The sequence below is a fragment of the Drosophila mauritiana genome, chromosome X (genome assembly GCF_004382145.1).
Source record: "Drosophila mauritiana strain mau12 chromosome X, ASM438214v1, whole genome shotgun sequence".
NCBI lineage: Eukaryota > Metazoa > Arthropoda > Insecta > Diptera > Drosophilidae > Drosophila > Drosophila mauritiana.
In genome coordinates this window covers 12820594-13951114 of record NC_046672.1, presented here as the reverse complement: position 1 = coordinate 13951114, position 1130521 = coordinate 12820594, and the positions used below count along the sequence as shown (strand labels likewise).

General features: G+C 41.8%; 102 protein-coding genes, 2 long non-coding RNA genes, 11 other non-coding genes and 1 pseudogene across 220 annotated transcripts; 54 read left to right on the top strand and 62 right to left on the bottom strand.

The window, feature by feature from the left end:
- Nucleotides 1–11693: 11693 nt before the first annotated feature.
- On the top strand, nt 11694–12220 carry LOC117147763 (MICOS complex subunit Mic10). Its single transcript, XM_033314788.1, has 2 exons — nt 11694–11712; nt 11779–12220. Exon 2 carries the CDS (start codon nt 11801–11803, stop codon nt 12023–12025), a length of 225 nt encoding a protein of 74 aa, XP_033170679.1. The 5' UTR covers nt 11694–11712; nt 11779–11800; the 3' UTR covers nt 12026–12220.
- A 34447-nt stretch (nt 12221–46667) lies between these two features.
- Nucleotides 46668–46749, top strand: Trnas-aga. Its single transcript has one exon. It is a non-coding gene; the product is annotated as a tRNA-Ser (tRNA).
- A 2178-nt stretch (nt 46750–48927) lies between these two features.
- On the bottom strand, nt 48928–50810 carry LOC117148414 (annotated as a pseudogene).
- A 2080-nt stretch (nt 50811–52890) lies between these two features.
- Trnar-ucg lies at nt 52891–52963 on the top strand. The gene has a single exon. It is a non-coding gene; the product is annotated as a tRNA-Arg (tRNA).
- A 237-nt stretch (nt 52964–53200) lies between these two features.
- Nucleotides 53201–53282, top strand: Trnas-cga. The gene has a single exon. It is a non-coding gene; the product is annotated as a tRNA-Ser (tRNA).
- Nucleotides 53283–68652: 15370 nt separating this feature from the next.
- Nucleotides 68653–69497, top strand: LOC117148415. The gene is made up of 3 exons (XR_004459896.1): nt 68653–68876; nt 68958–69110; nt 69206–69497. It is a non-coding gene; the product is annotated as an uncharacterized LOC117148415 (long non-coding RNA).
- A 5157-nt stretch (nt 69498–74654) lies between these two features.
- Trnas-aga lies at nt 74655–74736 on the top strand. Its single transcript has one exon. It is a non-coding gene; the product is annotated as a tRNA-Ser (tRNA).
- Nucleotides 74737–85033: 10297 nt separating this feature from the next.
- Trnas-aga lies at nt 85034–85115 on the bottom strand. The gene has a single exon. It is a non-coding gene; the product is annotated as a tRNA-Ser (tRNA).
- A 9683-nt stretch (nt 85116–94798) lies between these two features.
- LOC117147551 (suppressor-of-stellate-like protein) lies at nt 94799–95863 on the top strand. Its single transcript, XM_033314492.1, has 3 exons — nt 94799–94825; nt 94883–95407; nt 95467–95863. Exons 1-3 carry the CDS (start codon nt 94815–94817, stop codon nt 95582–95584), a joined length of 654 nt encoding a protein of 217 aa, XP_033170383.1. The 5' UTR covers nt 94799–94814; the 3' UTR covers nt 95585–95863.
- A 16675-nt stretch (nt 95864–112538) lies between these two features.
- On the top strand, nt 112539–112620 carry Trnas-aga. Its single transcript has one exon. It is a non-coding gene; the product is annotated as a tRNA-Ser (tRNA).
- Nucleotides 112621–113042: 422 nt separating this feature from the next.
- Nucleotides 113043–113124, top strand: Trnas-aga. Its single transcript has one exon. It is a non-coding gene; the product is annotated as a tRNA-Ser (tRNA).
- A 7759-nt stretch (nt 113125–120883) lies between these two features.
- Trnar-ucg lies at nt 120884–120956 on the bottom strand. The gene has a single exon. It is a non-coding gene; the product is annotated as a tRNA-Arg (tRNA).
- A 695-nt stretch (nt 120957–121651) lies between these two features.
- On the bottom strand, nt 121652–121733 carry Trnas-cga. Its single transcript has one exon. It is a non-coding gene; the product is annotated as a tRNA-Ser (tRNA).
- A 290-nt stretch (nt 121734–122023) lies between these two features.
- On the bottom strand, nt 122024–122105 carry Trnas-cga. Its single transcript has one exon. It is a non-coding gene; the product is annotated as a tRNA-Ser (tRNA).
- A 128-nt stretch (nt 122106–122233) lies between these two features.
- Nucleotides 122234–122306, bottom strand: Trnar-ucg. Its single transcript has one exon. It is a non-coding gene; the product is annotated as a tRNA-Arg (tRNA).
- A 7817-nt stretch (nt 122307–130123) lies between these two features.
- On the bottom strand, nt 130124–133406 carry LOC117147668 (ubiquitin-conjugating enzyme E2 N). The gene is made up of 2 exons (XM_033314643.1): nt 133242–133406; nt 130124–131636 (listed from the first exon to the last, which is right to left on the bottom strand). Exon 2 carries the CDS (start codon nt 131554–131556, stop codon nt 131101–131103), a length of 456 nt encoding a protein of 151 aa, XP_033170534.1. The 5' UTR covers nt 131557–131636; nt 133242–133406; the 3' UTR covers nt 130124–131100.
- Nucleotides 133407–161073: 27667 nt separating this feature from the next.
- Nucleotides 161074–273904, top strand: LOC117148056. 4 transcript variants are annotated; one of them, XM_033315242.1, is made up of 9 exons: nt 161074–161748; nt 223566–223726; nt 240631–240822; nt 240902–242650; nt 242738–242866; nt 270413–270579; nt 270800–272291; nt 272399–272862; nt 272999–273904. In XM_033315242.1, the coding sequence occupies exons 2-9, from the start codon at nt 223586–223588 to the stop codon at nt 273270–273272; spliced, it is 4608 nt and encodes a 1535-aa protein (XP_033171133.1). In that variant the 5' UTR covers nt 161074–161748; nt 223566–223585; the 3' UTR covers nt 273273–273904. The 4 variants fall into 4 exon arrangements, with proteins under 4 accessions (XP_033171133.1, XP_033171136.1, XP_033171135.1 ...); XM_033315243.1 differs by lacking the exon at nt 161074–161748 and adding an exon at nt 192921–193124; XM_033315245.1 differs by lacking the exons at nt 270413–270579; nt 270800–272291; nt 272399–272862; nt 272999–273904 and adding exons at nt 254728–255523; nt 255590–255673; nt 256262–256504.
- Nucleotides 172164–173502, bottom strand: LOC117148057. Its single transcript, XM_033315246.1, has 2 exons — nt 173064–173502; nt 172164–172993 (listed from the first exon to the last, which is right to left on the bottom strand). Exons 1-2 carry the CDS (start codon nt 173316–173318, stop codon nt 172343–172345), a joined length of 906 nt encoding a protein of 301 aa, XP_033171137.1. The 5' UTR covers nt 173319–173502; the 3' UTR covers nt 172164–172342.
- A 7490-nt stretch (nt 273905–281394) lies between the features above and the next one.
- LOC117146718 (AMP deaminase 2) lies at nt 281395–314659 on the top strand. 12 transcript variants are annotated; one of them, XM_033313151.1, is made up of 11 exons: nt 281395–281877; nt 307773–307917; nt 310239–310573; nt 311193–311228; nt 312373–312500; nt 312576–312670; nt 312731–313187; nt 313247–313701; nt 313769–314063; nt 314125–314235; nt 314301–314659. In XM_033313151.1, exons 1-11 carry the CDS (start codon nt 281754–281756, stop codon nt 314478–314480), a joined length of 2361 nt encoding a protein of 786 aa, XP_033169042.1. In that variant the 5' UTR covers nt 281395–281753; the 3' UTR covers nt 314481–314659. The 12 variants fall into 12 exon arrangements, with proteins under 12 accessions (XP_033169042.1, XP_033169046.1, XP_033169038.1 ...); XM_033313147.1 differs by lacking the exon at nt 281395–281877 and adding an exon at nt 305591–306024 and having other exon boundaries at nt 312382–312500; XM_033313146.1 differs by lacking the exon at nt 281395–281877 and adding an exon at nt 305592–306024.
- A 370-nt stretch (nt 314660–315029) lies between these two features.
- Nucleotides 315030–319306, top strand: LOC117148718 (LIM domain-containing protein jub). 4 transcript variants are annotated; one of them, XM_033316268.1, is made up of 7 exons: nt 315030–316704; nt 317075–317104; nt 317635–317775; nt 317841–318010; nt 318260–318322; nt 318413–318578; nt 318647–319306. In XM_033316268.1, the coding sequence occupies exons 1-7, from the start codon at nt 315336–315338 to the stop codon at nt 318892–318894; spliced, it is 2187 nt and encodes a 728-aa protein (XP_033172159.1). In that variant the 5' UTR covers nt 315030–315335; the 3' UTR covers nt 318895–319306. The 4 variants fall into 4 exon arrangements, with proteins under 4 accessions (XP_033172159.1, XP_033172158.1, XP_033172161.1 ...); XM_033316267.1 differs by having other exon boundaries at nt 318245–318322; XM_033316270.1 differs by lacking the exon at nt 317075–317104.
- Nucleotides 319307–319326: 20 nt separating this feature from the next.
- On the bottom strand, nt 319327–322341 carry LOC117148717 (nuclear pore complex protein Nup93-1). Its single transcript, XM_033316266.1, has 5 exons — nt 322081–322341; nt 321837–322017; nt 320954–321757; nt 320255–320880; nt 319327–320176 (listed from the first exon to the last, which is right to left on the bottom strand). Exons 1-5 carry the CDS (start codon nt 322239–322241, stop codon nt 319480–319482), a joined length of 2469 nt encoding a protein of 822 aa, XP_033172157.1. The 5' UTR covers nt 322242–322341; the 3' UTR covers nt 319327–319479.
- A 694-nt stretch (nt 322342–323035) lies between these two features.
- LOC117148720 (chloride intracellular channel exc-4) lies at nt 323036–331791 on the top strand. The gene is made up of 4 exons (XM_033316271.1): nt 323036–323427; nt 330316–330825; nt 331253–331363; nt 331428–331791. Exons 1-4 carry the CDS (start codon nt 323341–323343, stop codon nt 331503–331505), a joined length of 786 nt encoding a protein of 261 aa, XP_033172162.1. The 5' UTR covers nt 323036–323340; the 3' UTR covers nt 331506–331791.
- A 459-nt stretch (nt 331792–332250) lies between these two features.
- Nucleotides 332251–333605, bottom strand: LOC117148379 (nucleoside diphosphate-linked moiety X motif 8). The gene is made up of 2 exons (XM_033315736.1): nt 333206–333605; nt 332251–333139 (listed from the first exon to the last, which is right to left on the bottom strand). Exons 1-2 carry the CDS (start codon nt 333490–333492, stop codon nt 332575–332577), a joined length of 852 nt encoding a protein of 283 aa, XP_033171627.1. The 5' UTR covers nt 333493–333605; the 3' UTR covers nt 332251–332574.
- A 163-nt stretch (nt 333606–333768) lies between these two features.
- LOC117146752 (sn1-specific diacylglycerol lipase alpha) lies at nt 333769–365715 on the bottom strand. Of its 9 annotated transcripts, none has more exons than XM_033313239.1 (16): nt 365175–365715; nt 363522–363753; nt 343357–343451; nt 343125–343231; nt 342961–343065; nt 342786–342887; nt 342392–342569; nt 341895–342314; nt 341298–341822; nt 341098–341239; nt 340932–341036; nt 340738–340865; nt 339726–339749; nt 338566–338698; nt 336722–336846; nt 335940–335961 (listed from the first exon to the last, which is right to left on the bottom strand). In XM_033313239.1, exons 3-16 carry the CDS (start codon nt 343449–343451, stop codon nt 335955–335957), a joined length of 2196 nt encoding a protein of 731 aa, XP_033169130.1. In that variant the 5' UTR covers nt 363522–363753; nt 365175–365715; the 3' UTR covers nt 335940–335954. The 9 variants fall into 9 exon arrangements, with proteins under 9 accessions (XP_033169132.1, XP_033169123.1, XP_033169126.1 ...); XM_033313237.1 differs by lacking the exon at nt 335940–335961 and adding an exon at nt 336055–336421; XM_033313232.1 differs by lacking the exon at nt 336722–336846 and having other exon boundaries at nt 333772–335961.
- Nucleotides 346803–348245, top strand: LOC117146755 (aldose 1-epimerase). The gene has a single exon (XM_033313250.1). The coding sequence runs from the start codon at nt 346831–346833 to the stop codon at nt 348007–348009; it is 1179 nt and encodes a 392-aa protein (XP_033169141.1). The 5' UTR covers nt 346803–346830; the 3' UTR covers nt 348010–348245.
- Nucleotides 357248–358685, top strand: LOC117146756 (putative pre-rRNA-processing protein esf2). Its single transcript, XM_033313251.1, has 3 exons — nt 357248–357750; nt 357824–358327; nt 358402–358685. The coding sequence occupies exons 1-3, from the start codon at nt 357309–357311 to the stop codon at nt 358614–358616; spliced, it is 1161 nt and encodes a 386-aa protein (XP_033169142.1). The 5' UTR covers nt 357248–357308; the 3' UTR covers nt 358617–358685.
- A 341-nt stretch (nt 365716–366056) lies between the features above and the next one.
- On the bottom strand, nt 366057–367018 carry LOC117146759 (TM2 domain-containing protein CG11103). The gene has a single exon (XM_033313255.1). It carries the CDS (start codon nt 366966–366968, stop codon nt 366294–366296), a length of 675 nt encoding a protein of 224 aa, XP_033169146.1. The 5' UTR covers nt 366969–367018; the 3' UTR covers nt 366057–366293.
- A 308-nt stretch (nt 367019–367326) lies between these two features.
- LOC117146758 (cathepsin B) lies at nt 367327–369455 on the top strand. The gene is made up of 4 exons (XM_033313254.1): nt 367327–367663; nt 367737–367997; nt 368133–368300; nt 368816–369455. The coding sequence occupies exons 1-4, from the start codon at nt 367544–367546 to the stop codon at nt 369287–369289; spliced, it is 1023 nt and encodes a 340-aa protein (XP_033169145.1). The 5' UTR covers nt 367327–367543; the 3' UTR covers nt 369290–369455.
- A 558-nt stretch (nt 369456–370013) lies between these two features.
- LOC117146753 (protein retinal degeneration B) lies at nt 370014–381305 on the bottom strand. Of its 7 annotated transcripts, XR_004459820.1 has the most exons (13): nt 381207–381305; nt 380611–380755; nt 380358–380549; nt 379871–380281; nt 379288–379616; nt 378607–378645; nt 378210–378285; nt 376899–378107; nt 376692–376829; nt 375634–376601; nt 375396–375568; nt 373027–373412; nt 370014–372721 (listed from the first exon to the last, which is right to left on the bottom strand). XR_004459820.1 is itself a non-coding variant. In XM_033313246.1 (12 exons), the coding sequence occupies exons 1-12, from the start codon at nt 381282–381284 to the stop codon at nt 373886–373888; spliced, it is 3789 nt and encodes a 1262-aa protein (XP_033169137.1). In that variant the 5' UTR covers nt 381285–381305; the 3' UTR covers nt 370014–373885. The 7 variants fall into 7 exon arrangements, 6 of the variants coding, with proteins under 6 accessions (XP_033169137.1, XP_033169136.1, XP_033169138.1 ...); XM_033313246.1 differs by having other exon boundaries at nt 370014–373916; XM_033313245.1 differs by having other exon boundaries at nt 370014–373412.
- Nucleotides 381306–389963: 8658 nt separating this feature from the next.
- LOC117146754 (vitellogenin-3) lies at nt 389964–391576 on the bottom strand. The gene is made up of 3 exons (XM_033313249.1): nt 391314–391576; nt 390827–391209; nt 389964–390764 (listed from the first exon to the last, which is right to left on the bottom strand). Exons 1-3 carry the CDS (start codon nt 391516–391518, stop codon nt 390090–390092), a joined length of 1263 nt encoding a protein of 420 aa, XP_033169140.1. The 5' UTR covers nt 391519–391576; the 3' UTR covers nt 389964–390089.
- Nucleotides 391577–392505: 929 nt separating this feature from the next.
- LOC117146757 (probable RNA 3'-terminal phosphate cyclase-like protein) lies at nt 392506–393942 on the bottom strand. Its single transcript, XM_033313252.1, has 3 exons — nt 393035–393942; nt 392816–392972; nt 392506–392747 (listed from the first exon to the last, which is right to left on the bottom strand). Exons 1-3 carry the CDS (start codon nt 393845–393847, stop codon nt 392563–392565), a joined length of 1155 nt encoding a protein of 384 aa, XP_033169143.1. The 5' UTR covers nt 393848–393942; the 3' UTR covers nt 392506–392562.
- Nucleotides 393943–394195: 253 nt separating this feature from the next.
- LOC117146780 (gametocyte-specific factor 1 homolog) lies at nt 394196–394835 on the top strand. The gene is made up of 2 exons (XM_033313304.1): nt 394196–394433; nt 394501–394835. The coding sequence occupies exons 1-2, from the start codon at nt 394257–394259 to the stop codon at nt 394729–394731; spliced, it is 408 nt and encodes a 135-aa protein (XP_033169195.1). The 5' UTR covers nt 394196–394256; the 3' UTR covers nt 394732–394835.
- A 657-nt stretch (nt 394836–395492) lies between these two features.
- LOC117146779 (programmed cell death protein 4) lies at nt 395493–405804 on the top strand. The gene is made up of 4 exons (XM_033313303.1): nt 395493–396071; nt 400197–401625; nt 401745–401884; nt 405424–405804. Exons 2-4 carry the CDS (start codon nt 400318–400320, stop codon nt 405494–405496), a joined length of 1521 nt encoding a protein of 506 aa, XP_033169194.1. The 5' UTR covers nt 395493–396071; nt 400197–400317; the 3' UTR covers nt 405497–405804.
- A 2041-nt stretch (nt 405805–407845) lies between these two features.
- LOC117146761 (gamma-tubulin complex component 3) lies at nt 407846–414946 on the top strand. Of its 2 annotated transcripts, none has more exons than XM_033313259.1 (5): nt 407846–407960; nt 408462–409787; nt 409852–410044; nt 410117–410438; nt 414107–414946. In XM_033313259.1, exons 1-5 carry the CDS (start codon nt 407846–407848, stop codon nt 414809–414811), a joined length of 2661 nt encoding a protein of 886 aa, XP_033169150.1. In that variant the 3' UTR covers nt 414812–414946. The 2 variants fall into 2 exon arrangements, with proteins under 2 accessions (XP_033169150.1, XP_033169151.1); XM_033313260.1 differs by having other exon boundaries at nt 407869–408058.
- Nucleotides 410999–412284, bottom strand: LOC117146763 (peroxisomal multifunctional enzyme type 2). 2 transcript variants are annotated; one of them, XM_033313263.1, is made up of 3 exons: nt 412188–412284; nt 411928–412090; nt 410999–411418 (listed from the first exon to the last, which is right to left on the bottom strand). In XM_033313263.1, exons 2-3 carry the CDS (start codon nt 412058–412060, stop codon nt 411204–411206), a joined length of 348 nt encoding a protein of 115 aa, XP_033169154.1. In that variant the 5' UTR covers nt 412061–412090; nt 412188–412284; the 3' UTR covers nt 410999–411203. The 2 variants fall into 2 exon arrangements, with proteins under 2 accessions (XP_033169154.1, XP_033169155.1); XM_033313264.1 differs by having other exon boundaries at nt 411928–412087.
- LOC117146762 (probable methylthioribulose-1-phosphate dehydratase) lies at nt 412870–413926 on the bottom strand. The gene is made up of 3 exons (XM_033313262.1): nt 413670–413926; nt 413136–413606; nt 412870–413060 (listed from the first exon to the last, which is right to left on the bottom strand). The coding sequence occupies exons 1-3, from the start codon at nt 413795–413797 to the stop codon at nt 412976–412978; spliced, it is 684 nt and encodes a 227-aa protein (XP_033169153.1). The 5' UTR covers nt 413798–413926; the 3' UTR covers nt 412870–412975.
- Nucleotides 414947–415718: 772 nt separating the features above from the next.
- Nucleotides 415719–424280, top strand: LOC117146368 (AP-3 complex subunit delta). 2 transcript variants are annotated; one of them, XM_033312521.1, is made up of 13 exons: nt 415719–416013; nt 417213–417308; nt 418138–418266; nt 418327–418467; nt 418540–418669; nt 418759–418898; nt 419286–419359; nt 421302–421450; nt 421628–422304; nt 422370–422979; nt 423038–423181; nt 423239–423371; nt 423433–424280. In XM_033312521.1, exons 1-13 carry the CDS (start codon nt 415915–415917, stop codon nt 424037–424039), a joined length of 3129 nt encoding a protein of 1042 aa, XP_033168412.1. In that variant the 5' UTR covers nt 415719–415914; the 3' UTR covers nt 424040–424280. The 2 variants fall into 2 exon arrangements, with proteins under 2 accessions (XP_033168412.1, XP_033168411.1); XM_033312520.1 differs by lacking the exon at nt 419286–419359 and adding an exon at nt 420379–420452 and having other exon boundaries at nt 415720–416013.
- A 765-nt stretch (nt 424281–425045) lies between these two features.
- On the bottom strand, nt 425046–429784 carry LOC117146367 (DNA topoisomerase 2-binding protein 1-A). Its single transcript, XM_033312519.1, has one exon. It carries the CDS (start codon nt 429665–429667, stop codon nt 425390–425392), a length of 4278 nt encoding a protein of 1425 aa, XP_033168410.1. The 5' UTR covers nt 429668–429784; the 3' UTR covers nt 425046–425389.
- Nucleotides 429785–430046: 262 nt separating this feature from the next.
- Nucleotides 430047–433282, top strand: LOC117147587 (E3 ubiquitin-protein ligase MGRN1). Its single transcript, XM_033314533.1, has 3 exons — nt 430047–431610; nt 431673–432613; nt 432679–433282. Exons 1-3 carry the CDS (start codon nt 430352–430354, stop codon nt 432846–432848), a joined length of 2370 nt encoding a protein of 789 aa, XP_033170424.1. The 5' UTR covers nt 430047–430351; the 3' UTR covers nt 432849–433282.
- A 385-nt stretch (nt 433283–433667) lies between these two features.
- Nucleotides 433668–468812, top strand: LOC117148732 (glutamine-dependent NAD(+) synthetase). The gene is made up of 7 exons (XM_033316297.1): nt 433668–433829; nt 444104–444214; nt 450562–450826; nt 464691–464984; nt 465064–465153; nt 465209–466642; nt 466715–468812. The coding sequence occupies exons 4-7, from the start codon at nt 464839–464841 to the stop codon at nt 467406–467408; spliced, it is 2364 nt and encodes a 787-aa protein (XP_033172188.1). The 5' UTR covers nt 433668–433829; nt 444104–444214; nt 450562–450826; nt 464691–464838; the 3' UTR covers nt 467409–468812.
- On the bottom strand, nt 434052–461020 carry LOC117148730 (cytosolic carboxypeptidase Nna1). 10 transcript variants are annotated; one of them, XM_033316287.1, is made up of 16 exons: nt 454722–455160; nt 445523–445701; nt 442159–442311; nt 440915–441884; nt 439974–440760; nt 439526–439799; nt 438983–439263; nt 438767–438926; nt 438554–438712; nt 438425–438493; nt 437194–437285; nt 436977–437112; nt 436326–436904; nt 435611–436173; nt 435161–435553; nt 434052–435108 (listed from the first exon to the last, which is right to left on the bottom strand). In XM_033316287.1, exons 1-16 carry the CDS (start codon nt 455143–455145, stop codon nt 434328–434330), a joined length of 6000 nt encoding a protein of 1999 aa, XP_033172178.1. In that variant the 5' UTR covers nt 455146–455160; the 3' UTR covers nt 434052–434327. The 10 variants fall into 10 exon arrangements, with proteins under 10 accessions (XP_033172178.1, XP_033172179.1, XP_033172180.1 ...); XM_033316288.1 differs by lacking the exon at nt 454722–455160 and adding an exon at nt 460644–461020 and having other exon boundaries at nt 434053–435108; nt 437194–437309; nt 438326–438493; XM_033316289.1 differs by lacking the exon at nt 454722–455160 and adding an exon at nt 460644–461020 and having other exon boundaries at nt 434053–435108; nt 437194–437309; nt 438326–438493; nt 440933–441884.
- A 262-nt stretch (nt 468813–469074) lies between the features above and the next one.
- LOC117148733 (pyrimidine-specific ribonucleoside hydrolase RihA) lies at nt 469075–470504 on the bottom strand. Of its 2 annotated transcripts, none has more exons than XM_033316298.1 (2): nt 469989–470504; nt 469075–469931 (listed from the first exon to the last, which is right to left on the bottom strand). In XM_033316298.1, exons 1-2 carry the CDS (start codon nt 470199–470201, stop codon nt 469110–469112), a joined length of 1035 nt encoding a protein of 344 aa, XP_033172189.1. In that variant the 5' UTR covers nt 470202–470504; the 3' UTR covers nt 469075–469109. The 2 variants fall into 2 exon arrangements, with proteins under 2 accessions (XP_033172189.1, XP_033172190.1); XM_033316299.1 differs by having other exon boundaries at nt 469996–470070.
- Nucleotides 470505–473401: 2897 nt separating this feature from the next.
- On the top strand, nt 473402–475855 carry LOC117148249 (pyrimidine-specific ribonucleoside hydrolase RihA). The gene is made up of 3 exons (XM_033315552.1): nt 473402–473964; nt 474504–474950; nt 475042–475855. Exons 1-3 carry the CDS (start codon nt 473710–473712, stop codon nt 475423–475425), a joined length of 1086 nt encoding a protein of 361 aa, XP_033171443.1. The 5' UTR covers nt 473402–473709; the 3' UTR covers nt 475426–475855.
- Nucleotides 475846–476827, bottom strand: LOC117148250 (fatty acid hydroxylase domain-containing protein 2). The gene is made up of 2 exons (XM_033315553.1): nt 476111–476827; nt 475846–476043 (listed from the first exon to the last, which is right to left on the bottom strand). Exons 1-2 carry the CDS (start codon nt 476824–476826, stop codon nt 475923–475925), a joined length of 837 nt encoding a protein of 278 aa, XP_033171444.1. The 5' UTR covers nt 476827; the 3' UTR covers nt 475846–475922.
- A 664-nt stretch (nt 476828–477491) lies between these two features.
- On the bottom strand, nt 477492–483835 carry LOC117148043. Of its 2 annotated transcripts, none has more exons than XM_033315221.1 (6): nt 483751–483835; nt 482846–483369; nt 482104–482249; nt 481161–481353; nt 480412–481102; nt 477492–480350 (listed from the first exon to the last, which is right to left on the bottom strand). In XM_033315221.1, the coding sequence occupies exons 2-6, from the start codon at nt 482933–482935 to the stop codon at nt 479410–479412; spliced, it is 2061 nt and encodes a 686-aa protein (XP_033171112.1). In that variant the 5' UTR covers nt 482936–483369; nt 483751–483835; the 3' UTR covers nt 477492–479409. The 2 variants fall into 2 exon arrangements, with proteins under 2 accessions (XP_033171112.1, XP_033171113.1); XM_033315222.1 differs by having other exon boundaries at nt 482846–483366; nt 483751–483776.
- A 371-nt stretch (nt 483836–484206) lies between these two features.
- On the bottom strand, nt 484207–485502 carry LOC117148070 (ribonuclease H2 subunit B). Its single transcript, XM_033315267.1, has 2 exons — nt 485053–485502; nt 484207–484980 (listed from the first exon to the last, which is right to left on the bottom strand). Exons 1-2 carry the CDS (start codon nt 485411–485413, stop codon nt 484319–484321), a joined length of 1023 nt encoding a protein of 340 aa, XP_033171158.1. The 5' UTR covers nt 485414–485502; the 3' UTR covers nt 484207–484318.
- Nucleotides 485503–485677: 175 nt separating this feature from the next.
- On the top strand, nt 485678–488857 carry LOC117148069 (DNA ligase 4). Its single transcript, XM_033315266.1, has 4 exons — nt 485678–486063; nt 486131–486295; nt 486351–487261; nt 487324–488857. Exons 1-4 carry the CDS (start codon nt 485751–485753, stop codon nt 488689–488691), a joined length of 2757 nt encoding a protein of 918 aa, XP_033171157.1. The 5' UTR covers nt 485678–485750; the 3' UTR covers nt 488692–488857.
- A 21-nt stretch (nt 488858–488878) lies between these two features.
- On the bottom strand, nt 488879–529291 carry LOC117148068 (nuclear factor of activated T-cells 5). Of its 6 annotated transcripts, none has more exons than XM_033315262.1 (10): nt 528437–529291; nt 503581–503705; nt 503038–503423; nt 499780–500409; nt 498106–498526; nt 497844–498000; nt 497530–497777; nt 497272–497455; nt 490756–492711; nt 488879–490683 (listed from the first exon to the last, which is right to left on the bottom strand). In XM_033315262.1, the coding sequence occupies exons 1-10, from the start codon at nt 528567–528569 to the stop codon at nt 490679–490681; spliced, it is 4245 nt and encodes a 1414-aa protein (XP_033171153.1). In that variant the 5' UTR covers nt 528570–529291; the 3' UTR covers nt 488879–490678. The 6 variants fall into 6 exon arrangements, with proteins under 6 accessions (XP_033171153.1, XP_033171151.1, XP_033171152.1 ...); XM_033315260.1 differs by lacking the exon at nt 528437–529291 and adding an exon at nt 507169–507779; XM_033315261.1 differs by lacking the exon at nt 528437–529291 and adding an exon at nt 507178–507779.
- A 382-nt stretch (nt 529292–529673) lies between these two features.
- On the top strand, nt 529674–534781 carry LOC117146691 (RRP12-like protein). 2 transcript variants are annotated; one of them, XM_033313078.1, is made up of 10 exons: nt 529674–529913; nt 529971–530530; nt 530604–531514; nt 531574–532455; nt 532521–532655; nt 532717–533149; nt 533218–533480; nt 533538–533731; nt 533793–534312; nt 534377–534781. In XM_033313078.1, exons 1-10 carry the CDS (start codon nt 529772–529774, stop codon nt 534477–534479), a joined length of 4143 nt encoding a protein of 1380 aa, XP_033168969.1. In that variant the 5' UTR covers nt 529674–529771; the 3' UTR covers nt 534480–534781. The 2 variants fall into 2 exon arrangements, with proteins under 2 accessions (XP_033168969.1, XP_033168967.1); XM_033313076.1 differs by having other exon boundaries at nt 529680–529913; nt 533218–533469; nt 533503–533731.
- A 73-nt stretch (nt 534782–534854) lies between these two features.
- Nucleotides 534855–537055, bottom strand: LOC117146692 (transport and Golgi organization protein 2). Of its 4 annotated transcripts, none has more exons than XM_033313080.1 (5): nt 536798–537055; nt 536444–536739; nt 536139–536261; nt 535688–535988; nt 534855–535451 (listed from the first exon to the last, which is right to left on the bottom strand). In XM_033313080.1, the coding sequence occupies exons 2-5, from the start codon at nt 536583–536585 to the stop codon at nt 534995–534997; spliced, it is 1023 nt and encodes a 340-aa protein (XP_033168971.1). In that variant the 5' UTR covers nt 536586–536739; nt 536798–537055; the 3' UTR covers nt 534855–534994. The 4 variants fall into 4 exon arrangements, with proteins under 4 accessions (XP_033168971.1, XP_033168972.1, XP_033168970.1 ...); XM_033313081.1 differs by having other exon boundaries at nt 536444–536649; XM_033313079.1 differs by having other exon boundaries at nt 536444–537055.
- A 563-nt stretch (nt 537056–537618) lies between these two features.
- Nucleotides 537619–540773, top strand: LOC117146404 (homeotic protein female sterile). Its single transcript, XM_033312588.1, has 2 exons — nt 537619–538340; nt 538597–540773. The coding sequence occupies exons 1-2, from the start codon at nt 538036–538038 to the stop codon at nt 539576–539578; spliced, it is 1287 nt and encodes a 428-aa protein (XP_033168479.1). The 5' UTR covers nt 537619–538035; the 3' UTR covers nt 539579–540773.
- A 12-nt stretch (nt 540774–540785) lies between these two features.
- LOC117146405 (selenoprotein BthD) lies at nt 540786–541889 on the bottom strand. The gene is made up of 3 exons (XM_033312589.1): nt 541794–541889; nt 541292–541732; nt 540786–541229 (listed from the first exon to the last, which is right to left on the bottom strand). Exons 1-3 carry the CDS (start codon nt 541821–541823, stop codon nt 540972–540974), a joined length of 729 nt encoding a protein of 242 aa, XP_033168480.1. The 5' UTR covers nt 541824–541889; the 3' UTR covers nt 540786–540971.
- Nucleotides 541890–541940: 51 nt separating this feature from the next.
- Nucleotides 541941–544404, top strand: LOC117146403 (golgin subfamily A member 4). The gene is made up of 4 exons (XM_033312587.1): nt 541941–542115; nt 542186–542245; nt 542309–542693; nt 542762–544404. Exons 1-4 carry the CDS (start codon nt 542030–542032, stop codon nt 544256–544258), a joined length of 2028 nt encoding a protein of 675 aa, XP_033168478.1. The 5' UTR covers nt 541941–542029; the 3' UTR covers nt 544259–544404.
- A 68-nt stretch (nt 544405–544472) lies between these two features.
- On the bottom strand, nt 544473–547879 carry LOC117146402 (late secretory pathway protein AVL9 homolog). Its single transcript, XM_033312586.1, has 4 exons — nt 546536–547879; nt 545903–546304; nt 545659–545839; nt 544473–545590 (listed from the first exon to the last, which is right to left on the bottom strand). Exons 1-4 carry the CDS (start codon nt 547563–547565, stop codon nt 545104–545106), a joined length of 2100 nt encoding a protein of 699 aa, XP_033168477.1. The 5' UTR covers nt 547566–547879; the 3' UTR covers nt 544473–545103.
- A 3614-nt stretch (nt 547880–551493) lies between these two features.
- LOC117148672 (troponin T, skeletal muscle) lies at nt 551494–560349 on the top strand. Of its 21 annotated transcripts, none has more exons than XM_033316211.1 (10): nt 551494–551594; nt 553830–553877; nt 554488–554529; nt 556463–556486; nt 557102–557474; nt 558274–558492; nt 558564–558656; nt 558722–558802; nt 558898–558976; nt 559757–560349. In XM_033316211.1, exons 2-10 carry the CDS (start codon nt 553855–553857, stop codon nt 560011–560013), a joined length of 1191 nt encoding a protein of 396 aa, XP_033172102.1. In that variant the 5' UTR covers nt 551494–551594; nt 553830–553854; the 3' UTR covers nt 560014–560349. The 21 variants fall into 21 exon arrangements, with proteins under 21 accessions (XP_033172102.1, XP_033172085.1, XP_033172082.1 ...); XM_033316194.1 differs by having other exon boundaries at nt 554485–554529; nt 557102–557471; XM_033316191.1 differs by having other exon boundaries at nt 554485–554529.
- A 2880-nt stretch (nt 560350–563229) lies between these two features.
- Nucleotides 563230–576166, bottom strand: LOC117148671 (protein-tyrosine sulfotransferase). Of its 2 annotated transcripts, none has more exons than XM_033316187.1 (7): nt 575987–576166; nt 573506–573636; nt 569433–569673; nt 568730–568909; nt 567907–568043; nt 567642–567840; nt 563230–563878 (listed from the first exon to the last, which is right to left on the bottom strand). In XM_033316187.1, exons 1-7 carry the CDS (start codon nt 576143–576145, stop codon nt 563453–563455), a joined length of 1473 nt encoding a protein of 490 aa, XP_033172078.1. In that variant the 5' UTR covers nt 576146–576166; the 3' UTR covers nt 563230–563452. The 2 variants fall into 2 exon arrangements, with proteins under 2 accessions (XP_033172078.1, XP_033172080.1); XM_033316189.1 differs by having other exon boundaries at nt 563760–563878; nt 567680–567840.
- A 1366-nt stretch (nt 576167–577532) lies between these two features.
- Nucleotides 577533–589800, bottom strand: LOC117148677. The gene is made up of 2 exons (XM_033316215.1): nt 589256–589800; nt 577533–577682 (listed from the first exon to the last, which is right to left on the bottom strand). Exon 2 carries the CDS (start codon nt 577678–577680, stop codon nt 577558–577560), a length of 123 nt encoding a protein of 40 aa, XP_033172106.1. The 5' UTR covers nt 577681–577682; nt 589256–589800; the 3' UTR covers nt 577533–577557.
- Nucleotides 584210–600834, top strand: LOC117148674. Of its 2 annotated transcripts, XM_033316212.1 has the most exons (6): nt 584210–584253; nt 598001–598307; nt 598663–598770; nt 599199–600181; nt 600345–600517; nt 600608–600834. In XM_033316212.1, the coding sequence occupies exons 4-6, from the start codon at nt 599358–599360 to the stop codon at nt 600679–600681; spliced, it is 1071 nt and encodes a 356-aa protein (XP_033172103.1). In that variant the 5' UTR covers nt 584210–584253; nt 598001–598307; nt 598663–598770; nt 599199–599357; the 3' UTR covers nt 600682–600834. The 2 variants fall into 2 exon arrangements, with proteins under 2 accessions (XP_033172103.1, XP_033172104.1); XM_033316213.1 differs by lacking the exon at nt 598663–598770.
- On the bottom strand, nt 590367–592139 carry LOC117147158. The gene is made up of 3 exons (XM_033313941.1): nt 592106–592139; nt 591916–592017; nt 590367–591639 (listed from the first exon to the last, which is right to left on the bottom strand). The coding sequence occupies exons 1-3, from the start codon at nt 592137–592139 to the stop codon at nt 590789–590791; spliced, it is 987 nt and encodes a 328-aa protein (XP_033169832.1). The 3' UTR covers nt 590367–590788.
- Nucleotides 595707–597206, bottom strand: LOC117148676. Its single transcript, XM_033316214.1, has 2 exons — nt 596948–597206; nt 595707–596828 (listed from the first exon to the last, which is right to left on the bottom strand). Exons 1-2 carry the CDS (start codon nt 597116–597118, stop codon nt 596043–596045), a joined length of 957 nt encoding a protein of 318 aa, XP_033172105.1. The 5' UTR covers nt 597119–597206; the 3' UTR covers nt 595707–596042.
- Nucleotides 600835–608751: 7917 nt separating the features above from the next.
- LOC117148401 (larval cuticle protein 16/17) lies at nt 608752–610041 on the bottom strand. The gene is made up of 2 exons (XM_033315768.1): nt 609595–610041; nt 608752–609162 (listed from the first exon to the last, which is right to left on the bottom strand). The coding sequence occupies exons 1-2, from the start codon at nt 609905–609907 to the stop codon at nt 608945–608947; spliced, it is 531 nt and encodes a 176-aa protein (XP_033171659.1). The 5' UTR covers nt 609908–610041; the 3' UTR covers nt 608752–608944.
- Nucleotides 610042–617232: 7191 nt separating this feature from the next.
- On the bottom strand, nt 617233–618948 carry LOC117148349. Its single transcript, XM_033315687.1, has 4 exons — nt 618581–618948; nt 618355–618521; nt 618044–618288; nt 617233–617764 (listed from the first exon to the last, which is right to left on the bottom strand). Exons 1-4 carry the CDS (start codon nt 618946–618948, stop codon nt 617600–617602), a joined length of 945 nt encoding a protein of 314 aa, XP_033171578.1. The 3' UTR covers nt 617233–617599.
- A 4309-nt stretch (nt 618949–623257) lies between these two features.
- Nucleotides 623258–623895, top strand: LOC117147157. The gene is given in 3 exon segments (XM_033313940.1): nt 623258–623426; nt 623429–623462; nt 623886–623895. Coding segments are annotated over 3 exon segments (213 nt in total).
- Nucleotides 623896–624292: 397 nt separating this feature from the next.
- Nucleotides 624293–625503, bottom strand: LOC117147156 (histone-lysine N-methyltransferase SETD1A). The gene is made up of 3 exons (XM_033313939.1): nt 624905–625503; nt 624445–624614; nt 624293–624372 (listed from the first exon to the last, which is right to left on the bottom strand). The coding sequence occupies exons 1-3, from the start codon at nt 625501–625503 to the stop codon at nt 624293–624295; spliced, it is 849 nt and encodes a 282-aa protein (XP_033169830.1).
- Nucleotides 625504–626302: 799 nt separating this feature from the next.
- On the bottom strand, nt 626303–704599 carry LOC117148103. 2 transcript variants are annotated; one of them, XM_033315319.1, is made up of 13 exons: nt 704241–704599; nt 697319–697431; nt 669934–670183; nt 656962–657327; nt 653469–653554; nt 652536–652865; nt 652319–652416; nt 650791–650930; nt 649175–649284; nt 647033–647164; nt 632869–632951; nt 632294–632575; nt 626303–630801 (listed from the first exon to the last, which is right to left on the bottom strand). In XM_033315319.1, exons 3-13 carry the CDS (start codon nt 670073–670075, stop codon nt 630126–630128), a joined length of 2445 nt encoding a protein of 814 aa, XP_033171210.1. In that variant the 5' UTR covers nt 670076–670183; nt 697319–697431; nt 704241–704599; the 3' UTR covers nt 626303–630125. The 2 variants fall into 2 exon arrangements, with proteins under 2 accessions (XP_033171210.1, XP_033171211.1); XM_033315320.1 differs by lacking the exons at nt 626303–630801; nt 632294–632575; nt 632869–632951 and adding an exon at nt 634442–635170.
- On the top strand, nt 693096–694185 carry LOC117148104 (proline-rich receptor-like protein kinase PERK1). The gene is made up of 2 exons (XM_033315322.1): nt 693096–693165; nt 693250–694185. Exons 1-2 carry the CDS (start codon nt 693156–693158, stop codon nt 694005–694007), a joined length of 768 nt encoding a protein of 255 aa, XP_033171213.1. The 5' UTR covers nt 693096–693155; the 3' UTR covers nt 694008–694185.
- A 23653-nt stretch (nt 704600–728252) lies between the features above and the next one.
- LOC117146567 (probable histone-lysine N-methyltransferase CG1716) lies at nt 728253–736090 on the bottom strand. Of its 2 annotated transcripts, XM_033312867.1 has the most exons (5): nt 736018–736090; nt 731766–735951; nt 728983–731699; nt 728756–728918; nt 728253–728690 (listed from the first exon to the last, which is right to left on the bottom strand). In XM_033312867.1, exons 2-5 carry the CDS (start codon nt 735795–735797, stop codon nt 728532–728534), a joined length of 7071 nt encoding a protein of 2356 aa, XP_033168758.1. In that variant the 5' UTR covers nt 735798–735951; nt 736018–736090; the 3' UTR covers nt 728253–728531. The 2 variants fall into 2 exon arrangements, with proteins under 2 accessions (XP_033168758.1, XP_033168757.1); XM_033312866.1 differs by having other exon boundaries at nt 731766–736076.
- A 319-nt stretch (nt 736091–736409) lies between these two features.
- LOC117147611 (fatty acid hydroxylase domain-containing protein 2) lies at nt 736410–739984 on the top strand. Its single transcript, XM_033314569.1, has 6 exons — nt 736410–736782; nt 736852–737006; nt 737941–738014; nt 738838–739013; nt 739081–739535; nt 739600–739984. Exons 1-6 carry the CDS (start codon nt 736570–736572, stop codon nt 739748–739750), a joined length of 1224 nt encoding a protein of 407 aa, XP_033170460.1. The 5' UTR covers nt 736410–736569; the 3' UTR covers nt 739751–739984.
- Nucleotides 739969–744484, bottom strand: LOC117147610 (glutathione S-transferase theta-3). The gene is made up of 4 exons (XM_033314568.1): nt 744156–744484; nt 740763–741049; nt 740553–740688; nt 739969–740486 (listed from the first exon to the last, which is right to left on the bottom strand). Exons 1-4 carry the CDS (start codon nt 744271–744273, stop codon nt 740314–740316), a joined length of 714 nt encoding a protein of 237 aa, XP_033170459.1. The 5' UTR covers nt 744274–744484; the 3' UTR covers nt 739969–740313.
- A 1765-nt stretch (nt 744485–746249) lies between these two features.
- Nucleotides 746250–746894, top strand: LOC117147743. Its single transcript, XM_033314744.1, has one exon. It carries the CDS (start codon nt 746369–746371, stop codon nt 746819–746821), a length of 453 nt encoding a protein of 150 aa, XP_033170635.1. The 5' UTR covers nt 746250–746368; the 3' UTR covers nt 746822–746894.
- Nucleotides 746895–747454: 560 nt separating this feature from the next.
- On the bottom strand, nt 747455–751677 carry LOC117147862 (branched-chain-amino-acid aminotransferase, cytosolic). The gene is made up of 6 exons (XM_033314940.1): nt 751300–751677; nt 749643–750062; nt 749132–749362; nt 748764–749070; nt 748530–748684; nt 747455–748462 (listed from the first exon to the last, which is right to left on the bottom strand). Exons 1-6 carry the CDS (start codon nt 751327–751329, stop codon nt 748274–748276), a joined length of 1332 nt encoding a protein of 443 aa, XP_033170831.1. The 5' UTR covers nt 751330–751677; the 3' UTR covers nt 747455–748273.
- A 1904-nt stretch (nt 751678–753581) lies between these two features.
- On the top strand, nt 753582–758420 carry LOC117147486. Its single transcript, XR_004459845.1, has 3 exons — nt 753582–753723; nt 753851–754129; nt 758051–758420. It is a non-coding gene; the product is annotated as an uncharacterized LOC117147486 (long non-coding RNA).
- A 928-nt stretch (nt 758421–759348) lies between these two features.
- LOC117147483 (mpv17-like protein 2) lies at nt 759349–760860 on the bottom strand. Its single transcript, XM_033314381.1, has one exon. The coding sequence runs from the start codon at nt 760601–760603 to the stop codon at nt 759866–759868; it is 738 nt and encodes a 245-aa protein (XP_033170272.1). The 5' UTR covers nt 760604–760860; the 3' UTR covers nt 759349–759865.
- Nucleotides 760861–761254: 394 nt separating this feature from the next.
- On the top strand, nt 761255–762788 carry LOC117147484 (protein yippee). Its single transcript, XM_033314382.1, has 4 exons — nt 761255–761455; nt 761601–761823; nt 761888–762047; nt 762270–762788. Exons 2-4 carry the CDS (start codon nt 761706–761708, stop codon nt 762355–762357), a joined length of 366 nt encoding a protein of 121 aa, XP_033170273.1. The 5' UTR covers nt 761255–761455; nt 761601–761705; the 3' UTR covers nt 762358–762788.
- An 11-nt stretch (nt 762789–762799) lies between these two features.
- LOC117147485 (mitochondrial import inner membrane translocase subunit Tim9) lies at nt 762800–763461 on the bottom strand. The gene is made up of 3 exons (XM_033314383.1): nt 763303–763461; nt 763106–763201; nt 762800–763040 (listed from the first exon to the last, which is right to left on the bottom strand). The coding sequence occupies exons 1-3, from the start codon at nt 763360–763362 to the stop codon at nt 762909–762911; spliced, it is 288 nt and encodes a 95-aa protein (XP_033170274.1). The 5' UTR covers nt 763363–763461; the 3' UTR covers nt 762800–762908.
- Nucleotides 763462–763816: 355 nt separating this feature from the next.
- LOC117148952 (RNA-binding protein 1) lies at nt 763817–767948 on the top strand. Of its 2 annotated transcripts, none has more exons than XM_033316696.1 (2): nt 763817–764401; nt 765070–765656. In XM_033316696.1, exons 1-2 carry the CDS (start codon nt 764010–764012, stop codon nt 765419–765421), a joined length of 744 nt encoding a protein of 247 aa, XP_033172587.1. In that variant the 5' UTR covers nt 763817–764009; the 3' UTR covers nt 765422–765656. The 2 variants fall into 2 exon arrangements, with proteins under 2 accessions (XP_033172587.1, XP_033172588.1); XM_033316697.1 differs by lacking the exon at nt 765070–765656 and adding an exon at nt 767615–767948 and having other exon boundaries at nt 763818–764401.
- Nucleotides 767949–768576: 628 nt separating this feature from the next.
- Nucleotides 768577–777803, bottom strand: LOC117148951 (alanine aminotransferase 1). 3 transcript variants are annotated; one of them, XM_033316692.1, is made up of 7 exons: nt 777698–777803; nt 774488–774722; nt 774204–774348; nt 770664–770753; nt 770341–770603; nt 769280–770103; nt 768577–769218 (listed from the first exon to the last, which is right to left on the bottom strand). In XM_033316692.1, exons 1-7 carry the CDS (start codon nt 777711–777713, stop codon nt 769070–769072), a joined length of 1722 nt encoding a protein of 573 aa, XP_033172583.1. In that variant the 5' UTR covers nt 777714–777803; the 3' UTR covers nt 768577–769069. The 3 variants fall into 3 exon arrangements, with proteins under 3 accessions (XP_033172583.1, XP_033172584.1, XP_033172585.1); XM_033316693.1 differs by lacking the exon at nt 777698–777803 and adding an exon at nt 777438–777520; XM_033316694.1 differs by lacking the exon at nt 777698–777803 and adding an exon at nt 777251–777371.
- Nucleotides 777804–778081: 278 nt separating this feature from the next.
- Nucleotides 778082–780168, bottom strand: LOC117148223. Its single transcript, XM_033315513.1, is given in 4 exon segments — nt 778082–778449; nt 779148–779771; nt 779774–779885; nt 780118–780168. Coding segments are annotated over 4 exon segments (1116 nt in total). The 3' UTR covers nt 778082–778120.
- Nucleotides 780169–780207: 39 nt separating this feature from the next.
- Nucleotides 780208–788388, bottom strand: LOC117148222 (endochitinase A). The gene is made up of 6 exons (XM_033315512.1): nt 788217–788388; nt 784806–785054; nt 783442–784730; nt 783239–783383; nt 782821–783174; nt 780208–782723 (listed from the first exon to the last, which is right to left on the bottom strand). Exons 2-6 carry the CDS (start codon nt 784992–784994, stop codon nt 782337–782339), a joined length of 2364 nt encoding a protein of 787 aa, XP_033171403.1. The 5' UTR covers nt 784995–785054; nt 788217–788388; the 3' UTR covers nt 780208–782336.
- Nucleotides 788389–808469: 20081 nt separating this feature from the next.
- On the bottom strand, nt 808470–810302 carry LOC117147874 (nuclear speckle splicing regulatory protein 1). The gene is made up of 2 exons (XM_033314954.1): nt 810204–810302; nt 808470–810138 (listed from the first exon to the last, which is right to left on the bottom strand). Exons 1-2 carry the CDS (start codon nt 810212–810214, stop codon nt 808986–808988), a joined length of 1164 nt encoding a protein of 387 aa, XP_033170845.1. The 5' UTR covers nt 810215–810302; the 3' UTR covers nt 808470–808985.
- Nucleotides 810303–811130: 828 nt separating this feature from the next.
- LOC117147884 (40S ribosomal protein S15Aa) lies at nt 811131–812971 on the top strand. The gene is made up of 3 exons (XM_033314968.1): nt 811131–811187; nt 811255–811290; nt 812369–812971. The coding sequence occupies exon 3, from the start codon at nt 812371–812373 to the stop codon at nt 812761–812763; it is 393 nt and encodes a 130-aa protein (XP_033170859.1). The 5' UTR covers nt 811131–811187; nt 811255–811290; nt 812369–812370; the 3' UTR covers nt 812764–812971.
- A 4699-nt stretch (nt 812972–817670) lies between these two features.
- LOC117146774 (peroxiredoxin 1) lies at nt 817671–819826 on the bottom strand. Its single transcript, XM_033313295.1, has 2 exons — nt 819693–819826; nt 817671–818542 (listed from the first exon to the last, which is right to left on the bottom strand). Exon 2 carries the CDS (start codon nt 818540–818542, stop codon nt 817958–817960), a length of 585 nt encoding a protein of 194 aa, XP_033169186.1. The 5' UTR covers nt 819693–819826; the 3' UTR covers nt 817671–817957.
- Nucleotides 819827–820339: 513 nt separating this feature from the next.
- Nucleotides 820340–845475, bottom strand: LOC117146770 (inositol-trisphosphate 3-kinase B). Of its 5 annotated transcripts, none has more exons than XM_033313284.1 (6): nt 844636–845437; nt 842441–844099; nt 821989–822238; nt 821651–821919; nt 821331–821441; nt 820340–821234 (listed from the first exon to the last, which is right to left on the bottom strand). In XM_033313284.1, exons 1-6 carry the CDS (start codon nt 844699–844701, stop codon nt 820863–820865), a joined length of 2727 nt encoding a protein of 908 aa, XP_033169175.1. In that variant the 5' UTR covers nt 844702–845437; the 3' UTR covers nt 820340–820862. The 5 variants fall into 5 exon arrangements, with proteins under 5 accessions (XP_033169175.1, XP_033169179.1, XP_033169176.1 ...); XM_033313288.1 differs by lacking the exons at nt 842441–844099; nt 844636–845437 and adding exons at nt 830534–831169; nt 834198–834436; XM_033313285.1 differs by lacking the exons at nt 842441–844099; nt 844636–845437 and adding an exon at nt 822670–825848.
- A 4063-nt stretch (nt 845476–849538) lies between these two features.
- Nucleotides 849539–852361, bottom strand: LOC117146771 (pre-mRNA-splicing factor 38B). Of its 3 annotated transcripts, XM_033313289.1 has the most exons (6): nt 852205–852361; nt 851997–852137; nt 851799–851923; nt 851568–851703; nt 850624–850730; nt 849539–850540 (listed from the first exon to the last, which is right to left on the bottom strand). In XM_033313289.1, the coding sequence occupies exons 1-6, from the start codon at nt 852212–852214 to the stop codon at nt 849869–849871; spliced, it is 1191 nt and encodes a 396-aa protein (XP_033169180.1). In that variant the 5' UTR covers nt 852215–852361; the 3' UTR covers nt 849539–849868. The 3 variants fall into 3 exon arrangements, with proteins under 3 accessions (XP_033169180.1, XP_033169183.1, XP_033169182.1); XM_033313292.1 differs by lacking the exons at nt 851799–851923; nt 851997–852137; nt 852205–852361 and having other exon boundaries at nt 851558–851646; XM_033313291.1 differs by lacking the exons at nt 851568–851703; nt 851799–851923; nt 851997–852137; nt 852205–852361 and adding an exon at nt 851279–851537.
- Nucleotides 852362–852791: 430 nt separating this feature from the next.
- LOC117146773 (N(G),N(G)-dimethylarginine dimethylaminohydrolase 1) lies at nt 852792–855011 on the top strand. The gene is made up of 5 exons (XM_033313294.1): nt 852792–852927; nt 853441–853763; nt 853826–853923; nt 854102–854326; nt 854396–855011. Exons 1-5 carry the CDS (start codon nt 852893–852895, stop codon nt 854519–854521), a joined length of 807 nt encoding a protein of 268 aa, XP_033169185.1. The 5' UTR covers nt 852792–852892; the 3' UTR covers nt 854522–855011.
- Nucleotides 855012–855060: 49 nt separating this feature from the next.
- On the bottom strand, nt 855061–861400 carry LOC117146769 (adhesion G protein-coupled receptor A3). The gene is made up of 3 exons (XM_033313283.1): nt 860847–861400; nt 860562–860780; nt 855061–860484 (listed from the first exon to the last, which is right to left on the bottom strand). Exons 1-3 carry the CDS (start codon nt 861242–861244, stop codon nt 855567–855569), a joined length of 5535 nt encoding a protein of 1844 aa, XP_033169174.1. The 5' UTR covers nt 861245–861400; the 3' UTR covers nt 855061–855566.
- Nucleotides 861401–861702: 302 nt separating this feature from the next.
- On the bottom strand, nt 861703–863477 carry LOC117146772 (putative inositol monophosphatase 3). Its single transcript, XM_033313293.1, has 2 exons — nt 862589–863477; nt 861703–862506 (listed from the first exon to the last, which is right to left on the bottom strand). Exons 1-2 carry the CDS (start codon nt 863115–863117, stop codon nt 861968–861970), a joined length of 1068 nt encoding a protein of 355 aa, XP_033169184.1. The 5' UTR covers nt 863118–863477; the 3' UTR covers nt 861703–861967.
- Nucleotides 863478–863883: 406 nt separating this feature from the next.
- On the top strand, nt 863884–885230 carry LOC117148859 (histone deacetylase 4). 6 transcript variants are annotated; one of them, XM_033316524.1, is made up of 14 exons: nt 863884–864296; nt 867218–867281; nt 873593–873705; nt 878434–878541; nt 879300–879557; nt 879642–879715; nt 880003–880133; nt 881063–881209; nt 881661–882601; nt 882686–883900; nt 883982–884101; nt 884165–884599; nt 884666–884799; nt 884889–885230. In XM_033316524.1, exons 2-14 carry the CDS (start codon nt 867248–867250, stop codon nt 884941–884943), a joined length of 3765 nt encoding a protein of 1254 aa, XP_033172415.1. In that variant the 5' UTR covers nt 863884–864296; nt 867218–867247; the 3' UTR covers nt 884944–885230. The 6 variants fall into 6 exon arrangements, with proteins under 6 accessions (XP_033172415.1, XP_033172416.1, XP_033172414.1 ...); XM_033316525.1 differs by having other exon boundaries at nt 863884–864601; nt 879330–879557; XM_033316523.1 differs by having other exon boundaries at nt 863884–864601.
- Nucleotides 885231–887394: 2164 nt separating this feature from the next.
- On the bottom strand, nt 887395–890866 carry LOC117148860 (vesicle-fusing ATPase 1). Its single transcript, XM_033316529.1, has 6 exons — nt 890631–890866; nt 890463–890551; nt 890165–890383; nt 888467–890095; nt 888251–888409; nt 887395–888184 (listed from the first exon to the last, which is right to left on the bottom strand). Exons 1-6 carry the CDS (start codon nt 890637–890639, stop codon nt 888052–888054), a joined length of 2238 nt encoding a protein of 745 aa, XP_033172420.1. The 5' UTR covers nt 890640–890866; the 3' UTR covers nt 887395–888051.
- Nucleotides 890867–891353: 487 nt separating this feature from the next.
- Nucleotides 891354–894972, top strand: LOC117148555. The gene is made up of 2 exons (XM_033315993.1): nt 891354–891498; nt 894108–894972. Exon 2 carries the CDS (start codon nt 894162–894164, stop codon nt 894747–894749), a length of 588 nt encoding a protein of 195 aa, XP_033171884.1. The 5' UTR covers nt 891354–891498; nt 894108–894161; the 3' UTR covers nt 894750–894972.
- On the top strand, nt 891867–935251 carry LOC117148553 (integrin alpha-PS1). 2 transcript variants are annotated; one of them, XM_033315988.1, is made up of 9 exons: nt 891867–892418; nt 925234–925361; nt 926470–926496; nt 930183–930295; nt 930400–930533; nt 931526–932922; nt 932990–933129; nt 933204–934277; nt 934334–935251. In XM_033315988.1, the coding sequence occupies exons 1-9, from the start codon at nt 892204–892206 to the stop codon at nt 934577–934579; spliced, it is 3474 nt and encodes a 1157-aa protein (XP_033171879.1). In that variant the 5' UTR covers nt 891867–892203; the 3' UTR covers nt 934580–935251. The 2 variants fall into 2 exon arrangements, with proteins under 2 accessions (XP_033171879.1, XP_033171880.1); XM_033315989.1 differs by lacking the exon at nt 926470–926496.
- Nucleotides 913929–915368, top strand: LOC117148556. Its single transcript, XM_033315994.1, has one exon. The coding sequence runs from the start codon at nt 914141–914143 to the stop codon at nt 914549–914551; it is 411 nt and encodes a 136-aa protein (XP_033171885.1). The 5' UTR covers nt 913929–914140; the 3' UTR covers nt 914552–915368.
- A 924-nt stretch (nt 935252–936175) lies between the features above and the next one.
- Nucleotides 936176–937816, bottom strand: LOC117148554 (proteasome activator complex subunit 3). 2 transcript variants are annotated; one of them, XM_033315991.1, is made up of 3 exons: nt 937751–937816; nt 937181–937680; nt 936176–936987 (listed from the first exon to the last, which is right to left on the bottom strand). In XM_033315991.1, the coding sequence occupies exons 2-3, from the start codon at nt 937548–937550 to the stop codon at nt 936620–936622; spliced, it is 738 nt and encodes a 245-aa protein (XP_033171882.1). In that variant the 5' UTR covers nt 937551–937680; nt 937751–937816; the 3' UTR covers nt 936176–936619. The 2 variants fall into 2 exon arrangements, with proteins under 2 accessions (XP_033171882.1, XP_033171881.1); XM_033315990.1 differs by having other exon boundaries at nt 937181–937687; nt 937751–937803.
- Nucleotides 937817–938463: 647 nt separating this feature from the next.
- On the top strand, nt 938464–954282 carry LOC117146760 (protein strawberry notch). Of its 3 annotated transcripts, XM_033313256.1 has the most exons (13): nt 938464–939038; nt 943149–943266; nt 945827–946276; nt 946971–947288; nt 948926–949360; nt 949433–949818; nt 949877–950283; nt 950347–950781; nt 950851–951997; nt 952060–952546; nt 952619–952757; nt 952814–953192; nt 953280–954282. In XM_033313256.1, the coding sequence occupies exons 1-13, from the start codon at nt 939036–939038 to the stop codon at nt 953508–953510; spliced, it is 4935 nt and encodes a 1644-aa protein (XP_033169147.1). In that variant the 5' UTR covers nt 938464–939035; the 3' UTR covers nt 953511–954282. The 3 variants fall into 3 exon arrangements, with proteins under 3 accessions (XP_033169147.1, XP_033169148.1, XP_033169149.1); XM_033313257.1 differs by lacking the exon at nt 946971–947288 and having other exon boundaries at nt 938465–939038; XM_033313258.1 differs by lacking the exons at nt 938464–939038; nt 943149–943266; nt 945827–946276; nt 946971–947288 and adding an exon at nt 947828–948280.
- A 3404-nt stretch (nt 954283–957686) lies between these two features.
- On the top strand, nt 957687–958955 carry LOC117148256 (2-methoxy-6-polyprenyl-1,4-benzoquinol methylase, mitochondrial). The gene is made up of 3 exons (XM_033315561.1): nt 957687–957944; nt 958003–958421; nt 958492–958955. Exons 1-3 carry the CDS (start codon nt 957761–957763, stop codon nt 958792–958794), a joined length of 906 nt encoding a protein of 301 aa, XP_033171452.1. The 5' UTR covers nt 957687–957760; the 3' UTR covers nt 958795–958955.
- Nucleotides 958956–960314: 1359 nt separating this feature from the next.
- Nucleotides 960315–962354, top strand: LOC117148255 (leucine-rich repeat extensin-like protein 5). The gene is made up of 3 exons (XM_033315560.1): nt 960315–961070; nt 961136–962105; nt 962167–962354. Exons 1-3 carry the CDS (start codon nt 960327–960329, stop codon nt 962352–962354), a joined length of 1902 nt encoding a protein of 633 aa, XP_033171451.1. The 5' UTR covers nt 960315–960326.
- Nucleotides 962355–963151: 797 nt separating this feature from the next.
- Nucleotides 963152–983477, top strand: LOC117148126 (relaxin receptor 2). Its single transcript, XM_033315350.1, has 18 exons — nt 963152–963170; nt 972206–972643; nt 972729–972840; nt 972969–973040; nt 974983–975060; nt 975237–975308; nt 977486–977557; nt 977635–977706; nt 977780–977923; nt 978035–978106; nt 979083–979226; nt 979319–979435; nt 981715–981950; nt 982025–982139; nt 982412–982556; nt 982617–982771; nt 982834–982907; nt 982969–983477. Exons 1-18 carry the CDS (start codon nt 963152–963154, stop codon nt 983256–983258), a joined length of 2427 nt encoding a protein of 808 aa, XP_033171241.1. The 3' UTR covers nt 983259–983477.
- On the bottom strand, nt 966777–967516 carry LOC117148132 (chaperone protein DnaJ-like). The gene has a single exon (XM_033315357.1). It carries the CDS (start codon nt 967406–967408, stop codon nt 967007–967009), a length of 402 nt encoding a protein of 133 aa, XP_033171248.1. The 5' UTR covers nt 967409–967516; the 3' UTR covers nt 966777–967006.
- An 88-nt stretch (nt 983478–983565) lies between the features above and the next one.
- LOC117148129 (26S proteasome non-ATPase regulatory subunit 5) lies at nt 983566–985362 on the bottom strand. The gene is made up of 2 exons (XM_033315354.1): nt 984156–985362; nt 983566–984099 (listed from the first exon to the last, which is right to left on the bottom strand). The coding sequence occupies exons 1-2, from the start codon at nt 985304–985306 to the stop codon at nt 983730–983732; spliced, it is 1521 nt and encodes a 506-aa protein (XP_033171245.1). The 5' UTR covers nt 985307–985362; the 3' UTR covers nt 983566–983729.
- A 296-nt stretch (nt 985363–985658) lies between these two features.
- Nucleotides 985659–987692, top strand: LOC117148128 (brahma-associated protein of 60 kDa). Its single transcript, XM_033315353.1, has 3 exons — nt 985659–985899; nt 985968–987251; nt 987308–987692. The coding sequence occupies exons 1-3, from the start codon at nt 985792–985794 to the stop codon at nt 987461–987463; spliced, it is 1548 nt and encodes a 515-aa protein (XP_033171244.1). The 5' UTR covers nt 985659–985791; the 3' UTR covers nt 987464–987692.
- A 27-nt stretch (nt 987693–987719) lies between these two features.
- On the bottom strand, nt 987720–990261 carry LOC117148127 (cleft lip and palate transmembrane protein 1-like protein). Its single transcript, XM_033315351.1, has 2 exons — nt 989227–990261; nt 987720–989084 (listed from the first exon to the last, which is right to left on the bottom strand). Exons 1-2 carry the CDS (start codon nt 990118–990120, stop codon nt 988290–988292), a joined length of 1689 nt encoding a protein of 562 aa, XP_033171242.1. The 5' UTR covers nt 990121–990261; the 3' UTR covers nt 987720–988289.
- Nucleotides 990262–990318: 57 nt separating this feature from the next.
- LOC117148131 (zinc finger protein 708-like) lies at nt 990319–991309 on the top strand. Its single transcript, XM_033315356.1, has one exon. It carries the CDS (start codon nt 990436–990438, stop codon nt 991126–991128), a length of 693 nt encoding a protein of 230 aa, XP_033171247.1. The 5' UTR covers nt 990319–990435; the 3' UTR covers nt 991129–991309.
- A 1157-nt stretch (nt 991310–992466) lies between these two features.
- Nucleotides 992467–993642, top strand: LOC117148130 (zinc finger protein 250-like). Its single transcript, XM_033315355.1, has 2 exons — nt 992467–993015; nt 993070–993642. The coding sequence occupies exons 1-2, from the start codon at nt 992791–992793 to the stop codon at nt 993484–993486; spliced, it is 642 nt and encodes a 213-aa protein (XP_033171246.1). The 5' UTR covers nt 992467–992790; the 3' UTR covers nt 993487–993642.
- Nucleotides 993643–993897: 255 nt separating this feature from the next.
- LOC117148124 lies at nt 993898–1007790 on the bottom strand. Of its 4 annotated transcripts, none has more exons than XM_033315347.1 (7): nt 1007003–1007789; nt 996902–997191; nt 996605–996783; nt 995220–996180; nt 995077–995148; nt 994366–994557; nt 993898–994268 (listed from the first exon to the last, which is right to left on the bottom strand). In XM_033315347.1, exons 1-7 carry the CDS (start codon nt 1007379–1007381, stop codon nt 994140–994142), a joined length of 2202 nt encoding a protein of 733 aa, XP_033171238.1. In that variant the 5' UTR covers nt 1007382–1007789; the 3' UTR covers nt 993898–994139. The 4 variants fall into 4 exon arrangements, with proteins under 4 accessions (XP_033171238.1, XP_033171237.1, XP_033171239.1 ...); XM_033315348.1 differs by having other exon boundaries at nt 994176–994268; nt 995077–995092; nt 1007003–1007790; XM_033315349.1 differs by having other exon boundaries at nt 994176–994268; nt 995077–995089; nt 1007003–1007790.
- Nucleotides 1007791–1012404: 4614 nt separating this feature from the next.
- Nucleotides 1012405–1016572, bottom strand: LOC117146645 (putative inorganic phosphate cotransporter). The gene is made up of 2 exons (XM_033312979.1): nt 1015026–1016572; nt 1012405–1014076 (listed from the first exon to the last, which is right to left on the bottom strand). Exons 1-2 carry the CDS (start codon nt 1015225–1015227, stop codon nt 1012572–1012574), a joined length of 1707 nt encoding a protein of 568 aa, XP_033168870.1. The 5' UTR covers nt 1015228–1016572; the 3' UTR covers nt 1012405–1012571.
- Nucleotides 1016573–1016855: 283 nt separating this feature from the next.
- Nucleotides 1016856–1018182, bottom strand: LOC117146647. Its single transcript, XM_033312981.1, has 2 exons — nt 1017986–1018182; nt 1016856–1017850 (listed from the first exon to the last, which is right to left on the bottom strand). Exons 1-2 carry the CDS (start codon nt 1018070–1018072, stop codon nt 1017179–1017181), a joined length of 759 nt encoding a protein of 252 aa, XP_033168872.1. The 5' UTR covers nt 1018073–1018182; the 3' UTR covers nt 1016856–1017178.
- A 159-nt stretch (nt 1018183–1018341) lies between these two features.
- LOC117146649 (type-1 angiotensin II receptor-associated protein) lies at nt 1018342–1023880 on the top strand. The gene is made up of 4 exons (XM_033312982.1): nt 1018342–1018943; nt 1020813–1020959; nt 1023111–1023180; nt 1023266–1023880. The coding sequence occupies exons 1-4, from the start codon at nt 1018896–1018898 to the stop codon at nt 1023478–1023480; spliced, it is 480 nt and encodes a 159-aa protein (XP_033168873.1). The 5' UTR covers nt 1018342–1018895; the 3' UTR covers nt 1023481–1023880.
- LOC117146646 lies at nt 1023876–1031411 on the bottom strand. The gene is made up of 6 exons (XM_033312980.1): nt 1031254–1031411; nt 1025954–1026263; nt 1025209–1025325; nt 1024567–1024847; nt 1024345–1024504; nt 1023876–1024287 (listed from the first exon to the last, which is right to left on the bottom strand). Exons 1-6 carry the CDS (start codon nt 1031312–1031314, stop codon nt 1024125–1024127), a joined length of 1092 nt encoding a protein of 363 aa, XP_033168871.1. The 5' UTR covers nt 1031315–1031411; the 3' UTR covers nt 1023876–1024124.
- A 6268-nt stretch (nt 1031412–1037679) lies between these two features.
- LOC117146686 (chondroitin sulfate synthase 2) lies at nt 1037680–1057000 on the top strand. 2 transcript variants are annotated; one of them, XM_033313059.1, is made up of 6 exons: nt 1037680–1038501; nt 1051248–1051889; nt 1053968–1054123; nt 1054198–1054800; nt 1054861–1055356; nt 1055423–1057000. In XM_033313059.1, the coding sequence occupies exons 1-6, from the start codon at nt 1038292–1038294 to the stop codon at nt 1055758–1055760; spliced, it is 2445 nt and encodes an 814-aa protein (XP_033168950.1). In that variant the 5' UTR covers nt 1037680–1038291; the 3' UTR covers nt 1055761–1057000. The 2 variants fall into 2 exon arrangements, with proteins under 2 accessions (XP_033168950.1, XP_033168951.1); XM_033313060.1 differs by lacking the exon at nt 1037680–1038501 and adding an exon at nt 1050482–1050903.
- Nucleotides 1041011–1043631, top strand: LOC117146688 (ferritin heavy chain B). Its single transcript, XM_033313062.1, has 2 exons — nt 1041011–1042056; nt 1042114–1043631. The coding sequence occupies exons 1-2, from the start codon at nt 1041922–1041924 to the stop codon at nt 1042537–1042539; spliced, it is 561 nt and encodes a 186-aa protein (XP_033168953.1). The 5' UTR covers nt 1041011–1041921; the 3' UTR covers nt 1042540–1043631.
- On the bottom strand, nt 1056969–1058195 carry LOC117146687 (probable alpha-aspartyl dipeptidase). Its single transcript, XM_033313061.1, has 3 exons — nt 1057920–1058195; nt 1057197–1057757; nt 1056969–1057081 (listed from the first exon to the last, which is right to left on the bottom strand). Exons 1-3 carry the CDS (start codon nt 1058018–1058020, stop codon nt 1057021–1057023), a joined length of 723 nt encoding a protein of 240 aa, XP_033168952.1. The 5' UTR covers nt 1058021–1058195; the 3' UTR covers nt 1056969–1057020.
- A 703-nt stretch (nt 1058196–1058898) lies between these two features.
- LOC117146497 (dual specificity mitogen-activated protein kinase kinase 6) lies at nt 1058899–1061084 on the bottom strand. The gene is made up of 5 exons (XM_033312747.1): nt 1060992–1061084; nt 1060531–1060921; nt 1060309–1060441; nt 1060044–1060246; nt 1058899–1059356 (listed from the first exon to the last, which is right to left on the bottom strand). Exons 1-5 carry the CDS (start codon nt 1061048–1061050, stop codon nt 1059138–1059140), a joined length of 1005 nt encoding a protein of 334 aa, XP_033168638.1. The 5' UTR covers nt 1061051–1061084; the 3' UTR covers nt 1058899–1059137.
- A 998-nt stretch (nt 1061085–1062082) lies between these two features.
- Nucleotides 1062083–1073093, top strand: LOC117146496 (dual specificity mitogen-activated protein kinase kinase hemipterous). Of its 3 annotated transcripts, none has more exons than XM_033312744.1 (10): nt 1062085–1063154; nt 1065377–1065864; nt 1065930–1066109; nt 1066501–1066721; nt 1066795–1066950; nt 1069463–1069947; nt 1070006–1070434; nt 1070496–1071047; nt 1071513–1071918; nt 1071989–1073093. In XM_033312744.1, exons 1-10 carry the CDS (start codon nt 1062737–1062739, stop codon nt 1072125–1072127), a joined length of 3474 nt encoding a protein of 1157 aa, XP_033168635.1. In that variant the 5' UTR covers nt 1062085–1062736; the 3' UTR covers nt 1072128–1073093. The 3 variants fall into 3 exon arrangements, with proteins under 3 accessions (XP_033168636.1, XP_033168635.1, XP_033168634.1); XM_033312743.1 differs by having other exon boundaries at nt 1062086–1063154; nt 1071438–1071918; XM_033312745.1 differs by lacking the exons at nt 1069463–1069947; nt 1070006–1070434; nt 1070496–1071047; nt 1071513–1071918; nt 1071989–1073093 and adding an exon at nt 1067992–1068275 and having other exon boundaries at nt 1062083–1063154.
- A 2425-nt stretch (nt 1073094–1075518) lies between these two features.
- On the bottom strand, nt 1075519–1120701 carry LOC117148264. 4 transcript variants are annotated; one of them, XM_033315573.1, is made up of 19 exons: nt 1120631–1120701; nt 1119975–1120080; nt 1118853–1119377; nt 1117515–1118440; nt 1117314–1117417; nt 1105437–1105546; nt 1104466–1104631; nt 1084035–1084254; nt 1083708–1083971; nt 1083532–1083643; nt 1083268–1083460; nt 1082994–1083202; nt 1082796–1082926; nt 1082103–1082719; nt 1079969–1080192; nt 1079354–1079660; nt 1077762–1077974; nt 1077048–1077638; nt 1075519–1076936 (listed from the first exon to the last, which is right to left on the bottom strand). In XM_033315573.1, exons 1-19 carry the CDS (start codon nt 1120699–1120701, stop codon nt 1076629–1076631), a joined length of 5397 nt encoding a protein of 1798 aa, XP_033171464.1. In that variant the 3' UTR covers nt 1075519–1076628. The 4 variants fall into 4 exon arrangements, with proteins under 4 accessions (XP_033171464.1, XP_033171465.1, XP_033171466.1 ...); XM_033315574.1 differs by having other exon boundaries at nt 1082538–1082719; XM_033315575.1 differs by having other exon boundaries at nt 1079360–1079660; nt 1082538–1082719.
- LOC117148265 lies at nt 1097400–1099650 on the top strand. The gene is made up of 2 exons (XM_033315577.1): nt 1097400–1097614; nt 1097954–1099650. Exons 1-2 carry the CDS (start codon nt 1097461–1097463, stop codon nt 1099318–1099320), a joined length of 1521 nt encoding a protein of 506 aa, XP_033171468.1. The 5' UTR covers nt 1097400–1097460; the 3' UTR covers nt 1099321–1099650.
- Nucleotides 1120702–1128670: 7969 nt separating the features above from the next.
- LOC117147597 lies at nt 1128671–1129449 on the bottom strand. Its single transcript, XM_033314547.1, has one exon. The coding sequence runs from the start codon at nt 1129376–1129378 to the stop codon at nt 1128917–1128919; it is 462 nt and encodes a 153-aa protein (XP_033170438.1). The 5' UTR covers nt 1129379–1129449; the 3' UTR covers nt 1128671–1128916.
- Between the last annotated feature and the right edge of the window lie 1072 nt (nt 1129450–1130521).

The window sequence follows — 1130521 nt, the reverse complement described above, 5'->3', positions numbered from 1 at the left end:
ATCTTATCAACTTGATTAGAACCTCTTGGGATCCAAACGCCTTGGCCTTTCCGTCAATTAAATTGTCGTCTGGTTTATGCACTGAAAAGAAAACTGCTCACATACATGGTAATCTCAAATTTTTGGGATTTGGGATCAAAACATCAACCGCCATTGTGCTTCTTAGAAGGAACTGAACTGATCGTTGCATTGGTTTTAAACATATAGTTTGACAATTTAATGTTAAATAACATGTGATTCATTTTTGTCTGCGTACGAATGTATCCTACCGATAGTATGCTAAGTGGAGTTACTTTTTAGCGCCTGGCAAGTTCAGCTGGGTATCATAATCGGCTTGGTTCGGCAACCAGTTCTCCGACTTTGGCCAAGAGTCTTAGATATGCCAATCTGCTAAGTCTGCTAATTGGGCTTGGGGAAATCAATCGATGGATGCCTAAACTCGAACTGATAGAGCTTATTAAACATAACTATTTTGGTTTATTCGTATGACAAAAGAACGAACATGATGCATACCCCGTAAAAGTAAAGCGAATAAGGTTTAACTTAATTTAATTTAATTTTAAGTAATTCGGTGTGGCAACAAGAAATATCCAGTTTTGAATTAGTTACGCCAACTTTGGCGGAATGAATTATAAAGATAACCTTTATATAAAGTTTCGGCTTACATTTTATGGGTAAATTTATTCGCTTAAACACGGTTCAGCTGATTTTATGGATCTCATTCCGCAAAATTAGCTTATCTTATTAACTTACTGACTTTCATAATAAAGGTTGAAAGCGTGCAAAATCGCAAAAAAACACTTTGCAGCCAAAAGTGGAGTAATATAATAATAAGACAAAAACGAGGTATTATATGACTACCGATTCAAAAGTTCTGCCACAAAAAATCTAGCATTATTAACGAACATTGAACTGGGAGGGAACATTCAAAACTCGTTTATGCCAAATCGGATATTTGTTTAATGATTGATTTTGTCAAAAAGATGAAAATAGATGGTCCGTCAATGGAGCTTATAACTTAATTGTATAGAAAATGGCTGAATATGAGTGTGTTGAATAACTAATGAATATGGCGCTATTCAAATAATCATCATAATAATTTATTATTTATTTAAATCGTTTTACTTTGAATTTAAAAGAAATAAATTAAAATGTATTTTACAAAATATTTGTACATAAATTTGGATGATACTATATGCTGGCAATCTATTGAGTGGCTAGAAATAAAATTAAATTAATTTATTCAAAAAATGACCATTTGCATGCTAATAAAATTTTATTTTTGTTAATATGCTATATGTATGTATGCCTAATATAAAAATATATAATTGCTCATAAAGCTCTTTAGTTAATGCTTTTATTTGAATATGTATTAACATATTGTAACTTTCCTACCATTTCTTCTACTATTCCTAATTATGTACATTTTAGATTTGATCGGACCTATTTTTACAGCGCAACCAGGAATCATATTTAAGACTATGCTAATTTTTCGACCTGGCCAATGTTTTTGGCCAACTCGATCCGAGTCGTGTCTAGTATGAATCACTCCGAGATTCCGATGACTGAGATTCTTCGGCGATTCGCTTCGGAGCATCCAAACCCGTTTCGATCATCAACTTTAGGCCTCAAATGTTCAGACTTAATGTCTTGCCTTGTCTAAACTCCAGTCTTATTTTTGTTAGCCCATTCTTCGTCTTAATTACGAATTAAGAATTTATGCTTTGAGTGCTGTAATTAAAAAGCCAGAACACGATGAAATATAAGATTTAAATACATGTATGGCCTCTATGTAAAACAAATGTCAAAGCCAGACCGAAAACGAAAATCAGGTTGAGCGACTAAAGATTTATAATTGTGGTAAGATCTAAAATGTATGTTTTTAAGCCAATAAATATTTGTTTTCGTTCTTTCTCTTTTGTTGCCAAACAATAGATCAAGTTTGAACCAGTGTTTATTCATTTATTGATATTGATTATGCATTTGTGAGGCAAAACTCGTTGGTGACTTAATAGAGGTGTGTATTCCAGATGGGAGCTCAGCCTTCAAGTATTTTTGCTTCCCCTTGGACTTGTGCAGATAAAAAAAAATATATATATAATTATTAATCTGGAGTTATACAGATTTGATGTTAAGAAAATTATTTTAAATTAATTGAAAACATCAACGGACCAAATTCTTTTTCGTGTAATTGTGCAAATAAGCAAACTTTCATATTAATATTTTAAAAAATAACAATTTGATGCAAAAGAAAAAATATCTATAAAAATGTAATCTATAGTTTTGGCTTTTTTTTTCAATCATTTCTTTTCTCACAGTTCGAGGTTCCTATACCCCACACTTTCGGTTTCTCCTTTGATATAGTTGAGTATCTTCTGGTAGCCGGTGGGGCTGCCTCTTTAAATATTTGTGCAGTTCACTTGCTTGAGGATGATGGCAAATGTTTGCCCGGGGTCTCGGCCCTCGCCAGTGGCCATAAAACAATTGCGGAACCAGCGAAAAGACGCGACAAATTGTTTGGCCCAACAGCAAAAGCAATAGCAACTTGCGAACTGTAGGCTGGACCCCTTTTTGGAGCCCCACGGCCCCCATCGCCCCCTTTTCGCAGGCACACATGAATGTTGTGCACACTGGTTTACCATGTATTTCGGCCACGTCTGGAGTTCGAATCAGCGACGATCGTTATGAGAAAAACGATGCTTGAATAAGACAGGCACGGTGAGCTCTTAAATAATGTTTGGCAAATTGCATTTCAGTTAAACAATTTTGCAAAAGCCCACAAAACGTTGTTTACACGCTGCTCTTGGCCAATTCTCCAACTGGAAAACTTGAGATGTGGGTGTGTGCCTCCATGTCTGAATCTGATCTGATCAGTGAATCATAGTAATGCCAGCCCATTTATGAGTGGCAGAGGCAATCAATCTTATAAGCAGTGCCGAAGTTTTGGTTTTGGCGTTAATTACTTGTAATTAGCCTATTTTACGATGGATCTGTCAGCACTTCAGCACTTATGTGTGAAACGTTTGGGGCTCTTGTACATTTCAATTTATTTTGATTTATTTAGCACGAAAACCTTGATCGATCTGATCGATTGTTAATGAATCTCTAGTGCTTGCATTGTAAATATAAATGTGTTTAAAACTCGATGAATGCAAAACGCATTGACTTTGTGTTATTAGTTTCGCAAATTCTGAGACACTCGCTGAAAAGCTAACAGCTTCACAGCCTACTTCGCTAGGTAAACACAATGAGAAGCGCGTAGAACGGCGCTCGGAATTCGCGGTGCATTTTCCGATCGCGGTGACCGACTTTGTGCACCTGCCTGAGGTGCGTAAAATTAGCTGAAGCACACAGAATTGGAAAACAGGAAAAATCATTCACTGTGGGGCTGGGCCATTTGAGATGCGGCTCTAAATTAATTTTGAAAAAATTGTTTCGACATGTGCGTTAATTCGTCAAAAACGACGGAGATCAATAGAGATTCGAAGGCTTTTGGGCTGGCAGCGATCTTATTACTTGTTTGATTACTCGGCACAAAATAAGGTAGCTTAGTTCGGATCGCAGACCCTGACCTTCTCGCCAAGTGCGAAACGTGTCGGAGTCTGAAAAACGAAATGGAATTAAATTTAATCATTGTTTTACGGCCATAATCCGCGAAAGTGAAGGGCAATCGAAGGAAGTCGTCTGCTGAGATCAAAAAAGACATTCGGCTGCTTGGTACCTTTACGACCGAAGCTCGCTAATTAAAAGCGTATTGAAAGCGAAATTAAGCCAACAATTGTTGTGTATAGCGAACAAAGAGGCTTCTTTGTTCGCTTTCTTTGCAGAATATCTATTTGTTTTGCACCCGCATAATAAACCCATCATGGTGACATCTTCCATAAACCATGGGAAACTGGACCCACAAAAAAAAAAACAAAACTAGTTTGGAATCGTCGAGGGGGCTACAAAAACCACTTTTGCGATCGCGTAACTCGACCGCAATTACAAAATCAAGTTTACCAGTGCAGTAATACTGCCATGCGACACTTGAGCATCGAGATCGAAGTTATATCCCTGACTGGCTGACTGGCATAATTAGTGGCATTTCTGCTGTCATCGGTGTGCTTGTGATTGTGCCGCGAAATGCCATCCAATTTGTCAAATGATTTTACTATCACACATTGAGATATACCTGCGCAATTGGGTGAGACGGATTGGCACCTGTGGGAAATCGTGGCAAAATAGATTTAAAAGGCTTATTTCCCTTGCGATTCTATGTTCGGATTCACTTTCAACGAACTGTAGAAATAGCAGATGGGCTTATTGATTTTTTTGGCTTGATAATTGCGGGGATTTTTTAATGCTTGTTTTTTTCTCGAAACAAAAAAAAACCACAATGAACTGAGCTCTTCGTAATGCCACTAAAAATGCGAATGTAGTCATTGCTGCCCACCCATGACAAAACTAATAGCTGGTCATGGATATTCTGTTAGCCACTCAAAATGTTGTCTTTGTATACACCATATAATTATTAATATATATTTATTATTTAGCTGAGACTGCAATTTATTTCATATTTATTTTTTATTACATAAATATGCTTCTTATTTCCAATTGAAAGAGCATTTGCTCTTCGCTGAAACCATCATACATAAGTTTCCCTACCTTTTTCCGACACGTGTTCACACACTTGAAAATTCGTCAGGCGTATATCATAATGATTTATGAAGGCGGTTTGGTCTTCGATGGTCACTCGTTTTTTGGGGGAATCCCATGGATGAAGTAACCTCGAAATGCTCGTGTTCTTGTACCATCTGTTATTAACATAATTTTGCCTTAATTATATAAGTTTCGAGCAACTCACGCTGTTAATCAATTTGTAACTGAAGAAATTCTTGGAAAGCCTGTGCGGCTAATGTCTAATTAATTTATGAGTGATTTATGGCTGTGGCTCTGATGAGAAAATTGGTTATGGATGTAGAGCGAATCCAATTTAAAGTCGTGTTGTTATTTTTGCACAGTTTCCAACTGAGTAATCTTTTTATTATAATTTTCCCACACTAATATGACTTAATATAATTATTTAATTGGCTAAAGGTAAGTAATTAAATGAATTTATAAATCAAATCAATGAATCAATACTCTCTTTTAAATTATTCGGCTTTCTATTAGAACTTATAATCAAAAAAACTTAATATGAATAATTATAGTTTCTTTTATTATTTTTTTGTGGCTTTCATAAGATATTAAATATGTAACTTTAACAAAGCCAAACCAGTTTTAGTTTTAGAAAGCAGCCTGTAAGTTGGCAAAATTACAGCGAGCCAATTCCCAAAAGGAGCCTAAAAGTAGGTAAGTTATTGTTCGGCACTTCACCAGCTATTAGCACTAAAATAAATTGTTAATCCTGAACTGGGAATCTTGGAAGCGCTGCCGCCTTTCAATTAAGCCAAGTGGCTCAGGTTGTAAAGCAAAAATATGGTTGCCTACTTACAGGCGGGTCCATTAAAAATTAAGCAAATAACAAGGGAACAATGTAATGGGAGGGGGTACGGTAGTAGTGTAGTGACGGTGGCCGTGGTTGTGGGTGGTGCATAAGTAAAAGGACACTAAAATATTATGTGCACATGTGGCCGCCCATACCAGAGCATGCCAACCCATCTTATCGTAACTCAACTCATTCCCATCTCATCTGGAGACAAGACAAGCCCTAAGATGATGATGATGGCTGCAAAACGGCGACGGGCACAAATAAAAAATCAACTTGGCAAGAGCCTCGAGCCCAAAGCAATCAACTGAAATGAGGTGCAGTTGCCACGCCCCCGAAGGACCCATAACGCCACAACGGTTGCGCCCACTTTTTCCAGCGAAACGCCGAAAATAATCACAAGGCGACAAAATGTTGCATATAATGCGGCTGCTTAGGAAGGACCATAAATAAATGCCTCAAGGCAGAGGACCAGGATGACGCGACAGGATCAAAACAGTGATGCCAAATTATGAGGCAAATATATGGAATTAATATATAGCAGAATATGGATTTATAAACCTTACTAATCAAGGCTCAATATTATGGTTTCCAAATGAATCTAAAAACATATATAAAAATGTATCTATTACTTATTTCTATATTTATTAGTTTTTGAGACTCAAGAAATAGAGATAATAGAGATTTATTCAAAATCTGGCATCTCTGATTCGGACGAAGGACTAGGACCGGATAACCAGACTGACTGACTGACTGATGGATGGATGGATGGGTGGAAGGTTCGTGTTAATTATTTTGCTAAAATAATGCAAGAACAGCAACGAAAAATTTGACAAATTTTGATGCGCTCATATCCCCGAAACACGCCCGTTTTCCCGCCGCCCCGGCTGCTAAATTTCCTATTTTCGCCGAAAATAAAAAGCAAAACAGTGAAATGAAAAATCGCAATTTCCTGGGCACCGATAACCGCCGGCTACGAACATTTTCTATATAGGAATATAAACAACAATAAAGAGCGGACGACAGCGACGGCTTAATGAGTGACGGGCGGTCATATTAGATGAGATGCGATGTCCTTGTGTTGTGCGAGTGTGTGTGTGTGTGTGTGTGCCCCTGTTAGTGTCACAGTGCCAGTGTATGGGTGTATGGTGAGTTATGGCACATTAAGCCCAACTGCGACCACACTGAGAATAAATTTGCACAGAAAAATGATATAATATTATGTTACTAAAAATGAAATCAGATAATTAACTAAGCAGTAAGCATAACAAAAATATAAAAAACATAAACATAAAATAATTATAATAATAATTACCCATTTATTAATTATTTACAAATTATACACTTCGCCACTTTATTTTCCCCACTGTCTTTGTGTGTGTGAAGGCTATGTAGCTGCCTCTTTTTTTTGGGTGTATATCTGAACTGCTCTCGCATTCTCGGGCATTTGCATTATTCATGTGCTTGGTGGAGAAAGCTGGGCGGCGTGGGCGGTAAAAAGTTGGGGAAGAGTCGAGGAAAGTCGCGGTAGTTTTATTTTAAAGCCCAAGCGTTCATAAAAACCAAGCCCCAGACAAGTGCAGTTCGCTGTCGTGGGAGGATCTGTGAAAGGGAATGTTAGGGATTGGGCCGATATGGGGACTATATACTTTATAATCCAGCGATAATCGGTTGGTATAATTAGGGTATATTTCGGTCTATTAGAAACTCGATATGAGGCACTTATTAAAAGTAACTATGCTTCATCTTATAAGCTTATAAATGAAACTCTCATCTTATCATAAATGAAAAACCTGTTGATGACTTGTGTTTTATTATTCGTTTATTATTGTTTTCATCGGGTATTTAGAGCAGTATTGATATCATGAGCTCGGAATAGAGCATTTCGTTGGTATGGAGTGTTATTCCTATTTGGGTGAATGCCTCATTCTCCGCCGCAGCACCTCCGCCTTGTTGCATTTTAAGTTCGCTGGCTGAACGCTTTTGATGGCTTTTTTGGGTTCCTCGCGTCCATGGGACCACGAGTCCATCGTGTGTTGATGCTGATGACAGCATTCGAGGAGCTAAGAAGCTGAAGAGACCACGTCGACCCCATGATGAAGTTGTCGTTCATCGTTCATCAGGGGGGCTGCTCGTTAAGTTGCCTTTAAGTCAAGTTGTTTGACAATCTTCGCAGGAAGAGGCAGCCGTCGCCGGGGGAGCAGCCATGCCAGGCTGGACTGGGCTGAGCTGGGCTGAGCTGGGTTGGGCTGGGGAAAAAAGTGTTATAAATTGCATTTAGTGTCGGGGCACGTCATTGCTGATTTGTTACGGCTGCCATGGCTAACGGCGGACGGGGGCCAAAAGGTCAACCTTCAGGGCATAACAATGGCTTCTGTCCGGATGCCACATATGTATACACCAGAACCCGAACCCGAAGCACTGATCGCACTGGATCTCTATGCTAGTATTCGCCCTCTGCACATATGCAAATTGGCGCTGGCAATGATGCGTTCTGGAATTCCGAATTGTTTACAAATTTTCCAACAAAATGCTAGTGGGAGGAGCCTAGATATGCTAAAATAAAACTTCAAGTCATAAACTAAAGACTTTGTTTACAAATTAAATGCAGCATGCAACAAGCAGCAAGCGACATCTTCATCGCGTCCAGTGGTACGTAGGAAAGCACGGCTCTATATCCTCGCCCATCCAGATATGCGACTTCAGATACAGGCCTCTTGGTTTTGCTTATGAATTCGCTGGCTGGACCTACCCACCGCCACCCCGCCTTTCCCCTTTCCCCTTCCCACACCCCTTGGCGGGGGCACAACCGATCCCTCCTGGCGCTTGGGTGTGATGTGTCCGCTGCGCTGTCCGCCGGTCCCTTTGTCCGTGCACTGGCAAAAAAATATGACCGATCTTGGTCCTTAACATTTAATTATATTAGTAAACTTGATGCAGATAAGATGTGTTTAAATTGAATTATACTTTAAGTAACGCCTGCATAGTTCATTAATTAATTAGTTAAACCAGTAGGAAAGTGGGCATGATAACATTAAACAGCGTAACTTTTATTTATATATTCTTGAAGGTTCAAACGTATGGTTTATACAAATAATATTATTTATAAAAAATATACAAATAATAATATATAACTGATATGATATTTATATCATATATTCTTATACTTATACATACTTTTGTCCGTGTACGTGTCCGTTTGTCCGTTTTGTCCGCCGGTTCGTACTTTATGCCCACCGTATGCAAAGCAGCCCGCAGCCCAGCTACATGTGTTTTACATGAATTTTAAATGATATGTTAAATAAAAATGCGCAGCTAAACAGCCCAAGGCACCGCACCACAGTGAAGACAATGAAAACGGACACGGGAACGGGAACAAGAATAAAAAAAAAAAGAAATACATCCACAGTGAGTGCAAAGAGTGCGTGCACAACTTACAGTAGGCATAAAAACAGTGGCTGAGTATGGAAAATCCCATCATTTCCTGATTTGCTTGGTTAAGAAACAAATTTTGTAATTTCCAAAGTTTATTACCTAATTATTTTTCTTTCTCTTTAGACCCTACAGCTAATTAGAATGTGTATGTATGCATGATGAACCCACTGTGCCTTCTCATAAAAAATCGGAGATACAGAAGCGGGAAGCTGGGGCCAAAACTATGCAAACTTTATGCGAATCTAAAATATTTGCACTGGCCAAGCGCATGCGCAGCACACTCAATTGTTCAAATACATTTATATATCTCACAGGCCGGACGATGAGGAAAATCCAACTTGGGGAGGGAAAACTGGGCAGCAGCCGCCGTTGGCCGCAGTTTGCAGTTTGCAGTTTGCAGTTGGATACTGGATGTTGGATGTTGGATGCTGCCTGATGCTATCAATTCAAAGTCAAATGGGGGGACAACAAAACAAATCGGCGCTGCATCTATAATGAGCCCAGCCAACGTGGACGGCACTCCGAGATCCTGAGCTCAAAAAAATAAAACAGAAACAGGCTGGGGCCAAGGCCCCAAGTCGAAATTGATGAGAGCGGGGGCACCATATGGCCAGCGGGCTCGGGTCCACCAAACGTAGACTTTGGTCCGATGTTTTGACTTGCATGTGCCTCATTGAGTTGTTCGGTGTGGAGGACAGAACCCTGCCTCCGTTGGCCTCCTTTGGCCCCCATCTCGGAGAGCACGATCGGCTGCAGGGACACCCACCCAACGCACACACATCGGCCCACAGGTGGGTTCAACAAAATAACAGAGACCCTTGCGGCAAACAAGATAAATCCGAATCTTATGTTTGACAATTCCAAAAAACATACATTTAATAGAACCTGCAATGCAAAAATAAAAAGGTGTTTCAATTAATTCACCAAGTGCACTTTAATTAGTAACAAGTAGATATCCCTTTAAAAATAAAGATAATAAATAATAACAATAAAATTGTTAAAAGATGAAAGCCATTTTTCGAAACATTTTTAATACTCGGAAGAATAAAATGTAGCTAACAAGTTAAACATTTTATATTGTTTTAAATCCTTGTAATGCTTTAAGGATGAGCTCTCGCTATTATTTTGACCGCAAGTGTGCACACAGATGCGCCCAATGCCCTGGGGCCATTGCATTATTCCCGTTCATAGTCCGATTCGCATTGATTGCAAAAATTGTTGAATGCCGCACAATTGAATCCGGTCGCGGGTCCATAAATGTCTTCATTATGATCATGAGTAGTTTGGCCAATTTGCTGGCTCTCAACTGACCAACTGGTTATCGAGTGTATTGAGCAGATTTGGGCCTTAAGATTGCGAATATTTAATAAGTCAAGTAGAAAATGTTGTTTATTTGCGTATTTATAATCAATCTGGGAAGTGTCTAATCTACTAACATGCAAAAATCAATTCAAGTTAATAAAACAATTAGATGTCTGGGCCAGTTTGGCATACTCAATCATTTGCCGCCGCGAAAATTGGCAAGTGAAAAACTGTGCCAACACCCAAAAGAGGAATCACTTACGTGGCTGAGCGAAAAGCATGAAAAATGCAGCAAAACAACGGCCAAGAACGGAGTTCCTGTCGAAATGGCAAATGGTAGTTGGCAGTTGGGAGTTATAATCGCGCCAAGGAATGGCTAAAACTAAGGCTAAGTCTAAGGCTAAGGCTAAGGCAAAGGCAAATCAGGCATTAAATTGCTCATGAGGCCGACAATTTCTTTAAACACAGAGCACAGAGCAGCGGCTGAGTTGGTAATAGAAAAGGATTTGACTCGATTGAACACCCGAATTTGCAATTTTCGAGTTAAGCTCCGTTGCGCCCCCAAACGCCTCGCAAAAAAAAAACACAAAAAAAATTATACTGGTGGGCGGTGAGCCGAAATTATAGCCTAAGCCCAGGCAAGTGGAAGAGCAGACTGAAGTTTTGGCCGTCTTTTTGCCAATTGCTGGCTTTTTTTTCGGGGCCATCTCTTGGCCAAAGCACTTAACACGTCAACACGGTCGCCGGCGCTGTTTTCCCAAGCATTTGCCGGGTTTGGAGTAGGATTTCGGTGGGAGTTGCCATTCGAGCGGAGCCACGAAGCGGAAATACGCTGCATCGGAAGCGTAACAAATACGCAGTATAGTCAAATAATTGCCATTTTTTCTTTAATACATAATATTTTATTTCAAGCATAAGCCTTAAAGTAACGCTTCTTTAAATTATTTTGAAAAATCTTTTAAAGCACTATGCTAACATGAGTACTCAAGCTAACCAGCTGCCAAGTGAATGAAAGTTTGTGGCTGCACTGCAAGAAGCCTGAAATAATAATAATAAAAAAACATTGCGTATATATAATATGATTTTATATTATTAAGATTAATATTTCATATTTTTTCATTTTCATTTAGTTTTGAATTCTACCAAATTCAAGAGTGACTGAATGTTCCTCTAAGTGCCAGCTAACTGGCATTAAAAATGGGATTGCGACTCGCGTGTTGCATGACCATATACCCACATAGATCGATAAGATTGAATAAAGATTGAGGCAGCTTGTGTGTTGTGATTATTATCTATTTTGGCAGAAATCGATCGTGATCGATTTATGCTGAGTTGGCTTGAACAAGGTGAAGTGGCTGCGGGCCATAAAAATGCCTATTTTGGCCAACTGAGCTGTTGAAAGTGGCAACAGGAGTTCTGGGTCAAAATGTCATGATCCCAGTGTGCTCTGATATTCTCGTACTAGTCAACAGCTCGTGTGGTTTCCATTAGCCCTTTTCGATTCGGTTATTGTCGTAACATCTGGCAGCAAAAAAAAAACAAAAAATTAATAACAAATTATCTATTAGCAGCTGGCACTGGAGTTTGCTGAATATGTCGACTACTCCAGAAGATCGACTGCGTGAGAACATCAATCGATGCCTCTCGGATTCCCTGGTGAAGGGAGTTGGTGGTCTGGTGATCGGATCCGTGGTCACCCTGCTATTCTTCCGGAGGCGCATATGGCCCGTCTGGCTGGGCACTGGATTCGGCGTGGGCGTGGCATATCGTGGCTGTGAGAAGGAGCTCAACGATGTGAAATTTGGCCCACGAAAGTGATGTTAAGCATTCGGACCTCGGATTTTACTGATGCTTATGATGTTCGATTACATGGCTTGCGTTTAATTGGATTGTGCAACGATTTGAGTAACTAAACTCGAAGAAACGATAAAAACCAAACAAAAAATAAAACAAATGAATGTACAATTGCCAATTCTCTGTAATTTTTATAAAGCAAGTGAAAGCTATGAACCAATTACCATTAGTTCCAAAATTAGTACCATTAGCCTTATCACGATCGGTGTGCGATATATGCCAGTCGGCGATGGCATACGACACCTATTTTTTTGTTTTTTGGTCATCTTGGGATGGATACTCTTTCATGTTCACCGATCTGCTGATCGTCCAAGGGCCTCCATAAATCGTCCAGTCCCGTTGCTGGCTAGCTGGCTAGTTGGCTGGCTGGTGCTAATGCGACAAGTCCACCGGATTTCCCCACTGCCCACCACTCCGCGGCTCACTGAACTTGTCCTCTTCTCGGAAAGATCGCCATTCGCGATCCATTTGCCAAGATACAGTCGAGGGCAGCGCTTTGAATCCAGTCTCCTTCCGCGGCAATCGGACCATCGGTCGGCTGAGCAAAAAAAAAAATGAAAAAGAAATGAAGAAAAACGCAGTCGAAAACCAGAGGAGATTGTGTAGCACGGTCGGCAATTATAATATATACAAAATCCATTACGGTTCACAGGTCAAATGTAGAAATTGAGATAGATCCGCGGCCAGCGGCTGGATTTGGTTCATTGGCAGCTTTGCACGTTTCCCAGCCTTGTTTTAGTGCTGCCACAGCGAGTTAGGAAGCAATTCCACAAAATATCACGAATATATATTGAAAATTTTAATATATATGAACACATATCTTGTGAACAGTAAATATAAAATTTAATTTATAAAAAGATCACGCAAAGTTTAATTGCTAATCTTGTGATAGCCAATAAATTAATACATTTCGTGGCAATATATTTAAAATAATATTCCCTATTATTCTTAATATATTAAGCTTTACGTTTGAACTTTGTTGACTTATTTTGGCCAACTTAATGTCCGAATTGGCAGCACTGATCCTGTCGACATCGTCATCGTCGATCAATGCTCAATTCAGCTCAGTTGAGCCTGTAGCGCCGCATCGCATCGCATCCCATGCCCATCAAGATAGTCGAAGACCCATTGCCTCCATCGGATCCCGGTCCACCTATTGCCGATCCTCGATCACCAATCCTCGATGCGAGTGCAGTGGAGTGAAGTGCAGTGGGGAGGCAATCGTGATCGACTCGAACTCTGTGTGCTGTATTCTGGATACTGGATACTGGATTGTGGATTCTGTCTGTGGCTACCTGCTTGTGCCGCAGCTCAGAATTCGGCAGCAATTTTTATCCAGCGTTCCTCTTGCACCGTTTTCCACCATATATATATACGATTTACACGATATCCGATGCGGCGACAGATTCGTTGTGGCAGCTACGCAGTCTTTCACGGAGATGATCCACTCGGTTCATGGTAACCTAGTTCATGTTTTGGGAACTACTTGGTTTTGGAAGATACAATTAAATAGTAGAACGCGAAATTGATACCAAAAAAATGTTATGAATACGTCGGTTTAGAATATGAATAATATATGTTATAATTTAATGAACTTCATGCAAATTACAGTGGTTATTTCACATTAGATGTTTGTAATTGGTGATAGATATACTTGTGACTTATATAGTAATATGAAATATATATTTAATACATAAATATAGGTTATATATATATTTCTGAACTAGTTCCCCCAAGTCGTATTTGGCCAGTTCTGTCCATAACCAATTTTCAGCTACACACAATCCCACAAAAATTGAGGCCTAGACCAAGTGGCCAAAACCGAAAGCATTCCTCGAAGACTCGAAGCTCTCGCGCTCTCCACGTTTAATAAGCAATTTTGATTTGGAGCAGATTATGTGACGACCAAACGAGCTGCAAGTTCAGGTTGCATGCCACACTGCTGCACCGATGCACTGCACCCATGGCTGCCTGGCTACTACTGCTGCACTGAGATAAAATTCCTCTTTGAAAGTAGATGCTAATTTAAAAAGATTTCTTTTTTTTTGTAATTTTTTTTCCTTCAGCACAACTAACTATTCGTGGAATATTTCTACAAAGTTGATCGTGCCCCCCCCCTGGATTACATACCAAGGTCAGTTTATTTTTTGCCAGTGTAACCCAGCCGAGGGAGCCGCCTGCTTGCAGCTTTTGACTGGGACTTGCACTTGACTTTGTCGCTGACCCGGCAAAGATTTTTAACTGGGACTTGTTGCCAGTTCCTCGGCTCCCTGATGCCGATACTGTTTACATGGAACTTGTACTGATTGCTCCTAGTCATGCCCCCGATTTGGAGATTCGCAATTTTGTGATAAGAGCTCACTGAGCGGGCCTGAGTTCATTTTCGCCGGAATTGCCTGAATTTTTATTGAATTTTAATTGGTCAACTGGTGACGAGCTGTTCAGCAGCAACAGTTATTCTTTGGCCCTTTCAGAATCCGTAAAGATCGAGTAGCATATGCCTGATGACCGGCCCTTTATTTTTTTCATCGTTGTTTTCGCTACGTTCGGGAATGGCAAAGGTTCCCAAGAAAATTTAGATCAATTTTCCTAATTTACCCGAGCCGCGGCGATTGCGTGTCGTGGCGTGAAAAACGGCACTTGAGGAAAACCCACAGATTTCGAGCAGTAGGAGGAGGAGCTGAAGGAGTTGGAGGAGCAGGCATTCCATTCAGCGGAGGAGGCCGAGGCAGCGGAAAATAAATCACGACTCAAGTTTCGAAAGCGCGAAACTGTTACCAAAGCACTTAAACTTAAATTGGCCAAAGCGAGCTGCGAGCTAATCCAGTCGAGGAGATCCCACAAAGCCCCGACTTTTTTTTTTCTTTTCCTTTTTTCAGGCCGGGCGGGGAGTCCCGAGTCCCAAGTCCCAAATTAGAAATAGTGTAGATAGATACGCCAATAGAATTTATAGCGAGCCTCTCGGACTGCGTTCCTTTTGCTGCTTTCCAACTGCCGCCGCTGCTGCTGCTGCTCCTCATGATCATGCCCTGGTCAGGTTAATTTTGGGCACGACCATGACCAGGCGGCCATGTGGATGACGATGACGATGATGATGGCAACGCACGAAGGAAGCCGCGCTGCATGCACTGCGAGAAACTGAGAGCTGCAGCAGATCGAATGGAAACGGCGATGATCGCAGGCAAGTTATTGCAGTGAAGTAAATACAAGTTAATATAAATATATATTATATAATTTAAATTAAGGAGTTATATTCTATATTAGCGCCAGTTTGTTGACCCATGTTGCCACACCCACTGAAACGCCCACAAACCGCAAAAAACTGCCACACTGTTGAAAAATGTGTTGATATTTTGCAATTTGTAACGGGTATCTGATAGTCGGGCAACTCGACTATTCTCTCTTGTTTTCTACTGTCACTGTTGTTTCGCTTACCACTTAAATATTTATCATATTAATTTCTTAATTTCTCACTATATTTTCTTCGCAGTGTAGTGAAAAGGGATGAGCAGGGGCTTTGGGGTGGTGGTCATGACGCTGCGGCAGAAACGTGCTCAGGGATCGCAGCTTAAGTTTAATGGAACCAATTGAAGATATTTTGTGGGCAAGTGATAAAGTTGTATGCCCAGTTGGTGGGTGCCTTCTTCTTCTTCTCCGGCCAGGCATAAAAAAAATCGCTGGCTTTTCCATCAACAACTCTCGGCTGCAAGTTCACTTCACGAACCCATTAAATGATGCGTATGCCCAACGTGATCATGCGTCTCCGAGGGGCCAGATCACACAATCCTGATACGCAGAGTGGAAAACCTGAGGAGAAATCAGCGTGAAAATTGCCCACCTTGCCTTTGCCATCCTGCTCTAATCTTCGGCAAACCCGCCCCCGCGCTAAGTTATGTGAAAATTGCGGAAGAATTTCGTGAGGCGGCTTGTTAGTAGATGAAATGGAAGCAAAAAGCAAACCCAAACAAACCAAAGCAAACTGAACCGTACCAAAGTAAACCCACATTCAGCCAGGTCCAAAGGCAATTGGCCTCCAATCAGTGGGGGGAAGTGGGTGAAAGGCAATGGGGCACAGGGGGTTGTGAAGTAGGTTAAGGTAATTCCCAACATCACAAACATATGGCCAGCAAATTTTTAGCTGTCATTGAATTGGCAAAACCACCGAAGCTGAGCTATTTCCTAATCGATTCGCATATTGGGGCTAGTTTTCAAATGTATCAGTCATTCGAACTCCAAATGAAATGATCAACAAATATGGTAACAGATATATGTCAGTAAAACATTTGATCAATTTTTAAGATGTCTTATACTTTGTGGACTTGGGATTTCCTTTTCTGCACGTGATGATATTCCATTTTCCGGATGGTAAAAAACCATGGGATCATTTTTCAACTGTGTCTGTGCCGCTTGTGACGTCACGCTTCCGCCGCCAACCAATCAATCAAAGGGCCGTCAACTCCACAGCCGCCGTCTCTTTCTGCCGCCCCCTTGCCATCTCTTTCTGCGAAAAAGTTCTTCAAGTTGTTGGTGGCTCCGTTTGCGGCTTTTCTTATTTATTTTGGCTCATTTTTACGCTTTATGCACTGCGCGTTTCCCGACACTCCCCGCCCACTTTCCACTTTTGCAGATGCTTCTCTACTTTTCGCCAGTCCCATACCAAAAACCCAGAACCCCAAACCCTTTCTTTATTTCACTGCGCCGTTGTCCATTAAATTTGATACCCACTTATTTGGCCAATAAAATTAACCTACCTCAACTTGTTTGGCCTTCGTCATATACTCGTAGTAGAGGTGGGCGAAACACCAGTGCGAGCGAGAGAGATGGTGAGAGGGTGCGTGAAAGAGACAGCATGGGGGGCGGAGGGAAAGAGACGCACAACAACACCCTCTTTGCCATTTGCCTTAATGTCAGACATGCGAATGTTTAATGTGTACTCAAGTCTGGTCTGAAGATGGTTGCACTTTTTAAATAATTCGCAGCGAAAAAGAGATCCCTCGTTTTTGGAGACAAGGTAATACATATATAAATAATATAAATACATTATACATAATAATACATAAATATATGTGGAAGGTATAAAATTATAGGCTGACGATTCAATCTAATTGTTGTTTACTGATACAGAAAGCAGTTTAGTAAATATCTTTACTTAAACTATTTTTCCAGTAGCATTACCATCAATGCCATTCCAAATCGCCCGATGCGATCGGTGGCCCAGCTCCTCCTGGGAAACCGCCACCTCATGTGGCGAACGCATCGGGCGCGCAAATAAATTAGCGGCCACCAAGTGTTGACATTTATTGTCAAGCCAAGCCCCAAAAAAAGCAAACTGAGAGAACGCGAGTTCGAAACCGAAACCAAATTCCCGGCAGCAAAACAAAAAAAAAAAAACGAATAAAAAAAGAGGAAAACGAAACGAGCGACACTTGCAGCGGAGTTGCAACAAGATACGCGTCGCACGTTGCACGTTGCGAGTTGCAAGTTGCACATTGCACACTGCACATTGCCGCACGCTTTTGGTCAATTTCAATTTATTGCATCAAGTGACAATCGCGTTAAATGGGCGGGGAATGTGAATGGGAATTGGAAATGACAGTGGCAAGGACCCAAGTATCCTATTTAATTGGTGACCCCGACAACGTCTAAATTGTCGCACCTTTTTCAGACGCAATTGCTGCGCTTCGGGCTTTCAGTGCGAGTCCCTCCTTTTATGCTTTTTTCTGTGTCGTATAAAAATAGTATGGCTTTTTTGCTTATGTAAATTAAACTCATTGTTGGTAATCAAAAATCGTATTTTATATTAGGCAATACTTATTTTTGGAAGCTAGTTAATTTTCTATAAAATGTTAGTGAGAGTAGGTTGTAGGCCTTGTTTTGGTTGGTTAACAATTTTGTTATCCTAATTACTGAGCCTTAAATTTTGATTGCCATTTTAGAAGTACATTTGTGCTTCTTTTTCTAGCGAGGCAGCCAAGCGCAGCGGCAAAACGCTTAAAACGAGCCGCTTTTTTATTGAGAAAAAAGAAAGAGAGAAAAGCGAAGAGCGGTAACCAAATTTAGACTGAGCGCGTTGCAAGTTGCCAGTTTGCAGTTTGCAGTTGCCGGTTGCCCTTTGCAAGGCAATTAAAATTTTGCGCCAAACAAAAAGCGAACAGGGGTCCTCCTCCGACCCTCCGTCTCTTTCTCATTCTTGGCGGCGTGCTGCCGTCTCTTTCTCGTTGTTTCGGTGCCAAAATAAGTCAAGTGTTGCACAGACAGCAACGCGAGGAACCTCAAAGTGGCAGCCAAATGGGCGTATGAAATGCAATTAAATTAAATTTGCAGTTTTCACGAGTCCAGTGGCGTGGTGTCCATCGAGGTCGGTAGCGGTAAGGGGGGGGGCTTATAATGGGGTATTAAAACTAACCGCAACCTGTCATAATGGTCAATGTCAATTTCGCATAATTAACATTTAATTGAAAAGTTTCAACCAAATGATGGTGCATCAATGGGAAATTAGAGGCGCGGCATGGCGGTGGGTAGTGCAATTTGAGGAGGGGCTTTCGGTTTTTGGGCTTTCTTTAGGGTCCGTGACAGTGCGTGTCCTTTGAGCAAAGGGATAAAAAGAATATGACTGCGAACAGAGTTTAGGTAAAGTGTGAACATAAGGGTAGAGGGGATATTCCTTCTCCCTTATTATTGAGTAATACTATATATTATGCATTTAAGCACCCCGTTTCAATGATCGTACTAGATGTGTGTGCCATCTAAGCAGATCTTTCTTAAGGCCTTAAATCTACTAGTAATCGCTTTAGTATTGGCCGTTGTTTTCCCATTCCCAGATGGCATCATTTTTGGTTACGTCGGTTAACTTTTTATCCAGTTCTACTGTCTATTGAAATGTCAGTCAACGGCCCTCCGAAATGTTTTATAGCCAATTATAGTTGTCAAAGTGTGTGTGCTAACAGCGTATATACATTTATGCGTGTGTATGTATGCTTGTGGCAGCAGGCCTTGGGGCAAGTCTTACTTCCTGGCTATGTTTTGGATGAGGATTTGGTTTCACCCGGCCTATCGATAACAGTTGATAAGAGGCTCAGCCCAAACAGCCACCCACTGACAGGCCATGTGTGCGTGCACTGAAAGAAATGTTCGTGTTATATTCTTTAAAACATCTATTACCAAGACAGTCGGCACATACATATATTAAATATCTGTTTATTGTTTTCATTGTTTATTTATTATCAAAAGTATATACATATATAGATATTGAACATATTGTTAAGGAAACTACTATTACATTATATTTGCCAACTTGTTTCAAGGACTATTCTTTTTCGATAAATTTAGTTTTATGTATAAAATATTTTTCAGTGTGCTTTCCTATCCTAGCCTCCTTTCTCACAGTGTGTGATTTTAAAAGGTTTTCCATGTTGGAGCGATAAAATGGCAAAAATTGAATAACTGACAGAGTCAAGGGAGAGGGCCTCGTGGATTTTCAGTAACTGCGAGCGGGGTTCTTTTTTTTTGCCGATTGGGTAAATCGATAGCAAGACTGAAGGAAGGGGAGGAGGAGGGAGGCAAATTCAAGTGGCTAAAATCCGAATCAGCGAAGCCTAAACAAAGCAAAAGTCAGGCTGTGGATTAATTCGCATTTTCGCGCGTTTCTTGGCAGCTTAAGGTGATCCACCCCCTTGGAAAATCCCTCAAGACCCCAAATCTCAAGCTCCGTCTTTGTTTTTCTTCGCTCTTGAGCCGCCACTTTGTTTACAAAAATTATACAAAGCCTGCAATTGTTTTAATTCCTCCTCTCGAGGTTCTTGCTTGTTTTGGGTTTTTTGTTTTTCCGTTTTTGGGTCCCCTTTTTTTGTGTAATAAATTTAACGCCAGGCTTGGAAATCGGGAGGGGAAGTCCAGACTAACTGCTGGCCCCCAGGCCATTCGAAATGCATCACTGACCTAGCCCAGCCGAAAATATTCCATGGAAAGGGAATCTTGGTTTGGCGGCTCATATACCCCATTCAAGTTGAAGTACTGGGTGGTCTATTAACGTACTCTGTACCAATAAAGTCAATGGGAATAAAAACATATAGCATCATCAGCACATTTACTATAAATGCGTTTTAAACAACCAATGTGAGACTTAACGGATTATATACCAATTAAAGTTCCCGACAATCAGGACTCGCACACAAGTGCGTATTGCGGTGATTGTGGTGTGAGGGGGGCTTAAAGGAGGGTTTTCTGATCCTGATTGAAAGCCCGAAACACAAAATGCGGCATATTTTAGCGCGACTGTGTGCCACTTGACTCGATTGCACAAGAACAACAAAAGTTATGCTACAATTCATGCATGAAACATGACTTCTAAACCCCCCAACCCCAGTGCGCCCCAAGTCCCCCCCTTCCAATTAAAGCCACAGGCGTGGAAGGGGGGTTACTAAACTGAGGACTAAACAGCAGGGCGAGCTGATGCACGGTGAGAAATATTTTGTAAAAGTACTTGGTTCCCAAAGTTGAACAGAAGTCAAGGTGTTTCTTATATTCTGAAGTACTCATAAAGCTGCATTAAAGCCGCCTGAATCTTAAATTCTTCTTGTGTAAAGTCTTTTATGATAGATTTTTTTTTCTTTTTCTTTTTAAAGATTTTTTTTATAAATTTGTGCCCCATTTTCCGTCAGTGTTTGAAGCTCTATCGTCATCGTCTGCGGCTCGAAATCAAACGCACGCAGGCGAAAGCTTTTGAAGCTTTTCTAATGAGCATCGTCGCTGCGTTAACCCATCTCACCGCACCTTGCACAGCCAGCCCCTTAACCCGCTTAACCCATTAACCCTATGGCGCCGATGGATGCCGACAACGCCGACAAACGCCTTTCGCCGCAGGCGCAATTATTGCAACTTCAATAAATTTTCGACTTGATTACGCACAGAGCGAAATTAATCGGCAGCATACGTCATACGCCACCCGGCAATTCCAATTCCAATTAAGAACTGCGCCTGTGCCCATCGCCTATCGAGTGTACAATCGAGTGGCAGGAAATTCTAGGAAATTACTCACACTCATTAACATATTTACACCTAAAAACGAACGCTGACAAATGACAAAGAGGCGTAGCTGGCAGTCTGGTGTTTATCCAGTTCGCAATTAGACAAGGTGCCTCCATTCCAACGCCCACCCCCCGTCGCAATTTTGTCAACTGGCGATCCGCACAAGCTAAAAAAAGAAAACACAGGCTTATGATCAGCCAATTGACTCAAACACTCCATGTTCCCGATTCCACTCTCGGAGAATTCAAAGGCGAAATTAAATCTCAAGAATAGTTATTATTATAAACCTTAAGAATTCGCGATCGAATGCATTTGTTACATAATGTATCTGTAGAGGTCTACTACTACTGAACTACTGAAAAATCCGAATAATTCGCGTTTCCTACAAAACTTTCTACTATATCAATTTGAATATAGCCACTTTCTGCGATTTCCAGAACACATCGGATGGTGAACAGGAGCGGCAGGCGTCAAAGGAGCTGCACTGGAGCTCCAAGCAGAGACACACGATGAGCAGAAGGGGTCAGGGCCTCAGACGATTACGATTAATGAGCAGGCACTTAAAAAATTTTACACGGCACGCGCTCTACGCAGCTTCCTCCTCCTGCCACCATCCTCCATTCCCCATCCTCGCCAGCCATTTCGCATTAAGTTGTCCAACACCTGCCCAGTGGGCAAAGCGATGGAAAGCGGCCTGATTGCCAATTTGTTGTTGGCCAAGTTTAGCATTCGCATTTGTCTCTGTAAATCCCGCACAGAGCAAAAATTATATAACTTAACTTGCGATCTGGGGGAGATTAGGTGCATTTTCAAAATATTTAATAGCGGCAACTTCAAAACTTTCCCTTATTTTTGAAGCTTGAAGCTCAACTTTGACATATGCAAGCAATATACTCGGCAGGAAATGGAAGTATCCGATAGATTTTTCCCAGTGCATTGGGAAGGCGAACATTTGCGATGGGCCAGAAGGGGGGGATGCAGTGCACCTTGCACCAATTAAGATGCACTCTCAGGATCTGAAACTAATACGCCTTAGCCATGGGTGAGCCCCCTCCACTTCGTGCGCTGTTGTGACAGATTTTCCCATTGACAGGGCCTTAATGGATTAACATTTGTCAGTGTCGTGTTAGGCCAGAAGTAACGAAAAAGCAAAAAAAAAAAAGAGGAAAGCCACCATAACAATGCCCGCCAGGTGAAAAAAGGCAGGTGGGGAAGCTGTGGACAGTTTCTGATTTGCATAACCGACGATCATCGCTTTATTCAAGTCCAGTGTGGCTGCAGGTATGGCAAGCCAGCCTGTGCAACTTAAAATAAGCAACAACAAATATATATACAAAGATGGACATTTAAAAGATTAATTAGCAGTGGATTATAAGATTCGCAACTATTATGCCTAATGAAAGCACATCAAATGCAATCGGAAAATATAAAATCTAGCAGATTTGGACTGACTCCTTTTGTGGACCACTCCATATTCATTTCGCTATGAATAATTGGCGTGTTAATCCGATCGTTGTCCGTGTTGCAATCAGGGATTTAGACACAGTCACCTCCATTAGTTAGGCGACACGCAGTGGCGAAAATGAAAATGGAATGAAATGGAATGGGAATGGATCGCATTGGTAGACGCACTTTGACAGCGGGCCCCAAAGTGAACAACTTGCGGCACGCTAAACTCGTATTAATTTTAATGATATAATATGAAGAGACACGCTAAATTGTTTACATCCCAGGCGCAGGCATATTGGGGATCTTGAGGATAGCAGTGGAGGAGCGGTGCGTGCTCGGATCCACGGAGCTACACCCATGATTATAGAGTTTGAGGTGAGCCACTCTTCTCATCTTTTTTTTTGTTTTTTTTTGTTCCCCTTCTTGTGCCAGCTGAGCCGCAGCTCATTAACATTTTTAATTTTATTTTATTTAATTATACAGAAGTTTATTGCTTCCGTCGTGCCGATGCGTTATTTGACCCCCCCCTCATTTTTTTCGCGCTAAACTGCGAACTAAGCCGGGGGGGGATCAGATGGGGGGAATCAGATGGGGGGAATCAGATGGGGGGAATCAGATGGGGGGACTGACGGGTGCAAGAAATGCAGTTTTATAAATTATAGTTAAGAGCTGATTACACGCACTATAAACGTTTACTCTTCGCACCACGCGAACTTCGAGGGGCAGTCGGGTGTTTAGGTCCTCTAATTGATTGGCCGGCACACTGAAACCAAAAATATAATATATAATAATAATTTTGAATATAATATATATATACTATAAATATATACACACTGAAACCAAAATATAATATATAATAATAATTTTTATAATTTTTTTAAACCTTATAAAATATATATTTGTAGGCAAATTACTTACATTGAGTTTACATTTTAATATTTTATTACTATTTAGATTTTTATTATACTTTATTTTCTATATTATACACATGTTGTATATAATAACAATATCTTAAGTTCCTTTCAATCGTTTGCTTATGTGTACTTCTGAGCAGGCATGGCGATTGGTCAGTGGCGGTGGGGCGAAGTGCAGAAAGGGGGATACTATATGTGTGTATATGCCTTCGTTACTATGTTTACGGCCACTTATCAGCAGTCGTCTCTCAGTCAGCACATTATACAAATTAATTAGCGCTGGCTCATTACAAGTTGAACACCCCACCTAGAACATTGGACTCCAGACCATGTAACACATCCTACCCTCACTAATTTACCAACTTTAACCATCTGAAAACACACATATTTCACAATCAAGTTGGCAACAATTTGCCGAATGCCGTTGTTCAACAAGACAATGTCTCATAAATCCATCACTATGCTTAAATGCTGAAAGTGTGAGAATGGGTTGGGGGATTTTGCAGAACATAAGGGTCTTATGGGGGCTTATAAATCAGGTGAGAACAATTGTTTCGAACGTTGAATTACATGTAAACTGCATTACCATAATATCGCTTCAAATGTAGATTATTAATTACATTTTTAGTTAGTTCGATTTTCAGCTAATGAATCCGTTTCCGTCCCATAAACTCAATAAGTGATAACTAATTGGATACATGACTGTCTCGATTTTAAATGGTGAAATTCATTTGGAAATTGCTTTAAGCCTGAAATTTGACCAACACGAGAAGCAAGAAATTGGGCACAAAGGCGTAGGTATGTATGTACATATGTACATATTTCGAATGTGGGGATAGTATTTGAGACCCAATCTCGAACCCCCCACCAGCTCTCCACTGCCACTTGACTCCAGACAGACAGACCTACACTTGTGCGTGTGTGTGTGTGTGTGTGTGTATAGGGGATATGGATATATGGTCTGGAACAGGTTGGTCGGATGTGGGAATGGAGCGGAGTGGAGCGAATATCTATCAATGTGCTTTCGGTTATTCATCAACGAAAATGTCTAAATTATTTAAATGGAAATGTGGAAATGTCGTCCGTCCTCCACTTCCATCTCCAGTCCACCTCCATGTCCACCTCCACCTCTATCTCGAATCTCCAATCTCCGATCCTTTTGGGCCACTCCTGTTTTGTTTCTGTTGGTCGGACATGGACTGAATTGATGAAGCGGCAGCAGACCGACAAACCGTTAGACGTAATGCGGACAGATGAGTGGGTGGTGGGGTGCAAGGTGGGTGGCGTACGGTGGGGCAACCGCTAACAATGGCCTCGTCGTCCCCCACCATCCTTTTCCCTTTTGGCAAGTGCCCGAAATGGTTTCGTTATTTGGTCCTGTCTGCCGCTCGCTCTATATACACATGTTGGCTGGATTTTATGTCTAGTCGGGGATTTCTATAAACACACAGTCCCAAAGAAAATATCCTTCATCCTCTCTAAGCACTAAATGTTCCATGAAAATACACACACGCGTTCGTTTATATGTATATGTATGTGTAATTACTATTTTTGGGCATTTTACTTCCGTCTTTGGGCTGCTTTGGGTATTTTATAAATAGAAAGTGGATATCTTTAAGGTGGCTATTGGTGTTCAGTACTTTCCTTAAAATATTACCGGATCTTTACCGTGCAAGTGTGAACTTTTCCAAAATATGGTCTCCCCGGTTTGTCTATCATGTTAGGCTCACTCAAGAAGAAAAGCACGATCATGTTGCAAGTTCTTCTGGAAATACACATACAAGTCTTTGCATTTCTAAAGTCTCTGCTAATTTACTGTTATGACGTCAGAGAACGGCTTGCTTCTCGCTTTTTTTTTTGTAATTTTCAGCCCGAGGTTAAGTCGAAGGTTAAGGTGGAACTTGAATGGCTTGTAATTGTTTTTGTTGCCGGCCGCAGCGCCTGTTTAAATGTTTGTCAAAGGAAAAAGACGTGTCAACTGGCGCCGTTGTTCCTGTCTTCCCGTCCCATCCCCGCTCCCCATTCCCCCCCTCGCTCACCTCTTCTATCTCTGCGGACAGGTCCAGGCCCAGGACAAAGAAAAATGGTCCACGTTTCATTGGAGCTTTGTTCATCTTGTTGTTGCACACATAACGACAGCACAGGTCGAGAAGGTGTTATTTCCTTGAGATATATGTTTTAAATACTAGAATATAAGAGTCATAATAATCATTAGTTAATCCTCCTTGCTTAAATCTAAATCTTAAGTCAATTTATATCATATTATATCACAGAAAAAGAAGCTCTCCCAACCAAACAATGGTGTTGCATGGAGATCTTTCACATCATTATGAGCAATTAAATCAAACATTTTGTCGTCATATTATTTAATTGTTTAAGTGTTTTTTGTGTTAGTCCTGTAATATTGCCCTCTGCTGTGCGTAAAAGTGTTGTTATTGGGGCTGCTGGTGTTGGCAAAGCAGCGAACAGGATAAAATTCGCTGTTTACATTCTCTAATTTCGCTTGTTCATTGTCCAGCGAAGCGTTTCGCGTGCATCGCCCGGGCCTCCCGCAACCACACCCCTTTTCCAGCGCCGCCCCTCTGACCACCCTTTGAAGGCCAGCAAATAAAAAAAGAAAAAACGAAAAAAATAAGAAGCAAACTTTGTTTGGCCAGTTGACCAACAGAGCGCTGGTGAAATTAAGCCGAGTATCCATATCCGTTGTCTCAACTGCAGTCGCACCCCCTCGAAAAAAAAAACTACACTCAGTGACCCCTCTTAACCCATTGAACACCGTTGGTCGAAAATCGGATGAGGTACTCTGAAAAGCAGTGTACATTTATTCGGCAATAAATAAAAAATACCTATACGTGGGCGCTGATTTGACATGCAGACCAATCAAATACACTTATTTCTTATTTTTGCACATGAATCTTTTTTATTTGGATACTAAAACGAAATGAGTAAGGCAAGGGACAAGCTCAGCTATACATTCCTTAATAAAAGCAATAATTGGCTCTCAAGTTTATTTAGAAATCATCGGCTTGGAAGCCGCACTCAGTGGGTTAATCGCTTAGGAGCCCCCTTTTTGGCCGATCTGGGCTTTTGCTTCTTTTGGGCTGCGGCGAACATCTTCTCTTTGCTTTTCATTTGGCTGCCTGGCAAAAGATTTCAAAGTAATGTTACATCAAGTGGAAAACACTTGCACATACAGTGAAGCCTCGCCATCGCAATCACCTCTGGACCCCACCCATTTCGGCACCTGCCGACATCTCCTGACAGAATCCGCCTTTGTTCTTCTGCCTCAGTCAGCATTTTTGCGGACAGGACAGGCGCAAGGTTTCTAATTTTTTGTATATTGTTTCCCATTTCACCTGCCTACTACTGTACAGTGTTCACATATCGATGTGCTGGCGCAAAAGCCCATCTGATTTGGGTGCGGAGGTGGGCTCAGGTAAGCCTTCCTTTCGGAAAACTCACTCAGGTGGGGGTAAATATTTTTCAAAAATATTTCTTCATCATACACCGAAGTGACATTCGAATCCCTTTGAACAATTAGGTTATCAAGCATAAATGAACTGTAACTTTAAGCATTTACTTAAGAAATCGTTTAATGGACATGTGATTGAGTCAACTAATAATTAATATTACATATAAATCCGTAAATACGGTTACAAATATACAGGTATAATCATAAAATATTTAAACCGATTTTAGCTAATTATTATTAATTGATACCATTTGAAACTCTAGCATTTACACGTATATACCTTGTTTGGATTTTTGTACTAGTGCTTCAACACTGAACTAAAAAAAAACCTAAAAATATCCAGAGAGGGAGATGTTGGCCACTAAAATTCCGTTGACAAGCGCAAGTTGTTCGGGTCGTTGTTGTAGCCACTGTTGTTTTCCAGTTAGTTGGCTGTTATAAAAGTGCAGAAGCTCAGTTGCCTTGTCGCCCTGTCTCTAATTCGCACAAATGGCAAAAATGTAAACGAATTTCCTATGTTCATTAACTCTGCCAGCGTCGACTGCGCTGCCCGGCACTTGTATCGTCGTGTCAAGTTGTTGTTGCAACTGCAGTAAGTGCAGCAGTTGCAACAGCAGCACCATCAGCAACATTCACTGCAACTGCAACATGATGCTATTTTTATTAGCCTGACTTGACTGAATTCGGGACTCTGGGTTTTCTGTGTCAGCAAAAGGTTAAAGCCACCGGTCAAGTTCAAGGCGTGAGAAATAAGACAAAGTGCTGAGTGTTTCAACTGGAAAACGAAGATGCAGGAACCCAAGTTGATGTACAATCTAAGCAATTGCTAAAACTTAGAAGCACCCCTTTTAATTGGTAATTGTATTAAATCGAGGGGCTTTAATATTTTTTAAAAAATGCAATTGCAACATCTATCCAGATTTATGTTTCTCATTAGTTGGGACGTGTGCCAGGTTGGTGACCCCAAAAATACTCAACAGTTCAAATTACAGAACCAATTTGGTGGCTCTCGTTTTTGTTATTTTCGGTCTTTAAACTGTCAAAAGAACCCAAAAGGTGGCAGTCCGGCGAAGTAGTGTGAATCGGAGGGCATATCGGGGATATATCGGGGGACTGGGAGCCAGGGGCGCTTGGGGGGAATCCGATCTGGGCCTAAAGCTGGTGCTGGGCAAACGGGTCGCAGCTGCATGGGCCAACTAAAGGACCCAAGTCGACTGCTGATCATGCTCACAGCTCACGCAAAATAGTCGTGCACGATCCGCTTCGTGATTTTGTGTAACGAAGCGCCCAAAAAAATCTTTCTATATATTTACTATATATATATACAAATATATATATATATCTAGCTGGGTCCCATGACCGAAATGAAACCAAAAAGTAACAAAGCGAAATACGCTGGAAATTCATCTTGTCGCTGGCCAGTTGGCATCGCAATCGCAGCCGGTGCCAGTGCCCTTGACTGTGGATTGGACCCTCCGTCTCCACCGGCTGCTTCTCCTGAAGCTTCTCCTCCAACCGAGATCCCGTCCTCTAAATCGGATCCCCCACTACCCCGGCTTACATAAGTACCATTCCCATAGCGCTGTGCCCTCGATCTTTCTCTGGGTTCTGGGGCGACACTTGCATCATCATCATTTTGGTGACTTTTGCTCTATAAGATGGCAGAGGGTCACTGGAATTTCGCAGGAGGTTCGACCTGATTCAAACTATCGATTATCTAAGCTAATAAGCAGATATATAGCTAAGTAATTCTTTAACTTCTTTGAAAAATATTAATATAAACTTAATTTGTCTATAATTTGATTCACTATTTATGCCATGCTAGTTTCGTTTTGAGAATTGTTTTTCCTTGGCCAAATAGGTAGCTGGCCATAATCCCCTCTTCAAGGCACTTCCAGCCACTAGACTCCCACTCCATGGGAACCTCAAGTGTATCCAGAGTTCGTGAGGTTCGATTGATCGGGCTCCCCATTGCCGTTTTGGCCATGTCAATCCCTGTTCCCTCGCCTGGTTGGTTGTCTTACCTTGAAAATCGCTGACTACTCGAAGCAACTGTTGCTGCTTCGGTGGTCGATGGATGTTGCTCCTCCGCTTCGTGTTTCATCGCTGGGAGACTCATCTGGAGACCATCTATGTCCATGTCTATGTCTACGTCTATGTTGTCTTCTTCGCCAGCGTTGCTTCTACTTCGTCTCGGATTTGGATGCGGATGCGGAGTTGGATGGCGAGTGCAACTGCGACTGCGAAATGCCTGCCAGTTATTTGCTCCCATTGTTCGCAGTTCGTGGCTCAATATTGCGTTGTACACGTCCCCCTCCCGCTGCCCAGCGAGCACTCTCTCCTCGGGGAAGTACACTGGGAGAAAAAGGTTTGAAAAACTAAGTGTGATTTATGGACAATAAATTGGTTTGCATTATTGTTATCACATAACATAACCAATAACTAACTAACTAATATTTTGAACGTATTTGGAAAGTTTTACCTCCAGCTTGGAACAACTCAACATATTTAAACAGTTCGCCACTTTTTCTCTCAGTGCAGGGGGAATGGGGGAGTGGCAGCGAGCGACGCACGCCAGCTTTCGTTTTTCGTGTCCTGCGTTCGCCTCGAGTCTTTTGTCTTATTTGATTTATGAGTTTTATTGTTGGCTCTTCGCGAGGCTCCGCTCTTCACGGATCTGCTCGTCTCTTCTCGCGGAGTCTTCTGTCTTCCCTCTTATACTCTCTCCCTCTTTCAGCAACCCCCCCCCCCCCCTCCCTTCCCCTTCCACATCGTCTTCCCTGTTCATTTTGGCTAAAAAGTAGCGTGCTTTGATTTCCCCAGCAATTGGCTCGATGTTGATGTCTTTTCTCCTTATTTTTCCTCCAGACTGCCAAATTTGGTCCGACCATGTCCCATCCCCCCCCCCCATCCTTGTCTGCCGGCCGCTCGCCGTCTCTTTCGCACCGCATCTGGTCCTCTCTTTCTGACCATAGATCATTGCGATTTGTGGGAGACAAGTGCCTCGGCAGTTCGAGTTGCGTGGGCGTGGGAAAAATGTTGCCAACTAATTAGGCAATTGACAGGAGGGATGGCGATTTGGGTGGAAAGATGAGCAAGTGGGCAGAAAAAAAGGTAAAGGTAGGAAAGAACTAGTAAAGGTAGGACTTAAAGATCACTTGTCGATGATGACTTCGGCTGCTGTGCCTGAAATTCGAGAGGAATGAGTATTGCAGGCAATCTTTTTATTGCATTATTGGTGTATTGGTTGGTTGGTTAAAGATTTTTATAAAATTTTTTCGTTGATAAGAAAAAAAGACTGCAGTTTAAAGACACGTTTACTTTTAAAAGCTTCCTCAAGTCTTCAATTATTTCTAAACAAATTGGCTTAGTTTATAGGCATAAGATAGCTTATTTGCTTAAAGGCAGCTCTTGTTTTGGCCCAACTTAAACGAGGTTAGACAGCCAAAAGACTTTCTAAGTCAACTTGTCATTGTCCATCCGACTGGTCTGTCACCTACTCGAGAAGAGGACCCCATGTACTCCACTCAGTACCATGTCCCTGTCTCACCAATTCCACTGTTTCGCCGGAGAAAGAGGATGCGATTTGGGGATGCGACCGAGGTGTCACCTTGAGGAGCGGAGCATAATAAATAATTGTGTGCGTTTTTGGGGCTGGCAACTCGGATTTGTTTCGGCTAGCTGGGATTGCAGATTGGGATCGGACAACCGGGGCGACAACGACGCGTTTCCAAATACCCTTCCCGATCCCATCCTCTCATATGGCATAGAGTGGACAAAGCCCATTCCCATTCCCATTTCCATTACCAATTCTATTCGTATTCCCATTCTCGATCCCCAGTTCATTTCGATGCCGAGACTTTTCTCTCGTCTCGCTGTGAATTAAGCTGTTGACACATAACATCATGTCGCACTTGTCTGCTGGCACAAATCTCGCCAGGTGAGTGGAAACGCGCGCGCAACATGAGCCCCATGATCGCAGGTTGTTGGTGGTACGTTGTGCTGGTGTTGCAGCTGGAGCTGCCCGCTTTGTCCCCGGAGCAACACGATGGCACCATGGCGAGTCCAGCAACAACATGCCACAGGACGAGGAACAACGGGCGGGCTCTCGAGTGGGAAATCGGACCGGCGAGCGAGTTGGCCAAAAAGCTTTTGGCACATCTTGCCGCATGTTGTCGCTGTGCAGCGATTCTGCTGTTGCTCTTGTGCTGTTGCGATGTTGCGTTGTTGCCGCTGCGATGCTGCGTTGTTGCTGTTGTGGCCATGACCACGACGACAACAACATTGAACGACGCTGGCAATTTGTGATTGGATTTTGTGGCCGGGCCAAAGTCTTGCTGTTCAGTTTTGTGGCAGTCTAGGCGATCGTCAAATTGTTTTTCTGGCCATAAAATTTGGCGCAGCTCTGTGTGAAGGCTTGGGATGGCTTCCATGATGACCCGGGCATGTCAACCTCATTTGACAGATTCTCAGCTCCTTTCAACGCTGGCATCTTGATGTTAAAGGGCCACATGGAGCCTTTCTGAAGCGTTCTTGGGCATTTTGCAATAAAACTTAATTCCAAAAATGCAGTAAATTTTTTTTCTTTGCATTGATTTTTATACCATAAGGAAAAAGTTGTTATGAAATATGTTCGAATCTTTTGCAATGGGCATTCAAGGTGCAAAAACATGTAATGCAATCCTTAAGGATGTTCAATATTATCGTTTATATATACAGAATTCTGATGTGGTTTTTTAATCTCTAAAATATCTGATTTATATTAATGCCCTGTAATCCATTAAGTACTAAAGCTTTACAAACATACTAACGATTAATTGAAACGCCTTCAATTTGGGATGTGGCAGTTGTGCAGTTTTTATTTTCGCCCCAACTATCGGCTGTGGGTGACATCGTGGCCAGGAGGATTGGGATTGGGATTAGGATTGGGTGCAAGCGCAGCATCACTCATACGCCTCGTGGCCGAACCAAGGAGAATGAGGCGGAGGAGGAGGAGGAGGAGGATATGCTCCTGCATGAAGCCGCCATTTTTGTTTTCTGCCCAGCACCAGCATCATCAATTCCCACTGACACGTCATCCATCTTGGGCGGAAGGACGAAGGACAAAGGACGCAGGACGAAGCGGGGCCACGCACACAGAGCGAAAGGATGGGGATGGGAGAGTGGGGTGGCGGGAGCAGAAGGCCTGCGGCAAAAGTCCTTTAAACGACCTCTGGCGCCAAAATGCTGCGACCCCCGAACCGAGAGCAACAAACAAGAGGAGCCACAAGGAGTTGCAGCAGGAGCCGAAGCTGGAGCAGGAGCACGAGCAGGAGGAACAGGACGAGGCAGCAACTGGGGAGCCGTAGTCCGCACAAGATTAGAAAATTCGACGTTGTGCAGCAGGCAAAATTAAAATGGCGCCGAGGAGCCAACACATGGAGAAACAAGCCAAGCTATAAATATGTGAAACATATAAAGAAATGTTTCGTACTGACACCCAGTCGTATACGCAACGTTTATATTCAATTCAAAATAAGTGGTAACGAATATGTTTATATTGATAAAATGGTAATAATACTATAAAATTATATAAAATAGAAGAAAAGGATGAGCATTATTAGCTTTTATTGTTGCCTTCGAACTTTTTCGCCATCAAGAGCATATTGTTTTCAGTGCACTTAAGGAGATGTGGGACAAAGGGCACGAGAAGGCGATGGGCAATGCCGGCCGCATCACGAATGCAAGGATGTGGATGCACTGCACACTGCGGGGACTCCCCGAGGGCTGCTGCAGCCATTAAAATCCAGAGGCCAGTGGGTTCAGTGGGGCTGGGGGGTGGGTTTGCATTCACGGGGTGGCACTAGAAGGGGCATGCGGGCAGAGGGGCGGCTTCAGAGGGGCCGGAGTCGTGGCACGTAAAATGCTCGTCGGCGTTTGCAACGCACGCAAGGACATTTGAAGGATAAAGTCGCGTGCAACAACAGCTGCACTGAGCTGCCGTTACTTGGCATACGAAATAAACTTGCGCCGCATACACCCACCCGCCCAACTTGCCACCAGTGGAAGCACCAGTAGCAGCACCACCCCCTTTCCCCCAAAGAGCAGCGCGACTAAAGTAGTAGAAAAATTGAGTAGTAAATAAATGATAAACGAAAATAAAATGCAAGGACTCCGCTCGCTTTTTTAGAGACCAAGTGGGCGGACTTGGGGGCGTGGTGAGCGGTCGAGGGTGTGAAGAGGGACACACACGTGCTCTGACAGGATTACAAGAATGCTCGAAGGACCAAAAATGCTGGCACACAGAAAAAATCATATGCCTTACCACCATTTATTTGTTACCATTATGGTTTTATGCAACTTTGCATCAGCATATACGATATATAGAAATTGCGATTTTAATCAGGTAACCTGTTAAATATGGAAGTCCTTATTTATTAATATCTTGTGTTTTTTTTTTTGCTGTGTGCTGCGAAAAAGTTGTGCGAGGTAAAGGCAACCGAATGACTGCAATGACGTTGTCCTGTTCCGAGTCCTACTGCCAAACCCAACCCACCCTCCCCCCTCAGCTTATTGCAGTTTTGGTGGCAACTAAATTCACGTTTGCTGTACTGTCGTATAGCCCCTAGATACCGGCACTGAAACGGCCCATCCACACACAATCCACCCACTGTACCCACAGTGCCGCCCATTTCTTTTCACACACTCGGCGCACCTGTCGCCCACCCAAAAAAAAAAAAGCAGATCCTAAACCTCCTTAGTTACTCTACTTCATGCGGGAGAAGATTTACGTGTAGTGAAGACTTGCTGAGCACTCGATGTTCTTAGGGTTTGATCACGAAAATATTACAACTTTTGCCAAAAATCGTTAAACCTTTTATTGATTTCACAAGTTTTCAGGAAATTCTGACTTTTGAAAAACATATAATATATAAGTATATATATATCTATTAAGAGGCATACAATAAGTTATAGAATCGCTACAAAACTCGCCACTAATATAAAGAAATCAGCTAACAAAAGAGCATTGCTGCGTAGGTTTCCCAACACTTTTCATACCAATTCCTTTGCCTATACTTTTGTGCTGCTGTCGAATTTGTTAGAATAACAAGCAAATGTTACAAGGACCTGCCCCAAAAAGGACCTGCTGCCAACCCACCCACAAAGTGTGGTCACCAGGGAATAAAACAAAAAAAGTGTAGAAGGTAAAAGAAGCCTGGTGACTGACCGACACCAACATAGTTTTTGCATTTGAAAATCGTAGAAAATGCGGGGAAAATGAGATGCAAACTGTGAGCTACAAGCAATTCGGTTAATTAAAGTCCCTCGATACGCTGCCATCATCATAATCATTGTGCTGCCAGCGTCGACTGCGAAATAAATTAAATTCAATTTTCGAAGCGTTTGAAGCGATGCCCAGCCAGCATTTTCGTGGCCCAAACTGCGCTTTTTGCTGACCTTTTGCTCGCAAAACAGCCAACGGTAATCAGTGCCACATAACGCACATGGGCGGGGCAGCAGGGGGCTTCCCCACCTTTTTTTGTTTTTTGTTTTTCCTTTTTTCGCGGCTTTAGCCGGGGCGAAGCGATTCAGACTGCAACTGAGAACCAGGCCCATTGCCGCGGTGAAACGCGCCACGCAAAAATCACAAAAATCGTGCGTGCCCTTAAGACGCTCATAAAAAACGGAAAACAGCAAATCGCAGAGGGGGTGGTGCAGGGGCAGGGGCGCGGGTACAAGGGGCACCATGGCCACTAAAAATGTTTTGCTTAGGCAACCGAAAAAAAAGAAATGCAACAGCCAAGAGTGCATCATAGAAGAAATTCCAAAGAGAACAGAACGACTGCCAGTTACTCATTACCAAACTATCAAAAGCTGTAAATTTATATACTACAATTTTGTAAATTAAGTTTATAACAAGAAAATATACAAACAACGTACATTTAACGTATATTTTATGCCAAGAAATCTGTACCATTTAAAATTAAGACTTTGGGTAGTAGAATTAAATAGAAGGAATCAATACTACTTATACACTATGAAATTAAAGTCGAGCTACCCCTGATACCCTGTAGACCGACTGCAGTTCGCTGTGGGTGGAAGGGGGTTGGGCGTCGAGTGAAGTGGGAGGGGCGCTCAGGTGGGTGGAGCGGGGCTTCTGGGGGGGTTCATTCGGGGGGCTTCCCAACTGCTGCACGTAAGGCACGACTTTTTATTATGCTTTACGTTCTTGGCTCTCGCGTTGGGGCCAACGGCGCCCACCCGCCTGCGCTTTTTGTTCGCCCCTCCCCCCTCTAGACCAGAATTCCCCCTACCCCTCTGCCACCAACAAGAGCTGCTCTTCTGGACAAAAATCTGCGCAATTTTTCGACGATCCCCAGTGCCATCGGAATGCATAACAACAACGCGAAGAAGAGCAGCTACAAAAAAATATAATAAAATAAAATAAAAAATGGGAAAAATAGTGCAACGAATGTCATTCGCATTGCACGCCGATCTCGAAGTTTATGGCGCCCGCAACTTGCTGACAAGCGAACAAAAAATAGTACCAAAATATACATACATACAATTATTTTGCTGCAGAGGCTTTAATATCAGGAATTGCATTTATTACAATTTTTTTGCTATTGAAAATGTATACTTGTTATATAAAACTCCAAGTTAACATAGCTTAAGCAAAGAAGGTTCCTGAATGGGAAAGAAATCGACATTTATGCACATGTACAGATTTCCCATGGATGGACAATCTGAGTAATCTCTGACCTGGCGAAATCAAACAATGAAATCAACGAAATATGTAATTGGAATTAGCGTTAATTAAAAAGAACTCGGCATGGACAAGAACCAAGGAAAATCCGTGGAAAATCCGAAAAAGGTGGATTTCACCTGGATGCGGGCAGCGCTCAATCAATATGCCAGGGAAAGCTTGTCAAAGTGCTCCGCATTTCCCCCGCCCCATTTTCCCGTTGCCCATTTTCTATGTAAATGTGTCCAGCATCGTCATCGGTGCCCATTTCCCTCATTTATTTTCCTTTTTTTCGCCATCGCATGTGACCAAATGGAACCCATCGAGTGGGTATAACATCTGCGGCACCTAAAGCTCGATATCGGCCCTGCATTGCCACGCCCCCGCGTGCGGCCGCCTCCGCCGATCTGATTGGCCGGCGAAGACGGAGCCCGCACACACTCGGAAAACGGAGCACCAAAAAAAAAAAAAAAAAATAAACTAAAAAAAAAAATCGAAAACAAGGACAAAGAAAGGATGAAAATGAAAATGGAGGGAAAAAATGTTGCATTGCGAAAAAAGTGCAATTTTCATACCCTATATAGGGGCAGATGTGCAGGGTATGCGAATCGGGGTATACCAGTTCCATTGGTAAGGATATTCAGGAGAAAAATCAAGAGTTATTAGTATCACTCTCTATATAATATATCCTATTTTTGACCATTTCCCATACATGACCTGTATAAAATATTATATTATATTATATACATATATTGCTATATTATATAGCATTGTTCCTTATTTCTTATTATATTTCTGTAGTAATATGTTTTAGAGAGCATTTGCCGATCGGTTGATTAAATTTTTGGCATATTTTTTCCACTAAGACACACACACAACAACATACACGTCCTGGGAAATTTTAATTTTGCCTTCATCTCGTTCCTCATCTGCTCCGGATTCTCCTATTTCTTGTGCCAATCTTCTATTTTTTTTTCTGTTCGCTGCTAATCAAAAAGCATAACAAGAAGCAGCTAAAACGCCCACAGCCACGCCCCCAATTTTGCGCCCCCTTTGCCATTTTGCCGCCCCCTTTTTGCTGCACATGCTGGTTATGTTTGCAGTCGAATAAACAGCACCAATTCATCACATGCTGCAACAACAACAACAACGGCGTCGGCGGCGGCAGGCAACAAAATGGCGCCACCAGGCTCAGCCACCCACACTGAGCCACCCTAAACCACCGTAAACTTGCGAAGAAAAAAACAAGGAGGTGCAACCTCCATTGGTGGCTGCCCCTTTTTCGCCTCTTCTGTTCTGCATTTTGTGTGCTATCTTTTTTTTTTTTTGCTGTTGCTGTATTTTTTTTTTTTTTTTGGTGGCATCAGCTCGGGGCACTAAATCAACATTTCACTTTGATGAATGATGACCAATGTCCAGGCGCGGGTGTCCTCGCTTCGATAGAGTCCTGCAGCGCAGCATGCAACATCCTTGCCACGAGTTGCCTTGCCGGGCAACAAAGGCATACAAAAAACAAACAAGAGCGCTGGCAAAATATGGGTGGAAAAATGGCAAAACAAGCAGAAAGCTGGAAAAACTGTTGGGCGCAGCAAGAGCAGCTCGCTCGCATATAGGAAAATAAAGCATGGAAAAAAAGAAGGGGGGGGGGGGAGGGGGTGAACGGAAGGGAAGATAGTATGGGTTGGTATTTAAAAAAAAATGGACAGCACGAGGAGGCTGAAAATAGACACGAGCTCTAATCGAATTATTGCCACTGCAGAGGAGCCGAAACCACCCAAAAACTAGCCCTAACCTACCAAAAAAAAAAAATAAATAAAAAGGAAAACAGCACCAAGCTGCCCACCGGAAAATATATGTGCACAAATAGCGAGCGAGAGGGAATCGGTGGGCGGAAAAGAGCGCTGCATCCTTCTTGTTGCCTTTGTAATTAAAAAGGAAAAGGAAAATACGACAAAAATCGTCAGTTGGCGGTGGTGGACAACGGGGCGTATGTGTATTCCCCAATGCATATGCATATGGATATGGATATAGATGCGTGTCGATGCGCTGACCAACCAAAATCGAACAGAATACGCCAGCTATAGGATATAGCCCGATACTTCCTGCCTGTATGTGTACCGCAATACAAAAAAAAAAGGAGCATAAATTAAATGTCCCCGACAGAGCCGAAACTCAGCGGAAAACCCGAACCCCACCGATATTGCAGTTTTCATCTGCATTGAATTGCTAATCAATGCACGTTGATGAAGGTGAACGGAAAAATTGTGCAGCTTTGAGCCAACTCTATCCCCTCTTTGCCATCGATTTAAGCCTGCTTCGTTTCTCCGTGTATTTTCATATTCCACTAATAGCAGATCAAAGCTTGATATGTATGTTTTCCTCTACACTCTCGTTTAATCCAAATGTTCTGTGTAATGCACTGCTTCTTATTCTTGGTAAGGATTACTCACTGACGTCGTTCACATAAAAAACATATGGAGTTAAACAAACACAGTTGAAGAAGCCATAGAATTATTTACACATTTGTTATGAGCCCAAGTCCATCAAATCCATAAAAAATGCAGTATTTTCATGTAACTGACAAAAAATGTTCTGTACATGGATTGTCATGCCTTCTTCAACTTGTAATAACGAGTAATTTGTAATTTATTTTCAAATAAATATTCACAATCGTATACATTGAATTTTTTAAAAAAAAAAAAGAATGATTTGATTGATAAAATATCAGTTATCAAATACCAAATAAATCCGTTTTTTGATCAGAAATCTTGAAATATTGATCCAAATATGGAATGAAATACCACGTTGAGCTCGTAAATGAATTCCTAATCCAGCTGTATTCAAAAAAGGAAATTCTAATTTTTCAACATTTTTTGCAAATTTTGATGATGTTACCCCTTACCGAAAATGCGAAAAATTGGTAAAAAATTTATTTTCCCAAAATCCACCAAAAAGTAATCCAAATATTTAGATATGGTTATAAGCTGCACAAAACAGTTATAACTTTACCAATGTGACCATTTTTAACAGAATTATGATAAAAAAGCTAATAGTAAAAATCGAGTTTTTGGCTTTTCTGATTTTTTGATCAAAAATAATCCGTTTTGTGCTCAGAACATTAAAAATAATAATCCAAATATAGAATGTCATACCTTGCCGAGTTCGTAATTAAATTCCTATTTGAACTGTATTCAAAAAAGAAAATTTTAATTTTTCGACATTTTTTGCAAATTTTGATGATGTTACCCCTTACCGAAAATGCGAAAAATTGGTAAAAAATTTATTTTCCCAAAATCCACCAAAAAGTAATCCAAATATTTAGATATGGTTATAAGCTGCACAAAACAGTTATAACTTTACCAATGTGACCATTTTTAACAGAATTATGATAAAAAAGCTAATAGTAAAAATCGAGTTTTTGGCTTTTCTGATTTTTTGATCAAAAGTAAAGCGTTTTGTGGTCAGAACATAAAAAATAATAATTCAAATATAGAATGTCATACCTTGCCGAGTTCGTAATTAAATTCCAATTCGAGCTGTGTTCAAAAAAGAAAATTCTAATTTTTCGACATTTTTTGCAAATTTTAATGATGTTACCCCTTACCGAAAATGCGAAAATTTAGACCAAAATTAATTTTTCCAAAATCCACCCAAAAATAGTTCAGATATTTAGATATGGTAATTAGCTGCACAAAACAGTTATAACTTTACAAATGTGACCATTTTTAACAGAATTATGATAAAAAAGCGAATAGTAAAAATCGAGTTTTTGGCTCTTCTGATTTTTTGATCAAAAGTAATCCGTTTTGTGCTCAGAACATTAAAAATAATAATCCAAATATAGAATGTCATACCTTGCCGAGTTCGTAATTAAATTCCTATTTGAACTGTATTCAAAAAAGAAAATTCTAATTTTTCGACATTTTTTGCAAATTTTGATGATGTTACCCCTTACCGAAAATGCGAAAATTTGGACCAAAATTAATTTTAGCCTAGTCCGTCAAAAAGTAATATTTATAGTTAGTATTGGTAAAAAGGAGTAAAAAACTATAATTCTTTTAACGGCCTGACCATTTTTAGCCAAGTTATGCAGAAAAAGCGAATCGTAAAAATTTAATTTTTAAAAAATTATTCTCCTGATTTTCTGCAAAAAAAACTCCGTTTTTTTATCAGAACTTTTGAAATAATGATCCAAATATGGAATGTTTTGCCTCCTTTAGTTTGTAATTAAATTCCAATTCGAACTGTATTCAAAATGAGGAAAACTAATTTTTTCCAATTATTGCAAATTTTAATGATGTTACCCCTTGCACAAAATGCGTAACTTTTATCTGCCTGACAATTTTTAGCCAGGTTATACAGAAAAAATTAATCAATCAACTGACATTTAACTGCAAGTGGTATTTGAATAATATTACACATGTAAAAACTGATCCGCCCACGTTTTTCGTATACTTTATTTAATTCCCCTTTAAAGTGAGATGGAAAGTACAAACAATTGTCTTCTGTTAACTTAATTCGAATAAGGCTCAAGCGGAATGCAAAGCCACCAGCACACAAAAATCCCAATCAAAGACAACAAAAAGATGCCAAAGAACTGGGAAGCATGTGCACATGAATGGTTGTTGTTGTCACTGAAAATGCCAACGTTGTTGTTGCCGCTGCTGTTGCAGTCAATTGCATTGCAACATTTCATTTTCTGATATGAAAGATTTAAAGTTTGCAACATAAAAATGTCACGTTTTTCATGGTCGCCACAAAGACCGACAAGCCATGTTGAACTTTTCTCGTTGACGTTGCAGATTCTGTTGTTGCAGTTTCTGTTGCAGTTGCGCATGTGCAGCAGCATTTGGAGGGGAGGCAACCCCCCCACCACACTCCACATACCCTTCTCGTCTCATAGAGATTCTCCCGCCAACTCCCGCACCCTCGTCCCTGCCACTATTCCTCTCCCAAGAAGTGTGTATTTTTGCACAGAGAAAAAAAAGGAAGTGTATTTTTATTAACATACAAAGATATTCGATGATTTACCAGAAATCCTTCAAACGCAGATAATAATTTTCAAAAAATTATTACAAAATATTCTTCTTGTTGTAACACAACATTTTCTTGCAGTGAACTACAACTGCACTAACTAACTTTTGCCAGTCTATTTATGTTACAATTTGGTGGCTGCCAAGCGAAAAAATGTTGCCAACTTTGCGTTTGTTTTTCAGCTTTTTGTGTGTTAGTGTTAGTTTGTGTGTGTGTGTTTGAGGAAGTCAGTTTGCTTTTGTTGCTCGCCTGGCTTGGATTTTTTTCGGGCTTGTTTGACAATGCGCGTCGTGACATCTGCCAAGGCTCACTCGAATCAGGCTGAAACCAGGGGCGCCGATCTGAACCCCTTTCGGTTGCCTTGGCCAGGGGGTGTGAGGGGGTGTCCGGGCCTAGTTGAGAAACGAGTTCCGAATGCATGCGCCCGATTCTTATTAATTTAACAGCAGCAGCAGTTGACGCAGTTGTACGCACCATCCGGTGAATTCCCAATAACGCCCCCAACCAAAATTAACCCATTAGTTGTGGCAAGGAAGTGAGTATATCGTTTTTTTTTTAATGTTTAACTTGTAAGAACTTGTTAGATGTCTAAGATAATAATAACAAATAAATAAATATTTATTGTTAAAATGAAGAAAACACTCATTTCAAAATATATAACTGAATTGAAAACAAGAGAAGTCCCTTTGGTAAGTGGTACATTTTTGCCAGCTTGTTCATTACAGTCATTGGTATTTAATGGGTTAAGCTGCTGAGACCCTGCCCCCTCAGCTTCCTCTGGCTTCATAAATTTTTATTGCCCCACCGTGGATAAAACCCACTGGAGGCTGGGTCTTCTCCACCGAGGCTGAGTCCAAGATGCCACCGATACTGATATGAGTCAGTAGCTCCGCGGGCCAACGTTGTTGGGAGATTTCGCTTCGTTTTGTCACAAATTAAACACGTTTTTCCGCAGAACCTAATGAATAAACAAGCTCGAGTTCTCCTTTTCTTTCAAAACGAAAGACTCTAAGTACGCCACCTGACGGTGAGATGCTGAACTAGAAGTACTTCAGCTTTAAAACCAAATTAGTAAGCATTTATAATAAAAAAATATCATTCAATTTATAAATCTATAATTATTATACTATTAACTGGTTCCTTATCTTCAAGGTCATTAGAATTGCACAAATCGCTGTTAATCGATGCGTTTTCTTCTGAGCTTTATTCATGAGAACTTGTAAATAGCGCACAACACATCCTTTTACAAGAAATTTGCGTTGGAAAGTATGGCCAACTGTCGGCTAGAAAACGCATTCCATTTGATGGCGAATGTGGGCCACGCCCACTCGAAATGGTGTTGCAAAATAAACGCAATTACCGGGCTGTAAATATTGCGAAAATCCCACTTTCGAGCGATCCTAATGACATAAGTGTTAATTGGACAAGCAACTCGATGTAGTCAGGGTCCATTTTGCGATACTCTCAATTTTTTTTTCGTTGCTGGCCCGGTCAATTACGCACATCTAATGCAATTTCAATAATTGGGCATCAAATTTATGGGGCGACATAGCCACAAATTACGAAGTGCGAACATCTCGACGCGATCTTCGCAATATATTTGAGTACCTGGTACCCAACTGGCCAGGTGCGAATCTTGGCCACTTTCCACATGTGCTCCTCTGCCTGCAATTATTTCTATTAAAAAATATGTAGCTCAACCAGCCGCCCCTCGGTGCGCGCAAATATGAAAATGTTAAATTGTTGTCCATTAAAGTATTTCCTATTTGGCGCTGCCGCTTCGAATAATTGTTCGCAATTTGCATGCGAGCGATGCACACACGGGATTCTATTAGGCAAACATTTCGCAATTGCGTGCTGATTGCCGGTTGCCACCTGCAACTTGACCAACTCGCAACTTGCAACATTGTCAGAAGAATTGCGAAGAGCATCTTTGGAAGACTGGAAGAGAAAGGTCTGAGGATGGGATCAGTGGCCAGTAAGTTAGAAGCTTGTACTGAAGCTCATCAAAAATGAATCAATTTTTGTTTTCAGCTATTTTATATCCTTTCACAAAGTTTCACTTCGTGTAAAAAGTTTAAAATTGAATTCCATAACAGCTGGCTAGCTTGAATTCGAACTCTCTGTATTGTGTGATTATAAACGTAATGCTATAAATCTTTTTTTCAGTGCATCCGAGTAGCCGGTGAAAATTGACCAAAGGGAACTACTAGTGGCTGTTTTTTGCATGCACGGCATTATTAGTTCCGGCCGCCTGAACGCATTTTCCTCCACCCCTCCCCCCCTCTTAGAACCCTTTTGGCACGCCTCTGGTATTAATAATTTTAATTAAGGTTAGAACTGAGCTTTGCGCGTAATTATGCGAAACGCGACAACAAAGCAGGCAAAGGCCTCTTGTGTGCGAGTGTGTGTGTGTATGCAAAGTGTATCCCCAGCCCAACTGGAATTTACCAGACCCCCCACCCCCCTTAGGGCAATTACACCTTGCACGTGACCACGCCCACTTTCCTTTTCAAGCTGCCGCCTCTCGGATCGAACTCGGAATCCCTGTCTTTGCTTAGCCAAGCATAACTAATCTAATCGCAGGGTAATTTTAAAGATGTGCACATACATATGTACATATGCGGCGGAAAAATTAACTACCACGTATCCACACTTTTGTACCGAACTTAATAGGAAGTCTGGGAAATCAGAAATGGAGAACTCAAAGTAATCTCTTCAATTTGAACTATCACATTGTGCTGGTGTTATGTGCTGTAGTGCCTCTATCATTTTGTGACCTTCACCCTTCTCCTTGTGTGAACCCCCTATATTTAGCTTTCATCTCTTTTCAAGGACTTTAACATGTAATGACAGTGTAATTAAGCAGAAATCGTTTGGCATCGATGAAATGTGGCCCAGAAACCGTTTTAATTGCACTTACAGCAGCTGCAGAAGAACGGGGAGGAAATCTTCGAAAGAATTGGAAAATAGAATGTTGCCAACTGTGCGAGATGTTGCCGCCCACGTTGTCAGTTGGCAATTCCATTCGCCGGCTCCACGCCTCACCCCTCCCCCCAACCATTGGGATCACCGTCCCTGGATAAAAGTGCGTACAGCAGGCTGAGAAATGGTAACAGCAACAATCCAGTTAACAGTAATTGCTGGCGCGTCGTGTTTTCGGACCACCAATGGATTGATTAACTACGTGTTCGATATTTCAGCTGCCCCCTTCTCGAAGACCCGGCCGGCGCCCCCGCTCCCCTCGTCACTCCAGCTGTGTCACTTGGCTATTGATGATGTGGCACAGGCTGCACTACACTGCGAGAAATGTGCACATGCAGGTGGAAGTCAGCATCATGACACTGCTTTAGAAAGCATGGCCTTAAATAAATTCTATAAAATATTGAAGTACATTTTAATAACGATAAAGAACTGATGATTTGTTTTCAGTGCTGATCCAGCCGGGCCAAGTGTTCAAAGTGTTCCAGCTTGAGCGAGGCAGCCAAGTCCAAATCAAATTTACTATAATGACCACTCAAATGGACAGCGTAATGGGCCATGCAGCGCGTGAACGAGACGGCAGATGGGGACAGAGAAAGAGACAGCGACAACAGCGGCGACAGGGAAGAATATACACATAGAGAAAGAGAAAGGCCGAATGAAGTTGGCCAGCGGAAAGTGGGCGATACTCGGGCAGAAGCTAATGGCATTTGGCTGGTGTTGCGTGCATTTGACATTCTGGCAGTCGATGCCTCCAATAAATAGATCGTCAGCCGGGGGAAATGTGAAAAATCAGGAAAAAGCTTTGAAAAGCGGTTGGAAAATGCTATCGCAACCTGTGGGCGAAGAATCTCGAAAGATGATTTGCTCGACCAGCAGGGTGATAAAATCAAGCACAAATTAAGCAAAAGATTAGATAAGCAAATGCAAATTAGATAAGACAGTCTGGTGGCTGCAAAGTAAGAAAGTTGAGCCAGTTAAAGGAGAAAGGATCAGAAAAAAAATAAACATTAAGTATACAAATATTTGCTGACAGGTGGCAAGCTAAATGTTTTATAATGTCAACGATAAATCATCATTTTAGTTGTTATGAAGTAACCGACCGTATCAATATCAACAATTTTAATCGAAACGAGTTAACACAAATGAATGCTGAAAAGTCAACAATTTAGGGGCAAGAAGTGGAGCCCAATAAATCGATTTATGCTGACAAAAAACTGATGTAATAACGAGGGGAATGACCTGGTATGTGCCACGAATGATGATGATGATGACGATGATATCTGGGGCGATGGGAATTTTAAGAGCCCGACGAGATGGATAGTGCCGAGTTCAGGGGACGCGTGTTCCCCCATCGACCTAATCGCATCCATAAATTGCGTGCCCCCCGGGCGATATGGCGGTAATACGACTACCTCAGTGGCAAGGGGCAGCTGCCAGTTTTACAGTCCTGGATTTTAGGGCCAAAGTGCAGAAGGGCCCCCTCCTGGCTCCTCAATTTATGTGGATGTGGATGTGGATATGGTTGATGGGCGACCGGGTAACGGATACGAAATTCGCAAGGGAGCCTCGCTGGAGAGCGTTTTGGCAGTTTTCGGCTGCCGTGCGCCGTGGATTTCGCACCTCCTCCGGCCAAAAAAGGGATTAGGGTTACCATCTTGCACCTGCAGCACGGCAAGCGGGAACGGCAACAACTTAATTGAATGTTGAAGGGGCACCTGCTTATCGCCGGGCAATTAATTCCAGCGATTTGCTTAGCTGTAAAATTTGTAAAAGGGGGAAGCGTCATATCGTCCATAAGCAGATCCCCCACTACCATTTCATATCCCCAATCCACGTCCACATCCATATCCCACATCCAAATCCAGATCAAGGGGAACCGCAGTGTCTCCGCTTCGGGGCCTCGGGACTTTGGTGTTTCTGGTGTTTTCGGGCTTCGCGTTGCCTGTCAACTGGCCACCACAAAACGTAAATCAAGAAATTTGCTTAACCCACGCGCCACCATCTCTCTGCTCCCTAATACACGTGCCAAAAATGTGGTGTAGAAATTTAATTAATGGAAATTACAAATTCTGATTGTGGCACGTACGAAATATCATTATATTCTTGGAGATTTTAATATAGAAATACAGCATAATAAATTTAAATTTTGCTTAAAATTATACTTCCGACTTTGATATAAAACTAAGGAACCTACGTTTATTTTATTATAATTTTTTTGGCTAGTGTATTAATCCCTATGGCGTAATCCACTCACAACCCCGCAACAGGTGCTCTCTCTCTCTCTCTCTGTTTGCATATGCCGATTTGGGGCACATTTTTTTGGGGGAGGGCGGGTGCGAGCGGAGGGCAGCGATCAAAAGTAAAAAACAGGAAAGGGGCGCATGCGCCGTGGTCTCCTTTCTGTCTTTGGGTCTGCCAAAGATCTGCCAGAGTTGCCATAAGGCACAATGGGTGGTAAATTGAAGCTTTCAACTTGCCCGAGTCCGCTGAGGTTTGTTGTTTTTGCATTTTGTTGTTGTTGCTGTTGCTGTTGCTGTGGAGCCCCGTCTTGATTTCAATTCGTTGGCGGCTGTTTTGACAATGTGCGCCGCTTTAATTGGAGCCGTGTCATTAAGAGCACCAATAAGAAAATCTGACAAAGCACCAGACATCGAATGGCAGCTGAAGGGATGGACAGAGGGGGGCCTTGCGATCCCACTTGAGTGGCAAACAAATAGATTAGAAATAGATTTCCCAAAGTGAGAAAGTTTATTTCAACAGCTGTGTGCTAAAAAAAAAAACACTACATTTCTAAAGCTGAGTCAATAAATCTGTCATAAATATTTTTATTAACTGTGGTTTCATAAAGAGAACTGAAAGAAACCAACTAACTTCCAGCAAAATAATAAAAGCTGAACAAATAGCGTATATAAATAGCTAACCAAAGTATCTATCAGATAGTATCTGCGACCCAACTATCTTGCACCTCTTAAGAATTCATTTTCGGCACGCACCCATCAAGCAGTCGTGGCCGAGCGGTTAAGGCGTCTGACTAGAAATCAGATTCCCTCTGGGAGCGTAGGTTCGAATCCTACCGACTGCGTTTCGAAGAGTATCTTTTTTATGCAGAACAATCCGTCAATACTTTGGGATGGATCAACGATCTTAAAGATATACATACAGTTCTATAATTTTCTATGGTTTAAGTAGCCCATTGGTTATGTTGTACGCCTATGAGACGGTAGATTTGAGTTCAATTCTACGGTAGTTGTGCTTTATTTATAAGGAACTGTTAGAAGTTCGTGATTTTTATTTATAGATCATTCGGTTCTTTCCCTTTCTAATTCGTGACAACTCAGAAGTATCTCTTTCTAATTCCTTGAAAAAGGTGGTTTAAATTGAATATGATAGCCTTTAGAAATTCTTCCGTTTCATACTGTGTGTTTCTAGCATTTCAAATCGTTCGATTTTCCATACCACACCTTAAACGAGAATAAAATAAAAACAAGTCCCTGCCATTTGACGACGATAAGCGAGGAGCAAACTCTTACCTTGGCACCCACTTACAGTTCCCGGCAAGTCGATGAAAAAGTTTTCGACAGGTCTCAGCATTTTAGGCCGTCTCGAATGCCACAAAAACAGGACAGAAATAAGCAAGGCAAAAAATTGGGATGTGGCTGTCTTTTAAACTTCAACCAAATACACTAAGGACTAAGAACTGACTTTTCTCCAAGTTAAACAAGTTAAATATTTATTGGCAATTCCATTAAACACCGGTGGTAAAATAAAGAAATAAAGAAGACCGACCATTCATTTCTGCATTGAAAATGATCTAACGCTTAAGCTGAACTTACAGTGTTAAGTAAACAAATTAAAAAATTTATTTACAAGCAGATTTAAGTCCATATTACAAAAACCTAGTTTAAAATATAATATATCAATGTTGAAGTACCCCATTGTGATAGGGCATAAGAAGTCGGAGAAATTGTCGCCACAAAAGTTCTCGAGGACCCTCGTCCTCCGTCTCATTTGGCCGGTCACGCCCCCTTTCTTTTTGCCGCCCACAATTGTGGCTTTTGGCCTGATGTTGCTGTCGTTGGACTGTGTCTGTTTCCTTTTTGGCAGACGCCGTTATGTCTCGCAAAGTTTCAAGAAACTGGTTCTGTCCCGTTCTCGTCCTGGCCGCTCTCCCCATCCCCTTCCCACCCACCGCCGATAACTTTCTGCGTCATATTTTCGTGGCTGTGGATGTGCTACTCGTTTTGATATAATTTATTGTAAAATTATTTCCGTTTCTCTGTTACTTTGTGGCTGCCTCGATTCCGGTTCTCGAACTAAAAGATAGAAAGCTCAAAAACAGTTTTTTCTTCCAGTTTTACAAAGCTGGGAAACACACAAAATTTCAAATTGAATTTCCCTACATAACAAAGCTTAGTTACCACTCTTATTTAATAGACCAAACATAAATACATTTATATGTATGTATACTAGGCGCCTTCGCACGCTCTCCTTGTGCGCTTCGTCACTACGTGGATTACCACAACATGTTACCAAAACTTCCAAAGAGCTCTAAAGAATTCCAGACAGCTTTTCGCAAGTGTAAAGAGCGAATAAAACGTGTCCCATCAAAGGGCCCATTTAATTGGCGTCTATTTATGTCATCGCAGATAGTGCAGATCGCACCGATCGAGAACAGATCGTGAGTGACAAAGCCGAGGTAAGGATGTCTCCAGACCTTCGAAACAATGAAAATTGATATTGTGGAAAATCTTAAAGGCCGCAATCACCGCTATCGGTATACCGGCTCCTCTCATTACGCATATCGGTTGATGTGGCCAAACTGCAAGCGCCGACTCCCAGCTGCCAGTTCCCAACTCCCAGTTTTGGGCCCAAGGATTGCGACTGGACCAATCCAGTCCCCGGATCCAGCGGCCAGATCAAGCAACGCAGCCGGCGATCAGGTCTGTCCATCATTATGTCAACGCTCTCAATGCGCATGTCAATCAAGATGAAGTGCCGCTGATACGTTCGTCACAGGACTTCGACTTCGCTCTGGCCTGCCCGACTAGTTGATTGCCCCACCCGAATCCCAGTTGGCCCCCAGAGTTATTGAGGAAGCATGTGCCCATGGGTGGGAAAGAATTCCGGAATGTCCAAGCTGGCCAAAAAATATCAATATCAAGTTAATGAACATTCAATTTTATTCATCCAATATCACATTTATGAAACATTCGAAGAAACTAGCAATATCCTTTAAGAACCCATCTTAAGCTTAGATATTTATGATTTTTACAACACATATCGTGGATTTATAACTTTGCTCCGAATAGCCGGCATCCTATGACGATGGCTCTCACTCATTTCAATTTATGAGAAGCGCCGAGAAGGGCTCCCTTTTACTCTGACCCTCAACTCCGTCCTCAGCCGCTATTTTATTATTTGTGCAATAATTTTTTATTGTTTTGCTTGCCTTCGGTGTGCCCTTTGGCTTGGGACTGGTCTTGGGCGTAGCTCTCTCCTTGGGAGTTGACTTGGGTTCAGTCCGGTCTGGTGAACTTTCTGCGGCAGGAACAGGAGCGTCTCGCTTCAAGGGCGATACCTTGGCGTTCCGTGCTGATGGGGTGACCTTTTTGGCTGTCTTCTTGCGATATGACATGTCCTCCTCCGCATCCTCTTCTCTGACGGAGATTTCCTCGTCCAGTGATGAGTTCAAGACTGGCGAATCAATTTTTGTGGCTTTCCTGGCTGTTGCTGCCTTGCTCGTGCTGGGCGGACTTAGGTTATTGTTGCTGTTGGGTGTGCCTTCAGCTTGAAGTCGAGATCTCCGCTGTTTGGAATTTTAAGCTGTTTGAGCGCACTTGAGAACCAACTGCTGCACTTGTCGTAGTCCGGCTCCTGTTTGTGTGTTAGTTTTGTGACATACTTCATGAAATCCCCAATTGGCGGGGGCACTCCCTTCGGAAACAGCTCCTTCAGACTCTCGCCTATGTTATCCATAAATGCTTCCTTGGCCTTTTGGACTTTGAGGGGTTCAGCCAGCAGTTTCTGCGTGACCCACGGCAACTCCGCGCCCAGCCACTCGATAAGATTGTAACCAAGTACCTCCAGATCAGCTCGCCTGGTTGGCACGCCCAGATGAGCATCCCTGGATGTGTATTCTATGGTGCCGTTATGCGTCTTCTTGGGGTCCGGCGTAAAGTCACCGGTGACGAAGTGTGAGGCCAGGCCAAAATCCACCAGATACGCCTGCGCAGCGCCGCCTTTTCCCAGGCCCAGCAGTATGTTGGCCGCCTTAAGATCGGCATGAACGTAGCCTTTGCTGTGCATGTACTGATAGACGTCCAGCATCTGAATGGCCAGTCGGTAGACAGTGCCCTCGGGCAGTCGCCTGCCGTTCTGCTCCAGAAACTTGGTCAGATCGCTTCCGTAGCGCGGCATGACTATAAATCGATGTTTTTCACCATTCACCTCCACGGAACCATTGGCCAGTATGTAGGGCATTCCCAGCGACTTGAGGCCGTTCTTCTGCATGAACTGTTTGATGTCCTTCAGCTTGGCGTTGCGCAGATAGAAGTGCATCTCCACGAACAGAGGACCATTGCCATGTGGCTCCTAAGTATACGATTTTAATGGCAAATCTCAAAAATAAAAACCAAACGAGCGACACACACGCATTTAACCACAGCATCGTAATTCTTCTCACCCACTTTGCAAGCGGCGTAGATCTCTCCGAATCCTCCAACTCCGATCGAGGGCCCAATGCGCCACTGCTCCTTGGCCAAATCGGTGAAAACTGTGCCCTCCTTCACCTTCTCCGGCATCTTGTACAGCTTGCTCTTGGCCTTCTTGGCCGCAGCGGCGGCTTTCGGCTTTGCTACACGCGGCATCCTCTGGTCAAGATTGTTGTTAAAAAGCGGCCAAGTACAATTATATATTCAAATTCTACTCGAAATGCTGTCAATTGAGTGACAGCTTAAAAAAAAGTATCACAGCAAGACTACTTGTAAAAAACAACTCGGAGCTGATCCTGGCGGTGGCAGCAGGACGACAGCAGGATTCCCTCATCCGTTTCTCGTCGTTTTTCGTCCACTTTCAATTGTTTGGCAGCCCTTCCAGCGCCGCTGAACGCTTGATATTTATTTGTTGTGTGCCGGCTATAAACGTGAAATTTACTGCGGAATGTCATTTAAAGTACAAACATTTCGGGCCCTCACCCGTCGCTATTCCTTATTCCTTCTTTTTTTTTTATTTTTTGGATATATTTACTTGTATTTTGTCGAGGGCCGGACTAACGGTTTCTATGCACGCCAAATGACGCCGCTGTCGATGGCACCGTCCTGAGTCAAACGTTTTTTTTTGGCTTATACTCTATCTGAGGGCACTTTAAAATATGCACTTAAAGGCAAAATTAACTGATAAGAAAAGGATCGATGTGTATTCGAAATATTACAAATTGTTGTAGATTAGGCACTGATAGCTTGCTTAATTTCGGCACTTTTTAGGAATGCAAAATAAAGCGGAAACTAAAAGCCGACTTGTAATCGATTTATTTTCTACGGAATGTCCAAGTATTTATTTTTAAATGAATTGAAAGTGTATTTGATTCTTCGGTGGACAGAGCTTACCAGCACTCTATTTTTTCTGCCGTATTTTATAATCCTTTTCCTCTTTACGGCTCGAGCTGGAACAAGGCATTTTGCCTGTCTCGTCCTGGATCTGCCCCTTCTCACTCGCCCACTGTCCTGCTCTCTCGCTTGCACACAGCGTTTGTCATTATGTGGCTGCTTCCGGATTATATTTTCGGTAGGAATTTCTGTTTATTTTGCACGTCTTAGCAGCTGCCGCCGTTACACACGACCGCCCGAGGACCTCTTTCGCAGGACAACGACGATAACGGCGTTGGCGACGACCGGAGTATCCCTTTAATTTCGTCAAGTGGCCTAATGCCGTTCCACTAAGTGCGGCTAATCAGCTACCAACAAAAACCGAAGCGGAGCGGAGCGGAGTGGAGTGGACTGGCGCTGTGGAGATCCAAATCTGAAGCGGATGTCGCCGGTTGCGCTCAACAAGGCCTCTGCTCCTGCGAAAAGGACACGGCGTCCGAGGCTCGCCAAAAATTAATTATTAAGCCCGAATATATTCGCCGAGATATGAAATAAACTGTCTGTGTGTTTCGGCGAGAAGGAGTTACGGTGGGGACGGTAAGAGCTCTATCTGTCTGTCCCACAACCACCTGACCTCACCTTTGATTTAGTTGTTGTGTGGGGCTGTGTTTTTGCGGTAATCTAGATTTGGCAGGAGACCTAAGGACAACACTGACCCGTTGGATATTGCCTACAGAACGGTTAAGCTAACAGCGAAAAACACTGAAGTGGCACCTTTAGATACCCTAAAAGTTACCGAACTATGATTAGTCTCATTTGTTGTAAAAATTAATTACTTTGTGTTTTATTTACTTATAAATGATATTGCATCATGGTGGTTTTTTTCTCCGTGTAAGTATCTGAATTAAGCCAAAATTATATCATTAAACGCAGCCGGTAGGATTCGAACCTACGCTCCCAGAGGGAATCTAATTTCTAGTCATACAGATCCACGTCAATTTTTAGACCAAAATCGCAGTTCATTCAATTAATTCAAGTGATTTAAAGTCGTGACTCGGTTTATTTTGTCAGATTTTTCATTAATATTCAACGGTCAGTACGAAATGTATGAGTTAGTATAGGTAAATTATGATGTATCTATTCATTTCATCATTTACTGACGCTCTATCCCACCAACCCAATCGAACAACCTCTCTCCCTCTATACCCTACAACTTCTCTCCCTTTCTCGCTCTTTTTCGAATTCTTTATTTTTACGCATGTGTTATACTTGTTTTACACAAGCTAACCAACGTTGAACAATCACAAAGATCAAAACAGATAGTTTTTCCACACAGTTAATATGTATGTGTGTAATATTATTAATATAATATCACCACTTGACAGACTTACATTATAATATTATATCCCTCTCGCTCGAATTCGTGATTTCACGCAGTGCGTGCGAGTGTAACGCATGATATTACGTGGCTCTTCTATTAGCAAGGCACTATTAACTGTTAAACTATTGGCAATATAGTTGCCATTTGATTGGGGTGTCTTATATGCGGTTATGACTTCTTTCCTTTTGTATCCTTTTATGCTCGAGTCCCTACTCAGCTGGTTGCTTTTCTTGGCAACTTAAGCCACGTTTAAACAACTGACCGTGTGGCCTAATGGATAAGGCGTCGGACTTCGGATCCGAAGATTGCAGGTTCGAATCCTGTCACGGTCGTAAGAATCCGTTTTTGTTATATTTTCCAAACTTTTTGGTTGACATTTTAGAACAGCTTACAGCTAAATTCAGTGTGTATATATTTTTGGTTTTCTAACGTCTTAAACATTTTTTGTGTGTAAATCCTTTTATTATCCTTCAATGGACATTCCAATATTGGCAATAATTATTGTAGAAACAGTGGAAGAGTGAAAGTCGACCTTCAAGTACGTAATTTGACATCAGCATTAACAAGAAGCAGTCGTGGCCGAGTGGTTAAGGCGTCTGACTCGAAATCAGATTCCCTCTGGGAGCGTAGGTTCGAATCCTACCGGCTGCGAATCGAATTCAATTTTTTGCACTTCGCATGAGCTACCGTATTTTTATGCGCCTCAATTAAACTTGATGACAATTTAAAGTCCGTCAGTACACGGGTTTTGTTTCTCGAGCTGCCGCAGCGGTTTCCCAATTAGGAGACAACAAGTTTATTCAGCCATCACATCCAGCCACACACCCACTCATAGATGGCCTGGACCTTTACCAACATCATATCCTGTTTAATTACAATTTTCCTGTGGTCGCGTAGCGTTAAACCAACCAACCAACAGACCGCGTCCCCGTCCGCCCCTTCGGTTTTTTCCAATTCAATTATTATGGATGGAAATGGTTGATGGGGGGCCCGATGGCATTTTCTGGGCGGTGATCGGGATCTGGTCTGGGAAATATAGGGGATAACATAGTTGGGGAGGTGCAAAAACGGAGGCGAAAAAATACTAGTAAATGCCCACGACATTGGTGCATGTGAAACATATTGTTGGTGGGGAGACAGTCTCGCCCTCTCTCACTCACTCCGCGCTGTTGCTGGCCCGCTCTGTTTTTAGTTTCCGACTAGGCTGACCGGGGAAAGCATATATATAATGCCATATAGGATTCGATCTGAGATTGGTGTATGTCCTCCACGCGAAACGCTTTCTAGGAAGCATTTGAGCACTAAGCAATGTCCACCTGAATAAACGATGGAAGTTTCCAAATTTGGTTAATTTTATATTCAGAATAGTCTTTCATTTTCTCCTTCATCGTACAAATTACTTTTAATAATTGTTGGAATATTTAATAACTTATAACAAATAAGATTAAAATCTGTCTTCAAGAAATTTGTTTTACCAAAATCGATATTAAACAAATCAGTACAAATAATTAAGTGCGTCTGAAAGAGACATTTTTATTAATCGACAGGGTATTTGCTGGTTTTATTATCTGGCATGCTGATTTTTTTATCCGCTGCTTTTGCCACTGATTGAGACTTCACTTTTTGCAATCGATGGCAAATTGATGAACACAACAGACCCGCACACACACACACGCACACACACAGTATATAGTGGAAGAGCGAGATGGCTGGGGGGGCTAGAGAGGGAGAGAGAACGAGAACGAGAACACTGCGGAGTAATTAACGTGCACACGCGGCAAGGCAACGGCACATAAGCCACCCCCTGCACCGGCGAAGGGTTAAAGGGGGTGGCTGGGCGATTGCGACGGCGACGCATGCAAATCGCAGGCGGGCACATGGGCGTAGCCTTTTGGTCAGCACTGTAGCTGCGTTTTTTTGCATTTGCTGCATTCGCGCTGCGATTGGTTGCGGCCAGCAGCGCCTCATATCGATGAGCCGCTAACACCCACCAACTCACCCATCCACCAACTCAGCCCGCTCGCCCGAAAAGGAAGCCCAGCCACACACATATGGCAACTGGATCAGGACCGAAACGAGACCAAGCACCAAAAGGACCAAAGGACCAAACGACAAAGGAACGACATCTATCAAGCACTCTGGGCCTTTGTTATTCCCGTGCGTTGCATTGGGGTTGCAGTTTGCACCCAACGCGAGGTGGATAGCACACCCATAGCCCATAACCCTTGTCCAAAATTCCAGCCACAACCCAATCGGATTCCAGAGCAATCGCTGATAGGCCCACGACCAGCAAATTCCGTCCGGAACTTGGTGACTTTACTGGGTTTCGCAATTAAAGTGAAACAGTAACGATGCCATCCCCCCTTTCAAATTTATCGGGGGGAACGAGACCAGACATCAGACATGCAAAATTCAAAACACAAAACAGAAATCCCAGAAAGAGCCACTCGCAGTAGGCACACGTTCATGTCCGGAATTTAATTTTGATAAAGGTACAAAATATTGACGATACATCAGAGAGGTAATGGCCAAAATGGGCTGGGTGCTAGGAGGTTGCCGTGGGGCTGTCTGAGTCCTCGAAAAGGACGAACAAGAGCCAAAAGTGCGGAACTACTGAAAGATGTGGTAAGTGGGCCAGAGCAACTTGGAAAATACTCTAAAAGGATCAAAGAATATTTAGAGAGTGATTTTGAAATTGTATAAATAGGATATATAATCATCAGACTTGGCCTTGCAGTACTTATACTTTTAATAACTTAAATTAATCTATTCTATGTTTGATGTTTCTCACAATAGACAGAAAGTACCAAATCGAACTGATCAATGTAGGGAATTAACTTTTTGTCAAGAGATTTGGGGGCAAAGAAAAAAGCGCAAGCACATGGCTAGCATATTTTTATGGAATACTACCAAACCCACCCAGCAGATCCATCCACACCCACATTTGCACCTTCTCCCGTTTACCAAAACAAGAACAAAGAGACTTTTTTACGTTAACAAAATTTTTGCAAAGTTTCTCGTTTTTTTTTTCGTGTTATCCTCTGTATTTTCGAGGAGGAGCCGCATATAGCAGCCAAAAAAATAAAGAAAAGGAGTGGAGGGTAGAGGATAGGAAACGCAAATACGGGAATACATAAAACGAGGCACAAGCCGGCGCTGGACGGTCTGGGCAATGGGGTCGCAAAGCAAAGTCCGCATTCGCGAACCCCCAAACCCAGGCTCCAACGCCCCCCTCACTCCGCTTGGATCGTCCCCTATGTGAGTAATCGGCTGTCCATGTACATATATCCGTAAATGTCAGACGACATCACGCTCCACTGGACACACTGACGACGGCGCTGGCACTGGCGACCGATGGAGGCGCCTCCTCACGCTGACAAGGCCAGACCGTCGAAACCAAAGCCTCCCCCCAACACGCCCCTCAATGGTTAGCCACCTCCATGGAAATCCCCTCCAGCTCCCAGTGACCACCTGCCCGCAAAATATTGGCGCAAACATTAAGTAAGGTAGAGAGTGAGCCAATTCTGCACTAAACGAAATGATGTTGAAATAAACGATTAAAAACAATAGAAAACAATCCGCTTTAAATGAGAAAATAAAATATTTATTAAAAGGCTTAAATTGTGTACAGTTGGTTTTAGAAAACACATTGCCAGCTTCAAATCCAAGTCGTGATATGCAATTTTCTGAATTGATTGATCGATTTAGAAATTGATTTATACATATCAACTGTTTTAGCATATAAACCCTGAAATTCCTTTGAAGTGCATTGGATTTATTTTTTGCCAAGTGTGCTTACAGTTTGAATTATTTGAAACAATATCCTTTTAAAAAAATGCGATACGATTTGAAACGATGATGACAAAAAATCAGAACAGCACAGGCTTGGTCGCAGTAGCCACGAGCAGGAACAGAAACAGGACTGGGATGATATTGAGGATGACGATGAGGATCAGGTTGAGGACGAGGGCGAGGAGCTTGGGCCAGACAGGTGTTTGTCAGGTGGCCGGGATGGGCAGCGTCTGTCGGCCTTATCAAGTCGAGGTAAAAAAGCCGAGCCGAAATAAGAATGGCAGAAGAAAAAGTGGCCCACGGATGACAGGGCATGTGTGTGGGCTGTTGTAATAACAAAAGCAATAACCAAACAAAAGCTTTTGGCCAAGTCATTGACCCACGCTTCGCCAGTTACCAAAAATGCGGAAGTTGGAGGCGCTTTAAAAGAGCCGTCGTTCGATACGTGTATATTATATGGGCAGACGGAAGTCCTGCCCTTTGAATAAAGATAAGCTTCAATCACTTTCAAATAATGGCTTGCATTTGGGTATTGACAGCACGCTGTTAGGCATTTCATGGCTTAAAATACATATGGTGATATTTAAATGGGTTTTTGGATATAGCTCGAGAAAGTATATTATGTATCATAGTTGAAGCTTGAAGCTTTTGGTCGGAATCGATTGTTTTCCTAGAGGTACTCCCGCCTAATCCGTGGACCCGATACCTGAATCGATAGCCAGTCCTGGTGATAATGGCTCACTGGGAGAGCAGCTCGACTCGATGGCTGACCGCAGGACGTGGCTCCTGGCGGGGGATTCCTGGCTTGGCTCTTGGTAGTTGGCACTTGCTTCTGGCCAACTGTAATGGCGCTCCATTTGTCTTGGCCAACTCCGGCAGCTGTGCAATCTGTGTGCGGACGGTTGACAAACGACGGGGCTCCCAAGGAAAGTTGCAGCAGGGTCCCCATCTTCGGGACGCAAAGTTTTCGGGGCAGCAGTGAAATGGCTCAATCAATTAGGCGGCTGTCATAATGTCTCCCCCGGGATCTCCTTGCGGATCTCCTTGGGAAACAGCTGCCTCAATCGCTCTGCATGTTGCTGCAACATCAATAAAAACAAAAGCAAAAGCAAACGCAGACGACAAGTAAAATAAAGGAATAAAAAATAAGGCACCGCTGCGTGCCCTTTTTAACTGCATCTCGTATCTTATGTGATGAAATTTATGCTTAATTAAAAGCGACACAAGGCGTCACAAGCAACGCACAACGCGTTCGCCCAGATAAGACTCGAAATAACCAAGCGGGCCATCGGCGGGTTAAGGGGCTCAGAATCGCGCGGCAATCGCGTTCAAGTTCGGGAACTCGCGCACAATTAATGCGATTTTGAAACGCACAGATCGCCGAGAGCTGTGGACCAGCTTACACCGAGAGAAAATCGATTCAATGTGACGTTCTAGTTTAATTTTCAAAAATTAATTTAGTTTCCTGCGAAGTTGTTTTATTCTATTCTTTACAAATACTAATAGATTTTAATAGTGTTTTTTTAGATTTTTCTAAAGTTGTAATCTTAAGAGCCAATTTACTTTTACATCTGTAGTTTTTTGAAATGCCTTTTCAATTGGTTCTTTTTGTGGGACAGATCGTGCCCTTTTTCTCTCAGTGTTGGACGCGGGAACGCGGCTTGGCTGACTGGTCCCACTAATTCAATTAAAGACGCAGCTTCCACAAGACATTCGAGTACAACTGCACCACTCAAAATCAGCGAACGCACGCATGTTGAAGTGGCACAGCCACGATGGATGAACGTCCGTCCGAATGGATGTGGTTGTGGATCCCCAAGCTGGCTCCGAAATCCGAATCCAAGTCCAAGCTTAAGCCCACGGCCAAAATGAGTGGAGTCTGAGATTGAGAGAAAGGCCTCACGTTTGTTTTCGCTGGCTGTGGATGTGGATGTGGATATTCTCCCACTTCCTCGACGGTTTGCACTCATTAGTCTCCCACAACGTGAATTAAGATAATCTGCCAGTTGGACTTGGTCCGGGGTTTTGGGGTACTGCATATATATGTATACTGTATCCTGGATAGACGGAGTTCTGGTCCCCTTTCGGATTCTGAAAATGAAACTAAAGGCTGGGCGCTTGTTGTGCAAATGAATTGTTGCTGATTTCGTTTGAACGATTAGCGCCAGTTTGCCTGCTGCCTCTTCGATCTGTCTTGGCCAGATTCGGCTGGCGAATGGATGGGGGAATGCAAATGGAAATAGTCCGGCTGGCATGCTTAGCAATTAGACTAATTGCATGGCCCCAGCCCCCAGATTCAGGTTCGCAACTAGCCTCAAATATCTGTATACTCTGCCTCACTGCACACAGTGGAAAAAAATCGGCATTAGAAGTGGTCAAGTGAAATCGTTATTAGTGAAGTGGCAGAGAAAAAGTCACGATAATATATTGAACGTTTTTTGAAAAGGGAAATAACTATTACGAAATGTTTTAATTGAATTTTGCCTTTATGCTATAAAAAAACTTAATACAAACTTAGTAGGAAATGTATTTATGGCATGCTAGTGCAGATAAGACTCACTTTGTGTTTGTTTGTCGATTTTTCATCGTCCAGTTTCAACTTTTGGTGCTCCTTCACCTGAAGGTATTGCGCATACGCACTGTGCGCCCTGTGCACCCTGCAGCTTGCGCCTATTGCAATATATGCCTGCAGATTGGTCAGTTCAAACACTGACATCCGGCGGAACCCCCTCTCCAGCCCTGCAGAGCTCCCCACCCATGACACTTGCCACACATGCCACTCCAACGATGGCTCTGTGCATGCGTCGTATGGGCTGAAGCCGGATGGGTTGGAGTCGCCAGTGGAGTTGCTGGCTCTCCCGGGGGCATGGTGGCCAGGGAGGGGCGGCTTAGGCCAGCCCAGGCCAGGCCACCCAGTGGTGCAGCGGATGCAGAGGGGCAGGGAGTGGCGGAGGTGGTGCTGCGTCAGTAGCAACGCCTTCGCATCAACCAGGACACCGACAAGAACTCGAAAAAAAGGGAATTGCTGCAGCAAAGGGGTAGCAACAATTGGACATCAAATTGGTACCATACCCTCAAAAATATTAATCTTAATATAGAACTGTTAAATTAGCTTATTATTATTATTATTATTATTCAGACTTTTTGCTTAATCTTCTGGGTAAGAGTATTTTCGGCGCTTCATCGATGCGACTTCCTGTGTCTCTGATTGCTGTCCACCCAAAGCCCATCTCCAATTTTCCGACTCCCTTCATTTTTTTTCGGCTTGTCGAGAATCGGGCAAAGGAGTGAATGTGGGCGTGGGTGTGGGTGGTTGGGTGGTTGGGTGGTTGGGTGCTATAGTCAGTCATCAACAGCAGCGACAGCAACAACAATCGTCGTTCAGCTGCAGTGGGCTGCAAGTATCTGTGAGTATCTGTGGGTATCTCTGTGTGCGTTGAGTCCTGGGTCCTTTCCATTTAGTTTTCCTTATATTTTCCCTCCGCCTTTCGTGTTGTTGTCTGGCTGGCAGGACCTGGCAGGATGCCTTTTGCCTGCTGCTGCTGCTGCTGCTGCTGCTGCTGCTTCTGCTGTTGCTGTTGCCTTTTGGCCTGATGATTAATCGAATTAGTTTCTTTCTTTTTGTTTCGTGTGTTTCACTCTGTTCGTCCACCCCCCGCCCCCCACAACACACGCTCTTTTCATTTACATTTTCTTTTGCACTTTTCCAGCGTGCATATATTTTTCAGTGTGTGTGTGTGTGGTGGGTTAGGGGGTGGTAGAGGCAGGGGATTTAGCTGACCAACTGCGTCCGGTTGGAGATTTTTTGGCAATGCTGGCTGGTTGGGGGAAAAAAGCAGAGGGATTCACATTTCCATCCTGACGAAATGAAAGCCTCTGCCAAAGGGGGGTCACTTTTTTTGCTGCGATGCTTTGGGGCAATAACTGCAAATTGCATGGGCGGCACTCAATTTCTTCCCGCTTTTCCGGCTCCACCGCCCTTTTGCCTTGTCTGTGTTTTGGTGTTTCATTTGATTTGCTGTGTGTGTGTGTGTGTATGGGTGCATGGGTATGGCAAACGCAATAAGAGCATCAAAGTGCACACACACACACAAAAGCATCCACTTGCAGCTCTTGGTAGGTTTTCATTTTCATGCCATATCCAGCGACTTTTTTCCTCCCTTCCAATTTTTTTCCCACCCATTTTTCCCCTATTCTTTGTGTTGTTTTCTCCCTGGCCTGCCATTTTTAGCGAATGACTGTTGCATAAACGTCGTCTTTGTGTTGTCCTTGTTGCATATTGTTGTATTGGTGTGTGTGTCGATGTATGTGCAGCTAGTGCAGCCTCTCATCGATTGCCATTGGCGTCCTCGGTCCACATGTGGTATGAGCGATATTCTTTTGAGGTCCTGTGAAAATGAACAAATGGCCAGCGTCCCGGAAGTCATAATGGAACTAATTGCCAGCGGGGAACTTGGCTCGCCTTCAGCAGCGCTAAGTGTATTTTCTCAGTCATCCGAATGGAATAATGTGATTTTCGCAAATCAGGAATATAAATGATGACCATATAAAAATATTATAAGAGTGTTTTGTATTATATTGACATACATGTATGTACGTACTGCAAGCTGAACTAATTTATCAAAAATATTTTCAAATATTATTAATGCAACATTTTAATCTAACTAGGTCGCGTCAGTTTGAAAGCTCAGTGCAGATAGGTGACTTACATTAGCAATAGTTCTGATGGCATTTGAAAATAAATGTGCCACACAATCAAATCTCAAAACGTCTTTGAATGGCTTTAATAAATCCAAGGCCTCCCTTTGGGGAGTGCAGAACAAAGAAGCGAACAAGAAATTCCTGCAGCTTCTTTGGACCCCACCATACAAAAGGGCGGCCCTGGCCCCTTTGCCCCCTCCTCCCTTTCACCTATAGAAGTGACAGGGTCGGAAAATGCGATGGCGATGGGGGGATAGGGGGGTAGGTTTGGCTATGGAAAGTGTGGAAACGTGCTAAGCACATTTCATGCAGCTAAGTAAGGATATTAATATGCGTCCTTGCATTGCACACGCACCGAAGGACACAGGGGTGGCGAAAAGGGGGTTTGCGATGTGGTTGTAAGGGGAGGGGGGAGGGAGGTGCATAGCTGCGAAGGGTCCTGGCCACTTGGCGTTGCGTTTCGTGCGGCAACCAAATGAAATTGCAATGAAAATGAAAATCTAACGACGACACCGAAGACGAAAATGTGGGGTAAAAAATGAAACGATATCCTTGAAACATAAACCGGTCGAAAAGGAAGAAGGAATGCAGGCCGCTGACACCAAAAACAACAACGAGGGTCCTGGCATCTCCATCTCCATTCGCCGCCCGTGCAACATCATTCATTTTGCCCCTCGCGCTGCGGATTAAGGTTATTTCAAGGATGCCGCTGCAGCTACAAAACTCCTTAAAAAAGAGGAGCATATAGAATATAGGGGAGTTTGTGGGGCAAACCGAGGGATGCGGAAGACCCACAAATGCAGCTAAAGAAAAATTCTCCTTTTGCGCGTAAACATCATCAAAATTCATCAATCTCTGCCAAAACTTGGGAAAAACTTTACGTCCGCCCTCAAAAAAGAAGAAAAAAATGGAAAAAAGGCACGGTTTGTAAAAATAAATGCACAACCTGCTGATTCCTTTTGCCTACTCATATTTCACCTATTACCTAGCGTTATCTAAACATTTAAATGTTTTTAATGAATATTTAAAACGTTTAAGTTTAAAACGCAAAATAATCATTTGTGGATTTCCTTATTGTTTGGTTATTGGAATATTGATTGAAGATTTTTAACTTCAAAGTAAAGCATAATAATAATGCCAATAATAATATAAATTATTTTTTTGTTCCCTTTTAGCAGGCTAACACAAAATGTTGATACCCCGGTCATACCATCTGAAAATGTCACTCGTTTTGCGTTGTAAGATGTGTGTATGGCAGGGGGATTCCCGGTATGGAGTGGGTATGCCTGGAAAGACGGCAATCAGTGGGGTTTTGGGGCGCCAGAAATGAGGAAAAATTGGGATGGCAATGGAGGCGGCTGGGCGGAGGTGGCTGGGTGCCGCATTTTGGCATTTAAGCGCAACGACGCGTGCAGCACGCAGGACTCTGCTATGATGGCATCGTATACAGAGAGCTCACCAGACGAGGACGACGAGAGTTGCGCTGCAGCTGCCTCCGTTCGTCCCTCCGTCCCACCGTCGCCATGTCCTGATGAGCCTTATGAAGGACATGCCGACCCACGCGCCTTGGCATTTGTGTTCCGTATGCGATGGAGATGGGTGCCACTTCCTGTGGCACAGCAAAAAATTGGTAATGGTGTTTACTATAGTTAAGAAACAAAACTTGTTTTTTTTACATATATATTCAGCTAAAAAAAAACTAATGAAACGGGAAAATACTATTCTCTTAACATTTAATCAAATCAATATATATCCTTTTTAAGAATATCATAGGTACCATTACACTATCTGCAGCAAGTTATGGCCATATAATATTCTGACATTCAACTCCAATTTTCGCCAGTGAGCTGCTTGTTCTCGTCCTTAACGTCCTGCCGTTGCTCCAGCGATAACCTCAATTTTTGGCACCCTGGCCAACAAAACATCCTGCCCGGCAACGTCTTCGCCCGCCCCTTGATCCTACAGAGATTTTATGCCAGCTCCTTGCAGTTTTCTTCTATTTTTTTTTTTTCGGCATTTCTTTGCTTATTTTTCAACGTCGCCTTTTTCTGGCTGTTTTCCTTTTATTTTGCCTGATAAAACTCTTTTCATTTTGTTGTTTGTTGGGTTCGCTACGTCCTTTGCCTTAACGCTTTTAACAGTAATGACGAAAAAGTGTCAGCGTCCTCGACTCGAAGGATAATAACAAGTATGGACAGGCATAGACGCCATTTTCCACCCCATACCAGGACATTTCTGGTCTTATTTCTTGGCTTGTTTTTCCACTCTTTGTTCTGGTTCGATGCTGCCTTTCCCATCGCCCTCATCCCTCCCGTCAACTCGTTGATGTTCTTAATTGATGAAGAAATTTGGGTTGTGATACAAAAAAATGAAGAAAAAAACGACAGTCGAAAAAAATATATATCATCGAAATAAAAGAATGCCAAAACGAAATGCACAAGAAAGTAGCATCGTGAAAAAATGCACTAAAGACCAAAAAGTGGTGCTGATAGGACTTGAGTAGTTGCGCAGACGAAAAGTGGTACAAATAGATGCAGGCTTGTGCCAAAAAATGATGCAGACTGCTAAACATTTTAATGATTAAGCACAGGATATATATTAAATCCACCAAATAATATGTATATATGAAATAGTGCCAGAAATCTATAAAAGCAAACTGGTTAGTTGGCAGCATTTAGTTTAGCCCTACAATTGAAAGCGAAATATATAGATTATATATCAGCATCAAGCTCAAATGAAAACTTGTCAACCTAAAATTGCCAACTTATTCAGTTTATTATACAATTTCGGACTCGTACCCCTTTTCCTGTTAACTGCGTTTACCCCTTCTCAACACTGAATCGTCACTTAGGTGTTCGTCAGTCTATCTGAAATTACCTGGGTTCCTGTAATCTTCGCACTTTGCACGCCTTTTATTTATTTATTTCTTTCGCTTCTTCACATTTTCCTGTTTTATTTTATTTTTATTTTCCTCTTTGATTGTTGTTGTTGTTGCATTCGCTCAGTTTCAATTTCACACAAATTCTGCCTAATCTATGTAAATGCGATTAAACGCTTTCCGAAAAGCACTGGAGTTGGGCCGATGGAGCGGGGGGATGGCTGGAAGACGTGGGGATGGGAGGGCAGGAGGAGGTCAGGAACCAGTCCTCAAGTTTAATGGGCAAAGCGTTAATGAACACGAAGTTGAACGCGACGATGACGACGGCTCAGTGAGCAGCGAACTGGCAGCAAGGTGGCCCAAGGAACTCAGCTCCTCCTGACCACCCCGCCCCATTAACCATCGGCCAGGGTCACCCTCTCCTGGATACTGAGAGAAAAAGTGGCTGGCAATGACTCTAAGCTGATATCTTAAGCACAGGAGCTACTAGCTATAGTTTGTTCTGAAGAGTTTTAATAGTTTAAGTTCGCCTTTAAATAAACTGAATAAACTTCTTTCGTATTGTATAAAATTTAAAATTTTTGCATTGAAATAAATATTAACTATATACTTAATTGATTAATTATTAAATAATTTGTATACCCATAAATATACCTATCAAAGCGAGATGCCAAGCTTTTCGCTCCGTGTAGCGGCAGGACTTGCGTGGCAGTGTTGCCGTGGTGCAGATGCCAGTGGACAATGCGCATGCGCAACGCATGTGTCTTGTTTGATTTGGAGATTTCACGGAAATTGTGGCCAAAATACAGCCACAGACGGGCAAAAAGAAAAAAAAAATGAAAAACGACTGGCAGCTTGCAGAAGTATTCAGTTTTGCAGTTTGCATTTCTGCGAGATCTGCTGAGCTGGAGCTGCATTCAATTTATGAACTGGCACACAACTTAATTACACATTCATCCAATTAAAGTGTGCAAAATGCAATTCATCATCATTGGGGGGATCCAGCGAAAGAGGGGGAAAAAGGGGAGCGGGGGAATCGAGTTCCGAGGGGCAGATCAGCCGTTATGGCCAAGTTCTGTGGCCAAGTTCTAACAGCAATTAAATGCATTGCAGGTGCAGCTGGAGGTCCCACTAGCAACTTGTTCGTTTCACATGCAAGCGGCGCGTTAAATGCTCATCTACATACGGACAAACGGACATACAGACATACGGACATACAGACATACGGACATGCAGGCATGCGGACATATAGACATCCAGAAATAAACATATATGTGGTGTGGCTATTGGTAGTGCATTTCTTCGCCTTCAACTTGCGTTACCTGTAAGTGGCAGTGGTCGGGGGGCATTTAATTTCACCGATATAATTCCCATCAATCGGGGGAATTCGCTGGAGACAGCTGCCTGCCAAATCGCACTTCATATTTGTGGCAACCCTCAAGAGTTAATTTTAATGCATTATAATACTTTATTATTTATTCTCACAGCTGATGTAAAATAAATACATTAATCCACAATACAGCAATCCAATGACTAGATATTATAAAAGGGAGTCAAATATACACCTGTATTAAGTAGCTTAATATAATGGGATTATAATGGGATTATAATAAATAAACACATTGAATAGTTCCTGTTACAATTGCTGATTCATTTTTAGTCGGATGATTATCTAGATTACTCTAATGAATCTATAATATAGAAGAGTTGCTGTTATTCCTAGAGATCCATAAATTAATTATTCCGACCGTATTAATATTTACACCTTGCATATGCATCAGCTATTTTATTAAAGTCATAATTCTGCCCCTCAATAAACAGCACACATGGAACTTATGTACAGTACGTATCATTCGTGTAATTTTCTATTCATATGGCCTGCGGTTGGGTCCATTATAAAACCATCCATTGGCCGTTTATCATGATCAGCCCCCGCCAAATGGACCCACTTAAGATCCCAATAATCTGCACTATATCTGCGGCTGCAAAGTGCGGGGAATTCCGGCTAATTGCCAAGGCAAACAGAGCGGTTGGGAGCACTGTGATTATGGCCAGCCGCTTATGATTGAACAATCAAACACGCCTCCCCGAAAACGCCCACGGCCCAGGGGCGATCTCAAAACGAGTGCCCACTGTACTTGGCTTAAGGAGTGTAGTGTATGCCTCTCCGTTAGACGCACTCACTATCTACGCCAGTGTTAATTACAGGGGGGGGCTTTGCCTCTTTTATTTTTCGCCAAGATATAGGGCTTGGATCATAATCACGGGTTCGGACCGCAATGAGTGCGTCAAGAACGGCGACGCTTCCGCCTTTTCAAGCTGTCTTGCCACATTTAATTGCCACCTCGGCGTGTGCGTGGGCCTCGTATCCATTATCTCGTGACCGCTCACGAGGATTACACTGGTCTGCCCCCATCCCTAACGCCCAGTCGATCACGCACTTCATAAACGCAGAGTGCGAACATCCACAGAACTCAGCCACAAAACATGTTGCACCGTAATCAAAACTACACGTTATCTCGTTAATTCATTAGTTAAATTATATTAATTAATTTGAATTTATTAAATTTACAGCAAATCCTCAATTCATTACTCAATTGAAGGCATTGAATGAACATAACTTGGTGATAGTTTCCCAAGGAATATTCCCTCATTTTATTAACCTATATACATATTGCTGATCTCTCCCTGATGATACGATATTCTCAGGGAACCTTTCCCACTTTCAATAATCTAATCTAATTCATACAATTTTTTCTCAGTACTTAAGCCAGTGAATCAAGTGCAACTCCAACTCCACTGAGCTGAACTAAACTGCACTGAATGCCTGTCTTAGGGTTTCCGCTTGGATTGAGTTATTAATTATGTTCCGCACCTTCCCACATCGCAGCACCACCCTCCTCTCCTGCCCCACCCCGTTCTTTCCCCACCAAAAATAGTGGAGAAGAAAAGAAGAACGCCCCTAACTTTACTGCCATTCCGTTCTATTCACTCCTATTTTGTTTTTATTCCGTGTCCAAAGTTGCTGCGAGTTGAAATGAATGTGGTAAGCAAAACATTAACTTGGCCGTCATTATTGTTGGCTCGGAGCGAATTACGTTCTTTAAGTGAGAAAAATTGCAATTTAATCGCGATTATGATGATGATGATGGGTCTGCAGATGAACATGCCATTGCAGTTGGGGATGATGAAGGTTTTTCTTTTTTTTTTTTTTTTTTGTATTTTCGCTGGGAGGAGAAGTCAAAAGCGCGGCTAGATGGTTTTTACTTAAGGAAGATGAAGAATGCACTCGATGACGTAATGAGTGACGTAACAAATGATGGAAATGAAGAATAGCCGCAGGTCCAAAAGAAGTACTCTTGATTAACATTTTGCCTTTCTAAAATCATGATTTTTTCACACTCGCCCCCGCGTTATCATATACATGAATGGCTTTTAATACAAAAAACTGTGACAAGATCTGAAAATTGGGTCATCGAAGATTGACGTACTTTGCAGAGGACTCCCCATGGTCACAAATCAGCATTTGAGCCCAAACCCGAACGACATTCTGTCAGATACAATTCGAAATGCCACCGAAAAATATTTGTGAGATAGTTGAAAATGTCAAAATTGCGATTTACATAATTATAATATTATTTTCTCCAAGTAACAAAACTAATACTCTTAAAGTTTATACATGTTTTTGGATAAGAAAAATACAAGTATGTTTCGAAATACACACAAATGTTGCAGGACCTTTTTCACGTTTTCAGCTTCATTAACTTATATACACAATTATTTGGCCAACTTTAATTTGAGCCAAAACTATCGGATAGCCCGCTTCAATCCGAGCACCGAAAACCCATGTCAGTGCGTCTAATTTAACTTTTTCTATTACATTGCCCATTGGCCCCATGCATTTGTCACGCCAAAGTCAAAAGCAGAAAAAGGGGGAGATATTCCCCGGATGGAAGTGGCGGGTCCTGGGAGCAGGGGGCCAACGACGAATCCTTGAAAGACACTGACATTCTTTCCGCAGCCCCCACGTTCCCAACCCACCATTTTTTGCATTTACTGCGACTGCCATTTTAGCGCTGCGTCATTGTGTGACATTTTGCGTGGGGGTCAGAAGAGGACGAAGGATGCGGAGCCGGTTAAGTTTGCCTTACTTAACTTAACCCCAGTCAGCCAGCCAGCCCCAAAGCTACACACACATACAAACGCACAGGGTGGGGGAAAACTTTTAACCCATTTTGCGCAAACAATCGGACAGACAAACAAACGACAGAGGGTTAAAAAATTAGGTCAACATGGCTTCATGGAGATGGAGCTGAAGATGGCCAGTGGGATATGGATTCAAATGCGGGGGCGTCCATAACTGCCACGTTTATTTATATTATATTATTTTATTTTATTTTATTTATTTCTAGCTCATTCTATTCTTCCACTTCATCTGCCCGACCTTAAAGTGATGAAGTTCGACAACGTCGCTGAAACTGGGTACAAAAAGTTGAGAAATCTGTGGTCAAGTGGCCAAGAAGATGGGAAAAATAGTCGGGCGAGGGGAAAACTGCTTGGGAAAAACGCGAGGGGTTGCGTAAAATGTGGCAAGTTCCCAACGAAAAATGTAACACAGCTTTCATTGCGTAGTTGTTATTCAAAAAGTTATCAAATTTATATGTACTTCATGTTTTATTGGAAATTATTTGTAACAGCATACAGTATATGTGGGATTCGACTAACTAAAGGCTAGTCTTCATTTTCCTGGTGTGCGAATGGAATAAAAAGTAATTATGAAAAGTATAGCGGCATGCCAAGCAACATGATTTGTATCTTCCGCAAAAACACAACTGAATCGAGTCAAGTTCGAATGGGAGCCATGAATTAAGACCGTAAGTTGGCGCTATTTTGGTCTATTACACTATTACCACCACATGCTCCGCATTTTTACCCCCCTTCTACGTTGCTTTCAGCCAACCAGCCAAATGCCAACCGACTTGAGGCCAAAACGCGAAGGCGAAGAGAAGAAGATGATGTTGGCCCGAATGGAGCCAAGCGAGAAAATGGAGCTGCAGTTGGCCCCCGTCAACTTGGCTCAGATTGCTTGGCCCAAGGGCGCTAAGTTGGTAGCTTCCTCCCATGTCATTTGCACACTGACAAGTTATTAATTAAAGTAACCCCCTGCCCCCCTGGCGACCCACGCCTTCTATATCCACTATAGCTGCTGTTCTATTGGTTAAAATCAATCTTTTCTGGTGCCAGTCGGCTGCCTGTGGGGATCTGTGCGGATCTTGCCGATGATGATCCGAATTTAGCTGGAAGACTATCTGCAGTTTTCTTAGCCATGTGCATGGGATACTGTGATAATGGACTTGGCAAAAGCCGAACGCAATCCAAAATAAACTGAGCACCCGCATGGCGCATTTCTAAACTGAAATAAAATCTCATTTACCTGCTTCATAGGGTCACATTTTCTTCAATTCGGTTACCTATATGTATGTGCACTGTAAAAGTTTCAGTTTCTGTATATACCAAAGATAAATTGTATAAATTGTATTAATTTCAAATTGATGTTCATGGTATCGAATAAAATCAGAGTATTGTCATGCCAACGCCTTGAGGTATGCAACACATTTTGTAGTGTATGAAAGATAAGATGAATGTTTATATTATAGGCATGTTATAAGTTAAAAATAAAAGAAATCCGAATTCTGAGTCACAAATTGTGTTGAAACTGATATGACTTTTGTAGCCCTTGTAAAAAACGTGCAATTTTTGTTTTCGGTGTGCGTATTTCCGTGCTCATCCTGGCGTGTCCTGGCCAAAAGTTCAAATACGACAACGGTGCGGTCTGAGGGCTTTCGCAAAACAAACGAAACTTAATTAACAAAAGGAAAAAACCGGGGGCAGGGGGCCGGCGATTCCACAGACCTTTTTTGGGCTCGTCTCGGACCTGAACTGGGACTCGGATTGGGATTCGGAGGCGGATTCGGCTTTCTCTGCTGCGGGTTGGCCAGGTTGCCGTGGCCACTACGCCCAGTCCCGATTCGTCTGGGATTCCCCGGACGGAACTGAACGGAATGGAACTATATCAATGCGTATATCTATTGGCCCCGTCTCAGTGTGTGTGTGTGTGTGTGTGTCTGAGTCTGGGCCACACATGCAAAGCATGAAGGTCCTGCTCCTTTTTTGCTCCTTTGTCCGTCTGCGAATGCGGATTTTTGGGCCCATAATCGATAGCTACTCACACCTGGACGGGCGTTTTGGAATTTATTGCATTTTGTGTTTGTTTAGAGCGATTGCCATGTCGCGACGAGCGCGCCAAAGGATTCAATTCGATTCGATACAGACGTGCCCAGGTACAGTTGTGCTCGGCCATGTGAGTTTCGCCAGCCGGGCGAAAATTGATTCGTCCTGCCAATGAATGCGTGACGGGCGTGATGGGGTCAAAAGGAAATCGAGAAGCCTGGCCAAGAATATTTTCATTTATTTTGCAAGTCCACATTTCGCAACCGGTATGTGCACTCAAGACTAGAAAAGGAACAGGACACCATTTTATTGCAAATTTGTTAAGTGGAATAACAAATAATGCAGCTTTATTTCTTTGAGCGAAAATCAGTGGGTATTATAATTGGAATAGTTTGTGCCACTCGCAATGTAATTTTTCTATTATAACTTGTAGTTTATTTTTGGAATACGACAATGGAAAGTTCAACGTGTTTTAATTTGACTAACTTAATTCACATTTACCACCATAATATTTATGTTGATTCTAAATAAATCCCTTCTAAATGTTATGTGTAACTTTCACTTTGATAAATTCCCTTGCTTACCTTTGCTACCAATCCCCGCATTTGCGACCAAACAGCCACGAAAAACTCGCAGTAATTAATCCGCAAAATATGTGAATGGGGAAATGGTCGCGAAAAATTGCATATTAACTTTGGTAGGGTCATCATCACCCCTCAGTCACTCTCGCACACACTCACCCTCTCGCTCCCACACACGATTAGTTTTCGTAACTTATACTAAAAACTTTTTCGACTGCGACGTCGGCTGCGCCGCCTGCGTTGGCTGTTAACAGGCTTAAAGCCTCATTTATGCCGTTATGTCCACCCGCACACACACTCACACTCACACACACACACACAAACGCATGCATGCCATCTCTCTCCGACTCTCAATGGCCCTCTCTTTCTGTCCCGGTACTTGCCTCTCTTTCGAATGTGCTTCATCAATAGTTTTTAATATTTTTCATTTGCTTTTTGCGCTTGCCCACGGACAAAGAGGAGAGAAGACAAAAAAATTGTGAATGGGTGGTGCGGGGAGGCAACGAAAAATAACAGTAGTTTTGCACCCCACAGTTGCTTTCTCCCGCTTTTTGCTTTCTTTCTACCCCTCTGTTATTTGCCCCCTCTTTCGGTCACGTTTTATTTTCTGTTCCCTGTCTTCTGCTACCCTCCCGTTACTTTGCACCCTTTCACTCTTCCAACTCCCCCGCTAATAACCCCCGCACTCTTCTAACTCTCTTTCTTGCCTGCCCCGGACTGCCTTTCTTCCCGCTCTCTCTTCTCACCCAACTCTCTGGCACCCCCTTTCGCCCAGAAACGCTCTCTCTCTCTCCAACACCTCTCTTCTAACCCTATATCCACCCCCTACTCCTATTCTCCGTCTTCATTTCGGTGCGCCTCGCATCAATAATCCCCAAAAAATTTTACAGGAAAGGTCGACGCCAACGTCGACGGCAGCAGCGCCTTTTTACGCGCCATGTCCGAAAAAGCCCGAAGAAGAAGCAGAAAAAGTGGATAGGGAAGACGGGTGGGCTGTAGAATTCGGGGGTAGAAGAGCCGACGGGGCGCGGGGGTAGTAGTATTTCTGTGGCAGTGTCCAGTTCGGCGCACCAATCCTAACCAGCGCCTCCACCGCCTCCGCTGCGTAGGCGTGGCCAGTGGGCTCAACTGCGGCTGCGAATGCGTGCGGGGGGGAGTCGGGGGTGTGGGCAGGCTGCATGGTCGCCGAATAGGTGAGGGGGCATGGGTGGCGGTCGGGCTCCAACACCCATTGCAACGTCGAACGTTGTCGAAGTTTCGTGGCCACGTGCGCCGGCTCAATGCCTCTGCCGTTCGGCCGGCGTCGCAGTCAGCGCCGCTGCCAAAAATCGCACACTCAACAACTTTACAACCCCCACCCAAGCCCACCCACGCCCCCTCTTCTACGCCCACAAACAAACAGCTGGTCAGCCAGTGCACTCGGAAAGCGGAGAAACTCTCTTTGAACACGCAATGCACTCAGTTTTCACATTGCACTCGGCCATCTCTTACTTTTCAAAGGGACTCGTATTTTGACTCAATTCTTCACGGGCCTCTTTCTTCAGACGCTTAACCAAGACTTTCTCTTCTGGACAAGAACTTACGTACTTCTGGCTAGGCCAGCTATTTAACCAAGCCTAAAACATCTCTTGTATTTCTTATAATATCATGCCTAAATATGCCAATTCTTCGCCAGCCTGGATTCTTCTGCATACTGTTATATTCTTCTACCCCGAACTTCTCCATTTTTTTGCATTAAAATCTTACTTGTTCTAGCTCATAAAAATGAAATATATTATAATAATATTATTGTTCAAGGCAATTAAATCTTAACTATAAATTACTGTCTTCTAAATACAAAGTGCATTTCAAAGGGATTCATTTTAGATCATTTAGTCTTACTAATTTTATCCAAAACTTAAATCTTAGATCGAAAGATGGAAAGAATGACCTTTAGCTTCAATCGGGCACGCACTACAAGTTTAGTTCGCTTTCTTTTAAACTTGTTGCTCATTAATTCCTGAACATCTTATCCTGAAGTTTCCTTTTCCCGTTTCCCTTTTTTAACTCACATTCTCTTCTAATAGTTTCTGCTCACGTTTTCCCGGCAACATGCACTCACTTCCTATTTCCCGTTGCACTCGAACTGTAGATGTTGCTCGCTTTTCCTAGCTACTTGCCATTCTGTTCTCTCTCTTTCGCGTCACAGTTCTCTTTCAGCTGCAACGCCGGCTGCGCTGCCTGCTGCGACGCTTGAGTGAAACTTCGATTGCATTTTAAGCTCCCGCTCTCGCAACGTGCCAGATTGTTCTCTCAATCAGTGCCTAAGTGGCGCTCTCTTCTGAAGCGCTCTTGAGCTGCAGTTTGGGAGCTCTTGGATTTGTTGATGCAACACGAAATGTTGCAAGCAATAGCTCGTGTCCAAGGGAAATCAAGGAAATACCCAATACCATGATTTAAATTCAAGTTCCAGTTCCATATTTAATAAATATTTATGCGAATTTTAAGTTACCAACCAAATAAAATGTAAAAGAATTAAAAAATTAGTTAATTAAATAAATTGTGAAATATTTTAATTCCCAAAAAGACTATATGAAACCAACAATGATATTTTGCACTTTTAATAGGGTGTTTTTAACCCAACGAAAATTGTTGCATACCCAAAAGGCGCTTAAACTGCGGAGTGTCGACCATATGTTGTCCTTTCCATTGAACGTGCCGATTTACAGTAATTTCCTCTCCATTGCTAGTCTGTAATTGTTTCGAAAGCAGTTTGTTTCCAAAGCATCATCCCCTTGAAGTGTAAGTCAACCCTTTGCCAGGCAAATTACATGCACGTAACTACACTTGGAATCAATTTGGCGCCTCATCGATAATGCAACCAAACAAAATGGCGCGCATCGGCAAAACAAAAGTCTACCGTCCCCGAAAACTTATCTTTAATTCATTTTTAATGGCACAACAACGGTTGGGAATTTCTTGTTTGCTTTCAAGTGGTTTTCGATTCGATTCGGATAGTCCTGTGTGTCTGCACTCCAAAAAAAAATATAAAAAATTTATATGTATAAAGGAAAAACATTCGACAGCCAACTCACCTGCCATGTTAAATGTCGAATTATTTTGATGGCAGGCAGCAGCAAGCAAAAAATAAATAGACAATTAATTTGCCCTAATAGACATGAAGAGTCGGCAAATAAACATTTTGCCCCAGCGGATGGAAGGCCGGTGGAAAAATCGGAAAATCGCCTGCCACAGCAAAATTGTAAAACATTTCGTGGATGTTGCATCCATCGCTTCGGCGGGGGGAAAATATCCATGAAAGCGACTAAAATAAATAAATTATGGATATCGAACATTGAATGCCCGGTTAAAGGACTGGAAAAAGGTGGAAAATTAAGTGAAGTTTACGTTTGGCCTTTGTGTTGACTTTTAAAAAGTGAACAACGTAAATCCAAAGTCAAGAAGTCCATCAACTATTTCAGAAATCGTATTAAAATATAATGTATAATAATTAATTTGATGACCTAGAGAACTATAAAACCCTATAACCCTATAACTAATTTTTCTATGTACAACACGGCGGATGAGCAATATTGTATAGAAATGTTTTATTTCGCAAACAATTACACATAAGCTTTAACGAAGTTAAAATTACGAATATTATAAAATAATTGATTAATTTCTAATGATATTTTATATTAAATTAAGTTATTGATAATATTCAAGCTATTTATTCTTTTTCAGTTTATTATATAATCTAATCTTATGGAAAGCCCTCGAGAAACTCTTTAGTTTCTGTCATATCTAAACTGATTTATTTATATATTATATCAATAAATAAATAAATCGGTTAATCAGCAAGCAGTCGTGGCCGAGTGGTTAAGGCGTCTGACTAGAAATCAGATTCCCTCTGGGAGCGTAGGTTCGAATCCTACCGGCTGCGAATGAAGTAATTTCTTTTTTCAAAAATAATCAAAACAATATACTTTATATTACCTGAATCTGTAGTTCTAACTTGGCTTTAATTATTATTCACTTTTATGCTAGGTATTTATAGTTCGCGTATTATTGTATCTTTGTATCCGTATTCTTCAGTTCTCAAAGGCTCCTTTCAATTCCTCCGTTCCGTACGTTGTCCAGCTTTTTTATTTTCCTATCTCTGCTGGCATTGTTCGGGCAACTAATTAAATGGAATTACACAGTCGTAATGCAGTTTTCGTGTATTGACCAACAGCTGGACAAGTGTACAGTGAAAACCACTCGGTGGGGATGCACTGGCGGTGGTCAGGGGTCATGCAAAAGAGCATTTCATACCTGCCAAGTGGTGATGAGAGGGAGCGCGCAGGGGGCCGATTGGTAGCAATGGAAAATCGGAGTGATTTTGGGGGAAAACTAAACTGAGTCTCCGAAGGCAGCAACTTAACGCTTCAATAAATTTTCGCAGCCATGTCGCTGCTGCCATCAATAAGGCCCTTGAGCACGCCCCTTCCCGCCGACGCTGCCGCCTCTTTTCTGCTGGGTGGCTGAGTGGTTTTGGGTGGCATGATGGGGGTGGCTGGGTGCCTTAGTGGGTGGTGCGGCTCCTTGGGCACGGAAATGCGTTAAGTTTGCGCTGCAGCACGTGACGCTGCTAAGCCAAAGCTGCAGCACAGCGGCACGCAGGGAACCCTGAAAACGAATGATTGCAGTGGACGGAAAGTGGGGGGAAAAGCGGAAAAATCGGTGGTGGTGGGCAGACGGCCTTCTCATCTCCTCCGCCCACTTCATCGGCGATCCCGTGAGCCACCGAGCGATAAGAAGGACAAAAATTAATGGAATTTCTGCCTGTTTTTCTGTGTGTGTACGCTACCCTGAAAGTCACGCAGGCCATAAAGGGTTAATGCGGCTAATAAATAAACTGGGTCTCGAAAGTGGAATAAATCTTTAAGATGACAAATATACATATTTTTGGCTCCATGTAAATGTGCGTTATTTGTTTAAAGTGTATAATATTCACTTCTGTAAATACCTAGCTGCTTTTAAATATAAATAATTAAATTATATCGAAACCATATCCATATATGCTGGTTTTAAAAAATTGTGCATAAATTATCTACATTTCGATGGCTATACGTTATATATTTTTGTTGAATCTATCAACTTTTCATCGGATATTTGTCCGTTTTCTAACCCCGAAAGAAAATCGAACGCAATGAAAAGCGAGGGCATGGGAAAGTCTCGCTGTGAAACACTTAATTCCGTTGCTTCCTTGGCCTTTCGCTGGAGGAGCTCCTTGGGCCTCAGCCTGCCTGCCCCTGCCCCTGCCCCTGGCCCGACCCCTTCCGCTTTCCCCCTCCCTCGGAATTTCCCAGGAGATGCAACTGCAGGGCGGCGGAGTGGGGGAGGGGCCTGCTTTCCTTTTGGCTGCTTCCTTGGGCTGCTTTTCAGTTCAGTTTGTTTTTACGACGGGCTTGGCGCAAAAAACAACACACACAAAAAAAAATTCCAAGGGAAGTAGGAACGCAGTCAGGGGGTGCGCGGGGAAATGGGACATGGGGGCGGGGGAAGGGGCGGCCAAATAGGGGCGACAAGGGGGTGGGACAAACATCGTTTTTGGCTCCTGACTCCATCAGCGTCAGGCTTCTCCAAACGCTTGTTGGATGTACGTGTCCTGGCAGCTGCTGGCTGCAGTTTTCCTTCGCTTTTCACCTCCCGCCTTTCGACTTTTCTTGGTCCTTGCCAGTTTCGATTTTTCCACCCACCTCCTCTCGACCCGGCGCTCACCCTCTCCCTCGGCGATATAAAATTTTTTTGTTGTACTTTTCCTTTTTTGGCCATCGTTTACGTCGGCAATTTTGCAGTTGATTGCAATTTTTCGGGGGCTGCGCCATTTTACTATATTTTTTTTTTTGTATTTACCACCACGTTCTGCCCTCCCCCAACCGACGCCACCCCCTCGATGGCTGTCTCTTCTTCTGGCCCGCCCACCGCCTACGTGACATTGCGTATACGTCCAGTGCGCCTACAGCCTCTTTCGGCTCCTGCTCGTCCAAAAGTTCTCGCAATCACACGGCAAAAATGCATACAATATGCTTGCGTAACAGTTAATATTCTATAAATTGTTTAGAATATTTCGATTTATATAACCTAATGGCCTAATTTCCATAAATATTTATAAGCAAATAAAAACTTTAATTTCCTTTTTTTGTTAATACTTAGGCACAACTTTTCATTTATGCATCCAACCTTATTGCAGCATAACATACAAATGCCTTGTGATGGAAATCTGTAAAAATATTTTAAGTGCATTTTCGGATGGGCGTGGGGGGAAATGGGGAGCGGCCGATGGGTGGGCCGTTGGGCGGTGGGCAGACTAACATTATTTTCAATTAGGACGCCGCGGCAAACATAGTTTATCATCAAGTTGACGCGACGCTGTCAGTGCTTATAAATAATCGACTTGGAGCGGCCATTTTGGCCAAGACCTGCACCACCCAGCCACCCAAAGTGCCACACACACACCCACCACTCCGCACACACACACACACACAACATAAATTTTGGATGCAATCTACAAAAAAAAAAGAATAAAAGGCGAAAGACAAACTCAGACTAAGGCGCATAAAAATAACAGACCAGAAAAGAGTGAAGAACACAGGAAAAAAATTGCGAGTAAATGGGTAAAATAAAAAATATAAAAAACCAATGCAGTGTGTGTGTGTGTATGTGTGCCACGCCCCCATCCGCACGCCCACTGCGTGTTGCCGGCGAACTAAAAGTTTTTCGCCATGTCACGTCATTTGCTGGGCTTGGCTTTGGCTTTTGGCCGCCTGCCACTCCCACACCGCCCAATGCACTGAGCAAAATGCCAACATCTATTTTCTATTTTTATTCCAAAAGTTTTAGGATAACTTAAGCTACTTGCTTACATATTTATCATAAAAAACGATAGCGTCACTATTCCAGCCAGATTTCATAGCATTTAAACTCTTTTAAATGCTGGATCCCATTGTTTTGGATACTTAATTTTTCCGCGTGTACACAACGATCCTGGCACTGCTCCTTTTTTCGGCACTATTACGCCCGAAGAGGAAGAGGAAGGAAGAAGCAGAGAGGGAAAGAGACAGAGAGAGAGAGAGAGAGAGAGCTCGGTGGAGGGACATTTGTCACGTGATGGATTGCAATGGGAGTGACATTTTTATTTCACTGATGGACGACAGCGCACGAAATGAAGCGCACGATGAGTGGGCGGTGGGCGGTGCAGCAGGTCGTGGGCGGGGTCGCTGGAGGGGCGTGGCAGGGGTCACTGGGAGATGGCCAAGACCAGCTTAAAACGAGACGCACGCAACTGGATGTTAAAAAGTGAGGAGTTTTAAAACAAGGACGTAATTCCATCTGCTTAAAATACGAGAATTCAAAATGATAGTTATTTAAGAAATATAACATTTACAATATATTAAATTATAGAATTGAATTCAAATTAAAGTAAAGTAATTTTAAGGTCTAGTTCGATTTTAAATTGCACATTTCATTGAATACATGTTTATACCTTGCACAAATCACACAAAATCAAAAGTTTTCGTTCACAGAAAATCGGCCGATAAATGCCAAAGACGAGTTCACTTGAAGCAGAAAATCATACACAAATGACGCAGGCGGTATGGTTGAAATGAAAATGGGATCCGAAGGTGGGGCAACCGTAGCAGTTGCACTGCAATTGTCATTGTGCCGCATCCAAAATGATGGCAAGATACGAAGGGGATGGCAGCGGGGGAGGGCGGGAAAAGCAATGAAAAACTGAGGCAGCTGCCAGCGGCTGTTTGCCAAAATGAGCAGCAGGATTCCACATTCCACATCACTCCTTCTTTTATTCCACTCTTTTTGTACTACTAATTTTCATTTCGCAATCGGGTTGGGCAAATGGTTAGAATATATTTAAATTGCGAGGAACTGAGGGACAAGATTAAATTGCACAGAGCCGATTCGAAATGAACTGAAATGGGTATCTTTTGTATTTGGGCTCAATTGAAGTCATTCCGCAGGACAAGCGACGGCGAAATGGCGTTCACATGTACGAAAATAAGTATACGACCGGAGGGCCAACTTCCCTTGTGGTCGCAAAACAAAGATTCCCCCTTCGAAATTCGTAAGATTTTTTTTTGGGTAGGGGTCGAATGAATTCGAGACTTTTGCGAAAATAAATCCTTAAAAAATAAGACGAAAAGGTATTCTATTTAACAGAGAATTGTTTCCATAACTCTTCTACATTTTCTTTATGAATCCTTTCCTCCAGATAGATATTTGCTAAAGCCCGAGAAATTAAATAAACATTCTGGCAAAGGTAATGAATACACAAGAACATGTCCGCCATTAAATCGATTTGAGTTGGCGACACCGGAATAAACGTATCTGCATCTTTATCGTTATCTGTATCCGTATCCGTATCCGTCGCTGTGACTGCATTATTTTCCGCTGCTCCGGCGAAAAGCGAAAGTGTTCCACAGAGTAAGCAGCTAAAACCGCAGACAACTGCAATATATATTTTGTTATTTCCCCCGACTCGCACAAGTTACCCATATTTATATGGAATATATGTACATACATACATAAATATATACATATATTTAAACATATGTACGTACATGTACGTATATACGTTTATGTGCGGTGTCTTTGGCTGCATCAGCTTTCTACCTACATTTTATTTGATTTCATTATGTTAAAAAGTTGTTCAAGAGTGAATCATGCGGCGAAAAGGGGGGCGTGCCACCGACGGGCGATGGTGGGCGGCGGCGGGAGGCGGTGGTTGGTGGGAGTGGCAATGGCAAGGTTGCTGGCAAAAGTCCTTGTTCTTCATTCTCCGGCACTGGTTCTTGTTGTTGTTGCCTCGCAGGAATAGCAGACAGCGAGCAGACAAACCCAAGGACGTTGGCTTAGGGGGTGGGATGTCGAAAGTGGGTGGTGGGCGGCGGGTACCTAAGCGAACAAATGAGACATCCACACACACACACACACACACATAGAGAGAGAGAGTCACAGGAAGCTGCTGCAGTCGACAGCATTTTATTATCCTTATTTAAGTTTGAAACTTATTGCAAAGTGGGAAACTGGGAAACTCTATCTGTCTGTCTCGCTCTCGCTCACTCCCCCCCATCTGCCCTCTCGCTCACACTCCCGCTCGCTGGCACTAAAAATATGGAAAACTTTTCAGACAACGCCAGACAAGCCAACAACAATAACAACAGCAACAGCGGCTGCAGCAGCAGGAAAAAGAAGAAGAAAAGTTGGGTGGCGGAAGTGGGTGGTGGGAGAGGTGGGCGTGGCGGGGATTTGTGGGGCGACAAGAGAAAGGCTTAAGTGCAAGCAGGAGAATGGCCAAGGACGTTGCTCAAGTTGCTCGCGAAAACAGCTGCGACGTCGCTGCGGATCATTGGCTAAAAAGGCTTAAAAATATGATTAAAAACTGGATGACAAATACAGTAGACTCCAGAACAAAACGAAATTTACAATAATTACCATATGCAGTAAACTTTTTTTAGCCTTTAAAAACAACAAAACATGGGTTTTACAATCTAGATTTTGTACATTCGTTCTGTATGCATATTGTACAAATCCAGTTAACATATTGTTGTAGCATAATTTAGTTGAAAATATTAGGTAATTTGAAGCCCTTATCACCGAACAGTGAACCACTGTGCGATGCCTGGCAGTGCGCTGGCATTCAAATAAAAAAGAGTTATATACACACTCAGACTCCAGACCGAGTGCATGCTTTATACTATGTACCCCCTGCAAATGCACATAGGTATCTATGTGCTTTGCCATTGAGTTCTGAGAAGGAGGAATGCATTGTGGCCGCCGCATTTGGGGCAAATAGTTTTTGCTCCAGTTTGAACTTTAAGACAAAGTTTTCCCACCCACACAGACAACGGGCTGGATGAAAGATGAAAGGGGTATTGTGGATTTTCCGCAACTTTAACCGAAGGTCGTTGTGCTGGTTAAAAGTTTTCGGGGCAAGTTCAGCCAGCGGGATCTATATTCGTATATATGTATGTATGTAAAGTTTATATAAACATCTTGCGGCACGTTCAAGGTTGCTTAAAGCGCACTGACAGCACTTCCTACTTGTCAATCGAACTGAGGAGTGCGATAAACCAGAAATAAAGCATCGATATGACCGCAGTTGAGTTTCCTGCCCGACTCATAACTTTGCGACAATTTAACAAGACTCCCAAAGCCGCAAAGGCCTCGACTCCTAAGTGGTCAGTGTGGCAATGCAAGAGTGCACTGCAACAATATAAGTGCAACAAACGAAGTGACTCTAGGCTCATGCTTCCTATTTTTATATATTTTTTAACAATTTTATTGATATTTATTTATATTTTTCTTTCTTTAAATTCCTAAATTATATATTTTACGTTTATTATTCATTCGTAATCTTATATTTCTTCAGGTTCAAACGAGGCTTATTGCCTGGGCCTGCAGAATTGTGACATTTTGCGGCAGGTTAGTGCGGCTCAGCAGTTCTGCAATTCTTGAAACGCCGTCACCTCCATCTGAGGAGTGGAAAACCGCACAGCAATTGCCGCTGCAGCAACAGCATAAGCAACGCAACAGCAGCAGCAGCAGCAACATCAGCAGCAACTGCAGCAGATAAAATTGCTGAAGGAGCAGCAGTAGTCAAAGCAGCAGCAGTGAAAGAAACGGTCTGGAAACCTGCGAAATAACCAGGACAAGAAGTACAGTGATCACTCGATAGAGAACGCTTTATGCTCATCATTTGAAAGTATTATAGAATGAAAATATAGATCACATTTCATTACCTCGTACAACTTCGCATAATTATCACCAAAATTAAAGAGGCAAATAAATATATACCTTTCCTGTAGATATTTCTTTTATCGAGAGCTCACTGTAATTACAACAGCAGCAACAGTTGAGTGAAATGCCTTGACATTGCGTGTGGAAATTGTTGTTGTTTATATGGCTGTTGTTGTTGCAGGTAATTGGTGTGCGGTGCCCAAAGAAGAAGAAGAAGCAAAAGAAGAGTGTAGGAAGACGCTCCAACAGTTGATGTCGTGTGCAAGAGGAAGCGAGAGGGCGACAGATGGGTGAGCGAGAGGGGAGACGCAACAAACGCGTTAGCAATGCAATTTATGTGCGTTTAGACGCATATTTTGCCAATTAAATATTGAGATAAAGCATGCAGCCTATACGAAAAACACACGCACACAGCAGTGCACTGCAAACAATTTTAGGAGCTAGCAAATGTATTTAAAGACTTAATACATTATCACAAAAAGAAGATTTAAAGAACAAACTTGTATTTTATCTCTTAACATGTGTGTCGAATAGACTTTCTTTAGAATTTAGCGCATGCTCTGCGTTTCTCTCAGTGCATTTAAGCTCATCTGTGTACTTGAGAGTTTAAAGCCAACTGATAAATGCCGCTGATAGCGTCGCTGACGTTGGCAATTTGGCTGAAATTTATTTTGAGCCCGCAGATCGCCTCGTTTGTTGTTTTCCCAGCTCGTTGTTTGTGTCCCACTGCAGTTGTTATGCGCAGTTGTTTTAGCTGTTTTTGTTGTCTCGGTTGCTGCAGTTGTTGTAGCGGATTCTGACCGCTGTTGCTGTTGCGCAACGCACTTTGTGCGTTTGCAAATTGACATCTTTCAATTAAAGCGAGCTGCGGAATTGAGCAGAGTGGGCATTTTTTTGTGTTGCTTATTTTTTGTATTTATTTTTGCTTTTCGGTCAAGCACGCACATCGATGTCCGCATTGCAATTGCAGTTGCAGCAGTTGATGTTGCTGATGCTGCTGCGTTGTCATCGTCTCCATTGTTCGAATTCTCAACATTTTTATCTGCCTGTCAAGTGGCGCAATTGGAAATCGTTGAGTGCATACACTAAGCGTAATAAAACGCCAATGGGAATCATTAAGCAATTAATCGCAGATTTATTGGGCAATCAATTATTGATACCAAGAAATTATATTATTTTACCCAATATAAAGTAACATCTTAATGGGTGATACATTCTAGAATTTTTAAAGAACACTTATATTTATTTTTTATATATATATATATATTTTTTTAATTTTTCAAACCTTTTTTTAATATATTCTTCGTCAAAGAATCAAACAATCTCTTTCTTTTTACTATTAGTTTTTTATTTGTCAACTTTGTCAGAGCTTTGGGCAAGCGATCGCCGGCAACATGTTGCGGCAACATTTTGGCGGTCGCCCGAAAAGTGAAAAGCCAAAATATTATGGCCCAAATAAGAAAACAAATCTTTTCATTGGCTGTGACAAAAAATGTTGCGATATTCAAATCTTTGACACAACTTTGCCGTCAGAGTGGAAGTCGCCGTTGAAGTTGAAGTTGCGGCTAAAGACGTTGAAATGTTGCACATTTTGATGTTTGATGTTTGATATGCGCATTTGGGCAACAACACGTCAGGCTGACCAAATGCATAAAGCGCACACACGGCTTTTCCTAACGGCCAGTTGTGGTTTTCCACCGCAGGTTCAAAGGAAAACGTCGAGTTCATAAATGGACACAGCAATTTTACGGCATATGCAAACTAGCCGCGACTTTGACAACTCTCAAAGTGGAAATTCATCTAAAAAAAAATAATATTGCAAATTACGTAATTAACTGAATGAGATATTAAATTATTATAGGCCTTCAATTAATCATATAATATATATATACATATATATATATCAATTTATTCTATTAAAACATAATAATATGGCACTTAAGTTAAAAACATTTAATATTAGTTGAATCATGGTCATTGAGATATTCCTTCCTAACACAATTCTAAAACTTTGCTTAAATAACGTGTAAGATTAATATTTCAATCTCAGAATCATTATAGATTATATATTTTACCATTAAAGTAAAAATATTAAAGAGCTAGTGAAATTTTATGGCCAAATGTAGTAACTAAATTTTTGTCTTGTAAAATACACATTTTGTTGAATTCCAAAAATGATTCCAGGCAAACTAGTTTCGATTCGCAATCCCAAGACTTTTTTCCACCTGTCCGTCAAAGTGCCTCTTGTTCATTCCGCCTTGTATCATTCGGTTATTAAGAATTTTTCATAATTAGAATGTAATCGCAGTCAGTTAAAAGACTCCGGCTCTCCAACTCCAAATCCAATTAAATGCATGAAAACGAGCAAAAACCAAAAGGGGCAAAATATGAAAATTAGCCGGGCCAACAATGACGACTTGCGTATAATCCGCGGCGGCGGCGAAAAAGAAAATATTATGCAAAACTTGGGCTTCGCCAAGAGCAACTTCTATTTATCATAATTGAGCTGGTGGCAATTAAAATGGTAGGGGTTACCTCAACTTCCAAAGGGGCTGCATATCCACAGAACCGACGACCCATCCACTTGCACTTAATCCAAATCGAAAGCGTTCCATACGGCCATATTGAAACTAATTTTAATGGATTCGTTGCCGCGATGTTCTCGTTTTTTGTTGTTTTATTTTTTATTTTTTTTTTTTTTTGCGGGCCAGAGTAAATAATTCAATTTAATTTCCTTTCCCTCGTGAAATTAAATTAAAAATACATTTTGGGCGATCCGGGCGAGCAAATGAATTAAGCCATCATTCGGTCGTCGTTTTCAGTCGTCACGCAGAAGTTGCAACAACAGCAGAAGCAGAAGCGGCAGCGGCAGCGGCAGCAGAAATGGCCAAAAACGTGTTGAAAGCCATGTGTGGCACGGAAAGAAGAGGAGCCCCCTCAACCCCCTTAGCACCACAACACACACACACACACTCACACTCATTGGCGTGTCAGTTTCACGTGCAGTGGCAAAAGGTAATTCATCTTGTTCTCATAGCCATATCCCATATCCCATATCCCATATACCATATACCATATTTCCCTTAACCCTACCCCTGCCCATTTGGGGATGTTCAATTTGGCTCATTCAGCTTGCCTCTGGTTAATTAAATAGCCGGGCGAGGCATTTTAATGCCTCTGATATTCCCCACAATTATACGCAAAAGGGTACAAATAATGAACATCACTTTGGTAAATGTTATGCTTATTATAAGAAAGGATTTTACAGCAACATTTGGATGTCTAGATTAAAATAGCTCAGCGGTAGATGGTATTTAATTGTTTTATTTATTTTCGTGCGGTAAACAACACTGGAATGCACTTAAATATACCATTTCCGAGGTGAGGCTACTATTATTATAATAATAATTTTTTTGCAAAATAAAAAATATGCTTACAAACGCAGCCGGTAGGATTCGAACCTACGCTCCCAGAGGGAATCTGATTTCTAGTCAGACGCCTTAACCACTCGGCCACGACTGCCTCGATATGGGCTCATAAATAGTCAATAAACTTTAGGTTAATACTATTGTATACATTTACAAAGCAAAATCAAAAAAATGCATATCCATATCTTGTGCAAAACCCAAGCTGATAATATAAATTGGAATTTCGGAACTGATAACTAAATAAAAATACTTAAGACGAAATACATATAACCTGGTTAATAGGCCAAATAAGAATTGGACTAAACTCACGCGTTATATATCTTTGTCCAATTCAATTTGCGAAACTTAAGGTCCTTAATCCATAAGTAAACCATCTACATACCTATACACAGCGCAAACCGATTAGAGTCCTAAACAATCGGACTCCATTGATCATCGCACCATTCTCTAGAGTTAATGATTAATCCCGATGGGAAGCCTCCTTCAATACTCCACCCCGCACTCTGCGATTTCCATCTCCTCCATTTCGCTGCCAATGCCGATCCCAATTGCGATACCCATTCAAGATCGCAGCGTAATCAATTACATGACCACGCACATTGGCTTTGATCATTGCTGGAGGAGAGCTTGGGCTGGCGGAGAGGGGGCATGCCCCTTAACACTTTAAAACCACCGACTTTGCTGGTGACAATGCGTTCGCCGTACCCCAACTGCCCCCGCCGCTTGGCCCTTGTGGGCCATGATCAATGCAATCTCGATATCGAAACAGTTTTTAATGTGCACCTTTTGTTCTGTGGCAATTGCAGCTCGAATTGCCGAAAGGGGCGGCGTCGCAAACGGGGCAACATACGATACTATACTACACTACACTATGCTATACTATACTAAAACCGATCCGAACGATCCGAACGATGCGACCGACTACTGGCTGCCGAAATGTCAAATGCCAGGCCATATTTCTTAAACGCCAAATACTTTTTGACATAATAGTCCAATTACCTTATCGCGCGATCTGAGATGCGGTCGCCGTTGCAGTTGCTCGTTGTACATGTTGTTGTTGCTGCTGCTGCTGCTGTTGTTGCACCAATGTTGCTGCTGCCGCTGCTGTTGTTGCAGTTGTTGCGGCGACACCGCCACCATTGATGTTGCCTGGCCCGGCTGAAGTCCAAAGTTGAGGCAGGAACTGAAGCTGCGGCCACAGCGCGATTATTTATGGCGATCAGCGTTCGTGGGCCCAGTAGCAGAAATTCCATTTAAATTGCGTACCAACAAAAACAGCAGCAGCAGCAGCACCACCACCACCAACAGCAACAACAACAGCAATTGTTTTTATGGTAGCAGCGTTGGCGGCGGTTTCCTCTGAAGCGGCAGCAAACACAGCCAGCAAACCAAAAAAAAAATATATATAAACAAAAAAACAACGATCCCAAGCCACTGAGTTTACATCTCAAGAAAGTACCGATCTTTTGGGGGCTTTCAAGCCAAATGCTGTGTTGAATATATCATTTAAATATGAAGAGTAAGTGCCGCTTTAAGAAAGCCTTCTTCTAAATTTAAATGTACGATATTAAAAATTAATAATAAATCAACACATAATTAACAAATTTATACAACTTAGAAGTTTCATTTCAGGCAATCTATTTAGTTGATTTTCAATACATATATTTTTATATCTAATGAAGTCGATGTTTAATACTGAATGTTCCAATTCTATATCAGTTGTTTGGGGTCATATGTTATTTCGGTAATTTCTATAGAAATAAATAACTTACAGTAGAATTTCAGTAAAGATACTTTTCGCCCTAATTTAGCCACATTTAAAGACCGCAACATTGCTGGAAAATGGGCGGAAGGAACACCTCGGGCAGATCCCATGCTCAACATCTGTTCCCGGCAGGACAATCGATTTGGCGCAAAGTGTTGGACACACACAGATACACGCACACAGACACAGACACACCGGCGGGGAATAGATACTTAGATACTCTGATGCTGGGATACTGAGATACTTGAGCGCCTTCATTCGGTCAGTTGTAAATGAGTCTCGAGGGTCGATGTCTGGGCCAAGTTCTCTGCCCGCGCCCGTAATATGTCTTGTTGCTTGTTTGACAGTTGTTGCTGCTGCTGCCGCTGGTGTTGCTGTTGCAAGTTGCTGCTGCTGCTGCTGCTGCGAGTTGCTGTTGCTGGCAGGAACAATCGTAGTTATATTTTTAAACGCAACTACGCGCTGCTCACCGCGATATTGATCTTATTTCAATATGCCAACCCATCGCCCAGCGCATCGCTTTTAATTTGCTGCCGTACATTGCGAGATGCAAGTTGCAAGTTGCAAGTCGCCAGTTGCCAGTTGCAATTTCCTTGTGGCAGTTGACGTGCCCACTAGTTTGGGGTATCGCACCTTGGAACACAGTGTACCACGGTGTACTCCGAACGGCGGCATTTGGTCCATTGATCTTTGGCTTCTGCCGTTTTATTTTTAGTTATTTTCGATTGTCAACCCGATCGGAGGGGGGATCACTTTGATTTAGTAAAGTGTAATTACAGTTGAGCTGCCACGGCGCAGGAAACCCCATTTCGATGGGTGGAGCGGCCACTTGGCAGCCTCGAAAGGGTTCCTCCGCCCAGAACTGCATTTACATTTTAGTTGCCTGGGTCTGTGTTCCACGGACTTTTGATTAATTGCTCTATTCAACTTTTATTGGACTTTGCCTACAGTTATTCAGGTGGCTTAAATATTGCATGTATTATTTACACTATATATATATAGATGCTAAAAGCAATAAACATATTTATTGGCATTATAATTTTGCTACTAGTCTAAATCTCCTACAAATACTATATATAGTTCCTAAATCGTATTTCATATCCCTTTTCACACCTCACAATGCAGTCTGCGGAATTTTTTGCAGCCGAAGAACTCTGTATATCTCGTAAAAATCCATGGAGTTGCATTTGGAATACCAAAGACCTTACCTTTGACTCCGACAAACTAGTTACACCAATAACACTAACAATAACAAATTAGCATCGCATGCTCCTCGGCGATTAATTTGGCCATATACACCGGCTTTTGAGCTCGACGTTTTTTACGAGCATTGTTTGTAGCTCATTAAGAAAATTTTGCGCGCTTCAACGACGACAAACGCCATGCCGACAAAGGAAAAAATAAGAAAAACTACAAAAAAAATACAGAAGGGGTAGGCATAATTTGAGTCCAAAATCGCACAGTTTATGCAAATCGCGAAAATTACGAATCGGAAAAAGGCATTTTGGCATGCGAGTGTAATTTTCAATTGGCAACAAGTGGCTGGCTTCTTTTTTTATATATATAATGTTTTTTTTTATTTTTTTGAGACCCGACCATGACGTCATCGGTCTGCAATTGGAGCAGCAGTTTTCAATTTTCGCCAATTTTTGTTTTGCCACTTCTTGTTTCGTTTTTCCCACTCAGCTGACACGTTGCACATTTCGCTGGAAAATTGGTCTTCGACTGCAGCTCTTCTCGACTCGGATTCTGTTCGGCTTTTGTGAGTTCTCAGCAATCTTTTGTGTAATTGGAAGCGGAATCTTGGCAGTGCACAAAACGCTTTGAACTCGCCCATTTGGCAGTTGGCGTGGGAAATGCGAACGCCTCGAACGGGGCACAGTGGTCAAAGTTGGCAAAAGCGTGTATAAAAAATGTGACATTCAAATAAAGGCTTGCAAAAGTTATAAAAACAGTAGTATTCTTAATATAAATAATTATAATTAAGACAGACAACTACAGCTACAAAAGCTAAATAAATGTTGAAAAATATGACTATTAAAACTAAATAAAAATACTTGTATGTTAATCATCTGATTTACACACCTCAAACACGTATATTAAGCTGTTTGGATAAATACCTCTAGTTTCTTGATAAAGTAGCACTTTCGACCCACTGTTCTCAATGTGCTAAGCATGTTGAATGAAATGAAATAAATTTTAGCCGAATTGCCGCTTTGGGCTCTCTCCTCGACCACTTTTGGAACCCCTTCCCTTCATTTTTCCCGACTGTTAAACACCCGCAATGCAACTGGCATTCTGCTTCTGGACCGAAAGAGCCAACCCAAGTTGAGTTTGAGCATGTGGCAGCTGCGCATTTGCATCAACTGCCCTGCTCCCCTTTTTGGTCAGCAACTGGTCCCCACCCCCCTTCCATATCCCACTGGGCTAATCTCCCCCAGGATTAAGGCCAGCAGCCAGCCCAGCTGCGTTTTATTTTTGTATATTCGAGCATACCCTGCCAAAGGGTACCTCGAAATCACATTGGTTTGAGCCTACAACCCTGATTCTGTATATAGTTTTTTCTTCAGTTTTATAAAGAATTGATAGTAACACCAATTGGTTAAAACCAATTAAATGCTATATTTAAAATTAAGATTCACACTTAAATATCATATTAGCATTTATATTTCTTGAAGTGCGTACTATATTTTCAAGAAATCTCCTAAACTAAAGTATTTTGTTCGCTATAAATTATACTTTGAACTATATTTCCTTATCATAGTTCTATATAATTATTTCTAATACTACTAATAACTACAACACACAGCATGTAGGGTATTCCACAGTGTGATTCCCTTGCCATTCAGATGTTGCCCCATGGAACGTGAGCCTGCGCCACACACTCCATAATTTGCCTGCTGTTTGGTGTTTGTTGTTGTTACCGCATTTGTTGTTGCAGTTGGTGTGGCACCAAGTGTTGTTGTTGTTGTTGTTGTTGTTGTCGGTGGTGGTGTCTTAGTGTCTGGTTGTTGTGACTCGAGTTCGCATTTCATTCGCGCTTATCTCGCACTCGGCTCGTTTTCATGTCTTTATTTATAATTTTATTGATAAAATTGACATTAATCGCGCGTTTAAGATGATTTTTATCGCCTCGCGTGCAAATTGCTTACAATTTCTTTTACAGCCACCAAGTAACTCGTCACACATTTGTTGTAACTCCTTTTCCGGTTTTAACTGTTTTATTGCCATCGGTGTTGAGGTGCGAGCTATTATTCGATGTGACAAGCGGTCATTAAAAGGCGAAGGTAGGCTGTCAAATGATAATGAGCTGCAATGCGGTTTGATAAAAAGGGCTAAAGAGGGTATAAAACGACCCAAAAGGGGGAAATTATGGAGCAAATTTTAATGCCAAAAAGTGCAGTGTTAAGTCAGGAGTTAAGAAAAACATATGCAAATACACATGTATTCAAATTTAATGATAAGTTAATAAGCGTAGATGAAGTTGATATATTCATTAGATATTACAGCAAAATATGTTGCAACTTACTTTAATTCTATCTAAAAGGGATAAAATATATTATATATCTTATTTATATCTTAATTTGCGAAGAAATTAAATCTAAATAAACACTTTCATTGTTAGTTTTTGCTGAATATAACATTTAAACAAGAAACTGCTGGTCAGCCGTTATTCCCAGCAGAGGAAAAAAACAGGAATTTCGATTGGAAAATATATTTCCTGTTATTTCTTGTTACCACTTCCGCCTTCACGCTGCGAATATGAAAATAACTCAGCCATAAATATGAGCCCAGATGAAAAAAAAAACAAAAAGAAAAAAAAACACGCACACAAAAAAGAACGGGGCAGAATTTATGATTTTATTTGGCTTCCTTTCGGCAAATTTCAATAAAAGAAATAGCTCACTGGAAAATCAATGCGAGAAATAAATTCCCCACAGCCGCTATCCGTTTTTCACTGCATGATATATGAAATGCGTTTGTTGCCTCGCTCGCCTCACTTTGGGGCACAGCATTTTCCCACATTAATTTTCCTAATTTCGAAAAGCCAACCCACACATAGAGGGGCCTGGAAAATTCGGAAGGCAGAGGAGCAAAACGGAAAAGCTGTGATGCTGACTGCATCCCCGCAGGACAGCGCAAAACTATTTATCAATGCTGAAACATTTCAAATACATTCTGCGTTTTTAGAGCAGTGGCCAGGGGCGTGGCAGCGGGGCTAGATTTTGATGTAGATCCCATTGCACTCCCTTTTTCCGTCTTCCCCCATCCCCCATCCCCCACCCCCCCGCAATTCCCCCCTGAGTTACCCTGTCAAATGAAGCGGCAAAAAAGTAGCTGGAAAATGAAATATGCCAGTGACGTCTCCGGCTCCCCTTGCTATCAGTCCGCAGCCCCTGGCCGAAAGGACCCCCATCTTAACCCACTAAAGCCGGCTGCTAAGACAACTGGCGGCGCATTAAATGATGCTCCAGCGACATCTTACGCAATGGACGAATAACCGATAGTTGAGCAGGATAATGCCGATAGGGGTGACATCATTATCATTCGATATTATAATTATAATTATATCATATTATACTTGTTTTAATATAATATTCGTTTATCTGTATTTCTTACTACTTTTCTAGATTGCTGTATTAAATTAAACTACAGATATAACGAAAATTGGCAAAATTGTGTAATTAGGTTGTATTCTCTGAAATAGATATAACATTATGTTTCGATACCTATCGAAAATTGCGTGTCACGCCTGCAGTTCTCGAATTTTCCGCTTTTCCCGCCTTTTGGGCAGGGGGTGGGGGGGTGTTTTTTTTTGTCCAAGTTCTGCCCGCACAACACATAGAAAATTGCATTTCGCCTGCTGCAAAATATTTCACTTTAGAGGACAAACAGGTCACAGGCTGACTTTTGCACACACGCACATGCCAGCCCTGGCTGTCGAAATGCAAGGCGGCAGGGTTGCCATCTTCCACCATTTCGTATGCAGCTGGCGTTCGGGAAAAGCGGAGGGAAAACTTTTTGGCGCGTCTCGGCCAACAAACGCATGCATTTATCCGGCGCCCCCCCCCCCCCCCCCCCCCTACACCACTCCAAGGAATGCGGGGCGCGGGGGGCTGGAACACTCCCCGAAGCACGTAAATAAATCTTAAAATTGTAAAACCCGCAAAGGCGAAAAGGGATCCCAAAGGAGGCATGGCAGTGCTAGGGGGGCGCACTGTAGACTCCCTTTTGGATCTGTCGCCATTTTGCGATGTGTTTTGCCGCCATTGCCGCAGCAAATTACGCAAGGCGCCTCCCCACCGGCCCGCACTACCCATCTCCCCCTCCGCTTTTCCATCCGGTTCAACTAACGTTTGTCCTTGGCATGTCCTTTGGCGCGCTTTTGTGCATTTAAACCGACAACATCGTTCTCGGGTGGGGGCTTTCCAGGGGATGGTCGTGTGTGTGTGTTTGTGGGGGGGTGGCTGTGGAAAAGCTGAGACGACGGCAAAATGCAGTCATTACTGAAAATTGGTTTTGGGGCTAACGCACTTGCACATTTCATGGCTATGATGAGCATCAACCCCTCACAAAACGCGGCAGGGAAAAGCGGCGAAGGGGAGGGGGTAGGATCACGGGCGTCGGAAAAGCTGGAAAAATGCGACGTTTCAAAAGTTTACTTCTCGCATATTTTTCTTCAAATTGCATGCGATTTTTACTTGTTTGCCCGCCGTCAGAAGGGATATTAAACGTATAGATGGGGTACATATCTACAGTGAATATATATTATAATATATTTGCAATACAATTTTAAGCAATTATAAGCGAATATGGGCAAATTTTTATCGCAGCCTAATCTCAAAAAATGTTTTGTAAATTTAAGCAATTTACTTAATACGTTTAAGGTTGTTGTTCATTTTGATTTTTATTTTAAAACCGTAGTGTCTACTGTTCCGTTTTTGGGTATGCATTACCTTGGTGCTTGTTGCAGTTTCGAGCTCCATTTTCCACAACCAACGACACACGCATCGCATATTTTCAGCGATTTGTTAGCCCACCCCCTGGACTACACCACCCACCCACTGCCCACCTTGTCAGGGTAATCGCATGTGGTTTGTCACCCCCTGCCACCCCCTGCCACCCACTTTTCCACCCCCTCGCTTGGCTCGTGAAGGTAATTTGCTAAGACCAAAAAGGAAAGAAAACCAAAAAATACCGCCAGCCAAAATAGAAAGAGGAAACCGCGAAGAGAGCATAAGATGCTGGTGGAGAGAATGGTGAAAAGGGTGGCGAAAAGGGGGGAAAGCGGGGAGCGGGGAGACTAATGTGGGGATTACAAGGATTTACTTGTGCAATTGCATTTTCGCGGTGGGCACCCTGTGCGCCACGGATGCCCAGCCGTAAATACAAATTAATTGTTATTAATGGTGGTTAGGGAAGTGCAGGAAAGTAAAATGGTTCCAGAGCCTTCAAGGAATCATGTAAATAATAGAATTGGAGAAACATAAATATTTGTTATTATCTATACATGCATTTAAGAATTCCTTGTGCTAAATTATTTTCATTTTAAAATTATGATCTGTTTACCATTGGTTTAGCATTTATGCAGAGTACAAATTTTTTAGGGTTTCTTTTAAGTTACTTAAATCCATAATTTTGTTTCGTAATAAAGTTATGGCATATTCTATTCTACACTGTATAAACATTCTGGGCATTACGTGATATCCGCGTCTAATGATATCGACAGCCATGCCCAAATAGCATTTCCTATCCCATAGCTAAATCAGTTTCAGCTTGGCCGCATCGAGTCATTATGAGCCACTGCACTTACTGACAGCCACATTTTTCCTGATCGCTTTCAGGTTTGGCTTGCCTTGAGTCCTCTGCCTCTTGGTTCCAAGTAGCTGGTTAAATTTCACACTTAAGGAGCCATAGGGTACGGCGAAAAGGAACAGAAACGCTGACCATTCCAGCTATTAAAATGCGATTTGTAGCCACTTCGGCTTTCAGCCATTTGTACTCTGCCAAAGGGTTGTACAGATTACTAGAGGTTCTTGGCCAGTTAAATATATATATACAGTTTAATTAGTATTTGGCTAGGCTTCATTTTATATTTTTGTACCATAGAAAACCAACCAGCAATATGAAAATGTGAAGGTACTAAAAATCTAGTTCTTAAGAAAAATTTGTCTAAGAGTCCGTAAAAAAGTAATATTTACAGTTAGTACCCGTTGCACAACTAGTGTGATGCGATATCGATATCATCATTTTTCTGAGATATCGATAGATATTGGGGAATAAAATGAGAACAATTTTTAAAATTGTTTAAAAGTGTGGACGCGACCGTTTCGGGCGTCTTGTTGGTGGATGGGCGTGGCCACTGTGTTCTTGGTAATCAGATAAAAATTGGCAAGACAAACAATAAAACGAAGAAACATTTTTACATTTTTCAAAAGTGTGACAAAACATTTTTTTTTAGCAACTCGATAAAAATTTACAAGACCAATAAAAATGTAAAAAAGATCAAGACATTTTTCAAAAATGGGGGCGTGACAATTTTGTGCGGCTTGTGGGCGTTAGGGAAGACGTTAGTGTGGGCGTGGCAACATGGGTCAACAAACTTGCGCAGCGTCTTTGTCTCTAGAATCTGTATGCTGAATCTCAACCTTTTAGCTTTTACCTGAGATCTCGACGTTCATAGGGACAGACGGACATGGCCAGCTCGATTCGGCTATTGGTCCTGATCAAGAATATATATACTTTATATGGTCGGAAACGTCGGAGCCTGTTATATACTTTTCAACGAATCTAGTATAGCCTACGAGTAATTATAAAAATATAACTCAATGGTAAGTTTGTTAAAGAATTTAATGCTAAAAAATTCCTGTAAAGGGCATTCAGTCCTCGTCCGATTAAGGGTTGCTACCCTGTCGAAACTCTGACATTTGATTTGTTTTTGGCCCAACTGACACATAGATGTCATTATGGCATAGTAGCCCTTGTCATTTCGCACTGCAGTTTGTATTACAATTTTAACGAGTGAACATGTCGAGCCCGTAAGTAACTAGTTTTTTCTTATAGAAATGATAGCAAATCACAGTAAAATCTTGTAGCCAGAGCAACGAGCATAAAGTAGATGCCAGCTGGATTGGTTGGTTCGTTGGGATGATTGGCAACGAGTTCGTCTGCCGCGTGCCCATCGACTTCATAGACGACAAGTTCAACCTGACGGGGCTGGAGTACTCGGAAGACACAGTGAACGTGATCATAGAACCGTATTTCGACAGGTCCGTGGCCTGGGTCTCCGGCCACGAGGAGAAGCTGTACGGCATGATCCACGCCAGGTACATTATGACGGCGCGTGGCGTGGAAGATATGCGCCTGAAGTATGAGATGGGGGACTTCGGATTGTGTCCGAAGTTCTACTGTAAGGGGCAGAAAGCCCTGCCAGTGGGCCTCAGCGACGAGTGGGGCCATTCCACAGTTAAGATCTACTGCCCAAGCTGTAGAGACGTCTTCCGGCCGCGATACCGTCCAAAGCTGGACGGAGCCATGTTCGGGACCAGCTTCCCGCACCTGTTCTTCATGGAGCTGCCGATGTTGAGACCCGAGCCGCCCGTGGAGAAGTACGTCCCCCGGTAAGTAATTCTCCGAGTATAGTATAGTTATTTTCTACACAAAGCGCTTGCACTTGCAGTCTCCATGGATTCCAGTTGCACGAGTCGGCCTTTATGCCGCTCGATCCGCGCGATTCCTCGCGCGAGTCCTCGCCGAAGAGTTTCAAATCCTCGTCCCCCTCCTCCTTCCCGAATTGACCAGGATGTTTAACTCCACACGATATCTTGTTGTTGCAATTAAACACATTCCCCAGTGCGTTGATATGGCCAGCTACCACCTACTTATACCCCCCATACACTTCATACACCTCATACACCTTATACACCTCATAGACCTATACACCTCTTACATCTCATACACTTAATACACCTCATACACTCGTACACCTTATACACCTCTGCCCTTAATACATGGTTCAAACTGTTCGGTTTTTCGCCATTTTTTGCCAATTCAGAAAATTAGAAAAACAAATTATATCACCTTAGTTCGTTAAAACGTAAAATATATTATTAGAAGTAAAAACCGACTTTTTTTCAACTGCCTGACCGTTTTTAGCTAAGTTATTCAGAAAAAACCAATAGTTAAAATTGAATTGAAAAAAATAATTAGTGTTTTGACCAGAACGTTTGAAATTAACATCCAATGATGGAATGCCGTACCTCGTTAAGCTCGTAATTAAATTCCCAATTGAACTGTGGCCAAAAGGGAAAAATGATATATTTTTACCTTATTATGCATATGCAAAAACTTATTATTATATTATAGCTCTTTGGGAATAGCCAATTTATGTTAAAAAAAAGGATAAAGGCCTCTTTCCAAAAGAGTTTTCCTGACTTTACATTAAATATGTAATGATAATTTAATTCCAAATTTAACAGTATTCTTTAAATATACAAATATACAAAACTGTATTATACGAGTAGAAGGTTAAAATATTACTTTCAATTTTTAATAAAATTATAATTTTGATTCAATCATTTTTATGTAATTCATTTTGTAGAGTATTCAATACTGGCAACTTTGATATTATTTTTTTCCCACGATGTTTTTGGTTAATTTCCAACCTACCAGATTGATTTCGCGCGTAAATTTATGCGCACTTTATTGCCTTTTTGGAAGAACGTTGCTTCAAAACGGAAAATCGAAGCAAAACCTGACCGGACCTAAGGGACAGCCTGGGGGAAAACTGGCAGTGCATTTTCCCAGCCCCAAAGATTTCGCCGGCACGTCGGCAGCCGTCTAAAAAGATAAGCCTCCTGGACTTGGTACTGCGATTCGGATGGAGACTTGCAACTCGAGGCCGGCAACTTGCAACTTGGGACTGGTGCCTTTGGGCATCGCATTTTATTTGGAGCACTTGGCCTCCGCGTTGAAAGGGGGCTGGTGAGCGGCAGGGGGAGTGGCAGGGGCACGACTGGGCAATGCGAAAGGTCAATTGATGGTGCCGGCCGATAGGCAGCTGCTGTAGTTGTTAACTTAAAACGTGTAAGCTGCAAGCAGCAGCAACAACTGCAGCAGCAGTACACTTGAAGAAATATTTGTTTAATATTTTATTTTAGTTACTAGACACTAACAAGACCTAGCATTAACACTAAATTCCAAAATTTGTAGATGTAGACTCATTTTATGATACTTAAAACCGCCACAAACACTTTCCAAAGAATATAATTTCTTTATAACTATGCGAATATTATAGCTACATTATTGTTGTGTTGCCTTAAATGATTCATATATAATATATAATTTTCCAATCAGAAATTAAGGCATATTAAAGTGCCGAAAGTTTCGCACTGCATTTTCCCGTCGAGTTCAACGCGCGCCTTCAATTAAGATCATCTGCGAATTTGCAGCTAATTGAAGGTAATTAACTTTTTCTTATAGCTAAGTTAGCTCATTTAAAAAAGGCTTTTAAAGTTTTTAGAATATACAAATAACTCTTAAAACAGTTAATGTTTAAAAGTATAGAAACCATGGAACAATGGAATCTGCCTTTCGAAATCAATTTCCCATTTAGTTGATTTCCTCAGCTAGCTCGTAATGTAAGTTACTCATTTTAATATAATTTATATATTTTCGAAAGATGTACCTGAAGTACGTTATTTTTTATTACCCAACCATGAAAGCACTCACATCTCGTGTATTCATCCACATCTGCTTGCCACCATTTGCAGCATATTTTCGCACCTGCAATAGGCGAAAAGCCACCTCAAAAGCCCCTCCGCCCACCACTCCACCCACTTTTAGGGGGGGAAATGCCAGTCCTTCATCGGGACAACATGGATAAAATAAATATTAAACGGCCTTCCTGTGCACCTCGTTCTCGTTTTGTTCAATTCGCCGAGTATGTTCGTATGTATGTGTATGGATATTCGCACATACATATCCCCGTATATCCTGCACATCCTGTGTACCCAAATTGCAACCACAACAACAACAAACAAACAAACAAACAAGGACCTCGAATAACGGGGAAGGGGTCTTAAGGGAAAGGGGGTGCTGCATGGAATGGGGTGTGTGGGGAGGGGGGCCTTAAAAGTCAAAAGTAAAAACAAGTCAATTTACGTCAAGCACTTTTGCTATAAAGGATATTAGAGCAGAAATACAACAACGACATGCCAACATTTCCGACATGTAGGCGTCGACTGCCGGCGCCGTTAGAAGCACGTGGTGCGACTGTGGGAGGTGGGTGGTGCTTCCAGTGGGTGGTGGGCCGATGGGTCGATGGGTCGATGGGTGGCTGGGTGGTTGGTGGGGCGGCTCTGTTTCTACGTTGATTCGGAATGCAACTTCCATTTGCGAGGCGACCATTTTGGGCGCGGGGCTATGAGAATGCGAATGGGAATGGGAATGAGCATTGCATGCATGTCATTTGTACCCCGACAACGGCCAGGGGAGCGAGGGTTGGTGGTGTGCACATACATTGGGGGTGGTTGGGTGGTGCTCTTCGGTGGGCCTTTGCGGGTCGCAGGGCGTTTTTGTGCGCCGTGCATCTTGCAACTTGTCGGGGCTGCAGTGCCAGAAGCAAAATGGCGCCGACTGCACTGAACTAAAAAAATATGTGTAGTTTTCTGATCTGATTATGAATATGCCAATTTGAATGAAATGAATGAAATATTATAAACCCAAAAAGAAAGTGTGGAGAATTTGCAGAACATCGATTTTCTACAATCAGCACAAAGGACTAAAAATATTTAATAGCATACATTTAGGAGTAGTTATGCTAGTTTTTAAGAGCTACACTTTTCAAGGAACCCTTATACCTTTTATGTTCCTGAACAAGCACGTAAATCATTTAATTTCAATGCATATTACGATTTTTGGATTTTTGGACAAGGCCAAGATATTATATTGTATCTGGAACCAGGCCTGTATAATCTTACCAACGCGACTCTTAAAAACATCTCGAGTTTTTCTCAGTGCCCAGCGCTACGTGTTCGTAGGCGTAGAAGAGTTTTTAAACAGTTTCGGGCGGAAATTGCGTTGCCATTAGGCGAACGGTAAAAGGCGAAGGGCTAAAAGCGATGGCCACCCCGCCACGCGACCTACTCCAAAAAAAAGAAGACAAGAAAACACTGAAACGTATATAAAAATCGTGGCGAAAAGAAAATGGGAAATAAGGTAGAGTAAGAGCACGAAAATGAGAAATAACGGCGAAGGAGCCACCGCATTTTCCCGAGTTGCCCTGACCTACCGCAACGCATTTTGGCCTGGCTAAGGGTAGTTCATCCCTTATTTCCACCCGTGTGTGCGTGTCTCTGGCCCTCTCGCCCATCTCATATTTATGCTTTGGTTTCAGCCAAAACAATTTAATACATTACATTTTACTGGCATTTCCTTTTACTTTTTCCCCAAAAGCTGCACGCACCCCAAGACGTTGAAAGTCTTGAAAGAAAAAAGAAAGAAAAAACAACCAAGAAATGGGAGGTAAAAGCGGGCGGCAAGTGGGCGAATGCCGCATCCGGACTGTGGCGCAATTTTCGCCATAAATAATACCATAATGCCCTCGTTTCGTCTTTATTTTCCTGCACCACGCAAAAAATAAAAAAAAAAACAAAAAAAAAATATAACCCCAAGGCGAAGAGGTCGAAATGGATCGGGGTGCCGTCGACGGGTTAAGATGGGCGAGGGCGGATGGCTCTTAACCGCTCATCCTGATTATGGGACAGATCATTGAGGTGAGCACATGAATCGCTTTATGCGAAAAGGGCATAAAATGAATTAAACACGACCAGCTCAAGGTCAAATCGACAAAGGAGCTTGCGAAAAATGGCTAAGAAAATGCCACACAAAGGTGCAATTGCAGTTTCGCCAAGTTTTAAGCACAAGAAAATCAGGGATTCAAAAGGATATCCTCATGAATAGAATGTTCTCTGTGTGTGATTCTGATAAGGAAGAGCAACTTGCAGAGGAAATGTGGGAAATATGGAAGTGCACAAGTGTGCCATTGCTATTGTGATTGTTAAAAATAAAGTGATTTTTTAAACTTTTTGTATTATTGTTTAGAGCTCCTATTGCAAAGAAAAGGTATAAATTGCTGTAAAGTCCAGCTCAGTTACTTTTACCATGTGCCTGTTTCCTAGGATATTCGCAAAAACTAGCGCCGCTGAAAACTATTAATTACTTTAAACAAATGGAAATCATTTGGCAAGCAAACAAATAAATTTCTCTTGTTTGCACACAAGCACGCAACACTGGTAAAAGTCAGAGCCAGCAATCAATGATGGGAAAAGCGCATGGTTTGGCTGGATTTTGGGTGGGTTAGTCGGGTGGGTGGTTGGGTGGCTAAGTGGTGCCGGCGGAGTCGTCTGACTCTTCAAAATGAATGCCGTGTGCAGATGTCCTGCCAATCAATGGCTACGCTTCAATAGACACATACATCGCATCCAAGGGGGGTGTTGTATCGCAGGGGATTGGCCTGCACACACACACACACATATGCAAAGTGGGGGGCTGGGGCAAAAAATTTGAAGCGCCAACAAATCGTAAAAATTATTGAAAAAAAAGGGATAAAAAAAACTTGGTAAAAAAGGAATAGCACCACCAGCAGCAGAAACTATCCAAAAAAGAAGGAGTGAGATGGATGGCATGTTGCATAGAGAAAGAGAAGCGACGATTCCAAAGAAAGAGAGAAAAACAAATTAGAAATTGCTGGAAGAGGCAGCCAAGCTCCGAAAAAAATGGAAACTAAAACTGTAGAGAGTTCGGAACTTGGCTCCTTCATTTATTGATGTGTATCCCTATGATTGCCTTTGCAGAAACTATAAGCCCCACCCCCCAGGAAAACCAACCTAAACCCCACCCCCCCCCCACAATTTTTCCTCATATGCTTCTGCACTGATTGCTTCATTTTTTATACTTCGTCCTCTACAAGCACTCAACATTTTGTTTCGCTTATTTACTCACACACAGTCAAAAAGATAGTGGAGAAAGCAAAGGAGTTGGGCCAAGGAAGATGTAGGAGCCATTTCTCCATAGATTTTACCAACCATCCTGATTTTTTGCAGAATATTTTTGCAATTTTTAATTAGAAACGTTTACACATGAGTTGGTCCCTTAATGAATGCAAAACCAAACGAAGTTCAGCGAAAAAAAATCCATGTAAATATGGTCAGTGTTCAATGGCAAATTGAATCTGGTGCAGCAAAAATTTTCCAACTTGTTCCCACTTTTAATTGCATGTATCTCAAAGTTATTTAGCGCACTCCACTAGGATATAACAACCCAGTCGTAAGACTGCATAACCTACTTCTTCTACTAATTAAGTAGCATCATATATAAAATTAGCTGCCTGAGGGCAATATTTTTCCCTGTCTGGAAACTACGGCGCTTAAACTTGCTCAAATTTGATAAAAGTCTTCAAAAGTATACCCATGTAAATCGAATTTCATATCTTGGTTTTGTGCAAGTCTGCAGTTTTATTTCGCTTTAACTACGAAAAAAGCCAAACTGGGAGATGGAGATATGCTATCATAACAAATCGCAGATATATATAGAGAAATACATATATATATATGTATACACACAACTCTTTGCGGGTGTGTGTGTGTGTAGACAAAAGGCAGCCAACTAAACCGACGCACCAAAAAGTCATTTGAAAGTCGCACAAACTTTGGGGGAAAAAGCTTTCCTTTGTGGGCGGCAGTGCAGGGAGTGGAAATGTGGAAATGAAGAAAATGCATTGCAAGAAAACGCACTTGTCATAGTGCGAATGGGCTAAAAAACAAAGAGGGCTTAGTGAATTGTCGTCCTTACATATTCTTGTCAGCTCCATGCTGTTGGGAAAATTCTAAAAATATTGTACATCCGCAATGGATTACGGAATATATATATTTTAATTTTAAGCATACATTTTTAAAGTTTATTTGTTAATTTCCCTATAACATATATTGTGACTTTATCTTTTAAATTTTTCAAATTAATATAATAAATAATACTTAAAATCTCCCCTTAAGTTTCTTGGCACTTGATTTTGAGCTGCTCACATACTATATACCCAATAACATTTAGCAGCTTGTATATGGAAATTTTCCCTGTAACATTTTCCAAGCTAATCACTTGCACAGGGTCGCACATCGCCCGGAAAAATGCAGCAGGAAAAACTTCGTGTCAATAATGAAAGCAGGCCGTTGGGGTGACATCACACACACACACACATTTACAAACACACACATAGTTATGTACGTGGAAAAAGCAGAAAAAGCGCAACTAAAGTGGCAACAAAGGACATGCACACAAGCACACACACACACACACATTCCAACACACTCACAGGTCTTAAGGACACACAAACTGGCGTGAAAACTAAAATGTCAAAAGTGTTTACGTTGTCTCCTACTCTATGGCCATCTCGCTTCCACTTACGCCGTCTGCTATCTGTGGCGAAAAAAAGCAGCCAAAAAGAGGTAAAAATTGCTGAAGTGGGCGGCAAGTTGGGCCCAAAGCGCAGCATTCATTATGGCCAACAATATCAGCGCCTGTCGACGTGGCAAAAGACGCAATGCAACGCGATGCGATGCGATGCAAAGCGATGCAAGGCAACGGCAATAACACTAAAAAGCGACAACAACAGCAACCAAAGGCCCGCCAACAACTATCGGCAGAAATCACCAAAGTTGGCAAGACGCTCTGCCAAAAAAATACGTTACACTGCAGAAAAATGGGGCTCAAAAGCCAGATATACAACTCAAAAGCATCATATTTCATAAACTAAATGTATCAAAATAATAAGCTAAGCAATTTTCTTACAATTATGTTCCATTATTACATTAATGGATTGGACTATTACAATGTTTTAGAATTTACTTGTCTAACACCTTAATATAGCTTTGATACTAAGTAAGTTTTTAAATCCTACAAAATGCCACCCATTATTCTGAGTGTATCTACGTCACGTGGACAACAAATAATGCCGCAAAAACAACAACAGCTACAAAGCATTTTCCGAACAAACAAAAACATCAACAGCATAGGAAATACAACAACAATGACAACAAGATTTTTGGCAGGCAAACCAAAATATTTTTCACCGAGCAGCCGTAAAAGATGAACAAATTTCCCTGTCCATAAAACAAAACAAGTAACAAAAGAAATTTAAGTGAAAGGAGATAACCGAGCGCAAGGAGCTAAAAGTTCGTCAGAAAGAAAATCAGAACAGATATTTTGATACCCTGAGCGGAAAATCGTTTCAAAGAAATTGCAAAACTAATATTTGCAGTTTCATTCTGCGCTAGTAGCAGTTAATTTATACTATAATTATTCTCAATTTGCAACAGTAGGAAAACATTCAATTAGGTATATGTTATGATGAAATCCCCATTTTTGTAAAATCTTCATTTTGGCAAAAGTCTTTTTTTTTCGATTTTCGTACCAAAAAAATTAATTTCCTTGCTTATTTTTTTATAATAACGGCCCAAATTTGGAATGCCATGCCTCGTTGAGCTCGTAATTAAATTTCCAATCAAATAGCATTTAAATTTTAAAAACTAAATTTTTTGTCATTTTTTGCAAATTTTGATGATGTTACCCCTTACAAAAAATGACTAAAAAATCATTATTTCTAAATCCTCAAAAAAGTGATCCAGATCGTTAGAAATGGTAATTAGCTACACAAAAAATGTATTATTTTACCAATGTGAGCATTTTCAGCCAAGTTATGAAGAAAATGGCAATGGCAAAAATCGAATTTTTAGCTTTTCCGATTTTTCGGCCAAAACTAATCGGTTTTCTGGCCAGAACATTGAAAATATTCGTCCAAACATAGAGTAGCATATCTTGTTGAGATCGTAATGAAATTTCCAATCAAATAGCATTTAAATTTTAAAAACTAAATTTTTTGTCATTTTTTGCAAATTTTGATGATGTTACCCCTTACAAAAAATGACTAAAAAATCATTATTTCTAAATCCGCAAAAAAGTGATTCAGCTCGTTAGAAATGGTAATTAGCTACACAAAAAATGTATTATTTTACCAATGTGAGCATTATCAGCCAAGTTATGAAGAAAATGGCAATATCAAAAATCGAATTTTTAGCTTTTTTGATTTTTCGGCCAAAACTAATCGGCTTTCTGGCCAGAACATTGAAAATATTCGTCCAAACATAGAGTAGCATATCTTGTTGAGATCGTAATGAAATTTCCAATCAAATAGCATTTAAATTTTAAAAACTAAATTTTTTGTCATTTTTTGCAAATTTTGATGATGTTAGCAATGTGAGCATTTTCAGCCAAGTTATGAAGAAAATGGCAAAAGCAAAAATCGAATTTTTAGCTTTTCTGATTGGTCTGATAATGACAATAATAATGCAATTATATGGGTACATAAGTTACACAATACTTATTGATATTTTAAGTAAACTTAATACTGCATTATTCTATTACTATATCGTTCGCTCACTAAGCAAAATATTAAGTGGCCTTGTAAACGCACATTATTACAAACTGAATCGCCAGCAGCTGTCGTAGGTGTCACTGCACGGTGAGAAAAGCTTGGTGACTTCTGATTGTAGCGGTGATGGCGGAAGTGACTGCGATTGTGACTGCGATTGAGACTGCGACACGTGACCGAATAGCGGGTAAGCGGGCGTGGTGGGTGGTGGGTGGCAGTGGGCGGGCGGCAAAGGGACGCACAAAACGCAGCAAAACGTAACGCAGAGGACGCCGACTGCGCTGCCCAATGCGCTCCAACTCTCGCTCTCTCTCTTGCTCGCTCGCGCTCTCTCTCTCTCCCTCTCTCGCGTTCGCTTTGCTGCTGCACTCGTCGCATGTTTGTTGTTGTTGCCGCCTTGCCTGGCTTTGTGTGTGTTTTTGTTTTTGCTTCTCTGTGTTTTTCTTTCTTTCTTTTGCTGCTTGTGTGTGTGTGTGTGTGTTTGGCCTTTTTTTGTTAGACTTTTTTTTGCCCATTTCCTTTGCTGCGTTTTTTGCCAAAAGGGGCGATTTTTGCTCCGTTGGTGACGTTGTTGTTGCTTTTGTTTGTCTCGCTGCCGAACGCAACACGAAACAACAACTGCAGCAACAACAATGCGAGTTTGGCATTTTTTTCCTCCGCTTTTTCGCCCAATGCCTTGTTGTTGCTGCTGTTGTTGTATTTCTGCAGCTGACTGCCAATTGTTTTTGGGCCAATCACAACGGAGTGCAAGCGTCGCATTTCGCATGTGGGTGTGGCCTAAAAATGCAACCCCCTGCAGGTGGACACGGGCAGCGCAGTCGCAGCGCTGCCGGTAATCGTACACGTCTGTTGCTCCTGTTCTTGTTGTTGTTAACAAAAAAGTGTGTGTATCGTATGTGTGTGTGGTTTTGACCCACGAAGGCAACAGCAACAACAGCGACAACGAAAAAGGACAATTGACCAAAAGGACACACACGAAACTACATACGCAAATGCACAAACACACACACAAGCGGTAGAGCGGGGTGAAAGCGCAATCGAAGATTAGCCCCACAAGGAAATAAATAGGTAACACAACAGTAACATCACTTGTCGCAATTATTTAACCCTTATCGTGTACATTAACTATTTCTCTCTGGTAATAACTTCATAAACAACATAGCAAAACTTTTAACAAAACGGTCACAAGTCCAGACAAAAATTTATAAAATTAGAATTATTTATTATTTGTTAATAATACAATTCCATAAATTGCTTGATTTAGTTGTCAGAATAATGATATTATGAAAAGTATATTACTAAATCTTGATGAGTCTGAAATATTCTATGAACGTTTTCTTCGCTAATAAATCAACTTCCGTTTCAATTTGCATAATAATTTATTCAATTCAATAATTCACGATTATTTAACTTTGATTAAATTGATTTTCAATCATAGGATTATTACTATTATAGCTTTATATAAAATTATTACAAGAGTATCTCAAAAGAAATCGCTCGAATTGAAGCAATGTTAAAGTTTGTTTCCTTCCGTTTATTTGAATTTTCCTGATTTCACTGGTTTTAAATTTCATCCGCGACTTTTTCGCTAGCGAAAAGTTTTCACTTTCCTTTCGAGAAGTGGGCGGTGGGTGGTGAAAACAACAGGAAAGCACACAATAAATACTTGACGCCATACTGTACGAGTGTGAGTGTTTGACTTGGAAGTTTAAAGTCAAAGAAAAGCGCCAACAACAACGGGAACAATCTGTGAAAAGCGAGGAAAATCGTCTGCGGGAAAACACTTTTAACTTTTCCGCCGAACATGGAAGAAGTCAACCCAATTGAGAAATTTAGATTATGAGTGGCAAACTACTTCGCCAACAAGCGGGTAATTCATTTAGTTAATCTTCCGAAATTCTGGGCGATTAAAGTTAAGTATCCTGAATTAGCATAAGGAATTTCGGTAGGAAAAGTATTATACAATCCACAGATATTTATCACACTCAATATTGATACCTTTATCTTTAAAGATTAATTTGTATGACCAAAAATCATAGAAAATAGTTATTTTGATACCCAATACTAAACTTGTCATTAAAAAACGTAACTGCATAGATAAATATTGAATATATGCCATAGATACACCAGCAATATTTACATTTGAAGCATATCCGAATGGTAAAAATAGTAATGCGGATTTCTAATGCCACATATTGCATACATTTGTGCGCCAGACGAGAAAAGCAGCGCAAAAAAGTCACAGTAAAATTTTATTTGCCGCTATTTTGCGCACAATTTAATGCCATTTTTATGCACTTAATGTTTGCCCAGATGGCTATATAAACACAATGACATATATAGATATGTAGATGTAAGTGTATATATTCATGCATGTACATATATAAGAAGGCAGCGTAAGTTTGCAGCCAGCGAGCGGAGAGTGAAAGTTGCCCCTTTTCTTTCATTCGGTGCCATTTGTTGTATGTATCCGCCAGATACATTATATATATCTAGTAATGTATATATATGTTTGTGCGAGTGTGTGTGCCTGCATATATCGGTGGCAAAGTTTTCAATTTCGCTTTCAGCATAAATATGCCAGAGAGAAGTTTGCTGGCGCTCTTGCTCCTTTTGGCCCGCTGGCTGTTTGTCTGCATTATGACCCACTTAAGTGGCTTTATGGCGAAGGTTACGAAACTTTGACTAGACTCCATAACCCCCAGCACCCAGCACCCAGCCCCCAGCCCCCGCCCCTTGGCCCACCAGATATCAGTCGAAAAAGTTTTTAACTTGATTTAATGGGTTTTAATTGCCGGCGCTTGGCAACTTCTCAAGTGTGTTAATTAATTTGCCTGTTTCCGGACACTTCCGCAAATACCGCCTCCCCGTATAAAAAAAACACACACACACACAACAAGACCAGCACCACCCCACCCCCCTCGAATTGTAGTGCCCCCACTATCGTAGCACATGTATCTGGCATTTACATCAACTATCTTTGCATGCCATGTCATCACCAGCAGCAGAAGCCTGTCAGTCATACCCACACAAATTGTTATTTTTGTCTATACGAATCGTCCCTCTACTGGCAGGTAAATAACAAATATATATTCACCGGATCGTATATGTATGTATGTATGGGTGCATGTACTATATGTACGTATGTACCGGCAGGCATATCTATGGGTACACAGTCTTAATAAAACTGTCAATCAAGCGGCACAGCAAGCCGACCAGGCCGAAATGCCATCTAGAACGACATTTAGATAGAGCCAACAAGACTGTCAAAGGTTTTCCAGCTGGCACCGAATCCAAGCGAACCATTCCGCGCCCAATTGCCAAAAGTCCTGCCAAACTAAAGCTCCACAAATTATGTCAATATGGAAAGTAATGGAAAATATTTGGTAAAAATCAAATCATTTGCCAAAGTTCTGGGTGTTTTATTAAGCTAATTTGTTTGTTTAAGTGAAGTAAACAGATGCATAATTAAATATACATATTCGTATATATTTATGTTGCTTTTTATTTTTTTAATTTTAAATGATACTTTTAAATTTGCATTTTTGTCTTTAGTCTGTTTTTAACTTGTTATCGTGAGTTCTCATCGATTATCCTTAAGAAATAGATACGTTAATAACGTTATGCTGCTTTGAACTTTAATCTGATCCCTTAAAATAGGATTACTTTATATGTTACATACAAGATATCAATACTTATACAACCGCCTGCCGATCAATAGGTAACTAAAATCCATCTGTCACAAGGTCCAAGGGGATTCGATGTTGGGAGGGCGGAGGTGAGGTAGCTGCCGCCCTTTGATTTGTTGTTTATGTCATTTGGCAAATTGATTCCCTTTGAGGACACCTGACAGGAATGCACGCCTCCCCGTTTCTAGATGTTTGTTTAGCGTCAAGTGAAAGTTTTCTTTGTATTCTTTTGCAATTTAATTTTCCTGGTGACCGGGGTCGGGGTAAATGGGTTTTATTCAAATCTTTTCCTTGCCATTTGGGTCTTTCAGTTGTCAGCAACATGTTGGCAGCAGGCAGCCTGACGCTAATTAGACACCCAGGATGTGTGTGTGTGTTTGTGTGATTCCACCGGCTTATTGATGACTAATAGCGATGACAAGGCGGGGATCAATAAGTATCAACCAATTCAGTCAATAATAAATGGAAGTTGATTTACTGCGGTCAAAAAACAACAGCCTTATACAATAATAATTAAACTGCATATAAAACATAGTACTCCTTATCCATTTACGTCAATGAATCAACGATAAATTTAACAAATTCGATATATTTAAGCACGATATACTCGATCACTGCGCCTATATCATCTCTAGCTTTGTGGTGTGGCTGCGGCGGGGGAATTGTTCACTTGGCAGACGTCGGCAAATAACAAAAGGCTACATTTTTGTACACCGGCAACATGTTGCCGGCAGGTTGTTGCCGCTGTTGCAATTGCTGCAGTTGCTGTTGCTGCAGCTCCTTTTTGTCGTCTTCATCTGGTTTTGTTGCCCTGCAGCGGCGGCATGTGAACAACACAATGTGTCATGTTGTTATTGTCCCTGTTGTTGTTGCTGTTGTTTTTATTGTTGTTGTTGTTGTTCGCGCAATCGATTTGTTGTTGGTGTTCAATTAATTGTACTCAAACTCAATGCCAATGTTGCCGGCTACTGTTGCTGTTGCCTTTGCTGTAGATGTTGCATGTTGCATGTTGAGCATGTTGCTGGCGCCAATCGCGAGGATCGTTGAAGCGAATTGAAACCGACAGCGGCATTTTAGATAGAAAGAGAGATCCGTCTCCCCTGCCGGCCAATATCCTCCTTCTGATTACCATCGGCAGCAACAACAAATTGCAATTTATATAGAAAAATAAATTTGTACTATTGCCGGATTCCAATGCCCATTGTAGCCGGGAGGTCTTCGAAGTGTTTGACCAATTCCTCTGTGTTCTGTCATTGAGTATTTAACATTACTGTTGTGAGATCTATGAGTAAGAATCATGCTACATTAGTCCTATATTATATTATATATTATATTATAATAAGCAAGGAAATAAAACTAAATCAGAGTTTATAGAAATAACACTTGAAGTGTTATTTCTATAAAAAAAATAAATTTCACATTCAACTTTTGATCTATGCTGACCGGAATGCAAGATTTCCCCTCACGAAATCATCTTAAGAACACCCCAAACCCCAAATATTCAAACCGAAGTCAGCCGCAAATGGAAGATGCTTTTTAATTAGCCAGCAACAAGAGGCGTCACACAGAGAAAATCACGAAAAGGATGTCCAAAATCAAACAGCAACACAACAACCAACACGGCGGGGCATAATTGTAAGGGGGGCTTGAATTTTCGAGAGGGGAGGGTGCGGGGAAGTGCCCCAAAATGCTGGCGGCAAAATGAGGCGACAAAACACGAAACAAGACAAAATGCGCGGATTTCTGGAAGCGCCCTGGTTGAAAAAGGACTCAAACCGAAGACCTCAGACTTTGCAGCCAAAAGACAACTTCATTTTTGTTGTTGTTCCACAGTGTCTGCCGCAAGCAGGGGCGTCGTTGGGTTAACGGGCAGGGGGTGTGGTCTGGGGAGGGGGGTGGGTCATGCAAAAGTGTTAATGGCGGCTAATAAGACGAGGCAAAAAGGACGAGGACAGCAAAGGCTGAATGTCGCCGAATGACATTAACAAGCGTGATAACAAAAAGCAAAACCAGCGGCAAAAAGAAAAACAACAAAAACACAACAAGAAACAAGATAAAGACGTTGCAAAAGGGCGTTATAAAAAAATGCAAGAGAAAGAAAGAAAGCTTCAAGGAGGGTGGCCAAAAAGAAAGCAGCGCCGGCAGAAGAAGGTGTCAAACAACAAAATCCAGACATAACTATGAGCCACCAAAGGACACAAGGTGCTGGATTTTTAATGCATTGGCACACACATGACCCACTAAAAGTGAAAATTATTTAAAAAAATATTTAATAGTGTCTATTAATAGATTTTTTCAAGTTATATTTAAGTTCGATTTCAATTTATTATTACAACTATGCTCCTTTTCGAATCATTGAAGGAAATGATAGATTTAAAAACATCCCCTCGTTTGGCTCATTACAGAAAATTTGGCTTATTAAAACCATAAAATCAGCCAAGAATTTCCGCCAAGCAACTGTCCGTTTGCCGCGAGTCCTTCCGGCGGTATTAAGGCACAAGATGCTATCCTGCAAAGGGGACGCTAAGGAGATTTCGGTGGCGGATGAGTGAAGTGTGGCAGCTTTAGACAGCTTCGGCTGCATAGTTTCAGTTGCCTCTAATTTAACGGCAGAGCAAGCCGAAAAATACGGCCAAGACGTAGCGAAGGCAGACAACAGAAACATTTGGCAGCTGCCAGGACATCCTCAACAGCCATCCAAGGATGCAAGGAGCCAAGGATCCAGGGATCCGGGGATGCACGACCCCTAGCCCCAGCCGACAAGCAGCGATTAAGAAGATAAATGATTATTTTGAGCAATGCCAAAATAATAGACACCGAAAGCTGCCAACGAGGCCTCCGACTTACATTTTTAATTAGATGCGATGCGAAACGTTTGCCGCTCCGTCTGCCACTAGCAGTACACTTATTGATTATTTTACCCTTAGTTTCCCTCGTAAAAGGTCCTTTGAACCCGAAAAAGAGCGACGCACTTCAGGAGTCAAAGACAAAATTCAGAGGCCGTAGACCTGAAACCGGCTGCCCTTTTTTTGGGGTACGTAAATATACATATTTATATATATATATATGGAACATTTTCATTGTCAAGGCTAAAAGCAGAGTGACGGCCTCAACACGCATTTGTGCGTTTGTAGCTGGCGGATACAAACGCACAACTTTAAGATACATTTGCTGAGAGCCAAATGCCCTGCTGGAACAACATAATATAGTACATAAAAAATTTATAATAAAATATTTAAAATAAGAACTGAAAAGGATAATAAAATGAAATACAATAAAACTTCAATTAAAACCGCTCTTCATAAATGCATGAAACATATACAAATTTACAACATAAGTGTTTACAAAACACAAAAAATAATTGAATTTAAAAAATTTAAATGACAAAATATTCAGAAATATATTTGGCCTAGTCTGTGATTCTATTGAAATCAGCATACCCCCAATAACTGTTTTGTTCCGGCAGTGTATTATCAAACTCACATAAGAGTGCGTAGAGCATTGAACTTGGCCGAAGTTGAGTCAACTTTGTGCGTGTATATCCAGCGGATACATTGAACCTGCGCAGCCCCCAATGCCACCACACTCCACCCCCCGTGGAAGGCCAGAATAGCCAGACACTGGCCGCTAACGGCGCTTTCTTTCTTTTATGATTTTTAATTAATTTTTATGCGCCGTGTTGGCACATAAGAGCAAAATTAAAATAAAATAAAACCGAAAATCTTGTTAGCCAAAAATTAAAATTTAAGCAAATTTGATAGATAGTTAGATGGATAGATACGTTTATACAGACAAGCGCAGATGTTGGCAAAAAAAAACTGAAAAAACTGAAAAAAGAGTAGAGCAGGCAAGTCAATGAACCAAAAAAGGTCAAGATGTTTCCAAAAATCTTTTTTGCCCATCGTCAGCTTAATTTGTATTTGGCAGGTTTTTAATTTCGGCTTGTCTTGCTTTCTATTTCCCTGCGTAGCATATTAGATCTAATGTTCCTGGGCCCGATATCTGCTGAAAACTGCTTAAAACATTCCCGTGATAAATTATGAACAAACCATTTCTCCATTTTGGTTTGTTTTAACGATTGTCGTATCAATGAAGATCTAAATGCTATTGGCCAAACCCAAAGTTTCCTTGTAATCACAGCGGTTGATATATTTTTGGGACAACCCGGGGTATTGTGAAAGTCTGCAGATCGTGCGATAATTGCACAAATATAGTCGCTTAACTTGTGTGGAAATTGTTGGAGCTAACAGCCAAACTAATAAAAAGCATACACAAAAGGTGAGCAATCTTTTTGTTTTTCATCTTTATTCATCAGTAATTTGATAGTTTTTTGACTTAATTAGAGCAACAAATTCAAGAGGAAGCCGCAACTTGGCTAAATAAAATCAAATATTTCGAGTATTGCAGATAAGTATTCATTAAACATAAAAAAACGTCAACTATTTTCACCCGCATAGCCATTATCATTGACCACATTGCTTACTTAGCTTTTTATGCCTATATCTTTAAATAGAGGCCCCGATCCCCAAAAACGATTCAATCTTTTTTGATGCTAACTTGACGATCCGCGATCATCAAGCAGTCGTGGCCGAGCGGTTAAGGCGTCTGACTAGAAATCAGATTCCCTCTGGGAGCGTAGGTTCGAATCCTACCGACTGCGATTAGTAACCAGTTTTTTTGGAAGCCCCTAAAATAGATCGATAAAAGATCTGAAAGGTGGTATATAGAATCTCGCTCCACTTATATTAATGTTTAAAAATATTTCATGGTAAATGAGTAAATTGTGTAGTAAACAAAATCATGCACTCATAGTTTCTAATCTATAATTATTTAATGATATAAAAAATGGATTAATGGTTTAAAGAATGAATTTAATAATTTAAAGAATAGCCCAACAAGAGTTGGTGATCTCTTAAAAATACAGTGCTGAAACCAATTTAACTTTTTTTGAATTTAGTCGTTATCTTTTGTTAAAAAAGTGATATTAATAGTTATGTGATCGTCTTTTCGCTATAAAAAGATCAGTGATATTAGGCTTAAATGTAGCTAGAATCGGGTAATAAAGCCTCTGGAATCACCAAAGCAGTCGTGGCCGAGCGGTTAAGGCGTCTGACTAGAAATCAGATTCCCTCTGGGAGCGTAGGTTCGAATCCTACCGGCTGCGGTTTACCACTTTTTTTAAAATAATTAAACCAAACTATTATATTCAATAGGAATATATATAAAACACAATTTTTAAATTAATTTAGTTGAATTACATACAACAGTTTTTAAGCAATCCTTGTGTTATGCACTCTGCAAGAATTTTATACAAAACTAATTGCAATGGCCAATTTACACTAAGAAATTATCTATATGCTGAAATATATGTTGAATACATTTTTACTAACAAATATATCTTGTTTTAAAGTATTTGTAATTTCAATGGTTAGGTATAATAGAATTTCTTGTGTCTCTTCTATATATGCGTTCTTTTTAGGACAACCCAAGCAAATCGAGAAAGCATCGAGCTGGCATTGTAATTAACCTCATATTGATTGAATTTTAAAGGCTTTTAAGCCAGTGCCACCCGCAGAGGCTTGAACCCAACTAAAATCGCCAAAAATGTAGGTAGAGTTGAAGCTACAAGATTGGCTTCAACTTGAAGAGGGGCAAGGAACTCTTGAGACCATTGAACCCGCCCCAAGAGGCAGTTGGACAAAAAAAAAAGTATATAAAATGAAATAAATGAAGAAGAAAAAGGCCCCAGAAAACGCGCCGAGCATTTGCAAGATGCTAAGTGAGTGATAGACAAGCAACAAGCGACGACAACTTGCGCAAATCGACGACAGAAATCAGAGCAACGCATGAAGCCGAAAAAAGTTGCAAAAATTTAAGCACTAAGCTGAGAACACGTTTTTAATGCCCTAACATAAGACAATAAAAATCGATTTTATAAAAATTTGAGTATATACCCTTTTTGAAAATTTTTTTTTTATATAAATTTATCGAACTCCAACTTAACCATCTGTATTTAATTTCAAATAAATTCCTTAACAACCTTTTCACACAATTCCAGATTGAATTCAGGTTGTTGAAATCAAAACATTCTAAACATAGCAAGCGCACGAGTATTAAAATCGCTAGAAAGAAGGCAAATTTAAGATATGCGTATATCTTGGGCTGATTTGAGTTTTTCGCCATTCCGAGCGAGATAAACGACCGCACAAACTAGAGACTTTGACCTAAATTCGGCCAAAAGCCTGCGTTGATTAATTGACTTTTAGCGCTGCTCATCGCACAGATACAGCGCGCGAAATAAACCGAATGCGAAAAAAAAAGAATTTGCACAGCTGCTCCTGAGCCGGCTAATTGAGGAAATCGAATGTAAAATTATGTGAGCGTCAAGCAGGGAACAAACAAAAGTAAAACAAAAAATTCGCAAACGGCCGGCGAACGGTGACGCATGCATCTAATTTATGTATCTGATAGATACACCGCGATACTTCACACGAACTCCCAAAGTTTTGTTGACCTTCTTCGATCGCTTTTGGCCGCAGATTTTCACTTTTGGCCACGCCATTAATTTCTTTGTGCCCGCCCACCAACAAAGCGGTTAATATGTCGAAATTGTTTCAGCTCCAAAGCTCTGTTTTCCATTAATTCGATTGTATTTCTGCAACTCGCCGATTCATCTTTCGATGCCTTTGCGATACCTGGAAATTGTCACAATTCGAGCGGAGTTTTTCTGTAATTATGCCGCAATCGCCAGTTGGCAAATGTGTGCCAGCGATATTTCGTTGGGGAAACCCTGGGAAGTTGGCTCAGATATCGGGGAATATATCTAAGTCCATTTAAAACACCGATCGAGTTCAAATTTTATTGAACTTCTTTGCCTGCCCTTGGAAATTGCTGATTTAAAGCGATTATGATGCATAATAATAAGAAAATCACTCAAGATTAATTTGGGTATACTTAGAGAGATGTTGCCTTTCAGCAATTTATCAAATAAACATTGAAAAGAGCACAGTATGCAATTTTTTTTTATTTATTTAGCCATGCCTGCGAACAAAATGCGGAATGTAGGCATTGTGGTGCCCATTCAATGGAGTCGGATGTTACCCTTTTGACCACGCTCCGTGGGTTAAGAATTAAACGCCTGCCCTCTGGCCACGCCCCCAAATGGCAGACTACAAAACTGACAAGTCCGGGGGTTATGGGAATTATAGGGAAGGGAACTTGAGTCAAGGGATCGGGATCGGAGAAGGATATGGCGTATATGGTTAGCTGACTCAACTCGGCAAGTGAAAACGTTGAGAAATCATTTGCATAAAATAATTTTGCGTGTTTTGAGTAAATAAATTACCGAACAAGGAGGAAAAAAAAAAAACAACGGCGCGGAAGAAACCGATATGCCAGCAGAGTATATATCTATATATATTTGTATATAAATATATATATATATATAAGTACTAGCTGACAGATACATTCACACACACACAAACACTGGTCGATGCAGTTGCAAAACTTTTTCTGGAGCTGTCTGAATGAAGTTGTGCAGACAAAAGATACAAATATGTTTGCACGAAGAAAAATTATGATTTTCTTTTAAAATGCTATTTATATTGTAAAGGAGCCAAACTCATATTGGAATATTATTAAACACTCTTCTTTTTATCACAAAACCATATCACTTTCTAATTTGCTAAAGCCAACCATTTGTTTTTTTTATGCATATTAATACAACAATGTAAATGTAGAATACTGAACCGATCTCAAGACTTTTCTCTATGTCTACTGCGGTTATCTATCGAGTGGCCAAGCCCCTGGATAACTTGGCCCTATTCCCCTGCTTCTGTGCTTTTGGCCCTGGTAACATGTCGTTGGGCAATTAATAACGGATTATGAGGCGACGACTCCCAAAGCGTTGACAATGCGGAAAAAATAAAATAAACACAACGAGGGAAAGGGGTGTGGTAAATGGGTGGGTCGGGGGTCGGCATCTTTGAGATGCACATTCAGAAGAAGAGTGCACACAAAAAAAAGTACAAGTAACGCGTATCTGTGCGCTACAAATGTATCTTTCATCATCATTGGGTCTGGCCCCCTCCGCTCGGTTTCCCTCTTACAATTCTTCTCCATTTGGCCCCGGCTTTGTCACGCCCTCCGCCCCTCCGCCCCCTCGCTACCGCGACTCGTCCTTGCACCAGGCTTTTAAGCTGATGAAAAGGAAAATTCCCGAGCATTCAAAGTCCAAAGTTTTCTTTCTTTTTAGACACACCATCACCCCAAACGCCGCCGAATTTCGTCTTTATTTTTTCACTCGCTTTTTTTTTTGTATTGCAGATTGCTTGTGAAAAGCGTAAAAATTGCTGTAGATTAGCCAGGCGACGACATTGTTGGCTCTGTTTGAGTTTATAGACATCTCATATATGAGAGTCGGGCATTATTCGGTCAGGCCCTTGAAGGAGTCCCTTTTTCCTGGGAACGGGATGGCTCAGATGGCTGAAGAAATTTGGATGCATCTTTATGCTGAGGTCCGCTTAAACTCGACTGCATTTTTGGGGAAAAATATAATTTTATAAAACACATATTAAAGGCAAAATATAAATGAAGTATATTTCTCAATCTTAAGTTAATACAATTATATTGACAAAATTATAGTACGAACTTGAAAGCTTATAACAACTAACCTTAAGATACAATGAACATTTCCACAATATTCTGTAAATATTCCTTAAGCAAATTATAAATAGAAATAGATTTTGGATGCTCTATACTAGTAGGTGATTTACCCAAAGCCTTTGCTCATGTAGCCTATCCAATATAATTTGAACTCCTGGTCGGATTTTCCGGAGCCAACCTGAGATATTCTGCCAAAAAACCTTTTGCATAATTCTATAAATTATAAAATACAACAAGCGAATGACAACAACAACAGCGAAGGGAAATGCCTGAGCTTGAGGCTCTCCTTTCCCTTGGAAAATTCTATTACACTTTTCGTTTTCTTTATTTTTGTTTTTGTTTTGCCCATCTCCTGGTCCCTCATTTTTTTCACTCACATTTTTATGTGCGTCTTGTGATTTTTTCACAATTTTCCGTTGTTACTCTTGGTTGTCGCTATTTTTTCGCTTTTCGTTTTTCTTTGTTTTTTTGTATTTTTTATTTTTGTTACTTGGTTGTTGTTGCTGTTGGGCTCTCAAGTGCAATATGCAGGCCTCCCTTGGTCGAAAACCCCCCACGTACCGCCCATGCCCATCTGTTTTTTAGTATCCTTTGGCTCCTTCATGTATTTTTTATCTAAATGCCCCAAAGGCATTCTTTTGCAGCATAGACAAAGTCGCCTGCAACTCCTCCAAAAAAAAATCATGCAAAAAATAAAAAGGTACAAAATAATAATAATAAAAAAAGGAGAAAATAACGCAGTACATTTTTGTCTCGTTTTTTGTTTTGTATTTTTGTGACTTGCAACAGAAGTTGGCAGCAGAAGAAGGCAAAAGTCATGCGCCAGAGAGCTCCTGAAGGACGCATCAAGGAGACAGTTGCCAGTTGTTCCAGAACACCCGCTACCCCTTTTTCCGCCCGCCCCTGGCCGCTTCATCATCATTAGCGCCATCCCAAAAAAAAATAAATAAAAAAAAAAAAATACACACACAAAAAAGCGTAATAAGTGTAAAAAAAAAAAACAAAAATGCAGCGCACACAAAAGAAAAGAAACACCGAAAATATGCTTAGGGTTAAGTGTTCCCGTTAGAGGAGCCAGCAGCTGCCTTCGACCCTGATCCCTTAACCCTTAACTTTGCTCGCCCTCGCAATTGTCACGGCCCTAATCCGCAAAAGGTCCTGGATAACGGTGCATCGGGATATATATATATATGCGGATATTCGGCGCTACCCATTGTTTGGCCGAAAAAACTGCCGCGCACACAAAAACCTTTGACAGGTCACCGCAGATCGAAAATCGAATTGGGCATACCCTGTGAAAATAAAAGCCTTAACCCTGGAACTAACTTATGTTATAAGAATGCGATAAAACTGATTTAAAAATTTAAACAAAGCAATAGTGGATAGAACTATGAACAAACAATGCACAAATAATCGTAGTTTATTTTATTTTAATTTTCTTTATCTTCAGTCTTTTAAAATAGAAATGATAATTCTGTGATTTTGACTTGAAATCTCGTTAAAATCATAACTTTTCCATTCTTCCTACATTTTTAAAAACAACGTGCCAGTAAAAAATATATAATTAATGTCCTTGCCGTGGAGAGGGTATATAAAACTGCGTTCCGCCAAATTCAAACACAAATTGCCCCCAAAAAAGCGTCAAGAAGGCGGCCTGCAGTTCAATGCACCCACAACATCTAAACCCAAAAAGGACACAAATAACAGGCAGCCGAAGAAAACAAAAATAAGCAGGGAAGGCCCACACAAACACTCGAGCACACACACACACTTACACACATTAACACACTGATGTGTGTGTTATTTATTGCGACACAAAGGACTCGCGCAGGGAGACAGACGTTCAATGTCCTGCAGCCTGCAAACTGGCTAATAAAATGTGACGAGCGTAACGCAGAACGCAGCGCGAATCGAGATCTTTTTCTTTTCGTTTGGTGTTTTCTTTTTTTTTTTTTGCTCGCTCTCCGCTGCAGGACACATGCCACTCACTAACACACACACACACACAGATACCAGCACAGGACGCAGGACATTGACACCCGAAAATGGAATGGCATAAAATAAAAGCCGGCGAGCCGAAAAGTCCGAAGCCCTACGAAGACGCCGAAACTGCCGACGCGCCGGCGAAGCCCAAAAAGCCAATGGCCCTCCGCAGGATGCGCCCAGGATCCGGGATCCTGCACTGCAAAAAACATTGGCCTAAGTTGAACAAAATGAAATGTTGATAATTTATCCAAATAAATAACAATGAACGTCACTCCGACAATATAATAAACACATGTTTACCAAATATGTAGAAAAAAAACTCAATTTAAAAGATACATATTTAAATATATCCTTGCTTTTATAATGCTTATAAAAGCCAAATAAAAAATGTTGTATCTAAAGTTTCTAAATAAAGTTAGTAGAACTCTAGAATTATCAATAGAACTCTGAATTATTATATTATATTATATTATTAAAACACCGATAAGCCTAAGCTTTTGGACAAGGTAACATTTTTTTTCTCTGTGCACAGGCACGTGTGCGTGTCCATACACACTGACTAACGCACACACAGCAAGACAAGTCCTGGAGTCCTGTCGTCCTGCTGGATTATCCCTAACGTCATCGGAGTGCATTGAACTCCTTTCAACCTTTTGCCGCTCGTCTTCGGCTTTCGCTGCTCGGCTTCTTTTGCCACTGGGCGTAAATCAAAATGCGCCGAGTCCTGAGTCTTGGGCCCTGGGTCCTTAGTCCTTAGTCCTGTAGCGCCAACAGCTGATGTCCTGACATCTCAGGCATTGCGTATACGCAGTGGTGTGCACCCAGTCCACTTTTTTCAGCCTGCGGCCAAAGTTCGTTGAACGTTTTCGTGTGTCGCCTTTGGTCTTGCTGTTTTTGTTGATTCTCCCCGTTTTATTTTTTTTTTGTCTTGACATTCCAAGATGGAATTTAGCAACATGTTGCTGGCAACAAACAAGGATCACGGCGGTAGCAAGGCTAATTGTAAGAGAATTACTAATGAAAGAATTTAAATTTGATTAACTATGGAATCGACTGTATTTTGAAACTTTTGAAATTACACCAAATCGACCAAAAATATATATGTATATATATTTCGCACTGTAAAGTTTTACTGCAGCAAGTTCATGCTATTTGTATAATATTCATTTAGTTTCTACTAATATGCTATCTGTTTTGTGGCCAGGAATGCCGAGACGTTTCATCCAATCAAAGATGGGCAATCGGCGGCATCAAGGCACCTTTTTTTTGGAATCGGAATTGGGATCGTAGCTGGAGTTGGAGTGGAGTTGGAGTTGTGGTTTCAACTCAACATGGAGCTGGAGTTGGACAAACGACCACCAGAACGGAGACATGCAAATAATCTTCATATGTGTACTGTGTGTCGCTTGGTTGAGCATTGTTAAGATCGGTATCGGGCCAAAAGGGGGGCTTAGAGGGGAATGGGGCTACCATTCATGGCTGAAGTCGGCTGAATAAAGCAGTCAGCTACGAGTTGGCAATACATTTTCCGCCAAAACACCGCCCACCGCCACAGCCACTGCCTGGCCGACAATCTAGTTTGGCTGCACTTAATTTCAGCGCTTAACAGACAATTAAAATCCAATTAATTCTGACGTTTATTATGCTAAGCCGACTCTGTGGGCCCTCGGATCTCTTTTGGACCGCGGACTGTGGACAGCCAGACCTCCACATAAATTGCAGCCTCGTCCTCCACTTTGTAGACCAGCTTGTTTCTCCGCGTGTCGTTCTCGTTGCTAAAAACTTGCTCCTCAGTCTGCTTGCTGACAAAAGAGAATAAAAAATAGCTATATATTCAAGCTAGCAACAATTGCAGCAACGACACCAGCAGATACACAGAAAGATAACAAAATACACGAAAGTATCGGACACACATAGATTTAATTGCTAAGCTAAATATTAAAATTATAAACCAAATGTACGACAATACATACTTTTAAGAAAATATCTTCTTATTTTTTGCAGATGTTAAATAGATTTGTTTCAGTGCAAGCCAAGGCAGCAAGAGCCAACGAACAAAGTTGGGCTTCTTGCGGTGGCAGCCACATGTTGATTCGTCCATGGACGACCCATGTAAAAGTCCAATAAATCTTTCAATTGGGTATGCCAATTGGCTACGATTGCTGCTTACCGCACTCAGGTTACACAAATGAGCGGGGCTAGGGAATCTCCCATATAAATATATTATAGGACGAATGAAAAATAAGTTAAAAAAGTCGTAATAACCTGAGCTACGACCGTGACAGGACTCGAACCTGCAATCTTCGGATCCGAAGTCCGACGCCTTATCCATTGGGCCACACGGTCAGTTGCGCAACCGGCGTCCCAAATTCCCAATATCAATGGAACAATATTATCTATCATAGTTTGTCATATTGCAGATGAACCTTGCTTAAAACGATTGTTTGAAAATTGTATTTACATTCTTTTACATAATTATTTATTCATTTTATGTATACTTAGACATTAATAATATAAAGATCATTATCAAAGATTCCTGCGAGCTCTGACCTGCGGAAGCAACAACGTCAATGGTGCAAAAGAACCAAAGACATTTTGAGGCTTTTTGTGGACGGCGATATACGCCCACAGACGGAAGGGTAAAACGAAAGTTAAGGAAAGCCAGCCAAAAAATTTAGTATATAGAGAAATAAAATTGCCGATGAGCAGACCAAAAAGGTTATCAAAGGTTCAATGAACTCGTCAGCAGCAAATGTAAATAATTTTGTGCGTGTCTGGTGGTGTTGGTGTGTTTGGTCTACACAAGGCGAGACAAATAGGCAAAGTAAAAAAATTTGAGATGTGGTTCCTTGAATACGAAATATGATCAAAATGCGGATTTTTATAGAATTTAGAAATTCATTAGACAGAAAGTAATTGCCAAGCAGAAAGGCACAGTCTGTACTACTATGAATATTATAAACATATTCAAAAATGTAATAATTCACCGTTTAAAAATTAAAAAATATAAAATATAAATTTGCAAAAAATTGGATTCGATTCGCAGCCGGTAGGATTCGAACCTACGCTCCCAGAGGGAATCTGATTTCGAGTCAGACGCCTTAACCACTCGGCCACGACTGCTTGTTTTTGATCAAGTCCCAACAATCTTCCGGAGTTTATGCATATTTACTACGTTTCCTACTATTTTTTTTTTTACTTTTAAATATAGTTTGATCGTTATATATGATAATTCTATAAGACAATTAAAAAAAGGTTAATTCACTACATTATAAATATAATTGATCGTTAAATGAGGTAATTCTGTATGGCAATAAAATAATGTGCAGAACGTTTTATTTTAATTTCAGAAAATAAAAACAATAAATTTATTTTAATTTCAGAAAATAAAAACAATAAAAGATAATTTAATCCGCAGCCGGTAGGATTCGAACCTACGCTCCCAGAGGGAATCTGATTTCGAGTCAGACGCCTTAACCACTCGGCCACGACTGCTACTTGCAATTTGGCAAGCCCAATACACTATTCAAGCTTCTAGTTGCTTAAAGAACCATTAATATTTGTGGAAGCAATTGACTTCGCCAAGGAAAAATAATAATATTAAAAAAAAAGTATAGAAGGATCGACCGTGACAGGACTCGAACCTGCAATCTTCGGATCCGAAGTCCGACGCCTTATCCATTAGGCCACACGGTCAGTTGGATTACGATGCCGTAACAACAAATATAAAGAAGGAGAGGCGAGAAAAACTGGAGTGAGAACATTTGCTAGTGAGAACAGAACGAAAACTATGATAACTGGGAAGGGTTGAATTGCGAAAAATTTAGCTTATTATATGTTCATTCAGTTTCAACGCGAAACGAAGCTTTGTGATTATTATTTAAAAAAATGTGAGGGATTGACGTTACACATTTTTTAAGCAAATACCTCCATCTTTTCTAACACCTCTGAATACTAACAAAAACCAATATATCAGCTACATTTCAGGGGCAATGGCCTTCCTTTGTTACACAGGCTTATTTACGGACATATTGTGTTAGGTCATGACTTTTTATCAAGAACAACTTAAAGAAGTTGCCGCAAAATAAAATTCCCCTGCCACCCCCACTCAGCTCCAACCTTTTTTGGGGGTTTACCCAAGTGTTTTACTTTTCGGTGCTGCTTAATTCTGTCCGTGTGCGTGTTTGTGTAATGTTTGGATCGATAATTTGTGTCTGCGGCAAACGCATTTTTTGCCTTTTTTGTTGGCTACGTTTTTCCTACTGTCTGCGTTTCCATAAAAAAATCACAGACACATTTGGAAAAATGTAAATGATGTTTATACATATGTGCATGTTGATTACAGGACCAAATTGCCCATTTTTTAAATTTCCATACTTAAATTTGTATTATAAACAACTAATCATCCAGTTCGTAACAAAAAAATATTCTATTTAATGGCACCCATCTATCTTACTTTATTTTCGCCTAAAATGCTTTCGGAATTGATTGATAAAATTTATAAGTGTAAGGTAATGAATATAATGGCATCGCTAATTTTCTGTGGGCTTGGGAAAGGTCGAAAGTATTTATTCCGTTTCGTTTTTTCTTTCGATTTTCTGTGCTGTGTCGTGTTGTGTTTCTATTTCGTTTTCGTTTCGTTGGGGATCTTGGCTAGTGTGGAAGCGAAGTCGGTTACAATTAAAATTAATTTGAAACTATCTAATTACACGGTAATATGCTAATCAGCCTCGCCTCTCTCGCGCCCTCTCCCTCGCACGCCGCCATCCTCTCGCTCTCTCTTGCCACGCACTTGGCAACCGGAGTTGGCCCTCTGGGGGAAGCCCCCTGCCCTGGTTCAAATGCAGTTTGCATGTCAGTTGTTCGTTGCATGTAAAACTTAATGAGATTTCTGCCATGGCCATGACAAACCCAAAAAAAAATGGACACACTAAAAACAATTTATTTAGATCTCAAAGATCGCAGAGAATAGCCATGTCCATATCAAAATCTATGATTTCCACATTCTAAATTGTAAAAAATTGTAAAAAATATAATTTAAAAATCAGCCATAGACATTATTTGTTATAGAAAAACTTTCCTTTGTCCATTCTAGAAAGTTTTTTTTCTTAGCGCAGGTCGCTTTGGGATGGAGACAAAAGTTCTCGCTGCCGCTTCTTTGGCCAATTATTGGCAGCACTATCGGGACGCCATAAATCAGCACAGGTGGGCGGGGAGGGGGATAAACCTGAAGAGGGGGCGGCGGGCGGAAGCTAACAATGCCCCGCCAACAAAGAGTCATAAATAAATTTTTGCAACTAATTCTGTCAGCTCTCGATGCCTTGCCCATTGCCACATTGCGTTATTATTGATGGTTAAGGTAACAATGCCGCTCGTTTTCGGCCTGGTCAAAATACCCGTAGCCAACTGCGGTAGGTGGACCTTCACCCATTCGTCCTTCCCCTTCTAAACCCTTCCCCCCATTAATTCCCCGAATCTATGATTAATGTTCGCCTGCATTTTCCCCGTCTGAAACTTAGTTTTTAAAGTAGAAAGGAAAACAAGAAAGAGGTGGCTCAAGGCATGAAAGCCACAGAACTTTATATTAGCGTTAATATATATAAACTATTGCTGGAAAAATTTACTAAAAGTTACTAATTACAGTTAATAATTCTAGATTCCTTCCAACTTTTATATTTGTAATTTAAATAATGTATAATATGTATATCTTATAAGCTCTTCTCTCCCTCAAAGAAACAATTATTAGACTTTTTTGGTGCGCTTCACAAGCCTGGTAAATTATGTAAGAAACTGAAGAATATTCCGCACCAATTGATCTCTGAATATTTGATGGAAACAGTCGAGTAAACAATATGGTAAATGTTGTTTGTATGTAGCGCTCAAGATTCGAGGGTGGCAGCCCTGACTCCGTACTGGGCTTTGTCCTGAGTATTCCCAATGTTCCCAATGCTCCATCGCCGCACCAACATGCCCCCGTCCTCTGTGTCCAGTGGCACAAAACCGAAATAAATAATTGATGAAACAGCAAAGCGCACGTAGGGATTTCCAACTAGCAGGAGCCCCTCCATTCCCCCACCCACGTGGCCATTTTTCCAGCTGCACTATCGCTCCGCCCCCGCCGTCCCCACTGCCCCCCTTCACTGTTTTCCCCGACGAACCGCTCTCTTTCGACTGTTTCTCATCCATTTGCTGTTGGGGAAAACTGAAAACCATCTCTGGCCTACGACGCATGATGTTGTGTTGCCCACACACATGGTGTATATGCCATGTGCAATGGGATATACGTGGCTATATATATATATATATATACATATATATCTGTGTGCGGGTATATATGCTATATATGTTCCTGTACGTGCGCACTTATCGATTTTCTGCTTGAAAAACGTTAAGCGAAATGCGCCCATAGCGTCGTTGTCGGTTAAGTTGTGTCCGGCCGGGCCAAAAAAAGGAGGACTCCCATTCCCAAATAAATACCGCAACCCTACACGGATAAAATATCAAAAAACTTATTTGAAAAAATGGCGCCCAACTGCTTGTATACATAAAGCTCGACCAGGGTTTTCACTCCCATTGAAATACTACATACCTTACACAAATAAAATGTGTTAGCTATAAATCAAAATAAATGGCGCCCAACTATTTTTTAAATTAAATATATTAATAATATTTGTATTTAATATGTGTCTTCCATCTCAATAATTATTTAATCTTAGTCTTAAGATATTGTAAGGGTTGAAAATATCGTTTAAAATATGGTATTGCTTTGTTTTTTACTGTGGACAACACACACTGAGTCCTATTTTTTAAAGGGTTGCCACGGCCACATGCGAAGCAAATGTTCGAGTGCTTTTCGTCTGTGTGTCTGCATCAATATTTGTATACATGTGTGGGGGGTGGCAACAATAGGCGTGTGTTGTAGGCGGTCGTCCTCGTCCACTTTTTTGGTCTCCGTCGTCATCGTCAACGTCAAGCTAAGTTAAAAAAAAAAAACAAGAAGGGGGCGTAGAGCAAAATACCAACAGAATAATAAAAGATATACACAAAAAATTATAGAAAATAGCAAACAAAAAATGGCGAGTATCACCCAAAATATACACAAAACAGGAACACAATCTTAAAACCATAGACTTTACCTAAACATATTTAACTATGCTTCATAGAGCTTTTTATAAAACCTGTTAGATCATACTAGTTATATACATATTTGATAACTCATTCAACATAACATTTACTTTAAGCAGAACTCAAATACTGTATTAAAGTATTTATTAATTAAATGTTAGTGAAAGACAACAAACACAGATCACGAGAGCAACATGCAGTTGAATATATAATTAAATAAATACTTATATTTAAATAAACACTCACGTGTGCTTTGTTAACTTAATTCCCGGAAAACTTTCCGTAGGCTGCCACCGGGAAAAACGAACATGAGAAGATGGACAGGACAGGGCACTGCGGCTATTCATTGACTATGTGCGCACATATCCGTAAATGCAACCTCGTGTACATGCGTACAGTGCGAGTCAGTTGTGTCAGGTGCTTAGTAGTTTTGCACTATTTAGTAAGAAATGTTTTTAAAGTTGATTAGAAGATGGGTTATGGGTATAGGGATGACTCATTTCTGTTAAATGTTTTATAAATTTTGATTTTATCTATCATACCTTATCTATTTCAACAGTACGCACTGTACCACTATCTATCTGTCCATATTTATATGTACTATATCTGTGTGTGTGTGTGTGGACAGACATGCAACGCACCAAAACACCCACCCGAAACACCAAAACACACACACACTCAAATAGAGACAGACATCCCTAGACCTAAGTTGCATGAACTTCAATTTTGCCTCACAATTCGGGGCTTGGGTGGGTTTCCAGCGGGGGGGTTTCCGAGAGGGTGGTGCCTACCAAGGCGAGCCAAAACAAAAGGGTGGCATGTGGGTGGCAAAAATGGCAAAATGGAAACGCACACACAGACACAAAGGCATGCAGGGGTGGTGCAGGGGGGCATCTAGGGGTTCTAGACACGCACACCAGCGCACACATGGACTTTGGCCAAGCCCAAAGGCCTGGGATGCCGCCATTTTACTGCGTCCTGCACACAACCCTCAGAGTTGCGCCCCCTGCCACACTTGCAGCCCCCCTTGCACATTCGTGTTGCAGGTGCGCCGCCACGAAAAGTTAGGGGGGTTGAGGTTGGCTGTGTGTGGGATATATCTCCTAGTCCTAGTCCAAAGAGTTGATTGTGAGCTCGGCAGAAAATTTCCGACCTATCACATGCAGTATCCTCGTTGCGTTTGCAATGCCACCCAAATGCCCCCAAAAAAACACCCGTTCCCCCACCCCCCTCCCATCGCATGCGTGTGTTTAAGCCCCCCTTTCTATACACTCGGCTAAAAACCCGACGAGATAGATACGTATGACCAGTGCTGGGAAAGGTAATGATTGCTTGACCTTTGAGAGGTGCAAGCAAAATATGATTTTAACAAAATTTCTTTAAATAATAGTTATAAACTAGATTACACATAGTTATTATTTTGGTAGACCTAGTCCACTTATAAATTTTTCAAATTCGTTTTAGGACAATAAAGAAATCATGCAGCACGTTTTGGAACTAACTGTACTTATGTAACAAGGTGATGAATATGTAACTTAAAAAGAATTCAGTAAATTAACGACAATTTTAAGTAATGGATAGTAATTGTGGACCCACTGTACCACTAACTAGATACTTCACATCACTGGACATGACGCACAGAGCTCATCCTGCCCGAAGCCGGGTCTTTTCCTTTTGTATTTTCCCTTTTATTCCTGAGTGGGTGGCAGAGAAATTCCTTGCTGCGATATCAATTAAGGATACAGCTCACTCACAGCCCGCTCCTTGTCCCCTTGCTATCCTTTATTTTTGAGGATTTTTCGGTGGCTATAGGCAGACTCAGAGACCAAAGTCCAGTAACTCCCACACACACACACACCAATAAAAAGAAAAAAAGGAGAAAAACACCATCTAAGCCCGAAACTTTGTTCAATGCTGCAATGGACAGGCCAAAAAGGGAAGCAGAAAGAGAGAGGGCTAGCGTGACCGAGTGGGACAGCACTAGTGCACACACAGAGCTGCATGTGCGTGTATGCGTCGTGTGTGTTGGCCTTAATTTAAATTGGTTTTATGCATGTTGGCTTTTGTTTATTTTTACAATTTTGATGATGTTTTGCTGAATGCGATGCGAGTGGCAGTTCCCTCTCACTCCCACTCTCCCATTGTCCATCTCTCCATTTCGCTCGCTCGTTTGTGTTTGTGTTTGCTGGTCTTTTTGGGTGTTGACTGTACTTCCGGACATTGCATTACATTACGTACCACGTGGGTGTGCTGGTGTGTGTGCGGGTATTTTTCGGGGCTAGGCTGTACGCCCTTTTTCGATTAGCTTTCAAACAAAAATGGCGCATTCGGTGTGCGAGTGAGAGGGCAAGCTGCACGAGGTGCACTCAATGCCCTTTGGGGTGGACTGTACCCAGGAAAAAAGTTTCACAAAAAAGTGCATACCACAGTGGGAAGATGAAAGAATGTGTGAGAGTCGACTACTACTGTAATTAGGTTAATTTAGCTGTGTCAGTTCCTAGATACGAACCTATAAAAAACCTTAGGTTCTCAGAAAGAATCCAAAAGATACCCGGCAGAATAAATAAAATATATCACAGTCGTGAAATGTTCAAAACAATAACTATGGTTATTTATGGTTAATTAATTTCAGAACCTTCAATTGTAAATAATAATGCTATTTTTCAGAATGTTTTTTATCCTTTGTGTTTTATAAGTTATTCTATAACTTTCAATCATTTGGGGTTCTCAATATTATGACTACCAATTTCATCTCCTTTTAGATATTTCTTTGAGTTTTTCCATGACTTTTATCTATCCAAAGAGGAAAGTAAGGTAAACTATTTATTAAAATGGGGTGAAGCAGTGAGATCGAAATGGAGGCGAGTGTAAAAGACAGTTGATAGCTGGCAAATACAAAGGTGGAGAGGTGAACCACTTGTAACGATTAATGGCCATAGTTATGGTCTGACCACTGGCCCACACTTCACCCGAAAATATCCTCAAAATAGCCCAGAACAGCACAAAATGAAGCTACCGATAAAAATCCTCGAGCACACAGACCATGGATTACCGCATTTTGCATATGCGTTTGCCTTCGTCCCGGAAAAACCACCCGTTTCCCACCCACTGCCGCCCACTTACCGGAAAAACAAAGTCGACACAGACTAAAAAACAGAGAACACAACATCGGCAGCAAAAATACAAAAAAAAAAAATACAACAAAAATATATGAAAAATAATAAAGACCAGAGGGAAAAAATTGCTTTAGGTTCGACATTTGACTGCCCTGTGTTGTTGGTCAGGGGCCTCGAAATCGCCAGAACCAGATATATACGTATATATGTATGCCCGCGAAGCGCACCCAATCAGAGGCGGGAAAAGCGTTTTCGGGGGGAGTGGCCAGCACACACACTCTCCCACGCTGCGAGGACCACAAAAGATAGACAAGACCTGAACGCCGCTTTTCCCCATCGCCGGACCTCCGATGGTCCCTCAGTGGACGGGGACCCAGTGAAGGGTTAAGCCGGGGTTAGTGGGAGGCCTGCCGACAGGAAAATTCCAATCCCAAAGTCCCAAGTTGAGCAGCTGATTGACAACTGCAGTCGTGAGAAGTAAAAACAAATTTGACATTTTATTGGAAATTGTTGCTGCGAGTTTTCAATGGTTAAGACAAATAACTAAAATAAATTATAAAACTTACTAATTGTAAATATTTTATATTATTTTATTTGCAATATCCAAAGCTAAACGTTTTAAATTCAAGCAATTTTATAACAGTTAGAGTAAAACGGTTATAAGTTTGACGGTTATAGAGTTTGTTGACCCATGTTGCCACGCCCACTATAACTCCCCATAACCGCCAAAACACGCCCACATCTTTGAAACCAATTTTAAACATTTTTTCATAATTTAATTAGTCTTGTATATTTCTAGCAATTTGCTAAAAAACTTTTTGCCGCCAAAACTGTCACGCCCACAGTTTTGAACAATTTTTAAATATCTATCGATATCCCAGAAAAATTATGAAATTTCGCGTTCGCATTGACACTGGCTGAGTACCGGGTATCTGATAGTCGTGGAACTCGACTATAGCATTCTCTCTTGCTTAACATTAAATTCGTTAATAAACTTACCATTCAGTTATATTACCACTTAACTATTTAAATAAAACACAACTCGGTTTATTTTTTATAATTTTTATTTAAATTTTTCGTTTTTATTTATTTTTCTTAGAAAAAAATTAATTAAAATTAAAGAAAACTGAATTGAATATTTGCTTAATTTTTATTTCGATTACTCTTTGATTTATGGTTGCTTTTCGGTTGCTATTGTTTTTTGGATTAGCCTTTAGTGATTTCGGTGACAAACATTTAATTACTGTACACATTTTTTGTTGGGAACTGCACTTGAAATTTTCACGCAATCAAGCCACTACTTCTGTTTTTTTTTTGTTTTTTTGTTTGTATAAATATATAGTGTATGCATTCATTGTATTTTGTTCATGTATCATATTTTTGTATATTTTTTATATATTTTTCTTTCAAAATTACTAATAGCTTAAAGGCTTCATTGTTTGGTTAAAAAAAATTGTTTTCGAGTAAAACTATTTATCGTTTATCAAAGGGACTCGACACAACCCAGGCAAAGCTCAAGTATAAATCGAAATGGTGAACTTAGTGAAGAAAAGTAAAGTCTACGAGTTGGACGATCACATCTTAAATTTTCTGAAACACTGAAAACTATACATTCAAAACTCTCTATTTTGAATAGACATTTAAACCGAGTTTTCAACTGACATTTCGACCGAATGTACGAGTTAAAGGAAATCATAATCCCTTCTAGTTGCCTTTCCAATTGATTTATTATCTGATGCTACATGTTTTAATGGTTATGGGTTGGTTATTTCAATTACACATAGAATTATATACGGCTATATGTATATAGACACCAGACCCCTCGAACAAATCAATAGAAACGATTAAAACCAATTACTGTTTTCTTTTTTTTTTTTTTCATTTTTTTTTTTTTTGTTTTTTTTCGGATACATGTATACGACTTACATAAAGAATGCTTTCGCTATCTCTCCTCCATTTCGCCGATCGCCCCGATCGATTGGTTGAAAAAAATATATATATTAATATTTTATATGTATATCCCGCCCCAGAAGGTTCGAAAAAAAATATGTGTTTTTAAATCGTTTTTTTTTTCTTGCTTGCTTTTTTATCTTATTTTATGTTTTCTTTCGTATGCTTTAGGTTTTTCTGGTTGTTTTTAAAGTATGCAATTTCCCCACCCGCCCGTCCATGTCACGCACCCACTTTCTGGAAAATCGCCGATACAACTGACGGATCCGCTTTCTGACTTTCCTCCTGACCTCGGGCGTTCAGTCTTCGACGGCATATTTCTGGGTCCACTCGCGGGCATTGCGAATGGCCTCCGCCTCGTTGACCTTCCACAACTCGGCCACATCGTTGGCCAGCGGATCGTCGGGATTGGGTGCACTGAGCAGTGCCTGAATGGACAGCAATATGGTGCGGATCTGCAGGGCTGGACTCCACTTGTCCTTCAGCACGTCGAGGCAAATGCGACCCAAACGATCGATGTTCGGATGGTAGATCTTCGTGATGAAGCGCACCTTAGGCGCCGACATCGGATAGTCCTCCGGTAGGAACAGCTCCAGCTTGAACACGCCGCCCTCGAAGGGCGAATCGTTCGGTCCGGTCACGATCACATGGAAGTAACGGGCATTGTTCTCATCGGGAATGGCATTGATCCCAGGCACTGGCTCCTGCATCAAGCGCTGAGTCTCCTTGATGATGCGACGTGGCAGGCTGGACATCGTTCAGCTGGTAACTTCTATTTCGTTCCTTCTACGCGGTAAACTGGTAACGCGGATTGAGTCTGGGCCTTCTCGTTGAGCTGCAAACGAGATTGAAGTCAAGTTAAGTTATTAAGTAGATCCTCGAAATCATCCACTATCCCCAAGGTAAGTAAAACTATAAATTATTATCTCTAATGTCTACAATCGTAGTTTCAACTGTGAAACTAAACGATTACTAATTTAACTAGTTTAACTAGGTATCGGTGAAATAGTAGCATTCGTAAGTTGGAGCTTCACTTGGTTTTCTTGGGGAAGAGCGTCACAAATCAAAGAGAATTTTTCTTTTGCAGCTCAAGGTCGTTCTTTATGGGGGTGCGTGTGTGTAGGGTTGGGTGGATTTTCGGTCTGATACGTGGCTTTCACTTTCCCAAAGAAAGTTTTGCTACAGAATTTAGCATGCCACAAAGATGTCTCTCTCGCACAGTGTAACTGAGCTGGCTAAAACAAACCAATTCAAAAAATGTTTTAAATTTAAAGATGTTTTCAAATTGTAGTACTTAACAATATTTATATTGAAGTATAGAAAAGAACGGAATTCAAAGTTATTTACTTGATTCTGGATAGCTAGACTATATTGTAAACGCCTCCTGTTTCACAATATCTGGATTTTTTTCCGTTACACATTTTGGAAGTTCAACAGAAAACACATGATTAAAATGAATTTCTTCCTGTGTAAGTCAAAGCCCACCTACCATTGCCAATCCCTTTTAGCGTGACCTTGCGGCTCCTTTAACTGTTTACATTTCCTAGACACACGGAAAATCAAGTCAAATAAGGCGGAGAGGGGGAAAGGAAGACGCAGATAAACAAGAAACAAAAGGCAATAAATGAAGGCCTCGAAATTTCCAGAAATTGTATTGAGAAAACAACAATAACAGCAACGAAAAGCACTCGAACCAAACAAAAGAAATTGCGCTATTAACGCAAAAATAACAATAATTTAACCATAATGTTATTGTGCAAGTGTGCGGCGTTTCGCTGTTTTACCAACTTATTGATTTCCCTTTTGGGTGACAAATGCACGTAGTTCCGCAGAGGAAGAAGAAGCACACTGGACAGGAGGAATGCGGAGGGAGAAAGGGGGTGAACCGCTTGAAAAATCAATAATGTTGGCAATTAAACTACAAAAAAAAAACACCTAATAAGATTTCCTTTTTTACAAGCAACAATTTCGCTTGCACACGCACACACACAGACAAAGCGAGTCACGCACCCACGCACACAGACAAAATGCAGACAACGCGCACGAAAAAGACAAAGGCGAAAAGAGAATATGCGGATGGGTGGGACAAAGAGGGCGAGTCAAAAAAAGCAGAAAAGCAAACGCCGCGTTTTTGGCATATTTAAGTTAATAGGAAAGAAGGCGAATACTTGGTGCGAACGCCACAATTATTATTTTTTACACACACACACAAACACACATTCGATTTATCAACTTTTACGGCTTTTTTCTTGCTCTTCTTCGATATTATATTAAATTTTATCTGCTGCCTGTGCTTCTTCTTCTGCTGGTGCTGCTCCTGCTTTTTGCTGCTGTTGTTGTTGTTCTCACTTTGGTATTTTTTCGGGCATTTACAACATTTTTGGACAAAAACAATGATTTTTCGCTAGAGTATGCAACTTTTGATAAAACACAAACTCACAGCGTAACAGCGCCAAGTTATTGTTGAACTTTATTTGCAGTTATGTCCGATACTTCGTTGGCAAAACGATAAAATTCGATTTTGCAGGCAGCTCCACCACAAAAATTATGAATGTCGAGCACACTCGAAAAAAAATGTAGCCGTTCGCTAGTATGTGTGTGCGTTGCTGTGACTAACGTGCGTCTGTGTGGCGTGCGTGTGAGCGGCAATGTCAAAATGACAGGGTTGCTAGGCTGCCTAGATCTGAATTCAATTTTTTTTGCAACACCTTTGCACTGTCTTCTTGTTGAAATTTCAGTAGAAATATAGTTTCAAATATTTGCTATGCTATTTATCTTGTTTTTTATTGCATTTTTTAATTTTTACGCAGATAATTTTATTGTTCGCACTAGTAAAAACGCATTTTCGGTGACAACTCTAGCGCTTAGCGGCTGTCAAATAGGACCGTGTTTCGTAGCATTCAGCTCGTCGGCACGCTGCAGCCCAAGGTTTTGGAGCGCTTAGCTTTTTTCTGTCCGTAATTTTTATTGGAAATTTGGCGGGACAAATCCAGTTGGAAGAAACACAAAAGAGAAGTAACAAAAAGTGCAAGTTCCCGGGAATCAGTAATAAATGTATTCGGAATTTATTTAATCTTAATGACGACTTTGATTATTGTTTTCGTTGCTTAAAACCAATGATGTGCGTTTTGAATATTCATCAGATGTAACCTAGCTTCATACTGAAGGTAAGTACAGTTAGAATTCTCGAGAAACTTTATCATTTATGGAAGCACTTTATAAAGCGATATATATACTGCATATGAGCACTATTTAATATTGTTTTATGTTCTTTTTAACTTTATAACCATCTGTTTCCCAATAACGTTTATTACAATAAGACTTATACTTATAACGACAAAATGTGCATGTATATTAAAATTAATTTTATTTCATTAGTATTATTCGTGAGCAAATTAATGATTTAGAAAATGAAACTATGTACAGTTTCGCTATTCAACAAGTCTAAAAAGAGCCGGTGCAGGATTCCAATCAGACACGAGCAAAAACATAACCCCAAAAAGCGAGATAGCAACAACAACAAATTGTTAATTTACTGTAATCAACATTTATGCGTTTTTAAAAAGAGAGGCTGTCCAAACACACACACACAACTGCGCACTTGCGCTCACACCCACACATCGAATGCAATGCCCAATGGACGCACAAGAAGCCGAAAAGAGCAACAACAAAAACCACAAGGCGGAAGGCAGAAAACTAAAATACAAAAAAAAAACAAGCGAAACCTCTCGCTCGCACACACACATGCTATTTATCATTCGTATTCGCTCCATTGCATAGGCCGGTTGCATGTGTGTGTGCGAGTGTAAGATAAAAACAAACAGCAACTGCAAAAGGGCAACAAAACCAACAACAGCAAGTCAGCCATATGCATTACACACACCGCACACAAACACACACACACACACGTGCGATCTCCGTTTTTAGGCTGGCCAAACCAACAACAACGACTGTAGTCCAGCCCACAAGTGAGAGCGAGAGAGAGCAACCTGCCTCTTTTCTGCTTTGCTGTTTATCTGTTTTTCTGCTGCAACTGCGCTGCTTTTCCCTACGCAGTGCACGTGTGTGTGAAAGTGTGTGGGTGGGAGCGAGAGGGGATGAAAGAGCAAGAGAGGGCGGAACGGAGGCGACCTTTATTCGCTCTTGAGCTGCAGCTGTTTTTAGTGCCTTCCTCTATTTCTACGCTCGATATGGCCAAATTCAAACCGCTACAGCTGATCTTCAAAGGAAAGGGATAGAAAGTGAGGGGGGAAAGGGGAGAAGGAAGTGATAGGGAAGACGAGGTGAAGAGTGTAAGAGTTCCGCTACAAAATGAAGATTTAGTGGAAAAGGAAAGACTAGTATAGCCACTTCTTAAGTGGTGGAATATAATGCAATTTTCTTTGTTTTCGTACAATAAGTGATTGAAAAATAGATGTATGTACATATGTATAACGGAATAGAAAACCTCAATGCCTTTTTTCCTCTTCCAGAACACCGAGAAATGATAGATAAATAACTAAAAAGGAGAGCGATGGCTTTACTATGAAAATGTATCAAAATCGACAAGTCCATAACTCTATTTTGCAATTGAACCGGATTTTATCATAATCATTTCAGAGAGTTAATATAATTGGGTAAGTAGAATTATTACTTAAACAACTCACTGCTCCTTCTATCCGTTCTATACATATTCATTGTTTTCCCATTTTAATGGCCGACGATTTTCTACCATAGTTACAAAAACATGGCGCTCACTAGCTCTTTTTTTCTGACCTGTAATTCCGGTGGTGGGTTACGTTTTACAAAATTCGCATGGCCGCTTGGTTATGGTTTATCCATTTCTTACATTTAATTTAAAATATTTAACATGAACATAATATCTCTTTAGTTGAAGTCCAACAAAATAGTTTAGGATGTACCATATTCGCTTTTATTCAATCGTAAATAACCATTTATTGAGCTTTAAGTTTATTCCATATATCAAAACAATATTATTATTGTTAAATTTGATTATGTTAATGCAAGTTAACAACAAATTAAATCAAAAATAATGTGAAGGAAGACTTCTATTTAAATAAGTCAATTGTTAAATGCTGTAAAAGTTAAATTGATTGCGAAAATAGCCAAGAGTATAAAGTACCGAGTAAGTTGCGAAACGTAAAAAATGGTATTTATTTGTGTTGGGATTTTTGTTTGTAATATTCAAAACGCAAAACTTTGACAGCACTTCAGCTGGGGGAAATAAATCTCAGTATTGTTTTGTAATTAGCACCTGAGTTCCCCCTCATTTCCTTCGAAACTTTCTTAGAATTTCTTTTTAGCAATTTTTTCTTCCTGACAAAGAAGCGCGCAACATGCGCTTTAGCAGCACGTTGCCAAAGGAAAACGTTAGCAACATCTCCAATCAGAATTTGCTCTGCTTCTCTTTCGCCTGCACTTGCAATCAAATGCACTTTAAGAGAGCGCAGTGCTCTTGCTTGCGAGTAGAGAGGCCTACTCTTGAGCCCAAAAACGCAACGAACAAAACGAGCAAAACAAATAAGGTGAAAACACAAACAAAAAGAAGCGGCGCTTTCCTTTTGCCTTCTTTTTGCCATTTCTCTTGTTCTGTTTTGTTTGTTGCTGTCGAAGGGCAGCAAAGCAAAAGTGGGCGGGCTGGGCGAAGGGGGGCGGCTGAAAGACGCACGCATAAATAAAAACAACAGCAAAACTGAGGCAAAAGTGTCCATTAGACTTGTTGTTTTTGTAATTTACAAGTGTCCATCCGCAAAAAATCCGAATTCCTTGAGGTTCAAAAAACATATATCATAACATAATGGCTTTAGCTTGTTTTTAGCCAGAAACGAGAATTTCTTAAGAGAATTTTTAAAAAGTAAATATCTCATTTGATTCTCCAGGAAGTGATTTTAAAGTATAAACATCAACATTATTATGGCAAGAAATACTATTGCTTTTTTATTTCAGAAATGTACACAGGTTTTTGAGTTTTTCGAATTGTGTTGCATACTTTGCGGCACTATTACGTGATATTTTCAAATCCTGCAGATTTTTCATAGAAAATGTGCAATTTTCTAGGAAATACATTATTCTGATGCGCAATTGTTGGTGTCATATAAGTTTACACGCAGAAGAAATCTCTTGAGGATTCTCAGCCAGTTGTAAGGGTATTCGAGACTCCAATGTCCTGCGAAATCCTTGCGGCTCGTGTTGTTCTTGTTGCTTCTGTTTCTGTTTTTGTTTGGGGTCGCGTTCGTCGTTTTGTGAGTGCAACAGACTTGGCTTAGAGTGGATGTGGGTGGTTGGTTGGGGTGTCGGGGAGTCGGGTGGGCTGCAATGTGGGCGGCTGGGCGGTCGAGGGAACAAAGGAAACCCTTGGCAGCGCAGGGCCAACAAAAAAGAAGCAGACACAAAAAAATATCAAGAAGAAGATGTGGCAGCAGCTACATAGATGACAAGAAGCAGCACACGAAGCCGCCGAGGTCGAACGAAAAAGGACGAAGTCCTGTTTGTGTGGGTGGAAAATTGCGTCCTGTGGGCCGTTTGTTTTGCTTTATTTCCCCTCCTTTTGCCTTTTTTTTTTGGCTGGTGGGTTGGTGCAACATAGGCTGAGTTGTTGTCGCCTTTTTTGTAGGTTTTTTTTTCGTTTTTCGTTTCGTTTTTTTTGGAGTCAATGTCTGGCACCAGTTTATTTGAGTGTTTCTCTCCACGTTCCACTGTCTGTGTGCGTTGGTGTTTGTGTGGCGACTGCGTGCAGACGGAAAGGTCCTGGAACCCAGCCCCCAACCCCCAACCACCACCGCCCACCCGAATGCGTTTTTTTCGACCGAGAGTCGTCGCATTTTCGATTTTATTGAGCAAACAACGAATTTCTAAATAAAAACAAAAGCAACGATAAAAGTGCAAAAACATATAAAAAAGAAACGAACAAGAAAACCGAAACAAAACAAAGCAAAGAAGTGTGTGGGGGTGGATTTTCGGCAACTAGCTGATTTCGGCGAATTTTATACATACGTAGCAGTTGGGGCAGCCAAAAGAAAGATCATCGAGGGTTGCAGTGAAAAAGGGTTTTTTATAGGGGTCCTACAAGCAGCAAGGATCACAATGCTACATTAAAAATGCCAAAAGTTGTCACAACAAAGTTTTTGAAGTTTTTCAAAACAAAAAAGGGGTTGTATAATTGTGTGCCTCACTTAAGAAATTTAAAGAATATAATTTAAAATAGATTCCAAACATTATTTATGAAAGTAAAATGCGTAAGTCCGTATAAAAAACAATTAATTAGTTTCTAGCAAGAACTGTAATATCGAAACTATTTTTAATTAATTAATTAATTATTTGCCTATAGTTTCTATGTACAACTTATAAAAGTTGCAGATCGCCGGTTTATGTGGTTCTTTAATGGATGATGCAGATCCCAAATTAGTTATAGTTTAATTTAGTTTAGTTTTAGCTAGATTTCGGAGCTGCAAGTGCGATCGTAATTAAATATACACAAATGTGATTAATCACATTAATCGGCAGAACCTTTCCATCTATTTTCCCAAAAAAGCGCGCACATTTTTTTCGCGAATCAATTCTTGTTCCACCCAATTCGTTTCTAATTTTTGTTTTTGTTATTTTTTTGTATTTGGTTTTTTTGCAAACCCAAAGCTTGCTGAGTTATCTTCTTGTGCTGCTTCTTCCTCTTAATTTTTTTGCTCACTTAATTTATGTATTTTTTTTTTTTTGCGACGAGCTTCCATGTGTGCGAATTCTGGGCAGCAAAAAGTTGAAATAAAATAAAGCGGATCTCTCGCTGAGTGAAAGGGTAGGAAGAGGGGAGCGAAAGAGAGAGCGGCGAAGCAGGTGTATGTGTAGTTGTGTGCGGGAGCGCTGATAAAAGCGAGCGAAAAAGAAGCTACAAAAAATTCGCAACAAAAGAGAATTTGCAAAAGGGAAGAATTCGCATTCGCGAGAGAGCAACTCTCTTTTCCTTTGCATGTCATCTGGTGTGTGTGAGTGTGTGTGTGTTTGCTTCGCTGCGTGGCCATTTCGCTTTTGGCAACATGTTGCGCGCAACATTTATTCGCAAAAAATTCGCGATCTCTCTCCCACTGTCTCTCTCTCTTTTGGCGAAGCTCTGACCAATGCAGCTCGGATTTGTGTGTGTGCGTGTGAGTGTGTAGTTTCTTGGTTGCCAATTTTTTATTTTCCTTTTTCGCAATTTTTTTTTATTTTGTTTGCTTTTGTTTGGAGCGCTCTGCCGGCGTCGCTGCCGACGTCGCCGCCGTTGTTGTCGTTGTTGCCCCGCCGCAGTCGCCAGTTGGTCCGTTCATTCGGTTGTGTCGTTTGCTCCTCGTCGCTTGGTGTGTGAGTGCAAAAAGCGCTGAAAATCGCAAAAAAGTCGCGAAAAAAGCGCTGAAATTCCCACAAAAAATAAACTCAGAAATATATTTCAAATAAACTACGAAAATCGTTTTAACATACAGCTAAACATTTTTTTTACTGTGCCAAAGTTGATCAAGAATTTATTGTGAATTTTATTTTAGTGCGATCTTCCCACACAAAACTCTACATACCCCTTCTTTCTCTTTCTCCCTTCGTTCTGCCAAAAATAAATAAAAATTAAATTAAAATTGTCTTAATTTTCCGCCTAAGTGCTGGAGAGAATATAAAATAGTTTCCTTTCTTTCATAGAATTGTGCAATTTAAAAGTTTTTATTAACTTAGACTGTTGCCAGCGGAATATATTTCTTATCTGTGTGCAATATTTTACACCTTAGATTATCCAGTTGGGGCCTAAATATTATATATCAGATTTGGCTAGATGTGTAGATCAATTAACTGCAAGGCAAAACGATGTTACGCACACTTGAATAATTTTAGATTATTTTGTATTTTTAATTTTAGTCTTTGAAGCCCATAAACTTCATTCTTAAACAAATATTTGTTTGGCATCATTGAATATTAATATATATAAAAGTATTATTTTACTAGATATTTTTCAATTTGTGGTATTGAACTGAAAGTTACTAAATAGAACTTTGAATGTGTGCATACTTGGAAATTAATATTTAGAAATTTAATAAAAATATCGTTTTAATTTCGAGTTACATTTCGCATGCTCTTGATAAATAAAATCCTCGATTGAAAATTTAAATTCAAATATGACAGGAATGCTTAAAATAATAACTTTTCAAACTAAAAAACTTTCAAAGTACTTAAGCTCTATATAACCTTAAGAAAGACGGAAAAACGATGCTATTTATAATATTTTTTTCAGGTATATAAAAAAATCTCTTTTAACTAAATTTTAAATTTATAAAAAAAAGTCCTGAAAAATTGCAAAACCAAATCCCTTGAAATATTCAACGAATCTAAATTATGTAAATCCAAAAATCACATATAATTTTCCCAGAAAAATCCTGGAATATGTGTGCTAGTAGATTTCCCACCTTACTTGCCGAAAAACACATTGATCTTGAAATAGTTGGCGGCGTGGCGGATTTCCACTCAATCTTGGCCAGAGTTCGAGTTCTATTCCTCTTCCTTTTCCCTTAGCGGTCCGCTCTCTTTGGGCCGAAAAGTAGCGGCCTCTTTGAAGGCCGAGTGCGAGAGAGTTTCGCGAACTGCAACGTCGACGTCGACGCGGGCAGACACACACATGCAATGCGTTTTTCGCTTTTTGCTCCACTCTTTTCGGCCTTTTCGCTCTTTCGGAGCGAGTTTTTCACTCGCGAATTCGAGTGAAGTTGCGACCACTATACTTTTGCGTTCTGCTACTTCTTCTCCTTTTTTTGCATTCTATGAGTGTGCGGGTGTGTGTGTGTGTGCTGCTGCTGCCGCTGCTGCTGCTGCTGCTGCTGCTGCTGCTGTTGCTGCTGCTGCTGCTGCTGTTGCTGTTGTCGTCATCGGCGGTCCGGCAACGTAAACGAAACGTATCGAAAACGTATTGAATCATAACAGATCCGCACGTTGTCGCGCACGTACGCAGTCCGCGGAAGAAAAGCTACAGCTCTCTCTCTGTCTCGGCTAACAAACACACCAAACACACATTCACACACACCTACTCCAACTGCAACGGCAACTGCAACACAACTGCAACACAAACAACAACCTGCGGCAACAGCAGCAACAACAACAACAACACAACAATTCAGCATTCAAAACATCAATTACGAAAAAAATCTAATATTATCAATCATCCATCGACAAAAAATCGCATTTTTTCCTGTGTCGAAAGTAATTTCAAAATAAAATTCTTCCCTTTACAAAAATACCCAAAAAAAGCAGTAAAAATTCCAACATCGCGCCGCGTAACTTCATTTTTTTTTCAAGTGTTTTTAGAATTTTTTTTCAATATAAAATATTGCAAGTGAAAGCAGCAGCAACTATTTTTGATTTTAGCAAATGTGCTGTTTCTGAAAAAGTGTTTATGACAAAGTGCTAGAAAACCGGAAGGACCATACATAATATGAAAAAAATTACACGATTTTCGTATTTTGTGTTTGTTGAGGATCACTTAAGTGCCCCAAAAGGACATGTGTTTTTCCAAGGAATTTAATCATGCATAGCCAAGTTGAAAGTCTTGAGAGGGAAACTAGTGATATTGCGTTTTCCAAGGACACCTAAAGCTATTCAAAGGATATTGTTTATCATTTCGAAAATTCATAATGTTTCATGTTTCATTTGAACACCATTTTATGTTTGAATTTGTGTGCTTTTAATTCTTATTTACAAGTGTTGCCAAGTTCTAATAAAAACATTTAGAAATCACGATAGGAGAGATTCAAATATCCAGTGTTTTGAAGGATTGAAGCTATGTTTTTTAGAATATAGTTGCAGTTATAAAGAATGTCAATTCCGAATTAAATCTATAAATATTTTAGTCAAATTTTTAGTCGCTAGGTGGCCCTCAAAAAAATATGTAACTAATATTGTAATGTGCCTGAATTTGTGAATTGATTATCAAGTGCAAAAAAAAGAAACTAAAAAAAAAAAAAAACTGCAGCTTAGGCGTCAGATTAGAAATTGCCGACGGAATATCGCAGAGCTCTGTTGAAAATATTTTGAGCGGAATTTGTTGTGCCTATTAGAACCCTAAATATTGTATAAAGTTCTGATATTTCAATCATTACTTCAAAAAGTTTTTTGTTTTGTTTTTTGACGTCAATTTGGCAATTGTATTGTATTATTTAAAGTTTCAATATTTCCATACTTCAATTTTTAATGTGTTTATGTCATACTCAACTAAAACTATTTAGGTTTTAGTGTGGGCATTAAAAATTACAATTTTAAATTTTAAAGTTTGTATGAAAATTAAATAGAACGAATTGCAACATTTGTCATGTGCTTTACTACTTCTTGGCATGCATCTAAAATCTCACTTTTTTAAACAAGTGAATTAAAAAAATCATTTAAAATTGATAAGCTTACACCATTTTTGTTGGAAAATGCATTAAAACTTAACAGATTTATTAAAGCGTATTTATTGAATTAAAAAAAAATTTGTAAATAATAGTTTCGAACCATTTTTTTTTTTTAATCTATCAGTTTTCAATATTTTTATTGCAAAACAATACAAAACCGATCAGATTATGCATACCATTTTAAGATTGATAAAAATGATAGTTTTCATTTTATTTGAGTTTGTAGATATTAGTCATTTGAGGACTTAGAAGTCATTAAAAATAATGCACATTCAACTAGAGTTCTTGTCCTGCGTATTAATTTGTTGGACCTTTCTTTGTCCTGTTAGTTGAACCCCAAAAACTTTTTGGGAAACATATGGCAGACGGTTGTGTGAGTGCTTGTGTGTTTTCTGAATGATATGTTGCTGCACTCGCACAGATTACGCATACGCTGCGTTGTCCACTGCGAAGAGAGCGCGCGAAAAGAGAGAGCGCCGCACCGTGCACTTTCTGCGATTGAGTGAAAGAGAAAAGTGACTCGGTGGAAAACGAGGTGCATTTTGGCTCAGCTTTGCTGCGTTTTTCACCGACGCTGCTCTTTTACGAAGCGCGTGCGGCGCTCTTAGTACAAGCGCACACCACTCACACACACACACACTTATGTATGGACTACGATATGCAGGGGCACCCACACATAGGCGAACGGGAATCACTCGGCAATACGAAGCAACGCAGTCGCAGCGCTGCCGCCGCGCTGCCGACGCCAATGCTCTTTGGGTTTTGGGCTTTTGGCCAGGCTTTTTGGTTTTGCAGCTCTGTCGGCTTTGGACTTTCGCAGAGATTTCACACGCGATGCGATTGCAGTTCTTGCAGACACTTTCATACGTTCGTTCGTGTTTATTTTCGTTAGTCTTAGCCGCAAACAGCAGATAAATTACATTTTGCAAAGCGACAAAATATTCAAATATTTTACGAATATTTGTACGGAAAATAATTAGGATTCTTTATCGTTTATTTATTTTTTTTTTTGGTTTTTTGTGCGCGGGTTTTGGAAACACGAATTTCGAATAATAGGTCCTTTTGCATTCATTTCTGTCCTTCATTCATGAAATTATTTTTTTGAATTTTTTTCAAGTGCTCTGCGTCGGTTTCTAACACTAGTTTTTGTATACTTTTTCCCAGGCATAAACTTAAACACAACAAAAATGTTTTATAAATATATTATTATAAAATAAAAAATTACAAATAAATGAAGTAACAGCGAAAGTTTTTAACAAAGTCAACAACAGCAACACAAAAGAAGCAAGAAAATCCTTAAGCGTAATTTTTTTGTATTTCAACAATGCAACAACCACAACAACAACAGCAACAACCACATCTACAACAGGGGCAACAACTGCAGCAGCAACAACAACCGCAAGAACAACAACAGCAACAACAACCACAACAACCAAATGAAACAACAACTCAAGGCGGCTTTTCACGTGTGTGTGTGTGAACAACAACAACAAAAGCGACAACAAGCTAAAAACTTTAGAAAAACTTACAACAACTTTTTTGGACTTGGAGCATTTTTCGAAATCTAAACAGCCTAAAGTAAATACCGAAATATCCCGCAATTATTTTGTGTTTTTTCCCCATCTCAAAAACTACAATTTCATTTCAAATAGAGAAACGCAAACAACTTAAACAAAAAACATGCTCTAAGGTTGTGTTAAAGGAAAGGTTTCCTATTTTGCACCTTAATTCTTTGATTTCAACAAAATTACAACAATTTTTTCCAAGTGAAAAATTTGTGCGAACCGCAGAAAGCAGAAAAGTGGAAATAAACAAAAATCAAGTCAAATTTAATTCAATGCAAACAGCAAGTGCAACAACAACAACCACAAGAAATTCACCCAAAACATCAACAACAAAAACATCAACAACACCAACAACAAGAAGAAGAACGAGAACAAAGTTTTGAAACTGCGGTGTTTGGCGTTTATGGTGAGTTTTTTTCCTTTTCAAACAATTTTTCGAATCATCGAATCATTTATTTGGCACTTCGTTGCGATACTATTTTATGAAGTGTTTGCGTGGGTCAAAAATCGAGCACGGAGTGCTACTCGATAAGAAAAGTGTTAGGTTTGGATGAATTTTGGCCATAAATGGATTAATAGCAAAAGTGTGAAGTGAGAGGAAAGGAAAGTGTTGGCCAAAAACTTGTTTGCGATTAATTTTGGCCATAGAAGCCTTGAATAAACTATAACTTTGAATCGAAAAAAAAATTGCGTTAATTAAATAAAATATTTGCAAAATTACTAGCCATTGGTGACTAACTAAAATTAGGTGCTAAACAATTTAACTTTGATAAATAATACACCTTAGGTTCATTGTTACTATAAATGTATGCTAGATATAATATTTTTGATTATACATATAGTACTTAAATGTTATTATTTAGACAGACTTCAGTTTTTGCTGATTATAAAGAACTTAACTTAAAAAATCGTAATGCCTATAGTTAAGTGTGAAGATATTCATAAGTTAGTTGATATAAAATGGCAATAAAATACCCAGACTTATACATAACTCTATTCACGAATCAGTTTTGTCGCCCTTTCCATATTTTTTTTTTATCAACCGCTCTTTTGGCGACGACTGTAGCACTTCCCGTTTGAACCGGATGCGCTTTTATAGAAATTTGCTGAATGTTATCAAATATGTAAAATGGAAATGCACTTTTCTGGGCCACAACAACTGGCAAAAAATAAAATGCATATATCGGCAAAGCAAAAAAAGACAAAAAAAAGAAGAAATAAATAGTAAGCCAATCAATAAATTGGCAAAAAGAAAAGTAAGTTAACTAAATGCTTGGTCAGTTTTAGAAGTCGCCAGCAAATAGAAGTGGCAAGAAGAAAATTCTCGAACTTCCGGCGCCACTAGAGGCGCCAACTAATCATCGCTTTTTTATTTAGCTTAGTTAATCAGGAAATTGGGCGAAAATTGGAAAACTTGAAGATGCAACTTTAATAGCATTAGCATTATAAAATATGGCATAAACGTACTGTATGTTATGTTAGCTTTTATTTTAAGTATTACAAGCAATATATATATTTTATATAGCTACGATTTGAAACAAATATAATTTATAGAGCTAATATATATGAATTGTTCTGAAATTTAAGTGTGCCTGCACCATGGAGTCTCGCATTTTTTTAATTAGTGGGTGCTAACGAGACCTTAACAAGACGAAACGCACTGTCTAGCTTCTTAGTGCGCCTTATCCTCATTCCCATCGCTGTCTCTCGACTTTATCGCCATTATAAATATTTATAAGAAATGGGTCCATACAAACGAAAATCATTCCCATTGCACTTGGTGGGGGGTTTTGAGCGCCGTTTTAATGGCTTCTTTCGTTTTTTGTTTCTGTTTTGTTTTTCAAATAGTATTATTTCTCTTTTTTTTGCCATAATGCGCAGACGCAACAAGGTTTGCAGAATATTCTAAAAATTGTTTGCAAAACGTTGGTGTATTATGTTATATTTTTTTGACATTTCCATTTCGTTTAATTTCAGTTACATTTTCGTTTGCAAAAATTCATTACAATTCGCGTAATTGCGTTGCCTTTGTGTGGATTTTGTCCATGTGTTTTTCTTCTCTTTTTTATGTGCAACAGTTTTCGCTCGTGTGTTTTTTTCTAATTATTTTCCGCGAGTGTGATTGTGTGTGTGTGTGTGTGTGTGTGTGTGTGAGTGTGCCTGTGAGTGCAACTAATGAGCAACTGCCGGTCGACTTGCCAGCGGCTGAAATTATTAACTCATTATGGGGTCTCGGGTGTTTTAAGTGCCTCAAGTCAGCCTGTTTTGTTTCGTTTCGTATTTTTTTTCCTCTTTTTTTTTTTTTTTTTTTAATGGCTTGCGTGCGTTTTTTTTTGTTTGCGCATCTCTTAATATTTTTTTTTGTGCAGTTGGCGGCAATTGAATAAGGTGCAACATTGTTGGCAGACGGATTCTCCTCGTATAAATGAGCAGAATTAATTGAAATGGCCGAAAAGGTGAAGAGAGGCGAGTACAGGGTAGCTCTGTGCCCAAATGCTTAAGTGCTGGTAATTGTTTAGTGGCTTGAGCAACCATTGATTAATGGCGGTTAATGTGCTGAAAAATTGCAAATGTGCTACACAGTTTCACCTGTTGTGCTGAACACGTTTTTCAATAAAAGCTAGTGCAGAAAATGAACATAGCATAAGACCCTTGGGTAAAAACATATTTGCTGAACAAATATATTGCTTAAAAAATCAAATTAAATATATATGTATAGTTGCTTAACTATATACATTGATTTAAGTTTTGAATATATTTATTTAAATTTAAATTGGCATAAACTAATTACACTAATACCCATAGACAGCAGAGAGCAAAAAACTTCACAAACCCAAGGGATGTATAAAAAATAATGCCAATGGCATTTTTTGCTAGTGCCGAAAGCGCCATAAAAACATGGGATATTCTACGTACAATACCCAAGCCGTAACGGCCATTCCCCAAACCGATTTTTGGCGCTTGGCTTGCCGTTGTCTAGACAAATCAATATAATCCAGACGGCAAATGGCCAATATAAAAGGTACTACATATAACAAAAATATTACGCATACGCCCGGCTGGATTCGTCCGTCGAAAAAAGTGCAGCAAATTAAACAAAATTTTTAGATTTCCTCAACAAGTTCGCTTTTATGTTTCGTTTTGTATTTCATGGAGCCTTCTTTTTCTGTCTGTCTGGAACATGTAAATATATATATCCGCACAAATATATATATACATATATATATTACGTATATATATATAAAAACGTCTATATTTGCATTTGACAAAATAAGTGCATGGGCGCAAGAACGAGGCAGTGAAAAAGAAAGCAACGAAAGCCAAATAAAAAAATAGAAAGAAAGAATTCCGTTAAATGTTTCAGGACACCGGAGCAGACAGAGAGGGGTATAAGCACGGGAACGAGACGGGCATAGGGGCAGGAGAAAGAGACAGGGAAAGTAAAAACAACAAGAAGCAACTTGCGGTTGCAAGAGGGGGCAAAACGATGATGGAGGGAGGGCGGTGGGCTGGAGGGTTTTGAAATCGTTTGGAAAAAGGGGGTTAGATGGGGTGCGAGGCATCTGAAAAGTAGGATGTGAGCTGGGGAAAATGTAATTTGGCGGCGCTTTCGTTTTTCGTTTCTTTTCGTTTTCGCATTTCGCCGAAACTCGCACTTCAATTAATCAGACGCTGCAGTCGCCGACGACGTCACTGTATGCCACCACCCCCGCACCCTCTCCGCCTGCCCACCCACTCTTAACCCTTGTCCTGCTTCTGGACTTTTTCCCTTTGTGTGTGTGTGTGTGTTTTGTGCAAGGACCTCTCGATGCACACTCACAGCTAAATATATATATAAAGATATGTATGAGGAACATATATATATATAAAAAGGGGTTCAAATTTTCAGCTTCTTCTATGTCGGGCTTGTGTTTGTTTTTGTTTTATTATAATTTTTTTTTTGGTAGCCTGATGCAGCTTTTGTTGGTTTCTTTGCTTGTCCTGGGTTCCTTTCTTTTCCATTTTTGTGTATTTTTTTTGGCAATTTAGCCTCTAAGCTAGCTGCGTGCGTGCATGTGGGTGTGTGTGTGTGTGGTACAGTTGCGTTTTCTATATGATTAAGGGTATGCATGTTGGCCCCGTATTTTTATGTAGCACACTTAAATGGTTAGAACAGGCAAGGATTTTTGGATGATTAATCGTTGTTTCGACACGAGAGAAGCATTTCTAAATTACAAATCTTATAAGTAACACGTATTCAAAGCCTTAAGTGGCACTGAAATTACCAAATTTTTACATTAAGTACTATGCTTCAATAATCCTGGTATGGTAACACATTTTAATGTGGAAACTGCATTTGGAAGTTACGTTTCAGTGTTGCCAAGTGTCAAGTTTGTGCGCAGACCTGCATCCATCTTCTCGCTGGTAACCCTGTTCCCCATTTAACCCAAGCTTTTAAGCCAGCTCGATCTCCTGGTCTATGCAGTTGGCTACCGGTTTTCCATTTCCCCCCACAGATCAATTATGATATAATTATCTTCTGCACTATTGACAGCCACCAAAGGGGCACTCTCAGTCCATCTCAGTCGCACCGTGTGCGTCTCAGTCCATCTCTTTCGGCGGGGGGGAATAAAGTGAAATGCGCGCATGCGCACAAGTGTTGCTTGTCATTATGTTAATTGCATTTAAGCGCCAACAACCGAAGGCCCCAGAAGAGGAAACGAATATGGAGAATATGGGGGAATCTCCGGCGAGAAGCTTTTATTATATTAACTTGCTGCTGCATATAATTGATGATGATTAAATCAATGCTACCGCAATGCGCCAGCATCATCTTCCATCTTCTGGCAGCCGAAGACCCCTCTTCACATCTTTAGAGCGTGCTCTTCTCGTTCTTCTGGGCCCCATTCCCTTTCTTCCTTCCTTTCGCCTTTATTTTTGCCCAGTTTCAGGTTTCGTCATCATCCACACGTTGGTTTTATTCGTGTGTTTTTTGGTTTTTTCTGCATCTGCCTTTTTATTACGCAATGTTGTGTGGGGGAAACCTCAAGGAATTGGAATTATGCTAAAAGAGCTTATCAAGGAATGACTACAAAACGTTTCATGAGGCTCTAAGCGAAGTACGTTTCTTCAGGAAATGTTATATGTTCCCGAAGAAAAAGACATAAATGTATAGCTAGTTGGCAGAATGCTTAACTAAACGTCTACTCCTTCGTTTGATGAGGCCAAAATATATTCATATTTCTTGAGTAGATCGCTTCGGTAGGTTTTTTTTTTTTTTTTTTGTAATTTTATGTAACCCTTCGAGACGATTTTGGACCCTAAAAACAACAAACAGACGCAACAGAGAACCAACCCCAAACAGCCGAAAAGCCAAAAAACGCGAGTGCATGAAATGGGAAAAAACGTCAGTGAAGCCAACGAGCCATGGAGTTCCCTTCTTCCTTGCGAACATATACACATGTACATATATCTATATCTATATATATATATATATGTATGTATATATTTAGATATATGTTGAGATATGTGAGCGCATATATGTATGTGTATATTTGTGCAATTTATACACCTGACCCTGTCGCCGTTCCCTGCTCCGTCTGTTTGTTTTCGCTGATTATCTTTGGCGTATTTAGAGCGTAAAGCGTAGTCAGACAAACAGTCAACAGACACTCACACACACACACGCACACACACAGTTGACCAAAAATTATAATGATGGCCAAGGAGCAAGGAACCACGAATATGGCCAAAAACAGGGTTCAAGGATCGACGATCTTCGCTCAAGGGGTTCCCATTGCCTCTGAAGAAGTGCCGCGCCGAAATTCAAAGTGAAATGGAATTTATATTTCGACAAATTTCCATTGCCACCTGCAACAATTTGGGGGCCAAAAAAAAAAAGTAAAAATGAAAAGGAAGAACTTTAGAAGTTGGCGATCGAAAGAAACAGGTTGATTCTTCGTTTGGGATAAGATCGAAATAATGAAGTCGGAAACTTCGAGGGGACTGAAAAGAAATGTAATAAATATGGAAAGTGGAAGTGAAGGTTCTGTTTATTACATTATACATATTCAATGTCGCAAGTATTTTAAATTTAAGAGCTTAAATATGCACATAAAATGTATATATTGCAAGTTTCGTATCTTTTACGATGTTTTAATTTGGTCACAAGTACAGATACTAAACCAAAACCACGGATAGCAGACGTTGGCTCATTAGGAATTCGTTTAAAGTTGACCACCCAGCAGCATCAAATGCACCGCCTCAAAGTTAAGCCATTAAATGGGAAAGAGCCCAAAAAATGGGAAAAAGTCCAAAAAAAAGCAAGTCGCAAATGCGAATGAGGGTAAAAATTGCATAGCCCCCTTTCACGTGCATCGAACACTTATGTAAATACAACCCTGCGGCATTTGGCGAAAAAAAGCTTATTGCCAAAAAAAGAAGGCGTATAACGTTGGGGTGGGAATACACGGCGAGGAAAAAGGGGGCGCAAATGAGGGAAACACTCCTTATTAGGGGGTGGCGGGAGGTCTGCGAATTATATTGCATAAAAACAAAACGAAGATGCCGCCGCCAGCAAATGCAGAAAGTAAAAGCAGCCAAAAAAGCAAAAAGGAAATCAGTACAAAAAAATAAGGCTGCCATGGGCGGAGGCCAAGGGGGTTTGGAAATTCGTGAGTTGGCAACCCTTCGCATGGATGATGATGGTGGCGATGATGGTGGCACCAGGAGAATTATCAATTCCAATTTCGAATCGCTCTAATTTTTGTTGTGCGTTTTGCCCCAATTTAAAAAAACCCCCTTAATGTGCTGCAGTGGAGTGCATTTGTTACACTCACCCAAAATACGTATTCATATAAACTGCTCTAATTAAATTTCAACGGTTGATTAAACCCCTTTAATATTAAGTATTCGCTGCAATATATTTTATATATATTTTGGGTATTTTGGTATAATTATAATGTTTTTGATCAAATCAATTTGAAATGCATTTCTACACCCGTCAATTGCATTCCAGTCTTCGGAATCCACATAACCGAAATCTGACTGCTCAACACCCCTTCCCCCCCCAAACTTTCATGGACGCAACAGAAAATTCAGCAAAACTCAGGCAACACATCAAGTTAAAACCAATATAATAACATATATAAAAAGAGCACAGTCTGTCTGGTTGCCCCATCCCGAAAAAAGTAATGCCCCCATCCCGCCCAGAAGCGGAATGCCCCTGGTTTGTAACACATTTTCGTGTTTCGCTCGTGTAGCGTTTTTCGGTGTGCGAAAAAGGGTTAAACAGGACGAAACAGGACGAAATGTAGACCCCCTCCTTTCGTTCTTCCTGCGTCGCAACCGCCACTTCACATTTTATTTATATATTTCACTTCTTTCGTTTCTGCTTCTTTTGCCAGTTTTTTCGGGTATTTTGTATATCTCTTGCAGTTTTTCGTCCTGTTTTTCACTTTTTTCGAGTCCTTTACCAGGGTATTTGCATTTTTTCGATGCAGTTCGAATATTCCAAAGTGGATTAGTGTAACTGAATGCTATTATGTTTAATTAAGTTAGATGAGGGCGGATTTTTCGAATATGTAGGCACTTAAGATACTTAGATACTTCGGAAAGTTGAATGGCCTAAAGTGCGTAACTTGCAACACTCTATATTCGATTTCTTTCTATGTGAGTGTATCACCGTATTCGACTTTTCCCTTTTCTTCCTCGATTTTAGTTTTATTTTTTCTTATTTTTTTTTTTGGTAATTTTTGGCAATTTGGTCGCCTCTTCTTCTTGCCGCTCGTTGAGTTTTTCGGGGTTGACTGCAATTGCATCCTGACCCCTCTTCTTCTTGCTCCTGTGCGTTGTGAAGTGGAACGCGCTGGCCAGCTCTCGCTGGGAAGGGGGCAACGGGGGGTTACGGGGGTCCCTGCTCATCAGCCATCATCATCAACATCATCAGAGGGGAAGGAGCGCCTTTTTTTGGGCACTTTTTCGCGCTCGTTTTCCGTGTTGCTGCATTCTGGTCTGCTGTTTTTTGGGACATTTTATTTGTTATTTGCTGCACACAAACTCGAACACACACACTCACACAGGGGCGCACGCACTTCCGGAAGGAAAAAAATGTATTAAGAAAGGATATAATCGGGTTGGGAAGTTTAAAATACTCTTGCAGGCGGTAGTTTGGCAGTTATGCGAGTTTAGATGAAGATATTATGTAGGTATTCTACTTAAATAAATAAATAATAAATAAAATTTGAAAAAATCTGGAGGATTGGATCACAATCCTGATAAAAATAAATATTCATAAATATTTTCTGTAGGTTTAAAAATACGACTTATCAAATAATCTTCAATTGTGCATATATTCCAGTTATACTGAGTATGTAATAGTTCGTAGCCTTGCATTCGACGTCTTAGGTTATCAGTAATTATAGGTTTAAGTTGGATACGGTATTAATTCTGGCACTGTTCACATCCAACCTGAAGTATTTTGTTAGATACCCAGCATGTAGGGTATGCGACAACCTAAACGGGAGAGTTTATTAGCCCCCGACGATGACGACAACGTTGACACAGGCGGAGAGCAGCCGGCGTCGTTTTTGCTGTTATCGCGTCCATCGGACATAACCGAGGACAACATGGCAGTGCCGAAAAGGGGGCACATATATGTACATATATTTATATATATATATGTATATATAAATGTATATATATATATGTGCATATATCCAAAAAAGGGGATGGGGCGACACATGTTCTGTCCGTTTTTCGTTGCGTTTTCGGGACTTTTTCGCGCACTTGTCGCCGATGCGAAATGAGTTCTGTTTTGCAGTCCTTCGTTTTGCATCTGCCAACTTTTGAGGGGGAGGGGGTAGGCCAAACGAGAGGGGAGAGCGAATGGGGGGGCACACACAGCACACACCTTTCGGAAATTTGGATCTGTCAATTTCAGTTGCAAGTTTATTTCGATAAAGAGATAGGGTAAAGCCAATAATTAAATACGAAACAAATTAAGATCACAGAGAACTGCAATTAATGTTTAAAAAATTGACATGAAATATTTAAAATTTAACAGCTCAAAGTTGTGCCGTTTCTGAAATAGTTACTGCTTTTGCACGCCTAAATTAAGTTCGAAACCGTTTAAATATGTATATTTTCTCAGTTTTTTGTTTCGTTTAAAGTATAACTATTCTATTTCCTATTTATTTTCCGTTGCGAATGGCATAGCTGTTGATGTGACAGTTGAGACAAATCGACTTGGACAGGCGGCAGTGCGCCAACGGGAGCAAGAACAACAAAGCTGGCTTATTATGTGGTTTAAGCGTTGTGACGATGGTGATTATGATGTTGCCCTGCTGGCGATGAGCAACTGCATTTTGCACCTTGCACAAATTGCTTGAGAACGAAAGTTACAAAAATAGAGTCACTGCAGCTTGCTTGAAAACCAAATATGAACTTAGTTCTATTTTTTGTTTTGTTAAATGATCAGGAAAGGTTTACTTATTTCATCTACTTTATTCTAAACAAATTATTTAGGAAATATATTATCATTTACATTTTTCTCCGTGTTCAAACCCTACATTTCTTTCTTTTCCATAATCAGACAGTCAAAGGACAGCAATTGTTGGAGTTTTCCCCCCATCGAATGCCATTTTTTTTTGTTCTTCCCTTGCAAGGACTTTATCCCTTACGCATTTTGGTTGCCTTAGCTACTTTTTTGCCCCATCTGTCACCTCTAGGAAAAGTGACCGCAGCGAAGGCTTTTGGACTGGTTAACACTTGATTAGTTGTGTCACCGACAGCAGCCGAGTTCCTTTCATGCGCCACCCATCGCCGCTCCCCTTTCCTTGCTGCCAAGGACGAGGTCCTTGCGAAGCAAAAGCCCCAGCCCCCACCCACCACCTCTTCACCCCCTCGGGCTGGCGTCTGTCTCATTCGGTTGCGCCTCTGTTTTTCATGTTACTGTCGGCATCATCTGCTCTCGGGGGCAGCGACATGAATGCGACGCACTTCGACGACCTTTCATTATCTGTGCAGCCACCCAGCCGCCCCAAAACCCCACCCCCCCAAGGCAGCTCCAAACCAGCCCAAAAGCAGCCCCAACCACCCTCTCGTTTTTAACCAAGTTTTGTTATTGTTGTTCCTGAGCCTTTGTCAACAGAAGGATGGTTGTTGTTGCTGGCGGTGGTGCTGGCGCTGTCAGCAAAGAGAAACCTTTTTTGAAAATTGCGTGAGTTAGTTGCAACAGCAGGAGGAGCGCTGCATCAGCGACAGGATCAAAGGAGCCTTCATTTTTTTATTTCGCATTTCTTCGTTTCCGCGCTCATTTTATCAGATACCCTTTCAATTAGGACGAAAAGGTGACAAGCCCAACTGGAAGTAGTTAAATATTTATATCTAATGCCCAATTGTATTACTATCTCTGTTTATATTTTAATACATTATTCAATTCGATGCTGTATTTAATATTAATAGTTTATATACAAATATGTTTATAAAGTGTATCAAAGGCAATCAACAGAATGAGTATACTTTTACACATTATATTCAATGGATTACAGGGCATTGCAATCTTGGTTTTTTTTTGCGAATCTTTCGCTTTTGGTTTCATTTTTTTTTGTGTGCGTTGTAAGTTTCTTTCTTTTTGTTTTAGCAAACTCTTATATTTTCTCTCGTTTTTTTTTTTTATTTGTTAGAATGAACTTCCCTGCGGGTCGCAAAAGGAGAAGTGCGTCAGAAGTGCACTTCAGTTGGCAGAGGGAACGCAATGTGCAACAAAAGTGTCCCGACCCGGCACCGCCCCACTGCCCCCTCCCCCCACCCCGCACTCGTTGCACGCCCATGCCCCGCCTGCCCCTTTGACGTCATCGTCTTGGGCTTTGAGGTCCTTTGTAGTTTCGCCGACTCGCTCGGCGACTCGGTTGCTTTGGCATTGCCTACTTGTAGGCGCACTAAAATGCGTTTATGCATAATTTTGTAGAGGGTCGAGACTGAAATTCCCCCCCCCTCACCACTCCTCATCCTTTGCGCCTTTCTTACTATTTTTGCCATCGCTTTGACATTTTCTAATTGCAGTGGCACAAGGCTGTGCGTCATGAATTATTATTAATTATTTCACGAAGCCAGCTCGAAAACAAACCCCCATTTGGTACACAACAAAAATCGGGGAAAGAATAGAATATTCGATAGGCATTGATTTTATTGGCTAAAATAATAATTGGTTATCAAATTCAGTAAGTGAGCTATATACTAGGATTGTTCTTGAGGAAGATGCAAAGATGTACTTGTCAAAATTCAGTAGATTCAATTTATTGAATTTTAAACTACATTTTAGTGCATATTAAATCGTAGTTACATTTAAAAAAATAACTATTGCATTTTCTGCTGTACATGGGCCTCTATGCCTTCACCACACTGGTTTTTGTGTGTGTGTGTGTTCCACATATCGATTGCATTTGGGTAAATGCCCAAGTGGCAAACCAAACACGAGACGTCAAAGGGTTATGGGATGGGTGTGGGTTAAGAGGGGGCTAGGATGTCGCCTAAAATGCGTGCTTAAGTGTGTGCGAAAAGAAGGAATCAAACGCACACACACACAGGCACACACACACACACACAAACACGGCGCGGCATATGCACACACGCACGGGGAAAAACTCGAACCGCAAGTGAGACAAAACTCAAGGAGGTCTAGAGGGGCGGAAAAGCCGGGAAAAGATTATGATGAGGCGTCCACGCAAGTTTCTTTTGTAAGCCTCTGGATACCACTCAACTTCTTTCCTCTCACTTCACTCGAAGCTATCAACCGAGTTGACAGGGGTTCAACAATTTGCGGCAATCGGTATACGGAAATGCAATTTAAAACTAAGAATGCCATTATAATTGGATGCCGAATATAAAATAATAATATATCGATATTATATCCACGATGATTTCAATGAGGCAATTGCAAAATCACTGCTCTGCAAAAACTTGACTTAACAAAAATGTGCTCCGCTCGTTTGTATTACATATTGACAAGAAGTAACGACATGGCCAAAAAGTTCAACGACATGTATCTCTTTTATTTTATTAACCAGAATCACGACAGCAAAACGTAAAGAAAATACTGCCGGCAAAAGAATGATGTTGAAGTAGAATTTTCGGAAACGAATGTGTAATAAATAAGTACGTTTGCAAAATTTCGGGGCTATAATATTTTAATCAAACTAACAAAACTATTTCTTGGTAAAAAGTTGCTTAACGTTTAATATTGAAATCAAATTATGCACATGAGATCACTGTTTTAGGAAAAGTTGAAAAGTATCCCTGGTGACCAGTGTTGGTTAATTTGATCCAGTGGCCCCACACATAATTTTTCGCATTTTTCCCCCATCTCCGGTTCGAAATTCTTGTGAAGACAAATTTGTTGATGATTCCCGTTGCATTTGTTTGATATTCGCTGACACTGAGATTTCAGTTTGCTTAAGGAGTAGGCGGTGCAACCGAAAAGGGGGCGGGGCAGAGGGGCATGGTGTCGGTTTCATATTCATACTCATATTCGCATTCATATTCACTGTCCACTGCCCCGCTGACGTTGACGTTTTGCTGTTGTTGCTGCAGCTGCACTTGCTGCACAGTAAAAAAAAACATTAACTTAACATTAACATATTAACTTAAATGTTATTTAACTTTTCTTGAAAATATTATTCTTCCCCTAAATCATGTCTTTTATATATTAATTTTAAAAAATGTAAAATTTTTCCCGGTGTAATGCACCCGCTGTAATTGCCGCCCTCCTTCTCCATCGTATTTATCTTCTGTTTTCTTTTTGTATTTTATTTTGTTTCGCTCTTTTTGCCTATGTGTTTTTCCAGGAATTCCGTCACTGATATTGCCATATGCAAAACAAAAAAAAAAAAATGAAATAATACAATAAAAAAAAACTATACAAAATAAGTTCGTAAAAAATGATTGCTGCATTTTTCACAACGTCATTTTCTGGAAAATGAATGCAGAAAGAAAAAACTGTTGTTTGTTGTACAATAATTTATGCAAATATTGCAGACGCGCTCAAGAAAAGAACTTTATAATTATGAAGAGGGGTTGCCGGCCAAAAAGAATGGGGGCTTTTTACCAAAAGGGGGTTGAGGGGTTACTGACCATTCTGCTGCCTGTCATTCAATCATTCCGTCCGCCAGACAGTCGGTCATTCTGGAGCTCGGTGTCTCAGTGAATGAGCCATGTACATACATTCTCTTGGTTTTAACAATTGTATTATGAACTTCTACGCTAGACAAATTTTTAAGATAATACAGATTATTTAGAAATGAATATTAAATTTCTGTCATTTCGTCCTGGGACTCACAATTTAATGCCTTAAACAATTATTGCCTTGTTTATGACTTGATTCCAGATGACAGCTTTCAAAGTGCAGGCTTGACTACCACTTTTGATTGCGGTTGTTGCATTGTGGAAACTTTGTTTACCTCTTCGACTTCCTTAACTTGTTTGGCATATTTTATATTTGTCTCGTTATGGCATTTCCCCTCCCAGTCCATATAAAACACTCTCGAAATGGAGAGATGCCGTGACATTTGTCCGTTTATCCCTCGGTTTCGCCCCGTCGTCAGTCGATTGCCGTCTAAAGTTTCATAAATTCAACGAATTCTGTCGCCCAGGCTGAAAACCAAACCAAACCACTGCACTAATAGATGCACAAAAATTCCACGAGTTCTAATAAAATATCGTCACTTTTGTGGAGAAAACATTTAGCAGGCAGAAGAATTGACTGAAGAACAAGTTGGTCTGGAAACACAGGATTTATATGTGAATTCTTTGGAAATACATCTTTAAAATGCATATTAAAAAAAAAAAATTTAAATGGGAGAAGCATTTCAAAAATCCATCTTAACTTTAAATGTAGATCACCTTATCAATTTTTTGTTTTGGTATTTCTGCGCTATAGAACGCATTCCTATTTGCAATTTATGATGTACTTATTCCGTCATACCTATTACTTATTCGCCTTTTTTCGATTATTACTATTGCATAAATTTATTGTCAACATTTTTGCCCGCGGTATTTTCTATATGTGTTTATTATGCGCGTTACTCGTATAGTAAGTGGGTATATTGTTTCTGACACCATGAGATACATATACATAGTTTAGGATTACCCAAGTCGATTTTTGTGTTTCTGCGGCACTCGCTTTACTGCATTTCTATCTCCAAGCTATCGAGCACTTCACTTTCTTAGTAGTGGGTATCCAATAGTCGCGACACTCGACTATGGCGATCTCTCTTAGTTTTTTTTTGTGTCACGCAGGGCGACAATTGCACACAAGTGGATGGAATTTCGTCGGTGTCCTTTCGGTATGTCCTTGCCCGTGTTTAGTTGTCCATATCGCTGAGGAAGCGAGGGAGCGGGACGGAGGATGGACGTAGAGAAAGAGACGGGGACAGGGGAACAGACAGACAGACGAGACAGATAAAATAAATGGAAAATGCGCACAAAGAAAACGAAATTAAAAACGCAAGACGCCAACCAAGGGCTGAGTTTTATGTACCACCAGACTTCGGAGCCCTTTTTCCCTGCAATTTTTATATACCCTCTGCCATTCCCATTCAAAAAACATCATTCTCCTTCATTGCCTTCGCCATTTTCCCCCCTGACATTTCCCTTTTCCCCGTGCATTTCCCCTGCACTTGCCCCCCTTTTTCCCATTCAACGAGAACAGCGCGTTTCACCTGCAACACGGAATATGCAACATGCCACTGTCGAGGGTTTTTCAGTTGTTGTGTTTTGTTGCGTTTTATTTTCATTTTTATTTTTGTGTGTCTTCTTCACTCCTGGAGTCCTGGGCCACGAGTTTAACCCCACTGGTGTTTCAGGGAGTCGAAAATCGCCCATTTGCGGTGAATTTTTTTAATTTGGCGTGCATTTATCTAATGAATATTTTAGGCGCGTTTCAAATAGTTTATCGCTATTGAATATCTTTAATAGTAAAATTGTGAGTTACCAACATTATGTTTTACAATATTTTAGCCACATATTCCATTGACTCTTTTTTTTATAAACCTTTTTGATGGCAATAAACCCTTTGCAAAAATTAAAGCTTTCATTAACAGCATAAATCAGGACACTTTCCTGCACAAGGGTTAATAAATATGTGTCGATTGTGTGGCCGGGGGTGTGGGGATGTTGGCGGTGCAAGGCGGTTTCACGTGTACTTGCAGGGGTGTAAAGGGGGCGTGGGGTGTATCTTCAACTGTCTGCAGTTGCCTCAACTGTTGATGCAACACACACACACATCAAACAGCTGTGCAGACATTTTAAGCAGCCTGTCGTCATTGTTTATGGGAATTACATATGTATTTGCCACACATAAACACACTAAATATATGTTTATATATATATATGCACATGTACGCAGATGTAGAACCCCTAGACATTTTCTAGACTCGCTTCTAGTACGAGTATCTATCAACAATGCGTCTCGCCGTCTGACTTCAGTCTGACTCCCCGTCTGGATGTCTGGCATTGGTTTAACTGTCTGTCCGTCCGTCCGTCTGTCTGTCTGTCCGTATGTCTGTCCGTCCGTATGCCTGACTTCTGTCTATATCCGTGGCCCGTCCGGATTTCCCCCGGCTTAGAGCCTTCTTTCTGTCTGTTTGCTGTCCTCCAAGTGAGGCTTATCAGTGCGTGCTGCCCCATTCGATTTCGCAGCAATTGAACTGATCGTTTTGCTAGGTGGGTTTCCTTCAAGTATGGTAAGCAATAACTTTATTGCCTGAAACTCATTAAGATTGAGCTTAAATGTTCTTTTTAAATCTTTTAATTGGATTCATTTACAATTTGCCAATGGAAAGACATAGTAATAATAACTTCTAAATGTTAAAGCCACAAGAGGTTTTCCTCTTTAATCAGGAAGCTATGGCTAATTTGCTGCCATTTTCTGCATGTGCTTGAACTTGAACTTTGAACCTACTTATGCTTGGCAAAACCAACAACAGGAGCTCAACAACAACAAGAACGACAAGTTAAAAGTCGAGGCAAAAATGGAAACTTTTTCAATGCCACAACCACAGACACAACTGCCAGATGCTGCTCGGCGTTTTCTTACTCAGCCATCAGCTTTTCTTTCTTGTTTCCCCATTTTCCACTTGCGGCTGATTAAAATATGCAAAAGAGCAGACCGAGTAAGAGGGAGCGATGACGTCAAACGGCCGAAAAGTTGAGGGAAAATCCAACGCCTACAATCCTTTTCATGGCTAAGAAAAAAAATCTAGGAAAGAGTGGCCAAAACTACTTTGGAGTTGTATTAATTTTATTAGATTATTTAAATGGCTGAAGTAATTTTTATTGCAATTATGGTCAAGTCATTTGTTGAACAAGAGCGTGAATTAAAAACTTCATTTGGAAGCATATTTTTACTATAAAATGTTATTTTTTATGAAATAATATATTTAAGATTGTTTGTATATAATTTTTTTTGTGATTTTGGTATTACTACCCGAAATCCCCTTTTGTGAGCCCCATTTGCATGAAGACATAATTCAAAGGTTGACTTTTGTCGCTCACTGTGAGCAACGTCATAATTAAGCGCGCCTGCCACATGTTGCAGTTGAAAACTTTTCTCTTTATGACTGTGTGTGTTCATCACTGTATATGTGTTAATTTCACCAAAACATTCTACCCGAGATTGAATGAGTGTGTGTATATGTATGTCTGTGTGTATGTGTGTGTGTGGCACTTGAGGCAACAACGCAGACAGTTAACAGACTTTTCGAGACAACAACAACAACATGTACAAGAAGAAGAACAACTATAACAGTCGACTATGTGGCATTGCCATTCAACTTTTAACCCCCGAAAAACCACCCATTTCTCTTCCGCCTCTTGGCAAACAAGAATAACATTCATTTTGGGGTAATTAAAGTAGTGAAAGTTTTCACCAACACACTCTCACATTTGTGACATTTGCCATAGCCTACATTTAAGGTAAATAGTCAAATTTGACGTTTAATTAAGTAAATTCGAGAAGTGCTCAGGGGCAATAAACTCGGTTGAAAGTAAGCTTCAACTTCAATTTGCCAAACTTGATTAAAAATTCTTGCATCTGTAGAAAAGGAATTAAGTAAGAACTTTTTGGGCTATTTATTGTATTTTTTTAACATCATTGTGCTTTGAAATGATTGTAAAGTAATATCAATTTAATCATATTTAAATAACAGATAATTAATTTATTGTTTTTTTTTTATCCTTTCAGCATATTCTTCAAAATTCCAAATTTCAACGAAGAAGAAAGCGTGTAAAACTCAAAGAGAAACCAGCAAAAAGAAACCAAAAAGCTAAAGGCAAACAAATTCACACAATACGCAATCTCGGCAAATCGAAAGGCAACTCTATTACGATCAACTCTACCAACAAGATAAACACGCTACAACTCTGGCAGCGCTCTCTGGCTAATAAAGAAAAGATACAAAGGAATTAACTAGAACATTCTCTCTATCCCACTCTAATGACACACACACACACAAAAACGAACACGTACGCACCATCTGTCTCCCACACACCCACAAATTCGACCAACTGGACCAATTAAATGTTTATGGATACAACAACAAAAAGGAGGAAAGCATACCAATTAAACCAAATCTAAATAAAACAATTTTCGTTTCCTGAGGCAAAAAGCAAAAAAAAGGGAAAAACTCTCGAACTTGGAAATAATTTCAAATTTTCGGAAAACCCCAAAAATATATGACAGTGTTGCAAGACAGCCCAAAATCCAATATTTCGGTGTGCAAAAAGTAAAATTTTTGAAAAAGGCGCAAGCGAAAAGTCACAGATCAGTCAACAAACAACAAGAACAACCAGCAACAACAAAAACAACAGCAAGCTAACAACAACAAGAACAGCAACTGCAACAAACAACAATCCAAAATCGACGAAGACGACGGCCCCCGACAAAATTCAATTGGAAAATTGAAACTTATGGATTGCTGGACGGGTAACGCCCGACTGGCGAGTGTTTTAGTTTAAGGTAAGTTAATTTTATAATTTTTTTAATTTATTTTTACCTATTATTGGAAATCGTTCACAAAGAATAATAAATAATTGCTAAAATCTAATAAATTTCTCACTGAGAATAATGTTAGATAATTGTTAGCATTCAACTAAAATCGATCGCAAGCTAGCTTTCATAAATATGACCAAAATTCTCAAATTGTAGTTTTCATGCAATTAACCACACAGGGTGTCTTAACCCCTTGGTGCCCCCTGCAATTCCCTCTTTGGCCCGAAAAAAATATCAAACAACAAAGGCGAGCCAAACCACAATCAGGAAAAAAAGAGACTGCAAAAATTATTTGCGAATTTTTTTTTTTCATTTTTTTTTGTGTTTTATTTTTGAAGGCCAAGGTCGCTGCGCATATGGGATCATAATGTGAAGAGGAGAGGAGGGGCGAGAAGGGGTGTAGCCCAGCAGAATCGGGGGGAAAAGAACCAAAAAATCTTAATGCATGACAAAAGTTTTATTTTATTTCATATGGTTTTTGGCTTCTTATTTTATTATTTTTGTTTGCATGCTTCTTTTTACTTTGTGTGTTGGCTCGAGTTGATCGAAGCGGAAGTGAGCGACGTCGTCTGCGCTTTTGGACAATGGGAAGTGAATGCTAAAAGATCGTACCAACAAAAAAAAAAAGAGGTTTAAAGTACGGGTGTGTTTGTGTGTGTTTGCTGTCAAACAATTGTGTGGCCAAACATGGCGCTTTGGCTTGGCTCAACTGAAGGTTTCTCTGCTTAAATTGAATTTTTTTTTTTGCACAATTGCGAAATTGTTTTAATTAGCCAAACGCTCGCTTGTATGTGTGTGTGTGTGCATGCGTTAATTGCAGTTTCCAAAATTAGCAAAAATACACACACACAGACAGACAGTCGTCATGTTCATGGCTGTCATAGCTTTTTTTCCTCTTTGATTGACAGCAGCTGCCCTGTTGTGAATGGCCGCGAGTGTATTGGCGGGCATCTGTGTGCGTGTGAGCGACAACCCTGCCTTTCAGCACATCTAATGGTTTGTCCATTATATAGATATACTTAACTACATATTATATTCTTCTGTCTGCGGCACTAGAAAGGTTTTTTTTTTTGTTGGTCTGCCTCTAATTTCGAATCGGAAATACCATTTTTCACAATCGTCCAGGGTTACAACACCGTAATGAACCCTTTTCTTAAACAAATACATTAATGACCCCGCCATGTTTTTTCGTACCCTTAGCATTTCTAAAAAGGTTTAGGTTTTACTTAAAGTTCCTTAGAATTTTTCAAAACCATTTATGATTTTTTTTTTTCATTTAATTACTATTAAACAAGGTCACATTCGCCGTTAAAAAAAAAGAAAGGCGGATAAATTGAAAGCGGTACAAGTTCAGAACAACTCGAAAGGTCTGTCATGGTGGAAAACAGTTTTGCTAGTTTTCCTCTAGCATTTTCCTAGTTCCCAGGGTCGCGAATCGAGGGAAATGCCTTTTCCCATTAATAAAACGTTAGCACCCAAGCAAGTTGGCCATACTATGACAAAATTAAGGCCTAATTGATGAGACGGCAAAACAAAAGTTATTCCTATTGATTGAGCGGCGAAAGAGCTGGGTTGCCAAGTGAAAATGCAGCGACGGAGAAACGGTTGCTTACATAATTATGTGCAATTTATGCGCAACGTGACAAATCAATTTTCCTCTGTCTCGATGCCGTTTTTTTCTCGCTTTTCTCGTCTTTTTGCGCTTTTCTCAAACTCAAAGCGTTGACAGCCCACAGATCTCTCTGGATTTTTCGCACGCTCAATTGGAGAACCGTTATCATGACTTGGCCTAAACAAAAAAATAAATAAACGGAATTCGATAAAAAGAATTTAAATGCAAGAGGGTATCGAATTTAAAATAAAATATTATTCGTTTTTATATTCAGTTTGACCTATAAGATTTTTGTAATACGCGCTCAGTGGTTTTTAATATCGCTTTTTAAGGATTTCCGCATTGTGCTCTGTTTTTTTTATTACGCATACGCCGCGTGTTTGCGTGTTAAATTTTTATTTAGTTTTCTTACTGTTCAAATATCAAAACACACGCGGCTGCATTCATGAGTTATTTTTTATGTAATGCACACTATATATCGCTTAAGCTACATATACATTCTTTTTCTCTTTTTTTTATCGAAAATGCGTGCTCAGCTAAGCATTCGAGGAAAAAATAAAATAAACAGCATTGCTCACGATACAACAACGTGCAATTTGTAATTGTTATTATTGCTGTTGCCACGCCCGCAACTCCCACTCGCTTTTGTGGCGCCAGTCGCAGGTTTTCTGTTTACGGAAAACGGAATACTGAACACTAAACACTGAAAGCCGAACTCAAAACACACCAACTCACACGTCAGAAAGAAAAAAGATTACAGCACCACTTCAAGCCAAAGATACGCACTTTGGATATGCCGTTAATTATTATTAATGCAACCCGATCGGCCCAGGTGTTTTGTTCAGGTACTCAGACCGTGGGCTTTTCTGATAATGCTCTACTCGTATGCCTATGTGCGACTAATATTGACAGACTCTTCCTACTCAAAAACTTCAGGCAATCGGCATGCAAATCGCTTCAAATAATACCAGCTAAGTCTTTGGAAAAAGGGTTGGCTAACAAGTTCTCCGTTTGCATATAATTTCAACTGAAATGGGACTATAAATAGTTAATTTACTGAATGCCATCCGAACGTAATCGATATTGAAGTTTCCCTAATTATATTTTCAAGTCGCTGAGCCCTTAAAACTTAAGCAAGCTTAAAAGTCCTAAGTTTTGAAGGAATCATTCTAAGAAAAGGTCACTCTAACCAAGTTAAATAAGCATTTAAGGATAGGGTAACACCAATCGGAGGAACCGAAATTAAATTTCACGCAAAATAGGAAGTGATTAATAGACGACCTTAAGCAGACAACAAAGGAGCTTAAGAGAAATGTGCAGTGTGCAGTTGGCATTGTGCAAGGGAGAGAGGGCGACAGTGGGAGAGAGAAAGAGACGCAGTGAGCGAGTGCGCATGCAATAGGAGCATGGTCACCCTAAATGCAATTCCATGCGTGAATTTGTGTGCGTCTGTGTGTGTGTGTGTGGGCTGGCGTGTGTGTTATCGCTGTGGCATTGCAACAGCTACAAACTATAACGCAATTATATGCAATGCCCCAACCTCAAACCCAAATACCACCCACACAACACCACCCGACCCTCCGCCCACCGCCCCCTCAAGCCTAGTGCCGTCTCGCTCGCTCCCATTGGGGCGGTAAAATCGCATTTTGCGTGCATCAATTATTGCGCATTTCTCAGTTGCGTTGTTCAATTTTTTTTTTCGTAGTTTTTCTTTACATTTTTTCCCCTGTAGTTGCTGTTTTTATCTGACAACCGCCTTCTAATTTACACAGCAACAACAATTACTATTGTACAATTATAATGCATAACATTGGCCGAACAAGTAATGCACAAATGGGGGAAAAAAACAAGAAGGAAGCACAAACAAGTCTACTAATTTTTAGGGCTGCAGAAAATCATTTTTTAAGCCAAGTTGAGATCGACTAAATAAAATTTTAGAATTCAAGTTGCTTTAGTTATGTCGCAATTGTTGAAGCTTGCATTAAATGTATATTTTTCCTTTACATAAAATGTATTTTAAAATTTAATATATGATTTAGATCATGTAAAAGAAAGAAATATTTTTAGTATATTTAAAACAATTAAATGTGGAACTCCACACATGAGCCAGAAACCTTGAAAATCCGCGTTGCCGCAGTGATTTCCCACTGATTTACAACTCCGACTGCGCTTTCAAATTTCGCTCCGACCGCCCGGAACACATTGCGTATGCGTGTTTTTTTTCCACCTTATTTATTTAGTTTACTTATTTTTTTTACCACTTTGAGAAGCGATGGGAAAAGCGTATGTGTTAGTGTGTGGAGTTGCACTTTGCTGCGTGACACATTGTGTGACTGACTTTTCAACTAATAGCAGCAGGAACAAGCGACATGCAAGCCGGGGGTCTGACCCATTGGCAATTAGCATTTCGGACGGAGCTGAATTTTTCAGTTTGGTTTGGCCAAAAAAAAAAAGCAAAAAAAAAAAAAAAAACAAAATAGCAAATAAAATACAGAAAAAAGAGGAAAAAATGCCATATCTGATCGTGGCTGGGGCCCCGTTTGCGTGTTCTCCTTCTGTGTATGTGTAATTGTGGATTAATTATAGCCAAGGACCCCACAAGATACAAATAAAGATACAAAGTGTATCTCTATCGCTCCATGTGTCTGTGCAATTTCCGTCCACAGAACAAGGTTAATTCAGTTAGCCATTGTTGGTATAGCAGCTCAGTCGCTTGTTTTTTTTTTTTGTTTTAGTTTTTTTTCGCTATTTTTTGTTTTAATTGCGCTCAGAGTTACATAATCATTGCAGCTGATGAACACGCACACAGAGCTGTAAATTGTTATTATATTTTTTTTGTATGGCCATTTAGAAACACTTTCGACCGCCTAGAAGACTAGGAACCCGTTAGACTCTTCGCTTCTTCTGGGTGACAGTTTCTGCAGCCTTTTGTTTTGTCGGACTTGATTTCTCACTTTTGATTCGCGTGGAAGACGCTAGCAAATTAAAACAACAACCGGTTTTTGCACACTTTTTCGCAATGGGCAAACATCAAATGGCCCGCAGAACAGACACTTTCGTAGTTCTACGATTTGTAAAACTTTTTAATCGTCTATGTGCTCAATTATAACACGATAATAAAATATTTACTAATAAAACATTTGTAATAGTTATTTTTAATAGTTATTGTTTTACTGCATAAAATCATTCTAGCTCACACATTTCTTTGTCGTTTCAATAAGAATTATCATAAATTTATACAAATTAATAAGTTGATGTCTGACCTTTTCGGAACTGTCAGCGGCCATTAGAAACGAAATTTCACCAACGGGCAGAATCGACACGCGTTTTGACCATTGCAAAATGTTTCCCATGGCTTTGGCCAAAATGGCAGGCCGAATGAAGTGAAATAAAAGAGAACTTTCGAAAGTTGAGACAAAAAGACGATGAAAAAGCAAAGAAGCGGCAGAAAAAAATGCATAAATTTGGCATAAATTATGCTCTCACCTAGGCAACTCAACCCCTTTTTTATATGTATTTATTTTTGTACATTTTTTTTTAGGTTTTGTTTGCATTTATTTTTTTTTTTTTCACTCCACCCCCTCACGACTACGAAGCGTTAAAAAATGATGGCAGCCTGCAAATTGCGCGGAAAATAAAGTGAAGGATGGGGCAGGCGTGAAAGATCGATTGTTGGATCGCGTTGTTGAATTCGTTACTAAATGCGGGCGGGTTTTCATCTTTGAAGGCAGAAGGAGTTCAACTAATGGAAAAAAAAAATAACTAATGGGTGCTAGAGAAAGGAAAAGTTAAAATAAGAAGAATTAGCTGCAATTTAGTAATGGAAACATTTTAATCTGATTAAAGGGTGAAATAGGGTAATATTTGTGAAAGTTAAGAAAGGTCAACATAAATAATATAATATATACCCAAAATGCTGCTGATTTTAAACTACTTTGAATTCATAGCGATTATAACTTCGCTGTCATACTTTAATGCCCATATATCCCACATAAATTAGCCAAAGCCCACAAATACCCATTCTTTATCAACCCTTTAATCAGATTCCGTCCATGATTAATAACTGCCTGTTTCTATGCCTAAATCGAAGCGACAGAAGAAGAATAAAAGCTAGGCGAACCGCGAAAAAAATTCGCGAGTCTATTGAACTTTCCTACGCCCCATAAGCCCCAAATCAAGGGGTTCAATGAACCCGCACAATTTTTTTTTCGGCCTGAAAGAGATCAACGACACGCACAAAAATTACAGACGGCCAAACAACAACACCTTGTAGGCCTCAAATCGCCAAAAAAAAAAGAGAGGCACGCACAGAACGCACAAAAGTCAATGAACTCACACGCACAATGACAAGAAAATGCGAAAAAAAGGCAGAGAAATTCGCAATAGCAAAAAAGTGCGTAGCCGAAATTCTGCGAGATCAACGCACGCACCCAAAAAAAGAGCTGAAAAGAAAAAAAAAAATGGCAAAAACAATACAATCCGCAATACAGGAAAAAATGTTGCCGAAAATCGCGAGCTACCTCTCTTTATTTGCGCTCTGTCAACATTTTTCAAAGTCAAGTTGAAGAGCGTGCGAATGTGTAGATTTGCATTGGTATTGGCGTATCTGTGTGTGATTGCGATTCTTTTTTTTTGTATTTTCGCATTTTTGCCAATTCTCTCGCTCTCGCACTTTTCTAATCTCTCTCTCGAGTTTCGCCTCTTGCTGCTTACGCAATTTCGCATGTTTGGCAAACACAAAAAATCATTAAAAAATAAAAAAAGAAGAATAGGCAAAAAATATCACCAAGATAGAAACGAACTTTTATCAGTCACACTTTGCTGACTAGAACTTTTGGGCGAACTATATGTGTGTGTGGTGAGATGTACCGACCGACTGAAACCTATACATATTATATAGGAATTTGTATATAACATTAGCAATATTTTGTTATCGCACAAAAATAAAATACTGAAAAACGGCAGAAGGCACGTTCCTAGCACCTCAACGCATGACATTAAGCAAAAATTAAGAAATATACCTGCAAAATTATTGTAAGAAAAAATGTTGTAGAGAAGATACACACGAATTAGATATGCAAAGTAGCTGCACTTTTTTTTTATTTGATAATATTATGTTTTGATTAATGCTATTTATTAATTCAACACCCAAACATTTATTTATTTTAATAGCAAAGATTTAATGCCATATTTTGGCGCTAACTTTTGGCATTTTCTGACCATTGAAAATATACGATTCGCTATTCCTCCACTGGCAGCTGTCAATTGCTGCGACTTTTGCGATGCGTTTGCGACCTTCTGACCTCGCAGCGGGCAAAATAAATGCACAAACGATGGTTTCATTAATCAATGACAAAGTGGGAGAAGTACGAAATTTTCCCGCTTGCCAAACAATATTTTCCCAACTATGCAAATTTGTCTTCCGCAAAAAAAAAAGTGTGTGCAAAAATTCCTAGGCATATAAAGGAAAACATATGTTATCTGTATCTGTTTGATTTCATATGTGGGTCACACACAAATGCGAAATTGCGAAAAAAAAGAGGGGAACTAGAAAAAAAAAAAATTCGCACGCACTCATAAACGAAATCAGCTTTGCGGAGCCGGCTGCGTAGATTGCGTATACGCAATGTGTGTCAAGGACAGAAATGTGCGAATTTTTTATGGGCCCAGCCACGCTCCCCCGCTCCCTCTCTCTCGCTCGCACTGTCTATCTCTCTTTCTCGCTGGCAATTCGCACTGAGAAATGTTTAATTTTTCCACAGCCATCTAAAATTAAACCCCAACGTCAGGAACAACAAAAACAATAACATCGAAGCACCTACTGAACTAATTTGTGTTTGTAGATGTGCGTAGATAGCATTGAATTTCAGCTGTGCGACAAGCAGCCCGCTAGAAACAGTTTTGTCTGCCATTTCGAGCTTCTTTTTTTCCAGCTCTTTTGCAAAGTACACTGTGTTTTTTTTGTTGTTGTTGTGTTTTGTATTTTCGCAACTATTCGCAATTCACGCCCACGGTCAAGCCAAAGGTCAGGCCAGTTGCCAGTTACTCTAAGCCCACGAAACAAATGAGCAATGAGTGCAAACACACACAAATCCGCAGATGTGTGTTTCCCCCACACACACACTTTTTTTTATTATTTTTATAAATTTTCTCTTTTTAATTTCGCCATGGAAAACGCTGACAAAGAAGCTGTGCCCTTCCTTTATTAATATTATTAATAATATGAAAGAACAAAAACCATTGCTCATAATATTGCACAAATTTGAAGTTTAAAAAAATATATATATCAAGAAAATCTTTCAATTTTATTAAATATTATATATATTTATTAAATATTATATTTATATTTTAATTTTAGTATTTTGCAAATGTTGCTGGTGTTTGGAAACCTTCTCTTTGGTGAGGGTATCATTTCGCACACATTTTGGGCACAGTAGATACATGTGAACTTGTATCCGCGCTTCTTGTGGATGTATCTTTGTATCTGAGCAGCTGCTTCTGGGCTTCGTCACTCCCTGATCCCCGACCTCCCTCCCCTTCTCCCCCTCTCCCCTATTTTTTCGCCTATCTACGCTGTCAATGTGTGTCAAATTTCCAATTGGGTCGCACGCACAAGCGACTTTGTTGTTATTTGCGAATTTTTTTCGGTGTATGCTTGTGTGAGTTTTCGCAAGCGCGTTGATCGCGGAAACGAAACAAAAACCTTGCCTGTGTGTGTCTATTTTTTTTTTTGTTTGTGTGTGCGTGTGTGTGTTTCCCGAACGCATTGCGTAATCAGCGTTGTACTCTTGCTCTTGCTGAATTTGTTGCTATTTTTTTTTTTTTTTTTTTTGGATTTTGGACACCAGCTTGACAACAAAACAAAGCCAAAAACACAGCAGCGCCCAATAGAAAAAAATATATGTATAAGAAGAGTGGCGAGGGACGCCTAGTTGGGTTAACTTGGTGGCTTTTGCCTAGTTAGCGACTTAAAAAATAGCAGATTCATATGTAGATGTATGTAGGTCTGTAGATATGTTTGGAGCCACAAAAGCTGTTAGGAAGTCAAATGGCGCAAGAGCAAAGCAACAAGCAAAAAGGAAAGAAAACTACAACAAAAAGTGCAGAGAAATTGGGAAACCCAAGATTCGGCAGGTTTATAATTAAGCCAAATGATCTTGATGATAAAAATGCGATTTACTTTTGACTATTTATCTATAAAGTAATTTTGAATATCATTGAAACTATATCATAAAAGGTATATATTTCTCAAAATTAAAATAGAATTTTTGCTGTTACTAAAATGCCATTAAAAGTCGTTAAATAAATCATAATACCCTTGAATAAAGTACTTATGCCACATGTGTCTTTTTGGAGCGTCATCAAAACTTTTGCCAAGCAGAAGCGTCTATAAATTGTTATGGGCCAAAAAGAAGAAAGAATGGCAATGAAATCGGATGATTCAAATTAATCTTAGATGGTTGGTTCTGGCTAAAAAGTTTTTCGTACACTATACGCTTGTAGAAAGTTTCGTCGAGAATGAAGAAAGTAAATTAAAGGCGTCGATAAGACTCCTTAAAAATAACCAGGCATTAGCAAAGATCGCAGTAACTTTCTTCACAGTTTAAGTTTGACAATTAAGAAGGAAGAGAGCTAATAGAATTTTACAAGATTTTATTTGGAATTTTGTCTTGTTTTATAACCTGAATAGGCTATGTCAGTATGAATAATATTTAAAAACTACTTCAAACCCACCATTTTATATCGCATTTCTCTGTGTTATATCTATTCTTCAAATCTTCTGCCAAACAGGTAGAATACAAATTCTCCTGAAAACATATCCCCGCAAAACTGAAGATTGCCGAAAGGCAAAAATTTTTCGTGACATAGGCAATCAAAAAACAATACAAAAATCCCCCAAAAAAATTCAATAAAATAAACTGACTTTTGTACAGTTGTTTCGGTCTTGTTTCCTTACCAACTCTTCGCTTCTCTTTCTCTATGCGGAATTGAAATGTTTTTTTGTTTGCCTTTGCAAAATTAGCAGTCGCAAAAAAGTTTGCGAATTTTTTGCGTTTCTCTCGTTTTTTCGGTGTTTTTTTTTTGGGTAACGCACAAAAGCGCGTTGAGAACGCAAAAAAAAAAAATAGTAGAAAACGTAGAAGAAGAGCTGTCCCCGAATTTAGGTCAAATGCTCAACGTCGTTTCTGCGTGCCGATTGGCAAAAAAAGAAAAAAAAAGTGAAATAAAACTTTTGCGAATTTTTTTCTCTGCCTCTGCTGATTTTATTTATCTTTTTTTTGGACTTCTATGCCAGTGTGTGCGTTAATGTTTTATTAGCTATTGTTGCTGTTGTTGGTGCTTAACTAACGGTTCATCAAAATGATTGCGCCCGCTTGGAAACCAGAAAAATAAAACTAATAGGAAAAGAAGTCGGGGAATAGCGAGAAACAAGCGGCCATAGACGAAATAAAATGCCATCAAATTGCCTAGAAAATTGTTAGTGTTTTCTCATGTTAAGATCTCAATGCTTTTAATTATAGTATTTATTGGACACTTTTTATGTTGGCGATCGGTTGCGAACGAAATCAGTATGTTAATATGCGTTAATCTGGGTGAATCAATTAAACACAAAGGTTTGGCGAAATGGTTGCCATCAAATTGATGAATCACCTCTCAACTGTTTCTTTTGCTCTTCTTGTGATCGTAATATGCCAACGAAATAATTAACCCCATAATATTTGCCATAAATGTGTTTGCATTAAAAGGCTTTAGATTGTACATTTTGAGTTATAAATACATACTTTTAATTTAACATCTTGTGTTCTTGAGGGGCTTGTGTTGTCTTAAAGGAGAGCAGGACTAACAATCAGCCTTTCAATTGAGGACGATGATGTAATTCTTTAACAAGTAAAAACTACACTTACTGACACCATTTTGTGGGGTATATAATATATATATAGTATATAGTTAGGATTTGGACTTTAAGGGCTTGTGCATCATGAGACGCCGACGAACACATCCGATGGCCTCTTCCCAGCTATTCGAGGACAGCAGATCCTCCTCCTTGGCCAATCGCTTTGCCTTGGAGGCGATGCCCTTGCGTTTGATCGTCTTCTTCTTCGTCAGCTTGGGAACTCCGGTTGCCAGTTTATCCGGCTGTGATTTGCCGGCTTCTGCCGCTTCGGGTTTCTTGGTTCGATTGCTTTTTCCAGAATTCCGCACCCGTGTGCTCTTCTTCATGTCCACACTGGCCATCGACAGAATCTGCCGGATGGATTGGACACGCGTAACAGCCGGAGGCGTAAAACTCCGTATCCGACGACCGGATGCTGGCGATACCCTGGAAAATTTCCGATTCGGCTCCGGCGGCACGCGCATAGCTGCCTCCTTGGGCGGCAGATCCAGTAGATTGTCGTACTTGGGACGCCGCTCATTCAGCTGCGTCTTCAGGCGGGACAGCTTGGGTGGCGGCTTGTAGGACTCCAGGGTGTAGCGGGTGCTCTGCTTGTTGCCACCCGCCGAGGAGCGGCCCAGGGACCAGAGACCCTTGCTCTCCTTCTGGAATGCTCGGTAGATTAGGTGACGTGGAACAGGGATCGGCAGTTCTGCGTGGCGTTGCTGAAATAGTTGGAGATAGTTCGATTCGCCACTTTGACAAAAAGAGTTCTGATCCATGGCTTCCACTTACCGAATCGTATAGCTCCCGCTGGCGCATGCTAAGTCCTGGCCAAGTTAACGCCGCTCGTTCCAGACCCTCGTCGATGCTGCAATTGTGCATGATGCACAGTTCGCGGACGCAGTTGTAGAACTGAAGCGGACTGGCATCGCGGGGCTTGAAGCGGCTCAATGCCTTGATAAGGCGGGCACGCTGCTCCCGCTTCTGGTCCTCCGTGGAGTCCGGGGCGGATGGCTGATATGTGTTTCCCTCTTGATCCTTGGCCATTGTAAAAATCACACTTTATTCTGTGCTTGGGCGAACAAATGAATAACACTTCGAATTTTCTTGTTTTTCCGTTCAGCGATCTGGCCGTTTATTTTTAGTGACACATTGAGAATTTTAACTGATACAATAAAAAATAGGAAAGTCAGTCGACAATGTCTATTTCGGACCAGCGCTCTGATTAAAGTGATTTTGGGATAGCAGATACTACAGACATGGGGAAACTTAAAAGTCAGAGCCTGCTATGTAGGTAGAAGAAATACTAAGACACTATTATTGTCTTGCCAAACTATAGCAAATATGGGGTTAAAAAATTTGAAAACCATTATAAAAGAAGTGATGTAAATATTTGGATAATAATAATAAAAAAAAATGAAAGAATGCAATGAACAGCTGGACACAATGGATCTGCATACATTGCATCGATTGATCCACATATGTATAACAATCATATAACAATAACGGCAAATCAATAGGGTAACTAATATTACACAAAAAGCTCGATTGATCTAAAACTGAAGTCGAATCGGAAATGACTGACCTATCTTAAATATATTATCGCGCTCTTAAATTTAAAGAGGTTCTGAGAAAAATGCACACTTCCTGGCGATAAGAAAGTGCTATTTTTTAGTAAACTAGTTATTGGGGTAAATTTTGTATGATATAAACTGACGTAAATTGTGATTTATATAATATATCTTATAAAGTTTAAATTTATCTCGCAAGCAATATTCTGTATTTAGTAGTTTTCGATGAATAGCTTTTGCTGATCGGCACAACCTTTCGCTTAACCCCTCATTCCATTAAAAGTTACTTGGATTTGTGGTGGCCAAAACTAAAAATGGCTGCCAATGGGTTAAATGTGCCAGTAGCGCACCTTCTCTTTCTTTCGCACTCTAGGGGCACTATTTTCATCCCGCACACTCACACACACAAATATACACATATATATATACGCACGGGAGGGTTAGCAACCCTTACCGCTTGCACGTGTGTGTGTGTGTGTGCGAGTTCTCACCCTCAAAAAATACAAGAGAAAAAAAAATAGAGGCATTTGTTCGACCATTAAATGCGTTCAGCCAAGAACTATAACAACGGAAGGGTTAAAAGGTGGAAGAGTAGCTGAAGGAATAGGAACAGGAAGAATAGTGTGTATTTCTCTAGTTTTGCTCTTCGTGTAAGTGTGTTTCAGTGTGTGTGTTTTTGTGTGTTTGTGGATGTGGATGTCCTTAGCTGAAATCGAGCTAACCCTACCCATAAAAATAAATAGGGGAGGGCGAAGGAGCAGCCAGCACACACACCACGCCTCCTCTTTGACCTACACTGCGCAAAAAAGTTTGCTTTTAAATTGGTAGCAAATTAACTTTGGAGCATACATAACTGAATTTACTAATTTAGAGTGGAAGTAATGGCAAGCCAGCTTGTTTTATTTTTTTCTTTTCGCTTATTGAATTTTCAACTCTTTTCTGGCAGTGTACATTTTAGAGCCTTGTCTTTGGGCTTTGCGTGTTCCGATTGTTGTTTCTGTTTTTGGGGGTTCTCTGTAGCGATTTTCCAACAAATATTTGGACTATTCGTAGACATCCAATATGCATGGGCTTTTCTTGTTTCTCTTGTTTCTGTTGTTTTTTTTTTTTTAAGTTTTTTTTTTTTTCGTAGCTGAGGGAACGCCAGAAAGAGAGGGCCATAGGCCGTAGGAAGTGCAGGGCGGCCATTGGAATGAAGTTATAGTACAGGTAAACATATATGCATATATAAATGCACTTGCCCGTGTGTACATATTTGTATATATCTGTATATATGTACATATATCTCCCTTTTGGCCCAACGAATCGCTGGAGCGTGCAGTGTGCGAGCGAGATGGGCTGATTGCCAGCGGTGGCGGAGAGGGAGGGGGGTTTAGTCATGTCTCGTGTGAAAATATGTTTCTTTCATCTTTTTTTTTTTCAATATATATTTTTTTATTTTCTCTTTACACAATTTGCATTTGCGCAAAAAGTGCAAAAGTTGACACACGCAAAACTCGGCAGCTTATTAGTGTCAATGTATGCGTTTGTCTGTGCGTGAGTGTGTGTGTGTGGAGGCACACACATATGCGTCGCCATTTTGCCGGCCAGTTTACCCATTTTTTTTTTGTTTGCACTAGCCATTTATAATTTTATTTGTATTTTCCCTTTGACCCTACTGAGTCGAACCCCCAATGCACTTAATGAAATTCTTTTTTAACGTATTTTTCCCTCTCTCTTTCTCTCGTTGCAGGTGAGTGGCGCTTTTTTATTTATTAATGGATTTTCCATTTACCCTTAAGAACGGTTTGACACAAGGATTGGCGGCCAAGGGAACAGCTTGACGTCATGCCAAAAATACCGAAAAAAGAAAGTTAAAAAAAACGAAATGGTAAAATAAGGCAAATATAATAACGAAGGCCTGAAGTTCCATCGAAAAACTGTCGTAAAAAAGTGAGCTAATTGGGGTAGGTAAGGCAAAAAACTTGATGTATAAATCAATTGGAAATAATATGATAATGAAAGTGGAATTGAACTAACTTAATGGACGTTAAGGTAATGGTGTTCAATGACTAATTTAACGTCATGTTCAGTTGATAAAAAAGGGTTAAGGTTGGGGCATTCTTATTTGATTGGGGGTCGAAATTATATACTTTATAACAATCATACTTTAATTTCGAAGCACTGCTGCACTGTTTAAGCTTTGAAAATATTTACACATTATATTGCTGCCTCATCTGGGGAATCCTGTTCACATTTTCCACACTCATTTTTTGTGTGGGCTGCGAAAAAGTTGCGAGTGTCAACAAACACATCCAACGGCGGCAGAAGTGTGCAGATTTTGTATTGCTTCTTCTGGCAATCGAAAGACCCCAAAAAGTAAACAACAACAAAGTAGCAGCGGAGTAGTGGGGAAAAATCAACAAGAAATAACCATTGAATATGACAATGTTGTGAGGCGATGGATGTGAAAGGCGCAGATGATTTCAGTCCGATGCCAACTGAAATAAAGCCTCATAATTAAATAATGACCATATGGTAGGCAGTAGATATGTGATCAAACTTCACCAAGAGCATCAAGTGTGCTGCATTTTCTATTTGCACTGATATCAAAGGAATATTTTCCTGTGCTGGGCTTTTCGCATTTTCCAGCTTGCCGGAATGAGCCCAGCTGCAACCCACAATTTCTTCGCAGCACCTACACTTTGGATCCGAAAGCTACTCGGCAGCCTCCCACTGATCTTCACTGCTCCACTAGTTCTTAACTGCAGTTACTCTTTCTCGCAAACAATTTTAAATATTTTGAAAATTAGGATTAGAAACTGTAGAACAACTATCGAAGAACTGCTAGCTAAAAGAAGTTACCGTACTTAAAGTTACTTCTAGTTTTAATTAACTGGCAGTAAATAGTAATAAATTATGCTACAGTTCTGGCAAATATTTCCCTTCGAATTGTCCTATTATCCAATTTAGCAAATTTTGATAGTGCATCAAGAGCTTGTCTTCTCCCAGTATCACAGGCGTTTTGTCTTTCTTCTGACTGCGAATGCAGCTCTAGATGTGCTTGTTGCAGTTGTTGTTGCAGCAGCAATGATTGTGGCTGTTGCAGTTGCAATTTTTTGTTGCTGTTGCACTTTGGTTTTGGCTCTTGCTGCACGCAGAGCACGCATTTCCAGCGTGAAATGCAATTTCTGCGCTAGAGGAATTTCAATTGTGTTGGTGTGGCCCGAAGGGGGATGAGTGCGGGAGGTGTTCTTCCCAGTCTTCCACTCGGACTTGCGTACACTTGGAAAAATAATCCAAAATAATATTACCTGATATGGTGTACTACCATTTGAAGAGAGTCTTGCACAGATTTTGGGTTTGATTGCCAATAAAATGAATCAATAAATTAGAAAAGAATAGCCACTTACTACGAATTTGCCTCAGTGCATGCATGTGTATAATTTGGTTTTCCGTTTGCCGTTGCGACTCCCGCAACTGCAGCTCAGAAACTCTGAAATAAATGGATGGATGATGGGCCAAGTCAGTCTTGGTCTTCAGTCTGCAGTCTTCAGTCTTCAGTCTTCGCTATGGCTTAGACCCGGTTCAGTTTTGGCGTTCGTCAGTTTGTCAGTCATTCAGTCAGTCAAACGCACGACGCTCACGCAGAGCACGCAACTTGAATTGTCTTCGCTTGATTCTTCGCCCCGTTTCTTCAGTCTTCAGACGTGCATCCTTCTCTTCTGCGGCATTTCTTCCGCCGCCACATAGCTTCCATTTTTCTTCTCCTGTTTCTTGTTTCTGTGCACTTCTTTTAATGTTAGTTGAACTTGGAGGCCACAGCAAATTGCAGCTCTTCTAAACAACATCCAAGACGTCAAAATCTGTGGTTCTTCGGGAAGATTTGGATTTGCGCGGGTGTGGTTTTTCGCTATGCTGCAGTCCGTTCTTCCTGTTCGTCTGCCTGTTTCAAATCGAAATAGAAGGTATAGGGGAAACAAGAATGGAAGCGATCTCTTTGATCTTGATAAGCAAATCAAAGTGGAGCACGAGAAGAATTGCCAGCGGAGAATTGCGAGGCGAAAATATTTGAGTCATGCTATGCATATCAGAAAATACTAAGATATCAGATCTAAAAATATCTTCTTTTTTAGTTTTAAAATGATTGTTACCCCATTTTTATATCACACAATATTTGCAAATAGAAGTTTAAGTTTTTGTTTCCATAAAAGTATGCTTTAGTTTTCTGTTTTTTTTTTTTAACTCGTCTCTGTACAGATTAAGATTGTGTGTACACAAAACTAGTTTTTTTAATTGTTTGGGGACTTGATTACTCGAAAGTACATTTAACCATTAAAGGTGGGATAAAATTGATTTTATCAATAAAATTCCTAAATGCCAGGTTGTTTCATACCTTTAGTCCCTTAAACAAACTCATCCCCAACGGAATTATTGAAATTACCATTTTAACTGATGGATGTGGATAACCCGAGGCAGCAGATGCCGATAAAGATGAATACAAACAGGCAACAAGCAGTCAACACGAAACGAATCAAAGGATCGAGGAAAAATAAAAAATATCGTAATTTATTCATCTCCCGAAAATTGTGAATATGTATAAGGGGATATATTGGGGCTTATATGTACATATATGTATATGTATATATCGACACTTTTCGAGACGCGTGCCCGCAAATGCAGAGCGGCAAAATTGGCTCCTTTTTGGGCACGTTCCAGCTGGCCTCGGGTCCTTTGGTACTTGGTCCTTGGTCCTGCCCCTCACTTATGTTAATTATTCGCCATGGCTAATTATGTGACCAAAAGACCCTCCTTAGAGGGTTAAGGACCCGCCGGAAAAGGGCCATGGGGGTAAATCGAGTAATTTTCATGGCAATTTCTGCGTAATTCGCTCGCCCAGTTGTCGCATGTCTGGCGACAAATGCCGGAATCTATAAAATAAATAATAAAATAATGTGCGCACCCTCCAAGGAAAAGGGAGAGGGAGTGTCCTTCCGCACGGCTACTGTCGCTACTGTAACTATATAATTATCGTAATTATTTTAATTGTACCTCGAAGAAGGCAAACAAAAAAAAAAAAAAAAGAAAAAGAGCGAAAAACGCAAGCCGGAGTGAAAAAATAAAATATGTAAACAAGGATCGAAAGCGACGGAATAGACACGAGATAATGCATAATGAATTTTAATTGAAATAATGCAAAAGGTCATTGGGTTCGTTTTAAACAGAGTGTTCTGAGAATTGCAGGGAATAAATGAATAAATGTAGGTTTTTATAATAACTATTAAGCTCTGAATATATTATAGTTTGTATTTAGAACTTGCCGTGTAAGTTGTTAGGTTGTTAAAACTTAAAACCATTCGTTGATTTTAACTCTAAAAACATGGTTGATCTAATATCTAACTATATTTGCTTAAAGCACCTTGTGATTCCGTATACCATTTTACTTACATAATGTTTGCACATTAATCAAAGCATTCCCCAATATGCCAACTGGATTTGAGCATTGATACGAGACCCGATAATTTTGCATTGGCTTCCCGACAGATTCTCCTCGGCAGGCCGGCCAAGTTCTATATCTTGTGGCTGCCCCACTCTGCACTCCTTTGTGGTTGTGGCCAACTGAGTTGTGCCCTGCAACTGGTCAAACCACAATAACTGCAGGTCCAAGACCTTCCCAAAATCAAAAAAAAGAAAATAAAGAACGAAGCAGGAAAAAAGGCAGGCAGCAGATAAAGGAAAAAGGCCATAAAAACTGCTGTTCCAACTGCTGTCCGTAGGTCCGGTTGTCCGGTTGTCCAGTTGTCCGTATGTCCGTATGTCCGCTTATCCGTATGTCCGCATGTCCGCATGTCCGTTTGTCCGTCCGTGGAGTGTCCGTTGCTGCTGGCCACTCTTTTGGTGCTCTTTTTTGTCGGTGGTCCTGCCACTCGCGCCTCTTTTTGTTCTCGACTTCTCGACTCCTTTTTGGACCGCAATCAATGTGAAGTTGGCTGCGTTCTTTTTTTCTTTGCCCCCTTCTTTTATTCCTTTATTATTTTTTACCATTGTTGCCTTTACTGGCCCCGTTTTGTTGTGTGTGGTCAGTTTTGGTTTGCCGCCTGCTGCCACCGCTGTTTTGGGTCCCCGAGTTGATTACTTAATTCTATTGATGACGTTTTGACTGATTGCCTTATGAGCTTTCACTTTTTGTGCTGCAGACTGCGGAGTGCGGCTCAGTTATTAACTGGTGCCGCTGCTATGAATTATTCATGCAACAACCACAAGGCGCACACTTTGTTGCCGCCTTGTGGAAATTTTTTCCTTCGCTTGGCTCGATGTCCGCTGCTCTGGGACTTCATCAGGCGATCCGATCCGATGCGATCCGATTGGATCCAAACGGACGGCCGTGGTCTTGGGTATCAGCTGGGTCTCTGCTCTCGTTAAACGTTTCAATTGACATTGCTGATTACACTGGCCAGCAGGGATAGGGATATCAATTGCTCAAATGAATAAATGGCTTGACTACTTAAACACTCTATTGGTCACTCTGATTCGACAGTTCAACGGTCACACTGTACGCATTAGTAAGGCGAGCATCTGTTGACTAGGCCCTAAGAAACGCATTTTAAATCAGGCCCCAACTTGTTGCCTCACATTTTTTCAGTGGATCGCGGCTCGGTTTTGCTGGGAAGTGTTTACCGCTAGATGACTTTATTAACGCCACTGGTGGCAACATCATCATCATCGTCATCACGACGACCAGCGGACTTGCAATCAAAGTCGCCGACAAAAGTACCGCGCTCATGGACATATAATACAGTCGCACTCATACGTATATGGCGGGCATGATTTAGTGTCAGGCACGGCGAATTCCTTCACACCTGCTAAAGTCTCGCTGTCATGTCAATAATGTCGAAAATGCAGCTTCCCTCTCTCTCTCTTCCACCCCATCTCTTTTCCTCCGCCAGCTGACTATCTCGTTCACTCCCGAGCGGAGTGATACCTGATAATGATGTGACAAAACAGCGGTCGAGATTTTTTTTAGCCCGCAGGCGAACTGAGGTGCATCTGAAAGGAGTTTGTGGAAAAAAGAAGCCACCGCCTGAGGAGAAGTAGCTAGGAAAAAAATAAAAGAGAGTTACTGGACGGGGGCTGCCCCCCTTTGGCTGTCATTAACGTGATTTTGTTGCTGTTGCTGTTATGCGTTATTACGCGTGCGCAGCGGCTAAAAAGAGGAAAAAGAAAGGAAAATATCAGGAGGTGTGGTGGAGTGGCTTTGGAGTCTGCTACTAGTAGTACTACCTGTGTCCCTCTCCTTTTCAGATATCGCCTGCCAACGCTAAGCTAAAGTGACATTTTGACAGCGATGCGTGATAAACGACGAAAAACGGCCACATGGCCTTTGTTGTGGGTTATTTTCGTGGGATTTGTCTTACTTTGGCCTTTAGCAAAAGTGACTTTTTTTTTTTGGCAGGAGGCTTACCGAGAAAGGAAAGTTTGAAAGCACTTAAATTTTAAACAGTTTATGGATTATTTCAAGGATTTTGAATATGAGAAAATAGTCGTAATATTAATTTAAATCGAAAAAGTCCCTCCATTGTCTTCCTTTGATTAAAAGTTTCTAAGAATATTCGGTTTTTGTATACTTTTAGTATTTTTTTCTTGTTTAGTATTTTATGGAGATCTATGCGAGTAATTCTGTTAAAGGCTTAATGTTAAGTGTGTTTTACCTGATTTAATTTCTTGTATAGCAGCCGCACCCGCACGATCAAGAGTTGTGCCCCATAAGATCCATGAGCTCCCCACCCCCATTTAACCCCCGCCCCCCGATTTTAACCCCTGTGCGCCTGACAATGCGTCCGCTGGAGTCGCATAAAAATGTTCGATGCCAGGCAAATAAAAAACTATGAAAGCCTCCGGAGCACAAACATGCCGAGACAACCAGAGAGATGGGGTGGGGTGCTTTCCAGGAGGGGGCATTAGGGGGTTAAAGGGGGCTTGACACGAGCACCACACAGTGGTCGCGTTTTTTAAAACGCGAACAAAACGCGTGGGCGCACAATAGAGTTGTTGCTGTTACTGTTACTGTATTTCTCCTTTTTTTTTGCGATGTTGTAGTTGCCGTTGATTGTTGTTGCTGTGCGGCTGACTTGAGAGTTTGACTGCGCCGCTGGATTTTGACATTTTCTAACACGCGCCTGCCAAGCGGCATAAAAATTGACATATTATAATGTCATGGCGTCCCCGATTTGCGCCACTGCGTCCAACAAACATGCCAGCCAAAGGCAGCCAAAATAAACTGCAGGAAAATCTCTCAATCCGTCAACGGATTCTGCGTGGGTGGGCGGCAATGGAAATCCCGCTGCGGACGGGGCGTGGCAGTGCGGAAAATCGAAGGCGCAGGCGCGCACACACAGATAGCCAAGTTTTGTTCGTGTTTTGTTTGTTGTCGTTTTGTTTTGACACAGTTGTCGTTCAGCTGGAGTTTCCTTTCCGGAAAAACCATTTTTCTTACAGTCCTTGAACGCGTTTTCATGAACTCATTGATGGTTGTATAAAAATTAGAAGAAGACCACTTAACATATTACTATTTATTGTTTAAGATGCTGATTACATATTTTCAAAGGCATTATTATTTCTGATATTATAAATGGTTTTTATTATATTAATTATATTATCTTTTAGGAACCAGTAAGCTTTATAGCCATTGTTTGATTTTTTTTTGAGCTAAGGAAACACATTTGACTTTCCGCAACAACTGTCAGTATTTCCGAGATAATTTCCTTGACAAAACTGTCTTGAACAACTCGCAACCCACAAGTTTCTGGAGGCCCCAGCTCACGCACTTTTTCGCAGCAGTTTTTCTTTTTTTTCGATATTTTTTTTTTGCTTTTTTTCGTGGTCGGTACACAAATCGCAATTGAGTCTCTCAGTTGAGTTCAGTTGTTGTCTTTATCAGATTGTTGCAATTTTCTGTTGTTCAATGTTTTGCTGTTGTTGTAACTACGATTCGTTGTTGTTGTTGCACAGCCCGCACTCTCTATGGAAAGATCTTTATCAGGCTTTATAGGTACGCTTTGGTTTTACCCCCAACGAAAGCAACAAACATGGCAGAAAAACATGTAATGAAAATTATGACAAGCCAAAATCCACAGTGAGCGAAAAAGAGAGCGCGATAGGTGCACGAAAAGAAATCGGGAATCAAATCGGATCATCGTATTTTTTCCTTAAGCTGACATTAAGTTTCAATGTGACCATGCTCCCATTCCAACAACTTAATTTGAGTGACCTTTCGTTGGTGGTTGCTTAAAGTTATTCTACTATTCACTGCCAAAGATTTGATATTCACATTACATTTTTAAACAAATTTTTTTCTGTGTAAAGTTGGAGAAGAAAAATTGTAATGCGAAAAAATTATAATTCAATGGAAAATTGCGCCCACACACGCCTCACCAACAATTGTTTTTGGTTGTTTGGATTTTTAGCCTTATCGCGCAGCGGAAAGCGTTGTTGTTCAATGTTGTCAACGTTGTTGCTCTGATTGTTGTAACTGTGTGTCTGTACTGAATTCTTTTCATATTTGATTTTCTCCTTCCTGCCGATGGTGATGGATTTGCAATTGCAATTTGATGTTCGACCAGATCTGGATAGGGGTTTTTTTTCTGTTCGGCCGAAGAGTTCACATTGTTTAGTAATCCAATTCTTCTAGTTTGCACCAAAACGGTAGATTTAATCATCATTTGATTTACCTGCATATGTGAACTGCATTGTATGCATTTAATAAATTTAGAGATCTGCTGCTTTGCAGTGACATAAATGATTGTTAAACGAGCGATCTAGTTTAGTTTGCCACATCCCAGATCGGTTACCGATCACGACATTAAAATTGGATTAAGTACGCATATTTCTTTTCCCTCTTTCTTTCACCTGGATCGTGATTCGATTAATGATCATTACAAATAACACTTGCCATTCGCCGGCGAACACGATTGCCATTCTTTCGCTTTCCTGTAAACATAATTACCATGATTTCTAACCGTCTTTTAATTGAATTAAATACGAACAAGCGATCGCTGCATAATAATAAATTGCCGTCGATTGACGATCGTTAGCAGTCGGCTGCAAAAGCGAAAGTTGCGTTCGCCAAATTGGCCAAGATCGCATCGCAGAGGAGAGCTCCTTCCTTCAGCTCCATATCGCAATGGCTATATCGCCACATACCGCCGTCTCTTTCTATTTCCAAGTGATCTCTCTGTCGCCGGTAGTCGTCCTGCTTCGTTGCTGTTGCTGTAAATTAAGATCGTGCGATTAGCGCTGACAGCGAGCGAGCGATCGGGCAATCGGTCGATCGGTCGGGTAATCGCAAAAATCGGTCTATCGATCGCAGGTCTTTTGGGTGAGGAGGAGCTAGCTTTCTACATTTTTAATGAGCATTTCAGCTGCACCATCGATCGTGAGCCAGCGGCATCTCTACCCCTCTCTCTCTCTCTCACTGTGCAATCCATCTTTCTGCCAGTGGATCGGAGTTCATCCATTATCGAAATCGGAAAAGCACAATACCTGTTCCGATTGTCGTGTGGGTGGCCTCGTCTGCTGTCTCTGTTATCGGGAAATTGCAAAACCTTCAAGGAAATGAAAAGGCTGAGCATCAAACTGAAGACAAGTTATGATACAGATAAAGTTAAAATTAAAGTATATTTAAAAATGTGTGTTTACGATCAACAGCTTTAAATTCTATTCCATTTATTCTTAGGGCTTTCCAGTTTTTCCATCTTTTATGTGCTTGCAGTCCATCGTTACTATTCAAAAATATTAAAAAAATTTATAGAATATTTCTGATGGCGTAAGAGTACCCTTTCAACCTTTTTTTCCTATTCAAAAGCACTGCCAATTTTGTGTTGGCCAGCATCTTCTTGGGCAGCCCGAGGTTGTTGTTTCTGTTGTTACTGCTGTTGTTCGTGTTGTTGACTGTGTTGTTCACTGTGTTGTTCTTGTTGGGTTTGTGCGGGTGCGGATACCTTGGCCAGGTCGCCTTGTTGTTGCTGTTTTGTTTTTCGCTGTGTTTTTCGAACGATCGTTGTCGTCGTCATCGTCGTTTGTAGTCCCCAGTTTCAAGTCCCCAAACCCCAAACCCCAATCCTCAGTCCTTGTCCTCTCAGACTCCCAAACATCTCGGGACTCCTTTGGGCCTGTTCGTGAGTGTACGTATGTATGTATATATGTTTGTATGTTGGTCCGTTGTTAATTTGCGTTTTGTTGCATTTGTTGTTGCTGTTGTTGCATTGGTTGTTGTTGGCTGGCTGGCAAATTGTTACACGCGTTGCCTGCTTTGATGTCTTTATGGGTTTTGAATTTAGTGTTGGCCTGCCCCGCACAATCGTGACTGCCAGTCGCTGGATGCGGGAGGAACGGGGTTGCCACGAGGGAGAGTTCACGGTACACAGGAAAAAATGCAATAAACTTGCAGCCCAACTAAAGAAATCACTTGCAATCACTTGCTGTGGTATGTAAAGGCATGCTCGCACTTCTAAAATGTCTAATATTTAATATATCATAGTTAATATGATAATATTATGTATGATATATGTTTTAAATCGTGCATAAAATACTATACTAAATATATAAAATAACTAAACACCCTATTCGAACATTCAGATTTGGTAACTATCACTATCATACAATTTAACTGGTACAGAACATTATTTTCCTTGAATAGGTTCTTTCTTTCGATTTCGACGCAAATTGTTTTCGGTGTTCCTTTGGCCTATCTACCTCACCCACCAACTCCCCCTCAGAAGACATAATCAAATGTGGACAAAATTATTGAGCAATTTAGTTTTACTTTATGGAGCAATTGCTTTGGTTCAGCGGGAACTTACAGGAGGTTTTGAGATGGGTTTTTTTTTTTTTTTAATCTGGGATCCCAAATTTTGCCGTTGGTGCTGATGCCCCGAAAAGTCTGCGGCATCACCATCCTCATCATCATCATCATGGCGAGATGATCATCCTGGGCCGCGTTTACTTTATGTTTATGCGGTAAATGGCATTAATGGATTTATAGATTCACGTTCCAGAGGTGGTGCCTCCATTTTATCCCCACTTCGTTTCCCTGGATGCAGCTTGTTTGCGCTTAGTTTTGATTAGGATTTATGGCGATTTATGGCGGGCCTGTGGGTGAAAGGGGTGACTGCGGGTGGACTCCTTTTCAAGGCGCACTTTCTGCACTGGCAGGGCCTCGAAAACGGCATCAATCATGATGGAAGGCGCACTAAATGTTGGTAATTATGTTGGGGGCAAATAAGAGCAGCAAAAAGGTGATTTCAATGGGGGCATTAATCATAAAGATTGAAAGTAAACCTGGATATTCATGGCAAATCGCTACGCATGTTTGTTAAGTGTGTTTGTACTTACAAATTACAATATTCTTAATTTTAATTTTGGTCTTAAGCCTTAGACCTCGTTGTTCAATCAATCAATCATGCCGTTCAAATGCGTTTAGTGTCAATCATAAATTGTCTAATCGAACAGCAGAGAATTTTCCCATTTCCAGCTTACATAAAACTCACAAATTCTCATTCTCAAACTCACATGTATAAATAATAGGTATTTTCTACCCACAAGTCAATCAATCATTAGAGTTTACAAATTTTATATAAAATCCGTCAGGTCCCTGGGGTCAATAAAGCTCATTAGCAAAGTTCAATCACGATCAAAATGAATGCATCCATTTATGTCAATCAGGGATTGCTTGACCTTTTGTAGCAGCAAATGGTCACCCACACAAGTGATTTGATTGATAGTTGCATTGAGATGGCCAATCCCAAAGAACCGAGACCATGACAAAGTAGTTTGTCCATTAATTCGTCCCTCCGATTCAAGACTCCTTTGCTCGTTCAAGGAACGTTCCCTTTTTTCCACTGGGTAGGGCGCCTATTTAGGATTTCTACCATTTTAGATGACCTATTATAGGGTATTACGATAATTTGGGAATTGAGAGAAAGCTTTGTATTCCAAAAGAAAAGCTTTCCACAATTTTTGATTTTGATATTTACTTACGTACTTAAACAAAATATTATTGCACTACATTAAATTTGCAGAGCATCAAAGATTTCGGTCTTAAGTTAGTACTTCTTATTCCTTTTTTTTTTTTTTGTGTGCTGCGCTGGGTGATTTTGCCCTTTGGCCAAAAACTGTCGCAACTCATCAATTTTCATTCACCGGCCGTGGCCAAGACGCGTCTTTGCTGCAACTATTATTCACGCCTAGGCAACGGGTTCCTATCCGACTGCAACTCACAGATGGCTCCACATCCTCTGTCCAGGGTTTACCAACCCCCTCCCCCCTTTTCAGCCCCGTTACCCCCCTTTTGAGCCACTTTGACGTTAAGCCAGAGCAATGAATGCTTTTAGCTGAAAACTGAGTAATTGAGTGACAATTAAGTTATTTCTAGACGAACAAGCCGCGATCGCCGTCGTCGGTCCTTGGCTATCCAACTGGCTGACCAGTCTTCTCGCCTTTTTTCGTTCCCTCCGCCGACTGGCTCTTTTTATATATATTTTCTTTTTATGAAATATTGCCAAGTTCATATCTCAATTATGAGTGCCGACGCTGCTGGGCACAGTGGTTCGAAAGTGATTGAAGGCGAAGAAACACTTTTGATCAAAATATTTACTAAGACGAAAAGGAGGTTATCTGAAAATAGAGTTTTAAATAACTATATTGTTTATTACTAATAGGCTCCCTCAAGATTGTTAAATTTCCTATTTAAATACTTTTCTGCTTATTTTCTTGCGTTTTTAACCACTGTGCGCAGTGCCGCAGTGCCGCAGTGGCTGCTGCACTTTGTGCCCCTCATCCTGCTTTTCCTTGAGTGAGATTAATCGCAGCTTTGACAGGCGCTGCATTTGCTGCTGCATTTCGGTTTTCTTGCCGTTTGCATGATTAAGCATTGCGCAGGGCGGGGGGCGGTTGGGCAGCGGGGGCGTGGCAGACCGCTGGCTGCCTTTGACATTATCACCAAAAGTGCCGACCGCGCAGGCGCGGAGCCATCAACCAGTTGAGTCGAGTCAATCAGCGGCGGACCCCATTTGCTCCTCCTGCCCCACATCATTAACAGCAGTCAAATGCTTAGAGTTTTTTTCTCAGGCTCCCAACTATTTTTTTTAATACTCTATTTTAGGGGTATTGTGCTGTATATACTAATATATAAAATCATCAACCATAAAATGACAAGTTTATGTTTAGTTTTGTAAATGTTTAGAGCAGTTCGATTTAACTCAATATTTAACAGGTTAGGGCATTAAAACGTCGGCTTCCGAGCGCTTCTTGTTGCATCCCAGTTTTTTACTAGACTTTTTCTGTTTCGTTTGGACGCTGCCTTTTGATGTTCGAGGGCTGGGATTTGGTGAACTTTAACATCGCTTATGTCAAATTATGTCTTCATTTGCCCGGCAGAGGGCGTGGCGCCTGCGGGTCTGTAACCATCCTCGATATTCCCGCCACGCCCCGCCCCCCATCACCGTTGTCCCTTTGCCAGCTGATTTTTCCATTCTCTTCGCTGATTTATGGCCAAAAGTGCATTTGGCGGCGGCTTGTTTTTGTTTACGTTTTACCGCTGACAAAACGCTGCAATTTTTTGTCGGCACTTCTCTTGAAATATTACGCATACGCCGCGTGCGCGGGTGGGTGGGAATGGCAATGGTAATGGTACAGTGGGTTAGCTTGGATAGCACCGGGGCGGTATTATGACAAATTGCACAAGAGCTGCGCGCGAACTTGAGAAAACAAATGCGATAGGAAAACATGCAAAAAGCACAAAAGGCGCTACAAAAACAACAAAAATAAAAAATAAAAAAAAAGCAGGGGGAAAAAATAAGAGTACACACAGAGAAAAACAGACGCCGAGCGATATGAAAAGCGTAGCAACAATGTGCAGGAAGCGTTAAGCGAAGGGGGGCGATGGAGGAGGGGGTGCTGGGGTTGTGGGGTGTGGGTGTGCAGTGCGGCGCTAGGCGAAGGGGTTCGGTGGGCGGCGGGCGGTGGAAGCGTGTGCGTATGCACTCGACGCTGCCAACGCGTCGCCGCTGATTGTTGTTGTCGCTGTCGCATTACATAAGCCGCATATCGTTTCCGCCACAGCGCCCACACACAAGCACATACATGTGTACGTACCGATACACCCGCACAGTGGGTCAAGAGGTGATCGATCGAAGAATATGATGAACGGTAATGGAATGGGCGGAGCACCAACAAACGAATTGGAAATTCAATTAAAATTAAAATTATTAAAAAATTTATAACTATTCAGAACAGTTACTTTGAAATGTAGCAATATAAGAATATATTTTATAAAATGTTACTAATTAAATAATTTATTTAATTTTTATAAATGCAAAATAGTGCATACTTTGCGGGGCATTTGTAGAAGGGAATTTATATAAGGTTAAGATTTAGTTATTTAATACTTCTTATCATTAGCACTTCATTAATTTTTTAGTGAATTTTTTGAACATTTTGTCCGAATAATTGCAAGTGCATTAAAGTGCACTCGCTATTTGATGCTCGATCCCGCCCACTGTGCGCCTTGTGCCGCGAAGAAGAAGCAGCAGCAGCAGAAGTAGAAGAAGAGGAAGCAGAGTCCGTGTGCATTCTCCATTCCCTTCCCACATTCTCGTTCTCGTGTGTTTCTTTCCCCCCCTGTTCCTTCTTTTCGCATTCTCCCACAGCTTTTGTGCACTCGTTCTCCTTCTCCGCTGTGTTCTCGTTTTCGTTCGCACATATCGGCCCTCTCCCTCGGCGCGATCCAACCTCCCCCCGCTCGCCCGCTCACTCGCACACCCACTCGGCGATCACATTGCGCATTGCGTTGCGCATCAGAACAACGTTCGACCTTGACAGTGAAAATTCAATGGCAGCGACGCCGCAGTCGCGGTCGACGTAGGCAGCGACGCGCTTGCAATTGACGAGCGCAAATTGTTGTTCTATATACACACACATGCATATATATGTATATGTATATAAATAAATATATATACACACCAATAAATACGCTAGTGCGTACAGTAAAAGATCGGATATTATTTAAGGACTTTTAGTCAGTTTTCTCGATACGATAAAATATTACGTATACGTCGAACATACTTCAAAAATGTTTCTACCGAGAGCTATCAGAACTTGGCACCATTTCGCGAGGGCCCACTGTACTTTTCATGGGTGTGTGTCGCCATTTGGTTCCTGCACTAGTTTTTACAATTTGTAGAACTCAAACATTTTGCGTATGCTATCGTCTGAATGACCGATTGTTTGTTATTTTTGTTGCTCCTGCTGCTGTTGTTGTTGCTTTAGGTGCATTCGCCGCGCGACCTTGAACATTGCAGTTTTTTTCTCGCAATTGGCAGCGTGCGCACATAAAACAAACAAACAAACACACAAACCGCACATGTGTGCAGATCGGCACAGATATGTAAATCAGCCTGCGGATATCTACACTTGGAAAGTCTTGGCCATTTGCACTCTTCTCGATCGCTGAAAAATGCATCCCTAAAAGATATAAAGATAAAAAATATCTTTTAGTTAAACTTCTTATGTGAATATAATATTTATTTAAAAGGAATAGAAAATCGATTGAGTTTCAGTCAATATACGATAATGTTCACACAGATATCTCTTTTTAAAATATGTATTATTTTTCTATACACTGGACAAACCTTAACCCTTTGTCGCCATACCCGCACTTTCTACCCTTTCCCATTCCTTGCGTACTTCAGATCCTACGCCTTATACCTTGTGATTTGTGTTGAGTTTTTGTCGAATTATTTTCGTTCTTTTTGCGCAACTTGGCGAAAAATAGCTATGCAAAAAAAAAAAGAGTGAGGAAGAAAGAAAAACCTTACCGCATTTGTATAAAAACTGTGGCAATGAAAACCATTGCCCATTGGCTCTTAGCAACATTTTACGTGCGAGATTCGAATTCGTTTGTTGCTGATTTCGCTAAGAAAATTTCAACAATTTGTGCACTTTCTTTTGTTTGCCAGCAAACAGTTTGAAAGTGCCCGCGGAAATGGGGGGAGGGGGGCGGTGAGGGGGCTTATCAATGTGCGGGTGCGGGGTATGGGTGGACTGGTGGGGGGTCTTGGCAACAACTGCCTTGGCTCGATTGCTGGGTTAAGTTTTCAAGGGCACGCACGTGCAGTCTGCGAATGGATGGGAGAAGAAAAATATTGAAAAAAAATGGAATTCAATTAAGAAAGTATTTAACAAATGTTGTTAGCAATATATAGCCCAATTGTGAATTTCTAGAATATTTTAAAGTACAAAGCATTTTTTCGATGCTAGATTTCTTTCAGTGCATTTCCATGCACGATTGTGGGTGTAAACTGAGTTAAGAGTGGGTGGCAACTTTGGAGAAATTTGAAAAACACGCGCAAATCACAATTTTACGCCGTTCAATTTCCAATTAACTTTAGAATTAGAACAACATTTTATTAATTACAGTATAAAAAAAAACCAATTAAAAAAAATAGTGAACTGAAGTAGAAAAGACAGGAATAAATCGAGTGAAATAAAACAATAAACTTATTTAAAAAAAAATTAGATAAACCTGTTTCTGTCCCACACTAGGCGCTCCCTCTCTCTCCCACCATCACTGTCTCTCTTTCGCACGCGCTTGGCCTTGCACTTACGCCGCTGCGTTTCGCTGCCGACGCTACCGCCTCTGCCGGCGTCGTCGCCAACGCCACGCTCTGCACTTCCGCACACACGACAAATAAAAACAAAAAGGAAAAAAGCGACTAACGAACAGCTGACGAAGCGTGGCAGCAAAGTGCCGCCGCCCGCTCTCGCCCCCTCTCTGTCGCACTGGCCGCTCCGCTCTGCTCTGTCCCGCTCGCCCGCCGCGCCGCCAGCCTCTCGCTCGCACTGCATCTCGACGGTGAGTGCAGCGAAAAGTGAAAAGTTTGCAAAAAGAATGTTAGAATCAGTGCTGATCTGGGTTGAAACTAAAAAAACAAAGTTATATATCGTTTATTTACCCTTCTTTAAGTTGAACTGCAAATGGTTTTTGATTAAATATATTTAGAAACAACTTAAGTGCGTAAAAAAATATTTTAGTTTAAGATTTGGATGCTCTTTGTTAGCAGTTCTTTTTTTCAAGAGAGTCAGGATAGCGGAAATATCCTAAGGATTCCGTATTTTCAAGGTTCTTTGCGATGAGGAAAATGCTTTGTAATATAAAGTGTTGCATAACGCGAGTGAAAGCCAAGCGGGCGCTGATTTTCCGGCCAAATCAACAGCGTTTTTGGCATCTCTGACCCGTAGAACCAGCCAACTGCAGCTGCGTTTGCCGTCGTCGTCGCCGCCGCTGCCCATCGTCAATTTTTATTTTATTTATTTTGCCCGTGGCTTGTGTGTGTGCCTTGTATTTTTCTTTCTTCTATTTTATTTTCTTTTTTTTTTGCTCTATCGTTACTCGTTTTCATTTCGCCTGCTGCGGTTTCAGTTGTCATTTTACTACAGCCGCTGTTAGTTAGTTATTTGTATGCGTCGTCGCGCGTTTTCCCACTGAGGCAACTGCAACGAGAAGTTGCAGCAACAGCGGAGGCAGCAGCAGCAGCAGCAGCAACTGTTGCAGCCACAACACAGCAGCAACACAGCAGCAACATAGCAGCAACATAGCAGCAACACATCCTTTTTAAGCGTGCGCGCGCGCGTTTTAAAACGCGCGCAAAAATCGCCTGGCGTTTTGGCGATTCTATTCTATTCTCTACTGTATTTTTTTTTTGCCGCTTGAGATTTGTGCATGTTCTTGGTGAATTTGCTGCTGTTTCAGTCGCTATCGCGATCTTCTCAAGGCTGCACGCGTTTTCTGCTGACGCCGCCGTTTGCGTCGCTGCCGCGTCGTCATCGCGTCTGCGTCGCGTCTACGTGTTCAAAGGCAGAAATTCCTTTCAGTTCGTGCCGTTCGCCTTCATAATTCCCCCTAATTATCCGCCGCACTCTTAATATTTGCAACGTTTTTCTACATTTTTTTTGTCGGTGTTTTTTTTTTTTTTTTTTTTTTGTGTAATGTGCAAAAAGAGCAGAAGAAATAAACGCCACGTTTGAAAATGCATGCATAACGCATATAAAGTTCAACGAAGTCCAAAAGGCCAACACATGATATAAATTAAGGAAATTGGTCAACAAAAAGAAAAGAAGAAGAAGAAGAAAAGGAAATAGAAAAATTCACCTTGAGACTGATATTCGGTTTTTGTGCAATATTTATCTTTGCCAGAACGGTGTTATATTTGTGTTCTATTTGCCGCTGCCTGCTGCATAAGCAAACGGGGTGAGTCAAGTCGCGTGAAATCGCATATAGCGCACGATCACACACACACACACACATGGCGTATACGCGATGCGTCAAGCATACGCAGTGTGGGCCGTGCAAATGTGGTAGTTACGTAAAGATATTCTACAGCTTACGATTTTTCAGGCTTAAAACATACTCAGAGTGTTTTAAGAAATTATTTTATAAATTAAAAAATTAAAAAAAAAAACATATTTAGTAAGGATTTATTCTAAAATACAAAAAGATAGCCTCAGTGTACTGTAAAACACATATAATATTCCATATTTAATATGGTATTTTAATTTAAAAGACTTTGCAAATCCTATTTTGCTATCCCTAATATATTTTATAGCATTACAATTGCTTTCTTGCTGTATTTTATTGAATGGCAGACTTTCTGTCGTGGTGCTAAAGCGCAAATGTCTTCAACTGCCGTGAAAATTATATTTCACCATTTTTGTTGTTGTAGTTCGCACTAGTATCATTTTTATGTTGTTGTTGTTGTTTCTATTATTATTATTGCCGGCTTTGGCTTTATCAGTCATTTGCTTGTGTATTATCAGTCTAAAGAGCCGTAAAAGCAAAGCAAGCTGACAAAAAAGAAATTGAAAACGCCTGAAATTCAATTAGAAACAAAACGCGCAGAGCGGAGAAATTGTTTGGAATTGCATATATGCAAGTGCTCAGCCGTTTGGGCGATAAACGCTGCCGCTTACATTTTTTTTTCGTTTTTTTTTTTTTTCGCCGCTGATAAGGCGAAGGCAAAGTGCGCTCGTGTGGGCGGTGGATTTGGTCGGTGGATGGCAGTGGGCGGCAGGGGGAGGTCCAAGGGCACGGCATGCGTGTGCGATAAGCGAAGAAACAGACTGGAAGATCAGGTGAATGTTATATTCGGCGCTGCGTTTTGCTGTTCGTATTTATGGCTATATGTGTATCTCAGTGCCTGATAATCTGCACAGAAGTACCCAAATGTCCGCAATTTTCTGGTTTATTTTAATTTAGTTAGTATATGGCATTCTAGTTAGCTAACTGAATCCATAGCTTACTAAATAAATTGCATTTATTGCCAACGAAATCCAACTTTTTCGATGGTTTCTTCTAGATTCTCCCGAAAAACTCACACACTAAAAATCCTTAGAGAATATACACAAGTTGAAGCCTTAGCCTTTTGTATATTCTGAGGGACTTTTCTATGTTTTTGCCCTGCTTAATGCAGCGCAACGAATTGCGGCGAGCGGCAAAAAAGCTTTTCATCAGCCCACAGTCGACAAACAACAACTAGCAACAACAATGCCAACAACACACCCGTAGACACTGAGCAACGTGGCAACAACAACTGCACTGCAGTACAGAGCGACAGCAACAACAGCAACAGGAGCGTGAAAAACATTTTCCCACGATTTGAGTGCGGCGACGATGACGTTCGTCACCTAGAGAGGAAAAACGCCCCCCTTACCGCCCCACGAAATTGCCTCTCCTCCCACTCTGTCTCATCTAAATGCAGACGCCTTTCAATTCTTCTGGTGCCGCTTCCCTTTTCTTCCCTCCACCGCCGGCTACAATATCTTTCTTATTTTTTTTTTTGTATGAGGGGAAATACGGAAAAAAGGGTAGATTGATTCGCGTTTCCTTTTTCGGTATGCAAAAATTATGAGGAGTTTGGCAAAGAGAAAGAGCTTCAAAACTGGGAAGGGAATTTATTGTTATTACAGCGATTGAAGTGGAAATGCTTTATATTTGTAAATGGTTTCTATGTTTCCTTCTCAATTATTTACTATATTTCGAAAGTAGTGTGACCAAATGCTTTTGACCAGCTCTAAGGTGACCATATGCAAAATTTATAATTGCAATTAATTGATTAAGTTAAGAGCTTAAACAATTTCGTACTGGCTCTGTTTTCCCTTCCCCTAATTTCCCCCATTCGCGTTTATTCGTCATTCGTTGCGATGGGTGTGGGAAAGTGGGCGGAGCAAAACAGAAAAAAAAAAGAATTGTAGCCGCTGTTTTCCTCCACCCCGTTTTGTCCACCTCCTCGTTGGTGGTGTGTGTATGATGGCTCTTCGTGTTTCGCTTACTGGCTAGCCCTTCCCCCTGTTTTCCACCGTTTCCCCCCAATTTTCCTCGTGTTTTTCCCCTGCTGTGTGTTTTAGTTGTAATTGCATTTGTACAACACCAAGCAGGAACAACAACAACACTGGCAGCTGGGTCATTGCAAATACAAATATATGCATTGAAATTGTTGTTACCTTCGCCATGAGACACGCGCTTAAATTGAATTGGATCATATCTTTTTTCCCCCATTTGTGCGGCCTGTGTAAATTGCAGGCCACGCCTTTCCTTTCTCCCTATTTTTCGACACTCCCACTCCCCTACCCCCCACAAAACCGAGCCTGGTCACACTTTTTAGGCCACAAGCAAAAAGAGAAAGAGAAGTGATTTTTACTCGGCTTGCTTTTGGCCATGAAGTGTCCATTAGTTCATTAGCCACAATTGACTGTTGACAGGAGATACTCTCTGCTTTGAGCATAACAGCTAGCAAGTGAGCTGGGAAATGAAAAACCATATATATTTCGGTCACAAAAACGATTTAAAATGGAAATATATTCCTTCGAAAACTGCTTAAATGAATGAAATCTTAAACTTTAATTTGATTAATACTTGGTTTTTGGCTGGTTGTAACTTAGTACCCTAATGAAAGGCAAACTGTGTATATACGATTTTTATGGTTCTGGCTGAAAAGGGAAACAAATCAAATGTTAGAGTTCTTGAACTCGTTATTGGACCTGCTGCCGTTGTCATTATGAATGAGTTTAATCAATTTCGCAGAGCGGAAAAGCAAGAAGGCCATTGTTGCTGGCCGCTGGACGCTGACAGGTCGCAAGTGTTTGCACTTGACTCCGCACCATGGGCCTTTGGTGCCCATGTCTGGCCACTTCCATTGGCCATTTGCCATTTGCCATTGCCCATTGCCATTCCCATTGCAATTCCAATTTCGATTCTGAACTGAATTGCCGCTTAATTGCAGAGCAGGGGCCATACAGTGGCCATTATCTTGGGTTTCGGTGTATGGACTCTATACATGGTCCATGGATGAATTGCTGGCCAAGATCGGCTTGCTTCCACACCACAATGGCTGTCGGCCTTTTGTCGGAACCCGCTGATTGATTGTCTATTAATAAGAGTTGCCATTTTCATCTTCATTTTTCCTGCAAACTGATATTAATTTTCTCTCTTCATTGCCTTTCGTTGCAGGTGAGTTCTATGCGGAAATCTGTGTGCGGAGGTTGTTTTCTAATATCTCTAATCTAATATGTAATTTGGGTAAGCCTGGGAATCATGATTTCCATCCAGTCACAAAGCAGACATTATAAAATGTTACTAGTGATGTTTACTGAGAGCTAATATTATATTTATAATCTTTAGAGAGCTTCAAACACTTTATATTTTTTTTTAATTTTATATTTGAATGAACTCTGGAAACATCTGTCGCATTCTCCCCACACAAACCCCTAAAAAACAACAAAACTTTCTCCAGACGGTATCACACGATTGGGCTATTATAGGGAAACAAATATCTTTACCATCTTTCATTTCCTCTGTTGATAGATTGATCTTGGAATAATGGGAAGCGACAACTTTCTCCGGGGTGGTTAAGAACCTAACGGTACATTTACAGTTAGCCAAACAGCTGGCCAGGAACTCACTTTCTTTACCCTTTCTTTCGTTTACCCTAAGCTCAAGAAGTCACGCGCCAAGAAACTTTCACTAGACGAAAACCAAAAAGGGGTTGCCCTGCGGCCAAAAGGGTTTCAATTTGAATGCACTTCTGGCCAGGCTCGTCTGATAGAAATCTTCGGTTAAGAAATTTGGGTCAACAAAACGAAACGACAAACAGCTGCCAACGGCAATGAAACGAACAGAACGCATTTAAGACAAGGGTTCCGAGCCATAAAAATTAAAACGAGCCAGAAACCGAAACCGAAACAGAAGTCAGCAGGTAACATCCTCAGGAAAATAAAACAGTGGCCCCTTCCTCCGTTTTCTGTTTTGTTTCGCTTTAAAGCTGAAATTTATTTTTGGCACGCGCGAATTTCAAAGAACACTTTGCAGCTGGCTGATAAAGAATAAGTAAATAAAAAACAAAGCGCAATAAAACAAAATTTGGTCGGAAGTGGAACCTGCGAAATGAGAATTAATGAGCCAACGGTTCGGCTTTTACAATTAAGTTTCGTTTTACATATGTTGCCGGTCAAAAGTATCTGTTAATTATATTAAGTAAGTAGATGTGTTGTTCGAATACCAAAATATGGTTGATTGGGAATTATACGCAACTGTTTCATTCCACTATTCCTGGTGACAACACCCCTTTTATTCCCGATGATTAACAATGCCACATTTGTGAAAAGATTGAACACGCGAAATATCATTAGTTTAAAATCGAGGTGGAAATTGTTCTCCGTAGACCGTTAGCTCGACTTTTCCCGCCTATCGCCGGCACATTCCAATGCCATTCCGTTCCATTCCATTCCAATTTGCTACGGACATGTTAAAAGCATTAATCAATCATACATACTCGTACAAACGTGCCTTATTGCCGGTCAGCCAATGTATTTGGTGGATATATGTTCCAGCCTTGATCTGGGGCGTTATCTGGCCTAATGAAGCATAATTTGTATTCGAACTCCAGCGTGTCTGAGACAGAGAGAGAGAGAGAGAGAGGGGAGATAAGCTAGTGTGCGAGTGAGACGGGCATAGAGGCTGTGAGGACCACGAGGACGATTCATCTTTTAATTACCGCGTTGAAAGCCAGTATTTTTCATCGCCACATCGATATGCTGCCCCTCCGGTTCGCAATGGATCGCCATGCTCGGAGTCTCCTGTGGACTCCAAAGCCCCCAGAGATGGTTAACCCACGCATGCCTGAGCAATTTAGTGTGTTAAGGCTTTTGCACTAAAATAAATCTACGGCGATTTGTTTGTTTGCACAAGCTGCCGGCTGTTTGCCGCTCCCCACCGTTTTAACCCCCCTTCCTTTTGCTCCCCGTTAACAGTCTCTGCCCAGTTGTATGTATGTATGTGTGTACGTACAACCCATGCCCCCTCCATCTGCATCTCCCCCATCTATTTACCCCTCAGCCGGGTGTTATTTATCATAAAAAATTGCTCAGATTTGTTTTGCGACGGGCAAAGACATGACGCTCATTTGTTAGAGCAACGGCAAAAGTGCAGCAGACCCCAAGCTTTCTCTCAGCTGCAACATGGAGTATGCTTCTTTTTGTGTTGCAAATACCCTTTCCAAACGGCAGGGTATTCAAGCTATAAAGATGCCAATAAAAAGGAAACTTCCTGAAAGGCAATCAAATAACTTCGCACACAAACTTAACTAAGAAAGAATTTGTGAGAAATTTAATTTTTATTTATGTGTAACATCTTTTTTATGTATTAGCAGTATGGCTGTAAATTATTTTCTAATTTTAAATTATTGCATTTAAATTAATCACTCTAAAACGTTTGGTAAGGGTATTTAAAATTTCGCTTTCTTTTGATCACATTTTTTGGTTCTTTCTGCGTTTGCCTCATCAACTTGTGGCTGCACTTGTGCCTTGCCCCGCCACCCTTACAACCCCCCCCCCCCCCCCTTGCGAAACGCCCCCTCTTTTTTGCCCACCTGAGATATGCCGTCAGCATGTGTTCTCGTTTTTATTAATGTAGCCGCCGTCTTTCTTACCACGGCCCAAAGTTCAACGCAAATATAATCTGTCAAATAATTTATCAGTGTTTGCTGATGATGATGCTCAGCACTCATTTCTCTATACACATACTAGCTCCTGAAGAGCCTTCTGTGAAGAAGGAGTTGCTGATCGAGCAGCAGGAAATCCACTTCTGTATTGAACTCCCTTCTGTTTGCACAAATCTCGTGGCCAAGGGGGGAGTGGGTGGGAAAACATGGGAAAACATTGGGGGAAATGCGTGCTGAACATTCGAGATCTGTCTAAATAAAACAATAGATGGTAAACTTTGGCGGTTAAGTGGGCACAAAATAAGTGTAGCTATGAGATAATTATATTAGGAAATAATATATAAAAGAATTCCTTTCAAAAGATAATAACTTGTAGCTTGAAAAATAAGTCATATAGAATTATTTTAAACTACTACTACTACTATTTTGTGCGGATTTCCAAAACCGACAGCATTTAAAAAAAAATGCATGCTTAAATAAATTACTTGTTATTTATATAAGTACGCCCTTTTTTCTCTGTGTGTACCGAATTTCACAACGCATTGGTTTCTCGCCTCTATTGTCAACGCTTTCGCTCTTGTTTTGCTATTGCGTTTTTGCGAAAATGCTTTCAATTGTTTGCGACTGCATTTTGGCTCGATCGGCATCATCGACATGTGTGTGTTTAGTTTTCCCTTTATTTATATGCACATATATACATATATATATATATTGCATTATTTTCTTCTTAATTTAGTGAGTGTGTCTGCCTGTGTTTGCTCTCAAACAGAACCGATTAAATTATCTCAAGGTTGCACGCGCGCCTTTTGCGCTTCCTTTTCATTTTGCCTTCCTTTGTTTTAAGATCTTTGAAATTTCAGCAGGACTTTGATCTTATTTATTGCCGGTCTTAACTGTTTTCTTTTTCGTTTGGCCCACAGACCCAGTTCGCTTTTGTATTTTCGGCAGCTCCTTGCCGCAAAAACCAGTTGTTTTTTTAGCCCTTGCCCTTGCTTCTTTTCAGCGCATTTTTTTTCTTCTTTAAACAAGTAGCGTCATTTTGGCCACCTGTTGCCCCTTTGGCCCAATCGATTTATCGCTGTTAACCCGCCGGCAATCGCAGCCTCACAATCGGAATCGTGCTGCTCGTCCGCCCCCGTGCCACACCCCTCTTTTTTCAGTCGAACACCGTGTGAATTATGATATTACAAGGCGAATGCGCTGCTGTTTTCGGATTTGTTTTAATTTTTTTTTTTGTTTTTAATATGTTTTTCTCCTGTTGACCGCTCGGCGGCAAGAACAACAACATGTTGCCGTTGTGGCAGCAATGATGTTGCCGCTTGGTCACGTGCTCTTTTGATATTGAGCGGCGAACAGGTGTCGGTTGTTTAGAGATCCATGATTTTACGTTTGTATATATGAATATTTATATATACAGTTGTTCATTGGAAGATCGTTCTGTTTACAGCGGTAGCCGGTACAATTTTAATGGCTTTCCAGTTAAGCAAAGTGTCAACAACAATCGTTGGCGGATTTGGTTCAAATCAACAGCATTCCTAGCGGTAAGCTATCATATAACTAATTGCATTTTCATCTGCAAAACACAAGCGGCAGCTGCAAATGCTGCTGCTTGCAACAATTGATAAGAATAACATAAACATAGCAGGCAGCAACATAGCAAAGATCATCAGCAAAGAGCAGCGAAATATTTCAAGTGCAGCAATACCAGAAATTCCCAAGTAGCAACACCAACAATGACGGTGAAAAACTCTCAGGAAATACAGTATACATAATGTCTAAGGCATTCCAAGCGGAGCCCACGCATAAAACACTGCGAGAAAAACTCAAGTGTTCGTTCGCATTGCTAACGATGAGCGCGTGTCAGCAACATGTTGCTGCTGCTGTACAACGTGGTTGTTGCTGCTGCTCTTGGTGTTACTGTTGTTGCTGTTGTCGTTTGTATCATTAGTCAAAGAAACCAAGTCAGGGGCTGGCAATCAGCAGCCCGTATGTTGGCCAAATCAATTGCTGTTGCTCCTCATGTTGCTGCTTCAGTTGCTGCTGCTGCTTCTGTTGATTGTGTCAACGACAACAGCGGCAGCAGCAACAATAGACTTAAGTCTGGACATGATTCATGGACATGCTGCAGTTTTCTATTTAGCTGCTTGCGGAACGGGTGGCGGGGAGGCGCAAGGGAGGGCGAAGGTGCAACACCCACACAAAGATGCAACATACGCTAATTGTGTGTGAAAGCAGCAGCAGCAGCAGCAGCAGCAACTTGAGCCACATTGCTCATACGCCCACGTGGCCAGTGGAGGGATGCGGCTGCTGTGGGGGCAGGCACATTTGGCATTTCCATTTTTCCACCATTTTCCATGGCATATTTAGCATTCGCAGCGGCAGCAGCAGACACAACGCAATCATAACCATAAAAAGTTGCTCATTTTCTTGGCATTTTTTGGCTCTTTTCGCTAGTTTTGCTATTTTCGGGGCTTTTTGGTGACTATTTTGAATGAGAAAAGCGCCAACTGCTTTTGCCCGCTTTTGGTCAGCAGTCAGGCGGCCGTAAAAGGAGCTTGTAAGTGCTACTGTTTTCCACCGGCAACGGTAAAAATGCCGCATAATTTACGCAAAAAAGCGGCAGCGGCAGCAGCAGCAGCAACAGCAGCGATTCGCGGCGGCCAAGAAAATAAGGCAAAAATGAAACAAAAACTTTTCACTTTTTTCACAAATGGCCATGCAAATTACAAGACACATTAGCCCGGCTCTCCTGCGGCAATCCTACGCCTGCCAGCCGCCTAACCCCAAAAATGGGAGCAACAGCAGCGGCAGCAGCAGCAAAACGGAAATGCGACAACAGCAGCAACAATCACAACCAACAACCACTGGAAACGAGCAGAAATGTGTTTACGGCAGCTGCCAAGTCGCCGCCGAAATGGATTGTATTAGGCCAGGGTTGCCACCTGTTGTTTCAATTGGAAAATCTTAGCTAATTTCCAATTTGAAAACTGTATCAAGGGATCGAAAGTACCAAATAATCGAATGAATAGTTTGCACTATGTGCTTTAATGACCAGAATTCATGTGGGAGGGTGACAACTCTGCCATTTAGCATGGCTACTTATTGGTGTTCACCAGCGGAGACCTGAGACCCAAAATCGATACTTAGTCCCGAAAAACTGCGGCTGAAACTCAAAGCCGGGCCTGGAAAACGGCTGCCATGGCGTTTGCATCCAGCGTTTGTTTGTCGTATTGGAGCGTTTGGAATGTTTAGTTAACCGTAAGCAGTCGCAATGCGCCCGCGCCATTTTGGCATTGATTGCTGACCAAGGAAACTCTCACACACACATACACAAATCAAAAACTCGAGAAACATTGGAAACCACTTTTGAAAAGGCTTGAGTATTTGAAAAAATATAAGAAAGATACACTTTTGAAAAGGATATCCAAATGAAAGGGGATTGAATCAGCATTTAAGGTACCAATTATTTCATTGATGATCGTATTGCCATTAAATTCTGATCCTACAATTCAATCTCATATTTCTTTCGGTGCACGAACACAAACACATCCCAGGCGAGTCAGTGGAGCGTGAATAACATTTGGTAATCATGGCACAAACACGAAAATGCATTAACCAAAATTGTGATCATAAATTTTCAATCGACACGCGGCGGGTGCTGTTCCTCCCCTTAACCCCCGCCTTTGGCCCCTTTAACCCTCTCCTTTCAATTGCCATGAATGACTTGAGTGGACCAAAAGCTTTGAACTGGACTAGAAGACGGAAGACTTGGGACTATCTGGCCGCGTATTTCTGTCTTTTATTTTTTCATTTTTCCTCCTTTTTTTCTCATTTGGGCCTCAAGCATTTCTTTATCCCCACATGCGAGGATTGTTGCTGTTGCTGCTGTTGCAACTGCGGCAACTGTTGCTGCAGCTGCGCACATTCTTGGCCAGAGAAAGTTTTGTTGTTGCTGCTGCTGCCGTTGCACAAGTGGCAGTAGTTGCATTTTGCATTTTGCAGTTGGCGGTTTGGGTCAGTTAAATGGCAAATGCTGCCAAAATGTTGGCAAAGGGAAGGGGGACGTGTGTTGTGCAGTTGGGCTATCAAAAACCATGCGTGGGTGCCGCGAAAATGATGAAGCTAAAGAGCTGGATCCGGTAAATATTTGGCCAACTTTGACCACGTTAAATGGTGGCAAAGAAATGGCGAAGAAAATCGTATATTTAAATATAAAAATTTATATTAAATCATATCTCTCGACAAAAGCTTACATGTCCCACGTGTTTCTACGAATTGCTTGGGAAATTCTGAAAAAGATAAAGCTATTTTTTGCAATGATATATGCCAGTTAACTTGCACAAGTGGACTTTTCCACACAATTATCCCCACCATCAGTTTAGTGCTTCCTCTAAGCTGCAACGTTTTTTCCGCTTTAGCAGGAGATTTAGTCTGTTGACTCCATAAAGTCCTGGCAACATCACGCTTCCATATTCCTCTTTGCCATCCAGTCAGTGAGTCAGTCACTCACTTATTCAGTTGAGCTCTCACAGCTTAATCAAAGCAATTTGCAAGAGGTTAACCCTAAAAGCGCTGAAAAAAATCCAGATAGTTACTGTTGCTGGCGTATGAGTCATGTGCGGCTCCTTGTTGTTGTGACCCTTTTTTGGTAACCCTTTAACTTTTTTTTTTGGCTGAATTCTCAAAAATTTCTAGTGTTGCTGCTGTGGCTGATGTTGCTTTTGCTGTTGCCGCTGTTGCTGCTGTTGTTGTTATGTATGTGTTTGTACAACGCCTTGAATGCGGCTTCTGTTGTTGGCTGTCGGTTGTCGTTAGCCTGTTGCTGCTGTTGCCGCTGCTGCCGTTGCTCTTGTTTCACTATCAACGCATTCCTTTTGGCCCACACGGACACACACTCGCTTGCTGCGATAAAAATTTATTGAACCGAGGCCTCTGGGTCTCCATTTCAGCTTCCATTTCAGTTTGGATTTTTTCCCCTCCTTTTTCGTTGGTTGTTTATTTTTATTGTTGCCGAGGTGTTGTGGCTGCCGCTGCTGTTGCTGTTGCTGTTGCTGTTGCTGTTGCTGCTGCTCCTCTTACTGTTGCTGCTGCGTCTCGAAATCAATTGAGTTTAACTGCTTTTAATTTACTTGGAATTTGTGCGGCTTTAATGGATTTATGTCGGCTTATGTTGCCCCAGCTACAGGTGGCTGAATGCTGTTGTTGATGTTGCTGCTGCCGCCGCTGCTGCTGCTGCTGCTGCTGCTACTGCTGCTGCATCAGTGGCTCTTTTTGTGCGCGGCTTGTGTCAGAGTAGCAAGTTCCTCTGCCACACAATATTAAAATTTATCATGTGCTAAAAACTTATCAATTAAATATATGCATAACATTGTTCGGGCGACTGAAACGCTGTTGGTGTTGCTGCTGCTGGCCCGGCAGCAACATCAATCAAAATGCAGGCATCAAAATGCAGCCGCTTGCAATTTGATGTCGCGACTGCAATTTAGACATGCCTTGCCATGTTATTAACTAATTACAGGCGACTAATCTAAAACGCCGCCATGCAACAGGTGCCCATGCATCATCCCAAACAGCAGCCGCAACCAACTAGCAACTAGCAACATTGCAGGATACACTGCAGCAGCCAGCCCGGCTGTCCAGCTGCCTAATGAAATGTGACATCTTGGCCACGACCAGGCCCAAACTGTCAACGTCTCCTTGTCTCCTTGTCTCCTTTTCTCCTTTGTCTCCTGTATCTGCCCCCCATCTGTTCCCCCATACTGGCCCCATGCCATTCCCTTCTGGCCATCTCGACTCGTTTGCATGTCTTGTCATTCGTCATTCTCGTGGCTCAGGTGCATGTTGCCAGCAGCTAGAAGATGTCGCAGCCGAGCTTACATAACATTGCAGCGGGGCCACCCGCTAAACGCATCGGACACATGTTGCTCATGTTGCCCATGTCGCTCATGTCGCAGGTAGCTGCTGTTGATGTTGCTGCTGCCGGCACGCACGCACACAGTTGCGGCGCAGAATAATAGGAATGTTTTGTAGCAAGGATCTTGAAATATGAAGTTTTAAATATATATAAATATATGTCATATCTTAAAGATTTATTTCAAAGAACGCTTCCTTATTTGTCCGGAAAATGCTAGATTATGTTGTAAACGGTTATTGGGAGCTCTATCATAGAAGTTGGTACTATCATATTTTTATAGAATATTTTATGGCTATTTAACTCTTTTTTTCTTAACTGTATTATATGCTGGCTGTTGCCGGAAGCGGATTCTGTGTTAATTACAAAAGAACTGCCCCCCACTCTGCGCTCTCTCGATGATTATGATGTTGTTGTTGCTGTTGCGTTGACATGCGTTGCTAAACGTGCCGCCTGTGGTTGCAAGCAGCCCACCGCCCCACTGGCCACCCCCTTTTGGCCACTGGTAAAATGGCCCCTTCCCCCCATTTTTTTATCCATGGCACGCATTCAAATGAGGCCTCTGAGCCAGAGAGACTTGATTTCCTTTCCTTCAACCAGAGACAGAAACAACTTGCGGCTTGTGGCATGGCGAATGTGGCCATTCATGTTGCTGTTGCTGCTGTTGGGAGATTATGAAAATTAGATATACAAATCAGCAGACGAACGGATGCTCGACCAGCATCCACGGCATCACATGAGGCATCAACATTTGATGCGTACAAGATCAAACGACGAAGAGATGGCAGTCTAAAAACTGACTATGGATGCCCTTTAGTTAATATGGATTAAAGGTTTAGGAAATTGATAATAACTAACTCATAAATCAAGTGATTTATATGTCAAAATGTGTAGTTAGTAATAGTAATTTTTTATTGGTTTGTCGATTTGTTCAAGAATTAAATTAAAATTGTTTAATGAGTTTTTAAGCATTTATATTTAAACGTCGAAGGCATAACCCTTGTTTAATATCTAAATCATTGCTTGATATTTAAGTTCACATATCAAAAGGCTTGTTTCGAAAGATTTACGACTCCTCAAAACATTTACAACCCAATAAATTATTTTTCTTGTCTACTGCACTTGTGTCAACCGATTAGCTAGAAAGATACTTTCAAATGCTCTTATTAAAATTTTGAGCAGTTAGAGTATCTTTTTTGTTTGGCGGGATCTGTTGCTGGCGGGTGCTCAACGTGCAACATGTTGTTGCGGGTCAGGGTCGCGAGATGTTGCAGCAAAGTTTTCATACACATTCTTTTTTGGTCTTCTGGTCCTCTGAGCTCCTTTGGCCCCTTTCTCCTCCTGGTCGCTTTTGGCCCGATTTTGCTGCTGCTGCTGCTGTCGCCTGCCTGCGTAAATTGCTTACCAATCAAATGGCACTCGAGTGCTGGAGAGACTCTCGCGGAAATTGCTTGAAACGGAAATGTGCTCCTTTTGCCCATGTTGCTGCTGCAGTTGCTGCTGCTGTTGCCAATTTCATGTCATTTGTTGACAACGCACAACGGATATTGTTTAGTATTTTGCATAAAAGTCGTTTTCCATCTCACTTTGCGTATCATTTTTTTTTTCTTATTTTTCTGTTTTGCCCGCCCCTTGCCCAGCTTTTTTAGTTTTGGTTTTTAGGTTAGAAGGAAGTTGTCGCTTGTCGGCCACCCCTCCCTTTTGCCGCATTTTCCTTTCGGCCCGGCCGAGTTGGCCTCTGGCATGGCTTAATTATAGTCTTTTGGCCTTGTGCATTTGCCAGGCGCCGCCGCCGCCAACAGCAACATCAGCAGCAACAACAGCGACTTGCGACTTGCAACTTGCAACTAGCAACTCGCATCGCTCCAACTGGCCACGCCCACTCCACACACTATTTGCTTTGGCCTGCGGTTGCACTTTGTTTTTTTTTTATCTGCTTCTGCCGCTTTTTGTAAGCGCTTTTTTTCGGGGCGGTTTCTTTTGGAATTTTTTTAGTGTTGCCGGTCGAGTTGTGACTTTGAAACTGGCCCCGTGTAACTGCAATTTCGGGGGCGTGGCTTAAACAAAACGCCAAAAGATAGGAGAGAGACTCAGAGCGGCGCTGCAAATAAATCGTAAAGTATATTTGAAGCTGTGCGAGGGATTTTACAAAACATAAATATTTTTAAATGAGCACTTGGAAAATAATTAGTAAGGCATATTTTCGTGAAAAGCCAATTTAGCCAAAGACATATACTATCGTAATTGTGTGCTTAAAGGGGCATAGCTTCTGTTCGAAAGGCATCTATTTAAACACAAAACGGCAATTTCAAATCCTTGATACCCATATTATTAGTAGGATATAGGAATCTTAAAGTTAATTTTCTTTTTCGGGAATTTTTATTAATATTCTAATGATCGATCTGCGATTGAGTGAAGAGCAGGCCAATTTCCAGCCCGTAACATCGACGATCTTACTCATATTTTTAGTTACCCACTTAACACTTAAGCAGCGAGGAGGAGGGCCAGTTGGTCGATTTTAATATGCACTTACCTGTCAGGTCATTAAAGTAAAAATTGATTTTCTAACTTGCAACGATTTTTGCATTAACAATTAGTCGCCGTTGCGATCTGCGGACGGCGAGGGTTCCGTGTTATTAATTAACAATGCCACACCAGGCAGGCGCATTTAAGGCATTAATTGCTCGAACCGGTTAACATGATCGCATCCCGGCAGCCAGGAACTCTCTGAAACCCTGCAAATCTAGGGGACTTGGGGAAAGGGGTAACCTGGGGACGACGCCTCAATCAATCTAGCAAATTGTCGCCCAGTTTTCTGTTCGCCTCTGCAGTTTCCATACGCCCGGCAATATCGAACACCACCAGGCGAATGGAATAGAGTGTCTCATCCGCTGGCCCATTATGCGGCAGCCCATCTAGATCTCGGATATGCAATATATATATATATTGGCTATAGAGTAGTCTCTAATTATGACAACTACGCAGCTGTGCGTGCTCACGTGTTTTTCCAATTAGACATCGGAGGTACCCACTCGCAAAATATATACATATATGTGTATATAGAGATGACAATGAGCGATAAAGCCGTCGCCATCATTTTGCCATCATCGTCGCAACCATCGGTGGCAAATTGACAATCGTAGAGGTTGCTCTGGGGCTGTCCACTTGCTGGGGAGAACAATTGTGCATTAATATCAATCAAATAGTGATTTTTTACGACTTTATTTTCAGTTCCTTTAAAGAACGATTATGGCATCTATAGGTATATGTACTGCTTCTTGCACTTTTCCAACTCGAAATGCCAGCTTTCCCCATTTCTTTTGCGCGCGCGAATAAAAGTATATACCAAAATTAATCAAGGAATTAGAGGGGAGCAGTTGGGGGAGGAGGCAGCGCGAAACGAGTTGGCAGCGTCGCTTGCCATCTACGGCACACCCACTGCTGCCGCCCGCCACGCCCCCAGCCCCCTCATAGCGCCCTCCCCCGCCCCCTTTTTATTTGCTGCCCCTCGCACAGCCGCAACACGCCCACTGAAAACGCTCGCCGAGCTTTAATGCGTTTTCATTTAACACAAGTCTTGGCCCGGCTTGTTAGCCCCTATCCGTGTGCACTCACTGTCTGAGTGTGAGTGAGTGAGTGTGTGTGAGTGTGTCCGTGTGTGTGTTTGAGTGTGTGCGTGAACACCTCCCACTTGGCAATCTAATATAAAGTCAGGCCCCGCAACTTGGACTGTGCAGCGCCTTGGCTACCGATTTTCGTTTGGTCTGCTCCTTTGGCTTAGATACTCTCAACTACTTTTGATAACTGCTGTTAAGTTGGTTTTCAATTGAAGTATGTCCTCAAAATTATGCATTTTTAGGTATAAGATACATTATAGAGCTACTTTGTGTGTCTGATAGTATCAGATGCAGTAGGTATTTAATATTGTAATCGATTAGCGATCAATTGCATATTAATACATAATTTCTAATTTAGCATGAAACATTCAGTGCGCAATCCTTTTGATTGGACTTTAGTATATACTTAATATATGTAGCTAATATACATGTGAAGGGTACTTTAGTCTGCGGTTAGTGGCCTTGGTTTCTCCGCGCAGCGTTTTCATCTCTCAGTTTTTTCGCACATTTTTCGCTGGCTTTTGGCGCTTTTTCGCTTCCGCATGCCTAGACCGAGTTTATATATATATATATATATGTTATATGTGCATCTGGCGTGGAGGGGGGTGGAGTGGGAGTGGGCAGAGGGGATTGGGGCACATATGTGGCATATGTATATCAATATTTTGCAGCTCGTTTGGCTGCCAGAGCTCGCGCTCCACATTAATAACGCATCCCACCCTCTAATTGCATTTTACCTGGTCGCCTTTAATCGAATTTTCCAGCCTTTTTTCCTCCTGCCAGAACGATGCGCAATTTCGATTACGCTCAACTATTTTCCAGATAATATGTATACACACTGCAGGATATACATACATATGTGCGCATATATATGTATAAAAATGCAATTTTTGGGGGCGCCCGATAAGTGGCTCCATCATTGGAGAAGTTGTCTGCATCTTTGGAAAGTGCTTCCGCATTTGTTGTGCACACCGCACTCGAAATCGCCGACGAAACTGGAGTTATGTGCCCAGATTAGCGGGTGTGTGCTAATGCCACATCGTCCAGCTTGCAACCGAAGTTGCAAGTCGTTCGAAGGTTTGCAGTTAGTCCGCCTGGGTCACTCGTTATCTGCCTATCGAATGCGGCCTAATGAAACCCATAACTTTTGACTTTTCCGGAGCGAACGGAGCAAACGAATGGTCAACGCCTTATTGGGGTCAAGCGAATACATTTTAAAAATGAAATATATTTTTAACAATTTTTGCTGCATTTTCTGCTTAATTGTCAGGGAATTAGACTATGTTTGTTTATAAAATAAATTATTCGACATTTTCCAAATACTTGAAACTTTTAAGAAATATTATACGAATATATGAATCTGTACTAAATACTTGCCTTCCTTTCTCTTTTGCTTTTTTGTCTTGCAGGTGAGTTATTTCGAACGACTTCAATTAGCAATTGAGATTACTCCGACTCGCAGAAGCAGGTAAAAATGCCTTAAATAGCAAGTGCCCACCAAACAAAGTATGGGCTATGTGTGCATATAGATGCTCAGAGCCATATGGATATATAGATGCATATTCCAGTCGGCTGATTTGGCTAAAGGCTGTCACATTTTCCTCTGGCCGGGCCACTAAGAGAAATGACCACAAAATGCGAACATAAATCAACACAATGGCCAAAACGCTGCTGCTGCTGCTGCTGCTGCTCCTGCTGCTGCCAAAAGGTGTGGAGACCACGCAGCAGCAACAGCAGCAACAGCAGCAGCATCAGCAACAATTGCTGCAGTTGCAGCAACAGCAACAGCCAGGCACTTCGGCATATGAAAATGCAAATTTCACATGGGAAAAACAAGCCGCGGGGGATGACAATTTGCTGTTGCTTTGGCCGTTGCTGACTCAAAACAGTTGCAAAGTTGTTGCTGAATTAATAAACTTGCAACTGGCGGCGGTGGCTTTTGTAAAAATGCCGCCAAATGCCTATTTTGATGTTGTTGCTGCTGTTGCTGTGGTTGCCTTAAAGCAAACGATACGCATTGGAAATGAACGAAACAAAATTGAAATCTGACACCAAAAGAATTGACAGAAAACACACCAACGCACCGAAAGAAATTCCTTCGAATCAATTAAACAATTTTACAAAAATTCAAATTGAAAAGGGGGTTTTGCAGGTTAGCTATGAACTACTATGCCTGTTTCTAAAGTGAAGGAAACCGTCGAAAAACTCTTATTAAATATAAATTTAATTTATTTCATAGTGCCAATCAATTAAGTTTATTAATGCATTTCGGCCTACTTTTTTCGCCAAGTGCCCGAGTAACTTTGGCTAACAATTGCAACGGCTTTTCGGGTGACTTCCAGACTTGGTTCGACCAACGAAAATGCAAATTCAATGAATGCCCATTCAGTATCCGTATCCCCGCGCCCCCGTCTCGACTCCCGAACGTGACTCAAATTGCTTTTAAATTGTTTTAGCAAGCAATAAACGAGCCAAACGGCAGCGAGAGTTCATACTTTTTTTTTACATTTTTTTTTTTTGATTTTTCGTTATCCCTGCCAACAGCTGCTGGTCCAAATATTTCGCTCTTTTACCAATTTTTTTCCTCATTTTTTTTTCTTGCCAGTTTTCCGATTTTTTCCCTAGTTTCAGTTGACCAGCAATTGAAATGTCCCCGCGTTCAGTGGAAAATGTTTCGTTTTTTGGCCAGGTATGGCCTGATCTTAATTTCCATTGAAGTCCGGCAGCTTCCAACGAGGCCAAAAAGAAAATGCATAACTGTTAATTGTACAAATATGCTGGGGTCCATTACAAAGATTTGAGATTTCCTTTAGCCTAGCTGTTTCTATTTTTTTGTATTTTTTGTGTTAGCCAGGCTTAATTGCCCTGCGGGGGCGGCTGTGAGTAATTTGTCTTTAGTTTGTGCGTTTCCGTTTTGGATTGGGTTCGGTTTTTTTTTTAGATTATTGGCGGTGATTATTATTATGCAAATTTGTACAACTACTCGGATTGCTGCAAATGGCTAACAATATTGTAATTTGGGCGAACTTGCGGTTTATCAACGCCCTGTGGGTTACAGAGCTTGGCTTGGCTAATTCAAATGGGTTCTTGGGCAACGAAATCAGCGATTATCATTAACTGCAACTTGAAAGAAATACAGAAATTACAAAGGTGGATTTATCAATTGTTAGTACATGGTGATTTCAGTTCAATTATATTAATTATTATACCATTTGTATCTGTGCTCAGTATCTAAGGTACTAAATTCGAAAAGGAAAGGGCTGCAAGTTCATCATTCGGATGGCAATTTTGGCATTGCATATGCCATCTATCCATCCATGTAGCTACGTTCATGTTTTCATGGGTGGCACTGGGTGTCCCGTATTTTGTGCGCGTTGCACGGAGATTTATGAACAGAAGTCGTGGCACTTGGAGTCCCGATCCTGGGGTTTTTCATTTGTTATGTTTTTAGTCTCTCCTCGGCATTTCTCCCATGTTGGCCTGTCACTAATGACAACGGTAGCAGCTACTGGTTACCGGTTGCTATGTGGTTACTGCTCACTGGCTTACTGGCTGCCAGTTACTTGCACAGCTCCTGCCGACCGGCAATTACTTAATTTACACTTGACTATTGTTGCCGGCTCCTGTCCGACCGATCGTAGGATACACAATTGCCCCAAAAGCCATCGCTTTTTCCACAGCTCTTCCTTTCGGGGTGTAAATCAAGTTGCGGCCCTGACGCTGACTAAAAGTTGGCGCGGCGTTCGCCACTGAAGCAGAAAATTACTTTCATCATAATTTAAAGTTACTTATGACCAGAGCGGAACGGGTTGCAACCGCAGCAGTGGGGTTTTTTGTTTGCTTTTTTTTTCATCTATTTTTTATTTTCATTCAGACCGATTGTCTTAGGCACACGGGGCACACACAAATTGAAAAATCATCCGAAAACCAGGATGTGCCGGACCCAAGAAGCCAAGCTAAGCCAGGCCAAGCTAAACATTTGCACGTCAAACAAAGTGGCAGTGAAATAACAAAATTATGTTGGCAGATTTGTGGCGACGACCGGCGATGGAAATTATGGCAGCAGCCTAAGCCTGGCAAATCCAAAAGGGGAAACACTTGCCACAAAAGCAGAGTGCAGAATACAGACAGATATATATATATATATATATATATATAATTGCTATCTGGTGGTCCAACTGGTGGTGCAGTTTAAGTTACTGCCGCAGTGGTTGCTGCATGTGCCCCATGCTACAAGTTCCATGTTCCTGGTTCCTGGTGACGTTGTGGCATGAATGATGTGGCGTGGGCTTCCTTCTCAGCCTTCTTGGCTACTGGGCGGGTTTTTTTTTTCTACTTCTCACTTACAAAATGCTTAAAAGGTAAACGCTTTTTAAGATTTCAAAAAACACAGGCTATAAGTCAATATTATGTCGGGACTACTGATGTTCGTTTTCAAGGTTAAGTTTGGCGTTAAATCGCAGTAATTAGCCAGGCTAATTATCTAAACAGTTAACTAGATTTCATTTCTGCAATATATTCTAATAAAAAATGAAAATACTGAATTTTCTGCTCATCTGCACTTGATGCACTTGGCCTCTTGTGCGGCGCATAAATTAAACATAATTTGATTTGCTGATGCAGTTGCAGTTGCAGTTGGGGGACGCCTCATCCATAACAATGCGGCACGACTGGGCTGCTTGCTCCTGCTCCCGATAACGCCCCCGATCCGATCCGAAGCGATCCTATACCATCCCATCCCAACCGATCCGATCCGTGGTAGCTTTGGTCTCTGAACCAAGTCGCGTCCACAATCAAGTCAAGTGTTTATTTGTTTATGGGAATTTTTCTCCTCTTTGCCTCTACTATTTTTGTTTTATTTCGCATCCCATTTTTTTCCTTTTGCGGTATCTGTCTGGGTGAGTGGCATGTTGCATGTGGCAGCAACGGTTGCAACTTGCTGCTGCCGCTGCTGCTGCTGCTGCATTGGTGGTCCGATCTGGTGCCTTCTCGATTGCGTTCCGTTCGTGCGTTTTTGTTTGCCGCAATTAGCGTGTGGGCAGTTGGTTTCGGGATCTGCGAGACGCTGGGGGCAGGATGGATTTAGTGTACGGGGGTGTGGCAGCTTGGATGAGTGAAAGTCGGCACGAGGCTCCGAGGCTCCACGGATGCACTGAAGCGATAGGGAACACATCCTAAATAAAACATTAAATTCCATTCAAATGCAACTAATTTTAGTATAAATAAAAAACTGTTTACCCAAGACTCTTAGAAAGTAAAATTATATGTTTAAAAACAACTTTCTTCTGAAAATTGTTGAAGCAATAGATGTGTTTTCAGTTATTTCAATATCAATGTGCATAATTAAGGATTCGTTTGTTTGAGTGAAAGTCTCTAGTGCCGCTCACTTCACACTCCATTACCAAAATGTCATAAATTTAAAAAACCTTTTTATTTATTTATTTTTTTTGAGTGCAACGGATTCCAAAACGTTCCAACCTGTTCCGGATAGTTCCATGCGTTCCGCGTCGCGTTCGCTGAACACCTGTTGCTGTTGTTGCCGCTGCAACCGGTTCGCTTTTCGAGCTCGTTAGTTAATTCAAAGCTGTAAATATTATAACAGACCGCGTTCCATTATTGTATTAACAACAACAGGGTGCGAGTGAGAGAGCACGCGCGATAGATGCTGCCCCAATGCCCCGTCCTTTTCCAGAGAGAGACGGACGGCGAATCGGATTGATATACTCCAAACATGAGCATAGGCATTTTGACAGAGATTTTCCGTTCGCCACCTGCCTGCCCGCCCCTTTGTGTATTTTTAGGCTTGCTTTCAAGCTTTTCCAACTGCTTATTTTTTTTTTTTTTTTTTGCCATTTTCCTGTTCAATTTTATTTTTAGCTATGAAAATTGGCTTAAAAATAACTGACACAACTCCTTAAAGTTGCGTTCAAATTAAAATGGAAATTTTTTGCATTGTGATTGATGTGGGTTAATTTGGCCGCTCAGCGGGAATGACAGTGGGCGGGGGGCTTTATTGGGTTAAGGCGGCAGCAAGCGGTGGGGGGTGGTGCGGTAATTGGCGGGCAAGGCGGGCGATGAAAAGTGGCAAATGAAAAATTGTTGGATGATGGAGAGATAAAAGTGAATGGTGAAATGAAGGAATAATTAACAGCAATAGGAAAAGGATTTTCATTTTGCAGTAAATGTATTTAAATAGGTTGTTTTTTATTACAAAAGTAAACTTAACTATGCTATGTAATAAATAAAATAATTACAAGGAAAAGTAAGGTAGAAAAAACAACAGCCACTTTAAAAGTTCGCAATTAAATATCGTGAATGAAAGCCACATGGTTTCAAAAAACTATCAAAGCTTACACAGTAAAATATAATGACTAAAAGTCAAAGGTTTTTTTTCCTAAGAAACTATATATAAATACTTCTATATACCTTTGTTCTAAACATTTCGCCCAGCCCATTTTGTTCGCCCCCCGCCCCCCTCTCTCTCTCTCTTCGCCCCGCTCGCCATGGATTTATTGTGTTCCGTTTTTTTTGTTCACATTACTCATACGCCGTGTGTTGCACATACGAGGCGAGTATAAAATAACAGATTTATGCCTGCGTTCCAGCCAATGACACGCCAATTAGCCGCCACCGTACCAACAACAATGGCAACAGCAACAACAGAGGCGACAACTGCAACTGCAACACAAGCAGCAGCAGCAGCAGCAGCAACAACAGCAGCCGCAACTGCAACAGCAACATCAGCAACAAGAAGCGGGCAAATAAAGCTTTGACATTTTTATGATGCTAAGCGGACGAGAAAAAAAATTGCATAGGGGGTGTGTGTGTGTGTGGCAAGTTAATGTCGAAAATCTTGTGGCAGCTGCAGCGACTGACCTTTGCATGTGGCAAAGTCGAGCTGCGAATTGAGTTTGACAGCTGCTGGGGCGACACGATCCGATTGCGATTGCGATCGCTCTTTGACCTTAATACGCGCCAGCTGCGCGTCAACACCCCCCGAAATAAAAAAATATGAAAAATCCCCCAAAGCACCAAACCTGCCCCTGCCACGCCCCCCTCCCGCTCCCAGCTAGCCCAACAACAAACTACAACGCACACTCACACACCCATCCATTGTCATTTGACACCTAATTTGGTGTGGGTCGATTGCGGGGCGGTGCACGCACGATGGAGTCTCTAATAAGCGCTCAATAAATGTGCAACACCCGCTGGCAACGGCAACATGTTGCTGCTGCTGCTGCTGCTGCTGCTGCTGCGTGCGACAACAACAGCGGGAGCAGCGGCAACAACAACGCTCTTTGCCTTTTTGTAATCAACCGGGCAATCTCATTAATAAATTGCACTGCATGCAACATGTTGCTGTTGTTGCTGCAACGGCAGCAACATTAATTGGCTGCTTAGAGAGCTGACAAGCCAGCGCTGCCCCTTGTACAGTGAAAGCTGCCTAATGACAACATACATGGGGATTTGAGCCGTAATATTTAGGAAAAATACCATTTCGCTAAATGCTTTCTAAAAAAACATAGTTTTGAACATTTTCTGATTTGATTTTATGCGACTTAAATTGTGATGTTATATTTTATTAGCTACTTAACTGCATAGGAAATACCCAACATATCCAGTGTCCACTGTAACGCTTTGTTAATCTTCCTGTCGCTGGGAAATAAAAAAATTAAGGTTGCCGATAGGTGGCGCTGCAGCAGCCATCAACGTGCAACATTAATTCTTTATGCACTCAAGGCAACTGTTGTTGTTGTCGATGTTGGTGGTGGCCGAGCTTCTTTGATTTCGGGTCTGCTAATTGATTTTTATGCAGCCAGCATTGCCGCAAAGGCAACAACAAGGCGGCGCATATTTTAAACACAAATTACAAAGCAATAATCATAAATCTTTTTTGCGGCTCAGCAAGCATTTATCAAAAAATAAGTGTGTGTGTGTGAGTGTGTGTATGGCAGATGGCGGACAAATGAGCATTGCGTGTGCCATATCAAAATGTTGCTGCTACTGCTGCTGCTGCTGCTGTTGCAAGCTGCAGTTGGCAAGTTGCAAGTTGCTGTTGTCATCGTGGCTGAAAATGTTGATAAAATGGAGCACGTGGCCAGTGCAACATGGCAGCAATTATGGCCGATGTTGCTGCTGCTGATTGCTCTTGATTAAATGCTAGTCACTCACTCACTCGAGCTAAAAAAAAACCCCCCCGGAAATTGTTTATGCCACGAGCTGATGCTGATGCTGAGCTGTTGCTGCAGCATTTTACGCACATTCTGAGCCGCATTTGCCACTTCCTGGCCGAAAGATCTTGGCCAGGTGTTGCTGCCGTCAACTTTTGACTAGAGTTGATTAGTTTTGGATGGAGAAATTGAGAACATTTCCGCCTGGCGCACTGCTGCTTGCATATTGCACATTGCAGGTGACCCAAACGCATCAGCAGTGCGACTGTGACAGGCGCAGCAGCAGCAGCAGCAGCAGCAACATTCCGCAGCTGCAGCAGCAACAAATGCAACTCAGAGCCCTAGCTTATTAAACTTTAATGACTATTGGGGTGGTCTTGGCACGTTGTTGTCGTTTGCCGCTGTCGCAATGCCAGGAATAATTGCAATGGCAACGTGCAACGATTTGCGGCAACGAGGTGAAGGCAACGGCAACGGCAACGGCCGCAAAAACGAAAACAAAATGTTTATATGAAAATTGAAAATGATTATTGCGCAATGACGACGGCAACAACGGCAGAAAGAACCCGACAAATAGTCAAATTCGACACGCAAAAAGCAGCAACACCAAGCAGCAACTGTTTGCCGTTTCATCATGGCCTGCACCGCAGCAACAATTGGCTAATAATATAAATTTTGTGGCCAAAGTAACGACAGCAGCAGCAGCAGCAGCAATCGTCTTGTTTCAAGGCTGTTTGTGCAACAGCAACACTCCACTCAGCTCAGCTCAACTCAACTCTGACTCTGCGGCTGATCTCGTTTTGTCTTGTGTGTATGGGCATCTAATTTAATTGCCTTTCAATTGCCGCTGACCTGCGCCTGCCAGCAATATGTCATTGCAGTTGCAGCCGCAGCGGCACTTGTTGCTGCTGTTGCTGCGGCTTATCGTCCCACAAATAACTGCAAATTGTGCGGCAGCAACTGTATTGTTTGTCTGCGCTTATCTCTGGCCAAAAACGAAACAACAGCAACGGCAACGGCCAGTAAATCAGTGGAACAACAGCAGCAAGAGCAGCAACAACAACGGCAACTGGCAACAAACTGCCAGGCAACACGCATGCGCCGCCAAAAGTCATGTTCGTGCCACAAAGGCGACACCTAAGCCATACATATTGTAGGTGGCAGAGCAGCAACTGCAACAGAAAGAGCAACTGCAGCAACAACTGCAAATGCAACTGCAGCAACTGCAGCAACAGCAGCAACACAAAGCAATCTGTGGTCACACTGCACGAAAATTAACGCGAAAATTATGCTAATGCGGTCCAGAGAGCACGCAATATTTGGCCAACTTCAAATGATGCATCTTTCAAATATTCGCTTGCCACACGAGGTCTCCATAATAAGCGACTCGTTTGGCTAACTTCCACATGCAACTTGAAGCTTGAATATAAAGAAAAAATACCCAAAGTCTCTCAAATAAAATGAAAGAATAGGAAAATATATATGAAGAACTGCTAGTATTTTCTGATACATTTTTTTTTAGCAGTGTAGCAAGCCAGCGCTCTGCAACACACTCCTTAAGCCTAATCATTTTTCGGTAATAATTTTGCATATATTTCTTTCATTTTTCGCGGCGCCTTTTTGTTGTTTTTATTATTCTTTACGCAACACGAGGCAGCAATCCCTTTTTATTTTCATGTCCGTTGTGGGTGTGTGTGCGTGTGCGTGTGTGTGAGTTTTTCCCATTTTCATTTTGGGGAGTGGGCGTGGGTCAGCTTTTAAAGTGAGAGCTGCAGAGAGCAGCTGGCCAAAAGCGTTTGCCACTTTGAACTTGCCAAGGCAACAATAGAAAGCTGTTGGCAGGAAACTGAAAAACGAAGGGGTGAGGTGGCGGGAAAAGCGAGAGAGGGAGATAGAGAGAGATCTGCTTTAAACGCTTTGGAAATTTATGAGATAAGGCCCAGAGCGAAATCCTTTCACCAGCGAGCAGACAACGATTAATAAATCAATAAAAAGCATTTATAATCATAGTTGTTGCTCGCGTTATTGCTGCGGCTGCTGCTGCTGCTGCAGTTGCTGCAACTTCCGCACAGTGACAAGCGGCAATTTGAGGTAGGCAACACCTTGGCAACAATGTTGCCGCCACTCGGGCGGCGGCAGCGGAACAATTAAGATGCCATTGAGGGGAGATGCTCATCTGGAGTTGAAGTGGAAAGGAAAGCAAGGCAGCAAGGCGGTGCGGCAGCAACATGTTGCGCAACTTATCAAAATAATCATCATTCACATCGACAACAGCAACAGCAGCAGCAACAACTGCAACATGAGCTGCGCAGGCAGCATTATGATAATCGCAAACTGTGTCGGCAATGTTCAAACAACGCGAACAACAGCAAAATTGCAACTGTTTTGCAGCTCGAACACCCCTGCACTGAACAAAATTTCGCGCTATTTAGCACCTGTTGCAGCTGTAAACTTTTAGATAGAAAATAAAGATATAGAAGCAGTTAGGCATCAGTGATTGCATTTATGATTACACCAGAAAAGATATAAATTTCAACTTAGCTCAAGAAAATATCTTAAAGTTTGCATAATTTTTAGCAGAGCTATTTCAAAATGAATGGAAATCGAGTTTTTCTCGCTGTGCACAGTGCCTGTCACCCCGCGTTTCCCTCAGCCTCCCTTCCTGATATCGCAATTAATAATCGAGTAGAGAGAAAAAACGAGGCGCGGCATAACTGCAACTCAACTCAACTCAACTCAGTCAAACTGAACTGAACTGAACTGCATCGTGCGCCCTTCTTTTTGATTTAAAATGTGCCGCCATCGCACGTAGGCGTACTCACACGCAGTTCACCTATCCCATTCCCATTCTCAGTCTTCAGACCTCAGACCTCAGTCTTCAGTCTTCAGTCCCATTCCGATTCCCATTCCTAATCCCATTCCGCTGCCGTGAAAACAAGTGGCCAAACCGGGGACTCTACTCTGCCTTCATCAGTCAAGTGTGTTGTCTGTTGGCCTGGACCACAAAAGGTTCGCCCGCTGCCAGTTGCCAGTTGCCAGTTGCAGCTGTTTCGGCCGCAAGAACTGGACGCACTGCAAGGATGCAGCAGCTTGCGACCAACGGCCAGCGACTTGCAACATTCAACGGTAACTGCAACATCCAGCATTTGTGGGTTGTTGGCGTGTGCGTGGGCTTCTGAACCTGGACTTCTTCGCCTGGGTGGATCATCGGGTGGATCGAGTGGATGGATGCGGCTCGGTTGGTGCAGGGGGAGCTCATCATTGATCATTGTCTGATCTCGTGACCAGTGACCAGACTTTGACTTTGATTGCCATCTGAAACTGGGCTGGTAGTCGCTGCCTAGAAAGAAAGTTAATGGAATGCTTGGAATTAAAAAAAAAGTAATATACAAAATCATATTTAGTTCATTGGGAATGTTGCATGGTAATAGTATTTGTTATCTGATACAAAGAAAATTGTATTCAGTCATGAATAAATTAGAACTTCTAAACAGATTGCTATTATTTATTATATTTTATTTAACTGAAATATTCATTTGTACGAAATGATTTATTGTATTTTCCCACAAAAGGTGGCTTTAAACTCCGCTCAATTCTGATTCTCTTATCTGCTCGAATTTGTTATAAATTTCGACATTAACTAACCGCTCACACTCTGCCGCGTCTGCCAGCCCCGCCCACTTTTAAAAGCAGTCGGCAATTAAGTTTATAAATAAATAAATCAAATGCAAATTTCTCCGCCAGCTGAGAAAAAAAAAAGCATTCATAAAAAAATTAAAAAAAATGGGAAAAGCGGGAAAAACAAAACATGAAAGGCAAAACGGCGGCCTTCTTGTGGGTGTGACATTGGGGGGGCTGGGGGCAGGCGCCTCAGGTGAGCGGCCAAGCATGAGGAGGTGCGGCGGAGGGGAGGGAATGGTGGGGCAGAGGGGCAAAGGGGCAGAGAGGAGCGGCTGGCCAAGAATCGTTGGCGGCTCGTCAGGGAGCCTTAATTAGAAAATTGCTAATAACTCATGCACACGAACAAATTTCAATATTAATGAGTTTTAGGCCAGCCAGCGGCTGCAACAGTAGCAGCAGCAGCAGCAACTGCAGCAGCAGCAGCAGCAACTGCAGCAGCAGCAGCAGCAACTGCAGCAGCAGCAGCAGCAGCAGCAGCAGCAACAGCAGCAGCAACATATGCTTACCGAGTTTAGAAACCTACAGCGACGGGGGTCTTTAATTGAAAAAACAGCCTGGATCAGTAACCGCAACAGCATCTTGACCAGAACTGTGCACCGTGGGAGATCAGTTGGCCAAAAGGAAGATGGTGAAGGGGGAGAGAGTGTGGGGGTAGGGGGAGGACACCTTTTTGTTGCCCGTTGCTGCCTGTCTTACGCTGCTCATTAACTTGGCTAAAAACTCTATAGGTAGCCGCCGCCAGTCATCATCATTTGACTGATTTAGTTGTCAGTAATGGTGGTGCACCGTGCCTGTCCTGCCCCCACCACTCCTCCGTCGCCCACCACGTTCCCGTGCTTTCCCTCTCACCCACCCATTTTGGCCGTCTTTTGAGCTGATACCCCCAATCCCCCCCTTCCCCTTGACCATAATTAGCATGCAAGCGGCATAAATCGCAGCAGCAGCAGCAACAACAATTAACAGACCCAAATTGCATGCAACACAGCGGATTTTTCTCCATTCTTTTGCTATTTTTTAGCGGCTTTCTCTGGGCTTGGTTTTTTAGTTAGCTTTTTGTCTATATTTCCCCTACTTAGCATGCATTGCAGCCAGTCATTGACGTCTGCAACAGAACACGTAGGCAAAGCAGCGACAACAGCAGCAGCAACAACTGTCAATTATATTAGTTGTTGTTACTACACACAGCGCTAATTCAAAAATCATGCGTGGGCAGCAGCAACACGCCAGCAGCAGCAGGAACTGCAACTGCAACAGCAGCAACATGGCCACTAGCAACTTCTCTTAATTAAGTGTCGACCTGCCGTTGCATGCAAATGGAAATAAAACAGCAAGAAGTTTTCCCTCTGCTGCTGCTGCTGTTGCTGCTGCCAATGTGGCGACCTTTAGCCATTGCGTGTTGCCTGCCACTTGGGCCATAATTTCCAGGCCAACATTTTGGCTTTTCTCTACACTGTGTGTGTGTGTGTGTGTGTGTGTGAGTGTGCGATCTTTAGCTGAATGGGAAATACTGCGAAAAGGTTAAGGAAACACAGTCATACGAAAAAGTGCTAAACAATTTTCAAATGTCTTGAGAACCAGTCGCGAAATAAGGAGTGGAAAAGCGTGGAAAACAATTTAGAAACAGCTGGAAATTTGTTCTTGATCTCAGACTTATTTAAATTTGAAGAACAGCGGGAAACGAAAGCTATGAAACTGAGCTTATATATATATATGTATGTACTAATATCGCTAAATAAAAGATATAGCCCCGTGCTAACGGTAACTCATCAGCATAAACTCCAATTTTTAATGGCGTTTTTTATATGGCCAGTATATTTCTCTCAGTGCCAAGCTCCTAGTTTGTGTGCCCCACTGAAAGTTCGCACGAATTTTCCAATGGCAGGAAAATCCGAAAGAGAGAGAAAGAGAGAGAGCGAGAGAGATAGAGAGAGACGTACATACAGGGAAATAACAAAATGCATGCGTAATTTACGCTTTACGATCGCATTGGCCTCAGATACAGATTCTAACTCGTCTATAATATCGTTATCGGGCTGCGAAATCGCTTCGAGGGGCTCCATTTCCAGGGGCTCACGGAGAGGGGCGAGGGGGAGTGCTCGTAAGGGGGCGGGAAATGGGGGGTAGCCAGGGGCGCTGGGACCGAGATCCGTTGCATGCTGTGTGCCCGGTGCGTAGTGCAATAAATCAAAGTTTTATTTGTTGAAATAAATTCAGAGTTTATTGCTTCGTTATTATTTCTGTATTTTCTTTTTTTTAACCTTTTTTTTTTGCGACTGAGATTTGCAGCAGCGGGCTGAGGAAAACAACAACAGCAGCGACAGTTAGCCATCAAAACAGCGTTGTTTTGGCCGGAAATGTTTGCTGTTACCATTGGGGATTGGGGATTGGGGATTGGGGATTGGTGTTGGGTGCTCGCTGCTCGCCTGGCAGTTGCCAATTTCTTTGCGAGGTGGGGGCTTGCCTAATTTCAGATCGTTTCGTTGATTGGCCGAATGCTGGTCGTCGGCTGCTCGATTAATTATTTAGCCATCAAACTAATGCAAACTGATGGCGCGATGTGGAAGACTGTTAAGCCGATTGAAATTGACTGCCAATTAAAGTAAAAGGATGAAAGTGCCTGGTTTTTTAGCTTAATGTACGTACAGAATATTTAAATGCAGCATGGCTAATCAAAGATTACCAGTTCTTGTAGAGTAAAGGGTTTAAACGGAAGTGTGCTATATTAAACTATATTCTTAAGCTCTGGTTTCTAAAAATTTGTGAATCAAGGGGTTTTATAATCTAAAACATTGATTTTAGCTCCGAAATATTGGTTGGCAGCAAAGTTCTGTGCATGTTATAGCAAAAAAAAACACTTGGATAAAATTGCAAAGTCAGCATTTTGTTATGGAAATAACGCAGTGACACGCCTAGTCACGCCCTTCATGGCCCCCAATCCCCGCAGATAACCCCTAAATATATATGTATATATTCTCTTTTCTATTTTTTTATTTTTTGTTGGGTGGCAGTGACATTTGTGAACTCTGGGCAAGATTTCGCAATTTGTTTGGCATTTGTGCAAGCGCTGTGGCATTAATTGCATCTAAAGATACCGATACAAAGATACACCTATCTGAATGCATGTATCTGCCGCATGTGCGATTGATTACGCAATTTCAATTAGCGGCAATAGCTGCAACCGCAAAACACCAAATTAAGAAATTACTACCACTTTTGATCGCGAGTCGAGTCATTCCCTGCTGCATTCCATACGCTTCTCGCCCAACGCAACTGATCATTTATTAATGTTAATATTATTATTATTATTATTCTTTGCAGCAGCGTAAGCTGTCACCGACATGGGCAGTGAGCACTACTGCTTGAGGTGGAACAATTACCAATCCAACCTGTTAGGGGTGTTTAGTCAATTACTACAAGACGGGAGCCTGGTGGACGTCACACTAGTTTGTTCAGAGGGCACATCCATCAGAGCCCATAAGGTGAGTACTCATATACATCTAAGTTATTATATATATTTTTAAATAAAAGAATATATGCAATATATGTAGGGGATAGAAGAAAGTGTGTGTTCGAGACTATAGGTACTGATTTTTTGTACATAGAACAGAAAATATCTTTAGACAAAAATTCAATATCACCGAAAAGGTTTTTTTTTTTCATTAAAACTTGACTAAATTAGTTCATAAAACTTCAATAATTGCTGTATTGTACAGCCAATTACTATTTCTAATGATCTGTATCACTCTCTAGAGGATTTAGGGAAATTAATTTTTGGGTCAATTTTCGCATTTTTTGTAAGAGGTAACATCATCAAAATTTGCAAAAAATGGGAAAAAATTAGTTTTCCTCATTTTGAATACAGTTCGAATCGGAATTTAATTACAAACTCAAGGAAGCAAAACATTCCATATTTGGATCATTATTTCAAAAGTTCTGATAAAAAAACTGATTTTTTTTTTCAGAAAATCAGGAGAATAATTTTTTAAAAATTAAATTTTTACGATTCGCTTTTTCTGCATAACTTGGCTAAAAATGGTCAGGCCGTTAAAAGAATTATAGTTTTTTACTCCTTATTACCAATACTAACTATAAATATTACTTTTTGACTGACTAGGGTAAAATTAATTTTGGTCTAAATTTTCACATTTTTTGTAAGGGGTAACATCATTAAAATTTGCAAAAAATTAGATTTCCTCTTTTTGAATACAGTTCGAATAGGAATTTAATTACGAACTCGACAAGGTATGACATTCTATATTTGGATTCTTATTTTTAATGTTCTGACCACAAAACGGATTATTTTTGATAAAAAAATCCGGAAAGCCAAAAACTCGATTTTTACTATTTGCTTTTTTATCATAACTTTGTTAAAAATGGTCACATTGGTAAAGTTATAACTTTTTTGTGCAGCTAATAACCATATCTAAATATCTGGATTAGTTTTTATTGGATTTTAGGAAAATAAATTTTTGTCCATTTTTTCGCATTTTCGGTAAGGGGTTACATCATCAAAATTTGCAAAAAATTGAAAAAAAAATTTAATTCTTACTTTTAAATACAGTTTAATTGCAAATTTAATTACGAGCTCAACGAGCTATGATATTCTATGGTGAGACACTTACTTTTAAAGTTGTGGCCAAAAAACTGAATATTTTATTAGTGAAATTTTAAAAAAGTGTTTTTGCAAAAAAAAAAATATTTCCGATTGGAATTTTCATCATATCTTGGCTAAATATTGTCATAAAGCTAAAAGAATAACTGTTTTGAGCAGTTAATTACCAATGCTAACGATCCCTATCACTTTTTGCAGGATTTAGGAAAATTTATTTTCAGGTCATTTTTTCTCATTTTTTGTAAGGGGTTACATCATCAAAATTTGCAAAAAATGGTAAAAAATTTGATTTCCTCTTTTTGAATACAGTTCGAATAGGAATTTAATTACGAACTCGGCAAGGTATGACATTCTATATTTGGATTATTATTTTTAATGTTCTGACCACAAAACAGATTATTTTTGATCAAAAAATCAGAAAATCCAAAAACTTGATTTTTACTATTCGCTTTTTTATCATAACACTGTTAAAAATGGTCACATTGGTAAAGTTATAACTGTTTTGTGCAGCTAATTACCATTTCTAAATAACTGGATTATTTTTTGGTGGATTTTGGGAAAATTAATTTTTGGTCAATTTTTGCATTTTTTGTAAGGGGTAACATCATCAAAATTTGCAAAAATTGTCAAAAAATTAAGACTTTGAATTTCGAATGCCATTCGATTGAGAATTTAATTACGAGCTCAAAGAGCTATGTCATTGCATATTTGGACGATTAGTGCCGATTTTCTGGCCAAGAAACCTATAATTTTGTGCCGAAAAATCGAAACGAACGACTTTGTGCATAAATTGGATATTTACGATGGTCAAAAATGTTGCAAAAAGTTGACTTTCACTTGGAACCTTTTTCGCCGTTCACTCGAAGAAAATGCCGCAGAGGCCTGGGAAAATCGAGAACGAGAACGCGTCAATTGTAACTGTAAAATGCGGAAGTTGGCGATCAAGGTCGCTGCTGCAGTCGTCGCGATCATTGCGTCTGTGCTTGTGCGGCGCTCCCCGCTGCCCTCTTTAGCCAACTGTGTGTGTTATTGTTGCACCTCCCTACCTCTGGTTTTTTTTTGTATTTTTTCCTTGAAAATGCCAGGCGCATAAATTAACGCAGCGGCAATGGCAGCAACAACAAGATCAAATGCAATTTACACATTTGTCAGTAAATTGTCAACTTAACGCGAGCCAAAGCAGCGACGCCGGCAGCGAATGTTGCTACTGCAACGGCAGCAGCAGCAGCAGCAGCAACAACTATTGCAATTGCTGCCTGCTTGGCTGGCAACATGTTGACAAGGTCAGCGTCTAATGGAAATTGACGGCAGTGCAACCGCAGCCATCTAGCTCTTCCTCTTCCTCCTCTCGCCAAGTGCGAGTGCATAAATCATGCGTTGCCCAGACGACAACAACAACAACTGCAGCAACAGCAGCAGCAGCACAACAACAACCACTTCGTGCTCACGTCTGTCAATTGAAATTCCTGTTAAATTAAGCGGAAAATATTTAACTGCGTTAACTGTGGCCAATGTGGCCAGTGTTTTCCTACACAAAACTCGACTTGCGGCCAGCTGAAGAAGCAATGATGAAGTGGTGTAGTAAGTAGTGGCCCGGCCTTTTGATAAAGTTATTTCTGAATCTGGCCGAGGGAAAACTGGTAAATTGTTCAATTATAAATGTGCATCTCGGACACTCGGAAAACATTTTCATTAGCCGCGAGTAAGGGGCAGCAACGATGATCGGAATGAAAATGAGAATGGGCATGAAAATTATCCGAAGACAGGGCGCTGCAAACTGGAAATGCTAGCGAGGTTGAAAAGTATCTCAACAACAATACTAATTGACACTTTAGTTAATATTGTTCAATCTGGACATTATTGCAAAAATACCTCCAACTAATAGGATAAGGATAGACAATCAAAATAGCTAGCTAAAATAGCTATCATAGTATATAATTATTTATATAATTTAACAAATGGAACTCAGTAAAACATATTGTTGTTGTTAATTGGAAATGAGCAGCACTTCCATTTTAATGAGTTTTGCTGCTTTTCGAAGCACAAGCAATATCTAAATCTTTTCTATGGGTTGAGCATTCAAATGTCCAAACTGCCGAAAAAATGGCAAAAAAATGTAAAACTGCTCGATTAACTCATTTCCAGTTCAATGCAAAGGACATTCGGGTGGGTCCTGCGACTTTCTGTTTACTGGCAAATCAACTTCATTAGGCATGGATGGCAGAAGAATGAAGAAAAGGCAAACAAACAAACAAACTGATGAGTTCATTTCCTTTTTAGACACATACGAAAAGGGGGGCGGAAGGACGAGTGGGGGGAAAAGGCTGGGGGAAACAGAAAGAATTTCAATTCAAGTAGGCGGAGAAAAGGGGACAGTGCGCACACATGACACAGAACACAGGACACAGGACACATGTCCTGATGCCTGGGCAAACTAATTAGCAAATGCACATACAGACCGGAGAAACAACTGTTGACGTTTTAGCAGAGGGCGGCGTTGGATCGGCCAAGGAGGCCTCCAAGGATCCCAAGGATGCGTCGTGTGAGTGCCAGCACCCAGAGACCTCAACTGCCAATTACTTTTGCATATACATATATGCACATACACACACACATGTGCATATTGCAATATCGAGCTGCTTTCGAATGCCAAAACGAGTCCGCAGGCGCCTTGGAAATCGGCCGCCGAAACAAGGACACCACCAAAGGATGTTGGGGCCGAACAAAAAATTGTTAAATTGATTAAAAAGCAAAGTGTCGATGAACGAGGCAATGATGACAGCAGGCACTCAGCCACTCAGGCGGCGAGGAGTCGGCACAGGATCAGTGGCCAGGACATTCAGCCAGGCCAAAGTCAATTCAATGAAAAAGAAGCCGGCAGGGGCACAAAAAAACAAAAAACGACGATAGCATCGAGCGGAAGGGAGGGAGGCGGGTGTGAGATGGGCGACAACCAAGTGATGGTCCTGCATCCTGGTCGTGCGTCCTGAAATGGAGCCAAGCCAAATATGCTCTCACGTGCGTGGAGTGCAGCTCTGCGAGGGTGGCTCATAAACTTGTGGCAGCTTAGAAAAAATTAGAATGAAAAATTATTCGTTTTAGGATATAACTCAATCTTAGTAAACAATTTAAATTGATTTTTTTTTAATATTATATTATAAGATTGGAGTATGTATTTAACTATCAAATCGAACCAATTTGTTTGTAACGAAACGCAATTACGCAAATGTTTAAAACTTTGCAGCGATTGTTTTCTAGTTTCGGTTGAGAAAGTCCTTGATCAGCTCATTTTCGGTCGATTCCTGGGCATCATCGTGTGGAAGTGATTTTTTTTACCCACCATTTGGAGTTGTAGTTTGCCTTTTTGCTCGGCTCCAGTGTTTTTGCCACAGGCTTTTGTCCTGTGCGAGTGTGTGGAAGCGAGACAGGAAGCGGGCGGAAGAGGGACGGATAGAGACGGGCGTCGGCACTTTAACTCAATTTGAGGCATTTAACGTATGCTCGGTTGATATTTGATGCGATTTGAGAATCGTTCGCAGCTGCCTCACATTCCCCTGGAACTTTTTGCCGTTTAGTGCGGCGTTTTTTTCCCGTATTTTCCTTTTTGCGAACTAGCCGACAACGAAGCAGCCGAAAGGCAAACAAAGTGTAACAAATGTCGTTGCGGACAGGTCAAAAGGGGGCGTGGCGGTGGCAAGGGGGCGTGTGGGATCTGGTTTGTCAGCGCCTAACGTTGGCAAATGACTTTCAATGACTTTTCCCTAGCTGGCAAATTTCTGTTCAAATATTTGCAGCACCCCAAAAAAAATGTATTATTTTTTTCTCAGTTTCGTTTCCTATTCTTTTGGGGGAGAAGTGTGTGTGTGTGTGTGTGTTGTCTTAAGCTGATTTGTTGGTCAGCTAAGAGTCTGATTGAGTTGCCCAGCCCCTCACCCTTTCACTCTCTTTGGCAAATTTGCATGGACATGGCTTCGATTGGGTATAACAGGGTGTTAAACAACATGCCAGACATGCCACAAATATGCTAAGCCAAAACACTTAACAACGGGCACCGACAACAACACATTTTTGACAAGACAACGGCAATGGCAACAGCAACAGCAATGCAGCAACGCAGCAACAATTGCCGCAGCAATGCTGCAACTGTAGCAACTGCATTGGCAACAACAGCAACATGACGTGACCGCCTCTATTGACAGCTGCAACAACTTGCAACATATGTTGCAGGCCGGCAAACAATATTCGCCCCGCCAATTTGCTGGCCTGGCCCGTTAACATTAAAATCAAATGTCAATAAATTTGATATTTAGTCATTTTTTTAAATTTGCGAGTAGCACGAATTTATAGTGGCTTAAGTTCATAAACAATTCAGAGCAAATGCCTTTAAATTTCATTTAAAAATCCATTAATTATTTGTGCTTAATTTATGTGGGATTCGCAAAATGTTTAAATACAATTGAAATTGAATTGTTAAATTTATGATGGTTTTATTTGAAAGGCAACAAATTATTCTGATTTCTTATTTTTAATTTAAGTTATAATTATGATTAAAAGGGAAATATATAAATATTTAATGCTCGTTTTTTTTAAATATTATTTTGTTCATTTAACTTGACATCAATGGAATTTTGATATAAAACCCCACAAAAACTGATTAAGAAAATGCCCAAAGAATGTAAATGCAAATCTTTTGGCACAGCCACGCCTTCAGCAAAAGCCAACGGAAAGCAAACACAATGGCAAACAGCCCCCCAGAAACAAATTTGTGATAAATTGTTTTGCATAATTTTGTAACAAGAGATTATTAATAAAACAGAGCAGCATACACACGTAGTAATAGCAGCTGCCGTTGCCCCACACACAAAATGCCAACTAATTGCGATTTTATGTTAACAACGCGAATCGAACAAATCGTGGAAAACCTAAAAACCGAAAGCCGAAAATTCAAAATCCAAAAAGCTGAGCCAACATTTATCTTTCATCGCTCATAATGTGGAGCAGCAAGGCGTGGGCTGATTTCATTTTTTTGTGGATTTTTTTTTTTTGTGGTGGGTGGGGCAAGTGCAATTATCAATTCAATTTTCAACCACCATCGTGTTGCACATTGCCAACTGAAAATTGTCTTGCGGTTTTCACTTGGCCAACGTGGCGTATGCGTAATGTGTCGAGCACCGCCTGGCCATTGCGCATACGCCGCGTGGTCACGTACGCGGCTCAAATGCGCTAATCCATCGAGACAGGCCAAACTACAATATAATTTGATAATTAACCACATAAAATATGTAATAACTACGAATGTGAATGCGGACAACGATCAGGTGGTGAATGGTTACAGCAAAACACGAATGCCAAAATGTCAAATATAATGGCAAAAGACTGCAATTGGAGTGCCTGAGTTGTAAAAGTGAGAACTTGAATTTCCTTAAAAAAAAATGCCTTAATTTAAAACTGTATCTTAAACTTAATCTTATGGCTAACTCATAGAGATATTGAGTTTCGCTTTAAAACCATAAAATGTGGGATCAGCAGCCCCATCGCAGCCGATGAAGCAATTGGCTTAGAACACGACTTGCATTACGTATGCCATAATTATCAATTAGCAATCAATTGATTACATTACAAACACACATAAAAAGTGCTCGGGGGCGGAAAAGCGCCGATACTAAGACAATGGACACCAGCAACAATAGCAAAAAAAAAAAAGAAAAAAAAAAATTGCATAGAAGCAACAGCAGCAGGCCGTAACTCGTATTTTTCGCTGCCGACGGCAATATTTATTATTTCTCCCTCTCTTTTTTTCGGCCTGGGAAAAATCCAGCAACAGCAGCAGCGGCAACAGCAAAACTGTTAATTTAAATTGGAAAATTATACAAAAATATTCAAAACGCTTGTTGTTGCATCGAGATTTTACATTCGAATCTGCCTGTTAATCTGAGCCGCTCTCAAACGTCACGTTTTCACGCGGCCAACTATGCAACAACACGGCAGCAGCATCAACAAGTTGCTGCTGTTGTTGCAGCTGCTGCTGCTGCTGCTGCAGTTGCTGTTGCTGCTTCAGTCGCTGCCGCAGTCAACGTCAGTGCAATCAACAAAAGCAATTCACGCATTCAATTAAATGCCTTCAAATGTGACTTGCCGACATTTCTTTACGTTGCTCGCATTGCTGTTGTTGCCGCTGCTGCGGCCGAGGCATACATTAAAATCGTATAAAATTGTCATGTTAATAACCAATAATTGTTAATTTACAACTCACACACGGACATGGATAAATACACGCTGCGGATGCCAGCCAAAATGAAAAGAAAAATCGAATCAAATCGAAGTCGAAATACACTGGCAATCGAGGGTTTTAGTTTAAGTGGCAAATGAAATTAAAAACTCAATAAACATTCTACAATGTATGATCTTTTTTACAAATCACTTGATGTACTGTAACTACATGCGTATTGATTGTTAGGGTATTCGAAAAGTGTGACCAGGCGCGTATGTGCATGTGCAGTGTACACTCGCATGTGTGTGTTTGGTTTCGTTTTTTGAGTTATTTGCTTTTTGCCTCGTTTTGGCGTTTTCAGCATGTCCATTAACATTTTTGCCACATTTTCGGCTCCATTTATTCACTTTTTGTTATGCCTAAGTATGCGATTGTTGGCCAAAAGTATTTGAAAAATGTTGACAGGACAGCCTGTGAAAAGATAGGTTTTTTTTTTAAACATATCAAACTATCTGTGTAAATTTAAGTGGGACTTGACATTTCGTGCCCGAAGAAACAATTCGTATTTAAATTGTGCTATATAATATCTTAGTGGGTTCCCTGTCATCTTTTCCTCATTTTAATTACACATATCGGCTCAAAAGTTGACGCAATTTCCCTACACTTGTTAGCCTAACATGCAACAGATCTTTAAATACCAAGTGTAAAATCCCAAATAAGAAGACTTTACTCGTTGAGTTTTTGTAAGAAACTGCTTTTATTTGGAAATATCTTCGGTTTAAATAGGTGACATGAGAATCGCATCTTAAAGTAAATGGCCTACGCAGAGGCCTAAGTAAATAGTCCCCGCCTTATCGAGGTTCCACGCTCGGGCACATCTGCCTATCTTGAGCGGCGAGGACCTTATCTGTGGTCTCCCACTAAGGGACTATTTTAGGAGGCGGGGAACGATCTCAAGTGACTGACTCATGTGGTGTGCACATGTTTTTGAGCAATGCACCCATGTCGCCTTAGATAACAAAATCCTAAATATAATTTATCGCTCTCGATTCATTTACATAAGATATGAACGGAGCCCAAAATTGTAAGTCTTTAAATATATTCGTGTTCATGTGTGAACACCAAGCAAGCAAAATAGCAATAGCAAAAAGCAGCGACAGCGAGCAAACTCAAATAAAACGTGCAAAAAAAGAGTAAAATAAAATTTTTTATAATTAAAATTAACAACTTTTCTTGTCACGACTGGAACAACGACGACGACGACGCTCGAAGCCAACTTGTTGCCTGTTGCTGCTGCCTGCTATAATTATGCGCATTTTCAACAGATTTATATCTGGCTATCGCCTCTCTCTGTCTCCCTCCCTCTTCCCACTCCCCCCCTCCTACCCCCTCACTCAAGTCGAGCTGGAAACGCATACGGCAAAAAAAAAAGAAAAAGATAGCGTATCTCATTAGAATTGCCAGCTGTGTATGGGCTTTATAGATAGATATAGAAACCCAACTCTGTGTATAGTATATAATTAGTAATTGTTGCACAAGCCGCCTGCCAAAGCCATCCGCCGGCACCCCCCTCCTTCCCCACCACCCTTTGGGCCATCGTTCTAGCATTTAGACAGAAAGAGATGGAAAGAACGAGACAGAGAGAGATGACAGAAACGCAGGCCAGGCTAAATTAAAACCCAGTTTGAAGGTCAACAGCGACACGAGCTGCGTGGCCCGGCAACAGCATCAGCAATACAGCAGCAGCAGCAGCAACACCAACAACTATAACTACAACAAATAGCAACAATATCAGGCAGTAAAACTATGCACAAATGTCTCGGCTCAAAATCTGACGTCAGCAACAGGAACTGAATCTGAATCTGAAACTGAAACTGAAAAAAATCGCGTTGCGCATGCGTTGGCGCTGATATTCGCATTCGCATTCTCAATCCCTCGGATCATATATATTTTTTTTTTAGTTTTTTCTGCTTATTGAAGTGTGTTTTTTGCAATTTTTTCGGGTGTTGGTGTTGCATAAAATAAGATTAATCACCGCCAAACAAAAAGTGCGGCCAAATGTGTCCCATTAATCAGCGAGTTTGTAGGAAACCCAAGCTAAACCCAAATTAAGTTGATGAGGGAACAAATTCAAAAGGAGAGTTTAAAACGAATGGCTTAACGGGGGATTTTAGGTGTAGAAATCGTGGGCGATAATATGCAAACTAATGTTATAATTATTATCTTTAAATTATTCGCCAGTTTTAAAAATCTTTTCTAAAGAATATCTCTGCAAACTAAAATTGCCTTAATAAATTATTGAAAAAATGAATGGCACACGCCCGCTATCTCCGTCTTTCTCCAATTAATTCCCTCTCTCTCCGGTTATTTGTTGCATGCCACAAGGAACTCGTTACCAACTGATCGAATCGTATTTAATGTTACTGCTGCTCTTGTTGTTGCAACGCCAGTTGCGTTGCAGTTGTTGCTGTTGCCGTGCCCATAACGGTGTCAATTAAATTATGTTGCAGGCAACATTTTACAATTTGCAACAAATTGTTAACAGCAAAAACAGCACACATCAATATTACTTTTGTGTGTGTGTGTGTGTGTGCTGCGGCTCGGATTCTTTGATTTGATTGCGAAGCAAGGGGACTTTCAGTTTGCAGTTGGGGCAACAATGCGTTGCGCGTTGCCATACATAATTTCTGCATGCCGCTTTTGTTGCTTAGCGTGGGATAATCCTGCGGCCAGCGAATGGCCTTCAAAATCAGTCTTCATCACCTCTAAGCAGACCAAAGCACAGTCCAAAAAAAACCTGCGTGTTTCCACAGGTATTTGTTCTCATATTCGGCAGGTCAAGTGCTGTCCTTCTTTGTTTATAAAGCATACTCTCTAAAGGGGTATATCGGTTGGCAGGTACAAATGAAACATATACTTATATGCTACAGATAAAGAGATAAAGGAAGTAGCAAGCGTTGTTTTGGAACATTTCAAAGGGTATCTCAAACGTCGCCATCCCTTTTTCCCACCATCCTTTCTTCGCTTCATTGGGTCCGTGCTTTGTCCTTCCCTTCTTGTGGTCGTCTTGTTAGCTTCCGGTCCCGAAAAACCAGCCAACTCAGGTGACCACAAAGGCTGACCAGCAGCGATATACATGCATATATTTTCGTCTCACGCAATTGTTAGGCAAATGACAAAGGACTCCCACCTGAGTGCTGGCCAGGATCTGGGCTCTGACCGGGGGTCAGAGGATCCGAAGGGCCTGCGGAACCGGCCAGACGGACCTTCCGGGGCAAGGGCGTCAGCTTTTGTGCGTGCGCCTTCGCTCCACACTTGCTGCCCCCCTCCATGCCCCTTGGAAGGGAATGTGGAGTGATATACAAATTCTCAATGCTGACCATTGGGCGGATATTATTTAGACGCTATTGTGTGGCGCCGTCCGTCGTTTGCCAGCAGGCTACCTGTCTCTACCTGCAATTAGCTCGGCCACAGCTGCTCAACCTGATCAGATATCCAATCTGATCGATGTGTGTCCACAAATGTGGTCGAGAGAATAAGGCTGCAAATGTGAGAGCTTCAATTTGGCAGAGTAATCAAAGAAAACCCTCGAATGAGTGATTATCTCTGATAAATACGTAGAATATAGCGTAAAAGAAAAGTGCCAGTGTTAAGTAGCTCCTCTTATCAATGCTTAACATACGCAAATCTGGTGTTGAATTGCGCGATAAATAACACGATTTCAATTGATTGACTAACATTTACTGCTACCATTTTGACCTTATCTGTATTTAATGCGCCAGTGTTTGAGTAGCCATAAATTAATTACGAACTGTGTTAACAATGCAATCCAAACTGTAAGAAGAGAAAAAACCCGCATAAATCTTTGAGAATGCGCATAAATTTGCATTGGCGACCTTGGAATCGAGTTGCTACGTAATGTCCCCCTCAAACGCCCCACTCAACCAGCCGATTTCATTACTTAACTCATACACATGCACACACGCACGCACACACAGATACAATCACACGAACTTGTTTATCATCAGATAACGGCACCGGTTGATAAAAGCTCACACACTGACACCCAAAACTTTGTGCGTAAGACGCTTTTAAAGCAAGTGAGTTTTACAGCGGGAAACGAAGTCTTTAATATCCTGCAGTTAGTTAGACATAAATGTTAACTAAAATACATATTAGCAAAAGTTGTCTTACAGATTTCTGATGACCACTGTAAATATACAGCTTACTCCTTAAAAATCCTTATAACAAATAGTTGCAAATGTGTACTAAATTAAAAAGAATTGTAAATAAGTATTGTTTTGAGTAGAGTCAAATTTGTTTTTAATCGATCATGCCCGTCGTACTTCTTTGGAACGCAGTATAAACATTTCCCACCCAAGTTCAAGTTCAATGTCATTCGGATTTATGTTCGAACGCTTGTGTGTGTGTACATACATATGTACATACGTATCTATGTATGTGGTATGATAAACGCCAAAACCCGTTCAATCAAAGCCCCAACACTCACACACACACGCATGACAGCACGCACCGACGCACACTTACGCAGTTTTTTCTCAAGTGTGTGCGTTTTTGTGCGTTCGTTCATCGTTCGCTTCGTTTTATTTCGTCTCTCGTTTCGCGTGACTTTGTCGTTGCTGTAGTTGTTGTTGCTCTCGCGTAAGGCAACAAGTGGGTTGAGTTGCCAACGGCCTCTGCCCAGCCCCCCACGCCCTCGCCTGGCCAACTGGTTTAGTGACGTCATCGTCGTGTGCGTAGCCTTACGCACGTTTTACGCACATTTTCTGCGTTTCTGGGGGCGCGTCTCGTTGAACTTGAAAAGCAGAGAGCAAAGCAAAAGCAGAAATAAGAGCACAGAGGAAACAGCTGATTTATGTGCGTAGTTGGGGTTATGGGTGGTTAAAGTGGGTGTGTATTGTAACCTTGTAACAGTTGAATACTTTTCAGATGGGGTTCATTATCGAACGGAATGCGCAAATGTTTTAAGCTTAAAATTCTAGCTTGCGTGTTCGAAAGATTTTATTTACGTATTCCACTTTGCTGCGTTTTTGGTTTCAAATTCGGTTTGGGGTCTGCCCGTTCCAAAAATTGTTTGGACTTTAAATCCAAGGTCAACGTCAACGCATTAGCGACGTCTCGCTCCATCCCTTTCGCTTCCTCTCCCTCTCTCTATCTGCGTCTATGCAATCACTCATTCGTACAGAAATCCGAAAATGAAGATGAATAAAAGCAGGGCAAGATGAAGCAGTCCCAAAGACGAGGCAAAACATATATTAAATTTATTTAATATCAAGAGAGATTTATGGCACATAGAGAGAGAGGGGTATAGAAATAGCCGGAAATTAACGCACCCAACTGCAGCCGCAATTAGAAAGAGACGGCGACAGCGGCTCACTTTGATGAGATAATTTTTTGAAATTATTTATTTTCATATTGTGTGTAGGTGCCTGCCCATTCGCATTATTTATTTATTTATACCCGAGTGTTCCCTTGCGTTTTTGCAATTCGCAATCTGCGAATGCTTATCGCCCACTCTGTCTCGCTCTGGCGCCCGCGGTCGCAGCTCTTGCCTCTCTTTCCCTCCTCCCTCGTGCATTGAAAATGGCAATAGCAACAACCACAACTAAGCTTTGAAAGCTGCGTTGCGTGTGCCCCTCTCTCTCTATCTCACTCCCTCCGCCTGCTCTTCTTGTCGACGATTCTACTTAATGCTTTGCGTATGTATGTGTGTGGGGATCCATGTACATAGCTACACTTGGGGGCATTTCGATAGAAATAGGCAAATAAATACACTAAATACTAAAAACGTATTGAATGGTGCAATCTCAAAAATTAAAAAATATTGGTACCATTGAATGTGACTGCGTGCATTGGCATGACTAACCGTTTTCTGACTGTTATATCGCCTTGGCATCACTGGTAGAGTTGCATTTTTGCTTATTTATATCCAGGAAATGTAAAGTTTTTTGTGCAGTAATAAAAACAATATTTAAAGAAAACTTTCAAATCTTCACCCCTGCTGTTTCTATGTTCGCTTCCATGGTGTGTGCATGTGGTGTGCGCTGCGAATGCGAATATCAAGGTCAACGTGTGATGTGTTTCTGCCGCCGTCTGCGCTCCTCTCCGTCTCCCCCGCCCTCCTCACCACTCCATCAGCTCAGGCGCTCCCCCCTCACCCGTCAAAATGAGCTCTAAGAAAATAATTAAATGGCAGGCATGCGAAAGAAAGACAGCCGCACAGTGACGGTATAAAAAAAACGCAATTTTTGAAGCGCAGTTGTTAAATTAGAAATGCCATATTTTGAAATAAAATTGTATTCTTTTGTTGTTTTTTCTCCCATTTTGCCCCTTCCATTGCTACTTGTCTACCGGGTCTTGGCCATTAATCAGTTGCTGAAATGCTTTGAGCAGCTTCAGAAATGGCAAGCAGATGATGCGGCATAATTGTTATTAATATTATGATAAATATACAATGCACAGTGTGCGGGAAAAAGTGAGGGGCAAAGATTGTTGTGGGAAACAATACTCTATTTTGGATTCGAAACTCTTATTGGTAAATACAAATATTAAATACCAAATGCTTTTGTCTGGTGCCTATTTATTTATCAATTAAATGTACCTTAATAGATGTAATCAAACGATAATCCATCGATAATCACAGTTTAGCGATCCTCAGCCTGTCATCGAAAAAATCAATAAAATTAAAATGCCCACACACACAATTATCGGCAGGGGAAAGCAATCGATAACGATAATCCATCTGGCTAAATTATATAAATTTGCACACATTATGCGAAATTGACGTACAAAAAAGCTAATCACAATGTTCGAAAGTCGGATCGAGGATCCGATGGGATCATCATCCATCATCAGGCACTAGTAGTAGTAGTAGTCCATGGATTGCATTCCTAGCGAATCATCTCCTGCGCAAATTGTATTAAGACATAAATGCAAGTGAAAATCGATGAGGAAGAAGCTGCAGAAGAATCGAAATCTATGTATATATGTATGTGTGTTTAGAGTGAGAGAGGAGGTAGAACGGCAATAAAAAGAGCCGCAAGCGCCAGCCACACAAACACACAGAAAATTGCTGGCTAAAAAAAAAAAAGAGGAACAAAAAAATGAGAACCGGCAAGGCGGCGATATGCAAACATAATAATTTGCATATTTCGCCGCAGTGTTCAGCAATTGTTGCTGTTGTTGTATTTCTCTGATGGTGGTCAAGCAACAAAAACAAAAACAAAAACATCTATAAAAGGGAGTGGTGCCCCCATAATAGAAATGTTAACCTTTCCGCAGAACAGCGAAGCCAGCAGATTCAGCCGTCACACCCAAGTTTGGCAACCAGCGAAGAGCCAGCTCAGCGAAAAAGGTTAGCCAAACTCTGGGATCTGCCGAAATATATGGTGGTCTAATGAAAACTGCACTAACTTCAGAACCTAGCGTTAGAAATGAAAAGCGGGCGGAGATCCAAATCGGCGCAGGTGCGTGCTGCAGAAGAAGAGACATAAAACCCAGTTCGTAGTGGCGCTATCTGAGAGAATCGAACGCGGAAAACAGGATCATTCAGCTGGAAAACCGGACGAGGGAGAAGAAGATCTTCGATCGCGATAAGAGCGCCGAGATAACGCCCTGCTTTTTAGGCCAGGAAAGTTAATTCACTGGCGCCCACTCTTTTCTTTTAACCACTTGATTTATACGCACGTGTAATTGGAATAGGAATTTCTGAGCCAAAATGGTAGATATTTCTGCGTTCATTTAGTTTAATTTTTTCCATGCTAACGCTGCTGCTTAGATTTCGGTTGGCGAGGTGGACGCCCACTTGGGACATGCGATCGTTTAGACTGCCGCCCACCTCTTGCCACCTCTTTCTGGCGATCTCTGCCCCTCTCTTTCGTACTGGCAATTTATGTTGTTGACTATTTTGCCGCAAATTACATGCAACTCCAAGGATTTGCCCCTTTTCTGTATATATATATATAAATATATAGAAGAGAGCTGAATATGTTTACTAACTGGGCCGTGGCGTTAGAAATCAAAGCCTTTGGCGTTCATTAGCTTTGGGGGCGTTATTCGCCTGCTGCTGCTTCTTTCCTTTTCCTCACCGGCAGCGACGTTCAATTAAAAGTGTTGCCAATTTGCGACGCCTTATGCCCCACCCGGCCCCTTTCGCGGCCGAGCCCATCGTGTAATCAGGAAATTCGATTTTCTTAATGCCACTGAAAGAGTTTCGAAGAGTGCGCAGACTGGACCCAAGGAATCCCCTCCCAACCGCCCAACCCCCACGACAACATATCCCCACGCCCGTGACTTCTAATATGCGCGTGAATTTATTAACGCTCATTTTACGCTGTTGTTGCGATTCGGGGGCGTGTGCAGGCCGATTGCATTTTTTTAAATAAATTCTGGCGCAAACGGCGCGTGACAGGAGGCTCTAAGGAGCGGTTGGAGCGGGGTGGTGGGGCTGGACTGGGTGGCAGGAGGAAAAAGGAGCAAGTGCTAGAGATGGCAACGATTTTTCAAGAGATGGTTTGCTACTTTTAAGCACGTTTATATCCACTTTCAGCCAAAAATTTGGAGCAACATTTGCAGATGCACAGTTGAATAAAGCAAATAAATGATTGGATTCGATATATTTGCCGTGAGTTGGCTCACGCGCACATCGCCAGGAGCGAGGTTAGCGCAGTCTTAGGCCAAAACCTCATTAGGCTATAGCGAAATCTATATGCGAAATGGAGGCCGACGCCTTTTCAATTTGCCAGCAATGAAAATTTACAACATGGCTGTATGGTCGCTCCTCGACTCCCCCCTTCGAAGAAATAAGAGAGAAAAAAACCGCCAACGATTGGGCCGATCTGCTGGGGATATATGTAGATGTGTATATATATATCGGTCGTTCATTGCATACCCCAAGGCGTGCATGCGCACATAAAAATCGACAGCAATGTTGAAACACGGATCGGAACTGGTTGCCAGTTGCAAGTTGCTGCTGCTGCTGCTGCAGTTGGTGTTGCCGCTGTTGCAGTTGCTGTGGCATTGTCATTCGTGGCATGTTCACGCCTTGACGCCCGCAGCCAACTGGCGAAAAAAAGAGAAAAAGAAAAAAAGAGAACTGCACTCCAAATTGAACTCCAACTGAATCGCCCATCGCAGCGCTCCTTTTTTCCGCCCGCCCCACAGCGATTTGCCCCGCTGCTCCAGCGTTTTCCGGATCGCTCGTTTGTGGCATCTTCAAAAGCGGCATTTGTGGCTGCGTTTGCGAGGCAGATCGTAAATCTAATAAATGCTTGCCGCACCATCGCGCTGCTCAAGGGGGAAAAGCGTGGAAAATGCGCCTTTTTCCTTGGGCGCAGCGCATAGATGATGGACTGATAAAACGGAAAAATTAAAAAGGAGCATTTTTTTTGAGATTTTCTTTGTTTTTTTAAATACTTAACACTTGCGTGGATGTGCTCTGGTATTTGAAAGATTTCGCAGTAAAGATGTGGCACTATTAGTTAGTCTGGAGTTGATTCTATATTCTTGACTAACCAGGCGGATTTTCTATGCTTTTTCAGGTGGTCCTCTCGGCTTGTTCCTCGTACTTCCAGAGCCTGTTCCTGGAGCACCCCGAAGGACATCTAATTGTGATATTGAAGGACGTCCGTTTTGCCGAGCTGCAAACCTTAGTTGAATTCATGTACAAGGGCGAGGTGAACGTGCAATATTGTCAGTTGTCCGCGCTGCTCAAGACAGCCGAATCCCTCAAGGTGGGTGGTCCCTTCCAGAGCAGCCATCTCTTATGTAATACCAATGTAATACCATTCAATTGATGTACACATGTTGCAGGTCAAGGGCCTGGCCGAGATGACGAACCAGAACACGACGCTGCGCGAACCCGAACGGGAACCGGACCGCTTGCGTCCGCAGGGCGGCGGCGGTAGCGGCGGTTCCGCCCACAAGGCGGCCGACAGTCCGGCGGCCGCGCTCGATGCCACAGCGGCCACACAGGCGGCGACTGCCACGGCAACGGCAACTGCCGCGGCGGCAACATCGACCTCAACCTCAGCAACATCTGCGGCGGCAACGGCAGCAGCGACAGCAGCAACATCTGCGTCCACAACGGCAACGGCGGCGGCGGGGAGTAGTAATACAACAACAACAACGGCGGCAACCACAACAGCAACCTGTGCCACAGCAGCAACATCCACGGCAGCAACATCCTCATCATCGTCGGTGACATCAGCAGCAGCAGCAGCCGCAGCAGCATCTGGTGTTGCGCACTCGGAAGAGGCGACCTCGTCATCATCGTCAACTGGCGGGCAGAAGCGGGAGGCTAGCGATCGCAGCAGTCCCACGCCCGCCAAACGATCGTCGCGAATGCATCCGGCGGACAAGGTGGATGTGACAGAGGATCGGGAACAGGAGCAACACCAGGCGGACGAGCTGCTGGGCGAGGAGCTGCTCGGTCGCAACTTAAAAGACGAGGAGGAGGACGATGTGGATGAGCTGGACGAGAACGAGGAGACGATGCTGAGGGGTCGCGAGGAGGACGAGGACGACGAGGATGAGGAGGAGGACACGCCCATCCCGTTGGATCTCTATCAAAGACCAAATGTCGAGCCCAAAAGCGCCGCAGCAGCAACAGCAGCGCAGCAGGGCGGCAGCAACAGCCTCAGCGGTAGCAGCAACGCTTGCCACACCAACAGCAGCAGCAACAGCAATAATAACAATAACAACAACAACTCCAGCAGCAACAACAACAACACTAGTAGTGGGAAAACCTCAGCGGCCAGCAATGGCGGCACAGCGACATCCGGCGGCACAGCGGACTCCGTGGTTGCGGTGGATGACGATGATGACGACGACGATGGTGGCCATCATCATCAGCGACAGGTGATGGACGATCGATTGGAGCAGGATGTGGACGAGGAGGATCTGGACGACGATGTCGTGGTGGTGGGCCCCGCCACCGCGATGGCCAGGGGCATTGCCCAGCGGCTGGCCCATCACAACCTGCACCGTCTCCATCACACGCACCACCATGCTCAGCACCAGCATCCGCAGCAGCACCACCAGCATCCGCAGCACCACCATCCGCCGCACCACCAGCAGCACCATACGCACTCGGATGACGAGGATGCCATGCCCGTGATTGCCAAGAGTGAGATCCTCGACGATGACTACGACGATGAGATGGATCTGGACGATGACGATGAGGCGGACAACAGCAGCAACGATCTGGGTCTCAACATGAAAATGGGCAGCGGTGCGGGCGGCGGCGGTGGCGTGGACCTGTCCACCGGCTCCACATTGATACCCTCGCCATTGATCACCCTGCCATCCTCATCGGCGGCGGCGGCGGCAGCTGCAGCGGCGGCGATGGAATCACAGCGCTCCACGCCGGCCATGTCAGCGGCCCAGGCAGCTGGAGCGGGCGCCTCGGACCTCAGTATTGGTGGCTCCGGCGGTCGACCGGCGTCCAGGAGCTCACGCGACGGCGGCGGCAACGATGGCGGCAGGGGAGGAGCATCCTCTTCCAGCCTACTGAGCCCGGGAACCGTGGCCAATCTCCTGCCCGTGCAATCGGTGCCATTGGTGAGTTGTGATTGCCAGTTAGGCTAATATTAGCTGCAGTTTGTAGGGTATTCCAAGGTAACACTGACGTATGCCATTCCATTGCAGAGTCTCAAGAAGGAGATCGATTGCAGCGAGGACGACAACAGCAGTCACAGCAGACACATGCAACAGCGTTCGGCATCAGCTGGCGGCGGCCTGGGCGGCGACCTTGACTACCGCGCCTCCCACGAGTCGGTAAGTCTGCGATTTGGCAATACCTTTGATCCTGGCCCTAACCCTGGCCCTGACCCCGCCCCTGAATTCCCCCCTCTGAAAACACGATTCGAAACGAACCCCTGCCAAAATTCGAAAAGAAACTCCAGTCCCAGGAGATGCCTTTCAGTGAATGCTTTTGCTGCTTCGATAGGTTAAAAAAAAGATAAAATATCTAACGAATTCCGAGATGCGTCTTGCAAAAAAGATCTATCTGATCCCAATCTGGCTCGATCCGACTCCATTTCTACATATGTATATGTATATCTATATCTTAAGTATTGCTCTCTCTCTCTCTGTCTGTTCTTATATATATATATACTTCAATATGCCATATTTATATATTTAATTACCAAAAACAAAATACAAAATCCAAAAAACAAATGCAAAAAGAAAACAAAATCAAAACTCAACATATATTTTTGCTCTTCGTCGTGTTCTTTGTCTATGAATTTTTTATACATATATATATATACCCATACATATATATCTACTTAATATATATATATAACTTATCCATCTATATCTACTATGCCCTATATACATATCAAGTTTTTCCCAACCTAAGAAAGTAAAGTTTTTCTTTTTTCTATTCAGTTGAAGATAATCCTTAAAAGTAATTTGAGAAAAAAAACCAAGTATCAAATGTTAGTTGTTCAGTTTCCTAGCTCTATATAGTAATCATGTTTTGTTCAATGTGTAGCGCTCTATCTCTCTATCTGTCTCTCTCTCTACCTCTAGCTAGCTATCTCTCTCTCTCTCTATCAATGTCTATCGATAAGTGTCTATGTAATTTTGTTAGTTAATCCAATCTATGTGTATGTAATCTATGTTGTTGTTGTCGTATATCTATGTGTAAATATCTCTCTGTAAATTTCCCACACACACTTACACACCTAAAACACCATATGCCATAAGTTTTCGCACAGTTGATAGAATTTTGTGTTTGGTTTTATTTCGATGGTAGTTGAGTTTTTATTGCTTCGTTTTGTGGGCCACTTCCACTTTTCACTTGCCACACATTGTTGGCAATTTCCGTTTGCAATTTTGTACCCCACCCGCTGCCCAAACCCCCTGTCAACTTCAACACCCCTGGAATTTTTTGTTTGTATTATTTATTTACTGGCCATGTTCTGTTCGAGGTCCTTCTTCCTTCCGCCCCCTCTATTCCATTCCCTGGCCTTCTATTTTAATTTAATTTTTTATTTGCCACCAATGCTGTTGCTGTTGTTGCAGTTGCATGTTTACGACACTATAATTTTCAATATGGCTGTCAAGAGAGGCGCCATTGTCCAGGAGTTTGCGATGAAAATATTACAAAAAAATGATTCGACGAGGCGATTCTCTATAATTAAGTCAGAGGGAAAAGTAATTCGAGCAAGCGAAAAACAAATAACCAATTTGATGCAGAAATACTTGGAAAACAAGCATTAAATATAGAAGAATTCTCACGATTTAACATAGATTCAACATAGCATCACAAACCCACTAGTGATGTGGAATTATTCAGTCGCCTCTAGCAAATGAACTTGCAAATATAGTATACGCAGTGTGTACAATGGCCGCCTTTAATCCAGCTCGGCAGCCTTTCCATGTCCGTACATTTATTATTTGAGACTGCTATATAAATAAAATAAAAACCAAATCAAATATTCAAATCAAACAATAAGAAAAATTGTCGCATGTTGCAACAGGACAAACAAAGGGGAGTCCATACCCAAAAAAAAAAAAAAAAAAAAAAGAAAAAGAAAAACTAAGGAATTGCTTGCACTGTGTGGGGTTGGCTCGATATTCAATTTATTCTTTTTTTTTACCCAAGTGCGAACAAGGCATTTCGCGTCGCTTCCTTTTGGGCGGCGGATGTCTGCACTAATTTTGGCTCGCATTCAGAGTGAATGTAATGCATACTTTTGGGTGCACGGCAAGCACAACTGTACTCGCCTGGCAAAACATTTAGCTTCCGGCAAATATATTTTCACATTACATTTTCCCCCGCCTCCCGCGCCATCTACTCATTCTTTTTAAGCGAAATTTTTCGTCAACAAGGATAAACGCGAAAAATGTTGGGCTGAAACACAGAAAAAAAAAACGAAAAATAGGAGAATGAAAGCAAAAGGAACACGAGTAGCCACTGTCGTTTTTCTTATGTTTTCTAGCCTCTTCTGCCCGCTTTTCCTACTTCAGTGCAGTGGAAAAAGGCAGCAAGAAATAAAAAAAAGATTTTATATATGCATAACGCACTTTGTTGCAACGCTTGACGAGTTTAAGGGCGAATTTCGGGGTGGCAAAAGCTGGATGACAGGCCCCAGATGGGCCAAGCCAGCGGAAATGTTGTCAAAAATGCAAGAGCACCTAAAAAAAGCTTGAAAATTAAAATGTAATGTTGACTAGCCGCAAGGTTACAGTCTACCAATGCATTCAAGATGAAAGTTTTGCGATTAAAGAAATTAAAAGTCAGGCAATATGCTTATCAAGCATATATTTCATTTAAATTCCACAATATTTTCTTATACCTGTTAAATAACTTTAATGTAGAGCTTAGTCATATCTATTTTCCAATTTTCCAATAATGGAATTGTTGGTCAATGAGGACAAAGGCTTGCATTTTTCGATAACGTAACTGGATAAACTTTTACGAAAGTCTGGAGCATTACGTGGTATTTATCCTATATGTATATGCATCTCCATCAAACCCCCCCCCCCCCCCTTTCTTTGCCCCTCCTTCGGTCCCTTTCTCTTGCAGAGACGCACATGCATAAATTCAAATAAAAATTTATCTAAAAAAAGAAAGCTTGGGAAAATGAAAGCCCAAAAGAAGGCAACAAAAAAAGTGGCAGCCGCCTCGAGTTGCGGACGTTGACGCCGAATGCGCTAGTGTGTGTGTGTGTGTGTGTGTACGGGTGTGTGTGTGTGAGCGAGTATTTGTGTGAGGGTCGGTTGTGTGTTGCACCGGAGAAATTTTAATGCAACTTAGGAAAATCAAACCAAAGCAAAGCGAACTATTTGATTTCAGAAATATCAGCGATAAGGTTCAATCATTCCTACAATCATTCAATCCTGATTCCTTTTATACTATTCTTATATGGGTTCAAAAGATGTTTAAAATATACATAAACATAATTTATTTCTTATATTTCAACAAATTCAAACATTTTTTAAAAATGTGAACTAGTTTGTATTTAATTATTTATGTCAACTATTAGAGCAGTTCCATCAAAAGTGTTAAATTTAAATATCTAATGATTTTCAAGCAAGTGAATAATATGACTATTTAAAAGAGTCTTCTAACTAAATAACGATATTTACCACAAAATTTAAAATGGTTTGATTTTCGTTGTGTGTGTGTGTGTGTGTGTAGATAGGCGACTTTGTGCGCTGCAATTCGTTGACTCTGATGTTGTGCAGGCCTCTTGTAGGCCTCTCCAAGCCATTGCCGCATAATAAATACTTTTGCTTTTACACTTTCTTTTTTTTCTGGCCTGCGCTGCACTCCTTTCTCCGTTCTCTTTGGCCCTTTCTTCGCGGTGGCGCGAAAGGGGGAGAAATGATTATAAGGCGGGTAGCTGCAGTGAAACAAAGGCAAAAGCAAAAGCAAAACCAAAACAAAAACAAAAATCAACGCACAGAACCAACAACTTTTGCTTTCTTTTACTTTTTGCTTTCTTTTCTACACGGACACACACTGCCACACACATGAGTATTTAATTTTGAAACAAATGCGTTCCTCTTATTTTCTTTTTTTTTGCCCCTCGTTTTTCGAGCTGCTGCTGCTGCTCTTATGCAATTTTTTCATAGCATACCTTTAGGCTGGCCCTCTCAACTGTCGCCGCTGCTGTGCTTGCATTTTATGAGTCCGCCCCCTCCGTTTTGCGACCCCCCCCCCTGTGTGGAGCTCCAGCCCCAACCCCCTCCCGCTCCACCATCACCTGCCCTTGTCAGCGTTTGCGTTGTTTGTTTGCCGTCCACATTGCGTATGCGTAATATGAACGCTGCTACAGAGACAAACAAGGCGGAAATATTAGGAATGCAAAGACACAAGTGTCAATAGTTGCTCGAAATATATTAAAAAGCGAGTTATTGGCAGAATTTAAACAAAGAATTAAATTATATGTCACTTAAATTTAATATATTAATTGAGTTTACCAAAATAAGCGAAGTTACTGGCTTACTGGCTATTTTTGACAAATATATAAACATTTTTATGGGCTGATTTTAATCAAAACGAATGCGCAGCTTAAACATTTAATGTACTTAATTCGTGACCATTAACTTTTTGCTCAAAATAGAAGCGTTCGAGTTTGGGTGCCTAATATTTGTGCCGCCACTGTTCGCATCCACATGGATTTGTTTATGTTTGTATATAAATGCCGGGGATATCCATATATTTTTTTTAATATTTTTATTCGGAGGCTTTCGCACAACTTTTGACTGAATGCATTTAGGTATTGTCGCTGGGGTTTGGGCCTTGAGGGGGAGCGCCTCCCCTTTCACCCGGCACCCCATCCACCCCATCCACCCCATCACTCTAAGCCTCCATCAATGCCTGGCAACTGTCAATCATGCAATGCACAAAATAAAAAAAATAAAAAAAAAACAACCGCAAAAAAAAGATTTTTGTGAGGCAGCGGAAATCCAAACAAATATACGAAAAGAGCGAAAAAAATGAATAAGAGTCAACAACAAAAAATGCTGCCAAAACGCAACAAATGCCAAAGCGAAAATATATTGCATTGTGTGTGGGGCAGCAGGAGCCCCAACCGCCACTCCCCCCCCCCTCAGTTCGCTCCCCTTTTTGTGCCCACCCCCTCACGCACATTGCACATTTGGCGCTGCAACGGCGACGTCGACTTCTCTGCCGCGGCATTGTAATCAGCGCTCGATGCCCCGCGCTGCGTTGATTGCAAAGTTTTTCAAGTGCTTTTTGGTGGGCGGCCCCTCCTCCGCCCTTTACCCCATCTGCCTGGCCACGCCCCCCCGGCTCGGTGCGCCCCTTGCCGATTTACCCGGTTTTTATTTCGGCTTAAATAAGGGGGAATTGAAGCTACAAAACTGCTAATAGCCTCGCCGACTTTAAGCCTTTTCAATAAAAAATGCAAATAGCCTTGAAGGTAAGCAAATCGTATTTTTAGAAACAAAATTCGATTTCAGGAACTACATATGTATCTTTAAGATAAAGAGGGAGTATCTAAGATAGTAATCATTGGGTTTCGATAGTTTTTCATCGGCTGAGTTTCAGAGAGGTAGTTAAAAAAAGTGGAGTATTTGTCCAATACTGCAACTTATGACCTATCGGGGTCACCATTTCCCCCGCCCAGTTGCTCTTGAACTTTCATCTGCATCTGCAACAATGCGAAACTCTTTGAGGTCTGACTTCTGTCTCGTTTGGAGTGGGTTCGTCATCGGGTTGCCTGCTTGGACTGTTTGCTTTGTTCGCACATACATATCTATTTGATACATATTTGTTGTAATACAAAAAATCAGCGAAACGCGCAGAGATTGCCACTTCCGCGAAAAAACACGAAAAAAAGTGGAAAAAGACACCAAATGCAAGAACACAAATAAAAATATATATTTGTATTTATATGCAGACGGCAAAACACCATATTTATATATATATATGTATGTATATATCAATGCAAACGCTCCAAAGGGCTCACAAAAATGCGAAATAAAAAAGGAATTATAACAATACATAATAATTTGTGCAAAAATATTACGAAAAACGGAGAGTTGCGGAATATTTGAAATAGTCGCTTCCGCTTTTCGCCCGCCCAGCAGACCAAAGTTCTATGAGTTTCCGCAATATTTGCCAGATGCGTTATATGCGTCATCTATTGCGTCTATTTTTTGATTGCAATGAAAAGGGACCTTCAAAAAAAAATAATAAAAATAAAAAACACAAAAAAGGAAAATAATTAAGCGCACCAAATGCAAACAAACCAGCTGAAATTTATATATATATGTATGTATGTACGTGTATATATGGTTGGTTGTACGGCTCTCGTGGCTGCATAAAAAGGCAAGGCAAACCCAAGAGAGTTTTCATTAAAAATTTGCTTTTATTAAAATGTGACGGGCTGGGGCAAAAAGTGGGGAGGTCGAGGTTGAGGACGATGGGTGGGAGGTTGAGGCCGATGGCTTAAAGCTCCGCAATACGGCATCAAAATGAACAAGAAAAGGCCGACGACCGTCGAAAATTTTTCGTAGAAAAAGAAGCAAGCCAAAGGGGCAGCCGAAACCAGACGCACATCGATCGATATTTGATTATTATTGCGGCGACGACACGACTATGACGATGACGATGAAAATGATGACGATGATGATGATGACGACGAAGTCGGTCCTCAAGACGACCAAAGCGGTGCAGACGTTGATGACTTCGATGCACATTGGAAAATGGAATTCCTCGTAACTCCATAAGTTTCATACTGTGACCTTCAGTCAATCAGTGTTTCGTGGGCAAACATACTTAGCAATCTACTGAATTTCACATTGGTTAGCTTGGCAAAGTTCAATCACATTTTCTTCAAGTGTACAACGCAGGACATTAACTGCAATGTGGCAACAGCAGAGGCATCAGATGTGGAGTGCGTCTGGGGCATTTGGGAAAATCTGAGAAAATCGGTGAAAATCGGTGAAAATCGGGGTAGCTCGAAAGGAAGTGGAGGTGTGGAGGACCAGATAATCACTCCATTAGGCTAGGCCTAGGCTCGTTGAACTCGTCTCCCGTATCGAAGCGGTTCATCGACTTAGGGCGCTACTTCTTGGCCATTTCCCCATTGCGCTGCCATCCTAATCCCCTTTACCATTTCGCGTTTCGAATTTTTTGCGCCCTTCTATTTGGCATTTGTGCTTGTGGTGACCCAGATTTGGTGGACCCTGCACTGGGGTTATTCAATAATCCGCTGCTGCCAAGAGCGGGAGAGGCCGAAACTGCAATTTGGCTAATGGAAAGTTTGTTTATTTGGTGGCCTGTTTGCTGCCTGCTGCCTGTCTTTTGCCGGCAGAAATCACGCAACATCAGTGGATGTAAGTTAGTGGTGCATCGGTCGAGTAATCTCCGTTAAAGCAACAAAAACCAAAAAAAAAAGAAAACCCATCCTGCAAGCAGCTGAGCTCAATTAAATTTATGGGGAAACTTTTGAGAATCGCCGAAGGCTGCAGGCAATTGGTATTCATGCATAGCAATGGGCACTTTATGTTAACAACGCAATTTAGTTTTGTAATAGTGATAAATGAAACATATACATAGGTAACTGCAACAACAGCCCTACTAACCTTTCAGTTTACATAGCTTTAAGATCGCTATTTCACCCACACTAATGCACACTCATCTATTGTTTTTTAGAATCCTTAAGTTTTTATTTTTTTTTTTGTATATACTGCATGTGTTATAAAGCCCATAAAATGGAAATCATTCACCCTACAAACATTTTGGCCAAGCTAAGCTAAAAAGAAAACAGAAACATAAATAACAGAAGATTCTATTTTAATTTTGCGCTTTGTGAGAAAATTGAACTAAAATCCCCCTATAACCGAAAAATTTGACAAACTAAAAACTGTAAATGAGAACGAAATTCGCTGCACAAAATTTGGACCGTACCCACTTATATATATATATATTCGATTCCCCGACTTCCAGCCTTATAAATCGATTTATTTCCTTTCTTTGCATTACAATTACAATTAGCTGAAACGATGCAGTCCTTTGTTGTAAGCCCTTTTTATTTGATTTCACTTGAAACCAAACTTGTAAATGTAATATTTTGCTATAACTTGTTATCTCTGTCTCAAACTTACTCTCTGTCTCGCTCTCGCTCTGTGTGTCACTTTATCTGTCTCTCTCGATCTATTTGTCTCTCTGTCTCTATCTATATCGATATTATCAATGTGTCAAACTGTGTGTTGTGCTTTTAATATAATTAATCAATACGAATACGGTACAGCAATATAAAAGAAACCACAAATTCTCCATCAAATAAAACAAGAGAGGGGTCCAGATCTGAACGTTGTGCAATTGATAACCGAGATATATATACCTAAATATATATATATATAATGCATTAATTTATCAACCAAAACAAAGAATCGTACTAAAGCGCTTTTGGTGTTTTTTAAACTACATAACCGCAAAAAAAGTATAAACAAAACCACAAGAAAAGAAATCACTGTCAAGAAATGCAACAAAAAAAAAAAAAAAAAGGAAGAAAAAATATAGAAATAAAGAAATCTGAATGAAATTATAGAAAACTAAATCGAACTAACTCACACATACACACCAACACGCCACGCTCACACACACCCACAAATCACACTCGACCAACATACTATATAATACTATTTTTTCAACGATATATATGTATTATCTAAATGTGGAACGCTTTTACCATAAATCGTTCGTTCGTTGTTCGTTTATGTAAATGGTAAATGTGTGTGTTCTATTTTTCCATAAGCTAAATGTCTTTCATTTCTCTCTATAAACGTATATTTTCGTTTTTGTTATCGTTCATTTTCTTAATTAATCATTACTACGTGTTTTACTTAGCCAATGTGTGTGTGTTTTTTTCACTTTTTTTTTTGTTAAAAATCTATTGTTGATAGTTCGATTTTCGAACTGCTCGTTGGGCATTAAATAGTATGTGTGTCTATTGACTATTTTTTGCAACTTCCTCACTTGAATCAAATAATTAAGGTGACTATCATTTTTAAGGAAAATCTATTTAAATGCAGTCAAAGAAATGATTTCAATTTTGCCCAATCATTAATTCGAAATAAAATAATCGATGCCCGAGTTCTATAAGTTTTTTAAAAGAAACTGTTAAATTGTCAAATTTAAATTAAATTCATTGTTCAAATATAAAAAAAGCTGAAAACATTCATTATCATTTATTGTTAATCCTTTTTGTTAACATTTCCACTTTTACTTTTGGCTGATGGACTTTAACTTATTCAATGTGCGTACTTTTATGTTCCTAGATATATTTTATGTTATTTACCTATTGTGCTCTATGCTCTTATTGTCTGTCTCTCTCTCTCTCTCTGACTCTTTTGGAATTGATGTTGTGTACTTTTATTTCATTTCTCTGGTTTCTTCAATTCTCAGCTCTATTTCTTACTCTATCTCTTTCTAATTATTAACCCAATCGCTCTGTCTGTCTCTCTTTCTGTCTGTCGTTACATTTTTGTGTTTACTATATAAAACCTACTCGTATGTATACATAATATATGCCTCTGTTTCCTTCCATATCATTTATCGTTGTTGTTGTGCTCTACTGAATTAAAGACATATCGGATATCGGTTATCGATAATCGAAAGGATTACGTATGTGTGTTTTAAATGTGTGTTTGGTTGTTCCGTTGGTCGATTTTTTGGTTACCTGAACTTTTGAACTAAATGTTGTGACTCCTGATGATACCATACCATATACCATACGTATAAGTCTGAAGATCTGTCTCTTTCTCTAGGTATATATACATACCACACGTACTGTACATGCGTACGCCTAAGTTAATGTATGTAATACCTGACTCAACTGCAACTGTGCCACCTATGTATAAGATATGGAAACTCGATCGTTCCCCTTTGTCCAACCACAAGGATATAGAACTTTGTGCGCAGGTTTCTTAGCTTCTGGGCTAAATGGATCTTCGAATCCGCATCCGAAATTCCGTTCTCACTTGTTTTCATTTTCCGTCCTTACTTTTTTTTTCATTTCCATTACCTTTATCCCCTACTTTCTTGCCTTTTGTTGCACTTTTTTTTGTTTTTCGTTGTGCCATATATTTGCAAAGAAAAAATAAGAAAATAAATGAAGACACTGAAAAGAAAAAAATTAAGTATAAAAAAAAGTGATAAGAAAAAAGAAAAATGTTGATTGTTTTTTAACATTTATTTTGATTTGATAATATTGACATTGTCAAGAAGTTGATCTGCGTTTTTTGAACATGGCTGTGCTGAATGAACATTTCCCATGACTTGTATAACCATTCGTTAGAGTCAATGTGCCTTTTATTTTTGTGTTTTTTTTTCTGTAAAATCCGACCGTTTGAGTTTAATGCGATCAAAGAGTGCGGCATATGGAAAAACTTCTTGAAAATAGTTAAGTGAAGCCACTGATTTGATTTAACTTATCTCAATTGCATATTTTGTTTGTTTTGATTTGAGACTTTTTGAACCACACGAAATTTGAAAAACACAAAAAACACGATTTGGCCCCCCGAGTTTGTTTTCTCCAATAACCCAAAATTTTGTATGTTTTTTTTTTCGTTTTGTTTTTTATTCCAAATTGTATTCTTTTTGTTTAAGCATTTATGGACATTTATGTACAGATTAACCATTTTAATTTGTATTGATTTTTTTCGTGCGCTAAATTGTCAAATCAGGCAAAAATGATACCATTTTTTTCCAAATTTTCAAAAGAACCCAATTAAACGAATTAGAAGATGTATGCAAGGTGTGCGTGGTGAATAGCTCTTTTTTTTATTTAGTTAAGTAAAGTTTTTACTTTCGTCTGGTTGCCAGACGAATGAATAAGCCCGAACCCCAAAGTTTTTGTTTTTGATTTGACAATCCAATTGAAGTACGAAAAAAATCACTGTTCAACCAAATTTAAACTTTTAAATCGATAAAGCGTACCGCGTTCCAAATTTGATCAAAATCTTGGTCAAAACGTCAAATTTAAGCAAAAAAAAAAACCACAAAACAAAACAAAACAAATTTTAACAATAAGTTTACACAAACAAAAACTATATTTAAAAAGAAAAAACACAAAAAGCTAAATGTAAAACCGAAATCAAAAAAGAAAGCAATGAAAAAGCTTTATCAATATCTAACGTACGATTATGCGACGTTTTTCGAACAACGCCCAAACAAAAATCGAAATTCAACTTCTTGAAAACAAAAAAAAAGCAAAAAAATACCGAAAATTATATAAATACCAGATACTTTGTTAATGCAATTCCTGTAAAGCAATAACTAAGAAAATGAAAAACAACAAGCGAAATACACAACGATAGTCAAATGCTGAAACCCCCTCTTGTTTTTTTGGCATCCATCCAACGGTTTGAGACACGTTTGAAGAACTCGGCCAAGGTTTAGGCCTGGTCCACGGGCCAAGAACTGGTCCAGACCCAAATCTGGCGGAGTAGGGAGAGGCGCAGAGCCGGAGGAGAGCATTGCAGGGCCTGCGAGGCCCTAAGTTTTCCATTCTTCTTCTCTGATGACATTGATTCATTGATTTCGTTTTCAGTTCCTTGCCTTAATTTTCTGTTTTTTTTTTCTCGACAATTGTAAAGTTTGTAATTTGTTTTTTTTTCCTAATTTTCCTTTTACCTATCTCTCCCACGCTCATGTACAACTAAAATACTAGAGTTCCAACGCTGATTTATTTTACCGACAGTGAAGTAAGGAGAGCAAGTTGCTGAAGTAAATACTCTGTGATTATCTTCTTTTTAAATGCATAATTTACGTTGTCTTAGTTTGGAACATCCTATATATAACTCTCTCTCTCTCTCTCTTACTCTCTCTCTCTCACTCACTCCAAGTAAACAAATAATTGTATGATTATTTTTTTGGTTTCCGTTAGAAAAATACTAGTTTTGCCAAAGACAAAGAAAACGAAGAAAAGCAAAAATTCAAGACCAGCAGAGAGGCGATGCTAAAACTAGAGATTCAAATCGATTGCCAGCAAAAACTGAAACTGAAAAAAATCCAAAGCGAAAAATACCGAAACCATAGAAAAAAAACCAAACCAAAAAAAAAAAATATATAAAAACTAAAAAAAAATCGAAAGAAAAGCAAGTAAAGAAGTTGATGTTGGATTTTTGTTTGGTGTCTGTTCCAGGAAACGTCCGAATCGCCCCACCAACAACAACAGCCCCCACCACACGCTGTGGGCGTTGGGGCGGGCGGTGGCTCAGCGGCCGCAGCAGCTGCCGCAGCAGCCGCCCTGCTGCATCAGCAGCAACAGCAGCAGCCCCCACACAGCCCCCCGCCGCCGCCCCTGCACATGTTTCCGTGCATCTACTGCCGCTCGGCCTTCCCCAACCAATCGAAACTCACCCGCCACCTGCTGACGCACTCGCTGAAGACGCTCGAGTATCGCGAACCAACCACCACGGCTCTGCTCCATTCGCATCTGCTGGGCGATCTCAACATGGCCGCCGCCGGCCTACCATCGCCATTCGCCTTTCAGATGAACGCCGCCGCCATGGCGGCCACTTCCGGCAGCGATACACAGGAGCAGGTGGCGGCATTGGCCGCCGCCTTTGGCATCGACATGGAGGCGGCCCTCTCGTTGGCCAGCACCGGCTGTACGTTCCAGAGTTTGACGGGCTGCCTGGAGGCAAGCTCCGGCGGCGGAAGCGGTGGCGGCGGCCAGGGTTCGTTGTCCCGCTCGGCAACTTCCGCCGGAAACGGTGGTGGCCTAATGCTCGGCAGCGGAAGTGGCAGTGGCTCGGGGGCTGCAGCGGCAACGGGTGGCAGCGGCAGCAGCGGCTGTGGTGGCGGTGGCGGTACCGCCACGTCCGGCTCCTTGTCGCCATCCACATCCGCCGCAGCAGCAGCGGCGGCCGCTGCACAATCGCAGTCAGCGGCGCTGCTGGGCGCCGCGTCCAGTGATCCGAATAGTGTTGTCATGTGTAAGTTCTGTGCTAAAAGTTTTCCCGATGTTACATCACTGATCACGCATTTGTCGGTACATACAGGTGATCGACCATTTAAATGTGAGTTTTGTGGCAAAGCATTTAAGCTGCGCCACCACATGAAAGATCATTGTCGCGTGCACACCGGTAAGTCTATAGTTCTAAAAGTTGCCCCTGAAATGCATATATCATATATAGCCCAGAAGTCCCTTTTCACAATTTTTTGTTTGATCAGTCAATTTTTAGTGTTTCATTAAAAAAAAAACGTATACGTAATATAAATGCCAAATCGCGTATACGACCTGTTGCCCTCTTTCATATGTTAAAATACTTCAATATAAAAAACTCACATGTTCCAATTAATGATGTTCCATAATTCCAATGTATCAAATATTTGAAATACTGGGCCATTTCGAAACAAATTATTAGCTTTCCAATTTAGATCCTATATAGGTAACACTAGTATTGTAATACTACTTTTCCAAAGATGTTTTCGGATTTATAATAAAACAGATTTTGAAGTAAATTATTAAAGTATAAACATAGACCAAAATTATTCAATAAATGAATAACCATTTAAATATTTTTTTTTTCAAGAAAAACACATGTTATTAGATTAGATTAGCCCCATCATAATCATGCCCCATTTGAAATTTGTGTGTACATTAGCAATTTTATCTATATCTATACGTATTTCCTCGATTTCCTTCCATTTTTTGGGAAATCGCATTTTAGGCGAACGGCCGTTCAGATGTAATATGTGCGGGAAAACTTTCTCGCGCTCAACGATACTCAAGGCGCACGAGAAAACGCATTTTCCCAAGTACGTGCGCAAGTTTTTGTCACCCAGCAGCCCGGTCGATACAAAGGATGAGTTGCCGCAATAGTGAAACGATTTTAGTTTGTTATTAAATTATTATTATTACTACTATTACTACTATAATAATAACAACAATAACAACAACAACAACCACAATAACAATGCAAACTATTTGCAAAACACCAACAACAACATCAACAACACCAATAATTTCAACTACAACAACAATTGATGAGGACGATCCAAGAAGAACTTTGACTTACTTAAGGATGAAAATGAAGAGGAAGATGGAAGAGGAGGAGAAGAGACCAACACAACAATACACCAATGCACACACACCCACATATATGTATATACCGTTGAATCCATGTATATACATATGTATATATTTTATTAATTATGTAAACGAGGCATCAGTTCTGACAGTTTTGGGCAAGCAGAAACTCTAGCAAATAGGAAAGAGACAGCAAAACACCAACACGAACACAACAAAACACACACACAGACACAATAGAGCAGGCAGGCTATAACCGTATATATATATCCCAATATATATACAAATCATCTATATTAATATATACATTATATACAATAATTATATAGCAGCATATTGTCGAATTGTTGAAGTTTATACCAAGAAGCGAACTTGTTTTTTTTTTTTTGATGATACAGGATCTGTCCTTGTAGACAGATGAGAAGAAATGATAGGGAAAGATTTATCCCTTCTTTTTGGATGGCAAGAAAAGAGAGAAACGTTTTTTCTAAACAGGAAAACAGCTAAAGCGCAGCGTGAGAGAGTTGTAGCAGGAATCTAATAAAAAGATAAAGAAAAATAAAACAAAAATATATATATATATATGATATATATATTTTTCAAAGTATATGTTAGAGAATGTAAGACATATAGGCAAGAATGAAAAAGCGCAAAAAAAATTGAAAAGAAATTTACAAAAATATTAAAAACATAAAAAATTGCTAACTATACATGATAAAATTGATCTAATTGAATACGATTTAGTAATGCTAACGATAGCGATTAACGATAAAGATAAACATAAACGTAAACGTAATGAAAAGAACAGTGAACACACGTGATGTAACTTTTTAAGTAGCAGCCGAAGCCGAAGGATCCGATAACGTAGAATGTTGATGATGATAATAATGCGTTAAAGTAGCTTAAAGTATACATAATCCCTGTCCCCGATCGAAACTAGAACACACTCAAAATCAGTAAAAGCAAAGTGAACTGGTGAGCACCCCCCACAATCCAAAACACCAACTCAAATTTTCAATTCAAGTAAAAGCAAAGTGAACTCGGGTATCCCAAAAACATCAATACACCAACACACCGATTCAACAATTCACCAATGCATTAAGTGTAGCATTCTTTTGTGCGTCTTCGGTTTTTACTTTTGCGCAAGTGAACGCAGTAGAACATACATATCCCAAAAACACACTAAGACACAAGAAAGAAGCTAACACAGACAGGCTGATCGGCTACAGATCGAATCGCTATATAGAGGACTCTTTTCGATAGTGAGTTAGTGCAACTTAGTCCCCCGATCCCCTCGCTCACACACGCGTATATTATACACTCACAGAACTTATTATACAGTAACATATACATATATCTATATACAATATTTATATATCTATATAAACCAGATGCAGAAAGCGATAAAAGTGACATTTTTGGAATTCAGATAAAATTTGAGGAAAATGAAAAAATGAGTAAATGAAAAGCAGCAGCAGCAGAATTACATAGAATATCTGTGATCTTAACGATATTTATAAAAACCTTATACATAAACCAAAAATATATATATATGTATATGAGTAGTAGAGGGAAAAACACACTAGGAATACCAACTAAGGGTAGCTGTAGCGATGAAAACAACATTTGGCTTAAAGATGACCCATTAAAGTTCTTGACGCAAAAACTCACATAATTTCGATAGTTTGTTTTTTTTTTTGCACCACTCACCCAACCAAGTTTACTTTGCTTTGAAAAACCACACCCCTTAGGCTTTACGATAATGAATTTGTGCTAGAAACTAAAGCAAATGAAAAAGCTTAGATATACCCAAGCGTTAAATAAGTAATTATAGATTTTTTGTGTTATCACGAATTCTCCACTTTGGCTTAATCGAAACCCGAAGCTCCGCAGATCCTCGCTGAAAAGTCCTTTTCCACCCACTTAGGTGATTAGCCCGGCAACAACAGCAAACGAAACAACAAGAAATGCAAATCGATCTCAAAATTATAAACAAATGAAAACAAAAATTATCTATAAAAACCAAGGAAGCTTGTGAATATCTTTTGTCGCTGGGGCTAAGCGTGAAAATCGAGGGGAAATCATTAACTCGTTTCTGCGGTTGGGGCAAAGATTTTTTTTTCGATTTTTGGCAACGGATTGGGAACAGCAAGCTGCAAAAACAAACAAAAAAATGGATAAAAAACTTAAAAACATTTTTAAATATAAAAATATTATGAAAAAGAGGCAACAACAAACGCACACAAAGCACGCTAGACAAAATTCAAAATTCTAAATTTTAAACCAAAAAATAAAAAAAACTTTTGGCAAGAAACAAAAAATGGAAAAACTGAAACAAACACAAAAACTTTTGGATTAAACAATTTGGCTGTGATAGCATTACATGAATAGTAAATAATTAATGGATAACAAAATATTTAACCAAAAACATAAAAAATCGAGGGGAGGAGAATTATTTGCTTTGCATTTTGGAAAAGCGAGGAAAAGCGTTGCCATTTTTCACCTTTGTTGTTGGCTTACTTTTCTCATGCAGTATTAGAGGACTTTAGGAGAGTAGAAGCAACCGGCATCAATTCAATAATTGTGATGTTCAAACGAAAGCAAACACAACGGATATCTGCATTAACAATTATCCAACATAATCAAGCGTAATGAAAAACAAAATTTAACCTTTAGGAACAAATGAAGAAAAAGAAAGCAAAACAAAATTGTGATTTTCGGCCTTTTAGAAACAAAATTATAAAACAATTAATAACGATACAAGTAATGGATAAATAATTATATTAAAAACCAAAAGCTTTCTCGATAATTTTAATTGCATTTCAGTGGGGGAAATTAGAAACCAAAAATGGGGAAACAATTGATATTATTTTCGGCACAGCCAGACCAAAAAATCTTTGCACAGCCGCCGCAGAAAACCAAACAGGGAAAATCGAAAAGCGATGAAAACCAAAACATTCCAAGGAAATATGAGTAGACAAAGGGTGGACAAGGACGGGCGGGGGTTGGGGGCTTCGATTTCAATGGAAACAATTTTTTTCGCTATTTTTTTTTCGTTAATTAAATAATGCACTGAAAACAAACCCCACAAAAACACTCTCACATACATACACACAATGTTTCATGCTCTGTGTCTCTTATTAATTTTTTTTTTAAATACATATAAACCTACGTGAATATATATGAATATATATATATATATACATTTAGTTCTAAATGTTTAAGCGAAATGTTATTATTATTATACCAACTTATATGAAATTTATTTAGCTTTAGCAACAAAACAAACCATTTTAACTAAAAAACGTGGCAACAAATTGATATATTTTTGTTTATTTCATTGATAAGTTAGAACTACTTTCTGTTCTGTAATGTATTACCCAAACGCATATTATTTTGTTAAATGATTTTCAGCCAGGACACAATGAATTTGTAAGCTATATGAGAAAAGTAACTAAGCCAACCAACTAGAGAAACAAAATAACCTAAACACAAATGTCAAAGATTAAATTTAAATTCAAAATCAACAGACGAAAATAAACAGTGACAGCAGCTTAAGTGGAAAAACAAAAGAAATGAAAATAAAAAAAATCATAAAACTTTTGGCCTTTTTTTCTTCGTTCAACTTTCATTTTCTCATGATTATACTCATCCAAAACTTTTCACATATCATTGAAAAATTCATTGTGTATGCATTTTCATTTGCCCTCATTTTAAATGGTTTTACTACTCATTAAGTTTAGTTGATAAGATTTGATTTGCTTAGCGCTTAAGTTGTGATCAAAAGTTCCTTAGTTTGGTTCCCCCATAAACGTTAATTTGTGTTTCAATTATATTTTTATTTTTAATATTTCAACAAGCCATCAAACAGCAGCAACAAGAATAAAAATTTCTAACAAGTTCCTTGACAACAGCAAAACAAAATAATTAATAAACATATAGCAAAATATACAAAATTGCCAATTGACCCCAAGCAAACGAAAAAATCGACACACAGTTTGTTTTTAATTTAGTTTCTTTTTAATTTCTCCTTTCTGTTCGTTTCCTTTTGTGGTTTTAGTTGTCCAAATGTTGCCAGTTTTTTTTTTAATTATGTAAAAAAAAGAGAGAAGAAAGAACTTTTGGATCAAATCAATGCTAACACAAATTTTTAGTGGAAATTTTACGAGTAAAGAACTTTTTAGGCCTAAATAGAAACGAGAGACTCAAAATTAATTTAGCTTCTTCTAGTTTCCAAAAGATTTAGTTTCAAAATTTTTGGAAAACCCTAAAGTTAATGAAAGGATATCGATACATTAAATATATCTTTAAAGGCACCTAAAGCACCCACATAGAAGCAGCGTACATATATAAACATATATATTGAGATATTCAGCTTCTGTTTAAAGATTTCTGCTTTAGGTTCTACCTTTAGTTCCCAGCACAGAAAAAGCCCTTAAAATAAATGGATAAACGAAAAAGAAAAATATCATTAGGCGTAACTGCAAAAATGCATTTTAAAGGAAACAGGAATTTAAAATTATATATACAAGAACAAGAAACACAATAGCAACAAGAAAACAAAAACAATACAAAATTATATATGTATACAAGGTATTTGGAAAAGCGAAAGTAAGGATATTTATATATGAACCTATATAAATACACACACACAGACACGGACACAACACACTCACACACACACACCCCCCCAAATCCCTAGGATATATATACATATGCCTAAATGGAAGCTTCAACTTGTACAGCAATAGCAGTTGAGAGGAGAAAAACATGATGGTATCGAGGGAGAATAAAGTTAATTAACAATTACGCTAGAATTGCATACAAGTCGAATTTATATAAATCTATATACATACAATGCATACTAGCAACATTTACATACTCAACCTACTGTAATACAAATGTTTTCAGTTCGTTTTGAAAACGATTCCAAGCTAAATTCGATCGACAAACTTAGACCTAGAGAAAAGCTTTGGCACACAAAAACGGAAAAAAAAGACGAAGAACGGAATCAATAAATAATTAATGAAAAACAACCAAAACAGTTATGCAAAATTACCTAACAAAATTCCCAAAACCAAATTCCAACTCAATATAATATATAAAATCAAATGAACAAAAATTGCAAGTTTCGGCAAGAGAACCTTTTAAAAAGTTCGTTTCGGTTTTCATTTTTGGCATAGACATTTTTTGCAATCATATTTTCGTTTTCAATTTTTCATTTTCAATTTGTTCTAGCAGAAAAAGTGCTCAGGGTAAACACAGATTCTTCCAATACAATATAACTAATGAATGAACAGAACAGCAGAACAGAAACAGAAACAGAAACAAGCAACAAACAATATTTATATATGCATATAACGCTCAGTATATATCTAGATATATATATTATATACAACCAAATATATACAACAACTGCAACAGCAAACAACAATAGTACCAATATTTAAACACAAATCTAATTTACAAAAAAGTGTTGAAAAAGTTGATATACATAGAAATATGGAAAACAGACAACATAATGGCTGCGGAGGAAATGCTTTACAAATGCATTACGTACACACATAGAAAATGTTTACAATCGACTTATATTTTTTAATTGAAGCGTATTTTTTTAATTAATTAACTAACTGTAATCAACAAGAACAAACAGCAACTATAACGACAAATGAATAATAAGCTTAACAGCTATGAACAGTAATGATTTTACACAATCAAACAATAGATGAAAATATATTAACCAGAAGCGAACTGAGTCAGTGCTTTGACCTTTTCTTTTTGTATCTACATTTCTCTTGGTTACCACAGGATAGTTGAAAGTGTAAAGTCTGGGTTTTTATACAATAAATATACCCTCGCTTAGTACCTTCCTGCTCCAAACGCAATAAATGCCTTTTTTAAATGACAAAATAGTGCTAGATTACGCTCAGAAGTATGCCACAATTTCGAAGTTCAAGGGTCCGGTCCGAACTAGTTCCGAAACATATACCTACGCATTTACCAATAGAACTCTATCTCTCTCTCTCTCTCAAGTGACAATAAACCAGGAAATAACTGACGAAAACAGCAAATCAGTTTGAGAACTAGTTCTCAAAACCGAACCAAATCGCACCCAAATACAATCAGCGAACTGCAGTTGGTTAGCAATAGTCAATAGAACACAACTGTACTTAAATGAATCTGCAGAACTAAGTTCAGGGGCACTAGTTCCGGACCCCAAAAGAATTGCGGCATATGCAAACGTAAGACGACATATGATTGATTGATTGATTGAGCCACACACATACCTACACACATGTACCCTGTTGACGAATTGCCTTCTTCATTGATTTACATAATCACCTACAATACAAATAATTTAAGTACCCACAGTGAAGCGATCGATAGACCGATAATTAGAAACAATTATTAAATAAACAAAGACAGACAAGACAAGAAGTAACAATTGATATTTACACCCAGCTCATAGATGTTTTCCACGTTTTTTACAGTGTTACAGATAAAACCCAAAACCACAAAACATAGAAAAAGCAACAAAAAAAATGTAATAATGATAGAGTGAAATAACAAATGACAAAGGAAATGAATTGTAACGAATGCAACTTGAGTTGTAGTCAAGGTATATAAAGATTGTTTGTTCGTAGTATTCGTAGTATATTTTTTGTATACCGCATGTGTTTCTGTTTGACAAATCCTTACTTTCAATATGCCTTTTTCTGTTCGTTAAGCGAAACTTGTAAGCGCAGCAAGCGGGACAGTGAAACGCAATAAACTAAACATAATGATAACTAGCAATTGGTTTCATCGGCGTATAAAATCAACCACAACAACAACAACAACCCCAATAAGAATAACAACCACAAAGCTATAATTAAACAAAAGAAAAACTAAATATGTTTGAGTGCCAAGCTAACAATTCGAGGACATACTGTACATAGATAAAAAAAATAAAGAGATGGAAAACGAACCAAAAACAAACACGATTAACTTTTAAAAATATACTCAAAAACTAGGCGTCTGTGTGAGTTCAGGAAAATCAGGTAAACTAGTTTCAAAATTTTCAAAATTCCTCATAAGAAATTTGACATTATTTCGAAAACATTTCGAAAATTCAACCAATTAGTTTCCTGATTGCGCCTAAAAGCACGCAATACTCTTTCAACAGAACTCGAAAAACATTGGTCAATTCGATTTTTGACTTTTAAAATGCTGAAAGATGTAAATGAAATGCGTTCAATAGAATCACAGCAGAAAAACAAGCGAACCTTTTAATGCAAGTCTAAAATGTAAGGCTAAACAGGAGACAAACCTAGAACCAATTTTTAAAGAATATCAGCGCGGAAAAGGCCCCTCCCCCCCTTTCCAAGATGTACATTTCCACACACACAAAACACAACGTACACACTTTTTGATACGCTAAAGTCAAGTTAATGAATATGATATCTACACACATTTATATATAGTAATGTATGAGGTAAACAAATAGCAGGACATTGGAAACCTAAAAGAAAGCTTCAAAAGTTGTAAACAATTTTTTTCGGTATAAGCTCAAGACACACGTACATGTACACACACACACACACATACACACGCAAAGGAGGAACTCACACATATACAGAGAGGCAGAGGAGCGAGTGGAAAATTTAGGCTGAACCAGCGAGAAAAATTGTTAATACTAGCTTGTGGGGCTTATTTTATATTGGTCGAAAACGGAGGCTGAAAGCTGATCAATTTTTTGGAAATTAGCATGGAAAAACCAAAAGAAACGACAGAAAGGTTAAACGAGAGGAAAGAGAGAAAAAAACAACACTGTAGTGCCTAATCCCCTTTAAACAAGAGAAAAAAAAAACAAAAAACAAAACTAAAAACAGAATAAAAATAAAATAAAAAGTCGAAAACCAAAAAAAAAATATATATATACAATACATATATACATTATACATACTAAAGTAATATTTTATAAAAACGCGCAGAGCAAAAACCTAAAAAAAAAACAACAAGAACAAGGAAGTCAAAAATGGAAATTGCAGTTTTTTTGATAGTTATTTTTTTAGCGAGCAATGGGAGGCATTGAGATCTATATATACATATATATATAAAACTAAATATACATACACACCTATACATTAGTATATCTCACACACATACAACCCACACCCACATTTATACAAAAAGTACTTACGGCATGTAAAAAAGAAATTAGTTTCTAACGAATGGCGAAAAAAATGAACATGAAAATGAAAAACTATTAGAAAACTGCAAGGCAAATTTGCGAATTTTAGGCAGTTAGCTATACTACACTCGCCCACACACACACCAACAAACACACACACACTCAACCAAATCGAGAAAACAAAGTAGAAACAACAACAAAGTAGTTTTGCATATCCCCAAAAACAAAAACAAAAAGAAGGAAAAGTAAAGGTTTGGAATGATAAGAAGTGAATGGAAAAGCCACACAAGCACAGACACACAAGAAACCAATTTATCAAAAAAAATTAAACTAGTTTTTAGTAATGAAAGAGAATACTACTATTTTCACTGAGAAAAAACACCAGAACAAAACAATGTAAACATATTTAATAAATTTAAAGAAACCCAAAAAGAAAAAACCATATTTTCGACATAAGCAAAATGAATGAAATACATTTTTAACCTTCCTCGATAATTTTTCAAGCATACGGAAAAGCAAAATAATTATTTTCAACGTAGTTGTTTTCGTTCCAATTGATCTTGAATTAAGAATTCAAGCCAAGCATCCAAAATAATTATATGAAATATAATACAAAATAGCAGCACACACGAAGCAAGTTGAAAAGTTGAAAAATGGGTAGCAAATTAATAGTTTTAGTAAACGACGGTTGAGAAAATTTTTGTAAGTTCCCTATTGAGGCTCATTCATAAATAATTTTACGAATAATTTTTAACACTTATTATTTGTTTGTTTTTAGACTTTTTTTAAATATTTTCTCTTAAGTTATTGAACATAAATCAATAAACGCAGGGGAAAACATCTCTCGACTTGAAAGCATTCCAATGGGGGATTTTCCACCGAAAATATCTGGGATCCATGAGCTGTTTTTCCAAATGCAAATGGAACTGCCTAACATGAGGGTTAATAAACAGAGTAGGGCGGTTTAAAAACCACACTGACAAAAACAAAACAGATAACATGAAGTTCACAACAAACCGATATCCGAAGAAAAGTTTAAACAATAAACAATAACCGAATTAAGAGGATGAACAAATAGCTGCAATACGTTATGATTACGTCAATATGTTCCTACAATATAGACATACAAGATACATAAATAATTTATATAAATATATATTCTTAACTAACTGTAAACACACCACACAGAAAAGCAACAAAACAAAAAAAACAACAAAAAAAGAGAAGAGATTGCGATGAGAGAATTATACAATAATTAATTTAAGGCCGCGGCCGAAAAAAATTCACTAAGAGCAGCAGCGACTAACTAAAACTAAAACTAAACCTTAAATAATCACCCGCTTAAGTTTTATTCAAACATTTTCATCAACATTATCCTAAGTTAAGCAATTTCCCATTATTTATTGAGCGAACGTAAACTTAAAATGACTCTAAAATAATGCAAATTATATATACACACATATAGAACTATATACTGCAATTTAAGTTCCAATCGATACAATTTAGTTTTCATTTATTTTTTTTATAATTCGACATAAGTTTTTGATATTTTGTGGCTAATAAAAGCAAATGAAAGAAACCATCAAAAGCGAAATAAAAATATATTAAAACCATTTCACTCTCATGTACATTCCTTATCGTTTTACACACATACACACCTACACACACACATACTTAGCACCCATACCAACACACCCGAGCTGGAACTATATACACATACATATGTAGTTCCAAATGGTACTTTGTACTCTACATGCAAGAGAGCTTGATGGGAACTCAACAGATATATATGGAAAATACCCGAAAAAAAAAAAGAAAACGAAAAATAATTATTACTAATGAAAAGAGGGAAGGTTAAAAATATACGCTAACTATATATTTTTTTCGTAGTCGAAACAAGAACTAAAAAAACCAAAAGCACTGAGCAAGAATAATTACTTACAAGAACTCTCCACTCAAATTTCGATTCGATTCGACTCGACTCGACTCATTTTTCGAGTTGACCCAATGCTGAATAAAAACTAAAAAAAAAAACTCGAGAATTAAAAACTAACGAGAGCAGCTTTTCAGGCACCAAACAAAAAAACAAGCAAGAAATAAGAAAAAGAAAACAAATAGAAGCAATCAAGAAGAATATTTTAGAACGAAATTGAATTCAATTACTTACACACAGTCGAGGCAAAAACCATATTTTAGGCAAACCAAAAGCAAAAAAAAATCCACACACTCGTACCCAGAACAACAAATTTATATGAAAATTATTACAAGCATAGAAGAAGAAGGAAAAAAAATAAGAAAAATATTTAAGCAAAGCAAGGCATATCATAGTTTATAACAAGAAACCGAAATACAAATATGAAGATTGCAAAAGAACACAAAAACAGGCAGAGAAGATTCTGAAAGTTTCCAGAGAACGGCCTCCAAAAGCAGTTTTAATTTCTATCCGCAGCCCCGAAATCCCAAAAATTGTCCCAACTCCCCAGAGAATGTCAAAAAATAATTGAAGAAAGGCTAACGAGAGGGAATCAAGACAGCAAGTTAAAAAAAAAAGAAAACTAGATTGAAAAGCAAGAGAAAGTGGAGATAAATACATGCAGAACATGAAAACCTATAGGATCAGCAGATGGATCAGTCATATATAGCTAGCTATATAGTCTATAGTCTATGCCTAAAAACATTTCTAATAGTCGAGCGATTGAAAAGATATTAAATAAATGGAACTCGAGAACTTGTTCACACACACGCGACACTCACACACTCTTACACACAAATACAAGCAGAGTAAAGAATGAAAAAAGAAAAGAAAACAAAGAATGAAAGATGAAAGTGGCGGAGCTAAAAAATGGAAAACAGACAAAAAAAAAGAGATGAAGAAAATGAAATAAAATTCTAAATAAATAAAAATATTGAAAAATATTTGCCCCGTCGCGAGTTTTTATTAACATTAACAAACGTGGCGATGCCATGGTCAAAATCTATTTTTATAATTTTATAATAGTAAAGAGGCAATACTATTGTAAAAAATATATATTTAAATTATCACTTTTGCAGAGCAATTACATTTTATTTGATTATTGGGTTGGGAAGTTATTGGGTTATGTTCAACGTTTTCTTATTTATAAGGGTATCAACATTTTTATATCCATTACTTTAAAATCTATCATTTTGAATAGAAATGATAATATATTATTATTTTTCTTCTTTGGGTGAACTTAAGCACTCTTTTTTTGTTGGGAAATTCCTGAGTGTTAAGTCTCAAGTCTTGATCCTAGCCTAACTGTCTAAATATGTGTTTAGACATGATAAGTAGGCAAACTATAAATACGTTATATTTATGGGCTGCAATAAACATGTCACAGGACAGCATAAGTGGCAAGTACACATAAGTACGATTGCAGCGGCCTATTGCCGAAGTGTCAAAGGATATGGCCACGCGGGAGGTGATTAGCCCGGTCATAGGCCTCAAACACAGATTTCAGAAACTTCAGCTGCATTTACAAACGCAGACTGCGGCGTCTGACAAGCGCTGCATGATATAATTAGATGATAAGAACCTATGTAAGAATGAATAAAAGGCGACGCCCTCGCAGCAGCGAGTCAGTTAGATTCAAACACCCGAATTGAACTCATTAAACGCACAAGTTTATAGTGTGAACATTTTGGTCCTTCGAGCCGGATTCCGTTGTTTTCCCCCACCTTTCCTTGGCTGATCAATAAGCTGTGAGTCGAGGAACAGCCAGGTCAACTGGGCGACCAATCAAAAAATCCTCCAACGGATCACGCCAAAGAATACAAGCAGAAAGCACAAAAAAGTCACAGTGATTCTTTTCCCAAGATGTTGTCGGAAAGATCCGTGAAATTGATGTAAGACCAATAAGAGCTGTAGAACAAAATACTGCAAGCCATCAAGGAAAAGGCATCTATATCAGAAATAGAAGTATTGGTAGTCCGATTTACTACTAACAACAATGCGCTGGTAAAATTGGGAGTTGGCGATCATCAATATTTTATTAATAAAATATTTATTAAAACTATAGAAACTATCAAGGCCTACAAGGAGTCACTATTAAAGGTAGAAACACTTGAAGAGATAAATATACCAAGCGAATCAAAATTATCTGATGCCGCATCAGCTCGGAGCTCCAGTCCAGTTGATAATCTAGTTCAACTGGTGGATAGAAGAGCGGACAGGGTGAGCCTAATCTACGAAACCCTAGATAGTTCAAGTGAGATTGAACTAGTCAAGCAGCTGGCAATGATGAAAAGTCATTGGTCCAACGTGACGGACACACTGAAACTGCTTGAAAACAAGTATGACATTACTGCCTTTGATCAAGATGAGGCAGACATTCTGCAATCTAAAGTTGCCGCACTAGAGATGGTACTTCATGTGAAGTTGGAAGAGTTCAAAAGTTCCAACTACGACGTGTCAGAACTCCCAAAAGTGGACCTTGTGGATCCAACCGTTGGCTATTTAGACTGTGTCGGAAATCGAAAAACAGCTAATATCAGATGCAAGTTATCAAGTTGCAAGCATCAAGTTATAAGACAACTACTTGCAGGATGCACAGCAATATTAGGGGATACAACAATAATTACTTCTCAAAAAGTACTTCCGACAGCGTCTGAAATGCCTATCTTCCCCAGTTTACGAATTATAGTAAAATATGTTCTATTTATGGGCTGCAATAAACATGTCACAGGACAGCATAAGTGGCAAGTACTCATAAGTACGATTTCAGCGGCCTATTGCGAAGTGTCAAGAGATATGACCACGCGGGAGGTGATTAGCCCGGTCGTAGGCCTCAAACATAGATTTAAGAATAAAACTCAGCTGCATTTCCAAACGCAGACCAGCGCTGCATGATATAATTAGATGATAAGAACTATGTAAAAATGAATAAAAGGCGAAGCCCTCGCAGAAGCGAGTCAGTTAGATTCAAACACCCGAATTGAACTCATTAAGTGTACGCACAAGTTTATAGTGTGACCAATACGCATTACTTTAAAATCTATCATTTTGAATAGAAATGATAATATATTATTATTTTTCTTCTTTGGGTGAGCTTAAGCACTCTTTTTTTGTTGGGATATTCCTAAGTGTTAAGTCTCAAGTCTTGATCCTAGCCTAAGTAATCCTTTGTTTCCAAAACGTACTCATGACCGAACGCAAATAGCAGTCACCTATGTAAGTATATGTTAACCACTACTCTACAGCTTTTTCAACTATCTATCTACCTATCGAATTATCGTTTCGACTCCTCCGTACTTTGATTTGCCCACCAAATGCCAGATTGTTCTCTTCACATCTAGATGTCTTTTTGTGTGAGCTTCTAAGTGTTTGCTTGCCTTGTATTCAGTTGCCTTGCATGAGTTGATAATGTAGCCGGACCCCCCCTCCTGCAGCATATAGATTTCGATCCGTAGGTGGACTAGCAGCTCCTCCTTTTCGTCAGCTTAGAGTTCTAAGGATAACTCCACTTCAGCCCCAAACTCTTCTGACCCCCCCTTCAAACAAAATAAATCAAATAAAGCAGTAAAATATAGGCACTGCACTCCAACAGCATATAGATTGTACTGCCAGAACCCGACTATATATACCGATTTCTGATCCCACAGCTGCTACGCAACTTCAGCTCCCCAATGAGCGCCATGGCCGCCAGTCGCTGCCCCACACCCTTCGCCTTCCCATTCTCGCCCCTCGGCCTGAGCCTCTTCGACATCGATCCGTCCAGAATTCTCAGCCTGCTGCACCACCAGACCTGGTTGGCAGAGGAGGCCCTCAGGTGAGTGATCCATTGGTCAATTGAATGAGTAGAGGAGTGGAAAGAAAGATTAATCAAAAGACTAATCGAATGCCTAATCAAAAGATTGATCGAAAGATTAGTTTACTGCTTTGACAGCCAAAATACGATTGGAAAATAATTCTACAAAACTAAATAAATTTGAAATACATCACATAAACTCATTTCCAAGTGTTAACCATAAAACTTTGCTCATTCGCAGGACACGCGGTCTGCTGACGGCGCCCAAGGACTTTCCGCACCGTTTCACGACACTCAGCGACCTGCTGACCAAGGACTACCAGCCGGGTGCTGGTCAACCGATGGTAACGGCCACAGCCACAGCGACCACAGCCTCTTCCACCAGTCAGGTGAGTGCCAGCCGATCCGGCGACACGCAATACAACAAGCACGGACAGCAACCGCAGCAACCTCAAACCGGTGGAGCAGCAGGATCTGGCGTAGGTGGAGCGTCATTCAACCTGCGTTACCCCACGCCCACCGCCTTCTACCAGCAGCAGCAGCAGGGTAAGGGTACCAAATCGTCTCCTTCGCCCCAGCAAATGGCCACCAGCTCCACCACAGTCATGTCCAACGATTCTGGGGAGGATAGCTGCAAGCGCAGCTCGGCGGACAGCGATGAGGTGACCATCATGGAGCTGCCCAGCGAACGCAGTGCCCAGCTGTACAAGGAGTCGCTGGAGCAGCTGCTGCAGCGCCAGCGTCGCACTCCCATCCTGGCGGGCTCGGGATCGGGCTCTGGGTCGGGTACGGGATCGGGCAGTGTTATTGTTGATGCCGCCGGTCTTAGGCAGTACACCCAACTTTTGTTGGCCGGAGCCGCCTCTAGTGGTGCTTCCGATCTGAAGGAGAAGAGCTCCTCGTCGTCCACCTCGTCCACGCCACCGCTACTTACCCAGCAGCTCAGCCAGATGCTGAAGAGTCCCTCGGACACGTGCTCCTCGCTGTTCAGCTCGTCGGGTGGCGGCACAGGATCGGCCGGCCCGGGAGTCACCGGCGAGACCATCGAGGAGGAGACCCGCTGCGTGGTCTGCAATGCCCATTTCCCGAACGTGTGGCTGCTGGAGCAGCATGCCGCTCTCCAACATCCTCATGTGGGCCCCGGCGAGGAGAAGCCCTTCATCTGCGAGCAGTGCGGCCAATCGTATCGCTATCGCAGCGCCTACGCCAAGCACAAAGAGCAGAATCACCGTGCTCGTCTGCCAGCCGACAAGCTCTTCACCTGCGACGTGTGCGGCATGCAGTTCCGCTACCTAAAGAGCTTCAAGAAGCATCGCTTGAACCACGCCCTCGAGCGGCTCCATGGGAAGAAGAGCGTGGGTGTGATCGGACGACTGGGCGGATCTGGTTCGGGACCCGGTTCCTCGGCGATTTCCGTCTCGGTGGCGGCACCTGCTTCCGCCTCTGGATCGGTGACCTCGGTGGACCAGGATGTGGTCACCAGCTCGCAGGAGCCCATGATGGCCGACGAGGGCGAGGATCTGCGCGTGAATGTGAAACGCGAGGGTCCCGCCGATGAGCAGAGCGCCGAGTCGCGGGCCAACGACCTCGAGGAGCACGAACAGGACAACACCGTCGACTCCGCGGGCATCACGATGCTCTACCAGGACAACAACTCCTCGGCCTCGGCCTCCACCAGCGCCACCGAGCCGAACATTAGCAGCTCCGACGGCATTCATAGTACAAACAAGCGGGTAAGTAGTCCTCGATATCGTAACAAAGTTACCTTCTTTATAAAGAATCTTAAGAGATGTGAAATTAATTTACAATTTTGTTACCTTCTAATCCACGTATGATGCAGTCGCGCCTGCACCACTTGGAAACGGATCCCTCCTACCCACACCACCATCACCACCACCACCATCACCATCAGCAGCAGCACCACCAGGCGCAGCATCAGCACCACAATCCGCAGTCGCAGCTGCCGACCCACTTGGGCCACGTTTCACTGCCACTGGTGGCCACCTCGGCCGCCGGCTCCTCATCCTCGGCGGCTGCCGCTGCCGTTGTGGCCGCTGCCCAGGCACAGGCCAGTTCCGGCGCCACCGGAAGCGGCCCAACCGGAAGCGGTGCACCCGGTAGCGGCAGCGTTGGCTCCGCAGGCAGCTCAGCTGCGAGCGGCGGCATCAGTTCCCTCAGCTCGCTCACCTCCCTGATCAACGCCGAGCGCATTCCGAACGAGCAGTTCCTGGGACTCAATCCGCAGGAGGCCTCCATCCTCAACTTCTTGCGTGTGGATGCCGCCGAGCGACAGAGGGACAAGCGGTGAGTATTTGGATCCCTTGATTTTTCTATGGATTAAGAATGTATTCGATTTACCCATTCTTATGCGCAACATGCAATGACCCACAAACAAATTTTTTAAAAAGCTCGACTAATGTTCTGTTTCGTTCGGTTTCAGACCGGCCACCTCGCGATTCGCGTGCCCCTTTTGCGGCAAGTGTGTGCGCTCCAAGGAGAATCTGAAGTTGCATGTGCGCAAGCACACCGGCGAACGGCCGTTCGTGTGCCTCTTCTGCGGACGTGCCTTCGGTGGCAAGTCGGACCTGACCCGCCACCTGCGGATCCACACCGGCGAGCGGCCGTACCACTGCGAGTCCTGCGGCAAGTGCTTCGCACGGGCGGACTACCTGTCGAAGCACCTGACCACCCACATCCACAATGCGCCGCGCTGAGATGAGGCGCGTAGGAGACGGCTCCTACGCAGATAAGGAACCAGCTCCACGATAAGACACGCTCACACTCACACACACACACACACACACGGCACAACCCACACCAACACACACACTAAATACAGGATATAATAAAGCCGATGTGTATAAATCCTATTATTACCAGAAGCTCTACGATTAGATCGATGTAACACACATTTTTTCGCTAGAGTGTTTTTTTTTTTTTTTTTTGGTGCAAGCTAGAGAAAAACAAAATTAAGGGCAACTAATTAGCACGGGTATTAAAGTGTTTAAGATTCTGAATATACACCTATCTCTCTAAAATATAAATATTATGTGTGAGTAAGGTTTACGATTATAATTACGGATTATAATTATTATCGTAGCACAAGATTAAGTTTTTCTACAACTATGATTAAGTGCAGATGGGAACGAAATGCGACTTGGTTCTGTGAGACAAATTATTTATAATTTCTAATAACAATAACATTAACGAAACAGCCACAAACAAATAGCATCAGACACTGCAATAGCAATTAAACAAAATAGTCTGTATTTTCTACCGAAACAAATGGAGTACCGCAGATCTGCCGTTGATATACACAATAGATAAAATATATTTAATTTTACACCGATCTATAGAAGCTAACTAGCAACAATTTGTACAAAACAAACAAAAGCCGAGCAAACGAGAGGAAACTAACTTTGCAAGGATCAATGCAATAACTGAGTAAACTCTGTTACCTACCACAGAAAACAATAAGCGATATGGGATTTTAGTTAATTCTAGTACAGCAACTGTACTGGAACTAAGCCAACCACTAAATACTACATGTAAAACAATGTTTCAACGATGCAAGTGCAAGCATTATTTATTCTTCGGTTGACCGATCTACATGCATACATATATACACATATGTTCAGTATGGAGGCGTAGTTGGTTTATAGGATTATTGTAAAGCTAGGAGATACGAATGGGATCTACCACCGTCAATAGTTTAATTTATATACATACAAAGCAAAGCAAAGCGAAGCAAGGCAAATCAAAGCAAAACAAAACTAAAAAACAAACATAGCAACAATTAACAATTACCAATAGCAATTACAATTAAAACTGCAACTGCAAATGCAACTACAACAACACAAAACTAACTGTGATCACAACAAGAAAAGAACATTGAAGTTTTAACTAACCTACAAACAAGCTAAACAGGCAAGAATAGTTTATAGCGATGGCAACCATGGCAAGCAATAGAGAAATTGGACGGTGCTGGCAATCCTGCAGCTGCTGCATCGTCCATCCGCTGGAAACGAAATGTGCAATTAAACAATAAAAACAATAAACTAGAGAAAGCCCAACATGATTTCTCAACCGATATTTGCTTCATTTTTAACTTAGTTTAGCAGACACATACATACAACCACACAGGAAAATCAAATAACAAAAACAAGCAACCTTGAACCAAGAACATCGAATTAAAGTGTAAAAAATGAAGAAATGAATCCGAAACACTCAAATGCGTAGAAGGGTAGAATTCAAAGTTTTTTGTATTTAATAAATGTCTAACGCAATAAGAAGAGTTATGAGAATTGCCGTACCAAAAAAGTGGAAAGTAAAAAACAAACACTGAGAACAAATCAAAGTAAAGTGGTAGAAGTAAAGTAAATGAAAACTTTCACTGTGCCAAAAAGTTTCAAGTACCTCATAATTTAACTAAATATTAAAGAGAAGCAACTAACCACACCGAAAACAGCCCACACAATCCACAAGCAGTCCACACACGATCCACACGCCCCAAATAATAATTATACAAACATACATATATCCCGTAACGAAATGAGTCTAGACAGGAATTGTCAAAGCGTATGATTACATAGAAGCTGAAAGCTGAAAGCGAAGCGTTAACTAATCCTAATTTACCAACCGGAGAGGGCTAGAAAATAGTTAGTTAGATAGAGATAGCGATAGACCTAGAGATAGGGACGGATATAGAATAGAGACAGAGACAGAGAGAGATGGCGCTGGCGATAGCGATAGCAAGAGAGAGAGACAGATAGAAACCGATTCAGCGCATGTGGAGATCTACCATCCAAAGGGGATCCACATGTATCGTATATAGTATATCGTATATCGATCATGATGGGATCCCCGATTTTCGATTATTTTTTGTAATTTATTTATTCTCCAGCAACACAGTTCTGCCTACATTTTCTCTCCAAACTTAAGTGTTCAATCTTAGCGAATATATATTTGCCTTGGAATATATATGTTATGTGATAGTTTAACTAATTAACCGCACCCCTTGAGTTATGCCTTTTTAGCAACAACATACTTTGCCTAATTATTATACATTGATTGTAGCGAAAAGACAACAAATCACTTTATTTTCTCGATACATATGTAAGTTTTTTCAATTTCGATTGTGTCAGTATGTGAACCGTCAAAGATCAGGGCCTCTAGCAAATGTTATAGTTTTAGTTCATTATTATTATTATTGATAATCTGATGTGAATTTTTGAGCGGACCTTATTATAGAATTACCTTTCTTTGGTTCTCGATTTCTCCTTGAATTACTATTTATTTTCTAACAACTACACTGCAACTGCAACCACAAACAAAAATAAAACACTGCCTTTTGTAAAACACAAAAACCAGCAAGTATAATGCAAAATTTGTAATCTTACTATCTTAAGTTACGCTGTTTTTAAATCGTAATCTTAATTTTTTTATGTTCACATCACAAATGCCGAAATCAATTTGAAAAACTCTGTTCTACTTTACTTTTACTTTTATTTTTTCCAAGCTCTACATTAAGTTTTTAAGCACAATAACAACAACAACAAGCTGTGAGCTGTGTATGTGAATGAATTATTTGTATGAATATTATTACAGTTATGACACTCTTATTATTATCAATTTTTTTGGAAACACTTTTTATTTTGGAATTATTATTTGATAGTATTTATTAATAAAGTTTTTTGCAACGAACACATTATTGTTTGACCATCTCGGGCACATCCGTCGATATGAAACCATCCGTCGATTTTCACTTCCTTAAGTTAACCCACTATTTTGTATGTTTATAGTTGAAAATGCGCCTTAAAAGAATTTTAGGAAACTAAGGTAAGAAAAGTGGAGGGGCAAAACAAAGTGTGTCATAAATACTCCATTTCGGTAAGATACAAAACGTTTATTGTAATTAAGGAACCCAAAAAAAGGAAAGCAATATTAACTGAACTAAAGAAACCAGTAAAGCTAAAGTAATTTTTTCTTAGGTGTGCGTGTGCAAGTAAATGTTAATGAAAAATAAATAAAAAAGAAGGAAACCTATTAAAATCATTAAATGCAAAATAATCACCATCAAAATTAAGGCGAAATTTAATTGAATAGCGAGTACTGGAATTTTTTTGTGAATGTGCAGAGCGGGAGGAGCAAAAAAAAATTGATTTTAAGCCAAAAATTGGAGGGATTTAAGACTCTTATTTCGTATATACATACATATACCTATATTACAAATTTACCACGTAGGCAGTTTTTTTAAGGCATTGACAACATGCAGGAAAATACGTGTAACAGAAAATTACATTACAAAATTCAACAACGAAAACTTTTGGCATTACAAATTAATGCATTTTTAAATACAATATTTATTGATATACCTAGATTTAAAGCGCAGCAACAACAACCAGGCGAAAGCGATGAGAAAATTCCAAATAAGACGGAAACGGATAGAAAAAAAAGCATAACAAAGAAATCCAAATATTATACATAGAATATATCTATATACAGATACATAAATGTACACGTGGTTTTCGGTGTCTATTACTTATATAAATAGATATATATACATACATTATATACAAACATCATATTATACACTTGACGTGCATATTTTGAAACAAAACCCAAAAACCCCGAAAAGCCCAAAAAAATAAATATAAATGTTGTTCATTTGACTAATACGCGAAAGCAACTCAACCAAACAAAAATATATTCTAGCATATATAAAAACTAATGGTATTCCACTCCCACACGTACACTCACCACCAGGGACACCCAAAATAGGGACATTTATGCCATTTGTTTCATATTTTCAAACATACATATGTATGTTTCATTATCATGGATTTCGCAAAATGCATTACACATAATGTTTACCCTGTCGCAATTCCTAGCATAATTAAAGAGAAAGTCCTACCGCAAGCTTTATTATCCTGATTCAAACCACATCAGTTACTTTAGTGCTTGGGTGTCCCCAGATCATTTAGCAAAATACATGAAAGTTTTAAACGTAATAATACACATTAACAAAAATAAAACTACGATTTCATGAAATTAAGACAATTTCAAGGTTTCACTTGCAAAAAAGAAGAGGAAAATGAAAAATGCATACCCATATAACAATGTTCTATATTGTAGTCAAAATCATTTTAATCAGTTTTGGATACACTTTGATTTTAGTGTTGAGCAAAATGGAAAGAAATGAAACGACGATTTCGTTACGATGAAAAACAATTTTAACTTGTCTAAAACCAATTAAATTGTTAACAGCAACTAACTCATGTATGTAAATACATTAAATGGATACCATCTCAAAAAAGAAAACCACAAAATATACAAAAAACCAAGGCGATTGCAAAAACGAAAATGAAGAATGGATAGCAGAAGCATAATAAACATAAAATGTAGTACATGCAATATATTTTTCGGTGTTAGGCGTCTTTTTGAGATTTTTACAGAATACCAGACAAGAGTCCCTCAAACAAAATCTATAAAGTATAATATTTCATTGTTGATGTTGTGAGCAAACTAAAGGAAACTAAACCAAACTAAAGTAAATTGTATTTATTTCTCCTACTCTCTCAACAGTCTCTCACCTAAGCTCTAAAATTTAGCTGTCGTGTCTCTTTAAATATTTATAGGGGTTTATAAGGTTTATAAGTCGTAGGAGATGCGGAAACAATGGAAAATGTTTCAAACATTTTTTTTTTTTTATATACACATAAACAAGAGATTCGGTGTCTACAAATTATACGAAACTTAAGATGCAACTAAGGAAAACATTTTTAGATCAAATTCGAGTGGTTAAGCGATTGGATGGCAGCGGAGTTGAATGGCTGGAGTTGAAAAGCTGGTGTGGCAATTTGCAAATGGGAGGAAATACTTAGCAATAATTCTGAAATGACCTCAATCAAATATTTTTTAAATTTTATATATTTTAGTCGTGCAAAGGAAAACCTAAATGTGTAAATAAAACTTTAAAAATACATACAAATCGAAATAGCAAAATAAACAAAATGTAAAACAAAAACAAACAAAAAAAAAGCACATAAAAATGTCTCTCGAACGAACGAAGAAAGAATGTGATATTTTTCTAAGGTGTACTACAAAACAAAATGATGAAAACAAATATGAAAACTAAAATCAAAGATGCAACAATTCGAATAAAATATTTAACACTTTTACTGAGAACCAGAAATAGAGCAAGCCCACATAAAATAGAACAAATTGCAATAGAGACTGATTTTTGACATCATCATCTCATCGACATTCTCACCACCAATTACAATACGAACATTTTTCATCAAACCCAACAACAACTTTTACAACAGTTACAGTTTTGAATAGGAAAAAAAAACTGGTCAAATGGGTGGTTCAGATGCGAAATCTCCTTTGATTTTCCAGTCTGCAAGGACGAAGTGAAGGATTTCCACGCATAGTTTTAGGTGCCTCTTTGGGTTGCTTTAAATTGGCGGGGAATTGCAATCACCATTATATTTTCCACTTCAATATATGGGCTATGGATTCATTTGAGTTCTTCGAGTGCACAGCGGACGAGGGAAAGCGAGAGAGTAGGGGAAAATATGAAAATATGGGTGTGAAAGGTGCGGAATTAATGGAACCAATTCGAGACTCATCGCGTCAAGGTTAAGGTTTACAGATGGGACTTAGAAGCAATGTTAGTTTAGGCGTGGCAGGGCGTAGAGTTGGGTGCATTCGCACAGAGTTGTAATTATTTTTGTGATAAAATCCGAAGCGCAATTTTTTTCTCCAACTGTATGGTAGGTTAGAGGTCTGTACATAGGCGGGGGGCTAAGAGGGAGAGTGGGGGGAACGGAAGTGAGAAAGAGAGGGGTCAGGGGTCATGGGTTAGGGGTCAGGTGGGTTGAGAGTATGTTTATGAAGGTGCTACGAACAAAGACGTAATTGAAAATGTGATACAGTTTTTTCCTTAACCTATTTATTGAACGGTACGCAGAGCAGGGGACGGAAACGAAGGCGGAAACGGAAATGAAACGGGAACGGAAGCGGAAACAGAAACAGAAAAACGGAACGGTAACGGAAGCGGAAGGAGCTTAGCAATATGCTTTACAAGCAAACAGATTTCTATTCTACAGTTTTAATGGTTTTTTACGGGAAATGTGAACGAAAAGTGTAGTGGGTTATTTTATTCGGTTCAATTCAACCTTACTTCGTTGACACAGAAAATCGAGACACCACAGATAAAAAAAACAAACCGCAACCACAACAAAAACGAGAACAAAACAGAAATCAAACAGCAGAAAAAGGCCAGAGATGTATTGGGGAAAATTGTAAAAAATTTACACTTTAGGAAAATCTCTAAATTTTAAGCTTTCGGTGTTTTTAAACCAAAAATAAAATTAACAAAAAAAGCAAAAACGGAAAAAGAAATGCAAAAAAAAATACAATAAAACAATGGCAAAACGTATAAAATTAACAAGAACAAGAAAAATTAGCGAAAACACACGAAAAATTTATATATATACATATATATTTCGATATTTAAAACTTCATTCGGAAAGAAAAGCAAAAACATTAACAATTTTGAGCAAACTCTCGGTGTTTTAAAATTAAGCGCATGCAAAACCACATTACACTAAAAAATTAACTAAACCAAGAGTAAACAAAATAATAAGTTAAGCAAACAGACGTAAACCAAAAACAAAAACCTCTTTCACTTTCGTGTCTTTGACTTAAAACCAAAAAACTAAAGCGACAAAATAAGCAGAAAAAAAACCAAAAACAAAAAATATTAAGCATATTTTTAAAATGTAATTTAGCACAAAACCAAAACCAGACAAAATAAAAAAAAAAAAACAAACAAGCGAAAACGCATAAAAGAAAACACAATTTTTAAACTACCAACGTATTGATGTGTATTTGATAACAAAATCAAAATTGTAATGAATTGAACAGGACATAAATGGAAAACCAAAATATTTGAAATGGAACTAATCAAATTAAATGAACCATTTTTTTCACATCTCTCAGATATTTCGAATCTTACGTTTTTCAGTTTTGAATTCGAATCTTGCGTTGAGAACGATTTAGAAGGAAAACTTTTACAAAACTACGAAATGCAATGCCTGCCAAAGAATTAATGTTTTTAATGCGAAATGCAAAGGGAAACGATAAACAAATATTACTTATATGCAACCAAACAACAACAACAAAAGTTCAATAAAGCCGTTCCAATAAAATGAAACCAAGTAAAAACTGAGAACTAAAACAAGCAACAAAAATCAAACTTGTTCGGAGATCTTTTGCGTTTCCTTATACAAAGACATTTACGACGACTAAACCAAAAAAAAACAAAAAAAAAGAAGGAGAAAACCAAAATGAAAACTACTGAAACACGAACATTTTTTTTGTCACTCAATTAATGAATGCAAAAATTTAATGTGAAAATCAAGAAAAACTATTTGTCGTGTACAAGTAAACTTATTTGTATTCCACTAGTACAGTGAAATGTTTATTGGTTTTATTTTATGAAACAAAACAAAACACCACCATTTTTATGCATTACATTATAAAAAGAAACAACAAGCAAATAAAATACATTAAAAAAATCAAAATCTGTTTTAATTGAAAGCTAATTCTAATTTGCACAATTTTAAATTTGAGCGCGCACCTAGCCAGTGCTGCCAGATGTGCTTAGTGCAAAGCTCTTGACTTTACTGGTAAGTATCAGTACTTACATATGTACATATATTGCTGGTTCATGTCCTCGCTTACGTGCGAAACTTAAGCTTACGCTGTCACAGTTGCAAGCTCAATCGCTCGTGCTCTGGTCACACTGCGAGCTGGCTCACAAAGTTTAGTCGCAAAAAAAATTCGCACCGAACAGAAGTTAATCGCCAATTTTATTACAATCGCACACGAAATAGCAGTATTATTGTTCTTACCACCGTTTGTTGTGGTTGTTGTTTGCATTTTTTTATAGTGTTTTACCATCGAGTGTGTGTGAGTACCACGAAAACAAAAAACTTATATAGACAGCGATAGGTAGTTAGTTGTTTGTAGAGTGCCAAACTCGAAAGTGACTGCGTATTTAGCCTGAGTTTCGAGTCCCACCTTCTGCGAATCCATCCGGAAGGTTCCGCAGGCTCCGAGAGAGGCTCGTTTTCGAATTCCAACCGGATCGAACCCGGTCCGAAGGACATCGCAAGCGCCGGGCTATGCAGAGCTACGCGGACGCACTGAGTGCCAAGGGCTATCGCAGCTTCGGATTCGATACGGACATGGAGATGGACATGGACATGGGCTGCACCACGATGCGTCGCATCGAGAAGCGCAAAGGCGGTAAGTGTGCCACTGTGGGCGTGGCAGCTGCCGGCTCAGTGGGTGTACTGGGTGTATAGTTTACAGCAAGCCGATCAAATTTAGATCATCTGAAATTTGTACTAAATTTCACTAGCTAAAAGCATATTTAGTTCAAATTACAATAGCAATATCTTCGAACAATGGAGCACTGCGGCAATATCACTTTGCATTTTGTTCGTGAATATATATTGCCGACTCATCTGCATATTTATTGCACTTTTGTGCAATTTAATTTGTGGAATGCATGCTGCACTATTGCGAAGCCAAACAATTTGATTGGTTTCAAAAGAAACCAATTTTCGCCGTTCTCATTTTGCATTTATTTTGCATTACAAATGATTAACGAAAACAGTGGCGTAGGCAGTCATGTTTTTAGGGGTTAGTTTTATTTTTGTATCTTTAAAAATAACGCTTATTCCTAACATAATGATGATACAACTTAAGCACTTTAAAATTATTTTGTAGTTGATTTCTGTTCCTCCTACGTGAATGTTAACAGTTTACAGGGAGCATTTACTTGAGGGACAGCTTCTGACCCCCGACCACGCCCCTTTCCCCCTGCGCCCCTGCATCCGTGTGTGTGAAATGTATGCCTATGCGAGTGTGTGTGTGTCGGATGCATTGACTTTTGCGCCTTCGTTTACCTCGTTTACTGGTCATCGCCGTGAAATATTTCCACTTCCACGTCTAAAGAAACTCTCACACACACAGCGTGCATGCGTGTGTGTGTGTGTTCGCTATGACATGCAATTATTTTAATCAGTCGGCAAGAAAAAGGCGTGCTGGTAACTGTGCATAAATTATCTGGCTAAAGTACACTATGCATACTATAGTTTGTCCATTGATGGCGATGATAATGCTGATGATAATGATAATGTCCATGTGGAAGATGATGGGGGGCTCCTTTGACAAAGAATCCCTTATGCTGTCCTTCAATTATCTTCGTCTTTCTTTTCCCATGCACAGAGTTGCATGTCAAGCTGTACGTGTGTGTGTGCGTGCGTGTGTGTTGGTGGTCCACAGATGACGTCATTCTAGTTTCGATTTTCCGCTTTCTGTTGGGTCAAAATGTTCTCGGCCAAGAAAAGTTGGTAATAAATCTTAGTAATTTGCACGAAACATTGGTTTTCCCCCTTGTATGCACACAAATCTCATTCATTCCATCTCTTGATTAGTGCGATTACTCTTTTTTTCTTGCAGTGCAGATTGTGCACATTGTCCCGTGTTTGCATACCTTTAATGTAACATTTTTTTATTGTTTTCATACAGTTTAAGTGCTGCATTTTACTTACTTTCCGCTTGTTTGGTTCGCATTTTTGCGTTTCTGTTGATGCAGCAAACAAACGCAATGGGCAAAACTAACAGCAAATACGAAGCCATTTAGAAAATTGGTTAAACATGAGGCGAGCTCATGCGACGGCAGAGCGACAGACAGACACATTTATATTTATGGGCCAGACTGTATGTGGGCCAATTAGCCGCTTCTATTTGCACTGACTCATCGCTAGGAAGATTCGCAGAAGCGAATTGGAGGTGATGATCCAACCGAAACCCAACCCCCCAGGGAAAATATTAGAGCCCATGGACCTGAAACCCAACTCCGTTTGAATTGTGCAGTCCAACGACTTTAATCTAATCTAGAGCATGGCAGGGCGGGTTTATTGTTTGTCCAGCTAAATTTATGGATGCCCCGAACACCACGTGGCCATTCGGTGGGCAGAAATGGGCATTCTTTCACACTCAAATGGTATTTCAAGTGGTAAAGGTATTTATTAAAAATAAAACATAAGTATATAGTATATAGCCCAAAACTCAGATTACCGTGTGGGGAATGGTCGGAAAACCAATATCACTAGGCTATAATCTACATAATATAAACGATAATAGCTAAAATTATATTGTAAGAAACAGTTACTTCTTTTATTTTGTTCCTCTTCTCTACGTTTCCTCTTCTTGTTTATGTTTCCTTATCAGCAACTCAGATATGCCAGCTACTTTTGCACAGTAAAAAAAACATATTAAACATATTACAAGTTTATTCATTCTTGTGATTCCTATCTATTTGTAACTACTTATAAATCAAATCGTAAGGAGCCAATCTTGTATTGCACATATGTTGACGTTTCTCTTATCATTGATATACGTTAGTGATAGAATTATGAAACTAAAATTGTACACACGAGTACGCGGAATTACTCCTCTTATCGGTCTATAAATACACTTGGTGAATAACAACATCCAAATTTGAGTGCGATTCGCATTCAAACACACAGATGTATATGAATGCACATGTATGTACATAAGAACGTGCGCGTTCATAATTCGTGGGAATCGGTACCGGGTCTATTATCTACTATCTGCCCATCTAGTGCTCAGATCCCATTCTAATACTTATATCATCATCCACTCAATTGGGGCAGTCATTTGGTCGACATGTGTCCGCCTCTTATGAGAAATGTGTTCTGTGCAATCAGCGCGAGAAACTATGGAACCGAATGGCAAAAGTCCCGATCCATTCGCATAATTACAACTTAAGATAAAATGTACCTTAGTGGGGCTCTAAAATGTGATTTTACAACTAGAAAGGCAAGCACATGTACTAAACATTTTATTAATAATTTAAGTTATCCTTTGTTTCAAATCAAGATCACCTGGTGCTATATTGTTAGCCAGCACTGTGCCCACGGCAGCTGGCTTCTGTCCATCGTAGGCATAGGTCAGGGTTTTCCAATTAGAAACAAATAATAATAATAAAAAGGCGGGCGGCAAAAAGAAAACAATACTGCATTTCCCACCCCTACATATATGCCTGTACTGTTTAAGCCCCTAAATGATTTATTTGTGACAACACAAATGCCGACTCTCTTGGCTTTTCTTACGCTCAGCCTTCTCTTTTCCGACTGGCTTTTCTCTTACTTTTCCGACGGCGGAAATCAAGACTAAATGCAGATAGTCATGCCAAATAAAGCTGTTTATAGCCATAGCTTATTATAACATATACGTGTGGCAGATTTTCCAATCAAAGCGACCAAAACTGAGTGGAAAATCAGAGTCAGTTGTCGGCGCGAAGTCGAATCGAGCGGAAAGTCGAAAGTATAGCCGCGGCTAAGGTCGTTCTTTTGCCGACTTTTCCTGGCTGCCATTACGCAAGTCACGGCGGCAGAAAGTTGGCCATATTTTCATGTGAAAATCAATAGTGGCCATCTCAGTGGGCACTTTGCCCAAGAAAAATACAAAAAAATATTTAAAAAAAAACCACGAAAATCCCGAACGCAACAATTAATAAGTTCGCAATTCGGTCAATAAACACAAAACAAAGAGCGTTGCCAAAAATATATCGAGATAAAATGAAATGAGCTTAAGCACAATCGAATAATAAATTAAAACGTACAACAGATAAACAAACGCATATATGCACGTCTATAAGAATGCCCATCTTTCTATATATACCTATGAATAATATATACATAAGCATATATATAGATATTCATTTGTATAGTATATGTATGATTGTTTGCATATCGCACACTCGGCAAATAAGGCAAATGAACTGACAATGACTTGCAGACATGGCGAAAAGTGCACAAATACCAGGTTGAACAAACCAATTCTCCTATGAAGCTATCAAAGAAAAAAAAAAGCTGAAAAAACTTCACATGGGTTATTAACAACCCACCGCTAACCATTGATACCGATACTCCAATTCCAATTCCAATTTTGGCTCCCATCTGGGGGCTATTGATAAGCACTTCTGACAGGGCGTTAAACAAATCGAGCCGAGCCCTCCTAATAGAGGAAAGTTACCAGACCAGAATACGAATAGCAAACTACGAACTTGAAGTGGCGTGTCAAGGAGGCAGCCCTATCGTACTTATCACTTGTCGATCGATCCGATCGAAACATCGCCAAAATGGGTCATTAATTTTGTGGTCTATAAGCATTATGTAGAAATTATGAATCATACTCGAGTTAACGAACCGATTTGACAATGATAAATGAGCATATGTAGGTGGTTTCAAGTTGACAAATCAAAAATTCCATAATCAATTTAAAGCGTGGCAAAGTATAATGCATTTTTGACCAATGAGGTCCGTCTTTTGGCCAAATCATTTCTAAAATTTACCTAAAATTATGTGTATATTATGTTTCATTTGAATAGCATTTACATTTAAAAATCCTAAATTTTTGCCACTTTCGCAAATTTGGTAATTACAAAAATAAATAAAAGAATAATAGAATAACCCCTTACAAAAAATGAGAAAAAATGACCTGAAAATCAATTTTCTTAAATTCTGGAAAAAGTGATAGGGATCGTTAGCATTGGTAATTAGCTGCTCAAAACAGTTATTCTTTTAGCTTTATGACCATATTTAGCCAAGATATGATGAAAATTCCAATCGGAAATATTTTTTTTTGCAAAAACACTTTTTAAAATTTAACTAATAAAATATTCCGTTTTTTGGCCACAACTTTAAAAGTAAGTGTCTCACCATAGAATATCATAGCTCGTTGAGCTCGTAATTAAATTTGCAATCAAACTGTGTTCAAACATGGGAAATTTATTTTTTCGCCATTTTTTTGCAAATTTTGATGATGTAACCCCTTACAAAAAATGAGAAAAAATGACCTGAAAATCAATTTTCTTAAATTCTGCAAAAAGTGATAGGGATCGTTAGCATTGGTAATTAGCTGCTCAAAACAGTTATTCTTTTAGCTTTATGACCATATTTAGCCAAGATATGATGAAAATTCCAATCGGAAATATTTTTTTTTGCAAAAACACTTTTTAAAATTTCACTAATAAAATATTCCGTTTTTTGGCCACAACTTAAAAAGTAAGTGTCTCACCATAGAATATCATAGCTCGTTGAGCTCGTAATTAAATTTGTAATCAAACTGTGTTCAAACTTGGGAAATTAATTTTTTCGCCATTTTTTGCAAATTTTGATGATGTAACCCCTTACAAAAAATGAGAAAAAATGACCTGAAAATCAATTTTCTTAAATTCTGGAAAAAGTGATAGGGATCGTTAGCATTGGTAATTAGCTGCTCAAAACAGTTATTCTTTTAGCTTTATGACCATATTTAGCCAAGATATGATGAAAATTCCAATCGGAAATATTTTTTTTTGCAAAAACACTTTTTAAAATTTCACTAATAAAATATTCCGTTTTTTGGCCACAACTTAAAAAGTAAGTGTCTCACCATAGAATATCATAGCTCGTTGAGCTCGTAATTAAATTTGCAATCAAACTGTGTTCAAACTTGGGAAATTTATTTTTCCGCCATTTTTTGCAAATTTTGATGATGTAACCCCTTACAAAAAATGAGAAAAAATGACCTGAAAATCAATTTTCTTAAATTCTGGAAAAAGTGATAGGGATCGTTAGCATTGGTAATTAGCTGCTCAAAACAGTTATTCTTTTAGCTTTATGACCATATTTAGCCAAGATATGATGAAAATTCCAATCGGAAATATTTTTTTTTGCAAAAACACTTTTTAAAATTTCACTAATAAAATATTCCGTTTTTTGGCCACAACTTTAAAAGTAAGTGTCTCACCATAGAATATCATAGCTCGTTGAGCTCGTAATTAAATTTGCAATCAAACTGTGTTCAAACTTGGGAAATTTATTTTTTCGCCATTTTTTGCAAATTTTGATGATGTAACCCCTTACAAAAAATGAGAAAAAATGACCTGAAAATCAATTTTCTTAAATTCTGCAAAAAGTGATAGGGATCGTTAGCATTGGTAATTAGCTGCTTAAAACAGTTATTCTTTTAGCTTTATGACCATATTTAGCCAAGATATGATGAAAATTCCAATCGGAAATATTTTTTTTTGCAAAAACACTTTTTAAAATTTCACTAATAAAATATTTCGTTTTTTGGCCACAACTTAAAAAGTAAGTGTCTCACCATAGAATATCATAGCTCGTTGAGCTCGTAATTAAATTTGCAATCAAACTGTGTTCAAACTTGGGAAATTTATTTTTCCGCAATTTTTTGCAAATTTTGATGATGTAACCCCTTACAAAAAATGAGAAAAAATGACCTGAAAATCAATTTTCTTAAATTCTGGAAAAAGTGATAGGGATCGTTAGCATTGGTAATTAGCTGCTCAAAACAGTTATTCTTTTAGCTTTATGACCATATTTAGCCAAGATATGATGAAAATTCCAATCGGAAATATTTTTTTTTGCAAAAACACTTTTTAAAATTTCACTAATAAAATATTCCGTTTTTTGGCCACAACTTAAAAAGTAAGTGTCTCACCATAGAATATCATAGCTCGTTGAGCTCGTAATTAAATTTGTAATCAAACTGTGTTCAAACTTGGGAAATTAATTTTTTCGCCATTTTTTGCAAATTTTGATGATGTAACCCCTTACAAAAAATGAGAAAAAATGACCTGAAAATCAATTTTCTTAAATTCTGGAAAAAGTGATAGGGATCGTTAGCATTGGTAATTAGCTGCTCAAAACAGTTATTCTTTTAGCTTTATGACCATATTTAGCCAAGATATGATGAAAATTCCAATCGGAAATATTTTTTTTTGCAAAAACACTTTTTAAAATTTCACTAATAAAATATTCCGTTTTTTGGCCACAACTTAAAAAGTAAGTGTCTCACCATAGAATATCATAGCTCGTTGAGCTCGTAATTAAATTTGCAATCAAACTGTGTTCAAACTTGGGAAATTTATTTTTCCGCCATTTTTTGCAAATTTTGATGATGTAACCCCTTACAAAAAATGAGAAAAAATGACCTGAAAATCAATTTTCTTAAATTCTGGAAAAAGTGATAGGGATCGTTAGCATTGGTAATTAGCTGCTCAAAACAGTTATTCTTTTAGCTTTATGACCATATTTAGCCAAGATATGATGAAAATTCCAATCGGAAATATTTTTTTTTGCAAAAACACTTTTTAAAATTTCACTAATAAAATATTCCGTTTTTTGGCCACAACTTTAAAAGTAAGTGTCTCACCATAGAATATCATAGCTCGTTGAGCTCGTAATTAAATTTGCAATCAAACTGTGTTCAAACTTGGGAAATTTATTTTTTCGCCATTTTTTGCAAATTTTGATGATGTAACCCCTTACAAAAAATGAGAAAAAATGACCTGAAAATCAAATTTCTTAAATTCTGCAAAAAGTGATAGGGATCGTTAGCATTGGTAATTAGCTGCTCAAAACAGTTATTCTTTTAGCTTTATGACCATATTTAGCCAAGATATGATGAAAATTCCAATCGGAAATATTTTTTTTTGCAAAAACACTTTTTAAAATTTCACTAATAAAATATTCCGTTTTTTGGCCACAACTTTAAAAGTAAGTGTCTCACCATAGAATATCATAGCTCGTTGAGCTCGTAATTAAATTTGCAATCAAACTGTGTTCAAACTTGGGAAATTTATTTTTTCGCCATTTTTTGCAAATTTTGATGATGTAACCCCTTACAAAAAATGAGAAAAAATGACCTGAAAATCAAATTTCTTAAATTCTGCAAAAAGTGATAGGGATCGTTAGCATTGGTAATTAGCTGCTCAAAACAGTTATTCTTTTAGCTTTATGACCATATTTAGCCAAGATATGATGAAAATTCCAATCGGAAATATTTTTTTTTGCAAAAACACTTTTTAAAATTTCACTAATAAAATATTCCGTTTTTTGGCCACAACTTAAAAAGTAAGTGTCTCACCATAGAATATCATAGCTCGTTGAGCTCGTAATTAAATTTGCAATCAAACTGTGTTCAAACTTGGGAAATTTATTTTTCCGCAATTTTTTGCAAATTTTGATGATGTAACCCCTTACAAAAAATGAGAAAAAATGACCTGAAAATCAATTTTCTTAAATTCTGGAAAAAGTGATAGGGATCGTTAGCATTGGTAATTAGCTGCTCAAAACAGTTATTCTTTTAGCTTTATGACCATATTTAGCCAAGATATGATGAAAATTCCAATCGGAAATATTTTTTTTTGCAAAAACACTTTTTAAAATTTCACTAATAAAATATTCCGTTTTTTGGCCACAACTTTAAAAGTAAGTGTCTCACCATAGAATATCATAGCTCGTTGAGCTCGTAATTAAATTTGCAATCAAACTGTGTTCAAACTTGGGAAATTTATTTTTTCGCCATTTTTTGCAAATTTTGATGATGTAACCCCTTACAAAAAATGAGAAAAAATGACCTGAAAATCAAATTTCTTAAATTCTGCAAAAAGTGATAGGGATCGTTAGCATTGGTAATTAGCTGCTCAAAACAGTTATTCTTTTAGCTTTATGACCATATTTAGCCAAGATATGATGAAAATTCCAATCGGAAATATTTTTTTTTGCAAAAACACTTTTTAAAATTTCACTAATAAAATATTCCGTTTTTTGGCCACAACTTAAAAAGTAAGTGTCTCACCATAGAATATCATAGCTCGTTGAGCTCGTAATTAAATTTGCAATCAAACTGTGTTAAAACTTGGGAAATTTATTTTTCCGCCATTTTTTGCAAATTTTGATGATGTAACCCCTTACAAAAAATGAGAAAAAATGACCTGAAAATCAATTTTCTTAAATTCTGGAAAAAGTGATAGGGATCGTTAGCATTGGTAATTAGCTGCTCAAAACAGTTATTCTTTTAGCTTTATGACCATATTTAGCCAAGATATGATGAAAATTCCAATCGGAAATATTTTTTTTTGCAAAAACACTTTTTAAAATTTAACTAATAAAATATTCCGTTTTTTGGCCACAACTTTAAAAGTAAGTGTCTCACCATAGAATATCATAGCTCGTTGAGCTCGTAATTAAATTTGCAATCAAACTGTGTTCAAACTTGGGAAATTTATTTTTCCGCAATTTTTTGCAAATTTTGATGATGTAACCCCTTACAAAAAATGAGAAAAAATGACCTGAAAATCAATTTTCTTAAATTCTGGAAAAAGTGATAGGGATCGTTAGCATTGGTAATTAGCTGCTCAAAACAGTTATTCTTTTAGCTTTATGACCATATTTAGCCAAGATATGATGAAAATTCCAATCGGAAATATTTTTTTTTGCAAAAACACTTTTTAAAATTTCACTAATAAAATATTCCGTTTTTTGGCCACAACTTTAAAAGTAAGTGTCTCACCATAGAATATCATAGCTCGTTGAGCTCGTAATTAAATTTGCAATCAAACTGTGTTAAAACTTGGGAAATTTATTTTTCCGCCATTTTTTGCAAATTTTGATGATGTAACCCCTTACAAAAAATGAGAAAAAATGACCTGAAAATCAATTTTCTTAAATTCTGGAAAAAGTGATAGGGATCGTTAGCATTGGTAATTAGCTGCTCAAAACAGTTATTCTTTTAGCTTTATGACCATATTTAGCCAAGATATGATGAAAATTCCAATCGGAAATATTTTTTTTTGCAAAAACACTTTTTAAAATTTAACTAATAAAATATTCCGTTTTTTGGCCACAACTTTAAAAGTAAGTGTCTCACCATAGAATATCATAGCTCGTTGAGCTCGTAATTAAATTTGCAATCAAACTGTGTTCAAACTTGGGAAATTTATTTTTCCGCAATTTTTTGCAAATTTTGATGATGTAACCCCTTACAAAAAATGAGAAAAAATGACCTGAAAATCAATTTTCTTAAATTCTGGAAAAAGTGATAGGGATCGTTAGCATTGGTAATTAGCTGCTCAAAACAGTTATTCTTTTAGCTTTATGACCATATTTAGCCAAGATATGATGAAAATTCCAATCGGAAATATTTTTTTTTGCAAAAACACTTTTTAAAATTTCACTAATAAAATATTCCGTTTTTTGGCCACAACTTTAAAAGTAAGTGTCTCACCATAGAATATCATAGCTCGTTGAGCTCGTAATTAAATTTGCAATCAAACTGTGTTCAAACTTGGGAAATTTATTTTTTCGCCATTTTTTGCAAATTTTGATGATGTAACCCCTTACAAAAAATGAGAAAAAATGACCTGAAAATCAATTTTCTTAAATTCTGGAAAAAGTGATAGGGATCGTTAGCATTGGTAATTAGCTGCTCAAAACAGTTATTCTTTTAGCTTTATGACCATATTTAGCCAAGATATGATGAAAATTCCAATCGGAAATATTTTTTTTTGCAAAAACACTTTTTAAAATTTAACTAATAAAATATTCCGTTTTTTGGCCACAACTTTAAAAGTAAGTGTCTCACCATAGAATATCATAGCTCGTTGAGCTCGTAATTAAATTTGCAATCAAACTGTGTTCAAACTTGGGAAATTTATTTTTCCGCAATTTTTTGCAAATTTTGATGATGTAACCCCTTACAAAAAATGAGAAAAAATGACCTGAAAATCAATTTTCTTAAATTCTGGAAAAAGTGATAGGGATCGTTAGCATTGGTAATTAGCTGCTCAAAACAGTTATTCTTTTAGCTTTATGACCATATTTAGCCAAGATATGATGAAAATTCCAATCGGAAATATTTTTTTTTGCAAAAACACTTTTTAAAATTTCACTAATAAAATATTCCGTTTTTTGGCCACAACTTTAAAAGTAAGTGTCTCACCATAGAATATCATAGCTCGTTGAGCTCGTAATTAAATTTGCAATCAAACTGTGTTCAAACTTGGGAAATTTATTTTTTCGCCATTTTTTGCAAATTTTGATGATGTAACCCCTTACAAAAAATGAGAAAAAATGACCTGAAAATCAATTTTCTTAAATTCTGCAAAAAGTGAGAAAAAATGACCTGAAAATCAATTTTCTTAAATTCTGGAAAAAGTGATAGGGATCGTTAGTAATTAGCTGCTCAAAACAGTTATTCTTTTAGCTTTATGACCATATTTAGCCAAGATATGATGAAAATTCCAATCGGAAATATTTTTTTTTGCAAAAACACTTTTTAAAATTTCACTAATAAAATATTCCGTTTTTTGGCCACAACTTAAAAAGTAAGTGTCTCACCATAGAATATCATAGCTCGTTGAGCTCGTAATTAAATTTGTAATCAAACTGTGTTCAAACTTGGGAAATTAATTTTTTCGCCATTTTTTGCAAATTTTGATGATGTAACCCCTTACAAAAAATGAGAAAAAATGACCTGAAAATCAATTTTCTTAAATTCTGGAAAAAGTGATAGGGATCGTTAGCATTGGTAATTAGCTGCTCAAAACAGTTATTCTTTTAGCTTTATGACCATATTTAGCCAAGATATGATGAAAATTCCAATCGGAAATATTTTTTTTTGTAAAAACACTTTTTAAAATTTCACTAATAAAATATTCCGTTTTTTGGCCACAACTTAAAAAGTAAGTGTCTCACCATAGAATATCATAGCTCGTTGAGCTCGTAATTAAATTTGCAATCAAACTGTGTTCAAACTTGGGAAATTTATTTTTCCGCCATTTTTTGCAAATTTTGATGATGTAACCCCTTACAAAAAATGAGAAAAAATGACCTGAAAATCAATTTTCTTAAATTCTGGAAAAAGTGATAGGGATCGTTAGCATTGGTAATTAGCTGCTCAAAACAGTTATTCTTTTAGCTTTATGACCATATTTAGCCAAGATATGATGAAAATTCCAATCGGAAATATTTTTTTTTGCAAAAACACTTTTTAAAATTTCACTAATAAAATATTCCGTTTTTTGGCCACAACTTTAAAAGTAAGTGTCTCACCATAGAATATCATAGCTCGTTGAGCTCGTAATTAAATTTGCAATCAAACTGTGTTCAAACTTGGGAAATTTATTTTTTCGCCATTTTTTGCAAATTTTGATGATGTAACCCCTTACAAAAAATGAGAAAAAATGACCTGAAAATCAAATTTCTTAAATTCTGCAAAAAGTGATAGGGATCGTTAGCATTGGTAATTAGCTGCTCAAAACAGTTATTCTTTTAGCTTTATGACCATATTTAGCCAAGATATGATGAAAATTCCAATCGGAAATATTTTTTTTTGCAAAAACACTTTTTAAAATTTCACTAATAAAATATTCCGTTTTTTGGCCACAACTTAAAAAGTAAGTGTCTCACCATAGAATATCATAGCTCGTTGAGCTCGTAATTAAATTTGCAATCAAACTGTGTTAAAACTTGGGAAATTTATTTTTCCGCCATTTTTTGCAAATTTTGATGATGTAACCCCTTACAAAAAATGAGAAAAAATGACCTGAAAATCAATTTTCTTAAATTCTGGAAAAAGTGATAGGGATCGTTAGCATTGGTAATTAGCTGCTCAAAACAGTTATTCTTTTAGCTTTATGACCATATTTAGCCAAGATATGATGAAAATTCCAATCGGAAATATTTTTTTTTGCAAAAACACTTTTTAAAATTTCACTAATAAAATATTCCGTTTTTTGGCCACAACTTTAAAAGTAAGTGTCTCACCATAGAATATCATAGCTCGTTGAGCTCGTAATTAAATTTGCAATCAAACTGTGTTCAAACTTGGGAAATTTATTTTTTCGCCATTTTTTGCAAATTTTGATGATGTAACCCCTTACAAAAAATGAGAAAAAATGACCTGAAAATCAATTTTCTTAAATTCTGCAAAAAGTGATAGGGATCGTTAGCATTGGTAATTAGCTGCTCAAAACAGTTATTCTTTTAGCTTTATGACCATATTTAGCCAAGATATGATGAAAATTCCAATCGGAAATATTTTTTTTTGCAAAAACACTTTTTAAAATTTCACTAATAAAATATTCCGTTTTTTGGCCACAACTTAAAAAGTAAGTGTCTCACCATAGAATATCATAGCTCGTTGAGCTCGTAATTAAATTTGCAATCAAACTGTGTTCAAACTTGGGAAATTTATTTTTTCGCCATTTTTTGCAAATTTTGATGATGTAACCCCTTACAAAAAATGAGAAAAAATGACCTGAAAATCAATTTTCTTAAATTCTGGAAAAAGTGATAGGGATCGTTAGCATTGGTAATTAGCTGCTCAAAACAGTTATTCTTTTAGCTTTATGACCATATTTAGCCAAGATATGATGAAAATTCCAATCGGAAATATTTTTTTTTGCAAAAACACTTTTTAAAATTTCACTAATAAAATATTCCGTTTTTTGGCCACAACTTTAAAAGTAAGTGTCTCACCATAGAATATCATAGCTCGTTGAGCTCGTAATTAAATTTGCAATCAAACTGTGTTCAAACTTGGGAAATTTATTTTTTCGCCATTTTTTGCAAATTTTGATGATGTAACCCCTTACAAAAAATGAGAAAAAATGACCTGAAAATCAATTTTCTTAAATTCTGGAAAAAGTGATAGGGATCGTTAGCATTGGTAATTAGCTGCTCAAAACAGTTATTCTTTTAGCTTTATGACCATATTTAGCCAAGATATGATGAAAATTCCAATCGGAAATATTTTTTTTTGCAAAAACACTTTTTAAAATTTCACTAATAAAATATTCCGTTTTTTGGCCACAACTTAAAAAGTAAGTGTCTCACCATAGAATATCATAGCTCGTTGAGCTCGTAATTAAATTTGCAATCAAACTGTGTTCAAACTTGGGAAATTTATTTTTCCGCCATTTTTTGCAAATTTTGATGATGTAACCCCTTACAAAAAATGAGAAAAAATGACCTGAAAATCAATTTTCTTAAATTCTGGAAAAAGTGATAGGGATCGTTAGCATTGGTAATTAGCTGCTCAAAACAGTTATTCTTTTAGCTTTATGACCATATTTAGCCAAGATATGATGAAAATTCCAATCGGAAATATTTTTTTTTGCAAAAACACTTTTTAAAATTTCACTAATAAAATATTCCGTTTTTTGGCCACAACTTAAAAAGTAAGTGTCTCACCATAGAATATCATAGCTCGTTGAGCTCGTAATTAAATTTGCAATCAAACTGTGTTCAAACTTGGGAAATTTATTTTTCCGCCATTTTTTGCAAATTTTGATGATGTAACCCCTTACAAAAAATGAGAAAAAATGACCTGAAAATCAATTTTCTTAAATTCTGGAAAAAGTGATAGGGATCGTTAGCATTGGTAATTAGCTGCTCAAAACAGTTATTCTTTTAGCTTTATGACCATATTTAGCCAAGATATGATGAAAATTCCAATCGGAAATATTTTTTTTTGCAAAAACACTTTTTAAAATTTCACTAATAAAATATTCCGTTTTTTGGCCACAACTTTAAAAGTAAGTGTCTCACCATAGAATATCATAGCTCGTTGAGCTCGTAATTAAATTTGCAATCAAACTGTGTTCAAACTTGGGAAATTTATTTTTTCGCCATTTTTTGCAAATTTTGATGATGTAACCCCTTACAAAAAATGAGAAAAAATGACCTGAAAATCAATTTCTTAAATTCTGCAAAAAGTGATAGGGATCGTTAGCATTGGTAATTAGCTGCTCAAAACAGTTATTCTTTTAGCTTTATGACCATATTTAGCCAAGATATGATGAAAATTCCAATCGGAAATATTTTTTTTTGCAAAAACACTTTTTAAAATTTACTAATAAAATATTCCGTTTTTTGGCCACAACTTTAAAAGTAAGTGTCTCACCATAGAATATCATAGCTCGTTGAGCTCGTAATTAAATTTGCAATCAAACTGTGTTCAAACTTGGGAAATTTATTTTTCCGCATTTTTTGCAAATTTTGATGATGTAACCCCTTACAAAAAATGAGAAAAAATGACCTGAAAATCAATTTTCTTAAATTCTGGAAAAAGTGATAGGGATCGTTAGCATTGGTAATTAGCTGCTCAAAACAGTTATTCTTTTAGCTTTATGACCATATTTAGCCAAGATATGATGAAAATTCCAATCGGAAATATTTTTTTTTGCAAAAACACTTTTTAAAATTTCACTAATAAAATATTCCGTTTTTTGGCCACAACTTTAAAAGTAAGTGTCTCACCATAGAATATCATAGCTCGTTGAGCTCGTAATTAAATTTGCAATCAAACTGTGTTCAAACTTGGGAAATTTATTTTTCGCCATTTTTTGCAAATTTTGATGATGTAACCCCTTACAAAAAATGAGAAAAAATGACCTGAAAATCAATTTCTTAAATTCTGGAAAAAGTGATAGGGATCGTTAGCATTGGTAATTAGCTGCTCAAAACAGTTATTCTTTTAGCTTTATGACCATATTTAGCCAAGATATGATGAAAATTCCAATCGGAAATATTTTTTTTTGCAAAAACACTTTTTAAAATTTCACTAATAAAATATTCCGTTTTTTGGCCACAACTTTAAAAGTAAGTGTCTCACCATAGAATATCATAGCTCGTTGAGCTCGTAATTAAATTTGCAATCAAACTGTGTTCAAACTTGGGAAATTTATTTTTCCGCCATTTTTTGCAAATTTTGATGATGTAACCCCTTACAAAAAATGAGAAAAAATGACCTGAAAATCAATTTTCTTAAATTCTGGAAAAAGTGATAGGGATCGTTAGCATTGGTAATTAGCTGCTCAAAACAGTTATTCTTTTAGCTTTATGACCATATTTAGCCAAGATATGATGAAAATTCCAATCGGAAATATTTTTTTTTGCAAAAACACTTTTTAAAATTTCACTAATAAAATATTCCGTTTTTTGGCCACAACTTTAAAAGTAAGTGTCTCACCATAGAATATCATAGCTCGTTGAGCTCGTAATTAAATTTGCAATCAAACTGTGTTCAAACTTGGGAAATTTATTTTTCGCCATTTTTTGCAAATTTTGATGATGTAACCCCTTACAAAAAATGAGAAAAAATGACCTGAAAATCAATTTCTTAAATTCTGCAAAAAGTGATAGGGATCGTTAGCATTGGTAATTAGCTGCTCAAAACAGTTATTCTTTTAGCTTTATGACCATATTTAGCCAAGATATGATGAAAATTCCAATCGGAAATATTTTTTTTTGCAAAAACACTTTTTAAAATTTCACTAATAAAATATTCCGTTTTTTGGCCACAACTTAAAAGTAAGTGTCTCACCATAGAATATCATAGCTCGTTGAGCTCGTAATTAAATTTGCAATCAAACTGTGTTCAAACTTGGGAAATTTATTTTTCCGCCATTTTTTGCAAATTTTGATGATGTAACCCCTTACAAAAAATGAGAAAAAATGACCTGAAAATCAATTTTCTTAAATTCTGGAAAAAGTGATAGGGATCGTTAGCATTGGTAATTAGCTGCTCAAAACAGTTATTCTTTTAGCTTTATGACCATATTTAGCCAAGATATGATGAAAATTCCAATCGGAAATATTTTTTTTTGCAAAAACACTTTTTAAAATTTCACTAATAAAATATTCCGTTTTTTGGCCACAACTTTAAAAGTAAGTGTCTCACCATAGAATATCATAGCTCGTTGAGCTCGTAATTAAATTTGCAATCAAACTGTGTTCAAACTTGGGAAATTTATTTTTCCGCATTTTTTGCAAATTTTGATGATGTAACCCCTTACAAAAAATGAGAAAAAATGACCTGAAAATCAATTTTCTTAAATTCTGGAAAAAGTGATAGGGATCGTTAGCATTGGTAATTAGCTGCTCAAAACAGTTATTCTTTTAGCTTTATGACCATATTTAGCCAAGATATGATGAAAATTCCAATCGGAAATATTTTTTTTTGCAAAAACACTTTTTAAAATTTCACTAATAAAATATTCCGTTTTTTGGCCACAACTTTAAAAGTAAGTGTCTCACCATAGAATATCATAGCTCGTTGAGCTCGTAATTAAATTTGCAATCAAACTGTGTTCAAACTTGGGAAATTTATTTTTCGCCATTTTTTGCAAATTTTGATGATGTAACCCCTTACAAAAAATGAGAAAAAATGACCTGAAAATCAATTTCTTAAATTCTGCAAAAAGTGATAGGGATCGTTAGCATTGGTAATTAGCTGCTCAAAACAGTTATTCTTTTAGCTTTATGACCATATTTAGCCAAGATATGATGAAAATTCCAATCGGAAATATTTTTTTTTGCAAAAACACTTTTTAAAATTTCACTAATAAAATATTCCGTTTTTTGGCCACAACTTAAAAAGTAAGTGTCTCACCATAGAATATCATAGCTCGTTGAGCTCGTAATTAAATTTGCAATCAAACTGTGTTCAAACTTGGGAAATTTATTTTTCCGCCATTTTTTGCAAATTTTGATGATGTAACCCCTTACAAAAAATGAGAAAAAATGACCTGAAAATCAATTTTCTTAAATTCTGGAAAAAGTGATAGGGATCGTTAGCATTGGTAATTAGCTGCTCAAAACAGTTATTCTTTTAGCTTTATGACCATATTTAGCCAAGATATGATGAAAATTCCAATCGGAAATATTTTTTTTTGCAAAAACACTTTTTAAAATTTACTAATAAAATATTCCGTTTTTTGGCCACAACTTAAAAGTAAGTGTCTCACCATAGAATATCATAGCTCGTTGAGCTCGTAATTAAATTTGCAATCAAACTGTGTTCAAACTTGGGAAATTTATTTTTCCGCAATTTTTTGCAAATTTTGATGATGTAACCCCTTACAAAAAATGAGAAAAAATGACCTGAAAATCAATTTTCTTAAATTCTGGAAAAAGTGATAGGGATCGTTAGCATTGGTAATTAGCTGCTCAAAACAGTTATTCTTTTAGCTTTATGACCATATTTAGCCAAGATATGATGAAAATTCCAATCGGAAATATTTTTTTTTGCAAAAACACTTTTTAAAATTTCACTAATAAAATATTCCGTTTTTTGGCCACAACTTTAAAAGTAAGTGTCTCACCATAGAATATCATAGCTCGTTGAGCTCGTAATTAAATTTGCAATCAAACTGTGTTCAAACTTGGGAAATTTATTTTTCGCCATTTTTTGCAAATTTTGATGATGTAACCCCTTACAAAAAATGAGAAAAAATGACCTGAAAATCAATTTTCTTAAATTCTGCAAAAAGTGATAGGGATCGTTAGCATTGGTAATTAGCTGCTCAAAACAGTTATTCTTTTAGCTTTATGACCATATTTAGCCAAGATATGATGAAAATTCCAATCGGAAATATTTTTTTTTGCAAAAACACTTTTTAAAATTTCACTAATAAAATATTCCGTTTTTTGGCCACAACTTAAAAAGTAAGTGTCTCACCATAGAATATCATAGCTCGTTGAGCTCGTAATTAAATTTGCAATCAAACTGTGTTCAAACTTGGGAAATTTATTTTTCCGCCATTTTTTGCAAATTTTGATGACCCCTTACAAAAAATGAGAAAAAATGACCTGAAAATCAATTTTCTTAAATTCTGCAAAAAGTGATAGGGATCGTTAGCATTGGTAATTAGCTGCTTAAAACAGATATTCTTTTAGCTTTATGACCATATTTAGCCAAGATATGATAAAATTCCAATCGGAAATATTTTTTTTTGCAAAAACACTTTTTAAAATTTCACTAATAAAATATTCGTTTTTTGGCCACAACTTAAAAAGTAAGTGTCTCACCATAGAATATCATAGCTCGTTGAGCTCGTAATTAAATTTGCAATCAAACTGTGTTCAAACTTGGGAAATTTATTTTTCCGCAATTTTTTGCAAATTTTGATGATGTAACCCCTTACAAAAAATGAGAAAAAATGACCTGAAAATCAATTTTCTTAAATTCTGGAAAAAGTGATAGGGATCGTTAGCATTGGTAATTAGCTGCTCAAAACAGTTATTCTTTTAGCTTTATGACCATATTTAGCCAAGATATGATGAAAATTCCAATCGGAAATATTTTTTTTTGCAAAAACACTTTTTAAAATTTCACTAATAAAATATTCCGTTTTTTGGCCACAACTTAAAAAGTAAGTGTCTCACCATAGAATATCATAGCTCGTTGAGCTCGTAATTAAATTTGCAATCAAACTGTGTTCAAACTTGGGAAATTTATTTTTCCGCCATTTTTTGCAAATTTTGATGATGTAACCCCTTAAAAAAAATGAGAAAAAATGACCTGAAAATCAATTTTCTTAAATTCTGCAAAAAGTGATAGGGATCGTTAGCATTGGTAATTAGCTGCTTAAAACAGTTATTCTTTTAGCTTTATGACCATATTTAGCCAAGATATGATGAAAATTCCAATCGGAAATATTTTTTTTTGCAAAAACACTTTTTAAAATTTCACTAATAAAATATTTCGTTTTTTGGCCACAACTTAAAAAGTAAGTGTCTCACCATAGAATATCATAGCTCGTTGAGCTCGTAATTAAATTTGCAATCAAACTGTGTTCAAACTTGGGAAATTTATTTTTCCGCAATTTTTTGCAAATTTTGATGATGTAACATAAGATATGATGAAAATTCCAATCGGAAATATTTTTTTTGCAAAAACACTTTTTAAAATTTCACTAATAAAATATTTTGTTTTTTGGCCACAACTTAAAAAGTAAGTGTCTCACCATAGAATATCATAGCTCGTTGAGCTCGTAATTAAATTTGCAATCAAACTGTGTTCAAACTTGGGAAATTTATTTTTCCGCAATTTTTTGCAAATTTTGATGATGTAACCCCTTACAAAAAATGAGAAAAAATGACCTGAAAATCAATTTTCTTAAATTCTGGAAAAAGTGATAGGGATCGTTAGCATTGGTAATTAGCTGCTCAAAACAGTTATTCTTTTAGCTTTATGACCATATTTAGCCAAGATATGATGAAAATTCCAATCGGAAATATTTTTTTTTGCAAAAACACTTTTTAAAATTTCACTAATAAAATATTCCGTTTTTTGGCCACAACTTTAAAAGTAAGTGTCTCACCATAGAATATCATAGCTCGTTGAGCTCGTAATTAAATTTGCAATCAAACTGTGTTCAAACTTGGGAAATTTATTTTTTCGTCATTTTTTGCAAATTTTAATGATGTAACCCCTTACAAAAAATGAGAAAAAATGACCTGAAAATCAATTTTCTTAAATTCTGGAAAAAGTGATAGGGATCGTTAGCATTTGTAATTAGCTGCTCAAAACAGTTATTCTTTTAGCTTTATGACCATATTTAGCCAAGATATGATGAAAATTCCAATCGGAAATATTTTTTTTTGCAAAAACACTTTTTAAAATTTCACTAATAAAATATTCCGTTTTTTGGCCACAACTTTAAAAGTAAGTGTCTCACCATAGAATATCATAGCTCGTTGAGCTCGTAATTAAATTTGCAATCAAACTGTGTTCAAACTTGGGAAATTTATTTTTTCGCCATTTTTTGCAAATTTTGATGATGTAGCCCCTTACAAAAAATGAGAAAAAATGACCTGAAAATCAAATTTCTTAAATTCTGCAAAAAGTGATAGGGATCGTTAGCATTGGTAATTAGCTGCTCAAAACAGTTATTCTTTTAGCTTTATGACCATATTTAGCCAAGATATGATGAAAATTCCAATCGGAAATATTTTTTTTTGCAAAAACACTTTTTAAAATTTCACTAATAAAATATTCCGTTTTTTGGCCACAACTTAAAAAGTAAGTGTCTCACCATAGAATATCATAGCTCGTTGAGCTCGTAATTAAATTTGCAATCAAACTGTGTTAAAACTTGGGAAATTTATTTTTCCGCCATTTTTTGCAAATTTTGATGATGTAACCCCTTACAAAAAATGAGAAAAAATGACCTGAAAATCAATTTTCTTAAATTCTGGAAAAAGTGATAGGGATCGTTAGCATTGGTAATTAGCTGCTCAAAACAGTTATTCTTTTAGCTTTATGACCATATTTAGCCAAGATATGATGAAAATTCCAATCGGAAATATTTTTTTTTGCAAAAACACTTTTTAAAATTTAACTAATAAAATATTCCGTTTTTTGGCCACAACTTTAAAAGTAAGTGTCTCACCATAGAATATCATAGCTCGTTGAGCTCGTAATTAAATTTGCAATCAAACTGTGTTCAAACTTGGGAAATTTATTTTTCCGCAATTTTTTGCAAATTTTGATGATGTAACCCCTTACAAAAAATGAGAAAAAATGACCTGAAAATCAATTTTCTTAAATTCTGGAAAAAGTGATAGGGATCGTTAGCATTGGTAATTAGCTGCTCAAAACAGTTATTCTTTTAGCTTTATGACCATATTTAGCCAAGATATGATGAAAATTCCAATCGGAAATATTTTTTTTTGCAAAAACACTTTTTAAAATTTCACTAATAAAATATTCCGTTTTTTGGCCACAACTTTAAAAGTAAGTGTCTCACCATAGAATATCATAGCTCGTTGAGCTCGTAATTAAATTTGCAATCAAACTGTGTTCAAACTTGGGAAATTTATTTTTTCGCCATTTTTTGCAAATTTTGATGATGTAACCCCTTACAAAAAATGAGAAAAAATGACCTGAAAATCAATTTTCTTAAATTCTGCAAAAAGTGATAGGGATCGTTAGCATTGGTAATTAGCTGCTCAAAACAGTTATTCTTTTAGCTTTATGACCATATTTAGCCAAGATATGATGAAAATTCCAATCGGAAATATTTTTTTTTGCAAAAACACTTTTTAAAATTTCACTAATAAAATATTCCGTTTTTTGGCCACAACTTAAAAAGTAAGTGTCTCACCATAGAATATCATAGCTCGTTGAGCTCGTAATTAAATTTGCAATCAAACTGTGTTCAAACTTGGGAAATTTATTTTTCCGCCATTTTTTGCAAATTTTGATGACCCCTTACAAAAAATGAGAAAAAATGACCTGAAAATCAATTTTCTTAAATTCTGCAAAAAGTGATAGGGATCGTTAGCATTGGTAATTAGCTGCTTAAAACAGATATTCTTTTAGCTTTATGACCATATTTAGCCAAGATATGATGAAAATTCCAATCGGAAATATTTTTTTTTGCAAAAACACTTTTTAAAATTTCACTAATAAAATATTTCGTTTTTTGGCCACAACTTAAAAAGTAAGTGTCTCACCATAGAATATCATAGCTCGTTGAGCTCGTAATTAAATTTGCAATCAAACTGTGTTCAAACTTGGGAAATTTATTTTTCCGCAATTTTTTGCAAATTTTGATGATGTAACATAAGATATGATGAAAATTCCAATCGGAAATATTTTTTTTTGCAAAAACACTTTTTAAAATTTCACTAATAAAATATTTCGTTTTTTGGCCACAACTTAAAAAGTAAGTGTCTCACCATAGAATATCATAGCTCGTTGAGCTCGTAATTAAATTTGCAATCAAACTGTGTTCAAACTTGGGAAATTTATTTTTCCGCAATTTTTTGCAAATTTTGATGATGCAACCCCTTACAAAAAATGAGAAAAAATGACCTGAAAATCAATTTTCTTAAATTCTGGAAAAAGTGATAGGGATCGTTAGCATTGGTAATTAGCTGCTCAAAACAGTTATTCTTTTAGCTTTATGACCATATTTAGCCAAGATATGATGAAAATTCCAATCGGAAATATTTTTTTTTGCAAAAACACTTTTTAAAATTTAACTAATAAAATATTCCGTTTTTTGGCCACAACTTTAAAAGTAAGTGTCTCACCATAGAATATCATAGCTCGTTGAGCTCGTAATTAAATTTGCAATCAAACTGTGTTCAAACATGGGAAATTTATTTTTTCGCCATTTTTTGCAAATTTTGATGATGTAACCCCTTACAAAAAATGAGAAAAAATGACCTGAAAATCAATTTTCTTAAATTCTGCAAAAAGTGATAGGGATCGTTAGCATTGGTAATTAGCTGCTCAAAACAGTTATTCTTTTAGCTTTATGACCATATTTAGCCAAGATATGATGAAAATTCCAATCGGAAATATTTTTTTTTGCAAAAACACTTTTTAAAATTTCACTAATAAAATATTCCGTTTTTTGGCCACAACTTAAAAAGTAAGTGTCTCACCATAGAATATCATAGCTCGTTGAGCTCGTAATTAAATTTGCAATCAAACTGTGTTCAAACATGGGAAATTTATTTTTTCGCCATTTTTTGCAAATTTTGATGATGTAACCCCTTACAAAAAATGCGAAAATTGACCCAAAAAATTAATTTCCCTAAATCCTTCAAAAAGTCATAGGGATCTTTATGACCACCTATATCCTTGTTATAGTGAAGAAGACCTTCGTAAAATTTGATTTTTTTTACCGAATCCACAATAAATGGAAAAACTGTTATTCCTATAATTCATATGCCCATTCTTAGCCAATCTGAAGATGTCAATGTTAAAGACAATGCCATAGTGTTATTCTTCTAATATGTACATATATATTTTCACTGGGTTCGAAGAGCTTTGATCTTGAAAACCCCCATTGCGTTCCACCCATTCGGCGTGGCTATATGCAGTTTGTTTATCCAAAATATTGTTTATAATTAGCAAACATTGTGGGCTTTCCGAGCTTTGTGCCGCGGCCGTGTTTGCGAGTGACTAGAAAGCTCCCTACCAACTTTACCCGATATATAAACTTTGGATCTGCTGGGATCGGGAGAGGTGTGAAACTACAGAGGTGGTCAAAAGTATTTACACAACGAGCTTTTTTTTCAATTAGTTGACAATTGAAAAAAAAGCTCGTTGTGTAAATACTTTTGACCACCTCTGTATATAGAGAGTGAGAGGAGAGAAAGCAGAGGAAAACACTGAGACCTAGACAAAGAAAAAAGCGAAAGACAGGCGCGTAGGAGATGCGCGAATTGCGTCGGACGGAATTCAAACTAAATTAAGTGCAGTCGATCGCGGGCGGCATATATCCCACCGATCCGAACCGACAGTTGCCCAAAGACATTGCCCCAGAGCAGAATCTCGAGCAGAGCGGCGACACCTGTCACCGGGGGAATTACATAAAAAAAAAACAAACACATACAAACACTCAATATTTTCACAACACAGAAATCAGTAATAAACACCGGAGAAAAATCGAAACAATTCAACGCGAAACACGCATTTGGATTAGCCGATAGCCAATATAGACGTTCAGGATCCCAGGATCCAGGATCTCAATTGCCGAGATGTCGTACCGCGGAATGCTGAGCACCTCGGACGGTTCGCCCGTCGAGCTGCGCGTCCAGGATGTGGACTCCTTTGACGGATCGATGATGTCCCATGCGGCCACCAATGCTGGCGGTCCGCTGGGCAGCAAGGCCAGCGGCAAGAGCCTCAACTCCTGCACCTCCATGTCCATGCCCCAAAAGCCGAGTTCCCTAAGGGCGACCCCCAGCCGCTGCCCATGTAAGTGAATGCATCGACGACACAGGCCACACGAACCACCCACTGACCTCGTGCACTGCGAGAAAACACAGCAGTCCAGTTAATAACAAAACATAGGCCCTATAAACAATGAAGATGGGGTAGCTTATTTCTTGCAAATCATCTCTTGCCTATTATAATATTATAGCAAGTTGAATGTTTCTATGTCATCTCTTTCCTTCGATGTCGTTGTCTTTCCCTCTCTCTCTCTCTATTTTCTCTGCTGCAAAAAGAAAGCAAATGACATTCACTCTCCCACGCACACAGCAAAGCACTCTCACTCAAAAAAAAACCTGTAGCAATAACTCACACGGTTCGCTACACTCGAAGAAATGCATTGTGGATGCAGATATGATGTTTGCTTACAAGTTGTATTTAATAACTTGTTAACTATGCATATTTTATTAAGCAAATATTAATTGTTGCTTACAAACCGCATTTCAGTTGCCTGGAAAGTGTTTAATTTATTTATTATTGTATGTAGCACTGCATTGTTTCAGTGTAGCGCTAATCCTCTGTCGCTGCGCTGCCAATCAGTCGCAACATCTCTTAAGTCGCACTAACCCATATAAAAATATAGGAAAGTTATAATACCCTGTAGAGTGGTCGTTCAAAATCTTAAAACGTTTTGCCAACCACAACTTATATATACTTTAAAATATACAAAAATAAAAAGATAATAACTCAGTTTAGATTGTGTCATTCAAGCTTCTGCGAATATATTCTCCTGTGCCTTGTGGAACATTAAGCTTTTTAGTTAAGATAATTAGCCCACTTAAATACGATTCTTTGTCGCGGGTTTATTCCTTTGATGATAGGTGATTATTGTTGTCTTCGTGACCTTGAAGTGTATTCCAACTTCGGATCGTTGTAATCAGTCTCCTCATCTAGTTTGTTGTTTTTTGAGTGCGTGTTTTGATTTTGCCAGTATTTTTGCTATCTCCGCTGTCAGCCCCTTTCTCCACCATTTCCGCCTCTTTCGTGCTGTTTTACACTGCAAAAAATATATAAAAGAACAATTTAAATACGTAATATTAGCTATTATAATCTGTATTTGAATTATTACCTAAAATCCAAGTGATCTATTTAAATGATCTTTGATATTAGTTAGTTCAGATTAATAATTTCCCAGTGAATCAAAGCTTATATGTAAATCTTTTTCAGTGCCCTTCTATTTTTTAAAACTTAGTTGTTCGCCAATTTGTAGTCGCCAATCAATTCCGTTTGGTTGTTTTCTTGGGAGTCAATGTTTTAGTTCGTTTAATTTTCTTTTTTGTATTATTTATTTGTGCCCCCCGAAGATGATGCGCCTCTGCTGCAGTCGCAGTCTCAGTCGCTGCCTCTGTCGACGTCGGTAGATCTCGGCCTGGAATTCTCCGATCTTCGACGTTTTCCAATTTCATTCAGGCGACAACTCTCGACCAAGTTACTTCACAACACAACCTTGTTTTCGATCCTCCGATTTCCCGGGTTTTCTCTGCATTTTCTGTACACTTTTCCACTGCCATGAACTTCAATCGCATGGACACCGCCCATCGGTTGCGCGTAGATGTTCGACTTTATGGGGGGCCGATGGGGAATCAGCTAAATGACAAGGGCACCGCCTCCTCCACGCCCACCATTTCTTCAGACGATCTCAGTAGGTTTTGCACCACATGGGCTCTATAACTTGATACCTTTACCTGTTTTATATAAATCCCTATAAATGTGATTCTTTTCTGATTTCTTAGGTGATCTCGCCGATTCCCCGGTGGATGAGAAGACCGAAGCTGATGTGGAGGTGACCAACGAGATCTCGGCGCCCTATGAAGTGCCCCAATTTCCCATTGAACAGATCGAGAAGAAGCTGCAAATCCAGCGCCATCTCAATGAAAAGTGAGTGTTAGAAACCCCATATACATATATCATAAAGATGCTCCTATAACGATTAAAATTAAATGATAATCTAGCTTTGAAAGATTATACTTTTAAATTGTTGAATTTTGAGAAGAAACCTGATTAGTTTTCTCTTATCAGTAAAACTTTAGTGATTTGCTAATGGAAACTATAACAGTTTAATCAGTTATTAATAGGACTTAATAGAACCTGTCTTACGTGCTACATTTAATAAAATATAATACGTTTTTAAGAAACTGTACACTTTCAAAATGTAAGTTCACACAAAATATGGAAAAGAACATTTTTTTTTATTTTTTTAAATAATTTTTATAAGTATTGTGCTGTGTCTTCAAATCCCCATTATGTTATACCAATCAGATCCGAACCTAAATCGGCTGCGCTTCGCTTCGGATTTGTTTACTTTACATGCAAAGCAGACAAAAAACACGACGAGTTCACAGATCTCGTGATTGAGTCCTTATCAGCTTTTCTATATTAAGGTTAGATTTTTTTCAAGGCTAAAATCTCTATTAAACAAACAAAGAAATATCAAAGAGGACAAAAATAAAAACAAATCTTATCTGAAAACATATGAAAATATGTTTTTACATCTGAATCTACATCTATTTACTTTGAATATTTTGTAATTCCCACATATTTTAACATATTATTGGGATTTGCATGCATTTCACTCTGTGCTTGCCTCTCAATCATGAGCAGTTTCTATAGCCCCGTAATGAGGCAGCCACAAGGTGTAGGCGTTGCAATTATCAGTCTGCCAGGTGGGCGTTCGGTGAATGTATGTAGTAGATTCCCGGGGGTAATCCAAAGTGGGTTTATGTCTGCCGCCAGAGTCCGGATTTCTGTTTCTGTTTGGGTGTTCATTTTTGGCCGGGGAAAGTGTGGACCGATGCAGAACACGTTTTGGTTTTGAATGGAAGTGCATTAGACAGACAGCCACAACGGAGGTGACGGACTTTCGCCCAAGCCGCCTAAAATCGAGCTGGCAGTGGTGGTTATGCTGGTGGTGCCGGGGCTTATGGCGTAATGAACCACCACCACCGTCAGCCCGCCGCCAGGAGAACCACTGCAAGCGACGGTTGAGTTCTGGCGCGGATGCCGTCACTTTCAGTACGCTCCGATCCAATAAACGGGCAGCTCAACGGCGCGAACCGCGGCCCAAAGTTACCCACCTGGCACTGCACTGTACTACACTACCTGTGCGACCTCCGCTGACATTGAGCCCTCCTAATAGGCAAAACCAGCCATCGAACTGCCATCCAGCCCATCCATAGCCACCCACTGTCCCACTAAAATTCACCATCCATTGTTGTTCGTGTCGCACGCCAGGCGTCGCTCAAAAAAAAAAAGAAAATATAAAAAAAAGAGGCGAAGAAGCCGAGAAGCGGCGTTGGCAAAACTTTCCAACTCGCACGGACACTTCAAGTTTTTTTTTTTTTTGGGCATAAACTTAGAATCCTGACGGGTTTCGCACGCCAGTTAAAAAAGCAAAAGGGGAAATCCCCAAGTGACGGGTTTTTATATATATATATCATATATATGCAGAAGGCTTGACAATTTTGGAGGGGCATTATCTGCCCATCTAGTGATATTGAAACTAAGTCTTAGTTTTAAGTTATAGAGAGTTGTTCTTGGAGTGTGTATCCTTTAAATTATCTTAGATATAAAGTTCAAGAAACACAGTTACTCTGTGCGTTTTTTAGGAATCTAAGTTGTTTCATTGCTAGAGCTTATTCGCCAGACAAAGGACAATCGAAGCATAGAAATTTAGCTTAGATACTGTAGCAAGACACGCAATTTGTGGCAACTTTGAATTGGGTTTTTGGGGTTGCAAGAGGTATCTTAAATAGCGTGCTGGATTGCAAATTAGCGACAATCGGTAGCTTTGCATTGCCATAAATCAACTGGTCAATCGATCATTACCCTATCTCCATCGCCATCAAAGTGAAGAGAGACCCGTGGCGAAGTGCTCCAATTGGCGGTGGTCACTAGTCCAGGCAGGATGTCCTTCGCGGATGACAGCTATAGCTTTGGTCGTTGCTACGAGTATCAGCCCGATGATTGCAAATGGTCAGCCTAGCAGAAGATCCCTTATAAATTGCATACTATACACACGTAGTACCAAAGTTGTCAGTGACTAAATCCGTAACAGATTGTTGTAAGATCTAAAGAAATAATAAAGCCAGCTTTACGTATCGAGGCTATTTCCTCTCCTATTTACACTAGGAGGGTCAGTGTTTTGAATGCATTGTGTTTATATAACATTCATAATTTTGGTATTTGTCTCAATTTTTTAGGCAGGCTACAGGACCTAGACCCGTGGCCGCAGCCGCCGTTTTGGCCACAAACAGGGAATCATCCAGCAGCACCGAGGGCCGCGAGAGCGTCGTTAATATGGAGAGAAACGATGCGGACATCAACTTTCAGCGGGTCTCCATTTCGGGTGAGGACACCAGTGGCGTGCCGCTCGAGGATCTGGAGCGGGCCTCGACCCTGCTGATCGAGGCACTGCGCCTGCGTAGCCACTACATGGCCATGTCGGATCAATCGTTTCCCTCGACCACGGCTCGATTCCTCAAGACAGTGAAGCTCAAGGATCGCATCAACAATCTGCCCGTCAAGGAGGTGTCGGGTGAGTTCTTGTATTTCATCAATCCAATCCTCCATTCCCATAAGGAAGAGTGCTAAGCTATCTTTTGGTCTGCCCCTGTACAGTGGTATCTTCGACTTATATCCTAATGCATGGACTGGGTCGATTTGTGGTCTTAACTTAAACGCTGCTTAGGTGTACTTCATAAAATCGACCCAGCCCATCGCAAATGTGTAAATATGTATGAAAGTGCAATAATGTACAATTGTCCCTAAGTGTTGTAATGCACCCAATTTATAAATATTATTAATATATGGCAATTAATTCACTTGCGAGTGAATAATGTATAATACAAGTTGGCATTAGTGTTTTGTGTAAACTGTACGTGCCGGCGTTGCCACCTCATTTAATTGCAGAGTTTAGCTCGTGTGTCCGTCTCTATCTCGCCTCCGCCTTAGCCGCCTCGCTCAAGTCTCTCTCCGTTTCGTTTTCATGTCCTCCGTTTTTTATTTAGAGCCTTTAACGAGCAACTGTTTTCCAGTTGGCCGGTCTATGTTACATACTTTATGTTACATACCTTTTTAGCCCCCTTTTTTTATTTCAATTTGATTTCGTATCGACTATTTATTTCTCTTCTCGTATTTTTCATTATTTCTTATAGACATCATTCGCAAAATGAGTGTAGCGAACATACAAGGTAATTCGTGTGCACACCCGATTTTCCTGCCTTCCCGCTTCCCTCCTATTCAACTATTCAACCACGTTCAACAAGAACAACTCCTTCTAACTTTCTGCCTGAAATTTGATTTCCGTTGAGCACTGCTTTATCTTGTTTTGTGTTCTTAATGGTTACTTCACGCTCCTAACCTCAAAATATAGATAAAAACGCTGCTTTCAACGCAGAGAGTGTGGCCAGCTTCTAGTTATTCAGTGTGATTGTAATTAAAAACAAATACATAAGTTCCAGAATGTGTTAATGACCAACCTTAAATCTATAATAATAATTTATGTTACCTGTTTCCCAGTTCGCATAGTAGTTTATAAGATTAATTGCTGCATCCAATTTGTACAATCATGCAATACTAAATTGGCCACCTTAACCTGCAGTTATGTCCCTCTCCTGCTGCATTAAACATAATGCTGGTCACACTCATCTCTAGCTATTTCGCCCGCTATATAAACTTGGCAAAAACACATTGCAGAATTGAACTTTCTGTCAAACACTCGCATGGATGTTTTCATTGACCGTTTAATTTATAACTTCCACTGTATTTTTGCATATGTTACTTGTGTGTTCTGTATATTTGCCTCCACAAAAGAACAAAAAAAACACGCCCCAGCTAAAATCACAAACGATATAAAAGCTTAAACTCTCACCGTTCGTCACTCTTTTTTTGGTCCTTTAAAAGGGAAAAGCCTTGTACAAAAGGAAAGACTTAACTACTCCACTTTGAAAGATTTTGTAGCGCACGAGTGGAACTCAGATGTATTTTCTAGTATCCTGTCGTCCTTTAAATTAATAGGGATTAATTTAAGACATCAAATCGTAATTTAATTATGCTTCAAAAGCTTAAAAGAAAATTGGAAGCTAGAATATTTAAAAATATAAGAGCATAGTAGGTGTACTGATATTGGAGGTCCACTCTAAAGCACGTTGTAGACACCAATACTTACTGAGAATAACACTCGCACAAACACCTGAGTGTAGAGTGTTGTTTTTGCCACTAACTGTACCAATTACCATTGCTGCTGCGATCGCCTTCAAAACTAAACGAATTTCTATTTTTGAATTTAAATTTAACACAAACACACTCGTCCCAAATTGCTTCGAAACTGTTAAGAATCTGCAGATGTCCATTTGAGACATTCGCCAATGAAGATTACAAATCCGTGGAACGTCGAGTTTCCCAATGACGAAGATTTCAAGATCAAGCCCCTCAACGGAGTGTTTCACATTTACGAGAATGATGTAAGTATCTATCTAGCTTTACATATGTCTGCTCACGAGCACGCCACGAATCCTTACAAACTAATAATATTCCAGGACGAAAGCAGTGAGATCAAATTCGAATATCCAGATATGAGCCAATTCGTGAACGACATGCAGGTCATGTGCAATATGATTGCCGATGGGCCATTGTAAGTATTTTCAGCAATGGATCAATGTCAGAAATAATGTCAAACGCTCGACTTTCATAGGAAATCTTTCTGCTATCGACGTCTCTGCTATCTGTCGTCCAAGTATCAGATGCACGTGCTCCTCAACGAGCTGCGTGAGCTGGCAGCCCAGAAGGCGGTGCCGCATCGCGATTTCTACAACACCCGCAAGGTGGACACTCACATCCATGCCGCATCCTGCATGAACCAGAAGCATCTGCTGCGTTTCATCAAGAAGACGCTGAAGAACAACGCCAACGAGGTGGTCACCGTCACCAACGGCCAGCAAATGACTCTGGCCCAGGTGTTCCAGTCGATGAACCTGACCACCTACGACCTGACCGTCGACATGCTGGACGTCCATGCCGATCGCAACACGTTCCATCGCTTCGACAAGTTCAACTCCAAGTACAATCCCATTGGAGAGTCACGGCTCAGGGAGGTCTTCCTCAAGACGGACAACTATCTGAATGGCAAATACTTTGCACAGATCATAAAGGTGGTTATTAATTTACAACTAAATGCGAATATAAACTAATTCTTATTTTTCCTTGCCAGGAAGTGGCCTTTGATCTGGAGGAATCCAAGTACCAGAACGCCGAGCTGCGTCTCTCCATCTATGGCAAGTCGCCGGATGAGTGGTACAAACTGGCCAAGTGGGCCATCGACAATGATGTGTACAGCTCGAACATTCGCTGGCTCATCCAAATACCCCGTCTCTTCGACATCTTCAAGTCGAACAAGATGATGAAGTCATTCCAGGAGATCTTGAACAACATATTCCTGCCGCTCTTCGAGGCGACAGCCCGACCCAGCAAGCATCCCGAGTTGCATCGCTTTCTGCAGTACGTGATCGGATTCGATTCGGTGGACGATGAGTCCAAGCCGGAGAATCCGCTCTTCGACAACGATGTGCCCCGTCCGGAGGAGTGGACCTACGAGGAGAATCCGCCCTATGCCTACTATATCTACTATATGTACGCTAACATGACGGTGCTGAACAAGTTTAGACAGTGAGTGAAAGTATATTGATATTGATACATATGATTTATTAACCCACTGTTACCCTTGCCACATCAGATCGCGCAACATGAACACCTTTGTGCTGCGGCCACATTGCGGCGAGGCTGGACCCGTGCAGCATCTAGTTTGTGGCTTCCTCATGGCCGAGAACATCTCCCACGGGCTCCTGCTGCGCAAGGTGCCCGTGCTGCAGTATCTGTATTATCTGACCCAGATCGGCATCGCCATGTCGCCGCTGTCGAACAACTCGCTGTTCCTCAATTACCATCGCAATCCGCTGCCAGAGTATTTGGCCCGTGGCCTCATCATTTCCCTCTCCACGGATGATCCCTTGCAATTCCACTTCACCAAGGTGGGCTAGCCTATATATGACTTAATAGTCAGCATTAAATTAACCCATGTCCCCTTTTCAGGAACCCCTCATGGAGGAGTACAGCATTGCGGCCCAGGTGTGGAAGCTCAGCTCATGCGACATGTGCGAGCTGGCCAGGAACAGTGTGATGATGAGCGGATTCCCACATGCCGTGAGTTCCAAGCATGCTTTTGTTTATATCCGGACAAGTGATTCCAATTCCGATTTCATCCACAGATCAAACAGCAGTGGCTGGGACCCATTTACTACGAGGACGGTATCATGGGCAACGACATCACGCGCACCAATGTGCCAGAGATCCGTGTGGCCTATCGCTATGAGACACTGCTGGACGAGCTGTCCAACATCTTCAAGGTGAACCAGACGTGCTCCATCGCAGACATGAACGCCACATAGTCTGGTCCATGTGGTACATCTGCTCCATCGCGTTGTTGTGGCTTCCCATGCTAACTTAATGCAAATTACGCAGATATATACGCTAGTTATATACATAATTTAAATGTTTCTGTACTAACCAAAATGTAAACGCGGCAGACCAAAACCTTTAAATATACAAAACTTGTACACGAAACTTATTCATCAAACTTTTATTTAAAAGTAATCATTAAGGTAAATAATATATGGCGTTTAAGCATTTACGTCGAGCTTTGGGTTCAAAAGTAAAAAATAGTGCAAATAAATTAAAAACTTAAGAAGAGTAATAGTAAAATTTTTACACCACACATTTTTCGAAATTGAAATGATTGCAAGCTAAAAAATAACAAATAAGTATAATTGTAATTAAATTTACAGTTTTAAATAATAACGTTGCAAGATAAAAAAAAAAATTTTAAATATATATATTTGATATCTTAGAGTGGCCCTTTTGAGCTGCGTATACTCCCTATGAGGTGCAGTATATTTTGTGGTATATTCGTCTGCCTCCGGATGGTATATTATAAACGTAACCCGCGGCGGTCACACTTCACTGTACGAATTTTTTGATTTTCCAATGCAGGCGCACAAAGAAAATGCAGAAAAGCTGATAGAATAAAGGAAAAGCCGACTGACTGATTGCCAACTAGCCGCGCACAGTTAGCTAAGGTCTTTTCCGACCGGGAAAAGTGAGCCAATCGTTGATTTCGGGGCGGCGTCCCCCCCGCAGAGCGAGACAGCAAGTGTGGCGAGGGAGTAGGAGAGACGGAAGAAGAAGACGATAAGGAGGAGGAGCAGGATCTGGAGGATAAATATACATATATATTAAAAGACAGAATGACCACCCAGCGGACGCAGACGCAGGCGAGGAATCCCAGCAACTCCGATTCTGACTACGAGACACTGATGCAGCGTCTTCACATCGGTGGGGGAGGTGGTGCTGGTGGCGGAGGAGGGGGCGGCAGTGGTGGCCCTGGTGACGGGGGCGTGGCCATGCGAAGCTACCAGCGCTCACCGGGCGCCATTGAGAACTACCTGCAGGAAAGTCAACAGCAGCAGCAGCAACATCAGATGCAGCAAATGCAGAACCTTCATCACAATCAGGACTATAAGCTGTACGAGCGCGGCAACATCATTGCCGCCTCCAAATACGCCACGCCCCGTCCAGTGGAGCAGATACAGCACACGCACAACGGAAGTGCACAGATCTATGCACCGACCGCACAGATTCTGGGCCAGCGGATTGCCCCGCAGAAGCATTCGCCGGTATACGAGAACCTGGAGTTCTACGGCCAATTCGATTCAAACCACAAGAGGGCTCAGCCTCAAAGTCCCGGGAGCAGGCAGAGCGCCATATTGAACGGCTATCTGCTTATGCAGCCCATTCGGGCTGGGCGCTTTGCACACACGCCGGTGCCAGAGAATCAAGGAACCGCATCGTTGGGAACGGTCAGAGGAGCAGGAGGACCACCACCACCATCGGGTCGTTCTGCGGCTTTGGGCCCAACTGGCGATCTGGAGGAGCATGCTGCGCCCATTTACGAGAACATCATTCCACACTCTGGCCAGCGGGCACAGCCACAGGCATCGCCGGCCACCGCCACCATGTATCAGGAGATGCAGCCCACGTCCAACTCCTCGGGCGGTTCGTCCACCGCCGGTCTGGATCTCAATGCGCTGCTGGCCTCGCCCATGCACCAGCGAAGCATTAGCAGCAATACGGCCAGTTCCAGCTCCTTAGGATCGCCCACGCAACGATATAGGAATCTATCGCTACCCAGCCACCTAAGTCCCGTACCCACCGCGCAGTCGGTGGCCAAACTGCAGCAGCACACGCCCATTAAGTCGCCCGGCGGCGCCATTAATGTCTCCGTTAATCCCAACTATATAGAGGACATAAATAGCTCTGACTACGTTTGCATGACGGCGAATCTGAACAGGAATACGGCAGCGGGATTGGCTACCGGCAGGGCGGCAGCAACGGGAGCCACTGCCCAGCGAACTGTCCAGGAACCACCAATAATAACGTCATCACTGGCCATGGGCATGGCCACGGCAGCTCCACCAGCCACATCCAATGCACCGACATCAGCGGCAGCGGCACCAGCAGCACTAACATCCACCGCTTCCTTGCGGGCGACGCCCATTGCGATGACGGCTCCTCTGGCGGTGGCCACATCACCCACTCCCTCGCAGGGCAGCACAGGTAAGCTACTAACGATCGTCTGTTCCCAAAACCGCGAATTACTTTAAGTGATGGAATAGACACCGCATCGCCTAGGTGAAGTACATGCAATACATATACCAAGAACATAAAAAAGTGAGCCAAAATCCTATCGATTCATTTAAAGCTGCATGGTATACTTTACTAAACTAAAGCTATCATTTAAATATCGAATAATAATAAGGTATAGACATGTATTTCGCCTGGCTTGTGAAAAATATTTCAGTATCTATGTATGCATGCTTCTGCCTTCATGGATACATTCCATCACTGCCACGACCATCCATTCGAGATTGTATTAATCAAACTAATGAATCCAAATGCTTCCCCCACCAAAAATGCTTGCACGCAGCCGTTAACGCTGCCTTGAAACCCAGGAGAGGTATGACGGGCTGAGCTTGGTTTCTCCAAGGGGTTGGGTTCCGTTCGTGTCATCACTCATCGCTCAATCATAAACCGGTTGGCGGGGCGACAAACTTTGGTCAAACGGTTGCCGCTAACCGGTTTAATTTTAAGTCCTTTACCTGAACCGATTCAATGGCAAACGAAACCGATTCGAATGCAATATTTTTCATTTTCATTTCACCATGATTGAAATTGGGATTTTATCGTTAAAGCAAAAAAATCTTTTGTGTTTTGTGGATGGGAATTATAATTAGAAAAATATTGTTTTAATTTGATTTGATTTTTCATTCAAGTATTTGTTCTCCAGCCTTCTTTTCCTGATTTATTTATTGTAATTACTTTCGATCATGACTAATAATCGTGCGATTGATTATTCGTGCCTAGTTTGCCCCAACAATGCGCCCGCATATTTATTTTTGATTTTTCCTAACTAAGCTGACTAGCTTCACTTGGCCTTACAAACCAAGTCAATAGCATGACCTAATATTTGCTCTGTACCGCCATCAGGTCTCACCAAGAATCTGCTGCCGTATAGCGTCACCCCGCCGCGTCCGGCTGGCCCGACGGAGGCGCAGCGCAAGATCGAGGAGCTCACCCGCCAGCTGGAGGAGGAGATCGAGCAGAGCGAGGAGCACGGCGAATACTTTGGTGTGTATCATTAGTACTCAACCACACTATTTCTGACTCATAATAATATCGGTTACAATCACCAGGCATTTGTCACACATGCGGCGAGAAGGTGAAGGGTGCCGGTCAGGCTTGCCAGGCGATGGGCAATCTGTATCACACCAACTGCTTCATCTGCTGCTCCTGCGGACGGGCGCTGCGAGGCAAGGCGTTCTACAATGTGCATGGTCGGGTCTATTGCGAGGAGGACTACATGGTGAGAAGATAGTTGTAGTTGCAGTTTAGTCAGGACTAAAAAATATTGATTTTCCCCGTAATAACTCCCTTTCATTTTGAGAAAACACTTTCCCAACTGTGTTGTGTTGTTTTGATCAGTAATTATTCAATTTTATTATATTTATGATTATATATCGTTATTTTTGGTTACTGACACAATTAACTTTTCATTTGCTCTGTTATGATTTCAACGCCATTAATTAATAATAATAAGAATTCACTCTTGCAGTACTCGGGCTTCCAGCAGACGGCGGAAAAGTGCGCCATCTGTGGCCATCTAATCATGGAAATGGTACGTACTGCACTTCATTCGTTTCCATCCCGCTCTAATTGGGCAACTTGTACTCACATTGACGTCGCTCTCGCTCTTTCCCTCTTGCAGATCCTGCAGGCCATGGGCAAGTCATATCATCCGGGCTGCTTCCGGTGCTGTGTGTGCAATGAGTGCTTAGATGGGGTGCCCTTCACCGTGGACGTGGACCACAAGATCTACTGCGTCAACGACTACCATCGAATGTTTGCGCCCAAGTGCGCCAGCTGCGGCAAAGGTGGGTTCACAACTTCATGCCGAATATACGTCAATGCTAATCCCGCAATCGTCGGCAATTCTCGGCAGGCATCACTCCCGTCGAGGGCACCGACGAAACTGTGCGCGTCGTCTCGATGGACAAGGACTTCCACGTGGACTGCTACATCTGCGAGGAGTGCGGCATGCAGCTGACCGATGAGCCGGACAAACGCTGTTACCCGCTGGACGGGCGCCTGCTCTGCCGCGGTTGCCACCTGCAACGTCTGGCGCTGCAATCCTCGCCGCACGCCCGTCACCAGGAGCCCGTCTGCGCTTCGTACCAGTATATGGGATGAGCGGGCCGGGGAGGGGCGGCGCGGCGCAGCCCGACCTCCCACCTTCGACTGAGTGGTGCACAAAACCAGAACAAACTATCGCAATCAACTTATTCCAATTAACAATATTATCTTAAATAGACAGAAGTGAAAACAAATGCATTTATACAAAACGAGGGCCAAGCTAATGGCTTTTTTTTCTTCATTTTTATGGCAGTGATCTCCAAACGGATCTGTTCGAAACTATGTAATGGATTCCTGAAATCTCCGACAGTTGGCAACCATTGTTGGCAATACTATTTTGATACAAGTATATTGATGTGTTTTTCATATGTACGTCCTGGGGTGTTCCTGAGACCTCTTGAGGTTTCAATGCAATAGCAAATGGTGTCTCAAATTATGCAATAAAATACTTAATGCTTCTGATCTGAAAGTCTTTTGTGGATATTCCAGTGGGTTAATGGCATGTTGTGGTATGTATTTCGGATATTAAGTAGCGAAAATGCAAAATTTTAATTGATTGCCTAAAACGTGGGCATCATAAATCATAAATAAATCATTAGTTTCATTTTAGGCCAACTGAATGTACAATTAGTCTGGCTAATGTTAGTGCATTAGGATCTCCAGCTGGACGAGCCGCTGGTTGGTGGTCGAGGGCATTCGGTATGGAACGCTGGCAGCCATGTTGGTGAATGCCTTGGCCCTGTCCCGCAAATGTTTCACGGCGGGCTCCTTGTTGAGGCATTTGCTTTCATCCAAGAAACCGGAAGCTTTTTCATTCGAGTCCATTAGCTTCACATACTCCTGGTACACAATGTCCATTGCCGCCAGCAGGATATCGGGCAGCACCTTGATGACCTCGGCACCCATGCGCTTTGTGTTCGTCACACACTCGTCCACTTCCGATGAGCTGGCGGGTATCAGATGATTGTTGGTCAGGATTTCTAATGCCGCACGCAATGCGCCTTTGTAATAGAGGTCAAAGAACTCCTTGACCTGTGTCAGCACTGTATATGTGACAACCACTTGAGGCTCTAAGTCCGATTTACGCACGGTCAGCGCCGCATCTAGTCGTTTGATGAAAATGCCCACCCGGTTACGCACGCTTCCATTCTGCGTTGGTTGGTGGACCACCTGTGCCAGTAGCGCGTTCACCAAGCGCAGCGCCTTGTCCAGCTGGCCACCAATAAAGTAGAGCTCGATGGCCGAATCGTAGTCGCAGCGTTTCGAAAACTCATCGCCCACCATTTCGGCCAGGGAGTACTTATCGCATTCCTGCATTTGGAATTCCGCATATATGCCGCTAAATAAAAGAGAATAAACCATTAGCTATTTGCCAAAAGGATTTTGAAATGTTTTGAGAGTACCAAACGTGACTTACCCATAGCGCAAGGAGTTTTTCTTATCCTCCGTCCCGAAAACCAGCTTTAGCATGGCTTCGTCGCAGTTCTCAACGAGCAGATCGCAGACGCAGGTGAGCATCACGTTAGTGCCCTTCTCGGATTTAAAGTGGCGCAACAGGTAATAGTACTGCAGCGCATGCTTGGTGTCCGTCCTCTCAAAGCACTTGGCGTACATGACGATCAGCCGCACAAAATTGAGTCGCTTCATGGGTTTTGGGTCGTCCGGTTCGGAGCTCAAAAGCGGTTGTTCCACGGAACTTGGTGTTCCCAGCATGGATATCTCGTTTAGGGCAATGGCCATGTGGATAGCGTGGGTTCGATTTTTCTCGGTGCGGGCGAGGAATTCAATGGCGGCCTCAAATTGGCCGGTAAGCGTCAGCACCTGGAAATATAGCGGCGCCTTCTCACGCGCATTGAAGTAGTTCTCGCCGTACTTTTCCAAAATGAGCGATTGCAGGCCGCTGAACGTTAGCTGCTCGAGGTTGTTTTCGCTTTGGTCCTCCCTGCGCAGAATGCACAGTTGCAGCCACAGGAAGTCATCGATGCTGCGCATCAGTTCTGCGTTAGTGAAGAGAGGATCACACGCCAACAATACTACGTATACCTAATGGAAAAGAGGAAAACATATGATTAGCACGAATATACGCAACAAGTTTTAGCAAAAGGCGAGCACTCACCGCCTTTTTGTAGGGATCCGAGCAGGAGCGCAGTCTGCTGTTGTACTCCAACTTTAGCTGACCCTCAAGCTTGACCATCAAGGTGTCCCTATCGCCGTTCTTCCGCAACGTCAATAGCGTAAGCAGGTCGGGGCAGGTTCCCGATTCCTTGAGGTACAACGCAGCCGCGTCCAGATCGCCACTCCGCAAGCTATAGTAAACATGTGGCCACAACGGCTGGCCATTGTTCACGTCGTGCAGCCCGAAGAGGGCTCGCTGCCCCTGGAGAGTAACGCTCACATAAGAGCGGACCATATTGTACACGTTGGGGATTCCGCCCCGCCGCGCTTTGGCTAAATTCGCAATGATAAACTTTTTCATATACGTCCTGTATCTGCGCTCCAAGTACGTGCGGGCCTGATCAACGAATTGCGGTGATGTCTGACGATTCTTGATTGGATCGATGCTGCTCGAGACTGGCGGCAACGCGGTCATAAAATCCAATACGTTCCACATCTCGGCTACGGGCTCATCGTTAAAGGAGCCCTGAACCAGTTGGGCAAAGGTCGTCAGCAAGTTAGGGCCTTGTCTGCCCAGGATGTTTGAACGGTTGTGGATGGCGATCTGTTCAGCGTACATCTGCTCTTGGCCATTCAGTTGGGAGTACGGAGTGGGCTCATCAGCCATGGCCGTGGGCACCATCTGAAACTGGACTGGGAAGTCCTGTTGGTTCGGTCCGACCAGAGCGTTCAGCAGCGCTTCCTTCTCCTCGCCCCACTCCGAATAGATGCAACGCCACTTCTGTCGCTCCACAGTCTTAAATATCTGCAATGGATTGGTTAATAGAAATAGAAAGTTCAGAATTTTTGGTGTCTGCCTGGAGCATGCCGTTTCGCGCACTCACACTGCGATTTGTCTCATCAATAACTGACAGTATGGCGTTCTCCCGCTCGTTCTTCAGATAGGCCTGCACATTGGTCTCCGTCACCGGATCAATTGGCTCGAAGGTTTGGCGGGCGCTGAGCGACTCCAGCTTCTGCGTGAGCTTGGGCAGATCCACGCCCTTAGAGCCGAGCAGTATGTGGCTGCATTTGGATGACCGGTTAACATAACAATTTTTGGCGCATGGCCTATAGCGAAATACTCACGCCTGCAGGTCATTGGTGCCCATTTGAGTGACACGCGAGTGAAACTCCTTGGTGGCCTGCAGAACCTGGGACATGGTTCGTTCCACGCCCGGCACCTCCGTGTCCGTATTAGTATCGTTCGTCAGGCGCTGGGCCTGCTTCAGCAGCTCCATCAGATCCATGTCGGGATATTGGGATGGAAAAGCCGGTGCCAACAAAAAAAAATAATTTCAACGCAGCGCACACCAAGCTGCTAGTGCTGCCACCTGGTTGCGACCAGTCCGGATTATTTTAGCGCCAAAATGTTTGCAATCGGTGGTATTCTTGTTGGTATATTTTATAGTACAACTGTTTTGTATAATAATAACTATAATAATGTCTACAAATGATTTAATAAGAAATATTTGATATTAAATTAAAAAGTTGATATGGATAGTAGACTAAGAAATTATTTCTCAATACCTAAAAGTTGTTACAAAACAAAAGAGAATGCTATAGTCGAGTTCCCCGAACGCGAAATTTCATAATTTTTCTGGAATATCAATATATTGGGTAATAAATGGGAGTTTTGTTGGTGTAAGGAGGGTATGGTATACCGATATAAATTGCGGACGGACAGGCGCAGATAGATTCCGGCTATTGATCCTGATCAAGAATATAAACACTTCATATGGTCGAAAACGCTTCTTTTTACCTGTTACATACTTTCCAACGAGTCTAGTATACCCTATTTACTATACGAGCAACAGGTAGAAAAATAGAATAATTATTTAATTGTTAATATTGCTGGCATTGTGCAATCTGTTATTGAAATGTCCCAATAACAACTGTTATTGGGAGGGAGTACTTACAACTGTAGAAACATTTGCTATTAGCTTGGTATTTATAGGCTAGCTAGCCAAAAGGCAGGACGGTCTGGTAACGCTGAACAGCAGGCGTTAGTGTATTCCGCGCAGTGCAGATTGGTTTATTCAGCGGCTCACCAATTCAATCGTGAATAGACTTTAGCAGCGCGCAAATCGTAGAACAGAACGGCATATTTTTTTTAAACACTGCGAGGCGAGCTTCTTCTTCCCTCCGTCTCTCTGTGTGTGTGTGTGAGTGTGCTGCCTGTGTGTGTTACAGCTTGTGTACGTGAGTGTGTGTATTGGCAAAGGAAATTAGCACAACAAAAGCGAAAAGGAAACGAACACGCACGCACCTCGTCACGCGGATTAAGAAAAAACTCTTCGATCTGATCAGAGATATCGAGAATAAACGATAAAAACAAACAATATCGCAATGTCGTCCGAAGTGGAATCGCAGCAGAGCCAGGAGACGAACGGCAGCAGTAAATTCGATGTGCCCGAGATAGAATTGATCATAAAGGTGAGCGAACAGCGTCATTTGCATACCCCTGCAGTTTTCCATTTCGCTCTGCGCAAATTTCCATGCAGAGTGAAAATAATGCAGCCGGGGCAAAAGCAGAAGCAAATGCAAACAAAGGCAAAAACAAGAAGCGACTGGGAAAACGCGAACTGCCGTTTGTTCCTCATCCTCTTCCTCTGTTCCTTCTTCGTTGTCTTCTTCTTCTGCTTCTCACTGTGGCACTTTGCAGTGTGTCACATTTGGTTAAAACGAACAGAATACGTTTAGCACACACCCCCGTCCCCCTCCCCCCTCGCCGACGCTCCCCTTTCGCCTTGCGGTTCCTAAGCATCGCCAAAACCGGTTTTCTCCTTTTCTCCCTATCGCACATTCACACACACAAACACAGTCACGCATACACATGCACTCGGGCACATCTGCACAGAACGAAATTGTTGATTAAGTTATGATTTTCAGAACTCCATGATTAACCATTTCTAAAGCATCAACTTGATTTTGAAACTTCTGGCATTCCAAATGAAATTTTACAGCATACCTTTTTGGTGCAATACTTTAAAGCCATCGTTTTTTCCAAATTATTAGAGCTGTTCATATGAAATATATTTTTAATATTCAATAACTATCATGATATTGCTGTGTGTGCAAAGTCTGAAAGTTGTGGAACGTAACATATTTCTACGGTTCTTATCTGCTAAAAACTTTAATCACATTTCATTGCGCCAATTGCTCAACAAATGCTCCTTCTTCATAGTTCTTCTAAGCCCCCCGCACCGCCCCCTTCGCATCCACCAGCATGTTTCTCTGTGTGTGTGTGTGAATTAGAGGTTCTTTTTTATCTTTTAGTGATTTCTAAATTTCTTGACGCATACGTCATGCTCCTCTAAAGAATCGAAGAAAACAAAAAGCTAGCACTCCGCACATTTGCGGTCAAGATAATAGCAGTAGATTCCTAAAGTGTGATTAATTTAATGATTAATATATATAATAATATGTAGTGTCTTATTTCTTGATGTATTACAAGTTACTGATAACAAAAACTTGTTCGATTTTTTTCCAATACTTAAAAGACATCTTTTCTTATCAGTTCTCTTCTTCGATGGTGGAAAAAAAACTTGTGATAAAACAATTGTTCATTGGCATCTTTCTTAAGAGTGCTATTATTGCAAAATGAGTCAAAGATTACGAACCCTTCGGTTTTTTTTAGTATAGGCCGCAATCTATTTATTTTTTCCCGGAATTGTAAGTCGAGCATGACTCCACTTAACTTTGTTTTTTTGTTGGTTCCCACTGTTTGCCGAAGTAATTGTAATTGTTTTCGAAACACTTTGGAGCCCTGCTGTTGTTGATTCTATTGGCAAACTCGACTCAACTTGGCCACTCATCCAGCCCACGCAAATGGAAATGGAGGCCGCACCTCGAGTCGTCTGCCCATGAGTAATTTCCCCCACCTTTGCATTGCCTAAACCCAAGCAGTACAATATACCATGTGTTATACCATTCGATTCCCAAAAGAAAAAAAAAAAACCCACTCGCCGCAAAACAACTGCCATGAGCAATCGTGTACATCAAATAGGTTTTCGTAACCAGTTTTGTTCCCAAAATAAACAGCAATACCATATGTAATGGCTAAAATTAGTAATCATATTCTATTCATATCGTATGATCAATGTTTTAGTCCTAACACTTTCGAAACTTATCCCCCATTTTCCCCGGAAAACCCAATGGTCCATGGCCCGCTCCCTTTTCCTGTTTTCGTGGGAGAAAGTGCTTGGGAGCACCTGTTTCCTTTCTTTTCTTTTTGTTTCTTCTTCTTTCATTTTTGCCTGGATTTTTGGCCAGTTAAAAGCAATAGTTAAACTGCAGCAGAGGAGTGACAGAAGCATCTTTGACATAACAACGCACTCCATGTAAGGCCCATCGTTTCCATTTCCATAGCCATTTCCCAGCGAAAAAGTGAAAGTTCAATTTGCCGCCGCCGAGGAAAGCTGTGTTGTTGGTTTTGTTCAGCTGTGGGGTTCAAGAGGAGCGAGTGTGGCAGCGGCGGATCCAGCTACATACATATATAGCTGGGGATCGTGGCATGCCTCTCTGTTCCGCGCGTGCAGGCAACAAACAAATACAAATGTGTTTTCTTGTTTCTTCGTTTGCTGCAAAACAAAACAATCATTGAACGCTAAACAGGTTTTTCTCGTGCGCGCTTTTCCGCCTCCTTGACTTGGCTTTGGCTGCGGCTCCAAGTTCGGTTTTTGGCTTTGGTGTTGGTTTCAGTTTCAAGCAAAAACCCAAAGCCAAAGCCAATGCCTTACCCGCGAGTCATCGCCCACGCGAGATTTCCAGAAATTGGCCAAGCCATCGAATCGAATCAAAACAAAGCGCCGATCAAAACAAAAGGCGATCGCCAATGCACTCGAAGAAAATTAGCTACCTAATTTTACGCACATACATCAAATCCTTGAGGTTTATAACTTATGTAAAACACTTAGTACTTGTTTCTTTGCCACACACAATGGCCTTCTTTTGGGGCAACCTTTCCCACCCAAGGATAAATCTCATGCAAACTTGAGCTAAATTAGCGCCTTTTGTTGCAACTGAACGCCAAGCGATTGTTGCGGCTTCAGTTGTGCTGAGTTGAGGAAAATGCGCTTCTTTGTTGTCACTTCAACGGGGCAGCAAAGAGTCGAGATGAAAAGCTGCACTTAGTAAATACGGCGCTTTTTCAACACTGCAAAGAAATGAGTTCGCATTCAATATAAAGCTGGCTTAAAAACTTAAGTAAAATGAAATATTTTAAAGCATTGATAGGGAATTCATAATGCAATGGCTAATTTATTGCTTATTACTGCTTTATATATTTGCTTTATATATATTTTTTTTTTAAATGAGTAATAGACATGTCTGAAATTAGTTGTCAGTATACCATTTTAAAGTGCTGATAAATTCGAAAAATATATATGGATTTTCGTAAGAAAGTGCATCCAATCTAAGTACCACTGTACGTGTCTTCCTTGCCTCTTCTATGGTTTGTGTTTTGTGACAGTTGAGTCGTTGATTTCTTGTTTTATTCACGCCCCCACGTTCTCTGTGTGTGTGTGTGTGTGCATTGCTGTGTGACTGGCTTTTTAGCCAAGTAAAACACGCAAAGGCTTGACATCCTCCGCCCACAATTTCCCGCCCCCACAATTTTCCCTTGCTTTAGTCCAAAACTAAAGTGCATTCGTTCTAATTGACAATTAGTGGTGTTTTTTTGTTGTTGCCTATTTTAATGTTCATAACTTCCTTTCGTAACTCACATCGTATATTTTGTATGACTTTTTACCTGTATTAAGTGCAATATGATTCTTAATAATCATAGCACATGTTTTTATAAGATTTAAACGTAATTCTTGAACATACCTTGGCATAGGTTGTCAACGGTTTTTGGGAGGGGAAATGCGATTAGGCATTGGAAAACCCATTAGCCCATTAAAAAATTGTGGCCCAAGATATGCCGGCTGACTTCACCTGCCATGCGACCACTTGGCCTGATTATATTTCTATTATTTTGGCTATTACTTCATCAGGCACCATCATCATCAGCACCGAACTGCGGCGATAACTTCCGCCGCCCGACTTTTGATAAGATATGGCACATACACACACATATATATTTATAAATATACATGTATCTATGTGGCCCAATTGAAAGAACTCCGGCATTCGAGAATCGAATCGAATCGACGCTCTTCGAGTGCGAAGAAAGCTTTTCTCAAGGTTGACATCTGCCCCCCAACATCATGATCATGATTAAAATTAAATTATTGCGCTGCAGCTGTCAGCGAACCGGTTCCCAAAATAAAACAACCCATCCCAGCCCAGAGAAAAAAAACCAAAAAGAACCAAAAATATAAATAAATTAAAATAAAGCATGGCTGGCATCCACTATTTCCAACAATTTCATTTTCGTTTACATTTACGATTTCTGATCGCTGGCGCAAAAAGCTTACGAATTTCATTTTATTTGACTTTGCTTAACTTTTCCGCCCTCTATCTTATCGCGCCACGAATTTACAATTAAAGGGAAAACAAATCGAAGATGTTGAGTGCGTACATATATGTACGTATATATATGTACGGGCGTACGATTGCGTACAAAATAATAGGGCTTAAAATTAAACATTTCGAAATATCATAACAATTGTTTAAGCAACCATTTTCACCAACACACAAATACTCAGTATGCAAAAATGGTGGTTGATAAGATGGGTAGATTGATTATCTTTAATAGTAAAATAAATGGATAATCTATAGTTTTCCTCTAAAATAAATATCTATAGTTTTCACCGCCTCTATGGCTAGCCAAAAAAAAAAAACACAAAAAAAACCACAACTTATTTTTCTACAACGAAAACGTATTCAAAGACGAACGTTTATATTGGCTAGGTATTTATTTAGCCGTCAGTTTTTATTAGCCAGATGTGGCCTTATAAAGTATATATATGTACATACATATATGTATCTGAAGCATATGTACGTGAATGGCACTTGACATTTGCTAACTGCTTTTTGGCCTGCCTTCTCTCGTCATTTCTATTTTGAAAACGTCAATTGCAGCCGCCGTCTATGTATCTGTATCTCTATTTGCAAATGTATCTGTATCCATAGTTTTTCCATATACTTTGTATTTGTATCTGTATCTGTAGCTCGAGATGATTGCCTGACTGACTGACTTCGACTGACCTTTCGACGTTGCCACACGTCTTAGTCTTGCATTTTGCAATTCCCATTTCCAATTTGTGCAACTCATATTGCAAACTACAATGCTCGCTAGAGATGGCAAAAATATTGTAATGCGATATTATTAGTTTTATTTAACAATTTCGTACTTGTACTTGCTGCAACAATTAGTGCGGCCTTAAAAATCGAGTCAACAAAATGCGGGCCAAGAAAATATGAAATACAGATACGAGCGGAACGAATATGTGCGACGTACTGAAAGTAATCCGGGTCAGTTGGGAATTTATGGAGCTTGGAGCTGTGGGCTATGGGCCATGGACTGCGGATGTGTGGAGGGAAGTGCGTAGACCAGGTAAACGAACGTGCACAGTTAATAATGTGCGAAAGAATACAAATGAACCGTTTAAGCACCGCGGCGGAATGAAAAAAAAGATACAAAATTATACGAATACCGCTCCCACAATCATTGTAGCTTATTTTTTGTATTTTTGTTGTTGTTGCCTTCCATAGTTTGATTATGTTGCGACCATGTGGGCTGGAAAATGGGTTGGGTTCGGTTTGGTTTGGCTGGGTTTCGTTATTAAGCCATTAACACACAGGGCAATGCTAATTAACTTCGCATTCGAAATAATATTTTAATTGCCAGCAATTGGTGCGTAAAATAGAATTTACAAACCGACAAGTTAACTGGAGATAATTATTGCGTACGCCACGTTATCATATTTATCACTTAGTCTAAATGTGTATTTGGCAAGTGTTGAACCGTAACCATATATAACCCATAACCCATAACGATGTGGGTGTGCAGAAATAGAAATATAAATAGAAATACCCATATACTCGTAGATACATACTTACTCCGTGTAGCGAACTTCATGGATTCGCTGTGGAGTTTGGAGAATGCTCCCAGCTCCACGACAACCTCGTTCTTGAGCAGCCAGTAGATTTGCTCACTCTCTTCGGTTTCTGTGCGCTGTTGTGGCAATTGTGTGAAAACAGCAGTGCAGGCTGGCTTATCTAACGAATACAAATATGCACAGTGCCATATAAACGCACATTGATTGCCGCCTGGCGTTGGGGCTTATTTGAAGTTAAGCCGGCTATCGACGCCAGCAGAAATGGTTGTGCGAAGGGGGGTGGGGGGAGGGGGTTAAATATGGGCAGCAAATAAAAAAAAACAAAGCTGGCAACGGCAATCAACAAGTAAACTTCACACACCGCACGCCTGATGACATCATCGTCATCATTTGTGTGATGTGTTTGGCTTTAGCTGCTTCTCAGCTGCAGCAATGCCATCGATCTACAGTGGATACCGGCTAAGCGGAACAGTTTAAATTCCATTTAAATTTGCCGAACGTTTTCATCATATCCACAATCGCATAAAAAGATGAAGTATTTCCGCCTTTTGTTATGTTTTAATACCACTGGCAGCTATAAATAATCACGTAAATAAATACGCTTAATCTGTTAATACCTGCCTTATCTGCGGCTTCATATTGCTGGAATGCAGATGCAGGGACTTGGCTCAACTAGCCAGTGCTCACTGTAGCCTGTGGCGCTGGCATTGCCTTGCCGTTCGCCAAGTCTCACTATTTATCTTGCCATCTGTGTAGCTACAAATGTATCTGCCTATCCTCCACTGGCCTTGGCAGTGCAGCGATGCAGAGTTCTCGTCTGGCTTGGCTAGTGTCGTCGTCGTCGTCCACTCGACGTCGCTCGTCTTGCCTTTGGATCGCTTCCGGTCCCCCAAAAAAGAAAAAAATGGCGAGCAAACAAACCTCGATGGCTCATCACGCCACGCTGGGCGGTTGAACAACGCAGAACGTTTATGGTTATGATGATTATGATGATGATGATGTCACATGATCATAATGGAAAACTATGTTGTCTTATTTTGTTAAATTTCTGTTTGATTTGTGTTTATCAGTAATTGCCGGCACGCGATGTGCCATTATGTGTCCATTAAGTGGACTGAAGGCAATGTCCAATCGCTGGAAAAATGCCCAGTCCCCGGAATGTGACCCACATTAACACTTGATGGTATCGCCGCAAAGCCAACTTATCGAAATGGCCAAGTAAACATTTTCGGCTGCAGGCACCGCACCCCTCTCGCTTTTTGATTGAATAAACGCTTGTTTTCCTAATTTTGATATTATTTTCCGCTTCGATTCGCAGGCCTCGACCATCGATGGCAGGCGGAAGGGCGCCTGTTTGTTCTGCCAGGAGTACTTCATGGACCTGTATCTGCTGGCCGAACTAAAGACGATCAGCCTGAAGGTGACGACGGTGGATATGCAGAAGCCGCCGCCCGATTTCCGCACCAATTTCGAGGCCACACACCCGCCCATCCTCATTGACAATGGGCTGGCCATTCTGGAGAACGAGAAGATCGAGCGGCACATCATGAAGAACATACCGGGCGGCTACAATCTGTTCGTCCAGGACAAGGAGGTGGCCACCCTGATCGAGAACCTGTACGTCAAGTTGAAGCTGATGCTGGTGAAGAAGGACGAGGCCAAGAACAACGCCCTGCTCTCGCATCTGCGCAAGATCAACGATCATCTGTCCGCGCGCAACACGCGCTTCCTCACCGGCGACACCATGTGCTGCTTCGACTGTGAGCTGATGCCGCGCCTGCAGCACATCCGTGTGGCGGGCAAGTACTTCGTCGACTTTGAAATCCCGGTAAGCAGTGGGGGGTTCCAGGGTATCACAGTCGCCGCAGGAGGAGAAACTCTTTCGATGCGCAAATAATACAGCATTATCGTATTTGCGTATTTGATGGATTAGTCAGGAAAACTTTTGCTGATAAAGACTTTATTTGCGAATAGAAAGCAGAGGGCAAATATTGACTTAGTGGCTTTGAGACTTTTTTGCTTAAATGATTAATAGCGCAAGAATGAATGCGATGAGCTGTATTGCCATATAGATTTAATAGCAACTCTATCTAAGGCTATTACATTGTATAACTTTGATTGTGAGTGGTCTGTGCTGCAGTCACCAACCGTAAATGGGTTTTAAATCGAAGTCCAATCAGCTATAGAATCGATTGAATAAGCCGTCCCGACCAGACATCAATGACTCACCGGTCTCACTTTTCGATTCCTTGCAGACGCACTTGACGGCCCTGTGGCGCTACATGTATCACATGTACCAGCTGGACGCCTTCACACAATCGTGCCCGGCCGACCAGGACATTATCAATCACTACAAGCTGCAACAGGTGCGTAACTTGACATTGCGCCAATTTTACTGGGCTTCAACTTAGAATCTCCATTCGCTTGCAGAGTCTCAAAATGAAGAAGCACGAGGAGCTGGAGACGCCCACGTTTACCACATACATTCCAATTGATATTTCGGAGTAGGTTTCCTATGGAGCAGAGCCATGCAGCCACACCACACATCAACTAATAGTATACAGCAATCGCAACCACAATATTTTGGACAATTTTACAAGCAGCAGCAACTCTGAGGACTATACATAGATGTATACTTAACGGATATAACTACCCATGCATATATTATATATAAATATATATATATACCTACTATATATATAGCAAGCATAACAACAAGTGTTCTTTAAGCAGCCGCGTTGCCTTTCTTCAGCTATGCTTAATTTAAACCCCATTTCAAAAACAAAAAACAAAACACCAGCCACAATCTATCGAGAAGGCTTTGACTTACTTGGCCCGCCTGCATGTTTGTTTGCTTAATTAATATTAAAACATTTGTGTTTGACATACAGATGTACACAGGCAAACGCATGAATATAATTATGTAGCTCGCTGTCAATTAAAATGTATCGATCGCCTGAAGGAGCGCTTCCCGTTCCTTCAAAATGTTTATTTTATATTATATTTTTTATTCTGCAAGGAGCTTTTTTGTTGTATTCGAAGACAAATGTTTTTTTTTTTCTATTGCAAAATTATGATTTTGATTTTTTTTTTGCTCCCTGGCGAAAGTTTGCCATTTTTAATTTTTATTTAAATATTTTATTTTATCATAACAAGAAAAACAAAACAAAAAAAAAAGAAAATTAGAGGAGGAAATGAAGAGTATTTTTTGTATTTAAGTAAAAATTACAAATAAAAAAAACAAAAAGACAAATATTGCCTTCTACTTAACACGGAAATTACGGATGTTCATTTCATGATAAAAGTTAATATATACATACTACTTAATAGCATTTAATGGCATCTTCAAACTAAAACTTTAGCTCGAATTACGAGCTCCTCTTCGATTTCAATATAATGGTCAACAGTTTTATTATAAATCTCTCCGATAATTAACAATTAACGCGTACACTAAAACAAAGAACACCATCAGATTTGGCCAATTGTTCGGTTCGAGCGAAGCACATTTGGCCCAATCACAGTACCACATTGGTGCTAGCCTGAGTAGGATTACGGTCGGCGGATCGCGGATGTCTCGTCAGGTGCGCATCGAGGGATCCGCGGCGGAGTGCTCGCGATGATGCGGCATCTTGGGCGGTAGCTTAAAGGGCCGAATGAACTTGATGTTCGTCTTGAGGCAATCGGGCAGCAAACTGGGTGGCAGCAGGCAGTGCAGGAAGAGGTGCGTCAGGTAGCCGGTGATGCCCCAGATGCGATAATGGTCCACGACAAATACGGGACCGCTGTAACCGCTGCGAAACTGTGTGTGCCTGGTGGCCTTGGGCAGCATCAGCGATTGGAGCGGCACACTAAACGCCTCCTCCACCTCCTCCCAGTTGAGACGCAGCTCGGAGAGGCTAAAGTCTGGCACCACACCCACCACTGGCACAATGGAGGAGGTCCTCGGCAGCTGTAGCTGCTTGGCCTCGCCCCACACCTGGATGCGATGGCGCGGTAGGCCGATCTCCTCCTCCGTCTCGCGCAGCGCACAGTCCACGTAGCTAGTGTCATGATCATCGCGCCTTCCGCCCGGAAAGGAGATCTGAAAGCTGTGGCTGCGCAGGTGTCGCGATCGTCGGGTGTATAGCAGGGATATCTCGTTTCTGAAAGAGCAAAACGATGCAGCTTATTCAAATGATTGCATTCCTCGTTTAAGTGGCTATACTGACGTGCCCCGCTCCTGGCAGAGGGCGATAAGAACCGCGGACGTCTGCTTCTCCCGGCGACTGGGCGTCAGCGCCTTGGGACGCGGGAATGCCGGCAGGCTGCGCATTTTCTCCATGCACCTGCGCTGCGATTCCGGTCCGAGGAGCTGGTCGGCAGTGATTGACTGGTCGAAATCCGGCGGTTTCGAGGACGTGGCGGATGCGGCGCTTGAACAGGAGGTGACCAGATGGCGGTTCAAGTGCAACAGGAGTTGCGGCGCTGTGCGACTAGCCTGGGCAATCAGGGACATCGTGTTTGGGTATGGAACACCGAATCGAGCAATGATGTAAACAAATGCGAACGCAACGAACTTTGGAATTGGAATTGAAAAACCAAAACAGAGCCCTTAACAGCCGATAGTGTACTGTTGTGCGCCACAGTGCGCTGTTAGCGGTTAACAGTGCTGTCAACTCAGCTGCTTTTAAAATACCATATTCCAACTAAGCAGCAAACCGTTACACTTTAAAGTTAGAAGTTTTTTGTGCCATTTTCCTAATTAACGACATTACAGAGTATTCACTTTTTTAAAACGTTTTATTAAAATTTCTCGTCGCTTGGGGCTTGGCTGCACAAAAAAATATATATTTATATATCTGTATATAAATATACATATTGCATTTAGTTAATAGTAAACGCTCGTGTGTTAATGCTAAATGTTGTTCCTTAGGTAATCGGTATGCAAAATGTTAGATTCCTTGTGAGTTCCTTTAATTTGTAATCAACTGGTTTTGTGTATGTATCGCTTGTGTGAAAGCAATGGCAACGGCATAATTGTCGACTTTGGGCTGAAATCGCATCTGTGTGTCCAGGTGAAGGTACTGCTTGCAACTTACAACTATTAAACGTTACTTTCGTTATTGCCGGCAGCCTGTTTGGCTGCCAATCCTCCGGCGGCCACGCGCGTGCGGGTAAATTTACTAATGGACGTGGGCGATGCGGAAGCGGAGGCGACAGCGGCAGCAGCGTCCAAACGGAGACTATTCCCGGCCGGATAGACGCAGCCCTTGGCCCGACGTCGTCCCGCCGGAGAGCCGGTACTCCTATCACCGATTTGTACTAGGCTAGGCAGATCCTCGCCCCGGGAGAAGACAAACTCCTCGGACGAGAGCCGTTTCCTCACCCGGCCACCAACCACATCCGGTCGTTTGCCATTGCTGAGCGGCGATGGTGAGGCTGGGGCCACCAAAGCGGGTGTCTCTATCGCGCTGCCACCGCCGAGAACGGGAAAGTGCGATTCCAACACGCCGGGCCGTATGAGTATCTCCTCCAGGTGGGGGCCAGAGGCCCCACTACCACCGTTCTGCCGGGCCGGTGTGGCAAACTGTTCCAGCGATGAGCTGGCACTGTAGAAACTAGTATCTGTGGAGCCCAATCCCATGGTGGCACCACCACAACCGCCGGAAATCTCTGTGCCGCACTTCCCGTGCTCCGAGCGAGTGCAGCAGCCACGCTGGACATCCCGATCGCAGGGACAGTGTGGACACAGTCGCAGACAGTCCGCGTCTGTCAGGATATCGCTATCGCTGAATGTCAACTTCTTGGCCGGCTGCGTTTGCCTCATCGCATCGGGATCTCCGTCCAGCGGATCGGCGGACTTGGAACTCTGCACCGCATTGGCACCGTGCGGCAGCTGCAATCTCTGCAGGCTGTGGGCCGACGCAGACTCAAAGCTATCGTCGCTGGAGTCCAGACTATGCGCCGCTGGCGATTGATCCGGAAAGATGCGCGGAAAGGTGATGAACACACGACCCAGCCGTTTGTACTGATCCAGATTTCTGGTGTCCTCTGCACAGCCCGCTAGATTCTCGCTGAACTTGGGCGCCCGCCTCATAACCTTGGGCGTATGCAGCTGCGACTCGAAGATGTCCTCGAGTGGCACCTTCGGACCGCCAACGCCCACGCCCATGTGCTGCAGATAGCGCTCAATGCTGTTGGCCAGGCTAATGGGGACGCTGGTTCGCGAGGAGACGCTCGAGATCTCGGACAGCGTTTCGGGACTGGCCAGTGGGGCCAGGCCATACCAGTCGTCGTGCAGTAAATCCACTCCAGGCACCGCACCAGCATCCGAAGCTCTACGAAGGGCCTGGACATGGGCCAGCGGCAGAGAACGTGGCTTTTTTTCGGAGTGTTGGCGCCCGAGCAGGGACCTCTCCGGCAGCGTTGGCGGCGGAGTGAGCGCCATATCGAATGCCACCGCCTTGAGGCGTTGTGGTATGGCAATCTCCTCAGCATCCGGATCCGGATTAACAATCACCGTGGCCGTCGTCTCAGCGCTGATCAGCGAGGGGCTCTGCCGCAGCGCCACTGTGGCCAGGCTGTCGTCCAGAGCACTTGATATGTCATACGGCGTGGTTGCCGAGCTCAGGAGCGATGAGGCCGCCGACGTGAGCCGCTGATTTGGCTGGTGTGGTGTCGATCCGTTGGTGAAGGACGTCTCCAAACAAAGCTTGTGCTGGGCGGTCGGCGTCAGGACGAGGCAGTTGCTCAGGTTCGTGTAGGAACTTTGCGAGGGTCGCTTGCAGTGTTGCGACTGCGTTATCGAGTTCTGCATCTGGTCGGGATCCGTTCGCGGCTCGAATCTCATGGCATCCGTCGGCACACTGTGGCCGCTACAATGCGGCGGTTCGAGGTCCATATCGTGCGCTGCTTCGTTTGATCCGGTGGAGAATGCATTCGAGGTCTGGCGCTGCGGCTTGCGTGGCCCACTCGTTGTTACAACCTAAAGGCGAGTAGCGAGAGTGGTGGGGATCAGTGTTTGATTGTACTTGATCATTTAACTTAGATCTAAGTTGTGGTCCTACTGAAATGTTAAACCGATTGATTGATTGATAGGTCTGATTTCGTAAATATATTTTTCATTCTTGGTTGGCATTTAAACCCTTCTTTTCGACTGCAGTTATTTTTTCAAATCTATAATCGAAACAGATCAAGCAATCAATTAATCCTGATCTTCACAACTGGTAGTTACATATAAATGCAGAAAGAGACGAGTAGATGTTGCGAGCGAGAGTGGGATGCATGTATGTACAGTTTCACAGATGAGCGAGAGTGGAAAGAGACAGTAGCAGATGCAGTTAGCGAGTGAAGTGGAGTGACTAAGTACAGTTGCGTCAAAGTTAAGCGAGTAGGATGTGGCTCATGGTTCGCTGTGGTGAGGTGTGGTTTGAGGGTGGTGGGAGCTTACGGGTGCGAGACACAATATCGATATTGGTTTTCGTTGTACATACACAGCGAGTACGATTACATTTAGAGAGTTTAGTTTACAAAATTGGATAGGTTGTTGGTTTTTTTTTTTAATTGTTTGAGGTTAGGTTGAGAGCGGGAGAGAGAAATATACATAGAGAGAGATAGAGAGAGAGACTTGTAATTCGGTTGACATATTTAAAAATTTTGTTTGGTTTTAACGAGAGCAAAATGGAAAGTTGGTTTAGTCTTTTGTTTAATGATAACAAATTTATATAGAAGGCGGGCGGCTGTACCTGGTATCTGTATTTTGTGTTGTCGTAGTTGTTGTTGTAACTGTTGTAGTTGTAGTTATTGTCGTGTTATCATTACGTCTACGAGTGGTACATGCCTTTACGGTTCGATCTCTACAAGACACGACCTGTGCACATCATCGGATGATCGGGTCACATACAAATCGGTTAAATCGGTATTCGTTTATCAGTTATCGATAATCGTTAAGTTCCATAAAAGAAGCAAAACAAAAGCATAATTAAATACATCAGTGGTTTACAGAAGTTCGTCGCATATACTAACTGTGATCTGAATCAGATCATCAAGGGTGGGGTCGGGTGGAAAAATCGTTCAAGGGATTATCCTATAGCCTGATCCACTACTCTCTCATTGCAACTAGCACACATACGGGACCGGGTCTCCTCCCAGCTCAGCAAAAAGGCAATACGTTTCATCTACCATACTATATGTATTTGTTTTGCCATTCCTTAAGCTTTACAACAACCATTCCCATGCAGCAGATATTTTTAAAGGAGTTGTGTATAGTATATATATAGTATGATAGGTTATGTTGTGTATTTGTAGTCAAAGCATAACAGTTGAACTTAAAAAACTTACCAAATCAAATCTTCACAAAAAGAACTCAAATAAAATCATTATCAATCGTGTGCATATATTGGCTTTTCAAAAACCAATAATATAGTTTTCCATCTAGCGGAGCGATTTCTAAAAAACATCTTTAATCCAACGAAGCCGGGATTAACTGGACATTCTGGTGTAGTAATCGGGCAACTTACAAGATGTGCAAATACTTAAATATTCACCATTACCGATTTCAAAGGTATTGAAAAGCAAGAAATAAATTAAAGAACTAATCATATTCAAGTACTTGTACGTAGTACAAGTGTGTATATTCGTCATATAAAAAACAAACAGTTTACGATTTAAAGTGAAAATATATAAGAGATATTTGGAGAGCGTGATGGAAACACGGAGATTTTGAAAACGAAATGCAAATTACATCTGTTCAACTTAAACAATAAATGGACGAAGCCACATAAACAAAATACAAGTATATAAATATAAATTTAACTTAGGCATAAGTGTAAACATTCAAAGTCCATTGTCAATGCCTAACACAGCGATAAATACAATATAGTTACTGGATTTTGGTTATACGTGTGTAGTGCTGGCTAAGTATCGGTTCCATTCTCTGGACATACATATCAAAGCAAATCGTTGTATGGTATATATCAAAAACAAAAGGGCAATAAATAAATATAAACAAATCAATGTCGAACAATTTAGCATTATTGAAATTATAAGCGATAGTTGGCCTTAGACTAGATAACGTTTAACGTAATTGAGTTTACATATAGATAAATAGGCATCATCGGTGTAAATGTGCTTGTCATGACTGTGTGGGTGGTATTCGCGTTCGCGTGGCTCTTGTGTTTGTGAGTTTTGGTTGCTGTGTGGCTTGTGGTCATGGGTTTGGCGAACTGCGGATTGCGGATTGCGCATTGCGGTTCGCCGTTCGCCGTTCGCGACCTCTGACCTTAAGGCTAGACTAAGGGCAAGGTACAGTACAGTACAGTACAATACAGCACAGTACAGTAGACGAATCAACTAACTAGATCGGTGCTGCGTACTCTAGATATGTATGCTATAGGGCTATAGTTAGACTATATACGGTTCTAGGACAACGACGAAGACGACGGGGGGGTGTAGGGTGTCAACGATCAGTCATTCCATATTCAACTCGATTCCATTGCCGTCCGTCCGTCCATTCGACCGGATCTGATCAACTGGCTGTGGAATAGCTGTGCACCGAGGAGCCGCGCTCGTCGTCGAACTCGGCAATTACCTTCTTGAGGGCGGCGAGAACCTTGTCGGGCATGTGATCCTGCAGCATCACCGGCGAGATGAGCACCTCATCGAAGTCCGTGGAATCGGCCCAGATTGCCTGATATACGGGCTCCCGATTTTTCAGAACATTTCTGCAAAATACACAAGAGCTTTATTGCAATAGTTTACTTATGGGCTATTTAAACTAACTAAATATCTACGTTCTACGTTCCGACCAACTAAATTTCAGTTGGGGACCAATTTAGTTGTCACAGAAATCTCTTTCAATATGATATGTTTCAATAACACGTAATCTCTACTTGTCTAATAAATATTAATGTGTAATCGATATTGGATATCTACTTGATTTATTAGAGAACGATTGGGAAACAAAAATCAACGCTACATATCTATCAGCAATAAAAATTTGTATAGAATATATAGTTCATTAATGAAAGGATTTCCATGACTCCGGCCATTAGAATATTGTATTCTTCAACTTTCGGGTCTAATATCATGCACGATCTGCTATATCAAACACAAATTATAAGGATAATAGCCCAGCTCATATGCGAGAGCGAGAGAGGGCGACAACGAGAGACGGATATAAGGACCTCTTTACAAAGGCAGAATTCTCATCTGAACTCATGATCTTTTTGTTCAACCTTCTTTAGCAAAACTGATCTATTTGAGATGAGAGTTCAGCTCGTGTAGAGAGCTTAATTGGAGGCAATGGGACGATGCATGCTTCGGTGATTGTATTGTCTCATGCAACAAAGATTAACCAAAATGGGATGTGAAGGAAGTCTTCTAACAGAATAAACAGATCTATAAAATTCTCGGGCTTTCACTAGGTCAACACACAAACCAAACAAGCTAAGACACAGAGAAAGTGTGCGTAAGAGAGAGACAGAGGGCGAGCATAAACACGGGCAGAGTGGAATAGACATATGTAGACAGAGAGAGAGGCAGGAGAGACAGATAGATAGATAGAGACAGAGATCGAGTTGAGTTACGGCAGCGCTGCTCAAGCTCTTCATCTTTCAATCTTTTGGATGCGTGTGCTCGTAGTATCTGCATCTGTGTGCGATGCGCGTAGGTGTGTGCGTGTGTAAATGTGTGTCGATGTGGGTGTAGTTGTGGGTGTTGATGGGCTGGTGGGTCTGTGTGTGTGCCTACCTCCAACCACTGTCGTATTTTTGCCTGAAAAACATTTTGTTAACATTATTTTCTGTTCTCATTGACTGGGTTTCGGGACGGTGGGGCAAACAGAAATCGACCAAACACGTTCAGCAACACAAAACATAATGAAACAAGACAGAACCGAACCGAACCAAACCAATTGAAACGATAACAAGTGAAAGTAGTCGATCGAGAACTCCGCCGACAGCATACATATGTACATACAACATCGTGAACTATCACCCAGCATAAAGAAATTCCTAGATCTTCCTAGTTGCTTATTAGTATTAAATCTCAACGCATTGAAATATTTATTAAAGTAAAATATCTTATAGTCTTGCATGATAATTTAGCCTAAGAAAACGTTTTAATTTTGCTACTGGACCATACAAATTGTTAAAAATTGTGTTTATTTAACTTTAAGTAATATATTTATTAATGCATGTCTGCGTCTGGAAATTCAATATGGCCCTACATTCTGTTAGCAATCGCGTTACGAAATGGGGCACTTGTGAATTTAATAATTGAAGCAGCACGTTTCGGCCATAAGTCACGTGGGTATGTCAAATCGTAGACGAAAATTAGAGTCAGCCACCGAATAGCAAAGGGCGCCAACTGGATAGAGAGTTCAGTGCCCGTTCCCGATGACGAGATCATCGGCTGTATCTATGCATCTCTACGGATGGGCGAGGCGATAGATTAACATACCACGACATTGCCAAGCGACGACAACACAACCCTGACGTCATTGCGAATGAGTCAGTTGCGGATCAGCTTGACATTTCACTCCACCACTCTCACTTCGGCGATAAGCATTGGCTATCGCACCTCAATTAGCACAGACCTTGGGCCCCAGAGGCGGATCTCGTATCGCGAATCAAACAAAAAACATCAACAAATAAATCAGGGTGTGGGTCAGGAGGTCGGGTTGCGAGATCGAGGAGGAAACAAATGCGGATGCGGCCAGCTGTCGCACTTATTTCCAGCTCGTTGGACTCAGGCTACTCACTCGTCGGGCTTGGGATGATGTCGCACTATGTGAATGATGCGACCGGGCGGATATAAGGGCTGGTGCAGAGTTAAAGCTATCGAGCTGTCCGTCGGATGAGCGCTGGTCGAACGGGCAGTGCCACGCTCCTGGAATATACAGATAAACAACTTTTAGTACGCAGCACAAATCGAAGGAGATATGGGCCCAAATACCTCCTGGTACTGATTGATGTGCGTGTCCTGGCCGGACATGTTGACCACAGAAGTGGGCTCGGGTCCACAGCCACAGCAGATGACCGAGCAGGAAATGGTCTTCCACTAAAAGAAAAAAGAAACGTATTAAATACATATTAGAGAGCATGTTATAATTGTTAATCACCTTGGGATCCACGCTGCGCTGAATGGCATTGATAAGGTCCGCTCGCAGGGCCTCCATTTGATTGAGACCGATGCGCGGCACTACATCCTTGCCCAGCACCACCGAGGTGATGAACGACTTTGAGTACTCCACGGCGGGCATACTGAAAAGGAAGCATACGTTTCAATTTGAACCAACAGGAGAGCTTAAGCATAACCCACCTGAGCAGACCTCCTGGCGGAGAGTAACTGAAGCACTGGAGCGTGGGATGCTCGGGCTTAAGGAGAATGGCGAGTATGGCCGCTGTGCCGGCGCCCAGCGAATGGCCCACCAGCACCAGGTCAAAGGTGTGCGTCTGACGGTCCGGATTCCGCTGGAGTGCCCTCTCGATGAGGTTCTCCTCCTGCAGCTTGTTGCGTATGTAGATCGCCGCTTGCACCATACCCTTGTGGCCCAGCCAATCGTCACGCGGCGGCTGCAGCGGCAGAACTTCGCCCTCGGCATTCAGATCAGTAAGGATGTCCTTCATGCTAAGGGTACCACGTATGCTGATCACAACCGAACGATGTGTGTAGTCGATGGCCACAAAGAAGGGCGTCTCGCCCACGTCCACGTGATAGGTGGCATAAACGATATCGATGTCGCCCAGCTGGAGCGTCTTCTTCAGCGCTGCATAGTTGCACAGGCAGCAGTTGTCCTGGATAACCTCTGTATCATCACTTGTACCGCAACAGCAGCCAAAGCATCTGAGAATAATGAAATATATACATTTTTTCCATTGGCCATTTCCTGCCATATGCCACATGCTTCATACTCACTTCAGTTCCGGCACCAGATGCCACATCTTGCTGCGATTGATGATGACGTACATGGGCCAGCCGTAGGCTCCCTGGGCAAAGTACATATAGTGGATGACCGTTTGAAAGAAGTCATAGTTTTTGGCATCGTTGAGTGCTAGGAACTGGGTTCGCTCCGTGATCGGTACGCCGCTGAGGAACTCGTAGGTGCCATTTTTGCGCTGCCTCACAATGGCCTCGCGTTCGAGACGCTGGAACTTGCGGAGCAGAACTAATCCGGCCACCACATCCGACGGCACCACGTCCAGCTCCCGGAAGAAGTCGCTCAGCAGACGGGCGATGTCCGTGAACGAGTTCCGGTTGCGCTCCGAGGAGCCCATGCAGCAGAAAAGCAGGCGGCAGCGATGATCCCAACTATCCTGGTACGCTCGCATTACTTTCCTGTGCGTTTGTGCGAAGTCAATGAAATTTATTAAATAATCGTTGCCATCAATTTGGACGCAAATGGACTGACTCACCTTTGCCGCCAGTTGCGGTTCATACTGTTGCTCCGCTTGTAGTTAAACCGCGACTCTGTCTCGCGCATTGATCGCTGGTACTTCTTCATCTTTACCCAGGATCTGCCGGCAGCATCGAAGGTGCACCATATCGTGATGAGGGTGATCACCACCAGAGCCCAATTGCAGATGATAATTGCTGTGAGGAAGAAAGGTTTCGAATTAACTTGATAGTTTAAGCTAGATTGATAGGTTATAGTCTGGATCAATGGGAAAGCCCAAGCAAGGCAAGATATTTGCATAAAACTGCATAGGAACACCTGCAAACTATACAAATATTAATACTATATACCCATACTTTATAATGATTACTCTAAGCTAGACAATCACTAGCAAAGTCTACGATTTGGCTCACCTATGTAGACCTTTTTGGGATCATCGATGGGTGCAGTGGTGTAGTAATGCCCCAGCCAAACGGATCCCACCGCCAGCCAGGCAATATCGAACAGTATAACCACTGCAATGAAGATAGGAATGGATATACTACATATAGGATTGTTCGGGGTGTGCATCTATTAGTGCTAACTTACGGCTCTTGAGATATATCCAGATATTGATTGAGGTGCGCGCCTCGGCATCCAGAATACTGCCACGCATCGAGATCACACATATACCTATTTCTACACATATTGAAACTGCAAAACAAGAATCAATATTAATACAGAATCCAATGAAAGTGAATCAGTATACTTACAAAATAGTATCAACAAGTAGCCTATTAGATGATAGAACAATAATTTTACGCTTAAAATTCGTGTATTATACTCAAAGATAACCAACGAGACGCTAACAATCACAAAACTGCCACAGAAATCAGATCGTTTTTTGTTTATATTTTGTTGTTGAAGAAAAAGAATAAAAAAAAACACGAAATATGATTATGAACAATAATCGGTGATTAAGTAAAAGGGTAAGTGGCTACTCACCATATAAAATGAATCGTCAGGAGAAATGCGCCCGGCACCACGAGATCATCAGAGCCCACAGACCAGCGACGTCTGAAGACCACAAGTCCAGGCATCTGAAATCGAAAGGAGCGAGTGAAATTAGTTTAAGCTAAATATAAATCCAAATAACCTTGCTTGCTACGCCAAAAAGTACAACATTTATAAATAAATTATTGATAAATAATCAGTAGTAGATTAGGTTCGCATCAAAAAATGAAACTTAATTTCATAATTCACAGCCATGTGGTATTTATGCATTTCAACGATGTGCAACACTGCGTATGAGTGATAATCTTCAACTACATCACTCATACGCAGTGTGTGCGATATGCCTGGAAAGATCGTGGCATCAAAAGCAATCATGATTATTTTATGAAACTTGCATTTACATAGCAACCCACTTTGGTCGCAGGTTGCAGCTTAAACGCCAGACATTTGTGCTGCCGCTCCGAATTGTAATCCCGTTGGAAATTAAGTTGCAGCACTCAAATGCTCAATGGTGGTACAGTCATGCCTGCATGCACATATGCAAAGCGAACGACTTTGGAGGAGCAGCTTAAGGTTCCGCCCACGCCCGCCATCCACTTCACCCCACTCTGTCGATGTCAACCAATAGTGCCATGTAAAGCAAAGCATAATCAGGGTCAGACATGAGCAGGGCGTGTCAAAAGGGGGTGGCAAGTAAAACTGCACCGAAAGAAAGGCAGTAACATTGGTTAAATGGTACACAAAAAAAAGAGGACATTACTACAACATCATTGCTAGAGAGTGGTTCTTAAGTCAGACGTTCCTCTAAATGAGGGAAACCTGTCAAGCAAAGCAAACTCAGGTATATTTTCTCTGTGTGTAACAACTTGTTGGGCGTCGTGTGTGGGTCATCATGTTTGGAAAAGCCCACCATAATCGCTGGCTTGACATTGCATCGGGTTTCGATAAGGCGCTCCTGACATGGCAATCGTAGAGGGGAATGCATGCTCATATTTGCATATCCGGAGTCTCGGGAATCAACAAGACTAACTAACTAAATAACTAGCTAAGTAATGGTGCGAGGACATGCGTGCATTGTGGTCTTATCGACTTATCGGTCACGAGAGTGCCAGCCAAATGATTCACCGTCTTTATCGGCGGCATAATCAATACGTTAAATCAATTGCGATTGCAAAGTTCACTTGTGCCGAATCAGCATTAGATATTACAATGCCAAAGATTTCGCCAGTGGCTTATTTATAGACGAAATGGGTTTACGATCTCAGTCAATATAAACATAAACAAGCAGATAATAAACTGGCTGAGTGCCTCGACTAGAACTGAATACTGAATATTCTAAAGTTCTATATACTAACGACCTTGATCATTTGAACGATTCGAAATGCAAATTTCAATCATGCTAACATATAATAAAACATATTAGCTTGCGTACTAGTTGCTATCTACCCATGGTTTTCTAATCAATTTGTGTTTATATAAACATTATATTTCATTATTTCTAATTATTATTTGTGTTGCTCAACGTAATTAACATTTTCTAAGTGCTATAACTACAGTCGTCGAGTTATCATTGAATAAATAAAATGAGCTTAGCTTATCCGTTAAAATGTTATTTGCATATATTATTTACAAATCAAGCAGACAGATTATTATTATAGTTATTTACATAGCCAAGTCAAGTAATATTGGCCGTATATAAAAGAATATCTATATACATGGAAAATTTCAAAAAGGAATTTTAAAATTCTATAGGCCTTAACAGTGTTGTAAATGCGAAATTGTTTTGGCAATAAGAAATGCTTTTTCGGTTTTATGAATAAAGTAAACATCGAAAAGGTAAACACATTTAAAAACTACTTAAATAGGTCCAAATATTTAAGAATAAAATTAAACGAAACTTGGAGAACGACTAAAAGGTAAAATAAATTACCATCATTGAATCTTGACAAATAAAACAAAAATAACTGGATATTACATTCTAAATCTATTTCCATATAGAAACCCTCTTTTATTTGATTTCAAGGATGTTCCTTTAGTTTTAACATTCGTCTTTAATAATTTGCCATTAAATATTAAGTCGCAAGTCGAGAACCCTTCGATCTTAATTATAACTTTTGCCATCTTCAGTTAGAATCCAATTTAAAATGCTGACCTTTGCAAAGATATGGAGCTGTGCCCCTCGAGTCTTTCCTTTTAAATGGAACAGATTTCGATGACAGATTTCATTGCTGCAATATATATCACCTACCTGTCGAAAGCTTAAAGTTCGAGCTGCGTAATTTCAAGGCTATTGATCCAACTGGCTGTTCTTATCGGCAAACATTTACCTTTCGCCAGCGAATCCGGGGCAGACCGGGCCAAATATCAAAGGTGAAGCAACCAAAGCTGCAATCCAAAGGCCGTGCAACTTTGGCATTGGCATTACCATTGCCATTGGCCTCGCTGAACTGAACTTCAAGTGACAATGGGCGAGGATGACTGACTCTGTGACTGTGACGATGCGGTGTCGATGTGGATGACGAGCCATGATTTTGCATTTATTTGCACACCATCCTGACATTTTCCGTGCGGTGGCTCCAATGAGGCATGATATGGAACCAGCGGAACGGACTGAAAGAACAATGCCGAGGAAGCCGCAGGCAACTCGAAAACCCATTACACCAACTGCAGGTATGAATGGTCATTATACCCCATTGTTTTCTCTATGTACACTTGCAAAACAATAGTTATTTTCTAAGGATTTCTGTTCTGTAAACTACACTTCATGTTTTTAAGGTGATAAAGGGTTCATCGAAGAGATATGCATACATATGTTTATGGAAATTTAAAACCAAACACATTTAGGAATATACTTTTCCTATTTGCATTGCTCTTCCGAAACTACACACGATTTGTGCGAGTGTAGTGTGAAAAACCACGCAGCTGTCGAAGAAGCCGTAATGGGGCAAGGGCAGAGTAATTGATGGCAATCATTCTTTTGTTCTGTCTCCGTCATATATCGCAGCATATTCAATTATTCAGTTATTGCCATTATAAATGATGATAATTCCTGTCCCGGTTATTGGCTGAATAATCATTCGTAGCTAGCACATTTCGTAGCAATTTTTCGATAGGTGTGTAGTTTGTGTTCTGTGCACCGTGGTCCTAGTAAATCACACACCTCTATCGATCTTTTATTGGATGGATCGCGGAACAGGCCCCGCACGATAAGATAGTCGCGATGCAAGTAATTTATCTATGCCTCCACGTGAGCCGCTTGTCCAGGATGAAACCCAGGTACTGAGCCTGGGGACATTGAGGAATACGCGTGTAGTTTAACCCTAGGAGGAGTTTTGTGCGTCAGGGAGAAAATATGAATCTACCCACATTTTTTTTAACAACTTTGAGTATACTTTCAAAAAGAAATTCACACAGAAGAAAAAATTTCAATTAAATTCAAAATTCAAAAAACGTTTATACCTAATTATGGTTAAGGTTGTGGAGGACATCTTTGGTATTGCGACCAATCCGTTTACCAAGCAGGCCCAAGTGATTCGTCGCTATACGATGACCAACACCAATCGCCTGTCCGTGGCCATCATCCAGCTGGGCGCAACAATCCAGAGCATTCAAGTGCCAGATGCCTATCACCAGTTGTCCGATGTGGTACTCGGATTCGATGATGTTGCCGGGTATACGAAGTATAGGAACTATCATTTTGGTTGCACGATTGGCAGAGTCTCGGATGTGGTGGGCAACGGCGAGTTCATCATGGACGAGCGACGGGTCATTGTGTCCAAAAATTTCGGGCAGAAGCACCAGATTAATGGTGGCTTTGTGGGCTTCGATCAGGTCATTTGGGATCTGGAAATGAAACGGCCGGATGGCGTCACCTTGCGTCATGTATCCCCGGATGGACACGAAGGATATCCTGGGACATTGAAAGTATTGCTTCACTTCACCATAAATGACGATAATCGGTTTTTTATACAAATGGAAGCCACCACTAATCAAACGACGCCGGTGAATATATCCAATCATATCATCTTTAATCTGGCCGGTCAGTCTACCGGAATCAAGGGCATTTTTGACCATCAAATCAACATTGAGGCAATGGAAACGATGGAAACATCCAATGGCGACGGACTTCCCACGGGTCGATTTAAGAACGTTAGTGATTCCGTATACGATATCCGATTGCCAGTATTCATGGGTGACCGGGTGCGCCAGTTTGAACAGAAACCGGTAAAGGGTTACGACGTTTGCTTTGCCCTCGACAAGGAGTTTGATTCAATAAGAACGCGTTATGTGGGCAGGTTTTTGCATCCGGATTCGGGGAGATTTATGGAAATATTCAGCAATCAGCCGTGTGTTAAGTTCACCACCGGCAATTGTTTTCCCCAGGAACCGCTTGGTGAGCCACCTATATTGGGTAAAAGGTGCACACGCTATTGGCAACATTGTGGCTTCAGTCTTCAGCTACTTAACTATCCGGATGCCGTAAATCAGCCGGATTTTCCACGCATCTTCATCAATCCGGGCGAGCACTATTTCCATGAAACCATCTACCATTTCGGCGTTCAGGAATCGTGGAAATGCTGTGCCGATCCGGAGGAACTGAAAGCCCTGGGCGAAGAACCACTGCGAAAACCAAAGCCTGTTTGAGAAGCGGAGAGAAGAGCCCATTGAGAAATCAGTGCGTTCTACGGCCGCTACCTATGTAGTCCGTTTGAGAATCGCAGAGAAGGGCGCTGCGATAAAACGGTGCGTTCTATGGCAGCTACTTTGTGTTGCTCAAAGTAATTAAAATTTTCTGAGTGCTATAACTACAGTCGTCGAGTAATCATTGAATAAATAAAATTTGCTTATCCATTAAAATGTCATTTGCATATATTATCGCACAAAGGAATTTTAAAATGCTGTACATTATAGCCTTTAACGGTGTTGTAAATGCAAAATTGTTTTGGCAATAAGAAATGCTTTTGTCTGTTTAACGGAGAAAGCAAGCATAGAAAATGTTAATACATTTAAAAACTACTTAAATAGGTCCAAATATTTAAGAATGAAATGAAACGAAACTTGGGTGCTTTGAGGAGAACGACTAAAAGGTTACCGTCATTGAATAAGACAAAAAATATTGGATATTACATTCCTCTTTTATTTGATTTCAAGAATGTTCCTTTATTTTTAACCTTCGTGTTAATAATTTGCCATCAAATATTAAGTCCCAATTAATCTTAATCTTAATTATAACTTTGGCCTTATGGAGCTGTGCCTCTCGCGTCTTTCCTTTTAAATGGAAAAGATTTCGGTGACAGATTTCATTGAAGCAACCAAAGCTGCAATCCAAAGGCCGAGCAACTTTGGCATTGGCATTACCATTGCCATTGGCCTCGCTGAACTGAACTTCAAGTGACAATGGGCGAGGATGACTGACTCTGTGACTGTGACGATGCGGTGTCGATGTGGATGACGAGCCATGATTTTGCATTTATTTGCACACCATCCTGACATTTTCCGTGCGGTGGCTCCAATGAGGCATGATATGGAACCAGCGGCACGGACTGAAAGAACAATGCCGAGGAAGCCGCAGGCAACTCGAAAACCCATTACACCAACTGCAGGTATGAATGGTCATTATACCCCACTGTTTTCTCTATGTACACTTGCAAACAAAAATGGTTATTTTCAAAGGGTTTCTGTTCTGCAAACTACACTTCATGTTATTAGAGTGATAAAGGGTTCATCGAAGAGATATGCATAAATATATTTATGGAAATTTAAAACCGAACACATTTAGGAATATAGTATTTAAATTTGCATTGCTTTTCCGAAACCACACACACTTTGTGCGAGTGTAGTGTGAAAAACCACGCAGCTGTCGAAGAAGCCGTAATGGGGCAAGGGCAGAGTAATTGATGGCAATCATTCTTTTGTTCTGTCTCCGTCATATATCGCAGCATATTCAATTATTCAGTTATTGCCATTATAAATGATGATAATTCCTGTCACGGTTATTGGCTGAATAATCATCCGTAGCTAGCACATTTCGTAACAATTTTTCGATAGGTGTGTAGTTTGTGTTCTGTGCACCGTGGTCCTAGTAAATCACACACCTCTATCGATCTTTTATTGGATGGATCGCGGAACAGGCCCCGCACGATAAGATAGTCGCGATGCAAGCAATTTATCTGTGCCTTGGCAAGAGGGCGATGTACGAACATCGCGCTGCACTCGAATCAACAAATTGCCACGAGATAACCGCCATCGCATCGCAAAACTGAAGTTGAGTGGTGAATCCGTGGTAAACAGCCGTGATGGGTGCAATTAACAACTGGATTTATGATAAGCCATTAAGTCCATTTACTAAGAGTATGTGTTTTGCAGTTAACTTCAAGTTGGAAGCAAATTGATAGTACGACATATGTCAATTAATTCCAAGAAAATGACTTTGTTCACCAATTTGTACATGTGCGGAACCACAATTGTGACATCTCGCTTAAAATTATGATGATTAAGGTCGCAAAATTTTTATTAAAATTTACTTAAGAACGTGAAGGAAAAAATTCGATGTAAAAATGTGAACTTTATACACTTCAATACACTTGATTGTCAAGCACGGTATCAAATTAAATCCTCAGATCGTTTGAAATGAAGTTAAATTGTCAGAATTGCCTCTCACAATTAAGTTCCCATCGCTGTGCACTTCCAAGTCAGAAAATGTTGGTAACTTTTACACTTTATGACAGATTAATTGCAATTCAGTTCAATCTAAGACTGAAGTGCCAGCTTGTGTAAGGAAATAATTGAAATTGACATGACTGAGAACTGTTTGCAATCTGCTGGTTTCCATAGTTAAAGTGCATTTGAAACACACACTAGTCCCTAGTAGCTCAATGAAGCTGGGTTCGGAAAAATCGAATTTTTGAAATTTAAAAGCTGGAATCGTTTGCCCATTTTTTGCCCATGTTTGCCCACCAATTAGTTTTTTTTGCCCACGTCCAGTTTTTGAGATATGAATTTTCGAACAAGTTCGAAAATTTTCGAAGATCAAAAATTTCACTTTTTTCAAAAATTTTTTTTTTTAATCGCAATAACTTCGTTTGCCCACGTTTGCCCACCCTTTAGAATTTTGAAATTTTCGAAAATTTTCAAAGATCAAAAATTTCACTTTTTTAAATTTTTTTTTTTTAAATCGCAATAACATCGTTTGCCCACGTTTGCCCACCCTTTACAATTTTGAAAAAATTTATACTTTAGAAAATATAAGACATTCAATTTTACCTAGGTGTCTGTGCCCATCCTTTGAAATTAATTTTTTTCGTTTGCCCACTCTTAAAAATAAAAAATTTCGATTGCCCACCTCTTAAAACTAAATAATTTCGTTTGCCCATCCTTTAAAATTAATTTTTTTCGTTTGCCCACCCTTCGAAATTAGTTTTTTTCGTTTGCCCATCCTTCGAAATTAGTTTTTTTCGTTTGCCCACTCTTAAAAATAAAAAATTTCGATTGCCCACCTCTTAAAACTAAATAATTTCGTTTGCCCATCCTTTAAAATTAATTTTTTTCGTTTGCCCACCCTTCGAAATTAGTTTTTTTCGTTTGCCCACCCTTCGAAATTAGTTTTTTTCGTTTGCCCACTCTTAAAAATAAAAAATTTCGATTGCCCACCTCTTAAAACTAAATAATTTCGTTTGCCCATCCTTTAAAATTAATTTTTTTCGTTTGCCCACCCTTCGAAATTAGTTTTTTTCGTTTGCCCACCCTTCGAAATTAGTTTTTTTCGTTAGCCCACCTCTTTAAAATAAATATTTTCAGTTAAAAACGTTTTCCCACGCCTTAAAAATGTTTTTTTTTTCGATTTGCTACTTATAAAACCAAATTTGTACATATGTATGTAATAACTGTAAGTTGTGACGCCAATTCACATATGTATCTTAGGATCGGCGGACAGAATCACTAATATTATATGATTATGATGAACGTACATAAGGAGATCGCAACCCGTTACACAGTTTTTTTTTTAATATTTATATAATGTTAATCATTCGCTTACAATTTATAAATTTTTCTTAATCATTGATAAATTTCATGCAAGTGTTGATGAACATACATATGTATATATATAGTTTATATATATATATATATATATGTGTGTGTTCACCATAATCATATAATATTAGTGATTCTGTCCGCCGATCCTAAGATACATATGTGAATTGGCGGCACAACTTACAGTTATTACATACATATGTACAAATTTGGTTTTATAAGTAGCAAATCGAAAAAAAAAACATTTTTAAGGCGTGGGAAAACGTTTTTAACTGAAAATATTTATTTTAAAGAGGTGGGCTAACGAAAAAAACTAATTTCGAAGGGTGGGCAAACGAAAAAAACTAATTTCGAAGGGTGGGCAAACGAAAAAAATTAATTTTAAAGGATGGGCAAACGAAATTATTTAGTTTTAAGAGGTGGGCAATCGAAATTTTTTATTTTTAAGAGTGGGCAAACGAAAAAAACTAATTTCGAAGGGTGGGCAAACGAAAAAAACTAATTTCGAAGGGTGGGCAAACGAAAAAAATTAATTTTAAAGGATGGGCAAACGAAATTATTTAGTTTTAAGAGGTGGGCAATCGAAATTTTTTATTTTTAAGAGTGGGCAAACGAAAAAAACTAATTTCGAAGGATGGGCAAACGAAAAAAACTAATTTCGAAGGGTGGGCAAACGAAAAAAATTAATTTTAAAGGATGGGCAAACGAAATTATTTAGTTTTAAGAGGTGGGCAATCGAAATTTTTTATTTTTAAGAGTGGGCAAACGAAAAAAACTAATTTCGAAGGGTGGGCAAACGAAAAAAACTAATTTCGAAGGGTGGGCAAACGAAAAAAATTAATTTCAAAGGATGGGCACAGACACCTAGGTAAAATTGAATGTCTTATATTTTCTAAAGTATAAATTTTTTCAAAATTGTAAAGGGTGGGCAAACGTGGGCAAACGATGTTATTGCGATTTAAAAAAAAAAAATTTTAAAAAGTGAAATTTTTGATCTTTGAAAATTTTCGAAAATTTCAAAATTCTAAAGGGTGGGCAAACGTGGGCAAACGAAGTTATTGCGATTAAAAAAAAAAATTTTTGAAAAAAGTGAAATTTTTGATCTTCGAAAATTTTCGAACTTGTTCGAAAATTCATATCTCAAAAACTGGACGTGGGCAAAAAAAACTAATTGGTGGGCAAACATGGGCAAAAAATGGGCAAACGATTCCAGCTTTTAAATTTCAAAAATTCGATTTTTCCGAACCCAGCTTCTTTGAGCTGTCCCTAGTCCTATTTAGCGGTAGATCCTTTTTATTTATCGGAGCTTCTATAAGGTAGTGCCTTCTATGACATCTTATGTAGTCCGATTGAGAATCGCAGAGAAAGGCCCTCCAATTTATCGGTGCGTTCTATGGCTGCTCCTTACGTATCCCCTGTGAGAAGCGCAGAGAAGGGCCCTTTGGATAATCAGTGCGTTTGATGGCATCTTCATATGTATGCACATTGAGAAGCGCAGAGAAGGGCCCTCCAATAAATCCGTGCGTTTGTTGTCTTCTTAAGTATCCCCTTTGAGAATCGCAGAGAAGGGCTCTTCGAAAAATAGGTGCGTAATAAAGGTGTTTGCCATTTTTGTTCGGTAATGCTTAATATGGAAAGGGAGTTTCAAGGCTAGTCTAGTATAAAATTAAAAATATATTACCATTATACGTATATTTCAGCTATTTATTATATCAAATTTGCCATAAATGCTTATTATTGGAATTTCTGTATTATTAAGTCGTTATACAAAATAACACAGAATAAAGAGCTTACAAAGCTTACTAGGGAAATGGGCAGGAAGTTGCGCCAGTAAATATAACTGTAGTTCGTTTCCCATTTCCTGGAAACTCGGGGCGTAACAAGTGCTTACAAAGGATAAATGAAACTACACTGATTTTCCAGCACATTACGTTTATGTCTGCTGGCTGCAAACAAATAAATGGATAAATGGATTCCAAGAACTGCAAAAACAATTAAGGAATTTCGAAAATGTATCAGAGTTTTCAGCTCTTCAGTTAAGCTAATGAATTAGCAGAGATGCCAGCCAAAAGAAACAACGCAATCAACCTGCAGGAAAATCGCTTGCAAAGCTCATGGAGCGACCCTCGAACATGAATATGCGGCTAATGGGGCATCTGGCACGTTTTGGATCGATTGGAACTGTAACCTGATGTTTTGTGTACCCCAGATTGTTGACTGTTTGCTTTTGGTAATACTAAATTTAGCGAACGCTGCCTGCGAATACATTTTCTTAAAGTCTATAAAAAGCGAAAGCGAAAGCCAGCGGGACGGGACGAAACGGGAAATATCGATCTAAATTTAGCTGGACCCCTGTGGCGGTACCATTGGTTGGCATTGGTGTTTAGTGGCGTTATGGGACCGCTTTTCCGCAAATTTCGAGTTTCGCAATTGAATTTCCACCTGGCAGCTTATGTTGCCCTGCAATTTGGTATATATTATTCCGATTTTAAACCATTTCGGGTGCGCGACACAAAGGTAAATGGCGCACACACTCGCCGCTCCACGGAAACTGCAGTTTGCCCTCCGGGGGTTAATTGCACTGCCCCCGCTTCCGCCCACTTTGCATTTTACTCTTTACCTCCCACCTACCATCTATGCAGCGCCCTTTTCCCCTCGTCACCGTTTATGAATAACTTTATAAAACCAGACCGCACACTCTGATTATGGTTTCCACTTCCTTTTCTGCCATATTATATAGTTTCAGCATTCGCGTGACGCACTCCCTCTCTTTCAAGCAATTAAAAAAAAAAACAGGGCACAAAAAAAAAAAAGAAAACCAAATTAACAAAGGGACATGCACTTCGAGAAAATATTACAAAGATATATAATCATTTATACGTAATCATTTATACGAAAGCTTGAAACTCAGCAAAATATATAGCAATTAAGATACAAATATTTGCCGCTATTAAAGTTGCGTATTTTGGTGAAACGATTTTGGTTATACTTGTCAAGGGTGTCGACCAGGTCGACTGGGCGGAAGCACAACGAGGCAGTGGGTGGTTTGGGTGGCATGGAAAAAAGCGAGCCAGCGCTTTGAGAAAGGTAAACACACGTAGGAACTCGGCAGGTTGGGGCTCTAATGAGGGGGTTTGGTTGGGCAGCATTTTCGCCAACGAGCCGCTAATGTTGCGCCCAGCCCCTCGAAATGGGATTTCTGCCTCTTTTCCTGACAGACCACGATGTTTCATGGCACACTCGCAGTCGCCAGTTTAGTGGCCAACGAATTGAATAACTATAAACTGCATATATGTGTGAAATAATACTGACCAGTAAGATCAAAGATTGTATTTTTTTTAATACACTTTTCACACTTCACATTTTAATGTATATTTGTGTTATCAACTAAGCGATGATTCATTACGAACTATTCTATTTTAATCTCTTCCAAAAACAAATAAACATTCACTATGCCCTCAGCTGATTAAGCTCTGATTTGATTTTAAATTAACACATCATTTTCATACTCGTTATTTTTGACAGTTCAATTAAATGGCTTTGAAACTGATTGACAACCTACCGCAACACTTTTTTCACATCCAGTTTAGTAATATTTGTTTTTAGATCGTTGATTATATCTAAATTTGTTTTTATACAATTCGGAGCATTCGTAAATGCGTAAAAATTTTCTGAAATTAACTAGTAACGATGGCAATATTTGCGTGACCTAAATTCCGGACTTGTGTAACCGGCAATCACGTCGTAGATCTATGACACCGATGTCTATGTCTCTGTCAATATGGCACATCGGTGGCTGATTGACAGGCCCATCACTAACACCATTATCCATCACTTCAAAGGCAAAGCCTTTGTGTTATTTGTTGCAATTGGATCAGAATCGAGCGAAAGCCCAGGCTCGACAAACTCATGCACGATATATCTACGCACATCTAGCATATATCTACATATGTATATGTATGTACATACATATCGCTTTCATATGACGGGCATATCCTTTGTCTGTAGGTAAAATGTGTCGGCGGTGGAGCCAAAGGAAAAGCGGTAGCGAAAGGCAGGGAAACCGAGGAAACTGGGGGGTCGCGTCATAAAAACAATGTCATCACAAGGCAGCGTATCGGGCGGAAATGAACTAAAAGGCCAATGCCAGCAGCACTAGGAGACAGTGCGAAAGGGACGGAACGTGGACGGCAGAGAGAGAGAGAGAGATGGCAGCTATAGGAAAGAACAAGATGGAGATAGGACATCCAAACGGCAAGCGGCAGTGGCAGTGGCAAAAGTTGCGCCAGGAACCAAACAAGAGCAAGAACAAGAACCAAAAGAAAGTTTTATGGCAATAATGACGAGCCCCGTTTAATGACGATAGAGATAAAGACGATGATGTCGGCTGTGGATACGGATAGGATGAGCCATAGCGAATATATCGCGCATAAACGCGGAGGCACATACATATAAAATAAAAGCGCTGCATATGCCAAGGATACACTTCAAATCGAAGCTAGTTCGTGCTGACATAACACATTTGGTTAAGCAGTTTGTTAATGCATCTACCAATGAAATTACACATGATGTATATATTCTAAGCCAGAGATGACGAACATCTATGCGTACACAATTTAGTTTTAGTAATGTGAATTATGTGAACATGAAGACGAAGCCTTATCGAAACACTTTTCAGTACATTTTGATATGCAAGAATCTAAAACAATTATTGACAAGCTTTTTGGTTAAAATTCCAAAGTTCTGACAGTGTTGGATACGACACTATAAACAAGACCATAGATAGCTATCCTTCGCTCTGGCTTTTCTGTTTAGTTTGGCTTGGTTTTCAGTTTTCATGACAGGACCAAAATAGGAAAAGGGAGGCAAGACATTTGACATTTTTAAGCAATTTCCAGTTTGAGTGTTTTGTTTTTTTTTTTGTTGTTGCTTTTTTTGGTATATTTGTATATGTGCTGTGGGAAAATGTTCTGAGAGCTTTTCATTGCTTTGCATCTTTAATTTCCTTAGTCCGCTATTTATTTTATTTTATCGCATTTTGGTATTTATTATATCCAATGGAATGAGGCAAGCGACGAAGGAAATGGCGGAAAAGGAAGGAAAACGCTAGCAGGACAATGATAAAGGGCAAGCAGGAAACCCGCAAAGAATGCTACTCTGAATTTTTGTCCCAAAAAGAGCGTCCTAAATTTAATTAGGGGTTTCTAACACTTATTTATAGCACCAAAATTAAATAATTTTTAATTAACATTTAAACGCTTCTTTTTATACCACTTTAAGAAATATTCGGGCATGTTACGGTAATCGCTTAGTGAGAACGATTTACGATTGCAATTTGAAATGGAAAAATTGATGCTCTGGTTTTGGAAATTGTAAGAATTTTTCAATTTGTAAACGGGCACTTTTGTCTGGCCAAAATGAAAAGGGCATAGGCATAAATCCTTATAAATATAAAAGAATTCATTCATTAATTTAAAGGACGGCCAAAAGATGTTCGAAAATAATGCTTTTTAATTTAATTACTTAAATGGTCAAAGTGCAGTAAAAAAGTAATTGCGACCATCGGAATTACAAGTGTGAAAAAGGTGACCGCTCTATGGTCTGATAAACAGCAAATACAGCTGTTTACTGTTTAAAAAAATACGTTTTTGAAGACGTTCTTAATAATTAGATATTTTTCCATTCTTAAAGGGAATGGTGATCGAAAAGAATGGTTAAGATTCCTGTAACGCACGATTTCTTCATTAAAATAGAGCTGAAAAGAATCAACTGGTCTGTTACAATGTGCTTTTAAGCGATATGCTTTTCTTATCGATAGCTCTTCGATAAAAACGTAGATTGGCATCACTTGTCAACTGTCATCCTTATAGCGTGCACTACAAAATTTATTTGACCCACGAGAACGAACAAAAATGAATTCAGAGCCAAAATGCAAGCCCACTCCTATGGAAGAGGTGGTAATTGAGTATGAGGAGATGCGCTCGAATTATCCGCAGCCGGAGGAAGGTGAGTCTGTGAATGGAGAGGCAAATCTCTCGGATGACGAAGCAGAAATGGAGCTGGCTCCTATGGAAGTGGAGGAAATTGAGTATGAGGAGACGCGCTCGGATAATCCGCAGCCGGAGGAAGGTGAGTCTGTGAATGGGGAGGCAAATCTCTCGGATGACGAAGCAGAAATGGAGCTGGCCAGCTTCAATGCCACCGGCAGTCCCTCGGCTGCCGCTAAGGAAAGCAAGAAGGGCACCATCTACATATCCCACTTACCCAAGCACATGGCCGTGACCAACATGCTGCGAATCTTCGGCGAGTACGGCGCCATCGGCAGAGCTTTCCTGCGGTCAAAGAAGCTGTCAAGTGAGTGGACCAAGTGGCATTCATATAAGACCCACTGATTACCCAGTATATACTTTAATCTCAATTACTTTAGGTAAGTCTCCTGATATCCTCTTCACCGAGGGTTGGGTGCAATTCAATTCGAAACGTGTGGCCAAACAGATCGTTCCACTGCTTAACAACAAGCAGATATCCACGCACAAGAAGTCCAGATTCTATGACTCGCTGTGGAGCATGAAGTACCTGCCGCAGTTCAAGTGGCCCCGTCCAACCGATCTCGTGGACTTGGGGCAGGAGGGGCTCGAGCAACCCGTTGGAGAGGAGGAGAGTGAGCATGAGGAGACGCGCTCGGATAATCCGCAGCCAGAGGAAGGTGCGTTTGCGATTGGTGAGGCAAATCCCTCGGATGCCGACGATGAAATGGAGCTGGCCAGCCTCAATGACACCGGCATTTCCTCGGCTGCCGCGAAGGGAAGCAAGAAGGGCATCATCTACATATGCAACATACCCAAGAACATGACCATGGCCCGCCTGCGGGAGATCTTGGGCCAGTACGGCGCCATCGGCAGGGCTTACCTGCAGTCGCAGAAGCTGTCAGGTAAGTGGACCAAGTGGCAATTCATATAAGACCCACTGATTACCCAGTATATACTTAAATCTCAATTACTTTAGATAAGTCTCCTCATATCATCTTCGCCGAGTGTTGGGTGGAATTCAAGTCGAAACGTCTGGCCAAACAGCTCGTTATACTGCTGAACAACAGGCAGATATCCCCGCACAAGAAGTCCCGATTCTATGACTCGCTGTGGCACATGAAGTACCTGTCGGGATTCAACTGGGCCAGTCTACCCAAGCTCCTAAACTCGCAGGCCACACGCGTCCAGTAAAATCTCGAGTTCAACAAGAAGAATGCGAAGAAGGCATCTAATGTTAACAAGATTGCAAATAAACTTAAATAAAATAGATCAAATCAAAATCTATTATTAATTAGGCGCGCAAAATTATTTGAAATTAGCGCCCCTGCAAATTGATAATTTCAAAACTATCGATTGTGTGTGTTAATGTGTGTCAGCTACTCAAGTTGAGGGAGGCCACTGTGACGCACAGCATCCATGACATTGTCGATGGCGCCACCTTCAAGGAACTGGACGGATAGTGCGCCATGTTGGCCGTTTTGGGCAGCAGGAAGGTGGCCACCGTTCTCTTCGATGGCAAGCGCAAGATGACCATTTTCGAGATGGAAATCGAGGAGGAGGAGGACGACACGGAGATGTCGCAGGACTCGTTTCTGGAGTTCGTGCCAAAAGTTATCGCGAAGGTTGCCATAATGTTGGTGAAACGAAACAGGTAGGTAAAATTACTTATAAAATATAAAAGAATCCATTGACAAATTTAAAGGAGGGCCGAAAGTTGTTCGTAAATAATGGTATTTAACTTAATTACTTTAATGGTTAAAGTGGAGTAATACGGTGATTGCGAACATCGAAATTTAAACTGTGAAAATGTTGACATCGGTTTACTGTTTAAGAAACAACAAGATATTTGTTACCATAAGAAGTTATTTTTAAAATAGGGATGTTGACTTTGTCATATATATTAACGAACATATTTGAATATTTACGAGTATAAACATGAGACACTCCTCCCACCGTCTTTTAAGTGATATTTTTCAATGAAGACAGAGAGATGCGAAAATTGGAATGGGTGGGAGGAGTTGAAGAGACGACGTGTTGAGTGCCACAATTTTCATCTTTGTGTCTTCCTTTCTGCGGCAGCATTTTCTCCGCAGGCTGCACCAAGAGAAAACAAAACAATGGAGAACGTTATAGATGGCAAGTGTCCCGACTTTCAGACACCCTCTACGCACTGCATTTTGCTGCATGCTTCCTTATACCAGATATACACACTTTCAAAGCCACACAATGTACCCCTTAACAACAAATTACCGGGTATGAAAATCGCACCGAATGCAGGAAGAACGCTCCAAATGTCTAGAGCCTGCACAAGTATGCAATTGTTTGTGGCAAACAAAATGCCAAACAAAAAAAAAAATGCGACAACAAACAAGAGCACAGAAAACTTTAAAAACCAAAAAGGAATACAACGTGTAGCTTAAAAAAATAATAACTGATACCGAGAATATATCGTAGCACAATTCTTCCAAACTTATTTGAAAAACTTAACAACCTTGACAGGAATTATGGACACTAAGTTAGAATTTTGGCATTATTTTTAGGCCCAGACTCATAAACGGCTTTACAAGCCTGACTTATTTTTCCAGAGTGTGAAAGATAGTAAGAAACAAGAAGAGGAAGAGGTCGACTGTGACCGGTTTGGCAAAAGACGGTGGTGAGTTTTTCAAACTTCACACACCGTACACATACACACATATACCTCCGTGCCAACCCACCCATCCACTTGGGCGTTTCTTGAACAACCCTCCTCGAATTTTACTGGAGCATGGAGAAAATGCGTGGATGACACACACAATAGCAGCAATAGCAAAAGCAACAATAAACAATACAGTGCACTCCCCGTAGAGTGGAACCAAAGAAGCGGAACATTTCCTACACCTTTCAAGTTCACTGTACGGAATGGAATAAAATAAGTTGGAAAGAAGTTCTGAAAACGGAACGGAATGCCCGGTTGAAAAATGTGCTGCCTACTTGCAGGCGTTTAAAATATTTTTTAAAACTTTTTACAACTCAAAGTGACTACCACTCAGTGGTAGAGTATTTTGCTTATTTTATAGATTAATTTCGCTATGAAAGTATAATGATAAGTACTTTGAGTACCCTCACCGATATCTTGTACAACAACTTAAAAAGTTCCAAATGATTGATTCGAGGGTATACTGTGATGACAAGGAAGACGATTTTCATTCCGGCACAAACAAAATCCGCTAAAACTCGCCGATGGCCGTCGTGGTGGTTGATGATGGGTGTCAAGGTGGGTGGTTGGTTGGGTGGTTGGGTGGCTGGGTGGCTGGTAAGGTGGCACAAGTGACGCTTTCGCTTATGGCGACAGCCTGGCAGCTTTGACATTTGCATGTGTATTATGCGTGGCCCTGTGGACATGTGTTTGTATGGCGATGGTTTTCGCCGATACACACATCCACACGCTCGCGAATGCCAGAGCATCCTTCTAGATGGGCGAAAAATCCTTCAAAGTTCAGAAACAGAACAACAGGCAACAAAATCATCGCCACATCGCCTCTTATTTTTTCAACTTTTTTTGCTCCACTTTTTTTGTTCGCTTTGATAGCTAGACATATGGACAGATGGTCAAAAGGACAGCAGAGCAGCACCCTTGACATTTTCCAATCAAGCTTTTGGACACAGAGATTGGCTATTGGATGGCCATCTGATCCAGATATAAACTGATCAATTACTGACTGAGCTTGCCGGCATAATTGGCCTTCAAAAGTCATTAGACTCCGATGCACATGAACAAATATCTTGGAAATTGAATCTAGTAATTGAAAACTATCACCATAAATTCAAAATCATATAGTTTCATCCTTGATGGAACACGAATGCAACCATATGAAACCCTCCACATAAAATTTAAAATATTTCCCATTCCAAATGATCGATTTATGAAAGATCAAAGCTATTAGATCCTGGATTACTTGTTATATAAACATCTTTTTGAAGTTATTTATCGCAACCCGAACTCCGCTAAACAGGACTTAGTGGTTCAGCCAAGATTTATCGGCTCATTCCGTTCGCTTTCTGGTTGTCATCGCATCCGCGGGATACCATCCTCAGTACAGCCAACTCCAGGGCCAAAACACACACATCTCCTCCGCAACGTGGCACATGGTCCATCCGCAATCCTTCGTCGCGAATCCTCCTCCGCAGTTGAGAGGAGAAGTTCGGAGGGCTGTTGCTATTGCTGCTCCTGCGGTTTTCGTCCCCAAAAATAACTAACCCCCGATGTGAGAGCATGGGCCACACGCCAGTGTGTGTGTGGTGGGGTTCGGCTAAAGTAAATGGCAAAATGGAATGCTTGGACATGGACAGAACGGAGCAGCGAAGCAGCCAGGGTAACACGGCTAAGCCGGCTACGGAAAAATCAGCAAATACGCCTGTTTTTTTCGGCTGGCGTCTGTCGCACTCCTGCCCTTTCCCATTTCCCTTTAGCATCCTCTCCCCCTCCCCCTCCCACCAACCCATCACACTTTTCCATTTTCCCGCTGGCAGACAACAGCCACCACCGAAAATTGCCACCCACCTTGCATACACGCACGAAAATGATTAACCAATGTTGCGACCATAGGCACTTGCTTTGGCAATGCAAAACGAGACAAAACGTATGGACTGTATGATACCTATTACTCAAAGCAAATGAAGCGTGAAGGAAATTAAAATTGCAGCAAAGCAAGTTCTTTCCAATGAACTTTCAGTTCACTTTTTATATACGAGTTCTTCGATCATGTAGTTCAAATTGCAAATAAATTATGCTCATTTATTTGTATTTACAAGTTGTTTCTTTATTTTTAGCACTTTTGTTTAATTTTATTGTTTTTATTTTCAATTTCTACGCCGACTGTTTGCTTGTTGGTATTCCTCTATTTTTATATATAAATATATACATATATTCCTTGCAGTCTCATTCTGTTAAACGATAGTTGCAATCATTTAGAAATGGGGATGACTTTATCTGGCCGAAAATCGTTATCATCCGTAAAATGTGGGGGTTGGTCGCATTCAACGACGGGGGATGACATTTATCTAGCTTTTTATCAGAGCATGGTGGCATAAAAAATCGAAAAATTGATTCAAGCGTCCTTTTTTAATTCAATTAGATTTCACTGTATTTGAAATGCAATTAATTTAAAAAGTACATCCTAATGCATTACACACAATTGTCTTGCTAAAAAGGGTGTTTCACTGAAAATATTTGGTTTAATTGGTGGGCTGTCCATGTTGGCCAGCTTTTAAATTTCAAATATTCCATCTCAGCTTCTTAAACTTACATGCATAAGCATGCACAAAAGGCTAATTAAGTTACAAGTTCGTTGATTTATTCCATTCGATGATATAATGGTCCCATGGTCCAATAAAAGTGATTGAAATGCTATCAAACGAACCAATGCATCCATTAAAATTAATTTGACTAATCGGTCGGCGGATTCGCCTTTCCATTATGCAATCGAAGTGAATTATTTCGTGGAACGAGACTCGTTCCAATTTCCCGTCGACTGTCAAACTTTGAACTACATATGTAGTTTCGTTTCTTTTTGTGTGCTTATTATGCTGTGTCTACAATTTGGCAAAATTACAAACCAAACAGTAAAATCAGCAGTCTGTGAATGTGTGTGTGTGTGTGGCAGAAAGAATCAGTAAATATATATATTTATATATATTATATAAACTTATATAGATGGATGAGTGTAGCCAGATGGAAGACAAGTGTGTACACCGAGAAAAGAATATTTTATATTCTACTTCAAAATGCCTTTAAAGTTGAAAAACATAAATATTTTAAATATTTTGAAATCTACAAGCATTACAAACTTACTTTTATATCGGAACTTGGAAGTTGCGTATTAAAAAGGTATGCTAACTCAATAGATTAACTTTATATGTAATAGTATTAAGTTTTAAGTTTGTTTTAATTGTTAACGTGTATCATTAGCATTGTTTTAGCAAAAAAGTTTACGAATGGTTAGAAATAAATACCAGTTTGAAAAGCAAATCAGTTCTATGTGTAAGGAATGCAATTGTATAGGGTTTCCTTTTTTAATTTTCCCTCAGACAATGGAAAAGTGTGCAAAAAATGCTTACCGCAATTTGTTGTTGCCAGCGCGACGCTGGCTGCAGTCGGGCGTCGCTGCTGACGCCGCTGCTTCTTCGGATGCTGCGGTCGCAAGAGAAAAAAGTTGGCAACTTTTGATGTTTGTTGTTTTGGCTGTTTGTTTCTTTTTTTCCTGGCTTCGGTTAACGCTTTTCACCGATTCGCTGCTTTTTGCAATATTTTATGGCTTTTATTTACCGCTGCTTTGCTGCTTCGGTTGCACTTTAACACACAAAATTCCAAAACATTAAAAAAATATAGAGAAAAAACATTTCACGCTTGGCTTCATTAGCATTATTGTTTGTTTATTTGTTATTCGTGTTGTTTTCCTTTAACACTTTCTCGTTCGCGAAAGTAAAATTAAATGAAGGAATATGGAAAGAAGGAGAGATTATAAGAGCAACTAAACTTAGCTAGATTCCAAAGAATTTCGTTGTTTGTGAATAGCTATCATTTACGCGTTTTCTACTAATTGCTGTTGATTGCGTTTTTAGAATGAAACCATAATTATCAACTTAAGCTTGCAAATTACTTTGTAAAGCCAAACTTTTAGCAAAACTAAGCGACCAAATTGTCTTTTGGCCACTCGAAATTCAAACACGTTCAAGGAAATAAAGCACAGCTGTCATTACAAATGGGCTTTCCCTCTAACTTTAGTGTACCAAGTACATTGGGTTAATGGCTCCATAAGAACATTTTTCATTCAGCGTTTAATGTGCCCATAAAAGTTAAGTTATGCTGTAATTTAAGCAGAATTAATTCAGTTCCTTAGCCTCTGGAAAACCGAAAGATACTTCATTGATCGACCTCAAAATGTTTTATATTTTAAAAAGTTTAAAACCCATTGCTAAGTGCTTTAAAAAACTAGGCACCATTAAGGAACCATTTTTTGCCATTTATCTGATAGACTTGAGTGTTTCCCTTAGATTCAGGGCACTCCGATTCAGGATGCTGCTAATTATTAAGGAAGCTACTGGATTCGCTTAATCTCGTTTTCATCGTCGTCGTTAGCCGAGTACCGAGTAACGGTATCGGATGGTATCGAGTACCGGTACCGAATGCCGAGCACCGCTACGCAGCTGCTTTTAATGAGCCTGAACTTTCACACCGCTGCAGCAGAATGTAAAACTATTATGCACACTGCAAAAAAAAGGCGCTGGTCATTCGCTCAAATTACAAAAAAAACAAAATAATAGTATTTTTTGAGAATAACATTTTATTGAAGTAGAAATAGGATCTGTGAGTAAGAAAAGCTATGTTTAAGAGCGTTTTACTTGTTGTACAAAACTTGGCAGATTTGCTCGATCGATTTGCAACTTTGTATTGACACTATAACACTATTGAGGTCACTTCTACCTGTACATTTCTTTCTGTGTAGCGCCGACGGCCTTGGCGGCTAATTACCGGCGACCGGTAATGCGGTCGCTGCGCCGTCGACGCTGCGTGGGCGGCGCAGCCTTAATCCCGCTCGAACGGATTAAGTCGATGATGCTGGTATGGAATGGAATGGCTTCGGCTGCAGGTGAATCGATAAATGGAAATCGCTACTCCTCTCGCTCTCGCTCTCTCTCTCTCTCTCTCTCTCACCCTATCTCCGCTACTCTTTGGCTTCTTTCTTTTGCTTTCTGTTTACACTTATTTACCATTCAGTTTTTGCTGCTTTTCCGCTTTACACACACACAAACACGTACACACATAGACGCGGTTATGTAGAACAACCACTAAAGCACCGTTAGTCTAACAGCATCCAAAGATATTCGAATTGTCTTGCCGCTACCGCTGCCGGCGTCGCAGTCGCTGTCTGCGTCGACGTCGGCGTCCTCATGTTGTTGTTCTTGTACTGCTGCTGCTTCCTCTTCCTTCCTTAGCTTTTTTCCCATGGAATTTACACACACGATTTTGTGTTTACGTTCTTGTGCCGCGACTTAAGTACTGTTATAACTTTTGCCTCTCATCACTAGTTTGCTTTTCTTGTCTTATTTATTTTTGTGTATTTTGCATAAATCCCCGGCTAACAAATATATATTTTCGTTTGTTTTATTTATGCACCGCGCAGTTCTTATTGTTGTTGCCGTTTCTTGGGGGAGAGATGCGACGCGCACGCAGCGTCGTCAATGGAGAAAAATAAAAGAGAAAGCGCCCGCTCAGCTCAGCCAGTCTTCGTTGACCGCGCGGTTGGCGAGCTTTCTAGCAACTGATTTCGAATTTGAACTCGAAACTTTCGATTTCCCTTTCCCGATAGCGAAGGACGATAGCCGTCATCCGATAACGATAGATAGAAAGCAGCTGTCGGAAATGTAATGGCTCCACTGAACAAATTTGGTAACAGCTGTGGCGCTACATTCGAATTGAACAAAAAATACTTTAAAATTAAAAATAAATACGATTGTGCAAAGTCTAGGGAAGTTTTAATGACATGTGGGCATTTTTGCACGGATCAATGGTGTAGTTTTGGTGTAAACTAACAAACAATTGGTTCAAGAGGCAGTCATTTGATTATCTTAGGCATATCAAAACTATTCAACTGTAATTCTAAATATTTATTTGTCCTTACTTTGCATGTAATAGATATGTACGAAATTATTAATTTCAATTATTTTATAACTTAGAACCCCTATAGCTTGATCTTAACTAGTCAAAGGTATTTATAATGAAATAAGGGGCAAGTTAATTTAATTTCCTAACACTACGAATTAATCAATGAACAAGATTAATCTTATTTAACTACTTAAAGCTATGACACAGAGGCATATCACACACGTCTACACATAGGGATTCCAATTGCTGCCGTCCTCGGGCAGCAAATTGTTGGTGATCAGCAAGATGACGTCGATGATCCACCAGACGCCCACGCCGCCCATGGTAAGCAGTTTGCCCACAGCCGTGCCCGTTTGCCCGAGACAGAAGCGATCCATACCGAGGAAACCCAGCAGCATGCTGTAGATCAGCGTGGTCACAAAGTAGTGATCCGTGTAGCGGACACAGGGCACTCCGGCGCGCAGGAAGGTGCGATTCCCGTAGCACTCGATGTCGGCGAACACGGTGCACCAGACCATGGCGTGCTCCACCTCCTCGTACGTGGATCCCCCGAACTTCAGGCATCCGTATTTCTTTTCCTGCTGCGCCGTGGCGTTCTCCCGATGATCGACGGGATCCTTGCAGTCGAGGAAGTCGCGCGGCAGAAACGAGCACATCACATTCGGTCCCAGTGGATAGAAGGCCGAGTTTCCAACTCCGCCCGAGGAGGAAGACGCCGAAGATGACGATGAGGAGGGTCCCATGCCGGAGCCCAGTTGCGCCTGAACGGGCACCACCGACTGCACCGCCGTGCCGGAGACCACCGTCTGTGGCTGCTCCTTGTCGCTGCGTGCCTGGATCGCCTGGGCACCGTGCTGTCTGGCCACCAGGAACGCCAGCAATCCGTAGAAAATCCGCATCTTTGCGAGCTCCTTATCAAAATATAGCTAGCCAGTGTGGCCACACCTTAGGTCTGTTAACAGAGCTCTGTAATCTGCGATGGCCTACCGATAGTTCTGATTTTCAGCACCACGACAACGGAAATGGAATGGAAATAAATAAATGCAGTGAAACACCTTCCAAGTTGCAAGTACCGGTGCTCCTTGGCATATTTATTGGCATAACTGTGATCGTAGTCTTTAGTTAACTACATTTATTAAAGTGCTATTAAATATAATGCGCTTATTAATTTTAGGCAACTAACCAATCACGCGCCCATCTCTACATTCGATAGGCAACGGCCCTGTTGCATCGGTGTGCACACACTGGCCGCGTAATCAGCGGGCGCGAACCATTTTTTTTTGTGCGACAGAACAAAAACAAGAGAATAATAGACGCATAAAGAGCATTACCCGTCCGATTTTCACGGGCAGTACGAAAACAAGAACGGAGCAGAGAGCCCGTTAATACGACGCGTCATTTTCCGCCATTTTACTGCTGTGATTTGTTTGAATTTTGCTGTGTCAGCGCGTTGGAAATTCGTTGGACGAGAATAATGAAGCTACTGCTCCTGGTGGCCATCGCGGCCTCCGTGGCGGCACTCACCTCCGGCGAGCCGTCGCTGCTCTCGGATGAGTTCATCGAGGTGGTGCGCAGTAAGGCCAAAACCTGGAAGGTAAATTCCTTTGTTTCCACCCCCCTTGCTGACGTGACAAGAAAATTGCATTTTCCCGTATTCCATCCGACAGGTGGGTCGCAATTTCGATGCATCCGTAACGGAGGGACATATCCGCCGCCTGATGGGCGTCCATCCGGATGCACACAAGTTCGCACTGCCCGATAAGCGCGAAGTTCTTGGCGATCTCTACATGAATAGCGTTGACGAGCTCCCCGAAGAGTTCGATTCCCGCAAGCAGTGGCCAAACTGCCCAACCATTGGCGAGATTCGCGACCAGGGTTCATGCGGCTCCTGCTGGGCCTTTGGTGCCGTTGAAGCCATGTCCGATCGCGTACGTAGCTTATCTTATCGATTTTATAACCCCTTCCTTTCTTTGTTTGTCCAGCTGATATATTTCCCCATTTTTTTTTATTATTTTCCTTTTGTGTTTGTTCTCAATGATTTTTACTGATTTCGCAACGGGCAGGTGTGCATCCATTCCGGCGGCAAGGTGAACTTCCACTTCTCGGCCGATGATCTCGTATCCTGCTGCCACACCTGCGGATTTGGCTGCAATGGCGGATTCCCCGGCGCCGCCTGGAGCTACTGGACACGCAAGGGAATCGTCAGCGGAGGACCCTACGGATCTAATCAGGTTGGTCATCTCCTCCTGCTTTGTCATCCACCTTTATTGGGTTTTTGCAAATCATATTTAGTCTGGTTTAAATGGGTTTGGCAGTTGGTTTTGCCTGCAGAAAGTTTTGTTTTCTTAAGATGAAAAACATACTTTATGTGCAAAAGTTACCTGCATTTATTCGTATTGTAATTCTATACCGAAATGGTTAGAAAGCAACTTGATTTTGTTCTTTGTTTACTTGAAGTTGGCGACGCAGTTTACGACGCCATAAAAAATTGTATTCAACAGATATCGCTAGAAAGCGGCTTAGTATATCATATACAAACATCCATGTACATAAAGCTTTAAGTATTTATGTATATTATATACAAACATCCATATTACATAGAGGCATATATCGTGAATGCACTCCAGATTCGCGTACATCCTCAACGATAAGTTGTAGCTGCTACTAACTCATATTTGAAACCTAATTCCCAGATATAGGAAGGCAAACAAAAGAAAAACGATTCTAATATGCACTTGTTTTGCAGGGCTGCCGTCCTTACGAGATTTCTCCCTGTGAGCACCACGTGAATGGAACCCGACCACCATGTGCCCATGGCGGTGGAACGCCCAAGTGCTCGCACGTGTGCCAGAGCAGTTACACCGTGGATTATGCCAAGGACAAGCACTTCGGCTCCAAGTCGTACTCGGTGAAGCGCAATGTGCGTGAAATTCAGGAGGAGATCATGACCAATGGACCGGTTGAGGGAGCCTTCACCGTTTATGAGGATCTCATTCTGTACAAGGACGGCGTCTATCAGCACGAGCATGGCAAGGAGCTGGGCGGTCATGCCATTCGCATTTTGGGCTGGGGCGTTTGGGGCGATGAGAAGATCCCGTACTGGCTAATTGGCAACTCGTGGAACACCGATTGGGGCGATCACGGATTCTTCCGCATCCTGCGTGGCCAGGATCACTGCGGCATCGAGAGCTCCATTTCGGCGGGTCTGCCCAAGCTGTAGATGTTACATATATGTATTCCCGGCCCCAAGCTGATATATCAAAACCCTCTATTTTCTATCATCCCCTCCTTTTATTTTCATTCCGATTCGCAACTGACGTTTGTAGTTAATGTAAACAACTAAACCTGATTGATAATAAAGTATTGTATATGACTGTGGAACTGTACTTTGCCTGTATACAGTGGGACCTCACTAACGACAAACCAGGCAACAGAAATGATTATTAAACTGAAATTTTGATATAATTCAAAGCAAAAGAGCGAATAATTTGTAAAACAATACTATAACTAACCAACTACTTTGTCTATTGTTTAGCGTAACTAAACTATTTGTTAATGTTAATAGTAGGGTATGTGATTCACTATACCATGTACACACATTAAAATGGATCGCCAATCGTTCCACATTAGCTGTTCGCTTTGCGAGTTATAATGTGATTAGCATCTCATTTGATTAATCAAACAAAGAGTACAGATGGCAATCGCATTCGTCGTTTGGTGCGATTTTGTTTTGTTAAATTATTATTACATTCAATTCAACTTTTTGTTGATTAATCACAGAGACGCATATGTGAAACTTATCTCGTTGTAGCTGCCCACAATTTTCAGCACCAAATGTCCATTCCCCTGGGCATTCAAATTGTACACATAATCTTTTCACATAACATGTTTTATTTATTTTTCTCATTTGCAACATCAAATAGAACATTTGTTTTGTATTTTCATTTTTTTTTTTGTTATCTTGTCATGAACCAACCGCTCCCTTGTCGATTTTCTTTGAATTGATTGACTGACTGGTTTTGTAGCCACTCTTCTATTCACCGAAACTCGATATTTTTCTAACAAACAGCTTACATCGAAAAATATTTGTTACTGCCATTTTTGAATTGGTTTACTCTTGTTATTTGTCATAGTTCAATTTCAACTGTTGGCTTAAAAATCTCTTAATTTTGGGTAGTTTTATATTATATATCTATATATATATATATATATCCATTTTCGTGGAATCAGCTCAGCTTAATTTGTTTGGTTTGTAATTCTTGCTTTGCTTTTTTTAGGATTTTGTAAATAGATTGCATTTGGCTTGCTCCGCATTTTTTTTGTTTTGTTCATCGGTTTGTAGATTTTTTTGTCAATAAATAATTTCCTAATTTGTTCGATTTTCGCTTCGCTCTTCTTAGAATTCTTTACAATCTGAATGCGTATTCGTTATTCCTGGACTTTTGCACTTAAGACTCGTAATTAAAATACATAACCATGTATGTATTTTCTTATGTATTGTTTTCAGATTTTTGTTTGATTATATTTTCGGCATTTGTCATCGTCGTTTTGTGTTTGGGGTTCTTAGCTTATCATCTAAATGGTGGGTTCTCAAAATATCAATGCAATTTCGCTCGACTCTTTATTGGCTTTGGGATTTCTTATTGCGATGGAGGAGAAAAGTGTAGGTACATAGATGTTCTACAAATTGCAAAGATAAATCAAGAGTAAATCAACCGATCGTTATGAAATATTAGAAACACGTAGAGCAAGCACTTATATGCCATTGTGTGAAATCTGAATCCGTTTGAGTTTTCCAGTTCTATTTCCGCAGCTTATTTCTGCTTTAGGTGGGGAGTTTATATCAAACAATAGACGAAACTAAAAGATAAATCCAATTTCCGAAACAAACAACGATTATCTCTCGCAAAAATAAAGTGATATGGAGCCGTTTTAAACACATAAGATAAGCTCAAATTTGCTATTCTGAGAAGTTGAACGCATTATTCATTTACAAATAGTACATAGATCTAGTTGGAAAGGAAGTCGGCGTGGACTTATAGAAAATGTATAGCAAAAATGCCCTTAATGTACCAGCTACGTAGACTGACATAAATCCTTTGACTCTATGAGTATCTGGTGTGTTATTTAATAGGACTTTCATCTAAACATCGTTTTACCTCGTTCTTAAACCTTGAACTACTCACTTATATAGGATAAACATTTCATAGGTCGAGATTCATCTTAAACTCTACAAGATCTTCCATCAGTTTGCAGTTTAATACTTGCTACAAAGGATAATTGAAATGAAATATAGCTAAAAATCGACCGAACTGGAGGATAGAGGAACGTATAGCCGGACAATACTTTAATCGGAACACTTTTTCAGTTAGCAAGCTTCGAAAGACCTTAATTGGTAGTTGCGCTATATAAATATACAGTATATGCTTTAGGTATATATTCATCTTTACATACAATTACTCTGCTCTCATTACAACTATCGATTTAAACTCTTTAACTTGCGTTTACTTTTCAGTTTAGGAAGTATCTTAATCGCCTAACTCAACTAACTTTGGCTTAGGTAAACCTAAACGGATCGAACAGATTACAGATGACATACACATATATATCAATATATCTATATATCTTTTCTATTCTTAAGGTCCCAAGTGTACCTTCAATTCTGGTTAGCGTTTGCTTTAGCTTACAAGATGTGTGTGAGAGTTTTTAGTTAACTTGCGTGGACAGCCCATAATTGGGGTTTTGCATACATTGTGGTATTATATATACCCTAGAGATGTATATATATATATATATGTATTACTATATGGGTCAGATTCAATGCCCGTTAATCTTCAGGTCGCCTTGAGTTGTTTGCATAGGTTTTTAAGTTTTCGGCTTGATCGCGCCTCAATTCGAACTCAACTTTGGTTTTTGGTTTCGGTTTTAGTTTTGGTATCACAAAATCGGGTTTCACGTTTACACAATATCCAATAGTTTATGTTTTTCTTTTGTTTCATTCCGAAATGTCTTTCCTTTTCGAATAACAATTTTAGTAGAGATAAATATATAATTTGCTGTTTCATCATCTTTTTAAATAACTTTTGGTAGCGAAAGACTATCACAATTATGGAGATTTGAAATTTCTGGGGCCAGTTAAGAGATTGTATTCAATTTCGAGAAGTTTTTACATTTAGGTTTTGTTTCTTAAGAACCGATTATTTGTATTTTTGTCAATTTTACACGCACATACACATAGATACATATATCTACTTTTAGGTTTTAATTCGGTTTACGGAAGCCGTTCATTTATACTTTTGTAATGGTTGTTTCTCGAGAAATGCATTAAATTTGCCTTTTTTTTGATTTGCAACTCCATCCGCGCTCCTCGCTCCTCTTCCAGTTGGTATCATTAATCATCGGGAGATCTTCGGTTTCAGTAGTTTGTCCTTCGGTTGTTGTAACTCACTTGGTTGGCTGAACTTGGTTCGCTTGCATATGTTAAACGGTTCTATATTTCGAATATATCTCTGTATATATCATTTATAATTGTATTTAGTATATAGCTTTGCGATCGGCTTTTGTTTCGTGTAGTTTTCAATGTTTTTTTATGCTTTAAGTGGTTTGGAAAACCATCAAACAACAGGAGGAAACAGTCTTTCTTTCCAGGTACCTAAGGATTAAATATGATACAAACTAATTAAAAAATCAATTGTTAGTGGGAAATTCATACGGCTGCCACTAAATTCCCTGGCAACTTCCAATCCTTTGGCAGGATGTTTAAAAGTACACTGCACATTTGGGATAAAATAAAGTATTGCATACTTTTAGACACCCATTTAGGCGATTTTGAAGTCACCAGACATTTCCAGCACCGCTGCTCATAATTTCTATCTACTTCAGAGTTCAGTAACTATAACTAGTTGATTTTCGAATATAGATATGCAATTAGAATTTGTGCTTTATATGCATACTCACCGCGTGACACATTTGACTTTTGTTAAATGTTGTACAATTGTTTTTTTCTCATTTGCAAATTTTGGTATTTGATATATGTATATAATACACCATTAAACTTTCAATATATCGCGCATAGTATATAAATATATATTTATATGGTATATACACAGATGTGGCATATGGAGGCATCGGTCTTGTTGTCCATTGGCTCTATATATATTTTTCGCTATATCGAAGGGAGTTCTATTGGGGTTCTGAGGACTGTGGTGGTTGCACTTCTATCTGATGCATCGATCTATATAGCTGCATCTGTATCTGCATCTCTGCTGCTCTAGTGGTGGCTCAGGTAGGTCTTGCGCTTCAGGTAACCACTGCGTATGGGTGATGAGAGTCCTGTCTCGTTGCTGTGTTTATCGATTATCGATGACAGACACGGTCGATGGCAGTGTGTGTGCGTGGTGTGAGGTGTGTGTGTTGGTGTGGTGTTGGATTTGTTTTTGTTTTTTTTTTTCAGACAAATTTTGGATATTTTTTGTTTGGAAAAAGAAAGACAGAGTTAACGTTGAGAAAGAGTTGAATTTTGGCTCTAAGATGGAAACGTTTCTAAGATCGATATTTATCGTTTTTTTTTGATAAATTTTGTTTCTTTTTTCACAACACCAATCAATCAATAAAATGCTCAGCTAGGTATGCTTCAAAATACGTAACAAAGGAACTGAAAAATTGTGTGGGGAGTGTTGGGTATATTCTAGAACACTAATTCTAACATCAATTGTCTGTAATGTTTTGTTTTGTTTTCAACGCTTCTATCTGTTTACAAGATGCTTTAATTGTTGTTTTTCATTGCTCTAAACAATTGGTTTGCTTGAGTTGCAATTCAATTTTCATTCGTTGCTTGTTCATGCAGCCTGATGATGGTGTATTTGGCGTGAGGTGTATTTGTCGGCGTGGTGGGTTTTGAACAGCGTGGTGGGTTTTGAAGGCCGTGAAGCATTAAGCGATTTTTTTGTTTGTATTATTATTATTATTTGTTCGTATCGGTTATCCGTAAATCAAGGAACAAACAAAGAAAAGATAAAAATCGTAATCGAAACATTATAAATCATATATATACTATGTAAGATATATATTTCCAACAGGCCCATTTAACTGTACGCTTTTTTTTATTTGCTACTAAATACTGGCGCACGCATTTTTTATGTTTTGTTGCATTTTGGCTTTTGTTCGCAATCAAAATAATATCATACAAATACAAATTAAGATAGTACATGAATGCAATCATAATAATAATAATAATAATCATAATAGTATATAGCTTATAGCATAAATAATACGGCATTTGTTCTACAAGAAACTTAAGAATGTAAAATAAAGTACAATACGATTCGTGAAGGACTAGTTTTGAGAAGATTGGTGCGACACACAGATTGCTTCTGTTACTTTTACGCTGGTGATTAACTTAAAAACATAGAAAAAAAATGATGTATTTTCATCTACACATAAGTAAGTTTCCTAGGCAGCTGGCGTGTCCTTTTCAATGGCATTCTCAATCAGTTGGGCCAGTAGGATGTGGTTGCTGCTGCTGGGACTGTTGATGTTGCTGCTGCAGGGACTGATGTTGGCCAACTGCAGCTCGAAAGCATTGCTGCAGATTGTCATGGCAAGGGAAAAGGGCATGATTAGGTAGGTTGGAACTGGAGGTTCGCGCACTGGCAAGAGATTACTCGTTCCGAAGAAGGCGCACACAACAAACGTTTAGTGGGTTATGGGAATGCTGGATGGGTTACCACTGCATCGACTCGATGGCGGAAGCGGAAAACAAGGCTGGCTGACAAAATAAACGGCCATGCGACCCAGAACACAAAAACAAAAAAAAAAACAGAGAACAACAGAAAGTCACAGAAAATGTCTAAACACCAACAAAGCAGTTTCCAATGGAATACAGGTATAATGCCTTCAGCTGAATCAATTTCACTCTATTTACATACATATCAAATGTGTTATATTCCATAATTTGGAAAGAAACATCCTATTGTCATCAAACAGAAGCGAATGTGATTACGTACTACTTGTTAATTATTATGGTAAAATCTTTCACGATAAATTCAAATATAAACTAACCCTGATACATTCCTTTGGTCAATATATTATAATACAAGTCAACAAAAGCTATATGCACGTTTGCATCCTTATTTCGAATCAGCTAAAGGCAGTACACTGTGCACAAAACACATAACATTAACACACACGAATGCTTTTGACCTATTTACACTGAACACAAACACAGGATACATATATATACACAGCGAGGATCGGGCGTTACAGTGGGTGCGCTCTGTACAGTGGATCGTCTATAGCAGCGCCAGCCAGTGGCATCAGCGTCTTACCTTCTGCGCCGCGGATTCGCGGTCTGGCCGGGAAGATTGAAGCATCCGCGGGGAATGACCATGCGGGCATTGCCCTTCGCCGGACGCGAACCACCCACAGCCTGCAAACCGGCCAAGTGGGCGGCATAGCCATCGCTAAGCACGGTGGCATTCGACTGCAGCTTCTTGCCAACCTGTGAAAGGAACGTTTATTGGCTTATAAAAATTGCGAACACAAAAGGTGATTGTTACTGATTACCTTGCCCACGATGAAGATTTGATCGGTTCGCATGCCCACATTCGTGTAGACACTAATGTCCTTGCTGCTGCCGTAGGCGGCAGTAATTGAGATTCCATGGTTCTGAACCAAATTGTTGAGATAGGCCGTCTTGTGGCCCAATGGATCGGTGGACAGGCCGTCGGCGAACGAGATCAGGCCGTGCGGGAAGTTGTGCTGGCTCAGCCAGGACACCACGCGTTGCTGCTGCATATCCGGTCGTCCGGTGATGTAGATGAGCAGGTAGCCCAGCTCCTGCCAGTGGCGGCAAACATCGACAGCTCCGGCACGCACCTTGGGATCCCTGCCCGTCACCGACATCGAAGCGGTGAAGGAGCCATCAATGCTGAAGACCACGCATTCGGTCAACGGCGGCACCACCGCCATATAGCAATCCACCGAGGTGTGATCGCCACGTACCACCATCTTAACCGGATATATGCCATAGCCAAGGGATACCTGATCCGGAATGCTGTACGAGATGCGACCGTTCTTGTCCGTCACCTCGGTACTGAGGAATGTCCACTCGCCCGCCGGCGGATCCTTCATAATGTGCACATCCACCTTTTCACCGTGCAGCGTGATCATGTCGAGGGGTCCGTACATAAATCTCGCATTCAAGCGCTGCTCCCTGCCCTCCTGCACGATCACATCGTTGGCCCGATGATTGGCGGCCACATTTTTCAGCTTAACCGAGGTCCGTTTCTTGATCCACTTCTCCCTCGGCTGTCCGGGATGGAAGGAGGCATTGTCCTTGTCATCGTTGGAGCCCACAAAGGGTATGCCCTCGAATTTGCCAATCTGCCGTAGAATAAAGGCAATCACATCCGGACTCTCCCAGTAGCTGGCATGGAAGAGGTGCGGCAAGGCGTGAGCAGGGAAGTTACTCAATCCCTCTGGGCAATATAATGCGAAATCCAAGCGCTTGGTGCCCCACCATTTGTTTTGCACTGTGAATGGAAATGTTTAATCAGTTAGTTGGCAATACGAATTCAATCAAATAAAGCTGCTTTCTTAGCGGGCAACTACGAGCTTCTTACGGGCATGGATCGTACTAAGCGAGACATTCTCAATCAGACCCGATATCGTGCTCTGCATGGATGCGTCCGACAAACGGCGACCAGCCAATAGGTTGTTGCCATCGTTAAAGTGCTGCGGATGCGACTGAATGACCTCCACTGGAAAGGATAACAAACAGTGGCAATCAAAATCATTACAAATACATGTGTAAGTAGTACAGAACTCACATAAATGCAATGGCTGGCCATTACCCAGCGGATACTTGGCGTACCGTGGGACATTGACTGGCGCCAATATAGAAAACCGGGCGCTCAGAAGCGGCTCCAGGCGCGAGGCGATCGGATCGGTTGGATGGAACAGATTGTAGACCTGGTGGCAGTTGGGCCGCGGCAGGGCGGCCTTGGCATCGTGAAGTTTCCGTGCAGCCAGCACCACAGACAGCGGCGATCCGAACATGAAGAAGTCACTGACCTCAAAGTCCAATTTGGTGGCCCGCGAATCGCTGGAGGAGCTGGAACGGCGTCTACGTGGCGATGGGGCCACCAGCAAACGCTTGGCATCCAGATCGGCTTCGATGAAACGCTCGTCGTCGTCCAATCGCGAATTACGAGCGCTCAGCGGATTGTGGGTATTTATATTTGTGGCTGCATCTCCGCCGGAATTCGAGGCACCCGAAGCCGTGCCCGGCTGGCTGCCATTCGATCGGCAGAGGGCCTCGTACGCCAGCAGCGAGCCCATCGAATCGCCCAGCATGACAATCTGGCCGGAGAATCCGTGCCCCTCCTCCGATTTCAAAAACTCATGGTAGACAATATTAGCAGCGGCCACCGTCTTGTTGACCGTCTCGTGGAATTCTGGCGATGCCACGGATAGTAGTGGTATGGCTCCAATGGGGACATCGGCTATATTCGGTATATCCGCCGCAGAGGGCGACGCATCGAAGGAGTACGGACTCAGGCTGGAGAGAATGCCCAGGGCGTCGGTGCATATTGAGGGGCACGGCACCATCTTGATGGTCACATGGGTGAGGAGGCTGGGATAGTGCTGTCGCATCACCGCCTCGAAGGAGCCACGGAATGTGGTCACATCGGATTTCTTGGCGGTCAGCTCGCTGGCCGCATCCAAAACGCTGCCCGCATGGACAACCAGAATGAGAATGGTTGTGGGACACGACGGTGTGCTCGGTGATCCCGGCGGCGATGAATCGTGACTGCGATCCACGCTGGCCGAGGAGCGTAACTGTCGCTTGTTGCCGCGCTCCGAGGCTACGCGCATCAGAAAGTCCTGATTGAATATGCTGTCCTCTTGCCGCGAATTGCCACGCCCACCCACCGATGCTGCACTAGAGGGTCCGCCATGTGGCGGCGGACTGTCGTCGCCCTCGCCCAGCAGCTCCAGCGAGCTCCACTTGGCCAGCGAGTTCGTCTCGTTGGTGTCTATGAAATGAAAATACAAATTAGTTTCTCTAGTTAATTTAAAGATCTTGCGAAGTTGAGAGCAAAACGAAGGCAAGAGAATAGTCGTAATGCAATGCTTACCCAGGCAATCAAAGAATTCCTCATCCGAATTGGATTTGGAGTCCACTTCCAATCGCTCCATGCGCCAGTTAGCCACCTGAGGTGTGCGTAAATTGAATTAATACTTGCATATAGACACAATTGTTTATTTATAGGCATGGCTTTATATATTTCTTCGAATCTGTTCTACAAAAAAAACGGCATTGAGTTGGCTAAGCTAAGCTAATGGAACTTGGCTAATCAAAAACTGCGACTAAGCAAATTACTAAGGGAATGGATGAGGGGTAGGAGGCATTAATATGGGTCATTGGAGGTTTATATCTATAATGACGCGCTATTAGCTGGGCAATTGCTAGTAATGAAAAAGAAAGAGAAGGGCGTAAAAGGGAGCGAGAGAGAGAGGGCGAGAGGAACTTACATGTCTGCGTGGCGCTGTCTTTGCATGCGGCTTTTTGGACTGATTTTTGGATTGTTTTCGATTTAATTGTGGGAATAGTAATTTGGTTTATAATTTGTATATTTTCAATTTATTCGATTTTATCGATTTTATTGATTTTATCGATTTTATCGATTTGTGTCGATTGTGTTGTTTTTGTTGTCGTTGGATCGTGTTGGATGGAAGGTAAATTAAAGATTATTTGGTAAGACGCAGCACATTTAAAGGACATAGCGACACACACAACACACAGAAAATTTAACACAGAGACTGAGAATAAAGGTGTTTTCGTAGGAAAATATTCAAAACTATATAAAAATTGATGTTTAAGTGCAGCAAAAAATGGCACGTCAAACTTGAAACGCTTTGAACTTCGAATAAAACTAGTTTTGTCAAAGATAAAGACTTATTTTTTTGTTGGATTCAGTAAGCAATTAAGTAAGATTCTTATTCTTTTTCTATAGAAAACTCTAGTATACATCTTTGAAAGTATCCCTTTTAATGGGTAATTTCCCTGACTTTTCAGTCACAAACGTAATTTGCATAAGGAACACCGAACTTGTAAGAACATTCATTTGCAGAGTTAACACACAAAGTCCACTTGGGGAAACGAGCAAAGGACACAGGACAAAGGGAATAGATTATCATCTGGATGTGACTCACCTGGAGATCAAAGCTATGGGCAGATCCCACCGGCGAGTGCAGGGCGCCCTTTGACCCGAACTTTCCCTTCTGGGCCATCTGAATACTTTGGGAGCGCGAGCGCTGCGCAGATCCGCCTTGGTTGGCAGACAGATCCACGCCCGTGCCAATGGCATCGTTCTCGTCCTCGTCGTCATCCTCCTCCTCGCCCTCCTCATCCGAGCTGGCCTCGGCGCTCGGCGGCTGCTGGGTGACAATAGGCGGCACAGCCGGAGCGGACTTCTTTCGCTCGCTGCCCGTTGTGGAGGCGGCGGCGGCCGCCGTGCTGACATACGGCTCCGAGACGCTGTCTGAAATGGACGAATACGAATAATAAATACATTGATTACATTGGTTCATTTTCCAGTGGATGTCAGAATGAATACGACTAGAAGTTTCTCTGCCTTTCTTAACTACCTATCCTTGAAATTCAATATGAGAATGACATCATTCATTTTATGCTTGATCTTTATGCAAACTTATACTTTTTACAATTTAGCAAGTGTATGTGGTGAGTGAGCTGAAGTGGATGATAGGATAGTGGAGGTGGCCAAAGCGGACTGACCGTCGCTGCACTCCTCGCCGCCGCCCATCTTCTTGGCCAGGGCCAGTTGCGTCTGTCGCTCCAGCTCGCGTATATCCTCGATGGTCAAGCCGAACCACTCGTCCTGCCATGCCCACGCCTGCCGATGGGCACGCAGCATCATCTTGCGCAGCGCAACATCGTGGATGAACTTCTCCAGCTTCGTCTGCATGCCCCAGTAGCGGAACTCCACGCGGCAGATCTTGTAGGCGGTCATCAGGGACATGTTGCGCGGTGTTGGCTGCTTTTTGCCCTTCACTTCGCGCCAATACTCCTCCAGCCAATCCTCGGCCAAGGGTCCACGGCCCGTCTTGTCCGACACAAAGTGCTTGGGATCCTCCTCCTTCACATAGTCACCGCCCCACAGCTGATCCTTGACAATGTCAATCACGTCTGCAAGGACAAAGTGTGCTGATTAGCTAAGATCCTAATCCTAATATTATTCATTATTCGCAGAACTACAACTCACCTACGATCCGATTACGCAGATCGCTACCGGACAGCTGGAAGACATTGTCCTGATAGCCATTGTCCGGATAGTAGTATGTCTCAATGTCCAGCGAGAACTTCTCCACAAACGGACAGGTGTAGCGAGTCCTGGTATACGGATACGCATTCCATGCCTCCTCCTCAACGGTTAAAGCGCTTTTCGGCAAGAGACCTGCGCACAAACGATTCATTATAGCATACAAAACGTAATTAACACAAGGTATTCAACTCACTTTTGATCCAGCCAGGCAGATGATTGCCCACATGGTAGATCTTCTTCGTGTATTGACCATTTCCGCCGGGTCCATCCTTGTACGGCTCATTGATGATTATCTCAACGCCACTGCCCTCGCCATGACTCTCCTCGCGACTCTTTTTCTGTGGATCGGAAATCAATTATTATTATGGCTCTAATCAAAATAGACTGCAGTTCGTTCGATTGCATTTCCGGTGTAAACGTTTCATATATTTTTGGCATTGTAAACAGTTTGTAAATAAGTTCAATGTGCAAAGACGAATAAACAATTCCGGGCACATTGTACATTTTGTGACGATCAATGATTGTATTTGAAAATTGTTGAACTTTTACAACGGAAATGGCCAACGTTAAGTTTGTATTTATTTTTGTTGCGAACGTGCTTAATTTTTTTTTAACTGCTGTACCAACTAATGAGATATTTTGAAACCAATCAAGCGTAAGTTAACGGAATTTAAAAAACTATTTTTAAGTCAAAGATTTAGGCTGCATATAATTTTAGATTTAGGGAATTACTGAAAGTATTTAGTAGTAGTCTGATATGTATAACTTTGCAGAAATAGGAATCCTCACCGCAATCATGTAGAGCTGGGCGATGCGGTACTCCTCGACGGTGAGGGGCAGCGGAATGCGGTACTCCTTGATCAGCATGTTGACACCGCGTGACTTGGGTCCTTGTCGTTGAAATGGCGGACTCCCCTCCGGCTATTGACGTTCTGCGAATGGCGGACTCTTCCGACACGGTACCGACTGACTATTCCGGGGCGTCCTCCTTTCCGGCTGCCTCTATTGGCTCTCGTTGGCTGAGGGAATGGCAATCATCGATTGCCGCCGCTGGTCATGGCTGGATGATGTGAAGGCGACGCGGCTGTCGTCCGACGTTTTTGTTTTTTGCGGCGAGGGGGGTGATTGGCGTGGGGTGGCGGCACGTCGTCTATGACCTGGTCGGAATGGGGGAAATCGGAAAAACGAGGCGGGGTCAGTCGGCGGTTGTTCTATGGATAATTTTCCGGGGCCGTAGGTGTACAGGTCCAGATGTGTGTATGTGCGTCCGTGTGTGTGTGTGTGTGCGTAGGTGTGCTAGAACAGTTGCTATGGCTTCTGCCTGGTGACTATCTGACATTTAAGTGAATGGGCACCCAGCAAACTAAAATTGCACAGCCCTATGTTGAAGTTGAAGTTGAAAATGTTCACTTCAAGGTAGGAAGATTGTTCGTTAGAATTTTCAAAACCTCCTGACTGAAGAATGAATGTGTGTATTTTATATTTTGTTGTGCGATTATCTAAAAGTATATACATTTTCAGCTGCGTACTTTCAAAAATACGCGCAGCCAAATGAAAAATCAAGTAATAATCCCGAAAGTTATTAGCTATAAACGTGCTGAAAAAGATTTGAAAAGCACGCAAAATGTTTTGCAAATGCAATTTAAACAGGATATAAACATTCTAATGCTAATTATTGGGCTTTAAACAAAGGGCAAATAAAGCCCATCATTTTAAAATAGACCACTGGAACTCACTATCTCAAATGCAAATTACCATTTTATTTATTGATTTCGAGTGACAGCAGCGAAATGGAATGGGCAAAATTCTTTGGACAAGCACTTTGGATAATCGGATGTGACTTGCGGGTGGAGGGCTCTCGGGGGTTCCTTCTTTTTTCTTCTGTTTTGAAGCGAACCGGTGGCCAATGTCAATTAAATGCCAACAACAAGAGGTGAGTCGTCTTCCCGATAAGGTCATGAAGTAAGGTACATATTCACAAGGAACAGTCGAAGAACTACTAGTTCAACCTTCATCACTATCAATTTGGCATGTCCCTTTGCCCATTTCACTTTCAATTGCATAAATAATCAATTTGTTGCTTGATTGGGAGCATATTATGATAGTTATTAGATAGTTATCCCAAGTTATTGCCAACCTTTTGCCACGCTTGCAATTGAAACTGGCCAAAATTCAGTTTATCGTGCATAATTTGGTTGCTGTTCTTACCTTGAACCATTTCGACTTTTCCTATCTTTTTGCTAATTGGATTTATTGTTGACTGCTGACAACAGCAATACCAACCAAGCTCAGGGGAACTGAGGGGCAGGAGGTGTGAGTATATATATATATATAGCTATGTAGGATGTCGTCTGACGCATTTGCATCGCATTTTGACCTATCGGAATGTGGCTAACAGGGAGGCAGGGCAGAAGGAAGGGAGGGCAGGGAGTGTGGGTGAGTGGGAGGTGGGCTAATTTAGGAGGTGGAGAAATGGGCGGGCCAACAACACGTGTTTCAGTCGAGTGCTGTTTGAGTACAAACGGCGATGGGGGAATTATCGTTATGACTGATAATGAAGGGATGAATTCCCGTGCAGAAATATTAATTAGTTTTGTATCAAGCAATTACAGTGGGTATTGCTTAAAGGGAACCTAACTGATCATTTTTATTAAGTAAAGAGTATTTCCGCAACGAAACTTCAGTTAAAATCAATATAAGTTAACTGAACAAATGTATCAAATATATTAGAATATTCTTGTGCATATATCATATATATTCTTAAACTGCAATTAAACCTCCTAACTATGTAGCTTCACTGTGCTTACAGCTGTGTTCAAAAAAATAGCAGTGCGATGGAAACTAAGAAACACAAATGTATTTCTCCATGTGACTTTTTGGAATCTACTTTTTATTCCACTTATTTTTGTAAAATGGAATGTATAGATATAGAAAAAAAGAAAATCCCGTCAGTTTTTCATGTTATCCTTTTTTTATTTACATTCTTGAGCAAATTCACCACTTTTAGGCTGTTCATAAGAATAGCAGTCTCTGGTTTTGTCCATCGTAAAGTCTCGAAATGATCAATATTTTCTAAAAAGTGAGTTTGTTTAAGATAATTCGTATATTTTAAAGGGCAATAAATTAAAAAAAAATTCAAAAAATTTTATTTTAGTGGGTAGAGGACACCACTGCTCCCAGGAGAAAAGAATTTTAATTTTTAAGCTTAGAAAGGAAGGAAAAACATATAAGGACATTCAAAAAACCCTTGAATGTTCTGCCAAAATGGTATCCAATGCCATTAAATATGAATGGAAGCCCGAAAACCGTGGTACCATACGTAAAACCACAGATATAGAGGATCGGCGCATAGTTTGTTACAGCAAAGTCTATCCTTTTGCATCCTTTGGGGACATAAAGTCTGAGCTGAACTTGGGAATAAGCGACGTTACTATTCAGAGATGACAACTGAATCAAAATGTTTGTGAGAGGAGTCCACAAAAGGATCCCCTACTTAGCCCTAGGCATATTAAGGCAAGGTTATGCTTCCGTAAGACCTACCTAATCTGGCCAGTCTCCAAATGGCGTAATATCCTTTGGATTGATGGGTCAAAAATAGTTCTATTTGGTGGAACTGGTTCACTCCAGTATATCTGATGACCTCCAAACACGGAGTACCACCCAAAACACCCACTGATGACTTTCAACCATGGTGGACCGAAAATTATGGTATGGGCTTGTTTTTTTACAATGGTATGAGTCCATAACATATGATTTATGGTATTATAGACCAAAACGCATATGCAAATATACTTAGTGATGTCTTACTGTCATATTCTGAATATAATATACCCTTAAAATAGACATTCCAACAGGATAATGATACGAAACGCAGAAGCTCATCGGCTAGGAATAGGTTCACCCGAAATAGAATAGATGTAATGCAGTGGCCAGCATCATCTTCCGATTTAAACCCGATTGAAAATCTGTGGGGGGACATTAAACAATATGTGTCGAAAAACTCCCCGACGTCTAAGGCTCAGATTTGGCAAGTTGTGCAGGATGCATAGTCAAAAATTCCCCCCAAACGTTGGCAGGACCTGGTGGACTCCATGTCACGTGGGTGTAAGGCTGTGCTGGCTAACAAAGGTTATCCAACCAAGTATTAGGCCCTAATTAACACATTAAAAAGAAAAACTAAGTTCGTTCTTAGTCAAGATGATTTTTTTTTAATATTTTTTCATAGCACTGCTATTTTAGTGAACACCTGAATTTCTACCTATTATGTTGTTTTAATCTATATTTTCGAAACTATTGAAGAAATAAAAGTGAAACATTTGCTAAATTGTTTGAAATTAAATACCTAACGATATTATAAAAAAAATTTGACCATTAAAATTGTAAATCATAGGAATTTTTTAACTTAAACTCGCAGGTCCCAAGCACTGCTATTTTTTTGAACACAGCTGTACAAGCTGTGAACTTCCATTGCTAATGACCTTCATTAGGCTCCTAATCTGTTTAGATCTTATCGCGCATTTATCTCGACCACGAATTTGTCCAGCTACTCATTAAGTGCTATTGTATTCCCCCATCCAATTTATGGATCCCAAAGGAGCTTACTTTTTAATTGGAGCTGTTGTGTGTTGGTCGAAAAGGGGGAATGGGGATTTTGTAAATTGATGTAAGTGGCACTTAGCATGCAAACTCAACACTCAACCATGTTGCGCAAAAGTTTGTATTTCCCTATTTACTATGAGATTAAGAAAAACAAGCTACTAAATTTCTAATATATAACATCTATTTATTCCATATGATATTACTAAAAAGAAGCTTTTGATACACATATATCTAGTTATATTATGGTAAGTTTCTTTAGTTTGCTTGTGATAAGATCTCTTTAGACATTGTCGGAAAGTGGAGGGAGGGGGGTGGGGGTCCAGATGCTAAAATAGGAGGCACAATAAAGAAGGGCCGTCAATCAATAATTATTGGGCACAGCGGGAAGTGGGGAAAGGGACACGAACACAGACATGCACATGTTTATGTCATGGCAGTTACATGGCAGGCCGTAACAAATCGTAAGCCCCAACAATATGGCCACCGCTTTAGGCCCCCACCCCGCTGCCATGCCACGCCCCCTTCTCGCCCAGCACTCTCCACCCATCTTCACTTTTCTGTTTTTTTTTTTTTTTTTTTTTTTTGCCTCCTTAGCATAATTACATTTTGTGACACAGAAAATGCGCCGACAGATTTTCTTTGCTACACTGGGTCAAAGGTTATCGAAAGTGTGCCTATATATAAGAAAAACAGAGAATTTCTTTACGAAAACATGTATCTTCTCCACAGTTTTAAAGTTGTGAAAACAAAATTCTGTTAAGTTAGCGAAAGTAACAATATGCAGTTAGCACTACATGAAGAATGCTAAGTTTTGTTTACAACTGCAATTACTTTATCCAATTTCATATTAATATGTACATTTTTGCGACTTCTAAAGAATTCACCTGCAGTCAAAAGAGATAAGAAATCTTAATATTCACGATGAGAAAAAACTTTGCAGCGATAAGATTTATTACAATGGAGCTTCCTTTATGGGGCTTATAAAAAATTGACATTATTTACGATTCGCTTTAGGTCTTTTTATTTGGCGGGGGGCATTCGAAAAATCTAGACTAGAAACACACTTTTTCTAAAATGAGAGAGCAGCCCGGAGATGAAAAATCGGCCCACTGTGCATCAATAAACAAATTACAAACGCACACATGTGCTGGCTATAAAAGATCCGGCCAAAGTGCACGTAGCCTTCAATGTGGTTGTTTATGATGTATTTTGTCATTTAAAAAATTTTTGTTTATGATGTGACCAAAGGGTAAAGCAAGGGTATGCACACAGAGAAAAGACAGAGCAATATCACACATATTTTCATTCATTATTACTATTAAAATATATTAACACAATGCACATTCTATCCATGCCCTATTGTTAAGACAAAACTCTGATATTTAAATTATTTTTGAGATTGCTTGATATACTTTTTTCTCCGTGTAAAATCATAAGATGAAGATGGGTAAAATTCCACGTTTTTATGCACAAAACCATTTTTTTATTAAGTCTGCCAGACAGAAGCTCAAATAGTGAACAAATGTTATATGGCAAAAACAGAGGAAATAAATTTGCGCAATTGTTGCAACATCAAAAACGCCAAACTGATAAATAAATTGCCATGGTAATTGACCAAGCAATACAATAAATAAAAAAAAAGGTGTGGAAAAATGTGCAAAAAACGGTAATAAAAGAGGAAGAAAAGGCAACAACAAAATAGACGCACTCAAGCGGAAATAAATGAACGCGTTTGTGGGACAGAGACAGAAATAGACGGGTTGTGATGCAAAGAAAGCAAAGGTTGAAAGAAAGCCTATTAAATCCGAGTCTCAAGTTTAGTGAGCTAAATTAGACGGAAAAGAGCAAGAAAAAAAGGTCACGTACTCTCTCTTTGGCTCTCACCCACTCACCCCGTCTCGCTCACTCCTTCGTGCACACCTGTGGCACGCTTTGTGCTTATTAATAATTTATAAATACAATAAGCAGCAAAAATAAGAACACAACAAACGCATTTCTTTGGTTCATCTCAAAAAGGGCCTATAAAATCATATTTATTTTGTACAAAGATATCTTTTATAGAATCATTTATGAAAAATGTACATTTCGAAAAATATTAATCATAGGAAATTTATAATTTTCAGATTTAAGCCTTTTTTTAAAAAAACAATGGTTATAAATTCCAGACTAGTGCTTTCAAATAAATGTTTTTATTTTTTATCTGAGTTAAGTTCCTATTTTTTTTTTGTATAATGACATGTGTGTAAAAAATTATGTATGCACCATTACCAAAAAATAAGTTATATTTTATGAACTCATAATAAAAACATTTCTAACAATATTATTCTTGAGAAATTCATAATCATAATAGATAAAAGCATATTTCTTAAACAAACAATAAATATTTTTAATTTTAAACTGACTTAAGTTCCTGAAAAAATTCTTTAAAAAAGCAATCATTAAGAAAACTTTTTAAATCGCTGAACTGTAATAAACTTAATCCGATTTATAAAAGTGCAAAAGTACCAAACATAACAAAACAAAGCTTTACGTGAAAATTACGCATGAAAATTACGCATGGAAAATTCTTATCACAGACTTGTTGTTGTTTGTAGAAGAGAGCAAACGCGTGAAACAGGAAGAGCGGTGGGAGAGAGCTAACGGGACCTTGAGACCTGGCCACAGCCAACACACACACACTCACACAAACGCGACGCAGCTTACGCATTTACGCAGCTGCCACCCACACACACACACACAACAAACGAAGTATCCTTAACTAATTTTGCGCATTTTGTTGTAAACTATTCCATTTGTTACAAACAATGGAGAAAAAAGCGCAGCAGTGGAAAACGCACCAACTTTCAGCGGGCCAACTCACATTATTATCATTCGCAGGCGGGCAGCTGGACAATTAACAACAAAAGAGTACGGCCCAAAGCGCAAAGAAGAATAAAACAACGAACAACGCACAACAAAATATAAATATACAGTGGATATTTGCTGACTCGATGGGGCGATTAATACAATTTATCTATTCATTTTCTTCGGGGCGCTTTTCCAGGCCGCAGATGAAAAATGTTTTCAGCGTTGTTGCTGCTTGCCTTGCGTTTGCTTATTTCTTTTTGCAATCAAAACGTACACACTGAAAAAAAAACAGCGTGCGCTGCGCGACGGCAAAGTTGCGATTGCGACTCGGCTCGCGTTTGATTCCGAACTGAAGTAAGATGAACCAAACCGAAATGAACTGAACGGGACGCCGAACGCTGAACTGAACGAACGACGAAAAGCAAACCGAAGCTAAAGCAAAAGCAAAGCCAAGAGGAAAGAGCGGAGAGAGCGAGACGTTCCGAAAATGAGTATCACCGCAAAATCGCCAGACTCTTATAAAAATTATGAATTTTATTATTCGCTGCTCCTTCTTAACATAACGGATCAACCACATAATTTCGGTTACATTCAAATAATACGTTAGATCTCCGACATATATATTATAATATTGTTCCGTTCAACTGAGCCCAAAAAATGGTAAATGTAAAATAGTTAGGTTTCAACCCAACATCACTCATGATTGCAGATGTTTTTAGTATTTGTTTTTAGAAAACAACTATTTACTGTTTAAATTAAATAACGAAAAAGTTAAATCACCACCGTTTCTCGATTCTCAACTGACGATTTGCGGAAAATCCTTTACTTTATTTGTGCGCAACAAAAGCGCGCGAGAAAGCGCCACTCTCACTCTCTTTTCCTTTCTCTCCTTTTGCGGGGACTCAGCTGGCTAGGCTGAAAAAGGGGGGTTCCGTAAATTGGATTTATGCATATCGGCCAATGAATAATATACAGTAGTGTAATTCCTGCAAGAAACTCGGATGGCCAGAGCCCCACAAAATGCCAACGTCCCGGCGTCCTTGTGCGCTCTCTTCTCGAGAAAAGCAGCGAGAGCAAGAGCTTAGCAAGCACAAAAAGAAGAACAAACTCTGAAGGGCAGATAGTGAGAGAGAGAGAGAGAGAGAGAAGACGTTCTAAGTGTACGGTAAGAAGATAAGCTTAACGGCGCATTCCGCTCGGTCAGAGTCAAAGCAAACATGTCATGACATGCACAAACAGAAGACGCCAACTGTTGTCATTCCGCTCCTGTCACTCCAGCTCCCTATCTCGCTCTATTTTCGACTCTGCTGTTTTCACTGCCCTTTCTAGTTTGTCTATTGCATGTGATAAAGTTCAACTTTGACATTTACACCGCGCATGTCCCAAAAATGTAAGGAACAATTGAGTTTACACAGGTTGCCCAGTGATTTTTGAACGTGTAGTCGCTCTAACGGTAAGCCGAATGCAAATTTTAATTGAGTGCACATCAAGTGGCAACGGACACTAGTTGCCTCACTCTCACTTCCGTCCACTTAATGCATCCATCTCCTTGTGCGTATTTTTATCCCAACTTCGCAATCCTGTTTATTTATTATGTACTTCGTTTTAGGAGCATCGAACGGTACTAGTTAATTGCAAGCTGCACAGTTTCTTTAATTTTGTCTCTTATGAGTTAAACATCATTTCGTTTCAGTTTATTTATTATCTACATTTTCTTTCGTGTACCTTTCATTAGGTATCATAATGGTATTTCAGTCACTTTTTGTTTGCTTTATTTATCGTGTTGTTTTTTAGTTAAGCATCTGCTTAAGATCAACGGTGATATATGCATTTATCTTTTTATTATTAGCTCATTTAAGTTGTTTGGCCGATTTACTATGTTAAATATGTATATTTTCGTACGTTCGATTCGGAAATTTTTCTAATTACTTAAGAAGGTGGGCCAAAAAATGTGGTCAGCAAGTTCTTGTGTGTTTTTTTTAATACTATACGTATTTTAAAGTTACAATCCATTTGGCCGATCACCAATGCCAGAAATTAAAAAACTTGAGTTTTCGAAAATTTGCAGCTTTTATTTTTATGGGGTTTTATAGGTTTTTCTTTTTTGATTGTTTGATGAAACTTCTAAGCTAAACTACGAATTCCGGGGTTTTTTCAGTTCTGAGTATCAGAAAGTGCGTGGCGATCGAACTTCCCTGGTAACCAGGGGGCGTGGCCATGGACGCCCTAGTTCTGGGCGTGGTGCATGCCGTGGTAGGCGGCCTGCTTGTGGGCAGGGCTGCGCTGACCGAAGGGGCTCTTGGCGTTGACCTCCAAGATGTAGTCACCGCGCAGATCGTAGTCGATCTGGAGACCCATGTAGGCGCGCTTGCCGAAGCCATCCTGCTCCTTGTACTGCTTCAGCGAATTGGCGGGAACGGCGGGGAAGTTGCGCTCGCTACCAGGACGCACGGACTCGGCAAAGTAGCGGGTGGCACGGGCAACAGCCTCGATCACATTCTCGGAGCCGGGAACACCGGTGGATGGTCCGTTGGGGTAGAAGTCAACATCGCCGCAACGGATGGGCGTGCCCATGGCGAAGGTCGAGGTGTGGATGGCATCCACGAAGTCAGCATCGCCGCGGGACAGACCACCCAGGACCTGGGGACGCTTGGACAGCACCTTGGCGGGATCCAGACCGGTGATGCGGCGCAGCTTGTGTCCGGTTTGGGCGGTGTACTTGTTGCCAGCAGCTCCGGCCACATGGGCGCTGATACCCTGGCCGATCAGATGGATGATCTCCTGGGGCACACCCTTGTTGGTCAGATCGATCAGGCTCTGGCCGATCATGGCGCCGGTGTTCTGCACATCCAGCATCGCGTAGCGCTTGAAGTTGGTCAGGGTGGAGCCGAGGTCGATGATCTGCAATTTAAATTTCATAAATAAACATATACATATGGAATATAGCAAGGGGACCAACTTACGATCAAATCGCCGCTGGCGGCCTTGGTGGATTTCCATTGGTCGGCGGCCTCCTCGCTGCTGGTGTAGTCGTAGTCGCTGCTCTTGAGCTGCTGCTGCTGCTCCTGGGCGTTCTTCTGCAGCTGCTGGAGGTTGTTCTTCTGGACGTAGGCCTGGATCAGCTTGCGCATGGCCTTCTTCTGGGCGGGGCTGCTCTGGGGCAGACCGGTCAGGACAATGGTGACCTCATCCTCGCCGAATCCGGGCTGTGCCTTGGCCATCTCAACGTAGTTGTTCAACTTGCACTCAACCTTCTGTCCGTTGGACTTGACGATCCAGACGGGCACGTTGCTGGGGCTGGGCACAAAGCTGGGGGTCAGATCGTGCTTGATTTGGCCAACGTGGTCTAGGGATTAACAAGGAGGCGGCAGGTCAAGTAAAATTATGTCAACAGTAATCTCTGGAGATTTAGGTACTACACTCGAACCGCTAGAGATTTCCAATACTCACAGATCTTCTCGATCACCTTGGCGCCCTGCTCCAGGGGCTGGTTCTCCAAACGCTCCCAGGTGATGTCGTTAAGGGAGGGCACGTTCTCCAGCTCGCTGGCGGTCAGCCACTTGGTGGGCTTCAGCTGGCCGTTGGCGGCATCCTTGGAGGCATGGGCCGCCACCAGGAGGCAGGTGGCCAGCAGGCAAAGGCGCAGACTCATCATGTTGGGGCAACTCCGGAATTGGATCAGATCAGGCCAAACGCTAAACGACGTTTGATGGCTTCTTCCAGCCCCATCTCTGGCTTATATAGCTCCGATTCCGATAGCGCACTGCCAACGATTTTCTGCTGACCACAGGAAGTCGTCGTTGTCGGCTGTCGTCTAGCTTCCAGTTTTTTCCACCCCTTCGTTCTGCTGATCTGTCGCCGGTGAATAAAGTGCAAGTCAAGGGAAAATGTGTTCGCCAACCAGTTAGTTAGTTCTCTTATCGCAATAAGGTTTTTGAACCTCTTCACACTTGGCAAAAAGTGTGCAAAAAATCCATTCATAAAGTGGTAAGATTCAGATATATATTGCATCGTGAAATTTAGGGCTGTAAATATGCTTCTATCATCATTATCAATTGGTTTTAATTACTTTCTTAATTAATTAAGCTTATAATTCCCAAAGTCGTGCAAATTTTTGTTCTGTGCACTTAAAATGTAATCTAGTACGATTGATTGAATCAACTTGTGTAGATCCCTTGATTAGACTTGAACTGGCAACAAACTTGCAACACCTGCGTCAAGTGAGGAACTGGTGGTGTGACCCGGCTGTGTGACCTCCAGCGATTGGAAGCCTGCCAAATTGGAATCAATGACCAGCCGCCAGGTGAATGCTTGTACATTATACTTATATGCAAATGCATAGCAACTGCTCCTGCAGTTTTCTTTGGCCTCATCAATTTGCCAGCCAAAATTATGTTTTCATTATTTTGAGCTCAATTTAAACCACCATATGCACAACACCTCAAAAGGTAAATACAATGTTTGTGTCTGCATCAACAATAACGCTTCTGCTTAAGTTGCATAATATTGCATTGCATAAAAAGGAAAATATCAAGCAAATGTGTGCATTTTATGGTAAAAAAAAGGTAAACATAATAGTTAGGCACTTTACTCTACATTTGATTACTACACGTTACATACATAGTAAAATAAATGTAATATATAATATGTTATAAAAAAATACATGTTTATTCTTACAAAGTTTAGCCTAGAGAACAGTTTATGTAACACGCTTATTTATGTTTGTGTAGCCAATGCCAACACATGCCATAAGGACCTTCTGGGCACCACGCACATCCTCCGCCTCGTCCTCGTCCTCCGCCTCGGGATTCTCCAGCTTGAAGGTGATCGAGAAGAAGTCGCGCAGATTTTGCAGAAAGTGTACGGTGTAATTGGACAGGGCACCTGTAATCAAGTTAAATATAAACCACTTTATAGTCACACATGACTTAATTACATTCTCGAGCACATACCGGTGAGGAATTTGGAGACATGCTTTTGGCCCAGTGCTATATAGAGCGCCGCCAGCCATTGATAGCTGGAGTCCACACAGCCACCTCGATAAATCTCGTCCAGCAAACGCAGGGCCACCTCCTTGCCCATATTCTCGGGTATGGAGGGTGTATCGTCCTGTGAAGAGAATACGAGATAATACTACCAAACTACTCCATAGTGGCTTTGAGGCTACTCACCGACTCCTCCCTTGTATTGGAACAGCAATCGGCGGCGAAGCACACACCGTCCGTTGTCTCTGCAATCAGGCAGATGCCAAAGCCGGGCGAATTACCAGACATCTTGCCCTTGTTCTGGTCTGTGTAGATATAGACATCCGGCAGGAACTTCAGCATACATCCCTTAGCCGCCTCCACGGTGCGATTGGCCAGCGCCGGAGACACTTTGCAGGCATAAACAGTGCCCCGGATCCGTTTAACCATGCCCTGTGACTGGAATTGAATTGCTCGCAGGCTCTTTCGCACCGGACACCTGAAGGTGATCTCTCCGCCGCCCAGCGGAGCAACTCCTCGGCGCACAACCTTGAGTTCGAGGCCCTCGTCGACTAGGAGGAATCGCTTGAGCAGGGATAGGGCTGCACCCTTGATGTGGTCCACGGATGGCGCGTCCTTGCTGTTGGTCACGCCGCGCAGGGTGCACTGTAGCGGACTCTTGCAAAATGGGCCCAAGGCTATTAGGGCGTCCAGATAGTAACCAATGCCACGCTGGACACAGCAATCATGATGAATCTGACCGCCATGCAGTAATCCTGGTGAGAACATAACACTCGTGCCGGCGGGATTCAATTCGATCTTGGTTCCATTGGTGATTTTGTCAAACAGGCGAATTAAACTTATCTCGTATTCCCGCAGACCGGGTGCCGTTTCGTCCTCCGAACGGATTTGGCTGATCTTCACCGGTTTGCCGGACAGGCAGGCGAGGATTAGGCGCTGCTTGAGGAAGTTGCTGCCGCGGTAAATCAGGCAATTGCCCTCCTGGGCAATGGGCGGCATCTTTTAGGCTCCAAATGCTTCAATTAATCAAGAAATTTACCAAAATGATCGTCGCACGTGCGTTAAAAGAGGTAAACAACGGCTATCGCCGGACTATCGCATATCGATATAAAAAACAGTATGGCAGCGCTCCTTAGGGCTGTCAACCGTTGGAATTATCGCTTTCAGTAAATAACATAATAAATTATTTCTAAATGAAAATATTTCAGAATGCATTTTTATAATTTACACAAAGCATTATAAACAATCGAACGTTTGTTTTTATATTATTACATTAAAAAAAAAATACTTCAAACTCCTATTAAAATACCAAAAGCTGTATGAGATTTTAAATTATTGTTGCGAAGGTCTTATCATTTTGAAGCTGGCGAAGGAAGTTCAAAAAAGGCTAACAAAACTGGTAGTAAAAATGTTTGCGGGTCCAAATCTTTATGATTATGTCATTTGTCCCAACGCTGGCTCGCACCTGGTAATGCTGTCTAACATGCCCTTCCATTTGCCGGGTTGTGCCAAGAAATTTCCATCGGCCAATTTGGCCCGCTGTCCATATAACAGCACCCATATGTACACTATTGACGATATATTTGTAGGTCCTGAATATATTATATATACGTATGCAGATATTAAATTCAATTGTTCATCCCATTTTGCAGGAACATGTCATCCAGTGCCCGAGCTTCATCCGTGGAAGTGAGGAGAAGAAGGAACTTAAAGAAACTGTTGAGGACTGGGATGCCGAGCCGCCAGTCCCGACATATAATCCGAATATCCACTGTGAGGCGAATCCTATCATCCGTAGTCTGCACGGTGCTACGCGCTCCGCTCGTAAGGCGTTCCGCGAAAGGGAACGCAAGCGAATCATGGATTTGAATAATTTTCATTAATATGTGAACATACAAGTCATACAACGTATTAATGCACATACATATAAACATATACAACATACATACAAATAAACATTTGTTATTTGATACATTTCCAAAAAGGAGCACAGAATTTGCGTTATAGATCAGCGTTTAATTGAATATGTATGTATGTATGTATTCAAATTAAAAATTAATAAGGGTTAATTCAAGGAATCTTTAACATATAATTTCAGAAATATTCATATGGTAATTAAAATTACAAATAAGAAAACGGTCAACTGAAGCCACAATTAGTAGTTTTTCTCCCGTCCTTTTCAATATTTGCTTCGTTTTCCTTTGCATAGCTTTCTGCCACCATTTCGAAATGTACCGCAATTTAGGTTACGTAGCTGCCACCATGTTCAATAAATCTTGGAAAAATAAAAATAAACAGTTTTTACTGAATTGAATGTTTTTTAATTTTGATAAAAAGGTAAGATCATTGGGCAAGTATATATATATTTACATCCAGTAAGTGTAAATGAAGAAATATTTCGTTTTTTAAAAAATATAGCCGAATGTTTTTACTACATATGTATGCATTTATTTTTTTCTTTAAAACTACTTCTCGGAGCTGCCACTTACCACATAGGATCGTATTTTTACTTATATTTAAAAACGTTTTAAAAACTTCCCCATATAAAGGGGGAGCTTTGCCATGTGCGCTTTCATAAGTCACCACTTTAACGGAAATCGAACAGTCCGGCAGCACCGTCTCGCCGAAAAAGTATAAAGGCCCACGTCTCGTCGTTCTCTGGCCCAGTCGAGTTGAGTTTTCACGGCGTGGTCAACAGTGTGCGTTATTGGTTCCTGATTCTGCGGTTCTCCAATCCTTTTTGTTCCAATCCAACTGAAAAAAAAAATCAAAAGTTCATACTGTTAAGCGGCAAAAACAACAATAGCGAAGGTGAATAAGGCATAATAAACAACACACGCAACTGAATGGTTGTGGGTGTGCGAGTGTGTGTATGCGCGTGTGAAGGAGCCTTTTAGTAAACACTCACACACTTGTGTATTTTTTTTTCTGTGAGCCACAAGATATTTGAGTGCATTTTTTGCCATTTGCCTTGCCAACCCCTCTCCCCCGCACGCATTTAAAAGAGAAAGAGAGGGAGGGAAAAAAGGAGCCCACGAAGAAAAGCAACAACTATTAAACAGGCTCCTCATCGTATAAAAGCAGCGCAGCCGCCGTCGACGTCAACTGCAGTGGGCCAACGTCGTTGCAGTCGTGTCGTTAGTTTTTGTTCTTGTTGCAGCATCAAAGACAGAAGTAGAGAGAGCGAGCGAAACAGCCGGAGAGACAAAAAAAAAGCACTTAGGTAAGTGGCAAAACAAAAAAAAAACGCAGAAACAGCAGCAACAACAACAACATCGATCTTGACGAAGACCGATTCAAAGAAACAAGCGAAAAAAAACTGCCGGCGAATGCGAATATAAAAGCAAAAACGAAATTACAGTCGCGGTCACAAAATTATGCCATATTAGATGATTTCAATAAAAACAAGTGAAATTTAAGAATTTGTTGATGCGCTACATTCGCTCCAATTGGAAAACGTTGGTCTACGTGATAAAATCAACCGGCACACACGCACGCACCCGAAAATTCGAGAAAAACTAAAACGAGGAAAGCAGAAACCGAAAAAAAAACAGCTGCCCACATTGGATGGGGGGTGAATTTGTTTGGTTTTTTTTTTCTGCCTTCCAAACTTGTTCCTTAGGCTTTTTGATTTTATTTTCGTTGTCTCGAGGTTTATTTGCATTCGACGCCCAGTCCAATGTTTCCATGTCATCCGATTTTGTTTTCCCATATTATATACCAAAAATGATGACTTGCAGTCCTGGTACAGTGCATAATTAACGATTATTTAAGTATTTAACAAAATCAGATTATGGTACAATTTACCTGAAACGCTAAGCTTGTTCCTATGAAAAGATGCAATATGACCAAAAGTATAATATGACTCCAAAAACCCGGGATGTGTTATTAAAAGGGTTCTGGCAAAGACACTAGAATAACAAGATGCTTAACGGCCATACAAATTTTTGGCACGCGATTTTTTGGCCGTGGCTCTAGAGGTGGCTCCAGGCTCTCTTGAGTTTTTGTTCGAGAGAGAAAGAGCGCTACAGCAAACAGCTCTTTTCTACGCATACAGTGATAGCATACAACTGTATGTGTGCACACGTATGCTCATGTATTGTAAATTTGACAAAATATGTCCTTCACCTTAGAAGTTCGTTGACTTTAAATCTATTTTTTATCTTATTTTTAATTTCTACTACGTATTATTATTTTTTATGAAATATTATTATGTAATATTATTATTTTTATTATTTATTAATAAAATTATTATTTTTATTATTTATTAATAAAATTATTATTTTTTTATGAAATTAAAAAATAATTATTATTTTTATGAAATATTTATTTCTCAATGTTATGTCTTCTTTTTGGAAAATTTATGTTTCAAATTACAGTAGTTATAATAATTTCCTTTGTATTTGCTTTAATTATTTAGTATACTTATTAAGTCATTTGACTTAATATGATGTATGTAAATGTAAATGAATGACAATGAGAGGTACTTTGACCAAAATATAGATAACTTTTTGTGCAATGATGTACCCATTGAACTAACTTCCAGTAGATATTTTGTTGGATATATTGCTAAAGGATCCAGTTGCGATAAATGCAGATCGGTAATTTTAAAAGAAACCGAGCATTTAACAGCTCCATCAGAGCTTTTCATACATGAGAAAAACTACTCAATAGACTCGGACTTCGGGAAATTAAAGGCACCATCTGATTTATTTTTTAATATTTGCAAAATACACATTAAAGTTTTCGAAAATATTTTTTAAAAATAATAAAAAACAAATGTGTATAAAAAAATTTATTGTTGAGCAATGCATTAAGTGCACAAATGAAAGTAGTGCCTTCTCATTATGGTTTTATGAAAATAATGAATGTTATGCACATAGAACAGATTTGTTAAACAAACTTATAAAAGTTTTGCTTTTTAAGCATTGCAAGTGGACTGTGATGATAGCTGATAAACAAAAAAAGCAAGCTGAGCTCAGCATTCTAACTCATAAATAAAAAAATTAGCTATATTTAAATAATTGGCGACTGAAAACTGGACGCAAAATATAAAAAAAAAACAATAGTTAGAAAAATAACTTAATTGGCGGAAAGAGAGCAAATTTGGCCTTTACCAAAAAAGTGGCTGCATAGTGCCAAACGAATGTATGGCCGTTACGCATCTTGTTATTCTAGTGTCTTTGGTTCTGGGCTGGGGGACTTGCAAACAATTCCAGGCAAAATACAAACAAATTCCAATTTCTCTGGTTACTGGATGCCAAACAAATACCGTTCTCAGTTTATTAAAGGCATAACAATAACTTCAAATTAATTCTGTAGCTTCAAAAAGAGTATGCGACACAAATTGCAATTCCTGTGTGCCTAATAGTTCGATCTCTTCTGTTAAAGAAAAAAAAACAACAGCATTCAATGTTGCGAACGTCTTTGCCTCCTTTTTCTTGTTCTTTTTATTAGACATTGCTTATGTAGGTTTTTTTTGCGAAACATTTGCGACGCAATTTCGAAAGCGTCACTTTTATGCTCTTTTCCCTCGCTCCCCTTTATCTCTCTCTCCACTTCTTACCAACTCAACCTTTTCCCAATTTCGGGGTTAAAAAATAATTTCGGACACGCATCAATAAAAAGCGCGAAGGAGGAAAAGAGATGCGAAAAAATGCTGAAAAATGTTCACTTTGTTGTTTCTGTTGTTGTTGTTATCCGAAAAAGGGGGCACAACAAGTGCGAAAGAAGGAGAAGAAGAATCAGATGAGGAAGAGACCGGAAGGAGACGGCAATAAAAACATAGAAATTCGTGAGGCGCACAAAATTTTCAAGGTTATACCGGGCAAAACAAACATAAGACCGGTAACAGCATATGTACATGTACATACATATTACAGAGGGGGAAATACATAAGAATCAGCGGTTAAAGAAGAGGAGAAAGCACAAGCGGCGCAATATAAAAAGCACTCACAAACCAACAACAACACATGAAAACACAAAAAACAACACATGCGGCATTTATTTTTGCACGTTATCTTTGTTTTCATTTGCATTATGCTGACATTATGTACATGGATTGAAGAATTGCATGAGAAGAGAGTGCCAATTCGACAATTTTACAACCGAAAATTGCGATAATTAATCAAACAAATTTATCAAAACGAATGTACATAATTAAAATAAACCATATTATTTACTTTTATTGGTTTGTTTGATTTGATTTTATAAATACATAATTATGTTTGTGCTATTATAGCATTTAAATTAAAATTGCAAAACAGAATAAAAACATTCAAATAAATAGGGAAAACAAAAGCAGCTGAAAAAGTAAAACATGTGTATGTATGTAGGCACTTATGTAGACCAAAAGCATTTACATAGGCATGAAAACACAAGCAACTTCCAATTTAGAGTTAGTGCGAAGGAGATGGCTATATTGCTTGTGGGGGTTGCAAAGCTTTAACGGTAACAAGATTATGTAGTAGCTTTGGTATTGTTGTTGTTGCGTGACCTTGAATTTCGTCTATAGGGGAGTTTCGATACATGTCCCTATCGCTATCCCTGTCACACCCACGCCCATTGACAAACATTCGCAATTTCCAAGACGCAGTACCGTTATTATATACAGATGCGGTCAAAAAAATGGCGCGAAAGCTGAACATATTATGGGTATATCTTAAAAATAAAAAACTATAAACTTCTTTGCAAAGTTGTTAAAATATCTAGTTAGCACTTAAAAAAAAAAAAAACAATAATAATAATAAATAAAAAACCCGTAAAATAGCGACCCCAGTCATTTCTACATAGTATATATTGACTTTTGATCTTGTCATTACAATTACTTTGTATTATTGTGGGCATTAAATTTATGGGCATGCCAAAGAGCTTGTTCTATATTTAGGCAAAAACTATTAAATTTGAATAGCACGAAAAGAAACCTAACTGAACTTGGAAAGAAGGGGTTTCTGAGGGGCCATTGTCGGCTACGTGCCAGACATCATGTGTATTTATTTTAGTTCCATGTTTTTCACAGCCGCGACGCATAATAAACAAGTAAAACTTTCGCTGACTAAAGCATCCCGTCTTGAAGGCGCGACATGTAAAATAAACAAACGAAGGCGTTCCCTTAGAATAGTGATACCCAACCAATCACGCCATCAACGTCTCTATCTCTTCTATATATGTACATATGTTTTCCTAAAGTTTCAAGTTTCATAATTGCACCGAAGGACCCATTCCTTCCTAAATTGCATATTCATAAGCAAATTTGTTGTTATATTTTTCTTAGTTTTCTGCCAACTTGATGCTTTAATGTTAACCAAAACCTTTTCCCCATCTATTGCAATTGCAATTTTATTTATAGACAAAAAAGAAGCCACGCACCTGGTGCCAGAGTACAAAACCCAAACATCTACAATATCCGAGCTGTGCATTCCAAGGGGATAACGAGGAACGTATATCGAGAGTTTGAGAACATCGTCAGCATGGACGTGGAATCGAATAACAAACGCGCCACCAACGGCGGCCGTCAGTTCACCCCACCGTCGGACTCCGATTCCAAGGAGAGTTCCGTCGAGCGTGAGCTGAACGGAGAGATCGAGGCGGTGGAGCTAAATGGGAGTGGCAGTGGCGGCCACTCGAACGGGCATGTTAAGAAGCTGCTGGCTGTCGAGGATGGCAGGATTAAGCGTAAGGCCAAGCGGCTCATCCAAAGACAGAATAGTGGTTCCGGCGGCAGTGCCAATCAAACCAATGGCAATGGAGCTGCTGTCGCTGGTGGAGCAAGTGTAACGGCGCTGGGAATCAACAGAATTATGCCGTCGCCCGGTGGCTATGTGGTGCCACATCGACGCTGGAAGAACAGCCGACGTTCGCGAACCCTGAATCGTGGTCGCGGACTACCCAAAAAGGGTGGTGGTGGCGGCAAGGGCGTCTGGGGATTGCCCGGTTCCGAGGCTCTGGCCGAGGTCTATGAGGACGAGAATGATCCTAACTACGATAGTGAGTGCAACGATCGTAATGTGGAGCTGCGCGAGGTGATCACTGAGATAACACCCGAGGAGTTCTTTAAGCTGGCGGAGCCCATTGTCTTGGAGTACTACGAGCACGGGGATCCGCACGAGGTGGCACTGAGCTTTGATGAGATACTGCAGGCTCCGATGCGCGAGCACGTCACCAGCATTCTCGTGGAGATCGCCATGGATCACAAGGATTCGCAGCGTGAGATGACCTCGGTGCTGATCTCCGATCTCTATGGACGCGTTATTACCGGCAAGGATATTGAGAAGGGCTTCAACATGCTGTTGGCCAATCTGCCGGATCTCGTCCTGGACACTCCAGAGGCGCCAATCATGCTCGGCAACTTTATGGCCCGCGCCGTGGCCGATGACTGCATTCCGCCCAAGTTTGTGGCCAAGACGGGTGAGGAGCTAAGACGTTTGGGACTGGGCGAACATGCCGAACAGGCCCTCCGCCGTGCTGACTCGCTTATCTACAAGCATGTGTGGGCCCATTTGGACAATGTCTGGGGCATGGGTGGCCCACTGCGTCCCGTGAAGACGATCACCATGCAGATGGAGCTGCTGCTCAAGGAGTACTTATCCTCGCGCGACGTGGCCGAGGCACAGCGCTGCCTGCGTGCCCTCGAGGTGCCACACTATCATCACGAGCTCGTCTACGAGGCGATTGTCATGACACTGGAGTCACTTAGCCAGACCACCGAGGAGGCCATGTGCGAGCTGCTCAAGCAGCTAGATCTCACCTGCCTGGTGCTGCCCGCGGGCATGGAGCAGGTGGGTCATACATTATATGTAGTTATAAATAGTTGGACTAGTCTAGTCTAGTAGTAGTAGTTCCATTGACAACCGAAATCATTTCACAACACTACCATTAACTATCTCTAATCCTTTAGGGTTTCTTGCGCGCCTTCGACGACATGGCCGACATCGTTTTGGATGTGCCCCTGGCCTATATAATACTCGATCGCTTCGTCGAGCGCTGCAATCGCGCCGGATTCCTAACCGACAAGATTATAAACAATGTGCCATCGCGGTAAGTTTTGGGGTTAAGTCCTTAAGGAAATGGGAAACCCTTTTATTAGGGTGGGGTGTGGACTACTTTACCTATAGGCTTTATCTCTAGGCTTGAATTTCTGATATCAAGTGCTGTTTGTTTGATTTAATCGTATGATCAGAAATAAGATTACCAACTGATGAGCAGCAGGCCCACCTTTGTATACAAACACACAAATCCACTCCACTACCTGCAAGAAAGTATACTTAGTAATGAGAGCGAGACGGGTTTACGTAATCATAGCAGCTATAAAGACAACACGCCCCCAAAGTAGTAGTACCCCCTATAAACTGCGGCTATACGTACATACATACATTGTTGTTTACAATCTTAAAACTCAATATACATACTTATAGTCTCCATAAAAAGCGGCGGGTCTATCGATCAGATCGTCAGCTTTGTTTGTACTTACATACATACATATATAATTAAAGGTGTGGATTAATTGTTAATAAGACCTTGGCATTCGGCTTGATAGCAAAATGAACTAATTGTCGATTTTGTTATGATTTTTGCTTGATTATTCTATTTTCGGCGAAGGGTAGACTTACATAGCTAAAGATTTATGGAGGCCATTCGTTTGTTCTAATTTTCGCCTATTGAATACAAACAGTATTGGGCACATAAATGTGTAACGATTAAATAAATATGATGTGTATCACACATCACATTAAGATATATGAATAATTAGGATTGCAATTTAAAGTACATATATTTGTTAGCTGCTAACATATTTCGTTCTTCATAGAATTCCTATTATTTTAACCGCTGCTGTGCTGAAATGTGCATGCTTGTATGTACGTGTTTATTTTGTGTTTTTGCCGGCTTCGACTTGTTTATTGTTCTCCTATTTTTTCGGCGTCTTCGTTTTTTTTTTGTGTTGTGCTTTTGGCTGAGTTTCTTATACACAATACATAGACGTCTAGTAGTGTGTACGTATATGTAGACGTGTTTCGTTTGTGGCCAGAGTGTTTTGGGTGTATATGTACATATATGATGTATGTTTGTTTATGAATTTTCTATTGCGCAGTTTAGTTTCGCATTTTGGAATTAACTTAACGTATGTACATACGTACATATGTATGTACATACTACGCGTTGTCCGTTGAGGCAGTCGCGCCGATTGCTTTTGGTTCTTTTTTTTTCTTTCGTATATTTGTGTTGTGTATTTTCTTATTGTTTATGCTGTTGTGCCGGTTTATCAGGTGCCGGCTAGTTTCGTATATTTATTCTTTATTCCGAGTTCTTGCTTGCCTCCACTTTTTCTGCGATCAGCTTTATTATTTTCCCACTTTCTGTTTCTTTATGGTTGTGTTTTTGCTAAGAGTTGATGGGAAATAATAGTAACTGTGTGACCGGTTATAAATACATACATATATGTATGTACAATATGTATAAAGGTATGCACAGATGAAGATGTAAACATAGGTCTTCTGTTTTCAATGGGTCATTTCATTTCCAATACTACGTTCTAAAGTTATTGCTTTGCATTTTCAGGATCCTGAATCCTTTTAGTATTATCGTAATTATTACTATTTAACAAATTTACTTGGTATAATGCAGGTTACTATTATTACGTTATTTCAACAATACAGCAATACTTTTATTTAATGCATGGCTGGCGGAGGGTAATTAAAAATCCATATTCTTCCATCGTGTGAACATGTTCAACGTAGGGGGTTTGGTGGGGTGAATGTGGCTGGACGTCTCTTATCGATTGGTTTTTTATCGCGGCAAACTTTGCATTGCTGAATTGTTGTTGTTTTGCTTGGACTTTATTATGAATTCTGTTGTTGTTTGTTGGTGCAACAACCTGCATGTGGCTCAAGATCGTCTTGGCGTCTTGTTGTTGTTGTTGCTGTTGTTTTTTGTTTGTTTTGTTTTTAGTGTTTGTGCGAAGGTAAACATGGCTGCCAAGTTGCTGTTATCGACCTGCTCTGCCACTCCCACTTTAGTAGTGCTGCCCCTGTTGTTGCTGCTGTCGTTGTTGTTACTGCCACTACTATAACTGCATTTGCATTTGCATTTCGCCTTGACAGCGGCTATTGCACTTTGCCACAGCGCGCGACAGCCACAAATGCAACAACAACTGCAACAGCAACAGCAACTAGAAAAGCAACAAACTGCAGCAGCCGCAAAGGCACAACAACACAAACACCGCTCATTTTACACCGAACAACAACTGCATTTGACGCCAACGCAACTACAACTGCAAAAGTTGTTGTTTCTTTCTGTTTTTTTTTTTTTTTTTTTTAAGCTGAACTCAATGCCAAGAGACTCAGACATAACGGTACATGGGGTCGAGTGCTGGCTGTTTTCTAGCTATATTCTATAACTTCATTATATTCGCTTTAGGAATATATGTGAAAAAAATGTATAGTGTGGTATAGAATCTAGTTCAATGTTTAATGCTTGATCATTTTTAGTTAGTTAGTTTAAATACATCGTAGGAGTAATAAAATGGCAATGTTTCAGCTATAAAGTAGCCAAACTGCCAGCACTGCAACTTGCTGCAGTTTTTTTTTTCTGGGGTCCCCGCTCTTTTATGCTTTTGCTTTATTGTTCTTGATTTATTTTTATATATTTTGTTATTGTTTAACTCTTGTATTTACTTGCTTTGGCGATCGCGCGCTTATCTTGCCTCAATTTTAATTGACTCTTCTACACCAGCGCACTTGTGTGTGTGTGTGTGTGTGTGTGTTTATAAATAGATATATTTCTGCATTTAGTACCCCACTTGGTCACATATTTATAGTAGCAACAATTAAGGCTCCAGCTGGTTTTTGCCATTGTTGTGTTTGTTTTGTTTCTAGGCCAGAATCCTTTGATTGGCCAGCTTGGTGGTGTCCCCCTTTAAATATATAAAACTAGTTTTAATTTACCTCACTCTCCCCACCACCTCACCCCCCCACTGCATTTCGTTCACCCGCTACTTTTGCACAGCTGTTGCAGTGAAGAGAGCAGTGGAGAGGGAGAGAGAGAGACCCCCAACGGGAGAGAGAGATAGAGAGCGCGAAAAAGGGTCAACGGTTGAATGAACTTTTGTGCAAATTCGTTGTTGTTCTTGTTATTGTTGTTACCAAATTTGCGCCAAGCATTTCGCAACTTGTTTTTTGTTTTCTCCTCTTTGTTTCCCTGTTCTTTGTATTATATTTGTTTTTTTTTTTCTTGTTTTGTTTTAGCGGCAATGCATTGCATAATTGTATAATTGCTTAGTGCGTACGGCAGCGCGAGAGAGAGAAAGAGAGCGAGATAGTATTATGCAGTTGCATTTCACATGCATTTAATTCTTTGTTTAGGAAAAGCTATACTGCAAAGTAATTCAAAAATAAGAAAATAACATTGTTTAAAAAGGTTTCAATTATTATTATTATTTAATAATAGCAAATGTAAATGTGTATGTATCAGTCAGGCTAAAGAGATGATTTCTTTACCGAATTGCAAGTGTCATTATATTCACTACTACTCGAATTGTGTTACCAATTTCTGATCAAATTTTTCCCGTTTTATATTTGCAGCGGACGCAAGCGTTTCGTTTCGGAGGGAGACGGCGGCCACGTGAAGCCGACTACCTTCACCATGCGTGATTAAATCATGGGGACAACGGGGACGTTATATGCTGCACATGCTTATATGACAACTGCCCCCAGAGCCACCCACTGACAACTAGAGGAGCAACAAGAGAGAAGCAAACATTAAACAAAAAACACCAAATTACAAAAAAAAAAGAAAATTCATACGAACGCAAAGAGTAAATACAACATTTATAAGAAACAAAAGACGATATGAAGAATTTGTCGCAAACTTGATAAAAAGAACTTATCCTCAGAATCCAGATAAGGTCAACACACAAAAGAAAAAACAAGCAAAAAAAAAAAAAAAGAACAAAAAAATGCAAACAATCAATCGGAATTTGATCTCCGTTTAAACTATATTCATTATTATACTACATAAACACCTACAACGTATATCTTACCTACATGTAACTACCAGCGTAATTCGGAAGTATATTTTAAATATTTGTTAAAAACGAGATGAGTGAAACGATCACAAAAAAGAAAAAAGAAACGAGAATCCAGCCAAAAGAGTACGCGGAAACCACGAGCAGGAGCAGCAGCAGGAACAGGAGCAGAGATGTGTCGCTTTTTGTGGCTAGGATCTCGCATAAAGGATGCGAGTTGGCGTACTTAGCACGCCCGTCATTATTATGATGCCACATGAAATCAAAGCATATTATTTACATGAAACTGTTATAGGCACTCGTACACCACACACCTTTTGGGTTGATTGAATTGAGACGAACCAACGATGATGATTTATGCTATCAACGCAATCAAAACTGATGATTACACAAAACAAATTCCATTGACTTGAAATTGAGAAAACCATTTATAATATTCCTATGCGCATCGAAATCATGATTTTCCTTAATTTTTTTGTAACTTTGAGTGTCAGAAGACTAACATAATTAGGCTTAGTTTTACTTTATACGTATATTTACCCACGCATTCATCTTATTCTGCTTGCTTTTTTTTTGATTGAATAAAAGCTGCATTTTAAATGATAAGAAAAAAGACTTTGTTTTCGCCGCACTTATATTTTAAAATGTTCACACACTTCATGAAGAAACAAAATTCGACATATTCTTAAACATGCGCGCCCCACACATATATATATATTAAATATATATATCTACATATATATATAAATTAATGTGTTAAAAGCAGAAAATATACATCAAAAATAAAAATTAAAAACATATTTTAATGCGTTTCCAATGGGCAGCTTTGTTTATTTATTTATTTATACATTTTATAACGATTGCTATAATTTAATTTTTGTTTTTTTTTCATAGGTTGTTACAGAAATCTCCGCATATTAAATGCAATTACGTATAGAAGTGAATAAGGTAAACCGGATGAGAGTTTAGTTATGTTCTAAATTAAATACCGGAGGTTTCTGTTTCAATACATATTATATACACATTGTATTCCACGTTGAAATCTGGTGGCGGGTTGCTAGCGAAGAATCCTTCTGGTCAAATGGTCCACCCGGTGGTTCCAACTTGACTTCTGGGCTAGGGATCAGGTCAGATGCTTGCGGTAGTTGGGTGGTGGCTGCTCCAGTACTGCTCCACCGCATCCAGCTGCTGATGACCCATTGGGACGAAGAAAAGTCCTTGTCCTCTGGAATCCCAAGACATCCTTGCAGCAAGCTTCAAGCTTTACCTCCCCCAGCAGTAGGTATCAAACACTACTTATAGCCAATTGCGAGGAGATTGCCGTTGGATTGCTTCATGACGAAGTCTCATCTATGTCTTCCGCCTTTATATTAAAAATGAACAATTTTTAAGTTTAACATTTTTGCTTACAAGTTTTTGCAAATGCAAAGCGGACAGAGTGACCAGGCGAGTGAGAGTTGGAAACGCTTGCTGCCCCAGAGTTGCCAAATGTTAGCAATGGAATTAACATAACAGCTGAAAGCTGCACATCTAAACAGAACTGTAAAACAAAAATGCTACATTCAATAACATTCTGAGACAAATACATTTTTAAACTAAAATGTAGAACGATATTTAAATGGCTTAGCCCATTGCAAACGAGCGCTGCCAGACCGCTGCACCTTCTGCCAGTGTGTGCCCGCCAGCGGTAAGGACTTTGCCTTTGTCCAGTTTGCCAGATTCGGTAACACTGCATTAAATAATTTTAATAAATAATTTGTATAAAGTACGCGCCAATTGGATGCATTTTCATCCTATCCGCCGAAGATTTCACGCATCCCGAGCAATTGCCAGTGACTGCACACCGTATTATAGCCAGGGATCAGCTGTGCGTTAGCTATTGGCCACCAGTTGTTGTCCACTTCGCAATTACCAAGCCATCCAAAATCGGCTGTTTAACGCGCGCTTGCTTGGATTTATGAACAATTCAGTCCACCAGGATGTCGCAGGACCTGAACGTCGGCAACGATGTGGCTGCCGATGCGAGTGAAATATCGAATATCATTAACGAGATGATCATCTGCATCAAGGGCAAGCAGCTGCCCGAAGTTCACGGTGAGATTTGGGAATGTGGAATCACTCACTGGCTGTCCAGGCGCGCAAGGCATACGGACTGCTCGGGGAAGAGCCCTGCATCATTGGGAATCGACCACGTGCGTTAGGATTGTAGGAAATTCCAGAAACTCAACATATTTCATCGCATTTTCAAACAGAGATCTTGGGATAAGCAACTAACAATACTTATACTTATATTTTTATAGTTCTATATTAAATGTGGCAATAACCATTACCAAAGTTTGTCCTAAATGTTTAAATTTAACATATATATTTATATATATATCCGAATGTAGATAGATAGTTTTGAAATGCCAAAAAGCATCCAAAGTTGAATTGTCTTTAAATGACTATTGATTACATATAATAAGTTACTATAAAAGTATGAGCAAGTTTCTTAGATCCTTAAGGTCCTCAATACGATACTCAGATACACTAGACACTATACATAATTGCTGGATTTATTGCCTTTGTTTTAATGCTTTGTTCAATCTTTAACAGATTTGGCAATAGCCGAATTAAGCAAAATGGTAGCCGAAAATAATCTGGACATTCGGGACTCAAATATGTTGTCTGAGCGCGAATGTGTCCAGAAGATATTGAAACTGCTCAGCGACCGGAAGGAGGAGGATGGCAAAACTGTGTCGGATTACTTCCATGAGCTGCACAGAAAACTGACGTTGATCAACTGCGTTCCCCACATGAGGCACTCGCTAATGACCCATCTGCTCTCGATGGCCGACAATTCGGATGACGACAAGTCGTCTGCCAACGAAGATCCACGTAGTCAGGGCGATAATCTCACTCAGATTCTGTTCTGTCGACTAGACTCAAGAAGCTCTTCCTCATCCAATCAGAATGAGATGGAATTGGTCAACAGAAATGGAGCAGGATCAAGCCACAGTTACGATTCCTCACAGTCCAGCTTCGGATTCAGAAAACAGTCCTTGCCAAACTACTTGGATGCAACAAAGATGTTTCCCGACTCTCAACATGATGTAGTGATGAGTGCCATTTACTCCTTCACCGGCGTTCAAGGGAAGTATTTGAAGAAGGACGTGGTAACGGGCCGGTTCAAGCTGGATCCGCAGAACATCAAGTTCCTGACCACCGGCCAAGCGGGCATGTTGCTGCGGCTCTCCGAACTTGGCTACTACCACGACCGAGTGGTCAAGTTTTCGGACGTATCGACCGGCTTCAATGCCATTGGCAGCATGGGCCAGGCCCTGATTTCCAAGCTCAAGGAGGAGCTGGCGAATTTTCACGGCCAAGTGGCTGTGCTTCACGATAAAATACAGCGCTTTCGGCTGGTCGCGATGAGTGGAATTGGATACAGGGAGGACAGGGATAGCGGCGACGAATTGACGCTATTCAAGCTGCTCGCCTGGTATATAAAGCCATTGCACCGGATGCAATGGCTAACCAAGATCGCCGACGCCTGCCAGATAAAGAAGGGCGGTGAATTGGCATCGACCGTGTATGATTTCCTCGACAACGGTAACGATATGGTCAATGAATTGGTGGAGGATCTCCTCACTGCCATTTGTGGCCCACTGGTGCGCATGATCTCCAAATGGATACTGGAGGGCGGCATTAGCGATATTCACAGAGAGTTCTTTGTGAAGTCCATCAAAGATGTGGGCGTTGATCGGCTGTGGCACGATAAATTCCGCCTACGATTGCCCATGCTGCCCAAGTTTGTGCCCATTGAACTGGCCAATAAGATACTCATGACGGGCAAATGCATTAATTTTCTAAGGGAAATCTGCGAGGAGCAGGGAATGATGAAGGAGCGCGACGAACTAATGAAGGTCATGGAATCTAGTGGTGAGTTAAGCGTGCCTTTCAAATTGGATTAGCGAAATGATGGAATGCCATGCTCTATCTACAGCCGCTCAAATCTTTTCCTACACACCGGACACCAGTTGGCATGCGGCCGTGGAAACGTGCTACCAGCAGACCTCCAAACACGTCCTCGACATTATGGTGGGTCCACACAAGCTGCTGGATCATCTGTACGGAATGCGACGCTACTTGCTGCTGGGCCAGGGCGATTTTATCAGCATTCTGATCGAGAACATGAAGTTAGTTTTCTCGCTGAATGAAATTTAAACTATTCAATTTCATTAGTAACTCTTGAAAATCCTCTTTCCCAGGAACGAACTGGAGCGACCGGGCCTTGATGTATATGCTAACGATCTCACCTCCATGCTGGATTCCGCTCTGCGCTGTACGAATGCCCAGTACGATGATCCGGATATTCTAAACCACCTCGATGTGATTGTTCAACGTCCGTTCAACGGTGATATTGGCTGGGACATCATCTCGCTGCAGTACATCGTGCACGGACCACTGGCCGCCATGCTGGAGTCGACCATGCCCACGTACAAGGTGCTCTTCAAGCCACTCTGGCGCATGAAGCACATGGAGTTCGTGCTCTCGATGAAGATCTGGAAGGAGCAGATGGGCAACGCAAAGGTGAGTGGCTGGCTATTAGACTTCTTATCGGTGTTTCGAGTGCATGCACATATTTAGATTGCCAAGTGCCACTCAGAGTGCACATGGTGATTCCAGTGGTCAGCGAACTGCTAGCAAGCGGACTCTGTTTTCAATTCACAACTTTGGCTTTTGTTCCCAAGGTAAATTAGGTCAAATTTCAGACTGATTGGCCAGAAGGCAATTATGAATATAAGGAATAACTTGACATAGGCAAATTCCTTGAGTTCTTGGACTGCCTATTTATGAACCCATCAAGCTTATCTGGTTGAGAAAGCTACTATGGTATATAGATTTTCAGAGCTTTCGAAACTGAAAGATTAAAAACAAACCTGATATTTTTTAAGCTAAAAGGCTAATCTGGCAACAGGCGGTTGTGGGGGAATCTATTTTTGTGTCGAAGGGAGGAAGTCGAAGTTCGAAAGGTTTCAGCCAAGAAATCGCCTATAACACCTCGATAAGATTGCCCGTCCTTGTAATCTAATCCGCAGCGATTACCCACTTACCGATAAACCCATTTGTAGTATCAAAGTGCACAGGAATTGGTCGTTTTCGCCTTATGTATTATTTTCTAGTTTTGTAGACGGGTTTTTCCGTACAAAAATAACATTAATTATGTGGTGAAACAAAAAACACGAATACAGATTACAAATTACACACACGAAAAAAAAAGTGTAAAGAGAACACACACACACACTGTCTCGTTGAGGAATGTGCAGACTGGGCTGTGTTGTTGATCACTCCTTTTTACAACTTGGCGTCGGTCTTCAGGAGCGGCGCCAGCTTCTGGGTGAGCATGATGTTGCCGGCGATCTTCAGCTTGCCCTTCATGAAGGCAGCCTGGGGGTTCAGCTTGCCCAGGGCGATGTCAACCATGTCCTCGTCGGCGACCGTCAAGGTGGTGTCCACCTTGATGCCCTGGGCAGGTCCCTCGTAGGCCTTGGCGTTCTTGCAGTCAAGAGCTGAAAGTGGTCTTCATTAATTGGTTGTTCATTTGACATGGTATAAGCTTCCTGTAGTTGCTACCAAAGTAGATCTTCTATTCTTGAAACTGTATTGACAACGTTTTAAAGTGACTTCTTGTGCAACAAGTGGCATACATACATACATATATGGCAAGTATATTCTGTTGCTGTAATATATATTCCCTAGATCGAGCGAATAGCCAATTCAGTGGCTTTTGTTAATGCCAACAGCTGGTGCCGAAGTACAAACGCTGTGCACTTTGAACTGACTACTACAAAATGCAAAACACACATACGCAAAGACCACGTACTAGTATTCTCCACTGGTCAGAGCGCCATCGGAAGGGGGGGTTAGCAACTTGGGGGGGTAGGAAAATCACCACCTCAGAGTCCGAAAGTACCCTTCTATATATGTATGTACATACGCCCCTGTGCTGCGCGGTGGGAGTGTCTGTGTGGTGCGTGTTTTTATGGGCTCCATTGGCCGATGGATAACTGATACTTACTCCACTCCTTGGCCACCTTGCCGTCCTTGGTGATTTTGTACAGGAACACACCGTTGACCGCCTTGGCCTTGGCCTCGTTATCCTTCAGTCCATCGATGATCTTCTGGAAAACGGCGTCCGACTGCAGAGACATGGTTGTTGTTGTTGTTGTGTGGGGGTACTTCTGTGTGTAAGCGGTTTTGTTTTTCCGGAAGAATAAAGAAAATGTTCAGTGAGCTTTGATGCGTTTGTGCGTCGTAGAAATAAAAAAAAATGCTTACGCTTTGAGAGCAGAACGCGAAGTAATGAGCAGAAGGCGTGCAATCGGCGATTTTATTGTCGCTTTTTTCACTACACTGCCCCTGTTGTGTGGGAGCGGGATGGTCATATAGCAAGTTACCGGTCGCTATATGTCGCGCTCACTCGCACCTGTTGCATTCGCATAAGTCTTGTTGTGCTGTTATTGTCGCGCGCTCTCTCTCTCTCGCTCTCTTCCAAATGTTAGCCAGCTGATGCACAGTGGGCAAGCACTGAATGAAATAAAAGGCTGCAAGAAAACATTTAGCATCTCAGATATGGTTGCTATTTAATTTAAACCTGTATCGGTTATGAGATATTACTTTATTTTTATAGCGAGTGTAAATTGAAAAAGAATAGGTAAATTACTGTATCAGATAACATTTGCTTTTTTACCGCTTTTTAGCCCACTGTTACAGGTGTGGAGTTTAGACTTTAACATTAACATGGAACGCCTAACATGAAGCCGTAACAGCGGTTATCAGCTGTTGTCCAATATTTAGTGCAAAGTGCGCACCCAGTTTGAAATGCCCATAAAACGGCGATAAGGCTTGAAGACTCTTCAGATTATTTTGAAAAAATATGTCACCTCACGAGCCTATTGAGAAAATATTCTTAACCCCCAAATGCTATATATCATGATATATACTATTCATAAAACGCAAGCATTATTCAGTACTATTATTTAGCATTGACCATTTCAGTTAGTAAATGCAACAATTTGTAGGGTTAAACGACGAGAAGCATGTGCGTGCTTATCAGCTTCACTTCCTTATGAGCTCTCGAACTTCTCCGGATCGATTCCAGCCTTCTTCATTTCCACGGCAATGGAGAAGAGATAGTCATAGCATTCCGACCTGGTTGTAAGAAGAGGGATAAACGATTAGGGCTTTAAAAGTGCTCGGTGTCTGACAGTAAGTGAGGCAACCCACATGGTTTTGGCCTTCTCCCAGTTCTGTCCCCAAACGTAGACGCCGTGTCGTCGAACCAGGATGGCACTGCAGCCCGGATACTCCATCATGGCGGCGTACATGCTGTCGGCCAGGTCGCGTTCAAAGGGTGTATTCTCGATGATCGGTACGACGAGCTCCTCGTCGTAGCGCAAATATCGCTTGTCCGCCTCATCGTAGACGCCCTTGATCATCTCCAAGTGGGTGCAGCGGAAGGTTTTCCCTGGCCACAGGAGCGTGGCCATTACGGCGTGCTGCGAATGGGTGTGGATGACGGCTCCCGCCTGCCGATGCTGATAGGCCAGCATGAAGAGCGGCGTGCATTGGCTCTTCTTCAGGCCCTTGATCTCAGGCGGCAGTTGCAGATCCTTGCCGGTTATATCCTGCACGAACAGATCCTCCGGCTGCATTCGCTCCTTCTGGACGCCCGACGGTGCTATGTAGATCTCATCGCTGAAACGGATTAGCCGGCTTATATTGCTGTCTGGATATGTGTATAGTATCACTTGTACTCACTTGTACTTGATGCTCATGCCGCCTCCTGTGCCGGTCACCCATCCCAAATGATAGAACTGCCTGCATAGCGAGGGAATCAGGTGGCGGGGATGCTCCGCCGGCAAGTCTTTGAAGATCGAGAGGGCCATCTCGCTGACAATGTGACTTTCGTGGGACGTAATCTTCGTTGCCGTGCGACGCTGATAAAGGGAGATAAAGGGATTCTGAAAGCGACAAATCACGAATGTAAACAATGCTGCCGTCGATAGACGATTGCAATCGGTGTATCGCTGTTAACACACAGCGTTGCCGTTACGATAAACATTTTCCAATTGGAAATGGGTTTTTGAATATTTAATCATTTCCAAAAGTTAAGTTAGAGAACAAGTTAATATCACCGTATTACCTCAAAAATGTTTTACCTTTGAAATTATATTGTATATTAAACATCTTTTCAGGCCCTTCGTACAATGAAGTCCGAGATCGGCAAGGCGTCACACCGCCTGAACCTTTTCACTTCGGAGATCATGCACTTTATCCACCAGATGCAGTACTATGTACTATTTGAGGTCATCGAGTGCAACTGGGTGGAGCTGCAGAAGAAGATGCAGAAGGCTACTACGTTGGACGAAATCCTGGAAGCTCACGAGAAGTTTCTGCAGACGATTTTGGTGGGCTGTTTTGTCAGCAACAAAGCGAGTGTGGAGCATTCGCTGGAGGTGGTGTACGACAACATTATCGAACTGGAGAAGTGGCAATCGAGCTTCTACAAGGACTGCTTTCAGGAGCTGAGTGCCCGCAAGAAGCTGTCCAAAATTGTGGAGAAGTCGGAAGAGGAGGGTGTTTATGGGCTGACCAACAATATGATCCTGCAGCGCGACCAGGAGGCGAAGATGTTTGCCGAAAAGATGGACATCGCCTGCCGCGGCCTAGAAGTCATAGCAACCGATTACGAAAAGGCTGTCAGCTCTTTCCTAATGTCTCTCAACTCCAGCGACGATCCGAATTTGCAGCTCTTTGGCACTCGGCTGGACTTCAACGAGTACTACAAGAAGAGGGACACCAATCTGAGCAAACCCCTGACCTTCGAGCACATGCGCATGAGCAATGTGTTCGCTTTGAACAGTCGCTTCGTGATATGTACGCCGTCCTGTCAGGAATAGCGACCGATGTTCATTCAATCGCTTCATCCCAGTTCCCATAAATCATCACAAATCCCAAATCCCATACAGCATTAGCACTCCATTCAGTTCAATTGCTGCTAAATATTTGAGATATATCGATATCATTGGAGCCAAGCCAACCAAGAAATGAAAAGCAATCAAACAAACTAATCCCATTATTAACTAAGCCTTCGAATCGAAAACAACCTGCACCTCTATACATATATATCTCAAGCTTTGCCGTCAATCGTCTGGCTGCAAGCCATCAACTTAAGATATCTCCAAAACAGAATTATTGAGTAGTTGTAACGAAAGTATTAAGCGACAACTTGTTTGTCGAAAAACGCAACGTTCTTTTTTGTTTGCGAATCTCTTTACTTTTTTACATCGAAGCTTATTTGAAATAGATTTTCCTAAGTGCGTTTGCCAATTGTCATGTTGTAATTAAAAAGTAAACATAAGAGAATGTTACGTATTTTAAAAGGATGTTTTAAAAAAGTTAATGTTTTGAAAAGTTTTAAACCGTAATGCGAGCTCGAAATAAACGCTAGTTTCATTGAAAGTTTTCGTCTCTATTCAATTAGTATAAATGCGTATAAAAACATGGGTTTTGAGAGTGTGATATTTAATTATTCAATTATTGTAAATGCGTATAAAAATATGGGTTTTCAGGCTGAAATATTATTTATTATTTTTATTATTCCCTTCTCCCTCTTTTTCAAACATGCTGATCTTAAACGGTTTTGTAATCGAATGCGCAGCGAGCTATCGACAGTCCACGAATCAGTTAACATTACACCGCTAGTGAGTACAGCCACCTACTATTTAGCGTAGCCAACCACCAAAGTGCAGCAAACATCGATAGTATCGATTAATCACATATTTGCGTGCCACCTCTAGTTTGCGAGCGTATTAAAGTTAAAAAAAAAAAACGAAAACAAATCGGAAAAAGACGGAAGTGAGTGCTTTGTGCTGCCGCCGGTGATGTGCTGAAATCGCTTCGCCAAAATAGCCCAATTTCCCAAGCGAGACACCGATTGCAAATCAAAGTAACGCCACGGAGTGCAGCAAAAAAGAAAACAAAAACAATAGCAACTGCAAACATGGCACTGAAAAAAGTGAAGGGTAACTTTTTCGAGCGTATGTTTGATAAAAACCTCACCGATTTGGTGCGCGGCATTAGGAACAACAAGGATAATGAGGTAAGCGTGCCCAGGACTTGCTGCCCCGCCTCCACCGCCCACCAAAACCGCCGCCCCCCCAACTGCCACGCCCCCCAAAGCGGCCCAGCTGTGCGTCCAATTAGAACTCGCTAATTGGCTGACAAATTTCGTTTGCATTAAGGGAATCTTATTAGAGTTTGGTGTGCTTGCATGTGTGCGTGTGTGGGTGAAAGTGGCTGTGTGTGTGTGTTTGAGTGTTTTGGCATCTGCCAACAGTGCAAAAGGAAAAGCAGGAAAAGCTTGAAAAGAACCACAAAGCCGAACGCAGAAACTCCCAACGCACCAAATTAATTAGCAAGTGGCTTTTATCAAATATTTACCCACGTTAATTCCCCCGCCGATGGTCTTTTTATTTGGTCCTTATCAGAATGCTTGGCAGGATCGGCTAACGGTACTTGAGTTATCACACGGAGAGAAAATAGCGTGTGATTTGCGAAAATAAAATTGTAATTTCTATTGCTTCGATTGTTAGTAATTGCAAATATTAATGCAATCAAAGTAATAATAAATAAATGGATAAAAATGAGTTTCCATTCAGTTCTGGTTTGCATATCGTGCAATAAGAACAATTGAGAAATATGAATATATGCAAGAACAACTAAGTTTGTCTACGTAAACAAAAAATGAGTGGCTCTTGATTGAATTCGATTTCTATAACTTGCACTGCGCATTTCGATTGTTATTTTTGCTCTTGTGTGGTCCACTCTAAGCGCTGATTTACAAATGTGCTTAAATTAATAGCATTCATTTGTTTTAGCAAGATAAAAGAATCCATTAATTATTTAATATTGTGCAGTTTTAATCTCAAATAAATGATACTCATCATGTTACCTCCATGAAGTAACCACTTAGGTCTATCACATTTCCATTTTGTTCAGCACAAATGAAGAGTAAACAATCAATCGTTGTATATTTACATTCGATTTAATCAGCAACTGCATCGGAATTAAAAAAATAATGCAACAACACTATTGCTCTACCCGCCACTGTATGATTTGGAATTTGTGTTTACTTTATTTTGGTTCTGTTGCTGTGGGCATAAAACTGATAGCCCCACGACGATTCTCAGATATGTTTGTTGTTTTACTATGTGCTGCCATTGCACATTTCGCATTTCGCATTTTCACATACTATATTTAGAATATAAACATATTGATTGACAATAACTTTCACCGCAGGCCAAATACATATCGACGTGCATCGAGGAGATCAAACAGGAGCTGCGACAGGACAATATCAGTGTCAAGTGCAATGCAGTGGCCAAGTTGACCTACGTAAGTTGATATACATCCCTAATCCCTGAACAAAAGACGCACCACAGATGATTAACTCACTATTTGCGCACAATGATGAAGGACTATTAGAACCTATAGGGGTTTTTGAAAAAGCTAATTAGACAATCGCAAATGGCCTGTTCAAAAATAAGCTGATTTGACGCACCGACAGCCCAAAGAGGATTCAGGATTCTCCCCCACCCAAGACGACGGCTTAGCATTAGAATCAGCAGTGCAGATGATTGCGTGTGCATGGATGTGCACCGGATTCTGGTGGCAGCCATTCAAAGTCGACCAAGTGCACGGCTGCACTTGATGCAAATTGCCTGGGCCGGGCGGTATATATGGGGTCCTTGTAGGCGAGTGCGACAATAAGGACTAAAACAGCAACAGCCGTTAAGCTAACAACTGAATCGGCGGAAACAAGGCGAACGAGGAGCAACCTTTGTCACACGCCCACGCCGATGGGTGTGGCGGTGGTGGTGGGCCCACCACTAACAAGCGATCCAAAAGATGCCATCAAAAGTGGGCACAGTTGTGTTGGCGATAATAGCACTGCTATCCTGTAAATCCCAAATCAAGTTGGCTGAAACTGAAATCTAGTACATAAGCTAAATGGTTGTTATCATCTGTATATGCACATAATTTTAGTTAGATGGCTAAGTCTAAGTAACTAGCGACTTACCCTCGAGTGTTAGGTGCAGCTAAGGAGATTTTAATGCTAACGAGAGTCCTTGGGCCTATCCTGTGCACATATTCCACAGGCACACATTTGCACACAATCAGCAGAAAATGTTAATATTTATTGATTCGATTTCGCTTGCGACAGATACAAATGCTGGGCTACGACATCTCCTGGGCGGGCTTCAACATCATCGAGGTGATGAGCTCATCCAGATTCACCTGCAAGCGAATTGGCTACCTGGCGGCCAGCCAATGTTTCCATCCGGACAGCGAGGTAAACACATTACTTAATGCTTTAAACAAAGCACTCAATTTTGATTTATATTTTTCGCAGCTGCTCATGCTGACCACGAATATGATACGCAAGGATCTCAACTCACAGAACCAATACGATGCGGGTGTGGCGCTCAGTGGACTGAGCTGCTTTATATCGCCCGATCTGTCCCGCGACTTGGCCAATGATATTATGACACTGGTATGGATATTATGACGCTGGTTTCATATGTGCACATTGTTTGATTTTGTACCATTCGCAACTAATCCGCAGATGAGCTCAACAAAACCGTATCTGCGCATGAAAGCCGTCCTTATGATGTATAAAGTATTTCTACGCTATCCCGAGGCATTGAGACCTGCATTTCCCAAACTCAAAGAGAAACTGGAGGATCCTGATCCAGGTTTAACCAACATACCATACATACATTATTCTGCAGATATTTCTTCCATGCAATCCATGTATCTAATGCACTTTTATTCTGGTTTTCAGGTGTTCAATCAGCTGCCGTGAATGTAATATGTGAACTAGCACGTAAGAATCCCAAAAACTACCTGCCCCTGGCGCCGATCTTCTTCAAGCTAATGACCACGTCGACCAACAACTGGATGCTGATCAAGATCATCAAGCTGGTGAGTGCGGATCCACTGATCACTGGCCACCAAATAGATTCACAATGATTACTTTACTTTGAATTTTAAGTTCTGTTTTAAGTACGTATCTGTTTATCTTTTGATTTTCGTTTGTTCGTTTGTGGACAAACGGCGATTTTGTTTTAGCTGTATACTATGTATGTATATACCATACGTATGTATACTCTTTATATATGACAATTCAATTTTTGTCTAACAAAAAGTTAATTAACACTACAACTACTCCTCCCCCTCTCCTCCCTCTGCTCCCGCTCCAAACGAACCAACAAAAAATAATTAATAATATATACAAACCACTCCAAAACAAATACTAATGAAAACTGAAAAACTGAATGAAATGCCAAATGAAAATCGAATGAATTTTAGTTCGCGAGCCTCACGACAATTGAACCGGCGCTGGGACGCAAATTGACTCAGCCCCTAATTGAAATTATTTCCAGGTTTTTATCGGCGCGCTTTTCTTTAATCAGACCAACGAAAAATCCAATCCAGAAAACTTAATTAAAAACCAGCACGCGCTTTGATTTACTCTAAAGCATTTTACTATTTACAATTTAGTTATTGAACAATCCATTATTGTTTCGTTGGTATATATTTTCGTATCCTAATTGTTTAAATGGAATCAACACACAGACATTGTTGTATTCTTTAGTAATTATTTCCATGTCTTATTTTGATTTAATCAGGGCGAAGTCGTATATCTACTTGAACGATTTTGCTCGGATTTATCTACATCACAATTTCACAGCCACTCCTTCACGAACCCAAAAAAAAAAATAAATAAAAAACACATGAGCGTCGTAATTGATTATTATAAATGTATTTAAATTACCCGAATTGACAATGCAATTTCAATGACACACAACTTTTGTACACCCATGTTGATGCACATGATGTTCCATGTTCCCCAAAATGAACAAAGCTTATCGAACAAGTTGATAAATTGATATAAAAATGTGACAATACGTTTCCAATATTTGGAACCATATATGTCTATAAGCTTTGCTTCATATGATCACATCCTCAATTCACACCGAGTCGTTATCCTTTGGCTTCATTGTGTTGAAAACTGCTTAATTCGCTTGATTCAAAATAAGAACAAACTTCAAACGATGAACTATACCAACTATTATTTCGCTATCACAAAAAAAAGAAGATATATTTACAACCAAGTCCCTGAGATACACAAAAATATATAGACATATCATCAAGAGATCCAATCCGAATGCAAAAGGACCAGGAAACTCACAGCCACAGCCAGTTTAAGAGAAAGTTAAATTACTTTTTAGGGTGTTCCAGTTTACCTTTTTCTTTACCACTTCATTTTTAGTTTCGTTTTCGGTTTTAGCTTTAGTTTTAGTTCTAGTTCTAGTTTTATTTGTGGATAAGGACGTTGATGATTTCGATTGTATGTAATTTATAATTTCTTGCTTGTTTCTTTTTCTCTTTGCATTTGCAGTTTGGCGCTTTAACCCCCTTAGAACCCCGGCTAGGAAAGAAATTAATAGAACCACTCACAAATCTAATTCATAGGCAAGTCTTAAAATCATTGCAAAACAAACAAACAAACAAAACAAAAATACAAATACAAATCAACTGAACTGAACTTAACTGAAAATGTGAAATACGATACGATTTCCCAAAAATGTGTGGAAAACGATTGCAACATAGCAAGGCGAAAGCAAAAAATTCGAAATCGCTAAGTGACCGATTAATGGTCAATATCAATTGATCGATAATTGAAGCTGCTCGATGATTGTGCGTCTGAAAGTTATACATTCGTTATTATCATTTAACTGTACAAATCTTCTAGCTTCTTATGTCCGTTACCTCTCTCTCTCTTTCTCTCTCCCACTCGCTCAACTTATGACTGTCGCCATCCTGCTTAAGTTTGTATTTGTTTCTATAATTTCGTCGTTTGCCTATCGATATTTTGCTTATCGAGCACACTCATTGAGAGCCAAAGTTCTAATCTAGTCAAATCGGACGAAGCGAAAGAAAAACAAATGATCGAGCCGTTGCAGTTGTTGTTGTTGCTGTTGTTAGTTTTTCTTTTTGGTTGCCATTGCTGCTGCGTTGCTTCGCAATGTTGTGTTTCCCCAATGTCTATCGCAATAATCGCTAATTGTTATCGCTACCACAATATATATGCTATCGATATTGCTACCGTTGTTGTTGCCATTGCTAATTGCTATTTGCTATTGTTGTAGTGCAATGTTTGTCGCTTTACCGCTGCTTACTCTTAATACAAGTTCCTACTTTTTTTTCTCAAACTAATACAAACCACAAACAAAAAAAATTATCAAAACTAACCGAAACACCAACAAAAAATGAAAACAAAACAAAAAACGAACCAAAAACCAAACCCAACTCACTCAACAGCACCTCGGCGATGAGTCTCCTGTACGAGTGCATCAACACGGTGATCGCGGTGCTCATCAGCATCAGCAGCGGCATGCCCAACCACAGTGCCTCCATCCAGCTCTGCGTGCAGAAGCTGCGCATCCTCATCGAGGACTCGGACCAGAACTGTGAGTATAACCCGGTTTTCCCAAACGGTTTCAAAAAACACGCTTTTTAGAACCGTTTCAGTATAGGAAACTTATTTTGCTGTTTATATGGTTACTAGATTCCTGTTACAAGATTTTTGTGGGAAACAGCTTAGTATTTGAAGAAGCTAACAATTACATTTCCAAATTCCCGTTCAGTGAAATATCTTGGACTGTTGGCCATGTCGAAAATCCTGAAGACGCACCCGAAGAGTGTGCAGGCGCACAAGGATCTCATACTCGCCTGCCTGGACGACAAGGATGAATCTATACGTCTGCGCGCCCTGGACCTGCTGTATGGCATGGTCTCGAAGAAGAACCTTATGGAGATTGTTAAGCGATTGCTGGGCCACATGGAGCGGGCAGAGGGTTCCGCCTATCGGGACGAATTGCTCTACAAGGTGATCGAGATATGCGCGCAGAGTTCGTATCTGTATGTGACCAACTTCGAGTGGTATCTAACTGTGCTCGTCGAGCTCATCCAACTCGAGGCCGGCTCGCGGCACGGTCGCCTCATTGCAGAGCAACTCCTTGACGTGGCCATTCGAGTGCCTGTGGTCCGGCAATTTGCCGTCAACGAGATGACCAATCTGCTGGACACGTTCACCGTTTCGGCGCAAAGTAACTCCATGTACGAGGTGCTCTACGCCGCCGCCTGGATCGTTGGTGAGTTTGCTGGCGAGCTGGAGGATGCGGAGAAGACGCTCAACATCCTGCTCCGTCCGAGGCTACTGCCCGGTCACATCCAGGGTGTCTATGTGCAGAACGTGATAAAGTTGTTCGCCCGCCTGGCCACCACGTGCTTGGAGCTTCAGGATCTGCCTGGTTTGGTGACAGTAAGTGCTCCCCCTATACATACTTTCAAATGATCTCTTCTGAGAATCCCCATTATCATTTGTAGCTCTGCGACCATGTGCTGGACAAGCTTCAGCACTTCAATGGTTCCAGCGACATTGAGGTGCAAGAGCGAGCCAACTCCGCTTGCATGCTGATCGAGATGCTGCGCAACCAGCTGTCCACGTCGACCGATGCCATGGCCATGGACACGACGACGGAGGGCGGCATTCCGCCGCTGGCCATTGAGATTGTCCAGGAGATGACGCTGCTGTTCACAGGCGAGCTGATTCCGGTGGCGCCCAAGGCGCAACGGAAGGTGCCCCTGCCAGATGGCCTCGATCTGGATGAGTGGATTAATGCACCGCCTCCGGAAGATGCGGCAAGCAGTTCGTCCTCGGAGCACGACAAGGATGAGCTATTTGTTAGCGCCACGCAGGCAGGAACGGCAGCTGATGGCGGCGGAAAGCGGCGACAGAGTCTGGAGCTCACGCCCGAGCAACTGGAGCGGCAGCGAATGGCTCGTCTCATTGAGCAGTCGAACAATCCCCACTACCTCAAGTCCACGCCCACGGCGAGTGGTGCCTCGAATGCGGATCAGTATGACAATATCGATGACATACCCATTACGGAGCTGCCACTGGACATGGAGGGCGTGGCCGCTCTGCGCGTGGGCAGTAAGTTATGCGCAGTGATTATACAATCAGCTATATTTTACATTATCTGCTTCTGTAGTCACCAAGCGGTCGGATAAGTACCTCCAGGAACAGCAGGCGGCGCAGGGCAGCAAGGATGGCAAGAAGAAGCATAAAAAGGGTAAAAAGAGCAAAAAGGCCAAGAATAAAGTGGCGTACAACAGCAGCTCCGAATCGGAAGGAGGTAAGCCGAAGTAAACAATGTTGTGTACTTATGACTTATAACTTCAACACTTTGCAGAACCGAAACCCTTGCACATTGTGAACACCACGCTGGACATGCCCGAAGGTGTCTCCATGTCGGACAGCGAAGACAAGGATGGCAAATACGATCCAAATGATCCGCATCGAGCCCTGGACATTGAATTGGACATGTAATCAAAGAGCTGAAAGCTTCGCACAATTAAAAATGGCTAAATGTAAATCTCCTTATAGCACGGAGTTCGAGGCGCCCGCGGCGAGGTCAGCGTCCAAAAAGTCAGCGGCGGACAAAGAGAATCTCAAGATGCCGGTGGAGTCTGCCGGCGGTGGTAACGCCACCAAGAAGGATAGGAAAAAGGACAAGGATAAGGACAAGGAGAGGAAGGTGAAGCGGGAGCATCGGGAGAGCAAGCGGGAACGCAAGGAGGCTGCTGTACAGCCGGTGATCGATCTCATTGACGCCGACACGCCCACTCCCAGTCCCAGCCACACCTCCGCCCCCAGCAACAATAGCAACGACAACAACAACACTTCAACTGTCCTTCCAGATGCGCCCAAGCATCACAAAAAGAAGAAGAACAAGGAGAAGTCGACGGATGAAGCGCCCGATGCACTGGCCACCGCCACCGGAAGCAACATCATCGATGTGGGCGTGGAGGAGGCATCCGAGGTGGCGTCCAAGGCGCACAAGAAGAAGCATAAAAAGGAGAAGTCACAGCGCAAGGAGAAGAAGAAGGCTTCCGAATCTGCATCTGCATCAGCATCCGTATCCGCCATCGTTTCGATCGGCGACTACGAACAGCCACTGGGAATCTCAACGCCCAGCAAAGAGATTTTGTAATTGCTAAGCTCCAAGTTCCACTATTATAATTAATCATTATTACGATTGTTTTTTGTGTCGATTCAATTTTACGCGTTTATTCGGAAATTTGTGAGAGGCGAAGCTAGCTTCAGAATCTCTCCATTTTCGTTAAGTTGAAACAATTGCCTCCTAAGAGAATGAAGAAAAACTAAACAAATTATCGCTGCGATATAAAAACAAACAAAACCAACATTGAACAAATTGATATGCTAAAAAATAAATCAACATAAACCGTATATATATATACATACATATATAAATAATTATTAATATATAGGAGTGTAATTTTAAAAAGTAAAATGCCGCCAGTCTGCCATTTGCGGCTTAAAACATGAACAGAAAAAGCTGCAAAAAATCGGAAATGAATATGAGAAACAGATCAACTGGCAATCAGAATGCCATGCGATGCAGATCGATTCCTGGATACTATCTATTTTTGATGAATTTGTAGCCTAGAGCATGCGATTCCACTAATAAACAAAAAACACACCCACAAACACAGACAATTATATAGCTATAGTTATATAAAATGGAATTTTATAATGAATCCCACACAGAGAATAGAACAAACTGCATGGATTGTAAAAAACAAATTATATATGTATACATGTGAAACCGTATGAATCAAATATAAAGTACTGCTATACACCATAATTACTAAAAAAAAAAACAAAAACTGATACAGAAAAGGAACAGAAGCTAAGTGAAATTATACATACATACATGCATATTATATACAAACAAACACCCACACAAGCCCACATACAAATATATAAACGTTAAATAAATGAAAAGTACAATACAGTTGCAATTATTGTTTAATTCGGCTACAGAAAATCAATTCGGTATCAACAAAATAGAATTTCTTGAGGTTTTTAATATATAATTTATTTATTTATTAAATTGAAGTTGGAATGAACTAATAATAGAAATAAACCAAAGGTCGCTTCAAAAAGTGAATAGACACAAATAAAGAAAAAATCGTCAAATTTCTTTCAAAAATAATTTGCCCTTTGACTTGGGATTATTTTTCAACAACACTTTTAGAAATAAATCACTAAATACAATTATCATATGTTTTTGGACTTCAATTTACGTTTGTTTATTTTGAACTTCGTAACATCGTTAATTTATTAAGTTAAAAAAAAGAAGAACAGAAATCAGAAATTCAAAATTAGATTTACAACTGATTAAACTAGACCTAAAATATTTTAAATTAAACCTTTCAAGGCTTTAACTCAATAACTTTTATATAACTACAAAATATCAAAATATCGAACAGGAACAAACAAAAAATCCAATGCATGTACAGAGAATGTAATGATTCGTTCAAAGCAGCTGGTACTTTCCCAGATCGGCATCCCTGCCGTTCATCAAATACGCGTTAATGGCAATCTGGCTGAGCACCTGCACACCACATTTGTGGAGATACTCCATGTCCTGGGGCGACAGCGGCGCCTTCTTCACATCGACAAAACAATGGCTGGCACTTTTGGCCACAGGATCTTTGGAGAACGGAGTAGTGGGCTCCAGGATGCAGGCGCCGCCGGCACGCAGCACATTCCTGATGGGCGCACCGCTCCTCTCGTTCATGCTGAGTATAACCCGGTGATCGGAGAAGGCGCCGCCGCCGCACGCACTCAACTCCGTGCGCCAACGATGGACGGCGGCAGCGATGGGCTCCTCCTCCGGTGCCAGGGTGGGCAAGTTAATGGCCTTCGGGTTGCCCCATTCGTACAGCGTTTCGTCCAGAAAGCCGCCATGCGCATGAGACTGATCGATGTACTGGATATTGAGTATCCATTTCCCGGCCGCAATGCAGGCCAGCATCTTCTCGCCGCGATTCGGACGCTCGCACAGCAGATGGGTGCAGCTATCGTCATAGTTCACCAGATTCTCGCACACTTTTCCGCCCAGTTGGGTGATCCGTGCGATTAGTTCCGCCCGCTTTTCGTCATCATCACCGCACGAGATGCTGAAGCACGGTATGCCAGCATGCTGCATCTTGGGTGAACCGCCAGAGGATCTTCTCTTTGCTGCATTGAACTCCGCCGGATCGCGCCAGTCGACCATGTCCTCGGTGCCCAGGGCAAAGCCCTCGGACTCGAAGGGCTGCACATACTGCACCTCGCTCTCGCCGCAATCCATGTCGTTGTCGTGGCTGCGCTTCAGGCTGTTCCTTCGCGATTCGCAGTCCCTTAGGTAGTCGGTGATCTGCTTGACATCTGGCGCCACTGCGGGAACATCTGGGGCCATTACGGGAACGGCCGACTCCTCGAAGCTAATCTTGTCAAAGTTAATGGTGCTCTGACCTTCCTCGCTTAACGTTGGTCCATCTGATCTCCGTGGTGGCGCTGCTTCGGTTGGACTCTGTGTGTTCGGTACGAAGGGTGATTGCGTTCCGCTGCGTGGTGATCCCATGGACACCCTGAGAGGCGTCTTTTTGCCTGGCGATAGCTTCGGTGGTTTCGGTGATCTATCAAAGTTGAGTTTGGTGGCCTGCGTCGTCCTGGTTGGCGGCTTCTTCTTTACCGTCGATGGCGATTCCGATAGCGCTGGCACCTTAGCATCACTTTCTTCATATTCGATGCCCAGAGTTTCGCATGTGATCCGCATCACACGCTGCCTGATGACGGCCAACGGTGTGTCTGGTTTGATTTTCTGGATGGGCAGGCGCCAGCGCCGCTCAAAATCATCGGCCATCCGCTGCTGGAACTCAGGAGTGAGGCAAAAATCTGGAATTCCCGGAGTGGGTCGTTGATGCTTGCGACTGACGGGCGTGCAGGCCTGCCGCCGAATGCGTTCCAATTCCGGCGTTTGGTTCTCGCGCATTTCACGGATAATCTCGCGCACACAATCCTTGCCCTCCTCTGTATCCAGGCGTTCAACGAATTGCTCTAGGAAGTCCAGATTGTACTGCTGGGCACCCACCTGGCTAAGTGGCGTGCATGGAGAGTCGGGAGAAGATGTGGAGCTGCTGCCGCGATGACGAGCACTGCCTCCTGGTATTCCAGCTAGCTCGGAAACTCTCTTGTTGCGCAGGGGCGTCAGTTCAGGAGCTCCTGGACTGCCAGCAGTAACTGGAGTGACAGATCCCGCCGGTTGGTTCTCGGCCTCCTCCATGGCTAGATCTGGTTGAGCCACCAATGTGGACTCATTCGGTCTTCTTGGTGTTCGAGTATTGCTGTCCCGCAAGCGCGGCGATATGGGGAAGTCCTCGGGACTCTTGCCCACCAAATATCCAACGAAGGGCAGCTTCTGACCAGAGCGGGCGCACTGCACCAGCCAATCGGATGTGACCACGGGATAGTTCCATTTGATGGCACCTTCGTACTTGGAGCCCTCGGCACTGGGACACACCAGCAGCGGTTTCTCCTTCTTGATGAATGTCTTATTGACGGAGGCGCCAAGTAGTTCTGCTGTCGCATTAATAAAGTCCCGCTCCAATCCTGCATAAATGGACACGACAATAGTCATTCCCTTGAGCGGCTGACGCAGTGCGGTAGCCGGCACATGTTTGTGGTAATATTCGATGGGCAGCAGTTGATTCTTTTTCATGCAGCTTTCCAGGAACAGTTCGGTGACCACATGGCGGGCCCTGACGGGTAGTTGCTTCACGTCGAAGGCTACCTCAAAGCTGACAATGGCGAAATCCACTTCATCGGAGAAACTCGATGGCACCAATAAGCCTTGGGCAGCTTCGCACTCGGTCAGCATTTGGTTGAAGAACTCCTCGTTGAAGCACTCCTTGTGCACATAAACAGAGACACCGGCGAAGTAGTCCAGCTTATCGAAATCAATGGATAGAGTGCTGGCACTGAGATCCGGCAGTGGCAGACCGGCAGCGGGAGGTTTTGGATTGGCTATCGAGACTCGCTGGCGTATATCCATTTGGGTGGAACTTGCCGCTGGTTGGAGGAGACTGACATCTGCAGGTGGCAGTTGTGCCACTGCTCCTTGATCCTGTGAGTACTGATCCAGCAGCGTATGATCCGGCTCCTCGTGCTCCTGTTCCTGCACGGGATCCGGTTCCTGATCGAAAAGCTTCTTCTTGATGGGCAATGTTGGTTGCTTGAAGCTGTGGTTCATGGAGCGCAGGGTTCGCTTGCTAGCAGGGGAGGCAACGTCTGGTTCTCGGTTCTGTGGCATCGACACACGATGCACCAACTCACTGACGACGCGACCAGCTCGAATGCTCTCCAGCAGCCAATCTAGGCGCACCACATGAACAGAACCCATGAGACCATCGTGCTGCCACTGCCGGTATTCGGCGTCATCCAGTTGGCCCACAATGATGTGTGAGATGCCCTCATTGGCCTCATCATAGCGGGTCGCTCCGCCCGTATTCAGCACTCTGTTTAGCTTCTCATGCTCCTCTGAGCGGAAGCCACTCAAATACACACAGCAGCCATCCAGAAAGGCGCCCGCCTTTTTCGCCTGACGCGGTTCAATTTCGGCCAGCACCTGCTGGTAGTTTCGTCCACTGCTAGTGGCCTGCTTCAGCAGCTGCTTGGCGGGGGAGCTGCTGCCCACACTGCTGACGGATTCGTTGACGGTACTAAGATCGCTGCACATGCGACGCGAGCCGGAGACGAAGCTGATACGTGAAAGATCCGAGAGGTGCGTTTGATCTGCACCGGGAGCTGCGCCCGGACGAGTGGTTTTGGTGGGTGTGGACGACGTCTTGCCAGGCCGCACCTCATAGTCCTTTGTGGGCAGAGCGTAGCCGCGATTGCAGCTATCGAAGATCCATTCCGGCAGCAAGACATCCTTCTTGTAGCGTATGGCCGCCTTATACTTCTCGGTGTCCGTTTTTGTTTGCTCGGTGATGACGATGTCCACCACCTGGGAGCGAAAGGCGCGATGATAGATGCCTCCATTGTCGTTGACCAGCCGCATAACTTGATCCTTGCGCGCCACATCCAATCCACTGCACGTGATGTTCGCCCCAAAGAAGATGGGCAGGCGATACTTATCGAAATCAGGATCCGTGGCCATGATGCTCTCGCGCTGGCTGCGACGGCTCTGATCCCAGACGTACTGCACCCAGTCGACGTGCATCACGGGTACTCCGTTCAGCGTTGCCTGCTCGTACTTGCTGGACTTTATGGTGTTCGATATGAGGTGGGTGGTGCGATGCCCGAAGCTCTGAAAGTATACGCCGCCCATCCAGTTTATGAGCCTGCTCAATTCCTCTTTCTTCTGTGGCGTTATGCCCGTGGCCGAGACCTGGAGATCCCGCATGGCCGTGGTGTAGATGGCACTGCTGCCCTCGGGAATGGGTTCATTGCGCCGCAGGCAGGTAATCAGGCACGGTGGCCCCAGAATTAGTGCTCGCGTCTGCTGCAATTGCTCGAAGAATTCGCCCTCGAACTGGGTCAGCACAAAGACGTCCTTCTTGGTCAGGTTGCCGGCTGCGATCAGGGGATATCCCTCGCTTGGCTTTATTTGCCGTATCTGCGTTTCCGCCAACTGTTGGCCCAGTAGCTCCCGCGACGCCTCGAATTGTTGCAGTGTGTCGGCCTCCTGGGCGCCACCATCGCCCGGCTTCAGATTGTTCACGAAGTACGCGCAGATGGTCTCGTCCATGCTCATGCTTATGCTCATGATGGCGGTTGCGAGTGTGTTATCTGCTCCGTGATGCGCTGCAAAATTGCGGAGATTTTCGCACTGCACTTTTTTTTGCGTGCGCTATTTTGGCGCCGTTTGTTGTTGCTTTAAATCCGTTGGCAACGCTGGCTTGTGATTCGTTGGCAACTACGAGTTGAGGTATGTGGCAACGCCGACGGTGAATTAAAAAATAATATATATGGGTAATTATAATTATTCATTTCTAAGGTGTAGAGATTTTATATTTACTATTTCTTAAATATATAAAATATTTCGAAAATAAACAGTTATTTGTCAGTTTCGGTTTAAGTTATCGATATATTTCATATGAAATCGTTGACCAAGCGAAATATCGATATAAGCGTTGTCGACAGCAGCTCAGCCCTAAAAGAAAGGAAGAAAGAAGAAAGGAAATCAGAAGTAATCCAGACATTGACCAACTTGGACTAGTCCTAGTATCGTGGTTAAAGGATCCTACACTTGAAGGCAACCATAGCTTTCGCAGGACGCGTACACACACACAGCGGCCATTCTCCGCCGAACAAGTGAAATGCCAACATGCCATTGTATGTGTGGTGGTGACCAACTGATATAGAATTATAGACCAAAGCAAAGCGCAGAGAAAACGTAGGCCAAAAGCTATATTGGATCACAGTTTTCCATAGCGCACCGACCTGTCAAATGGGCAACTTTGTGAGCAGACAGAACGCGGCGGTGGAGGAGGCCGATCCGAGCACGAACAATGCCTACAAGTATCCACCGAGAATGGGTAACTTCTTTGGCACCCACTTCATCATGGGCGGCGAGCGCTTCGACACGCCCCAACCGGAATCGTACTTGTTTGGCGAGAATGCGGATCTCAATTTCTTGGGCAATCGGCCCACAGCCTTTCCGTATCCCCCGCCGCAGGCCAATGAGCCCACGAAGACGCTAAAGAGTCTGGTCAACATTCGCAAGGAGTCGGTGCGTTTCGTCAAGACGATGAACGATAAGAAGCTGGGCGGTGTACTCGAGAAGCCCAAGATGAAGGAGATTGATCGGGATTTGGATTTGGACAAGGAGAAGTCCAACGTCACCATCGAGGATGTAGATGGAAATGTGCTCTGCTCGATGGGTTTGGGTGGCGGTGATGCCGATATGACGCCCCCACCACCGCCCTGCTCTTACAACATCGAGTTTACCTTTGACTCGGACGCCAAGTGCGCCATTACCATTTACTATTTCTGCTCGGAGGATGTCAGTCCCAGCGGCGTGACGCTGGTGCCGCGCGAGGGTCTCACCTCGGAGACGTACCACTACGAGAAGGGCATCAATCAGTGTTTCTCGCAGCCGAGCCATGTCTTCAATCCACAGCAGATGCCCGAGGATGAGCTGGGCTATAGTCCCGGCCGAGAACAGTATCCGGTGGCCATTCACTGTGTGGTGGAGGAGGGCAGCGACGAGTGTCGCCAATCGCACACCACCATCTGTGTGATCGATCATCATCCGGAAAACGGCAGCTATGTGCTGCGTGCCCTGAAGCAAAAGATCTTTGTGGATGGCTTGTGCTACCTGCTGCAGGAGATCTATGGCATCGAGAACAAGGCCGTGAACAAAACGTCTCTGGACGAGGAGATCGACGATCATGGCAGCGAGTGTGTCATTTGCATGAGTGAGACGAGGGATACGCTCATCCTGCCGTGCCGCCATCTCTGTTTGTGCAATTCATGTGCGGATTCGCTGCGTTACCAGGCCAACAACTGTCCTATTTGCCGCGCTCCGTTTCGGGCGTTGCTTCAGATCCGTGCTGTCCAGAAGGGAATCAGCACGCATGTGCTGCACCAGAACACGCCCACATCGGCGGCCGGGGAGCCGGCGCCAGTGGATGTTCCGCCAGGCTATATTCCAGTCTCACTAATTGAGGCACTCAACGGACCGCCACAGTATGTGGCCAGGGCTAGGTGAGCTATGGAATGAATTAACCGAAAAACGTACGTATCTGATGCCTTTCTTCCAATTTCAGGAACAGCGAACACGACATCACGGATTCAGCTGCCACCGTGGCCGCTTCGACAATGACCAGTGCTGACATCAAGGCCACATCGCCGATCAAGTCCAGCAGCCAGCGTCGACCGAAGATCAAGAAGAACGCTTCGACGTGCACGTCGACCAGTGAGGTGGGCACCATTACCAATCAATCGGGCGGCGGCAATGGGTCATCGACACACTCTGTGGAGATTGAAAGCGATCCAAAGAAGTCCAGCACGGCCACCTGTACTTCGCCAACTTTGGGGGCATCCACTTCGCCGGACCCGAAACAGGACAAGCTGCAGATTGTCAACGAACGAAAGTATCCCAGATCCACAGCCGGTTCCGGTGGCGATGGCTCCGCGGGGACTGATGACGATGTGGACAGTGAGAACGAGAAGCTATCGCCTCTGCTATCACCCGGCAGCAAGAGCAAGAACGTGTCTAGCAAATCGCTGAAGCAGGTGGTGGCTTGCCTGGAAGCGGATGATGATGTCGATAATAAGAGCAGCATTGGTGATGGACCGACCGAGGAGTCCAGCCTGAAGAAGGTTTCATCGCTGAAGCGCTCCAAACCGAGGCCAGAACTTAGCGGAAGCGGTGCACCCTCACCCGCCGAGGTCACGGCCGAGGATTCGGATTATTACACGCCGGAGGATACTCAGAACTCGATATTAAGTCCATTGTGCCCCACGGAGCGAGCCAAAAGCGGTGATCCCCTTGGCGCCGGCAGCCTTGGCAATGGTGTTCTCAGCGTGGGCAGGAGCGCAGGATCAGTGGGCGGACAAGGTGGAGTGGGACCCGTAGTTGTTGGTTTCAGTAGTGCAGTTAAGAAGAACCTGCACAAAAAGTCCACATCGGTGGGCAACATGGTGGGCTCCGGATCAGTGACAACGGTTGTGGACTTGAAGTCCAACAACGTGAGCTCCCTGCCAGGTGGGTGCTACTGTTTCGGTTTCACATTGTCACATGATTAAAACTTATATCTTCCTGCCATCCAGACATGTTGGACAGCCCAATCAGCGGCAACTCGGCCTCGACGCGCAGCTCCAGTGATAGCTACTCCTCCAGTTCGTCAACCAAGCAGCTGCTCAGCTCCAATCCGACCACTACGGCGGCCAATATAATCGTGGATGACAAGACAGCTCTGCAGAATGCCGTCAATGTTTAGAGCCGGTCTCAGTTGAATTTCTCAGAATTCGTTTTCTCGTTTTAGCTTTGCGTTTAAACTATTTATTCGTAGTTCACCTAGATTTAGTTAAATCAATGCTGCTTCCCCGCCCGCAGGAACAAATATTTTATATTATTGGTAATGATATTGATGATGATGATGGTGATGATGATGATGATGATGATGGTGATGATGATGATAATGATGATAATAAGGTTAAGGATGGAGCGGAGGAGGAGCAAGGAATAAGGACACCAGGACGCAACACTTAACCAGTATACAGTATATACATACACACACAAACACCACAGACGCGAAAAGACACACGTCCCACATGCATGTGTATGTAGTTTAATCTAGCATAATGGCTTGGGTATATAACTAAACTAAATCCAATAAACAACGGCGGCTAGGGCGCTGCATTCCACAGTATAAATCGAGCTAAATTAATTACACATATTAATGGGCGGTGTGGTATATATATTACTCCTTGAATATCAAGAGTAGCTTGTGAATAGGCCTCAATATTAGCAAGAATGAAGTAATTTAGCAACAAATATATTAATCTAAAGCAATTAAATACATTGGGCAGTAAGCAGTAACAAAATAATACGAAATTGTGGTCTTAAAACTATAAATCAAATACATTTCTATATTAAATAGTTAATTCAAACACCATTTCCCATGGGTAAAGTGTAGTTTTTCCTATTTTAAGTTTAATTTTACCTTCAAATGCAATATTTAAATAAAAAACTTTTGCAAATCTCTATCGATAACAGCGCCCGCACTATCGAAAAGCGTCGATAGGCCGCTAGGAGCTGCCATCACTAGAGATCACCCTTGGAATTGTCCAATTGGATTTGTTTACCTTTCGCCCGTTTAAGCATTTCTTTTCGGTGGTTTTTCGCGTGGTAAAGTGGCTGTTTTGATTGAATTGATTGTGCGAAGGATTGAGACGGAGCGACCGTAGTTTTGCCGGAGGTACGTAAGCAGGACCTTCTCGTCCTGCTCCCACTTGGTGACCCCCTCCCCCTAGTTTTTGACCTCCTCCGCGATTGCCGGACATGTGCGTAGTGTAATTGATTTTTCGGTCAGCGGTCAAGCATTATTTATTTACAAAATTTGCCAACAACCAGCCCATCCCCCCCATATCTCACCCTTGAGTGGCACACATTTTCTCATTTTGTTTGTTTTATTGCAAATCTCAATAGAAAACGTTTCGGCGACCAAAAAAAAGAACACATACACACTACGACTTTCAACATTACATATTTTAGGGATTAACTGTAGGTACAGAGATCGGGTTTACATATGCATAAAATACGCCTAAAGGTGTTATCAATTATTTAGTTAATTTTTCTAATCATTTTCTTATCGCATTTTTACGTAACGAAAACGGACGGGACTAAAACGGATTAAATTTGACTAAAATTTTGAATGAAAAACTCGGTGATGCACCTGGCGGGGATTCTGGATCAATTATTTCGGTGCTCCTGTTGACAAAGTGCGGGATTTGCGCTTCTTCAGCTTGGTCTTCACCTTCCGCACCAGACTGACGGTGTCCAGGGAGATTTCTGTTGCGGACTTGTTGGCCTGGACACTGGCATTGCTGCGCTGGTATTGCATTTGACCGGAGGATGAACCCAAGGCGCCATTGCTGCCCTTGGCCTGCAATCCGGCTGCATTTCTCATCCGCCTGGAGCTTCCACCGGTCATATTGGTCGGTTGCTGCACGGCGGTGATCACCAGTCCGCCGGTCTTGAATTTGTTGGGCGCACGTCCTCCGCCGTTGCCCTGCATTTGACCCATCACGCCGGCAGAGTGCATCCGTGCGCCCATAGCTCCCACTCCGCCTTGGCCCTTGAACAACATCCGCTTGTGCTGGTGGTGCATATGTTGTGGCTGCTGCTGCTGCTGCTGTGCTGTCGATCCTCCGGCGCTGTTGCGATTCCGGGCAAATCGAGTCACCAGCTGCGTGGTCTCTGCTATCTTCATCATGCTGCTAGACTTGCGTTTCACCTTACCGCCGGACTCGGCTGCCACCAAAGCCTGGATGACTTTGGCCTGGCTGGTCGTTCCCGTTGACTTTCTCACCATGTGCATGGGCTTGAAGGGCTGCTGCTCCCGGTCACGTTCGCGTTCCCGGTCCCTTGAATGTGGCGGAGGATCCTCCACCTTCAGTAGGCGCTGCGCCTGTTGCGGATGGGAGCGCCTTTGCTCCTCTTGTTGCTGCCACAGCATCAGCTTCTGAGAACAGGCACTGAAATAGAAAAGAACGTTAGATTTAATAGGGGAAGTAATCGCCCACTTACTTAAATAGATCAACTTGCTCCAGTTTTCTGTGTCTTCGTGGTGCTCCCACAAAGGCGGGTGGTACACCCATGGCGATGCCACCAGAAGCAGCTGTCTGCTCCCTGCCATTGGAGGTGAACATGTTTCGGTTCTGACCACTGCCACCTCCACCCGCTCCAGCTCCAGCTCCTCCTGCTCCTGCAGCACCACCGCCTGCACTTCGTATGGTCGTTGTAGTGTTGGCCATTTGGGATGTTGTTATCGAGTGACCCTTGTACCAGGCCAGAGGACGACCATCCGCATCCCCGTGCGCACCAGTCCAGACTTTCTTCTTCAGCGAAAGCTTGAGCTGCAGGTCATCGGCCGTTTGCGCATTGCCATGTCTCTGGGGAATGAAGTTGCTCGGGACACTCCTTGAAAGAGGCAAGCAAACCGAATTAGATTTCGCTAAATCATTTGGAAACACCCACCTTCTGGGGAGCGGTTTTGTCATCGTCTTTATTCCTGGCTTGGTATCGCCTATGTAAAAGTTGGCCTTGCCCTGGCCACCGCCGCTGCCATTGGGAATCTCCTGCTGATCGAGATTGTGCCACGAATAGGTTCGTCTGGCGGATGTGCCAGTTCCTCCGCCCTGCCGTTGCATCATGCCAATACCCGTGTCCAATTCTGGGGCAGTTCGAGGCGTCAGCTTGTAGACATCCAGTTTTTTTCCACCGCCCGGAGTGCCGCTCTTCGAAGGTGTGGTCACAATCAGTTCCGGCGGCATGTGCGCCGCTTTTGGTTTCTGCACCACCGTATCGCCAATTTCCTCGATGTACCGCCTTTGCAGATCGCTCTGGAGCAGCGTGTGCCGGAGCGGAGGCACTGCACCGTAACCATTATGTCCGGACGTCGGCGAGTGCTCCTCGTCGTCGGTGGAGAAGTGCAGATCCGAGCCCGGATCCGTTGTGGGCAGGTCCAGGGTGGTGCGCACCACCTCGCCACGTTTCTTTGTAGGCTTATTCTTAACCTTAGTGCGACGCGCCTGCGTGGACTAAGCCGATTAGATGCGGGAGATTTGAGGCGAGATCGGGGAATTATTAAATTAGTTGTGCTTGTGTGCTATAAGTATGTATCAAAAATATGTTAGGTATATACCTAACTTATAAGGTTGTCTAGAAGTTATTAAACTTTTTACCGTTTTACCTTCTTACGACGATAGATGTAGATGCGCCTATTGGCCAGCCACAGCCGGAAATTGCGATCAACGTGCAGTTTCTGATTGACCACCGGTTTCTTCTTCTCCGTGGGCATGAACTTCTTCTTTTTAGCAGTCTTCTTGGTGCCAGCACCACTAGCCTTCACCTTCTTTGTGACCTCTTTACTCGCTGCGGTGCTACCACTTGAAGCATCCGGTTCCTGTAGCGATTCCGATTGCGAGGAATCCATGCTGTCCGAACTGTCGGAACTCTGGCCTCCAGCCGGTTGATCACTATTGGGTGGCAAATTCCTGGCCAATTGTCTAGGCGTATGCAATTTCTGGATATTGTTGGTCTCTACAAATGGAGCTGCCGCTTGGACGGCCGGTGCCGGCGTGGGTGTGGCAGCACTAACGGCAGGACCACCGCCTCCACGAAGGCGTTTTCCACTTGGAGCCGCCTTGACACCCATTTTCTGACGCCTCCTCTTCAAGGTCGTTAGTGTTTTGAATTTGCGCTGGAACAGGGGCGTAAAATAGATCCTGTCCAGCTCGTGCATCACCTTGCGCATGCGTCGCATGCGAAACTGCAGTTCGGATTGGGGGGAGAAATAGGGTGCAGGTGCAGTGCAGTAAAACTAGTGGGACAAACCACTTACCTTGCGGATTTCGTGTATGACCTCAGGCGAACTGGGCGGTGCTCGGGTGGGAGCACAACATGGTCCCTCCAGATCGGACGTTGTTATCGAGTGTTTACCCTCATTATCCGAGCTGGAGCTGCAGTTGCCCTCGTCGCTAATGATCGTTGGTATGCATATGATATGATAGTAGTAGTAGATTAGTTAGGGTTAGTAGAGGATTGGCTGATGGACCCACCTTGAGTAATCTGACAGGGGTATATTCAATGGTTCGTCGGCACTAGAGCCTTCTCGCATCAGTCTTTCGATAATTTTTGATCGTAGCCTGTCCTGTTGTTTGAGTAAATTTAAAATCTATTGTAAATGTTAATGCATTAGGATTAGTCAGAAATCATACATTTGCTAAAAAAAAAGGAAATTAAATGGTAATCAATTTAAAACAATGTGAGTGTGCGGGTTAATCAAGCGAATCACTAAAGGCATGTGAAAAGCAGAAGAGTCTAATGCTAAGCAAAAGTCAAAAACGTAAATCATATGATAGATATGGTATTTATTTCAAAAAATAATATTTTCCGGTTATAATAATACGGTTACGCTTACGACTATCAACATCGAAAGAAACGCGAATCATAGTTAGAGCGACTAGGATAAAATAAAAGACCTATTGTGCCTGGCGATGCTGTGCTGTGTGCCATTATCTAGTTACGATTGTGCGGGATCAGGTGGGTGTATGTATATATACAAATATATAATTATATATAGATAGATCTACAGAGGTAATCTAAGGACCCATTGCGTGGATAGAGATATCCTAGCCACGCAATTGGGTGCTCAAAAACATTAGAAAAACTGCGATACGCGCAAATAGAGAGCATTAAAATTCACACAATTCAATGCCTCATATACATGTAATACCCGATTGGATAACATATGCATATGGTGTATATGTCCAGATATACGTTAGGCTATGTATATCTGCCATATAACTCTGGCCGACGTGTAATTGTTGTGTTGCATGGTATTTACGATAATGTTGATGGCTTTGGATTTGGGATTTGAATTCTGGGTCAGCACAGCAGCGCTTTAGGGACAAAACGCAGGCAGCGACGAGTTGGTAACAATAATTGCGATTACAATTACTCTATGCGATAAACGATATACGATTGACAATTGGCGATTAACGATTTACGATTATAGTTCAAGAACGATACAAAAAACGGCACAAGACGATGTATGGTTCTTGTTTTGGATTTCGGGCTGTGTGTGTCGAGAGCTATATTGTGGGCTAGTATTGATGGGATAGAACCTTCCTAGGAGACACTTTTCTCCACAGAACGTTTCACTTTTAATTTGTCGTTCATTATACATCCCTGATCGGCCATTTTCTGTAATTTCAATGCTTTCTGTTCGCGTTTCTCGCGTTTTCTTATCTTTTTGATTTGTTTAAACAACTTGGCGTGCCGCTTTACTTTGTTCGGATTCTCATCGCAGTAGTCCAGAAGTGTCTCACAAAATGCTCGTCCCATGTGCTCGTAATCCTGAAAGAGATCCGATAATCATCTAGGTATTCGAGTGAAGTGAATGGCCATGCAACTTACCTGCGTGTTGAAGTGCGTCCCCTTGCGCGATCCCAGCGAGGAGCCGCCAAAGGAGGCCTCGATCGTATAGCTGTTGGTGATGCCCAGCATCCAGACCACGATACGTCCGGTGCCCTCCTTGCTGCGCTGAATCTTAAACTTGCAGCTCTCGAAGGAGAACTGCAATGGGTTGGGGTTAGTATATAGTGTCATCTGATTGCACATAATACCCACCCGATCCGCACTGTTCTTGTGCAGCATCAGCGGAAAGACCTGCTCGGTTAACTTCTTCTCCGGGTTGCGTTTGTTCTCACAGCCATATATGAATATGTTGTGCTTGCGTGAGTGAGCGTGCATATCACAGTACATGGCCACGCCGCATTCCTCAATCAGTCTGTAATAAACAAATGATAGCAGTGAATATAGTTAACCAAAGATGGGCAAACTCACCTTCTAATCATGGCTTTGGTATACCAAATGGATGGATATGTCTCGCGTATTACCGTTCGGTACTGGCGGTTGAGGTCCTTGCCGGTCAGCGAGTTACGGGTATTGCCCACAATGACTCCGTCCGGATTAAGCATGGGCACCAATTTGAAAATGAACTTGTGCCGCAGCCGCTTGGCCACTGTGGTGTCCCCGGTGATGAAGTCCATCAGACCCTTCATCATCCACGAGGCTGGCGTCTCGCTGGGATGCACACGTGCCGACACCACAATCGATTTCTTGCGCTAAATTTGAATGGGAACATTGAGAAATTGAACATACACCTTAGTGGAAGATTGTTGAACAATGTGTGTACATATGTATGAGCCTTTTTGGAACATAATTCCAATTGCTAATTATAACTTTAACGACCTAGGCTGCTATCAACTTTTTGTTCGCATATAATGAATGAGTTTATCTAAGCACACTGCTGTTTGTGCAGGAGTTTCAAAAGTTTGTCTACAGATTAATTGCCATGAGATAGATGAGTTTGTGCGCCCAGCTCACCCGCATGTTCTCCTCGTTGGAGGAGGGCGCCGTCACCGTCAGGTAGTAGACATTATTGCCAGCCAAGGTGCGGCAGAGCAGGCGCAGCTTGCAGAACTTTGACTTGACCGGATGGCGCTGGATCTCCATGAGGTAGTCCTGCAGGTCGCTATAGGTGTACGGATAGCTGTGCGCAAAGAACACCGTATCGTCATCGTGCTCGAACTCAATGGTGAAGGTCAGCGTGTATGTGGAGTTGTCCTCGTCGTCCTCGTTGGCGCTATTGCTGGCACTTCTGGTGGGGAATATGGGAATAAACCAGTTGAAAATGCAGTTGAATAGCGGCCAATATCGTATGCAACCCACTTAGATTTCTCTAGAGACTTGATGTCACTTAAAAAAAAAGAGTCTACTCAAAGGCTGGGATATCAAAGTATCCGAAAGTTCTACGGAAGTTCCAATTACTTACTCATCATCGTTCCGATAGTAGCAGATGTTGTCCCCGCATCTGCGCCAGCCTTCGCTCTTCTCCTTGGCGCCCAGCGTGGAGTACATGACCGGTTGCATACCGTCGTTGTAGAGACTGTCCGATTTCACCAGATTGACAATGGAGAAGCGGTAGAGCATCTTGCGCCTGGTGCGTCGCACTCGGAAGTAGAACCATTGCTTGGACCGGCTGGTATAGAGATCGGGTCGCAGGTAGAGCTCGTAGTAGGTGGGCGTGATTTGGACCGCCTTGGCCAGGTTGCCGCTCTCGAAGCGCGATTCAAACTCCAGTCCATCGTACTCCTCCGGATTCATGGGATGGCAATTGGTCATGAAGCGGGCACCACCGACGGCCGAACGGCTAAACTGCGCTTGGGGTAAATCGGAGCAAAGAAACGATTGCGACGAGTTGGTGGTCGTCGTCTGGTTAGTACTTGTCGACGAGATTAAAGTGCCGGTCGTCTCCTGGCTGGTCATTGAACTCAGCAATATATGCTGATCCTTGGTCAGCCGGAAGACGTTGTTGCCGACGGGAGAGGAGGTGCGAGTGCCCATCGAGCTTGTGCCAGTTGTTCCCACTCCCATGCCCATGTTCTTTTCTTCCTTGCCACCCAGACAACCGTTCTTGTCGCGGTTGCGTCCCCTGGCGAGCGCCGCTGCCGCCGCCGCCACTGTGGCCGCATGGGTGTGGGGTACCGCTCGTAGGGGGGATCGCGAATGCGCCTGCCGATTCCTAGAGCAAATAAGGTCTTGCTGATGCAGGCCTTTAGCTGGGGGATGGGGGTTAATGTGGAACTAGAGAAAACCTTTTGGGCATTGAGTTGAAGCGACTTTGAATCTATAATCTTTGATTCTGTATGAAAAGCAACCCATTTTTGACTGGTACCCCAAGTTAAGCTAAAATCGCTCCAACTAGTTACCCACCATTTGCCATATGCTTACAGCCAGCCAGCCTGCTCCTGCTCTCGTCTCCCACCAAAGTTTCGGTATCCGAAACGGATCCGGAACCGGGACAAGGATACTTTTCGGCGCCACCAGCGAGCCGGGCCGAATAGCTTCCCAAGATTCTGCGCAAGCCAACGCCACTTCCCGTATTCTCTGCTTCCGAATCGGAATCATTCACCTCATCCTCATCTTCGTCACCCAAACTAGAACTACTGGAGTCCTCGTCAGAGGTGCTCGCCCTACGCCGACGACTGCCACTCGCTTCCTTTTTTAAACGCGATTTGGCTCGATCTTGGCAGGCACTTCGCTCGAAGGCCACCTCTAAGCGGGCCATGTTTGTTTTGGGCAACTTGACGGGGCCTACGGCGAACTGGTTCGATACCTTTTGGGATCCCGATGGCGGGACGAGATCTTCGTGATCCACGATCCGGTCGATCACCGCCTTGGTCACATTCTTTCCGAACTGGCTGAGCACGTAGCGCGGCGAGGCAGGCTTATATTCGCTGGTGTTGTTCTTCCAGATATCGTCGATATCGCTGGCATCCTTGCTGGCCTCCGAACGGCTGGCAGCTCTCGAATTTCGGGCTGTGCCACCACCTACGGGCGTGACCTCGGCCTCCTCCTGGTAGCGCTTCTTCTTCGCCTCGATGAGATCCTTAATGATGGCCTTCTCCTTGGCCTCACCGCTTCCTCCACAATAACCGCCGGACGTATCGTACTCATCATCGTAGTAGTCATCGTTGTCGTCTAGGGACGCACTGGTGGACCGATTGTCCACATTGTTGATCATCTTGGACACGCTGTTCAGTTTGCCAGGTGCACATTCACCGCCGCCGGCCAGGCGCATGGGCGTGGAACGACTCGGAGGCGTCGAATCCTGGCGGGAGTCCGAGGAATAGTCCGATTCGTCGCTGGACTCATCGTCCTCCTTCTTCGCCTTGGGCTTTTCCTGTGTGGTTTTTGTCGTTGCCTTTTTAGTTTTCACATTCTCATAAGGTCGCAAAAGTGGGTTAGTTTTAAATTCCCCCATTATTTCTTTTTTGTTTTAATGAATATACGATTTTCCCGATTACTGGTTAGTGCAGGTGCAGGGTGCATCATGTTATACTGACATTTTCGATTTGAAAATACAATGAACATGAATTTCAATTGGATTGGACAAATCGAAATCGAGCAGTTCTTGCGAATGCAATGTTTAAAAATTATATTCTAAAGATACTCACATAGTTCACGGCACTAATTGGACTGTAGCTGAACACCACAATGCCGTTCTCCTCGCCCACGGGACGCGGTTTCAGCTCGTTTCCCGTCGGAGCATTGAGCGGCTCCGGCACAGCGGGCACGTACGGAATGTGTATGATGCGCTCCTCGATGACCTGGATGGAAGGAGATCGGCAAGATATATAATAAGTTCAAAAACAAAAAACGCTTAAATAACTAGATAGAAATTCCCAAAAACGCGAATACTTTAGTGCCCAATAATTCAATCCATCCAACTGTTCAGTTTATTGCGTTAGCAATTTGTTCTTCAATTAGCAAAGCAAAGTTAACTTATTTATCGATCCCAAATTGAACTGAAATGTCCTTGCTTATCGCTTTTAATTAGTGTAATTAATACAGTTTCCACCATTACGGCGACACCTGTTGTTTTTTCAAAGTCTCGTTAATTAAAGGCAGTGATATTTGGTTTCCATGGAACAGATGTCACTCGCCATTGCAGTTCCCATCGTTTTTGCATTTGTTGTCCTTGCCAAGGAAATTGACGAACGTCAGTCAGAGTTATATTATGACATTTAAACTCCATGTCACCAACGACCAACGATTTGCTTTGTGCCCGGTGTCCCAGCTGCCCACTGATTGCCAAGCCCCATGTGAAGCCCCATATTCCCATTCGTTCCATTTCCCTTTTGACTGTCCTCAGTTGAGGCTTTGATGTCATTCTAGTGTTCTACTGACTTTCCCGTCGTTGTAATTCTGCCCACAAGCTTGAGCAGCTTATTTGCTTAGCCTTCTGATGTGCTTACACATGTAAGACGCGCACAGTGGGGCGATAACTATTTGCATAATGGGTAATAGTTACTAATGAAATTGATTTTCTTTAATAAATATGATTTAAACATTAAGCTTAAGTTTACTAGTCAAGTTTACCCGCTGCACGGATCTATTATTTGAATATCACTCATACGCAATGTTGGCTCATAAACATGCAATTGGCATAGAATCGCATTTTTCATATTTGAACTATAAATATCAAGTTTATATATATATATATATACTGAATAAGCGAATAAACATTATTTATCATCATTTGGCATACATGGCGTATGAGTACTTTCTACGCTGCTTTTGGTTTGTCTATGCAATCTTCAATAAACTTTAACATTAGGTTGCACAATTAAGCTGTTGGATTTGCCACAGACCGTACAAAATTTGGGAAAGCTTCATGCATTTAAATACTTGAAGAGTGTTTCCGAAATATTTTTGCCAAAATATTTGCCAGGATTTTTCCTGTTACGCTTACTGTGCAAAAAACAGGACGATAAAGCATGCAAATCTGATACTCAAACTCACTCACACACACACACGAACAGCGATTTGCAGACATTTGTGTCTGTGTGATGGCTTAATTGAAACATATCAACGTCAGTTTTTGCAACAATCCCCCTCTCTTTCTGCGGCTACTACAGCCGTCTCTTTCCCGCACTCCCTTGGGTTCTCTATTTATTTTGCTCACATTTTTCGGCTTTATTTATTTATGCTGCGATTTTGTATGTACGATGATATCAAACTAATTAGCTTGTTTATTTTACCCAACGAATTCCGTCTGCCTTCTGTCGCTTTCAGTTAATATGACCCTCTCGTTTTCCTGGTATTGAAAATTCGCAAAAAAAAAAGCAACAAAAGAAGCAAACTTTTTCATGCCCATTGCCAATGCCAGTGTCATTGTGGCAACAACTACAACAATAACAACAAAGCGAATCAAGTCGACACCGAAGGCGCTTTTCGAGAATTTCACTTTTTATTTGAGTTTGCATTTTGGACGTCACGGCCAAAAGGCCAAAAAAACAAAAAAAAAACGATGAAGGCACACGAAAGACGTTTCCCTCGAAAAACTTTCTTGACTTATTATTTATGTGTGTATTTTTGCTCTTTTAATTGCATTTACAGTTTGCCGAGTGTGCGTGTGTGTGCGTGGGTGCCTGGAGCCAAAAAAAAGGCAGCGACTTAACGGTAAAGCGACGAAGGTGAAGTGCGAGCAGGACAGCGACAGCAAATGTGGTGAGTTTGTATTTTTAAATGTATGGACTACAAAAATTTAAGGATTCATCGCAAAAATTATTCATTGTTTATTTCTAACGGTTACAAAATTATTTTTGTTAGTGCTACATACATTTTATGCGCCTTAAATTGCAATTTAGTTCTTTTCACTGTTACAAAATTCCATTTTTTTTGCGTTTACATTTGAAGCCATGTTAATTGACAAGGAAACGTTGGTCTTCCTTTGTTTTTTCGATTCATTCGAATTGCGCCACAAATTGCTCAGCAATTGACCTCCAATTGATTCATTTGCCACCCGCCTCCCCCTTGTGGCCGTCTGTTTAATCAATCAGTTGGCCAATTTTCTGTTTGACCCCTGAAAAAACCCTTCCTCCCACCGAAAACCCCCGCAAAACCCAACCAAAATCCCACCTCCTAACAGTTCCCATAAATCGCATTCATTGAGCGACCGACGGGGCGTATGGGTAATGTGTAATATTTGCCCAACACAATTTGGCAGCGCATCGAATGCAAATCGAGTACAAATAAATAAAATCGATTGTTAACAATGCTAACGACTTGGCCAACAATTAGGAAAAGCACGAAATAAAAAAAAAAATACAACAAAGGTAAAACAAATAAATAAAATCTCAAAGCGGAAACGAAAGGATTTTCATTGCACTTGGCGAGCGTTTGCCGCATGGGTATGCCATGGGTTAAGCGGGGGCGTTGGTGTGGGCGTGGCCTAGTGTGTGCACCTTTTATTGCAATTTGACCTACATAGAGGCAAGATGGTTGAGGGACACTACAGTCCCGCCCGCCTAAGTCGAACTTTAGCCCGTCAAAATCCGTGCAAATTTATAATTAATTACGTAGAAGAAGTTTGTTGATTGCCAATGTGCTTAAAACTTTCATGATCTTCCTCGCGCTACCATTTCATATACATATAAACTGTACCCAAAGTTCGACTTAGCCAAGTTGGCCTGTAATATCTTCGGATTTGCGGCGGCTCCTTTAAAGGTCTTCACCCCATTAACCCTCCGTCAGCCGGATTTTTATATGCATTAATATTTATGGGGCGCGGCACGCATGTCCTGCGATTCCCTGCCAGCAGACGAGGTGCGTGTCAAAGGCATTGAGGCTCATCCCCCATCCTGGGTAGAAATCTAGGACACCTTTTGCCTTAGCCACGTCCTCGTCTACGTCTATGTCCTTCAACGGCTCCTCGACGGGTGCATTGATTGGGCTTGGTGCTTGGAATTGCGATTGAGGTTGGCCGCTAAGGATTCCCCTGGCCAACTGCCACTCCACTCCACTCCACTCACTCACCTGGCATTCCACCGGCCATCTGGGGGCCTGCTGTGAGCAGTCATTGTCCTTGTCCTTCGGCAGGGCGAAGAGATCGCGCGGTTCCTTCAGACGTGCAACTGGTCGCAGGGTCTTCTCATCCGTATTCACAACCAGCTGATTGGTCTTCAGGCCCTTCGATAGGAAACTGCCAAGGAAGCCTGCAAGACAGGATAACAGGGAAATGGCTTAGTAAAGAGAAACTGACGATAGGCGGATGCCTTCACAAATAGTTGAGGAACATGGTTATGTACTATAGTAAAATAGTCAGGATAATGAGTACCTATGTAAATGTAAGCTATGCATGGCAGTTATTGGAGCCCATGTTTCTTCAATTTCATTCACTAGTTTTGCCCACAAACCATGACAATTGAATTGAAATACCTTTCATACCTTTCAATCGCTTTAATTGCTTTGCATTAGAGTTTTCAACTAGTTTGGACACTTCTTGATTTTGCTAAACTTAAGCTGTGTTGCGTAATTTTGTCAAATGGGAAAACCCGAACTCGATTGTCTCCCGAGTTAAAAACGAACTGTTTTACAGCACTGAAAAATATAGAGACTCGACCGATATGATGTTCAACTCAAGGCCTGTGTGTTTATGAGGGAATGCGATGGGATTCAGTGGGTCAGCAATTATATAAACATTTGTCGTGCCAAATGTTTCTCTCTTCCAGTTTTAAAAAGTTTACTTTCGAATAGGCGCAAATCGCCATTAATATTGGCCTAAATGAGCGGCATTTTGGGTGACTTTTGGCAACAACAATTAATTGTCATATGTGCGGGGAGGTGGGGGTGTCCCCTACATTATTTTCAACTAAAGTTTTGTGTGTGCATAAGATATTTCGTTTTCATTTCGCGCTTTTTGGAACGTTCTCTTTATTTCGCTTGTAGTTTTCCTTTTTTGTTTCTTTTCCCGCCATTGCAACATATTTTGTTAATTAATTTTTGGTTTCTTTCTCGTCTTTGTGCTTTCTTTGTGTGTCTGCTTAGTCGGTTTTTATTAGCACATAAAAGCCGATTTTGTTATCGTTTTTTGTTTTGTGTTCTTATTTTTTTTTTGCCATGCTTTGTGCTCCTTGTTGGCTTCTTTTATTGCAATTTTTCGCTGGAAAAGCGGAAAATGTGGGGGGTGGGCTAATGCCTGGCAACCAACTGTAAATCTTTGGGGGCTGCTTCCAGCGAAAAAGTTTTTCCGCAGCAGCCAACCATTTAGATCCTGTCAAGTCGATTAATATCGCTAATAATTTTCGGCTTTTTTACTTTTTATGTTTATGACCCACGGCAGTTTCCATGGATTTCGATGTGGCTTATGCTCGCCTTAAATGCAAGCCCATAAAATTTGTGTCGGCTGTGTAGCTTCAACAAATTTGTTGAACATCAGAATTGAGAAAATACATATATTATTCACAAAAGAAATGCAGCAAAAGAAAATCATATATATTACAACGAAATGTCAAGCATTAGGATTCGAAACAAAGAAAATATGATTTAATGGGATGCAAATTCGTATAATGGGAATCGTTGTAAAGAAATATTTAAATATTTAATCAGACATATTCGATTATTTGAAATGGTGTTTTGATATTCTATTAATCCAAACAGTTTCCCATATTGAGGGAACATGTTAAGTATTATTAAGAGTTCTGTGGGGGATCTTTTGGCAATTATTTTGGGAACCTGTCGAGGGGATTATTCAGTTGATTTTTCAGTGGAAGCAGTTGAGCACAAGTATGTCAAATTATTCATGGCTCATTTTGAATGGTTCTATGTGAGTGCACTGCAAAAAGTGTTTATTTACAAAAAACAGCGCTAGTACATATTTATCGAAAACATTTTGACTTAAACTGTATAAAAAAGACGTCGTTTGTTTTGCTTTGCGTTGATATACGTTTTTTTGAAATATGTAAAAATGTATAGATAATATTTATGGTATTTGATTTGTTAAGAACGAGATGGCCAAGATACACAATTGTAAGATATAGATAGGTATATATACATACTAATATAAAGATAGATAAAGTATTTTGTGTTTATGAAACTTGCAACTCAATGTTAATTCATTTGTCAATTAGCATGTACGAAAATCTTTAATATTTAAATTAATTTCTTGGAAAAATTTTTTGTTCTTATAGATTCTTCAAAGTAATCGTGTTAGTAGGCAAGATTAAATGTGTTTATTGTTTTGTATGCAATATAGTAAGTTTAGATGGATAATATAGTTTTCAGATTATGCTACCAATGCTTGGATTATTTTTCGCTCAGTGTAACCCCAAGAAATGTTCTTACCGGCACAGAATTTAGAACTCGCTCCTCCAAACGATCTCGAAAACGCGAAAAGGAACACGGGCGACGAAAGCGAAACGAAAACAGAAGAAGACGCTAAATGTGGTGGGTGGCGGAGGCGGTGAAAAAAGGGGGGGCGGCACTCACACAGCTGTTCGTATTAGCTGATATTTTGTTATTCTTTCGAACAACGATGTTCAAAATTTGTGGCACTCGAACAAACAGAAAACAATAAAACAAAACTGAAAGGTGACAATAGAAAACCGATATATGGCGGCACACTTTTTTTAGGTATTTGGATCTAAATTGTTTCTAATGTTCCGTTTTCGAATTTCCGATTTCCCTGTGTCTTTTATTTGGAGTCTTTGATTTTTCGTTTAAATTATGATTACGTTTTGAATTTGGTTCGATTATATTGCAATTTTGTTTTGAGATTTCGAATGTGTGTTTTCTTTGTATTTTTTTGTTTTGTCGTTTGCCGTTGCGCGTTTTGTTGTTGACTAAAACAGAAAACCCAAGCGAATGTGGAATGCTCAGTTCTGTCGCCGCGCTGCCGACGTCACTGTCGGCGTCGCTGCCTGCGAATATTATTTAATGCGAAAGAGCAGGCGAAATCGCACAGGAGAGAGTGTGAGAGAGCTTTTGCACTTTCGCTTTGTAAGTTTCGCGCTCAGCTGTTCTCGCCTTTACCGTTATCCTGCGCGCGTGTGTGTGGGTATTTGTCTGCCTGCCATTGTTATTGTTTGGCTGAGCTTTCGCTACAACTACAGCTGTTCCTTGCCGATTCTGTGTGTGCGATGTGAGTTAAAGGACTTCTGTTGCTGGTGATCTTCAGTTCAGTATGCAAATGTACTTTGTGCAACACTGGATTTTTTTTTGTGAACAGTTCGCAATTAAATTGCCAATCGATTTGCATTCAAGTTTTGGAATTAAAATTTCTTGTAATTTTTTGGCAAATAGGAATAGTTTGCATTGGTATTTAGCTTTTCAAAGCAGTCATTCTTTCATCTTAATGACCATATTTAGCAAATTTATGACCATTTGCTAAAAGTCAATTTCCAGATTCTCTGTCGAAAACTAAAAGGATTAAGGCAAAGGATTTTAAAACTAAATCATTACTCTGCATTTTGAAACGCCCTTATCCTTAAGCTGTTACCACAAAACCATATCAAGCACTCAACTACTTCAGCTGCACTTTTAAATGGAATGACAAAGCTCAATCGGCGACCTTGACCTTTCACCCCACGCAAAACCCCCTCTTCCCCCCCTGCACATGTGGTTTTTGTGGCTCTTTGTTATTGTTGGTTTTGGACTGCAATTTGGCGAGCTTTTAAATGTCATTTGTCGCCAGCAATTGCACACATGAAATTTCTTTTGGAAAAAAGATAAAGAAAGTAAATACAGTACTTTTTTGTTGTTGGTAAAATGTCATGAAACCTTATTCAAGCAATGCATTTTTCATGGGAATACATTTGGAACACATGGGCGATTCGGTGGTTTGGCCAAATGGACATGGGCAAACATTTCGCGTTCATTCATGGGAAAAGCGAAAAGAGAAGGGGGAAATTTCGGAGGAGAAAGGGCTAACAAATAGAAAGCTCGGGCTCTGTGCTTTCAATTTTCAATTGTTGCGCCAATGCGGTTGTCGTCTGCCGCAAAGCGACAGCAGGAATTTGGCGTTAATTAAATGTTTATGCTCAAATGCAAAGCCAGAGATCTGCGCCCGATCGCCTCTAATTGCCGCCTTTTTGCATATTATTTACTTACATTAAATTGTATTATTATTCGTAATATTTATGGCATTTTGTTTATCCCAATCGCAGGCATTCGGCCAATGCCTTTGAGGCCGGACCGCAAAAATCTGAGCAGATCGCAAAAGCGCAATATTATTGCCATCCCACAATATTTCACAATTTTTATTCGACATTTTTTTTTCTCGCCTAGGCGTTTTTTGCCTTTTTTCGACCGTTTATGAGTTTGCAATTTGCATTCTCGTGAAATTTGTTTAATACATTTCGTTGTTACATTTTCTTTGTTTGCCATTTTTCCAGACGCTTTTATGGTATTGCCCCCTCAGATCGTTCTAGATATAAAAATACCCCTGGATTTGGGGAATATACGTTCTTACTGAAAGTTAGTAACTAACTTGTAGTTGGTTTTCAAAAAAAACATGCATTATTATGCAAGACCTGCTAATTGCAATTAATTGCAAATTAATTAAATTCACATCCTTAAATGTTTAGCCAGGCAACTACAATAACCTAGATCCATGTAATTGAGCCCCTTTTGGCTAAGGGATTTTCCGAATTTTCCAATTCACCTGCAGCGATTCGCTTTGTATGGAATTGATATGCACCGATTATCGCAGCCAAGCGAAAATTCCACGCTAGACGTATTCAAATAGTCGAGGAGGGCTCAAGTCAATGAACATTAATGGGTTTACTGTCTTCTGAGTTTTGGGGTCTCTGGCTCTGTGATTTATGCAGGTGAAACATCGTTAATCGCAATTCAATGAACTGAAATGAGTTCGGATACCCCCTATTATACATAGTATAGACTCATTCTTGGTTGACAACAGGCAACGACTTGACTTTGATTTCCCAATTGCGATTCCGGAATTTCTGTGTTAATGATTTTGTGTTGGCGTTGCCATGACAGCCGCAAGTGGCAGCCAAAATCAAACAGTTTTGCGGCTAATTCTAATTCCATTTTATCCGAACTTTATCCGATTTCAGGTGGGACCGGAAGTGAGGTTGAGGGAAGGAAGAACGAAAGAAGGAAAGGCGAAAAGTTTGAAAACGAACAACGATTCACAACGATATTTTCCTACGGACGCAGGCGGTGACAAAAGCCCAACATTCAACAAATTCCCCATGCTGGTCATGTAGTACAGTGAACTATACATAACAGCAACAACCTAACGAACAACAACACCGAGGTGCCCTTAGACAATCTATAAAGAGAAGAGAAACACCAAACTCAACTAACAACAAATTGAAAGTGAGTATTTGCTTATTTCGAACTACTTATGTATGACAATCGGTGTTTGGATTTACTGTTATTTACTTGATTGAAATCGATATTTTGAAATGAAATGGTTGGTTTCGGTTGCAGAAGTCCTACTGTACTTATACTTTGTTCGATGAGGCTCAAATTGATTTGACAAATGTTCTTATCCTAATGGTGAAAAGTAAAACGCCATTTAGACAGACAAGTTCAAACACAAACAATATAAAAAATGTAAGCAATAACAATACACAAATAATATAACCAATGAGAAAACTTCTTTCGATTAATGTTTTTTAAGATATTGAAGGCAATTTATAAGTGCGCTACACTCAATTATGAACAACAGAGCAGTTAAAATGAGCATTTTTGGAAATGTGTTATAATAATGAATACTATATATGGTTTATTCCCGAGGAATATGACCCATTACCTCCACTGGACGTGGTCAGCGTGCAGACGGGAAATAGCTGCGCCTGCAGGAACTGCACGCGACCGCCTCCAAAGTCCATGGTATATATAGTATCTCGATTTCTACGGCATTATGATGTGGAAGGATGGGCAGAGTTAGCTAGCTATGCTGTATTTGGGTTGGGACTCAAATGGGAGCACAGACTGTTGATTGATTTCACTACCGTCGTGCTTCACTTGCTTTTGGCACACATTGAAAAAATGCAAACCACTCGGATATATCCTTTAAACTAGGTCCTTATGCAATCGCAGTGGATAGCGGCTATAGGCGGCATTATTGTTGGTATTCACAAACCGATTCCGAGCCCGATTTCGATCCCGTTTTCTAATCCGATCCTACGACACTATGGCACTATGCAGTTTTGTTGTGGCTCTTTGTACGGCTCGTTTCGCATTGCGTCGTCAAATGATAACCACCGATTTGGCCAAACTGAGCCGCAGTCGATGATTCGAGCCGTTGTGAGCCAACTCGAATTTCCACTGCGACTGTTATAAACAAATAAACAAAGCCTCGTCAGTTCTCGCCCGCTTTCTCTCTCTCTCTCTCTCTCGCTCTTTTGTCCAATTCTCGTTGTCTAATGTTCCAAGGAAGTGCAAGGCGGTAGTCCTGGCACTCTACACATACCCATACACTTCATATCTATGGCTCATAGTCCGCCATCCTAACCATCCCATGGAACCTATCCATCCATGGCATGCCGTGAACATGAATTCGATTCGATGGCTCAAACAAAGCCAAAGCCAAAGGCAACCAGCCTTGGATACGCCAAAAAAAAAAAAAAAAATAGAAAAAAAAAATGAGAAAAACTAACGAACACAGTTCGTGGAATTTTTGTGCATATTCTAACGAGCAACAAATGTTTGCCGAAGGTGGAGCGCGATTCACGGATACGAATATCTCCAGGTCACGTTTACACCGAACGCTGTAGAGATTGTTTGCTAAACAACGAGATGATTCCAGTTAAGAGCAGATGAAGTGTATTATTAAGCGGTTTATTGAACGACCAATTCGAATTTCTTGGCTTACTTAATCTCTGTAGTTCGTTCATCTTTTCAAAATATTTATAGCAAATGCTAGATGTTTATATTTATTTCTGTAATTTTGGTAAACCATTTAGAAGATCAGCTGCTGTCAGTTCTAACAATTTTCTAATAGCTAGAAAAGCCAGGCATAAAAATAAAAACGTCGCAGCTAAATAGAAAATTTAAAAGAAAAGAAAGAAGGGAAAAAATCAAAGCACAGCCTCGATGCCAAAACAAATTTGTCAAAGTCGCTCCTCGGCGGCATAGGAAAACCGTTGGTTGGGGGGAGATGGGGGGTTGGAGAATCAGGGGTGTGGCAAGAGGGGTGCCACACCGTGGGAAACTTTTCCTAGAAGTGGGTGGCGGAAGGGGGGTGCGTAGGCAGGGAAGAAGCAGCAGCTGTCAGCTGCCTACGCGGACACAAAACGAACAGGTGTCAAAGAGCGAGAGGAGAGAGAGTCAAGCGAGAAGAACAAACTTTTAATCACTCGCTCCCTATCGTCCTCCCTTCTCGTTCTCTTTCTCCTCCTTCACGTTTCTCCTACTTTTTCTATTTGCTTCTGCCTATGAGATTAAGATTATGTCATCGAAGTGGCTGAGCAGCGAGCAGAAGCAGATAAACCATATAAGGTGAAGAAAGCCGAATGCGATATACCCTTTCTTCTAAAGGTCTTCCGAATCCCTAAGGTTATTATGTTCAAACGAACAATGTGAAAAACCTTTTCTACTACGTTTTTTTTTGTAGATCAATATATTATTGTTCCTTATCAATTTGATACAGGTTCTCTGTAAAATGCAACAATACCCCGCACAAGAGTATTGTTGAAAGAAAAAGCTGCAGCAACGATAGAAGCAACAGCAATGATCTTGATCGTGCAATTTATGTGTTTTCTATTTTGGCAAAACGCCGTGACTGCCAAGGCGAAAAGAAGACTCTCTAACCGAACCGTAAACGCATGCCGTCCTCCTCCTGACCCCGCGCACCTGCTCCTTTGTCCATTTTACACGCTTTTCGCTGATTTTCGACCCCTTTACCCCCACCCCCGATTTTCAAGACCCTGCGCCGCTTGGCCCTCGTCAATCATCGAATTGTGCCAGCGATTAGCTTTCGCCACCCCATCCTCCGATTTGTCCGCCAAGAACTTTTCTCACTTTTCGATTCTACAGTGAATAACGCACTAAAAACTTTCGATCTGAAAGCTTTTTTAAAGATATATATCTATGATATATGATATTTTATAAACTCAATAATCAGTTGCATTCACAGTTCTTATAAGTATATAATTATTGATCTTGGAATCTACAAAATTTATGTTTTTGAATAAAATTATCGATATATCAAGAAGCATATTGGAATAATTAAATTTTAAACTAGTTCTTGTTTCCTCTCTAGCCAATGTGCACTGTATCTCTACTTTTTCAGCTAGAGCTGGCCGCTTTGGGCAAATTAACAAATTGCAATTAAAAATTTCCGTTTGCCATATTTTGGCAGCGGTCGACATGTGTGTTTTTGTTCACACAAAAAATAAAATCACCCGAATCCGCATTTCGATGCTGTATAATAATTGTGACAGTGATAAACGATGTACACGAATTGGAAGTGAAAAGCGAATTATGGGATTGCTGAATAATATTCCCGATGGATATCTGCAGATTGTGCATGCTTCTTTTGATGTTAAAGCTCTAGAGGGAGTGAGTCAATGGTATAATATAATCGTATTTCTGAAGGAGACGTCTACTACCCTTTAATATACTCACAAAAATTACGTATACGACATGGTAACCAGACTAATGTTTAATTGCCTTGCTCACCACATAATTGCTAGCAATAAGAAATACATTTCGGAGTGCTTAAATTATTTTAAAACAATTTACTGCTAGCCTCTTTAAAGCAACACACTTTTACGAGATGCCAACACGACGTATGCGTAATAAACTGAAACGTTATTCAGCAACAGCGGATAATTGCTTGCATATTGGTTATCTTTTATCAAGACTACGGAAGTCTTTGAACATTTCTTATCATAAATATTTGAGAGATACTTTTAAGGGTAACCCAAAATCCGTTTCTTGTGTAACCTTCTTGAGTGGATTTCCTTTGTTCCGCTTTTATTTTTGCTTACACATCAAATTGAATCTTCATTATCCGTCGACAGCGCTTGAGTGAACATATTGAGTGGCACGCGGGTGGAAAAACGAAGTGCACCGGAAAAAAAGCATCATGTGAAATTATTTGTATCAATTATGTATGTACAATTAATGTACATATTTCGCATCTTAGCAATTGCTCTGTATCATTTTATCATATCGCATGAATGTGATATTTAATTGCATAGTTCAGCATATCGTTTTCATTTTTCTCAGTGTTGGGTATGGAGCATCTAACGGCACTCACCATTCACATAGTCGCCCAGGACTAGAGAGCATTCCATGTCATTGCATTTGAAGTTGGCTCTCACCACATTGACGTTAACGGTACTGCTATCTCTCTTGAGCTCCAGCTCATCTTGCTCTCCCTCGTCAGCATCCTGCTTGGATTCTAGCTCGACTCCCTCTTCCTCGCCCACTTCCTCTGCTGCTGTCCCTCTCTCAGCGCTCTTGCAGCGTTCATTGTTGTTGCTATCATCGCTGCAACTGCTGCAGCATCTCTCCGCACTGCCCCCGCTGCTCGCGCTCCCCAGCGCCATCTCGCTCTGATGCAAGGGTATAGGCTGCAGGAGAGCGAGGGGGCAGTGCCGTCTGCTCATCGAAGCCGAGCTCAAGGTTCTCAGCAGACGGCTCAGAGAGGCGGACATTGCCTCCCTCTCTCGCTCCGCCATCTTGGATGGATGCACTTCAAAAAAAAAAAACACACACAGCACTCAAGAACACAGATCAAGGCGCGCGCGTGCCTGTCCAGCCCAACTAACGGTTTATCTCGGAGTCGCTCTCCTCTTCTTCGGCCAGCTAAGCTCAGCTCAGCTGCTAGCGCAACTGCTGACTGAGCTGCAAAACCAACGCGGACGACAATGGTGGCCTCTGCCTCTGTCGACGTCGATGTCGCTGCCTTTGGCGAAATTGCGAATCACAGTAAACCACGGCATTAAAATTGTTGCTGCCACGGCGTTGCCTTTGTGCAAGGCACCGACGAAAAACAACCGTACAACAAAAACAAACTGAAGGCCCGTACAAAAGGCCGAACCGGATATACCCTTAAACAAGGGCTCCTCCTGCGGCGGCTAAAAACATGATAGTTCAGTAGCAGATAATACACCAAATTAGCAAGTTTCATAACAGTATCTTTGTCTTTACTAATTGAAGCTACTAACTTGATATTTCAAATATAACTACTGCTTTCTAGATGTGCAATATTATCCACTAATTAGTATCACTATTTTATAGATGCCATGCGTTTCCTGACTTGGTCGCAAAATGCAGTTGTGCTCTACCGCGTTAGAGTATTAAACAAAAACAAAAAAATAGTTTTTCGCTGTTTTGTTGTAGGCCTACTACACGTGGCAATGCAGGCGGTGGGCGGGTCAGTGGGCGACTGGGTGGAACTGTAACTCCCCTTCAGCCTTACCACCAACCCCCCACTCCGCCATCTCCCCTTTGAAACTCCGCCGTGATTAACATAAATTGCGCACGACATGGGCTATATAAACAGCGCAGAAAAATCCCAGCACTCATCCCTGTAACGCCACTGGCGGAGCATTTGTTTTGCGATTTTAAAATATACATATAATAAAAATATGCTCACTAAATCCCATTGCTTATATGAGCCTCCTCCTTTTCGGGCCGCCCACTCCGCGAAAGTCTAGCCCTTTTTGGTTGCCTACTTTTTGGCGCGTGAGCGATTTCCATCAGTGATGATGAAATTTTCGCATAATGGCATAAATTTATAACCCGTAACTCTGTTAAATGAAACAGATATTTCGAGCTTTTAAGTGTTTGTTTCTATATCCATTTGCCATATTTGCACATTATTGCAGCCATTTGACATTTGTGTTTTATTTGAGTTGTGCCAAAATGTTGGCACATGGACTTAATTTGGCGATGACAGATTGGCGCATTTTCAAAATAAGCAATTTGCAAGTGAAATAACCAACTCAAGCATATGCATATGATGTTCTATTATTGCGAATAAATATTTGGTAAAAAAATGCAATAAATTATCAGATGGTAATCGTGTATAACTTTGCTAATATCCTTTACCGAAATCCATCTTAAAAAAGCCAAAAAGGACGATAAAAATAGCTGATTTGGCAATACCGATTCCCACTCATTGCTGCCGACCCCCCAACCCGAAGTCTCGCTCCTCCGTTCTTTGTGTGTTTTGCATGGCCCGCTTGGCACCAATTCCTTGTTTTTTTTTTTTTTTTAGTAGCTTCAAACTTGGTTGTTTTTGGCGGAGATGGAGACGATGTCGGCTTATTGGCATTTGACAGCGCCCTGGCAGCGGCGGGACGTCCTTAGAGAAGAGGTCCTTACGGGCGGCTCAATCTCAATGACTTGGCGGTGGCGCCACGCAAGGGAAACGCTTGCCTTAAAACTGTGCCACAGATGCCAGTCGCTTGATTAACACACAAGCAGAGCCCGTTGCTTTAAAAAAAAAAAAAACAGGCTACCAAATTAACCCTATTTAGTCTAAATACCCATACTACCGATTGTCACGAGAATCATACTCGTAATACCATCGCGCCGCAGCAATCACTAATCGTAAAAGATAATCTGCGATTGCCACGTATCGATTAATATAATCATCGAATCACCGTGGTAATCTGCGTAGTTCGTAGTTTGCCGCCACCACACCCAAGGATTCATTTCCGCCGGATATTGCCACGAGGCGTCATATCGTTTTTGTCTGCAATGCGTCATTAGGCCCACGGGGCAAGCTAAGGTAACCCAAACCCGGCTACCAACACGAGCTGCAACAACACGCCCGAGATCCCCTACAGATATAGACCCCCCGCCCTGATGGAACCCCCCATATTATAGCCTTGCGTCGCTTGCATGTCATTTTGCTTCACCAATTGGTTGCGTCTCCTTTGTTCCTTTTGATATACATTTTTTGTTGTGTTTGCTCAATGGTTTCGTGTAGCATTTTTTTCCATTTTTTTTGTGTTTAGTTTCGTATTTTTGGCTGCGGCCGCCCGCAGCACAGTGAAGCCCATCCGTCCGTTCGTAATCCCCATTGGTATTTCCCCACTTCCGGTTGGAGCGGGGCATGGTGGCATTTTTGGGGGATAACCAAGTAAAAGACAGTGACAGGAGCCGAAACAGAGCGACAAGTGCTTCGTTTCGACATTTCTCCATTCCCTCAGTTCTCTGCTATTTTCTTCGTTATTGATATGCATTTTGGAGCCAAGACGAAAATAGACGCCGGCACCAAAAAAAGAAACATATTGCAACTATTTACGGTGAACGTCAGGCGTCAGGTACGTCAAATGCCAGCTAAAAAGCCAAAACTACAGCGGCGAAGTGGAAGTTTTTCCTCCTTTTGTTTTTTTTTTTATTCCGGCGAGCGGAAAAAAGTATGGCGGTCTTTGATTTGCCAAGCGATTTTTCAAGCTTAATTGATAACTGCAGGACTGCAGGGTTGACTAATTATATTAATCCCTTTGCTGCCTATCAATTAACCTTACTGATCACGCAGATAGTTAAACTTTTGTTCTGACGAATTTGATTATGAAAACTGCCGTATTTGTATTACCCGAAAATAGTTTCTAATTTGGCCAAAAATTAATTTTACAAAATTAGTTTAAAAGTTAAAGGCGTTGTTAGTATTGGTTACAAGGAGTATAAAATTAGCCAAGTTATAGCCAAAAATGCCAACTTGAAAATTGAGTTTTTTGCCAAAAATAGTTTCGCACATTTTTTGTGAAAAAAATATTCAGTATTTTGATCAAAACATTGGAAATAATGACCCAAATATGGAATGTCATACCTCGTTGAGTTTGTTTTTTAAATCCCAATCGATTTGCATTCAAGTTTGGGAATTCTAGGATGTTTCAATTTTTCGCAAATTTTGATGATGGTACCCCTTACAAAAAATGCGAAAATTTGGACAAAAATTAATTTTTACAAAATTAGTTTAAAAGTTAAAGGCGTTGTTAGTATTGGTTACAAGGAGTATAAAATGGGTCTTCTTTTCGCTCTGTGACCACTATTAGCCAAGTTATAGCCAAAAAAGCCAACTTGAAAATTGAGTTTTTTGCCAAAAATAGTTTCGCACATTTTTTGTGAAAAAAATATTAAGTATTTTGATCAAAACATTGGAAATAATGACCCAAATATGGAATGTCATACCTCGTTGAGTTTGTTTTTTAAATCCCAATCGATTTGCATTCAAGTTTGGGAATTCTAGGATTTTTCAATTTTTCGCAAAAAATGCGAAAATTTGGACAAAAATTAATTTTTACAAAATTAGTTTAAAAGTTAAAGGCGTTGTTAGTATTGGTTACAAGGAGTATAAAATGGGTCTTCTTTTCGCTCTGTGACCACTATTAGCCAAGTTATAGCCAAAAAAGCCAACTTGAAAATTGAGTTTTTTGCCAAAAATAGTTTCGCACATTTTTTGTGAAAAAAATATTCAGTATTTTGATCAAAACATTGGAAATAATGACCGAAATATGGAATGTCATACCTCGTTGAGTTTGTTTTTTAAATCCCAATCGATTTGCATTCAAGTTTGGGAATTCTAGGATTTTTCAATTTTTCGCAAATTTTGATGATGGTACCCCTTACAAAAAAAGCGAAAATTTGGCCAAAAATTAATTTTACAAAATCAGTTTAAAAGTGAAAGGGGTTGTTAGTATTGGTTGTAAGGAGTACAAAATGGTACTCCTTTTTGCTCTCTGACCATTTTTAGTCAAGTTATAGCCAAAAAAGCCAATTTGAAATTTCATTTTTTTGCCAAAAATATTTTCCCAGATTTTTTGTGAAAAAAATATTTGGTATTTTGATCAAAACATTCGAAATAATGACCGAAATATGGAATGTCATACCTCGTTGAGTTTGTTTCTTAAATCCCAATCGAATTGCATTCAAGTTTTGGAATTCTAGGAGGTTTCAATTTTTTGCAAATTTTGATGATGGTACCCCTTACAAAAAATGCGAAAATTTGGCCAAAAATTAATTTTACAAAATCAGTTTAAAAGTGAAAGGGGTTGTTAGTATTGGTTGTAAGGAGTACAAAATGGTACTCCTTGTTGCTCTGTGAGCATTTTTAGTCAAGTTATAGCCAAAAAAGCCAATTTAAAATTTCAGTTTTTTGCCAAAAATATTTTCCCAGATTTTTTGTGAAAAAAATATTTGGTATTTTGATCAAAACATTCGAAATAATGACCGAAATATGGAATGTCATACCTCGTTGAGTTTGTTTTTAAATCCCAATCGATTTGCATTCAAGTTTGGGAATTCTAGGATTTTTCAATTTTTCGCAAATTTTGATGATGGTACCCCTTACAAAAAATGCGAAAATTTGGCCAAAAATTAATTTTACAAAATCAGTTTAAAAGTGAAAGGGGTTGTTAGTATTGGTTGTAAGGAGTACAAAATGGTACTCCTTTTTGCTCTCTGACCATTTTTAGTCAAGTTATAGCCAAAAAAGCCAATTTAAAATTTCAGTTTTTTGCCAAAAATAATTTCGCAGATTTTTTTTGAAAAAAATATTCGGTATTTTGATCAAAACATTGGAAATAATGACCCAAATATGGAATGTCATACCTCGTTGAGTTTGTTTTTTAAATCCCAATCGATTTGCATTCAAGTTTGGGAATTCTAGGATTTTTCAATTTTTCGCAAATTTTGATGATGGTACCCCTTACAAAAAAAGCGAAAATTTGGCCAAAAATTAATTTTACAAAATTAGTTTAAAAGTTAAAGGCGTTGTTAGTATTGGTTACAAGGAGTATAAAATGGGTCTTCTTTTCGCTCTGTGACCACTATTAGCCAAGTTATAGCCAAAAAAGCCAACTTAAAAATTGAGTTTTTTGCCAAAAATAGTTTCGCAGATTTTTTGTGAAAAAAATATTCGGTATTTTGATCAAAACATTGGAAATAATGACCCAAATATGGAATGACATAAGCAATATAATTAAGCACAAAATGGGTTGGTTGTAATTGTGTAAAATTTCAGATCGTATTAATACATACTTTCATTGTTTTAAAGAGAGGAGTTGAAAAAGCTTGGATGCAAAATATAGAAAAGAAAATGAACAGAAACGGTTAAAAACTGTTTCCTTATGGAGATATGTTTTGATATCTACTTATATTCTAAAGTATATTATATACTATAAATAAAGATGTATTATATGCGATATATATTTTGACTCACCATCGTTTTGCTTGGATGGCTGCTGTTGGACCTCACAGAACTCCGGACCCACCGCCGAATTCCGGTTCTCCTTGTCCTTGACGCCCTTCTGCATTTCGGGAGCGCTGTTCCTTCTCCTCCTCCTTTTCCGTCTGGCCCTTCACAGCACGTCCTCGAAATCTTGAGATTTCGTGACTTTACTTGATGTGCGGATGTTGGGTTACCAATTCGTGGATGCGATTGATGGACGAGCCTTGTGCTGAATTTGTCTCCCGATTAGGAATGCGATTTTTCCTTTCGTGCGATCATGTGAGTTAAATGAGTGAGAAAAGGGTGAATATGAATAAAAACAAAATGGTACGGATGGGTTTTTGTGTGTCTAGTGTGTATATTGTTGGCCGAATTGAACTCAATTATCAGGGCCTACTTCGGTACATTTTTACTTCCGGGTATCGAGAATTCAAACGGCACACTGCGACCATCTAGCACACTCGTTTCCACTATTTCACATCTCAAGTTAACCGTACACTTGGAGCAAAATTGTCTAGTCATAGTGGGCATAAAATCATCCTTTCATGGCCAAATTATTTTCTAGAGGCTTTTAATCAACATACTTAAGTTAAAAACCTAAAAAATAATAATAAAAAAATGCAATAAAAAGGTTTATTGCATAAACTTTGTATTTTTTTGTTATATAATAACTAGAATATAATTTTTCATACTGTTTTGTTTTATTGAGACCCGTATAATTACATTTTGAATATGCACACTGTGTATATTTTTTTCCCAGTGTATGTACGCTCCCTCCGAAGCGGTATTTTCACCTTGAAGCGAGCGGTAAATGTTAACGGTGAACGGCGCCCAACGCCGGATACCGGGTAACTGGCTACTGGCCACCGGACGGGCTCCGATGCCGCCGGAAAAGTCGGAAAATTCGAAAAGGTCGGAAAAATCGGAAAGGAAACGGGAAACACTTCGTGACAATGCGACGCGGGCTGGCAAACAAATCAAAGCGAATTAGTTGCATTAGTGGCAGCTATCAGCGGCAAAGGTAGCAACACGGCTCCAGGATGCGGCGCCGCTGCCAATGACTCTCCTGCCACTCTCCCTGTCTCTGTCTCTGGCTCTGTTCCTGTCTCCGTCCCTGTTCCACTTCCGTCTCCATATCCGTTTCCGTTTCCAGCTGCACCTCCAGCTGCAGTTCCTCCTGTGGCAAGTCGAGAGCGCTGGTCGCCTGGCGTGCCAGCGCCTGGGGCCATAATGCACATGCGAGTCCATCGAGAAACAGGGTGACCGCCGTTCATAGCCAGGATGTATTGAAGTTAAGGACGCTTAACCGTGTATATTGGAAGTTCTAATAGCTAGTTGCATATATTAACATTAGTCCAAAGTAACAGAAACGCTTTTATTTATGTTTTATTGACTTAGAGCTAAACAAATATTCACGAATATTTATTACTTAAAAAATACAACATATTCTAATATGTATAATTGATTAACACAATTAAATATGGATTATTTAGCTTTGAATCTGTTAAAGAAACTGGGTTTGCATAATGATTAAGTTCAGTGCCGTCTTTTAGATAACACATCCCAGTTTGAAATGGTAATATGCTCATATATTTAAAAGTTACAATTAATCCGCACCGTGGACACCCTTTATCGCAGATAATTGTATGCACTGGCATATTTATCGGATTCCCCCCACATTCCCACATTCAAACTATCCATTTCGCTGCCACTGCTGATTATGTGCCATTAAAATTGGCTGCCAATTGGCAAAAGTTTTTTTTGCGCTCCGCATTCTGCATTCTCCATTCTCCATTCTGCATTCTCCGACCCGCTTTCTCCTCTAGTTTTCATTCACTGCATTGGAATGGCGGCCTTTTGTTCTTAGCAGTGAGTCCTGAGGCTTTGCCCTTTGCCTGCGGTTCAAAGTTCAATGCATTTCGCTTGCGACACGCATACTCGCATACACAATCACACGCGCACGTCAATGTGCCACGCCCCTTACGCCCACTTTACCAGTGGGCACCTGACCAGTGTTGCTGTTGTGGCCATTTTAAAGCTGAACCTTAGGTTTGTAACTAGTTTCTTTTCAAGCCAATTATAAATTTTAATTTATAAACACAATTTGTAGTTCATTTTACAAACTCCGAAATCAAATGGCAGCTGTTTTTTTACAAAATTAATAGTTAATAATGTTTTAGCACAAAATCTTCTGAGACTCAAAAAAAAAACGCTTCTCAAAAGTATGCTTTGATATATTTTTAAGATTTGCAGCATACTTTTAGACCCCCTCTGCATAGATATCCTTAGCATACAATCATTAATTTATTGCTTACGCATTTAACGTAACTTAAACCAACCAACAAATGGCTCCAATATCGCATTGAGTAGCTATGTTTCCAACTTTTCTCCCACCCCGATTTTCGTTTTATTTCACCAAAATTGACAGCTCTGCTGCACCTGACAGTCCATCTTTACACATTTCCACAAAAACGCCGAGGCGTCGAAAAATCCTAAACGCAACTTTGTCAGACTTTTATGGGCAACTTGGGCAACTTGGTGGTGCTGGGGTTGGGGCATTGGACTCTTCTGGTTCTCCAGTTTGGATTTGAATTTGAGTTTGAGTTTTAGCTCGACTTCGGTTGAGGGGAGAATGTTCCTGTCAGCCATCAAGCGGGAGAAATGAAATATGCGCGACTTCTACGGGCAAAACTAAATGAACTCTGAACTTTATGCGAAATTTCACCTCATGCATGCATGCATGCATGTGTGTGTGTGTGTGTGTGTGAAAGTGTGTGTATGCGTGCTTTAAACTTTTGTTGCCTGGCAAAGTAAATTTGGATAAGGTTTTTTTGGTTAAGTGAGGTACAAGGATGGTGCTGCGGAAAACACTGCGCAAAAATATGCATGAAGATCGCAATCGTTTCAAGTAAACAATTTAAATTCTGTTTGTTTCTAAAACATCAAATAGAAAACATAGTAGTTAGTCACTGTATTTAATGCTTATTTCTAATTTTTAAAATCTTTATTTTTACACTGAAGCTTGTTACACATTTCACTTGACTTCTGTTAATACAAATCTACTTACATCAAATAGTAAATATTAGTTTATTTTATTAATATTTAAATCGACGCCTTTTCTTTGCATATTTTTACTGTGCAAACATTATTCGTCTGGCTTTCAATTTTTCAGCTTGAAATGCCAAAAGTGCGTCATGAATGATGATATATGGGGTGCTGTGGTAACCGGAGGGAAAAAGTGAGTTAATGGTGGCTGTTTTAGGGAGGTTTTGCTGGTTTTTACGTGGAAAAGTGGGCCATGGGTGTGAAAGGAAGTGGCCAAAGGAGCGGAAATTCCTTAACTTCATGCGGAATTTGCAATGTGCAACACACTGGCAAGGGTTAAATTTAAGCCGAAAGCACTTCATAAATTCTAGAGTTAAATATTACACAAATACAATGCAAAATACATTGTCTCAATATTAATTTCAATTCATAATCTACCGAAGATCTCTCTTTTAAATATATATGTACGTATATATGGAAATGCTTTTGCTTTAGTATCATCAATTTAAGAACTTCCCATTTATTTCGAATTTTTAAATAGCAACTAGCATATGTTTCTCCATTTGAGTTTTACTGCTGCCCAAATCGCTTGGGTTTATAGCCACTTTTGGTGCAATTCGAAAAGTTCGAGGGTTGATTGAGCGATTTGCGATGGGCTCTGTGTCGCATTAGCCATTATCCTGCCGCTGCCATTGGCTTGGTCCTTAGCATCTAATTTTAGATGCCGGCTACGTCAGCGGGCCAATTTGCGAGTGCCGCTGCCACCGGCGACTCTGCGGCTGTTTGATCAATAACCCAGATATATGGCCATAACAACAAACAACGAGCAACAACAGCGAAATCAACAATGCCACACAAACAGAGCCAAAAGCTCCAAGAGTCGACCAAGTCCATCGAATTGAATCGCTGCCATCAAATTAATTGCAGCTGCATTGTGAACCACCAGGCCATATTAAGACACCTCTTCGTTCGTTTCCGATTCTTCATTTTCAGTTGATAACTGCCGATTTTTGAACTGACAATAAAACTAAGCGAAACAGCAACAACAAGGAACCAAAACAACAAACCAAAAAATAAAAAGAACAACCAACAAAACACGGGATTTGAACGTAGTGGAAGATACACAGGAAACACAGTAAAAATGGGACGCAAGGTGACCGTGGCGGTGTCCACATTGAACCAATGGGCATTGGACTTTGAGGGGAACATGGTGAGGATACTGCAGTCCATCCTGGAGGCCAAGGACATGGGCGCCAGCTATCGCACGGGACCGGAGCTGGAAGTTTGGTAAGTCGCAGGATCTCATCTCTAATCCTGTAGCAAACTAAAAACCAATACAATTTCAATCCATTTGTTTTCAACACAGTGGCTACAGCTGCGAGGACCACTTCCGTGAGCCGGACACATTCCTGCACTCGTGGGAGGTTCTGCTGGAGGTGATGATGTCGCCCATGTGGTAAGTGCTAATATTTTATCTCATGGATTAACCTAACCCACTGAACGAATCGTAGTGAAAATATGCTGGTGGACGTGGGCATGCCGGTGATGCATCGCAATGTGGCCTACAATTGTCGGGTGGCGTTCTTCAATCGCCAGATCCTGCTCATCCGGCCCAAGATGGCCATGTGCGACGATGGCAATTATAGGGAGTCGCGCTGGTTCACCGCCTGGACGAAAGCCCTGCAAACGGAGGAGTACGTGCTGCCGCGAATGATTGCCCAGCATACGGGTCAGCAGACGGTTCCCTTTGGCGACGCAGTGATAGCCACCAGGGACACCTGTTTGGGCTACGAGATCTGCGAGGAGCTGTGGAATGTGCGCAGCAAGCACATCGAGATGTCGTTGGCCGGTGTGGAGCTGATTGTGAACAGCTCCGGCAGCTATATGGAACTGCGAAAGGCGCACATCACCAGCGATCTCATCCGGAATGCCAGCTTCAAGGCCGGCGGAGCCTATCTCTTTAGCAATCTTCGAGGTTGCGATGGTCAGCGGGTGTACTTCAATGGTTGCTCGGCCATAGCCTTGAATGGCGAGATCCTGGCGCGCGGTCAGCAGTTCGCACTGCAGGATGTGGAGGTCACGCTGGCCACCATCGATCTGGAGGAGATACGTGCCTACCGAGTGAGCCTGAGATCACGCTGCATGACTGCTGCATCGGCAGCGGATTACCCAAGGATCCACTGTGACTTTGAGATGTCCACGCACAGTGACATATTCAAGACGTCGACGCCTCCTCTGAATTGGCCAATTCACACGCCTGAGGAGGAGATTGCCCTGGGACCGGCCTGTTGGCTGTGGGACTATCTGAGGAGATCCGGTCAGGGGGGATTTTTCCTGCCCCTAAGTGGTGGTGTCGATTCAAGTAGCTCGGCCGCAATAGTGCACTCCATGTGCCGGCAGATCGTGCAGGCTGTCCAGCTGGGCGACGCCCAGGTGCTCCACGATATCCGACAGCTTCTTGCCGACTCGGACTATACACCGGACAATGCCGCCGGATTGTGCAATCGATTGCTGGTCACCTGCTACATGGGCAGCGTTAATAGCAGCAAGGAAACCCGTCGACGGGCAGCCCAATTGGCCAACCAAGTGGGCAGTTACCACATCGAGATCAGCATTGACTCGGCGGTGAATGCCCTATTGAGCATATTCAATGCCGTCACTGGTTTGACGCCTCGTTTCCGGACCCAGGGCGGATGTGCTCGACAGAATCTGGCATTGCAGAATATGCAATCTAGGATACGCATGGTCCTGGCCTACATCTTTGCCCAGTTGACGTTGTGGGTAAGAAACAGGCCCGGTGGCTTGCTCGTCCTGGGCTCTGCCAATGTGGATGAATCGCTGCGCGGTTACCTCACCAAATATGACTGCTCCTCGGCGGACATCAATCCTATTGGTGGGATTTCCAAAATGGATTTACGCAGGTTTCTGACCTATGCTAAGGATAAGTAAGCTAATATTTGCCTTATATGACGGAGAATATAGATAGAATTTACTGACCTCGATTCCCCATTTGCCAGATTCAACCTGCCCGTGTTGGAGTCCATCATCGATGCCCCGCCCACCGCCGAGCTGGAACCGCTGCAGGAGAACGGGGAGCTGCAGCAGACGGACGAGGAGGACATGGGAATGACCTATGCAGAGCTCTCCCAGTACGGGCGCCTGCGCAAACAGTCCTTCTGCGGCCCCTACAGCATGTTTTGCCACCTAGTGGCCACCTGGAAGAGCGACCTTAGCCCCAAGGAGGTGGCCGAAAAAGTGAAGCACTTCTTCCTCTGCTACGCCATCAATCGGCACAAGATGACCGTGCTGACGCCGTCGGTCCACGCGGAGAGCTACAGTCCCGATGATAATCGGTTCGACCATCGCCCCTTCTTGTATCGACCCAACTGGAGCTGGCAGTTCAAGGCCATTGACGACGAGGCGGAGAAGCTGCAACCGATCTACACACCATCGTCGGCACAATTGCGCCCCAGCAGCGAGGACTTGCTGCTCTCCACCCAGAGATCCTCCCACCTGGACGACTCGAAGCATTCGTCTCCGTTGTCCTCGGCCTCGGCGTCCGCATCGATTGACGTGGGCATTTCCACGGCAGCGGTCCCGCTGCCAGGTGCAGCTGCCCCAGGCGGTCTGTCCAAGAAGCCCAGTGGTTACTCAAAGGTGCATGTCAATGTGCTTGGCAAGATCAAGGATCGCACCGGCATTCCCGTCTAGGAACGCGATACTCGCAATGCACTGGATTTATATATTATACACAGATTTTTTTTTTAACCACAGCTTAATGACCTTTTGCTGCCACGCTAAGAAATATACATGAAATTTGTTGTAATTAGGCATCGGCTATCTTTTGCAACTATGTGCCTTCTATTGCTCGTAAAAATGTTTCCTTAAAAATATCAGTCCTGTTCTAGTTACACATGTGGTCATTAAATAAATTTACCTCCAAAGAAAATCATATACTTAATTAGTATGTGCTTATCCGTTTAATTGTTGATAGTTTTATGCAAACCTTTGTAATTAAGAAGATATTTGTTTTATGCAATCCATAACTGCTATTAAGACTACTACTACTAAATTTTGTCATATCTAGCAATTGGGAGTCATAATGTAGCTTTACTATTCGGCAGCAAAAGGCATTATCCTGTACGTATACAGAATTGGAATGCATACATATGTGTAGGCCTAGGCGTAGAGATTCATATTTTGTTTAGATCCTTTTCTAGGTAGTCAGCCTTCGTAGAGTCCTTTGCAGTTTGCCTTATCGAAAAGTGATTTATCTTGTCTAATGCTCAAGCTAAACTAACTGGACAAACAGTTCGTCCGCCTGTCCAAACAATTTGTACAACAATCTAATTAAAGAATCAACTAGGCGATCCTTCATCCTTACAAAAAGATAATCGGATAAATCATCAGATTTTACATATGAAAGATATTACTTGTTGTGTTATTGGTTGTGTACGGTGCGGTTTAAACTGGCATTAAACTGATTGTTTTACCTGATTTTTTAAGACATCAAATTATTTATAATGATCAAATATTTACACACCGTATTTAAAAATTATAAATTATATGTAACCCAATTGGGGGAAATTACTTTAATGTTTTAATGTTCCAAAAGTTGCACTTTTAAAAACGCACTGTATGTTTATTAATAAGATCAATTTGTTGATCATAAGACAATTTCACAACCCCAATGCAAACCATATTATACAAAACCAATTAGGAAGGTCAATTATATATGTTGTGGGCAATTTAAGCCCGAGAAAAACATTACAAAAAATATCACAACTATTCGCTTAAAATGTCCTAAAAACATCTATAAACTCACTATAGCTAAACTTTTGTTAATTTAACATATTGCACCCATAAGAGCAATTCAAATTGTATTTCCTTTCTGAATTGCAAATTCGATTTTAAGTGTGAACGTAAGACCAATGTAGCTTATGCTAATTCCCAACCTTTGAAAACACTTCCTTGGGAGATGGGCATAACTTTTTTTTTTGTTGGTAGTCAAGCATGTAGATTTATATAGCACATTGTGAATTTGAACACTCGCATCAGATCGATTTAATGGAACACTGATTATACACTTCTGTAGAAGGAAATATATACACCAGACTTTTTTGTAGTTTCAAATGGACTGGGCACTCGATGGTTCCATCTGGAATCTATAGTGATGCAAGAGATCAGTTGGCAAATCATCACTCGTATGACAGGTATGCTATGAACTTATATCTGGGTAATTTGGGCTATCATCATTCTCGACTTTCTACTAACCCCCCTATCTACAAGCATATTCTTTCCCAGTCCATGTAGTATAATCTGTGACCAAATCAGAGATCACCTGATGCCTTATCAGGCCATAAACCATATGAAAGGGTTTTTTACATTTTTGTGACATGTATATTTAAGATGCTAAGCGCATAGTTGTGCGATATCGGTGTTGGGAAGGAATCCCGTCCAGGCGATGATTGTGCGGAAGGTCGCTCCACTGGTGAGGCGCCTAATGATGTGCACATTAATCTTCTTGCCATGGATGTCGTCCACCTTCCGGCCGCGCAGGTGATCCAGCACCATCTGGCCACGGGTGTGGTTGCCACTCAGCTCCACGGTGGCATAGTACTTCCGCTGTTCGGCGATCATCGCATCCGGGAAGAGGTAGGCGGCGGTGAGCAGGGAGTCACAACTGATCCACTTGACGAATCCTCGCGGCTCCAGCATGGAGCGTTCCACGCGCGTGAGCAGCTCTATGAAGGGATGATCCACAGCGCCGAGGACATTCAGTCGCCAGTCGAGGGTGGTGTCGAACTCTCCATCGATGCAGGGCTCCCAGGGCAGGATGATCGCCGGCTCCAGCAGACGCTCCAGGGTAATGTGCGCCGCCTCGGGATCCATCATGAAGTTGAATTCGGCACTTTTCGTGACATTGCCCTTGCCGAAAATGTTGCCGCCCATTATATAGACTCGGCCAATGTTCGTCAGAAATGAGTTTCCATACAGATTGATGCAGTTGGCAAAGTTGGTAAGTGGTCCGCACAGCAGGAAGTCCACTTGGCCGGGATTAGCTCTGGCCAGGCGGTACATGGCATTGACCGCGTGCTCCGGCTGCAGTTCCTGCTCCACATCGACCGCGGGATAGTTGCCCACATCGTTTAGGCCATCCTGGCCATGGAAACAGTTGGTGTACTCCCATGTGCGGGGCACTATGGACTCGTAACAGCCCCTAAAGACCGGAACCTGTGTAGATCAGATTGTTAGCACGATTGGGAAATCCGATTGGTCAAAGCATTTCACATCGCGCCTGTTCAACGTGTGGAGCACCCTCAGGGCGTTCAGTGTTCCATTGTCCGCGTCCGTGTTGCCCTGCACCGTCGTTATGGCCACCACTTTGCAGGTCCTTCCTCCGCGCAGAGTCAGCTCCTCCGCCCGCAGCATCATGGCCAGGCCCCAGGCATCATCGGTCCCAATATCGCAGTCGTAGACCACGAGGCGTTGCTTCTTGTCCATGCCGAATGTTATTCCAAACTGGTTGCTGCAGCTTCTATCGATTACGGAACAAACTATCGCCCAATGGTGGCCGCCATGAATAAAATACTATATTTAACTAAATTCGGATGGTTTTTTTTTGGGCTCGCAAAGCAGGGGGCATAACGATGAATTCCGTTCTGGTCGCGATTATTACTGACTGAATGTATAGAATTATATTTTAAGCTTTATTATTTAGTAACATTTTTATTTCAACTAGATAATCACTCCTTCTATTAAGTTACTTGCTAAAATTTCAAAAGAACTAATCATCTGCAATAACGCAAAATAAACAGCTGTTACCAACAGTTTTACAACATGTAACATATGATATCATACTATAGTTAGGGTATTCAGCTGTACATATTTAATAATAAATATTTAATAAATAAAAAAAGTATAAAAAAAAGCTGAAGTTCAATGAATTATCATTAGTATTAACTTACTATACATAGGTATCTGTTTGTATTTCTCCCTTTGATTTAAGCTGGTTTGTATTTGGAGATTTGAAATCTTGCTAAGTTTGTTTAATAAACAATTAAAAGAAAGAAGACTTCCCATTCAAACTAAGTCCCATTTAATCGCATTTATTTAGGGCTTATGCATATGAACCTTCGGACTTAAAAATGTTCATTATTTCAACACTCGAGAATAAGAAAATAGACTAACCAAATAGAGCATAGTCGTTTAATGACTTAAGTGGGTGTTCCACGCTCATTTCCAACTACTTACTTATATGGGATGTACTCTCGTCTGGCATTCTAGATTCTATAGTCTAGATTACCTCAAGTGTCGCAAGTGGGCGCTTCTCACCATGGATCGCTATTATCGCGACGACCTGCCGCAACTTGATTACCATTGTTGCAACCATAGTATAGTGGTTCCAGTTGCCCTTCGGATCCCGTCTCTATTATTCATTGACTTAAATTGTAAATTGAATTCTTCCCTTCCTATTCAGCAGATTGACATAGAAAGATTTCTAGGAGAAAGTCTTGTTGATAGGGAAAATACATATTTGGGACAAAACTAGCTTATCACCTTTGTATGTACTTAACATGTACCTATGTACTCTTTATTGGGATTATTATGTTATTATTTTATTATAGGTATAGTGGGCAAACAGCTGTATAGGCAATAATTTCATTAGCTATATGATGAAATATAACGAAGTTACACTGAAAGTCTGTTCAAATATCTGTTTTTGACAAAAGTTAGTTTCTCGGATTTTTTAACAAAAAAAACCATATATGTTTGGCCATAACTTGGGTAGAACTGTACCAAATGGGGAGTGACATACCTTCCTGAGCTCGTAATTCAATTCCCAATCGATTTGCATTCAAATTTGGGAACTTTAAGTTTTTACAATTTTTAGCAATTTTTGATGATGGTACCCCTTACAAAAAATGCGAAAATTTGGCCAAAAATTAATTTTACAAAATTAGTTTAAAAGTTAAAGGCGTTGTTAGTATTGGTTATAAGGAGTATAAAATGGGTCTTCTTTTTGCTCTGTGACCACTATTAGCCAAGTTATAGCCAAAAAAGCCAACTTGAAAATTGAGTTTTTTGCCAAAAATAGTTTCGCAGATTTTTTGTGAAAAAAATATTCGGTATTTTGATCAAAACATTGGAAATAATGACCCAAATATGGAATGTCATACCTCGTTGAGTTTGTTTTTTAAATCGCAATCGATTTGCATTCAAGTTTGGGAATTCTGGGATTTTTCAATTTTTCGCAAATTTTGATGATGGTACCCCTTACAAAAAATGCGAAAATTTGGCCAAAAATTAATTTTACAAAATTAGTTTAAAAGTGAAAGGCGTTGTTAGTATTGGTTATAAGGAGTTTAAAATGGGTCTTATTTTTGCTCTGTGACCACTATTATTCAAGTTATAGCCAAAAAAGTCAACTTGAAAATTGAGTTTTTTGCCAAAAATAGTTTCCCAAATTTTTTGTGAAAAAAATATTCGGTATTTTGATCAAAACATTGGAAATAATGACCCAAATATGGAATGTCATACCTCGTTGAGTTTGTTTTTTAAATCCCAATCGATTTGCATTCAAGTTTGGGCATTCTAGGATTTTTCAATTTTTCGCAAATTTTGATGATGGTACCCCTTACAAAAAATGCGAAAATTTGGCCAAAAATTAATTTTACAAAATTAGTTTAAAAGTGAAAGGCGTTGTTAGTATTGGTTATAAGGAGTTTAAAATGGGTCTTATTTTTGCTCTGTGACCACTATTATTCAAGTTATAGCCAAAAAAGTCAACTTGAAAATTGAGTTTTTTGCCAAAAATAGTTTCCCAAATTTTTTGTGAAAAAAATATTCGGTATTTTGATCAAAACATTGGAAATAATGACCCAAATATGGAATGTCATACCTCGTTGAGTTTGTTTTTTAAATCCCAATCGATTTGCATTCAAGTTTGGGCATTCTAGGATTTTTCAATTTTTCGCAAATTTTGATGATGGTACCCCTTACAAAAAATGCGAAAATTTGGCCAAAAATTAATTTTACAAAATTAGTTTAAAAGTGAAAGGCGTTGTTAGTATTGGTTATAAGGAGTATAAAATGGGTCTTCTTTTTGCTCTGTGACCACTATTAGCCAAGTTATAGCCAAAAAAGCCAACTTGAAAATTGAGTTTTTTGCCAAAAATAGTTTCGCAGATTTTTTGTGAAAAAAGTATTCGGTATTTTGATCAAAACATTGGAAATAATGACCCAAATATGGAATGTCATACCTCGTTGAGTTTGTTTTTTAAATCCCAATCTATTTGCATTCAAGTTTTGGAATTCTAGGATTTTTCAAATTTTCGCAAATTTTGATGATGGTACCCCTTACAAAAAATGCGAAAATTTGACCAAAATTTTGATTTCCTAAATCATTCAAAAAATGATAGAGATCGTTGGCATTGGTAAAAAGCTACATAAAACTGTCATTGTTTTCGCTGTATGATCATTATTAGCCAAGTTATGATAAATAGATCACCTTTTATCCCATAGATTTATATTTATTTATTAACGTAATCAGGGAAACTCCAACGCGTAACATCTGCTTGAGGAAAGGGCATTCAATGGCCGACCAGATGGGTGGCAGTATTCCCACACATCTTATCCGTTTGTCCCGTTCTCGCTGGGCGCGAACGTGAAATACAGCGCAGATATGAATTGAATTGCACACATGGTGACATACGGAGTATCGCTATCGCCCACCGCACATGTGAGCTGCTCAGTTTGGTTTTGTTTAGTTTAGTTGAGTTGCGTCGGGGAACGGCGAGAACGAGCGTTATGAAATTCCGCGATATGGTGCTCTGGTAATACCCATGCCCATGCCCCAGAACCAGAACCAGAACCAGAGCCAGAGGCACACTCATAACCGAGGCGAGCCGATAGACGAAGTCCGGCGGCGGCGACCAGATGATTGTCGTATGTGCATACTATATGGGTAGTCCGTAGTCCGCTGTTCGGGCACATTCACCAATTGCCGGCGATGGCGGACGGACGCACAGTGGAAAACGGCGCAGGAGGAGGCGGAGAAGGAGTAGCAGCACCAGCGCCCAGATACGCGATCCTCGACTGCGATGGGGGGAGCGACGATGCCTGGGCACTGCTCCTGCTCCTGCACGCGGCTGAGAGCCATGGGATCCATCTGCTGGCCATCACCACGATGGGATGCGGCAATACCAGCAGGGAGAACGCGGCACGCAATATGCGACGGATACTGGATGCCTGCAAGCGCACAGACGTAAATATAAATAAACTCAAGTGCACAGAGAGAAAAGTTCTATTCCATAGAGTTGTGATTTTGATTTAAGAATCTCAATATCAGTTGAGGCATTTAAGATCGTTTTTTGTGTCGCTGCATTTTGGTTCTTGCCTACTTAATATATTTAAAACTTTACAATCAAAAATACAAGCCAATACATTGTGAATTTTGTTTAAGTGTCGTGTGTGCAAATATTTAAACAAATCAGTGTTGTGCATTGGTACCTGCAATCAAATATTAATTTATGAATATGTGCAAATGTGCAATAAATGGAATACATTTTTTTAAAGAATTATTAACAACGCCACATAAGCTTATATAAAAATAATAATTAGCATTGCTTGGCGTTTAATATTACGTGACATTTTTAAAGTCTTTCTTTCTGCGATTGCTTAAAATGAAAGCGCCATTCATTGTTCCAACAATTATTTGAATATTTTTTAGAAATTTATTCGAATTTTTCTTTCTTTCTGAAATTATTTCGCTTTTTGCATCTGACCATTGTTTACCAATTGCAGATTCCCATATACCTGGGCGCCGTAGATGCCCTCATTCCCTCTCTGGAGGATGAAAAAAAGTATTTCCATGGCCGCGACGGATTCGGTGACTGTCTCACCGACGACTGCGCTCTTCAGTTGGAGGACATCGTGCAGGCGGAGCACGCGGTGACCGCCATCCATGATCTCTGCCGTTCCAGGCCCAAACAGATCACCATATTTGCCGTGGGTCCGCTGACAAATCTGGCCCTGGGCTATACGATGTACGGTCCGGAGTTCGGGGATAACTTCCGTGATCTGTTCATCATGGGCGGCAACTACCAGGGCGTGGGCAACTCCTCGCGTTCGGCGGAGTTCAACTTTCACTCGGATCCGGAGGCGGCGCACACGGTGCTGCTAAGGACACGCTGCCCCATCACCATCCTGCCGTGGGAGGCCTGCCTCCCGGAGCGATTCAATATACACATTGTGAGTTTAACATATCCTGAGTTCAGGTTTGCGCTTTAGCATTTTCCCAGCAGTGAAAGACCTCTCGAACCTAATCCCTCTTCTTCTGCAGAACTGGCGCCTGAAGGATTTCGCTGCAAGGGCCAAGGAAGCAGGACATCCGGCGATCACCATGCTCAACCAGGTGGAGGCCGCCCAGTGGCTGCCGATGATCGAGCAGTACGGGATCGATACGTGGAATCCCTGCGACGCCATCGCCGTGGCCGTTTGGCTATTCGAGGATCACTTGATCCGGAGGCACAACACCTGGCACGCCACCGTGGATCTGCGGGGCACCCACACCCGCGGCCAGATGGTTCTCGATCATCTGCGGGAGCGCGAGAAGTATCCGGAGAACGTGCGCATCATCGAGCTGGTGGACGCCGAGTTCTTCAAACGGATCTGCGAATGGATCGCCGCCTTGGATGACGGCGCCCTACTCCGCGACACTCAATAAACCCATAGCTCTAGTAATTCCCGCCTTTTTCTTCGGCGCTATCATTTGATTCCACCATTTATCAACGGTTCATAATGGTTGGGGGATCCACACGATCCACAGAGCAGTTCCGGGATGGCACCACCTTAATCGGAATTTAAGCTTTAAACACTTAATCGGTTTGATTAAGCGTACGGTTGCAAAATTGGCTAGCTAACTAAGTGGGTTCTGAAAAGCTTTTATTGTTAATTGAACAAATCAAAATGTTGTAATATTTGTAAGACTTTATTTAGCTTGTGCTATTTATTTTTTAAGAGTATTATGTATAAATCAATTGAAAGAATGTGCTCAATTAATATTGCTTATGATAGTATCTTTCAATTAATTAACAATTAGAACTAATACAATTTCTAAAATCCCATTTATTTTTTTAAATCCCAAAAATATAATAATTTCCTGGTATATTTAAGCAATAAAAAACTAATATAAAAAAAAAACGAGTAATTGAATCATTTGAACTACTTGGACTTCTTCTTGACCTTCTTAATCCTCTGCAAGTGAGCCTTTTGCTCCGCAGGAGCGCGATATGTGCCATGCAGCTTGTCCAGAAGACCAAGCACTCCGTAATTGTAGTTGAACCTGGAAGAAGGAGGAGAAGAGTAGCTATGAAGATGCAACGGATGGCGAGGATAGGCAGGATACCCACTTGGCATGGTGATAGTCGTGGAAACGCACCGATCCCGCCGACCATGGGAAACTGTAGCCCGTGTGATCGCTCATCGAGTTGATGATGGCCAGGGCGAAGATCACGTAGGCCAGGGCGACATGGGTGCCCAGGATGGCAATGGACGTGGCCACCGGCAACAGATTGGCCAACACATGCTCCACCGGATGGGCGTACAGCGTGATGGCTGCAATGGGAGCCGTCCACTCGTGGTGCTTCTTGTGGACATACTTGTACACCGATCTGTGGTGCAGCAGGCGGTGGGCATAGTAGAACATGATCTCCTCCAGCACCACAAACACGGCCAAATCACGCAGGGATCGCTTGAATGTGGGCAGCACACGGATGTCCTGGCTGTTCTCCGATTTGTAAACGAACTCGTACACCACCCAGCTGACCAGAAAGTTAACCACCGTCAGATTGAACAGCACCACCTTGACGGCATGCCACAACTTGGCCAGATCCACTGGCTCATTCTGGCCCGGCTGGATCTTGTATTTGCGCAGGAAACGTGGACGATTCGTAATGTCCATCAGGGTGAAGATGCCCGCATAGAGCCAGTATACGATAAAGATGACCAGCGTGCTGCCCACCACCCACAGACGCCACGAATCCTCACCAACGGTGTCCAGCAGCAAGGTCCATCTATTCTGCAGATAATCCCCGGACTGCGTCCAACCAGCCAGCAAGGTGTCCATTGTGGTTGAGGTCTGGGCGCAAACTACTCGCGGATCCCGCTAGCCGCTCTTTGAAGTTGGCTACCTAAGCCCCCTGGTGCCCTACACCCAGTGGGTTACATTGGTGGTCTGATGAAGCCAGTGGAATATGCAATATATAATATACTAATCCCTAAAAGAAACTACTTTCATAGCAAGATGCTTTTGTGCGTAAGTAAGAATACAAAGTTACAAAAGATTCTCATAATTAAAAATAATGTTTGATCATTATGATTTTTGTAGTTAGGATCTTAGATAATCCTAGAAAGTTATATGCCATCTTTCCATAACCATGGAGTAGCTCATTTCAAGGATCAGTGAGCTGCAACTGTGATTTTCGGGTTTTGGTCCCTAAGTACTCTTTACGATTTTATATATGACTGTCCAAGCTGATTAATATTGCGTACGAATTTAGAAATCTAGCCAGCTTATCATTTCTTTCGCAGTCGATGGCAGATTATGGTCAAGCATTACTATTGTATTTAGATTAGGAGTCCATCTATATATAGTACCCATACACCATACCGTTTGCTAAATCTCATCGATTTCAAGTTCAAAGTTCAAGCCCTGTGGGAGATATAATAATATATATTAGTTGATGGGGGATATTGATATTGTTGATGATGATAGCTCGAACACAATTCGAATTTTGTTCATTTATTGTTTTTATTTCTCATCTTTGTATATTTGACTTAAATTGATTTCTTAGTTCTCTTTCGGTTTTCGTTTCATTTGTTTGGTTTTCGTTAACCGACTTTTAAAACAATTCACTTGCTTTCGGAGACTTATTCGAGATTGAACGCCATCAGTTTTTTGCTATGCTAGTTTATTAATTAATTGTTTAATTATATAGTTATGTGTAATGAAGCACAGATACTCGAACTGGATCGTGTCGAAATAAGCCAAAATAACCGATCGATAAGGGACCCAACGAAACCATCTAGGATAAATCTCAATGAATTGTAAAATTCATATCATTCACATAAAGTAATTGTCACGTACACATTTATATATACTCGCATATAGTATCATCATATATCTAACGCTTAAGCAGATTTATAAATATTGCCGTGTTCATTGGATTGTTTTAATTAATCGGTTTAATCTGTTTCTGTCTGTTTGCCTGGGGATGCACATTAGCATTAGCTATTTAGCTTCTGGTTCCATTTTATCGGTTTTTTAGATTTGCTTGTTTTTGGTTGTGGTTTAATTAGTTGAAAAGGCACTGCTGCATTCAAACTATTCCATTGTTTTTTGTTTAGCCCCCGGATCTTGACCCCTTAGTCTCATTTGGTAATTTGTTTTTAGTTTAGAATACACAATTAATTTTAGATTTCGTTCTAGTGCACCTGCCCTAATTTCCAAACCGAATGCCCGCGCATTTTGCATATTTCATTTTTTTAAAAGTGTCTCCTCGAACTGAAGTATCCTATATATCTGTACGTGATCTGTTTGCATTGTTTGTGTGTGAACGTATTCCTTATTCGCTACTTTACTTACAAAAACTCTCCATCTGGGCGACAATCTTCAATCTTTTTAATTTTGCTCTTTTTGGTTTTTATGCGTTTTTTGTTTCAATTTTTTACCACATTAGCCTAAATTGATTTAAATCTTTTGTGCAATTGTTCTTCGTCTTTTTAAAGTTCCTAGGCAAACCTTAAATGAAAATTATATAAAATTCGGCAAACAATTGAATTGTGGAGTGTGTAGGTGTGTAATTTAAATGTCATGAAACCTTCCCAACGTTTACAAAACTTAAATGTTAAATCTCGCAATTGCTAGACTATTTGAACCTAAGGACAGCTATATGTATATTTAAATTGTTTATCTATTCACGGAAGCTCAACGAACCGACATTTCAAATCCTCAATCGAAATTAGATATCTTGTGGGCATAAACAATTATAAACTTCTGCTAGGGTTTGTTAATAATACTGTTTGAAGAACATATCGTGGTTAGTTTTATTGAACTATTGTCAAAACTCGTGGATAATGCAAATTGATCTGTCTTCTATGCCGTTCTTTCAGTTTAAAATTTCCCAAGACATTTTTAGCCTTAGTTTTAAATTCTTACAATTACTATACTCGACTGCCTAAGATTTCACTTTTCAAATATTATCACGAAACTAATAGATTACCTCAAACAATACACTCTATTAAAATCATAGAAAATTATATTCTAACCTTTAACTAAGATTATTTCTTCAAGGACCTGCGTTTTTATGTAAGCTGACTTAAAAATTAAATAAATTGTCGTTCTATGTTCGCAATAATGATGCATATCGTATTATTCAAATGACCAGAAAGGATAAATTTCATCCACAGTTATTAAGTGTTTCGCACTATAGAAATCTTACAGAACTTGTTAATACTACAAACGGAACTTAGATTTAACCATCCGATCTGCTACCGTTTCTCTTCTTCAGGATTCTTCAGACTAAGAAGCGTGCCGCCGGCTCCCAAACATTTCTCCACTTTCGTTTAAAAGCTTATTTCTAAAGGAGAACCTTGAGCTACAACAACAACTACTAAATGACACTGGCGATTCCAACGACCACGCCCACTATTATTCAAGTTGTCCGCGCCGATGGCCACGATGATGGCGATGCTGGCGACGATGATTCCTCGCCTCCGCCTCCGTTTCGCTGTCGGTATCCTCGTGAACCCGCTGGGTCTCCTGGTGATGCCGCTGCCGCTCGTCCACCTCCTGCTCCTCGTCTTCATCATCGTCAATCGCATCCTCATCGTGCTCGTTGAGCAGCAGCGGACTATCGTCCCCGAGGCGATTGGGGGGCAGGGCACTGCCCGGCGTTGTGGGTGCCGATCGGGTGATCCAACCCTTGCGGGCAACTCGTCCACGGTTCACAAAGAAGCTGGCACCGCTGACGACACTGCTCACCGGACTCTTGAGCACACAGCGCTGTGCGCCCGATCCGGAACCCCCGATGGCGGCCATGGGTATGTACAGAGCCTTATTGGGTTGCGTTTTGCTGCCGGAGGTGAAGAACTTTTTACTCCGCCCACTGGTGCCGCCGGAAATGGATGCGGATGTGGTTAGGATGGGCTGCAACACCTGCTGGGAGTTCGAGGGCGTCGATAGCGTGTGCTGCAGTCGGGGCTTGGCGCCAGTTCCGTTCAACAGTAGCTGCTCGTAGCTAACGCCCGCCTGCAGCTGGCGGATCTGGTCGAGAATCTCACGCACCTCGCCCGTCGGACTGGTGGCCTGGGGCGGCGAGCCCGGTGTTCCAATGTTGGCCAGACTACTCACGCCGGACACCTGAGCCGATGGCTGACAGCAGTTCTCCAGACTATGCAGCGGGTTGGGTTGGATGCAGCCATTGCTGTATATCACCGGTGTGCCAGATCCTCCCGATGCGCCTGCGGCATTCGTTACCGATCCACCCAAGCCGCCCATTGCCAGGCTATTCAGGGAGGCAGCCTGTGTGGCCGATCCACTTTCCGCGCCATGGAAGGCACTACCAGCTCCTCCGCTATCGGGTAGCATTCCTGCGAGAAATCATCACAATAAATAAGTAATTAATGGGAAATCCCTTATCGCAATACCCACCTGCCACACAGCTGTTGTTCACAAAGATGTCGCTGAGACTGCTGCTGCTATTCGCCATGTACCGGAAGTGCTGATCACTCTGGGACTGAAGGTAGCCCACACCAACGCCCACGCCCACGCCCACTCCCTCCTCGTGGGAGGCATGCAGCCGCGTGCTGTAGAGCGCTGCTCCGCCTGGTGCACTGCCCAGTGCCACGGTGGCATAGTGCTGGGCCTGAGTCTGGGCGGGCATCAGTCTCGGCTGATAGGCATCCGTTTCCACCAGCTGGGAAGCCGATCTCGGCATGGCGTAGTGCACAGATGCCAGCGGAACATTTGACACCTGATGCGGTGGCGCCTGTTCCACGGATCTCAGATGGCCATTCCCGTGTCCATGGGCATTGGCATTGACATTAGCATTGGCATGCGCATGGGCATGGGCCACATAATGATGCAGTCCCAACTCCGGACTGGCTGCCCTGGAGTATGGTGGTGGCACCAGGGTATTCGCCTCATTGGCATTGCAAATGAAGCTGGAGCTTAGGGAGTCGACGGTGCTGGCCGCACTCAGGGATCCCCCAGCAGCCGGACGGACGATGTAGTTCCGGAAGTACTGCACCATCAGGTAGCTGGAGCTGCCGTTGCCCTTGCCATTGCCCGAATCGCTGTTGCAGGTGAAGACAAGTGGATACAGATCCGGCTTGGAGGTCACCTGAGTAGATGGAAATTGTTAAGCGAATCGATTCCGGTCATGTATATGATTACTTTACCTCCGTATATGGCGGCGGCGGATGGTGAAACGAGTTGCAGCGACTGTATTGTGGAGGTGCATAGCAGGAACCGGCGGAATCGCCCTCGGATTGGGTGTGGTGCTCGTTGAATCCCCAGCCGCAAAGTGTCCGTCGCTTCTTCCATAGTGAGTAGGCACACAGGATGGCCAAGATGATGGCCACAACCACGCACCTGCAAGAAGAATATAGATTTTACATTAATTTTCGTATTATCAAAGTGAGGATCGTTATTCACTGCTCGGTTTGCAGCTGGCGCGACTGAATGAAGAAGCCCATTGGAGCGGATCCGGATGCCGGTGCGGATACGGATCCGTGTCCTGCTGTTCCCGTAATCGAATTCCGACTGAAATTTGTTTGCCTTTTCGGTGGCCAAGAGATGGGATTATATGAGCTGGGTGGCGGTGGGCGGGTTCCGTTTGTGTCTCATTAGTTGGCATTGCCATTTCCACAGCCCTCAAGGGAGGTGGTCGGTACTATGCGCTGGTCGCACTGATGGTAGTGGTGGCCTAGCACGGGGGTACAGCTTGCATAAGCCTCTCGACTTGACTCGACTTTTGACTTGACGCAACCCCGTCGCTGGGCGCCACCTTTGCTGCCAATAATAATAATATCTCTCGCATGGCACACAATGCCAATCAGCTGGAAGTCCGGCCAGAGCACACACTGAAAACCCCACGCCATCCAATCCATCCCACCATTCCAACGCCCCAAAACTGGCCCCATTGAACGGCCTTGCAGACGACCTCCGGGGAATCCCCAAACACAAAAACAAAAACAAATGCAATTCATGACCCTGACCATCGCAGTAACTAAATAAATCACTTCTACTTTGCGCAATTAAAAGAATCACTGTCTACGAAATATCCCTATTATTTTACAATTTCGAAAAGGAGCAGCTTCTCCGGGGCTCAGCTCTACTCACCAGAAAAACCAGTGGGTGGCGAAGAACAGATTGAGAACATGCGAGTCCGAGGAGGGCGGAAGGGGGCGTGGCCCGCCCTGGTACGGCGGACAGCAGCCCTGGGTGCAACAGCCCTGAGTGCAGCCCTCGCAAAATCTGGCAGACACCTGGGAAAATGGAACGAAACATTGCATATATTATTAGTTCAATAATAAGAAATATTAGCAACTTTTTATAATAATAAAAGGATGTATTCCACTTTTTGTCGATCCACCTTTGAAACTGCCATTGCCAATAAATAAAATATTTATTTATTTTATTTTTGTGGTGTTTTGCATAGCGAGCGACCACTGTACTGAGCCCTTGTTTTTGTGCTCATATTTATGTTTGTGTGCCATGCATTTATTACCGTTGGGAAAGCAATCGCAATCAAATTAAAATTCAAATGTGCATGCAACATGGATGCGCTTGCGTTTATTTAGGAAACTTTTTACAAAGATTAGCTGTTATCTTTTTTAAAGGCGTTTCGTGGGCCCAAATTTCTACAAGGGCGCAATAATTGTATTTAATCAAAATATTACAGTGTTGAAAACCAAAGTTTTAATTGCTCGCACATACATGCATTGTTTCAAATGTTATCATGTTGACAATTTACATGTGTAAAATGCGCTTAAAAATGAACAACAGCATAACTATTTTGTTGTTTTTCGGGTATTATGCTAGTTTGAGTGCTTGCAACATTGATGAAATGAAGGGCACTTACGTTCGCTGGCAGCAGCGCCAAAAGGAGGAACAAGGAGAGCAGGAGACACTGCAGCGCGTTTGTGTGCGAGGGAGAGGGACGGAGCCACATCTTTCTCAGCCGCTGACGCTGCCTCAGTCGACGCCGCTGTCGCAGTTGCTGCTCGGGCTGGCGCCAAATGTCCTATGGGGCTGGTGAGGGGTGGAGGTGCGGGGAGTGTGTGCCTCTCCCTTATTTTCTCCGATTCTTCGCTTTCTTTTTGTCGCAGCCTCCGTTTTGTGTCCGTTTTGGCCCTCGTGTGTGATTTGTTCCTGCCTTTTGTTTTGCTTTCCTATCTGGCTTTCTTCTTGTTTCTTTTGCTGTTGATACTTTGCAGTTCCGTTATTTGTGCCACATGCTGTTTTTGCTATTGTTGTTGTGGTCGCACTCACACAAACAGCGTTTTGTTTTGTCCTTGACAGACGCCAAATGCAATTTACCGTAGCATGCTTTTGTGCGTTGCGTTGCGATTGTTGCTGTTGCTGCTGTTGTTGTTGCTGCTGCTGCTGCAGAGAAGAGAGAATTTGTTGCTAACTGAGCGCTGCATTGTATTATTTATCTTATGCCACACCAACTACAACACATTCGCACACACACATACACACACACTCAGGCACAAACACCTCGACGACGCCAAAGAAAATTTTCTTTCGTGTGACGCCACTCTTTTCCTTTCTCTGCCTTTCACAATTTAAACTTGAACACTGTCTTTGGAACACACGGTTAACGGGAAAATTCACTAATGTAACCCCTGTAATTGTTGTTCCCGAAATTCAAGGCATATAGAAAACAACAACAACAAGAGCAGGAGTAGCAGGATATTCGGTTGCGGGTGGATGGGTAACGGGGGTGGCGAAATGCGAATCAAGGCGCAAAGCGGAATTCACCGTTAGCCTCGAACGTGGGAGCGCGCACAGCAACAACTGAGCGACAAAAACGGAAACAAAGGAGCCAGCAGCTTTGTAACTGTCGGCCAGGATTGCCACCCCGCGCGATGAACTAAGGATTGAAATCATATTTGTTGCATGAATCCCCAATTTTAATTTCTTTTCTAGTTGGTTTGATTAGTATACTCTGATTTCATATGTTTAATTAGCATTCCTGAATATGCTTACATGTATACCTAAAAATAAATATTATATCGACTAAGAAACTCTTTATTCGCAACATTTGGAACTGAAGCCCCTAAGTAAACCAATTCCTTGGAAGCCTGGCAACGCTAACAGCTGATGGGGATTTACCAAACGGAATCAAGAGGGATGATTAAAGAGCGCATGCGACCAAAAGGCGCACTTTCAAAATACCATATTTATAAATACAAATCTTAAAAAAGTAACTAACTTAATTCTTAGAAGTACTATATTTATTGTAAAAAAAGTGTAAATTTGTAGTATATAGAGTATAAGTGTAAAATTAGCAGTAAAAACATATTCTTAACATCTGTGAAACGTGAATCTACTTCGCTTTGAAAAAAGATGCGATGCTCTTAGTGCCCTTGGCTCCTTTGGCCAGGGCCTTCTCCTTGGCGGTCAGCGTACGCTCCTTCAGAGGCGCCGCTGTGGGCGATGTGATGCTGGCATTGGGATCGCCATCGCTGTCCACCACACCGCTGGACTTTAACTTGGCAGCAGCATCGCTGTCATTTAGCTTGATCTTCTTGGAGTCGCTGCCCTCGTTCTTGCCCGCCACCGACTTGCGCTTTTGGGCAGCTGCTTTCTCCTCAACAATCGCCTGAATCTCGCTGGGAATGTGCAGGTAACTGGTGAGCAGGCCGTGCAGATCCGCATCCAAATACCGTCCCACAAAATCGCAAGCCATGCGCGTGTAGTCCATTTCGTTGCTAACGTTCTCAGCTACCAGTTTCTCGCTTCGCACGAAATTCTGCGACTGTGCACTGTGGCCGCAGTGGACTTGCTTCTCCTTCAGGATCTTCGCCACCTGGCGTGTCTTCAGAGCCAACCAGGCCAATGTGCGCTCTTGGTTGTACTTGTAGAACTTCTGTTCGCCGGAGCTCTTCACATCTGCCACGCACTTAAGGTTCCCTGGGTCGAGGATCTCGTTAAGCAGACGACTGGTGCTGGCCTCCTCCACGGCAATGTTGTCCAGCGACATTGCTCCTGATTGTGGTTAAAGATTTTCAAGAATACAATAGTATAGTATACCATCGAAAGCGAATGATTATGTCTTACTTTGCGTACAATGTTTTCGGAGGTGATGAAGAGCCAGGAACGTGGGATCCACGGGCGCGGTCATGTAGATTTTGCCATTGGAGCAGACTTCGCTGTCCACGAACCAACTGCGACGGGGTTCCGCGAACGCCACCAGCTCCATCATTCTGCCATCGGGATGGGTTATGAACAGTGCCTCCTTGCCATGTCCCGGATGGAAAAACAGCTCCAGCCGAAGGTGCCCGTCGTCTGCATCTTTGGGCAGCAGTTCCTGCGACATGAAGAACACCTTCTTCAGCGCAGAGGCCTTGGACATCTTGGCAGCTCTCTCCGCATCCGGATCAGCTTTTGGTTTGCTCGCTCGCGTTTCCTTCTTGCCCATTTTCTTGAATTATTTGCCAAGCGTGAAACAAATGTGGACCGAATCAAAACAAACAATTTGCCGCCTTTTTGGTTATAGATAGAAGTCTATCGATTAATTTTAGTATTTTATAGTTGAAAGTGTGCAAATTTTCACTTGTTCCTATAAACTATTTGATCTATTTTATAATAGAAGAGCTTAAAAATGAAATAGTCTCTGCCACTAACTTCCGCATCTTAATACTGCAACTAGCCTAAAATGGGTATTAACTTTGATTTACAAGCACGGTCACATTGCTTGAACAGATTTTCGCAATGATGAAATTGTTTACAACAGTATATTGTTTTTGAACAACAAAATGAGCGTAGATATAGCCAGCACGATCAAGTTCCGGGATATCTGCGGCCTGTTCGAGAAGCTGAAGGCCACCCAAAAGGTGGTCAACAAGGAGGAGGTCCTCAAGAGCTACTACGAGTCCTTCTGCCGGCACCGCGAATCCTTTCGCCGGCAAACCGGATTAAACGACGACCAGCCGGAGGACGGTGCCAGTAGCTTCTATTCCGTGCTACGACTGCTGCTTCCGGGTGCGGACACGGGTCGGGATACCTATGGATTGCAGATCACCGCGCTGGGCAGACTCTATATCAGGGTGCTCCAGCTACCCACGGACTGTGAGTGCAGAAACCTATTGGAAATGGCATTTAGGCTTATTTAGAATCTCTTTGTTGTCCCCACTAGCCAGCGATGCCATCAGGCTGCAGCACCGCACCGGAACCATGTACCGGGACTACGGCGATGTTGTTTATTCCGTGCTTAAGCCAAGGTGCTTTAATCCGCCCAGCAATTTGAGACTGAATCAAATCCATCAGATGCTGGACACCATTGCCAACGAGGACACAGAAGGTGGGTGCTTTTAAACTCATCTGAACGACTGTCTCAATATGGCCGCTGTTTGCAGTTAAGCAGCAGCAACTCATCCGGTTTACGGAGCAGGCCTCGCCCGAGGAACAGAAGTGGCTAATCCGGCTGCTGTTGAAGAGCCTCGGGCTGGGGATCGGTGAGCGAAAGATCTTCGGTGTGCTGCATCCTAAGGCGCAGGACATCTACCAGCGCTGCTCCGATCTGGGACATGTGTGCAATCTACTGGCAGACCAAACCACCGACCTAGACGCCAGCACCAGCAAGGACAGCAAGGCGGCGGTCACGTTGGTAAACCTGAATTCCGTCATACGGCCATTCCACCAGATACGACCCATGCTGTGCGAACGATTCCCGGGTGACATCCAGGAGCTGATGCAGTCGGATGTGCTCTATCTGGAGACCAAAATGGATGGCGAACGCTTTCAGCTGCACATCGATCGAGGTCGTTTCATGTACATTTCCCGCAATGGAGTGGACTACACCAGGAACTTTGGCCACAGCTACGATCACGGCACCTTGACGCCAAAGCTGAGGGGACTTCTGCCGCTGGGCTTGGAGTCCATCATACTCGACGGCGAGATGATGGTGTGGGATACCAACAAACTGCGCTTTCGGGAAAAAGGCGAGAATACGGACGTGAAGAGCCTGAAGCCGGAGGGCAGCTGGCAGCCCTGTTTCGTGGTATACGATCTGCTATATTTTAATGGCCAGAGTCTGTTGGACCATACCTACATTCAGCGGGCGTACAAATTGCAGAAACTCATAGTTGAACAGTCGGGTGTGCTGCAGTTGATGCGTGCACGTAAAATCGGTTCCGTTCAAGAGTTCAACGAGCTGTTCCAGCAGGCACTCGACTCCCACGCCGAGGGCATTGTGCTGAAGAAGCAGGGATCAAGATATCAGCCTGGCGTTAGGCTGGGCGGTGGGTGGTACAAGGACAAGGCTGATGTGAGTAGAGTCATTTTTCAGCAGAGTGCAATAATATGAACTTACTTCAATTTTGCAACCAGTACATCAAAGGGCTGATCACCGAGTTCGATGTGCTGATCATCGGGGCATTCTACAATCGCAAGCGCACCTTTGTGGACTCATTTTTACTGGGAGTTCTTCAGCCGGCGCCGCCAGGCAGCTCTAATCGTCCCGAAGTCTTCAGTATTGGAGTGGTTGCCAACAATACGAAACAGCGCGGAGTGCTAAATCACACACTAAAACCACATTGGCACGATGTAGTCAATGAGCCACCGCCATTGTGGTTTCACTACAAGCCCAAGGAAAGGGCCGGGTGCCCCGATCTGTGGATCGAACCGCAGAACTCGGTAATTTTGCAGGTGAAGGCTGCTGACCTGGCGCCCAATGGAGCATTTTTCACCCGAAAATCGTTGCACTTTCCGCGCACTGAGATGAAACGAGATGATAAGCCCTGGAGCGAATGTATGACACTGAAGGAGTTTAACGATCTCTGCCAGGGTCCTTCGGCCATCAAGAAGTTAAACAAGCGGCAACTGCGCCTAGAGGATGTGACCACCAAGCGGAAGCAGATGCGTATGACGCCCTCGGAGCGAAGCCGACTGGGATTGGCCGTCTATGAGAAGCGCTATGACGCGAGCACCTCCGCTAGCACTTCCAAACTCTTCGACGGTCTGAGCTTTTGCATACTGAGCGGGTCTGCCGGACGACACAGCAAGCATCAGCTGCAGGAACTGGCTGTTAAAAACGGTGGCTGCATCGTGGAGAACCCCCTGCCCAATGATCCAAAGTGCTTTTGCATCGCAGGCGATGAGACGTTTTTAGTTAAGCGGCTCATCCTTCAGCAGCCACGCACCTGTGACATTGTGCGCATGGAGTGGCTACTTAGGGTCTGTCAGAAGCAGGAGCTTGAACTGAGGCCTAGAGATCTTATTGCGGCCACTGAACCACTGCAGCAGGATCTGGCTGAATGTTTTGACCGGCACGGTGATAGCTACACCAAAGACATTGCCAACGTGGAGGAGTTGCAGGATCTGCTTCAAGGCATTGATTTAACAGCTGATAATGTGGCTGGCATAACCGCATCTAACCTAAATGCTCTGGAGGATCAGCTTCTGGATGGGAAAAGGAATCTGAACATGTTCCGGCATCTCAATGCGTTTTTCTATAGTCCGCATGGTGATGAACTGGCTAAGCTTCTGTTTCTTCAAAACGGCGGCCGGATAGTCGACGATTCCGATCCGCAACTAAATCTGGGATTTATCTGTATGTCTTCCGACATCGATAACGACCACTTGGAGCACTGGCGGCAAAATCATTCCAAGTTGAGCGCTGACAAGGTCTTAAACTCGGCGTGGATCCATCAGTGTCATCGCGAAGGCATCCTACTTCCTATGCACTCTTTTATCTAACTCGATTAGTTTGTTTATTAGCTTTATAGTTTTGTACAAAAATTACATGTTATCCTTGTTATAAAATTGTAATTTAATTTCTTACCATAATTATGTAATTATTATCCCGAATTCTAATGTTATATCAAAAAGATTTGCATGTATATTTTGAAGAACAATAGTAAATGACAATAAGTACGCAAAAAAGTTATTTTTCAATGATTTCGTTTTTTATTCACATAAAAAGAGATAACGAGCAGAATAGTATTGATTCCGTTGGGAGGATTTTGGACAAATTTTGGGGGTAGTATGGATATTAGGTTCGTTATTTCGCCAATTGATACGTTCGACAGTTCGGTTACATAATTCAGGGAGTTCTCTTCGGGATTTTCAATAGTTTATCGGTTCTGCACTTTCGGCAATAAGAACATCAAAAATACATTTATTTTATTCATTGTAAAGTTAGATATATGTTTGTATATATATAACATAAATAATGTATATATAGGTGTATAACATTTAACACTAACAATTCTTAAGCGCGAGCTCTTCGCTCCCTCTCTCTCTCTCTATTTCTTTCTCTGTCTCTCCATCTCACTTGCACCTACTAACTCTATCTCTTTCGTTCATTGACTTGACTTTAACATTTAATGAGGAATATGCAATCTCTGAGATTGTTTAACACATTTATCGACTCTATGAACATATAGATTACGTATGTCAATCAAATTGTTTAAAATTTACCAAGCTAATATCAACAAAAAAAAAAACTATGTTTAAGTTTCTCAGTTAGTTCGATTCATGGGAGTGGGCGAAATTCGTGGTTGGAATATTTGTAGATGTTTATACATAAATTGTTGGGCTTGGGTATACAAATGCAGAGTACTCTCGATCTTGATCTTTATTTGGGGTATAACAATCGGTATACTAAACTTAGTCGTTACTTTTCAATGTAGTTTGGTTGTGGGTTTGTTCTCTTATATTTTCACTTTTGTGTTTCTTATTCCGGCATGGTAAATAGGTTACAACGCTACACATAACAACTATCAACATTTAGGGTATGCATAATAATAGCGATATCATAATAATAATAATAATAATAGTAATAACATCAGTTACAACTTTATTTGTGTGTGTTCGTCGTTCCTTCAATATAATTGAAAATAAAAATGATTAAACCATAAACAAAATAATAATTGCATTTTCTTTAAATCAAAAGTCTTTTGGAATTTCTCGCATATTCATTATATTCGTAGCTACACATAATATGTATTTTTTTTTTATAAATTATTAACTGTATAATAATAATTTCCTTTCGTGGTTTTTCTTTTGACCCAAAATTAAATAAGCTTAATTTTACTGCCAAAACGTTTAGTTAGGCTTTAATTGTAAAATATACCTAAAATTCTCAAACAAATAAAAAGGAAGTTTTCAAATCAGACTTAATTATGAAAATAGGTCTTCCAGCAAAGAGCGTAATCAACATTTGTTTTATGAAAGTTGGTTCTTTCTATAATTATCGATTTTCAAGGTTGATAACTGAATTCTTCATTTTCGGTTTTCATTCTTCACTTTCGGGATTTCACTTCATATTTCATAGGTATATGGCAGTCGTTATCATTGTTTTAATTTAACCTTTTGAGATAAGTTCATCCTTTTTTTTATAAATCAATATTAAAATAGCAAAAAAAATCAAAAAAAAAAACATTAAATTTAGGTAATTATATTAAATAGGGTTTATGCCTAAACGTAATCAAATCTAAAGCTACAAATGTGTTTGTGTTTGTGGTTTTTATTCTCTGATCCCGTTTTTATTCCTTTCTCTTGGTCAAAAAGTTGGTCCACATGAAACCTTTATTCCGTCTTATCGTTTGTGTTTTTTTTTGTTTGTGTGTGTTTCTCTATATACTACATATATACTTAAGACTAAGCCTGTGTAGGAGTGACATTTATCGTTGATAAAAAAAAAAGCAAGTCCACATAGTTTAATTTGTTGATCTGAAGCCGTTTAAACTGTAAGCAATTTGAAGAGAATCAATTAGTAAGTAAGCAATACACATAAGATATCATATGTACAAAACTTACGCTGATCAAAGGTGCTCGGGTTGATGTAGCTGATCAGATCCTGATCCGACATCGTGGTCAGCTCCTGGGGAATGGGCGGCTGCACCGCCACGGCGGCCGCCGCAGCTACCGCTCCAACCGCTGCCGGAAGTATGCTGCCCGCTGTGTTCGGGGCAGATGCCTGCTGCGTCATCACTGCTCCATTGGTGGTCACCGCGGCGGTGGCCACCGACTTTTGCAGAGCATTCTCGCTGGCCAGCGCAACGATCAGAGATTCTTGTGGTGTCGGCGGCACCACCGGCAAGTGGTGACCACGATGGTGACTGGTCACATGCCCGGATACGTGTCCTGGGACGCGACTATGGCCGTGGCCGTGACTGTGACCATGATGACCATGATGGCTGTGGTGACTGTGATTCATCGACTGGAAGTTGGCCGCTTCTACAGCTACTGCGGCAGCGGCAGCAGCCGCTGTTTCTGGTGCGTTTGAGTGGTTCAATAGCAGGTTAACCAATGGATCCGATGCCGTCTCGGCAGGAATACCGCTCACTCCGACAGCTGCCTGTGGCGAATGGGAGTGGACGCGACCGTGGTGGTGGTAGTGGTGTTGCTCCTGCTCCTGGGTGGTTATAAAGTCCGCCGCCGCCTTAATAATCATGTTGCTGACCGCAGTGGATGTGGCAGTGGCTGCGACCTCTGGCTGCATAGTCGCTGGTGTTGGTGGCAGTGTGTCCACAACGCCCACACCCGATGCCGCGGTGGGTGGACTCATCATGATGTTACTCAATGCCAAGGCTGCAACAGCTGCATCCTGCTGTGTAGGTTCCGGCTGCATGGCAATGTCGTTCAAAATGGAGTTGGCCATGGTCACTTGGTGAGGTGCGAGTATATTCGGCACTACGGCAGTGGCCGCTCCATTTGCGGAGCACAAAATAGTCGAGGGTGAAACGGCGGGATTCATAATGATATCGGTGGACAGACCACCGGTGACATCGACAGGCGCCGGGCCACCCAAGGCAGCAGCTCCGGCCAGAGCTGCTGCCGGTTCCGAATTGAGTATGATATCCTGCGTCAATGGTGAACTATTCGGCGAAGTCTCACTGCCACTCATGGAGCTGTTGGAATTTGTGGAGCTTAGGGACAAACTCCTCTCCAGCACCACATTGGGCGGCGCAATGCCCACTTTGGCTTGCAGAATATCGGTCAGGGCATGATCGATCACCGCCGAGGTGGTGAACAGAGCTGGTTCGGTGGTACCATTGCTGGAAACCACCGAAGTGGATTTGGTCAGTTCATCAATGAACTTGTGCACCTGTTGCTGCTGCTGTTGTTGCTGTTGTTGGGGCTGTTGTTGTTGTTGTTGCTGCTGCTGCTGCTGCTGCTGTTGTTGCTGCTGCTGCTGCTCGTGCATTTGCTCCTGCATCTGCTGGTGCTGCTGCACGACATGCTTCACAATCTCGTTTTTTACGGCCATTTCCACCGCAACGGCCACCGCCGCCGGATCAATATCAACTGCTGCGGCCACGGCGGCAGCTGTAGCCGGCGCCACAACGGCCGGGAAACCGGGTAGACTGTTCGACTGATCGTACATAATGGTGTCCAGGCTGGGCTTTCGTGCAAAGCGATGATACTGCAAGGCTGCGTTGGGGCTGTCCGGTGTGGATTCACCGGTCAGGGGACTGTGCGAGTTGCTGTCGTCGAGTTCCGTCTTCAGGGCCTCGGCACTGGCCGCCACTGCGTTGAGATGGACCAGCTGCTGGTCCGTGATCATGGGTGTGACACTGGGCAGCGAGGAGCGTCGAACGCCCATCGGTATTTGGGTGGTGATGGGCGGAGGCATCATGCCCGAATCGATCTCGTGCTTGGCCTCCACATTATCGCCTGGAGATGGGTTGCTTCCGGAGCCGCCTGCCCCACTCCAACCACTGGAGCCACTCGCATTGGACGCTGATGTGGTGTCCATGAAACCGCTCACATCTACAAGAGGAACAATGGACAGAAAAGAGGCCTCTTAGTAATCTCATTTTGGTGGTATGTCATGCAAGAATCACTGGGTCATAATATAAGAAATCATAAAAAACAAAGATATAATAAACGGCAGGGTATTTTCTTTTTGTTTTTGGTGGGTTGGGGGCCTCTTAATCCTAGGCCAGGTTTCTGAGAAAGAGTCTTGGGGGGAGGGGATTGCTAAGAGAGAGGTCCGTAAAATCCGAGTGCCTTTCCCTTAATTCCGGGGCTACTACAACTTACAAACTAAAAAAAAACTTAAACTATAGCGATAGCGATAGCGATAGAAAAGCACTCGAATTCTCTGGATCTGCCATCTCTGCAGGGGCGTTGGTATCTAAATCTAGAACTTAGCCACTAATTAAGACTAGATTTCTATTTTATATTACGTTCTTAAGAGTATTTAAGCTTGGCTGCGAAGTTTCACTGGCAACACCATTCACACGGCACTTAGAAAAGGGAATAGAGCAACAAGGTAGCTACGAAAGAAAGTATTCTTAGAACATTCCTTCTTTCAACTTTACACACAATGAAAGAAATGACTGACTGACTAAATCAAACCACACCAAGCTGACCAGATCGATTATAAAAGCAATCATTGAACGCTACAAATGACAAGACGCACCCGATCGAAAGTGGATCAGACAGACTCCTCTCAGTAAGCCTTAAGTCTTCATCAAGCACACAGCTAAAGACAAGATTTGTTTAACAAATAATCTCAAAGCACCACACTCTACGAAACTATACCATTCAACTAATACTCAACGGCAATCGCTCAAATCAAACAGTCATTCACCAATCGTAAAGTTTATACACTCAATCATTCAATCAATCAATTGACGCACTCCAAGCTTTTTCGTTGCTCTAATGAATAGACTTAATAGTTACTTCTAATTGCTGAACTTAAGTACTAGTGCTTAGATATAAGGTGTTTATGGATTAGTATTAGGAGCCAGATAACCCAAATATCTCAATTCTCGTTTCCTAAGCGGGGTCGCAATGATCTAAACCTGATGTCGTTCTCTAGGCGTAATGTTGAGGCTCTGAAGTCGAGCGATGCTTGAATTTCCACTCGTTCTAGACGAGTCCCATCACTACCACCTCTTATTTGGGGTCTTTCAGACCAAGTTCCCGCTTATGGTTTCTTATTTGTTATAATCATGTCTTCTCTTTTATACATTTGAGTTAACGATTTTTAACTGGACCCTGCCACTGTCTGCTTATTGAAAATTTCCATTCAATCTTCGGGGAGCGAGCCACTGAAGTTCAGTCTTCACATAGAACTGCAATTTCTGTACATGAATCGTATGGTTAGACAGGAGAGAACAGAAACTGATCTTTAAAGGGTATGCAATGAATGTTATAGGGAAGAAATGTCACTATATAGATTACCATACATTTTAATAATTTACCCATATTTCTTTTATGAAATTATACGTAGGAGAATTAAGATGTAATTACATCTTGCAATTTTCATATGAATTGATTGAAACATTACTGTATTTATGAAGGATTGCGAATTATTAAAAAATGTGTCAATGATTGAATAAATAAATTTAGCAACAATTTTCGTACCCTGCTGAAAATCGGAGCAATTTCAGAGCTAAACTAGTCAAATGAACTGAACCCTAACATATGACAACTCCTGAACGATCGCAGGGATTCGCAAACAGGACAGGACAAGAAATCTTTGGATGGTGTTAGCTTTATGTGAGTACGTAAAATATATGGTATATATATATATATATATAGACGCTTAAAGGTAATGCTCTAAGGTTATATGTGATATGGGTTTCCCTTATAGTTAATAGTAATGGTATATGTGGTGTGTGTGTGTGTTTGAAGGGCAGGATTTTGTGTGTGTGTGTGTATTCATTAATAGACATATAGAAAATGGATTACGAAATGGCAAAAAAGAATTTGTACGTTGGTCAATCGGTAATTATTGTTTGGTAATTGGTTTCTGTAAGAGTTGAATGGTTTTTTTTTTTTAACCAGTACCCTAAAATTATCCTTGATGCTGTAGTTGCTGTTGTTCTTGAAGGTTAGAGATGGGGCTAGAGATGAGCAGACGTGGCTGTTGAAGACTCGTTGGGGCTGAAAATCCGTCGCCGATCATCATTTCACATGCGGTTGGATAGGATATTGCTGCCTCGGTGCCATAGGTCCTTCAAATAATTTATATTTCTTGATTTCTGTGTGTCTGTGTGACGTGTGTGGGTGTGTGAGTATCTATCGCCATCGAACGCAAGCGATTGGCAGTCACTTATCGAGCGATTGCTGCGATTCATTCGATTACATCGCTTTTGTCCAGCGTTGCTTTCCAGGCAAGCTTTCGATTTATTGCTTCGCTTTTCGTTGGCCACTTTGCTATGGTTGCTGTTCGTGTTTGTATATATAGAGAGATACAGGATATATCGGTGTCTATATACTTGTTTATATTGACTGTCGATTAATGACTTAATTTTGATTTAATTTTGGCCTTGCATTTTATAGCACTCAAAAATTTACATATTTGACTATATAGTTAGATTGAGCACCTAAATTGCTAAGAGAAGGGGAAGGAGGAAGAATATAAAGTAAAAATATATATATGCATATTTTTTTGGGAGGGAGAGGTAGTTTTTTTTTTTTTTTTTCGATTTTTGTTTTGTATGGTGGGGAAGGGAGTTTTTACTCGGTTGTTTTTATATTTTTTAAAGACATCCTGATCTTTAATGTTATTTATCATTTTTTCTGACTTGAAAAACAGATTTTATGGGGGGATCTGCCTTGCTGTTCTTCTTGTCTGGTTTATATAGGTATATATCCTCCCGATATTTCTGCTGCTTCTGCTGCTGCTGAATCGTCGTGTGTCGGTTTATGTTCGATTTCTTTTATGTTATCGCTTTGGTTTTGCTTTCCTTCATCTGTTACTGGGTACTTTTCTCGGCTGAACATGATCAAGAAAACTCTGCGATTCATTCAAAATACACCCGGCACAAACACACACGTATTCAAATAGGCAATCACACACCCAAACACTCGACCAAACAAACAAGCAAACAAACACAGACACACGCATAACTTAAGCAAGAAGAAAAGTCCCCAGGAAAAGCGAAACTTTTGTTTTGTTTAAGCACATATTTAAAAAAGCAAGGAAAATCGACTCAGGCATGGTTGAAAATATTCTACACAGAAAATTATATTAAAATAGAATAGAAAAAACTATTCTTCATCATCGCAAAGGATCGGTTTGGAGGGAAAAATCAAGTTCATTCATTCGGCAGAGTTGTTTCGATCAGTTTCCGGTTCCGCTCCTGATTTTTTTTTGGCGGAAGGTTGGAGCAGAGACGAAGAGAGAGAGAGGAGCAGAGAGTAAAAGTGAGAGACGGGAGGTGGGGGAAGACTGGAGGAGTTGGTTCTCCGAAGATTTGCACAGTCCTGTGCCTTAATCATTTATGGTTATTAATTTAATTTAGGTTTTTTTTGTTTTATCATTCTGTTGTTGTGCTTATAGATTAAGTTATATTTTATGTTATACTTTTCGTTGGATTTGTTCTTTTTCCCTACTTAATTATACAAGGTATTGATATTTTCATGCGTTATTCGGTGCTAAATAAAGAGTAGTAGGTAGAGTAGTATGAAGGTAAAAGGAGCGGAAAAGGTAGCAGGCAAGAAATGAGTATCAAATCAAACCCTTCTTAGTGACCCATGTGTATGCATAATTTTTAATTTAGTATATTTAATGATTAGCCAATGAATTCGACGGCTTTTAGTAGTTTATCAGGCAAAATGGATGGGAATAATGACAGAAGCTTTTAAAATTATTCCTCTTAAGCCTTAAACTATTCTGAATCACATTTCGTAATTTAAATATATATTTGCCTTATTGTTTTAAATATAAAGAAATGGTTTTAAAAGTCCACGAATTTGCTTAATTTTCGTTCTGCATATTGTCTCAGTTCAAAAGCATATTAATTTGGCAAAACACTTTCGTACAGTCTTCTTTGTTCTGTTAGCTACACACAGACTTGCTAATTGTTAAATATATATTTAATAATGAATGCAAATACTTTTAGCCAAACCGCAAACAAAGAGCCACCAAGGTAAGAAGAGAAGAGCAAGGAAGGTAGAAGATAAATAGAAGAGGAAAGGGAAGAGCAGAATAACGCATGAAGAGATCAGATTGTTTTACCTATCGCTTATCATTTTATACGATTCGAATAGTTTTATTTGAGTAACCGCAAACGGTTCTAGTTTAGCTAATTTATATTCGATTCTTGGATCTGAACAATATAGGAAATAAAAAAAATTGCAGCTTCAACGTGGTTGAGGCACAATAAAAATGTCACTAAACATACACTTTAAATAACTGCCTAAACCTGAGTACCTCAAGTATGTATCTTAATCTCGTTTTTAACGTATTTCGATATGCTCGATTTCTTTCGGTTTCTATACAGCTAACGAGTCGCGATCTCCGAATGGGAGTTTGTGGTTGGTAATTTGGTTGGTTGGGTGCAATCGAACGCTTAGTCAACAAATAGATACCTTGGGCGTGGATTGTGTTACTTAACGTGCTGGCCGCCGCCAACGTCGTGTACTGTCCCTTGGCCGTGTAGGTGAACGTGTGCGGTTCGCTCTTCTTGCCGCTGGAGACGATCGACACCTGAACCTGGACCGGCTTCAGGATGTTCTGGTGCAGATACGGTGGCACCGTGCAAATCAGATGAGTCTGCGGGCAGAATTGCAAATAGTCGTTAGATACGCACATTCCCATACACTATCAATGGTACACTGGACACGCACCTGGTGAAGGTACTCCTTGTCCGGCAGAACACTCTGTTCCCAAAGAGCGGCTGTTCCGCCGATAAGCTGCTGGCGCACTGCAATTTCCGTGGCCGGATCGTCGCCGTTGACGCTGTCGTACGTCTCCTGGAACACCACGTGTGTGTCCTTCAGGAAGTTCTTGCCGATAATGAACAGCTCGAGGCCGCCATCAACGGGACAGGAGTTTAATGATTTCTTGCATATTTCCGGCACGCCAGGTGGTTGAGCTAGAGGCACGAACATCAATTTAATTATACAGAGCAATTAAACAGCTAAATGTGTTGAGCACTCACTGCAGATGATTGGATTCGAGCAGACCTGGAGGGTCTCGGTGGTGCCATCGTCACGGGTCAGCTGGGTGCGGAACACCATCCGGCAGCGGGTCGATTTCTTCTTGTTCTTTTGCGCCAGATGCTCGGGAAATCGGTGCTCCACATCCACATTGCGTTCCTGCAAACAAAACAAAAAGTAATTAGAATCTTTCAATCTATCACTATACAAATCCAAACTGTCATCATGGAGGACTTGTGCTCCTGTGTAGTTTCGTGCACCCACCTTCAAGATTCCAACGCAATCGCAAGTGATGGTCATGTCCGTTTCGGGCTTGAAATCGATCTCAATGACCATGGTGCCGTCGACCTTCTTCTCGTTGCACTGCGTCGAGTTCTTGCCGGCGACCTTGCAGGCCTGGTAGAACATGTGCGGTGCCACGCGTCCAATGTCCGTGCCGATGAAGACCTGGAGGACGGCAACCTTATCGTATCCGGTCAGTCGCACGATCGGGAATCCATTGCCGCTGCGATCCTTGACGGCACCGCGGCTGCCCTCCGTTTGGTAGCGAGCCCGATGCTGTTGCTCCGGCTGCGACAAGATCTCAAGCTGCACCTGGCCATCGTTGGAGCTGGCGACGCTGTTCAGCGGGGTAGTGGGTTGACGTTTGTTAGCCACGCGAGTGACATTCCTGGCCGATATGAATCTGTGGGTTGGAACAAGTAGAGACCGAGATCGAATTGTATTAGTCTGTTCACTGGCGCAACTTTTCCATTCGATCGTTAAAAATCGAAGGCTGAGTTTATTTGTCTAAGGATCGTTAAAAGAAAACTCGGAACTTGTACTTGAACTTTGGCCGATGAGGAAATCTAGATTCGTTTTGGGTTAAATGATTTATGTATTATTTTTCACATGTGCTGGCCGAAAAAAAAGGGATGTTGGGGCGGCATGAGATTGCATGAGTTCTTTTTTAGATACAAATAGAAAAGGCAGCTGGGCTGCGCGTACACAGATACGGATTTAGTTGAATATGTATAGCTAAATAATGAATGATATATGAGTTTTTTGAATGCTGTTAATTACTCACAAACATACACACACGCACATGAAACATAAAAAGGCCGAAAAGGAATTTTCGCAAATTTTCATTGCTGCACTTTGCAGTCGGTTCGGTTTTTCGTTTTGGTTCGTTTCGTATCGTTTCAATTTGTTTTGTTTAAATAAATCTTAGCTTTGACCAATTGTTTACAATTGTTTCGAATTTATACGCCTTTGTTTACAAACGGACACACATAGGCACACGTATATATGTGTAAAGAATACCTACGGAAAGATGGGAGCAAACGCACATTTGAAAATTATTAAAGAACAAAAGTCAAAGCCATCAAAGTAAATAATCTGGGAATAACAAACGTGTTTTTTCTTTTTTTTTTTAATTCGCAGAGTCAATTATTCTGGCACCGAAATAATTTATTTGGCGGCTTCTAATTGTTTTGCGTCTTTCTGGCACTTGTTGTTTAAATTTTGAAAGGTAATCTAGTAATTTGTCATTGCTTAAACATTTCTGGGTCATTAAAATACTATCGAGACTAGTGCTTTCCGAGTTGTTTGTTTTATAAATTTGTTTGTGTGCCATTTTTTTTTTGTTTCGCATGTATAAACTTTAACAATTAAGTCTGACTATTTTTCGCCAATCTTGTCTGTTTGGTTAACGAAAGTTTTGCTGCTACAAATTTTGTGTCCGTCTAAATTATTTGGTTTGCAATTTAGATGTAAATCAATTGGCAATGCTTTTGCCAATATTATGTGCATCTAGTTCTTCAGTTTGGTTACACAATTTGTGGTTTTAAATTATAGAATTTAATTAAACTATTGAAAATTTACCAAGGAACGTATTAGTTATTTGTGTGGCAAACATTGTTTTCTTTTTAACGCTGCAAAAGAAAACACGCCGCTTACTTTGTCTCAATGTTGTTGTTGTTGTTGTGGTTGCCGCTGCTGATGAGCGGCAGGAGGTTAACAATGGTCGTGGCAGGTGCAACGGAGGCGGCAATGGGCGGCGGCGAGGGCGTGGCCTCGAGCGTGGGTGACATCGTTACCGAACTGGCAATCTTGCGGATGAACTCATCCTCGCTGCAGGCATCATCGTTGTCCAGCTCCACCTGGTTGCACTCGAGCTTCTTGCGTTTGATATGCTTGCCATGGCGGTGATGCTGTTGTTGTTGTTGGTGGTGGTGATGCGACTGCGACTGCGACTGCTGGTGCTGCAACTGCTGCTGCGGCTGCAACAGCAATCCGTTGTACTGAAAGAGTTGATGCTGCTGCTGCTGATGCACCGAATGCTGCTGCTGTTGCAGATTGAAGGCATTAACGGCTGCTGCCACGGCTGCCTCGGTTGCCTTGAAGACGCCTCCAAAGGGATCCGAGCTACTATTGCCACCGGCTGTCGTCGTTTTGGTGTCGTTCACGAAGCCCGTGTCCTCGTCCAAAACGGCCGGCGTCGCAATGGCCGAGCCGTCCTCCGAGGACGCCGATATCAGGTCCAGATCCTCCAGACAGTGAGCCATCACTTTCGTGTTGTTCCGCGATCTATACGTTAACATATATATACAGACATTCATGTACATGGATACACAACAGCAACACACGCACGCATTACATAATGTTTTATACATAAATCGATTCATGGATCGTTTTTTGTTGTTTTTTAGCTAGGGATAGCTAGCTTATGCCTGAATAGAATTATTTTCTGCCTATAGAACTAACTATCTACAAACATAACTGGCAGGTTGCCATTTAATCATCTAGGTAGAATCATAATTGGCATAAAATAGACGAGAGCGTAGTATCTGTTTGTCTTGAAAGAGATTACAAATAAATAGATTTCGAATTCCAATGCGCCAATCAATGTCCGATTGCATTTCGAATGCATTCAACGAACCCAAATCTACACTCAGCTCAATGGGAAAAAAAAGCTAAAACGAATATAACTGAACGGATCTCGGCGGAACTCAACGGAACTGATCGGAACTAACGGCCTGAACTCAATCGAGGACTGATTTCATTTAAATGGACAGGAAAATCAAAACAATATCACGCTTGAAGGTTGAAAAAATAAGGGAAAAACTAAACACTTACACGCTACAAGCTAAACAACTTTTCTACAAAAGAATTTACAAGTAATTTCAATATATTTTGCTCACATTGTACAATTGGATAAAATCGCAACACCAACGATTGGCGGGCAATCAATCAAAAATAACTAGTTTCATGTCAATGGACTCGGCTCTTTGCACCTTTTTCCAGTTCAGATATGCCCCTGTTTAAAGTTACTCATGAGAAAGTCCACAAGCAACTTGTTGAGTTGTGGAACTAGGCTCGCCCATTAGCTAATAAAACTGATAAAGTCGCATGCCATAATTTCCCTGCATCCATAACGGGCATACGTAATCTACGCGCAGATACTGCGCTTCAATCCTAACCCAAATCGGGCGAATGGAGCACTGAGAGTGCAGCTGATTGATAATAAACGAAGCAAAGCAAAGCGAAATCACGAATCGCAAGGCGGTCGGCGGCAACAGTGCGTATAAGTAATCGCGTCCATATACTAACAGAAACAAGCAGCCAGAAGAAAACAAACCGCATCTAAAAGTCATTGGCCAAAGTGCGACAGAGAAAATTGCGTATTTTTCATGCATGATAATTAAATTAAGCCAAGCAAAGAATGTGCAAATCTGCAAGATGAGCAAAAAGAACGGCGGCCAAAAGCTGGCAAACAAACTGAAAAACGAATGAATGCAACACAGAATATTCAAATATTCGAAAACTCATTATTTGAACATTAGAAAATATATTAAAAAAAAGACTCTGCTAGTTGTATGTCAATGTCTATAGATACAAAAAAACAAGTAAGCACTTAACAATTAACCGATCGTTCCTGTAATTACCGAAAGCCCTAAATAAACCCCAATAAAAATCAAAACACTTCCATTGTTTTCCCTCTGGATTTCTGAGAGATAAGGGGTTGTTGGGGTTGCCCCCCAAAGAGCCGAGCACCTACTGAATTAGCCCACCTAGTTCTGCCTTCTGCCCACTTTTGAGATTCCCCAACTGCAATTTGCAATAACTGATAAGCCGATAAGATAATGCGGCGATTTACACAGATAGTAGCCATGCAATTACAATACCTATGACTGCAAAATACCACAACAACAGCAAAAAACAGCAACGATCGCGCACACAGACCACATTTAAATCTCTTAATCCGCATCGAGTCAAACTAAATTATAATAAACAAATTCACCATGACCTACAAACAGCAAAACCTGTCCAGCGAGAGTCTTCAGAAGACTAGAGTGTGGAGAAAAGAAAGCATATTTGTGCAACAGAAGGCTCAAGGATTAGAAACGATTCACTTTCCTATAACTCAACTAAATACTAAGTAGTAGTATTCACGTACCTTTGGGTATCCCACAGATATCTTTGCATTTCTTATTAAATCCGATCACCGCACGAGCAGCACACGCGTTCCTATCGAAATGAATTTCCAAACTGAGCTAATAAAGTTGTTATAGTTATTGGCGAGCCTCGGTCCCATGTTCTTCTTCCCGAAATGAGTTTTCAGCTTTTTGTGAGCCCGACCATTCCCAACAAACAAACAAACATTGCCAAATGCGAAGCAGTATTTCCCCGAAGTTCAATTAATGCAGATTCTGTATTTTTTATTATTTGTGAAGCGTAGCCGAAAGTCAGTCTCAAAATGCATTGCTTCGCTGGCACTCATCATAAAGAAAGGGTTCCGAATCTATAAACAAGTTCAACATATTATAAACAATACCTAAAGGTTTTAGTTTATACGGTGCGGCTCCAACGCGCCTAGGCTATGAAATCTGTTACCATTATTTGCGGACATGCAGACATGCGGACAGCCAAAGAAATACCTCAGCAGTCTGGTAAATAAAAGAAATATCTAACAAGATCTCGATCTCTTCGATGTGTGTAAGTTTGTGCATCTGAGTTGTGGGGTGTATTTCAATCAATATTCAATATTCATTCACTCGCAACCATGGATCAAACGCAAAACGAAATGAAATCATGAGCTGGCAATTATCTTGAGCTGCGCCTGCGCATGAACTCGCATGAAGATCTTTTGGGACATATCTACATATATGGCTGGATTTTGGGTGGGGGCAGGAGGTGGTGGTGGCAGTGACTCACCTTGATACAGGTATCGCTCTGATTAAATGCTGCTGCGGTGAATGTTGCTGCTGCTGCTGCTGCTGTTGTTGCTGCTGTTGCTGCTGCTGTTGGTGGTGCTGCTGATGCTGCTGCAACGTGTTGCTGGCCACCGCGGCAGCTGCTGCGGCTGCTGCAGCAGCCACTGTGTTGGTTAAAGCGCTATTGACCAGCAAACTGGATCGCTGGCCGGAATTGGAGCCACTGCCTCCATTGGCCGCCGGATCAGCCACGCCCCCAGCTCCTGCCGAGGACCTCAGCTCCGTGTGCTGATCGAAACCCAGCCCACTGTCGTTCGAGTTGTCGCAGGGCGGCGGATGGGGTCGCTGTGGTATTCGCTTCCCAGGAACCATTTTGCCAGGACCCGTCTGGAAAAATGCCAGCGATATGGAAACCATCAGTACAATTTTCAAGCCACCAGCCAAGTGAAGACTAGGCGTAGGTTTCCCAGTCCTATTACGCTTATCTCTCATGTTTTTAAGTAGTTAATATTAGCATGCTAGTTAACTAGTAATTAAGACTCACCCTGGATATGGTGTGCAGCTTGCCGGGCAATCCCTTACCCGGCTGTCTTTTCGATGGTATGCGAAATCCTTTTCGATGTATTCGCGCACTCATTGTGGAATTGGTGGACATGGTCATTCTCATGCCTGGAATGTAAATAAAACAAGAGATGTGATTAGTACAAATCGATGGTCATTATAATCGTATGTCTTTTGTTTCATCCATTTGGATGAGGTCAAGCCAAGTGGAAGTGAAAACTCCTATACGCGTACAACGATCGCCTCATTTCCAGTTCCACATAGCGCCTATGGTACTGGGCTTTATTGGAGCACAAAAGAATTAAAATCCAGATAGAGGCGAACCAAGAAAACATTGTCTGATTTGTGGTGCCCGTTCGCAAGTTGCAAGTTATATGCCAGTGGAAACTGATAATGCTGCGCCGTCTATGGGGTGCATTGAACTCCGCCGGAGAATGCAAACCCGGAGACCTAAAGTCCGTGCAGTAGTAGTGTCGCCTTCGCCTGAGCCCGAGCATAGAATCTGTTGCAGCTGCACTATCCGCCTTCATTGTAACAATGATGATGGCGATGATGGTGATGGTGATGCTACTGTCGCATTCATTGTTGATCTCAATTGAAGCTCAATTTCAATTTCCATTTGCATTCGCATTCGCATTTCCATTTCAATTTCAACAGCAGTTAAGCGTTATTTCATTTCATTTCATTTCATTTCACTTCATTTTATTTCATTTCATTTTATTTTCCGCTGCTCCACATGAAGTTCTTGCCCACAAGTATAGCTGCACACATGCACATACGTATCTCATCTGGCTGGGCGCTGTTTGTACATTATCATGGGCAGCAGGAGGAGTAGCAGCAGCAGCAGCACAGCCAGCGGAACAATGAGCCGGAGTGCGCTGATAAGGAAGCCAGACAAACCCGACCAAACCAAGCGAGCCCAACCCATTAACAAGCCGCCACTTGGGTCCAGGTCCACTCCTCTGGCAGCCTTATTTCTTTATTATTACTATTTCCATACCATAGTCGATCGTATATTTGGCTTTCGCTGTTTCCCTATTTGAACTTACATGTGTATTTCACGGAGCATTTTAATTAAAACGCGAATCAATTGCAAACATACACGACTGGGGGTTATATCTCTGGGGGCATTGGGTATTCTGGGTTCAGAAATATTTGTTGGGATAGGCCAAAGTCGGAGCAAAAGTAAATTAAACGATAAAAAAACAAGGGAAATTAGAAAAGGGCAAAAAGGATTTTGGGCTCAACTGCCTAAGCTTTTTATATATTTACAAATAAAATAGCTCCTTTCGATTCCAATGGGAAAACATGGAAAAATGCAAACAATCAAATATAAAGAAGTGTCAACTGCTATAAATGACGACAAATAAAAGGTGTAATTCTAAAAAGAAATCCACCCAAAAATTAACTCACAGCTATTTACTTTGTCAAATTCGAACGCCCACTTCCCAAACGAAATCCATTTTAATTCTGTAGAAATCTCCGATGAAACTATGTTCCGTTCCTTAATTCCGGTAAAATCGTTAAACAATTACGAGCTAATTTATGAGATAAGAATCGAGCAAACAATAGCGCCTTTGATAGCAGCAACGAAAGCAAACAAACTTTGATCTTCAATTACGAATATCCCTCGGTGACGTGCGTTGCGCTCCCAGAAAGCACAACAACAAAAATTCGGAAAAAGATGGAAATTATGTAGACATAGGTGCCACACAAATGAGGAAGGTGAGAAAATCTGTTCGACTCTTGGCTCTTGGGTACAAAAAAGGAAAATAAAACACCCACGCGATCCGCACCCTTTTGGCCTAACCTTGGCCGGCAATCAAACAAAGAGGCAAACATTTATTGTTGGGCTTGCGGAACGCGCCTACTACCTGCAAGTAGAGCCACAAAAGCGGGAACCCGCAGAACGGATCCCGCCAAATGGGCTTTACCTGGCACGGCTGCAGATAAGGCAGATACACGGTTTGGGATCGGAAACGGGGGTGGGTGGTAGATGATACGCGGCGATACGCGCCCATTGTTTCCAAGCAGCTAAACTGTCGTCTCATTACAGAGCAGATACAGATACAGAAACATATGCAGACACAGATACTAAAGATACAGATACAGATACTAAAGATACTGCGGATAAATGGATACGTTAACGATATGACAATCGGAGCTAGCCTAAAGTCACTTTCGTCTATCTAGGATGATACACCAGAAGCAGACCCAGACTTTGCACCCAATTGGCTGGCAGAAAAGAATAAGGTGACTTTAATTCAATTCTCAGCTGAGAAGATCTGGGCGAGGTTGGCGTAAAGAATCAACCTGAATAGTTAAACACAGATGTTGTTGCCTCGCAAATTTGCAAGTTCTATAATTAAACGCAGACTCCTACGGACGAAATAACAGCTTCGTAGAGAGGTGAATCCAAAACAGATTGTCAATAAAAACAATAAATTAAGTGTATTGAACCCAGCCCACTGTGACCCACTGTGCTCACCCACTCCCCATTGTACATCCTTCGCTACTGTGAAAGATGAGCCCCTGCCGGTCAAGTGGTTCGAAAACCATGTCATAGCGGAAATGAGAACCTAAGAAGTCGGGCCAATTTGTTCGATTGAAAGCAGATAGTAGTGGGTACTTCAAAAGTCACACATCTTTAATCGAAATATTCAATTACCTTGAAAAGGCATATTTTGTTTAGATCGCTTTACAAGCACTTCTCTCCCTGCTGATCTCATTTTTGGTCACCATCCGCAATCCAATTAGCGGGCTGGTCAAGTGGTTCGGCGTTTGATTGAAATGCCTGCGTCTGTTGGCTATAGTTTTACTGTTTTGCCAGTAATCTTATCGCTCCGCCAAACTTGGCAACTGGCGAAAAGCGTTAAACAAGAACCGACAACCGACAACCGACCAAGAAGTAAACCCGATATGGAGGAGTATGAAATTGAATCACCGGCGACAACTGGCGCCTCTCGCGTAATCGGAGATTGGGGAGCTCGACATTTCTGCTTGGATGTTGGGATCTTTTGGGGCTGGCTGGCTGGCTAGGAAATACCGGCCTGGAACACCCATCCATATCGATAATGACATGTTATCAGAGAGCGGAGGCGCAACAAGAGATTTGTTTTTTTTTTTATTCATTCGTCTAAACAACTGTGGCGTGTTTGCCGATAAGCCAGCCATTAGCATTGGATGTTGGGATAGTACAATTAAGGCGATGTCTGGATTTCGGATATATGATTTGTACATACGTAATTGTCCATAAATCGTCCAAATTGGCAAATAAAAAACGTCTAACTCTTGTTGTCAGCTGGCAATTCCATCAAAGTCTATCTATCTATCGCAAAACCGTAGCAAGATATTAGAAACTCATAATTTTTTGAGAAACGAGCGGGTATCTTTATGGGGCAACTATAAAATTGATACAACAACGACAGAATTTTTGGGAACTAATCAAACATTCATTGAATATGAACAATGAGTAGGCAGAATGTAAGCATAAGATTTAGGCGAACTTTTCTTATGCAAGTATCTGAAGGATACCTTCTACTTCATACTACATCTCTTTACACATCCTTACCGAAATTACTTTTGTAATGATGCTGATAGGCTTGGAAATTTGTGTTGTTGTTGCCGCCATTGTTGCTATTGTTGTGATGGGCATAGTGATGGCCACTGTTGTTGCCATTGTTGTTGTGGCCACCCCCGTTATTATTATTATTACTATTATTATTATTATTGTTGCTGTTGTTATTATTATGGTGGCTCAGATTATGCATTTTAGATGGAATCCGATAACCGGACTCGTAATGTTTATACTGATTGTAGGTGAATCGCATTTTGATTGAATTTTCACTGGACTCTTTAATTAACTTTAGTTTACTCTTATGGCTATTTGTGTTGCAATTAATTTATTTTCAGTTAGTGTTCCTTCACTCTTTCTACTCTCTCCTCGAGTTTCTCGTTCTCTTTTTGGGATAAGTGCTTTTAGTATATTTTATAATTATGTTTACAGGCATCGATTTTGTTGTCTTCCCTCTGACTTGTATTGTTTTTGTTGATTTGGTAAATATTGTTGGCACATTTAATTGTTTCTTTGTGTTTTAAATTAATATTTGTAATTTTGGATTGGCTTTGTACATTTGTTTGTGTGTGTTGTTGCTTTGTTTGTTGGTAAATTTGCTCTGCAGTTGCTTTAATTGTTTGTATCTACCAGCTATTTAAATAGAAAAGAAATACAACTTTAATTATAACGCATGAGACGCGGAAAAGTTGACAGAAAAACGCCCTAACGAAACGCGTTAAAAACAAAATTTAAAAACATTTTGCAACGCTTAGAAAACGCTCGTAAAACGCACTAAAAACGCTTCGAAAACAGGTTGAAAAATTCGTTGTTTCGTTTTTGTTTTGTTTCGGCACTTCGCTTATTTATTTATTCATATGGCCGTTTGGTTTTTTTGGTTTTTCGGTTTTTTGTTTTGTTTTTGTATTTCGTTTTTACAGCTCGATGCCAAAAACTGAATCCGACTGACCGATGTAAAAATGTTGTTTTTATACACACATCTTCTTTAATAGCCGGCGCGGTTCAAAGTCCAAGCGACAAGAGCAGGCAGAAAATAAGGAGATCGCAATGGTTTAATGATCATTTTGTTGCATATTGATAATGATTATGATAATCGGGTGAGAAGTTGCATTGGACGGGGAACTTAAGTGCATTCTTTTTCCCTTTCCCCAAACTGGTTTCGTTGTCCAAGGCGCCTTGAAAAGTTGAACTCGTTTCTGTTTTCCATTTTTCTTTTTTGATCCTTCAACAGCTTCCTGGTATCTGTCTTATTATTATTATTTTTTTTTGCCACATGATCTTCCCCCCCTTTTACAGTTAGAGTTCGGAATCGGAAAACGAGTTCCACACGATCTCGAAATTCTTCCCTGTTCTACTTGTTTGGATGCCCTTTTACTTTTCGGGTAGGAATGTAAGCCCTTTTTCAGTGGCAAGTTCCACAAGGTCTCAAGGAACTACACATTACACGCTCCCATACCATAATAATTTTATGTTGAGAATAATAAAATTAAAGATTGTAAAGAAATCTTCAACTATGAGTGGTATATTCAATGCTGTGATAAGAACTAGTCTCAAAAGTATTGAATACCATTTTACAACCGCTTTTCGCTCAGTGCATTTGAGATTTTTTGTAAACGACTAATCGAGGTGACACAGATAAGTGTGTTAGCACCGACGACCCCGCCCCTTCTTCTGTAAGCCCCACCACCGCCTCTTTTTGGGCACTGCCTTCAATGGCCTGTGGTTTCGGCATGGATTGGTCTGTACTCTGGTATTATTTTTTATTTGTTTTTTGACAATCAAATGCCAAGGCAAGTTCTTGGCTTGATTAAATGCTAATTGAAATTGTACGGTGTATTTATCAGCAATCGGTTTTTTTTTATATATATATATATTTGTAAGTACTGTGTCGTGTGTAATGTGTGTAGCGACTATGTAGCCGTTGGTTTTGTGAAAAATCATGATCTTGTTTCATTGACCCACATTGAACGTGTAATAAACGAGCCTCGAGTGAGCAGAACGAACTAAGCTGATCTTATCTGATCTGCGCGCAGCTCAGATTATTATTCGTTTTTAATTTACGATCAGGAAGCGTCGGGAAATCTGCGGCGAGGATGCTCACAAATTTCACGGATCAAGAAACTAGTCTTGAAATTTGAGTTGCCTTTGTTTTCCGACAGTAACCAGCTAAATGCCTTCGAAAATCTTTTCGCTGACTTTAATTTAAACAGCTCTTACACAAAAAACAAAAAACCCGTTTGGAAATATGCACTAATAAACTATTCAACGAAATGCATTACAAAAAGTCCCACAAAAATCGAATTGATTTGCATTAAATGATAAAACTACTTTGCTTTTGACTTTTATAAAAAAAAAACATATTTCCAGAGATCATATTTTAATAATCGATTTCGATGAGTTAATATTTTTGCCTGCCCCGAAGAAAACACTTCTTTCACCGACTTCTACGATCACTTATTATAATCATTCCTTGTTATTCTTATTTCTGCTTTGCTCATTGGCCGCATTTAAATTTGTTATAAACAAAGTTTTTAACGCGATATTCGGTATGCGGGGACTCACAGACAGAAAGTGAATTAATTGTGTATAGAATTGTGTTGTATTTCATTTCTTTTTTGGCGCTTGGGAGATTCTAGACGGGTTCCGGTTGCCTTCGTTGTGGTCTGCGGCTCTGGGGATTTGCGACTGGAACCGACTTACATACATATAGAGGCGCAGGGACTGTCCGCTCGTCGAATTCTGCCCCTCGGCCCAAAAGCCGATAAGATAAACCCCGAGCAACCGAAAGAAGCTATTTGGGCCTCACTCAGAAAACCAGGAACCAAAAAAAATGACAGTACTTATAGTTTAAATTAAGATTTTCAGTGAAAAAATGAACATATTTAGAAAAAAAATGGTTCTTATAAAAAAAGAATAAAACTTACTTTAAGGCAATTCAAAATTATGTCTTTATTTACATGAAAAACTTCAGAAAATACAAAGAGAGTAGATAATTTTTTTTATAATTGTATATACATTTTTTTTTTTTAATTTTAAACAAAAAACTGAATTACTTTAAAGAAGAATTGCAACTTGCTAAAGTTAAAATGCCTATGCCCAAGCGCCAAGAAATAAATACAACCGAATGTAAACAGGTTTAGTATAAATATATAGTTTCTTTAGCTAAATTTCCTCGATTTACGGTTGTTATTACTGTCTGTTCGTTTTTCTTCTATAATTGCAGATATGTGTTTTTTTTTTCGAATTCCGCGATCAGATCATTATTATTCGGCTGGTAATAAAAGGGCGCACCGCACCAGTTTTAACATTTCAAATAACGAACGTTAATTGAGCACATCACACCAGAAAAAAAAGCGGGTAGCACAAAGTGCGAATTTTCAGCACGAGTTTGTAGCCGTAATTGTAACCGTAAGCCGTAGACCGTAGCTCCGTAAGTCGCGAAACGCAAGACCGCAAGACCGTAACCCGCAAACCGTGACCCGTAATCGGAAGAGGAAGAGCGGCGACGAGTGGCGATGCGAACACTTACGCTGAGATCGATGGACTGCGGCGGAAAAAGGTGGGCGCGCTATATAACTTTAGCGCAGACTCGAACCCGAATCCGAATCCGAGCCGGAGAATTCTCTCTCTCAAGTGTCCGGTCCGGGGCGAAAAGAACGAATCGAATCGAATGATGCTGAATGAAGACGTGGTGAGCGAGAGAGCAGATGGGCATGGGTACCGAAGAGGAGGCGGAGGAGCAGAGCTGCCCAAGAGAGAGAGCAAGAGCCGACTGAGATGGAGCAACAAGTGTACGCGTGGCCGAATGACGACAACGGGTTTAATTGATTTCGATGTGTGTGTGAGCAAGCAGAGCGCGCGCCTAGTTTCTATTTGTTGTTGTTGCTTTCCTTGTCCGCACTGATTGCAAACGCAAATTGATAAAGCAGCCACAAAGAGAGAGGACGGCAAAAGAGCGAGAGGGAGAGAGATGGAGCCGCGATATCAATATTAAAATCAAAAGATCGATCTGCAACCTGCACATTCCATCTTCATCTTTTTTCGCTCTATTTTATGCTTCGGGCCGCCGCTGCGTATGCGCACTATATTAGGGTGAACCTTATATACATAAATTAAAATCGAGGGAAAACTCATATCAGTATAATAATATCTGTATGTGTAACTTGATTATTATTATAGAAATAGGGGACATCATGTCGTATGTGTACTTTCGTTTGACAAAATATTCATTTTAGACTTTTGTTTTCCCAAATTTTACCTAGAGCGGTCCATCCCAAAGTGTGTAATTTCATGTTTGGCTCCTATGCGTGGCTGTTAATTAACACTAGACAGCACACGTTCGCTTTGCGGTCACTTGCAGACAGTCAGGGCCACTCTACAGAACGGAGTGCCAACATAGGTCCGCACATACAAACGCTGATAAGTGGACAAACAAACGAATGCCAGGGATTGTGCACTGGAAGAAAAGCAATCACTATGCCCTATGTTTTATATTGTTGCGAATTAATGATACTCTTCTGAACGATTTCAAACAACTAAGAAATCCCTTATTATTTCCGCATAAAGTTAAAATTTGTAAGCAGTTTCTTTTTTTTCCAGTGCATTTGTGTAAATTTTTCGCTTGGGCGCGAACAACTATTTGGCAAGTGTGACCAAAAAAAGGCAAAGCCTAACACCAACAAATTTGAGTTCATTTATGGTTAATTTAATCTGATCCATTAGATGTTGTTAATTTGATTGCTGTTTGAAAAATAATCTCCTGTCCCAATTTGACGCACATTTTCCTCTATGTTTCTTGTCATCTCCGGGCCTTAAATGCTATTAAAATCTCGTGTGCAGCTATAACGGTGAATTTTTTTCTTTTCGAAATTCGTTTGCCCCAAATTTGGTCACACCACAGTCACGCGTAACGAAGAGGGTTGGTGGGGTGTCGCTTTGGCCCCACATGTCAAGTGGCCCAGCTGAGCGTGAGCTTGAGCGCAGCGGACAGCTGTAAAGAGAGCGAGCGCTCTCATTTTCCGAATGTATGCGAAGCACTCACGAAGCGAAACGACAAGATCGTGCCAACAACAATAACAGTATCAGCAATGGCGTTAATTTCTTATTGGTTGACGATGGCCGAACAGTGGTACGAAATAAAACAGAGAGGCAATAATATAAATGATTTTGAAGGTCTTTGATTAAAACTGTTAGTGGTGTAATTAAGCACTAAGTTATAGCTTTAGAAATGGTGTATTGTGTACGAAATTCCTCATCGACGGAAATGTTTCTCCTACATTTTGGTTTTAGCACGCTCTAGCCCACTGTGCCAAAGCAAAAGTGTTGATAAAAGCTAGCAACAACTATAACAGTAACAAAACAAACACAGCATACAACCAAAGACACTAGAATAACAAGATGCGTAACGGCCATACAAATTTTTGGCACGCGATTTTTTGGCCGTGGCTCTAGAGGTGGCTCCAGGCTCTCTTGAGTTTTTGTTCGAGAGAGAAAGAGCGGAGAGCGCTACAGCAAACAGCTCTTTTCTACGCATACAGTGATAGCATACAACTGTATGTGTGCACACGTATGCTCATGTATTGTAAATTTGACAAAATATGCCCTTCACCTTAGAAGTTCGTTGACTTTAAATCTATATTATTTTTTATCAATTGGCACCATGCGAAAAATTCTTGTTTTGCATTGCCTCAACGTTATTATTATTTAAATAAAGCTTAGAAATAGTAATAGACAAATCTATGTACATCACAAAATAAATTTCGAAAATGACTTTATATTAGAATACTTATCATTAGGGTATTCAGCTTGCGGCGTGAGAAAAATTAATAAGGCAATGATTGTTGAGTGCTTGTGTCCGCACTTCGTGCCTGACGATATGACTTTTGCAACGAACTGTTTTCATATTTTTATTTATTTTATTAATTTTTATTTTCTACTACGTATTATTATTTTTTATGAAATATTATTATGAAATATTATTATTTTTATTATTTATTAATAAAATTATTATTTTTATTATTTATTAATAAAATTATTATTTTTTTATGAAATTAAAAAATAATTATTAATTTTATGAAATATTTATTTCTCAATGTTATGTCTTCTTTTTGGAAAATTTATGTTTCAAATTACAGTAGTTATAATAATTTCCTTTGTATTTGCTTTAATTATCATTATAATAATTATTATAATAGTCAGGGAATTTTTATTTTATTTCATCATATTGCTACGAAATTGCCCACAACTCCAAATATGTAAATTCGTTTCCTCGATCAGAATTGATTTCGGCCCGAAAATCGTCTTCCAGCACAACACGCACACATATACGTCTCTTGTTTTTACTCACACAAGCAAGCAAATTCTATTTTTACATTTCTTACGCTCTCAGCGTGAGCAAGCGAAAAGAGAGCAAATTTGGCCTTCACCAAAAAAGTGGCTGCATAGTGCCAAACGAATGTATGGCCGTTACGCATCTTGTTATTCTAGTGTCTTTGATACAACACATGTAAATTGTTAACGCCGACGTCACCATGAAAGGCAGCGCAGTCGCAGTCAACAGCGGCAGAGGCAGCGACTCTTGGCAGAGTAAAGAGAGCACGCGCACACCTCAAACCGTGTTATCAAAACAAGAACAACAACTACAGTAACCACAACAACAACTAATGATGATAGTTTTTTTTTTTAATTTTGACATTTTTCGGCTTAGCATTGAAAATGATCGAGGGGAGGGGGACCAGCCAGAGGAGGCGGGGTAGGGGGAAAAGTGGGAGCGTGTATGCGAAGGTAACATGAAAATAGAGCCACACACACACTCACGCATACGCACCTAATAATGCGCATACGCAGCGTTGACGCCCATTTTTTTATGCGCGTTATCAAAGAAAATACATAATAAAAACCTGAATATTTACTTTTGGCGCTTCCTTTTCACTGGGAGGGATAAGACAAATGTAGACGATCAAAACAAAACAATTAATATGTAATTAAGTAATAGCAATAAAGCAATTTGTTCACATCGCAAAACGAACCAATTCGAACGAAACTCAAAGCAATATTATGGATGGGACTAGGCAATAACATAAAATCTATTCCACACCACATTTTCACACCTCCAAAAATGAATTCTAGATTCTGTAGATTCGATTGAGGATGATAGCTAGAGCACTAATCGATCCCAAATCGCAGTGCGTAAGCAGCTTAGCTCGATTCGCGATTAAATTGAATTAATAACTAACATATTTAATGGCCATCGCGCACATTTGTCACTCGGCGATGTATAATTTATAACATTTTGTTCGTTGACAGTATAGCTCCCCTCGCAAACCCCCGATGGTCCCGAAAAAATGATGATTACATCTCGTGTATTTGCTGATTGTTGTGTTCGCTGATTGTTGTTGCTGTTCCGATGAATGTATTATATTATACCCTACTTTTAGTGCGTGGCGACCTTAGCAATGAACACAGCCAGGCACCAACAACAAGAACAACGATAATAAACCAACAACCACATACAATAAATATACTCGCGTATTTGTCAAGGTTCAAGGTTACAACCTGCACTTATTAATACGGTTTATTGTACTTTTGTTTCATCACCTGCATCAGTAGTTTCAGTAGTACAACCAACAAAAACAACTACGCGGCAGCCACAACGACAAAACAAAACAACTACAACATTAGCTACTTGACCTGCAGGAGCAATTGGCTTCTATAATTATTTATACGATGTTTCATTTGTTTCGGAATTTTACCAGTTTCCGAAGTTGCAACGACAAAAAATATACATATAGGCTAAATAAAGTACCAGGGGTACAGTAATAGCCGGAAAACTGTACTTCATCTTGAAGGAGTTTGCAGTTTATGTACAAAGTAGAATTCTAAGCACTTCCGTGAAGTATATACAAATAATAAATAAAAATATTTATTTATTTGGTTTGTACTATAGAAGAAACTGTTAACAGTTCAAAGAGATGCTTTAGCATACATTCCTTCTACCATTTGGCCATTTTTCCCCACGACCTTACAACCACGAACCGCACTGTCTGGGCCGGCACGTATTTAATTTGATTTGACGCGCTTCGATTTGTTTCGATTGGCACTCTAATTAGTATAGCTACAAAAATTGCCAAATTATTTTCAATCATTTGTCTCCGCATTCCTGTTTTTTGCGTCTCGTTTCAAATTCTGAATTAGCCAATGGGAAATCGGCCAAAACAGATCTCGATATAAGACATTTACTTTCCGCCGGAGGCGACGGACCGAAAAAAAAATATAAAAAATATTTTCACATCCAACGGATGCTGTACATTATGTGATATATCGCTATACATACGTAGCCCAATATCTTAATCATGTTAAATGCCTAATCACGATCTCGGACGATTTATTTCGTATCGATTAACGCGATTCCTCCTCTCCATTTCCCTTTTATCTCCACCTATCCAAATCCCTTCTGACTGGCGACGCCACGAATAACCGCTAACCACAAAGGTAAACAAAAGAAGAGGAAAAAGCGTACAAAAAGCGTTTCAACCTTTTTTGGTCAAGTTTTTTGGTTAAAGAATTTTTTCTACAGCGCTACGATGTTGTTTTCAAGCAAAAAGTTTGGCTATTAGTTGTATTATATTATCACAATTTAACTAAATAGTGTGTGTTTTTTTGTCTTGCAGTAAAAAGAACATTTAAAATGAAAACCTTCGAAATGAAAATATGAAACAAATGAAAATATGCTTGCTTTTGCAGTTGGACGCATTTTTGCGGGATAAACCAACAATTGTTAACAAATCTTTTTTACATTTTCGGTAAACAATTTTAGTGTTTTGTACAGCAATAAAAACAAAAAAAAAAACGAAACACCAGACACGAAATGTTATTGAAAACGTTTTGCGTATGGCGCTTTTTTACGGCGGCTGCTGATCGTAAAAAAGTTAAATCAACAGACAGAAAAACTCGCAAAAATCAAATTGTTATTCCCCTGTTGCACGTACAACAATTGGTAAAAACAATAACAACGCCACTGAACTTCAAAAGACACACAAAAACAACAATCAAGGAAAAAGAGTTTTTAGTGCTTCTTTTCGCGTCGTTCCATTGTTGTATTGTTTAATTAATTTGCTTTAATTTGTTGTAATTGCCTTGCTGACGCTACATTTTGATTTAATTATAGCACTAAGCAAAAGCAGTAGAAAATATCACGCATACGCCGCATTGGCCGTCCGGCCATCTCAGCTGTTAAACGCATGCTCACTTAACAGCGGCCGCAAGGCAGTAACAGCCACGTTAACGTTAACAGTAGCCGGCTGTTTATATAAACGATAGATGATAAATGACAAATGCTCGTTGTACTACTAATGACCGTTTATCGCAGTCTTACCAATCGGATTAGATCCGATTCGTATCGATGGGCAATTTCAATACTGCAAGAGCAAGCAAAACATTTACGGAAATCCTTCGGAAACACTTAAAACATAAACAGGCTGCTTAATCAAAGGTTTAAGCAATTGATAACAGTACAATTTGAGCTGATAACTTCAGTTCAATCGCAGACATACACTTGAACTTGTGTAACTCCCAAAAACTAAACCCTGAACACCTGCTTCACATGATCAACATACACACACACACACACATTGCTTGAAAGAAAAGATTTGAATTGAAATAAGATTGTCGTTTGTTTCGTATGCCTATAAAAAACGAATATAAATAGAAACTGAAGACCGCATCTCTGGCCAATTAAAAAGAATCACAGCACATTATTAAGAGGCCATGAAGGAGCAGCACTTGAGAACCCCTGATCTTTAGTTCCTTCCATGTTCCATGTTCGATGTTCGGATTCGAATTAATCTCTTCTGCTTCTTCTTGCGCTTAATGGGAATTATTGCGCGTGTCTTCTAATCGCCAGTTTCTTTTCATAGATTATGCAAACGCGCTCTTGGACACAGGCAGCGCGATAAGGGCGGGGAATTATGGCGAGCGGGGGGAATTGGGGGAACCACCAAACCACCGTATCATATCATATCAGCATTACCATCATCATAGCGAGAACTGAGAGATCGCCGACTAATTCCCAATGCCATACCCCCAACATTGAAGGCGCGCGAGAGAGAGAGAGTGGGAGAGAGAGGAAGAGAGAGATTGGCGAATTTGATAAGCGCTCTGCTCGAGTTTCGCTCATATTTTCATTTATTCATATAACGAACTTCCGGGGGATCTATGTTTATTTTCGGTGACCATACCGATGTACCTGCGTCGTCTATGGATGTTGTGGGTGGGTGGTTGTTGGGTGTTTGGTTGTTTCTTTTGGCATCACGTGGATGGTCGGATGGTCGGGGGTTTGATAACAGGTTCCATGACAACAACTTGTCCCTGATTTGGTATTTTGGCCCCAGCAGCAGCGGGAGGAAATGGTTGATTGTGGTGGCCTCACCACTTTTAAGCATATGTAAATGGACCACGCCCACTAGACTTCAAAGAGATGGAGGTGAAAAGCGAACGGTAATAGCAACAATGCAAAATATATAATTTGCATTTGCGCGTTAAATTGATTAGCATACCGTCTAGTTGCGGGGATTCACTAAAGATCAATTAAAGATAGGCGTTGTTGTAAAGGCTCGATATTAATTTACTATGTAATTTATCATATTGCCAAGTTGGGAAGTTTGGAAACATTAGCTTAAAGCCGAAGCACTTCATTCGAAATATAATATTATATAATGTTCAATAAGCTGATTGGTCAGCATTATTCTACATATTTAAATGCAGTAAAAACGATTGGGTTAGCAAAAGAACACATGTTACATACAATATATGGTTAATAATACATTTACTGACTTGCGGGCAAAAAAGAGGGTAAATGCAAAACTAACGCGATTCGACTGAATTTTAGATCTTATATCTTGCGTAGGGAGCGTGAGTTCTCTTCTCGGCGATAGAAAAATGAAAAATAAAGAGAATGGATCGACAAAAATGTCTCTAAAACGAAGAGTAAATTAATCAAGAACTGAATAAATTGCTGTTAATTGATGTATTTGTGTTTGGTTTGCTTGTCGTGCGTTTTCATCAATTCATAGCACCGAGTGGATGACTAAACTTCCCAGCAATGTCACGAAATGCGCTAAATAATACATTTCTCCAGCCCCTCTTTTTGCCCTATCGTTTTCTATATCTCAGTTTAGATCTTCTTCTTCTATTCACACAGCCTTCAAATCTTTCATCCAAGGAGTCTTATTCGTACATTGTTCTCCCACTGCGGATTCTCTGCTTTTTTTACCAGCTTTTTTGTTTTTGTTTTTGAACGCTGGGCGATTTATTATTGTTTTTGTTTACACACATCACCATATAATTCTCAACTCGAGTTCGCCCGAAAAATAGCAACAATAATGGAATATAGCCAGAAATCGATGCGAACGGCAGAGTAATGAGAGTAGCCAGCATAATTTGTGGAGCACATAATTCTTGCATTCTTGCAAAAAATAAAATTAAAAGCAATACCAAAATACATATGTATGTGTATGTATGTACATATGCGCCGGCGTTTTATGAATATTCAAATTATGGATTGTATAAGACAGCAGGAACAATAAAGGAAGCTCTAATTTGTTTATGAATGGCCGTTTTATTTGATTTCATGAATGAAAACCAGCGCAGTTTCTAAAACATTCAAGAGATGAACCCGGCGCAGATAGATTGTCGAAAGCAATTACGGAACAATCAAAGCCGAAGAAAGTGCAGAAACAAATCGTTGGAATGAGAAGAAATGAGCCCGAAGAATTGGCGAGGGAAGAAATGGTGAGCAGATAGCGGGCAGCGAGCGCGTCAGAAAACGCGGACAACTGAGGCACGCGCACGTCACGTGACTTGGGCCAAAACAAAAAGCCAGCAATCGGAATCAGCAAAAACAAAAAAATAATACAATATAATATAATAAACAACAACAGTAGCTAGCGGCCAGCCACTCACAAACGACCTAAACACACACGTACATATGTACATATGTATGCATGTATGTATGTATGTGTACACTTTTCAAGATGCTGAACTGTGCTCAATCGCGATCCTCAATCAAAAACCGACATCATCGAAGCGCCAAAGCAAATCGCAGTGTTCGTCATAGCTGCTGGCTGTATCGCATGTACATATTCGTTTTCTCACTTCTCGACAGCAATTTTCATAGAATTCGTAATCGTACCTCGTAAGTGTTTGTACATACGAACATACATACATATGTACATTTGTATGTATATTTGGCAGTGCCGAAAAATCGAGAGAATCGCGAGACAGCCGCCAAGCGAAAAGTAAACAAAATCTTATCAGACACCGCTCACGCCCAGCTCATAAAAGATACAGATACACTCGGCGGTGATCACATATGTACATATGTACAAATGTGTACATTAGACGTCTGCGCTCGCGAATTTCACAACACAAAGCGAAAAAGCAACAAAAACACGCTCAGCCACAAAGTAGTATGTATGCCAACGACCTGTGAATGCCCTGCGGTTTCAAAGATCATCCACTGGACTCGTAGAGCATGCGAAAAAGCCAGACAACAGCGTATTTCCTTATATAAACGTGATCAGAGGTATCTTCTAAGCTAAGCTTACAACATGAAACTATATTTAGTATGGTTAATATTGAATTCAATTGTCTCGATCTTAGGCAGTACGAAATGTTTATATTTCAAAAGACCCAATTTTAACTTGCTATACCCCATAAGTAAGTAACGACAATACTCTTACCCTTATTGCAGGGTATTCTTAAGTCAACCTTGACCACTTACATTACCGAAAACGACTAGACCGACGGCGATCGCTAAGCTGTGCGTCTGCGATTTGCCTTGCCAAAAAAAAAAAAAAAGAAAAAATAAAAAAAAATTAAATAAATAAAGTAATTGCAAGACGTTTGTCTGATCGCTTCGGGTATGGTATATGGTGTGGTCGGGGTCTGGATGGGTTTTGGTTTTGGGTTCTCCGATCGTTAAAACCCCGCCGCAGACTGCGTGGAAGAGGAAGCAGAAATCGTCATCGAAATGCGAACGGCGAATACTCGTACGAATGCGAACTACTTTTGCGATCTGATGTGATCTGGTTTGATTCGGATTGGTTTGCCCCCGTCGAGTCGGAATCCCTATTATCTCGCAGACAGACTAAATAGTAATAGTAGTGCGGCCGTAAGTGAAGCCTTAGCCCTACTCTATCTAACTCTATCTAGCACCACCAGCCCCCCGCGTGGGTGTTTCGATTCGAAAACCCCCGCACTTCCCAAAACGGGTGCTACACGTGCCGCGTCGCCGCCAGAGGTCGCCAGCACAAAGCCCCCACTCAAGGTAGAGCATAAATTCTAATAATCTCTTACATAAGACGATAAATACAAAAGGCAAATATTTACGCAATAGAGGAGCGCACAACGGTCAGGGGAATTCGAACATACGAAATACAAGATACAAAATACGAATACGAAAAAATAGTTCAGTTCAAACAGGTAAGTTTCGTTTGGGTCTCTCGCTATTTGTTCTTTATCTCTGCGATTCTGTTTTCTGCTGACCCCGGATGATAAGATCTTTTTGGGTGTTCTATTTGCTACCGGTATACATAGATGGAGTCTCGGGGTTTATGGGATAGTAAAAGGTATATTCTTATTCGGCAATCTTCACACTTTAATCATTTAACCATAAATCTAAGAAAAGGTTATACGGTATATTCGATTCAACTATAATCTATCCGTTTTCCAACACTTTTCGCGCAAAGCCAGGCACTGCAATTCGATAAATCCCCGTATTTAGCGGTATCGACTTTACGTGAGTTTTTCATAACCAGCTATGCAAATGTTATGATAGTGTTATTAGACAGTTTGAGTCCATTCATATTCAAATTAAGCCATTTTCGGCTCATGTGAGGATCTCCATAGGGCCGGAAAACTCGTCTGAAGCGGCTCTAAGTTGTTTTTCAATTGTGTTACTTTTTTAAAGACCCCTTTTCATTGTTATTGTTATTATTATTATTATTAGTTTTTTTTTTTTTTTTAATTGTGTTACCCTTTTCTGTTGAATGGGTATGAAAAACGTTCGTTTAGCACTTAAATAATGAAAGTAAATAGGCAAACAAAGATTTCAAATGCGTTTCTGGCTCAGTGTCGCCACCCGCACAACAAGGCAAACACCCATTCTACACCCATCTACAGCCATCTCGCTCCAACTTCAATTAGAGTCGATGGACCAAGACCGCCCCCGCACTCACACACACGCACAGCCAGGCAACAGGGCTAGAAAATAACATAAAATACAAACCCATCTCACACACTCCCCCACTTGATATTTGCCGAAGGCTGTGCGTTGGGACCCCTCCCCAATTTTCTATTATATTTGGTGGGGCTCGTCAACCAAAACAGAAAACACCAAGACGACAACAAGCCGCACAGCCAATGTACACAAATAATTTGGATGATTTGTGTCTGTGTCCAAAGTGCAAAAAAGTCCGAAACGCAGGAGAAAAGAAAAGATTCGTACGCGAAATTCAGGTATATTATCAGGTATACGAGTATCTCGCAGGTGAGAATCGGCGGTGATTGCGGCATTTCCGTATTTTCTCTTTTCGCTAACAAAACACTAGTTTATTGTGATGTTGTTGTCTTCTTTTTGTAGGCAAACAAAAACAATCAAGTGTTAAAAATTCAAAAAAAAAAAATAAATTACTTTTGGTTAAATAAAATCGTAGATTTAACTTGAATATACTAATTTAAGATTTAAGATATATACTCATTTGTAATTACATTTTTATCTCAAACAATAATAGAAACAAAGTTCTAAAAATACCAAGTAACCTGCAAGTGAAATTCCCCGTTCAATTTTTTTTTTTTTATTTTTTTCTTTTTTGTGGTTAAACAACGAGAATGCCGTTTAGTCACGTTCAAGATACTGATTTTACAAAAGTCGAGAGAGATAAACAAACATTAGGCAAAAGGTACAATATACATACAACACCGAGCCGGGCCTTTTTTGATTATAACGAACGCTGCAAGTTATCATTTCTACTTCATTTCGCATTTTTTCTTGCCGCGTAATATGTACCTCGTATTTTTTTTTTTTGTTTTCATCCATTTTGGTTTCGGCAATGTGAATGACACACGGGAAGGGTTCAAGGCCAAGGCATTTTGGATAGACAACAACAGCAGAATATTACAGATATTGGCAATAAAACACTGATGGAGATATATGTTTGCTTACCCAATGAGAGAAAGTATTATTATTACAAGCTACGAAAGGCACTTAGTTATATGAGTTAGTCAACTTTAAAGTGGCATTGGGTTTTCATGAAAAATACACAATAAATAGAAAATCTTCTACGATGATCGTCAAATCGTAACTTTTATCGAAATTACTCAATTTGGCAAATAGAAACTTGGTGAAATTCAAGACCTACATTGCGAAGTAATAAATGGCTTGAATCGCATCGAATCCCGGCTTTACATTTCGATGCGTTCCATCGGCTCCATTGGCGTTGATTATAATAATTCATAAATTAATAAATTAATAAACGTTCGCGGCGCAGTGTCGATTGGTGCCAGTTGCTGACGTCACGGCCAAGACAATTGATTTGGGCTGATATATCCATGCCTTCGCTTGGAGTGCCAGAAAAATCGCAGTGAAAATAAAACCGCAACTCAAATATCGACAGTCGGGGTCTTTAGCCTGACAGCGTTTTATCAAAGGGTTAAACTGCTCAAAATGCGGTCAATACAAATTGGAAAAAAAATCAATCCCAACTGTGCGGACTTTTAAATGCCCTGAACGGAAATAGTGAAGTTTTAGTTATGAAACTATAAGTATATACGATGATTAACTATTTAGTGTTAGCGAAATATCTTTTTAATTATGGAACATTCTAGTGTCAGCGAGGGAATTCATATTTGTTATTACACAAATAATTATACCAAACTAACCGTGTAACTTTTCATTATGATTCATATTCCAAGTTAGTTAGCTAGTTAGTGGAATCAACTACGAACTTTTCCAAATAATGAATGACCAGGTGGTTATTTTCGTCCCTCTGGCTATTGAGTCATTCATGAACAAACGACATGAATAAAAAGTGCTGGAAGATAATTTATCATGACTGGTATTTCCACGGATCAGCATCGAAACGATATGATCGCGAAACGCACTGTATCTGCGCTAGACTTCCAATTCACAATTACCGACCTGCATAACAAATAAATTGCTAACGCTAATTTCCATTCCGGCGGGGCGGCCCACTCTGCTTGCGAAACTCCCCACCTCATCTCACCTGGATGCCCGCGACTCCTCGTCCAGTTCACCTGCCCCGTCCTCATCTTTATCTTCTCACCCTCGGATGCATTTCGAAACCGGCTGTCGGACGAGGGGACTCACCTGAATGACGACAGCAGAACCACGTTGTCGTTGTACGTCACAACAAAAGCCGGAGAAAAGTTTTTCACTCCACGGCATTTCCGGACAACCCCAATGCACTCGAAAAAAAACAAGTACAATGTTCACAACACAAGGGATCATGTTCTTGTGATTTCAAATTGATATCTAGTATCTAATAGTTGTGTTCTAACTCTTTTCAAAGATCTAAAACCAAAAATATTTTAATCTTATATATCAAATATTTCTTTCAGTGATCTTTTGAGCCAATTGTGTTTTGCAATAGTCGATGGCGATAGCGGGTCGCTGAAGGGCCAAGTAAAGGGCTATATGGAATCAAATGGGAAGCCGGCTTCTGGACTAGATCAATTTTCCAAGAAACGCTTGCCAGCGTTGCGTTTTGACCTTAGACAATTGTTGGCTCGCGTTTCCCTGCTGCTCATTGCAGTGGAATAATCTAGCAACGTAATGGAATTTAATGCCATATCGAATGACAACAATGGAGCGGAGAATTTTAGATGAATGATCATGGAGTAGGTTGGTTATCCAATCCGCACAAACGAATGCATGAATGAAAACATCCAAGGAAGATACATTCGTTCATTCATAGGTTCTTAAATATATATACAATATATGTATTAATACCTACAAATATTTTAAATTAAACGCATCAAGATTGAAAATCCAAACTGAACTTATGTTCGATTGTGCGACTCCTCATATGAAAATAACAAAATGTTCCCTCCTCCTCCCCAGTGAGCAATTATTAATGCAGAATGCAAATTCAAAGCACTCATTTAATTACTGCATATCGCATATGTGCATATGTACACACATATATTCCATGAATTGGGCCAATCATTCAGCTGCATTAATATTGTTCTCACGGCCGTTCAGTTGTTTCACTTATTTATTTCATTTACTGAGAATTAATTGTGAAATGCAGCTGGCGAGGGGAGTACAATTTCGAGCCTCAAAAGTCCTGTAGCTGACGCATTCTTCGGCAATTTCAATCAATATCCGGGGACACAATACGGTCCCACTAATTTCGATTTGCTTTGGATCAAAAATTATGCCCCCATAAACGCTCTGATTGCATTTTATTGTCTCCTGTTTGTCGCCGTGCTTTAATGAAAGCACACACAAAAGCAAACAGAAAGCCCCAAAAAACCTGGCAAAAAAAATCATTTAATGGGGGCATATATAAATTTCGGAGCGGACTTATCGGCCGACAGGCATTACAATATCTTTATTTCGATTTTTCACTTGGCTGGCAAAGGTTGGTTATGTTTTTGTTGTTGTTGTCAGGTAATCATAAAAGCCAAACCGAAGAAATTCAGGTGGAGCCATAAAAGAGGTTGGTGAGATTTGGCAATCAATAATGATAGTAATTTAACTTAATAGTTTTGGCGCCCTCTGTCTATCAAATTCTATATCGTGTTTTTGAAAAAAAAAAGAAACTTATTTGGATACTTATTGAAAATTTTAACTTAAAAATTGATGAAAATTTTTTGAATTTCGGAGACCGCAGTTTTTTTTGTTCAAAATGTTGTTAACAAATTCCTAATAAATACGCATGAAAGGAATGTTGTTTTTACTTCCTGCTCTGCTTAGTCAACAAACCATTTCTTTAATAACATCAATCAACAAAACGTGATGCTCTCGCCAAAAAAAAAAATTTAATCATTTTGTTTTGAACGAAAAGTTTATTTGAATGATGCATCGACATCGGGCAAATGATGAACTTGCTCCACCTGCTCCCACCCATTCCTATAGATATGTATCTGCCAATCATATCGTATGTATATAAATATATGTATTTATGTACATATATGCGTGTTAGCGTCGCAATAAGAAAATAATTGAGGTGGGTTCGCAAAAAATGATCAAATGATTCATATTCATGGACTTGGATTTACCCTTTTGGTTAGAATATTCAATGTTAATACAATGAATGTGATTAAGAATAATGTTGAATAATAGTTAATCAAGAAATATCTATATTTAAAGAAAATACAGCATTTAATTAATTTTAAAATTATGATATACCAACGAAAGACTATGTAGAGATATTTAACAAATATTTTCTGGATCCTAAATTGCCAATTGAAATGTGAGTAGGCATGTAAATAAAGTTAGCTACAAGTTGCAAACAACTGAGTAAATAGAAAAACCCTTGAACTTTTCAGCTATCGGACATTCAAAACGAAAAATACGAGAAACAAGAAAGCAACTTGAAAAGTGATTGTCATTGAAAATTTTTGGGTGAAAGCCACCAAGAATTAGAGAGAGAAAAAATTGAGAAGAACTGGTAACGTAAAATGGATAAAAAACATAAAAATTGGTGGAAAAAAGTGCGGAAAGAGGAGAGCTCGTGATAGGTATTTGGTATTTTTTTTTTGGGGGATTTAAGTTCAGGTAAACAACGAAGTTGAGGGCAAAGCGGAATGCGAGCAAACTATAATAGTGTCGCATCAGCAACAACAACACAACAACAAACGAAACGATTTTCATACATAATTAAATTGATTAACTAAGTTGAAATTATTCAAGTCGTTGTGGCCGCTTGGTTGTCGCCGCCGTAGCTTTGCATACTAAAATGAAAAAATAAACAAATTCGAAAAACAACCTGTAGCCAGACGACGGACTAGCAAAACAAAACAAAACAACAACGATGGGCAAAGCAATAGCAATAATGGCAATAGCAACGAGAGTGGCCGCCCAGCGACGACGATCATTAACTAATCTAGAGAGCAGAAAATTGTATTAAATTAACCAATAAACAATTGCTGACTAAGCCAAGTCACGAGACTTGCGATGCAATTAACAGACAGACAGACAAATAGACAAATCGACAAATGTCGCAGGAGGCACAAAGTCCACTTAATTTACAGTCAGCATCCTAGGGCTTCCCAGCTGGACGAAAATAAACGAAATGCATCATGGACAGCTGGGATACAGTGGTCGTTCGCTAAGCGGAATCACTGCTCCATCGATGTATTCAATTTACAGATTTACAGATTTAAAATCTGGTTTTTAAAACTTTATTTAAGTTAGTCAATAGATGGAATTGTTTATAAAACCATTTAGATTGAAAGTTGAAAGTTCTTGAATGATTTCTGTTTGGTATATGCAAATTACTGACCACTGTACTTGCTGCTCAACAAGTGCAACACACACACTTTGTTAATTCCTTGTCCTGCCACTTTCAATTGTCTCCATTTCCATTTCGCTTTCGAGTGGGTTTTCCCATCTAAAACAGACACACCCTCGCGAAAGGAAACTATATACATTAACTGAGTTTTCCAGCAGGTTGCCAAGGAGCCGCGACCTTGTTGGAAAAACATCCCATACAATTCAATTCAATTCAATTTGATTATATGAGCATTAAGCGGAGCAAACAAATGGCTCAAGAGAGCGGAATGAAATGAGACAGTTGAGCGGGGTGGGGCAGGGGGCGTGCTGGTAAGCCGGAAAAATGGGTTGGGAAATTGAATAGCGAGCAAACAGTTGAAGGGAAAACTTGAAAAGGATTCGCAAGGTGTTTCCTAGGAGTTGGAGCTGAAGAAAAACACTTTCTACTTGTCTTTCTCGCAGAGAAACGATTATGAAAAGAATGTAAAAAAAAATATGAAGCACATGTACAATTACAGTGATAACTCGTACGGTGAAACTTGAAGCCAACATAAACAGAAAGAGAGGAAATTTGAAGTTAGCCAGTGATGTGTTAAACTGGAAATACAAACAAACATACATACAGTTCCTTGCGCCAGAACTTACTGGGAATTATAGAGCTGCAATCAACAAGAAACAACTGTTAACCAGACTGCTGGTATCAGTTGCCCCCTACAGGTGCCACTTATCGAGGAGGCCCTGTACTACTCGCCCATGCCAGCATTGTACACACATAATACACGCTTGTGTGCGTGCGTGTAAGCATAAATGCACGTGTGTGTTGGTACACGTGCGTGGCTTTCAATGTCGCAAAGTTTGTGGGGGCCAAATAGTGTTTTCCTTATTGTTTTTGTTTTTGTTTGTGTTTTTCTTTTAACGTGGCTGATATCGATAGTGGGCGATGGAATGTGGGCGGCAGAGGGGGCGGAAATCAATCAAGAATTATTTGTGGGGGAGCAATATTTTTACCCAAAATATGTGTACACCTTCGGGCGGTCTATTTTTGTTTGCCATCTATTTGCGTCAAGTGCCCACAAACAGTATGAAAGATACAAATAACAAATGAACTCTCGCAAAGATCTATTGAATGACACCATCTACCATAAGCTAACTGGATAACAAGTAGTGCTATTTATTAGCCATACTACTAAACTGTCTATGAAATGTGCTATTTTCGTTGTTATTAACATTTTCCAGTTCAAATAAGAACTAAGCCCTTATCTTATGTACACATATGTATGTATATACAAAGGTTCAACACCACCCATTTTTTGCAAGTAAACAAAAACAGGTTCTAATAGAGCCGAAAGAAATGCGTAGCAAAATTCCGATGTCCAATAGAAACAGTTAATAATAAGAACATTATGACCAAGTGTTTGATTATATACACAAGTTGACTATTGAATTGAACGAGAAATTCGTAAAAAAAATGGAAAAGATCATTTACCATAAGTTCTAAGTATTGTTTGAATATTAATTAGTTGAATATAACTTTAAGTGGCTTAAATTAATATGTGGTATTCTGAGACTCAATCGACGCTCGAGCCATAATTTCAATTACTGAAATTCGGATGTCAAAGTGGGCAAGGTGTATTATTTATACCTTAACTTAACAGATCAAAACAAAAGAGAGCAAAGAGAAGTGGAAAGCATAGAGTTAGGGGGGCACAGGGGGAGGGGGTAAGGGGCGATAGAGAGTGGGGTACAAACCTGTTCCGCGGGCCGCGTAACTTGTTGTTGTTGCCTGCATGGACGCCGAACTGGAGCCCGGCGCGGGGGCGGGGGTCAGTAGCGGTACGGCCGAGGGTCCAGCGCCACTGGTTTTTGTGAATTTCAAAAGCATAGTTTTGGTCCGTCGTCGTACTTGCTGTTGTTGTTCTTGTTGTTTTGTTTTGTTTTGTGTTGATGATGCTGATGTCGTACTCCTTGATATTGTTATTGTTATTGTTGCTATCGATGTTTGCTGTTGTTGTTGTTGCTCGCCGGGAGAGCGTTAGCTGGCTAACGGGACAAAGTAAGAGTCCAAGTGGCCAAAAAGGCTGCGACTTTTGCCTGCGTCAACGCTTCTTCTTCTTGCTCTTATTTGCCGTCGTCTTCTTCTTCTTCGTGCCCTGTCTATTTGTTGCTATTTTTAGCAACAACAATTTCTCCTCCTTTTTCAGCTCTTTTTCGCTGTCCTCTTACTCGCTAGCTCTCTCTCTCTCTCTCCTTCTGCCACTGCCTCTCTTTCACTGGATTCCTGCTCCTGACGTTTTTTGTTTTATCAATTATATTACAGTTACAGTTCTTGCCTCTCGCTCACTCACACACTCGCGCTATCTCTTTCTCTCTCTCTTACACGAGTGGGTGCCTGCACATGTGTGTGTGTGTGTGTGCCTTGCTCAATTGTTATTGTTGCGTGGCCAAGTGTTTTGCATTGTTTTTCTGGTCCCACTATCACTTGCATTCAATGGCTTAACAATGTCACTGTTGCACGTTAACAAAAAAAACACTATTTTGCGCACTATTTGCGGACGCTGTTTCTATTTGCTTCTTCTATTTTTCAACTTGTTGCACAGAGCTGCCAGACCGGCCGCTTATTTTATCGATATTCATAAGGGGAAAATCGATAACAGGTTGGTGTCTTGGCTAATTTGATATCAATTGGTGCATAGCTTGGGTGGAAATTCACCACTACCCGGACTTAGTTGAAATATTTTGCTTTCGCTTATGACAAACTTGAAATAATCACGCAGCACTAATATTTTTAAGTCTTTTAATCAAAAAATATATTTTATATTTGGGAAACAGATATTTATTCTAGATAGAAACTATGCACACAAATAGTTTTTGTAAGCAAAGCAGAACTAGCCAGGACTGCAATTCAAGGTGGGGAACTTGATTAGAATAGAAATTCACAATAGTACGTTTTCGATTTTTGGTCTGCCATTCGATTGCTGTTTCGATTGCCAGTTCTATCGGTCGAGCGGGGACACTGGTTCGCACGTGTTGCGATTTGCGTTCTTTGAGTATTTCTCTTTCTTTAAAGCATTTCTCGCGTGGATCATGGGCAAATTCCGATCGAAGCTAAAGCGCAATGGCAAGGGAAAGATATGGAGCAAGGGCCAGTCGGCCACCTCCAATCCCACCCAGATGAAGCACCGCATGAAGGCCAAATCGCGTTTCTTTCAGCCCAATTTAAGTTTGGGTGAGTCCTTCCTTACTTGTCATCTCATGTTACCACCTATAACCAAATTAATTACAGCTGTCGCCAAGCCCACCGGCCTCACCATGGAGGCGGTCCACAAGCATGAGCAGAGTCAGGCCTTTAATGCGGAAAGCACAACAGTCAGCGATGTGGCCGGCAGTTTGAAAAATTTCAAACTGAATGACGATGATGACGGAATGTCCGGTTCCGGCACCGCTCTCACCGGCACCGCACCCACTGGCACCTTCAAGACCTTTCAGACCTTCGCCTCCAACTACAGCGGCTGCAGCAACACAAGCTTCCGGAAACTGGTCACCAGCTTCCGGGCCTCGTCCGCTCTTCACAAGGAGATGCTGGCCATTCTAAGCGCCCTCACCGAAATCATCCGCGAGAACGGCGGTGACGAGTCGTCCACAGAGTATTTCCTGCTGCTCATGGAGCAGATCGAGGCCGCCACCGAGGAGCGAGATATTGTGGCCGGCGTAACACTGCTTGCCATGGGCATTAAGTCGGTGCCGGCTCCGGTTCTCAGGAAGCGATTCGCCCAGACCGCTGATACCATGCAGAAACTGCTCCAGCGCTTCATGGAGGCCACTAACCATTCGGTCATCCGACATGTAAGTGCAGAATGTGTTTACCAGAAAGCTGACCAATACGTACTTAACGTCGTTGTTGTTTTTTCATTTACAGATAATCGGCTGCCTTTCTGTCGTCCTGCGCGCCCAGGATTACGCGACATGGACATACAGCTCCACGATTCAATACTTTGACGCCATTCTGGCGTTCAGCATTCACTCACAGCCGAAGATCCGCAAGGGAGCCCAGCATGCAATTGCCTTAATTATTCACGGCAGCAGTTTCATGCTGCCGGCTATCAAGTCTGATGACGATGAAAAGGATGATGAGGTTGAGCAGCCAAAGGTTAAGCACCATCCGGCTAGCAGTCGCGTGGCCAAGTTCTGTTTGGCTCAGTTCAAGCCGGAGGTACTGGCCAATGCACAGACGACAGTGCTGCACACTTTGGAGCTTCTCAAGGACACGCTATACGGTTTCAAGACGGAGGACATACGCACTGTTTGCGAGCATCTGCTCTCCATTATGACGGCGGCCAACGTGCTGGTTAGGACGAACTGTTTCCAGACAATCTACGCCCTTTTCTACAAGAAAAGCCCCAATTTAAATGCCTCACTCTGCGCCAAACTGCTGGCAGCGATACACGAGTACCGTCCAGACAAGAGCGACATCCGGCAGACGATCGCCTGGGTGACGGTCTTAAAGGAGGGCCACCTCCATTTGGCGACCATGCAGCTGGATCTTTGCATGCAGACCTTGCCACGTCTGATTGATGTTTGCACCACGGATCTTTGGCTCTCGGACCAAACGGAGCTGGTTGCCGGTGTCTCAAATTGTATCAAGGAGCTGCTGCAAGACTGTGTTTCACGCGCTTGTGCTACGGCGGAGGATGCACAGCGCAACAAGCAATATGTGGCCAGGATAATCGCTTCACTGCACAAGATGCTAAATGCTCCATTCGGAGAGATCTCCAGATTCGTGATTCTCATCTTCTCGTTCGTCTTTGAGGCCTGTGGACCGCGATTCGGGTGAGTCTGCAATGTGTGCCATGATATTTAAATGCTTAATACTATTATATTGCTTTCAGTTCGGAACTCACACCCCCGCTGCTGACAATCAGCAAGCGCTACGACACCCAGAGCCCACATCGTCTGCAGATCGAGCACACTTTGATCAGTGCCATCAAGGCTTTGGGACCCGAACTGGTACTTACAGCTATACCGCTTGCCGATGGCAAGGGCGTCATGCAGCTGGAGCGATCCTGGCTGCTGCCCCTCCTCCGTGAGGGAGCCAACGGTGCCAGTCTGCAGTTCTTCAAGGAGAAGATTGTCCCACTGGCCCTGGACTGCCAACAGAAGTGGAGGGAGTTCGCCGAGGCGAAGAACAATTCTTCGTCTCACATTTACGAGCTATTGTGCTGTCAGTTGTGGGGCTTGTTCCCTGGCTTCTGTCGTCAGCCGAGGGATCCTGAGTACTTGCGGCACCTGGCTCGCACTTTGGGTTCGGCTTTGGAAAAGAACCCGGAATTTAGGCCTCCCATTTACGATGGTCTGATGGAGCTGCTCGGTGAAAACCAAAGTGCCGAATGCCATCAGGCAATTGGCCTGTATGCCAAGAACTTTTTGCCTCGCCTCTTCTATATCTATACACAGAAACCGAATGGAACCTACGAGGCCGATCAGCGCAAGCGTGTCCTGGAAGTCATTCGTTTGTATATTGCCCGGGCGCCGGCTGATGTTCAACTGGAGCTCTTTGAGAACGCCCAAGCCCAATTGGCTGCCAGTGCCTTGGCCAGTTTTGAATACGACGCTTTCTTTGACATTAATGCTGCCATAGTGCGCGTGCAAAAATGCAAGGGAATCAAAGCATATTTCGATAAGTACATGGCTCCCATTCTGAGGAACGATAAATCGAAATTGGTCGCCAGAGATGAGCAGAAGCTGAAGAAGCAGCAAAGGAAGACCTACGAGTATGTACAATTGTTGTTAATGATAGTCACACTGCAGTGTACTCATGAGCCCTTCTTATTTATAGACTACTTCGCGAACTGATGACCTCGGAGCTGCCATCGTGCCAGAAGTTTACCCGCAAGAACAGCATTGCCCTGCAGCAAATCCTTCTCGATTCATTTAGCACCCGCTGCACCGTTTGCCAGGCATCGCGTTTGCAGTAAGTTAAAGTGCCAAACGATCGCTAAACTGTAGCTAAACTATTATTATTCAATCATCAGCTGCCTGAAGTCCCTGATAGACAGCCACAGCAATCTGTCGTACAACGACCAACTTGTGATGAAGGCCATTCCGGAGGCAGTGCTCAACTATAGGGAATTCTCCAATAAAAAGGAATCGGTGGCCGAGCAGCTAATCAAATCCATTACACAACTTTATCAGGATGCCGGCAAGATTAACGACTTTGTTGATATCCTGACGGCAGGATTTAATGGCGATGAAATGCTGGTGACGAACACAATTTTGGCCTTTAGGGCTGTGCTCAAGCAGCAGGGTGAACACTTGACAGTGGCCACTCTGGAATTTGTCCTGCAGCAAGTCTCTGTTTTCCTCGTTCAGAAGTCACGCAAGCAAGCGGAGGCAGCCGTTGTCTTTCTGATTACATTCATCAAAGTGATGCCCATACCACTGGTGGCCAATCACCTGGAGGCAATTGTGAGCACTTCCGCCGACATTTAAATTAGGCACTTGACCTGACTAATCAGTTCTTTGCCCTCCTTTAGATGCGCTCCTTGTCGGCCATGACCAAGGATACGAAGCGATACTGCCGCCTCCAGATCGGTTATTTGCTTAAGAAGCTCTGCATTCGCTTTAGCCCCGGCGAGCTGGCCAGCTTCGTTCCCGGCGATGACAATGTGATCCATCGCCGACTCAAGGTGATCCGCAAGCAAACGCGCAGGGACTTGCGCCAGAAACAGAGCATGGAAGCGCAGGAGGATAGCTCCGATGATGAGCTGGTCAGCGGTCTGAGGGAAAAGAGCTACACGTAAGCGTTTTTCATACACAGTAATTACGCAAATAACTACAAAAATCTCGTCCACAGCATTGATGATATGCTAGCTGACTCCGATTCGGATCTGTCCGAGGACATGGACACTAACGATGAGGGCGCAGCAGCAGCCGCAGCTAGAATCGATCGTAGAAAGAAATCTAAGCAACAGAAGAGCACCTTCATTCGCGAGGATCCCGATGAGATAGTCGATTTGGCTGATCTCAAGTCCATTGGCAGTGTGCTAAGTAAGTTGAAATCGTCTGAAAATCGCACAAATCATCACTTCTTTTGCTTGCCCCACTCCAGCCAGTGGCTCCGCTCAAACGGCCACCACTGCCAAGAGCCTAAAGACGAAAGCTCAGCTGCCGAACGGTGGCTTCAAGACTGCCGACGATGGACGCCTGATCATCAGCGAAAAGGCACTTCGTGGCCAGGGAGGAAACGATGAGTCCGATTCCGACTCGGAAACCGATGCACCCATGGCCAAGCCACCCAAGGTTAAGCGTGGCATGGAAGACGATTCGAGCGACGAAGATGAACAGCAGCGGAAGCTAGTAACCAAGCGGGTACGCAAGGGTGACGATGCGATGAGCATGAAATCGGGCAAAACCACTGCCAGTAGTCGCTACACTGCCGGTGGCAAGGGCATCCATCGACAGCTGGCAGCTGGAAACTCGGATGCCATGTCCGTGAAGTCTGGCAAATCCACCAGCCGCCCAGCGGGCACTGAGTACAGCAGCAAGAAGGCCAAGGGCGATATGAAGAAGAAAGGACAACTGGATCCATATGCGTACATCCCACTCACTAGGAATACCCTGAACAAGAGGTGCGTTTAATATTATTAATATACCCATCCCTATCTAATGCTCCTCCATCTCTTTCGCCCCCAGAAAACGTTCAATGAACTCGCGAAAATTCAAGAGCGTTTTGCGAGGAGCTGGCGCTGAAAATGGAGGAGGCGGCGGTGGCCGTGTGTCCAAGAAATACAAGTAGGGCAGACGATTAAGCCAACTGACTAACAGGCTCGTAAAGCTATAGAGATATAGAGATGTATAATAACACCGGGATAGTGCGGTCTGTTGATAAGGAAGCTAAGACGTTGATGATTATTTCCCCCTGTTACTTTGCTTAAATATATAAATATAACTTAATATATATGAACATGTGGAGACGTTGTAAATGCCGCAGATAAAGAAAAACAGAAACAGAATAGTTATGTATTTAAAGTAAACTTATTTTTTTTTTTTTGTTTTTTGATCTGCAAAGACTTTGAATAAAGAATTTTGAAAGCAAAATGGTTTGATGTGTGGCGGAAAGAAGAGCAGTAACGTTAGATTAAGTCCACACAAGCTTTATGTTCATTAGATATATAGTAAATATATTATTTATTATCGCAAATGCCAGAGTCAAAATACAGATTAGTAGAATATCAGCCAATTAAGTTATTCCACAAAAGGAAAGTGTTCGAACGAGATTGAGGTCAAGAAGTTGCGTCATCCTGTCCGTGGTCAAACGCTGTTTTGAAAATCCTTTTCAATGTGCGTCTTGTTCCATTCGCCGTGCGGATCCAACCCAGTCATTGTTTCCTCAATGAAGTGCATCTTATTCTCGCTGTCCACCAGGACAACGGTGTGTGTGCGGCTGCCGTAGGCATGCTCTTCGATATGAACATTTAGGGCACTCAATCCCTCGCCCCAGTTGGGCGCACGTCTCTTTAGCTCGTCGTCCGGCCAGAATTTGTGCTTGTTGCGGAGCAACTGCATCAGCTGGGCGGACAGAGTCTCCACGCTGGCTCCCCCGTGCGCCTTAACGATCGCCTCGAACTCCTGTTTGCCATGACGCACCTTCTCGAACGGAGAGTGCGGCAGACTGTTGCCGAATCCGCAGCACTCGCCGTTCTGGAAATCCTCCAGCGTGGGCGGCACATTGCTCAGCAGCTTCACGCGAGCGGGCTGGGATGCAGATCTATTGGGAACGAATGTTTGTTGTTCATTTATATCTGTCCTTATCTCGATTTTATCAAGTTTATAAAGTATAATTTATGGCCACCGGATCGCTAATGTTATTGCATTTTAATCAGCAATTATACGTATTATTCCGAGATAAAGACAGCATAAAGCAATATATGTACATATATATACTAAAAGGCATATAATAATATATTATAATTCAGGTTAATCTGAATGGGCTGCAGGACTCACCCAATTTCGATGGACACAAAGTTGAAGGCAGAGTACTTGGTGCAGTCCTTGAGCAGCCTTTCGTTGTAGTTCAGGATGCTGTGCTCCTCGTCCGCCCGGGTGACATAGTCCGCCACAATCATGCCGCGCCCTAGTAAGAAATGTTCGTTATTCGATTGCCCCCTACTCGGATTCGTATTCGGGTTCTGATTTGGATTCGGATTCGGATGACGGTAGCTGTTGGAGGTGGTGGGCTTGGGGCAAAGGTTAATGCCGGTGCTGTTGCTGTTGTGATTATGCGGTTGCAAAATGTTCTTGTGCGCTTCAAACAGAAAACAGAAACGAAGAAAGTTTGTTTTTGCTTTGCTTTTTCTTTGGTCGCGGTTGTGAAAGTTTTAGTTAGGTGTATGGATGAGTGTGTGTGCGTGTGCTCGCGTCAATTTGGATTAGTATGTAGCTCAAGGGGGTTTACCAACTGCATCGCGCGGCTTGGGCTCGCCGGTCAGGTTGAGCAGGGCGCCCACCTTGAAGAAGCCAGCGGAGTGGCCGATCGCCAGCCAGGTGCCGCCCTCGCGTCCCGGCTCCAGATCGATCCCTAAAATGGGGGGATACATAAATATTTGCTCAAGTTGATCCACACTTATGGGTAACGTGGCTGGAAATCCAATTAGGCTGCAGATCTTGTGAGGGGTTCGTTCAATTCGACTGCCATCAAGCTGTCAAGGATTATACTCCATCTAAGCATAGGCAACCAAGGACATAAGCCCCACCACATACCTCCGTAAACATGATCGGCATTCGCCCACTTGGCCGCCGACATAGTGGCGCGGGCAAAGAACTCGTCCCGATTGGAGGCCAGGATGAGCTTGTAGCCGCCAGGCAGCGGATTCGAGTCCGCACAAAAGAATATCACGCACATCGTCGGAATCCTATGCGTATTTGGCTATCGTTGCGATGTGTAGTGCCTTGGGGTCGCTGGACAACTGCGGATGGGGCGTGAAAAGTGGGCTTTAATCTCGGTGGGGCGTCGGCATCAGAATGGCAGGTTGTTCGGCTCAGTCTTCTCTTTGTTACTTTGTGGAAGTGGAACTATGGCGCTGGTTTTATCACCAAATAACCGTAAGTACGTACAGCTGATATACAGTCTTATCCGTTGTTTGCGAGCCCAGCTAATCTAAGTGGTAAATGTAAATGGTTTGGATTGGCGGGTGTTCCCTGCGAGCCGTGCCTCCATGTGATATCTACATATCTACGGGGCAAAAAGCCATTCCCATTCCCATTAAAGCAAACAAAGCAGTATTTTCTGAAATTTCAATGACCGGGTTCCCTTGTTTTGATTTCCCTTTTAATTTTGTTGTATGTTTTGGTTTAGCGTTGCCAGCTGACAGGAGAATCGATAAGAAATCGTTACCCACCGCTGCCCTTTACGATGTTCTTATAACTTTTTTATTAATTGCCAATTATTTATTTGTGCAATCTATGACTTATGCGTACTTTCAAATTTGAAGAATTTAGTTCTTGATCGTACGCTGAACAAGTCAATATGATTGTGTAATACTGGTCTATATTTCCCAAGCTATATACCTTGTATATAAGCTTATTAACTTTAGTCGCCTGTGCAGAGTCGATCAAGATAATAAAATACTATGTTGAAATGGCGTAACAGGTAGGCGTTATCGCCACTCGCCCATCTCTATTGTATGACCGTTGGCCGGGCAATCGATGGCTTACAACTTATCGATGTTTGAAAAATAACCAAAAGCCCTGTATAAAAGGTTTGTAATTAAAACTAGAAAATACTATTGCATAGCTATGTAATGCAATGCATAAATTAACTACCAGACCTATTCAAGCCCATAAATCGGTAAGAAAGCTGCTCGCTAAAATTGAAGCGAAAGAGTGGATTTTTTAGGACAAAAATACCGGTCGGTCGAGAACATTTGGGGGGAAAATAATGTCGCCATCTGGTAACACTGGCATTCAGCAGAGCAGTGAAAACGACGTTAATATTTCTGATCAATTAAACAATTGGAAAATCCGGCCGCAGATCGCGATCTAAACGTACCGCCCTCGCCACGCCCACTGCCGCCCACGCCCCCTGGCGCGGGGTCACATCGATAGAGAGCTTTGCGTGTGTGTGTGTGTGTGTGCGTGCGTGTATGTGTCGGTCGAGAGGAGAGGAGGAAGACGAAGAAGAGTAAAAAAAACAGGCAGCGAAAAGCGATAAGAAACGGAACACAACACACTGGAAAAAATTGCGATAAGAAACGGGGCGGAGCGGAGCGGAAATTGCCAAGACTTTGGGATGGATTAGCGGCACAGCCGGACTCTAAGGTTAGCCAACAGTAGGATTAGGACCAGGAACAGCCATGTCCTCCGCCGTTAACATCCAGATCGTCTCCATGCCGAATCTGGCCAAGATCGAGAGCTTCCTGAAGGATGTCAGCTACCGGGAGACGATCGAGTACAGTGCCAACTTCAACACGCGCTTGTGCAGCGAACGGCGCCACCGGCTGCCATTCCTCGATCCGCAGACAGGAGTCGCCCAGAACCACTCGCAGCTCTTCCTGGACAAGCGACAGCGGATGCCCGGCTTCCGGCAGGGCCAGATCTACACGTATCCGGCTGCCCGCTGGCGGAAGAGCCGTCGTCAGTACTTGAGCAAGATGTACAGGTGAGGTATCGTCACCAATCGGTGGGGGATTCGAGTGACTGGCACATGCACAAGGAAAAGCTAGGTATAGCTCTGGTGAAGCACACTAGAGTTTGCAAATCCTGGAGTATGTTACCTATGGTAATATTATTTAAAACGAGTTAGGTTAGAAGAATATCAATTGTGTATATGCCATTCAATCTCGTCAAATCCTGTGTTTTTTCTTAAGTGAGCTCCATGTATATCCCTGCTAATAACGAACTTTCCACTCTTACAGCCGCTTTCCCGAGCGTCCCTTCCAGGCGCTACGCAAGGAGCACGAAGCTCTGGTGGCCAGCGGCGTCAATCTGGGACTGAGCAGCCTGACCAGCGGTGTGGGCCCCATGCCCGGCAGCAATAGCCTGGCCAGCAGCTCCTCCCTAACGCTCAATATGCTTACGGGCGGCGGAGCCGCGCCGGCCGTACTTGGTTCCCTGCACAGCGACACTGCCCACGATTTTAATGGAGCCTTCAGCCTGGAGGAGTCCAGCTCACTGGGTGCCGCCGGCGGTGATACATCCGACAGCAAGGACAGTCAACAGCAACAACATCAGCAGCACCAGCACCAGCAGCAGGCCGTCAAGGAGGAGCATTTGCCCAAGGAGTGGTTCTACGATGACATGGACATGAACGATGTGGATTCACTGGAGGAGCCCAAGTCGCCGGCGGATGATGAGTACGATTATGATCCGCGTTATGGTAACAAAAAGAGGCGTAAGCGGCGCCCAGGCAAGCGAGGTGGAGATTCCGGCGGCGGTGGTGGTGGAGGAGGCGCCGCCGGTGGCGGCAATTCCGGCGGTAGCTCCAGCTCGCGGAGACGCAGTGCAGCGGCCAGGTCGCGTATCACAACGACGGATGCGGCGCTGGACGCCTCGCTGGAGGCCATCGAATCTGGCGAGAGTGTGCCAGGCAGCAATGGAGGACCCATCTCCAGCGGAGGCATCCTAAGCGGCAGCCTGGGAGCAGGCTTGGCGGGAGTTTCGGGATCCGGCGGCGGCGGAGGAGCATCGGGAGCTTCGGCCAACAGCCGCAGATCGCGGGGAGCGGGAACACGTGGCAGGCGACGAGCCAAGGGGCCAAACAGCGCCGTTGGAGCGTCATGCGATCCGACAAGTCCCGGCATGGTCATCGAGCCACCATCCTTCGAGAGTGCCGCTGCTGCGGTGGGCGTGGTCGAGGACGCGAACGCCCATCTGCGCAACTATCGGAAGTATCTGTAACCGCTCTATCAGCAACTAACTGGACGTGTAATCAATCAAAGCCTTGTTTTTCGCAGTGTTTTCTCGCCTATTGAATCGACCTACTTTTCGCACATAATTTAAATATAGTTTTTAAGCCTTAGTTGATCACTGTTTGTTGTGCTCCCCTCCGACAAAAGGATAAAGCCAAGCATGAAATGAAAGAAAGGAAACAAATACATTGTGGACCAGGGACAGAAACAGGATTAGAACCAGGATAACCGAATCAGAACCGCGCACCAGGCCGTAACCAATACAATTCCAATGTTTCGCCTCTCTTAACTTTACGTTCCCATAGCCAATTGATTGTTGTTTTTTGAACTAGCAATGGGACTGGCGAACTCCTACTATAGGATAACTTGAACGGAATCTTAGGGATGTAGCAAATATTCTTCGGACAATTTTGTAATGTAGCAAACCTTTAGGCCATCAATTATAAACATTGCATAAGTTAGACAATGAATTTAAAGAGGATCCTTTTCCGTCATCGTTAGGCAATTCGTAATCAATTATTTTATGTGAAACAGCACAATTTGTATTATGTTACCGAATTGTATAGTTTTGCAATACTTACTTTCTATATTTCCCATCTGGTTTCCGAAGTTTTGCTAGAGCAGTTCGCCAGCCCATTGCATTATATTATACATTATATATATGGGTGTACAGACATTATATATATATATATACATACTTGCATGCATTGTATTTGCGACTCTACTTAAGGCAAGTCCACCTTTTGGACTGGCTCTCCACCTAATCGCAATCTCTCGGTTTCTGTTGCTGCATGTTCTTAATACTATTTCACCTAGACACCCCACCCCTCCCCACCCCACATATTATATTCAATTTTTTTTATTTAACCAAAATTTTAGTTAAAAAAGAGACAATTCAAATTGTAATCTATTTAGGCAAGTGGTAGGGTATCTCTAGCATTAGAAGAAGCTAAAAGGAAAAACAATTTCGTAAAACCAAAATTTTTTCTCTAGGATCATAATTATTAAGCTGAGCTAAAAACGAAAACAAATTTTAACTAACTAAGAAGGGACAAAATTGAAACAAGATCAAAAAAGAAAAACATGTACATTTTGGAAGAATCAAAGTCCACAAAATTTTAACGAATGAGAGGCAAAAAATCAGACAAAAATGAACCACAAGAGAATGAAAAAAAAAAAAAAAACAAAAATGGAAATAGGTTTCTAAGATGTTTTAATATATTTTGTAATAACAATGCCCGAGTATTTTTCATGTATGTAGTTTTGGTCCAAAATTGAGCGATCAACAAAGGCAAAGGGGTTCTCAACGATCGGTTCCTCGAGAGGATTTGCCAATCATCGATCATAGGGCACTATTGCTGAACGCTTTGTTTTGGGCACAACTACCTCCTCCGCTTGGCACTGGCAGTAGCCTCGTCTGTGGAGGATCTGGTGGTCCGCTTCCGTTTCTGGCTGCTTACAGGCTTCTCTTCGGTGACTTCTTCTTGGGATTCGGATGCCTTTGCCGGCTTCTTTTGGGCTTTCGGTTGTCTCTTCGTTTTGGCCAGCTCTTTGGATTGTTTCGCTTCCTTTGAGTCGACTTTAGTTTGTTCTTCCTCGAATTTCTGTTCCTTTTTGGATTTACACGAAGTTGAAGCTGCCTTTGTTTTTGATAAAAACCATATTGAGTTAATTTTTTTTGGACTCATTGGGGCTTTCCTACCTCAGTTTCCTGTGCTTCCTCTGTGGCCTCCGAATTCTTTGGCGATGTTTTTGCCTCGGACTGCGGTAAATCAATTTTCGATGACTTCAGTTCCTTGGACTCCTGCTGGTCATTTAGAATCCCAACAATCCGATCGTATACCTCCTCCACAGTGGGAAACTTGAGAGCACGTGGTGGACCCCGCTTTAGACCCGACCAGAGTGCCACCTGCTCCTGCTTCCCCATTCCGCCAGCGCTCAAACTCAACTCGAAGGCTCCTCGCCGCGGTGCTCCAAGTGCATTCAGCTGGAGCTGAAGCTGTTGGAGACCACGCTCCCGGAGAGCGGAGTGCAGATCCTCCGCTCGACGACGAAAGACTCGTCAGGATCGGCAGTGCTCTACGTAGAGCACCGGCGCATTGGGATCCAGCTCTTCGCCTGCATCCCGCTCAGCAACTGGCGCCTGTAGAATCGTTGGGCATTTCCCATTTAGCTATTGAAATAATATAGTATTTCAATCGTACCTCTGTTTTTTTGTTCCGTTTTGGTGGCATGATCCTAAAGTGATCAGAATTTTTAAGTAAATGGCGCACTTTTTATTTGGCAGTGCTGCCAGATGGTTGAGTAACTCTGCGGTGACAGTCGCTACTGCATCCCTGGAAACTATCGATTTGCCGATAACAGGCGTTAAACGACGCGCGATTCCCAATCAAACTGAGTAAACATTTAATTTAATCAACGTAGTTTCAATAACGCCAAGATGTCGCACCTGATGCCCCGGCGGACCAGCGAGTTCCGTGGCGATGTACTGGAGGAGCGAGGCACTGCCGATAAGCGGCAAACCAGGTGAGTGACCCGGCATCCAAATCCAACTGAGCAAATCTCTTTAATGATGCATATGCGTATCCTCTTCCAGGGCAACAAAGCGCAGTGCAGCCACGCACACGCCCTCCTCCAGCCAGGCGGCACCCAGAAGGTAGGCACAACCATTTGATAATCGAATGCACAACCACTAATGTCTGAATCCAATCCCGCACAGGCCGTCCGCATCGCGTCTGCCGCAGCCGCTGAACTTGGAGCGCGATCGGGCCAGTCAAATGGGCTTGACGCCCAAGCGAGGCCACCGGTTTGTGCCCTCCACTGCGGAGCGCGCCATTGCGCCGCACTCCGACAAGAAATGGGTGGCGGAGCGGGCGCAGCAGATCCTGGAATACTTACATGGCATCCAGCACAGCGAGGCTCCCACAGGGCTTATTGCGGATCTCTTCAGTCGGCCCGGTGGGTTGCGGCACATGACCATCAAGCAATTTGTCTCCATTCTCAACTTCCTGTTCCATCACATCTGGCGGAATCGGGTGACAGTGGGTCAGAACCATGTCGAGGATATTACCAGCGCAATGCAAAAGCTGCAGTATCCTTACCAGGTAAGCAACTGGGATGATCTTAGGTTTACAGTGTTCTTTTGATTCTTAAATCCACTTGTGACTTGCAGGTGAACAAATCATGGCTTGTATCGCCAACAACACAGCATTCATTCGGCCATGTGATCGTCCTGCTGGACTTTCTCATGGACTTTGTACCGCCTCTGCCCTCGTCGGATGTGGTGGAGGAGGAGTTTCCGTTTATGGAAACGATGGAGCAGCCCAGTTCGTATTTGAATAGCATGCACTGCGAGTCGACGACCATCATGTCCACCACCCAGGCGCACGCCATTCAGCTAGATGAAGAGCTCAATGGTCTGCTCTTCGAAGAGGCTAGCAAATGCATTGCCTTGTGGGATCAGGAGCTCACCAAGGAGGAGGCCAAGCTGCAGGCGGAGACCAGGGATCAGGTGATCAGCAAGAAGTGTGATTTGCCCGATCGCAAAGCCTTAGACCAGCTAATCGGCGATCTCAAAACGAAACTGCAGCAACTGGAGAATAAGTTGCATGATCCCAGCGACGACAATAAACTGAACAAACTGGAACGTCTTACCAAAGAGCACGACCAGCTTGCCCAACAGCTAGCTGCCAGTCAAGAGGAGCTGAGCAAGAAACTGAAGCTATTCGAACAGCTGTCTGCCCGGGCAGAAGAAAAGCAGTCTAATCTCCGCCAGCAAATGAAGTACGAAAAGCGTTTGGAGCAGGCGGTTAACAGCCAGAAGTTCTCTGCCCAGCAGCTAAAGGAGCTTCAAATGAAGTGCGACGATATGGAAAACTACTCCAAGGCTTATGAACGCCAGGTGAAGGAGGTGTCCGAGCTGGAGCTGCATCAGCAGGTGATGCTGTCCCGCGCCAAGCAAAAGCAACTGGATTCCGTTGAGGTCTTCAACTCGCACGTCCGCCACCTGAGCATGGATCCAGTGATTTGTGGCCTGCTAAAGAGCGGCATTGGCCAGCAATCGGACCTTACTCTGCCGCTAAATCCCAATCAAAAGGACATCTCGGAGCGGGTGCAGTGCCTGGAGTTGCTGGGCAAACTTCTGCAGCAGCACCGCCAGCAGAATATCGATCGGCGTCAGATGTTGGACAAGCAGGTGGCCAAAGTAAAGTCTGATTCCATCGAGTTGGACACGGAAATCGCCACCTTGGACACTCAGTTGCGGGCGCAGAAGCAGCGTCTGACCAAAATGGAGGCCAGCTATCGGACCAAGCGCGACATGCACGCGCAGCACAGGCAGCAGCTGCTCGAGGATCAGTACGACCAGACGGCCCGTCTGGGTGAGTTGGAGAAACAGGAGAAGCAGGCGCTGGAGAAGCTGGAAGCCAACAAGCAACGGAACGAGGATCTACTCACCGCCGCCGAGCAGTTTCAGGAGCAGGATCTCAAGGCCCGCAAAGATCGCCTGGAAAAATGCGAGCAGAAGCTGGCCACAGCGGAGAACACGCTGCTCGCTGTGGAATCAAAGGTCAACGCGACTCAGGCCAAGCTGAGCGAGGTGGAGCAAAAGGTGTACTCCGCCAAGCTGCCATCCTTTCAGCCCGTGCTAGAGGCCATCAAGAATCATTGATTTGATCCGGATGTTTTGTTGTAGTCCAGTGGATCTCTAAGGGATTTATTAAAGAGTACTCTTTGTTTTCAAATTGAAAAGGCAATGAAGCTGTTTGCAATGTTCAATTTTGTATGTTTTATGAAATGCATTTATTTTTGATTACATTTGAATTAGGTAAATTGAGTTGAACACGGCGGTTCCTGGACAAAAGAGGGGATGATACTCCATAATATCAGATTTCTTAAGTTCTTTATTGCCACACGTATTACGGATTTCATTACGGATCTCCGCTGCCTTTTTTTTGGGATTACAAATTGCACTTGGAACGGTTTAGCTTTACATGGTTATACATATGTATACACTGAGTGGTGGGTGAATACGGCAAGGGTAACTTAAGCGTAGGCATCTATAAATATTAAATTATATTATCATTTGGCCAATTTTGTTTAGGTTAGCGCGTGCGATTGACTTGTGCCACAAAAAGTTGCAAGGAAAAGTAACAAAACGGTTGCATTTATAGCAATTCAAATAATTCATTTCGATATTATTTCATTTGTGCGCGCTTTTCGCATTTGTAAATATATAGTTTGTCATTTTTGGGCTTAAAATAAACGAAAATGAGGTATTATTTCAAGTAGTAGTGATGTATCTCATTATATTGTCGCTCGATCATAAATCCCAGGTTTCTTAGTACCACAAGTCAACCAACTACAGAATATGTATGGGTATACAAAAAAATAGGGGGGAAGTTCGAGTAGTAGTTATAAATTCAACATTGAGACTGAGACAATATGTTGCGTAATAAATAATTATCATTTAGCTTAGTTCAATTCTATACAATGCCCCCGATAGTGCTAACGTCCTCAGACAATGAAGACATCGCCACTGCTGCGCTCCACGGCCGAGGTGGCCACATCGCCGCCACATCCTGGCCGACCGGCTTGGCTGGCAGACGCAATCTTGGGCTCCTCCGACTGCGCGGTTTTGTCCAACAGCTCCGCCTCGCGTCCAATCTCGACGATGCCTTGCGGCTTGTCGCAGCTGTGTGCCTCTTCCTGGCCAGCCAGGTGGATGCTGACTCCCGCCACGTCAAGGTCCTCGACGTCCTTATGATTCTGGAATGTAACTGAGATCTCTTGGGCTGCAGCTCCTTCGCTCACATCCCCTTCCTGACCATTCGCGCTGCTGGTCGCGAGCCCTGCATTTGCTGCATTGGGCGGTGCCGTCGTGATGGATGACCACCAGCTGGAGAAGGCGCCCTTGGCCTGGGATATGGCACCGCCCACCGCACGACTCGTCGTGTTCACCGCCTGGTTGATTTTTCGCCCACTCTCGCTATTTTGCATGGTTCTGCAAATTGCAATTGTATAGAAACTTAGATTCCCATCGGTATGGAGATCTGGATTTTAACCGCTTACTGTGCTAGTTTCAGTTTCATGTCCGCCACGGACAAGGTACCGGCGAAGGGATGACCAGCGGGCAGGGCCTCAAAGAACTCGGGTTCGGGCCTAACGTCGTACCATTCCTGAAAGCATTGGGTGCGCTTGAAGGCGCTCATGAAGTGCGCATTGAAATGATCGTTGTCCTTGGGCGTGGCATCTGTAAACAAGAAATACATTGGCATTTGATGGTTCAACTAAAAGCCAACCAGATTGCACCCACCTGGAGCCACAGCAGTTCGCAAGAGTGCGAGAATGTAGCCCTGAAACTGCTCCCGTATCCAGTACTCGCTGCCCTCGGCATCCTCCTTTGGCGATTGGACGTGCTTCATGATGTAGTCCATGTAGCGCAGATCCTCGGTGCTCAGCACCAGCTGGCGCCTGAGCTCCGGATCGTGGGCATCCAGATTGGCCGCCTCGATGTCCACCAGAACGTCAGCCAGCTGACGTTTCTGCTGGAAAAGTACGTTTGAGGTGCCGATGACATACGAGAGCACCATGGGATCGCTGAGCAGGTCCATGTACGGTAGCGACAGATACGGCAGGCAGAGGTTGCCGCTGGCGAAGATGCTGACCGGTGCCCGATACTCATCCGGATTCACAGCGCACAAGGCGGCGAGGTTGGCTATGGACGAAAGATTTACACACGGATCAGTTAACAATATTTTTCGTAGTACATTCCCTGAAACTGCGTCATACGTAATGTTTGATGTCTGTAAGCTCCTATCAAGTATGATTCACTTATATGGCATGATAAATACGTATGTACATATATGTTTAACGCAATAACAAAGGTTACAATTGACTAAAATGCTAGTTACGCCAAAATCGGTGGCAGACTTAATGGGCTACTCACACGCCAGTGTGTCCACGCTGGCCTCTCTGGTCAGCGAGCTGTTCCTGCCGTTCGAGGAGTCCTGCGACTGTGAGTTGGGCGTGGAACGCGTCGACGTGTCATCTCCACTGGCCTGCTCCTCGCCCGCCGACGCTGCGGATGAGACGAGGGCCAGCTCCTCGGCCTCGCCCTCCACCGCTGTGGCGCACTCGGGCGTCAGTTTCTGCTCATCGGTGGCAGATGCTACGGAAGCCACTGCCTCCAGTTCCGCCTCGGCTTCCGCCTGCGCCTCCCGCTGCAGGGAGTCGGTGAAATCCGGCATGGGCGACAGTGGACGCGACGTGCGCACACAGGCCACCTCCTGGAAGCCCTTCTCCAGCAGCCGCGGCACCAGCGATGCCATGCCCAGGATCAGCACACACATTTGGCGCACTGGCGAACCGAAACACACCACTCGTCGCTGCAGCAGCATTAGTTTGAAGAGCATTAGCGTCTTGTGGCGCCAATGTAGTACGATTTCGCGCAGGGACAGGCCCACGTGAAAGTGGCGCAACGGGCGGCGCGATTCGTCGTCCTGGAGGCAGGCATTTAGCTGCTGATAGGCCTTGACCAGCAGTTCCGTGCCGGAGAAGTCGCCCTGATCGAAAAAGGCATCGGCAATGAGGGCTAGCTTCACCTCGATGTACCCGTAGATGGGCAGGCGGGCCAATATGCAAACGGACTTCTGAACGGTGCTGCGCGTGAGGTCCGCCGTCCGAATCTTTAGCTTCTCCACGCGTATCTGGCGATAGCAGGACACGCCGTAGATACTCGCAGCCGGCTCATACAAACTGGGCAGGTTGAAGAACACCGTGTCCTCTGCAAAGTTATGCGAGCCGTCGGGCAGGGCCAGAGTGGGCAGGTACTTCCAGCCGGAGGGGCATTCGTGACGTCCCGTGGAGCCCGAGATTAGCGGCGGGTGCGAGAACTCCACCTGACAGCCCAGCTTGTGGTGGAAGCCCACCACGAGGATGTGCAGGATCGGTGGTTTGTTCTCCGGCTCGTTGGCCATCGTTGGTCGTTATCCTTGGACCAAGGAGCAAGCGGTGTCCACCAAAAATGCGTTTTTTGCCAGCAAAATGAATATCCAATAGGATTGGCCACTACCACATCGGCCCTCTCGCTCGCACTCGTGTAGCCACGCCACGCAATTGTTGTTCTATTCGGACCACGGCGCACTTATTTGGTTTTGCAATTATCTGTCAGTCGTGTTTAACTTTCTTTCTTTACGATTTCCAAACGATTTTGTTTTTATTCTATTTTCTTGTTTGTGATAGCGTATCGATATCAGGAGGCGTTATTTTGTACTCCAATTAGATGTGCATTTGCCGGTTATCGATATGTTTCCCTTCGACCAATGGCATTATCGACTACACCATTGCGAAAATTGGCGGTTACTTTTGAATTCAAAATAACCATTAAGGAACTAGTAGAAATTGATTTTGACCACTCTATGAAACAAAATAAAACTTCACAGTGCAACTTATTTTTTTTATCCTTTAATCTTTATTAAGAAACAATACAAGAAGTATATTTATTTCAAATACAAGAGAAAATACTCATTCAGAAAAAAAGGATAATTAAATGTTTTGATTTTAATGAGCGAAGTTACGAGTTTCACAAGATCGGACTTAATGCATGATAAAAAAATACATTTACTTTCATACAAAAATAACGTTTTCTTTAAGCACACATCGAACTTACCAACATGATTTTTTTCGAAACTATCAATACGAGTATATTGAAATAGTTGTAACATTTTGGTTTCCGTCGCGATTTTGTTGGCTTGACTACTGATACACGTTTCCAAGTGTCAACAAGCCGAAAATTAAGTCAAAAACAAATTCTGAAAATAAACGTGTAATACTATACATATAGTAGGCGGAGCATTAGGTACTATATAGCCAGACTGTGTATGATGGCTCTTTTCTTAAACGTTTTTATATTTTCTGCTGTTTTCATCTCGGGGTTTCTTCTATGTGTCTTTTTTTTCTTATGGATTTTTCCGTTGTTTTCTTTTTCCCAATTTTTTTTTTTTGCTTTTTTTAATTGGTCCGTTTTCATTTCATTTAATTTAGTTAGAGCGTATTTTTAAATCGAACATCCAACATATAGATTCTAAAATTGGCACACATCGCTTGTTTGTTCTTTACAAAATATGTTTGCTTGACCTGATCTTATTCATTGAAAACTTTATGAATTATATATTTTAACTTTATGCTGGGAAGTGCATTGATTTTAATTCTTACATTTTAGTTAATAATAGGAAGCTCTTACTATTCTGGTGACTGAAATCTAACATTAAAAGGAACATATTATAGACTTTCAAATATTTTCTTGCATCATACAACATTAAAAAAATGCAAGTGATGCGATATTGTTGCCTTATTATTTAAGTTTGCACTGATTGCAATCAATTCAAATTATTCGAGACTTTGGATACGCTGTTCATTCATATAATCCCAGGGCCATCTTTCTTGTCTGAAATCAAATATTTTTCCAGATCTTGGATAATGTTTATGTTATTCCTGATCTATGCAGATATTACCCACAGTTGCCCGTAAACATCGCCCCAGAAAGCTAACCTATAGATAGACATATAGAAGATATTTAAACAAATACATATACATACTTTAATATATATATATTTTTTTTTATATCGGGCATCTTCGTGCATACGATCGGCACTAAAAACCGAAGGCTACAGACGAATAGCGCCCACACAAAACGGCCAAAAATAGAACAACAAAAATTCGAAACTGTGCTATTTGTTATTCCCTGATTTTCGAATATTCTGACTTGCCTTTCTAACTTTCTGATATTCGGACATTCAGAAGATGATGCGAATTGAAATTTACTTGAATACGGCATACGGCATACCCGACTTCCCACCCACTTTCACGCCCACATATAAGATCTGCACATGTCCGTACTTTTGGTCTAGGAATCACTGAGCTATTTAGCCCGATGTTTGCAATACGTTCATAGTTGTTTATTGAACGGAGGATGTTATGTGAATCCAGCCAGATGGCAGGCAAAAATTAGAAGCAGCCAAAAAGCGCTTACAGATGTCGTTTATATCTGGACACAACACGCCCGGACCATTTCATGCACTAAATCCCAGATAACTCGACCTGCCCACCTGTGTCCCATTGCGATTCTGTAGTTTTGTGGTTTTTGGCAAGCCATGCATAATACCTAGACCGTACTGAACTACCCATACACATACATATGTATCTCTCTATCTGCGTATCTGGTGTGTGCATTTTGCATTTCGCTGAGGTGCAGATACAAAAATGTTCTAAATTTAAGACACTTGGTAACCAAAAACGAAATCAAAACAAATGCCGAAACTTTGCGACTATATAGTAATTTTACTGTTGGGGAATATTGTAATATATATAATTTTAAAATAATAATATTCATAGCTTGTTTTTAAATTACACATTTCATTTGAGCCACTGTTTATGCAAGGAATTAAGGGAATCCTCTTGGGCTTAAATTATTTTTTCTATAATCATAAATAAATATATATAATCATGTATAAATATAACAATTATTTTATCCTGATTTTGGGGAACTTGGGTATCTATCAGATAGGCCAATTGTTTTTTTGTTGCAGTATTTATAATTTAAGAAGATAAAAGTGTAAATAAAAAGTACAAATTCTTCTTTTTTATATTCTTATAGAATTTATATTTAATTCTATGAAATTATATTTAATTTGGAAAAATTATATTTCATTGGAAAAAAATAACGGAAATCGGTGTAAATGAAAGTATATTTTATTAAAATATTATAAGTTTTTGCTTTATTTTAATTTTATAAATACTAGAAAGAAAGCTATGAATATAGAACAAAATATGTTTCACTACGCTTACTTAATACTAATATTTCTTATTGTGTTATGATGTTTATTAAACGATATAAAAAAATTGATTTTTTTTTTTTAATTTGCATATAGGGAAAAGAGATTTTGTCAAATTCTTCAAATAGTATATTTTGAAAAAAAAAACCAATAAAGAATGAATTAAATTCGATAGCTAAAAGTGCTGCAAGGCGTGTAAGTGTATCTGAAACTATTTGGCAAAAGTATCTGTTAGAAAGGAAAATAAAATATAAAAAATAGCATAGCAAAAGGAGAGAAATAAAAAAAGAAAATCGGAACAATGACGAATAGATTCAAGTGTTAGACAAATGGCAATGCGATGGGGCCACCTAAGGCCGTTCGACGTCAGCAGTTCGATCGCGATATAGATATAAGTAAATAAATATATATATATATATATATGTATTTGTATAGGGGGATGATCGGTGATCGGGGCGGGCTGGGTTGGAGATTTTGTAGGGCGTGCACTCTGGGGTTCAAATGCTGCAACGATCCGCTGAGGAATCCAAACTATATGTGCTATATATCGGCACGAACATCTGTGCGTATATATTATAGAGCACTATATGCAGGCCGACTTTTTAATGGCTGTGAAATTTATGCTCTACGATATTTGATTCCAAAAACAAATGTGTAAAATGCCGCCAACGCTCCGAACGTCCGTATGCGCTATATACTTATGTATGATCTAGTTATGTGCGTGCGCCTCTATGGTCTAAAGTATAGTATGTACTATATCGTATGCCTCATCTCGCTCTGGCCAAAATGGAAAATTGGAAAACTCGACGGCGGATGTGTGCGTGTACAAGTTTATGTTTCAGCTGCAGCCCACCTGAAAAATCCACCCAAAACACATCGAACACAGCCAACACAGGCAGGCGACCAGGCACCCACCACCACCCACTTGTTGCCACATCGGCCAGCGATATGTGGCATATAGCGCTGGCCTGCTCGCACCCATGGCCAGCTATTGGCTATATAGAAAGGCGATCGGTGTGTGCGTGGAAATGGCTTTTCCGCGAACGCGACGAAAAATTCTTTAACATAACGTGTAGCAGCGCTTTTCATCGTCAGTTTGGTTAGTCGAACCGCAGCATTCGCTCCTACGACGTCAGCTGCTCGGACTTCAATTCAATTTGTTTTTCTCCCTAAGTAAGTTTTTTTTTTCTGTTTCTGCTCTACTGCTGCTTCACATCTCCTTCAAATGCTGCATCACCAAAAAAGAAAAAGAAAATATAATAAACTTGTGTGCCTAAAAACGAAAAGAAAGTTATCGAAAACGAGAAAACCGAATCCTTTGGGAATAAACCACGAACCACGAACATCAACAAAAGAAAGTTACGAATTGGAAAATCCTAGTGTTATATAACATTCTATTTTTTTTGAAATTTTTTTAAAGTGCAATCTACGAACAAATAGTGCCAATAACTTGACTTAAAAGCCACCAAAAACGAACTCTGAAGCCAACTTTTTCAAAAAATTTTTTTTTTTAACTTTTTTTTTTCATAATGGCTAAAGGCTAAAAATAATTTGAAAAAATTCGCCCAGGCATTGGCGGCGCCAAAAACAATATTCAACGGCAACTACAACAACAGGATTAGCCGCAGCAGCAACAACAACAACAAAATCAAAAGCAACAACAATGCCAGACAGGAATCTATACATATAAATATATATGTATATCTTTTTGCTTTCTGAAAGTGTTATATGATCTGAGAGGAAAAGTTCTCAAATTTTTTTCGACGAATTTTAAAAATAAATTCGATTCGTATGTGTGCGCGAGTGTGTTTTTACCTTGGCAAAATGTCCAAGATACACACACACACACACAAAAACACACACACACAGATACGCAGAGTGAAAACTTTTTTCTATAGCTTTTCGCGCAGGCGCCAATCAGATTTTAAAGATATAGAATAGGCGAAAACGAGACGGAACTATAGCCACCCACACAAGATCGATGGCGAATAGAGATCTGGAGATTTTTGGAGGATATATATAGGACTATAAATGGAAACAGATAGATCGAGTTATAGAAAGGGAAATTTTTAGAGTAAATTCGACAAGGATATGATGACAGGATATAAAAACAGCATATGACAGTTTAGTGTTGTTAGACAGGAAGTAGCTAACACTTACTTAAACTTTGAACTTGAAAAGACAAAAAGTAAGATTCAAAGCCATGTTTTTGAAAGCATACTAAACATAAATTTTTGTAATTGTAAGTTTGATAAGACGATAGGTAGGTGAATATTCAGATCAATACCAGTTTCAATCGAAAAGTTTGTACAATTTTTCCAGAACTTTTCCTAATACATTTCACATCATTTGCAAGCACTTCCCCCGAAACTGACCCAGTTTATCTACGGCTAAAAATATAAGCTCAGCAATTGCATTTCCACGCAAAAGTGCAAAGATTATAGAAATAGAATATTCATATTCACAGACATTTCAAATAGCATATTAAATATATAAATTCGTGGCATAATAACTGGCATATATATGCAGGCGATCTGTGAATGGCATTTGATTTGATTTTCTTTTCATTCCACACCAGTACGCCCAAATATATATATACGTATATATAAATTCAAAAGCTTCTCTAGATTTTCCGATTTAGTGCCAAGGTAAAAAAAACCGAAAATTTTCAAAAAAGGCTTTCGCCGAAGCTTTTTGATGTTTTCGGAAGCTTTCGGCTTTCGGGAAATTCAATACTGCCCCAAAGTCTATTTTTAATTGAGAAAAAATCGGAGGAAAAAGAAAAAACCACCGATATACATAGATTGGACTACGGCTCTCTCTTTCGCACACACACAGATATATATGTGGATATAGATAGCATGGGAAATTAAATAATTTTAGAGCAGAGCGTACGGAATTTATCGTTTATTTTTTTCTTCTTGAATTTGGAAGATTATGATGTGAGGACGACATTGTTGCCGGCTATAAAAAGACAGGTCGCCCTGCCTACATATACACAGCGGAATCGCATATATATATATATATATATATATATATATATATAGGGGGACAGATCCGTCTAATTATAGAGTTATCGCAGGGCGATCAAAGGCAGCTTCAAGTACAGTGAAACCCTGAATAGAAAATAGACAAGGGGTTATCAAAAAGGGCAATCATTAGTTGATTTGTTCGTACACCTGTATTTCGCTGCTCTATTGTTGTTGCTGCTTTTGTTAAAAAAAGGGGTTATATTTAATAAGCATTATTGTTTATATCAATTGAATTCAAAAAGAACTATAATAATGGAACACATTCACGTTTTTGGTGTCTTTTCTATTCTATTACAATGGCTTCCTAATTTTATCTTAAATATATGCATATAAAGACTTAACTAAACATTTTCTCTTCTGTATATTGTTATTGCAGGTTTTTTCAACCCTAAACCGTAGCCATGTCCGACGATGAAGAGTACACGTAAGTAGAACCCATGGGAAATGTAGGAGACGATGCAAATATTAAGTATACGACGCGTATGACCGCGAACCAGATTTAAAAGTGTGTAAAGTAAACAGATAACTTAAGTAAAGTAGCAATGTTGAAGAGAAGTATTCGAAGGTCTCGTTTGAACCCTTATTGTTATACGTACTAACTAATTCAACGACCAGATTTTTGTGGATTCTTGTAAGAGAACTTTTTGTAATCACGTTTACCAGTGGCACCTATTTTGATCTGTACTCCTTTCTCTCTATTTCCACGCATTGTCATCCCTGAACCCGAACCGAAAAACCGACCACGATCCCAAAAACCTCCACAACCACAACCACAACCCATGAATCTGTTCGAACAACCGCTAATGTTGTCGTTTCGTTTCTTTTGAAATCAACAACTAATAACAATCAACAACTATTCAACAACAACCACACGACAATTCAACAACAAATCAACAATATCACCTCTGCACCCGTGTGCCGTGTGTAACCCTGCACTTTCACTCCAAAATATATAAAAAAACACCTTATTCAAAAATCTAAAACCAAAAAATATCGAAAAAAATGAATTCGTTTAATTACGAACTCGAAAGCAGCTCCGAGGAGGAGGAGGTTGTCGAGGAAACCCGCGAGGAGACGTAAGTACATTTTTGTTGCCGATTTTTGTCGACATCTTTTGTTGGTTTTGGTGCAGCAGCCTAAAGAACTCGATTGGTGTTCACTTATGTCTATCTTTTTTTTTTTGCCCTAACTATAACCAATTTTTTGATTTTTTTCGAAACCGAACCTTGCCCACCATTTTGTATTCCAAATTTTCTATATGTGTTGTATTTTGTCAATGTCTGCAATGAAAAAAAACAGCCTTTTTAAAATTGGTAGAAATATGTATTCCCCAAAAAAGATTAAACAAAAAAACACCCAGAAACCCGAAACCAACCCAACATTTTTGTTTTGTGTACTCGTCTGTGAATAATTTTATTTGTTTATTAATTATTCTTTAGTTTTTATTTTTTATTCTGTTTTGTGTACATTTTTGTTATTTCTTTTGGTTTTTGTTTTCAATGTGTTGTTGTGTGTGTCTATAAAAACCAAAATTGAATTTAGAATTAAAAGTATACGATCACAAAATCAATATCCGATAATTGTACAAAATTTACTAATGGAACCCGAGAGCAAACCACCCCACCCACCCACTGTTCACTCCACACCCACTCAAGCAGCGAGTTCATAGTTCATACCCCCTCCCAAAAAAAACCTAGCGAAAAATTGGCAAATTGTGTATATAAAAGCTGTGTGTATCCCCACCACCCACATGTGTATGAAACTGTGTTCAAAATAATGGTAGTTTTCTATAAAAAAAGCAAAATATTGCGTATACGTAGATCATCCATTTTAATGAAATTGGTACAAAATAGATAATAATTAATTTATTTATTAATATTAATACCAATTTTAAGTTTTAAACAACTAAATTCCTACCTATCCATTGCGTATATTTATTTATCATTCAAAAATTGCACTATTATTTTGAACCCAGTCGGATTTTTAGTGTGTATTTTTGTATCACTTGTAACACGTCTTTTGTCTATCTGTCTATCTATTTTTACCATCGTATCTCCCGACTCTCCCCACAAGATAATACATTTCCAAAGCCGTAAAACGCAATTTCCAAATTCTAAAAAAAGACTTTTGACCAAAAGTTAACTTTCTGCCTATCGCTGGCCTGGCTTAGCAAAAGTGTTGTTGCCTATAAGACTTGGAAATCATTGATATCAATTCTGTTTATCTCTCTCTTTCTCTCTTCCATCTCTTTTTGATCTCGTTCTTGTTGCAGGAAGTAAGTAAATTGTGTGAGAAACCAATGAAACGAAGAAAGAAAGACCTATAAAGATCCCACATATCTGTATAAAAGTTTTTTTTTCCCAAATTACTATTTGCCTGGCCCCAAAATTACGTATATGCTCGTTTGCCAATTTCTGAAACAAATTGAACAAAATTTCAAGTTTTTGTGTGTGCATTTCTGCTCCATATGCATCAGAGAACCAGTTCCAGTTCCAGAACCAGCTCCAGTACCAGTTCCAGTTCATACTGTACAAAGATTCGTTGCTTGGAATCATTTTTGAGTTTTCTTTAGAACAACAACCAACCAGAAAACAACAAACAAAACCAAACCAAAAACAATTACGTACCAACCATTACAAAATTAATTATTCTTTCAACCTTTTATGCAAATATCTCTCTATATATATTCCCCATCTTATCTTCTTCTTTCATTTCGTTTACCAAAAAAAAAAAAAACAACAAACAAACCAATATATTTTGAAATGAATTTTTTAAAACAACCAACCGTTTTTCTCTTTCTTTTCAACGTTCCTTTTTGTTTGAAAACTGAAATAACGAAAACAATCGCATTTTGTATGAACTTTTCGAACCGAAACCCACAACAAATATCAATCAATCAATCGAAACCATCGTGAATTTGTCAATTTTTGAAACACAAAACCAATATATATATAAATAAAAAATATCACCACCTCCATGTTTGTTGCCACCTCAATGCCTCACGTATAGAAAACCACCTCAGACACCAGCCGAGTAAGTCTATGTACAAAAAACAAATGTGAACAACAAATGAAACCAGAACGCTAACCAAGACTAAACCCTTAGAGTTATCTTAAGATCGTCCCCGATTAATCCGCCTGTGCGTGTCCAGTAAAACACTCAAAACCAAATAAAAAAAAATTAAAAAAATAAATAAAATAGTTTCTAAGGTGTAAACTGTACCTCTGTAGCAAGCACTACTCAACACAAACTCTTACTCACCACAACTCACCACTCCAGTGCCATCGAAGCAATCCCCCTATCTTTTTTGGTGTGTTTCTGTTCTGTTTCTGTATTTTTTTTTATAACTAGAGTAGTAGTATTGCCATACGTAGAATGTAGTTATCTAATGCTTTCTCACATCAGCACTTTGGTGGATACTAATTGTAAAAACAACTCTTTGACTTTCGGAACCAAATCGAACCAAATAATCTAAATATAATCACCAAACAAATAAACAGGCCGTTAGAAATTCCGTCAAAATTCTGTAATTAATTTTAGTGCCTAGACATTACTCGTAGTACTAGTGGCTATCGAAGAAAGTGATCACGATCCGACAGATTTAACTAATCGAGTTCTTTCTCATTCCCGAACCGTAACGATCATCAGAGGAGAGGGCGACCCAGAGTTCATCAAGCGTCAGGACCAGAAGCGCTCCGACCTCGATGATCAGCTGAAAGAATACATCACCGAGTGGCGCAAACAGAGATCCAAGGAGGAGGATGAGCTGAAGAAGCTGAAGGAGAAGCAGGCCAAGCGCAAGGTCACCCGCGCCGAGGAGGAGCAAAAGATGGCCCAGCGCAAGAAGGAGGAGGAGGAGCGCCGTGTCCGTGAGGCTGAGGAGAAGAAGCAGCGCGAGATCGAGGAGAAGCGCATGCGTCTCGAGGAGGCCGAGAAGAAGCGCCAGGCTATGCTGCAGGCCATGAAGGACAAGGACAAGAAGGGCCCCAACTTCACCATTGCCAAGAAGGATGCAGGCGTGGTAATTATATGAGATTTCATCAATGCCGGTTGCTGATACGCCTCCGTCTTCCCACCTCCCCCCATTTGTCTCTCTCTCTCTCTTCCTGTTTTCGTTTTCTTCTTTTTCGTTCTTTTTATTTTATATTTGATTCCAAATCAATTCCATATCAACTCCTCATTTGCCACCCGTCGTGTCCATCAATCATCAATCGTCGGTTTTTGAATTCATCGATCATTTGTAATCCTTAATCGTTTGTGTTGCGCCCGAATCGATCATCCACAATCGTTAATCGTTTGTGTTTTTTGGCTCCATCGATCATTCACAACCGTTTATCCATTGTATTTGATTCCAAAATCGATCATTCCGACATTTCTCAATCGTTAATCGTCTGTGTTCATATCGATCGCTTAAAAATATGCCTTTAAAACACTACACTGTAATGTGAAACTGAAACAACAAAACATTTTTTTTGTTTTCTTTTTTCTTTTACACAACAAACAAAACAAACACACGCATGTACACACACCAAACACGAACAAACAAAATATCACTTTGTTTTGCGCTCTTTTCTCTGTGTGTGTCTATCTCTCTCACTGTTTGTCTCTCACCACGTTTGTACCGCACGTACCAAAAATCAAATCTCAAAAATCCGAAAAATCGAAAAAAAATATATATATAACTACATATATATAAAAACACAACGAAATGTGTCTGCTATGCAAAACAAAACTAAAAACAAATATTAAAACGCATCCTGCGCGAAATTCGAATCGAACCAAAAAAAAAAAAAAACTCGCCACATGAAACAAAAAAATAGTTGGGACTCTCGTCCGCCGCCATGGAACGCAACAAGACTAAGGAACAGTTGGAGGAGGAGAAGAAGATCTCGCTGTCGTTCCGCATCAAGCCCTTGGCCATCGAAGGATTCGGCGAGGCTAAGCTGCGCGAGAAGGCCCAGGAGCTGTGGGAGCTCATTGTCAAATTGGAAACTGAGAAGTATGACTTGGAAGAAAGGCAGAAACGTCAGGACTACGATGTGAGTACCACTTGGCTTAGGCCTATAATCCTCAAGGGAACACATTTACTGACACCCGTGTCCATTGACAGTTGAAAGAGTTGAAGGAAAGACAGAAGCAACAGCTCAGGCACAAAGCCTTGAAGAAGGGTCTCGACCCGGAAGCATTGACTGGCAAATACCCGGTAAGTTAGCCTTACTTTTAGCAGATCCCTGGAACACATAGCTAACGTGCCACGTTTCCCCACAGCCCAAGATCCAAGTCGCCTCCAAGTATGAGCGACGTGTGGACACCCGCTCTTATGACGACAAGAAGAAGCTCTTCGAGGGTGTAAGTATTTGGGTATCCTCTCTAAAGCTAACTATACTTGGGTATTTTTTTGGGTTGCCTCTTTATAAAACTGTATCAATATTACGCACATTTAGGGCTATAATACGGTCTATGCGGAAACCTTAGAAAAGACCTGGCAAGAAAGACAGGAAAGATTCACTCAGCGCACAAAATGTAAGCGTCGCTGAAACATTCACGCCTACGTGTCTCTCTTCTTCTGTATCTATCTATCTATTGTTTTATGTTTACATCATAAACTATGTTTTTTGTTCGTATCACTACCACCGAAAGTACAGTCATGTCAAAAGTTGAGGTGGTTCCAACACTACTAAAAGTACAGTCACGGTAAAATAAGGGCTGGGTATTTTATAGGCTACCAAAAGTAAATCATGTTTGAAACTCTATCAAAAGTACAGTAACGTCAAAAGGTTGGGTCGTCAATGCAATTACGTAACAGAATTGACAAGAAACTGGGGTATATTTTGGTCTTTCTGGGCGGCTGACAACCAATATCGCACCTAACGTCTACTCTCTTTTTATCTCTTTCTATGTTTTATGTACCATATTTCATAATTGTCAACTGTATGTTGTACTGTGCTCATAAAATCACACACCAAAACACGAACACAACACTATTACTACACACAGGGCTGGGATGAGATCTCCAAGGACTCGAGCGAGAAGATCTGGAACGAGAAGAAGGAGCAATACACCGGCCGTCAAAAATGTATGTACTTTAGATCAGATGCGAGTTACGTAGCTAGGGTAAATGGGGATCAACTGTACCCCTTCCAAAGGGACGACAACAACAGAACAACATTCATTAATTTGTTCATTGTCGTGCTGTGTTTTATTATGATTTTTTCTGTTTCCTGTCGATTTGTTTCGATTATCTTACTATTTCGATTTGTACCAGCAATATGCTAATTGTAATCCGATACTTTTAATCCATAGCCAAACTGCCAAAGTGGTTCGGCGAGCGACCAGGCAAGAAGGCCGGTGAGCCCGAGACACCCGAAGGCGAGGAGGACGCCAAGGCCGATGAGGACATCGTCGAGGATGATGAGGAGGTCGAGGAGGAGGTCGTTGAGGAGGAAGATGAGGAGGCCGAGGAGGATGAGGAGGAGGAGGAGGAGGAAGAGGAGGAAGAAGAGGAAGAGGAGGAGGAAGAGGAGGAGGAGGAAGAAGAGGAAGAGGAGGAGGAGGAATAGACCAATCCACACTCTGGGCCCGCCCTCGCGCACCACTTTCCTTCACCACTTTTCGTAAAAACAAACACTACATTTAAATACCAAAGCCAAACAATTTTAATAAAAGTAAAAGAATGAACTAAGTAGTTATGATATCTTAGCTTATTCGCCCAACAACTTGCTATTCAAAATCAAAAACTCAACATCTTTTTTATTGAATCGAGAAATGTAAGATTTCTTTTAAAATAAAACATCAAAACCAACACCAACTAAGTCAAATACTAGCAAAACCAAAAACAAGCAACCAAAAAAAAAAAGATAAGCAATCAAGATATTAAAGTGTGTTATGGCATCATATCTATGAAAACTTTCTGTTGTTTGTGTGCATGTCTGTGTGTATCGATCGGGTCTCCAGATCATCGTCGTCATAGTGGGGATAGTGGATACCTACATATTCATCCAACGATGGACGGAGTCCCAGCGTTCTTTGTAAACTTTTAGCCCAAGATGGTGTTTTCTGGGTGGATCTCTTTTCTATAATTTTCTGAAAGTTTCCATTTAGTATTGGAACCCAGAATTTTACGAAAACAATATGAAATTGCAAGCCTAAACGATTTTCCAGCCAAATAAAATAAATACTACTTTTTCGGTTGCATGATTTTACATTTATGTTTAACTTTTATTGTTTCCTCAGTTGATTTTATTTTTCTTGTACAGTATAATTTCGTAGATATATATATATATTTTTTTTTGATTCATCGTTTATCTTTTGCCGGGATGTCGTTATCAATACAATATTGTACAATTTTCTTAGGCTACAAACTGCGCACAGAAAATGTGTTGTAATTAGAATTAATTCGTTTCCATATCGGATCTTTGCAGCGTACAGTTAACCTATTTTCGCGGATTACAATTGGCTAAATACGTTTTTCATTATGGTTTGATGGATTTTTGGGGTCAACGGGTTGGGTTAATAATATTGGGATTACGGAGCGGAGTGCAATATAGTGTAATTTTAAGTTCATTTAAACTCTGATTGTCTGTCAGCTGCAAGTAGATCGTTAGTTTCTCAACATTGGTGGCTGGATTCCTGTCCTAACTGCAGCAATTCCACACACAAAAAAAATGTACAATATAATATATATAATACATGGGTATTAAGATAGTTATGCATATTACATACATACAGGCGTAATTTTGAGAAAAAAATGCATCTTAAAAGCTAGCAAAAATAGTTTACGTTTCACATTTATATATATTTTTTATAATAGTTCACAAATTCGATGCGGTTTTAATCACAAAACTGAATAGTCTTATGATTGCGACACGCACTGTGACTACAAAAAAACACACATTTATATAAACTTTTCTCCTTTATATTATGTTTGACTTTCGTTTCCTTCAACGTTCTCTTAGCTATTAGCGAGCTAGCGGTATTTTCCATCGCCGCCATCAAATAAACTTCAATTTCCTCTAAGCAATCATTTTTCCTTATTTATTGTCAGCAATTCTCATTTTATTTCATGAAATTAAATATAACAAACAAACATTAATAGTTTTCTTTGAGCACAAAGCTAACGGCAAGTAAGTACATAATATAGCCATCCTGTTCGCCCACACACACAGCAGTTAGGACGGACAAGGCTCGTGTGTCTGTGTGAGTGTCTGTCTGTGTGCAAGGATATTCTCCTTGCTACAAAAAAAAAAAAAAAAAAAAAAAAATGGGTACAAAAAACCACCTTCAAATTCAAATGACTGAGGAAGATGGAAAGATTTTAAGTTGGAAATACAGTTAGCCCAGAAGCTGTCATTCTGTCAAAATTCAAATGTACAGTCTTTAATAACTGTCAAACTTCGAGTGTAAGTACAGTCTGTCCAAAAGCCGTCATTTCTCATTTTAAAAATAAATCATTGACCTAATATTTCTGTCGTCGTTATTTTGCTGATCTATGTCAGCCATTTGAGTTTGAAGTAAATTTCCTAGACCAAATAATTTAGCTTAGCTAACTTCGATTCCTCTCATTAACTGCACGCACACATATACATTTAAAATCTATTACAACTTTCATATACATTTAGACACTCAGTTTAAGGTATACATTTATAGATATATATATATATATGGTTTTATTAAATTGGTTTTCTTTACATTCAGTCAATTTATTGCAACACAAAAAAAAGTTTACAAAATTGTAATATTTCTATACTAGTTCACGTCTTTTTTTCTTTGTCATCAGCAGCAAATATTTTAATATACGATTACAGTTATTAAACTAAACACCTTAAAAGCTCTTTTCGTTAAAAATTTAACACTTCTAAACACTTCGTTTTGCTTTGTCCTACCGTTTGCAAACTATAAACAGTGCTTAATGTTATATTGTAATGTATTCCTTATAAAAACCTATAAAGATTCCGCGAGCCCATAGACGAATTTCAGGTAGAGATTCATTCGATTAGTGGGAAACATAATTCAGATATTTATATTTTATGTACACAATTACAGATACAAAAAAAAGGGGTTCTAAGTGATAAACTGACACGAGTCTCTCAAAAAACATTCGTACAAAAAAGGCTTAAAAAGAGTTCTAAACTAAATTAAAATTTTTTGTTATCTTTTCATATTGTAAACGAGGTCGGTGAGAGTATGCAATGGATTTCCTGCATCTTCTTCATTGCAAAAACTCCTCGTTTTTTCTTCAGCTTCTTTTGGTGGTTATCATTTTATCTTGCAACACATTTAATAATATTTAGGCATACAGTGCGTTTCTTGACTGTAAGACGACGTGGGAAGGGGTAAATGCCAACCGTACGATTAAACAAAAGACTATCATATTTAGTCGCCTTTAAATTATTTCAAAAATCGCTTTTAATCAAAAGTTCAAACTAAATTATATGAATGCAATTTTTCATTAAATTAAGTAGCTTATCAGTTGAACACGATTAGCTGGTAATCAAGGTAATAGTAATTGTACTGACCATTTCAATGGACCAAATGAAGCAATTCATTGCACAATAAATTTAATAATTCAACGCCCAGCCCGCATTAAGGTAAATCCAGTTATGAGATATTAATTAAGGCATAAATTAAATTACTACGAATTAAAGGGCGCAGGGCGAGGTTGGCTTTTAAATTGGCATTTCTCCCTGCAACTTTAAGTCTTTTCGTCACGAAACGTTCTTTAGAGTGTAACTACTTATTCTGTTGTTTCTTAATTGTTTGCTTTTCTGCTGTTTTTTTTCTTTTTTTTTTTGGTAACTTCACGAAGCATTAATACACGTACATTATATGCAAATACATATATGTATCAAGCATGTAAAGGTCTCGGCTAATACAATTTAAAATTGGTTTCTTGCAACAGCAGCAGCAACAGTTATCATTATCGTTGTCCTTATCGGCAGCCAAGAGAGTTAGCCAGGTTCAATGCTTGCCACGCGGCAGTCTTATGGGTATGTGCGGATATCATGTATCCGCCATGGGGTCCTCCATGATGTTGTTATTGTTGATATTGTTATTGTTGCTGCCAGCTAATGGCAGCTGCTTTATCGTAATGACATCCTTTGGCTTTTGATGCAACAATTGTTGTTCTCGATCCGGTTCCGCTTCCCTTTCCGACTCGCTCTCCTCCTCACGTTGTTGCTGCTGCTGCTGCTGCTGTTGCTGTTGCTGCTGCCGCTGATATTGCTGCTGTTGCAGATGCTGCTGCTGTACATGTTGCCGCTGTCTGCTGTGTTGTTCTGGTATAATTTTATTGATTGTGTACTGATTATTGTTGTTATCCTTATTGTTGCTATTGTTGATGATGGTGTTCGTGTTGTCATCCTCGCTGGATGACATCTGCAGCACTTGCTTCGCCTTACTCTCCCACAGCATTCGATTGGCCTTTAACTGAAAGTAGAGACAGAACCGAAATGCGTATTCAAATTAAAGCACTCATAATGGGCGCACTTGTGCGTGAATAAGCCTCCCACTCCCACCCCACCGAAAGCCCAGCAAATCGTGTATTTCCCGTGCAATTGCAGCTGCTGCCGATGGCCTCCTCATTACGACTGATGTTGCTGCTGTTGCTGCTGCTGCTGCTGCAACTGCGGCACTTTGTGGCATACAGCATATGCATACATCTGCCCCCTCTTTTTTGACTGCCAAAACGTTTGAGTGCCTGTCAAAGCGAAAACTTTGGTAGCACAACAATTTGGTGTTCAACTTTGCGACGTCGCAGTTGTGCAAATTAAAGCGCAAGAAAAACAGTTATGGAAATTCCTTAGCTGCCTTGGGCTCTTATTTCAGTTTCTAAGTATTTTTGTCAGTCCCACATAAAATGTGGAAAAAATGTGGACTTTCCCACTTATTGTGCATATTTACTTTAGCAAGAGTTGTTTAAAGCGAACTTAAAATGATAAGTTACCATAGAAGATTCGTGGAACATTAATTTGGGATTATTATAAGAACAGAAATGTGTTTCTTAATTTAACTCTAAGCTGTATACTCTCCTATTTTTAGATTCTATCTCCGCATCTCATTAGTTTTAATGACTTTTCTCGCAAATTCAGCATGAAAACGATTCAAATTCGTTTAATTCGTGCTTTCTGTCGGTTGTTAAATATTTTAGATTTCCATTTGATTGCTGTTTATCTTTCCCTGTACAAATGCAGCTGAACGCAAACTCTTGTTTTTACAACGTGAGCGTAATTTTCACAACATTTTCTTTCTTTGTGCGGTTTTTCCTTTCGACTCTATTTTCCCTTTCGCCCACCCACCTCATCCACCTCAGGGTATTAACGTTTCGTTATTTGATTTTAATTTCCCCGCTGCAATGCAACGCAAGGCAACTGCCGCCGCTCGCTTTTTAATTTTTGCATAAATATTAAATATGCAAATATGTTTAAAATATTTAATGTTTGCAGACACCTCTCTTCCAATAAACGGTATGGGGCATGGGGGGTTGCGGCGCATAGCCGTCAATTAATTAAAATATTTGCCATTAACATAAATTAAGGAATATAATGAAATTGCCGGACTCTCAATTGATATTAATTGCGTGGCACGTTGCGTGGCATCCGCGAGGGGGCAAAGGGATAACTGACCGGTGAGGCAGTACTGAAAAAAAAAAATGGGGATTGGAATCGGTATGGGTTGCGATGCGATGGGGTGGCATGGGATCGGATGGCTGTCAAGCTGGCGGGGATTGCGAAAGTTGACTTAACTTTGTCCGGCTCCCGTGAGCATTTATCCACCTCCATCTCCTTGCTGTCCATTCCTCCATCCTTCATCCCTGCCGTCTGCCGGTGGCGTGCATGTATAAATTGCCACTTATGCCATCAAGCCACGGCCACGCCCCCTCCGCAGCTGCCGCCCACCGACAGACCACTGGCAGCAGCGCGGAAACATTGCCATTGCAACTGTCAAACAGAAAGTGCGCCTGTGACAGCCAATAAAAACGCACAAAAATCGGGGACATCATAAAAAAAAACAAACCACTGGCACCGCAAAAAAAAAAAGACAAAACAAAATTCCCCAGCCTAGGTGCAGCAAATCGAGTGAAAATTTTCATTTTTGATCGTTGCGTTGAAGTATCAGAAATTACACCGAAAATCAAGAAGAAACGATCAATTCGGCAAGCCGAAGTTTAAGTTTCTGCAGTTTTGTGTAATTATATTTGATACTACTCTTCTTTTTTTTATTAATAATAACCCCGAATTCACAATTTGTGATTAACTTTAGTGCTCCAGAACATACAGATATATGCTGGAGAAAAAAAGGAGGCGTAAATCAGCGCGCAGATAGCTGAACTTGAGTTAACTCAACGCCACTCGAGTCGAGTGGTCCGGAGTAACGAGGAGTGGACTAATTAATTAGCAGCTAATTTAACGCCTCGCTGCTCCGGGCATAACTCAGCAGGATGCACTTGCAAACAGAGATACCAGTTGCCGACGGGTGGGACAGAAAAAAAAGAGGAGAGGAGCCAGCTGGGGAGACAGGGGGTGAAAGGTCGGTAAAAATGGCCAAGTTAACCGAAAATTTCAATTAAACGTTAGTTGGAAATTCAGTTGGCCGGCCGGCGGCGACAGCTGTTAGCTATGTAATCACTAACTTAAAAGGAAAGTGGCTGCGTAAAGCTTTGAATCCCTGGCCAAATCATAAAAACCAATTATAATCTAATTAAAATCACTAGGCAGCAATGAACTTAACTGTACTCCTCATTTATCTGATAATCAATGGTTATTTCCAAGTAAAATGTACCATTTATGCTTAAATGTTTAACTATCTCGGCGGAAATCTGCTCAAAAAATACAAATTATTTCATTGAATTTATTTAATTTGTTCTTGAATGCTGCAATGTCACTTGGGATCTTGATAAATTATTCAGGAAATCAACTCTTGCAACTATTGATGACATAAACGAACGCATATGAATGTCAAATATTATAAAAATGCGTGCAAAAAATCATTCGATTGGTAAAATATATAGCGGCAGAAAGTGCTAAATAAATAATGAAATTACATTTTTCCGCCGAAAGTTTGCACCTTTGAGGTAAGAAAAAACTGTACAATTTTTTCGCGTTGCCCTCGATAGACTACTATATTTCGATTAAATTCATATGAACTCCATATATATACCAGGAATTTAAAAAAAGAACAATATACCAGGATTTAAAAAAAAAACAAGAGATTTTATAGGTTTTCCCATCTTTAAACGCACAATGTGCACGCCATCAACCATACATAGATGGCGCCACCAAGCGACCATCATTGCGATCAATGGTATTCCTTTCAGTTTCATGGCTTTGTAACCCCAGCCAATGCATACATATATGAATCAAAGTAGCTGGAAAAAGAACAATACAAAAAAGGCGGAAAAAGAAACCAAATATAAAGTAAAATCGCTAGGTGCAACCAACAAACGAGAAGGCGAAGTGCAAAACACAAAACAAACAAGCAAAACACAAATCGCACATACAGAACGCAATCGAGTAGAAGGATAAAAAAATATTAAAAAAAATAAAAACGAGTTGCACAATGTGTGTGATGTAAGTGGGTGGGTTTTTGATGGTTGGCGGGGTATGGTATGGTATGGTATGGTATGGTATACGGTGCGTATGGGTTATATGCTTGGGCTATGCAGGGAAGTGCAAAATATGCCAATGACACAGGCAGCGGCAACGGCCCAGAGCCAAAGTGAAAGGTGAAAGATAACAAGAGCCTGGGAAAATGACAAGCAACAAAAACAAAGGACACGAAAAGGGATTCCAGTGGGTGGTGCTGGTGGAATAGGGATAGAGTGAAATTGCCTGTGTTTGACAGTGGTGATACCAATGGAAGTAGCTTAAGAGCCCTAAATTGGAAAGAATGCTTGCTTAAGCTCTATTCATTATTATTTTAAAGTTGATAAACGCATAGCCACATAGTTTGTAGTAAATTCCGTTTTGCATTTTGGTGTAAAAGTGAAATAAAGTCAAATAATAAACACTATGCAGAGAATATAAGAGTTATGAAATCAACATTATGGAAACTTCGAAATTAAACATGGCATAAACATTGGCATCACTGTTGTGCTGGGATGATTGGGTGTAGTGGTAACATGAAAAAAGTGGCTGTTTGGCAGTGTTTTGAGTTTGTTTTGCATTCGAGAACCGACGGGGTTGCACCTTACCTTCGACGTGTTGTCCTGCACCCATGCATCTGGCTTACCATAGTCCGGCGGATTCGCGTACGGATCGTAGCCGAGCACGGACAGCATGGGCGCTATGTCGGCCATGTCGCGCACCACGTCGCCGGGTATTTGGCCAACCCATTTGGACATCGCCTCCAGATTAACCGGCTTGATAACCTGGTCCGACGAACGCTCCACCCTGTGATTGCGTTCAATGTTGAATTAATGGACATGGTCCCTTCGCAATTCTACGATTTTCACTCACTTGGACAGAGGCACTCCGTTCGGCTTGTTTATGAACTCCTCGTGGTGCAGCACCGCATCGTTCCATGGCACGTCCAGGAATTTCAGTATCTTTCGCATCCACTCCTCGGGATGCAGGACCAGCTGCTCATAGTACACCTGGCAGAGAGAAATACATTTGATAAGTATGAACACTGATACTTTTAAGAGAATGGTGTTTTTTTTTAATATTTTGGCTATAACTTCAATAAAATTGGGCTCACAGTTTAAAAATCGACTGTTTTGTGCAGCTAACAACCTCAGCTAACTTTCCCTATCACCGCTTAAATGATTTAGAAAAATTAATTTTTGGCTTAATTTTTGCATTTTTGGTAAGGGGTAACATCATAAAAATTTGCAAAAAATGGCAAAAAAAATGTATTTCCAAATTTGAATGCCAATCGATTGGGAATTAAATTACGAGCATAACGAGGTATAATATTCCCAATTCGGACTATTATTTCCATTGTTACGACTGAAATACTGCAATTTTATTGCGGAAAATAAAAAATAAGCACTTTAGGCGAATAATGCTTACTTAAATGGCTTTAAAATGCAATGCAAATACTTAACACTTTAAATGCCGCCCGAACACATTTAAATATACACTTTTTTTAAGACCCGCCATCAGCCGAATTTAAAAGTCAGCTCGCTTAATTTCCTGTGCCAGACTGCAGCACCCCGACCAAGTTAATCATCGTTGATTGAGATGGGTGGCGTGGTGGCCAGATGGCATGGTGTCCAGGTGGGCATGTGAGCATCTGACTACTGGATGGCTGGGTGGCCAGGACTAGTGAGTCACTCACCATCATGCAGCGGTCCTTGCCGATGTCCCGGCACTGCTCGTGCATCACCTCGATGGCGTGGTTCCACTTCTGCATGCACTGCCGGTAGCTGCTCAAATCGAAGCCGGTGATTGTCACCTTGCGCGATATAATCGAATGAACTGTCGCCCGGCCGTCGCGCACCATGAATAGGAATTTAGCCTGTAACGAGCAGAAAAACAGGTAACAGGTGCACCCGGAAAAAAAATATGATTAACACTTTGAATACAAATGAAAAAAGGAACGGTGTTTAAATATTAACAGTCAAGTGTATATGCATTCCATTTAAATGTTACATTTCTACTTTGATATTTTATGCTTATGCGCTTTCACGGTAAATATGAATACGACGTTTTAATCACATTATAACACAGCAAAGATGGTTTTATAAGCCCGCAGAGATTTAAAATCGCTTGTCGAGACAGCTTAACATGTTTAATGAAATATTTGTTGCTATCTCTCCTCGGCGTTCTTTCGGCTGACAGTGCTCCACCCCGGTTAATTTCCATTAAAAGAGATATTTCTGTGACAACGGCCGAGGATGGCTTAAATGCCAGACTCAGATATGGTAAATGAAAATGGTATTGCATTACTGATATGGTTATGTTTTTTTATGCTCCGCGTGTGGATGCTTGTCCAGGATGCGGCGGGAGGATGGGGAAATTGTATCGCCGCGGGTGCTTACGTTCGGAAATAGCTCGATGACATAGGAGCCCATTTTCAGCGTCAGCGGATCCTTGTTGCATAAGCGCGGCGCCGGCTCGCCGTGTTTGGCGATGATTTCCAGACAGAACTGCGCGATGGCACTGTTCATGACCTCTTTGGTGATGCCGGCCTCCTGCAGGCGGAGCGACTCCTTCTCGGACTTCAGCCAGTGCGAGCGCAGCTGCAGGATGCGCGGAATGACACGGGTTTCCTGCCCGCAGCTGCAAGGATCCCAAAAAGCAAAAAAAAATAATAAATACAGATGAGAATATATACACACAAAGCGGCGGAGTAGTAGTGGCTGCGGGGCAGCTTCTGTTCACGTGGGGATAGGGTGCATTGTTGGCCATGTTGGATCTATGGATTTTGAAATCTAAGCTTTCAGCAGTTGGGTAAAAAAATGCAGCACAAATGGAATACACGATTGCAATCATTTCAATGTTGCATTTGTTTATAACGTTCCCCTACTTAAACTAGCTTAACCAACTTGTTAGTACGGGACCAGTAGGGGACCAGTTCGGGACTCCTCCACCACCGACTCCTCCTCATCCTTCTGCTCTTCTAATGCAATCGACAAAACGTAATGGTATGCCATCCGCTGTTAGCTCTTTGGGTTACCCTCCAGCGGATGTGGATGTGGAAGCAGAGTCTCCCGTCGCGTTTCCATGTCTGGTGCATAACTCCCATTTGAGTCCCCTCCTCTTCTGTGTGGCCCGCTCCGATTTCCAGGACTGCAGAAACCACTGAACTATAAAGGGCTTCAAACGATTCGTTTGCCGCTCTAGAATTTTCCGCCGGCAGTGCTCCGTAATCAAGTTCAGAGCACACACAAAAAATTACTGCCTGATTGCGTAAATTATCATAAATATCCCACACTGCAGCGCCAGTCAAACGGCAATTGAAAATAATAAAAAAAAAAAAATGAGAAGGAGAGCGACTCGAACTTATGACCCCAAAGGAAAGTAATCAAAGCCTTGTGTTGATTCAACAATTTTTGGAGGCCACTGAAGTGCGTCAGAGATCCATACGAAATTATTTAATCAACGTATATCAAAAACAGTAGCGGGCGGTAATAAACTAATTACTACTTGTTTATCCATTGCTCCTTAATGTCAAAGATACAAATCAAATATTTGATTTAATTTGTGTGACCGCACAATTTTGAGAGCAATTAAATCAAAGTTAATTGCCTTTTTTAATTAAATGAAATTGAGCAATAGTTTAAGCAATTACGGTCTCCGCTTGAGTTAATAACAAATAATTTGTAGTGGATTCTAATTAGCATATTCTATATTAATGTTTTGTTTTAACACACTAATAAACCATTTTGTTACATTCGACTTATTGTGCAGAATTTCAGTAAGCACTTAAAGTTATCGCGCTCTTTCCTTGTCAACTTGGCATTTTAAATTTATAAACTTTTAAGTTTTAAGTCAACTTGTATTATCTATTTGTTAATTAAAGTTGTTATCTATACACTTACGTGCTCGCAATTACTAAGAAAACTATTCAAAATAGTTGACGTGTTTAGTTGCCTCTTGAATAATCCAAAAACCTAACAAGATAAAGTTATCAATCCCAAATTACCCTACATTATTTTCCGGCTGAATTTTCAAAAGTTTCCCCCAAAAAATCCCATTAAAACCGCAATTTTATAGCCCGAAAACATGGAGTCACCTATTTTGCACCATCTAAATCGGGGTCACAACTTTATCTGGCCCCAACCAATTACATTTGTTCGCACCTCAGCATGGGAGCCTCTTCATCTCGGCGGGTATCCCTCTATCCCCATGCCCATTTCCATACACATCCACATCCACATTCCCATTCCAGTGCCAGCGCCATGCAAATCCCACAAAATTGTTTCGGGGCTTACACCAGACTCAATTAGTTGATGCCAAGTCTAAATGCTAAATGCTACAAATACTAAAACCAGATTTAATCTGAAAACCAGGAGGGCATGTGGAGCGCCACAGGGCGAGGAAACGGGGCAACGAGGGTGACCTACTCCACATACGCTTAGGCAAGTTTTACACTTTGCACCGCCCACGTTTTTGGAGTCCTGCAAAGGCGAACAAAGGACGAGGACCCATTCTGTAACTAAAATCCGTGAGATCCTTGAGGGAAAGGGAAGTCGGTTTTTAAATAGCGGAAATTGCGCTGTGCAGCCATCAGAAAAAGCGACCCCAACTGCCAGCCAGCCAGCAAGTCAACCAGCCAAGCAGTGAGGCATCCAGGCATCCCAGCATCCTGATGTCAGGATCCAGGACGCAGGATAGGCCACGGATGCGATGGGACGACAGGATGGAGCGAAATGGTCTGGAAATGGGCCGGGCAAAAAGGCAAATTGTTAATAAAATAAGGGGCTAACAAAAAAAAAAAAAAAAAGAAAAAAACTAGTTGCTGTAGCACGTGGAAACCCTTTTGCTACTTCCATGGTTAATTACTCATGCGTAAGGGAGACTTAAGAAATTATTATAATAATATATCGCAGCAGCCAGAAGGTATGCCCGGAAAGATAAAACCCGGACCAGATACAGATACGCAAATGGAGGCCAGGCCAGGATGAAGAGTAAAAAAAAAGAGAAAATATTAAAATTGCCAAAGGGCAGAAACGGAATATATCGAATTGGTTTGCCTGCCTGACTGGCTGCATGAGGTTGAAAGGAGATTGAAATTGGGGAGTTGAACCGAACCCCGAACCCCGAACCAAACCGAATCGAACCGAACGAAATGTATATATTAAAATTTACAACATTTTCCCCATAGAGAGCGGTGTGGAAATACACTTTATGGCAGTGCAAAAGCCGAAGTTGAAGCAAAAGCAGAAAAGGTCCCCCAAAAACGGAAGAGGAAATTATTTGGAATTCGAATGTTTTTCCAAGGCTTCGTCGGCAAATGTTTGATTCTGCTCAGAGTAGGTGTGAAATTTGGTTAGCGGATTTCATGGCTTAAAGGATTTGGAAAATATGGTAAACAAACTTTTGATGAGATGTCAAGGTGGCGGAAATTGCCATCTGAGATGGGATGGATATTACCCATTGAATCACTTCCAAATGAACGCAATGGAATTCACATTGAATAAGGCACTTTATTTTAAAAGCATGATTTACTAAAAAATATTCTTTTGTATTAAATCAAGAGAAAGCTAAGAAATAAACGAGATCAGCTTAAACAGAAAGCCCAACAAATAAATTGATTGTGCTATGCGATACGTGTGAAATATCTGAACTACTAAAGTGGAAGCAGTTTTCTTCGAACTTTTTCTCGCAATTCAGGAAAATGAAAATTCCTACTAAATTACGGCAGTCATTGCCCTGGAATGCATTTCGCATGAAAATTCAATTTTGAAAAGGGCGTTTCGTTACAAAAGTGAGACATTCAAGCCATTACAAAAATACATCTTTGAATAATAAAGATTTGTGATATGTCAAAGTTCTCGACAACTCGAAGGCAAAGAAGAGGACTTCTCCCACGCAAAAGTGACACAAGGCAAACTTTAAATTGGGTTTCCCCTTCGGTAAAAATTAAATGTTAATTAAATTGACGGCATTGATTTCGAGTCCTTTAACAAAACATCGCCACGGGGATACATTTATGAATGGAATTCAACGCTTTTGATTCCATTGAAAATGTTATTCAATACGAGTATTTGAGTAACGAGTAATATGGAAGAACAACTGATCAAGTTATTAATTATGACTTAACATCATGGAACCCTTAATGTATCACTGTACATACAACCCTTCCCGTGTTCAATGGCAAACCAATAAATCGCCTTTGATATCCGATATGTGCAAGACTCCTCCGTCGTCTCCTGGGATTGGGAGGATGCAAGGAAGGAAGGAGGGAAGGAAGGAAGGAAGGAAGTGAAGCATTCGCCCCCGAGACCGCGGCATTGTGGCAAACAATCAAATCGAACAGGCGACGCGCAGTGGGAAAGGGTATTATCCGGTTACGGGCGAAGCCAGTAGCCAGGCTGCGGGACTCAGGATGCAGGATTCAGGAGCAGGTGAGCACAGGGCAGCTGGGGTTTCCGGGCAGCAGACTTACCGCACATCGGGATGGGCATCCAGCATGGCGCGCATCAAAGTCGTCCCAGATCTCGGCACGCCGCCTATGAATATTAATGGCATCTCACGGTTGTATGAATAAACGCGTTGATTGTCATCTGTGAGGTATTTCTGAACGTGTCCGTATTCCGTATCCGCATCCGTATCCGTAACCGTAACCGTGTCCGGGTTTTCGCATCCGCATCCGCGACGTCAATGTGTAGGTGGATAAAAAACATAAAAATAAGAGAAGAGGAATGAAATTAGAGAAAAGTTGCAGGCGTAAAATAAATGGCATGGCTCTTGCTTACGGCCATGATGATTATTATTATGATTATTATTATGATTTGTATTATAATCATGATGATGATGGGAACTAGAGCCGGGAGGATTGTGGGTGATGGCTTCTTTGGCTGAATGAGCGCAGGTGTCAACGCCATCGTGGGCATTAGCGTCAGAAGACATACAAAGTGGAGGCGACAGGTGATGGGCATTACTAAAAATAGATGCGAGCTATCCATATGGAGCCCCAAAAGGGGACGAAGCCTTATCTTTCGCTAGCCCAAAAGCCAGTGATAAATTTGCCACCTTACACCTTATCAAAGGTAAACAATGCGATGGGGTTTTTTTCAACCGCCTAATGGGAAAACGATCGACTTTCATACATCATAAGCATTCAATTAGAAAGGTGATAAAAGTGGCAGTGTATCTAATCAAAGTGTTTTGTAAGATAAATAGAATTTTGAACTGACACAGATTTAATATTGTTCGTGATAGCATTAATTAAACGAACTCAAAACTTGAAATTCACACTCATTCCATGTTAGTTTCATACTTGTTGTTGTTGGTTTTCCCCAATTAAGCTACAAAATTGATTTTTGCTTCTGCCAAGTAAAGATGGATTAAATTATCAATCACTTTTGCTGCTCATTTGCATGCTGAACCAAAGTCTATGAAATTTAAGCCCATTGTTCGTAGTGCTTTGTTTATAAATATACTACTTGGTCAACGCCCAACCAATTTAATCCCTGGATTACTATTAATTTGCCTTTCTGCGTTGCACGTCAGCCAATTTGAGAGGGTTAATTAAGTCACGTTTTGATTTCGCATTTCGAAAAGGCTGCCTGCCCGCCTGGGCTTCAAATTTTCCATATCGCACAAATCTACGGAATTAAAGCATTTTTTATTTATATCCTTCCTTAATTACCCGAAAGCAGTAACATTTGCATTAATTTATACTATTTGTTTTGGCTGAACAGTGTGTTTCCCATTAAATAAGATGAATTTCTGTGTGCATTGCATTGCATTGAATTTAATGCAATGCCATATAAATCGATGGGTCCAAATAATTATAATTATGCATGCAGCATGCAGCATGATAGCCGAATTAAGCCATGGCTACACATCCACATCCACATCCACATAATTGGACCCACAAAATCCCCGGAATTAAAGCCCCTTTCATGTGTAAAACCAAGGAACCAAGGATGTGTTAATGCTCTGTGGAAATGATTTGACCATCTCGGTCGCTTTCCATTGTCTTCCATTTTGTGGAGTCGTCATCTTCCGATTCCGCTCCCTCCCCATGTCGAAAGCTGCTTATGACCTCCGCCTTCGATATTCCCAATGCTAATCAATGGATATACCCCAACGCCATCGACCATTTCAACTCCAACGAGACCATTTTGGTCTCGACTAATGTTTACAAAATCGTGTTCGGTCATCCGATAACCAGTTAAATTCCCTGAATGACTTTTGCTTTGGTTTTGCGTGTGCGGTTGGTGTTTTCCGGGATGGGGAGGTGTGGCTGTATTTTCATCTGTGCTCAGCCAACATGAAATTAGTTATCCAGCTAAGGTTCTACTCCCATGCATTTTTTCCTTTGATTTATCATTGCAAATGTTTTTGTTTGGCTTGGTCAGCACGAGGGGAAGTGGACGCCACAGTGCGTCACAAAAGTGTAGAGCTCCATGGGCTAACAGAGTTGGGGAATCACTCCTAAATGGAGGCATTTGCATATAACAATAGTAGATCCCTTTCAAAGCCCAAAGATCCATTCTTTTGTTCCAACTTGAAACAGCATCTATGCTGAGCAATGTCCTGGAATAGGCCCAATTTGGCTGCAGGAATTCAAGTAACCCATCAAGTTCGAATTGAAAGTGCTCAGCATCCCACTGATTTCGGCATCAAAAATGGATTATCAAATCAGGCAAGCCTAGAATCTGTGAGGAACTGATTGCTGCTTGCCGCCAGGTATATCAGCCCTTTTACCATTTGATTCAATTTAAATATTTCGCGTTTCGTAATTCACATCCCTACATTTTTGCCACGCACCTTGGAGCAAAGGAGGTAGATGTTCGGGGGTGTGACTATGTGCGCTTTTCCAATTTTTTCTTTTTGTTCCGGAACGGAAAGGATGGGAGGATGGATATGCTGGTTGGGTGTGGGGCAAACAGATTGTGTTCGATTTGGGGGTACATACCTCAACGCGAACCATTTGGGAGGCGAGCTCGTTGGTGGCGTCCACCTTGAAGAGGCATGTGGGCCGCAGTTCGGTGAATTTGAATAGGAACATGGTGATGACGATGATGCCGAAGAGCACCCACAGGGTGACCTTCTTATTTCGATATGGCAGTCGCATTCTGGCGGTGGTCTAGGTGTCGCAGATAACTGGCCTTTGATTCGGATGACGGCGGTTGACGATGTTGTGGTCTACTCCGGCCTGCTCCAAGCTGATCTGATCTGGTGTGTGGGGTTGCTACCTTCTTCCCGGAGGCGCCCACTCGTCGCTTTTTATTTTCCCAGCTCCTATTGATTGCGTCTAGTTGCTACTCCGCTCTACGTTTGCCCAAAGCTTAAATATGTAAATTGGTTTTCTTGAGGTCCTCAAAGCGAGAGTTTTGCTTTGGCTTTTGCTTTTGCTACAGCAAGGCAGTTGCTGTTGCCAGTGCCCCGTTTGCCGTGTTGCTCCTTGTGATGCCAGCTCCTCTTGTTTGCCAAGGATGCGGAGGGTGGGAATATCGGGAGGATGCGCTGTTGGGTGTTGGACGGGCTGGCGGTGATGTGCCTATAGTGCAGGATACTGGTGCTGATGCTGATGCGGCGGCGGCTTGGCGGTGCCACCACAATAACTCCGTCCACGGTCTTGGTGGTCCTGTTCCGGTCTGTGTTCTGGTCTCTGTTCCTGTTTCTGGTCCTGCTGCTGCTCCTGCTTATGACGTTGATTGCTTTGCATCGCCTCGCCTTTTGTTTGCTCCTTTTTGGCCAGCCAGAAGCAGCAACAACAACTCGGCTTGGCCAACAACGCAGCACAACACAACAGAACACGATCCTGGCAATCCTGGCAGTGTCCCGACTGTCCTGGCAATCCTAGCAGCTGCTGCAGGTTCCCCCGTTTATCACTCTTCTAGTCCTGGCTTTCCATTTATTGCATTCTCACAATATATATATATACATTGATAACACGCTGCAACGGAAAAAGCAAAGACTACGTTAAGCATATTTAAATGGTTTGCCACGGATTATTGTTTGCCGCCAAGATATTCGATGCTCTGATGCCTACGGGGAAATATCGCTGTGGCAAACAGATTGCAACATGGATGTGGATGTTTACTTGAACAAAATCTCAGTTTTTAAACTATTTTCTCAAACAGGTTGATATAAGCTACTCTATGGACACAATTAGTTAAAATATAACTGCCATAGCTAAATAAATTAAAGCGCACTGTTTCAACTTTTCTTTCATACCAATCGCAGGGCATTTCCACATCGGTTTTCGCAAGTTAACCCAGCTATCACGTTACCTTCTTTTTCGCTGGCACCGTGCCACTTTGAATGTTTGGCACTCGACTATCGACACTCGACTTTCGGCACTCGACCGCTTCTGACTGGCAACCTCAAGTGACTACGCACCTCAACGACTTTGGCCGCTCGTCTTTTCCTTTTTTCCGCGACGACGGATTCCCCTGATGACGGCTGCAACTTCAGTTTCAGCTTGTGCCACAGATAAATGTTGCTTCAGCTTCAGCTACAGTTTCGGGTCCAGATGTTTGCTCAGTTGTTGACGAAGAGCTGCCAGCCCAGCGACTTAATGAGCCGAAATGCCAAATAGACTGGAACCAACGTCAGCGATATATACACGTAGTAGCTCCAATCGCCGGTTATTTCCTCCGTCATACCTGCAGACGGAAACATGACAAACATGGAAATATTATTAATCACCTTGCATCGCAAACAAAAAAAAAAATAAAAAAAACGAATAACGAATAAATAAAAAATACCAAAACGAAAAGAACTGTAGAGGAGGAAAGAAAAGTGCAAACACAATTTCCCTGGCAGGGCGATGGAACACATGATATATTTGATTAGAAATCATCCACGATACATTTGTTCTTTTCCTTTTCAATATGACATATGAACGTGACTCCCAGGGGGACAAGGGACAGGGGCAGGGGCATGAGTAGGGGGCGGGGCACCTAAGAGGGGGCGGAGGGAGCGGAGTGAGCGGCTTACACACAAGACATTTACCAGATGTTTTCCCAGCGACTCTGAGTGCTCCGAAGTACAGCAGAATTCCATATCCATTATTAAACCGAGAACAATAGACAGTATCCGCCAATCGAGCACCCTGCACTTTATTTAGAAAATTCAACATTAAGAAATTAACTGAATAATTAAGATTTAATTATAGGAATACATTTTTTGTACTCTTAAAAGTCCAATATATTCTATGTCAAAACTAAAAATCTATGTTACATCTTAAGTAAAATCCTTACTTAAGATGCCATGTGATTTTGAATAGTTCTCGTGAGAACTGAAATTCATATTTAACAACTTTCCAGTTGAATGGCAAGGTTATCAATTTTCCAACCCAAGCTAGTTTTACTGTAATTGCCCACACACTGTGGTTGCAAATCCCTCCAACTATTCGCCCTTAAGGAGGAGCTGGAGTGCATATGAGTTTCAGGCGACATTCGTCACTGGGTTTTTCCGCCCGTTCGGAGGAGAAACGGGCAGGCTGGAGAGGATTGAGAGAGGGTGGAAAGGATTGAGTGAGTGGGTGGGTGAGTGAGGAATAGTGAGTGGCCGGAGCACACTTGACAACTGCCAACTGCCAAGTCCCGGTGCCGGCAAGTCTCCCAAGTGCGGCCGACGTGTCAGATGCTCGAGTACTTATAATTCCTTTAAATTCTCAACTTTCCTTTCCCAACTCCGACACACATATGAGCGGAAGCGAGGTGGCCCAGGCCAGGATGGATGATAGACACAGGAATACACACGGAGCGATACCAACCAACTGGCAAGCAGATAGGAGACTAAAGTGCCACAAAGCGAAAAATTTACTATGTACAGAGTATAGTGTGCAACGAGTCGAGCTGGGTGAACTTAAAAAGCTTAAAGGCCATCGAGGTCTTCTCTTGGATGAATTCGGGCTAAAATATGAAGCATTCATTCACTAAGCGGCTGTCTCTCCAAACAAAAGCAGACATCACAGATTAAAGCCAATTTACGGCTGCATGACAGTGGTTTTTAGTTTAAGCATTGATATTATAAACTATAGCCTAACAAATTAACGAAAGTCATCGTTTAGCTTTTATGCTCTTTGCCCTTTGTAATACTTTTCAATACAAATTACTACACAAACGAGCGCCTTCTGAATTGGAATCCGATTCTCATTAATTATCTTTTATTTGCTACGCACAAACTCTGGCAGTAAACTTTTACAATTCCGCAAAACTTTAATTAATTTAAAATTCGAATTATTTGTTGGCAAAAGAAAACTCTCACACACGCGTTGCACGCACAGTTTTCCGCCCACGCAGAGCGCAAGTTTTCAAAAATGATTTTCGTTTGGATGGGGTTGTGTGAAGCTTTCGTCACTCGTTCAACCTTAGAAACTATTTTTTTCTTTTTGGCTTGGCCAAAACTTTCAAAAAGCTGGCAATTTGTCGTCGTCGCAGGAGTTCTCCCACTTCCATTTCCCATTTTCCCTTGGCCTTGCCAATTCCTTTTCCTTTTCCCTTTCCCTCGCCTTTCCTTTCCCTTTTTCTTTCACATTTCACCTTTGGCATTTGCTGCAAACATATCTCGTTATTCCCAATTACACATGCACTTTTGCAGCGCGTGTGCTCGTGTGCTTCCTGCCATCTGATCCTGCCAACTTGTTGGTCACTCCCCATCCCAAGGACCCCCAAAAACCTGGAGCACAACAAGCAAGGACACGGCGCAAAGAGGGCGTGACTACACTGGGGCAAAAGCAATATACTTGACACATACTTAACATTCTGGCAATAGTAATATCTAATAAGTATGCTCACCTAATATAATTTTATATTTATTTATTTATTTACTATATAATATAATTTTATATATTTTTTTGTAGAACTCATTTGAGAAATTAACTAGTTTTGTAGTATTGTTAGAATGTTTTGATAGAGTGTTGAAAAACATCTGTAGATGTTAGTTTTTCCAACGAAAGAGCTCTGTTCGACAAAGAGGACTACTGCCACATCTTGTGTTGCCCAACTAGGAGTGAATTTTCTTGCAGTGCATAAGCACCGAAAATGTATTTCCACATATGACAGAAAGCCCTAAAGGGCCTTGCTTGTTCTTTGGCTTGCCACATACTCCGCTTTGCTGCTTTTCGTGTGTCGAAAAGTTGTGATATTAAAAAATAAATAAAAATAGAAATTCCTTTTGGCCATATTTTGCATGCTAAAATTGTGGCTTCTATATATTTTTTACCCCAAAACTTCCCCGCTCGCAATGGGTGCCAAAAAGTTTTTTAGACCAAAGTTGCTACGGCAACAGAGGAAAAACCCTTTTCTACGTTTATTCCCACTGCTCCCACGCAAAAAATAAATAAATAAATACAGAGAAAGAATAATAATAATAGCCCGAAAACCAAGTTGAGTTTTTGTTTGAAGAGGTGCGCTGCCAGTGTGTGTGTGTGTGTAATGTTGGCAAACATTCACACACATTCGAAAACATTCGCTCCAGTTTTTGTTGCCTTTGTTGTCGGTTGTTTGCTGTTTGGCTCAAGTGTCGGTTAAAGTCTTGTAAAAATTAATAAGCGTGTAAATTGTATTGTACCGCCGCACAAACACACACACACACACACAATCACCGAGAACGCATTAAATTGTTTATGCATACGAAGAGTTTTTCCTACTTTATTTTATGGGACTTTGGGTTTTTTATTTCCACCAACAGTTCTCAGATGCTTTTGTTCTTATGTTATGCTCAACTTAAGCTTAATGGCATTTTGTTTTCGGCTCCGTTGCACAGTGGTTTGAAATCGAATTAGGCGATTAGCTAAATCTAATAAAATCATAATATAATTAAAAATACAAGCAACTAACTTTAATTATTGGTAAACGAATCCTACTACATAAATGTGCATCCTAAAAAACTTAATTACTTATTTAATTACTCTTGTTCTCCTGTTTTTCAGAGTTCTTCTTTGCCTTAAGCTTTTTTCATTTTTAGTTGTGTCCGAATTATTGCCCATCTTGGCCCACTGTACTTTGGGGAAACACATAGCCTGGCGCTAGTTCACACGCTTGTTGCGCCCACTATCTCCTGCCTTTTGTTTCCCGGGGAAAGGCGGGCAGAAAGTGGAAAGAAAATCTGCATAAATAATGTTGAGCCACGCTTTTCTGCGGGAAGTGTTGATGATTTGATGGAAAATTCCGAAACTAAAGCGCGCAAAGTGCGAAAACAAAACGCTGCGGCTTAAGCGCAGTTAGAAAGGCGGAAGAAAATGGGTTCTCCCAGCTGGGGGATGGGACGATGATGCTACGATGGGCTGGAAAAGTGTGTTGGAAAAGTGGGTTGGAAATGTGGGCTGATCCCAGCCGGTGAAACGTGGCTATTCCATTATTTTTTCCAACGAAACGTGGTGGCTCTCTCTTAATATTTTGTACCCCGCATTTCCATTTCCCGGCGCTCGAGCGGCGAGAGTTTATTATTTAGCAAACTGACTCCGTGGCGACATTCGGCTCATTTATCAGGCGAAAGCACGTCACGTCGTGATATTATAAATTACTTCAGACAATATGCAGCAGCGCCCCGTTCTTCAGAGTTGTCTAACTTGGCTATAATCCCGTCAGTGTTGGCCAACGTCAAAGAAGGCCAAACAAATCCACAGGGTTGAGTTGAGTGGAGCAGCAATGCCAAAACATCAATCACTAATCCCAGGCAAATGAGCCGAACGATGGCATTTTTAATTCAATTAAAACGGTCAACTGTTCAAAAAAAAGAAATAGAATAGAAAACCAAAATAAACAAGCTTTTTTGCGGTTCACAGCTTTTGGTTGGTTTATTGTTGCCATTTAATTTCCATATGAAACGAATATCTGAACCGCCTGCATTGCCAAACATTCCCAAACCGAAATGAAATGTGGCTATTAAAATGAAATTAGATCTTTGTGCAGCTGAATTATGTGCGTTTAGGCAAGACTGGTAGTTTGTTGCGATTTATAAATATTTGAAAGGCTTTAAGTTCTTTTGCTTTAGCAAACATTCTTCATTTGCACACTTTGTTTGGCATTCGAACTATTTGATAAATGGCAAACAAAATGTGTCTGTGAGCAAATTTCTCTGATTTCCCGAGACAGTTTGGTGTGACATTAGGCAAATAGAACGATTTCAACATGTGGTAACTCTATAACTCTATAAACAACACTGGCCACTGCTAATCAAATGGTTTTAGTAAACAGGAAGGAATAGCTTTTTATTTGCCCCAAAGATCCTTGTGTCAGTGATTAAATAACCTATATTTGTATATAAACTGAATAATTTAGTGTGCGAAACAAGCACTAGGTGCAATACATAGTTAAGTTTATATTTATTAAATAAGCGTAATCTAAAAGAAATTTAAAAAGTTATTCCCGCAAACACGTACATACAAAACTTTCATGTAATCGGCCAGTGTTTTGCATTTAAAAGTTTGCTGAATGTTGGTAATCAAATAATGTAGTTGCCATCACTGGTCGGCATCATTACCAGGATGCGGGTGGGGCGTTATCAAAACCCGGGGACAGTTGACGGGGCTAAAATCCCCCACCCATCCCCTCCAGCTCGCGGATGCAATGGAGCGAATATTCCGGGAATATTTGCACGCTGAAGCGCAGCGTCGTTAGATTTAACGTGACTAGCGGATAGTGAATAACGCCCTGCTTAACCCCCTAAAGCCCCTTAACGAACGATCCGAGTGGAGCGGGGTGGCTGCCTGGAAAATGTGTTAATTAAAACTTAACGTCTGATCGCGTTACACACGAAACGTCACCGGAACACGGACTAAAAAAAATTGAAAACCAAAATAAAAATAAAAAAGCAAAAACCGATGGTTGATGCCAATGGCCGAGAAAGCGGAGACGGTAAAAATGTTATAATTCAATTTGTGTTATGTCAACTGCTGTATAAATATAGCGTCGAATCCGGGGGATATACGTGAGTATACAGATATATATATACGTATGGTGGGCACATGAATTCATTTGGAGGAACGGGCTAAGCGACGTGCCCGACTTTATTCAGCTGTGAAATCGACAAGTGCATTGAACCTAACCGGGCATAGATTATGAGTCCGGCTGGAAGTGAAGTGAAGATTTTGCGATGCCAGCGATGCCGGCGATGCCATGGCGATAAGCCAACGATACACCACTTTGTTGAATATAATTTCCGATGGCCAACGCACCAGTGAGCATTCTTCGGTTTGTTTGTAATTAACAGTTGAGGGGCTTAGGGCCATAAGCTCCTCGGGAACACCGTCAGGCATCAGCACAGTGGGCAATCGGAAAAGCAGGCCAACTTCTGTGGGTGAAAACTAGCTTAAATTGGCAACCCAAACGAACCAGTCAGAGTTACCAGGGCTTTTTGGCCCATGTGCGTGCTTTGTGTGTTTGTGAAGTGCATAAATATGCAATCACGTTGCCGGCTGCCTACTCAAATGAATGAAGCACCCGAAATAAACGCACAAACGTTTCACTCAAAATTCCATTCAGATTCGCATCGATCGTAAGGTGCTTTACTGCTTTATGTAATTCACGTGCAGTTCTGAATTTGGCCATTTTTCAACATTTCATAACTCTGCTTGCACTCTGTATTAAATCGAATTTGGTTCAGTTTGCACACACATCGTTTTGCATTTGATAGTTAACATTTGCAAATCCATCATCACAAATGAGTATTTGAGTATTATGAGGCGCCTGTGCCGCTTATCGAGTGACCACTGTGCTTATTTAGTTGTAAGCGCCTGTCATTTGCCGAGCAGCCAAGCAAAATCCTTGAGCAAATGGCCTTCAAAGTGGCTTTGCCCGCAAATTGGTGCGTTCGATATGGCGCCAATAAATTGACAATTAAAACAAAAAGTAATTAACACCCCAGATGGCGAGCGAAAGAAATGCTCATGCACACACATATATTTATCTATATATATGTCGCATTACGAATGTATTTTGACCACTGTACGTGTCTGTCATATTATTAGCATGGTTTGACCACTGTGCTTGCAAGACGCAGCTGCGCAATGAGCTTGGTATATTGTGAGGACATTCTTAGAATTTGACTACAACGTAGAATATGACTGGCGCCAAAGTACCGTTACGAGTGAGGCGACAGCGTTGTCGCGCTGTCGCCAAGTGTAGTCCAGCCAGCGTGTGTAAAGGATAGATCGATGCGTAGAAAATACGATCAGTTGCATACAGACAGTCGCGCACGCCGGTTGGAATTCGCTTCACTCGAAAGGTTTATTTGCTAATATGGAAGATCAGGAGCAAGAAAATGCCAACGCTGCGACATATATATAATACCAAATGCGGCGAGTCAATGAACCCGCAACTCTTCTGATGACAAAAAAAATAAATAAAAAGAGGGCGTTTATCGTTGAATCGATTAAAAGGCAAGCCTATATAACACTACACACATATCAAACATCAAATGACTTTGACATTGTGCGGCAGCCAAGCAAAATAAATAGAGTAACTCGCTGCAAATAATGCAAACAAAGTGATCAAAATGTAACAATATCGGCCCAGTGAATTGTGAATTGTAAACGGCGGACTGCAAAATCGCCAGATGAAAACTGCAAGCTGCAAACTGAAAACTGAAAACTGTAAAATGCAAACTGCAAATTGCAAATTACAAACTGCATTGTATGCAAATTGGCAACAAAGTTTCCGCTGAAGAGGCGTTGCGACGTTTTATTATATTATTCTGAGCTAAAAACTGATAAGCATGCCTCTGATTTTATTTCATTTCATTTCACTGCCATTTCACTGGCACTTTTGAACTCGCGCACCGAAAAAAATGACTTTTAGTTATTCCCAAATCCGCGAGATACTTTCCCTATTAAATGTTAAACCATTTTTTTTTATTAGAAATTATATATTCGCTGGAATACGATTTTTTTTTGCTGATTATAAATTATCAGCTACCGCGATATGTACAGATTTGTAAGTGCTTCAATTATTTTGAAACGCAATGAGTCGGTTACTTTGCATAAAAATACAAATTCATATGCATAAACTGGCGCTTTTCAAATAATGTGATTAAATGGAGCTTGAAACTTATCATTGTTTCTATAAACGCGTATTTCCAGACTTTTTTTTTATTGATTCGAAATGGCATACTATTAACCCCATTTACTACATTATTATTGCATGACTTTCTTGGCGTTTCGTCTGGTGTTTCTACACTGAACAAAAAGCTGAGAGTTCTTCTGAGAGTTCTAATAAAAATAAAAGTTTATTGTTTCTTAATGATAACTAAGCTTATTTGTGCCATTTCAGTTTGTGGTATTTCTTGGGTTTTTTTTAATGCCCTCTGACGTCACTCGTTTGGCGTGCTTTCTTTTTGATATTTGCGCTAAAGAGAAGCTTGACAGAAGGGCTTACGTGTCCCACCGAGAAGATTTGGTGGAAAGGCCATTAAAACTTCTCTCTTTTCGGCGGCAAAAGAGGGTTGTCAAATGGCCCAACTTTTAATGGAGCCAAGGAGTTTCCTTTTCCCTTCGCGATGGGCGGCAAGAATTTTCTCTCACTTCGCCGGGGCAATTTGTGCAATTGCAGAGACCCTCCCACTCCTTCTCCATCGCCATTTCCACGTTCGAAAAAGTGGAAAACTCGCCGCCAAAAAATGAGGATTGAAAAAAAAAAAAATAAACGAAAACGAGCGACCTTCCTCTTCTTCGGAGGCCATCATCAAAATTTTTTGTTGGCCAGCTGAGAACAAACAGTCAAGTCAACGTTGCGTGTCGCCCCCTTTGCATATTTGCCTTAATTTTCATTATTCTCATATTCATTTCGTTTTTATTTCTTTCCGGCCTTAAATGGGCCGCGATTTGGGGGAACGATGAGAAATGCTGATGGGCCAAGTTAATATGAATGAATGATGATAAATGCACAATGTTTTTGTTCATAATTAATTTGTACTGTTCCCCTCATTTTTATTTGATTCATTCTTTTGTTCGAGCCTAAAGTGCCCATTAATGGCACGAGTGTCACGTTTCTGTTGCTGTTTTTTCGTTTTTGCAGGGTAACTCAGTAGGCCACTTGCATGTTGGCCAAAACGGTATCCGAGCAGAATCAACAGGTGTGCAGATTTCATCGTTCGATTCCCCGGGTAAAAGCACATCAACTGGCATCGTAATTTTTATCGTAAAGACAACGCTTAAAATATTTATGGCGGATATGCTATTTTTAGGTGCAGCAGTTATTTTTTTATTTTTATTTTCATTCCAGTTTGATAATCATTGAAATGCTTTAATTCTGATTTCATAATCTCTGATAAAAATGAATGAATGTAGGTGAACCACATGACTTTTGATACCATTTAGCTGGACAACTGGATCGAATGCATTGTAAATATGTCAATCTATAGCAAATAAATGAAATGCCACGCAGAACAGATCACTTCTTTCAGACCCATAAAGTTGTTTGAATTCCCTGCCAACCGAAATATATTTTCCAATATCTTATATCGACGAAATGCAGTCGAACTTTTCCAGAAAAGCCCCCTTTACCAACCACCATTTTTCCATTGCCCAAAATGGATTCACACCATCGGCTGTCATAGCCAGTGGTTTCCCCTTGAGAACTTCCACTTCAACTTCAACTTCGAAATGCAAAAGACCAGGTGAGTGTGACAGAGTTATAGAGTTGTATGCAAACACATCTACCTGGCCACTCAAGTGCGGCAATCTGAGCGTGACGAATAATGATTTTACGCCGCTCCAAAGAATTACGAACGATGGTAATGGCGATGGTAATGGTGATGGTATATATGACTCAATCCCATGGCTCGGGATCTGAACGGATGGGCGGGAATTTGCTGAACTTTGCAGGGGAGGAGGAGGAGGAGGAGGAGGAGGAGGAGGAGGAGGAGGCGGAGGCGGAGGGTTGCTTCTCTTTGAGAATTGAATCTGGCGAAAAGTGTGCAAATTGTGCGCCAGTTTCTGTGCCGAGCGGATAAATTTGAATTCTGCATTTAGTTGGCTTATTGAGTTTGCATCCGTATATCTGTCGCGTTCGCAGGCAGCTCCTTTTAAGCCAACTACTCCAATGACTAATTTCATTTGGCTGCAGTTTGCCCGAAAGCCAAAGAGGCGTCATTCGAAGACAGCAAAGGGGGTAGCGGAAATTACACGGGGGTGGGAAATACACAAGGAATATTAGCTTACTATTCAGATATTTATTAGATTAGCCTGCGATTTTTGTCGGAATATTTTTGATGGACATATCTTCAATAATAAGAATGCTGAAAGATACATAGCATAGAATATTTAATTCTTTAATGTTTCGATTTGAAACAAATCTTTTATAGATGCTTTTTATTTTGTTAAATAACTAAAAGATAGTTCAGAAATAAAACTAGAAGCTCAACATTGTTCTCCTGCAGAATCTGCACAGATTTATGCATTTTAATTTAAATAACTTCTTGCAAAGTCGCGCTTCAAAGTTTATTTATTTTCATTACTTATAAGTGTGTCTTTTAAATGGCTAATTTCTTGAGTTTTTTTTCTGCGTGTAGATGTAATATGGGCACTTGGGCAGCAGCACTTTTGGGCCACTTGTTTCTCGAAATTGAAAACCATGAGGCGCATTTAAAAAGATGAAGTGACAACTGGCATACTGATGACGACACACAGGAGAAGGGTTCGGAGGGGTGCACGGGGAGGGGGAAGGCGAAGGGAAGGGGAGCTGTAAGTGTGTGTGGAGCGTATAAATATAACAAGTGCCAAGTGAAATATGTACATAAATAAGCCAGCGCAGAGATACTATGCGATGCAGATACAGATACAGTGCTCACTGGCCCTAAAAGATACATTTTGAAATAGTATCTGTTATGTTTGTGAAAGTCAACTGAGTGCATTTTTTATTAGTGAAGATGTTTTTAGTGGTTTTCATAAGAACTTTTCAAACAAGCATTATAAAAAGTCTATTGAATTTTACTTATTATGAATTATATTAAAGGTTTTCTAGATTTAAAAACATCTTTTTTCAACGAATTGGTTCTCCTTTTTTTTATGTTTTTCTTATTGGTTCTCCACTGTACCGCTTTTGTCTATTATCGCCGTTTTTGTGTGTCTGTTTCTACCGCTGCATTTCTGCATTTTTGCATTTCTGCGCTCTTCCAGCAGCTGCGACTAATTGTTGAAAGAAAAAAACGTATTAAACAAAAAACAAAAAAAGAGGAATGGGAGAAATGTTGGCGGATAAAAAAAAGGACTAGGGGACAAAAGGAGGCAGGATGCAAAGGACTTGTTCGCGCTGCTGACTGCGAAAAGTGCAACAAACTTTGACAAAATAAAACGAAAATTCCGCCCAAAGGTACAAACGGGGCGTGGCAATGGGGGCGGCGAACCGATGAAGCGCCCCTTCTTGCAACTTCAAATCGCAAGCACACACAGACACAACCACACACACACACAGACAGTCAGCCGCAGCTGGAGATTTTCACACACATGTGAAAAAATCGCGAGTTGCATGAAAAAAAGAAACTGCATTGAAATTGAAGCACTCTCATTAGGAGGAAGAAGCAGAAGAAGTTGCAGCAGGAACCAGAAGAAGAAGATGAAGGGGAAGAAGAAGAAGGTGATGAAGACCAGGAGACGAGGAAGCGCAAAAAGTGGTAGCCGCAGCAAAAATAATTCCCATTTTTCGAAAGCGATGGCAAGAGCAAAGAAAACAGCTTAACTGTTGATGGAAAATGCATTAAAATAAATGCATTAGCTGCATACAAATTTCAGGCACTAAATAAAGTAAATATTAATGGGATTGCAAAATGTTGAACACATATTATGGATAAGCCATAATAATAATATAATTACTGGCAGCTTTTTTGCTCACTCTTAAATGTGCAAACTAAAGTGTTAAAAAAAACGTACCGTAAACCTAAACTGTGATTTACATTGTTTTCCAATTCGAAAAAATAACAAGCTGCAATATTTTAATATTTTTAGAAAGGGCCACGTAGGTGACGAAACAAGTACAAAGTTGAAAATCAAATTGAATGACACGAAACAACTCATCAAAAACTTTTAAGATAAGCTGTTTACTAGTTCAGTCTAGATTTTTGCTTGCAACAGCGGCTTACAAATCAATAAATTAACTGATTAAGCTAAATATATATAGAGGAATTTATATTAGTTAAAAGTTACATAGTAAACCAATTTAGTGCCGAAAAAGACAGAGTAAACAACACAGATAAATAATTCTTCAGAATGTAATTGGCTAAGCGGCATATTTACCTGATTTGTTGTTGTTTTGGCGGCAGATTCCCCATTAAACATTGTAAAGCAACAACAATAACAGCTGTCTCTCTCTCTTTCTCTCTCCCGCTTTCTCACTCCTGTTGTTATTGCTGTCTCGTTCTGGCAAGGAGTTTCGGTGCTGCTGTTGTTGCTGCCGCTAACTATTGTTGCTTGCACTTGTTGTATTTTTGTCACACAAACAAACAAACACGCACACACACACACATACCCACGCACGCACACAATGTTGCACGTTGCGTGTGCCCTGCCGCTGCTGCTGCTTCTTCTTCTTTCGTTTCTTGCCGCGCCGCTCGCTCTTCCTCTTCCCCTTCCACAAACCCCTTACCGATTGACCAATGGCATCGGAATCGGAATCGTAAACAAATGCAGCGCGCTCGCACACTTCGTCACTCGAATGCTTTCGTCACGTCACCGTGTTCTCGCTTCTGTTTGCAGCAAATAATGCACTCGATTCGCACTTTTCGCGACGACAACCGATTTTGGAGCTGTTTGGGGGCAGAGTGTGACCGTCGGCCGCAGCGGTCTGCACGTCGACTGCGGCGTCGCTGGAATTGCCTAAAAAATCTTTATGGCGCAATTGTGTGGCGCGGTATTGGGCTACTGCGCTAGTACGTTCACACTGAAAACAAAGCTCTATATATTTAGCCAAGACACAAACCTGGCGAAAGCTTAAACGCCACCTGGCGGCGGTTAGGGAAACATGTACGGCTCGACTTTTTCCAGCTCGTCATAGGTGGCGCCACCGCTAGTGCAGATGGAAAAGAATCAACCCATAGGTGGCGTCATTGGTAGTGTTAAGATTAAGGCGTTTTAGCAACTTCCCTATTAAATAAGCTGAAAACAAAGTGTTTTCATGGGAAACTTTGTGCTGTCAAATAAGTGCTTAAAACTTGTATTGATTACAACGTGTGCACATTAATAAGCAATGAAATAAAACGCTACGCCCGCCACTAATGAATCGATTTTAACTTTATGAAAAGTTTTAATAATCTTTTCAATATACAAAGAAAGTAACACAGAGTCTCGGTAACTATAACTTTTTACCTCGGCAGACGTAGGGTAGAGTTATATAGAATCGAGTGCATATACACTTTCTGATAACTGCGATATCTGGCTGAGTTTTACGATGCAGTGTTTATTAAGTCAGTGGGCGAAGGCAAATGGTTAATTATGCTACAAGTTGACTCAAATTTATGGCCAACTAATCAATTGATTGTTGTTAATTGATAACCGATGTGATAACATAAGGTCCACATATTGAAGAAATTCCTCACATCCGCAATACCTCGAAATTTCCATGACAACCACTTTGAGCTAACTCTATGAATGGGGTACTTTTTTTTTAGAATTACTGGGTGCATTACCATAAATTTTATCAGCTACGTTGCTCGATGTCCATCAAATAGGTATATTTTAAATTTATACCTTAAACTACATTCTTGTGTTGTGTGGGTAAAAAAATAGATTTATTAAAAAAAAAATGATATGAAGGCAAAGCTCTCCTTCTGTCTAGATCCTCACCAGAACCTCGTAGTTCTCCAGACGCACCTCCTCGCCACCGAATGGGATGTAGATGCAGCCGTGCGAGGGATGGATCTTGCCCACACTCAAGCTGTCGCAGTAGATGGCCCTGCCGACATAGAGTGGCTCCCCGACGACATTCGGACCGGAGGACAGGGCTCCGGGAGCCACATTTCCGTGCGAGGCCGGAACCCAACGGAATCCGGATCCCGTCAGCACCTGGACATCGGTGAGCTCGTGCTCCGCCTGGGCATAGGCGGCATAGGCCTTCCCCTTCGCCGGCACCACTTTGGCTGGCAGCAGATCACCATTGCGGAACACCCTGCCCACGTAGATGGTGTCCCCGTTGGAATCGTGCCCAGCAACCAGAGCGCCATTCGGAATATTTGTAGCGGTGGTGTCGATCCAGCGTTCCGGCTGGCACAGCACCTCGTAGGCAAAGATCTTCACCTCATCGGAATCGTAGGGAATGTACAGGCAGCCGTGGGAGGGATGCACCTTGCCCATGGTTAGGCTGCCGGCATGATAGCCCCTGCCCGCATACAGATACTCGCCGTCCACATTCCGGCCCACTTTGACGGCGCCCGGGGGCACCTCCCCGTTCTCAGCCGGCAGCCACTCGTAGTTGTAGCCGGAGAGCACCTCGTAGTTCTCCAGCTCGTGCTCCTCGCGCGCATACGCCACGTAGGCCTTGCCCTTGTTGGGAATCACCTTCGCCGGCAGCATGTCGTTGGAGAAAAAGGCACGGCCCACGTAAATGGTGTCCCCGTCCGAATCGTGACCAGCCACTACGGCATTTGGCGGCACGCTGCCGTTGCTGAAGTGCATCCATCTGTGGTCTGGGGGATAATAGAAACATGAAACGATTATTTATCAACACACCGAATGGTATAACTCTTTCAATTCGCGGCCTACCAAGTTGTTCATGGCAACAAACCTAGTTTAGAAACTAAACTAGGCCAAGTTAGCCAAATAATATAGAGTAGGTTTCCAATCAATTTATATTGAGCACCTCATAATGTACTTTAAAAATTGGCAACTATTTTTTATCATCCACTTGGTTAAATGTTTTTATTATTTGTTGTTCTGGCATCTTGGCCTTACGACCTATTTACCTGTCATTTTCTTGTCCGTTCTCCAGCAGCTCTGACTGTCAACTGTGAAAGTGTTCGATTTGATGGTCTTTTTGTGTTTCCGCCTCGATGTCGTTGATAGGGCTTATCGGGAATATACCTACACATGGCCAGATAAGAAGCCCGACCTTTAATGACTCAGATCTTGTCAAGCCCTTGTTGAATTTCTCACCGATTGGCCAATTCGAAGTAATGGAGCTTAACATCGAGAAACAGGCGAGTTTATTTTATTAACCCATATAGGGAAAGTAAATATTGCACTAGCAACGATAGAAAATATTACTTATAGTTTAATTCTATTTCGTTATAATCTATAAATTCAAAATTCTTTCGAATCGTCAAGAATGTGATTGCATTCATAATATCATAATGGTTATTGTTTTTTTTTGCCGACAAACTTTCTCGCTCATTGTTAATTACATATAGCATATACAATTTCATGGAGCTGTAGTTAAACACAAAAAGTTTATTCCGCTTTTTAACATACTGATAACGATAGCTTGTGTGTTTACAACTCGCGGTTAACCAGTTATCTCGTTTATTTGTAGTGCCACCTTTTCGAGTTGCCTTACATCCGCGCATGCATCTCCATTTATCCGCCCAATATTCGCCAATTTGAATGGGGGGAATCGCTTGATCCTTTATTTATTCGCCACATTGCAACTTCTTGCGCGCGCTTTTCTGCTTTCCCGCTTTCCCACTTTTTCGCATTTCCACACGCCCAGTCGTCCACGCACTCCACTTATTTAGTGGCCGCTGGCTTTGCAGTTCGTTTTCGTTCGTTTTCCTTTTGTTTTCCCCAGCATTGTTGCCTCTTTCAATGATTTTTCTTGTTTTGCCTTTCAAGTGGATCACTGTTATTTTTTGTTTGCATTTTCGCCCATTTACAACTATTTGAACAAGGGAAAACGTGGAAAACTGGGCGCAAAAGTTAAGAGGGGTTGCTGAAATTGCTGTGCAACGCAACGTTTGCACCTGTTTACGGTGGCTCGTGAATTCCCCCAATGAGGGGTTGGGCTGTGGGTGGCATTATTAAGCTTTCTGGTTTTCCCACGATTTCCCAGCAGCTTTGCGCGCTCCGCACTCGAGCAAACCAATTAACCAGAGATAAGTCTAACTTGACTTCAAACTGGGGAAACAAGCCGCATTCTCGAAATACGCAAAAATGTTGCAGATTATAATACTTTAAATCAACTTTGTTCGGTTTTCGTTGTGTATCTTCTGTTTGTGGGTATGATGTTTTTATGCCACTGCAGCCTAATGAATTTGTTTTCGCCCAGCCAGGCTCCACTACTCCATTTGGCTTTGTGCAACGTTTTAACCTCATTTTGGCCTCTTTATTTTCAACCCCCCCACCCCTTTCATTTCACTGTTTGGCCAACTTAATTTCACCTAATACATTTTAATCATTTCCACAGTACCTCGCACTAAATGCCCTCCTCCATTAACCCCTTGCTGCCCCAACCCATCTATCTGTCACGCTTTCCGCTCTCGATTCACATCCGTTCTCCATGGGTCCTTCTTTGCTGGTTATCCTTTTCTGGTCGCTTTACTTGTGCTTGTCTACACTGTAAAAAATAAAGTTGTTGTTAATTCAATTGGTGGTTCTGAGTTCTCATTTTGATAGGAAGATTAAGAACTAGAATACTACTACTCTACTACTATTACTATTAAATTTAATTTAGTAATCCAACTGTATCTAGAACATAAAATGCATATTCCCAGTTTCTTGCAGTGCATCTTCTATTGCAGGGCCAGTTGCAGTCGTGGTTTCGCTTTCTGGCCACACAATGCGGCAGTTTTTCGAGGGTAGCCAGGTGCGGCGAACGCAGGGGGGTTGCTTCTGGGCTAGGTGCATCCTGGTTTCAGGGCCCATCGCCGTGGGTCACATCCAGACGCACACATCCATATGTATGTGTCCATGCATGGACTCGCGCTGTCTAGTCGTCGCCGGTCACTCACGTGGGTCTGCGGTTGCGACTGGTCTGGCTATGGCTTTGGGTTTGGGTTTGGATTCCTCCTCCCTCGCACTGCTCCGCCGTATCAGCTAATGGGTGCAGAAGCAGCGCCAACGCTTACATAACCCGCAGGAACCAGCCCCCTAACCCTCGGGCCACGCCCACGCAACACTGGTAACATCAACAAACCAAAGCCAACCGAAATGTGGAGCATTCAGTGGATTTAATGGTGCATTGTTGTTGTCCAGCACTTTAAGATAGTTCAGCTTTAAAAGAGGGGGGGCTGCGGTCAGGGGGAGGGGATGGGTTTGGGGAGCACTTAATGGCAGTCATCTGGTAATACGTAATTAGGGCGGGGTTTCAACTGCAGCCAGAGCTTAAAGTCTCATCAACGAGTCCGGCAATTTCAATTGTTGCCCAGGACTTTTTGCAATTGGCATAACCAATGAGGCGGTTGGTTGAGAGGGGCTCCCCCCAAGGGGGGAGAGGGGATTTCGACTGAAATGGGGGACTTTTTAAATAAAAGGGGGAAACGGGTGGCTAAAAAGCTGGGTAGTCACTAAACTAAACTGCAATGTGTGTGTGTGTGTGTGTCCTGGGACCATTTATGATTTGTGAAAAGTTTCGTGTGCACCGAGCGATGCGGTTTCATTGCCAGCCACGCCCCCTTCCACGCCCCTGTTAAAAGGCCCCAGCAGAAGCAACTTTTATGCACCAACTGTGTAAATTATTAACCGAAAGTGCTTTAAGCACCCCACAAATCAGGCCCCATAATCGAAAATCACGCAATTTCGCAATTTTAACATTAAAACTGAGCTTCAGAATCTTTTCAAAACCAATCTGGTTTAAAATATTTAACTACTTTAACTAACTACTACTTAACTTTTTAATGTTTACAATTTAATTTTCGTGTGCAGTTAAAATGTAAACTTTTTTTTTTGACACAACTTAACCTTTACTTAATATTAAACTCCCGGTTAACCTTTGCAAACAAAAAAAAGGAAGACTATTTCACTATATTTAAGAACTGCTGATCAAAATGCTGCTGCCTTTTGGGAGGATCCACCACCAATCTCGGCACAAAAGGGAACTTTTAATTATACACCACCCCGCCTCCCTCCACCACCACGCACTCGACTTCGCTTTTCCGGGCATATCCTGGCAGTTTCCATTTCCCGGCTCATTGCGAAACTTCTGAGCGCAACTTGAAAGGCAAAATGGGGAAAAGTGGAGTGCGGAAAAGCGAAGAAGTGAGAGGGGGGAGAGGGGGATAGGGATATGGCATTTTACAGCTTGATTTCCATTTGCCCATTGGCACTTTGTTTGTTTGCTGGCCGCTTTCTCTGTGGGTTTTTCCATGACCAGCAGATTCAACTGGTGTCGGCTTGCTGCAACTAATAAACAAACAAAATTATAGCTATTTATGCCATATATACAAACTTGATCACTTAATGGTAAAAAAATACAAAGAAATATAATGTAGATTGGAATTTAAGCTACTTGTATTTCCATTCTAAATTTAATACTATTTAACCATTATAATTAACAGTCGATACTGAAAAATGATAATAAATATTGCCTGAGTAAATATTTATTTATCTCTTTTCCAAGTGGTTTCTGTAATTAGGGAAATTCCTCTTTTGGAAATTGGTAGGGCTAAGAAGCAAACACCTCCCCCTCCTTGTTAACCCTTTAACAACATTTTCGGCAATAAAAACAAGTTTATTGCCGCACCCCCATGAATATTTGTCTTTGTAGCTAAACTTTTTGTCCCCAAGGAGCAATCGTCAGAAAATGTGTTTCATTGTAGTTTATTTCTTTCGCAGCTAGTTTGTAGTTGCAGAAGTTCAAAAAAAAAGTTGCGAATAAAAAAGGGATTAATGGAGTTTACGCAGAATTTCGGCGGCTGGGTTCAAATTGGGCGCGCTTAACATATGTGGCCGTGTTTTGAGTGCTTTTTGATGAGACTTGCCACGAATTTGGATCGTAAACTGAGGTATTTAAGACTTGTTCCACTTCTGCTAGGAAGTGTTCTTAAATATGTTTAAATATTAGTTTAAATACATAATTTTAAATCCATTTCATATTAAATATGGCTAGTTAAGTATAGAAAAAAAAATGTAAGTAAAGGCATTTCCCTTCGACTAATTTTTAAAGCTGACCACTCAGCTCGTCGTCGAAATCGGAAGTGGGTGGCGTGTCCTTGACATCCGCCCGCACCGTGTACTCCTTCTCGTTGACACTGTAGTAGATGTTGAAGTACCTGCCCGACTGGATCCTCATGGCAAGGTAGCCACTCTGGCCGCGATCCTTGGCCGTCCGCTGGTAGATCACATGTCCGCTGCTCAGGATCGCGCGCACCTCCTGCGAACCATCCTCGTTCTTCCGGGCATTCTGCCGCACGATCTGCACCAGCTGCGTCCTCAGTGGATTGGAACTGGGCTTCAGGCCCGGCAGCTGGATGAGCGGCTCACAGCGGCAGTTGAGCTTCTGGGTGAGCGGGCAAGAGGTCTGTGGATTGGATGACGAGCCGAGCAGTTGTCCCGGCACCGCGGCCACCGGCGCCACTGCACCCAGACCCAGGTTGCCCAGATTCAGGCCGCCCAGAGTGCCGAAGCCGCCGTTTAGCGAACCGAGTCCCAGGCCGTTGATCAAATTGGGCAGGCCACCCACCCAGGTTCCGATAAGTGGAAGATTCTGGCCAAACTGTGGCAGCCAGCCGGACTGCGGCTGCTGGCTCTGGGCATTCGAACTGGAGGCCACAGGAGTAACCACCGTGATCGGCTGCAATGGCTGCAGGGGCTGCAGTTGCTGCAGCGGCGGCAATTGCTGGAGGGGCGGCAGTTGCTGCAGCGGGGGATTCACATTAAGGCCATCGAAGAAAACGGGATAGTTGCCGCTGGAACCAGACAGGCTGCTCTGGCCACCATTGGCAGTCTGGGAATACGATTAAGAGGAAAGGAAATGGTTTAAAATGTATTGGTTTAACCTAAAATCTACACTTAAGTTTGCCAAGACTATTTTGCTTTTCCAAGCAATAGTCAATAATCACTTACCAATTGGCGTTTGTCACGTCGTTCCAAGGACTCCATGGCATCGTCCTTTTCCATGGATTTTTCAGTGGAAGTGGGCATGGGTTCCCTTGTACCTGCCGTCGTTGTAGTGGTTAAAGCCAGTCCAAAAGTAATGGCAGCCAAAAAGATGGTAAAACGTAGGATGTTGGCCATGTTTGGTAGTACAAGTTTTCCCTTCAATTGTATTTTTTAAATATATATTTTTTGTATTTTGTAAGAATCGTTCTTTATCAGAGTTAGCTTTGAGATGCTTTGCTGTGGTGACCAGGTTCGCCACTTCTTATATATGATTTTTGTGGTCATATTGCGATATTAAATGATATTTTGGGGTGCAGTTAATTGAACCAGATTTGCCAGGAATCAAAATGGTGATCAAAAACTCGCTTTGCTCACACAAAATGTGGGTCAGCATTTAATAACGGCCATATACTTATTTATATATTCCTGCAAAATTACAGCATCTTCATTTGAATGCTTATGGAACTTAAATTCAATATTCACTCATGCACTTATTGACTAACATACAATGCCACTGGTGGATCTGCAGGTGTCCATTAATTTTCCAAGCTTGTGCAATGAATTTACCAAGCGAATTCAAACAAATTGCTTACCTTAACTCCCCCATTGTTTGCCAATTTTATCCAAATTAATTCCTCATACATTGCACACGCCTAAACTAGCAATCTTTGCCTCCCTATTTACTTACTCAACAAATGGCACACCACTTGTATGCCCATCAATTGGGCATTGCTTATGGATTTTTTAAGATATATTATATTTAGGATTTTATTTTAAAAATTCGAAAAAAATCGCTATGAGGGAAATGTCATAAAATATGCCGGCACATAAAAATACACAGTAGCTATATAACTTTTTGACAAATTGCCTGGGGCTTGCCATGTCCAGCGGCCAAAATCAAATCAAATTAAATTTGTGCCAACAAAACAGGAAGAAAAAGAAGAGGAAACGCAAAATGCGGGTTGGCTGGCGGAAAATGTTGGAAATTTCGTAGTAAGATTTTAAATTTTCCCAAAGGCAAGAGAAGGAAACTAAGAAAGAAGTGGAGTGAAATGAACAAGTTGCTTGACAGCCGCTTGCTGTTGCGGACTCATAAATCAAAAAGTTTTTTGACAAATTGCACATTAAAGACGCCTTTGGTTCAATTAAATAGAAATTGAATTAAATTATAAAGCTGCCTGCCCTTGAAAACGTGCAAAAAATCAGAACCAGAATTATGATCGAAATAAGCAGCCAAAATGATTCAAAGTGTTAACCGGTTTGTCGAGCAAAAAAGTCTTAAAAATAATACTTTAAAACGTTAAACAGCTTTTATGGCTCAAAGGTAAGGAAGACAAAGAAGTCCAGGTAAATAATAAAAAAAAACCTAGCAACCCATATTAAAATATCACTTAAAGCAGTGCAAGTTACTTTTTTTAATTTTGTAAATGAAACACAAGTTCTAAATAAAAACACAGACGGTAACTGAACCAATGAACTTCGATCACCCCTGGAACAAACAAACTGCGAACCAAATACCCATTGGCACATTTACGAGCTCACACACAATGTGGCGATTATAAAGATTTTTACAATCCTGCATCTGAGCTCCTCCCCCTCACCCCTCTCCCCATTCATTCAGTTGTACATATGTTTATTTACCGATTTTCATCATCTTTCGGTTTTACATGATCATATAGAGATGCATTTTAACCCTTGGCTGCTGAACGGGGTGATAAGAGTATTTAACATTCTTGGTAATTGAAAAGCAGAAATACAAACGGAAGGCAACGCTGCGTATACGTAATGTGAGGAACTATAAATGTTTTGGTAGAAATAACTCTTGCTTGAAAATTATACATTATTGAACATTTTTCTAAGTAATATTACTGGCTTAAAAAACTAAAAATTATTCCGAGCTTAAACGTAGCAAAAAATTAAAAATTTAAAGACATACACTGCGTATGAGTAATATTCTTTGCAAGCAATTAAGATAATCTCATTATTAACTTGTATGTTACAAATTAGATAATGCGATTATATTGAATACTAAAAAGCCATGATTTGTGCCAAATAATTTTTTGCTCAACATTATTTAATTCACGGGTTAAGTTCGCTTGGGCTGTTTATTGTGGGCCCTTCTCCAAAGTGGCCGTTTCAAAGCCAGCTTATTTGCCGTTCTGGCGCATAACGGTATTGTACATGTATAATGCATATATATATTCCCGATGTCTAGAGTGCAGCCGACGATAATGGTGATGATGATGACGATGATGATGATTCAGTCAACTTGAATTCTGCTGCAGCCTGCAGCGACTGACTGCCTTTGATTCGTATAAATACAAGTCCGGGCCTTTTGGCAGCGTGCAAAAGGCAAGGAAAAGCGCCCGCAGACATGTCATCAAACAGAATCCGGCCGGAGTTGGTCCTCCTGCAGCTGCTGCTACTGGCGGCCACACTAATCCCTTTGCTGCAGGCCGGGATAGTTACAGCACCGTACTCCGAATCGGATTCGGATTTGGATTCGGATCCGGACACCACCGCCACCACCATCACCACCACCGACACCTACAACCCGCATGCGGAGGAGCTGCAACTGGAATCGGAGACGGAGGCCACTGCTGCTCAAGTGGATGGCCAACGCATCGACTGCAAATTGACTTTCGATGCGGCGACAATGGACTCGTTAGGCTGCCACAATGAGGGGGCGTTGCCGGAGAGGGGGGCGTTACCAGGCAGTGGTAATAAGCCGGTGGAGGAGATGCCTGCGGCAAATCCGGACTGGCGGCGCCACTTGAAGTCCCCGGACACCCAGCCCATCTATGAATTACAATTGGTTGTTTGGCCCACTGACATCGAGGATGGTGATGACTTCAGTCCACCGCTGGCCACCACAACAACAACAGAAGCAACAACAACGACAGCTAGGACCACTAGAGCCACCAGTAGCACCACTAGCACCACCCCCAAGCCCACCCAAATTGGGACACCTATTGAGCAAATATGGCCATTGTACGAGGATCAATTGGTTGTATTTCCGCAAATGGACTTTGAAGAGGAGAATCTTGATTATTTCTTCGACGAAGTGCCACCACCCACATCCCCGACCACCGGTCGCCCGGTGACCACCAGTCATCCCACGGGCACGCCCACTCCCACGCCCATTTACGTTGTGCAAAACTATCACGTTATACACCCCAATGGCACCGAGGAGTACAAGTGAGTGGATTGCCATTAATTAAGCAAAACAAAACAAATATTCAAACTAAATGCAAATTAAGGTTTTTGGATATATAAACACATATAATTTTGTTAAACACATAAAATACGCTAATCAATCATATAAATATTCCCAATAAAATATGTTGCCAAATCCCCCCAGATTGGTGATGAGCAACGGCCTGGTGAACTACAAGAAGCTGTACTCCAAGAAAGTGGGTGACCGGCTGATCAACGTGCAGGAGGGCTACAATTCGGTGCCCATTCCCGGACCCAAAAACCAAATCCAGACGCAGTACTACATTGCCGACGAGCGGGGCTACAATGTCTATAGAAGTGAGTGTGTCCAGAGTTGCCATCAATAGTGATTGTATATTCCATTTTCCATTTTCCATTTTCCCACGCCCCCTCCTGCCGCCCGCGCAGTCGAGCTCCACTATCACCAGCCAGGGTTGCCCAAACATTTGCATTACAAAGCCACAAAAGCGACCAATATGTGAATGAGGATGGGCAGGATTTCCAGCTGGCGGCACAGTGGTGCTAACCACACTAAGTAAACATATATATATATTTTTTTTGCATTTTTTTTATAACTTATTTTAGCTGAAGAGTTGCCAATAAATTGTAAAGAAAACTGGTCGTATTTTTATTTAGTTTTTGCTTGTGAAATGATACAACATTTTTTTTAAATAGATTAAACTGGCATTTATACGAAGATATATTTGTATCTTTTTTTTCTGCTTTGTTTGCATATATTTATAAAATGTATAAGTATTTATTTATTATAATTTTTCGACCCAATGTTCACTTTGTTGGGGGCAAACAAATGGCGAAATAAAATGTAGAGCCCACAAAATGATTTGCAGTGTTTTTATTTTGTTTTTCTGTCGCTTTTGGTGTTACGTATATGTTTTTTGTTTTTGCGTTTTTTGTCCATTGCTGGCAGGTTTGTATTTTGTTTTTTCACTATTTTTATTTCACCAGATTCTGCAAACACCCAATGTTGTTGTTGTTAAGCCCGATTTCTATTCTATTTGCTGTTGCTTTCTCAATCGCAGTGCTACTGATTGCCATCTTCGGTGGCTGCTGTGCAGCTGCTGCACTGAGAGAAAAGGTTTTAGATATATATAATATAAGTAAATAATAATAATAAGTTAATATTGCTAAGATTGAGATGCTGAGATGTTTTGGTACATTTGATGTATGCTTTAATAGGGAAGTAATAATGAAAATAAGTTATGATAACAGATTTCAGTATTTAGCCATATAAATTAATTAAATAAAATATGTTTTTAGTTTTAGCTTTAGTTTTAGCTTAAAATGCATAGCTCTATATAATATTGATTTTATTTTATTGCCTTAATTTAATGATTTTTATTCATATGCATTTGCTATATTATACATTGTTCTAACAATAAGTTTGAGTTTCTCTAAGTGCACGCTGTTTTCGCACTTAAAAAACCCGTGGGCAGTAGAGGGTTAAGGGCAGTGGCAAGGATGATGCTGATGATGCCATTTAGATGCATATCAAAGTATTTCACTTTTGCCCAATCCTTTTGGCATTTTTGCATACATATGTACGTATTTATTTATTTATTTATTTATTTACTTTTTGCCTTCTGCTGTAGCTGCTGGCAATGTCTTTGTTGTTTCTTTCAATTGTAGTTTATGGCTTTTCCTTGCCTCGATTTTCCACCCGTTACACCACCCCGCTCCCCCTCCTCTACCGCATTTTCCCTGTTTGTTGTTTATGCCGCAAAGTTTTCTTGGTCCTTGGGCGTCAGCCTGTTGGCAGCTGTGCAAAGTTCCTTTTTGGGTCTCGGCTTATGATTATTTAAATTCATGTCCGACCTTACTTTATCGGTTTGACCCGATTTCCATGATTTTCCCAGAATATGTAGCTAAATATTTTTATATGGGTTATCTGACACGACTTTTCCATTTTAATATAATCTTAAAAAGTTGTAGATATATTTTACAATATACATATGTACATTTTGTATCAATTGTACTCATACATCCCCAGAATATCTACCTGTAAATCAAGTGATAACTACTAAAACTGGCTTGCAAGCACTCGATTTTCCTGGGCTCACCACCTCCCCCCCCATCTGTTTTTCCCCCTCTCAAATCTTTGGCAGAGCTCTCCTTGTTTTCCATTGTTTATTTGGGTTATTTTTCAGTTTGCAGCTCGTATATCCGTTCCTTGTCGTCTTGGCCGTACGTCGTTCCTTTTACGGCCTTTGTAATTATCACTTTAATGAACTTTGCTAGTTTGATAGCATCGCCAAAGGTAGCATCCCCATACCCCTCTCCCTACCAGATACCCGCAATGGGGCCAATGAGTGAGATGGCAGCACCCGGGGGAAGAAAGAGACGGCCGCTGAGGCGGCGGAAAGAGAGGCTGCGATTGCTACGTGCACGAGCGGCTCTCGCTTTCTCCTTCCCGCGCGTGGTGCTCCTGTAGTTTTTATTAAGGAATAAAATTTGTGAGCGCGTGCCGGGAACGCCAAAAATGCCAGTTGCAGTTCGTCCTTTTGCTTTCCTTCGTCCTTTCGCTCCCATTTGTAGATTTCTTGCGCTCTGAAGGAAACGGAAATGGATGGCGAAAGTCTCGGGAGCACTGAAAGAAATGGACTTAAATGGACGTTTTAATAACCAACTAATGGGTATCATTATGGGTATTCCTATTCGTTGCTCTAAGATTAGAGGGGTATATCTGAGAAGTGGGAAGTTATGTAACAGCTAAATGTGGCATTTATACAAAAATAAATTATTAAAGCGGAAGTTACCAAAAAATATATATTTTTTAGTGCGAGCAGTTAGAATACTTTGATTTTTATCCCTAAATTAAATAAATTATAGTCCTATATTTGTACACCATACTTAGATATTACATTCAACTAAATGTGTCTCAATTTTCCAGGAATATAACTTTTTATTTAATTTCTTGTTTTGTGTTGCACTACCCCCTTTTTTTCAGTGCATTTCAGATGGACTGAGTTCGAGTTGAGCCAACGAAACACTGACTGCAACAGAGGCCGAAAGTTATGCGAAGCGAATGTGCGCAAAATAATGCAAGATAAACGCGCCAATTTCCATGAGAAGTAAACGAACAACAAATTCGCAGGCGGAAGAATCGTGGAGCCAAGTGGGATTTAATGGGGAGAGCCAAGTGGTGGAGCACAAAAAAAAAAAATAATAATAAAAACGAAAATACTAATAATGCTAGAAAGAAAACAATTGCACTTAATATTGAAAAACAATTTAGGCCTTTCAAGTGCAATTTGCTGCTAAACTGCAACATACTACTAGCACTAAAATTAGCTAAATGCCCAAATATGTTGGCAAACCAATTATGAAATATATATAATTTAGAAATTAATTGCTAAATTTGCGCTGGTTGCCTGTAACCCGTGCGAGAAATAAATGCAAGGATTAATTAACGAGCGATTACACAAGGATCATGCTTAAATCAGCCGAATGCCGAATTACATACATACATCGTGTTCAGCGAAATAAAACCCCAAAATGTGTGAATGTGCCAAATGGAAAATGCCCGGAAAAGTGGTCGAGCAATGAAAATGGCTGCGAAGCGAAACGAAATGAAAATACAAATTGAAATGCAGCGAAGTCGCCTGCGTTGTCGTGGTTTATTTTCCAGCGCCACGGCAATTAATCATAAAAGCAGATTTTAACACGAGCTGACTTTATGCCATATAGTATATATATCATATGCACACATACATATATACTCGCTCGCTTCTTCAGCTCGAACAATCCATGAAGTGCGCAAAATATCTTGTAATGTGTTTATCAATGTGTGCGTATGGCCATGGAACATGGGATCGTCGTCCTGTGTGTTCCGGATTCGGCAACTCAGTTCCAGAGGACTCCTTGCCGCGGCCAGCGAATAAATTCATTGATTTAACAAATAGCTTCGTGTTCATTTAAAACCAAAGAGGCAGAGCAACAAAAAACAAAAAAAAAAAATTAACTGAAATTACGCCTTTTTGCGGCCAGCAAAAGAGCGTGCCTTTATATGTATATAATATATGTTAAATGTTTTTTATATGCATTGTTATGCTGCTACTAACCTGGTCGAAATTCTGATCGTTCGCAATGCTCTTAGTGGATTTTCGTTAAAAATTTAAATTAAATCCACCGTTGTTGTGCGGCTGGCGCTTCCCTTTGTCCTGCTGTTTTTTTGTTTGTATTCTTGTCGCCCGATTTTCTGGTAAGCACATTTTTTATTGGCTAAAGCGAAAATAATTGGTCGGACTTCACTTAATGTATGCCCACAAAACAAGTGGCTCGAATCGAGTATCTCTCTTGTTCAAGTTGACGAGCGGCAATTTGTCGTGATTTTTAAATATTTATAAGGGCACTTATTTGCTGATTTAGTTTAGTCGGTTGTTTTTTCAGCTTTCGAGCGATCGATTGATGAGCATTAATTATTTAATTAGCACTCGTGGTGGAGTAAAGAATGTTGCACAAATGTTTTTAATTCGCATATTATTCATTTGGCCGTTTATTGGTCGGTTTTTTTCTAATTACACAAAATATGGTTAAGATATCCAAACCAGCAGTTAGCCCAAAATTCCTCATATATTTCAGCATAAATTGCTGGGCCCCAATTCAATTTGGAATGTTAATTCTCTGCCAGGAAATTCGGCCGCAATGCCAGTTGAATTTAATCCGCTCCCAATAAAGTAATTCCAACTGCAAAGTTCGCAAATAACAAAAAAAAAAAAAAATTGTGCGAAATTTGTGCAAATTCAAAAGGATGAAGGTGCACACGAGTTCATAGCATAATTTGCGGCGTGCATGCTAAAATAATGAATTTCCGCTTGCATAAACAAAGGAGGGTGGCCAAAGGAGTTAGTTAGACAGGATCTTGGCGGACAACTTGTGCCTGGCAATTCCATTAGAGCAGCAGCAACAAAAAAAATATTAATAGTTGGGAAAAAAGGATGCAGCGAGGGAATGCAATTAGCTTGCACTTCATAATTGACTCAGGGCTGCAGTTGAGCTGGCTCCACCAATTGCTCTCTCTCCTCCGATTCGTTGTGTTTTTCCGGCTCTCGAGTGTGCCCAGCTTGATTTCTGAGCGCTTTGCCATATTTTCGTTTTTAATGAACCATTTTCTGGTTCATTTGACTGCGCTAAGCCCAGCCCTATGATAATTTCATTTCCTCGCTTTTCTTGCTCGTTTTTGTGATGGTTAACTGCCAGGATGCGGTGTCCTGTGTCCGCTGTCCGCTGTCCTTTTCCCCTGCTTTTTTTGTGTGTTTGCAGGATCTCGCAGCCTTTTGCTGCGGTCGCTGATGAACTGCACACATCAGCCGGCACGGCACCCACCGGCAACGACAAACAACAGCAATGTCCTTTTGCCACATCCTGTCCACCCACACACCTGCCATGTGTCCCGTGTCCTGCGTCCTCTGGGAGGTGGCACCCCGCCAGCCGCACCCCGCTAAACGCGACTTTCGCTGCTTAAAAGCCATTTTTGCATTTTACATTTAATTTTTTTCGCCATCCTTTTTCGACACCCCCCACCTGCCCCTCAACGGGTGTGCCGCAATGCTTATCCCTTTTTTTCGCATACCCTTTAAAAGGGGTAGCCTGCATTCGATGTTAACTTCAAGCAGCTAGTAGAAACATTCGAAAATATTTGTAAAAGTTTATAATATTTGAAACAGTGCTGCAATGTGTTTTTATGCTGAAAATAGTAAATAAATAGTTTTAAGGAAATCAATATGGATTAAATGTAGCATCAACAAAAAATGTTTATTAAATTATAAAACAAAATGGTAATTTTTTTTAGATTTTCATAGATAATATCCATAGGTAACTTAATGCGGCTTTGTTTTAGTGTGTTTTTATCTATGGTCAGGCCAAGTTAATTTTGGTCCTTGCTCATTTTTTGCGTCCTTTCCACCTCTGTTTATTCTTCATCCTTTGGCTTTGGCTTACTTATTTTTTTCCGTCGCCATTTTCGCTTTTTTTCGCTGTTTGTTGCTGTTGCCGCAGCATGCAAACATTTTGTAGCCGTTTCCTGGGCAACTGGGGGCGTGGCAAAAAGGAGGCCCATGTCCTAGTTAAACTTTGCCTGCTTTGTCACATTTGCAATATTTATTGCCTTTTGATTATATTTCAGGCGAGCGAGCGAAAAAATATTTATATTTTTTTGGGCTGGCATTTACGATTCGGCTGATGTGAATTTAATGGAAAAAAAGAAAACTAGAATGGGTTATGGCATTGACATTGAACTGACGGGCAGGGGCATGGGAAATTTCTCATGGTTTCCCTTTAATCAAGTCGAAGTTTTTCAAGAATTTATACTCCCTTTATGCTGTCTTTTTTTTCCTGTTTTTTTCCTGTTACTCAGTTGCTGGATTGTTCATCTCTTTAATAAGCGTCAAAGTTAACAAAGTTGCAACTTAACTTTTTCCCTTGTATTTGGCTTTATTCCATTCTTATTTTCCGTTCCATTGCCCCTCGCCTCAATCCATTTCGCCAGCTTTTGCTTCCCGGACAAGATTTGTAAAGTTTCATTGATAATTTTAACGACTCCCGGCTACATGTGTTCGTCCTGCAGGCAGTCGGAAAGTGGAAAAGCGAGAAAAGCGGCAAAGCCTTAGTTCTGGAGGGGATTTCGAAAGGGGATTGCCGGTTCGTGTTGAACTGCAAAGGCACTTTAAGTACTTGGCCAAAGTTGGTTTTATTGTGTTTTTTTTTCGTAATACAATACACGAACTGTGCAGTCCACACTTAAACGAAACTGAGCAAGAGACACTCTAATTACTGATGATTTCAAATAGACTTTCTATTTAAATTGTATAAATTAAGTAGACTATTCATTTTATTTTAAATATATCAACCCCATCTTTTGTGAACCCAAATTGTTTTAATCAAAATGCCAATTTACCATGACATTCGGCACTTTTCATTAACATCAAAATTGAGTGTAAATAGTTGAAGTTTGCTTGCACAAAATAAATTAAAATATATTATTATTTCGAAATGCTGACATCAGCAAAGCCGTCGCATTCAATTACGCATAACGATTGCAGAGTTAATTTTTATAAAATGTACGCAAATAGAGAGCTGGCCAAGAGCATCTAGCTATTTGCCTAACCAACCCGTTTTGCCTCCTTTCATTTTTATTTTCTTAAGTTTCGTGGCTTTTCCTTTGGATTTATCTTGGGGTCTGTGGAGCCGAGCTCCTCAATGGGAACAGTGGCAAGCCATCGAGTCAAGTGTCGAAGGCCACGAACCACCTGCCCCAACCGCCCACATTGCCACCCGTTTTTCACCCATTTCCAACCACGTGCCACCCACTTTGGCCACCCACTTTCCATCGCCTTTTCTTCGGCTTAGCAAAGCAGCGAAGCAAGTATTGCTTTCATTGCAACCAAAAGCTGGCGCTTCTGCAATTTCCTTTTTAATCCAATTTATTTTTGTTTGTCTTGATTAGCAAAATATTCTGCGATTTAAGTCCTTAATGTTCGTCTTCCCTTTGGCAAACAGGCGCGTATTTCATCTTCAGTTATTTAATCATTATTCTTATGCAACACTTGGCTTAATCTGATTTGAAATCAATTTCAATTTTACGAGCACACAAATCATGCTTTATTTTTTGCCGAGGGTCCAGCAATTAAGCTGGTCCATTGCAATCCGATCTCAAGATGATTTTTTATGGCCTTTTATGTTTTATGGCTTAATAGTCGGCCAAAAACCAAAAAAAAAAACAAGCAGCTGCCAGTTGAATTCATTCCGCAAGTCAGCCGAGCGTTGAACTCGTTTCCCAGGTATCCTGTCGGCACTTAATAAATTTATGATGAACCTTCGCACACTCGAGAGCTGCAAATCGGAGATTCCATTCCATTTCGTTTCAAATCGCTGCTGCGTGGAACACAAAGTCTTACACTTCAAATGAAATTTATTTTGTAATTTTATAGATACATAGATATATACATAAATACATAGATATATACGTAGACACATAGACATAGAAAGACAGATACATAGATACTTAGATATATAAAGATAGAAACATTATTCTACGGCACAGAATATAATTGATAAACAAAATTATTCTGTTGGCAATAAATGATCTTATTGTTTATTAATCAATTTGTTTATTTTTTTCTGAAAATAGCCTATAGTTTTTCTCTGTGCACTGGACATTTTCTTGTTTGGTTTCGTTTTCGTTTCTTAATTGCCCTCGGCCCGAGAACCTCGCCAAAAATGTGTTAAAAATGCAAAAATATGGCCAGATATCCAATATATGTATATACAAATATATGTATATATATATATATATATATAACCCCAGGGTGGCGAGGGGCCGCCCTGCACTTGTATGTTTTATTGCCCGAAACGCTTTGTGGTAAATTTATTGCCAAATTGTCGGCGACTTTCGAAAAATCGCGAAATCTTCGCAACGAGCTCTGTTAAGGGGGCTGGAGGCGCGAAGGGGCGTGGACAACAATAAAAAAAGATCCACAAAACAGCTACAAACAACTGGAAACATCTTCAATAATAAATTCATAATTTTTCGCTGCTTTGCCTTAATAAATTTTTATTATTTTTTAATCCCATTTCATTGAACACAACAAAAATGTGGACAGAAATTAAATTCATAATAATATAATACGAGTAGTCGGGGGCACAAAATTAAAAAAAAAAAAGACAAGGTATAAAAAACGATGTAGGGAGCCAATAATAATAATGGGCATGGTGTGCAATTACGAACTCTCAGTAGCGGCCCCTAAGATTTGTCCCCGCCCCCCGGGGCGTGGTCGTCGTGATGGAGGGGTTGCCATGGACATCCAGACGGGATTGGTACTGGGATTGGGACTGGGAACTGGAGACGCCATCGGATGCCGCGGATGCCGCAGATGCCGCAGATGCCTCGCTGACCATGGGCACCTCGATGGAGCGCGGCAGATTGGGATATTCCTGCGGCGTGATCGCTGTGGGCGGACCAAAATAATATAATTTAATATAAACCAGATTCGAGTGGAGGGCTATCTGTGCTTTTGGCCTGGAAACAATCGACGGCGTGTTTGCGTGTCTTATTAATTTTCGCTGAAAGAGTTGCGATAATGGTTGGCTCGTTTACATTAATCATTTCACTCGTGGTCAATGAAAACCATCATTTGTATGCTCTCACTCGAAATTAATGATTTAGTGTATCAAATATAAAAAAATTGTAACAAAGTACGCAAATCATATCCTTCCTATGAAAATAATTTGCTTACTTATCAATATTTACTGTTTTTTTTTCTGCTTTTATACCTGATAATATTTAAAATATTTATAAGAATGCAAGCCCCTTTCCAACACTTTAAAATTCTTTGTGATCACTTCACACCGAAAAGCGATAAGCAATTTGCGATACTTACACTGATTCTGTCGATAGCCAAACTGATCGGCATTGTAGAACACGGTGATGTAACGCCCGTCGGTCATTCGATAGGCATAGTAGCCCACGACCATCAGGGTCTTCACGTCGTTGATCTTAACGAAATATCCGCGTTCATAGCGAGCTGTTCCATCGTCCAACTCGAATCGATACTCGTAGCTGCCGTCGGGGTATCGGTTATCGAATCGATCTAGTAATCGCGCACTGGGCGCCGACTCTTTGATCTGCTGGGCGGAAATGAGGGTGGCGCTGAGCAGGAAGATGGCGAGCAGGATCGAACCGGAAGTGGCCATTTTAACTCGGATCGGTGCAAATGTGTGTGTGTGTGGATGTATGGATGTAATGTGATTTATGGGTGGTGGTGGGATGTGTGGGATGTTTGGGCTACGCAGGTGGACTGTGTGTGTGCTGTCGCGCGTTGTTTTCTTAGCGGTTTAATTCGGAAACAGTGTAACTTTGGCTTTTTATAGTCGCCATCGAGAAGGCAGCGAGGCGAGCAGCGCAGTCGGCGGCGACCGAGGCAGCGAAGATCTTCAGCCTGAGCGGCGGGATATCCGAAAGGGTGACTGAGAGCCAAATACACGGCTAGAAAAGGAGTTGCCCCGTTTAACCATGCGCAATCTTCGCAGTAAGCCAGCTAATATAGTGACTGCATTCCAAAATAATTAGATATTTCTTATGAGGCTTGTTTTTATTTTATTTGTTCTATCAAAAGTCATGAAATAGTTTGATAAAATTAATATTAATATATATAGAATAAAATATAGGAAACGTTCTTTTTTCGCTCAGTGCACTCACATCTCTCTGAGCCATTGCCGTCAAAAATTCTCGACTCTTAATCATATAAAAAAAATCTTAATTTCATCTACTTACACACATGCTTATCGGTGTGCCCGGCTCAATGGGTTAAAGGGGGCGGTTGGGGCGGGGCAGGGGCTGGACAGGTTGCTAACTGGGCAATTTGGTTGCGCCTCTTTTGTGTGTTTGCTTTTGGCGCTGTTCGCACGGCCGCCAAATTGCTCACAATGGGTTAACAGGGGGTTTCGGTAGGTGGTTAAAGTGGGGATTCCGGGGGTTAAGGTGGAAAGGGGGTTCGTTCGAAGGGGGCGGATGAGGCGGAAAGGGCGTGGGGCTAAGCAATCACAGTTCGAAACTGATGCGGCAGACATAATCGATTTGCAGTCAATTGATGGATGGCCAGGGAATCGCTACAAAGTGCCTTTTGTGCTAACCGCTGAGAATGGCTGTTCAACAACTAATAGGCAATTAAATTCATGTCTTTATTAGAAAATATGTTTTTTTTTTTAATTTTATGAAACACTAGATATAAAAGAAGACTGAAGTGAGGAGTAGGTTTCTTCATCTGTCGAATCGTTATTGTTGCTTTCTATGCTTAATATACTATTATATTGAAGCTAATAAGCTGGTGTAATGATTTATAAAAATTGCATAACATTAAGCTAAATATATTTATGGTTTAAGACATAAAGATATAAAGGAAGCGGATCCTTAGATTGCAGCCCACGGTGCTGGGCAGCAGCTAAAAATACTACAATTCTTGCACCCTACAATTTGGCTAGCCAGTACGTGCCGCCTGTCATCGTTAAGGCAGCGTATTCCGAGCGGTGAAGATGCAACACCAGGGGCGGCACAGGATCGGAACGGTGGATGAAAGAAGGGGGGTAGACATGGAGCAGCAGGAGCGAACGAGGCGAGCGTCCTGTGGCCAATTAGGGCTAATTTATGATTTCAATCATTTCTTAATTGCATTTAATGTGCAGCGATTTAGCGAACACAGGCCTGGGATCTGGCCAGCTGAATGCCAGGGGCGAACAGGGGGTGGGGGGGAATGGCCCCACTTGGTCAGTCGGCCAAAGTTAATGATGTGCAATTGAGTCGGGGGGTCGGGGAGCCGAGAAAGCCCAGGTAGCCCAGGAAACGCAGGAGCTCAGGGACAGCGAAACTTATCGGTTAGTGTTGCTCGGGGGCAGCTGTCAATATGTCGACACGGACTTATCGCCGTTTAATTAATTTGCGCACACCTCAAAGGTCATGCCGGTGCATTAAGGCCCAGTCACCTCTTAAGCAGATAGCATTTATGAAATTATTTAATATTTTTTTTGCTTCTTATTTTAGCCGCATTGTTTTGCATTTTTTCGCGGCATCCGGCGCAGATTTATGGCCAAGTCGCAGTGACAGCACAGTGACAAGCGCAGTCACAGTCGCTCAGTCGGTTTGCCACTCTGTCAGTTAGTCACTCTGTCAGTTTGTCACTTTGTCAGTGTGTCAGTCGGGCGGCCAGAAGTGGCGCGCTAAACTTGCCAAAGTGGCAACAGATACATCAGGCACTTCCTTCATCCTGGCGCAAACTGATTTATTTATAAACGTATTTTATCTCTGGCTGTGACAAAGCATTCATTTCGCATTCCGGCCAGGCGAACAAAAGGCGATGCTCGGCGGCAGAAATTAAAATACAAAAGTGCAAAATGTTTGCCAAACTTGTTGCGCCCATCGAGACAGAGAAACAAAATGTGCGTGCTTATTCAAAATAAATCAAAAGGATTTCGTTTATCACACGTATCAGTTTAAATTCTTCCAATGCTTGTATAGATTATATAGAAATCACTTCTTGCATTGTGCGGCCCAAAAACTATGGCTTATTTTTTCTCCGTGTAGCTGCAAAAAGAGCAGTGGTGGCCCCAAGGGGGCGGTGTTGAGTTGAGGTGCCTCATCAGCAAGGTCATTTGTTTTGTCTGTCGATGGACAAAGACAGCATCCAAAAAAGAGTCAACAGGAGAAGAAGGAAGATCTGGCTGCTGTGCAGTCGTGACAGGAAGCGATTCCTGGTAGTGTTGTCGCTGCACAGCGAGAAATAGTCGAGTATAACTATTATTTATGTACCTAAAATATATATATATCATTTAAATTTCTTAGCTATTAGGAATATTTCTTACTATCTTCCTGCTTATGCTGAGTTGATAAGGATCAACTGGCTTACTTTTTTTTCTGCGAGTGTAGCTGTCTGTGATGCTAAATGGTTGAGACAACAACGCTGTTTGTCATTACCGAGCGTTGGTTATTTTTGGGCAGGATGCAGTTTTCCCCCGGCATCAGCAACATCAATGGGCACGGAGCAGCAGGAGGTGCTGCCCGCCCGGTTTGTCTTGCTCCGTAGGTGTCAGTTGGTGGGGACCCTCAACATTCTGTTGACGACGTGCCGCAGCTTTCAGCACGCAACGAAATGGTGGCACCGTGGGCAAAACTGGAAGAAACTACAACAATTTAGCTATATATATGTAGCTTCTGGAGAAAAGAATCGTTCTCAAGATAACGCAGTACTGGTAATTGGTTTAAACACTTGTAGTTAAGTAGTTAATAGATTCAGTAACTTATACTTACTGCTCTTTCTGACTTATTTGTGTGTCAAAACTTGTCACAAACTTCTGTCAAACTTCATAGCCACACCCCACTGTACCACCACGGCAATTGCTCGCAAGTGAATCTACAGCTGCGGCAATGAAATGGCCCAAAAAAGTAAGCCCAGCTAAGATACGGATACAGATAAACACACGGCGCTGTAGCTGCGCCTGAACCGTCTGAATCGGACAAAGTTACACACAAATAACGTATAAAAGTGGCTTATAAAACAAAATTTGTATGAATGGTCCATGTAGCGCTGCCTGCTACGTGACATGACATCTCCGAGATACAACTTGTTGTGGACCCTCTTGCTTACACCTCCCACCACCGACCTCACACTCCCCCCCAAAAAAAAAAGACTTCGGGCTCCTCTGGAATAGCTACCTTTTGGTCTGGCCTGGTCTGGTCTGGAGCACTTTGCCCACTTTTTTGCGGCTTTGAGTCTGCTGCCTGTTGCCGGCAATGGAATAATTCCCATCAAATCACGTCCCGCCCTCTCCCCCTTTTATTTTTTCTGTTTTATTCCTCTTTTTTTATGCGGTGCTCTTCAAAACTCAGATACAGATTTCTGCTGCTTTTCCTTCTGGCTTGTGCGTTGTGTTTTTTTTTATGTGATATGCCGAGCATCTCAAAACAATTTGTAAGACTTAAGCTGAGTTTGTTTGGTGTCTTGCATAAATTATAAAATCCGCAAGCTGAGTGCCTGTGCAAAATAAAAAACAGCAATGATAAACAAATACCGGGAAAAGGGAGCAGGGAAAGGGGCGTGCTAACAACGAAACTTGCTGCAGATACACAGAAAAAAAATACAATTAGTCAATGATTATTCTCTAGAAATGGATAAAAAGCAGGAGAATCTCTGTTATTGGTCTAGTATCAAGTGTAACCTAATTTGGAGCAGGTTTCTATGGTCTTTATAGTTTGCGCCATTGTTTTTACCATTTTCCTTAATATGTAGAACTCATTTCTCTCTGTGGATAGAAGAGATTCCCGACAGATACATTTGTATCTCTCTATCTCGGTTTGCATAAATTTATTAAGCGGCTAAGCCAGGCCGAAATTCACAATACTCAATTACCGAAAATATGGCAGAAAATCTGGTCAAACCGTTGCAATCGTGTGCTTTATCCTTCTAATGTGTATCTTACGGATGCGAGATGCGGACTCTCGACTAATCCGAGTCAATAAAATTCTAACCATAAAAAGGGGCCATTCCAGGCCAGTCACATACCCCACCCCCATTTTGTGGGCCCCCTTTGCTCCCTTTTTAACCCACTTCCTGCCGGAATTTGCTGACCGTGGTCGAAATTGCAGCTGAGGTCCTCCCATTAAATCTACATTTTTGCGGACACCATGTGTGTGTGTGTGTGTGTGGTTGAGTATGTGTATGTGCCTTTGGTCACAATTGAAATTTACGCAGAGCCGCATTATTAATCTCAAGATTAGATGGAGTCTTGTTTTTGATAAACTGGAATACGAAATACCTAACCGTATGCATAAATAGAAATACATTAGTGGGGTAGAGAGTTCAGTGCTACTCGTACAGTGGAAAAAATAAATGGGATACATAAATTAAATATAAATTTTAAAAGCAGAAGTAAATGTAACAAACAAAACAATAGGAAGATTTGAGTATAGATCATATACGATGGCAATTAATTTAAATATTGTAATATGTAGTATGAAATCGATGTGATGGGTTGGCAGTTCTTTAAACAATATTAGGATGATTAAATTTCATTTCGTAGATGTATAAAACATGTGTGCTTTTCTAGTGGCATTAAATATTTAATATTTAAGCCCACTGTCTGAGAATGTTCCTATGTAGAATGTTTGCGGAACAAGCTCAGATATTATCCGATGAGTCCCCCCCCTCAGCCCTTCGCAGTCGTCTGGTTCGATGGTATGTGCCTCGTTTACTAAAAACCAACAAATATCTTAGCCGTTTTTTAGAGCCAAACTCCGTTTGATTTCATTCCTTCCCTTTTTTTGGCATTTTGTGTGTGCACTGTGTGTGTGTGTATGTGAACTCATTGTGCTTGGAGGTTTGATAACCCCGATATAAATCTGGAAAATGCCGCAGTCACTCACACACGCAGTTTCTGGACTGCTTTGGCTTCGTTTTGGCCAGGCTTTTTAGACTTGGCCGAATGAGATTGGACGGACCTGGGGCTGAAGTTCAATGGCTGGCATACGGATTCGCATTCGCATTCGCATTCTCATTCAATTTGTGTGTTGGCGCTTTGAATTTTTCATGCGACACGTCAATTATGGCCATTACTCAATTTATTTATTTATTTTCCTATTTATTTATTTACAATACGGCGGCCGAACTCGATTTGGACATGGGTCAGGTCCCTGGAGGACCTCTATGAGTTATCCACTTCGTTGTTTCTCGTTGTTGTTTTGGCCGTCTGGAGAGTGCTCATGAAGATAAATTAATTTTGCCAAATGGGAAAATGATAGATTAAGGGTTAAGGGTCCGTGTGGATATTTACATATGTTTAATCCGGGACAAGGGTCATCGATGACCCATGGCACCTTATAAATAGCCACAAGTGCGTCAATTCAATTTGTGCACAGAAAACAAAATTGCATACCTAAATTATAACTCATTGCTATATAAAGAAATATTGAGTATTCCCATTGAAATTGTGAAACATATTTTTGGGGGGTGTGCGTAATCCATCATATTGTGCGGATCCTGTCTGGAAAATGCTAATGTGCTTCTCACTGTTCTGGGACATTTCTGGGCGGGATGAGCTGCGAATCCGGTGCAAAGTCCATTCAATCTTCATTCCCAATGCCGCTGCTTTTATGGAGCTTCACGTGGCTGAGTGTGGTAAATGTGTAAACTTTGATGCAGGCGACGCACATAAAATTAAGAAAAGAACTGGGCGAAATGGGATTGGGTGGATTGGTCGGATTGCAGCCAAGGTTATGCCTTTTGCCCAGAGATGGCGCCGTGACTCACGCTGGCCCATCGATCCGCCCCCCAATCAGGACACAAAAAACCATATCCCGCCCGCATTCACATTCACATTCGCATTCGCATTGGTTCATCCATTCATTCATTCAGCCATTTGCACACTCAATTCATTCACACGCCCGAGGAGCTGGAGGTCCTGCCATTCATTACGTGGGCATGGCTGAATCGTAAATACAAAACGGACCAAGGACAGCGAAGGGAAACTGGAGATGGTGAGAGGGTGAGGGGGGCTAAAGGAGCGGCTAAAAGGACCAAGCCGAATCCCGGGCCCGCATTGGATTAGTAGCGAAATGAATAGCTGCAGTTATCCTGCCACAAAACCCTGTCCCGATTCACTTGACACTCACAGAAAATATAAAAATATGAATATATATGAATACATTAATCCATTAATGAGGCAGTAGTGATTAAGCAGCAGTACGTATATCTATATCAATCTTACATACTAATTAATTGAATTGAACAATGTGTCCTTTCTCCAGCATTTTCTCGCAGTGCACTCTGCATTTTACGAGCATATGTGCACCTGGTTGTGGGCGAGTGGAGCGGAGAAGGCGAAGGTAAGCAGTCGAGTTGAGTCTTACAGGAACATGCAGTTGGTTGGTGGGTAATGGCTGGGCCAGAGATGGAGAAGTTTTATGAATGCTCACCGATTTGCCGCCAACAAATCTCCGCCTGGCATCGCCTTTTCACCAGTGCGGCCACCCAATTTGGGGCGTTTTTCCAGAAACCATTTAAATTGAAACCGGGCAAAGCCAGCAGCGCACCAAAGGCACCACAAAAGACAGCCAGCCGGCAGGCAGCTGGCAAATTGAGGCTCGAATGTGTTTTTGTCAGCCGCCTCATAATGTCTCATCTTTTGGCCATCACACACACGGTGCTTTTGGTCTTTGGCCCCATTGGGCCATTGAAAATGGCTATGACACCTCTAAACTATTTGAAATTGCTTCAAATGGACCTCGTTTCGGTGTCTGAACACGATGTAATTTCGTAGCAATACACTAGCAAGAACATTCTCGCTTTTTAAAAAATAACTTTTTATGGGTCATTTACATTTTTAAAGTATTAAATATGGTCAATGTTAAAGAGATTTCCAGATATTAATCCTTTGAATAGCATGCCACACTTTCTGCTCTTTGAAAGTGCCCCTAAGTTATTAGTAGCAAGCTTGATTTAAAAGCCACTTCATGTTTATATCCTACATTTATTATTTATTTTTATTAAATATTGCAAAAAAAAATCATCTCACAGAGTGACGCAAACAGAAAACAAAGAAAGCGACCTAAAAGGAGCTGTCAAGCGAGCAATTGAGACACATTCCCCCGGAATTCCAAGATGAAGATGGAGTTAAGTGGAGTCGACTTGACTTCTCCTCCAGCTCCTGCTCGTCCTGCTGCATGGGATATGGTGACTACTGGCCAACTCAACTGTGTCGGACTGGTGACTGCAACAATTGTTTTCAATTTGATTTGCAGCAAGTAGAGCGAGCTGCGAGGCAGCCAAGTGTGTGCCAGTTCCCCTGCCAGTCTCAATCTCCATCCTCTGTATGCCGAAATGTCCTCTAATGTTCGGGCTTTCAGTTTGAGGCGCCTTCATCATCATCAACATCGTCATCCCCATCCTCATCGCCATCGCCATCGTCGTCGTGATCATCATCATGGCTGTCGGCTGGTGCTCCAGTTGCCAAAATGTCGTTGGCCAAAGTTGATGGTTCGGTTTCGGTTTCGACTTGGTTTACAGCCTGCAGCAAAAGGGGCAAATGCACAGTGGAAAATTGAATCAAGCATGGCCTACATGAGTTGTATAAGTAATTTTCCATTAAGGATATACAAACTTAAAATATATAGCTGACGGTTACTATTAAATACGTGTAGTTATGTAACCATTACCAGAAAGAAGCTTAATTTCAAAGTATTTAGGTTACTGTTTAAATTCGTTAGGTTGAAACATTTTCCCTGTGTACTCATATGATGGGGCCCCTGAAAATCGCCGAGGAAAGCTAACCCCCGGTGGCACTTACATTAGGAACCAGCTCGGTGCCAGCTTCACTTGCATCCACATCCACATCTACATCCTCATCCTCATCCACTTCCACTTCCACAGGCAGCTCGTTACGCTCCGGGTCGCTTATTGAATTTCGCTTAGTCCCCGTACCCGTGGCTATTCCGGTGCCCATTCCCATTCCCATTCCCGATCCCACATCCCTTTCCACTCCGGGCACTTCCAAGCTGCGCGGCAACAGCGGCTGCTCTACGGATAATGTCTCTGCATTTTGGATAAATTCATTAGCGGTTTTGAATGTGAATGGACTTTGGAGGCGGTGGAACTCACGCATGTCCACATGGTAGCCACGATGATCGGCGGTGTAGAACACCGTGGAGTACTTGTCGTTCGGCAGTGGCACCGAATAGTATCCCTTCTTGGCCAGAACGAGATCCTTGCCCACGGGCAGCCAGTAGGCGCGCTCATATCGCGTGTTGCCATTATCCAGCTGATATCTGTGTGATAAGTATATATATATGAATAACTTGAAGTTCTATAGAGTATAATACCTTACCTGAACTCGTACTGCCCGTCCAGTGATCTCTGATCGAAGCTATCGACGAGACGGGGACTGGTCTCGGTGTGACTGGGTTTCTGCACCACAACCACTGGTGGCTGTGGTTGAGGCTGTGGCGGTGGTGCCACTAGTGGTGGCCAGTGGTGCACGTGCTGGTGGCGATCCGGATTCGCGGTGGTTCTGCTGGTGGTGCTCCTTGGCGTGGTGGTGCGCCTGGGTCTGCGGGTCCAGCGTGCATCCACGGGCTGAAGGAGCAGCAGGATGGCCAATGTAACCATCAGAGAACTAACTCCCAGGCCAGCATAGATCTGCTTGAAATGTTGGAACATGTTGCACACAGAATTCGATAATTGATTATGTGGCATTGGGGCGAATCGCTGGCTTTTATATACCCGCAGCCAGCGAAGGAGACGCAGACCACTCGAGTGAAGTCTTTCGGCACTAAAGATGAAAAATGTCCATGCGAAAAGCAGGAACAAGAAAGTGGCAAATGAAGAAAGCCGACAACAGGCTGGTTCTGAAGTATAATAAACCCCTCTTTTGCCCAAACGTCAATGCCAATGATTTGGCAATGGCTTTGGTGGCCAACACCCACACTCCTTTATTTTCCTTCCTTATCAGACTGCTCTTCAGAACCAGAGCTGCCCGATGTGGCTACACTTCTTACCACCAAATCTGGCTGTATTTCATATAAATATTAATTATGTATTATATTTTTCATAGATCATTACCATAAATATTATTTATCATATATCAGTAGTTGCTCATATATAGCATATATTTATCTAGAATTTTCAAGCTTAAATTCGAGAATATTTTATATAAATATTATATATTTTCTAGCTAATATATATTCTGAAATTTGGCCACAGCACAGACAAGGGCATTACAGAAAATTCATTCATAATAATTACTCTGGCGTTTGTTCTGCCTTTGTGCTCTGTGCTTAACCCTTTAAAGGCGTCTCTTTATTCCCCTCGAGAAACAGACATCTCTGACCACCAATCTCCAACCCCCCCGAGAACGATTCTTTTGTCGGGCTTTTTGGGTTTTTGTGAGGCGTCACGGTGGCTTTTGTGATTTTGACAGCGTTTTTGGGCCGACGCGTCAGATCCTTCGGCCTGTTTACTCCGTTTGTTTGTTTGATTATTTGTTTGTTGCGCCGGCCGACCGAAGTGTGTCAGGCCCAGATGCAGGACGACTCATACCGATCCCGATTCCGATTCCGATTCTGATCCCCAACTGACTTCCATCGACATGGTTCATTGACCAGTCGCGTCATCGTCCCACATTGCTATCGTTTTGGCCCATCTTTCCAACGTACTTCCCCTTTCTTGAATCCGGGGGGCTTTTTTTTCCATTTGGTCATCGATTTGGTTGCCCAGTGTGGGCGTCTCCATCTGCCCCTAATTGCTTAACCCTTGGGTACGAGTGTGTGATAAATGCCAGACTTCGGACTCCAGACTCCAGACTCCGGACTCCGGACTTCAGCTGGTTCCATCGCATCCGCTGGGTTGGATATTTATGTCCTTCTCGGCTTTTGTTTGTGATGACATTAATTTGACAGGGATATGAGGCAGATTGTTTAATAGTGCTAAATTTTCCATATCATGTTTATACTATTTATACAAAATGAGATTGCTTCGTTTATTTTGTCATTTATATACAGGAAACTCTTTTTATTTTTTAAAAAAGTAACAAGCAAAACAAACACTTTAAAAATACTTAAAATCGCGTAGATTTTGTTTGCTTATGATGATTAATGTTTTGTCAAATGAAACAAAATGAATCTGTTGATAAATTGCGGCATAATTAATGATCAATCTAATAATGCAAATTCTGCGATATACAAATCTTTGATCGATCGTTGGCACTTCATATATGGGATTAAGTCAGAGAGGAGGTGGCAAAAAGCACAGCAGTCAACCAAGGGTTAAGACCATCAATTTGGCTGATTAAATTCTCGAGAGTCCGTCAAACCGCATGCGTAATTAATAAATGTAAGAATTTATGAGGAAACAGTTCGCCCACTTTTCGCACCCTTTCCTTTTCTTAATTTTTTTCATTTTTAACTCATTTCTCGACATCTCAGACTATCAAGGTGTTTTAAGGTGCCGACTAACGGACGCCGATCTTATCGCATTCGTTTGAGTTTTAATGGCAGGGACTTAAGATATTTCGCATGTAAATGCCAAAGGCATCGTAAAAAGGAGTTCGAATGTGCAGTTGAAATTCGGAGCGATGCGCACAACAAACTAATAAATATCTCCAGCCGTATATAAGTATAAAATATTGTTTAGAGCCAAACCGAAAAATGGCAAACTCAGCTTTAGCTCCGTCGCTCCATCTCTGTCCCTTTGTCTGTTGCCCTCTCTTTCGGCATGTGTTCACGATATTTCATTTCCCATTTCCCAGCAGGGGAAAGCCCCCCCCCCACCAGCCCCTTCATTTCTTATAGCCATGGGCCAAGAAGTGTCCCACCCATCGTTGGCATTTTCAAGTGTCTAAGCCATGAATTTATATTGCTCGATTTCGATTTAAAAGTATTTCGGTTACATAATCTCGGCATTTTTATCACATTCCAGCACTGTTTGATGCTCCGGGGCAAACTTTCCCCGATTCGTCTTGCCAACTGACCTTCTAGACACCCAAAAGACACGCAAAAAATTGAAACGAAATGAAGAAAATCCGCCCAGAAGCCACCCACTGTCCTTGTTGTGGTGTAAATTGCTCAATTATAGCCAAGTTTGTAGCTCAGGCCCATTTATCTGTGTATCTGATTGTGAGTATCGTGGTATCTGCAAAAGTTTGGCCGACAAAGTTTCGCTTTAAGTTGATTACTTCATGATTTTCAGTTGACCAAAATTACATTTTTCTGTGGGTATCGTTGAAAAATGTGTGGAAAACGGATTCGAAAATTCTTAGTATGCGTTTGTGATTGCAATGAAATGTATATGATGATTTATTTTAACATTGTTGACCTTTTTCTTAGGCTTCTATTTATGGGAAATCAATCTAAAATACAGTTGTTACCATTAACAATATAAACTGGCTTATAAATATAACAAACATTAAATTGACATAGCACTTAATAGAATTTATTTGTTTAGAAATTGTCTGTTTTCACTCGTGGTTGACTCATGCAAATGACAGCAAACAGAAACAGAAACCACAATAAAAATCACGATCAATCGCTGAAAGTTCAAAACGTGAGCTAAATGAACCTGTTTTGTTTTTTATTTCTGTGGCTCGTCTGCCCCTGCCACTTCGTTTGGCTTGACTATATAATCCAAAAGGTTGGCATATACACAAATATATATATATATATATCTATTTACGCCCTATATAGCGCTATAAAGCCACGCGCAAGATATGCAAATAGACGGGACAATATGAGCCACAATGAAATCTTGTTACTTTTTACTTTTCAAATGCAAAGAAGACTCACAAAATGTTCTGTTCTCGCCGTTTGTTGATTTAGGCAAATTCGTATTTAAGCCAGAGTCAAGCAAACTTTGGGGACCCGCGGATGTGGCTCCAGATTCGGTTGGGGGATATGGTGGATGCGGCTGCGGATGTGGACGTGGATGCGGGCAACCCCTTTTTGGCGACCAAACAATTTACCCAGAATTTGCGCGTCCGTCTTGGGATAGTCGCGAAAAGAAAAACACAGGAGCAGCCATCACAGAATATACAGGCAGACCTCCTTAACTTGACCAACGTCCTTAGACATTAAATTCATTCTATTGAATGGTTTTATAATCACAACTTGCCTACAAATGGTAATGATACATTTTGTAAGGGGTAATACATAAAAATTGACAAAAAATCTAAAGAAATAGGATTAATCATTTTGAATACAGTTAGATTGGGAATTATTATCATAACTTGGCTAAAAATGATCATAAAAATGAAAGAATAACTGTTTTAAGCAGCTAATTACAAATGCTAACTAACCATATCTCTGTTTTGACGGATTTAAAAAAATAAATTTTTTGGTCAATTTTGGCATTTTCGGTAAGGGGTAACATCATCAAAATTAGCAAAAAATGGTCAAAAAATAGAATTTCCATTTTTGAACACAGTTTGATTGGAAATTTAATTACGAGCTCAACGAAGTATTTCATTCCATATTTAGGCTATTATTTTTAAAGTTGTGGCAAAAAAACGGATTATTTGATGACCGAAATTCGGAAAAACGGCTTTTGCTAAAAACTTGATATTTACAAACGGAATTTTCGTCATAACTTTGCTTAAAATTGTCATACAGATGAAATAATAACTGTTTTGAGCAGCTAATTACCAGCGCTAACGACCCCTATCACTTTTTGAAGAATTTAGGAAAATTAATTTTTGGGTCAATTTTCGCATTTTTTGTAAGGGGTAACATCATCAAAATTTGCAAAAAATGGCGAAAAAATAAAGTGCCCCATTTTAAATGCCAATCGATTGGAAATGAAATAACAAGCTCAGCAAGGTATGACATTCCACATTAAACCGAATTTTTTGCATTTTTCTCATACAGAAACTGTTTTGCCTAATGGTTTAATAGGAATTCATCAAGTCTACAATCCGTTTTGGCGAAGTCGACCTGTACCGGTGGGCAGAAGGCTGCAGAAAGAGCAGGAGATACGGCGGGAAGTTGAGACAAAAGGCGCTTCATCAGCAACAACAATGACAGCTAACAAACAACCGTTAAGTGCCGCAACAAATCGCCAAAAATTGAAAACTGTGGGAATACTGCTGCACGTCAGGGACGCCGCAAAAGCCACGCCAAGCTCACACATAGCTACAAATCTCGTTTGCCCATGGTGGGTCGCGTACACAGAGAGAAAACGTGGGGTAACCAAAAATTAGGAGTATTAAAATGGCAGATTCGGTCACTTTTAACTGCAAGTTCCATATCATATATTATATGTATATTTGATGTTATTTAATATTGCTTAATATTTGATTAGTAAATATAGCTTTGCCAAGTCCGCTCTACATTTTTTTTCTCTCTGTAGCAGAGGGAACCGGAGTACCGCGGAGGCGAGCGAAAATAAAAGACAATAAAAACAAATAAAAAGTATTTTGAAATGCCATTTGAATTAAACTTGAAACCGAGAACCAACCGAAGGCAACTGAAACAGTGGCAAAAATAAAGCGCATAAAATGAATGAAACAAAAAGCGGCGCCAAAGCAAACAAGGAAGTGATGACTGTACGGGTAAGCCCCGCGAAGTCGGTTTAAGCGATTGTTATGCTTCTTATGCGCTCAAGTTCTTTATGGACCACGGTTTCCTGTTTTTATTCCCGAACAGCCGTGCTTAAAGGAATTTGGCCGTAAAGTATGCCAAAATACGGTCGGACTCTCCTAATTTCAAGCAAATAAATTTCATGCCATTTATGTGGCTTATAGCTTAATATTTTGAAATTTATGTGTGGAACTTATGGCTTTATTCTTAGAAAACTAGAGCGCCAACTTTATCAGTCTTACCAGTTTGGATCGAAATTATTCACACATTGCGGACATTTTCCATACATATATTTACATTCGTGCACAAAAAAATTGGAGCATTTACTACTTTCTTCAGTTAAATAAGATTTGTGTAATTTGAAAACCATAATTTTCAAACTAATTTTCCTAGTGAGTTACCTAGTGATTTTGCATCTGTAAGTCACACATTCCACGTTTGGTTTCTGAATATTCACGGATTATTTTCGTCTACTATTTTTTAGCATTTTGAAAGCAATTAACACGCGGTATTGCATCGCGCCTCACAATTGGCGGCGTCCTCAGGAACTCCACTGCAATAATATGTGCACATATGTATTTAAAAACATACTTCATCTATATAAGGACTGAGGAAAATTCGTTACCTGGACGTGGCTGATAGCCCTCGGAATCGGCTCTGTAGCATCGAAGCTCGTATCTCAGGCCCTGGGAATCGTGACGGGGCTGGACATAGAAGCCCTCGACCACCCGACTATGCTGCTCCTCCGAAAAGTAGCCCTTCTCCCAGCGACGAACGCCATGGGGAATGGAGTAGCTGGCCAAATAATAATATTAATTAAATATATATATTAACTAACAAATCCTAAAAATATAGTTATTAAGATAAACGTTCTGAATTTCTAGTTAAGCAAATGATTATGCCTTTACACTTTTACTTCTCTTGTTGTAAGTCCTACTAGAATATTCTCTACATTTTCCCCACTTTTCTGGCCAAAGATGAGAGGAAGGCTTAGTTCACAGCCAAATCTTTAGTTTCCAATTCAAACTAACTGCTTCAAGCCTTTTTAATAGTCATGGTAACGGCTTTTCGGCCAGCAAACTCACCCAAAGATATAGCTTCCGTCTTCGTTGAGTTCATAGAAATTATCGCGCCAGGCATTATAGTCCTCGAGCTCCTCGCCCACCTGACCACCAGCCAGCTCCTCCAAGACGCCTCCTGGTTGCGGTAGAGCTGGAGGCAGTGGCTGAGTTTGGGGAGTGGCCTCCTCCTGCTCCTCTTCCTCCTCCTCCTCCTCTGCCTCTTCCTCCTCGCCGTCCTGGTCCGGTGACTCCTCTTCCTGGCCCTGATCCGGATCGTTGGCGAACTGGGAACGGGCAGCCGCCCCCGAGCTGGGTGATGCAATGGCCGGCTGGCGCCTGCTGAATGGCGTGGTGGCCAAGGGGGCAAAGGCGGTGGCCAGCTGGTCGCCCAGAAGCTGCTTCAGTTGCTCCCGCATCTCCTCGCTGGTCTCCTGGCTCTCGCTGCTCCCGCTGCTCGACGTCGATGCCGATCTGGTGTCGAATCTCTCGAAGCTCTCGCCCCCAAAGTTGGGCACCTGCAGATTCCGCGGCGGAACGCGAACCGGCGTCCTTTGGCCAGAGGTCAAGAGCAGGGCGCAGAGCAGCAGGTGCAGCTGCAGCAGGTGATATTGACTCGATGCCATCTTGGGCGCTGACTACCGGCCCCTCCGACGCGATTCACTTTTATATGGGGCTCCAGTCCGACTCCGATGAGCTGGCAACTCACATGGCGAACCACAAATCAGCCGCAGCATCGACCGAGTGCATAAATCTATGGAAAACAATAGCGAAGCGCGCGACAATTTGCATTTCGCACTGCGAGCTCCAGATTCAGATACACGCCCGATTATTCGCCAGATACAAGATACTAGCCCCTTAGAACGTTAGTGACTTGTAAATGCTGCAGTTCTCCCAAAATTAAAATCATAAATGACCAGTCATCGTACAGAGGTGAAGTAAATCAAAGTAAAACAAAAAATAATAGTAAAATTTGGGAAAATAAATAATATTTATCGCTTTCTGCCTATTAAATACTATTTGTTAATGAATCATTTCTTTTGAGTGGTATTTCTATCATACGAAAATGTTTAAAAAATCTGTAAAGCAACGCTTTTACTTACCAACATTTCAAAGAGCCCATCACAACCTGTTCATTCGCGATACCCCGTACTCTATTCATTTCAGCCATGATTGTGGATTGTGATACCTCCGGGCGGTGCGGTCCAGCTGAATGTGAATACGCATTAGGTGCTTCCCTCTAATTGGGCCATCCGATTGCCTCCGGTTCCGTGTTTACCCACAGATCCACACTGAAGTGTCATCTACTTTCGGGCCGGCTCTGCCGGCTAATGGCATATTTTCGGGCTGAGATTGGAGCGATTGAAGCGGGGCCACCCGGGAATTAAGACAACAACGGCGTTCACATTTCCACAAAATTAATTTTTATTCGATCGCTTTGGGCTTATTTTACACACATTCAGATACTCACAAATCCTCACACACTAACCTTCAGTACAAAACCCTAAGGATTCCTTAAGGAATCCCTAGATAGTCCCCAGAAATCCTCGAGGAAATTTCTCGGGATTTCATTCTTTGGCGAAATTTTGGTACTGAAGGGTATATTCTACGCTCTTATCTCTTTCGCCATATCCATTTAAGCCATGCATTTTGAAGCATTTTTTCAAGTATTTATTTGGATGCTCGTATGTGTATACATTTTTTGTCGCTCGACAATTTACAATTACAATTACAATGCTTGCAGTCATTTTGAAAAAAAGACAAGGTTTTAAATATTCTTTTTTGCTGGGTTTTTTCTGTTGTTCATTTGATACTTTCAGTATTTATGTATATGTTTTTATAAAAAAAAATATTATACATTTAACTTAATCCTAGGCATAGCTGACTTATAGTACACATTGTTATCGATTTACTTTTTTTAGCTTTAGTTTTTATACTTTAGTATAGTTTCTTGATGCTGGTTTCGGTTTTTTTTTAGTAAAATCGCTAAATTTCATCTTAAATTTTAGCTAGAAAAAGTTCACTATGGTTTTCGGGGTTACAACAAATTAATAAAAAATTCATTTAACAATTATAAGTGGGATTTTGCTTAAGCCTAAAAAAACGTAAATTTTCTCTTTAGTTTTATGTACAAACAGATCTTTGCCTTTAAATACGTATTTTCTAAAATGATGTGTTTAGGGAAAGTGTTAATTTTTCTAAGTTGGAACCTTTGGTCCTAAATTAGTTTATGTTTTAGAAAAGCTAACAAAATATAACAGTGAATATTTTCTAAAAAATAAATGTACAATTTGCAAGTATATTCATTACTTTTTTTCAGAGCATTTTTAATTCGTTTTGCGTGTCTTAAAAATAAATTTTGTGTTGAAAAATGTGTTGGATTTTGTAGAAAGTTTAAACAAATGTTAGCAGTGTAAAATTGTTTCACAAAAAATACACAATTGGCAACATTTTCTTTGCTGACTTTTCGTGTTTGGTACATTTGCATAAACCTGATGCTGAAAGCTTTATCCTTGGCTGATTTGAGAGACAAGATGATAAGGGTCAAGATGCTTAAAATACATATGATAGTATGCTTAATAGAAGTGTGAAACAAATTTACCGGTGAGGTACCGAAAAGTATAAGTACAAACTTTCATCGGGAAAGAAAAATTACAATTGGCTGAATTCGTTTTGACAGAATTTAGAGCTTAAGAATTTTCCATGACTGATTTGAGAGCTCAAGTTGATGAGGGTCCGAGTCAAGTCAAAGGAACTCTTGTCAAGTCAGCTCGACCTTTAATCACTCTAATGATTTGAGCTTTCCCTAGAGCAATATAAAAATCGTGCAGCACTGCACCATCATCATCATCACCACCATTATCATTATCAGACATCGGTCTTGTAATTTTCCCCCGTTTTCCCACGTGGCTGTCGCTGCTCTTTAAATTCAATCAATCAAATGGATTTGCCACACCCTCGCTTCCTCATTGTCATTGTCATCTTTATTTTTTCAGAAGCCATTCCACCACTTTTTTGGCCAGCTGCGACAATATTTACACCATCGGAACCACTCAGACCACTCAAATTGTCGGTCGGGATGATCCTGGCCAACTGAAAACCAGAAATCCGAATACCCAAAACCGAAAACCGAAAACCCAAAAGCAACCGCATTACGGTGACCACGCTAATTGCGGACCAACGGATTCCAGATTGTGAGTGGGGAAACTTTTAGCAGGTGCGGAGATATCTGTGGCCACAGCTAATTTATCTAATTGAAAGGGATTTAGATGGCAGATGAACTAAAAAGATTACCCAGGTCCTTCGTTAACCCATTGAGTGCTGCACGAATGTCAACATTAGTTAGCGAAATACCTCGCTTTCCACTTTAAGGCCTTTGAGCATTCAACTTATGTTTTAAATATATTTGAATAAAATTTAAGATAGATTTTACTACACTTTACATCATAAAATTCAAGCTAAATGATTTCAATATGTTTTGTGCTATTTTACAAAGAACTTATAAAGAGAAACACACATGAAGAGCACTAAAAAATTTCCCAAATATTTTTTGCTGCCAAGGACACAACAAAATCCTGCACGTTTGCTGGCTAAATTTTCGGTCATTATTAATTAACGGGTTCGAATGGAGGACCTGGTGTGGTTTTTTAATAGAGGAGAGAATGAATTTCATAAAACTAGCGCAGTGGAACACTCCGATTTCAATTAAAAAAAACATTTTCGCGCAAATAGTTTGTTGGAAGTTGCAGGGGCGGAACGAGAGCCAGAACCCGTGGCAGAACCAGCAGAACCAGAGCCCCAAAACCCCAAACCCCTGCCCCAAATGTCGCAGGACCCAAGACCGAAATGGAGCCACGAGCACGTGCCCGTGATGGATGGACTCTGGTCGCGACATAGTCGTGAAATGGACCACGTCCGCAATGCATGTAAATGAAGAAGTTCCTGTCGAGCATTTTTCCAGGCTGCAAACCGGTTTTGGGGGAAAAGTGAAAATGTGGAAAGGTGTATGTTTGCTAGAATGCTAGAATGGAGTCCGATAACAATGTTCTGGAACATGTTGCTCATACGCCACGTTGTCAGCGGTCTGCTTAGTGTCTGTCCGGCCCACTTTCATTCCCACTACCACTCCCACTACCACGTATTTGTATCTGCATTCGCATCCGCATCCGGATCCGCATCCCCATCCGTATCTGTGTCCTGCGTTCGCATTGTTTTCTAGCTGAAAATGCCGCTGTCGCAGCCGTAGAATGTCCGGCAAATGTCGCCAGCAATTGCGGTCCGCCGGCTACAACAACTGGAACAGCTCTCTCTCTCTCTCGAAGGCTTCCCCTGCCCAGGACCCTTCGCTCCTCATATTACCCAGATGGCTATTGCAAAGGGGCTGGCCGAGGCCAACGGACCGACACACATCTTCCATTTGTCTCGCCCAGTCAGCTCCAGTTGCTGTCCAGCTATTAGTGGGCTTATGTCGTCTTAAAGGCCCTTCAATTGGCTGTTACACCATTTATTTTCGGGCGTTGCACATCCTGCACTTGGTGTGGAAAGTTCGAATGAAAATGTACACAAGTCGAACCGAAAGGAATTGGAGATGCAATCGTCCTGCATTCTGTATTCATATACATACAGTTGCGGCGAATATATGTTTGGATATTTAACAAAGGTAACAATTGAAATAAATATGTACAATTAGGTGTTCTTCAAGGAGCTTATGAGCTGAATTTGACCCATTAAATATTAAAAAACATAGCTAAATTAAACGCAACTGTATATACATTCTGCGCTCATAAGCAAGTTCCCAAATACTATATAGTGTGAGTTTAAAAACTTTTTAAAAACAATAGTTACTGATAAAGTTTCGAAGTCTTCATTACGAAAAACTTGTGACTGCAGCAGTTTAAAAAAGAACGCGTTCACCTTGCTTTAAGAACCAAACGAGTGCAACGGAATGCGAACCGGATGCGGATGTGTGGGCGGTGGTGTGTGGTTGTGGGTGTGGGCGTGGGCGTGGGTGGGCGAAGCGAAAAAACACCAGCAGCACCACCGCCCCCTTGTCTGATTGCAACGCGCCTCCTCGGTGTCCTTGTTGTGTCATCAGCGACGCTGCGGCTGCGGTTAATATGTTGGCCGATGTCCAGTTGCTGCAACGCATCCTCCTTGCGCCGATGTTGCTGCTGCTCCTCCTGCTGCTGCAGCTCCTCCTGCTCTCTACCGTCGTTGTTGTTGCTGATTGGCGGGCCATCCTTAAATGTCAATGGGACGTCATGATAATCACGTCTGGCGCTGAATTCCGTATGTCGATAAACACTTTGGACTCCTCGTTCTTCTGCTGATGTTGCTGCTGCTGCTTGTTGCCGCCGGGCAGGATCGTAGTCTGCCCCATGGCTGTTCCATGCCCCTTCATCGCGGGCAAACGTGCAGCAATACTCGGCGGATGCGGATGTGCATGGTGCATGCGCTGCTGCTGTTGCTGTTGCTGCTGCTGTGCATGTTGCTGCTGCTGCTGCTGCTGATGCTGGTGATGATGGTGACAGATCTCCTGCGGCTGCTTCGCCGTCGAGGTCACCAGCAGGCCGCCGTAGTGCGAGCGGCCGCTGTGTCGCTCCTCCATCTCCATGGACTCCTGGCGCGGCATCTGCGGATGTTGCTGCTGCTGGTGCATGCTGCGCCTTGTCAGCGTTGCCACCGCCGGCGATCCCGATGGCTCATAGCCGAAGGTGGAAAAGAAGCGCGGTGGCGGGGGCGGCATCATCATGGCCCCGCCCCCAGCGCCACCACCAACGCCCAGCGATGAGGAGCTGGACTTTTGTCTCATTAGCGTGGCAACACCGCCGCCGGGAGCGACGGCGATACCGATGCCAACAGCAACACCAACACCAGGACCCGCTGACGGTCCAATTCCGGGACTGTTGACAAACAGCGATTCCCTGAGGTGGGCGCCAATGGAGCGGAGGAGCGAGCGGAGATTGGTGAGAGAAGAGAAGAGAAAGTGGGTAGAAAGCAAAGTGAAAGGTTTTAATATTTGTCAGTCACACACGACGGCAATTGGTTGCGAGGACACTGCAAGAAATCAGGGCTTAGTTACACAGTTCAAATAGTTCTAACGTGATCCTATCTTAAGAAATTAGAGCAATAAGTACCTGCAACAGTTTGCAAACCTATCTATCTTCTTTACGAACTAATTACTGGTGTTTTTGTTATTTTTTTTTAGTGTGATTTAGATGAACGATGCGGACAAGAGGCACTGGTTAGCACAAAGGTGATTGTGTAGCCGCGGGACAGGGATTGTGGGACAACGGTGAGCGCCAATCAGGTGAATTGAATCCGTCAGATGGCTATCACGGCCATATGGTCTAAAAGGGGTATCCCGTTGACACTTCTAACACTTCGGCAGTGCTGACCAGTGACCGTCCGTATTAACCAAAATTTAATATCATTTTAAATGTTAAAAAAATATAATTTAGTTGAAAATATGTCAGTATTGTTATGAAAACTAACAGAATATCGAAAGAAGTGAAAAAATCAAGCTACTCAATCAAAAACAACTCACATAAACATCAACTTTTATTATTTACATACTCATTTACATTGCTTGTGTCTTAATCTATATAGTAGTAGGAAAAGAAAACCATACAGAAATTACATAAATTAAAGGCATTGGCGAATTAAAAAACAAGTTAGATTCAAAACGTAAAGCAATCGTTTAAATTCATTGTTCTGGGATGTCCTTGTATCTTAATAAAAATCCCTCTAATCCGAGGCATTTAAATCTGTGTGCGCTCATGTGTACACTGTCAACCAGTGATAAATGCCAACCCACTAATAAATCACCCCGAACAACCTGTAGCAGTTTGGCTGTGACAGTGACTTGTTCCCATCACTATTTGGTGGCATGAATCATCTTCATCTGGGCACGTCGGCATTGTGTCACTGCATTCCGCCTGTCGGCCCGACACTGCCATTGCCTATGTATGTATGTATGTCTGTCTGCCTTCCCGCCTGCCTGGCTGTCAACCCATCCCACCAAGCACACCCACCACCCATCACCCTACTGACATCGTGGCATCCTGCTATTCCTCCATCCTGCTAACCCACATTCCCGAATCCTACAACTCCAACAGTGCAGGACCTGTCGCTATATCCAATAAAGACGCATGCAAATACAAATATTTGCATCGATTTGTGCTGTTCGAGCAACGCACATGTATACCATATATGTATGTATATGTATAGACCCCCGCCCGGGTTGTAACTTCCTGAATTCCAGGACTTAAGCCCGGCTCCACATTGCCATTGTTTTTAGTGTTTGCCCGCCGTTGACTTTGCAATTTTCTGGCATCTATTTGACTGCATACACAGGGTCGATTGGGATGGGAACTGTTGCTGGTGCTGGGAACTGGGAATGGGTCTGGGACTCACCTCGTCTGACAGCCCATGTCGCAGGCATTGGAGGGCACCGCCGACATGGCCGCCTTTGTCATCATCTCATGTGTGGCCGTGGTCGTCGATGAGGATTCGCCATCATCCTCGCCAACGCCGCAGAGACTTGTTTGCGTCATATCGGCATGGCGGCGCAGGATGCTATGCTCCTTCTCCTTGAAGTCCGCCTTGCTGGACTGCGTCGATAGTGGAACTGCCTCGCGATAGTATCGATTGGACACATCATCCAGGATCTGCAGCGATGTTTGCGAGTGCTTTTGCCTGCACACGGGTGGAAAATAATAATTAAATTGAGGGATTTTCAGCCGTGGTGCAAGGAAAACATAAGAAATTTTACAGGCATTGTTTCACATAATAAAATAATTAATCTATATTAGGTTATTTACGCCAAGTAAATATCTAATTAGTTCTAGCGGACCATAATGGGTATCAGTTTAATATCAGTCGACATGACTGCACACTGCACAATGCACACTGCGTATACGTAATGCGATTAAGTCTATTCAAGATTTTGTCATTTTGAATGATAATCCAGATGAATGGGGAAGACTCACCTGGATATGTTCTCCCGCGAGCGTCCCTTGGAGTTGCGGCCCATCTCGTCCAGCTTGCTTTCCTTCGACTCTCGGATGTGCTCCTGCGGGGATTCCATTGGATGAAGGCGAAGAGAGAGAGGTAGAGAGAGAGACAGAGGGAGAGAGAGAGGGAAGAGACCGATGTAATAAGCATAACAATAAATATTTTCAATTAATTTGGTAAGGAAGGGAGGCGGGCAGGCGACCGAGCGGACTTAAGCTCGATTCTCGCATGGAGAGTGTCTGTAATATAATATCCTTAAAGCCCACTGCACTGTGGATTATGGGAATGGGCTGGAAAGGGGGCGTGGCAGAGTAATTAAGCCAGCTGCCACCTGATGCCGCCTCCCTTTGTTATCCACCTTCTCCCTTTCTCACTCTCTCTCTCTCTTTCTCTTTTACTTATGCATTCATTAATACTTCGATTTTGGAAATGTGTATGTGTGTCGCAGAAGGGGGAAAACGGGAAGGGGGAAGAAGGTCAGGAGAGTTAAATCCTGCCGGGGAAGAGACACTTGATGGCCTGCATAAAGGGAAGCGTTAATACGTAAATACAGAATAATGAAGGACGAACTGCATCCGCCAGGCAGCAGGCAACCCAGCGAACAGCCATTGGAAATCTCGATGGCCACCAACCACCCAACTGAAACCACCTCAAATTGCATTCATAATGAAATGCAAGGCAAACATTGCGTGCACCTTTCAGTCTCCCCTGCCAATTATTTCTTTTTATTGTACAATATTCCCTCATTCAAATGGAATATAATGGAAAAAGGAGGGAAAATTCGATGCAAATCGCTAAGGAAATTCAAGCCAAATAAATCAGGAGAGTATCTTTATCTCCGTTCTGGTTTCATTTCGGCTGACCAAATGCCAACAAGTAATTGGTTTCCAGAGTTAACAGTCAAATGATCTCACGGTACACAATTCGTTTTATTAGATATTTATTTTTCATTTATATATATATATATATAGTTATATACTCGTATATAGCCCTTGTGCGGTATTAGTTTTGGCAGCCATTCGTTTAGCCAACAGTTAACTATTTACTTAGCTTTGCATTGCACGATTGTCCGTCCAATGAGAACATTAAATTATTACAATTTCAATAGCTACTTAGGGTTAAGAAACGTGGATCAAAGGGCTCTGTAAAATTATTCAATTGCGCCAAGACCCAATGCATTATTCGTTTTATTTGTATTTGATTCACCTTGGTTGCCATCATTTTTGCGCATAATACTTTCTATAAACTGTAAGCCTTTTAATGAGGTTATATCCATAATACTGTTAACTATGTTCGCCCAATGTCGCATTGAGTATTCCTACCTAAAAGGGGGGCATATCTAGGATATAGCCCGCCACACAATTAGCAGCTTAACTAATGAGGGGGAAATGACGCCGAATTGCAAATCCCCCCAAGGACCAGGATTTGATTTTGTTCAGATTTCTGGTTTGCGGTGAACTCAGCACGAACTACGTGGACAAAGCGAAGGTCGGGTCACAATGGCAAATGGGTTCGATATCGCATTTCTCCTCCTTTTTTTTGCGCAATTTCGGCCAGCCTGATTTTAATGATGTCGTTGCAGATTTGCATGCAGCAGCAGCAGGTGGTCACTGAACCACCATCACCACCGCAGAACGTGAGCGAATGAATTTCGAATGAGTTTCTTTTCTAGATGATTTTGTGCAGGAACTTGAGGGGATGTACGCCGGACTTGGGCTTGCTCAGTGTTGGTGGCGGTGGCGGTGTTAGAACCATGTCCAACTCCATGGAGGTTGAGGAGCTAGTAGCCGCCTCTCCGCCACTGGAACCGCTGCTGCACTGCATCGAACTGCTGCACGAGTGACTGGAGTTGCTGGGCAGACACTGGCCGGTGACCAGTACAAACTCATCATCGTCCTCGGGCAGTGTGAGGCCGCTGTCGCTGTCACAACTGAAACCAATGCCATCGTCGTACTCCTGATCCTCCACCTGATGTTCCTCCTCCAGCTCCTCCTCATCGCCTTCCTCCATTTGCTCGCCATCGTCCACATCCAACTCGAAATCACAGTCACACGTCTGCTTCGGCGAGTCCATCTGCGAATCAAAGTCGGAATCGCCGCCAACTGCGGCCTGCTCATCTCGGGTCTCATGCCCCAAGTTGGGCGCCATTTGCCCGTCCGATGAGTAGGAGAAATCGCACATGAAATCATTCTGTAATCCCACGAAAATCGCGCTCTTGGGCGCTTCCAGTATAAAGGAATCAATGTGATAGATTCCGTCACTCAACGCGGGCACGTCCTGTGGATGAAGCACAAACAGAAAGAGAAGACAGGCAGAAGAGAGAGAGAAAGGGAGAGATAAAGATAGAGTAGAGAGAGAAAGAAAGAGGGAGAAATAGATAGAGAGAGAGAGAAGTTGATTTAAAGACAGAGAAAGAGTGTGAGCTTTTCACATCACCGATTTAACCAAGAGAAGATTGAGAGGAGACAACTCTAGAGCGAGACAACTCTACTGATGCATGTGGCAATGGGTGTGTGAGCGAGCGAGAGCGAGATAGATAGGAGGGTGTGCGTCACTTGCTACATGCATTATGATGGCAACTCTGGCTACTTAATAAGCATAATCACGACAATCAAATGATAATATGCATTTCATCAAATGCCATTCAGATTTTGGAACGTATAAAATGTTTTCTTAAGGACCAAGTTAACAATTAAATAATCTTAAATGTAATAGTTTTATAATTTGTAGTTGCAAGAGCTAATCCACTGGATGTGTTGACGATAACAAACATTAACACTTGGGAAAGCAAACAGTAAACTTCAGTACTTGTCGAATTGTCGGGCTTCGCTTTGAATTTTAGGAATTTCAAACAGGTTAACAGATAATTTCAAAAGATTTGCAACAGCTTCTGAATTCACAGAAGCCATTAAGTTCGTAAATCGTTTGCTAGAAAAATGGTAATTTTTTAACTTCAATTCGTATACCAAAAACAACAATAAAGGCATAAAGACTCAATACCAATGTAATTTTCTCAATAAAGATTACGAATGACGTATATAAAAGTGCACAAATCTCAGTTATCCGTTGAGTAATTCCCTGTATAAATCGCATTGAAAACTATCAAAAATATAAATGCAATTCTGATCATTTTTTAATACCAAAATGGTAGCCAAGGCAATCGGCTCAGCACAAAAGTATATTTGCAATATGCACACAATAAGTCCCCGAGGAGTCCCAGCAACTAATCTGATTTAGCCGAGGGGAGCAGCCCCATGCCAAGTGCCTGACTATATGTACATATATACGCCCGATTCCCACCCGGCTTGTCTTCGATTCGATTGCTGGCAGCTGAGGGGGGGCTGGTGCAACAAAAGTCAACGATAATTTAATCATGTCTCTCACTGGATTTCCTGGTAACCAAGACAAAGACCGAATGGACACAAAGCCTGAAGGCTAAGCCGGTGCGAGAACTCAATCCGGTGGATGGAAGTGGGTAGTAGGAATAGTTTATTCCATTTGGATTGTATTGTCAACGATTTGCCACTTGCAGCAGCTCGGCCAATTTGTGGCTTGGCACTGCGCACTTGGCGTATGAGTGATATGCAAATGAATATCCACTTCAGTGGAAATAAAACTCAATTTGCGAGAGTTTGTGCCATAATTAATAGATATCATTGCACCAGATTGCAGCTGTCCTGTCATTAAACACACATAGACAGCGGGCGGGAAAGAGACGCAGACAGTTGTGGCAAAAGAGACGGGAAGAGATGTATCGAAAGAGATGGAAGAGGAGATGGGGCCACAAAGACGTGACAAGTCGTGCCTTCTGGGCCTGCTGATGACGGCCATCAAGTGAGTTTGTCTGGCTCTGATTCTGTCTGCTTTTGTTTGGCCTTGTTCTTTTCCCATGACCCCAGTCCATTTTCCGCCTCCCGTTTTCCAAGTCCACTTTTCCGGCCTTCAAGTTTGCGGCCTACAGCTAAATTACTTTGGTCAGTCCATCCCTGCCCTTTGTGGCTGCATTTTTTCACCACTCTCTGGAACACTTTCAAAGTTTGGAGAAAAGCATTTAAGACTCATTAAATCATTCTGCGACTCAACAAATTAGAACTTTATTTTCCAGACCTCCCATTAAACAAATTCGAGAAACTGTGTGTAATTAGCTATGCAAAAATAAGGACTATAATAAAATAATTATATGGAACTAGTTAATTATTTTGCCCATAAATTGTGAGATTTGATAGAAAGCATGATCGTAGTTCAAGGCTTTAATGAACGGACTTATAAGCTGTGAAACTGGATGACTGCAAGGGTATTTGCAGCCTAGAGCATCGTCCTGGCCCATAAATCCAATTGTCTCCTGCCTTCTCAATTTTGCCCCCCAAACACGTAGAGTCCAGTATTTGATTAGTGGTTTTCTTAAGAGGAAACTGTGCCAGAAGTGATTTCTACTAGGAAACTGGGCTTATGATACATAATCAAACCGCAGGGCAGATTTCCATTTCGCTCGATTCTGCGGTCACAAGCTGTCCATATTCATACGTTTTGGATTGGGTTGAGTTTGGTTTGGTTTGATTTAGTCTAGTTGAGCTTAGTTAATTTCTTTGCGATAAATTCCTGGTTGTTTGCTGATTTGGTTTTAATGCCAAATGCTTTGTGCCAATTAGGGGGCAAATCAATCGAGTTCGCATTCGTTTGTCTTGGCCGCACTTTAATTGGCCGAACTAATTGCGTAACTATGAATTTCCAGTTGAATCGTTATGGTCGTGCGTAATAGCATTGCCCAAATATTGGCTTCGTTATTTAATAAAAATCTGCGGAATATTTTTACCAAATGTTGTTTGCCAACATATATGTGCGAGTATATATGTATGAATATATATGTTCAGATGTGTGAAAGTTTTTGGTTTGCGCTCTGATGACTCCTGCCTTTTTGGCAGGCCCCAAAAATCTGACGAGAGACAGACGAATGGAGTGGGCGCAAAGTTTGGCATTTGTTTAATTGGAATTTTTGGGGTTTCGAGGAGTGTTCACCTTTTGCGCTGGTTGCTCGAGGGCAATTGGGAAAATTTACTTCAAACAATTTGCCTCTAATCAGCACCCGCCCACAAAGATATAGATGTTGATGTAGATGAATGCGTAGATATGGGGTATGGTGTATATGTCTATTGACTTCCTGTGAACATCCTGTCCACATCCTGTCGACATCTCAAACCGGCGGCGAATCTGCATTTGATGCTCACAGCTTTCATTGTTTGATTGGCAACCATTTGTGAAATATTCTGCTCCGTTCGATTGCTTTTAATGGCCAAATCATATTTTATGATTATTGACAACCGTTGCCAGTATGCAAATGGGCAGCAAGGAAATGGAAATAAATTTCCCCGAAATTTGATTGCCGGCCCATAAAGCGTGACGAGCATCTTTATCGATATTTTCCGACACAAAAAACATAAAGCCTCGATTTTGAACTGCTGTATGCTGTATGTGTGTGCAGTCTCATTGGTGTCTTTTACTTGGAATTTGCACTTGTGATTTCGCCCAACTGGTGCTTAATTATGATTTTTCCAGCTTAATTGGAGTCTGCTTTACTTGCAGCGCAAACCGCAAATGGAATGGGGTGGCAAAAATCAATCCGATTGGAAAAAGGCTTCCTGGGCGGAGTTGTGCCTACCAAAAATGTTGCGGTTTGCCGGTTGATTGAGTGGCTGATTGAATGCCTGATTGACTCGCAGATCGATCGACTGAATGCCTGGCTGCCACCGAGACGTGCATCATTAAGTGCCATGCCACGCCACGCCACGCCCACGTGTTAAGGCCCCAAGGCGAAGGCATTTCATTTCGCATTAAGCCCCACGCTTTTCACTTAGCCCCATCTTGTCTGGCCCGGGAATTCAGCATCGCAACTCTCAACTCCTTGGCATTATTTTATGGCTCCGGTCTGAGTGTTTCTTCGGCGAATTGCATTTCAGCTTGATTTATTTCATTTCATTTCATTTCGCCAATGCAGCCAGTGTCCAGCGGCAGCGAAGGAGGCTAAGGAAAATTGATGGCAGCGAAAGAAATACGGTTAGCAACATAAGTTGGTTATTACTTGCTGCTTAAAGCCAGGACCATTGGCCAGGACTCCAAAACGCAGCCCACTGCTGCACTCAAAGAAAACTCCATGTGGCATCCTTGCCACATAATTAGCAGCGAAGTGTCAAAGAGAAATTGCAGCTATTTGTTCTGAAGAAAGTGTGGAAAATATTTCTTGAAGAAGGTGGTAAAGAATTGAAAAGGAAACTAGAGACACTTGAACTTTAAATCTAATTTATAAAAAAGGAAGAGTTTTCAAACGAGATTGGCAAAGTCGACCAGATGCTCCGCTTGCTAACCCAGATTTTTCTAAAGATTCTAAAGTACGCCTGAATAATTAAAAGATGCCTTTGAAACCGGGCAAAGCTTATAAATGGCCCTTCAGCGCGCAGGCTGCGGAAATGTACTCGACTTGGAAAAGTGTGCTCTTTTCACACCTACCCAGCGAAACGAGCTTCGATTTATTCTTCGAGTGTACTCCACTCGTCACTCCGTCCGGGAATCTATCTGTGCGCCAGTGTGTGCCGACTGGTGAGAATTCGCTTCAGTTTCGAATAAAATATTGCATTTCCCCAATGCATGACATGGCTTCAGCTTCAGCAGCAGCAGCAGCAGCATCAGCTTTAGCCTCGGATTCAACTCCACCAACTGGGTACTGAGCTCTGGTGCTGGTACTGGTGCTGGAACTGGTGCTGGAACTGGTGCTGCTTGTGTTTCTGGTCCAGGGCCTGTGTCCTGTTCCTACTCCAGCCATGGATCTCCCGGATCCTGGCAGGCTCTGCCTTAGACTTTAGCCCCCAGCTGAGGGCCAGATAAGCCAGGCCAAGTCCCCCTTAGTTTTCCGCCATTCCCGGGGCAAACTCAGCAGCCGCTCGCCCCGCTCCTCCTGGCATCACGCATGAGCTGCGACTGGCGGAAATGGCAGTTTTTCCATTACGACTGCCAGGCCACGCTCTTGGGGGCCTCTTCAACTGGCCGACACTTGGCGGACTCCTCCGGCATTGGGGCCTTTGGCCCGACTGCCTCGCCTGCCTTACTGCCCCCCTCTTCCGTCTCTGTCTGCGCTCGATTGCCCTGTCTCGCTCGCGTATTACTTAATTTTTATGAAATATGAAACACACAACAGCAGCACGACGGCAGCAACAATCTCATTTCGAGCAGCGACAGTTGCACTTGGAAACAATGAGAAGTGCCATCAAATTTAGCTAAAATGCATTCTCAACGGAGCTTAAAATAATAAAACAAGGCACTGGGGACTCGCTTGTGTGGTACCGAACATTGGCTACCCTATAAAAGCTATGGCACAAGCAAAAAAGAAATTCAAATTTTACAAAATTTCCTATTTAAAGATTACTTTTCACTAGCTATAAACCTTTTAAAGTGCTCAATATGATTTGAATTCCCACGTATTTTATAATGTTTTAATAATCTTATCTTAATCTTAATCTTAATCTTAATAATCTTATGGTCTGTTGTTATTTCGTATGAACAATTATTTGTATGGAATATGAAGTCAAGGAAATGAATATGCCACCGTTGGGTGATGCTGATTCCAGCATTTTAAGGATGCTCTGCGGTCGGAAAGAAGCCGCAATTGCCGTAAAAACTATGGATATGCATGTGCTGGCTGTCATTGCAATGCAGTTTATCTTGAGGTGGGAGCGCGAGTGGAAGGATATCAGGATATCACTACAATGATTCGCTTCGTTTGCCTTTCGCCATGCAATCGCTGGCCCAGCATCAGCATCAGCGAAAAACGGAGAACTCCAAGCTAGCGCACTTGCACTTTGGCCCAGTGGCAAACTTGCACTGGCAGAAAATACTAGTGCCTTCAAGAAGTATTGCTTTAAGTTACAACAGGACACTTAGAACGGGTAGATAGGTTCTTTTATGACCTTCATCTTTGAAATAATAAATATCTGCATTTATATAAAATAAATCATAAATACTTGCAAAATGTAAGCTGAATTTGTTCTAAGTGCGGGAGCAGGAGCACCCAAGTCGTTGCTATTGCTTAAATGGCAACACTAAAATGCCACTCAAGGCATTTGGCCCTGTATCTGTGTATGTATGGGTGCAGGACGAGTGTGCCAGAGTGTGTGTATGTGTGTGTGTGCGGTGGCAGGGTAAATATGCATTGCGGTTGTTACCAAATTGCATGCAGTTATGGCAAGCGCCTTGCGAAGGATGCGGCCAAAACGCAGACTTTCTTCGCGGGAAGGGAAAACTGGGAGCCAGGATACGAATGCATCTCCCCCCAGTCGCCTTTGGTTGCCATGGGCGGAGGGGAAGGAAAGACGGATGGGGGTCGGTGAAGGACTTCTGCGGTGCGAGGTGCGCTTGAGGATGAATTGCAGTGATGAGATTTTCACCGAGTTTTCGCTAAAATCCCATTGGGGAATCTCTGGCAAATTGCAGCTTAGCACATATATTACGAAAAATGGGAATAAGAAAAGTGTGGGCTCGTTATAAAAAGTACATTTAAAGCTAACAGTCCGTGTGGAAAAAATGTTAGATTTCCAGCTCATCACCTAATGTGTGGTTTTTGAAATAAAATATTTTATAAACACAATCAGGTAAAGGATTAGTTACATTGAAAAGTGTTTGTATTGCAAATGGAAATAGAGTAGCTCACAAAATGACGAAATGCAGATAATCATAAGGAATGACCCCATTACATTTGTCACTTTTAAGTGCTTGAAACGGAAATGAAGAAATATATAAAATGGCCTAATTTCCCCACTCGAAAGCTGTGCACTTAAATCACCTAAATTAGCCCTCGTAATTTCCCATTTGAATTCACCAAATCTGAGCACCTTTATCAACTCGTAGTGAGACATCTATTATGATGAATTATGGGCATCATCAGGGCGTCATCACCCTCGTTTTTATCGCAGTAGCGACCCTCGTCTGCTGGGGATCCTCCCGAAAAAAAGGATAAAAATAAAGGCCAAAGGAGTTGAGAGCGGGCAAAAGAAATTGCATCCTCTTCGCTGATTTCGAGTGTGCACGAGTGAGCGGAAATACTTTTTCTGCTTATCTACATGCTAAAATCTAAGTGGCAACAGAAAATGCTGCGAACACGAAAGAATGGAAGCGAGAGGAAAGTTGGCGGCGGAGGAGCTGGTGGAGGATGCCGTGGCCAAAAGCCAGGGAGCAGAACCTGTGGGGGCGCCAAAGGATTTAGCTGGAATATGGAAATAAGTTTTATTATATGTGCGAATGTTGCCATCGGTTTCCTTTCGGATACCCTCTATATGGACGCCATTTGGTGGCCAGAATGGGATATTAAAGTGCTGGCCATCTCGACATCGCCATCGCCATCGCCATCTTTGCCGCACCGAATGATTTTATCAAATCTGCTGACGCTGAATTGATTCGGTTCGATTCGATTTGATTTGATGTGCGCTTTGTGCAAATTTATGTTTGTCCGGGGTCTGGTGTTCAGTCTGTCCGGTTTTTCCTAGGTCTAGTGTCAGGGGTCTGGAGTCCGTGGTCTGGTGTCCAGGGTCAGGTTATCCATGGTATGTGCAAAATCAAAAAGAGAGAAAAAATATGAAAAGAATAAACGCCCAACCCATTTGCCATTGATTCAGTCGCCCATTTGCCTTTATTGATGGCATAATTTCCAACGCGACGAAAATCCTTTGAAGTAGGGTGAAGGTAGCGGCGGTTTGGGGGTTTCTGCCGCCCGCCGTCAGCCATCATCCAACACTCGAGGCCATAATCAGATTGAAGCCCTCCTGCATCTGCGAAGGCACAAGTGTCGCTCACTGTGGGCTGATCACACGAAATATCGAGCAGAAGTAATAGTAATCGACCAACAAGTTGGCAGTGAAGAAAAGTTGCGATATAATAATGATAAATGCCAAAAGTCTACACAATTATTCATGATAGAGTTAGTGGACATGTTAGTTAGTTACATGGAAATTGGTATTTGGCTTCGAAATTTCCCCAGTCACCTCTTAAAACTTCGAAATGGTAAAGTCAATTTGGGCTTGACCACCAGCTTTATGGCACTTTTGCTGGTCGCAACCACAAAGAATGCCTTGCAAATTGGGTTGCTATTATGAGGTGGATCCCGTGTCCTGGACCCATTGTTTCTCCGTTTCGCGGTTCTATATGCGCAGGTGCTGCAATGTGGTCCAGGATCCCCAGGGTTTCGAGGGGCATTGTGAAAAGTCAACGCACGACGGTGTTTTACAATTTAGCCAGGACATGACTGCATTGTCTTCCGCCGACAACATCAAAGGCATCTAAAATCCAGCTAAGCCCCAAAAACCAGGCACACTCCTATCGGCAACTAAGCGAAAAGAGCTCGTATGAGCAATATTGCTCATACGCCCTGTATGCAGCTCAGAAATTATGGGCACAACCCTTATATACAGCTTTTTGCTTTTTACGTTTTTATGCATTAATAAACATATTAGTTGTTATGCATTTTTGTATTATTTGAATTTAATGCTCCTGAATGAATTCCCCTCGTTAAGCTTTATTGCCATTGAATTGCATAAATCACAGAGCACTACAATGCAGTATGATCAACAATAAACGTTTAAAAAAGTGTCATTTAATTGTCGTGGACGTGGTGAAAGCCGGCGGTAATTGAATTAATTAAATAATCCACACCTTCTTCGCTTAAATTAAATTTGCAAAAATCAAGTTGATTTTTTTCACTGCGATGTTGCTGGCCTGTGAAAAGTTCGCGCACTAGTAATTATGACTATTAACGACACAAGTTACACTTGAGGGCTTTCAATCGACCGCTGATGTTAACCTAGTGGAAGGTTAATTCCTGATTATATTACGTAAAACCATATCGCCGCAAAGTTATTTGTTTTGTTTTGCAACGTGCTTTTTTTCATATCTCATAATTAAATTATTCATTGCGATTGGCTTTTTGCGGGGCATAAAGTTTACCGTGCTGTCGATATCAGTATCGGAAAGCAGCCATCCCCGGTTGTCAAGGGTCCACCACCGGTTGTCCTGGCAAAAGTCATCTCATCTCATTTCATCTCATTTCATTTCATTTCAGTTCGCTTCATTTCTGCTGCTATTTTCTATCTTCCCCGGGGGTCAAGCCCGCAATGGAGCTTCAATTTGACATCGCCTTCGGTTTGAGGCGTAGCGTATGCCATTCGATGGCGATTCGCTGGTAGCCCAGAGTTCTGGCCAAATTGAATGCCATCGAGAAGTCGGTCGTCCTAAAGTGCCGGCAAGTGGAACGGCCAAAAAGAAGTGCTACGCGTCTCCGATTCCCCGCCAGCGAGTTAATTAAGTGTGTTTGCGTGTCAGTCCGTGTGTTTTTGTGCGGTAGCCACATATTTATAGACGCGGTCTGCTGCTTGATTAAACCGACTCCTCGACTCGCACTTGGTTTTGTGTATTTTGTATTTTCGGCTATTCCTGTTTTCGTACACTCGGAGAAATTTGCAGGCATACTTGTATAAGTATTTAATAAACTAGGAAGTGGTCTTTGAATTGCGACTTAATGAGGTTGCATGACCTCTAACTTCTTTTAAAAAAATAAATCATAATTTGATGCATTTGAAAGCATATATCTAGAAGAGAATAAAAATATAACATTACTACTATTAATAATAGACTTCCATTAAGTTGTCTTTTCCAATGCTAAGGCGACTGAACATAAAATGGGTGAAACGACTCCAGTAACACTGTATTCCTGCTCATTCAACTGACAAATTTCATTTGTATTGATTAGTCAAGTCGAGTTTACGTGGGTTGGTATGGGTGCGAGATCCCAATTCTTGGGTTACATCGAATCGCATTGGTTGGTTTCGCTTGTGCTGGGCCTGTGGAGTCGCACAACCACCTCGGGCTCAGAGTCAAAGTCTATTTTGCATTTCAAAGTGTCAGACGCCATTAGAATTGTCGAGATCCGCTGCTCCTTTTGCTGCCAGAGAAGCCGGAGAAAGCGGATAAGGGGCCGCCGCTGCATGTCTATTAAATTCCAGGCAGCAGACAGTGCGTGAGAAAAGTGCTCGCCCACACCCGCTACCCGCGCACATTTTCGCATCAGACAAGGCGACAAGATTCCTATCACGCTGCGTGTTATTGTTTTACTAATGTCGGTCCCCCCCCACCCCTGTTGGCCATCCCCCCACCAAGTTGGCTTTAATGCACTTGCGACATTTGCATAGCCATCGATTTAAGTTCGCCACACTTCGACTGCGCTAATTAAAATCAAAATCGAGCAGTTTGAGTGCCGCAGTTAGAAATGATTGAAGGGTGGCCAAGCTGTGCTATTCGGCAACAATTACCATTAATAATTAATGGAAATCGCTTGTTGAGTGACATGCGTTACTTCATTGAACTGCTGTGCTAATCTATAGCCCAATAAGGCATTTGGATACTTCAATGACCTCCAATGACTAATGCACTTTTATAGAATTCAACTCTTTGGTTTAAATCGCAATTATTCAATTGCGAACATTATTTAATCAGCCCTTTTTCAATTATTATTTATTAACAAATATTTAATTACGAGCAAGACTATGCAAATTCTGCGGCCAGGCCACAAAAATCATGTCAGCGCCGTGCTCTTCAACCCTTTCAGTTCGTTGACCTCGCAGTTTGCACACCTTTAATTAGGCACAAAATGTAATCTAAACGCGGTCTAGTTTAATCCATCGACTAATTGTCAGTTATGCCAATTGCCAGTCGTGGAGTCGTTATGGCGGGCGATTTCGGTTCGAGTTCCTTGTTGTGCCCACTATATTTGCTGCCAATTCGCATTTCCATTTCCGTTTCGATGCCATGCCAAAGCCAAATCAGATTCAGTTGTCAAACAGTCAGCGCAGTCAATGCAAATTATGTTTACATATGCAAAACGAGTTTGTCATATACTCGCAACGCAGAGGCACTGGCAGCTCCTCATATATAATTACACATACGCCCAGTCGGCCAGCGGATGTTAAATCGAGTGTAAGCCCATCGACTTTACACTGTTCCGGTGAATTATTTAACAAACGCGCCCACTTCGCTGAATGGGTTCTTTAAACGAGTGCAAATGATTGTTGAAATATTTTCCGCTGACCGGAAACAAAACAAAAAAAAAAAACAGAGCGTCACGGACAGATTTGATTTTACATTACTTTTACGGTTACATGTGCTTTGGTCACACAACTGATCAACGCCAAAATGCTCACTACATATTTCAGTTCAGTTACTATGTTTTATTAGAAGGGTTTATTAATTTTTTAATTTTTTTAGAATTTTGGCTTAGCTGGTAAACATGAGAATTAGCAATGAAGTGCTCAAAAATGCCTGTTCATTACACTTTACACTGTAGTTTAAGCCATTCGCTCAGCAATCAGGCTGAAAACGAAAACATTTTGGCCCTATTACACAATTTGCTATTCGATTTTGTTTGAGATGCATATCGTTAAAAAATGCTCGTTACTAATAGTCTCAAATTTACAATTTGCATCCAGGAACTGTTACAATTTTACGCTCGACTGCAGCACATTGAAATTATAAAATGTATTGATTGATAAAAAATATTTTCGTTGGCTTTTTGAAAAACATGCAGATGCTACGCCCTATTATTTCGATCAATATTGTTCGTTTTTGTGTTGCAATTCCTGTGTGAAGGGCTCTGTTCGGTTAGCGTGCATCTGAAATGCAGTCGAATATTTTTGGCAACGTATCTAATAGAACCAAAACCAAAAGAGTGGATATACATATGTGTGGAAATAAATTCTTGCTGTCCTGCGGTGGCCACATTTAGGAGACTATTCTAGGGGGTTTTTGAGTGGTGGTGTTGGGTGGGTGGTGTTTCTGGGTGGTGGGCGGTGGTTCAAGCACACATCGAGCGAGACGGAGACAGATATTTCTATATATATGGAGTGTGAGAGAGAGGGGGAGAGAAAGAGATAGAGAGAGAGCGGCAGGCGGGTTGTTGGTGGGTGGCTTTCTGACGGTTTCTGGTGGTTTCTGGTGGTTTCTGGGGTGGAGGTGGTGGCAGTATTTTATGGAGGGACACGCGCGAGCACAGACTAAAGTTTCATGGGTAGACGAATTCAAGGGGGGAGGGGCGTAAAAGTTGGCAATACTTACGCGTATTATCTTCTGATCACGTATTATCTTGCGTATGCAATTGACGATGAACGTAATGACCATTCCGCCGAGTATCAGGCCAAACACAATCACAATGATGACCACGTGCTCCGATTGGCCGGCCGCCTCGCTCTGCAAAAAGAATCGGGATGCTGGGTTTAATTGCCATTTTAATTACATTATCGTATCAGCAAGCCATTGGCCAAGGCCCAAATCAAAATAATCAGAGTTTAGCTTTCCTTTCGCCACTTAATTGAGAGTTCGTGTACGTTCGGAATGGCCAGCTATAGCCATTAGCTGGCTGGTTATTTTAGATGAAATTAGCCTGCAGTTCTGACTTCATTAGGTTGTTTTTCGTAAACTCAAAATATCACTCCTATTATAACAGTAGCTTAAACATATTGAAAGGGATTAATTTAAGCTACACTGATATACTTTCACAAACTTTCATGGAGTATCATTGGGTATCATTGGCGGCCTTTAGAGATGGCCATTCTGTCATCATGGAACATCGAATATGGCATATTAAATAAACATAACTTGTGCATGCGCTTGATTGAGCACTTGATTGAAGCCTGCCTCCACACGCACAATCATTCGTTTAATATCGTTTGAGCAAATTAGTAACCATAAACCGAAAACAGCCAATTGGGTAGCGAAACGAAAAACTACAAATTAGATTCCTGGCCAATGCAAATGGCCTCCAATGGGCCAGAATCGAAATTATGCACATATGTATGTATAAAATAACCTATAATTATGAAATCGTTTTGGCAAGCCCAAATATCAATTCGCTTTAATTGGGTCAATGTGGTGCGAAAATGAATTGAAGATTTTCAACCGAAACGAAATCGTACATTTGCCCAGGCCCATTTTAAATAGTTAATGCAATAGTTTATTCAAGGGCGGCGGTTTAAATGAAGTGCTATTGTCGATACACCGGCTAACAATTAAATAAGAGTTACATTCTGTAACCATTTACAAAGGCTTATTAGATTTTTCATTTAATGAAATTGGTAAATCATCAGCGAATTAATTTGGAATAATTATATTTTGAAGTATGCATGGTTATCCTCAGAAGAAAAATGTGTATTTTCAATATATTCAAAAACATATTTTGCAATAAATTTGTAAAACTATATGATAGCCACGCACAATTTGTAATGCATGTAATTCCAGAGTGCCACAAGTACTGAGTTTTACCCCCACAGCTTTTTTATGTTTGGCCATTTTTACAAGGGACTTACAACCTCATTTGGTGGCAAATAGAAAGTAGCAAGTATGGCAAGTAGCGTGTGGAAAGTGGCAAGTGGAAAGTGGCTTAGATGGCGCTGCATGAATCATTCCCTGTGATGTCGGCGGTGGCGGCGGGCAACTTGATCCCGCTGACCTTATCAAATCTAATGATCTAATGCGCTGATGTTCAACTTCTCCGCTGCTCGGGGGGATGTCCTGCAAATAACTGTTATTTACGGCTAACGAACAAGCCCCACAAAAAGCAACAACAACAACAGCCACAACAACAGCAAGGCCTTCCTGTAACACAAACCTCAAACTTGCCAAACAAAACTTATTTGACCAACTTTGTGTGTGTGCGTGTGTGTGTGTGTTTGGTGTTTGTGCCGGTGCACGAGTGTGTGTACGTGAGTGTTTTTTGGGTGTTGCCGTCATCGGCGTGTCGAGCATACTTATAATGAGCGGACTGGCGGTATGGCAGGGGGGCTGGCATGGGGCCAGGGGTCACGAGGTCAGGGGGTGGGATGCAGGCTTGGAGTCGAACGAGTCAACGAGCTGGCTGGCCTATAATTAGATGCACGTACAAACGGCACGGTTTTGTGTGCGGATGCACTGAGGAAAAAGCATTGCAAATGCTCACAGTTTTAACATGCCAAAGCTGACAAAAGTGAAATTGAAGGTTGAGAAACACACAAATGTCTAGACTTAACATTAGGCTCTTAAGCTAACTTAAAAAGAGGTTAGAAAATGTTCTTAACTACAAAGTTTTGATAAAAATTCATAGTGATAGGGTATTAAAAATAGCACGAAATCAGTTCAATTGATAAACTCTTTACAGAGATTTTATATACAACAACACACAACTGATTGTCAGTTTGATTTTCTCTGTATAGGCGTGTCACTTACCGTGCAGCCCTCCTCGTCCCATCGAAATTTACAATTGTCTAGGTTATTACATTTCAAATCCTTTGATATGCAGGTCGCGTCCTCGCAATCGTACTCGTCCTCGGTGCAGGCTGCCAAAAAGAGATGGTGCGACAGTTTGGGAGTTAGAGAAAGTTGTAAAAAATTTGGCACAAAATGGCAGTTAAAGTGAGCGGACGAGGGAAGCGGCTAAAATGGGTAAAATGGCTAAAACGCCAATCAAAGCACAAATCGCACAGTGGAATGCGATGACAATTGACGACAATTGAAAGTGCTCTCCACTGGATTTGAGTGTGAAACGACTGCATAAAAACATATAAATATATTGTCATTCGAAGGCCACTCAACAGTCAATTCAATATGGTTTTTATTCACGAGGCAGGATGATTGAATAGAGGGTTTTCAAAAGGTTGGCATTGCTTTCAAAATATTGCCAAGCCGCAGAGATAGTTCTATACATAAAAAGAAGTTTTTAAGGAAATGGATATAAATATAATAAATAATTAATTACTTAAATAAACATGAAATGTATAAATTGATAATTAAATGGTATATAACTTTGAATGTTTCACTTGTGTTAAATGGGTTATTATTTGATCCCAACTATTCCATTTATATAAGTTAGCAAAGAGCTAGTCTTTAAATTCGTTTTAAGCATCCATTGAATTTTATATTATACGCAATTGAATTGTCAGCTCATGGTGGACCGAATTCGATTCGGCATTGAGTGGAATGCCAATTCAATTTGACTTAAAGCATCGATCAATTGTGAGCTTTAAATTGATGGACTTTCCACAGTGCAGCCATTGAAAGGCGACGATGGGCGAGACCACAAGGCAAATGCACGTAATCTCCGACATAAATCGCTCAAGCAACAACAATAATTGCCGATGCTGGCGGTCCAAGTAGATGGAGCACAAGGAGCTGGAGGAGCTAAAGGAGCTGAAGGCGCTGAAGGAGGAGGAGAAGCAGCAGGAGCCGAATCAGGAGCAGGAGTGGCTTCTGGAGCAAAAGGAGCTGGTGTCGAAGGTCCTGGACGAGGACTTTGGCTGCCTAAAAGTAAACAATGCTGGCCCGGGGACAAAGGACAATCGTTGAATGACAAAAGAGTGCTTAGCCTTTTGCCTCTGGCAACTGGCGGCAATCACGCAGGACCTCCGCCTCCTGTTTTTTCCCTTAGACATTTAGACATTCAGACATTCCGACACTCAGACAGACAGTCGGACAGACCGAAATACAGACAGACAGATAGATAGGATATGGTGGCCTGGTGAAGATAGTTGGTTAGACAAACGACTCCTCCTCCCTCTCCATCCCATCTCCCACTCCTTGTGATTCTCCAACTGCCAGCCAAATGAGCAGCTAAAATGGATGGGGGTATGGATGGTAGCTCGCCGGGATTTGGGGCAAGCTTAGCACCGGATTGCCCCCAGGATTTTTGGGCATTCCTTTGTACTTTGCGCTCCGGCCATTTGTTGCCAATTCAAGGGATTTGCCAGCGCCATCAAAAGGGGCCCGTCCACTTGGAACTGGTTTGGAACTCCTGGAATCGGGTTCGTCTTCCGATTCCGATACGGAGTTGTGCGAATTGGACTTACCAGCTCCACGTTCCCGGAACGCCGTGAACAGAATGCCAAATGTCGAGTTAATCGCGGTTTGATCTGCGTAGAAGCGCAAGTGCAGGATGTTTGACTCCGCCGTAATACTCTCGCCAGCTGAACCGCAAAAGTTCTTAACCCTGAAATGAAAACATGTGAAAAATTGATGAAAAGCGCTTGCAAACGGGTCGAATTGGTTCTAGTAATATAGATGAAACCACCTACAAGCAAATTCAATAATTCATTTGGTTAAGTGCCGCATGGGGATGTCAAAGAACTGTTAAGTGAACATCACTCCCTTCACTGCATAATGCAAGGCACCTTCTAAGTGACTTGCCTCTTCAACGAGCTTAAATTGCTATACCATAAGTGTCAATGGGGAAAGTTGTCCAATATCAAAATTAAATGAAAACGTATGGGAGTATGGTTGGCGTAATTTCATATATGCAACAGATGGGTTGGAGACGGTTAGCTGGTAAAATCATTTATACATATATTGGTCAGATAACTGGGTAATTAATTATCGAGTGATTGATATAATCTATTTATTGTTGCAAATGCTATTACTTTGCCAAGGCATTTCTGCCACAATATAAGACCTTGACTTGCAGTCAACGAGTGAGTATCAGGATTCCTCGGGCCATATATTTGCCATTCGTTAAATATTTGGCCAACGATAGCACACACACACACAAACATAATCGATAAATAAATAATTTATAATATGGCTTAAATGATGACGTTCACTGAATATTGTGTTTATGTTCATTTGGCCTGTCTGTGTGGCTTCGGGTATTTTCTTTACGATATTTCAACGCATTATGCGCCGGCTGGCATTTTGGGGGAAAATCTGCTCTTGCCACCCGTCGTGTGCGATAAATTGTTACGAAAAATGAATTTAAATGAAAGCGACAAGGGCATCAAATCAATGGCTAAAAAAGACAGGGAACACTTTGTCCCCGGCCACGCGGAGCACACACTGATGAATTTCCCGTCTTCCATTTGGCATTTTCTTCAAACCGAGCTGAAAACGCCAGTCAATCAATTTGAGTGTTGTCCCGAGCAGCGGCAACAAGTGGAAATGTATTGGCGCGTTAAAAGCGGATGTCAATGCGTGTCGAAGATGCCGTGGCGAGTCCTTCAGTCCGTCAATCAGTCAGTCAGCCAGTGAGTCATCCAGCCAGTCAGTGAGTGAGTGAGTCAGGAGATGGTAAAATTCTCGTTCCGACCGGTGCAAAGGGAGGAAGGACGAGGAGATTGGTTGTGCGAGTCAAAGGCGACGCCACTTCCGCTCGCGTACAATTTACTTTTGGCCGGTAATAAATTGAAATTTTACCCTGGTCCCCGGCGAGGGCTTTGATCTCACCATTTCGGCAATGCGGAAATTGGTTTGCGGCATTGCGTGTACGCCACCGATATTACGTATACGCCACCGACTGCATTCTACCAGCCCGGCGATGGCAATTTTATCACTGCCGCGCTGAAGTTCAATGAAATGTGATTAAGCGGCACTGCAAAAGGACCTCACCTCAGTGGCATCACCGTCTGCTCCGGGAATATATCCAGGAAGTTGGTTTGACAATCGTTCGGCTTGCTCAGCTTGAAGTCCAGAAACTTGAGAAATATCTATTGAAGTAATGGGAGATATAGATATCAATTGCTTTAGCTTAAAGTATTTAAAGCATTTGTTATATGAATTTAAAATTATATTCTTTAATTTATTATTTCTAGCAAACTGATTTTACCTTCCAATTCTCCTTGACCTGAATGCGCCAGATGCAGTCCAGCGCAATCTTGTTGCGGTTGACCTGCTCCCAGATCTCGGCCGGAACATCCGTGGAGTTGATGAAGCCCTCGAAGCCGCCCTTATCGATGGTGCAGTTGAGGTCGGTGCTGGGCGCATCCCGACTCCTGTCCAGATACTCATAGACCGCACTGAAGCCGGTGTACTCGATGGTCTCGTCGGAGTGGAAGTGTAGCCACAAATACCGCTCCTTGGAGGTGATCTCCGGCGGAAAGTCGGTGCCGCAGAACTTGCCAATCAGCGAGGAGAAGCCGTACTGGCCATCCCGTATCTACAAGGATACAGCTAGTTAGTTACACAGATTTTGGCGTCATTCTCGGCGCCCTAAGCCGACTGCCAGTTCGGCTTTTGTGTCTAAACCGCTTTGGCTCGAGCAGCGCATTCAAATCAGGCTTAAGACTTGCAGCACAGAGACAACATTCAATTAAAACTTGTCATTTTTCGGTGCAACAAAAAAAGGGGCATCCACAGCAGCAACACAGGCCAAGTAACAGGGAAAAGTCGTAAAGGAAACAAATCGAAAACTTTGCAAGTCCGGCCAAGACCGAGAAAAGCCGAGCAACTAAGCAAGTTTTTGTTTTGCCTCCGTTTTTTTATGCCCCGGCTTCAGCATGCAACAAAGTTTGTCTTTTTTATGCGCTGACCCTTTTTAAGTTGGTTATGTCGGGTTTTGTTACACGGCAAGAAAATATTTGATATGCCAAAGAATGATATTATTTTCATTTTCAACAAGGTGTTTCGATACTTTTGCAAAAGCAACAGATAGATATACATATAAATAGTTGAAAATGTTTTTATACTTAGAATGAATAACCTTTAAACATATTTTAAACGCTGTGTTGTCTCTGTGCATTTGCCAGCTACTAGTACTTACTTCGAGAAAATCAAATTTGCACCCCTCCTTGGCCTCGATATTAAACGAGTTGCGAAAGTCCAGGCGTATGATTTGTCCCTTTGGCGCTGTAATTAGATGCCGGAGCGAAGGGACAAAGCCAACACGTTAGTCGGCAAATATATACTTTATCATTCCATGGTAGTCATGGCACTTGACCCCACTCCTACCTCGCACCACCCTCCTCCACTTCAACCTTCACATCCACTTCCACTTCCATCCGGTGGCCCAGGTGAATAGATCCCCTCCAAGAGCCCAAGCTTAGTTGAAGTCAAATGGCCCCGAGCCGAGAAACTGATTAACAACAGCTCACCTCAGTGCCTAGGACTTTGAGGGAATTTTATGGCTAGTCTCGTTGGTCTTGGGTAAACGAAGCTGCAATGCCCTTCAATGCATTGAGGCAGTGTGTTAAACTATTTAACTAATTTGGGTCTTTAATTATTGAAACGACGAGGAGTTTGTAAAGTCCGCAGGGTGCATTTATATTGCTGATAAACATATATTGTTATTGTTACACTTGTTGAATTCAATTCAATCATATCAATCAATGCAATCTACGTAAGGAGATTATATCTACAAAAAATCAAATCAGGGCTTACTTAACATCACAACACCAAATTCGTCCCGTAATTTGCTTACCTAACCATTCAGCAGCCAAATAAAAATATTTGTGGAAATTTCCGCATCTCAATGATCCGACCATAACTAGACCCTTTTGACATAAAGTAGGGACAGATTTCAGGGGCATGGGAAAAGTGAAAAGGCAGGACCCAATCTGGTATCTATGGCCAAAATGAAAGCGTCTGGGGACTCATTTAGTGGCCGTATAAAAAGAATAAGGCATCAAGATGCTGGACACACCCACGCTCGTTCACTCACCCACTCACTCACTCACTCACTCATTCATTCATTCACACTCGTATTGCGAGCCATACATATTCAACCATCGAGTCCTTGGCATGAATCAATGGCAATGGGCTGGCTCTGGCATTTGAAACTACATTTTCCCCCGGCTTTTCTCAAATGGAACCTTTGTGGCCAATGTGGCATAACAACACACGCAAACACACACACACATACAGCAGCAATTGCAGATTACATAATGGAGATGGACAAGTAATGAAAGTTGGAATCACAGACAGAGGAAACAAAAAAAAAAAAGCTTGAAAGGAAATAGAATTGATTGGCCTTGAAAAAAGTAGAAAAGAGTCCTGGCCAAACGCATGTGGGACTGAAAGCGTAGCGTTAACAAATTACAAAGTCCTCAGGCAAACGAGAATTCTGGGACTGCACTTGCTTAACTTCCCATATCAAATTTTAAAAAAGGTAATTACTAAGGGGTAATTACTAAGCTCTACTGTGGAATCTGGCTGCACCAAAGATGGGCCCATCGTAATTACACAATGAATGGCATTTTTGGACAGATTTTTTGCGCACAAATTGCTGGGAACTGAGACCATAAAGTGATTGGTTTTCGGCAACACTGGGTTTTATCTAGCTTTGTAACATGCAGAGGAAATTCGCATTGCGTATACGCAACGTTGACAACTGATATCAGCCGTGTGGAAGCTGGGTATTAAAACTGAAAGAAAGGAATAAGCTATAGGGAATAAATAGACAGAGTCAATAACAATATCATGCTATTGAATGAACGATTGAAATTAGCTTAATAAATAATTAAAACATATTAAATTGATCTTACTTTTGAACAGATATCTAATCCTATATTGCGTATACGCCTCAATGGCTTGCTGCACTATCAAAAGATTTGTATTATAGTTAAATTGCAAAGTGCATGGGAAAATAAGCCCTATAGAAGTCTGTTGTTTTTTGCAATAACTTTGAACTTTTGGAATCTCCACGACCGCAATCCTTGCGGCATTTGCTTGCCCTGCGGGACGCCCATCTTGGCCATAAAGGGAACCTCAGCTGGCTGCTTTCGTTTGCCCGCTTAGTCCAACATTAACATGAAGTCTTTTCTGAAGGGTCTGGCACATAAGCACGCACACATACACACACTCACACACATTGATATGCAAATAAGCCGATGTACTCGTACTCGAACTCGTAATTCCAAACTCACACACACACACAGATGCACACATATATGTTTGGTTGTATGGACTAAGGACTACATGTGCTACACATATGCTGACATACTCGTAGATACAGATACAGATACTGCGACCGCTGATGCGTGCTTATGGAAAGTCAATCATTCGCTTTCAGGTTTTATCTGTCAGCTCTTGACTTTTGCAGTGACATTATTTTGTCTTAACTGACAAATGATTTGGCCTCCAACCGACTTTAGATAAGCATTCGAGGAGAGTTGACTGAGAGTTTCCCAGCTCTCCCAGCTTTCGAGGCACAGTTTCTGCGGCGGTGGAGGCAGTGAAGCGAGTGCAGCTCAAATATGATGACAACCCATCGGTGCCCGCCCCTTTCCATTCCATACCAATCCCCCAATCGAGGCATCGTATTATGGAGCCCAGGGAAATGGAAACTGGGAAGCTGGGTAGCTGGGATATGGCAACTGGTGACTGCCAACTGGTGGCTCTGGGCAACTGGGGAAAATGCGAATGGAATACGGGGAGCCAACGCGCTAACGCTTTTAAATGGGCCACACAAAACGGCCCTGCCATGTGGAATCTGTGTGGAGCATCTTACGCATCAGCGCCATCTAATGCCTCCGGTTCACTGGTTCACTTCGCTCCCCTCCAGCTTTTCCAAATCCCAGCCCCCTCCTCCCTCTCCCCGCCCTTGCCTTACCCAAAACCAAATGACTGACTGACTCACTGGCTCACTGACTGACATCTGGTAATGTCAACAGCAGCAGTGGCTGCCAAGACTTGGCCAAAGACTTTGCAATTATTTGCAGTAGCTCGCTCGTCGCCAAGTGCTTGCCATATAAACTTTTACGAGGCCTGCACTCCACTCCACTCACACGTGAAGAAAAGGGTGTTGGTCCGATTGATTTCGCATTCTATGATAACTAAGCACATTTGTCCAAATATCCCACTTCTCATAGCACAGCTTTATGACGAATATATAGTTTTGTTTATGTAACAGTAGATGAGTGTATGTTTAGTGCAGCACCCTTTTATTTCTCTGAGTGCACACTCACACCCACATTCGCTAAGAAGGAAGCCGACTGCCAATTGGCTTCCATCAAAGTTCGTATTTGTCTTTCCAACTGTGGCATACAGTTACAGCTACAGATAATGCCACTGATACTGCTCGGATTCTCTGCCAGACTGATTGTTAATTGCTTAGCCGTAGATAAGCCAGGGGAATGGGTTTCAGTTTCAGATCCTGCCATGAATACTACCTGCCAGCAGATACGTGTATCCTGTATAAATGATTCATTGGCATTGACTTTGCTAAATATTCTCTTTAGATACCCATGAATAATAAATAGCCCAGCTTAGATACCTGCTAAAGTAATAGTGAATAGTGAATAGTGAAAAGCACTCACCTGTTATCACCCGGGTGCAGTTGATGTTCTTCGGATACAGGTTGGGATACTCGGGGCTGTACAGCTCGTTCTTGGTGGGATCCCCCTCGACGAAGAGACGACAGCGGTCCACCTGATCCTCCTCTGCCTGCCGCTCGCTGCGTCCTGCTCTTGGCGGTCGGGAAATGGTCAGCGGATGCTGCTCCTCCAACCAATCGACCTGCCCACCACCCGCCAACTCCTCCCCCTCGGCCACATCCTGCTCCCGAAAGGGACTGCTGAATCTTGGGGCGGGTGGCGGCGTGGCAGCGGTGAAATTCGACGGCATTATCAGCGATTCACCTGCTGAAGCCGAGCGATTTGCGATTAACTCACTGCCGGCAGAAGCTGGAAGGAAATTAAGGGGAAATGGAAAACACTGAGTATGCACTTTCGAGTGGCTATATTCGTAGATATTTCTATATTTTATATGTGCGCGCTGTCATTTTTGGACGGCAGCATTACATTTTAGTATGATAATAATAATCATGAGCATTAAAATTTATGCGCCCGGCGGACTTGTTGGTCCTTTTTTTCTACATAATAATGTGCATAATTTTTCGGGGGTAGTAAAACTAAAAACGTGGAAAAGCACAACAAGAGCACACAGGTAAGCATACATTTTTTAAAGTGAATATATGCCGGCATGTTGTAGTTGCATATTTGTTGCATATATGTACACTTATGTTAGCATGCAGACCTATGGACGCCTTCTCACTTCACCTTTGGGAATATTATATTTTGAATAATATTCTGTTTAGAAAGTTTTATAGATGAAGAAGAGTTATTTTAAAGTATTCATTACCACTAAAATGTGCATTATTTGCTAGCCAACAAAAATTCTGTTTTTATTTAACCTTTTTTAAAACGAGACGATCATTAACGCTTTAATTTGTATTGAAACTAGACCGTTTTTAACCTTCAACCCAGCAAAAGGATTAAAAAAATGGAGAGCTCCATGGCTTGTGAATGCTAAAAGGCCACACTTTCAAAAGGTATGCAATGCAAATTTTGTATTAAAGCGCCAGCCCGCGACTTTCCCGCGCTTTCACCCTCTACACTCTCGACAATTTTATACACATTTTTTTCTCGGTTTTTCTGTTTGAGCAACTGTGACTGTAACTGCAGCTGGAACAGTAACTGTAACTGCGATTGTAATGGCAACGGCAACAGTAACTGAAACTGCACCTAAACAACAATCGTTAAGCCCATGCAAAGTAGCCCAGAGCACCGCACAAACACATCGCCACAAGTCTCTGTGTGGGTGAGTATCCGTGTGTGTGTGTGTGTGTGCAGGGCATTGGCATGGCGAACAAGAAACTGGTGTTTCAGAACTACGAACTTTAGATGCCCTTAAAATAAGAAATAAATGCCTACTATTACCACACTATAATACAGTTAATGCAATTTTAATTTAAAATTTATATGAGCATATATCATAATTGCGCAAATAATTTCACGCTATGGAACTAAATTGGAATCTGTACACTAAGACCTATCGACTCCTTTGACAATCTCTTGACGGGAATGCTTTCAATTCAAAGTCAATTAGCTGAACTTTGGTTTACGCCAGTAAATAGAAGGCGGTGTCCCGAAAACCGCAACTGATTGGTAAACGGGCTAAATTATACCAAACAGACACCAAATTCATTAGCGTAAATCAGTAAAGTAAATTCAATTGGCACTCACTTAGTTGGCAGCGATATCACTCAATGAAGATTAATTAACTAATAGTGTGAGCTGTAGTTCAATTGAAATTCGACACTTAAATGGGACAAATGACATAGGCATTACATAGCTAGATTGTGCTCTAATTTACAGCTTTTTTAAATACTTATAAATATTAAAATGTGATTTCAAAAGTTCTCCGCATATTCGGCATATATGCCCAGCTATTCAAGTCGAGTTTATGGGTCATAGGGTATTTAGTTCAGTTGTAACAGCAACACAAACACGGTCTGAGCACACACACACACATACAAGCAATGGAGTACAGAATCACACTACACACACACACACACACACACACGCACACAAACAGAAGTACACAGAGTGAGAGGCCAGGAGACATGGGCACATGTGAAGTGTTTGCCTCACATTACATGGCTGCTAGTGCCTAATGATGTAGCAACAAATTTAATAAACATATTAAGTGTTGATGTTTTTGTAATCGCACAGGGCAACGCCAGATGTTACTCCACTTCTCCATCGCCATCTCACTCAGCGCCATCCTTCCCTCTCTCTCTTCTCTGTTTGCACTGCCTTGCTTTTTTACACACACACACACATGCATGGCTATGGCCTCCATTTTGCCGTTAGTCAAAAGCTGCTTATTTCCGTTCTGCCTCTGTTTCTGTTTCTGTTGCTGTTTCCGTTTCTGTTTCAGTTTCAGTCTGTTTGCGCTCCGTGCAACTATTTGTCACGTCAATTAAACGGAATAAACATTAAAATTAATTTAAATGCGAATATTAAATGGATTGCCATCTAATGAAGCGTTTAAAGCACACCTCTTGGTTCGGCTCTAATTAAAATTGCCATAATTTATGGCTTAGTTGGGGAATTTAAGCTGCAGCTCTCTCTCTGTTAAATTGTCATAATTGATAGGTTGGCAATTTTGACTGCATTGCAATCGAGCCTTATTGGCATAGTTTCGCTTGTCTTCTGTCGGTTTCAGTCTTGGCCGCAAGTTTAACTTACCAGCCACAAACTTTTCTGCGAAAACCCTAGCTAAGCACGCCCCTTTTTTAGCCCTCCGCTTTGGTGCACAGGAAAAAAAAAGTTAGTTTCGTAGGATATATAAACTCACTTGCTTGAGGGTGCAGAATATTAGGCATTTTCAAAATGTTATAGTAAATTATTAATGGCTTAATATTTAATTTGACTTTTGCTTTTGGTTTTTCACTTAGTAGTAAGCACCTAAAAACCTATATAGGTTTTATGGTTTATGCTGTAAGTCTAGCGTGATTCTTTGGCTCACATAACTTATAAGAAATTATTTATTTTCAAGCAATTTTCACATTTTTTCTAGTTTTCTGCAGCCGCAGAGCAAGTTTCTCACTATGTGTATATCCCCTGCTAAGTCATTGGATCTCAGACTTCATCGCGCTGTTCATTTATATTCATATTTGCATATGTCTGAGTCGCTGCTGCTGTCAGTGAGTCTTGTTGCGAATATATATATATGTATGTGTGTGTGTGCATGTTTGTGTGTATAAAGTATCTGTGCCACGCCTTCCACCCCTGCACCGCCCACCTCGATCCGAGTGCCGTTGGCTTCTTAGATTCCTCGCTGCCGTCGTCTCGTATGTATTTTATTGGTCGACGCAGTTATTTGCTTTAATACACTCAATAGACTTAACACATTTTCCACGCCCCCGCCAAACCACTCAGCCCAACCGCCGCCCACTTTTCACCCACTCGGTGTGTGTTTTGTAGTTTTCTGCAATAAATTTTGCATTTTGCTAGCTCTGCCAGAGACAACCAGCCAAAGGAGAAGCTGCAATAAAATAGCGCAAAAACTAAATAATATTTCATGGCAAAGGGCGACTTGTGAATGAGCGGTAACAGTGCCAAAAAAATCATTTGATTTCAGTTACAAAGGGATTCTGTTAACTAAATCAATAAATGTTCAGTTTTTGCATATATTTAACCTAACTAAAATGGAAAAGCAGCAAGGAAAGAAGAAACACCCCTTCGCATGATGCTTTTAAATTGAATTTCTATTAAATTTATCAAAAATAAGCCATACATTATATAACTTCATTAGCTATTTATGTTCCCTAGTAATTATTCATCTGTTTTTCGATATGCAGTGCCACTGTGCACCGTGTGTTCGTTCTGTTCCTATTCTGTGACTGTAATTGCAACAGTGACTGCGACTGTGACTCGCTCGGTGACTGTGCATATTTATAGTTTTGTATTGTCTGGCAGGCAACCCAGAAACGACTAAAACTGCCTTTTGAGCGCCAGTTAAAAGGGGTTGTGGGCGAATGGGCGGGGCTTGTGGGGCGTCTGGGGTTTCTGGCCAGGATGTCTTCGGCTGGCAGAGAGGAACTGCAGCAGCTGCAATCGGGCGAAAAGTAAGCGCGTATATAATAATTTACAGTTTGCATTAAAATTTTCGTCTGGCAACTGGGTTCCGTCGACTGGAACGGAACTGAAGCTCCTTGGAGCTGCGTTCACAAAGTATATAATTTTCTCATGATTTACTAATTGCTGGATGCTGCCGCTTGTTGCTCGCCTGCAACTTTTACAATTTACAAATTTCTATTGAATAAATTAAACGCTTTCCACTGACTTCTCGCTAAAGTGCTGTTCCAAATCAATGTAAATACACATTAAATGACCCATTCCATGGCATTTTCAAAAGGGACTTTGATGTCAATTCATAATTGAGTGGGCAAACATTTAATCATTGATTTCCTATTGAATTTCGGAGCCCTGGGCTAAACTCGTGGAGCTTTTCGCGGCTCCAATTTATATATTAAATAATCTTTCTCATTAAAATACAAATACAATTTAAATTACAAGCTTAACAATTGATTGAGCCGAAAAGCGCATTATTTGTTCGAACTAAAATTAAACTAATACAATAATTTCAATGTAAACACAGGCTTAACAATTGACAGAGCTTAAAAGGCAATTGATTGAGGTAAAATTAAGCCAAAGCAATAATTCATAATGGGTTATTGTATGGGCACAAGTACTAATTTAAAATAACAATTCAGTTCTTCACAGTTTAGTTTATTAGAAAATATTGGACTTAAAGCCTCCAAATTCGACATAAACGCGATGGAAATGTTCTATTCAACAACTCATTTCAATTTAATTTTCGTTTAATATAGGAAAGACAGAAGATCCTAGGCCAAATTCATTGTGAATCATTTTCTGGCTGGTAAGAGTATCCTGATTCTGTGCAAAGTTCCACATGCCACATATTCTCATTCCGCCAGACTTGGGCGTCAAGTGAAAAGTGGGCGAGGCCAAATGGTATGGTGCACATAGATACTTGCGTCATAATTCGCAATTAACATGGAAAATGAGGCACTTAGCAGATGCGTAGCAAAGAATAGGGAAAATAGTGTACACTGGCAATAAAATGGCGAAGGAAAGGCAACTAAATATGTTCCATAATATATGCATGTGCATTTAAAAGATACTAATATTGTATCTTTGATTACATACTATGTTCTTTTTTATGAACTTAATTATGAACTTCTGCACTTCGTGACTATACCAATTTGTAAGTGTTAAATAGAAATCGAGTGAATACATGCTAAATGTGATTAATGGACACATTTTGTGGGCTGCATCTGGCGAAAAGTATCTGTGTGAAGGTGTGTGCCTGTCAGATAAATATGGACCGGCGATAATAATTTATAGAAACTTTTCGCACGTATGCCATTAATTGTGAGCGAGCCGTAAGCGGAAAACATCGACAACATTATCGAGGGGAAAAACCCACTCGTCGTCGTGCGATGAAGATGGAGTGGATATGGTAACAATAACTAAGACACGCGATGGGATTTTCTTTTCATTCTATATACATATATATGTGTATAAGTATACTCGTACTTTTGGCAGGATTCCCGTCGTCTGGTGTCCTGCATCTCAAGTTGCTGCTCGTGTTGCAGAATTTCAATTTTTGGTCTGGCGCAGCACATAAATAAAATCAGTTTTATTATTTTTCGTGGCGCAAACATCGAACGAAGATGGCACGATATGGCTGCCCAGAGGGCGACACATATACTGGGAAATTCAGGCGGGCATTTTCCGAGTGTGTGGCGCTGGGGTGTGGGGCGTTTGTAGACTGCCAAAGGGGGCGTGGCTGACGCTGTCGAAGAAGCCACAATGCAACCTGAAGTTGCAATTAGCAATAAAACATGGCAGCCGGGCAACAAAAGATGCACATCTCGTGCTGGCTCTAGAAATTTATGGAACGTAATACCCATCCAAACAGCCCCTGGCTGCCACGCCCCCCAGTAAGCTGAGCTCATTACCCCTTGAAAGCCCCCAATTGGCAGGAATCACCTGCACAGCAGTGGGGTTCAGTTAATAAAACCTGATATTTCTAATTGGTAGATGGCAGTGTTGCGAAAATGGGTAGTGCAAGTGGAAATAGATGCTCGAAACCATAATCATCAATTATGCATTTATCCGGTGGCAGGGGAAAGAGGGGGAAACCGCCCACATCCACGCAGCCTGTCATTCTGGCTTATTAATGCATTTTTGGGGCCAGCAGTTTAAAATTAACGACAGACAATGGAAAGCCCAGATCATAATCTGCAGGCCATAATGGCGAAAGGATTTTAGTTTCGACTTTAAGTTGCGTCTAAGTAGTTTCCTTAATGTTGCAAAATGGTTTCATTTATATTATTTGTAAGAAATTTTTCATACAGAAAATCGGAACGTAAAGCGTTGAGCATTGAGAATGAAAACTACTGTTTTATACGATGATATTTGTTAATTAAAATAAAAATCCTCATTAATACATTTCGCCATTCAAAATTCAATAAAAGCTCTTCACAAATATGGTTAAAAAACGGTGTATTTATACAAGTCTTCATATAAATATATCAATATGTGTTGATCGTGTCAAAGTGTTTTTATCGTTTTAGTTATTGGCAATTATTTCACTGGTCCCATTTGTTGTGTGTTCATTCTCTGTGAATTTTTAACCCATATTTGCTGTCTCTGTTTGCAATTCAACATTTTTTTTTTTTTTTCGTGTTTATCGCGCGCTTTCAAATGATTTTATGCTATTGCTGGGATTTTGTTTGCCCGTTTCCCCGCTGGAATTCGAATGGCATTTGCATGTCACGGAATCATTGGAAACGTCAAATTTGACAAATGCAAACAAAATATCTGCTGCGCTGGCCAACATAATTCTGCTGGAGTCGGCAGGAACCGGAAGTCGGAGACAATAAGTATGTCAAGCGCAACTAACTGAAGCAGCGACATGCCGCAGATTAATTTGCAACATCCACGGCAACTTGCAGCTCGCTTCCGTTGATGGGAGGGATTTCAAAATTGTTAAATTGAAATGAAATGCCCGACAATTGGATTGCGACAGGCAAATTGAGAGCAAGGCTCCGGCAACCCATCTCCGCTCCCCTCCCCTTCACCTCGGCTGCTCTCGTCCTTTTCCTCCTCGACGGGTCTATATAGTACGTATACGTAATATCGCAGCGAAACGGGCGTATCTTTGGCAACCTGAAACCCAGAGCCTTGACGTCGTTTTAATTTTGAGTGAGGGCACAGAGATTTAAAATTAAATCAGCGTGCGGCTATGTCAGATGATAAAGGGGGATGTTATTTTAAACCCCCTTTTGGGCGTCAGGGGCGCACGTCGAACCAGAAGCGGAACGAAATGAGAGGCACAAAAGGCGGGGAAAATGAAAAGAAACAAAAAGCCAGCGTACTTCGACTATCAAGTACCTATTAAGCGCTGGGTATGCGTGGGATTATATTTCTTTGGGAATTTATTTGCACTAAATTAAGTAATAAAACGTAGCAAAATTCTTTTACATTAGATAATCTGTATATTATTACTTATATACTAATAGCTACAACTGACACCTAATATTAATATTTAATGTATGCACACTCTTCAGCTTCTGAAAAACCCGGTATGCAAATTATAGCCAGCGGAATCCGAGCACGAACGGAACTTTTTAACCGAGGCGTGCAACCACACCGCCCACCACCCCACTTACATCCCCCCAACTAAGCCACCCGCACCCCTCAGTGCGTGTTTAGTGGGTGGAATGAAAACGCGAAATGAAAATCTGCAGGCAAACTGTCAATTTGCAGCGAAAATTTGATTAGGGTTGACTGCATTTTCACTCAGATCTGTGGGGAAGTTGGGTGGTGGTGCTTACCTCGCGCACCTGGCTGCGGGAAATCGAGAATGCGAATGGGGTAGATGGAGGAAACGCCGGGATTATTGGTGGAAAAATGCTTGCAGTGTAATAAAAACGAAGTTACACTTGGCTGAATAGTTTCTTGTAAATTGCAGTGGTATTTAAAAGGGGTCGCTAAAAGTCATTCACGGTATTCAGCAAACAATTCAAGCAATTCTTCATCTGGTTTCTTTAAAACACTTTCTCCATTCCCATTCAACATTCGAGCGTATCAAGGTCGTTTGCCCTTTAAAATTCATAGCGGGTTTTAACAAAATTGATAAATAAAAAGCTTTGGACAGGGATAATAGACGCTGGGATTACCGGGAAAAAAGAAATGCTCAAAAATATAAGAAAATTCCGAGAAGGGTTCTTCCCAAGCAACTTCTTTTGGGGCAAAAAATAAAAAATAAAGAAAGCTAGAATATGTAAGACAAAAGCAGCAAATTAGGGACAGACATGAACTAAGTGGCACAACAAAGGATATACATTTTACACAAGGAATTTAAGCCACATGGGTTTATTTTTTTGTGACTGGTCCGAAATAGTTGCACAATTTAATTAAACATTATTTAAGTATTCTTTTGTAGTATTAAAAGTAATACTTCGAAAAATAAATGTTTCTAAGATTCCATATTGCTGTTGTTGGTATTTTTTTTTATATCCGCAGAAACTTTTCGCAAGTAATGCAAACATTTTCATTCGGCTTGCGAAAATATTTGCAGAATATAATTTTGTGCAGTATGTTTACCAAACCACAAAGCCAGAGACATAAGCTTATAGCTCTTGAAAGGGAAATAAAAGGACACCGAGCAGAGCTCACATCCTGGCTGAAAGGCAGAAAGGCAGCAAGACGGCTAGCTAGGTAGACAACATGGGTTAAGGGGGCTGTGGACAAATAAGGAGGCGTGGCTCGGGGGCCGGAGCATTGTTACCAACTTAGATTAAAAGTGATAGCCAGACAAACGCTCCTAGCAGCGGAACCAATTGAGAAAGCAATCGCAGCTCGGGACAAAAAAAAAAAAAAAACAGAAGAAGAGAATAAAAACTGAAGACACAAAACGCAAGGAAAATGTGAAGAAAAAACCCAACAGGAACCGGAGAAAGTTAGGGAAATGGGAAATGGGTACGAGACAAGCAGACAAAACAAAAACAAATTTATAATTGAAATCAGTGTCAAGACAACCGTAGCAGCAGCAGGAGCAGCAGGATCAGGAACAGGAGCAGCCAGGACAATTCAGGGCAATTCAGGATGGCACTTAAGTCGAACGGCCAAAACAAGCAGAAGGCACTGGAAAAACGGCGGAAGAGCCAAGTGCAATATGCAGAAATTAGAGGCAATAAAAGCAGGACAAAAAAATGTGAATCCCCGACTAAGGAAGCGCACACAAATTAGCTAATGTTGAATAAGGCCCAAAGCCCAGCCCCGAGTCAAAGCCAATTTCATTCCCTCAACTTCTGCAAGTTCTTGCCCAGCAAAAGACAGGAAGCGAGAGAGAGAGAGAGAGAGAGAGAGGGAGGGAAGGGGTGAGCTGGCCGTCTCACTTGCTCCCCAGGGGAACAAGGCCGTTGAGTCCACAATTGGGTCAACTAACATTCGGAGCACATGGCCAAGTGCGACGGGCCGTGACAGGAGCATGAAAAGGTTTTTAAACAAACATTGGCCTGATCTCCTTAAATTTGGCCAAGAAAGTGAACAGAAAAGTGTTAAGTTAACAAACACTTGCAAGTGAGATTTTAGCACGAGCTAAGAGTCCCAAATCCCCGCACAGAGAAAAAAGATGGACAAGCTATCAAACTTATTTAAAACCAAAATGCAAAAACTAAGTTATATATAAAACAACTAAATCTAAGCCATTTAAAGAGAAGTGAATTGTGTAGAAATACAATTTGCACACCTTAAATTAATTGAGCGTAGCAATAAAAGAAAGCTTATCCCTGGAACCATATTTCTTTGGCTGATTTGGGAAATGACACGGAAAAGCTCGCTACCGACGCGCAAATTGATTGTCCTTTGTGTCGGGTAAAAGGTGAGACAATTACTTACAAATCCAGTACCCATTTGTCCCACTCAGTCAGACAGTGAATCCGCCCCCCTGCAGTCGGCGCCCCCGTTAAGATGGCTACTCAAAACTGGCAACTGGCTATTTGTTAGCATTTTGCAGTCATTACGCAATCCCCAGTAGCTGCTGCCCCACAGCGGGCAGGCCATAGCCCTTAATTAATGGCCACTTTTGGGAACAGTTGGCAGTTTCTAATTTCAAATAAATAAAGGCAATCCCCACTGGCAAGCCGGAGGATCTATTCCCATTCTCCACTCCCCAATTTTCGTTCCCAAGCCCATTGCCACACTAGCAACAGCATTTTTGCAGGCAGACGGACACACCACACGTAGGAAATTCAACTACTCGATTTACCGGAATCAAATGGAAATTCTACACTCGCCAGGCATTTTATCAACATTTCGATCTGGATTTTGTTTATTTGTATTTTTTGCTTTTGATTTTCGCATTTGCTTGCAAACATTCCATAGCCGAATATTTCCGCTTGATTGCCACGTGTGGTAATTTCCTCGCCCCGATAAATTTGGGGCTTATCCCACCTCCCTTCCCACCGAACGATTTGCCCAGCCGCATCGCATCCTTTGTGCCATTTTTCATGTCAAAATTATTCAATTATTGGCGAAGCGAAGTAAAATAAACGAAATGTAAGAAAAAGGCAGTGGCACAGCAAGAAACTGGATAAAGGACGTTCTGATTAGCATAGACCGGTTGATTCCTTTTTCCAATTCTTGAATATATTGATTTAGATTGCGAGCAATCAAGCAGTATACATTTTCCAATAAATATTGGTCATATAAAAAACTCTACATTTCTTTAGCTTAAAATGTACTTTGAAAACATAACTTTTGGCTGTCTAACCCCTGCAGTATATACCCCATTTTATCCTGGACTCGTTGGGCGTAAAGGCCGCAATATGGTTAGTGCTTGTATGTGTGTGCGCCCAATAAAAGTGTGTGTGGGGGTTGCGAGAGCTGACTTCCGGTCGCCGCCATCTTGTGGGGATCACATTTTCTGCATGCATTAATTTACAATTACGATAGACTGCCGACAGCTGCCTCCTATCGCTTCCCTTGGCACCACCATCCTGATCGGAATCTGAATCCATCCTTTTGGCCGGGTTACGCAAATTATTATGCGAGCAAAGGAATTAGGCAAAATTATATGCGGCTTCGTCTCTGTGTTTGTGCTGACCTTTTTTGCCCTGTGTTTTTGTGCTACTAAACGATTTCGGGTTACAAAAAACGACCCCGTTGGCATCTTGGCAGCTTCAGTTACTAAAAGCCGAATAATGTCCTTCTGCCGGACCCGGACAGGTGGGCGAATCTGTCAGCTCAAAGTTCCTGCAACAACGTCCAGACAGCTTGGGCAATTAAATGAATCCCTATCAAAGGATAGGGATGTGCCCCTGCCCAAGTCTGCAGTCCTGGGCACCGAGTCTAAAGTCCAGAAACCACAGGACAGCTGGTAAATGCTCGACCATTGGCGTCAATCAATTACTCTAGTTGAGAAAACGCATCTGCGGTGCCACACAAGGATATCGAGCGAATAGGGGGCGTGGCACTGGTATCTTGGCCGGACAATTGAGCGTGTTTTTCTCCAAGTGAACTTTGGAAATTCATTATTTAACCATTTTAAGAGTCAGCTTTAAAGCTTATTTGGTTGGATTTTTATTCAATAGAAATATCAGACCAATTTATGTGGGTTTTTTTTTATTAAAAAACTTCAATTTCGAATAATCGTTTACACATCTACTTGCTTTGCAAAATAATTCGCTGAAAACCCACTGACAAATCGATTGAAATCGCGAATCTTTGAGCCCTTTATCGATTGTTAAGGCACTTAAAGTTAAGCACACAAAAAATCGGCCAATTAAGCGAACTCGAATCGACAAAAAGGACACACTTGTGCATATTGGTAAATAAGCTGGCAGGTACATGCCAACTCTATATGTAAATAGGATGACATTATGGAGGATACTCCAACTTTGTGCATTTATGCCATGTTGACCAACTTGGCCGACTGCCACAAATGTACGACAAACAAAATACAAAAAAAAAACAAATATATGGCAAAGAAGGGTAAGGGTAATGCCGCGTAACTGTCGTCCCTTTCACACGACCTTGACTGCACTGCAAAATATATGTGCACATGTATACGTATGTGCAAAAGTGGAAAAAAGCCCGTCTAGGCGAAAAGTTTGCGACTTGTTTTTGTGCTCGATGCGAAAAATGTGCGAGTTCGAGTCAATTAATTACAGGCAGGCGAACACACAGAATTCTACCCAGGCCCAAACACATACGCATACGCATATGTACATCCCAGCATACATACACATGCGTACATCATCTTTGTGCGCGGCTTTGTGTAGCATACAATTTGGGGCATACTCTCACACACACTCACATTTTTTCATGCTCGTACATTCAGGATTCGAATTTTTATGGACAAAAGCGAAAATGTATGCATTCGACTTGTGTGCGGAATTGGTAACACAAAGGACCGCAAATGCCATATGGCCATATAGATGATGATCCAACATACAGCCGATATATCTTCCAGCCTCCCAGTCCATGTGAGTGCGTATGTATGTGTGCGTGTGTGTGTGTGTGCGTACGCATTCGCATAAATAAGTAAACAAATGAACGTCTAATGAGGTCAGAGAACGGGGCAATGGCCATGTCCCGCCCAATAAAAGTTACACTGCACATGTGTGAAGATGCTTACAACATTACACTGGCAGAAAAAGTTTAATTTACTTATAAGATTTAATTCCCATCTAAATACTAGCATGCTTAGAAAATTTAAACCTTTCAATATAACTTAATATAATATTTAGTTTTGTAAAGAATATAAGAATATTTAAATGTTTTTTGTACGTTGCATATATTGCACTTAATTTCGAGAGTAGCTCGAACTTTTTTCCAGTGCAGACACGCACTTCATTCTTCCTTCGCCATCACGCATGCCTTTGGCTATGTTGTGGCACTTACCGTAAACTGCTTGGCCAACAATTAGCAACATTAGCAGCGAACAGCGTTGGCCGGGGATTAACCTTTGATTTTGCTGCTGCTGCTGTTTGTGTGGCCGCTGCTGTGGTCGTTGTGCGCTGCAAGTGCTTCCTCTTCTTCGCATTTTGTGTGAGGTTTGCCAGCTTCAGTCTTATAGTCTCCGTCTCGCTCTAGCCCGCTCGCAACCTCTCTTTCTGCTGCTCCGCTCGCAGCAAGAGTCCCTCACACGTAACTGTAAAATATAGTGAAGAAGAAGAACGGCAGGGATAAGAGAGAATGAACAAGACAGAGTATGGGCACAGTCATGACCATAATAATAGTAGCTGAAAAAATGTAAATTATGGCACTTACATTACAAATATTATGCAATATACAGTTTGTTATGCTGTAATTGTTAAATTAATTCTTGCTGAAATGTAATTTGTCCTAATTCAATGGTTTCATAAACTTGCCCCTCGCTGTACCAGAAGCTTCATAACGGAAATCCAATCGGAGCGAGTGTAAGACAATTGCTCGAGTTTGTTCAAACAATTTTGCGCTCCTTTTCGTCGCGCCAACAAATGAGTTTTTCCCCAAATTGAGTTTTCGCCGCTGGCGAAATGTCAGCACCAAAATAAATGATAATCCCATCAAGTGTTGGCAAATTGCAGACAAACATATTGCAATTTGTTTGGAATTTGGTGAAGGATTATCAAAAATGTTAAAGGGGGTGCTGATATGGAATTTGAAAACTTAATTAATTTGCTCAGTGCAACATTGTGTTTATTTTGAAAACATAAAATAAATAACTGCAAAGTGTTCTCTTCATTAAGCATTAATTACTAATATCATTCAAATCAAGGGTATAGTTTATTGTGCTGTCTTGGAAATGCTTTTGCATTGTATTATTGATCATTATTTTTTTAAGTGTTTCGAACCTAAGCTCCTTTGAAACTATCCTTTTTGCGACAAATTTCGTCCTTTGTCGCTGACATCATTTGATGAAAGTGAAATCTTGGAGAACATAAAAAGAGAGCACACGCTGCACACGTGCACCTTATTTTTTCGATTTTTCCGGGCCTTCGACTGCACCTGGATGACCCAAATGTGCTGGATATTTTTTTTTTTTGGTGGGAATGGGGTTGCATTGCAGCCCCCAAAAAGCGCCCCCTTGCCGCCCCTGAGGCGCCATAAAGCATGACCCAATTGAATTGTTACGCTCGTGCTAATAAAATTTTATGTGCGGCTATTATTAGGCTCTTGTGTCTGTTCGTGTCCTGCGGCTCCACAACAAACAATGTCACTGAGGGTCCTTTGGCCCGCCTATTTACACACGCAAAGTTGTCAAAAAAAAAATAGTCACGGTAAATATCAAAATTAAAACGGCTTCAATTCGCTTCAGCTCGCTGTGTTTTTAAGCTTTGTTATCGTAACTGAAGTACCAATCAAAAATGTATTACTTAAAATTTCTCGTGTGTACTTTTTTTTATAACGTTATTGAAACTATTTGGAAAATAAATGGCTTTAATTCTATCTGCTCTCTTTACAACACGAAGTACGCACATTTATTCTCAGTGCCGTCTTATGTGGCTTAAGTGTGTACTTTTCCTTGTTTTTGCGGTATTATTTTGTCCACGAGACTGTTGGAAATTTTATTTTGATACTGTGCTGCTGCTTTTAAGACGAAACTAATTTGTTTCCTTTATTGATTTTGGCGGTTCTGGATGAGGCACCGCTTTTCCGCATTTCCACAAATCGCCCGTCGCGACGGCGTCCAAAATTTATGCATAACTTTGCTCTTTCCGAATCTTTGATATCCAAACGCTTTGATTACACGCCCCGCCACCCAATCGTCCATTTAGCCATTCTTTACCCCCGATTTTCCACTTTATTCTCTGCATGTTTTTCGCATTTTTTGCGCTTCAGTTGTCTTAGGCGATTCCTCGTGGCGTTAAGTACTCGAAAGAAGGAAAAGAACGCAGAAAAAACATGCCATCCAACAATGGGGAAGAACGGGGGGAAATAATGGGTGGAAAACTGAGGCTACTTGAAAGCGGGAAAAATGCTGCCCCGCCCACACGATTTGCATGGAGGCGTCGAGACAAAAGGGCGCTAAAATTCCGTATAGGGATCATGGCCAAAAAGGGGACATTGCCCTGGACATTCATTAGGCCAAAGAAAAAAAAAAAAAACGGGCAAAACATGGAAAAGTGTGCGTTTGACGCAAATTTCTGGTGTCGTTTGTGGGCACGAAAAGGGTTCAATTCCGAATGAATTTGCAAAAGGATTTGGCCTGGCAATCGGTGGAATTTTTATTGCGGGCTCTAATTTCCTCAATAAACGAAAGCAGCTCTTATGCCATGATTGAACCTAAAATTGAATAAAATTTCTAAGTAAATTCTATCGTATTACCGTTGCATACAATTTAAATATCTTAAACGACCTAATTCGAGTATATATAACCAAAATCAAAATATTGAAATGAAAATTCCGATTGTACTTTCAACAAAAACTTTCGCACCAGCGCGGAGCCAAGTCACATATGTATATTCTCATCAATTTGCCATAATTTCTGCCCCCCGGAAAACTGCCATAAAGTGTCGTAAAGTGCATTAGAGCACACTTGGCATAACGCAGCCAACAATAAGGAAACACCAAGCAGCCAGGACATCCAGGACTACAGGACTTCAGCAGACTGACAGGAAAAGAGCAACACAAGTCCAAATGTGCGGGTGTGTGTGTGTTTTTGCATAAATATTCATGGTAGGCGGGGAGGAAATGGTGGGCGGGGCGGCGGGTTTGGCCGCAAGAACTGCGCCAGCGGGGCGACTAACACCTTCTGGCAAAGCAAAACAAAAAAAAAATGGGGAAAAAAGAGGAAAATGGAAGTGGGGGAAAGACAAAAAGCGAGGAAAAACACAGGCGGGAAATTCCCCGCTGCCGTTTGCCGTTTTGCCATTCCTGCCCGATTCCCCATACTTTATGCCCATTTCTGATTGTTTATTAGTGCGGCAAAGTCGAGTGGCCCCCCAAAGGGGGCGTGGCCATTGGGGAAAGGCATTTTTAATGCCTTGGTACATTTATTGGCGTGTTTTACGCGCCATAAACTGAAATTCATAAACATTTTTTATGCACTTACATGTGTAAATGTGTTCGCTTCGCTTTTGGTTTCCAGGAATGCATCCTGGGGTCTGAGTGTGTAGGGTTAAGGGCTCTACCAAAGGTAACATACACATATTTTTTGTCGAGGTGACGGCCCTGCTCTCTACGTGTGTGCATGTGTGTGTGTTTGTATGGGTGTTATCCTGCATTGCGAAAATGCGGCATAAAAATTCATTTTATTGCTTACGTTTTTGTATTGTGCTGCTACCCCGGCTTTGGACATCTGGGGGCATCTGGGGTTAAGGGGTCGTCTGTCTTAGGTGCAGTTCGGAATTATATATGAGCACGTAGGAGCAACAGTTTTTAGCCCAGTTACGGCTTTGAAAAATGTAAACGACCATAAGCATAACAAAGCATTTGAATACCCTCTGCAGGAATATAAAACATCGCCATAAGAAAGCGGCATTTCAAATTACTCTAATAAGCAAACTAATAAAAAATGTTATGTATATAATTTAAGATCCCTTCTCTTTAAAACTAAGCCATTTGTTAACATTTGTAGACACTTATCTATGTATAATAACTTTCTACAACATCCCCATTATTTAAATCCAATTAATATCATGTTAACGAGGTAATAATACAATAATAAAATCACTTCTTATCATTGCCATGATACCCATTTATGGACCAAAGCTGTTGAAGCATTTTTCCACTTCACTGCCTCGGAAAATGCCGGATATGATCGGGAGGAACTGGATTTTTTAAACCTTTCCCTAATCGTTTTTCCGGCATACGGGCCGGGACCTCCTCCAGGTTGCCAACTGACGACAGGCCACTTGCCAAAAATGGCGACAAACCGGAGCGACACATTACGCATACGCATACGTACATTACGCATACGCAGCGTGGGTCGCCCGGGGGAGTTCATGCATATGCAAAGGATGCGGATGCGGATGAGGACGGGGATGAGTTCGAAAGCGTGTGGGTGACACTGATAAGGGCATTAAGGACTCCACTGACTCTGCGCAGCACATTCGAAATTGGCAGCACACTCGATTTGGTGTGCCATCTTGGGGTGATAATTGCGCCCGACCGAGAGTCGATAAGGTCAAAGGTTGCTCAGCGGTCCAAAGAAATAGCCAAACAATGGGCAAAAGAAAATTGGCAAGAGCCAAAGTTCAGAGGCCAGCACCTGCACACAATTGGAGCCAAAGTTATGACCGAGACAAACAAGGCAGCACTCAGCGAAAAGTTCTTCCACATACCACATTGATTTCAAAATAATTACACAGTTGTTCACCCTTGTATGATACTAATACTAAGAAGTATTTATTAATTTGTTTGAAAGCTACTCCCTCGATTCTTAATCATTTTTAATAATCCAAAGTGTATATTCTCTCAGTAAACAGATGGCCCGGGGGGAAAAGTGCCTTACTTGGAGAGCTTTGCGCCGACTCATGTGCCATGAAAATTGTTTTCATTTCCAATTCCAATTATTATTTTTATGTGCATTCATTGTCTGCCGGCCACGCATGATTTTATAGCCAAAGTGCTGAGTCAGCGGCGAGGGTAAAGGAAAATAGAAACACGCTCCAAGTCCACTGTACTTGATTAATTTGAACAAGTTCGTTTGAAAGGGGCCGCCAGCAGCTTTCCCCCGCTTTCCATCTCAATTACCTACTTTATATTAACAGCGCTGTTTCACTCTTGACTGGCCACCAAAGGCGACTACCCAGCTCCCCAGCTCCCCAGCTCCGCAGCTCCCGTTGCCCGAAAAATCGGTTTTCCAGGATGCCATGACTTCATGCCTCGTACGTGTCGCTGGCGAGGAGATGATGACTGGGTCCTTGGAATTGAAACAAATTCGAACATGGCCCTGGCAAAATGGCAAAAACCTGCCCCGTCACATCTACATAAAGTAACAACGGCAACAACAATTACTGCCCATGAAAGCCAAGCGAAGAATCTGTTGACATGCCCATGGAACCCAAATTAAGTGCACCGTGTGGCGAATCTTCAGTAACTTGCTTGGAGTTCTAATGTCTTTTAATTAAAATGTTAATTATATTAAAAAGTACTCTACGAGCTTCCTTTGTTTTGGTAGACAGCACTTGTATATATTTTATATAGAATATTTCTGATAGATCGTTGGGTTAGATTGCTGTATTTTCGAAATATTTTTCATCCTAGATAATAATTTAATAAAACTCGTGATAATTGTAGATAATGTAATAAATAATGTACACATATTTAAATTGAGCTGCCCACTAATCGCTTAAGTATGCTATAAGCTGGGATCGCACAATTTAAAGCTTACTGTTGGGTAGGCTAAGCCCAGCTAAATCTTCTTAAGTCCCCTCAGCAAATGTGTGACACTTTCCAATTGGCAAGGACCAAAGTTCACCTTGAGCTATTCTCGCCCGCGGCAGTGTTAAAGTTTTATTTGCTGGTCCCACTTCAGGCACTCCTTGACTTTTGGGGCGCACTCGAGGGCTGGGCTCCGCAACCACTGTGCGCTTAAGAGGCGTTGAAATTAGCCCGACCCCACCGCCAGGTCACCACCAACACCCACCCACGGGGACACCACCAGCCATAGCCACCCACTGTGCTGTGGCACCACCCACAAATTTTGCGCCGCCATCTTCATCTTCATTGTCGTCGTGCGACGACGGCGTTGTTCAAGTGGCGCTAGATAAATGCTAAATTCATGTCTGGCGGGCGCCCAACATTATTAGATGGGTGGTTAGGCAATGGCCGCCCACTCCACGGCCTTGGGAACACACGCTTTAGTGCACATTAAGACTTGTTTACGAATTTGCTTCAAACACGAAATTAATTTGTAAAATTTCGAAATTCTCCCCTGGCAAACAGAATGCTGCGCGACGGCTACGGTGGAGGGGCGGTGCGGGGGACGCACTTTAATTAGTGCCCAGCCCATGGCTTCGCCGCTTTCCATCTGCCAAGGATTGTCCAGGACAACCGAGTGATTTTGTTGTTATTTAGCCAGCTTGCAGAAATTCCCAACCTCAATGGACCCAAAGGACGACAGCATGTTGGCCACGTTTCACATTCCAGTGTCTTAATCTGATCTGTATTTTTTTTTTTTGGTTTTCTTGCTTTTTTTCGGGGCGAGTCCCTTTATTTTTTGGCACGCACTGCAGTTTTATCCAATTTGTATTTATAGCAGGCGGGCTGGATGAAAGGACGAAAAGGACGCAAGGAATGCTCCCGGGGCCCAAACCTCAAAATCATGATTGATTTGATTTCATTAGGGCGAAAATATTCCCGGCATTTCATGTGTCATTTTTTCAATATTTCGTTTGTCACTCGTAAAGCAGGAAATGCGAGGAGGAGCCTCGTTGATAAATTTTTCAAAAAGCCGCACAAATTCGAGATTGTCGATCGTAGACAATCAATTTGTGACTGACAAATGCAGTATGATTAAATGAATCAGTTCATATATCAAGCTCCTTTTAGGCAGTGTAATAAATATGTCAGTCGCTGTGGCAAACTGATTTCTGCATATATATTTGCCTTTCTGTCTGTTGCCTTGGTTCCGGCTGAATTTGTGATTTCCTTCGACGTTGCCTTGTTTATATTCCACTTTACTTTACTTTATTTTGTTTTATTTTTGCCACCACTGGCGAGAGCTTTCTTCGCTTTGATTTGCTGGCTTGCCACTGACTTAAGCTACATTTTCTATAAGAGACAACAAACGCGCTGAATAACAACAACCAAAACCCAGTCGAGTTGTAAAGCTCAAACAGCAACATCCAAGATACCAAGTTTGCCAAAAATTTGAACGGATAATCGCTATATGTGGAAAACGTGTCCCATGGGATTATAAGTTTGCAAATAAGTTTGAGCGCTTTCGATCGACAGGACATTGTTGCAACTGTGTGCGGATCAAACTTATTTCCTAGAATATATAACTAACAAGTTTAAAAAACATTTCAAATAAAATTTTCTTTGGGGCACCGCTCCAAAAAATATATTAAATATTTCTACATTTTAAAATCATTACTAATAATCAATGGCTTTTTAAATAAACCAATAGGGCATTCAATTAAACTGCTTTGCAAACAAATGTAAGCAAATCACTTGATGCAAACTTAACGTTGACTTTGTACATTTTTCTACTTATTCTACTCAGCATTTCAAAGCGAAGCTAGCAAAATTGATGAATTGGTTAGTAATTCCCCCGGGCGGATACTTAAGTCAAGACCAATTATATTTGCTCTATGTTAATCAAACATTTATGCCAGAAAAGCTATTGCAAGCTCAAAGAGACGGAAAAGCATTTCATTAAAAATTTTCTTTTCTGCACACTTGTTTTTGAATATATATTTTCATAAATACATACCATACCAGTTGGTCGAAACTTTTTGCTTATTATGCTTGGCATAAAGAGTTCGTATATATTCATGTTATGTGCTGGGGGTGCATATATATGTACATAATGATATTAAGTATATGAAAATGTATATGATACAATGCCTGGCAATATTTTAGAAGCGCGCGTTATATATGCGACCTTCTTTCTATCAAGTGATACCTACTTTAATTAAGAGATATTTGTTAATGTTTTTTGCCATTTCTTCATTATTTTTGTTATTTTAATTTAAGGGTATCGTTTTATGTTATTTTTTGCCAAGAGTTTTATAACTATACACAAAGTCATTGCCACATTTGGTGGCTTACCACTTGGTTCGAGTTTTTGGTTAATTCAGGCGCCTTGGCACCCCGAAAGCTTCATTAAAACGAAAAGAATGCAGAAGAGGGGAACTCGGGGAGCTTAAGAATGAAGAAATGAGCGGGTTTTTGGTGGATAGAATCTTTAAAGCCTCGGCAGCCATTTATCAACTGATAGCCAAGTTCTGCGTGTGCCAAGCATTAAAACTAACTTTTAGCTACTTAAAGTGAACTTAAAAACATGAAACAACTCCCTAGTGAACTGCTTCATTTCCCAAAGCAGCGACAAGGCGACAGGACGCGAAAGAGACGGGCGATGGGGCTGCGAAAGAGATAGTAGCAGTGGCAAAGGGGAATGGTTTTTGGGCGGCAAAGTTTTCGTTTAAGTAAATACTAACAGATACTACCAGCAACCTGCACTAGAAGAAAACTTTCCTTCGATACTCCATCGGATATCAATACTAAGGTTTGTAATGCATGGGCAACAGCAAAAATATTTGTAAGCAAATTTAATCAATATATATACATACATATAAAAAATGGTCACACAGGAACAACGAAGTACCATTTTATACTCCTCATAACCAATAACTAACAAGTCCTTGCACTTTTAAACTTGTACCATCATCAAAATTTGCAAAAAATTGATACATCCTAGAATTCCAAAACTTGAATGCAATTCGATTGGGATTTAAGAAACAAACTCAACGAGGTGTGACATTCCATATTTGGGTAATTATTTCGAATGTTTTGATCAAAATACCAAATATTTTTTTAACAAAAAATCTGGGAAAATATTTTTGGCAAAAAAATGAAATTTCAAATTGGCTTTTTTGGCTATAACTTGACTAAAAATGGTCACAGAGCAAACAGGAGTACCATTTTGTACTCCCTACAACCAATACTAACCACCCCTTTCACTTTTAAACTGATTTTGTACAATTGATTTTTGGCCAAATTTTCGCATTTTTTGTAAGGGGTACCATCATCAAAATTTGAAAAAAATTGAAACATCCTAGAATTCCAAAACTTGAATGCAATTCGATTGGGATTTAAGAAACAAACTCAACGAGGTATGACATTATTTCGAATGTTTTGATCAAAATACCAAATATTTTTTTAACAAAAAATCTGGGAAAATATTTTTGGCAAAAAAATGAAATTTCAAATTGTCTTTTTTGGCTATAACTTGACTAAAAATGGTCACAGAGCAAAAAGGAGTACCATTTTGTACTCCTTACAACCAATACTAACAACCCCTTTCACTTTTAAACTGATTCCGTTAAATTAATTTTTGGCCAAATTTTCACATTTTTTGTAAGGGGTACCATCATCAAAATTTGCAAAAAATTGAAACATCCTAGAATTCCAAAACTTGAATGCAATTCGATTGGGATTTAAGAAACAAACTCAACGAGGTGTGACATTCCATATTTGGGTAATTATTTCGAATGTTTTGATCAAAATACCAAATATTTTTTTCACAAAAAATCTAGGAAAATATTTTTGGCAAAAAAATGAAATTTCAAATTGGCTTTTTTGGCTATAACTTGACTAAAAATGGTCACAGAGCAAACAGGAGTACCATTTTGTACTCCCTACAACCAATACTAACCACCCCTTTCACTTTTAAACTGATTTTGTACAATTGATTTTTGGCCAAATTTTCACATTTTTTGTAAGGGGTACCATCATCAAAATTTGCAAAAAATTGAAACATCCTAGAATTCCAAAACTTGAATGCAATTCGATTGGGATTTAAGAAACAAACTCAACGAGGTATGACATTCCATATTTGGGTAATTATTTCGAATGTTTTGATCAAAATACCAAATATTTTTTTCACAAAAAATCTAGGAAAATATTTTTGGCAAAAAAATGAAATTTCAAATTGGCTTTTTTGGCTATAACTTGACTAAAAATGGTCACAGAGCAAAAAGGAGTACCATTTTGTACTCCCTACAACCAATACTAACAACCCCTTTCACTTTTAAACTGATTTTGTACAATTGATTTTTGGCCAAATTTTCGCATTTTTTGTAAGGGGTACCATCATCAAAATTTGCAAAAAATTGAAACATCCTAGAATTCCAAAACTTGAATGCAATTCGATTGGGATTTAAGAAACAAACTCAACGAGGTATGACATTCCATATTTGGGTAATTATTTCGAATGTTTTGATCAAAATACCAAATATTTTTTTCACAAAAAATCTAGGAAAATATTTTTGGCAAAAAAATGAAATTTCAAATTGGCTTTTTTGGCTATAACTTGACTAAAAATGGTCACAGAGCAAAAAGGAGTACCATTTTGTACTCCCTACAACCAATACTAACAACCCCTTTCACTTTTAAACTGATTTTGTACAATTGATTTTTGGCCAAATTTTCGCATTTTTTGTAAGGGGTACCATCATCAAAATTTGAAAAAAATTGAAACATCCTAGAATTCCAAAACTTGAATGCAATTCGATTGGGATTTAAGAAACAAACTCAACGAGGTATGACATTCCATATTTGGGTAATTATATCGAATGTTTTGATCAAAATACCAAATATTTTTTTCACAAAAAATCTGGGAAAATATTTTTGGCAAAAAAATGAAATTTCAAATTGGCTTTTTTGGCTATAACTTGACTAAAAATGGTCACAGAGCAAAAAGGAGTACCATTTTGTACTCCCTACAACCAATACTAACCACCCCTTTCACTTTTAAACTGATTTTGTTAAATTAATTTTTGTCCAAATTTTCACATTTTTTGTAAGGGGTACCATCATCAAAATTTGCAAAAAATTGAAACATCCTAGAATTCCAAAACTTGAATGCAATTCGATTGGGATTTAAGAAACAAACTCAACGAGTTATGACATTCCATATTTGGGTAATTATTTCGAATGTTTTGATCAAAATACCAAATATTTTTTTCACAAAAAATCTAGGAAAATATTTTTGGCAAAAAAATGAAATTTCAAATTGGCTTTTTTGGCTATAACTTGACTAAAAATGGTCACAGAGCAAAAAGGAGTACCATTTTGTACTCCCTACAACCAATACTAACAACCCCTTTCACTTTTAAACTGATTTTGTACAATTAATTTTTGGCCAAATTTTCGCATTTTTTGTAAGGGGTACCATCATCAAAATTTGCAAAAAATTGAAACATCCTAGAATTCCAAAACTTGAATGCAATTCGATTGGGATTTAAGAAACAAACTCAACGAGGTGTGACATTCCATATTTGGGTAATTATTTCGAATGTTTTGATCAAAATACCAAATATTTTTTTCACAAAAAATCTAGGAAAATATTTTTGGCAAAAAAATGAAATTTCAAATTGGCTTTTTTGGCTATAACTTGACTAAAAATGGTCACAGAGCAAAAAGGAGTACCATTTTGTACTCCCTACAACCAATACTAACAACCCCTTTCACTTTTAAACTGATTTTGTACAATTGATTTTTGGCCAAATTTTCGCATTTTTTGTAAGGGGTACCATCATCAAAATTTGCAAAAAATTGAAACATCCTAGAATTCCAAAACTTGAATGCAATTCGATTGGGATTTAAGAAACAAACTCAACGAGGTATGACATTCCATATTTGGGTAATTATTTCGAATGTTTTGATCAAAATACCAAATATTTTTTTCACAAAAAATCTAGGAAAATATTTTTGGCAAAAAAATGAAATTTCAAATTGGCTTTTTTGGCTATAACTTGACTAAAAATGGTCACAGAGCAAAAAGGAGTACCATTTTGTACTCCCTACAACCAATACTAACAACCCCTTTCACTTTTAAACTGATTTTGTACAATTGATTTTTGGCCAAATTTTCGCATTTTTTGTAAGGGGTACCATCATCAAAATTTGCAAAAAATTGAAACATCCTAGAATTCCAAAACTTGAATGCAATTCGATTGGGATTTAAGAAACAAACTCAACGAGGTATGACATTCCATATTTGGGTAATTATTTCGAATGTTTTGATCAAAATACCAAATATTTTTTTAACAAAAAATCTGGGAAAATATTTTTGGCAAAAAAATCAATTTTCAAGTTGGCTATAACTTGACTAAAAATTATCACAGAGCAACAAGAAGTGCCATTTTAGACTTCAAATAAAATAGCTATAATTGTACCTATTATTATCTTTGGAGAAATGCAAGTTTCTCTTTTCAAAACAAGACAGTTGGTAAGCTTTTTCCCCAGTGAAGAGCGAGCTCTGGAAGTGGAGAGGGATGGAATGGGGAGACCGACTATGGTGTTGGGAATTGTAGGTTCGAGCGGCCCTCGTGGACACGTTGAACGTTTTTAAATTCAATTTGCAAAAGTTGAAAGCTAATGACGACGCCCGAAACTAAGTGGCCACTTGATTTGACTGAAATGTGGAGCAAAAAATCCTGGCGCTCTACCCGACCGTTTTGGGAAAACCCTTTCGCGGAAAATGTTCAATGCTGCGCGGCTAAGTGCAAGTTTAAACTTGTCAAACGGCTGCGCTCCAAGTGTCAGTCGTGGGTGGAAAAAGGACCCTTAACCTCGCGCGTTCGGTATATTTTCCGCCCCTCTTCAATGCCAACTGGCTCACATTTTCCATTTCCACACCTACCACCCGCCGTCAATTTCTTATTCGCTGCCTTTTAATAAATGATTGCGCTTCGAGGAGCTAGCGGTCCGCTGAGTTGTTGGCCACTCAACTATCCATTTCGCCCCACTTGCGCACACACCACCACCACCACCAACCCCTTTCCCCAATCACCTGCATGACATTTGCAAAAGTTTTTACCTCTCGCTTTTTCCGCTCGACTGAAATATGAAGTTCTGCCAATAATTTTTGGCTGTAAGCGAAAAATGCACTCGGTGACACAGCAGAAGCTCAAGGGATACTGTCCAGTAATGGCCATAATGGAAACGGTTATAAACGAAATAATATCCGAAACAATAATTGAGGGAACTAAACTTGAAAATATAGTGGCTGTGAATTCAAAATTATTTATTTCAATAATTAAAGCTTCTATTGCAAACAATACAAATTGAACCAGCATTATGTGAGTTTTCAAAACGAAATGTCTGGAGTCCTGATCTGCGTATAACTTTTGAAATGAAAGCTAGTTTGAAATGCTCTTCACTAATTTACAAATTTCCCTTGCTACCAAGTCGCTTGTAGTGGTAGTCGAAGGAAAAGCTTATAATTATCACATCAACTGGCCTTCCCCTTTGACACTTTTCCAGTTCTCCGCATTTTTCCCGTTTCCCACGAATGCCTCGAAAATCATTCGAACATGGTAAAATTACCCATAATTGTCACTGCTTTTTGCAGCCTTTATTATGAAGCCCCTGCTTTTTTTCTTACTTGCCCGCTTCGTTCATCATGTCGTTGGGATCTTCATAACCACTTTGGGTGACTTTTGTTCCGAGTCAACAGCATGGAATGGTTGCAGTGTGAAAAATTCATTTAAGCAGTCGCTAAACTCCGGCATCATATATCATCCTGGACAGAGGAGAAACCAGGACCGCAAAGCGAAGGGGCGACAGGATGAGCAGGGGTGAAGGGACGAAGAGCAGCGCAAGGCAAAGGAATGGCGAAATTGGCAAGGAGCCCGCTGGATCCGAGGAGGAAAGGACCTGGTCCTGTCCTAGCTATATACTTGCGGCCACGCTCGGCGCGCCTAGTTCATAAATCATTAGGCTCGATTGTCTGGCTAACACGCTCAGGTCCCACTTCTCTCCCACAACACTGGGAGAAAAGTAGGCAGACAACGACAAATTCACATGAAATATATATAAATACCAATACAGAAAAGCGTAGTATACCAAAATAGGTGGTAATATTATAACTGCATACAATATATATATATAGATAATGAATAATAAAATTGTTTCTAAAATGCATGGAAATGTATGTAGTTTATCCTTGCCACCACAAACTTTCTAGCAATTTTTCTCCGTGTACTTTTTCCGTGCTTGCCTGGCACACACTAAATTAATAAAGCATTTTGCTATCTCCCACAGTCCCATTCTCGACCCCAAAAAAGCGACAGAAAAAATAACCAAGGAAGCAAAATCCAAAGTAATAATAAAGATAAGCCCCAAAAATTGCAGCTTCAAAAAAAGATAATAAGCAATGAATTATCCTACACGCAACGAATTTCAAAATCAACCTGAACTACTACACCCATACCAACGTACCTATACAGCTATATCGCCATATCGTGCTACATATGTAGATGGGTGTGTGTCCTTTTGGAATTTATCGCACGTTACGACTGATGCTGAGAGTTGTAATTTTTCATGAACAACCCGGGGAAACACGCAAGTGGAAAACGCTGAGCGAGATGAGAGTGGCGGGCGGAGGGTGGAGGGATCAGGCGAAGGACCAGCCAAGGATGGATATGGACAGGGACCTGGAACTGCAGATGGAGATGGAGATGAAGATGGAGCGACAGTGCCTCACATGACTGACAAACGATCCAAGGCAAAGTGATGCCAGCCAGCCACCAGACAAATTCATTTCATTTGAAAGGGTTATATGATTGAAGATTTGATCTGTGATTTTATACAAATATTTTACACATCAGCTACTGATGAACCGTTCCATTCCACATTTTTATTATGAATATAGTATATATAAATAAATCGAGTGGTATTTTTAAGAAAGAGGTAGCTTAAGTGCATCTCATAAAATTTTAAACTTTATGACGTTCGCTTGTGTCTTGTACATTGTAGCATATCACCACTGACACTTTTGTCGCCCTTTCGCATATGTAAGCAAAACAGGTGCGTTAGTGAGTGTTAGCACGTGTCTGTGTGCGGCGGTGTGTGATGTGTGTGACGACAACAAACTTCATGAAAAGGATAAGCTGAGCGAACAACTCCACACGCGCGCACATAATGCAAGATTAATTTCTGATGTCGTTATAAATAAAAGCCCGAGTATTTTATAGCCACCCCATGCAAAGTAAAGAGAGAAGAAAAATGCAAAAGCCCACTCCGCAAAGTCCAAAGGAATTTGCCAGCAGTGGACAAAACTCGCACACACACACATGCATAGAAGAGTTAGGTAATATGGGGCGTATACGCAATGCCAATGGACAGCATGGAAAATGGGGCGGCAAACCGAAACCAAAGTCAACGACCACAAGAATAATGTTGCATTTTATTTCTCCCGACAGTAATTCGCGGACGGAACGGTTTTTGTTCACACAATCGGATTTGCGAACAAGCAGACACAAACACCCACCCACCCACACCCACCCACACACACACACACTTAGCGTTTTGGCCAAGAGACCATCATAAATTCCGCCAAATGACAAAACACATTCAAATGCGTTTTCTTCCATTCTCTGTGTCACTTGTCGGTCGTTCTGGGCCAACTTTCGAAATGGTTAACTAAGGAATGCATAATTGGTTCATTAAGGGCCAACGGGCATGACTCTGACCACTTAAAAAACCCATTTGAGCACAAATTGAATGCTATATAATTCAGTTAAATTAGCGGTCTAGAAAATGAAATTGTTAACAATAAAAAGGTTACAAAAATTGGTATTGAATATCAAATCCATCAACATTTAACAATGCTTTTAATAATCTAGGACATTACATTTATATATTTATTAACTCAAATGATGCGCACGTCATATAATAGCGCTTTGGCAAAAGCACCATCAAAATTTGTACCCCAACGAACTGTGATAATCTTCAAATTCAGAAACAATTTGCTAATCAAACAGATACCGGCAAAGTTAAACCCATTAAATTGATGCAGTTTTGGTCGAGTTATGAGCGAGCAAATGTTCGGATTTGAGGGTAGCGCATTTGCCAGCAATCTACCTCTCTCTATATACTCCGATTGCAATCCATTGGCCAAAACAATTTTAACATCCGCTCGGCGGGCATTAAAAATTAATAACTACACACAGAATATAATTCCCACGAACGGCGGCCGGGAAATCCAATGAATTTTCAAATATATTGAAATGTGCGGTCAGTTTATGGAGGGAATGCCGAGGTATGGCATCTGTATATACACACTAGCTGGTTGATAAACCGTTTGTCTGGGCAATTATAAATGCATAAATGAATATGGCGTTGCGAGTAACAAGCAACAATTTTTCATGCCACATTTACGAATTATTATCCCAGACACACCCACACACACCCACACACACACAGCCACACACCTAGGCTAATCAAATTTTCCAGGTGCTAACTGAATTTTGCGATAGAGGCAAAGCGAGCGGTGTAGAGCAGGTATTCATTCAATTAGCCAGAGTGAGGATATACATCAATGTTCCACAGCTGCAGGCCCAACTTTCTCCGCCTTTCTCCCGCCCTGTCTCCACCGCACTTTCCCCTCCCCGCCCCACTCTTTTCAGCCCCTTAAGTGGGTTGATGAACTGAAATGAGCCAGTAAACGAGAAGAATGAACAGTGAGCACAACTTTGGATCGCCAAAAGTGCTTGGTTCATTTGGGGAATTCTATCGGATGGCAATCATCAATGCAACATGTAAGTATGGCTGTCAATTAAATCATGGGAGCACCAGTAACAATTAATCGGTATTAACTGAGTGCAAGACGAATTCCTAACCCATAGTTTTTTGCAGTGTTCTGGAGCAATGAAGAAAAAGGAGGCTAAGCGATGGCCGGCTCACCTGATGACCTGTAAGGCATATTCAGCACTTTTGGCCCATTGTCCGTTTCCCTACCTCATTCGCTCCCTTATAAGCCTGTCCGCTTGTCTGGCTGGCAGGACAATGTATTTAGCTTCTACTTGGGTCCTCGGCCAGCCATTCATTTTAATGTCCTTGTTGGTGTTGCTTATCCTGTTGTTGTTCCTGCCGGACGACCAGCCTCTTAGTCCTTCTAATTGTTGCCATTTTTGTTGCATTTCTCAATTTGTTTGCACACTTATCACATGGAGTTCTTACCGTCCGGACATCGCCATCGAAAAATTGGTCCAAGCCTAGTTTTTAGCTCTCTTCATGGAGCCACTTCAATTGAATGAGTCTGATGAATAACTCACAAAATCATTGACTCGAATTGAGTTGTGTACTTGAGACAAATGTAAATTTCAATATATTTAATACAACGAATTGCAAACAATTTGATTACTTTGAACCGGCTGAACTCTGTTTTGGCTTTATATAGAAATGATGATTTTAGCAAAAGTGTGTGCCACGTAATGTTTTATTTATAAGCTATTTATAATGGTCCATATTCAAGGAAGGAAAGACCGAAACATTCAAGTTAATGATGCAATATTAATCAAATTTAATTACCACATGTTTATGGCTTTAAACACTACAGATGTTTGGCTGTTTGCACAGTTGTTCAACACTTTTTAACTCCCATAAATTTGTACACATCCAAGAAAACATATATCAAATAAAACCAACAACATATTAAGCAGCAACGAAAACTTCGGCCAAACCAAACTCTTCAAACTAGTCAAAAAAAAAAAAATACGTAAACAAAGCCAAAAAAAAAAACTTACAGAGCGAGAAGTGCTCAGGACAACATTTTCAGCGCTTAGTCACGCACAAAACTTTTTCGAATAATATTATCTGAAGAGGGGAAAAATAAAATAAAATAAAACTAAGAAAAACAGATACTCAAAACGCCCACGCGCCACGCCCACACGCTTAACAATTCAATTTGGGCGCCATAAAAAATGGCAAATGCGGCGGGACGAGATGTAGATAAACTTGGTACAAAGAAGCCAACAGATAAAAACTGAATGGACTCCAAATTTGTTTTGGGTTTTCCCCAAAACTTGCCGACATGTGAGTGTTTGTGTGTACTTCTTCCTTTTTTGGGAGTGTGCGAAAGTGCAGCAAATCGTTGCAAGTACCGCCAATCCAGTCCGCTTAAGTTGAATCCCCATTTCTGTCCGAGCGCCCGAAAAAGTTTAATTGTTCGCCTTGGACTCACAAAGTCCCTAAAGCACCCCAAAGCCACCCCAATCCACCCAAATCCAGCCCAAAAGCCACCCACATCACACACTTCATTCGAGCGCTTTGTTGTTGCGATTGCAACATTTGAAGAAATAAGTAAAGCCCGAAAACAAATTTCAAACAAAACGTGCAACACGAATAAATAAAATTGAGCCAAGCCAAAGCAAAGGCAACAGAATCAAATAACATAAAATGAAATAAAATAAAGTAGGAGCGCACACACAACAATAGGTATATAAATAAAAATAAGAACGGAAACAAATGCGAAACACAACTTCAAGGTTGAGTTGTTCGCGTGATCGGCTGAAAGTTCAACTCACTCACGATAATAAAGAAATATTTTGTCGTACAATAAAACACAAGTTCAAGTGCATATTATCTTATCTATTAAATGCTTGCTTCGTTTGCAAACATGGTCACATTGGTTACGATAAAGCGTTATCGTTACACGGTATTCATTACACTAACGATGTTTGCATTGTGCAATGTTAGAACAACTATAGCAGCGTATGTATCACATTGATATAATATAATAATGAATGAAACAGTTTTACACAACATATAGAAATAAATAAATAATTTATAAACGGTCACATTAATTATCCCGAGGGCCAGTTTTATTTGTAACGAAATGAATCAGCACATGAAGTAAATAGGTAAATAGATTCGTGACACGACTTCAGCACTTTTAAAATGTTGCGAAATTTGCATGCAAAATCGCGATGCCGACGTGGAAAAATGGAAAAGCTGCCACACGACAGCAGCAACAACAATTGAGGCAAAGGAACAACTGCAATTATTCAACAATTTGCAAGGCTTGATGGTGGGAAAAAGGGGCGTGGCCGGGGCAGCGGCTGCAGGTGGGCGGCAATGTTGGAAGTGGGAATGGCCGGCCTGGAAGAAAAGTTCTTCAAACTTTTGCCATGCAAAAGTGTGCTTGAATATGTATTTATGTATGTGTGGAAATTGTACATACCTTTATGTATGTATAGGAAATATAATATTTTCTTTATGCTTTTTATTGCTATTGTTGCGTTTGTTTTCATGGCAATTTTCAGCGAAACTTTGGTCGAACTCTTTGTTGCCAATAATAAATAATAATAGCATAGAAAAATTGCGTATGAAAACAAAATGAAGTACAATAAAAGAGTATTTTTAGAACGTAAGCTCAAAAGTGTTTTTTTTTTCTCTTTTTCAGAATTATTACCAGTAGTTGAACGAGCTGCTATTTAATAATTACAACTTCAAGCTACTGCATTTTTTCAGTGCACTTGTATCGGCGTTTTGTCAACTAATTGTTATAGCTTAGTAGAAAAAAACCTTGATTTGCATAATAGATTTAAAACAAATTGTTGGGCCAAATAAAACAAAATTAAATTTTCATACGATTTAAATGAAAATTTCGTAGCCTGTTAATATTTCAATATGATTAAATCCAAAGCGGATTATTAAATAAATGTTTCATTTTATTTCTTTCTACTCTGCCATTGTTATTTTCTTTTTGAAAATCACTGTTTAAAGGTCTTTGTTGTTAGTTTAGCCATTGATATTTACTGATTTGTGCAACACGTGTATGCCTATTACTTAAGTTAAATCGTCATTCATTCATTTTGTAAATGTTCTTAACCCACTACAGCTCATTCGGCTCATTCATCCTCCGATTTTAACCCATGCCCGTGGCTCACGTAGTTCCCACACAGTTTGTTCCCTGTCCAGGTCTGTCTTGTTTACAAGTTTTTTTCGGATCTCTACCATTTTTTTTTTTTGCTGCTTTCATAGTTTTATTTTTTCTGTACCGCTGTCTGTTGGTTTATTTTGCTGTCTTGGCAGAAAACCGTGTAGTCCGATGCAGTGATTCTGCTGCTGTTATAAAATATGAGCTGGAATTAGGCTACCATAGACACACCCATACACTGGCAGCGGCACGCACACACACACACACACACACACACGTGCGGGATAGACAGGACATATTTGTGCAAAGTTTTCATATATTTTCGTGCCTGGAGTTTGGCCCGCTCCGAGCGGCAGCTGATAAAAAAGCATGTAAAGTGGATATGGGGACGGGGGACAGGAGACAGGGGAAACGGAACAAGGGACTGGGAACTGGGAACAGGACATATGTCCTGCAGGGATTCGCCTCCTGGCTCCTGGGCTCACCGAAAGGTGTGAGCGAGTGTGTGTTTTGTCAAATGTGCACTCATTTCTGCTGAAAAATTGAAGTACATGCATGACTGCTCCAACCTGTCACAGGCCACCACCCACTCGACCACCCTGAAGAGTCCTCGTCCACACGGAGAGAAAAACATAGCTTGAACTGTTCCTAAAACACTTTTCAACTTAGCATGATTACACAAAAAAAAAAAAATTCCACAAAATTTCATTGAATATGAAATAGAATAATAAAATAATTTCGATATATGATTAGGTTTTCGCTAAATTTAGCTTTGCTTACTGATATCTAAAATGATCGTTACTATATCTGTGCTATGTATGTAAGAATACATTTTACTTTTCTTTTTCCCAGAGTGATCGGAAGACTTTTAGCTTGTATTTTATTCGGTTTCGTTGTTACTTTTATTCTTACTTTTTTGTAGATTTCATAAGATTTCCGGTCACTTCACTAATGAGTTTTACAATGCCCCGTAGCACAGAGTCTCGAGCCCTGGAAATTGTTGATACAATGTCCTTGCACAAACAGTCCTTAAATCCAATCCTTCCTTGGACAAACAGCCATGTGTGTGTGTGCTTAATTTAATTTCCCATTCTTCATCTCGGTCTGGTGGTTGGGTAAGAGTGTGTGAGTGTGAGAAGAAAGAAGGGCATTTCCATTGAGCCGTGTCTCTGTTTGTCTTCTGTTGGGCGAGGTCATCTTTTACGGAGGAAGCTGCCTCCGCTTAAGGAAAAACTTTACAACAGCTAAGTGCTTAATTTATGTTGCTCGACTAATTCATTGAGATGGTCAGAGATAAGTTGGAAAGTCCCACTCGAAAACCTGACAAAAGGCCGAGGTGAGGCTGCCACTTTTAGCAGCAGGCTAAATAATTGGGTTGTCGTGTGTGTGGGAGCTGCCGGAAAAGTGCACGATAATATTTAAAATATATATTTTTAATTCAATTTGCAACGTAACTCGATAAGATGTGCAGTAGCAGAGACCGAAAATGCACTCTTTTCGGGGCTAATGGATTATAAAAAGCGATACAATGGTAAAACTTTTTGAGCCAATGCCATCCGCTTTATTTTGTACATTTTACTTAACTTATCGAGAACTTGCCGCTTTTTGTGAGAAAAAAGAGTCCTGAGAGTTTTTAATAGGAAAGAACGCAGGGAAACTTTTACTTCTGCTCCAGCAGCTTTTAAGTGAATGTATAATTATTATAGATGCTTCAAAACCAATCTGAAGTTTATGGGCGACCAAAAGAGTGGAATAATCTGAAGACCCTGGTAATGATTAAACTCCTTAAAGTTTTGGGCCACTTTCTCGTCTGGAAAGTTTGCTCGACTATCGCCTAAATCACAGCGAACTTTTTAGCCGCAAAGTGATTCATTCATAATCTAGAAGAAACTCAACTATTTTGTGCATATCTCCGCCTAAACCAACTGGCCAAAGTTCATTCATAATCTGAGATTTTTTCGCCAACTATTCGCATATACTTCATATTTAGATATATGTGCATGTATATATATATATATAGATAAATATATAAAAGCGTACATAAACACTTTAGCACACTGGCAGATGAAGAAAGGCGGATTTATCATAAACTTGGCTGCTTTTTAATATTCACATCACACGCTGCGTATGAGTAATTTTGCCCGGCAAATGGCCAAGTCGTGTTTGTTGGCGAGGGTGTAGCTTTACGAGTGCTAAGTGAATGAAACAAAGTGAATTAAACTCAATCCAATTGAAGCATAACGATTGAAAGTTTTCGGGCTTAGGCGGGCTGTAAAGCACTCCACACTTTGAATATAAATTAAAATCCAACGAACATCATTTCGCAACTTCAACAATACCCAACTCAAAAATTGTAAAACAAAAAAGGAGTCTGAAAAGGGCACCTACGAAATCCAACAGATGTCGGAATATAAATGCGTGCATAAATATTCGCCATGCGACAACAATTGATTCTGTTTGCTTATGCCGTTTGGAAATATTCTACACTTTAAATAAATAATTATTTACGATCGCAGTGCAAGGGTTCAAAGGGCACGATTGGTTGGTGGAATCGAGGATATCGCGTGATGGAGCTGAGTGTTGGCCAGAATTGAATCATGATATGCAATTTTGCCATGCTTTGATTCAATTGTGAATATATTTGAGAAATAACATATTTTTAATGCAAATAATTAGAATTTATATAGATACATATATCCGTCATCAAAATAGCTGATTCATTTGAATTCGTTTGAACTGAATCGCTGTTCGTTTGGCCCAGTAAACTTCTCTATCACTGGGTGATTGGTATAAAAATCGCTCATAAATCTTAACTGCAACAACCATATTTAATTACAAAACTTTTGCCAACTGTCCAGCGCTTTTCAACGCTCCCCTCCCCCACCAGCTGTCCAGGACATGCGGAATACACGGGGATATGGTGGTTCTTTTTGTTTTTGTTTTCACAACCGCGCTGCAGGAAAGGTTGACTTTCCGAGGGGCGGAAGTGGCGATGCGGAGGTTTTCATGGCGAAATTATTACGCATACCCACACACACACACACACACACAGATGCCCCCTTAGGCTCTTTGCCATTTTTATCGACTGCCAAATGGCCAACACTTGTCCACTCATCCGCTCTTGGCCACATGGCCACTTGGCCGCTTGGCCGCTTGGCCGCTGGGCCTAACACTTCCGGTCCGGGGCCATAAACCGAAATCTCTTGTTTGCACTGGCCCGGAGTCAAGAAGCAATTGCCAAAAAAAAAAAAGGGAAGAGAAAGCAAATGGGGGCCGGGCCAGTGAAATCAGTTAACAGGCAATTTCAACTATTTTACAGATTGCGTACGGAATGGCCAAACGAACCGGGCCAAATGTCAATGCCATCAATGTTCGAATGGAGATCACTGTGGGAAAACTCTTTCCAAAACCGTTATTAAATCCAAAATATTACATATGTAACAATATATTTGAAAACGAACATTAAGCATGATTGTTTTCCCCTCAAAGAATACGTAATATATTACAGCAAAAAATAAGACAACTGCGAAGTAAAAAACAAACGACAAAACATTTTGCTTACATTAACTAAGCACGGAACCCTAAAACCACAACCAGAGCTATTTTGGTTAATTAGCAGAGTGCCGAGAACCTCGGGGATCATGGACCATGTACCACTCAACAGATCTCAAGTGCTTTCCCTGTTCCCCAGCAAGATAAAATCTGCAACTGGGCGATATAAAAAGAGCCCCGAGTGCAGCTAACATCATTCGCTAACCAGCAGAGAAGTTGAAACTGCAGAGGCATTATCGAACGCAACATGAGAGTTTGTGGGTAGCTCCGATCCAAGATCCTCCATAAAAAAAAACTCAAGGAGTTTTTCTTATTTTTTTTTTTTTTGTGCTTTATCCTAGACCACTTGCTGCTGATTGGATTAGTTTTGGCGGCTATCGCCGGCGGTCGTGAGGCTCTGGCACATCCGCCCAGGGCCGAAGAGCCACCGTGTACTCCTCCCCCGGATCCGTGCACAACAACAACATGCCCACCACCACCGCCGTGCACCACAACAACATGTCCACCACCAGAACCTCCACCGTGTACAACAACAACATGTCCACCACCAGATCCACCACCGTGCACCACAACAACATGCCCACCACCACCTCCGTGCATCACAACAACATGCCCACCACCACCTCCGTGCATCACAACAACATGCCCACCACCACCTCCGTGCAGAACAACAACATGCACCCCACCTCCATGCACCAGGACACCACCTCCGTGCACCAGAACACCACCGCCGTGCACCAGAACACCACCTCCGTGCACCACCACTCCTCCCTGCACCCCACCGTGCACCACCACTTCTACCTGCACCCCACCGTGCACCACCACCAAGAGCAACAACGGTGAGGCAGGTAACAACGATAATGCTGGAATCATCGCGGATCCAGTAGCTATTGCCCAGGTGCTGATCTCGCGCCACGATTGCCGTGGCCAGGAGGACGGAACCTTCCTCGCCGACGTGCGTCACTGTCGCCGCTACTACGTGTGCAACCGTCAGAGGTCGAAGCGCCAGAACTGCCCCAACGGCTACTGGTTCGATCGCGAGCTGAAGGCCTGCCGACTGGCCAGTACCGTCAACAACTGTGACGCCAGGCGCAACTGAGGTTGCTGCTGCCAATGTGGCCATGTGCACAAGCAAAGCAAATTGGCATTTCAGAATTTTTTTTTCACTATTTCAAAGAACATAGAAGCAAAGCAAGTGTGAATTAATTGTAAACTATTCCAAAGCAATAAAGAAAATATTTCACCGATTATACAATAAATAAGAGTGAGCATTCATATTTGAGTTGAACATTAGTTTGTGCAAAAGAGTGTGACCGAATATTGCCAGCACAGAGTTACTTCGATCAATTTGAACTATGCAGCTGTCGGCCCTTTGATTTACTTTCGAAATCAATCAGAGCCTTTATTAATATATAGCTAAATATAGAACACGAACGATTAAGCTGTCTGGCCCGCTCTCCAATTGTCATCAATTTGCCCGGAGGCAAAATAAAGAAAACTTTCAATCAGCCGAACAAAAATTGCGAAAAAGCAAAACAAGCTCATAAATTTGTCAACACTTTTGGAGCGACATCGAGTGGGAGTGGAAGTGGAAGAGGATGGTGGTAGTGCCACTCGGGTGGGAGGGGCCAGAAAAGTATGCCACAGCTTGGTGCACATCCATATCCGTTTTATAGGCGTCAACTTTTCGGTCGAGGACTGGAAGGGCCAACAACAACAGCAATAACAGTGCGACATTTGTGAGTTAGTGTCTGTGTGGCATTACTATGTCAGGCTATTTATTATATCCTGCCACATACCACCGCCGAGCCTGTGCCACCCACTTGGACTGTGAACTGTGGCCTGTGGACCGCGGTCCTGATGCTGGTGCTGGTGATGGTGCAGGGCATTTGACAGGGCAAAGAATTTATTTGTCGATAAGCATCCTTGATATTTTACGTTGGCGGTTCCCAAGTGGGCCCGGAAAATCTCGCGGAAATCTCCCCAAGTCACTAAATCAGCCAGGGAGAAATAGTCCTTGATGGTTATTCATGGCTTGTTGTAGCTTTTCCTTCAGATTGATATACGCTGATGTATGTCTCGTATTTCCGTGAATGAGAATTGCGCAAATGTCTTCATAAATGTATGGCTTACGAAAATATGCTGCGAACGATTCTAAAGAACTTTAACTCTACTTGAATCTCACATACAATAAAGACTCACTGCAAAAAAAAAACATATTGCAATCAGGCTCGCGAGTCCTGCCATTGCAGTTCATATAATTAGTGTGAACAAATGCGTTATATGTAAAGGCGTGCCAGTGTGGCAAGTAGTTAAACATCTCACAAGAGCCCTTTGTCTTTCCAGCGTTCGTATGTAATGTTCCACGTGTTTTTACCCTGACAATGATTTTGCTTTTTAATATCCCTTTTGCTTTTTTGCTGCTATCTGCAGGTTTTTCACCCACAGACCTTCAAAGACGTAGAAAAATACTAAAAATAATAACTATAAAAGTGCTTAAGTTCATTGTATTCTTAGGAGAGAATGTTTTATCTTTAAATGAAAAGTAATGAACCCATTTACTGCATAACCATGAAACAAACTATTTCCTTTATATGGACATGCTCAAGGGAAAATATGTTTAAGGTTCAAGAAATATAACCAGGGCACTTAAAAACTGCATTTTTTCGCCGCTGCGCTTGGTGTTTTTATGTATTACATTCTTGCTCCTTTGTACGTATAATAATAATATTATTATTTTTTTTTTTCTTTTGGGTCAGCAACACAAATCAAAACGCAAAGCGCCGCAGCAGAGGACCACGTGGCGTCGCGTCTGACTTTTATCATATTTCACTGGGGCATTCGACGACCGCCGAAAAAGAAGGAAAATAAGGCTCACAAAAAAAAAAAAAAAAACAGGCGACGGAAAAAATTGGAGAGACGAAATTGAAACAACATGGCAGGACCTCGGCTAAGGATACTTTTTGCCATTACCCGCAAAACGGGCCGTGGCAATAAAATGCCCAAAACTTTAAATGCAAAAATGGGTTTTTGGTTGCGTTGCGCTCAGCTTTCGCCGTTTACGTGCATATATCTATGTCACCCAGTGTATATGTATTAAATATCTCCGCGCTTTTTTATGCCGCAAAGTGGCGCGCGAATTGTTTTTGCCCCGTTGGGCGCATATAACGCATTCGTATTCAGGCTCACGCCACCCCCTCAATCACGCACACACACACATTGAAAAAAAAAACACGCATACGTCCATAGGGACAAACATAGATACCCCGGGTGTCCACCCACAGATACAAAACCACCACACGGGGCAAGTTCTCACAGATGCATTGGCATTCTGGCCAAGAAAAATCCAGCAAATTTTGCCATTTATTCAGGATTCGAAAATCGTCAACTGCCAAAAGCTGTAAATTGATATTGAAACCTGGAATTCACAAATAAATGAAAATTATTTGAAAAAGAAGGCAGTAAAAAAATATACACAAAGGTACAAATAACAAATAGTGATACAAAAGACTTAATTTGAAACAATTCATGAAGCAAATATTCAAACGATTTTACTTGTAGTGAAAATGTATGAAATCAAATACAACAGTATTTTAAACTGAAATGTAAATGTCAATAAAAATTAAAACTGAAAAAAAAAGTTACAACAAATATAAAATGAAATCTGAGTATGTTGCAGATAAAAGTGTTGTGTAAATTGCGTAAGATGTATCTGCATAAAGATGATTTAGAAAGAAAATTCAATATGAAATGCAATACAAGGAAGTCAATTAGTGGAAATCAAATGACCAGAAACCGATACAAGAAACATACTTTTAAGTTAAATGAAACTAGATATCAACTGAATGATTTCCATTTGTCAGCATTTTTGCTAAGCAAAACTATTTATGCGCTTTAGGCACAGTTTAGAAAATTAAGAATTATATACATCAATTTTAAATTGAATTATTAAAAACATAATATGTCTGCTAATATAGTGAATTAATTGGGAAATAATAAAAAAAAGCACCTTTCCTTTCAAAATGTAAATAAATACAAAATTACTAAATGGTTTCAATTTAAATACAAATCATTCGAACGATATTATGCCGAACGTAAATGCATTTCATTCATTTGCTTAAATTCCATTTAAGCTAGTTCGCATAGGCGAATTCAAAACGAATGTGTATTTAAATTGTTCGTATTTTTTTCCCAGTAATTGCATATTTTTTTAGATAATTTATTTCATTAATAATTGCGCATTAAATGTGAAGCTAACAAGGGCAATTGTTTGTGGCCGCTTAATTTATGGTTTACAAGCAAACATCAAACACCCTTGCGATTCAAATTTTTGCGGCTTTAGGCGCTTAATTTTGTTGGATTTTTGCGGATATTTTGCGGCATTAATTAATAAGCATATTTAACACTTACCGCAAAAATCCCGACGACGAACAGCAGAGCGTTTGTTAATCATGCGTCATTTAGTTTTTAATTTGCCAGTCCTTAGATTTGCGAATGCCGACGACCATGCACTTCAGATTATCCTGCAAATAATTAAGCAGAAAACGTTCATCATTTATTTGTGTGGCGCGAATTAAGACAGATCCTATAAATAAATAAATAAAATAGAGAGTCCTGGAGAGCTGCCAAAGGACTCCTCCAGGCTGGAACAAAAAATTTTCACATTTTTTCCGCCGCCGCCGCCGTCGCCGTTTTTCTTTTTCTGTTCCTCTTTTTTTGGCATTTTTTCTTCCATTTTTGCTTACGGCTCGTTTGGGGGGTTCATTTTGTAGATTGCGCGTTGAATTTTTAATTGCCCGCGCAACGAAAAATGTTCAAAATTACAACTAAACTTTAAATTAAACTTGAAACTGCACACACTCACGGATGCCCCCAGGGCGTGGTTACGGGGTAAGGAGTCCTTTTGCGCCAGGATATTTGGGGCCCGAAAGTGCCGCGCTTTGTAACGAGCTCCGCTTTTTCAATTATTAATTAATATCTCGGGCAGACACATATAGACGTAGTTAGAACAGCTGTGCTCAAAATAATAGAGCGTAAAACGAATACAATTCGAATTGAATTTTAAAGCCAATTCTGGAACATACAACTTTCAAATATGTTTTATTTCTATTATGCTTTAAACTGCAGATAATGTATTAATGATTTTTAAAGAATCCCCTAGTAGTACCACTATTCTGTGCTCTATGGCATTTTATATGGCGCCCAACGTCCCCTCGCTGGCATACAGTTACTGTGGAAAGTTTTCCACCATTGGTAAGTGCAAGTTGGGAGTAAGTAAAATAGTTTTCGAAGCAATTGAAAAACGCTCAACGGAAGGGAAAAACTTTCTGCAGCTCAGTTCATTTTCCCACCGTTGTCCTCCGCTGCAATAACAACAACAATTAGGCCAAAAACAGCAACAAACACGTACAACTTGCACAATTTGCGAATGCGATTTTCAAATATTATTTTATTTTATTTTCCCCACATACATACATACGTATATTTCGTCGGTGCAGGCAAACGAATTCAATTAAGAGCACTCGCGATCAAGAGGATGACGAAAACTTTTGGCGGCACAAATTTCCAAGAATTTTCACAGTCAGCCGCAAAAGTATAAGGACGGAAATCAATGTGATAATATTTAAAAGAAAAATTCAAGAGGGTGAATGAAATTATTCATTCAAATTATTAATAAATATTTTAAGTGTAATTGAAACGCTTTTAAATGCATAACGAACACAAATGTGAAAATGCATGCAAGTTTAGTGATTCTGACAAAAGGTGTTAGCTGAAATCAAAATTCGAAATTCAACAAACAAATGAATAAACGCAATTTATGCAAAAAGGCCCTTTCATTGTGATAAAATTCAGCCAAAGGAAAATCCATGCGTTTTTAGTTAGCAAGTAAATAAAGCCAAGATTAAACTGAAAACAATGCCACACTTTTTACTTGACCAAAACATTCAGCAAAAACTTCTTAAAGTCACGAATTGGCTAACAACGCGGTTGGACACTGTACGAGTTTGTTGGGGCAACCTTGGCGTCTTTAATGCGCCATGTATGCAAGTTTATAGCCAACCGAGAATTCCCCGAGTGCTCGGAAATTCACATTATGTTAAAGCTGATTATCGCTAACAACAAAAGCAGAAACAACAGCAAAGGTCGGGAAAAGTACATAAATATATGTATATGAGTATGTATGTATATGTACGTGCGGCTAAAAAGCGAAAGTGAAAAATGACTTGGATGTTGCACCTTTAAGGCGAGGGCAAAATAAAATAAAAAAGCAGACATGTTTGCCGCCGCTGCAGGCAAACAGCAAGAATTCTTTGGCAATTTATTATTAGAAAGAGGCAGACGCCACGAGGCCGACGGAAAGAGACGGCGAGAGTGCGTGAGAGAGAGATGGCGAAACGCTTTCAAAACGCTGAGTAGCCACCAAAGCAGAGGCGGGTCTGCAGCGGTCGCAGGGCCATGACAGCTGTTTATGTAGTTGTCGCAACTACAGCAGCAGCAACACGCAGCAGCATCAGACGCAGCAGCATCAGACGCAACAGTAGCAGGCGCAGCAGCAGCAGACGTTGCTCTCGCAGGCGAAACACGCGACGAACTTGAAAAATTCATAGAAACGACCGCTTGGATACCCTCTTCATAATATTAAAATATAAAATAAAATATCAAATAAATATTTGCCTAAAATTGTGACTGTTTAAAAGTAATAATTATACTTTATGCAGCTAGCTCTATACCTCATTAAAGGGTTTTTATAATATTAATTGCTTGATTTTAATTTAAACTATTTATTATGTTAGCACTTCCAATAATTTAAATAATTTCTTAAGCATTTCCCAGCAATCAGCTTCGCCTTGGAAGCAAACCTAAAATGTTGCGTATAATAACCGCATCTGCGCAGCAGACACCTTAATTATATTTATGCTTCCATTAAATGCAAATGACGAGTAACGTATAGACCCGCCCGCTACCGCGTAGTCTATAAGGCATAAATATTAGCCATGTGTATTATTATTATTTTAGAGCATCCACGAGATGCGTCGGCGATTGGGTTGATTTGGGTGGCCTGGCTGGCTGGTAACACACGCGCCATATATATATGCCCAGATTCTCAGTTTCTCAGAGTCTCAAAGTCTCCCAGTTTCTCAGTCTTCGCGTCTCATCCCGCCATCCTCGTTGCCTAGTCAATATTTCATTTGGCACTTGAACCAAATTCTTTTAGTTTGCTGCGAAGGTTGACGTCAAAGTCGCCGTCGACGTCGCAGTCCACCTTTAGTAATGGATTTTCATTTGTGTGGCATCGATATTGCCGTCTGTTTAGTAATTCTCGCTAATTTAACCAACATGCATATACATACATACATACATACACCTGATAACAACAAAGAGAATAGCACTTTGTTTTAAAACGCAAAAGATTAGACACAATTTCAACTATTTTCCGTTGACAATGCAGTCTGGCCAATTTCACGTTTCGAATTTTGCGCACACAAAGCTGGCAAATAATAGCCATTTTGCGTACGGAAACACAAGTGCATTTTAATACCGAACATGATATGAAATCATAGAGCGCATATATTTAGCAAATTTGCCAAAAATTAAATACATAGCTGCCCAGCGGGACAGATGTCGAATTATTTGTCGAGCGATTTACCTTGGGGAACTTGCTGCAAAAATACTTTAATTGATCATAACTTTTCGGCTATCAAAATAACAGTTCGCTGCCTTGGGTATTTATCCTCTCTATATTAAATTTCACTGTTGTAATATAGCTATATATTAGGAAATATCAATAAAGCTATATGTTTTATTACTTCTTTAATTGTTCTTCAAACATTAATTAGCCTAAACTTTCTGTAGTTTTGAGGTAGCAAATAACTAGGTAAACTTAACGTACTTTATTCCATATTTTGCACTTGACATTCTAAGCTTTTCTGAATACCATTTCAAACCGACATTGAGGATGATTTTGTGCACCATTGTTTTTCATTTCCTGAAACATTCACTTAAGATCTGAAGGCACAACCGCAATCAGGTCATATAGCCGACAGCTCCCATGACAATGTGCAGATACACACAACATTTACCTATATATAAATGAGATTTTTCACTTTACATCTTTGGCTTTGTTGTGGCCCAAATTTCTGCAGTGGCCGCAATGTAAAAAAAAAAATAAATAACATATACACAAAAGATAAGAAAAATCCCAACGAAACCGCTGTAAAGTGGTTAAAATATTTCTGAAAGATCTATTCTTTGCAGGACAGCAGTTTAAATGCATCATTATAAATAAAAAAAAATGCGAAAAAATAATCAAATAAATTACTGCCAACGAGTAGAAGCCAAAAAGTGAAAGCAGTACTTTATCAGGCCGTCTCTTTCCTTGTGGAAATGGCCATGTTGGTTTTCCATTTTCATGGCATTTTGCATTTCGCTACTGCCTGGCCCGGTCTGGATTTTCTTTCTTTTCTTTTTTTTTATTTTATTATATTTGGTCAGTTTTCTTTTTCTCCCTTTTTCTGCTGTAATGAAAGCGATTACAAGCCGACAGCAAAGCAGACGATAATCAGGGGGAGAGGCGGGTTGGTTTGTGGAAAAGCCATTTCCTTTGCTTTTCCACTTCCTCCGCCCCTTTGTAAAGTTGTCGGGCAAATTTATGACATTTATTGAAATCGTTTTTCTTTTGGCTTTTCCAGCAGCCCGAAAAAAAGTGCCCATTCCCATTCCCATACCCATTTCCAGGCTTTTCTGCTCTTTTTCCGTTCTGATTAGTTGTATGCCATTGCGTTTTCCAACCACCCAAGTCCAGCTGCAATTAGTTTCACATTCCACGGGAAATCGCTGCGAAAATGCCGCACAATGCAAAAAGGCTTTAAGAGCCGACTTTTCTGTGGCCAAAAATAATGCGGGGAAAGCAATGAAAATACTACGGACAGACACAAATAATAAATAAGAAGAAATCCCAGCAAATGAGAGGACCTGTTGCTCGGGACACAAAGGAAATGGGTGGCCAAAGGAGGCGGAAGGCAGTTAAGCTAACCGAAAGCGGCAAAATCGCCAAAGGAAGTTTGGGCTTAACAACAAAAACTTTTGGCTTAATTTTATTGAAATAAATGGTTTCAAAAATTGAAAAAATCTAATCTCAGCACAACTGCAGAGAGATAAAACTAAATGGAGTCAAATGTGGGAAAACTAGAAGGGAAATTACCACATGGCTAAGAAAATTAAAAGGATCGCAAAAGAAAATCGAAAAACAATATAAACACACTAAGAAAATACGGAGTACAAATAAATATTGCCATTAAACATTGATTTGTAATTGTTGAATGATGGTTACGTTCTTCATGAATTTTTAAAACAAATTGAGAATACAAAGCAGAAACAAATATGTATTATATACTCTGGAAATACTGTGAATTAAGATTTTATTTGGAGTAACAACTCATACTTTACTTTAGTCCTTAAAATGCAGAAATAATCCTTTTCCATATTTTATCAGCTGGTCAACATGCCATTAATTAACATCGAAGTTCCCCTTAAAAAAAAAACCCTCGTGAATAAAAGTTTACCACAAAAATGTTGTTTGCCTCGCCCAAATTTATGAGGGCAACATGCTGAAAAAATTTAAGAAAACCAAAATGGGAGCAGCAAAAATGAATGGAAAATGAGAAGAAAAACTAAGACATCGACGAGGGCGCTGAAAGTGCGTGTATAAGATAGCCTTGAGCCACATATGTGGGAATGGGATATAGAAGAGCGCCAGACGAGATGAACATAATGCAAAACTTTGTCAGTCACCGAAAGAGAGAGACGGCTGCACAGCCTGCGAAAGAGATGGCACGATTGGAAGTCTAGTGAATTCATTGAGACGACGACAAAACAGAGAAAAACACACAGGGAAATTAAGTTAATGGACAATTAACACCAAACAGATACCCCTTAAACAATTAATTTATTCAATCTACTTATTGAATAAATAAAGATTGTTTTCTGTTTTGCAAGCCCAAATAACTAATATGGTTTGCGGGCTATTTCTTTATTTAACTTAATAGCATAGTTCATCACTCCCTAAAACACTGCGTATTTGCGAGGGTATTTAGAGAAAAGCCGAAGGAAAACCTTCGTCAAAGTTGCCGCCAACGGAATTGTTGTAGTTGTTAGCTTGGAAAATCTTTTTTCAATAACAGCAGCAACAACACAAAATACCCATTACGCATATGTAATAATTTTCATTTTCATTTTTTCCGAATTTTCTCCTGTTTTTTTTTTTCCTTTCTCTTCGTGTGATCACAGCTGTGCCGGACAAGGAAAAGCGGGAAAAACGGAAGGGAAAATTGGTGAGAGAAGGGGAAAAGCCTGATGGCAGCCGTTTAATTTTTGCTCTTGTTTTTGTTGCTGTCTTTTATTAATGAATTTCTCTCATTTTTCCCCAATTCTCTATAGCCACTGCGTTCTTGTCGTCGGTTTTTATACCATTTTCCCTCTTCGTTTACTCGTTCTGCTCTTGTTTTTTACTATTTGGGCTAAGTCTAAAAATATGTCCGCCAATTCGCTAAGTGGCCCCAAACATATCTATACGGGATACATAGAAAATACGGTCGAAGTTTCCAAACGAATGCGACAAAATAGTTTAAATTAAACATTCATTCGAAATGTTTCAACATATTATGAGAATAATAAATAACAACAAAAAATCGAACACTTTTCAAAATGTTTAGAAATGTTCAATAGCAAGTATATTCGATCTAAAAGTGCTGAGCAAATTAACAGTTAACAATATGAATAAATATTTCCCAAGAAACATTAAAAAAATTAAAACTGATTTAATAGGCACTTACTAGGAAATTACCAGAGTTTAGATTATATTGCTTTAGAATCCGCATAATGGACAACTTCTGTTCAAAAGGAATTTTTATGACACATCCACTTTTGGCCTTTTCCTCTCCATTTTGGCTTAAACCGAACAACTTTTACAAAATACAGGCTTAAAGAGACTAATATGCCCCCGGGACCATTGAAGCTTGATTTATGCTAATTTCATTCAGCTACCACAGCCATAATGCCTTGATTTGATTAATATATTTGCAAACATATTTATTGCCTATTATGCTGAATGCAGCGTATACATATGTATTTGTTTTACGATGTATATTTAAACAAATTGTTATCCTTTGCAACTTAATATTGTCACTAGCCCACTAATTAATTGGTCAATATCGGCAAATAGATTTGTTATTTTAAGAAAACACGGAAATCAATTTGTTTACATTGCAAAGCTGCCATCTAATATATATGTATTTGTGCATATGTTTAATTTATATATATATGTATATATTACTATTTGTGTGTTGTCTCCTCCTTTGGCTGCGTTGCGAAATGTTGTTTTTATTTGTTTTTGTTGCCGCTGCGCTCCGCGAAAATTTCTCAATTTTTGGCGCGCATTTTTCAAGCCGGCAAGCTTTTCACACACACACACTTTCACACTGGCACTGTCACTGCACTCAAAAAACCAAACAAAAAAAATTTGTATTTCTTTTGAACAAAAGCAAAACCTTATGATTTCCAAATCGTATCTCTGCTGTTTTTCTATTAGCAGCCAATCGCGAAGTTTTTGGTAGTGAAACGTTAATTTCGAATGTGCTGTCACCGGAGAAAGCGAACCGCGCCGCGTGTCCGTACACGTGGCCAACTCGACGTAGACTGGGCGTATACGTAATGCCGGAATCTGTGGCTCTGCTGCATCGAGTCTGCCGCTCGACTGTTGCCGCTGCCACGGCGGATGCTGCCACTGCTGCTGTCGACCCGCCAGTGCTGCGCACTCAGCCGGTTTTCCCGACAACTCTGGCTAGTTTTTCCGGCTGCCGCTCGCTCACTCTCTCATTCTATTCAATAAACCAAAAGGGATTGTATTTGTATTGCTACTTTATTATGTATCTACCATAAATTGAGTGATTATTTTTCCCAATATCTATATGAGTTCTTTGTAATACTAATAATCATTAACATTTACCAACATAGCTTTATAATAAACTAATTGGATTCCACTTGTGTTAAAAAAAGGACACGTATTAATCAAAAATGTCTACTTTTAGAAGATCACATCATAAAAAAGTAATTGCAAGAATCTAATAATTTTTATCCATTTTCCACGCTTGAAAATTAATTTCCTGATAGGAAATTGGAACATTAAAAGCTAATAATTTTTCATATCTCTACGATAATGCAAAATGTTTTCTAGCCTCTCAAAATGGCAGTGCTATTTAGACGGATCTTAGCTTTTAAATATTTCTTTTAAACAAAATTATGAATATGAAAACTTACAGTGATCCATCTTGTTTTGCTTTCCTATACATATTATAATAATAATTGAAACCTTAATAAAAATTAACAATGGGAAACCTCTGCTCGATATCCAGATGTTTTTTCTTGACTTCAACATATATTGGCTGCTCATTTCCATGCTCATTTTAATATATATGTACATTTTGATATGGTAATAAGCCAAAACATAGTGCGATTCATTTTAAAACACTGCACAATGAAACTCATTTTATTATAACATTTCATCAAAACATTCGACTTTGATGACAGTAGACGGGCTTCATACGAATCTTAAGAAATTATGAAATATTTATTTTCGGCTTTTTTCCCCCCAAATATTTGACATCTCTGAGGATGCTCCACAAACGCTCAATGTCGAGTGAGTGGGAATACGAGGCGATGGCCGAGGGCAGCCGAAGTGCGTTCGTGTGTGGCCCGAATTTCACTCGAAACGGAATTTCCCTTTGCTCGAGTGCGAGTGAGACGGGAGTGAGCGGGAATTTTGAGTGAGTTGTAGGTTTTTTACTCATTTCCGCTGGCACTTCCGACGTCGTCCTGGGCCAAGGAAGTTGTAGCCACGCTGACAAGGACAACAAAGTCTGTCTTCATTTTTTGTTCGGCTTCTTCGCAAAATATTTTATTTTATTTGCTCTGGTTATATTTTTCTTTCTTTATGTTTTTGTTGTTATTCTCTTCTTCTTCTTCTTCTTTTTTTTTTTTTTTTTTTTTTGGTGAAATGTCAAATGACATTCCTGGATCACAGACTGTGGAAACTGTTGTGAATGTGGTTTTCTTAAAGCCTCGAGCGATTTGATGTTTCCTTTGCGATTCGTTTGCATACATTCTACGAAATGTGTGCGAAATAAAAAAACTGCTTCTGGGGTCTCTTAAAAACTACATTCCCTTCATTACAACATTTTTTAATAACTTGAGATCCCGCAGATTACGTGAAGTTTCTCCAGACACTCTTAATTGCCTTTATATTAGCTTTCGAAGCGTTGCTATGACAGAACGCGTTAAACACCTAAAATAAAAGTAAAAACCTTTCATCTAATACTCTTTCACGTTAAGTAACTTTAAAATCGATGTCATTGCTTGAGATCCTTAAATTAAATTGATTATTATTATATTATTAAGCTGATGCTTATGAAGGCATAAAAAACCTTAAAGTATAACCCACAATCTTATGTTTATTATTGCAAAAACATATAGCTTTCATAGTAGTTACGCTTACTTGATCACCTGACTAAGTTTCAAACGACAGGCAAACCAAAAGAGAAGTTGTCCTTATTTTAATTACATCTCCAAAACTTAGCACGCTCGCAAAATAATGTTAAATAAACGGAAGTTTCGAATGCAAACTATAACAAGCCGACAGCTGTGACTTAAAATCGATGTAATCACATTAATACCCAATTAACCTTACGCAAAGAGTATCCTTTGAGTCTGCCAGCTTGAAATTCCAGCGTAAAAAAGTGTTGCCTGCGAAGCGAAGGGACAAAAAGCAGCGCCATGGCTGCGTTTTTGCATCAGGATCTGGGACTAAGGACCACGGAGAATGGAGAAAGCAGAAAGGAGAAGGACCTAGGACAACTGAGACCAAAAGCCGCATTGTGCGAGGCCACAGGATATGGGTAGGATGGGCAGGATGGGTGCGATGGGCAGGATGCGCTGGATGGAGGGGACTCGGGGTCGAGACGTTCCTTTGCCTCAATTTGCTGTTCTATTTTGCTATTTTGCCGCTTCCACAGGCCACAGGGCAGCAACAACAACAGCGAAAGGCGGTCAAAGGTTGCCAGAGTTACAACCAAATGAGTAAGATGCGAACAAGAAGAGGCGAACAAGAGTAGCACCAACACCCACCCACCCACACACACACACACACACACACACACAGCAACACCCACAGCAGGAACAACAACAATGCCGGCAGCAGCTGCCTGTTGCCTCAGTAAGGAATAATTTGGCCGAGTATTTGCCACCCACACACCCACCCAATCCGCCCATCGCCCGACTTCTGTGCGTTATTATTTGCCTTTCGAATCCAATGTGTGTAATGCCTTCGAGTGTGATTAGCAGCAATGTACGAGTCATGACCGTAATAACAAGGATATGCGTTAGGTCCCAGGAACCGCACCCAAAGGACGTTGCTTGCAAAAGAATTTCACTTTCCCGCCTGGCCCGCAAATTTATTCGCAATCAACGCTATTAAGTGTCAATCGACCACTGCAATTATTAATCAGACGTCTCCAAGGATCTAAGGACACTGGCAAACGCAAATGTAAACGCAATGGCCCGAGCGCAGACAAACTCAAAGGCCTTAATTACATAATCAACGAGTTGGTCCATAGTTATGCAAGCCCAATCCAATGATATCCAAGTATATATCTCGGTCCACAGTAATTGTGGGTGTCTGCACACATATCCATGGCGATAAACGAGTCTATTTGCCAGATTCCAAGATTGTATTTATGGGGTCGATGGTTTCCATGTTCTTTGTTTTAATATTTGCACTTAAATGTTTGCTTATTTTTGGGGGAGGGGGGTGGATTGCCATTAAATTTGCCACATCCCATAGATTTTGCCAATTTATGGCACTGTTGCCTTTTACATGAATTATGAACATGATGTCCTTAACAAATCGAAAGATCAATTAGTTCATTGTCTTGAATGTGAATTGCCATGAGTAATAAATGTTACAAAATAGAAAATAGAGAAGCCTTAATATTTCCCATTCAACCGATTTCAATTCAATGCATTATTATACAAATTTGTAATTTAATTGTAGACATGCTAGAAGTCACTCAGTATCAATGTCACAATCTCCATGGCTGTTAGCAAGTTTTCTATAAGAATTTAAGTACTCCAAAGTCCACAAACCGATTGAATCCACTCACTGGCTTCAATCGAAGCTTGGCAAACAAACAAACAAAAATTTTGCAACGATTTAGCCTGCGAAAGTTTTGTCTTATTTAAAGGGAAATTCTCTCGGGGGTTATTGGCGAGAAAGTTTCCAATTTCATGGACTCACACAAATTCAGAATGTATAATTAAAATTATATTTTTGATAATTGGTAAACTCGACTTGGTCTATCCGATGCAAAAGTTTGTCGGATGAAAAACGAAAGCCGCAAAAGCCGAAAAAGGACAATACTGACTGCAATCCTGCCCACACACACACACACACACAATCACGCATAAACACACACACACATTTACACACTCCTTAGCACATTCAGGACAATGACTGCTTTACGGAGAGCTGTGCAATGAATGCAATGGGCACCTGTCGATGGCAATTCAAGCAGGGCAGCCAGGAATTCGGGATACAAGTACACTGGAAAAAAAGCGCATCCAAATAGCTGAGCTCTTGTATATATGGCTAAAACATAGAAGCGTTGAAGAAATGCTCCATATTTGTAATGCTCAATAAAGCTTTTATTTTTTTATTAATTATTAAGTTATTATTATATCATATCCGTTGCTAAACACAGTTTACTTTCTACATGTTACTTTTGTAACTTTATTTTCTTGCAGTGCATTGAAGAGCTGGTGAACCGCGCAGCCACATGGCCAGCGGCCTATTAAAGAAACAATGCCAATGCCTCCCGTCCTGAATTTCCCATTTTTCACTTGACTTGCCGCCCGCCACGCCCCTAATGCACCCGCTCCCCCCCGCGCCGACCATTTCCCCTCCGGCTGGCATATTGCAAATGAACTCGACAACTATTAAACACCTGAAAATGCTGTTGCACGGCGGCAATTGTAAAACCAGTGTGTCCAACAGCAAAGCGAATTGCAGCTACAATAAGAGCAACAACATCAGCGATAACACAGCCATCAGTTGCACTGGAAAAACAACAGCAAAAAGCCACTGGATTTGAGAAAATAAACCAACGAATCGAAAACAAGTAGAATGTGCATCAATTCAACATCAAAGTCGGTTTTAAATTTTGAGCAAGTTTGAAAAACATTTAAGTTGTATGCAGCATACATTTTATAAAGCAATAACAAATATTTCAAAAGCGATGGATGGATTCCTTGCTGTCTGCAACGCAATTTATTGAATGTTTTATGTCGTAAAAGCCGGAAGTCTGTGTAAACTTGTGGCAGCACAACAGCTGCAACACCAGCAACATCGGCCTAAACAAAAGCAGGAGCAACAGTTGCAACATTGGTGCCAAGAACAACATCAAATGCAGCAGCAAATGCTGCAAGTGCAACTGCAAGGGCAACATCAGCAACCATAACAAAGTTAACAGCGGCGAAAGCAATAGCAACTTGCAACGGCAGCAACAACTGGCAACAACTGGCAACAGCCACATTTTGGGGCAGCAAAAATGGCAGAAAATTGAAAAATTCATAACGACCAGAGCTGTGAACATAAAAAAAGGACATAGCCATTTAAGCCAGTGACCAAAACCAAACCAAAACCAGAACCAGATCCCGAAAGCAACAGACAACAGACAACAGAAAACAGAAAACATAAAACAAGCAACAGACACTGGACAACACGGTGTTTGGAACCGCAGAGGCAGCGGCAGCGGCAGCAACAGCAGGTGGCATAAAACATGTCTGCGAAAGGTGCTCAGCGGCAAGGACTTGCCATGTGTCCTGCGCTCAGTTGGGTGGGTTAGGGGTTTTCGGGGGGATTGGTGTGGGTGGGTGGGATGAGGGTTAAACGGCGGGACAGCGGCGACAAAAGCGAAATGAAGCGACTTACAAAGGGCTTACACACCGCCGCCAACATGAGCAGGTGAGCCAAAATGGTAACAAAAAGTAACCCGAACTGCAACCAAACAAACACAAAAATATACAATATATATATATATAGAACAGAGGGAAAATTGTAAACAATAAAGGGAGAGAGTGGCGCGGAACAAAAGTTGTTTTACAGGGGATTTGGCGAAACGAAAAGCAGGATTAGCAAGCGAATAGCATAAAAATGGACATTTTTCATGCACATCACAAATTTATGAACACACAACAGCAACATCTGCTTTTTTTTTTTTTTTTTTTTGCTATGCATTCCGTTTTTAAGAACTTTATCATTATGTCATGGCAATTTTGCATCGGCTTAGGTGGCGGTAACATGATCAACAAATCACCAAAAACTCACTGGCGGCACCCAATTTACCAATTAATATTTTGGCAAGCGTTTCAGAGCGGAAACTAAACGTAAACCAAAACCTCTTTTATTTGATTTTTTTTTTATATTTTAACTTCGAACTGGAAACTATTCCGACCGGCAATAAATCTAATTGCCAAATGCCAGCCGAATTTCGCAAAAGCCAAGGGAAAATATCAACTCAAATGAAATAAATAAACTGAACAAATCTCACCTGTGGTTTCGTGTTTTTGCCTCTCCTGCAGATGCTACAAACTGCTACAAAAATTCACTTCACCACGCACAGTTTTCCAACTGAAGTACAAGTTACACCATATTCTAAACAAGAAATATGCGGAAATGGTGCTACAAACAATGGAGTTTCCTTTAAATTGCCTTAATTAATAATTAATATTATTTAATTACTATTTTTATATGTAATGATGAATGAATGAATCAATTCAAATGTGCCATAAATTAATGAGAATTTATTGTTACACAGAAACTACAATTAATTTCAACATCCGAAAATGTAAATGAAATAAATAATGGTAGCTAACTAATTTGTCACAACTGGCCAGTATTGTAAAAGGTTTAAAAAATTGTACTTTATATTATAAGTTGATTTGTAGTTCTTGTGAAGTTTGAACAGTACACTGGGCGGTGCATACCCGGGACTCGGCCGGATTACAGGGTATTGGGTAAGCAAACCCAAAGTAACTGAGGAGGAAACGTGTAGCGGACAATCCAAGCAACCGCATCGGTCGACAACGACAACGAACCTGCTCAGACGTCAGACATCAGACTTCAGACACAGTGTCAACAATGTCTGACGAATTGTCGAAAAACCGAAAAATGCGGTGCTCGTTGTTGTCGCTGGAAATGCGAACGTGCAGCAAGGACGAACAGGATGCAAACACACACAACCACACAGTTGTACGTGTGTATATGTGGAACGGAACTTGCGACAGGATAGTGTGCGGACAATTTGCGGGCGAAAATTTGAACGCATTTTTTTCTCGGCGATATTTTATTGTTATCATTTCTATGTACGCATCGCCAGCCAGCGACAATAAAGCATGCATTTTTGCGACGATGCGTTTTTCCGACGCCGGATATGCTGCTCTGAAAAATTTGTCAACGAGCTTAAGGCCAGCGAGCACTTGAGCACTTGACCACTTGACAATACAACCCCCACCCCCCACACACACACACACATCCTCACCTGTATTGGCCAAGTTGGAAGGCTCACCTGCTGATCGTCCTGCTTCAATTTCTCTTTAGCACTCGTCTCTCTTCTCTTTTTTTGTGCACTCTCTTTCTCTGAGTCGCGCGATCTAGAAAGACAAAAATTGTAGCATACTTTTTGGGGCACTGGAGTATAAGGATTATTTGGGTTCAGCTGCAGTAAGTGCTTGATATGCATGTGTATGCACATAAAAAGCGGTTTTCGAAGCTAACCGCATTATAATACGCTTAAAACCCTTACCGTTTTCGTCACTTTCTGCCAATCTGCAGGACTTCCGTTGAAAAACGCGCGAAGATGAACCCTTGCAGGTGCGGTTTGCTGCCAATTGAGCGTTAATTGCTTGCCACTCACTTCCGCCGGCCCGAGGGTTTTGCCAGCTTTATTCCCATTTTGTGTGAACTTTGCACCGCATAAACTGGTCAGGGGAATCAAAAAAAAATAATAAAAAATAAAAAGGAAACGAAGGAATTGGCCGAACAAGCGAGCAAATGCAATTGTCATTCAATCATTCACTTCCTACCCCGATAGGCGTTGTGGTTTGATTGTTTGTTTCGCTCTCACTCACTCGGAATGTGGGCGGTTTTTCCGCCACTCCCCCATGCGCTTTTCGCCCACAGGCTTTTCATGCTTTTGCGGCTACTCAAGCGGCTTTTTGCAAGCGTTGAAAATTTATGCAGAAATATTTTAATTGAATTGTCACCGCGATTTTATTGTTGCCGCCGAGCGCTGCCATTTGATGTGTTTTTTGCTTGTTGTCCTTCCTGCTGCACTCAAGAAAAATATGAAAAATAAAATATAAATATTACAAATTTGGAAAATATATTCAAATATATTCCAGAGTTCTAAATTTTAAATTCCAGCATATACACATATTTTCTTTTATGTTTTTCATTCGCAAAACTATCTATATTAACCACAGTTCTTAAATGTAATACATGGCTATTTGAGTTATGTAATTGCAACGCATTTTCGCACAGTGCATTTCCCACTGTAATCGGCATTTGTTGTTGCCACACCGACACAGCCATGTTTTAACCACTTTGTGTGAGTACTTTGCTCATTTCGCTCATTTCATTATTTTGTGAGCTTTTAACTTTAATTTAATTTTTAAACACCTTTTGTGTGTTGTATTTGATGTTTAACGTTGTCATTGTCGGCGACACTCGGCTGCTGTCAGGAGGGTTGATGAAATATTCAGGAGATTGCGGACCCATTCCGCACAAAGACACACAGCCCCACAGCGCCGCAGTCTGGGCCATTGCCAATAATGACAGGCATGTTAATGACACCGACAATTGGCCAATTATGGCGGAATGGGAATGTGGCCAAGGCCGAAACCAGAAATTCAAACCACACAAAATACCCCACCACCCAACTTTCCACTTCCCAAACTGAAAGTGGCGCCTGAGCCTCTGAGGAATGTTTTGCGGAATCCCGAATGCTCCCTGAAATTGGTTAAACTGCTGCCCATGATTTTCACTTTTCAGCTACATTTTTCAATTCATTTTTTTTTCCAAGCTTGCAACAACAAAAGAGAAGTGAAGCAAAGAATGGAAAAACCTATGGCATCATTCGGCAGCACAATGGCCAGAAAATCTCAATGAGCTGAGAAGAAGAGGCGGCAAAGCTGAAACCAAAACAATTTCCTCAGATGCAAATGAATATTTCAGACGAAGGCAACAGCAGAGGCCAAAAACACCTGCTAAACGCACGCACACGTGTGCAGTAATGTGTGCACTGAGAGAAAGAAGGCTGTAATTGGGTTTTTTTTCAATATATTCCATATATGTTCAACATATCTTTACAGAGTTACATTAAATAATAAATATGAATTACTTTGGAAGTTTTCAACGAGTAATTATATTATGATGATTGAATGAGTTTTTCGCAGTGCATATTTTTGTGGCTGTGCAAGCACATATCCCTATATCCCTTTTTGCAAATTTCGATTACCAGACGGATATGGCGGCATTGCCATGATAAGTAAACTTTGCTCCGCTTTGCTTTACTTTCCCTTACTTTCCTTAGCCGCTTTCTCCTGCGCCCCCTTTCACTTTACTCCGCCCCCCTTCACATTCACAACTTGAGCAGTGCAGAATTCCCAGCCGCTCAGCGCTTTTCAATTACACGGAATTGCCGAAAAAAATGAGAAGTAAAAAGGTTTATGAATGCGCCCGATGCTCATCCGATGTTATCCCAGGGTATGTGATAGGGGATTACATTTGGAACTTGCCAAATAAAACATAAATCAATTTCGAATACAACCCTTTTGCAGCTAGCTCCTTAAATTATTTGTTAAACCACTTAAAACAAAGGAATATTTTATATTATATTAGTTTAAGCAATTTAGTTAATCTGCTTGCTTACTTAATATAAGCTTAATATACTTTTTGGATATCCAAATAGGATACCCAAAAAGTCGGTCAGTGGGAACTTTCGTACTTCTACGGGTAGTTAAACAGCATAACAAACACTCGAACTGGGAAAGGAACTCCCAGCATTTCCATATAATTGCAGTGAATTATTTTTGCTGGCGCAATATTTCTAGAAACTCTCCTCCGTCCCGTCCCGCATGTCCTTTGTGCCACCGAATCCTGCTGTTTTTTTCCGCCCAGCGTGTGCTCATCAAATCTTTGTGCTAATCTGCAGGCAGCCAGGTGGCAGGCTAAATAAACAAGCAAACAATTAAAGCCCAAATGCAAAATGCGGCAACAAAAGGAGCAGTGTGAGCCAAGCCAAATGGCAGTGCGGCAAGTGCAGTGAGCGAAAAATCGATGCTGTTTCTGATATCAGTGTATGAATATTAAACAGATAATCCTGAAGCAATTAGCTTACATATTTAATTTAATTAAATTTAATTAAATGCATAAAATAACTACTGAACTAGCAAAGAATTGTTCAATTGAAAGTGAAAGTATTGCATTTGAAATGTTTTTTTTTTCTCTGCTGACAAAAAAGGGAAAATTTAGAATGGCGGAAAATTGAGGGTGGTTGGCGGAAGTGGGCGGCTTCGAGCGTTGTCATCATTTTGCAAGGCAGCCACAATGCGCCGCCTTAAGATGTTAAGCCTTGTTTTTGCTTCAATTTCACTTGGATGAGTTTGCGGTTGACGTGCAAATAAAAATAACATTCACAATAACAATAATCTCTCCCGCTCGCACACATGTGTAATTACAGCGGCGGGAAAAGCGGGAAAATCGGGTGGCGGCGGGAAAACTCAGTCATGCCTTTGGCTTACAATGTTTGGCGTGCTAAGCCGGCGAGCTGCTTGCGAAGCCTTTCGGATTATCCCTATTGCTTAGCACTTTCCCTCGCACCGCGCCACTTTCGTCCGCTTTCACCCGCTTTCTTTGCGCGGCGGCAGTGAGTGGTTGTGTAATTAAATTTCCCTGCTGGAAGGACCCGAAAAGTTCGCTTTCATTGCGATTAAATGGCAATTGTTTTGTTCATGCTTATGCAAAGATAACAATTAAGTGCGGAAAATCCTCGTTTGTTCATTTCATAATGGTTGACGAAAAGGGAAAACTCTCGTTGGCACCCCGTGGTAGAAAAAGGATATCCCTACTTTTGTTTCAGCAAATCCATTTTATCGGGAACGGGGGTGGCAGAACATAGGCACGATATTTCAAATATAATTATTCCTTTTGCTAAATTGTGTTATATAATTAGAAATGTAATAATATACTTTTTGCTCTTTACTTTGTCATGCAATATTCAGCTGAAATCTTATTTGACCTTCACACACTTTTCCAGCTGCAACCATATTACTTTACTTTTAGCTTTTTAAAATGGAACATTTTATGTGACATATAATAGTCACTACTTTAATAACAATTTAGGTCATATTTTACAAAAGTCCTGAAATATTTGTGCATGAAATTAATTAACACAATTTATACAGTACGCACAACCTTATGGTTTTCATACCAAGAGAAACTCCTTACTTATTTATTTTCGTACCCACACGCTTATTATTCTTTACCACATATGAAGTGCTGAAATAAAGTTGCCAAATTGTTCACTTATTAATATTGACTTCGTTGTGCTTGAACAATAATTTAAAATTGTTTGTTCTTTCCGCTTGACTCCGCTGGCAAGTCAGGAAAACTTCCCCTATCCCCTTCTGCTCACCCCATCCCCTCCACTTCCGTTCCCCGCAATTCAGTGACTCATTTCCACCTCGATTCCTCATAAAGCGAAACACAGACAAACATTTGCAATACATGTATACATTTATATGTGTGTATGTATGCATATATTCCAAACGGGGCCGCAAAAACTGTTAACTCCGAGCGGAACTGATGTGCGTGGGTGTATGTATGTGTGGTGTGTTTGAGTTGTGTGCGTGCAATTTTAAATATTGAATCTTTGATTCAATATAATCAGACTTGTAATGGCCTTCACGCTCCGATTCGCAGTCAATGGCATAGTAACACAAATACAAACAAACCAAGGACATGTACGTCTGCCTTTGTGGGAGTGTGCGTGGCTGCACTGAGAGAAACTAGAGCGCATTTCTTAAGTTTAAGAAGTAGTAAAGAATGCTTATGAATTTGAAATATATTGGCCTAAGATCAAGCTAACCTAATGCCACAATATCCATGACTGATAACCAACTAATTTTCTCCCAGTGTCCTTGTGCGTATGTGAGGATGCGCCTCGCAGTGCGTGTGTGCGTATGTGTGCGTTAAGTATGTGCAAACAGCTGTCGCGTGTCACCGGCTGCCGTTCGCTGAAACGGAAACGGAAATTACGTGCACGATGGCAGCAACAAACTGGAACGTGTGCAGCGCCATGAGCGAACGAGACGGGGCTATGGAAGAGAGCGAGTGGGCGGGATGTACAGCAATCGGTCGGCATCATCGGCTATTAAATGGCAACGCCAATTCATCGATGATTCGTCGATGATGCCATCTCCCCCCTGGCCATCCTTGGTCCCCTTGTTCAACATGCCAAGCAGTCACCTCCAATCTCCAGTGCCTCCGGTTCCCAACTCACACCTTTTCGCCATCAGGCTTTAATTAAATCGCAAAATACGCGCCGCACATAATGAACATCATCATTTATCGATGTGCCCAGTTGTAGATATACAGAGACCCATATACATCTGTTTATATCCTGCCGATTCACAATCCATCGCCACCACTCACCCCGCACCATGGATCATTGTTTTAATCATAAGCCCACAGTGAATTAAATTAATTGAATTTGGTCGCTTTGTGCGAAGCATAGTTTCAAATAGGGAAATAATTTCGAAATGTAAGGGTTTTAGGTTTCAAATCAGTGTTTTCCAAAATACCACATTTCATTTGCATAAAAAGTAAAATTAACATTTTCAATTTATGTAATGAATATATACACATATCTTCTTCATAATTCTAAGGAAAACCCGATTAATTGGCTTAAATCCAACATTTCTCACGTTTAATTACACCCGCTACATCTGCTGAGCGCAACTATTTAGCGCTGGCAAAAGGAACTGAAGTTCTTCGGTTGCTTAAAATAATTAAAATTCCATTTAAACCTGAGCAGATTATCTCCTTCAGAAAAGAAACACCTACGAAAGGGAGCAAAGGGGCCGAGAACAATGGGGTAAATATTGTTATTTTGCATTATTCAGGTAATTTACGAGCGCTCGCTTCCGGCAGGATCTCCAAAAGGACTTGCAGAAAGGAGCCTGGGCCGTAACTGAAACGGTTAATGTAAATGACACAGGCCAACGGGAGTTGCTCGCCGTAAGCAGATGAACAAAAGCGAGCGGGCCGACGGGTCGTATGAGTAATTTGAAGATAGCAAGCAATTAATTTCAGCCCGACCTGAACTGAACTGAACTGAGCCGAAGTGATCTGAGTCCCGCTCCACGGCCATTTAATAGTCCCATAAAACACGCAATGCCTGCATAAAGCACACAGGGTTAAATAGTCGACTATAAGGTACCCATTACTTGCAAGTAAATGTTCATTATTACAACGATTTATATATAACTTCTATTATATTTAGTTTTTCATTTTGATTTAGCCTGCTAGTTTGTGGTTTTAGGAAATTGATAATTATACCTATGCATTTTGCATATTAATTGCATGATGAGAGGTAACTCAGAAACCCTTTTTTAGTTTAAATACTCGCCTTTTTTTCTCCTGCAGTTTATAGTACTATTTAAATAAGAACTACAGGATACTATCAGTTGTTTTCAATCACTCCGGGCCATTCAATTCAAGAGCTGCAGAGGAGCGCGTTAATGCGGAAAAACAATCGAAGGAAAATAAGCGAAAATTCAGCAGCAAAAAATAAGCAGGGCAATGGCAAACGAACCACACCCACTGCACGGCATTAAATTCAAGGCTGAGCCACGCCCCCCGATAGTCCATTAATTTATGTATAAATTGTATTTCACGGTTTTTTTTTGGCTTGATTCTCCGCACAATGGCGCAGCGTGTAAATTCGATTGGAAAAACTACCGACATTTGACCAATGAAATTTGTTCGCACATTCCCACATTAAATCAGACAATCAGCGAAATAAGCTTAATAATGCATGTTGTAAAACGAATTAAACAAATTGAATTGAAGTAAATTAATTGTCGCACGAATGAAATTTGCAGCAAGCCGAAGGGGATTTCCAAAGATCCCCAAAGGATTGCAATATGAATTCAGTTTAGTGCCCACTGTCAGCGAGTTCAGTTTTATGGATTGTCTTCGAACAAACGACACCAAATAAATTGGTTAGAGCATAAGCTTCTAATAGTGTTAACAGCATCAATAAATGTTTTAGCCCCATTTCGATATTGTCTTTCTTTTTTCTTTTTTTTTGGCTACTGCGAACTCAATGAGTCAATGCAGGCCACTTGAATGTCTTGTAATTTATGTTTAACTTTCTGGCTCGTTTTGGCTCCGCTCTTGGACATTTGCAGGTCCGTACTTCTGTCATCGTTCGTTGACCAGTTCCATTTGGTTGGCTCTTGGCCGAAACTAATTAACCGACTTGAAAAAGTAATTAAGTCATTTGTCTGCAACCCCAGACGATTTCCCATCCTCTTCTGCCGCTTTTCACTTGAGCTAATTGTGGTCCCAAAATAGGAAAATTACCAGAAGTCATTCGCAAAACTCCTACGTGAAAGGGCTGGGACAATCGTATACAAAAGTATTTTTAGCTGAGATAATTAGCGGTTGCTGAATGTTTGCCCATCAACTTGGAATCGGCTCTACATTTAATAAATATAATAGTTAATATTTTACCTAAGGTAACTAGGATATAAATTAATACAGCATGATTCTTGAAAGAGACTCTTAGCTGGGATTTATACGATTCGATAGTATTGCGGCAACTCAATTAATTTTCCAGTAAGTGGAAGGTATAAACTTCCAAGCTGGGAACTCATTAATTAAATTGCGATCAATCTAATCAGACTGGATGGGAGAATTTCCACGAAAATGTTCACTTTTCATATCAATGTCACCGTCTTCTTGTTGTCCTGTCACGTTTGTCAGGCACTTTTCGTCAACAACAATGAGAAATACTCAAATTTTCGGGCACGAAAAAGTTAAAACTCGAAGTGGAAACTTTTCGGGGTCGTCGTGGGTCGGTGGGGAAAAGTGTGAGTCTGAGTGTAAGTAGAAGTAGAAGTAGAAGTAAAAGTGTTAAGTTCGTGCGCTTTTCCTTTTGCCACACTAATTGATCTCAACGGGCGGATTAGGAGAGCAAACTAAATTGATAGGTTTAAAACTGAAACTTTGATGTATGTGTACGCCGAAATGATGCACAAACAAACACTAACACCATCGCACACATAAACAGGACACCCGTTTGGTTGAAAGTTTGTGCTGTGGAAAATGGCCGACTTCATTCCTGTGCCTTAGTGTGTGTCTTAGGAAAAGTGAGTAGTAGCAGTAGATGCCTGCACTTGGGAATTTCCCACTTTCCACTTGCCACGCCCCTTTGTTTTGGGCCCAAATAGGCCAAGCATTTACCTGAATAAGTGGGCCAGAACTTTGCTGTTTTCGTCTATTAAATGGCTTTGCCTGCGATGATTAACTTTTGCCACAGTTAGTAACAGGTTGAAGTTTCAATAGTTGCCAGTTAGTTAGTAGTCCTTTTGCTTATACAAATTTGCGTTATTTGATTTTAGATTCTGGTGCTGGCTGCTGAAGAACTTCGTCAAAAGTTTGCTGATTAATACTTGCCCTTATAAGTAGGCTATGGTTTTGAAGGATGCATTGTTAAGCAGATTTCTTTTGCATAACAATAACAAATTATCAAAAGTAGTGACTTTAAAATTGACTGTAGCACTGCCTACTTTGATTTTCATACAAATTTTTATCTATTTATAATAATATAGCCGAAAATAGCACTGAAATATGCTGAAAGAAAACCCTTACTAAAGTCGCTGCCAAAAGTAATTCGTCGCATAAAAACCTTTACTTCCTTGGGCCACCTGTCACAATTTTTTTTATGAGAGAAGGCCATAAAAATTGGGCCTGCTGATGATGCTGATGAGGGTTGGACTAACTCAATCTCAGTTTAAATTTAAGCGCCGGCAATTATTAGCGCTGTCAAGCGGAGCATTTTGGCCCTTTTCATGCATCTTTCATACGCTTAGCGTGTTAATTATCCAGAAATTCGGTCTATTAAAGTTTCAGTAGCCGCAGAAGATACGAGTGCCAACCTCTGCCACTCCCCAACCTCTACCACCCCCCTTCCACAGCCACCCACCTCAAAACGTAATTAATGGAAGCGCACTTAAATCATTTTCGTGTGCGTGGGTCCCGAAAATTCCCAACAGCTCCCATCAAAAAAAATAATAAAAATCAAGAGAAAAAATACAATTAGTTAACAAGCGAGCAGAAGAGAGCCGAGGAATACCCAAAAAAAAAAACCGGGAGAGCTAAAACGTTTCAATTTTTCATAAATATTCAAAAAGGTAACCAAAACCGGGCTGTCGGGTGGTGGATAACAACATCTGCCCCTGTTTTTCAGCATTGCTGTATATTTCTTTTTTGTTAATTTTTTCCACTTCTTTATTTTTTTTGGTTTTTTTGTTTCTGTGCTTCTTTTTTTTTTTGGTAGGTTTACAAGGAGCCGGATTCGCCATTCAACGGTCAGCTCGGAGTTTCGGCTTCGTTATCGCCTTTGTGTTTTTTTGTAGGTGTTGTTGTCGCCCCCGCCGGTAACCTCAGGCCCGTCCAGGATCCTCAGCCTTCCTTCCCCCCACCACCAACCCTCCCCCCTCGAAGGACCCTCTTCGCGCGGCAGGAGTGGACACCAAATAAGATATAGGGGCTGCCTATATGACTTATGGAGAACTTTAAATGCTCTAAAACTTAGTTCAATATTATAAAAATATAGGTATAACAAACAAGTTTTAATATCTAAGAATATGGGAATTCAATTAGGTATCAAAAGCCTTTAAGGCATGTTTCAAAAATATAATAAATATTATTCGTTGTTAGGTAAATATTTTTTAAAATTTTCTAAGTTGTCTTTGGCAATAAATATACCCCAAGGTAGGGGATTTGAATAAACAACGGCAGCAGCAACAGCAGCCCAAGCTCGCATAAAAAAATAAGGAAAACTTTTTCGATTTAAGCAATTTTTATGCTCGCTGTGCTTACTGGGTAGTCCTACGTAGTATTAGTGATAAATTGGGCAGTACGGTTGTTATTAAATTAGGAAATGGAAAGCTGACATTGCTGAGAAGAAAAAAGTCAATTCCAGCATTTATTATTTCCAAAAAATGGTTCTCATATTTTAAATTTAGCATATTCCCCAGCGGGGTATTCAGCTATTCGACTACTTTTTGCAGGCTCGCGTCCTTTTTTTGGTTATGTATGTTTCCATGTAGTTATGTATATATATATATATATAAATATATATATGCTGCATGCACATAGAATGGTCTTTTTCTGGAGAAGAGCGCTAGGCTAAGGCGGCCAAAGAGCGTCCGAAAATTAATGCAAATTTATATCGTGGAAAACTTTTCAATTTGTTTCCACTTTTTCCCTGCCCCAGCCGCCACATCTGTGTCATTTGTTGCAGCATCGCAGCCACGCCCCCTTCACCGACCGCCCCAATCCCGGTGCCAACGGTTTATCGCAGTCTGGTAAGTATTTTGCATTTTGTATTTAACATGCACAATTTGGCCATTTTCGTGCCATAATTAACGTGCCGCCAATGCATAAAGATCTGCGTCCAAGGACGAGGTCACCAAGGTCCGGGAATCCGGAGCAGGAGCATAAGCAGGTTGGACAGAACACGACGACGAAGGTGTCTACCAAGTTGGGCATTCAGCCATTAGGGCCACCTTGAATTATTCCGCCGGGGTTTGGGGGTTTCCTTCGGATGCTTGGACTATTAGCGCCCTGCGAACACTGCAAGAAATGGGATGCAAGTTCATATAATATACATAAGAAAACACTAAGAATACTTGCCTATCTAGTTCACTTGTAACTTAAATATGTATAAAGATTGATACTGTATTTAAGTACACTTTAATTTAATAATAAGTTGAGTGTTTTCAGATTATCCGTCTGTTTTAAGACACACATAATTTTCTTTTTTCAGAAAACTAATACATTTTCGCTCGGTGTATTTAATATCGCCATCAGCCATTGCCGCAAGACGCAAAGAAAGCGGATCCGGCGATAAGTTGGCCTGGTGATTGGAAGGGAGAAGGGAGCCTCGGGATGTAGACAGGCCGCCAAATGCCGCAATCAAGTTATTATTAAGTTTTTCTATTTATCCAGCATAATTCATAATTTGTTTACAAAGCGTATAATAATGTTAACGTCTTGTCCCCCCAGCTCCTCCGAGTTGCTGGCCATAAACTGCTCCCACTTGCCACTTGCCACATTCCACTTGCCACTGGCCAGTAAGTCCGCTGTCAGCGCGGCAAGATAATCAGCTCCGAACTCGACGTGGACTTTCCTCATTTTATCTCTGGCCGGTCGGTCGGTGACTTCTTTTCATTTTAGTGAAAATATTTCCCTTTTTTCTTGGTTTGCCAGCGTGCAAATCACATTACGGCTCAAAAAAATAAAAAAAAAACGGAGGCTGGAAGGGTCAGTCCTTTACGGAAAGTTACTTTATCGCGATTAGGGATGGTTATTAAAATTATGAGGAATTTTGTAACTTATAATTGGCAGTTAAATTCAAATTATATGTGAAGTTGAGTTTGCATATGCACTAGCTATTCTTGAATATTATTTCGAATATTTTATTTATTATTAATAGTTATTTACGAATATTTGACACCATCATTTGTTTACAAAACCACTGACTATCCGTTTATTTTTAGACACAAAGACGCAAAGATTTCCGAGATCAGCAGTCAGCTTATTTTGATTATAATAATTTGAGGACCATGTCCACGTCTCCTCTCTAAGCAAGGACAAAGGACCTACATTCCAGACCCGCATAATCGCATTAGGCAAAGTGAACTGGCGACTGGGGGCATTCGGTGGCTGTAGATCTGTGTATCTCTGTGTATACTTTTTATTGGCCCACTTCCGGTGAAAGTTTGGTTACCACAGCCACGACCGTACTCAACTTGAGTTCTTCACATTCTCTTCTATTTTTTGGTTTTTTTTTTATTTTTTTCGAATTTTTTTGCCAGCTGAATTTTTAACGCTTTTGTATTTAAGTTTTATTTTAGCCCTTGGTGTTGGCTGTCGTCTAGGCCTGACACTTTTCGAGGCCACCCAGAAGTGCACACGGTTGAGTGGTTGAGGCTGCAGACGTGCCGAAAATCGCTTTAAATCAAAATAAATAAAAAATACATGACTGCGAGCCCGGAAAATGCGCATCAGAGTGGGGGGGTGATGGGTGGAAAAACACCACCCCCTACCCCCAACCCCCAACAGCTTATGCAAACGGGAATTAACTTAATTGAGTAGCGCGAACAGCACAAAGCAAGGAAGAATGAGGCACTGGGAGCTCCAAGGTTGACTACCAGACACTGGCCGCATTTATTGTTATTCATTGTTTACCGTATTACTTATTGAATATATATTTTTTAAATATTTGTATATCTATATATTTTCACTATAAAGGAACTTATAACTTGAAGGCCGTCTACTGTTTGTATCTCAAGTTATATTTGGTTTAGAAAACTATTGAATCATCTTAAAGTTAAAAAATTATTTTTGTAGTATAGGTGCCATTTCAAATGAAACTCATTAATGAAGGTAAGCTTGTCCCTTGTACTTCTGTAATTTTCGATAGTGTCATTCAGCCATAATCAGCAGCCAAAGGAGGAGCTGAATCTGAAGCAGCTGCCAGGAGCAGCGGATTGGGGAGCATCAGAATCAGGAGTCGTCTTGAGTGAGGAGAAAGCTGCGAGGAGCTGGGCGCTGGAGGGCGCAAAATGTGCGGATGGCCAGGGAAGGGTGCGAGTGGCAGATGGGAATGGGCATGGGACTGAAAATGAAAATGAAAATGGGAAGCCAAGGTTACTGTCTCCCCCGCGTAATTGCGCATAAAAATGAAGCGATTTATATGCGCGTATTTTTAATGTTTCATAATTGGGTAAGCCCATCAGCTGGCGGAGGCACTGAAGGCACTGAAGGCACCAAAGGAAAGGAGCTGAAGAACCACAAGGAGCAGGATCTGCCAGAGAAGTATGCATGTGTGTGTGTGCCACCTTATCTGTGCTGTAAAGTGATATGTTAATGTTTGTCATAAGCACACACACACACATGAAGCACATGAAATGTGGGCTCTTCCTTCAGCTGCACTCATTTTCCTTTCACTTTTTGCAAAAAAAATACAAATAAACCGATGAAAACTTAAATAGTATGATACTACTATACAGACGAATGTGGAAGGTAACAATATTCAGTGTCCTGCAGATATGAAACTAAAGTCACCAATAACAAATTGTATAAGTTGATATCATTGGGCAGCTCCTTTGTACGCTAAAACGTGTTTAATATTATTGCTAAAATATGTTGAAAATCCCACCTGTGTGTGCGCTTCTTTGCCAACACTTTTTCCATAAATTTTTTGAAATGACCAATGAATTGATGCGAGTAGAAATGACCAGGAGCGGGCAAAAATTAATTGTGCGCAAGAGGCGAGCAATTAAAAGTTCATCGATGGCACAGCACAGCGATACGCTTAACAATTACAATCGCTCACAGAGTCGCAACGGATAAATTCACTTTGTAATGGCTAAAAGCGTCGATAGCATCTCGACTGAAAGTGTCAAACAGCCGGCTATTTATTGGCCGATAAGGTGAAATTTGCAAATTGCACGAATGAATGAGTGCCAAAACTTTCTGCACCGATGCCAAGCGGCGATTACGATAATCCTGCGCTGATGATTTTCATAAATAGGCCGTAATTCATTTCTCAATTTGACAACATAATGCCCGGCGTTATTTGTATTCATTTCTTGGATGTCCATTTCCCGCGCGTTCTTTTTTTCGGCGAGTGCTGTTCATTAAAATTGAAAAATGTCACTTTAATGAATTTATTTGCGACACTTAACACAAGCGCAAGTAAACAGAGAAAAATGATGTTCATTAACATTAAAATTTCGCTTCTTCCACTACAGTGGCCATTGGAATAATGGTCGCCCCGACTCCAGATGCTCAGTCACCCATTGGCATACACTCGAAAAAATTGGCCAGCAGCTTTCATTTAAAACAAGTCTATGAAACTACTTATGTAGAGAGTTTTTAACATAACTTGTCTAAATATGGTTCAAAAATTGGCTACAAAATATTTTTCTGCCAGCAAATCATCATTAAAATTCGCAAAAAGTTAGCAATAAATAAAATTATTTCTTTGGCATACCATCCGATTGGAAACTTAGGGTGAAAATCCGAAAACGACTTTAAGGAAAAATCCCTATGTAAAATGGAGGTTTTTGCCATTTATTGGCCAAAAATTATCATATAGTTAAAAAGTTGACTTTTTTATACAGCTCGTTAATCATGCAAACGACCAGTATCCCTTTTTGGCGGATTTAGGAAAAAAATTTTTTGGCTCAATTTTGCATTTTTTGTAAGGGGTAACATCATCAAAATTTGCAAAAAATGGGAAAAAAATAGTTTTTCAATTTTTGAATACAGTTAGATTGGAAATTTAAATACGAACTCAACGAGATATGACATTCCATTTTCAGACAATTATTTTTAAAGTTTTCGCTAAAAAACGGATTATTTTAATACGAAAATTCGATAAAACTACTTCATGCCAAAAACTTGATGTTTACAAATGGGATTTTCATCATAACTTTGCTAAAAATGGTTCAATTTATAAAATAAAAACTGTTTTGAGCACGTAAATACCAATGCTAACTAGTCCTATCACTTTTTAGCGGATTGCCAGAAATTAGTTTTTGTGTAAATTTTCGATAAGGGGTAACATCATTAAAATTTGCGAAAATGGTCAAAAATTTATGCTTCCAAATTTGAATACCAATCGATTGGGAATTTAATTTCAAGCTCAACGAGGTATAACATTCCATATTTGGATCAATATTTTCGTTTTTTCAGCCAACAATCGAGTAATTTTTAGTCAAAAAAAGTGTACTGATTTTTCCGAGTGTCCCGGGAGCGGAGTTTTTGGTCCCCTTGCCGACAGTTGGTGGGTTCGCGGACTCGTCTTGGGGTTGGCAGTTGTCATTGCCGTTTGGAGTATTGTCAAAGCTGTTAGCCTGCAATTGATGAGTCAATATGTCAACGAGTGACAGGTCACGATGCATCGCACCCCGCCATTAACTCGAGTCAAGTCGACTTCTCCACCCGAACACTTTCGCATTAATTTTCAAATAGTTAACATTCAGATATCCGGGGCCAATTGCTTGTGAGGTAATTTAATTAATGCGAATTTCAATCGGGCAAGCATTCTGCCGTCAATGGATTTAATTCACTTGCTGTTGCGAAAACATTTATGATTTATTTTGCTTGAAAATTGAAGCGATTTGAATTTAACAAAGGGTAGCTGAGAAACTTGAACCTCTAATTTTTCAATAATATTCTATTAAGCTAAACTTACGGATTCAGAATGTAATGTGACACACTTTTAAACACGATAAATGCTGGAACATGGAAAATGCTTACCACATTACACATATTACAGATGTGTTTACGTGTCTTATAAATATATTTGAGCATCTCAAAAGTCCACCTACTGCCCTCTTCCTCTCCTGGCCACTCAAATCAACTCAAGAGGCGGTAAGTTGTCCCTGAAGCTGTTGGCCCAAAGTCTGCTGGCCATAATCGAAACTGTAAACTCGTTGGCACTCGCATGTGTTTATTGCATGTTCAGGGGGCCAAATTGGCAAAGGGGCATGGGGGCAAAGGGGCAAGAGGCAAGGGGGCAAGGTGGCAAGGGAGTCAGCGGGGGCGTTGTTGATGGGTGAAGAGTTCAGGCTGCTGGCAATTACATTTGACTTGTTGTTCCTGCTGCCCATTGCACTCAAACCATTCTGAGTACTTACTACTGGACAATTTAAACATTTTAAGGAATATACTGTGAAGTCTTGTTTTTTAATCAATTTAAACAATTATATTATAGATTTTTTTTGACAGACAAAGTTACTCAACTCGTGATAAAAAATAAAATTAATTAAAAAACCGTGCGCATGCCAGCGTTGAATCAAACTCAATCGATTCCATTTTAAGCTAGTGTGAATTTCTGCCAGTGTACTCCAATCGCCGTAGAGAAGCGTCAGAGATCGGGATCCCTGTTGTCCAATGGGTAAAGGCTAATTCAATTGCTTAGGCGCTCAATGAACAGAACCAACAATCCGTCCGGCAAATTGCTTAATGCTCCAAGTCACGTGTTCGCCCGCTCACCATATTGCCACCGCTTTGTGCGGTTAATTTGCCACATCGACGTCCGCCACAAACGCCACCCCCCCCCCCTCTCCCCACCCTCACGAAAACCCCGAGATTTGCATGCCCCACTTACCCGTCGCTTTTGGCCACATTCCTCCCATCGCGTCCACTGGCCAACAGAGATTGCCACTGGGAGATACGACCGCCCACAGAGATGGAGTGATTTTTTTCGATCTGATGGCGAATTGTTAATAAACGAAAAGCGCTCCTTAAATGCAGGAAAAAATCCGAACAACAATACGTATGCAATTGTGTTTTTCACATTAAATCCAACTTAATAAATTATGAATAAATGAAGTATTTTGCGAAACGATGCGAAGTTTAGTTGAGCAAGTAGAACACAAAAGTTGCTTTTATTCGATAACATTTTGATAAATTAAAAGTTAATAGTTTCATTATTTAATTTCCTAAATATGAATATTTTTACAAAATGAATACAATAAATGTTTGAATGAATAATCAAAATGCGCGCCAAGTGGCCAAGCAGTTTGGACTTGCGCCTTTGCTGCATGTTGGTAACAGGCAAGTGGTTAACTGCACAATATAATTAAACTGCGACCCTAATAATTTTAGTACAAAACTTGGAAAGCACCAAGCTAAGGATAACATTTTAGTACAGTACTCAGCTACTGTACGGTTTGTGAAGTAAGCAGTTTTGCGCGCAAGCAGTTTTCTTATTGGAATGACTTACATAACTGACATTCCATCTCTTTTCTTTCCATGTTAATTATTTTATATTCCTTGCTACCGAAATCACCATAGATGATAATTTCACAACATTTTATGTTGTTTTATTTATTGTTTGTCAGCTGGTGTAAATGTCAATGAAAATGATAATGAATATGCGAATTTATTAGAAATTATAAGCAATTTTACGAAACAAAAAGAATTGTGGATTTTTTCCACTTACATCTCACGCTATTTCATTAACTGTACAGTTTGGCTGCCCACACTTAAAACGCTACCCACTTCGAGGGGTAGATCGCATCCTAGGGTTCGAATGTACTTAACTAAATTCGTATCTAAAGCTAAAGTAAAGTTTTAGTTCCGTGTGGGATTTGGTTCGGGTTCGATATCTGCTGCCGCAGAAGAACACAATTTCTCGATTTGCTATTCCTTTTCCGCCGGCCTCCGGTAGACGGGCCCCTTCTGCCGCATGTACTGGTTGACGAAGTCGTAGGACTTGTGCTTCACGGACTCCGTACAGGACAGGGGATTCCCGCTGACCTCGCAGTACCGCATCTCCTTGGTGGTAATATGATAGCTTAGCTGTTTGGGGAAAGCGAGTCGGGATAAATGAAATGCGCAGCAAGAAACGAATCTTCACAACTCACCCTATTAACCAGGAACTTGTAGTCCTCATCAGTGGTGATCCGACCCAGCTGGCAGCTCTCCTTGCGATACGGACGCAGAAAATTGGCCACATGCCCACTGATCTCAAAGCGGAACTTCTCGTGGGCCTCGCGTGCACTGGCGGCGGTTAGGGGACTCTGGGAACTGATAGCACACAGGTAATTAGAATAAGCCCAACTGTAAAGCAACCAACCAAACTCAGACTCACCTCTTGCTCTTCTTGTTCTTTTGTTCCTGGCGGTGCTTCTTCATCGAAACATTCGGTGGCATCGGTAGCTTACGCTTGCCAGCCGCCCCCAGTCCGTTAGGCTGGGTCACTACCTTGACCAGAGCCGCCATGGCGGCATGACTGGTGCTCGGTGCCATGTTCAGTGAATCCTGCTGCTCCTCCCTAGCGGCGGGCTCTTCCATCGCTGGGACTTTAGTTTCTTCCTCGTCGGAGGAGTACAAGTAGGGCTGAATAGTTATTGGTTGGCCAGGAACAGGAATATCGTCAATCGCATCCGGTAGGGCCTCGAGCTTGCGTCGTCGGTAGAGCTCCTTGCGTCGCCGGATCTTCTCCTTGTTCTCCTTGTACTTCCGGGACTCCAACTGATTGTACAGACGATCCTCATCCCGTCTTGGACTTATCAGTCGGATGGAGACCAGTTTACCGCGACGCAGCTCACGACGCTCCCGCACCTTGGCCTCTATATACTGCGCCAGGGACTTGGTACTGAGCGAGCCCACGTAGTCCGTGTCGATCTGAATGAGCTCGTTTTCCAGGACCGCGGGTTCGATTTGAAGCTCATGCAGCGGCTGCTGCGTGGAATTCTCCTCCAGCAGCGTCTGAAGACGCTGTTCTGGACTGGGTGGCTCCCATTGCGATATGCGCTGTCGCAGATTGTAGTAGTAGATGTCACCGTCGCTCGTCACCTGCCAGTTCCAAGCGGGCGGCAGGGGATCCACTCCAGGCGGCAGTTTATACTCGACGTCAGGTGCACCCTGGCCAATATCGATATCGGGTGATAGCAGCGCCTTCGTCAACAGTCCTGTGCGCGGCGGTGCCGGTACGGGCACGTCGTCGCTGTTAAACCACTCGTTAGTGTCCGTTTTTTGGTAGAAGGGCAACTGCTTGGGATCCGTGTTGATATCAGCGCCAAAGAACTCGCAGCGCAGCTCGTGCTCAAGCCGGTCCTCGGTGCACACGCGCCTCTCAGCCTCATCCAGAGCCACCTTCCTCTCAAACAGACTGCGCCGTAGCTCCTTGGACAGCGTACGCTTTTGCTCGGACGAGGGTCCCATGTCAGATCTGCGGCGATTATCGTTCCTGGCCATTCCGTCCGTGGCTCCGTTGCTGCCCTTCTGCTGGGTGGTTATCGTGCATATGGTATTGTTTCCGCTCATGCGGGTGGGTTTGCCTATTCGACTGCCCGTAGTGTCCCGACGGAAACGGTCCTGCCTGAAGCGATCGTTGCTGCTCTCCCGCTCGCGCTGATCCTCCAGAGCGGTGCTGGCATGGACATGCTTTTGCTGGCGATCCGCCTCACGTTCGTGCTCCTTCATCTGCTCGATTCGTTCGCGCTTAGGGATGCGGAAGATCTCCGGCAGAGCTTGCCATTTTTGGAGCAGGGCTACCATCCGTTTGTGAAGAGCCGCCTGCTTCGGTTCCGGCACCACAGCTTGCTGCTGCTCCAGACTGTTGCTCCACAGTTGGACATTCTGGTATACGCGACTATCACTTAGCATGGTGCGATTCGGGATGGGCAGTGATTCGAGGGTGTCCAGCAGGGCTTCTCTCAGCTGTTCATCATTGCCATTCTCGCTTATCCAGGCATGTAGCAACCTCAAGCCGTGATAGTCCAGGAAAAGCCGGCGACATGGTAGCTCTCCATGAGTAAGCACACGCAAGAGTCCCAGACGCGTCTTGAGCAGTTTGGCACGAACCAAGCAACGTGAGAAGCGCAGCGTGTCCTGCTGGTTCTTCAGCCCGCCTCGCCTTAGCAGCGAGAGTTCCTCCACCACATCGGGATCTTCAAGCATTGCCTGGAATTTGTTGACCTTCGGCTTCTTTGGGGCCTTCTCGGCCGATGATGATGACCCGGCAGCAGAGGGCTTCAGCCAGCGGCCGGCTTTGTACTCGCGATCCTTGGGCTTGGACTGTTCTTTGCGCTTGCGACCGGTGGCCAGAGGTAGCTTCGCCTTAAGTTTCGACTTCGCCTTTGCCTTGGCTGTCTTGCGCGGCTGGCCCTCCTCCGGCTCGGCTTCCAGCTCCTCGTCGTCCATCTCAGCATCGCTGTCGCTTTCCTCATCCAGTTGCTCGCCCTCATCCGAGTCCGGTTCACCTCCAATCCAACCCCTGCAGTTGGTTGCCTCGCAGTAGCAACGCTGGGCATCTCGGCCATACCTCAGATACTGGTAATCGAAGGTAATCTCCTCGCCGGGTTGAATGGGCTTCACGCTGAAGAATCCAATGCGTAACTCTCCGTTGACCGTCCACTTCTGCGTCTCGGCATTGGGATCACAACTGTGGTTGATGTACCGCGAGATGTTACCCTTGGAGGTGGCGTCGATGACGGCTTCTCCTCGCAGGGCCATGAAATAGTAGTGACGATTGCGATCCTTCGAGTACAGATGCTGTCGGCGCTCGAACTCCTCGCTATCGATCACCTCTCCCACATACTCCATGATAAATTCACCCGGCGGTATTAGCAGTTCCGCCGTGATGCCGCATCCCTTCTTCTCCGTGCGGAAAACGCGACATGGCCAGCACTGGTGCTGCTGGAAGCGCTTGTTGGTGCACCGCGCACCATTTGAGCACAGTGGCCCGCACTCGATCATCAGCATTCGATTTATGCAGCCGGCGCCGCAGCTTAGATGACCCTGCGCCTCCTCGTCGCCAGTGAGAAAGCAATCGCATTGCATCTCGGCATTCTCTTGGCTCACCTGAAGCACAGAAATTATGGAATGGATGGAGTTCTAGTGTGGATGGCAAACCCAACCGATACTCACCTGCCTGGCACAACGATAGAAGTTTTCCTTTAGCAACTGGAAAGTGTTCAGGCCCTCGCTGCGCAGAAACTGCTCGTTGATGGCCTCGATGTTGGCCAGCTCGGCCAGCTGCTCGTCCATGCTGATTGGTGCCAGCGCCATGCTGGCCACACCTCTGCCCTGGCTAGCGCGTTGTCCCTGCGGCTTCTGCTTGATCCGATGGGAGCGGCGCACGCCTCCGCTGGTCTCCAACGCCTTGAGAGCAGTCGTGGTGGATGCTGAGTCCTCCGGACTCGATTGCGTGGGCGATGGGGTAGGCGTTGTGGCCGGGGTCTCCATATTAGCCACCCGTTGCGCGAATTCATCCTCTTCGGGATCGGGTTCTCGCTTCACTTCATCCTGCCCCTCCTTCCGTTGTTCTTCATCCACCTTGTCGCGCTTGAGAAGATTCACGCCGTCCTCGATAAACTTAGCAATATCGCCGAACGGATTGGTAGCCTCCAGTTCCGGAGAGGTTTGCACATCCCAGCGGCTCATTTTGCTTCCCGATGAAGTGGACTCGGATGACTCAGTTTCCAAGAGCGCCGCATTTAGAACTTCTGCCGACTTTTGGGCCTTCTTTTTCGGTACGCCTTGAGAGGCACTCGAACTGGAGTCCAGTGAATTCTGGCGGCTCAGTGACTCTTTGCCTTCCTTTCGGCCCCGCTTTTTGCTTGCCGTTTGAAGAAGGGTGTCGTGCAGCGGATTCGCAGATGCCTTGGGGTGCATCGAGAAGCGGCGCTTGGTCAGCGGTACTGGTATGGCGGTCTCGGGTTGACGATCCTCGCAGATGGTGTACCGTCTTTGGTCCAACTTCGAGCCACCGGCCAGATCGGACGTGGTTCTCTTGGATCCGTTTCGCTTCGAAGAGGAATCCGATGAGGTGGAAATTGGCGAGCTGGCGGCCACCTCCCTAGTGGGTGTGCTGCTACTCGAGCTCGATCTGAGATCCTTAGCTGCCTCACATATCGTGCTGCGTCGCGGATTAATCTTCTTTTTGGGCTTCGATGGCTTCAACTTGCCAGCCGAAGTGTTTGCTTGAGCGGAATCGGAGCCGGGAGAACTGTTCCTTTCCAGTTTTGGTGAGTCTTCGTAGACGGTGTTCCTGCGCAAACTGGTCTTACCAGCCAGCGACTTTTTCTGCCCAGGAACAGGCACGGCGGTGGGTGGGTCTACCTTTGGCGGTGCCTCTACCTTGGGCGGCACCTTCTTCTGCTTTTTCTTGTTCTTCTCCTCGAGACGTAACTGGGCGTTGGCCAAATCCATTGCCTTAAACATGGCATCGCATTCAACGAAACCGGACACCGCTTTCTCTTTGGCCTTGAGAACCGCTGATGTCGAATTGTCGGAAAGGCTTTTTTCTTTTTTTTCTTTTGCTGCATGTTGTTCTTCTTTGGGTGCGGATTGATTCGATGTGGATTTCGAGATCACTGACGGTGCACATTCTTGTAGCGCTTTAGGTGGCCATTGGGCAGTATCTTTTCCCTTTTTATCCAGTGTTTGAGTGGATGACAACTTATCCTTTTCATTCTCCTTCTTCAAAATGGCTTCCTTTGCAGATTTTCCACTCTCTTTTTGCTTACCAGGAGTAACGGCTGGACAAGATTTTTTCGTATCCATTTTCTTTTCTGGAACAGTCCCTTTTGTGGATTTTACGACCTTCTTATCTATTTCACCTGCACGTACTTTTTTATCCACAATTGCTGGCGAGGACCTGGCCGGTTTTTCCATTACCTTCTCCTTTTTGGACACATCTCCTGCGAGTGGTTTCTTGCGCTCCTTCATCTCTGGCAACGGTGTTTTCTTGTGCTCCTTTTGATTGTTGCACTTCACCATCTGATCATCAGCTAGTATATTCTGCTCTTGTTCCTGGTTGATTTCGAAATCTTCTAGCAAAGAATTTGGTTCTTCCGAATTATTCGATGTCTCTTCTTCCGGAGCGACCGGTGATCTATCCTCTTTCGCTGCCTCAGTCTTCAATGCAGTGGTGTCTATATTTTCGTTCGACTTTTCTTCTGTTGACAGTGACGATTGTGATAGTACCGTTCGACTTACTTTTCCTAGGGTGTCACATTCTAGCTGCACAAGTGGAGACGGCTTCGTTTCCACTTCGGCTAATAAAGTTCGGTCAGACTTTGGAATGTTTACTGCTGGCTTCGATCCGGGCAGTTCTACCTCCGTTGGCTTCGGATCGTCTTCATCTTTCAGTGGCGGCTCTATTACGACATCTAGGGATAGTTTTGTTTTTGCATTGATTTCCGTAGTTAGTTCTGTTGCTAGGGATGATTTTTCTAAAGTTGCAGCAATTCCGTGTGTAATATAAACATCTTCGGTGACCAATTCTGGCCTTGGGACCACTTCGCCCCGCGTATCTTTAGTTTCCACTTTTGGCTCGCAAATGTCTTTGTTCAAGCTTGCAGCAATCTTGTCAGACTCTGAAAATACTTTGTTAATGACAAATTCTTGCTTGGAATCAAGGATTACATCCGCTTCATCCACCAACTGGTTCTCTTCGACTACGACTTCTTCCACCACCATGTGTTCGATAGTTGGCGATACGGACGACGTAACCTCTGGCTCACTTAGCGTGTCTTCGATGAGATCTATCAGTATGTGCTCCTCCTCCTGATCCTGTGATTCCTCCGCCTCCAGGATCTGCTTGCTGCTCTCAGCGGCTATCTCGGCGAAGGTCTCCTCGAGAGTCTTCCCCTGGCGACTGCTGCCACTCAACGGCGCTGACCGTCTGCTGCGGCGTGGAGCTGAAGATGAGGAATCTGCTGCAGGCTCCTTTTCCGGTGGAGTGGCTCTCTGAACTGTCGCATCCTCCTCCTCCTCGGCTTCATCGTCCGCTGACCAGAGACTGGGTGGCCCACTGAGAACCTCCACCATAATCTCATCTAGATCTTCTTCCGGATCGGGAGTGGGTTCCTGCTTGGCCAGCTCCATGTCGATGTCGATCAGATCTTGTGGTTCCACCTCGACTGGCCGTTCCTCTTCCTGCTCCTCCTGTCCCTTGGGGCTCTCCGTTTCGATCTCAATGAATATGATCTGTGAGTCGGAATCGGAGTTTTCCTCGGCAACGACTATTCGGGTCAGGTTCTGCTCCTGCTTTGGCCGCTCGTCCATGGCGTTCTCATCCTGAAGTGCTGGTGGCTCAACCTCCGGCGAAGAAGACGATGGCGAGTTCCCCGAATCGGAGGACTCCAGCCGTCCGCACAGTTTCAAGCGTTTGAGTGAGACGCGCAACTTGGACTTGGGTTTCCGTATGGGAAAGCCAGGAAGATCGCCGCTGTCACTGCTCATGTTGGAAGTGGTCGTGCTGGTGGAGTTCGTATCGGAATCGGAGCAACTGGGCACAATGACCGTTGGAATAATGGCCGCATCCACTAGTTGACTCTTACGGGGACGACCCCGCTTGCGAGGTGTCAACGGCGACAGGCCGGCCATCGTCTGCACGGGTTGTCCGCTTCCAGCAGCCGATGGTTCACTGGTCACCTGGGCCACAATCAGACTCTGTGTGGGCCTTGGCTTGGCGAAGATCTCGAGAGCGGGTGGCGGCGGTGGTGGTAGCGGCAACGATTGGTGGCTCATCTCGAACATGGAGAACAAACGGTTCACGGTCGCGGCTGAGGATGCAGATGCGGCTGAGGATGCAGATGCGGCTGATGCTGTTGCTGTTGACATGGATGTGGATGCTGCAGTTGTGCCCGACTGGAACTGGCCGATACTAGGATTCGAGTCGATGCGTGCCTCGATTTGAATTTTGTGCGCCTTGCGGTTCTTGTTCAGCAAATCCCGGACATCAAACTTGATGATTTTCTTGCGCGAACTGCGACGGCACTCGCTCTGTCCGGAATCCTGATCCTCCGGCGGCGTGGGCGATGCCCCTGCATCGGCGCTCTTCATCGCTGGATTGATGTGCGGGGGCGTGTTCGTCACTTTCGGCGGGCGACCACGTCCGCGGCCACGTGACGCAACCGGAGACGGATTGCTTGGCGGAACCGACTCCTCCATTTGTGGGCGAAGTGAGGGCGGGGTGGTGCGGCGGGTGTAGCGCAGCGGGCTAGCCGCAGCCTCCGGATGCTAAATCGCGCAGTCCAACGACGGGGGATGCAATTTTGTGTCCGATTCGCAGTAAGATCTACTCTTTGAGTGCCATCTCAAATCCCTAAAACGATTACAGTTAGAAACTAACTGCACTTGCTGTCACATGCACACGGCGAGACACCAATACCAACGCAATGCGCAACTTCGATTTTTCTCTCCGCTGACCGTCTTCTTCTTTCTTGTTGTTTATGCATTGCGCGCAGTGTTGCCAAGCGGGAATTGGTTTTGGATTGAGTACCTAGGCGACGTGGGTGCGTGGGTGGGTGGGTGCATTCGCTAAGTGTGGCTATCTGTGGTATTGTATTGGCCATGACTGGCATGGTCACACTGCGCGCGAGATAGCGATAGAGAGCGAGCGAGAGAGCTTGATTAGGAAAATTCAAATATAATCGCTCGCCGTTTTTTTTTTGTACAAACGTTTCATGTCGCAAAGTTAACAATTATTTATAATTATTATTATTTATTCAGTGCGCTTGCTAGCAAGCCGAATTCTTTTCGAATTCCACGCACATGGGCTGCCGAACAATCGAAAAATCGAAATGCGTTAAATGTCAAGGACAACGGAAAAGCCACAACAAAAACAATAGGAAAGCAAGAGAGCGAGAAAGCAACTCAGCTGGGAAAGTCTCAAAGGAAGAGTAAGGAAAACCGGGAAAATTCTCGAGATTAAGCCGTAAATATGTCAAATCCGGTACACGGAAAACCGCCAAGTAGCATGGGCCTCTCATCCGGCTCATCATCCGCATCCTCGCCCATTTCGGTGTCCCAGCAAGCGGGAAGCACTGGGAACAGCTCCTCATCATCCTCCTCCTCCTCCTCCTCCTCTTCGTTGGGCGGTGGAATCGTCAAGGACAAGGCGGGTCTGCCGCCGGTCTACCTCAACCTGAATGATGTAAGCCGGCTGGAATCTCTTCTAATCTACAATAATAATAATAAAAATACTAATCCCCTGATCCCCCAGAATGCCAAGGAACAGACACCATCGCCCGGTTCACCGCTGCAAAACTGGGATGACGCCCGCACCGCCGACGTCTGGCTGTCCTCGCTGCACAGCGTCATCTTCATCATCACCTGCGCCCTGGCCGCCTTCATTCTGTTCCGCAACGTGCTCACCTGGTAATTATCGGGATTCTGGGCGGGAGTCCGCTTTCTCCCGCCTTCTAGCGCCCCTCCTCGTCTAGGGCTTAATAATTTTCACACAGATTTTCAATCTAAATGGAAGCTTCTGGACCAACTTATCCAATTAGTAAAGATAATAGCTCAAAATAGTTTTGGGGCAATGATTGCAGTATTATATGCTTATTAATATCATAATTTGTTTGGTATTATTGCTCAAAAATGCAATAATTAAAGTCCGTATTCTGAGTCGATAGCCCTTGTGACCTCAGAGTGGACCATTATATGAAAGTTGCATTAGATTTCACTATACAGAGGTGGTCAAAAGTATTTACACAACGAGCTTTTTTTTCAATTGTCAACTAATTGAAAAAAAAGCTCGTTGTGTAAATACTTTTGACCACCTCTGTATTCGCCGGTGAAGAGAACGGAATAGTAATCAGTGTGTTTGTTTAGTTATTTGTCTAAGCGTATACTCTTCATTGCTATATAATAATAGACAGGTTGAAAGTGCAATCATGAAATTAACTTTCTAAGTCGAAAATCTACTCGAATTGCCCATATCGAGATCGAGATTAGCTAGCATAGCATAGATTTCTAGAGAACAAACGACATGGAAGAGCATGCAACGTTCGGTTTTCTGCTTTCTTCGCCACACTCTCTCCCTCTTTCTCATTTTTTGGCGAGAGTGTGGAACTAAGTTGAGCTTCGTTTTTGTGAGCTGCGCTTTTCCGTGCGATCAAAATCGCCAGTTGCCTTTGCGACGCTCAGCAGCGAAGACACGCGATTGGCGTGAAGAAAGCGAGAGAGAGGGCGCGAGAAGAGCGAAGAGTCGGGAGAAAGCCAATTCTGCAAGAACCAGAATATATACATATACACGGAGATTACGAGCCATGGAGGATAAATTCATCGAGGTTTCTTATATCTATGCCAGGCATCTGCAGAGCTTTTGGGGCGCCTCCGGCGATTTCTGGCAGTCGCAGTGGGACAAATTCATCGACTCGTTCGGTAAGTGAATCTAACAAGTATTATATATATTATATCCAAAACAAAGGGTAAAAGAATGGATAGGTTGACAGGTAAACTTTGCTCCTCTCTTTGTGTACGTTGTGTACACATAGGCTATACTGTGCAAATAAATTGCAACTCTCAGCCACTGGCGACACAGCAAAATGTCAACAACAACTGTTTTGTTTACTAATTCCATCAAAGCACAGACACAGAGATACGGGCACAAAGATACAAAGAGACACATGCAAGAGATACAGATACAGATACAGATACAAATGCAGCCAGAAGTGCTGCCAATTAGGCGAAATGAATCGCCGCGTTACTCACGCAAATTTGAATTCTTCAGCAAACAAATGTTTAGTACGAGTACGAGTGTGTGTAAGCCCCAATCGGGTTAGCCACACTTATTATTTAACCATAACTCTGTTTGGCCCGAGCAAATACGTTAATTCACGCATTGCACAATGGGCTCAATGTTCCGGGCTCAAAGTCAGAAGCTGAGTAAACAGGGTTCATAGGCCCGTTAAATTGCATTTTCCTTACGGCTTTTACAATTTACAATTCACACGATTCATTGCGTTAATAACTTTATTTAAGCCATTTATCTTTATGGGTTTATTTGCCAGCTTTATTTTTACGGTCTACATATGATTTATATCCAGCTGTTGCTTGAGTGTTTCTTTATACTTTTATAGATTTCATAACATCCATTCATATGAATCAATTCACTATGCATTTCGGTTTCCGATTATAACTTTGCATACTTTAAGGCATCTTATCGCCAGCTTTTAATTCAATTTGAAATAAACAAATCTTCCAGGTGACGAGCCCATGGTTCTGTGGGTCTTCGGCACCACCATATTCACAATGCTCGTCTACTGGACCGTGGGCACACTGTACACCTTCATGGACCTGACCAATCGGCCCGCCTGTCTGCGCAAGTACAAGATCCAGCCGGGCACCAATGAGCCCGTGGAGGTTCGTCGTCTGCTGAAGGTATGCAATCGATCGTTGGAGAAATTGAGCTTCAATTGACCCCACTGACTGACCCTCCGAATTCCAGGTGATCTGGTGCGTGGTCTGCAACCAGATATTCGTGGGCATACCATTGGCCTACGCCAGCTACCGACTAATGGAGATCCGTGGACTGAGCGACATTCGCGACCTGCCCACATTCCACTGGGTCTGCTTCGAGCTGACCGTGTGCATCCTGATGGAGGAGCTGGGATTCTACTACTCGCACCGTCTGCTGCACCACAAGCACATCTACAAGTACATCCACAAGCAGCATCACGAGTGGACGGCCCCCATCTCGGTGACGGCCATCTATTGCCATCCCATTGAGCACATCTTCAGCAACCTGTTGCCGCCCTTCCTGGGCGTCTTTCTCATGGGCAGCCATGTGGCCACCGCGTGGCTGTGGTTCGCCCTGGCCATCCTATCCACGCTCAACGCCCACTCCGGCTATCACCTGCCGTTCTTTCCCAGTCCCGAGGCGCATGATTTTCATCATTTAAAGTAATTGCTTGGCAACCAGTGATATAAGCTAGACTAATATGTTAATTTCCTTGCCAACTGACAGATTCAACAACTGTTTCGGCGTGCTGGGCGTCTTGGATCGCCTCCATGGCACCGACTCCCTTTTCCGGGCCACCAAGTCGTATGCGCGACACATCATGATGCTGAGCTTCAAGCCGCCGCGCGATGCATTCCCCGATCCGACGATGAAGTAGGCCGGCGAAGTGGAAGTTCTCTTGTGCATGGCAGCAAGCATTTCTCAATCTGTGTATACAAATTTCAATTGTGATATGACCAGGCAGATCCTATTTTTTGTACACCTCATATGTAGACGTATGGTGCAGACAACCCTAGAATTCCGCACACACGCGAGCACCGCTCCCAGAGCGAATCCCCCCCACAAATGTTAATCGAGTCGAATAAAGCGTAAATGTAAATGTATAGCCAAAGTTGGGCATCTTTCTGTTCTGTGTCCGTGGAAAAGAGGCGATATTTTAACAATCATAAGCGTACTTTATATACGAATAATTAGAATACATCATTAACAACTAAGTTTATATATAATATAAGTTTTTCTCGTAGGTTTAAACAGATGAGCATTACGTGACACAAATGGTATTGTTAGAACAAGTGTGATGGGGGAAGGCTAAGACTTATTGGATAGGAAGAGCAAGTATAATCACAAAAATACAATAGTTGTAGGGCACAAAAAAAAAATCTGGTTAAATAGTCGATTGCCTTAGGGAACTAAACAAGATTGGAGGATGGGCTTAGCCGGCTATTGCTTCACCGCCTGGGCGACGCCCTGCTGCTGCCCACTGCCACTGCCCTTCAGCTTGGCCTCGAACTCGCCCAGCACCTCCTTGTAGTGGGGACCCAGCTCCTCGCGCACCGTCTCATACCAACGCGCCAGCTTGTTGCGATTCTGGAACGCATTGTAGCCAATGGATTCTGCGAGGAAGGCATATCCTGGCATTAGTACGAGGTGCGTTAATGGACTTCCCGTATTCTACTCACTTGGCTGATCGATCTCGCAGATGGCGCTGAGATCCGCATACGATATGTTGTCGCCCATCATGAACTTGCGGGAGTTGAGGAAGAGCTGCTCGAACTCGTTGAGCGTGTGCTCCAGCTGCTTGCTGGCGAGATTCACCTGTAATTGCCATGGACAGCGATTAGTTGGAGCATTGGAGCACAGCAGGAGCATTGGGATGAGGTGCCACCTACCGCATTATCGGCTGGCCGCGTCTTTTGCAGATACGGCACTAGCCACTTTTGCTGGAAGTACTCCGTGGTGGCCACACCCATGTTGGTCTGCTGCCAGGCCAGGTACTCGTCGATGCGACTACGGCCGAGATGTCGTCGCGGATACCAGTGCTCCGGCACCAACTTCTCGCGTGCCAGATGCCGGAAGATGGCCACGTTCTCGGACAGCTGGTAGCCGTGATCCGTGATCGCCGGCAGCTTGCGGAACCGGTTCACATTGTCCCGGAACTCGCCAGTCAGGTGCTCACCTGGAATAGTCAAGGGTAAGGAAAAAGAGAGGGATTCTATTAGCTTCTACAATTTCCCGATGACCTTGTATATATGCTTAATGGTGAACAAATCACATATAATTAGCAAATTAATATACGATTATAAATTGAACGAGACAGCTTTAAATATAAGTAATATCTATATATATTTTTTTAATTTATTAAAGCAGTATCTATAATGTACATATCTGAAAACAAACACCAATTTCTCCCCTAATTAATAAGCTGGTTTTATTTTTAACTTTTAATCTTGCAGTTGCGTGTTTTGGTCTTCCGATCGCCGGATCGCCTGATCCCAACGAGATATTGCTACACGGCAACAGGTGCCGCCGCCGAATCACGGGCCGAATTCGAGAAACCTGATAAGGAACGATAAGGGAACTGGAATCGGAATCGGAATCGCAATAGGAATTGGAAATGTAGGAATTAATGCCCTCAAAAGGGGGGCGTGTCTGGCCGGCGAAAGGCAAAGTCATTGTCAATGTCGCCTGTTTGGAGTGTTTTAGTTTCTGTTACTGCTTCTGCTTCTGTTGTTTTTCCTGACCACCAAGGTCATCGTGGGCGTGGAGCAGTCAGTGGTGTCATATAGAAAAGGGGTTCGTTCCGCGGAGGAGTGGCAAATCGTGCGGCACTTGCGAGGCCTCCGGCTCTAAAAATACCCGTTCTGGTTTGGGTATTTGGCATCTGGATGGGTGGGCACAAATACCCACACCCCGCCACTTCGAGTCCCAATCCACGCCAGCGCATCATGATTTGTGGTGTGAATGAGCAAAGAAATTAACTGGGCAAATGTGGCTTGTGTGGAAAGCTAATTGATTAGTCAGCAGCGGCAGTTAGTGGCGAACTGTGATTCCCGACATCAGCTGATTAGATTGGGAATTGGCGGCGGCAATTTTTCAATTTTATAATTGCTGCCATTTGGAAAATTAGAGCCGCCATATGCTGGCCCCATCCAGGCAAAGGGCGATTCGTGAGAGATTCGTGATTGACTGGCTGGCTGGCTGGCTGATCGAGATCTGAGGTGATGGTTGGTGGCTGACCCAGGGATTACCATAGAAAGGGCAGCCGGAAGCTCGTGAGGGTCATTATCACAGGTGCATTATGGCAGTCTATTAATCTATATGGCCTGGAGCTAATTAAAAGAGCTGCTCTTATCGCTGGTAGCTTATTACCCATAATCATCCATAAACATCATCGCAACAAATCCTTTGTAAATCTTATTCCCATCGATCAACTAACCCGTCTAACCTGCTCCGATCTCTGGGAACTCTAGTATCTATCTGAGCCCATGGCAGGCATACAACCTGCATACCTATAACCTTATATGACCTCTGGGAACCCAGCTTGAAGACCACAGATTACTTGGCAAATCGGTAGGCCCACTCGTAGATAACCATCTGAAGGGCATACCAAATTGGGCTGGAAAGTATCAATGTTTATGATGTCAATAGCCCAATCGAGAGCTCCATTCGATTTCCACTTGATCCGAATTGCAGTGGCGCTCGTAAACTGCCCGCCAGATTAGATTCCTTGCGTCATGCTCGGGCGGCATGAAAACCGGGTGAGCTGGGCACCAGTGCTAGTGGAGCTAGTGCAGCCACTCTATGGATGTGTGTGTGTGTGTGCTGAAACTACTGAAAGTGCTTGCCCCCGCCTCGGAGTCTTTAACCTCCACAAGGTTGTCTTGTTGCCTCCACTCGCGTGCAGCGACGACTCTGATTTCTAAGCGAACTAACTGGCTCACCGGAGTGCAAAGTCCAAGTGCCAGCACCAACTCCAATATATATAGAAATGAAAAGCAGGCCTGTCTGGGAATCGTACATTGTATGGAGGAGAGTTGGGGAGCTCTCCTTGGGATTAGCATAGTAGTTGGTATCCCGGTATATGCACCTATTTATGCGGCTATCAGCTTACCCGATGCCAAGGCGTTGACGTCAACTCGAGCCGACATTATCCACATATCGCGATTATATATGCAGCCGTTAATGTGGCCGCTGATTGCATCCCCGCATCAATTCTGCACTTTATGGCGTTTCCGCCAACCTTGACCAAGTGGAAAACGACCAAGACGCCAAGACGATGTGTGAAGCCCCCCATCCGCTCAAGCTCCACTCTTAAATGGATGCCATATGCGAATCATCGCAAAGTGCTAAGCGCACGCGCAGCTTGGCAAACAGAAAAACCATAACGCCAAATGATGAAGGAAAACAAAACTCAAGCGAATGGCAAAGAAATAACAAAGTGGCTAACAAATCGCTAGATCTCATCGAAAATTTGATAAGTGTCCCAGTTTGGCGAGCAGGTGATAAAACCAGCGCAAAGATCGATTTCTAGATTCCCGCGCGAAGTAAACACGATCAAAGTGCACTCCGGGATTTTAGGTACAGTACTGAATCTTTGCTGTTGAATCAAGAATAATATATACATAGTATGTATATTTTTGAAACCCATATTCTGTTTGCCCTGCGATAAAAGCGTGAATAGAAGGCAATTAGCCGGTTTTTTTAGGATGAACGAGGGCTAAGATTATCTGCAAACACGTTCAAAGTGCACCTGCTCAATATGCCCGAACACTTCTGCAAAAAACAAAATTATACTTTTGCACTCACTTTGGAGGAATCCTCACGTTCGATTCGGGATTCCTTTTAATCTTGTCTATCATTCGCAATGAAAATATTTTTGAGAACAATCACGTTTCAATGCAAACTCATATGTACATAAGCATGTACATATGTATGTTCGACTAATCTCGCCATGTTTCACATTTCCTCAATTGTTTTCGAATGGAGTGACACTATTTCAAAAACGACGTCTGCCCGCTTTCGCCTTGGAAACTTTTCGTTTGGATTGTGGAATTTTTAACGAGCGGAAAATTTATTTGGAAACTCACTCGCCGACTCGAAAAATATCGAACACAAAGGGCAGCATAAATGCATAGGAATGTGTTCGTCGGTCGGTTGGTCGGTTGGTCGGTTGGTTCGACCTTTGGGCCCTTATAGATGTGGCTGTCTCATAGATGCGGCTGTGTGTGCCAACGCTCACGTACTCCCTGCCCACCACTCCCGTCTTAACAGCGAGTACTCACCTTTGAGCATCGATATGGGTATGGCCTCGAAGGGGATCTTGGAGGCCTCCAGGAGGATGTAGAGCGCCCGGCTCGATTGGTTCAGGAAATCGAAGTAGAACTTGAGTGGCTGCGACATCTCGTTGATATATATATATATATATATTCAAACTATGTACAGTGTGCTCTCTGACTAGAGTGGGTGAAAAAAAAAAATGGTGTAGGCACTTCAATGCACTCCAGTACAATCCAAAATTCGAAATTCCAGATCGGGGATTCAAATCGAAACTGAGATCAGATCGCTTTGGAACCGGACTGCTGGACTTTTGCTGCTAGACTGAGCTCCGCAGCGCCGTCGCTGCGACATTTTAAACGCAACGCCGCTGCGTCGACGCCGACTGCGCAGCGCACTGGTGGGTGGGGTGAGGTGGTGTGTGGTGTGTGGTGTGCGGTGTGTGGTGTATGGTGTTTGGTGTGTGGTGTGTGTGGAGTATTAGGGGAGGGGTTGACGGGGCGCATTCATTAAATGCGCCGCAAAAACAAGCCAGCGGAGCAGCGTTGCGATCACAACAAGATGCTAACAAAAAAAAAATGAAATAAAGAAAAAAGCGAACACAAAAACAAAAACAGAGACAAAAAAGACCGGCTTCTTGTGCATATGTACATTGTATACGGGGCCCCCACTGCTGCTCCTCTGCTCCGCCTCTGCTGACACTGGCGCTACCCTCTCGCTGGGATGGGGACATTGCGACTGCATGCCCCTTTGAAAAGAGGGTGTGGCCCAGAGCGAAATGGAGTGGATTATCCAAAAACTACCTATCGTAACTCGGGTATTACCAATCGGAGGCTGGTGAAAATTGGTATCAGCTCTTATTACTCATTTTCCTAGTCGTATACCAAAAATCATACTTAAACTCACATAAATGCGTTAGTTACAAGCAGCTTATATATTAACCATTAAGTCATATAGAGTCCATAGAGATTCCCTTGGAGCTATTAAACTTAATGCGTTTACTCAGGGCTTAACGAACACTTGGCTTAAGTCCATGTGTTAAGGCTTTCCCAATTTTCGATAGGGTATTTCAAGTGTGCCTCGCTGTTCGATTTTATCGCTGTTTGTTTTGCTTTCAGTGTTTTGTTGCTGCTGCGGCTTTTCTTGTTTTTGTTTTGCTGGTTTCTTTTCGACTCGGTATTCGGCTCTGTTGCCTTTGTACTAGGCTAGCTTTGATATATTCGAGCGTTATCTGGCGACGATTTCCAATCAGAAAATGCTTAGTATTAATAAGTGTATTTTGAGGATCCCCGCGATCCCAAGCCCCACAGCACCCCACTAACCGAATCTCCGATGTGCTGTGTTATCTTGTTTACCGAAAACGGGGCCAATAACAGAAAATACCAACAAGAACAAGAAACACAACTATACCTACCATATCGGTCAGCGAATTGTTTTTGTTCAACTGCAGAGCTGATAAAACTGGGCCGAAGTGCCAGCCAAAGTGCCTTGTCTTCGTTTGTATCTGTATCTCTAAGATGCATTTGCTGTCACAAGTGTCCGCTGTCCGTACAAGGTGGCACAACAGTTGGCACAAAGACACTTGCCACGATAATGGCTCACTTTACTTTGCTTTTATCTTTCTGCCTTTTGATCAGCTGTCCATTTCGTGCATCTTCAGGAATTTCGCTATGATTATCCTATAAAAGTAAAAATATAAATAAATAAAAATAACAGAATCTGTTTGGTCGAGTTTAGTACAAGATTCGCAAACACATGTCCTCTATTGCTGCACTTTCCCGCTCCCCAAAGCCAATGGGACGCATTCCAGTCACCCGCGACCATGAGATTGGAACGGTGCACTTCCAGAATGGAAGAATTCCATCTAATTCGTCAGAGGTCCATTTGAATCGCGGGGGACAGAATGTGCCACTGTTGTGGGCTAGTTAAAGCGCGAAAATGGATTTTTTTTAAATTGGAATACCTGGCAATATTTTTATACGGGTTGTCAGCGTCAGGGTTGCCACTTGCCCCTTATGCAATTCGATTGGAGAATCGAAAAAGGTAATCTAAGGATGCCATGAATTTTAACTTGCACTAGCATTCGCATGACGACGACAGTTTGGCAAGAGGGATTCCAGAAGCAAACTTCTATCCGAACAAAGCAGATCAAAGTTTGTGTATAAAACGAAAAAGTTTCAGTTCGACGTGCCACCATATATATATATATATCAGGATCAGGATGCGAAAGATGCAAGTTCTAGTGCAGACGATCGATGGCAAGATGAACGTCTACGAGGTGGATCGCTTCGGAACGGTGGCCAACCTGAAGGCACGGATCGGGCGAGCCATGTCCGTGCCCATGGGCTTCAGTCGGCTGTCCTACAAGGGTCGCTTGCTGTCCAATGAGATCATACTGGAGGATGTGACGCCCAAGCAACTGTGCGAAAAGAGGAGCGGCAAGTTCATCAAGTTTGGCTATGGCAGGAAAGACAATGGTGATGGCATGCTTACATTGATCGGCGGTTACCAGCAACGCACGGATCAGGCAGGTGGCGATGATGAACTGAAGGCCGAGGACTTGACTGGATTCGATTTGTTGCCCCATGATTTTCTGGACAACGGCCAGACGGAACTGAAGCCGATTGCTCTATTGGATCTCATGGATTCCACGAAGACGGACAATGAGAAGTAGACTGCAATAAATAATCTTCAATTCAAATGGTTTTGACATCATTTCATTTCGAAATTCCTTCAAGCCAAACGATTATCAAGATACAATTATAAATAATAAACTTTCAGTCATGCATTACATTCATTTATTTTTAATATTTATTTTTAATTATTTGGCTGAGTGTGAATCGATAAAAACTTCGAGAGTACCAACCATTTACGAATCATTTGAAGTCATTTTTTCTTAGAATCAGTTAGCAAACTCATATATATATATATATATATATATATTTATAAATACATACTACTCTTACAACATATTTCGATATCCTGCAACTTTGTAATATATTGTAGCATACTTTTGTGCTGACTATGAAACGAGATTGTACTAGAGTTAGATGTGTAGAGTTGCCCATCCGCTATCCGACCCTACCACCCAATAGATGGCGCTTACAATGCTGTTGAGATGTCAAACGTTCAATTTCAAATAAGTTACGAAAAATGTAACTTAGGCAAATATAGGATACTAATGCACAATGTTAAATTGTTTTCCTTTGATTTAAATGAAAAATGCAAACATATTCAAGCTGTATAATGCTGAAAATATCGTATACTTGTCAATAAAAGTTTACGAATAGTAATAGCCAAATCGTTGTTCGCATAGGTTCTTGATTTTTGTCATCGTTTATTCATCGCTTGGTTCGCTTATCAACTAGATGCTACAGATATAGTATACAGCTTGATTCGGGTTAGGATCTACAGCCTAGGCCTAGGTTCTACTAACGGGTTCAGGTTCAGATTAGCTTTAGTCACAGCTCAGCTCGGCGCAGCTGGCTGGCTGCTGCCCTCGTGCCTCTCGTGCCGCTTTTACCTCCAAGAACGCTTCGATCACTTACTCACTAATAAATGCATTTCGCCTCCGGTACGTTTTCAACTAATTCCCGCCACTTGGATGGGGGAATTCTCGATCTCTTTAGCCTAGTCCTAAAATTTGTAGTTGGTAATTTTACCTTGCTTTCGATGCTGCTTGGAAGTAAAAGCGCAAAAAGACGATTCATAGCTTCAGATAAAGTAAAAAAAAATATATGTATATATAAACACGCACAACTAAAGATATGAAAATAATTAGGGAAACTATAAATAACATTGAACCAGTTGGAATTATGTACAATTCGAATTCCTGACATAAATAAATAAATATACATTTAAATGCAACTTAACGAATCGGCCCTCGACTTATATCCTACTATATTATATAATATATATATATATATATTGTATATATCCGTATATGCAAGCATATAGACAAATGCACAATAAACGAAACAAATTCGAGCACATTGGCGACCCACAAAACACTTGGCACTAAATCCTACTAATACACGGTACGGGGAAGGGATGCGGTAAGGAAACGGGAACGGGAAAGGGACAGGGTAACAGCTCTGGGGGTGGATGCTTTCTGGCTGGGAGCGACTTAGTCGATCACCACCGACCACGGATGATCCACCCGACCGTACTGAATGTCGGTGAGCGTCTCGCGGATCAGCTCGTGGACGGGCTTCTCCTGCTCCATGGTGGGTATATACAGATCCTGGCCGAGGTAGCTGATCCTGTTCACGGGGCTAACCACGCACGCTGTTCCCGCTCCAAAGAGCTCCAGCAGCTGTTGCAAGAGAAGTCATAGTCGAATGAGTTTCGTTCGGGGGCAAATGCTCTGTTAGATCACTTACCCTTCCCTGGTTGAGCAGCTCACAGACCATGGGCATGGTGATGGTCGCCTCGCTAACCTTGAACTTGCCCCATTGGCGGGTCATGCGCAGGATGGAGTCGCGGGTGATTCCGGGCAGGATTAGGCCGCTCAGCGGTGGGGTAACCAGTTCTTGTTCTGCAAATGGCAAAGATGGGTATTTCCATTTAGATATATAAGCAATCCCATTCGTTTCGCTGCTGTATAAGACACCCACCTCCTTGATCGTTCACGTAGAACATGAAGATGTTCATGGTGCCCACTTCGGTCAGCTGGTGATCCTCGCCGTAGAGCCACAGCACCTGCTGCAGTCCCTTGGCGGCCGCCTCCTTCTGCACATTGATCGTGGGTGCGTAGTTGGAGCCCATCTTGCGATTGCCCACGCCGCCTGGCCAGGCACGCACATAACTGGGATCGGCCAGCAGGGAGACGGCACCGGAGGAGCCCGTCTTGAAGTAACTGCCCACGGGGCTGAGGATCGTGTAGAGCAGGGCCGAGTCGGAGGAAGCAACTCCCAGTGTGGGCTGCAAGTCGCAATCAAAACAGGTTAGCTCGTGATATTCAAAAGTAGATGCGGATACTCACATCAATGCCGATCAGTGTGGGGCGGATGTACAAGCTGGCGGTGTCCGTGTGGGGAACCCACTCGGAATCGATGGACAGCAGGCGGGACAGGCACTGGACGAACTCCTTGCCCTCGAAGGTGGGCAGACCGGATCGCTGGGCGGCCAGGTTCATGCGGTTCATGTTCATGTCCGGCCGGAAGATGCGGATCTTGCCATCGACGCCGCGGTACGCCTTCATGCCCTCGAAGAGCTGCAATGGAATGGACGGCAAACAGAGGTGATAAGACATCATGGCACCATTGGCAACAGTAGCTGATTTCGATTTGGGTTCTGACTACTATACTATATATCTGCATGACGTTGCTTCACAGGCCACACGTGCGACTTGTTTACAGAGATTGCGGTCTGGGGACTTGGGGATTACGAAGCGTTTTCAAGTCACGTAAATATTTGCAAAGCAGACAATTCTATATTGTTTTACTGATTTCTGGAGCTATGATATTTGTCCAACCGCAGGGACGATGGCTTACCTCAACGGCGTAGTGCAGGACCTTGGCGGCGGGGTGCATCACTAGATTCTCGAGCGGCGTAATCTCTGGTCGCTGCCATCCGCCCAGACTCTTGTGGTAGTAGATCTTGAGCATGTGATCGGTGAATAGGCGTCCAAAGCCAAGTTCCTCATCGTTGTCCGGCTTGGGCTGCAGCTGCTCCGGTGCGGCCAGTCGCACGGAGATCTGTGAGGCACGGAACTGGTGACCCAGATTCTTGTCATGCTTAATGGGCTCCGGGGCACTGGTGTATTGGGCGTCCAGCGAGGCGGTGATCTCGAAGTCCGGCGACGACTTCTGTTGCAGCTGTGCCGCTTGGGCGGCTTTCAGAGACTGGTTGCTGCACAACCGGATCGACTGCTCGAGGAAGCGGATCAGGCGGTGCTGGTTGCGGAAAATATCCTGCAAGTGTGGAAAAATTCGCCACATAAGTCGATTTATTCATGCTCTTCTTGAAAGCCAAGTACCATGACAAACCCAATTTGCAAATTGTTATGAATATTGAATCTCAAAAACCAACTTATTAGACTTTCCTTGCAGAATAACGCCTTTTGTTTAAATAACTATGTTCTTGCCAATAAGTAAGAGTGTTAATTAAATCCACACCATACATCGATGATTGTGTGTATGTTAATTTGGGTCTAGACCCCAGCCGAAATCGTTGATTTGCCGAAAATGATTTGCACACTAATTAATTCTCAATTTGCAAGGCAGACGGAGTCTCGTTTTCCGAGGCTTGGACTGATGTAACCCCATATAGTCTAAATTGCAGGTCAGACGAGAAGTCAGCGGTTTAGATTTGATTCCGGCTTGGCTTCGATTCGGAACCTAATCTTCGGTAGTATGTTTTATTTGATTACATTTCAGTTGGCTGATGAAATCGGCCAAACTGGCGACTAAGCCAAAAAGCTGACAGCCAAAAGAAAAACGCCAAGTTGACATCCATGGTCGCCATTGCATCAGCCAAAAAAGTTGATTTAAACTACTCGAAAAACTACCAAACATGCGCGTTCAAAAACTCGTTCGAAAATCGGAATACAAAAGAAACGAATATGTCGTCTATAAGTCTGACTGCCCATAGTACTTATCGCTGTTTTTTTTTTTGGTGTGAAGCGGTATGGGAAGAGCGATAAGAACAGGCCATAAATGTCCAAAATAAAGTATTAATGGGCTCTATTCTATTTATACATAAGTGGTCTGGAGTGCTGGGAGCGTGTCAGGTTGTTCGAAAATAGTCTACCTATAAAAAAAGTGTGTAGATAGTCCATCTACCGGATCTCGAAGCATCAAAACTTTTTGAGTCCCCAATATTTGCTCATAATTCAAATGGATTCCTATTTTTAGACAACCACTTTCGAACTGGCATAGTTTGGAAACAAAGAAAAGTTTTCGAATCTAAAAAATAACATTAAAAACAACTAATTCTTTGCAAAAGTTACTTGATAGATTTTTGTTCAGATTCTTTAAAACTTTGTGCCATTTTGGGTTGATAAACAAATCAGGGGAATAATTCATAAGAGCCTCTATAAATATTCCGATTTCGGCCTGTTGCTAGCCTATTAAAATTTTTGATTTCTTGGCGCCGCCTGCGATTATGAGATGATAATGGTCGCTTTTTGCTGGACTTTTGATTACAAACCTTTGCGTTAATTGCCATTTTGGTCGTCATCTTGTTGGATTTGTCTGTGGAACCTTCTGTCTCGTTACTGTCAGAAACTTTTGGATTTTGACTCGCTTTGCTGCTCTACGAAATTCCCGTTTTTTTTTTGTATCGCTCTTTTAGCGTCTCTTGCACTCGCACTTTGCCGCACTTACGCGAACTGACGCGTTAAATATTGTATTTCTTGGTTCTAGTTTAATGAGCAAGGAACTGCTGCACTTTGCACAGTAAAAAAAATTGTTAAGGCACGCAGTTGTGTTTTATTTCGGTGTATGGATTTACTTTCTTTTTTTCTACAGCCCTTCTGCTTCTGCTTTTTTCTTTCTCAGTTCGATCTTCACGGCACGAAGTCTCTGCAAGAAATGAGCTCTCGCCGCCGACATGGTAATATATATAGCCGATCCGCGGTGCGCATGTGTGTGTGAACGAATCGTACGATTACCGTTCGAGCGCCATTTTAAGAGAATTGCGCAGGAATGGCCGCTAAGAGAGCGCAAGAGAGGAGGCTACACTGCGATAAGAACTGTGCATATATGTTGAATGGAATTATTTACTTGCGTTCATATACGCAAATAATTATATATTGAGATTGCAGCCAATGATTGTCAGCTAAACCTTCTCTAAAAAATATTATTTGCGGGCAAATGTCAGGCCAAAAGAGAAAAAAATGAAAAGCTGAAGTTTTTGCAATAATCTATTACCTGTAAAAATAATAAATATATGTATGTATTTTAATAAAATTTAATAATGCAGTCATCATTGTTTTTAATTGCAAGCGATTTAATAAAGTTAACGTATTTGTTTATAAGTCTTACTTTTTAATGGCAACACAAGTAAGTGAGCATTCCGTGATGAAAGCACTTTAAAGCAAATAATAAATTTATGTGCACTGAAGCTAGTTTTTATCAGTGTAGCAAAAACATAAGATGCCGAAAATCGAATGATTTTTTTGGCTCCCTTAGCGAATCTCTTGCGGGTTTTTTGGCATTTCGGGTTTCATACGATCGATTCGATGGGCTCAACTTCTTGTTTCTGCCCCCGCAAAAAGGGGGCTATGTGGCTGGGTGGTGAGTGGGGGAGGGGAGGGGGCGTGGAGCCCATGTATACCCCCCATGGGCTGCGTACATATTTGGGCGCAGCGATCGGCGTTTTCGGCCGACATCGTGCTTTTTGTTTTTTTTTTTTTTATTTCTCGTTTTTTAGCTGCCTTCTCCTCTGAATTTTGCTTTTTTTTTTTTGCCCCGACAATTTCGGGCAATTATTTTTGCTAAATTTGTCAGCTTTTTTGACATTTTTGCTCCGACGAGTTGAGTTTGCGAACTCTTCGGGTTTTAGTTCTTTGTTTGCGCCGCCCCAACGTGTGTACTTTTCCATTAAAAGTGAGTACACAATGAAAAAGATACAATGGGTTAACTATATTATATAGTTAATATACTATATACACACTTGGATTTGTGTCCGAAGAACATAAGTTTGAGATATGCGGAATTTAAGTAATAAATTTTGACAAATTTAAGCTTAAAGAAACTAAGTCTAAAGCTTATATTTGCATTTAAACTGCTTTTGCATCTTAAACAAATTGTAAGTTAGTTACTTTTTAAGAATTTACATCAATAATGTTTTTATAAATATATGTATGATATTGAAGCATGTATGATTCTTGAAGAGCGTCTTAGTAGATTTCGGCCTGGAAATTTATATTTTTTACGACGCACATATGGCATCAGTATATTGAATACTTCCTCCCTCACTTCCTGCTACCTGCCGAACTTCTTGTTCTTTTTTTACCACGCAAAAATATTGGATGGGAAATGTGAAAAAAACATGACGTGCACGTTTTTTATTTTCCTGTTTTTTCCAGCCCGTAGTTTCCCAACTGATAAGGCTGCCGGGACTTGGATTTAGATTTGAATTTGGCTGAGTTACATGCTTGTGTGTTTAGACGATTGTGCAAAACAGATTTGAGCTGGGCACAAACAAAAAAAAAAAAACACACACACACGTGAAATGACACCCATGTAATCCTGGCTGATGCAATATCTAAATTAGCTACATCACGACCACTGGACTGATAAGAGAAAAATCAAGTTTTCTTGGGCACTTTTCTCGCCATGTGCCGCCTGGCACTTAAGAGAGCTGCGATCTGTTGTAAGAGCCAAATGTTACACGACTCTCTTGAGGGAATTGTAATGGTAATGCTGGTCTAGATGCTTCTGCCTCGCTCTCTCAGTCTCAGCTGGCTGATAGATAAACAAATAAATTAGTGGCTTTCAATGTCAGCAGTGGACGCGGTAGTATAGTTGCCGCATCGCACTCGGTCACCCGGTGACCAGTTCCTCGCCTGGTCACTGGGTCATCCGGATATTCGACCTTCCAAAAGGGCCTTGATGGGTTTTTGGCATTGTAAGGATTTGTATCCAAGGTGAAATGCCAAACTGGAGAATGGAATATATATTAACATCTTTAAAATGGAACTTAATGGAACCATATAATATATCATTATCATGCTTTTCAAAACTTTTACTTTTAGAACAGCAAGCAAGAGCAATCAACAACAACAGCGGATTTTGGTAAAAAGACAAACAACTTGATAAATTGTGCGATTTCCAGCGAACCACGTAAAACGAAGCGAAAACAAGTCAAGGTGCCGTTCACTGAGAGAAAAAGAGTGGTTTTGGGTGCGGTCTCTTGATAAAGTCACTTCCATGCGGAGTACTACTTTATAATTAACCGACTGGCTAAACGAGAGCAAAGGTCATCGAACCCACTTACATTGTTTTTTCTGAACAATCAAGGACGCCTTAAGAACGTAAGTGTGCGATTTAGTATCTGTGAGATGGAGGGGTGTGTCGTGTATCTCGCTCACTGTGTGTGTGTGTGTGTTTTGGAGGCCCGTTCGCTGAAACGGGCCCACTTTTCGTACAGCCACAGATACAGATACAAACACAGATGCACAGATACATACAGCCGTGCGCAAAATAATAGTATTCGCAAACGTGCAGAGAAGCATAAGTATCTATAGTTTCAGTATAATGTCAAACTATTTATTTATATATATATCTTGGGTTTTTTATTTATTTATTTTCCTATTTTATTTCCAATTATGTTTTATAGTTCTAGTGCAAGCAAAGAACTATTATTCTGCCATTGGCTGTATGTATCTTAATTGATCGCGTACCATGTGGCGTATGCGCAATATACTAGTTAACCGCTGGTCGCCTTTAGTTTCCCCGGCATTTGGTTGACTTGTTTTCGCCACTGGCGTTACAATCATTCTGTTATTGTTATTGTTTTGATGCCTTTCTGCGAGAATTTGTTTTCGTTACCTTGACGCGGCTGGCAACCGCGTCATCCGAGCGTCTTGTTATTTGTGGCTTCATCTCGTAAGATACACACTTGCCTTTGAACTGTCGCATCGGAGAATTTATACCAGGATGCCCCACCAAGCCCCCCAATTACCATAAATTGGCCAAAGTTACGCACTCGAAAAGGGAGCATTTGGGGGCCAGGGACGAAGCATTCGGTGACGTCAAATCCGAGTTCTCAATTCGCTTTAATCGCACCCAACTGTGTCGAGGTAATTGGAATGGGTATTGGATTCGAATCGATCACGCGTCGCGATTCGAGCGCAGGAAAACGCAATTCAAAACACAAAAATTCAGAACACAAAAATTCAAAAAACACTCGATGAACTAAAGGGTTCACAGACCACGTCGCATTGCTAATCGATTGTTTGATATTCAGATCCAAACCTTGCAGACTTATATCAAACCAATTTCCAGCAATTCGAAATTACTATGATCACAAATTTAACCCTTAAGCTCAGGCTAGAATTCTAGAATTCATCTATATACATATATTCACCAACTGCAGGTTAAAGTTAAGATACCAAAAAGATATTATAAGGTCTTATTTATATTTTTATAAATTTCTTAGATTTTTCTCATTATACATTTATTCATATATATTCACACACATTCACATTATTCAAACGCAATTTAAGTACGAAAGTAGTTTTCAACCTTACACCGATTTCTTGCAGTGTTCATTGTAAGCTTCTATCTGAGGATGATCGTATCTCCTGGGGGGCTTATCGACCCATTGACGTCAGGGCCCGGCACACGCCCCCCGAAAACGAGGCACTGGCTCTATAGTTTCCATAGGTTCTATAAGTTATCAGTTAGCACCTCAGCAGGCTCCTCCTGGTGCCACTCCCTCGTGCGATCACAAGATACACGTTTCCGGGGCTTTGGCTGTCACAGGAGTTTGGGCTGCCTATTGTCACGCCCACCGAAGTATGAGATACACCCATATAGATAGAGATACAGATACAGATACGGTAGCAGAAACAGGAGCACATGATCGCGATCGTTTGGTCGGTGTGGGTTGGGTTGGGTTTGATGAATGCGGTTTTATCGCCACAGAGATAATACTACCCATCATCCCCCGTTATAATCATTCATGGGCAAAACAACAGAGTGATAAGGCATTTAGTCATCCCGCCTTTATTACGTGTATCCGCAAGTCATCGTCGGATATGAAAACGGATGTCAAACGGTGGTAATTGATCAGGCGATATCTTTGATTTATTTGCACTGCGAATTAATGTCGACATTTATGCGACTCTTATTTATTTTTATCATTCAAATTTGGGATATTCTAAGTGCCATTCTTGGGGCTTGTTAAGTGGAAGCGAGTAGTTCTGAGGAGTGGTTATAATGTTTGCTTGGTATTTAGCAAAAAACTAAAATTCTTCGTTGTTATATAATGCATTTCAGCAAGCAAATATTATATGTGAATAAATCAGAGCTATTCTTTGATCAATCATTAACTTAAGATCTTGAAACTGAATCGTAAATGAATTATAATCAGTATTTATTTAGTTTCCCTTAGTAAAACAGGGATCACTGATCTGCTGTTTGTACCTCCACAATAATGGCTCTGATTTTTGGCCAGCACATTTTGGTGGAGCCACACAGACAACCCCATACAAGTGGATACTGCCATATTTATGGGATCCAGAGAAACGTGGGCGTTGGCAAGTGATTTATTTGCTTACGCGAGCTTTCTTTATTTTCTTGTCCGCATCGGCGAACACATTTTTTACTGCTCAAGGTCCCAGGCCCCTTCAGAATTTTCACTGCCGATCTTTGGCATTCAAAAATAGCGCCAGTACCAGGAAAATAAAATAAAATTAAATGAAGAGTTGCGATTGGGGCGGTAAAAATACAAACACACACCTACCGAATTTCTGCTGTTTACCAGCCGCACCGACTATCTCTCTAATTGATTTGATTTTCTTTCTTTTGGCTAAAAAATTGCTTACGCTTTTTCAAGGTTGGGGTCGGTAGCAAAAAAAGAAATATTTTATCTAAATGGTAGATAAGAATGATAAAGCCATAACGCTTTACGATCCTTTTAACGATCGCGCTTTATGACTGAATTCGTCACTAAGTCGCGTGCTGAAGAGACAAGCCCCCATTTCATTGGAGTCCCAATGACTTCACCCCCCGAAAAAAATGAGTATTATCCATTCGATTCATAATGCTGAATGGTGTTTATTGGCGAGTCAGCGGCACGTGTGGCTCTCCAAGTGGAAAACACAAGAAAAGAATACACCAGAAGTTTATATGTAAATGTATATTTGGTTTATGCTCAAATATTCGATTCTGCTCGCATGTGAGCCTCTTCGTAATGTTTTTACTTTTTTGCCGGCTTTTGTTGTCGCACTAAGAAACTTTAAGGGTATTTTTAGGGAATATAGGGTATTACACGTGCAACAAAAGTATTAAATTTAAATATTAATATTTAATACTAGCTAAAAGAAAGTAAGATTAAAGCTTTAGTTAACATTACAGATTAGCGGTATATCTCAAGCAATCTGTCAACTAAAAATGTCAAAACATTCGTTACACTTGAAGAGCGACGACAGCAACCGGAAATGCAACAGATCGTGCATTTCCGTTTCTCCACACAAGTAGGCTACACTTTTCAACCTTCGCTGAGTACCAACTAGTTGATCATTACCTTTTCGCGAATCTCTTGCCATACAAAATGTGTGCTAAAGAGTTACACACACATAGTGGCAATTTACTTGCGCGTGGCTGTCCGGCACTCGAAATTTACCAAAAAATAAATAAAAAAAGGGGGGCAGCGAAAAAATGTGTAAAAAAGCGAGCGAACAGAAACGAATAACATGGCACCATGCAAAATGTGCCTAGTTGGCAGAGTCAGTCGATGAAGCCGTCAAACCGTCAGATCGTCAGACCCAAGTGTCCAATTCGAGTGCCATACAAACATAGATATCGAAATACATATGTACATACCATCGCGATCTCCAGGGGCGAGTGTATGGGTTGTGGGCTGTGGCACCTGTTCACCAGTTGCGCAAATTATATATACATATAAGATATATATATATATATTCACGCTCTTTGCCCGACGCGACTCTTTGGCTCTTCTACACAAACTTTTCGCGCGTGTGTTGCTCTCAACGTGACGCTCATTTTATTTGTTGCTTATATAACTAGCTTGCAATATGGCCATACACAGCGAGAAATGGGAGCATCTATCTAAAATTATATATTCTCTTCCAAGCATTTATATGGATAAAACCAAAACTAAGGCTCTGCTGACTAAGTAAAGATTTTACCATATGGGTACATAAAGATATATTTTATAAATATTGATAAAATATATACAGTTCCAAAATTTCTCTTTCTGTACGTAGGTTCTGCATCTGTATACTCGTATTTTTTATCATTACTGTGAGAAACACAAGTGGACGAGCCCTGGAAATCGACCAATCCGCGAGCTCTGAACGTTGGCAGCGGATTATCGCACGCATTTATGCATGATGATGACAGATGACGCAGTGCGTCAGGAGATATGATCCAAGAAGACTAAGAAATGAAACCAATTAAAACCGGATCACCAACATATGCTGCAAAGTCGCCGTTTTGATGACCATGGCTCTACATATCACGTATACGCAACGTTAACGTGAGTAAAAGGGACTTCTTTCTGATCTATTTCCATTACAAATATATATACAGAATGTTCTTATTGTTAAAAAAAAATAACAAAATTATATATATACTCCAATAAATATCTAAATTTCTAAGCTTATTTTCTCTGTTTTATAAAATGAATTCAAATGCAATTTCATGTTCAGACAAACTCTCATTATAAAGTCAAACCGAAAATTCCAAACGGTATCGATTCTGTTTTATTCTTTATTATTTTTTTTGCGCCAGGCGGCTCCAAACAAACAAGATTAGGTTGCTAGGTAGCGAGAAGAAATCGAGAATTAATCTTCTCCGACTGAAAACTGGTTCGAAAAGATCCCAACTGGTCTTGGCTGCCAAATCCAAAATGATACATAAGTATATGCAAACACAGAAGTAAGCGAAATCCAAATACATTTTAAGCGAAATACATTCAAATCGATGCGATGCGAAGACAAGAAATTCGGAATTTATTCAACTTTTTTCCCAAAAAAAAAAAAGAACTCGACTTTGTTGCCATCCACATGGCATTGAATCGTATCTCTCGTTCGCTTTTTTTTGGCAACTTTCATTATCAATGTCAAGCACGATTCTAATTAAACGCTCTCGAAATGAAAAGAGAAGAAAAACCAGATAAGGCCTGTGTCAGCTGCTCTTTTCATTAATGGATATGAGAAGGAATCAGAAAGAGCTCACCACGCACTCCCGATCTTCGATAGACGTTCCCATGAAAGTGGAGGACTGGGTGACGTGTTGCCAAAATATTTTCATGATATGATAAGAGGCTTTTAGATGTGCCTCTAATCAAATCTTAGAAATATTTAATATGAGTCTTCATTTATAAAGCCTAGCGATTAAGATAGTTACACCACAGTTTAGTGTTACATTTTCGTATTTTATTTATTAAATGTACAAACTTTTTGCCAGTGTAATCATCTCCTGCAGCCTCAACGCATTGCTAATTAATTTCAGTTAGTGTCTTTGAAAGTCAAATCGACAAAATTGGCAATTCGTGTGTTCAGTTTTAGAATAGAACCCTCACGTGTCCATCTATATTTATAGCTATAATTTTTCTAATAACGCGTCCACTGGCTTCCTATCACTGGCATGGTTATTTTTCCTATGACTTATTTTAAGACCGCTGCCAAGCAGAGCTTATCAGGTGGAAACAACTGAGAAGGTAGGCTTGGCATCGCCTCCAATCTCAACGCATCACATCGCATCGCATCGCATGTTTGGTAGCCCGACTGTTGCTAGAGGGAAAATCTTATCACCTTTGACGAACTGGACGTGCGTCATCCGCACGGGCTTCCTTTTAGCAATTCCATCTCTCTGTTTAGTTAGTCCTCTTGTGGCTAAGGCACTCAACCGGTGGCCAGCGATTCAAATGGCCGACAAGTGCTACCAAACTGGTTGGTAATTTACAATAATTCACAATTTGTTAGTCTCTGTACACGGGCTCGTCTGTATTTACAAGGTTTGCGATTTGGTAATAAATAGTTACAAGGATATGAGGAGGTCCAGAGGCTGGCGCTGGGTTAGGGAATCTTCTTCAGATGCGAATGCGACTGTTTGTGCTTGACCTTCGAGGTTAGCACATCGTAGCCCAGACTGATGATGTTGTCGTAGAAGATGCGATAATGGGTAGGGATCCAGTAGAAGTTGACGAACTGCGCCACCGGCCACACAGTCCACTCGGCGGCGTACAGCTTCCAAGCCTTCTCCTTGATCTCCTCCCACACTTCGTGCTTGGTCTTCTGCTCCAGCAGACCCAGCGTGACGAAGAAGGCACTGATGTAAATGGGCGAGCAGATCAGCTGGTCGAGCACGATCTTCTTGGCCACCACACGCATACTGCGTCCGGGCATCCGTTTGTCCAGCATCTTGTACCAGTAGTGACAGATGACGCCCACCGTCACACCACTGATGGCCATGTGGGCAGTGCGCGTGGACTCGAAGCGCTCGATTTCGCCGCAATAGATTTCCAGGTGCTGTTCTAGGACGTCACCCACACAGCTCAGAGTCAGCGAGATGCCCACGTTGGTGAAGAGGAGGAAGCGGCTACTGAATGCATTCGCATGCCATTCCCGCAGCTTCTGAAGCGCTCCAAAGCCGATGGTGTTGGTGGTGGTGCTGCTGCCTCCACCGGGCGCTGCTCCTCCAGCTCCTCCAGTCGCGCTGCTATTCCGTGGCCAACTCATTCGCAGGCTGCGCTGGCCGCGAATGGCTCTGGACAGGATTAGGCCACGGGCCGGGCAGCCACGCAAGGATTGCATGCTGTCCGGCACGGATTTCTAATCTTAGAGGTCGGTTGTGTTGTGTTCTTCTGTTCGCTAGCCGGATATGCGATATCTATATGCCCACCGTTTGCGGGCCTTCCATTATGTTAGCGGTATAAAGAAATAGGATGTTCTTTTGGGGTTCTGGAGTGAGTTTAGAAAGTTATACACATTGTTTTTTGAATTTTTTTTGCTTGATTTGACTTTTGAAAGGCAATCCGGACACACGCAACAGCAACAACAACAACTATCACGTGTAGAGAACAGCTGTTACGACGAGGGCTAGTTGGCTTAAGTTATCGATAGTTTAACAACCGTAGCCAATTGACTTGAAAATAATTGAAATAATAAGCAATTGATTTGGTTAGTTTTCCCTGAGACAAAAAAGATATCAAAACTAAAATTTAAAATAAAAAATAAATGTAATTTTTTACAAAGAATTTAAAAAAAGACCAATATTGCTTTGCTTGTCTGGTTGACAATATATGTATGATATATAAACAATAAAATAAAATACTAAGTACACAGAAAAGTAGCACAAATAACCAATATTTAATAAATTCAAATATTTCGCAGTACTCTATTTGCCAGCCCTAAGTCCACTTGTATTCGATAGCCTTGCATCGATAGCGCAGAATGCAGCGACAACCCTAGAAAGCATTCCACAGTGTTTTGATGTTTTTTTTTGTGCAAGCGTCGCATTAACCGTGTTCTATATCCAAATCGGGCATAAATATATATATTTTTACCATATCGGATTACAAAGGCCCTGAAGCTCAAGGACAATCCCCTGCGGACACCTGACCCGGATTCCCCCCGTCAAGTCATCTCCAAACAGCTGTGAAAAAGGTACTGCGTTGTGGTTGTTATTCCTGCGTTTCGCAAGTGGAGCCCAAAATCGCACAAAGCGCATCGCAGATATAGATATAGATAAGGAGTATTACAAGGCCAGAAAGTAATCGGCACTACCCGTATTATTACCCGCATTTTATAGGAACAAAGGAGGAGCACAACAAACACACGCATACACACATACGTACTCGGGAGAGCGAGCGAGACGGGGTGCGACTAGAAGAGCGAGTGAGGTAGAGGGAGCACAATGGGACGCATTTTCTTGGAACATCTTGGGGGTCTGAAACTCTTCAATTGCGCCCAATGCCACACGAACCTGACCAACCGCAGTCAGTTGATCAGTACCCGATTCACAGGCGCAACAGGTGAGTCCAACAAGTGCTACTGACACTGTGATTATGCAATAATAATCCGATCGAATGTCCACAGGACGCGCCTATCTGTTCAAGCGTGTGGTCAACCTGACCTTCAGCAACATCCAGGAACGGGTCATGCTCACGGGTCGCCACATGGTGCGCGACGTCATGTGCAAGAACTGTGGAGCCAAACTAGGCTGGATGTACGAGTTCGCCACCGAGGAGTCACAAAAGTAGGTAAACGCGGATAGGCAGCGTGTCACTAGTCACTAGAATTTTTGGAAGCTAATCTTATGGTATTAAGAATCTCCAAAAGATTGGAAAGGGCATTAGTACTAATTTGTTTAAAGATATAAATTGTATGGGTTAAAGTTCAAGCTTAGTGTTGTACTTTTTAACTTTCTGTGACTGCCACCAAACAAGACATCTTACTAATGCTCCAATTTATCTCTTAGATACAAGGAGGGTCGTGTTATCCTGGAGTACGCCCTGATCACAGAGGCAGAGGGCTTTCCGTCGGAGGCCGCCACCACGAGTCATTGAGCCGATTGAATATACAGCCGGAAAACGGGAACCACGCATTGGCGAACCTTGTGTAGCCCTAAGTATTGAGTAGAAGGCCACACGTGATGGCCTCTATGCATTAGACCTAGGTTAGAGATAGCCGTAGTCAGCTCCGGTGTTCGGGATACCGAAGACCGAAGTATCGGTTGCACATCCGCCACGGAGCACATGCGACTACGGCCATGTCTTAACGTGACTTAAACGTAGTTGTAGGCACATCTAGCACGTAAGCAGCTGCGGCGCCCAATTCTACCATTTAAATGTCATGAGGCTGAAGTGCTAAAACGAAAAAGAGGGGCTGTTACTCAGCTGGAACTTATTCGGAACTGATGATCCACACTTGTCTTTTTCAAACAAGATCTCTAGACCGTAATCAATCAGCAATAAAGTACCACAATAATCGAATAGTAGATAATAATCGTCGGGATACCGTCAACGCGTTTCTTTACTCAGCTATTTTGACAAATGCAGGAAAATGCATTATCTCAGTTGTCTAAACTAGTTAAGATTGTTTGTAACAGCTATAACACCTAAAGTTTGCCAGTCTTTTGAGCCATGGCAAGTGCGTTCTCGTGGGCAATGACCTGGAACTCCTGGAAGCGCTGCGAGACGCGCTGGTTCATCTTCAGATACTTTTCCATGCAGTTCAGCGAGCACTTCTCCTGTGAAATGGATGGACATATTGAAATCGCTGATTTCCACATGGAGCTTCCCCATGGGCACTCACCTCGGAATCCTTGACATCCCGCGATGTAAAGTCGCGTATGCAATCCGTGAAGCACGTCTCGGACAGTTTGTTGTAGGACATTAGGAAGTCGGAAAACTGAAAGCAAGAACCGCACATATCAAATGAAAACCACATTGCATCACTTGGCACCGCCGGTCTTTGGCGTGAAATGGTATCTTCGTGTCCACTCTGCTTACCGTCTTAATTTGATCCTTGTCCAGCTGATCCAGGGCTATGTTTTCCGGTGTCTTAGCCATTTCGTTCTACGATATTTTATTCAAAATTGTCAAAACGAAAAGGGGCCAATAATAATGTGCCTATATAATAGGGACAGCTGGGTGTGTAGGGTTGCCAGATGTTAAGATGCCATTCAATGTTCTCGACCTATCGATATATTATGCTATGAAGTATGTTATGTGAAGTATCTGGTTCGGCAGACTCAAAAAGTAACCATATATATAAATCTAGTTTTACTCTTACGTATGGTATATAAAATTAAACAAGTGTATCGATACACTAAATAAATAAAGCTATATTAAAAATACAATTTTAACTAAGTCCAAGTACCCTTATATATAACTTATATTATTAAATAGAATAACATGAATTTTCTAAGATCGATATTCCTCTGAAATATCGATAGCCGCATATTTTATGGGCAGCGCTTTACGGTACTGCACCTCGTTTACTTTCCAACACTAGACGGCACGCCATCTTTTTTTCCTCACAAACACTTTTCTCTGCTCCTGCTTTGTGGGTGTGCTCTTTGGAAAACCAAGGAGAATTCACTCGGAATAGCATCAAAACAAACTGAAAAATTGACTTTGGACAAGTCCAGTGGTACACCGAATACCAAATATCCATTACAGAACCGGAGGAGCAGCAACATACATATTCATACATAATGCCACGCTACCGCGAATGGGATTTGGCCTGCAAAGTTTACGTGGGCAACCTGGGATCCTCGGCCTCCAAATACGAGATTGAGAACGCCTTTAGCAAATACGGACCCTTGCGCAACGTCTGGGTGGCCCGCAATCCGCCCGGTTTCGCCTTCGTCGAGTTCGAGGATCGTCGCGACGCTGAGGATGCGACCCGTGGCCTCGACGGTACCCGCTGCTGTGGCACCCGCATCCGTGTCGAAATGTCATCGGGCCGTTCACGTGAGGGTCGCGGCGGTGGCGGAGGAGGCGGCGGCGGTGGAGGAGGCGGATCCGGTGGCGGTGGCCGCGGCGGTGGCAGTGGCGCCCGTGCTGGAGGCGGTGGAAGGGCTGGCGATGGCGGCGGTCGCTATAGGTGAGTACGGCACGAAAGCATTACATTTTGCATCCCAAGAAAAACCAGATAAACTAACCAACCAACCAAAGCACCCACTTACTACCACCTACCCTCTCTCGAGATTATGAAATCATAATTTTTGCCGTTATGTGCAAAAAAGTATGCAAAAATATATATATAAATAAACATATGTATATATTTATATAGCGTGTGTGTTTGTGTGTGTATGTATGCATGTGAAAAATCAATTCGCGTATACATACAAAAGCGGTGCCAACCAAAGTACACACAGTCACACATTCGGTGGGACACCACTGTTAGACATACATGAACACACACAGTGGCGTCCGTGAAAAAGAACAGTCCTACCGCGCGCACACAGTGGCGTCCGTGGCCGACAGTCCTGGTTGCTTTTGCTACTTCAATCGATTCTTTTTAGCTCGTATTTTGTTTTTAAGGGGAATCTTGTTTTAGTATCACATTTCATTGCTCATTATATGCACCCCGAGGTCCATAGTTTAAAGTTCAAAGAGTATAGCTTTAACTAGAGAAAACGTTTTGTTTGTTGTTTTTAGTAAAATTACAAAATACAAGAAAAATGAAAAGAATACAAGAAAACTTAGTAAAAACAAAGTAAATCGATCGCTTGGAGCCAGTTTTAATGTGGTCTCACAATCATTTTGCAGGATAAAGTCTTCTTCTTCTACTACAACAAGCACAACAAGAACTACTACAACAACAACATCAATAATAATAATAATAATAATGATAATTAAAAGAACAACAAAGAAAAAAGAAAAAACAACAGCTACTACTACTAGAACTTCTACTACTCCTCTTCCTTCAACAACAACAACCAAAAGAACAACAACAACAGCTACTACAAGAACAACTAGTACAACAGCAGATCCTGCTCCTCCTATTACACACATTTCACCAACAACAACAACTACAGCCACCACCACACCACCACCATGCAATAACAATTTGTTGTGCGGCCCTAACCAGAAATTCAACAAATTCGATATATTCCGCTGACCACAAAACCAAGAACCAGAACCAAACCGAACGACTGCAACACTACTACACCCCCTCCACCACCTGTTCAGCTCAACCCAGGCAAAAAAAAAAGAAAAACAGAAAAAAAAATGAATCATCAGAGCAACGTCTTCGGCTCCGCAGCTTCAAGAATAATGCACCCAAAACCAGACCGAACACCACCCACAGTCACCTAACTACACATTCCACTATGGGGCACACGATCAGCTAAAAACTAAAGAAAAGAAAACGATTTTAATGTAACAAGAATAATCTTCGATCTATGCCTATTTTGAATAGGATTTAGCTGCTAAACGTTGGCCTTTTTTCTTTGTCTAATAACAGAATATTGCTTTGGAATAAAAATAGGATTTAGCAAACGAAGATGGTCGTATGCCCCACAGTGCATTCCACATTTCCACATCATTTATAGTCTGTTAGTTGGCAACATCTTCAGGCTACACAACAGACACTCAGAAAAACACACTCACACAAATTGCCATTAACCACACTAATCACCAAGAACCAGAGCGAACCGGTCGTCGGCGGCAACAGAGCAACTTCATCATGAATCCAACTCCAAAATGCATCTATTGCATATTTATATATATATACACACTCACCAGTCCAGCAACGCTTCAAAAAGTCAACTTCCTACGTCTCCAAGTTGTGCGGTTGTCTTCAGCCTGCTCCTACGTCCCCAACAAACCACCCACCACCTCATCATCCGTCATCTTTAGTGCAGCTACAGCATCAGCAACAAGCTACAGCTACAAAGACCAACTGCAACAACAGCTTCTACTTCTACTACTACTACTACTACTACAAGAACATCTGGCAGCCAGTCAGCAAATTGATCTCGAGGCTGAAAAGCCTTTTGTAGACCTTTTGTTGGTTCCACCACTCTGTAGTTGCACCTTTCCCTTGCAATCAAACCAAGATTGAGGCTGCTTCACGCTAATTCCTTCAATCGCAGCAAGTATGAAACCTTTGGCCGCCACCAACAACACTGTCCCTCGAACCGAAACGAAAACGTAACGCCTCTAACAAAATCCGTTTGTTATACTCGTAATTGTAATGATGGTTTTTTTTACCTTTTGTTCTTGCATCCTAACATCTACTGAGTTTATCTTGTTCGCGCTAACTGTCTGCTCTCTGTGTGTATATACAAGTATATTGTGTGAATGTGTTTATATGCATTGATCCGATCAGCTCGAACTCACAGTCAGACAGTTCACCAACCAAACGACCCCACCACCAATCGACCAAAGCACCAGCAGCATCAGCAGTTCAGGGCAGGGCAGAGTCTTCTTCAAGCTCGCAACTCCACAGCGCGGATGGTAGGAGCTGCACCGCCACCACCACCAAACCACAACCACCACCTGATCCTCTCTTGCTGCTAACTGATGCTTCCCCACCAACTGCTTCTTCATACGACCTACGTTCTTCGGCTGCTGCAACAGAATAGAATGATTCACCAATATATCCACCAACAACACACACCAAAAAAAAAATAATAATTTAAAACACAACACAGCCACCCTAGTCACAGTCAATCAGCTCAGTATCGTATCAACAACAACAACAGCCCAAACTACAACAGTTCAACAAGAACCTACTACTACTACTACTATTACTACTACTACAATTCAACAACAACAACAGTCTTCTCAGTCTGCTCTGCTCATCAACCAACTAAGCAACCTACCAACAAACCAATCAGCCACCAATCCAACCAACCACCACCAATTACTTTATGTAAATGTCACACCAACGCTTTCGTTAATGGGGCCAAAATATATATATATATATCAGCTATATCTCCACCACCTTCAAGCACCTTCAGCCACCAAAAAAAAAAGAAAAAAAAAGACTGAAAAAATTACTGCCAGCTCTCAGCTCCGCTCAGCTCAAATTAAAGCTCCAATGTCAGCTCTCCGATCCGTATCCGATCCACCAGATCCGTCAGCCCAAGTTGTGTGTTGTTTGATCGAGACCACTCTTATCAACTTTACGTATCTTAAGGAATTGTTATCTAACTACACGACTAGTTAAGTTACTCATTGGTGCAAAATCTATTTAATTTGTATTTTCTCTTTCTCTCTCTTTCTTTCTCACCTCTCTCTTTCTGTGTCCTGTATGTGTGTGCCGGGCCCAATATGTTTTTCCCCAACGCTACCCATTTCATTGCAGATCCCGCTCACCCCGCCGCTCGAGGACACGCAGCCGCAGCTTTTCGAGGGATCGTCGCAGTCGCTCCGACTCCAGGGACCGCCATTAGATGAGGATAGTAGTGGGATGCAGCCCGAATCTGGACTCCACAACACACATATATATATATATATATATATACATATACAGAGATATATACATAAAGTAGTACAGTCCCAGAGTTGAGGACAAAAAGGATCTGTTGTGCCAGACGAGAAAGGGCTCCACAGATTCCTTAAGTTTGACTCAATAAGTTCGACCCCCGCCCATATAATCCCCCCCCCCCCCACAGAGAAAAAAAACCAAAAAAAAAAGGTATCGAGCAACTTCACAAAAGACCACCACACAACCCAGCCATCTCCGATCCGAATGGATCGCTAGTATAGCCACAGTACAACTACGGTACACATTGGTTTTTAGGCCTTAAGACTTCGGTAGATTTTAATTCAGAAAGTAAAAAGAAAGTAATTAATGCAATGCAGCCACCAGCGCAACTACAACAACAACACACACAATGAGTGAGACATCCGATGAACAATGGATGTCAAAGGTAAATTCTATTCTATGTCCGCGAATCCAAAATTATTTATTTACTTGGTTTTTCTCCGAATCTGTCGCAACACAAAATATGTCAAGAGAAAAGTGAAAAAAGGTACTATATGCGATTGTTTGGCGTAAGTGCAAGTAGTTAAATAAGTCGTGAAATGAGAATCAATAAATTGAACATAATTTAAAACCGAAAAAACACAATGGTTCTTATTAATGGGAAAGTCGGGATTTTCAGCTTTCAATAAAAACAAAAGGATTATTCATTGCTGCCCCAACTGAAAATAACGCAGCGCTTGTTTAACAATAATAATTATTTATTTTCAAAGTTTCTTCTTTTCTATAACAATTAGTAATGACTTGAACGCACACACACATCATATGGTTTTCGTGATCGATTCGGGATATAAGCACATGCAGGGCTATATATATTTATTATATATATTTACGTGTAGATAAATATACACAATGCAAATAACTCTCGTTTAGAACAATATCAGAATTTTCAATTATGCGCCGACCAAAAGATGGTAAACTACTTTTGGTTCTAACAAAAATTATTGTCAAATCTCCGCCAGGAGTTTTCGTTCAATTAAGAATCAAAGACTACATGGTTAAGTGGGTTAATTGCTAACTGGAAACGTGATCGCGGCGATGAAACCTGCGCGGGTTGGGTTTACAAATCATAGGGCTTTAAAAATGTTTTTTATATATTTCTCATATATATATATAAATATATGCATATTAAAGAAGAGCGTAGAAGCATTCAGCTATGACACAGTAACAAAGAGGAAAAAAAAAAACAATTAAGGTAATTAAAATTTTTAATCCTAAGCCGGAGGATTGACACTTAACACAGGGATCGAGAGGACGAGGAAGTGGGCAGCTGATCTACTTGTACTTCTTCATGAACTCGGCGTGGAACACGCGGAACTTCTCCATCATCAGTTTCAGCTTGTCCGTTTGCGGGAGGATGGTGCTGCGGAAATGCCACGTGCCGGGCTTCTGACCGAATCCACTGCCAGGAACAATGCAAATGCCTGTGAGAAAATGAACCATTAAATGAAAGTCTATCGAACGAGGTCAGCAAAGAAAACTCACCGCTCGTCTCGAGCAGCTCAAATGCGTAGAAGACATCGGGGGCCATGCCCTTGGCCTTGGCCGCCTCGATCGCCTTGGGCGGGATCTCGATCTGTGGGAAGACGTACATGGCGCCCTGCACGGGATTCACCTTGTAGCCCTCGAAGCTGTTCAGTGCCTTGTGGACGAGCTCGGCCCGTTCCTTCAGAGCGGCCAGGATGCCATCGCGCTCCTTCTTGTACAGATCGTAGGAGGGTTCTCCGGGCTGCGGTGGATTGACCAGGGCACTCACGGCCACCTGGCCAGCGGTGGTGCTGCAGAGCGCCGCCGTTATCGACTTGGTCAGCATGGCCTTGACCTTGGGATCGAGATTGAGGACCTCCATGTAGCCGCCCCGAATGCCGCACTCGCCCAGATAGCCCTTCGAGGTGGACAGGAAACTGACCATTTCCAGATTGCGATAGGGCTCGCCCATTTCGTAGGCCACCTTCTTGAACGACCAGAACTTGGAGTTCTTGTCGTAGACATTGTCCTGGTACACCTCATCGGCCAGCAGCAGCACCTTGTTCTCGTGTGCGAACTTGATGATCTCCTCGATGTTCTCGCGGGTCAGCACCTGACCGGTGGGATTGCCCGGATTGATCACGACCAGGGCACGCGGATTGCAGACCTTCTTGGCCTCATCGTACGAGCGTTGCAGCTCCTTCCTGCCCAGGCTCCAGCCGGTCTCCTCCTCCAGGTAGTAGTCCACCTTGGTCATGCCGTATTCGGAGATGGTGGCCGAGTACAGTGGGTACTGCGGAATGGGCACCATGACACCTGGCGGCTTGCATCCCACCTCGGAGCTGAAAAAAGAGACGAATGGATAAGTTTTAAATGTGTTCACAAAAAAAGTGTTTGAATACTGCTACTAGGCAATAAACAATAATAATGTTTATCTTTCTAGCTACTACATAAGTTGTCAGCCCAAAAATGGCACAATTTGGGCCATATCTCTGGCAAATCTCTGGTTTTAACTGATAACTCTCGAAAGAAGTAGCGCCACATCATGTGCAATAAAAATGCTGGCCCTGACGACCTACTTGATCATGGAGAGAATGCTCTTGATGCCGGGAGAGGCGCCAGCGGTTAGGTAGACGTCCTGCCAATCGGAGGCGATGCCGCCATCCCTTTTCTCGATGTACTGGGCAACCTGGCGACGCACCACCTCCAGACCGGCGGAGTCGGTGTACGAGCCCACCGATTGACCCTGGCAGCCGTTCAAAATGGCACAGGCGCGCTTCTTGACGTCCTCGGGATACTCGGGCGAATCCAGCAGACGTGTCTCGAAGGTCAGCGCCATCAGCTGATAAGTAAATCATACAGTTAATTAAATCATATCCTAAATTAAGGGGCTAAAACTCACCTGTCGCAGGAAGGTCAAGGGCTGCTGGCCCATCGCATGGCAATCTCCGATGTTGGCACGGATCACCTGGTCGAATGGCTTCTTGACACCCTGCAATCAAATTCAATCGGAACGGAATCGCAAATTAGCCATTGTTTGCTCGCTGGCCAAATGGAATTGTAATCGCCCAGGCTGGCGGATCAAATGGGCATTTAATTTGATTTGTGGCTTTCGCCATGCAAATTACACTCAAGTGGTTTTGCCATACTGAATTGACGACCGCCAGAGTACAGAGTAATCGATTAAGTATAAAATTCAATCAAATATTTATCAGTAACGAGCCATTGTGGGTTTAGCAAATGGTATTTTCTTTCAAATAGACGCCTGCTAGAAATAACCATCAAATGACCATCATTATAGTTACCTACAGATGTGAACCAGTTTACATTGAGTATCACATCAAGATGTTTATACTCCAGCCCACTTTGGGTAATCCCAAATTAAAGTTTCTAACCCAATTAAAGTCATTCTAGCACCCACCAGGCAACCAGTAGTTAGTTTCCCGCACGAATGGAGGTCACATCGGCATCACAATCGGCTGTGGACATTGTCGGCTGAGCAACACACAATTTGCAGGGCACATGCTAGTTGCACTCGTTCATGGAAGACCCCATCTCGTCGTCTCGGGTTCCATTTAACCACGCTCAAATGGCCAATTTACCACATAATGTCACGGAGGTTCGAGGAGCTGCGATGATATTGTGTATTTTTTTTTTTTTTTTTTTTTATTTGAGAGGCGGAACAATGCAAATTGCGCCATGTAAGCGAACTGCATCGCTACCATTGACGTCACTCGGCGATGTGTTTTGCCTGACTTTGTAATAATTGGAAAATTAAGGAATTCACAGTCCAACACGACTGATGCAAAATCATCCAGAGTTCGAGTTTGGTTACTACGACTATAATCAAGTTCTCACCCTGCAAACGTGTGCCACCTTATCGAATTCATTTAATTTCTTTTTTTTTTTAATTTCAAAAATTACTGATAAAAGTGTTGCCGAGTCTGAACTGGCTTGTGTTTGTATTTCGTGTGGAAATATCTATAGAAATGGGGCCTCTATCGCATCGCAAATCGAACAGTGCAGTTGAAAAATACTATGCCAAAGTAGTTTCGAATGTTTCAAAACCACAAAACCGCAGAAATAGTGTTAGGAAATCAATTAATAGCCCATTAAAACTCAGTTAGAAATTGCTAGTTAGGTTTTTAGCATCGTTTTGGAAATGGCTACTAATTAACTGAACAGCGCTGTTCGCACCTAAAGAATTGCTTCAGATTCTCCCGTTTATATATATATATATATATATGTTTGTTCCTTTCCACCCTTCACTTCGCACTTGAAATCGCTGTAAACAAACTTTTTGTGCTAAGTGGCAATATAATTGATAACTACATATCATATATAAGTATATATACTCGTGCAGTTAGGTAGGGTCATATAATCATATAGGCCCTGTATAAAAGGCGTTAGCAACCCAGACTTTATCGCCAAAACGAATCGAAGAAAATAATAATAATATGTTGGCCAATGTTAATGTCAAAAGGAAGTCAAAGTAAACAGGGGGAAATGGGCATAATTAGGAATTAGAAATGATTATTATATGTTGACTAGGTACTGCTATTTGCCGATCAGTAATGTTAATAATAGTATATCAGTGATAAGAATGCCTGCTGCTGACAGATGATGAGTTCTCTTTGGAGCATTGCCAAATCCGTGTGGTGAATCTGTGGGCAAGTGGAGGAATTTGATAAAACGCAGAATGAACAGCACACCACAGATGCAGTCGTGCGGATAAGGAAATCAATCGCAGCGGGAAAACTGGCGGGGGAAATCAACTGACTGGCTGGCTGTCAGCGGCATTAAAACGCACACACTGAATGTGAAAAGTCAGCGGGGCTCACAATGGAATTAACTTAATGTCTATACACATGTATATCTGCACATATTCTTTACATATTTGTGTAAATATGTACATAAATATAGTATCGTTGCGGGGTCACAAAAGTTCGAAGAGAATTTTGCAAAACAAATGAGGGAAAAATAAATGGAAAGCAAAAGTGCAGAGAGAAAGCAATCGTGTGTACAACATGTTTTCCCAACAGCTTATGCGCATGTTCGGCCTTTGTTATGATTTTTCACTTTCCCAGTGATAAGAAAAGGTCCACGGAATCAGAATCACCGCCCACGCTCGCCCACAATTTCCGCACTTATGTAAGCCAAGTTGAAGGTCGTTCAGTGAACCCGCATCGCGTCGTCCGCTCTTCATCTAAATACTTTAATTGATCCAAGACCCAGAAGGTCCAAGAAGCACAATTTAGAATAATTACAAACATTAAATGGCAATTAAGAGCATGACTCGTTATGAAAAAACGGCGGAGAAACTCGGTTTTTATTTTTTATTTTATTTTTTTTTTTTTTTATGAGAAAACCGGGTAAGCGGCATTTGGGCCAACTCCCTGTGGAAAAATCATTCACATGCCGAGCAGTACTTAAATTAATTAGTTTATTGACTTGTTGTTTGCTCTAACCCAAAAAGTGTAATTTCCCCTTAGCCCAAAGTTCACTTATAAAGAAATATATTCCGTTTTAGATAAGTCTCGATATTTTTATAGCGGCCTGATTACAATTTCAAGTCTTATCTGAACTTTTGGATTACTTCTGATGGCTTTATTGTTGCCCAAAATGCTTGTGTTTAGTTGAAGTAAAAAAATTTCAGAGCTCTATTTTTAGCAACTTTCAAGTGGTTCAAACACTACTCTAAATTCTTGCTGTGTAACAAAAAACAAGCAATTGTTTTGATCAACTTTGTGCTCTTTGGTAAACATTTTTCGCTCAAAACTGAAATTAAACATATGGCATTTCAATTTCTTAAGCTTTGTATGCTCGTGGAATAAGTAATAATAATAATAATAGTAATAGTAATAATGGTTTTTTTTATTCGACAAGCTTATTTGTGTTTTTTCAAAACAAAACCTTATTGCATGAACAAACAAAACCTCCAGTTTTCTATATTTTTTGTTGTCAGTTTATGCATTCGATAGATTTTGCAAAACTGTTTGGATTGCTAGCTCAATTGGCACTCCCCTGTTATGTTCTTATCACACTCGCATTCTTATCAAACCCAATTACTTCGTTTTCCAACAGGTGTCCTTGAGAAAGGGTGCCAACGATTGCCAGCCAAAGGTGAATGATTCAGCGCTGCGTGGTCGCCCATTCAAGCGCGAATAAAAAAGTGAAAAGGGCGGCAAAAAACAAACACAGACGCAGCTCACACTTGATACATACATACGTATGTACGTGAATGTGTATATAAGTGGATATACATAAAGACATAGCGTGCTTAGACATTAAAATGCGGGCTTTGAATTGCCATTAAATTGGATGAATCGAAGGAAGGGTAGGGGGGTGTGTGTGCAAAACACTAGTTAATGGCGTCGCAGTTTGGCGCTTTGTTTGCGCGATTACTCGTGGATCAATTTCCCACGCATTAACTAACACTCACCTTTTCCAGTTCCTTCTCGATTTCCCCGGCACGAATCACCAGAGGACCGCGAACCGCATATTCCATGGCAATAAAGTTGGGATTTATGTTATCCAGTGTGAGCGCTTTCGACGACGACGGCATTTTGTGGCTGGTTGAAAAGGAACTGAGAAAAAAAAAAGAAGGGGTGGGATATTCACTTTAGCAATCAACAATCACTTCTTGTTCGATATTTAACGTTTCTGTGTTTTAAAATATATATATTTTTTTTTTGTTGTGTGGCTTTATCAGCGAACGAAACTAACCGGCGGACGTCTAACGGTTGAATGAAATCGCCGCTTGTTCCATGGCGCTGCGTCGTCGCTGCCGCCGTCGCTGTTGCCGTTGATTTCGCCGCACGTCGATTGGCATTGTTGCTGTTGTTGTGCAGGAACGACTTCCAGCGGCGAATAACGTACTGTTGCTGCTGGCGCTGCTGCTGCTGCAAAGCGGCCGAAACTGTGGCGGCAGCAGGTTTAATTAGCATTCGACTCATTATTTCTGCAAAGAGAAGGTAAGGAAAGTAAGTAAATTACTCAAAATAAAAAGACAAAAAAATAAAAAGAGACAGACCGCGCTTAAATCGCAAGAAATTAGCACCACAAGAACAGCGGGATGAAGAAGAATCAGCGAAATGAAGGGTGTGTGCGTGTATAAGAGTCCGACTCACAATTATAAGAGCGGCGAATTGAAAGGCTCAGCTGTTATCACTGCACCGAAAGAAATTAGTTTCGATGCAAAGAATCATTTAAATAACTTTCCAGCTAGGAAATCTCAAGCAATTATAGATATTTCGATGTGAAATATATATTATATTATATTAAGCGTTTCAAGTACCTAAATACATATTTTTCAGTGTGCATTTTTGTATCTTATCAAAGACAAGGCGTGGTATCATTTACATTTTTAGAGCTTATCAATGTGATTGCTTGTGGTTCGATAATTTATTGCCTTTCTGTTTATCAAGAAGCTGAAGTTTAAATATTTACGACCGTTGGAAACTTTGCAATTAAATTCGCCGCTCGGTGCATTTAGCCTAGACTCAAACCCAAATGCACTCGCCGCAAGGCGCGAATTTTAAAACTGCATTCGAGCATTTCTTATCAGAGTTTCGGGCTTTGCACAAACAACTGCAAAGCTGGAAAATATATTTTATTTTAAGAGGAATATATATTTTTCGAAAATATAAAAACGGTTACCAGCTGAAGAAAATGAATGGCCATAAAGCCTAATCTCAAGAGCATTTATTGCTGTACCATTTAGCGCAAGAAGAAAATTTAATTAAAAATGGGACCGTTTAGAATCTACTTGTGTGTGCTATATATTTGACTATATTTCTTATCTTGGTGGAACTTTTTTTAGAGGCAGTTAACGGATTTGTGGGCCATTTACCCAGGCATTATGTACATACATATATGTATGATTTAATAGCTATATTTCTCCATTAAATCCAGTGGCATGGCATCCATTGGTAGGGGGCACTATCAGTTGAGCGTACTTTTGACTTTGAGCCAAATCAGCGCAGCTTATCAGTGACGTCCCATTCCCAGCTTACGATTCCCCGTCTTTCAATTGAAAATATATATATAGCGTTTCTGATTTCTGCACTTTGAAACGCCAATTGCGTAATGCAAAAAATGAGCAAACGAACAAAGAATCGTTTAGAAACATGACAATGACCAGAGATCGACATTACCTCCAAAATACTATACTTTTCGCACTGAAAAATCAGCGTCAATCAGCCGCAGATTGTTTGCTTTCTTTTTAGCGACAGCGAATTTTTAGAAATTAAAAATGTACTAAATACCGGTCCCGAAAAATACACAAATGTATGCCGTTTTATATACGCACATATCTTTGGAATATATATGTTGTATATATAGGTATATATTGTTTAGAAGAGACAAACCGAAACTTGTTGGGAATAACTTTTTGGAAAACCGGTTGCGGTTTTGATGGCATTGATATAGACGAAAGGGTAAAGCATAAGGGGAAAGGGGTAAGAATTTGGGAACTAGCGACGTGAAGAAACATCCACACAGTGATCTCTGCTTAAATAAGACAAATTCAATATCATGGGATGGAATTGAAAACTGTATCTACAGATAATAGAATTTTTATGGAATAACCATCTAAAGCAGCTGTGCACTTTTGTACATTTGCATCTTTATATCATTTATCAAAAATATTTATTTTAAATATATTTTTTTCACATGATAGCCTAACAAATTTTTTGGAGAAAACTTTTGGTATTCACTGTTTATCTGCGATATATTCAGCGTACCGCTTTTGTTTGTGATTTTGACAACAAAACTGGCTTATGCAACGAACTGTTTAAAAAATCGGAATCAGAAAATTATGTGAACTGGCTGCACTTTGCACTCCATAGCCCCCGCTCCCCCCGCACTATCACCCCCCGCATGGGACGGATTATCAGACATCCCAACTGGATAAGATAGTAACGATAAGAAATCCAATTAGAACTCGGCCATTCGGATTCACTAAAATCACAACCAGTAAATTATATTAAATTATATTGTAACTCGATTGACACGTACAAAAAAAAAAAGCAGAAATAACGGGTAAAGGGGGTGTTTTGATGTGCTAATTGGTTTGCTAAACAGCTGTTGACGCCGCACAAATTGAGCACAAAAAAAGAAAAAAAAACAATAACACGGCACGCAATTCAATTAGGGAAACACGCAGAACGATAAACAAAATCAGGGTACTACTGTGTATAAGATTTTTTTGGGCGCACAAATCACTTTCACTGTCACTTCCTCGCTGCTCCCAATTAGAATTTCTCGGCCACGGTGTTTATATGTATATATGCACATGCATATATGTATGTATATATACATATATACGTAGGCAGTTCAAGAGCAAAAAATCGATTTTTCGCTGCACTTTTAAGTCGTTTCACCTTGATGGGCGCAAGTGGGCGTGGCGATTATCTAACGGCGTTTGTTGTGATCCCAAGAACTTGCATAAACTTATTAATAAACGCGATATGTCTGTATATAAAATACCTAATAAAAACGTGTGTGCTCGTGTGTGTGTGTGCGTACGTGTGTGTGCGAAACTGTGCGGCGTGCGAGCTCCAATCAGAATCGTATCAGAAATTCAAAGCTCTTTGGCCGCTCGACGCAATTAAGGAACTGACAACAAGAACTGAAATCGCACCGAGATGGAAAATGAAGTGCTGGCAGTATTTACCGACTATATGTTTTTCTTGCGGGCAGGCGTCACGATGAAGCGGGCAGCGATTAAGTTTTAAAAATATCACGTCTGCAGCCCTGGCAGCCAAACTTTCGATAGACGGCGATAGATCGATAGACCAGCGATTGCACCAAACACTGGAAAGCTCAGAACATTCAAAAAAACAAGCTAATGTGTTTCAAAAATAGCTCTTTTTGAAAAGAGATTAATTGCAATCTTAATTAACTTTCGTTGATTTCTATTAATTTTGAACTTACTTCTGTTTTTAAACATCTTTGCGCTTGTTTCTTGTGTAAAACTTGAAATTCACATAAACAATTTGGCTGGCTTTGTGCGCATCTTCATATATCACTGAAATTGATTGTTGTTGGAGTGTCCCATTGAATAAATTTTGTGTCGACTCCTGGCCCGGAAATGTATGAACAAACTATGCCCTACATTTTACCCATAGTCTCCTTAGGTTTAACTTATGTATGTTTATAGTATTCTTTTCAATTTCGATAGAAGTTTTATCAACAGTTTAGTAAGCTTTTTTCACTTCTACGAATATACAATACTTTTTCGCATGTTTTATTTCACTCGAAACTTATTGCTATTCAAAAAAAGAGTTTTCTAACGCTAGAATTATGTACAGAGTGTATTTGGAAAAGGGATGGGTAGTAAGCCCTAGAAACCCATGGCTACGTGCTGATGCCCATGATGGATTCGATGGAGAAACTCAGCTTGGGCTTCTTTCCACTGCCGGAGGAGGCGGTGACCGCGGGCGTGGTCATCGCTGGATTTGTGGGCGGGATCGTTAGCGGTATCGTCGGCGGCATCGGGTGATAAATGTGCTGCTCCTGGTGAACGGGGGCGCAGGCGGCGGCGGCGGCAACGGTGGCAAAGTACAAAGCGTTCCCGCCCAGCGTCGCCTCCATGACGTGGTTCAGTTCCGGATCGGCGAACGCCCGCCGTTTGCGCATGCGCTCCATCAATGGCGAGCTGAACGTGGGAAATCGCTGTTTGTATTCTGAAAGAGGAGGGACCAACAGGAAGGGTCGAAATTAGTGCGGGTTTTGTGGGGGCGTTATCACTACAAATTGCCGCGATTCGTTATGAATGGGTATTCCAAATTGAACCAATTTATTATTGGGTAATCCGAGACACGCGTCGCCTGGCCAGACAGCCTGGCACCGTTATTGTTTCAACTTCGGGACCGTTTCGGGATCACCACTTATTCGGAAACCAGATGGAAAACCCAAAGAAGTCAATTGCTGTTGCCACATTTGGCTCTTCTGTGAGTCGAATGGGTTTTTCCGTTTTTGGTCGCGTCTCAGCTTACCGAATGTGACTCCCTCAAGTGATTGGAAAGTGTGCGTACACTGCACACACACATTTCGAAGCATCCGATTTCAATTGTTTTTCGTCAGTCGAATAATTGCTGTTGTTATTGTTGGGCATCAGTCATTTCCTGTCCACGACCACGTCCATGGACAGAGGAAAAGAGACGGAGACAGGAGAGGATCTCCGATTACGAACGGACCAGACAGTCTGGCACCGTATGGAAAACCGGGAGAGTTGGGATGTACTTATCATTTCAGCTGGGCCGTCTATTTTACGACGTCCAGTAATTTCCAAATTGGAAAGTGTCTACTTGATTGCGCACTTATAGATACATATGTAGAGATATCCTTTTTGATATGCACATGAATCCCTATTTGTACTAACCTTCCATGGCGGCTGTGATATGCAGCGTGGACTGCTGCAAACTGCGTAGTCTCTGCTTGTAGATCCTCTTTTGGGCCATCAGAGCCTGTCGGGTGGCTGAGGATGAAGATGAGGTGCTAACGCAAGATGTGGGATGCGAATGCGGATGTGGATGCGCCGGCGGTGGTGAAGTGGAGGCTAGCGAGTCCTCGCCCTCGCTGCTGCTGGAGTTGTTGGCGCTGGCCGACGTTACGCCCGAAGATTTTGTGGATGATGCGGTGGCCTCCAGGGCCTCCATGGTTTGCTGGCGCCGCAGCGCCACCTGGGCGGCCATCACCCGCTGGCGATCGACGACCAGTTGGCAATTGGGGCAGCAGCACTCGCGCCAACGGCACAGACGCTTGTGACCCTTGACACAGGAGATGACGCCGTGATTGCGACACCTGGCGCACTTCGGCGTCCGCAGGAGACGTCGCTCCCGCTGGCAAATCCTAACACTGGTGTCCTTGCTCATCCTCGCTCGCTGATCGACTAAAAGGATGCGGACCGGGGCGCGAACATTTAAGCACTGGCAACCGCAGCTACTTGTCGCCGTCAGACTGTCTGGCAGCGTCAAGTGGTTTCCGTCGTCGTCGTCGTCGTGTCCCAGGGGATCCGACGCCCACGAGGTGTACTACCACTAGGTACACCACAGCGAGCATACGAGGGATCGGAATCGGGATCGGTTCCTTGCCTGCCATTGGCTGCTAATCGCTGGCTCTAAATATAGAAGATCCAATGGCCGCACAGATGTCTCGCATCAGCATCCGAAAGATACATTCGACTACAGGAGGACCTCTTTAAAAGCGATTTCAAAGATTGCTAATATATATAGGTTTTGGATTGTATAAGTCACATGGTTAACGAATTATTTGTGGCATCTTAAAGAATTTAAAGAGTTCAAAGTATCCATGAATCTTGTATGGTTCTACTTAGGCATGTTTCACTATACCTTTCCCATCCGTACATCTTTGTTTGGACTCCGTGTTTCGTCAAAGTGCATATTGATTTCTGGCCTGTCTTCCTTTAATATCTTTATTCGTTTATTTGACTCAATTTCGGTTTACTTGTATAACAATTTGTAGCATTCATTATCTTATATAGCACGTACACATATATATATATATATATTTCCGTATAAATACAAATTCAACTCGAGTTTAGCCATATCGTTTCATTAGCTAATAGTACGTAAAAAAAAGAAAAAAAATTCTCAGCGATTTATATACTAGAAGTTTTTAGGGGAAAGGACTTTCCATTTAATGCCTTTTAAATGCCTTCTTTATATATTTTTGTGTAAATATATATATGTTTATATATATGGTGCAGCGCGTTTCACAAGTAACAATATTTTAAATTTCGGAACAAATGATGGCCAACTGATGGCGATTGTCAAATAATTTCGAATTCAGCCAGCTTTTAATTGGGATATGTAATCGAAATGTGTCAAATGGGAAATCGCGTTCTTTGAACCGAATGAATTTAATCGCTATCATCTCACTCCCTACAATTGTGAAACGCACTGTCCCTCTGCATATATGTATTTTATATCCATTTAGTAAGTGTGATTCAAAAACGTTACTGAGTTCTATTAGAGGAGTACATTGATTAAAGCTTGAGCTAGAAATGTGCCAGGTTTTCGATTCGATTGGTTGGTTGGTCAAAATACAGGTGCGACTAGGAAAGTACTATTCGTGTATTCGAGTGCGTTCTATTATGGTCTTAGGATCATAAGTATTATGATCTATTATAAGGTTGCAGCGGACAATCTGTTCATGGTAAATCGGGGCCAACAACAAACTTTTTTTAATGTTTGGTAATTATAATTACTTGTGTTTTACATGGAATCATATCGTAAATGCTTGCAAAGTTATTGTCCTTTACTGTTTAAAAAACGCTCTCTAAATGGAAATCTATATGTGTGTGTGTCCGTACTAACGGTGCGTGTATATATATATCATTCGCTTAAAAAAGTTTTGATCCTTGAACCAACTAAATCTAAATTACAAAACACGCGGCCCTACAAAAATTTGAACGAACACAAATCACAAAAGTACAAACATTACATACGGTACCTATATATCATCAATAAGATTATTATTATTATTATTATATATCGGCTATGGATTGTAGCTATCGTAAATACTTTGATTTCCTTCGATACGATTCTCCGCTCTTGACACAGACGCACTCTGAATTCACTTCGTTTGCTATTATTTCATATCACAATGCTTAAAGGGCTCGCCGCTTCTCGTCGATTCACGATTATCGATTATCGATTTTTGATCTCGATTTCGATTGGGCTTCAAATTCAACAACGATTGATTGCCAAACGACGATCTATCTATAGAGTTCTAATATAACAGGCTCACTGGTCGCTAGGCTAAACCATACAGTTCGCGAAATAATTGTATTTCATTGGCTTTATCAATGATATCATTGATTCTACTCCATTAGGATCTCTATCTTTCAGTTTCCATGGGGTTTACCCAACGAAAATGCAACTTAAAGTGGGAAATTTGAGCTGGCAAGTGGCAGATGATCTCAAATGGGAAAATAATATGAGCACTGAAATGTAGCCAAGTAAGATAAACAGGCCCTTTTTGGGAACCACATCTACAAATGTTCTGTTTCCATAAACAAGAATGGAAATAAATATGCTATATAGAAATAATAACTAATGCCAGTTTATACAATTATTTCGCTCGCTGTATGCGACAAATTTCAACAAGTGTGTGACTCTTTTTTTAGATCGAGGCTGCATCATTATACAAGATATACTCGGTTCAATAAAAATCGGTTCATAACAATTAGTGCGCTCAAATATGGGTAGTTAGGTTACTAGTTAATTGGATCGTGTGTCCTTTGGTGCGGGTTTTTAGATTACATGGCTGTATAATAATACTTCTGGTTGTGTGTTCGTAAGCAGTAGAAAAGTAAGAAAGTCTCATGGCTAGAGTGTGGTAAATGCAATTTTCCACAAGGTTTTCTTCTGTTTTTCTCGTTCCCTTCTTTTCTTCATTCCTCCAAAGGTATATCTCTTCTGCGAAAGGGGTTTTTCCAAACTAAAGGGCGGTGCAGTCCGTGTCGTCAGTGAGGCGGAAAATTTCGCCGTTGATGTGAGCCGCCGCCGTCCACGCCGCCTGTGATCTCCGCGAGACTCCTAGACATCTAGACGATGCTGTTCCGCTTGGCGGTGGAGCGTTGCAGGGTGTTTTGCATGGCGGCCACCACCGCCTCGGCGCCGCCCGTGAAAATCGGCTGATTGACCGCCCGCCGCAGGACATGCCACATGGCCACCGGCTTCCTGAGCGACGAGAGCATCTGGTGCCAGTGGCGCAATCCCTTGCCCACCGCACAGCTGCCGGCCACGATGTGACCCAACGGGGTCACCCCACTGGCTGTCACCCCGAACACGGTCACCCGCAGCTGGGTGGTGGTCAGACTGGGTGGCGGCACACTGAAGATCATCGACTCGTTGAAGATCGGACTGCGATCCTTGCGCTTCAGCGAGGTGCGCTTCTTCAGCACCTTGCGATCCTTGTCCATCAGGTAGACCTAATGAAGGAAAGATGCAACCAATAAGTAAGGATTAATCTCAATTATCTGTAGGGTGCAATTGGTGACCCCGAAGTTATATATTAAGGATTATCACCTTGACGAAGACGCTGTGCACCGTTTCCGCGGATTCCGGAGCCGGTTGCTCCCCGTCCAGCTTGAGATTCCGTGCCTTGACCACCACGATGGTCAGTCTCTCCGCCGTGGGCAGGTAGCTTAGCGAGAACATCAGCTCGCCCCAGCGGGCGTTGCACTTGCGCGAATCGGACAGTGGTATCCATGTGGTGATGGGGCGTGGCATCTCCCCAATTTCCATCTCCGCCTCCCCAATGAGCGTGTGGGCGGGGCCGTTGTGGTACAGGTGGAACCACAGCGAATGGCGCGCCTGTCGCTTGTGCAGCCAGAAATCGAAGCTTTCGTTGTAGTTGGGTGTCAGTGTTCCCTTGACCACCTGGATTGCAAATGGCAAATATGTTATATAATATGAATTAAGCCAGAGTTTATATATTTCCCACCTTAGTTTGCATAGCTCCTGGATGATCGGGCACCAAGTAGATGCGCACAAAGGTGTCCAGGGACTCCACGCTGAAAGGACATATGAGTCCCTTGGCCTCCAGGACACTAACAGTCAGTTCCATGCCCTCGTTGCTCATGCTCATCCTTGGTAAAGGATTTATGAATCTCTGTAGCATAGAGATGATTTCTAAAAACAACTTACTGATCGTAGTTAAGGCCAACGCATAAATATCCGGTTATCTGAGTGTAGGGCTGATCCAATTGATCCAGGAATAGAGTGGAGTCCGAGGTTACCGAATCGCAGGAGATGGCTCGCTCCAGATTGATGCCCTCCATCGATCCGGGCACCGATCCCGCATGTGAATCCAGCGATACCTGGGAGCTGTTCCGTCGGCCCAAGCCCATGCCCAGACTCAATGTGGAGTCCTGTCGCAACAGGGAGCGTCCAAAGGACCAAGTTCCATTGCCATTTCCGTTGACATGACCAGATCCCGGTCCCGTACCATTGCCATTGGCCATCGGACTATTGACACCCAATTTCCGAAAGAGATAATCCTCGGAAATGGTTTTTTGCAGTAGATGCGGACCCTTGACGCGTTGCGAGAGTCCCGTGAAAGGATTCGTTGTGTTATGGATCTTCAGGAGTCTGCTGGACAGGCTTTGGCTCTCCACGAAGGGATTGCCATTGTGATGTGTGGTGGGTGGAGTATCCGTTGCAGCAGGCGCATTTGGAGTCGCTAGAGGAGCAGTTATAGGAGTACTTTCACTTGCTGAAATAGTCGGATTTTCCAGAGAAGCCACCGTGGCATTCAGAGGTTCGGAAATGGGATTACTGGGTATCTGCTCCGTGGATTCGCACAGGAAGGGATTAGTGCTGGAGTTTCTACGCTTCAAGGCAGGCGCTTTTCTCTCACCCTCCCGCGTCGGGGTCACCACGGGTTGCTCCGCCTGGCCTCCGCCATTGGTGGCCGGCTGCAGGGACACCTGCCGTTTGGCAATTGGCCTTGGAATCGCCGTACCCGACAAGTTCACCGACGTCGATGCGGTGAGTCGTGGCGGAGGTGGTGCCTCCAGTGGCTGGGGCAGCACACCACCGCCGCCAGCACCATTCGCAGTTCCACCATTTTGTCGCAGGCAGGAGCGACGCTCCTGATCGTTGGAGGTCACCTGCTCGCCGGGCGTGGTGACCTCGTTTACCTGGGTCAAAGAGAAGGTAACCGTTTTGCCGGCTGCTGCAGCGCTATTCGGAGATGGAGCTGGTCGATCGGGCGGTGGTGGAATCTTAATACCCGAACGCGGCAGATGCCACATGGCCGTGGTGGCCTGGAGGGCACTGGATGATCCGGTTATCGAAACCGCACCGCCGCCGTTCATCAGGAACAGGTGCGTCTGATGCGTCTGCTGGGAGCGATTGTAGTCCTCCTTGTCGATGGTATCGAAGCGCTTGAAACTGCCACTGGTGCTCAGCAGGAACTCGGAGCCGGATTGTATCTGCGGGTAAAGAGAAGTGAAGAAGTGAAACATTACTATCCTCAGATATATTTTAGGAACCCGCGGGATACTTACACTGGCCATATAGCCATTGGCATGGAATAGCTTTTGCTTGTGGTTGGATAGTCCGATCTTTTCCTCCTTGCTGGATCGCATACGCATCCAGTTGGCTGCCCTCGGACCAAGACAGTGGCAGGCGAACAAGATGCCCAGGATCAGAACTGCCAGGAGCAGTAGCGCCAAGGAAATGGTGAAGCTCATCATATCCGAACGAGTGCCATTCGTTTACCAATCCTACCAATCGTGATGCATCTCTACGTTCGTCTGATGGAATAAAAGATGTTCTATTAAGTTGTTTCATTGGATATCTTTAATCATTCTTTAGATAAAGTAGAAAACTGAAAAGATAAAGTTGCATTTCCTCGTTTTCCTACACAACTCAACTGGATAACAATGACTCATCTTTGCGCAGTTTTCCAATCTCTAAAAACGAAAATAAAACCCAAATGTTTTCATCGGAAACTGATGACAATGGGGGATAGGTGGGAGGGATGGCATTCTAGAGATTTGAAAAACACTTTCATCTCGCATCGCTTTACACTGAGCAATTTGCCTCATCATTGCGATGTGGGGCGTGTATGTGGGGTTTTCTTTTGGGGGCGGGTACAGGTGCTCGTTCTCGTTCTCAATCACAAACTTTGACAGTTTCTCAATTGAATTTGTAACCGAAGACGCGGCATTGCCACTTCAAAGCGGCGGCCACCAGAAGGGGTGACACGCCATAGAAGTGCTGCGGATGAGGAGGAGGCTGGTCCACCGCGACCATTGTCATGGATCATTCCGTTGACAGACCGCCAAATCTCCTTATCACCCACCTTATCACCCGACCGGGGCTGATGTCGTCAGGCACTCAACGCGCTTAGGTAACTCGGGACTTGAGACTTATGACGGATTACAGTCAAACCTCTTCGGAGTGAACACCTAAGTGGCACACAACGAAGTGCACTTTAAAGTACCATCGAGAATCGCTTTAAGAAAATATACAATATGCACTTCCTTTCTGATTTTGAGAGTTTCAAACTTATAAAAACTTAATACCTCAAATTCCAGAAATTAGCCTATAACATTCGAAATATTGGTCAAAATGTGGATTGCCATACCTTGTTAAGCTTGGAATTAAATTCCCAATCTAATTGTATTCAAAAAATTTTATTTTATTTTTTTTCAATTTTTTGCAAATTTTGATGATGGTACCCCTTACAAAAAATGCGAAAATTTGGCCAAAAATAAATTTTACAAAATTAGTTTAAAAGTGACAGAAGTTGTTAGTATTGGTTGTAAGGAGTATAAAATGGTACTTATTTTTGCTGTGTGAGAATTTTTAGTCAAGTTATAGCCAAAAAAGTCAACTTGAAAATTGAGTTTTTTGCGAAAAATAATTTTCCTGATTTTTGGCGGAAAAAATAATCGGTATTTTGATCAAAACATTGGAAATAATGACCCAAATATGGAATGTCATACCTCGTTGGGTTTGTTTTTTAAATCCCAATCGATTTGCATTCAAGTTTGGGAATTCTAGGATTTTTCAATTTTTCGCAAATTTTGATGATGGTACCCCTTACAAAAAATGCGAAAATTTGGCCAAAAATTAATTTTACAGAATCCGTTTAAAAGTGAAAGGGGTGGTTAGTATTGCTTATAAGGAGTGTAAAATGGTACTTCTTTTTGCTGTGTGACCATTTTTAGACAAGTTATAGCCAAAACCTCCAACTTGAAAATTGGGTTTTTTGTCGAAAAAAGTTTTCCAGATTTTTTGTGAAAAAAATTATCGGTATTTTGATCAAAACATTGAAAATAATGACCCAAATAAGGAATGTAATACCTCGCTGAGTTCGTTGTTTATATCCCAATCGATCTGCATTCAAGTTTGGAAATTCTAGGATTTTTCAATTTTTCGCAAATTTTGATGATGGTACCCCTTACAAAAAATGCGAAAATTTGGCCAAAAATCAATTGTACAAAATCAGTTTAAAAGTGAAAGGAGTTGTTAGTATTGGTAAAAAAGAGTACAAAATGGTACTCCTTTTTGCTCTGTGACCATTTTTAGTCAAGTTATACCCAAAAAACCATTCTTAGATATTGCATTTTTTCAAAATTGAATTATTTTGCGTTGTTTTGCATATTTTTAAGCATAATTCCGCCGAATCATCCAAAATGTAATGCGAGTTTTTAGTATTGGTAATTAGCTATGTGATTTGAAACTGAATCATCGCATATTTCATTTAGGGAAGCTGTACTGTATTTTGCCGGATCCATTAAATGGAAGTGTTTGCTAAGCCTGGCTATTTATTTCCCCAACTCTGTACTCATTAATTTTCTCCGAGGTGCATCGTATCCAGTTCATTGAGCTGCGAATTAAATCGGTTTAATTATACATGTGCCTCGGGTAAAAGAGCATTACATTAATGTACCACAACATAGAATAGCCTATTCGATACCGTGTAATACAAAATGAACTTCTTATTAAATTAATCAAAATAAATTATAGTTGCAGGTGTAGCAATGTTAATTTCCTTTTTCAACAACTTAAGAAACTATTATTTGATTGAAACTCAATACCAAATTAAAAGGATATCAAGAGAGATTTTAGGGGCTTTTTAATTGGAGGTGTCTTAGGTGCGATAACTTTACAAAATAACAGAAAATACGCAATCTGTTTTATAATCCTCATAAAGCAATGCCCTCCAGAGGCAGTAAAAAGAGCATTATATTTGGTGAAACTGTGGGTAATTTCAGTCCTTAATTGGCCATTAAAATTTGGCTAGTCTAGTAGGGCCAAGTTGGTAGCACAACGTTGTGGCTTAGAAGAACTTTTAGCCGGGCCAAGAGGCAGCAGCCAGCTGAAGTGCCACTTTTCATTAACCTACTAGGAGGTCATTCCACTGGCTTTGCTCTGTCTTTTGTTGCTGCAGGTGCACATAAACACACTCACACTCACACACACACAGGCACACTCACGCAGGCTCCTTCGATAACTGATATATATGTATGTGCATAGGCCACACACTATACCATATATACTATATGTACTATATTTGGTTTTGGGCCTGAAAGTGTCGCCCCGAATTAGCCAGAGATGACCTCTTTTGGGCCATCAGAAATGGGACAAGCTGAGCAGTGAACGCCAGTCACGTTCGGCGAGTGACAACTGTAGCCCTTAGCCCATTTTCCATTTCCACCGAAAACAACGAGCAGAAATCAAAAAACTTTTGACTGTGAAATGGAGAGTGAAAAGCGGGCGAAAGTCAAAGTAATCAGAAATGGGGAAGAGCCAGGAGATGGAGGCTCAAGATAAAAGGCCAAAAATCTAGAGCAACGCACACAGACACACCGAAACGCAGCTCATTTGGATTTTCCTGCACTTTTCCACTCGCACTTTCGCCAAACAAAACAAAACAGAACAGAACGGAAGTAGCAATTGCTTACCTTACTTATCCTCGCTGGTCATTTGGCCACGTTTAAATGGCAAATATTTTATCACTCACTGATTTAACAATACAAATAATAACAAGTAGTAGCGCTGCGGAAAGAGGAAGAGCAGGAAGCGGAAGTGCGGGCGGAAAATTCGCTCATTTTCGTAGACCGTTCGGTGCCAAAACTCGCGGCCAACTGGGGGAAAGCTGGCAAAACACAGCAACAACTTTGCTCCACTTTCTCTTTGAAATGCGTTTTTGCAGCTTTAAGCTTCCGTTTTGAAAACAATCCAAGCTTCGTCCTATTTTACGTACTTTGCGCCAGCAAAAAAGCGAGCTTTCGGACAAGCTTTGTCATATAGGATAACTATTGGCATTTGCTATAAATTATGGCAGAGCAAAATGCACCATAATTATAAGGCACAGCAAAAACTTCACCCAAATTCTATAATGTTGAATAAAAACGTCATAAAAGCGACTTAGGTTTATCCATAAAACGGTGATGATAACTGATAAAAGCTTTTTATGGCGAAATTGTCTGCTATTTAAATACATCTATCTTGAAGAACTTGTAATTTACAATAACTAATTACCAACTTTTCAAAAGAATTACTTTTGTTTAAAACGTGCTTAAAAATATAAAATTAACTAAAAAATATATGTTGTTTGAGCATATAATGTTTTTAACTACGTAAATAAATTGTTAGAATACGTAATTCTAATTAGAAAACAACTCCATTCTAGAATATTTCAGTTTTATAAATATGTACGGTATTCATAATGTTTAAAAGATACGAATATGTTGTAACGATATTTTCCAGTTCGCTCGTGTCACGACTTCCACCAAAACACATGTGGCGCATATCTGTCCTACGAAGGGGCTGAAATCAGCTTGGAAGGCATATAACATATATCGTAACCGTTATACTTTTGCCATTTGGCAATGCCGTTGTACAGCATGCCCATTTCCGGTAACAGCGACACTTCGGCTACTTTCCCCCAACTGTTAGTCACTTCCCCTCCCTGTTGGCCGTGGGTTAACTTTTGTGGAACGCAAGCTGTAGAACAGTTTGACCTTACTCAATGTTACTGCAATCCCTAATCCTGGAATTTTAACATTTGCCGAATCCGAATCGCTTTAAGCGGATTAAGAAGGCAGGAGAATGAAAACTAAAAGAATGATAGGTGCGGGTAGGGAATGGGGAATGGCTAGCGGGGTAAGCGGAGTGGGGGTAGTTGGGTGGTGGGGTGCAGTGGGGGGGGGGGTCTTGAAAACCTGAATAATAGATAGATACACACACAAGGGTCGGCCTTTCGGCCGATAATGGCTTTAATTCGTGGTCAATCTAGCGTGACTCCCCAAAGGATGCTCGGCGCGAAATGTTTTTACATCTCTCGCTCTCTCGAAGCCCCGAAGCGCCTAATAAATTTCACATTTTGCAACTTGCCGCATTTTGATTTTGCGGCCATTACGCAATTTTTGGCACTGCCGAAATGCCAAAAAGCGAACACATATCCAATCCCCAGCTGAGCCACGCCGCAATGAAAATGCTGAATACAAAAAAAAAAAACCACTAACGATTAAAAGCACACTCCGTTTGGATAATTTTCACAGAATTATTTCGCAATTCCTCTGACAGCAGCAATCAGCAGATTGTTCGCCAAATCAAATTGCTTTCAATCGACACTTTGGCGAACGATATTTCCACCGGACAAGGGGGTTATATCCTCGATGCTCGATATTCTCGATTGTCGGGCAAATCTTGGTGGGCAGAAAATCAAAAAAAAAAAAAAGAAAAAAAAACACACCATGCAACACAATAAAATGAAATAAAATGAGAAAAATAAAATAGGAAAAGGAAAACCGCATTTCAGGCTAAAATGAAACAATAAAAATGAGTGCTGGGGTCGCAAAAATGAAAAGGTCTAAATTGCAAATGAAATGCAACCGAATCAAATAAAATAAAAAAAAAAAAAAACAGAAACAGAAAAAAACAACAGAAAACAGAAAAACAAAGGGGCATTCCCGAGTTGAAGAGTCAAAGGGAAAGCAAATAAATTGTGCAAATTGTGGTAAATTGCGACTAACACAAACAGCAACTATGTTGTGAGTGCTTCTGTATAGTATGTATAATAATGCCAAATGCCGAAATGATTTCAAATGCAATTTCAATTGAATTTGCAAACAGGCTGTTCCGAAACCAACCCCCGCAACCCCCCGCACAGATCGGGCATTACGAAAAAGTTTTAGGCCATACAAATAACGGCAAAGTACCCCCCATTTCCCATTTTCCCATTTACCCATCGAATGCCTATCAACGAGCCCGTCAATTCATGGCAAAATATTGCACAAATGTTAAGAGACAGGGCTGGGGCATGTGGGAGGGGGTACAAAAAAAAAAACAAAAAAAAAGAAGAAAAGTTAAGTAAAGGAAAGGGGTAAAATCGGGTGGAAGGGGGGCGAGCTGAACTAACAGGCGGATTTTCCTGGGGATACAGCGGCAGATGCAGCAGCAGCACAAGCAGCCTGCATGAAAACTCGTTGGCCAACAAAGTTTTCCACCCTTTGGGCCCTTCCAATCCCATTACCATTACCATTTCCATTTCCAAGCCCAATACCACCACCCACAACATACCCACCACCCACCACTTCCACTTCCACTTCCAGTTCCCTTTCCCGTTCAATTGACAGTCCAATTAACCGGGAATTACCCGAAGTATGTGGGCCCGTGGAAGTAATCCCCATTCAACGTCCCGAGTCCCATTTATCGCCAACTCAACTGGGCCCCTTAGAAGTGTTGTAATTACATAAGCACCGCCATTTCATTTTCTCATTTTTTTCCCATTTTCCGCCTGCAGTTTGCAGTTTGCAGTTTGCCATTTTCCACCCGCGCGGAATTGTTATAATTACAAATGAAAAGCTTTAAAAACGAGCACAGCACTTTTTTTATTTTTCATCATCATCAGCTCAGTAAGCATAATTAAAACGGCACAACTCTTTAAATATATAAATATAAATATATGTGTACAGCTGTGTTCAAAAAAATAGCAGTGCTTGGGACCTGCGAGTTTAAGTTAAAAAATTCCTATGATTTACAATTTTAATGGTCAAATTTTTTTTATAATATCGTTAGGTATTTAATTTCAAACAATTTAGCAAATGTTTCACTTTTATTTCTTCAATAGTTTCGAAAATATAGATTAAAACAACATAATAGGTAGAAATTCAGGTGTTCACTAAAATAGCAGTGCTATGAAAAAATATTAAAAAAAAATCATCTTGACTAAGAACGAACTTAGTTTTTCTTTTTAATGTGTTAATTAGGGCCTAATACTTGGTTGGATAGCCTTTGTTAGCCAGCACAGCCTTACACCCACGTGACATGGAGTCCACCAGGTCCTGCCAACGTTTGGGGGGAATTTTTGACTATGCATCCTGCACAACTTGCCAAATCTGAGCCTTAGACGTCGGGGAGTTTTTCGGCACATATTGTTTAATGTCCCCCCACAGGTTTTCAATCGGGTTTAAATCGGAAGATGATGCTGGCCACTGCATTACATCTATTCTATTTCGGGTGAACCTATTCTTAGCCGATGAGCTTCTGCGTTTCGTATCATTATCCTGTTGGAATGTCTATTTTAAGGGTATATTATATTCAGAATATGACAGTAAGACATCACTAAGTATATTTGCATATGCGTTTTGGTCTATAATACCATAAATCATATGTTATGGACTCATACCATTGTAAAAAAACAAGCCCATACCATAATTTTCGGTCCACCATGGTTGAAAGTCATCAGTGGGTGTTTTGGGTGGTACTCCGTGTTTGGAGGTCATCAGATATACTGGAGTGAACCAGTTCCACCAAATAGAACTATTTTTGACCCATCAATCCAAAAGATATTACGCCATTTGGAGACTGGCCAGATTAGGTAGGTCTTACGGAAGCTTAACCTTGCCTTAATATGCCTAGGGCTAAGTAGGGGATCCTTTTGTGGACTCCTCTCACAAACATTTTGATTCAGTAGTCATCTCTGAATAGTAACGTCGCTTATTCCCAAGTTCAGCTCAGACTTTATGTCCCCAAAGGATGCAAAAGGATAGACTTTGCTGTAACAAACTATGCGCCGATCCTCTATATCTGTGGTTTTACGTATGGTACCACGGTTTTCGGGCTTCCATTCATATTTAATGGCATTGGATACCATTTTGGCAGAACATTCAAGGGTTTTTTGAATGTCCTTATATGTTTTTCCTTCCTTTCTAAGCTTAAAAATTAACATTCTTTTCTCCTGGGAGCAGTGGTGTCCTCTACCCACTAAAATAAAATTTTTTGAATTTTTTTTAAATTTATTGCCCTTTAAAATATACGAATTATCTTAACCAAACTCACTTTTTAGAAAATATTGATCATTTCGAGACTTTACGATGGACAAAACCAGAGACTGCTATTCTTATGAACAGCCTAAAAGTGGTGAATTTGCTCAAGAATGTAAATAAAAAAAGGATAACATTAAAAACTGACGGGATTTTCTTTTTTTCTATATCTATACATTCCATTTTACAAAAATAAGTGGAATAAAAAGTGGATTCCAAAAAGGGACATGGAGAAATACATTTGTGTTTCTTAGTTTCCATCGCACTGCTATTTTTTTGAACACAGCTGTATATATTTAGTTATATAGTTATAGCGCACTATATAGTGCATGCATATATAGTGGAGCGGAGTTCATTTGGCCAGCGGTTCAATGAACTCCACTGGAGATTTTCAGACATTTTTTCATCCTTCCATCTCCCTTCTGTCGGTCATAATTATAAATAAATATTTTTAAAAGGAGCTGCGCGCACAAGCACAGGAATTTGCCCAGCTTAAATAACCCAAAATGCAGTTTACTTTACTTTGCAGAGATTCAATAAATTTCGCCTGACATTTTTATGTTTATCTACCATTTCTCGGTGAATTGCGATCGTAATTAAATATTTGTATATATGTTAGTTCGGAGAAAACCAGAGATGTGCTGCAGATGAGATAAACAAATGCTATTTGGAATTCTTGAAAATATGCATATTTAATTAAAACACCAGAAATTTTTGGAACAAACTTCAGCCTTGCGAAATCAGTTAAGTTTGTCCAGTTTGCTGGCTGTCACTCACAGTTGTCCCTTTCACTCAGCTATTTCGAAAAAGTGTCAACAGCAGCAGCCTTTTTATTAGTTTCGAATTGAATCGATATTACGGAGTCGCTGCCATCAAAAAAAGTTGCGAATTTAATTTTCCAAAGCGAGCCGGAGCAAGTAATTTAAGTTTCTTCGCACAAACTTTCGGCTAAGTGATATAAACTGTCAAGGAAACTGTGGCCGCCGCAATTTATCAGTGATTTTATTAAAAAACAAAGTTCAAGTCATTATCTTTGTGAAATGGGAAATAATCAAATAATATGAAGCGTTTGTAAAGTGGTTATATTAAGGCATAAAGTTCTTAAAAACTGCATTTAAATTCAATAGGTATAGGTATAGGATCTTTTAACATCATCTGAAATATATATATATACATTCTCTGGATGGAAATGTGTTCTTAACCCCATGAGTGTGAAGTAAAGTCCCGTTGAAAAGGCAAAGTGTTGGAGGGGCGAGCCCCAGCTTTTCCCCCTTTTAATTTTCCTCAAAACTGGTAATGTAAGTTTTCATCGGCTCAAAAGCGAATGAATATAACACAACAAAAATTTCTGTAAATTCAATGACGAGCTCACACACACACACACACACAGAGCGCTCTATACACATATATATACATACATACATATATGTACATATATATTTTTTTAAAGACTCCGAGAAATCCGGCTCTGTGATAAGCTTTCAGGGCATAGCCGGGATTAGTTTCCATTCATGATAATTCCTTTTTTTTTATTATTATTATTTTTTTTTTTTGTAAGCCCCATCCCTTCCCCACTATATCACTATATGTGGCATATATATGTATATATATTTTTTTTTTGCAGCTCGCTGCTCGTTTTTGCGCTCACTCAGTGGCAGCCTTTTGCACCGCGCAGCTTACCTTTCGCTGGTTGGTGGGGGGTTAAGGGTTAGGGGTTAAGGGTGCACCCCCAACCGTGCGCCATACCAAACCAACAGCGACCCCGCCCCCCGCCCGAGGCCTTCATTATAAGCGTAATCTAGTCATCGTGCCTTCAAACTCGCCCATTGATGCAGTGACTCTTTGTGTCTTTCATTGCCAGGCGCACACACATGCAGGCGGCAAAAAAATGTGCACCGAATGCGGGTTAATCCGGTCTTAATTCGGATTTGCCACAGAGCCAGCTTAATATATTTTTAATTGCTATTCCCGCAAATATTTAAGCAGTTCAATGCACTCCATCTGCTTCTTTTGCACACCAGCAGTAGTGGCGATAGTCGAAAACTTTTTGAGTTTATAACTCAGATGGGCCACATTGCGTATGAGTGATGCCATTGCCAAAGCAGTTAACTGCTTTATTGGAAACACAAGTTGAAGAATTCTAGTATTAGTTATATTACTTTAGAACATTATTACATTTATAAATTTATAATTAGTGAGCACTTTTACTTTAATTTATTACTTACAGATCTTATTTCAATTGTTAATCTTATAAAATATATCCTTACAATTATTTAATGAATGAATTCTTTTCTATGCTAAATAAATAAGTGACTTCAGATATTATATTACTCATTTAGAAATAGTTCTTTACCCATTTTTTCGCCCAGTGCAGGTACACATGTAACCAAACTAGTTTGAGCGGATCAAAACGAGGGGCGATACGGCGCACCTGGTGGGCGGGGCAGTGGGTCCGGGCGGTGGTCCTGGTGGACCAGGTGCATTTCCAAGTGCCAGATGACGTTGCCTCAGCATCGGCATATCCGTTGCCCGGCTGAATGAATGATATACCAGTTGCCCGTTGGACAATGGACAATGGGTCCACCGCCACCTGACTGACTGCGGCTGGTCCCAGCCACGCCCCTCTCGTCCGCTCCGCCCCCTACACCCACACCCACACACGCATAGAATGATTTGTCAACAAAGGCCGAAAAAAAAAAGTAAACCGTGAGGGGGTAAGGTGCGTGGGTTGGGTTTTGCACATTAAAAAACAAAAATACAAAAATAAACGAGCAAAAAAAGGGGGGAGAAAAAAATAAAATGAAAGAGCGCAAAGAAATCGGAAAAAGTGCGCCGGAAAGGTGGCAAGGAAGTGGGCATTGTAGAGTCCCGTGGCCGGATTCGCATTGCGACTCCGGTCCGGAGACCATTTGTCGTCGTCGGTTGAGATTCCAGCGACGGACATGTGTCCTCGATGGCCATCGATGTAGACGTCGATGTCAGCCAGATGGCCCCACGATTGTGGTCGCCTTTTCATGACGAAGGGCCAACTGCGTTTCTATGGCCAACTGTTCCTTTTTTTTTTTTTTTGTTCCCAACCAGCCAGCCAGGCTAGCCAACCAACCAACCAGTGGCACCCCCAGCTGGCTTTCCAAACCATTTTCATTTTCATTCTGATTTTCCGCCCGACGCCCCCTGCCCCTGCCCCCCATCCTCCCCTGCACCCCTGCTCCCTGCTCCCTTTCAAACTGATCACTGCTGACGTTGGCGTGACTTTTGTGACTTTGGGTGTGACCCCAGCGGAGATGCGATGATTGTTCAAAGGGGGTTTTAGCCATGAGATTTATTCGGCCGGAACTGAGAACTGGGAACTGGGAACTGGGAACTGGGAACTGGGATTTTATATGTTTGGCCTGGCCGACGAGCGGCAAGAAGAAAGAAAAAAAAATAATATGGCCAGAAGAAAAAGATGACAAAAAGTAGGTGGCGTTTTTGCCGGAACTGAGATTTCATATTCAGCCAGATGGCAATTTACGGGGAGCAAAGTTGATTTGTCACACGAGTATCCCGTGGTCTTTATTTACTTTCCGATAAATGTTGTTTTCATTAACTGGGCATTAAGTTGCACGAACTTTTGGCATTTAGATGGTTTTTGTAACCTGAAGTCACTTAGAAAAGTGCTTAAAAGTATGCAACAGTTTTCTAACTGCCTCACACTTTCACACTTCAAGGCCACAAATAGTTAATATATTTTTTTAAATTTTAGTTACTACAGCACTTGCTTAAACAGTTTCTAATCGCACAACCTTTGGTTTTCGCCTAAGTGCTTTTGGCATTAGTTTTGGGTATTATTTTCGAAACAGCCTTGTTCGACTAAAATATTTTTTGGCACATTTCGCAAGTCCAAAAATTGTGCTTAGCATTTAATTTTTATTGTCGAAAATGCCCTGGCCAAATATTGATTCGCCGAATGGGTCGAATTTCCGTTGCTTCCAGAAACTCCAAGCGTCGACAGGAAGTGGCGCAAAATAATTATATGTACTTAGGACTGTTGTCTCAAGCTCCGGTTAACTTGCAAGTGTCAGGTACGAGCTATATACCCAGATATATACATCCACATATATATATATATGAAATGGGAGGGCATAAAGTGTGGAATATAAACAATTGGTGGGCTGAGCAGCTGTAGCTGTAGCTGAATCTGAAGCCCACCTAGCTACTGGCTACACATTTCATAAAAATCTCCTTTCTGATATAAAATTGTTGGCAACACACACACACACACACACACACAGCTCATCGCCGAGCCAAGTACTGTGGTGGGAATTGTCGTGGAGAGGGTCCTCCAGTTGCTCTACAGCCAACATGGATGTGTCAGCATAAATAACAAGTGCCATACACTTTCTGCTTTTTGCCGGGTTTAACTGCAACATTAAGCTCAGCTGGAGCAGCGCAAAATGGGCCTTAAAATGTAAACAACAAGTTGACAGACAAATGACATAAACTACACTCCAAAGTCGTCGTCTAGCACTAAATGTAACTTTAATTTGATGCTGACTTTTACGGGGCCCGTGGGAGGAGCACTCGACATGGATTTTATTCCATTGTGACTGCCATTAAATGTCGTCATGATTCAAAAACAAAACCAGATAAAAAAAAACGCACCCAGAGCTAGTTTAATTTATGAAGTCATTAAGTCTTTGCTGTAATTTATAGTGCTTACTTAAGCGTAATATTTTACAATGCAAATAAATAATTCACTTGCCACCAAGAAAGCTCAAAATTGCATATGTTTGAACACACATATACTAATTATGTTAATAATAGGCATAAAACATTTGACCCACAACTAATTTAATATATTCGTTTTTGTGCGTTCTTCGATAAATATTTGATTTAATAATGACTTGTGGCTGCAACAATTTGTATAATTAAATACAATTATTAATTTTTAATGAACTCGTTACATTTGTGTGTTTATCAAACGTTTTGGCAATTAAGTGAGCTAATCAGCAGAATTTCCAGCTATTTCATCAATGAAATGCAACAATGCGGCATTATTGACAAATTCCATTTATGAAAGTTATTTAATCATGACACATTCAAGGGTTTTTTTTCCAATTAGAGCTGCTAATCATTAGCGTTTGTTGTTTGCTAATAAAAAAAAACACGACAGCGATGACAGTTTTATTTGCAAATGGGGCGTGTTCCATTTGTTGACTGTCATTGCCAACATTTCACATTTGCACATTCCACATTTTCTATTTTCCTATTTTCCTATTTGCTGTGACATGTAGCGTACATAAGTACTATATATGTTAGTCCCTTCATTAGTTAACCAACTTTTACGCTCTCACAGTCGAGAGCTCTTCTGTTTATCTTCTCATGTAAGCCAATATTCCGGCCAAAAACTTTTGCTGCCACCGCATAATAAACGAGGGGGGGGAGTCGGGGGGTTGGGGGTTTTTTGGTGGAAAAATAGGAGGCCAAATGCGACACAACTTGATACTCAAACTGAAGCAAGGCGGTACATACTGCATCTTTAATGGGCCCAAACGAAAAATGAAGCCAAATGAAATGAAATGAAACGAAATGAAATGAAATGGACTGACAGTAAGAGCAGCTGAATTTATTATACTAAAGCCGGAATGACTTATGTAAGTGTCGGGGGTTCAATGGCTTTAACCCTCCAATGGGACAACGCCCCGAAAATCCATCGATGAGTGGAGTGGCGTTGCATACTTATGTGGGCTGGGCAAAAGTTATTAAAATCAACAGCAATAAATTAGCATATTTTATGCTCTTACCAAGGCGAGTGCATGTGTGTGTGTGTGTGTGTGTGTTTGTGCAAAGTTTTTGGCTCACTACTCAGTGTTTAGTGCTCAGAAAATGTGGCTGGCCAAAAAACTAGAAAATACTGATACTCTGAAGAGAAGAAGAACCGACCGGGCGACAGAAATGCAGCAGGCACATAAATCAGGACAAAGCAAAGACAAGGGAGCAGGAAAAGCACACCCCACCCACAACCCCCTTTACTAGAAGCACCCACAAAAATATTAGGAAAATGGAGGAAAATGCAGACAGAGCGAGAGAGAGGGCGATAGAGTAGAGTTTCCCTTGCCAATGGACAAACAAGTGAGGATTTTACATTTTGCTGGCCAAAAAAAAAAAGAAGAAAAAAAGGAATTTATGCAAAACAATTGTCAACAATGAGGGACAGAGTTTTCCCAGCGAGAGGGGTTGGGGGGTTGGGGGATTAGTTGGAAAATATGAAAAGTGGGCGGGTGGGCGAATTCCAGGACTTGGGTCCAAAAACGAGTGCATTGTTCTCGTTACCCCACAACCATTGACTCGCAGGCTTCCGGAAAAATCAACTGCAAATGCGTAACGCCTTCGCAGGCGGGCCAAAAAAAACAATATAAATTTACCGGACCTTCCACCGCCCGCAAATTTTCGTGCGACCCTAAACCGCACTGCAATGTGACATTATCTGCTTTAATTGCATAATAAAGCACTTTTAATTAGGTTTTTACATAAGAGCCTCGACCGGCGCAGCGGCCACGCCCCCATTGAAAGAGCCACCACCCAACGCCCATCGCACCGAAAAACCGCACAAGTCGTTAAATGCGAAAGGGGTTTTCCGAGGGGGGTGGTGGCTAGGGGGGGGTTAAGGGGTTCATTGCTGGGAATTCGACTATAGGATCTGTGAACATAAAACAGAATCTCATTTAAAAACTGCTTAAAGAAGAAGCGGTTTGGGTGTGGTCGCTACACAGAGAAAAACAATCGTATCAAAAATATAAAATATTCCAATGTTAAGAAGAAACGAAGGAAATGTTTCTGAATCCATAAAATACCACTTTCTTCTCAGATAAAGAAAATCTTAGGAAGAATAAGCATGTTTTGATAATTCCAGTGTTTAGAAGGTCCTTATACATAAAGTTGACAGCTTAATAATTATTTGTTACTTATAAATTTATGTATTTTAAATTCCCCAGTTTCAATGCCAACTTTCCTATTTATTATTATATTTATATAATTATGTATATATATTTTTTATCAATGGACTCGCAAATCTTCCAACGAAATAGCTGCGACAACAAAGTTCGAGTTTCCTTTTGGAATTTCATGACAGCCAGATATTGCAGTGACAGGCGTGAATACTCAATGGGTTGCAGTGGAAAAGTGTTGGGAAATCTCAAAGTAGTAAAATCGCGCGATGAAAATAGTTCAATTAACGAAAGTGTACTGAAGAAGCCAAGAGGGTTTCCTTTTCAATTTTCATTACGCTTAATGCCAATCAATCGATTTGAATAAAGCAGCAGCAGCATTTTGCATGTTTATGTTTTTCGCCATTGTTTGAAAAGAACATGCAAACATGTTGCTGGAAAAATACAAAATAAATATAAAAGTAAAAATACAAAATACGAAATACAAATGAAAATAATAAAAATGCAAACAAGCTGGCAACGAACCGTTCGTGTACATTTTTTGAAGTATTTAACACCTTTTGGCAAACAAACAGCGGCGAATGCCGTGCACTTTTATTGACAATTAATTTCGAACCTTTCAGCTGCTTTTGGCATTACATTTTCCATTGTTTATTTATTGCGATTTCGCTGGCGGGACGCAGCTGGAAAAATCATTTTTATATTTGTACGCGCGAGTGAGCGCAATCGATTCGATTCGATGACAACATTTTCGAAAAACCATTCGAATTCTATTCCATATTCCATTCAATTGCACTCTTTTATTGCATCTTCTTCTTCTTCCTCTTTTTTTTGACAGTGTGGTGAAAAGATGCGGGCTGTGGAAAAAGGCGTGACACAAAAGTTTTTGGCTGTCTATATTCCCATATCCTTTATATCCTTTTCTCTTTCGGTGCGCAAAAAACAACGAGGACATGGAGCGGGTGAAAAAGTGAAAAACTTAATCCAAGTCCAGTCGAGCTGCATGCACGCAATGTTAACTTTTGGGCCAAAAGGCGTGGTGACAGCGGGGCGGGGTGCGGGGTGCGTTGGGTGTTGGTTAAGGAATAAAGGGGTTCCTGGGCTTGGCCCAAAACGACCTTGCCATACTGGCAGAAGCTGAACTGAACTGAAACTGAGGCTGGGGCTGAGGCTGGAGCTCCGCTTCTGTCGCTGTTTGTGCTTCAATTATGCCAAAAATGCGCACTGACACGTAAAAATAATGCATACTTCAAGGCGCGCCACCGAAACCGCACACTACAACATATATATATATATATATATATATATGTATATACTATATGAGTGTGGCTGCAGTGGGACCTCCCTAAGCGCGCACAGCTTCACATCCGCAAGCTGGAAATGTATGCAGAGTAATATGTTTTGATTACTCATATAATTTCACATCTATAAACTTTTTTTATCCAAATCAAAATTTTGTTGATTTTAAAACCACCCCGACTTTCCAGTGTTTTTGAGTTAGAAAAGTTCGGTTTATGCAAGCTGGTCCGTATATATGGCACACATATAAATGTAGCACATGGGTATGAGGTAAAAAAAAGTGGGGGACCGAGTTGACAATGCCGGAGGAGACGGACGGACACGGGAAGAATCGAGAGAAGATGAGAGGTGGGGTGGGCGGTTGGTTAGTGAAAGCGGGAAAAGCGGTGAAAAGCGGGGGAAACGTGCGGGGTCGCTGAAGTGAAATGAGGAAAACCAGCACCGGCAGCCATGGCAATGCATATAACATTTTAATTTCCTGCTTATTAGCTGGGCCACACCCACAAAAGGCGGCCCACGCAAACTAACCCAAGCTCACAACCACAGACACACACTCACACGCACACTCGAGCCCGCATGCATCCACACTAGCAAGCCACTAAGCACACACACACATGCACACTGGCACACCAACACAGCTAACGAGCCCGCACTCACTCACTCACACGCACACACACGTGCGCCACTCACCCATACCCGCACAAATAATACAATACAAACAACGACTTGGAGTGCACTCTGCGAAGAGATTAAAAATAGATTTGAAGAAAGCGCTTAAATGGAGCAAATATAAGCCGAGAAAGCGCTGTGGAAAACCTCGGAAGAGGAATGGAAAATAGCGAAGAGACGAAAGCCGATAAGTGGCAGAACAAGAACCTTCAAAGATTTAAGGACAGTCGCTCAAACAATATACTAAATCGGGCTTAAGGTGCACCGACATCTCAACTATGTAAGATATATTGCATGTGGAAAAATGCAGCATTTCCAAGTTTTTCAAATCTTTGTAGATTTGATATATGTTACATATAAGATTTCTCATAAGAATTCTTATAAACTGACCAGTCAAGCTATCGTAAATGAAGAAAAACAAGATATTGTTGCATACTTTTAAGCACCTTTATAACTTTGATAGAGATTCAACTCAATTCTACCAATTCTTCTAATAATTTTAGACATTTTTGCAATGCCAACCAACTGAAGTTATAAAGCTTAAGCCTAATTAAAGGCGCAGCAAAGGGAGTGGCCAATATCAGGGAGGAAAAAAAAGGCGACTGTGAAAAACAAGATGGGCACTTGAGAATCGTTGAGAACAGACGGCGCAAAACCGACGAAGAAAAGAAATCCGATAAGTAGACGGGCAAGAAATGGCACAGATTACAAGATATTTGCCCATAAGCAGATATCTTTTGCCGTTTTCTTTAAATATTGCAAGTGGGCGAGGGAAAAAGTTAATAATAAAAACCACAACTTTAAAATTGAAGCACATGGCGGTGAGTCTACACTTTTCTTTTATGGCTAATATATGTGTCCAACTCAATTAAAGCGAATGGAAAACCTTTAAAAGCAATTTGCAAAATATGCAAATAGAAAACGACTCTTATCTAAAATTTGCATTTCTCTCGTGTACATAATTTTTACACCAAAGGGCAGGCACATGAAGTTTACTCTAAAGTTTTTGTGCTTGGGGACTAGTTTTCTTCTACGTACTCGTATTTTATTTTTTCTTTTCTTATTTTTTGAGCACAAAGTGAATGTGGGAAGGAGGAAAACTAGAAATCTTCAGTTTATTTGGCTTGTATCCCATTAGTGGCGTGTACAATGCACATATATATTTAGCTATTTCGGCCTTAACCAAAATCAAATAGTTTCAGCTCGCAAAAATGTTGTATAAATAAAAACAATGTGGGGTAAAAACATGGTTTTTAATTGGCTGTACAACATTGACCTGGCGTACGTGACGTACATATGAGTGATATTTATGTGTATTTGTGAATGACTTGCACAAATAGCCGAGAGAAATGGCCGAGAACAAGAGACGGTTAAATGCCGACCAGGAAGGCGGATGGGCAAGGGAATGGTGGATAAAAATGGTGGGCCAAACGGATGGGGAAGGGGATGCCGAAAAGGAAGGGGAAGAGGATGCAAAAAGGAGCCAACGAGCAGGACGAGAAAATCCACTAGCGAATCTACCCGGTGACCCAGGCGACTAACGGGACATGCGAAGATGCAGTGGCAAAGATACAAGTACAGGCTGACAGGGCTCCTCATGCACACAGATACTCAGCTGCAGGATACACTCGCTCACACACACACACACACAGACACACACACTCGCTAAGTCACACAGACACGCTAAGCGAGACACACGGACACACACTTACGGGCCAGCTCACACAGACACGGACTCACACAGGCAGAGCACATAAATGCAGGCATTAGTACACTGCGGGAAATTACTTGGCACAAGTCTGAATTAAAAATTAATAAAAATTAAAGAAAAATATATATATATTTAAAATAGACTGATACTAGTTATAGTAATATCATTTTATATGCATCAAAATGAACACCATTATAATCATATTTTGAATAAATCTTTAAATCCAAACAAAACTGATTACCAGTTGATCATTTTCCATAATAACCCCTATTTTATTAATTACTAAGCATTAGATTACTACAAATTTCTTGCGGTGTGTGAGCGTGTGTGTGATGCGTTTTGTTTGTCATGAGCGCGGTTGGCATCCAGCCTACGAGGCCCCACATCCGCTTCCCTCTTATCCAGGCCGTAGGACCTCCACCTCGTGCTCCATCTGCTGCTGCTGCTTCTGCACCTCCTCACATCCCCAGATCCCCCACATGCCCACACCATGGCAATTGTCCCTCTGCATCGCTCGTTTTCCTGTCATACCCCACACATTTTTCATTACACACTCTGTCCCTTGCAGCAAACGAAATTTTTGGATGCGCCTCGCGCGTCTTGCCACGGCGGCTTGTACTTTGCCACACTCACACAATCAGCCACTCACACACACACACACACACACACACACACCGGCACACTCGACCACACACACCAATGCGACACCAATACAGATGGCCATAGTGAAACACACACATGTGGCCAAACAATATAAATCACCAGCACTCACACACACAAACGTGCGACAGTGGTGGAGTTTTGAGGGGCGCCGACCGACCAGGAAGTAGGATGAAATATCGATTTAATATAAGCCGGCGAAATGTATATACATATTTGGAGAATTATACCAAAACGTGACTGAAACATATACAAAAAGGAGAGACGAGACGGTCAAAAACAGCAAAACGCCCCGTTACGTAATCTGCCGCAATGAACATTTTCGTTTTCTTTTTTTGCTGGCCGCATAAAATGTGCAATGCGATATCGCCATATCCATATCCCCATATATATATATATACATATATATGTATACGCCATACATTTCATGAACGTTTTTCCCCCATTTTATAGGCAATACATTTAGTTTTTATTTTCAATCCGCAGCTATAAACTTTAGTTTTTATTCGAGATCGTCTCAACAAAAAGTCTGCACCTTCATTTTTTCACCATTTTCGGTTTAAACAAAAAAAAAGTGTACTGCATTTGAGGAAAATAGACACTCTGCTCGATTTTAAACACGGAATTGTACAAGCCAAAAGAACATAATGTCCAATGAAACATCATTTTTTTTTGTTTTGTTTCCTTGTTTCCTTTTACCCAACATGTTTGCATTTAATTAATGCGTACACATGGCTTAAAAGCTGATTATCCTTAATTAGTGTTGTCTTTGGCCACACATTTTACCTGAGAGCATTTGGCGTAGGCTAGATTTCAGCCGGCGAACGTGGCGTATGAGTGATTTCAGCACGGTGTCACTCGGTCTCTGTGTTAAAAAAGTAGGCACGCCTTAAATCTTAAAGCTTTTTTACATATTACGTATACGTAACTTGCTAAAATACTTTACTCTTTAGGCTCATTAATAGAAAAGGAAACATTGGAAGTTTTCCAACACTCTATTCATAGAGTGTTATAAATATTATATTTTAGTATTAGCCATAGTACGTTAGTTTTTTAAACAGAACTACTGGGTATTTCAATTTCGAATCACATGACCGCATGCACTCTTATGGCTCTCTTTGCGGCACAATGACCCTCCAATCCCACGCCCCCCTTGGGCACGCCCCTGGCCAAATGCTTCGTGGACAAGACTAACGGCCAGGTCACCAGGGTTGTGGTCACCGCACTCCGGGTCGTCCGTGGTCCGTGGTCCTCTGCGTGTCGGAGTCTCCTTCGGAGTCCTCCGCCTCATGCTCCTCCTCATCCCCATGCGCAGCCTCATCAGATTCCAAGTCCTGGTCCAAAGGCATTGAAAATGTTGATAATTGAATTCACACGTGAATGATCACAATCTTGAAGCCTTTACTTGCGCCTATTGGCCAGCTCTGCTCCTCTGCTCGCTGGACCACTTGTGCAGCAGAATTCGGTTCGGGGTTTTGGGATTCGGGTGGTCGGGTGGTCGGGTCGGGATGTATGGTTGGCCTGGTGGATTAATGGGTTTGGCTTCTCTGGCCGGACGGCCATGGCTGCAATGGCTGCAATGGCTGCTGGCCTGGCTGGTCTGCAGGAGGCCCAGATTGAATCGCTGGCTTTTTGGCAAGGGCCAAAGGAAAATGCCAAAGCCAAGCCCAAAACCGAGACCAAAAGCCAAGTAATTATGATCGTAAATTGATTAGGCAACGAGAGAGGCATACAAAGCGGGTTAAAAGGGGCGTTTGCCGCACAAAAGGGGGTTAATGGAATTAGTGTTACATAATCTCTGTTGTTCCGCTGCCTGTTGTTGTTGTTGTTGATGATGATGATGATGCTGGTGCTGGGGCTGCTGATTTTGCCGACGGGTTAACCCACAAACAGCACAGGCAGCCCTTCAGCAAATCACCTAAAAACTTTTTGGATAGCTTAACTTTTTATAACCACTGCGCTCTCATAGTTCTGCAGCCACTTTCCGCATAAAAAAGATAACAACTTTTATTGATCTCAAGAGTCTTGGCGAAAATAGAGAGACACAGATTGCGATTGCGATTGAGATGGAGCTGGAGATGGAGACCACTAGAAACTTCGGCACAAACAAACTCAAATACTTAAATTTTTTACGGCCAAAGGTAACGAAACAAGAAGTCGCCACTTGAGACAGCAGCTTCCTATTTGCAAATGGTTTTAAGTAAGATGTGATTATTTCACAAAGTGCCGAAAATGATTTATGCAGATGTCTGGGTTTATAATAAATATATATAAATGAATAAGATTGTACAGCACCTTTATGAAGTACATTCAATAGAGAAGCGTTATTTAAATGCCTGTCAATAAAATTGCTTTCGTCACTAATCATCAATTACATTAAAGACGAATATCGCTCATACGCCATGTATGCAGCTTGCATGAGTTTTACCTTCAACCTTTTCCTTATGGTTTTCATTCCCATCATTCAACGCCTTTGAATTGAAAGTCTGTCTATATATTTGCATTTCGATCCGATGGCAATGGCAACCTTCGTCACACGACTGAAGAAACGAGTAACATCCTTTTAGCGAATGGCGTCCTGTTCAAAACCCTCGAGACCTCAAAAGGGTTAAGGCAGGCAAGGCAGTGTGTTTTTGCACTCAAATCGAGAGCACTCAATTAGAAACGTTAAGCTAACGACCGTTTCGATTCGATTCCATTCGATTCGATCGGCGGTACGTGAATCCGAGGGGGATAGCTATATATATGTACAATATAGGCCGCACCCTTCTTCGATCTGCGACGACAATCAGAAAAAGTTCCATTCCAGTTCGTATCGAATTAATTTGCCTAAAATGTGGCACAAATCTCAATTGCAGCAGTGCACATCAATAAACAAAAACGCCAGAAAGGAGCAAAAATGAAAAAAACGAGCAAAGGAGCAAAGGACATGTGAGATTGATGACACAATCGAACAGGTAAGAGCGAGACGCAGCCATGCGGCACGCCAGCGGGCGCGACAGAGAGGCAAGCGGATGGCGATGCGAGGAGGTGAGGGGGGGCGGGGCTGACTGCCAAATGGAAAATGGATTTCAGTATTAATTTCGCTGACGACGACGACGGCAACGACGAGGACAACTACGACTACGACTAGAAGGATGAGGATGAGGATGGGGACCTGGATACGGAAGATGACGAAGTGGAGCGAAGGCACGTTGGCAACATCAAAAGCGAGGCATATCCGTCTTGACATTCCGTCCGGGCTGCAGATGCAGATGCAGATGCAGATGCTGGTGCTGGTGCTGTAGGATGCTGGCGGTTTCCGGGGGTGTTACATTTTCGGAGGGGGGGCAGTAGATATCCCGAGGATACGGGGATACGGGCATACACGGGGCAACCAGGGGCGTCCGTCCACGGGTATTCGGCATTCCGAGGAATGGGTTGGGATGATGACGGAATGTAGAAATGAAGAACCGGAGCAAAACTGCGGTTTGCCATCACTGCAATGCGCCGGACCCCGGAGCCGGAATCTAACTTCAATGATGGGAAAAGTACAAGGTAGGGGCGAAAAACAACAAGAAAAATTCACGTGGCTAAGCCGAAAGTGATGATGATGGTGGCGATGGTGATGGTACCGCAGTTCCTTAATCCAAGGTACAAGGTACAAGGTACACAAATGGAAATGGATAGAATGGATAGGTGGTATATGATATAAGAAAGTTTCATTTGCAATCTTTTGTTAAGCAGCAAATGCTGGTGAATAGAGCTTAACAAATACTACATAACAAATATTAACTCATAATATTTAATAATAATGTACTCATTGTTGCTATATGATTTCGTTTGCATTTTATTTAGTTTACAGATGCATTACAACCAGCTGCAACAGATGAAAGTTAGCACATTCTACACTTTGTACTAAAGTACTCAAGAATTCAATGACACATACGTAGGAATTAAAGGTTTAGCATGTGATTTTAGCACAGATTACGGGATGCTTTGGTATATGGACTGCTTCAGTGCCCAACCAGGTCGTAAACAGTGGGCCAAAGTACCTGGGAACCAACGCCTAGACACTGTCCATCACTGATCCTAACCATGTCAGCCGTGCTCGCCGCGCTTTCGCTGCTTTCCGTTCTCCTTTCGCAGGCCCTTGCTCCGCTCCGCTGCCTCCTGGTCCATTGGTTTTCGCTTTTATGGCGGCGGGCACACCTATTTTCCAAAAGGATTTCCCAGCATTTGCGGCAAAATGAAGCAACAACAATGTTGCAAAAACAAAAAGGATGGCGAAAAAAACAAAAAAAAAAACAAAATAAACTAACGCCAAGTTGGCTCTTTGTTATTTGGGCGTTTGGCAAGTTTCTCGGTGCCTTTCCGTTTTTATACCTTATACCCTTGCAGTGGGTATTAGAACTTGGATTAGGAGTTTCCGGCTCAGTGAACGAGATATTTGTGAACCTAAACCTAAAAAGTCATTTCTGCATAAGCTGTCTGCCTCAACGCGGATTTGTTCGGGACTATAAAATCAATAGGGATGAATTTTTGCCCAGCATCGTCTTATTTACATTGTTGGATTTAGCAAGGTATGTATGTTCGGATCAATATGTCATTATAGCCCTAATATGCTGAGTGTCTACCTTTATCATAAGTCGAATTGGGCACCCAACTTGGGGAAATCTTTAACATTTACTTTAAAAACAGTCTATTAGCCTGAAAATGCGATAACCTTTAAGGGTATTCCCAGCTTCGTTCCTCTGAGCTAGCCCTAGTTATTTTTTTGGCTCTCCTACTTGTCGTCGTGTCGTCGTCATACAAAATAAATGGAATATCTTCGCGTTCTGCTCCTTCAGGCACTTCCTCATCCTCCAGTGTTGTTCGCCCCAACTTTTCCTGCGGTTTCATCCGTCATGCCTTGTACTTCTTACCCATTTTTTTCTCTGTCCTCTGTTTTAGATGAAAAGTGCAAACGGGCTGGCTGGGGGACTCTGTTGCAACTTATGCAAAATATTTGCACCGAAAAGGGTCTGCTAAGAGCGTTGGCGTGCACATAAATTATTTATGAGCATGGGACAAATTGAAATTAGCATAATAAGCAGACAATACAGAAATCACTGGTTTGTTTTTCCCACAACTCGAACTTTAATTGGATGCATTTTACTCCAGGCGCGCTCGCTTGCGTTCCTCGTAGCGAGTCAAGGCTGCCGCTAGGACCTCGCCCACGGTCCTCTTGCGCCAGAAGAGTGTGCGGTCCACAGGCGGTTTGGTGACTTTCGGCACGGGTAGATCCTTCTCGTCCACTTCGGCATTGGAATCTTCCTTTTTGGTGGGGGATTGTTGCGATGCCACGGGTTCTTTGGGTTTAGCGGGCTCTGAACTTTCCGGAGCCTTGTCCTTATCCTCCTTTCTGACCTGGGACAGCTTATTCTTTTCCTTCTCATTCTCCTTCTCGTCTTCTTCATCGCTGGAGTCGTCTATGCTAAAATCGGAATCGGCATCAATGTTGTTGGTCAAATGTGCCTGTGCTGGTATGCCTTCCGTTTGATCCGTTGACTTCGTGGCCTCCGAGCCTACGTCTGACTTGCTCTTGGTCTGCTCCTCCTCGTCCTCGGAGGGGCGACGTCGCCGATAGCTTCGATGCTTGACAGCCTCTGCCTTAATGGGCTTGTACGCCACCTCGTCGGTGGTGGGCGCCGTCTTTGGCTTGACGACATCCTTCTGGGCGGGACCGCCCATCTTCTGTTCGTATAGATGGCGATAGAAGCCGTCCAGATCCTTCTGCTTGGTCACATCGCCAATGGCCTCGAGGTACTCATCACGCTGCTCCTGCTCCTGCATCTGGCGTATGGACTCGAGCTTCTTGCGGTAGGTGGCAGTCACGTAGGTGTCCTTGTCCTTGTACATCTCGCCCTCGGCTTCGCGATCCTTCTGCACCTGCCGTTCGATGCGCAGCTCCTTCTCCAGCTTCCTGCGCTCGGCATGCTCCATCAGCCGGCCAATGTACTTGGGTTTCCGCGGCTCCTGGCTCTTCGTTTGCTTGGCCTCCTCGCGTTTGCTGTCCATGTCGTCGTACAGCTCGTCGTACTGGAATATGGTTGGATCCTCGGCCAGGGCCTTCTCCTGCTGCCGGCGGGCCACGCGGCGCTCCATTAGACTGGGACCCATGGATACGCCGCCGGCTCTTGGCTGCAATTGCGGAGCATGTTGGTCGTCATCGCTCTCGGACTCGCTGTTCTCGTCGAAAATCGAGGGCCTTTCGGCTCGTTTTAGAGGTACTTTCTTCTGTTGGCCGGGTAAAATAAGGCCATATCTGCGTGGTGTTAAAACGGGTCCTTAAAAACTGCACAAATTGTTTATTTTTAACAAATTACTTACTGTTTTGACATTTTTGTTTATTTATGAATAATTAGTAAGACCGTCTGAAGCGGCCAGGGAAAATCCTCAAGGGTGCAAAACTGCTGACAGCAACGCTGCGCCGGCTAAAAGAACAGTTGTATATCGATAGGAAGACAATTCGATAGTATTAAGATAAGAGTTTGAAACACGGATGAAATCACAAAATTCGTTATTTCAATATTAAACTACTTAAAAACTTTTATTTTAATCATCTTGTATTTAATTGCGTTTCAATCGATTAATCATTACTTTATTTTCTGTTGTATGGCCAAAACAAGGCTCGTATCCCATTGAAATCATGTTAGTACATCTCTAGAGACGTAAAATACGCATAGAAATATGTCGAAATATTGAAACAAATAAAAATAAATTTTAACAATAAATTCATTTATCACCTAGGGACTACCCTTTTTTTATGCCAATGGAAACATAGATCCATGTCTGGCCACGTAAAAATATAAATTACGCTTATATCGTACATAAGAAATTATTTACAAGATCATTATTAAGCTGAAGGACCCATCTAAAGCGATTGCTTGCAGAAAGAGACTCCTGACAGTGGCTTCATTAAATGGGACCAAGTTGCGAAGACTTGCTGGAATACTTATATTAATTAAAGCCAAAAGATAAGAGCCATCAATATTTCCCTTCAATATATGATTAACAAACAGCAGCCCAGATATCGAACGCCAGAGGAGACGGGATCATGATGGAGGAGAGGATTAGAGAATTGCATGGACTAGAGTGCAAATTTCATAGATTTTTTCTGAAGCCGTTTAAAACTATTAAACGTTGGGCTCAAAATAATGCAAGCGGTTTTAGCCAAGCCAGCAACCGTGGCCTGCGTCCGGCTAACTATCGATTGGCACGTTGAGTTTAGACACTTTCGACACACACGGCCACACTGTTCTGCGTCTTTTTCCTTCCGTTTCCCTTTCTTTTCCCTTTTTCACGTTTGCGTGAGTACGTGTTCTCCGCGTTTTTGTTCAACAAAATTGTACTTAAATTTATTTATTCCCTCTATTTGCAGCGGTCGTGTAAAACAGTTTTTGCAAACCAATCCCAGGTAAATGCCGCTTCCATTGGACACGTTTTAAGCGCGAAAATTCAGCCAGATTAGATTGGCGGCGATCGCCGGCCGAAACATGTGCAAATCGACCCAACTCTGTTTTTTTTATTACCAATTTTTTTACTGTGGGCCAATGTGCCAAAACTAATCAGTTTACCGTGTAAACAATGTATGAAATGCCTCGCTACATGCGCTATATATATGTACTTTTTTTTTGGTTATAATTTTTTTAATGTGCAAACGAATATGAAGTGAAGAATTGGCCCAAGTGGGTAGCACAGTGTTGTTGTGCATTTGTGTGTGTGTGTGTGTGAGCGGCTTAAAAGTGTGGCAAAAAGTTGGGCATTCAGTTAAATCGAATGCACCACCGAAAACCGGCTAAATTAAACCAATTTGTACATAGTTAAGTTGGTAAACTTACCCGAAATAGTTGTTGTTTACAGCCACTTGTACGCACACACACAGCCGCAGAAACACAGACAGTATCATTTTTTTTCTTTGCTATTTGCACGTGTTTTAGTTGCTGTTTCTGCTTCTTTTTTTTCAATATCCCGTTACTCGCTGATTTAAAAAAGTAAAACTATTAACTGTTATTAAAATCATAATCGATAATCAAAAACGATTCGTCTGTCCGCGAGAATTTACGAAAAGGCGCCACGCCTCCTGCCTTCCAGAAATCTAAAGTATTATAATAGTAGACACTTGCTTTGGATAGTTTTCGTGATCTTTATAATGCTAATAATGGTATCACAGCTTTTTCAAGGAAGTCATGTATGTTTTGTTTAAGTGGTGAATTGATCTGTTCTTATAGTTCGCATAGTTTTATGTACTTTACAAGTTACTTGTTCTTATGCTTTGTTTGCCAACCTATTAGTACTATTTATATAGTAGTTTTTATATGCAATTTGGTGAGACAGTTTTGTTGCAGATCAATAGCACGTTTTGCTTGGTTTTGTAGACAGATTTTATGGAGCAGTGAGTGGCAAAGTCGGCACTTTCGACTAATAACCTAGCCATCATATTTTTTTCTGTGATTATTGGCTCTTGACTAATTGTGTTCCCGAACATTTTGCAGCCATGGTGCGTATGAACGTATTGGCCGATGCCCTCAAGTGCATAAACAACGCCGAGAAGCGTGGCAAGCGGCAGGTGCTGCTGCGTCCCTGCTCCAAGGTGATCATCAAGTTCCTGACCGTGATGATGAAGCATGGCTATATCGGCGAATTCGAGATCGTCGACGATCACCGTTCCGGCAAGATCGTTGTCAACCTAACCGGTCGGCTGAACAAGTGCGGCGTCATCTCGCCCCGCTTCGATGTGCCCATCAACGACATCGAGAAGTGGACCAACAATCTGCTGCCCTCCCGTCAGTTTGGCTACGTTGTCCTCACCACCTCTGGCGGCATCATGGACCACGAGGAGGCCAGGAGAAAACATTTGGGAGGCAAGATTCTCGGCTTCTTCTTCTAGAGACACCAACACGTAGAGAGTCTGTATGTGCTGCTAAGGAGTTTGATATGTAGATTGACGTTTTATTTCACCGACCATGCATCCAACTATACACTTTGTGCACAGGAAACGGAGGGCGAAAACGCTGCTACGTTCATTCAGAAAACGAACGACGATGAATGTTCACAAAGTTACGCGAAATAAAATGATTGATACATAATAATTTTAATAACGATTTTGTTTACGATCTATATACTATATTAAGCGGTACAGTGATAAATCAATAGCGACAGTAAATCGATCTGTTAACATAAAACCCACTTTGTGTATAATATAACCTCGACCGGAGTTCCTTATAGCTGGATATGGCTGAAATCAAGACAATTAGGATATTAAGAACGCGCCATGCGGTTTCTTTTGAGGTGCTCAATTCTCGGTTACGTGCTTTCCATAATGAATGTAAGGGCCAATTGGTCCCATTCTTGATACCTTAAAGCCAAAAATGTTAAGACCACCATACTTTTGATATTCCACCTAGATTTCTTATTATTAGTTAGAACTTCTTCACCAAGAAAACCTCAACTACTGTCGAAAATAGTTTAGAACTAACCATAGAACAAAATCTACGTGTAAAACGTAAATTTTCCTCCATTTCCAGATTTTGTACTATTTTCCAGCACAAGTTCCGTGTTTAGGCTCTAGATAACTGCCGAAGTTTTTGAGTAAAAATTTGTTTTAATTGTGATAAAGAGTATTCACTGCATAAGTCTGATTTGATTGTATCGAAAGTTAGGAGTACTTGGATTTTTATAAACGGGTGTTTGGTTCGTGATATTCGTCTTTAGGTATTACTTGTTATCAACACTTGAAGTTTTGCGCGCAAATTGCAGCCCTCGAGTTCAGTGCTGCAAAACTCGTGAGAAACGCAGCTGAACAAATATTCCAATCGTATCCAGCACTACATTTTCATTAAAAATCAATTGCATACTTTGCAGCTCATTTGCAATTCACTGACTGTTAGATTCGAATTGATGACATTTGGAAATTCAATTATCCGATCAGTATCCTGACCCAAATAGGGCTCCTGTCCTGAGACAATTGGCATTATTAAGTACAATTACATTTCATATCGACTACAGATCGATATCGCCGTTGCGTGCGGCTTAGAACAAATATAATTGATGAGCCCATCCAGCGTTATCTATGTAATTCATATTTGTGGGAGACCCCAACTACAACTGGGCCACCCATTGTGGCCAACACACCCCTCAACCCATTTCCTTATCGCAAAGGTAATTGAAAGGTCGGGCTTAGCCCAATATGGCGGAGTTTGCCATATTTCGAGCATGGCATTCCGCACGACCCATTCCCACTGATATCACTAATACCACGGAAAAAGCCTCCCGATTACCACTTATCAGTCTATAAAATAATCAAATTACGCCACAGACAGCAGTTTGTAGCATAGCAGTCATTGTTGTTATCACAAAAATAGTGTCCACTTTCTAAATAAATAAGAGATCAATGTTTTCTGAACAAACTGAACATATTTTAATTTTTTTCGCCTTTTTTGCTCTAACTAAAAAAATATTAAGCTTAAAACTAAATGACCAAATCCTAGCGAACGATACTTATCACTTTCTTTTTGCGTAAATTATCGCCTTTTCGAAAATTTGCAAAAAATGTGGAAGATAATTCAATTTTCCAAAAATGAGATATCTAAAATTGCTTTTTTCTGTATAATTTGGATAATAATTGCCTGACAGCTATAAGAATTACTATTTTTACTCCTAATTACCAATACTAACTATAAATATTACTTTTAGACGGACTAAGGTAAAAATAATTTTTGTCAAAATTTTCGCATTTTTTGTAAGGGGTAACATCATCAAAATTTGCAAAAAATGGCAAAAAATTATAATTTTCCTTTTTGAATACAGTTATATTAGGAATTTAATTACGAGCTCAACGAGGTATGACATTCCATATTTGGATCATTCTTTCAAAAGTTCTGACCAAAAAACAAATTTTTTTTTGCAGTAAATCAAGAGAATGATTTTTGGGAAAAATTCAATTTTTACGAATGGTTTTTTCTGTATAACTTGACTAAAATTGGTCAGGCAGCTAAAAGAATTACTTTTTTTTACTCCTAATTACCAATACTAACTATAAATATTACTTTTAGACGGACTAAGGTAAAAATAATTTTTGTCAAAATTTTCGCATTTTTTGTAAGGGGTAACATCATCAAAATTTGCAAAAAATGGCGAAAAATTTGAATTTTTCTATTTGAATACAGTTCGATTAGAAATTTAATTACGAGCTCAACGAGATATGACATTCCATATTTGGATCATTCTTTCAAAAGTTCTGACCAAAAAACAAATTTTTTTTTGCAGTAAATCAAGAGAATGATTTTTGGGAAAAATTCAATTTTTACGAATGGTTTTTTCTGTATAACTTGACTAAAATTGGTCAGGCAGCTAAAAGAATTACTTTTTTTTACTCCTAATTACCAATACTAACTATAAATATTACTTTTAGACGGACTAAGGTAAAAATAATTTTTGTCAAAATTTTCGCATTTTTTGTAAGGGGTAACATCATCAAAATTTGCAAAAAATGGCGAAAAATTTGAATTTTCCTTTTTGAATACAGTTCTATTAGGAATTTAATTACGAGCTCAACGAGGTATGACATTCCATATTTGGATCATTCTTTCAAAAGTTCTGACCAAAAAACAAATTTTTTTTTGCAGTAAATCAAGAGAATGATTTTTGGGAAAAATTCAATTTTTACGATTGGTTTTTTCTGTATAACTTGACTAAAATTGGTCAGGCAGCTAAAAGAATTACTTTTTTTTACTCCTAATTACCACTACTAACTATAAATATAACATTTTAACGGACTTTGTAAAATTAATTTTTGTCCAAATTTTCGCATCTTTTGTAAGGGGTAACATCATCAAAATTTGCAAAAAATGGCGAAAAATTTGAATTTTTCTATTTGAATACAGTTCGATTAGAAATTTAATTACGAGCTCAACGAGATATGACATTCCATATTTCAACAATTTTTACGAATTTTTTGGCCAAAAAACGGATAATTTTTGACGGGAAATCAAAAAAAGGAATATTTGAATATATTTGACCTTTAACCTGAATTATTTTTAAATACAAGTATATATATATATCATATATCATAATGGTAAGTTAATTGTTAAGCAGAGAACAGTTAATTAGTTATTGCTATTGTTTCTCCCGCAGCTGTATGTGCATGTACTTGTTTTCCGGATACACTGACTGGCCAACGATTGGCAAATCGAGAATATCACAGGCATTTGCCATCCATTTCCCATTGCAGCAGCCCATTCGGCTGGCTTTTCATTATGGCAAGTGCGTTTTTCAGCCACCCAATAATCATCGATCTCGATCCGGGGGAATGGGAAATGGCCAAGTGAATTGGAATCACAGCCATCGACAATGACATTTGCAACGCCCTCAATAGAGCGGCAATCCCGTTGGCATAGAAATCGGTCTCCGTCTGGGTGTTTATTGTACAAACGTAGCTCCATGTAGCTTTTGTGCCGCTTTGGCCGCCATGATTCAGCAGAAGCAATCTCTTTTTGCAGCTGTCGTGCGGCTGATGAATAATATGTGAATAGAGCGTTTTTCTGTACAGCTTGGCGAGCTCAGGTAGAAACGAACTTCAATTGTTCACTTCTGGCATCACGAAGATGGGTTGCTCTTACTGCAACTGGCCATAAAAAGAGGGATTCATTCTCAGAACTCAGAAATAACATAACAACATATTGCGCATACGCCATGTTGTACGAGTTGTATAGAACATGTGCATCTTTTACTTTGAGGAACTTCTCTAAAGCACTCTTTTATGTTCGAGGCTTGTTAGAAATTTTCTTTGTGAGCGTGGTACCAAGTAGCGCGAATAGGAAAGTCCATTGTATGGTAGGCCACCATTGTGAACGTATCCGTGGGCAACGGGCGCAATTAGCAGACTGATAATGATAGTGCCGCGAACCCAATGCGGCCGCTATGAGCCATCCAAGTCGGCTATGCCCCGCCGATTCAGCGGCAGTAAACAAAATGGCAAAAAAAAAAAGAAAACTAACGACGTAACGTGCGCAGCAGCGATCAGATCGCACCACTTGACTTTGGGAAAGGGTTCTGTTTCCAGTAGGTTCCACGGGCAGTAAATAAAGTGACTCGCAGCTGCTGCTGGGGCACATGTACATACATATGTATAACCTGGAGGAACTGGTTTGGGTGAAAGAGATTCGATCCGATCCGCCGAAGACAACTCGTGTGATGCGACGCGAACTACACGTAATAGTTGAACCGCTACGATCACAAAGGGGGGTTCAAATCAGCCAGATCGTATATATATATCTGTTTGCATATATATATACCGATAGAGTCAAGACCCGTTTAATATGCGAGACATCCACGTCGACTAGACGACTCTCGCTTGCACTTAACATTGAAATGGATGGGTGGGATGTTGGCAAAACGGGAATTGTGCACTCGGTTACTGTGTCACCAACCAACCAACAGCTGTTGCTGCACTGCGAGAAAATGCCACAACAAAGTAACAATGTTACAGATCATACGGAACAACTATAAGTATCTACATATTTACAAGTCCATGGTTTCAGATTATTAACTGGGTTTAATTAGATATCACATGTAGTGTCTCCATACAAGTCACTCGTCATTTCTCTCAGTGCAGCATTCCTGGCATTCTGATTCAGTCTATTTGCCATTTCGCAATTGCCAGCCGCAGACGTTGATAAGTCGCCCACTGCTATTTCTTTCCACTTTTTTGTGGAAATGTTTCCCCGGATGATAAGACCAGAGGTTTGAGGCGAAAGTCCGCCCGCCACCCCCTGATAAAGACCCACGTGCTCCGAGTTCTCTTCCGTACAATCGTTTATTGTGGTGAATTACAAAAAAAAAGCACACAAAAATAGTTAAAAATAATCACTTTCCGCTTAGCGTCTGCAGGTGTTTCTCTCTTTTTTTTTTTGGGTGGCTGTTGCAGGGAAAGATGCCTCACAGTTACTTCTCTCTACGCTCTAGGGTTAATATGTAGGATATATAATGTAGTATGTGTATTGGTTTGCCTGAACGGGGGTTTTGCGATTCGAATCCGCTCCCACTCGCCAGGAGCGGCCCCGTCCAGCGAACAGATAGCCTCTTTAGGAGGTGGTCTCGAAGTACTCCTTGGACTTGGTGGGATCGGCCACCATGGTCTTCTGGCCGGGCTTCCAGTTGGCGGGGCAGACCTCGCCGTACTTGTCGGTGTACTGGAAGGCCTGGACGAGACGCAGGGTCTCCTCCACACTGCGACCCACGGGCAGATCGTTGACGGTGATCTGGCGCAAGTTCTGCTTGTCATCGATGATGAACAGGCCGCGGAAGGGGATGCCGGTCTCCTCATCGAGCACTCCGTAGTCGCGGGCCACCTTCATCGACTTGTCGGCCAGCAGTGGAATGTCCATGCTGCCCAGACCGCCCTGCTTCCTCGGCGTGTTGATCCAAGCCAAGTGGGTGAACTGGCTGTCCGTGGAGCAACCGATCACCTCGCAATTGATCTTGCGGAACTCGGCGGCGCTCTCCGAGAACGCAATGATCTCGGTGGGGCACACGAAGGTGAAGTCCAGCGGGTAGAAGAACAGCACCAGGTACTTGCCCTTGTAGTCGCTCAGCTTGATGTCCTTGAACACACCGTTGACGACGGCGGTGCCGGCGAATGCGGGAGCGGGCTTCTGCAGCTGGGGCATCTGTTCAATGAATGGATGGATGGCGGAATTAGAGACACGTTTCTCCAAGCTAGTGAATAATTAACAACAAAGTGCTCTGGACTTAGTCGCCTTCCCTTGAGAACTTCAATTGTAAATCCCTCATATCTCCCCTTGAAATCTCGCTGTGACTGATACTTCCTCTTTCGACCGATACGCATCTTATCTTATCTATCAAGACTCTTTGGGCCCCACAAAAAAAAATTTCATCACTCTTACCCGGATTATTACAAGATAACAGTGGTTTAATAAATGGCATTTATAGAGGCTAGTAAAATCATGCAAATAGGAATGAATAGATATTATTAAAGTATTATGATTGGAAATCAATATTATGCCAGCCCTTATTGGAAATATTAACAATATTCCAGAAAATTCTCATATGCAATATACCTATTTTGTAGTAAGCTTACTATTTTCAAACCTTTAATCTTGTCTATGTAACTTTCAATTGGTTTTAAGTTGTAATTCAGTTAACTTGATGCTAATTCCATACTAAAAGTCTCTATAAATCGGAGTTCTATTGGCGGCAATTACTAACGATTAAGGGCAATTACCCTTGACTTCCAGATGTTTCGCCACAAACTGGAAAGATCAAAGAGGAGAGTAGAAAAGCTGAACTCTACAAAATGGCCGCCGAGCGAAGCGAAATGGAAGAAACCCGGAATAATAAATTAGCCGAAAAATTTTCGGCTGCTCCCATTTATGCGATTGAATTTATTGAACTTTCGGCACGTTCGCGTTTTTCATGTAATGGATGCGAATTAATTACAAATCACAAACGTATTTCTGAATTGGCAAATATTTTCCTCTCGTTTTGATTTCATTTCTGTGCCCTTTTTTTCGCCGGCTCACCGCGTGTGTGTGTGTGTGTGCGACGGACGTGCCAATAAAGTGAAAAAAAGAACGAAATGTGAAGAAAAAAGAAACTATGCTCTCGGTGCAAAAACTTGTGAAATAATCTCGAATCTGCCGACCGAACATGAACATCATTATCTTTTGCTCATCGAAAAAGAACAACAACAACATCAACAGCAACAACAGCGATGCTAATTTCTAATCTTACGCTCCGCAATTTCTCGCCGACTTTGCCCAGAATCAGCGACCTGTTCATCGCCCAAGGAACACTCACTTTAAACAGTTTTATATTTCTCTTAACAATTCTCGGTAATTGCTTGACTTCCGCGTGGGCTTCCTCTTGCTCGTTCTCTCGCAGCTGCTGCTTTCGCACAAACAAACCTTTCGGCACGAGTTGAAATTCGCGAATGAATTGAAAATTAAGTGTATGCTGGTCGACCAGGGCTGCCGCGACATGGATGCCGCTTGCGATAGGCAGCGCCGATTGCCGCTGCTTATCGATGTCTATGGCCAGTGCTTAAAGCGCCATCTACCGAATATTGGCGCGCTTTTCAAAGGTGGATTCTACATTTTAATTGGTAAGTTTTAATATTCAAGTTATAACATAGAAGCACTTAATAACTTTTGATAGTCTTGGTAACAAGTACTACTACTAATAATAAATAATGTGTAATAATATGTACTGGGCAGTACTTTTAGTATAATTCGGGCACATCAGGTTAACGGTCACACTGGTCATCATTTTGCCGCCAAAATGGGAAAACCGCGCTTTTTTTAAATTTGCATTAAGAGTGAGTCCATAGACCTACTGATTCCTGTTTATAATAACTATTTCTATTCCACTTTGGCGCAAGTAATATTTTATATTTATTATGCTTGGCCAATTCTGTGCTCACTCCACAAATAAATTGAAACAAGTACTTTCGTTTTTCTGGTTTAACTGAATTTAATAGTGCACAATTAGTAGTATTTAGTAGGTAGTCGCATAACCATTATATTAAAAACTTAGTCTAAGCTCTTGTTGCGTGTTGGGTGTTCATTTCTTAGTTACTTTTCGTATCGTTACGATCGACAGTTTCAACTGCCTTGTGGGGATTATCTCCAGCCATTCGGGTATCTCTAGGATTCGCCAAACGTGAATTTTTTTTTGGATAAATAAATTACACTACAGCAGCAGCACATATAGGCCAGGCTATATATCTCCTATATATGTATATGTACGCGTATATCGTATATAGTAAAAATATGTGTATGCATATTGTGATTTCAGTCTTTGATTTTAAACTTAAGGGGTTAAATGTACGCAAACTGTTAGAAAAAAAAACAAAAAAAAAAATGTATAACTTAGCCTAGGAATTGGGGATTAATCGATTCGGAAATTGGAAATGTCTTTGTCTCCGGGGCCCAGCCCCAAACCTCCGTGTAGAAATGTATAGATTTCCCATTAGGGTTTGCTTTCTTCACCCGTCTCCTGTGATGGATCTCCGCCAGAAACGGGTGACTGAATGGCCTCCGCCTGCGCTTGCGCATGCGCCTCCGCCTCCATGGATGCCTGCAGCTCCACAAAGATATCAATGAGATTGTTGATACCGATGAGATAGCCATCCTCGTGGTTGCCCACCTTCCAGGCGGAGTAGTGATCGATCCGCAGCTGCGGCGGCAGCTCCACCGTCTTGGCGAAGTCAATTAGCCATATGCTGGCGTGGGTCTGGTCGTGGACGAAGAGCAGGGAGCTGCCGATGACCTCGTGGGTCTGGAAGAACTCCGATACCGCCAGGGTGGCCCTTATGGCTCGCAAACGCTGTATGTAGCGGGGCTGTATGCAAAAAAGAAAAGAAAAAAAGAGACGAGCGCAGGGAATCCCCAAGTTAATGCCATTCAACTGGGCATGCTTGCTAATTTGAATACCCACCAAAATATGTGGGTGACCGCTGAGGAACTCGAGAAAGGCCAACTTGATTTGTTCGCGTGACTTCGTCGTTTTGAAATCTTTGGAACTGGTGCCATCGCTCTTCTTGATGCCCTGCGAATGATGTTTAGACGATTAAATTGATGGCTTTCCATTACCTTTTCTGAATGAATAATTAATGTTATCATTCGATTTAAAGGATGAATGTATAGCCTGCACTTTGCACGCTTCTCATCCACATAGTCGTATGTAAATTGAATGGTTTCGATTTTTGGGCTGGCTATTCAAGTTTATAAATAGAATCAATTGAAATTCAAGCCCACCTCGATGCGGAATCCCAGCGTGGCCGTGCTGGAGATGGTCTCCCGCCAGACCATGTAACGTGGCTTGGTCACCGCCTTGGCCGCGTGCTCCTCGGCGGTGGGGGCGTGGCTGTCGATCTGGATCATCTTGTCGTACATGTCCTTGCGCAGCTTGGGCTTCTCCTTGGCCTTGGACAGCTCCTCCTCCAGATAGGTGCGCACACCCACCTTGCAGTCCATCACGCACGGCTGCACATAGTCGCTAAGCAGATCCTGCAGCTGTAGGTAGACTGTTTGCGCCACAGGATTATCATAGTTAGAATATATAGTTAGAAGGATAATAACAGCTGCCCACTCACGTTCGCCATCCTCGCTGGTCACCTGACCCTTGTAAACGGGCACATAGGGCCGAAGCAGATCGTGCATGAGAATCTGGAAGCACTCCTCCTCCTTGGGACAGAGCTTCTTGAGCACGGTGCCCGGCTCGGGACCCGCCTTGAAGTTGCCCTGGTGCCCGGCCAGTTGGACCCATGGATAGCGCTGCTTCTTGTACGTCTGGAAGAAGGGCGTCCACTGGACGATGTTGCGGATCTTCCGCCAGCCGGAGCTCTGCAAGAATCGTGGGCAAATCAATTACTCAAGAGGATGCTAGAAATATCAGCACTTTCCTTCTTATAATATAAGTGTGCAAAGTCTGCGAGAATAATACGTTAAATCAATTAGTAAATAGCTCATAATAATGTTACAGACTGTTGCTACATTTCGCTAATAATGCATTCACTAATTAAGTTTTGTTTGTTTATTGGAAACGAAACAGTTTGCATGAGACAGCTGGCTAATGACCCATTTTTGTGCCCTGATTTTTCAGCTGAGTTGTTATCACTCGATCACATGTGAAAACACGAGAGGAAAAATCACGTGGATACACCAACTTAGTTTTTGATCTATAAATTCGGTTGTAGTACTTCAAGTTGTTCAAGTATACAAACCCCTTCTATCCTGCGATAGGATCTATCTATATATCGGGCTACCCATCCTACCTTCTTGCCGGTGGTGGCTTGGGATGCGGCACCCGATCCCGATCCCGTTGCCGAGCCGGCCGCTGAGGTGGACACATCCGAGTCCCACTCGGAGCTGAGATCATCGCTGCTGGCATAGCCGTAGTCCCGTGGCATGGGCACCTCCAGCAGCGACTTGGAGTACTGGATGTAGCCGGGACACAGACTTTGGCCCAGCGGCGAATGCGATCGTCGTGGTCCCGGAGGACTCGTTGGCGATGCGGGCGAGGTGGGTGAGCCCAGGGGCAGCGAATGCTGTTGCGACAGCTTGCGGCCCAAGTTCAAGCGCAGGCCACAATTGTGGGCCACATGCTCGCCCGAATTGGCCGTAATGCTAATGGTCGGCATCGATAGCTTCTTCTCCGCCCGCTGGCGAATCCCATGGGCCTGGGCGAAGGCCAAGCTGCATTTCCGTGGCTGCATATTGTTGCCGGATAGCTTGCGGCGAAAGATCTTCTTGGAGGAACTGGGCAAAGCGGTGGCATTGCTGGCACCGCCACTTGTCTCCGACTTCTGGCCCGCATCCTCGCTGTCCGCCGATGTCGGTCTGCGTCCGGAATCGCTATCCTCATCGGCCTCCTCGCCCTTGTCTTCGCCATCGTCATCGTCACCATTTTCGTTTTCGTCTCCATTTCCATCCTCCTCCTCTTCATCGTCGTCGTCATCGTCATCGTCGAATTTCAATTTGGATATCTCCTCGGGCGGAACGTCGGGGAAGTGCAGCAGCTTCACGGTCACCTTCTTGCCCGCCTCATTGTAGTACACCTCCTTGGCGCTCATCCTGTCGAAGTCCTCGTAGATCCGTACCTGCGGCGAGGGCGGCGGCGTCGGTGGCGTTACGGAGCCCTTGGCCTTGCCGTTCAGTGTTATGCCACTTGCACTTGCACTTCCGTTTCCGGTTGCCAAGGCCGGTAATCTCGCTGGCCCGTTCTTCTGCTTCTGATTCTGATTGGGTGTATTCGGCGGCTGTGGCTGGCTGAGGGCGCACACGGACATCTTACATGGATTCTGGCCCACGGCACTCGGCTAAGTGCATCAGTGGCGGTATCTGGTAGCGAATGCAACTATGTATGTACTTCTGCAAATTGGGTAACGAAAATTCGAAGATTGAGATACACAGATCGGAGTCAGAGAGCTGGAGAGCTGAGCAGTCGCTGCACTTCGCATTCTGCGCACTTGCGAACCCGTTCGCGCCTAAAAACCACATCATATTTCCCCGCCACGATCATAACGAGCGATTGGATCCCCAAGCCACCCAGATACCCTTCCATCAAGTCACTGAGCATGGGAGTCTATAGAGCATTTAGATCTGCCTGCTTGCCCAGTATAGCCTATTGAGGATTTACTTTCACCTGGCAGTTCCTATAGTTCCACTTTGGAGTACGCTGAATCCCTTCTTGATCAGGGAATCATCGCTTCGTTGCAGCTGACTCCTTGGCTTTTGACTGCTTTTGGGCTTATATAGATGTGTTTGCTGCAGTTGCTGCTGCTGCTACTGCTGCTGTAATGCGCACACATCAATCAAAATTGATTAAATTTACCACATACATATGTATGTGCCATGTAACGCAGTTCGCAAAAAGCAAAGATAGACGAAACTAAGTAGGCATTGTCGGAGCGTGTTGGCATCTTGGCAGCTCCATCTGCGGCATCCGAAGCTAGAAGCTGGCAAAATGGTCAAACTGGCCAATGGTCACCGGCTACGTCGGCAACCAGCGGCACCAACTAGCAAACAGCGACACCATCGAGCGGCAACCACAAGCGAAACCGCCCAGAGTCGGGCAAGGCAATCCAATCCAATCCGAAACCCAAATCGAACAGCACATTATGATAATAATGGAAATGCCAGCGACGCGGCTATCCAGTTACGCCAGTGCACAACAGCAACAATACTCGCTTATATATATATGTATATATACATATATATCTCCTGCCGTACAAATACAAATACATAGGCATGTATATGCGAACTGAAATTTCTTTATAACATTTGACGTCATTTGCAAATGTTGACGCCGTCGCCGTGAGGCGATAACGAAGCACCAACAGCAACATGAGCCACACAACACCGGCAACATCAACAACGCCAGCAACATCAACAACAAAGCAACACCAGCAATATCAACAACACAACAACAAGCTGGTTTCGCCGTCATCTTGAGAACTTTGGTACTCCCCATATCAACCATAGATCTCTCCGCTTAACGTACTTTGTAATACTACTCGGAGCTCGGCGATCGCCTACTATACATTTGGCTTATCTAATTCTGATTCAAGTCAAGGGTTGCAATTGCAAGGGCTTGAATACTAAGTGCTAGTAAGTGGGACAAGGGTTTCGACTTTATCAGCAATTCCAGAATATTCAGAGCTCTCATAAAGTTACTTCACCGTTTTCCCTAGCGTGTTAATTAATGATATCTTTCAGGTTTTAAGTTATCAGTAAGATTTGGGGATATATCATAAGGAACGAGATCTTATCTCAGTACTATGTTTGCAAAACAGGGCTATAATAAGGGCTCAAAGTATTTGACTACAAAGATCTTAGATCCAAGTAAAGTGAACTGGCTTAGCTTGGTTTCCTTTATACTTAAGCCTTAATAATATGTATATTATTAGCAACTACAATTTTTAAGACTGCGATTTTCCCTACTCTCTATCTTTTGCCAACTCTGTTGTTTATTAATAGCTCGGGCATACATGGCGTATGTGTGATATTTCTTAAGCCAATGCTATTTGCTGCTTGTTTATTAATAGTTATTTATAAAGTTAGTTATAGAAACCCATGCGATATGCTATTCAATAAGCCAAAGAAGATTAAAAGAACTTAGGATTCTTTGAGTTTTCCTAATAATATATAATTGATTCATTCCTTTCTTCCTTCCCTTATCTTCCAATATATATTCCCATTATATTTCCATCTAGCTGGGCTTGGTTTCGGCTTGCGATCCGTTCTTAAGTACAAATTTGCTCGTTATCTAATAAAAACAATTGTACAATCTTCGATGCCGTCAACACCAACAACGAAGAGAGCAACAAAAACACCGAGACCGACGACGACGATAACGACTCGATATATCGCGCTGTGTACTATGCATATAGATAGACACATAGATACATTGGATCGTGTGTTTTTTTTTTGGTATGGGGGTACGTAATGCCTGCACTCGCCACCCCCACTTGGCAACCATCCCCCTGTGGGCGCACCACCCACTCCCCCCCAAATTAACAGCACCACCCACTCTCACAAAATTGGATACTCACATTCGCATAACGCAATTTCTCTCAGTATTTCTTCAGTTTTTTTTGTTAACTACCAAAAGCTTAAAATTAATAAAGTAAACAGTTTGTTGTCCACCGCCCTCTCGCTCTTTGCCACCTCAACTACTCGCTCTTTCAATTTCTCTGAGTGTGAGTCTCTGTTTCTCTTCTTCTATTTGTGCACTGGAAAATATTGCGCTGGCTTTTGTTAATGAAATGTCAGAAAATTAATTGAAATGCGCAGATAGCAGCTCAAATTGATTAGTTCATAAATGACTAGAAGCTGCCAAAATAATTTTTTTTTTTTTAAGAACAGAGCATTTGAAATTTATGCGCCAATTTCGAAAATTGATCATGCCCAATTCAATATAATAATTGCTTTTCTCTGAAAGATAGCTATTTGTACAACATTCGATGCGTTTTATGGCTGGCCATTAACAACCCCAATTGATTATCGTTTTTTTTTCTTTCTTATTTTTTTTTTCGGTGTGCCATTGACGCACAGAATGGATTTTGGCTGTGGCTTCGGATTCGGATTCGCATTCGGATACGGTCTTGGGCCTCCAATTGTGAGTGGGGCTGCGAATGTGGGTGGCTGGGCGGATGTTATTGAAACGATCAAGCACCAATTAAGGCACCTGGGTGGGTTGGGGGGTGGGGTGCTGGGGTGATTTAGTTCCATTTTCGGCTACTTAATGAGCTTCAATTGCCGAATTCGCAGTACGTACGCAAATGAGCACGATTTCTGAAGGTGCTGCTGCTGCTGCTCTTCAATTATATAATTCGCGTTAAATTTTTTGGATATGGCCTGTTGGGTGGGTGGTGCTGCTCCCCCAATTGCGTAGCACCTAACTATGCATAGGAGGGGGGTTTCAGGGGGTCGGGGGTGGCTGTAGGTTTGTTTGGGTGGGGTGTCTGGGGAGGGTGGGGCGTACTCATTGACGTCGTCGTTTATATAGTGTGTAAATGTTTACATAAATGTGAATACTCGGATTTTCGGTGCAAAAGTCAGTTCGCTATTTCAGTCATCTAGTATAAGAGTTCTGACAGCCCTCTCTTTCGCTCCAACTCGTGCTCTCTCTCTCTCGCTCGCTCTCGCTCTCCCTCTCGCTCTCGCTTCTTTGGTGGCTTTGGCGCGTGCTTCAATTAACACACTTTACAATGACAGCAGCAACACGAAACAGCAGCAACACATCGCAGATTCCCCAACTTGCCACTTGATTCTTTTGAAATGTTTGGTTGACTTGAAAAGAAGGCACAGTAAAAAAAAAAGTTCACACACATGCACACGAGTAATTCAATTCATTTTCATTTAAGTCGAAAGTGGCGGAAATTTTTTATTTTTCGAAATTGCATTTTATTGCCCATTGTTTTGAAGACTCAAAAAAAAGGTTCTAAACCTTTTCTGTTAATTTTTTATTTTGTATATTTTGACGCTTTCATTTTTAAGTGGTGTGCAGTGGAATGCTATTAAAATTGAGAATAAACACGCCATATAGCAGTTAGCATTCAATTAAGAATGATTTTATTAATCTTTTAATCATTTGTGCAATCTTTCACTAGGCTTTTATTTTACTATTCAAATATTTGGAGTGTATGTATTTGATTTAAGAATATTACAGAGCCACATGTATGATTCGGATTGTAGGGTTTTTTTTTGACTGGAAATTAAATTTTTCGAAATACACACACACACACACACCTCTTAGCAATTAACTGTTAATTAAGAACATTTATACATTTTAGTGGAATTTTTCCAGCTTTCTTTCTGCGGCTTGCTGTTGAATTCAAAATGAAAATACATAATGTGAAAAGCACACGCAACCAAAGGCAATAAATTGTTTAAAAACAAAAAACAAACTGGCAACAAAATTATAATATTTTCGGAATACAGCTCTGGTTAATAATATTGCTGCTGGGCTGTGTTGCTGTTTATTATTAATTTTTTGTGTGTGTTTTTTTTTGTTTTTTTTATTTTGGTGGGCCGTTTGACGCGGTCTCTGGCATTGGCTTGACACACAGAGAGGGGCGCTCAGAAAACACAGATATACAAATTGATATACAAATATATATATATATATATATATATATATATATATATGTGGGCATGTACATATAGACGCGGCGGCGAGAGATATGTGGAAGCACACGCGGAAAGTCGGCGATACGGGCAACAGCACTACCAATAGCAATATAACAATAACAATAACAATAACAATGACAAAAACCCACAGACGAGACCCCGAGCCAGCCGCACGCGATCGCAGCAAAAGCTCAACTGGTCGACTCTGCTCTAAAAAAACGGAACCCAAACGAGCCAAACCGAACCGAACTCGCTGAGAGCTCCGCCGGCGATGAGCAGCAGCAACAACAGCAGCAGCAGCAGCAGCAGCAGCAGCAGCAACAACCGCAGCAACAACAGCAACAGCAGCAACCGCAGCAGCAGCAACACGGGAGCAGCATCAGCTTTCATTTACGGGAGTCCTACCAATAAATCCCATCGAAATCCAGTCCGAAATCCGCGAGCTCAGACTGATAAGGCAGATTAGGCGGATTTGGGGGTGATATATGTACATATGCACTGACAAAAATAACCGAGTCTCACATTTGATATCAGATAATATTATGATAAGTTCAGATTACATGCATAAACAGCATGAAATGACATTGAAACAGATATCTCAAGTGTATCTAAAATATTAAGTAAGCCATTATTTAAACCTATTAAGAGCACCCTCCTTTCGTTATATATTATTGCTTATAAGAAAATATTATATTTTACCTACTTCAGTTATTTTAAAAAACGCAATTTTTAAGAGCTAAGCTCAAAAAATCATATTTATGAAAGGCTTTAAACCTGCTAAGCACAAACTAAAGATACTAAACTAAACAAACTGCAAGATTTTGTAGCTAGGAATTTGAACCAATTGAAATATGCATTTTTTCCAGTGTACCTAGGCACAAAATTATCACCTGGAAGAGAGAGGGGTCCCAACCTGGGGAACAAAGCTCATTAGTTGGCCTAGACTCACCCGAGATGACGTAGTTTAATGATCAAGGCCATCGGGCCGTGACGTCAATGATAACAAGATAGGATCAGCGGAAAATGCCATTACGATATGATCGAGTTCCTTGCTCTATATTTTTTAAAAAAAAAGTGACACCTTTCTCAGAATTCCTTTTTCGTTTAGAAAACATACCAATCAGTTGTTAATTTTTCTGTATCATCAATATCGATGTGAAAGGAAGTTTCCACCAAATTAATCAGCAAATTTCAGTGAAATGTTTACAGATTGCACGATTTGTGTATTTCCCTTCTGCGAAAACGTAAAAACACAGCCTAATATTGTGTTTGCCCTATGCTGTCTGTTCATTGTTATACGAATAATTGCATATCATTGTTTATTTGTGGGAACTGGGTAAGTTGGCTTTGTAAATCAGCGAACATGGGCTTAAATGTAAATAAACAAAATGGGGAAGAGCTAAAGAAGAGTCGCCATGAAAAAACAATAATGAAAAGTTTCGTAAGATCGCCGCCAAGATCCTTATTAAATATGACTCACAAATCACTTTCTCTGGGAGAAAGTTTAGGGCCATTAAAAGACGAAAATTTAATACAAATTGCATAAGCAATATGGATCTTCATCGCCATCGTCGCAAGATCTATAATGAATCTTTCTTGCTAAGTTTCCTGGGAAGAGAAGATTGAGTTAAGATCGCTCTCTTCTGCTGAATCTTGCGAATCTTCACGAATCTCAAGGCCTCCGCCCACTCCCGATTCCCCGCCTCCGCTCCCGCTCCCATTTCGCTTATCAGTTGAACGATCTCATTTTCACACGATCCACGCTTTACGCATGAGCGGCTTCTCCCTGTCTCGCTCCCTCTCACTCGCTCTCTCTCCCGCCCTCTCTCTCTCTCGAGATCACTATCTCAGATGCTAGTGACGTCAATGGGATGGAAGTGGAGCTTTCCGGCTGGACCGGTCCAAGAGTCCAAGCCAGCGCTGTGCTTTCAGCCAATAAATAGCCAGACCATAATATCATATAATGCTCTTATTTTAATACAAATATTTGTATTGTGTACGATGTTTATAAACTATTTCTTAAGTTCAAAGAACTTCATCTTTTAACATCTAGTTGCCACACTCATAAATACAATAAAAATGTGCAGGGTCATTTTAAGTAAACATTTTAGTTTCCTTTGATTATACTGTTTTTTAGCTGTAATTTCTGCCAACACTGATTGAAACCCAATAGCAGATTAAGAGCTTCATTGTAGCGAAGACAACCTCCCCAGTTGGAGCTTTCGTGGCGAAAATTGAAAAGCTTAATAACGATCGTGTGGTTATGGTTTTTAAAGAGTCTACTAGCTCATCTAGAAGATATTCATTGGAACTAACACTAATTTTCTATAACATTTAAACATATGTAAGGTAAAGATGAATAACTTAAACTACTTATTTAATGTAGCTTGTACATACACAAATATAAAGACATTTATTATAAATAAACCAAAAAAAGGAAAGTAATTTACAAAATCGTCGATAAATACCCGAACCCAATATGAAAGCAGTACCGCGATGGCTTACCTTCTTCTTCGCCGCCTCGGCGGCACTAATCACGTAGAGATCAACGATGCCCAGGAGGCAGTCGTCGCAGCGGCACACGTCCTCGCCGAAGGCCAGCGAGCCCAGGCTGCTGGTGGAGTCCAAGGAGTCGGTGCGTCGCAGGCGGCTAACCACGCCCATGCCCAGGCCCAAGCCCAGGCCCAGGGTCAGTGGCATGGGCAGGGCGGCCATGCCGCCGACCGCTGGCGGATTGCTTGATGTGGGCGAGGGCGTGGGCGTGGCCGAGCCGGAAGCGGTAGGAGTTGCGGTAGCGGTGGAGGGAGCGCCGCCCGCTGCGGCAGCCGCCTCAATCTTGCGGGCCAGCAGCTGCTCCATGAGCGTCCGCGGCCGCGAAGAGGATGGATACAGGGCCATGTCCGCCAGGCGATTGCCGCCCACTGCGGCTGTTGCAGCTACAGCTGCACCTGCACCTGCTCCTGCCGCCGCTCCTCCTGCCGCTCCCTCTGCCGCTCCTCCTGGTCCTCCTCCGTCCACCTCCGCAGGCGGCGAGTTCTTTGCCTAAGTCTTTCGTTTGCCCCTTCGCGACGCGATATGTTTCTAATTCCAATCGAGATTTCGATAATCTCTATTTTTAGCTAAGCGATAGTTGGCACATACCTGCAAGAAAAACATAGAAATTGGTCTAAGTAAAATGTTTTCTTTGATAAAAAAAAAATAGTTAGTACAAATCTTTAAAGAGCCTTTGCCACTTTTGTAATATATATTCATAATTCAAGCATTTCACCCATTCATTCCAGTTTATCGCCGCCTCAAAACTAAACTTTCCAATAAATCATTTTAATCGGTTTTCGGTTGACATTTTCAATTTCAATATTGAACTCCGCCACCCAAAATAGCTGAAAACACACATATCTTGCCATGACTTCTTTGGACAAGCTATAATTTATGGGCCACAAGAGATTACTTTAATTGATCAGCCATTAAAAATAATCCATAGTTCGCCCATACACAAAATTTACGACCTCCAATAGTTTACAAAATTCCAAATTAATGACTACCATCTATTTTGGCTGACAGGCCCTTGTATTTATGTTGTATAGTTTACGTTGAGTTGGAGCGCTTAATAAAATTAATCATTTCAATCCATTTCCTCGCTCTTCGGGCTAATTTCCGCTGCTGATTGCTAAATTATGTTTATCTCCCAGTTGGCCATTTCCCAATCGCCGCTAATCACTGCAATCCATTTCAGTCCGACTTGAGATATCTTATAAATTCGCCAAATTAGTGTAATCAACGCAATCTTCTGCGGCCGACACGAACCATATCAATATGGTATATTGAATTCCGTCAACGATCTGCGATCTGGGATCTCCGATCTCCGATCTCCGATCTCCGCACCCAAGCGCCAATCTTATCTTCCTTCGCGTGGCTTCTTTGGACATTCGCGAAAAACGCACAAATTTATGGACCACAATTTGTTGTGTGTCGGCCGCTTATCTGAATGGATCTGAATGGCTGGATGGGGTGGTGGACTGGAGGATTGGTGGATTGGTGGGCCACATGATACCATATCCGCGGATGGAGAGAGAGGTGGAGTGATCTGGGACTTGGGGCGTTAGAAGTGGCATTCGCTTAATCGGCCTGCTGATAAAAGTTTCTTGTTAATTAACATGAAAGTGCAGCAGACACGGTCGAGATTTTATTTTTCCACCTCATTTTTATTTCAACCCCCCCCCTCCATTCAACGGAAAATTGAAAATGGAAAATTGCAACCCGTCGGTTGGTTTTAAACTGGCTCGGGCCTCCTTAGCCAGTTTTAGTTTTCAAGTCGTCATCGGCATCATATCGCCGCATTTATGCGCACATAAAAGTTAAATAATAGATCCAAAAGATACTTTTGCCAAGACCGTGTGCAACTCCGACTCCAGATCCAACTGCAACTCCGATTGCAGCCGCGACCAGTTGTTGTTGTTAGCCAAATGATTTATAAGCGGCCTGGGCTGGCTCGCACTTTTTGGCCGTTGTTATACCCTGACCATAAATCCGAAATGGATATAGTACGATTTAATGGCCAGGTCGGGCAGATCATCTACGCTAATAAATAAATATATACTAAGCACATAATTCAGCAGGCAAACAAAGCAGCGAATATTCGGTGGGATAGCCACTATTAAATAATAATGGCATTTAGTAATAATATGAAAATAATACGCAATAATTGCCATAATATGGTAATGCGCTTTAATTCGACTTGAAACTCATTAACCACTCAAAAGCATACTTAGAATAAATATATATAGTTTCACTTTAAAACGTAAAGTTTAAGTGAAGTTGTGTCCCAGAAAGTATTAGGAATAGTTACTATTTTCTTGCTCATTTTTCAAATTATTTAATAGCATGTTTCATACAACAAATAGATAATTTTCAGATATATTCAGATATATAAGGCACACCTTGGTCAGAAAAAAAAGGGTTTGCTAGGGGTTACACCTATCTACCATATATGTTCATAAGAAAGTATTTTTTGTATATCATTTAAGCAGAATTTAAGAGCTTATTAAGCAATGAATTAAATATATAATAATAAATGCTAAGTTAAATAATGCAATTAATACTACTATCATTGGATTCCCCATGTTCGATAGAGCAAATAAAGTTCGTGTTGTTTTCCCAGCCCCCTTCACAATTTTCCCCGCCAACCCACCAAATCGCTGGTTTTCGCTTCAGTTTTTCCAGCTTTTCCTTCGCCCCACTTCGGTTTTCCCAGCCCCTGACCACCGCTGCCCACCCGTTTGTTTGCCTGTTGTGTATTGCTTAAGCCAACTGTCTTGTACTTTTATGGGCGCTCGTCTTATCAATAATTTATGTCAGATTATACCGTTATGTCACAATAAATTAAAGTTGGCAACTTATTTTCCAGACTCCACAGACTCGGCTTGTATTTGGCTTTTAAATTTTTTATTATGGCCAAATCTGTCAGTTTAGTGGCACATTTGGAAAAGTGCCTGCTCCTCCCTCTCGCCATGCGAGATTTTACTGGCTGATCCAGTTGAGATCGGCGGGACATCTTTCCTCGCTATATGTATATAAAGATATATATACGTATATATTTGGCCGTTGGCGTGCGGTGGCAAATTTCACTGTCACGCCTCGTTTTCAATTAACTTGTTGGCGGTACGCCGCACTGGCCATAAATCAAATGAGAGCTCCCCCTTTTTGAAAAAAAGAAAAAAATAAAGAAAAAAGGAAAAAGAAAAAAAGAAAGAAAAAAAGAAAAAGATGAACTACGGGTTTTTCCCATACATATTTTCCGCTGCTTTTGGCCCGCTTTGATTTATGAAGATCGCTTCATTCGGCTGCCGCTTGCATGTCAAAGTTTATCGACTTCTGATTAATGCCTTTGTCGGCGCCTCGCAGGCCCCACTGTTCGCACTGTAACAGCGTCCCTCTGTCCGCAGTGTCCACTGTATGGCGACCATAAAAGCCATAAGGCAACTGCCACTGCAACTGCTGTTTATGGTAGTTGCATGTCTGCAGTGGTCACCTGGCCCCTAGGGTCAGTTTATAAAATATATACTCGTACGCACATATATATATCTATGCTATCTCTGGCAGATGGATAAACCTGCTGCACACACACTTACACACACACACACACTTAAGCATACAGTGAAAACCCACTCACTGCTCACTGGGAATCCTCCATCTTCGCGTAAAAAAAAATTAATAAATAAAAAACGATATAATGCCACGCAAAGTAAATAAACGTAAAGAAACCGAGCACAAGTTTTTTGTTTTCTATCTTGTTATCGTATCGTATGGTATTTGGTTTAGTTAGGGTATATGGGTGCGTATCGAAACGAATTGGATCGGAGCTGCGATCGACCGCTTGTTGACTTTGGAACGGCACTCGGGCGACTGAGGCATCGCCGTTACAGCGGCAACAAGCAAAGCTATCCGGCTATCCAACTAACAACCGATTGCTGCCGCACAACGAAGTTGAACGGCGAAGTACTGATCGGCGCTGAAACGATCGTATGCACACACATGCAGGAAGCAGGGGGGGGTGGGGCGATTGGCAGGGGGGCGGTTGGAGTTCCGTGGTTAACTATCCTTGGTCCTTAAGCCATCTGGAAGTGGAGCTAATCGCCACATAAATCAGGCGGCGACACTGCGGCAACATGATGGAATAATGACGCTGATTGAAACAAGCGAAAATCCGGCGAGAAAAGTCAAAGGGTCTGTTGGATGCCCTTGCCAGTGACAGTTTCCCAAATACACTGACAGAAATAAGTGCACATTAAACGCATTCAATTGCGCATTAAATCAGGAACAAACAAACATTAATAATGGATAACATGATAATAGATAAGGTTTTTTAGCCTAATTCAAGCATCCAATGGAAAAAGTTGGTTTTTTATCGCAAGTTACTTACAAAAGAACATAGCACAAATATTATTAAAAATGTATCTGCAAGATAATTGTATCTAAATAAATATAAATAGAAATATATTGTGTTTGAAGATAAAATTCTTGTAAACAAAAATGTGAATTATGTTATATATTTATTAACAATTACGAACTTTAATTAGACCATAAGATGTGTTGCGTGTGGTGCTAATTTTCCAAGTTTTATCTATACAACTTCTTAGCTAATTTCTTGCAGTGTAGGGCCAAACGCAAAGTCGGACTCCTTGTCGCCGATCCTCTGACAAGGCGACTAATTGCGGCGGCAAATTGCCGCTGCCATTTGATTTGCATAATGCAAATTGCCGGCGTCTCTAATCGGTAGCTCTCCATCTTCCCCGCCCTGCGATATATATATATATATATATATATGTATATATATTTATATATGTACATATATGTAGATGTATAGCCCCTTTGCCGTATAACTTGGCTTTATGACGAGCGCACGGCTGTCACAATATTTGTATGCTATTAATTGGCCACTTGGCACCCGCCCCCTGCCGGCCACGCCCCCGAAATGGGGGCATGGATATACTAAGTGTTTTATGGAGTCGCTCTGATGGCTTGAAACGATAAGCAGGCAGCTGGAAGTGAACGTGGATATGGTCATGGATGTGGATGTGGATGTGGATATGGAGACGGAGTGCCCAATTCCAACCAATTTCCATCCCAATCCGATTCAAAATCCAATCCCTAGCTGCGACCCATACTCATAGCCTGTCATATGGCAACTGAAGTGAAGCCGCAAAAAGATACAAAGATACATACGGAATGAGACGCGGGCTCTGGGATTGGGAGTTGGCTGAAAAATTAAGTGTTCTATTATCGCAGGTCCAAATGCGGCAAATGGGCAATAAAATATGAAACATCCACGGACTTAAGCCTATATAAAAAAAAGGGAAAATTAACTTTGAAAATCTAGTGAATGGTACAATTTGGCTTTTAAAAAATATTCAAATATATTTGAGTTTTTTTTTTAAAGTGATAGAGATTAAAAGATAGTTAGATACATTTGTATCTATAGGCATTTTTTGTTATCTTTTACTAAGTTTGGTATGTTATTATATATGTGAATTTTCTCAGTGTAACTCTAATCGAATTTTCCACCTCACCCCCTGCCCCCGCCCCTCCTCCACTCCTTCATCAATGGCAAACCTATCCAATTTCTCTATCTGCTCCTTCGGTTATCTCCACTGTGGCCATCTAATATTAGAAGGCGATATCTATTGCCTTGTACAAGTGCGCTTGTTGCGCCTTATCAGCAATTGGCAAAACATGTTCGCGTTTAGGGTGCGTCTTTGGGGGCCTTACTGTACTCGCAGCTACGGCGGCAATGAATTGTGAATTGAGGCAAATTAAAATATTTGCTAATTTTTTTTATTGCACTGCCGTGGAAAAATTCAGCATATCTATTTTTGACACTATTTTATCATCCTTGACATGTGCCAATTACGTTTATTAATCTCAAAATAACAACCATTTATAAAAAAGGTGTTATGTTGTAAAAAATAAATAAATATAATTTCTATACAAAGAGATGTCTGCGCTATCTGATTAAGTGCACTTATATTTGCCGAGTGAGTGCAGCTGCAATTAACTGGAATCGAATTAAGCAAATATTTTTGGTTTGTTTTGGCGATTACTTACGCCCCTTGGGAAACCAGGAAATTCTGGTTATTGCCAATCCAATTCAGTTAAGAACTAAGATATTCCGGAAACGAAAACGCAGCAGTCGAGTGTAAATCAAAGCCCATCCCACGAGTATGTTGCATGTTGCATGTTGCTGGTGGCGCGTGTGTTTCGGGTGTCATCGCTTGGGGACACGCAACACGGCTACATAACCTTTAATGGGTCCCAAAGGGGGGGCAGGAGGGGTTAGCTTGGGTCTAGGTGGGGGCTGAGAAGGGATGGGCAACTGCGTGCACTTACAGGAATGACAAATATGCCGGCACGCAAGCTGCAGTGCACCGAAAGAAATCATTTTAAACAGAATATATACCCATACCATACCCCAAAATAAATGTATAAAATCTTTCACAATATATAAAAATTATAACTCTGCGATTTAAGTGTTCAAGCTTATGTGCTCAAAAGTATGCTACAAAAATGTACTTTTTAAACCAATAAAAATGTCATTTTGAACATTTTTAGAGTTAAAGAGAACTTTCCAATCAAAGGGCTCTATACAAACATTTCTCTCACATAGTACAAACTAGACAACAATTTCTTACTGTGTAGATGGCTGGTCCCGCGAGATCGACGACTCGGATACAATTCAGTGGAAATTGCAAACGAGAAACAAACAAAACCAGCCTTGGAATCGGAGAACCAGCTGAAAAACAAAACAAAAACTGAGACCAACAAACAACTTCGACAAGAACAAATGACGCAAATTGCGTACACCCGACAATCGAAGTTAACTCCAAAGGGTTTCCGACTCAGGATTCAGGATTGAACCATTGATTGGACTAAGAGCTAAGTTGAAACTACTTTCCAAGTAACCTTTTGTGAGAAAAATGTGTAAAAATCTTCCGTCTGATGACACTTTTCATATGAAATGAACTTTTCGTAAAATCAATTAATGTCAATTCTTGTGTTTACTTGTTCACTGCTAGTTGTTCGCCGTTTCCACAACAATCGATCAATCAGTGTTTTTCTCGACTTTAATTACCGATAATTTCGATAGCCAGCGCTGCGATTGATAAAAACCGATAAGTTATGACATTCTCTGTTGATTTTCGGCAGACTTTAATTGCCGTCTATTTCGATTAACGACATTTATTCGACAGCAACACATGATTCCACATAATTGCTTTGATAACACCATTTTGTGGTAATAAACACGCCTTCAAAATGCAAATGCATCATTTGCCGATTATTTCGATAGGCAACACCCGAATATATTACAATAAATAGGTAAGCCTATAAAGTATGAATCATTTTTCTTGCTCAAAGTTCAAAGACAGCTATTAAAAAATTGTATATAAACCAAATGACTCACTGACAAAGTTCGAAAACCTTTAAGATTTATGGATCTCCTGATTTTGTTTCAGTTTGTTTCGGTTTGAGGCTAAACTCACTTCAGTTTCTAGGGTATCTGGACTTGGTCATCAATTCCTGAGGGTATTCTTTGCCGCTTCCGGAGGGCGTAAAAGGGCCTCATGGCAGGGGGATAGGAATGTGGACGAAAGGGGAAGAGGGGTAGGGGGGGTGCAATATAATTTACTTGTGACGATCTTCGCCGCGATCGCTGATGGGCGACAACTGCTGACGTCAACGGAAGTTGTCGCTTGAGCGAAGGTCAACGGTTTGTACCAAAAAGTACTCCCAGATGCGACTTACATGAGGTTGTGTGCGATCGGGACGGGGATGAGATGTCAGCGGAAAGATCACGCCGCTAAATCGATTTCTCACACAATTAGTGGGCGTCATAATTCCCATTCCCATACCCATACCCATACCCATTTCCATTTCAATTCCTCTGACGAATTCCCCCCGAGATAGCCACTTTGTGCCCGTCGCTCGCGACGATGTGTTGATTAGATATGACGCTGGGAATGGGTCTGGGGTTTGGGGTCTGGGGTCTGGAAATGTGACTGCGACTGGGACTGGCACTGGCTGATCGGACTGTGACGGATGTGCACGACCCACCGAGACCATAAAAGCTATTAAAACCAAATAGCACCACACGATCCAATCATGGTGGTAAATGTTGCTTGGACGTCAGAGTAAGATCAGCTACGCTTCTCCTCAAATAGATGATATCGAAGCACTCGTTAATGGCCATTTAAATAGGTTTATAACATCTTGAAAATCCTCAAATCTTTACATTTCTTTTTACACAGGAATATTAACCAGTTTCAAACTGAACAAAACCAATAAGGAACCAAATTTAACCGCTTATGCCTGCTGTTAGCAAAAGCGTTAAGTTCAAATACACGATTTTATGGAAATGGTTATGCGAAAACTAGAAAAACTAATTTCATTTTATAAAACCAAATATCTTATCTTACAGATGATATTCAACCAACTGATTCATTATAGAATACTATCTTTATAAGCCCTTTAAGATATTATAAATTAAATTGATTTAAAGAAGTATGAATATATGTACAATACTTTTCACTGTGACACCTTTTCCTGATTTATACTTCTTATCAGTGCATTATTGACAATTCCCCATATAGACACTATCTTATTGCGGCTTTAAATATACATTAGGTAATCTTTAAAGTGGCTAAATTGCACTCTTATCAAACGCCATAAATGAGCTCATCAAAAATATGTGTGGAAATCTTTTTATCCAAACCATTTAGAAGACATCACAGTAAGGCGCTCTATACCGAATATTTAATTAATATAATAAATATTATATCATATATATACTATATAGGAATTCTTCTTGCACATCCTATATGCAGAATGTATCTGCGTCACATTTCCTGTTTATTATGATATAATTTGTATCAATATTTTGCGCTTCATAAAGAAGATACTCCTCCATCCATTAAAAGACTCGCTCGCTGACTTTGCACTTTAGTGCTACGATATTATTAATGATCTTGCCTCGAATGGTGGACAAAGAAGATGGGGATCGGATTTGGAGTGGGGAGGGTGATGGGGCTTTTGAAAACAAAGGCGGCCCAGTGACGTCACAGCGACGTCAGCGGACCAAATGGCGATATTGTCGCTGACTTTGGCACCCACACAGAGGCTTTATCTTTAAGTAAGCAAAAGGCATTTCTATGAAGCCCACGCCGCAGTGTCCACAATAGCAAAACAATACGAAGAAACAGCCTCGAGCCTCGGGCAATTCGGCTCAGTCCCCAAAGCTCCAAAGTTTCCATCTCGATGAAATGAGCCAGAGAAAACAACATCCCGAAGCGTAAATGGAATGCAAAGAATAACCCAAACCAGATCGCCCCATCCAAACTATAATGACAACTGTGATAAGGCGCGGTGACAGGCATGGGTTGGGCTCTTCTGGGTGGGATGAGTAGGATACCAGGAAATGGGGGTCCCAGGAATGCCAAGCCAAACAGTGGAGATATCGGGCGAAGCCAACAAACGCCCAGCATCATGTGTCTGATGATATATGTACGTATGTAAGTATATCCATTCCTGATAATGCGCCAACTTCTACGACTCGAAATATGAATGAAACTTGAGGTCGTTTCGTGGAATTAGATAGGAATACCTGATATATGGCATGTTCATTGGAATTTCACAGGCATCAAGCAGTTGGACTGAGCAGCAAATTAATAACAATTTCATAAACAAACTAAATGATTTCGTAACAGTACGAACTAGATGGGTTTTTCCACTCAAAATTAAGTTGGTTCGCCGTTTAGCAAGGTCACATCACTGCGTATGTTCTTATTAAGCATATTCACGAGGGAATCTAAGGCAAATCAAAGGCAATTCCCATAACAAAAAAAAAATAAAAGAAAAGCCAGAGACGGAAGTTGAATAAGAATCGTATTCAAATGGGTAAGGAACTTGTAATGACATGCTAATCAAATTGAAGTGTATCTTACGGAGCACTGGAGGCTGAATAAAAAGTGTATGCAAATGTGGCGATAAAAGCATTAACTGGGTCAGAAATTGCACCGATTTGTTTATAGACTAAAAACTTGACTTCATATTGAGGTAGTTTGAAAAGAATTTCAAGAAAAATACAAACAAGTCGTCATTTAGTGTGCATCATTATCATTATGCTTGCAGAAATTTCGCCATCTCTGAGATACTTTCTTATCAACAGTGCTGGTGCTTGTAAACACAATCCCCGGGACTTATAGAATAATCCCCACCGACACGAGGGCTCGTGTGTCATATAGACCGTATATGCGAATCCTAATGGGAACGGTGACGTATGCGTGATATCACCCAAAATCGCTTATCACTCATCCCCCTGCCACAAAAAAAAAAAAAAAAAAAAAAAAAAAAAAAAAAAAAACAACAACCCGTAAGACAGGGCGTTATACAATTGTGTTAGACAGGCGGATGGGATCATCATAGATATAACCACACTATATAGTAGTATAGTATATGGTATTAAGCATATATAAGCCACATGCCCGTGGCTTAAAAAAAAAGGCGAAGAACAGGCCATTTCTGGGATGCCTCCAATTATTGCTTTTGTCGGCGGCGAGGGTATATATACCATATACTACTATATGAATGCCAGGGAGATAAACCCGCTTGATAAGCGCGTAACATTATTAACCAAACACATACACAGGCACACATACATATACGAGCAGACAACACACATATCCATATCTCTTGCATATACACATATGTATGTATATATGGACGATGAGATATCCAGGTGAATTGCTTTATTATCGTTATCATGACTCCGAAAATTCGGTTTCTAATACTTTTATTTGCTTTACAAACTTTTCGCCGTCTGCTGACAACAGCAACAGCAACAAAAGGAATAAACCACAAAAAAGATGCCATTATATAAAGGTAAATATGTGCTGGCTTATATATGTACATAATATTTATCTATAATACAGTATACAGTTATCTAAGATAAGCTCTTTTCCGCGCTATCGCCGCCGTTGTTTTGTCGTTGTTCCAGTTCTAGATACAAAACAAAACCGAAATGAACCAACGAATCCGAGGTTTTCGTATTTTGGTAGATTTATACTTTTTTTTTTTTATCAAGGCACCCCCTATTTTTTAACATCACCACCATCGTTCGCATTCACACTCAAAAAAAAAAAAAAAAAGATAATAATAGTAGCGAACGGAAAGCGGAGAATACAAAACGACTTCTCCGAGCAACAAAACCTCATTCTAGTGATAAGATAAAAATCTAATTAATTAACAGCCTTTTAAGCAAACGCATACACTGAAAGAAGGGATCTGTATATGCGAGGTGGAAATACCGTTAGCTGATAAGGCGCGGGATTACCATTCTTGAGCCTGTATATCTTAGAGTAAGACCCAAGGATCTCATCATCTTTAAAACAAGATGAAACTTTAGTAATTCGCATTATCAAGTCAGTAGTTCAAGGGATTTTCTTTGTTTTTTTTCTTGTTATATTTAATAGATATGTGTATTGTAAAAGTCTTATTATCATAGTCTTTTTCTATAGTTATAATGGTCTTGCAGTTGATAAACTAAACGGTATAATACTGCCCTAGAGCAAAATAGATTGTTTTCAAATGATGCCACCTTTTTCTAGCACCCGTTTCTCCCTGTGTATATGCACCAACTTGCTTATCTCTTTCGCTGCCATTCAGACCTGCCCTCATTCACTGCTCTTTTATGCTTTCGATAACAACAACACAAACAATCATTAATAATATTTGTAAAAAAAAAAATAGTGGTTAATATTAAATTTACTAGGCTGCTCCACTTTGTTACTTGTCCGTTTTGCCACCCCGAATTCTTTAGTCTAGTTTGAGATTTCCCTGGTTTGTGACGTCATCGCGGGCGCCTACCTTCTTGGATCGATCCCGCTGACGATCACCAAGCTGCGTGGCGGCCATTAGTTCGCTGATCTGCCGCTCCCTCTCACGTTCGCGATCCCCCCGCTCGTAATCCTCCTGGAGCAGCTCCTCCGCATCGCGATCATCCTCATCGCGATCCTGCTCGTCGCGATCCTCGTCGTCATCCTCCTCCTCCTCCTCGTCGCTGAGACTGAGACTGCTGCTCTGGGTGCTGCTCTTTCTGGCGAGCGCCACTCGTACTCCATTCACGATGCACTCGCCGCCATCCAGGGCAGAAATGGTGGATCCACAATAGTAGAGGTTACTGCAACTGCTTGCCGCACTGACATCCGACTGGCCATCGTCCTTGCCACATCCCGGCGACATTCCCGCCGCTCCCGATCCACCGTGTCCATGTGCGCCATGTCCAGCGCTATGACTGTGATGTCCCGCCTCCAGGGAACAGCGCCGCTGGCCACGCGCCCGCTGCAGACGAAAGTATTCCATCTCCTCCATGCTGATGCCGCAGGCGGTTATGTCATCCGAATAGTCGCTGACCACGACGGATGGTGTGCGCACATAGCGCACGCCCAGCGGCAGTCCACTGCCGCCCAGTTCGCTGTACGAGCTCTGGGTGGATTCACGTCGCGATCCCGGTGCGGCCACCACTCGCTCCTCGAGCAGTACCTTGGTGGGCACACCCACGCTCGGATTGCCACCGCCGGTGGGCGATGTCAGTGGCGAATCTGGCAGGGCTGTGGGTTCGGCCAGTGGCAGTAGAGCCGGTCGCAGGGGTAAATCCGTTACGGTCAGTGTCATCCGGCGTTGGGGCGGCAATGGCACATCCATGCCGCCATCGTCCACGTCCAGACCCAGGGCGGAATCACTGCTGGCACAGCGTGTGACCTTCATTTTGCGCTGCCTTGGCGATAGGCTGTTATCCTCATTGTCGCTGCTATAGGGACTTAGTCCGCCGCCGGTGACATTGCAGCCCTCGTCCGAATTGGATGCAGTGGCTCCGGGCAGCGTCTTCGGCTCCCCCTCGTTGCTCAGCTGCTGCTGCTGTTGCTGCTGGACAATCATGGCCTGGAACTGACCGATCAGCTGTTGCACCGGCTTGCCTCGTTCCGTCTTGCAGCTGGGATAAGCAGTGCGGTAGGTGGTGGTGCGAGTGATTCTAGTGTTGCTACTATTTTCGCTTTCGCGGGCTAATCCAGCCACTTGATTGCCGAAAAACTGCGCTTTCAACTGCGCCTTGCGTAGGGCCAACTCGGAGATGGATGCCACTTCACATGGATTACCAACGCCACTTCGCTGGTTGGATGCGGCCGCAGTTGGGGTTGCTCTAGCTCTGGCTGTAGCTGCTGCTTTGGTTCTGGCTCTGGCTCGGGCACTAGCTCCAATCTGCTCCGTTGTCCGCTGATAACTGAACGCCGTTGCCTCTGCCGCCGTCCATTTATTTTCAATTTTAACCGTTCTCCGCGTTGTCGTTGTTGCTATTGCTGTCGTTTTCGTTTTCGCCCTCGCTGCCGACGCTTTCGTCGTCGACGTCGACGGCGACGTCGTTATCTTTGGCATGACATCGAATTGGAAAGCGGGGGCGTCAGACGTTCGCGAAACCGTTCCCGTACCGCCGTCGCACGCACTCATCATCTCACATGGATGGATTGGCTGGATCGCGGGAAGAGGTGGGTAAAGGTACGTGTATACCAGGTTAGCAAAGAGTTGGGACTAATGAAGTAAGAGTGAGATACGTTAGAACAGCAAAGATGACACAGGAAAATGCAAAAAAGTGTAATGTGATTGGTGATAAGTTAACTTTTATGAGAACTTGAAAAAAGTGTTGAAAATGGAATGAAGTACCACTTCTGTAGTACTGTATAATAATTTAAGAGATGGTAAAAAAGGAAGAATGGTAAATGTTAGAAGCGAGATAAAAGTGAAAGGCTGGCGATAAAACGATAGTAGAAAGATTAAAGCAGTGAAGATTTCCGTTAGGAGTCACTGTGTGTAGATAGTTAAAAGGAAGGATGGGAACAGTTAGAAAAAGGATAATAGAAAGAGAAAGTAGTAAAGAGTTTAGCTAGCAATGAGTTTGGTGGTTTGGGTAGTGATTAGAAGGAGTTGATAAGGAAAGACTCAAAATTGAAAAGGTGGTTATGGTGTTGGGAAAAACGATCTGTGTTCCGTCGAAACGCGCTACTAACGCTGGCGTCGAGACAAATTCGAGTGGAACTATAGGTGAAAATGCCACTGGAATCCCCGGCAAACATTCTACGTCCGCACTTTCCGAATGGCACCTGTGCGCTGCCGTCGCCGAACTGAAATCGCTTTCTGCGGCTCTGCAGCTCTGCCCGTTTTTTCCAGCGGGCCGGCGGAGGGGCAAAGAATCCGAGAAGAGCAGCGCGGGGCTAGGGGAGGCTCGAAGAATTGTATAGAAGAATCGTTGAGCCGCGGAGTGGCGCAGCAACGGAGAGCAGCTGTTGTGGGGGCGGGCGGGCGTTTGGTCTTATTACTCGTATTGTTGATAGTTTTCTTCGGCAAGTTGTGTGCCTTGCAATTTTCGGTTGCTTTTTTTGCCACTGTTCTCTCGCAATTGAGATGGGTTTTTGGTGCTGCTGCCACTGCGCCACTGCGTCGGGGTAATTGTAATTGTGATCTTGAAACGTTGACGCAATGTGCAATGATCCCGCACGTACGCACGCACACAACGGTAGCTGCTCCAATTGCCGCGCGTAATTGTAAATTGCATTTGAGCACAGAGCACTGAGCGCACACAGATACGCCGCACACGCACACACACACACACGCGAGCACACAGAGAGGCGCACGCACACCAGCACACACAGTGACAGACTGACAGGCGATGCGAGCCCAATGCAATAAAGCACTCTGCGAGCACCACTACAACGCACAGTCACGCACACACCGACATTGACGCACAATGGGACGAATCGGTGATTTATCGCCGAAAAAACCAAATAATAAATAAAAAAAACCCAGCTGACTAGGAACTTTTTCCCGGAAAACAACTAAAGCAATAACTATTTTTTCAAGCACTCATTTAAAATCTCAAATTGAAGCTGAAGATCTAATAGAGGCAATTAAAAAATAAATTGTATGGTTTAAAACTGGCAGCAGTCTTTAGTAAACAATTGCAAGCTGTAAAGTTCCCGTTGAAATATGCACAAAATTAAAAAGCTCTGCCCATGTTTGTATCGTGTTCATGTTTCAGCTTATAAATAAGTTCCCAGCTTGCTTCTTATAGTTAACTATCAGACCAAATGACGCAAATAGCATTTTATCGCTTTACACCAACTCTTTGCCAAGCACAAAGCCAAACGGAATGGAGTCGATTAAATTCTTCGAAATTAAAACAAAGTTCGCTACACACAAAAAATTTATTTAAAAAAAAAAACCGCTTGCGTACATGACTTACGAAAGACGAAATATGTCAGTACATTTGTATAGCTCAACCGCAAACCAACGACCTACGTCAAAACTGATTGTAGTTGCAGAAATTCCGTAGCAAATTGCAAAATTTTTATGAGTTGCAATAATTACTATACCTATATATACATATGTACGTACGTTATGCAAGTAGGTGACAAACCGTAAGTCGCATCCGCATTCAAATTGTTCTTCGTAATTCAACACAAGTTATTAAAAAAAAAAAAAAAAACAGAAAAAAAAAAAAAAGGATAGCCCAATTTCCCATCAACAGGTTCATTGACTAAACGTCGTCAGATACGTATTATCTGATTGAATTTTTGGTATGCCCGGAATCTTTATGATAAGCACGTGATTCACTCGAAATAAGCGCCCACCCACTCCACGGTGCCATGACGATGATGATGATGATGATGATGATGATGATGATACGATGGCCGTATAATGTTTATAACGATGATGATGGGTGATGGGTGATCCACTGTGCGGCATCGCACTTTGTCCAAAACGCCAGCGGCTATGACGTCAGTAGTCGGCGAACAACGCAGACGCAACAGCCCAGACAGAGACGGCGAGATGGCAGACAGAGAGGGAGAGGGGGCGCAAGATTACCGCGTAGACAAGGGCGCGGTGATTACTCAACGCCCCGCCGCACCCCCCACGATTCCCGCCGCCCTCCGCCCACCATTTGCGGTATAAATAACAAGGGGGCAATTAAAAATGCATTTTTTTTTTATTGTTTTATGTGATTTTCTGTCGTTGGTTTTTTTTTTTTTTTTTTTGTTCTGGCTCTGTGCGCGTTGTTGGGCCTCGGCCTTTTTCATGGGCTTTTTTTTAATATTTTTTTTTTATATATATATTATTTTTTGTTGACTGACAAGACGCACGGACGCTAGTTTGCTGACGCTGATAGGCACTGGCGGAATGACGTGGTAACAGCTTAAAGTAATACAGCTCTTCTGCGGTTGTGAAATCAAAACCACTTTAGGTTAACACACCTGCGATCGAGATCGATATACGGCTAAGTTTTTCGCTCGGCCAATTACGTCAATGCATTTGACGAGAGACGCAGGTAGAAACAACAACAACAAAAAACATTAAAAAATATAAAAAAAAAAAAAGCACAGAAAATAGGTAAGCGCTAATAAAAATAGTGAAGGATAATGACCAGTTGCATTCTCGCACTCTCGCCTGCGATTGCCCCTCCCCGGAACGCCCGATCAACTTGCCCCACTGACCGAAATCGTGGTTTCCGAAGCTCGGAAAGCTCACAAGACCTCTCGAAGATCAGAGCTACCAGGTCGGCCTTTTTTTCCAGCATACAATTGCACTTACAATAAGTATGCAATAGATTAAAATAGTCTGAACCTTTTTTAATATATACCATCAGAAATCGCATCACTAAACTGCTAAATACTTCAAAGAGCACCGCATTTCCATGACACAATTAGCAGACCTTTTTTAAAACCATTATTGGTAGTCTAAAAGTAACTGCTATACCGAAATGACATATTACTCATACGCCTCGTTGCACATTGCGTATGAGTAATATAGTTTTCAAATGAAACAATTTCACTACAATAAAAAAGCGAACTCTTACTGTCTTATTGCGCTATACAATTAATTGAAGCAAAACAAAATATCGCCTTGAACAAGATAAAGCCGTATTTTAAAAATATTACTCATACGACACGTACGCCAAATGTAATTATTTTAAAATAGCAAACTGTTTATTAAAATGCGAGCTCATGTTTTTTGGTATGAAACCTTTAATGGGCTAGTAAAAATGCACATAACTAAGTTAACAGACTACAATCTACGGATATTAGCGATCTCAAAGTATTGCCTACTTGTTTAGGCAATAAAAGTATTTCCGAGAGATACGTTCAAAATCAGGTAGCTTATATTTCAGTTCGTCAGAATGACACAATTAAGTGAAATTATTGTATGACTAACCGATTTTCAATGAATAAACCCCTTTTATTTAGACCAAATCCACTATGCAACTAGTGGAGGTACTACAACTACCCTCTAGATATTTTCGAAAAATATAGCTTTTTTTTGAATCGATTCCCGCTGAAAGCAGCTACATTCCAGCTATATCTGGCATCTCTGTTTCGGGCCAAGCTTAAACGCGGAGAGAAGGGAGAGAATAGTGAAGAACAGAGAGCGGAGAAAAGGTGCTGGCCCAGCCATAAACTTTGCACATTTGCTTTCGGGCACTAATCATGTTTTATGGCCATAAGCACACACACACACACACAGAAATACAGGCGCACACGCACGCACTCGCACAAGCACACACACCCAGACAGTACCCCGTTTTCCCAAAATGGTCAAAACGGGCCATTTGACGCGCGCATTCGCACACGCGTGAATTGTGTGCCGTTTACTGTTGTTCGCTCCATCCACTCCGGTTTGTTTTCTCTGCAATTTTTGTTGTTGCTGTATTGCCTGACATTGATATGATATGATCGCAGTGGCTGTGCATGTCTGTGTGCTTTTTGGCTTGGATTACGGCTCGGATTTGGTGGCTTAAGTGAACTCTCTCAATGGTGCTGGCACATGCTAATTACATTTGATACGCCGCTTTCTGGCTGCCCGGCGCTTTTCTTTTGACGGCGCTTTTCCTCTAACGGTCGGCGCGAGAGGCGACAACTCGACGCAGGCGTTGCACACTAACTGAAATTCGAAATTCGAAATTCGGCCAGGAGGCTTGGCACCGCCTCACCTGTCTCAGCTGTCGCACCTGACCGATCCGCGCTGCCAATAATCTGCGCAGCACTGGCGATTATAATTCCATGCTCGACTCAAAGCTCGAAAAACGTCCCGCCGTGCGAACTGCCTTAATCCTCTACGATCGAGATTGATGGCATCTATATGCGATACTAAGAATAAGATACTAACTTTAAGATATCGCCCGAACCTCTCCACCTTTCCGTAATCTTACTGAACACGCGATATGGGTTTTAATGGTGGAACCTCCGACAAAACTTAAAATAAGGAGAAGGTCATTCTTTTTCGATGTAATGAACCACGGGCTAACGTGTTTTAGGTTATGTTGAATTCAAGTATAAACCATATACCCTACAGTTAAAATTTCCATTATAATAATATCAGAAGTGATTTGAGTATCTTTCTATCCTATTGGAGTTAGTAATCCTCTTAATTTATCTGTTACAAGACACGGAACTTACACTCTTAAATTTGAATACCGGAGTCTGTTGGATTGGAGTTTCCCTGGCAGTCTTGGTTTTTCACCTGCTTCTAAATTGCGCAGCACTGATGATTATAGTTCAATCAAAAGCTCTCAAAGACACAACTTCAATATCGGGCCAAGCATTTCAAAAATAAACACTGCAAGACATTAGGAAGTCTTTTTTTAAAACCTAGATGTTCTAAAAAGTATGCAGCAATCAGATGTAATAGTTTTCAATCCCATGAAATATCATTATATCACTAATTAGAATCACTGATGGATATGTGATAGTCCAAGAACTCATCCATTTTGTTCTCTCAGGTTAAAAGTAAAAACCCGTTCAATTTTTGGATCTAACTCGAAACTAGCTAACTACCCAATATATCATATCATATATCATATATCATTATATATCATATATGTATTTATATTATATTTATATAAAATTGACGCAATAACAGTTTTAAACAAATAATTTCTGACTTTATTTTCATAAACACAACTTGGAAACTATTTTATCAGCGTAAGTGTAGTCACAAATTACAAAATATAGCCTTGCTGCTGTGTCCGCATGTGATTGTGTCTAGATTTAGTGTTAGTTATGGGACGTTTCGGGGTTTCGGAGAGTGTTTAACCTGAGTAAGAAGCGCAACTGACGCTCGCGGCTTCCAAAGTGTAGATAGGGCTTGACAAATAAAAAAAAGTGTAGTAGTACTATAGTGAAACAAAGTTAGTTAGTAACAGAACAACTTAAGAAGGAGGAGGCTTGTTTTGGTGGGTGGATTCGGTCTTCACCGATGACGTCGCTCCCGCTCTTCATAGTGTTCGTTGTGCCGGCTCTTGCTGCTGCGCTCGTAGCCACCACCGTCACGCTTGCGCTCATGGCGCTCGGAGCGGTGGCGACTCCGGCTGCGGCTTCTGCTGCGGCTACGCGAGCTTTGTCTATGGTTGTGCTTCTTCTTGTGCTTGCTGCGGTGGCGGTCGTAATCCTTATTCTTATCCCGCTCGCGATCCCTCTCCCTTTCGCGCTCGCCGTAAGGCATCTGTGGTGGCAGCGGCGCCGGTGGGTAGTCCTCGTAGCCACCGCGACCACGGCCGTAGGACGAGCCAGACGCGGCAGCATAGTAGTCACGCTCGTCATAATCGTTGCGATAGTTATTCGCTTGTGGGTAGGCGTTGGAACGGGAGCCAGCTTGTCCACCGCCACGTCCGCCGCTTCCACGCTCTACGCCACCCTCCGGATACTCCTGGTAGTCCGCATCCTGGGCAGCGGCTCCAGTGCCCTGACCCGCAGTCGACCGACCCGTGCTCAACTGATGAACGGTCACCCCCTGCTCCCTACAGTATTGCTCGATCCTCTTCTCGATCTGCTTTTGAATCGGCACGGGGATGCGCGGAAAGAGCGTGGAGAACCAGTCCAGCTTGGTCATAAACTGATAAACCATCTGTCCGATGGTTAAGACCTGCAAATAGCTTAGGTTAGTGCCAAGTTCTATCAACCGAGTGTTGGGTTTCGTGTGATTGGTGGCTCATACAGTTGACTCACCTGGCCGCCGCCCGCTTTCACGTCGATCTCCTCCTCGTCCTGCAAATAGTCCTCATACCAGTCGTACAGGTCACTCGGCGGCTGCGTGTATCGCAAGTACATAAAGCCTGCGGCACGGAATAAAACTCGGGATTAAAACATTTTCAAGGAGTTGAACTTGTGGTGGTTGGCCAAAGGGGGAAAATGAGTTTCATGGTAGAGTGGCTCGATTTGATTGACGGGAAAGTATTACTTAGTTGGAAGCCTATTCATTTTTGAATGGAATTTATGTTTTCAATTAGAGGGAAAGGCCACTCTGACAAAACATGGAATTTTCTTTTGGAAAAATCTAAAAATCATGAATGTAGTATAAAGCATTTAATCGAATTTAATAATTATGCACACAATTGCGAGGGAAAAACCGGCAAAATCATGCAATAGGAAACTAAAAATCCCTAAAAAAGATATTTTTTAATAGGCAAATTACCGTAGACTTTGACTTTTTCCTTTGATTTTAGTTAGGAATTTCTGAAAAAGCAAGGGTTGAATAGTCAAGATTGTGATTTAAGTCGAATAAATTTGAAAAGATTTGTGCATGCTTAATGAACTGCTCCGGGAATTGCATAAACATGATTACTTGATAAAATAAAATATTTGCAAGTAGGGTAAAGATTACCTTCGCAGGCAGATGCTAGGTCCTCTTCTCGCAAAAGGCACAACTTGAAATCGAAAAGGAAACGTGATTGTTGTTCAATCCATAGAATACCATCCGCCAAGATTCTCTATTATAGTTTGAAACCGTCCAAATCGACCCACCCTGCTTGATGTTTTTTTTTTTTCATTTTTGGGGTGATGTATGGTGTGGTTTGGTTTGGTTTGGTTTCGTTTCGTTTGGTGAGCTGGGGGAGCAGGAGCAAGCGACGGCATATGTGACGGCTGAACTCATGCGACTTACCAACACCTACCTAGTGCCCGGATGTAGGCCGAGTCTGTGTGATTGAGCAGTCCGTTGATCTGCTTCCGGGTCAGCCGCAGCGTGTATAGCTTGTAGAGCAGGCAATATGCCGTGGACACAATGCCGCCGGCGCCAACGCCTCGCACCTAGAAAGGATTAGGATACCGAAAATGAGTACATACATTCATGCATTCCATAAAGCATCGCCAACGATTAGCGCTACATTTCATAAACCACTCACACCGCCGCACATGCCCGTCTGTCCGGACGTTTTGCGGGATCCGCGCTCCCAGGGCTCCATATGCTTCACCTGGTAGTAGATCTCGTCGACCACTTCATGGTAGGTTTTCAGTTTAAACAAATGGACTGTTTCGAGTACACAAAAAAAGGCGGGTAAGTGGGACGATTGACAACAGCACGCGTGTGGATTTTTATGCACCTTTGAAGTAGCTGGAGCTCTGGATGTTGGCCAGGATCAGGGCATTCAGGTTCATCGAGGACTCGTTGCCCCAAAAGGGCAGCGTGTTGTGCTGCTTGCCGGCCTTCTTGCCACCGCCGGCCGAAGATGACGCCGAATAATCTGCACGAGACAAGACGCCGCCATCAATGAAACGCTCGCGGTGATTAGATGCAATGTTCTTACTCACCTTCGTCCATGCCTACTGCTCTTTGATTATTGGGCGCATTAATTTCACGGCTGCCAAAGGATTGTGTGCGCGGGAAAACGCGAAAAATCCAAGCACAATTTGCAATTTACATGCGAGAAAATGCCCAAATTGGCGATGTGTATGCGTTAGCACTCGTTATCGGTGTGTTATCGATAACGCTGAAGAGGGTAATTCTTGAGGCCACTGCTGCGGTCGTAACTGTTCACCACAAGTCACGATTTTCCGTTTTTATATTATTAATTTAATATTTGCTCCAATTATAAAACCTTATTCGTAAGCGTAAATAAATTATATCACAGTAAGAGCAATTTTCTTTTCCTTCTACGTTTTTTGGGTCAATTATTATGGAAATGCATAGAAAATTCGCATTTCGTTCAGTTATATATATATATGCTTATCCTTTTTAATTACTCATTTATTTGATTTGCAATACTACATTTAAGAAACAAAAAGTGTAATTTTCCGTTACTAAATCGTTTCACAAACTTTTAAATATTTCCAGGGAATGGCAGAGTGACCAGTGCGCCGGAAGAATTGCCTTTACTGGCATTCGCAGCGAGGTCACACTGTGCCCAACTGAATCCAATCCGAATCCCCATCTTCGCATCCGCATCTGCATCTGCATTCCGCCGCCCAGGACGAGCACCCAGTGGCCAATCCGCAGACCATGTCGCCCAAGTACACACATGCGATTGTGGCCAGGTGAGTGAAGCCCAGATTCGTCGCAATTCGACGGATTGGCGCATCCGGAGGAGGGAGTGCCCCAGTGGCGCGGAATTAGGTCACCCAACCATTGGTTCGTGGGTACACATGCCAGTGGGTGGGGCTGCACCTTCCAAGGTGCCCAGTTCCTGGATCCTGTATTTAACACTATCTAGTTTTGATATACCCATACTATCTATCTGATTATTCTGATTTATCTGTAGCTACATATCTATAATAGAACTTATAAACCTGAGGATACGAATTTTGAAGTTATACGTTTAAAAATACAGTTTCCTGTTTACCAAGCGCACCTCTTCTACAACAGTTTCTCCCACAATCATTAAGCAATGCCTAAACAAAATGCTTAATAATAGGAATTAATAACTTTCTTAGCAGACTATACGTCTATAAGGAATAGTTAGCATACAAGTACACTCGTTTATCCACTCAGACACTCCCGTATGCGCGCCTCAATTAGTATACCCATTGTTAACCGCTTTAAGTCCGTAGAATCTCGGATGCCCTGCTGGAGAACGGGAAGTTCGATGTACAACTGGCCAAGCAGCAGCACGAGCAGTACTGCACCCTCCTGCGGACCATTGGCCTCGATGTGATCGAGCTGCCGCCGGATGACCAGCTGCCCGAGGGCGTATTCGTCGAGAACAGTGCCGTGATCTGTAACGGAGTGGCACTGATCGGAAGATCGGAGCATCCCAAGCGGCGACTCGAGGCCGAGAGCATGGCCATTATCCTCAAAAAAGAGCTAGACATTCCGGTCATCGAGATCGAGGATCCGCAAGCTCTGCTCGATGGTGGCGACGTGCTTTTCACGGGTATATATTTCATTTAAAGAGATACCATGTTCCATAATTAAGCATTGTGTTAATTGCATTAGGTCGCGAATTCTTCATTGGCATCTCCAGTTTCACCAACGAGGAGGGAGCCCGGGCGGTGGCCATGGCCTATCCCGAATATCCAGTGACGCCGATTCGGGTATTGTTATACTATAACTATTAGAAGCTTTATAGATTATCCACTGAGATCCGCTTAGGCATATTACTACAATTGAGTAACCATCTGTGAACAGATCTTTGGGATTGTCTATTAAAGCTCCCCTTTCTTTTATATTTGCATATATTACAACCATTTAACCATTATTCAACGCATTCAGGTCAACGGCACCAAGAGGCTGAAGTACTATGTGACCATGGCGGGGCCGGAAGTGCTGTGTGTGAGCAGTAGCCCCACCTGCCAGGAGATCGTGAAGCGGATGGAGCGCGAGGCCATCTGCACCTACCAGAAGTTGACTCTGCCCGAGGAGAGTGCGGCCAATATGCTGTACATCAACGGAACGATCGTGCACAGATCGCCGACGGAAATTCCAGAAGCCTACAAGGTCAGCATCGAACGCCAACCCGTTCTAATTAGACGCCGTGCTAATTGTTCTTTTTCTTCTTTCGGGCAGACTTTAAAAGAGAAAATCGACATTCCAACACGCAACATAAATATTAGTGAATTTAGCCAATATTCCAGTGGTCTGACCTCGTCGTGTTTGTTGCTGCGACGCTGGAAGTCCATACGGAGCTTGTGAATCTCTCTGGGAGCTGAGAGGATCACCCGACCGGAGTGAGAAGCATTGCCATGAGAAACATGCACAACAGCCCCAAGGAGCGGGAAACTGGATGCATTCCCTGCTCTGTCCAGGCATCAGCAAAATTGTATTATCTTATTATAGTTTATACACATCTCTTGTTATTGTTACAAATTAAGATTAAACCTTTGACGCTAATCAAACTGATCGTCGCTGAGGCGTCGCTGCTGTTACTTTCCCAGCCCATTGTTACGTTATAAGTTGTGTAATTCAATCAGAGCTGGAAAGTATCATCGCCGTCGACGTCCAGATAGATGATCGCCATTCCTCCACTCACACTCCATGACGGTGTTGAACGGATATCATTGTATTAATATGGTAAAATTGCTATTATGAATTGTATCTACTTTACAAGTAGTTTGTTGAATGTGTTCACTGTCTGTCCTCGAAATAAATGCAACATTTGTAATCTCTTCTTAAAAAACTTAAATGCCACTGAAATGCATCATTTGGGATTGGTCAATGGAAACGCCGGTAACTTTAAGTGAACATTTCATTTATTTATATCTAAATATAAACTTAGCCTACATTTAAATGCATTTTGCTTTATCAGAATTTAAAACTTATCAAATGTGTGTAGGACTTTGGGTGGGGATGCGGTGATTTCTCAGACATTGTGGATGAATGATCATGGACCATCTGGTTGGATGAAGTTTTCTCCGGTGAGTGTGAGACTTGGTGATCTTTGTGGAGTAATACTAGTCATAATAAATAGGGAGTCCTTACTATAATTACAAGTTCAGTTAGCTGGGTTTTGAGTGGGCGAAACTTAGGATATAAGCCCACTGCACATACATATACATATATATATATATATACATATATATGCATATTGGCGAGTGGCAGTGGTACTAAAATACTTTGGGACTAGCACGCCAATCTTTTGGATTGACTGCCATGCGGGGAGGCAGGTGGTAAGGTTATACATCTTGTATATATCTATAATCTATATACAACTAACTAGGGTTGGGCTGAGTGGGCCGAGCTAGCTGGGAAAGGGGCGTGGCTCGTTGGCCGCCCTGGGATCGATGTACGAGATCACGCTGCTCTGGCTGCTGTCATCCTCTATCGTCTCGTTGAGATTTTCGTTGTGGGAATTGCTCAGTGGCTTCGCTTCCATCTCCATCTCCTTCTCGCGATCGCGCTCTCTTTCTCTTTCGAAGCGCTCGACGGCCTCCTGCTTGTTCCTCAACGGACTGCGGCATTTGATGGCCTCGTACAGCTCGTCGATGGAGGTGTCCTGGTCATGATCGTGATGGTGATGGTGGTCCTGCTCGGCATCACCTGCCACCCTTTCGCCACCCGTGGCCGCCACGAACTCATCGTCGAACTCGTTCAGCACATCCACATCTGCATCGCTGGCATTCGAGGATTGATAGCAGCGGAAATCATCGGTTAGGGTCAGATTCAGATCGTTGTCCGCCTGGGGAGCATACAGTCCATGGCTTCGGATGCTAATCTCCGAGTTTTGGTAGTTCAGATCGCTCTCGTTCGTCGGACTGCCGGATAGCAGGCGACCATCGTCCTCCGTGTCCACCGTAGCCGTCGGATGATGGCCCTTCAGCTGACTGAGATTGCTGCTGGAGCAGGAGTAAATCTGGCGCAACTGCTGCTCCTCCAGGGTGCTGCCCTCGTTGACGGACAGCTGTCTGGACTCTTGCTGGTCGCCTAGGCTATCCAATCCGGGCGCGTTTGCCCCACTGCCTCCACCACCAGCCAGCATCTCACTGATATTATTCAGCGACTTCGACTGCTGCTGCTGACTGAAGCGGATAAGGACACTGGGAAAGTCGTCGTCCAACTGGATGCTATTAGTGGTGGTAACCTGCAGCGAGTTGGACACGTATATCTCGTGCTTCTGGAGGAGCGGCTCTTCAAGGCTGACTTCCGGCAAGCCCAAACTATTCATGGCCTCCAAGCTGGGCTGTTTGACGGGCGTGGAACTCATGGGTTGATGGGCTGATCCTCGATTTCGGAACAGGCTGCTCATCCCGCTAGCTGGTGGCAGAGTATTGGCATACAATGGAGCATGTTCGTCAAGTGAACTGGCGTCTTCCTCCTCCAGTTCATGCTCCGGTTCCTCCATCGTCGCCGGCGTCTGACCATGCTCCTCTTCCTCCTCCTCCTCTTCGTCGTCGTCCAGCTCGTGCAGCGTTTCATCCAGCAGTGAAGGTGTTCTAGTGCGTCCATTGGCCCTCAGTTTGATCACCTCATGCTGGGGAGTCAATGTCTCCGGGATGTTGGTGTAGATATTGGCCTGCATGATCTTGGACGCCGACGAGGCGCTGGCGGGCACAAAGCGCTTAAACTGCATGGAATCCCCGCCGGAACTCATAGCGCCCATGTTCCCGTGTTCCTTGGGAGCTCCAGCCATCGGCGAGCCCTGATTCTTGTAGTGCAGATTGGTGTTATTTATCTTACTGCCGCCGGCCAGCATTGTCATCGCATTGTGGTGCCTACTGTACAGCTGCTCCGAACTGGCATCGCTCAGGCTGTGCTGGCTGTGGAGCTGCATTTGCATTTGCATCTGGAGCTGCATCTGCGGCATTGTCTGGCGCTGCAGCTCAAAGTTGTTCCGCTTGGCCAGGCGCTTCTGCTTCTTGAAGAACTTTCGGGCCACGTTAATCTGGTTGGGATTGTAGAAGATCTCCGCCGAGGGTATGAGGTCGTGACTGGAGCCATGGAGCAGGGCGTTCAGGCTGTGCGGTGGCACCGGTGCTCCACCGGTTGGGCCAGAAACTCCGCCAGCCGCTGCACCACCGCCTGCTCCTTGCTGACCGCTGGTGTTGTTGATTATAGTAACGCCGCCGGCACCGTTGGCCTGGAGCAGCTGCTCCTGCTGACTCCTCGTTTGACTTCTCGTCTGGCTGCGCATGCTCCTCGAACACTGGCTATTCGAACGCGAGCCCGCCGAATTGTTGGCCTCGTACAAGCTGCCCGGTCCGGGATTGGCCTTGTAGGCTACAATGGAGTTGCTAATCATGGCCGTTCCGGGTCCAGGCATCATGCTCGACGGGTGGGCACCCCTCGCCTGGCTGCCATTGTTGTAGGTCACCAGTTTGGCGGGTATGCTGCGTCCATCTCTGCCCTGCGACCATGCCTGGCGAGCATCGTTCCTGCTCAGGTTGTAGAAGATCAGCAGGAAAATGCCCAGAACCGAACAGCAGCCGGCGAAGGATAGCACATAGAGCTCCTGACCACCATTCACGTAGGCAGCTGCGGACAACCAGGCGCCGGCATACAAAACCAGGAAAATGAAGTGACCACGCAAATGCGAAAGGTTCGAGCGTTCGAAGTCGTCTACAATGCTGCTCAATGGATTGCTCAGCGTGCTGTACTGCTCCTGCATGTGATCCTGCTCTTTGCGACCACCATGATTGCCAGATCCGCCTCCGATCGCCGCTGTCGTGGCACTGCCATTCGCATCCAGCCAATCCAGATCGATGTGCTCCGTTGCCTGCGTATTGTTGTCCGAATACTGACGATTCTGCTGATGTTGCATTTGCAGTTGCAGCACATTCACCGCCTGCTGACTCAGCTGGTAATAGATGCACAGGGCCAAAATGCCGCAGAAGATGACGAGAATGACGGCTGGCACAAGGAGCGCATTCAGCGTGGTGGAACTGTGCAGGAAACAATAGTCGTAGGTTGCGTACTCCGCCAGATTCACAGCACTGCTAATGCCGCAGATGAGCAGCGCGATGCCCCAGCCCACCAGGTAGATGCCCAGAATGGGTTTTCGCTCTCGCTCCCGTTGCGGCTCCATATCCTGACCCGGGCATTGTCCCTGACCGGATGTTGTCGTCTTGGTCAGTCGCTTGTACATGCTACTCAGGCTGACACAAACCCACAGCAGTACGCACAGTCCGAGGTAGTGCATCAGCAATCCCAACAAACGGCACTGCGGCTGACTGGCCGTTTGGTAGATGCCCAGCGAGAAGGCCAGTGCCAGTGCACCCAGGGCCAACCAGGTGTTGACCAGAGCATGCCGCTGTACCCTATTGATTCGCACAGCTCTGCCGAAAACAGCAAAGGTCACCGCATTGAAGGCGCAGCAGGCGAAGAGTAGACCGCAGCCAGCGTACACTGCAGCCGGTGGATGTCGGAAACGTGCGCCCGACTCCTCGCTACGGAAATCATTCAGATACAGGCTCCGCTGCAGCAGGCCATAGTATCCGGTGCGACTGCAACTGAACATGACCAGAGTGCGATGCTGGTAGTGCTGTTGGCAAACGCTCGTCTCCCAGCGCTGCTCATCCGCATCCCACCAGGCGGGTTGAGGCGCACTCAGTGGATTGTGATACGGGTGAGCTCTCAGCATCACTGTTACCCGTTGCTGGTATACATCCTCCTCCGGATCTAGCTCGTTATCGGCCCTAAACTGCAGCGCCTCTCCATCGCTGCTGTACGCCAGTATTCCAATGATGGCGGAAGACAGGGATTCATTGTGGCTTCCTCGCAGATTTGGCAACAGTTTGCCATTCCTGTGCAGCGAGATCATCAAGCGGAGACTTCGGATTGTCGATGTAGCCGGCAAAGTGGTTGAGCTATTTCCAATCACACTATAGGGCAGCTGTATTGCGGCATCGATATCGCCATGCTCATACATGGGTATCGTATCGTTGGCACTGTTGCACTGGAAGCCCCGCGGACTTTGCTCCAGCCAAACGCATGACAGGCTAACGAAGGCATCCAAGCTGATGTTAAAGAACTCGACGAATAGGTTGCGCTGCTGGGCAAGCGATCCACGCCAGGGTATCATCTCCGCGGGCAGCGGTTCCGCCTGGGTGCTGGCCAAGGCCAGGCGCATGGCCGAGGATTCGACCACGTGGAGCAGCCGCTGCCCAGTTCCCTGCTCGGACTGTGCGGCTCGAAAGAGATGCGCGGGCAGGTTTAGCAGTTGCGAAACTATGTCCATCAGCAGGTGACTTATCTCTTGCTGTTGCTGCGGCTGCTCCAGTTGATCCAAGTACTTGACCAACGTGCGTGCAATGTACTCCAAATCCATGGGATCTCGTATGCGATTCAGCTGCGTCTGCGCTTGCGTAAAGTTGTGCAAACGGCGTGCAATCTCCAGCGCATTCTGACCCTTCGTCAGCGTAAGATTCACCTTGGCGAACTGCTCCAGTATGCGTGTCGTCTCGCTGACGTACACACAACTTTCCGTATCCAAATTTAGCCACTCACCCGACGGTCCGCACTCATGCGAAGCTCGGCGGGCTTGCGTGGCATCGCTGGGCTCCTCCACGCACTCCTGCAGCACAGTCTCGCCCCGCATCGTCCTGGGCCAGTGGTAGGTGCCCTTGTTCGTGTGCACCACACGAGCTTCGCAGTACAGCGTCCCCTTGGCCACCACATGCAGAACGATGGCCTGCGATAGATTCGCCTGCTGGCTGCGCAGCGTGCAATCCCACATGCCTGTGTGATTCTGGGTTAGGCTGGCAATGCGCAGTATCGATTGCAGTATGCCCGAGTCCGTGGAATGGCGAGTCTCCAGGTTCACATCGCCGAAGACTTTGGTGGGATCCTGGTAAATAATATCCTCGGTGGAGTTTTTGGCTCGTATCTTTTCGGACCAACCCCAGAACACATAAGCCTTGGTCGGCAGATCCTCGCTCTCCCTGGGCACACCAATGGCAACGCGTGGGGCGTGGCACTTGAGCTGCAGCTCATCGCCCTCAAATGCCACCTGATTCTGGCTGGGAATTAGCTCGAGCAACGGTTGCAGCAGCGTCTCACAATGGAAATCCTTTCCCACGCGCAGTTTCTTTAGCGGCATGCCTCGAAAGTTGCCCGGCGATTCGCATTTTGGTGGCGGCTGTAAACGCACTTCGCGGCTGCTCGACCAGGCGATCAACCAAATCAAACCGCAATCGCAGGCCAAGGGATTTCCAGACAGATCGCTGTAAGAAGATGATATCAATTAGAATATAATAACTCTCACTGTTTTTGCAAGCATCAGAATGGATATTGAACTTACAGCAACTTAAGCTTGGGCATTTGGTCAAAGGTGCCCTCATAGATGTGGCTAATGGCATTGCCGGCCAGCTTGAGCTTCTCCAGATGCGCCAGACTATCCCCGAATGTGTCTTTGTCCAGTTCGGTGAGCAGATTGAACGACAAATCCAGACGCTTGAGTTCAGTAAAGTTTCGAAAATCCTCGGCGGTTATCAGTGCAATTGAATTCTTGCTGGCATTGCTATAAGGAAAAGTAAGTTATTTCCATTTTAGAGGAACACCAGGCGGCTGTTATCGAGTCACTTACATGCTGACAATACTGGTCACATCCTCTCCAAAGTCCAACTCCCGCCAGTTGGTTATCTGCTGCTCATCGCAGCGAATCTTTAGGCTGTGTATGTTTTCCGCTGTGCTCCGGCAACTGCATTTCCGTGGGCACGATGACGCTGTTCCTGGTCCCGTCGCGATGCCCGTTTCGGGATTTTGGGGGAGCTCCGTATCTTGTGGCATCTGCACTTGCACCGCCTGGCCCCCCTCTGCTGCGCTCGACGTCGCCGTCGCTGTCGGCATCAGATTTAGGAAGAACAACAACAAGAGCAGCAGTATCGCGAGAAGGGGGAGGGGCAGCGGTGGATGGCTTGATGTGATGGGTGGAGAAGGAGAAGGGGGGCGATCTCCACGCCCCTCTTTCGTTTGGCCGCCCATTTGGATCGATGCGAGTGATTACATGCCGGGCGCAGGTAGCGCACATTTAATTAACAATTTTCGATTTAAGTAAACGCATTATAAGCAACAACAATAATACACTGCGCTTTTTTTTTAGTTTATACAAAAAAGTGGTACGCTTAGTGTGACCGTCGAACTATCGATAGATAATACCGCCCGGTTGTAAAAAAAATACGCAAACTATAAAAATTGTGAATTGTGAGTGCAGTACACTCTTGGTATATCGATAGCTAGCGTGGTTCGGTACCTGGCTAATTATGGAGTAAAACTCGACTATTTAAAAAATGAAATTGAAGTAAACAAATTTCCTATTGCTAAGAAACAGGTATTCTTTAAATTTTTAGCTAGTATGGTGGGTATATAGCTAGTGGGTATATAAAGTATACGTTTTAGGGGTAAAGTCTAGACTCATCTAATGTTAGTAAGAAGGGCGTGTGTTCAGTTTAAAATAAGTTTATTTTGAGCCAACTGGGCGGTTTGGTTTGGTCCGGGTTCATGACCCCGCCGCGTCGCCGCACAACCAACGTAATTATGCAAAAAAAAGAAGCACACGCACAAACAAACATTGAGATTACGAAAAACAGGTTTCCTTCTTTAAACTTAGAGCTATTTTTGAATGCTGCCTAAACGATCTGGGCGAGGGGATTTCCTCGGGAAGGGTTAGAATCTAGGGGAGCTATGGTTCCAAGAGGTGGCCAGCCTCTACGCCAGCTTGCCATTGTGCGCTTCGCGATATTTGGACAGCTTGTCCATGTACTCGTCGTGCTGCTCCAAGGTGGCCAGCAGACCCTCCGTATTGACTGGCGATTCCTCTGGTCCGTAGTTAATCAACTGATCGTTCAGCGTGGTCATTGTGCCGCCCAGTGCGTGCAGAATGGCGTCGCCGGCGCATATGTCCCACTTCTTGATCTTCGACGTGTGCAGATAGGCGGTGGCATTGTTGGCCACCACCTGGAGCACCTTATAGCCAGCTCCCGCCGCCGTCAGCAGGCTGACATTCTCGCCAAAGATGCCTCTCGCCAGATCCTTGGCACCCGCCGTGTGGGATCGCGAGACTGTGATGATGGGCGCCTGATTGTTTGGCGAATGCTGTGGATGTAGATTGGACAGGTACTCGGACATCGAGTTGCCCACCCACGCCCACGCGGTTTGTCCATTGAACGGGCTGTGGATCACGCCGATGATGGGTCTTCCGGCCACCGCCACGCACACCATGGTGGTCACGTACTCGTATAGCTCCTCTGTGGATTGAAAAACGAAATTTAGCTCCAGAACAGACCAACTAGATTGTATAATATAAATAACTATGGAAGCCATCCTTACCGGTGAACTCCTTGGTGGCATCCAGCGGATCTACCCAAACAGTGACATCCTGGGCATTTACGGTCACATCCGGTATCTGTGCGGTCTCGTGGAGGACCGTTGGATCCAGATCATAGCCGTGCGCCTGCTTGCAGTGCTCCTTGTCCTCCTCGGAGAAGATTTGTACGCGGGGAAAGATTCGCTGTAGGCCCTGCTTCATCACACAATGTGACCGGCCGTCGGCATCCGTGAACGGATCATTGACGCCCTCGTCCGTCTTGCCCTTGCTGCGCTCCTTCAGCTGGCGACTTCGGGCCACGTCCAGTACCTCGAGTCCGCCACGCTGGGCGGCCTGTATGGCGGCTATAAGCATCTTGCGTAGATTGACGCGGCTGGGATTGTCACTGCGCAGCATGCCGTAGATCGCCGGCCGCTCCTCCTGGTGGAAATTGAGGAAGTAGACCAGGACAATGGTCAGCAGGATGGCCACAATGGTGGCCGGCAGCCGGTTGATGCGAATGGAGCGTCCGTTCATCTTGGCCTCGCTCATGGATCGCCCGATTTCTCTATATTCAATCTACTATATACTAGACTATATACTATATTCTATTCTATTCTATCTATGCGTGTATCAGTGTGCTGTCGTATTTGCCAGATCACCACATTGAGATCAAGCAGATGCTGTCTTGAAAAAACCCTCGCAAGAACTAAAACGAAAAACACTTGATGATGGCGCGTCGGTGGGTGTGGACGGCGGGGGCGGGGGCACAGGTGTTTCTTTATGCTCTTCGAGGCGAGGGGGGAGCACAGGTGAGCTATGCTCGGTGCTGATCTATTCAATTCCACGTCCACGTTGCGCGTTTTTTCCCCCAAAAACAGCCCCAAACAAAACCAAACAATAACAAACTAGAGCTGGCACTGAATCGATAGGCTCCATCGATACATTCAGAACAGCGAATGTGTGTGAAGATCAATATTTGTAAAGATCAGAGGTATTAAATTATTTAATTCAGCTTATGTAATAACATTAAACTTGGGATTCCAATATCTTGATCACAACGTAGTCGAAAATATCGATACTTAGCTATCATTGGTACTATATACGAAATAAAATGTCAGTCGGCGAAATGATATTACCATGTGATATACAGTGCATTTTCGATACACTCAATTATATTAGAAATTCGATTTGGTGCTTTTATTTAGGTTCACTGATAAAATAAAATCAACAAGCCATATTAATCGATGTTCCAAGAGATTCATCGTATTTCCGATTCTACGACCACATCGATAGCATCGAATAGATATCGATGTGGTTCCAGCTCTAATAGTCGTGGAATTCGGAACATTAATTTGTATTTTTTGCGTCGCGTCGCCCCAGAAAGTCCAATCCAACAGCAAATCGCGCGTTTTCCAAAGAATAACCCCGAAAAATTCGAAAATAATAATTTTCTTGTTTTTTTTTCTGTTTTCCTGCGGCAAAAATTCCCATTTTTTTTCGTAACATCAAAACAACAACAACAAGAAAAGTGCGTGCGCGTGCAGAAGCGAAAAAAACCGAATAAATTGTGGGCGAATCAACAAGCAAAAGAAAATGAGCGATGATGAGGAGAAGAGGCAAAAAAAGCAGAGGCAGTTGTCGTAGTACTAGTACCAAAAAGAAACTGCGAAAACTGCTAAAGTGACAAAAATAACAACAACAAGTAACGAAAGAGAAAAGCAAAAGAGGGTAAAAAGAAAGAAGGCGAATAAAAATTAAGCGCAAAAATATACGTCTACAAAAAAGCAGCAGCAGCAACAACTACACAAAAATTAACTTAAAAAAGTCGTGAATTCATCGTTCAGTATATATATATTATATATATCAACACAGACACACATACAAAGAGTGAGAGCGAGAGAGCGCGTTATTTATTTTATATTTTCGTTAATCATTTTTCGCATTTTGTGAAACAAGTTGGAAAAGCGACAATACAAAACACAACAACAGCAACAACAATAGCAGCAGTAAGCAGTTTGCACCACTTGGAAGAGGTATTTATGTTTGTTTGTTTGTCTTTGCCCCGTGTATTCTTATTAGCAGCTGAATAGAGAGAGGGAGGAGGCACAGCATGTTCTTATTAGATCAGCCAGACTTCTTTTTCGTCTGTCTTGCTCCTCACTCGATTCGCCGTTATTTATGTAACAAGTGTGTGCGTGCTAAATGAAGTGCTCGCGCTCTCTTCTTCCCCCCTCTCTTCAGTCGGTTTCTGTTGCTCTCTCGCTCGCTCGCACTCTTTGCATTTGATGATTTGATTTTGTTCACTTAGTAAAGTTGCTGTAAATGTGGCTGCCACCCAAAAAAAAATATATAAAAAAACAAGAATAAGAACAACAAAAAGCAAATGAAGCAAAAATAAATAATAAAAGCTCCACCGCAAAGCGCATTGAACTGGTTTATGTTGTGCTCGCTTCTTCTGCTCTCCTCCTTCTTCCTTTGCTCTATGTCTCCTCTTCTACTTCTGCTTCTTCTCTCTTCTTGGTTATCAACATGATGCCAGAAAAAAAAATATATAAAACAGTAACAAGAACAACAACAACCATAAAGGCAACGGCCACAGAATGGAATTTGCGGATCTTTTGTTGTTGTTTCGTTTGCTTTGAGCCGAACTTCTCATTCTTCTTCGCGATCTCCCTTCGCCTGCCCCTCTTGGACATTTGTTCTCCTTTTTATTCATTTACCCAACTACAGTGAGCACCCATTAAGCGAAGTCTTTGTTTATCCATTATTTTGAATATCAAATTTGTAGTAGAATTATCTTAAAATAATTCCATTTTGTAATGGTTTTTAATTTTATAATTTTAACGAAATTTAACCCACAGCATTTGTTTTTCTTCATGATTTAAGTGCCTCTGTCGTCTCAGTGGAAAACACGCATTTCTAGCTCACAATGCAACCCACTGATGACTATAATTAATTTAATATGACTGGCCACGATAAATAGAGGCTGCCAACTTACTCTTCTAGCTACACGCCGCCCCTCAAATTAATTTGTTTATGCTGTATATTAAATTTAAGGCGGAGGAAAGTTTTCTTTTTGAACTTAGCAACAACAGAGATGCGAATTTACAAGTTAAAGTTATTGCTCGTGGCTACAATTTTATTTTACCACAATACCAGTGTGACCTTGCTTGTGTATTTTCTTGCATTTATGTATATTTCTTAATTAACTTAATTCTATTAAAGTCTGGTCTTTAATTTACTCTGGTTTGATCTATTGTCCCGGCATTATTGTCTATTGTTTTAATAGGGAAATGCACAAGAGAAGCTCAAACCACACAGTTAATTTCTTTGTTTTTGATTGGCTTTTTTTGTGATTCATTGTTTGGCTTAATTGAAACTCCCGCAAGATGACAATGTGGTAATTACATCATATTTTTTACCTTACGTATACATATGTACGTATAACCAAATGTTTCCCGCCAATTAAATTTACCGAACTCAATTTATAAAAACTGTTTTATTTTTTTATTTTTGTTACCGTTGTTTACGAGTTTGATGGTATCCTTCCTCCTTTGATTCTTTAATTCCATGTGACTTTATGAAATTAATTGCTTGAATTATTTATGAATATAGTCGCATGGTTTTGTACATACTTAATTGGAACCGATTTAACGGTAATTTATTTACAATGCAATTTCTGCCATTTGGTTTTCTGGTTGCTGGTAGCTTTTGTTCTATTTGCTCGTGTAATTAGTGAACGGAAATTGTTTCGTGCGTCACATATGTACGCATATGTAAGTGTATGTGTATGTGTGTGTGTGTGTGTGCGTGGTGTTTGTGAAGGTCAATGGGGCAACTTGTTATCTTTCCTTTTTTTTAAATTTATTTGATCGACCACGCCCCCAAAGAGGCGCACCTAGATAGAACATTTAAATTATTTCCGATCAGTAAAAATTCCCCTATCAAGTGCTTTCGACTGTAAACAAACCAAAAATAAAAACAAGAAGAGACGAGACGAGAGAAACAAACAAGAATTCATTTTTACATATGTACATATCATTATCGGAGTTCCGAAAATGACAACAAAAATTTTCCAAAAAATTCTTGCCTTATCAGGCACTTGTTTTTCGGTTTATTTTTCCATGTTTATCTCTTTCTGCGAATTTATTTTGAATGAAATTTTTGTTTTGAGGTCTCTGACAGAATTATTCTCATATTGAAAACATGCACACACACACACATACATTAATACATATGCATTTATGTGCAATCTGCTATTTGTGTTTGTTTAAGGAAGTGCGGCATTTCCCCATGGGAAAAGATTCTTAACCAAATGACTCAGAATCATAAAGTTGAGATAAAACGGATCTTTAAGTTTTAAGATTATAACGAACAAGTGGTTCTCATATTGTGTTAAATTGCCTTTGCTTTATAACATTATTGAGAAAGAAAAATTCATGTTGGTTGTAGATCAGTGTCGACTTCAAAGGATTTTATGTAAATCTATTTCTTTTTGTTTTTTTTTTTTAGTATTTATGATTGATGGGGGACTAGATGTTGCACGGGCTACAAGACTCTTCTACTAGATCATAAAGCAAATCTCTGTGAAAATGTTCGAATTAATTTTTTTTGCATATTGTTTAATTTGTTTTTCTGATTTGTTGCAGGTTCCGCCCTCCCCAAATTCCATATGCAAAATGTCTAGTCCCGACGATAGAATACCAATACACGGTAAGTGGGAAATAAGGACCCTGGAAAATCCTAGAAAATCCTATGCCCCTGTTTCATAGTTAAATTGGGTTTTAGTTTAGGGCTGTATTATTGTGTGGTTATTATATGAAATTATACTCCACATTGTGGGCTGTGTTCGTATATAACCTGCATATAGCTGTAGCTATGGCTATAGCATTAACAACATTCAAAATACATAACTCAAAATGTACACAGACCAGGCACGCACACATGCTCAAACAAAAGCTTACACAGTACGCGTGGGTGTGTGTTCGTGTGCTAGTGTGTGTTGCCTTCCAAAAATAACTGTAATAAGCACATACACAAAAGCGGGCCAGAACAGCGCTGTCAATGGATGATGCACATTGGTCGAAAGCTGGCGAATAACGGTATATAAAGCCGGAGGCGAACTGGTTGGGAACTATAAGGCAGTGCTCTTCGAATTGCCCAAGCTGGTCACACTAAACGAAGTTGGAAGGTAACCACTGATATTAGATGTTATTGCTACAAGTCTTAAGCCAAAGAATCAGTTCGGCTTTTCCCATTCACTATTTTATTGATTTAAGCCATTCAGCCTGCAAGAATGTAGACAAATGTTTAGGCGCCCTATTTAGGTCGAGAACAATGGCTCAAACTATTCACTAAATAATCAACTTTCAATTTCCATTGTATATTAGTTCCATGTGGCAGATGGTGTATCCAAATTTTGAGGAACACAAAGCACTTCTCTCCATCTCGAGAGCAACTTCTTTGCCAGCTGTCAATCAAATCAGTTAAATATTTGCACAGCTTGAACCACTGTGCGTTTGTTGCTCCTCTCATTCGGCCGAAATGTGGGGGGGTTCAATGGGGGGTGGTGGCTCTGTACAGTGGGATCTACTAACTTTTGTCCCGGGCAGGCCCAGACCAACAACAAGAACATTGTCCATGGTCGTCAACGTTGCTTTCGTCTCTTTCACGGCAAACAGAACTGAACTGAACTGAATAGATATAGATGGGTGGAAATTGGGGGGTGCTTGGGATTAATTTTCACCAGAGCTGACGCATTTCCCACGTTAAAGTGAAGCAGTTACTACAGAAGAATAGCATGGTATATAAATCTTTTGTGGAACATATTCTTATCAGCGGCTAATATTACATATTTAACTCATTAAAAGCTTGGGTTTATTATAAATATCCCAAGTGTTCTTACTTTTGAATAAATACAAAATTATTCCTAAACATTAGCTAAAGATAATGTTAGCATCTTAACAATGATTAAATAAAATGTATTATTTGTTAACTTAAAGCGAATCTTGCTTCAGTTCAAAACTATGATAAGTGGGAGTACTTGTGTTGTTTTCATGCAAATGTTTTCAGCTAGTTTTCCTAAGTAGCCGATAATAGCCAACTGCACAGCACTTATCTCGGTCGTTTTTCTTTTTGGCCATCCATCGAAACCACTGCCAATGCCAAGCACGTGGATGGACTGGAAAATGGGTGGCGAAAGTGGGTGGGGCAGAAGGAGAGAAAGCGGGTGGCCGAATAGGCAGTGGGTGGGCTGGGCGGCCTCGTTGGTGGGTGGGTCGTCGAGATGGTTTGGAGCCCCGTAATCTTCGCTTCGTGCTCAGCTCTCTCGCTCCACGATTCTCGTGCTCGTTGCTGCTCTCCCCGTCTGTTTGTTTGCAACAGCCAAAAAGAAAAACATTCGTTTATCGATTTTCGTCTATTTTTAGACACAAAAGCAACGGCAACAACATTTACTTGCCTTTCAAATGGATGGTGTAAGTGTGTGTGTGTGTGTGTGTGTGTGTGTGTGTGGACTGTTGACTGACGGCCGGACCCGGAGACCGAGCGACCCGTAAAGCCCATGAAACCCGGAGACCCGGGCCACGTCTTTCCTCCTCTCCTATTTTGTTTTGGATTTTTTTCCCCCACCCCATTTTGTGTTTGCCACGTGCAATCTGCGAACAAGTCCGGGGATTCCGGGCATTCTCTACTGCTCCCTAACCATTTTCCAATGCCTCACCAGGATATGGGTTTAATTGCTGTGGGGGAGGGGGGAGGGGGAGGGGCAAGGCCGGAGAGTGAGAGTGAGGCACTTTCCCCGTCGTCCACGTCCAGCTGTTTGACATCGATATGCCATTAGAAATTCACGAAAATTACATTTCCCTTGGAACGGGCGGTAAGTGGGTGGTGGAAAATCGTTGCATTAATTATTAGGAAGTGTTGCCATTGCCCTGGTTAATAGCCACTCTACTAATCTACTTATTCAACCGGATATAGAGCATGCAAATTTTGCAAGGTCAAGGGTCGACTTAAAATTAGCTCAACTTAGAAAATTAGTGATCTAATAATAACAACGTTTAAAACCAGGCATATCTACACACGGCATTTGGCATAACTCAATTATGTTTGATTGAGTAAATTTAACGCAATTTGTTGTCCAAGGTCTTGTGAAAAGTTCTTTTAGTTTTTCATCAATAATAAAGAGTCTATAAAACCTAACATATTCAAAAATCCACACAACTAATTAGATTAATTCCAATTTATTAATTATGAACTACAATCAAGTAAATTTATTTTCTTTAGTAAGCTTCTTAAATTGTAAACTCTTCTATACAGAATATGATAAATTAACATATATATCTACGCAGTTTTCTTTAATATGTCTACTCGAATATTCTTTCCCGAATATTTCCTGCGATTAATAGTGTTTTCCGTATTGTGTTGGCATTCTTTTGATATTAAACATTTGAGGAATAATAATTATATATAGAAATTAATTGCCCAGCTTTGCATTTTGCAGCATGTGGGTCAGAAATTGATTGTCTAAGACGCAATAAGTGAAAAGTTTTTACCTTTCTGCTATTGTTACTCTTCTTTCTCATTCAATGTGAAACACGCAGCACCTGCAAGAAGGTCATGCCCGACCCTCCCCATCTCCACCATTCGCCACCTCATCCACAAAAAAAAAAAAAAAAAAAAGAAAAAAAATTGGAAGTAGTGGTAAAAAGAAAAAAACCCTCACCTATTTTGTTTCCTCCGGTGCCAGTGGAACATTTATTGTAATGGCATTCCAAGAATAAAACTTGCTTCGCCGTTTGGGCTCTGTGTGTGTCTCAGTGTGTTTGAGCTGTTATATAAAATCGTTAGGGCTTATGTATCGCCCTTGTAACACCAACCACCCCCCCCTCCCTAACCCGCAGTCCAACCCACCAACCTGCCATACACCCAAAACCCCCCACCTCAAAACCTCGCCACGCCACTGTCTTCACTGTGGGGTAATCATATCGAAAGCAGCGTCGCTGCGTTATTTATTCATTTCATTCACCCACAGTACTACAATACTACAGTGTACTAGTCGATGGAGAGAATAGTGTACCTTGTAGGTTCTGCATTTTGCCACAAATTGGATGAGTCATTTCAGGAAATAGATCTAGCAGTTCTTTTGTGCCAGGATTGCAAGCGAATAACTAACTATGTAGTTAAATCGATACTATTCGAAATGTAAACTTCACCTAAATTTTGAAACCTAATTGACCAAAGTACTTAATTTTTCATAGTGAAGTAGTACTTCATTTTTCATAGTGAAGTAGTACTTCATTTTTCATAATGAAGTTAAGTAAGTTAGTGTCGATGGATTTCTAAACGTAACCTATTAGTAAGTGTAACTACCAAACAACAGTTTGATATTGTTATTGCCACTGCCTTTTGACTTTTCAATTCGTCAAGGTAAACCCATAAAATTGGGGTGTTTTCATGTTTTGGGGGGATTTTTTGTATAAGTTTTAAGTGGTGTAGTAGCCTAGAACTTTACGAAGCAACACAAAAAAAAAAAAAAAAAAAACAGAAAACAAGGAGAACGTTTTGTCGGCGTTCGCATTTTTTTCTTGTTGGCGTGGCCCAAAAGTTTAGCTGTTGTTGTTTCTATTTTTAGAATGCGCGCGCTGGAAATTTACCCACACAATACAAATGCAAAGGCACACACATACACACACACACTCACGGAAACCTTGCTATCACTCAAAACAAACTTATTGAGGAAGGAAGAAGAGAGAGAAAGAGTGAGAGAGAGCGAGAGGAGTGGGTGGTTGGGTGTTGCAGGGGGCGGGGTGAATATCAAGCTGCTCTCTCGTTCTCACTCTCTGTTGTTGTCGTATCAATTTCCAATTGAATTTCAGTTTCAATTTCAATGACAGCAGTGCCCCCTCCATAAAATTTTATACCGCTTTTCTTCTTCTTCTTTTTCTGTTCCCCTCCACCTTTCTGTTTTGCGGCCACACACATACACGTGCTTTTGTTTTTGTTGTGCCATTTGGTTGCCTGGTTTCTATGTCAACACACAAATTGACCTTGAAGTTGAAAAAACAAAAAAATGTCCAGAAGGGGAGTTTCTTGTTAGTGGGAGGAAGACAGACAGAATCGGAGAGGGGCAGAGAATGAAAGAGTGGGAGCGCGCTACGCATTTACTTTTATTTAAACGGCATTGCCAAAAAAGAGCAAAAACAGCTCATTGCAAGCCACTCTCTCCCTATCGCTCTCCCACCCAATGCACCTGCACTGCACGCTGGCTATCTTATTCCATCTTTCATCCTGTAATTCTTTGGTAGGGCAAGCATTATGGGCTTACAAATACCCTACAAGTATGCCAAGTGGAAATTGTACTGAGTAAAATTTTCTGGTTTATTTTTTATTTATACTTAGCGAAAGAGAATCACATAGTCGTCATTGCTCTTGATATTTTCTTTCATTTCGCATGAAATTTCAATTTCGTCTTCACGTTTTAAGTTCACACGACACAGTGCACAAATGTACATACATATACACATATGCAATGTCGGTTGTGTTTTTGTTTTCCTTGTTATTTTATCTTGTTTCACATTTTGCACTTGCTTTTCTGAGCTTTGTGCAATATGCACTGCTGTTATTTCAGTGCCTGTAGTTGTAGTTGCAGTATCTGTGTGTGTTGCCACTTCTAAATATACTCCCCAAAGCCATGCACGATTTATAAAGGCGGCTATAAATAGAACGGCAAAGCAGAGCGGCAAGCAGCGCAGCAAGCAGCGCAGCAGGTCACGGCCTGTTCAGTTAGATATGCACCGGCACACACACACTTGCAGACACGCCCACAGCAGCGGCCACAATGATAGTGACCAGCCTGAAGGCCTAAAAATTTATGAGCATGGAATAATAACAATTTCTTTGGGAATCACAATATTTTATTGGGTTACATTCATACATGCAAATATAAATGTATTATTCTATTTGATTGGATACAATTTATTTAGATTTATATGTTGCATATGTACATAAATACTTACAAACGTATGTATGTATGTACATTACAAATTATGCACATGCGTTTCTACTTTTGTTTTGTTGCTGATTTTGGGCTTTGCTCTTTGTTGTTCTATTTTTAGCATCGTCACATAGCCCAATATTCAATTGGAATCAATTTCTAGACCAAAAAAAAAAACTCGACTTTGCTGATTAGATCAACACTGTATAGCAAAATAGAGAGAGAGAGAGCGAGAAAATCGTAGAGAAGAATCATTACTAATAGGACTTTACGGTTAGTCATCTCTGCATTCTTATTGGCGCGCAATTAGTCCAGTGAAAGAAATATTCCCGCTCTTTCTCTCTTTCTCCTCTCTCCTCTGCAAAAATTTATCAATGAAATATTTTTCAACCGATTTTTCGTGATTTTCCCAACGCTTTTTTATCATTTTTTCCGGGGTAGCAGTAAATCATATTGAGAAAGAGAGGAAGAAATAAAAGTTATGTTAGGCGTCACGTGCGACAAAATAACAAGAAAAGGCTGATGTAAATGTCTAGAGGAAATCGTTGTAATCACTGTTAGCATATACTGTACAAGGTTACTAAAAATAGTCGATGCACTGAGAAAAAAAATGTCAGTTCCGTATATCAATCCAATCAAGTGCTGTATAAAAAGTGTATTTTATATTGTCGTTTTACATTTCTTATAAATGCATATATTTTTTTATATAAAGGTGTACATTTTGTGAATAAAAATGTTTGATACATTTCTGCTATGTGTACACACACATACATTTAAAGACACCATCTATCGGGATCCAACGCGTTGACTAAATACGTTTTAGATTTATTTTTAAAAGCGTCTGATAAGCGAGGCCTTATCTACATAATCGGTACGGAGAGCGAGTCACACCTCCTCCAGATCTAAATATATACATATGTGTATATACTTATACTTATGTACATATATAGTATTTATACCAATCTATATCCCTCTCCAAAACGATTCAATTTCGCTCGCTCAGTTGTGTGTTTACATTGTCAATTCGCAGATCTGCCATCAGAAGCCGGAAGCGATGAGCGATTGCTGCACATAACGCCGGCCACTCTGACATTGGACTTCAAGCCCCATCCCGCCGTGGATATCGATCAGCAGATCATGGAGGTGAGTGTACCCCCACATCGATTGGAAGCCCCCAAATCGAGGGTTTCGTGATGAAATAGCCACCTATGTGTACATACGTATGTAGGTTGTTTCACATACATCATACATCACATCAAATCATTTGAAGAACCAGAATGTTAATCAAATCATTGGAACATAACAAAACTGGTTTTGATTGAAATATTTGCATATGACGTTACGTAGTTTAAGGAGTGATTTCGAAATTAGATCATATGGATCGTTGTTTCCATGGGAAGATATAGAAATAAAGTCAACGGGGTTATCAATATTTCAGAACGCGTTGTGGTTATATTATCGTCATTATAATCGTCATTAGCTAATTTTTTATAATGTTTGGGTGACTAAAACATTACAGTTATTTTGGAATTTATTTTTACTATTTGTTACTGTATTTTGTATTTCACACTAATATATAGTTAATCTAAAATTTGGTTGAAACATACATAAGTAGATTTATGAGTACCGAATTCAGAAATTCTGTAATTCTGAAACCATATTTCAAATCGCTGACCAGCTTTTTTGGTCCAGTCTCTCCAGCTGGTTTTTTCATATTTCCCCTGTTTCTTTCATCTTGTTTTATTTTTGTTGAGCTTTTTCGCCTTCCGCTTTATTTATACATTATTCGCCTGGCTATTCTCTCTTGTATAAGTGTGTGTGTGTGCTGTGTGCGTGTGCGTGTGTGTGAGTGCCCATGCGATGCTGCTCCTCTTGTTGGGAGTCTAAATTTAAATGCGTGTACAACTTAATGATTCTATATTTATTGTGTTCACTACGAAAATATGTATGAGTTTTTGCGCATTTTTTAAATAAAATCCTCTAAAAATAGACTGAAACCGAGTCAAGAGAGCCGCAGAGAGAAATGTCGGAGAAGATATGCCAGTGCAGAGGATATGCAGGTATCCCTGGCTATAATGGACAATATGTGGTTTTCAAAATGTGCTGAGTTATAGTTATACATGAGTATATATGATATGAGTTATACATGATATGGGGATTTATTGACGATTTTACGAGATCAATTTTTGAGTAAGTCGGATTTTAAATCCGGTACTAGCGGGTGCTTACTGTACCGCGCCAAAGTGATTGCCTTCTGCTTTGTGTCTCTCCGAGTTGGGCCCACTGTAGCCGGGCATGATGGCCAGCATGTGCATCGGGGCCCACCTGCTCAATCCCCCCCCCCCCCCCCCTTTGCCCCTTCGATCCCGCTGCTCCACCTGCCACGCCCCTTCGCCCCAACGTCCCCGTGCTTTGTGGGCCGCTTTTGCTTCTTCTTGCTCGTATTTCTGGTACTGCCTGCATTCAATTTATAGTCTCGGGGATTTATTTATGCCTCGATTTTTGGCTGCAGTTTGCCTTCTTATTTTTGTCGTAATTTGTGCCTTTTTTTTTGTGTGTGTGTTTTGTTTTTTTTTCTCGTCGCATTTCGTTTGTTTTGTTTTCGTTTGAAAACTTTATTTTTAGCGTTTAAGAGCATTTTATATGCAGCTTATGTTCGGCGTGTTGTGCTTCTTCTTCAGCCTGCCACACCCCGCCGCCCACAGTTTCTTTTTAGTCTCAGTCTATACACGGAAAGAAATTAGACGTTTAATCATAAGATATATATATATTTTTTTCTAATTGTCTTAAAACTTTTAGTTCAAACGTAGGTCGGTATAGTTCAAAATTCTATAGCCAAGAAAAATAAAAAATAAAATTAAAAAATGTATAAAATTATATTATTCAATACCTTTTAATTATAATATTTAATGCAATGCCATATTTAGCGGTTGATTATCGCATTCTTTTTTTTTTTTTAAATGATTAATTTTTTTTTTCTGTGCATTTTGCCCATTTTCATCCGATTTGAGAGCTGCCTTGGTTTTTCATCAACGCGTTCGCCGTTTTGTTATTTTCGGTTTTTTCGTTTGAATTTATTTTTGTTCTTTTATAAACTCTGCGGGCTCTATTTTTAAAAAGAACACACAAAAACACTTGGCTGGTTGGATCACGCACACACACTCACAATTGCCAATCAGTGAAAATGTTTTATTGAATTCCTCAGACTATTTTCCTTAAGCATTTTGTGTTCTGTTTTCGTTTTCCGTTTTTCGGTGGCACGAGCAAAATGCAAATTAGCAAAAATTGATGGGGGGAGTGGGTGGCAAGGTGGGTGGTGGCAGCTCTTTCTTTGTGGGAGGGTTGACAAGATCTTAATGAAGATGATCCAATGATCTTTGATCTTCGCACACAAATTAGGCAAGAATAGTTTTGAATTTTTGGGGTAAGAGAACTAGAAGATTGGAATTCGATGGCGATGGGAAGCAAGATTTATAGAACAAAGATAAGAAGTTCCTAAACTATACCATATACTTTTACCAATTATAATCCAGTTGCTAGCAATAAAATTTAAATCTATGTACGTACATTGTATCTGTTTCTCTAAATAATTGCAAAATTTATGACATAATATGGTTATAACGTGTTTCTGATTTCAATCATTTGCAACTTTAATTATCCATCCACTTGGAAATCAAAACAATCTAAGAATAGATCATCAAGCTGTGATCGATTACTAATGCGATTCCAATGAATCTATTTTCCTTTCAAATATCCGGAAATTCGTCGTTTACACGTGGATGATCATGTAGTTAGTTAGTTATAGACAATGCATTTTTTTCGCTTTAATTTAATTTGTATTTGTGTCTCCGCCCTTTTTCGTATTTAATCTTATTTTTATGCCCGCTGCGAACCGCAGTGCTTCTATTTATATGGGCGTGCCTGTGTGTTGTCTTTTGCCCCGCTATAATTATAGCGCAGGTATTTATAATTATAGCATCGGCCATAGCAACTGGCGAATGTTGTGCAAGCGGGCGTCGCTGCAGGGGGTGGTGGGTGCCTCGTTGAAGGGGGTGGGTATAGGGGGGTTGGGGAGATTGCAGTTTCCTAGAAATCGATGTGGCATATGGTAAAGATTCTGCTTCTGCACGGAACACAAAATGAAGTCCTCTTTTGGCTGATGTGAAAATAGCCCTTTGGTCCATCGTCCATTTTCTATTTTGGTAATTGTGGCTAAAAAAATAGTTATCTGTATATTATATTTCTTCATTTCAAATTTATCTCAACCAACTGGTTAAATTTCCAAAGAATACTTTCCTAATATAAGATAAAAACGTATCTGCATGTATAAAATCTTGTATTAATTGGGTTTTTTTTTTAACCTTTTAAATTGATTAATCTAATTTGGTATCTTTGTGATATTCATTTGCCTGAAACTTACGCAATATCAATTGCAGTTCGATTTTGTGCAGTGTAAGATGCGATTGTTGATATGTTTGAGTAATGATGTTGTTGACGGTTCTCTATCGCAGAAGCCAAACGCCCATTTGTCTACCCAAGTTTTGCGCTCTCTACGACTTTCCCTTTCTCCGTTCTCCGTTCTCCGTTCATCGTTCTCCGTGCTGCTTACCCCTTTCTTCATCGCTCTTCCGCTTTGTGCTCTTCTGCGCTCTTTCTCAGCCATTCACATCCACATTCACAGCCATCGTAACAGTTTCGAAATTTGTGTTTATATTTGATTTTTTCGCCAGTTGGGCCAGTCGGCCGAGTGAAACTGAAATGAAAGCGCCTCCCTCATTTCCCAGCGAATGCCGAGGCCAAAGCGAACGCGCCAAATACCAAAGAAAAAATACAAAATATTGCAAAAAAAAATATTAAATAAATAAATAGTAAAAATCACAAAAAATAAAGTGAAAAACATTGAAAAACCAAAACAACATTCAACGTTAGAGACCAAACACGCAATTTTCGGAAATCCAACAAAGTTTATAATCAAATATCGAAAGCAAACAGCCGAAAACTACAAAAAACAAAGAAATCTATGAAAGAGAAACCAAAGTGGCAACAGAAACCAAAGATTATTTATTGAGTGAAGTAAGCTGAAAAGTGAGAACGCCGTCTTTTCCACCTGAAATTCACATTTAAACAAGGCAGACCAAATAAAAACAAGAGATAAACATCATTTGCTTTATTTATTTATGTATTTTCCGCTTATTTTTGCATGTGTGACTGCGTGGGGGGTGACACACACTCACACACCCGCACACACTCACAGAGTGAAAAGTAGAGAGTGGAAGGCATATTGCTAAGGTCATGGGAAATATGCAAATATTATGACACATCCATCCACACACAAGTGATCAGAAAGATAGAAAACCAAAATAACCAAACACAAAATTATATTCCGTGAAAATTTGCAAATTAATCGAACGTTAGTTATCGATGATCGGCAACTTTTGATCGCCATTTGTACATATTGTGTTGGGATTAGGAGGAAACTGGCAAATATAATGACAAATTCAAAAAGCACATGTTTTTATATTTATCTATGCTATGAAAACCAATAAAATCATAGAAACATATAATTTAATACATTTCTCTTGCGTCAATCGAAGATGTGGTATCGGTCATCGGCGCAATTTAAAATAAAATCGATAGATTTAAAGCAAGATAATGTTTAGCTTAGTGGAAAATAGTGTTTAATTCAAGATTTGATTTGCATTCACGTACAAATCGTTTTTCAGTTTGATTGTTTGTCTGTACGTTGACGGCCGACAAGCAAAAGAAGTTCGTGTGCGTCACGTTTCCTTTCAAATTGGTTGTGTAAATTTCATCCGAACACTCTAATTAATTGTAAGATTTGTTAATACTATTTGTTGTTCTGCTTTGCAGCTCAAGAAGAGCCAGGAGCTGCAAAAGCAGCGGCTTATCAACTCGTTTCAGGAGCAATCGAAGCAAATGGAATTGGAGCATAAACTCCAACTGGAGCACAAGTATCAAGTGAGTAGTCGATGCGATATGCAGCTGAGTTTAGCTGTTCGACAAGTCGTTTTGTTGCTATTGCTGCTAGTTATTCGATTTAGTTTTGCTCGTCTTTATAAATAATAATAATCATAATAATAATAATAATGATGATGATGATGACGACGATGATAGTGTGATGGCTATGTCTATGGCAGTGTGGGGGCGTCAGAAACAAAAGTGAAAAACAAAAATGAGAAATAAATAAATCACAACAGACGGACTAAGTAAAAGAGAATTGAAATGAAATGAAATGAAATTATATATATATGTATGGTAGGTAGTATATGTATGTACATATACATACATTATATTATCGTGCCGGAAGTGTCGGAAGCGGCTTGTGCGATGACTAAGGCCATCATCGTTAACACTCTGTATTTCTATATAGCCATGTCGCCACAGGTCTTTAATGTTCCAGAAAACGTCTATTTCGCCAGACACTCACATATGTACATATATACATCAAACTATATCGTTATTGCAGCTATATTTCGAATTAGTCATTGTATCTTTATAACTTTGAGATGCGCATAGATAAATCAGAATTTGGGATAAGTAATTGCCTTAGTATCAATACAAACTATCTGCATTTGAGATTTATTCACTAGCAGCAGCAACAACAATCGAACTTGGCTCTATTAACTTAACTATTGCTCCACCCCCCTCTCCGCCACCACGATAAGAAACAACCAACAAACAAACGATTCTCTCTCGAACTTATTGTAATTATTCAGTTTGCGGTGAATTCACATGGCGCTTTCCAGGAATTGCGAAACGAGAGCATGGTGACAGCCGCCGCTGCTGCGGCCGCTGCGGTGGCTCAGGAGCAGCATCGCCAGCAGTTGCATCAACAGCAGCAGCAGCATCAGCAACAGCAGCAGCAGCAGCAGCATCAACAGCAGCAGCAGCAACAGGCACGCGGCAGGGATGGCATGAAACTCAAGCAGAACTGTAGTGCCAATGCCAGTCCCGAGGTCAAACAGATTCTCAACGTAAGATATGCGATAATCCCAACTAGCTAGATCCCAATTCCAACGGAGCTCCACTGATCTGTATCCCTCCTAATCCTTTGACAGTGCTTCATCCTGAGCAGGAAGTCGCAGGCGGCGGCTTCGAATGGCACAACGACAACGTCGCCCTACAGGAATCGGTGAGGAATATTGAATATTTGAATATTGAATATTTCAAGGAAATATATTTAAACTTGTGCAATAAATAAGTGAATTGTATCGAAAGAAATTCCTTAGTAACTGAACACAGAGTGCATAACTTAAATAGAAAAATTCCGCAAAATTGTATTTCTAATGGAATTTCGCAAACTTAGAAACCAAGCAGTAATTCCTTGAAAATATATCTTAAAGTGTACCCATTTGCACTCGCGATATATGTACATATATGTATGTATCACTAATAATCCCTAAATATCTGCCCTTGCAGCGGCGTGGTGAAGAGCTCCTCGGGCGAATCCCTCCCAGCTGGAACCGTGACCAGTGCGCATCCGTACAAAATACCTCAGCCGCCGCCCTCACTGCTCAAATATGAATCTGATTTTCCGCTGAGGAAGACAGGTGAGTGAAGTATTGTGTATTGAATGCAATGTTATATTGCCAGCAGGATGAGGATGAGGATGAATCTTTCTCAATCCCAGTCCGCAAACCGAATCGCAGTGAATGAAAAGCTCTTGCCGCCTGAGTTTCATATTCGTTTCCTTTTTTTTTGCCTGTAACTTCGACTTATTGTCTAACCGCTAAAAGCAAAAAGAGTTGCAAAAAGATAAGGGGCAGAGGCAACGAATTTTGCGTTAAATTGGCAGATAAAAATATATACTTTTTGTTGGGTCACGTAACCAAATTGCCACAGGATGAATTGTTTAGATAAATTCCGTTGGATAATGGCTGCATACAATGGGGTTCGTTCGGATTGGGTAAGATTGCATTAGATAAGAGGTTTGCTTAGGTTTGAGTTCAGTTAGGACACAGTTCATTCATAACAAGCGTGGGGTTATTCAACGCAGAAAGAGGAACTCTTTAAAAAAAAAGTCTAGAATTAGTTGCAATAACATATGAAACAAGGAGTTTTTAAGTGAAACTAACTAACTGCAGTCAATAAATCCATTCTAAAATTAGGGCTAAGTGAATAGAGATGACATCTCAATAAACGTCATTTAGACGTCAACGTTATTAGTTGAACTGTCAAATAAATTGCGATAGCTGGCAAATGTAGTGTGTAATTAGAAAAAGCAGTTGGGTATCATAAATTTCCTTCACAATTGTCAGGCAATTTATATGATAGATGAAATAACACTTAGGCGAAAATGAAGAGCAATAAGCAGAAGCAGCATGGCTTTCACCTTGAGTTAAACCCCCAAAAATAACTAACTGCAAGTTTGTTTCAAAAGCAGAGCTTGAATTCCACAACCGTGTGTTAGTATATAAGCACAATGCTCTTAACACCCCAAACTAACCCAACACACACGTGTGAACCGCCCCCACCACAGCATCCGAACCGAACCTGCTGAAGATCCGGCTGAAGCAGAGCGTCATCGAGCGCAAGGCCCGCATCGGAGGACCGGCGGGAGCCCGGCGCCACGAACGACTCCTCCAGGCGGCGCAGCGCAGGCAGCAAAAGAACTCGGTTCTCACAAGTACGTATCATCATCATCAACCAGAGCCCATCAGAAATCAGAACTCAAGTCAGATGGCAGTATCGTTTGGATAAAGGGATTAATCACTCCGAGACATTTCCTTTCGAATAAAAGTATTGCAAATATATAGAATAATTGTCAATATCATTAAATATTAAATTTAATCTGTACAGAATAGATCATAATATGATCATCTGATAGTGCTTTCAAACGTTTATAACTTTCCAACTGTTGATCATTGATTGTTTATAACGACAACTATTTTAACTTTTAATAATTGTTATTGTTATCGTTGAATTGTTGTTCTCGCTGTTGTACTTAATGCTGTTGTTCAATTAACCCTTTAAGACGCCGCAACTGACCAACTCGCTAAGCTAACTTAACCCATGCCTCTTAGTTGTGGTTACAATCCTAGTTAATCCATTTTAAACACCTTCAACATCCTCCTTAGACTGCAACAGTACACCGGATTCTGGACCAAATTCGCCGCCCTCGGCAGCCGCGTTGGCGGTGGGCGTGGTCGGTAGCCGTGGATCGCCGACAAGTGCACCCATCCAGGAGGAGAACGAGGAGGGCAGCCAATATCAGCCGGGCCAGAGGAGCAGCATCAACGATTTGCCACTGTTTAGCTCGCCATCGCTGCCGAATATTTCGCTCGGGCGACCGCATTTACCCAACTCGGCGCAGGCGCATGCCCAGGTGAATGCCCAGGTGGCTGCCCAGGCTCAGGCACAGGCCCAGGCACAGGCTCAGGCGCATGCCATGTTCGCGGCACTGGCTGCCGCCCAGGGTGGCTGCGGACAGCCGGGCTACTACAATCCACTGGGCATGGCATTCGTTGGCCGCCAACCAGCACCGCTGGCCATGATTCCGGCCACGGGGATAGCACCGCAGCAACCGTCGCCGGTGGTGCGCAGTGCATCGGCCACCTCGACATCGTCGTCGCAGGCCTCGCTGGTGGGCGATGTGGCGCCGCCGCAGGCCCATGCCGCCTCCACCATTCTGCCCTCGTCGTCGTCCTACATGCAGCAACTGGGCAGTGTGGCCGGTTCGGGTGTTAATCTCCATGCCGCCGCCGTGGCTGCAGCGGCAGCAGCAGCAGCCGCCGCCGGTTCACTGCCACCGACCAATAGCCATGGTCACGGACACGGCTCCCACGCACATCCGCATCCACATGCCCATGGACACGGTCATGGCCATGGCCATGGCCTCTACGCCGGCCACCAGCACAATGTGCCCATCACGGACGCCCAGGTGGCGCAGGTGCATCTGCACAAACAGGGCCACCGGCCGCTGGGACGAACGCAATCGGCACCACTGCCCCTTGGACATCCGATGCTAACCGGAGCTGTGCAGCTGAATGTGGTCCAAACGCACTACGAGAATAGTGAGGTGGGTGAAGACTTTAACCTTTAAATCCAAAGATCCCTTACTAATTTATTTATACTTTTTTTTTTGTTGTTTTGCAAATATTAGGCGGAGCGCCAGGCGTACGAGCACCAGGTGGTGAACCAGAAAGTCCGCCAGACCGTCCTGACTCGCAGCGGAGCTGCTGCAGCAGCCGCTGCTGCCGCCGGCGTGAGTGTGGTGCGTGAGGCACAGCTGAAGGAGGAGGACGACGACTCGGCCGCCGAGGTAATGGACCTCACAGACAAGAAAAAACCGCCGAAGACGGTCCTGACCAGCACGATAGCCACTAGTACGTCCCAGAATCTGCCCGAAGCTTTGGCGGCGGCGGCTTCAGCAGCCGCCTACCGTGCCCCGCACACCGCGTCCAGTAACTCCGCCTCCGCCACAAAGTCCGGTATTAAGCTGCGGGACCAGGAGTATCTGCAACAGCAGCGGGAGCAGCTATTGCTCCTTCAGCAGGAGGAGGAACTGGCGAAGAGCCTAATGCGTCCGCTATCGCGAACGCTTAGTAGTCCACTGGTGCCGCTGGGACCGCATGGTCTTAGTCAGATTCCCGACACTGGACAGCAGCCGGCACCGATAGCCACATCCTCGTCGGCCGATCATATACCGCCCGTGAACCTCTCGCTGCCGCATCGCCAGCACCGCCAGCTAATGAGCACACTATACGCCAGCCAATTGCGTAACCACCAGCCATCGGCGAGTGGTTCACCGCCGCACAAGGTCACCACCGGTTTGGCCTACGATCCGCTCATGCTGAAGCACTCGTGTATTTGCGGAGACAATGCCCAGCATCCGGAGCACAGTGGTCGACTGCAGAGCGTGTGGGCACGGCTGAATGAAACGGATCTGGTGAAGCGTTGCGATCGCCTGCGCGCTCGCAAGGCGACGCAGGAGGAGCTGCAGACTGTGCACACCGAAGCGCATGCCATGCTCTTCGGTTCGAATCAGTGCCAGTTGAGCAGGCCCAAGTTGGAGAACACGTTGTCGGCCAGCTTCGTTCGTTTGTCGTGCGGCGGCTTGGGTGTCGATCTGGATACCACGTGGAATGAGCACCACACGGCCACAGCTGCACGAATGGCTGCCGGTTGTGTTATCGATTTGGCTCTGAAGACGGCCAAGGGTGACCTGCGGAATGGTTTTGCCGTTGTGCGTCCGCCGGGCCATCATGCGGAGGCCAATCTGGCCATGGGCTTTTGTTTCTTCAATTCGATAGCCATTGCGGCCAAGCTGCTCCGTCAGCGGATGCCCGAGGTGCGGCGCATCCTCATCGTCGATTGGGTGAGTTTGATTTTCCAATATAACCCAATTTCCATTTATTGACTAGCTATAAATTACGTTTTCAATGTTATAATTTTGCAGGATGTGCATCACGGCAATGGCACACAGCAAGCATTCTACCAAAGTCCCGACATTCTATATCTTTCCATACATCGACACGATGACGGTAACTTCTTTCCCGGCACAGGTGGACCCACAGAGGTGAGTTTCCCTGATATTTCGCTTCAGCCGTGTCGTAAATAAACATTTTTTTTTGTTTTATAGTGCGGCTCCGGTGCTGGTCTCGGCTTTAACGTGAACATCTCATGGTCTGGGGCACTAAATCCGCCACTGGGCGACGCCGAGTATATCGCTGCATTCCGTACCGTTGTGATGCCCATCGCGCGGAACTTTAATCCGGACATTGTGCTGGTATCCTCCGGCTTTGATGCGGCCACCGGCCATCCGGCACCGCTGGGTGGCTACCATGTCTCTCCGGCTTGCTTTGGGTTTATGACCCGCGAACTCCTTCAGTTGGCCAACGGCAAAGTGGTGCTGGCCCTCGAGGGCGGCTACGATCTGGCCGCCATCTGTGATTCCGCCCAGGAGTGTGTGCGGGCGCTGCTCGGCGATCCCGCTGCTCCCATTGCCAAGGCCGAGCTGGAGCGCCCGCCCTGCCAGAATGCCATCAATACGCTCCAGAAGACGATAGCAATTCAGGTAAATAGGAGAATTTACAATGTTCCGCTGATCACCTAGCTAACTTTTGTTCTTTTTTTGTTGTAGCAAACGCACTGGCCCTGCGTAAGGATGCTGGAGCATACGGTAGGCTTGTCTGCGCTGGAGACGCTCAAGGTGGAGCACGACGAGTCCGAGACGATCAACGCCATGGCTGGCCTCTCGATGCAGTCGATGCACAGGTGGGTTTATGGTCAAGTTTATTAGCTCAGAGTTTTTGTTGGATACTTTGGTGATAACAATGAGTAACTTGTATATTTGTATTTTACAGAACTCTATCCCGCGATGATTCCGAGGAGCCGATGGATCAGGATGAAACCAAATAGAAGGCGATGCAGACGTATTTCGGGGAAGAGGAGGCGGTGGGCGTGGCGAGGTTTTTGTGGACGTGGTAGTGGGAATGGCAGGAGGGCGTGGCCGCAAGCTGCTCAATGCACATTTAGTTATTTGTTGTAGTTGAATTGATTGTTGTTGCTGTTGTTGTTGTGGCGCTCGCTTGCAATTGTTGTCGTTGTCATTGATCGTCTATAGCCACATCTATCTCTCTCACTCGATCGATTATAGCATCCCAACCCCCCGCCCCCCACCACAAAAAAAAAAAAAATGAGAAACATCGAAAATATAGGGGAACATGTCTAAAAGAAGCAGAACAGGGCCTAAAGTTCAAAATGGTGGCTGTGCCTCCAAAAGAAGAAATAATTATAATAATTAGAAAAGAATCCTTTCAAAAAAAGGGAGATTTTATATGAATATATATATATATATGAGTATATATGTAGCATAAGGTCAGAATTTAGTTGTAGAAGTCATCGAGATTTTTTTTTTTTTGTTTTAAGGTGAGAGCAGAGGTATTTTAACGCACACACAAACACACGCAACTCAATGTATCTTATTATTATTATTTAAGTAAGTGTGTCAAAAGGATATAGAACCACTAACATACTGGTGAACATCATCAGTAAGCTATAGAGATAAAGTTTAAAGAGGTCGGGTGCAAGAAGCATGTGTTTTTTAAGGTAAGGTTCAACCTCAAAGTCCCCAAGTCTAGACCCCACCACGCCCACTTATCCGCCATCGCATAGAGAGATCGAGTGGGGAGAGGATTACATGTTATATAGAATGCTTTAGTTGATATAAGAAATGAGAAAACTTAACAACTAACTAGTTGGATGAAAAGCGGAAAAACTGAGAAATCTTTTTGTACAATTTATAGTTTAGTGCAAGTTTCAAGTACAACATGCTATTATTTAAAGAATTCTATATATATACATATATATATACAAAAAAATATATATTGTGCAATAAATGTGAGAAAATGTAAATCGCCACACAAAACAGAAACTAAAACTAAAACGAATAAGAGAAAATTTGTTGTTAAATGTTGCCGAGATCTTATATACGTATGTATACCTAATAACTGTTACAATAATAACCCTTTATATATATAAATATATAAATGCACATGTATATTCACCATGTGTGTAACGATAACGATGTTCAACAAATGTCTGAAATGAAGTAAAACTATTATTATATGTAAATAAAACACAAAACAAAGAGAACAATTTTAATAAAAAAACAACAATAAAATACAAAATCAGAGAAAAGATCCACGCTCACACATACACAAACACACACACACACACATATACGTCCTGGGCAGGACCCGAGCGGCGTGAATCGGGAAAATTCTGAAATAACCGTTAACTGTAAAACCGCTGTAACTGTATTTGTACTCGTGTACCTTTAGCTGTCTGCCGTCTCTCTCTAACTCGCTACCTAACTGTAAAGGAGCACCTCAATAACGAAAGAAGAAGGAGCAACAGACAAGGATCAAAAATATATAGCAGGAGAAAAGGATGATGATGAGGGGGAGGAGGAGGAGTAACAAGAAAAATAAGCACAACGAGAGATGGACCGATTGGCTCCAACTGGATGAAACAATTGTTAACAAATCGAAAGAGAAACTAAAAACTATCCTTAAAAAAATGAAATCTCAAATGTAACTATTAATCTAAGAGAAGCATATGCCATTGCAATTTTTATTTTCTTATTCTTCACCTGTTTTCCCTTTTCAATACAGAAGAGTTTTCGTAAATTATATTTTCGAACATAAGCTGTTTCGTATGCAAACCACGTAATTGCGGTTTCCTAGGAAAATATATGCAAATTTTTATTGGGTTCCGAAAGCGTTACAATACGCTCTGGGCTTCTGTGTTAAATCTGTGCTTTTATTTTAATTTTCTATTTATCATTTGCCAATTTGGCGATCTCCCCCCTTACCTATTTATCTTTCCTTTTTTTTTTTGTACCTAAACACGAATTATTAAGAGGATTCTACTAACAAGATGAAATATTATTGTTGCGCACTGCAAAAAAAGAAAAAATAATGAATAATTCCGTAAGCTGAGAAATAGTTAAATAACGGTTTTAGCAAAATGAAAACGAAATCAAATATTTATATATTTTGTTTATTGTTGCACAAATAAGTCCAAGGAACGAGAAACAAGAAATAATTAAGAGTAATGTTGTGTGTCGCTTTTTCTAAACGAAATAAAACAAAGAAATCGTCAAGAGAATTTTCAAAATGTGTTCTTGTTTTCATTGCTGTTTCAATTGAATACCGAATTCAAAGTAATTTCTACAGAATGGTAATCTGTGGTTGCAAGTTGAATGGGATTACTAGATTTTTAAACATAAATTAGAATACTCCTGAGAAGCCCAACTTTGAAAAGTAATTTCTTTTTTAAAATGAAATGAGCAAAAAGGCGAGCCAGTTAAAATTGGAATTTAAGTTTGTTTTAGTTTATTTAAGATATAATTATAACATTGGCGGTTAACAATATTTGATTTAATAAATATTTAATTAGTTAGTTACCGATAAACAACGTTCACAATGCCCAAAGGCAAATACTTTGGTGTTTTCTCCCGTTTTTCGTTTCTTATTGGGAATGTACTGAAGCAAAAGTCCTAAAATTAAAGGTAACGAGAAAGATTATCATGCCTTTAACGAGTTATTAGCTACGCGTGTTATTTATTTATAAATGTAATTGAGTATCTGTCCATTTTAGCCATATTATGTCATTTATATGCCATCATCTTCAGGTCACGGGTCTCACATATCTGTCTGATTTGATTGAGCTCTGTGGGGGAACTCAGAAGCATACGAAACTCCTCCGGGATGTGGATTGTGATTTTTATCTGGGTTTTGGGACCGAACAAACATCGCGAAGCCTGGATCGCTTATATATATATATATATATATAACTGTATATATCTGTTTATGTTTATATATGTTTAGCGGTGTATATGTACGTGTACATGGAGATTCTGATTCCGTTTGTGATTTGGTTTCATCTCTATTCATCGCCCGTCCTTAGCACTTAGAAGCTAATAATTGAGACTGCATTTGGGCACATACAGTTTTAGATGCCTTACTGCCGCGCCACCATGTCGAGACCACCCTCCTCTTCCATCTTGGACAGGAACTTGATGGCCCGCTGTGATTGCTCCGTTTGCCTAGCCATGTCAATGAGACCCAGCAGCTTCTTGATGCCAATAAACACGCTGGTCAAGATGGATAGGTAATCAGTAATTATTTATAGGATTTAATTATCTATTTAAATATCCTACCGTTTGCCCGCCATCTTCTTGCCAATCGCCTGGATCTCGCCCTTGCTAAAGATGTCCGTGTTCTCCAGCACGGCCAGAACGTGGTCCGGCTTAGAGAGATTAGGCACGTGGAGCACCGAGGTGAAGGCCGTCAGCATCTCCATCTCTTCCAGGACCTCCCTAATAAAAAATAAGTAGAAGTAGTAATCGACAGGGAAATCCCGAATCTCAACATACCTCCTGCTCGATGTGCATAGTATGAGCAGTTTCCGGCCCTTTGGCGGCTGTTTCTTGAGCAGCACCAGCAGTGCCTGTAGCGTCATATTGGAATATCGCGGCCCAATCGATCCGTAGTCCAGCAGGCGCTCCACATTGTCCACCACAATGCAGCTAAGCATGGAACGATACGCGTCGTCGAAGATCTTACGGATGTGCAGGCACTTGGCCGACTCAGTGTAGCCGACCATGTCCTCTGGCGAGCAGACCTTCACGAACGGGAAGTCTGACATCTTGGCCAGCTGAGCTGCCAGTGCCGTCTTACCAGAGTTGGGGGCTCCGGCCACGAGTACGGAGACCAAGCCGCTAGACTCTGGAGCCTTGGCCTGCTGCACATAGAGCATGCCGTCCTCGAGGAGATTGCTAACCGGGGTACCCCAGTTGATAACACCCCGGGCCAGCATATTGTCTAGAATCTCCTGGGCCGTACCGAATGCCGGCTTAATGTCATTCTCCAGCGAGTGCAGGAAATCATCTCGATTGACCTTCAACTTTTCCATGGCCTCGGGATCCACGGTCACCTTGGCATCGGCCTTGATCAGTCGGTTCATGGCACTCGACTGGGCGGCACGGACCAAACCCTCCAGCTCGGCACCGCTGAAATTCTTGGTCAGCGCGGCGATCTCCTTGTTGTCCACATCGTCGTTAATCTTGTTGAATTCGCGCATCCGCTTGGTGTGGATATTGAGGATCTGGACGCGACCCTGCTCGTTGGGCAGGCTGATCTCCATTTGGACCTCGAGGCGACCCGGTCGCAGCAAGGCCTCGTCAATCATGTCCCTGCGATTGGTCATGCCGATAACGAGGATGTTGTTCAGCTGATCGACGCCATCGATTTTGGTTAGCAACTGATTGACGACGGTGTCGTGGACACCACTATTTCCGGCCACGGAGCCACGCTGCTTGCAAATGGCATCGATCTCGTCGAAGATGATGATATGTAGTCCACTGTTGGGACCTAGGCGCTTCTCCTCCTCCTCAGCCTCGGCAAACAGCCGGCGGACATTGGCCTCCGATTCGCCCACGTACTTGTCAAGAATCTGCGGTCCGTTGACGATTTTCGGCTCCCTGGCATTCAACATAGTGCCGATTTGGCGAGCCATCAGAGTTTTGCCCGTACCAGGTGGACCATAAAGAAGAATGCCCTTGACGTGCTTGCAGCCCAGCTGCTCGACTAGTTCCGGTGGGAAGACACGGGATGCGAAGGCTCGCCGGAATATCGAATTGAACTCTTTGTCCAGGCCGCCGATGCCCATCTTGCCAAAGTCCCAATCCGGGTTTATAATGGACTGGCGCACCACCTTGCCCTTGCTCTTGCCCTGCAGATTCAGCGAGCTGTTTTCGGCCTTCTCGAACTGCACCACCGTGTTGCCCAGAATGCGGCCGAAGCGGACATTACGCATCGAGGTGTCCTTGCCCTCGCCCAAGCTCTTGGGATCGATGGCCTCCAGCGATTTGACGGCCAGGCCGAGAAGTTTCTTGTCCTTAAAATTGAAGACCAGTGATTGGCCAACGGTGAGTGCCATTCCGGCGAACTGCATGAGGAACTCCTTGGCCATTTGATCGGAGTCATAGGGATCCTGGGAGACACTGCACAGGATGGTAGATAACAATCGATATTACATAATACCCTTGACGCAGTATACTATATGCACTCACGTCTTCTTCTGCAGAAAGTCCGTCTCGAAGGACACACAGGTGATGACATCCGAGCTGGCATCGAAGCGATAGGGACGAACCTCCAGTTCCTGGTTAATGGACACCATGGCCCACTTTCGTTGGACCAGGGAGAAGCCCACATAGCCGCTGGGCACCTCGACAGTCCTCTCCAGCGCAAAGATGAAGTGCTGACCTGGAGCCGGCGATATGTCCGCATACCTGCAAGCGATGCAAGTAGGTATTATATATATACAAGCAATGGATTACCAGGACTTGTATGCCCAGAAGGACCACCTACTTGATTTCCTCCGGAAAATCACCAACATTCACTATAGCCCGATTGGTCAGCGAAAGCTCGTCCGTGGGACATTTGGTGGCCTTCAAAATCTACGGAAACCATTATAAATCTTTAGTAACAAGTCTAAAATAGGCCTAAATAAGTCTAAATATTGGGATTTCAACTCACATAAGCCATTTCTTCAGATTCTGGCGAATTTTTTCAGGGGGTTGTTTACGAGCTGCCAAAAATCGATAATTATAATCCAATGGAAGTACTTTAATGGTCAGAAAACGCAGCTTTGTGTGCGAGTTAACCTTTGATATTTGTTCACAGTGTCACTGAATCAGCATAACTATATATAGTAATTTTTAAACGAATTGTGAACTGTATCCTTTCCTAACTTTCAAAGAAGATGCGATCTAAAATAGCAATCGATTTAAGCACATGCGCGCATAAATCCAGGGCTGGCAAACTTTTTAGTACATCCATATCGAATTTTTTTTAAATATACGTTTCTTTTCCAAGTTTGAAAACTAAAGATTCGTATGTGCATGATTTTTTTAATAATATTAAATAAATTTACAAAAGAAGAAGTTGATTTTGTAAATTGGTAGACTGCTCAAGAGCTCTTTAATATAGAATTTATATATGTATAAATATTAATAAATTCCGCCCGGGCTTTTATTACAAAAAAATGTAATCATTTAATTTTTAAGTTATTTTCCGGTAAGAGAAGTATTAAATTGTTACCGCAAATATACCAGACAAAGTGTGGTCTACAATAATCGACTTATCGATAACATACGGCTGAACGAAAATTCAAATCTTGTGTGCATGAAAATATGGAGACCAGGCGAAAGTTTACGTATTTAAGCGTCCAGTAGTCATTGAGTTAAGTGTAGCTACATCATTCGGATCATTAGGAACTTTTACTATTTTCAGAGCATATCAAAATTTGGTACTCGTCTTTTTTACACGACAAAATTTTATAATTTCTTACATTTTTTCGCCGTTCTGTTCGACGAAGCAAAATTAATTTATCAGTAGTACGACGGTGAGTGACGAAGCCAATCGCTAACATCCTGTACATATTGTACCATTCCGAGAAAGTTTTTAGACCACAAACACGGCTATTGCAGCGTACTTGTATAAAACACATTTCTAACACGCTTTTTTACACAACAAACCGCGGCTCGATGTCATAAGTTCAATGCTATAAGATTGACCATTGCTTGCGATATGTTTGAGCACTGCTTGCAGAGCGCACGCGTACGTTCGAACCGCGTTCGACGTCATTAGCTCGACTCTATAGTATTGACCATTGCTTGCTACATGTTTGACCACTGCTTGCAGAGCGTACATGTATGTTCGAACCGCGTTCGACGTCTACCTAAGTAGCTCGTCAGTACGAAGCATCGTCATTGCTCGTTTGGCCGTCAAGAAGCCGAAGCGACAAGAAAATATCGCTTCGAACGCTATCAATGTCGAATTCTTTTACGTAATAATAATTTTTTTTTGCTGTTTGTAGCTGAAAGTAAGAAATATACGAGCAAAAGTGGAAAATACGCGGACTACCTGTTGATCCAAAGATCTCAACGGATTTAGTGTGTGTGTGTGTGAGTGCGCGTGTTTTTTTTTCGGTTCATTGTTCCGTTAGCAAAGGTGCAAAGTAAAAAGCAATCACTTTGCCGTGTTCGGTGCACGTGCATGCAGTTTTTTTAAAAATATATGAAAAACATATAATAAAAACAGACCAACGATGTTGGAGCTACCGCTTCCCACCATACGGTCCATCTACCGGCTAAGACAGAAGCTTTGGATTCTGCTAATCCTGCAATGCGTTCACACTTGCCACAACTTCAACCTGGAACAGCGATTGCCCATTGTGAAGTACGGACATCGGCACTCGCATTTCGGCTACTCGGTAGCCACCCACACTATTGGCGAGGCCAATGGGCCCAACAAGACCAACTGGTAAGTGTGGATAGATAGTATCTAAAAGATGCGAACTTCCGAAGAGAATCATTAGCTAAAGTTCAATTAGGCAGCGCAGTTTTTGGCGCTAAACGCCTAAACGTTTAGGCATATTTTTATTATTATTTTTTTTTCAAAAATCAATTGAAAAGATTTATTCGAAAAGTGTCTTGCTGTCTCAACCGTGTTTTTCCGCTGAAAAATGTTGGGTAAACAACAACGCTGAAGAACAGGTAGAGAAGAATCGCCAGCAGCTTGTCTTCTTCTCTAGGTAAAACGAACAAAATCCAAATCGAAACACAAATTCGATTCCGAATCGGAAATTCGCGCCGGCACGCCGGGAATCTTGTTGGTGCGAAAACAGGTTTTTTTTAAATAAACCAAATCGATTTGAGCTTAATTGACTGGCATTGATTGTTATTAATCAGCAGCGCACGGACAACAACAACAACAAATAATATTAATAATAATAATAATAATTTGCATTGCAATCGGTGTGTTTGTTGCTGTTGTTCGCGGTTGTTCGCTTTCAATGTTTGCTAATGCGCGAAACTTGTTTGGAATCGTGTTTTTAGTGTTGGATTACCATAAAGTGTTTGAATATTGAGTATTTCCAGAGATGATGCCAGGTTTTAGATGGGCTTCGTATCGAAACAAACAATGACAAACTAAATGCATATGCCAAATGCAAAGGCAGCGGATTAGTGTGAAATATTATATTTGCTTGTTTGCTTTATTTTCGAAATGCTCTTCGGGCAATTTCGCGAACTCATCAACCGTGTAAACAATTTGCTTGTCCTGCGATAAGAAGATATTTGTCATCCTTACCAACTGAGAATTTACCTGTTTGATATTTTACATCTTTTATTTTTTGCAAATATTTATCACGCGCTTTATCGCTGGTATTTATTTTTTGTGCGACTGATAAGCACAGAGCACAGATATCCCGAGGAACAGACGAAATGTTTGTCTTACTGTTTTAATGTTTTCCCAGCCCAGAGTGTTATCTTTTTTTTTTTTTGTCTTGTAACTTTTGGTTAACCCCTTCCACTATTGCGACTGAAGCGGATGTGGATTAATTGGCATTAGTCATAGATTTTTTTGGCGAGGGCTTGGTGCTCATTAAATGGCCTAAGCGTCTGCAATGTCTCGAATTGGCGACTTTATAAGTTGGCCAACTCCTTTTCGCATAGATAGATACATTGGCCAAACCAAACTCGGTAGACAAAACGGAGCCAGACGGCAGTGGCCATAAAAATGGGCAGACAACAAATCTGGAATCAATACAAGCCGCGACTTGGATGCGCCAATCCACAGCGAAAAAACTGAACTACTAAAAGTTTATTGCATTTGTCAAACACATTTGAAAAAATGTTAAACAGGATTTATACTAAATACACAGACGCATACACGAAACACAACACGAAGTATTGCTTATTTTCGATCCCAACGCTTTTTGTGAGTGCATTAATGCCATTGCAACCACCCCACCCATCCCCCCATTAATCCGCTGCCAGTTTCTATTTGCAACACTTTCCGAGCTGGTCAACTCAACTCCAGCGTGCTGGCAGTGGGTCAAAGTAATTACACTGGGTGGTGGTTACACCTTTGCAGCCACAACCATCACACAACCACTGATTTTACCATAAACAGAAGCCAATCGAGTTATTCCCACCGCCTTGCCCGCAGTGTATCCTGGTCCAGACTATAATACCCTCAACGTGTGAGCGTAATCCAGCCACCATGCATTCTGGCTACAGACGATCCCAGAGCGGGGAAGCGCCATCCATTCGCAACATTATTTCGCCCTATCGCTTGGTGCGTAGTGCCTCCGACAGCGTGGTTCCCAGTAGGACCAATTTTAGTGGCATCCGCCCGGTGATAGCCGCCGATTTGCCACCCATGGAGCTGTCTGAAAAACTTACCGACACGCTAAAGTCGCAGTTATCGCAGCACCAGGATTTCCTCAAGTTGTCCCGGGAGATCAGGGTGAATTTCATATTACAATACGGCAGCAATTGCGATGAGACGTTCTTAAAGCATGCCAGAGCCCTGATCAAACTGCAGCAGGCCGTTGGCGACCTCACCTATCTAGTCGATCAACTGCAGCTGGCGTACGAGCCCGTTTCCTATGGAAAGGTAGCCGTGGAGGCTCAACATGCCGATAAGCTGGCCCAGCTATTTAAGAATCAGCTCTCCACCCGCAATGAGCAGTTGGAGCAGCAGCTAGCTCGGGACACTTCACTCCCAAGTCGTCCTAACAATTCCCGCACGCGCAAGGCCGAAATGGAAGAAACTATCAGGAACCTGCGCGCTTGGCGTTCCAACTAAGGCGAGCAAATCGAATGTCAATATACGAGGATGATCTGTGATGATGCCTTGGTTTTGGAGACGAATTTATATATATACATGTCTTTGGTAATCCACCTGGACTGGAACGTTCTACTTTCATACTGATTCAGGATCAGTATGACTTCCACTTCAACTCCAAATTAATCGAGTGCACCGCAGGTCCAGACAAATAATAAATAAAATTGCAAACTGATAAACTGTAGCTATTTCCACTGAGTTCACTTTCCCACAGCCCAACGAATTCGGATCCGAGTTCCCAATGTCCCCAAATCCGGGCTTAAACATGTGTTTTTTCAGTCGTATATCTTTCGGCTTTATATCTTCACCGGGTGAGTGTTCTGCATTACCAATTAGTGGGAGTGCATTTGTCACACTTTGTTGTCAGGCCATGATCAAGGCTAAATCTGGTTGGTGAAGAGAGGTGGCGGGTATCCCGGTTCCAGGGTCCAAAAAAATATATGTACATACATATATGAAAAGGCCGCCGACTGCAATCAAAAATCCATTTACACTCGCACGATCCGTGGTTGTCCAAAGTGGATGGCCCCTTGGCCGCCGGTCATGTGCATTGGAGCTTTTGATTTGCTGACAAGCCAAAGTCATGTTCGTAATGCACTGTTCCCGTCTCTCTCTTGTCATGTAGTGCCCTCCCTTTCGCCAGCTGGACGTGCAGATCACGCGCTTTGTGGGGTCGCCCGAATGAGGGATCCGACCAACCTGAACCTGAAGGACGGTATGGCGCACTTGGTATAAATAAGGAAAAGGGATATACTCATATATATATATATCAGTCTTTTGGTTGACGAGTCTAAATGAACCAGCCTGAGTCACCAGTGTTAAGTAACGAAACCGCACGTATTGAAAGTGCAACTGAAAATCAATAGCCCTTCAAAAATTGCAAATGAGATGCATGATAAACTTCGAACTTTAACGTATGTAAGTGTATTGGTGATGTTATGTGGTGGTGACCCCGTTTAGCAAGAAGTGGTGACCCACACTGTTCCTTAAATCTGCATTGCGCCTCTAAATGACGCACTTGAAATCGGAAGAAGCTGTAATCAAAACGGAAATAGCTTTTTTTTCGCATCGAAGGCTAGTCCGATAAAAGTCCGATAATAATGAATTGCAGTAAACTTGAATTTCCAGCTCGTTTATTGCGCGCCTTTTGTTTTTCATTTTTGTTTGCACTTTGCGATTGTCGCATATTTGTTTTATTAATGAGATTGCAGTAAGCGAAAAGGTACGTATGCAAATAATGTGAATCGCTTATCGCTGGCCCATCTTAATTTTTTCTACCAGCCATATACCAGAGTGTACGTGGCGCAATTATTACCTTTGATGATATGGTACAAATTGAGATAAGCCGCTGGGCTGGTCGATTAAGCTATATAATTGTTTTCGTATACACCCTTGACGTAGCATTCACAGCGCCATAAAGTTTGTATGCGTATATATAGGCGACTTGGTTAATTAGTACCTTGAACCAATCGGCATTAAATAATGATTGCCTTTGTTAATTAACTACAATATGGCAAATTGAAAATGGTAAGAAAATGGTAGCATGATTTTTACTCGCTTGTATGTAAATCAATCTTTGGGATTCGAAGTATCTCGTAGATGTTGTATCTCATGCGGACATTCTTCTGCTTCGCCAACAGCTCACTGGTCGTGTTTATGCCGCCAACATGTGTTCCTTGTTTGCGCCAAAATATAGAGAAAAAAAAAACTAAGGAACAACTCAAAAAACTTTTCGGCGAAATGAGGTCAACAGACGCCAAAGAGTCGGAAGAAAGGGGGTTGGGGGAATGGTGGTGGTTGGGTGGCTGCTCAATAGGGTGGGCTATCCACTGGGGGCTGGTCGACAGTTTATGGTTATTATTGTTGCTCTTTTACTCGCTGCTGGTGCGTGTGTCTCCCGCCAAATAGTTGAATAGTTGGCCCAGGCCCACCAACACAAAAAAAGATATATATATATATATATATATATATATATATATATATATATATATATGGGAAACCAACCCAAAAGTCCATTTCTTATCTACGCGCCTTTTCCACCACTTGCCTATTTTTCCACTCGTAAGCAAATGAAGCCAACGAGGAAATGGCCAAAAAGCACTTGCTAAGGCAATGTAAGCTGGCAGACATGTGTGTATGCCATAAATATGCGCACTGTAGGTCACAAAAATTGCTGGAATTTAATTGATTATTCTTAAATACTTGTAAGCTCAAAATAATGTATTACATGAGGAGTTATTTTAAATGTATTTGAAACAATTTAAACTTAAGCTATAAATGTATACCTTCCGCTGGTGTACAAATAAATGCCCTGTAGGGATCTTGGGGCATTAAGTGCCGACTTTTCTAAGGCGGCCGAAGTAAAAAAAATAAAAAAATAAGGAAGAAATGGGGGTGGGGACTTCTGGCAGCCAAGATCCATGAGAAGAGTTCACTTGTTCATTTTTAGCCAACAGTGAACACTTATAGTAAGACAACTTTTTTTTAAGATCCTAATTAATAAACCGCATGTGTGTGAAATGAAATGAGAAGCTTTAAGAGCCCTTTTGTATAAGGAAAATGGCTTAGATAAATCTGAACATCATACTGAGTGCCCACTGTGGAAGTGAAGCCGCCTGCTCAATGGAACGTTGAGCGGGCCATAAACATGCGTGAAAATTCAATTGATTTTCCGTGGAGCAGAAGGCGGCATAGTTGGCATGCGTATTTATAGAAAATAGAGGAACAGCCTAATGCTGCACACGAAAATAAGAAAATAACAAAAAAAAAAATTGCCTATTTTGGTGTGGGAAACAAGGGGCTGGCCGATTCGGATTCGCATCGGAAAACCGATCTGGGAACTGGGATTGCGAATGGGACTGCGATTTTGCCTGGGCAGCCAGCTGTCGAGTGGCGAGATACAAGACGGCGCAGATATTCAGATACTCCGAGAGACTTGCAACATAATTTCTGCCAGCAACTAATGAGACCCGAGGCTCCGAAAGTGTTGCCACAGCCTCAACTCCATGGAGCTGCGAAAAAAAGCGCGTGGGCGGCTCTTGATTTATTGCCAATTGGATGGCAGTCGCGCAGAAGAATCGCGCTGAAGAGCTGCGAAGATTTGGGGCGGAGAGCCGCCGCTTTCTGGCCCCACTCGAAATCCCAAATCCGAATCAAAATCAAAGAAGAAAAAAAAACCGATGGCCGCGTGGGTTAACTGCAGGAAAAAAATTAAACACGAAGTTGCAAAAAGAAAAAAAAAAATAAGAAAAACGCTCACGATGATTTTGCGCATAGAAATCAAAGAGCCCACGCCTCGGGCTCTTTAAAGTGAAGAGAAGAATCGGCCCACTAGAAGAACTGGGCACAGAAGAAGCTAGCGACCTCCGAAGAATCGCGTCCCTGAGCGAACGATAAATCAATAAGCTCCGAAAATGTGGCCACCGCTTCCACTCTGCCACCGCTCGGATCTCCGACAAATTGCCCACTGGGCTGGGCAACCGCAATCTCTTAATGACGGAGGATGGGCCAAAGATCAGTGGGCTTCGGCTGAGGATCGGCGAAATCCAAGCGACAGAAAAAAGGAGCGACAAAAGTTGGGTAATAACTATAACAGGGTAAACGGCAAATGCATTGGTCTTTAAGAAGAAGACTGCAGTTCCCGGGAAAAATCTTCAGCAGAGAAGTTTGAAGAACTCCATATATGTATTATATTTGAAGAGAACATAAGATCACATATTTTCTCAATTAGATATTGGATCGTTGGAATGCTCGAGATGAGTTCAATTAGATAACTGGGTTGTCAATTTATGTGATGCATATCTAACTAGAGTATGCGAAAGCCAGACCTCGACCCAGACGAGGTGGCAACCGCAGATCCGAGATCAGATCCCAATGCCCGATCATCGCATGGCACTAACCCCATTGGTATCGCAGTCACATGGGTGAGATTTATGGAGCAAATACCGTGGTTACCCCTTTTATTTGGCCCCGGATCTCTCGATGTTTTCTGTTTGCCCCGCGGCTAAGCTGAGAATTGTGCGAATGAAACTCGTTACCACGGGGGAGAAGAGAAAGAGAAAAGGAGATAGAGAAAGAGAGAGAGAGATGGAGCGAGAGAGAGGGAAAGACATAACACGGCAAAACAGGCCAGACTAAGCCGCAGATGGATCGAACCATTGCCAATAACCGTACCTGCCCCAGTCACCAAGCTACACTGAAGAAAATGCTTTAGTTGTGGGAATATTTGATTTCAAACGTTAAGTAACTTGTTTTTTTTTTTTTACATTTTTCAACACTTATAGACCGAGTTTGAAACCAATTAAACCTCAACTTCGTTTATTGCTATATTTTTTCTCCAGTGCATTGACAGTAAGCTGAGACTTTGTTGGAATCGCTCTCCATCTCCGCCACATAGAGCCCCTCTGCGGCACTACGCCCCTGTTAACCTTCCCGTCCACCTCAATCCGGTCCAAGTGGCTTCTTCCCGCTTCTTCTCTTGGCGGATCTGCGATCGTGTTGCTTGCTGTTGCTTGTTTCTAATGAAAACTGACGCCGTTCGGTTTCTTTTTCTCAACTCCAGTTGCTTTTTTTTTCGTTTGTGTTGCTTTTTTTCGGGGGGTCTTTGCGTGCTGAGAGATCGCCTGGCGATCGGTTTTGTTTTTCTCCGATTTTTTTCTGTTTTTTTCACGGTGTTTTTTTTTTTTTTTTTTGGTATTTGGTTGTAACGATTTTGGCTGGCAGTTTGTTAAACATTTTGGGCCATTCGGGGTGAACCAAATGAAGATCGTATCGAGCCTTTGGGGAGTTAGCATCTGGGAACGCTGAGGAGGAGAAAAAACCCCAAATGAAATTGATCACTTTGGGTGTTATGGCAACTCTACACGAGAGCGGTAACCTTCTTTCGCTGCAAACGGGGTCACCCTTGGCATTATTTGAGCAGCCTAAACGTTTGAGCCACTCAAAGTGGTTGGCATTTGCGGCTAAATGATCTTAATTTGTTCATGGAGCTTAATTGAGATATTCGTTATATGATAATTTTCTTACAAAAGGAGATTGCAATTTTAAAGTAATTGCTTTTGAAATAGTTCTATTTATGCACCCTGCAGACTTCAGATTTGACACCAAGAATCGATCATTCGTACAGTTCTAAATTATTTGTTGTCTTTCCCATGGACTTTTCGAGTTCTTCGCGTCTTTCCACATTTTCCCTAGATTTTAATGGGCTTTTTCTTCTTCTGAATTATTTCTCTCGTTTCTTTTGGACCAGGCATTTTCCTGCCTTGATTGCGAGCTGTTTGCTCTTGGCATTTCGAGACGAGGCGTTTGGCTTCGCGCAATTTGGTTGCAACTGCCACGGAGTTTCCACATTCCCTCCCACCTTCCGCCTTCCGCCGCCCCGCTCAGCCCTTGGATTTCCTCTTGGATTTTCCTCATTTTTCCGATCTGCATCTCATCTCTTCACCGGTTCTTTTTCACATGCTGCTGCGAGATTTTCGTGGCTCGTTTATTTATTATGATTATTTATTTTGTTTTACTTAGTTTGCGGCTGCCTGCCACAGATGTTGGCAGCTCATCAGCTGAAAAAAGGGGCGGTGGTCGGCAGGGGGCGGGGCTGCCCACACACATACAAATACCGACACATATATGTACGTACACATGCGCTGAGGATTGATTAGATTTGTTCAGTTGAAGATTTCCCCGCTCTTTGCTTTCGAGTTTTCTTCACACTGAAAAGTTCAACAAACGCTTGCCACGCCCCTGTCGCCCACTTTTGGGACGTCTTTGTTTGTCTCCCCCCGCCACAACCCCTTTTTCAGTTACAGAGAGCGAAAAGGGGTTGTAACATTAGGTTTTAAATAGTATTTTAGAGAAATATTTCGAATATTTAAATGGTTAAATAAATCTTAGCAGTCGCACAGTTTTTCAACATTTTCGTATAGTAGTTTCATATTTTCTTTCACATTTTGTGCTGCAGCATGTTGGCACCGTTGGTTCAACTCTGCGCGAATGCAAATCCTGCCGCAACTCGACTTGCCACGCCCACCCGCCTGCGAAAAGCTATGGCACGTGGGCGTTTCGGTGCCATGTTTGCTTGACGAATTTTGACTTCGACTTCGAGACATCGACTGCGCGACTTGGGTTTCAGTTTTTTTTTCGGTCGGTGCCGCAAAACCCAGCTGCAACTTTAGAGCGCAACACCCAAACTAATAGGCCCAGACTTTTGCGCCGCCTTGGGGCAACAACTCCAGCGCCAACTTCAACTTCCACAACCACAACCACAGCCACAGCAACTCCAACTTCGTTTTCAACATCAAGTTCTTCGTCTGCGTGTGGGCGCCAAAATCAAAAACTGCTGTGATGGCGACACAACTCTTGATAAGAATAAACGAACACAAAGAAGGATGAACGAGGTGTTTGATACCCTGCAAAATTATAAAATAAAATAATATCACTTTTCATTCAAATATGTATGATTTACGGAGCTAAGAATCGAATCATACATATTTTTGATCATAAATATACATTTATAATATGATACACATTATTTGATCATAAATTGGGTATATTACTCAATAAACTACCCTCATTTCTACTCCAAGTTTGTGCTTTAAATTCCAGGTAAGTTTATCTGCCGGAGTTGCAGTCATGCCAGCAAACCGACTTTTCTAAGTGGGTCTCCCAACTCCACATGGGTTAATTGATAAGGTTATTGTTTTCACTTCTCGTTCCCTTTTTTTCCCCCCCATTTCCCCATTTCGGAGGGCGTTTCTTCGAGCCCACAAATTACCGTGGAGGGCGGGGGAATGTTGTTTTCCACGGGGGCGTCACTGCCAGAAAGCCAGAGCTCCAGAAGAAATCCAGAAGACCATACAGCCAGAATGAGGTGCGATTGAGCGAAAGGCGTTCAAACAGTTTTCCGGCAAAGTCATCGGCTTTTCGGCTGATTGATTGCCCCGATTGATATTTCCCAGTTCTAGAAACGCCTCACAAATGACACATATTTATTGGGTTATTAGCTTGCAATGTGAGGAAAAAAAATCATTTTATTAAAATTTTGTGAAAATGGCGAACGTTTGAGAATTTTTAGCACCCCATTGAGAAAAGCCATATAAGTTTTAATAAAACTTTCATTATCCACATGATCTTTACCATATTTTGATATAACCAAATTAAGTTGCCACGACTGGCATTTTTGAGCGGATTCTGGAGCCATCAAATTAACGAACCGTTGACGCCAGACATCGTCAACTTTTTTCGAATGTTTTTTGGCTTTTATTTAATTTTTTTCTTCTTTTTTTAACCCGATGCTGGAAAATCATTCTGGCGGAAAAGCGTCGCTCTCTTTCATTCCCTTCCATTCGCTGGCTCATTTTAATTTTTATATATTTTCGTGTGGCCCGTAATTAAAAAGCAAATCACGTTTCGTTTTATGATTTCGTCGGCTTTTCTCGGCTCTTCAGGCGTGGGTAGCATTTGCTGCTTTCGTTTCTTGCGCAGTGAAAGTATCCGATTTATCCCCCTTTTTCCCGCTTTTCCCCGCCAATCACTCGCACACACACACACATCTAGCCCATTTTCGGTCACTTCCGCCAGGGAAAATGGAAAATGGAAAATCTCACAGATAATTAATTCCCGAGTGCGCGAATCGCATGCAAAGCGTTGGAAAAACGCACTGAAGCATATCGCAGCCACTGGATAAACTATGTCACATACTTAACGATCGTTTCTATTTGGTCAATTAATTGGGGGAAAATTCGGGGCCACTAAACGTTTTCCCGTTTCACTAATGAAAAATGGGCAATATGGCGAAAAGTGATCAAGAGTTATGGCCGCCTATTTGCTACTTTTGGCCAGCTGTTGTGGTATATATATTTTTTTCTTTTTTTTTTTTGGTTGCCTTTCCCAGACGAATTCTTCATTTTGCGATCACTTTTTTAATGGGCCGTAAACACGATCTACACCATTCGCAATTCGGCACTGGTGATCCAATTTAGATGTGCTTGATTCCGTAATTTTCAGCGGATTTGTAAACCAATTTATATTGAAGTTCTTTAAGTGGATTAGCGTAATTACATTTAGATTATGAATTGTAATTGGGGTTTAATTGCCAAATGACTTGATTTACTGAAGAAAATAACTTCATTCTTTGGTTACTTTTACTTACTAATGAAATGCTAAGTCCAATATAATGCCTTAATTCAGGTATGTTATCTGGTAAATATATATAAAAATACATATATTGGTTTGCTTTCCGTTTGTCTTAACAACTATTACGCGTTTGCAGCGGGCTGATTCATTTGTTTGGCAATTAGGGCGTTGCCAGCGGGTGGGCGTGGCACTTGGCTCGACCCAATTACTGGCCACCACCCACACGGTCACCCTGCTGATAGGAAAAGAGAAAACTGAAAAAAAAGCAATTAATATTTCGCCCCATTCAAGTGCCGTGGCAAGCAATTTTCGCATTACGCATACGCCCGGTGGTACAGGATAAATGTTATTAAAACTTATTTGTTATGTGGCGCACAGAACTTGTTTGCTGCAAGCTGGCTAGCTGCTACCTACGTGAATTTTTGTTATTTTTTTTATGTATTTTTTTGTGGCAGCTGCCTTTTTGCCAAGACAGAATGATGTTGCTGCTGCTGCAGTTGCAATGTATGTTTGCTGCTGCTGCTGCGGCTTCCGTTTCATTGGCATTTTCAACGCTTCGTTGACGCTGACGTTGATTGCCAAAGCCGCAGGCGAAATCCCGATCGAGATCCCTAAGTCGCAGCCCTGAAAACCCGATGCTGCAAGCCCCCAGGTCCATTTGCATGTGGCAGCAATTTGTGGCAGCCACACGAGAAATTCCAATCAAATTGCAGTCGTTTTTTTTTACATTTTTTTTGTTTTTTTAACCGCGAAGTGAACCCGCCGGTCGCCAAAGTGGCCCTGGCTAAAAGCAATTGTCTGTCATTTACCCAGCACCTGTTGCGCTGCCGCCTTGATTGAAAACTTGTTGCCGCTGCGAAAATGCAACTGCAGCAACTGCAGCAACTGCAACTGCGGCAGCAACTTTTGCAGACGGGCGCGGCACATCAGCTGTCAGCAATTTGTTGTGATCAATTTATTAAAAGTCTCGCATCGAATCGGGTTGAAGGACGACGCGACTGGTCCACTGGCAGCCTGGCTGAGATAATCACCGACTCAGCCGACTCTCATCTGCATAAATGCCCGCGCCATCGCCTCCGGGCCACAGCCACCCATCCAGTTCCCGGAATTCGCAGCAATTGTGGCACCTTGCCCTGGAATTTGTCATTGTTGGAACTACAGAGTTTCCAGAGGACTTAAAGAAAGGAATGCAAATGGATTTTACAATAAATAATTAAATGATTTTATTCAATAACAAAAGTATGCTGATATAAAGAGTTGCTTGTTCCTAATTCGTATGAGTCTCGACCAACACATTATTTAATTTGGCAAACATACGCAGCACTCCCGGTTTCTGCGAGTGTACTTAGGTGAAGGAAACCGAACTGATGGCCAAAACTGCATTTACATGTTCGCCAGGGTTGGGCCAAGAACACCGAAGAACACAGAGCTCAAAACCCGTCTGCAGGGTTCTCTCGAGGGAGCCGTTGGATTGCAGATGGAGATGGAAATCGTGGAGCTAAAAGTGTCGGGCAACTGGAGACCAGAAAAACCTCTTCCATTTGCTTCCAGCACCTCAACTCACTGGGATTTCTGTGGTTTACATATATGTTTTATTCCGACGCTGAGTAATTTTACTAGATATTTGCACATATCTTACTCAGCGCTGATCTTCAGCTTGACGCAAACTCAATTCTGAATAACTTTACTCACCTGTTTTACGACGTCCACAATGGAAACGCAGCCAGCCAAGAATTGTGGTGATATCATTAATTGCTCTGGCTCATTAATTTGTTTGTCTGATTTCTGGGACTATGCTTTGATTTCTTTATATATATATTTATATTTGAAGAATTTTTCTATCAACTACATAGCTCATGTCCTGGTACTTGTTTCAATAACCAGAGGCCCCATTTTCAATCACTTTTCCGCCCATCAGCGGTTTCCTTTGCATCGGTCCACTCACATTCACCACATTCCAAGTAGCCGCACTTTTCTCACAGTTTTCAATTTTCCAGCGTGCATCTCCCCGCTTTCCAATCACAACTTCTCCAATTTACAGCACGCTAATCACTTGGCCACAGTTTCAGTCACAGTCGTCGGGGTCACCACCTCGTGCAGTTCCCTTTCCCGCCATCTTTTCACTGGAGAAATTAGCAAAGTGCTGGCAAATGATCCGGAGTTGGCTCCCGGAATCAGAAAACGCGAATGGGACACTTTGCAGATGGCTCGTCCAATGGGATCCGATGCGGATGCGAATGCGAATGCAAGTCATGAATGCCAACACATTCATGACCAGTGGCACTGGTATCGAAGCATTTAGCATCCAGCATTCAATATCCCCCATGCAGTACCCAGTATTCCAGTGGATAGGGCCAAAAGCAAAGGGCTGTGTACAATTGATGCCACAGCTGCTGTTCCTGCAGATCGCAGATCACAGATCACGATGGGCTGTCCGCTCACGCTAATGAATGCTGATGATGACGAAGTGCATGCCTGCCATCTCTGCGTACACTGCAAGAAATACCGGCTTATACAAAAATGTGAATGTTGAGAATATTATTTCTAGATTTCATTGCACTCGATATAGATTAATTTAATTAATACCATTAAATTTCTTATCATACTATATTATTTTTATTTAGTTTTTATGTCTATTCAAGTTTGATTTTTTCAAGTGCTTAGTTGAATGAAGTTCGAAATGAGATGGAAATATGGATGGGGACTTGTCCGGCTGATGTTTTTGCGTGCCGCAATTTCAATTTGTTTGGCCACTTGAGGCTTTCCTGCCACGCCCCCCTCTCTCCCCTGCGCCCAAAACCGAAGATCCCCATCTCCATTCGCATTTTCCCCGTCGGTCTTTCACTTTTGAGGCTGGAGGCTTGCGATCTGCAGAGCGACTTGCGCAAGCATTTTGCTTTATTGGATGGATGCCGACCACTTGAGTGGCTCGCTACGGGCTCCGCGATCCACCAACCCCCCCCCTGGCCCTCCTGCGAGACGCCTCTGGACCCTCGATCCCCCCAGCCCCCTCCGATTTTCCACCGTTCGCCTTGACAGCTTGCACTTGAACTAAAATGCCTCAAACTCGCTGCTGCCGTTTTTTTCATTTTATTTTTTTCTGATTTTTTTTCGTGTTGACAACACACAAATGGAAAGTACAAATAGAAACCGAGCACCGTGCATCTTGTTTTTCTATTTTTTTTTTTTTTACTTTGCTAACGGATTTTTGCCTGCTTGGCTGCATTTCAGTGACTTAGCCTTGAAAAGAAAAAAAAACACGAGTATCTCCGTATCTTGGTGTCTTCCCCATTCGACATACATATTCGATTTGGAGCTGACTGTAAACGGAAATGCATCAAGCCATTTTCTCACCTCGTTTTCTTTACCCTCCAACCACGAACCCCTCTCCGGCGACTGGCATTATCATTTGGCCGCCTTTTTATCTGGCTGACTTGTCACTCCGTGGTTATTGCTTCCAGTATTCTACCCCACCACCTGTCCATCAAGGCTTATCTTTGTTTAGGAATGGATGCTGCGAGAGTTGTAGCTCCATTTACCTGCTAATAAGTCCCGGCACTTGGCTAAGAATGCACAGGAAATAAATATGTATCACCGAGTGATGAATCAACCCTAATCTGCGTGTGAACTCATTATGAAACAGCTCTTGGATAAATAATGATGAGCTCAGCAGAAGTTCAGTGTTGGAAAAGACTTAATAATTTGTGGCGCAATATAAACGAGATAACTGTAAAGAAATATTTGCAACTCTGAATGAAAATCCCTGGAAAGCATCTAGAAACTTGAATCTTTGGCGATTCTTTACAGCTTATTTGAAGTTTCAGAAGTTTCTTTCACTCCCGAGTTTCAGATCCTCGATTTTATGTATCTGCCCTGTTTTTCATTTCCAGTTTCAGTTTCTGTCGGTTATTCTTGTGTTTTAGTCTCGCCTTTTGGTTGTTTCGCCTTCTTTAGCTTTGCTTTGCTCCTTCTACTTCTTCTGCAGTTTTTATATATGTTTTTCTTAATAATTGGCATTCCTTTCATAATTTATTGACAAATTTTAAGGCGCACCCAAGGTCGTCAACACACAAATAATAATGGAAAGTGAGGTATACAATTTATTGGCGGGCGTGATAAGTCGACAAATGGTTTGGTTTTTGGTTTTCAGTTCTGGATTCCGCCCCTCATTTTGTCGGCCTTTTAAACGCCCCTCGTTGTACATATACACATGTACATACATATTTATTGTTATTTTGGCTGCCCAGCCAGCTGTGCGCAAATCAACTGACCAACTGACCAAAATCGCTGCAGGCTACTGTTTCATTTTCCTTTTGTTTGCGGCCAATCGAGGGGAAAATCCAACTGAAAGGGGCAAAACCCATGAGGGGGCGGGGGAAAATCTATGACACAGACGGAAGCGTCAACATCCATTAGCCACAGGCCAATGAGCCAATTAGCCAACTGCGAGCCATTCAACTGCCACCCCCAAGATCGATGGAAAACCACTCGAGACCTCAGGCACGAAATGCAACTCCAACTACGCCCGCAAAATGTGCACTGTGAGAAATTTGTAAATCATAAAGATACAAAAAATTTGTTTATAAGGGGTACCAACAAAAAATCAGGGAAACCATTTTCCCAAAAAATTAAATATTTCAGAACGGTTTTTTGGGTATAACTCGACTAAAAATGGCCACACAGCAAAAATAATTACCATTTTATACTCCTTACAACCAATACTAACAACTTCTGTCACTTTTAAACTAATTTTGTAAAATTAATTTTTGGCCAAATTTTCGCATTTTTTGTAAGGGGTACCATCATCAAAATTTGCGAAAAATTGAAAAATCCTAGAATTCCCAAACTTGAATGCAAGTCGATTGGGATTTAAAAAACAAACTCAACGAGGTATGACATTTCATATTTGGATAATTATTTTTAATGTTTTGATCAAAAAACCGATTATTTTTTTTAACAAAAAATCTGGGAAACCATTTTTCCAAAAAATGAAATATTTAATAACGGTTTTTTGGGTATAACTCGACTAAAAATGGCCACACAGCAAAAAGAATTACCATTTTATACTCCCTGTTACCAATACTAACCATTCCTATCACCCGCTACTTATTATCATCGCCTGGTATCTAAAATTGAAAGATCCAAAAATTTTGCACAAAAATGCGCATTTTGTAGGCCAAATTGAGAGATTTTTCGGTTTAAATTACCAGGCGAACAAGGATTCCAGAAGGTGACCAACGATAAGTTGGTTTTCAGTAGACACCAGCTACTGATTATCATCGCCTGGTATCTAAAATCGAAAGATCCAAAAATTTTGCACAAAAATGCGCATTTTGTATGCCAAATTGACAAATTTTTCGGTTTAAATTACCAGGCGAACAAGAATTCCAGAAGGTGACCAACGATAAGTTGGTTTTCTGTAGACACCCGCTACTGATTATCATCGCCTGGTATCTTAAATCGAAAGATCCAAAAATTTTGCACAAAAATGCGCATTTTGTAAGCAAAATTGAGAGATTTTTCGGTTTAAACTACCAGGCGAACAAGGATTCCAGAAGGTGACCAACGATAAGTTGGTTTTCAGTAGACACCCGCTACTGATTATCATCGCCTGGTATCTAAAATCGAAAGATCCAAAAATTTTGCACAAAAGTGCGCATTTTGTAAGCAAAATTGAGAGATTTTTCGGTTTAAACTACCAGGCGAACAAGGATTCCAGAAGGTGACCAACGATAAGTTGGTTTTTCGCATTTTTTGTAAGGGGTACCATCATCAAAATTTGCGAAAAATTGAAAAATCCTAGAATTCCCAAACTTGAATGCAAATCGATTGGGTTTTAAAAAACAAACTCAACGAGGTACGACATCTCATTTTTGAACCATAATTTCCAATAATTTGGTCAAATAACCGATAATTTTTATCGGAAAATTTTGAAAAATGACTTGAGTTCCAGCACCTATGTCAAGAAACAAAACGACTTTTTCTCTGTGTATCCTGTAGGCTGAGTTGTCATCACTTTCGCTGTCGCCCGAAGGAAAATCTGGCCAATTACGCGAGTGGCTGAAAAGGGGGACGCGGGTTTTCTGGCTTTTTTTCAAACCTTAGATGGTCAACTTTAATTAGCAGCCGGCGACAATCGAATCGCAGCGAATTCGCTGCAGTTATTTCATCAATGACATTTAAGGCTTCATTAAAAGTCCTGCAAACGGGCGTGACCTTATTTGGGACGATGAGTGACAGGGGGTGTGGGGGTTAGGACTGCAGTCGAAGGTACAGGAATCGAAGGAATATATACGATGTACATGCACATATGTATGTATCTGTATAAGTGGAGGATCTCTAAGGCTGCCGCATAAATTTCATTTGATTGGACTGAGCTAACGAGCTCAGCGATGGTCGCGTGATTTATTCTGTTTTTGCAAAACTTTTATTTTTCGTTTAAAATATTGGTTTTTATGTACACTTACCTTTATCTTATCTGAAATCTGCAACTGTGATTTCCATGAGCTCGTATTTTAATTTCCGCATGTTTCATAAGCCACAAATAGAACATTCCATCAATGGAATGTTAGTCATTTTTATTGGAGGAACTTTCCAAAGTGTTCCAATGGATTTATCATCATATAAATTGGCCAAAAAAACATGACGCATCTGTGACGCATTAAGTAATAGTTAGTTTTATTTTTACCTTATCGTATGTTAATAATAAATTAATTCTCTACACACTGTGCTACTCCAATTTATTGTTTGGTTTTGGTTTGTTGTCAAGTCTCTACTTATGATTAGATTACATATAACCTTTAATACAATGCTAAAGATCGCACATGCTTTATAAAGTTTAGACTGAAAATGTCTTGCAGTTGTTTGTGGCACGTTCGAAAATTAAATATATTAGGATCGTGTCACGATCTTTGTACCATCTCAAGGGACCGAAATTCAGCTAAGCATCTTCTGGCCATCTCCGCATCGGAACCCCCTTGGAATCTCCTTAGCCGCCGCCTGTGGCAGCACCATTAAAAATGCAAGTTGCTCGGCCAGTTGGCTTCGATGGCCTGTTGGCCAAGGAGCTCTTGGCCACGTTTCGTTAGCCCGTTTCGCTTTTACTTAACATTTGAAGCCTTTGCGCCGCTAATTGGCTGAAAATACCAAAAATGGCAATGCATGACGACTCCGTGGGCAAAAGGAGCAAAGGGGATTACGTGGTGGGAATGGGGAAGAGGTATGTATGTTGTGTTATGTGCCTAGGAATCGCTGCCGGGGATCGTCTATGCACTTTGGTGAGCATGGCCGTCGACAGTTGGTCCTTCAGACCGATAACCAAAGGAAAAAAAAAAATAGTCAAGTTGTTTCAATATTACGCCCCTATTTTTCTACTTACTTTTAAATTTCTTACGAAATTCATCATTAATCAAAGTTGCTTCTTCTCCAGGGAATAGCCGGGAATTATTTGTGGCAATTATGAATATTTTGTTTATTTTTTTTTTTATTTTCACCAGTTAACGCACACAATTTGCAGGAATGATAAGGGCTGTCAGCCGTCCCCAGGGAGCTGCCGTTGTTTCCAACACAGATTGTGTATTTGTGTATCTGCAAAGGGTTTTTATCCGCTCCTAATTGACAGGCACCATTTTCTAGTGGGCGTTACGCTGTATGCGGTATAAATAAATATTATTTATTCGCCCTTATCGATTGTGTGGGCAGCAGCACCAAAAGCAATGGCAAAACAAAGCGTGGGTGCAAAGCTCCAGCTTACCAGCCGCCACATTTTTAGCCCTCAGGTAAACAAAAAAATAAGAAAAAAACCCAAAACTGGCAAATCGCGGGCGTGCATCTGCGGCATGCAACTTCCAACTGCGATGCGGCCATCAGTGTTGCCGCAAAAAAGTGCCTCTTTGCAATGGTATATTATTGACACACTTTATTATCACCACATGGCCAGCGTTATCTTATCCCGGGCTAAGATATCGAGCTCTTCAATGGCCAATATCTTTGATATGGGCGCATTCCATTCAACAAGTTTACGAGCTTAAAGAAAAAAATATTTAGTCAAGGCACAGGAATGTGATACGGATGGGTTTCAATGTATAATATATATGCATCATCATATTTGTAATGAACATACATTCAACTATTTTCAGTGTTCATTACGAATGTATTTCTCACTCTGGCTAAAAAACAGCCAAGTAAGCAACACATTCAGGACTTTGGTATTCTTGCCTCCTTGGCTGCTGCAGCTTGTTGTTGTCAATAAAAAAGCGACGGCAAACAATTTAAATTTGAATTTAAATTAGCCGCTGCTGCGTTTGCCAGAGAAGACCAGGAAAAAAGGAAAGAAATGCACAAAAAGGGGTTACGAGCGGGTTAAGATTTGCATTCACTTTGGTTTGCTTACCAAATCGCTTACAACACTATACAATTCTATTCACAATTCGAGTAATATTAATTGAGCATTTTTCTTCCTCTTTTCCAGGTATGTACTGCTTAACCCATTAGCTGCAGCTGTGCTTAATTAAGCCACAAAATGTTGGGATATCTCATTGTGAGTTCAATAACAATGCAGTGAATGAAAAACAAAAACAAAAACGAAAACAGAAAAAAGAAAATGAGTACCAGACTCCACTGACAGTTTGCATTTAAATGTCAATCAGGCCACACAAAATACGCACAAAGGGTACGAAAAAACTGACAGAAACGTGGACATTTCAAGATAGACATACATACGTACATATATTTTTCTCCAGTGCGGGTGGTGCTGTTTTTGGCGGTGGTGCGAGGTGGTGGTTTCATTAAGTCAGCCGCTTAATGCGATTTTGACAAATAAATTCATCAACACTTCCGCTGACAACTGGCAGATGAGATGAGGCAGCCACACAGCAGCAACTACTGCAAATCCAACTGCAACATAAATTGCAACTGCAACAGCAATTGCAACTGCACACGGAAAATATTCACTGCCATATATCATACTTGTGTTAGAAAATAATTTCTGAAATACTTGTTCATAGGCTTTAATCCTTTGGAGAGTCTTGAGAACGGAAACTAAATAATTTAGCAGGCAAACACTTAGTGTCTTGTTTAGTTTAAAGTTAAAAAATACTTTTTTAGAGGGAAAATATAACATATTTGTTCTCAGTGTCTAACTTCTGCAAAATGTTAACAACGGCAGCAACAGCCAAACGCATTTGAAATTCAAATTTGAGCACATTTAACAAGCATTCGCTTGGACAGCCAAGCAGTTGTAGTTGCGTTTGAGTGGTTTTAGTTGGCTGCTGGCGCTGGGTGGATGAGGGGATGAGGGGCTGGTTCCCCCGGTGGTGGGGGTGGCTGAGCGGGTGGTTGTGGCTGTTGGCCTGCCATGTCGACGCTCATCAGGGTGACAGCTCTGGCAGAGCGATAAATTTGCCGGCATGAGACTGCATAACTGCAATACTGCACCACTGAACCACCAAGCCAAATCCAAGCCATTCTGCACCACCGTGCTCAAGTTCTCTGGAAGTTAATTGAGCATGCAAAGAGATCAGATTCCGTGCCTGCAACAGTGACCAAAAACCATTAAGAAAGGTTCTATGCATCAATATTGGGTTTAAAAAAATTCCTATATACATAGAAATCTTGAAGAATTTATCTTTAATTACGAAAAAGATATTTTATTTTTAAATTAAGGGAAAATGCAAGCATGTAAGTTTATGTAAGTTTATAATTATTTTATATAATGTACACTATTTTTAATATTAACATAAAGTCTGCCTATGAATACCACTTTCAGTTCAAATTTATAACTGATTTCAATACCGAATTAAAAAAACCTCTTTTTCAATATAATGTTATATTTTACTGCTGATTTCCAGCCGTTTCTTGTGATCCCTTTGTGCACTTAATGCAGTTTTTGCGCCCCCAATTCGCAGAGTCAACACAAATTTATACGGAAACCTGACAATGTGCGAGGGGGAGAGAGTGAGTGAGAGAGAGAGAGAGAGAGAGAGAGGGGGAGAATGGCAATGAGAGGAGAGCAAGCGAGATGACAGGAGTTGGACGACACAGGGCGTGCAAATGTAACGGAGATATTTGAATATCTGAGGGCGCGAATGGCATTCCACCAGTATTTCAATATCCCTGTGGGCGATTCCCAGATACAGTCACCCATAAAAGTCAGCGGACCTAATGAACTTGCAAATTTTTATGACTGCTCGTGGGGCTGTCGGAATTTCGCATTGACTTCCTAAGCTGGCGAATTTGTAAGAATGCGCTTTGATTTCAGATTCAAAGCTTATCGCAGTTCGAAAGCAAGACCCACGCTGACATTTTTATAGCTTTTTCAGAGCTCCGAATGCAAAAATTCTTCCGGCTATGAATGCAACTTTTCTGTCAGTCCGAATTGCAAACAGTTCTTAATAGCAGTTCGCTGACTGTACTTATAATTCACGAAAAGCCACCAAAGTTTCTGAATCAATTCACTTGTTTTGAGTGCTTTTTGTAAACGAACTGAAAAACCAACCGAATCGAAACGAATTCCAAAGTGATTGCCTCCTCCGGATGCAATGAATTTTCAATGAGCGCAGCAATAATAAACGAAGAGCTCTCGAAAATAATCAAAAACTCTTAAGTATTCCGTCCATAAAATGAGGCGATACGGATTAGAGTTCAATCGCGATGGACATAACAATTATGATTACACCAAATCCAATGGAATTATGTATTCGTTCGTTTTTCATCCACTGATAGTGGCTATCGGGGAATACAAAAATGTTCATGCCGCATGGCCCCCAAATGTTTGACCCACTTACAATATAGAAAACAGGGGATAGTCACAAGTATCTGGTATGAAATATACTGTATCTATGTATCTATACAGCATATGTTGCCCTAGCCCTGTTCCAAATTCGATTTACTCCGGTATTTATGAATAATACTGCATTAATGTAATATATGTAACTACGGAAATGTAAAAAATATATAAGTTATGCGTATCGCACATATCGAGAAAAATATCTGAGTAATGCATACATATCTGCCAGTGAATCTTATTTGTTTGAGGTTGATTTTTTTTTGTTTGAACAGCTGCCATTGCTCACAGGGCATTTACGATAAGAGGTAACAAAATATATCTTAGAAACCTATTTTTTTGCTACGCTAAAAATGTGAATATGTTTGGGAACAACCCAGTTATCACAGAGAAGTCCGTCGCCCCTTTGAGTTAGTATACCGAATTCCGAATAAAAATCATGACTGAGTACAGTTCCCAGAGCCAAACTGAAAGTGATAGCGATGAGGGACCGGAACCGGATGTGGAGCAGGCCAGGACCCGGGGTTCCTCGGATGATCTGACCAGCAACGAGTGGCTGAGCCTGCACGGATTTCCATCCGGCGCCGAAGACGAATTGCTGGCCATTTTCTCTCGCTTCTGTTCGATGAACTCGCATCGCAAAAGGGAGAATGGTCTAGAGATGAGATTCGCATCCGCGGAGCATCTGCAGCAGGGCGTTCTAATGGCCAAGCGTCTGGTGGTGTGCAACATGCAGATGCAGTGGCATGTGGGTCGTCTGGAGGATCCATCCCTTAATCCCAAGCCTTCGGGCGGTGGACTTGGCGTTTTTGGCAAATTGCGAAGGGCATTCGCCAATTACTTTCACTAGCATTACCATTACTATTGTTCAAAGGAACTGTTGCAGTCGTTTCATTATGTAAAAGCTAGGAATGGAAGGAACTTGCTATATTTGCTAATACAAAACATTCATTAATTACCAGCTAAGTCTTATAATTAGCTCGTCCCACGATAATTGGCTGCGAAATCTTAAAACTTAAAACATTCAATATTACACAATAGGGGTCCTTGGGGAAATTGTTCCCTGTGGGTGGAATGTAATTGCCTTTCAAGGCCAGAAAACTAAATGTGATTTCCACCCACATAATCCATTTAATTAAGTGCGACTAAAAATCAACATAACGTGCATTTGCCGTTCAATATGGTAATTTAAAACCCAGACAACAAGTTGCTGATCACATAAAAGTCTTGCAAACCCAGCCACCCCATCCAAAGCCCACCCCCTAAAACCCCCCTGCTGGCGCCCACATAAGGCCGAAAATGAAATGGAAATTTTTCAGAGAGCAAAAATGAAAAAAAAAAATAATAATAAATGCCGCCATAAATAATATGCTCATATTGCGGACTCTTCAATTAAAACTCATTAACATAATGGCCTAAAACAGCACTCGACTAACTGTCGGCTGAATGTGACAAAAATAAAGCAATAACAGTGGCGGCGACTGCTATTCGTGCTAAGGGGGGCAGGGGGTTCCCAGAAGGGGGTTGTCTGCCTTCAAAGTAAATTTACTTGTCAGTGTCGACGCGTGTAATTTATGCAAATTTTATGCGCACACCACCAAAAAGCAAAGCACCAAAAAAAAAGGAAAAAATACAAATTTAACTACAGCCAGCGAAAAACAGACAAAGACGGCCAAAAAAAATTAAAAAAACAACAAAATAAAAGCATTAAACGCAAAGCACGCAGAATTGTTTTTATTTTTATTTTTATTTTTTTTTTTGAAGGCGGAGGGGTGTGTCGTTTTCATTTTAGTTTATGGCGACATAATTAAAATTTATACGACTTACAGCCCGCATTTACAGGGAACCAGCACCCCTTTTGAAGTACAGTAATAACACCGCGATAGGTCGACTTATGTAATCGATCGTTATTAGATTTCTGTATCTTATCAAATATTTTGTAACACTAATCGAATGTGACGTGCAGCCTTAACTAAAGTAAGCACTGGTTCAATTTGATAATAGTTTGTTTATAAAAGTGTGTTCCTTGATAACAATTTTATTAAAGATAAGTCTTTTTTTTTAATAAAGATCTTCGGCGCGTTGATTTATCTAGTGTCCACTGTACTTAAATGGGCAGCAACAAAAATGATGTCAAAATATGGGAAATCCCAGATCTTCTCACAATTGCTCCCTCTCTTTTTAGCACTCCTTCTTTTTGGGGTTCACCCTCCCCCCCTCTCTCTATCACCTGGCATCTTTCGCCGTGTGTGGCCGTGCCAGTCGCTCTCGCTCACTCCACTGCCCTATCCCCCTCAGTCTCGCATAATTCTTTCAAATTCAAATCCAAAGCCAGACAATAACAACACTAAATTATGAAGGAGAAGACTGCAGTCCTGCTCTCTCGCTGCTCAGTAGAATACACAGAAAGATATGAATGGACAAGCTCGTTCTACTAACAAGATATTAACCAATGTTTTTATATTCTTAGTTAATCTGCTATAGCTGTAAAAACAATAATTACTTTATATTCGCAAACATCACTGCATACCGCATAGTCACCCTTTTTTTCTCAGTGTATCGTGGCTTTCGTTCCTCTTCATCTGTTGCTGTTTGTAATTTACCTGCCAGCCAGTTGTTTTGTTTACCTATGACGGCATTTCCCTCTTCACCGGCTATCGCTCACCTTTTCCCCTGGTCCTTGTCCTTCGCTCATTCCGTCCTCGTACCCTTCGCCTTTATTCTACACTGAGGAAAACATCTCAATTAAAAGGCAATTTAAGAAATCTGCGCAGCAAATATAAACAGGTTGTAAATGAAAGAATTGTAGCTCGCTGAAACGGGGATATGTATATATTTATATATATATATTTTATTACATCAGTTTTATATATTCTGCATTCATTTTTTCTCACGGTGTGCGTACCCTTCTTTAGTTGCCTTCCACTCAGCGACCGCTATTAAACGTCATTGTCTCCAAGCCTTCTTCGCCTCTTCTTCAGATTCTTCTGGCTATGCGGATATGTATATGTATATGCGTGTATTTGTTTATGGTGCGGCTTCGCCTTTGTCATGGAAAGGATAATAAAAAACGAAATTATGTTTAAATATGGTCATCCCCCTGCAACTCCATGGCCCCCTTCCTCGCTCACTCTCTTTTGGGGCATGGACGCGTTAACATTTTTATTGCCGCCATGTCAGTTCCCATAAATGTGCCACACAACACTCGTAAAAAGAGAAAGATATAAGAACTCGGAACCCGACATATATGTAGCTAACCCTGACCTGACCATCGTATCTGTAGCCATGAAAAATGTTTTCTTGTTTCAGGATGGCCAACCAATGACAAATATTTGTCACCAATATATATATGATTTATATAGATCATGGTCAATAGGTTACCATCGATTAATTGACTTCGGTTACAAGAAAAACACTCTTATTCTTAGACTATCTTCCGCCAACATTTAGAAATTAATTGGATTGGCTTCATTAATCGGCAAGCGATATTTATCGCTCGGTTTATCAAATTAATCAACCATCCTCAGGCTCTCTACTTTTTCTGCCTCTTGGAAAACGCTTGATCTTTACTTGCCCTGAAGCAACAACAATTTGTTTACTAACAATCTATGAGCAACGCAAGCAAAAGTCAAAGAGGAGGAGGCAAAGAAGTACAGTCAAGCTTCCATAAGACATATAGCAACAAATAATAAAATTGATTTTAATAAACTAGCATAGTTCCTCAATGATCTCCCAAAGTATGTATTACTTCTTCCTTTTGCAGCAGATCTGTTCTCTTAAATGCTTGACTTGTTTTAGCGAGCCATCACTGTAGAGATTAATGCAGGCCTGAAGCTGCGCATGCGCATTTGCCAGAGACAAATTCCCGAACGCTGATCCAACCGCTTGACCTTGCCATCAATTCTCATAATGGAAATGGCTTGCCAGTCGGGGGAAATGGAAATGAAACCGCTGGGCCGCTTTCCCAACAGCAACAACAACAACGACAAAATCCAAATACAAAACGCGATAAGCTGCAAAGCCGCGGGCCAATTTGTGCTACTTGGGTTACGTTGATGTTTGGACGGGATGTGGAGCTTAAAGTTGCACTGAGAGAAAATAGAATGGTTCACACCAACTTTTTTGCTTTGAAATTGAGCTTATTGCGAATGCCCCACGTTGGGCGCCAGTATTGTTAACCAACCCAGCATAGCTTTCATTTCTCTCAGTGCAATTGGGCAAACGTATCGATGGTGGGTCTATGGTTTGGTTCGATGGGTAGCTGGGTAGGCGGTTAAGCGGGCTACCGCGGCAATTTAACGCTCTAGTGGCCATACACACACACACAGATACGGCACCATATGTAGATCAGCGAGATACATATGGGAGCAAACATCTGCATTTGTGTTGACCCACAATTAATCTGAGCCACACAGCTGCGAACAACGCACGAATTTTGGTCAGAGTTATCAGTTAGCACCAGGCCCATCGGGGCTGCATTTCCTGTAGCCAATTTCCCATACGGTTGGCCAAATTAACGAGCCGTGAGCGATGATGACCCAATCGAATGGAATGGAAGTAGGTTGGTCCAACGAAATGCTCGGCTTGCTCATTTTCCCAGAGCGCTTTTTTGGGCCTTACCCCAATTTAGGTTCGGTTTAATGTAGTCGGTAATAATTAAGTATTTTGATGAACAACAATGCGTTGCCATAGCAAAAACAAAGAGACTTTAGGCCAGTGTTGATTAACAGTATTATTATTATAATGCGGTCAATTTTATTTTTCAAATGCAGTACTGCAAATGGGGTTGAATTCCATTCAGATGGTAATTGTAATATGCATTATGAGCATTCCCTTTTTATCATAAACAAAATTTATTCGATAATATGTTATGATATGAGAACCTTCCTCATTTGCGTTTTTCTCGACCTGCCTTTTTTGGAAGTTTCCGCACTTATTGGCGGCGCCATCGAAGGCGTCATCAACTTGGCCAGATCCCCACTTCAGCTATTTTTGGCGTCTTGTTCTGCCATCTAATGGACACATTATGTTCTTGACCCGCGGCGGAAACGCGTGCCTGCCTCCCATTATGGATTTAGATTTGGACTTGGATTTGGCTTTGTGCAAATTGAAACATCCACGGATGTTAGCTAATGGGATCCGATATCTATAACCACACTGCACATCAATATAAGGCAAAACAAATGATTAACAGGCCCCAAAAAAAAAAATAATAAAAAACAAAAAACGGACGAAAACCCTCGAGGGCTTTGGTTTCCCAACGATTTTGGGCATGACTTCATTCAGGCAAGAAATCTTCGCGGCTTTTTTCTTTTTTTTTTTGGACACGCGCGTCACGGCGACACCTTGACATGCCACGCCCACCAGCACCTCGCCGCCCAGAGAATGAATGACTTAACCAAATCCCATCAAATTATGCGCGTTCGGTGACTGCCCGTCTTGAATTTTAAGCCATCGGCCGACCGCTCCAAAAATGAAATACTCCCCAAGAAATTGAAAGAAAACCGAAAACCGAAAAGCGACAAATTTATTGAATTATGTTTTTCGCTGTTGTGTTTGTCGGATGTATTTTGTAGTTTCTGAAGTGACAAATCTCTCGGGTTATTGGGTTGGGTTAGGTTACGTCGTGTTGCGCAGAGGGATCCGCTGATGGAAGGAAGGTCACATATTCGGGTAGACTGCAGAATGGATTCGAAAAGATATGCAGCGGAATAATGAGTGGGGACCGATGAAGAGGAGTGGCATGCATATAGGGTTGAGTTGTTTTGGAATCATACGAAATCAGATGCCTTGAAATGTTTTGGAAACGATATATGGGAAATGAATTCCCGAAATAAATGCTAGAGTTGCATAAAAGTCATTTTTTCTTCGAAGCGAAATTGAAGGAAAAAGCAACAAATAAGCTAAGAACATGATATAACCTAATAACCATAAGCGAGACATTTGTATCTTTCCAATACTGTATCTTAAGAATCTCTCTTTCTATGTAGTTTCTTCTTCTATTACGCAAACTCGCTGCCTTTCCCCCCAAAAAAAAACCCACAACGTTGATGGATATCTTTGACATTGAGCATTGAGTCCGTGGTGCGAGTGTCAATCGTCAACGCGGACTTGTCGACTTAAAGCGCAAATTGAATTAGGCAATGGTAATTCAGTTGCTTCTGTTGCTATTATCGACAGGCTTTTCGTATTCGTAATTTGATTTTGGTTGTCAGGCTTAACAGGCCCCCCATCAAACCCAAAGCCGAAACACAATTCCAAATGTGGGCAATCGAATTCCAATTTGACGCAAATGCTGCACAGGCACAGCCTCTCCTCGAAAATCCACCGAAGTATGTAGTCTGTAGATACATATGTATGTGGTAGTTCCTTCGACTTTTGAAGACTGCTGCAGGTAAACGACACCGCATGTCGCCCCTATCTTCGATTCCGATCGGACAGGTAACCAGAGTTCAGGTAGATAAACTGCCGGCAGGGAACGGGAACTGCTCATCCTTCTGTGATAACTTCATCCTGCCGCAGCAGGAAGTATCCTGCGAATCACGCATCCCACTCTACGGCGATTCACCCTTGAGAATACAATATGCGCATAGAGACGAAACGTGACTAGCTGCGATTGTCCCGCGGGCATAATTAGACCCGAATAACATCACCTGGCGACACCTCAGCACAATCACCACATTTGCAAATATCAGATAGGCCAAAAAAAAACAAAAAACACTGAGCGAAAGTAGGACGATGTTTTCCCGCTTAAGTTCCCAACTTGGAATGGTAATTTTTGTGGTTTTTCCCCTGTGTAGCAGATAAACAGCGTTTAATCAGTAGCACACTCATCTTATCGCACTGGCGCCATGAGATTAGTTTTCCAAGTAAACTTTTTGGAATTGGGCCATTCCTGAATGCGAAATCCGAACGGCATCCGAGGGCCGGAAATAGATCGATCCTAGAAGAGGGTGCTTCTCGCAGCCAGACGAGACAACCCAACCGTATACCAATACCATATAGCATCTATGTCCCCAGCAGATCCATAAATATTTGAAGAGTGAGAGATGTATTGAGCAGGGTTCACAGGGGTCACTGCGAGACGAAAATGAATTGAATTTTGTTTTTTTTTGGCTGTCTTGGGGCAGACAAATGATAATAAATAAATATGCTGAGGAGTGGAGTCCGCCGATGCTGCACCACTTAAAGATATAATATTGGGGATTGGGCGAGCTCGATGGCAAACACTTGGGAACACTTGTGATAATCATGACTAATAAGATACACAAATATCGGAGCGACTGGGAGCAACCGAAAAAAATACGAGAAAATAAGGCAAACACAGCTGGACCAGAAAGGGGGGCAGCCAAACCAGACAACAAAGTACTCACAATTCTGGCAAATGCAATTCGGGCAGTTCCTTCTGTGGTTGGGGGTTACGAAAATAAGTCGGTGGATAAGCTCATTTGGATGGAGACCAACGTCGAAGGGTGAGCAAGTGGAAAAAGCAACAAAAAGGGGCGAAAAATGCATAAAAATAGGTATTTAACTTCAGTACGAAAATGTTTTAAAATAGTAGTATTTTATGTGCATATTTCTAACATCAACTCATATTTTTATCATAGAGAACAGCTTCTCTACGCTTAGTTATTTAATAACCCCACCCTGCTGCATAAATAATAATTGAATTTTTCTATTGGAGTCAAGACATCAAGCGATCTCCTTTCTTTCGCCTTTCTTCGTTTTTTTATTCAATCAAATTCCTACAAGAGTCACTCCAGCTGCGGGTGGTGGGTGGAGTGGGTTGAATGAATGGATTCATTAGAATCACGTTGAAGTTGGCTGCAGTATAGCCGAGCCACTTGAAAGGGTTTTCGAGAGCCCGGCAATTGAGGCGACACGCGCGACGCCTTAAAGCGGCAATTAATGTTCAAATTTAATTAAACGCATTCTAAGTCGTCGTCGCCAGTGCACTTCAGCCATCCCATTCCTATCCCCACCCCTTTACTGCACTATGCTCGCCAGATCCAGATCCAGATCCAGACCAAGAAATCCACCACCAAAAGCTAGAGCTAGAAGTTCAGCGTCATCGGATTTTAATTGCAAGCGGAGCAGTTTCTACACTGCGATAGAAAACTAAGCCACTTAGAAATATAAAAACAAAATGGTAGTAGCATTTATTTTATAAATAAAATGCCTTATATAGCTTATAGTTGTATAGATATTTAACTAAAATATTTAATAATATTTAGAAGATGACTACATTGGTAAATTATTAGATTTGATATTTATTGGCATGTCATGTTTGTTTATTTTATTTGTATTTCTCCGAAGATACTTGATGTTTTTTACAGTTTGGTTTGATTCCACGATAATTGAGGGGATCAATCCCCATCTTAGGCCTCCCTGGCACCCCGGCATTCCCTTGACTAGCCCGCTAATTGATAAGCTAAGTGGCAAGTGCCATAAAAAAATAGAAACCAAGCCGCTCCAGAATCCAGAAAAAAAAATCAAATAGCTTCGTTTTCCAACTCAAACCGCCCACTTCCCAACGCCATCTCCACGAAATCGGAATTCCAGCTAGATCATTAGGACTGTTTTATGGACTCGGGCCATGTCAAAAGATTTACAACCAGCGGCGTTTGGTGACCGGATTTATGTGACTCGTGTTTAATATCCCTTACCACTTGGTTGCCATCACCTTTGGGAAAATGCAGGCACCTGCTAAATGAGCAGACACAGCAGCAGTCCAAACAAACCGGGAAAAACAATTTCCAAGAGACATTGGACCGGGCCAAAAGCAAAGCAAAGCCGGTCATAAAACCAACGAAAATGAGGCAGGTTCAGGTCAGGTCGGTGCGTCTAGATTTAACGTCTTCTCTATATATATTTTTTTTTTTGTTGTTGTTGGTCTGTTGCAATCCGAGTGTCAGCGTTAATGACCACAAGACAAACACGTGAAAAATATGGGAAATGGAGGAGAGAGCAGGTCTTAGCCCGGCTCAAAAGTCGGACTGGGTCTTGATCTAGTTTTCTTGCCTCATTTGTGGCGAACAGGTTTCTTAATTCAATTCGCCGAAAAATTTAATTTAGGCATAGTTTTCGGAATATGTTGACATTTAAATTAACAAAATACAACTCTAGAGTTAAATATATATATAATATATAATATATAAATATATATATTAATTATAAATAAGGCTTATTAAGAATATTGTACGATATATTTGATATATATATAAGGAGAGTGGTAAAGTTCATGCTTCAATCATTACATTCAATAAATCTGAGTTATTTTTATTAACATTAACATTTAGTTAACTAATAAACACTACAAAGAACAAGTGTTGGATAGTGCAATAATCAACTCTCAACTAATGTCTATCTCAGTTCTGAAAATGTATTCTATATTATTGTAACTATTATTTTGCATGTTAAATCAATTAATCCTAAGCATTATCGATTGATTGTAACATATTCGGAATCAAATGCTTCAGTGTTTTTTTGGTAGCTAACTTTTTATAGTCTCCTAACTTTGTAACCCAGAATTGACAGGATATTTTTGGTGTTTTTAAGACCGCCAAACGGGCAAATGTGTCAATTGTGAGGCGACAAAAGCGATAACTTGCAGCCCGCCCATAAGCAGCGGCTCCATCTCCCCTTTTTATTACTATTTTTTTTTGCACCACCTACAACACTAGCACCAATCCCAGCACCACCCCCTTCGCACCCCACCACCCCGCTTAACCATCACAATCATGGGCAATTTGGCCACCAGTTTTGCCTTTGGGGCACTTAAAGATTTCTTTTATTTTCGATTTTTCTTTCGGGTTTTTCTCTTGATGCTGCTGCTGTGACGGTTGATTGCTGAGGCTTGATGCACAGAGAAAAATACTATCAAGATCATTGATTTGTTTTTCGGCTCTCTGGGTTCAAATGCTATTGAAAGCAAAAAATACAAATATTTTTCAGTTCAAAACCTTCTTAAAGAATAGAATAGTTCGAATCCAACTCTTTCGATATTTGTATAGAATATATGTGTTTAACCTTAAATTCCCCTTTGAAATCTAACAAATTCGAAATATATATATCTTAAAATATATACGTAAATTTGTTTTAAATAATTTTATTTTCAGTGCCTTTTGCTTTTGATGGTGTGTGTGTGGTGTGTGTAGGTGCCATTTAATGGCCGCCATAAACCCAATCCTCGCCTTCGTGTTTTGTAGTTGTCGTACATGCAATTCCAGCTGTTGTTGTCGCAGTAGTTGCAGTTGTTGTTGCAGCGGTTGTTGCAAGTTGCTGTTGCCGTTGTTGTTGCTGTTGCGGTTTATGGCTAAGCTTACGGCTGCAGGATAATGAACATTCATGTTAAACACGTTAAGCGAGCGAACGTGGGTGCTTATTTTTTATTTTTATTTTTTTTTTGTCTTACCTTTGCTTAATTTTTTTTGTTTGCCATTCAAGCCGCCCCTCTTTTCTTGGCCCTACTTTGTTGCCATTTAGTAGTAGTCGCTAGGTTTTTGAGAAATGTCTTTCTTCTCGTGGCTTTCATGCATCGCAATTAGACTTGGTATGGTATTTCTCTAGCATCTCTTTCACATATCCTACCTGTTTAAATTTCAACATTTCTCGGACCAAAATGTTGTGTTTTTCAGTTAATCGAATATCAATTAACAACCTTTTCATATCAACATATACTCGTATATATTTCACCTACTCACCGCAGTAGCCATGTTACTACACCTTTTTCACCACCAATCTTGAACAATATCCTGCTGGCATTTTCGCAACTCCTTGGCAATTTGCCTGCTCATTAGCGAAATCTTTCGTGCAGACGCGCCCAAGTCCCCGAAGACCCTCCTCTCAAGACCCCCGCCTTAGAAATCTACACCCACCCATTGCACACGTTTATCGCCCGAAGTAATTACATTTTGGCATGGCCAAGCCCCGAAAAAAGAATAAAATCCGAAGAGCCAGGCTGAAGTGCATTGAACCAAGTCGCAATTGTCGCTGCCTCTGAGTTTGAGTCTGAGTTGAACCCACCTACAAATCGATTACCAGTCGGAGCCAAAATGCCGACCCGCAATTAGTCGATAGCCAAGGCTATGCTATGTATGTGTAACTATAACCCAGGAGATCCGAGGTGCGACTGACCACAGATCGCTTGTCTTGGGCGGTTATTGTGGTTGGATCAGCTTACCAAGTCGTTAAGTTCAAATATATGCACATGGAAAATAGCAGGTGGTTTCGTATTCAAATTCTGTTATTTCTCACTTGAGCGGAAATCAAAAATATCACGCTAGTGTTAAAGTCTACAAATGGTTGCTAAAGCAAAATACCCGAGATGTATGATCAAAAATACCATTCATGTGTAAAAGACAACAAAGTCTGGCATTGATAGAGCAGATGGAATACATTACATGTTGGCTGTGAATGATTATGGGAATATTAGAACATATTAAACTATATTTGATTTACCCCATAGGTTATGCATATGCATAACAAATTTATTCTCATACTTAAACGTATGTTTGTTCATTTATTTTTCAGTGTTTTAGTGGGAGCTCCACTGGATCAAAATCGACAGCCGAACACCACACACTCTGGCGCCCTCTGGCGGTGTCCAATGACACAGCGTTTCGATGACTGCGAACAAGTGATCACCGATGGCAGGCGATGTAAGTGAATCATATCCGTGATGGATAACAACTAACTAGGATCTTTAGTAATTAAATGCTTAATATAAATACATATATTTTCACATATTAAGTCTATAGGTTCTTATGATTAGTGTAAGTCAAATTAAGTCGATAACTCCTAACCCAATTTTGGTACCTATACCCCTTTTATTTTCTACTTTAAACCCGTATGAACATCCATTCATTGGTGCAGGTTGATTGGCTCGATCCAGTCTTAAAAATACAAATATGTACCTATAATATAGATCTAGTCATAGTCGTAGATACCGAAACCCCCTCCCAATTGCCTAGTGACTAACCGGAGTGCCAATGGGTCAACGATTATTCGGGCCTTTTAGCTAACCGATTCGCATTTTCAGTTGTCCCCAATCTTTTATTTTTTGGATTCCTACTTAGTCTGCGAGTTGTACATAAACGATTGCCAAAAGCTGTATAGAGACCTGTGACTAAACGTATCTAACATTTAAAACTCTTTTGTTTATAGTGTTAAGTAGGAGAAAACGTTGTGATCGATAAGAAAAGGGGGTCATTGCTAGCGATTGATTCGAAGAGTCATTGGAAATGAAATTGGGGTTGTCCCTAAGTCTATTGGTCTACCAAAAATATAGCGTGTGACTCCACGCATTAAATAATATTTTATCGATCACATGTTGATCCGTACGATTAACTTTGCAAGCGATTAGACCTTGAATCGTTCGATCACATGATGAGCACTTCTATTATTACTCGTATATACTCATATTATCCACTAGTACCTACTGTATAGATATCGATTTTTGTCCTAGCATCTTATTCAAAATATATAAAACACAAATACTGATATCGATGAATACATTTAATTTAATTTTAATTGATTTGATCTTTTTTTCTCTTTTTTCTTTCTTATGTTTTTATTTTTTGTGCTCTCCCTTTTACCTATTTGGTTTCGCCAAAATCCAAATTCGTATTCGGTGCGCATAACTGGGAAATTCATTTGTGTCTCTACCTCAACCTGAAATCCTAACCCGCCCAACTCCAATTATCCAAAAATACTGACAAATCTTTTCGATATTTGCCATTCGATAAATCGAACGAACGAATCCCTTAGCGAACGGAGCATATGAGATTAATAAGCGTAAGTGGTTTTGGGTGCTTTAATTGTTGTCTTGCCCACCAAAAACCTATCCCTAATACCACCCGATTCCCAATCAAGGATCGCGCATCTCATCGCAACCGCTAACACCCATTCAGTATTCGAACGACCTATATAAATATACACATATACGTATAACCAGTATGCCGTAATCAGTTTTCATTCCTTTGGTTTGCGCTTTGATACGTTCACCTACTGATTTGAATTTGAAATTGAGTTGAATTAACCCCGGCATTTATCATACTTTCGATTCAGTGCACCCATCCCAGCCCCAAAAGTAAATAAATTGCTAGTATACACATAATTATACATTTTGCAAATCTGGAATATCTGCGATCACCGAATGTACAGTCACGCACGCATGCCCATGGCCGCCATATTGCTTGCACCTCACTCTTACTTTTACTGTTACTTTTACTGACCTATCACGCATGCGCGCACTAATTGCAATCAGATATTATGTATGTACATATACATATAACATTGAAACGTATCTAAAACTACACATCGAGCTGTACAAATGCGCATTTTTGCTCACCTTTTTAATTAAATGTCTATAACTATCTCACATATATTAGAAATCAGCTCTCCGCACAAAAATCAATGAGTCTGTTATATTATTATCAATAAGTTTTTATCAATTTTGCTTGATAACCAAATCAGTAGTAAGACTGATGATATTTAATGGAAAACATTGATAAATTTGCAATGGTGTCGTTTGGTGACAATAGTCACATCTGTTTTCCTAAGCCCTAGCAAATTTCTTAACAAATTAAAATATAATCACCATAATTGCCCCTGTTATCCAGTTTAGCTATAAATATTTTCCAACAAATATACGAAGGCATTTCTGAATATTTTTGTTCGGGGCCATTTGCACGCTTCGATTCCAGCGACAACTTCATTATCGGCTTCACATGTTAACCATTTCCTCCAGCATGCCCAACCGATTCTCGGAATTTTTACCCAATACCATTGGGGAGAAATTGTGAACTAGGGCCTCTTGAAAAACCCCAAAGCCCCATAAACGCGGCTTCACAATTTCGGCGGCTTCAATTGGCGACTCATTTAGCGCTAATTATATATCCATGGCAGCTGGTGCCTCAACTTTACACCCTCGTAAAGGGTGTCATATGTTTTTCCAGAAATTCACATTGCAGTGACATAATATATGATATATATTCGTACTTTATATCTTTGTGCTTGAAGATTTTCCGACTAATGATACCTTTCTTATACAATTACCGGTGCCAAAAATATACATCGCCTATACATCGGTATCAAGCATTGATGTGCTGAATTAGTGTAAAATGCTTAAAAGAGTATTAAGCATTTGCATAGTTCCTACTCGTATGTAGATCCATTTGCGCTTTTGCACTGCTGGGTGTTTATGACCCCCTCTGCCAGTCGAGTGTTAACATGCAACTGGGTCGTCTGCATTTTTTTGAACGTCACTGTGACCGGGTTTCCACTGCCTCTTCTTCTTTCTCCTTCGGCTCCGCTCTTCTTCTTCGCTCTTTTGGCAATCAGAGCGTGGCAGTTTCAAAAGAAGAAGAATAAAACGTCTGAAATATTCTAAAAAAAACATACTAAAGCCAAAGAAGTGGGCTTTGCCAACGGCGCCGCCCCAAAACGTGACAAATTTCTCAAACTATGAGCACAGCAAAAAATACCAAAACGAAGTGCAGAACATTAGGCTACACAGAGAATAATTCTAGCAGAAGTTCAGTATACTAAAAGTCACATTAGATGCCCTACTATCCCCAACATAACAACAATCAGAATCGTCAGATAATTTCAGAATTGGGTTACTATACGTTGTATTATAATATTTTTTCGCTGTGCACGCATGAGGGGCAAAACAAATGTTGGCTGGGGCATAAAAATAACTGCAAATTGTAAAAGTAAAGCGAATTCTTGAGCGAAAATAGTGCGGAATTTTTGGTTGGCGAAATAGGGGGGCGGTCACTAAAACGCGAGACTTTGGGTGAGGTTTTATTTGCATTGCTGCACATTAACAATAACCCCCTTTTTTTCCCCATTACCTTCAGAAAACTGAATTCTTTTTGAGTCGGCCCAATGTCAGAAACGCAGAAAAGGGGCAAATTGAAGAGTGGAAAGGGGGAGTGGCACTGGGCGGCTCTTCCAGCTGCGCGACTTTCACTGCGCAAACGCGACGGACGGGCGCGTTTTAAAACGCGTCAAACCCGTCAAGAACGGCCCACGCTCCAAGGCAACCGAAAGAAGTTCGAAAAGAAATTGGGTTGATTAAAGTATATTTCGATTCAACTTTCTGTTGCACACTTACACACAAAGGTGAAGTTGGAAAATGTTTAGCGACTCTTTTTACCATACCACAACCAGTGTTAGACAACTAGGAAAACAGTTAGCGGATTTTGTTTCAGTGCACTGCAACTCCACTGTCTATCTCTCTTCCCCTCGCACGAGTAATAATCATTTATCATATTTCAACACTTTGATGCTTTAAAATGCATTCTAAATCAATTTCGTTCGGCTCTCTCTCGCTTTTGCGGCTGCGCTTTCCATTTTTGTTTTGCCGCTCTTTTGCTTCGTTTCATGCTTCGTTTAATCAACAACTTTTTGTTTACCTCTCCTTCCACTTTTTTCTTTTTGTGCAACATGCCGCCAGCATTTAACAAAAAAAATGAGAAATAATCAAAAAACATGTTGCCCGAAAATCAGCTGTAAATAATTGAATTGTTCGGAGTTTGAAGTCGCTTGGAATTTGCATTTTATCGCTTTTGTTTCAATTTCGATTTCCGGTTCCATATGAAATTCGGGGTGGAACAGCAAATACAACACAATATTAGGTTTACTGTGTATAATGTAATTCCAATAGTACTATTACTTAAGGAGACTTCAGGCTTACTTCAAAATAATAGAGATTTTCTAATTAAACCTACATACATACATATTTGTAGCCCACCAATCAAAGATTAATCAGCATTACCATTAATCATTTAAACGATTTTACGAACTGTATATTACACAAATTCCATTACTTGAATAATTATATGAATATATCATTAATATCTCAGATCTGTTTTTTGTAATATGACTTCATTATTTAAAGGATTGATCCTAAATATCTAAGGGACCTAAGATTAAATTATATATGGTGTTATCTAAAAAGAAATCAAAATTAGACGGACTCCGATTTCAAAAAATGCGTTACTTGTATTTGCGAGCGGTCAAAATAGTATTTAATCGGGATTAAATTTTATACGTGGCGTATGAGTATTAAATCGATTTTTTACGATAAGCCCAGTTTAGAACATTTGGTCACATTTGTAACACTTTTCCAACTAAGTTCCACCCTACTGTACAGATGTAAATACGTACGTATGTAAATATGTGAATGATTAGTGTTGTTCTTACCATTTCTAAATATATAAACTGTTGATAATGCATACTACTTGTTGTTTTATAAAGTTATTAATTATTAGTTATAATTACCGTTACAGTTGTTGTTGTTACTGTTATATTATTATTGTTGTTATTGCTGACATGCACACACACACACAAATGTACACAATCACAAACACGATCACACATTTGATACATATCTTTTTTGGCAATTGCTAACATTGCAATTTCTCTCTGCACTCTCTTTCTCTCTGTCCTCGAATTCACCGTTATTCGCTCAGCCTTCGACAGCGAAATCCTTTCACCGCCCGGAAATGACGAAATCAAGGAGAACCAATGGATGGGCGTTACGGTGCGATCGAATCCCCTACAGGCCAACGGATCCGGCGGAAAGGTAAGTGAATCCAATCCAAAATACTAACTATTCTATCGCACTTAAAAACGGAATAAACCTTAATTCGAATTGAAATTTTTATAAATCTATGCATAATATTGCAGGTGATCGTCTGCGCCCATCGCTATATGTACATCGTGCGAGAGAATCGTTATGGACAGGGACTCTGCTATCTCCTAACGAACGATCTGCAGTTCGAAGAGGTCCACGAGCCCTGCAAAGGACGACCAGTGCAAAGGTCAGTACTCTTATCCCGACCTTCAAGATATTTATTGAGCTATGTGGGATTAGCTCGATCAGAATTCATAATCAATTCCATTGCGGTTTGTCCTAGGTCATCGCCATTGATCAGGTTGATGTAATCAACATAAATGTTTTACATACCCATACTCTTCCATTTCTCAGTTGACAAGGGTCAGTTGTTTGCTTTCCTGGCCGGGGGAGGGTGCGAAGGAAAAGTGTCAAGGTGAATTATCTCCAGCTATGAATAATGCGGGGCTGTTTCGCCCAATTAGCATGCAGTGTGTGTGGCATTGGGGTAAAGTGGGGGAGTTGGACGAGGTTCAGGGGTTGGGAGCAGCAGGGTCACCTCAATAACATCGTTGCAGGGTAAAAAACGCACACTCATAAAGGTGAAATTTAATTTATTTAAATGGAGGGAGCGTTTGGAAGTAAAAATATATGGGGATTCCGCACCCACATGATGACCGAAATCAAGGAGCGGTTGGGAACGGGAGGTCAAAGGTGGGCATAAGGGGATGGGGAAGGGGCAGTCGGGATGGAAGGCCTGTCATCATTCTGAATATGCAATTTTTCATCGAGGTGAAACTCGCGTGTCCAAACTCGATTCGGGAATAAGCAGGGGGTTATATAAAAAAACAAATGAATATATAAGGAACATATAGTTGGAAAGAGGTGAAGTTGTGTGGTCAACAGGCAAATGTTGACCCTGGTCATCCATTAATGTCCAACGCACAACTCCATTCGGGAATAGACAAATGACAGGAAAAAAAATACGGGCGTCCAAAGAGTCCTTTTGTTGACCATGGTCATCTATTAATGTCCCGATGCGGGAATAGATTAAGCCACTGTGGGCCTCACATGAACTGGAGAATGTTTGGACGTCACTTTTATTTTGATATCCAATTTGGTTGGTATCACTAACTATCCTAGATTAAAGTACAGATGTAGTTATGTCCCCAATAATCTCAACCCTTCTGTATCCATCAGGCAACACGAGGATTATGGACTGTGCCAGGCGGGCACATCGGCTGCCCTACTGGACGATGACACCATGGTGTTGGGTTCCCCTGGACCGTACACGTGGCGCGGATCCATTTGGGTGACTCAGGTGGGCGGGGAGTATCTGCAGCGCGACAAGACGACCTACTACAGTGATCACTCGGACTTGAATTCGCCGGTGGACAAGTACAGCTATCTCGGTATGTCGGTGACCGGTGGCAGATTCTTTGGCCACATGTCGTATGCGGCTGGGGCTCCACGATCGGAGGGTCATGGACAGGTGGTGATCTTCGACAAGTCCACCGATAATCCGATACCGGTGCACTCGATCCTGGATGGTGAGCAATTCGGTTCGAGTTTTGGCTATGAACTGGCCACCGCCGATGTAAATGGAGATCACAGGCCGGATTTAATAGTGGCAGCTCCTTTGTACTTCACGAAAACGGAAGGTGGAGCTGTGTACGTGTACCAGAACATCCAGGATACGTTACCCGTGAAGTACACACTCAAGTTGACGGGACCTGTGGAGAGTCGTTTCGGCCTGGCGTTGGCCAACATCGGAGATCTGAACAAGGATAACTGCGAGGATCTGGCCGTAGGAGCACCATACGAGGGCAATGGCGTGGTCTACATCTACTTGGGCTCGAGTCAGGGCCTGAATTCCAAGCCCGCCCAGAAGATCCTGGCCTCGGAACTGGGCGGAACCGTACCCAATGGTCAACCGATTCGCACCTTTGGCATCTCTATATCCGGCAACACGGACTTGGATGATAACTCCTATCCGGATGTGGTAATCGGAGCATTCAACTCCTCAGCAGCCGTGATACTCCTGGCCAGACCTATCATCAGCATCCAGACGAGTGTACAGCGCGACGAGCTGCGCAACATGGACCCCAATACGCCCGGCTGCTTGGCCGATCCGTCCAGTAATCTCACCTGTTTCACGTTCAGAGCATGTTGCAGCATTGAACCGTACGATGAGAAGAACAAGGAACTCCGGCTGGCATATAGCGTCGAGGCAGAAACCTTCGATCACCTAAAGAAATTCTCTCGGGTCTTCTTCTTCGATCGGGACAATAAGCGGACCAATGTGCTCAGTCGCGTGGTGAGAGTGCACACGAATGGAAGGATGGAATGCCAGGCAGTCACGGGCTATATCAAAGCCAATACCCGGGATATCCAGACTCCCGTGCGCTTCCGTTTGAAGTACTCGCTGGTGGAACCACCATTGGCCGATTCTGCTTTGGTACGCCTCAATCCGATATTGGATCAGACCCAGGCGCATGTCGATTTCGACGGCACCTTCCAAAAAGACTGTGGCGATGACGATCTCTGTGAGAGCAACCTGGTCATCCGGGTGGAGCCAAACATCACTGAGTCCTCAGGTGAGTCTATCCTATGGTTGTGAGATGCTACAGATTGTAATCTGTTACTCTTCTAATCAAAATTTAGGCCACGAATACACCCTGATTCTGGATGAAACGGAACTGGAGGTCCGCATCAATGTGAGCAATCTGGCGGATTCTGCTTACGAAGCTCAACTATTCATCGCCCATCAGGCGGGGGTTTCATATGTGGCAACCAAGAAGCCTGTAAGTGGTTACCAGAAGTTCCCTGAATTCTTCAAAGGTTCTAACCCGTATTTCCCATTTCACCCAACCCACAGACGAATGCCACGTGCAATAGCTACAATACCACCCTGGTTGCCTGCAGCCTTGGTAATCCCATGCTGCGCGACACCACCACGTTTGTGACCATCCGATTCCAGCCCAAAGGATTGGAGCCAAGTGAGAAGATCATGCTATTCCACATATTCGCAAATACCACCTCCAAGCTGGTGGGACCCGAACGTCCCGAGCGGGATCTTCGCGTGAATGTGGTGCGTCGGGCAAAGCTCAACTTCCGAGGTTGGGCCATACCCGAGCAGAGTTTCTACAGTGGATCGAGTGTGGCTAATTCGGTTGCAAGTACTGCCGCCACCGAGACAGAAGGACATGGTCCGATGGGTATGGACGATGTGGGCTCCCAAGTTCATCACATGTTCACCATCTTCAATGAGGGACCATCCACCGCGCCGAAAGTACAAATGGTCATCCAATGGCCATACTCACTGTACAGTGATCCCCAGAGCGGTCGACCGGTTCAGTATCTGCTCTATCTGGAGCAAGTACCCACTGTGGAAGTCAGCCAGGGCGAATGCCATGTGGCCAAGGAATATGTCAATCCGCTGAATTTGGCCAGCGGTTCTAGGGAAAATCTAGCCTACTTAAGTGCTCCGGCCCAGATGAGAATGTTCCCCTCGCAGTCGCGTCATTCGTTCAACAAGAGCTTGATCCACTCGCAGAGAAGCTACTTCTCCAGCAGCCACCGGGATGATCATTCGGATGACTCTCAATCGAACCGCAATCGAGTCCGTCGCAGTTTCCTAGAACGGGTGACGCGCCTGGAGAGGTTAATGTACGATTCCGAGAGTAGCAATGCGGCGGGATCGAATGGCAAGAAGCAGGACATCGTGGAGCTGGACTGCACTAAGGGCACGACAAACTGCGTCCGCATCGAGTGCGAAATCCTAAACATGCCCGCTTTGTCCGAGGCCCAGGTGGTGGTCAAGGCACGCCTGTGGAACTCGACGCTGGTCAGTGAGTATCCTCGGGTGGAAAGGGTCAGGATTTTCTCGACAGCCACGGCCCAAATTCCCGAGAGCTATGGCGTCGAGGTGATGGATCACAATAACATAGAGGTGAGTTTTCTATGGTAACGAGATCGAGGATTCGTTTACATACTATTCTTTACCAGGTGGAGACACGGGCCTATCCGGAGTTAAGGAACCAACAGCGCGACACATCGATACCCTGGCTGATTATCATCCTGGGCATCGTGGGCGGTCTGCTCCTCCTTGCGCTGGTCACCTATGTGCTGTGGAAGGTTGGCTTCTTCAAGCGCATCCGACCCACCGATCCGACGTTAAGCGGCAATCTGGAGAAGATGAACGAGGAGAAGCCCTTCCTGGCGCCATCAAAGAATACGCATCACGTTTTCTAACAAGAGGGCACCGTTGGCTGGGATTTGGTGCGCCGTCGGAGGCGTCGACGTCGTCTAAAGCTGCGACTTCCTGTTTCCGCTCAGCCACGACATGGCTGGCAAAAGACTACGGATAAGTCCATTAACAACAATAATAACAACAACAGCAGCAACAGTAGCAACGACAGCGACGTGGACGTTCTTTCGCTGACACCACCGCCGCCACCTCTTAGCATCCTCAGCTGGGGAAACGATGGCTATTACCAAGCCAGCGCCGCCTGGTGGGGTCACCACATGTGATCAAATGGGTCACTGTGGATCAAGTGGGTCATGTAGGTCATGTGGGTCATGTGGGTTGTGGTTCAATGTGCCATTTCGTTTACTTAATACAAATGGGTTAAGTTCAGTTCTGTGGATGCGATCAGATGGAATTAATAGCCCGGATTCCGTCACTGGAATCAGCTAAATATAAATTCCAGTTCAAACCTAATTCCCTAAAAGTAAAAAGTATATTTATGCAACCCCTTTTCCAAATGGTGCTTTTAAAACATCTGCAACTAATTAAAGAATGCTAAACAATTAAGAGTTAGACCCAACAAAAAAAAAACAAATTCTAGGGATTACATATTGATTACAATGTCTTGAAATCTAAAAAAATTAAAGAGCTTGCTTTGTATTTAGCTGATGTCAGTGCAGAGCTTAGGTCTAAAGATTTAGCTAAGCCCAAAACGTTGATAATCTTTGTGAAAAGTGTTATTGTCATATATAGATTTAAGCCTTATAGGCTAAGTTGTAGAGAACGACGAGAAAATTCCGAATATAGAATATATACTTAACCACTGCCAATAACAAATTAAAAGTGCCTCGAAATCGAACCGAAATTCCAAAATACTGGACACGAGTTAAGAACAAAAGAAAATACATAAAAAAAATAATAGCAATCGAAAGTATTAGCACTAACTTAATGCATTACTATAAATAATCCCCGTAACTGAATTTAGCATACACCCGCAAAAATATTCTTATTTTGTTTGTTTTCCGTCAGCTAATTTAAGTGATAGTTTTTAAAATTGTGAAAAAAAACTAGAGTTTTTAATTTTTCTATGTATGTATGTGTGAATTAGTTGTAAATATAAATCCGATAGTACTAGCTGTAAATAGTAATTATGTTCTTTATCTATTTAATATACACTTCCTTTTTTTTAAACCGTTTGGTGTTTTGAATTTCCAGTTTGGCGGGCGTTTGAAGCGAACATGTTCGAACCGAAGTGCCGTAGCAGGCAGCTATAGTATTGAAGCTGTCTGGCAAACACACTTAAAGAAATTGTCTCTTTCATAATCTTTATGTACATATATCGAAAATTTTGTATATATACAGAATTGGTAGATTTCTTGTCGGCTTTAAACAAATATCGAACGCAGAAGAATGTACTATATGAATTTTTGGCGGGCATTTTTGATTCATAGTCACGTTAATTTTCTGAACTGTTAAGTCGAATGCAATAATTTCCACCTTATTCATCGTTTGGGGGGCGCCTGTTTCGATTTTGCGATAGATATCAATCCCAAAAGTATAACCCATAGGCAACAAGAAAAAAACAAGCACAGCGCTACCTATACGGGGCGAATCACTCATAAAGATTTATTTTTCACACATTTTTAAGGACATTTTCCGTATGAGGGGCGCCCGTTCTAATAATATACATTAGGAAATGTTGAAAAAATGTGTCAATGGAGTCCGCCTATTCTTTTTATGCATAGCTATAGCTATTAGTGGAATCTATACAGCATCGGTTTCTTGTATTGTACGCTAATCTCGACATTACATTCTAGACGTAGTACAAATGGATTAATAGTTGATAGTAGTTAGGCTACAGCTATTGCTTAATGACTGCTCTTCAATTTAATGAATTTTGATGTTTGTAAACCGAAGTGGAAAATCTTAGCTTTTTGAGTAGCGACACTGTCGAACGTCCGCTCTACGGGCTGATTATTGATCAAGAAGTAAGATGATGGAAAGGGAAAAAAAAAGTAGAGGCTCGGGCTTCGGAAATACCTAGCCTAATACAGGCTTTCTGTATTGGAGGAGCGCGGCTTCTTTAGCTTCTCGAGGTTCTTAATAACTATGTCGTGTAGCGAGGAGTAGCGATTGCGGACCTCGCAAACGACCAGCCACAAGCTGAGGTACTCCTTCTCGTCAAGCTCGACGACTGCGCGCCGATAATCATCAATGTGCGGATACTTGGCCACCTTGGACACCACCTTGGCACGCGACAGGAAGTAGCGCGATATCTGGTCAAAAAAGGCGGCCGCCTCGGATTCCACAGTTTGAATTTCGGCCAGCGTGTCCTCTTGAATGGACACGCCAAAGTTGTTGCCATCCTCGATCTTGGGTATCATAAAAGAGATCCACATCTTAAGTAGATTGGCTGCAGAAGAAATCAATTCAGGAATTACTAGGTATTCATTAAAAAAACTGCCAGGCAAAAGTAGAGCTAATTGGATTTGTACCGTTCGAATGTTACAAATTCTTGGAATTAATTGTTTCAGGAAAATTGAAGGGGCTCTTGAATAGCATAAAAACATTTATAAGGTTGAGACGCTTAAATACGGTGTACTTACAATCCTCCACAAGCTTCCTGATGATAGGCTTGACGACCTTGATCATCTCACAGAGCGGCTTGTTGCACGGCACTGTACCGGCGGGCAGTCCCATGACAGGCTGCCCGGAGACGATGACATCCACGCGCTGACGCTTGTTGGGCGGACACTCGGGATCCTCCAACTCGTTCTTAACCAGAAGAGGCGGCAAGACCGGGATGTTGAGGTCCTGGTGCACCTCTTCGAAGTTGCGCTCGTTGAAGATTGGCGTGGCCAGCAGCTCGTTCAGCCGGACAATATTCTCCGGGAACCCCTTGGTGATCAGCATCTCTGCCTTGAGGATCAACGAGTCCTTGTACTCCTGCACCTTTACCACAGTGTCGTTGGGCATTTTGTTAGCTATGTGGATTCCTTTTCGTGTCCGTGGAAACCTTTGATTTTATCCTGAGTCCTGTCTCCTGGCGTGGTACCGGTTCTTCTTGTTCCTTATCTTCTCCACAGCAAACAGTTACGCGGAAAGTCTGAAATCTGCGGTCTTTAAGGACTTGTGTCGGCGGATTGCGAAATTGAAAGCGGGAAAACCAGACTTACCGACAAATTTTGATGCCCAAGCAACAACACACATGTGGTGCTAGAGGTGGAGAAAAAATACTAATCGATACCTATCGATAGCGTCGAAGTTTGCAGAAATTTTGCAAATATATACCGCACGAGGATCTTAAATGTACATATCTTGAATGTGTATATATATTTTTTCAATATTTTTTTATGATTTCCTCTAATAAATAATAAACTAATTAGCTGAACATTATAGTTGGCATAACATATTTAAATGCATTAATGTACATTGTAGTTGACATCATTTATTTAAATGCAACAGCAGAAACTCTCTTCTCATTTACCATGTTAAGTTTGCATATACATTTTTTTAACGTAATAGGAATTTACGGATATATATTATGAAATATAAAAAAATAAGCCGCGAGCCGTTTCTTATCGATAGTCTTGTGTGCACCGCGTGCAAGCCCGATAGATTTTTTCAAACACCAAATAAGGTAATTAAACCTCGCTTTGTACAATTTAAAATGTTTTAATTTATGTATATATTTTTTTAATACATCTTCCATACATTCATACTATAAGAAATATTAAGCTATTAATATGTTTAGAACAAACACGCTATAAATAAGTGTGCCCAAATATAAGTTATAATAAACATCGGCACTCTTATCAATAATCGCCAAGCTGTTATTTTCTCGCTTCACCGCTATCGATTCCCATCGATGGTTTTCCAGCTCTATCTAGTTGGCATCTCGTTAGTTGCGATAGTTGGCTTGTTACGTGTGTTTTCGGCTTCGTCGCTTCGTTCTCGTCTCGTTCTTGTTTCCTTCCTCCTTAATTCCGATTTCTCGTTTTGCGTGTATTGCGCGGTACAACACATACGAACAAATTTATCCGAAGCGAAATACCGCGTGCAGCAACAACAGAAAAACACACTCAACAACAACAACACACACGCATGCACACACGCATGCAGTCATTATCGCAACAGCAATAGCAACGGGAAGAACAACAACAACAAAAACATTTCTAACGCGCTGAAAACTGCGGAGTCCAGCCTTTTATTTTAGCTGCATTTCCTATCTAACTTGCCGCACAATTGTTCTGTTCCGTTGACAGCATCAAAAACGCATTTAAAAAAAAATAATCCATAAACTTCAAAGAAACACACATAAAAAAAGCCAAGAAAAGAACGAAAAACGCGTGGGTGCGCGGTCTGTTGATTTTTTTTTTTTTTTGTGGTTAACAACAACAACAAGAAGCATCGAAGGGACGAACATCAAGAACAACCACCGTTAGCAATTGGAGGATCAAAATGGTATGTTTAAGTTAGCTGCCTTTTTGTTGTTTCCATAGCATGACTTAATATAAATTTCTTTGTTGCTAAATTTTGACACAGGCACACAAACATTCACCCACACACTGACACCCCCTCACATGCATTAAACAAAAACAAAGCGGCTGCAGAAGCGGACTTCTCTAATGAGAAGAAGGAGCAGCAGTAGACAACTCATTCAATAATTGCTGTTTCCCCTTTTCTTGCGCCTTTCGCTCATCCCTCGTCCACCCACCTTGTTGTTGTTTTTTTTTTTTGTAATCTGCAATTGTTTTCTTCTGTAATTTCTATGGAAGCATTTCATTTTGCAGATTCGCGTGGCCTGGAACCATGTGTTTTTCTCTCCCTCTCATACGCCCTCTTCGCGCTCGGCCCTCTCTTTCGTGCACACACGCTGAGTTTAGTTTTGGCGTTTTTTCCCCCGCACACGAGTTAAACGAATTCAGTCGACAAAAGTTGCGCTAGGTTAGGGTTAAGGCCATGCGACTCAGGGGCAACATGTGGGTTAAGACCACGGGCGGGGGATGGGGCTATGGTGCATCATTGAGTTTGAGGATGACAACTATTTTTCTGGGGGGCGGCATCGTTTTGAATATTGAATCAAAACTATTGGCATACAATTCCTACAATTGTAATTTAAATTATATAGTATCCTATAGTCCGTTATAGAGTTACTAATCTATTCAAAGAATAATTTTTTATAAAATATGTTAATATTTATTTTTGTCATTGGGCATTTATCAATAACTGGAAATTGGAAACACTTATGCCAGTTTTTAACTACTCAAGTTTTTTACGAATACCGCAGCTTTAAAGTGATTCATTTGTGAAGTGATTTTATGTGCAAAGAAAGTAACTTTAATTCCACTTTAACTTTAATACACATCTTTGTTATTTGAATAATCCCTATCCCTATACGGATATAACAATACGATTCACAATTTGTTTCCTTGATAAGGATTATATAGATAGATAGATTTGATTTTTGTTTATTTACCCCTATTTATTCGTTATTATTTCATGATTTTTTCCGCACACTTGTTGCTCAGCAGGAGCGATTAACCCCTGGCGGAGACTCAAACCACTAAAGCCATTTTCGATGGGATCCCCGCTAAGGGGTTTTCACTGTAGAACTGCTGTTGGTGCAACTGCAGCTCAGAAATGCATCCTGAGAAATGCGTGTTGCCCCTCCCACACAAGCTGCGCTGCTTTTCCTCTGCTGCAGCCAGTGCATTTCTGATTGGGGAGGTTGGGTAAGTGGTCCTACGAGCCGTGTTATGTATCGCCGTGTCCGCTTTGGCCACTGCATTCCGAGTTTTTTGGCGCCTGCGCCTTTCACATCTTCCTCGGCCCGGTCAACTTCTCTTCGCCAACTCCTGGGAGCGTTCATTAGCTGAATCTCTCCCCATTTTTGTAACATTTTTCAGGTCTATTTTCCTTGGCCTTTGTTTGTGTCCTTTTTTTGTCCATTTTGTCCGTTTTTATCCGCACCTTTTGTTTTTATTTTTTCATTCGCCAACCCTGTTGATAAGGGTTAATGTTGTGGCTGTTTATTTTTCGTAATTCATACTTTCTTTTTTTTTTTGGCAACAACATGTTGATGTTTCTATTTGTGTGAGAGGGTAGTTGATGGAAACACATGTTTTTGGCCACACATTTTCAACATTTCTCTTGTTGCAAGGTCATTCGTTTTGATTTTATTTTGTGTGTCAACAAAAAGGTTGCAATCCATTACCAGGCGGAGGTGTGGATGAAATATTGCAGAGCTGGGATCGTTGATGAATGCATTTCAGATGCTAATCATTTTTATCTTTTGAGCTTAAATAAATGACTTTGATGTAAATGATTAGTTAATTAAGTATCTATCTAGTATCTGAACTCCTAGCCAAATACAATATAATTATATTCCCTTTAAAAAAAGTGATTACTTGAGTTAAGCTGGTTTTTGAAATCTGATTGGAACAAGTTTAAGAGTATATCGTACTGCCGTAGATCAGTTCTTGTGAGGATCGGTCATTCCAGCGGACGTTCACTGTGCTCACTGCTTCTGTTTGCTTTGCTTTTGGCCCAAGTCCCTTGCCAGTTGTTTTATCCCGGAGCACACAGAGGTACACGGTATATATGTTCGAACGCATATAGCCAGCGAACGAGCCAACCAGACCCATCGCCACCCCCCGGCGCCCACCAGCACCCTGCCCCTTCCCCAAGGACGTGCCCACATCCACAGCCACAGCAGTCTGTCTTGCTCTAATTGCTGTACATGCGCTGCAGATGGCTGCTCCTCCTGCCCCCCAACTTTCGACCTGCTCCAGTCCCCCTGACCAACCCCTCGGCCGCTTCCAACTGCCAACTGAGCCAAAGCCCTTTGGTTTAAAGGGGTTGGAGAGGGGTGGCTAGAAGGGTTGAGGGGATGGTGTGAGTGCTTGGTGTGGGGCGTGGGATGTGGGGTTTCTGGGAGCAGAGGAAGCACATGCATATTCCGCATAAAGGAGGAAACTTCGTATCTCTGCATGCCAAACATTTTGTTGTTGCTACTTCGTTTAATTTCCTCAAGCGGAGGGGGTGGGAAAATGCCAACCCCCTTTTCGTTCTAAAGTGGAGCACTGTGGTCCGCGGCTATTATTGAAATTCAATTAATAAAGCATATATTTTTAAATGAAAAATTAATGAAAAGAATGAAGAATAATAAAATATGAAATATTTCTAAAATTATGATCTCTGTTTGGCAATAAACTCATTAATTGGGACATGCTGCTTCGAACTTAACCCACTGTATCCTTCGCCAAGGGGTTGGCCTCTCGCGTTTGTTTATCGGCCTGTTCCCAGTTCTACGTTCTCCGTTCTCCGTTCTCCGTTCTTGCCTTTCGTCGTCCTGACCGTGGAGAGATGTTGGCCAAAAACCCACCCCATTGGGCGGGCCCGTAGCACCCATAACACCCTGCTTAACCCGTTGGTAACCCCGTTTAACCCCTCCTGTCGCTGGCCGTCGAAAAACTGCAGCCCAAACTTTGCTTGTACTATGTGCGTTGTGCTCGTGCTCGCTGTGAAATTTCCATTTTGGGTTTGTTTTCGGTGGTATTCCAAACTGGCTGGCAAAATGGCAAAGTGGCCCATGGCTGCTCGACAACTCCGGTCTTCGAACTCCGGCCGAGGTTTTTGGGTAGTTGGCTCCCACACGAGCATCGAGCCAGTCGCACAGTTTCTCCCGAACTCTGAAAAATAGTGCCCGTAATTTGTGAACAAAGAGGTGGTTCCAGGTTACTTGGTTGTGCTTGGTTTGCCTAGTTGCCCAGTGGTTCTCAGTAACAGATCCCAGGATCTTCCGCAGAACCTCATCCAACCGGCGACGCAAAGCATCTGACCGTTGGTCCTGCATTTTTCCACCCAAAACACTGTGAGTGTGCTCTCCCTTTATATATTTATTTTATATATATATATATATATATATATATATATCCCTTTCCCTGGCATTTTATATCTATATTTTTTTCCGCCCGTTTGCGATTGGGGGATTCCCTCGTTTTTTTTTTCTACACGCGGCGTGCGCATTTTTTTCTCGTGCTTTTTGTGCCGTTTTTTCTAAACATCCGGGGAAGTCCACGCACTTTGGTTCGCCCTCGAAAGTGTGCTACGAAAATAGATGCGGTTTTTCGTGCTTCTTTAGTGTCATTTTTCATGTTTGTTTTCGTAGTCATTTATGTGTTTGTTTGTTTGTGTTGGTTTCAATATTTATGATATTTTTTGAGTGTTCGCGTCATGTTTGTGTTCAGCACAAGAAGAGCTGGGCAACTATGAAAATATCGATTTAAATTCGCGATGTCGTTGGTTTTACTAGTGCACTGAAAGAAATTTGCTCTAAATAAACCAACTATTAAATATGTTTTTGAAAGTCAGCGCATAAAAGTACCAATGAAATCTATAAGTATCTATGGATGAACAATACATTATATTAGTATTTGCCTTTAATATCGTGTCATAAGATTAAACTTTATGCACTTACAGATTTGTTATTAAAAACAATGTCTTGAGATACTTTATTTTAGTTTTAATGATATCAGATAATAAAACATGCATGTCATTTTTCCATTACAGACATCGAAGAAACGAAAAACACTGTTGGATGCCGATGATGACAATGACAATTTCGATGAAGACGATTCGGGCTCCGATTTCGATGATGACGAGGATCCAGATCAAATAGAAGTGCCCGGTAAGTAATCGCATTTCGAATTTGAGAAACTTTAAAATCGATGTTAGTGCTCCTGGGATTGGAAAATTCACCAGCAATAAATAGTGCAAATTGGGTTCATTTTGAATGGGATTTGAATGCGGCCTGAAAAGGGGATGGTAGGGTCTTGGCATCGGCACAGCACGGTTCTCGGTTTTCTATTGTTTGGACAACAATTTCATAGGTAGCCCCATCATTGTTGGTGGTGGGGGGAGTGCGGATGCGGGCCTTACTTTCCAACTTTCATGCAGTTTTAGAGCCGAGTGCGAACCTTGCATAGTTTTTTGGCCTCCCGGGGCGGTGGGATTGTGTCCAAAAAAGGGGGTAGGAAAAGCGGGTGAATCACTGAAAGGGGTTGAGGTATTGAGATAAAAGCGGGCAAGTGGGCGCTTTTTTGAGGCGGCGTTCCATTGCCAGGCTGTAACTTATTCAGTTGGCATTTCAATCAACTGTACGAGAATTTAATCCTTTTAGTTTATGAAATTGTTATCACATTCTTACTAATCTTACTGAAAAGCTGCAGAAATGTTGGGCGTTTTTCAAAACTATCTAAAAGCTTATACCATATAGTTTCAACGGGTATGATCTATTTGATACTTCCGAAGCCGTTCAAATATTGTTTGTAATAACCCAATCTTGAAATTAAACCAAGAAATTAATGAAGGAACTACTGAAAGTATGCCAATAACTTTCGGATTTAATTTGAAAATATTTTTCTAAATCGAAAAACTTCAGCATGGATTGCACTCCACTAATAAGCTATACCAATTCCGCTGAAAAATCCCCGCGTACATGCCTGTAGGCCCACCCATGCAATTGCTTTGATATCTAGCCAACATTAATTAAAAGGCCACTTGGATTAGTCGCTGAAACATTAATGAAATTACCCATTAATGCCCCTTCCACCTGAGACCGAAACCCCGATGCACACCTGTCCAGGAGTCGCAGGATGTTCGATGTCCTGCCAAGCCTCGAGCTCTGTTTGCCTCAGATCTGTTAGATATCGGCATATATATGTTTATACATATATAGAATGTGTTTGTATATACCACGGCCTATATGGAAGTTATATATGCGCACATATATACACGTATATACATACATATATCCGCCATTGGGGCCCACACTCTGGCATCCAAGTCCGATTATATGACCATATATAGCTGGCCATATTCGGGAGGAGCCAGTGGGTTCCGTGCGTCATTAACCGTCGACCGGACATCCAGTCCGCGTTAAATTATTAAGCTCGAGAATCGAAGGGCAAGTTACGAAGTCCTTCAGTCGGCAAAGTGAACAAAAACTCAACTAACAAACTAATTAAGCAAGCAATATTCTGGCGGACTCTTGTGCAACTTTAAGTTTCTTTTTCGAACATTTCGCGCGTGTGAAAAGGGGACAAGTTTCCTGACAGGTGTGCCGCCAGTGAGGAATATTAAGTACTCACTTCTTAAATAATTGAATAGGAAATGGCAGTTGGAAGAACATATACAGCCGACAGCTATATATCTTTATTTATTTTAGATTTAGATTTTAGATCTAATTTTGTATACAAAAAATCCAATTGACTTACATATATACACTTCGACTGAGCTGTGCTGCAATTTCGCTAATCCGCATCATATAATTACCTGGTACATGACTCGAAAATTCCTCCTGATGGTGTCTTTGGTGTGGTCATTTGTTGATTCGCATGCACTACACATGCATGATGTGCATTTCGTGGAAATGCCTGGAGGATGGACCTAAGAGCCTTTGAAGATTTGTGGTGCACCAAGGCGCACTGAATTTGATTTGTTGCCATCATCTTGACCGCGGCGTCCATCTGGCGGTGGATGCGGGAACTACGGGCATTAACGCATTAGGATTCCCATTCACATTCACATTCATAATCAGTATATAGACGAATGTCCATCTCCACTTGCATCTGTCCATGTGTGCTGGACTTCACATATAATTATGATTATGTATCCAGCCAACTGACCTTTCCCCCCCCTCGTGTGGCACATAGCCTTGCACATACTTAGAACCACCTCCACCTTATGTGCTCGCATGCTTGCTCATTAATTAGATATTTACCTTAAATGAGGGGTGGTGCTGTGCTCTCGGGTTTGGGGTGTTATGTCTGCAATTTGTGCAGCTGGCTCATCGGGGGAATCTCGCAGGTCTTCGATGCGTATTGAACGGGTTGGGGTGGGGGGAGGGGGCTGCTTAATGTGTACAAATTGCATTAAGTATTCGCACACAAAAAGCGAGAAACCCCCATTTTCTAATCACGTGTTTTCGAGCAGAAGCAGGTAGCTGCATTAGTGATTCAAGATTCAAAAAGGGCGGCAATCAATGGAGACGTTTAAATTCTCGTTTGGTTGCCCATAATGCTAGTGATTCAAGCCTGCTTATTTCCAAAAGTGAAAGCTCATCAAAATGTATAATAATCATCGATTCAAACTAGAATTTTGTTCAATAATTTGTACAACTTATTTTAAAGATAACAAAATACTTACAAAAACTTTCCATCCTTTTTTTTCCCACGCATTTTTTTTAGGTGGAGGTCGCGATCTGAACACAGCGGTTACGTACGCCCAAAATATCCGTAGCGGAGTGGGCGTGGCGACCAAGGGCGGTACACCCATACCCATAAGTGGAGCCAAAATTGTTGTAGGCAATAATAAAATCAAGCCAATATCGTTGTTGCGCATCAACAACAATAACAACAATATAGTCACCAGCGTTAACAATAGAAATAACAACAATATCAGCACCAACGGCAGTAGCAACAACAACAACAACAACAATATCATCAGCAACAACAGCCAGATAATAAAAACAACAACAGCCGCAACAAAAACAACACCAACCACTGTGGGTGCTACGCCTACAGTTGGAGGCGTGGCACTGGGCGGAAAGCTAACAGTGATACCAATAGCAGGGAGAAACGTAGCCCTAGATAATAATTTAAGCAATATGCCAAAGAAACTGAATAACGCGGTAACGGGTAAGTGCACTTAAATACTTTAATATCAATTAAGCGCAGCACACACAGACGAAGCGAAAGAGTTAATAATATTACACAGCAGTGTTGCCAATACATTAATCGAATTTACGCAAAAATGTGCTAGTAATATCTAGCCTAAATGACTAAACAAACAGTATGTTAACTATATTCTTACTTTGAAAATTCCATATATTTAGGAATGTTAAGTTAATTTCAAAATTATATCTAAAATCTAAAAACAATAGATTATCATAAGATTGCCAAATTCGATATGAGCAACATAATATAATATTAAATAGCTGCCTTTATAAATTGAATCTTAGTAGACAATAATAATGTGATGGTCCCATAAGCCGTACACTGCGATTAAATACGAGTATATAGTTAAAATTCTGCATATAACTAAAAGTTGGCAGCACTGGCTTCAAATAACTAGCTGTGATCACAATAATTAATGATGCTTGTGTTGTTCTCTTTCTTTATTTCTCTCTATTTCTCCACTCAACACTATGTATATATATTGCTTGTCTTGATTTAAACCCGATTTATAAATACCGCCAATATATATAATTTTCCCAATCCCATTTTGTATGGTTTATTTGTTGTTGATTATTATTCCTATTTCGGTTATTGTTTTTGTGGTTATTTGTTCTGTTGTTTACGCTTTCCTCGCGGACACCGCGTGCTCCATCAGCCATGGGCAGTCCAGCGGCCAGGAGCAGCGGCAATGCTGGGACGACTGGTTCGTCCCAGGGTGGTGCCATTGGCTCCACCAGCAGCTACTTGAACAGCCTGACCACCAACGAACTGATGAACCTGGCCGCCTACGTGGCCGCCAAGGGCAGCAACGCCCCACCGCCTCCGCCGCCGTCCACAGCCGCCAATTCGGTGAGGCACTCACCAACAGGCGGCATTCCCAATACCGGTGGCAATTTCTTTGGCGGATCGGCGGCGGCGTCCACTTCAGCCTCTGCTGCTAATTTCAATATGGCCGCGTCTTTATTGGCGCAGAGTAAGTCGATTAATGTTGGTAACAACCAAGAAAAATGCTCTTCTTTTCCAAAATGTCTAAAAACAATAATTATATGTGCGGGTGTGTGTGTGTGTGTGTGTGAGAGTTGTGGGTTTGTTGTTCTTTGTATAGATAGTTCCAAAGGTAAGATATCTAAGTGAAATACCAAGAACTGTATGAGATATTATGTATATGGATCATTATTTTGGACTTAGCACCACTTTAAAGTAGAAAATAATCGAGAAAGGCATTTAAAATATATTTTGATTATTTCAATAATCAGCGCTTAAAAATTATGGAATGCTCTTTAATATCTTTTCGTTTCGTTAGACTTGATTTTTTCTTGCACCAAATGTTAATATTTTTCGAACTGAAGTATATTGCATCATTGTGTGCTTGGAAAACATTTTGAAAGTGTAGAGATTCTGAAACCAGTAGGCGCTTGTGTTTTCATTCGAAACCTAACGGTGTTCAGCCCAGACGAACGCCACTAGATTTTCAAATTTCGGGAAAAACAGATGTTTAAAAAAAAAATTTATAATTTGTCTAGCATTTTAAATTTTGTAATTCTTTCTTTGTGTACGCTACATTTTTAAAATTTTAAGTTCGTATAATGGATACTACTGAAAACACAATTGTCACCGACGTCGTTAAATATGAGAAAATCAAAATACCACTGGAAACCAGTAGTACGAATACACTGCCTCCGGACGTGTCAAATGGGGACACAATCCAGCAAGAGATCAACCTGAAGGTGGCGGAGGCCATGAAGGGCTTCTACATAGAGCACTCAAAGGCGCTGCATAAGATTGAGCAGCTCATAATCGAGAAACTGCGACCCGAAACGAGCAACAATTCGAATACGGAGATCAAGGAGATTGCGGAACTAATGCGCAGGCTAGTGAACCGTGTGGAGAACATGGAGCCCGTCTTCAAAATCGATCTGGCTGAAGGCACCTTGCCGCAGACGTCGGTGGGCAGTTCAGGTGGAGGTACGCAACCACCTGATAGTCGGGATTTGGGGGAATCTGGGCCTGCCATTGTTATCTTCACGAATCTAACCTTCAATGTCCACACCATCAGCGAAAAGGACTTCCTGGCTGCGGCTCCTCTTCACGGCTGATCAACTGGATGTGTATATGGGGCATTCACTATCAAGTTGAGCGATCCTTTCCAGTCGTTTTGAGCTGGCTCACTGGAGTAGATGAACAATAAATGGTTTGGCTTTGGCTTGTTCGGAGAACAATTGCTAATCTTTATAATAGCTTGGGCTAAATTTAATGAATGAATCGCTGGGATTTAATTGATGTGTGTGAATGTCGTTTGATATATGGATAGCTTGTTTCTATGGATTGAATAGATATATTGGACACTCGCTTGATTCTAGAGTCTTCAGTTAAGCTGGCACGTAATTAATGCCATCCTAGTTAATGACTAACAAAGCTCTTTCTATTTTCTTACCGTCTTCCTCTGTTTGAATCCGACTGCCTTCCTCTGTCTCTTTCCATTCGATGTCTCCCCGTATACACACCTCTCACTCACTCTGGTGACGTGTATACCTAATTACCGAACCACATCATTATCCAAAACAACTTGCTGCAAAAACCACAACCAACCCGAATCCCTTTACCTTCCAGTGAGTTATGGGGGCGGAGCTTCGCAAATTCGCGCCTTAAAGGCAGCCGGAAATATTGGCGGAGTCGGGAACAATCAGAAGCTACCAATGGCCACAGCTCCCGGAAGCGGAGGACCGGCTGGCGGAACATCTGGTAGCGGAGCGAAAGGGAACACCTCGATGATGGAGGCCGTGCAAAAACTGATAGCAATGAATCCGGAATACCTAACCAGTGGCATACCGAATACCGTATTCCAGATGTTCATGCAATCAATGCAACGTCCACAGACAACTCCGGCGCCGAATCAGCCAATGAATCCCGGCGCGATGGTGACCAGTGCAGCTGCAGCGGCTGCCCACGCCTCAGCTGTTGCCTATGTCCAGCAGGAGGAGGATGAGGTCGACTACGAGGAGATTGGTGTAGCCGAAACTTATGCCGACTACTGGCCTGCGAAATGTAAGTTTAACATGCCTTGGATAATAGGCTAAGATTCAGTGATTAACACGTTCATTTGTCCCGATCCCGCAGTGAAACTTGGAAAGAAACATCCGGATGCCGTTGTGGAGACAGCATCGCTAAGCTCCGTGGAGCCGTGTGATGTCTACTACAAGCTGTCTCTGCCCCTCGAAACAATCAACAGCGGACATCTGAGCGCCCTGCAACTGGAGTCCATTACGTACGCCTCCCAGGCGCACGATCATCTGCTTCCGGACGGCAGTCGGGCTGGATTCCTTATCGGAGACGGCGCTGGTGTGGGCAAGGGTCGCACAATCGCCGGCATAATTTACGAGAACTATTTAAAGGGGCGCAAGAAGGCGCTATGGATATCCGTGTCCAACGATCTCAAGTACGATGCCGAGCGGGATCTCAGCGATATTGGGGCCACGCGGATCGAGGTCCATGCCCTCAACAAGGTGGGTTTCAATACAAGTAAACCCTGAATGGGGCTATTAACTCATTATATTGCCTTAGTTTAAATACGCCAAAATCAGCTCCGATGTGAATAACAATTGCAAGCGAGGCGTCATCTTCAGCACATATTCCGCTTTGATAGGCGAGTCAAATAACAAGACAGGCAAGTACCGATCCCGCTTCCGCCAGCTTCTGCAATGGTGTGGTGAGGATTTCGAGGGCCTCATCATCTTTGACGAGTGTCACAAGGCGAAAAATCTGTGTCCCGTGGGTTCCGGCAAACCAACCAAGACGGGCCAGACCGTTCTGGAGCTGCAGCAGAAACTGCCCAAGGCGCGAGTGGTCTATGCATCCGCAACGGGTGCCTCTGAGCCCAAGAATATGGCTTATATGGTTCGTCTGGGTCTCTGGGGTCAGGGCACGGCCTTTGGCAACTTTAACGACTTTATCACCGCCGTGGAGAGACGGTAAGCTGACTTTATTTACATATATAAGCATAACTTTGTTAACTACATATTTGCTTATTTCAGCGGTGTGGGCGCCATGGAGATCGTAGCCATGGACATGAAGCTGCGTGGCATGTACATCGCCCGCCAGCTGAGTTTCAAGGGCGTGAGCTTCAAGATCGAGGAGGTGCCACTCTCCAAGGAGTTTCGCAAGATCTACGATCAGTCCGTGGAGCTCTGGGTGGAGGCCATGCAGAAGTTCACCGAGGCGGCCGAACTGATCGATGCCGAGAGCCGAATGAAGAAGACGATGTGGGGTCAGTTCTGGTCCTCGCATCAGCGCTTTTTCAAGTACCTTTGCATTGCTGCCAAGGTGAACCATGCGGTGCTGGTCGCCCGCGAGTCTATAAAATACGGAAAGTGTGTCGTCATCGGCCTGCAGTCCACTGGCGAGGCTCGAACTCTGGATCAGTTGGAACGCGACGATGGGGAACTCACCGATTTTGTATCTACGGCTAAGTAAGTATTACTATTACTATTACTATTTTTCATGAACACTTACCATGCAAATAACTCTCCTTTCCACAGAGGTGTCTTTCAGTCGTTTGTGGAGCGCCACTTTCCGGCACCCGACCGTAATCGCATTAACCGCATCCTGGGTCTCTACGATGAGACACCTTCCCAGTCATCAGTTGCCGATTCCACGTCTAGCCTGGGTAACAATAGTAATATCACCACGGCGGCTGGCAAAAGAAAGGGAAATAATAACAATGATAACGGATCCACAAAGATCAAAAAGAAGAAGCGCAGTGGATCTTGGCAATGTAGCGACAGCGAGGATGACAATACGGGTAGGAAACGCAACAGCGATAGCGATGAGGCAAATAGTGATGACGACCTCAAGAGTGATATCGATGATGAAGATGAGGATCATGATGTGGACAGTGACCAGAGAGGCGTGGCTAGCGATGCTAGTTCCGATTTTAATCCCTTCTTTAGCGGCAGCGATAGCGATATTGACCCCTGGGTTGCGCGCAGCAAGAAGACAAAGAAGACCCAGAAGAAAAGCAAGAAAAAGGTGAAGAAGGAGAAGACCAAAAAGGAAATCCCCTCATCAGCAACCGATCCCAGTGGCAGTACGGCAATGTCCGCCACTGTCGTTGCTGCTCTGAATGCGGCCAAGAATCGGAAATCTCAGCTCTCCACACAGGACAAGATTCAGGATCTTCTGCAAAAGAAACAAGAGCTGAAAGGCACAGTCACGCCGGTGGGTGTGAATGGTGTCAAACTTAACTATGGTCCTCCGCCCAAAGATGCAATTGAACGCGCCTGCACGATGAAAGAGGAGCTGCTGCGCAAGATCGAGCGACTGGGGTCCCGACTGCCCCCAAATACGCTGGATCAATTGATCGACGAACTGGGTGGTCCCGATAACGTGGCCGAAATGACTGGTCGAAGAGGTCGCGTTGTACAAACTGATGATGGTAGCATCCAATACGAGTCCAGAACCGAATCGGATGTCCCGTTGGAAACGCTAAACATTACGGAGAAGCAGCGCTTCATGGACGGCGAGAAGGATGTGGCAATCATTTCGGAAGCTGCTTCCAGTGGTATTTCTCTCCAGAGTGATCGGCGGGTCTTCAATCAGCGCCGACGTGTCCACATAACATTGGAGTTGCCCTGGTCCGCCGATAGAGCCATCCAGCAGTTTGGTCGTACCCACCGATCCAATCAGGTCTGTTATATATATACATTATGTAGTTATTGTTTGTATTATAATGTAATGTCTTTAATCAGGTTAATGCGCCCGAGTACATCTTTCTCATCTCAGATTTGGCTGGTGAAAGACGTTTCGCTTCTACCGTTGCCAAGCGTCTGGAATCGCTAGGAGCGCTCACCCACGGCGATCGCAGGGCCACGGAGACTCGTGATCTCTCCCAGTTTAACATAGACAACAAATATGGTCGACAAGCCCTGGAAACTGTGATGCGTACCATAATGGGCTACGAGTCACCGCTGGTGCCGCCGCCTACAGACTACAGCGGCGAGTTCTTTAAGGACATAGCTGGAGCCTTGGTTGGTGTGGGCATTATCGTGAATAGCGAAAGTCATCCGGGTGTGCTAAGTCTCGACAAGGACTACAACAACATATCAAAGTTTCTCAACCGTATTCTCGGCTGTCCAGTGGATCTGCAGAATCGTTTGTTTAAGTATTTTACGGACACCATGACAGCAATCATTCAGCAGGCAAAGCGCGGCGGTCGCTTCGATTTGGGCATTTTGGGTAAGTGTCATTGAGTGAGAGTCGCCTATGGCGAACAAATTGTAATGGCATGTATCTATTTAACTCCACTAGATCTTGGAGCTGCCGGTGAGAATGTCACCCGCGTCCGACTTATTCGGTTCGTGCGCAAACATGCTACCGGAGTGGCACCCACAGAGATGCACACGGTTCGTGTGGAAAGAGGCATGATCTGGCAAGAAGCCATTGACAAGTAAGTTAAGGAATACAAATGAGAAGTTGATTCTAAGAATTTGAAATAATTTGCAGATATGCCGATCTGTTCAACGAAAACGAGGGCTTCTATCTGTCCCACCAGCTACGCAACCAGAAGCGAACCGCCATTATGGTGGTGATCCTAGAGTCACGCAACAGCAGCTCGACGAGCAGTACCACCGATTCGGACAGCGGTAGCAAGAAAAAGAAAACTCGCAGCAAAAAGGAGATCATGTGTCAGATATACCGACCAAACACTGGTCTCCAAGTTCGCCACGAATCCCTTTTTGAGCTTGAGAAGAAGTATCGCAAGGTGGCCAGCGAGGAGGCAGAGCCACACTGGACCGAACAGTACGATGCCTCGGTTAACACCTGTTCGCACGCATACTGGAACGGCAACTGTAGAAATGTTAGCCTGGGGAACGACTGTGAGGTAAGTGTGTGTAAGATTTATCTACACTGCGTCGAGATTTCTTCATTGAACTATATTTATTGATATGTTGACATTTTGCATCTTTAGGTGGGCTTGCGTCAACGCTTGTACCACGTTCTGGCTGGATCCGTGCTCTCCGTTTGGGGACGCGTGGAGCACATACTGAATACACGTTCCAATAGCAAGATGCAAGTGATACGCATGAAGACCACCGAGGGGGAGAAGATTGTGGGCACCTTAATACCCAAGTCCTGCTTCGAGCCCTTGGTGGCTGATTTGCGCAGTGATTCGGAGAAGCAGGAGGAGTTTAACTACTAAGTTTGTGAAGATTACCAGTTGTGTGATTTCGTTATTTCTTTAATTTTGAGACCGCTTTTTCCCACGTATCTTCCAAACCGAGGCCAAGCAAAATTTGAATCCACAGCTAGGTAGCATGTGCAGCAGGCTTCTACCTATTATATAAATATATACATACTATAAATATATATACACACTATAAATACATATAGACACACTATAAATATATATACACACTACTATAATTACATACCGTATGTGTACAAGTATATGAATTATGGCTCCTGGACAGAATTATGGCTTAAGAACCGAACCTTTTTTTCTTATTTTTAAATAGACTTAATCGTGTACAACCACCAACCCATCCATCAGACTTCGGCTCGTTATAGTTCATAGAAACACCACACTCACATACTGACACACGCGCAACGTACAGATGATATGATGACATATAGAAAACGAAATGTAAACGCTTATAAATGGACTTTTCTCAATGACTTAATGATTAATTTATTTTTATTATTATTATTATTATTATTATTACTATATATATAAATACGTTTTTAATTGTTTTTAATGTAACAATTTTAAGGCTGCAGCGCGGCGCAGCAAACCCCCAAGATAAGGCATTTTTTTTTAATCAAACAAACTTTGTAATTAGGTATTTACATGTAATGTAAGTTAAACGAACAGACATTGAGAGGCATCTGAATATTAGTTAAGAGTAAAATGTTCGCTGAATTGCGCACGCGTACGTATAGTTAATAAATATGAATGTGCGGATTAAATGAAAGTTGTGGTCTTATTAATTAAACTATTTATGGCGTGCTAGTTCCTCTTTATTGAATGTGATGCGAATGCAAAGGTAAGATACAGAATTAAATAACTTTTTTAAAAAGGGAATTTGCGAAAAATTGAATGCAAATCAATTGAGATTTAAAAAACAAACTCAACGAGGTATGACATTCCATATTTGGATAATTATATTTAATGTTTTGATCAAAATACTGATTATTTTTTTTAACAAAAAATCTGGTAAACCATTTTTCCAAAAAATGAAATATTTAAGAACGGTTTTTTGGGTATAACTCGACTAAAAATGGCCACACAGCAAAAAGAATTACCATTTTAAACTCCCTGTTACCAATACTAACCATTCCTATCACCTTTGAACGGATTTTGTAAAATAAATTTTGGTCCAAATTTTCGCATTTTTTGTAAGGGGTACCATCATCAAAATTTGCGAAAAATTGAAAAAACCTAGAATACCCAAACTTGAATGCAAATCGATTGGGATTTAAAAAACAAACTCGACGAGGTATGACATTCCATATTTGGATAATTATTTTTAATGTTTTGATCAAAATACTGATTATTTTTTTTAACAAAAAATCTGGGAAACCATTTTTCCAAAAAATGAAATATTTAATAACGGTTTTTTGGGTATAACTCGACTAAAAATGGCCACACAGCAAAAAGAATTACCATTTTAAACTCCCTGTTACCAATACTAACCATTCCTATCACCTTTGAACGGATTTTGTAAAATAAATTTTTGTCCAAATTTTCGCATTTTTTGTAAGGGGTACCATCATCAAAATTTGCGAAAAATTGAAAAAACCTAGAATACCCAAACTTGAATGCAAATCGATTGGGATTTAAAAAACAAACTCGACGAGGTATGACATTCCATATTTGGATAATTATTTTTAATGTTTTGATCAAAATACTGATTATTTTTTTTAACAAAAAATCTGGGAAACTATTTTTCCAAAAAATGAAATATTTAATAACGGTTTTTTGGGTATAACTCGACTAAAAATGGCCACACAGCAAAAAGAATTACCATTTTATACTCCCTGTTACCAATACTAACCATTCCTATCACCCGCTACTTATTATCATCGCCTGGTATCTAAAATCGAAAGATCCAAAAATTTTGCACAAAAATGCGCATTTTGTAGGCCAAATTGAGAGATTTTTCGGTTTAAACTACCAGGCGAACAAGAATTCCAGAAGGTGACCAACGATAAGTTGGTTTTCAGTAGACACCCGCTACTGATTATCATCGCCTGGTATCTAAAATCGAAAGATCCAAAAATTTTGCACAAAAATGCGCATTTTGTAGGCCAAATTGAGAGATTTTTCGGTTTAAATTACCAGGCGAAAAAGAATTCCAGAAGATGACCAACGATAAGTTGGTTTTCAGTAGTCACCCGCTACTGATTATCATCGCCTGGTATCTAAAATCGAAAGATCCAAAAATTTTGCACAAAAATGCGCATTTTGTAGGCCAAATTGAGAGATTTTTCGGTTTAAACTACCAGGCGAACAAGAATTCCAGAAGGTGACCAACGATAAGTTGGTTTTCAGTAGACACCCGCTACTGATTATCATCTATCATCGCCTGGTATCTAAAATCGAAAGATCCAAAAATTTTGCACAAAAATGCGCATTTTGTAGGCCAAATTGACAGATTTTTCGGTTTAAATTACCAGGCGAACAAGAATTCCAGAAGGTGACCAACGATAAGTTGATTTTCTGTAGACACCCGCTACTGATTATCATTGCCTGGTATCTAAAATCGAAAGATCCAAAAATTTTGCACAAAAATGCGCATTTTGTAGGCCAAATTGAGAGATTTTTCGGTTTAAATTACCAGGCGAACAAGGATTCCAGAAGGTGACCAACGATAAGTTGGGTTTCAGTAGACACCCGCTACTTATTATCATCGCCTGGTATCTAAAATCGAAAGATCCAAAAATTTTGCACAAAAATGCGCATTTTGTAGGCCAAATTGAGAGATTTTTCGGTTTAAATTACCAGGCGAACAAGGATTCCAGAAGGTGACCAACGATAAGTTGGTTTTCAGTAGACACCCGCTACTTATTATCATCGCCTGGTATCTAAAATCGAAAGATCCAAAAATTTTGCACAAAAATGCGCATTTTGTAGGCCAAATTGAGAGATTTTTCGGTTTAAACTACCAGGCAAACAAGAATTCCAGAAGGTGACCAACGATAAGTTGGGTTTCAGTAGACACCCGCTACTTATTATCATCGCCTGGTATCTAAAATCGAAAGATCCAAAAATTTTGCACAAAAATGCGCATTTTGTAGGCCAAATTGAGAGATTTTTCGGTTTAAATTACCAGGCGAACAAGGATTCCAGAAGGTGACCAACGATAAGTTGGTTTTCAGTAGACACCCGCTACTGATTATCATCGCCTGGTATCTAAAATCGAAAGATCCAAAAATTTTGCACAAAAATGCGCATTTTGTAGGCCAAATTAGAGATTTTTCGGTTTAAATAATTACCAGGCGAACAAGAATTCCAGAAGGTGACCCGATAAGTTGGTTTTCTGTAGACATCCTCTACTGATTATCATCGCCTGGTATCTAAAATCGAAAGATCCAAAAATTTTGCACAAAAATGCGCATTTTGTAGGCCAAATTGAGAGATTTTTCGGTTTAAATTACCAGGCGAACAAGGATTCCAGAAGGTGACCAACGATAAGTTGGTTTTCAGTAGACACCAGCTACTGATTATCATCGCCTGGTATCTAAAATCGAAAGATCCAAAAATTTTGCACAAAATGCGCATTTTGTAGGCTAAATTGAGAGATTTTTCGGTTTAAATTACCAGGCGAACAAGGATTCCAGAAGGTGACCAACGATAAGTTGGTTTTTCGCATTTTTTGTAAGGGGTACCATCATCAAAATGTGCGAAAAATTGAAAAAACCTAGAATACCCAAACTTGAATGCAAATCGATTTGGATTTAAAAAACAAACTCAACGAGGTATGACATTTCATATTTGGATAATTATTTTTAATGTTTTGATCAAAATACCGATTATTTTTTTTAACAAAAAATCTGGGAAACCATTTTTCCAAAAAATGAAATATTTAATAACGGTTTTTTCGGTATAACTCGACTAAAAATGGCCACACAGCAAAAAGAATTACCATTTTATACTCCCTGTTACCAATACTAACCATTCCTATCACCTTTGAACGGATTTTGTAAAATAAATTTTTGTCCAAATTTTTGCATTTTATGTAAAATTTGCGAAAAATTGAAAAAAATCTAGAATACATAAGAGGTTGAACTTGGCGCCAGCTTGGAAATAGTAATCGAGAGCCCACTAATATATCGAAGCTGTACTAAAAATCGATAGATTTCGTTTAAAATACCATATCTAACCGGCTGTTTCGTGTTTTTGTTATTTCATAATAAATTCTTGACGGAAAGCACCCAAGAATCAACGAAATGCAGAGTACGAGGAGCACGCGGCTGCTGTCCTTGGCCAGGAGATTCGTCCACACCCGAACGGCAGCTCAATCAACCCGGAACTCCAAAGGAATGGGAAGTGGCGCGGAATTCACCTCCGGAAAGGAGCAAACCACACATTTCGGCTTCCAAACAGTTCGGGAAAGTGAAAAGGAACAAAAGGGTGAGTGGTTGTAGCTAGCCCATAAACGGAGCACCGAAAATATCCCTTCTTCCTCCAGTTCACGAGGTCTTCGAACAGGTGGCCAACTCCTATGACGTGATGAACGATGCCATGTCCCTGGGCATCCATCGCTTGTGGAAGGATGTGTTCGTCGAACGACTGGGTCCCACGCACGGCATGCGCTTGCTGGACATGGCTGGCGGCACCGGGGACATCACCTTCCGCTACCTGCGCTACCTGAACAACCAGCCGAATCCCCAACAGCGTCCCAGCCACGTCACTGTGTCGGACATCAACCAGCACATGCTAAACGTGGGCGAGGAGCGGGCCAAGAGACTGGGACTGACCACCGACCAGCTGTCCAACTGCACCGTCGCTTGGCAGTGCGCCGATGCCGAGAAGTTGCCCTTCCCGGACGCTAGCTTTACGGCCTACACTATTGCCTTTGGCATCAGGAACTGCACACATGTGGATAAGGTAGGCGGATCATGTACATGTAGAGTTAATGAAATGTACTCTTTGTACTTATTTCTCCCATCCATCTAAGGTTCTTTCTGAGGCGTATCGAGTGCTGCAGCCGGGCGGACGATTCATGTGCCTGGAGTTTAGTCATCTGACGAACGAAACGATGCAATGGCTATATGACCAGTACTCCTTCCAGGTGATTCCGCCGATGGGCCAATTGCTGGCTGGTCAGTGGCAGGCGTACCAGTATCTCGTGGAGAGCATCCGGCGGTTTCCCAAGCAGGAGCAATTCAAGCAAATGATCGAGCAGGCCGGATTCGACCAGGTGTCCTACGAGAACCTCACCTTCGGCGTGGTCAGCATTCACTCCGGCTTCAAACTGTGACAGCCCGGGGTGATATCTGTTGTAAGCGATTAGGAAATCCTGAGACCATTTGGTGGGGCTCAACTATCTTCTATATTGTTGGTTTTTCGCGTTTTTCCATGCTGCTCACGTCGGGCAGGTCATAAAGCATCGAATTAAACAAGCTCCTCTGGCGGCTTTTATTTCTGCGTGTTTACATTTTGAGGTTTATGTAGCTCTTTGTCAAATACATATAGGTACTTCATGTGCCAAAAGGCAAACCCAAACGGCAAACTGATGACATCTCCGGCGGCAAGGCCTGGGAAAGACCTTGAGGATCATGTGCCAGACCCACTTAGATGCAAAGGGCGATATGCTAGCCCAGAAAGCGAACTGTACCAGATGCCAGATGTCAGGCACTGTGATGCGTTCGATCGATTTAAATTCCACACACCCTATGCGACGTTTCCAAAAAAAAGTGAAAATCAATGTAGGCTAATCGAAAGTCCATTTACGGCGATGGGGTGTGATATAATGCAGGCACTATCCACTATCTATGGCCTCAGTTCGCCATCAGATGTAGTGCAGGTGAAATTTATGCGTGTGAATGCTGAATTTTAACGAAATTCAAATAATAGCATTGAAATGCCATCAAAATAATTGACCGTGCCATGGCTAATAGCTAATTGCTAATTGCTGCTTTTGAATTGTGCGCTTTTGCTTTTATTACAATGGTTTTATTATGCTTTCACCCGGCGCCTGATTAGCACGGACTGGACTCTTGGCCGGATTATGTAAGCGGCGACACATTTGATTTGTATCTAAATTGCAGCCAAATCATAAACCTTCGGACCATCTCCGGCAGCCGAAAGTGAAAAGAGTCCGGCGATAAAAACAAAAGACCCAGCACAAAAAGCATGCGGAACATGCAGGCCATTGAAAGCAAAAGTTTGGTGCGTGCGGCAACGTGCTGCGCATGCGTAGGTGGATTCCGGCCAATGGGACAGTGGAACGGGGCCAGGCAAGCAGTGGACTAGTGGACAACTTGTTGGCACACTAAATAGTGTTTTAGTCCATCATCTAAATACTAGCATTTGTTGGAATAATCCTGATATCTGAACAAGAAGTAAGATAGCAATATCCCGCACTTGAGGAATATACACACTATATATGTATGTACGGAACCACAGTGCGTGGTCAGGTGGCGCAGCATAATGAGGCGCTGCTCAGTCAGTGGTCAGTGGGTGAGGGGTCTTCGATTGCGGCAGGTGAAATGGCAGCGTAAAAGTCATAAAGTGCCCAATCCATGCCGTATGCCATGCCGATGAGCCGCTGACGGTGGTGCATTGCGAGCACCACCAGTGTCGCCGATTGGTATGCACAGTGGGTATGTGCCGACCACGATGGCCAATCCACTGTGCCGCGATGTCCGCTTTATAAATACAACAGCGACCAAGGAAGTTCATTTCATTTTCTTGGCGACGATCGCAGCAAACGGATTAAGCGCGAGGCGAGACGATATATTACATAGTGTCCAGATATACGCATATAGAAATCAAGTCCACTGAATCGAAATGCATCTCTTGGCCAGTTCGAGGAGCCTCCATCTTCTGATGGCCTTGGCTGTGATCTTGGTTTCTCATCGAGCCGAGGCGGGCTTACGTTTGCGGCACACCAGTCGATCGGTCACGCCCCCCGCCAGCACTACGCCCACTTTGACAGTGACCTCCGAGGAGGCCCCGCCACAGGAATCGGTGGCGGAAAGTGCCCCAACGGCCGGCGTTGTTACCGAACCGGAAACGGAAGTGGAGGTCACGACCGGAAAGCACAAGCGCGGCATTCTACACGGCCACGCCCACCTGCACGGCCAATGGCCCGCCCGCACCTATGCCGCCCACTACGGCTATAGCCTGCAGCTGCCCGGAGGCAGTGCCTTCCTGGCCGCCGCTCCTCCGCGCCGCCACTTCGTCAAATACGGCCATGGTCTGGTCAAGCCGCTCGTTTCCGGTTCCGGTTTGCTGCCCGCCCTTGCTCCCGCGCCCGCTGCCCTGCTGCCCGCCGTCGCATCAACCCTGCCCGTCGGATTGCCCACAGGTCTGCCCGGTGGCGTGGCCAGCGCCATTCCCGCCGGCGTGGCCACCGCTTTGTCCACCGCCGTGGCCCCGCCCTCGTACGTCCTGCGTCCCGGAAATGCGGTCGTCTCATCGTACAGCGTCAACTATCCGCACCAGCACCTGCAGAAGCCCGTGGTCTTCCAGTCCGCCGTGAAGCCGGTCCACTTCCATGCTCCGGCTCATGGCCATGTGCACGCCGTGCAGGTGAGTTAGCTACATAGGAAACTGGTGGAATATCCTGTTGACCATTTCATTCTTTTTTGTTGCAGCCCACTTATGTGCAGACCTATGCTCCAACTGCTCCGGCAGTGCCTCTTCAGCCCGTTCAGCCTGTGCAGCCAGTTCATCATCTCCAGCCCATCCAGCCCATTCAGCCCCTTCAGCCGGTGCAACCGGTGACCACCCATCACTTCCAGCCCGTGCAGCCTCTGCAGCCAGTTAGCCCAATTCAACCGGTTCAGCCTCCCCAACCAGTTCAACCCCTGCAACCCATACAACCCGTCCAACCCATCCAACCTACAGTGACCTTCGGTGTTCCGGCTCCCCCAGCTGTGGATTTGCCCGTGATTCCTCAGTTCCCACAACCGCCTCAGTTCCCCGGAGTGCCGACCTTCAGCTTCCAGCCTGCTCAGCCAGCGGTGCCAGCCCAACCCGCTGTGCCCGCCCAGCCGGCAGTTCCAGCTGCACCAGAAGCCCCAGAAGTGCCACAGGTCCCCGCCATCCCACAGATTCCGGCCATACCACAGATACCCCAAATACCACAATTTCCCGGATTCCCTCAATTCCCCGGCTTTCCCCAGATTCCCCAGTTCCCCCAGGCGCCAGCCATTCCATCACCTCCCTCCGTTCCAGGAGTTCCAGCTGTACCCACTGTCCCGGCTTTCCCCAGTCCACCCACTAGCCAATTCTTTCCGGCTGCTCCACAGCCACCATTGCCGCAGCAGCCACCCACTTTTGGCCAGCCAGAGTCACAATTCCCAGGCGGAATTGTACCGCTGCCGGGCTCCACTCCCGTTCGCCCCGAATCCGGCACGGGTATAGCCTCACCGCAGATTCCCCCACAGTCGCCCGAGCCGGAGACGCCGTCGGAGGTGCCACCACAGCGGCCATCCGTCCAGCAGCCACCGCAGCAGCCCTGGAAGCCGGTATTCTATAGTCCACCCACCGAATCCGCGCCAGCCTCGCCCAATCGACCCTCCATCACCCTGCTCCCGCCCTACGGAAGTGCGCCAGCTGAAGGTGAGCTCAGATGACGTTCTGGATATACTATTATGCTATATTTTAAACGAATGTTTCCCAGGTTACCTGCCACCCGTGGGATCCCAACCGTCGGCCCTGAGTGCCAGTAGTGCCGGAATCGGCGGCCAGGGCGGCATCTTCGACCAGCTGACCGATGCCGAGCTGGAGCACATCTTCGCCCAGGCCAACTTGGCGCAGCAGCAGCACCAGCAGCAGCAGCAGCAGGGTCACAACTACCACCACTACTGAGTCCACCACTCACCTAGGGATCTTTTCTACATTTTTTTTGTTTTTTTTTAAGCCTTCTTTTCATTTCTGCTCTACTTGTATTGTAAATTATGTTGCTATTAAATAAGTTATTTATCGAAAAATCGAACATATCGTTAATTTACTGCGTTGGTAATCAAAATAATTAATCATTTAATAACTAATTCTACTGCATATATGCGAGATATATTATATTATATTATCTATTTGAATTCATAAGGAAACTCCTTTTGGCTCGGCGCATTTTCATTTCCTGAGCTTTTCCGGCGCGCGCTTTTCCCCCAAGGGCTTTTCACCTTGAACTTGGCGGGCTCTTTGGAGCTTTTCCCGTTCAGCTTTTCATTCATAAATTGCCAGTCGGCGCGCTGAATGAGTGCGTTGGGTGCTTGGTTGGGCGGAAAGTGGGCGGGTGGGCGGTTGGTCGGTCGGTTGGCCGGCGCCAGTGGGCGGGGCACCTGGAAAAGCCGCATGCCACATGTTGCAGGCATTCGCTCGCCTTTTTTCAGCTCAGTTGTTTGTTATCGTTGGCGGCGAACGCGCGTCGCTGCGGACCAAAAATCGACTTTATTTCGACTATATACCGCCCGTGATCTGATCCGTGCATATATTTTTGGATCCACCGATCCGCGATCTTACATTGAAGTGCGGCGAAGTTTTATTTTGATTTTGATTCCTTTTGTTTTGTATGTTTTTTTTTTGTGCTGTGCCCATCAGAGTCTATAATTAAATATTGTTTATTGCCCGTTGAGACGGTGGAAAAAAAGCGAAGAACTCCCTGGATGTCAATAGCGATCATGCGTACGTCCCGGAAAAATAAACAATACCCCTTTTTTGTTTGTGTGTATATTTATCGGTGCAGTTATAGAGAGAAGCCAGATATTCCACGATTCCAATGTGTATAGGTTTTTATCTACTTTATCCGCAATGTTTGTGTGGCATTTTAACGCGAATCGAAATAATAAACCCGGCCAAGATATTGACCATCTGGGGATGTGAAAGTGGCTGAGATTTTGGATGGTTGGGTGGATGTTATCCATGGGATAATTGGGGGTTTACTACGAAGTTCATAAGAAATATATATGTATAAGGTAGATTGTTTAAGTTTTCAAACCATAGAATGTATTTCAAGTTTGGATTCGAAATTAAATTACTACAAAAAATCATTGGGAAAAATGGCATGAAATTGAATACAGGCTTGAACTTTTTCAAATGGATAGTGATGGCAAAAACAAAACTTTTTTTTTTTGCAAAAGTTTCGAAAATGAAAAAATGTTACAAAGAAATTCCGAAAGTTATATGCACGAAAAGGTGCAAAAGTGACGAAAGTGCTGGATGTTTGACAAAGTTCAAAGGGCACCAAGAAGTTTTTCGAATAAAGTTTGAGCTCGGGGAAACAGAAATGTCTGCGAATAAAATGTGCATTAGATACAGAATTTTTTTTTTTTTAATGTTTAAAGTTATATAATTGGAGTACTGAAAGAGTTTGCAAATAGATAAATGCAACTGTTTATAGCATCAAAAAAAATGCTAAGAAACTGAGAATATAACTGAGAATGATTCAGGTTTCCTTAGGTGTAAAAATGTAAAATCATTATGCCAAAACATTTTACAGAATCCAATCAAAATGTTGATGATTGACAGGAATTCGCGTTGGGCGGTTCGAAAATGCACCGAAAACACTGTGGCCCAAATGTATTTGTATCGAAACCGATTTTCAATTAAAATTCTGTTCCAATTTGCATATTAATTTATGTTATTAAAATGGAGCTGACGCCTCAATGGCTGGATTTTCGCGCCCTCTCTGTCGCTCCCAGTGCCGGCCATGTCTATTGCTATCTCTGTCGATGGATGGGTCTGTGTTAAAATTTTGTAATAAAATGTCATTAAGTGTAAGTGCGTGGTGCCGTTTAGATTTATGTGCCCGAATGAATTGTAAATGCCTGGGCGAGAAGGATGCGCTCGGTTTGAAAAGGTGGAAGGGTGGACCAGGCTGGACTAGGGTGGACCAGGGTCCTTGCGGTTCCTGTGGCCAGAAAACTGGGCGCTGACCTGACAACGCTTGATGCCCCAAAGTTGTGTTATTAGTTGTAACTGCGTTGGCAGCTTAGACAAATCCGTTCATCCCCACCATGAAGCACAAATATATATGTATATATATAGCGCCCTGGCTACGGGGATTATTTGTCTAGTCCCCCCCCACAAGCCACATCTTTTAATGAGCCACGAAAAACAAGTGGAATGTGTCAATTAAGTGGGGGTAGTCTCCCTTCCCCACACCCCCTCCCCCCTCCCCACAAATTCTATTAAATTCACCAAAACTATTTGCGTAAGCTGCTTGGGGTAATTATTAGTTTTTTTTCTGTATTTATTATAAGCTTAGTCGTGGGATTGCCTAATGATGGCATTTAGTTCAGATGTTGCCCTGTACCCACTGGCAAAATTTAGAAAATAAAAATCCAAAGGTACAAACATTTTTACTTTGATATTACATTGAAAGCAACCACTCTAATTAACGAAATCATTTTTTTTTTTGCACAAAAGGCATTGCATAACGATTGCCAAGGATGAATGAAAAGGATGTGAAATGCTAGTTACCAATTGGCCCAGTGTTAATTGCTGATTTTTCTTCAAAACGTTGTTCCCTTCGTAAGACATAATCCTAGTTACAAAGCTTAAGCTGGGCAAAGTAACCCGGCCCAAATTTACCGGAGTAGCGGAAAAAACAAATTGTAACTCAGGCAGCGAAACTCCTGAAATCGGAAGGGTTAAAGTGCGCGTGGCCAACAACTTCTTTTTCTTTTCGAATTCGCCCCCTCGATTTTTTCCCGATTTTCCGTGACTCACACACACACACACACTCGAACAAATTCATATGCGAGTGTGTAAGTGGAAGCCCGGCGATTTTCCACTTAAGAACTTGTCGCCGGCGGGCAAATGCCAACCGAAAATATGCGGATATGACTCTGGAGTAATAATCCCCATATAACCATATACCCATTTTGCACCCAACTCCGGTATTCCGCTTTTAGGTAACTTGAATACGGCCAGCAATCGTTATTTATGGGCCGGCGGTTCTACAGTTTCAGTTGGTCCGCATGTGGGTGCACTGCAGCGGATCCATTAGCATCTAGTCGCACACTCGAATAAATATGTGATCAGTTTAACAGGGAGTTTAGGGCTTAAATGCACACATATTTATGTAATATGTAAATAAATATATAAGTAAATAGATAGATACATAAATGTATCTGATAAATCCCAGTTCAAGCGAATTAACTTATATTAAATTAAATATTGTTTTTAAATTTCCATTACTACTCTATTACATTTTTTTTCGAGTGCCCCCACATTCCTAAGCATCCGCTTAGACATCGCCATTCGGTTCCCCGTCCATGTCCGTATCCGTATCCGTGTCCGTATCATTATCCGGCGGACGCTAATCGATGCCCCGACGTCCGATGTCCAATTTCCAGAGGGCCAATGAATTGAAGGCCCACTATCAAGTTTCGGAGCGTGGGTCCAGTCCAGATCCACTCGGGCTTTTAAGTTGATCAAGTAATCCATATAATTTTGTGGTGTTCTCTTTTGAGGCGTCGCATAATTGAATTGCCAATGGCGGCGGCAATGACAGTACAGTGCCCGCCATAAAGGTTATGCCTCATTAGGGGTTCACTCGGAAGTGTTTCGGTGTTCAGCGTTCAGCGTTCAGCCGTTGAGCCCTCAAGGCATCTCATTCTGAATCCGAAGCGGACATGTTAGGCGTTCTGAATGATTGGCGAGAAAAAAGCGAGGATAAAACAGGATGCGCCGGGCAAACCCCGAATGGAAAGTGATTGGGTTTGAGATTGGGGCGGGGTCATATAGCTCTTATATGATTGAAGTGCGAATGGATCCATTCCGCTATTTGGGTGGCAAACGGAAATCCCGAGGGATCAGAGGTCCTGCAGAAATACGCAGCTCGCTAAAGAAGTGAAAACACATTTTGCCATCAAAGAAAATGGTGAAGCAAGAGTTGCGTTTTCATTTTTTTTTTGTTTGGTTTTCTTCTCGAACAATAGGGATGTTTCAAAAATGTCTGTGGATTTAAACGTGATTTTTACTACTAAGTACTAGTACTTATCTAACTGTTTATTCGTTCAATTTCAAGTTGGCAAATAATTGAATTCGCAACATAAACAAATATCAACGAAGCACCTAGAAGAAAGAATGAAGTTTCAACGAAGTTTTCCTTGCCATTCGAAAACTTTTTACGGCAAATAATATATGGACCAACTTGAATCATATATTCCAAGCTTGTCGATTTATCTCAGATTAAACATTATGCACTTGGGAAATCTCGTTAAGAAAACGGAAATAGCTGTTCAATGCGATATAATTGATTCTCAACTTTTAGCAGTCACTGGGTTTTAGTAAGCACAATACGATCACGATTTATTCAAATTATTGCCCATATACCACACATTTCATGTGCTTTCTTATATTCGCAACTTATACAAAATTTAACCATTAAAATATTTGGATAACATAATATAATATTGATAATTTTGATATATAATATATAATAAAATATATATATGATACAGACTTCGTCAACTTGTATTGCCGATATTCGCTATGTAGACTTGGTGTGTTACCTAATGATTATTATTCGATCTGCTCATTATCCTGGAGGCTCCGAATCCAACAAAAAGAGCCACCAGCAGTGCGCCGCCCACGGCGCACACAGTGGGTATAATGCTCGTGGATTCCGTTTCAGTTTGTCTGAATCCGTTTGGCTGGTAACCCGCCGAATTATGAGAATTATTCCTTGTATCCGCATGCCTCGATCGCTCAACGGCTCCATCGTATGCCCTCCTGGACGTCGGATCTGACAGCACATCGAATGCTTCCTTGATCTTCCGGAATTGAGCCGTCGTTCGTGGATGTTTGTTCTTATCCGGATGGTAAATGAGTACCATTCGTTTGTAGGCCTGCCTGATTTCCGACTCGGTAGCGTTGGGATCCACGCCCAGGATCATATAGTGATCCTCCTCCATTCTGGAGGTTCGATCGATTACAGTTGTGGTGAAATTGTATAATTACGTTTCTACCTTTTGTTTTCACACACGCAGTGCCACAAGCTGTTGAGTTTGTGGCTGTGATATTTATCGATTTACAGTACGAACATCGATGATCGAAATATCGCTTCGAAGTGTATGGGGTATTCCCCTGTAAGATAAATCGATATTTGAGGCAAATACTTTGAGAAATCTCAAACAATTTAATCTAATAAAATTAAATAAGATCAAAGCTAACTCCCATTGGCCATCACATTTTCGAATATCTTTAATTTAGGCCAAAAAATCAGGGACAGCAATCAGACAGGGGTCTTTTATATTTTGTATGGTAAATCGAATAGGAATAGCGGATAAAACAAGGGTATTACGGTATTTACATATGTGCTGGCGCGTGCCTGTGTGTGTGTGTGAGTGATGTGACCTCTGACCCTGCCAAGTGGAAAAATGAAAAATGGCTAGCGTAATTCCCTGATTGAAGCCTAACTGAGAAGGACAGATAAAAAAAAGGAAAGGCAAATAACAGCAATAAGGCAAATCGTCAAATTGCAGTGAGAAAAAAACGATGTTATATTTTACTTCCTATTGATATCTTTATATCATTTAATAATCATAATTATATCATGATATAATTTCAATTGAATTCGACGACTGCATGATATTCGCAGGCATTCGATATTTGCGGAATTCCATTCCTAGTTTCGTTGATAGTTTCTCACTGTGCACCGAAAGCAGGCTAGAAACCGCTTAATTTCGCCAGGACTTTCCCGGTCTTCTTGTGTCACATGACCCCTGACCCCTGACCCCTGACCCCTGACCCCTGAGAGGCAAACGCATGGGCATTAAGCATTAAGCATTTCGCATCGCATTTGTTTTCATTTGTATTCGGCCTGCTGTCAGCGGCAGTTCAAATAGCCGAACTATTGACAAACACCACCCACCATTACCATTATCATCATCATACCATGCCAATCCCAATCCCAATCCCAATTCCTTTCCCAATTCCTATACCCAAATCATTGCGATGGTTTCCCATTGGAGTCCGCATCCGAAAAAGCGATGAAATGATTAATTTCCATCGGGTAATTAAGTGTGGTAAACCCAAATGAATCTCCCAAATGGAATGGCTAAGCATTCGCAGCTCTGCTTTAAAAATAAAGCCCCGTCGAAGATATAGTCGATTGATATATGTGCATATATATATATATATACATATATACATATGAACTTAACCCATTGCGAATGGGCACTTGACAAGCCTTTTTTGTTTATCATTGCCCGCTGTTTTTATAATTTTTGTTTTTTATATTATTTTTGATTTTTTGTTAGCTCTTGAATTTTTTGAATTTGATGTTTACAACTTTGTTGTTAGGCGAAAATTGTGCTGCTTTTGTTTTTCCATTTTGGGCGGGTATAAAAATTCCTTTCCAATACCGAAAATTGAACTCGGTAGCCGTTTGAATCTAAACAGTCGAGTGAATAAAGCTTTTGGAATTTCTCAGCAGTTTTTAGTAGATGTCGTAATGGTCCGTCCTATAGACATATAGCTATAGCTTATTCCCATTCCAAATCCATTTAATATGCTGGCCCAGCACTCTTTTGTTTGCCACACAACATAAATTAGATGCCAACTCATGGTGAAAATCCTGAAACAAGGCATTCGCACAAATGCTTAGTACTCATCAACTTTTAAGTTTCAGATAGTTAGTTGTATTTAGTTTAGCACCCGTTGTAGTTCCACTAGTTCCACCGATCGAACTGAGAACTGTGATTCATCAGATGATCTAATAGATATTGATCGGCGGACATTGAAATGGGCATCGGACATATCGAACTGCAGATAATTTGTTTACCAACTCGTCCAGCACAATTGACTTCTATTTTCGTGAGTTCCTATTAGGTTTTCGTTTCTTTTAATTGCGCCACGCCCAGCCGCCCAGCGAAAACCTGCAACTTTTACCACCGGGGGCCACTTTCGACCGATTCTTGGAGCTCACGTGGGTGGGGATTAATTGGGGGGCAGGCCGAGGGTCAGACTGGATAAACAAATCGGAGTCCATTTGTAGGGTGGTCTGATAAAGTGTTTGGGAGTGCTGGTACACCGAAAGCAAAATCTTAAATATTATAGCCAGAACGAATTTAATGCATCTAACGTCTCTGTGGTCAACCAATTTGGGCTAAATTTGTTTTAGAAATGGTACAAATTTTTCTTTCACTGTATGTATATGGCTAGCTCGACTGCTTGTCGGAATTTCAGCTTGAGGAATGCAGAATTCCAGCATTTAGTCAAAAATACTTTTGTTCCATAACTTTTTTTAGCCCGAAGCACTTGCTCTGCAATTAGGATTTCCTTTAGTGAAGGTTCCCCAGATGATGACTGTGGAATAAGGGCACTGACAGCGAAGGTGCAACACCACCTCATTGAGTGGCTCAATGAGAATTTATGAGCTACAAAGTTGTAAAAGTATATTTACTGAGCGAAGGCGTTCCTGCAGCATGCACTTGCGACCGAGAAAAGCTGAAAGAAAAGCTGGGAAAGAGCGGCTGCGGATGCGGATGCCCCCTGCCGAGATCTAGCTCATCAATCATGGCAGTAGCCAGCCAGACGAGTCCAAGCCGCACACATCAAACATTTCAATTTGCCGCAAATGTGTTGACAAAACGTTGATACGCCATCGGCATTCGTCGGGTTTACGGGGGCAGTTGGCTGGCATGGAATGGGATTGGATTGGATTGCTGCGGAGGCTGCTGCTCCAAGTTATCCCAGTTCACAGTTCCAGTTTCAGTGCCGTTCCCTTTCCCCGTTCCTGTTCCTGTCCCTATCCCTTCAGCCGGAAACCCATACCCATACCCATACCCATGCACATTAGCAACACGTGTCAAATGCGCTATGTCCTTGTCCTTGTCCTGGCTTTCGGATCCCCATTCCCGCCTTTGGATGGCGCGCTTAATTACACTTTTATAGAGTCGCCGCCCCTGCGCATCATTTCCATTTCAATTCAGTTCCCATTGTGGCAGTCCCTCTCATCCTGGTCATCCTGTCCTCTGACCTCCTGGTTCTTCACTGTCTCCAGTCACCGGTCTGCATCTCGGGCCGTAATTGCAATCCGTTCTCCTCTCCGCCGCCTGAGTTATGACCTCCAATGCAATGCAATTGCCATTCCAGGACATCCCGGGGTCCTTGTTTATGCGGATAAACATGGGGGACATGGGCCATATGTTTTCGACTGCCTGAAATTATCCATTTGCCGTTCGGCAAATATGTTTTTTAAGACCCATGATTATTCCCCTTTTGTGTCTAAAAATATATAAAGGTTACATTAATATCTAAAATCAACAGCAGATTGCACATATTTTTCTATTTATGTTGACTTTTCAATTTGACCAAGTGCATATTTTCTTTTGCGGGTCGCATGTTTATTTAACAACACAGATGGACTTTGTATTTTCGACACGCTAATTTAAATATATAGATAGTGAACTTAGGCATACAAAAAATCGGTTAATATTAGATACGAAACAAAAGGGGAAGTTCTACACACCTACTTTTATAACTTTACTCGCCCGGAAGGATATTTTTGCCCCACAATTATATTTGCATTTGCGACATAGGGTACACAAACTTCGATGGTATCATTACCCCTTGAGCTCGATATATTCCTGCCTCGATTTAATTTGATTTGCATTTGTTTACCTTTTCCGTTTTCGCATTATAATTATACTTTTTTGTACAGGTTGTTTCATTTCTTTATTATGCTCCTTTCATTTCCCGTCATGACATCGTGTCCATCAGAAAGTCAAAAAGCCAGTCATGCTGATGATGTGGATGTGGATGTGGATGTGGATGTGGATGATGCCTTATCGAAGGCCCAGTAAAATCGAAAGGATTTCGGCTGGATGGGGGGCAATATGAATACTACATACAAAAATGTCCTGGGGATGGCAGAAGGGTGGGGATTGGGATTTCACGGCCCATTTCATCGCCATTGGGCCACAAATGTACTGTGCGTAATTTTTATTACAAACAATTTTATTACACATTTTACATATTTGCCATTTACAGTTTTCAACTTCAAATAACCCCCCACCTATACCATTTCGATCACAATCAATTGCGATTCGATGTGGGCGGTGGAAATGGCGACGCATTTAAGTGCAATCGTTAAAAATGATAAATGCACTGACAACGGCCTCAAGGGAACTTCCTTCGGAGTGCTCAGTATATAGATATTTTTATGTAGATATATACAAAATATGAATATATACAAAACTACCTACCCACATACATATGTATTTGCATCGGGCGAAACATCAATGAATGGGCCAAAGAGTGTTCACTTCTATTTCGCTTTTCGGCTAATCGAATGCTAATTAACCCATTTAATTGGTTAAACAAATATTTCGGCCCCATTTGCTTAAGAAATTTATGGAGCCAAATAGGCAAGAGCATCTGTTTGTTTCAGCGCGTTGGAAATCTGTTCTGTGCTCTACTTTTTTGGTTTTTTTTTCTTATTTTTGCTGCTTACGTTTGTGAATTCCCTTTGGCCATAAGTTAGCCGAATGGTTCGGGGCTTTCCACATTTCCATTTTGAATGGTAGCATTCCAATTACTTCCTGAGTGCTATTTTTACCTTGGTAATAGCCTTTCTAAATTGTATTCACATATTCAATTCTCTTACATTTCAATGGTTCTGATTGTTGAAGATCCTTTTCTGTACCAGACTTGGTCCTTCGATTACAACGCGCACTAATCGTTATCGCTTTGCTGATCACTTACAGCTCACCTGCCTATCACTTTTACACTCTCCATCCTCCTCGCACTTTCTTCTAATGAAGCGCAAGGAGTTGAGAGTGCGACAAGGACGGCAAACGAAGCTATACGAACGGGAATCGGCACAAAACCGGAAACGGAAGTAGCGGACGCCACAGAGGCGGAAGCCCCCGTGCGGGAGGTGATATCGCTGCTGGGCGTAATCGATGGTGCTGAGTCCGTTATCCTGGTTCCCGACGCCGCCGACAAGTGTCCTGGCGGCTATTTCCACTGCAATACCACGGCGCAGTGCGTTCCGCAGCGGGCCAACTGCGACGGCAGTGTCGACTGCGATGACGCATCGGATGAGGTGAACTGCGTGAACGAGGTGGACGCCAAGTACTGGGACCACCTGTACAGGAAACAGCCCTTCGGGAGGCACGACAATCTCAGGATTGGCGAGTGCCGTAAGTGATGATTTAACAATAGTATAAGCCATTCCATTCCATTGGAATCAAAATTGAAACATAATTGACTCCAATACTCATTTAGTTTGGCCCAACGAAAACTTTTCCTGTCCCTGTCGAGGTGACGAGATTCTGTGCCGATTTCAGCAGCTAACCGATATTCCAGAGCGACTGCCGCAGCACGATCTGACAACGCTGTAAGTACAGTTTCGTTTATTTATTATAGTTGATTGCTAACTTCAATATCATGCAGTTTTTTAGTTTCTCAAAATGCATTATTACTACATTGTAAATTGTAATTTATAAGCGCTTTTATGACTTACAGCGATCTAACGGGAAACAGTTTCGAAACCATCCACGAGACCTTCTTCAGTGAACTGCCAGACGTCGATAGCTTGTAAGTAAACACTTTTAGGGCTAACGAATTTAAGCGAAGTCCATTAACATTGTTTTCGGTAAGTAATAGTTTCTTGGGTGTTTGATGGAGTTTGCTCCGCTCCGCAAAGTAAGCTAAGGGATGTCATAACACCCGTTCGGGTTCTTAATTAAAACGGAAATGCAAGCAGATGACTCTAACTGCAGCGGCTGTAAGCGATGGGGGGATGTTCAAATTTTTAAGAGGCTTCCGAGGACGAGGACCGGAACGAGGATATAACACAGCAGACCAGACCAGACCGCATTGAACATTAGCGACATGCTGTGTCCTTAATGGTGCCTTTAAGTAGTCGTAGTCGACGTTGTCGTTGCATCAGTATCACTGGTGGCCATCACACGCTGGCGCACATACAAATTACGTACAAACCAGACAGCCGGAAGGATAAGCCAGGACTCTCCGCCTTCCGAAGCTGGCTAAGCATACTCAGAAACTATGTACATATGCAGAGCCAGACGGCATCGTGTTGCAGTTTATGTGTCACTATGCCAAAGGACACAGTGTGCCGACTTAAAACAGACATTCGTGGTACATGTCGTATCGCCATTCACTGAAGATGGACATCCACCGAATCCTTGTTTTTGTTAGCTCTCGCACGATCTAGGTATAAATCTACAACACTGGTGGGTGCAGAGTACACACGGCTCGAAAAAAAAGAAAGGAGTTCATGTTCAGGATAGTAAAATCTTTTTAATTCTGAAAAATACTTATGCGCTTTTTATTTGTCCAAACAAAAAGTAACTTATATATATATATAAAAGCTTAAGCTTTTTTCTTTCAGTGTTGCTGTGACTTTACTAGTTCTCAGATGACATTAAAGTTTTACCCAATCTCAGCTCGAATTTAAGACGAAAAGTTTTGCAAGAGCGGAATCTAGTTTCTTGTCATTGCTCCAAATACGATTTGCAGACCGCCAATTTGCGCACTTCCGTGTGATGAGGAAAACGTGTGGAGATTATCAAGGATATTCCAGTGGCTCTAATCGCCCCTATTTCATTTATATCCCTGGGATATTTTCAACAAGTCACTGAATTTTACACATTCATCTTGTCTTGATTTCGTGTAAAGATTTGACATGATGAATATTTTAGCCCAAGGCACATATTGTTTTGTGTTTTTTAATGCTACCGAAAGAATTTCCATGGCAAAGAATTCAGGTGACAATTACTTCTATAAATAGATAGGCTTATCGTGCATTTAGCCATAAAAACAGGTGAAACTCACACATTTATTGGGCCATTAAGCTCGCCAAATGGAAAGCAAATTCAAGTTGAAATACACTCTTTAGCCGCAAAGACTTGCGATTGCCGCTAATGGTTTTAGCAAAGCAGTTTGCCAAGGATTTATTACTGAAAAATAATAACTTTTCTCTAGCAGCGGTTATAAAATCACTTAAAATGGTGTTCAAAAGTATGCTGAAAAAACGAAAAGTTTTTTTCAGAACGAAATATTATGTAACGTAGTGGTTTGTTAGGATTTAAATGCCTTGAAAATGTAAATTTTGAATCAATTGAAAAATGAAATTCCACATTAATTCCGCGACCAAAGTTGTGGCTCCGCTCCCAGCTCCTAATGAAGTCGGAATGCAAGTCCGACTTGGAGCTCATCATGGGCCATCCCGCCCCCCTTTTACACATACAAATGAGCACCGAAGTTTTGGGGCCAAAACAATGACACGACGAAAACAAAGCGCATTATTATCCATATCTTGTCTTGGGGGGAGGGGTCAAAAAGTTGTGGTAGCTATGGTAGCTATAGGGGCAACTTTTCAGCCGACGCCCATTGTGCCAAGTTTACAATTGAATCTCATATTTATTACGTTTTACTCGCTCGAGTCCTCGCCCACGTTTTTGTTTACTTTATTTAAGTTTTTTTTGTTTTTTTTTTCACTTCGCATTTTCCGCAGAGTGCTGAAGTTCTGCTCAATCCGTGAGATTGCCTCGCATGCATTCGATCGCCTGGCGGACAGCCCACTGAGGACCCTGTGAGTATCCTGTCCCAGCAACGTGACCCACTCCCAACAATAACTCATAATTAAGTCTCATTATTTATGTGCACTTAACAGTTTTCTGCTTTTTTTCGTTGTTTTTTCTTTCACCCCGTCTCGCATCTTTAATAATTTGCCCACTCCAACTTATGCTCATGATTGTGTCCTTCCAGTTATATGGACGATAATAAATTACCGCATCTGCCGGAGCACTTCTTTCCCGAGGGCAATCAATTGAGTATTCTGTAAGTATCGGTTCAGTCGATGTCCGTTAATGCCGGCTATGCTGTTTTCCCACTTCATTGTGGGAAGCCACCTACTTTATGGCCAACTTCCGGTTGCCTCACGGATATAGGTCACTTGTAAATTAGCCAATTATAAGCTAACCAAATAGCCAGGTTAAGCTTATTGAAAGAAGCCATGACTACTTCATGAAATCTCAAACAGATCGGGGTCACCAAACTTATTCGCTGGTATAAATGGAAAAGTTAACTAACTTTAATTTAACATATATATGTATACCATTTGCAAGTGATCAGTTAGTAAGGTAGAAGTTGGAGATCGGGGTCACCAAACTGGGAGTTTGTGGACATTTGAATGTTATTTTATACAATATAGCTCTTAAACAGCACTAGCATTTACAGATTTCCTAACAACATTCAAATTGTTACATATACCACACAATTTTCCCTCCATTTGCATAAAACATTGATTGGCAATGAACTTCCCGGATGTGTAGTCCGTATTTTAGACCTGCATTAGTGTCTCGCTTATTTATTTCATCCGCTGGCTTTACCGGCCATTTGTATTAATAAAAAAAAAAGTTCAATAAAAAATACAATTGCAAAACGATTGCCGATTTATGTGCTTATGCTAATTAAACATAAATCAAATTAGACAAAATAACAACGGAGACTTGGCTTAAATTTTCGCACATTGCGGCTGGCCAACTTTGCGCCCACAATACAAATGCACTGGGCCATTTTCGAAAGGGTCGAGAGAGATATGCTGCGATAAAAAGCCATTATTTTTTGGCCAGCCGGAGGTGCTAAATGACAAAAATCCAGTAATTGCCAATAAACGTAGAGGGTCGATTATATCACGACTCATATGAGAATTGGGCGGCACAGTAAAAACCCACAACAACACACAAATGTATACGAGTACGTATGGATGGGGTGTGTGCTCCAGTCGATGCTAATCACAATCACAATTGCTGTCAACCTTTGTTGGCCCATAAAGTTGGGCCATTGTTGCTGGATTAAAGCCGACCTCTTGCCCAATCGACTGACAATGTGGCATCGCATTTTCGCCTCATTGTTGCGGCAATTTTCCCCCATTTTCCCCCCACCCAACTTGCCTCCTCTTCGCATTTTTTTTCGGCTCGCGGCCTCGGAGCATAAAAATATTAGCACAGACGGTAAAAAGTTTTCAACTTGTTTTGTGCAGTGACTCGAAGGCCCACGCCCCCCTTTTCCCAACGCCGCCGCCCTGAAAGGTCCAAAAACAATAACAACGCCAGCTGGCAAAAGGGCAAGCGGTAAAGGCCAAAACTTACCGATTCACTTACCGGTTATAAACGAATCCTAACGCTCTTTTTTTGCAGGTATTATATTACAAATACTCTTTTCTTTTAAGAGCGTAAAAATCGTAAATCTAATACCTAGATAAACTATAACTTAACTACGAAATGACATAACGAGCGCATTCTTTTAAATTCTACTTTGAAAATATATCCAGTTTAAAGAGTCTTCGAAACGGAAAGACGTACATAATATTTTAAATGTTTATTTACCCCTTACAATTCATTTTCCATTCATAATACCCTTTTTGAATGCCCTGCAAAATAGACAAAACTGCCGGCACACAAAAACACATAAACAACTCAGTTACACTTTTGCGGCGGAAGGCGGATTTCGAATTTCGGATGGGTGGACGGAGATATATCCGTTGCACTCCGTCCACGGCGCCACCGAATCCGGAGGACCAGCTGCACTTGGCATTGGCCCGAAAGTTGGCTCTGTCTCTGTCCGGTTGACAATAAAACACTGAGAGAAAAAAGAATGTGGCAAGCCATAGAATATAGTAATATCGAAAATATATGTATAATAAATACTTTTGATAGTATATCAGATTTATAATTGCTATAGCACTTATAGTTTATTTATTTTTGATTTGTCACTGGGCTTTTGTTTTCTGTGTAGTAATGGAATTTAGCTAGGAACGTTTTCTGAGGGGCTAAAAGTGCATTTTCTCGTGTGGCGTTTGTTACTTGCGCTTAATGGCTAATTAAAATCAAGATATATGTGCCGACTTTTCACTGGCCGAATGCAATTGCATCGGCTTTTGTTGCCAACTTTGCAGCATTAAAATGAGATTTTTTATCTATTTCATATTATTTTTTGTGGGGGGGCTTGGTCAGCATTTTGGCACGCAACCACCTGCATCATTTGAAACGAAGCGATTTTGTGAATCTACAGAAGTTACAGGAACTGTAAGTGCTTGAAAAATTTAAAACAATACCGAAGTCTCGATAAATATGTCTGTTGTAAATGTAAATATTTGATTAAGGGACCTTCGCGGCAATCGCATAGGAAACTTCGAAGCCGAGGTCTTTGCCCAACTAACGAGTTTGGAAGTGCTGTAAGTACCGCTCTCAGCCCAAATCCCTGTGAATACACGTGCCTATACATAGATAGTTTTTGTTATCCTGTAGCTATCTGAACGAAAACCACTTAAAGCGTCTGGATCCAGATAGATTTCCCAGAACCCTGCTCAATCTGCACACTTTGTCCTTGGCTTACAATCAGATCGAGGACATCGCCGCGAATACATTCCCCTTTCCACGCCTTCGACACTTGTGAGTAGTTATCCCGGGTGAATGTGGAAAGGATGCGAAAGGATGGATACTCCCCGCTTATACGACTTATACGACCTATAAATACATATATCAATCTGTTGCCTATTGCAGATTTCTGGCTGGCAATCGATTATCCCACATACGCGATGAAACATTTTGCAATCTCAGCAATCTGCAAGGATTGTAAGTATTCCGCAGTTGAAGCAAAGAACATGCCACATACCCTGTAAAATAAGAAGTTTAGAAGTATAGGTGTTCTTGAATCGAATAATAGGGTTGTTTGCCTAGAATATATATTTGAGAAATAGCATCTTATACTAAAACCCACTAAACATGTGTATTTGCGATACACGAATTCGTACATCCCCTTGGCAAATCATCATTGATGGGCATTAAAAAAACAAGTGTCACTTCTCTGACCTCCGATGGAATTTTCCTTCTGCTCGGCTTCCATCTTCCATAAGGCCCGTGACCAGAGGACTTCGGTACCTCCGGTTTCTGATCCCGAGCCCACGAAGTTGACTGACGGAAGGGAAGGGCTGTGGCTGTGGCAGCAAGTGTCATTTGGATTTATTGCCGTTTAAGTTTCGCTTTGGCCAAGGAATTTAATTTATCAATAATGCTATGTGGTGGTCGGGGCCGAAGGAATGCAAAGCCAAAAAGCTGACAGTTTTTCATTTGCGAAAACTTCGCTGCTAGTTTATGGGTGCTACCCCATCCCGTCCTATGGCATTCATGCAATGCATATTGAGGAGGGTTAACAAAAAAAAAAAAAATCGAAAACGAAAATGAAAATGAAAATGAAAATACAGCCTGTGGAATGATTTGCATGCAGGGCAAAAATCAAAAGATAGATATTCTAGAAAAACATCAGAAGATGGAAAGATGGGCGGACAAATGCCGGATACGTGCCACGGCATCGGTGGCCCAACTTTAATGATGAAACTTTGAGTCCGATGCCTGAACCCAAGCTCTGAGCTCCTCCTGATTTCCTGCCCCCCACTGCCGCAACCAATCTCGAATGCAAATAAGCGAAAAAAAAAACCCAATGCTTGGCTTTTATGCGTTGGCCCTTAAAGCCGCGCAGCCCAGATGTGTTAACCACTTTCATCTAAATGTTCTGCCTTTTCCTCCGATTTCCATTCCACCACTCCAATAGACACTTGAACGAGAACCGGATCGAAGGATTCGACCTGGAGGCCTTCGCCTGTTTGAAGAACCTGAGCTCCCTGCTCCTAACGGGCAATCGCTTCCAGACCCTTGATTCGCGGGTCCTAAAAAACCTGAGCAGCCTGGATTATATGTGAGTAACCAACAAGCAAGCCAAATCGTAATGGTTATGAGCAATTCACAATACCTGTACCTGAAATACCTTTACCTATCTGTCCCCGGCAGTTACTTCTCGTGGTTCCATTTGTGTAGCGCCGCCATGAACGTCCGGGTCTGTGATCCACACGGCGATGGCATCAGCAGCAAGTTGCACCTGCTGGACAATCAGATACTGCGAGGCAGGTGAGTACGAAGTGCTAAGCCCCAGTACGTAAGATGATTTCGATTTAATCAAGCTAAGAGCCCTTGCAAAATGCCCAAGCTAAACTTGATGGCTTTTGGCTTCCGTTCGCTCTGCGGTCTGTGTGTAAATCGCATTCATTAGAATGCAATTAAATCATTGTCATTATGGCCCTCGAAGTTAAACCGAACCGAGCTCGCTTGCAATTAGAGTGCGAGAACTGCATTGAGAACGTCTGCCTACGAAGGAGATTGCCAGGCACAGGAGCGCACTCAAATATATGCACAAAATGATTAAAGTAACTTAATTAATAGATGTAAGGGCTAATTCAACTGCTTTGAATGGTTTGATAAAGCTAAATGTGTGTATTAGGTTCAAGTAGTTTTATTGCATTGGAAGTGTTAACTTAAAACCCAATCGAAATGAAATCACGAGTTTGGATCAAACGGAAAGCTCAAGGCCCCACGTTGGGCGCCAAATACCCGCTGCTCTTGTGCCTTGTGCTAATCGCTCAACACCCGAATTCATGTCTTTTGAAGTGGCTAGACCCGCTGTCTAAACATTGAGCTGCCTGTGCATTGGGTATCCTGGCCAAGTAGCTACTTGGCAAGACAAATAAGTAGTCCCATCAGCAACTGAGGAAACTCTCAACTGAAAATAGGGAACTCGGAACTGGAAACTGGTAACTGCTAACTGGCAACTGGCAACCAGCAACCGGCAGTCACTTGTCATCAAGTCTGCTGAGTGATTATCTGGCTGCCTGCCATCGCCTCATCGTCGTCGTCTAGGATGTATTCCTGTTGAAAATGAAAATTACGCTCCTTCCTTGTCGGCTTGTTTGTTTGCCTTTTACACATTTTGCACACACTCTGCATGCCGACGTCTACATCTTCATCTTCAAACTCCATCCACATCCACATCCACATCCACATCTCCATCTCCATCTCGATGTGTTCGCAGCGAAAGTAAACACCAGCGTGCGCACATACACAGCCAGACAAACATGAGGATGCTGGGGACCAAGGAAACCCAAGGACTACCAGGATGCCGGTGCCAGCGAGAATTTACTTACTTTTGTGCTTAGAACATTATTTCATTATTCTAAGTTGACGTTTTCATAAAAATTAAATACTTAAGGTTTTCAAGTCGTTGGCGTGGCTCCCGTTTTTCCAGCTCGCTTCATATCCTTGCTCTCAGGCTTTCCTCTACCTTTATTAGCCACCAGGATGCCCAGCCTCTCTATTTACAACTGCACTTCCATCCGATGGAGAAAGTGTCTGCTGCGCACCGAGAATGTTTTTCTCAAATTTACAACGTTACGGGGATGTAATAACCTCCAGTTCGTTTGATCGGGTGACCCCGATTTATTTACTGCTAAGCAAAGCTAAAATTCAAATTTCCACGCTTAAGGTGTAACTTTAACTTGGAGTTTCTAGTCTTAAATAATTGGCAAGATTATAATCCTAACTTTTGGTGACCCCAACTTTTAATCACTCACCAAGCGGGATTATGCTAAGGTTTATTTCCCTTGGCGTCTTCTTCGTTCTTCTTGGTTTTATTAAACCTGGCCGAGGAGCTGCAACTTCGTTTAATTAAGTAATTCAATGAGATTGGCAGCCGTTTCCCAGGTCAAGCATAATTGATGACTACTCATAATGATAACAGAAGTGTTGCCAATGAATGGGAAGCGGAAGTCTGGCATAAATTACAGGTCTCTCCGTCCGAAGCCCAATCATCATGCAGACACTATATAATTGTCATGGAACCACACTTGGCACTCACTTTTGCCTGGCCTCTGCTCCTGCGAACGCTGATGTTGCTTTGTGCTTGGTGCTTTGTGCTTTCTGCTTGATGCTTTTTGCTTTGTGCCCAAGTCTCGTGATTCCACTCCACTCGGAGTGGCATCCTTGGTTAGCAGAACTGCAATAATGAGGCACACCAACCGGGCAATTGGCAATTGTGCGAGGTCAAACACAACCGGATGGGGAAACTGGTGTCGGCCCCACAGGGAGGACTTAAATTTTCTTTAATTGCTCGAATTTATGGGTAGTGGCATAACGACAATTGACCAAGTCAAGGTCACAAATGATGCTCCTGTATTATCATTTCGATACACACAAAGAAAAAAGCGACCATACATATAAAAGCAGCAACTAGGTGAAACTTATTTTAAGGATGGTTGAATTGTTGGCATTTAACATAGCTTAACTTCATAATTAGCAGTAGTAGTAGTAGCAATGAGGTCAACTTTCTATCTGACCACCTTTATCTGCTCGAACAGTGTCTGGGTGATGGCCTCGATTGCCGTGGTGGGCAACCTATTGGTCCTGCTCGGCCGCTACTTCTACAAGTCACGGAGCAACGTGGAGCACTCGCTCTACCTTCGCCATTTGGCGGCCAGCGATTTCCTCATGGGCGTTTACCTCACGCTGATTGCCTGTGCGGACATCAGTTTTCGCGGCGAGTATATCAAATACGAGGAGACCTGGCGGCACAGCGGCATTTGTGCCTTCGCAGGTGCGTATCCTTCGACATCCTAGCCAATTCAATCTTAATGGGATGCTAATGTGAATTGCTTATCCGCCGTGTAGGCTTCCTCAGCACCTTCAGCTGCCAGTCGTCGACGCTGCTGCTCACATTGGTCACCTGGGATCGTCTGATGTCGGTGACGAGGCCCCTCAAGCCACGGGATACGGAAAAAGTTCGGTAAGTGTGAACTAGAATTGTAATAAAGTGCTGGGCAAAGTTATTGTTTATTCTATTACATTAATTAATTTTGTTGCGGACATTTGCTGATTTGTTGACTGCTCAAATATCACAATTTGTTTACCCTACAAACTTTGTTTGTAATGCAATCATGTTGGTTTTGACCGCCGTCTTACTATGTATATATTTTCTACTGCTTAATTATAGTTTGCAAAAGCTTTGGTCTTGTATGTGTAAACAATGATAAATTATTGAAATGATAACTTCCACAGCATTGTCCTGCGTCTCTTGCTGTTGTGGGGCATAAGTTTCGGATTAGCTGCAGCTCCACTCCTTCCCAATCCCTACTTTGGAAACCATTTCTATGGCAACAATGGTGTCTGCTTATCGCTGCATATCCACGATCCCTATGCGAAGGTAATCACCATTTCCTTGGAAAGCTGGGAACGTTTTAATATTTCAAAATGTATACTGCAGGGTTGGGAGTACTCGGCGCTGCTGTTCATCCTGGTCAATACGTTGTCACTGGTCTTCATCCTCTTTTCCTACATTCGTATGTTGCAAGCGATAAGGGATTCGGGTGGCGGAATGCGCAGCACTCACAGCGGTCGCGAGAATGTGGTAGCAACTCGGTAAGTTTGGATGATTCATTTATTTAAAATCTTTTAATTATTGAAATATTATCTTTGTACAGCTTTGCCATCATTGTGACCACCGATTGCGCCTGCTGGCTGCCAATCATCGTGGTCAAAGTGGCTGCTCTTTCAGGTAAGTTCAACGGCAACACCTATAAACGATTATCAACTACTCGTATATACACCCCATTTAGGCTGCGAAATCTCGCCCGATCTTTACGCCTGGCTGGCGGTTCTTGTGCTGCCAGTGAACTCGGCCCTCAATCCAGTGCTCTACACATTGACCACTGCGGCCTTTAAGCAACAGCTGCGTCGCTATTGTCACACCCTGCCCAGCTGCTCGCTGGTGAACAACGAGACCCGATCCCAAACGCAGACTGCCTACGAGTCCGGACTGAGTGTCAGTCTGGCGCACTTGGGCGGCGGTGTGGGCGGCGGGTCGGGGCGAAAGCGGATGTCCCACCGGCAGATGAGCTATCTGTAGGCGGCGCAACTGTCTTAAAATGCAGCACGAGATCAACAGACTTACATACAAGTGGGGCTAGTGGGTGGGTGGCATTACCACAGGACACTTCCATGTAATTGGTCCCTTAAACTGTTGGTAATATACGTACTTATTATTATTCTGATATCAATTTTAAATTACTTATAACAAGACAATTATGTTTCTGAATTTCTGCAAACCTTAGACAAGAGATTCCAGCTATTTAAGTTTCTTTTTCGTATATGATTTATTTTACCAATCGTTATAAGGCAAACCTCTTACAACTGTCCAAAGAATATTCTAACTATTTGTTGCATCCCCATTTATTCGACCTGCCCAATGGGATATTGTTACATGTGATCTAATAGTTAAATCTTATTGTAATTCTATAAATACATATTCAGATGTTAATTGAAGCTGTTGAACATACGATTTTGAATCGAAGGCCGCAAATGCTTGGCATACCGCTCTCTAGGCGTTGCCCTGAGGTTCAGTGGCTACATCGAGATCCGCCTGGACGTGATAAGGTCCCTCGTTCACATAGGCCGTGAAACGGATGGTTTCGGTGGGCGAAAACTCAGCGCTAGCGGACAGAATCTCCATAATTTGCCACTTCATATACTTAATGTCCCTGTGCAGATCCTTTTGACGCGAAAGCAGGAATTCCACAGCACCGCCCGTATTCTTTAGAGCTACAATGCCCCAGTTGTACTTACAAATGGTCTTCAAAAGCGCCAAGGCGGCCATTTGGAGATCGGGAAACGGAGTGTTGATCAGGTCCATGATGGTATTAGCATGCGCTCCCCCAGCGAAGCACTCGTACCAGTTTTTAAGAATGGTACTGAAAAAGAAGAGAATCATCAGAAGAAAAACTTCAATTATTGTGAGCAACATTACTTGATTTCTTTGGCAGGCGGCGTCTTGAAGTCATAAATCACATCCAGGGAGTTGAGCAGCCTCTCCTTGATGTGCGCCGATAGCTTCTTAATGTGCGAGCCATACCTCTCAAAGGACTTCTCCATGTCCGCGCTAAAGTGCATGTTCAGCAGTATCTTACCCTGCGGAGAAGTGGCCAAATTGGCAAGCGTATCCATGGCGGTGGGCAGAATACTCTCATCCTCCGATAGCAGCTGCACAAACAAGCAGCCCAGCATGTGCGGGTAGCCGCCAATGATCTTCAGAGGCTGGTATACTGCAATTTTGCCGAAAAACTTCATAATGCTGGGAATGAGCAGGGCGTCTAGCGGGTGCTCTTCGATGCGTTGGACCCGAAAGCTGAGTATATCCAAAACGCGACGACGTTCCATGTAAGAGAGGCCATGGTTTTGTTCGGCCAGTGGCACTAGGAGCTCCATTACGCTAGCCTGCAATAAAACATCGTCATTGTCCAGTTCGCTGAGCGCCGCATCCAGAATAAACGTGACGGCATTGAGTAAGGTGGCACTTTTCTTGGCCAGGACCACTGCCAATTCGTAGGCGCAACAGCGCACGATCTCATTTTGCTTTAGGAGCTGTACTAGCTTTGCCTGCACATCGGGATCGCTGATTCGCTGAGCCAGCACAATGGACAGAATATTGATGGCCACAGAGGTACCCTCCGTATCCGGTTGTTTCAGCTCGTCCAAGATGAGGAAAATAAGCTCATTGTTGGGCAGGGTGCGAACCTGTCCGGCGGTCAACTGGCGACGCAGTTCCTTGAGCAAACTGGCCAACACCTGGGCACGCAAGGCTGGATTCGAGTGGGTCAAGCCCCGTCTCAGCAGACTGGGCAGCTGTTCGTCGGCGGTGTCCATCGTCAGCTGATCAAGGCAGTGGCACAGCAACTCCAGGGTCACGTCCACAGCCTGATCCTTGGGAGCATGGGAATCCGCGGCGGGATTGGCGCAGTCATACAATTCCGCCGTGGTCAGCAGGCGTTCAATTGTTTGACGCGGAAGAGCCGCCTCCCTTGCGATGGTTGTGTTCATAGCGGTCAGCGCCTCCATACGTTGTGGCCTCGACTCCAGGGCCTTTAAATTGGTTACCCACCAATTGTCATCCATTTCCATTTGTTTTTTCTGTGTTAAAATGCCAGTCGATTTCAAACCTATCGTTCTTCGATTTCAGAAGACGTTACTTGTCCGAACTTATCGGCGACCATCGATATTGCTTATGTTTGTGGTGTGACACTGCAACTATCGAGCGTTTGGGCAAACCAATGTGTTCGATCGATAGAAGCAAGTGTTATTATATTTTCTTAATGTTTAACCAGACTATATATTCCAAATTTCTCGAAAGTTTTTAAGTATATTTTCAAAGCCATTGCACGATGAACGTGCAATGTGATAGCCGCAGCCCTGCCAAACGTTGCGATATCTATCGCCCAGTCGACCACCACCAGTAATAGTGCAGCCCTGTTTTGACGCCATTTTACAGGCGAAATTGTGTGTGTGTTTGACGCGTTGTTGTATTGAAACAAAAAGCCAGAAATTTTCCTTCGGCTGCAAAGGTCAACTGTTTACGGCCGGAAAAAAGGGAGGAGCTCGTAGCAAAGATGTCGCAACGCTTTGCACCTGGCCAAGCGCCGGTGCAGTCGCGTTATCAGCCACCACCACCAGCGCCCGGCATGCGTCCCTATCCGCCGCCAGGCGCCTCTTTTCCGGTGAGTTTTCCACGCATTTTCCAGCACCTACCGTTCCAATTAAGAATGTATAATCTTATCCGCAACAGCCGCGCGGGTTTCCCTTGCATCCGAACACCACGCAACCCGTTCCCGGCACCGCGAACGTGGCCGGAGTACCGGGAGTTCCTGGAGTACCCGGCGTACCGGGACCATCGCTACTACAGCGCGCCGCCCAACAGCCGGGCTTTCAGAGCAGCCTTCGCGGCACTGGAGCCGGCGGTGGCGGTGTAGGATCCGGCGGAGGCAGCAAGAGGTCAAATGAATCCCGCAGTTTGGGTGGCGGCGGTAGCAAAAGTGATTTTGCGACGGCCAAAAAGAAAAAGAAGCTGGCCGAAAAGATACTGCCGCAGAAGGTGCGGGATCTGGTGCCCGAATCGCAGGCGTACATGGATCTGCTGACGTTTGAGCGGAAACTGGATGCCACCATCATGCGCAAACGTCTGGACATCCAGGAGGCCCTCAAGCGCCCCATGAAGCAGAAGCGCAAGCTGCGCATCTTCATCTCGAACACATTCTATCCCAGCAAAGAGCCCACAAACGACGGCGAGGAGGGCGCCGTTGCCTCTTGGGAATTGCGGGTGGAGGGTCGCCTGTTAGAGGATGGCAAGGGCGATCCCAATACCAAGATCAAACGCAAGTTTTCGTCGTTCTTCAAGTCGCTGGTTATCGAGCTGGACAAGGAGCTGTACGGTCCGGACAACCATCTGGTCGAGTGGCATCGTACTCACACCACCCAGGAGACGGACGGGTTCCAGGTGAAGCGGCCGGGCGATCGCAATGTGCGATGCACCATCCTCCTGCTGCTTGACTACCAGCCGCTGCAGTTCAAGCTGGACCCGCGACTCGCCAGGTTGCTGGGCGTACACACACAGACCAGGCCGGTGATCATATCGGCCCTGTGGCAGTACATTAAGACGCACAAGCTGCAGGATGCCCACGAGCGGGAGTACATCAATTGCGACAAGTATCTGGAGCAGATATTCAGCTGCCAGCGGATGAAGTTCGCCGAGATACCGCAACGCCTCAATCCGCTGCTGCATCCGCCCGATCCGATTGTGATCAATCATTTCATTGAGAGCGGTGCAGAGAACAAGCAGACTGCCTGCTACGACATCGATGTGGAGGTGGATGATACGCTCAAAAACCAGATGAACAGCTTCCTGATGAGCACTGCAAGCCAACAGGAGATCCAGGGGCTGGACACCAAGATCCACGAGACGGTGGACACTATCAACCAGATGAAGACGAACAGGGAGTTCTTCCTGAGCTTCGCCAAGGATCCGCAAATGTTTATCCATCGCTGGATCATCAGTGAGACGAGGGATTTGAAGGTTAGTAATTTCTTTTTTTTTGGCCATACCGTTGTCTAAGCCTTTCCCCCTTTTAGCTGATGACCGATGTAGCTGGCAATCCGGAGGAGGAGCGCCGGGCGGAGTTCTACTACCAGCCATGGACGCACGAGGCCGTTTCGCGCTACTTTTTCACAAAGGTCAACCAGAAGCGGGCCGAATTGGAGCAGGCGCTGGGCATACGCAACGGCTAGTTGAATGCTAAGCTGATCATCTCCGCCAGCCAATTCGTGGACTCACCGTCAAGCGACCTCCATAAACCGTGCGCACGGCAAACTCTTTTTTCCTTCGCCAGTTTAGTTTAAGCTTAAAATATTTCCTTTTTTTCCGACAAGCCGAACTCCATCCCGTTCCCAAATACCCACATCCAGCACAAATATTGGACTTAACTGTAAGCTAATAAAATGGCATACAAATATAAAACTATCTATTAAATTTGATTCGGTTCACTTTTAGAAACACTAAAGTTTTATTTTTATTACGAGTGATTTCAGTTGACTTTATATATATTTGGCAGCCTTCTGATGCTTTTGGGTTCCCTTTAAATTTTAGAAAATGCATTTTGTGTTGGTTAATTGAGATTTTAGAATCACTTGTAGCTTTACGATCCTTTACGATTTCATGTTAACTGATTGTTTCTAAAATACGTTTTGATCTATATTTGGATATATTATTGTAAAGTGTACCACTTGGCCTTTTAGCTGACCAATCTAACAATGTGAAAGGCCAACGTTTGAGTCATTTCACAATATTTCATAATTTATACTTTAAAATTATGTGTTATAGTAAATTCCATAGTTCTGCAATCTTATGGTGCTGTTGATTTAAAATTGTATTATACGCAGTTGATGCTTCTGCCTTTTAACTTAACGATTAACGCACAAGCTTAAAACAGTTTAGACTACAACACAGGATTAATATCACTACTAAACTAAAGACGGACTCGGATTACTACGACTCGGGCTAGACCTCAAGCTATAGGCGGAATGTGCAGCCTTTACTCCTTTTGCTGATATAGGATCAATTTCGCTTTTTGCGATTGACAGCAATGGAAGCGGATGAGCTGTTGGTCGTATCCGGGGTCTCGCTGATGGACAGACCCGTGTCCAGCCGACTTTTGTCAACCGGATATAGCCAGCGCTGATACAGGTAGATAATAAACACAATATCATCGCGCAGACAGGCCACCCGATGGGCCGTGGGCATGGTGATGATAAAGGCGAAAAAGTCGTCGATGAAGGTATTAAATGCTTTATACATAAATGCGCGCCACGGCAATGCGGCCACAGACTTCAGCTTATAGTTTACAAACAGTTGCGGCAACATGAACAGGAAACCGAAGGCGTAAACTCCGTTCACCAACGAGTTTAGTGTCCAAGAGTACCAGGAGCGATGTGGCTGGTAGAGGAGCGAATAGACCGCTCCGCATATGCAAAGCGGATACAGCAGATAGCTCAGATATCGCATGCCCTGTCTGTCGAACTGATCAGTCTTCTGCTCCTCCGCCAGCTGACCTGACTGCACGCCAGCTTGGTTACCATTCCGCAGGTCAACTTGCTCCAGCTTGCGACGAACCAGGCCACTGAAGCTAAGCTCCAGACGCAGGATTTTCTTGCACTTCCACAGCTCAATGAGCGTGCCCAGGCCTACTGACACAAGAACCAGATACGAGGTATTCTCATCTAGCAAATAAAAAAAGATTACGATCTGCGAAAACGCTCGCCACATTGTGGTGCGGCTTGATAGCCCCTCGTACGATTGCTTTTTGCGCCAAAAAGTCACCTCGTTCTTAAAGCATAAAAAGTCGAAGAGCATCTGCGGGAAAAGGGAAACATAAATTAGTTATAGGACTGGAGCATATGAACGTATATTGCAATTTTTTAGCGAGTCATACGTTTCTGAGATTATGACCTGTCGAAATCTTTATTTTCACAAGGGTTTTTCAATCTTTACTTACATGGATACTGGACACAAAGATGGTGCCACACAGAAGGTACACATTGGTGTCCGAGAAGATGCCCTTCACCTCGTCAATGTCCTTGGTCGCAAATCCAATGGTGAGTAGCGCCTGGGTGGCGTGTTCCATGAGCAGCATTAGCCGGAGCTTGCCCACGCCCACGGGCTTGTAGTGGAAGCTGAATGTGAATTCGGTGGTATTGCGGGTGACGGGCACTAGATCCTTTAGCCGCGTATTAAATGTATCAGTCTGCAGGATGGGCAAGATTTGTTGATTGCGATTGACACGTATCAACGGGGCCATTTCAGGTGGGACATCCGCTTGCGAAACGGAAAAGAGATCAGTGAGCAGGGTGACGTAAATATTCGATCGGATGTGGGTGCTGGGACGTCCAGTGGTGGAGGCTTTCTTCTTTTCTTTCTCCTGGGCATCGCCTTCTGCACCTTTCTCGGAATCTCCAAGCAGTTTGAAGGCCTCCGCCCGCGGCACCAAGTAATCCGTGAGACTCATCGTATGGACAACGGTGGGTCCATCTCTGCGCAGGCTGCGCCATTCCAGTGGCTCACCCTCCAAGGCCAAGACCACATGAAGATGCAGGGAGCCATTCCGGCGCGTCCTCAGCGGCACATCCACTTCGAAGTCATGCTCGAAGTTCTGATCATAGTCGAACCGCTTGGCCTTGTACAGATCCCGCACCTCGGTGGCAATGGGACTCCTGCTGAGGGAGGAAAACAATGCCAGTTGGAGGCGTGGCCGGTCCGCCAGGAATGATGTGTAGCACGGCACACCGCTGCATTGCAGAGTAGTGAAGAGCTGCGACATCTGGTAGATGGAGTGGCCGATGTACGCCAGAAATGCCACACCTAGCAACGTGGAGATCGGGGGCAGTGCCATGTCCTCCTCTCACGGTTTTCTCGTTGGTGCGTTGGTCGGCGTTGTATTGGTGTATTAATGGAGGGCGGTGGCCGGTGGTTACAAGCCAAAGTTGTGGAAACAAAATAGAGATTTTCCGATTTTCTGCACTAGAGCCGGCAAAACAGCGAAAGCAGCTATCGATAGTGTCGGTCGCATCGATGATCTCAAGCTTCAATAGCTATCGGTTTTTTGCCCTAACGGACGATCCAATATATTTCCCAGCACGTGTTTTCAAACTATATTCTTTCCTATCTTAATTCGATGTCAAAAAATTAAATTAACTAACGTAAAGCAATGGATTCCGGAATGTGCCGTGTCTGTATGAGGGAGATGGAGAACATGCTATGCGTCTTCGAAACGATGCCGCTACCCGGCGTTTCCCTAGCCACCATTATTTCCAAGTGGTGCGGCACCCCGGTTCTACCAAAGGATACCTATCCCAAGACCATTTGCCAGTCTTGTGCGCTGGATGCGCAGAGTTCTTACGAGATGTCCAACGTGCAGGTGAAAAAGGAGAAGGAGATGATGGTGAAGTGTGAGGATGAAGATTCGAATCAGTCCGATATTCAACTGATTGAGGAGGAGTTGGAGATAATTGACTTGACGAACGAGCCACTTGACAACTTGGAAAATCTATGCCCCAACTCAAACTCCAACGGGGATGGTGGCAATGTGAGCAAGACTAGCGAAGAAAAAAAGGTTAAGGTTCCTAAGCCGCTGAAGAGTGGACCATATAAATGTGACAACTGCCCCAAGTCTTTCATGTTACCTGCCCACCTTAAGTGTCACATGTGGGTCCATGCGAGTGAAAAACCTCACAAATGCTTGCAATGCTCCAAGTCCTTCGCACAAATCCGCAGTCTTAGGCGCCATGAGCTCGTACATACTTCAAGACGTGAAGAAGGATCCTACAAGTGTTCCCAATGCCCCAAGCTCTTCAAAAGAAACTCTTCCCTTAAGGACCATGAGACCAAGCACGCCAAATAAAGCAAATTCAAGAAGAACGACCAGGATGCAAAAGACGAATGCAACGTGTTACCACAGTGAGGGGATCTCCGGAAAGCGAACACCTTCAAAGTATTATACTATATAGTATAACGATTATACTCATTTTTTGTCGATCCAATATATGACCGTTGGAATAAATATTAAACCCTGGGACATTGTATTTGGTAGCAGTTTTTTTTAAAGGTTTATGTATAACAATATACAGCATATAGTATATACAACATGATTTCATAAAATTAGACGAAAAATATATACATAACATTACAAAATGGAGGGTATAAATAATCGGAAATGGGCGGATCTGGGCTCAGGACTTAGGCGAGGCGTTTCTTTCGACTAGGCGACAGGATCTTCAGCACTATGACGATTCAGCACTATGCAGACCGAAGAACATGACAACCTGGAATAAGCAATAAATAAGTTAAGTTATGATAGCCACGTCGTTCCTAAAGCTTAAAAAGTCAAAGAGCATCTGCGGGAAAAGGGAAACATAAATTAGTTATAGGACTGGAGCATATGAACGTATATTGCAATTTTTTGGCGAGTCATACGTTTCTGAGATTATGACCTGTCGAAATCTTTATTTTCACAAGGGTTTTTCAATCTTTACTCACATGGCAAGTCCAATGGTGAGCAGCGCCTGGGTGGCGTGTTCCATGAGCAGCATAAGCCGGAGCTTGCCCACGCCCACGGGCTTGTAGTGGAAGCTGAATGTGAATTCGGTGGTATTGCGGGTGACACTAGGACACTAGATCCTTTAGCCGCGTATTAAATGTATCAGTCTGCAGGATGGGCAAGATTTGTTGATTGCGATTGACACGTATCAACGGGGCCATTTAAGGTGGGACATCCGCTTGCGAAACGGAAAAAGAGATCAGTGAGCGGGTGACGTAAATATTCGATCGGATGTGGGTGCTGGGACGTCCAATGGTGGAGGCTTTCTTCTCTTCTTTCTCCTGGACATCGCCTTCTGCACCTTTCTCGGAATCTCCAAGCAGTTTGAAGGCCTCCGCCCGCGGCACCATGTAATCCGTGAGACTCATCGTATGGACAACGGTGGGTCCACCTCTGCGCAGGCTGCGCCATTCCAGTGAAAGATTCCACATGAAGATTCCGGCGCGTCCTCAGCGGCACATCCACTTCGAAGTCGTGCTCGGCTTGGCCTTGTACAGATCCCGCACCTAGGTGGCAATGGGACTCCTGCTGAGGGACGAAAAAAATGCCAGAGAGGCGTGGCCGGTCCGCCAGGAACGATGTGTAGCACGAGCTGCGAAATCTGGTAGATGGAGTGGCCGATGTACTCCAGAAATGCTAAGCCCAGCAGCGTGGAGATCGAGGGCAGGGCCTGGTCCTCCCCTTCTCACACGGTTTTCTCGTTGGTGCGTTGGTTGGCGTTGTATAGGTGTATTGTCGGAGGGGGGTGGTCGCTGTTTACAAGCCAAAGTTGTGGAAACAAAATAGAGATTTTCCGATTTTCTGCACTAGACCCGGCAAAACATCGAAAGCAGCTATCGATAGTGTCGGTCGCATCGATGATCGCAAGCTTCAATAGCTATATGTTTTTTGACCTAACGGCCGGAACTATCTTATTACCCATCTCAATTTGAAACGTCAAAAAATTAAATTAACTAACTAAAAGCAATGGATTCCGGAATGTGCCGTGTCTGTATGAGGGAGATGGAGAACATGCTAAGCGTCTTCGAAACGATGCCGCTACCCGGCGTTTCCCTAGCCACCATGATTTCCCTGTGGCGCGGCACTCCGGTTCTACCAAAGGATACCTATCCCAAGACCATTTGCCAGTCTTGTGCTCGGGATGCGCAGAGGGCTTACGAAATGGACAACGTGCAGGTAGAAGAGATAGTGGTGAGTGAGTTGAATTTTGAGGAAGAAGGATCGAATCAGTCCAATATTCCACAGATGGAGGAGACAATCGATGTCGGTCAGTTAATGTTGGGGACAATTGACTTGACGAACGATCCACTGGCGGACGACTTAGAAAATCTGTGCCCCAACTCAAACTCCAACGGGGATGGTGGCAATGTGAGCAAGACTAGCGAAGAAAAAAAGGTTAAGGTTCCTAAGCCGCTGAAGAGTGGACCATATAAATGTGACAACTGCCCCAAGTCTTTCATGTTACCTGCCCACCTTAAGTGTCACATGTGGGTCCATGCGAGTGAAAAACCTCACAAATGCTTGCAATGCTCCAAGTCCTTCGCACAAATCCGCAGTCTTAGGCGCCATAGGCTCGTACATACTTCGAGACCTGAAGAAGGAAGCTCCTTCTTCAAAGGAAGCTCTTCTCTTAAGGACCATGAGACCAAGCACGCCAAATAAAGCAAATCCAAGAAGAACGACCAGGATGCAAAAGACGAATGCAACGTGTTACCAAAGTAAGGGGATCTCCGGAAAGCGAACACCTCCAAAGTACCTTACAACGATTATACTCATTTTATAACCGTTGGAATAAATATTAAACCCTGGGACATTGTATTTGGTAGCAGTTTTTATTTAAAGGTTTATGTATAACAATATACAGCATATAGTATATACAACATGATTTTATAAAATTAGGTACTAGAGTTTTATATAATTATAACTATAAAGTACTATGTATAACTCTCTCTTCGTCACGCGCAAAATTTCCAAACCTTTGGAATAAATTAAAGGACTAAAATGTACACATCATGAAACAAAAATATGACAAAAATAGGTTGAATAGGTTGCACGCTTCAAGTCATGTTTTCCTCGATTTTGATTTGTTTGTTTTTTTTTTTAACTTTTGTTTTACTCTTTTTAACTGGAACACATTGTGAGTAAAAATGTGGTGCAGAGTGATAAGTACATGTATGGATAATGATCCGAAAGAGTCGAAGGTGCAGATGAGTCGATGCTATAAATATGTGGGCATTGTTTGATAGACAAGAAATAGATAACATGACAAAATGGAGGGTATAAATAATCGGAAATGGGCGGATCGGGTTCAGGACTTAGGCGAGGCGTTTCTTTCGACTAGGTGACAGGATCTTCAGCATTGTGACGACGGGCGCCTCGAAGGACATCGACACCACGAAGGACAGGAAGTAGGAGGCCACCGTCAGACCGAAGAACATGACAACCTGGAATAAGCAATAAATAAATAAAGTTATGATTGATTGATTGATATTATTGTTTTCTGAGATAGCGATTCTACAGCAGCTGCATCTTCCAACTCACCATCAGATCACCGCCCAGGTGAAGCGGCGCGTCCGAGTTGAGCGCCATGGAGCGGATAACGATCGGGTGGACCAGGTAGGCGCAGTAGGTGACGCGGGAGAAGGGATAGAGGCAGGGCGCCGAGAGCAGCGAGTTGATGTAGCCGCCATAGCCCGTGGAGCAGGCAATGGTGATCCAGGCCAGTGACAGCGCCCAGGCCGAGTGGCTGAGCGAGCTGTAGGCGGCGGCGGTGAACTGTGACAGGTCGGCCTTGTACAGCCCGAAGACCAGGACGAACAGATTGAGCATGGCCAGGGTCCAGGCGGTAGCCACTGTCAGCTTGGGCAGTCGGATCTTGCAGTTGGTCCTGAACAGAATCCAGCCCACGGCCATGCCGATCAGATAGGGACCCAGGCGAGTCCATGGCTTGTCGTAGATCTTGTCGAACAGGGCCAGTGGATCGTCCGTGTTTGGTCGATGATTGTTGGTGAACGCAATCACCGCCGTGGTGATCCACGACAGCACCAGGAACACCAGCGTCGTGATCGCCGACAGCTTGAAGTGACGCACGCCCACGATCAGGATGATGGCACCGATCATATAGAACTGAGTGTCATTCGCCAAATACCAACTCCAGAGCATGCACTGCGGATTTAGAGGAATGAGGAGGAATTTTATATTATACTTGTGGCGTTAGTCATTGTTATTCAAAAACAGAAGCCCACGCGGCGCATGAGTGATGCATCTCCTCATCGAATTTAAATGCAAGAAGTCGAGCACCAATTTTGAATAAATAGGTTTTAACTAGTATGTAATATTATTTACTACAATTCTTACTCCTAATAGCTAAGTTTGAAATCTTGAATAACACTCACCATCTCATCCACAGGGAACAGGGTGTTGATGTAGAGAATGTTGCGCCACCAGTAATCCGGGCAGGTGATGTGATCCATGGTGGGGGGGTCAAAGATCGAGTAAGTGGCCAGGTACTTCATGGTCACCTGGACAACGCCCAGGACGAACAGATAGGGGGCGGTGAGACGCATGAACCGATAGGCGACCAGGCCGAAAAAGTGCGCGGTTCCAGCGGTGAACTCATTGGCTCCCTTGCTCAACTTGTTCAGCTTGCCCTTGGCATTCGTGCGGAAGTAGATGTACGAGATGAGGAAGCCACTGATGAAGAAGAAGGTGTCCACGCTAAAAGGCCCATTGGTGATGGCCTGGAAGAAGAAGTTCTGCTCCACCTCCTTGCGCATTTCCATGTTATCGGAGTACTTGAAGACCACGATGCACGTGTGGCCGAGGATGACCCAGGCCATGCTGAAGGCTCGCAGTCCATGGATGCACGGAATGGTATCCGCACCCACATTCCGATCGCAGATCGCATTGAAGTTCGTTATCGCCGAGAAGGAGAGCAGCAGCTCCGAGTAGATGCTCAACTTTTCCGGCTCGTGCAGATGCCCCTCCAAGTGCTCATCCGAGTTGCTATTGTTGCTCCCGCTGCGATGATGATCGTGGTGATCATGTTCCGCATCGTGATCGTGGTGGTGTCCATTGCCGCTGTCATTATCGTTCGGTGGCAAATTCAGCACCAAAGCATCCAATTGCTTCAGCGAATTCGAGGACTGCGAGTGATCCGATTGCTTGAGCGGATCATCGTGGGCGGTCATCGTGTCACTGTAATCGGACGAGGCGCACCCAATTCCCGAACTCGTCTCGCTGTTGTTCATCATCTCCTTGTCCTGGCGACGCAGTGCCTCCTTCAGTTTGCGCCTCAGGTAAATCTCGAAGAGGGTGCCGCAGCAAATCAAGCCCAACACAATGCTAGATACCACACTAAAAATCAGATAATCAGGTATATATTGTTATAACAATGTTTTATAATTTGTTTAATATATTTAATATAATAGCAGTTGAAATTTCATGTTTATATAGAAAACGGTGTATGCAAATAATTATTTAACTTTAGGAAATTATTCTCTGTGCAGTTTCCACCGGCATGGGCAAGCATATAATCATATTACCCGCTAATATTTTATGTTAACAAATGGAGTTTCGCTTTTTATTATAATTCGATTTGGGGGGAAACGAAATTTCACACAAATCGACTGACTCAACCACTGACTTGACGCTAATGCCCAAAGCCAACTGCCCAAAAGCTGCGCATTGTGTTTGTTCAATTGTTTAGTGTTTGGACTCGGGCATTTTTGAAAGTGATCTTTTGATTGCTGCTACTTTGGTTGCGATCCCAGCCACTTACATCAGCAGGCAGAAGGTCTTGTCCGCCCAGATGTTGAACTCCTTGTCGGTGGGCACACGGATGTCCAGGACACGCAGATCCCGCGATGGTAGCTCCACATGGGCCCTGGAGCTCATCTGGCCGATGTCCGCAATGGAGCAGCTGGAGGGCAGGCACATGCCCACGTAAATGGTGCGCAGCTGGGTAAACACAAAGACAACAACATTAGGTTATTTCTTTAAATTCTTAAAATATTATTCACAAAAGTTGAAAGTTGCAAGTGTGTGGGCCTATATGGTTTTCTCGTGACTTTCTTACCACTTGGGTGGGTAGCGTCTCGTTGAGCTGCATCTTGATCACATAGAATCCGGGAACGAAGGGCGGCGGGGCGTTGTAGACACTGCTGTATCCTTGGGTGTGAGCGGCGGCGAAGGGCAGACCGCTGTTCTTCGTCTCGCTTTCTGGAGAGGATGCGACCGAGGAGCTGTTGTCCTTGCCGGGAGCAACGATCTGGCCGTCGTCAATGGCATCGCACAGGGCCAACGAACCCATCCAGTAGTTGTTGCCGTAGAAGAAACCGGATGTATAGTGACCGGAAGCATCGTCCACTGCGCCAAGCGACGAAAAAGGATGCAAAGAGAAGGGCAGCCAATGGAACGGAATGGAAGGAAAGGGCATCAGAAGCGTTCGAAATGCAACATACACAGTGTGAGTATGTGTAATATAATAAATATAAAAAAAAAAAAAAACATAAAACTGGCCATTATGCAATTGCAGCGCAGCCGTCAAGCTGCCAACTTTAAAATGCCGCCATCATCAAGATGATGACTTGTCGACTGGGCGACCAAAGAGATTCCCTATAAAGCTTTAACTTGTTTAATATTATATATATATTATTATGAAGAAAAACTAACACGAGTTGTTTTGTTTAATGTGCAAAGAACGATCAATCTTTCACTGCATTTAAGTCATACATCCAATTGTTGACTACCATTCCATATCAATTAAATGCCAATTAATTGGTAATAAATCAGTTCAACTTAAAGGCTGTAGTGGATTCAGACTCAGATTCAGATACAAGAAAATCCTTGCCCAACTGCTGATTTATTTGCACGAAGTTGAGGCTGCTATGCTATTTTGTTTTCGTTTTCTTGCAACCAGTTGCCAAACAGATCGGGGACTTGAGACGGCGACTGGAACTGGGACTGTGGGTCTAACCAGTTTTTTTTTTTTGTTTTGTGTTTTTTTATTTTTTTATCGCTACTTTGAAAATGGCAACTTAAGTCATGCAATGGTCTTTTGTTCGGCTGGCGTGGTGACACGGGGAAAATGGCAACTCTTACGTGAGCATCCATTATCCATTAGCCGCCATCCACCATCCACCATCCACTTCCACTTCCCCGATGGCTTGGCCAAAAGCAGGAACTGATCTCTGGTGATCTCTGGGTTACACAAGACCCGGCCATGACCATGAGGAGCCAATGAAACGGAAATGTTTGCCAGCATTTGCATGTGCCGAAATCAGAAGTGTTTATCCATTTCATTGGCGGTGAACAAACGCGGAAGGAAAGCGATTTTCATTTGCTTAGTCTATCTGCTTGTTGAATTTAGTAAGACAATATGTTTAAGAAAAATCAACTCTCTGTTCCATGAAATTGCACTTTGTTTTTATCACTCCGTTGATACGAAACCTACTCGCATCCAAAAAACACACCCTCCATCCGATCTCTGCGTAATGTTTAAACATGTTTTCAATTTAATTTAGCGATTGAGGTCATTTGATTGGCTGGTAGTAAGCATTTCATCACAATACCTCCATCGATACGCCAGTACATGGCAAATGGGTCGGCATATAAACACAGCGATGTGCTATATACATATGTACTTCTTCAATTGAACGTGTCATTCACGCGTTTAACGCTCTCGGTAAATGGTAAATGGAAGCTGAAGCTGAAGCTAAAGCTGATGTCGAACCCAAACAAGATCAACAGATGGGACTGACAATGGGGCTATCAAGGTGACATGTCCGACCGACCACCAATGCTCACCCAATCCCCAAGTCAGATGAACTTGGTAGCGGCTACCGAAAGTCGATGCCGAAGCAGATCCAAAACAGATATCGGATCGTGTATTCTTGTCCGGCGATTCGGAAGGTCGTTCAGCATGTGATCGTGATCGTGATCGTGATCGTGCGTATATGTATGATATATGGTATATATAGGTCGGGGGAAAGCGGTCCAGCAGGTAGGGAAATCGATACTCACGACACCAGCCGCACCTTAAAGTGCGTCCAATTTTCAGTACATTACACGGCGGCAGCAAAAGATACTCGACACAAGTACAAGATACTTTTGCTTGAGCTGCATTTACTCACACTTGATTACCTACAGGTGCATCAATGTTTTATTGCCAAACATATCAAGCTGGACTATATGATTATGTCAAATTTCTACTAAGTTTCTCAAATGAGTTTCGTTGAAGCCCCCACACAGGAATTACTAAAAAAATATATATGTTAGAGCCGAAAATATAATGCCCAAAGCTCATTAAATTATCCAATTACGGAGGCTGTTTACAATTTCTGGCCAAGATCAAAACTGTGCACTTGAATCGCACGAAAATATTTGCAAGAAGATTAAGATACATGTGTGCTCAAGCGAAGGTAAGGACAAAGGCGGGGTAGGCAAATGTGTTAACACACCAAATCGCCGATTGCAGTCGACCATAATGAGTGGCGAAAAAAAAAAAAAAACAATGAGGGCGTGGCACGAAAAGCCAGGCCAAAACCCGGTGACAAAGCTGTTGAAATCCATTTGATTGATGAAACGATTGTATAAATATAATGGCAATAAATAATGTGCTCTGCCCGTCAAATAGTTGCCATTATACAGATACCTTTGTCGTTTCGCCTTTTGCTATTTTTATAATATATTTTTATTTTTTTTTTTGCCTATCCACTTTTCGAACAGTTGCGAAACGGCGCAAAGTCAAAGCTGGCGAAATTAATAAAAACCAAAATACAAAAAAGTGCAACGCGCCTCAAATGCTAACAGTTCAATTAAGGCGCCAAAATTATTAATTTATTAAACGATCCGCGTCACAAGAACCAAAAGCAGTGACCATTGCAAGCCATAAAACATATTTGTTTACTATTTTTATCGCTTAGCAATTTACTTTTAGATTTATGAATGGACTGGCTCTCGAAACGCCCAAAAAGTATAAATCCATCTTAATTTTAAATGTTTTTTCTTCATTTTCTAATTGCCTATAAATTAGCCTTTTGGCGCATCTTTTTTAAATGTCCAAATTGTACTTGCTTCTAATTGATTGTGTCTAAGGTTCGTATCTGTGAGTTCAAACAATCGTTTCGGCCAACTAAATTTGGCAATTGCGTACTAATGTTTGGCTTTGTCATTAGAACGGCCGAGCCAAGTCGAAATTCCTGTTAATGTGGGGACATTAGAGGCGTGTGTTGTGGATTTAAGATCCGCTCGTTTGTCTTGGCCAAATAAATTTCCTGTCATTTAACACGCAACTCAAAGTCTTTGAACTTGGGTGAAGCGTTCTGTGTGCTTATAGCTGAGGTGTGTCTACTAGATCGCATCTCGAGGATACATTAGTTGCCACATTTCGGGCTAAAATAATGCTGCCCATAATGATGTTGTTAGCTAATTGTTCTCGAAATTGTTAGATCTTTAACTAAACTTTGCCAAATATCATAATAATATTATATGAAAGACAAGATCTTTTCTGATTTTATGAGTAAACTTTTAATAGCTAATCTATATATTTAAACTGAAGTATACCTACAGTTAATAACACTCAACGATTGCATTTCTTGCGTCGAATAGCATTCCTTGTCGTTAGTCAGTTTATGTTTCATAATTACTTGTAGCATTTTTTCCCCACTTTTCTGCTATGTAATAATTACACCCTGCCGTTGCCTAATTGAGTCACATAATAAAACGCGACTCGCTTGGCAATTTTATGCTCGAAGATGCGCAAAGTCTGGCCAGCGGAGCTTGAGATCCCTCGAGTGGCTCAGAAAGTTGGCCAAATGACGAATAAGATGGAGCGATTACTTCCTACTTGCCACCTGAGGCTATGGATACGCATTACGTACCGTAGGAGTCTGAGTATGCGTATGAGTATGGGCATGAGTATGAGTATTCGTAATCGTATTCACGTCTCGTTGGCCCACACTCAAAGTCTTTCTTTCTTTTTACCCACTTCAATTTCAATGTCAATGTTGTGCAGCCGGGGGCCCTGGCTCCACACACACACACACACACATAAATCTTATCAAAGACCTCCCCTTTGGGCTCTTTCGACGCCCACATCGCTGAAGAAGCGAAGAAGTAGCCAGACGAAAGTGAGAGTTGAAAGAAAAAAAAATAAATAAAATTAATGAAAATAAGAGTCGACGACGAGTCAAAGAGTTGGCCTGTCTTTTGGGGTTTTGGGTTTTTTGGTTGCTTGGTTTTTTTTTTTTTTTTGGACTCGGCACAGATTCGGCACAAGGTCAGCTGCATCTTCAGCTTTGGTTATTTCGCCTGACTAACTGGTATTCCGATTTTCGGATTTCTGAATTTCGATATTCAATTTTTGGACTTGGTCACTGACACGTGGCAATGCCACCATTTTGCGCAATGGACCGCTGATGATCGCCCCGAACCAATTCAATTATTTCTGCGCATTTCTTTGCCACGGATGGCCGGAGAAACTGGTTTCGGGTTACCAGTTTTTGGGCCAAAAATTCAGGGCTGCACATTGGTTATTTCTCTCTATTTTTTTTATTTTTTTTTTCTTTCTAGCTATTTTTTAAGGCCCAACAAAATGTGAGTCACTTATGGCAATCGTTGACGAGCGTCATTGCCGAAACGATTATTTGATGGGCCAGTAATTTGGAATATTTGTGGAATAATTAGCCCACAGAGTGCCGAGTCACGGTGCATTGTCAGCTCATCGCATCTTAAATTAGCTCGTCTATCCACACACCTATCTATTATCTTAGCAGATAGTCGAAGATGATGATTTGGTTGTTCAAGGGAACACACACAACGTTGTGAAAAATGACGAAGGTACTACAAATTTAATTGCGGTTTAAGCAATATACATAAAGTAATTCTAGAGTAGTGCTTGTTTGTGCTTTCGTCACTATTCCGCATCCATTTGCAATTGCATAACCCTAATGCGCTGTAATCAAATTGATACGACCACCCAAAATTGCAATTATGGTCAATAACCCCAAATTGAGAGCTCGTTCAAATGGCAGTCGGCCGTTTCATAACCGAATCGCTGGAAATTAAAATTAATGCCGGGCACGTCGATCGATCGAGCGATCCAGCGATCACCTGTCGCTATTGTCTTTCCTTATTATTATTTTTTTTTTAAATTTCTTCGTATATATGTATATAATTTTTTATTTTATGTGTTTGCATTGTGGCTGGCTTTTACCTAACGGAAATGATTTCTTGCTTTTAGCCAGTGTCAAATGCAAATGGGTTGCATGGTTATGGCATACGGATCAAAGTCAAAGTGGTTCATCCGCCAGGCGGTGGTTGTCAATTGAGGGGGGTGGTTGGCAACCTTCGGTTGGAATGCAACTCGACTAGAAATCGACTGATTAGCTTTTCGCTATTTTTTGCCTCTTTGTTTTCTTTTCATTATATATATATATTTTTTTTTGCATTTGCCCAAGACCGAGTGTCGCATTAAACTTGAAACTACAAATGGATTTGGCAAGCGTCCCGCCATGACGGACACAATTCGCAATGATCGAAATTAGCGCCGTCTCACGATGGAATGCAATTTCTGTCTAATTAACGTGTGTCTGGAAGCTGGCCGTAATAATTCCACACGGAGTTAGTTGCCTAATTGTGGCATTTAGGCGTTCGCTTTGCCCTCGAACAGTCTGCGTGTTAATTGCGTTTGCTCGGCGGTCATCTAAGTGAAATATTAACCCGGTCTGGGCATTAAGTTCGCCCTTCTTTATGATGCCGCTTTTTGAACATGAACATGAACTTGTAATGGCTTTGTTTAAGAATGCTCTTTATGTACTATACTTAGCTCGCAATTCATGGAATTATCTTTCGATAAACTTCAAAATACAGTATTTAAAAATGATAGTAGTACAATAAATGCTGAGTAAAGAAATATATTATATTATATTATATATTATTATATTATATTAATTTTATATGTATTTAATATATTATAGCAATAAATTTCCAAATAAGCACTTATGGTAAATACCATTAATCGATTTGTATTGATTTCTAGAACGTGGCGCTGAAAAGTAGGCCACAATTTGCAGTGATCTCTGATCCTAACACTCCACCTTCGAAGAAGTCGATTATTCTGATGCAGCTATGTTGTTATCTTATGCCAACCGATCGGTATTTGGCCTAGACCTTTTGGACCCCGATACGCGACCGACAACCACTTTTTTTCGACGCGGCCAATTGCAATGCGTGGCGTGGATTTTAATTACGCACAATTATCCGAAAACGAGTTTGTTGCCTAAGTCATTCGTTTGTGGGGGGAGAGAAAAACTTGGCCAAAATCGCGGTCAAAGTTGAAAGTATTTTACATACATGTCTCCACTCCAATGAACCGTTATTGCGAACAATAATAGCCAACAACGTCGTCTTGGCCATAATTTCATTTTCGCTGAAAACAAAAACAAAACCCCAAACAAAAAGTGAAGAAAACCGAAAAAAAAACTGCAAGGCATTGCAACAATCAAATTAAAGTTACATTACATAAGCTAAGCTTGTGTCCAGTAGAGAGAGAGATAGAGATAGGTAGACAGTGAGAGATATACATATATAGAGAGAGAGACGGAGAGACTGAGAAAAAGAGATACACTGAGATTTATTCGGGGAGAAACCGAGGGAGAGACTTGTCGCATGTTGCCGCTGTGCTGATGTTGCTGCCGTGTTTATTTGTTGTGCAATTTCAGCTTCTGCTTCTTCTTCGGGTTGCAGGCAAAAATAAATACAGCAATGCGCAAGCTATTAGCGGTGAGCGAGCAAGCGAAAAAATAATATTATTATACAAGAAGTTAAATTAAAATAAAACAAATGTTTTACAATATTATTTGTTACCTTAATTACAATAATATGAATTTGTTTTATATTTGATTTTCACAAGACACCTATATTTCTGAACACAGCTGTAGCCGTTGGATTTATACACGGGAAAGCCGTAGAAATTATGTTGCGTGACGTTTCATTTCGCACAAAGGCTGTAATTGGGCCTGTTACCCCCACCCCTTCCTTCACTCAAAAGTCGGCTAAGTATATTGGCCTAAAAAAACCGTTGTGCATTGTGACCAACTAATGACCAAACAGGCTGCAAAGTCCATAACCAAGCCATCGAACCTCGATCACTTGTTGGCTTATTTCGTTAACTTGGCTTCGTTTCAATTTTGGCCATTTTCGGTTCAGGTTTCTCGAACACACAGGTGAAATGCAATACGAGGTCAAAACAGCAGCGATTTGCTCATTTTCCTGTCCAGGCAACAACAAAAGAGATTTGTTTCTTTTTTACCCGGAATATTTGCGAAAAACAAAATGAGTATTACAAAGATTGTGAAAGCTTTTTTTTTGATCTTTGAGGAAGTTTAAAGATTGCCTTCCACGATGATGATGAGACAATATTTGCACTTCCTCTAAGACTTTTGCCGACTATTTGTCCGCGACTTAAGTCAACAAAGTGCCCAAAAAAAGTACAAATTCGTTTTCGCTCTTCGATTCGACGAAGACTGAACGGACCTTCGACTTGACTTCCAAAATGCAATTTTTTTTATTTTTTTTTTTGTCACGGCGAGTGCATTTCAACCTTCAACCTGCCAATCGAGTTCAGCCAAGCGTACCTGCCACCAAACTATTGCACTTGCAATTGCATTGGCCACAGAAAAATATAGACAGAAAAGCACCGAAACAGCGAAAAATGTGAATTAAAAAGAAGTAACAGCAAGCACAGCAAAAACAAAGTTAACGCCGACCACAATTTATTAGCCATTGATCTTGGCCGAGGATTGGGAGCTCCAGATACGAAACCTGTGCTGGAAATTATGTGCGAAGCGTTTAAATAACAATTTCCAGCCAGTGTCCAAGTGTCCGAGTTTCGAGTTCGAGTCCGGTTTACTATGTTGACTGGCCAGCAGGAAAAACTTTGGCCCTGACTCCGCTCATGTGTGGCAATAAAACACACAATTCATGTGGAGACATTGACATAGATGCCATGCCAGTTACTGAGTCCCGGCTTTTTGCCTCCCAAAAAAAAAGATAAAATAAACCCAAACCCAAACCCCAATTTCGTGATGTTTTATGTTGAGTTGGAGGCGGTGGAGCAAAAAGTTGAAGGTTGACTGGGAAAAATCAAAGATTTGAAAGGATTTTTGAAACAAAGTTAATTTTACTTTACATCTACCTAAAATGGCAAAAAAAGTTAAAAAAGAGAAAAATACAGATAAAATAAAAAAATAGTTAAAACCTCATTAAAGGTAAATATAAATAAAAAAAATTAAGAAAATTGCTTTCGCTGGGAAAAACATATTTATATTTCTCAGATAAATAGAGGAGATATAACCTGCCTAGCAAAAGACAAACCCCCACGTATTGCAGATGGTTAGTTAACTGCGATTTTTAACTGCTCGTTAATTAAATGGAAATTAAGACGAACTTCCGAAACGCTTTGGCCTTTCTCCCCGAAAGAGTAAAAAGCGAAAACCGAGGTGGAAAACACTTCCGCATGGCGGGAAAATGCATTTTCTTTAACGACCATGCATCTGACTCGCTCTCGAAATGGGTTTTCCCAGACTCCGTGAACTTGAACCGTGGCTAAAAGGCGCTTTTCAATGGATGTGCTCACTTTCCGGTCACTTTGGCCCATGGTGCAACCAGTGAAATAATAATAAAAAAGAAACTCAAATACTTTTATTTCGTGTGTCTTTTTTTTGTTGCTTTTTTGTGGCTCTCTTTCTCTTTTTCTTGTGCTTTGCGTTAATTGATTACATAACCAGCATCTGGAGAGTGGTTTTAGCTTGGCCAAGTCAGTTGGTCAGTGGTGCTTTGTCGGTCTCAGGTTGCTGGAATCGATAGGATTGCTTTTTGGGTGGTGCGGCAACTTGTCGCAACTAAAAACCAACAATAAAAATCAAAATCAAAAAAAAAAAAAAACAAAAAAAGGAAAACCAAGAGCCGAAAAACCGAAAATAAAACAAGTCCCACAACATGTATTCATAATTCAGGCTTTTGATCTCGCCCAGTCTCACTTTCGACTGCAAATACTACCCAGTCGATCCAATTTGATCTGGTCGTGCAATTGAACCGTTCCATTCAGTTATTCAATACCAGGCCCCCACTGACATAATGACCAACAAAAAATAAAAAAAAAATACCCAAAAAATCAGAAGACGAAAACAAAAAAAAAAAAACATTTTGGAAAACCCAATTTGCCCGAATCGGAAAAAATTCGGCGAAACAACAAGCGAAAAATTCAAACGCCCATCAGGCTGCTGCGAGTTGCTGCTGCTGCAGTGGCAAGAACTAATTGCGACCTTGGCGATCACTCGCATCGTATCGTGCACTTATGTAGATTGTGTGCTCGCGGGCAAATTCGTCTATGCGCCGACTTTAATGTGTCTATATCTATAAAACCCGCGCATATAGTATCTGCGCCGATCGCCAAAATCGGCGAATGGCACGTTCACACACACACGGCAGTGCAGATCGGTGGTTTTATTTTTCAATCGAATGGGTCGCGAACAACAAGATCAGCTTTATGTGGAAAACGTCTGTGGAAATTGCGATAACATGGTGCCAAGTGAATGGCCATCCCATCACGTATCCAATTTTTCGTCTGGCGTCCAGAAAAAAAGATAAACCTCCGTTGGCATATCTTTTTTAATCGCAATAAAGATTTTTGTATATTTTTCATTTTGAATGGAAAATAAGAACTTGTTACTGGCTTAAGTTTAACCGCAAGCTAAAATTCATTTTAATTGGTTAATTGATTTCTGCGGACAGCAATTTTAGATATATATAATATTATAATTATAATGGAATGCAATTAGTTCTTTTTAAAATTATCAAATTACAAGTAGAAATATCATATCAGATATATCAAATGTGTCATTCTAGAAGTATCTTATCAAAAAAGATAATATAAGGAATAATTTTGAATAAATTTAGTACGAGTATGTAAATTCCAAGTTATTCCTATTATAAACTCTATGTTTTTATACATTAATATTTAGTTAGATTAGATTCGATTTTCGTTTGTTTAAAGGGAGAATTGTGTGGTTATAGAACCTTCTCTTTAATTTGACATTTATTTTAAATATAATGTTGGGCAAAGTATAATCTAGTAAAAAATAATGCTGAGCATTGAGATAGGAGTAGAACTTACTCTTGACGGCCCACATCTTGGCATCGCTGAGCCCGCCTAGATAGCTCCTCATGTCCCGACTGCAGTTGGCGGACACTCCGCCGGAGCTCTCCACCTGACCCCACTGGGCGGCCAGGACGGCGAGATCGAAGACGTTGAGGGCGTCCCTGAGGCGTCGGGTTTGGGACAGGTCGTAGCTGAGCTTGGGGTCAACATGGGGCGGCAGAGTGGCAGCCGTAAGATCTCCGTGCAGACTGAGATTAATCACATTGTGCTGGTCCGGAGCGGAACTTAGGTTATGTCTGCCCGGCGGAAACTTGCCATCGTCCTTGTCGATGGCCGCCTGCGGCGTTGCCAGCAGCGAGAGCAGCATTGCCAGCACCAAAGTCCTGCGCATCATATCGCTAAGTTGCGTTTGCGCCCTATAGTCGATTTATATATGCAAATTGGCTGGGCACGACGTTCCTGCGATGTCTTTTGCTTTGCTTCTCTTTTTTTCCGGCCTGCTTCACTTTCACTTCACACGATAACAAAAAAAAAAAAAAAAACTATAATAAAATCCAATTCGGGTTAACAGGGAATTATTTATATATTTTGCACCAGCATTTTCACAACCAAAAAAAATAATAGATGATCAACACACTCGGCAGAACCGTTAGAATTCGGTATTATTCTTTTCTATTTATTTTGTTAGCACTTCAATTTTTATTTTTTGTTTTGGATGGGAGTTGAAAACACACGCGCGGCTTATTATAACTTTTCAGCTTTATTTATATTTTTTGGGGAGCTGCGACGACCGCTTGGCATGAACGCACGTCTACGAATCGCGACTGCGCGTCTTGAGCAGCTGTAAAAATATGTTAACAATTCCAAAAACGCAGGCCCAAAAAAAAAAATGAAAAAAAATCTGAGCTCAGCTCAAGCTCAAGCTTGATCTCAATCGCAGACACTTGCTCACTCTCGCTCTCTGGCAGCGCGGGCGCTCTCGGTCTCTCGAAAGCGCAAGTTGTACCGTTAGCAGCACTTTCGTTGGCAGCTCGAGCGCTCTCTCCCGCTCTTTCTCTCTCTTGGGAAAAAGCAAAAGCCCTGCGTCATCGACTATGTGGTAATATCTTTCATAGTGTGTGTGTGTGCGTGAGCATTATGTTATGGAATTTCGCGAGAGTGTGAGTGTTGCAAAAGTGGCCGCAAAAATGAAATTAGCCATTGATATTTGAATACGCGACGAGGTCTTGAGGATCGCAATCGCAATCACTATAAACCACTATAGCCATATAGCCAGCGGTCCCAAATTCCAGCCAAGTCGGTCAAATCAGTTAAGCCAAGTCGGTTAAATAAGCTAAATGGATTCGCACTCAGGCAAGCTGGTCAAAATCACATTCACGACCGTCTCTTAAGGGCCGTTTAAAAGCCCAGCTTGGAATAAAATTAACGCGATGCATAATGGAATGATATTATACGCTATAACCTTCTTATTAAATCAAAGGATGGTATAAAGAAGTGAAGAATGTTCACGTATTTAAAAGTGAGCAGCTCCATGGATTGTTTTAAGGTTAGCGTATACGCCAATCGGTTCCAAAATTGGAAAATACCAGATATTAATGTCAATATTTGAAATTGGAAACTTTCAGCGCATAAATGAGTTGTAAATGATTCACCCAAACAAGAGGTGAATAATTTAAGGGGTTATTCGCAATGCGATTTACTAAATTATATTGTTACTAAATATCACTTAAAATGATGCTGTCAGATGCAAAAATTTTGAATTAAGCTCTAATTCATTTGTACATGCATATGTGATGATATAACAAGATAATTACAATTAATAACCACAAATTTTGATATCTGGAGTAATCTATAAGTAGATTGTAGATTATTTGGTTCAGGCTGGAAAGCACTCTTCATACCGCCACTTGCTTCCAGTCCCATTCCAATTCCTGCTTTCCAGTTGAAATAGCAGGAATGGGAATGGAGGAATTCGAACGAAAATGTTGCAAGCATTGGGATAATTGTTGTTGTTTCAGTGGTGACCTGTTTTTAAGCACTTACACACTTTTGTTTACAGAAAGAGAGAGGGAGTACGAGATAGTTGCACCTGGTGCAGATTCCCCCTCCTCACTCCTCTCCACCATCGCTCCTTTCCCAAGCATTTCTCGAAAAAAGAAGTTGTAAATTACGTACGTCTGTTGTTTGGTTCCCCATCTATATATTGCCATATATTGTGCAATAACCCAAACGTCGACGTCGCTCGTGCAATGCTTTTCAATTTTCAATTTTCCACAAAAGCCAAATAAAAAGTTGGGAACAGAGAGAGACGGCAAGATGCTAAGCATTTACAGTTAGCAAATGGAAACCAGTTCTGAGAAGTAAAAACCGCCAAAAAGAAGAAGCAGAAATGCTGCCAAAAACTAAATGTTAAGTGGTAAAGTGAAACAAAATTGCATTTCGTGCATTTTCAAAGTAACGAGCCAAAAACAGCAGAAGCCTGCAGAAGATCTTGCAACGGTAAACTGGTTTGCAGGGCAAAAAGTCGACTGAAGTACAATACAAAAAAAAAACTGCATCCAGAAGATGCGAGCAAAAGGAGGGAGTGAGTGGGCAATATGGGGGGAGGCAGCCAGGGAGAGAAAGAGAGAGAGAGAGAGAGGGAGCGCGAGAGCGGGACACACCGATTGGCATGAATGAAGATGCAAATGAAACACCAAAATATTTAAGGTTAGCCTTAATATCTCAGCTGCACTCAACAAAAACTTGCGCAAATCCCATGAAAAAAAATGGACTGTTGCTTTCGCCCCAACATAACCTATAAAATTATTTCCCAAAAGCATTTAAAAAGAAAATAAATAAAAATAAATATTTTTGACCAGTGTAAGGGTCTGACCGTCTGTCATTCACGCGGTCGCCTGGGACACGTAAGGTCTGTCAGCGAATGAAAACCTGTCGCCCCACCTGCCCGACTCCCCGGCCAACGGGGTCGAGCTCATATCTTAATGAGAAAAGTGAAAGTGTCAAGAAATAAGCGAAGCGATGGCCGAATGAGGGGCTCAGCTTAAATGTGAACAAATAAGAGACCACTAAGCCAGGTCGAGAGATATGTGTGTATGAAATTCAGTCAGAAATCAAGACAAATCCGGCCGGGTTATCAATTAGCTAGCCGATAACCGAAATGAACCGAATATTTCGGGTCTGGGAATTGTCGTTAAGCTCATTGGATTTCCATTTTAAATGATCGCAAATGAAGACTCAAGTCATGAAAATTGGAGATGATCTCTTGTAAAATGTAGTGCAGTACATAAATCATTGTATTTTGTTATTTTTTTTTTGTTGAGTTTCCCCTGCGAAACATTGGAATTGGGTCATGTTCAGTGTTTAGCGATTTCCATCGGAAACATCTTAATTAATAAATTATTTATGATCCAATTCCTTTGTCAATAAAACCTTGAAAATGGCAAATACACGGACGGGATGTAAAATATATTTACTTTAAAGATCCACACAATGTCTATATGTTCGTCTGAACTAATTTGTAAGTTTCTGGTTTTCGTATCTGTAAGATACATTTCATATAGTGGTTGCAGTTTTGCCTATTTAATAGAACCAACGCGAGTGATTGTTTGTTCGGATGCACGCTCGACAATCGGTTTTGACACTTTAAAAATCATTCGACCAAATATTTGGTTGCACAAATTTTCACATTTTTTGGATCACTTGTCGAGGGTTGTTGCTGGGGCTTTTGTGTTACTGTTTAATGCCATTGTTGATGCTCACTGCGGTTACTGTTGTTACTGATGTTAATTGTTTGTTGCTGTTTGCCGTTTGCGCTTGCGTCACGCCTGACATTTTGACCATGAACGCATTTCTTGGCAAGGAAAAACCGAAACGCACGGAAGATCGCACGGATGAAATTGAACCGAATGTTGGTCGTAACATTTAAACTTTTATTTTCCACGCCGTCTTTCCCCATCTCAAAATTTTATATCTCTTTTTTATAATTACTTCATTTGCAATCTTTCGTGTGGCAATAGAAGAAACTACCGTTAATTAAAAACGCAAACGCACGGCCAAATGAGCGCAGGTGAGTGTACACTCAGAGAAATGAACGTAAATGAAAGATACATAATACTAATAACATGAATGAAAATTGCATAAAATAATGCGATCATACTATATATATACTATATTCTCAAAACGCTGACTTTTTGTCGCAGTGTATTGAAGAGAGAGGTTCGCTGCTGTAACAGCGGCGCCAAAATATTTTCACTTGAATTTGGCGGCTATGTTTTTATGGCCCTGCGAAGTTCACGGGGGAACTCAGATCGCTGAGCGGGGGGAGGAAAAAAAAGGAATGGGGGGGGCTATGGATTGTTATGTAATGAGGAGAAAATTGACAATAAGACAAAGCGCAAAATACAAACAAAACAGCGTGAGAGACTGCGACACAGAAACTGCAATGTCACTTAACCATTATTAATGCCCCCATATTTTTAAGGGGAGGCAAGTAATTTTTGGGGGCAAGTGTGTATGGGGGCGTGGCAGCCCAGCCAGAGACGCCTCACGTCAACGGACGGACAGATTTACGGACGGACAGGGGCCAAAACTGTGCCACGATAATCACGACGAAACCGAAAACTGAAATCATAAACGAAAACTGAGGCTGCGACAAAATCTCTGATGCATATTGTTTAAATGAACTTATTTAGCACTAGAAAATTAAAATTTAACATTGTAACATTTGAAACTTAGCAAAATTACTAAAAGAACAAAAGACAGAGCTTTATCGCAGGTTTTTCAATCGTTTTTTGAGATCAAAATACATATAAGGACTTTTAAAATTCAAAATCGTAAGATCTAAAGCTGTAAAATAAAGTCTAATAGTCCAAAGAAGGTGTTGTATTGCTTCAATCTGTCTTAATTATATATTATTGTTTATACACACAAACATTTCACTACAAAAGTATTGCCCACGATTTTGAGATACTTCTTATACACCCCATTTATGTTTTAGGCATAATTTTACATGAACACGTCGCCCCCGAAATTATGCAACACTTGTACAGCCTTCAAAAACGTGAAAAGCCTAAAAGTGTTCTAAAAATCTGTATAAAATAGATAACCCATCATGCAATCACAATTCTCTAATGAAGAGGTATCAATTAGTCGGATCCACAAGAACCACCTGCCAGTTAAAGAATAAAATGCTTAAATCAGGTGCCACAGTTCGATATGTTTGTGCTGTTTATTTCGACAGATCTACGTGCCTTCGAGCGTGTATATCATAGATATATAAATATATATATATAGTTGGTATTGGTATACTTGTTTACAAAAAAGACGCCTAGCAAAACAAAAGTCCATATAAAAGGACGATACACGTATATAATACACTAAAACAGTTAACATCCTTTCGATTTTCCATTCCGATTTGGTAGCACTAGTTTCGTTCGTTTCTTTTTTTTTTTTTGGAAGCCACATTCTTGTCCTGCATCCGGAAAACTTCAAGCGCAAATACATATGTAGGATATATGTGTATATATCGGAATTATCACAAATGCTTATGATCTAGCTAAAATAGCGTATAGTTAGGCTTGCTTCAAGCGCGCTGGGATCGTGAGTTGCGTGTGGGTGGTGTCTTCGACCAGCTTTGCTCCTCGGCGCTGGCGAAGATCAGGTAGATGAAGTTACCGGCTATATTCAAGCCCGCCGCCAGCCAGAAGACCAAATGCCACTGGGTCAGAGTCTCGCGATGATTGATGATTAGCCCGATGACATACGGAGCCAGGAAGCCACAGATATTTGCCGCCGAATTGGTGATACCATACATGGTGCCCGCATATCGGGGACTGAGCGCTATGTGATTCATCTGGTTGCCAGCATAGACGGCGCCGCCGAACGAGCCCACGCCGGCCAGCATAAAGGTGACCCACACCCAATCGCAGCCCACATAGATGATGCCAATAAGGCCCAGTGATGGCACCACCGAGGCCACCGTGTTCCACAGCTTATACGAGCTCAGCAGCGATATGTAGCGTCTGGCTAGCATCCAATCCGCCAGGGCGGAGCAGGCAATGCCCACGAACCAGGAGGTTAGATACGGCACCGCATTGAGCAGAGCATTCGACTGGATGTCAAAGTGCAGGATGTTGCTCATGTAGGTGGGCAGCTCGGTTAGCTGCGTGTAGAAGGCCCATCCCTGGCCGCATTGCGTCAACAAGATGGCCCACAGAGGCACGGATGTGAGCAGCGATGACCAGGGTATCGGTGCCTCCGGCGGCGCCCGCAGACTCACTTCATCCTGTCCCTCCTCTTCCTCGGGCTCCGCTAGATCCTGATTTATTAGCCTCTGAACCTGTAGACTCCTTTCGATATACTCTCGCTCCGATTCTGAGATCCTGGGATGATCGCTGGGCTTGTCGTACACCAAGTACATCCATGCGATGAACCACAGGATGCCCAGCAGTCCAAAGATGTAGAAAGCCGACGGCCAGCCACCCAGGAAGTCCAGCGAGCACAGCCAACCGGCCAGCGGCATGGAAATGACTGTACCGATATTGGAGCCCGCATAGACGATTGCGGCGAACTTGTTTCTCTCCAGCGGCGGAATCCAGTGGGCCAGCATGGCGTGCATAGCTGGATAGGTGACGCCCTCGCCCATTCCCTCCAGGATGCGCACCAGGACCAGCAACGGCAGATCCCAGTGGGCGGCCAGCGGAGTTATGAGCGTAAAGATCGCCGTGATCAACACTCCATAGCCGTAGATCTTCTTTCCACCATACAGCTCGGCCATCCGCCCGCCGGGCACTTGGGTTAGCACATAGCCGTAGAAGAAGCTGCCGAGCACCAATCCCTGTGTGGCCTCGTCCCACACAAACTCGCCCTCCTTCTGCGGATTCGGATCGCTGCCATTGTGATGTGGTGCCGGCAGTGGACACGTGTCCGTATCAATCACCGATGAATTGCTGTGCGGAATTGCCGTTTGGTTCACCATGGCCACAATGGCCACCGACAGATTGACCCGCATCGCGTAGACCACGGCGAATCCCAGGAAGCCCATGAATCCGAATATGTGACGCGTCTTTGGGCCACAGCCATGATTTTCTGCGCGGAGAGAGGAGAGAAAGGGAGGTTAGTAAAAGTTGGTTTAGGAGGCGTAATAACGATATCAGTTCCGGTTTTACTTAAAAGTTCTCGCCGTTCTCGATAAGGCTCAATGTTACACTGAAAATCCCTAAATACCATGCACAATGTGTTATCATTGCATAGTTTAAAATGCCTCAATTTCTCCACTTTTTTATTCCTTCACAAATTTTTACATGAGATGCTTTGCCAATGAATTTCATTTCTATTCAGATACTTGTACATACGAATCGCTCAAGTATAACACCTAAAATACAAATATAACGATTTGATACCATCGAAAAAGTTGTCGGCCCTCCGTTCCATTTGGAATGCAGATTTGTACTGTTCTATAAAGTTCTGGCAAACTTCGTTTCATATCAGCAAATGTAAGCAAGTCGTAATATCGGCCTTTGGCGAATAAATTATACATAGGCATAGGAGACTGTATTAGAGAAACGTGTGAAATGCTCTTACTGAATAGTATTACGTGAAAATGAAATGCGGAGCTTGGTTATTAGTCAATTTATGCGAATATGTAATTATTAAATAATTTTAACGTTTCCTAATATAATAAAATACAGCAATGAAGTTATATGAAAATGTATAAAAACATTTGAATACTTTACTTTATTATAAATTGAAAGATACAATTTTAAAGTATCTTGGAGATACCTAAAATGAAATTTGTTTAAAAGTATCTTTGGGTTGAGTACTGTTTCTTTTTACATAGATAATCCGAGTGTTTATGTTTAATGATGGACATATTTATGTAAATAAATGCATATCAATGTGAAGCAGAAGTAGCACTAAAGATTTAAATAAATAAAGGTATCTTAAGCTTGTAATACGAATATGTACGTTGCTCCACCTACGTATGCTACATCTACGTAAATATCTTTCCCCATCTGTGTATCTTGTAGCTACTCACCCTCCGCAGCGCCACTGGAACGGATTAGCGGTCGTTCGCCGGAGCAAAACGCCTCCCGTTCGTCGTCCGCCTCGTCGTCGGAGCGGTCCGCCGCGGCGGAGGAGTTGGAGGATGAGGACGGCCGGCGGAGGCGGGATGCGGCCGCATCCTCGTAGTAACAGGAGGCGTCCCGCGACTCGTCCGTCCATTTGTGCGGTGGCATCGTGGCGCTCTAATTGGTTTCGTGGATTCCGATTGAAGATGTTGGAGCTTGGCGGTGTGTGCTTTTCGAGCGTCTTTTGAGCGTTTGGAACTGCAAATGCCAACGCATTTTCTCTGCCGGAGCGGCAGCTGTAGTGTAGTTATTGTATTTGTATCGCCAGCGGTGTCGGAAGCGGTTTGCTTGGCCACCAAAACCAAGAGCCGAGTGAGCGGGAGCGGGAACGGGAGCGGCAGCGCGAGCGGACACCTCACCACGCCAGCGGGAACCAGCGCAGACTGACGGACTGGCAAATGGCAACGGGCAACGGACAGCCCAACAACAAACCTAAGCAAAAGGCAGCGCCAGCAAACGTAGCTTCTAACCACAAGAGGGGTATCAGTGGCGTAGTTGGGGGGCCGTGCCAAAATCACAGAGGGGGTTCCTCGAGTGAGAAGAGTAGTTACTTTCTGGCGATAGAAACTTGCTGATGGAATTGTAACTCCGATGGCACAGACCTTTGTTTTTTTTTTTTTTTAATTTTAAATATTTAGCGAATCATAGTTATTTGAGTCCTCCAGTCATTGCTTAGTGACCCCTTTTGCTGCGCCCCTGTGTTTGGAGTCACCACAGCTCGCTCCCTCTCTAATGGCTGGCTCTGTGGCGTTCTCGCTCTCTCCCGTGTGAAAGTGGAGCATGAATGGTGTGGCACTACGTCACAGAAGGGGATGCAAGAACGAAAGAGAGTGGGTGAGTGAGAGCATTAGAGAGGGCCAAAGAGAAAGGGGCCGATGTGCAAGAAGAGAGGAGAGTTCAGTGTGAATTGTATTGTTGTGAACTAACTTAAGTATACTATCTTTGTTTAGTTACAGTTAGTTTACACACACACAAACTATGAACGGCGATATGGCGTATTTGCCAGCACTGACAAATTAATATTTGTAAGAAAATAAAAACAATAACACAAAACTAAATTCCAGATAGTCGAAATCAAAAAGGGAATATGTACTTAAATCTTGAGAACAAAAACAACGAGGAGAGAAAGGCAAAGTATACGTTAGTTGCCAACACACATACACGCGCACTCAAACAACTGAGGGCAACACAATAGCTACGTTTAAGTAGCAAAGCTCTTTTTATGTAAGTCAATTCAAGCAAGCTCTAATTAGAGAACAAAAGAAATGAGCAAAAACCTAAATTCCACATATAGTATGTATCTACATCTGGAAAATTTTCCATATTTGTTGTGGGTTTACAATAAAACAGATAAGATAAAGGGTCAAGTTGATCGATTGCTGCGTACCTTGCACAAAACAAAATGTTCTTTTAAAATTTTTCATTGAAATCATTACCAGTTCGCCTATTGTATAAAAAAAAAACGTTGTCAATGTCTATTTTTAATGGGTGCACTATTGTTGATCAGTTATCATAGTTTATCATCATCAGTTTCTCATAGAATGTTAAGTTTACTAAATGACCGCTATCATTTTGGCCCCAAGTGTATGAGTGTGCCCTTCAACTGCTTCCATTTCAACTGCTTTGCAGGATTTCTATTTCTGGAGCAGCACTTGCGCATGTCCTGAAAAAATGCCTGTTGCATCCAGAGATTTCGTAGACCTACCCCAAATTCCCACAGATGCATAGAAGTTGGCTGAGGATTTTCCAGTGGACAATTATTGACAGAGTATAAAAAAACAATTCAGACTCAAGGACCTTTTCACAATACAATTGGAATATTATTAATTGGACACAGAACCAGATAATTTCTAAGAAAGTTTATCCACTTTAAATGCTAGTTGTTTGGCATAACTCCACTTTATAATTGGATATAATTCCAATTGAACTGTTGAAAAGGATGCCCCAAGCTACATATAAAATGCTTAGAGAGGTATTTTAAAGTATGGCTTAAAGAGCACCTGGATGTGATTCCTTTCGGATGTGATTCGTCGACGTCGAAGTCCAGCACTGTCACTCTTCAGTTGCCGAAGATGGTGCCCACGGGAAACACGATGATCCTCCGTTTGCCGCTCACCACCAGCGATTCATAGTGATAGTTCTTGGCCAGCAGGACATCGTTGCGGTCGGCAGCAAAGGATTCCCGGATGGGATCCAAGTCCGGATTGAAGCTATTAATGGCCACAATGTCGCTCGGTAGTCGTGCTATCAGTTCGTAGGCGCAGCCCAGCTTCTCATTCCACAGACTAACTTGGCCGTAAGGTAGGGGATCCCTTTTGGCCAACTCGCCGGCCTCCTTGGCTGTGCGGAAGGTGTGTACCGTCACCACTCCCGTCGCTCCATTGCCCAGATAGCTGTGCACGCAGTCGTACACCAAGACGGGAGATTCCCCGGCCTTGAGGCTTACGCCTTGTACTGTCTTGGCCTTCAGCTGTTCGATCTTGGCCAGCGTGCTGCTGTAGCTCGGGTGCTTGGACACCGCCGGCGACAACGGACGCAGATCCTGCGCCACCAGGCCCACAAACTGATCGGCAATGCTCTCCTGGAGCAGCAACGTGGCCACCGATCCCTCGTCAAAGGGATTCTGCAGGGACTGGAGCAACTGGTGGCGCGCTGAGTGCAGATCACCGTCCTCGAAGACGACCATCAGCTGGGGGGAGCGCCACTGGGGTGCACTGGGAATCGGCGCAAGCTGCAAGTAGATACATTTTTGAATTCACATACATAGGGGATCGGTGCTCCGATAATCTCACTGAGCCACAATCCGTGTGTCCAGGAGATCAAGGTTATGTCCGATATTCGTGGACGGACTGGCTGTCTGACTGACCTTCGCTTCCTGCGCCGTCTGCTGCAGCTGGTTGACCATGTCGCTGGTGATCCTGGACGGCTGGGACTGGGTGGAGTTGCTTGCCATGCTCTGCGCCCGGGGGACTTCTCAGATCGAAACGAAAACTGGAATTCAATGGAATCGCCCGATCAGCTGCGTTATCAGCGGCTCACGCACACATACACGCACGCAAAGAAACAGACAAACACACACACACATATACATGCACATGCAGAGAGGGAAGATCGCAGATAAACTGAAATACCAGTAATTAGTATTATTCGGTATTTATTGAATTTTGTAGCTACGGTCACACCGAAATAATGACTGGCATGTATTAGCGGAACAGCGACCGGTCACACTGGCACACACATCACAATTTTAATTTAAATTGCAATTGGTCGTGTTGCTGCGCTGACGCCTTCCAGCGTATAAAAGAAAATCAAATTTTTGCCCCCGGCTAGCTTATAGTTGTTGACATCACTCGTTATTTGCCGTTCATTGTTGACGCCCCCGTGCAAAGTCAGCAACAACAACAGCGATTGCCAAATATTGCAGCAGCAGCAACAACAACAATTGGAGAACGAAAGAAGACCAACAAGTGCGCGCACACACACACACACACGACAGGCGCACACAGATACACTCACACAGTGAAGCTATTGCGCTTTTAGCACCAATTGAAAGTGAATTGCAAGTGAAAATAGACGCAAAGTGGAACGATTTCAGCAAATTGTTGCACACGAAAATAACAAAACAGCTGTGCGCCTTAATTTTTTGTTGCTGTGTTTTATTGTTGTTGTTGTCTGCGCCGCGTGTGGCAGCAGCAGGAGTGGAAGTGAGAGAGCGTTAGCCGCTGCAATAACTGCATTTTAGTGCGAGTGAAAAGGAGCAGGAGAGCGACATCATCATGACCGACCTCAACGAGCTAATGGGATCCCCTTTTGTGCGTGTGAAGGTAAGCAAGCAGTGCAGGCGATGCGGGAGACGAGATGCCGCTGTTACAGTGCAGTGGCCAGCAAGCAGTGCACTGCACTCACCCCCTCTCCACCCATCCTCTTATCCAACAAACAATTTCAGCCATAAAAAAGCAGTGGGCGACTAGGAAAACTCATGACATGAAAAAAGAAACAGATAAAAATTCGGAATAAATATGGTTCGGGAGCAGTAAAAGCAGTCGCATGCGAATGAAAGAGTCTTATTTAATTTTGGGGCAAGTATAAGCAGGGTAAATAGATAACATATGGTACAGCTGCGGTCAAAATATTAACAATAGGCGGTGCAACTCGCTGGGTGGCACAAATGAACACAAGAAACAGAAAAAAGAAAAAAATTAACTGGGCGTATGGAATATTTGAATTTGTTTTTTGGGGAAAGAAGCCATGAAAAGAAGATTAAAACTTTTTTAGAGCCGGTTAAAATAAATGCTTATTTTACATTCAAAGTATATATAGCTACATATATCTCGGCATATATAAATTACAATAAGTAAATTAATGCCATCGTTATATGTATAAGTAAAAACTACAAATAAATGACATTGTATGTACAGCTGGACTAAAGCAACTGGGGTGGGCGTGAGAAAACAGCTTGAGCAAAATTTACAGCTTACGGGAAAACCTTATAAACTAATTACGTGGTTTCACTAAAAACATTTTCCAATTGTGCAGTTTTCTGTCGAAGAATAAATATTGTAATTTCTGTAAAAAAAAAATCCGATTTTTTACAAAAACATTGTAAATAATGGTCCAAATATGTAATGAGATGCCTCGTTGAGTTTGTTTTTTAAATCCCATTTGTAAACATCAAACTTTTGACAAAAAGTAGTTTTTTCAAATTTCCGTATTAAAATACTCCGTTTTTTTGCCACAACTTTACAAATAATTGTCTGAATCTGGAATGTCATACCTCGTTGAGCTCGTAATTAAACTTCCAATTAAACTGTGTTCAAACAAGGAAATTTTATTTTTTCGCCATTTTTTGCAAATTTTGATGATGTTACCCCTTACAAAAAATGCGAAAATTGGCCCAAAAATTAATTTTCCTAAATCCTTCAAAAAATGATATGGATCGTTAGCCTTGGTAATTAGCTGCTCAAAACAGTTATTCTTTCATCTTTATAGCAAGTTTTAGCGAAGTTATGACGAAAATTCCGTTTGTAAATATCAAGTTTTTGGCAAAAACCGTTTTTCCGAATTTCGGTGATAAAATAATCCGTTTTTTTGCCACAACTTTAAAAATATTTGTCTGAATATGGAATGTCATACCTCGTTGAGCTCGTAATTAAATTTCCAATCAAACTGTGTCCAAAAATAAGAATTCTATTTTTTTGCCATTTTTTGCTAATTTTGATGATGTTACCCCTTACAAAAAATGCGAAAATTGGCCCAAAAATTAATTTAACAAAGTCCGTTAAAAAATGATGGGAATAGTTAGCGTTGGTAATTAGCTGCTAAAAACAGTTTATTTTGTATAAATTGAACCATTTTTAGCCAAGTTATCTTGAAAAGTGGTATGATACCTATTGCGGTTACCGCGACTGTACGACTCTCACTTGTTGGGCCTCCATGGGTTAATGGCCAGTCGCTGGGTGATTAGCACCCCAAGTAGTTAACCGCAAATGACAACCGATACGATGCTAGTGACTGCAATTGGCAACTTCGCCGCCAGATTCGTGGGGCTTCACTTGGCACTAAACCGCTTATGATTATGCTTATGTGTTAACCAGATAACCATATATGACCATATAACCATATGTAGCTTGTAGTTTGTAGTTCTCCCATTGCATTTTCTCATTTTCCCTTCTGCATCTACATATATCTTACAGCTTGTGGCCTTTGTGCACTTCTTCTTCATCTCGAATGCCATGCTAGGAAGTTGGGGCCACGGGGCGTATGAGTTCTACAACTTTCTATTCCTGATCGCCATGTTCTGGTCGATGCACAGCAAGGACTCCATCGAAGCGATCCAAACGGTGAGTGCGATCGATTGATAAGTGCCAGATTTGATTTTCCCAATTGAGGAGAATCTTCGTTTAATTCGTTTAATTGGCTCGCCATACCCTGCAGATGAGGGTATCACAACTTGGGCAAGCAATCTTTAAATGGTTTCAATTAAAATTGGCTTACAAAGTCTTCTTTAAGAATGCCTACAAAAAGTGATGTAGTTGCTCACATACAGTGCTATTGCATTTGTAGTCACGACTTTAGTTACGTATAATGAAATAGCTTTACATTCATCGCTTTCTGTGAGTCATTAAAGTATTGTTGATAGGCTTGTTATACAGATAAGTGTGTTTATAGTGCAGTGTGTACTGCGTTCATCCAATTAATAGCATTTCCCTTTGGAGTCCAGTGCTGACTGAGGTTTTAATCAACTGCTAGACGACTCACAGCGATATCACCACGGAATTTGTTAAATCGTTCAAAACCGGTTGTTCGAAAAAAAGCGCCATAGGCAATTAGCATACACATGCGAAATATAAATAACAAATGTTCTCACTAAAATAGTTCGACGAACATCAGGTGCCAGCGAGGAAATCAAGATTAAAACAATGAAAACAATGATTGATTGGGATGATGATGCTGCACTCACTGAATCATGAGAACTACTTTTATTTTAGAAAGAATAGCACAATTCTAGCAACTCACAAAGTTAAGAATGAGATACAAGCATATATATTTAAATCTTGAAAAAGCGCTTCTGCTGACGATAAGATAGCACATTTGGCTTATCCAAGTAGCAATGGCTTTGTTCTCTTCCAAAATGATTTACAATTGGAACTTCGTCATATATGCATGGCAGAAAAGCTATATCTCTCGAAGGGAAAACTCTGGTTCTGCTTTCGACGAATGCCAAAAGTCGTGGCGCTATTATGGCCAATCAATTTGTTCGCTTATGGACTAACTGAGCCATAACTGGTTCCCCGCGGCCCCGATCTTTAATCTCTAATGTTCTGCTCCACCCCCGAGGGAATCCAACCCGTCAAGTGGCATGGCCAAAATAATAAAAGCAAAACGGAACCAAATCCGAGTCTGAACGCGTGGAGGTATGCTAATGAAAGTGGACTAAAGTCGAATGTACACAGCGAAAAATTTGTATAATAAATAGATGTTTCATGTGGCGTTTGCAATTAAAGTATAGACTTTGTATGGTTACAAAATATTTTAGGCTATATATGTGAAATCAAGTTTCATATATCATATAGCTAAAGATCTATAATGCATTGTATACAAAAATTTCCACATTGAAGTCCTCTTTGGTTGGCCAATTGCGTGTGAAGTTGGGGCTATGCGTGTATTAATAGATGAGTTAGCCGTAAGTAAAGAGGGCGAATGGCTCAACTTTGACCTTAGACCGACCAAAAAGTGGCCACGTCCAGCGAGAAATGCCGTCTACTCCCATATACAACCCATCCACTTCTGCTGGCCGAAGGAAGTTACCACCTTTACTCCTTGAGGGACCTGCTACACGCGATTCCCATTTTGGGCCACAGGCACCTCAGCCGTACCATATAAATCGGGCATTACGATGCCCATTTAACGAGGATTCCCAACCGGCGGCGCTTGTTTTGTTTGCTTCCTCGAAAGCCATTAGCAACGCCTCTGAGTCAACCCAGTTGAACTCAACTCGATGTCAAATCCTTGGCCAGTCAGTGGGTATGCCATGCGTTTTCTCCCGCACTCTGGCCAAACTGTAAAAGAAAAATCAATGAACATAATTTATTTAATTTCGAATATGTAAATTGTAGTTCGCAACAACTTGGAGCTGAGTTCCCTGAAGAATCGTGCTGCGCAGTGCATGGTCATAGTGGGTGAAGGATTTTCCCGGGTCTGGTTGCTTGAATTGTAGCATATGTTGACCATTTTAGTTGGCCAACGTATTATTAGCGGAATTGGGACACGTGTGTCGTTGGACACGTGCATCCGAAGCATATGTAAAATATTTAAACCCAATAGTGCCAGCTTTGAACCATTTTCTTGAAATGCCTAAAAGGCTGCTTTCTTTTTCTTAAGATAAACCATACCAAACTGAGCATACTAAACAGGTTAGCGATTCAATCGTAGTTATCCCACCCTATCACTACCCCCACACTCATGATTTATCATTTCGTATCTCTTTGCAGGCGCTCGTCATCAACGCTTCTAGCATTTTTTTTGATATAGTCAGCATTTCTCTTCATTTCGGCATTATGAGTAAGTCATCCAGCCGGCCCTATCGATACACTGAACACCATGCTCGATGCTTAACGATGGGATACTAATAACTTATTCATTTCAGATGGCTGGGCCGTTGCGTTCAGCATCATCAACCTGATCCTGCGACCGGTGAGCGTGGCCCTGCTCTACAAGGAGTTCAACACGAGGGGCGGCACACTGCCGACGGGATCGGTCTTCCCAACCAGCCAGCAGCGCAGCTACCAGGACATCGATCGGCCCACACAGCCCACACCGACCAACTCGCAGCCCGGTCCGAATGTGGCCAGCATCTTCTAGGCTCTCCAAGACAACCCTTCCAAGTACCTAGACACACCACTACGATAATAGACAGCGGATTCCGCAGGGGATTCCGCGATGGAACAGCAAAGACAACCCATATGTAGAAAGACTTGACTAGTCAGTGTCGCTGCCGAAAGTAATCAGAAAATTTCCGTGAATGCGAATCGAAATTGTATACATAAATATACATAAAGTGTGTTGTTTTTTTTTTTTTTTTGAGCGTTGTTTTGTTAGTGCAATATTGTGAGAGAGACAACGATTAAGGTTAAGCATTGTAGTTAAATACGGCATCGGAATTACATAAGGAAACGTGGGTGTGCGTGTTTTCCTTGTCCCATATACACAGACCTTTTTTTTACGTTGTTAACGAATAAAGTCGGCTAATCAAAACATTAAAGATACACATATTTATATATATTTATATTCGTATTTGTATAACAAAGATTGCAATTCTACTTTATATACTTATCCTAGATAACGTTAACGCTAACTGTAAACCCAACAGAATATTCGAAAAATAAAAAGCGGGCGTCATCGTTTGTAAAACAATAAATAGAGCGACTCCCATCTCTCGCGTCCCCACCTCCTGTACAATGAACTGAGCCCCCCCAAAAAAACCCCCGATTTGCGGCTCCCCTGCTTCAGAATCCCTCCTTGGCCGCCCGGAACTTGTAGTGATTGCTCCGCCCGTCCAGACACGGCACCTGCACCAGGTTGAAGTAGATGGAGCCCATCAGCTGCGAGGCCGAGGTGTTGGTCATCTTCAGGCAGGAGAACAGCATGTCGTCGCAGATGCAGTGGGATCTACGCAGAGCGGAAAGGAATTAGTGTGCTATGTGCTGCAACCATTTGTCCACTCACTTTGTGTACAGCGAATCGTTCATCAGTTCGTATTTGTTCTGATAGGCTCGGATCTTGATGGGGCAGAGATCGTGTTGGCGACAGCATCGATCCATGGCCATTTCGCTGCCCAGATCGCTGTACGTCTCGGCGATGTCGCCGGTGCCACACCACTTTGTGCCTGTTTGTAAGGAGTTGTAATGCAAACAATTGGATCATCTCGAGCAAACGTGACCACCTCACCTGGTATAATGCCACTCAGCAGGGAGAAGGGGCTGCGCGGAAAGATATTGGTGGCCAGCTTGAGGGCCACACCATCATTGGCTCCGCCTGTTGCGGCTGAATCGCTGCCCCCACTGCTGCGTTCACCGCCCTCCAGCTTGGATTTGTGTCGCGAGGCATAGCTCAGCTTATCCACGTGCTCGCACTGATCCATTAGCTTCAGCATCTCGTCGAATTTGATTTCCAGTGGGCGATTGTAGTGCGACAGGCCCTCCAGCAGCATCTTGCCCTCCTTATCGTTGCTGAGTTTTGGGTTAAATTGATCAGACCAGTTAGTGAGCCCTTCTATGCGATTCTCATACCCCCAAGCTAAGAGTCAGCCACTGTCATAAAATAGTTGCACGTTTAAATATTTGTTATTTAACAGCCGTGCATATTGATTTTCTATAAACGTGATTAGTTGTGTGCCTGTTTAAATATTCAGGGCATATGCAATGGATTTTCTGATCAGCTGTTCACGTAAACCAGACAAAAACTACTTCCGCAAAACCTTGACTTCATCCATATAAACAATCACTCAATATTTTCTTCCGCAATATTAATTTTTCGCTAAATATAATTACTTATTTGTCTTACTTTATATGCAGTAATGAGTGTACTTACTAGATTTCGATCAGTTCGCAGCCGAGTAACAATTTCTGGGGTCCCAGCTCCGTTACGGCTATGGTCAGATCGTGATAGTATATCATGATGAGGGAGTCGTTGCTCACCCGCTTTCCGCTGACAAAAAAGAGAGTGCACAGAAAGAGAATTATGATTTGTGCAAAAATATTTCCATTGTTTTGAGTAATTTCTACATTTATCTGATGTAAAAATATTTAAACGGTGAAATTGTTAATATCCCTTCGATTGGCACGACGAAGTGTTCCATCTACACATCTGTGTGATGTGTGTGGGTAGATGATTTGAGTGATAGCTCGCTCCGTGCGGCGGGTATGGGCACATGGCCAGGCGGCCGACCGTGCGGATACGTGACGTCCATGGCAATGGACTCCGTGGACGACGGAAAGCTTTAAGTGATTCGTTGCCTGACTGCTAATCAAAGACGGATGGAATGGATAGCCACTCTCATTCAGATCTTCGTCTGGCAAACGCTGCAATGCTAGATGGTCTATCTTGAGTTAGAGAGCCTTTCTCTGCGCTTCTCATAGTTGTAAGCTAAACAGACGTACAAATTCCCTAAATTTCCATGTAAATGTATGTTATTAATGGCAATATTTATCTGCGCTTCTCGTATTTGATAAACAGAGGGTTAGCTTTGAAAATTCGCTATATTTCCATACACGTGTATGTTATTGATGACAATAGTTTGGCTATATATTTTCGGCTTGCTTGGACTACCACTCACCTATACGTCTTCATCTGACGCGCGCTGCGCTGCTCGATGATTTGCTGCGTGAAGGACTGGAACGAAGGAAATCCCTGCAGTCCTTGCGGCAGACTGAAGGACAACGTGGGCTTGGCCACCGCCGCCGAGGTCAAATAGCCCAGGAGGCCGCAGAAGAGCAGCGAGGCCAGCAGCTGGAGGCGCCGTCGCAGCCAGAGGTTATAGGGCATCTTGGTGTGGCGTGGTTTCTTCGATCTGGAGGAGCTGCCACTAAGGCATCGCCGGCTGGACTGAGCCGCTACCCAAAAACACCGGCGCCGTATCCAACCAACTGTTTCCCAGGGCGAAAGAGAGGGAATTCACTGTTGTTAGTCTTTAATTTATAAGCCGGAGAAGTTCGCGCTGGTCTATTAGTCCGCACTACCAATACCATTTGGCCAAGGATAGGGTTTAAGGGTCAAGAGTGTGCTGTCTGGGGCTGCGTGTCAAAGGTTGAAGGCGTCGCCAAACGTTTTTGAATAATTTAAGCCCTCTTTCACCGCCTAGAAAAAGTACATAGCACATGTGTAATATCTTCCATTCGATTATTGTACATACACAATTAGCAATTCGTGTTATGACTTATTAATTTGAACAGTCTAATATTTATGTTACGGGTCTAAAAGCATTTCGAAATAAATTTGACAAAAACAGCCCTATTTCGGCAGTTGTTTTTGAGAAAAAAGATGAAAACAAACAGTGGGGGAAAGTAAGCTTGTTGTTGAATTACAATTTTTGTGCACGCCCTTCTATGCGCTTCTCATACTTACAAGCTAAACCGTGAGGTACTCATATAAATTTCACATTTTTCTAAGCCTAACTCTTATTAGTGTTAGTATTTTTGATGTAATTATTATAGATTTCATTTTCATCGCATATGTCATTGTAGTGGATGCCTGTTATATGTTATTTTGCCTGTTATATGCATTTTTCTTGTGTAAAACTCAAGAGGCCTGTTGGCCAAGTTCCCAGCATAGCGGGCGGAACTGCTGTGGCAGGTGCCAAAACCTGCGACTCAGCTGACCTCGTTCCCAGCCGCCGGGAAAATTTAAAAGCGAGAGGATCGGGCAATCCAACCCATAACAATGGCGAGTGACGACACGCGCCTCTGCACTCTATACTTCGCCCAGTTAAATTTAAGCCATGTATTGCATCAGGCCAAGACCTAGCCAAGAACTGGCCACGCCCAGCCATTAACTGGCAGCCAACAGGGCGTATACGTGCAACACACATTACGTATACGCAGCGTTGACGGCCCAGACAATGGTATATCACTGTGACTGGACAGATTGACAAACTTTTTGCCAATTACTCACATGGGAATGCAGATTGCAACTAATCGGCTGCCCATTCACAATTCACTTGCATTTAGCCGTGTATTGAACTGAATTAAAGTGGGCTTTTTATAGATAGGGAACCCAAAAAAAACTGCGCACTGCTGCATTGGCATTGTTGATTAGTTGATAAAGGGGGCAGTGAATTAAAATTTGACATTTAAATTCATCGATATTTTAAAATTAAAATATTAGGCCATTGGCTTGGTCTTGAAAATGGAGTTTATAGCCTGCAATTGCTAATCGCGAATCTATTGAAAACCTTTTGCAATCTGACATCATGGCTTGTGCCCGAAGGTCAGCGGCTAGTTGTCCCTTGACCTTAGCGTGGCCCGGCGTCTTGGCCACTTAAAAACGAGACGTTGAACCAGCGAAGGCTTCTCCCCACTTTTAGGCTCCCATGACTCGCAAATGGCCTGAACACACGCATCGCAAACCTGCTAATAAAGCTGCCAAATGTCCCCTATAACACCTTTTTCCCTTACCCCTCCCTCCCCATTCATCATTTATTGTTATTACTATTATTGTTTTCTTTTCTTTTTTGCTTTTTATTGTAGTATTTTCCTTCTGTCATCGCGTAAACATACTTTTTGTTTGGAAACCACGAAAGTTTACGCAAGTTTTTGGCCAAGAGCGGCCCTGTAGGTGAGCAAAGTGAAAGTGATTCCATTGGGGAACGACTTGGCCGCCGATTTCGTGCGATTTCAATGGCCACTATATGCATACAGCCAATAAATAAGATGACGATGCCGGCCAAATAAGTGGCGTGTGTGGCAATGGACCTTGCGTGAAACTACGACTCCACCCACTCCACAAAACCACCGCCCAAAGAAACGCGGCTTAAAGTCACCGAAAAAAATTACACAACCATCTTATTGATGGCAAAATGGAGATGAAACTTGCAACTCTTTTTGCGCACAAGAGTGATGTTTAAGATACAAACTAGAAAGGAAATTATAAGCTCACAATTACTCAAAGCCTCTGGAAAATATGTACGTGTCAGTCGAATAATACCAGTATATATACATATATATTTTTGTATGCATATGTGTGTCAAGTGGAGCAGTTGGCGACTGATCGCCGGTTAGTTCAATGCTAAACGAAACTGCAAATAGCCAAGACAAAAATGTGGTCGAAACGATTCTGCAGCGGAAAAATCGTAGGTCCAAAGTGGTCAAAAGGTAATTGTGAAACTTTGAAGTTCCGGAATTACGCGAATGTCAATGGGTTTTATATTCACGGCGATTTTCGCTTTTCCTTTTATTTTTTATTTAGAATTAATGTACACGTGAGTTTCTATGAATTTGCATACATCTTCTAGCTTGGCTTTAATTGCTTCTAGCCAGAATTGAGAGCAGACTTAGAGGTCTGCTGAGGTCAGATTTCAAATGGCTTTTGGCAATTAAAACCAAGAACACTTTTTAGAGCCATAAAAATCGCACAAAAACAAAAGTGCAAGTAATTTTCAAATTAGATTAGAGACATTTTGTGCGGGGCGAACTTCGAATTAGGAAACCATTTCATGTGCTGACTAAAAATATTTCCAAAAGTGCTAATTATACCATTTTAAAATGCTCTTGAGCCCCAGTTCTATTTCGATAAAGTCACACAAAAAGAGTCCATGAATCACACTACTTAAAAACAAGTTAGTATATGTTTTAAGGCAATATTGCTTTGGGTTTGACTTGACTTGGCAGTTCTTTAAGCACATCTCTTTACAATAGCTTTTTTTTGGCAATCAAAGGGTAGCCAACCCAATTAAAAGTGTCAACTCATTGGACGCTCATTCCCAAGAAATGAAAACCTAGTTCCTCGGCGGAAATGAAAAGAAATCAAATCAAATCGAATCGAAGTGAAATAATGATGAAATTTCTAACAGTTTTCATCGCTGATAGCGGCTAATGGCACCCGAGATGCTGACAACGATAATGGCAATGATGATCATCATCATAATGAAAGCGCTGGGCTTCAGTTGAATTTCTTCTTGTTTTTATTTTTATTTTTCTATTTCTTATTTTTTTTTTTTTAACCCGATTCGTGATGGAGCTGTGCACCCAGTCTGTAGATCATCTCTAATCTCTGGCACTTTTTAAGTGCCTCACGACGCAGACTTCCGGCCAAAATGGGTTTGCAAGAGCCCAAACGAAACTTGGCCAACTTGAACTTGGTCGGCGAGAGTTGTGGTCGAGTTCAAAAGTGGCAAAAAGAGCAAAGGCATAAAATGCGGCATCAGCTGCTCCGGGGCCTTGGCATAGGTCAGTGAAGCGTATTGTGGCCCAAACCAAACCAAAACCAAAACCAAACCCCCTGCCAGCTTTTCTCTTATTTTTCAAACACCCTGACAGAGGGTCTACCATTTTAGGCAATTTAAATATATTTAAAGTATTCTACTTTTTAAATAATTTTTTGATTTATGTGTTACAAGAAATTGAAGTTCAAACTATTTAACAAAAGTTCTAAACATTGTATGCATAAGATTAGTAGCTCATTTTTCGGCTGGTTTATATATATGTATAGTTTATTCCCTAATTCATAGAGTATTTCTAGCTTCGGCTTGCCAATCTATTTATCGTTATTTTATCGTTATTTTTCTCGTATTTTACCCGCGGCCGAGGGAGTGCAGTAAAAGTGGCCATGGCTGCAGATGAGCCACAAAAACAGAAAAAAAAAACAGTGGAAAAAAAAACACATAAAACACGAGCACAGCACCAGCGGCTAAATACAGAAAATAAAAAGAAGCAACAGGTTTCCAGCTGGCGTTCGGATCGGCGGATCCGCGGATCTGCCTTAACTTTCACATTGGGCACCTAATTGTGCGCCTTAATCTCGGTTAATTTGCTCCAGTTTTGATCCGCGCTTGCGGCGCACAGAAAGCCAGCTGCGATTGAGAAGTGTGCTCATGGCATGGCCACGTTTACCCACCCAAAAATGCCTGGGTTATGCAATTGGGAAGGGGTGGGGGGGTTGGGCTTGCGACGTAAGTAGTCGCACTTCACAGCTGCCCGCTAATCCCAACGGCGGATGGTCGTAATGGGCATTCTCATCCAGCCATTTCCATTCCCACTCCCATTCCGTAAGCACCAGAGCACAGATCCCCAGACCCAATCCATTGTGTGCACGGCCAGAAAATAGTCATATTGTTTGCGACAGCACACCTGGCGTATACGTAACGAAGTTTATGATCCGTATCATGGTCAAAGCCACAATCATCTGCATTTTGCGCACATTTTGTGATAGAAACCTTAGCTAATTTTATATATCTGCTACCATAAAAGTTTTAAATCTTTGCCGAAGCTGTGACCTCTGAAAGCGAATTTTAGGTATACATTTCAAAAAGAGGCTTTTTAAGCTAGTTAGAGCTTTTTCTACAGTTTTTTCTTCAATATTCTGATCACATAACGTAGTGAAATCGATTGAAATTCATGCAGTGTATGATTTAGCCCATTTTGAGATACCCCTTTAAAATTTATCAATCAACTGCAACCATAAAAGGCAGCAACTACAACCCTCTCTCTCTGCATTGCCGCAGATCCGCACATCCGCAGATCCGCGGATCTTCAATGAGTGTGCACTTTTGAACTTGCGCGCCATTTTTGTGGGCAGCTTTAAGCACAAATGCAACATTAACAACAAAAGTGGCATAAAATTGAATATTTTTGGAAAGAATTCTAGTTCGGTATTTCTAAACAGTGTTGAGAATCATTTTAAGAATCAATATATATGTAAATAAACCTTTCACAATAACGATAGGTATGTACTTCTGTTTTTGGCGTATTGAACTTGCAATAGCAAAATATTTTATCAAAAAAATGGATATAAGAGACTTGCTTTACTATAATTATTATTATTTTTGTGGGTGGTTGTTGCCACTCCAGACACAGACAGCACTTTTAAACGTTTGCACTCAGAACAGTTTTCATTTGGTCAGTTTCACTTTTGCACACTCACAGTTAAAAACAAAAATCAATTGAAGGCCTATTTCTTGCCACCGATTTTGGATGAGGCGCATGCGCAACCGCAGTGGCTAAAAGGTAAAAAGGTAGAACAACCGGCTAGGCAATCGCAGTGCAAACCGCTCGCTGCCGCGCAAAGTTAGCAACTAACTGATCGATCGGGCCGGGCCCAGAGCCAACCGCCAAGCAGCCAAGCGGCCAAGAGAGCCGAGAAAACTACACACAACGAAAAACGCCGCAGCCAGCAAACAAAAATGAAAATAAAAAAAAAACCAGCGAGCGTCGGCGGCGGCGAGACAGCCGCGAAAATGTGTCAAAAGCAAAAGCTGCGCCGTCGCGGCAACAAAATCACAACAGCGCTGTGCGCACAGGTGGAAATTGAGCACCTGTTGATACCCTAGAAAAATACAAGTTAAGTTCATAGTGGAAAAATGCATATATTTTATTTATTTATTAATTTAAACAGGCTATAACTTGCATATTTGGTAAAATTACAACAATTACTTGGTATTCTTAACATGAATGGAAATATCCAAAGCTTTTGTGTTGAAAATATGAACTAAAATAGTCACTGTTGATTAAATAAATAAATAAATAATAAAATAAATAAATAAACACTATACAGCTTATGCTTATATTTAAGCTTGCTTATTTATTATTTAAGACACTTAGTTTTTTCTCAAATGTTTTGCGATCAATCTTATTAGTTACAATGAACATATATTTCTGAGTCTTGGGCACTTTTTCCCAGAGTCTATTATTGTTATTAATTTTCAATAGGTAGCAGATAAGCAGCAACCACTGATTAAATGCAACTTTTGGCATTTTTGATGAGATGAGTGGAGTGGGCGGCTTGAAGTTGTTGCTGTTGCGATGTTGCTGCTGCTGCGATGTTGCTGTTGCTGCAATGTTGTTGCTGTTGCGATGCTGCTGCTGTTGCGATGCTGCTGCTGTTGACCCATTTTAAACCGACTGCGCGGCAGATGCAGCTCCTTGCCAAATGCCGATCAGCGCGCCTGCGCAGAGTTTTCCCATCGCGGCGGCCTTGTTTGGAGCTGTTTGGGCCACCGGGCCCGATCGGACCATCAATTGTGGTCGCTGGCAAAGTGAAAACAATGGCAAACAACTTTTACAATGTCAGCGGCTGCGGAGTCGAAGAAAAGTGACAGTGGAGCAAGCAATTAAAAATGGTTTTACGCGCCGAAAGCGACACACAAAAAGGTAAACACTGTCCGTGTTCAAGGTGCTGATGTGCAGACGCAGTACAGTAAGCACGCGCTAAGATGCACAAGTTTTCTTCAGTCTATACAAAAATCAATTTTAAATCAAAATATCGACTATTTTTTTTACAAAAAATCAGGGAAACCATTTTTCCAAAAAATTAAATATTTAAGAACGGCTTTTTGGGTATAACTCGACCAAAAATGGACAAACAGCAAAAAGAATTACCATTTTATACTCCCTGTTACCAATACTAACAATTCCTATCACCTTTGAACGGATTTTGTAAAATAAATTTTTGTCCAAATTTTCGCATTTTTTGTAAGGGGTACGTACCATCATCAAAATTTGCGAAAAATTGAAAAAACCTAGAATTCTCAAATTTGAATGCAAATCGATTGGGACTTAAAAAACAAACTCAACGAGGTATGACATTCCATATTTGGATAATTATTTTTAATGTTTTGATCAAAATACTGATTATTTTTTTTAACAAAAAATCTGGGAAACCATTTTTCCAAAAAATTAAATATTTAATAACGGTTTTTTGGGTATAACTCGACTAAAAATGGCCACACAGCAAAAAGAATTACCATTTTATACTCCCTGTTACCAATACTAACCATTCCTATCACCCGCTACTTATTATCATCGCCTGGTATCTAAAATCGAAAGATCCAAAAATTTTGCACAAAAATGCGCATTTTGTAGGCCAAATTGAGAGATTTTTCGGTTTAAATTACCAGGCGAACAAGGATTCCAGAAGGTGACCAACGATAAGTTGGTTTTCAGTAGACACCAGCTACTGATTATCATCGCCTGGTATCTAAAATCAAAAGATCCAAAAATTTTGCACAAAAATGCGCATTTTGTAGGCCAAATTGAGAGATTTTTCGGTTTAAATTACCAGGCGAACAAGGATTCCAGAAGGTGACCAACGATAAGTTGGTTTTCAGTAGACACCAGCTACTGATTATCATCGCCTGGTATCTAAAATCGAAAGATCCAAAAATGTTGCACAAAAATGCGCATTTTGTAGGCCAAATTGAGAGATTTTTCGGTTTAAACTACCTGGCGCACTGGAATTCCAGGAGGTGACCAACGATTAGTTGATTTTCAGTAGACACCCGCTACTGATTATCATCGCCTGGTATCTAAAATCGAAAGATCCAAAAATTTTGCACAAAAATGCGCATTTTGTAGGCCAAATTGAGAGATTTTTCGGTTTAAATTACCAGGCGAACAAGGATTCCAGAAGGTGACCAACGATAAGTTGGTTTTCAGTAGACACCAGCTACTGATTATCATCGCCTGGTATTTAAAATCGAAAGATCCAAAAATTTTGCACAAAAATGCGCATTTTGTAGGCCAAATTGAGAGATTTTTCGGTTTAAATTACCAGGCGAAGAAGAATTCCAGAAGATGACCAACGATAAGTTGGTTTTCAGTAGTCACCAGCTACTGATTATCATCGCCTGGTATCTAAAATCGAAAGATCCAAAAATTTTGCACAAAAATGCGCATTTTGTAGGCCAAATTGAGAGATTTTTCGGTTTAAACTACCAGGCGAACAAGAATTCCAGAAGGTGACCAACGATAAGTTGGTTTTCAGTAGACACCCGCTACTGATTATCATCGCCTGGTATTTAAAATCGAAAGATCCAAAAATTTTGCACAAAAATGCGCATTTTGTAGGCCAAATTGAGAGATTTTTCGGTTTAAATTACCAGGCGAAGAAGAATTCCAGAAGATGACCAACGATAAGTTGGTTTTCAGTAGTCACCAGCTACTGATTATCATCGCCTGGTATCTAAAATCGAAAGATCCAAAAATTTTGCACAAAAATGCGCATTTTGTAGGCCAAATTGAGAGATTTTTCGGTTTAAACTACCAGGCGAACAAGAATTCCAGAAGGTGACCAACGATAAGTTGGTTTTCAGTAGACACCCGCTACTGATTATCATCGCCTGGTATCTAAAATCGAAAGATCCAAAAATTTTGCACAAAAATGCGCATTTTGTAGGCCAAATTGAGAGATTTTTCGGTTTAAACTACCAGGCGAACAAGAATTCCAGAAGGTGACCAACGATAAGTTGGTTTTCAGTAGACACCCGCTACTGATTATCATCTATCATCGCCTGGTATCTAAAATCGAAAGATCCAAAAATTTTGCACAAAAATGCGCATTTTGTAAGCAAAATTGAGAGATTTTTCGGTTTAAACTACCAGGCGAACAAGAATTCCAGAAGGTGACCAACGATAAGTTGGTTTTCAGTAGACACCCGCTACTGATTATCATCGCCTGGTATTTAAAATCGAAAGATCCAAAAATTTTGCACAAAAATGCGCATTTTGTAGGCCAAATTGAGAGATTTTTCGGTTTAAATTACCAGGCGAACAAGGATTCCAGAAGGTGACCAACGATAAGTTGGTTTTCAGTAGACACCCGCTACTGATTATCATCGCCTGGTATCTAAAATCGAAAGATCCAAAAATGTTGCACAAAAATGCGCATTTTGTAGGCCAAATTGAGAGATTTTTCGGTTTAAACTACCTGGCGCACTGGAATTCCAGGAGGTGACCAACGATTAGTTGATTTTCAGTAGACACCCGCTACTGATTATCATCGCCTGGTATCTAAAATCGAAAGATCCAAAAATTTTGCACAAAAATGCGCATTTTGTAGGCCAAATTGAGAGATTTTTCGGTTTAAATTACCAGGCGAACAAGGATTCCAGAAGGTGACCAACGATAAGTTGGTTTTCAGTAGACACCAGCTACTGATTATCATCGCCTGGTATCTAAAATCGAAAGATCCAAAAATTTTGCACAAAAGTGCGCATTTTGTAAGCAAAATTGAGAGATTTTTCGGTTTAAATTACCAGGCGAACAAGAATTCCAGAAGGTGACCAACGATAAGTTGGTTTTCAGTAGACACCCGCTACTGATTATCATCGCCTGGTATCTAAAATCGAAAGATCCAAAAATTTTGCACAAAAATGCGCATTTTGTAGGCCAAATTGAGAGATTTTTCGGTTTAAACTACCAGGCGAACAAGAATTCCAGAAGGTGACCAACGATAAGTTGGTTTTCAGTAGACACCCGCTACTGATTATCATCGCCTGGTATTTAAAATCGAAAGATCCAAAAATTTTGCACAAAAATGCGCATTTTGTAGGCCAAATTGAGAGATTTTTCGGTTTAAATTACCAGGCGAAGAAGAATTCCAGAAGATGACCAACGATAAGTTGGTTTTCAGTAGTCACCAGCTACTGATTATCATCGCCTGGTATCTAAAATCGAAAGATCCAAAAATTTTGCACAAAAATGCGCATTTTGTAGGCCAAATTGAGAGATTTTTCGGTTTAAACTACCAGGCGAACAAGAATTCCAGAAGGTGACCAACGATAAGTTGGTTTTCAGTAGACACCCGCTACTGATTATCATCGCCTGGTATCTAAAATCGAAAGATCCAAAAATTTTGCACAAAAATGCGCATTTTGTAGGCCAAATTGAGAGATTTTTCGGTTTAAACTACCAGGCGAACAAGAATTCCAGAAGGTGACCAACGATAAGTTGGTTTTCAGTAGACACCCGCTACTGATTATCATCGCCTGGTATTTAAAATCGAAAGATCCAAAAATTTTGCACAAAAATGCGCATTTTGTAGGCCAAATTGAGAGATTTTTCGGTTTAAATTACCAGGCGAAGAAGAATTCCAGAAGATGACCAACGATAAGTTGGTTTTCAGTAGTCACCAGCTACTGATTATCATCGCCTGGTATCTAAAATCGAAAGATCCAAAAATTTTGCACAAAAATGCGCATTTTGTAGGCCAAATTGAGAGATTTTTCGGTTTAAACTACCAGGCGAACAAGAATTCCAGAAGGTGACCAACGATAAGTTGGTTTTCAGTAGACACCCGCTACTGATTATCATCGCCTGGTATCTAAAATCGAAAGATCCAAAAATTTTGCACAAAAATGCGCATTTTGTAGGCCAAATTGAGAGATTTTTCGGTTTAAACTACCAGGCGAACAAGAATTCCAGAAGGTGACCAACGATAAGTTGGTTTTCAGTAGACACCCGCTACTGATTATCATCTATCATCGCCTGGTATCTAAAATCGAAAGATCCAAAAATTTTGCACAAAAATGCGCATTTTGTAAGCAAAATTGAGAGATTTTTCGGTTTAAACTACCAGGCGAACAAGAATTCCAGAAGGTGACCAACGATAAGTTGGTTTTTCGCATTTTTTGTAAGGGGTACCATCATCAAAATTTGCGAAAAATTGAAAAATCCTAGAATTCCCAAACTTTAATGGAAATCGATTGGGATTTAAAAAACAAACTCAACGAGGTATGACATTCCTTATTTGGGTCATTATTTCCAATGTTTTGATCAAAATACCGAATATTTATTTTACAAAACATTAGGGAAACTATTTTTGGCAAAAAATCAATATCCAAGTTCATATGTCCCGCCGATCGCACTCTTATCGAAATATCGATATAATGTTATTTTAAAAATGGAAATTGTCTGCGCTACGTGTAGAAATAGAAAAACGCATTCTCTTTGAAAACCGTGAATCAAATTGTAATGAAATTCATTGCATTAACAATTAATAAAATTATAAAACTTTTGAGATATCGTTCAACATGGTACTCTGTAAACACAGTAATAAATATTTAAATCTTATTGTTAATAAAGCGGCTTTTGATGTGGATAGGCTGTGTTGCTTGTACTGGAGAAGGCGGCATTTTTAAATACTATAAAAATCTTACAATGTTATGTGAGGTTTCTGGAAAACTGTGGATAATATTTTGATTAATTTTTCTGTTACTGCTTTTTTTTTAAATTTTTCTGAAATATCCATTAGGAAATTTTTTTTGTGCTCTAGCGTGCATTTTGAACATGCTCTGCGAGTGGAGATATTTCCCAAAAAGTCGGAAGCCAAACTTTCAATTGCATATCTAATATACTTTTTTAAGTCCTATAAACTTAAGTCGCACATAGATTGTTAGATCTTTCTTTTCTTAACGGCTTTGCATTTTTAATTTTTAAAATGGTTGATGGCAGTGTGAAAACTTCGCAGTGTGAACACCACAACTATCGAAGATCGATACGAAATAGCGATGGATGCAATCGATGTTTGCGGGGCCTACCAATCGATGTACAACCACCACTGGCGGTCACTTCAGTTGTTTACTTTTTTACTTTGCGTGCAGCGGAAAACCGGGCCGAATTGAACTGCTCGAATTTTTTTTATTATTTTTTTTTGCCACCCTTGCCGCCGTATTTTGCCGCAAATTGGTGTAAATAGAAGAGAGGAAGCGATTGTAATGAAAGCGCGCGGTTTTTTCAGTGTGTGAAAATGTATCGAAAATGAAAGAAGTGAAGAAGGCGCAAAGAGAGCTGCTAAAGAAGTGCGTGCCGAAAAAAGAGAGCGGCGAAAAGTGCCAAAAATAAAACGACAAAATAGAAACCGAAAGAAAAATAAATTAAAACAGGCTCCGGAGAAAGGCGATCGAAAGGAGAAGAACGAACGAAGAGTGAGAGAGGCGAAAGCAACAGCAACAAGTGGGCGAAGATGTGCAAATGACAAATTGGTCAAAACTCCGACTCCTGTTTCCCTCGCTCTCTCGCTCTCTCTCACGCACTCCCTCGCGCTCACGCACACTCGCACGCACATCCCCGTCATTGGCCATCTCGCTCGCACGCGTTGAAAACGAGAACGGGAACAGGAACAGGAATTGGGAACAGCCGACGGTCAAGTTCAAGTGGGAACGGAAACGGAAGGCGCACGGAAAACATGCGGAGACCCTTTACAGCTTTGAATCGCAATCACTACTTCGTCATCGGCCTGCTCCTGGGCCTCCTGCTCAGCTGGCACATTCCGCAGGACATCTGGGAGGAGGAGTGTCCCGAGGAGGCCGCCGAGAATCTGCTGATCGAGCGATTCGGCCAGGAGTTCGAGCCCCACTTGAATCTGATCAACAAGCCGCTGGCGGCCAAGAAGCCGGTAAGTCACTGTTCCCAGTTTAGAGCCCCATGAAATGCATAACGGTACAAGTACGATCGTTTAGGGAGGAGTTCTTTAAATTATTTTAGTATCTTTTGATATAGTCGCTGCATATTGAATATTATATATAATTATGTATCAAATAATACATCACGATATAGCCGTTTATTTATTAAACAATTTTCACAACTTTGTTGATTTGCAGATGAAGAAATTTATCCAACATCGTGCTTTATTTTCGGTAAAACACTCTGCATAATAGCCACTAACATTTCCGCATGAGAATATATTTAATATTAAAATTATTATTGGGATCATTTTATATATCTTTAACCCTAAATCGTAATCTTTAGCCAATTGGAATGTTGTCGGGGTTCCGAAAAACATAAGTTTCAATAAGCGAGTTTCTGAGGATGATGGGTATGTGATTATTTGCAAAACTCATCAGGGGGCTTCCAATGCCATGCATGCTTATTAGACGGAAGTTATTAATGGATTCATTGTTGTACCGATTTGTACCGATCTAATCAATAGAATAATCGGAATACAAATCCACGAAATCGTATTTCTCAAATCGCAATCCGCTTCGATTTGCGGCGCCTCCTTGGCTTTCTGTGAAATGGTAGACGAAAATGCAAATGTTTAGTCGTCGACGGCATTGGCCACACATGTCTCATATGTATATGCACGAATATATGTACATATATTTATACATATATCATCGAACAACGGACAGTGCTGATAAGGCTTTATTGACCTTCCTGCTTATCGCCGGAACGCCACACTCGACTACCCTGAATTTCTTTAACCAGGATTGATCAAAGCTAAAGACATCTTAACACCTTCTGAAAGCATAGAAAATTGCTAGTTTTTAAGAAGTAACCTAAAAGATGTCATTAGACTGTTGCAAATCTCTTAAAACATACATTTTGTTCCAGATGCAACATTCAAGCTCTGTGAAATACTAAAAACTTCAACCTATGGATATTCGCAGGATAAGAATCATACTGAAAACCTCTTCACTTGCTGGGCAACACACGTGTGTCCCATAATGGGACATCTAGTTTCCCTAGAAACCGCCCAATCAACAAGTTATACTTTCCGAGCGGTCACTGTAATTAGCACCGAACATTTGTTTCACATGTTGCTTAAAGTGTTTCCCGGGTGCAATGACCCATTCCACAATGCCTATAAAGCCTGTGACCGATTCGATTTTGCATTGATTTTTGATCAGTTTACATGTATATATTACTTCGATTGGAATTATTCCGGCAAAACCTTTGAATTTTTATTTACTCTGGCGTGTCTTGTGGAAAGTTCTCAAATTTTCCCGCCCTCATTTCCCCGTTTGACGATCGTATTTCACAGTTTTGCATGCACTGCGACTGTAAATTCCAGACGATCGGGTGCTTGTAAATTAAAATTTAAATAAATAAACGCATTGGAAATTATGACCGGCAGCAAAAAGTAAATGAATGTTAACTGATACACCGTTCGTATGTATTGTAAATTATTCGTATGTTGCGACGGCGATCGAAGGCACAATTTATTGAATTGAAAAATGTGCGCAAAGAAACACGTGATATTCTGAAATAGTCGAGCCGGGAATACGCTTTAAGATATAATAAATATTTCAGCAGCTTATATTTATACAAAAATGTCGATGGTACAAATTTCCAAAATTTATTTATATGCATACAATTTAATATTTTTTTTCTTAGTATACCTATTTTAATTTAGTTAATTTTTAGAACAAGTTGTATGCCCTTTGAAAGAGCATCATGCCGACAATAGCTCAAATCGATTAAATATTTTCGTATGCCGTACGCTATTTTCGACCTCATGTTCAGCAAATTATGTTGGATTTTTTTCCTTTTACCTCATATGCTGACGTTTGAGTTTTGTTTAACACGTCGAATGTATATAATCTTTTTGTGACGCCGCAGCTTAATTTAATGTTAATAATTTGTTGCACGTTTTTATGACACTGCAAACTGGATTGTTGCCATTATTTTGGAGGTGATGTAAAAGTGTCGCTGAAGTTGTCACACTTGTCCAAATTAAAATCTTGTCGGCATTACGGGAGTGGAATTCAAAATTTAACTGAGTTCCGATGTGGATTTTCTTGAAATTCAATATGCTTAAGTACTTGTACAACTTTAATCTTCTTATCGAGCAGTTGCAAATTCTAGAAATTTTCTGTGTTCAAAACCCTAAACATTTTCCATTCGCCACTTAAATATTGAATAAGATAATAATTTTCATTTTTATTGCGACTAAACATGTTAATTGCCTCTATAAACATACAAGATCATATGCCATCGTTCACTTAATAAGTGTATATTATTTAATCACAATCATAGGGCAAATTGTTTCATAATGCTAGAAAAAAACGTGAAGACTCATCTAAAAATGTTTGCTATTTTTTTCGGTTGTTTTTTGTCCAGTTCAACGATGATTTGCATAACTCCTATGTGTTTTTGGTTCGTTTTCCTGTGTGTCGGTGAAAATGACCACTTATATCTTTATTATTGCCTTTTTATGGGGCGCACATGGCCTAAGAGTCACCATTTCTTTGTTGGTCTTTTAATGTGCGTAATGAGTGGATGTTTGTAGTAAAGTGCGGGTAGTCTTGGCCACCTGGATGTTCATGGAAAATGTTTTGGAAACTCCGGCTTAGGGGATCCTAACATTTTCCATACCCTATACGAAAGCATTTCATTGGAAATACAAAATATGATGGTATGTTTTCTATCCTTTAATAAATTACATTTTTTATTTTAACCTGCATGGGCTGTAGTAATTTTCTGTATCAGCAATATTTTGGGGGGAAAATGCTTCCATACCCTGTGGGAAAGGGTATAACTAGTTTATACAAAACTCGGACAAAAGTCGTCTTCCATTCACTTAATAAAAGACAATAACTGCGTTTACTTAGTTTGTCCGTGTTCGTGTGTACTTGTTGAAGTTAAAGCAAACATTTCTGGACACAGATATTTAACTATATACATATGATATGTATCTGTATCTATAAGCTATACGTACGTACGCATATAGATGCGAACGAACCGAGTGAGAGATTGTGTACACACTATTGCTAAGTGGAAGTTAAGTGAAATCAGAGCCGGCAGCACTTTGAACTCCAACCCGTCGTTTTTTGGCCGTCCGAACGGCGGATCACCACCTCCTTCAGATCGCGAGATCTGGATATTTGGTTATTTGGAGATGAGATCAATGGACGAACTTAGATGGATCGTATCCGATCCATCGACACCTGTCCGAACCGACCCAGTTGCCTTTTAGACATACTGTTTGTGTTTTGACTTTCAATTCCAAATTGTATAGGTTTCCAAATTTTCAAAAAAAAAAAAAAAAAAATCCAAAAAAAAAACAGAATAAAATTCAAAAAGAAGCGAAGACATGGCGTGGTGCTTCCGCGACATTCGGCGCCACATGTGCATGCTGATGCGTCAGAACTTCGCCAAAAGTTGCGAGAAGAAGCTAAACGAGCAGATCAACATGGAGTTGAAGGCATCCCACCAGTATCTGGCCATGGTAAGGTTTCCCAATAGGGAATATATATGTACGTACTATGCGTCCAATCCCCCGTAGGCCTACCATTTCGATCGCTCCGATATCAGTTCGCCCGGAATGCACCGATTCTTCCTGAAGGCGAGCGCCGAGGAGCGGGAGCACGCGGAGAAGATCATGACGTACATGAACAAGCGGGGTGGTCTTATCATTTTGAGCAGTGTACCACAGCCGCTGCCCTGTTTCGCCGACAGCTTGGATGCACTGAAGCACGCAATGAAAATGGAACTGGAGGTCAATAAGCATCTGCTCGACTTGCACGCCCTGGCTGGCAAGGAAGCGGATCCGAATCTCTGCGATTTCATCGAGGCCAACTTCCTGCAGGAGCAAGTGGATGGCCAGAAGATCCTCGCCGACTATATCAGCCAATTGGAGAAGGCGCAAAACCAGGTGGGCGAGTTCCTGTTCGACAAGTATATGGGCAGCGGCATGCATCCTGCGAAATGAATACCCCAAAATGGACCACCATCCGATGAAGAATGCGTATTATAATTGGCGGACCCATGTGTGTGTTCAGTAAAGATTCGTTTTTTGGCCGATCAATGGGTTTGCCTTTTTTTCCTTTTTTTTGCTGCCACATTATCAGGTGGCTGGCGTAAAACTAACTCTATAAATAAACTCGCTTATCGGCTCCAAAAGTTTCGCAAGATTCTAATTGAAATCGACACCGAAACTGAATCCAAAAACAAAGCTCCACGAAATCAACAGCTAAACCCATCTGATAACCCTTTAGTTGGACCATAGTGGATAGTATTGGATAGTACATCTGCTTTGATCAGTGTTGTCAAACGGTTTGTAATCAAATGACTCAATATTGCTGTTAGATGATGGTGATCTGGAATCTATAAAGATAAAAGTTAAAAGAAGCCTGACATTAAACTACATTTGTTCTACCCATTATATAATAAAACACTTGGAACTTGACGATGAAGCAGTTGGTCTATACGATAAGCATTTGTGACGTATTAATAGGTTATCTATATAGATTGAGATCGTGGCAGTCGGCAAGACACGCCAAAGATAGTAACTCATTCATTTGGTTACATAGAACATAGAAAATAAGTGCAGTGTTTCGAAACATGGTACTAAATCGAATTAAATTTTTCCGATCTAATCTCCGAAATCATGATCCCCTCTGGGAGTTTGTGGGGCATTCCCACATTGGCCAGCGAACTCACCCAGATCGCAGGGATCGTCATTCAGAACTGAATGCTGAACTGAATGGTAAGATCTTGGCGGGGCTTAATTGAAAAGCGCGTCGCATTTCCGGTCTAAAGTCTGAGGTTCGGAGGCATTTATACGAAGGCAGACTGTACGTACATACAGTGCGCTACAGATGCGGCCCCAATAAATTGCCATAAGCTGCGGACTAGACCAGACCAGACCAGACGATCTGTAGTAGTAGTAATCCTCCCCCGGCGGGCGGGCGTTAGAAAAACTCGGTGTCTGGTCGACGGCGTACTTGTCCCAATTAAGATTTCTGTCCAATCCAATACAATTTGCAGCTGGAAATGTGAAAAGCCTAGAGTTGCGAGATTGCCAGCTGCCCATATGCTGCATATATGTGCTATATGTGCTATATATGTACCTGATCCGTATGCCATGCATATGTCTCTGTATATCACTTGTGACGATGCAAAGGTGTCGCCTCTAGATCTGTCAATATAAGCCCTAGTTTAGATCTTAAAGATCTTAAACACCCGCATTATAAATCGTTTAATTTTGAATTGAGTCTTCAGTTACACCCTTGTACACTTATGTATTATTATATCGTCTTTTTAGTAACTAAATCACATCAATTTGAGTGGAGGTAATGCTGTTAGACATTACTCGAGTTATCGATACCCTGAGAGCCGTTCATTTGAGCTATAAAACCACGAACCTATAATTAAAATCCGCTTGCGATTCGATTGATAATTGAAACAATTACCGAGGGGTAGCCAATAGCCGATCCGTTGTTAATTTAAATAATTGATTTCGAATGCGGTTTCGTGACGTCTTCAACCAAATGACTAGAGGTCAATTGTAAATAGGAAACCGTAAGTAATTGTTGCAAAAAGATACATTGCCAAAATAATGGGAATGTATCTGGTAGCAACACAAAATTGCGTATTAAACTCGTTTTGAGAGCATCTAATAGAATAAACTGATTAAATAATTCAAATGCAATTAAATGGTGTAGTAATTGAATCATTTATAATGCTGCCGGCAGCACAACAACTAATAGATCACTTAAATCGAATGGCTGAGTTAATGAATCAAGTTTGCTTAAAACTAAAATCAATATTTACTTAGTCCATTTTTGAATTAACCCATGTATTAAAGTGGCTCACTCGCTGCAGATGTAAACCATGCGACTCATTACACTGCGCTTAAAAAAGCAAACACACCTTAAGTAGTCGGCCATATAAAATAATACACACGCTGGGCTATCTGGAGATTTATTACACCCAAAGCCGACGACGACGAGGGCCATATAATCACTGTAAACATTTATCGCGTCCTAAGTTCAAGTTGAACCTGCCAAGTGATTCATCGGGCCGAAAGTGAAGCCACTTCTTGTCAATTCCACAGAGTTTACCAAACCATCTAAACATCCGTGAGATACTAGGTTCGATTTCCGCAATGCTAGAATATTTTAACTTGCTTCGATGGATATTCAATCCTTGTTGGATTGTAATATAATAAATATTCTAAGAGGTAGTCGTATATTTTTCATTCATAGTTGTAAATAATATGATTTACTGTATGCAAAGATTTTATTGTATCGTTAGTTATGATATTATAAACAACTCGATTCTTAACAAAGAGGCTTACTATTATACTAAATTTTCTAGTTAATTAAATCACATTTTGGTCGTATTTATCACGTCGATATATCCAGGCTAACATAGATTGTCAATGGCGCTATTTCTTATTTATCTGACGAAAGAGTTGGGCCACCGAGTAAACAAAGAAAAATGCCCTATCTGTGTGTGTGCTTGGTATTTAATTAAATTTTGTGGAATGGAAATTGAAATTGGAAATGGCTTTTGCTCCCATTCCGGTTGGAGCACGGTGACGTCGTCTTAGCCATATCTATCTTCTGATAAGGCAGCACAATCGATAAGAAGTTTAGCCAGTTGGTTGGTTGCGGTCGTCAATAAATATACTCCTCTTAGCACCTTTTCCCACTTCCGTTGTTGTCATATTACGTCACAAGGCTGTTGGGAGCGTTTTTTACTACTTTTTTTTTTTTTTTTGATAACTCAACTTTTGTGCCATATACCCAAATGTGTTGGACCACGTGCCCCAAAAGATTTCCTCGATCTTTGGTGGAAATTTATCCACTGGCGGGAAAATTTATAAGCGATTTCAAGCGAAAATGTGTGGTTCATGTTCAGGTGAATGTGGATGTGGATGTGGGGAATTTGGATCCAAGATGCGAACTCATTGTTCAGGTGAACAAACCTTTTAGTGAATCACATTTATGCCAGGCATGGCCTTGTTGCCAAAAGCCGGCAATATTGTACAAATAGCCAGATACAGTGGTTCAATTTAATCATATCTATAAGGAATTCAGTATAGATGTAGGAATTAAAAGTTATTCTGGAAACAACGAACATAGCAAGTAAGAAGGGGTTTGCATTAAAGTTGCAACTATTTAGTTCAACTATTTATATTTATGTTCAAATTCAAACTTTTTCGAATCGCTTTCTTGATAAAATGGCAAAAAGCGACCACTGTTTCGATGTTGAAATGATGAAAGCACTGTATTCACTGAATTTCCCATGCATCATTCATATTTAGGAAAGCATTTTTATTTACCCAAAAACGCTACAAAATATCCAAGCGAACAAACACAGATCTCGAGAGCGATCTTAGCCCAAATGGATGTTGTGTTTTTTTTTCGCGGTGTTATTTTTACCCGTGGTTTATCTTTCGGCGATATTTACACATCTGATGATTGGCAAATGTGCGTGTGCGTCCAATCCTCCCCAGATCTGCCCCAATCCGCCGCCCATTTAGTCAGCGGGCGTATCTGTGGTATTGGCGCAAGGTCAGATCTTGAACCGATCCACTGCGGATCGGGGGATCAAGCTGCAACCCCAGCGCGGTAATTAAAGCACCACATGGAGCCATTAAGTGGCCAGCGATTGCATAGGAAACTGCACTATGCGAGCTACTCGCCACTGCACTGCCTGCAATTCAATTAAATCGCAAGTCAAATGGCTTTTCTCGATCGATTTGATTGGCTTAGCACGGAGAAAAAAGATTGGCAAAGAAAAGTGGGAAGAACAGAAAATAACTACCTCGAACGAACAAACGCAGCATATATCAACTGGCATTGAAACGATGATGATCTCACTCCAGCAAACCCTAAAAGAGTTTATGACATTCATGCAAACCACAATGCAAGAGCTTATGCGAAACCAAAATATGCTGATACAGCATCTTCTGTCATTCAAATCAATATAATGTCTCCACTTCAAATATCTATGTGGAACGCGAATGGCGTTTCACGGCATAAAAACGAACTTGCCCAGTTCTTATCCGATAAAAATATTGACGTCATGCTCCTCTCCGAGACACATCTAACAGACAAGCACAACTTCCATATCCCAGGATACTTATTCTACGCCACAAACCATCCGGACGGCAAAGCCCATGGGGGCACTGGTATACTTATCAGAGGTCGCATCAAACACCACCTTTATAACAGAACTGAAATGGACTACCTGCAATCCACTTCCATAAGCATGCAATCCAGCAGCGGCCCCGTCACTCTGGCCGCAGTCTACTGCCCACCTCGTTTTGTAGTTTCTGAGGACCAATTCACGGAATTTTTCAACTCACTCGGTGAGCGATTCATAGCGGCCGGTGACTACAATGCCAAGCATACGCACTGGGGATCACGTCTTCTGACCCCAAAGGGCAAACAACTTTATAACGCGCTCATTAAGCCGCGAAACAAGCTCGATCATGTGACTCCAGGTAGGCCTACATACTGGCCAGCAGATCCAAATAAGCTACCGGATCTCATTGACTTCGCAATAACAAGAAAGATTCCAAGAAATAATATTACGGCCGAGTCACTTGCAGAACTATCATCTGATCACTCTCCAGTTCTACTTACTCTCTGGCACCGACCACATATAACTGAGCGGCCCTACAGGCTGACAGGCAACAGGACCAACTGGGCAAGGTACGCGAAATATGTTTGTACTCACATGGAACCGACTCAAACAGTATTCACCGACGAGGATGTTGATCGCCTGGTCAAATCGATAGAGGAAACACTTGTTGCTGCAGCCAAGGCCTCTACACCTCCAGACACACACAAAATGACAAACCATAGCAAGACAAATCGTGAAATCGAACAGCTAGTACTTGAAAAACGAAGACTAAGAAGAGAATGGCAGAATCATAGATCCCCAACGGCTAAGGAACATCTAAAAATAGCAACACGTAAACTAACCAGGGCACTTAAGCTTGAGGAAGCCAACGCTCAGCATCTATATATCAAACAACTATCGCCCACCAGTAAAAGGAACCCTTTGTGGAAAGCACACAAAAGCATACAGCCACCGGCAGAAACAGTCGTTCCACTGCGAGGTCCCTCTGGAAGCTGGATACGCAGCGACGAAGATAGAGCTAATGCGTTCGCCGATCACCTTCAGAAAGTATTCCAACCAAATCCTGCTAGCAACTCATTTGTACTCCCTGTAGTAACTAAAAGCTTGCCCCCTATAAATCCAGTTACATTCAGCCAAAGTGAGATAGCATCTATCATAAAAGGTCTTAATCCCAAAAAATCACCTGGACATGACTTGGTGGCACCAAAAATGATCATAGAACTCCCACCGTGTGCGGTTCTGACCTTATGCCATCTCTTCAACGCTATTACGAAACTTGGATACTATCCCCAAAGGTGGAAAAAGGCGGTTATAGTAATGATTCCCAAGCCAGGCAAAGACAAAACGCAACCCTCATCCTACAGACCAATCAGTCTCCTAACGTGTCTCTCGAAACTGTTTGAAAAGGCATTTTTAAATCAACTAACTCCCTACTTAAGAAGGCGAAATACAATACCATCGCATCAGTTTGGCTTTCGCAAAAATCACGGAACGATCGAACAGGTCAATCGCATCACAAACGAAATTCGTACCGCTTTTGAGCACCGGGAATACTGTTCAGCTATATTCTTAGATGTTGCACAAGCATTTGACCGAGTCTGGCTGGAAGGACTAATGTACAAGATAACAAAACTGCTTCCCCAGAACACGCACAAAGTGTTCGAATCGTATCTCTTCAAAAGAGTGTTCTCAACCAGGTGTAACAGTTCAACTTCACACGACCGCGTTATCAATGCTGGAGTCCCCCAAGGTAGTGTACTGGGCCCCGTTCTTTACACCCTATTCACAGCAGACATGCCTACAAACTATCAGCTCACAACCTCTACGTTTGCTGACGATACCGCAATACTTAGCCGATCTAGATGCCCAGCAAAGGCAACAGAGCAACTTGCCTGCCATCTTAAAATAGTGGAAAGATGGTTTGCGGACTGGCGCATTAAGATAAACGAGACCAAAAGCAGACATGTAACCTTCACACTGAACAGACAAACCTGCCCACCCTGTACCCTGAACAATACACTTATCCCACAAGCAGACGTTGTAACATATCTCGGCGTTCACCTAGATAGACGCCTCACCTGGCGGCGACATATAGAATCTAAGAGGACTCATATGAAGCTTAAAGCAGCCAATCTTCACTGGCTTATTAACTACAACTCTCCCCTTAGTCTGGAATACAAAGTACTCCTCTACAATACCGTGCTGAAACCCATCTGGACATACGGCTGTGAACTATGGGGAAACGCTTCAAAAACCAACATTGAAATCATACAGCGAGCTCAGTCCACGATTCTGCGAACTATCACTGGGGCACCATGGTACCTACGCAGCGAAAGCATCCATAGAGACCTCCATATAAACCTTGTCAATGAGGAAATTCAGTTGAAAAAAAGTAAACATCAAGCAAAGCTCGCCGCACACGAAAATCCTCTCGCGAAGTCGCTTACGCGAGTCTACAGTCAGAGCCGACTGAAGCGCAAAGATTCTCCAGCCCAGCAAAGAAATCCTAGGGCCGTCTCTAACTAATACAATTACTTCATACTGTAATTAATATAAGTTATATAATAAGATTTGAATAATTATTGTTAGTCTCACAAAAAGAGAAGATCCAATAAATAACGCAATAAGTTTAAAAAAAAAAAAAAAAAAAAAAAAAGAAAAGTGGGAAATTTACGTGAATTTTCATGCATAATTACACAAAACTTAAAAGGAACATGTTGAAGTAATTATATTACTTACCATAAATGATTATATAAGTGTTTAGTGTATAGAAATACAAATTGCATATGGCATTGGATTTCTTTCTGTGCTAATATATGAATTAAGATAATCTAATCACTGATAATTGCTAGCTTATTGAGCCAGCACTCCACCTCTGCAGGTTGCATTTTCAGAATTTTGTAAGTTTTTGAAACAAACTCAAAACATGAAGTAATTCGTATCGAAACTGACCCTGGCCACTTTACGATGCCATATAAACACGGCAGCAAACAGCTTGTTTGCCGTTATTAAAAATCTATTAAGAATGCTTTTTAATTAGCCATAATTTCTGTAAACCGCACTAAACTGGACAAAAAAAAATAATAATAAAAAAAAATAAATAAAAGCACAAAATAACACGGCGAGTTGGTTCAAAGTGCTTGCACAACTTGGCAATTGTTTATTCGACGAGCTCCGTTGGCAGCCAAGGTGGAGTCACTGGCCTGGCGGATGGGAGCATCGGGAGGAGTGGCCGGCCACCTTGCACGCATCTCTTTGGGTTAAGATGGCCAGTACGCAAATTACCCGGTCAGGTTTGGCATACATGCAAATGGCGAAGGGCGGCCAACCGCCCACTTAAACGGCAGCAAAAGTGTGTTTACGAATTTGTGCCTGTTTCAATTCAAAAAAAAAAAATAATAATAAAAAAAAATGTAAAAAATTACCTGGCACAGTGAGTCACAAAAGTCTGAAGTTCCACGAAATTCTGGCCATACCTATATTCCATTAAATACGAAAACAAAAGCGCAGAAACCATTAAAAAATTTGGTGCTATAAATTAAGTGAGTATTTGTTTATAGCAGTTTTTATGAAGGTGAATGCTTTAAAAAGCCATACAAAATGTTGAAATATTCAAAAGTAAAATATAAAATTTGTAAACTATGCTTTTCATGCAAAGCTGCTTATCGAAAGTTGAATTTAATTTAGTTTAATTTAAATATTAAATGACAGAAAGGCAGCTTAATAGGCACAAGTCACATGTGGCTTCTTAAGAATTAACAAATAATAATAAATATTCTTTCGACGTTCCCGGAGAATCTAGTTGTCAACCTCTTGGAATCACATGGTATTAAATCCAAGACCTGACGTTATTATCACTGTATCTAGGCATTCTGGGAAACGCAATGGGTATTTTTGTTTTTTTCTTTTTTTCTACCTCGACGAGATAGTGGATAAAATAGCTACTCGAGGGGGAATACCTCGTCATCGTGCTGCCTGCCAAACTTTGGACAGTCATCTAATCGTAAAGGAAAAGAATTAAAATGTGCCCTCAAGTGGCCAACGAAAAATTGGAGCCACTCGAGAAGAGTCGCTTTACGAGTCCGTCGTTTTGAGTGCTCAAGCGTGGAGGAATATAGATGTAATTGGGCAGATAAAAGGCCCTTAACGCACTTTATACGCTTTGGAGTGCATGTCAGCGGCTAAAAATAGGCAGGTGAATATCAGGAGATAGTATTACTCATATTTCTAATTGGAATCGGTGGATGATCTTCAATCCTCTCGTATCGTGGTTGGCAATTGAAGCCACTCTTATATCACGAGGCATCCAGTTCGTTTTAAAAATAAACTCGCTTTTCAAACGAAGTCACGTAGAATGCGGCGTAATTCTAGAACTGATCCCCTGCCCGCAGATCGATCCACTTAGATATCAGGAATTTATGCATCCCCAATCATTGGAGAGGTTTTCAAGATCAGGGCACTCCGGAAATGGAGGGCCTTCAGATTTTCTCATGCTCTTGTTTCCTAATAATTCTAATTTATTTATTTTCCTTCTTGCAGGTGAAAAATGTGATTCGACCGCGTTACTACTCCTCAGAGCTGGGCATCCGGGAGAAGCTCTTCATCGGGGTGATGACCTCGCAGGAGCACATCAACAGCTATGCGACTGCCTTCAACCGCACCACCGCCCATCTGGTGAACAAGATCAAGTTCTTCATTTACGCGGACAGTGTGAAGACCAACTACAAGCTGAAGAACATCGTGGGATTCACGGACACGCGGGAGAGCCGCCGGCCGTTCCACGTGGTCAAGTATATTGCGGACAACTATCTGGATGAGTACGACTACTTTCTGCTGGTGCCCGACACCGTCTACGTGGATGCGCGCAAGCTGGTGAAGCTGCTCTACCACATGAGCATCACCTTTGACCTGTACATGGGTGGCGCCCGCATCGGCCTGGATCCTGCCGGTGGCGGTGCCTCCGCCGATGGCCAGTCGAACGAGGAGGAGGCACCCGGGGCCAGTGACCGCAACTACTGCTCCTTGGAGGCGGGCATCCTGCTCAGCAGCAGCGTCATCCGCAAGATGCGCAACAACCTGGAGCGCTGCGTCCGCATCGGGAGCACCAATGACCACAGTGTCAACATCGGGCGGTGCGTCAAGTACGCCAGTCGGGTGGCCGGTTGCCAGGAGAGCTTTCAGGTGAGTGAGTCGTCGATCTCCGATAGAAATGATTGAAGCATGTGCAATTTATTGGTGAATATCTCGATTAGATCTCTATATTCTATTTACGCTTTCTCAAAAATTCTCAAATTTTTGTGTTGAAATCAATGGGCGCCCTCCACTTGTCGTTTTATTTATTTAAACAATTTGCTGTTGAGTAAAAAAAACACACAGACGAAGCAGACATTCAAACAAATGTATCTTGATCTTTGGCCGAAAAAAAAAGTCAGTTCATTGATACAAAGTGCCAGAGATACCGGTTCGGTTGTTTTCTCAAATCAGTACGCTTGAGCAATAAAATAAAAAAGCAGTTTGACATTTGTTCAAATGTAAAACAATTACACCGAACAATAGTTCTCCATTGAATTACACCAATAAATGCAATAAATATGCAGTTAAAAAAAAAAAACTTAACCAACACTGCTGCACATTGACCCTGAAAAGCGGAGAAAAATAAGAGCAAAGCACCAGCAAACAAAGTACTTTTCAGCCCAGTGGCGTATTGTATGTTTGAAAAGGGGGTTCTTCTATTATATATATTATTATTATTTTCTGCATTAGGTAAATACCATAGGCTATGTATAATCTTAAGACTTAATCCCCAGCCTCTAAAATTCGCACGCCTCTGCTCGCAAAGATCTGGATGAGTAACCAAATTCAGAGCAAGACCAGAATCACTCAGTTGATGGACAACACAGTTTATTTAATTTCCAAGTAGCAACACAAGAATTTCTTTGCCGGCCAGTAGAGAGGGGGCGTGGCACTGGGCGGGTAAGCTGTGAATGTTAACTTTCGAGTCGTGACAGTTTGAGAGCCACTTGACGAACAGCTTAAGATACTTATTAGTATCTTATTCAAACTTATAGATGCGAGTGAACCTTTTTGGTGCCGTGGAATCGCATTCTCAGTTTATGCAATCTATTTTATTAATGTGGGAAACCAACAATTTAATAAAGTCACTAATTTATGTGTCTGTATCTATTTTTTGCCCTAATACAAGTACTAAACACCGTACTTCCGCTAATCGAAAGTACAGGTGGGTGTGTCTTGCTCATTATCATTTCTGATTATAGCTCTGTTTATATGAACACGCAGCTTATTTTTGCATAAACAGTCGAACCGTGAGTAAATGGAACTTTTTCCGTTGAGATGTTAGTTTTGCTTTCGTTTGATTTCGATTGCTGGGTTTGTTTGGATTGGATTTTATTTATGCGCTGCGGCAGCATGGAATGATTTATGTCCTATGTGTGGCGGTATCTGCAGAAAAAATGTTTAGTTGTGGTGATTATAATGCCACAGTGAATTCCAGCCATGAGTTGTATGCTTCAGCTGAAATTTAGTGTTTATTCAGTCATCTTTCTGAGGAAAAAACAGACCATTGGGTAAACATTGTCAACTATTTTCAATCTTCAAGCATAACGCTCATTTGATTATTATTTTGAATTAAGCATAGATTAAATAGTTTGGTAGTTTTAGTATTGAAACTTAAGTTAAACCTATGCTCAATATTAATTGTTGCATGAAATTATTACGATAGAATCCATATTTTGTTCTATTGATTAAACATTTTCCTTTAATTATGGGAGCTTTGCTGAATGTTATTATTTCCACTGCAGCTGTCTAAATAAAAACGGAGATATGCAAGTGTGTTTCGCTTAATTAACTGGCCCAAAGAGTTTGCCGAACGGCGTCTTCAAAAGCTGCAATTCGCTGGGGCATTGATTAATGTGCGCGGGCCAATTAAAAATGCTCCAAATGGATACAAATGCACAGAGTGTGTATGGATAAGTGCCAAAGATGTGGGCAAATCCGCGATCGAATGGGCGATCTTTGTTCCATTAGCGCGACATTGTTAATTTAATTAAGCTCGTTCCTTTTATTTTATGGATCGTAAAAGGGATCGCTTGTTGCGAGCATGTGGCACTGCTCCAGCCGTGGGATCCATGGCCCAACTTTCCTTCCACGGCATCGAGCGTTGGCCCTGAACCTGACCTTGACCATGCCCATGCCCATGTTCAACTCCAACTATATGTATCTGTATCTTTATTGACTTGCAGGGCATGCGGCAATTTAGCTACGCCTTGGATGCGCCGGACCGTCGTCATCGCGAATTCAGCGAATTGGCCAAGGAGGAGGCCTTTCGCAATGCCAGCACCGTGTATCCCGTCCAGACGCCGGAGGACTTCTACCGACTGCATGCCTACTACTCCAAGGTAAGCCAATAAACATTGATCAACTTGAAATGAAATCGGATGATTATTAATATTGAAAACCCATTGGTTTGCAGCACCACCTGGAGAAGGTGCAGGAGCGGGGCTATGCTTTGGAGCAGAAGTCGTACCGGATTGCCAATGGGAGTATATCGAACAAGATTCTCGAGATCCGGTGGCCACTGGGCGTGCCGCCACCGAGTGCGCCGGAGACGCGCCACGACATCCTCACGTGGCAGCTGCTCAACGGGACGCACAGCTTCCTGCCCAACGGCAATGCGGAGCATGCGGTGGCGACGCTGTCGCGAATCGAGGCGCTGGACTTTGCCAAGGTCCTGGAGATAGCACTACAGTATGCCGCACTCAAGCATCCGCGCCTGAGTTACCACAGCCTGCACAGTGCCTATCGGAAGTTCGATGCCACACGCGGCATGGACTACCAGCTGCATCTAAATCTGCAGGAGGGATCGGGTCGCAGTCGCCGGCTCGTGGTCAAGAGCTTTGAGGTGGTGAAGCCACTGGGTCGCGTGGAGGTGGTTCCCTCGCCCTACGTCACCGAGAGCACGAGAATTGCCATGTTGGTGCCCGCCTTTGAGCACCAGGTGCCGGATGCTCTCCTGTTTGTGGAACAGTACGAAAGGATTTGCATGCAAAACCAGGACAACACCTTCCTGCTGCTGGTGAGATCAAAACCATATACAATTTGAAGCCAGAATAATGTAATCTCTTTCGCCTCGTAGATCTTCATGTACCGACTGAACTCGCCCAGCAAGGGCGACGAGGATCCCTTCAAAGCACTGAAGACACTGGCCCTTGACTTGTCATCTAAGTACAAGACCGATGGCTCCCGGATCGCCTGGGTGTCCATCCGGCTGCCGGAGCAGCTGAGCGAGCCGGTGGATCCGCAGAGCTGGCTGCTGCACGCCTCCATGTACGGACCACGCCAGCTGCTCAGTCTGGTGGTTGCCGATCTGGCACTGCCCAAGCTGGGCCTCGAATCCCTCGTGCTGCTGGCCACACCAGGCATGGTCTTCAAGGCGGACTTTCTGAATCGCGTGCGCATGAACACGATACAGGGCTTCCAGGTGTACGCACCAATTGGCTTCCAGATGTACCCATGCCGCTGGGCGCAGTTCTGCCGTGAGTGCGACACCTGCGACGTGAGCCAGAGCAGTGGCTACTTCGATCGCCACAACCACGACGTGATCGCTTTCTACAGCCGGGACTATGTCCAGGGTGAGTGAGGGGGAAACTTTTCCAGTTAACTGGTATTTTATTTACTCCCTACTCCTTCCGCTTCAGCTCGCAAACTGTTACATCCGCAGGGACTGCCGATCATACGCAACGACCTGGACATCGACCAGCTGCTGCTGCAGCCTGCAGAGGAGACGCGACCACCGGGCGTGGAAAGCATCCTCGATATGTTCGTGGCGGCACAGCACTCGGTGCATATACTGCGCGGAGTGGAGCCGAATTTGCGCTTCGGCCAGGATGTGCGAAACCACCTGGCTCGCGGAGGAACGCTGCCGCATAGCGTGCCGGAACGCTGCGGTCGGGAGCAGTGCATCCACCTGGCGTCGCGCAAGCAGATCGGCGACGCCATAATACGCTACGAGGACAAAAGTATTCTACACAAATAGTTGGGATCCGATGGCTCCTTTCCAGCTCCAGCTCCAGCTCCTGCCTGTAATATCATCAGTTCCTTTTTAAGATATTCCCATTGTGTACATGACCGTGTGATTGATTGAGCAGAATGAATGAATGTGATCTCTGTGTGTGTGTGTGTGCATGATAACTCTTATACTCGCACCCAAGGCTTAAATTAAATCCTATTCAGAGTGAAGTGATGGTGGGACTGGGACCCAAGTATAAGACCAGCAGCGGACCTATCTCAATCCGAACTTAGTGTTTAGGCCTGGGCGATTCCCGTTGTTGCTTGCTTTAAAGTGAAACTTTCAATGCTCAAAAATGGTAGACAGCAATTAGTTAGTTGGTTAGTTAGTAATTAACGTAGCGTAGTTTTAGCTGCCAAAACTCGTAGGACAAATGTGGGACACTTGTTCGAGCCATTCAACAGACATTCGATTTTCGCATGTAAATACTTAGCATACGCCACGATATCTCTATTAACGATTCCTAGTAAGTTACGCAGGCACCATTGCACCATTGACTCCTCTTTAAACGACTAGTTAAGCTAAGTGTTATACTACTACACTAATCTAAGTGAAACGAACGATGTGGCTGTACGACAAATAACCAGATGCCGCCTTGCCTCAAAGTGTTACAATCCCTCTCAAAGACGGTGTGCCAAAAAAAAAAAAATAGGAATTGCTGTTGAAAAACTGGTCTAAATCGGGGAGTGCTTACTTTGACTATGTTCCTCTTTAAAAGTTAAAGCTTAAATCTTAGTATCGGCTGGGTGAAAATATAAACCATAATTCTATCGAAACTTTGCCCACGAAATAACAATCCAAAAGTATTGCCAATTGTCGGGGCTTTTGTGGCAACGAAGAAGCCCATTGTAAATAAAAAATATTATATTGTTAAGTGCTTGCCAGTTTCACTTAGCCGATGTCCATTGTTAGTGTATCCATGTTATCCATTTGACCATTTGCCAGCACATCAGTTTTAGCATCGAATAAGAAGTCTGCCAGTCAAATTCTTATCATTACGATAACGAGGGGAAATCCGATTAATTTATTACAAAATTTATTAGCTATATATGTACTCGCATGTACGCTCGTCAGGGTTTATCCCTCTACCCAAACTTTTTATACATTTAGTCATACTACTCTTTAGTTTACGTGTAGGAATTGTTGTTATTGCGGAATAAAACAAATTATGAATGTGCATATGTACAATAAACATCAATGTTTTTTTAATTCGATCGTGTTGCTTGGTTATTTCTGCAGCAGGAAGGTGAGATCCGCTTGGGGTGCTAGCTCCTCGGTGCCACCGTCACTGAAAAATAATTAATTAATGAACAACATAACAGTTATTCGAATGTAAAAAACCAACAAGCTAAACTTATGGAACCCATTTAAATCGTCTTGACCGATTGAAAGTGTGTACTTACGCCTTGAACAGCTTGGCATTGCGATCGCCCAGGAGGATGGCCTTCTCGCCCTGAACACGGACACTGGTGCCCTCGCGAAGACCCAGCACGGGCAGTCCATGGTATGCCACGAACTCCTCCAGCCGCTCGTCCCGCGTCTCGCCCTTGTGCCGACTGCCCGCCTCCGGATCCAGATAGTGCGGATTGATGTTGAAGGGGACGAGGGCGAGCGCCTCAAAGCTCGGCGGATAGACCACCGGCATGTCGTTGGTCGTGTGGATGGATCGGGTTGCCACATTCGTGCCCGCACTGCTGCCCACGTACGGCAGTCCACGCTGGAGCACCAGTTCCCTGATCGGATCGAGCAACTTCATCTCGTAGAGCGAGCGCAGCAGCACGAAGGTGTTGCCGCCGCCCACGAAGATGGCCTGTGCCTCCCTCAATGCCTGCTCGCGATCCGGCTTCGTGTGCAGTCCCTCCACATTGAATCCCCACGGCTGCAGTGCATCCCGCACAGTGGCAGTGTACTTGTCGTGATCCCGCAGAGCGTAGGGCACAAAGAGCACGGTCTTCACATTGGCACTGCAGGTAATTGGATGGTTTGTTCAATTAGCAATGAATGTTCCAAAAGTATAATAATGTATCTTAAAGATATAATCATTGTGCTACTTCATGTGACCTCTCATAGTTTGATTTACAATGCCTTAAGATCGTGATTGAAATAGCAATGACATGGACACCTACCTCTTGAAGAGATCCTCCAGCTGGGCGCGCGCATGCTCCAAGTAGCCATGGCCGTGCAAACGCGACGAGGATAGCAACAATAGGTTCCGTGCACTGACCATTTCTATAGCAATCTAATCGTGGGCCAATGCATGGGCTGGATGGTTCAGCCAGTCGACCAGATTATCAGGGTTTTATGGCCAGCCGCTAGGGATGGGCTCCAGAAATATCGGAGCAAGTACCTCCGCCCAGCGAGCTTATCACAGGGCGCCGGAAAGCCATGGGTGTGGGTGAAATTCCCTGAAAAGGGGTTTATTTTCCAGAAATTTAACCACTCCATAGCCGTGTAAAGTATATATTCTGCGTATCTGCGAGTTCTTCGATATCGATAGGAAACTCTCCACGTCAATGGAACCCTGATACCAGATGAAAAGGTATCGATACCATATATACATATATACGATTTCCATTTGGTGCATCCTTGCACTTACGATGCACTGGAATCGAGCGCGATTTTTGAATTTTAACTGGGCAATTTGGTTTCATTATAAAGAAATTCCTAAGATTGTGCTACCAATCACAATGATTTTCACCAATTGCAACGAAAGTTTCTAATACGAATACAACAGGATTTAGCTATTTTACGTAATATATATTTGTTAAACAATTATAATTATAAACACTTTCTTTTCGACTATTTTGGTGTTCAAAAAGTTACAAATTATCATTTAAGTTTAGTACGTTTTTACATTCAATGTTTGCTTGCTTCTGTTCTTGTTTTCGTTGACTAAGCTATTATCCTTTAAAAATATATATTAAAATGGTATTATGCTTCAAGACATCAGCAGCATCGCCAGCTGGGAGGCACGGTTCGGTTATCCATTTTTGAGCGTTGCAAGGCGATTTTTGCATTATGCATTTTGCAGGTTTGCTAGTAACGGTTATGTTGCTGTTGCTTCTCTCACTTAAATTAATAATTATGCAGTTTCCATTTTGTATCTTTAGATTAGCTGACGCTTATTGCTGATTGATGTTGGGTTTGTTTTTTGCTTTCCTTGGACTCCATTCATATAAAGTTTTATTCCTTTTGCTGTCACACAGACGGGGGACACACACACAACATGCACGAAATGCATGCTAGAAGAAGACGGCGGCAATTTACACGGGCACGGGCACGGCTTGAGGGGTTAAGGGGGCGGCGCCATGGGTTAACCATTAACCAGCTACCCGGCCATTAACCTACTGCGCCGGCTGGGCGTCGGGCAGGTCCAGTATCCTGGCCACGAACTCCGAGATGTCCGTGTTGCGCTGCAGGTGCTCCACGATGAAGCTGTGCTTGAGCAGCTGCTCGTAGTTGGGCCGCGCCATGTACTCCTTCTGCAGGCAGACGGCGATGAAGTCCTCGAACTCCGGCGAAAAGGTTCCCTCCGGCAGGCGCGGCGGACTGTCCTCAACCACCTAAAAGATAACAAAAACAATGGGTTCTTAATTACGCACGATGCGAAGTCTTGTGGTTTGGATCGGTTACAAAATCCCTTTTGATAATGCCTAATTCTGTATGTATTAACTTGAAGTTTATTACTAGTTCTATTTAGTATTCCGATAACCACAGCTGCTCGGCACATTACTAATGGTTTTTTCAGAGTTTATTGTGGTGTAAAGTGCTTGAGAACAAGTGGTTATATTTTTAATTAAGATTATTTAATAGTTATTTGTGAGCCCCCAATAAGTTATGTAATGAAAGTTGGTTCCTGACATTAATATTAACAAAATCATTAGTAGGAAATAATAATACTTAGCATTTGTTTCGTATATGATTGGTTTTAAGTGGCTATAACTAATTTTTTCATACTAATATCTGTGAAGAAACCTAAGCTACAATCAAACCGGTCAATTGATTATTAATTTTCAAAGTTTTAACGGGCTTCTTTCAGAAATTCCAACCATCTTGAAAGCTTTTGGCTACCACAATTGAAAAAATCCAAATATGCATTACATATATGATAACATGGAATACATTATCGGATCGGTAGCATTTGTACAATTAGGATCTACAATCCCAAAATGACTAATAACATTTATTTTGTCCGAAAAAATCTTAAACATCCCTCATGTGACAGTTATCAGCCAGATGTAGGCACTCACCTGACGCAGTTGCTCAAATGGCGTTCGCCAATTGTCGTACGGGTAGCGGCCAGTGGCCATTTCGATCATGCCGATGCCCAGCGACCAAACATCCGACCTGATGTCGTATTGCGCCGGATTTCCCTGGGGATCGATCCGTTCCGGCGCCATGTACGGCTTGCAACCAGCATCGATGGTTTTGGCAATGGAGTCCACGAGGTAGCCTAAAAGTCAATCCAATATTAGCATGATTACAGTGGCAAGAAGTGAGCCAATGCCCGCCCACCTGAGATGCCAAAGTCACAGATCTTGACCTGGCCGGCCCGATTGATCAGTATGTTCGAGGGCTTGACGTCCCGATGGATGACTTTCAGTTGAGCGTGCAGATAGTGCAGCGCACTGACCACGCTCATGGCAATCTGTAAAGCAAAGGCAGTAGTAGTACGGCAGTAGTATAGTGGCGATTGCCCGATAAGATTAGCCCCGCCCCCAATCCTCCCCAGCTGACCTTGCCCAGCACACTCTCCTCCATTCGCAGATCGTGGAGGAAGACCTTCGGATAGAACTTGTCCAGGCTGGTGCTCATCACCTCCATGCAGATCCAGACATCGCCCTCGCGGTACATCGCTCCATAGAAGTGGACGGTATAGGGGCAGTCACTGGATCTCATCGATATGTCCAAATCCATCACAAGGCGGTGCTGTTCTCGAATATTTACGGTCATGGGTATGCGTTTGACGGCCAGGACCGTATCGGTTTGCTTATGGCGCATCTTATCCACGATTCCATAGGCGCCACGGCCCAGATCGCAGATCTTCTCAAGACTATCTGCATCGATGTCAAAGGTACGGTCGCCAATTTGGATGGTGGCCCGCGAGTCCAGATTGCGTGGCGGGACTCTAAATGGATTGCCGAATGTAGTTCAATTCACTATGCGTTTCTGGCCAGGATTTGACCATTTTGACTTACATGGCGGCCTCTGGCTCCTTGGCAATGGTAAAGGGCGTGAGGCGGTGGCGTTTGGACATTTTGGTAAGCCCTTCTATATCCTATATCCTATATGCTTATGCTATATGCTTTGTATCCTCTCCTCGACTTTCCTCGATGTTTTCTGTCGGATTCTGCAAGACTTGGCGGTTCGGTGCGAATCGGATGCGATGCGATGCGGCTATTTTTACCGCATTTGGTCAGGTCAGGATTTGGATGCGGGTCGGTGATATGGGATCGGATCGGTGTGGATCGTGTGGCCCGGGTTTTGCCGCCCAACCTTTCGTTATTGCCTTTGCTTTCCTTTCCGCACTTTTTGCACTGTTCGCCGATCGCTTTTCGCTTCTCTTCTCGTTTTTCTCGCTTTTCCACTAGCGCTGGCCAGCCGTAGACGGTCCTATCGATATATCCCATCGAGTGCAGCTGTAGTATCGTCATTCAAAGAAATCGAAGTGCCTCGATAGTAAATTGGCTTCCACCTGCAGCAAATTTAGATAATTGAGTTAAGTATCGATTATATCAATATCTCTTTGTAAGCCTTCTAGAAAGTTTTTCATAATATTCTTCATAACTACTTTTTACTATTTATTTATTCCCTTTAATTTTTTTTAATGACATTTATTATAATGGAACAACTTAATAAGTTCCATCCAAGTGATGCCCCTCGTAAGTTGCATTTCGGTATATTTATGATTTTTTTTAGCACTTTGGTCACTCTGCGATATCTAGTGTTGTAAGTTTGACTGAGCACATAGAATTCGATGTTTTAGAATTTTGCTAATTCATTTAGAATTTAATTAATGAATAGGTAGACCCAATATTATTATTTTGTGTATAAGAACAAGCAAGTCTCTCGAATCGACAATTTTGTATTTGAAAACTTTATTATAAATATATTATATTTGTATGAAATATCCTCTGACAATTATTGAGCTTAATGAAAAAATTCGACGTATTTTTAGGCGCCTTTACTTGTTCCAAAACTATTTCTGAGGTGCCGATGTTTTGCTAACCATCGATAGGCACCAAAACAGATATTGAGAATTATCGTCGAAGAACCATCGATGGCTGATGCATCGATGTTTTTTTACATCACTATTGTACACGCGATTTAGGCAGCAAAAACGTACAAAAGCGAGTGATCAAATTGTGCCAGTGATACCGCTGCCCGCGGTCGCGAAACGAATCGATTGCAGAAGTGCGACAAACAGCGCCGCGAAAGGAAAACCGATGAAATATTCTCCCAAAAAAGGAGGAAAAAATCGCAAGTTGTTGTTGCCGTTACTGCTGAAAAAGAAAGAGAGAGAGAGGGCGCTGCGTGTATGCCCGTGTGTGTGTTCGTGTGTGGGGGTGAGGATGTCTCTCTCTAATGCACAGTGACTGTGTTTTCCTTTTTTCGATTTTGTTTTTGTGCCCCCCCTTGGCAAACAACAAAAGTCCAAGCGATCCTTTATTTTTGCAAGTGTAAAGTTTACAGTGTATGTGTGCCGCCGAACAACAACAACATCAGCGACAAAACAACAAGCAGGGCGCACAGCAAAACAATTCACACACACACGCACCCTCCCCCGCCTGCGCGCGCTTGTGTGTGTGTGAGAGAGAGGGAGTGAGTGAGAGAAAAATCGAAGAAGTGCTGGCCAAAAGACGACGAAAAAATTAAATAAATACCAAAATCCAACGATACTAGCAACTAACTATTGAAAATCGGACCAAATCGAGTCGATATAATGTCCACCATTGAGTTCGAGACGATCGGCAGTCGGCTGCAATCTTTGGAGGCGAAGCTCCAGGCGCAGAATGAGTCCCACGACCAGATCGTCCTTTCCGGTGCGCGCGGCCCTGGCGTTTCCGGTTCCGTTCCGTCTGCCCGCGTTCCGCCCCTGGCGACATCCGCATCCGCAGCCACATCCGCCGCCCACGCACCGCCCCTCGGCGCAGGTTCCGTTTCCGGATCGGGTATCAGCATAGCCCAGCGGCCAGCACCTCCAGTTCCTCATGCGACGCCCTTCGGCAGCGCCAGCGCCTCGTCATCATCCTCATCCGCATCCGCATTTGCATCCGCAGCACCGGCGACGGGCGCCTTCGGTGGAACATACACCCCGCCCACAACTAGAGTGTCGCGAGCCACGCCCACACTGCCCATGCGTAAGTCCTCTTATCTTTAACTGTCATCTTTAACTTAATATCCCAATATTAATTGGGATCAGCAATCATATCAAAACGTGAATCCTTGAAAATCGTTAAAGGAAAATATGAAAAAATGTCCTATATGGTTTAATGTCACAACTCAACTCCATTTACCAGAGAATACTCTAAACCGCTATCTAAAAATAATAGCTTATCAAACTGCGTACTGTAACTCAAACTCTTCCAACTAGACTTTCCCGATTCGAATATTCGATAATTCTCTACTTTCGAGAGTAAATCGTTGTCGAAAAACTGTTTTGGCCGCCAAAAACGAGTCGCAATAGTGGTAAAACTTTCCAAGTAAACTTCCAAGCGCACAAAAAACATTTTTGATATTAATTCGCAGAAAGATCAATGTATTATCGATCGAACTTTAGACAGGTGAAATCTTTATTGATCCTCTGTGACAGGTGCGGATTTCAGCCAACATTTCTCTGACCGCAACTGTAGACAGTTTGTTAAGTGGTAATAAAAGTGGGCTGAGAAAAATCGTGATCCCCAAAAATGGTCACCGAAAATCTATATATACCGTACCGCCAACCGCAAGCCACAAAACCATCTTTTGTCCGCATTTGTGTAAATATTTTGTTAATAAATTGTCATTGCCCAATAAGCTGTGTGTGTACATACATGTATGTACATGTACGTGTGCTTAAATTGTGATAAGAGAAGTGCTCTTTTCTTGGCTTTTGCCATTGCTATTGCCATTGGGTTTACTTTGGAGCATTTGGATGCCGCCAACAAAGGGCAAACGCTATCGATTCCCCGACTGCATAACAGCTGCTCATAATCCCCCATTCCAGCCCCTCAGCAGCACCCCGTCAACCCCGTAGCTCCGTCGCTTTTCCCCCCGATTTCCCGTTCTGTTTTTCCGATTGCATAGATAAGACAGGCCAAGTGCGAACGCCAAAAGCGTACCCAACTTGTTTTCGGCCTTTTGTTGGGCCAAAAAAAAATAAAAAAAAAAGAAGTCAAATCTACAGTGGTATTAACAGCTGTGCACCGCGTCAATTTATTTTCGCCTCGATTAGATTAACAATTCCTGGTACCATAACTGTTTTCCATGAACTCCAGAAAATGCCTAATGGGTTTTTGAATAATCAAATACATTTCGAGTCGATTAGATTAGTGGTTAATAGTTTCCGTGAATTTCAGGAGTACTAAAAATCACACCCAAACTTTACCCGTGTAATCAGCTATTGAATAGATTTTCAAGTTCGTGGTACATGAGTGAGTGAAAATTAAATGAATAAATAGCTAACCAAATATAACGGTCTATATGTTAATTTATTAGAACCAAATCGATTTATTCAAGACAAAAATTGTCGTTATTCGATTATTTATGAGGCCTAAATTGATGGAAATGTTGAATTTTTCATGTAAGAGATGCTGTTATTTTGCCCACAGTTGTGCGACCACCCACCGCCCTTTTTCGTTCCTATTCCCCTTCCTTTTGTCATACATTTATGTTTTTGCATATTTGTCTTGTATATTTTTCTTATTGGATTTTCATCTGCCATCAAGTGTTGTTATTTATTTACTTACATACTTTTTATTTACTTTTTGCATGTGTGCGTCTCTCTACTCGCGTTTGGCGCTCTCTTTCTCTCTCTCGCTCTCTGCCATTGGTTACTTTTTGGCATTTCCGGAGTAATGTCTTGATATGCCCGTTACTGTTGTTGTCATTTTTTGGGCCTCATATTCCCCCTGCCCACATTCGTTCATCGGACATTGTGCCGTGTCTCCTCTTTCGCATGTTTACAAATAGCGTTATATTTTATGACGTGCTGTTGTTGTAGTGGCTAATTGTTGAATTGAATTGCTGCCAGGGAAAAAAAACTTCGCAAACAAAAACAAAATCGCTCTCATTCGCTCTTCCTCTTCATGCACACACACACACACACACGCAGGGACTGCCATATCCACACACGTACGATGGCACAGTGGGCTGCATTCGTTAATTGATTAGTGGCCCATGGTAACCCAATTGGAAGTTATTGCAAATATTTCAAAGGATTTAAAGGGTTTTTTTTGTATAGAAATTCAGAGATGAGTGGTGGAAAAATTCCTGTTGGCAGGGGGTTCTGATAGATAGGCAATACATTGTTTAAATTGAATTTAATACGTACATTTTTATCATCATACTAACATATTGCTGTTTTCCATTGTATATCCTATAGTTTCTAGTGGCCCCGGTGGCGGACTGAATCGGACGCGGCCGGTGATACTTCCGCTGCCCACGCCGCCACATCCACCGGTTTCGGAAACGGACAAGAAGCTGAAGATCATCATGGAGCAGACCGGCAAGCTGAACATCAATGGGCGGCAGTATCCGACGGACATCAATGACCTCAAGCACCTGGGCGACCTGGGCAATGGGACTAGCGGCAATGTGGTGAAGATGATGCACCTGTCCAGCAACACGATCATCGCCGTGAAGCAGATGCGACGCACTGGCAACGCGGAGGAGAACAAGCGCATCCTGATGGATCTGGATGTTGTGCTCAAGTCGCACGACTGCAAGTACATTGTCAAGTGCCTCGGCTGCTTTGTTCGCGATCCGGATGTGTGGATCTGCATGGAGCTGATGTCCATGTGCTTCGACAAGCTGCTCAAGCTGTCCAAGAAGCCGGTGCCGGAACAGATCCTGGGCAAGGTCACAGTGGCGGTAAGTTCTGGAGGAATAGCTTCAGTTCAGTTTCTAACTTTTCTTAATACTTATCCCATTTGCAGACGGTCAACGCATTGTCCTATCTGAAGGACAAGCACGGGGTCATCCATCGAGATGTTAAGCCCTCGAACATTCTGATCGACGAGCGCGGGAACATCAAGCTCTGTGATTTCGGGATCAGCGGTCGCCTGGTGGACTCCAAGGCCAACACTCGATCCGCGGGCTGTGCAGCTTATATGGCGGTGGGTATAAAGAGCAGGAGGGCTATGATAGGGAATAATAGACCAGACAGATCCTAAAATGATTGAGAAAACTGTGTATATTGTGAAGTACTGAATTTATTTGCTACACAAGCCTACGACTCATTACATTTCTTGGAAAATATATAGGTTTGCTGATTAATTGATTGGTGTCATGACTTAGTTTATTTAAATAGTGAACGTGTTCGTAGGGAAATTCCAAGCTTGGCAAAGCAAGTTATAAATGTGAGATAATTGAAGCGTAAACTAAGCGTAAACTTTTAATCAATAAGCACTTGGAATACATATGACCTATTTGATTCATCTAGTTTCTGAAACAACTATTTAGAATGCCCTTCAATAAAAATGAATGCAATCATTTCAATTTTTATAGCCGGAGCGCATCGACCCCAAGAAACCAAAGTACGACATTCGCGCAGATGTGTGGTCACTGGGCATAACGCTGGTGGAGCTGGCCACCGCGCGATCCCCGTACGAGGGATGCAACACGGACTTCGAGGTGCTCACCAAGGTGCTTGACTCGGAGCCGCCGTGTTTGCCATACGGCGAGGGCTACAACTTTAGTCAGCAGTTCCGCGATTTCGTCATCAAGTGGTGAGTGATATTTCATGGTATTATTGTCCCTTGTACAGAGCCCAATTACAATGGATCTTTTTTCTGCTTGCAGCCTCACAAAGAACCATCAGGATCGACCCAAGTATCCGGAGCTTCTGGCCCAGCCCTTCATCCGGACTTATGAAATAGCCAAAGTAGATGTGCCCAATTGGTTTCAGAGCATCAAGGATAACCGACTGCGCGCCAATGGCGATCCAACGCTCCAGAGGTGAGCCCATCCGGTGATCTGTGCCAGATCCTCCAGCATTATTCCCACGACCCGTCCGCTTTACCCGGCTGATGATGTGTTGTGCCTGTTGTGGATGTGTGTGAATAGTGGGTGTGCCTGAGATAGTGCGGAGCCCTTTGTATTTTCCCCACCTTTCCGTTTCCGTTTTCCATTTTCCGTTCTTTGTTCTTCGCTTAACGTGCTTCTCCAGTTCAACAGGTAGGAGAGGATTCAAGATGATAGCTGGGAAGCTGTAACTTTTGAATACCTAACCTAGGATGGATTTCCTAAATTCATGTTTTCGCTAGCCAACTAATTTAAACTGCTTGTTCCTCAACTTGTTTTATTTTCCTAATTTATTTTACTCTAGTTTTTCAACATTTATAATTTTCTCTGGTGAGGCTAATTAACATTATAAACTTACGCTTAGCTCCTCCGTTTCTATCCTATCCAGTTTTGGCATGTTTAGCTTTTTTGTTTCATTTAATACACATTAAGAAAGCAAGTCCACTTATTAACTACATTTTTAGAAAATTAGCTAGCAATTAGATACGAGTTTGTTGTGCTAGAACAAATGCTCTTTCCAAAGCTATTAAGTAGGTAAATTATAAACGAGTTTAAAGATAATTTGCACCGAAGACGAATTTAAATGAATAACTAAAAAATCCTAAAATAACTAAATCGTAATCTTTGAACCCACAAAAATATACTCAAGATCAATCTATATTACAATAAGATTTCCATTTGTATTTGAATTATTTATTACCTAACTAGGTTATAGTTAAATGGATTGGGAATCTTTGGAAAGAGCATGTGGCCCCTAGTCCTTTTGTAGTCGGCTATCCACGCAACTATCTGTCTATCTTTACCCACTTAGATCCTGTATTTATTTGAGGACGAACCAAAAGTGTATAATGAAATAATTTTAAACATTTTGATGTACTTTCTCCTGTTTTGCGTTTAATTGACATTTTAATTTGAGTGTGTGTGTGCGACGTTTTTATTTTCCTTTTTCATCTTTTTTATTACCATTTTTTGTAGGTTACCTAATTCCTAATACCATTTCTTAAACAATAATGACAAACAATGAAGAAATCCAATAAACATAATCTAACAAAAAATAAAAGCAAACGAAAAAGAAGAAGACAAACTATAAACAAAAACCAAACCTTAAAACCTATCGACATAAACTGAAAAACAAAACAAAAGCATTCAAGTAAACCTTGCAACCATCAACTCTATATACAGATATATAAACCTAAATATATATTTACCTATATATAATGATAATGCCAACCAAACATAACTACTCAAAAAAAAAAAAACTATAAAAACTCCTCCCAATTAAAAGTAAAATTCAGTAAGTACGACGAGTTTATTATTCTTATTATTAGCCTTCTAATTATGTTTTCATTAGTTAAGTGTAATCGTTGATCGTTGTAAACACGCCACATGCTCTGCTAACATTTATTATGTTTATTATTTAATGCTCCATTAATGGACTTTTGTTAATACTATGGTTTCGATTTACTTTCGCATGTTCTTTTCTGAATCTGGGCTTGGCTTTTGGCATTGGTTTCTTTATTTATTTAATTTATACTTTGTTTATTTACCCATCTAGAAATGCTCATACACCAGAAAAGGTAATTTGACACTGATTGTTTACTATGCCTAATTGTATTACTTGTCGGTTTTAAGTTCATTACATTTGTCTATGCGTTTCATTTATCATGCGTTTCCTTCACGAAAATGTGGGCTAGTTATTAAAATAACAATTAAATGCTTTTTTCTTTGATGTAGTTAATTAAACGAATAGAATTGCTTGTAAATTTATGCTTAGGAAAACAGACTTGTTTTGACATTTGAAGAACATTATTGACTGAATCAAAGTAAAGTATATTTAGTTAGCTTGATCATGCAACCATTAATAAAAGCTTAAGACTTTTGTTTTTTTGGAATTTTCAATTTGGTTTGCAATTTTGAAAGGTGTTTTCTTAAACATTCTGCGATCTTTTCCTACAATTCACATTTGTTTTTTAGGAAAGTGTTATTTTGGAAAGCCATCATAAGCAAAGATTCTTTAATTCTGCGCGGCCATCTTTCGCTTTCGCTCCCTTTGGAATTTACCTGTGTTTCCCACCTGTCGCTTACACCAATGAACACACAACTTACACCCCAAACTCACTCATCAACTTGTAAATATACAAAACACACAAACACCGATCGATCACCAACACACATTCCAAATGCGATTACAGCTCATATAAATGTCTTAGATATGTTGCCATTGCGCCGTCAATCTATTTAAATGTACCCTACAAACCCACCACATCCCGGATATCCTGACGCTCCCTCAAAATCCCCCATATGTGTCCCCTAAGTAACCCGATGTATCTCCTCCAAACACAAACCTTCTTTCTGCCACTGGCGTACATTTGAGTGTGCTCTCATTACTGGTCATCTAGCCATCGAGAATGCACTAATCTCAAACGAATCAATCGTCAATTTGCAGGGCAACGGCGACTGGAAGTGCGGTCGGTTCTGGGGCCGGATCTCTCGCAGGATCAGGATCCGCAGGTGGAGCTGTAAAATATGGTAGGGCGACGCCGTATGCCGGGCAGAGTCCCACAAATCCGCAGAAGACAATAAAACCCACTCAGATACCGAGTTACCAGCAGCAACAGTCGCAGTTTTTCATGCAATCAGCCACACAACTACCTCAAACAACTACCACAACACCGACGGCAACGACGAACTGTTTCGGCGGCAGCGGAAACGGAAATGGAAGAGGAAACGGCAGCGGCGGAAGCGGAAATGGTAGCGGAAGCAGCAGCAGTGCCAGTCCTCTATCGCCACCAAGCGCCGGAATCGGCGATCTTAACCGGCTTTATCGCAAATCGCCGTTCATGCAGCGAAAACTGAGCAACGGATCCCATCATCCGCACTACAAATACAACGACGAGAGCCCCAAGAAGGAGTCCATGTTCAGTAGCATCGGTGGGTTTGCCTCCATAGATTTAGAAAAAAGAATACTCTTCCAACTCCTCACTTGCAGGTCAATCGATTCTACGCAATCTGACAACATCGCCCTTCAGCCAAAAGAAACACAATTCAGCAGCAGCGACTGCAACAACAATACCACTGCCGCACAACAACCAAACATTGATTACGGATGCAGCAGCAGCAGCAGCAGCAGCAGCGGCAACAGCAACAACATCGCCAAATATTGCAGCTACAGCGCTCACGACAACGCCAACGACCACGCCCACTTGGCGCCTGCCAGCGGACAATTCCCAAGCCTACGACAGCTGTGATAGTAGTAGTAATGCGACCACGACGACCTTGAATTTGGGCCTCTCCTCACCCTCCCCCTCGTTGCCGCGCAAGCAATTCCCCACAGAATCGCCGACCCTGCAACTCACGAGTCAGCAGCAGCAGCAGCAACAACCACAGCGATTGCAGCCGGGCAATCAAAGTCCCATAGGTAATGCCCTCGTCATTTGCTGGTCTATGTGTGAAACTAACATATAAATTTCAATATGCAGTGCTGCAGCGCTTCTACCACCAGCAGAATCAGCTGCGCGAGAAGGAGGCGGCCGAGCGGTATCAGCAGCAGCGCCAGCAGCCGCCCATGGGAGTGACCAGCACGAATCCGTTTCACAGCAACTATGTGCCGCCGCCGCCATCAACGCACTCCACCTCTAGTCAGTCCTCCACGCAGTCGACGTGTTCACAAATCGCCATCAATCCTGCCAGTATATCTCCATCGTCTGGTTCCGGAACGGGAAACGTGGCGGGATTGGGAATCGGATCGGCTCCGGCATCGGGATTGGGGGCAGCTGGTCACTTTGGAGCGGGCGGCTCTGGCGAGCAGCTGCAGTATCAGCCGCTGCCCATCGCGGCCGAGGCAACGGGAACGAGTCCCACGCTCCAGCCCAGATCACCGGAACAGCAGTCGGATTATGGAGGAAGCGGCAACATGGTGGCCAGCAAGCTGAGCAAGCTGTACGCACGCCGACAACTTTTGGGCCAGAGCTCCAGCAGCGGAGCGAGCAATAGCAGCCTGGACGGTTGCAGTCGGGAGCAACACGATGCAGGTGAGCCATCACTTGAATTGCTGTTCAGTCCACAAGCTCAGAAATAAAATCATAACATTCTGAATGATAATAGCTGGCACAAATCATTGTTCTATATTCTTAAACAAATGCTTGATGTTGTGCATCTACACCCTTTCGAAAACCTTCTTTAAAAGGATTACAGATTTTGTTTCTGAGTCTATAATCGCTCTTTTGATTTCGCTTTGAACGCTGCTATGTTGCTCTTGTATTTATACATTTTCCATTTCCGTTTCGTTTTCTCTTCGTTTTCCGCACACCGCACAACAAAACGAACTCTGCACCACTGCACTGCATCACCATGAAACCACGTACTCATAATCCATCATCACTCAATTCATCCAACAAACAAACAACGAACCAACCAAACAGGCTGGTTCAACACTCTTGCTGGTGCCATGAAGCGACAGTTTGCCACCTATGTTAAAACCCAATTGAATTCCACAGCCACGTCGCCGGTGGCGTCCAGCATGGATCGGGACCAGGAGCCAGTGCATCCGCAGCCGCCGGCGTACAGGAGCGTCGTGAATAACGGCAGCGGCGGTAAGTCCTACTACTATCGCACCTTGTCGGCGGCCAGCAGCAGCAGTAATACCAGCCAGAGCACCTCGCCCACGACGGAACCACTGCCCGGCGGTGGCACCAGTAGCTTCCTGCGTCGCTATGCCAGCAGCGGACCGGGAGGTAGCATCAGCACGCCGCCCAGTCCGCATATCTTGGCGGGATTGGATCGCAGGCATCGAAGTCCAGATCCGCCGCCACGCTACAATCGCGGACAGTCGCCGCTGTTGCTGCGCAAGAATCTGCTGGAGCTGAGTGGCCAGCAGCCCGGCTCTCCGTTGCTGCACCGCAGGTTAGTGCTGCGTAACCAAGCCATCCTGCTCTAAATCATGCTAACCCCCGCCTCTTCCGCTCACTTTCAGATACGTTTCGGCCTCGCCGCCGCTGCCGCCACCGCGTCGAGGTTCTGAAAGCGTGCCGGGATCACCGCAGCATTTCCGCACTCGCATCCACTATACACCCGAGCCCCAGAGACGCATCTACCGTACGATAGATCAATGAGTAGCGCTGCAAATCATGGTCATGTGATGTTGGTATGGCTTCGACGACGATGCCGCCGACGCTGCTGTTCACGACGACAATCATGACGAGGAAGTGGGGCTACTGGAGCCCATTTCCCTGCCCGTCTCGTCAGCAGTCGGCGACTCGCTGTCGATGCCGGCGTATGCAAGTGGCCTGGGCACCAGGTTGTCCGGAACCGATCGGCGAATCGGCGGTCGTCGGACGTGTTCGGCCAGCGGATCGTATGCCAGCTTGTATACGGATAGGGACATATGGCCAGGAGGATCGTCCGATGGGGCATCGGGTACATCGACGACCAGAGCTGGATATCCGTGGACATGTGATTGATGACAAACGAAAGTGTTCAAAAGTCTTATACGTTTAAGTGCTTGAGCCTCAGCGATTCATCTGTATCCGCATCCGCTAGACACTTCGTTTCGTTGCGCAGCTCCAATTGTACATAGACATATATCTTAAGGGACCTATATAGACACATCCGATAATAGTGAAATAGTTGAAAGCAATTCTGTTCGCCCAACAACCGCCCCCCCGTAACCAAGTCTATACTATTCTATATATCTCTGTATCTGTATCTCCTTCAATGGTAACTTTGTAATCAAAAGTTTGCACTTTACACAACGTAACTTATTTAATCGTAGCTCCTAAAAGAAAATGAAACAAAATAGCTAAATCGAAAGGGGGAAATCCAAGAGAAAGAATGAGAAATTCAAACGATTTGTAGCTTTGTATATAGAGAGGAGGCGAAGTGCAAAATGTCGTTGCATTTGCTGTTTGCAAATTTGTTTTAGTTTATATGTTTCATTAAACATCAAATTGTATGCTGAGTGGAAGGGAAACCGACAAACAAAAACAACCACATTAACAATGGAATTATTGTACTGATTATTATAATTGTTTAATTTATTATGTAAGCGGCAACAAGCGACAATTCAAATTCAAATTCAAGTCTCGTTTTGTTTTTTATTTCAAATGGGTGGAACGGATTCCTTTTTTTTCAGAACTTGTATATGGAGAAAGTATGGGAAGTATATGGAGATATAAACAGTTCAGAAAGACAACGTATTTGGAATTGATTCAATGATTAAATCAAAAGTATTTTAAATAGCTTCAGAAGTACAAGCCAAATAGCTTTCCATTCTCTTAGTTTCTAGTTTCCACCCTCCTACTAAAATAAAGAAAATAAAAGAAAACGAAACAATAAACTTATAAAACGCAAAAGAAATGTTTTATTCAATTAAGGTATATAAAAACGCCGTTGTGATACTTTTATAATTTTTATTGAATTTTCTCCTGTTATGCTTGGCTGTGGCAATTACAACATTTATTTAGCTTTATTCGGCATTTAAATGCGCTTTTTTCTTTTTCGATTAAACAAATGTCTTGTGTGGTTTTCATTTGCGTATATTGTAGATGTAGATCGTCAGCTCAAAAGGAGTCACGGGTGTTTTTTTATGTTTTCAAATTTTGTTTATCGATTGCCTGCCTGGATTCAAACTTCTGCTATCAAAAAAGTGAGCCCGTTTCGCACCACCCTGCGCACCACCCACTCTGCCGTCCGGTGGTTGGGTGGGTTAATTACGGCAGAGGGGCGATAGGCGGTGGGCGGTGGGCGGTGGCGATCGGGGCGAACATATAGAAACAGCGCTTATTGTTTATTTTCGGTATATCGGATATCTGCGGTAAATACATTCATATTAATCGGATGAGTACATTCAGTTCAAACAGTATATTTGAGTCGATAGAGCGACGGTAAAAATACAGCTATGCTTTATGTTCATTTAAATCTGTTGCTATTTTTCTTTTTCAATGTTCGTAGATTAGTCAACAAAAAAACGTACAACATTTGTATAACTAACTTTTGAATTGAATGGCACTCGGCCTTTTCTGTCTGAAAATGCTTCAAAGAGTTTATTTATGTTTTTACCTATTTTTTTTTGCATTATATCTGCTCGTTTCTGTTGCAATCCAAGTTTTCAAAAAAAAAAAAAAAAACAGGCCCCAAAAACGTTTGCCTGCCACTATTTTCCAAATTCATTATTTTCCAGTTTTAGCTTTTGGCTTACAGTTTATGTGTTAGTTTAGTCCGGTTATTAAACGTTAATGTTAGTTATTCGGTTATTGCACACTGAAAGCGTTTAATTATTGATTTCCATTCGCCTTTCTTGTTAGGGTTCTTTTTCTTCTGGCCTTGTTTTTTTCTCTTTTGTTATATATTGTAATTGCTTAATCTTATGCTTACATATGTATGACCTGCCAGACACTTGATAAACTTGGTTGTACAGTTAGACATTGAATTTTGATATATGCGTCTTTGAACATTTAAGTGAAACCCTTTTGGAAATGCTGCCGTTTACATTTAGTTTTCATGTTGCTTCAGAATTTTTGCCATCTTTAGTTTATTGACCGAAAATCGGTCTTTTTAGCAACTGAAGAATTCCAGTAGAATAATATTACATAAGTGGAATGCTGGTGGTAGAAAAGTAAATCCATCCGAGGAATGGTACTGGGCACAAATTGGGTCAACTGATTTCCAAAGGGAATGTGGAAAACGATGGGCTATCTATGGGCTACTCTTGATGGCTCTATGATCTGCAGGGTTCATTCAGTTTTCCTTCAAGGAGGACTATGCTGACAAGTAATTTTAGGTTTTTTCATTTAATCAAGTTTTATTTATTGCTGGTTTCGGCCTTGTGGTTATGGCCTTTAGTTTTAGTTCCCATTTGGCTGGTTTGTTCATAAAAGCAGTGACTGTTTTTGGGGATTTACACCTGCTGGTTCACTTAGGTCAAGTTAATTTATTGGTTATACAAACATACACTTAGATATTGCACTTATGAATCGGTTTTCTGGTTCTCTGGACTCTCTCTTCACTTGCAGCGCGGCAAGTGTTGTTGATTTTAAGGTTTGGCATAACTATATTAACCAGTATTAAATGTACAGGAGTGCAGCCAACTTGGCTGCAAATGTAGATACTTATCTATAATATGCTTCCTTGGCTTTTGGTAGTAACAAATTAACAGACAATACAAAAAACCAAAAAAAAGCGTTCAAACAGTTAGATTATGCTTGCAATTCTTTTGAACATTTTAAGTACATCATATAGTATTTTCTTAGGTCGTAAATTGAGTTCTTCTGGTAACTCGTTCTTATCGAGGGAACTGGAAAATGGCTCACAATGGGAATGGACATGGGAATGGGGGTCGGGGCTAGAGGATCTCTTTGTTCAGCTTACATTTGTCCAATAACATTGATTAAAAAAATTTGTTTTATATTTTATTCATTTGGTTTCATGTTTTTTTTTTAGTTTTAAGTCTTTGTTTTACATCAGTAAGCGTTTGTTTTTATTTCCTTTTCTTGTTTTTTCCCTTTTTTTGCGTATGTTTTTCCTTGCAGCACTTTTTTTTATCCTTTTTGTTTTTCTATTTATCCTCGATTGTGTGGGTATCAAAAATCGAATGCCACAGTGGTTCCTTAACAGACTAGTTCTACATACCTTCCTAGGAAAATCTTGCACGACGTACACATATATGCATGTATGTATGTTGGGTAATACTTGTAGAAAATGCTTATGCTTTTGCCATTATCTCTTGTAGAGGGGGGCGGGAGGGGGTGGGTTTGGGCCGCCGTCTCCCTCCGCTCTCTCTCTCTATGCATCCCCCAAAAAATTGGGGGCTCTTGTCATTCCGGGGTGAATGTAAGAGTTAACAATGTCAGTTTCGATTTGGATAGTTGGGGCGTCTTTCGAGCGATGGGTTGGTTAGACACACGCACACACACACACACACACGCACTCAAAACCACTCACACACACACAAACCCACACATATGCACACACACAAGCCAGTCATATTCGCACAGTGTTGAAAAGTTTACTTAAAAGCTTCAATCATATCCCAAAATCAGTAGCCTATCTAAGTATATAGATATGAACATTGAGTTTAGAAATATTCTCTATGAATTACTAACTAGAAAATATGTTTATCAAATCTAAGGAACTTTTTCATCGAAATCTACCCCATTCATTTTAAAATTCTTGAAATTTGGGGCATTTGTAAAAATGATTGATCAAGCCACCTTTAAGCGACATTTCATAATGTATGAATAATCCATATCAAATTGAATTGAAGCATTAAGCTTTTTTTGCAATAGCTAAACTGAACTTGGGCCTAGGGAACTCCCTTGAACTTAACTGAGTTTATTTGTGTATTTGCAAATAAAATCGGTATTTTTTCAATCACTGCTCAGAATTATTCGCCTCAATCAACATGAAAGTACGCTCAAATTTAAGAAATTCGCCAATGCAATTCTATATAATTTTCAAAATATTTTAAAAATTTTCTTCCGAATTGTCATTACAATTTCCAAAAGGTTGTGGCTGAGAAAAAGTCACAATTTTTAGTTCTTCATAGAGTTAATGGCGAATTTCTATATGTTTTAGCCATAAGTCTTAGCCCAGTCACACGGGAACACATCCATCCAATTAGTAGCGCCGCCCGCTGCCGCTGCTCCCGCTGGCGCATCCGCCGTCCCCGCTGCTCCCGCTGGCCCCATCGGCCGCCCATCGCTTCCGGCGCGCCTCCTTGGCGGCCTGCATTTGGGCGGCCACCCGACTGGTGCTGGGTGCATTATCGAAACTGGCATATAGCTCCACCTCCTCGTCGGCGGCATCGCGGGCGGCATTCGGCTGGTGGGGATTCGACGAACTCTGCATCTCAAGGGCGGCGGCCAGGGAGGCCATGGCATAGGCACGGGCATCGATGGGTGGCGGATTGTGGTGGTTCTGATGGGCTACGAGATTATTATTGGACACTGTGGCATCCGAATCCGATTGCTGATCCTGCTGCTGCTGCTGCTGTTGGTGATCCAAATCGAAACTCACATTCTTACTGTCTCATCCACCCCGGTGGACCTGGACGGTGGCCTCGGCGGACTCCTGCTGGCGCAACTGCTGACGGTACGCATCCAACTCGGGCATCCGGTATGTCCCCAGATTCACCTGCACCATGAGCGTCTCCATGATGCGTTCGTTCTTCATCGATTTGGAGGGCAGGACGACGGTGAGCAGTTCGCTGGGCGAGATCCGGCACAGATTCAGATCACGCGTCAGCCGCTCCATAATGCATTCGAACTCGAACTGGGTGTCCTTGTTCGGATGATTTTTCAGTTTGCCCACCTTGTGTTGGGCCCACGCCAGCATCGCCTCAAACTTTCGTATCTCGGGCGTCTGCAGCTCCCGGCACATGATCATCTGCACCATCGATTCGGATAGGTGCAGGAACTCCGGGCACTTGAACAGCGAGTGCGCCTTGCTCTCCACGAACGACAGGATCATGTTGACCAGCTCGGAGGCGGATGTGTAGCGCCAGTAGTAGTTCTCCAGCGAGATGAGCATCGGGCAGACCACCTCGATGCGCAGGAACTGCTTGCAGTGGTGGAAGCACGCCTGCAGCAGCTCCGGGAGGTCGTAGTGCTCCGCGGCACACAGTAGGCCTTAAAAGTTGGTAAAATAAATAAAATGTAGTAGTTCAAGCTATACATTTTCAATGCTTAAGAATTTTCTAGATAACAAGTTCGATTCTTTACTTTATTCTTGTATGGCTTTGATATAGTTACCTGGTATGGAGACGCAGGTCAGCGGACAGGTGCCCGTGTGCAGGTAGTCGAGCAGAACCCGGAATGTGTCCGGATCGAATTCGATGATGTTGAACTCCGTTTGGGCCAATTTGGCGCGATCGACCTTCTGGGCGTCGGCGCAGACGGAGAGGCGTGGCACGGCCAGCTGGTTGTTGCCCGGCTTGTCCTTGTCCTTGTCCTTGCTGTCCCTGTCTGCAGGCGCCAGTCGGTGGTAGTGTTATCGATTTGCGAGTGGGCAGGTCATTTGGTCAATTGGTCAACGTTTAGCGGTAGTTCGTCGTGGGTGATCGGTTATCGTCGAAATTAGGATAATCGCAACATAATCGATTGCAAAGAATAAGGAAAATCAAACCATTGGTCGGTCGGCAAAGAAATTAATGGTGAAACCGAAAGCATTAAGTTAAGAAGTTTATGTTGAGTGGCGTAAGCGACGGATTTTTTTATATATTTTTTTTTGTGGAAATGGTAGGGCGTTTGGCGAGTCAGGTGAGATGAGAGAATGACAAAATTTTGTTTGTTGTTTAATTTAAATTATTTTGTTTGTTGTTTCCAGTTGAGATTAACAGAAGAAAGAGAGATATATAGTAGAGATTGTAGAGAGGAGGTATAGCGACGGAAGGGGATAGTAAAATCAAGGATCAAGTCAAGTGGTGAAAGTGTTAGTAGAGGAAGTTCAAAATTAGTTTCAAACAGTTTGGTGTTGAATCCAATTGCAATAAAATTTTACATAACAGTAAAAATGCAAGCAGTGGTGGTGAGTAGAGGTGAAATGCAATGGATGGATGTTTATGGTGAATTCATGTTAGGTATACGCAAATTAATGTTTTGTTCAATTATTTTCAGTACAAAAACATAAATAAATAGTTAAAAAAAAAAACATGAAATAATTATAAAGGCATTTGTGCAGGTAACATGAATTATCATTTGCCATATACAGACGTCATGAGTTTATGAATTTTGATTTATGATATTTGATAATGTGTATTCAAAATCACATCAAGTGCATAAAAAATAATTCAGAATTTGGGAATGCGTTTTAAAAGTAGTTAATTGGCCAATTGTACAGGGGATGCATGGTCGAAGGGTTTTTTTTAACGAAAGAACCATGTCCAGAATATTTTATGCGATAAACCAAAGGGTAACAAAAGAAACACATCAATGAGGTTTGGTGGTCGGTCGATACAAGACATTCGATCGGGTGTATTTATAAGGTTCGGAACATATAGATATTTATATATATATAAGTCAGTTGAGATCGTGTGATGGTTATATAGAGTAAGAGTACGCAGTTTTTTGGTTTTAGGTTGAGGCAAACATGTGCGGCGTGCGTTTTTTGAGTTGCAGGTATTTGGATGTTTGTTTTATTTTTGATCGACATTTTAAGGATGCAAAAGTTAAAGTTTTTATTTTGAAGGACGCAAGGACGCAGACGGTGGACGTATACGTAATGTGGAAATGCGGAAAATCAACACAAGTCGCACAGGAGAGAGAGGAGAGAAAAGAACAAAAGAGAGCGGAGAGAAAAGAACACGCATCGATATGGTTGCATTGCACCGAATGAAAACCCTTACTCGAACAATCTGTCGACGATATCCACTTCTTCTTGTCATCCGGATTCAGCTGGTTGGTGTTCTTGTTCCGTATGGACCGACCCCATCCGGCCGTAATGGTTCCCAGTCGGGAGAAGGCCCTCTTCACCATCGGCGACGAGGGCACGCTCTTCGGTCGTATCGAATCGGAATCGGGAACGGTCAGATAGTTGTTGCTCTTCGGTTTCTGATTCTGCGGGGAGACCAGCGATGGAGCTGGTCGCGCAAAGATCTCCGCCACCGGAATCTGCGGCGATCCAAAGCCGGTCTGAATGCCATAGAGCATTTCCTGAAAAAAATAAATATTATTGCAAGAATCCGGAATGATAACAATAAATAATAGTAGTCAAACGTAAACGTTTCGGGTGTTAAATGAGCTGCAAAATAGGAACCACAGTGCGTATGTGTAATATGCATTTTATTACCCATACGCACTGATGTCTACATTTATCACTCATACGCCCCTTGTGTATGCTCATTACTCATACGCACTGTTGTCTATGCTCATCACTCATACGCAGTGTTGTCCATAATGTGCACGCATTTGTCTAATTTACCTCCAGGCGAACAAATTGACCTGAATTCTTTGAAACTCACCTGAAAGACTCGACTCCGTACTCCGAGAATAGCTCGAACTCCAATAAATCGAGCCTTTTGCTTGGACTGACCCACCAGGAATACGACATCGAAGAGATGGGCGTTGGTCAGGCACGATGGTTCTTCGTTTAGAAATACGCGGGTAAAATCCTTGGCCAACTGATCGTAGTCCTCGAATTGATCGCGAACGGAATCCAGCAGCGGTGACGAGGGTCGCATGTGACCTGCGAAAAGTTAAGACGAATTTCACGTTTGAATAAGTAAATATTCAACTATTTTCCTGTTGATTGAAACACAGGGATATACATATTCGCTGAAAAAAAGTGTATATAAAAGTTAAAAAACCATGCAACCAACATGCTTCTTCTGCTTTAGATTTCAGTTTTAAACCTTGATATATGGATTTTATTATATTACAACGTTATGCAAGAAAAAGAAGGAGCCTTGTCAGTTTTTGACACACATATTCATTTACTTTGCAGCCTCCGAAACACACATATTGTTATGGGGGCTGTTTTATTACATTTCGAGTTGAATTTATGAAGTTGCTTGGCATAGGCATGCACACTTAAATAGTTACAAATCACCTATTTATTTGTTTTATATATCTTTTTAAAGCTGTGAATTGGTGTCTGCTTTCCCATTTCTATTATTCTGAACCCAGTTGTGTATGTACACGTGTGTGTGAGTCTGTGTGCGCCGAAATTTATGCAGTTCCCCAATCGCATTGAGATGGAAATGCCAAACTATTGGAGCAGTAATTTGCATAATTTCAATACGGATAGTTTCCATGGGGGATCACTTCCGCATTTTCTCAGTGTGTGTGCTTAGTTGTCCGGCTGTGAGTGTTGGTGGGGTTCTGTGTGCGTGTGAGTGTGTGTGGGTGTGCATGAATAAATCAAATTAGATTTGTGTTGTCTAGTGCAACAAATAGCAACAAATAAATAACAAGAAATCCAAACAAAATCACAACAAACAGCAACGACACACCACCACCACAACAACAACAACAACAACAACGAGAACAACATCAACAACATCAACAACACGAACAACATCCTTGGGTGGGTGGTGTCTGCCGGTGGGTGGTAATGGGTGGTGATGGGTGGCTGGAACAATAGATATCCCCACTGATAAAATAACACAAACATGAACAATATTTCTTTGCCGGACAAGTGTCGGTGAGCGTAGATAAGGGACGAGCAGATTGTCCAAGTCGAGGGGTTAAAGTTCAGAACAGTCAGAGCGGGAGGGGGAGAGATAGAGAGGGGCCGACGAGAAGAGAAGGCTGGGGGGCAGAGAGAGAAGGAGATAGCACTGAGATTGCTTCGAGCAACGACTGCACGCTTCCGGTGGGCACAAACACAGCCGGATGTGTTAATGGCGGAAACGGAAGTGTCAGTGTGTGTTTCTCTCGCTCCTCCTTCATCTCTCTCCCTCCCTTCCTTCCCCGTTTTCCCACCAACTGCCCCCTTTTCGCGGGCGAAAGTTCAACCGAAACCAAGACAAAACGATTAATCAAACATACTCGCACAGAAACCGTGTCACAAAGGACCAAATGCAAATGTCCTTTTTTTCTATTTTCAATTTTTCTCCTTGGGCTGCCAGTAATGCCTGCAATTTGTTCTCGCGATTTGTTTATAAATCTTCTTAAAGCCGGCTAGAAATCTAGGCGATTCGCTTTAAGACATTCGACAAAAAATGTTCAAAAGCGGAAGATATATTTTTTACTACTGATTTAATTCGTTGTAAATTACAAATCTCTCTCGAAATTTACAACGAATTAAAATTATAATTTGTTTAAGTTTCCAACCTGATTGATTTCATAGGAAAATCTACTACTCAAGCTGCAAATATTGTTAAGTCTACCACTAAATGCAATTTTTTAATTATTTAAACAGCATTTAATCAGTTTCATAGCCTGCATAAAAAGGAAATTCCCAAAAACTTTCTCAAGTTGGTTTTAAATAATCTGCATATCTCATTTGATTTTTTCTTTTGAAGCCAAGGAAATTGTAAATATTGAAGTATAGTAATTTATCAAAGTCAGGCAAAAACATGCTGGTCGACAGAAAATCGGGGCGGCGGCAGTAAAAGGGGCGTGTTCGGGGGCGTGGGGGCGTGTCACACATACTATGCCTCGCACACAGGTGCAACATGGCACAGCACGATGTGTGTGTGAGTGACGACGTCGACAATTGCAGTTGGTGTAGCAGTTGGTGTTGTTGTGGCTGCAGCAATTGTTGTTGCTGTTGGCTGTCATGTTGCTGCTGTTGTGGCAGTTGTTGTTGCTGCTGCTCAGAGTAATAATTGTTGTTGTTGTGTCTGTGTGTGGATGTGGTGGTGTTGTTGTTGTCATTGTTGTTGTGTGTTGCCCCCGCTGTGTGCAGCTCAGTGGCATTGTTGTTGCAATAGCAGCAAATGTTGTGCGACGGCAAGTGTTGCAAGTGCTGCGTGTGCTGCATGTGCTGCATGTGTTGCTGCTGCAGCAGCAACTGCTGCTGCTGCTCGTGGTGTGTATTGTTGTCTAGGACTCGGGCATGCAACATTTTGATATATTCATCCTCACCGATCGGTCGCCAACTGCCGCGTCTATATGGCTTCGGTATCTGTCCAGTTTCCGCATGATTCGATAGATTCATCACCAGATCCTCGAGCATCTGCGACCGCGTCCGCTCCTGCATTCGTGCGAATTTCGGTGCCGAATAGGAGGCTCTCTCTCCATTCACGATCTTGGTCAGCAGCCATTCCCTATGGAAATTCAAGTTTATAGGGGGGATTTGTGTTTTATTTTCTGGGGTGGGAGCATTTCCAGGTCGAAACTTACCGGAACATCGGCCCCTTCTCGAAGACGGACTGCTCCCACAAGTAGGGCTTGTAGGCACCCACCTCGTCGCGGGTCACCACGGACACCTCGTATCGCGTGGGCTTGTGTTTAATCCTGGCCGAAACGCGGACCTTTAAAAGAGGAAAAGCATGGCTTAAGGTGTTCTCAGGTATGAAGCTGTATCCTTTTGGTACTCACCAAGATGAAGGTGTGCAGGAAGTGGCTCTTGATGCAGGCGGGACTGAAACGTGTGTTATCCGCCTCCAAGAAGACCACACAGACGATATCGTTGCCGATGTGGCGCTTCCTCTGAAGCTTCTGCGGATCGTGCTTCTCGTACGGCAGCAACGTGGACACATGGAACATGATCTCGATGTTGCGCCAGTTCGTGTAGACGGAGAAGAGACCTTCAAGGATTGAGGGTTTCAGTAATATGCACAAAATGTTATCATCCCTTCGGGGATTGGCCCACCTGTCAGGTCGTGCACCGTATCAAGGCCACCTTTGTATTTATCAAATCCACGCAGCCGAACTCGATCGCCCAGAAGAGTAAGGAATTCGTCGAAGAGCGGTGAATTTTCATTATTGTCCAGAATTTGCTCTTCGGTATACTGATCCTCTTTGACAAATATGACGCCAACTTTTAACTCTGATTTTATAAAAACCTATCAAAAGTTAAAAATTATATATATATTATGTTATAAATTATATTATATTATATGAGATTGGTGCGCACCTGATCTAATTTTAATAATTCCTCTGGCGTATCGGGTAATTGTCCTAACGTTAAAGGTGGATTTAAATTAACTTCTTTACCTAAAGATCTAACTACCTCCTCGCGATTATATCTACAAATTTAAAGCGATTGATTGATTAAATATATATCATATGGTTAGATATGGAACATATTACCTATCTGCGAACACACAGGACGCCGGTATCAGTCCGTGCACCGTGTAGGAACCAGCCCGTACCAGGATGCGGAACTGATCCCGTCCGTTGAGCGTCTCCTGCTTGATGGACAGGATGACCGGACCCAGGTCCTCGTCGCTGGTGAAGTAGTTCCAGTGCTCGGTGCCGTAGAAGTACTTCTCGTACGTCTCCTGCTCCACGGAGATCAGTTCGAAGGCGCCCTGCTGGTCCCACTGCTCCTCGATGGTGGTCTTTTTGCGCGGACTGCAGGGATTTCGGAATGGGAGGATTAGCAATCCAATATTGAAAGAAGCTTCAGGAGCTCACCTGGGCGTGGCCTCTGAGTCCTCGTCGTCCTCGTACAGATCGCTGCACTCGCGCTCCAGATAGGCATCGCTGGCACTTCCTGCCCGGATGTCCTCGTGCTCCGAGTCGCTCTCATCCCAAATGGTGTGCGGCGTGGGCATGGTGATCTTCTGGCGGGAGCACTCGATCCAGTAGCCGGGAGTGGGCATCAGATTGTGCGGATACTCCTCGCAGAACTCATCTGCAATGGGTTATTGCAATGTATATTATATATATATAGCATCCATTTAAGGAGGTCTCGAGAACTTCCAATTAATTTCATATAAGGCAAGTTGATTAGGTTTGTGAGGCAACTAAGTTACCCACCGGCAATCCACCTCATTTAAAGATTTTCCCAGCAACAGCTGCTTACGCAGAAGAACATTCTTTTATTTCGAACTTTGTGCTTCTTCTCAGTTTTGAGGCGACTTAACTCTTAATTTCTAGGTGGCACTTGGGATTTTAGTTTGGATAAGATTCTCCCCACCAATCAGCCGCGGTGTATGGACCCCCTGCGCCCATCAAATGGAAAAGTTTCCGCTGACAATCTCGGTTTCTTCCTGCGGCCAGAGTCTTATGTCAAAGTTTCACTCAACTTTTTAGCGGCTTGTGGCTTTTACATTCTCGCAAAACTGTTGCCTACTTTGGGGCTTTCAATGGCTGGCAATTCCTTCAACTCTCAACAAAATAATTTAGTTCAATTCAATTAAAATGCAAATACCGTAAACGATGGCGAGTGGCGTCGCGTGAGTTGCCAGTCATAAAGCAGGCGAAACTTCCCATTTCGCATTCACCATTTCCCCTTCCCATCCAACCAACCAACCAACCAACCATCTATCCACCCACTCACTTTCCCTTTTTCTGCCATCAACTTTTCTGTCCATGATTGAGTTGGAAATTCGATGCGGCGCGTGAGTCAATAATGTGCCACATCTCTCTGCCCCAGGGACAGTGGGTCGAAAACAATAGAAAATTAAAGACGGCAAGGGATTGCCATGAGTTGGGTAAAGTTGGATAAAGATAGAAGGCAACAATTTATTTATATCGACTTTATAGCGAAAGCTTTCATTTCATTTGAATATGTTCTAGGCGAACATATCCTTGTACAGATCCCAGGATTGAACCGAACTTTCTGCTCCTTTGGCCCCACTGTACAATGATGAGGACGATGATGGCGGGCATGACGTTGATGGTGCTTTGGTCCTGGTCCTTCTCCACTGCTCCTTGGGCTCTTTGTGCTCTTGTTTCTGGTTCGTGTTCGTGTTTCAGCGGGATGGCAGTAAAATGCTGCCCTGCGCCAAGATGGCAACTATGATCTAATTAAGGAGCGCTCACCGTTCCCGTCACACATGTGCCACACATTTTATGCCGCAAGTTTTGCCCGTCTACCACGCAGATGCTGCATATTTTTCGGGTCCTTTCCTGCCGCCCAAGGAGCACGCACACACATATACTACATCGTACGACCGCACAACAACCCACGCACACACATACACAGACAGACAGACAGCGAAAGCCATAAAATGGTGGCCCTGCCTAATTCAAATTTGAATAACTCGCAGCGCGCGCCGCTAAGTAGGCTATGAAATCGCTTGCTCGCACTGTTTTTCTGCGGTCTTGCCTAGGCTTTGATACCCTACACTGTAGGGGTTACTTGACTAACGCGAAATTTGCTATAAATTAGCAAAAGGATTATAAGAAATCTTGTATAACTTGAAAGCCTTTTTGTACGCGTACCAATTACTGTTCAATGATTTATGGTAATCGCGTTAGTTAGAAATTAGAAATTGTTACATAATTGCACGAGAGAGTATTCTTCTGTAGGATCAGGGTCCTGAAACCCACGACTGGATTTCGGCTCTGCCAGATTTTTAGGCGGCTGTGCGTGTGTGTGCGTGAATATTGCGTGCACAGCGCCCGCGGATATGCAATATATATTTAATATATATTCTTTAAGGCCAGTTAAACCGCCCCCAACACCGCGTGCCATTTTGGGTCACTTTGGCGCTCTTCCGTGCTCCCGCTGCTCCTGCTCCTGCCCCCTCCCTTAGCTGCTGTTTCTGATCCCGTTCGCTTGTGTCCCATACAAATAACATCCCGTCCGGTTCATTTTTCATCCACCCTGGCAGCAGCAACAACCACAGCTCGTGTTGCAACTGCACGGCAGCAACATGCAGCATGGAGCACAAAGCACGAAAATAAACACAAACAGCCAAATTGATGGGCATCGTTTGTGTTGGCCTCCCAGGAGGAATGAAGGCAACCGGAAGCTGGCCGGGCAACTATTTCATCTTGCCACTTGTAATGGCCACTTGCCAAGCCGGCGAAGGCAAACAAATCAGACCAACTGACACCCGGCCATGTAATATGTACACATAGATAGTATGGCCGGGCAAAATGGAATATCGTGGATGATGGTCTATAATCTGAGAAGCAGCTCTACGGCAGGCAAATCGCCAACAGAGTGGAAATAGAAAGCGCGAAGTGCTGCTTCACAACTGAAGATATTTAATGGCATGGCTACTTGAGAAACTGAAGAGCTTTCTCTTTGCTAAATGTGTTTAATTTATATATATCAATCAATGGAAACTTTAAAGCGCATGATGGGTAATTTTATACCAAAAAAAAAGAAATGAATGTATCTCAAAGTTTGCAGGCTGCAATCCCAATTGCTGTACTGCGGAGTGAGTAAGCCTGCTATTTCATAGTCCATTTGAGTGTTTGGGGCAAAATGCAGCTGGTGATGATATGTGTGGTTGGTGCAAACATTTGCAATGCCCCAAATTGAGATGCGATTGTGTTGATTTGTGTGGCCGCACTCGTGCAGCAATTTAAATGCCACATTCGGCACAGGAACCGCAAATGGAGCGGTTGCAATTGCAGGTGTAAGCAATAAATTAACAAATCTCAGGTCCAACTCAAATTTGTACAGGCAGCAAATGAATAAATATACCCGTATTTCGCCGCATGCGATCAAATAAAAATGAATTCGCTCGGAGCACAATTTGATTGGCAAATAATGGATAATTTGATGCATCGGTGTTAATTTGTTTTATTTTTATTTTTTTTGTCAGCAAATAATTGGTTTGCTAACAGTTTATCGTTTCGTTTGTGGTCGCTCGAAATAAAGTTATTAAAAATGAAATTAAACCAAGCTAAATACAATTAATTCATAATGGTGGCTTTCTTTTATTGATAGCCCCAGCCCGGGCTTGTTTTTTATCCATTCAGCGTTAATTATGAGAGCTGCTTATCCTGCTTTCAAGTCCTGCTGTGTCATCCACTCATCAGCCACCCATCCATCCATCCTTTCAATTTCTGGCCACAAGGATTTCCGCTTACACAACAACGAAAAAAAAGTGCTTGTGACCATGGCTGTGACCCTGTAGTTTTGGCCAACAATGCAGTTTGGGCCACATGACTGGGCGGGATTGGTTGGCCCATTTAAATGACACGGTCGCCCACTTTTCAAACAACTCATCTGGCGCGCTTTTTATGTTTTGATGCGTCGCGGAAATCCATTAGCCATTAGTGCTTCTAACACAAGCCAGAGCCACCCAAAACCCAGTCCCAGTTCCCAGTGGCGATGAGAATTCCTTCCAGGATCACGCAACATTGCATTAGCATAAAGTGGCCTGACATTTGGCAAATGACTCGCAGCATAATGGACAGTCGGATCAGAAAAGGGGGAAATAAAAGGCAAAAAACAGGATTATAAAGGTGATTTGAAACTTTAAAATATGTTAAAATCCCAACGCAACTTTTTAAGCAAACATGCTTGTTACCTAAGATATGGCATACTTTTTGTGGAAAGATTTACGACTAGAATTATTGTCCAATATCTAAGTAGGGATACAGTTGTAGCTGAAGTGGCTGTGCATCCTTTAAAATCATAAAGAACATGTCAAGTATGCGATATTTGGCTTGACATCTCTGTATTATTTGTCACACACCATTTCGCCTGTGACTAATTCATGGCCTTTTGTATATATATATATATATATACATATATCTATGTATTATTATATCCCATTCCACGGCTTGTCACTCTATATTCCCCCCAACCCAAGTGTCATTTTCCTCCATTTTCCCGTGTCAAGAAGAACACTTGACATTTTTTTTATCTTGCCATTTGAATTTGTTGCGCATCGTTTTTCGTTGTATTCGACTTCATTTTTTTTCGCCTCTTGGCTTTTTCGGCCAGCTTGCCAGTGGACTTTCCAGGCATTTTCCTTTTAGCCACGGCTATTTGCTTTGTATTAAGCCAAGACCAAGACAACCCCCAGAAAATTCGTATTCCGTCTGTCTTTTCTCGGCTTGTTCGGCACAAATGGAGGACACTTTGGGTGTCATTAATGATGTCAATGGGGGGGCATTATGGGTCATGTCGGGTCAGGTCGGTGGAATGTAACTCTACACGGCCCGTTTGGCGATTTGTTGTTGTTCTCCTATTGGTTTATTTGCATTCGATTGCTTGTTAATTGTTGCCAGACGAAAAGTTGGGAAAATTGGTTTCGACGTGGCCCCGTGACTGGAAATTGCTTTCCACTTTTCACTGCTATGTTTTCATCTCGATTTCAGTTGCGGCCGAATTTTCACCATTTTCTCCACCTCCACCTTCACCTACCAACTCCCCCCTTCCGACCATTGGCTTTTCCGCAGCTGCCATTTGCAGAAGAAAAGTGTGTTATCAAAGTTGGCCTTAGGTACAAAAAGACCGAATAACAATAGATATATGTGCTGGGGGGTTGCGAATGCTAAAATAAACACGGCACACAATCGTCGAGAAAGAACAAAAGTCCCGGGGAAAGTAAAAGGAAACCAATTTCGCTAAGATGCAAAGGAATCAAACGACAAGCGGCAAACAAAAAAACAAATCAAGCAAACAAAAGTTGAGGGGAAATTCTACGTTTTTTTCTTTACTTTCATCAGGACACTGCACTTCTGATGCTCTCTTTTTCGATTTCAAGGTGTTAAGAGTTTATTTAAGCCACCGTTTCGTGGCCTCCCCAAAAATAGCAAATAGTATTGTTTTATTTGTCTGTAAATCCAAAAATTAAATCATGAATTTTTCCCACTTTTTCGGTTGGCTTTAAGTCACATGGAAACCCTTTTGGAAATGTGGAAAATTCGCAAGTCACGTCGAATGACTGCAACGTGACAGGCGTTGCCACGCCTCCGATTTTCCGATTTTCCAGTGACTTTTCATGTTCCCTTTTGTTTGTATAGAGTTTTTTTTTTTTGCCAGTGTGTGCGTGTGTGATTTAGTGTAAGTGTGCGTGTGTAGATGATCGCTTCACGGCGCCATTGCATTGCACTTCACTTTCACTTTTACTTGCACTTCCGCTTCCGTCGATGTTTCCGTTTCCGTTGACGCTTCCACTTCAGTTTCCGCTCTTCAAATCAAATTCCTATCTCAAAATTCATACCGAAAACCAAATGGAAATTCACTCCCGGCCATGTTTCCTATACCCTTGCAGTAGCTATAAGTCTAACAAGATTGTAACCCCTGAAAATGTTGAAAAATCGAAATATGAAAATGCGATTGAGTTTATTCGTGTTTGCTGTGTGAAGTTTAACATTGTATAATCCTTAGTTTTATCTTTATTGAATTTCGTGCTTATACCAGTCTTATGAGGATACCTAAAGTGGTATCCCATTCCGAAGAATATGTCATAAATCTGGTATACAGCCTGTATTGGCCCAATCAAACCAGGTGCATAAATCATTCAGGTTTCCTACTGCAAGAGTATAGAGGCGATGGCTTTCTTTTTCGGATCTTCATTATTCTCAGTTGACAATTGTTTAAATGGTTTTTTCAAAGGGGGTTTTCTTTCTGTGTACGGACTGGCACACTCACTGTAAGAAGTAACACCAAGCGGCTCTGAGAAAACGCTTTGATGATTACAATTTACAGCGAGCGATGCCAGCCACGGAATTCTCTCACATGCAGCGAAACAACGCGGCGTATGCGTGATATTTTCTCCGCGGTGCCTGTGAGCGATGGTGTGCGTGTATAGCCGTCTGTCTGTGTGTGTGTGGGTGGGTGGGTCGGTGCTGGTGGGTGGCTGCTGCGGCCTTAACTTCAAGCCAAGGAAAACAAATTTTAAAACGATTAAAATCTGTTGCCCAAAACACACAAAAAAAAAAAAAAGTAACTGAAAATCTGAAGAGTAAGCGCAAAATTTTCTTATTAATAATTTACCGAAAAAAATAATGAAAATAATGGGAAAAGCAAAAATAAGCGGAGTCCGTTAAAAGAAATGAAAGCTTTAAAATTCATTAAAGCGCAAATATGAAATAACAGAAAGCGGATAAGATAATAAAGAAGACGGGCAGGCGAAAAAAGCTGCCGCCTTCCCCCAATTTTCCCCCGATTTCTCGGCCCATTTTCCTCCGCCGATTTTCCGGCTTTCCCTGACAAGGGGTTACCTGCACATGGAAGCGATAGGGCAGCAGGCTCTCGGCCTTTTGCCATCCCGCAGATAGATACGAGCAGTCAAATGGCCAAAAACTCAGCCCCGGGACATTTTTCAGGGGGGGGCGGGGGTACCGTCATGCATTTGCATAAAAGCCAACTAATTTTTTCGTGCTACCCTGTTTGCGTTTAATCAAAATGAAGACCACCGTAAACTACGTAGCCCGTTTTTGACGTGTCAGCAACTGGGGAATATTGGCCACCCCCTTCTTTTGAAAGTGGGCGGCGGGGGTCGTTGTAAATTATAATTGGTCACAGAACGCTTAGCCAGCGGCTGGCCAAAGGATTTTTGGCCAACAATTTTGGGGCTAACGACTTCCTCTACGGAATACGTTTACATTTGTAGTTGGAAATTTCGAGAGCAGCTTAAAACGAGCTGGAAAATATGCTGTATATCTTTGAAATACATTACGAAATGGGTTTCTATTTATATTGGATTCATAGATCGAATATTATTTCCAAATCATGAATTAGTTCACTTCCCCCATTGCTATGCATTTTTGTTTTGATTTTTATTCAACTACAAATGCTATTATGTATAATTATGTAAATAAGTGGAAAACCACAAATCGCTTAGTAGTTTTGCAACATATTGTTGCATTATTGGTTTTGATTATTAATTAATTAATGCTTGAATTAGCATTTCATTACCAGCGAATATGAGTTAAAATAATACTATTTGCTTCACATTTCCCGGAATCTGAAGTCGTTGACTGCGCAGTGAAGCAAATCAAGCCCATAATTTAAAGTGAAATTCGAATAACCGAAGGCCGAACCAAAAATGCTCTTAAATGTTGTTTATATTAGGAAATGTTATGAATTTTTAAATATTTACGCATGCTATTAAATAAACAAAAAAAGTACGCGTACGTACGTAATTCTTAATTGAGGGAAAAATGTTTTGTGAAACAATGTAAATGATGCACTTCTGATGCCAACTTGATTTAACCAATTGTGGCCAGTTTATGAGATGAAGTGGGTGCTCTTCACACACACACGCACAGATAAATAAAATTTGAACAATGCCTGCTTTTGTTGTACTGGAAGTGGGAAAAGAGAAAATTGGAAATTCATGTTGACAAGTGGATGCTGCGTTGGCGTCGCTGCCGACGCTCTGTACGTGAGGAAAATTTCAATTTTCAAATTATGCGCCCTGCCTCGCAGGGTAAAATTGCTCATCGAATTGTGGATACCGTGGAATCCATTTTTGGATATCGCTAAAAAATCTCTAGGCTTCTATTCTACTCTTGATTTATTAATATAATTTTAACCACACATATGGCATAATTTCTATTTAAATAAATATTTCCAAAAATGTATTTATATTTCCATGCTGTCGATTGAGTCGCAGATACGCATAGAATACAGGGCATTACTTTGAACAATGCTCGCAAGATTATTGAAATATTTTCGCCATTCCTTCTTTTTATGTGTTAGTGTGTGCGTGTGTCTGCGTAATCAGCAATTAAGGTTTATGGCCTTTAAAGTGCTGGTATTTCGCGCTGTCGGCATTGCCATTTCCCACCGAAGTGCCACTGGAGTTGCATAATGATCGTAATGATCATCAGCGACCCGCTGACCTCATGCACTTTTGTTAATCAAGTTGCAAATTGGCCAATAAGCCGCAGAGAGTCGACAGGACACGTCCTAAAGAGCCATTGGCGAGCAATTTTGTGGTTGGCCCGAGTCCAAAATGCAAATGCTGCCCTAGCTTACTCGGACATGGATACACACACACAGGCACACACACCCACACATTCACGTTAACCCGAAATACCCAGCACACCCAGCATTCAGAAGGACATTGGTAGTTGTGGTACTGGTCGAGTGGCATAACGATCCCCAATTGAGGCGGCATTATCGTAATTATATGCCGGCTTTCAAGCACTAATATCCAATTTCTGAGAGCACTGCAGGCAATACGAAAGATTCCTTCATAATTTCCTCAGCTCAACATTGCTCCTCTACTTTGTTATGTGATAAAAATGAATGGTAAAGGAAATAATTTAATTAGAACCAATAACAATTGTATCGGCTTGTGTGTGTAATTATCAATAAATAAGCCCACATAAAAAGTTTAATCAACTACTAATTAGAATTTCATTTAACAGCTTATATTAATTTTAATTATATAGAGTTTATGTTCCTTCTTCGTCTCATTTTACCAGTTGCCCATGCAAAATGGCATAGTATTTGTAATAAATTTTAACAATACTTATCCTCGCATCGCTGCTCAGTTTTCAACCAATTTTTCATTCAATTTACCTGCAACGAAAGCGAAAAAAAACGAGAAATTGAAACATAAATCACACATGTAATCATTTATTGTATCATATATGGGTTGTAATTTCAGGTTCTTTCGACGGAACAAAAACTTTCGCCAGACTTTTTTGTTCGAGGAACTCGAAAGGAGGGGATGAAAGTGAGGCAAACCAACCGCACGAAATGTCTACTTTTGATGTTGAGATTCGTGTCATCACAGGTGGAATTTGTTGCCCCTGACGATTTTTGACAAAAACGGGGGACGTACATTGAAAAAAACATCCAATTTTATTAGATATATATTTAGGTAGATATTTAGAAACTGCCAAAATGTTTGCAAATGCCTGTTTTTCATCAAATTGTGGAAATTTCCAAAGGCGCTATATACTTTTTTAAATCTCTCAATTATTTATTTGAATTTTCATTTACCAATTTCGATTGGTTCTTGCAGTGCTTTTTATACATCTACGGATGGAATTTGCTGTCTGCTGACGTGTCGCCCGGGGCATCATAAACACTTTGCAACCATATCCATACATCTTGCGCCCCAAAAAGAGGCGTGTTCGCGTTGAAAAGTTTTTCCCAGGCAGCTGTCGCGGCTTTTGCGCTCACAAATGAAGTGCTAAATTATGCTAAATGTGTGACAAAATGTGATTTGAGTGCAGATCAGGTGGCCCTTGGCCTCTTGCCGTTCTATTTACATATAATACGTTATGTAAGAGAGTGAAAGTATATATATGTTATGCTCTCAAAGGCTTGACAGTCGATAATCTGGGCGGGTTGGCATCTATGGCCGTCATCATTTAAAGGACATCTCCTTGTTGCCATTTTGCATAACAGTTTTCCTTATCCGTGTCGCGAGCAGACTTTTTCATGTCGCATGAAAACAAATTACTTTCAAGCGAATAATCTTGCGGGGTTCTTGCCATTTGTTGGGGAAAAGCGCGGGGAAAATCGCGGGGAAAATCGCATGGAAATCGCAGGCAAATCGAGGAAAAGGCATTGAAATGGCGCTGCGAGCAAGTTTCGCTTGCGTCATGGCTTCAATTACAGCAACAGTGTCGAAAGTAAGCAACAGATTCCTTGATTTCTTCACCCCATCCCCTTTTCCATTTCCATTTCCCTGCCCATTTCCATGCCCATTCCCTTTCCCTGCTTATTCATATTTTCTTGATTTTTCTCCGATTTCCCAACGATTCTCGGCGCTGCGATGATATGCGAATAATGTGAGCCAAAAACGGGAACTGGCCCAAACCAGAAGCGAGCAGACCAATCCATAAAGCAAAGCGGGTGCTGCCAGCGGAAATTGAAAGCTTCCGTCGCGAACGGGCGGCGATAAAGAAGCCACCCATCACCCCTTTTCTCCCAAAGGAAAATCACCCACATTCAACCCAAAACTAACCCACAACCCGCATATAATGTGTGTGTGTGTGTGTGTGTTTGACGAAAGTGAAATCAAAGTTGCGGCAAAAATTATTCCATTTTATTCGTTGGCATGTCGGCCAGAAACTTTCGAAATAAGTCTGCATTTGAGTTACAATTATCAGAGGTAAATAAAAGAAATACGAACGAGAAAATTAAATGAGTAAATTACATGAATGAAATTACCCATGAATGGTGAAGGATATAATACAATATAATCTGATAATGGATATATAAAGGAATCAAACTAGTACATAAGCATAAATACAAAATGAGAAGCTGTATTTGAAGCTAAAAGCGAATTATTTTTCCAACCCATAAAAATTGTCAATAAATAAAACTCTAATAGGGAAAAAATAACTAGTAAATATAGGAAAACAGGCAAAAGTCGACGAACTATCGATGTAATTGATTGAGCTTGAGTAATTCGATTCAACAAGAATGATTCATCATTATGCTCGCAACTTTCCTTCCATTAGTCATTGCCTGCAATCTTAATAATTGCCCGGCAAATTTCGTCTAGTGTATGAAATGATTTTGCTATTTTTTCAACGCTCCCTTGCCATATTCTGAACATTTCCCCCATCTTCATTTCCCAGGCTAAGTGAATGAAAGCGAAACTTTAATTGAAATGAACGTTTGGTGTGCGTTTTTGGGTTAAGTGATTGATTATGTCCTGTTTGCCGTGTACACATATACATACATACACATGTACACGGCAAACAAGACATTATCAATCACTTAAACCAAAAACGCACACCAAACGTTCATTTCACGTTCACGTACACATGTACGTGCGCATAAATACACTTAGCGAAATGCCTTAAATGACGTAAATGTGCTCGCGTTTTTCATCTTTAATTGACTTAGCGCGGTATGACATTCCATAATCGGATAATAATTTTTAAAGTAATTCGGAATTTTGTAAATATGACTTTTGATTAAAATTCTATGTTTTTACCATAGCTCGGCTAAAAATGATCATATAGATGAAAGAATGACTGTTTTGAGAAGCTATTTACCAGTGCTAACGACCTCTTTAATTTTTTGAGGAATTTAGGAAAATTAATTTTCGGGTCAATTTTTGCATTTTTTGTAAGGGGTAACATCATCAAAATTTGCAAAAAATGGCGAAAAAATAAATCACACAGTTTGATTGGAAATTTAATTACGAGCTCAACGAGGTATAACATTCCAAATTCAGTCAATTATTTTAAAGGTTGTGACAAAAAAACGGATTATTTTATTACCGAAAGTTGGAAACACGACTTTTGCCAAAAGCGAGATTTTGCAAACGGAATTTTAGTCATAACTTCGATAAAAATTGTCATATAGATGAAAGAATGACTCTTTTGAGAAGCTATTTACCAGTAGTAACGACGCCTATCACTTTTTGAAGGATTTAGAAAAACTTATTTTTGGGTCGATTTTCGAATTTTTTGTAAGGGGTAACATCATCAAAATTTGCAAAAAATGGCGAAAAAATAAATTTTCCATGTTCGAACACAGTTTGATTGGAAATTTAATTACGAGCTCAACGAGCTATGCTATTTTATGGTGAGACACTTACTTTTAAAGTTGTGTCCAAAAAACTGAATATTTTATTAGTGAAATTAAAAAAAATGTTTTTGCAAAAAAAAATATTTCCGATTGGTATTTTCATCATATTTTGGCTAAATATGGTCATAAAGCTAAAAGAATAACTGTTTTGAGCAGCTAATTACCAATGCTAACGATCCCTATATATTTTTGAAGGATTTAGGAAAATAATTTTTTGTGTCAATTTTCGCATTTTTTGTAAGGGGTAACATCATCAAAATTTGCAGAAAACGGCGAAAAAATAAATTTCCCATGTTGGAACACAGTTTGATTGGAAATTTAATTACGAGCTTATCGAGATATGAAATTCCGAATTTGGACTACTTTTTCATATTGTTTTGCGAAAATAATGCTATTTTTAGGTGAAAAATTAAACATTTGTATACGTTTTCTTTACAGTGTGCATTCAAACAAACGCTCAGCGTCACACACATAAATTCTGGTGTTATTTTTGTTATTGTTATGCCGCTTCTGGACGTGGCGGCATCCCCCTAACTACGTCGCACTCACACACACTCACGCAGGAATTGGAAAGGTAACCTGACAGACTGACAGATAGGTGTGTGTGTGTGTGGGTGTGGGTGGGCTGAGTGGGGTGAGTGCGTGGGTGTATACTGGGGTGGACCCCAACTTTGACAATGCCGGTCGGCTACAATTCATTCAGACAAAAAGTTCGCCACAATAAAAACGAACCGCGCGCGAAATCGAATCAATAATTTAATGCAGGTGCTACCTACGCCAGGTTTTCTTTTACTGCCATTTTCCGCAGATATATACCCCACATACATATATATTTATGTATGTATATAGATATAAATATATTCCCCCCGATTTCCGATCACATTTCAACCGACGGCCACTGCTTTTGTCATGTTGGCCACTGCCATGTTGAGGTTGACATACACAATAACAATAATAATAATAATGTATCCAGCCATCGGACTTGGCTTGTTTGCCGCTAGTTAAGGGCCATTCCCCTCGAGAAATTTCCACACCCGCCACAAAATTTCCCCCCGCCCATCGAGATTGGCCGCTTTTCCCGACACATGAGCGGCTTAATCTGAATGAAAATATTGCGCAAGGCCTGATTAATAAAATCAAATAAGTATTTAGACATAATTGCACACATACAAAGAGAAATTGAAAATTTATAAAACTTAAATTAAAATCAATGTCTTCTATAGTTATAAACTCAAAGCAATAAGCTCCGATTTTTCATCTATATCAGCAATCATAATAAGGTTTTATTGAAAATCGTTTGGAAAAACCTTTCATTAACTTAACTGCCTTTCCTTTAATACCAGTACTTTGTCGCAGTGCATTGCTTATTTATATTTTCATATGTGCCACATTGAAATATTTAATTTTAAAATAAATGAAAATATAATTTTAACAAAAATATTTAATGGTTGTATTTATGTATATGTATGTATGTATAATTTATAAATATTCATGTTTAAAAAATTAATATTTGTACTGGCATCAAGGGTATTGAGATGTCAGTTCGTAAATAAGCTGGTTGCTATATTTAGTTGACACCTGTTTGTTTTCTCCAAAATGCACTTGTAGCATAAGTATCTGTCGAATCGCTTAAGTAGATACTGCAAAAGCGAACTCGTTTCAGTGGCTCATTCTGAGCGATTCGCGATGGTCTACTATCAACTGCGTTCCTCCAGGACGCCTCTCCTCTGCAGTTTGGCTCTTTTCGTTCTCTATCTGCTCTACCAGTTACTTGGATCACTCCAAATCTTGAATAACCCACAAGGAACTAAGCCACAGCCAGCATCCCGGCTCAAAAAGGGTAAGTGGTTTGTATACAAGTGAAAAAGAAATATAAGACAGTTGAGGCTACCAATTCGTGTACTTCTTGCAATATGAAAACTAAGTCCATTTAATGCCAACAAAAAACAATTTGCGTATACATTATTCAGAGTGGGTGCTAGCGACCTTTTCAATATATAACACCTGTTTTTGCTGGCTAAAACACGGTTGATGTTTCCATCCACCGATATATTTGTACTGTAAGCAAACATTTTTTTTGTTGACTGCAGTTGCAAGTGAGAAACCAGACTTCGAGTCGGTAAACAACACAACAGACATAATTTATTTAAATTAAAACTCAGCTGGGCTTGTCTTGCAGTTGCTGTTGTTCACCATGGAGCCCATCCAGGAATTGACACCGAAAGCAAGGAGAGCGCGGGATCGCAGCAGGAACCGAATCTGGAGGACCTGCTGCGGAGCAAAGAGAACGAGGACTGGGTGCGGCTGCGGGCTGACCAGTGTGCCCCGTATCCTCGCTACGAAGACATCGAGTTCACGAACCCCTACTTCCAGCTAACGCGGCATGAAAACCTGACGTACTACCTCTATGGGGCATACTACGACCGGAGGCCCACGATACCGGAGATGGTGGTCCTCGGAATGGTGACCCGGTGTGGTGGTTCCTATCCGGCCTCCTACTTGCAGGTTTGGTACGATGGCGATACCCAGCCAGAAAAGTTGCCCGTTCACCAAAGCAAACTGGGCTGGTACCCGGAGTGGGGTCATCCAGAGGCTGTTGCGTTTCCTACGCTCTTTTCGTTTCAAATGAATTCCCAAAGGGTTCCACAGCTGGTGAGTCTGGTCTTCGATCCCTGTGCGGTGCCAAAGAATGCCTTTAAGGTGGTGCCACCGCCACCCGAGGAGCCACCAAATGCACAACGTCCAAAGCGAATAGGAGTTTGTGTGAAATATCTCACATTTCCCGACGTGGACATGACCGATAGATTCGTGGAGTGGCTGGAACTGATGAGGCTACTGGGCGCCACCAAGGTGACCGCTTTCGATATCGGGCAACTGATGCCCAACACAATGAGAACCCTTGCCCACTACACGGAAGCTGGCGACGGATTCTTCGATCTGCGGAAATTCCGTTTTCCCAATGAGACCGCAGATCACGAGACATTCCGTGCGATGATTATCGAGGTGCTGCTCTACAACGACTGTTTGTACCGGAGTCTGTACGATTTCGATTTCGTGGCGGTGGTGGATGTGGATGAGGTGATAATGCCACTGGGTGAGCATCGCACCTGGCAAGATTTGCTGACGCATCTGCAGACCCAGGATGTGAACGCCACCACTCGCTCTAGCTATTGCTTCCGGAATGTGTATTTTTCCAAGCAGCTGCCCGCGGACGAGAGCATTCCGGAACAATTCTTTATGCTGCGGCATGTGATGCGGGTGGCGGAACACTTGGATCCCTACTCTGCGATCAAGTGCCTCCATGATATCAGCTATGTCACGTTGCTGCACAATCATTTTCCCTTTCAGTGGATGAACGCGAGTGACCCTTACCATGTGGGCATCGATCTTGGCCAGATGCAGCACTATCGCTATACGGAAAATCTCAAGTCCTTGGTGGATCCGCCGCCCGTAAGGGATGATAATATCCGACGATTCCAGCACCAACTCATCCACAACTCATTGGAAGTCCATCGGCAGCTGGCCCAGAGTCGAGCAGCATATTGATTATATTTTAATTGCTTTTTCGTTATATTTAAGAGGCTTAAATTGGCGGCTGCGCCGGCCAAGGGCTTTGTACAGTACGTGTCCCACCTTTTGACCCCGGGCCACGTCGGCAGGATAATAATTGCTTATTGACATGACGGAGTCCGGAGTGGTCAGGGCGCCCAGGTGTGCCGCCAGTGTGTGCCGCAAAAGTTTGCTTTTTCCATTTAGCTTAGCCACATCAAGGGCTGTACTTTCACCGCCGGTGATATATAGATACTGCTCACAGTCCACGGGGGATATACAATTGATAAGCCATAGATATGGTGCTCTAACCGCCTGTTATTTTTTTTTTTTTTTAGCATAAAATAAGTACAGGAGCCCATTGCTGGTTTTGTTAGTTTGTTTTAAACAGGTTCCTAATAGATTAAGAGTGAATTGTTATTCTTTTTTGAACTTTAGTTTTTTGTCTTGAATTAAAAGCTTGCATAAATATTAAAACTAAGATAACCTTTTACCTCTAGTTCTAAGAGTGAAATAGGCAACTTCCTTATGGATAATAAACAGATTAAGCTGAAATCCAAATAGAGTAGAATTCAATGACAAAGAAGCCGCAGCAAAGCAACCACTTTCATTTTCCAGCTTGCAAGGGAGCAAAAATTAATTTGCTTTACATTGCAACTTTGAAGTGGACCCGAGAAATTTATGGCAATCTACTTTGGATGTAGAGGCAACTTTGGTATTTGATTCGGTCATCCGGCGCATTCCATTCAGCAAAGAAAGAGCTTCGAATTGCAAAGACTTTGCTGCAGACAACAGACTTGCTGCACATTGCGTATACGCCCAGTGAACCTTGGACAATACTTCTTTTTTTTGTGATTAGTAACGAACGAGCCTTGGAAAACCCAAAAATAGAGCCACTATTGTTACTTTTCCATTAGGCAATTATCTGAGTTTTGAGGTCGTCTCGAAGATTTTGTGTTGGATTTTAATCTTTGGAACTGGGACAGAAAACAATTTGGGTTTTAATTTGATTCCTTTGTAGAAAACGATGCTAGTTAATTCACATAGGAATTTCACAATTTGTGCCGCTTTGAGCGAAGTCCACAATTTATTTTTTCAATTAGTGTGAATCGAGCGAGCCTCGGGTAAATGGGAAAAAGAACCGAATTTAAGCCAGCATTGTGCAACGCAATTTCTTGCCTTTCAAACATGAGTTTCCAATTAGACAACTATCAGATTCTCACATTTCAGAATTGATTTCGATTTATCTGCAGGTCTGAGAAAAACGTAACCAATATCAAAGACTGTCAATGGCAAGATTAAATTGCATATACGCTTATAAATTGCTTGCGAAATGCCAACAGTGCTTTTCAATTAGTGTCGGCTTAAAAATATCGCCCATCACATTTTCGCTCTGTGAATTATTGAGATTTATTTTGATGGGTTTCTTTTAAAATCACGTGCAAGTAAAATACATTTTTCCGCATTTTAAATGACTAAATTCCAAAATTCCGAGAGTCCCGGGCAGTTGGCTGCCATAAATTGAAAACATTGTTTAGGACTTGTGGTTGCATTGTTGTTTTACTTCAATTAAAATTATTGCCCAAAGAGCCAACGGAATAAAAATGAAAACTTTCTGTTGATTCGCTGGCGGGCAAAAATCTGACCAGATTGCAATCAATGCGCTATGAAAAATTGTTCGGTTTTTTTGGCCAGTTCTCCTTTCGATGGCCAAGCTCCAAGTTGGTCGTAAACAATCGACTTGTTTTTATTAATATTCCTTTTTTTCTCTGGCTCGCGGGAGCGGCCAATACAACTCTATTTATTAAAATTCAAATTTATTAACAAGGCGAACACAAAAGCATTTTTTTTTCTTGTTTTTTTCTTTTTTGCAGCCAAACAAGTGAGACGAAAGTGCGTGTCAGGATATATTAAAATATTAAAAATGGACGAGGAAAACGGCAGGGAAATGGCGAACGAAACCGAGCTGACAAATGAACGTTAAAAGTGCGCGACAATTTTTTATTTCCTTTTCATGCCGGAGCCTTTTGAATTTATTATAACACAAATAACAACGGAGGCGTCAAGGGGGGCGTGGCCAGCCCAATGCCAATATCCAGGAAAAATGGAATGGCAATTTGATGGTAGTCGCCTGGTCCTCCTGGCGACGACGTGTTTTTATCGCTGTCTATTCTTGGGCAATATTCTCAAACAATTATCCCGCTAATAATGCATATTAAAATGTAAATGCCCGGCCAGGTGGGCGATAGGGGGCGTGGCCGAATTCATGGCTCCAAATTTATGGCCAACAGCCGTTGACAAAGCAGTGAATAATAGAACGTACATACAAGCGGCCTGTAAAACCGAAGGCTCTAATTAATGCCAGCCGTAACTTGGGCCAAATTGATGGCTAAAATAAAAATGTGCTGCTGAGAAAACAGGTTAACTCTCATGATCACTTTTGAGTTAATCGTTACAACATCCGAAGATAAGTATGAAAATGTTCTGTACTTTGTTATTAAATCTTACCAACGAGCTTACTACTTTTTGATTTTGAATAATAACTAACTTTTTTTTTTATTTTAGAAATATTCCATTTGTATAGGGGCTACTTTTAACTTGGCAATGAAAAATAAATCGACTCCCTGAGCCAAATGATCGGGCGTCATATTTGGAAACACATTTAGTGTAAGCTCTTGGCCTGGCTTCCTCCTCCTGGCCTCCTGGCCATATCATTGTATGGCCCAACTTCCGCTAATGGGCCAACTTGGCATCATCGTGGCAACAGTCACGCGCCCATTTCGCAGCGATATAATTCGAGACGCGTCGGACGGCCCTTGAACTGACTTTTCAACTTGGATTTGGCCCGACTTCCTTTTTGGCCCGAATTTCCGGCCAGGCTATGTATACGGTATATTTCATAAATTTAATTGTCACGTACTCACATGGATCTAAGCGTGGGCTCTTGCCGCTATTTGGGATGGCATATAATACGTGTTTATAACTGTGTTGCGCGATTTAGGCCATAAACGTGTGCTCCGTGACCTACGTGGCGTATACGTTACTTGTGACGCGCTAAATGATTTATTTACTGTATTTATTTAATCTATTTGATGACCCTGGACCCCTGATCTCGGCCAAAACTTTAAGGTGCTTGCGATAAATTATTTATTTGCTCAATGTTATTTGTGGAAATTCACTCTTCATTTGCTTTCAAGCTTAACCAATATTTTCTCACCATTTATGTGTGTGCATTATTTATGTTCTTTGCATTGAACTTTATTGACAAACAATAATTGCCATTAATGGCAAATAAAGATTTATTCTCATAAACAAATTTGCATATATTTCTTATTTCAACAAAATGTTGTTCTTTTTTTGGTTTTTTGACAAATAATACCTTAATCTGTATTGCTGCAGATTAAAATTAAAATAATAAATTGTAAATCATTTCTGATTTTATAAAGAAAAGATGACATTGATTTTATACGCCTTATGCCAAGATTTGAGTAAGGAGAAACTTTTGCAATTGCGGTCCATTAATTTTTTATAAACTATTTAAACATTGTTGTGTTTGCTGCTGCACTTTTCTTCAACTCTTTCTTTTTTTTTCTCATCTTAACAGTTAAGCAGTTGCACTGGCTTTTCCCACTTTCCTAGGAAAATATGGGATGTCGTTTCTAAACAGCAAGTGCTGCACTCGAATGTGACACGCATCAAATCACTTTACTCGAGTGCACCCTTAATGTCGCTTCAAATGAGCGAAGCTGAGCACTAATACATATGCTAAGGGTTGCCGAATGCGGATGCGGATGTGTGTGAGAATGCGGATGTGGATGCGGACGTGGGTGGATTGTGCAGAAATAACCCAAGTTAAATGCAGTCGGAACAAATGAAGTTTAATGGCAGTAACTTAACATGTGCTAAATATTTAAGAATATATCATAAATGCTAAAAAATATGTTGCCACTTTTGATGAATTTAACACAAAGACAGCGGTAATTTAATGAAATCGATTAGAAGCTATCAACTGTATTCTCAAAGTATCCATAGTTCTAATTGCATAATTGCTCGTGAAATCATTGAATAAAATCAAGAAAGCCGTTTGCCGAACTTCGCTTCGTTTATTTCATTTATTTCGGCATATTGTAATTAAAATGGACGCCCGAGTTTCGGGCACAAGTTTCGTAATAAAAATCCAGTTAATAAACTTGCGCGTTTCTGCTCGAGCATTCAAAATACAGAAATTCATATAAGAGGTCTTGTAAATAATGTTAAGAAATGTTCCGTTATTCGCTCGCTGTGTTTTTGGGGGATTTTAATTAAATCGTTTGCCTCGCGCCGGCGAAAAAATAAAAAAAAAAAAAAAAACGAAAGGAAATAAAGTAAAATGAGAACCGAATTGAAAGTTTATGTCAGCGAAAAATGGCGGTTATATCTGTCTGTGTGTGCGTATCGTTATGGGTGTGTGTGTGTGCGTTAGTGAGAGTGTACGAGTGCATGAGTGTGGGTGCGCAACCCGACGTCAAATATGTTTGAACAACTTTATTATGCAAAATGCCAAACATTCTCCAACTTGTAGACGTGGCGCTCTCGCCTCTCTATCTCCCCTTTCTCCGCTTTCACCGCTTTCTTCTTCGGCTTCTCCCTATCTGTGCTAGTGTGTGTGTGTGTTTGGTTGTGCGAGTGTGTGAGGATGAGTAGATTGCTGTGCGCGCAAATCTCATTTGAATTATAATGATGACGCCACGCACACACACACACAAACAGACATATCGCAAAAAAAGCGAAAAAATGGAGTTTATGCCATAGAAGGGTTGTTTTTTTTTGGCTCGAATGGTATATATCCTTGCAAAGTAATGCTGATTATTACACGATCTAGAAGATATATATACTTTTCTATCATTTATAATGACTAATGCTAGATTAATTAGAGAAACGTTTAAAGTTAATGAAATAGTAATTTTTTATGATCCCATTGCCGAATATGCAGCAAATTTGCCTGGGTATCAGCTGGACTGAGTCCCGATTTGGCCATAATACCCGTAAAATGTGCCCGACGCCTATCGTGCATATGGCAAATATATATATATATATATTTTTGTGTGTGTGTGTATGTTTGTGCACGGATGTGTAGATGTAGATGTAGTAGATGGTACATACCTGAGCAAGCCTGCGGTGGCAGCGGGAATATCAGCGTCGTGGAACTTTTGCGCCTGGCCACCGCACAGCCCAAGGATTGCGGCTTGAAGCTCCGCAGCTGCTGCATGAAATCGGAGCACTCCATTAGGGCCACGTCCGCGAAATGCAGGTCGCACAGGATCTGGTTCTGCAGGATGTAGGAGAGGCGACAGAGAAAGAAAACGGGCATCAGTGGTTGGGCATTTGAGTGGTTTGGATTCTTCCCGCCCGGTTGATTTATTCTGTTTTCTTTTCGAGTTTTTGTGTGCCCTTTTCGCTCATATGTAATTTTGATTAAGCCACTTGCCACACATGCATCCGTCATCCATAATGAGCTCGTCTTTATGGCGCCAAAATGGGCGAATGCATTTCAGATGAGTTGAGGCAAATATAAATACGAGTGTGGGTAACTTTTTCCCCAAATTGGCAATTATTTTTGCTCCCTGGCCGCCCTCAAAAATCTTTATTATCTGATTTTTAAATCGCGTAAGAAAAGCTCTTACATCATATTCATTTTCAGAGAGTCTCTTGTTTCGCATTCTTGATAAATCAAGTCACAAAAAAGAAGTGGAATGTACAGCAAACTCATTACTTATTTACTTCAGTGCATCACAATGCCACAAAAAAGTCGGAAAGCTTCTTTCGTATTTCAATTAATTTTGGATGAGACCCTTTCACTTGACATGAGAAAATGAAACATTAAGAGTTTGCTGCAGACTGTCAGAATTTACAGATTAACAAAAAAGCTCTTTGTACGATTACATAAATTAAATGGGAGAAGTGATTTAAAATGAAATGGTACTATTGGTTAGCCAACGAATTGCTAATGTACTTAAGCACAATTTTTCCTAATTACATATTTAGGAAATAATATATTAAACGAAGCAAAATACTCGTTGATGATACGACTTAGAGCTATTAACCTAGTTTTCCCGCCTGTTTGGTGAACTTACCTTGAATCTCCTGGCCCGTTTTTGGTTGGGCCCAGTCAAGTTCAGACCACACGAATTGCAGCGCAGGCACTCCTCATGATAGTGATTGTTGTCATAAAGCGGCGATGGTTCTGCAATGTAGAGCGGAAAAAGGACACGGTTCAGTTGGGCAAATCAATTCATCGGAGGCCAGAAAACCAGAAACCGAAAAGGGCCGAGCCAGCTGGCAAGCCCATTAATTTGCATAACCATCGGCATAATGTGGGGCGGGATTTCAGAATTTCAGTTTTCAAAGGGAAAGGGACCAGGACCAGGATCTGAAACAGAACCAGAACCAGAACCACCTACTACTTCCCTACATACCACATGCACCAGCTGCCAGCAGCGACTCAATTACAAACGGAAATGAGTTTCTAATACAGGCAAATTGCAAAAGGATAGATATCCTTGCAGAGCAGCAAAATTGTTGCTTGTCGAGTTGATGAATGGCCGTTGATGGGTTCGCCTCGCCCTCAACATACCCTCTAACCAAGCCGCCAAAGTTTCAGCCAACTTTGGAGGCCAATCCACAGCAATCATAATCCGTCTGGACCCAGCTGAAGTAAAGTTATCGTGAGGCGACTCGAAGATGGTGAGAAATGACTTAGGCTGTTCTGCTTTTCTTTTGAATTTAATTTAAAGTCAGCTTTGTTTCAAAAAGTACTATGTTTTGTTTTTGTGGACTCAAAATTAAAAGGTTACGGCTTGCTGTGTAATAGATAGAATAGCTTATATCTCGTGATTTATGACTTGAAAAATTTGAAGAAAAAATCAGTAATGAAAGTCTACATAATTTTCACAGAAATCCCTTAAACTCCAGCTCTATTTGTTGGCCAAGAGAAGTTTGTTGTCAGAGTTTCTCCTCCTCCTGGACATTTTTTTCGTTGTTGTCCTTGTGAAGAGACCTGCCAGGCAGGACCTAGCAATCAAGTAGCTGTAATAATGAGCACGTGTGCGTGGCTCACCCAACCCAGTTGGCAGGACTACTCGGTGTTCGGCGCTCAGTTGTTCGCCTCGACACCGGAAATCATAATTAAATGAATCAGGCAAGCGGAAACACATTATGAGAGAGGGGAAACAACCTGATCATGGCCATCAACATCAACATCAACATCATTGTCATTGTCGTTGTCATCAACTCATATTCGGTGTGGCCCAAATCACTTGCTTGTGGGGCAACCGGCGCAAATGTGGGTCGCATTTCATTAGCTGTCCAAAAGGGCTAAGCGTTGTTTGTGGCTATTGGCTACGTTTCAATGAATTTGAATTTGAGTGCATTCCGAAACCTTGGGTAGCATTTAATTGTTGCACTGGGCGTATACGTGATATTGCTGAATTACATCTGATGGCCGAGCAATGATGTGTGACAGCAATTGTTTTAATTGAAGTAGCTAATGTAACCGTTTCCAATTATGGTATTACACCCGAATATTGTATGAAATTAAATGAAATTCGCTCGCAAGAGTATAGCTTAATCAAACAGCGTTTTATTGCCATTCATGGGAATATAAATTCCCTGGCCGAGTCGTTCAGAAGTGAAGGCCACTGTCCGCCGGGCAATCGAGTTCATAATTCCTCGCGATTGTTTGCCCGAACTTGAATTACTTTTCGCTCTTTTCCCTTGACTTTTCCCCCCCAGCTGTCGATACAATTGAGCTCGGCTGGATGAAAGGGCCAGCCCGCACTTTCATTTGCACATTCGCGTCCGTATCGAGGGAGTTGGTCAGGAATTTCTGGCCACTACAAATGCGGGCCGAAACTTTGCGCATATTTTTGCATTAATGAAGCGAGTCCCTCAGTAGCATTTGCATTTGAGTTTGCATTCGATGGCGCGGAGCACTGGACTGGAATGGGACCTAATTGGTCTGCTGGCCCAAAACTAAGAGCACAAACTAATGCAATGAATGTCGAGATATAACCAGAGGGCCAAGGACCTCTGGCAAAAAGCTGGCCATTCATTGCAGCAATCTGCAGACGGGAATCTGCCGCAAATTGCATTGTCAAGTGCAGGACAAGCGACCGAAATGAGCAGCACAAATGGTCAGGATGGCCGGGATGGCCAGGATGGTCTGGTTGACCAGGACACTCAAAAGGGCTGTCATTCGGCTGGTTACTCGAGTCATGGACATGACTCACCTGGGTTACACTAAGCAAAACGAACAGTAAATAATGCTAGCAGGGCTGGTTTTAAATTTATTATTATTACTATTAACCCAATTCTCTCAGTGTATGGCTGAGCACTTGACTTCACCACTTCGCTCCCCTATTGTTTGAGATAAATGGAGCATTAAACTGGGGAAAACTATTTACGCTGCTGGCGAATTTTAATCAGAAGCGCGCTACAAATTTGACTAATTGAAAGACGACAAAATGGAGCCCCATTACTCGGGGTCCAGCTATGGCATTCTGATTCCAGCGAACGGAAGGGGAGCACTCTTCATATTTTATTGCTGCGCCGTAAGTTGACTTGACTTGACTTGAGTCGACTTTTACTTGACTTGTGGAGCGGGCTTGCTCCCCATTTTCCCATTTCCGCATTTCCCCATTTGCTTTTATGACAGCTGCCGCATTGAAAACTTTGCATCTGCACTTTGCAGCTGCCCGGGGGCGGTGCTGCGGACGGGGGCGTGGCAGGAAGCGGGTATATAATATAAATTCATGACTTTGATAAATTACCAACTAATGACCCAAAAGAATGGCAAACTTCTGGTTTTTAGTGCAGAAATCAAGCGTTAACTTCTTCGAAGGGTCGCCAAAAATAGGGGCTGGAATTTGGTTTTTATTGTATGCCCAGTCTTTCGTAGAAAGTCCAAAACAATAGCTGCTTAATGGCTCGTGACAGGCGAACTTGGCCAAATTCTACAACTGAGTACAAAATAATAGGTTGGGGCCTCCAAAATTAAATTCTACCTGCTTGCATGCATATTTGTGTTTTCAACTTACTCGTATTTTGAATAAATACAAAACATATAAATAAATATTTAAATTATTTATGGTTTTTTGAATAAAATGCAATTAATTTAATATATTTGTTTGCTTCGTTTTTGTTTAAGGAGTAGCATTCTTAAATTTAAAAAAATAATATAATATATAATAATATTCTGTTCTAAAATATCCTTCTTAAAAAACGAAACAAGTGGGCGTGGCAGTTGTCCAACAGACTAGGGAGCAAAAATTGACTGCAAATGCAATTTGTTTAGTTGCATATAAGTAGCTGTCGCTGCGGCAAAGGGTGGAAAAACGAGGAAAACGAGGAAAAATCCAGATGTAAAGTGGCTATGTGGGGATGTGCAGCAGCTTAATTGAGCGTAAATAATATTGGACTAGGGATAGTGGCACATGAGCAGCCACGGATGCAGCACAGAAGCCCGTCAACTTCAGTGCACTTTCATTAAAATTACACAGACACTGCGGGGAAAATAGCAGAAAAATTGCGGGGAAAACTGAGTGGAAATTTGCCTGTTGCAGTGCAATGCCCCTGGTTGCATCTTAAAGCCAAAGAAAACCATTTGATGCAAATGGTACTAATCAGTTATCCACGAAAATTCGAGGACAGTTTGTTTTGGGAATGCGATACTTGAAAATTGGAAACGAAAGAATAGCTTTTACTCATAACTTGAAATTAAAATGTCTTGAGTTTAAGGAATAAATTTAGCTGGTCTTCATTCTACTAATTTTGCAATTAACAACAGCAATAAATTGGGTGAACCACCTTCGAGGTGACGATTAGTCCCTCAAGCAAGGCAGCCATTCGGCCATGGGTCTTGGCCAACTGTGGCCACCGTTTTGGCCAATTATCGGTGGCGTGGGGATTGTCATTGGCCGTGTGAGAACCGCAGAGCATGGTTTGCATGTCAGCCGGCTGTTTGTCGCATTTAGCTGATTAGTGCAGTGCAATTAAATTGAAGCATATCATTTGCGACCATACCAATTTCCCCCATGTGCAGTTGTATTGCATTGTCACACGGTCGTTCGAGGGATATGGGGGGGTCATAATTTCGGGGTCACGCGGGGTCAACGGCGGGTCACGACGGTCGTACGTGCGTATTTATGGGTCAACTGGGACCAAAAGGACCAGGACACACACGCGATGTGCAAGGACCTAGACCCCCCCTCCCTTCTTATAGGGAATATCGAAGCAACAAAGGGGGGAATGATAAAAAAAGTATATAAAAAGTGCAGCATTAGCGTGACTTTTTTACGACGCATGCTGCGGCGAAATCAAACAGATCACACAATAAATCGTCCGCAAATGCCCCAGCAGCTTATGAAATCAATAATATTAAATATGCGCACTGAGCTCAAATGCATGCATATTCATATTCATATTCATATTCATACTCATATTCATAAAATCGTGTGCAAGCATTTATGTTTGAGTTTTGAGTTGCACAGCCGAGAATCATGCACTATTCCTTGAGCTGCATAAATATTTATGCATTTAAAGCGTGTCGAAAAAAATATTTAAATACATATAATGGTAAATGAAATGTTATCATTAAATCAGTTCTTAATCATCTTTGTTATTTTTAAGCAAACTTTGTATGATTCAGTGCTTTATCCTGGCTCTCATAAGCGTGTTATTTAAAATCTCGCCGTGGTTATTCATTCTCCCCGATGCCAAAAAGCCACAAAAATAGGAATGAAAATAGGAGACGAAGTATGCAACATAAATTCCAAAGTCGGCACGTAAAATGCTTTTTTGCGGCATCGCCAGGCGCGCATAATGCGGCTTTTAATGGAATTAACGTGCGCAAAAATGTTTCGCTGCCGCCGACTAAATGCTCTCGCCCACCAGCTCCGCCCACTTTTCAGCCATTTGCCCCGCCCCCATTGCCACTTGCCACTTGCCACCCACTTCTTGCCGCCCGGCAAGCACATGTGCCATGGGGCGAAAGGCAAGTGGAAAGTAGAAAGTAGAAAGTAGACGACACCAAATGGATTTGGGGCTCAGTGCGCACCATGTACGAATGAGTTGTGATTAATTTTTGGGCCCGACAGGATTTGGGATTCGGGCTTGGCATTGAGATTGCGATTGGGATTGGGATTGGGATTGGGGCGGCGGCTGGTTTCGAGCACCGCACATTTGATTTATAAACATGAGCCGCACTTTTCGCACTTGTTGCATGGCGTAACGTTGGCGATGCGACCAAAAAAAATACGAAAATTGCCCAGAAAAACCGGGAAATGTCGAGGAAAACTGGCAAGTTGCGTGCCAGGCGATGATAATCGTTAATGGAACAAGTCACACATGTCAACTGGCTCGAAAGCGGCATTGGTTAATCGAACTTTTCGACGGATTTATGGTTGCTAGTAAATAATGGCTTGTGGCATTAAATGGAGTATGTTAACAGCGTTTACAAGCTGCCCATTAGCTTAGTGAAGAGTTTAAAAACAATTTTAAGGGTAAGAGTAATAAAACTCGAACTACTTTTAACTTGAATGCAGATTGCAGAACAATTAAGCGTTACATTTTTGCAGCTGCAACAACTTTGCACTGCAATGGGCCAACTTATAAGCTATGAATACAGAGTTGAAACTGTTGAAACTTTTTGCCATTGACAACATCAAAATGTGTACAAAATTGCAGAACATTAAAATGAATGAATTTCGAGCACAGGTCATGTGAAAAATTGTTGTGTAACTTTCCTTTTTGCCCAGGATAATGAGAGTCCAACAATTCATAATATGTGGGTCAAAAATGGAAAAGGTAAAATTCCACATATTCATATATGGAAATTACTTTTATTAATAGAGAAAGATTAGGCAACGTTCCGTTTTCTTTCGAAAATTTCCATATCCTTGTGGCATTTTTGGCTGAAAATTAACTTGCAAGTTCCATTTCACATCGATTCCCGGTCACGAATTAGCCGCAGCTCCTGGATTCCCCAGAGACGCCCTTTGGCCCAAAGTGTGGAGCACGAGATGTGCGAATCAATCCGCAGACCCTTGGCCCGGAAAACCCACTGAAACTCCGATGGCTTCTGGGCAATTTACATAAAAACTTTGCTCGCCAAACGAGAATACATATTAAAAAGTCGAAAGTGCGGGGCATACGTACGTACATACATATAGTATGTAGATTTTCGGTGGAGGGTTTAAGTAAGCCAAAGTGCAACAAAAGTTAATTCAGTTTTGAAATGGTTGTGAGCTAGCTAGTTCGATATAAAGCCGGCCACAAAAGTAAAGTAAAGTAAAGCGATGGGGATGTGTGATGTGGGATGGATGTGTGTGCGTGTGAAAATCTTATTTTTTTGCGTGGCAGCGAGGGAAAACTTTATCGAAAGTTATTCTTTCCAAGGAATTTGTCTGCTCCCCGGCTTCGCTTTGTATCATCTTTTTGGAATTTTTCGTTTTTTTGTATTCCTTTTTGCAAGTAATATTCATGAGACCTGCGTGCGGCTGTCAGCAGCAGGACTCACCTCGTCCTGAGGTCCTCCTGGCCATTAGCTGCCCAGCAATCCCTGCCTGCCTGAATCCTCCTCGCTCAATCAATGTCAGCCCAAAAGATCCTGATCCGCATCCGACATCCTGGCTCTGGTTAAATCACTTGGAATTTTATTGAGTAAACTGTTTTGCAATTATTTTCATCCGATGCCAACTCATCCCCCGTCCCAATTAGCAAAAGAGCGACAACAAGCTGCGGCAGATACGTATCCAGACCAGATTTGCTGACAGTCTGCTGGACGGGAGACCTCATCGATTTGACTTTGTGCGGTTGGCTTGATTTTTTTTTTCCAGGAGCGACGACTTAGTTTGGGAAATTGGACTGGTCCAAATGACAGTGAAAGTTACAAAGAAAAGTTGTTCATTTCGTTTGAGTGGAAAGGTAATCATTGGGATTCTTTCAGTCAAAACAAACTGAAAAGTTTTTTTACCATTGCAGCTAGTTAGGTTTTTGTTTATCTTTCTCTCAATAAAATTGCATGTTCGATTTTTAATCAAAAAAACAAAAGGATAGCATTTTAATTGATTCATGAAATATTAGGAAATTGTTAAAACGATACTTATAACTTTATATGAACTCATAAAGTATTTAAAGATCTTTAGATCGTCCTACGATTCGGCATTCCCAAAATAATTGGATAATTGATCGCATCGAATCAGGGTTAGTAAGTAAGTATAATCAAATGGAATTAGTAATCGACCTTAAATACCCGCCGTATTTAAACGATGTGTACTAGCTGCCTGGCTGGCTTATCATGCCAAGCCGGGAATTAATTAAATTCTTAGCGTCTGGGAGCGACTGCAGGGAAATGAAAGCAATAACTTCAAACTTCAGCTCTGACCAGAGAGTGAGAGAGAGGGACGGGGCTGTTTTGGAAAGAGAGGGCGATAGGGAGGGAAGGACATTGTAAGCATTGCTGGTTAATGGGTCAGGTGATTTTCTATTGTCCTCGCCGTTGTCCTCTTTCCCGCCGGACTGCATGTTTAATCCAAATTACTAAAATACACACAGACACGGGACACATCGTCCTTTGTGTGTCCTGTCCATATTCGTGTGTGTGGATGCGTGCGTGATTGTGTGTGTGTGTGAGTGGGTGTGGCTTTAGTTGTGGTGGTGGCGGAGTAACACCCCCATCTTGACCAGCCTTGTTTGCTGTATTTTAATGAATCTATGAGTCGACCATTCTGTGTGCGGTGTTAATTGAGCCAAAGTCAAACATTCTGTCTGGCCAACAGCTAAACCATCGCCACGAACACCACCCACCTTACGCCCAACATTCACCCACCTTTGACCCACCTTTCACCCACATCACCTCAGTTCAATTAGTGCGACGCAGCATTGAGGCCTTCTCCACACTTTTTTTCCCCTATGCGTGCTGCGGGTTTTGTGTGTTAATTTGATTTTATGAAAATAGCCGCAAGAAAAGGACAAGGAAATGGCCGATTTCGTAGGTGCAAGGGTTAGTAGCAGGTGTATTTTTAATTATCAGCAGGATCCATTAATAGTAATGGTTGCTTTACTTTAGAATATATTAACTTAAGGTGGCTAAACTGCGACTACATGTTACAATTTAAAGTTGTTGAAATGCTTTAAAGAACGGATTTAATTCCTGATTAAACAAATTACAGTAAATGTATAATTTATTGAGGCGAGCTACCCAAGTGCACAAAAAATTGTCTTCATTATATTAACAACAAGGCAATAATTGTAGGTATTTGTCAATATAGCTGGGGCAAATATGAAAATATAGTATTTATTGCCAGTTTTGTGACCCACTTCGATGGATTAATAACTTATCCTGACAGCCGGCTGCTGATTGAGCGAGTTCGTGGACAGTTCCTGACAGTTTTTACCCCCCAAACCGTAACCCTAGCCCTTAATAGCTGCCAGAGCTTTCCCTGAGTTTTCCCAGAGCCCGAGCGCGGACCATGGAGCTTTTATAAGGCGATGGCTATATTGATTTCCTGCGGCATTAGGCTGACTTATGGCTTGTGGTGTCCAGGGGTTGTAATGCGTACAACGGTGCGTATGATTGACGAAAGGCTCCAGCAAGCAGTCGGCTACGCAATTTGGATACTCCTCACAGACACAGACACAGGCACAGAGACATAGACACTGGCACACACAGGGACAAGGAGAAAGTGACGAAGAAAGCGAGAAAGAAATAACAAGGAGCAGACGACGAAGCAACAACAATTGACAACCATCTTGTTTGGCAAATAAACGCGAGCCATTACCACGAAACTAAAATGCTGTCTCAATATTATTATTATTATTATTATTATCATTTCAATGGCCTCCGCCCCGCTGTCTTTGTCGGTTTATAGGTTCCTTGTTATTTTCCTTATTTTTTGTCTTACTTCTGTTTTTTTGTTTTCTTCTTTTTTTGCCACTTTTTATGAGACACTCGTGTTTGGCTGTCAAATATTTCAACAGCCCGAAAGTGACAGCTGTTAATGGCATTATACATTTGTGGCACCGAAGTTGCTATTGGTGGCTACGCCCACTTTTTGGGGACTACATTCAGGTGGCGAGTCCATCATCGACGCCACGTCCTGGTCCCCAAGTATTTTATATATTTTTATTTGGCCCTGTTCTCAATAACAATTTGCATTTTATGGCCGATGGGATGGCCGATTTCAAAACTTTCGAGTTTTCATTTTCGGAATCGATTTGGCCAAGTGGCGTCAGCTGCTAATTCCTTCGATTACGAACTGTTTTATGAGAGAGCAGCAGTTTGGCCATTAGGTCAGCCCATCAATCAGCCGCCCATCAATCAAGAGATCGCAAATAGCCGCCCCCTGTCTGTTTGTTTGTTTATTTGTTACTTTTCTGGGGAATACAGTTGTGATACTGGATCAGCTCTTCTCGGCTCATCGATCCGCATTTGGTAATATAATTGTCCCCTTTTTAGCCCTTAAATTAACATTAATTTCGTGGCACAAAAAACTGACCCCTGAACCCCGTTTGCTTTTGTTGTCGTGTATATCGAAAAAGGCAATTATAAAAATTAACGTAATCAATGGGCAGTTGAGATACTAATTGGAGTATAGTTTGGCAATTGCTGATAATCCTTTGGGGCAACAGCTCAATCGAGTGACTAGTTTCAAATTAAATTCAATGGAGCAGACAATGCAATATTAGTTTGTAATTTTAAGAGCATTCCGATTAGTGCTGTCTAAGTATTTAAAGGGCAGAAACAAATGAAATTACTGCCTGATTGGCAATAGCAAACCGAGCACTAATTGCTTAAATTAAATCAAGTGCTTGAGCATTTTTCTCCTGCCGAGCTCACACTCAATATTAATTAGTGAGCCAACAAAGGAGGGCAGGACAAGCAGCAGCATCCACTTGCCGTAAATCCTTTCCAGGACTCCAAGTGCGCCTGATTGACGAACATACGGGCCGTCGATCTCCCGTCTCATAATCGAGTTAAAAGGAAAATAATTGTGTTGTTATAAATATGAAATAATGGGCATTCCCTTTTTTTTTTACTTTAGACCAGTGGAATGATTATATCTTGACCTACTTTACGTTTGCAGCAATAAGAACATTTCTTTTAAAATCTCAAAATATCTTGAAGATTGTTATAAAATCGTAAGCTGCTCACATTTTCATACAAAGTACGAGTTAATATTCGAGTATGTGCTACCCTATCCTTTGACCTCCGACCTCGATGGCTACCATGCGATGGGCTTTGAATGTCACCCGTCTGCTGGCAACAAGTTTAATCAATAAATTTTGCATTTCAATGCGACCAAAGTTTGGCCCTGGCCGTCGCGAAGAAGAACTTGTTGCACTGGCAGCTGGAAAATGCGCCGAGGGGCGTGGTCGCGCGGCGAGGGGGCGGTATGATAGGAAATGGCCAGTGTTGTTGCTGCATCAGTATCAAACTCGATTCGCATTTCATTCATAACAGTGAGAAAGAGAGATTGCGAGAGAGAAGGGGTGAAGTCAGCGCTCATTCATTTCCTGACTGTCACACAGATACTCACACACACACACACATACGCACGCACACAGACAGTGCACTTTCATTCATTAAAAGGCATTTAGAGGCGGCAAGGACGAGTGGAGGCGTGGTCGTGCCGCCTTGTATGGCTGCCAAAAAGGCAAGCTTCTTGCCATTCAATCCGATGACTCTCGGAAAATGTTTGGAAAATCTAGCAGCTCTATCTTTCATTTCAGCTTATGACAAAAACTATATTTTACAGTCACTGAACACTGAACAGAATGTGAAATCTCAATTCTATTATACAGTTTGATCTGAAAATTGTTATTTATAATGTTTTCCTAGTGAGTTTACACATATATACATTTGATATTTTTGTTTATTTGGCTGCGTGAACTTGACACTGGAAGCCTGCTAACCCCCAATTCACGTGCAACAAGTAAGAGTTGGCCAGAAATGAACTTCCCCCAAATGCCACAGATGTATGTATGTATATGCCCATAGTTGTGGCATTGCCACTTCTTTGGCAACCCGCCATTTGGCTGGGATGTGCATTTCTTAACGTATTCATTATACAGACCGCTGCGGCTGCGATTGCTGCTGCTGCTGGCGCTGCTGCTCGACGGCTGCCGACGGCCACTGCGCAGCGGTGGTGCGGTGGCGGTACCGCTGCAGCCGCTGCCGGCGCCGCTGCCTCCGCCGCTGCCGCCACCGACGACATCGACGTACTCTGCCACGTCGCTGCTGTTGTGTTGTTGTTTATTTGGAGGATCCTGCGATGTTGCAGCTGCAACAGTCGACGACGAAGACGACGACGACGGCAATGAAAAGTGTTCACGCACCGCACACACAATTACGCACAGCAAAAAAAAAATTTACAAGGCAGGATATGAAAAATATACACAAAGCAACACACGTACGCACGCACACACACACACACACGCAGTCAGCCTACACGCACACACACACACTCAGCCACTTATGCGCAATGGCGAGTTGAACGATAGTTCGCTAAAAATCGTAGCATACTTTCTGCCGCGCTGCTGAATTCTTGTTTCTGTACAATTCGTCTTTGATCTGTACGTATTTTTTCTATTTTTAATATTAATTGTTTCGTTTTTTTTTGTTTATGTATTTCTGGCTTAATTTGCCGGCTGCGATTTTCTTTCGACTGGCTGCTGCGGTGCTTGTGGCACGTCTGTTACTTCAACACCAACTGAATGGCATGTGTCGTGTGAAAAGGACGCGAATGCCATGCCGAGTGGACAGGTCCTTGCCAACGAACAGCTGTCCTGGCGCCAAACAGCTGACACCAGCTTTTCTCTCAGTAAACATGGGAAAATGCCTAAAGCTTGCCACTTTTCAAGCTTTTAAAGGATATCTTAAGATGCCCAAAAAGCTCGCAGTCCGGTTGGCAGCACCAATTGGGTGGGAAAATTTCAAAAACCAAAGTGCTCACCTGTCTGGGTGCTGGAGTCGAAAAAAGTACTGGTTGTTTCCACGGTCATGGTGCCAATGGTGCCGTCAATTATCTGCGCCGACGAGTCGCGTCTGCCACGATAACTGGAAGTAGAGGTGTATAATATAATATAATATAATATAATATTAATCGTATAATTAAAAAGTGTTAAATAATGAAGTAATCGATATCAGCACTCACCGACAGACGTCGTCGCTCTGGGAGCTCTGTCGGCGGAAGTTCCTGCAGCGGATCATCTCCTCGGTGGTCGACTGCCGGCGGAACCCCCTGGCGATCAGGATCTCCTCGGTGGTGGACTGCCTCCGAATGGCCGGCCGCTGGTTCTGCTCGACGGTGGTCTGCGTTTGTGGCCTAGAGCAGGGACTTGGATCCCGGGAGGAGCAGCAGCTGTTCGAGTCCGGCGATCTCGGCGATCTGGCTGCCGAACTGCTCTGCCTGCGGAGTGTGTGCCGCCTTGGACTGCCATCCCGCTCGTGGGATCGATCCGGCGATAGATGCGTCCGCGAATCTCGACGACCGCCACGCGAGGCGCTATCCGGTGACAGGGAATCCCGCCGAGAGGTGCGCCTCTCGCAATCGTCCGGCGGATCGGGGCTGAGTGCGGGTTGGGAGCCACGCCTACTGCCGCCCGGCAGGCAGCCCTCGTCGAAGGCGGTCGCCTGGCGTTGCAGCCGCTGGAGGCGTGGTGCCCGCTCCGGACTGACGCCTGCCTTGGAATCCCGCCGATTGACCCGGCCGCACTGCGTCTGCGAATCGCGGCGACCCTTCGGCGCCGTCGGACTCGTTGCCGGTGGCGTCACGGAGCTGGTGATGATCGTTGGCGGCGGCAGGGCTTGGCACGCGGAGTCCACCTGCTGATGGGCCAGGTGGTGAGTGCTCGAGTGCGTCGATATCAGGGGCATGGAGTGGTCCGAACAGGAGCCGGCGGAACTGGTGGACGGGCGCTGCTCCTGCCGAAAGTTTGGGAATTCCGGCGCGGCCAGTGAGTCGCGCTTCTTGGCCATCTGGTATTTGCCGGGTGGCGGTGGCGTGGTCACCCGACCGGCCACATTGCTATCGCGCCGACTGCTGGACAGGTAGCTCTCACCGGATCCGCGCCGGGATGCCTGGTGGTTTGGTGGTTCGGTGGTTGGTGGTTGCCAGGATGTGTGCGGTGGTTTGGTGTGGAATGGTGGGAAAGAGAGAGAGAGAGAACAGCGCCACGGGTTAGGGGTCAAGGTTGTGGTCAAGGTGGAGCCAAAAGGTGCTGGTAATTGCTTAGAACTCAACTGGCAAATGCACTTGCTTGGAACTATCATAAAACCAATTTCAGTTGTTGCTTCGACTAACTGATACGGTTATTAATTTATAATTAAAAAATATTTAAGTGAATTTGCCAGCAATATACAGAGGTGGTCAAAAGTATTTACACAACGAGCTTTTTTTTCAATTGTCAACTAATTGAAAAAAAAGCTCGTTGTGTAAATACTTTTGACCACCTCTGTATACATATATTGTATATATCCCCTGGATACTTACGCTTTTAGAGCACTCGACGACGACGGGCACGGAGACGCTGGGCTGCTCCTCAACTGCCCCGCTCTCGCGCCGATTCCAGTGCCTGACGAACTCGGCGGTATTCGAGTCTCGTCGCGACCTCATGCTCCGGATGCCCGAGTCCGCGGATGATTCGCGTCGCTTGCGTGGCGCCATGTAGGTGGTGCAGCCGCCACCACCCGATCCCCCGGCACCCGTGCTCGCATCGGTGGTGGTGGAGGTGCGCCAGGGCAGACTGCGCGCCAGATCCGCCAGCGTTTCGCGGCGATTCAGCTGCGCCTTGGAGCGGGACGCTTGCTGCAGCTGTTGCTGCTGCTGTTGCGAGTGGTGCTGCTGCTGCTGCTTGGTGCCGCCGCTCCACTCCCGCAGGATGTCCGTCAGCTGGGCCAGCGAGCTGCGCCGCCGGCGCTGCAGTCCTGGCGGCGGCGAGGTGCTCGGCGGGGTGGTGATCTGGGCCGCCGAGTCCCGTCGTCCGCCCAACCGCTGCCGTATGGTGGACTCCTCCAGCTGAAAGCGGAACATCGTATTATTCTCAGAACGTTCTTCAAGTATTATTCAATGATCTATAGCTATAGGGTTCGGTTACACATTTAAGTTCAAAACTTGTTAAATAAATCCCTTTTGTTTAATGCAAATGTAGATTTAAAACATTAAATTCAATTTTTTATTTTATTTTAAATTTCAAAATATAAATTTTTCAAATTAAAACTAAATGCTGAGATATTTTTTCATTTTAATTTGTCGATTAAAAAATGTGTTGATTTGAGTTTCATAATGTTCTGTAAGATTTGATTTAATTTTATTTTATATTCCCTTTTTTTGCAATAAACTAAAAGATTTTTCAATTGAAAGCAGATCTATGATTCCTTGCACAAATTTGGCTTTGATTTAGTTAGCTCGAGTTCTTTTTGAGGCCACAACCACTTCCTCAGAACCATTCAAAATTGTTCTTTCGCATGAATTGTTCGTTCACTTTGGAAAATACTTTGAAAATTGCTCTTTCGCATGAATTGTTCGTTCACTTTGGAAAATACTTAAGATATATATATTGTTACAAATGAAGTTAAATAATAGTTAATATTGTCGCGAATTAGTGGGACCCACCTGCTCCCGCACAAGATCGTCCCAGCCGTTGCCGCCCTGCCACACCAAACCCACTTGGTGCGACATGATGGGCAGGTTGCACACAAAGCAAATGGCTGTCATAGTCCTGAAATTACACAAGACGGCGATTAGTGAATTTTAAAAACTTACTATAAGTAACTTAATAACAATAAAAGTGCATGCAGTAAAAAAGAAGCGAGGAAAAGAGGGAAAGTTGAAGATGGGACAGTGTCATGCGGTGAAGAATGGCTGAATGGCAGGTGTTTTATTTTTGGATCGGATGCTTGGCTGGCTGGCTGCAAAGCTTTTCTCGAGAAAAAGAGCTTCGTCCTTAGGACATGCGAAAGCCAAAGGCTCGAAGTTTGCTGGAAAGCTTGGAAAAGTTTTAAAAGCTGTTAGTATGTGAGTGCTGGCATGCGGTGAAAGTGGTTAAGGATGTGAAAGCTCCAAGGTGAGAGTCCTGGCTTTGGTTTCAGTTTCAGTTTTAGTTTGGCGTGCATAGAGAAAAGCGTAGAGAAGAGGAAAGCTTTTATTTTTTGGTTTTTCGTTATTTAGATGGTGGAAAAGTGAAAGCGCTTCCGCTGATTTTTGAGGTCAGGTGGCGTTTTAGAGTTGGTGGTGTTTTAGAGTTTAAGAATTTCCTCTGGATTGCTAACTTTTTGCGTATGACCACGCAGGTGCTGCTGCACGGCTGATCCATGGACCGGTAATGCCGCAGTTTTGACATGGCGCATGTTCTGGTTTCTGTGGCAGCGCCCGCCGATCCTCGAACGTGAGCGGTATCCTTCGGCTCCTGCCGCTCCTGCGGCCCTCCTTTACTCGGCTATTTCCGGCCTTATTCTCCTCCTTGCGGTCTATTTAATGTTCGAGTTCTTACGAATGATTGCGACTTTCTTTCGTGGTTTTCGGCTAGCCGAAATGGCGGTGATTTTTGGGTCTGTATTTTTGTATTCGTGGGTTTTTTTTCAGTGGGTCTTTTTGGGGTTTTTTTTTTTTATTTTTGGAGGGGGGTGGTACTGATGGGTTTGCTACACACACAGAGACACAGAGATACACTGGAAAAAATCGAAGAAAATAGTATTTGGTGGTTTAAAACGCATTGGATGGGGCACAATTTTCGCATGGCTGGCAAATCTCAATTTACAAAGGGGCTTGGGATTTACTAATTGGGTCAAACTACAGGTAACAGTATGGGGTCATTTACTATAGTAACGGTTTGTAAAATGTATATTGATATTTATTGTTTATACTTATGAAAAAAAGGTGGTATTATGGAAATCAATAGAAATAATTATAATATAAATCATTATTATTTATATTAATTAAACATAATAAACGAAAATATAAAGTGAGGCCATGCCAGACGCTTTAATTATTGTTTGTTATCAATAGAGTACTTAAATATTTCCCTTTTTATTCATTCGTATTTACTTATTGTACAATTTGCGCTGCAGTATTGCGTATAATTGGTTAAATCCCTCATACGCACCGTTGCCCAAAGAAATCGAGAGGCAACGGACCAAATACTGTGTATTTATATTTATTTCGCAGAAATACAAGTAAGCTCAAGACACAATGCTCAATTTCCCAGAAGGTTGCCACAATTCAATTTGGTTCTTATTGCATAGAATATAGATGGAAAGTCCTATTTATATGTTAGTAATGCACCAATTATTAAATTTAATTTTGGCACGGCTTGAGAAGATTGGCGTTGAGAGAAGAAATAAATACACTGAGCGCAGAACATATGGACTTTTTAAATAAATTTGTAATAACACTTAACTTTAAAGGCAAGCTTAGTTTGGCCATCAAAAATGCAGGTGTTTTGCTCATTTTTGTGCTTGCTGTACTTGACTTTCGTTTATGTTTGCTCACGAAATGATGTGGTTTCTGGGCAGCAGATTGCTGCACTTCAGCCAGATGCCAAATGGAAACAGTCCGACCAGAATTCCAGATGAACTAATGCTCGAAGCTGGTTTCGCACAGGCAATCAAAATGGAGTATCAACTTATTTGGCCGCAAGTTTATGGTCATAAACTTAATAACTGCCAGCCGGCAGGACCTCGCATCCTTTTTGCTGTTTCTATGTATGTGTGCAAGGACATAGACAACGCACCGGGAGTTGTCGAATGTGTGGCAGGTTCATAAAAGTCCGAGTTCGAGTTGGAGCTCAAGTTTTCCCGCAAGTCATTGGAAACACTTGGCCAAAGTAGTTCGAAGTACCTAAGTTTCCCCCAGCATTTTTCGCCCAGATCCCTCTGTGTGTGGGTAGAAATTGTGAAATGCTGAGGGGAACGCAATTTTGAGGCCAATAAGGACACACATTTCGATTGAAGCTCTGCAATTTGAGTGACACGATGATGTTTCCTTTTCCCGGTATTTCCAAGCACCGACTACTTGTAATTAAGCGCTTTATTTGAGCGGCCCTAAACTTAAATTCTTTTGCCGTACTTAAGTTGGTGTTTTGATCTCTCTGAATATATAATGTTGCTTGGCGGCACGGTTTTCTTATTCATTTTAAAATTATATTCGATTTTTGTAGCTGCTTGCTGGCTTTTTCTGAATATTGTATATTTTCATCAATTTTATGCTTAATAATAGTAGAACGTTTCCTTGCTGTTTTAGTAGTGCACCTTGCTGTCTGAATTTTTGGCTTTTGCATTTTTGAAACTTGGCGAAAGTTTGGTCCGGGGCTTAATCAATTTCAGGTGCACAACAGCAGCTGGCAATCGCAGTCCTCCGGGAGTCCAATGGATGAAGCCTCATCATCCGTGGGATCTGCAGGCGGACGGTGGGCGCAGGATGGAGCAATGGCACCTGGCAGGACGAAGGAGTGGGGCTCAAGTGGGCGAACGGTTGATTGACAGCTGTCAATTTGCGTTGCCTGTGAAGTGTGTGCCACGAACAATTTTCAACTCAATTTTCCCACTTTTCCCTGTGTGTGTCCTTCGGTCCGGCTTGCGGCTAAGCCGGAGCAGTTGTACCTGGACACGGACGCAGATGGAGATGAAGCTGGAGCTGGAGCTGGAAATGGGGATTCCGGCGTGCGAATTGCGGATCTCTCGGGGGGCGATGGTAAAGCGGAAGAGTGGGAAATCGGGAGGCTGAGGCTGCATTTGTTTCACCTCAGTTACGTTTCCAATCAGCCCAGTTGCTCAACACTGGGGCGAAAAAAAAAGAAAAAAAACAGAACACGTCTCAACAACTCAACAGCCAGCCACTTTTGTACTTTTGCTGCAGGCAAACACACACCCACCCACAGTACTCTAAACCGAATGCAATTTTCTGCAAACTTAATAAACTTTCGCAGGTGAAAAACTCCTTAAAAAGTTACTCAACACTGCGGGCTAATTAAAAGTTATGCCAAGGTTCCACATTTAATCCACAAAGAAAAATGTTGAGAGTTTATGCTCATCTTTTGGCGGCAAGAAATATATTTGTGCACACATTTTAGAAATTGTTGGTGTTTGTTTGAATATAAAAGAGATTTTAAACGTAAATAAAGCTTTTGTTCAATTTAATATCAATAGTTAATGTGAAATAAGTTTGCACAGTTTATGTGGCTGCTATTTGTTTCTTCTTTGAGAAAAAAAAACAGGGAAAAAACTACTGCGGGATTTGATGAGCCAAATCCCCTGACTCCATTAATCTGTATTATATTTGGGAACTCATTTATCTCCCCACCACCCGCAAGAATTTCGCCCACTTTTTCCCCCATTTCCACTTTGTTCCAACGCTAAATGAAACAATTTAGTTAAATGGTGAACATTTTACGTTTGCCATGGTCTGCGGTTCTATTCAGTTTTCCTTTCATTCTTACTCTTATTTCTATGTATTTTTTTGTGAACTGTTGTCCTGGCAATAAAATGCAATTCGTAGGAATGAAAATAAAAATAAAAATATAAAAAAAGGGCGAGTACTTTGGACACCTGGCGGACATTGGCCGTTTTTCTTTTGATTCTCAGTCTTCTAAGTGACTTTTTGTGTCCTGGAATGGGCTAGGATGGCATGGGATGGATTTTCGGGTGGTTCCTTGGACTGCTGGCGTCTGCTATTTAGTTAATTTTAGAGCGTCTGTCGTCCTTCCCCCTTGAAATATTACTTGGGCTCTTTGCCAGCAGTTTTCCTTTTGATGTAATTGCGAGGGATTCCTGGTGGTCCTGTCCGGCATCCTAAAACTGATGGCGGGAAGGGGGAGGTGGCTGCTCCAAGGATGAGGACAGTACGGTGCGGCTATTCATTGATTAACTGCCAGGACTCACTGGAGACACGTGAAAAGTGAAAAGTGGGGAAGCTCTAGCTTGACGGCTCTTGGGGGCGTTTTCATTTAACATTTTCATTTTCGTTTTCGCCTTCGTTTAAGATTTAGCTTTTTAAACTTGGCATTTTTTTTTTTTTTTTTGCCGTTGTCGCTGTTGTTGTTGTTGTCATCTTGGGTTTCGTTTTTGGCATTCAAAGTTGGAATACCTGAAAATGCTTGGTAAATTAGATCAAAGGACCCGAAAGTACGTGTAGGCATTTACGGCCCTAGCCTGTGTACATAAGCTTGTGTGCAGTGAACACTCTGCAAGGTAACAATTTGTTTGTTGTCCTACATAAGAAATGTTGATATTAAAAATAATTTAAATTCATTTCCGGAATTTTATTTATTTAGCTCATGGTCTTCCATTTAAAACTTAGGATGTGGTTGTTTGTAATAAATGCTATAATATTGCAAGTGATCTTGAAGGCAGTAATGGCTTCGATGGTTTCACCCTATCAAGAGTTCACTGTGCAAGTGTATATATGTATGCAGTAAGTACTTGAAAAGTAGGATTAAGTAATTTGCGCGTGCCACTTTCAATTTCTTGCAGGAAGCGCTGGGAGAAAGTTGGAAAAATGCTTTTCCACCGCCTTTGCCTTTGCCATTGCCTTTTTCCGCTTTCTCCCCCCTTTTGATCCCCTCGCAGCGCTTCCTCTCACTGTTTTTGCCCCTTTTCCACCCGGTTTTCCTCCACACTGGCTGCCTTTGTAAAAGGCTTTTCGGCTTAGAAGCCAGGCCAGCCATTTGAATAAATAAATAATTAAAGTGAGTTTTATAGGGGCCACTCGCACATATATCATTTGCGATATTGAACCGTAACTGACCTGTGCAAGGATGCGTGCGTCCGTGTGTGTGTGTGTGTGGGGGTGAGCTAGTGTCGCACACACACGCACTGACTCGTGCTGAGCATAATTTCCGCTGAAAAAGTTGATAAAAAGTTGTAGCATACTTTTCAGGCGTCCGCGGCGACCATTATGCAAATCGGGTGAAAAGGCGCTGGCAAAAACACTTAAGCCGTTTTGTCCAACTGGCTAACACAGATACTGGCGCACACACAGGCACAACACAAGGGCGCATTGCTGGTGGGAAATCTAATTTCCTTGGCAGACGCCATGCTGCGCTTTCCTGGCGCTGACAACCCCTTTTATCCCGACACACCCCCTAGCTTGCCCACCATGGATTTTCCCTGCCCCCTCCGCCCGGTCAGTTTTTCCCGCCCGCTACTGCTGTCTATGCATGCATAATTCAAATAGACAGCTCGGCCCTGCTTGGGTTCCAATGATGATGATGATGATGGGCCATGCATATTTGATGGAATCATCTCGGGATGACTTACGGGCCAACCAACTGTGGCGTTGGCATTTTTATTTATTCCAGCCAGGTCATCCTGGCTGCCAGCTCTTTTCCTCTCAATATTTCAACAACAATATATCGAACTATAGTTTTCGATAACATTGTTCGTTATTTTCACCAAAAATCATCAATTATGTTTAACCAAAGGGTTAGAGGGTACTAAACAACTTTTTTTTCTATTCCTTTTTCCGCTTACATGCATATTTGCAAAGTACATTTTTGTTCATAAGCAAATGTAAAGTAAATTTTTTGAAGATTTTCTTTAAAATCAAATCTTTTCAGTTTATTTGCTTATGCTTCCTAATTATGCAGGAGAGAAAATCATTTGTAAACACTGACTAGCGAAATTAAACAAAATATTTGCAACGAAGGAAAGTTAATGAGTTCCAGGCGATTAGGCCGTGGGATAAACTTTTTTTGTGCGGCCTACGAAAAAGCAGGGGCATGATTCGGCATTCAAGATGAATCAATAATTTCGGGGGTATGAAATCATGCCGTTGAATTTTTGATAAGGGTTGAGCCTTTCAGGTCCTTCAAAGGACTTCAACGCTCAACAACGGACTCGAAATGAAATCCTGCAACATCAGCAACAGTTATACTATAAGTGGGTGGTTCTTTTGGGTGGCTTGGGCGTTTGTTTTTTTGTGTTTTTTTTTTGACTGTGTTTTGGGTGGCTTTCTGGGTGGCTTTCCAGGTGGTCCACGAGCGAAAAGTTGGGCAGTCAAGTGCTGGCAAAGTGCAAAGCCAACAACATGGCAACAAGGACGATGCCAAAAATAGTGTCTCAACCGGCCAAAAACGAGCCGATGGCTGCCGAATGGGTGGTCTGCCCGGTTTGGTGGATGGTTGTACATTCCATCGAGAGTGAGAAGGTGAGAGGAGCTAAACAAGCAGCCAGCGAACGAACGAACCGCATCGTTTGCTCGTTTATTTGCTAACCAGTCTAAAATGAAATTAATTATAGTTACGCACAGCTTCCGTGACCCACAAGGACCTCTTCCCCACTCCTCCCACTACCAACAGCCTGTTATACGTGTGTGTGTGTAGGTGTGTGTCCCCAGCTTTTGTTTTCAACTTTCGTTGGTTGTTTTGTACGTTTTGGGAAAAGTCCTGCAGGGGCCTGTTCCTGTACTAGGCCATTTTGAAAGTTCCTTGCTTGTTTCGACAGTTATGTTGTCTTTTAAGCAGGAATTATTATGAACAATTTTATGTCAACTTCTTTGAACAAAGGGTAACTATTTATAAAGATATCTTAAAAAGTTAGTGGGTAAAGTTTACATGAGATGAGTAAGTAAAAGTTCATTTCCTTCAAAATATAGCAACAAGAGCAACTCATTGCGGCTGAAAATTACAGGGTGTCAAAATGCGGGGGCCAAGAACCAAAACAGCAGAGTAAACAAATTATGCTGAAGCAACACTGAAATTTTCGACCAACATTGCCGGGACTGACTAAAAATAACCAAGTCAGGGGTTACGCTCCCTGTGCCCCCAATCCTCCCCCCCCCCCCCTTTTTGACCAGCGCTTGTTTTTTTCTTTTTTTTCTTTCTTGTTGCTTTTTAGCCCTTGTTCGGCCAGCTGATGTCTGTCTCTTGGCCTGACCCTGAACTTTTTAATTAATATGTGCAAGTGCGTGAGCATCGAGCATTGAAAGGGCTCGTTGGGCACACTCTCTCACACACACACACACATACACATACACTGGCAACAGTTCACACTCACACTGGCGCACTCAGGTACCCATCCACAAGGGCCGTCCAAAATGGCGGAAAAAGGGGAACGGAAAAGGGGCGGCGAAAAAAGCAGAAGCCGCAACAAAAACAAGCAGGCGAAAGACGAAACTCGTTTTGGCCTTTTGCTGGTTACAAAACGCGCCATAATTTTGAGTTGCCTACACTGAGCGAAACGCGACAATTTAAATCAATACATTAATTTAATATTACGAATTAAGCGTTGATATTCATGCTCTTTTCTATTAGAATTTAGAATTTAGCAATTTCAATGAGAATATTTTTTAAATTATTTTTATAATTAGCTATCACCTAATATATACTACACTTTTGCCCCAGTGCTTGGAGGCTGTGTGTTTTCCGTGTCCCATTTCGCCTTTGTTTACATTTTATATCAAAAACTTTTACGAGCTACAAAATATGCTCAGCCTGAGCCAAGAGCAAACAAATGCGAGGGAAAATGGGCGCTTTGGAGGGAGGTAAAATAAATAAAAATAAAATTGATAGCATGTTCTTTGGGGTCTTGTCGCAGGGTACACAGGCACACGCACATTTGCATATGTGTTTGTGTTTGAAGTGTGCGTGTGTCTGCGTGTGGTTGTGCGTGGTAAGTGGTTATATGGTCGGAATTATTGGCATCCTTCGGTGCCCCTTTCTTTTTAATACCCAGCCCAGCAACCGCAGACCCCGTCCGATTGCAATTATCGCTTACGAGGGATTGTTAAAGTGGTTCATCTTATGACTTTACATTCTGAATCTGTTGATTTTCAACAGCTTCTTGTTTTATTCGGGGGGTAAGCGAAAAATGCGCCATTATTATTCTGAAATAATGATGGCCATATTTAAATATTTAAATAATGCTGCGTGCTTTGGTATTCAGTTCAAAGCTCCATCTTTAAACTAAGTATTCAATGCGGTGTAAGTATCAATTAAAAATATATATCTTAATTAAATTAAAAAGCTTTCAATCAAGCAACTTTCAAAACAACATTGATTGAAGAGGGGAAAGTTTTAATTGCCCTGATTGCTAATTTATTGTCAATAAACTTGATTTTGTATTTTCTGTATTTATTTTACTGAAGAGCATAGCAAACGTCAATTTCTTTTCAGCAGAAGTAGATTTTCTCGTAATGAAATCACACTATAGAGAGAATATAGAAAAAAAGAAGAGCTTATTTGTGTTAAAAATATATCTGAAAAGCATTCAATCAATAAATTGGTAAAGAAATGAATGAGAGTAATTCATTCTCTTGATGAATATTTAAGTTATTTATAAAAGTGATTATATTGTATACATTTTTTAAAGCTTATGTAAATTAACTGTAAATTTATTGAGGTCCAAATATAATTGTACAAGTTTTTAAAATTCCCCACAAGGCGGCTGCAGATATAAAAAATGGAGTCGTAAGAGGTAATCGATAATCAAGGTCCGTTCAGCATAGTGGCGTATCGCAAGTTAGGTGTGTCATGTCGTCGTTGCCAGGATAAAATATATTCCTCCTCTGCATGTCAATGAAAATACACAACAGGAGGGTTTTTTTTTGTTTTTCGGGAATGCCTAGATGCCCAGGAAATCGATGGCCTCGCGGGCTGCACGCCGGTAGTCGCTCTCCAGGAAGGGAATCTTGCCCAGCAATTTACCCTGGCTACAGCAAATGTACAGCTCGTAAAGCTGATCATCCTCCGGAGCGAGATCATTGTCCGACGGAACTGTGGGGTTGGTTATTGTGGCTGTGATCTCGAGCCTCTTCCTGAACGAATTGCAGTGGAATCTCAGTCGAAAGCTACCGATAACACGCTTCGAGAGCAGTTTCTTCTCAATAATAGACTTCAAGGATTCGGGAATATCCGTGTATGTGGCATCGCATCTGGGTTGTGAATCGTGTTTGAGCCTCATGATGTACCTATTTCGCACCTGCGCGACCTTCATCAAGTACCGTCTTCGCTCCAAAACCATGCAACGAATCCTCGAGGATGGGAAGAATTTGGTGTAATAAGCATTGAGTCTCAAAACTGGCATTTTTTTTGTTTTTTTTTTTTTTTTTGATCGAAATACAATGTCTGATTTGAATGCTGGGTATATAGATGATGAATGTGTCTATAGATATCCAGAGTTGGGCTGACAGTCGAACGAAAACGGCTGGCGCAAAGCTTGCTTTTCATCGCAGGAAATCCGGAATACGGTTGAGTGGCGGGAGAAACTTGTTTACATTGCCCATACGACTGGGTGGCGTATGCCAAAAAGTAACCCACAGCAACATGGGCTAAATCAAAATCAGAATCATCCATCGCCCGCAGCGGGCATCAAGGTTCCGAAAACTGGAGAAACCCAGGGAAAAACATGAAAACTTTACTCAGCCTCAGTGCAAAGTTTTTTGGGACTGAGACTCACACCCCTAGCAAAAACAACCCCTCAATCGCTGGGTGTTTTTTTTCCTCCGTTTACCTTCTTCAAATGCAAAATCTAATAAAATTTTCACATTTTATTTTGCTGCTTTTGAATGCAAGTTTTCGGCGGTAAATTGGTGCATGGAAAGAAATTGCTATATAATTCAAATGCATAAAATGTAGAAAAACTATTGCACCAAAAGGCAAAATACCAAAAAATTACATATAATTAAACCTAGATTAAAACTTGGATTCTTTACTATTTTTCTGACCTTCAAAAATTCGCAGGTAAAAAACGACTGCAATGACATATGAGGACTATAAAAGTGAAAGTTGTTGAGCACACATACACACACACAGAGGACTGTAAGTACTGGGGAAATCTGAGCAAATTGTGGGTGTACATGTGTGCAGCGAGCCATTTTATGTTAACAACTTTGTTGGCCCAAAGCGCTCCGTGTCGTCATTATGTTCATCATTAACAACTCGTCAGCAGGATGATGATGATGATGATGTTGATTATGCCGAAGTGAGTGCCATATGTTAGCCCCCGAAAAACTGAGCCACAGTTTGGTGGCAACAAATGGCTGAAATCAAGCAAAACAGCCGGCAACATCAAACGTTGAAGTAAGGGCGGCAAAACAAATCAGTTTTTTATTCAATGTGCCCCCATAAAAAAAGGGCAAAGAGCACTCACCGAGGAGCGAAAGTTTATGAACCATAAAACAGAATGGAACGATGCATAGGCATGCGATTTTTCTCCTCTTTTTTTTTA

Bases quoted from the DNA above. Each gene is read 5' to 3' on its own strand.
- LOC117147551 (XM_033314492.1), top strand. The intron at 95,408-95,466 runs GTAAGTAATTCT...TTGCACTTGCAG, and splicing joins GTGGAGAAGTACGTCCCCCG to TCTCCATGGATTCCAGTTGC.
- LOC117146773 (XM_033313294.1), top strand. From the start codon at position 852,893: ATGTCGCCCAAGTACACACATGCGATTGTGGCCAG. The intron at 853,764-853,825 runs GTATATATTTCA...TAATTGCATTAG, and splicing joins TGGCGACGTGCTTTTCACGG to GTCGCGAATTCTTCATTGGC. The intron at 854,327-854,395 runs GTCAGCATCGAA...TCTTTCGGGCAG, and splicing joins AAATTCCAGAAGCCTACAAG to ACTTTAAAAGAGAAAATCGA.
- LOC117148131 (XM_033315356.1), top strand. From the start codon at position 990,436: ATGGATTCCGGAATGTGCCGTGTCTGTATGAGGGAGATGGAGAACATG.
- LOC117148859 (XM_033316524.1), top strand. From the start codon at position 867,248: ATGTCTAGTCCCGACGATAGAATACCAATACACG. The intron at 879,558-879,641 runs GTAAGATATGCG...ATCCTTTGACAG, and splicing joins AGGTCAAACAGATTCTCAAC to TGCTTCATCCTGAGCAGGAA. The intron at 881,210-881,660 runs GTACGTATCATC...CATCCTCCTTAG, and splicing joins AAAGAACTCGGTTCTCACAA to ACTGCAACAGTACACCGGAT.
- LOC117148555 (XM_033315993.1), top strand. From the start codon at position 894,162: ATGCATTCTGGCTACAGACGATCCCAGAGCGGGGAAGCGCCATCCATT.
- LOC117148255 (XM_033315560.1), top strand. From the start codon at position 960,327: ATGCATCTCTTGGCCAGTTCGAGGAGCCTCCATCTTCTGATGGCCTTG. The intron at 961,071-961,135 runs GTGAGTTAGCTA...TTTTTGTTGCAG, and splicing joins GCCATGTGCACGCCGTGCAG to CCCACTTATGTGCAGACCTA. The intron at 962,106-962,166 runs GTGAGCTCAGAT...AATGTTTCCCAG, and splicing joins CGGAAGTGCGCCAGCTGAAG to GTTACCTGCCACCCGTGGGA.
- LOC117146647 (XM_033312981.1), bottom strand. From the start codon at position 1,018,072: ATGGCAAGCAACTCCACCCAGTCCCAGCCGTCCAGGATCACCAGCGAC. The intron at 1,017,851-1,017,985 runs GTCAGTCAGACA...ATCTACTTGCAG, and splicing joins AGACGGCGCAGGAAGCGAAG to CTTGCGCCGATTCCCAGTGC.
- LOC117148128 (XM_033315353.1), top strand. From the start codon at position 985,792: ATGTCGCAACGCTTTGCACCTGGCCAAGCGCCGGTGCAGTCGCGTTAT. The intron at 985,900-985,967 runs GTGAGTTTTCCA...TATCCGCAACAG, and splicing joins CGCCAGGCGCCTCTTTTCCG to CCGCGCGGGTTTCCCTTGCA. The intron at 987,252-987,307 runs GTTAGTAATTTC...TCCCCCTTTTAG, and splicing joins GTGAGACGAGGGATTTGAAG to CTGATGACCGATGTAGCTGG.
- LOC117148256 (XM_033315561.1), top strand. From the start codon at position 957,761: ATGCAGAGTACGAGGAGCACGCGGCTGCTGTCCTTGGCCAGGAGATTC. The intron at 957,945-958,002 runs GTGAGTGGTTGT...TTCTTCCTCCAG, and splicing joins AAGTGAAAAGGAACAAAAGG to TTCACGAGGTCTTCGAACAG. The intron at 958,422-958,491 runs GTAGGCGGATCA...CATCCATCTAAG, and splicing joins ACTGCACACATGTGGATAAG to GTTCTTTCTGAGGCGTATCG.
- LOC117146761 (XM_033313259.1), top strand. From the start codon at position 407,846: ATGTCGCAGGACCTGAACGTCGGCAACGATGTGGCTGCCGATGCGAGT. The intron at 409,788-409,851 runs GTGAGTTAAGCG...CTCTATCTACAG, and splicing joins GAAGGTCATGGAATCTAGTG to CCGCTCAAATCTTTTCCTAC. The intron at 410,045-410,116 runs GTTAGTTTTCTC...CCTCTTTCCCAG, and splicing joins ATTCTGATCGAGAACATGAA to GAACGAACTGGAGCGACCGG.
- LOC117146497 (XM_033312747.1), bottom strand. From the start codon at position 1,061,050: ATGTCCAAACGCCACCGCCTCACGCCCTTTACCATTGCCAAGGAGCCA. The intron at 1,060,442-1,060,530 runs GTCAGCTGGGGA...TTTGCTTTACAG, and splicing joins AGGAGAGTGTGCTGGGCAAG to ATTGCCATGAGCGTGGTCAG. The intron at 1,060,247-1,060,308 runs GTGGGCGGGCAT...ATTGACTTTTAG, and splicing joins CTGTGACTTTGGCATCTCAG to GCTACCTCGTGGACTCCATT.
- LOC117147485 (XM_033314383.1), bottom strand. From the start codon at position 763,362: ATGGCTAAGACACCGGAAAACATAGCCCTGGATCAGCTGGACAAGGAT. The intron at 763,202-763,302 runs GTAAGCAGAGTG...TCTTGCTTTCAG, and splicing joins ACAAGGATCAAATTAAGACG to TTTTCCGACTTCCTAATGTC. The intron at 763,041-763,105 runs GTGAGTGCCCAT...TCCATTTCACAG, and splicing joins GGGATGTCAAGGATTCCGAG to GAGAAGTGCTCGCTGAACTG.
- LOC117146756 (XM_033313251.1), top strand. From the start codon at position 357,309: ATGAATTCAGAGCCAAAATGCAAGCCCACTCCTATGGAAGAGGTGGTA. The intron at 357,751-357,823 runs GTGAGTGGACCA...CAATTACTTTAG, and splicing joins GCGGTCAAAGAAGCTGTCAA to GTAAGTCTCCTGATATCCTC. The intron at 358,328-358,401 runs GTAAGTGGACCA...CAATTACTTTAG, and splicing joins GCAGTCGCAGAAGCTGTCAG to ATAAGTCTCCTCATATCATC.
- LOC117146404 (XM_033312588.1), top strand. From the start codon at position 538,036: ATGTCCTCCGCCGTTAACATCCAGATCGTCTCCATGCCGAATCTGGCC. The intron at 538,341-538,596 runs GTGAGGTATCGT...CCACTCTTACAG, and splicing joins TACTTGAGCAAGATGTACAG to CCGCTTTCCCGAGCGTCCCT.
- LOC117146763 (XM_033313263.1), bottom strand. From the start codon at position 412,060: ATGTCTCTGCAGTCGGACGCCGTTTTCCAGAAGATCATCGATGGACTG. The intron at 411,419-411,927 runs GTAAGTATCAGT...GACCACTTTCAG, and splicing joins CAAGGTGGCCAAGGAGTGGA to CTCTTGACTGCAAGAACGCC.
- LOC117147484 (XM_033314382.1), top strand. From the start codon at position 761,706: ATGGGACGCATTTTCTTGGAACATCTTGGGGGTCTGAAACTCTTCAAT. The intron at 761,824-761,887 runs GTGAGTCCAACA...GAATGTCCACAG, and splicing joins CCGATTCACAGGCGCAACAG to GACGCGCCTATCTGTTCAAG. The intron at 762,048-762,269 runs GTAGGTAAACGC...TTTATCTCTTAG, and splicing joins GCCACCGAGGAGTCACAAAA to ATACAAGGAGGGTCGTGTTA.
- LOC117146687 (XM_033313061.1), bottom strand. From the start codon at position 1,058,020: ATGGTCAGTGCACGGAACCTATTGTTGCTATCCTCGTCGCGTTTGCAC. The intron at 1,057,758-1,057,919 runs GTAGGTGTCCAT...AATTACCTGCAG, and splicing joins CTGGAGGATCTCTTCAAGAG to TGCCAATGTGAAGACCGTGC. The intron at 1,057,082-1,057,196 runs GTAAGTACACAC...ATTATTTTTCAG, and splicing joins AATGCCAAGCTGTTCAAGGC to TGACGGTGGCACCGAGGAGC.
- LOC117147610 (XM_033314568.1), bottom strand. From the start codon at position 744,273: ATGTCGCAGCCACTCAAGTTCTACTTCGATTTCCTGAACCAATCGAGC. The intron at 741,050-744,155 runs GTGAGTACTCGC...TGACTATTCCAG, and splicing joins ACCCATATCGATGCTCAAAG to GTGAGCACCTGACTGGCGAG. The intron at 740,487-740,552 runs GTGAGTAGAATA...CCTTCCTCGCAG, and splicing joins CTGCGAGATCGATCAGCCAA to AATCCATTGGCTACAATGCG.
- LOC117147597 (XM_033314547.1), bottom strand. From the start codon at position 1,129,378: ATGCCAGTTTTGAGACTCAATGCTTATTACACCAAATTCTTCCCATCC.
- LOC117146758 (XM_033313254.1), top strand. From the start codon at position 367,544: ATGAAGCTACTGCTCCTGGTGGCCATCGCGGCCTCCGTGGCGGCACTC. The intron at 367,664-367,736 runs GTAAATTCCTTT...TCCATCCGACAG, and splicing joins GTAAGGCCAAAACCTGGAAG to GTGGGTCGCAATTTCGATGC. The intron at 368,301-368,815 runs GTTGGTCATCTC...CTTGTTTTGCAG, and splicing joins GACCCTACGGATCTAATCAG to GGCTGCCGTCCTTACGAGAT.
- LOC117146780 (XM_033313304.1), top strand. From the start codon at position 394,257: ATGTTTGCGGGTCCAAATCTTTATGATTATGTCATTTGTCCCAACGCT. The intron at 394,434-394,500 runs GTAGGTCCTGAA...CCCATTTTGCAG, and splicing joins ACACTATTGACGATATATTT to GAACATGTCATCCAGTGCCC.
- LOC117146772 (XM_033313293.1), bottom strand. From the start codon at position 863,117: ATGAGCGAGGCCAAGATGAACGGACGCTCCATTCGCATCAACCGGCTG. The intron at 862,507-862,588 runs GTAAGGATGGCT...TTCAATCCACAG, and splicing joins TGCCACCAAGGAGTTCACCG to AGGAGCTATACGAGTACGTG.
- LOC117148952 (XM_033316696.1), top strand. From the start codon at position 764,010: ATGCCACGCTACCGCGAATGGGATTTGGCCTGCAAAGTTTACGTGGGC. The intron at 764,402-765,069 runs GTGAGTACGGCA...ATCATTTTGCAG, and splicing joins GATGGCGGCGGTCGCTATAG to GATAAAGTCTTCTTCTTCTA.
- LOC117148720 (XM_033316271.1), top strand. From the start codon at position 323,341: ATGTCGTCCGAAGTGGAATCGCAGCAGAGCCAGGAGACGAACGGCAGC. The intron at 323,428-330,315 runs GTGAGCGAACAG...TTCGATTCGCAG, and splicing joins AGATAGAATTGATCATAAAG to GCCTCGACCATCGATGGCAG. The intron at 330,826-331,252 runs GTAAGCAGTGGG...GATTCCTTGCAG, and splicing joins TCGTCGACTTTGAAATCCCG to ACGCACTTGACGGCCCTGTG.
- LOC117148057 (XM_033315246.1), bottom strand. From the start codon at position 173,318: ATGGCCAAGGATCAAGAGGGAAACACATATCAGCCATCCGCCCCGGAC. The intron at 172,994-173,063 runs GTAAGTGGAAGC...CAACTATTTCAG, and splicing joins AGCGGGAGCTATACGATTCG to CAACGCCACGCAGAACTGCC.
- LOC117148556 (XM_033315994.1), top strand. From the start codon at position 914,141: ATGACTGAGTACAGTTCCCAGAGCCAAACTGAAAGTGATAGCGATGAG.
- LOC117146754 (XM_033313249.1), bottom strand. From the start codon at position 391,518: ATGATGAGTCTGCGCCTTTGCCTGCTGGCCACCTGCCTCCTGGTGGCG. The intron at 391,210-391,313 runs GTGAGTATTGGA...GTTAATCCCTAG, and splicing joins CAAGGTGATCGAGAAGATCT to ACCACGTTGGCCAAATCAAG. The intron at 390,765-390,826 runs GTAAGTTGGTCC...TTTAAATTGCAG, and splicing joins CCGCCAGCGGCGATTTGATC to ATCATCGACCTCGGCTCCAC.
- LOC117148265 (XM_033315577.1), top strand. From the start codon at position 1,097,461: ATGGTCTACTATCAACTGCGTTCCTCCAGGACGCCTCTCCTCTGCAGT. The intron at 1,097,615-1,097,953 runs GTAAGTGGTTTG...CTTGTCTTGCAG, and splicing joins AGCATCCCGGCTCAAAAAGG to TTGCTGTTGTTCACCATGGA.
- LOC117146752 (XM_033313232.1), bottom strand. From the start codon at position 343,451: ATGCCTGGACTTGTGGTCTTCAGACGTCGCTGGTCTGTGGGCTCTGAT. The intron at 342,570-342,785 runs GTGAGCCAAATC...TCTTCCTCACAG, and splicing joins TCCCAAAAAGGTCTACATAG to CAATTATCATCTGCAATTGG. The intron at 340,866-340,931 runs GTATTTGGGCCC...TGTATATTCCAG, and splicing joins ACATCAATCAGTACCAGGAG to GAGCGTGGCACTGCCCGTTC.
- LOC117146755 (XM_033313250.1), top strand. From the start codon at position 346,831: ATGGTTAAGGTTGTGGAGGACATCTTTGGTATTGCGACCAATCCGTTT.
- LOC117146645 (XM_033312979.1), bottom strand. From the start codon at position 1,015,227: ATGCCACCGCACAAATGGACGGACGAGTCGCGGGACGCCTCCTGTTAC. The intron at 1,014,077-1,015,025 runs GTGAGTAGCTAC...CTCTCCGCGCAG, and splicing joins TTCCAGTGGCGCTGCGGAGG to AAAATCATGGCTGTGGCCCA.
- LOC117146760 (XM_033313256.1), top strand. The intron at 952,547-952,618 runs GTAAGTGTCATT...TAACTCCACTAG, and splicing joins CTTCGATTTGGGCATTTTGG to ATCTTGGAGCTGCCGGTGAG. The intron at 953,193-953,279 runs GTAAGTGTGTGT...TTGCATCTTTAG, and splicing joins GCCTGGGGAACGACTGTGAG to GTGGGCTTGCGTCAACGCTT.
- LOC117146718 (XM_033313146.1), top strand. From the start codon at position 305,805: ATGTCGTACCGCGGAATGCTGAGCACCTCGGACGGTTCGCCCGTCGAG. The intron at 313,702-313,768 runs GTGAGTGAAAGT...TTGCCACATCAG, and splicing joins GTGCTGAACAAGTTTAGACA to ATCGCGCAACATGAACACCT. The intron at 314,064-314,124 runs GTGGGCTAGCCT...TCCCCTTTTCAG, and splicing joins TGCAATTCCACTTCACCAAG to GAACCCCTCATGGAGGAGTA.
- LOC117148103 (XM_033315319.1), bottom strand. From the start codon at position 670,075: ATGCGAAGAAGAGGAAGCACTTGCAGCGCACAACGACCACAGCAGCGG. The intron at 652,866-653,468 runs GTAAGTACTAGT...GTATCCTTGTAG, and splicing joins GCAAATTTGATTTTCTCGAA to ATACGGGATGGCCAGTACGG. The intron at 649,285-650,790 runs GTAAGTCCAATT...TCTTTTTGGCAG, and splicing joins GTTCCGGGAACGTGGAGCTG to CCTGCACCGAGGACGAGTAC.
- LOC117146774 (XM_033313295.1), bottom strand. From the start codon at position 818,542: ATGCCCCAGCTGCAGAAGCCCGCTCCCGCATTCGCCGGCACCGCCGTC.
- LOC117148043 (XM_033315221.1), bottom strand. From the start codon at position 482,935: ATGTGGCTCCGTCCCTCTCCCTCGCACACAAACGCGCTGCAGTGTCTC. The intron at 482,250-482,845 runs GTAAGTGCCCTT...CCATTTTCCCAG, and splicing joins TGGCGCTGCTGCCAGCGAAC to GTGTCTGCCAGATTTTGCGA. The intron at 481,103-481,160 runs GTAAAGTAATCA...CCATCTACTCAG, and splicing joins CGCCGCCGCCATATACGGAG to GTGACCTCCAAGCCGGATCT.
- LOC117146368 (XM_033312521.1), top strand. From the start codon at position 415,915: ATGGCACTGAAAAAAGTGAAGGGTAACTTTTTCGAGCGTATGTTTGAT. The intron at 422,980-423,037 runs GTAAGTTATGCG...CTGCTTCTGTAG, and splicing joins GGCCGCTCTGCGCGTGGGCA to TCACCAAGCGGTCGGATAAG. The intron at 423,182-423,238 runs GTAAGCCGAAGT...AACACTTTGCAG, and splicing joins CAGCTCCGAATCGGAAGGAG to AACCGAAACCCTTGCACATT.
- LOC117148733 (XM_033316298.1), bottom strand. From the start codon at position 470,201: ATGGACAAGAAGCAACGCCTCGTGGTCTACGACTGCGATATTGGGACC. The intron at 469,932-469,988 runs GTGAAATGCTTT...TGATCTACACAG, and splicing joins ACACGTTGAACAGGCGCGAT to GTTCCGGTCTTTAGGGGCTG.
- LOC117147483 (XM_033314381.1), bottom strand. From the start codon at position 760,603: ATGCAATCCTTGCGTGGCTGCCCGGCCCGTGGCCTAATCCTGTCCAGA.
- LOC117148130 (XM_033315355.1), top strand. From the start codon at position 992,791: ATGGATTCCGGAATGTGCCGTGTCTGTATGAGGGAGATGGAGAACATG. The intron at 993,016-993,069 runs GTGAGTGAGTTG...AATATTCCACAG, and splicing joins TGCAGGTAGAAGAGATAGTG to ATGGAGGAGACAATCGATGT.
- LOC117148718 (XM_033316267.1), top strand. From the start codon at position 315,336: ATGACCACCCAGCGGACGCAGACGCAGGCGAGGAATCCCAGCAACTCC. The intron at 316,705-317,074 runs GTAAGCTACTAA...GCTTGCACGCAG, and splicing joins TCCCTCGCAGGGCAGCACAG to CCGTTAACGCTGCCTTGAAA. The intron at 317,105-317,634 runs GTATGACGGGCT...TACCGCCATCAG, and splicing joins TGCCTTGAAACCCAGGAGAG to GTCTCACCAAGAATCTGCTG.
- LOC117148401 (XM_033315768.1), bottom strand. From the start codon at position 609,907: ATGGCCACTTCCGGTTCGATCCTGCTCGCCATCTTCCTGCTCAGCGCC. The intron at 609,163-609,594 runs GTAAGTATCGCA...GTCCGCCCACAG, and splicing joins TGGCTATCGACAGAATCAGT to CGATCACGCCGCAGGAATAT.
- LOC117147156 (XM_033313939.1), bottom strand. From the start codon at position 625,503: ATGGCATCGAGTCAATATCACCTGCTGCAGCTGCACCTGCTGCTCTGC. The intron at 624,615-624,904 runs GTGAGTTTGCTG...TTATTTGGCCAG, and splicing joins GACGGAAGCTATATCTTTGG to CTACTCCATTCCCCATGGCG. The intron at 624,373-624,444 runs GTAACGAATTTT...ATATTATTGCAG, and splicing joins GGGCTATCAGCCACGTCCAG to TGGAGTTCCTGAGGACGCCG.
- LOC117147158 (XM_033313941.1), bottom strand. From the start codon at position 592,139: ATGTTAAGCTCCATTACTTCGAATTGGCCAATCG. The intron at 592,018-592,105 runs GTGAGAAATTCA...ATTCCCGATAAG, and splicing joins TACTTCGAATTGGCCAATCG to CCCTATCAACGACATCGAGG. The intron at 591,640-591,915 runs GTAAATAGGTCG...ATTATCCCCCAG, and splicing joins AACGGACAAGAAAATGACAG to ACCACAGATGGATGCACTTC.
- LOC117148127 (XM_033315351.1), bottom strand. From the start codon at position 990,120: ATGGCACTGCCCCCGATCTCCACGTTGCTAGGTGTGGCATTTCTGGCG. The intron at 989,085-989,226 runs GTAAGTAAAGAT...CTTTTCCCGCAG, and splicing joins TCTTTGTGTCCAGTATCCAT to ATGCTCTTCGACTTTTTATG.
- LOC117147884 (XM_033314968.1), top strand. From the start codon at position 812,371: ATGGTGCGTATGAACGTATTGGCCGATGCCCTCAAGTGCATAAACAAC.
- LOC117148730 (XM_033316287.1), bottom strand. From the start codon at position 455,145: ATGGCGGAGCGAGAGAGGGAGGCAATGTCCGCCTCTCTGAGCCGTCTG. The intron at 440,761-440,914 runs GTGGGTAACTAG...CCCATCCCCCAG, and splicing joins CTGTAAGCATATGGCAAATG to CTAAAGGCCTGCATCAGCAA. The intron at 437,286-438,424 runs GTAAAGCGGCAC...CTCAAACAACAG, and splicing joins GCGATGAGAATCCGAACAAA to GACAGGCTACGATCAAAAAT.
- LOC117146403 (XM_033312587.1), top strand. From the start codon at position 542,030: ATGTCGCACCTGATGCCCCGGCGGACCAGCGAGTTCCGTGGCGATGTA. The intron at 542,116-542,185 runs GTGAGTGACCCG...ATCCTCTTCCAG, and splicing joins GCCGATAAGCGGCAAACCAG to GGCAACAAAGCGCAGTGCAG. The intron at 542,246-542,308 runs GTAGGCACAACC...AATCCCGCACAG, and splicing joins AGCCAGGCGGCACCCAGAAG to GCCGTCCGCATCGCGTCTGC.
- LOC117148860 (XM_033316529.1), bottom strand. The intron at 890,096-890,164 runs GTGAGTGCATAT...CATCCTGTGCAG, and splicing joins GACTTTCTGCAGAAGAAGAC to TGTCTCCCAGGATCCCTATG. The intron at 888,185-888,250 runs GTAGGATATTTA...CATCTTGACCAG, and splicing joins AAGAAGATGGCGGGCAAACG to CGTGTTTATTGGCATCAAGA.
- LOC117147611 (XM_033314569.1), top strand. From the start codon at position 736,570: ATGTCAAATCCGGTACACGGAAAACCGCCAAGTAGCATGGGCCTCTCA. The intron at 737,007-737,940 runs GTAATTATCGGG...TATCTATGCCAG, and splicing joins TTCCGCAACGTGCTCACCTG to GCATCTGCAGAGCTTTTGGG. The intron at 739,536-739,599 runs GTAATTGCTTGG...GCCAACTGACAG, and splicing joins CATGATTTTCATCATTTAAA to ATTCAACAACTGTTTCGGCG.
- LOC117148554 (XM_033315991.1), bottom strand. From the start codon at position 937,550: ATGCCCAACGACACTGTGGTAAAGGTGCAGGAGTACAAGGACTCGTTG. The intron at 936,988-937,180 runs GTAAGTACACCG...TTTCTTCTGCAG, and splicing joins CAGGAAGCTTGTGGAGGATT to CCAATCTACTTAAGATGTGG.
- LOC117146646 (XM_033312980.1), bottom strand. From the start codon at position 1,031,314: ATGCGCCTCATCCAAAATCGGTGGCAAGAAATAGGCCTTCAATTGATT. The intron at 1,026,264-1,031,253 runs GTGAGTGTGCAA...CCTGGGAAACAG, and splicing joins ATTGATTTTTGTTTTTAACT to TTGGTTGGATACGGCGCCGG. The intron at 1,025,326-1,025,953 runs GTGAGTGGTAGT...CTTTTTTGTCAG, and splicing joins CGTCAGATGAAGACGTATAG to CGGAAAGCGGGTGAGCAACG.
- LOC117146496 (XM_033312743.1), top strand. From the start codon at position 1,062,737: ATGTCCACCATTGAGTTCGAGACGATCGGCAGTCGGCTGCAATCTTTG. The intron at 1,063,155-1,065,376 runs GTAAGTCCTCTT...TATATCCTATAG, and splicing joins CACGCCCACACTGCCCATGC to TTTCTAGTGGCCCCGGTGGC. The intron at 1,071,919-1,071,988 runs GTTAGTGCTGCG...GCTCACTTTCAG, and splicing joins TCTCCGTTGCTGCACCGCAG to ATACGTTTCGGCCTCGCCGC.
- LOC117148132 (XM_033315357.1), bottom strand. From the start codon at position 967,408: ATGGAGGAGGATCACTATATGATCCTGGGCGTGGATCCCAACGCTACC.
- LOC117146567 (XM_033312867.1), bottom strand. From the start codon at position 735,797: ATGGAGGAGTCGGTTCCGCCAAGCAATCCGTCTCCGGTTGCGTCACGT. The intron at 728,919-728,982 runs GTGAGTCTGAGT...GTGTGCTATCAG, and splicing joins AAGAACAAGAAGAGCAAGAG to TTCCCAGAGTCCCCTAACCG. The intron at 728,691-728,755 runs GTGAGTTGTGAA...TTCCCCAAACAG, and splicing joins ACAAGTTCCTGGTTAATAGG to CTAAGCTATCATATTACCAC.
- LOC117148676 (XM_033316214.1), bottom strand. From the start codon at position 597,118: ATGGCCAACATCCTACGTTTTACCATCTTTTTGGCTGCCATTACTTTT. The intron at 596,829-596,947 runs GTAAGTGATTAT...TCGTATTCCCAG, and splicing joins GACGTGACAAACGCCAATTG to ACTGCCAATGGTGGCCAGAG.
- LOC117148249 (XM_033315552.1), top strand. From the start codon at position 473,710: ATGGCGGACGGACGCACAGTGGAAAACGGCGCAGGAGGAGGCGGAGAA. The intron at 473,965-474,503 runs GTAAATATAAAT...TACCAATTGCAG, and splicing joins ATGCCTGCAAGCGCACAGAC to ATTCCCATATACCTGGGCGC. The intron at 474,951-475,041 runs GTGAGTTTAACA...CTTCTTCTGCAG, and splicing joins AGCGATTCAATATACACATT to AACTGGCGCCTGAAGGATTT.
- LOC117147743 (XM_033314744.1), top strand. From the start codon at position 746,369: ATGCGAAAGATGCAAGTTCTAGTGCAGACGATCGATGGCAAGATGAAC.
- LOC117146688 (XM_033313062.1), top strand. From the start codon at position 1,041,922: ATGGCGTGGTGCTTCCGCGACATTCGGCGCCACATGTGCATGCTGATG. The intron at 1,042,057-1,042,113 runs GTAAGGTTTCCC...AATCCCCCGTAG, and splicing joins CCCACCAGTATCTGGCCATG to GCCTACCATTTCGATCGCTC.
- LOC117147763 (XM_033314788.1), top strand. From the start codon at position 11,801: ATGTCGACTACTCCAGAAGATCGACTGCGTGAGAACATCAATCGATGC.
- LOC117147668 (XM_033314643.1), bottom strand. From the start codon at position 131,556: ATGTCCAGCCTGCCACGTCGCATCATCAAGGAGACTCAGCGCTTGATG.
- LOC117148671 (XM_033316187.1), bottom strand. From the start codon at position 576,145: ATGCGACTGCCATATCGAAATAAGAAGGTCACCCTGTGGGTGCTCTTC. The intron at 573,637-575,986 runs GTATGTACCCCC...GGACACGTTCAG, and splicing joins CCCAAATGGTTCGCGTTGAG to AAATACCTCACAGATGACAA. The intron at 569,674-573,505 runs GTAAGTCTGCTG...GGATCCTTGCAG, and splicing joins GATGCCCATCCCGATGTGCG to CTGCGGGCAGGAAACCCGTG.
- LOC117146759 (XM_033313255.1), bottom strand. From the start codon at position 366,968: ATGCGGATTTTCTACGGATTGCTGGCGTTCCTGGTGGCCAGACAGCAC.
- LOC117146649 (XM_033312982.1), top strand. From the start codon at position 1,018,896: ATGACCGACCTCAACGAGCTAATGGGATCCCCTTTTGTGCGTGTGAAG. The intron at 1,018,944-1,020,812 runs GTAAGCAAGCAG...TATATCTTACAG, and splicing joins CCCCTTTTGTGCGTGTGAAG to CTTGTGGCCTTTGTGCACTT. The intron at 1,020,960-1,023,110 runs GTGAGTGCGATC...ATCTCTTTGCAG, and splicing joins CCATCGAAGCGATCCAAACG to GCGCTCGTCATCAACGCTTC.
- LOC117146753 (XM_033313242.1), bottom strand. From the start codon at position 381,284: ATGCTGATCAAGGAGTACCGCATTCCGCTGCCCCTCACCGTCGAGGAG. The intron at 379,617-379,870 runs GTCAGTCCGCTT...CGTCCATTTCAG, and splicing joins CGGCGAGGAGTGCAGCGACG to ACAGCGTCTCGGAGCCGTAT. The intron at 378,108-378,209 runs GTAAGCATTGCA...TTCATTTCATAG, and splicing joins GGAATTCTTTGATTGCCTGG to ACACCAACGAGACGAACTCG.
- LOC117148349 (XM_033315687.1), bottom strand. From the start codon at position 618,948: ATGCCACATAATCAATTATCGAATTCTGTGTGCAACATGTTCCAACAT. The intron at 618,522-618,580 runs GTAAGGTATTAT...CTTATCACACAG, and splicing joins GACGGGCAGTACGAGTTCAG to ATATCAGCTGGATAATGGCA. The intron at 618,289-618,354 runs GTGAGTTCCACC...TCCAAAATGCAG, and splicing joins TGGCTACCATGTGGACATGC to AGACATTATCCGTAGAGCAG.
- LOC117148126 (XM_033315350.1), top strand. The intron at 975,309-977,485 runs GTAAGTATCGGT...GGGCTTGGTCAG, and splicing joins GGCAATCAATTGAGTATTCT to CATTTTGGCACGCAACCACC. The intron at 979,436-981,714 runs GTGAGTACGAAG...CTGCTCGAACAG, and splicing joins AATCAGATACTGCGAGGCAG to TGTCTGGGTGATGGCCTCGA.
- LOC117148379 (XM_033315736.1), bottom strand. From the start codon at position 333,492: ATGTCCCTGATTGCCCAGGCTAGTCGCACAGCGCCGCAACTCCTGTTG. The intron at 333,140-333,205 runs GTCAGTATAGCC...TTGCTCTTTCAG, and splicing joins CTCTGCCAGGAGCGGGGCAC to AAACGAGATATCCCTGCTAT.
- LOC117146771 (XM_033313289.1), bottom strand. The intron at 851,704-851,798 runs GTGAGTGGTTTA...AATCCTTTCTAG, and splicing joins AGACGGGCATGTGCGGCGGT to GTGCGAGGCGTTGGCGCCGG. The intron at 850,731-851,567 runs GTAGGTGTTGGT...TCCGTGCCGCAG, and splicing joins GGCCTACATCCGGGCACTAG to GCTTTATGTACTTGCGATAC.
- LOC117146757 (XM_033313252.1), bottom strand. From the start codon at position 393,847: ATGCCGCCCATTGCCCAGGAGGGCAATTGCCTGATTTACCGCGGCAGC. The intron at 392,973-393,034 runs GTGAGTAGCCTC...TTCTCTTCACAG, and splicing joins CCAATACAAGGGAGGAGTCG to GACGATACACCCTCCATACC. The intron at 392,748-392,815 runs GTATGTGCTCGA...ACTTGATTACAG, and splicing joins TGTCTCCAAATTCCTCACCG to GTGCCCTGTCCAATTACACC.
- LOC117146779 (XM_033313303.1), top strand. From the start codon at position 400,318: ATGGACGTGGAATCGAATAACAAACGCGCCACCAACGGCGGCCGTCAG. The intron at 401,626-401,744 runs GTGGGTCATACA...CTAATCCTTTAG, and splicing joins TGCCCGCGGGCATGGAGCAG to GGTTTCTTGCGCGCCTTCGA. The intron at 401,885-405,423 runs GTAAGTTTTGGG...TTATATTTGCAG, and splicing joins ATAAACAATGTGCCATCGCG to CGGACGCAAGCGTTTCGTTT.
- LOC117148677 (XM_033316215.1), bottom strand. From the start codon at position 577,680: ATGACGGAGGAAATAACCGGCGATTGGAGCTACTACGTGTATATATCG.
- LOC117146692 (XM_033313079.1), bottom strand. From the start codon at position 536,585: ATGTGCGTGATATTCTTTTGTGCGGACTCGAATCCGCTGCCTGGCGGC. The intron at 536,262-536,443 runs GTATGTGGTGGG...CCCCCATTTTAG, and splicing joins TGCCGATCATGTTTACGGAG to GGATCGATCTGGAGCCGGGA. The intron at 535,989-536,138 runs GTAAACCCCCTT...TTCTGTTTGAAG, and splicing joins CAAGCCGCGCGATGCAGTTG to CGCACAAGAACATTTTGCAA.
- LOC117148553 (XM_033315988.1), top strand. From the start codon at position 892,204: ATGTTGGAGCTACCGCTTCCCACCATACGGTCCATCTACCGGCTAAGA. The intron at 932,923-932,989 runs GTGAGTCTATCC...ATCAAAATTTAG, and splicing joins AAACATCACTGAGTCCTCAG to GCCACGAATACACCCTGATT. The intron at 934,278-934,333 runs GTGAGTTTTCTA...ATTCTTTACCAG, and splicing joins TGGATCACAATAACATAGAG to GTGGAGACACGGGCCTATCC.
- LOC117148264 (XM_033315573.1), bottom strand. From the start codon at position 1,120,701: ATGTCAAAACTGCGGCATTACCGGTCCATGGATCAGCCGTGCAGCAGC. The intron at 1,119,378-1,119,974 runs GTGGGTCCCACT...TTCCGCTTTCAG, and splicing joins ACGATCTTGTGCGGGAGCAG to CTGGAGGAGTCCACCATACG. The intron at 1,080,193-1,082,102 runs GTATGTGTGACA...AACTTTTCGCAG, and splicing joins GCACCTGTGTGCGAGGCATA to GTCACATGCGACCCTCGTCA.
- LOC117148951 (XM_033316692.1), bottom strand. The intron at 770,604-770,663 runs GTGAGTTTTAGC...TTTACTTATCAG, and splicing joins CCTTGACCTTCCTGCGACAG to CTGATGGCGCTGACCTTCGA. The intron at 769,219-769,279 runs GTGAGTTTTCTT...ATTTTCTCACAG, and splicing joins TGAGCTGCTCGAGACGAGCG to GCATTTGCATTGTTCCTGGC.
- LOC117148124 (XM_033315346.1), bottom strand. From the start codon at position 1,007,381: ATGATGCGCAGGACTTTGGTGCTGGCAATGCTGCTCTCGCTGCTGGCA. The intron at 996,784-996,901 runs GTAAGAAAGTCA...GTGTTTACCCAG, and splicing joins AGACGCTACCCACCCAAGTG to CTGCGCACCATTTACGTGGG. The intron at 994,269-994,365 runs GTGAGTTGGAAG...TGCTTATTCCAG, and splicing joins ACCTGGGCGGTGATCTGATG to GTTGTCATGTTCTTCGGTCT.
- LOC117146770 (XM_033313284.1), bottom strand. From the start codon at position 844,701: ATGTTTGCCGGGGATTCCAGTGGCATTTTCACCTATAGTTCCACTCGA. The intron at 844,100-844,635 runs GTTAGTAGCGCG...CCCGCGATCCAG, and splicing joins GAATTTGTCTCGACGCCAGC to CCAATCCATCCATGTGAGAT. The intron at 822,239-842,440 runs GTAGGCGCCCGC...CGATTCTTGCAG, and splicing joins AGCGGGATCGATCCAAGAAG to AGCTCCGGCTGGCGGAAGAT.
- LOC117148069 (XM_033315266.1), top strand. From the start codon at position 485,751: ATGAGCGTAGATATAGCCAGCACGATCAAGTTCCGGGATATCTGCGGC. The intron at 486,064-486,130 runs GTGAGTGCAGAA...TGTCCCCACTAG, and splicing joins GCTCCAGCTACCCACGGACT to CCAGCGATGCCATCAGGCTG. The intron at 487,262-487,323 runs GTGAGTAGAGTC...TTTTGCAACCAG, and splicing joins GGTACAAGGACAAGGCTGAT to TACATCAAAGGGCTGATCAC.
- LOC117148056 (XM_033315242.1), top strand. From the start codon at position 223,586: ATGGGCAGTGAGCACTACTGCTTGAGGTGGAACAATTACCAATCCAAC. The intron at 240,823-240,901 runs GTGGGTGGTCCC...CACATGTTGCAG, and splicing joins AGACAGCCGAATCCCTCAAG to GTCAAGGGCCTGGCCGAGAT. The intron at 270,580-270,799 runs GTGAGTGATCCA...GCTCATTCGCAG, and splicing joins TTGGCAGAGGAGGCCCTCAG to GACACGCGGTCTGCTGACGG.
- LOC117146367 (XM_033312519.1), bottom strand. From the start codon at position 429,667: ATGAGCATAAGCATGAGCATGGACGAGACCATCTGCGCGTACTTCGTG.
- LOC117147587 (XM_033314533.1), top strand. From the start codon at position 430,352: ATGGGCAACTTTGTGAGCAGACAGAACGCGGCGGTGGAGGAGGCCGAT. The intron at 431,611-431,672 runs GTGAGCTATGGA...TTCCAATTTCAG, and splicing joins CAGTATGTGGCCAGGGCTAG to GAACAGCGAACACGACATCA. The intron at 432,614-432,678 runs GTGGGTGCTACT...CCTGCCATCCAG, and splicing joins CAACGTGAGCTCCCTGCCAG to ACATGTTGGACAGCCCAATC.
- LOC117148717 (XM_033316266.1), bottom strand. From the start codon at position 322,241: ATGGATCTGATGGAGCTGCTGAAGCAGGCCCAGCGCCTGACGAACGAT. The intron at 320,881-320,953 runs GTGAGTGCTCGC...CTTTTCCATTAG, and splicing joins CGGATCCCTACAAAAAGGCG to GTATACGTAGTATTGTTGGC. The intron at 320,177-320,254 runs GTAAGTCACGTT...TCTTTTATTTAG, and splicing joins AAAAACTCCTTGCGCTATGG to CGGCATATATGCGGAATTCC.
- LOC117147862 (XM_033314940.1), bottom strand. From the start codon at position 751,329: ATGACGACCAAAATGGCAATTAACGCAAAG. The intron at 749,363-749,642 runs GTAAGCCATCGT...ATTCCATTGCAG, and splicing joins TCCTGCACTACGCCGTTGAG to CTCTTCGAGGGCATGAAGGC. The intron at 749,071-749,131 runs GTGAGTATCCGC...TGCGACTTGCAG, and splicing joins CCACACTGATCGGCATTGAT to CCCACACTGGGAGTTGCTTC.
- LOC117148672 (XM_033316191.1), top strand. From the start codon at position 553,855: ATGTCCGACGATGAAGAGTACAC. The intron at 558,803-558,897 runs GTAAGTATTTGG...ACGCACATTTAG, and splicing joins AGAAGAAGCTCTTCGAGGGT to GGCTATAATACGGTCTATGC. The intron at 558,977-559,756 runs GTAAGCGTCGCT...TTTAATCCATAG, and splicing joins ATTCACTCAGCGCACAAAAT to CCAAACTGCCAAAGTGGTTC.
- LOC117148129 (XM_033315354.1), bottom strand. From the start codon at position 985,306: ATGGAAATGGATGACAATTGGTGGGTAACCAATTTAAAGGCCCTGGAG. The intron at 984,100-984,155 runs GTAATGTTGCTC...CTTCTTTTTCAG, and splicing joins CCGCCTGCCAAAGAAATCAA to TACCATTCTTAAAAACTGGT.
- LOC117148068 (XM_033315260.1), bottom strand. From the start codon at position 507,427: ATGCGATTCACCTACAATCAGTATAAACATTACGAGTCCGGTTATCGG. The intron at 497,778-497,843 runs GTGAGTGCTCAA...TCGTGCCTCTAG, and splicing joins CTCGAATCCAATCATCTGCA to CTCAACCACCTGGCGTGCCG. The intron at 497,456-497,529 runs GTGCGTGTCCAG...TTCTGCCCGCAG, and splicing joins ACAAGGAGTACCTTCACCAG to ACTCATCTGATTTGCACGGT.
- LOC117148250 (XM_033315553.1), bottom strand. From the start codon at position 476,826: ATGGACACCTTGCTGGCTGGTTGGACGCAGTCCGGGGATTATCTGCAG. The intron at 476,044-476,110 runs GTGGGTATCCTG...TCCTTCTTCCAG, and splicing joins CACGACTATCACCATGCCAA to GTTCAACTACAATTACGGAG.
- LOC117146686 (XM_033313059.1), top strand. From the start codon at position 1,038,292: ATGCGGAGACCCTTTACAGCTTTGAATCGCAATCACTACTTCGTCATC. The intron at 1,051,890-1,053,967 runs GTGAGTGAGTCG...ATTGACTTGCAG, and splicing joins GTTGCCAGGAGAGCTTTCAG to GGCATGCGGCAATTTAGCTA. The intron at 1,055,357-1,055,422 runs GTGAGTGAGGGG...CTTCCGCTTCAG, and splicing joins CAGCCGGGACTATGTCCAGG to CTCGCAAACTGTTACATCCG.
- LOC117146402 (XM_033312586.1), bottom strand. From the start codon at position 547,565: ATGGCCAACGAGCCGGAGAACAAACCACCGATCCTGCACATCCTCGTG. The intron at 545,840-545,902 runs GTGGGTGCAATC...TCTTGTTTACAG, and splicing joins GCGAACTGCTGTGGCTCCAG to ATGCCACGCCCAAGGACAAC. The intron at 545,591-545,658 runs GTAAGCGGTTAA...TGCAATTTGCAG, and splicing joins ATGAAACTGAAACTAGCACA to AACCATGCAAAATAGCGAGA.
- LOC117148070 (XM_033315267.1), bottom strand. From the start codon at position 485,413: ATGGGCAAGAAGGAAACGCGAGCGAGCAAACCAAAAGCTGATCCGGAT. The intron at 484,981-485,052 runs GTAAGACATAAT...AACCACAATCAG, and splicing joins CCGAAAACATTGTACGCAAA to GAGCAATGTCGCTGGACAAC.
- LOC117146769 (XM_033313283.1), bottom strand. From the start codon at position 861,244: ATGGGCGGCCAAACGAAAGAGGGGCGTGGAGATCGCCCCCCTTCTCCT. The intron at 860,781-860,846 runs GTAAGTGACTCG...TTTTCCTTATAG, and splicing joins GTGACCAGTATTGTCAGCAT to CAATGCCAGCAAGAATTCAA. The intron at 860,485-860,561 runs GTAAGTTCAATA...ATCTTCTTACAG, and splicing joins ATGCCCAAGCTTAAGTTGCT to CGATCTGTCTGGAAATCCCT.
- LOC117146691 (XM_033313076.1), top strand. From the start codon at position 529,772: ATGGGCAAATTCCGATCGAAGCTAAAGCGCAATGGCAAGGGAAAGATA. The intron at 529,914-529,970 runs GTGAGTCCTTCC...AATTAATTACAG, and splicing joins TCAGCCCAATTTAAGTTTGG to CTGTCGCCAAGCCCACCGGC. The intron at 533,732-533,792 runs GTAAGTTGAAAT...GCCCCACTCCAG, and splicing joins GTCCATTGGCAGTGTGCTAA to CCAGTGGCTCCGCTCAAACG.
- LOC117148732 (XM_033316297.1), top strand. From the start codon at position 464,839: ATGGGACGCAAGGTGACCGTGGCGGTGTCCACATTGAACCAATGGGCA. The intron at 465,154-465,208 runs GTAAGTGCTAAT...AACGAATCGTAG, and splicing joins GTGATGATGTCGCCCATGTG to TGAAAATATGCTGGTGGACG. The intron at 466,643-466,714 runs GTAAGCTAATAT...CCCATTTGCCAG, and splicing joins CTGACCTATGCTAAGGATAA to ATTCAACCTGCCCGTGTTGG.
- LOC117146762 (XM_033313262.1), bottom strand. From the start codon at position 413,797: ATGGCCCTCTCGATCTTCAAAGACTTGCCGGCGGAGCATCCCCGCCAC. The intron at 413,607-413,669 runs GTGAGTACAAGT...AATCCGTTTCAG, and splicing joins GGCATGAGCATCAAGTACAA to CGATGAGATCTACATAGCAC. The intron at 413,061-413,135 runs GTGGGTTGCCTC...TCTTACAACCAG, and splicing joins TGGGAGAAGGCCAAAACCAT to GTCGGAATGCTATGACTATC.
- LOC117148674 (XM_033316213.1), top strand. From the start codon at position 599,358: ATGTCATCAAACAGAATCCGGCCGGAGTTGGTCCTCCTGCAGCTGCTG. The intron at 600,182-600,344 runs GTGAGTGGATTG...AAATCCCCCCAG, and splicing joins AATGGCACCGAGGAGTACAA to ATTGGTGATGAGCAACGGCC. The intron at 600,518-600,607 runs GTGAGTGTGTCC...CCGCCCGCGCAG, and splicing joins GGGCTACAATGTCTATAGAA to TCGAGCTCCACTATCACCAG.
- LOC117148222 (XM_033315512.1), bottom strand. From the start codon at position 784,994: ATGATGAGCTTCACCATTTCCTTGGCGCTACTGCTCCTGGCAGTTCTG. The intron at 784,731-784,805 runs GTAAGTATCCCG...CTTTACCCGCAG, and splicing joins CCAATGGCTATATGGCCAGT to ATACAATCCGGCTCCGAGTT. The intron at 782,724-782,820 runs GTGATAATCCTT...TTCCTTCATTAG, and splicing joins TGCACAGCGTCTTCGTCAAG to GTCTACCTGATGGACAAGGA.